Here is a 1153433-nt window from a genome sequence, read left to right as displayed (position 1 = left end):
GACAGCCAGAGAAGAAGAAGGTGGAAGCATGGCATGAGAAAGGAGGCCGAGGTGGAAAGGTACAGGCACGTGTGAGAGAACATGAGGGAAAAAATAAGAAGGCCAGTGGATCCCGCAAAGAGAGCACACAGTGAGGATGGCTAGTAAATAAGTTTGGAAAGGAAGGGAGGTTCATGTTAAGTGAACAGCATTGAAGGACAGCTTAAACAAAGAAAAAAAATCCCAAGAAAAGAGACAGAAATATTTGTTCTCCGGGGAGTGTTTCTTATTTCCCGGATCATACCCACACTGCCCATACACATACACACACAAGTGTGATGGAAAAGCATTACAACAAATGAGTGTATATCAGATGGGCTGTAAATTTTTATTTGCTGAGTATAATGGCAATTTCCCAAGGAACTGGACATTCACAAAGTCTGAAGTTTAAGCTTAACCATTTATTATTTGCTCAAATTAAGAAAAGCTCTCTTAAAATAAAACTGAAATAAAAATAGTTCTTATAATCAACACATGTCAAGATAATTTTTAATCAGGGGCGCCTGGGTGGCTCAGTCAGTTAAGCATCAGTCTCTTCATTTCTTCTCAGGTCATGATCTCACTGTTCGTGAGACCCAGCCCCATGTAGGGTTTCATGCTGTCAGCAAGGAGCCTGCTTGGGATTCTTTGTCTCCCTCTCTCTCTGCCCTTCCCCTGCTCTCAAAAATACATAAATAAACTTTTTTTTTAAAAGGTAATTTGAAATCATACTACTGGGAGATGAGAAATAAAAACAAACAAACAAAAAGCAACAAACACCACTTAATCGCTGACATCAGCCCCTGATAATTTATCTCGGGAGTTTTGTGTTAGTGAAAATGGGGGAGGGTTATATTGGAAGTGTTTTTACCAATTGACTAAAGCAGCACTTACTTCCGTAAATACCAGATCACATAATCTGCACAGTCTCCAAAGACTTTAACGCACTCAGAAATGGCTTGCACATCCCATGCTTTTGTCACATGAGACAGGTGATGTGCTATGAATGCGGCACCATTTTGGTATGAAAACTGCCACTTACTGGGAGTATATTTGTAATAAAAAGGGCTTTTCCCACATGAAAGCACATCTTTAAAGTTCCATTTCTCCCCAAATGTAGATGCACTGGGGGTCTCATATGTGCTCTTCACAGTTGAATTACTCTATATTGTATTTACTCAGGAAAATCCCAGGTGTTCTCCTTCCCCTACCCTTTCCAATTCCTGATATAATATTGCCCTCTGGCAATTGGTTCTGAAATTCTGAACTGCTACCTGACTTATATCTCACAACAGCAAAATAGTTGTATCTTCAGAGGAAAAACTCAGGGATTGATCCTCAGACTAAGATTAATGAAGACCAATGAGGTGGCTAATTCCTTCTTAGTAAGTACTTTTTTTTTTTATTATTATTATTAAAAGTTACTCTCTGGGTCTGAATTATCTGGATAATTGCACACTTCAAATGATTCCAAAATAGTCATGTCTGACTTCATACTCCTTCTTAAAGGCAATGTCTCCAACTGCTTGCTGAATATCTCCACAAATTTTATTTGAACACCCACTGTTTGCACAATGCTTCACTAGAATTCACAGATGATACCACATAATAAATTATGATTCATGACTGCCAGCATTTTGCAATCTATTTTGTAGCATTAAGACAAACGCACAGCAGGATATAAGCGTAATATAGGAGCAACAACCAATTATTGTTGGAATCTGGACAATCGACCAATAAATAAATACGTAGCATTTCAAGTGCTGAACACGCAATGGAGAAAAATGCAGCAGAACAAGAGGGGAGAAAGTGGCAAGAATGGTGGTCAGGGAAGTTGCCTCTGATGAGATGATATCTGAGCAAGATTTGTGAGGTGTGGGTGAGTACACAATGTGGCTATCTGTGGGAAGAGCACTCCAGGCCCCGGGAGCTGCTGGCACAGTTGGATGAGGATATGCACGGCATATGCATATATAAGGTATGTATTTTTACTTTTATTTTTTGTAAATTTTTTTAACTTTAATTTTATTTTTGAGAGCGAGAGAGACAGCACGCACAGGGGATGGCAGAGAGAGAGGGAGACAGAGAATCCAAAATAGGCTCCAGGCTCTGAGCTTATCTGCACAGAGCCCAACGCAGGGCTCGAATTCACGAACCATGAGATCATGACCTGAGCTGAAGTCAGACGCTCAACCGACTGAGCCACCCAAGCGCCCATAAGGTATACATTTTTAAAGATCTAACAAATACTTATAAAGTACTTAATGTATATTATCTATTGTTTTAAATTAATTACAAATATTGAATCATTTAGTCATTACAATATAACCCAAGTTTTCTCAACCATATTATTAATATTTTCAGCCAGATAATTTTTTATTTTGAGAGCTAGCCTATGTGTTGTAGAATGTTCAGTAGCATCCTTGGACTCTACTCCCCCAAATTGCCAAATGTCTTCCAGGGAATAAAATCATCCCCCATCGAGACCACCGATACAACCTTATGGCCTGGTACTGTTATCATTTCTAATTATAGGAAGAAACACATGGAAAAAGCAACCTAGCCAAGATCATGCATCTAGTAGGTTGCATTGAATTTAAACCCAAATAATAGTACTGGCAATCATACTGTTAACTGCCACAGGTGCCCATTTTCTAGGAACAAAAACAAAGCTTGAAGTGGTTACAAGAGGATTAGCAATGGGGGAAGAAGTGGTAGTTAGAAGATGAAGCCAGACACATTAAAAGATGCTCAATGTCGCTCCTCATCAGGGAAATACAAATCAAAACCACACTCAGATATCACCTCACGCCAGTCAGAGTGGCCAAAATGAACAAATCAGGAGACTATAGATGCTGGAGAGGATGTGGAGAAATGGGAACCCTCTTGCACTGTTGGTGGGAATGCAAATTGGTGCAGCCACTCTGGAAAACAGTGTGGAGATTCTTCAAAAAATTAGAAATAGACCTACCCTATGACCCAGCAATAGCACTGCTAGGAATTTACCCAAGGGATACAGGAGTACTGATGCATAGGGGCACTTGTACCCCGATGTTTATAGCAGCACCCTCAACAATAGCCAAATTATGGAAAGAGCCTAAATGTCCATCAACTGATGAATGGATAAAGAAATTGTGGTTTATATACACAACGGAGTACTATGTGGCAATGAGAAAGAATGAAATATGGCCCTTTGTAGCAATGTGGATGGAACTGGAGAGTGTGATGCTAAGTGAAATAAGCCATAGAGAGAAAGGCAGATACCATATGTTTTGACTCTTATGTGGATCCTGAGAAACTTAACAGAAACCCATGGGGGAGGGGAAGGAAAAAAAAAAAAAAGAGGTTAGAGTGGGAGAGAGCCAAAGCATAAGAGACTTAAAAACTGAGAACAATCTGAGGGTTGATGGGGGGTGGGAGGGAGGGGAAGTGTGGGTGATGGGTATTGAGGAGGGCACCTTTTGGGATGAGCACTGGGTGTTGTATGGAAACCAATTTGACAATAAACTTCATATATTGAAAAAAAAAAAAAAGAAGATGAAGCCAGAGAGGACCATGGGATGGGGTGGCATTTTAAGGACTTTGCTTTTTACTCTAAGTTAAATGAAAAGCTATTGGAAGGTTTGAGCGGAGGACTGATAAGATCTGACATATATCTTAAAATGATCACTCTGCCGCCTTAATGGAGAGTAGGTTAGGGGCAGGCAAGGACACAAGAACAGTGGGGGATTCCTGCATCAGTCCTGAAGACAGATGATGGTGGCATGGAGCAGTGTGGTAGAGACGGAGATGGTTCATAATAAAATGATTTAGAAATATTTTGAAAGTGGATTTGACAGGATTTGCTAACAGGGTTAGTGTGACATGAGTTGAACAAGAGGAGTGAAGAGAGCTGAGGATTTTAGCCTGAGTGACCAAAAGAAGAAACGTGGCACTTACTGAGCAGGGAGGACTATTAGATGCACAGGTTTGAGGTTGGGAAGGACTTGGGAACCATGAGTTCTATTCAGCACATAGTAACTTGGAGATGGCTATCAGAAATTCAGATGGAAATGTTGAGTAGACAGCTGGCTATATGAGGCTGGTGTTGGGAGATAAAACTCATGGAGTCATCAGCACATAGATGACCTTTATATGCATCATACTCAATGAGATCACCAAGGGAATTACCAAAGATAAATAAGAGAAGAAGTTCAAGGACTGAGCCCTGAGATATTCCAATGTTCACAGGTCAGAAAAATGAGGAAAGGAGGAGGAAAAGAGGACCAAAATCTATTTCCACTAAAATAGAAAAAGGAGTGGAACTTAACAAGCCAAGTAAAGAAAGCATTTCAGGGAGGAGAGAGGAATCAACTGTTTTAAATACTACAGCTAAGTGCTATAAGATGAAGTAAAAAAAAAATCATCTATTAGATTTGACAATGCACAGATCAATGGTGAACTTGACAAAAGCTATTTGTCCAGAGGTAGTGGTAAAAGACTGGTTGGCAGTGGTTCAAGAGAATGGGGAGAAAGGAAGTAGAAAAGCTATATAGCTATAGATATAACTCAAGAAGTCTAGTTATAAAGAGAAGCAGAGAAATGGACAGGTAGTTGAGGGGAGGTTGGATCAAGGTGCATTTTTTTTTAACATTAGAGGAATTACAGCATATTTAATGCTGATGAGAATGAGTCTCCATAGAAAGAAAAATGGATGATATAGAAGAGGGAGGAGTGAACTGATGGAGGGGTGATTTGAGCATGCGAGTGGGAATGGGATGAGTGCAGAATGGGGGAGACTGCAGATGGGTAAGAGAAAAGATAGTTTATTTATAGCAAAGGGGGGCAGTAGATGGCAGAGAAAATGCGTGCAGAGGCAGGAGGATTGGCGAATATAGTGGTGGGAATATGTACAAGTTCTAGTCTAACTGCCTTTTTTTTTTTTTTAAGAGACATAGGAAGCAAGACTATTAACTGATTGAGGAGAGAAAAGGAAGTGATGGGAGTTAAAGGAAAGAAGGAAAGCCATAACATAATATTCTAAAACTTGGGTAGAGAGGATAAAGTAAAGAAACTAGTTTCACTGCTGGGCAGCAATTAGGGTCTTTTGAAGATGTGAATCATGAATTTAAAGAGAAACCCTTCAGCATGGTTGTGGGCTTCTCTTTAGCTACATTTATCCATTTGGACACAGGTCCAGAGTAGACAAAGGGAGAGAACCAAGTGGAATTTCGGTTCAGATTGAAGTGTGTTGAGTATGGAAGATATAATAACAGATTTAGAACCAAGGTGGGAGTCAGGGGACATAAAGGAACATGCAGTAAGAGCAGTGGCACAGTTGAATTGTAGGGCTCTTCGTGGCCAAGGAATTGTTGGAATTGAGACACTGTCTGTATAAGATGGAGAGAGCTGGGAAGTTAGGTGGTAGAAGCCAGTGGTCGTGGAGGGGTGCCAGCTAGGGAGTGATTACTAGACAGAACCCGTGGCTGGAATATGACAACACGCATATTCAAGTGATGAGAAGCTACAATAAGAATATTAGAGATGATGGCAGGCAGTCATATCTTAGAATTTTCCGAGGCATGAAACTGTGTTTGAAATCTGTCTTTCTTAGATTTTAATTCCATACTGCTATTTATACATACCTGTACATATGCATAAATTAATTATAAAAGGGCCAGACAAAAATCAAGCAGAAAATATCAATACTACTTTTCTCAACAAACAAATCTGGAAAATGTAGACATCTTGCTTCAGATCTTTTTTTTATTTTGCAAAGAAACACATTATAGATATAGTTGAATCCCTCTGACCTTTCTAACTCCCTCTCCCTTCCCAAACATTTTTCTCCCCTCCCTCCCCCTGAAGGTGGCATGCATCCAAATCTTCATAAGTTGTCAACGTGTACATAACACTAGATAGTACTGAGTAAAATAAATAAATAAATGAATAAATGAATAAATGAATGAATAAATAAATAAATAAATAAAAGAAGTCATACTGCAAGCATACTCAGCATCTATCCATTTTAATACAGTTAGATTGCTTTCATTAATTTCTACTGCTGTGCAATTACTTTTTAATTTAACATGATATTAATATAGTAATTTGTGTATCCATCTCAGTGGACATTTAGGTAGTTCCGTCTTTTTGTAATTACCAATAATGAGGCTATGGATGCCCATGCTTCCTTGTGAATGTATGTGAGCATCTATGTGTGCATGCTTACAAGGAGAAGTGCTGCATTATAAGGGATGAATATTTTCAACTTTGTGAGATAATTCCAAATTTTTCTCCAAAGCAATTTGCCCGTTTATACTCTCCTCTGAGTATATTTCCCACATTTCATGCCAGCCTTGGTATTTTCAAACCTTAAAATTTTTGTCAATCAATGCATATGATGAGGGAGAGGCAATATCCAATGAGCTTTTGATAATGGAGTAAGATATAAATCCTTAGCTTTACTATTCATAAGGAAGCCTAAGTGGGATTAAAAAAATCTATACATGTTAAAATTTCAGGGATAATCACTAAAAGAACAGAAAAACATTGTATAAATTACCACCAATATAGAGAAAAACACTGTAAAAGTGTAATTATTTACCTTGCAAGGCATTCAATAACAGAGGTGAAAGAAACACATTTTTAGCAAAGCAAAAACGGAGAGGGCTTGCCACCAACTAACCCATATTAACAGAAATCGTAAAAGATTACTTAAAAAAGAAGGAAAGTGCTCCTGGCAAAAGGTTTGAGATCCAAAAAAGAATGGAGTGAAGGGATTGGTAAAAGCATAGGTAAATATTTAACTGAATAAAACAATAACTATATTATCAAATTTGAGGATGATAAATTCAAGATGTAATTAAATATTGGACAACAGTAATAGGGAAGAGTGAATGTGAGAGATTGGTATTCAGGTATTCTAAAGGTCTTGTATTATTCAGGAAGAGAGGTCCTGATGATTAATTTTAGACTCTAAGAGAATGAAAATAGTTTGCATGATATCTAAAATAATAGAGGGAAGAGAGTGGAATAGAAATAATGTTCATCTCAATGAAAGGAGAAAAAAAGCATAGAAAAAAGCAGGGCAAATAGAAAGCACAAATAAGATGGTAGAATGAATTTAAAATATTTTATTAATCACATTAAATATAAATGCAATAAATTATTATTTGTAAGAGAAAATTTCTTAGATTGGGTTAAAACAAACAAAATTCAACTGTGTATTATTTATATGAGGTACCTAAATACAAGGACCAGGAAGATTAAAAATAAAAGGATGGAAGAAGATGTACCAGAAAAATACTATAAAAAAGGAAGCTATATAAGTGTCTGAAAAAATAAAGCTTAGGCAAAATAAAGCATTATTTTGACTAAAGAGAGGTAAATCAATTGAAACAGGGATTGAGAATTAAGGGTAGTTATAACATTCCATTGTTATACAATCCATTGTTAAATATTCCATTGTTTTCTTCTGCTTTGACAACTGTAATTCTGTGTTGGTTTAAATATGACTCAAGCTTGGGTTTTGTTTTTATGTGTGTGAGTTTCTTCTCATCCACTGCCCTTAATGGATGTAAGTTTAATTGCCATTTCCCTGGGACAATGAGCAAAAATTTTCTTCATCCCTTTTTAATAGAAAGCTCAGTCCATCAAGATTCCAGGTTTTAAGCATAGTTATTAAAACCAGTCCCTTGCCTTGCAGGGCTAGGAGCCATGATATCTGTCTTCCCATGGGCATTTATAATCCCGGCCCTCAGCCTTGTAGGCTTCTGAGTCTACCTCCCAAACAGGTCAGAGTGACATTAGTTTCTGCTTATTTTTTTGGCTTTCTGTTCTCCGTTGTTGGTACCTGGAGATATACTTCATTCCTTTTGAATTTGTCTATAGATTTACAAAAATAGTATTTTTGGTGTGCTCCATTTTGTCTCTTTTCCTCCCTCCTATCCAATCATGGCAAGAAGTAGGTACTTTACTTTCCATGTTCGTTGATACTTTGTATGTTCTTCTTTGTTGGATATAATTATGCTTATCCCTTGTGAACTATGAGTTATTTAATGCTGTATCTTACTCATCCCTATTCTCTAGCACATTGATTAACACATAGTAAGCACTCAATAAATATTTGTTGTTCAAATAAATGAAACTCTTTCCACTTTTTATTTAAATATTAAGATATATTGGTGTCAACTCAGACAGAAGGGAAAAATTTGATCTGTCATGTCTCTCTATTGTCAAAGAGCAACAATGGGTTTGTTCATGGTGTAGAACTAGAAACGCCTTTCCTCATATCAGTTCAGTCTGTTCTTATTTTATTCTCTGTTGTATAAGCAAGCCGTGCCATTTCCATCAATCTACAGACTGTAGGTTCTCTCAAACATCTTCACTGTTTTAATTCCATGGAGCAAAGCACTGAAGAGTTAAAAAAAATTCCAGTTGCCAAATGTAGATAGAATTTCATAAATTAATGGATCTCGCTGGACAAGTTGGCTTCTCTCCGAGAGTCAGCAAGGGATTTAGGTTCTCATCAAGGTAATACAAACTGCACATTGAAATCAAAGCATTTTTGTCTGTACTAAGTTCTCCCATTTAAAGAGAGAGTAAAAGAGTTCTTTGGCTCCTGGTGTGTATTACAAGTGAACGATCAAATCGGTTCTGATTTGAACATGGCCACTTGGATTACGTTTATCTATTTCTTCGTAGTGCCAAGTCAGCAGGCCTCAGAGACAAATCCCAACTCTGGTTGTCAGTGTGACAACCTGGAAGATGAGGAGTGTTACTTTATTCCTTTCTTCCCTGCAGCATGTGTCAGGATTTTTGAGTTGCTACATACTTCAAAATTTCCTACACCTTGAACAAGTGGTAGGGTCCAGCATTTGGTCCCTAGGAGATTCTCCTGGCCCCCAAAGGGCCTTTGTGATTTTCCAGTAGCTTTATTATGAGCTTATAATTGGCTAAAATATGGATTAAAAACATCACAATCACTGCTTCAAGCTATAAGGCAAAGAAACAAATATGTTGCATAGTACTATAAAGTAACATGTGGAATTTTTCTGTAATATGTTTTATAGCATGGAGTAAAGGAAATAGTACTTGGTCTAAGAAGCAGGAAACCCAGTTCATAACCCCTAGCTAGATGTGATTGACCTTGGACAAGCCATCTACACCCTTTGGGCCTGAATGTCCTCAACTCTAAAATTTTAAATTTGGACTAAATGATTTTTATGATCCATTGATATCAAACATTTTGTTTTAAAGCAATGCAATGACTTCATAACCTATTACTATAAATTATATTGTATAAAATAATGCCTGAGAGAGAGACTTTCGCTGTTTGTGGAGAGCTAAAGCATTTCTATTTTCACATCACCCGAGACATGCTCTTACCATAACTCTTGGGGCTGTGGGTAAATCTGTGTTCTCCCATACTTTCAATCAGCTTGTCCATAGTGACATGTAGCTCAAAGACTTTCAATATGTATTAATTCTCTATTTGTAGCAGTGCTAGCTACCCAGAATAACATTTGTAGCGATTAAGTTGCCCTCCTGAGAAACTGTTACTGAGTAAAAAGGTGGCGTGGGAATTTAATAATGTCACACAGGAGGCATCTGGGCCCCCGACCATTTATGTCATACAGGAAAAAGTGTTCCTGAACTGAACAACTGGGGAATTCATGTTCCACTGAGTCTCTGAGGGAAGCTAAGTTTATACACTATGGGGTTTTAAAATCACTTCAAAATAACAATCCCCAGTGAAGGTAAATTTAAGTTAGATACTCTGAGATGTACTACTTATTACAAGATTTAACAAGTAGAGAACAAAAATGTTGTGATCTCTAATCAGAATCATGAAGCAAGATGAAAATATCTCGTTGTAGACCACACTATATGGGATAAAAGCTAAATGGGTCAGATAGGACCAGTCCACAGACTGGTCAGACCAGTCTCAGGGCTTCATTATAAATCCATTGTCAAGCTCAGAAAAAAGTGAAGCTCCAGGTATCAGAGACAGAGTGCCAAAGCCACAGGTATAAGCAGAAACTGATATCAATATTGAGATCTGGCTTCACTATGCGTCCAACAGGTTGGAGTTTGGGACTTAAATATTTGTAACAAATAATTTTTAATTAAATGGATTGAATACTGCAGAAAAACAATGTCAGAAATATAGAGCAAAAACCAGATGTTCTCCAAAGACCTCAGAGGGAAAAAAAAGAGGTTTAAAAGATGAGGAAAAAGTATCAATTAGAGAAAGGATATTGGCAATAGACTTCCGTGCAACTCAGAATGTCAGAAAAAATATAGAAATAGCTTGGGAGTTTCAGCATAAAAATACTGTTGTATGAAAATTTTGTACCCAGTATATTTATCATTCATGTGTGAGGGAAACAATGACAAAAGATTTCTCAGATTCTGCAAAGGGTGAAAAAATAATGAAACACAACTAACATTCCTGAACAAATGTTGAAAAAGTTATAAGCAACTGAAAAATGGAATCAATTTGTAAAAACTTAAGTAATGTTGGGATGTCTGGGTGGCTCAGTTGGTTAAGCGTCTGCTCTGGCTCAGGTCATGATCTCATGATTCATGGGAAAGAGCTCCACATTGTGCTGTGCTGACAGTTCAGAGCCTGGAGTCTGCTTTGGATTCTGCGTCTCCACCCCCGCCCCGCCCTCTCTCTCTCTCTGCCCCTCCCCCGCTTGCACTCTGTCTCTCTCTCTCTCTCAAAAATAAAAATAAACATTACAAAAATTATTATTATATTATTATATTATATATTATAATATATTATATTATCATATAATTATTAAACATTACAAAAATTGTTAAAAACTTAACGTGGAAAACATGATCTCATGTATTAAATAATAATATCATAAAACATAGAGAAGTCACATTAACTAACACAATTAAGAAACATGTACCATTAATGGGTGCCTGGGTGGCTCAGTTGGTTGAGCTCCTGACTCTTGATTTTGGCTCAGGTGATGATCCCAGGGTCATGGGATTAAGCCCCACAAGGCTCTGCACTGAGCATGGAAACTGTGTAAGATTCTCTCCCTCTCTCTCTCTCTCTCTCTCTCTCTCTCTCTCTCTCTCTCCCTCTCCCTCTCCCTCTCCCTCTCCGTCTCCCTCTGCCCCTCTGTATACTCACATCCCCACACATATATCTATATATGCAAGAAAAATGTAATTCCAATAATTTTGATCTAAAATGCCAGGTCATTTCAAACACAAAGCAACGGTAGGCAGGAAGGTAGGGAGACCATAAATCTGATTAGTGCTTCTGGTCCCCTCAAGACAGGGGATCTGAAATGAACAGATAGCAGTCCTTCTGAATTGAGCATGAGGAGAACTTGATTATCTTTCCACCTCAAGGCTTGTATCATCTTATTCTGAACAAGAGGGACTAATAATAATCAGCCTTAATAAGCAAGTACCCAAATATCACACCCACTGGGAAAGTTAGTGAGTTGCAGGTCCTTGTGGTACCTTAATCATGACTAATCTAAACTCTGATTACACTGAATATTAACTGGACAAACTGGACAATAAAATGTCATTGGGGTTTTTGTTTTGCTAGTGGTTTGGGTTATCTGTGACCCTATGGCTTGCATTATCCTCATTAATCTTGAGTTCATTAGTTATATACCATTCATAAGAGTTATACACAAAAGTACAAATAAACAAGAAGGTTTAAAATGAAGTGCATTAGTTTCTCAGGGCCACTATAACATAGCCCACTAGGCTGGATGGCTTAACCCACAGGAATTTATTGTCTCACAGTTCTGAAGGCTAGAAGTCCAACATCAAGGTGTTGGCAGTGTTGGGGCCTTCTGAAAAAGGCTGCAAGGAAGAATGTGTTCCATTCCTCCCACCTGGATTCTGGGATTTGCTGGAAATCTGTCATTCCTTAGCTCGTGGAAGCATCACCTTGATTTCTGCCTTTATCTTCACCTGGCTTTCTTCCTGTGTGCATGTGTGTGTTTAAATTTCCCCTTTTTATAAGGCTATCAGACATTATGGATAAGGGGACCATCCTACATTTTGAGATGCTGGAAGTTATTAACACATGAATTTCAGGGTGCATAATTCAACCAGTAACATAAAGGAATAGACAAAATTGTATCAGGAAAATGGAAAAACAAAACCAAGGTTGGCAATAGTAATATTAGGCAAAGTGGAGTATAAGGAAAAGAAGAATTAAGCTTGAAGATAGATCCATACAATACAATCCAAAATGAAACTCTTGCAGTCATGAGTATGCTTGTACTAAGTAGTAAGGTAAAAATATGTAAAACAAAAATGTTATAAATATATAAAAAATTGTAATCAGAATAAACAACTTTATTTTTTTTTAACGTTTATTTATTTTTGAGACAGAGAGAGACAGAGCATGAACAGGGGAGGGTCAGAAAGAGGGAGACACAGAATCTGAAACAGGCTCCAGGCTCTGAGCTGTCAGCACAGAGCCCGACACGGGGCTCGAACTCACAGACCACGAGATCACGACCTGAGCCGAAGTCGGCGGCTTAACCGACTGAGCCACCCAGGCGCCCCAGAATAAACAACTTTAATGCACCCTTTCTTGTCTTTGCTAAATCATGTGGACAAAAAATTAATAAGCTCAACTTAACAGATTTATATTGAGATTTCTACCTTTCAGGAAATATGTATTTTTAAATTGTTTATAAAATATTTACAAAAACTTATAACAATGTAGGCCAGAAAAGGTATAAATTCTCCAAATTACAAATTTGTATAGACCTTGATGTCTGACACAGAAGGGTAACACTAGAAATTAATAGCAAAATGACTGTCACTTTTTAATTTTGAGACTTAATCAATAACTCCTAGATAGAAATAGAAATAAATATGTAATTACTAATTACTCAGAATATAATTATACTGAGAGTTTTGATTAGCCATAATTATGAAATAGGGCAAGAACTAAACATAGAGGAAAAAATTAAAATAAAGTTTATTAGAGAAAAATAATTACTTAAACCTAAGAAAATGGGAATCAGTAATTTAAATATTGGATAAATAACAGATAAGAAAGCCCCAAATGTAAAACTGATTTTTAAAAATAAGTAAGATCCAATTCTTTAAAACGATTAGATAAAAAGCAAGATTCTGGAAATTGAATGAAAAAAGAGAGAAAACTTCAATGCAGAATACTAGGAATAAAAAAAGAAGATATAATTTCAGATATGTAGGCAATTGAATATTAGAATACCATGTAATAAAAAAAGAATACCATGTAATATTTATATTAATTAATTAGAAAATATTTTGTAAATGGATTACTTTCCCAGGAAACAGATTATAGATAATTAAAAATTAGAATGTATGACATATTTATATTAGTTAATAAGAAGCATCTTATACATGAATTCATTTGTAGGAAACAGAAATGATCAAAATTGACTCATAATGAGGTAAGAATCCAAAATGTGCCTATTACTATATAAGAATCAAAAGCATTGTCAAAAGATCTCATTGTCAAAAGGACAATGTTACTGGACCCAGATAAAAATTAAACAATATATCCAATAAAAGGTTAATATCTAAAATATATAAAGAACTTATACAACTCAATACTGAACAAATAATCTGATTAAAAAATGGGCAGAGGATCTGACCAGACATTTTTCCAAAGAAGACATACAGAAGGCCAACAGACACATGAAAAGAAGCTCAAGATTACTCATCGGGGAAATGCAGATCGAAACCACAATGAGATATCACCTCATACCCATCAGAATGGCTAGAATCAAAAGAAGAAGAAGAAATAACAAGTGTTGGCCAGGATGTGGAGAACAAGGAACCCTCATGCACTTGTAATGGGAATGTAAATTGGTGGACCCACTGTGGAAAACAGTATGATGATTCCTTGAATATTTAAAAATAGAAATGCCATACGATCCAGCAATTCCACTATTGGGTATTTACTCAAAGAAAATGAAAACACTAATATAAAAAGATATAAGCACTCCTATGTTTACTGAAACATTATTTACCATAACCAAGGTATGGAAGCAACCGTCCATCAATAAATAGATGAATGGGTAAAGAAGATGTGGCATATATACACAATGGAATATTATTCAGACTATTAAATCTTTTTTAAAAATGTGGATTTAGACTATTCTGAAGTGCACACACACATACACTCACACAAACATACACACATGAAATCATCTTAATTTATTTCATACCAATAACATAAGGTCAATACCAAATTCTGAAAGCTGTATTATATTAAAAGGGAAAAAACAAACACAAGCTTCACTTATATTTAAAAATGCAAAAATCACAAATTATTTAAAATCCTTAGAGTAAGTTTAAGAACGACATGGCATGAGCAAGTACGGTTAATTCTCAAAGTGAAACAATAGTTCAAAGCAAGGAGATGCACTAGTATAATTCATCACATGATTGAGGATCACATGTTACCCATAAATGCTGCAAATAGCACTTGATAAAAACAAAAAGCTCTCAGAAAATTAAAAATAACAGAAAACTTCCTTAACTCGGTAAAGAATATCTCTCACACCAACAGTTGGCATTATACTCAACAATGAAACTTTCAAATTTTCCACTAAAAAACCCCAAAATATAGGAGTCACTATTGTTCTGGAAGATTTACTCCCTTTCATAAGATGAGGGGAAAATATACAAATATGCATAAGGAAAGATCCTAAATTATCACTGGTTGAAGATGATTTGATTGTTATAAATATAAATAATCGGTTAAAAACATTAGGACTAATAGAGTTCAGGGAAGTGGTAGATTATAAAGTAAATACACAAGGATCAATTACTTTCCAATGTTTCAGAAAGAGTTTGAAATGTAATGAAAAAAATGGTTCCATTTATATCAGCATATATGTCAATGCATTCTCCAGTATATGGCAGTTACACGGCACAGGCTCTAAGAGTAACTTTATGGAAGATAATTTGAATACATGGGGAATCACATCATGCTATTTGGTGGGGAACACTTCAAGTAAAGATATTGATTCTCTTCAAGGAGGTCTCCAGAGTAATATTTTTGCAAGTTAACAAAATAATTGTAACGTTCATTTGGAAGACTAATCTCTTGGGAATAGCTATAGAATTTTTGAGAAAAAAATGAGCACTGAGAGAAAACTTACTCTCTTGATAAAACAACAACAACAACAACAACAACAACAACAACAACAACAACTTAAGATTGAATTGACCCCAAGTAGGAGAAAAGAAAAATGGGAGAGATTTAAAATTCCATGAACCAATCCAAGTACATATAAAGTTTTGAGGCATGTTTATTATGCTATTTGAAATGGGTGGGGAAAAGGATGATTCACCAGATGTTATTGGGACAATTGGTTGATTTTTGGAGAAAAAAAGGAAGTTAAAGCCTTGCTTTCCAAAAGGAGCCAAAGTAATTTAGATATTTACATAAGTAATGAAACCACTGAAGTAGATGAAAAAGATAGGTAAATATTTATACAACCTTGGGGAGTAGAAGTCCATTCTAATTAGGATACCAATTACCAGATAGCATAAAAGAAAAATATTTCTAGGTTTTGCAAATATATGTATATATATGACAGAGTAAAATAAAGTTTGTATATGTCAAAACTGCTATAAACATAATTCATAGGTGAAAGATAAACCGGAAAAATGTTTGCAAGCCAGACATAAATTTCTCTCAATAATTAAGAAGCAAAAGATTTATGAAATATGACAGATGACCTATAAAAATATGAATAAACATGAAAAAATCCAATTTCACTCTAAATAAAAAAATCATAAATGGAAACAAGCTACCATGTTCTGACTATCAAACTGAACAAGAATTAAAAAATATATATATATAATACCTTCAGTTGGAGAACACTGAAATGTGTTCTGCTGGAAGACTAAATTGGGAAAATTTTCCAAAGGGTTATCTGGCTAATTTTAATTATGCTGTGAACAAAACAATCATTTCAAGTAACATATCCAACAAAAATGTTTATGGGAAGGTACAAATATAGAATCAAGAGACTGTTGCAATATAGTTTATAATACAAAAGAATCAGAGACAGACTAACTGTCCCCAACTTGGCAATTGGCAAAATATATCATAAGAGAACCACAGGAGAAAGGATTCACAGAAGCCATTAAAAATTACATGGGTACAAGACTGTGGGAAATCATCACAACCTATCATTAATTTAAAAATCAGTTTCCAAAAGAACGTGTACATTATTATCCATGTGTTCCTGGAAAAATATAATGTTAAATATTAAAGTAGTATACCTGTGTACATAATCTTTCATTTTGTATATGATAAAAAATATTACCTTTAGAATGAAAATAAAAAAGAAGTTACGGTTACATGTAAAAAAGAACAAGAGATAATTAGGTGGATGAGAGAGACGTACTGGCCCAAGGTGTTTGGGCACAAATGAAGGAGAGTAGAATTTCACATCAGAACGATCCATGTTCAAATTCTAGTTCTATCCCCTTAGTGGTGGATGACCTTAGTAATGGGCAAGTCACTTAACATTCCTTCCCTTCAGTTTTTTATTGTGAATTGCAGACTGAAAGGGTATTTAACTCTCAGGGTGACTGAGGATCAAATGAGATGTACAAAACTCACCAGTCAAATAGTGTTCTTAATATGAAATGAGTTCAGGGGTGCCTGGTGGCTCAGTTGGTTAAGCATCCAACTCTTGATTTTGACTCAGGTCGTGGGTTTTGAGCCCTACATCAGTCTCTGTGCTGACAGTGTGAAGCCTGACTGGGATTCTCTCTCTCCCTCTCACTGCCCCTCCCCACTTCATGCTGTCTCTAAATAAACAAACAAACAAACAAACAAACAAATAAATACATAAATAGAAAAAATATGAATGATTTCAGAAGGTACCAGGTGAGGAGAAAGACAAGGTTTTAAGAAATCAGGCCTATAGAAAATATTGGAAATGTACGGCATTTTTCTTACTTATCTTTAATTCCAGATAAAAATGAAGAAAGCACAAAGAATGCCTAAAAGGATAGAACTGTAAGTATAAATTAAAGATTTTAGGGGGTAAAAATCTGACTACGAATAAGAAAATCTAGCACAGTTCTGGAAGAAGGAGATTCTTTTAGCATGGAGACTCACTGCTCAGTTGGATGGAGTGTTTACTCTCCGTGTAAGTTCATCTTTGGCAGAGTATATGCAATGAGACACGGGAAGAAGTGAAAACACACAGTCCGTGGATCAGAGATTATTGTCTGTTGTTTAAAAAAGATAAGTGGAAGGCACTGGCGATTGAAAGTAACTGATGCTTTCAATTACTTTCCAATGTTATCAATTACTTTCCAATGTTTCAGAAAGAGTTTGAAATGTAATGAAAAAAATGGTTCCATTTATATCAGCATATATGTCAATGCATTCTCGAGATAATATATGAATAGACGTTTTATTTTTAAGACTTGGAGTGGTAATGACCAGAAAGACACAAATGCATGGGACAGAGGACTCAGTCACTCTGTCCGAGAAGTGGGAAGAGCACAGCAAGGAAGGCACTGGGCAGCTGCTTAATAAAGTAGTCTGTCAGTGAGGATTCACTTGTATCTGCTCTACCAGCTACAATTTTAGCAGAAATTGAAATCTTGTTGGCACTTAGCATTGGCATAGGCAAAAAATTATCTCAGAAAAAGAATGAACTTTAAGAAAAGTTCAGAGGCAAGAGGGAAAAATGGGTATCAAAGTTGAAAACGTGAATGCGTACCCATGTTTTTAGTGACATTTCTGTTACCTGTGCAGAGGCTGATTTGGAACTGTGGTTGACTATTTTGAAAATTAGTTGGCAATATGAGATCCAAAGTCTGAAAATCTTTCAAGACACAGAAGAAACCACTATTCATTGTGAAATACAGTTTTGAGTAACAGTCATTTAAATGATCTGATACAGATATTTTCTTAAAAGCTTGACCAAACGTTACAGCCTTTTTATGTTATCCTTTCACTCAGCCCATAACAGAGATCAGGCTAATTATGCCAAAAGACAATATTAATCGACCTTCAGAAGGGTCATTTTTCTGGTTAATCTGGCAATGCTTAGAATAAATCTGAGAAATTTTCTATTGGTTGGATTGATGGCCTGTTACAGCAGCTAGAAATTCTTATTTGATTCTACACTGGTCAATCCGATCTAGTAGTTTCATCTTTTTAGCAGATTTTACACCAATTTCTCATTTGTTCAGTAAATCTTTATGGCATGTTTTCTCAAATATTTAGTGACTAGGACAAATATTACCGAGCATAGTAGACCCTATGCTAAGCCCTAACATTTGGCAAGGAACAGGACACCCAACACAGTAACACTCGCTTTTTTTTTTTCCTCTTCCTTGAGCACAGTCCTTAACAGGCACTTTGACCTTTTCTAGATTTTTTCCATGGCTTTCTCCCTTACTTCATTCAGTCTCTGCTCAAAAGCCGCCTCTTCAAATATGCCTTCCCTGTCTACACATTCCCTCCATACTTTCCATCTTTGTGTAGCTTCTTTCTTTTCTTCCTTCTGATGCTTAATTTTGGGTGAAGACAAATGTGATGTATGGAAATGAAAATAGAAAATACGTTTTGTTAATTCTTCTTTTCTTTGGCACGGCATAGTGCTTGGTAGAAAATGTTGAAGCTATTGACTAAACTGATATTTAGAGTGATAGATTGGCTTTAATTTCTCACCTTCTCCCAGCCAAACATAACTAGTAATGATCTAGTTTTAGACCACATTGTCTTCTGAAAATTGGTCAACCATAGAGAGAACTCTATTATTATAATCAATAACACAACTACACAATTTTAATTAAAATAATTATTTAAACAGGGCCCTGAAACCCTAAGGATACTGACTTTGTAATTGTTAAAATGAAGAAATTGTTTTTCACAAACAGTTGAGTTTTAAGGATATCTTTTGTTCCAGAATGCATAGGATTGTTTGGAACTATTTGTGGCTTTTTATCAGTTTGCTTGTTTCATAGCTGCTATAGCAGAAAATGTGCTTTTTGTTGCCCTCTTCATCTAAAAATAATATTAAAATAAACCTCTCTTGAGACAGTGCCTTGAGATTTACAAAGTATAATTCTATGTCTCCATGTGATTGGCAATATTTATTTTCTTCATAAAAGTGTCGCTCAATAACAAGAGGCTGTTCTAATGACAATTTAATGATAGACCCTCCAATGACAGTTTACATTGTCAAATTATTCATTTTAGCATTACCCACATCCCTTAGCTCGTTTACCGTGAGTACTTAGTTATTCTTCGGGGTAGTATATGTGCATTTTTCATCCCTTCTCTCATCCCTCGGTAAGGAAATCTTGGAGGCTAATTAGTTCATCGATCATAATTTCATTTTTGGAAACAGTAATTCAATTCTACTCTTTCTCTTGGAGGAAATATTTAATCATTTCTTTCTTCTGAAGTGAATTCACATACAATGCCTCCATGGCTAGATCAAATGTCATGGTATTTCCTACCTAAAAGGGCATTGTTACTGAGGCTATTGGGTTGAAGCTAAAGATAAATTGATTGTTTTAGAAACCAACTTTGATAAGTTACCTTTCTGGTAAGAAGATGTCACCTAAATGATTCTGTCGTTTTTGAAAACATGCATGACATTTACTACAATATGACAAGTGTAAATAGGTGATCTTAGACTATGTCTCCAAGCCTGGTTATAGGACTCTCCTGGAATGAAAATGATCGCAGCTGAAACTTCCTGTTAAACCAGCCAGCAGTGGGTCAACATGAGGAGAGCAACTGATTTCTCTGTTGCTATAGATTGGAGCTGATTTTTTTAAGTTAATTTATTTTGATATAGAGACAGCATGAGTGAAGGAGGGGTGGAGAGAGAGGGAGGAGATAAAGAATCCCAAGCAGGCTCCGCACTGCCAGCACAGAGCCCGATGCAGGGCTCAAACTCACAAACCATGAGATCATGATGACCTGAGCCGAAATCAAGACCCAGACACTTAACTGACTGAGCCTCCCAGGCACCCCCATTGCAGCTGATTTTTAAAAGACAAAAGTTAAGAGTCAGAATATGTCTTCTTCCATTTAGAATGTAAGCTCTCTCTTTGCATATTTTGATTAGACTGATAAATTTCATAATTTATAGTTTTCAGGTATAAAATAGGAAATAAATTTATATAGTATAATCATATTATTATTTACATTAATAACAGCGGTCTAAGGATTACTGTAAACTCAATCTGTGTCCTTGCGTTTGTGGAAACCATCTGCCAGTATTGCCAGTAGCTCGGATGGCCATTGTAACCAAATAATTTCATGTGTTAGGATGAAGACAGACAAAATGCCATGACAAGATATGGGGAAAGTAGAAATAAAGCAGTGATGAAGATATTTTATGGAGGTAAGAATCGGGATAAAATTGTACTGTTCCACCATTCCCCCCCCCCCCCCCCCCAATTCAAGCAGCCTTCTAGACTGTGGGTCCATGACTGAAACAGAAGAGCAAAGTGCAGCTGAATCTTAAGCATGAATCTGATGCTGGCCCCGTCTTCTCATATTTCCTTCATGGATCTGCACACTCATCATTCCTACTCAGCCTCACTTCCTTCTACTTCCTCCACCCCAACTTCGGTACTAAAAGGTTTATGCAAATTAGAATTCACTTTTCATCAAGGAAAGCTGAGCAGCTCTGACTCAGATGAATCCACTGGCAGAGCAGGGATGAAAAGCAGGCAGAAGGGAAGGCGTGTTGCTCTTGAAAGGTTAAGGCCACTCCCCAAAGTTACGGCTCAAGTGGGTGATAAGGTTGAAAACTGAAACCGGTATCCCCGCCTTTAAACTCTCAATCATCCTACCCCAGTAAATGTATTCGTACAGAGTTCTCTCAAGGAATTCCGGAGAAAAGTTTTTAAACCGATTAATGGATGCAAGAAGTGATGTAGCAAATTGCAGTCAAATAGAATTGTACAGGAGAAATGGACATACTTTTGTCTCTACAGGGAATGCATTCCTGAGGTTTAGTTTTGTAATTCTGCACTGCTGGGCACTAAGATTTTTGCGAGACAGAAAAAAAAAGTTTTATTCCAAATGCCAGTGCTTGCCATAGTTGGAGATGGCTGAGGGGTATAGTGAGAATTAATTTTACTGTCTCCATTCAGAGTTAATTTAGTGTGCTGCCATCACACTGAAACAGCTGAACTAAAACCACCAGTAGCAGCAGCAGCATCATTTAAAGCTGTCTCTTCAATGGTGTGGGACATATCTGAATGGAAGGGAAGAAATTAAGATGAGGGTTCAGGGCTGTTTAATCCAGGTTGAATACCTGATAGACTAATATCCTCAAAGGATAATATGACGTGCTCTTCATAAGATGTCCTTCAGACACAATATCAGAAAGCTAGAGAAAGGAAGATTTTTCTCTCGGGGAAGGAGACTGGATATGGATACAATTGGTACCACATCTTTGTTGGGAATTAAATTCATTTTTTCCGAAGTTAAGGAAGTTACATTTGCTGTAGGCAACGTTTGTGATTAGCATTTACCAAAACAAAGCTAATCATTCTGTTCTCTCTTTTTTTTTTTTTTTTTTAACGTTTATTTATTTTTGGGACAGAGAGAGACAGAGCATGAACGGGGGAGGGGCAGAGAGAGAGGGAGACACAGAATCGGAAGCAGGCTCCAGGCTCCGAGCCATCAGCCCAGAGCCCGACGCGGGGCTCAAACTCATGGACCATGAGATCGTGACCTGAGCCAAAGTCGGACGCTCAACCGACTGAGCCACCCAGGCGCCCCTCTCTCTCTCTTTTTTTTAAAGTTTATTTATTTATTTTGAGAGAGAGAGAGAGAGAGAGAGAGAGAGAGAGAGAGAGAGAGAGTATAATCAGGGAGGGGGCAGAGAAGGAGAGAGAGAATCCCAAGCAAGCTCCACACTGTCAGTGCAGAGCTGGACTCGGGCTCAATCTCATGAACCGTGAGATCATGACCTGAGCCTAAATCAAGAGTTGGATGCTTAACTGACTGAACCACCCAGGTGCCCCAGCTAATCAACCATTCTTATTATTGTTTTAGGGCAAAAGTAATTCTTAAGATTTTTAAGGTTTAGAGGGCCAATGAAGTACTTTTTATTAAATTTGCTGTTTAATTTTTGTTCTGTTTTATACCTACCAGACAAGGAGGGATAAGAGACAATGCTCATTGAAAATTACTCATAAAAGTAAAACTCCCAGATGCATAAGGAAGAAGTATCCCTAACAAAATACATTAACAAATGTAACAACTGGAAGAATATACGCCATAACAAATCTAAATAATATTAGAGCAATCTGATAGTGACTTTAAAATCAGTAAATTTTAGATTCTTAAAAAGATAAAATGACAATAGCCCATAAAACAGAACAAAAACGATGCCATTATTTTGAGTCAGTAATGTAATAGTTAGAGTCAGCAGTGTGTAAATTGAATCTATGAAGATGCTTTCAGATTTTAGATACTCTGTGTTCAGACCAAAACATAGTCCTTTGAGTATGTTATACAAATAATAATTCTCAATTTATATGACATTAAATAGAAGAAGTTTATAAACAAGAAAAATTTATTCTGAAATAGGTACTTGGCTCAGTCCTTTTAATCAGCTTATAATTTCTTTGTAAAGTCAGGTTAGTCATGACACATACATCAATTGCTTTTTCTGGCAGAATTCTGGCAACTTTCCTATATTAGTTGTGTTTATTAACATTAATCACTTTTTTTTTCATTTAGTTAGATCAGAGCTGTTTTCTCTGATCCAAATGCAACTTTTTAGTACCTGTCATAAGTCGAACTGCCATAAATATTTCCCTTACATCCTGTCCATCCTGTACCCTCTCAGAGGGTAGAGTAATATATTTTTATTCTCAGTGGGCAAATTCTTTTCACAGATCTGGTAAAAAATGTCACTGTGAGTTCCTGCTTTAAGTGCTCACTCCCCTTCAGTTAAAAAAAAAAAACGATTAAGTAGGGATTAAAATACATGTTGGAAATCTCATGGAAGAGAAACGTGGCAGCTTAAGCTGTGGGTTATTGGGTTGTGGGATCCCACCACAGACAGAAATGGCCACAGATTAAACCACTGTGGGGCAGGTAGATTAAAAAGTGTCCTTCACATTTGGCTGGAGTAAAAAATTGGGTCCTCAAGCACAAAACTGATAAAGAAGAATGACAAAAGCAGTGACTGCTACCCAGGGACGTAGCTTTCGCTCAGTTACAAAACAAATGTGGTCAGAGGGAGTGAAGTGATGACATAATGAGGAAGTGTGCTAAGCTGCCTGCTGGCTCCATGACTGGGTTTTCTGTATTTCAAATATAGGACAGATGCCTAGAATGCCAATGCAACACACAAGTTATACACTGGGGGTTTCAGGGAGAGGTAGGGGCATCTTTAAAACTACGAGACAAGGAGGGATAAGAGACGGCGCTTGAAAATTACTTATAAAAATAGAATTCCAAATGCATGAGGAAAAGTAACCCTAACAAAAGACAATAATAATGCAACAATTGGAAGAATATATGCCATAAAAATGTAAATAATAAAGCACTCAGTGACTTTAAAATCTGTAAATTTAAGGTTCTTAAAAAGACAAAATGGCAATAACCCATAAAATAGAGCAAAGTGAAATATTATTAATCCAGAATTGAAAAATATATATTGGAAATTGCAGATATAAGAAATATAGCCATTTATATATATATATATATATATATATATATATATATATATATATATATTTAAGTTTAGAGGGAGTGAGCAGGGTGGAGGGTCAGAGGGAAAGAGAGAGAGAGAGAGAGAGAGAGAGAGAGAGAGAGAGAGTCAGTCTCAGGCAGGCTCCAAGCTCAGCATAGCCTGATGCAGTGCTCAAACCCTTGACGCATGACATCATGAACTGAGCCAAAATCAAGGGTTGAGCGCTCAACCGACTGAGCCACCCAGGCACCCCAGAACTATAGTCATTTAAATTAAAAAAAAATCAGGGGCACTTGGGTGGTTCTGTTGGTTAAGTGTTCAACTCTTGATTTTGGCTCAGGTCATGATCTCATAGATCATTAGTTCCCATGTTGGGCTCCACGCTGGCAGTGCAGAGCCTGCTTGGGATTCTGTCTCTCTCACTTTTTCTTTGGCCCCCACTCTCTCTCTTTCTTTTCTCTCTTTTTTTGAGAGCTCTCTCTCAAAATAAATAAATAAACTTTAAAAATATTAAAAAATAAATTTACAAAATCAATAGGTGAGAATAATAATAGACATGAAGTCAAAGAAAGAGTTAATGGATTGCTATACAACAATGAAAAAAACATTCAGAACAAATTTCAGAGACATAAAAGAATAAAAAACATAAAAGAGAATTTAAACAAAATGGATGGGACAAGAGGCTCAAACATATTTGTAAAGGGAGTTATAGAAATACAGAATAGGCAGTGGAAGTAAAATAATATTCCAAAAGAAATGATTGAGAATTTTCAATTATTGACGAAAGGTGAGTCTTCAGATTGAAAGTTTATACAAAGTGCTGAACTAGATAAATAACAATAAATCTATATGTAGATACCTAGAAATGTAGACATGTAGAATTAATATCGTTTTGATAAAAGACCTACAAAGGACAAACAACTATGTAGAGGGCTTCACATTAATGAGATATCAGAAGTCAATGAATTTATATTTCTAAAAGTACTGAAAGGAGTTGTGCTTGGGTGGCTCAGTTGGTTAAGCATCTAACTCTTGATTTTTGTTCAGGTCATAATCTTACAGTTTGTGAGTTCGAGCCCTGCATCAGGCTCTGTGCTAACAGCATGCAGCCTGCTTGGGATTCTATCTCTACCTCTCTCTCCTCCCCTCTCCCTCCAGCTAATTAATTAAATAAATAAATAAATAAATAAAGTCAATAAATAAATAAATAAAGCTATTGAAAGAAAAGAACACCCAACTTAGAATTCTATACCCAGATAAATTATCATAAAGAGTTTAAAAAGTTGCATAGTATTGTAATAATTGTTCTGTTAGATGTTTTTTTCACGTAACTGTATGCCTTGGAGAATATTCCATACCAGTACAGAGTGATAAAAGTATTCTTTCCAATTTTTGAATAGAAGTCTATACAATATATAGAGCATAATATAACACTTGATTGATAGTCACATTACATCCTCTTTTTTGCTATTAATTAACAGTGCAGTAAGAATTAGCTTCATACATGTTTTTTTCTCCATTCTTGTTAAAATTTCTTAGGGAATATCAAGGAATTATTGGTCAGAGAACATGCAAGATTTGAACAGATACTTGCCAAAGTGGCTTTGAAGGAACTAAACCAATAGAAACTCTCATCAATGGTAGAGAGAATTTTTCTGTCCCTATACCCTAATCAGTGTTTGATATTACTAATAATTTTATTTTTTGCCAATTAACCTATTATTTTTATTGCTGCATTGTTATTACAATTATTATAGTATGATGCCATTTAACTCTTAAATGGTACTTGCATATGATGATTAAAAAATATGTAACTGTTTTATTTTGCACTTTGTTGACTCCTAATGAGATTAAACATATTTTCATGTATTTAAAAGCTATTTGTGTTTTCTCTCTATGAATTGAATGCTCTTGTACTTGTTCAACTTCATACTGATTTTTCTATTGATTATTGATTTGTATATTTAAACAATATTTTTTCATGATATATTCTTTATTACAAGTGTAATGCAAATATATTTTAACTGGAACTTTAAGTTCATGATAATATTTATAATATTTGAAGAGTATATGATATAAATCAATCTTTTGAAGTGGTAGATAGCTATTTGTGTCACCAATGCTAGAAGAACATAGGCTATTTAAAGAGCACACATTAGAAGCAATATTACAAAAATAACTGGTTTGTATGACTGGCACCAAATGTCTCTAAGGAAAGCTCACTGTAAGTAATTTCATCTTACCATACATGATTGTGAAAATAACCTAAAATAAATACTATACTTTTAAAATATAAATGTGACTGTATTTATTAATTTTGATTTCATCTCATTGCAAGAACTGCCTCTGCTCATTCACATTATATATTTTTAAACGAAATCACCCATATGATAAATTTGGGTAAATTTATTTTAAATTCAAATTAGCTATTGTTAGGAATTTTCGGATTTCAAGAAAGAAACGTAATCAAGACTAGCTTAGACCAAAATGGGAATATATTGGCTTACATAATAAAACTGCAGAAGGGCAAAGATGTACCAAGGCCTCAGCATAGGGAGTTATATTCTCTCAAAACATCTATCTTCTTTTCTCATCTCTGCTTCTTCACGTGTTCAAACTTTATTCTCTCTGTCTAGATTTTTCCGCATCATCGGAAACATAGCCACTAATAGCTATGAGGCTTATGTCTTCCAGCCTTCTATAGAAGGAATGAGACTCATTATCTCTGATATAAGGTTCCTAGTCCCTGACCAATCTCTGTGGTTAGTGAAATTGAGGTTAATATAATGTCAGCCCAGAATGCCTGAGCAGGGAAATTAATGTGTCCCAGAAGAGGAGATGCATTTCTCAAAGGGATTTTGGGACAGATAAAGCAACTGGTGTTCACTACCATGATCATTACAAACCTGGAGATATAAAATCATGGGGAAAAAATCCTCAAAAACTTCTGTTATAAAAATTGTAGGGGAATGAATTAAGAAAGTGTTTATTTCTGTCCAAGATGTGGATTATGAGTTGAACAGAAATAATTTATGTGATAGTTATTGCCCTTCTGGCATTCACACTTCCTTTTGGGGGGCATTGTTTGTACTTTCCTCCTATTCAGCAGTTCCTATTCTTTTCAAAATCTTAATTCTAGGGATGCCTGGGTGGCTCAGTCGGTTAAGCATCCAACTTCAGCTCAGGTCATGATCTCACAGTTCCTAGGCTTGAGCCCCGCGTCGGGCTCTGTGCTGACAGCTCAGAGCCTGGAACCTGCTTCGGATTCTGTGTCTCCCTCTCTTTCTGCCCCTCCCCGGCTCACACTCTGTCTTTCTCTCTCTCAAAAATAAACAAAATTTAAAAAAATTAAAAAAAAATCTTAATTCTATTACTGATTTAAATCACATTTTTAACTTTACCAATTTACATCACCACTACTAAGTTTCTACTGCTCCACCTTCTCACCAAAGTTTGATATTGTCATTCTTTTAAATCTTTGCCAGACTGAATGTGCACAAATTGATATCTCATCGATTTGCATTTCCATGACTACTTCCGAGGGTGCATATCTTTTCATATGTTAGTGGTCATTCCCTGTCTGTGAATTGCCTATTCCTATCCTTTTAACCATTTTTTCTATTATGGATTGTTTTGTGGTTCTTCTTGTTACATTTTAGGAGTTCTTTATAGATTCTAGAAATTAACTTTTGCCAACTATATGTGTTGCAAACATCTTTCCCAGGTTGTGAATTTTCTTTGAAAAATGGTGTTGGGCACCTGGGTGGCTCAGTCAGTTAAGCACCTAACTGGATTTCAGCTCAGGTCGTGATCTCATGGTTTGTGAGTTCGAGCCCCATGATGGGCTCCATGCAACAGCGTGAGCCTTCTTGGGATTCTCTCTCACTCTCTCTCTACCCCTCCCCTGCATGCACACTTTCTCTCAAAATAAATAAATAAACCTGAAAAAAAAGTGGTGTCTTCTGATGAACAGTAGTTTTTCAATTTAATTAGCTGAATATGTCATTTTTTTTCCTACTATGGCTTGTGCTTCTATATATCTTATTCAATGAATCTTTTCCTGGATTGATAACATAAAGATTCTCCCACAGGTTTTTTCCTAAAAGGTTTAAAGTTTTGCTATTCACATTTTACTCTTATCCATTTGGCATTAATTCTTATGTATGGAATGAGGTATATATTCAATTCCACATTATGTTATTAGATACTCAACTACCCTAGGACTGCTTATCAAGAGTCTTTCTTTTCCCACTGATATTCATGCCTGGTCTTTTTCTACTTCAAGATGTCCTTATTATTCTTGTCCATATAAACTTTGAGTTGGTCTGTTAATTTCCCATTGGGATTTTAATTCAAAATTTACTGAATTCATACGTCAGTTTGGGGAATGCTGACATCCCTATAATAGTGAATCTTACTGTATATAAACTAGGCATATCATTACGTTTAGATCTTCTTTAATGCATTTTATAATTTAATTTTCTCCTCAAAGCTCTTACACATATTTTATAAGACTTATCCCTTTGTATATTATTTTTTATTGTTATTGCAAATGGTATCTTTTTTGAAATTACCTTTTCTACATATTTATTATTTGAAAGTGAAAATGCTTTTGGTATTTGTACATTGATTTCATATTCAAGAATCTTGCTAAACTCTCTTAATTAATAAAAATAATCTTTTAGGTTATTTTGTATTTTCAATGTAACTCTGAACAGTAGTAACACTTTTCCTTGACTTAGTTTGGTGACTAAAATCTCCATTTACTTGTCTTTTTATTCTAAAACTATCTGATGACCCCTTCTGAAATTTACCTTTTTAAAACAGCATTTTCAAAAGGTGCGTTGTATCTCAGCCTGAGAATATACCAGAATTTATTGAGCTATTTTCCTGTTGGTGATATCTATGTTATTGTCATATTTCTTTATTGTTTTTACTAATATAGGAAAGTTGGGATTTTTTGGTACATAAGTCACAGCCCAAATTTCTCAACAAATTCTTAGCATACATCTCAATAGTAAAATTGTAGTACCCAGGGGCAGTTCCAGTTTAAGATTCTCAATACGTATTGCAAAATTACTTTTTAGAAAGGTCATTACAATTTACTGACAACCGGCAGTGCATGAAAACATCTGTCTCACCACATCCTCATCAGTATATGAAATTATCCTTTATTTTCTTTTGCTAATTTGATAGACAAAAATATTACTGCATTTTAATTTGCATTTATTTGATTACTAGTGAGGTTGACCTTTTCCATACAGTATTTTTCAAGCTTTTGGTGTTTTCTGTCTTTTGACTCTTGGCAGAGCTCATCAATATGGAAAGTGTGTATCATCAATACAAAAAATTGATAAAAGATATTAACCCCTTTAAAATCTGTTTGAATTTATATTGTATCATATTTTTATTTATCATCTCTTTTTTATAACTCAGGGAAGTTTGTTATTCTTGTATTATTAAATATATCAGTTATTTCCTGGATCAATATCTTTTGTTGTTTGTATGCATTGTTAGAAAGTTAGCTTATTCTTTTTTCTGGGGTATTTATAAAATGTCATGGAACTTGGTTGTACCATACATTGATATATTATCAACTTGCACTAATTCAAATCTATAAACTTTTCCCTCTAAAATGAACATTCTAGATCTCGGATTATGTTGTTTTTATTTTGTATTCTCAGGGGTTGGCATAGTTCCTGGTGCATAATAGCTATCCAAGAAATATTTGTTGAATAACTGAGTGGTGTGTGTTTCAACTGGAAATTTTCCTATGATTTTAGTTTTAAAGAAAAGTAGAATAAAGTGTCTCCTGAGTTATTAATTTGGTAGCTTCCAAGTATTGTAGAAAGATAATACTTGTGATCTTTAGCGATTTTTGATAATCCTAAACTCTCCATGGGCTTGACCTGCCCTATTAACCCTCAAACAGCCCACTGATCATCAGTGTCCATTAAGGAGGGCTTGAGGGTATGACCTGAGGTGATAGAATAGTAATTTTCCCTTGTGTGATGTGACATTTCTACATTAGGCACAGAGGCTCTAATTTTTACTCTGATTTTGACCTCTGATCTCCATGCTCCAACCAAGGGAAAAGAACTACTTGAATGAGCCAGTTGAGTTGAACTGATGTATTCACACTCTTAAGATCATCACTTCTAGCAGGCAAATTTTATTCATATTTTAAAACATAGCTCAGATATTAAACCTCCTTATTTCAGCTTTCCCTCTCCTACAGAATTGAATGCTTCCTCATCTGTTCCCATAACTCTTCACACATTTTATTACAGCCCATAAAAGTGGGTATTTGTTGAATGCTTACTATCTGCCTCTTCATACTTACTCTATGGGACTGACACTATTAATCAGCCCCAGTTTTTCCAAAGGGGATTCAGGCTTCATAAGGATAACTTGCCCAAATTTACACTGCTGATAAGTGTCTATACCATGAATCAACAGGTTATTTGACCCCAAGGTGAAGCTCTTGGTTGTCTCTTATTTCACTGTTCTTTAATAAATTACCCCTAAGGACAAAAACAACAACATAACGGAATTTTGCATTTCTAGTAACTGATTCAAATCCTGGAACTTAGTAGGCCTTCGACAATAATTTTATAAATTGGGAAATGGAATTTGGTTCTGGGAATGCCTGCCTGGTAGGTCCTGTTTGGCTGTGTACTTATTCAGTTTCTGTGAAACGTGACCCTGAAATGGCTTGTTTGTTTCAATCTTATCCAAACTAACCACAAGTATACATAAAACCTGTACCTAATCAGAGACTGTTTCGCCCAGTGTGACCAGGGGTTAATTTTAATTTTTAAAAAGCTATTCTCCTGACATACACTGCTGGCAGGCACAGACTAACAGATTCACTACAAGTCATTAAAGACACACCGACAAATTGTGAGTCACATTATCCAGATAATGTGTGTGCCAGGGTATTTTCAGGTTTGGTCTCCCTTACATTTTTTGTTCTTCATTTTTTCTGTTGTGCCCTGCATAAGAATCTGACAGGCAAACAGAATTAGTGTATCATTTTCCCACTGAGGAATAGGTATAAGCAAAAGGTAGCATTTTCTATCCTTGTTCCTCTTTCAGGGGCAAGATTAACACACATATACAATAAAACTATTGAGCTATTTTAATACTTTTCCTGTCATGCATTCAGGACCCTCTAAAGTTATCATCAACTACTGTTTCATTTAATCCTCTGGCCTTCAGGGTAATGTAAGAAAATTGAAGAGATTAGGAGCTATCTCTTTCCTGTTCAATGCATTTGTGTTGCTGTAAATTGGCACCAACCTTCAATCTCACGGTCAGGGCTCTCTAGGGTCCTCCCACTGATATGACAGCCCAGTCAGCATGATAAATGGTGCACACCCTCCGGCAGGATAGATGATTCTTCCCTTTCTGAGTCCACAGTTTTCTTTTCTGTACTAGCAAAGAGACAACATCTCACCATCTTACTGCACTGAGTGGCTGCCCCATTATGTTGATGTTCCTCAAGTTAATTAGAGGATACGTTTTCTCTGATTAATTATTTTAGATCCGCTGACAAAGATGACTTCAATCCTGGTTAATTGGGATAAAAGAAATCTCCCATCCAGAAAACTGCGCTTCAACATTATGTTTTTCCTTTTGCACCTGTTCGCCTAGGGGAAAATTTTCTCATTTGAGGGTAGAGGCAATTCCACTGAGTGAAAACACAAAGTCCCCAAGAAGCCCAATGACTCTAGTTGAAGGATTTGTGGTGTGCCATCTTTTTGCATGTGTAGATATGTGATAGAAAAAGAAACAGTGACACACAAGCAGAGGGAAGAAAAATATTTACACATGCAGAAATGCTTTCTTTAAAATAAAAGCATGTCATTTTTGCAAGATCAGTCCATGAGTTCCTATTTATATACATATGTGCTTAAGTAAAAACATTCTAAATGACTAGTCATGAATACAAGGAATAAATGAGTTGATAATGCTCAGTCATTTATTATTTTTCTACAAGAACTGAAGTGCTGGGGACTTGAAAATACATGGGAGGCACGTCCTTAAAAAGTCTTCCGTTTTTGTTTCTAATTTTATTTTTTAAAATTTACATCCAAATTAGTTAGCATATAGTGCAACAATGATTTCAGAAGTAGATTCCTTAGCGCCCCTAACCCATTTAGCCCATCCCCCCTCCCACAACCCCTCCAGTAACCCTCAGTTTGTTCTCCATATTTATGAGTCTCTTCTGTTTTGTCTCCCTCCCTGTTTTTATATTATTTTTGTTCCCCTTCCCTTATGCTCATCTGTTTTGTCTCTAACACAATGGAGTATTACTCAGAAATCAAAAAGAACGAAATCTTGCCATTTGCAACTACGTGGATGGAACTGGAGGGTATTATGCTAACTGAAATTAGTCAGAGAAAGACAAAAATCATATGTTTTTGTTTTGTTTGTTTTTGAGTAATATAAAGACAGGAGTACTAGTACAAAGTTTAGTGTTGCGATTTTTCTGACACAATATACTTTAACCCTTTCAATGAAAAATGCCAGAGTCCTTCACCAAATCGCCCAGTTCTCTGTCCTTCCACCCCTTTCCTCCCCAAGGACTAAGTCTGGAGCTGCACTGTGATGCTCTGACCATTCTTCACCTGCCCTTCTGCCCCAGAGCCCCCCATGTGAGGTGGAATACATGGACAACACATGCCATCATTCCCCACTCCCTGTCCATCCATCATAGCCTATCACCAAGTTCTGACTGCCAAAGTGAACAAAGGCTGGAGAAACCATTTGTCAGGACATCCTGGATGGCACATCCAGAGGTGACAGCCAGTACATGTTTATCCTACTTGAACAGGGCCCGAGCATATTATTTGTTAGCAAAAATTTTCTATGATTCTCCAATAACTATGGCATCCAGCTCTCTCTCAATCTCCTTTCCCAGTCTTAGAAACCTGTATATACTCTTCCTTCTTCCCCAGAACCTTATGCTTTAGCCATACAGGCGCATAAGCTTGGCTTGATCTTTATGCCTTTACCCCTGAGTTGTTTCCTCCATTCTTACCTACGGGGCCCTCCTTCCCTTCCCATGTGCTACTTCTTGAGCTATTGCTTTTCAGCTCCAAGCTCACTGCTCTATGTACTTTGCTGTGCTCAGTGATGCTGTAGCCGGGTCTACAAATTATCTTCCCCAGATGCACTTGTCAGCTGGCTTCTAGTTAAGTTCTGACAATGGAGGTACAAGAGGGAGATTGGGAGGCAGGAAAAGAAAAGAAGTGGCTTCCTTTTTGCTTCTGGTTCTTGCTAGCATCACTCTAGCAACAGAGGACAGGGACAAGTCCAGTGTCCAGCATCCAGATGCCCAGCTCTGTACCCTCAATGAAAGCCAGCTACATAGGGACCCATCTTCCAAACTCTTATGCTCTGGTAAGCAAACCTTCCCCTTTACCTCTTTTTAATAAAAACACATAAGAGTTGAAGATTTACTGTGTGTGTAACCTGCTCAGACACAGATAATAGAGTCAGTCCAGAGGTATACATGTCCAGGATAGAAGACAAGAGATGATTGCTTTGGTTTTATATCAGATGAGTTCTGGACCAGGTAGAAGCAAATGGTAGAGATGAGGGAATTATGGACAAGACGGTGGAGACCAGAAAATCTTAGATACTCATCCACTGTCCATGAACTTACACCAGCACCCCCCAGCCTCTGACCCTGCTTCTTTAGATATCTACTTCAAAGAGTTTTCTCTTTCACTTGAGCCTGTACTTTCAATTCTTCTCCCACTTGTCCCAGAAAAGGGATGGGTTGGCATTTGGGCCTAGAGCACCCCCATCTCTATTCATTTTATTATTTCCTAATAAAATAAAATGCATCCCTTAGCCAGTGTCATGCTGAGCCACATGGGAGCCTGAGGCAAAAGAAAATGTCAGTTCTACTAATGCTGAAAGTTTTCAGATTTGAATTTAATTTCTTACTCATATGTTTCTAGTTAATTTAAATATTTACTTCCAGGCACTTATAACAGGATGAGCTTCTTTCTCATTAGGCTTCTAATTTTCAGAAATTTTACGAAGTATCCAATAGAACCATCAGACCTTCTGGACTAGGCATCTCCCACGTGTTTCCAGAGAGGGTCTATTCGAGAGAATCACTCTCCATCATCACAACCTTCTCTCCCCATCTGTCCTTGATGTAAGAGGAGGCCTGACAAGGGAGATTGGCTCTTGGTGTGGGGTGCAGTTTGGAAAGAGGGTCTCTCCTCACCTCTCCATCAACATTTCCAGTGCCTGAACTAACTTTCTCTTCCCCTGAGTTGGGGACTGGTGACTGTTTCTTGCTTGAAAATTGCCAAGTTAGTGAACCTGCAGAGCCCCTAATGATTCTAGAACAAGGAGAATTAGGAGAGAGATGGTGAAGCATTGAGAGGGGTTACTGGTAGAGCAGCCTGCCTAGAAATATGCATTTCCTGTGGGTCCAGCCTGCAATGCTAAAGCTGCCTGGGGTCAGTCTTGCTGGTTAGTATGAATTCCATCCCCTTACCCTACTGCCACCATGATCCAGTGGGCTTCCTACTGTGCAAGGGAACCCTAGCAGCCAAGGGGTACAGGATATGCCATTTGCAGAGTTGTGAGGAACACGAGGAAGAGGTCACTCTGAAGTTGCAAACCCATTTGAGGGGCTGTGCAGTGGGAGTTCTGCATGGGACCTTCAAAGAATGAGTAAGTGAGTTTTTGGGAGATCCAGAAATTGAACCCCTTTCAAATGGAGAAAACTTGGCTCGTCAGGGAGAGAGAAGCAATGGCAACCAAGACAAGGCGAACAGCCTTACTGAAGACAGTCAAGGAAAGGAACTGGTACAGGGCAGCAAGCTCAATAGGAGGGAGGGGATGTGAGAGAGCAGCCTCCTCTGCCCTTGCCTGGAATTCTCCTGTCCTGTCTGTTCTTGGTGGAGCAGGAAGGCATGGTGCTAATAAAGTGTGAGATGTAGGTTTTAAGAAGAGGAATAAATCCTGAAGACTATATAGACTAAATCCTATAAGACTATTCTAATACCCAAGACTGATTAGAAGTACAGTTGACCCTTGAACAACACAGGAGTTAAGGGCACTGATTCCCCTACCTGATTGCCAATCTGCGTATAACTTTTGACTCCCCAAAACTTAACTACTAACAGCCTACTGTTGACCAATAACATAAACAGTTAACAAATATTTTGTATGTCATATATATTATATACTATATTCTTACAGTGATATTTTTTCTTTTTCTTTTATTTGGTTTGGTATTTCTAGGCCATGCAGTTCATCTTTGAGTTTTTTTCAAATTGCCACATTTTTAAAAATATATTTATTGAAAAATATCTGCATATATGTGGACCTGTATAGTTCAAACCTGTGTTGTTCAAGGGTCAACTGTGCAGGGAACTAAACTGAGTTTTCCTTAAGGGAGCTTATGACATAGCAGAGGAGGGGGCTTCAGGGAGCAGAACTGGATGTTAATTTTTGGGAAAAATAAGACCATTTCATGTCTATACCCCAAAGAATAAAGGCTCTCAACAATCTGGTCACATGCATTCTCATTAAAAGGTTAGAGCAGAGTGTTGCTCATTTCTCTATTCCCAAACACACTAGAGCACTGTACTGCGTGTGAAAGGCAAGTACAGCAGTCTAGGACAATCCCTGGGTACAAAGCAGGAAAAGCTTCACTGGAGTTCTTCCCCATGGTGGATAAGCGAACCATAATATATCTTTTTCTTTCCTCGCTGCTGGTTTTGATCTTCTATTTTGATTTTAATTTTCAGGAGTCCTAATATCTAATTATTTACCGATTTTGTTTCTATTGTAAGATAAAAAAGGAAGGCTATTGTAAAGGTATTGTAAGATGTTGAAGGATAATTTTCTCTAAGTTGTTACAAGTCCTTCAAAAATGGAACAGGTTACGAACACATAAGCCAACAACAACAACAGCAATAACAAAGACAAAGTTCTATTCTGTGCCTTGTACAAGTCACCTAAATTCTTTGCACTCCAGTGTTCTCAGCTGTCAAAGATGGGTGGTAATTATATATAGAGTTTGCAGGTTGTTAAGAGGGTTAAGTAAGATGAAGGGAAAAGTTTTAAAAAACTGTCAAATGCTATTCAAATATAACATATCATTATTCTTATAATAAGTATTTGTTGAGTCATACTGCACAGGGATCAAGAGATAGAGTTAATAAGAACAGAAGTCATGGGATATTGCCATGGGATAGGCACAGTGGTAAATACTGAAGTTGGAGAAATCATTTGCACTTAATGTACTTTGAGAGGGCAGAGATCCTTGAGGTGATGTAAGCAAATTTTCAGACAATATCCTGGTGAAGTGGAAATAGTGAGGCTGAGTGCCCAGGATTCAGATCCTAGCCCTATTGCCAAAGCAGCCTTAATTAGTTTTAATTATTGGGCAGAAGTCTTGGTAATATTTCATTTGAAATAATATCCAGCCACTGCTCTTGACACCGAGGTTCAGAGGGTGCTAAGATTTGCTGACAGTCATGAACTTCATCAGAGGAAGGTCAGATATTGAAGAAAGTCTCCTGCCCATTGACCACTCTTTACATCATATAATACTGCTTTCCTTGGGCTTGGATTCAGAGCTCTTTGCTGCAGACCACCAACCTTTGGCCAGGCAAGATAGGCATAAACTTTGGCAACAATAGAACATTTTTAGAGGAAGAAGACTATCTTTTAAACAGAACATGGGTACAAAAGACAAGAATTCAGAGTAGTACCTAGTGGGAGGACTGCCTTAGGAACCTGGGTTCACAAATAGAATTATATTAGTTTCATACATACAAGGGATTTTCCTGGGACTCAGTTCTAGATGGCTGCCACTCACAACCAAGACAAATTAGATTTGCCAAAATTAATAGAAAGTAACATGAATTATTTGATTCAGTCACATTAGCTGCTACATATTTCTTTAGTGTCTTGGATTAATATAGAAGTAGAGAGGCTTGTAGAGACAGACATGAATAAGAAAAAAATGACCAAAAAGTGGCCCCTGTGCACGAGAGAAGTACGAGGCATTTAAGAGTTATGTCTAAGACATACTTCTAGTTATTGTTAGAATGAACTTGCCTCTTTGTAAGTGAATCAAATAGTTTTTTGGTAGATGGCAGGCAGTAAGTATCTTGAGGAAGGGAGCTTCTGTCTGATTCTCAAAAAGACCCTTAGGGGCTACAGTGGTACTATTATCCACAAGATGCAGGAAGAAGAGCTTCTCTGAAAGATCACCCAGAAATTCCCTAATAGAGTGGGGGGTGGGGTGGATCATGGCCTTCATTCTCTACCAACACTTCCCTCTCTTGCCCAACTACCTCATGGCATCCTGGTGGGTTTATCTGCCTTCTGATCCCTTCCCTGATCTGCATTCGTAATGATCTTCCAGTAAAGAAAGTCCAATACCATTATTATCAGACTTAACAGATCCAATGGCTTCATCTCCTTGCCTCGAAGATCAAAATATTGCATTCAGATTACAAAGTTCCAAGACTTGGGTCCAAAGTCTTGATCCCAGATCTCCACTGTCATCTTACCCCAACCTTTGCTCTGACCTCATTGTACACACTGAGTCCCATTTTCAGAGCTTTGGGGCATACCACTCTCCCACTCTTTGGAGTTTCCACACACACTGCTTCTTTGGTCTGGAAATGTCCTCTCTTTTCTTTCTCTCATTTATTTTTCTTTTTTTCTGCAAGAAATGTCTTTCCTGCAATTCCTACTCATTCTCCAGGTCTCAGATAGCCATTGCTTCCTTGGAGAAGAATTCCCTGATCTCTAATCCAGGTTATTTTTATGTTCTCATCATCCCATGTACATCTAGTTTCATGACATTAATATTTTATTGTGCTAACTTGTGTGACTGAGAAATTAAATGCATTATAACTAGGGACACCTTCTAAGGGGCTGGGTCTTATTCAAATGAAGAACGCTTTGGGTTCTGTGGAGTGTCTTCGGTTTGGATAATCAAAGTTGGGACTGGAGCTGAGTTATATTCAGGGATGGAACTATTTGAATTGTTCTGCATAAAATATAAGAGAAGTTTTTGATTGGCTTATTACTTACTGAGCACTTACTATGTATGGGCCAGGCCTGGTCTAAGGGCCTTCCATGTATTCACTCATTTAATTTCACAACATCACTCTCATAGAGGTACCATTCTTATCCATATTTTACAAGGAAGCAAAATCTTTCCTAAGGTTTCATCACTAATGAGTGATGTAGCTGGAATACAGTCCTAAGAGAGAAGGGGCACAGGAGAGACAGAAATAGCCAAGGAGACAGGCAGAAGGGAAGAGATCCTTGAAAGCCATACTACATAGGGGACGCCAAGATGTGAGGTGCCAAGGAGCTATATTTTAAGAAGTGGGATTTCTAACTACTGACTTTGATCTCATTTATTCATTCTTTAGCAGTGTTTAGTAAGCTTCTACTACATGCTAGGCACTGCTCTCAGATCTGGTGCTCAGAGGTAGGGGGAGGGAGCCTTGCTCATAAACTGATAATCAAATAGCAACCTGGAGAAATAAAGAGGAAAAATCATGCACATTTATGGGGAAGGTGATTTAGAAGAAACAGAAGATGCAAAGACCCTGAGTGGGAGTGTGTTTGCTGTTTCTCAGGAAACTTCTTGTAGCTATTGTGTCTGTAGCAGGATAGGGAGGGTGAGAATGCTAGAGATGAGGTCAGTAAGGAAGTGAGGGTTATAAACAGGTGGCCCACTTGGGTTTTTATGCTGAGTGAGACAGGAAAGTGGAGGGTTTCAAGCAGACTAGGCCTTGATCTGATTCATATTTTAAAAGGATCACTCTGGACGCTGCATGAAGAATAGGCTCTAGAGGCAAGTGGGAAACCAATTAAGAGGTTGTTGAAATAACCCAAGTGAGAGATGATGTCAATTTGGAGGTGGTGAGAAGTGGTCAAATTCTAGCCATATTTGGAAGATGGAGTTGTCATTATTATCTCTCATCTCTCAAAACCTCCATCAAGTCTCACTCACTCACTAAAGCAGTGCTATGAATGGTACATGTGTGTGTATGTGTGTGTGTAAATTAAGGAAGAGGACTGAGTCTCATGTCTAGTGAAAATGTGATACAGAATACACTAACATGCCAAACAGTGAAAAGTTTCCTAAACCAAACTCATTCGGCAGAAGAGGATGCTCAGACCCAGACATAGAATGAAAACGTAAGGCCTTGGGGATTCTTAGATTCCCAGGGAGGACACTGGACTTTTCAAAATACAGGAAATGGGATTCAGTGATTTCTTATGTTTTTTTCAAATTTTATTTAAATTCTAGTTAGTTAACAGCAGTGCAATATCGGTGCAGGAGAATTCAGTGGTTCTTCACTTATATACAATGCCCTGTGCTCATCATCATAAGTGCCCTCCTTAGTACCTACCCATCACCCATCTAGATCTCCTACCCATGTCCCTCCATAAACCCTCAGTTTGTTCTCTATCTTTAAGAGTCTCTCATGGTTTGTTTCTATCTCTTTTCCCCATTCCATATGTTCAACTTTTTTGTTTCTTAAATTCCACAAATGAGTGAAATCATCTGGTATTTGTCTTTCTCTGACTTATTTTGCTTAGCATGATACACTCTAGTTTTCCATCCATGTCATTGCAAATAGCAAGATTTCATTCTTTCATTCTAAAACATTTTTAATGTTTTTATTTCTTTATTGAGAGAGGAAGAGAGAGAAAGAGAGAGAGAGCTGGAGAGGGGCAGAGAAGGAAGGAGAGAGAATCCCAAGCAGGCTCTGTGCTGGTAGTAGGGCTCGATGTGGGGCTCGATCTCAAAAACCGTGAGATCAAGACCTGAGTTAAAATCAAGAGCCAGATGCCAAACTGAGCCACACAGGTGACCCAAGCTTTCATTCTTTTTGATGGCTAAGTTATATTCTATATATATGTGTGTGTATGTCACATCTTTATCCATTCACCAGTCAACATACTCAATGAATTCTTAAATGGCAGAAAGATGCCAACCAAAATCTAGACTACTTCTGTTTCTACTTTTTTTCACTAGGCTGTGAGTTTCATGAAAACTGGGATTGGGTTGTGCTTCTGTTATTTTTCATTGTGTACCTAGTGGCTGGCACATAGTTGATACTCAACAAATATTCCTTGGAGACAGAAAGTGAATAGCTTCCATGTCCAAGAAAGGCTAATAATGTTCTATGGTCCCTGTTCATGCTAGAGATCCAGAATTGGAAAGAAGGAAAGAAAAACTAAAACTCAAAACTTTTCCTCTTCCTTAAGAAATGCAGACCAGATCTCAGTTGGCCAAATGTAGAAGCCAGTATTCAAGTGAGGATTTTTCAACTGCCCTTCTTATCAGCAGCAGTTTCAAACACTTTGTCTACGTATGTGAGAGGCATCTGTGGGGAAGAGGGAGGCACACAGAGGGACAGAAAGTTGAAACAGGTGATGGGGAGAACCCTTTACCATGTTGCAGCAAGACATTGGGGGCATTTCCTAGTTCTTCCACTTATTATCTGGGTGCACTTGAGCAAGTATTTTACTCTCCAAGTTGAAACATGAAAGGGCAAGTGATTTCTAAAAACTGGGGCTTATTGGGAGAATACCCACGAAGACCTTATGAATTCAGTGAGACCATGTTTGTGAATATGCTTTGAAAACTTCAAAGTATAGCACATGTACATTTATAATTGAGCTTATAACATCTTTGGTGAAGACAGAGGGAATCATAGAATGCATTTGATTGTGCTGGATGCTAGCATAAAGAATAAATGTTTTAGCAGAGGCCTAAAAGTGCTCATTTTTCTGTCCCAGGCAGTCTGTTGTATTGGTCCTTGTCACCATGCCCTGTGTTCTTTGGTATGTGCTAGCCACAGGTAGGTTCCAGGCAGTGCCAGAGAATCCACTGCTCATTCTTAGCTTTTGCTCCCTTCTGGACTTAAGGCATATTATGGAATTACTGTAAGCCAACGAGTCTCCATCTGTAAATGAGGGATAAAATTTGCCAGCTGTCTCCTAACCTCCCTGGGAGGAACTAGGGTTTAATAAGATAATGAACATTATTCTCTCCATATGCACTCTACGCTCTGGGCTCCCATGGTCTTCAAAAGGCTCTCCATAGGCATACATGCAGATTCTAAAATCAAATTCAGACGGTCATATGGCAAGCCGCTGAGACTCATGTCAACGACTATTCATCACAAATTAATATTAATATCCATTAGTTAATGTTTTCTATTAGTGATTGTACAATTAATCAAGAACAATATGTCACAAGGCAGAGCCAGCTGTAGGTGGATAATTGGGATGTAGGTGGCTGGCTTTCAGTGGCCATCACATCATTTTTGCTTGTCTTTTCAAAACTTTCCATGCATCCTGTTGCTTCTTTCTTGGGCCATTAACCCTGATCATTGAATCTACATAAAGGTACTGGGAAATAACAGAAATATTTTCAGGGCACAAAGAAAAGTTGCATTTTGAAAGAGAATTGCAGGAAGAAGACAAGACATAAAATAAATAAAACCAATCAGTAGTTAATGATAATTAAAAAAAATAGTAACAATAGCAGCTCTCACTTATTACACTGTGAAGAATGAGGACGCTCAGAAATGGCCCATGATTTCAGAAGCCAACATTTTCCTTGGGTTGACCAAGAATAAGACTACGGAAGTGAAAGGACTATGCTATAAATAACAACACAAAATTCAAACAGCAGCAGAAGATTTCACAAGGGTAAGTGCAGACTTCTGGCTTAGATTGGCTGGGTTTGAATTACAGTTCTGCCACTTGTCAGCCTTGTTATCTTAGCCAAGTTATTTAGCCTCTGTGTGCTGTAGTTTCCTCATCTGTAAAATGGAGGGAGTACTTATTCCTATCACCGGGGCTAGCTTTGAGGACTTTATGAAATAATATAGGCCAAGTACATAAACTTCCCCTGTGCACATAACAACAACACAACAAATTGTGATGCATTATGAATTGTAAATCCTACTGTGGAGACACTAAGGACAGTGGTAGTTCAGAAGAGGGAGTCAACATCATCTGATGGAAAAGGTAGAATCTGAGCTGGATATGACCCATGAATGACCCTTAGAAAGGAGTGGAGCATTCTGGAATGGGGGTCATTGGGTATGATGTGAGTAGCCAGGAGGGATGCGGAGTATCATACCCAGAAACCAGACCAGAAGGGCTTTGAGCTCTTGGTGCTAGTGTTAGTGCCTTAGGAAGATGAAGCCGGCAATGATATGTGGAGGAGGGGAATGAGGAGAAATTGGTAGCAGCAAGTGAAGTGAAGTGAAGAAGAGAAATTTTAGGAATCAATGAGAAAGAAATTTGGGGTCCCAAGGAACCCCTTAAGTCTGCTTATGCATAAAGCAGGTCCTTTCAGTAGGCTTCCTTCCCATCCTAAGAGCTAAATGTGAAGGGAAATGCTAATGACCTCTCCAGAATGCAGAGCTAATGGTGTGCAGAGTTATAGGTAGAATTACTCAGTGGACGTGCCGGCAGAATTTCTCAGGGAAAAGTTGCATTGCTGGTGCACGTGCTTGATGATAGTAAAAATGGGACGGGCTTTACTTACAATCAGATATGTCCTTCGTGAGCCATGGAGCTTTTTCCTTCTTGTTAAGTTGTACATTTGCAGCTTGTCAGGACTTGGCTGCTATCTTTTGAATATTCAGCTATCAACCTTTAGCGTGGAATTAGTAGCACTTTAATTTCCTGACAACACCTAAATTAAGGTAAGAGTTCTAAATACTTTATTAATAATGTACACTCTAATTAATAGAAATTACTTTTCCGGCATGTATTATTAAAGGATGTGTTCTAACACGCCTTTTTATGTTTTCCAATTTACTTGCTTAGAAAACTGGCTTGCCGTTTCCACATCTTACCCGAAACTATTCTTGATCAATTCTGTGCAATATGGAAGGAGAACACTGCACTCTGGATTTGAGAAGCAAGCCTTCCCCAGTTCTCTCTGGCTCTCCGTTGAAATTATTTTTGTTGTCGTTGGGATAAGTTCTTTCATAAATATGCTTAAAGTTGGACACTTTGGACCTAAAATTTTATTCTCCAAATGAGGAGTTCTTTATGCTTTTCACTGTGGTTCTATAATTCCTACTATGAGGAGGAAAATTGGAACTTGGAGTCTTAAACTTGAATTTTTTTTTTTTCTTTAATTGACAGAATGCCTATTACCTTTTCTTTCCCCGAGTGGAAAGTCTTAGACCTCAACATTCCTGATGCAGCTTTGTTGTTGTTTAATGTGGAATTAGGACCAGCTCTAACTCAGTGGGAAGGTAAATTGAGAAGGTAGGTGACATTTCCTTTCAGAGAGACACCAGAATGCCTTAAACTCTGCTGAGTTCAAATTCAGATCTTGACACACTTCCTCAGTGTGAGGCAGGGGCCAATGTACTTAGCCTCTGTCTCTTCATCTCCTCATCTGTCGAAGAGGGATGCCTCTGCCTGTTCACAGGATTGTTGCAAAGATTGAAAGTGTCGATATGTATGGAGGACTTAGATCAGAGCTTAGCACAGAGTAAATACTCCACAGACCCCATCAACAGTAACTTCTTAGGCGCCCCTTTCCCCACCTCTACCCCCAGCTCAGAGGATTGTGTCCTGATGCTCACATTGAGGCCAGGTAGGCACTCCTGATAATTTTTTCCAATTAAGTTTCCATGTAATACATGCCAAATGCTTGCACAGTGCCTGCTTGGGCTGTTGTGAGTTGGTGGCACAGGGCTTAGATTTCCGAGGGAGCTGGGCAAGAAGTGAGCAAAGAGGAGTCCTCCAGGGCCTCCTGTACTACAAGGTTTAGAGATGAGAGTCGACCCTGAACCTATGCCTGTTTCATTAATAGGCAGAGCTTTCAAAAGTGATGATGAACCCCAAGCTACGGAGAGTCTGTACTTCCAGAAGACTCCACAGACCTCGTGTTGGTCCACTAAGATGGGGCTCCTTGATGCCTTCCTCTTCCCTGCCCTATGTCCAGACATTCAGCAGATTCCACCTCCAGTAACTATCCAGTCATTCTTGCCCAGGGATGTGTGGGGGAGCTGTAAGAGGGATTAGATTTGGTGCATATTGTTATTTTTTCCCTAATGATTAACAGAGACTTCTTCTTCCACTTTTCTTTTTCTTTCTTTTTTTTTTTTTTTTTCCCGGAAGAATGTTTTGAATTCCAAGGCTAAGTTTTGCCAAGAGCTCCTGGTATCGTGGGACCGAAGATGGATTTCTCTCACGGGACCCGAGGAGGCCATCAGTGCAATTTATTTCTGTCTCAATGCTCAGTAATAGATGTGACCTTGTGTCTCACAAGGCTCTCCTAACACTTGGGGCCCTGGATGTGAAGAGTTAAACATTCCGCTCCTCTGTAGAGAGATGTAGATACCTTGACATTCAGTTCCCAACCTAATCCTTTCTAAATCAGATTAGTCCATCCCATCACTGACAGTTCACTGACGAGTGCATTCCTCAAAGAGAATCTCATCTGAGATGCAGAGCACTCACTGCAGTTTTATAGTATCAGGGTAGTAATTCATGCCCGGAGTAATAAAGAAACTCATTAAATGTAGAATCTCGGCTCTTGCTTTGTACTTAGACCTCCCAGCAGTTTAACTTATGCATGAGTCCAAATACTTTAAGGGATAATATAAAAATTATCTACTATTCTTTCATATCTAAAATTGTGCATTTGTTTCCCTTCACTACAGTGCTAACATAACTAGGAAACAATATATTACCCTAATTACATGTTATTTATTAGAAAGGAAGCAAATAAGTCATTTGGAGACAAATCCCCATAGTTATTCATGGAATTGCTTTAGATGACAAAGATAGAGTAAAGCCGGCAGTCTTTCATTATATTTATTACACACTCTTTGTGCTAATGAACAATCACGGGCTTCACTGAAATAATGGTCTCAGCTCCAAGTTGTACGGAATGCTATATGGGCCATATTTATCAAGAACAAGTCAAGGCTTTGCTTGTCCTTTGTGTCTTTGCTTTTCGTTGAAGGAAGAGGGTAGGAAGACAAACAAAAGTAGCTTGGGCGATTTTTAAAAATACAATGGAAACCAGTAAGCAGATTTAAAGAAAGGGTCTCCATGCAACCTTCCACAGCAGTTCACTCTTGAAAAAAATATCGTCCCATATGAATCCTGAGTAGGTCACTCTTTCCCTTGAGGTAACAGGGATATATATATACACACACAAATATGTCTACCTATGAATTTTAAATTTGGATGAAAAATTTTCTAAGATTTTACTAAGATACTTTAAGTATTCATTTGCTTCTTCCATAAAGGGGGATGAGGTAAAAAAAACTAATACAGCTCTTTATTTTAAAGTGGAGAACAAAAAAAAAAAAATCTGAAAATCTAACCTGAAAAATGATGGGACTTTCTTTTTTCTTAATTTTACTTAAATCCAAGTTAGTTAACATATAGTGTAGCAATGGTTTCAGGAGTAGGATTTAGTGATTCATCACTAACATATAACACCCAGTGCTCATCCCAACAAGTGCCCTCCTTAATTTCCATGATGGGGACTTTCTTTTAGCTCTTGGTTTTCTAGACACTATTAACTCTTCCTTGCTAGAAGAGTTGGAATAAAAGGAGAAAATTCTCTCAGGAGAAAAACTTTCATAAAAGATATGAACAAATTAAACAGATTTTCTCTGCATGTCCTATATATATATATATATTATGGCTCCTGCTGCCTCTTTAGGAAAAGAAAATCTTCAGTATGAAGGCAAAGGGTGAACCATTTTGTCTGTGTATGTTTTCAAGCAAGTCGTCCAAAGTTGTGGTAGCTTCAAGAGGAAAAACATTTTTAGTTCCCTTCTTTTGGAATAATTGAGTCAACATGTTAGCACTTAGAAATGCTGCCTCATGGATAGTACCAGAACTGTATTTGAGGATTAAACCACAGATAACAAAAGAGCACAGGAAAATCTTGGAGGGAACGAAGCCAAAAAAGTCAGCTGGGACCATTTCTTCTTTTGAATTAGCAGTTACCCTTCAGTTGCTTTTTATTCAAACATTTGTCTAGTTCCTCTTCAGAGCTGTTTAGCGCACTCTCTCCTGCACAGGAACATACAGGAGGATTTCCCATCCCAGATCAGACCACTGGTGCATGTAGCTGGTATGCTAACATTGGCAACCTTCCAGTAACGAGGCATCAGCAAGGCAAACCAGAAACAAAGCTTGTTGCCAGTTATGCGAGGCTGTGAACAGAGTTAAGCTTGAGGGTGGTGCTGGTGGGGGTAGGGGCAGTAAGAAGGAGATGAGAGGACTGGGGGGGGGGGGGAGGCGGGGGGGGGAGTGAACTGTTCAGGGCTAGACATAAAATTCTGCTGCTGAAGAACTGACTTACCCATTCCTCCTCTAAATCCCTCTAAGCTTTTCACAGAGATCAAAGCAAGTTAGTTTATTAAATATATATTTGGGAGAACTTGTCCCTGAGTTGTGAGAAAAAAGAGGGAGCGAACCTAGGTTAGTTCTGTAAATGCTGCTAGAAGGGTAAATCCTGCTAAGTCTTTTCCATGTCTTTAATCTATGGTCCCTAGGCAACATGTTTTGTAGTCTTGTGGTAAGTTACATGTCACTAAGGTGACCATGCCACCTGGTTTGCTTGCTAGTCCTGTTCACACCCGTTGTCCTGGAGCAGCTTTTAATGGTGACACTTCTTTGTTCTCAGAGGTGTCCTAGTTTGGACAATAAATCATATGGTCACTCTGATGATAATCTAGAAATCAGCTTCAGGCCACTGGGTATCCTTCCTAATTATGTTGTAGGTAACTTCCTAATTACGTTTTAGGCTCCTAGAAATTCCCATTTCTACTCTGTGTTATGGGGTATTTTAAAGAAGTCTCCAAAAATGACCTATTCTGATGAAGGATTTATTGGGAAAAATTCTAGAATTTAACTTGCAAAGAGATTAGGAACCTACTGTGTTTCAGAGTAACGAGGCCAGAACCAGAAGACTGGTCCATGTGTGATGTATTGGCAGGCATAACTTGATGTTGGTTGTTTTCCCTTCGCTTTATTATCTTTTTTAACTTTTGAGCAATGTCAAGGATACACTGGAGATCACAGGTCCATGACAGAGCAAATAAATGCAACTCCTGCTGTGTCCTTTGTTTCTCTGGGAGGTACATTCAAAGTGTGTTTGTCTTGACAGCTAGCATAGTGTGAGGGATCCATAAGGGCAGAGGATCCCAGGACTGTGGGCTTGCCCAGTCCTAGATAGATAGCCCTAGAGTTATATTTAAGGCTGGTGTGAGAGTAGGAGGTTGGAAGGAAATGTACATAGGACTATATCTACTCTTCCTAATATCCATATGCTAGGCAAATACTCTTCTTTTGAGCCACAACTAGGTTACCTTATTATTTCTGAGTTTCATTTCTTATTGTGCTGTCAAGCCTAATTGGGATTTCAAAGCCATAGGATTATCACATAAGAGGAGCTCTAATTTTTGGTCTATGGAAAATAACTTCTGGCAGGTTTTAATTGGAGTAAATTCATCAGACAGATTTAGGGCAGGAGTCTCATGATTGGATGCCTACAAGGGTCAGGCAGATAATATAAAAAAGAGAAAGCTTAGTTAAGCATATAGTCGTCTTGGTCTAACTTTTTTTTTTTTTCTGTTCTTGATCCTTTCTTTAGTAGAAATAATATAGTAAAACATTTAAGGACAGTTTAGGTCTACTTTTAGAAAACACAACTCATAGTAAGTAGAAGATAACCCGGGATCCCTGTTTGGGGGAGAAGAGAGAATGTACCAGAACTATGGAGAATGGAGGTTGCATGACCCATCAGAAAGCGGACAGCCAGGCTCAGTTTTAGCCATCCGTTATCCTGTGGAAATGGGGTCACTTGTGACAGAATTTCTAATTTGTTTTTCAAGATAAACAAAAATCTGTATTTTCAGAAAAATCACCTGCACACCACTGGGACTGGAGTTGTCTTTTACACTCTTCAGGGTCTCTTTAGGAGCAACATTTACCCATATTCCCTTACCATCATTCCCTTCCAAATGTATTCTTTTTAAAAAATGTTTACTTATTTAATTTTGAGAGAGAGAGTGATCAGGGGAGGGGTAGAGAGAGAGGGAGAGATAGAATCCCAAGCAGTCTCTATGCTCATGTTGCAAAGCCCTACACAGGGCTCAATCTCATGAACCCGTGAGATCATGACCTGAGCTGAAATCAAGAGTCAGACACTCAAGTGACTGAACCACCCAGGCAGCCCTCAAATGTATTCTTTTGAAGCACAAGTCAGAGGATTATCTTATCCATTTCTCTGCTATCCTCCCCTGGTCACTCCCTTCATTTACTAAAGGAAGACACTGGCCCATGCCTAAGGTCCATGTCACCATCACACTCATGCAGCCTTCTGGGAAGTTAAACACTGATGTAGATGGCCCGGTCCAACACCCTGGCTTCTCAGTTCCTTGGTCTACTCAAGTTCCATGATATTTCTTCCACTCCACCTTAGTCACCCGCTTCCATGGTCATTCCCTCTACCTTGTCAGTGCTACTTCTTCAGTTCCATACACCCCACTCTTTGGCTGGCACTTCCTGTTTTCCAGTTTATTCCCTCTAATAATAAGACTCCAGTTCCTCAAAGTGATCAGAACTACCAATCCATGGGTATGTGTTCCTGCAAAGCTTATATAGAATTGTCCATTATAATAGTCACCCTCCTTGACTCATTCACCCCATCCTACTGCACCAGTTAAAAAATCAACGCTGAAAAATCCAATTTGACACCTGCTCTGCACCTGAACCAAGCAGCTGAATGTGGCTGAAGACAAAACACATAATCATGTAGAATGCTCTCACTTGACATTCGTCACTTTAAAAGCCTGAAGTGTATTCTTCGTGTTGTCATTTCTCTGTCAATTCACTTCCACCATCCCCAAAACACAGTTGTCATCTTCTCTTTTCTCTTCAAACCTCCAACACTTCCATCTGCTTCTTCAATCTCAGAGGCTGACCTTGACTTTGTTTTCCAAGATAAATATAATGAATAAGAAAGAGTTCCACATTCTCCACCAAAAATCCATCAACTTCCTTGCGTCTGTATCTCTGTTTTACCCCTTTCCCTGTTGCAACAGACAAGCTATGGTTACTCCAACCTAATACCCTGGATTCCATCCCCACCCATCTCTTTAAGGACAGCCCTCTACAATCTGACCCCTTCATTTTGCTATCTCATTCTCTACTGGATCACTCCTCTGAATATAGAAATGTGCTGTAAATCCCTCACCTCACATACCTCCATCTTCTTTGTCCCAATTTACCCCTACAGCAACTGGCCTATTTTTCTGCTCCTTTCACAAAACAAACTCCTAAAGTGTTGTCGATACTGCCTGTCGCCATTTTCCTTGCCTACTGATCTGTTTGGACCCAATCCAATCAGGCTTTCTTCAGGATGTATTTATGAGACAAATCCAGCCCTATGAACTGCAGTTGTATTTTCTGACTTGTTGAGCATGAGATATTATGCCTGCATTCCCAATCTCATTTAAGTCTAACATTACCCCAGGAGATAAACAGGGGAGGAGTTCATCTTTCATCATGCAAATGAGAAATAGGAGATTTGGGAACATTGAGTAACTTCTTCGGATAAACATAGATGTTTAAGTGGTAGCCACAGTACCAGGAGTCAGAGCTCTCCAATGCCTTCAAAAAGATGGAATAAAGAAAACATAAATTGGTCATTGTAACTGAGGCTCGTTATATCTAAATCTTTTAGGCTGAAAAGGCCCTTGAAAATTATGTATTTCAATGGAACACTAGAGAGGCTATTTGATTGGCCTAAGGTCATACAGTCCTTTAGTGATAGCACCTGGGCTCACGTTTCCTGACTCCTGGCAAATGCTCTGTCCCAGATACCCTGTCTGTGATTTGAAATTCACCACTTCTGCCACCACCAGTAAATAGTGAGTAAGCAGCTGATGGGTATATATGAAGAGAGCACTGTTGAAAATACAAATACAGCAGCGGCAGCAGCAACAACAACAGTAATCGCCAAATGCTAATGTTCTCACAGCACAACCCAGGAACCACTTGCATCAGAATCTTACTTGCTATGATGCTCATCATGGGTTCACCTCATTTGTGTGTTATCAAGTTCTCAGGACTAGAGGCCTAGGAATTCACATTCTAAGCAACTTCATCAGGTGGTTCCTAAACACCCTTAGTCTTGAGGACCCTTGTAGGAACAAGAGCGGATGGACATAGCACAAATTTCCATTTCGAATTTCATCTTTCAAAGAAATCTGTCAAGTGCGTTGACGTTTCATTAATGCAACAAAAAAGGGCAGAAGACATTAAGCTCTCCCCATAAACTGTCAAGAGTCCGATTTATTTTCATTTCCTTTCATAGTTGAGGATTGCCTGAGTGTTAGGTGCTGTAGTGGTAACAAACTTCAAAACAAGCCGCCCTGTGCAGCTGGGAGAAGGAGCGTGACTCATCGGTCAGGAAAAGGACTCAGATTCTGGAAACACTAGGGATGAAGGAGGTTCATTGGCCTCTGCCTCACAGCAAAGGTGGTGCCTCTAGGTCAGGGTGAGAACATCAGGGGAGCCAACAGCAGGCTTGCCTGGTGATGAATGGGATGGAGCAGAGGCCACGCAGGGATCTATCTCTGCAAATGATTTATATTTGTGAACACACATAGAGGCTGCTGGCCCTACAAATATTATGGGGGCTGGATCCCTCAATGCCTCAGCAAATTTACCGATGCACACAGTGGCACTGTTACGCTATTCCCAGAAGTCCAACTCTCTCGTTCCTTCCTCCCTCTCCCTTTGGCTAAACTTTATATTTAGAAAGCACTCTTGCCCAGGCCCACATCACAGACTGGTTTCACAGTTTTAGCTTGGATGAAACTTGGATGTTGAAAAAATATTTAGGGCCATGAAATTTTCTTAGATACCATAAAAAGTGGTGAAATGAGAACTATATATTTTGCAAGGTTAGAGGTTAACTATTTACAAATAACTTGCAGAATATTCTAACAAATATCATTGTCATGTTCCTTGCCAGTTGGGGAGAGTAATGCTTAAGGGCTGAATCATCCTATTTCCCGTGCATCAGTAACATTTCCCCAGTGAGGTGGTTAAAATCTCCAGGGTTTTATTTCTTATGAGACTTTTATATTCCCTAGTTCAGAATCAAATATATCATAGAAACTAAATAACTACCTGATGAAAATTAACTGGCAAAACTAATTGGTTGTTTTATTACTTTGTTTTCATTATTTAGATGATGTGGTCAGAATAAAAGAAAGAAAGAGAGAGGGAAAGAAAAAGAGAAAGGAAGGAAGGAAAAGAAAGGGAAGGAGGGAGAAAGGAATGAAGGGAGAAAGAGAGAGAGAGTCATCTAGACAAGGTCAAATTAAAGAGCTTTAATTCTACCCAAACCCATTCTAGCAAACATTACCCAGATGGCTAGGTCACCATCTAGAATTCTTCTCTCCCTCTGTGTACCTAAGCTCCCACCCTCATAAGTCATGGAGAAAGAGCCTCTGAACTCAGGAGAGAAATGTACATGTTCGCACTTTCCTGTTGCATTTTCAAATAGGCCAGTGTGCCTGCATTCGTGTGTGATTTTTGCCAGGGCCAAGGTGAACAAATGGTTGTATAGACTGGGTCCTGCACAAGTGTGCTAAATGAGTGGGTGGTGGGCAGACTGGGTTCCTTTCAGCAGGCCGTGTTTCCTGCTGTGGGCCTGCATCCACCTGGAGCATGGATGTCCATTTCTAATTACCACAAAGGCACTATATGGGCTTGTTGTAGTTCTGACCTTAGTGGCTTTAATATTTAGCTTTGACTAAGTATCTGTGCTCTTTTGGGTAGGTTATTTAGCATCTGTATGCATTGTTTATATAACAAGCTTACTGGGCTTTCTGCTTCTCTCTTACCAAAGTAAAAGCTTGCTGATTTGCATTAATGCACATAGCTTCCACTGCAGGCAGGCCCAGAGGTTTGAATGGATTGCTCTAGAATCTCATCTCTATGGGCCTGATGAAGTGGGGATAATTTTCTGGTTGTACAATTTTTTTTTTACTTTCCTTTTTTATGAGTTTCAGGTGTACAATACAGTGATTCAACAATTCCATACAGAACAAGGTGTTCATCACAAGTGCACTCCTTAATCCCCATCACATATTTAACCCATCCCCCATCCACCTCCCTTCCAGTAACCATCAATGTGTTCTCTATAGTTAAGAATCTATTCCTTGGGGTGCCTGGGTGGCTCAGTCAGTTAAGCATCTGACTCCTGATTTCAGCTCAGGTCGTGATCTGTGGGTTTGAGACCTGCATCGGGATTCTCCTACGTGGGATTCTCTCTCTCTCTCTCTCTCTCCCTCTCTTTCTGCCCTTCCCGTACTCTCTCCCTCTCAAAACAAATAAATAAACTTTTAAAAAGTATCTGTTTCTTAGTTTGTCTCTCTCCTTTTCCTCATTTGTTTTGTTTCTTAGATTCCACCGGAGTGAAATCAGTGGTATTTGTCTTTCTCTGACTGATTTATTTAGCTTAGCATAATACTCTTTAGCTCCACCCATGTCGCTGCAAATGGCAAGATTTCATTCTTTTTTTTTTATAGCTGAGTAATATTCCATTGTGTATGTGTGTATATACACATATATACATACATATATGTACATATGTATATGTATATACAATGTCTTCTTTATCCATTCAATATCAATTGATGGACACTTGAGCTGTTTCCATAATTTGGCTATTGTAAATAATGCTGCTATATGATTGACAGATTGAAACATTTTATTTTTTCAGGAGCTGGGATAAAATGAATTAGTTTGTAACATCAGACTTGTACATCACCCTTGTTAAGACTGTGGAAAAATTATGTGGAATGGATATAGTTCCTAATTTTGTACCACCTATATCTGAAAAAGAGGTACAATATCTAGTAAACTTCTTTGGAATCCAGAAGAAACACATTAAATACTTGGGCATGTTGTTCTGACTCAGTCTTTCAGGAGGGCACCAATTTTGCATGAGGTCCAGAACAAGAGAAGGCCCTATAGTGGTTTGATGCTTCCATTCAAGCTGCTTGGCCAATGTGCTATATGATCCAGTATGAACCATGTTTATGGCATTTCATTATGGGTTGAATTGTGTCCCCTGAATTTATATGTTGAAGCCCTAAACCCAAGTACCTCAAAATGGAACTGTATTAGAGCCATGGCCTTTAAAGAGGTAGACCCTAATCCAATCCAAATGGTGTCTTTTTAAGAAGAGGAAATTTGAACATAAAAAGAGACACCAGAGATGCCTGTGCATAGAGAGAGGGCTGTTTAAAGACACAGTGGGAAGGCAACCATCTGAATGTAAGCAAAGGAGAGAGGCCTCAGAGGAAACCGAACTGCAGATACTTTGATCTTGAACTTTAAGCCTCCCAAAATGTAAGAATATAAATTTGTGTTGTTTAAGCCACACAGTCTGTGGTGTTTTGTTATGGCAGAACTAGCACACTGATATCTACCTCCTTTTGCTTTATTTCATTCTCTCCTTAAACCTACATATCTGGTCTCTGGGAGCTCCCTATGATCAATTGAGGAATAAAGACACACACACACACACACACACACACACACACACACACACACAAACATACACACACAAATCGTGACATTCTGATTACCATCTGGGGCAGGATGGCTGCAGAATTACATCCTCATTCAGGAATTATGTTAGTTTTCTACTATTGGCCTAATGATCACAAATTTAGTGGCTTAAGATAATACCTTTCTATTATTGTACAGTTCTGTATAGCAGGTGTCTAGTTGGGCTTGAGTGGGTTCTCTGTTTAAGATCTCACAAGGTGAAAATTAATTTGCTAACTGGGCTGAGTTCTTATCCGGAGGCTCTGGGGAAGAATCCACTTGTAAGCTCCTTCAGTTGGTTGGAAGAATCTAGTTCTTTGCAGTCGATCTCAAGTACACATTTCTTTGCTTGTTGTTAGCAAGGAGGTCTCTCTGTTCCTAGATGCCACCCTCATTCCTCCTCACATAGCCCTCTCCCTCTTCTAAGCCAGCCACGGCTCAACAAATCTCTCTCACTCTTGGAGTCTCTTTGACTTCTGTCCACCCACTAGAGGGAACACTCTGCTTTTAAAGGGCTCGCCTGGAAATCTCCCTTTTGCTATATAAGGTAACATGACCGTGAGAGTGATATCTCATCATATTCTCACATTCAACCTACACTCAAAGAGGAGGGGACTTTAGAGGGTGTGAGTCATTGGAGCTCATACTCAGAATGTCTTCCACAGAAGTGGCCCTGAAGCACATTGGGAAGGCAAGTCCAGTGAACAGTATCTCATGGTTGTTTGCTTCATCTGGAAGAAGATATGGTAAAACTATGAATCTCTCCCCATTCATGGATGGAGTCTAATGGTTTTGCTAGATGGCCAAAGATTTGGAAGAAAAAAAGAAGTTTGGGGAAGAAGTTTGTGGATGGGGCTCTTGTAATAAGCACAATGTTTGAGGATTTTTGTGTCCCACATCAATGTTTAACAAAGGAAAACTACCACAGAAGAGACTCTCAATAATCAAGTGGACAAGATGGCCTATTGTGTGGATATCAGTCTGTCTTGTTCTCTAGCCAACACAATCCTTGCTCAATATGATCATGGATGAATTGGCCACAGCAGTAGAGATTTCCATCATGGAAAGTACTTTGACTTTTCTGGACTATGCTTTGGATTTGCTTACCTGCCTGTAGTTTTCTGCTAGCATCACTACAGGGACTTTATTTACTATCTTGGTATCCCACACTACATTGTTTCTGACCAGGGGCTCATTTTAGAGTGAAATACTGCAGCAATCACCTGAGTTCATGGCATTCACTGTTTTACCATATACTCTGTCATCCAAAGCAGTTGACCTTGTAAAATACTGGCATGGTCTATTGAAGACTCAGGTATAGCACTAGTTGAGTAAAACCTTTTCATGGAACTGAAATTAAAATTAAAGCATATGTTGTGATCTAGTGACGACGAATATATGGTGCATTTCTCTTATAGCCCAATACACAGACCAGAGTACCAAGAAGTTGGGATGGGAGTGACTCATCTTTATATGCTGGAAAAATTTTTACTTCTCTTTACTATAACTTTGAGCCTTGATGGTTGAGAAGTCTTATGCTCAAAGGATGGATGCCTCTACCAGGAGATATAAGGGTCCCGTGGAGCTGGAAGTTGGGACTCCTGTCTGGCCATTCTGTCACAAAGCTTCTCATGCCTTGAACCAACAAAGAAGGGCTACTCTACTGGCTGTGGTGGGTACTGATTGATTGCCTGATTGATAATTAATGGGAAATTAAGATTGCTTCTATACAGAAGAATGAATGTGTCTGAATCCAGGATATTTTCCAGGGAGTCTCATTAATCCCACGTTCAGAGGAATATGTTAATGGAAAACTGTAGAACTGATTACCATGAGGACAACTTATGGCTTGTGTTTTGGAATGAAGGTTTGAATCACCAGCCAGGTAAAGAGTGAAAGCAAATGAATGGAAAATGGGTCAATGTGTTGCAGAAATTGGACTCTTCCCTGCATGTAATATTTAGACATAAAACCCATGGTCGGTGCCAGCACAAATCTATATGTGAGGTATTAGGAAAGCTTAATTTCTTTCTTACTTTTTAAGGTAAATATAAATAAAGGGCCCGATATTTTCTCCCTATCCCTTAGTGGGATGTTTGGTACAACCCCATGGGCAAAGCACACCTGAAGATCATTTTGAAGGTCACTGACATAGACTGTAGGTGATTTTGCTCACTAGTTAGATACAGGAATAATTCCAGGGATGTCAGAAAGGTCTCTCTGTCCAAAATAACGTCTGGTTTTCTGAGTATCTGATTCTGAAATTATCCAATTTCAGCCCCAGACCTTTGTGAAAATTAAAATCATTAAGTGTCACTGACAACTCAGAATGAATTTAGTTCATCAGACTCTTATAGATTTTGTTGAGTAGGAGGAAAATAAGATAGCATATCAAGTGCCATGGTGGAGAAGGCCCTAGGGATGAGAATGGAATGAACAGATCTATTTGGCACCTTTTTGTCATGTGAGGAAATTTCACATATTTATCTCATTAACTCTTCTGAATAACTCCGTGAATTGATATTATTTGTCATGTGAGGAAATTTCACATATTTATCTCATTAACTTTTCTGAATAACTCCGTGACACTTTTACAGATTAGAAATCTGAGTTTCAAGAAGTTGCTCAAACTCACAGTTTGTAAGTGGCAAATCTGCTTTAAGCCGAGATCTGTCACATCCTAAAACAGATGTTCTACATACTACAGTATTTGCAAAGATGAACTTTACTAATTTTTTTTTACTTTGTTTCTGATGATTATTATTTTTCATTAGTAGAGAGTCTGGATTCACAAAGATAACTATACAAATAGAAACAGATTTTTTTCGTTGTTTTATTTTTGTAAATAGCTTGCTTTTCAATCTCAGAAGAAGCTTTAATTAAATTGTTAAAGAAGCTTGGAAGAGGAGTAGTTGGACTTTTTGTCTCAAAACTGAATCACTCGCTAACTCAAGATTTGGGAGAGCCAGAACTGGCCTTCTGTCTCACTTAGCCAGGGCTCTTCTGCTCTGACAAGGAAGATGGCTTCCCCTTTTTATCTAACACAGTCATGACTGCTTCTTACTTTCTCCTTTCTTCCTACTGGAAAGGGGGGTAGGGTGGCAATGGTCCAGTGAGGATTCCTCCAGGGAAGAGGTGGTCCAGGCCCACTTTTCAGGCCAGAAGGTAGTTCCCCCTTCCCAGTTTAGTGGCCCAACACCTGGCTGGTAGCCAGGAGCCTGAGGATGAGCTCTCACCTCAATCATGGTGCATTCTGTCATCCCCTCAGTAACTGTAAGTCCAAGTTTGGCTGGACACTGTCACCATATGACCCTCTTCACTTTGACTCTCCTTTCCCCACAAATGCCTGTTCTTCTGATCATAAATATAAATGGCAGGATGGGAACACTCCAAACTATCAAGAAAAAAGTTTGAAATCATCCACAATACAGATTTATTGTGATGTGTTCCCAAATAATTGTTACATCTGGGCATAGGCCACGCCTGGTATTCAATTAAGAATGGTGTATATATACATAGTCACATGCTCACTTAAGCTGATATGTATGGGCCTATGTAAAAAAAAAAAAAAAAAAAAAAAAAAGAAAGAAGTAAAAGACCAATACGGATTTCTCATACTCCAAGCAATAGCATATATACAGATATTTAAACATGTACCAAATATATCAGGGCAGCCTTACTTTGGGGGCTGTACAATAAAATCCATGTGGAGACCCTAAAATGACAAAATAATGGTGTTCTCTAATGTGTTAAATGTTGGAATGTAGCATATTTGGGGTGTACGGATTTTTATTATAGTCTTTTAAATAGGGAAATATAAGAAAACTCTTCCAATCAAATATTTGTAGAATTTTGGTATCCATATGCTTTTCATTTGGACAAAACAGTTTAAAAAGCTGTTAGATGTGATAACACAGGGCAAAACGTAGCTTCACAACTTGATGGCTATGTGACTTTGGGCAATGTATTCAACCTTCCGGGGCTTCGGGATCCTCACCTATAAGTCAATGCTAATCAAACCTCCTCACAGGGATGTTGTGAGATTTCATGAAAAATAGCGGAGACATAGAATATGCCAGGCAAATAACAGGCACCAAAAAAATGTTAGTCCCTGCCCCGCCAGTCTGCAAGGGGCGTACAAAAACGTACATACATGCACGCCCGCACAGCCAAGCATGGCAACCTGCTGCTTCTCAGGATAGGCCACTGCCTCTGGAGCATCTCGGTTTTTCAACCCCAGAGATAAGAAGCAGTGCTTTTCTATGTTAATACAGTTATTTATATTCAGAGCGCACCACTTTCCCCTTTACAGGAGAATTACTATACAAGAAACAGGTGGGGTTTTATTGACTGTCCATCCAATAGGCGTTTGCTTCCCCAGGAACGGAAATGGGTCAGCTGGTCTGGAGATCCTAGTGAAGAGAACCTCTTCTGTGCGACAGAAGCCCCGGGAATTCCCAGCTGCGCATGCTTGGAGGCTACTGGAGCTGTTAATGTGGCAGGTGAGATTCAGAATAGGTATATCTCGGGTAATTGAGGCTGGAGGAAAGAATATTCCGAAATTCTCTGCATATCCCCCGCCCCCCTCCAAGCCTTTTTAGAAATTTCTTTTTTCTCTTCTCTTCCTTTTAAGGTGATTTTGCCAGTTTGAAAATTACGGGCTGCATCCTCATGCTTTTGCTATGTAACAGCCTCGAAATTTAGTGGCTTAAAATAATAAACACTTCCCTGGCTTATGACTCCGGGGTTGGTCATTTGGGCTGGGCTTCCTTCTTATCTCAGTGGGGCTCACTTACGGGTCTGGAATTAGCTGGGGGGTTAGCTGGGGGCTGGGCGGTCTTGGACAGACTCAGCTGGGATGGTTTGTCTTTGTTCCACGTGGTCTTTTGTCATCCAACAGGCCAGCTTGGGCTTGTTAACATGGCAGATGGGCAGGACTGAGAGAGAGAGAAAACGAAAGTATTTCTTGAGGCCAAGAGTTTGGCAATGTCACACTGTTGTGTCTACAACCTTCTTCTGACTGGCCAAGGCAAGTCCAAGACAAGTCCAGATTCAAGGGCAGGGGAGAGAGATGCTTTCTCTTCCTGACACGAACTATAGTCACAGTGCACAGAGATCTGACACAGGGAGAGACGAAGGATTATGGCCATTTTCACAATCTACTGCACCCTGAGAGTTGCAAATTGCAGCCTGCATGGGGGCCGCGAGGATGACTGATAGGAGAGGCGAGATTCAGCCTAACAAGCAAATGTATCAGGCAATTGAGGCTGATGAAAGACCAAGCATTCAGAAGACATTTTAAAACATTCCTTCCTCTCTTTCCTTTAAGGTGATTTTGTCATTTTGGAAAACCTCAGAATGGTATCTGCATGAGGTGCTTTGAGCGGGGAAAACTTCCTGGACTGGCGTGACCGTACAGATGGTGGCCTGACCACCTCATGCCTTTCCAGCCACCTCTGCCATCTCTGCTGACCGCGATAGGATCCCTGCAGCCGCAGCAATCAGAATCGATCAGGGTGAAGGGTGGCTTGCGTGGCTTGCACAGGGGTGCGGCACAGCTGGCCTCAATCATTGCATCTTGAGTGTCTCCTCTCAAGCTTTTAAGGGCTGCCGAGAACCGAGTGTGCAGGAATCCAAACAAGCCTGAAGACTGCCTGTTCAACACTGGCTCAGGATTGTGAAGAGAGGGAACAAAAGACAGGGTGAGGATGATGACCTGCTGGAAACAGGACCCCAGCGGCTCAGACTCCCAAGGGCCCCTCTTGGTGGGGAGCCCAGGACTCAGCCGTCTCTGTGGCTGTGCAAGCTGGAAGGCACAGACTGTGACCAGGGACAGCTGCTATCCTTAGAGAGAGTTTATCCATCGTTATTTATCTGTGGTCAGTCAAGGAAAGACTTTGAATTGAAGAAGAGACTTTGAATTGTATTCACAGGACCCAAGGAAAGCAAACGAACCTCAGTCTATAGCTGAGTGCCTGCTCTTCTTTAAAAGCTTTTTTCCCCCCATTTTTGGCCCAGACCAAGACTGTGGTGTGGCTAAAACAAATGTGGCATTTCCCATCACTTAGCACCTTACTTTCTCCTTGCCTCCCCCTCTACTTCCCCCCTGCAACACACAATTAGATGTAGCCAATCCAGGGATGGGCTAGAGGCAGTCAGTGCCAACAGCTGGATCCTGGGCACCGGGGTTAAATGAGAATACCCTGATTCCTTTGAACATTTATTTTGTTCTACCTGATGGCAGTCAGAGAGGCCCAGGGACAGAGTACAAGATGGTATTGCCCTCTGCCTTCTGAGTCCAAGGTGGAGGGCTATTACAGCGAGTCCTGGATGATGCTACAGAGCCTAAAGAAATGCCATTGAACTACTGTCAGGCAATCGATTGGGATATTAGGGTTTTCAGTTTTCCAATACTTGGCTCTTTAACAATCCAGTTCTGTAAAGCTTTATGTAGCATTGGGGGATGGGCAAAGTTGCAGCATACACGGTTTTGAGGCTGTCCGTCAAGAAATGAGGCCAAATGATGCCTTTCAAGTGCTGGTCCCTCTCTGCTAGAGCTCTCCCAGGCAGACATGGCTAATGTCATTGCTCTAAGGCTGGTAGACAAGACCTGACTTCAGTGCACAAGTGCTCATGGGACACTCATTATGTGTCAGACGCTAAGCACTTGACAAATATGGACGTACCTAATCATCATACCTTAGGTCTTCGTATTCTATGGATGAGAAGACTGAACCCAGAGACAGTAGCTTGCCCAAGATAGCATGTGGCTCATAATGGTCAGAGTCAGGATTTGAGCCCTAGAAATCTCGCTCCAGGGTCCATGTTCTTGGTCACTATCCTCTGCTGCCAGTCATGTTTATGAAAGGTGTTTGTTTGTTTGTTTGTTTGGTGGGGGGGGGGGCTAATCAGACTCTAGTTCCCTCCTGGGTTATTGATTTTTGAGGGGAGGAGCAAGAAGAGAAGAAAAATGAGGGTTAACGCTGCCATGCCAGATGCTGTGCCTGGCACTTTACCTCATGTAGTTATTACAACAATGCTATGAGGTATTTTTACCCACAATATAGATACAACACTCAGAGGCTCCGAGAGGTTAAGTGACTTGATGGACAACACACAGCTATCAAACCTTCGATTCTTGGACTGCCAGTATGAGCTATTTGTGGATTTGTCTGTTAGATGGAAATAAAGTCACCTCCAAGAACTTTCCTTGGATGGGAAGATTGGAAAATGGAGATTTCAGCATGATACCTGCATGTGTCAGAGTGGCTCAGACCTATCCACATCTCTCCGTTCTGTGGAATTTCACCTTGAACCTAACCATGAATGGGCACTTTGCAGATTTCATGCAGATGGCTTGCTGTGCTCTATCATTGCTGCTAGAAAGCATGTCCAGAGAGGTCAGTAGTTGCACTGTCACATGCAGAGGAGAGCATAGAAAGTTCCAGTGGTCCTCCAGCAACCAGCAGGTCCTTCAGTGTGTGTGCCTTAACAGAGCAGGTCTCTAAGGATTGAAATTAATGTCTTAAATTGATTTTTTAAAAGATTTTAAGTAATCTCCATATCCAATGTGGGGCTCGAACTCACAACCCCGAGATCAACAGTTGCACACCCTACCGACTGAGCCGGCCAGGCAACCCCCTAAATTGATGTTTTAAACCCTTCACAAAGTAAAGCACAACAGCAGAGGAGAAACAACAAAAGTTTTTAGCCACACCACACTTTGCGACTTATGGGTGCTTTCAGGGATCGATCTTATTCTAATTTTGCCCCCCATCTGTAAGGTGGAGAGGCCAGGCTTTGTCTTCCCATTCTATGGACAATGGAGCTCCAAGCTCAGAGAGGTTAAGTGAGTTGCTCAAGATCAAACAGCCAGCAAGAGATGCAGCTGTGGCCTGGGTCCAGATCTTCTCCCTCCAAACTTAGCAATCTCTACAAGATAGCTTAATTTGCTTTTATATGACCTATCAACTAACAATAACAGTAGGAATTACAGTGAAATTGGTTTGATTGTTGAGTAGCTTGGGGTTATTATAAAACACAAAAGCAATAATAATTGCTGACATTTTTTGCTGTCTTACTATATGCTAAACACTTTATGCATATGCTTCTCCCTTCATTCTCTCGACTAACACGGGTGGGTACTGTGATCCAGATGTTGTGCAGGGAGGCAAAGATTTTTTGCGCCATTTTATAATTGTGTAATTTGAGACTGAACAGGAAGTAAGATGACATCCCCAAAGTCATCCTGCCAGGAAGCAACAAAATCAGGACCAAAACTCTGGTCTCGTGATGCTAAAATCCATAATCTCAACCATTTCACACATGCACTAATCAACTAGAATTACCAACTACTTTAAAATGAGGAAACCATAGTCTGGCTTTGAGTCTTCATGTCTTGTGCTTACAGCTTAGTTCTGGCGAAAACCAAGAGAGAAATATACATTTTGCCCCCACATGATCTGCTTTTCCCTGGCTGTTGCACATTCTTCCTGTTACAGGTGATAATTTCTAGTACCTCTGGATCTGTTTCAAGAAATAAATTCTAGTAATTGCATTTTTACAACGTTAATTATTTTACAAAACATTTTCTATGTGAACCCTGTCAGTGCTCCATAAATAATTGTAATAGTGATTATCATGACATATTTGACACCTATGGAAATGAGGAGCTGTTAATCCAGCTCAGATCCAGGCAGGATGTCTGCATGGAGACACAGTGAGCTAGGTTGACACCCGAGGGACTCTGCCAATTTCCTTGGGTCTAACTCACAGTCTGCATAAACCTCAGGCATGTGTAAATTTCCATAGAAATGCAGAGATGTTGGGAGATCTGGTTGCAGAAGGTTGGTGCATAGAAAGGACTCACTCCTGTCACTGCATATGCTTGACCCACCCTGGAGGTCCCCTAAAGCTTTTGTGGACAGTCCCCTAGCGGCTTCTTTCCCCAAGCTCCTGTATCTCACTGCTGGAGATTTCCCTCTGGCCCGGGGTAGAGCCAGGGAGTGAACCTATTAGAGGCACATGTTGGTGGATAAAAAGCCCAGTTTCCCGGATGCCCTGGTTCACACTCAATTGCCCATAGCAGAGGCTTGCTTATGAACATGCCATTCCCTGGTTCCGTTCCCTTCCTGTTGTCTCTTCCCCAGCCTCATCATATTGCAGGGCCCACCTTCCAAATAAACTGCTTGCAAGCAAATCCTTGTCTCAAGTTGTGAGTGGAGGCAGGGGAAACAGATCTCAAAATAAAGCCTCCTCATTAATCATGGGTGATTCTACTTATTCCATTGTTCCTGTTGCTGGCTCAGGCCTCTTGAGCTTTTCTCCACCCAGCCTGACAGCGATCCTTCTCAAATGCAAACCTGCTCTTGGCATTGCCAGACTTAGAGCCATTCACTGCCTCTTATCTTTTCCCAGAAAAGAGTCTCAATGCCTTGGACTTAGTTGGGTGTCAAAGGCCCTCCGTGCTCTATCTACTGTGTACCTGGGGCTCTTCACTAAACACTCGCCCTTCTAGTCTTTGGTTCCAGCTGTACTGAACCACCGGTCCTGCTCTCTTCCTTCAGGGCCTACATACAGGGCATGCCCTCTGTTCAGAGTGTCTTCCTGGCTCTCTGCCTATCTCTCCCACCCCCACCCCATCCTTGCTATGTTAACCCTCACTTGTCTCAGGTCTCCAATCAGATGTCTCTTCATCAGCAAATGAAGTTCTTCTGGACCTCCCAAGTTCAAGTGAGGGATCCTACGACACCTGGTAGGTCATGTCAACCTGTCTCTTGTGCCTTATGGCTTTGTGCTAGCTCGGTCTGTGAATGTGCCTTTCTCACCAACCAGAGTGTGAGCTGTTTGAGGGCTAGGCCTGCCTTCTCATGTTAGGACTTAATACCTGGCATGCAGTAGGTAGGTGCCTATGAAACGTTTGTTGGAAAAAAACAAATTGCTATTGGAATTTGTTTTGATTACAGGGGTGGTTGGATCCTTTCAACCCTGTTTGATTTCCAGGTGTATACATTTTTTTTTCCTGTGAGTGATCTGCCAGGCCATTTTATTATTTGTTTTCTCTTTTCCCGTGGTGACAAGATGCCATGTAGTAGGAGTGCTCTCCAAAGGACGTGTTTCAGTGCTCGCAGGTGGAATCTGTCTGAATCTCTCAGGTACAAAGCTGCTCCTTGAAATCCTTCTCTGTAAACCATGAAGGGTAGGATACCATTCCTGGGCAGTCCCACCTCAGCCACCAGCTGAGGCAAACCAGAAGAGTCTTTTGCCTAGAGGGTACTTCTGGTGGGAACATCCTAGAGGTGTTTCGCAGATTTATTAAATCTCTGACCCATTCTGCAAGTTGCTTGTACTTGTGTTCCATCTCTCTGGCTTTGGGTTCTTGCTCAAAAATTCATTACTGACTCTCAAATGAAGCACCAATTTAAGGTACAATTAATGGGCAAAATGGCAGACTTTGGAAGAAGAGTGAATAGCCATTCTCCCCATCAGGCAAGATTCCCCAATTCTCAGAGTTTTCAAGTGGGCCTGACTCATAGGCTCAGGACAAATGCTCCTGAAGAAGGTGTCACTGAATGTCCTTCATGCATTGTCCCTCCCTTCCTGTCATCACAAGTGCTCTCTGAAGAGCTCTTACTGCTCTTTGCTGCAGAAAGTCAAAAGCCTTCCCAGGCAACCTCGACACAGCAGTAACCTCCCAGCTGTCAGGATTTCAGCTTTGAAGTTTCAGGAACATTCTTTGTGGTTTCTTTCACTTTTCAGAAAATTGGCTGAGGGGGTGTCTCAGGGAATGTTCTAGCTGGCCTTAGTTCTTGTGAGTATTAAATGGTGAAAATACATGCAAAGTCCTCAGCATTTTGTACGACAGTAGGTTCTCCGTGAATATTAACTGCTCCCACTGCTCTTCCTGTTGACTGATTCAGTGATGAATCCCTCTACCTATCTATTAGAATGTTGCCAGGGCTATGCCCACAAAATTCAAAGAGGGGGCCTTCTAGAAACTTCTATTTTCCCAGAGTTTCAGTGCCACTCAAGAAGAGATGAGTGGGTAAAGAAAACTAAAGTGAGGCTCTGTATTGTTAGCACAGAATTTCAATAATAATGCTATTCATAACAACACAGCAATTATAATAGCTACCTCACTAGATGCATGGAACATGCTAGAAATGTTATTTGTATTGTCCCTATTCTTCACAACATCTTTTCAGAATTGGTGTATATCGCTCTCATTCTGTTGGAGGTGAGGAAACGGAAAAGTTAATATCAACTGAATAGTGTGAACTGAAGGGGTACGGTCAATAAATATGGTGACTTCCATCCTGCCTACCGTTGCCATTCAAACTTCCTCTGTCAAACTTTCATTTCTCACTCCCTGAGAATATCTTGGCTGATTCCATAGTTTCCCAAGCTCATTTCAGATATTCAAAAGCCTCCTTTTCAGATTTTTAAGAAGTCCAATGAAATTTAAATCACACTTCAATCATATGGATAAAAGCTCCTCCTTCACCCAAGCCCAGGCTGAGTGCAGGCTCTGGAAGGTATAGTGGGAACAAATGCTGGTTTGTACTCTTGCTCTAGGGGTAAGGCAAGGAAAGGAGGCAGAGTAGATGATGCATTTTACAGGGCCGTGTTTGTGATTCTCTCTTGGCTATTAAATGCCCTCTTTTAAGGCATATGTCCAAATTCTCACTATATGTGGAAGGCTTCAGACAGTTCTTTATGGTTTCCTCTATGACACCTCTTAATCCCTTTATTTCCTCCCACTTCACCTCCCCGCACCTTCCTTAAACTTCTTCTATCCCTCCCCTTGGCACCAGGGACTTCTGACCTGTGTTCATTGACTTTGGAGAGGAATCCTCCCTCTGTCCACTTATGACTCTCCTTCTCAGCCTGTTTCTATGGGGGTTGACTCATCTGGCAGGCAGCCTTTAAGGATAGAGCCACTCCTGAAATTTATGGGGCCCAAGGCAAGAGTACAAACAGAAGCCCATGACTTTTAAATATTTAGTTGTATCTTAAAATTGTAAGTCAAGCTAAAAATGATTTAATAAAATATGTTCTATCCTTATTCCCTAATAATCATACCTTCATAATAACCTGGAGGGTCAGACAGGCTTGTATCTAGAATTCTTACATTCCTTGGAATTTCATGTTAGAAGCTGGCTCCAAGCTTGAGCTGCCAGGCCACTGTTGACCTCTTGTCTCTCATTCTTGGCTATCCCAATGGGTCTTGTGTCCCAGAGGTGTGTAGACACCCCCATTTTCACATCCATCAGCAAAAAGCTAGCGCTTGAATAGCCCTTGGGCCTAGGCACATGCACATAATGAAGAGCTCTACCCCTGGAAGTAGGCTTGACTTGTGGCCATTTGGGAGAGAATTCTGTAGTCCCGGTGACCCAAGTCATGGTTTAGAAGAAGGCAAAATCTCTGGGTGAGCATATCCCTAATGGGTGGGCATGCCTCCTTGGCCACATGAATCAATTTCTCTGAAAAAGAGGATCATGCCTGGGGAAGGCCAGAAGATTCCACTAAAGTGCAGGGGCCAGGGCACAATCCCTCTTTCCCTGGTCTAAAGGTGCTATTGGTCTTGAACATGGACCTTTCAAGACAATTCACACCCATCTGTCCTCCACAGAATTCGCTCAGCCTACAGAAAAACTCAAACACTGCATTCCTGCAGGTTGCCCCAAGAAGATTTTTGCTCCTGCATTCTCACATTATATAGGTGAGCCTATAGATGGACCCTCATTCTCCCCTCTCCCTAACAACCAGATCTTCCTTCTCTAAGGGAGCCCTCCTCGCCTTCTCTTCACTGCTATATCCTCAGAGCCTTGAACTGTGCTTGAAACCTATTAGGGACTCAGTTCAAATTTGTTAAATGGTTGAAGGAGTGGGAAGCCCCCCCTTTGCTCCCCTTCCTGGGGAACTTCCTACCAGGACGCAGTGTTCTTCAAAGACCCCTGCTCTGATCAGCCTCCTCACTGCATCCCTATTTTGGGGTGATGAGCTACGAGTAACCTCTCGATCCTGCCTGGATGGGCACTGGGGGAGATCAGTCCCCTCTTTAGGTTTTAGCTGGAATTCTGAGGCAACAGAATAAATTCCATTTAGCAAGTTCCATGAAACTTGCCTAGTTCATACAGCTATAGTGGCAGAAAATATTTTGAACCCAGCACTGACTGGTTCCACGAGCCATCAATTTTCATTATGCCGCGCTGCATCCGGCACCCCATTGAAACAAGATGGGGTATGGCTTGGGAGTCTGTCTTAGCACACTGCCAATCACACATGGCCAAGGGCAGCCTGACTTCTGACTGCCCAGAATTGAATCTCTGACGCTTATGACACACAACTGTTCCCACATCTCATTTGGCGGCTGCTTTATGTCCATCATCAGACACTGGCCTCCCGGGAGCAGGGGAAGCGCCCCTAGCTAGTTTGAAAGTTCAGTCAAATGGTTGCACAGATTACTTGGGACTGTTCCTGTGATTCAGCTGCACTGTGATTTGTACAATTAGAACAGCTTTCTCGCCCGAGGCCTTCGAAGAACAATTACAAAAACAAATAGCAGCGGCAGGAGCAGCAGGCATAGCTGCAGATAAAAAAAAAGAAAAAAAAGGAAGAAAGAAAAGGCACCAAACAAGACAAAGGCCTCCCCTTGCTCACATCATTCAGTGGAAGGCAGATTGAGTTTTTCATCTGAGGCCTCAGAGTCAGCTTCCTCAAGAAAAACAGCAGTGCGCTTCTTACGTAATGATTACAACAGATACTAACCCATGATTTCATCATTCTTCAGAAATGAATATGCCAGTAAGATTCTCTCCCCTGGAAATTTCCCCTATTAGCGGTTGGATGACCGACCCAAGCCAGCAATTCTGGGGCTGTTGAAAATCAGGCTGGTGGTTGGGTTGATTGGAATGTGATGTCTGAGCTGTCCTTCCCACGCCTGCTTCAGCTGATTGCTCTCTTTGGGCACGAACACCTTCCCTTGCTCTAAGCGTCCCTGATGGTGTCTTTTCTAGCATCGACGCCTTCTGCGCCTTTTAATTTTCAGAACGTGTTACCTTGTTGTCCCACTATGCCTGAATGAAGGCCTTTGCCAGAGAGTTTGATAATACCCCAGACCGGTGTAGGGCATTATAATTTACCCAGTGGGACATCTTGTCATCCTTATTTTGTAAATAAAAGAGAGAAAGGGTCAAGAGGCCAAGATATAAAACTAACAAATGGCAGGACCAAGACAGGGACTCGGGTTCTCTTAATACCAAACTCTTCTGTACTACCGCTGTATCATTTGCAGGATGGAGAGAAGATTCCCCAATTTCTCATGCTACCATATTTTACCAAAATCTCAAATCTTGTTCAAGAGAAACACACACACACACACACACACACACGCACACACACACAGAGAGAGAGAGAGAGAGAGAGAGAGAGAGAGAGAGAGAGAGAATGAATATATGTTTAGGATAGAAAAATTAGAAACACAGAAAGAGAGAATAGAACAAAAATCACCCAGAGTCTCAGCAGGCAGTGATAACCCCTGTTAACATATTGATTTACAGGGGCGCCTGGGTGGCTCAGTCGGTTAAGCGTCCGACTTCAGCTCAGGTCACGATCTTGTGGTCCGTGAGTTCGAGCCCCGCGTCGGGCTCTGGGCTGATGGCCCAGAGCCTGGAGCCTGCTTCCGATTCTGTGTCTCCCTCTCTCTCTGCCCCTCCCCCGTTCATTCTCTGTCTCAAAAATAAACGTTAAAAAAAAAACATATTGATTTACATGCCTGACACCCTTTGTGTCTCTGTATACATAGTTTTGAAATTGGTATCATATCCCAAATGCTGGTTTTTAACTTGCTTTTCACTTAGTGGTGTTTTATGCTCATCTTCTTCATGTCCATAAATACAGAAATTTCTCTACGATAAATTCTTGATTTACAAACTTCAAAGAATGAAACAAAGCTAAGCTTTGGCGCTAAAAGCATACCAGTTCCACCTGCCACAAATAAAAAGCATTACGGTCACTTTTGTAGTGTCCAACTGGGTTTGTAAAGAAGCAAACTTCCAAACAGGTTTTTGGAAACCAATGAGTTCATACATGGAGAGTGTCTCTAGAGTGTTCCTCCAGCCCCTGTCAGGCTGCATTTTATTCCACTGCATGGGCGTATTATAGTTTGAGCAGTCTCCTGTTGCTGGATATTTTGTTGTCATAAGGAGTTCTTAAAATGGACGCCCTTCTTCATACAACTTGGCTAATTTTTCTGGTTATCCAAGGTTAGCATTACTGGACTGTAGCTGAGTGCAGGCGTCAGAGGCTTTTTATTCCAAAGGCGACTGGCTGGGGGAAACGATATTCCCCTCAGAGTCATTGTCCACCCTGAGCTCTTACTGCTGAAGGTCTTCCAGTCCCTTCAAGGCTCTATCGTTGTCACTGGCACTGATGGTTCCATTATTAGGCACATATTCCTTTGGATTATGTCTTTGTCCTCCATGAAATGCAATTACCTCCAGAAGGAAAACATGTCTTGAGAGTACATTCTGATGCAAGGTTATCCCTTTATGTTGTCTCATATTGGTTTTAATTGTTCATGAGTCATAGAGAGAAGCAATGGAGGAAAGCTGTTACAAATGCAGGCTCTGGAGCCAGCCTGTCTGGATGACTAGTACTATTACTACTTACTCTCTAGGGCAAACTCAATCCAGTTATTTAATAACTCTGTGCCTCAGTTTCCTAATCCATATAATGGATATAGTAATACTACCTAACATTTGCAAAGGGCAAATGGAAAGTGCCTAATACAGTGCCTGAAACACAGACATTGGCTCAATAAATGTACTTATTATTAGCTTCCCAATGAGACTGTAATCTCTACAGTCAGACGACCATACATTATAGTGGAGGTTACGAGTATCCTGCCCAGACCCCCTCGGCACTCACTGCTGCCCTGCATGTTGGCAGCTTCTGAGGGCAAACATCAGCCACTCTCTGCCTGAGGGCTTCCTCTGGTCTCTGGGGTGCGACCAGATACACGCAGGACAGGTTGGTTGGCCCTGGGAGCAGCTCTCACCAAATGGCAGTGGGAAGCGATGTATATATGTCTTATCCATCTTGCCCTTCAGGTAGGACAAGTTCTATACCATGCCCCAGAGGTCTCCAGCAGGTTGAGCCCGAGTTGCCCTGGTAACCTGCTCACGCCCTTGCACTGGCACCATCCGTTCACTGCTGTGCTTTGCCCCTTCCTCCCCAGTGGGAGAGCCGGTGGGGTGGCATACCTCCCCCTGAGAAAGCTGGGGGCATCCAACCTAAGCCGTGTATCAGGATTCTTTGAATATGCCAGAACAAACCAGAACACGGTATTATTCACCTCATAGTTTAGCAATCAATATTTGTTTAATAAATTAAGTGCCTCCAAGAAAGTGCCACCTGGACATGTGGCTTTCTTCTTGTTTATGGGACTTCATTAGTGAGGGCTCCGTCCTATCATCTCTGTCACCTGGAAAGCACAGGGTCATCCCAGGGAGAAAAATAATTCCCTTGATAGTTATCCTCTCTCTCTCTCTCTCTCTCTCTCTCTCTCTCTCTCCCTCCCTCCCTCCCTCTCGCTCGCTCTCTCTCTCTCTCTCTCTCTCTCTTTCTCTCTATCCTACTGTGAGTCTCTGAGGAGAGATTCTAATTCAGAGATGGCAAATTCACCAGCCTCTGGGGGTCAGGCCAGGAAGCCAATTCAACACTGCAGTGAACTGACATATGGATGTGATAAAGGGAGTGGCTACCTCACTCCGACTACTCACTGCCATGCAGGACGAAGACCTTTTGCTCTCAGAACTTCTGAATGTATGCTTTTGTGTCACAACCTTATTTTAAATTATTAACAACAAATGCCATTTTTTCGTAAGCATCTCCTCCATGGGCACAAACTCTGCCCCGCAGGGGCCTTCCAACATGTAATCTCAGCTCCAAGCGATGACCCAAGTTCACCTGGGTAGCAGCAAGAACTAATTTAAATGATAAAGTAGACCACAGCACCTGTCCCTGGTTTCCATAAGGCTCAGAGAGGCTGCATTCTAGGAGGGGATCAGCCCTCGTTTTCAAACCTGGATTCTCTTCGCATTATGTGTGGCCGAGGTCATTTGCCTCCCCGAGCAGACACCGACCTGGAATTGTGCAAGCAGATCTCATGTCCAGACCTCATAGAAAATTAATTTTCATAATTCTCTCAGTTCCTGCCTGTCTATACATATCTTTCTTCTTTAACCACTTTATTTCCATCCAGACTGCCTCTGTCCCACGTCTGGGAGGCAAAGACTGCAGGCAACTTTTAGCTATGTGTTAGCAAAATGTGTTCTGGATTCCCGAACTACTACCGGTCTCGGAGTCTACCTTGCAGTGCCCTTTAAAATATTAGTGTAGTACCAAAAAAAGCATTAAGCCCCATTATGAATAATTAAATCAAATAAAATCTTAGGGAATATTGCTCTAGTGAGAGATGCCTAGGTGTCTTTGAACCCACAGTGGTTCTTTGCTCAAGTTTAATAAGTTTTTTGATTGTATAAAGGATGCTTTAAGCTTACACGAAAGGCTTCTCATGGGCCCTCTGCTCCGAAGAGACCCTTCTGTAGGAACAGTTCGGTTCCGCTTTGATTTTGAAACATTCCCTAATTAAGCTGGGTCCTATCCACCTACAGCCTACAGCTTGCCAGTTGCTCACTTCTGAAATTGGCCCTGGGTACCAGCCTACCAAACATCGGTTTTTTGTTCCTGCTTACACGGGTCAGGTGGAAGGTTCTACAAATGGAAATCCTCATTCTGTTGGGGTCTATGGGGCCATCCCCGAGGAGGGCTTTCTTTTGTTGTTCTATGTTTGGAGAGAGGTTTGTTTTGCCTCTTCGTTTTTAATTAAACTACAGATTTGGCGTTGTGGCCACAGAGTTCATACCATGCTATGTCAGAAAGCAGGCGATGAGGCACTGGATACTCCGGCTGGATCAGTGTCCTCAGCCGACCTAAAAGGAACATCAGCGTATGGCAGAATTGTTTTGGGGGAGGTATTTTCATGCTTCTGCACAATGATTTGTTTCCATACTGGTGTGCATTTTTTAATGCTGTGGCTTTCATTTTTTTTTTTTAAGCAGTGGAACGCAGTTTCAAACAAATTCTTAGGTGGTGTTTCTGTATCAGGAAAGATAGCTGCTTCTATGGAAAAAGGTGGAGAAGGAGGAGGGAGAGCTCTCCTGTGTTCCTGCTCCGAGTCTGACGGGAAACCTGGGAGAAGCTCTGGGTCCTACGACCCAGCATGGGGTCTCTGGGTCGCCTGAGGTCACCCTGGAGCTTATTAGAGATGCAGAATCCTGGGCCCCACCTCTGCCCACTAGCACAGCAGGCTGCAGTTTAACAAGATCCCCAGGTGATTCCAACGAACATTAAGGTTTGAGAAGCAACAGGTAAAAGCTTTGCGAGGTACCACCAGTACCCTGGTCATGACTTCCCCCAACAGTTTAATAAAGACAGTCCCAATCACGAGACTCCAATGTTGTTTATTTGGTTTCTCCAAAACCGGTTGCACATTGGGATACTGTTATGTGTCTACTTTGAAATTGAAGTGAATTAAACTTCATTTTTCTTTGGTATAATTTGCGGTAATAAGATTGAATCCAACCTTGGGGATTGGTGGCCATGACTGGGAATACGAGAGGTATTATTCATGGCTCTGTCAGACCACCATCTGTCTCCAATGGGTCCTGGGCACCCCCCCTGGGTGCACATGGCCACACTTCTATGAGCCACTCTCAAGTGGATGGAATGACATACCTTCTTGGGTGGTCTCAGACTCCAGAATGACTTTAGAAGATGGGCTCAGTATATCTCACTTGCATGACTTGCTCAAGTGAATACACCCTAAATGTCTGGATGGGAATCCAGAAATAATTCTAACACCAAGTGACGTGACTAAGACATCATTGAGCCTCTCCAGGTCTCAGGTCATGTGATCAACTTGTCCCAGTTTTCCCTGACCTTTCCTGGTTTTAGCACTAAAGGAAGCCCTGCAGGTCTGGGAAAACCCAGGCAGTTGGTCAGCCTCACCTACAAGCAGGGACAGGCATGTTTAATTACCCCAAACTCTAAGCGTTTGGCGGAGAAATGGCAGAGCAAGCTCTGAATTTTACTATTTTCTTTGATGCCCAAGCCCAAGTATATGAATTTTAAAAAGTATATATATCATATATCTATGATATATATCATATCATATATCAAGTACACATCATTTTAAAAACAATGATATTGTTTCAATACTGATTTCTTAAAGAGCAGTTGCAAATGATTCCAAGATATGAAACAGGTGTTTCTGCATGGTCCGCTGGATAGAATGAAGAAAAATGTCCTCCCAGATTACCCTACAGATGACGTACCCATTGGTTTCCACTTTCAAATGAAAAATATGCTCAGTCACATGGGCGACAGGATTCCATCTGGCCTGTCTGTAATATCCAGAGCCGAAATGGAAACCTCTGTGTCATTTCTAGATTTGGGCAAAAACCTCACAATGCTTCATGAAGCAATTAAAACAGGTGTGTGTCATCCACACTTGCTGCTTCCGCAAACAGTCAGCACCCATCCACATGGTCTGGAAAAGTACTTTTGGTGTGGGTCTGTGCGAGAGCAAACAAATGCTTTGGCAAGGCATGCTTTTGTGGCCACCGGCATCTTAATAGGGGACTCAGGGTTCTCTTCAGAGAACTGTCACTTTCTGTACTGTCAGAGAGGAATTGCCCACCCAAAGACCCTCTAATTTACTATCTTTCACTCTGACTCTCATCTTCTTACGGCTTTATATATTTCTAGGTTCTGGCAACGTAGTGATGTTTGAACATTCTTGACTTATACAGACCACGGTGACTGCCAGAATGTGAGAATCCAGGCCTTCAAAAAACAGCAAAAGATTTGAAAAAATGGAGTGTCATTTACAACTTTCACCATAAAAAATACGGTTAATGGAGGCTTGAAACCTTTTAGGCCAATGGATATCAAACTTGGTTAGTACCCGAGGAACACCAGGGAAGTTTGAAAAAATATTGATGTCTGGATCCTATGACACAGATTCTGATTTAATTAATCCAGAGTGAGGCCTTGGCATGAAATTTTTAAAAGCTTTCCAGTTGATTCTAATGTGCTCTAGGCTCTCATATAATAAAATTAGTCTTCTATATTCCCTAACTAATTTAGTCTTATTTATTTGTTCCCTCTTTCCTTTGTTCATTTCATGCATATCTGCTTATTGCCTTCCTATGAATTAATTGATTCCTTGATCCATTCATCTATCCTTTTTGCTTACTTCAGCAGTGAACAATATCACCTCACTGGAAGTGTTTTTTTTTTTTTTTTTTCAAAACCTTGGATTCTTTCTTTTTTTTTTAATTTTTAAATGTGTGTTTACTTTTTGAGAGATAGAGAGACAGAACATGAGTAGGAAAGGGGCAGAGAGAGAAGGAGACACAGAATCGGAAGCAGGCTCCACGCCCTGAGCTGTCAGCACAGAGCCTGACACGGGGCCCAAACTCACGAATGGTGAGATCATGACCTGAGCCGAAGTCAGACACTTAACCAACTGAGCCACCCAGGTGCCCCTCAAAACCTTGGATTCTTTTAAAGTTATCAGATCCAATGATATGATTCCTGGGTAACTTGTAATCAGAATTTTTCCCTGAGTCTAAGTATAAACTCAGATAAAATATTTCATTTCTTCATCTCCTACCTCAGATGTACCTGAGGGGCATGCAATAAAAAAAAAAAAAAAAAAAAAAAAAAAGCACAAGTTGTTTCTAAATAATTCTAAAACTAATTGGTTGAGGTCAACTTTGACTTCTGAATATAGGCTTGTGTTAATTCTGTACTCATATTCATTAAATGTGCAGTTCAATTACTAACACTTAAAGATGTCATCAAACACAGGGTAATTTCATGCTATTTGTAATCATAAAGATGATTCCAAATGCAGTGGGAGAAAATTTATTCCTCATTAACGACTGTCATCTTGAAATCTCAGAATATCCTTGGATCTAAAATACTGTACTTAGGGATCTGTGCATAATTCTGGGGGTTGTCATGACAGGAGCACTGGACCAGGGTCCGGGGACTCCCACCAGAAGGCATCCTTCTACAAAGAAAATCTGATCATGTTATTGCCCTAGTTTGACGGTACTCACACTTTAGTGCAAATTTTCAGCATCACTTGGAGGGCTTGTACCAACACAGAGTGTTAGGCTCCTGTAGAGTTTCTCATTCAGTAGGTCAGTATGGGAGGTTAACAATATGAGGCGCACACTTTGAGAACCACTGCCTTATATATACACCTCTGCAGGCTGCCTGGTTCCTTGGGCTTTCTTTCTTTCTTTTTTTTTTTTTAATGTTTGTTTGTTTGTTTTTTATTTATTTATTTATTTATTTTAGTTTACATCCAAATTAGTTAGCATATAGTGCAACAATGATCTCAGGAGTAGATTCCTTAGTGCCCCTTACCCATTTAGCCCAACCCCTCCAGTAACCTTCTGTTTGTTCTCCATATTTATGAGTCTCTTATGTTTTCTCCCCCTCCCTGTTTTTATATTATTTTTGCTTCCCTTCCCTTATGTTCATCTGTGTCTTAAAGTCCTCATATGAGTGAAGTCATATTATTTGTCTTTCTCTGACTAATTTCACTTAGCATAATACCCTCCAGTTCCATCCACGTAGTTGCAAATGGCAAGATTTCATTCTTTTTGATTGCCGAGTAATCCTCCACTGCATGTATATACCACATCTTCTTTATCCATTCATCCATTGATGGACATTTGGGCTCTTTCCATATTTTGGCTATTGTTGATAGTGCTGCTATAAACATTGGGGTGCATGAGTCTCTTCAAAACAGCACACCTATATCCCTTGGATAAATAGCTAGTAGTATGTTTCTATATTTATTTTTTGAGAGAGAAAGAGAGAGCAAGGTGGGGAGGGAGAAAGAGAAATCCCAAGAAAGAGAGGGAGAGAGAAATCTCAATTAGACTCTGCGCTGTCAGAGCAGAGCCCAATGTAGGGCTTGAGCCCAGAAACCGTGAATCACGACCTGAGTCAAAACCAAGAGTCGGACGCTCAACCGACTGAGCCACCCAGGCACCCTGCTTGTCCCTTTTTTCTTAAGATGGGGTCTGAGCCCAGCAGCACTGATGTCACCTGGGAGCTTGTTAGAAACTCAGAATTTCTAGACCTATTGTGTCAGAATCTACATTTAAAAAAAATGCTTATTTATTTTGAGAGAGAGAGAGAGAGAGAGAGAGAGAGAGAGAGAGAGAGAGAGAGAGGAGCGTGAACGGGGGAGGGGAAAAGAGAAAGAGGGAGAGAGGGAATCCTAAGCAGGCTCTGCGGTGTCAATGCAGACCCCAACACGGGGCTCAATTTCACCACCCGTGACATCATAACTGGAACCAAAATCAAGAGTTGTCCATTTAACTGAGGTGCCCCCAGAATCTGCAGCTTGACAAGACCCCTGGGTGATTTCTACACTCTGTAAGTTTGAGGATCACTGGTCTAAGCCTAAATCCTCAACACAATGGACAAGACTCTTCAATTTCTGCCTCCACACCTTCTTCTCTTGAGCCACCTTCTGCCTGTTTCCTTAAATCTTTCTCACACTAGTCCACTCTTCCTGAATTCTTCTATGTATGCTCTTATGGTTTCAAGGTTTTATACATGCTGTTCCCTCTGCCTGGGCTGACTTTCTCCCTTCTAGGATTGATGAGCCCAATTCATCCTTCAAGATAGGTTCATATTTCCTTTTCTGAGAAGCTTGTCCTGACTTTTCTATGCAGACTATTTCGTGCGTCTCTGCCCTATCACTTACATCATTGTGTTGTAATTACCTGTATAATTGCATATTCCTTCCCTTATACTATGAGCTCTCCCCCAGCAGTGATATGTCTTAATGGTCTCTATAACCACACTCCTATTCATGAAGCATAGAGTACGTGCTCAATAAACATGTCTTAAATGAATGGGTCAAGAAATTGGGACACTTTGGTTGAGTCACAACGTTTTTGAGTCTCTGTTTACTCATTTGTTACAGAATCTCTAGTTGCCTCCCCACCATCACATTTACTGCTCTCTCTATAATTCCAAATTATTTAAAATATTCTACATTTATTGAGCAAATACTGAGCGCTAGGTATGTGGCTATAGACAGGACAATGATCATAGTCCATGCTCTTGTGGCCTTTCCAACCTGGTGAGAGAGACAGACCACAACTAAGTCCTAACAAAAACAACTTATTTTCAATTGGTTAATTATTTATTGAGGGATATGAAGGGTGTTATGGTTTATATAAAAGGGAAAGTTAACCCAGTTGAAGAACCTAATTTCTCCATATGTTATTTGCACTAATATTTTATTAGCCTCAAAAAAGAACAAAATGTATCAACTATCTGTATATGTTCTTAGAAAATATCTTGATACATCTAGGGAAATTGCAAGCTAAGAAAATCAGCTAAACTCACAGGTTGTTGAAGTGAGCTAGACTAGAATCTTCTCCGATTCTTGACTGTAATATACGTTTCTAAGTGAAAAGAGCTTGGAATGCAACAAAGAATCTAGAAACTATACTGAATAAACGTGGCGATGGCAGAACTATCATACGCAGTTTTAAGGGGTAAGGATGTGGCTTAAAGGAGGGGATGCTGGATCAGGCAGTAGGAGCTGAGCGTTCTAGTCCTGAGTCTACCATGAAAAACTATGAAGACAGATCCTCAGTTTTCTCAATTGTGGAATAAGGAGGATGAATTGATGCTTTGTAAAATCAGGTACATTCCTGGGGACTCAGCTGCCAGCCCCTGTGTCACACAGTGATGATTTTCAGAGGACACAACTGGGTGTTTCCTTGCTGGCAAAACTATTCATTCCTGAACCACTTGAGTAAATTAAATTGTCTCTTCCCATTCCCCTACGACTGTCCCTTCCGGCTGATGGGGTTGGAACAGTCTGAACATATTAGATGGGAGTTCAGCCTTGCAGACAGCTACCCTGAGACAGACTGTGGCAACACAGAGCAGGAAGGATCCCTCCTTCCTCTGATATGTTCTTCATCTCAGTACAAGTTCAGCTAAGCTGCCATTCAGCAGTTGCAGGAAGAGATATATCATCTGAAGAAGCCGGGCCAAATATTTGATTTGGATGATTATGCTGCAGGTGTCTCATCAGAACTGCAGTGCCTGGATTACTAATTATTTTCCCTCAACCTAGTGCCTCTTACAGGGAACATGGAGCATGGCAGGCATCATGAGGGATGGCTCTAATAAATGAGGCCCTGGACAGCTGATGACAGGGGCTGGCTGGAGAAGCAGAAATGGTAAAGACAATGCAATCAGTGGGCAGAGAAGAGGGTGGGCCCCATCAAACAGTTAGACTGGGAGCAGTGGAAACAGGAGCTATCTATGGCCACCTTGTTTGGTTCAAGGAAAGCAGCCATCATTGATCAAGTTGGGCCACAAATGGCTACTCACGACCACAGAATCCTCAGGTAGGCACTCACATACCATTCAGAACACTTCAGTTTTAATACCTTTTAGTGTCTGGTGGCATGAAAGAGCTAACATAGCTTTTCAAACTGCCCACATCTATTTTGGCAATAACATAATTTCATACCTATAGTCATTTTGCTGCATATAAAGAACGTTCATGTTCACTATTTTGTTTCAGCCTCCCAACAAAAGAGAGGTATTTAATTATCTTGATTTTGACATAGGAAAATTACAAGGGCTTAGTGCTAGAGACTAAGTGATTCCTATGAGGTCACACAGTTGGGAAATGTTAGGACTTCGGTTGGGTCCTTCTGAGCCCAAGACCAGGACGCTTCTGTGGGCTTTCTTGCCTCACTTGAGCTGTAAGTCTTTTAGCTCATTTGGGGTGAGAGACGTCAGTGTGAGTAGGTTTGTTCCTGTGACAGATGGTGGGCTTCCAGCCTCTAGATCCACAGACTACTTTAGTTCTTCCAGATCTCTGTCTTTATGAATTGGCCATGTATATGTGGATAAGCCTAAACCTATCACTGCATCTAGAATACATTGTTAAATATACTCTATACCCTGATGATGTCCATCTTTAGCCCAGATTCATTTTTTGAGATTCAAGTGCATATATCTAGCTACCTATAGGCCTTGTCTCTTATAGAGCCAATGAATCCATGGTGGCAAGCCCCAGAGCCCCAAACCTGCTCCTCTCCTTTTCTCCATGTTAATGAGGCTGCCATCCACCAACCTTCTCTAGACAGAAGATTGGTATCATCCTTATTCTTTCCTGTCACTCAGCACACCCTTTGTATCTCGCCGGAAGGGTCAGCTTCATGGGCATGTGTGACCGCTGCAGTCACACAGACCCCTGTGCCCAGAAAGGCCTCATGCTTGGGGTCTAATGCTCTGCCACTGGTGTCCTGAAACTATTAATATTTTTTCTTTGAACCTGGGTTTTGTAAGAGAAGTTTGATAGGAGAGTGGAGTAGGATGGGTGGGGTCTTGGGTACGAGCATATGCACCCATCCGCCAAGCAATCGGGCCAGGCTCTGGGCTCCTATGAGGGTCTCCACATGTTTTGTGAATATGCACAAGCCTGAGGAAGAATGCATTCAATAGCAAATAAAATACACTATGCCAGGTTGAGAGAGACTGCAGGAAAAAAAGGAAAAAGCTTTTTCCCACTTTTTGAACAAGGGACCCATCATCTTCATTTTGCATTGGGCCTTACAGATTATGTTGTTTGCCTTGCTAACCAATCGTAAAGTTTTAATGATTCCACCCCCTCTCCTAAAACAAAATAAAACAAAACAAAACAAAACCCAACAACTAAATCTATTGCATATCATGAATCTGTTTCCTTCTATTCTTATTGACACTCTCTAGTTGAGGAAATGATGCCTTTCACTGAAATTATTACAACAGCCTCCTGTCTGGTCTTTGGGTCTCCAGGCACGGCCCCTCCTCCACTGTTCTCTTCTGCATGATGGGGCCAGAGTCATCTTCCTAAACAGCAGCTTCCATTCTCCAAACACTCTGAAATGACCTCAACCCCATCCCAAATGCCTCTGCATTGCTCTTGGGATAAATGTCAAACTCCTTAATGAAGTTTAACAAGGTCTTTTATAAGTTGTTTACTGCCTGTGATGGTTGATTTTATGTGTCACCTTGGCTCGGTACCCAGACATTTGGTCAAACATCGATGTAGATGTCACTGTGAAGGAATTTATTAGACCAAATTAACATTGCAATCAGTAGACTTCAAGTAAAGCATACAGTGGGTGGGCCTCATCAAACCAGTTGAAAGTCTTGAAAGAAAAAGACTGAGGTCTCTGGGGGAAGAAGGAATTCTGACTCCAGACTGCCTTCAGAGCTACAACACTAACTCTCCCTTTACTAGGCTAAACTCTAGCCTTTACTAAGGCTAGCCCTATGAGTTTGGACTTGCCAGCCTCCACAATCATGTAAGCCAATTCCTTAAAATCTCTCTCCCTCTCTCAAATTCCTTCAAAGCACCATGTTTCTCTCACCTCCAGAAACTCACCATTTTGTTTCTTAGGAACAGAATACCCTTCTTTGTTATTCTCCAATTTATTAACACATACCTCCAATTCTGGACAATAGACTCCTCTTAAATTCTCCCAATCACTAAATATTGACCTTCTTCTTGACTGTCCCCTTCACTGAGTTGTGAGTTTTATAAGGATAGGGACCGTGTGTATTTTGTTAAGACTTTTATCCCCAATACAATGCAGTAAGTATCTGGCTTACAGAAGGAACACTTGGATGAGTGAACAAATTGAATAAATGAGTCGATTAAAAGGGGCATAATTTTGTATTGTTAGAATGACAAATTTGCATAACGTGACATTCACATGGCCCTTGTATGCCAAGATCTCAGAGACCCTCCTTACAAGGTTTATTTTAAGTAGATATTGGCAGACTTGATGATGCTAGTTAAAATTTCAACCTGATAAAGAAAAAAAAATAAATGGATCCTTCACTAATTGCCTTATCTCTGTTAAAGCCTGAGGGTAGACGTGAAGCAACATTAAAGGATTAGGTTATATTTGATGGCCTGTGAGGGATATCATTACTGATTAAGAGTCAAATCTCCAATGTTTTCTTTGTGCCTGGAGTACTCCATTATGGATCAAAGGAAATCCACAAACACAAACAAATAACCATATTTTCTGGGAGGATAAAGAGGTCCATAAACAAAGTAGGAAAAGGAGAATCTGAAGTACTAAGTTTAGTTCCTGTGGTTCATCCTTGACAAGTGTAGGACTCAGTCAGCTATTTATATTGCTTATGATGAAAGAATCATCAATGCCCACAAGGGACCAGCGGTTCCTGTCAATCACTAACCTGCCAACGATGGCTATTTCACAACCACACTCATGTAGTGAAGATGAAGTGTAGGATGCTGCTACCAATTCTTCTGCATCCAAAGAAGGGGCGAATGCCCAGGTGCTGTTTTTTTTAGTCCTAGAGCCATTTTACTAAGAATTATTGACACATGGGACCAGGTCATGGATGAACATCCAGTCTCTTTAAACATAGGGCTTCCCTCTAAAATCTATTCTTCCAAGCCAGAAAGGTGAGTTCTAAGCCTCTCAGGGTGTGCCCCAGTCTTGGGTCCCAGTCTAGGTAGGGTGTGAAATGGTGTAGGCGGTGGCCAGTGGGACGCAAGGTTACTTTCAGTTCTACAGCGACACCTTTCCTCCCGCCATCTGCTGCTGTTCTGCGACTGCCTGACTCTCACTCTGTAATAAATAGGTTTGTTACTTCTGCCGATGCAGCCGCCAAGGCAATTGCCCCCTCTCTGAGATGTGAGCTTCCCTCCCCACCCATACTTCACCCCACAGGCTGCCTGGCAGAGGCAGGGGGCACGATGCACAGTGTAATAAATTCCATCCACTGCTGAGCTGAGGGATAACAGATGGATAGGTTTCCTCGTGCAATTTCCACTTCACTTGGTTTGGGTATAAAATAGCAGAAGGGTGGTTTCTCCTTGTGCAATTTTCAAACAGATGAAACGGGGGGCAGGGAATCTGTGAGGCTGGGAGGAAAGCGAGGCACTGGACAGTCCTTTAGAGAAAGCCAAATGAACAGGATGCCCTGAAAGCCCCGCAAAGGACCCAGACTTGTTTTTGCTGCTAGATAGGAGTCAGTTCTTTCTTCCAAAGCTGCCTGCTCATCCCTACCAGGCATGGCAAAGGAAATGATCCTGGGAGGCCAGACAGTCTGTTGTTCATGTTGTTATAGTGTTATGGTGATTGCAGTACAAATTCTCAGGGTGGAAAAAAAGGTATAATGACAGATTGTGTGATTATACCCATACTTATAATTAAGCTGTTACAATACAGACAAGCGCCTGCTCTCTAATGTCACCAACAGAAACCTCTTTGCTTGGAAAGGAAAGTGACTCACTCTGGCAATTAGAAGGAGTTCCCTACAGGACTTCATTTTCAAACCTTATGAGCACTCCAGTAGGAAGATGTGTTGCTTGCTCGAATTACAGGAAAAAGTACAGAGATCCAGGAGCGACCACCTGATCCCCAGGTACAGGAGACGGTACCGGTTAGAGAAGGAATTACTGCCATCACCAAAAACTTCACAGCAATGCACAAAGGACTTGGCTCTTGCAGAGCACTTTATCATGGTGTTTATATCCAACTCTGTGGGGCAAGTTGAATCTGTGTTTTCCATTTTAGGCCTGAGAGAGAGAAAGAGAGAGAGAGGGAGAGAGAGAACAGCCAGCAGGCAACAGAGCGAGTTGGTGTGTCCAGCTGGGCCTTCTGGCCACACGCCAACATGGTTACTTCCACTGGCTGTCACTTGCCTGGTGGTAAAGTGGGTGGTTTCTGCCTGAATAGTCTTCCGAACCCCAGATGGATTGTGTTCAGTTTTTCCTGTAACCCTGAACTTTTTCAATTCCAAGGGAGTCAAAGGAGCTCATCCTTCTTTTTTTTCTCTTTTTCTTTTTCGCCACTCCTCTTTGATTACTAAGTCTCATTTCTTTCTTCTAGCAGTCACCTTCCCTGATAGATGCAGGCACCAGGGAGGTGACCGCTGTTACCTACAGATATGTGCATGGGAGTCCACTCAGGAAATCCATGACGCAACTGATGTGAAAACTCATCAGTGATGAATACATCCCTCGGTGTAGCAGGCAACTGTTTTGAGATGTGCACACAGAGCCCTTCCTTACCTGGTATTGGGGTTTCCCTTATTTGAATGCATTGGTGGTTTTCTTGGAAGTTGTGTAACTTCTCTGTATACTGTTCTCTTATCTGCAATGCCAGGTAATACCTACCTACCTCCAGAGAGGCATCTTAAAGACTAATTAGTTAACAATGTTTGTGAAGTGTCCGGAAGATGAAAGGCAACCACAAGCAGTAAGAATTAATGGTATCATAGTCACGCAAAAAATCATTCTTAGGTGCCAATGCTTGAGTAACTCACCTTGAATTAGTTCCATAAACACAGAGAACATATGATTAATACCAAGTATTTCTGACTTTTAAAAAATGACCAGTTGGTTGAAATGTTGAGGGGGAAATGGCAGAAGAATTACACAGGGCAGAGACTTGTTGGGGAAAATATCAAAGTGAGAGGAAACAAGCAGGAATCTTCTGGGTGGTCATTCCCTAAGCTTCTGGACAGCATTTATAGCCTTTCCTGTCCAGAGTCCCTTCCCTCCTCTGATGGTACTTGCACCTCATTTGGGGGATATACCGCCTCCACCCTCAGTCTAGTTTGAATAGGGATGGCCTGTAACTCACATCTCAATCGACCAGTAAATTCTGTCTCCTTGGCCAAAGTGATTTGTTCAGGGACTGTCCTGTGACCCTAGTAGCCCCAGTCAGAGGAACCCCCAGCATTTGTGTTAAAACTGTTGGTAACAGAACATCATGTATGTTAGAAGGCACAGGGTGTAACTGTGCCACCAGAAAGGGAAAAATTACACAAGCAAGGTCAACCCCCAATAAAGGACATAATAAAGGACCAAATCCCAACATAAACTCATTTAAGCCCTTGCAGTCAGTCATGCCTGGACAATAGTTTCCTTTCTTACAAACAAAATTTAACCTAGTGTTGAGTTTGGGTTTTGGTTACTGGCAACTGAGAGTCTGAACTGATATAATTCTTATCAATCTTAACTTGGGAGTATAGTTCCAAATTAGACATGGCTGAAGCTATTTTATCCATTCAGCTGCCTTTCTCCCACTGGTATCCTTCCCAGGAAAGCTTGATCACATGAATCGTGCATTTAGGGAGAACATCCTCACTGCTTGTCTACCACATACAAGGTGCTGGGTAAGATACAAAGATAAAGAAGACGTGGTCCCCATTTTCAAAATGTATGGTCTAATTGGGCATATGACAGGTATTTAAGGCATAATAATGTATATTAAAATGAATCTCAGTCACTGATTTTAGGATTTGCAGTGGTGAGAATTACTCCAGATGTCTGGGAGGGAGGGTTATGAAAGCAATGGAATCTGAGCAGAGATGTAACCACTTCTGAGAGGACAATAGAACCCAAGATTGGGGAAGAATCATTCCAGCCAGCAAGAGCAGGGGGAGCAAGGGAGGGGCAAAGGAATCCTGGACAGGAAACAGTGGAATAGTGGATAGACCTTAAGTCTCCTGAAAGCCAAGAAGGAGAAATATGGTTGGAAAAATTAATTCAGCCCAGATTGTGGATGGTCTTTGTACCAGGCCTGGGAGTTTCATTTTATTCTCGAGCAGCAGGAATCTATGGAATCTTATGGTCAGAGAAGAAAGACAATTATAGCTGCACACAGACCGAAGGGGGAGAGATGACAGCGACTGAGTTCTCTTTGGAGATCATCACCATTACCATGATCTCCATAGTCCATGGGTAAGAGATAATGAACACGTCAACTGGTGACCAAGGATGGTACAGATTAGAAAAGAGGCTGAGATGAGTGGAAAAGACATTACAATATCTTTATTGAGTAGAGTGAACTGATTTTAGCAGCTGATTGGATGTGGAAACAAGGGAACATCATGGTTTTTAGTCTGGATCATGAGAAGATATCATGCCATGAACAAAATGAGGAAATAGGACATTCTGTGGATGAGGTAGCTCTGTCTTCTTAACTCTCTCAGAATTCCCTTCCCTGCATGATTTTGCATGAGTATTGGCCACAAGACACGTGTCCCCTAAGCCCTGAAAGTGGAAGTGAAAGAGACCATATATTTTATGCTCTAAATTTTGGTGCAGGGTGCCAGAATTGTGGCAGCTCCGGGGTGTTGCCACACATCTGCCAGCTCAGCTTGTTGGTGTACCTGGATACGCACCTCCTCCTGCTCCTGTCAGACATCCCGCAGCTTCTTCAAGGCCTAGGCCAAGCACAAATGCACTTGGAAGGCAAGCGCACTGAATTCTGTTGCAAATGACCCATGGCAGCACTTGGAGGTGGTAAGAGATTAACGTGTGAGTTCTACCTCATCCTCGTGTTTATCCTTGTCCTTGACCACACCCAGCTCTCCTTTTCCAACCGCCCATGTGGCTGACCCCTAGGACTTAGGGCTCAACACTAGGCACAGAAACAAGAGCACTGTAGACACTCCTCTACCAGCTGTCATGACTGTGGAAGGTCTACACCCCATACTATACCCTTTATTCTGCACGCACTCACTCATGGTTCTGCACCCACTCTCTGCCTGAACTCTGATTCAGTAGGATCAGGAGATCCGAATCCATTCTCTTAACACCCCTGAAACTTGAGATGTTGGTGGCACATTCAGGTAGAAATGCATACCAAAGACAGGCGGAATGATGGGTTATGGGCTTTGAGAAGGCAGTCAGGACCAGTGAGGGAAACTAGACATTCTTGCACACAGACAGGGTAATCAGAGCTGAACAGTGGATGAAGCTGTGGAGGGAGAGAGTAGAGAGGAGAAGGCCAAGGTCGGAACTTTGAACAGTGCCTCCACTGCCGGCCAGAAGGAGCAAAAAGAGACAGGGAAGTAACCTGAAGTTAACACAACAGCCAAATGAGACCAAGGAGAGCATGTTTATAAAACCGCAAAGAAAAGGTCTCTGGAGAAGGTGGTTGTGCAAAACTACAGCACAAAGGACAGGTACATTCTTTTTTCTGTTGTTGCACTTAGCATTATAGAGGAGACCTTGGACACTATTTAGTTCGACTCTCTCATTTTACAGGAGAAAGAACAGAGGCCCTTGAGAGCCTATTCGAGGTCCTAGAGCTATTCTGGAGAAGAACTAGAAAGCAAATCCAGTTTTCCTGCTTGTGTTTTAATGATCTTGACACTATATTCTCCTTCCTCCTCTTGTTTATGACGTTGCTAGAATCAATGAGACAATATTGAAAAATATTGAGTCCCCGGGAGGAAAGATTTAATGATAATGCTGACATAAATTTCAATATTACCTTGTCTCTAAGGTACACAAAGCACTTTACATAGATTATTCTTTCTCAAAAGAATTGTCTACCACAGGAAAGTGGCAAACACTTTGATTATTCTTTTACAGAGAAACTGAGTCATGCTGAGGTAACTTTCTTTGTGCAATAACTACAATGCCTGTTGAAGGGGAGTGCACCTTTAGTGCTGCTGACAATGAGATTTCGTGAATGTCACACTGATGTTTCCATGTCCGACAGGTTTTCCTTGAAAAGACAGACTCCTCACCCCACCCCCCTATAATCAGAACAATAACTGAGTGGTTTGTGAAACCTGTTTCCTTGCCTTATGCTTATGATTCATGTGTGTTCTTCAATTTTTTTATATAATGACATGCACTGGGAGCCTATGTAGGTATGCAAAAAATATTCTTGATTTAAGTATTCTCAGGGGTGTTCATTCACTTCTGTGATCTACAGAAATGGGGAATAGGAATGAAACCTCAAAATAACGTGTTTTACATCCTTTTTATTAGTAGCTTCAACAAGCCCCAGTGCAAATGCATGGGGATGTCGGCAAAGCAGCAGCTGACTGAATTTTGAGTTTCATCTCCTAGAAGGTGCTTTGGATATTTGGTTAAAATGTGCTCACTCATCAACAGTGGTGGGTCAGATGGAGTGAAATGAAACATAAACGGGCATTGGAGACGTGAAGGGAGAGCAGGCAGCCTAGTGGATATCAGCCTGGGAATGACAATGGCCCAGAAGGGTCACCATGTGTCCAAGGGCCACATCCGTTTCTCCTGATTGGCTCTTATACTTATCAGGCTGTATAGCAGTTTAGGAGAAATACCACATTCTCTTTTTTTTTTTTTTTAACATTTATTTATTTTTGAGAGAGAGAGGGAGAGAGAGAGAGAGAGAGAGAGAGAGACGGAGAGACAGAGAGAGAGAAAACAAACATGAACAGGGGAGGGGCAGAGAGAGAGGGAGACAGAATCCAATGCAGGCTCCAGACTCTGAGCTGTCAGCACAGAGTCCGAAGCGGGGCTTGAACCTACGAACCGTGAGATCATGACCTGAGCCGAAGTCAGAGGCTTAATGGACTGAGCCACCCAGGCGCCCTTAGGAGAAAAACAACCTTTAGTTCTTAGTATGTACCAGGTACTTTGTCATGCCACCAGGTACTACAGACAAGAGTCTCTTTCCCTAGTTCCTCTCTGTGGGCCTAATTTTCATCCATCTGTCCATCTACTTAGTTAACTTACAAATATAGAAGGTGGTTTGCAAAAATGCCAAAGTTTAGTAAAAACCGTCTACTAAAGTTCAGCCCGAGGGTGGAGGCATGGATACAAAGGCATCGCTGTCTCAAGAAGGGCTCCCTCTCGGCTACCACAAACTGGAAGCCCATCGACAAAGGCGGGCCACCCCTTCGCGGCTGTATCGATTTCCTTTCCCACTAGCAGGAGGTTTACTGCTGTTCTACGTACACGCGGCACTGCCATCCCCGCGGTGTGTTGCTGGGAGGGGAGGATCGTAACCACCCCTGGCTGGTCCCGTCCCTTTCTCTCTCTCCCATCCTTTGTGTCTGCAGTTCAGACTGCCTTTTGTCATTCTTGCCAGTGGAGTTTTCAAAAGCAAGAATCTCGCTTCCTCTGGCCACTCGGAGAGCGTACAGTATATTTGATGTCTGGAACATCAAACAAATGCTTGTGCTCACAGTGCAGAAATAATCCCAGACAAAAGGAGACTGTGGCCATGTGGAGCATACGAAAGAAACAGGGACGGGGAAATTACCAGTCAAGTCAAAGAAGAGGCTGTTTCCCAACCCAGTTCACCCGGGGGGGAAACAGGAGTGTGAGGCTGTCGAGAAGCTGCACAGAGCACCCCGCCCCCAGCCACCGTGGATGGTGACAGAGCCAAGGAAGGCGGCCCCTTGTCAGAATCATTAGCTCACCCCTTTATCTACCACGCAAGCAGGATCTTGAGCGGTCTCGTGAATGTTCTTAAATTTGGGCATGGCCATTTAGTGGGGAACACATATATGTTCCCTGTTTCCGCACCCCGCCCCCCGCCCCAGCCAAGGAAGGAACCGATCCCGGTCTAGCTTTCTCATATAAACCCAGGCTGCTCAGCATCTGGGGAAGCAGGGTTCAATGTCCTTAGTTCTTTCTCTCCCCTTCTAGGCTCCTCTCTGAGCTCTGCTCCCTCCTTGCACGGCTCGCAGAAAGGCCCAAGAGTTGACAGGAACCCGTGGGATTTCCTTCTCAGCACCTGGCTCCTGGCCACCGTCTCCCACCCCCACCTGCTTGTCCATTCACAGCGCGACAGCTGGTTCGGTGAAGGTGACGCAGCCATAAGAGTTAAGGGGTGAATTAATTGGAAGAGGAGGGCAGAAAAGCCAGGGCAGGGAAAAGAGTGCAAATCAAAGGGTTTCTCTCCCCCGAGGGCTGCTCCTGAGACTGAGGCAGGCCCACAATAGCAGCTCAAGTTCACCTTGTGTGAAGGAAGAGAGGTGTTTTAATGGCTCTGTAGCAAGAGGGGAGGAGAGAGAAAGAGGGATAGAAAATCAAAAGAGAGAGAGAGAAAAGAGGAGATAGAGAGAGGTGCAAATCCAAATGTCGATGTGTAGACATAGTGAGGAGAGCCTGCTGGCTGACAGGGTGATTTATTGGATTCTTCCAGTTAATCACTGCCGGCCTGTGGCCAAACGGATCTCCAGCAAAGCTGAAAGGCAGCCGAGGGAAACAGGCTTATAAGCATAAAGCCGCATAATGGTGTTCAATGAAGTGTGAGACTTTTAGTTCAGTCTCGCTGAGCCGGCCGCACCGCCGGAATGTCAAAGAGGGATTGTGGGTGGAAAAATTATGGATTTAAACTGCTAGCTGTAAATGAGGTCAATATGTCTGGTTCATAAACAGTCCGAGCCTATTCCAAGAATGCAGTGAGGGGGAAAATTAGCGTGAAGCCAACACTGTAGACAAACCTCATTGAGATATAATTGCAGCTATAAATACAAGCGAAAAGCTTACCGAGTGCAATAAAATACAGACACGCTTTTTTATTCCCCCTTCTTCTTCCTTCTTTGAATCTATGCATTTGTTAAGGGTGGTGCATCCCTAATGCCCCCCTCCATCTCTCCCTCCCTCTCCTAGTGACACCCAGTGTTGCAATTAATTGAGTGTTCTTGATCTCCCATTCCATTTTATTCAGGCAAGATTGGAAAAAATCAAAAGAGCACATCTAAAGCATTTTCTTCCCTTTCGCCTTTCTGTTTGAATCAGGTTGAAATGTGTGGAGAAAAGAAGCAGCGCTTATTTTTTATGAAGGGGGAGAAATCCAAGTAAAAAGGCTTTTTAAACTAATACATCTGTTAGATCATTTGAATCTCCATTTAATGAAGGGACATCAAAGGCGTCCACAGGATCCTATGGTGGGGATTCTTTCAAGGGCTACCTGGTTTTGGCTCATGAAACACTGACTCAAAATTAATATATATATTTTCTTCTTCTTCTTCTTTCCTTTTCTTAAACTCCAAAGACTCTCATTACTGTATTTTGTACTCGAGCTCAAAGGACAGAGGACAGACATTAGCAAACTTGCTTCGCCCAGTTTAAAAGCCGATACAGTAATAAATTGAAGTCTAATAGCTCCGGTCAGGCTGTCTTTCCCCCTCAACCAATTGATTTAAATGGCAGTAATTTGGCCAGCGAGGCTAGTCCTGTTTAAATTAAACCCATTAATATAATAGCACAAGTCCTGAATGAAATCCATCTGCAGAAAAGGCTCCACTGGTCAGTAGTTTCATAACTGCCAGGGGATGTCCTGAAACACCCACAATCGTATAAACAGGAATTACAGATTGCAGACAAGACCCCAAAAGGCTCCTGGCCAGAGAGAGAGACACAGACAGACAGACAGACAGAGAAGGAGAGAGAGACAGAGACAGGGAATACGGGATATAAACAAAATAGCGTGAGTGCGCACATTCAAAACAAGTGAGAGACTGACCTGAAGTTTTCAAGGGAAATGACCTTGGTTATTAGTAACAGTAAAAGGTTAATTGTACTAATAACAAAAAGCGGAGTTCCTGCTGGGAAAAGCCCTCAGCATCCTTCTTCTCTTCCTCCCTCCCGTCTCAGTAGGGAGGCATTTTTCCTCTTGAACTGTTACCCCAAGACCTTGTGGCCCAAAAGGCCAGAAATAATTTCTTCTTTTTTCTTTTTCTTTAATGTTTATTTATTTTTGAGAGAGAGAGAGAGAGAGAGAGAGAGAGAGAGAGAGAGAGAGATTGGAAAAAAGGCAGAGAGAGAGGAGGAAGGACAGAGGATCTGAAGCAGGCTCTGTGCTGAGAGCAGAGACCCTGATGCAGGGCTCCAACCCACAGACTGTGAGGTCATGACCTGAATTGAAGTGGGACACTTAACCAACTGAGCTACCCAGGTGCCCCCATAAATAATTTCTTCAATGCAGGGACATGGTCCAAAAGGACAAAAAAAATTTCTTCTGAGCAGAGAATGTGATCTTCCCAGTTGAAGGTGTGTGCGTGGTTTCGATGTTGGCCTTCAAGACAGTGTCCCTGCTGCGTCCACGTTTGGCTCAGAGTCAGTTTCCATTAAGGTGGCCCAATGAGTGGGATTTGGTTTGGGAATCAGGAACGCAGCTGCCATTTTCATCGCGGAGTCTGAGTCCGTGTGGAAACCCAAGCAAACTCTCCGCCATCTGTTCGAAGGGAAAGGATGCTTCCTAAACAGACCGAGGGGAGCTTGAACTAAGAAGCTACGGAATCGTGGCGCGCGACTTCAGCATGTGTGTGTATTTGAAGGTGACAATAAAATAGCGCCACACATGTTCACAGGTGGCCAATGAAAGTTTAATTACCTTATGGGCACACTCTGAAGCCAGCATTTCAGGAGCCAGGAGGAGGTCGCTCAGGTCTGACAGCAGGACTAGGGGTTGGGAACTGGGAGCTCCCGGTTCTGGTCTGCCTGTCATTTACCAGCTGTGCAGTCCCAGGCAAGCCCCTCAATCTGAGTTTGTTTCCTTATTTAAAAAAAGGGGGCGAGGTTACTTGTTCTGCATTCCCTACAGATGGTTGCACAGAAAAGTATTTGGCAATCTGTAAAACTCATTTTTTTTAATGTTTATTTATTTTTGAAAGAGACAGAGTGTGAGTGGGCGAGGGGCAGAGAGAGGGAGACACAGAATGTGAAGCAGGCTCCAGGCTCTGAGCTGTCAGCACAGAGCCCAACGCAGGGCTCGAACTCACAAACTGCGATATCGTGACCTGAGACGAAGTCGGACGCTCAACTGACTGAGCCACCCAGACGCCCATTTTTTAATTTTTTTAATGTTTGTTTATTTTTGACGGGGGGGGGGGGGGGGCGGCGCAGGGGCAGAGAGAGAGGGAGACACAGAATTTAAAGCAGACTCCAGGCTCTGAGCTGTCAGCAAAGAGCCCGATGCGGGGCTCGAACTCACGAACTGCAAGATCATGACCTGAGCTGAAGTCAGATGCTTAACTGACTAAGCCACCCAGGCGTCCCGGTAAAACTTTAAATAATGTTAAGATAGCGGTAGTAGCCTACTAGTGTCTTACTGCTAGTGACCAGTATTAGGTTTGCTAACAAGGCACTAATTTATGACTCTATTAAATTATAAGGGAACTTGCATGGATTCACGCAGTCTGCAACGGACCCTGACTGTGTTTGGGACACAGTGATAGGGTCTCTCCCATACAAGATCTCACTCATGCAGTCATGTAAGTTAAATGTCATTGTCCTTCATTTTACAGGTGAGGACACCTAAGTTTAGACAATTTGAGTCACCGCTGTCCACTAATTCGATAATAAATAATGGAAATAGAATGTGAATCTAATTTTTCTACATTCAGTTTTAATGTCCTTTGAGGGGATATGGTATTCCTCTTCTGCTGAATGCCACCCTAATTTTTTTTTTTTTTTTGGCTCAACTGTTTGTGCTTGATTTAGCCTAGTGGATCACAATCCAGAAATGCACCTTAAAATCATAGATACGTCGGGGCGCCTGGGTGGCGCAGTCGGTTAAGCGTCCGACTTCAGCCAGGTCACGATCTCGCGGTCTGTGAGTTCGAGCCCCGCATCGGGCTCTGGGCTGATGGCTCAGAGCCTGGAGCCTGTTTCCGATTCTGTGTCTCCCTCTCTCTCTGCCCCTTGCCCGTTCATGCTCTGTCTCTCTCCCAAAAATAAATAAACGTTGAAAAAAAATTTTTTAAATCACAGATACGTTTATTTGTCTGTTTGTTTTCAATAATGATATTCAGGGCCCATCCCAGAGTTTCCGATTTGAGAGTTGTGTTAGGCCCAAGGTGAGAAACACAGGCTTAGCTGACCAAGAACAGGAAGAATCAGGAGTTTGTCACTGTTCCCCCGCGGGCTTTGTGTGTTGCTCTCCATGATTCACACACACGCGTGCACGCGTGTCCGCACACACACACACACACACACACACACACAGAGTTTACAAATAAGGAAAAAAGTACAGACTGCTGCGACTGCTTCCATAATTCAGTCTTTCAACAGCAAAAGGACAGGGTAACTGTAGACCTCCCTACAAATGCCTTCCTTCCCCGAGGCACTGCTCAGCTAAAAAGACAATATTGCTTATCCTCTTAGTGTGGATAACATGAGGCTAAACCACAAAGCAACAAGGTTACCCTCTGGGTGACAGACCCTCACAGCCACCACACTCGGGTATGTGGTAGGAGCCATGGTGGGCGGGGCTCTCAACAGGGTGGGGGGCAGGAGCAAGAGCAGAGGGCACACGGAGCTCCATGTCAGGCTGCTTTTTGGGGGCAAATTTCTTTGCTGCCTCTTCTTTCACGGAGTGATAAGCACAGCTCCTATCTTACCTGGTGCGACACATCTCCCAGCGTTACAATGCCAGACCTGAGAAATAAAGGTCTGAGAAATACGATGCCTTCTCTGAGAAATAAAGTCAAGGAACACCAGAAATCTAAGGGATTGATTCCTCAGATTTATAGTACACAGCATACAGATTCCAGGATGTGGGCAGAATATACCTTTTTTTGAAAAAAAAATTATTTATTTTGAGAGAGAGAGAAAAAGTGGGGATGGGGGGCGGGGGAATCCCAAGCAGGCTCCGTGCTCTCAGCGCAGAGCCTGAGGCAGGGCTTGATCCCATGAACCATGAGATCGTGACCTGAGCCGAAATGAAGAGTCAGATACTTAACTGACTGAGCCACCCAAGTGCCCCCAGAATACATGGTTTTAACTCATATTTCACTTGTAACAAATCAGGAGATATGTGACTTGCCCACAGTTATAGAGCTGAACTACATTATTGTTGGGACATGTTCATTCTTAAACAAGTCTTAACTGAGTGCCTAGTATATCTCAAGCCAAGGTTCCCAGTCTTGGGAAATTTGCTCTCATGGAACTCACATTTTTGTTGGGGAAAGACATATAACAAAGCAATAATAAATAAATGTATACTATATAAAGGGTGAAAAGTGCTCTGAAGAAAATTAGCAGGGTCTGGAGACACAGGATGATGAAAGATGTCAGGGACATCCATTCTGATGAGGTAGCATTTGAACAGATCTGAATGAAATGAGGGAGGTAGCTAGGGGAATAGTCTTTTAGGCAAAGGATCTGCAAATACAATCTCCCTGAGTCATGGTTGTGCTTGTCCGTTTAGAGGGTTCAAATTTAGTTTCTTAATCTAAGTCCAGTATTCTTTTAGTTATTCAGTACAGTCATATAGGTGGCATATATCTTAGTACATGGCGTCTCCTCGTTGTCTCAATCTGTGTCCCTAATCTGGGTATATAAGCAGATCTTCCAAGGGGAAAGACAGGAGTGCACATCCCTGTCCTTACCTATGAAGGTTTCCTGGGAAGAAGAAAGGATGGTGGAAAAAACTCATTGGAATGGCTATGCATCAGTGGGACAAAGAGCCATTTTGCTCTCCCCTGCCTTTTTTCTCTGCCCCTGGTTATATGCAGCTCATTATAAAACTAGAAGATTTTGCTTCCTTTTATGAGATTTTCTCATGGCTACACTGGTTTGCTATACAGCCAGTACGAGAGTTCAAAAGCCACAGAAAGCCTTACTTCACAGCCAAGCCTTACCACTGCCAACTGGGCTCTGCCATTTGAGAAGACATGCAAATACCATCTAAATAGCAGTAGAAATATAGAAAGTTTCACAATGCTTTTGGGTCAGTGCCCACAGCCCATGGACCACTATCTCCATCAAAGAAGCCTCCTTCTTTTGGGAATTGCTGCCCTACTCCATTTTTCTCACCCCCGGACCGCAACCACCATTTAAGCCAAAATGCTGGGAAATGCAGAATATGTGGGATGAGTGTAAAATAGCACAGATGTAGTTGGATTATAGGTTAACTTTCCCTTTCCAATTAACAGAAATATCGAGACATGCTTTCCTTAAATGTTTGTTATTCCCACCTTGAATATCTAACATCAGGGTTAGAATCAATATTTGTAAATATTTGCTTGGAAAACTATGCTTACCAGTAGAGGTGAGTCTATATACGCCTAACCAATAAATGATACCTTACAACCCCGCGATCCATTAACTCTCGCGTGGGAATTTTGAAATATAATGCACAGGTTCAATCTTGGAATACACACAAATACACTGGTAGGTTCTTTCCTCTGCTTGCAGAAGCTTGCAAAATTGTTAGTTACAGTATCCAGTTTTTAAGAACTCATTTCTTAAAAGAAATCATCCTAAAAAGACAGACTGTAACTTGCTTCCCAGGCTTTTTGTTGTTTAAAACTCTACATCTCCTGTATAGCAGCTTTCATGAGAAATTGATCAGGAAGAAGTCAATCAGGAAAGAGTATTCCTAGATTTGCAAACCTCTGCCCTAGCCTATTACACTCCACAACTCAGCCACCATATAAGTCGACAGCCCCCAAGGCACACAGCCAGGCTTCGTCTGGACTTTTCCAGAACTGTTTTCCCTGCAGTTCCTCAAGCTACGTTTGTTTTTGCACTGTATGTGCAGAGGGATGGCTTCCTCATATTCCCCAGTTCACAGTACACACTGAGGACGTGTGCACATGGTCTCCTTGTTGCCTTTCTTTCCTCCTTTCCCCTTACTTACAGCCCACACACCCTTTCTCTTCCCCTCTTCATTAGGCAACCCTTCTCGTTAGTTTCAAAACACGCATCGTTTTACTTGCGCGTGTTTTTGTAAAAGATGTATTGTTTTCTGCACACGTTTTTAATTTATGTGAATAATATCTGGCATATCACCACCTATTTCCTCTTTGAACTCGACACCATTTTTAATTAATTAATATTTTAAATAATTATTTTATAATTACTATTTTTTAGGGCAGTCTCAGGTTACAAAAAATTGAGTGGAAAATACACTGCTTCCATATACTCCTTCTCCATTCTTCTTCTACTTGTGCTTTCAAGATTCTCCTATTAACAACTTGCATTAGTGTGGTATGTTTTTTATAACTGATAAGCAGGGGCGCAGGGGTGGCTCAGTTCGTTAAGCGTCCGACTTCAGCGCAGCTCATGATCTCACAGTCTGTGAGTTCGAGCCCCACGTCGGGCTCTGTGCTGACGGCTCAGAGCCTGGAGCCTGCTTCACATTCTGTGTCTCCCTCTCTCTTTGCCCCTCCCCTGCTCATCTCTGTCTCTCTCTGCCTCAAAAATAAATAAAAGCGTTAAAAAAAATAAAATATAACTGATAAGCAAACATTGATACATTATTATTAACTAAGGCCAATAGTTTACATTAAGGTTCACTCTTGCTATTGTACATTCTGTGGGTTTTGACAAATGTGTAATGGTATGTACCATCATTCTAATATCATCCACAGGCGTTTACTGCCCTAGAAATCTCTTGTGCTCTGCCTGTCATTCCTCCCTGCCCCCTAATCCCTGGCAACCACTGACATTTTTATCGTCTCCATAGTTTTCCAGAATGTCATATACTTGGAATTATATGTGGCCTTTCAAATTGGCTTCTTTCACTGGACACACGCATTTCGGTTTTCTCCATGTCTTCTCATGGCTTGATAGCTCATTTAGCGCCAGGTAATATCCCATTGTCTGCATCTACCACAGTTTGTTTATCCATTCTCCTATTGGAGAACACTGGTTAATTCCAAGTTTTGGCATTTATGGATAAAGCTGCTCTAAACACTCGTGTGAAGGCTTTTACGTGGGCCTTGTGTTTTTAAGATTCATCCATGTTATTACGTGGATAGTCAATGCACAAACATAAACGTGGCTTTCCCATTCTCCAGAGTACTGTTGCGCATGTCCGCCATAATTCGTTATTCTCTCTTCCCTTGATGGGCATCCACAGTGCTTCCAAGTCTATTACCACGACTAAGGTGCCATGATCACCCTCATATCTCCTATGGCCCTGTGTAAGAATGTCTTTGTCATATATATTTGGGAGCAGAATGTATACCTGGATACGCACAAACTTAATTTGACTGGGTAGTACCAGGATGCTCTCCAGAATCGAGGAAATGGCCCATTTTCCCCCAGCTGGGCACGAAAATCCCCAACTCCACACATCTTCACAAATACTTGCATTGGCCAGCTGAGTTATATCATTCTGATGGTTGTAAAAAGATAGCTCATTGCTCTCGTAATTTGCATTTCTCTGATTTCTGGTTTGAGCCCATTAACCTTTGAGCTCCCTCTTCTCTAAATTGCCCATTTATGACCCTTTAAGGTCTGTCTTCTCTCTGGACAAAATGTCCTTGTGGTCATTAAATGAGCCCATGCTCTCTGGCATGTCTCCCTGTCTGGGGTGGGGTAAAAGGCTCTCAATAATTGTTTTACCCCCCCCCCCCCCACACACACCGTGAATCTTTTCACATCTTTTCAATGCCCAGTTGGCCCGTGCCAAGAAGTTGAATACTCAGTGTGTTCAACTTGAGTCTTGTTTTTTGGTTTGTTGTTTCTTTTTTTTTTTTTTTTTTTGGGTCTGACACGCCGGACCCAAGTTCCTCAAATCCTGTTGTGGGAAGAATGCAGAGAAAGGGCACACAGAGTTTTGTTCATTATAGCATCCATTTTATAGAAAAAGGGTTTATCATGGTTACAGTAGAATATATACTAAATTCTCATTAATTAGAAATGACAAGCTCAGCAAGAGTTTCAAAAAGAAACTAATTTGCCAATGGATTATGTATAGGTGCCTTGTTGAATGAAAACTAAAGTCTATTACATTGCACACCACCCTGTGTAATATTTATGCCTTGTTCGTGGGTCTTGTTTGCAGAGTAAATACACTTTTAGTTTTACCTACCGGCTTAGTTATTAATATGGCTGAAGAAATGAAAAGGAATTATTGTCAGCTGTTTTTTACTACTCACAGTTTTGTTAAAAACTATATTAATTTAGTGAGATTATCATGTCATTTATCGATACTATCATTTTTGTTGTATGTACTTTTTACTACAAGGATTTTTTTTTTTCCCCTGAAGACCCTCTTTTTTGGAAATAGGAATTCATGTATTCTAAACTCAGTGCTTTTGTCTCTCATTTACCAGTCAATAGCTGCTCATTAATTTTTTTCTACTTAATGGTTAACTTCTGAGAAGTTTCTGGTATGAACTAATGGAGGATTGCTTCCAATTTTAAAGGTGAAGGAAGGGGATGCCTGGGCTCAGTCGGTTAAGTGTCTAACTCTTGATTTCAGCTCGGGTCATGAACTTGTAGTTTGTGAGTTCAAGCCCCACAACAGGCTCTACGCTATCAGCGTGGATTCTAAGATAGCAGTCCCAGGTAATCACCTGGGGGCAGAGATGTGGTTCTTTTATTCTTGTATAAAAGAATCTTCTAGTTGTTTTTATAATTCCAGAGAATCAAGGTCTTCTTGGTGTAGTTGGGATGTCTATTTCAATGTTTCCTTTGAGTTTTCTCTTCCTAATTTCTGGTATGTTCCTGAGGTGCTGTTTACATCCTGCAGAAGTGTGTTCCCTGTCAAAAATTTAAACAAGCCATGGGGTCCACTGGCAGGGGATCTAAAATGCATGTTGAGTAAGTAAATGAGTGAATGTGGTAAAGATTTAAGGCTTGATTTCCTTTCCAGGAAGATCTGATTTTTAATAGAGGTATCTTGAAAAAAAAAAATGAAACAACAAACCAAAAAACAAACTTTGAAAACCCAAAGCCATTAACTCTGAAAGAGGGTTCTGGAGGAGTCAGAGGCTAATGGGGATATTTTGAGGAAGGGGAATTTGGCCAGACACCATTAAATGACACCTCATAGACAGCTACCAAATTTACTCACTCACAGTTCAATTTTATCCACTCGGAAAAGTCATCAAGACCTCCTATGTCTGGGCTTGGCCTGAGATGGTTACATAAATACCCATTTTCACAGTTTAATAAGAAAAATGGAAAAAATTGACATAATATGATACAGTTTGAAAGGTTTTGTTCCTGAGCTGTGCACGGTGAAGCCAGAAGTAGGAAATAACTCATCCTAGGAAAATCCAGAAGATTTTCTGGAGGAAGTGGCATTTGAACTGTATTCTCTACCTCTTAGAGAATGAGGAGTTCAGCAAGTGACTAGTAATGAAGAGTTTGGGAGCCTAAAATTACCATAGACCAATCTCAGTATTATAGATTATCAGCAGAGACACAAGTGACCTGACAAACGTCCCAAAGCAAGTGGCTAAAATAGGTCAAGATATGATGGGGACATACCTCTCAACCACACCTACTCCTCTTACATTTGTGTCACTTTTTTCAAGGGCAGAGTCTTTTCTCTTTTCATTCTTAGGTTGCCTTGGTACATGTCTGTGTTGTGACAATCAAGGTTGATTGTCTTGGATTAGTTATACTGTTGAGTTTAATTTTCCTTTTGAGCTGTTAACCATTCCAAATGTGCTTGAGTCTGTGATTAGTTTTGCTGCAGAGATTTTCTGTTTGGGAACGTGGGTAGCTTTTCAACCCTGCTTTTCTGGCAGCGTTATGCAGATTTAATAAGAACTCTGGTTATAGGAAATTTGGGGAGACAAAGAGGTGTAAAACCAATATTATGTTTGTATTTCTTACCTCTGAGCATATTCTGAGCAATGAAGGAGAATGGCTGCTACCCGAGAGGTCAGAGTTAACAAAGAAATGACCAAGTATGTTTCGTTATAAAGCCTGGCTTTCCCCCTTATGCACTCCCACCCCGCTTAATCTTCTCTAAGGAACTGTGGCAGCTAATAGGGAAGGGCCAATCTCTGCCTTCTGTGACTTATCTGGGATGGCTATACCATTTCATCATTCTCTTGAATAAATGAATACTGCAGGCTAAGTACTTGTTGCCATTTCCATAGCAAAGGTGGGAGTTCCAATTACTGGGTTCTAAAAAAAGGGATTTGGGCAAGGGCACAATGGATTTCTGTATGTTTTTTGCAAGTAGAGTGATGTGCATCTGAAAAAGAATTGTAAGAAGATATTAAGACAGGAGGGGAGGTATTTAAGCATGGTAGCTAGGAAAGCCAGCTTCTAGGCTCAGGTAGATGAGGGGCTTTGTGAGAGTGAACCTCTCAACACCTTGGCTTTCTTGTCTATAAAATGAAGGTGGACTAGATGACTTCTCAGACCTTTTCCTTTTTTGTGAAACCTCACGTGACAGTTCACAGTAAACTGTTATGCAATCTGAGTTTTTTGAGAACGGGGGTGGAATTCTCATCTGTGATATTATTATTTGCCCCATATATCTCCACCCCCTTCTTTATTGCTAACAAAAAGCCAACGTGTCAGGGCGCCTGGGTGGCTCAGATGGTTAAATGTCCTACTCTTGATTTTGGCTCAGGTCATGATCTCACACTTCATGAGATAGAGCCCTGGGTCTGGCTCTGCACTAACAGCACAGAACCTGCTTGGGCTTCTCTCTCTCTCTTTCTGCCCTTATCCCACTCGCTCACTCTCCCTCAAAATAAATAAGTAAACATTAAAAAAATAAAAAGCTAATGTGTAGTTTTTGAAGGGGGTACGGGTAGCATTGCATCCAGTATCAAGAGAGATTACCACTTTCCCAATATCCTTTGCAGGTAGGTTTGGCCACATGACACACTTCCGGCCAAAAGATCCTAAGAAGACATTTGCTGGGAGTTCGAAGAAGACTTTTGCTTTTCCTGATAAAATCAATGACCGTTCTCCTTCTTCCTGCCTTGAATGAAGACGAGAACCACAGTAGTTGTCTTGTGACTATGAGGTAAAATCATGTGGTACTAGATATCACTGAGCAGCACACATCTCCAGAATTATTATTGACCTAAGTAAATCCCTCCCAACTTGTTTAAGCCATTAAAGTTTTCTTTTCTGTTACTTGCAACACTGTCCCTTCCTTTTGGTCCTTGGAGGCTAATATATGCAATCCTAGTAAGGTGAAATTAGCCTGTTTAGGATGGAGATGTTTGCTTAAAAGGCAAAATGTTTAGAGTTTAATCCTGCTCTATAATCTCTAAAGTAGCTGTTCTTTTAAACATGTATGGGAAAGTCAGAATATTTCAAGGTATCTACACCATACACCTATAGATTGTATGGCCATGATTTCTTAAAGCAGAGGCTGGTATAAGGATGTCTGGGGCAAAATGGGATATAGAAAAGTTTCCTTGATAGAGTTTCAGTTCTCTCATTCCTACCATCACTCTTTGGAGTTTTCCAAAGAAGGATAATACACTTAGTTATACACTAAGTTATGAGATGCTAGATAGTAATTATATTCCAGGAGATGCTTAGCCCATGAGAGTATATAGATAATAGTGAAATCACAGACGTCTGCATAGGAAGGTTTTTCGTTTTTTGTTTGTTTGTTTGTTTGTTTCTTCTCTTGTTTTTGTTTTATTGCCAAGGAAGGGTTTGCTTTAAGATCTCTTTAAACAATATCCTAAAGGTAAAAATCTACCATACACCCAGCTGGCATCTGTAAGTTCATAAAAACCTGTTTTTAGGTTTTATTCTCACCAATGGAGGAAAAGTTGGGAATGCAAAATTACAGATAACCCCAAATCATTAATATCTGGGTTTTTCTGGACACAGTTAAGAACAAGCATTTTTATACATGCCTACATCTTGCACATGTACATACATGTTCTATACTCACCTGCCCATAAATCTCTTTTCAGTTTACTTTTATCACAGAGACACTGATATATGGAAGGTGCCACCAGAGAGGCACATATAACCACTACTTTACTACAATCAAAATCTGGTAGTAAATAGTCCATGTCAATGAAGTAAGTATACAAGACTTCATCCACATAGGAGGCTATGGTTCTTTGCCTCCTATGTGGCAACTATGTTTCATCATAGTCCCCGCTAGGTTGACAGAAAGCCACACTCTAGGTCTATGGTAGTGCAGCGTGAGAAAAGCACTGTGGTCCCACTCAGAAGCATGCCTCGTCTTAAATGTGTATCCCATCTCTCCCAAGCACACAGCCGCTCATATGGAAACCCTTGATGTATGGGCCATCAATACTCAATGTGTTTACAGAGAGATCCCCAACTGGGAACTCCTGCTGCAGGAAATACGAGATATGATACAGAACACAATACATTTCAATTAAGGCAAAAAGAAGTTGCTACTTTGTAGAGGGCAATAAGAAGCTAGAAGATGTGTCTCGAATATAAAATCTGCAGATAAAAGTCTTGGTAATGTTAGATAGCAGCTTTCTAACTTAAACAATAACTGGGGACAGATCACACTGCCTTCCCCTATTGACTCTCAACAGTGTTATTCCAAATCTAGCTAAATCAGGTTTAAGTAATTGGCTGCTTTGTCAGGACAAAAGAAAGAAGGACCTAGCTTAAGGAGGCAGTGAGTACAGACTGGGCAAGCTGAAGACAGAATAGCTCCACCATTTTGCTTTAGTGATATCCCAAGTAAAGTGGTGGCTGTTATGATTGAATGTTGAGGGCATCTTTAGTGTATAGCTTCTCTCGATAAACATAGTTTAAAATCACCTTTAGATTTGAAATCAAGAAGGAGACTCTCGAAGTAGGGAATGAGGACGTGATTAGACCCTGGTCCTTCACTCCTGCCCCTAAGTTGCAATTGTCCCTTTGGGAATTTTAAAACGGTCAGCATGGTCAACTGCCAGCGGTCTCAGGGTCCCCTTTAACATTCTCCTTTAATACAAACCCCAACTCTTCTTTGTTTTTCCCTCAATGTGGTTGGCATTTCAAAGGAAACTTCACTAAGGGAAACAAAAGTAATGATATAATCAAAGACAATATCAAAAGAAAAAACTATCAAAATAATAAAAAAAAACAACTTATGAAGTACAATATTTATTTTGTCTTATAATTATTATATCATGACCTTTGAAGAGCTAGAACTACTATATTGGCTTTGATTTCTTATCTCCTGATTCCTGTTCTTCACTGGGTGCATAAATCTTTACTTTTCATTATTGGAACTATTTTCTAAAATTTTTCTTGAAGTTTATTTATTTGAGAAAGAGAGCGAGCAGGGAGGGGCAGAGAGAGAGAGAGAGAAAGAGAGAGAGAGAGAGAGAGAGAGAGAGAGAGAGAATCCCAAGTAGGCTCTGCACTGTCAGTGCAGAGCCTGATGTGGGGCTCAAACCCACAAACCAGGAGATCATAACCTGAGCCAAAACCAAGAGCCAGAGGCTCAACTGACTGAGTCACCCAGATGCCCCTGCATTATTGGAACTATTTCCTAGACTTTCTCCATCACGAAGAATTATTAAAGTCTTCATCTTCCTGGCAAGGGAGAGGAAGACATCTTTACACATGGAAATTTCCTTTATAAGTGTAAATTTCTTTTACAAAAGTAAAACTGTGTTCTGTTTTTACAGCTTTTCCTGTACTCGCCTTTAGCTCAAAATATTCCATATGCCAAAGAGGTATATTCTAGTCCCCTTTATAGTGAAAACCAAAAAAGACCTTGTCTCATTGTTTCAGCCCTCTCTGGGCATCTTCATTAAACTCCTTGTCATGGCTCTTTCACTGGTAATGGTTGCATTATCTACTTGGTTACCCTATGCTGTGATGTCCACTTCATGGAAGATAAATGACAATATTTTGACCGTATCATACACATGTCATCTTATTAGATTCGGGGCCACAGTCTTGAAACACACTTCATTCAAGAAACTCAGACCATCAAAGAAAAGTAACTGAAAATTAATTTAGGTCCTTCCCTTGTATTTCTTGAAAACAGTGAAGGACATTCATAGTTCATAGCATAACATTTCTACCTTTATTTTCTCTCCTAACAACTTAGTTTACACCACTGAGGTGCACTTTCTTTTTTTTTATGTTTTAATTTGTTTTTGAGACACAGCACAAGTACAAGCAGGGGAGGGGCCGGTGGGGGGGATCTGAGCAGGCTCTATGCTGACAGCAGAGAACTCCATGTGGGGCTTGAACTCATGACTGGAGCTGAGGTCGGATGTTCAGCTGACTGAACGACCCAGGTGCCCCTCAGATGCTCTTGACTGATTTACTTGCAAACTCCTTAAAAAGGTCCTGTCCTCCTCCCCACCCTCCACCCCCAGAAAAGCTTTTCCCTAACTCAAGCCAATGCATTCCTTCTTTTTCTACCTCACTCTTTCCTTTTATTCTACTTTTCTCTCTCTTCTTTTACTCTGGATTACAAAAGCCTGAATGACTACCCTGGTGATGCTGGCAATGAAGTAGCAGAAACTTTCTCAACAAGTTAGGGAAGAAGAAGAAAGTAAGGCCAGGATCTTTTTTCAGTGGGCAGAGGAAGGGGCAAGTTTGCAAACTCTCAAGTCAATAATTTTTATTCTTCTACACTTTGAATAAGATTGTATATAATTGTCCTGGGAAGGTCCTTGTATCTAGCCTTCATTAAAGGGTGAGTTGGACAGGTCTCCTACTTTATTCAGTCCTTTCCTACTTACTATCCCTGTTTCTACTTATGTCCTTCACCTAGAGCATTGGGCCCAGGTTCATCTCTGATTCTGGGATGACTTACGTTTAATTCTTTGAGTTGTTGCTACAGTAAAGCAGTGGCCCTGATATTTGGAGTCCTATCAATGAACAGCTTTGAAAGTATCAATGGTAATACAAATTCTTTCAAATTCATTAGATCTCTTTGTCTCCATAACAAAAGAGAAAAATTCTTAGTGCCAAAATTTGTTGAGATGGTATGTCTATTCCCCTAGGAATATTTACTCTTGACCTCAGATAAGTGTGTTTTACTTTAATTTGGCTTTTAAGAAAGAAATATAAAGTTCAGAATAGCAAGACCACATCTGAAGTAGTTGCAGGGATTGAGAACATAGGATATCGGGAATGCTGGAAGTAAATTCTTCTTTTTGAAATTTTCAATACGCTTTCTGGATCAGCAGTCCCCCTCCCCCCTTGACAAGAAATTCTATGGTTCATAGGAACACACACTGGTTTAATAAAATTGGCCTTCTTCCTTCTACTAAAAGTTTACCTGCGAGAGCCCCGAACATAATAAAATCAGATTATGAAGGCAATCATATTTACTTGTAATAAATCAAATCTTGCAGACATCAGTTAAGTCTCCCTACTGCACTGGGACAATATCATGCGTGCATACATCAATACCTGAGGTGTCAGAAATATATTTCATAAGTTCAGAAAAATTGCACATACACTTGCAGCACCATTATGAGCAGCGAATTTGTAATGTGAACATTATGATGTATAAAGTGGCTTTGTTCCTACACTTAATAAGCACCACATGTCAAGCCCACAAACATAATGGAATTTGCTGGTGATTTCTTACCATTAAATGTAGGTTATTGTTTTCAGGGGAAAAAAAAAGAGAGAGAGAGAGAGAGAGAGAACTTTTCCATGCTTTGCCAACATTATCCATTTCTAAGCATACAACCTCCTTCAGTGGAGTAGCAGCCTCTTTAAATTAGTAAATAAATAAACAAAACCAGACCTACCACTGTGACATTAAATTAGGTTGAACTAAAATAACTGTTGGCCTCAGTCTTTGTCTAGAATTAGCTGCTATGAAAATCTATGCCTTTCCTTTTCAAAGACATCTTTTAAAATTGTAGCAGTCCAAACAACGCACTGTCTCCCGTAGAAAGGTCCCAGCACAATACAACATTTTTGGGATGAATTCATTGAAATTTTATGGTTCTTTCCTCCAACCCACTACTTCAAATTGCTGGCTTCTTTATAAAGGGTTATAAAATTGAGTTTGAGTTTAAAGAGTTAGTAAATTTCACAGAGGTGATTTGGGAGAGTTGGCATTTGTGTATATTTGTTTTAAGTATCTTTTAATAATTTGGTAAGTTTATTGTAAGAATGAGTCTATGCCCCTCTTTTGAGAATCTCTGAGAAAGAGGTGATAAAAATAAATGTAGAATATCCTTTTTGTCTGTCTGTTTTCTAAAAAATATTTTCTCAGCAATCTGTGTCTGTGAGGTCTTACTGCATTAGTATATTAGCATGTGTTCTCTTAGTGGAGAGGGTAATGGTTAGAGAAGTTTGAAAGACTAGAAGGAGCCGCAGTAAAATTGATAAACATGTGTGGAACCAATGCTCAATGCAGGAGACAAGTGCGTTTCAGATGCACCTGATGACTCTGGAAATGCGGGTTCTACTGGGCAACAGTAACATCAGCCAGCCAAGGTCATTGCTTTATACTGTCTCAAGCAGTGGCATCTGGAAAGATTTCAGAGACTCCCCATGAGCTTCTTTTTCATTGTTTTGCACTCTGTTCCACATCTTCTTATCTGTTCTCTCTTTTTCCAATCCTTTCTTTTCCATTCCACATCATTTTTATTAGAGTCCATCCATCCTAAGCACCTTGACTACTTTATGCATTCAGTAAATGAAATGTTTGATGAAGCCTCTACTGTCATGGGGCTTACAGGATAAGGAGAGAAGACATGGACAGCACACCCAGGGGTCAGTGATAACAGAAGATTCTAGTACATGCTCACGTGAGTGGTTACTGACAACGGATGTGACTTATGAGAGGAGAGAGAGCGCTGGACTGAGTGGTGGGCTTGAGTGGGGCCTGTGAAGAGGGAAGGCTTTGTATTTGTGGAGAATACAAACAGAGAGAAGAAAGGCCTGAGAACATACTTTCCATTTTCTGGGAGGAAGGAAATTCATTACCATTTAATTTTGTTCTTTAAATTCTGCCCAAAGAAATTTCAAGGACCTCTCTAGAAAAAGTTCACCATGTTTACTCATCATGCAGTATTTTCAAATGGAACATTTTCTCCCTTTTGTTGTCTTAGAAATAAGCATTTCCATTCCCAACTGCTCTCAGAGATGCTACTTCAAAAACCACCCACTCCTGGTCTCTGAAATAGGTTGGTATTTAAAGACTCCCTTGTCTTATTGTCCATAAGACTTAGGTTGCACACATGTTGTAGAAAAGCAAAGTTTGTGCTATGAGGAACTCAAGACACCCATTTTGTTGTTCTCAAAGTTAAGGGAAAAGAAAAGAAGGCAGAAGAAAAGAAGGAAGAGATAAGCCAACATTGCATTAACACTTACTACATGTCCAGTTTGTGCCAAGTTCCTCATATCTATTTCCTCATTTCAATCACACAGTGACCCTCTGAGGAAACTATTAAGGTTATCCCTATACTTATGGACTGGGAATACAATAGAGAGAGGGAGAGATGAAAAGAATTTTCCTGAAGTGTCACACTGCTAAGGGACAGGACTGTGTTTGAAACTTGAGTCCATCTGTTCCAAAGCCTGTGTGATTACCCATTGTATGTACCCCTCTGCTAATAAGACTACCAAGAGAGGAAACTCTCTGATTTTTTTTTGTTTCCAAATTTACCTAATTCAACGGAATGCAACCTTAAGATCTTTTGGTTTGATGGGTTTCAAGTCCTTTCCTAATAGTTGATGGCATAAAGGCAAATTAAACTGGTGGATTTAGTGTTCAGTAATCCAGTTAAAACTTTTTGGGTGACTGATGAATTGTTTTTGATTAGTGCTAAAGATCTAAACATCATTAGCAGGTGAATGCCTTTTCCATGTCTGAGTTGGGAGGGTTTGGTATATATGCTTGGGAACAACTTAGTTTCTTAATTATCGTCATTCATATTATCAGATATTCAATAGTGAGTATGTAAAGTCTTTAGAGTGGTGGCTTTGTTAGGTGCCAATCTGGCTAGACTGAACTACAGTTCCCAGAATTCCCTTTCCTGTATGTTTCTGGCTTATGTGGCGGCCACCAGAGAGGTTCTTGAGTGCAATATGGAGGTCCAAAGAGAAGCAGCAGCCATTTCAGCACACAGCCTATATCTGCTGGCTCACTTCATTGGAGTGGGGTAGCAGACAGGCTAGCAACTGCTTTACCCTTCCCTGGAACCTCCTTCATCTCCTCTGACTCCTACACCAGGTGAGTGTTTAGCTCCCTGATGAAGCATATCTTCCCCTGCAGGATTCCTAGAACATCAAAATCAGAGGTGGTGAGAACCAACATGGTTTCGTTCCAGCTCATACTTGTGGGTCCCAGCTTGTTCTTGCTCTCCCCAGCTTAGCCCCAGTACCCCAGCATGTGACCTTGATTAGAAATGGGGTCTTTACAGAGATAATCCAGTCAGAGTGAGGTCATGACGGTGGGCCCTAATCCAATATGACTTGTATCCTTCTACAAAGGGGAGGTTTGGAAAGAGACATGCCCAAGGGAAGAGTATGTGAAGACACATAGGAAGACGGCCATGTGAAGGTACAGGACTGAAGTCATACACCTACAGGCCCAGGGAAGTAGAAGATTGCTGGCAAGTCACCAGAAGCTCCCAAGAAGGAACCAACCAAACTAACACCTTGGTTTCAGACTGCTGGCCTCTAGAACTGTGAGACAACATATTTCTGTTATTTCAAGTCATCCAGTTTGGGATACTTTGTGGAGGCAGCCCTGTGGACTTCAATCTCCAGTGTCAGAAACAAGGACAACTATCTCATGAAGATGACTGAATCAACTTCCCTGATGAGGCAAGATCCAGCTCAGCAACAAATCCCCACTGGTTCTGCTTCTCTGATTGGGCCTAAACTGATGGGCATACAAGAAATTAGTTTAACAAGGACCACAGGGACACCTGGGTTGCTCTGTTGGTTAAGTGTCCAACTTTGGCTCAGGTCATGATCTTGCAGTTCGTGAGCTGTGAGTTTGAGCCCTGCATCAGGCTGGCTACTGTCAGTGAAGATCCCACTTCGGGTCCTCTTTTCCCCTCTCTCTCTGCCCCTCCCCTGCTGTGTCTGTCTGTCTGTCTCTCTCTCTCAAAAATAAACAAACATCTAAAAAATAAAATAAAAATTGGGGCGCCTGGGTGGCTCAGTCGGTTAAGCGTCTGAGTTGGGCTCTGGTCACGATCTCACCGTTCGTGGGTTCGAGCCCCGCATCAGGCTCAGTTTGGAGCCTGCTTCAGATTCTGTCTCCCTCTCTCTGCCCCTCCCCTGCTCTCTCTCTCTGTCAAAAATAAATAAACAATAAAATAATTTTTTTTAATAAAAAATAAAATAAATAAAAAATAAAATAAAAAGGATCACAAAGCTCCAAGCACAATAGCACAGTAGTTAATTTAAAAGTAATAAGGAGGGGTGCCTGGATGACTCAGTTGGATAAGTGTCCAACTTTGGCTCAGGTCATGATCTTGAGGTTTGTGGGTTCAAGCCCCGTGTCGGGCTCTGTGCTGACAGCTCAGAGCCTGGAGCCTGCTTCGGATTCTGTGTCTCCTCTTTCTCTGACCCTCCCCCCACTCATACTTTGTCTCTCTCAAAAATAAATAAACATTAAAATAAATAAATAAAATAAGGTAGCAAGGAGAGGAATAGCCCTATGATGCTGACAAAGAGAATAAACCTCAATCTTAATCAGCAAACAAAACTGATAGCTTGTAACAAAAGTTCTTCTCTTCTTCAACACAGGCTGTGCTGTTAACTTCATTAGTTTGCTGATGCTGCATGTGTTAACTAAACACATTACTGACGACTGGCTGAGTTTTCACCGTTTAAAAGCAGTAATTTTTATTTTCACCAAGTCACCAAACAAGCCCTGAACGATTTATGTTCTTTCAATGAAGTTGAATACAAATTCAGGGAATATTGTCCTATGTATTGGTGTATACAACATAATTATCATGTATCAGTATTATAACTTTCCTTGAAAAAAAAAAAAAGAAAACTAAATACTTGGCAGTATTACTTCATTACAACCCTACCAGAGTCCTTCTGAGTTAAGAGACAGCACAATTAATTATCACTGCTCTTAATACAATCTGGGTCCAGCAGCTGGTCAGCAGGAAAGCTAAGAAGTAAGAGCACCCTGGGGGCTGTTCAACACCCCCCCCCAACAATAATGTGTTATTTCCTCCTGGAAATACCAAATTCCCATGGAAGTTGTGGAGTTCTTGGGATTTTTTTTTAAATTAAAATTACTAAAATAATTATTTTTTCCTTAAGATTGCAGATTGTTTTGCATCTCAGCAGAGGAGAACTTATTCATTATGAAACCATACAACCCCCCAAAAAAGGAAACACATTCGAGTTAATTTTCTCCATGAATGACAGCATTTACATATCTCAAAATTTGCCTTTCAATTATCAGCAGGATACTTTTATACAGCAAAAGATCATCCTGTAAATTATCATTTACTTTTGTTTAATTTTCTCTTTTGAAGACTGATGTCAGATATTCAGAAAGCTACCTGAGACTCAGCCATTTGGAATACATTTTATAAGTAGGCTTGGCAAAACTAAGATTTAGTGGTCATCCTTTAAATATGCATTTTTTTTTGTCTTTAATCAGGTCATCAGTTCGGCTATAACCTCAGAAGCACCCAGCCCATCCCCAAGTAGACTTGTGATTTAATATCTTTTCCAAGGTAGAACACAAGAAAAAAATCTAATCAGCACAAGTTCATAGTATCTAATGTTCTTAAGCTTGGTGCTGGTGTTGCTTCTTCACCTGATACCATATAACTTATTTATATTAGTATTGCTATAGAATATTCATCATTTTCTCAAATTCCACTTCCCCTCTTTACCCTGCTCAGCATGCTGCAACCAATGTAATTACCTAGTACATTCATTTAAACACATGACAAGCTTTGTCCTTAAAGAGGATCCTATGGAGGGGCACTTGGGTGGCTCAGTTGGTTAAGCGTCTGACTCTTGGTTTAGGCTCAGGTCATGATCTCACAGTTTGTGAGTTCAAGCCCCATGTCAGGATCTGCGCTAACAGCATGGGGCCTGCTTGGGATTCTCTCTCTTCCCTTTCTCTCTGCCCCTCCCCTGCTTGTGATCTCTCTCAGTATAAATATGTAAACTTGAAAATATTAAGTAAAAAAAGAGGACCGTATGTAAAAGGTGGTTTTGTAAAAAAAAAAAAAAATAGCTTGCTATGTTTTAGTTGTCTTTGTAAAATATTAAGGTGGCGGGTGGGGGAAAGTATTAGAAGCTATTTCTACCAGAGATCTTTGACAGAGTAACATTTAGTTGTTGGATTATTTTATCTCCCATATGCAAATTAATTTATTTGCTTGGATAGTCAAAATAGTGAGCTTAAAGCTGCTGCAGGGGGGGGGGGTATGTGACATAATTATGGTTGCTAAGAAAAAAATATTTCTAGTTTAGAGAATCAGACATTTTTATAGAGAAAGTAAGCTAAAAAAAAATGATCTCCTCTCCTTTGTTATTCTGTGCACAAAAGGAGGAACTGTGGATACTTCAATCAGGGAGCTGCTGGGAACAAACTCAGTCCCTTAACCTCTAGAGGGGAGAAAGAGAGGACAGGGGGAGAGAACAGGAGTAGAAGCAGACTGAGAAGGATTCATGTATCAGCAAACCAACAAGCCCTAAAGGGACAGTGCTTTACTGGTATGAATCATCAAGCTGTAGTATTTGCAACAAAGTAATTAGTTACTTTATTCAACAAAGCAACTCACAGAGTAGATGGAGGCAAAACTGTCAATATAGCTTAAAATGGAATAAGACCTACTAGTTAAATTACAAGTTTAAAACCAAAACTAAATGCTGCATACTATTTGAATAGAGTTCAACTTAGGGTGCTTGTATTTTTTTTTCATTTTGTTCTTCACTGTATGCCTTTAATGTTTATTATTTTGAGAAAGAGAGAGAGATGGGGGGAGGAGCAGAGAGACAGGGAGACAGAGAGAATCCCAAGCAAGCTCCACAGTGTCAGCGCAGGGCCCGATAGGGGGCTTGATCTCATGAACCGTGAAATCACGACCTGAGCAAAAATCAAGAGTCAGGTGCGTAACCTACTTAGCCACCCAGGCGTCCCATGCACTGTGTAGTTTTAAAGACTCATTATACAAAGTAATAATAAATATACCCTTTGGTAAAATATATTTACTTTAACAGAAGGGCAACATCACCAGGATCATTAGTGTGGGAGAAAGCAAGTTAATTAGCTTGCAGGAAGCCTGGCTCTTGGTTCTAACTCTGCCATCGGATTTTTGTTACTCTTCACCCTGGGTAAATGATTATTTAAAAGGCTTTTATTGCTAGATCTGTAAAATAGAAAACTGGGGGTAGACCAGTATTTTTCAAACTTGGTTTTCAGCCATAAAACAATTTGTTCAAGCAGAACTCTTACCTGGAAACCCAGTGTGCAAACCTGTAGCTGCTCTACGTGAAGCTGAGATGGGCATGGTAGCCTTCCGCGTACCCGCCACACCCTAATGTAGGACAACCTGGGGCAGCCTTTACTAGAACTGCAAGCTTGGAAAGTTAACCACCCTCCAGAGGCTGTTGTTTCAATGATCAAACGTCGCACCCTCCTGGAGCCCTTAGTGTGCTTCTTTCTCCTCCCAAATCAGTCTGAAATTACTGATTTAAGGTGATCCTATTTGGGGAGCTGCCATATATCATTATATCTGATTTTCTTTTCCTTTGGCTTTTCACTTCAGTTATATTTTGGATTTCCTTTTCTTATGTCATTGGCTCTCTCCAATTATTATTAAAATCGTCTCCTGCGCCACATTAACACATCAGATGCCCTTTGCTAATCTATTTTCTTAGGGAATTCTGTGATCTGGATTATAATTCCATAGCTTGGTGGAACTGGTACCTCAGCAATTTATATCAACCTGCCACTACTCATTAATACCCTAAAATGTTTAGGCTACCCTCCATTTCTGAGCATATGCTGATGTTTTATAATGTCAAATGCTTTATATATAGCTGTGTTAAAGCTTTGTTTATAAAATGAAATAATTAATGATGAATTCATTTAGTCATAGTCATTTTACTTTATGCTGTCAACCAAAACAACCTATTTGTTCCTCTTGAGGTTGCCATTATTTCATTCACTACCAGTTGGGGATTAAATAGAATTATAATAGTATTTTGCAAGTATATATGAATCACAGATTTATGTGTTTAATTTACTTTTTGAATCAGAGAATACATGAGCATGGTTTTAAATGTCTTGCAGCTTTAAAAAACTCATAACAAAAATCAGCATTTCTAATTCCACTTCTCCCTATTCCTGATTCTTGTCTTTGACAGGTGACCACTAATCCCTTAACATTTTCTTCTGGTATTTGCCACTACATTTCTAAATATATTTTTTTAAATCTCATTTTAAATATTCCCTACTGACCACTGACCAACCCCTCTAAACCCACCATCTTGAAAAGAGCATATCCATTCCTCCCAAACTCCTAAAGCAGTTACATCAAAATTTACATAAATCAGTAATCCATGCTTAACATTTTGATGGCTCTGTGAATGTTGTTTATAGTTGAACCATGTAAAGCACAAGGATTATATTTCTAGGTGCACTACTTTTGGTTTTCCTAGAGTTAGTAATTGCCTTGCTCTTTCATTTTCTCTGTCATATCAAGTACTTTTCATTTACAAATTCTATTTAGAAGTGTAATTCTTCACTTAATATATCCCCTAAACATCAGGTAATTTTCTATTTTTATTTTTTCACTTAGAATATTTCCTATTCTTGCTTAAATTTATCTTTTTGCTCTCTTGTCTTGGTACACAGCCATAGTTCTAGAATTTTATGCCATTATCTTGTGTTTGGGATTTTACTTCATTGTCTTGTGTTGTATCTTCCGTTCCCTGAATCACATGTTTGCCTCTTTCTTGATTTATTATATCATTTTGGTATATTACATTCTCTAGTGGACTTCAAATAAATGGTACACAGGAATACATTTCTTAATGATTTGCATATCTGAAAATGCCTTTTTTATACTCTTACATTTGGTTGATAGTTTGACTCTGTGAGAATTGAATTCTAGGCTGAAAACCATTTTCCTTCAGAATTTCAAAGGCATTTAATCATTGTCTTCCAGCTTTCAATTTTGCTTTTGAGACATCTAATGTCATATTGATTCCTAATCTTTTGTGACATGTTTTATTTTTCTACTCTTTGAACATATTTTGGTACCTTCTCTTCAGCCATGGTATTCTGAAAATTTACAATAATATACTGAATGAATAGCCACTTTCAATCTGAGAACACAGCGGCTTTGATTTTGGAATTTTTGAGTATGAGCATTTTTTATTTAATCATTTCTTCCCATCTGCTTTTTTGTTTGTTTTCTCCTTCTGAAAATTCTGTTATTTAGATTTTGAACCTGCTGCACATCCTTTCATTAACTTATATTTTATGTCTCCTCTCCCATCTCTTTTGTTTGTTTGTTTTATTTTATTTTGCTTTCTGGTTGAAGAAATAACCCAGAAATCACCTTATCTTCCATAAGTCTTAATGAATTTTTTATTTATCCTATCTATATTTAATTTCAATAGTTCTTTTTTTTTATTTTCTGAGTGTTCCTTTAAAAAAACTAGTATTCTTTTTTTATTACTGTAATAGCTTCTCTTATCTCTCTAAAGATAATAATAATATTTTATAACATAATTTTCTCTTCTACTATTAGTGTCATGAATCCTCAGAGTTCCTGCTTAGTCTTTGTTTGTTTTAATCCTGTGTTTCTGATAGAGGTTTCCCTCAAATCTCTGATGATCCTTAGCTTTCCCATTTATACTTGAGACACTAAAGATTTGATTAGAAGCTGTATGTCCATGATGGGGACTTGTCAGGTGATCCAACAGAAACTGTTTAATTGGAAGACTTCCAACTGTTCTTTCAGTTTCGTCTGAGAGGAATCTGGCAATCTTCTGCCTGGGGATGTAAGTCTGGTTGCCAGTATTCACTGTGCCTGGTAGAGGACAGTATTCACTGTTCTCTAATTCACTTAGCCTCCTATTTTCAGCTGTGCCTGATACTCTGAAATATCCTATCATTCAGTCTTTTGCTGGGGTGGAGGAGGGATATATGCCTGGCTGTGTGGAATTAGGGGAGGGGAGTTAGATTGGATTGGCTACATAATTTGTAGAACCCAATTCAAAATGAAAATGTTGAGTCACTTACTCAAAAATTATTAAGAATTTCATGATGGCAATAGCAGAGCATTATACCATGTGGGAGGTTCCTAAGTGTGAGACCCTGTATAAGTGTATAGGCTATACATTCATAAAGCCATCCCTGGGTTTAGGTGCTTAACTGCTTCTTACATGAATTTCAAACTAATTTTCCTACTTATCGCCCTAGTGCATGCCCATTCTTCAGAGGCACCTAGTGCCTCCAATGCCTGTGTTTCTCAGGCTCCTACGACACAAAAGAGCTTGCTTCTTGGGTTTCCTCTTCTCCCCTAAAGCTCCCATTCCATAGCATTTGACTTCTGTGTTGCTTTGGTTATCCTTCTGTCTTTGAGCTTGCAAAATTGTGTTGATGTTGTCATCCCCATCCTCTCCTTTTGTTCTGTTTGTCCTTATAGGTTTTTGTGCTCTTTTCAAAAAATCTATTTTCCGTCATCTATTTTTTTTTTTGGGGGGGGGGAAGTTGAAATAAATGCTTGTCTTGTATCTACCATGTTTAATAGAACATGTGAATTTTAGTTTTATCCACAAAACCATTTCCCCTTACTCCATTGATCTTTTTGATAGACTTATACTTTCTGTAAGGATCAAAGTCTATTAGATTAATAAATTATTTTTTAAAAATAATTTTAACAGAAAAAGTTAATCTTTAGCAGTAGTAAACAAAGAAATGAATTTAATAATAATTTCTTGCTTGTTTTTGTCATTAAGCCAAATTAGTTTTTAGATTGTACTTTCTAATTAATCATTCCACATTTAAGGAATATTTACTGAGTACTTCCCATGGGCCAGGTATTGCTCTGAATGCTTGATTATATTACAAAGCTATAAAATATAACTGTATTTGTCTTAGAACTGGGACGGGTCTTAGAGAATATCAAGTTCCATTTCCTTATTTTAAATAGGAAGACAACGAAACCCAGAGAGATGACTATATTATGAATGACTTTAAGAAGTTGTTAGTTGCCTTTCATCAGTAAATTAATGATACACAGGAGTGGTTTCTTAAGTGTTTTGAAAGACAAAGAGCAACTTAAAACATCAAAGTGTAGATGACATACATCTTACGCGGTATAAATACTCTGGTATGGTGAAGTATATGAAAACATACAGAGTTCTCAGACATTTTGAACGTTTTAAAAAAGCAAATAATTTTTTTAAGTTTATTTATTTTGAGATAGAGTGAGAGAGAGAGAGTGTGTGTGCATGTGCTGAGGAGGGGCAGAGAGAAGGGACAGACAGAATCCCAAGCAGGCTCTGCACTGTCAGCCCGGAGCTCAATGCGGGGCTCTATTCCACGAACTGTGAGAGCATGACCTTAGCCGAAATCAAGAGTCAGATGCTTAACTGATTAAGGGGCAAAAAGGCACCCCTCTTGCCATCCTTTTTTTTTTTTTTTTTTGCACTTGTTGCCTCACTCGACAATGACAGTCAAATGGCCAGAATTTATTTAAGATCTCTGATGCACCAGGAACTGTATTAAACACATTTCCTACATTGTTCTACTTGAATCTTACAGTAACAATCCTGCAACATAGATGTTTATAGATGTAGGAATTAAGGCTCAAATAGATTTCAAAAACTTGTCCAAAAACAAAGTGTAAACAAGAGAGTCAGATTTTGAACTCACTTTTCTCTTACTCCAAAGTCCATATTCTGGCTAAACGTGTAGAGACCATGCTTAAGATACAATCAGCTGGGGTGCCTGGGTGGCTCAGTTGGTTAAGCATCCAACTCTTGTTTTTGGCTCAGGTCATGATCTCATAGTTCTGAGAGTTTGAGTCCCATGTCTGGCTCTGCACTGGCAGTGTGGAGCCTGCTTGGGATTCTCTCTCTGCCCCTCCCCTGTTCATGCTGTCACTGTCCCTCTCAAAATAAATAAATAAACTTAAAAAAAAATTGTTTAAAAAAAAGACACAACCAGCTAGATTATTTTGGTGTGTATTTGTTCATGATTTCTTTTTGTAGTTATGTTAATGACTAATTGATTACCTGATTATGGAAAAGAGTGGGCTGAGGAAACTAATATTATCAATAAAGGGGTTTTAGCAAACTGTGCTGTATGAAAATTACTGCCAACTCTATGTAAGGACATTCACAGAGCCCTCTGATTCCAGTGGCTTCTATGTGACTTCTGACAGCACATCATCAAATATGATATGATGAAGCCTTAAGGTAAATATAGCATAAAATGAGAACTATAGCACTGATCACTCTTAATTTTCTCTACTTGTTAGTCTGTCCTCCCCAAAACTAAATTAAACTCAAATAAACTCTGGATTCTTATTAGAGGAAGTATCATTATCCTCAGAAAAGCATCATGTATTCAACAAAACATAACTACTAAAATGCTGAATCTGAATTTTAAGATTGCTGTGTTTATTCAAATGCATATAAAAATTTTAGAAGATTAAAAACATCTTCCTTCCCAGTAGAAATATAGGATAAGAAAACTGTGCCCTTCAAACAGGCAGAGGTTGCAAAAATGTATCAAGAAAACTACTAAAATATAAGATGGTCACTGATGGGAAGTAAGGAGAAAATGTGAGTATGAACTGGTTTTTCTTTCTTTTTTTCTTTTGTTCACCCAAAGGATTGTCCCTTGTGTAGAAAAATTTTAAAGTTAGTCACAACAGAACCTAATTTGTCAGGGCTCTGTATGTGTATAGTATATGTCTGCATTTCTGATTCAATGATTTATTTTCTTCCAGTAACAACAAGGAATAATGATATGTGGATTTAGAGCAGAGAGAAAGTACATGGACTACAGATAGTGATTTACCTAGAAAGAGAAGAAGAAGAAGCAGAAGAAGAAGAGGGAGGAAGAGAAGAGGAGGAGGGGGGAGGGGAGGAAAGGAAAGAAGGAAGGAAGGATGGAAGGAAGTAGGGAAGGAGTGAAGAAGAAAAGGACTTGGACTCCCTGGCATTGGACAGATATACGCATAACTAAGGCTATAGCTAAGGGAACTTCAGGAGAGCCAGAGCACTTAGTGCTGGCAGAGGAAAAATACTCGGTGGGCCTTAAGACTGGTTACAGCTGCCAGAGCCATTCATGGCTTAAGGTTTGGTGAATACGTCCTTTAACTCAGGTAAAATACAGTTCAAGTATTTCAAAAGATGGCTTGTAAAAAATTGTCAAAAACTCTAGCAGGCTAAACTTGTTATCTTGCAAGGAGAGTAAAATCTCTGATTCTTCATACCTCTTGGCCTGATGGCAGAAGATATGAGAGTCCTGGGTCAGAAACCAGGACTTTATTACTCAGTGCACACGAAGCATGGCCGCCCTTGTCTCCCAAGTCCCACCAAGGTGACATGGAGGGTTCTGAGTAGGTGCTGCATCCACAGCACTTTTCCTTCACAATGGACGAATCCTGAGCTGAGGGAAAACTGAATCCTTTATAATATGCACTGACCTTTGCTCCTGCAACGGCCATCGTATTTATTTTACTGGGAAGTATGCAAATTGACCCTCTGTTCCAGAATGAGGTTCTTATCTGTCTCTTATCTTCCAAGATTGCTAGCTTTACAGACATTGTTGGGAAAATAGTCCAGAACAAAAAGACATGCAGAAACACAACATACTCATGGACAGTCATCTCCTGACAAACACATAGGGATGCTATACAAAATAGTATGAGCTTGGATCAGTAATGAATTTCTAAGAAGAGCCCAGATCAGAAATTGGGCAACATGTCAACTGGGTCTGCTCAAATGTTCTGTCATATGTAAGTGATGGACAAGATGATGACCAGAAAGTGGGGGAAAGTTTCCCCCACTGTCCTGCCTCTGCTCACTGTGTCTGCCTCATATGGCTTCATAATTATTACTCCAGTTAGGAACAGGATTCTCGATTACAAATCAGATCAATTACTTTGATCGAATTTTATTTTTTAAGTCTAGCTGAAGTTCATTTCCCCTATATTTCAGACATCATACATATAATGAGGGATTTGGGATTTGACTGGAAGGTCCTGAAGGTCCTTTCTGGTTGTGTATGTTATGTATCTATATTTTATGCCAATTTGGTTATCCAGGGATTACAAAGCCAAATGTCTACAGGAGCAGACAGGCAACTAAATGTGAAGTGGGCCGAATATGGGCTGTGGAAAGGTTTCTCAAACTTGGTACTATTGACATGTGGGGCTAGATAATTCTGTGTTGTGGAAGGCTATCATATGCCTTGTAGGATGTTCATGGTATCCCTGGCCTCAACTCACTAGTGCCAATAGCACATCCCGACCCTCAGCTGTGGCTGTCAGCTGGCAACAGACATTGCCAGATGTCCCCAAGGGTCAAAGTCACCCTAGATTGGGAACCAACAGCTACAGAAGACCAAAAAGCTCAGTGTAAAATGCACAGGCTACACTCCTCTCCAGTGGATTATTGCAAGGTGGGAATACTGGCCCAGTATTGCCAAACTTGAACGTTTTTCAACAGGAGCCAGAATTCTAGATATTTTTAAACCTCAAAGCACTCAGTTTTAAAATACTGGTATATAACTGCCTTTCTCACATTATTTCTAGGGTATGACTGTGAGGATGAGACATTTGAGGGTTTGCAGTCACTTCTGAGCTGGACCATTCCCAACATAGGAACACAAGTGCATGGAAATACATGTCTGGGATAGGTCATTCTTGAGAATTGGCCAACAGGAAAGAGAGTGATTTAGAGCACCGGAAATACGGAACGCAGTTTGAAATTACGGGGAAGAGGTTACTCAGGGAAGGAATGAGGTGAAAAACTTGCCCATCTTTCCTGGACTGTCCCTAGTTTCCTTTTGCTTATCTTGGCTCATCCAGGGCTGTACCTGTAGTTACATGGTGGAATTTTTACAATGGCATTGGCAAGGAGCATTTCCAGCATGTCCTGGCTCTCCAAGAGAAAAATCAGACTCATAGGCGGAAGACGTTGTTATCACTGCTCATCCATCAACCATATGCATCATTTGCGGGTTTATCTACCTGAGAGATTAGGTGTGCAATCTAATGGAAACAAGCATCTTTATAAAACCAGCAATTTCAAAGCATTTAATTCGTTTGTACTAAGACTTGCTCTCTCTCCTATTATGCACTATGAAATAAATGTCTGAGTCTTCTCTGCAAAAATAATATTTTTTATAAAAAAACCTTTAATAGTAATACTGCATTTATGGAACACGGAGCAATATAAAAGCAATTGTTTGGCAAACACAGCAGAATGTATCAACTTGTCAAGTCACTAAGTTGTACACCTGAAACTAATGTAACGTTGTGTGCCAACCATACTGAAATAAAAAAGTAATAATAAAAGCAATTCTTAAGATGATAGTTCCTCTTTTTAGCTGAAAATCATTCTGAGTGTGTCAGATCTACTGGGACTACTGTAATTAAAAACTGCAGTTTTATTTTCACTATGTATTAATAGTAATTAATTATACTGTACAGTAATGAAGAATAACAACTTTGCTTTCATTATACTGAGAAAGAATTCAGAAGGATTCAAAGGAATCGATACCACGTTGCAGGTAAAGAACTGGTCAGAGGAAAGTGAATTCTTTGGATTTCAGGGTGACAGAAATCAAACTTCTACCAGTCTCTCATACCTGGACTTTTATTCAAGAAATCATCTCACTGGCTCGGAAACCCAGAAGTCCAGTTTTGACAAGACTACGTCTCTGAAGTGTGAGAAGATAGTGACAGCAGAGTCTAGCAGTTTAAAAGTTCTATGCTCGGGAAATATTTCAAAGGGTGTTAGACTGAATAAAGAAGTCTGCCGTCTCTACCGTGCCAAGGAATCTAAACTTCACAACATGGTATCTTTGGTTGCCAAGGTGTGTACTTTGTAGTTCAGTGACCAAAAACGGTTTCTGCACACATTACCCACCCCGCCCCCGATTCTCCTGAGAAACAGAGCTCCGTGCATAAGTGCAGGATAGAGGAAGCTTTGCTCAGTGTCCCAGGCCACTATTTCTCTTTATGTCACTGCACTCCCTGCTACACTTCTGGCTGCCCACATTTACTACCAAATCCATTTTTAGGAAATGATCTGCTATTAACAACTTAGTGTGTGTTGAGTCAACATGTTGTACCAAGAAAGCCTTATCTTCAGCTGTGGGATAAGTGACTATTTCTTATTATAGAAATTGCAAGCAGTGGCTCTGAGAAGGAGAAATAACCTGTCACGTTAGAAATCCTGCCTTTGACCCTTATCATCACAGTATGTGGATGGCATGGAATAGTTCTTAACGCTAAGGAAACAATTGTACCGATTATGATTATGTCTGTGTCAAACTCTTAAGTAGCTCAGCTCAGCCTAGGAAGCATTCTGGACTTATCAGTAATATGGTTTAACCTGAAACTTTGGATCTGAATGAAAGGAGGCACATGCATGAAAGCAAGACAATGTTGGGGCACCCTAGAAGGTGTTTAGGCATGTAGTCAATGACTAATGGAAACTGTGAGCCCTACTGGCTATGCACTATGCTTAATTCATTCCTCTTTCTCACCCTTATCCAAAGATCTCAAAAACTTCAAGGAAAATTTCACCAGTGCTGAAAGACCTCCCAAAGCTGTGCAGGAAAAGGGGTAGGGTGCAATCTCCTTGTGAGATTTGGAGAAACTGAACACATTCATCTTCCTCCAGAGCTCCCTGCCTGCAGACCTGGTCACTGTGTATAGTGAATGAATGAAAACATTGTCTGTAACCTTGACCTTGAGTATGGTGCAGCCCATGCAATGTAATCCTTTTATTTTCACTCTCACTGTCTCCCTAACGGCTGTGTTGAGGAAGTTCTTCTTGCTCCTGGAGAAAAACTCAGCCCTCATTTGGTGACTCTGGGGTAATACAGAGTGTTTTCCAGTAATTTTCTGTCTTAGAACACAGTCTCAATTGAACATTTGTCTTGGTCAGTTTAGCTGCTATAACAAAGATACCAGAGATTGGGTAGCTTCAACAACAAACATTTAATTCTTACAGTTCAGAGGCTTGGAAGTCTAGGATCAAGTTTCTGGCAGGTGCGGCATCACTGAAGAGAGGGAGAGGACAGGAAGCGAGCTGTCTTTTGTGTCTTCTTATAAGGGCACTAATCCCATCATAAAGACTGCACACATACAACCTAATTACCTCCCAAAGGCCCACCTCCAGATACTATCACATTGGGGATTAGGATTTCAACATAGGAATCTGGGGAGGACTAAAACATTCAGTCTACAGCAGTAATCATAAAGTCCATCTAGATTTATAGTTAACACTTCAGTTATGATTTGAAATTAAAACCTGTTCTCCCCTCCTCTGCTCCTGTGTGCCTCATACTGGAAGCCTCTTGTCCACAAAGAGCATGGTCAACTTCTCTCTTTCCAACCTAGCGTATCGACTTTTTCCTTTCTATGTTGCTAACCAAGGTTGGCTCATTGAATGGGAAAAGATGTAAGAAGTCAAGAAGGTCACTTAATGGGTAATGTCATTTTATTCTGGGGTCGCTCCCGTCTGGGCTCAATAGATGTTAATTACAATGTGACTTTCTTTAATGGGAGATTTTGTGAGTTCCTCAGAGACTACCTCTCTCATTCCCTTCATTGCTGAGGATGTCTTATCTAAAATTCACTTGATAAGGACTACTATACCTCTGTTCTGGCTTGCTTCTTCCTCAGCTGCTTAGAATAGATTGGTCTGTCCAGCACCATCTGCTGGGCTCCAGGGGCCCCTGTAGACAAGCTCTAAGAATGCCCCAATGCCAGCTCTTCCTCATGCTTGGCTCAGGTTTGGTACAAAGGGAACAATCCCTCACTACTTGCCCAGAGACCCCTAGGAGTGTGAATCTTCCATAGTAGTCCTGTTTCTTTGCTCAACTTCAGGTGCTGAGACCATGGTTATGGTCCCTGCAATGCCCATGATAGGTCAAATGTCAGTACTTCATCTACTTCTATCCTTCTTAATCCACCCAAGAGACAACTGTTGGAGTTATAAGGCTAGGAAAAACACTGCAGTCCTCAAATGACTAGCATGAGCTGCAAGTCATACGGCCCCTCTTCCTATCCCCTATAAATGGGGGAGTTTGCAGGAATACGTGACCATGTACCCATGAGATTTTGAGGGTGGACATGACAGATTTTAATGCCTTAGTTTTATAGTCTCTATTTCCCAAAATGAGAAGAGTTGCTGTGTGGTTCTTTTATCCAAGCATCAATCTCTGGGAGGAACTCTCCCTAACTCTTTTCTAATAAAAGCACTTCTCAGTGATCTAGTATCAGAATTTTCTGTCTAAGGCTAGGTTATATTCTAAACTGTCTATTCTATTCTATTCTATTCTATTCTATTCTATTCTATTCTATTCTATTCTATTCTATTCCAGTCTCTGTAAGATTGAAGGCACTTCCTGTTGAGTGCAAAGGCAACTTTTTATGTAACTTAGGCATTAATAAAATACTTTTCAATCTTCGTTTTTCATAGGTTATTCCCTGAAGAGCATGTGTGTCCCAGAGACCCCTGACATTAAGGCCAGAAGTTGACTAGAAAGAACAGTATTCCTTTTTTATGTATAATTTATGGTCACCAAATTGGACAACTCCGAGGCCACAATTCATATCATAGTCAATGTGCATAGCCTTATGTGGAAGCCCTGTACATGGTTCTTGTGCTTTTATTTATTTATTTTTTTGGCAAGAGAATTAAAAAAAAATTAATGTTTATTTATTTTTGAGACAGGGAAAGAGAGAGACAGAGAGCAAGAGGGGGAGGGCAGAGAAAGAGGGAGACAGAATCCGAAGCAGGCTCCAGGCTCAGAGCTGTCTGCACAGAGCTTGATGCAGGGCTCAAACCCACAAACTGTGAGATCATGACCTAACCTTCAGTCGGACACTCAACTAACTGAGTCACCCAGGAGCCTCAGGAGAATTTTTTAATAACATCCACAAAGTACATGGTGTGTGTGTGTGTGTGTGTGTGTGTGTGTGTGTGTGTGTGTGTGTGGTATTGACTACAGATAGGCTTTGAAGAAGCTCTAAAGGAAAACATCTCATTGCTCACTAGAACGTAAGGTTCATGACGGCCAGAATGTTTTGTCTTCACTGTATTTTGTATTCGTTGATGAACCCTAAACATTTAGATTAATTCCTGGTACGTAATAGACCCTCAATAAATATTTGTTGAACATAAAAAAAACATTTTGTGTTTCATTCTTCTCTAATAATAAAGAGTTGAAGTGATATTCCCCAGTTCCCATATGAGTCTTGAAAAAATGTTATCTGGTTTTATCTCAAATATTTTTGGAAATATTTGGAAATTATTTTTGGAAAAATAAATTTAATTTTGATAATAATTTATGAGGCTTCTAAAATGTGCCAGTTATAGTCCTAGGTGCTTTCACGTAAGTTATATAATTTGATTTTCCCAATAACTGCAAAGGAAATATGGATATTCCTGTTTTCCCAGATAAGGAAACAATGCTAAAGAGATTTAGTTACTTGCTTAACAATGTACAGTAAATAGCAAAATAAAGATCTAAATATTGGTCTTTTGACTTGAAGTCCAATGGTTTATTCACTCTCCTGAAATGAGTTACAATTTTTATGCAGGCATTCATTTATTTTATTCTATGACATGCTTCATTACATTATATGTCACAAATGTATTTTCCTGTGTTGTAGTAAGAAAAAATCTTTAAACCAGAGGAGAGGAAATATTTAGAACACCTTTCATATTGCCCCTAAATTTTTCTATCTAATCCTCTTCCATTCGATTGAAATGCACTTGAGGCTGGACTGATTCTGGTCCAGATCTGCAGTTCCTATGAATATATTGGAGATGTGGGGTCTGAGGTGGGTGATAGAGTAAGACAGGGTTACGTGGTATTGACAGGGGCGTTGTATTAACTAATAAAGGTGACTGGTTGCCAAAGCACCTCTCAGATCTAATAGTACTTTGAAGCAAATCTGTTTTATTATAACAGGTGGGTGTTAAAGATTCTCTTATGATCATAAAACTTTGGAGCTTCATATCTACACCACAACAAATACCTACTTGGCTTGGCTCCTGGTTGCATCCAAAAAAAGAATTATGACCAGTCATGGGGAATAGCCCAGTTCTGAGATGGAAAGTTGAAGAACAACCCTGATCTTGAAATAGGACTATCAGTGTGCTTCCATTTCAAGATTTGAAGGATTTTTGAGTCATTTGATAAAGTCCAATGGTTTCTACAAAACACAATGAGGGGTCCCTGGGTGGCTCAGTCGGGGAAGCATCAGACTTGGCTCAGGTCATGATCTTTCAGTTTGTGAGTACAGGCCCCGCATCGGGCTCTGTGCTGACGGCTCAGAGCCTGGAGCCTGCTTCAGATTCTGTGTCTCCCTCTCTCTCTGCCCCTCCCCCACTCATGTTCTGTCTCTCTCTGTCAAAAATAAATATTCAAAACATAATAAAATTAAATTAAATTTAAAAAGAAAACACGATGAAAATGGGAATTGCTAGGTTTTATTTCCCATACCCCTACGGATAAGGAATAACCATATACTTTGAATTTTCTAATTCTGGCCAAGTTACAAAGTAATTTGAGCACTAAGTCTGATTGCAAATGTTCCTTCACTATGAAGGATTTCTTGAAATACAGAGGCAAACTTAGATGGTTTATCACCCACACTCACTCCGTATTTCCTTTACTCACTTATCTTATTGCCCTGTAATTATTGGTTTATTTCTCTGTCTTCCATCATTAAATGTATATTAAATGAGTCAATGAACAAACATAAGGCAATCATGTGGCTAGAATATGTTGCTTTCTTAGAGAACTCTGATTTAACATTTGCTTAAGCTATGGTGTATCAAGTGTCTGTATTACAAATATGTCTCAAGGTTTCTCATAAATACAATTCTCTAGGTTTCTTCCCATTTCTAAGTGTGAACAGTGGTGATATTCTTTCCCCAGACCAAACCAAAGGGTGGGGATTGCATTGTGTAATGGTAACAAGCAAAGGACCAGTAACAGCTCTTCTAAGACCAGTGGTTCTCAAACTTCAGAGTGTCCCTGCCTCACCAGGAGAGGTGACAAAGAACACAGGGGAGCAGACTGGTTGAAGGAGGTGGGCTGGTCTATTACTTTTTACCAAGTTTCCAGGTGCTTCTGATAACCAATCAAAGATTGAGAACAGTATTTCTGGTGGAAAATGATTGAATTATCATGCAACTCCTCTCCCCACTCCCAACACCCTGAGCTGAGAGGGACCCACAAAGGAATAAAAGGAATCCCTGTAAAGGAATAAATAGTGCTAATAAACCACAGTGTTCCCTAACACATATATCGTAAGGATTCTCTAGGTTCTGTACCATTAATAGCCAATCAGAATCCTTTTGAGTTTGAAAGGAAATACAAATTTAGAAGGCTTTCATATTAAGTTCAGTGTGTGTGTGTGTGTGTGTGTGTGTGTGTGTGTGTGTGTGTGTGTGTTTCCATAGAATGCCTTTCTCAAATGAAACCTTACATGGAGTCTAAATATGTAAAACCTGATAGTACTGGAGTTTTTCTGTTTGAAATGAATGTGGTCAAGGGTGAGGTGGGACCTGACCCCTTGCCCCTTTAAATGGCTTTAAAGGACTTTCCCTAAAATGTCTTGGGTTTGTAGGAGCACAGTTTGAAAACCACCAGTGTAGTTTAATACCATTTTCCCCATCACATCCTCCTGGATTCTTTTGGGGGATGCAGTCAGTGCTGAAATGGTAAATGATGAAAATCCAATTTATACCTGGTTCTCACATTTAGGAAGGCACCTCTAAGCCAGGAAACTCATGCCAGATCTACTGAAAGAAAAGGCAAGATGAAATTCTTGGCTTAGGTTTTCCTCTGGACAGAAAGAAAAGCGTAAAGAACAACAACACTGAACACGCCAGGCAGACGGGTTTTCATCCTGCAACTGCCAGTTTGGCTCCCTGTTTTCTTCTTCCCCTTTTAGGAGACATGTGTCTTTTTCAAGGGGAAAAGGATAGAGAAAAAGTTCCTTCTGCTATTCCATGTAGGATCATTTGCTCCCCTACCCTCAGAAAATTACAGCATAACTTTCTCATTGCTCAGATTGGCTGATTATTGCCTTATTGAATGCAATCATTTAAGCCAAAAGTTAATTTTTTAAAAATTTATTTCTTTTAATGTTTATTTAGTTTTGAGAGAGACAGAGACAGAATGCAAGTGGGTTAGGGGCAAAGAGAGAGGGAGATACAGAATCTGAAGCAGGCTCCAGGCTCCGAGCTGTCAGCACAGAGCCCGACGCAGGGCTCGAACTCACAAGCTGTGAGCCATGACCTGAGAGCCATGACCTGTGAGCCATGACCTGTGAGATCATGACCTGAGCCAAAGTGGGTCGCTCAACCGACTGAGCCACCCAGACACCCTAAGCCAAAAGTTAATTTTTTATTTTTACATCTAGATCTTGAGGAACCTTTTTTTCTTTTAGCTTTTATTTAATAGTGTACATTCCTTAGCCAACTGACTGGGGCAAGGGAATACCTGATATTGATTATTATTCAAACTATGGAATCTCTGAAAACAGGAGAGAAATGCACATTTCATACAGCCCCATCGACTTTATTTCAGAAGGAACCTGTCTGGCATGAAGAGTGGAGAGATAATCAAATTTTTTTTGTTTTTACTTTTCATGTAAAAACTAATATTCCCCCAAAGAATGAAGGGTGGGAAAGTTTAAGTACAACCAGGATGGGAAGTTTAAGTACAACAAGACAGAATGCTTCTTCAGGAAACTCGCAAATACTCCCTTCATATCCAACATATCCCTTTTACAATGATCTCATAGGATTAAGTCACTAGGGGATAAGCTCTTTAAATCCACTTTCCAGAAAACAATTGTTAGAAGGTTCTAAAAGTGATCCTTAATTCTCTTACTAGGGAGGTAGGAACAAGGTTTATTTTTCCTTTTTCAGACAAAAATCTTAGAATCCTTCTGGGACTGAGACATTTGGATGATGTATTGGGATTCTTACTCTATGCTCTGTACTGCTTTATTGTCAGTCTTAAAGAAAAATTTGTTCAACTAGCTGAACTGGGGGATATTTATGGGAGAAAATTCACCCGAGCTCCAAGAAGAACGGAGAAAGAAAAAGAAGCAAATTTCTTATTTGTATTAAAATATGCATCTATAACGGGCGAGTAAAATCCAGTATTTGTGTATTTAGAAATTGGTGGGAACAGGAAAGAAGAGGTGCGGCTGGCTCTTCCCTGCCTCCTCTGTCTGTATTTATGCACGTGGACTGCGAGCCTGCGTGAGTGTGCTCACTGCCACGTGCACCTTATTGTCCATGTGCAGGCACAGATTTTATGCTAGCAAGTGTCTGTATCAGCCAATGTCAAGTTTTCACTTTCAGAGCAGCACCCAAAATTTTAGTCTTTAAATTCCTAAGCGTCACATACTTCCCAAAATTTCATCTTCCCTGGTTGCTATACCTAGGCTCACACATTGAAAAGGGAGCTTAGAACTGAAATGGATTTTTCCATCATGCCACCAGTTCTGCCCCAATTTGATTTGTGCCTTGAAAAAAGGCAGGCACAATATAAATACAGGAAGCGGTAAGAAAGATATGCAAAATAAATGCAATTCGGTTTGATATTAGACCAAACGGTCTTTTATGTAAAATATATGAAAATAAAAAATGAACTCAGCTAAGTCAGAAATTTTACTTCCAGCATGAGTATATATATATGAGGAAAAATTTCACTTCCAGCATGAGGAAATAAAAAAGATCAAATGGCCCCTTTCTTTGATACAACTCTGAGTTTTTAATGATCTGGACATACTTCGTGCAAAAGAAATCCTCATGGTTCATTATAGGTTGAATTTTGATCAATCTAGAATGTTAAATATAACTGAGTACCTTGGAAGTGATAAGAAAAGAAGATGATCCTATCTAAAATTCTTGGGATATGGCCTAAAAAATCAGTTGAGAAAACCACAGCCTCATCCACAGTTGTCAATGCTCGCTGCCTTCTGATGTGGAAGAAAATCAAGTTAATTCTATTAGAAACTCAGTGTTTGTACCAATTTCTCTTTAAGATGAGAATGTTAAACTATTATTTATTGCCCTGCTACAGGGCCTTAGGAATTTGAGAACATTTTCACCTCTATTGGAATAAGTTATCGGTTTTCCTGAATGCCAGCATTTCTGTTTGAAGCAGCATTAAGAAAGAATGCCATGTTCTGATGAAAATCACCGATTCCTATGGGGAACAGAGAAAGAAAGGCCTCTTTAGACAGAGCTAACATGAATCTTCTGGGTTGGAACATGAGGTACCCTGATCCTGGCTAGGTCCTTTTAGTAGTGGGGTCACTTGTGTGGTCCCAGCTCAGCTCAAATACCAAATGATGACAATTATGCGCACAGTCTCTCTCTCTCTCTCTCTCTCTCTCTCTCTCTCTCTCTCTCTCTCTCCGTTCTTCTAGCAAGAATAAGTTTGCGGGGATGTGGGGGGAGGGGGGCGGTGATGGTTAATTTTACGAGTCAGCTTGACTAGGCCACAGTTTGCCTGGATATTTCGTCAAACATTTTTCTGGGTGTTCCTGTGAGGGTGTTTTAGGATGAGATTAACATTGAAATTGGTGGACTTTGAGTAAAGCCAATGGACTTTACTCATCTCCATAATGTACACGAACCTCATTCAATCAGTTGAAGGCCTGAATAGAACATCAACAACAGCAATAAAACGAAAAACGCATAAAACCCAAAAAACAACACTCTCCCTTGAGCAAGAGAGAATTCTCCTGCAGACTGCCTCAGACTTCCTGGGCAGCACTGGCCCTTCTGGGTCTCCAGCCTGCCAGCCCACCTTGCCGATTGTGGACTTTCCAGTCCCCATAATCGTGTCAGCCACTTTCTTATAAGAAATTTCTTTATACAAAGAGTTCAGTGGTTCTATTTTTCTGTAAAACTTGGAGGGGGGGGGGTGAAAGTTGAATTTCATTTCTGGGGACTTAAAAACTAATAGTATTTGGCTTACACTGAGTAAATTATGGCCGCCAAACTCCCTGGTCATTTGATGACTCCCTCATTGGACATAACAAAGTGGAGCTGATATTTTGTCAGGAGATGTGGAAATCCTAGTTAGGAATCCCTTAATTTTTCCATCCATCCATCCATCCATCCATCCATCCATCCATCCATTTATCCTTCCATTTATTCATTCATTCATTCTTCAAACATTCAGTGAATGTTTACTGATAACTTCCAAGGTGCCAGACAATGTACTCAGCAATGAACATTTCAGATTGCAACAATAAGGAAATAGAAATCATACAGTAGGTTTTACAGGCAGAAGTTCAATATAAGAAATACTAACTAAAATATATAAGAAACTCTATATGGTACCCTAGGGCTCCAGGAGAGCAACCAAGGAAAGACATAGAGATGTCACTGGAGGAGGTGGATGTGGTTCAGCCGCTGGATAGTGGAGATACTGACTCCCTTCTCTAGGCAAGAGCTAGTCTGGAGCTGTTGAGCAACCAGCAGGCAACCCTCTAGAGTGCAGGTGGGGAGCAGCTTCAGCAACTTGGGCATGGCCATGAAGTCTTCCCTGGGGCTGGCTGGGGGACTTTGGGGTCCCTGCAGATGGGGCTGTGGACAGGTTATTCCCAGTCTCAGACTGTGGGGGTGCTGGAGGGGGGAGTGGTTCGCATTCTGTCTGGATAACAATGGATGTCCTCATTCCCCGCTCCCATAATCAGAAATCACAGGAAGCCCCTTCCTCCTGCAGTGTCCTTCCAGCACCCTCCAATGAGGTTTAACATCAAGCTCACTTTAAAGGAGACATGCTTACAGGAGTTCCACGGTTTGTCGTGGAGCATAAATTGAAGGATGCATTGGGAGCTGAGAGGCAATAAATTGATAGCTGGCGTGCAGGTGAATAAGATGCAGTCCCCGGCCTCAAGCTACTCACTGTTTAATATGGGACAAAGACTACTTAATAGGTAGTCATTCAGTAGTATGACAAATGCTATGACAGAGGTAAGTGTGGCATTCTAAGGGAAGACACAAAAGGGACACCTCATCCAGTCTTGTGGTGGAGGATGGGGGTCAGGATCAGCCACAAACCCTCTTTTCCACATTGCTATTTTGGGTCAGAGACTCGTCAGAGTCTACAGTCCCCATAGAATGTCTCCTTAACTTAGGCAAATGGGGTCAGCATTATCCTCCACTAGTGCTGTCTACAAATTACTCAGAAATCCCTCAACATAACTTTGCTTCTCCCATCCTTCACTGAACGCGGTCCAAATCTTATAAACGTTAAGTTATTTTCATCACCTGATCCAAACCACATTTCTTGCGAAGTATTTAGATTTCTTGGTTTTTAGAATAAAACAAGCAAATAAACAAGCAAAAGAATAAGAGGGCCTTTAAAATCATGAGCTGCCTCTAGTAAGAAGAGGGCTTGAAACTTCCCCACCCCCCACCCTCACTACACACAAACACAGTACGAGAAGCACATGAATAGTTCCATGAGACAATGCCCCACACTAAGCATACAGCACTCCGTCGATGGAAAAGTATTTTCTTTCTTTCCTCTGTTCAAAAGAACTGGGTTCCTGCAAAAGCTTCTTCAACCAGTGAACACTCAGCACCCTCTCAATATAGAGCTTATATTAGACATTATCGTTTCAAATGACATAATATTCTAGAAGTTATAAAGAGCCACATAAATGTCATTGTTGTCATTACATAAGATCATTGACCTTCGGGTTGGAAGATGTTGCTGAAGAGTATTCTTCGAGTGTTCAAGTATAACAAAAAAGACCAATAGGGACTACCGCCATGTTAGACCTTTTCTTTCACTGCAGTTCTACTTCCTCAGACTTGTCGCTAGCTTTTTCTTTTTACTTCCTGGGCTCCTAAAGCTTGCTTTCTTTCTCAGCCAGTCCCAGAATAGCTGCGGTGTCCCGCTCTAAGCATTGTGTTGGGGCAGCAGTTTTCTTTTCAGTCATGATGGACTTGTGGGTTGGATGAATCATTCCTCGTCATTTAAGACTCATGATAGAGAGAAAGAAAGCCCAGGAGGGAGCCTATCCAGGAAAGGAATCCCAAACCACTATGACAAAATACGCATCATCATCATCAAATGAAATTTGAAAGTGATTAGAATCACTTTTTCATTTTTAAAATAAGCATATTTCTTTATTCTTCTCTCCTGTAAAAATGATTGGGAAAAAAAAAGGCACAACTTTTCATGAAGTGATTGTTTTAGCTCATAAAGAATTGGGTGGTCCCTGGTTTAGGAGGGATCTGGCAGCTGATTATGTAATACATCCTTATCACAGAGTGGAAATGACAGCCAACTCCTGTCTTTAGCCTCCAGCTCTCAGAGAAACTGAGGAAGTTCTGAAGATACCTGCCCACATTGGAGGAGAAACATTTCCCAGAAATCAAGGCATACCTCTTTCTGAAAGCCCCGTGTATGCCTGCATTTCAAGCAAACCCATGAAGTACAGCTTGCTCTCTGTTACCCTTCTCGACCACATTAACTAACAAAGATTTCATGTTACTATTAAAAAAATTTTAAAGGAAAAAAAAAACTGACTTGTTACTGTCCACATCCCCTGGTAGGGCAATGGGCCAGAAAATACATATAAAACTGTTTAACCATAAAAGATCTTCCTCTCTGAAATCTCCTTTAGGAAAAGCTACATTCGTTGATGCCATAAAATAGCTTTATCTCATATTGCCTTGTTTTCTTTCTTTCTTTTTTATTTTTCCCTTTGCAAGGAGAAAAGGCTATTTTCTCTGAACGGGACAAAGAAGGTTGTCTTCTGTCTCCTGCTTGATGGTTGCCCATGTTTTAATGAAACCCTCAGAAATGAATGCCCAGGCAACCAATTATTTGAGTCCAGCCCTTACGTGAAAATATAGAAAAAAGATAAAACATTAGTTACACAAAGGGAATTTGTCAGATTTCTTAATAAAAAAGCCCCCTCTGTCATAAAAATATCCTTTCCCTCATCAAAATATCACCTGAATGAAGTCATCATGTTTAGCCTGATTGCATTTCCCTCATATATGTGCAGCTGCATTTGCCTCTCCATAAATGTCATTTGATTATGAGAAAATAAACAGGAAGGGACTCAAAGGGAGTCAGTACAGGGCCTGCTTGTTTACCTGCGGCAGCTTTCTTAGCGGCAGAACAAATGTCATGCAAATGGTGCACCAGAAATGAGTTGCCAATCACCCGGGCTTGGCATTCATGATGATTTGCTAAATCATTTAAAGAGACATGCTTTACTAAATGAAAAAATATCAGCGGCAAGGGCCTGTGTTTAAACACGGGGCTGAGTTATTATCCCAGTAGGCCGGAATGAAATGAAGACATCTTCCAATTAAAGCTTGCAGATGAACCCAGACAAACCCCCCTTTTTTCATAAAGACAGGCAGATTATGACTGGGAAAGAACAGGGACAGAGGCTTTCATTACACGCTGATTATGGTGATAAAATTCCCAGCGCTGTGTGTCTGCGGGCCCAACTTCACATTTGAAGGTTTTTAATATAATTTCCTTAGGGTGAAATGCTGAAGATTTATTAAACTTTATGAAGGGCTTACAGATCCAATTTAAGAGGACATATCATAGGGCAAAACTGACAGACGATAAAATACATTCCAACTATAAGAGAAAAAAAAAATAAAAAGCAAGGAGAAAGTTGAGCCGTGAAACTGTTTTTAAACATTTTGTTGTTGTTGGTGGTGTTCAAGTGAAATCAATCATTTCCCCCCGTGTTACAGCCTGGTTGCTCCGCTGAAGTTTCCTTCATGCTTTTTACAGAAAGTGGATATTCAGGCCACAGAAGGGATGCTTGGAGAGCTTACCTAATTTTATTTCAAAATAAATAAACAAATAAATAAAATCACCAAAATAATTTTGAGGTCATTGATTCATAAAAATTCTCGACATTTGCAGTTTTTCTGCAACGGAACTTGGATGCCGCTCTCGTTCCCAGTGTGTTACCTTGAAGACATTATGCTGATATGGATGCGGGCCCGTTTCCTCTAACCATTGCATACAGACTCTTGTCAGAAAGATACATTTAGCATCTTCTATTGGCTCTTTTTTCTGTCTTCAAAAGTTTGAAAACATTTGTGGAGATTACCCCTCTTTAACTCTTTTCAAATTTTTTGGTATTTTACAGAGAAAGAGAGAGAAAGAGACAGAGAGAGAGCAACAGCCGGGAAGAGGGATAGAGGGAGACAGAGAGAGAATCCCAAGCAGGCACCAAGCTCACGAAGGAGCCCAATGTGGGGCTCGATCCCATGACTCTAGAATCACGACCTGAGCCCAAATCAAGAGTTGGATGCTCAACTCACTGAGCCACCCAGGTGCTCCTTCTCTTTAATTTTTATCATGGTTTCATGAGCCTATGCTCAAGCAAGAGAGAACACAGGATTTTTTTTTTAATTTGAGGTATAAATGCAATATAATATTAGTTTCAGGTGTACAACATAACGATTCAGTATTTGTATATATTGTGAAATGATCACCATAATACATCTCATTATAACAGGTAAGATTTTTATGTGGGGAAACAAATAGTACAGGACCTGTCTTCCCCTTGCCAGTGAAGAAACGTTTTCTAGGTACCTATGCAGTTCAGATAGCTTACGAGTGTGCTCATAACTCAAAATAGGCCGCAGGTTGGAAAGCAGCCACAGGAAACTGATTTCTTCTGTCACCTTTACCTGGGAGGCCCGAGTCCTTGAAATTTGCCTAAATTGCTCTATAGATCAGCTTTCTCTCTCCAGATATTTCTATGGATTCTCCCTCTCTTCCTCTCTTCCCTCCCTCCCTCTCTTCCTTCCTCCCTCCCTTCCTTCCTTCCTTGTAATAATCGCTTTTTAGATGTATAATTTACATAGTATCACATTTATCTGTGTTAATTGTATAACTCAGTGATTTTTCAGGTATTTTTATCACCCCCAAAACCCCCCATGCCCATGTAAAAACTATCAATTTCCGCCCCACAGCCTCAGGCAACCTCGAATACATTTTTTGTGTCTACAGATTTGCCACTTACGGACACTTCATAGAAATGTAATCAGACAGCATGTTGTTCCACACAGATCTTTCAGCCATTTTAGGGCTAGGCCCAGATCTCACACTGGCACTTAGTAGGGATTCAATGTATATTCAAGTCATGCCAGAAAATAGGTCAAGTCAAAGCAGGATCAGCCCTGTCCTGTGGCTTTTTCACGGTAAAAACAAAACAAAACAAAACAAAAAAAAAACAAAAAAAAACCCAAAAACAACAAAAAAAAAACCACCCCAAAACACACAAAAACAAAAAAAAACTATTAAGTAGCATTGGTAGAAGTCACTAGAGAGGTGGGAATAAAGCCCCTCAGGTTTTTTTTGTTTGTTTTGTTTTTGGTTTTGTTTTTGTTTTGGTAGACTCAAAGAAAATCAGTATCACTTGTAAAGAATCTATTGTATTTTCTAAAAATCTCTTGCTCCTCATAACAAAAGTCTTGTCTTCACTGATTTTTGCATTGCCCTCTCTCCCAGCTCCTAGGACAAGGAGCCGAACACCTCAGTAGGAGGTAAAATGAGACAGGAAACTAAATGTGACATGTGAACCTCACTCAGATATTAAGTCAGGGAAAATAAACGCTCTAGTTATATATTTAGGGATAATTGGTGAAGTTTTAATCCCACAGAATTGAGGAAATAGGATTATATTGATCCTGGATGATTGTGCTTACAGTGTCATTGTTTTTGAGAAAAATATGCCAAAGCGTTTGGGGGTAAAGAGTGTGAGGTGTGTTGGTGGGTGGAGAGAGAGAAACAGAAAGACTGAGAGAGAGAGATGTGAAATGTTAATAACCGATGATTCTGGGTGGAGGGTATATTGGAATATTCTTTGTACTATTCCAGCAATTCTTCTGTAAATGCTAAATTATTTCCAGAAAAAGAGGTAGAAAGACTGCAATTGTCTGCAATTGGCAATGGCAGTTATAAATTAAAAAAATAAATAAAGCCTATCTATTTCTGTGTTTGCTCTTTCTTCAGTCTTGTGCATTTTAGAGCTCGGGCTATCAGAGGAGACAATGATAACATTTATTGAGAGCTCATTACATGCCAGACATCGCTAAGTGTTTTGATTTTTTTTTCCCTTCAAAACAAAAGGTAAGAAAATGGCCTGATCGCTAAATGCTTTGTATTTAAATATAACGGCAAGAACATGGGTGCCCCGTAGCTTTCTTTACAACACCTTGAGGGCAACACAAACACACCTAGAGATCAGGAGTGGCTGAGGATAGATGGTGGTCCAATTTTCTGTGGCAGGCTAGAAGGTGCTGGAGCCTAGGAGTTGGCTCCAGACATCTCAAAGGATATACTTGCAAAATTTGGTGCATGATTGAAAAGCTAAGAAAACTTGTTTCGCGATAATCAAATACTAGCTACATTTAATGGAGACTTACATGTGCCCACTATTACACACAGCATAGGTGTGCAATGAGTGTGTGTGGGTATACATTCTCACTGGTTCCTCACAACAACCTTTTCAGATAGATACTAAGTATCTATCTCATGTCCCAGTGAAGAAATATAAAATGTTTTTAATGTTTTTTTGATAGGAAGAGAGACAGACAGACAGACAGACAGACAGCGAGGGGACGTGAATACAAGCGGGAGAAAGGCAGAGAAAGAGAGGCTGAGAGAGGATCCTAAGCGGCTCCGTGCAGACAGCAAAGAGCCCGTTTTGGGGCTTGAACTCGCGAACTGCGAGATCATGACCTGAGCCAAAGTTGGACACCAAACCGACTGAGACCCCCAGGCGTCCCATGAATGAAGACATTTAAACTTGCCCAGTGCCTCATGGCTGGACAGTGTGAATACGAGACTCAAAGCCGGGTTTGTTTGATAGTACAGGTGGCCCTCTACCTCTAATCGGCAGGGCCTCCATTAGCCTATGCATCCAAGTATGGGAAATAAAAATGTGTCCCCTGTTTTCTTTGTAAGGATGGTAAGAGGATTTATGAAACAAATATACTATGGTATGCTTAATGGAAGAAAGAAAATAAAGTTCCTTTGGCAGAGCAACTGAAGCATTGAGCACATGACTGTATATCAAAGAAAACCCAGTTTTGAGTCTCCTGGCTGTGTTTCTCTCATGTACACTAATTGCATATCCCACAGATTAATAACGGGACAGAGGCACGAAGAAAGGAGATATTGCTTGTTGCCCACATATTGCTAGGAGATTTACTTACCGATGCAACTACTCATGACTCCTAACAGACTCGAGAGAGCAGATTAATTTGACTAATATAATATAATACAAATATGTATTTTATCATATAACATAGTAATCTTTGTAATTCTATGACACATCATAATGATGGATAGCAATGGAGGTATCTTCTATTATTTCTTCAACCACGTATTTTCATCATTTAGTAACTATTCCACATGTGCGTTTCACTTTTTTATTTTGTTGTTTTCATTTCCATTTTTTAACCCCCCCCCCCCCCCCCCCCCCCGCCATTGCTACCACGCATTTTCTGTGGAGGAATGTGGCTCGAAGCCCTGTTGCTCCTCTCATTTCCTTATTCACTTCTAATTACAGCTGGGATGTGCTTCAAAAGATCTTGAGAATCAGTGTTAGTTTTCTGTCCCCTACACACATTTTCTCTATTCCTCTGTCATCTTCCAGAACTGAAGTCTAGGCCAAAGTTAAATTTTGCAATACATAATTCTTTCAAAAGTATGCTTCATTTAATCGTATTCCTAGGACATTACACCGATACACATTCCTTTAAGATACCTGGGGAACTGGCAATAGTGTTATTGCGCAATTTGATAAAAATCTGAAACAGCCCCCAAAGGCATGCTAGGAAGAGAAGACAGGGCGGCATGCCTTCCTTTGAGCATCCAGACAGTGGAGTTTTCCAGTCTGCAGTCTTGCTGTGCAACTAGCAGTTCATCCTGATCTCCACTCTTGGCTGGGATCCCAGGGTGGAGACTTCACTGGCTAGTAAATTCTTGCACTATCCCTTCCCAGAGCCCCTCCCCCCGCACAGCCCCCTACACAGTGCCCACACATTATTATTACAATGGAGTTGAAAATAAGAAAGACTAATGGGGGCCCCTGGGTGGCTCAGTCGGTTAGGCTTCTGACCATGGCTCGGGTCATGATCTCATGCTCTCCCAGTTCATGAGTCCAGTGCTGTGTCGGCTCTGTGCCTGGGCTCAGAGCCTGGAGCCTGCCCCCGATTCTCTGTCTCCCTCCCTCTCTGCCCATCTCCCATTCGCACTCTGTCTCTCTCTCTCAAAAATAAACATTTTTAAAAAATTAAAAAAAAAGACTAATGGAAACACAAGCGTTACGTTTGTAATACCTTGACTTCTCAGGTTATGTAACTTGCTAAAACACTGACTAACGGAACTGCAAGAAATCTTTGAGATCATCTGAACTGATGCCTGGTGTTCTAGAGTGATCCACTGGTTTGCTCAGAGCTGTGGATAAAACTGAAGGGAAGAGTAGAAGATAACAAAAGGAAAATTTTAAATAGCAGAGCAAGGAGGTAAAGATAGAGAACAAAGGAACAACAATGAAAATGGAAGTTGTTCCTTTTCTTTGGGGAATTGTAAGGTGATGTTTGAATTTTGGGAGTAAGAAATAAAGTGGAATTAAGAGATGATACTGAGAATCAGAGAGATGCCAAACAGAGTCTTTTGCTTTTTATGGATAAGTATCAGTGAATTCTAAGGGACTCCATTCAAACAAGTATTTATTGAAATTTACTGTGGGCCAGGCATTCTGCCAGGTGCTGTAGGCAACACCAAGATGAATCCAGCATGATTCCTGGTTAGAAGACAATTCAAATGATGGGGAGACAGAGAAATGCCCAACAAAGGAGAAGTCAGGTCATCTAGGAGTGGAGACAAAAAATAAGAAAAGGGTTAGTGGAAGACTACATCTTTGAGCTAGGGCTAAAAAGACAAGTAAAATGACCATGGCTGCAAGTGGCAGTTGGAGGTGTGGTCATTCTAGGTAGACTGAATAGCATGAGCAAAAGAATGTGGATAGAAGGGATTCGGAATCTTCCAGAACCAATAAAAGTCCAGTTAGGCTAGTGTATAGGTTTTATGTCAGCCGCTCCTGGGAGATAATGCTGCCATATGTTGGAAGAGTTTGTAACATGGTGGGCAACGAACAGCACTGGCTATTGACTTTGTGTGTATTTGCTCACTGCTTTTTTTTATTTTACACAGAAGACTGTACATGAAGAAGAGCTCATGTGGTGGATCGAAGGACAGGGTAGAGGGCAAGGTGAGGAGTAAAAAGAGACCAGAGGCAGAAAGCTATTCCAGGAGAATCAAATTGAAAGCTTAAACTGGGGCAGTGGCAGAGGAAGGACCAGGGATTGAAGAAACATTAGAAAAGAAGACTGAAAGTTGCCAACTGATTGGATAAGGGAAGACTAGGAGAAGGTTCAGTTGGCAGATTTCCCTGCAGGGAAACACAGATTGGGGTATCAAAATTTCCTCTGATTCTTTGAACAAATAGACATTCGGCTTCTACTGTGGACCAGACCCTCCGCTAAGTGTTCAGTGGATAAAATAGATGAATTATACATATCTGCTCCCAGGGAACTTGCAGCCTATGGTTGAGACAAAACAAGACACAAATAAACACTGTACAAAAACAGAATACAGGTTTTGTTACAAAGGTAAAAATCGAGTTCTATGGGGGTTTTAGGAAGAGAAGGAATCCTTTTCTAAGTAAGAGGGCAGTACTGAGAAAGAATTTAGGAAGGAAAGGGCCTTTGGGCAAGGTCAGGGAAGAAGGAAACAATTTTGACAGACTGCAATATTGGAGTGAGTAGCAGAAGGAAGAGGAAGAAAAAGAGATAAAGACTTATATGGAAAAATTTCAAGACGGGTTTAGACTGGTGGGAAATTTCATTCTCTCTCTCCCTCTCCCTCTCTCTCTCTCACCCTCCCTTCCTCCCTCCCTTCCCCCTCATCCTAATCTTTATCCACATATTTCACACAGATAGTATTAGGCCTTCCATAAATTCAGAACAAAAGCTCCAGAGAAACATGTATAAAATATAAATACAAATGAATAAAGCTGCTTTCATTATCAGCTTATCGATACTTTGAATACCAGCTACACAGCTGATTGCTCAAGATAGTCCCTATCAGAAGACTTCCCTTATGCTCCCAAAAGGGAAAGGGAGAGAGATTTTACTCCAATTTTTTTAAAAAGCAAAATTTCCCTGAGCTCATTCAGAGATAGAGATTGTTTTATGACCTGGGATCTCCAGAAAAGTTTGGAAATCTGGTAGGTAAAAGCCGATGCTTAGCCTCTGAAACAAAACAAAGCAAAATGAAACCTTATAGTGGGTTTTTGTAAGTAATGTCTGCTCCTGAGGTCATGAATTGAAAAGCCACAATTCCAAGTTCAAATCAGAACCAGCTCAGGTTTAAGGCCAAGCCGGTGTTATAATGAATCTGAGTCATCTGGAAAAGTAAATTATCCAGAAGCTACTTTCAGCCCTGGGCAAAGAATTCAGAACTAAATAAAACAATATCACGTACATCTTATAACAAAGAGTATTACGAGGTTTGCGTGCTGTTTCTGACCTGGTTTCTCAATGAACCAACTCAGAGGGAGGAAAAATAACCACTGAGGAAAAAAGGCTGGACTTAAGCAATGTTTACCGACTCATCTTCAGAGGAATTTGAATGGCCCTTCATGAAGCATGGGGAAGCCTCAGGAAAGAGTTGGGCATTGATGTATCTGCAATAACAACCCAAGGTCATACTCTTAGGGGATGGCCTGTGGAAAGCAGAGGGCTCCGGGTTAAACTGCATTCTCCAGCAGTGATTTCTGTGATCCAGGTACTGTCCTCTCTGGTTTTCTGTTCAGCCATGAAAATACTAGCTGCTTATGTATTCCCCTTTCACGGACTGACTAGTATTTTCGTTTGCAGTGTGGGTGAAGAAACAGAGTATATAGCAATCTTGTTCCTAGTGCAGAAGTTTATTAAAGGGGCAGTGGCCAGGAGAAGAGAAATGTCAAAGGTTATCATCCAAGCCTGCTGTTAACCCGTGCCCTCCTCAGCTGCCGATGGCTCCCTATGCATCAGGCTAGAGAACTCAGTCACCAGCCTGGGCCTGAGTGTTCACATGGGTTGGGCCACCTGATAGAGGAAAATGTTTTTAGCTGTATGCATAGGGACAGACTGTCAGCAGATGGTCTGAACAAATGATATCCTTCCTTATGTTTATTCTATTGTAACTGGTTGGAGAGATTCCTGATTATGGAAACAGAATAAATTATTTGGATAATCATAGTAAAAAATCCTTTACACTATATTGTCCAATGCCGTCGTGACAGTATGCAATACACAATAGCATCGACAGTACAGAGTATTATTTTTGATAATCACACATACATAGTTTCTCTATTAGCAAATTCAGTAGGCCTTTCCCTAGTACATAATTCCTATTAATAGTCCCTGTAGCTGCTGCAGGGGGATGAAGAAGAAACTACACCCAAACCAACCACACAACTATGTTTACACAACATGGTTCAGAATTCTTGGCCATGACTGGGCCTCTCGATGGACCAAATCTGTTTTACTTAGATATTGAGTATCGTAACTATACTCAGGGCCTAGGGAGCAATATTCCAAGTTCTAGTTAACAGCTAACGGTAACAGACAAACCTGTAAACATTCCAAACAAGAAAAACTAAGAGTTGGCATGATTCTCAAATTAGCTCTTGCGTCCATGAGCAGCTTTTCCAAAAAAGAGCCTTATTTTGGTCCCACCCCCTAGCTCTCCCTCTGATTCCTCATTTTTCTTTTAGTCTTTGGCCTTGGCCAAGAAGTCCTCCATGCATTAGCCCTTGATTGACTGCTCTCTGCACTTTCCATCTCCTGTTCTATGTTCCTGTGTATTGATTCTCCGTATTGGATCTCTCCCTCCGTGTGCCACACCAGGACTATTAAGTCTGTAATGTATTCTTTCTGCAATGCAACACTTTCAGTTGCTTGAGTATAAGTAGTCACAGCATCTCAGAGCTAAAAGGTACCTTCAGGATTTATGCAGTTCAACTCCATCACTTTACAAATGATGAATCTGAAGCTTAGGGAGGGGTAAGAGCCTTGCACGAGCTCAAGATCAATCAAGTACTAAAGTGAAGGATCAAGCCCATGGGTTCTGTTTGCAAGTCCAGCCCTATACTTTCCTACTTTGCACAATGTTCAACACCTATAACTCCGAGGCTTACTAGTGAAGTGACCCCATCTCACCCTATGGGCTTAGCTGTCACAAAGGGACCTACTAAGAAGGGGATCCAGAATACAGTGTTACCTATTATAGGAAATTCAATTATTTAAGATTTCTAAATGCCAGCAAAATTATAAAAGATTTAAAATATTGTTACTATTACCCAAGAGACTTCCTTGAGGCACCCTAGAGAAAATTACAAAGAGATGTTTCCGGGGTGCTTTGGTGGCTCAGTTGGTTAAGTGTCTGACTCTTGATTTCAGCTGTGGTCATGATCTCACGGTTTGTGAGTTCGAACCCCACATCCAGCTCCTAACTGACAGTGCAGAGCTTGCTTGGGATTCTCTCTCCCTCTCTCTGTGCCCCTCCACTGCTCACACATGCTTGCTCTCTTGCTCTCTCTCTCTCACTGTCTCTCAAAACTAATAAATAAACTTAAAAATATATCAAAAAGAGATGGTTCCAACATTTCAAGCAAGTAAGTTTCTTATAGTTGGCCAATCATTCTCCTGCACTTGTGTGATGGCTCAGCAAATCCAATTGCTTATTAATTTGTTTTCTTACACCTGGAGAGGATAGAAGCAGAAGAGAGTTAGAAGTATATGGTTGGTGGATATAGGAGGCAGGAGGGACATGGACAATTGGTCTGTACTGTGGCTTACCTACTGGCGATTTCCCATTATCCCACCCTCTCCTCTCCACTTGCTCTCCATCTTCTCTGCATCGATATTTGCCTTGGCTGTGGAGACAGGGAAGACCTTCATGACCACTACTAACTGCATCTGTCAGATTCCCTTGACCTCTGCCTTTTGGTTGGAAATAGCCAATGGAAAGTCCTGGCAGGAGATCAAAGGGCAGGAGAAGGGAGAAGATAAGAATTTTTCCTCACCACTCTCTCCCTGATTTATGCTGTGGTTCTGGCAGCACCCCCATCCCTCAACTATCACTCTTGTGAGCTGGCTTTTCTCTATGGCTCCAGATTTCACCAGAATCCTCATTCCCTGCCTCTTCAAGTCTTGGGGTGGTAATAGCTTCTCTTGTGGCTAGTCTCTGGGTGCCTCAGCATCCCCTGGAGGTCGCTTTAATGCTGCTTTCTAAAGAGCCCCTTCCTACTCTGCAGATGGTCTCCTCACATTTCCATCTGAGCAGGCTTTCTTTGCTTGCCTGGGCACTGACTGAAACGGTTCGTCTGGGGTTAATCATAGTCTGAAGTCACCATTTATCTTCTTTGCTGCAGCAGCAAAGCCATCATCATAAAGTATAGGATCAATTCTTGTTCATTTTATATCTCATGGATCCACTAATCCATGCGAAATTCAGCTACACTGAGCAGAGGACTGCTTCTCACCTCCATCAGCACGTTTGCCTTCTGGGTTTGGTTGACACTAAATGTGCAAATGATCATTAGCAGACAGGTGGACACAGGAGCAAGGTTTATGTTGATGTATCCTAACACTTCCCCCTGAGTTATGGAGACCAATATAAGGGCTTTGTTTTTTCTTTTCTTTTTTCTGTTTTTCTTTTTTTTTTTTTTTTTATATATAGAACATGGTAACATTCAGTGGACAAAATATGCCTGGTTCTGTTGAACTATTGCTGGATGAGCAGCTATACCTGAAAAAAACAAATCACCAACTTTATTTATACAAGGGCATGATTACTGGGTAGGTTTGAAAATGGTGCAACTTTTCCTCAGAAAACAGAACAGAATTATTCCCAGCTTATTTTTAATTTTTTTTTCTCTTTTCTCAGTCATTGTAGAACTACCCAGTGTTGATTAATGAGAATTCATTTACTAATGCTTCTAAATATTGCCAACTCCTCTTTGGACCATGTGTATCATTCCTGCCACTGGAAAAAACTGTTTACCTGTTTGTTTATTTGTTTTCTATTTCAGGGGGTAAAATGCTGTGTTTACTCTCTTTCATTAATCTCTGGGAGTTCAGGGGTCTATGCAAAAGGACAAAGATGACATTTCAATAAATAGGAAATGGGACAAGAGACAGAAAGTATGGATCTTCTGTTTTTGTCTTAGATGTTGATTGGACATAGGCTGTAGGTCACTCGTTCTCTTAATCCATTAACACTTTTTAAAAAACTTTTTAAATGTTTATTTATTTTTTGAAAGAGAGACAGTGCATGACCAGGGGAGGGGCAAAGAAGGAGGGAGACACAGAATCCGAAGCAGGCTCCAGGCTCTGAGCCGTCAGCACAGAGCCTGATGTGGGGCTCGAACCCAAGGACCACGAAATCATGACCTAAGCTGAAGTTGGACGCTTAACCGACTGAGCCACCCAGGCACCCCAATCCATTAACACTTATCAAGTTAATATTTATTTATTACTATTAAGAGTCAGGAGGTGAGAGTGGAAAGAGGACTTGGACATGCTTATGTCATGAAGGACTTACGACCAAATAGGGAAGGAGGTATCTGGGGAAGCAATTCTCCTGCACTAAGTAGGGAGATGGTACCAGCTCCTACTCATTCTCACTCATCTATTTCGTTTGGTGTAAGAGGAAGGGGGAATCCAGCCTGACTCCTTGGCCTCCTCATTTTGAAACTAAACTTCTGGCTCCACCTTGGGGAGCAGTGTATGGCAGGAGGATCTTGAAGGGGGGGTTCTAGGGACGCCTGGGTGGCTCAGTTGGTTGAGTGTCGACTCTTGATTTTGACTCAGGTCATGATCCCTGGGTTGTGGGATTGAGCCCTGCGATGGGCTGTGTGCTAAATGTGGAGCCTGCTGAGATTCTCTCTCTTTCTCTTGCTCTCTCTCTGACCCCACCCCTGTTCTCTTTCTAATTTTTTTTTTAATTGAAGGGAGAATTCCAGTTCCTTAGTAAAAATTTTTTGAAGGAAAGGTTCAATTGCTAAAGGAAAAAAAAAAAAGGGAGGGAAAAGGAAGGAAGGAAGGAAATACACTGGATTGGCAAACGATTCCCGTATAGGGCCAAACAATAAATACTTCTGACGTTGTGGGCCATCTGGTGTCTGTCACAATGACGGCTATCTGCTTTGGAGCACCAGAGACAATAAGTGAATGGATGGGCAGGGTTGTGTTCCAATAAAACTTTACTTATGGCACACTGAAACTTGAATTTTATATAGCTTTTTTACATGTCATGAAATATTATCCTTCTTTTGATTTTTTCCCAACCACTTAAAAATTTAAAAAATCATTTTAAACGCATGGGCCATACAAATACAAAAAACAAAAAACAAAAGTAGCAGTCCACATTTGGCCCATGGGCACAGTTTGCCAATTCTTGGCCTAGAGTAAGAAGCAAGAGAAGCACTGAATACCACTGGTGTGCTAGAATACCTAATAATAGGGTCTTTAACCTCCCTCATGGCCAGTCATCTTCTCCACTGGTGAGGATAAGTGGTGAAATAGGGACAGCATGTTCCCCGTGACCACGGTTGTACCAGCTGGCCTTTGTGAGCTTCTCTTTCCTGCTGTAAAATAGGCAACTTTACTTGGCCTTTAAAAACTCACAAGTTTTGAGTAAGATAAATAACATAAAATCCAAGGAAAGTACTTTGTGCTCTTAGGAAGAAAAGCATTATACAAACCCGATGTATTATTAAAGAAAAAGCAAATCCGTCCAAAGGAACTGAAAAGCCCTCAAGCATAGTGCAGCATGACTGAAAAATGCCACCCAAGATGGCGGCTCTCCCCACGAAGAGAAACGATGTGGCTTTCTGTCCTTAACATGGTCTTTCCATATTTCATCATCTGCAAATGGGATGACTTTACTGCCTGTTATTTTTCTTTCTTTTCCTTTTTTCCCCCTACCTCATTAATACATTGAGAGAAACAAATTGCTCCTCAAATGGATTGCTGTGGCACTTTACTGGCTCCCACTTCCGAAGCAGCTTACAGGGCAGTACTGATCCAGCAAGGCCTATGCTTGTCTCTCAAGGTTAAAAATTATTTGACAGATTACCCCTGTGTCTAGCATGGTATCAAAAGCCTTCTCATCAAGTCCAGGTAAAATATGCCCATGGTTTTCCTAGAGTCATTTAGACATTTTAATCAAATTGGCTTTTCAAAAGTGTAGAAAATGATTATTTTTATGAAGTAGACCTTCCCTATTATTGGTAAGGTGAGGCAATTCTTAGTATTTTATACATATATTTTTTTTCAGGATGAATGTTCTGGCATCTTCCTCTATGAAAGTAATTCTAAAAGACTGTGTTTATCTGATTACCCTCATCTTATTTTCCCCAAGTAGAGTGGACCAGTTATATTAGACTATGTTTTGTCCATCACAGATTGGTCCACGTTTTTACCTAAAAGTTTTATGTTTCCTGTCTTCAAACGTTATGATTCCCAGATTTTGCTCTATGGAGGGCAGCTGTAATTTCTAAAAACAACTAAAATAGGCATCCATAATATCTTCTTCATTATGAGTGAATTTCTTTTTTCCAGTAGAAGTTGTCTTGGCCTCCAGTTCTTGGTATATTCACCTCAGAAATTATTTATTTAATGTCTTAAATTATTTTATTTAATTTTCTGTGCATCACCTGTTTTTTTTTTTTTTTTTAAACCTTGGAACCTTGCTTTTCAGAGTAGAAGCAGGCACAGAAACACTCAGGTAGATGACCTTGAAGAGAATTTTAAAAGAGAGGCTACCCTTGACTTTGATTAAGGTTAAAATTTAGTCACTTAGCTTTTAGAGATGGTAGGATTAAACCTCATCTTTTCTGTAATGCTGTTCATACAACAAGCCTTTTCTTCCTAACCTTCAAGTTTCTTTTCCTTGCTCTGGATTCATTTATTCGTGTTCTTCTTCTTATCACACCAACAATATTTCCATATTGAATAAGTGACATGAATGAGCCTCATGTTATTCTATAGCTCTGGTCTTCCATTTCCTTCTTCCAAACTTTCCTTTGTATGATGTAATTCTGATTTTCTGTAACAACTATTCTCATTGTAGTTGATGCAAACTTGTAATGTCAGTGCAGGCAGAGTAAAAGATATCTTTCCAGAGCCTTGTTTCATGAAACTTGAACCATAATTTATATCAGATGGAGAAGGATCGCTCCTAGAAGAGGGGGAGAGAAGAAAAGCACTTCTTTCCTTTAAAAGGAATTTTGAGTAGTTTTAATAACAAACCATTCTGGGCCATTGCTATTGTGTCTAAGAGGTACCAATGTCCCTCACTTCTGCCGTTTGTGCTTAAAACAGTGTCACTTGAATTCAATCAAGTACAGTTCTCTGATTACTTTTATTTCTGGGACAGATTTTCAAGAGCAACTTCTAATTTTAGGTATTGTAGCTAAGATTCTTCCCATTTTCTGCACTCCACTGATGTTCTCTGTGCATTAGTGTCCCTCTAAAGGGGACAATCATAAGCACTCCATCGACGATGCAGAAAGCTTATATGGGTGGAGGTGAAGGAGGGCAGAGAGGGAGGTAGGTATCTCTTTGTGTGTTTGTGTGTGTTTAATTTTACATGACCATTGTACAAATAAGCAACTTTTCAAAACCTTCTAATTATTGTAAACTTAGAGACTAGAATTCAGTTCAGCTAATTCTAGTGATCTGGAATAACGCACATCTCCTTCCTTTTGTGTATAAATCTCAGTTTGCATTCTTGTACTCGTGATGCCTATAACACATATTGCATCCTCCTAGATATTTGAAATGTGTGCATTTCTCTAGACAATTCTTCTTCTTCACTATTAATGCAAAAACTAGTGCAGGTGGGCCAAAGAGGAGTCTGAATGGATGTATAGATTAGGAAGGTTTGAAGTTGAATTCTGAAGTACAGGTACCTCCTAGGTTGTGGTGTCCACCCAGATAAAGACAACTGTACTGAAATGAAGTTCCTTCAACCTGATTTCCTCATTGTTCTGAACTGAGTAGAGCTCTAGGCTCTTGACCATCTGAATGCAAAGACCTGAGGTGGGCAAGGATTAGGTTCAAGGCACAAACACCAGAGACATTGGTTAGAAAGAATAAGAATGTCTTAAGGACTGAAAAATAATGCAGGTGCAGAAAGATTAAGGAATCCATCATCTTCCTGTTTTAGGAATATGGAGGCACCATTTGCGTTTCCTGCTTCAGAGCTGGACTATTCATTGGATAAACTCAGCAGTGTGGTTCTCATTATGTCCTTAATCAATCTCCTTGAAGCTGACCCCCTGTGTGGGTCAAGATCCCAGGCATTTTCCTGAGAATTTAGTGAGTGAATACTTATAAGGTGTGAGCAAGGGTTGAGGGAAACAAGTAAGGGATGATGTCCTATGCTTGGGTTAGCAAGAGTGAGAAGCCATGACCCACCCCAGGCCTGGAGGGCAAGGGCAATGGGCCAGTCGGTACTCAATCAGTACTGAGGCCCAACAGGTAGGAGCTAGGGAAGAAAGAAACCTCTCCCTACACTTGCTTCAGATTTCCTCAGTGTGGCTCCCGTGGGTGACACCAACCAGGTGCAGAGGGCACAGGAGCCCCCCGCAGCACAATCCTCAGAATCCAGCCTCCCGCCCGGCCAAAGACCAAGGCAGAGGAAGCCTGGAGGGGCGCTGGAGGGGCAAACGGAGAATGCCCGCACATTCTCCTCACATAACCCTGCCTCTTCATTTTCCTGAAGTTCTTGGCTTTCCTTCTTGATTTTCTCCTCCCGTCCTTATGCTCTCAGTTTCCCTGCTTAGCAGTATTTCCTCACTGTCTGTGCCATCTCATCGTGCGATTGGCACCAAAGGCCCCCTCCATCTGCCTGCTGGCGGCGCCTCCCCGCTGCTGTGCACAGCGTCACTTCAACATCCAGTGGGCCCGTCCCTCTCCTCTCACGTTGTCGCCCTCACCTGCGGGGGCCTTTGCATGGTGTGTCTCAACCGCCTTCCGGAACTGGAAATCTTTCCGGCACCAATATTTTGAAGTCACGCTTTGAGGTTGCAAATCTGTCACTTATATATCCTTTAACATCGCACCATTTGTATTTTGAGTGTTGCGTAGTAAATCGTAACCGCCACCAACTAAAATAGCTATAGGAAATAGGAAGTGTGGGCATTTCTTATAATTTACCATTCACGTAGAATCTTCTCCTCAATGTGACTGCAATAGCAGCTCTTGCATAAAACACCAAGTAGCACGTCGGCCTGAACTGAACAAAACTGCTTATTCTTTCCAAATTGCACGGAGCTTCGAGTTTCAGGCCTAGTGGGTTTCTTTCGACAGAGATTTTGAGGGCGTGCATTGACGGTAAGTCTCCCGGAGAAGCCCAGTTGAGTCTTTGAAGCTGTTGGTTGTGTGGTCACTGGCAGCGCAGGAACTTAAGGAGGGAGGAGATTCACAGCGCAGTTAACCTTTGTTGTGAGAACCCAGAGCCAAAGCAGACTCAGCACCAAGAACGGTTTGGCTTTTTCTGACACAGTTGGTGTGTCTGTATCCTCTGGACATTGTAACTCTTGTGTGTGTGGATTGTATTTTTCTCTTGGCTTCAGCCTTTAAATACGGCAGTGAAATTTGAGAGTCACCCTTAGCGTGCATTCCGTGAACTACATCACGCCCATTATTATTTTATTTTCACTTTCATTTCCTCACAACCAATCCATGAAAAGGCTGTTGATTGCACTTCCAAAATATATTTCAATCCGTCTGTTCTACCTCCAGCTCCTCTTAATGTCCACTGAAATAGCCAAAGGGAAAGCCAGTAGAGTTTCTCTCCTGGCCGGCTGCCATGCCCCCCACTCCCACCCAACGCCCCCCTCGGCTCTTCTACATCCCTACTTGCCACTCACAGTTTAGTCCCCACACAGAACCTTGAGTAACTTCTAAACTTCATGAATCTAACTATTTCCCCTAACTTATTTTGAAAAAACAAAATTAAACTTAAAGAAAAATCGAAAGAATAATACAAAGAAAATCCATGCACCCATCACCTAGGTTCACATGTCACATTGAACCTTCATTGTGTATTTCCTCACACATGGACATCCTGTGTAACCCTAATACCATTATCACACTCAGGAAATTTAACATCTATATGTTTACTATTATTTAATAGACAATCAGATTCAAACTTCCACAGTTGTCTCCGTAAAATCATTCCTAGCTATTGTTTTTTGCTGGTGTCTATGTGTACATTTTCTTCGTGATCAAATTTGGTTTGTGCACTGAATTCAGCGGTCATGTTTTCTTTACTCTGATTTTGAAGAGTCTTGGTCCGTGGTGCTGTGGAGCATCTCTCAGTTTAGATTTGTCTGATTGTTCTCTCCTGATTAGCTTCAGATTAAAAGTTTTCATTTTTATTCTTGCAAGAACACTAGAGTTGACGGTATGCCTCTGGTCCCTCCTGGCAGGGGCAGAGACTATGAATTTTTTCCATTACAGGTGATGGGAAGTTTGATCATCTAGCCAAGGTATTGCCTGCTAGATATTTCCATTGTAAATATTCCCTTTATCCCTGCAGTTTAATAATTTTTTAAATTATTTTATAGAGAAAAGAGCATGCAAGTGGGAGAGGGGTGAGGGTGTGTGTGTGTGTGTGTGTGTGTGTGTGTGTGTGTGTGTGTGAGAGAGAGAGAGAGAGAGAGAGAGAGAGAGAGAGAGAGAGAGAATCTTAAGCAGGATCCATGCTCAGTGCAGAGCCCGACATGGGGCATCAATCCCACAACCCTGGGATCATGACCTGAGCAGAAATCAAAAGTGACGAGCTCAACCAACTAAACCACCAAGGCGTCTCTATCCCTGTAGTTTATATATAATATGCAAGGGGATAGTTCCGATTATTTTAAAAATAGAAATCTAATCTTTAGAAAAATTACACAGTTAAAACCCTCTTAACTCTCTTCTACCAAATGGTCTTCGCATTGCTGTTCCCACCTCTGTGCTCGCCGTGTAGTTAAGTTAGTTCCTTCTTATGCCTCACGTCTAGGATCAAATGTCTGTCTTCTAAGTAGATTTCTCTGATTATTCGATCAAAGCAGGCCTCTGACCAGCCACCAGCTATTCAGTAGCATAGCACCCTGTTTGCTTCCTTAAGATGTGATTATTTGCCTGCTTATTTATTATTTTTAGCTACAACTAGACTGTGAGCTCTTGGCCGTACCAGGACTGTCTTTTAGGGCCATACCCACGGTAGACCAGTCAAGTAAATATCTGTTGAATAAGAAAATCAATGCATGTATGAATAAATGTTATATCTTGGATGATTTTACATATTCATATATTTTAAAATAATTTTTACAGCAAGAAGGCCAAGGAAATGGGGCAGTGATGTGGGGTTCTACACCAAAATTCACCCCTCACTGGGGTTGTTGTCACTGGGAAGCAGCTGTGCAAGCAGGAACACATTTCCCGGCACCACTAGCATCCAGGTGGCCATGTGATCAATTCCTGCCAACCAGCGTGGGGAGTGCTCTGTGTCTCACAGCCCTTGCTTTCAAGAACATGGGCTCTTTCTCCCTGCCCCCTGGAAATTGAGAACTTCAAGCTGTTAAGGCTCAGGACAGCCAGAGACAGAAGGATCCTAGATGTTGAATCATGACGAGGAAGAAGCTACCTGTCAGACTGTGATAAGGAAAAAAAAAATTAGTGTGTACATCCATTTAAAGTTTGTGATCTGTAAAAATAAAATAAAAATAAAGTTTGTGATTTGTTTATAATAGCATCTAGCATGACTCTAAATAATACAGAACTGAATACAGAACATTAAAAAAGAAAAATGAAAAGAAAGTTATGATAACTGAAGATTCACTACCACATTACTATTTTTGGCCGTGTTATGTTTTCCGGATTCCTCAAGTCATACAGAGTATGATTAGGCCAACACTCAAGTAGGAGAATGAAGAGACTTCTACTCTAGCCTAGAAAGAAAGGCCACCCTTGTCTTTGGAAAAGGGAAAAATGCAGTCACTTAGCTTTTAGAGATGGCATGATTAAACCTCATTGTTTCTGAGATCCTACACCTGCTGCCAAACTAATCTAGGGGAAATTCCGGTATGATTTAAGAGACGATCCATCAAATCCCCTTTTTGTTGCCTCTGGTGAATTTTGTTTGCTGTGGGTAGCATTACTAATGGAACAACAATCTATCTAGTAATTATTTATTATCGAAGCAGTAAGTAAAAGGATTCACTGAATTTTAGAGATGAAGGAGATCTTAAGCTTATTTCAGAGTGGGCCTAGAACATGTAAGCTCTTGCTTTTCACAGTGTGATCCAGAGTTTGTCCTGGCCAAGCTACCCTCAGAAACTAGAGCTCCTGACCACAGTAGTTAGGCACCTACTGGATCCAGGGCTCTAGGATGCTCAGACCTGATTCAATACAAGTGATTTTTAGAGGATGTCAGCAGGCATTATCCAGGCCTCTGATGTGTTTCAGTTGTAACAGGAAAAGTTGGTGTTGCATTTACAAGTGTGTATCCGAAATGTGTATAATTGTACCTTAAATTAATGTGACTTTTTCTAAACAAACAGAATCCAAACACATTCAAATACTTGTGAACCCTTAAAGGTTATGTGTTTATTTTAGTGAGGGTGTCATTATTCACAGCATTTTTTACATTTGCATTTAGAAATACCCTTAGGAGTTCAAATTGTTTGTTTCCCCTTGATCACAAAAATAATTGTATCTACTCTAGAAATTAGAGAAAGAAGAAGAAAATTAAAATCATCCATAATTGGATCAGTCAGAAGTAAACATTCTAAATCTTGGAAAGTAATTTATTGTATATAAATGTGTGCAGGAGTATGTTTTGTGTGTGTGTGTGTGTGTGTGTGTGTGTGTGTGTCCTATATAATAATGCATTGTTTTGTACTTAAAGTTTTATCATATATATTTGTCAATAAAATTAATTTCTTAATTTTAGCTATCATATTGAGTTAGACAGCACTCATGTATTTTTGTTCAATATGCTAGCTATTATAAGTTACTGGGTAAAAGTTTAAAGGCTTTTGGTCTTTAAGTGGGTGCATTCTTTTGACTGTCCTTTGTGTAAGTAAACATTCATCCTTGGAGTTGTCATTTTAATACAAGTAAAAGATATTGGAGCCAAGTCTGATAAATGAGATAAATGACTAATCCAAGGAATGCATTTTGAGTCAAATCGAGGGTGGTTAAAATGTAGTAAGACACTATGAAACATCACAGAAGGCAGGTTTAAAAGAATTTCAAGGGGCACCTGGGTGGCTAAGTGTCTGATTTCAGCTCAGGTCATGATCTCATGGTTCATGAGTTCGAACCCTGTGTCAGGTTCTGTGCTGACAGCTCAGAGCCTGGAGCCTGCTTCGGATTCTGTGTCTTCCTCTCTCTCTCTCTCTCTGCCCTACCCCAGCTTGCACTTTGTCTCTGTCTCTTAAAAATGTATAAACATTAAATAAAAATTTAAAAGAGTTTCAAAATATTTTAAATAATGGAGCACTTTCTAAATAAATACATATGATCCTATGACGGCTACTTGGAAGAAATACAATCACTTCAATGTTTAAGGTCTGGTGTGGCTGTCAAAAAATCAGTCGCATGACTTCGTAGATGTTTCTAGATATTTGTGCATACCATTACATAAGGGACAAGGAATCAGAATCTATAATCATATTTATGCATAAGAGAAAGGTAAATATCATTGTTTCATACATCCTTGTCCTATTACAAAGAAAGAAAGAAAGAAAGAAAGAAAGAAAGAAAGAAAGAAAGAAAGAAAGAAAGAAAGAAAGAAAACAGAAAAAAAGAAGGAAAGAAGACAGGAAGAAAGAAAAAAAAAGAAATGCAAACAGAAAAGAAAGAGAAGGAAGGGAGAAAGAAAAGGAAGAATACAACTTAAAGGAAATAAAGAAGGAAAGAAATCGAAGGAAGGGAGGAAAGGAAGAAGGCAGATTGGTATCTCGATATTGTAAAATAGTTTGTCACTACTGTATGAAGCCAGTTTTAAACTTAGTGTAGATTGATGGCTTTTGAACTTTTAGCAATAATAGTACTCTTGTGTTAACTTTTCCAATCTGCGGGAACTCCAATTGCAATAGAGTTTAGAACAAGTGGGAAATGATGGAGGAGAAAACACACTGATCCGTGCGAGGCACCACCTTCGCTGTCCCACAACTTCCGGGTTCTGAGAACAACTTTGGAAAACCAGTTTTAGGCTGAAGGAGCCCATCAGTATACTTAGCCTAGCTACCCACGCTGCAAAAGAAGGAATCTCATGAATACCAGGGAAAGTTACTTGACCACAGCTTTCAGAATCCAAGTACTGAGAGATGAAGCACACTAGCAGAAATGGAATGTGGGTGCCTCTATAAACTCATGGTCCTGAAGTGCAGAAGGTACCCATGAAAACCCATCAGGACAAAACACCCACCAGATTTACAGCCTATATCTAATCATATTTTAATTTTTTTAAGTTTCTTTACTTTTTGAGGGAAAGAGAAAGCACGAGTGGGGGAGGGTCAGAGAGAGCAGAGTGAGCGAGAATCCCAAGTAGGCTCTGTGCGGCCAGCTCAGAGCCCGATGCGGGGATCGATCCCACCAACCGTGATATTATGAGCTGAGCCGAGGTTGGACGCTCAACCGACTGAGCCACTCTGGTGCCCCTCTAATCATATTTTAGTATAAAGCTTAAAAAAAAACCTTGACTTCAAAGATAACAATTTTTTTTTCAGATCCAGACAATCCAGTCACTGCTTTCAATAAATTTAAATTTACTACCACTTGAGTGAATGTTCAAAAATTATGCACACAAATACACACAGTTCAGAAATAAAAATGGCTTTTCTGTCTCCATATGACTATACTACATGTTTCTCGAATGCACAATCCTTACAACAATGCATAAGAGAAAGGTAAATCTCATTGAGATTTATATATTATATATATTTACCTTTACTCATATTTATATAATAAACCCTACTCACATAACAATTAGAATGATAGGTGTTGGAAGGAGTGTTCATCTCTTATTCCTCCATTTTATGTACTGAACTACTTGTCAGCCATATCAAAATATAAAAATAACAGATTAAATACTGAATAAAATAACTATTTCAAATTTGCTGTTTTTCTAATTATGCCCATCAGTAAAAATTCAAGGAAAGGAAGTAAATAAGTATTAAAGAGAATTTATTTGGGAATATGCATGAGGCTGGGCAAACTCTTTTATAACATGACACAATAATCAAGGTTTCCTTTCTAGGAGCTTACATTTCGAGAGCAGGTAAGACACAAACAGATGACCACAAAATAAGTACAGAAATTAAATATTATCTACACACATGAAAGGAAAGAGGGGATATAGTGTCAAAAAAGCCATTGTTTATTGCATTCCTACCTTAAAAAATTGGAAAGATAATCTACGTTTTCACATTCCAGTAACTTGAAATACACTAATAAGGTAAGTAAAGGGTATAGAAATAGTGAACAAAAAATGGATTTCAACTCAAAGGAGCGGCAGGGAGTAGACCTTGAAAATCAAACCATTTTGTAAGTTTGTATTAGGTGTGGTGGGCACAATAATGGCCTCTCCCAAAGGTGTCCACGTCCTAATCCCCAGAACCTGTATGCATGTTCCTTTACATGGCAAAGGGGACTTTGCTGTAATTAAATTTAAGGATCCTGACATGGAGAAATTATGGGTGAGCCCAGTGTAATCACAAGGGCCCTCATAAGAAAAAAAGGGAGGCAGAAGGGGTCAGAGAAGAGATGTGACCATTGACACATAGGCAGAAGCAATGAGGCCATGATATAAGGAATGGGCAGCTGGTAGACACTGAACAAGACAAGGAAGCTTATTTGCCTGTAGAACCCCCAGAACGAATGCTGCCCTGCCAAACCATTATGGACTTTCAATCTCCAGAACTGCAAGATAATAAATCTGTGTTGTTTTAAGCCACTAAATGTGTGGGAATTTGTTACAGCAGCAATAGAAAACGAATACATCAGATTTGGGGGGAAAATTACTTTCTAAAGAAAATTCACAGAGTAAGACTCAATTGCTCTCCAAACAGATGATTTCTCATTTCAGAAAGGGTCATGCCAGAAGAATCAGTAATTTTATTATTTTTTTCTAATAATTTTTGATCCAGTGCCACCTTCATACTAGAAGAGGAAAATAACTGTCATTTCTCATATTTCTACTAGGTACCAGAGTGATGATACATATTTTTCTTATTATTTCACTTAATCCTTATAACAATTCTAAATTGGAAGTATCAGATCCTACTTACAAATGAAGTAACTGATTCTCAGAGAAAATAAACAGCTCAACACATTTTACGTTGATGATACAATGAGAACAATTTAATGAGACAGAGATTAGAATGTAGGTAATTCATATTTCCTTTAAAGTTTATTTATTTATTTTGAGAGAGAGAACGAGAGGGGGAGGAGCAGAGAGAGAGGGAGAGACAGAATCCCAAGCAGGCTCTGTATTGCCAGCACAGAGCCTGAATTCATATTTCCTTTAGAGAGCAAATATTTAAGAGATAGATGGAAGATAGATAGTTAGATAGACAGACAGGCAGGCAGACAGGTAGATAAAGTATTGGATAAAATCACACAGAATTTTACCGATAGAATTTAGTGTGGCCAAAAGTTTGCAGAGCAAAGTCTGGTCTAGATAGTTATTAGAAAAAAAAAATCGTGACACTCCACCTATCCTCCTGGTTTCCTCCTCTATAAAGGAAACATAACAATAGGTATCTCTCCCATAAAGAATCCCAACGAATAGAACTCAATACTGTGACACTGAAGGGCTCTTTAAATGTTGATTCAACACTCTGTGGTCTGCTTAGGATCCCCAAACCAATTTGTGACTCATTCAACACTAAGAGGTTACCTGTTCTGAAGGAGAAAAAGAGATATTGTAAATCAGGTGGCAATCAGTGATTCCAAAGGGAACTGAACATATTCTTTGTCCAAATGAACAGAAGATGTTGGGATGAGTAGTGTGCTCTCAGTGAGAAGTAGATACAGCTGAAGCTGGTTACCAGAGGGTGAGCACAATGCAAGACAATCTTCAAGAACAGCAGCTCCCAAGACATCTTGGATAAGTGTCTTGAGTTAGGTCATCAAGATGAATGAGGTCACCGAGATTTAGTTTAGACAACTGCAAAGCAGAACAATATGACCCAAGACTGGCTTAAGACTTCAGTGCAACTACAGAGCCAATGGCAGCTGGAAACTCTTAAGGACTAAATGCAAAGGAGAAAGTAATTTTGACATCAAAGGGATCAGTTTGACAAATGAAAATCAAATTGGATGGACTTTAATGCAAACAGCTGGGTGTGATGCAACCAAAAGAGGCAGATTTCCTGCAGTCAGCCAAACAGATTTATTAGAATCCTCCGTACCTCCCAAGGAGAATGTAAATACAGAGTTTTTAATTTTCAAGTTTTGCCATTCCAAACAATGGAGGGGAGAGTGTGGTAAGATAAATAATCTGTACTACTACCCTTGGAAGGATTTTGTGGCTATGCTCGCTCTAGCTGTGCCAGGATATTTTTCTCTGTTCCGTTCACATTTTCCTCCCTTCCTTTCTCTCATCTTTCCTTCTAATGTGTAGTAAATTTCATCTCCATATAATATATCTGAATGCGAGGTGACGGATTCAAAAAGTAAATATTTTCCTGTTAAAGGATTCTTGACATTGAGAGCTCCTTTGAATGAATGGGCCAGAACTCCATGACACCTTGCATGAGTGAGAATGATAGACAAATTCACTTCTTCACTTCCTAACATGTACCAAGTCAGGCCTCCCTATGAAATGCACCAAATGCAGTATGGATATACATCAGCTGGTTTAGACCAAAGGGCAGGTAGCTCACTTGCTGATGGGGGAAAATCAGACTCAAAGCAAGCAGAAAAAAAGAGCAGAAGTTTATCATCAGCCAGCAAGACGCTCTACTGAGGGACTTCAGGGACAACTGTTTGTTCTGTTTTGTAATGGTGAGGCAACCTCGTTCTGTCATCAGTAGTACCTCATTTGAGTCAAAATGCAAATAGTACCAAGGATTAGAACTATTGGAAAGGGCCATACTATTACAAGTCCTATTTCCCCAATTCTTCTACCATAATATAACAGAAGCTCTTACAAATAGAAACACTTATCCAAGAAACATATGTATCCCCAGAAGTTTAGCAAACTATCGGACACCTGGTAGCCACACAATATAGATTTAATATGTTAATGAGCAACATGAACCAGAAATTTATCAATGGGTCTTGACACGATTAAGTGTCAAGGGAGGGATAGCTTCTGTTTCATTAAGTCATCATTATCCATATTCGCAGGACCTGGAGAGCAAATTCAAAGGCACAAAATCTAAATTCAGGATTACTCTGGGAATTCAAACAAGATGAAGCAGAAAAAAAAAATCCTCTAGTTTTTGGTACCATTTAATAGGGTTTGTTTGCCTCATTTCAGAACCTATGCAATGATGTCTAAGCAGCATGTAGGAGATTTTGAGCTAATACGCCACTTAGCTGCTTTGCTGGTGGATCAGTGAATGATTTCATTGACCTGAAGCTTTGTTCTTGTTCCTGCGCCCTCCTAGATTATTCCATTGATATGCTGAAGAAAGACTACGTGCAGATGAGTGCTAATGGGCCCAGCAGATATTAAGTCTGTTTTCTTTCTGTTTACTACCTGTAAGTCCTGCTGGTTTTAAGTGTTTGGTTTTTCATTTGAAGGTATGTTTGTTGACATAATGAGCTATTTAGGGCTAGACCTAAACTGAAGGTTTTTCTGCAAACTTATGCTTGCAAATCAGCAAAATAGAAAAATGGAGTAGAGGAACAGCTATTTGTGCCCAGAAAGTCCTGTTAGCTGATGCAAGAAAGCCATGAGAACTCAAATGGAGGTGCATTTTGCTAATCATATTTGGGGTAACAGCCTTGAGGTCTTTCTGGATTTAGTAATCTTCTAAAGAGTTTAAGACTTTAAAAATGACAGCAAAGTGAGACACTGAATTTTCAAATACAATTTTGTAACCTAGATGATATTATTTATTTTTTAGAATAGTTCAGAAAAGACAGTGCTAATGTTTTATGTATGCCTGTAAGTGTATGTACACATTAGGTGTAAAGTCTAAACACTGAATTATGACAGCATTAGCTTACAAAAGCCAACATAGCTGGTATAGAACTTCTAAACTAGAAACAAAAATGTAAAAATGTGTTTTGGATATCAGATAACTTCAACATTAGTAAAGAGAGTGAGATCAAATTTATTTGGCTAAACACTCCTGGGCTTTTCAAATACAAGGGATATCTGTTCGTAGTAGCAACTGGTTTTATGTTAGCTAGATGAAATTTATATTCTTGAAATAATAAATGAGCTCATCATGGAATGTTGAGCAGGACTTGGTGGGTCTACATTTAATTTTAAGATAGTTTCCAGAATGCTTACATCCTTTGAAATTATTTTCAGTACACAGAGGTGTTTTTTTCTTATTTTATCAAAACCCTCTCTTTTTCTACTCATCTTTTACTGCTGACTGATAAAACAGGAGAGAAATTCAACATAATTCACTGCTATGAGTTCATCACATGTCTAGGATCCATCCCATTTAGGAAAATCCCCTGTATTTAAGGTGAGCGAGCCCTGTCCCATTTTCAGACCCCATGAATATTTCTACTTTTGTCTCTCAAACATTAGGAAATGGGCCTATCCATCTACATGATGAGGCTTTTAGGAAACTGGTTCACCCTAGAACAAAACAGTGTTGAGCCAAAATAGTTTTGAGAATAACACTAGACTTTAGACTGTGTGGACAGAGGAAAAAAAAGATTAAATAAAAAAAAAGTGACTTCACAATAGCAAGAAAAAGGTACAGAGGAGCTCAAAATCAGTGTCAGTCATTTGTGGGTCATCCTGACTTTGCAGAAAGGGTTATCTCAGCAGTTAGGAGTTTTCTACGTAGTTAGCAATGGGAGCCAGAGAGGTTAAAACAGCTCATCACTTTATCAGGATTACTGAGGGTATGAGGGAGGCCTTAATGGTCTGGCAGTCCTTTTTGTCACAATTTAATGGCATATCGATCTTGCAGAGTGAACAATCATGACCTTCAACTGTTTACAGATGCTTTGGAGGGAAAAGGCTTGAGGAGCTTATTCCAGGGAAGCTGAGAAGGTTCAGCCCTTACTAGCCAAGTTGGGGAAGTCAAACAGCAATCAAAACATCCTGGTTTGGGGCAACTTTCCACTGGGGGTGGCACTTACAACTGGGAAGATCACAAGTGCTTTGAGAAAAGCCAGTGGTGTTACAGGCAATCAATAAATCAACCACGAGTGTCATTAACAGAGAGAGGAGTGCTGTGTGTGTGTGTGTGTGTGTGTGTGTGTGTGTGTGTGTGTAAGAGGGACTCTTGCATCAAGTTGTGCATTTCTGTTGCAACTATTTTTCAAGAAAAGAGTTTCTTTTAGTGCCTGCAAGTTTTGGACCTTCACACCAGCAGACTGGTGACCCTAGGAAAAAGTCATCACATTTCACAAGACAACTCTGAGCAAAGAACAATGTGAAACAGTGTTTTTCTATATAACATAATTAATAGGTGGGTCATGGAAGGCACTTTCTTGAATGCACATAAAACTTCCTGCTAACATGTGGAGAACTGCTTTTTGAGAGAAGATGAATGCACTGAAATTAAACTCTCAGAAGGCGCAGGAGTTGGGATGTTTATCTGCATCCTCTATTTCAATGAATTCAATCTACGCTACTGTTGAATCCCAAAGCAAAGCGTTGGTTTTGTTGAACCTCCACTATGTGATCTGCAAAGTCCTCGTTGCTATAGGAGGCATAAAACATAATTCCTGCCCTCAAAGAGTTTAGAAGTACGCTAACCAGTAATGGATTCATATACTGTGTCTAGTTGCATGTACTGTTTCTAGGTTCTAACTCTCTGAACTCCGTGGTGAGTTGAATGGTGGCCCCCTTAAGAGGTATGTCCATATCCTACTCTCAAAACCTGTGAATGTGACCTTATTTGGAAAAAGAGTCTTTGCACGTGTAATGAAATTAAGGATCTTGAGATGTGATCGTCGTGGAATTCCTGGGTGGGCATTAAATCCAACGACAAGTGTTCTTCTAAAACACCCACAGAGAAGAGAAGGTGATGTGAAGACTGAGGTAGAGATTGGAGCGATGTAGCCACAAGTCAAGGAACCCCCAGCACTGCTGGCAGCCACTAGAAGCTACGAAGCATGGAAGGGAGCGTCCCCTAGAGCCTCTAGATGGAGTACTGACCTGCCAACACTTTGATTCTAGACTTCAGCTTCCAGAACAGAGGAGTAAATAAATTTCTCTTGTTTTAAGCCCTCAGATTGGTGGTGATTTGTTATATCCAACCTAGGAAACTAATACTTTTACCTAGATTAGCTTTAACCGTGGGAGCACGTACTTGACTTTATGATAATACACAATGAAAGCCAGAAATATTATATGTATAAATAGTTACTATACTGTAACAACAAAATGCACCTTTATTGTTCACTACTAATTTGTTTGTTTTCCCCTCAAATTTGCATATTCAGGATTTAAGTGGGCTGTGCAGAGAGAAAAGGGATTTGCATTCTAATCTGTTGGATGGTGAGTGGGAAAGAAGCAAGATGGCAAGTCATTACAGCATTGGCATTAATGGGTGAGAAGACGTGGTGGTAATGCTGAGTATCAGTATTGGGATGTTCAAAGTGCACAGCTGCAAACAAGCCAATGTTTAACTGCCCTCAAAACATGTGAACACTTTGTAAAACACGTGCCCAGTGCGCTAGACACATCTTTAAAACTGGCTCATATTTCAGGTGCGGGAAAAGCAGCTCAAGATCAGCTTCAGTCATTTGCAGGTTGTCCTGACTTTGCAGGAAGGGCTACCTGAGCAGTTAGGCATTCTCTAGGTAGGTAGAAATGGGGAAATAAATATTGGGGAATAAATGTTGGTATATGCCATGAACCAACTGAGTCCATTTGGTTTCCCAAGGTGCAGGGGTTGGTGACATTGTACCATCAAGTCAGGTAAAGCCTGAGAAGGCTCGCTGGGAAATGCCCAGAGGTCTGATTCTTCCCCTCCACTTATCTAGCTCTTGTCTTGCAGGAGATGGGGCAGAAGCTAATTCAACCATTGCATTTCGTACTCTGACAAAGACGTCTCTACCATGCCAGTATGACCACATTTCACTTCTACTTTGAGCCCATTACAAACAATAGTCTGGCCTTTTGAAGCCTCAGTGACCTGTCTCCTCTACCTCCACCTCCTGCCGCAGTTCTCCTCTATGGAGCTGCATCTCTGCCATCCAAGCTATTGACATGGTGTCTGCAAAGGTGCCATGCTCCCTGCATGTGTTAGCATCTCTTCTAGAATGCTTTCGCTGCTTATCCACTTGGCAGACACATCTATTCTTCAAAATCCAGCTCAACAGCCTCCTCTTGTGAGAATCCCCCTGACTACTAAAACAGAGTCAATTATTCTCTTTTCTAGTCTATCACTAGCCTAACACTGTTACAGTCATTTTACCATACTATAATTTGTTCATAGAACCATCTCTCAAAATAGATTATGAATGGAGAATGTAAAAACTTAGCCTTCTCTGTGAAGGCAAAGGCAAATATACTATATCATTGTATCTCTAGTGCCTGGCCTAGTGCTGGACAAATAATTGGTATTCAATAAATGTTTGATGAATAAATGAAAGGATGACTAGTCCTTTCCGTGATTAGTAAGCTCTTAAAAGCTCTTAAGACATGTACGTTTCCTCACAAGTCATTAATGTACAAGGAGCTTGTCTCTGCACTTCTAAGATCTCTGAGAAAGGAGATTGCTTTTTCTCTTATTTAAAAATTAATAAGCTTAATATTTTGTGATCATAAAAGCAAAGCAAGTCCCTCATAGAAAATATGGAAAATAAGAGTACATCTCAAAACAGAATTCCTTTCTAATCCTGTCACCCAGAGATAAACACAATTAATTTTTATTTGCATATAATTAAAAATACATCCAGAGGGTATGGGAGCAAATAATTGTGACAAAGTATGATATGTATGAAAACATAGACAACCACATACTAATTCTCCCCCCACCGTCCCCTCCCACAAATTATGATTTTTGTATTAAGTTCAAGTAATGCAAGCTGCTGTAAAACCCAACTGCGGTATAATGGTGTAAACACCATAGAAGTGTAGGTCTCGCTTATCTGTACAATAGGTGTTTCTGATCAGCAAGATGACAGACCCAGACTACTTCCATCTTGTGGCTCTGTAGCCTTTACAACAGAGCTTCCAATGTATTGATATTTCTACAGAAGAACAAAAAGAAGAAACAGGCAGGAGGTGGAGTTAGAGGAGACAGATCACGAAGGCCTCAAAAGGCCAGACCACTGTTTCTGATGGGCTTTAGGTAGAAGTGAACCGTGGTCGTATTGGCATGGTGAAGAGACATCTTTGTCAGAGTAAGGAATACGACAGTTGTATTAGCTTCTGCCCCATCTCCTGCAAGAAAAGAGCTAGATGAGTGAAGGGGAGGAATGGGCAATTGCATGTGGTGCGGGGCGGGGAGGGGGGTGAGGTGTTAAGGGACAGGTGGAGAAGTGGCATGGATGACTTCCATTCACATTCCATTGGCTAGAACTCAATCTACATGGCCCATCCACGTGCAAGGGAGGCTGGGAAATATCATTTATCTGTGCAGCCAGGAAGAAAGAAAATGAGTATGCTGAACCATTAATCAGTCTCTGCCATACACTGAATATATCTTTTTGTAACTTGATATTTTTATTTAAATAACATTTCATTGAAATGATGTAATAACATTCCCTAGAATTATTGAGGCAAAGAGTAATCTGTTTGTTTTGCTGAACTGTCAACTTTTAAAAATATTTAAAAACAATTGTTCCATACCTTGTGATCATATGTAGTTAGGCACATACAAACCCATGACACTTATATCTTCATTGTAGATTTTACTCTTTATCAGCATAATGGGACTATACTCACCAATGCCTCATGGTTTGGATTTTATTTTGATTTAAATAAATGCCATCACTCATGCTTTCTTTTTGTTTGCATTTGCCCAGCCATCCTCCTAACATTGCTCAATCATTTTGTTTTATGTATGTCTCTTATTGACTGTATATAGTTGGATTTTTTACCTAATCCTAGAATTGTCTTTACATGGGGACCTTCAACCTTCCTGATATCTTTTTGTCAATTAACATGTTAGTTATACATCTGTTACTATGTTTTGATTTCTGAGAGTCATTGTCTTTACATACAGACTTGGGAACATATCTTATTATTTTGTCAATTGACATGCTAATTTGTGCTCCAATTATTACACCTTATGATCTACTTCCCTGCATTATTTTTACCTAGTAAGTTGGAAAATATACATCTTGCTTTCTATCCTACAACTGGTTTTATATATATATTTAATCTTTATTTTTGAGAGAGAGACAGCATGTGAGCAGGGGAGGAGCAGAGAAAGAGGGAGACACAGAATCCGAAGCAGGCTCCAGGCTCGGAGCTCTCAGCACACAGCCCAATGTGGGGCTCGAACGCACGAACTGCGAGATCGTGACCAGAGCTGAAGTCAGACGCTCAAGGGACTGAGCCACCCAGGCGCCCCCAACTGGTTATATTTTTTTAAATGATGCTTTAGTAGATAGCTCAGTTTTCCCAAGTCCTTGTTCAAATCAATGAATGAATAAATGACATAAAGGAGGACAAATTATTTCTCTTTAAATTTGAGTAGAAAATTTTTATGTTTTTGTGTTCTCCTACTCATTCCCACCCACCGTTCAGGGTTTGTTTGTTTGTTTGTTTGCTTTAGTACTTTTAAAAATTGAGGTATAATTCATTTTTGCCCTTTTAAAGTACACAATTCAGTGGCTTATAATATTTTCTAATGCTGTGCAACTACATGTGAATAGGAGAACACAAAAACATAAAAATATTCTCACAAAGAGAAATAATTTGTCATTCTTTATTTCATTTATTCATTCATTGATTTGAACAAGGACTTTGGAAAACTGGGCTAACTCTAGAATATTTTCATCACCCCAATAAGAAACATGGTACCCATCATTACCCTCTCACCTTTTCCTCCAGCCACTGGCAAATGCTAGTCTACTTCCTACCTCTCCGGATTTGTCTATTCAAGACATTTCATACAAATGGAATCCCATAATATGTGCTTTTTTGTGTGGCTTCTTTCACTTAGCATAATGTCTACAAGGTCCATCCATGTTGTAGCATGTATCAATAAATTTATCCCATTTTGAGGCTGAATAATATTCCGCTGTATAGAAATGACACATTTTGTGTATCCATTCATCAGTTGACGGACATTCTCATTGTTCCCGCTTCTTGGCTATTATAAATAATGCTGCTATCAACATTCATGTACACGTCTTTGTGTAAACATTTCTTTTCAATTCTCTTGGTTATATACCCGGGAGTAGAATTGGTAGGTCACATGGTAACTTTATGTTTAACTCTTTGGGGAACTGCCAGACTCTTCTCCCAAGCAGTTGCACATTTTGCATTATCACCAGAAATGTGTGAGGGTTCTAATTCGTCCACATTTTTACCAACACTTGTTATTGTTGGTCTTTTTTTTAGTATAGCGTGACAGTGGATGTCAGCTGGTGTCTCATTGTGGTTTTGATTTGTGTTTCCCTAACATGTCTTGATGCTGAGCCTCTTTCCATGTGCTTATTGAACGTTTGTATTTCTTCTTTGGGGAAATGTCTACTCAAATCCTCTGGTTTTTAACTGGGTTATGTGTTTTTATTGTTGAATTACGAGTTCTTTATTTATTCTGGATCCTCAGTCCTCATCAGATTAAGATTTGCAAATATTTTTCTCCCATCTTACAGGTTGTTTTTTCACTGTTTGCATGGTTTCCTTTAGTGTACAAAAGTTTAAAATTTTGATAAAGATTAATTTATCTGATATTTTCTTTGGTTGCTTGTGTCATTTGTGTCATATCTCAGAAGCTATTGCCTAATCCAAGATCACAAAGATTTCCTTCTGTGTTTTCTTTACTTTTTTTAAAAAAAAATTGAGGTAGAATCGGTATATAGCATTATATTAGTTTCAAATATACAATTATAATAATGTAATATTTGTATACACTACAAATTGATCACCACAATAAGTCTAATTACCATCCAACACCGTATAATTGACCCCCTTCACTTTTTTCTCTCACTCACCAACCCCCTTCCTCTCTGATAACCACTAATTATCTATACCTATGAGTTGTGTTTTGTTGTATTTTGTTTATGTAGATTCCACATATAAGTGAAATCATATGGTATTTGTCTTTTTCTGTCTGACTTATTTCACTTAGCATAATAACCTTAAGTCCATCAATGTTGTCACAGTGACAAGATGTCCTTCTTTATGGCTGAGTAGTATGCCACTGTGTGTGTGTGTGTGTGTATGTGTGTGTGTCGCATATTCATTCTCCATTCATCCATCAATGGACACTTGGGTTGTTTCCATATCTTGACTATTGTATACAATATTGTGATAAACATTAGGGGTGTATATATCTTTTTGAATTAGTGTTTTTGATTTTTTTTATAATACCATTGAAAACTAAGAAACTGATGAAAGAAATTGAAGATGACACAAATGAATGGAAAGATATTCTGTGCTCATGGGTTAGAGGAATTAATATAGTTAAAATACCCATACTATCCAAGCAATTTATAAGGCAGTGTGATCCTTATCAAAATTTCAATGGCCCTTTTTACAGAACTAGAAAAAAATAATTCTAAAATTTGTATGGAACCACAAAAGATCCTGAATAAACAAAACAATCTTGAGAAAGAAAGACAAGGCTGGAGGTATTAGGTTACCTGATTTCAAACTATCCTATATACATATAGTAATCAAAACAGTATGGTATTGGCATAAAAACAGACATGGAGATCAGTCTAACATAACAGTGAGCCCAGAAATAAACCCATACATATATGTCAATTAATTTATGACGGAGCCAAGAATATACAATGGAAAAGGAGAATCTTTTCAGTTAATGGTTTGGGAAAGCCAGACAGCCACATGCAAAATAATAAAACTAGATTACTATCTTATATTATTAAAAAAAAAAACCTCAAAATGGATTAAAGCCTTGAATATAAGACTTGAAACTATAAAAACCTCAGAAGAAAATATAGACAACAAGTTCCTTGACATCAATCTTAACATTAAATTTTTAGATCTGACTCCAAAAGCAAAGATAAACAAGTGGAAATATATCAAACTGAAAAGCTCCTGTACCGCCAAGGAAGTCATCTACAAAATGAAAAGGCAATCCACTGAATGGGAGAAAATATTTTCAAATCATATATCCAACAAGGGGTTAATAATCAAAATATATAAAGAATTCAAAACAACTCAATAGCAAAAAATAAACAATCTAATTAAAAAATTGGCAGAGGTTCTAGATAGACATTTTCCCCAACACAGACATACAGATGGCCAAGAGGCACATGAAAAGATCTTCAACATCACTAATTATCAGGAGAATTCAAATCAAAATCACAACGAAATATCACCTCATATCTGTTTGAATGGCTATTATCAAAAAGACAAGACATAGCAAATGCTGGAGAGGATATGGAGAAATGGGAACCCTCACGTACTATTGGCGGGAATGTAAACTGGTGCAACCATTAATGGAAAACTGTATGGAGGTTGCTCAAAAAATTTAAAATTGACCTACCATGATCCAGCCATTCCACTGCTGGGTACTAATCTGAAAAAAAAAATGAGAATACTGCTTAGTTTTGCTGAAAAAGGACTTTTATAATATAAGCCATTATACCCACTTTAACATTGGTAATATTTTAATTACATGTCTCTTTCGCATATAAAAAGCAACTTTCCTACCTATAGAATTGTTGGGTCTTATTACTATGACATTTTTGATTCTGTAATGATCCCAGTCATATTTAACTGGAGTCAAAACCCCTTCCTCAACTCCTCAGTATAGCTCCATTCTGAAGTAAGAGATAATTTATTCCAATAATTTCACAATGAAGATAGGTAGATTGCTGTGGTAATAAAGCTCAGGCAAACATAATCCACATGGGCTTCCATGCAGTCCATCGAATCTTATTTTCATCATGCGAGGTGCAATTCCATTAGGGGACTATGCCTCTCCCTTGTAGTCCACCTTCTTCTGACTTCCTATAATTTTCCTGGTTTATGTTTCATAATTAAGCCATTAATTATAACCCAGTTCCTATTACTTCTCCCTGTTGTTTGCATGCTTGTCTTATCTTACCAACTAAATAGTCCTTGATGGCAGGAGCCATGTTCTCTTTTCTCTGTAGAGCCAGTGATCTAGAATGGCACTGAACACTATGGGTACTGGCTATATATTTCTTGCTTGTTTGAGCACACTAAAGGTAAATTTCAGTTGTGAGTTTCAAATTTCTTCTTTCATTTAAGTTTGCAAAAGTTAACCTGAAAATAGCAGCCTAGTTCAGATCCATCATTTACTTTTGATCCTCACTCTATGTATAAAATGCCAGAAAGAAAAAAAAAAGATGAAATGGTTGGAAGGTAGGCAGTTACTAACTGAAATGTAGAATGAAACTAATTCTGTGAGAGAACATTGACTTCATTTACAATTATGACAACAAGAAATAACTATGACTTTTAATGAATGCCAGATACAATGCTAAGTGCTCACATTCCTTACCTGATTTAATCCTCACCTTTAATCTATATAGGTACTTACAGTTCTCCCTTTTTTTATTTTATTTTATTTTTTTAAAAATTTTTTTAATGTTTATTCATTTTTTAGAGATAGGAAGAGACAGAGTGCAAGTGGGGGAGGGTCAGGAGAGAGGGAGACACAGAATCTGAAGCAGGCTCCAGGCTCTGATCTGTCAGCACAGAGCCCAACGCGGGGCTTGAACTCACGGACCGTGAGATCATGACCTGAGCCGAAGTCGGACGCTTAACTGACTGAGCCACCCAGGTGCCCCAAGTTCTCCCTTTTTTAAATATGAGAAATCTGGAGATCAGAGAGAGAAAGAGGGGTGCCTGTGTGGCTCAGTCAGTTGAGTGTCTGACTCTTGATTTGGGCTCAGGTCATGATCTCATGGTTTGTGATTTCTAGCCTGGTGCCAGGCCCTGTGAGGGTCTGCTTGGAATTTTCTTTCTCCCTCTCTCTCTGCCCATACCTCACTCTCTCTCCCTCAAAATAAATAAATATTTTTTATAAAACAAGAAAGAGACAGAGCTTTGTTTCTGATTTATTCTCAGAACTATGGTATCCCACTAGGTGGTGATATCCCATTGTGAAAATATCTGTTGACAAATTTTGCTTTTAGATGCAGCATTCTACACTGAAAACAGTACAAGATTTTACATTAAACAGAAATGGCCTAGAATTTTGACTCTTCTGCTTGTTGTCTATGTGATCTTGGATGTATTATTTAATATTCTTGTCCCTGATTTCATCATCTATAAAATAGAAATCATATCTGTATTGCAAGGCTATTAGGATAATGAGTGTTAATGTATAGAATGTGTTAGCACATTGTAGTTGTTCAGTTGGTAGCTATTATTACTGTTGAACTAATTATCACTCATTATCACTGTGCCCTCTCCTTATCTCAGGCTATCAAAATCTAATTTTTCTGTTCAAGATTCCTCTTAAATGGCATCTCCTTCTTTTCTGATACACATAATTAGCATGTGACCAAGATCCCTTGCCTTTGAATCTTAGTATCTCCTTATTTGGGTCATATTATGTTATGTGGGTCATTATATGGGTTATCGGGTCATATATATCTTATCTCTATAAGAAAGACTTATCTCTTACTTATCTCTATATTTTGTTACTTACCTCTCTATATTTGTTTTCCTTCTCTCTCTCTTAGTTTGTTACTTTTTTAGGTTAAGAACTGCCTGTTCTTTCCTTCATACCCTCTGCAATCTTATGTGGTGACTAGCTCAGAGTAGGTCTCTAACAGTATTTATCAACGTTGACTGGCACAGTACTGTGTATTTGTTAATTTCTGTATTTACTGAATGATTCAGAAAAAAATACAACTTCATTTCCTTTTTACCACTGACCTCAACATTTTGCTAGTTCATGCCATTGCAGAATTGTATCTGTAGATATACAGTTCAATCAAGTGGGTGAATGGTAACATGTTTTTAAATACCTTTAAAAGGAAAGACTGAGGGACGCCTGAGTGGCTCAGTTGGCTAAGTGTCCAACTTCAGCTCTGGTCATGATCTCATAGTTCATGCGTTTGAGTCCCATATCAGGCTCTGTGCTGACAGCTCAGAGCCTGGAGCCTGCTTTGGATTCTGTGTCTCCCTCTCTCTCTGCCCCTCCCCTGCTTGTGTGTGCTCTCTCTCTCAAAAATAAATAAACTTAAAATTTTTTTTAAATAAAAAGAAATTTTTTACTGCTCTCAGAGTATGATTGTGGTTCTCAGTCTTGGTTGACACTTGACATGGTTTTTAATAATCACCACCGCTTTGAGTGAAAATGAGTTCAAGTGAGCTAAGGAGAACTTTAATGACCTTTACAATATTATATTAAATAAAATACAGGGAAATTGGCAAGGTAAGCCAACACTGAAAGTATTTTATAAGGGAAAAAAAAGAAGAAAGACTGTGCTGGAATCCTGTAAATAGCCAATAAAAATTCACCTTGTCTGTATATTGTCCTAGGAGACACAATCTCATTTACATTTATTAGAAGTAATGATGTAGTGTCCTGCAGATAATTAACACAATAAAATGCTGCTAATTTCACAGTGTCATTATAAAATTTGCCAGTTCAAATTAGAAAGTGATTAACCCTCTGAGTGAGGCAATGACATTTCCATTCCCAGTTTGTGAATTAAATTTAAAAGGATGTTTCCCCTACTTTGAAAGTTCAGCTCTCTCACTATTCTTGTGTCTTCTGTTTTCTTTACCTTCTTTTCCACGTCTAAGTATGAAGCCTCAGAACTGAAGCAAGAGAATTATGACAATTTGGTATCCCAGAGTGTCCAGGTTCCTGATAAAAGCAGAGGTGTGTTTCAGAACAGGAATGAAGCCAATTTTATGTATTTAAAAGGAGGGATAGAAGGAAGGAAGAAAGAAAGGAAGGAAAGAGGGAGGGATAAAGGGAAGGGCACAGTAATCTCAGATGAGTATAATTTCTCTGAGTATTGAACTTCTTGTTGGTGCATGTTAAGTATGAAAATTCTCCATTAACAAGCTGCTTTCAGAATGTGTTTCATTTCATTTAACGACAGCTACTCTTTAACCTTTGCCTGGACGCTACTTTATTCATTTACAGCATATCTCTCGTCTACAACTGATTTTAATTAATTCCTTAAAAAGGAATAAATTCATTAAAGAGAAAAGATTTATGGTGCCTCATTTTAAATACTCAACTGAAATCCTCTTAGAGAATATTTAATGAGGGAAGGGTATTATAAATGAATGAAACCTCGAGTTAATGATAAAATCGTCCAACCTGTTAAGACAACTATTAATTGAATAAATCTAATACATACATTTATAAAGCTGCTAAAAATATGGTGCCATGCCCTTCCCTGCTCCTTTATTACTTTTCTTATTCTAATGGTTCAGGGCAAAAGCATATACACCTGATATAAGGAGACTCTCTTAAAAAGTAGGGGCTCATTTCCAAAGTTCTATAGCTTGCTATGGTGTCGTCAAGGAATAAAAACAATAAAAAATGTTCAGAGAGCGCTTAAAGATACTATTCTTTAAAAAGTTTATTTCAGGGGCGCCTGGGTGGCTCAGTCTTTTAATTGTCTGACTTCAGCTCAGGTCATGATCTCATGGTTCGTGAGCTTAGAGCCCCGCGTCAGGCTCTGTGCTGACAGCTCAGAGCCTAGAGCCTGGAGCCTGCTTCGGGTTCTGTATCTCCCTCTCTCTCTCTGGCCCTACCCCTGCTCATGCTGTCTCTTTCTCTCTCAAAAATAAATAAATGTTAAAAAAAATTTTTTTAAGTTTATTTCATATTTTCCTCTATATTTCTAAGCACATTTCTTCTTGCTGATTCCTTCTTCACAAAGCTGTACAGTTTTCATGCTGAGATGCTCCAAGGATTTTGTCTCATATTTTTTAAAGGTTGTGACCAAAATTTAACCCAAACTAGTTTAAACAAAAAAGAGGGACTCTCCTGGCTAATTATAACGAATCCACAGTCTCAGTCGATGACATTAAGGCTCTCTGTCTCCATATTGCAGGTCTTCTTTCTTTTATGTGGCTTCATTTTCAGGCAGATGACCCACAGCAAGTGACTGAGGTTGAGGGAGAGAAGGTTCTCGAAGGGTTCATGGGCTACCATTACCAAAAACAACTGCTATTCGTCAGTTAAAATTGATAATCAGAATAATTAGCTAGTGCAAACTCATTTTTTGAGAAGACAGAAGTCTAAAGAGGCTAACACCCGCAGAGGTAGGTAGCACCAGAATTCTTGAATCAAGCTGAATTGAATCCTAGAATTCTATAACTCAAGAATGCTTCTATCATTCATCTCTTTTTTAGAATATCACAGACTAAATGGATGCTAGTATCCCTCATCATTCCGACATTCTGCGATGCTGTGACTCTGAAAGCGTGGGGGCTTCTCAACACGTAGCCAAATACGAGGAGCCTTAGTGCCAATTCCAGTATTTACAACCTGTGCGACTTTGAGAAATTCACTTCAGCTCCTTGGCCTTTACTTTCTTTATCCATATGAAGAAATGGTTACTATAAATCAATAGCTTCTGGAATATTTAATGAAGTAGCAACTGTTCTCATAAACTAAATATTAGTAACTCTCAAATAAGCAGTTCTTCATTCACGTGTATTTAACTGTGTGCTTAGATGCTTTATTAACACATCCCTGTTCAAAAGACCTTGTTGGTCGGGCACCTGGGTGGCTCAGACAGCTAGGTGTCTAAATCTTGACTTCAGCTCAAATCATGATGTCACGGTTAATGAGTTTGAGCCTCCCATCTGGCTCTGTGCTGACAGCACAGAGCCTGCTTGGGATTCTGTCTCCCTCTCTCTCTGCCCCTCCCCTACTTGCCCTCTATATCTCTATAAAAATAAATAAAAATAAGCTTAAAAAAAATCTTGTCTGTCAATGAGAATGCAGGCTACCAGAAATTGTTACAGCAGTACACCATGGGACTGCGAATTGGTGTAAGTAATACAGAGTCACCAGTGAGTGGCCCCACAAGGTGCTCCATCATCGCTCCCATTTGGGACATGGCGTTTGTACACCTGCTCTGAGAAATCACTTGTGTTAGGGCATCACTTGTGCCTCAGGTCAATAATTTGTGATTATCAGAGAAGTGTCGGTTAGTGGTTCAGAGGGAAGATACAGGGGTAAGGTGAGAATATGGGGAGTCTGATGAGAAGTGGGCTGGAGCTGAGTGTCACCAGAAGATAGCATGTCAATTCCAATTATTCTTCCTGCAAATAAGCGGCCCCTCATGTGAGTTCCCTGGGTGTTGACTGCCTAGAACTGGCACAAGGGACTCTTTTATCATATTTGCCTAGAAACAAATGCTTTTTTAAAGTCACTGCTTTCTTTCTTTCTTTCTTTTTTAATGTTTATTTATTTTTGAGAGAGAGAGAGAGCACGAGCAGGCAGGGGCACAGAGAGAAGGAGACAGAATCTGAAGCAGGATCCAGGCTCTGCGCTATGAGCACGGAGCCCAACATGGGGCTGGAACTCACAAACCATGAGATCACCATCCTGAGCCCAAGTCGGATGCTTAACCAATTGAGCCACCCAGACGCCTCTAAAGTCACTGCTTTCTTAAGAACACATTTGACTTAAGAGACTCTTAAAAACTGAGAACAAACTGAGAGTTGATGGGGGGTGGGAGGGAGGGGAGGGTGGGTGATGGGTATTGAGGCGGGCACCTTTTGGGAGGAGCACTGGGTGTTGTATGGAAACCAATTTGACAATAAACTTCATATATTGAAAAAAAAAGAACACATTTGACTTAAAATGATTGCATTTTTAAAGTCACAAGCGCTTTCCAAGATGCATCCTTCTTGTTTGTTAGTGAGTCAGCCTACAAATCAAACATGTGTGTGCGTGCGCACATGCGTGGGGGTGGGGCGGTCCATTTGCTAACCCCCTCTGTGAACATCTGGGCTTACCAGAATGTGGTTGGAAAACCAGTAAACTAGGTAATACCTCTAGCTCTAAAGTGAGAAATATACTAAAAAGTCAGCTGTTCTTTTTTAATGTCCACTGGTGGTCAAACTGTTTTCTTATACCTAAATTTGTATTTATTTTAAGCGCGCGCGCGCGCGCGCACACACACACACACACACACACACACACACACACACACACAGTCTTCTAATAATAGTCCTTATCTACAATCTAGAGGTACCCTTCTATTTTTGCTATTACTACTTTCTTCCCTTGTCAACTTTGTAAGAAACAAACAAACAAACCTCCTTTTTTTTTTTTGTTTTTTGTTTTTCTTTCTTTTGCTATATCTTATGCCGAAAGGCAGATTGGGGGAAAGTAGATATTTAAATTGGTTTTGACTCCAGCTCCGGAAAAACACCACGTGGAGATTATGTGCTGTTGGTATGTCCTATTGCAACAGAAGGTGGTAAAGCACATATTTAAAGCGACTCCCTGATTTATGGGAGAGATCTTAAGGGTGGGAGTGCCTTGGAGCAAAGGGTGTAATTGTTGAAGTGTGCTGATTGGAAAGATAAGGGAAGATAGAAGACAAACCTCTGGTTACACAATAGTTTTTAGGGCATTTAAACTGAAAATATTTCATCCACTGTCAAGGAAACAAATTGCTTAACCTTAATCTATGTAATAATTTCTCCCACACATAAATGCCCTTTCGCTATTAAATCAGGTCCCTCCTTTCCTGCAACTTTCAGCCCACAGCCCATTTGGTCTTGTCTAAGAGGCTTTGCCCTGTTTATCTCCCTCCGCCTCCAGCATACCTTTTCCCTGATGAACATACTCTCTATATAAACTGGGCACTCATTTTATGTGATTGGCAGATCATATCACTCATCGTATAATCATTGCTTAGAATGTGTATATTTTATTAACTAAAAAACCTAAAAATTCTCTTTTAAGCTGTGATTACATGGATGAGTCATCCTGGTTTTTGGCTAATCCTTGGGGTAAGGTGGCTAGCTCCCTAATTTGCATTTTGTAGCAGTGAAAATCTAAAGGAGGGGAAGAAAGGTTAAATGATGTGTTTATATCTTCACTTTTTTCAGTACACCTTAAAGCCAAGAGCTGTGTCTTTAATTTCTTTCCCCTTAACGTTCAGACATAGCTGGTGAATCTGTTAATATATTATTATTTTTCTTCCTTTTTTCTGAGTAAAAAACAAAAATCCTATGCTATGCACGATGTTAACATTTTACATACATACTTTTACTTAACATTCATAACAACTCCATGAGATGGTTAATTCTATATCTATTTTACATATGGAAAAATTGAGACTAATCTAACTAAGGCGACTGAGCTAGAATCAGACAGCTACCACTTGCTTGGTCTGACTCAACTATCCTTGCTTATCCACTGCATCCTGGTGCTTTCTGTGGAAACCAATTTTATTTTTAGTATGCAAACGCATTGACTTAAGTAAGAAGGAAGTCAACACACTATTATTTGTCAATTGATATCCAGTCATCATGTGACCACAGACCTCTTGTTTCCCTACCTCATTTTACTATTACCTCATTTTACTCAGTGAGTTGAATAAAGTAATCTGTAAGATTTCTTCCAGTGCTAACAGTGTAAGAATGTGTGCTATTTGACTGAAAGTTTTAGTTTAGACTCCTGTGACTGTGTAAGGATCAAAAACTGGAAAAAAAAAAAAGTGAATTCAAAGCCCCATGAGTTTATCAACCCAATCTACTTCAAGATAACAAAAAGACTCCACTTAGAGAAAGGAAAGGCAGAAGAAAAGGGTGAGGCTCCTCGTGTCTCTTACTCTGCTACTTTGCTACAGAATTCCACGCCCTCCACCTCTACCTCCACCCCCCGGGGGCAAGTTTTGAGAGCGAAGCACAGGGAGATGTATCATGGGCGTTGGACACAAAGAGCCAAAGATTTTTCATTTATTATTTCACCTGGAGATAATTTTGTGCTACCACTGACTTAACTGTATTTATTTCTGTTTATTGTCTTCCTTTTGGATTGCATTAAAGGCTAGATAACATGCATCTCAAACAAACCAAGAACAAAGGCTCTTGAAAAAATGTTGTAACCATTTTAACTGGGGAACATGGCTGAGTCAGTGCACCAGCTGCCAAGCCCCAGGGGGCTGAAGTGGTTACTGAGCACTTGGCTGTACTGGCCCCTCTTGCCAAATCCTCCTACCTTGATGAGGTTTTGAGGAGATGGCTGATATCAAACCAGACAAGCTTTGCAAGTTGACACGGAACATGATAAGGTACAGATTTGAGGGCTTGCGAGAGAAGAAAACAGTTTAAACATGACACCCCTTATTTCCCTGGATATGAGGAGAATGAGGTTTCTCAGGTGGGAGCAGAAAACCGGAATGCCGTGAGTAGTAGGTTGAGTAGAGAAATGCTAGGAAAAACCTAGATGCCTAGAGTCCTAAGTTCTCGAGTGAGCCATAAAGGAGCAAGAGTGGGCAACGACAAGGAGAACTGAAGGAAAAATAGGCAGACACGTTCTTGGTCTTAAACATAATCTCTAGATATGGAGGTCGATTATATAAAAAGAGTGGTTAAGGAAGAAAACCTCAAAGATGTCTCTGAGGCTGTTGTTGGCTTGGACAACTGGAAAGATGAGGGTGTCACTGAGTAAGATAGGGGAAGCAAGAGGAGAAACATGTAGCAAAGGGCATACAATGAGCTCATTATGGGGATAGAGTACCGGCAGGTTATCAAGGCAACAACAGCATATAGGAGAGAAGTCTGAGCTGGGAATATCAAATTTGGGTGAGATCAATCTATAGGTGGTAGCAGAAGCTACGGGAATGAAAGCTATTCTTCAGGAATACTGAGTACAGTGAGGAAAGAGAAGGGTTTAGGGCAGAACTCTGAGGAACCGACATGTTAGGTGTGGGTGGGCAGGGGAGAGTATCTATGAAGGTGCACAGCAACACCTGGGAGGTAGGCGGAAGCAGATCATGGAAGACAAGGGTCATGAGAGCTGCAAGAAGGTGAACAGTATAGAGATAAAGAGCCCAGAGTAGGAGGCGGGGTCAAATAAGCCAATCTTCACCAGTTTTGCAGCTTTGCCTGTGGCAAGCCTGTTCAAATGCATAAAAATAACATGAAACACGTGTGGTAGAAAGATGACGATTGTCCCTCACTTCTATGGCCGTACGCTGGTCTCTAACTACTTGGAGCCTCAAATCCACATCTGTGAAAGAGGAGACCAATGAACTTTTTTATGTGGAGAGGACTGATATTATAAGTGTGTGCACCAAACCCTGGGCATTTTCTTTGTGATGTTCATCTTACAGATATAAGATAGGAGTTCTCTGAAAATAGGGATTTGTGTGTGTGTGTGTGTGTGTGTGTGTGTGTGTGTGTGTGTGTGTAACATGTATATTGTCCAATAGGCCCTGAATACTTAATAAAACCTTTCCATGATGATAACTATTATTACAATGAACATCCCAAACTCTCCTCTAACACAAAAGCTTAATTGCCAGGCTGTACAAAAGGAAAGCTAAATTTGGCTTTTCACCTCCTAAACAGGTATGTGGCAGGAAACATTTCCATTAAAAAAAAAAAAAAAAAGAATAACACACACTGTGAAGGCTTCTGGAGAAGGAGTGCTCTTCCATTCAGAAAGTGTAAAAATTTTTTGCAGCTTTTTTTAGATACCAGTCCAATTAAAGCTCTGCTCATTTAAATTGTTCTCTTCGAATCCTTGATTGGTTTGGAAGGCAATGATGCCTGGCAACTGTCCATAGTAGGCATTAAAGGTAATGAATTTCTTAGACTCCTATTTCTTACCTATAATGAAAATATCACCTACCTATCTCCTATAAGCAAGATGCTAAATTAGCCATGAAGATCTTGGAAGCATTTGCTGAAGTGGATGAAACCAGTGTTAGAAGCTGTGGCTTACTAATTACTTTGTATTCTTTGTTATAGGTGAACACTGAATACGTACATATTCCATAAATACTGATTCTTGTACCTAAAAAAGGTATACCATCTTTCTTAGATTCCATGTCTTTACTAACAAAGTCATCAGGTCTAAACTTGGAAAAGGTGGAATTTTTTTCTTTTATTCAAACCACCTGGTAAAAATGAATAACTTTGTACCACAGTTTATGCCAAAAGCTGACAGGTACCTTTAAGTATCATAGTATCAGAACGTGATGTTTGATTTGAGGTCTTAATTCTGGTCTCTTGTTATAATGACCCTTCCTTGTTGAGTTGAGTAATAATAGAGATGATTCCAAAGGGTAATAATTGCTCACAAGAAAGAGCAAAGGGAAGAAGATATGTGGTACCTGAGACTCTGTATCCAGCCTGTGCTCCTCATCTAGAGGGAGTGAGAACAAGAGAGTGAGCAAGAAAGAGAGGGGGGTGGGGAGGAAGAAAGGATGGAGGGAGGGAGGGAAAAAAAGGAGGGAGGGAGGGAGGGAGGAAGGAAGGAAGGAAGGAAGGAAGGAAGGAAGGAAGGAAGGAAGGAAAGGGGGGATTAATTTGAAAACTTGCAAAATCAATATAATATGCCAATAAAGAGAGACAACTGAAATCTGCTGTTGTAGATTTTGGAGCACAATGAATACTCAGAGACTTTTTAATGTGTTGGAAATTAGTCCTTCACATCTATGATTATTTCTTAAGGAAATACACCTGTTGTGTCTTAACTTCATAAGCGTTACTGAGGAATTTTTCAGGTAGTGTGAATACAGAAATCAACCAGGCATTTTCTCCAGTCTCTCCTCACTTGAATAAATCCAGGATATGCAGAAGAAAGGAAAGGTAAATTAGGGACACGAAGGTTCCTGTGATGGGTAACCTACAGCGTTCTAGACAGATTGGTTTATGCCATGCTAGGTGACCAAACTTTCCAAAGGAAAGAGGTCACTGAAGTGAACGTGACTGGTACTTTTCAAGGTAATAAAATAAGTTTTAGGTATGGAAAGGCAGATACTTTACAGATATCACTGTATCCTCTGAAAATTCCTAAAAGGTACATGTTTGCTTCTCCCATATGCAAATGAGCAAACTGATATAGGGATTTAAACTAACCTGTTCAAGTTCCCTCAGTTGTATGGCTGTATGAACTATGACTCTCTTGATGGAGTGATAAAAACTTGACTTGAAATATATTAGGTAGGAACAAGATTTGTTTCATTTAACCAAACCAAGGGAAAGAGGAAGTGCAGGTGGTCCTCAAAGGTGACCCGAATCAAGTTTAAAATGCTACCAGAGTCACTCTCCTAGGCCCAATATCCATTATTTCTGGCTTCATTCTTTCATGCAGCTCCCTCCTTTAATTAAGTACGTGGCTATTTAATGATCTTAAATTTGCAATTCCAAGAAATTCTTGGATTTTAAACTATATATATATATATATATTTTTTTTTTTTTGAAGAAATGCAGTGATTGGTTCCACCTGGGTTTAGTGCCCATTGTTTGGACCAATGATCCCACATATTGAGTTACAGTAAGTGGACCACTAGGGTCCAGAACCCAGGTAATGGTGGCCATGAATCTTTAGGAAAGTAAAAGCGTCTTTTCCAACAGCCATTTTGGGCTGATAAAGACCAGATGCCAATTAGAAGCTTTTTATTACCCATAGTTGCTTTTAAAGAAAAAGACCACATCTGTGTCAATCAAAAGATTTAAAAATTCTCTAGAATGATCAGAAAGAAAGCTGACTGTGTTCAAATTCTGGCTTTTTCACTTACTGGCTGTGTAACCTTGGAAAAATTCCTTACTGCCTCTTGTCTAAGCTTTTCATCTGTAAAACTGTAATAATAATGTTGTTTACATTATACAAATTTTGAAAGTCAGTAGCTCCAGAAGGGCATTGAGATTCTTTCCCCGAAGCTGACATTTGTTCACAGCTTCCCGGTCTCAGTTAATGGCACCTGCAATGCCTCAAGTTCCCAGGTCCAAAATCTTAAGAGTTATCATTGAGACTTCTGTTTCCTCCAGGCCCTATTTTCAAATGGTCTCCCAAACTTGTTATTTCTTCTTTCAAAATGTCTTTTATAGCAATTGCCATTTCTCCCTTCTAACTGCCATGCCACAAGAGGCCCAAACAGCACTCACTGATCTGGATTACAGTTATAACCTTTTAACTGGTCGCCTTCCTTAGAAAGTTTAAACTTTTCAATGCATTTTTGACAGCATTTCCAACTGAGTCTTCCAGTCTCTTTGAAATAGTCTCCAACTCGATAGTCTGAATAAGAAAAAGACAAAATAATGTTTTCTGCTATCCTAATCTATTTGATTTTTGGTTTCTGGAAATTCTTAACTCTAGAAAAAGAGTGAATTTTGGATTAATGAGAAAAAGTATAAAAATATATGCATACATATTCTATACTTAATGAACAAACTTTTTTGTAAATATGCATGTACCATATTAAGACATTATTTATAAATATGTTTATGATATATAATTAATGTATGAATTAATATAAATACTTATCGCACGAATATGCTTTATGATAAATTATTTATTTAATGGCCAGATTGTAAGTTAAAATTTTCCTTTTATTTAGTTGCAAATCATTTTACATTAGTTAAATTTTGTTTTGTTCTGGTTCAGCGAGATTTGAAATATTAGATTTGGGGACAGGAATTATGGAATTATTAAAGCAGAGCAGTTGTACCCAGTTGGGAATGTGCTTGTTAAGAAGCTGATTCTTGGGGCACCTGGGTGGCTCAGTAGGTTAAGCATCCGACTTTAGCTAGGTCATAATCTCGCGGTCCCTGAGTTGGAACCCCGCTTCGGGCTCTGTGCTGCCAGCTCAGAGCCTGGAGCCTGCTTGGGATTCTGTGTCTCCTTCTCTCTCTGCCCCTCCCCCCACTCATGCTCTGTCTCTCTTTCTCAAGATTGAATAAATGTTTTAAAAAAAATTAGAAAAAAAAGAAGCTGATTCTATTTGTATTGGATGAAATATTTGGGCGAGGAAGAATCACAAAATGGAAAAAGATCACACTAATTTTCGCTGTGTTTTACTTTATTTTTTATTGTCGGATTTTTTTTAAATTTACCTAAATAATCTCTATACCCAATGTGAGACTCAAACTCAGGACTCTGAGATCAAGAGGTGCATACTCTTCTGACTGAGCCAGACAGGCACTCCTATGTCAGATTTTTAAAACAAAGCCATATGCTAAAACTCTAGCTCTTCTCTTAATTGCTGGAAAATTAGGGAAAAAAGAAAACAGAGAACTTTGACTTTTGAATTCTGCAAGGCCGTAGAATGGGTAATTCTACTTGGGTAGAAGTTTTGAAGGGTAACAGGATGGGACATTCTTGAGTAATTAAAAAGGAAGGAAGATAATTATCTTTTGAGGCTGGGAGATATCAAAATGTGGTTAGACATAGACTGCACAGGTATTTAAAACTGCCTAGCACCAATCTAGAAAATACAGCAATGAGTGTTTATTTATTCTCAAAATTGTTTAAAGCGACTTTAGTGTGCGTTTGTAGGCTATAAACACAAGTCCTTCATCACACTTGGAAGTTACAAAAAAAAAAAAAAGACTTATTGCTCCAAGATGTTCTATTCCTTTAAATTTTGCTGTAAGCTGCATAACATCCTCTTAAATATGTTAAGTGTTCAGTAAATATTTATGTTTTCTTGTGCTTTTTAAGATTTCTCCTTTTGCAGCAATTGCATTTAAGCTTTGTTAGCATTAAACAATGTGGAGTAAACAGCATGAAGGAAGTAAATGGAAGTGCCGAGAAAGAGGTCGTGTTCTCTTCGGTATAGGGTATGTAGCAAGCTGAATGCCTTGTACTTGTGTCAAAGTGATTAGCTTTTTGAGTATCATTCAAGCCACCATTTTACAAGGTGATGGAGCTGCTTTTAATGCAAGAACCACTTTGTCAACTGTACTTCTTATGAACCAGCTTATTTTGTTTCCTGAAGATACACATGCATGTACACCTAATTCAAACACACATCTCTGTATACCAACGAAGTCAATAACAGATGAACTAAAGTTAAGAATCTCAGTGATTCTTAAACCAATGCTTTTCATGATGACCTTTCACGATTCTCATTTTTTTTAATGTTTTATTTTTTTTTTGAGAGAGGGAGACAGAGTGTGAGCAGGGGAGGAGTAGAAAGAGAAAGACACACAGAATCTGAACCAGGCTCCAGGCTCTGAGCTGTCAGCACAGAGCCCACCGCGGGGCTGGAACTCACGAACCATAAGATCATGACCTGAGCCGAAGTTGGACACTTACAGACTGAGCCACCCAGGCGCCCCCCCACCCCCGATTCTCATTTTTAAAATAAATTTACATATCATCCTGTCCCTTTCCAGTATGAGGTCAGTGTTTAATGGTTTCCAATCACAGCAGATGCATATCTCTGGATTCTAAAGGGCATTGTTTTATGAGAAGATAGCTGATAGGTGGAAAAGCTGCATGCTGACCATAGTTTCCTATTTTGCATGGTTATTTGATCCATTGTCTGATGGCATGTGAATGGGCTGAATTAAGAATTAAAAAGGGGCGCCTGGGTGGCGCAGTCGGTTAAGCGTCCGACTTCAGCCAGGTCACGATCTCGCGGTCCGGGAGTTCGAGCCCCGCGTCGGGCTCTGGGCTGATGGCTCAGAGCCTGGAGCCTGTTTCCGATTCTGTGTCTCCCTCTCTCTCTGCCCCTCCCCCGTTCATGCTCTGTCTCTCTCTGTTCCCCCCCCCCCCCAAAAAAAAATAAATAAATAAAAAAGAATTAAAAAAATGAATGGTATAGCGTATTTGTGTGTTTTGTCCCTTACATTAATATTAACCTATAAAGTAGAGCTATGTTTTTCTTTGGAAGCAATGGGATTTTAAATAAAGGAAGCATACATAGTGGGCTTTCACTATATTTTCAATGTATTATTTCTTTTAAAAAATCTATAGCAAATATTAAGACTGGCACACTGTGTGGTGAGCAACTGAACTTTGTTGTATTATACCCTATACTCTTTATTCTTATACTTTTGTATTTGTTTGAAATATTTTATTCTTAGAAATTGGTTGAGTTTTTAGTCTCGGCAAATGGCTTCTAGGTTCCCAAAAAGTAAAATCCAAGCTTCTTTGCATGGTAAACAGGCTTGCCGTTGTCTGGTTTCTACCTGCCATGCTGCCCTCATTTCCCTCCCTATGGCCTCTCTAGAATTTCCCGATTATTCACAGCTCCTGAAAGATAAATCTATCCCTCTATGTGCTCAAGAAGTGACATAACTTCTACCTGAAAGTCCCACCCCAGCCTCATTCTGGTCTGTCTGTTAAACTCCTATGGCCACATTAGCACTCTGTTCAAGCCTCACCTCCTATAGGAAAGTCCATGTATGGGACTTTTCCAGGCAGAATTAAGCACCTCTCTTCTCTAACATTATCTCCGTACTTTTAATGAACATACTACTATACCTGTTTATGTATTTTTATCTCCTTTAGCCAATGAACACCTGAAAGCTAGTGTTATAATATCCAAGCCTAGCACTGTTTGACACAAGGTAGAATTTTAAAAGTTTTTCATTAGTTGTCATTCTCAATTTTTTAAGTGAAAAATTCCCATTTAAAAAATCCCAACAATTTAGGAATGTGTAAGGTAAAAGTATGTCCTTGTCCTCCTTCCCAACTCCTTGTTACCATGTCCATGGCCAACAGCATCTTATTTATATGTCTATATAACATAAGGAAAGAAATATTCATTATTTCAGTAAACAAAGATACAAAGATAGACATATAAACTAACATGAATACATAAAGGTTCAAATATCAATTTTATACACAATGCTCTGCATCTCAATTTTTTGAATATAGCAATCTTGCATTATATTATCTTGCATTCTATTTTCCTTAGTATATACAGATTCATAGTTTTCTTTTTACAGCCTTTTTACAATCCCATATTATGCATATAATGTAGGGTGACCTGAGAAGCAAGGAGCATACAACCTGGCTGAACAGGTAAAGTGGATGGAGAGGCTCATTAGTTAGGAAGAACAAAGGTGGGGTAACCTCAGAGTTGATTTGAATTAGAGGATCAATAATGTCATCAAAGACTCTGTGTCTTTCAACTGGTCGGCTTGGCATTTCCTATATCAGCTTCATCCCTGAATAGCTTCCCTCAATGGTGGAAAGAAATTGATACATCAGGTCTAGTTTTCGCATCCAAAACCACATTGTGAAAAGCAATAATGTAGGTGAATTCAAGTTTCTCTCCATCCTCACCAATGCCAGGTTTTGTTTTGTTTTTTAAGCTTATTTATTTATTTTGAGAGAGAGAGAAAGCGCGAGTTGGGGAGAGGCAGAGAGGGAAAGAGAGAGAATTCCAAGCAGGCTCCAAGCTGTCAGCGCGGAGCCCAATGCGGGGCTCAAACCCATGAACCCTGAGATCATGACCTCAGCCAAAATCAAACCCTTAACCGATTGAGCCACCCAAGTGCCCCTTGAGGTTTTACCATTGGAATCACAAAGCATACTTTTACTGCATATTGTGGACCAGAACTCTTGAACTGTTTGCTAGCTTAGAAGTCGGAGATTAGCATGAAAGAAATTAAGCTGATGTGTGGTTGGATGAGGGTTTTGATAATGGAGGTGAGGAAGTTAGACCAAAGGTCTAAGCTTGAGATGTTGTGTCAATATGAGTTGAGAGTAGCAGGGAGATCCTACTTATGTTAATGTGGGATGGTCTCCTAAACAGGAGAGGCAAGAAGTCTCAGATGAAAAAAAAAGAATTCTCCTTTCTCTGCTGGCTGATGCTTAAAGCATGACAATAAGAGATTTGGTCCTTCATCATGTATCTGATTTTTCTTACAGTGTTGATGCATTTTAGAGAAGCAGAATGTTGTATCAATGTGAGTCAAGGATGCTATGTTTGGATAAATAAATTATCAGACCACAAAGAGAGGCAAATGATACCCTGAGGACAACCGGGGAAGTGAAGATGGGTGGAGAAGGTGGGGGGTGAGAAGAAGTGGCCCACCAGGGAAGGAAAGGTTTTTTCTCACAACTACCTTTCTCCTATTTTTGCCTAAAGCTACAGCTGTGAAGTCTGTGAAGTCTTGAAGACAGACTTATTAGTCAGTTCTATCCAAAGAGAAGTGTCATTCAAGATGGTAACTGAGAGAGGGTGACAAGGGCTGTGTGCTGGAGAGACTGAGAGGAAGGAACCTCAACACCCTCTCATTGCACTCAAAAAAAAAAAAACCAAAAACATTTCCCTCAGGGGAAATCCCATGTTAGTTACACACACACACACACACACACACACACACACACACACACACACACGTGAATTTAGGACCCTAAATCAGTGTACTTATGTAATAATGTTAGTAATAATACAGACTAAAATTGTAGCTGAGGGATTCTACTTCAGGGAGGACAGAAGGCAGTAAAGGCCCACAGGCCCACAATCAAACCAGATAGATTTCACTTTTCTAGTATGCACTGGGTGTGGTCCTGCCCCAAGGCAATGAAACGGACTCAAGTACCTACCTGTGAGCATAGGCTCAATGCTTTCCTCTATGAAGCAGGCATGTTTGGAGAATTAATAAGATGCTATCTGTAAGGAATTTGAACTGTTAAGAGAGGCCAAAAACAACCTCCTTACTCTGTTATTATCACTCTGTGAATCACTCAACAGAATTATAAACCAATCCTGCTATGGTGAGATTCTAGAAACTCAACCACAACAAGAACTGAAACCCCGGACTTGACTTTGGCTAACTGAAGTTAATCTTTCATTATAGCTCTTTCCCATTTTTCCAGAGAGTCTGCCAAAAGTTATTGTTTCACCAAAGACACACCTTCACAATCTCTGCTCATCCTACCACAACTGGCCTCCAAAGCAGAAGAGACTTGGGCACAGACAGAGAAAACCCCTCTGTCTTGCAGAAGAGGGAAACTTCTGACTGTAACTAATCACAACATGGCAGCAAGTGGCTGGATGCACCAAGAAAATTACAGGTAAGCACATGGGGCATGGAAGGTCAACTAGTGAACATGCTTGGCAGACACAATTTTGCAATCAGCTCAAAAAATGCAGCTCTCCATTTCAACTACGAATTTCTGAGACTCCCACTTCTGGTCCTCACCTGGTGGGACTGCGAGATAGTTAGCTCCACACTTCTTAATCTCACCCTCCATTCCCCTTTAAAAAATGGAAGTTCTCATGATAATTAAATATATTAAACTAATTATACACTGTATTTGGTCAAAAGGTGAGAATTCAATGTGCATTCACTCATGCATACATGTTTTTCTTCATTCAATCACACATTCTTGTGCCACTGTTTTATGCCAGACTCTGAATTAGATGTTCGGAATGCAGAAAATGTGTAAAATCCTACCCTCACGATGTTCACAGTCTAACAGGAAAAACACCTACGTAATTAGATAAATACAATGTGGAATGGTCATGGCAATGATACAGGTATGTCAGGATGTTACAGGAAGATAAAAGAAGGGCCTTCAGGTCAGCCTGCGGCTATGGGGCATATATGTATGTGTCTATGTGTGTGTGTGCATGTGGTGGGGCTGGCAGTGTGGAGAGGGGCAATTCCAAGAAGGCTTCTAGACCTAGCAATTCTTTCATTGTGCTAGGGAAAATGAAACAGAGTTTTAGCCAATTAGAGGGGAGTCTGACAAAAATACAAGGCTGAGAAGCTGTGTGTGCATAAGAAAGTAGTTTCAGGACCCTGCAAGTGGTTCCAAATGACTAGAACATTCAATGCATGTGGAATAGATCAGGAGATGAAAGCAAAGAAGAAAGTAAAGAACATAAGGTTTTTTGCACACAAATGCTAAGTAGCTTGGATTTTTATCATGACTGTGACAAGGAGCCAGGGAAAGGTTTTCAATCATTCAGATATCATTCTGTTGACACAAAGACAAGTTGGAAATTGTTGCCACCGGAGGCAGTAACCAGTTAGGAGGCTACAGTGTTATTCTAGATTGAGAAATATACTCAATTTAGAGCCATTGCAGCAGGATTGGAAGGGAGAAGGAAGATTTGAGAAGTATACAGAAAATTATAGGGGTGCCTGGGTGGCTCAGTCGGTTGAGCATCCAACTTTGGTTCAGGTCATGATCTCGCCGCTCATGAGTTCAAGCCCTGCATCAGACTCTGTGCTGATAGCTCAGAGCCTGGAGCCTGCTTCTGATTCTGTGTCTCCCTCTCTCTCTCTGCTCATCCCCCACTCTCTCTCTCTCTCTCAAAAATAAATGAAAATTTTTAAAAAAGAAAATTATATAGAAAGACAATTATTGGCCAGTTTTCCTGTTGGAAAGGGAATCTGTCATATCTATCTATCTATCTATCTATCTATCTATCTATCTATCTATCTATCTATCATATATCTACTTGGGACAACAGATTTAGTGTTGCCTTTATTTGAGATGATAAAGATGACAAAGGGATGAAAGAATAAAGTGGAAATGAGGAGTCTGTGGATGCATGAGACACATGAGATTTAAGGAGATTTCTGTACTGGAGATCCCTCTCTGGTGATCATCAATATCAAAGGCATGGGTATGGGTATGGATATGCATACGGCAACTTAAAGAAAATAGAGTGGGCAGAGAAACTAAGAAGGAAACCATAAAGGATATCAAAATTTAGTACATAAGCAGAGACAAAAAAATATATGATGAACATTAACAGGTAAAGTCAGAGAGGAAGGTGGAAAACCAGAATAGAAAAGTACTCTCAGAAGCCAAGAGAGTTGTTTTGCAGAGGGAGTGGTTCACAATGCCCATGTTGCCAAAGGGTCAAATAAGATCTCGAAAGTATGAATTGAGATGCCAACTTGAGTTCCTACTAGATATTGGTGGAGGGATAAAGGGAATAAGTTGTAGGTCCCTCCAAGAAGCTCCTTAATCTTGTCTCTACATAGTTGTTGTACATACATACTTTACTGTCCATAAACACTTAGCTATAATGCTAAAGAGAACTAGTTAGGAACTGCAAAAGGACTTTTTATGAGTATTTCAATATTGCTCTATTGGCCGATGAATATTTGGTAGGATGTAGAAGACCACTTTTAACATTGCCCACAATGATCCCCACCTTCTCATCCTCATGACTTTGTATAATCCTGTCTCCTTGAGTGGCTAAAATAGACGCCAATCTTCTACATAATAGAATGCAACAGAGATGACAGGATGTTGCTTCTGAGACTAGGTAACAAAAAGATTGTGGCTTCCATCTTGGGGCTCTCTCTCTCTTGGTCTCCCCAGCCCACACCCCTGCCCATTTCTCTGGACCTCTTACTTTCTGGGGAAAGCAAGCTTTCATGTTATGAACAGCCCTGTAGATAAACCTGCTGGCAAGGAACTGATATATCTAGGCAACCAGGCATTGAGGACCTGAGGCCTTCAACGGCCACATGACCGAACTCAGGAATGGATCTGAAGGCTGTCAGCGGTCGTGTGAATGAACTTGGTACTGGATCCTTCCCAGTGTGAGCCCTGAGATGACTGCAGCTCCATTCAACACCTTCACTGGAATTTTGTGAGAGACCCTGAAGCAGAGGCACCCCTGCTAAACTACATCCAGACTCCTGATGCACAGAAACTATGAGACACAAAGTGTGTATTGTTTTAAGCCACTAAGCTTTGCCATGACTTGTTACACAGCAATAAGTAACTAATACATAGGATAAACATCAGGTACTCATGTTCATCAAAATTAATTTCTCTGTCTTAAAATATGCCTTCAATTCTAACCTCAACCATAAGTGACATTATTGTAATACCAGGATTTTTAAAGGGAATTTGCCTCATAATTTTTAAGTGATACAAAGTAGCCACTCTCCTACTTAACCAAAAATCAACAACAATTACAGAGTTTTTAGAATTTCTTAACATTATGGTCACACATGCACTCAATTCATAATGGAAGATTAGAGATGCAAGAGAGGTCATCTCGGTGCATTCGTTCCCTGCCAGCCAGGAGCAGAACTGTGCCATTATCTCCCTGGTTTCCTAGTGATTAATTCATCACATCTGTCTTTCCTTTCCCATACGTTCCTCAGCTGGCATCTTGTGCTTTCTGTTTACTAGACTCAGAAATGCCATGTCTCCTAATCCTCCAATCCTCGTGTATAATCCTGTGCTCAACTCAAATGTTTCTTGATTGTATTGGATGTTATCACATCCTATTGACTGCCGGAGTTTGCTGTTATCTCCAGAGAGTGTTCATCCTTTCGTAATTAACAGCTTATTTGATTCAATGGTAACCGAGGTCAGGCTGTGTATATTTTACCATTCTGAGTTTGCAGGGGTATTTGCCCTCCCCTTTGATATCTTTATTTTAATTACTTCTGAGATTTGTGTCTGTATCCGCAGGATGTGAAGTGTGAGTTATTTTAAATATTCCTCTTCTTTTTAATATAGTTTGTGAATACTTCACTCACTTATGAAAGACACTGTGCCAGGTTTATCAAGCATTTGGTTCCTTTACTTTTATTTATTTATTTATTTATTTATTTATTTATTTATTTATTTATTTATTTATTTATTTATTATTGGCTCATCTCCCTTTTCCTTCAACCTTAAAACTAATTTCTAGTTTGCATATTTTGATGCAGACATCATAAAGGGCTAGTTGAATCTCTCCCAGGTGGAAGTTAAAATAAATATCTGGAGATAAAAAACAAGCAAAATTTTATGTGCAGTATACGTCTTGCTTTTACATTTTCTAAAACACAAAATGAAAGATAAATAAATCTGATTGGCTTTCAGAATGTTTACCTAAACTTTCTGAAACTACCCAAAGACTCTTGTAGGCCAGCGAACATGAAAATCTTCCTTTTAGATACAAATGATGAAGGTTGTTTGAAATTTTAAAAAGAGAGAAAGAAAAAAAAATAGCTCCACGTCACCTACTACTATTAGTATCAGTCATTTAGATTAAGAAAATATCCTTTGTTAAAGGCTTGCAATAAAGGCTCGATGCAAAATCCGTAACATGGGAATATTTGCAGCATTCAAAGCATAATATAAAGATCTTTGTTTTTTCCTGAGGATAGCAAGACTAAATATGTGTCCAGTTTCTTGCAGTAAGTAGAACAATATTTTGCCTGCAATTAACATGGCTTTTGAATTTGGTGAGGGCTAACCTGGTTATTCAAAGATGGGCACACAGATTGGCAAATGGGCATATTTAATTTTATAATCAATTCATGTAATCATTCATCAATTCCTCCATCATTAAGCAGGACTTCAAAACTACCTGGGGCATAGGTATTTAAAAGTGGTGATGGGGAAAACCAAGCAGACAGACAGCCAAAAAGAAAGAACCACATCTAAATTTCAAAGGACAGAGAAGGCCATGCTCATGATTCAGGTGGTCAAGCAAGTGATGAAAAGTTGGCTACATAGTCCCGAAGGCTGATGAGGATACAGCTTGTTGACTTAGTTTCCCCAAACTGAGATGAGGACAGTGTGATGAAATGTGCATTGATTCATTTTTGTTTAATAATGTTCTGGGCAGCCATGGAATTCTATGAGAGCCATCCAATGGACCCATCCTTCTAGAACATCAACTAGATGATAGCAGACACATTTTTAATATTCAAATGATGCCAAAGGTAATAGAAGTGAACTGTAGTTCCTATTCTCATTAGTCACTTGGATGTTGCTAACATTTTAAAGTAGCCAAATTATATGCAAAACCAACTAAAATGTCTCCATAATTACATAGTATGGTACTGCAGAATCAAAACAATGGAACAAACCAGAAAGTCCAGAAACAGACCAAGGTTTTTAAGGGAATTTAGTACATGATAAAGGAAACATCTCCAATCAAAGAAGAGATGAAATACTTTTAAAAATGATTTTAGAAAAAAGTTGTGTAGAATCACGAATCTCTGTGGAATATTGTCAGATGTTACGTTAAATGGGGGAAATCTCATGTCCACCCTCAAAGGACTTGGAATTTCAGAGGATTTAGGAGGAAAAATCTTTGAGAGCAGCTAGCTCAAGTCTTCCCTTTATAGACTAGATAACAGAGAAAAAGTGGCTTGCCCAAGGTAATACAGTGGCACTGATAGATCTAGAATCTAACTCTAGATTCTCATTGATGGATGAGTGGATTCCAAGCCCGGTGGGCTTTTCTTTGCACCACACTATTTTCAACAGCCCCATATAGATACCAGGAACTTCGAAGTCCTCTGATTTAAGTTACACAAATTGCAAACAGAAAATATCTAGATTAGCATTTCCCAAAAAGTGTTCCCTGAAGTATCGGTCTGGCAAGACATTTGACTAAAACAAAACAAAAACCAAGGAAACAAAACAAGACTTTCATAGGCAAATAAATGCTACGTTCCTTTCCTAAAGGGTCAGCACACAACAAAACTTTCAGAAGTCCTGCAATAACAAAGCCTGTTTAACTTTATTTAATGCAGCATTTCCAAAGAACCTATTTGCCATATAACATCTGTTAACATGGCAGAACAGAACACTTCAAGACACTGCTCTAGATTCAGGCTGAAGAAAAGTCATTGCCCAAAGGAAACAGTCAAAGAAAGAAAGTAGGGGGATTAAGATCCTGTTCTTCCCAAACTCCTTGGGTAAGTGCTTCAATTCTCCATTTTGCTTTGTAGTTTCAGACCTATAATTAGGTACGTTCCTGTGCCTCTTCTGGCAGCGGGCTGTTGAGTCACTGATGTCTGCCACCTGCAGTCTGGGACGTGCCCAGCTTCTGAACGGAGCCTGCAAAGGATGGGGAGTGTGTCGGCAACCGCAGTCCTCCAGATATGGGATGTGGAGTTAGTCACGTTGACATTGATCTCACTGAGTCATAGGTTGCTCCATTCCTTTGCTATTTTGCCTAAAGTCACTAGAGGCTTTTTACCTCCATTTGGAGTCTGGTATCAATTTTAGCCAGTATTCCAGATCACATGTTCAGGTACCTCTTTTCCCAGGGCTATAAACTTACACCAGTATTGTTTTCACATTCCTGAACTTCCTGCCAAGTGGTGGCTGTGGTCTGAACACGAAGGAATAATAATTATTGCCACCTCTACCTAGTTCTAAACATTTTCATCACCCCTAAATGACACCCCATACCCATTAAGAAGTGGCTCCCCTTTGGGGCACCTGGGTGGCGCAGTCAGTTAAGCGTCCGACTTCAGCCAGGTCACGATCTCGCGGTCCGTGAGTTCGAGCCCCGTGTCAGGCTCTGGGCTGATGGGTCGGAGCCTGGAGCCTGTTTCTGATTCTGTGTCTCCCTTTCTCTCTGCCCCTCCCCTGTTCATGCTCTGTCTCTCTCTGTCCCAAAAATAAATAAAAACGTTGAAAAAAAAAATTAAAAAAAAAAAAAAAAGTGGCTCCCCATTCTCCCACCCATCCGGCCCCTGGCAACCACCAACCTACCTTCTGTTTCTCTGGATTTTGGACATTTCCTATAAATGGACCTACGTAACACATGACCTTTTGCGTCTTGCTTCTTTTATTTAGCATAATGTGTTAAGGTTCACCCATGTTGTAGAACATATCATTTTTTTATGGCTAAATAACATTCCATTGAATGGCTATACCACATTTTGTTTAGCCATTCATCAACTGATGAACATTTGGGTTGTTTCCACATTTTGTCTACTGTGAATAGTGATTCTATGAATATTTGTGTGTAGGTTTTTGTTTGAATACCTGTTTTCAATTCATTTGGGTACATACCTAGAAGTGAATTTCTGGGTGATACAATAAACCCACGTTTAACTTTTTGAGGAACTGCTATGCCATTTTCTACACAGGCTACACCATTTTACATTCCCAACAGCATGAGTGTTCCAATTTCTCCATACCCTCACCAGCACATGTTGTTTTCTGTGTTTCTTTTTGTAAAAATTATTATTATAGCCATGTTACTGGGCAAGTGGTATGTTACTGTGGTTTTAATTTGCATTTCCCTAATGATTAATGAGATTGAGCATCCTTTCAAGTGAAGGTATATCTTTTTTGGAGAAATATTTATTCAAAGTCTTTGCTCATTTTTTAATTGGGTTGTTTGCCTTTTGTTGTTGAGATTTAAGAATTTTATATAATCTGGATACTAAATCCTTATCAAAGATATGATTTGTAAGAATTATACCCAATTATTTAATTTTGTCTTTCCACATTCTTGATAGTATCCTTCGATGCACAGAAGTTTTTTAATTTGATGAGGTTCAATCTATCTGTTTTCTCTTTTGTTGTTTCCACTTTTGGTGTCCTATCTAAGAATCCATTGCCAAACCCAAGGTTGTGAAGGTTTACTCCTATGTTTTATTCTGAGAGGTGCATAGTTTTAGCTCTTACATTTAGCCAAGTCTTTGATTCATTTTTAGTTAATTTTTTTTGGTGAGGAGAAGAGCAGATTCTTCTTTCTTCTTTTTTTTTTTTTCTCTTCTTCTTTCTTCTTTCTTCTTCCTTCTTTCTTCTTCATCTTCTCCATCTCCTTCTCTCTCTCTCTCTCTCTCTCTCTCTCTCTCTCTCTTTTTATTGCATGTGGATATCCAGTTGTCCCAGCACCCTTTGTTGAAGAGAAAATTCTTTCCCTATTGAATAGTCCTGGCACTCCTGTGGAAAATTACTTTTTGGATTCAGGTTTATTTCTGTACTCTTAATTTTATTACATTAATCTACATGTCTTTTCTTATACCCCTGCAACTCTGTTTGCATTACTGTAGCTTTGTAGTAAGTTTTCAAACTGGGAAGTGTGAGTATTCCATCTTTCTGTCTCCATTTTGGCTGTTTGAAATCCTCTGCAATTCCATATGAATTTTAGGATCAACATTTCCACTTATGTACAACATTTGATGGGGATTGCATTGACTTTGTAGATTGCTTTGGGTAACAGTATTTCAATAAAAACGCCTTTGTTTTTAGGTTTATTTATTTATTTTGAGAGAGAGAGAGAGAGAGAGAGAGCGTGCACATGCACAAGCAGGGGAGGGGCAGAGGGAGAGGGAGACAATCCCAAACAGGCTCTGCACTGTCAGCACAGAGCCCAATGTGGGGCTCAAACCCATGAACCATGGGATCATGATCTGAGCCAAAACTAACAGTCAGACGCTTAACCCACTGAACCACCCGACACCTCAATAATAGTGTCTTTCAGTTCATGAACATGGGAGGTCTTTTCATTTATTCATATCTTCTTTAATTTCTTTCACCAATATTTTAGTAGTTTCAGTATACAAGTCTTACACCTCCTTTATTAAATCTATCCCTAAGGATTTGATTCTTTTCGATGTTATTGGAAATGAAACTATTTCCTTAATTGTTCATTGCTTGTGTTTAGAAATATCACTAATTTTGGCCTTTAATCTTACATTCTACAACTTTGCTGAATTCATTTATTTTGTGGCTTCTTAAGGATATATGTAATATCACATCATCTGTAAATAGAAATAATTTTACTTTTTTGTTTTCCAATTTGGATGCTTTATATTTCTTTTATTACCTAATTTCTTGGCCATAACTTCCAGTACAACATTGGATAGAAATAGTAAAAATAGTCCTCCTTATCCTATTTCTCATCTCTTAAGGGGCAGCCGTAAGTATCTCACCATTGAGCATGTTAGCTGTAGGCTTCTCCCAACTACTCTTTATCATGTTGAGGAAGTTCCTTTCTATTTACAATTTGTTGATTTTTTAAATCATGAAATGGTGTTCACTTTTGTTAAATGCTGTTTTCTGCATCAATTGATGTCATCAGGGTATTGCTATCATCATACAATAAGTAGAATGTTTCTTTCTCTTCTATTTTTTGGAAGAGTTTAAAAAGGGTTGTTCTTAATTATTCTTTAAATGTTTGGTAGAATTCACCAGTGATGCCACCTGGGCTTTTCTTTGCTGGCAGATTTTTTATAACTGATTCAATCTCCTTACTTGTTACTGATCTAATCAGATATTCTATTTCTTCAAGATTTAATCTTAGTAGGTCGTATGTTTCTAGGAATTTATCCATTTCTTCTACATTATCCACCTCACCAAAGAAGACAGACAGATGACAAATATGGAGGAAACTTAAATGCCAATTACTAATTGAAAGAAACAATCTGAAAAGGCTATATCCTATATGATTCCAGCTATATGATATTCTGAAAAAGACAAAACTATAAAAAGATAATTGACCACAATGGGTTATAGTGAAGAGAAGGATGGGTAGTCAGAGCACAGAGGATTTCAGGGCAGGAAAACTATTCTGTATTTTACTATAATGGTGTATGTTTGTCAAAACTCATAGAATATACAACAAGGGTGAACCTTAATATAAACTATAAACCTTGGGTGATGATAATATGTCAATGTAAGTTCATTGATTATGAAAATGTACCACTCTGGGACAGAATATTAATAGTGGAAGAGGCTGTGTTTATGTGGAATCAGAGGACTTATGGGAACTTTCTGTATTTCCTGCCTAATTTTGCTTTACTGTAAACCTAAAATTTCTCTGAAAATAAAACTTACTTTCAAAACCACCTCTGCTCTCTCTTACTACATTGCAGCAGCATCTTTCTCCACTCATTTCCCTTGGTTGTTGTGGTTATAACTAGATTTCAGAGTTCTGCAAAAGTTGATTCTGACAGTTTTTGCTGGCTTATTAGCTGCTTCTATGGAAGCACGGAATTCTGGAGTTCTGTACTTCACCACTTTTGGTGAACTACAATGGCCTTTTAGTTTGACTGAAGTAGGGAGCCACTGATAGTTTTGATCAGAGGAGTGATTTGATCTGACAGTTTAAAAGGTCCATTCAAGCTTCTATGTCAAGGCCAGAGAATATGAGGACATGGGTAGACATAGGAAGACCAGTTAGGAGGATATTACATAATCCAGGAAAGAGCTGCTGATAGCTTGCAGGGGACTGAACTGTCTATATAAATGTGTAGAAATAGCCTAAAGGTTTGAATGTGAGGTATGAAGGAAAGGGAGATGTCAAGGAGGACTTCTAGTCTACTTTGTCTTTATCATATGCTAGATTTTTTTTTTCTTTTTTTAGGTAGAATATGGTGCATTGAAAAGTGTGTATAAGCTTTGGAATCAGGGACATCTGAATACATTCTTGTTATATCTCACCAGTAATATTATCTATCCAAGTCCCAGTGACCTCATCCAACATGGTATAAGGGCACCAAGCTATCAAATGTTTATCATCAAGATAACAATGTGACGCATCTAACTTTGCGCCTACGTTACAGTAAGAAATGAGTAAGAGCGAAATTCTTTTTACTTCTCACCCATTTTTAAACTTGTTAATGATGGGCCCATTTTGGAGGTTCTTTGTAATTAAATCAAACATCCATTCAGGTTTTGGACATCCAATTCTGTGAGCTTTCCTAAAGCTGAAATTGAAATTTTTAGTTTGCTCTCTTCAAAAGAATATAGTTAGAGAGAAACCAAGAATCTACTTCCCATAGGAGGTGAACTAGGTATCAGGGTATAACTCCTAGAATTACAGCCTATTGTAATTTTGAATGATCTCATTTCATTCTTTCTAACATGAGACAGCCTTTCAGGGAATCACATTGTAGATAACTCCCTCCCTCATTTTGTCACCAAAAGGACCTTGGGAAAATATTCGTATTTTTCTAGATCTTTTCCAATCATTGATATGAATAGAATAATTTTGCAATTTGCCACAATGATTACAAAGATCTGACTGATGGAGAGACATAAAAAGACAGAGAAAAAACACATTTGTTCCATTAATGTAAGTCAAAGACACAAGGACATACCTAAATAAATATGCTACATTGATGGGGACACTACAGCACCCTCAATGAAAGAAGATGCCGTCAATATCCCACAGAGCTATACCACTACCCTAGATTGACATAAAGATTCCAATTTGTTCTTCGAGGAGCTCCTGTTCACCATTCACTCAGGCAGTCTTAATCTCTTCTGCACCTTTCCAGTTGCTTTGGATATTTCAGGCATGTGTCTTTTTACTAACCAGGTGCAAGCAAGTACCAGGTAAGACCACAGGAAATTCCTAAATGTTTCCCGGGAGACTGACTGGATCAGGGCTCATTTTTCCAAGCATTCCAGCACTCTGGCCAGCTTCAGGCCTACCTTAACCTAAGCTCTATGCCTGTATGTCCCCAACCCAGACAGACTAACTAAATTATAATAATCCTCCTGGGAGTTGTTTACCAGGTACAACATATAGAAAGTTCACCGTGCTTTCTTTCTTAATTTTTCTCACAGCTTCCCCATGACATGTCTTCCACCCACATACACAGATAAGGACAAGAAATGCAGCCACAGGGCCATGCCTGAGGTTGGATTTGTTCCACAGGACTTCTCTCTGCAGCTGTCACAGCGTGGGGTTATCTCTGGTGTGTGTAGGAGATGCGCTCTCTGGGTGGGGAGGTCACCTGCTCTGTAGGTGGGAGACAGACAGCCCAGGAGCTGAAAAGGCATGTAAGAATTTTGCCCACAGGGGAAGCACAGAGGTACCTGGAAGTTGATGGGATTAAAGTAAGACCTGAAAAGGCAAAGGGAGGAACATCTTCTAGCCCCCAGGGAAAATAAGAACTGCTTAGCATGTGCTGCAGCATCCCTGGAAGGGATTTTTAATCAACAGTTCTCATTTAGTCCAAGAGGGAGCCAATGAATAGGCTAATACTACTGACTGACATTATGGCCCATTCGTCTGTTTAAGTTGTTTGAAATTTTCAGCTGCCAGCAAAGGATTAATATTGATTTTCATGCTGTCTTCGTTAAATACCTGCTATAGAGTACCACTCTCTTCTTCTCCTTGCCAACTCTTCCCCCAGTTATCACTAGCATTAAAATGAAACCTACCTATTATTAAATCAATCATGCCTGGCAAAACTATTCAAAAAGAAGGGAACATCCATCATCTTTACCATCAACATGAAGCCTGTATTTTTTTTTTTCTTTTTGTTGGTCAACCTGGAATTGCTGGAACAATTAATTAAAATTTCCTTACAGAACTAATGTAAGAAACTGAAAGTGAAATATGTCTGTGGAAGGACAGTGACTGCAAGAGGAGGCAAATTCTAACATTTTGATAGATGCATGAGTATGCCTTTACCTTGAGCTGCTACCAGCTCAAATTATGAGGCTAGACTGATATGTTTGACTTTTAGAAGACCCGGCATTGAAAATCTGGGCTCCACGAATGGCATGTGTGAGCTTCTACATAGCATTGGTGAGCATATGACCCCTTTTTGCCCACATTCTGTGTTTTTGCTGTTCCACTTTCAATTTGCCCAAAGATATCAGCCTTGATTTTTCTCATCTTTGTATCTCTCCACATCTCTAGGCACAGTGTTCTGCCTGAACACTCCCAATCTTGGGCTCCTGGTAAACTCCTGCTCACCCTCTGAGACAATCCCTCAATTCCTCTACAAAGCAATCCCAAACCAACCTCCGTCAACCGAAGACCCCTTGAAGGTGACCTCACCGTCCCATGTTCAAACCTATAGCATAGTCCTCATCATGTGGGATCACCCTCTAAAAGGCTATGAACACACTGAAGGCAGGAGTGGTCCCTCTTTTTAGGACTGAAACTCGGCAAGAGACTGTTGAAAAACCAGACAGAGTAGAAGCATGATGAATATTTACTGATTGAATGAATGGGCTTAGAAGTGTATGATTCCCACGTGGTTTTCTTATGTCAAATAGGCATTTTCTGAGTGTATTTAAAAGGCAGTAGAGCAAAATGGCTACTAAGACTTTAGACTGTAAAATCAGACTTCCCTGTTTTGAAATCAAGGTCACTTACTAGACGTAACTTTGGGAAAATGCTAAACAACAGCTACAGTGTTATTCAACTGTACCTCAACCTCATCATTTGTAAACTGAAGTGAGTAATAGTCCTCAGTAGGGTAGATGTGTGGATTAAATAAGAAAATCCAAGCAGAGACTTTAGCATAATGTCTGATGCATGTAGTGAACACCCAGCAGTTATTCCCAGTGGGAAGCTTTGCAGTAACTTTGCAGCATGTTTTAGGAAATTCACCCTTCATATGGCCGTAGAACTTACCTGGCCAATATCCTAAATAAGATCATGCATTACATGGGGATAATTAGCACAAACTGATTCCTTAAAGCAACAAAAGGGACTCATTTAGGAAGTTCCTTTTGACCATTATTTATTGACTACTTATTACATACCTACTATACATAACTCTGTGTATTCAGAGGTGAATGGCCCATGGCCCCAGCCCTAAGGGAACACACAGTTTCTAAAGAGATTATTGCACCACTACATTGAGTGGTTTAGAAAGTTAGGAGATTGGGATATAGGATATAGGTTACTTGATATCTTCTCTCTTTTATAGATGAGCCCAGGCAATGTTTATAATAAGAATTCACATCTTGTGGGCTATATACTTCAACACCACTAAATAAATTCAGGAGCACTAACTTAAAGCATTCTAATGACCACTGAAATGACCCATAACAAATAAAATAGAGATTAACCATTGCAATCTCTACATCATAAGGATGGTCATAAAGAATGTCATGAACACAAGTGTTCCCTGTCACTATGTCAGTACCAAAACACGTGGCATGCTTCCCTAAGAATATAGATACAGAGAACCCAAGGATGTTCTAAGGAGGCTTTACTACCTATGATAAATTAATGATTTAAGTCAATATGAATGGAGTTTAATCTGTATTTTTTAAATAGTTAATATTTCAAATAATAACTAAAATGTAACATGTTTTTCCTCTTACTTCCCCTGCCTTGGGCTCTGTTCCTGGTGGCGCTGTGACAATGGCTTGAAGGTACATGGGTCTAGGGCAGGCCTGTTTACCCGGTCCTCTGCTAGAAGTCATCATGAATGAGGGTAAAGAGAAAACAAAGGCCTCAGGAATGTAGTGGCACCCTTCTACACTACAGACAGAAAGAGAATGTACCTACAAACAAGCTAAGCAAAACTCTGTCTCATAACCCATTTACCATTAACTTTTTATGCTCAAATGAAAGACGTGTTCAGGTGTACATGTTAAAAACAATCAGAAGTTTGAAAACTTTTAATCCCCGATTGTAGGTAGAAAGACAATTCTTATGTCTTACAGGAAGAATTATGTGTTAGAATTCCTATCTAACACACATCAGTATGTTTTAGCTAATGATGAGGACAACGTTTTATATTGGTTTGAAGTACAAACTGAAAGCACGCAGATTTTAGTCTAGTGCAATGGATTGAAATCTGAAAGGAGACCAACCAGCTTAACAGGACTTGGCCTCTGTCAGGTATCAGCATCCAAGCCTCATATATATCCCCAGTTTCCTGGTATCTTCTTGGTTGGCAACCTCCATACTCTCCTTTTTTCACCCTAGTACTTACTGGAAACTGTTGGCTTTTAGGTCTACCTAAAGTTTTTTGTTGCTTAAAAAAAAAAAAAAAAAAAACTTAGGAAGCAGCTGCCTAGGGATAGGACAAATGGAAGGTACTCCAAAAGTTACCTCCAATAAGTCGTAACCAGGTATGTCCTCCCTGATGCTCCTAAAGGTAAATTTCTCATCTGCCATCGTATGACAGTCGCTACTCTTATGCCTGTTACTTTTATTCCCAAATAGGAGGATTAACTATTGCGAGAACAGATATAGAAGTTAGAATTAATTCACTCTGTGTTTCCTTCATTTATCAAAAAAAGAAAAAGAAAAAGAAATAGAAATAGAAAGTCATTGAACATTGACAATTCAAATGTAACTATGGTGGCCAGAGAGAAGAAACAACAGATGCTTAACCGCAAGGAGCTTACAAATGAAGGATGATAACTGTCGCAAACAATTACACTGTACAGCTCTGTGGGATAAACTGATACCAAAATCATAAGCATAATAATAATAACTCATTTAATTTCTGAAACAAACCATTGTTGAAACTATTATTTTCCCCATTTAGCCGACAAGGACATCGAGGCTCAGAAAGGTTAGGTGACTTGTTTAAATTGTGAAAACACAGCAGTACAGCTGGGTTTTTGATCCACGCTCCAGCTTGTAAACTGTCCCGTATTGTGTTTGTTTAGGGGTCATTTCCTGCTTAGGTAGTCAAAGGAATCATCATGGAAAGGAGAGGTATAAATTGGTCCTTAAGAAATGGGCTGCATCTTTTTCTTTCTCCAGGTTTATTGGGATATAACTGACATATTGTATAGGTTGAAGATGTACAAGATTATAATCTGGCATACAAGTATATTTAGTTAACACATCTATCACCTCACATAGTTAACTGTGCATGTGGTGGGGGGGAGTACATTTAAAATCTACTTTCTTAGCAATGTTCAGGTATACAATACAATATTACTAACTATTGTCATCAGTATGCTAAGTGAAATAAGTCAGAGAAAGACAAATACTATATGATCTCACTTATACTTGGAATCTTAAAATGTTGAACGCAGAGAAACAGAGAGTAGATCGGTGTTTCCCAGAGGCTGAGTGTTACATCTTAATGATTTCTAAGAAGATGGAATAGTATGGGCAAAATGCTCAGAAGTGAGTACATCTACCTAGTGCTCTAGGAAAAGTGAGTTTTCCTGTTTGGCTGGTATTCAAGGTCCATGTAGAAGGTAGCAGAAATATAATATCAAAAACGTAGCTTGGATTCAGATATAATAGGATTTGAAAAACTAACAAGCCAGATTATTTTCTTTAGCAGTAAGACACTATTACATTTATTTTCTTCCTCACTGTTGTCCCAAAGGCATTCTTTCTGACTTAAGAATTCATATGTAAAGAAGAGGATAAAATGGGTGAGTAAAACACTGTATGAAAGAGTGTATAATCCCACCACTGATAAAGCCCACCACTAGCTCCAATAATTGATTTACAACTCCAGTTCTTAAAATGACTTGCTTAGCAGATTACAGCTACTTTCGTATTTACTTTTTATTTTCCTTCCAATTGCTATAGTTACCAATCATCCAAATGAAGTGATGAAGTTTCATTCCAAATTTAGCAAGTAAGAGAGTAAGTAAATAAATTAATTGAGGATAAATACAGAGGCAATTATAAAGAATGTTAGGCTTAATTTGAAATATTTACATATCAGTTTTTAAACAATCACTTCAATATCTATTTAAATGTTATTAATTCCTTCTGAAACATCTTGAATATCCTGAATAAAAATTGGAAAGTATTATTATGTCTGTTGAAGACCTTAGGTATTATAGGGTTCAACATTCAGGATCTTTTTGCAGTGGTTACTAGCTTAGGGTATTAGCTTATGTCCTATCTATATTAGCTGAGATATAGAAAGTCTAATTGCATAGTCACTATGGTAGGCCATGGTTGACAATGACTATACAGCCATGGCATTTTCCCCTACCTCTCCATTTTTAACTACTTACGTTAAACTACGTAATTGCGTATATCCCAATTTCTCCCACATAATTCCAATAGAGGTCAAACAAACACTAGTTTTAAAGTTGCTTTCTTTTTTTATAGGGCAGGAAATGGCATTATTGAGGTAAATTGGAGAAGAAGGAAAACCTTCCCAGCTTTCATCATTACTTTGGAGGCAGGAGTAAAAAGGGAAAGAAGTGATAACTCTACCATTACACAGAAATAAATGCAGTAGACAGTTACCTACAGAGTACTGGCTGAGGGGCTCTGACCTCCAAATATCTCCCTGACCACATACTGAAATTTCCACAATTACAAGTTCTCCTTAGGGGTCTCTAGGAATCCTTTGCATCTTTACTGTTTGGAGCATTATATTTACAAGAAGATACAATGAATAATTAAAATGTCAAAAGAGGATATTTCATCTAAAAAATACACTACCATTCATTGTCATTCATGAGAGAGCAAGAAACCAAAAGAATGACACTCAGAAGGGAGCCATCCTGATGGTCAGGAAGAAGGTAGTTTGAGGAAAGCATAAGCACTGTACCAGTGTGTGTGTGTGTGTGTGTGTGTGTGTGTGTGTGTGTGTGTGTGTGTTGGAGTAGACAGAACACAAAATGAGTAGTGCTTTCAATGAAGCATAGTGTACTAGTGCAGGTCTACCAAGAAGCACATGTCAGGATGTGATCAGATGAGCAGGAGACTTAATAGTAAAGAAAATAAGAGAAGATGAGGAAAAGGAACAAGAGGAAGCAGAGAAAGCCTCCAGCCAGACCATGATGTAGGTTTGACACCTGTGGAAGGAGAGACTGAAGAAAGGGAGATCTCATAGGAAGAATTATGGACTGTAACGGGTGTTCCAGAGAGATTTGGCCAGGCCAAGTGGGAAGCCCTTGTGCCAAAGTCGCTATATCAGGAGTTCTACCTGTCACAGGAATAGACCACCTTATTATCCTTTCTGTGATCAGGCATTGGCTGGGAGCAGCCTGTCAGAGGTGTGGCTTTGGTGCCTGGTTGGTCCAGAGGGGTAGCAGCTAGGACCCATTAGTCACTTATGTTCTCTGATCTGAGCGGCACATCTTCATGGCCACCGCAAGTAGCAATTTTGAACATTAGCATTTTGTATATTTTTTTGACCCTCAGAATTATTACAATGTTGATTACAACCAGAAAGCAGTGTATGATATCTATTAATCATTTCCATTTCATAAGACATTTATTTAGTTTCTATGTTATATATAATTAAATCTTTTTATGACATAAAAATAAGTTACATGTGTAATGTTATTTTTTAATTCTAACCACTTGTTTTCAGGAGCATCACAAAATCCAAGGGGTAAAAACTATTCTCAACATATTCATAATTCCACACATTCCTGGGGAAGCAAATCCCCCATCACTAACAGTGACTTCCACAGCAGTGATTCTCAGTCCTTATGGCAGAGATACTCCTTGGTATTACATCATTATTTCCAAGTTGGCACGTGGTGGGAGACTTTGAACTCTAGTATCCATCACATCATCACCAAACCTAATGTAAGAGTTGCCAGTTCTACGGTGGTTGTGCCTGCAATTTTAAGAAACTTCCAATGTTTGTGCTCATCTGTGCTGAGGATCACTGCTTTAGGGAAGGGGTTCTCAAGTTTGAATCTGCATAAAAATGGGAGAGGAGGAGGCTTGTTAAAAACAGATCTGTTTCAGCAGGTCTGGGGGATGTCCTATTAATGAGCATTTTGAGTGAGCATCACTAGGTGATTCTATGATTTCAGATGGGCCACAGAAACATATTTCCAGAAACATTAAATCAGGGCCATAATTGGCTATCCCTAAACTATAATGAGTCAAAAGTCATCTGGACTCAATGGAGCCATGTAGCAGAAAGGGGGTGGGGTGGGAAGGCAGGGGGCGGAGTGAGGGCACATTAGATGGAGAAATAGAAAGACGGTAAGACAGAAGGAATAGGGAAAACCCAATGGTGGAGAAGTATATATGATCTATATAGCTATATCCATCAATCTATTTATATATCTTATCAACTTCATTAGAAAACCTATTTCAGTTCACAGAACTAAAATGATGCATCAAAAAAAGTCTTTATCATTTTGCAGTTTAGTGTTCTGTTTTCATTTTGATTATAATTATGAAATATACACATATACACACATGTATACATGTATACATAATACATACACATATGTATTATATCATTATATATACAATTTGTGTGCATGTGCACACACACACTGTTTTCTTAGGTCTTCTTAGCTTTTTTTTTTTTTAAGTTGGTTTATTTTGAGAGAGACAGAGATAGCATGAGTGGGGGAGGAGCAGAAAGAGGAGAGAGAGAATCCCCAGCAGGCTCTGTGCTGCTAGCACAGAGCCCCATGTGGGGCTTGAGCCCATGAAGCCACAAGATCACGACCTGAGCTGGAATCAAGAGTGAGACGCTTAACTGAGTGAGGTACCCAGGCACCCCAGCTTTATTTTTGATACAAAAGAATGGTGCTTACCTTGCACATATATCACATATTATAAAATATTATATATCTGATCATTTGTACTCTTTCTCTCTTTTTTTAGGAGAGGGAGGGAGAAGGAGGGGAGAGAGAGACAGGGAGGGAGAGAGGGAGAGGGAGAGGGAGAGGGAGAGGGAGAGGGAGAGGGAGAGGGAGAGGGAGAGGGAGAGGGAGAGGGAGAGGGAGAGGGAGAGGGAGAGGAGAGGGAGGGAGAGGGAGAGGGAGAGGGAGAGGGAGAGAGAGAGAGAGAGAGAGAGAGAGAGAGAGAGAGAGAGAGAGAGAATCTTGAGCAGGCTCCTCACTCAGCACAGAGCCAGATGCAAGGCTTGATCCCATGATTCTGGGATCATGACCTGAGCTGAAGCCAGGAGTCCACTGCCTAACCAACTGAGCCACAGGTGCCCCCATACTCTATAATTATAAAGTAAAAGGCAAGAGCCATGAGTACTGTGCAGTTATCTGCACAATTACAATATTAACATAAATACAGCCTTTTCCTTACTTTACAGTTTTCAAACTATATATCAAGTATGAATGCCTGATGAAAAGGTGAGGCTAGCAAGTAGATGGTGACAAACCATTTCACGAGGTGGGGCAAACACTTATTTTTATTACTTAGTGTTTCTGTTATTTCCAAGCACCTTTTTGAATATTGATACACAAAATAATGCCATCTATATGCTGCATGGTGAAAGTATTATGTTTCTGTAGCCCTTGGCTTGCATCCCTGTTGTCATCACCGAGCTGATATTATTGTGACATTTTGACACTGTACTGTGACACAGTGACCTGGTGCCTCCAGCATCCTAGAAGGACAAGCTGACGAGGGCACATAGTGCATTAGGAAGCAGTGAAGCAGTTCATTACTGCTACAGAGAGAAAGTCTGCTCTGGAGACAAGAATTCTTATCTAAGGCACAAGACACTCTCAATTCTCTTTCCTGCTCTGTTACTGGATTACTATGAGATCTGTGACAAACAATTTTAATTCGTTGGTGCCTCAGTTTTCCTGTCTGTACAATGAAAATGACCCAAACATATATGATGTTTTTCTTAATCCTAAGAGAGTGATTATGTTTGCAGCCCATTCTGGGTAAACAGAAATTTTGGAAAATTAAATGAGGACAGGTAAGTGACTTCAGTACTGTCATAGATTGAGAAGAACAATTTACTGCCCTGACTTGCTCTCGTCTGGGCCCTGTCTCCCATGACAGTGCAGCCATGAAATGCCTCTTTGGTCTTTGCTTAACATTAAAATTTGCACCTTACATCTTAACAGTAGGAAGTTGTACCTCCCTCTTTGTGGCATTATACATCCCACTGTGTTCAAAATTCCATCCAACAGACATTCTCTGATAATACGTAGCCTCCTTCACTGTCCCGATATGATGAACAGTTGGTGCTGACACAAAGGGCTTGTCTTGGAGATCGTGTAAGAAGCTGGAAGATTTGCCTTCCGGATTCGTGGCTTTTCTCAAGTGCCTATTGCTCCGGCTCATGACCTACTTTGCAGACTTGCTTCCGGGCTCGAAGCCCATGCCTTCCCATGTCATCTGTGAGCGGGCGCATGTTGGAGCCCACAGTTCCTTAAGAAGCAAATGCCTTCAGTAAGATAAAGCCCAGTCACTAATAAAATATCCATCTATTTTACAGCGAGTAGCAGAGCTGAATCTCAGACAGTCTGTTCCCCAGAATTTCAGAGACAGGGTAATGAGCCATGGGGGGTGGGGTTGGGGGGGTAACCACAGCAGAAACTCTGTAATCAAGCCACAAAGGGGCAGGGAAACATGCTCACTGCCATGGTAGCCCCGACCTGGTGTAAGCTGTATCTTCCCAGCCTTGTTTGTTTTCTTAGCTATCCTAAGAGCATACAAATAAGTAGAGTCACAGAAGAAAGGAAAGATGGGATTCAATACCAGGGAAAGTCATTAAAGTTAAAGAATGGGATAAGCCTCACAACTATTTCCAAAGCTTAGCTATTTCCTGTCCAAAGCCAAGTTCCCTTTATTTTGTAAAATATGAATAAAATAAAGGCAAAAGCATGCTTATTCCCTTGGTGCCCTGTATTAGGCAAGTCCTGCTAACAGCAGAGTTTGATGAGATGAATTGCTAGATGCCTCATAACCCTTTTCTCTTTAACGTACAAACAGTATCTGGTTATTTTTAAAGGGGTTCTGGTACATGCTTCTTAGGCTCAAAACTCACTACTTCCAACCACAACAGCAAAAACAAGAACAGCAGGAAAAACAAACAACAACAACAACAACCCCAACTGGATTCTTGCAGGAAAACATTGCAGAGCCCAGCTGTCACTGATGAAGGAGTAACACTCATTAAGGGAAAGCCTGACTCTTGACTTTTTTTTATTATTTTTTTTCAGTGTCTATTTATTTTTGAGAGAGACAGACAGACAGACAGACAGACACAGAATCCAAAGCAGGCTCCAGGCTCTGAGCTGTGAGCACAGAGTCCGATGTGGGGCTCAAACTCACGAACCATGAGATCATGATCTCAGCCGAAGTCAGATGTTTTACCAACTGAGCCACCTAGGCGCCCCACTGACTTTTTATATCCAGAATAACTAGGATATGTCATGATGTAAGATACACCGGTCATGAAAAAAAAGTTCATTATTTATGAAAAATTCAAGAGGACAGATTCCGCTCCATTGGTAACAATTTATACATTCCAGGATAAAACTGTGTCCGTTTATTTTTTAATGTATTTATTTTTTATATTTATTTTTCTTTTTAATTATACTAAGTATAATAAACACTCATTAATCATTGCCCAGAATAAACAGATAGTAACAATTTGCTAGCTCTATTGCCCTGGTGTGCTTTATCTTTTTTTTTTCTTTTTTCTTAGGAAACAATGTATTACAGCTACAGCTAAAAACCTTTACCTGCTTCCTTTTTTCCTCTCTCTCCCCTCCCAAAGGAAATCGAGTATCCTTCCTATTCAAGGCAATGCCTGTACATTCACACAGCAAAAGTATGGAAACACCCTAACTGTCCCTGGACAGCAGAATGGATAAATAGATTGGTTTGTTCATGAAATATAATACTATTTAGTAGTTAAATAATGGATAAATCTAAAAAACAGTACTACTAAATAGGAAAAAAGCAAGCCGCAAAAGGATACAAAAAGTATACCATTCATGCAAATTTTAAAAGCATATATCAATAACATAAATCATTTATGAATACCTATAAATGTAGCAATAATACAACAAATATGAATGTGTTTATTTTTCAGTGTAATGTGTAATATTCTTTTATTTGATGTATGTGCTTTGCAAAGATGTTATGTACTATCTAGAGGCCAAGGGCAGGCTGCCCCAAGATGGGCTACTTTGGTGTGAATATTATTTTGAGTTAAAAGCAATTAAACCCCAGAAGATTCAGGAAAAGCTCTTTATCTTCCCCTCAACTGCTTGCTTGTACTGGGAAGAGAGCTGTTAATGGAGATTCTTCTTTACCTAAAAAACGTATCCTCATAATAGGGCAACCTTTGCTCTCCAAACATCTCCTCTCACCTTTCTGATATTGGCCGCCTTCCTTTTGTATCCTCAGACACTGATCCCTCTCCTTAGCTTATATAAGCATCATGTTGCCTCATTGTCTTTGCAATTTCCATGTCTGTGTGGATTCCCCATAAATAAATTAAATTTGATTTTCTCCTGTTAATCTGTTTCATGTCAATTTGATTCTTAGCCCAGCTAGAAGGGCCTTGAAGGGCAGAGTAAGTTCTTCCTCCCCAACCACTGCTATAGATGAAAGCTTGTGTCTTCCCAAAATTCCTATGTTGAAGCCCGACTCGCCAGTGTGAAGACATTTGAAGGTGGAGCCTCTGCGAGGTGATTATTCAGAGCACTTAAGAATGGGATTTAGCGTCCTTATAAAAGAGGCAGAAATTCCTCACCCCTTTTAAGGATACGGCAAAAATATGACAATCTGTGAACCAGAAAGTGGGCCCTCACCACACATGGAAGGTATTAGCACCTTGCTCTTGGATCTTCAGCCTCCAAAACTGTGAGAAACAAATTTTCATTGTTTACAAGCCACTCAGTCTATGGTATTTTGTTATAACGTGGATAGCCTAAGACATGTACTCTGACAGGCACTGTGGAGGACAAAACGTGTGTGATTTAGGATGTCTACCCCCTAACTTGGGCAATGAGATTAAGTAGAAAGTGACAACATGTGGGTTTAAATCACCTCCCTGTGAGGTGATTTCAACCCATCTCAGCAAGCAATGTGGTATTCAGTAACTACTGCTGATTATTGTTACCCCATTTAACAGATAAGAAAACTGAGGCTTAACTAAGTTAAGGAATATATCCCAATCAGTGTGCAAAGATTGGATTTACCTGATTTATACGACACCAGAGCTCCTTCTTTAACTACATCTTATTGTACTCATTGTACCTATTTGTTAATTATTGTGAGGAAAGAGGGTTTCCGCTTTTAAAACATGGACTACATCTTTCAGGACTAAAGGCAGTGCTGTAGGGAGAGAAAACAGATCAGTGGCTGCCAAGGCCTGGAGTGGGGGGTGACTATAAAGGGGTTCAAGAGATTTGAGGGGTAATGTAAACGTTCTTTATCTCAACTGCTGTTTCATTTGTCAAAACTCACAGAATTGTAGTCCAAAAGGGTTGGATTTTACTCAATCCAAATCGCACTCGGATAAACTTGATGTAAAAGGAGAACAGGAAAAATGAATCTCCAACAAACAAACATTTCCAAAGGCTCACGGATAGACACCTGTTCTGGGCACAGAGGCACTTTTATTTTTATCACCGTTGGCAATTTCAGGCAGGAGTCCTAGGTCGGTGCCCACGAAGTCAAAAATCTAGCTTGTTTTCCATTGCGGCTTCTGTTTGAAAAACCAAGAAAGCTGGGCCCGCTTAAGACCTTTCCTTTTGTTGAAGGTGGAAAGAGAGGTCATCGGAGAAGCCGTGCAGTGGTTATCCAGGGAGCCCTGCCCGTTGAGCGGGCCTCAGGTGTTCACACGGTTACCGCTGCGAGGAGGGGGACACCCCGCGCCCCCAGGAGCCATGGCGCACCTGAGCTGCCCTCTCCCAGGTCCGCCTCGCGGTGTGGTCCCTGCAGATGGAACACTGCATAGCATATGCATCTTGTGGGAGGAAGGAAGGAAGCCTCTCTAATCTGCAGCCTGAATATCTCGCAGTACAGCCCTTGAATCCCGGCACTTTGTATCCTCTGATGATTGCTGGGACAGAGGCAGAAAGACAATGCGGGAAGCAATTTAATCAAGGCAGGCGGAGTGATCGGCCACAGAATAAAGCCATCCTCTGTAGAGCCCCGGATTTTTGGTCTTCCTCCCTGAAAGCTGCCTTCCTTTGTAATGCTGGTGGAGGAGTCGCTGCTGCTTTGAGTCAGTTGTAGAACCCAGCGGGAGAAGATATTAACAAGCTTAAAAGGTATTACCTGCCTCGCCGTACCAGGAGACTTGTGCGACTGTCGGGGCTCCACGTATTTCTTGTACTTTCCTGGGGGAATTAGTTAAAATTGTCAAGGTGGAAAGTATTTGATTTAGATTAATCTCACTTTGCCAGGCTGGAGAGCCTCATTACTCTGATTGGCTGACCTAGCCATGCCGCCCTCCTTTCTTGACGAACTGGGAAGAAGCTTCTGGGTCATAGCTCTTGATGGATAAGTAAAATAGGTTATTATCACCCTTTCATGGAACCCACAAAAAGCAGAGAAAGAACTGGAGAGCCAAGTCAATGGAAGGGGTGGTGAACCTTCAACATTTCACCGGTCTTTGGCAGGTCCAGAAACGCCAAGAAGAAATACACAGTTACCACGGCCGCCTTGTGCCTTCATTCATCCAGGACTCTGAGCCGTGACCGGGGGATGTGTTAGGCCCAGCTAAAATCAGCTGGGGAAAAAAGCATCCGTTAAAGATTTCAAAAGGCTCTATTTGTTTCAAAGCGGAAAACAACCAGAGCCACGAAAACTTCTCTTAATTGATTCTAAATGAGAGTTTGCTGTTCTAGGCTTTATGAACTGTCTCTACACTAAAGCAGGAGGGATGCCCTTTTCAGAGAAGGCAAATTACTGGAGATAAAACCTTAAACTGTGCTTCTCAAACTCGAGCACACAATCCCATCTTCCGCAGACTTGTTAAAATGCAGATTTGGAGTCTGTAGGTGGAAATTCTGCATTTCTAACAAGCTCCCAGGTGATGCGGCTGGCCTAAGGAACACACCATTCCTTGGTTTAGTAAGAGCCTAAGAGAGATAGAAATGAAAAACGATTCTCAAACTGCAGGGACCGGGCCATGCAAATTATTCAAGTTATTCACTGGACCACAGACATTCGCTGTCAGTTTGTTTTGAGATTTTTGTTTCTCTCCCTTTCCCTTACCTGATCATCTATCCACAGCCACTAGGCTGCACCGCACAGAGCCAAGAACACAAAAGAATCCCGGACCGTCACAGACTCCTTACCCTCTTTGAGATATCTGTGTTTTATTTCCTTGTCCTGAGGATAAATTCACAATGACATCACCTTTCTCAGTGCATATGCACATGTATGCAATCCTTGCTCCTTTCCCCTCCCAGATCAGAAAAAGCTGTTCTCCAGATCATCTAAATTCTTGAAATTTCTCCCTCAGCAGAAAGATGGTGTTTGTTGTTGTTGTTGTTGTCTGTTTTTAAGAAAGTGCTGTAAAAATAATGTGGTCATCTTGTCTGAGCCCACTAGGACTCTGCTCTATGTGGTTTGAACAGGGGTGACTCAGATTTTATAGACACTGATGTGGATGATTTGAAACATACACACACATACACACACACACACACACACACAACTAAACTAAAACCACTAATCTTTTGTTTATTTACTTAGAAAGGGATGGGCTATCTAAACAGATAACGCTAAAATATTTTTTAACTGTATAAAATCATTAATAGGCACTATTTCCAGGCATAATTACATATTAAAAACCAAGAAGAGGTGGGTGTTTCTGGAATCTTGAGCAACAGCCGGACCCATTTTTAGTGGTTTATACACACGTAATTAGCAGTTTAATTTCCTCTGTGGCTAAGTTAGCCTTAAGATTTCATTTAATAACAAGTACAATTTTATAGCCAGAAGCAAGGTACCAGCCCCAGCTTCAGCTCAGCACTGCCCTCTGCTGTTCTCCAAGCAGTTCACCGCACCCTGCTTGGTGTAAAAGCATCAGAACCATAAATGGTCATTGGGCTGCACAAAAATTAACTGTGAGAGAAACAGAGAAATATAATTTGTTTAAAACTGTCTTTAACGAGACTTTTATTTTCATCTGAAAAAAATTATATTACTGCCTTTCCTCTCATTTCCCAGATGACATTCATGATTATATTAGGCTCAAAGTAGGTTTCCTTTTCACACTACTTAGCACAATTATGTTGCATACCTCCCTGCAAAGGATGGCCAGAAACAACTGTTGCTCAAAGTAGCACTTTTTACACCCTTTAAGGAACCAAACTAAGCATGGTCCATTGGATAGTCGGCAAGCCCAATTTTGGCTTTATAACCCCTTATCTGCATTATTTTTCAATGGGAGAAAGAGTTACTTCTATGCCCACGGGGCCAGTTACCATGTGTTAACACTGTGACTGAGCACCAAGAGATGGAGATGTCTTGAAGATTCCTGCTAATGAGGTGACCGATGTCCAAGTGGTTCTGTTGAGCGTCTAACCTCCCAGGCTTCGCTTTTCATCAGAATGGGGAGACTGGACAATCATATCAGTCTTTCCAGTCATATGCCACGCACAGAAAGGCTGTCGCTGTGTTAAGTATTCCTATTTTGTCCGAAATAGGAATTGGAAGACTTCAGTATGATTTGGAGAAAACAAATGAATATTTCTACTGGTAATGTAGGTAGCCTGGAAGTCCCAGAAGCTTTAGTGCCCTGGTGAACTGAAGCTACATGGTCCCTATCCTCACACGTACCCTGTCAGTCTGCTAGCTGAGATGCTATGGATGAAGAATCCTTGTCACCAAAGCCTGTTTTTGAAAAATGTTTACTTATTTATTTTTGAGAGACAGTGCATGTGACCTGGGGAGGGACAGAGAGAGGGAGAGAGAATATTCCAAGCAGACTCCACACTGTCAGTGCAGAGCCTGATGTAGGGCTGGAACCCATGAATTGTGAGATCAAAGCAAGCCGAAACCAAGCTGATCAAACCTGAGCTGAAACCAAGAGTCGGACGCTCAACTAACTGAGCCATTCAGGTGCCCCACCAAAGCGTATTATTTATCAGATTTATAAAATCTGGACTCAGGTTAAGACTGGGGTTCACATGTCAACCCTGATGCTTTATCGGTTGTGTGGTTTAACCTCAAGTAAATTACTTTCATCCCTAAGTCTCAGTTTGCTTATCTACATAATTGAGATGATAATATGACTCACGTAACATGGTTGTTATGGGGTTGAAGTTGGATACCTTGTGGAAATACACAGAATTGTGCATCCTAAATATTCATAAATTCTGAAGTGAAGATACAAGATTGTTGGTAGAGGGGTGATCAAACAGGTACAAAGAGAAGAGACTATTATCTCTGACAATGGCTAAGAGCCTGGGCTTCTACATCTGGGCCTGGATTTAAATCCTAGCCCCACAATTTTTGTTGACCGTGGGGAAGTTACCTTACCTTAAATCTCAGTGCACCCAGCTGTAAAAATGGATGGTAGAAACTCCAACTCCTACAGTTATTGTGAATGATACAAGAAGAGTCACCTCCACAGGCCTTACTCACAGTGTTTCTACCAGTAGTAGGTGTTAGTATAGAACTAGGCTGGTTTGGGGATTTTTCTTCATATTCCAGAGTCAACATTTTGGTTGGCTTTCTGTCCTTGCATATTGCAGAGCTAAACACTGTAATCACGATTGTTCTCTTTCAGTTCATAATAAGGTTAGCCATTTTTGGCCCAACAAGTTAATAGTGGTAAAGAGAAAAGAGCTGCTTCAGGGAAAAGTTTAATCTGAAGATCTAAAAAGCCAGCCAGTGCCTGTCTATAGAGCTGTATTAGGCTAAAGACGAATCTTTACAGTCAGTTTACAGATTTCATTGGAGGCACAATGATGACCTTGACTATTATCACTTCATATTTTCCTCTTTTAAAGGGCAATGACCCAACTAATTTATAACCCTGATTCTAGGACAACCGAGCAGGAAGTACCTGGCTGCAAGCTTCTGTCTGGCATCTGGTACCAATGCTACTAAGGAACAATTAAGAAACCCCCTGGGTAGAGATGGGGCTGCCTGATTTCCTGCATTGTCTTCTTTACATCAGTATATTCCCAGAAGAATAAGAAAAGGAAAAGATAGGCGTACAGACTGGTGAAGTTTTAGAAGGCCGATAAATGATGCTTTTCTTCCCTGCCTGAGTTTGGAACCAATTAGGAAACAGATAGGAGACAGACAGCTGGAGATCAAAATATTCGCGTTGCGAGTGGTAAAAGCTGGATTGGAGCATGGAACGCTACATTAGCCCTATGTCTATGTGGGCTTTGTGTCACTGCAGCTCTGAATGAGACAAACATATCCACCAGCCAGAGGAAGAGCTGGACCCCTGTCAAGCCCTGCCTGCACGATGGAGGGCGTGTGAGTTCTCCACCCAGGCAGATACAGTGAGAGGGAAGAGGAAAGGGGTTGGAGTCAGGCTTTTTCTATGGCTTCTGCATCTCTCCCCGCTCAAATCGTAACCCCTGCTCGTGCTGGGAACACTGGGGGAGGGGTATGGTGAGAAACACCAGTGTTACTCCCAGGTCAGGGGTTTACACTTCTCAAGCCACGCTCCTCTTCACTGGTCCAGTGAAGCCTCTGGTCCTCTTGCTGGAATTAGTGTTAAAATACATAAAATATGTAGACTTGCAAAGGAAATCAGGGAATTCTATTAAGACACAGTTATCAAAGTATTTTTAAAATTTTGAGATATAATAATGTGTGTGTTTCTTTCTTAACACATTAATGATAAGATCTAGTCTCAGTCCTAGTAATTACCATAATTTCAAAGCAGCGATGAGTGTTAGTGATATTTTGAGATGTCTGCCACCACAGGAATGTGATATGACAATACCCCTGATTTCTACCAGTGACGTATACTGTTAAGCACCACTCTGGTTTGTTGTCCAGTTTCACAATGGAGAGAGAGACTATATTTTGGTTAGAGGTTAGTAAAAATAAAAACAGAATTCTTTTTTTCCCCATCCAAGTTCATGAACACCCAGTTAAGGACACTTTAAGAACCCCTTAAGATGAGTGGTTCTCCAAATTGAGTGTGACACAGAATTACCCAGAGAGCTTGCCAAAATGCAGATTGTTAGGCCCCACTCACAGAGTTTCTGAGTCAGTAAATCTGGGTTAGGGCCTGAATCTTTGCATTTCTTACATGTCCCTGATGATGACGATGATGATGCTGGTCCAGAAACCCCACTTTGAGAACAGGGATCTAGATGAAGGCCCTCCAACAGTAACATTTAGAATGGAGAATATGTTCTCCCTGTTTGAAACTGTCAAACCTTTGCACCTCAGAGGTTCCCACCTGGTTTTCAGAGATGGTAGGTAGAATCCAGACAGATACTGGTACCATTATTGTCACGATTTCTATTTTAAGAGCTGGCCCAAATATCACCTCATCCCCAAAGCTTTTCCTGATAACCCCATGCCAAAGGGACCCTATCTACCTCTAAATTCCCCTAAACTATAGCTTTTATTCTGTACCACACCCTTGGGGCTACGTTATATTGCCTGGCCCATCTTCCTTTGGTTTATCCCTGTAGTTTCTTCCTTTTTTCCTCTAATCAGATTTTGTGCTTTGTGGAGAATTAGTCCCTATACTAAAATCAACACTCTCCGTTCTGCTATGGATGACTTTGGGATGTACCTCTTGGTTATGCCATCTTGTGAGCCTGCAGTTAGGGTTGACCAGTCAACCACACTGTGGGGTAGTTTTTGCTGCTGTAACAACCACAATCAGTATAGCTCGATCTTGCTGAGGTGTTCATGCTGCAAGTGACACAAAGCTTAATCCAAATTGACTTAAATTTAAAATGGGACTTAATGGTCGAGAACATGAATGACGTCTGGTACGGTCTGATGCTGAGATTCCTGTTGCCATCAGGCCTCTGTTTCCCTGTGCTTAATTTTTACCTTTTTTGCCCTTCTTTGTGCATTCAGTTTGTCCTTAGGCTGGAATCCCATTATGGTGAGACAAATGGCCATACTGGCTCAAGAACTAACACACCATCCCAAGGAAGAATGGCATCCTCCTCTTCTCCTCTTGTAGCTCCATCTAAAGTATGTGGAAACTTCTCAGGGTGCCTGGGTGGCTCAGTCAGTTCTAAGTGTCCAACTTCAACTCAGGTCATGATCTTGCGGTTGGTGAGTTAGAGCCCCATATTGGGCTCTGTACTGACAACTTGGAGCTTGGAGCCTGCTTCGGATACTGTGTTTCCCTCTCTCTCTCTCTCTCTCTGCCCCTCCCCTGCTTGCACTCTGTCTCTCTCTGTGTGTGTCTCAAAAATAACTAAACATTAAAAAAAATTAATAAAGTATGTGGAAACTTCTCTCCCAGAAACCCCTGGTGAATACCTCTGCATATCTCATTTGTGTAAACTGGGCCATATCCTCACAGGTAAAAATATGAGCTAGGATCAAGGAAATCTTTTTGTAGTCAAACTCACCTGTTCTTCTATGAATGGGGAAGGGGTAATGCCCAAATGAAATCAGCCTTCTGTTACCAAGGAAAAGGGGAGAATGAATGGATTTTGGAAAATCAAAAATAGCAAATATCTTTTACAAAAGCTTTCTAGTTTCTAGTTCTAGCTTATATTTTAAGCTGACAATTCATAAAAGAACTAAGAGGTCCCAAATGAAAGTACTTTTTATCAAACCCATTGTTTCAGACAGGTATGTCCTAAGCTACAAAAAATGAATAGTCCCCAGGAGTGAAGACTCGCTTATGGCCGTCAGAAGACCCAGGACTGAATATACATTTAGCCATGAGTAGCTGAAGGACTCTGTGTACAGAAATCCATCACTCCACGCCAGAGTCTCTTTAGCTTTGAAGTAAACAAAGTGACAATGGAGGATGTCTAAGGTTAGCTTATGTTAAGGGTCCTATGGATCTAATCTCTTGTGTGAGTATGTGGGTCTAGGTGTAACGTCTGGGGTGTTATGTGTATGAGTATATCTGTATGTGTGTGTATGTTGGGTGGGGGGGGCTCTTGACTTTTTCCCTATTACTGGAATTTGCACCAATTTCTATTATCTTATCCTCTATGAGGAGCCATAGGTGCTCAGCCAAGACACATGTTTAAGGAGTTTGTCTTTCCTGTTGTTAAGTTTTCTGAATTGCATCTTATCCTACATTTGGAGATACACTCTTCCACTCTTCCCAGTTCTTTGGCTCTCATCTTCTTTATAATAGGCCTTTCCCCATTTAGGTACTGAGATGAGTCTGAAAATTACTCACACTAAAGTGAATTAGCCACCATTAGAAATGTCAACTTTCCCAAGGGTATAAGAAAACAATAACTCAAAAGACTGCACTTTTAATGTGGTACAACAGAAACAACACAGATTCTGAAGCTGAAAAACCTAGTTTCAAGTACTGGCTCCACCACTAATGAATTGTGTGACTCTCAGTAAGTGACTTGGCCTCTCTGAGCCCCAGTTTCTGCATTGTACAATGAAGTGACAGTGCCTCCAAGCAGGGTTCTTTAAGAAGTCATATACAATAGGCTATGCAAAGGGTTTGGGTCATAGAAGTAACTCAATCCATTTTAGTTCCCCTTTCTAATGGTGGAAATTCAGGTATCATTCAGCAGTTGGGGATGGTGCTTTTTAGGATAACTCTCGGGAGCCCCCTTAGAATCATTCCAAGCAAGTTACTTAACATATGTACACACTGAGCTAATCCTACATCCAGTATCCAACTCCTATTCTGTGTCCAGAATCCTACCCTTCTTCTTCATATATATAAGAAGAAGAAGAAGAAGGAACATTTGATTCTTAAAGAATTAATTTCCTCCCCATATGCAAGGACTATCCAGTAACTCAGAGTAATCTCAAATATTTTAAGCCTATTTTAAACTTTGACATGAAGTCTTATGAAGGTGGTAGAAAAAGAGGTTTCTGGTTTGGGTGTGGAAATTCAGCTAACTTCCACACCCATGTGCATAATAACTTCTGCTGTTTACTTACTCGGGTGGCCTCATCTGCTTCTCTCCATCTTGTATCTTTCCTCCACATTGTAGGCCCCTACCGTCTACTATTTCCAACATGTTTAAGGAGGAAGAACATTTCCCTCATTATCATCAATTTGAAATTGTCTTAGCGACTCCTTCCAAAAGCAAGAATTAGCACTCTCCTCAATGGCTACCAACAAAGATGTTAACTAGATTGACTACAGTGGAATTCCTCTAATTTTTTTTTTCCTTTTAGTTTGGTCCCCTGTAACCCTCTCTTTGAGTACCAGCCTGGAACTAGCCTATATCTCTTTGACTTGTTAATAAGAATGTCATGTAAAATGAAATCAGAATCAAAACTCTAGCTGAAATCCAGGTAGATTACAACTATTGCTTTCTCCTTATCATCCTGGGGTGTCACTGTAGTACAGAAGGAAATGAGATTGGTTTGGACAATCTGATCTTCCCTGAGTTGTTGTGGTTGCAACTCAGGATCTTGTTTTCTCATAGAAGGTTGCAAATTGATAGTTTGATTATTTCTTCAAGTACCTTTCCAGGTCTTGAAGCAAGATGCAGAGTCACCAAGGATAATTCTTTTTCTCTTCATTAAATTTTGGCAACTCATTTGTACTTGCCAGGCTTCAGAGTTTTATCTCTGTACTCTACATTTTTTTTTTACAGCAAGGTGGAAAACTCAGATATCCTCAGCTACTCCCTGTCATGAATGCGCAAATACCAAAGAGTTACAAGTTATGTCAGTGGTACCTTTCAAATGGCTTTCAAAGTGTCCTCGGCCTTGTCTTTCTAATTTTAATGTCTTAGCTTAGGCCTTTGCCACCTCTCACCATGTTTTATAGCCGATAATCGATCTTCCTCCCATAAAATTTCCATCAGTTCAGTCCATCCTGCACACTTTGGACAAAACCCAAAAAGAAACAAATAAAATCTCCAAACCAAAAAACCAAAAATCCAAACCCAACAGGAACGAGAAGCAATGAAACCTAGTCACATCATGACCATGTCGACAAGTTTCCATTGCCTCCTTAGTGGCTGTAGCACAAGGTGCAAACTTCCTGGAGTGGCAGATAATACCCTTTCATTATCTAATTCCGTGACCTCATCTTCTACCATCCCTCCCAACACCATACACTTGGGTCAGACCAATTTTCTTCCTAGTCACTAGATATGACTAATACCACAGATATTTTTTCAAGGTTCCCAAGAAAGGTGGGGGCTATTCTGTTTACCTATTCCCCTGTAACTTCTTCAACACCTGTAGACACCATGATAATTGATCAGAGGATGTGTAATGCAAGCTACATAACTTATGTTATCAAGTCCAACTCAATGAATATATTGATTCAGTTCTTTCAGGCATAGTCAAGTAGAGTGGGCTTGGTTAAAGATTGACTCTATCTCCCATAACTGTGTGTTTATTTGATTTCCTTTACTTGGCAGGACTGGGAGATGGTGGAGGAGGGAGAAGATGGTTGCCTGGGTTAAGTGGGAAGGTATAAAATAAATTTTGTTGGCTTCAAAATCGGCCTTCGTATCTCAGGACTCAGGAGTCATCATTTGGATCTATAGAAAGTGACACTTGATGAAGAAAAATCCAGGTAAGTGAGTAAGAATTGGGTCAAAGGTGGCTTCTTTCTTTATGTCCATGGGTTTAGGAGAAGCCAGACTGAGATCTGCCGTAGCTTCAAGGGCGTGAGCCAATCCACTATTGCCACCACCAGGATAACTCACTTTTGCCATAGACTGCTAGACTGCTGTGGTCAGCTCAGCATCAAGAGAGATTATACCACAAGTTGACTTCACATGTTCTAACCACTGAACAACTCTGGCTTCTACAAACACAGATAGAAATTAGTAAAGCAGGTGCGTTACTACCAATATAGCTGGCATTAAAGCAGCTTAGCCCTATTATTTAACGATTGCACAGCCTCATTTTATATTACCTCATTAATCCTTGCAGATTTAAGCATGGTTCTTTCTACTGTGGGTGCAATAAAGGCAAAAGTGGTTGTGAAGGTGATAACAATGGAATCCCTTTTAAGGGGGAAGAAGAGAGCTTTGGAGATTTCCATGGGCGAGCTCTTCCTTGACCCTCTTCGTTGACCATCTCTCAGAGGCCAAGGAAGGAGAAGTCTTTTGCCTTTTTTCTCCCTGACTTCTGTGTAAACAGACAACTTAGCAGAGACCATGTTGGGAAGGGAATGCACAGCAGGCTGTGAACCCAACAAAATGGCTTTGGGCTTCTTTGCCTGAAGTTTAGTCCCTCTTATTCTGTTCTCCTTAGAGACAGCACATAACTGCTTTTTATTCTCTGTGTGATCCCACGGGGTGTACTTGAAGACCTTTGTTCAACTACCCTCAGCTTTTCCTGACTGCCTAATTAACCCTCTTTTGAGTCTTTTCTCATGGGTTCTAGCCCAACCTTTTAGTTACTGCACTTTGCAGCACTTCCCTGGATCCTATCCAAGTAGCTCAGGCACAAGATGGCTCACAAAACAAGGGCTTCCCTCAAGGGCCACAGGCAACCTGACATCTCAGTGAGAAAGAAAAAAAAAAACCCAAGAGAAAGAAAACAAAGGCACACAGGCTGCCATTCAGGGCAGCAGCTTCCTGGTGAGGACCTGATCCCTTATGACACTCCCTTGGCATGGCTCTGCTATTAGGCCGACTGGGATTTTGTCCAAAGCTCTCTCCAGGTAAAAAAGCAAGCCCTGCTTCAGGCTGAGGAGGTACCATTAAGTCATTTTCTTATTGCCTTTCAGACCAGACTTGAACTATAAATAAACCAAGTGCCCAGGAGTAGCCACAATGCTTGCTGTAAGGTTATTTGCATCCCTGTCTCTATCTGAATTCCCCTTATGCCAACTCTTCCTTTTAGAAACCCCACAAGGTTGGCAGGTCCACCACTCCTGCTGCCAATGTCAGTGCATTAGCACTTAGCTTAAGTGAACACATATGCCAGGCAGGCTCACGGCTTCCTCCCCACTTCTTCCTAATGGAAACACTTCAGATAAAGAATGACACCATTAATATATTGCATATACTTATTGTATTGATCCTATTTTAGACAACCAGCCCTTAAAAATACTGACTATATTAGCTAAGATGTTGTAGGGTGACCAGAACAGGCATATAATGATGATGGTAACAACAAAGACAATAATGATAAAATGATGGTAATAAGAGTAGTAGTGATAGTGGCCATGGTAGCAGTAACAACTTAGTGTTTAGGTGAGTGGCTACTACTGCTGGGCGGGGCAAAGTGTTTGCATTATACGTTGTATGTGTTGTTTCTATCTTCACAATCACCACAAGAGTGTTAGATGGAGAGAGGGAGGCTTAGGGCCGTGAAACGATCCATCCAAAGGCCCATGGTGTACAAGTAGAACAGGGACACCAATGTCAAGTGGATTTCTGGTTCTGCCAAGTTACCTCTATGTTTAACTTCCTGTGATAAGGCAAACCAAAAGAGTTTAATTTTTTAATTCATTCAAAAAATGTTAAGGCAATCCTAAATTTCCCTGGAAAGCCACAGAGATGATAAATTTCAAAACATGAGATAGCATACTGGATGCTAAGGCCACCTTTCAGGAGATTAAGGTGGGTTTTGTTCTGTTTTGTTTTGTTTGTTTTTTAATTTCACATAACAGGCTACAAATAGAACATTTAACGTTCTCACAGCTCCATTGACAAAGGTATTTACTCTCCACTCATCTTGTATGCTCTAGAGGAGTTACTGGTCATATAAAGGAGGCAAGATTCCAAATGCTCACGTGAGTTTAAAACTTCACCTCTTCACAATTTTTTTTTATACTTTGGAAAAAAAATGAGTTGGTTTCTTAGTTTCTTTAACTTCATGGAACTGGAGAATCTGTGTTTGTGTGGTAAAACCAAAAGAGAAAAAAAGAGCTTGTAAACATTTACAGGATCTGTGTGAACTTGAAAAAAAATTATCACCCACTTCTTCATTAGAGGTGGAATGAACCTGAATATGATAAAAGTAGACTATTAACCCAGTTACCTATCCAAGATTTCTAATCAATATACTGTCCTTTGGACCATTTTGTATTTTGCCACCTTGGCTTACCAGCAAAATATTACACCTGCTAATCTCCAAGTCTTGATAAGATACCCAGCTTCTAGAAAGATCAGGAAACCTAAACAGTATAATATCTAAAAAAGGGAGGAAGAGGAGATTCTCTAAATGTCTTATAAAAAATAAGACATTTGTTGAGGAGGGCCTGGGTGGCTCAGTTGGTTGAGCATCTGACTTCAGCTCAGGTCATGATCTCACGGTCAGGGAGTTTGGGCCCTGCATCGGGCTCTGTGCTGACAGCTCAGAACCTGGAACCTGCTTGGGATTCTGTGTCTCCCTCTCTCTCTGCTCCTCCCCAACTCATGCTCTGTCTCTCTCTGCCTCTCAAAAATAAAGAAAACTAAAAAAAAAAAAAAGACTGTTGAGGGGTGCCTGGGTGGCTCAGTCAGTTAAGTACCCAACTTTGGCTCCAGTCATGATCTTGTGGTCTGTGAGTTCGAGGCCCATGCTGGGCTCTGTGCTAAGAGCCTGCTTCCTATTCTGTGTCTCCCACTCTCTCTGCCCCTCCCCCACTTGCACTCTGCCTCTCTCTCTTTCTCTCAAAATAATAAACATTAAAAAAATAAAAGAAATAAGAGTGTTGACCATGAGATCACTCATTTGATTTTGTGACTGGAAATATCAGTGTTTAATATCCAACACTTTGGTTTAGTAAGGAAATAACTAAGATTTATTAAACACTTTCATTCATTGCTTAGTATGCTCCAGGAATTCTAAATACTGGACACATATTTGCTTCTACTGAATCCTGACAACAACCCTATGAATAAGTATATCATCATCTCTGTTTTATATATAATGAAACTGAGTCACAGAAGAGTCAAATCACTCACCCAAAGTTATACTGGTTGAGAAAAAGTCAAGCTGAGATGTGAACACAGGTCATCAGAGTGTGAGTTTAGGCTATCGGAGAGGTCTCAGGTCTAGTGAAGGGCAGGTGTTGAGTGAACTCCGTCTTCCTCCTCGTGTGGCAGGAGGGTGTGTGGTCTCAGAACCCCCTGGATCCACAGCTTTAGACTCTCTGCTCCGTGAAAATTTCATCACCATCTTCCCCCGGAATCATGTGCCTGGCTTACTGGGCAGAGCCATTCTAACCCAACTAGGAATTTGGGATGATGGGACATCACTGAGATCTCCGAGATCCACAGTTTTCTTTTATTCTTTTTTTTTTTTTTAAACTTTTTTTAATTTTTATTTTTGAGACAGAGAGAGACAGAGCATGAACAGGGGAGAGGCAGAGAGAGAGGGAGACACAGAATCCGAAACAGGCTCCAGGCTCTGAGCGATCAGCACAGAGCCCGACGCGGGGCTCGAACTCACAGACCGTGAGATCATGACCTGAGCCGAAGTTGGACGCTTAACGGACCGAGCCACCCAGGCACCCCTCCACAGTTTCCTTAAATCTTCTTTCAATACGTTTTAATGGGATGAAAGATCACTGACTTAAGCCCGATTGAGAGGAAACTGAATCCTGAGCTTGCACATGTTGGCAACGGACCGCCCGGAAGCCCCGGGCGATTTTTCTTGGAAGAACTGGCCATCCTTAATGCCCTTTTTGCTTTATATAATCACACTAGACAGTGACAAACCCTGGTGGCAAGTAGTACCCTTTAAATCTGAGGTGACACAATCCTAACACATTAACTTCCCTCCCCCAAGTCATGTGCTCTTTGTTCCAAGTCACCAGCAACAACCATTTCTAAAAAGAGCTTCTTTCCCCCTCTAATCAAAAAGAAACCTTTTCTGATGGTCTTCTGCATATTCTAGCCTTTGACAACAATTTTCTTAACATCCTTTTTGAAGCTTTTGTACACTATTTCCTTTAAACAGCTATCTAACAGGGATGGACCTATGTCACTACTGAATAAGGAAGACTTACCCGTAACATACTCACACCAAAACACGTTATAGTGAGAAGCTGAGGAGAAATTACAAGATGGCTTAACCAGTGTGTGGTGCCTTGATAGCAATGGATGAAAAGGGCCAGGGAAGCACAGACTATCATTTATAATTTAGCAGCATTATTTTATTATGATCACCTCTGCTCTCCTAGATTTGTTTCACATCCTCCTTGGCATTTTAAACAAAAAGGTGCTTTCCTCCAATTCTCCCTCTGTTTTCACCAGGTCATGTTATGTCTTGTCACATCAAGTCACATTTGATGTGACATGACATGGGGTGCTATGTAACTCAACCCAATCAAAAGAGGAATCAAGAACAGCCCTTGTGGATCTTTGGTACAAAGCTGTGGTCTAGAGCTGCTCACTGCTTTTTGAACACCTCATGGCTCTTTTGGTAACCAGGATGGACAGAGGCAGGAATATCCTCACAAAATGTGACAATGGTCTATTTGTTGTTTTCATTTTCTCTTCTACTGACTACCTAGTCAGGGAACCTATGGATGAAATACTTTTTTTAACTGTATATTCTCTAACTAGATTAGCGATATTGTCCATCTAGGACTGGCTACATAATTCATGGGGTCCAGAGTAAAACAAACAAAAAAAAATTAACTCTGTTGAAAATTAAGAGTTTCAATATCAAGATGGCGACATCAGAGCATGTAATCAAGTGGGGAGCCCTTCTGAGCACCGAACCCTGTGTGACACGGGGTACGTGCTTCACACACATAGAAGGCTCTTGGTCTTGGGATCATATGCAGGGGTCTTCCTGTCCTTAAAAAGTGTACTCTGCATGATGGTGCACATTTCTGATGATGGCCTATCATGCCAGACACAAGAGGGAGGAGAGGAATGTCATTATGACTGCATTCAGGGATATTTCAATCGGTGCTGATTGCTACTTCTCCTTAAAGCACAGCAATTTGCTGCACAGATTCTGGAGTGGTGGGAACAGCACCCACTGCTATTTCCTATCTCCGTCTACCTCCCTCTCCTCCTTGCAATACTTCCTTTATTCCCTTTTTTCTGTTTTGGTTTGGTTCATAACACTTTGGGCAAAGATTACTTCCTTTCCATTTTTACATTGAAGCTTTTATTCCAAATGAAATCTGCTTTGCCTCATATTATCTTAATGGTCCTCTGCAAAATGGCAGCAGCGTATTGTACAATTAATTGGTGCAATTTATGGACTCAAAGAACTGAGCCCTTTTCTTTAAGCTTTAAGGTGTGTGTGTGTGTGTGTGTGTGTGTTTCCGCTTACACCTACAATCCAAAAACACCTTTTGCAAACTGCAAATGAACTAGTACAAATTCACTTGGTATATAAATACATGATTTTGAAGCTTGTTAAAATGTCTAGAAGAATGCATGTGACAGGATGGGGGGGGGGGAAGAGAAAATGGGATTAAAAGAGACCTTTTGAACCAGATATCTTTCTCTTAAAGCAGGTTGACATAATAGGCCCACGTCTCTGTTTTAAAATAAGTAAAACTGTTTCAAGATCCTAAAAGATTCAGTCCGTGAAAGGGGTCCTGGGTCCTCTTGGAATTGCCATCATCTTAACACCAGCTGGCATCAGAGGCACTGCTCTGGGGTGCCTTTGATAGAGCAACCCTGCCTTTGGAAATCTGCAAAAGAAATTACCCAATTAAGACATAATGGCCCTCCACGCCTTCCCAGGCATATTGAAAGGAATGAAGCAGGCATCCTGACAATCACAGGTGCGCCATAAAATTTTCTCCGGTTGTATCAAATCAGCGGGGCTAAATTAGCCAGCACTGTCCTGACGCAGAGTGCCACATGTGCACGTGCAGGCAAGAGTGGCAGGATGTGTGACCAGATGGGGTCAACCTGTCGGGGGCATTTAGGAAGATGTTCTCTAGGCACAGAGTGGGGTGAGGAGGCATTGGGATGTAATGGTGATGTAGAGTTTACCCAACATGGTTATTCTCTGTCACCGAACAGATTCAACTCATGGTAAGCTAGGCTTTTTAAAAAATTTTTTTAAAGCATCATGTAGGAGGCATAGGTATTTTTACATATTTTCTGGTAAAATTAACACACACTAATGTTTTTTAAGTAGGTCCCACACCCAATGTGAGGCTTGAACTCAAGACCGCAATATCAAGGGTCACATGCGGTACTGATGGAGCCAGCCAGCCAGACGCCCCGACATATGCTAATTTTTAAGGGCTCATAATGGTTGGAGTGGTTCTTGGGGGCTTGGTTTTAATTGCCTTTTAATTTTACCATGCTCCCGTAGAAAATTTCATTTTTTCGAAACATGAACATTATTTATATTTAGGAAGGCTAAAGGAGGTTTCCCTCTGTAAGCAGTCATCAGGGCCTCCAAGGTCAGGATTGATGTGGGAACATGGTCTCGCTGTTTTTCAGTCTCTTTTTCTCATTCCTTTTTCTCTCTCTTCCTCTTTTGCCTTCACAAGATCAGGGAAACGGTAAATAAGAACAGCCCTGGGCCTGTAAAAAGACGACGGCGGTCAGTCTTTTGCTTTTGCAGAGGACAGGACGTGCGGCACGTTCAGTAACCCAAGGTTGTGTCATGGCTTTGGGGGACAGCGTGGGACAGAGGAGGCCTCGCTCTGCTGGGACACACACAGCAGCAGCACAGGGAGCAGGAGGAGAAGACAAGAGCAGCCCCGTGATTATGCCCCACGAGGGGGGGGGGGCACGGTGAGTGTGTGTGTGTGAGTGTACATGCATGTGAGCACCAGAGACAGTGTGTGTGTGTGTGTGTGCGTGTGTGTGTGTGTGCGCGCGCGGTTGCGGTAGGGGAGGAGAGGAAGAAGAACCAAGTAGGAGAGAAAGAAGGGGCAGCCCAAGAGCGGGAGTGCCTGCTCAAACACATGCTGAAGGGGTTCCATCTCTTCTGTAGGACTGTTTCCGTTTTACCAAACTGCACTCTAAAATTAAGATTCTCTAACCCTCTGCTGTCCAGTACACTAACCACACTCCCACATGTGGCTACCGAGGGCTTGAAATGTGGCTGGTCCAAATGGAGAGGTGCTATTCAGTATAAAAGACTCACCAGATTTCAGACTCAGCACGATGAAGAGAATCTACACTATTTCATTAACGTTTACGTTGATCAACGTTAAAATTTAGATATATTGGGGTTCACTAGAATATATTCTTGAAATTAATTTCACCTGTATTTTAGTACTTTTCAATGTGGCTATGAGGAAAATTTAAATCACATTTGTGGTTTACATTATTTTCCATTGGACAGCGCTTCTCTGAATCTTTCAGTCCCTGCTGTGTGTGTGTTGGGGGGGGGGGTTGGAGGGAGGGCTGTGAGTTGCCTTCCACACATGTATAATTCTTTGATCTTAGCGTCCTAATCACCCCAAAACTTCTCACTCGATTACCCCCAGCCTGGGAAGATATGACACTTTTCAGAAAGGACTATCTACGGTTGTCAGTTTCTCCATGTCCCGTAATCCTGCAAAGGAAATATATTTACAAGGCACTTATACCTGGCAGCTCTCTTATCTTTCTTAAAATATGGGTGAGGGACTGGTTCTGTGATTGAGCACAAAATGAGAGCTGCTCTTTCACACCTTCTTCCAAGCAGGTGGTATTATGAGCCACGCTACTTACACGGTGAGTCCAGAGCCCAAACAGAGAAAGAAAGAAAAGAGAGAGAACTCTCTTCACCCAAAAATCCCTGATTTCTCCAGCAATTCTCCAGGAGCAAACAGAGTAGAAACAGACATTTGGTGTTAGCACTACATCATTATCTAAATCCTCTGTAATTACTCTAAAGCTATCGTTAAAGATAAAAAGTGATTATATTATTAATAGTATCTACTTGTATTTGTGTAGCTCTTTATAATTTAAAAAGCATATCGTCAGCTATCGTCTGATCTCTTCTGATGACTCCATGACTTAGATGGTTTTATTCCCATGTGCAAATGAGGAGACAAGCTGCATAAACTACACAAGAACAGAAAGGGTTAGCGGCAAGCCATGAGCAGACCTCCGGTCTCGGAACTGACTCTGATTGGTATTTTCCCCTCAGTTCCTCCTATACTAAAGGCTTGGTTGGTTTTGTGTAAAGATACTTTAAAATGTTCTTCACTCTAAACTCTGTGAGATTCTTGAGATAAGGACAAATAAACTCTGAGGGGTGGGACAGTGGGTCATACAAATCACCAAAGCCACTTATCATAGCTGTGTCACTTGAAATTAGTTGGTGTCACCCACATTTGTGGATGTGGTATAGCTTTGATCACCAGAATGGGCTAATTGTGAACAAACGGAGGCTCAGAACAGTGGTCCCCAAATAGTGAGCATCAGAATCAACCCCGAGCACCTTTAAAGCACAGGCTTCCTCTCCAGAGTTTTTTGGTTCCATAGCTCTAAGACGGGCCTGATCATTTGCATTTCTAACTAGTCCCCAAGTAACGCTGACATTGCTGGTCCAGAGGCCACACTTAGAGAACCAAGGCTGTTAGGGTGTTAACCACATGGCAGAAATTCACAGGGAGAGAGCACATGCATGCAATTGTAGTGACAGAAAGAAGTCAATGCAAATGAATGTTTACAAGCTGAGCTGGGTTTCTTTGGAGAAATTTTGGGACCAGAGCACCTCACATTAGTCAATTTCTGAGATACAGGCACTTTACTAAATTGGGTCAAGAGGCTGCAGGAGATAAAGGACAGCAGAAGAGAGAGAGAAAGAGAGAAAGAGAAAGAGAGAGAGAGAGAGAGAGAGAGAGAGAGAGAGAGAGAGAGAGAGAGAGAGAAACAGAGGGAGGGAGAGACAGAGAAACAGATTGATTTAAAACAAAGAACCTTTGATAGCCAATTTACCAGAGAGCAAATCAATACCACAGTTTCCTGTTGTACACATATTAAGAATAATTAAACAATAAAAAGGTCATTAGTTAGCTATTTAAATGTTTGCAATGTTTCCCGTATGAAGGGAAATGATCATTCATCATCATGGCTGAAGTCACTTTAAAAGCGGAAATACACAGTCACCCAAATTGGCGGCTCAAGTAGGATCTCTTGCCTCTCCAAATTGTGATTGAGCAGGAGGACTTCAAAAACAGTCTTTCGTATAAAATTGTGAAAGGTTATTATTGTTCAAGGAATGCAGTTAACTAGGGGGTCATTTTCCTATGATGTGTTAAGTAAATAAAATAGATAATCCCACTGTTTCCCCTCCTACCCCAGAGCGGGGCAGGGGGATTCCCCATTCTTTCAAAATGTCCCCTCCTATCTTCACTTTTTTCCCACATTCTCTCATTTGCTTTGTGTATGTAATTCTAAGTAGAACAAAACAAAACAAAAACACCTAGTAGAATGACCCACATGATGGAGCGGCGGCCAAAACTTAAATGACCCGAAGTGCATTACCGAAAACCCTTGCTTTAACAAAATCGCTCCCTTATTTCAAATCTGGAACAAAAGCAGTTTTCAGCCAAATGGATTTTAGGCATTAAGTTGTTCGTAGTGACAGACGGAAACAGTTGGATAATTATAAAGCAGTGTGTCACTTCTGAGAGTCATTTTCCATTGAACAGAGAGCGAGAAGTCGGTTTCCCAGGAAGTGCTTTCTGATTCGGTGGTTTTGGGTAAGGAAGTAAAGTGGTACCTGGCTCCTGGTTGTCATGAATACGTACCTGAATACACATTACCCACACTTGCACGGCCTCAGCACAATTTCGCAGTGGGCCTCCTTTTTGCCCGGCTCAGTGAAAAGTTGGAAGGAGGTGCAGCCGTAGAAAGCTATGGCTAGCACATTTTTTTTACGGGTAAAATTTATAGAGTAATGTATCTACTTTTAGCATGACTATTGTTAAACCTGGAGATCAAGCAAAGTGACACTGAGTATATTGCTTTATCAATTGGATTCGTTCGAGTGAAAAATGCTGATCAGGCCATGTCTATCCCTTGGGTGCAGAAACCCTACTTCAACTCTTGAATGGTCGATACATAAAAGTCAAATTCATTATAATTTGTAGCTTTTTTTTTCTTGAAGAAGCATACAGTTCTCCGTACATCAATATCAACTCTTAAATCCACATCGGATGGAGAGGGTACAGCACAGTAATTCAATCTCTTTACACTTAATATGGTCAGGAAGGGAGAATGAAAACAGCCTCTTGTAAAATGATGGAAAAAACAGGATGCAATCACTCTGAGGGAGCAGTGCAAAGGAGTCATTTTACACCATCCGTTACCAGGGCAACAAAATACAGTGAGCCCTATACATCTAACAGGTGACATTTTAGCTAAGAAATTGCTTCTTTGGTATTTTTTCTGTCTATGAAAAACAATGTTACCAGCGTTTTCACTTGTCATGTACTATAGGGCAACATATTCCTGCTGACAGACCCATAATGGAAAAATCGAGCAGTTAAATAGTATTACAGTCTAACTTTTTGGATACATGTTAATATGCTCTTTAAAGAGATTTCAGACATTTTCAAACACCCTGGAGATTCAAGGGACTGTAAATCTCTGCATACGTCTATGCATTCAACTTGGTTTTCAGATACGGAAAAAGTACTTAACTGTGTTTCCAGAATGTGGCATAAAGTCCCAGATATACTTTCAAGACAAGTAATTAATATAATTGTCTCGTGTCAGGAGGCCCACAACCTTGGCAGCCTTAACATTATGTTATGCCCACAGCCCTTATGGAGAAAGAAAAGTAAGAACATGATATTTTCATGGCAGAATTGTCTTTTCAGTTTACCCCAAAGGTGATCTAGTACTGAAAAAGTAGGAATTGGGGAAATTAATTTTTTCAAACGAGAGCAGAATCGATTTTACAGGATGTGATGTAATTGTTTTCTTAACTACTTAGAGGAGATGATCACTCCCCACCCCAGCCCCAAATTCATGCAGTGTGATCATTAGAAAACACGTATTAGTCCTCTCGTAGATTTTGTCTTCTTGCTCATCTAAGGATTCTGTCAACTTCTCCAAAGTTACTCGAGTGCTTCTGGGCTTAGATTCCCAAGGGAACTATTCAAATTTGTGGCTGGGTCATTATTTGCCTTCTCATGACGGTTTTTTGTTTTGTTTTGTTTTTTGTTTTTTTTCCAAAACCACTGATGGACAAAAGTAGAAATCAACAGTTGGAATAGAGCTTAGAGAACACTTAGTTCAAACCTTCTTCTTTACAGCCTAATAAACCAATGACTTAAGAGGGCAGAGTGGTAGAAATGGGACTAGAACCCCGATCTCTAATGCTGGGGCCAGTTTCAGTTGTGGTGTCGGTGTCCTCAGGTATTACTGCATCCCCAACATCCAGGCTGCCACGGAAACCACCCATCCGGCCACAAATTTCCAGTCACTCTGAATTTTCATTATGCATATGACATTCTCTATGCATATCGTAGGAAGCTTTAATAAACATGGGACCTTAATTGGAAAAATACGGATAATTTTATTTATCCCAAGTATGAATCAGAGAATTTCTTAAGGCAATTGCTTGGACGTTTTATGTCACTTACCTACCTACCCACTTACACAAACACACACATGCGTGCACACACACCCCACACGCGCTTTGACCCTTCTTTGCCTCCTTTTGTCTAAGTTTCTCCTTGATATGCCTGGCCTCTCTCCTTGTTAAAATATTTCTAACTCCTTTACATATCCATGTGTATATCAGAACTACTCACAATAGCCCAGAGGTGGAAACAATCCAAATATCCACTGACAAAATAAATGTGATACATACATGCAGAATATTATTCAGTATTTAAAAAGCAAGAAAATCCTGTCACACGTACAACATGGATGAATCTTAAGAACGTGGTGCTAAGTGAAATAAGCCAGTCACAAAGGACAAATACGTATGATTCCACTTCCACGGGGCATCTAAAGTAGTCAAATTCATAGGAACAGAAAGTGGTATGGTGGTTACCAGGGGCTGGGAGGAGGGAAGAAAGGGAGTAGTTTAATGGGTGTACAGTTTGAGATGGGCAAAATGAAGAAGTTCTGGAGATCTGTTTCACAACAATGTGAATGCCCTTAACCCTACTGAACTCTACACTTAAAAATGGTTAAGATGGTGGGATGCCTGGGTGGCTCAGTGGGTTAAGTGTCCGACTTCAGCTCAGGTCATGATCTCATAGATTGTGAGTTCCAGCCCTGCATCAAGCCCTGTGTCGGGCCCTGTGCTGACAACTCAGAGCCTGGACCCTGCTTTGGAGTCTGTGTCTCCCTCTCTCTCCCTTTCTCCCCCGCCTGTGCTCTCTCTCTAAAATAAATAAATGTTAAAAAAAATTTTTTTAATGGTTAAGATGGTGCTCTAGACTTAATGTGTCCCTTCAAAATCCATATGTTGAAATACTGCCCCCCGATATGACAGTATTAGGAGATGGGGCTTTTGGGAGGTAATCTGGTCATGAGGGTGGAGTCCCCCATGCATGAGATTAGTGTCCTTATAAAGAAGATTCTAGAGAGCACCCTCACCCCTTCTGCCACGTGAGGATGGAGCAGGAAGCTGGGGTTCTGCAACCCAAAGGGGTCTTCACCAAACTAACACTTCCAGCCTCCAAGGCTGAGAAATAGATTTCTGCCATTTATAAGCCACCCATTCTATGGTAATTTTGTTACGGCAGCCCGAACAGACTAAGACAGATGGTATATTTTATGTTATGTGGGTTTTTTTTTTATTGCAATGAAAAAAGAAAGAAAAAAAAAGATATTTCTGATTCCTTGATACAAGTATGCTGGTTTATATATGTCACTTCCCATTTGAGCTCAATAACCGGGCAGTTTAGTTATGATAGGTGACAAATTGCCACATAATTATCATAAAGACTTGACTTTGAACAGGAACTTTCCTACTTCTGTCTGTCCCCTAATGGTGTTTAGTCATACCTTCACTTGAGCACTCAAGTCTGTTGTATTTATAACTGTCACTCCACCCCCCCCCCCCCCCAGCCCCATGATTGTGGACTCCTGGCAGGCTGGGACTGTGCTGTATTCAATTTTGTATCCCAGAAGGCTGGACGTGTAGCAGTTGCTCAATAAATATTTGAGTAAGATATTGCAGTAATTGAAAAAATTAGAAATAAAGTACAAAGGTAAGAAGGAATCTGTAGTGTTCTTAAGTGATTTTCCATGCTGCGTTTCTATCACTGTGTGGCAGATCCTTTTCTGATTCATGTACATGTGTTTCAAGTGGCCAACCTAATATAGAAATCTAAGTCTGCCCTGGGCAGTGTGAATCCCCATGCTATAGGACTATAGCAATCTTCAGTGTTGATGGAATCCATAGGGTTAATGATTTCTGCTCCCTGGGTTCTAAGATCTCCCTGGAAGTGATGGCTTCTGGGTCAGTATCTGTCCTGTTTAGAATCACACATTATTATGGGAGACAGAATTGACAAGCTCCAGAAAAATATGCTGAGTTAAAAGAAAGACATAATAAGGTATGGCAAATAGATGCCAAGTGATTTTCCCCCAGGGTTATAACCAAGAATCCAGGAGACAAGAATTTGTGTTTCTCGAATTTTAAATCATGTCATCGATTTAACTTCTTGTTTTTAATACCTGATATAGAAGGTTTAAGTAGTTTCAAATTTTTAGTTAAAAATGAATGATTTCATTAAAACAAACAAAAACAGGCAAAGTAAACTAAAACAACAACAAAAAGATTTTGCTGAGAGATCTTCCCTAAATGGGATGTGGGAAAGAAAAATGTAAAAGCTAAAATGGTTGCTATCAAGTTATATATTCATATTTTTATAATATATATTTATTCATTAAACTAAAAGTTATAAGTATCAGGAATGATTTTATATAGTTGTATTCATTTGGCATATATGGTTTTTTGACCTGCTCCATTTCTGATCTGGGCCGGTTCACCCCTCCTTAGGCAACCTGGTGGTCCCCTGCTCCCAGGAGGTCACCATATTGATGCCAAACTTGGTGCGGACAGGACTCCTGGGCTCAAGCGATCCTCCTGCCTCAGCCCCCGGGAGCTGGGGCCACCGTGCCTGGCACCTTTAGTATATACACTTTTTTTTAATGCATTATTTTTCATATTAAACATATGGCCTTCATGTGTCATTATAAATTCCTTATAAACATCACTTGTCATAGCTATAATATTCCATTAGTTGGGTAGATTAAAATCTCTTTAATCCATAGTCTATTATTGCCTGTTTAGGTTTATTTTTACATTTCTCCTATTAAAAATGATGCTGTAGGGGCGCCTGGGTGGCTCAGTCGGTTAAGTGGCCGACTTCGGCCCAGGTCATGGTCTCGCGGTCCGTGAGTTCGGGCCCCGCATCGGGCTCTGTGCTGACAGCTCAGAGCCTGGAGCCTGTTTCAGATTCTGTGTCTCCCTCTCTCTGACCCTCCCCCGTTCATGCTTTGTCTCTCTCTGTCTCAAAAATAAATAAACGCTAAAAAAAAAAAATGATGCTGTAGCTAGGTATGAGACTTGTTATTTCATTCCGATTTTCTGATAGCACATAGAAGCTATATATCCATCACATATAATTAAATCTATTAACACTTTCCTTTGGGATGACTTTCATTGATTCTAAACTTGGAAAGCCCTCCACATTTCCAGAAGAATAAGAACTATACGTGCCTTTTCACTATAATTTCTTTTTAATAGTTGGAGTTACTTTTTCTTTTACTCCCTAAACTATCTGTAACATTTTATGCATCCCTTCAGGTCTGTATTCAGATAATCCCTTTTCCCCTAAATACATAACAAATTTTTCAATAATTGCTTATTGAATAATCATTTTTTCCTATTGATTTGTGACATCACCTTCTACATATATTAGATACTAGCACACCCTAGGGTCTTTTTCTGAGTAAAACAGCTGTACTCTGGATAGCCTCAACTTGTGCACTCTAGTGGAAAGCAATACCTTGGATCTCAGGTCTGCATTTTTTAATTTTTATTTTTTCGAGGTATGATTGTCTCATAATCCTCTCAGGGTTCTTGTGAGTAATTAGAGATAAACTATTCATTGCATATTCTTAATATAAAAGATGTAACATGAAAATGTGATCTATACAATAGCAACAGTAAAATCTGGGATGAATGTAGGTAAATATGACCACAGTTAATATGAATGCCAGATTGCTAATATAGTAGGGAGGGTGGGGAACCATTCAACCTATTATTTTTCAAACTTGTTTAGGTTTCTCGAATGAGAGTCATTAGAGAGGTAAAAAGTGCTGTAGTCAGAGAGGGAGATAATGCAAAAAGAAGGGAGTAACTCACAGGATACAAATCAATTTCTATAAAAGTATGGTAATTGATTTTCTGACTTTTCTATTTGGGGGGAGGGAAAGATAACAATATTAATGGAGAAAAAAATTAGAGCAAAAGATAGGCTATAATCTTTAAATTGTATGTTGGCAAAAATACTGTATTTTTTGTAAGTCAATAAAAATATTTTTCATGTTGATATTTTTAAAACTATTACTATTTTTTTAAAGTAATCTCTACACCCGTGGGACTCAAACTCACGACCCTGAGATTAACAGTCACATGCTCTACCAACTGAGCCAACCAGGTACCCCTTTGTGGTGACATTTTAATTTTAGTAAAATATATGAAAGATGCAACCTTTACTTTTAACTTTCGTAAAAATACATAATTTCAGTTAGTCATGTCAATGATCATAAAGAACAAATAATGATTATTTAAAGTTAGACTAACGTTTCTCTCCCTGTGCCACTTTCTTTTCTGTCCAATTTCAACTGCTTAAAAAAAAAAATCTGTACCATATTAGAATACAACTACAGATGGATCACCACCTAGTGACTTCTTTAATGACCTTAACACTGTTGCCACTTGCCTCGTTCTCATCCATCCCCTACTCTGCCAGTGGAGTGATTTTATAATCCACAGATGAGTCACTATTGCATTCATTCAGTGGAATAAAGTCCAAACACTTTGGCTTCATATATAACCTGACCAGTGGCGACTTCACCTTGGTCTCCGGTTCCTAACAGGCTTCTGCTCTACACGTTCTAAAAACCTCATGTTCTGAGGACAGGTCTTTTCAAAGCCTGTGTGCCTTTGCCTGCCTTTCCACCTGGACTGCTGTTCTGCAAACCTGTGTTCCTGGAGAACTGCTGATAAGTTATAATTTTTTTTTAAAGTCATCTAATAGTACATTAGAAATAGACACAAGCAAAGAAAAATCAGCCTTGCCAAATAAGCTGAACCCAAAGTACAAGGACAGTGAAAAGAAAAGAAAAAAAAAAGTCAAGTCAGCTTAACCCCAACTGGCATTTACAAGATTAACAATATGGTTTGCAGTGCGCTTGGAAGGAAATCAACCCGCTTTAAAATAATTAAGTGCTGCCATCAAGGAAGGACTATGCAGGTGCCAAATAAGGTTGTTTGGGACACCAAATCCCTCCCTATCTCACAATGCCATAAAAATAGAAAGAACTTGAAGAAGTGGAGCCTACCAGTGTTCGTGGTACTCTAATGCCGACTGAAGGAAGGCTAAGATAAAAATCTAGATGGAGGAAAGACAGCAAACAAAATGAAGAGATACAGGTTATATTTTAAAATTCTCGTACTTAAATCCAAGAATTTCTTCAGTCCTGTTTTATTCTCCCTCGGACGCTGATCAAGTCAGTATGGGCAATAAATCCTGTGCTCAACATCCACACTGCTTTACCGCGTTTCCAAAAAGCCAGTATAAACAGGAAGGAAAAAGCTTGCTCTGCTGGTAGAAGAAAGGATAGCAGCTTGTTGGCCTGGCCTTACCAATGCCCAGAGGAGTTGGGTCCACGCAGCAACATAAGTGTAATAGAATCAAATGCTACTGCCTCACTCTTTATGGCCAGCTTGAGACCCATTTGCTCTCTGAAATTTTTAAATGTTTCTCTGATTCTTACAGACAGGTTTAATTGCTTCTTACATTTGTCTGCAGCACTTTTTATATACCCACAAGGTAATATTTTGCATTATATATTAAAAAAAGACTATCTGAATTCCTTAAGGGGATGTCTAGAGCGTCATCTTTTGTAGTTCCAATGCCTTGAATATAGTCTGCATTAGAACAATGTGTTTTTAATTGAATCGTCAGATTATGCTATGAATCCACAAGTTGCTAAATCGTGCTCCATCCTCTTTGTTCTTCAAGTTGATTTCAATGGTTTCATAAAGCTCTTCTTTGCCTACAGCCTGTGACCAATGACCTTCTTTCTCTGAACTCCCACTGAATGTATTCTTAGCATCATATAGTTTAGAGCTTAATTATTTCTCACATAGTCATTCTCACTTCCTCAGTAGATAATTGGATTCATGAAGGCATTAATCACATTTTATCCTAAGAAATGTCTAGCACAATACTGACATCTGAGAGGTATTCAGTAAATATTTGTCGATTGCTGTACTCAGGTCAATGTCTTAGTCTTCACCCAATATATTAATATCTGATATATGAACTTTAATAATAATGGTAACAACAAATTGCCTGTACATCAAAGTCAGATATTATGGAATTTTGAATTGCTTCCTCTCCTGGCATCATGATTAAGAGCAATAATCTGAAACTAGACTGACATTGATATGAATCATCTTCTGCCCTTTGCTACTTATATGACCTTGAATTTAATCTCTTTAAATACTAGTTTTCTCAGGTATAAAATAAGGATAATAAAAGTAACCACAGAATAGAAATATTGCATAGATTAATAAAGACAATGCATATGAGGCACATAGGCAATGCCTAGCACATAATAATTGCTTCAGGGTAGATATTATTATTATTATTATTATTATTATTACATTATAATTTTAAGAAAAATAATTCATCAACCCAGCAAACTTGAAACAAACTTTAGATTGCTTACAATGTTTTTCATTTAAAATCTTTTTCCCCCTAGAAAAACACACGTGAGTGAACAATGTAAGGCAACTGAAAATAGAAGGATATTTATATTTGTAAAAAATTACACAAAGAAGGTAACATCAGAGAAAATGGGGATCTAAGGAATTTTAAAAGTTTACCTCTTCATAAAAGCAATAAAAAAACTGGCAAAAAATGTAACATCAACTTTTCTGGAAATCCAGAAGCTAACTAAAAACTCCCAGCAACCTGAGCATAACTTAGTTAAGAAATATGGCTGAATCTCATTAAGAAATGTAATATTTGTCCTATTTTCATTCTCCCTAGTCCCAGCACCCCCTTGCCAGCTCACTGATAGTCTTGAAGATTATAGCCCATATTAATGACACCTGCTCCTGAAGGAGTAAAAGGAACTTATTTGCAAAAACCTGCCTAGAATAGATTTGTTTGTGGACTCCCTAGAAGACCTTCTCAAATGGCTCATCTTTATCTTAGCTAATTCAGAACTTTCCCAGCCTAAGCCACTGCCCTTTGAATATTTGTGAAAACTATGGGCAAATATTTCAGTGGCTGTTTCTTGAGGCAGTGAATAGCAGTTGAGGCATATAATAGACTAGCCAAGAAACTTGGGAGAAAAAGTTGGGGGAATAACATGTTGTGGGGAGGGTCTGAACAATTCTAATATATCTCTAGGAATCTAGAAAACCATGTACATGCCCAGGACTATTCACATAATCAGAAAATACCTTAGAGGGTCCTAAGCTCTCACTTCTAGCTGACTTTGAGGCTCTGCCCAAGAAGTGAGGCTATTAAAGAGTTGCAAACCACCAGGTTGAGTGTTGCAGACATGCCCTAAAACTCAGAGGGTTTGTTTGTTTTGGTTCCAGGCATTAAAGGAAATGTCTATCTTTAAGCTAGTAAAACAGATGCTTTAGTGGCCATGCACAACAAAGAACAAAAACTTCACAGAAGTGGTTTATAGAAGTCACTAAACAAACAAACAAACAAACAAAAATAACTACAATAAGCAACAACAAATCTTGAAGAGAGGGAGAATGTGATTTCTAGACTCACCATATTAAAATATTAAAACGTCTAGTTTTAAACAACAACAACAAGAGACATCAAAAGAAGAAAATGTAAGTCATACACAGAAAAAAAAAGCAATAAATAGGAGCTTCCCTTGAGAAAGCTCACATATTGGACTTACTGGACAAAGATTTTAAACATATTCAAAGAGCTAAAGGAAATCATGTCTACAGAACTAGAGAAAAGCATCCAGAATAATGTCTCACAAATAAAGAATACAAGGAAAGAGACAGAAATGACAAAATGGAACCAAATAAATACTCTGGATTTGGAAAGTACAATAATTGAAAAGAAAAATAAACTAGAGGGGCTCAGCAGCAGATTTAAGTAGGCAGAAGTGTCAGTTAGCTTGAAGATAGGTCAACTGACATTATCCAGTACAGAAAACAGAAAATAAAAAGAATAAAGAGTAATAAACAGATTAAAAGCCCTGTGGGACTCCATGAAATATACCAAGATAAGAAAAGGAAGAGGAAGGAGAGGGGAAAAAAGACAGAAAGAATATTTGAAAAATTAATGGCTGAAAACTTGCTAAATTTGATGTAAAAATATTATTAATACTCACACACAAAACTCAAAACACTCTAAGTAGTATCAGCTCAGAGGTCCATACTCAGACATCTCATAATCAAAGAGTCGAAAGTCAAAGCCAAAAAGAAAACCTTGAAAGCAGTGAAACAGAGAGAAAAGTGACATACCATGAACAAGGACCATCAATAAAAGTAAGTTAACTTCTCATCAAAAACTATGGAGCATCAGATACCTCTATTAGAAGGCAGTAGGATGACATATTCAAAGTGCAGAAAGAAAATACCTTCAATGAAAAATTCTATATTTAGCAAGATATACTTCAAAAGTGAAAAAAATTAAGGCATTAGCATATAAAAAAATGAGAGTTTCTCACTTGCAGACCTGCCCTACAAGAAATGCTAAAGTGAGTCCTTTAGTCCTTTAGATTGAAATGACAGGACAGGAGATGGTAACCTTAATCTATATGAATAAGTAAAGAACATCAGTAAAGATAACTATGTATGTGATGTATGTAATATGTATTAATATGTGTGTAATATATGTAATATAAAAGGCAGTATTAACGTTGTTTCTGTTTGTAACTTCTCTTTTTCCTATCTTATTTAAAAAAACAATTGCATAAAATAATTATAAACCTATGTTGGTGGGCACACAATGTGTAACTTGTAACCATAAAATCTCTTAAGAGGTAGGGAGGGAAAAGAGGTATATGATTTATTAAAATTAATTTGGTATTAACCTGAACTCTGAATCTAAATGTTATAAATTAAGTTTTTAATTATAATCCCCATGGCAACAATTAAGAAAACAACTCTAAAAATGTAGCAAAAGAAACAACAAAGGAATTAAAAAGCCACACTAGAAAACATCCATTTTACACAAAAGAAGTCAGTATTGGAGGAATTGAGGAACAAAAGAGATGTAAGAAAGACATACATAAAAAAAAAAGCAAAATGACAGAGGTTAGTCCTTTCTTATCAGTAATTACTGTAAATATAAGTGGACTAAACTTTCTAATCCAAAGGTAAAGATTGGCAGGAAGGATTAAACATATGCTTAAGATTAAACAAATGCTACAGATTAAACTGTATGCTCTCTATGAGATTCACTTTAGATTCAAAGACACAAAGTGAAAATTCAGACATTAAGTAAAAAATGACAAAAAAATATTCCATACAAATAATAACCCAAAGTGAGCTGGAGTGGCTATTAATTTTAGACAAAATACACTTTAAGTCCAGAACTATTAAAGAGAAAAAGGACATGATATAATGATAAACTGGTTAATCCATCATATAATAATTATAAACATATATGCACCTAACAACAGAGACCCAATATACGTGGGGAAAGACTAACAAAAATGAGATGAATAAAGAAAAGTGTTGTAAGCAGGACTAGAGATAGAAAGAGAACTAGGAACAGCTGAGTCTTTGATTTTCTGGAGTCATTTATCAATGAGTATGAATTGAATACCTTTATGAGCCAGGTAGTTTTCTAGGTATTAAGCATACCAGGGTAAATGAGGCCCTGGTCCTAAATAACTAGGAGACAGAGAGTAAAAAAAGTAAGCTCATATGTAAATAACAGTTTTAGACTGGGGTAACTGTTAGGAAGAAAATCAAAGGGGATGATACAACAGAGAGAACGGGAATGGCATAATTTGAATTGTATATTTAAAACAGGTGCTCAGTCCAAATAAAAATACCAAATGCAAACTGAGAAAACATGACATACAAAATGCAATGATAATTTAGTGATGTCTGCCACGGCAATGAGAAGGGGATCCCAAATGTAGAACTTTTTATTGTTGACACTACACTAGAGGGGGGAAAAAGCTACTAAAACTAGGAACAGTACCCTTGGTAAGCATTATTCATAATTGTTCTCAAAATTCTTGACATTGGCATACAAAAAAATATAGCTTTTATTGTATCATTATCTGTAGATGATAAAATTATCCGCTGAGAAAAGCCAGAATAATCGATGGGGGAAAACTATTAGAACAAAATATTTTGCTATGAGTTTACCGCAAAATAAATGCACAATTTTAATAGCTTTTATATATACCAGTTAAAAAATACAATGAGTCAAAATATCCTATCTCATTAGCAGTGATAACAAGGTATGAGGATTACACGACATAACTCTACCATGTAAGAAATAAGGAAGTGATTAAAGAGTGGGCTAGGATCCTGATTAATTTAGTATTAATCCCAATTCAAATTCCCATCCTAAAAATTTTATAGGAAAGATTCTGAGGTACATTAGGAAAAACAAACAGGTAAGAGTAGTAAAACTTTTTCAGGAAAAACAAGACAAAAAAAGGAATATATCCTACAAGTGATGAAATCTTGAAGTACAACAATCAGGATGGTATATTAGTTATTTAGGAATCCACAGAGAGACCAGTCAATCTGAAATAAAAATCCCAGAATTAAAATATTTTTCTATGTAAAAATTAAATATATAATAGAGGTGGTATCACAATAAAGTTCCAAGGTCAATATTTTTCCCCCTCATTTCTTAGTTTCTTGCAAAATTTGTCAGAATTGAAAAAAACTTGGAGACGGGTTCACACCTCATAATATACACTAAATAAATTCCACATGACTTAAGTATGAAAATGTAAACAAAGAGAAATAGGAGATACAGATGAATCTTGAATAGGTCTTGCAAGGAAAAAGATAATAATGAAGAAATGGAAGAAACCACACATTTAGAAAGCTAATATATTGTGTCTATAAATAAAATTTAAACTTCTGAATGCAAAATGAAGATCATAAAGTAACTTAAAGGAAATTCATACCATGTGATAAAATATATGCCACAAATTTGACAAATTAATTTGGTTCAAGAGTCTTGTGATACACACACACACACACATGCTCTTAAAATCAAGAAGAATGTAAGATGCAATAAAAATAGGTCAAAGTATAAAAAAGCACAAATTAAAATGATGGACAAAGATATGAAATTATTTAATGTTGAGTCCTTATTAAAAAAGAAGTAAGAATGAAGAATTAAAATGGTTTCTGCCAGAAGCTACCACCAGAAGGACAAGGATCATGGGAAATACATAAATTTCACCCTGTATAGCATCAGAGCAGTGGTAACTTAAAGGGAATTGTTGACTTTCAGCATGGTTTTGCTCCCAGAGGACACTCTACTAACCAAAAAATATCAACAACCATGAGAATCATCACCACAATGAACTTCAGAGGTACCAAAGCAAGGCTAGGTCACTGAAAAACACTCTCCACATTACAATAATAGCTGTTGAAAGGAACCCATATTGGGGAACTACTATAAACTCAGGTGTGAAGATGTTTCCAAGGGAGGGACTAGGTAGAAACCTAGAGAGATTATGGAATGGAAATATAGGAAGTAGAGGATTTTGGGTGTGCACATATATGGAGATCCAAATACACATATTGGGGAACTTCTTGATTTCCCATATTTATTGCCCCTCTTGCAGATACTGAGCAGTGTTAATAATCACAAAATTGCAAAGCCACTTCTCCCCAGCACCACATGTTAGAGATGGTGGGCAGAAAAGCCCTGAACATAACTTATCCCAGTGTTCTTAAGTAAAGACCACAGGCGTATATTTCTCTTTACCTACCATTGCCCAAGTGTGGAATAAACTCCAAAGACAAGCTTACTATGATGCTGAGTTTTCCTGTTTCTAAAGCAGAAGGAATTCTGCTCTTATAATTTGTATTTTTCCCATCCACAGACTTCACTACTGATCATCAAAATAATAATTGAAACAATCGTGGGTCACTTTTCCCTATAAAACTGGCAAAAATTTTTTTCTTAATATACTCTACAGACTTGGAAAGTATGCCTAGAAGCCGGCACTCTTAGTATATTGCTTGCTATATTTGTGTAAACTTTGTGTTTGATAAAACTTATCAGGAACCATAGAGTCAAACACACAATTCTCGCAATAGGAGAAATTTATTCTAAGAATGACATCTGTAATAAAGATCAATGTTTAAAGCATTTGTGTCTTTAATAATAGTGAAAACTACTGAAAAACCCTAACATACAATGGAGTATATTTAAATATGTCCTACAGAAAAGGAGAAAAAGGCTTGCTATACTTTTCATTTTTTCATGTACATAAAATATTTAAAATTTGAAATCTCTCAGTCAGGTTGTCCTTCTCTCTCCCTCTCCAGTGGCAGTTACTATCATGATTTAAAATTTTTAAATGCATATATAATTCCTAATAAATAACTCATAAATAATTTATGTAATTTGAATTAACTTAATGACATGTAATAAGCTATTTTCTTGTGTTATTTAATATTATATTTCAAGAACTAACTATATTAACACATAGGGATCTAATTTATTTATTTTTCCTTGCAGTATTCCACTGCATTAACGTACTACAACTTATTTACCCATTCTCCTACTATGAGCCGTTGAACTGTTCCTAAATTTTCACTGAAATAGTATCATAATAAACAATGTTTGATATGTGTCAACATTTCTTTAAGATAATAGTTCACAAACTCTTTGGTCCAGGAAACCTTTACACTTGTAAACATTATGGAGAATGTCAAAGAGCATTTTTATGTGGATTATATTTATCAATAGCTACTGTATTAGAATTTAAAACAGAAGTTAAAAAAATTATAAATCTACTTAAAATAATAAGTCCATCTATATGTTTTTACATTTTTTTATAAATTTTTTTAATTCTTATTTTTGAGAGAGAGAAAGAGAGAGAAAGAGAGAGAGCATGAACGGGGGAAGGGCAGAAAAAGAGGGAGACAGAATCCAAAGCAGGCTCCAGGCTCTGAGCTGTCAGCACAGAGCCCTATGTCGGGCTTGAACCCATAAACTGTGAGATCATGACCTGAGCTGAAGTTGGATGCTTAACCGACTGAGCCCCCCAGGTGCCCCAAGTCCATTTATATCTTAACATAAGTAGCATATTTTATAAAAATAACTCTATTTCCCCCAAAATAGAAGAGTATAATGTTTTACATTTTTGCAAATCCTTTACATTTTTGCAAATGCTTCTGCATTCACCCTATAGTGATATGTAGTTCTGGTTGGAAGAGATCCTGTATCACACAGACGTGTTGTTGGAAAGAGAAATATATGTCAGTATCCTTTTAAAATTATTCTAGATACTGTTCCTGTTAATACTATACCAAACCTCAACAAGTGGTAGTTTCTAAAAGGTTTAATGCAATATGGAATCTGAAATCATAACACTGAATTTTCACACGCCGTTTTATTAAAATCTATTGATCTCTCTTGTATATGGACCTTTAACTATGGCATGATTTGATAACATCATGCATTGGTCATTTGGAAAATACTGGTTCACTGAGTTTGCAGAACTTCCAAGTGACGACATACCTCATTATACAGAATTTTAAAATCACAGCTGTTAATATCACACTGGTCTCATCAAAAAAGGTTTCAAATATTAGGAAGCTGTTAAGCTCACAGAAGCTAATACAGGTTTTCCACAATTCTAATTTTTCTACACTAGCTGGAATTTTATCACTGGTACAAATACTATCAATTGTTTTCCTTGAAAGAACAAACTCATTTTGTTCTCTGCATGAAAGTGCCTGCCATTACCTTCTGAATAACTGTAGTTAGTCATTCTTTCAAGTCAAAATGGTGTTCCATACTTAAAACCAGTTATTTCAGCTCATAAGTCAATCACGCAAGTGTTGTTCTTTGCTCTTCAGCAGGCAGCCAAAATACTTCATGTTTAATTGCAATTTTCTCATGCACAATATTAAAAAGATGTGCACTGAAGAGTCAAAATTTAAGAAATTTAATTTTTTTCTGATTTCTGAAGGACATTCTTCAGTAAAACTAGCTTTTTATTTTTATTTAAAAAAATTTTTTAAGTTTATTTATTTATTTGGAGAAAGACTGAGACAGTGCGAGTGAGGGAGGGGCAGAGAGAGAGAGGGAGACAGAGAATCCCAAGCAGGCTCTGCACTGCCAGCACAGAGCCCAATGAGGGGCTCGATCCCACAAACTGTGAGATCATGACCTGAGCCGACACCAAGAGTTGGATGCTTAATCGACTGAGCCGCCCAGGCACCCCTAGCTTTTTATTTTTTAACTGCAAGCCCCAGGTGGTAAAGAATACAGTAAAATATGATATACTTTGATGCTCTGCCTTGATATATGTTAAGGTATCAGCAGTTTTATCTTTCACGGCTTTTATACAATCAGTGCAAAGGCCAACACGAACAAAGCGACAGATAAAGTCTTATTATTATCATAAAAGTAGTTTCAAGTTTTACCTGAAAGGTAAACCATACCTAAGGATGGTTACTCAGAAAATTAGTGCTCTAAGATGCATACCTAGAAAAGGAATTGTGGAAATAGAGGGAGATTAGGTCAGTTTTATTAGATTTGCTGAACGGATGTCTATGTTTCAAGCAGCCATACTTGACATTCCCTTTTTTCTGTCCATCCTTGAGAATAACTGATGTTACCATATTAATATAAATGTGCCAAACCAATGGGGCTACACTGGTAATGTGTAGTTTTAATTTCACTTCTGTAGTTGCTAGCGTTTCATAACTTTTATGTATCTATTGTCCAATTGGGTGTCTTCTGTGATTTTGTATATATAAACCCTTTATCCATTTTCCCTTCCTGTCTTTTTCTTTCTTTTTCCTTTCCTGTCTGTTTCTTAGTTATCCTTGGTGTTCTGTACATGCTTTTATTTCTGGTCCTTTGTATGTGTTGCAAATATATTCTCCCAGTATTTTTCAGTTTTTATAATTTTATTATAATATGGTTTCCTTTATTTTCCAGAAGTTTTAAATTTTGATTTGGTCAAAATTAAATACTTTTTGGAACTCATTTAAAAATCCTTTATGAACCCAGATTCATAAACACAATTATCTTATATTTTCTTCTAATAGTTTTTAAGCTTTTAAAAGTAAACTAGTAAACGTAACATTACATTAGTTATGTTATCCAAGCTGTCTACACAATATGTATACATTTTTTGTCTGCTCCCTCTATTGGTTGGTTCCTATAACAGGTTGGTTACTGTTACCATCTTCCACCATGAATGGGAATTGGTTTCTTTAATTCAGTTAGCTATTGCTTTATATAGCTCAAGGTCTTGTTAAGTGCATGTAAGTTAATGATTCTTATATCATCTTGGAGGAATGCTTCTTTTTACCATTACGTGGTGTTCCTCTTTATCCCTGGTAATATTTTTAGAAAGTATTATTGTTCTACCCACCTTCTTTTAGTAAATACCTCTTACCATAATAACATTTTATGCCTTATATCCTATTTTTCTGATGTTAATTTATCTCTACAAGGTTTTATCGTTTTTAATTATTTGCATGGAATATATTCTTTTCTGTGTTCTTATGCTTTAGATGTTTATGTCAAAAACAGCATATAGCAAAATTTTATATATGTACGTGTACATGCTTCTCCAATTTGAAAATATATCCATTCTAACTAGTGAGTTAAAAGACACTGACTGTGAAAATGGTATTTTAGATTTATTTCTATCATTTTTACTTAATGCTCCCTTTATAACCATGAATATTTATGCTTTTCCTCATTTATAACCTGTTTTACAGTATTTTTTTTTCTTTTTTGTATTTTGCTTTCTGTTTTCATTCTAATGTCAGCTATGGCTTAGAAGTTATACCAGATGTATCTATTCCCTTAAAACTAACCTTAGATACTATTTTTTTTTTATAAATTAAGTGGGTTCCACACCCAACATGGGGCTTGAACTTATGACCCTGAGATCAAGAGTCACCAGCTTTACCGACTGAGCCAGTCAGGCACCCCTTAACCTTAAACACTTTAATATACACATTTAACTTAATGTACACATAGGGTAGTTAGTAAATAGGCTTAAATTCTAAACAATACAAGAATATGAAGGTTTTTATCCTCACCCACTCTTGTCTTAAGTGATATATGCTCTCCTACATTTTAGTTCCATCATTAATAACCCTGAAGTTATTGCATATTATTATTTTATGCAAAGTTTGTTAGACTGATTAATATTCATATTTTCAATAACCATTTTTCTTCAAACTCAGTTCTTTTGCCTGTAATCAGTTTCTCCCAGAAATGCATATTTTTATAATTGCTTCTCACAGTCTATTATTAGTAACCTCCTTTAGTGTATGTTTGTCTGAAAATGGTTTTATTTGGCCTTGTTCTTCCTTCACAGTTTAGCTGGATATAGAATTTGGATCACAGGTTATTTTCCCTGACCATCTTTCAGTATAATTACATTATCTTCTGGCCTCTAGTTTAGGTGAAGTTTAGATGTCTTTTTTTTTTTTTTTAAACTAACTGTTGTTCTTTGAAGGGCCTCTGCTTTTTCTGGCATTACCATTGAGACCTTCTCTCAGTCTATTTGACAAAGCAGAGTGAATCTAGGCGCACATTTCCTTTTATTACACGAAGCAATAACTGTGCTGTTTAAATATGCTTATTCATGACTTTTCCCAGTTCTACAAAATAAGCACTTCAGGGCACCTGGGTGGCTCAGTCGTTGAGCATCTGACTTCAGCTCAGGGCATGATCTCACAGTTCATTAGTTCAAGTCCCACATTGGATGAACTCCAGTCCTGCTTCTGGTGAGCATGAGCCCTGGGTGAGCCCCCCCTTCTCTCTCTTTCTCTCTCTCCCTCTCTCTCTCTGCCCCTCTTGGGATTTACCCCCCCTCCCCACCCATCTCTGCTGCCTGCTCACTTGTACCCTCTCTCTCAAAAAAAGAAAGAAAGAAAGAAAGAAAGAAAGAAAGAAAGAAAGAAAGAAAGAAAGAAAAGGAAGAAAATAATCACTTTACTGCTTCTCTCCCATTATCTGTTTTGTTCTCTAACAAAATTCCATTTAACATATGTTGCATTTTCCATGCAACATATATGTTAATGTTAATCTCTTCATATATGTTAATCTCTTTATTATTATTATTTTTTATCTTTTTTTCCCGCTCTGCTTTGTCTTCTGGTTAATCTCTTAAAATCTGTATTTCCTTTCTTTTTCTTTTTTTCCAAGAAAGGCAGACCGCCACAGGCAGTACCTCACTTGGATGTGTCTGGAGTCTTGGAAGCTTGACTATCCTACGTTCTCCTACAAATGGACCTTGAGAGCTTGTTTGGAGGTTCTAGCAAGAAAGCTCAGCTACTCATACCCTATACCCTTGACGGAAGGACGTGCCTCCTCTCTCGGGGAAGGTCAGCCTCTTCACCCTGAGCACGCACCTTTGGGAAGGATGCACATGGAGAGGTGAGGGAGCAAAGTGACACTCGCCTAACCAGCCAGATCAGCCAAATCAACCCGGCAATCAATGAGTGAGAGACATCACAGCTAGATGGACTTCACATCCTTAAGATCTGTATTTTGTTCACAAATTCTCTGTTCAGCTTTTTAATCATTTTTTACTCTATTTGTTTTTTTTTAATGTAATTTATTGTCAACTTAGCTAACATATACAGTATGCTCTTGGTTTCATGGGTAGATATCTGTGATTCATCACTTACATACAACACCCAGTGCTCATCCTAACAAGTGTCCTCCTCAATCAATGCCCATCACCCATTTTCTCCTCTCTCCTGCCCACCCCCATCTTACGTGGAACTTGAGAAACTCAACAGAAGACTATGGGGGAAGGGAAAGGGAAAGAATAGTTTCAAGCACAGAGGGAGGCAAACCCTAAGAGACTCTCTGTTCAGTTTTGCTTAACCTGAACAAAGTTTAAAGTTTAAATTGTTCATTGAAGTTTTATTTCACAAATTTTTTTTCATTTCTAAAAAATAATCTCTGTTTGGTCATAGAGTCTTATGTTTTTCTGTGCGCTTATCCTCTTCGGAAATACCAATCTTTTTTTACATCTATTTATTTCATAGGCTCTCTTACCTGACATTTCCGGTCTAATCCTACCATTTGTTATGATCACTTTTTTTTTTGCTTAAGGTGACTTGTTTTTGCTTATGTTTTGTAATATTAGATAGTGAGCTTATCTTCGGCAGGGTTTCATCAAGTAAGATCTGAGATGTGTTAGGGCGGAGCTCTCCAGAGCAGACCGTACAGGTGTATTTACAAGCCTGACACACCCTTCTGTTGGGTTGATTTCCTAGATTGTGGATTCCACATTAGGATTTTAATCTTAGTATTACATGGTGCTAGGCCCTTGGTTATAAAATCTTACAGATTTTTTTTCTTGCCCCTACTTAGTACTTTAGCATAACTGATCAACTTACTCCACATCTTTCTGAGCCAGCCATGAGTAGAATTACTTAGAATTTTTTTTTTTTTTTTTACTAAAAGTACATTCCCTAGATTTATGTGAGTTTTCCATTTAAATTCTCCATCTTTTCTGGCCACATCCTCATCTCCTTTCCCTCTCTGTCCATAATTAAGTCTTCAGAAACTACACCTTACTTCTCTTTGTTGCTGCTAAAGCATTGCCCTTGTCCTCAAGCTTGTATTTCAGTTTGGTTTGGGCCCCTGAAAATAATCCTTCTTATGTTTGTTACATTGATCTGGAAAACACAGGTGTTTTATAGTCAGGCTTTTTCATGTTATCTAGTAGTACCTTTTAGATATGTAACATTATTGTTACTTTTAGTCAACAATTAGATTTACAAATATTTCCCAAACGTCCACACTTATCATTTCTTTATACCTCTCATTTCTTCCATTATTCTTTTTTGTAAAGTGTGTTAGTTATTTTAGGATGTCTTCAGGGTTTGTAGGAAATTTTATTCTTTTAGGGATGAAAAAAAGGCCATTATTTTTCCTTCACTCTTAAATGACAGTTTAGTTGCATATTTAATTCTAACTTGACAGTTTCTTTTTATTAACACTTAGAAGATATTACTTCATTGTTTTCTGGCATCTATTATTGCTAATAAAAATCTGACGTCACCACAATTGTCATTTTACTATATAATTGTGAAAGAAGAATCAAGATATAAAGCTGCATTCATTCTGTAATTCGAAGTTTCTGAAAATATATGTGCAAGAATGCTTTACTATCCAATTCCTAAATTCTCACTGTGATACTGCAGGTAGCAAAAGATACCTATTATCTGAATTCATTCTGTCTCCAGGTTTCACAATGTAAGTAGTGGATATTTATATAACTTCCTGGAAGCCAATTTAACAATATGTCAAAGGCCTTTGAAAAAATGTAACCCAATAATTTCACTTTTAAGAGACAGAAGTAGACATTAATTAATGAAGCTGTTGGCTACTAGATCGCTTGTCAAAAAATGGAAAGAATATAAAGATCCAAAATATGTAATAGAATATTATACAATCATTAAAATGATCCTTTTGAAAAACTAATTGTATGTGAAATCACATTACTTTATACATAAAGTCACAATTAAAATTTCATTAAAAGTATCAAACAAAAAAAAGTATCAAACAATATATTATGATCACACAGATTTCAAGTAAATGTACATGTATATTTCCATGCATACATCTCGGCAATTTAAGAATGCCTTTTTATGACAGATAGGTTGCATGGAACATTTAGTTTCTTAATATTTAAAAAAAATTTCTAAGTTCTGGACATCCGGATAGCTCAGTTGGTTGAGTATCTAACTTCAGCTTAGGTCATGATCTCGCAGTTCATGAGTTCAAGCCTCACATCGGGTTTGCTGCTGTCCGTGCAGAGCCCACTTTGGATCCTCTCTCTCTTTGTTTCCCCTCTCTCTCTGCCCAATCCCTGCATTCTCTCTCTCTCTCTCTCAAAAAAAAAAGTTTCTAAGTTCTATATAGTGAGGAGGTATCACTGTTAGAATTAAAAATGTGGTTATTGCAACATAGGCACATAATAACTCTTGCTACAAAATAGGTTAGAACATTGTTTATTGCATCATTAAATTATGGCAATGGCAACGCAGCCTCTCCACAAATGCTTTCTCATACTCACAAAGGAATGAAGGCAAGCAACAGTGCCTCTCTGGTGTTTCCACCAATACTGGCAGTATGTGGTACACCCTGTGCCCTGGTCACACACGCAGGATCCTGAATCCCTATCTCCCTCTCACTTGTTCCTTGTTTTCTTGCTTGATGTGCTCTCTGCTCCTCTGCAAGTTAGTTACTTAACTTGTATGCTCCCTTTTACCTTCAATTCCTGATTGTCTTATGCTTGCATGCCTGTCTTTTTCAGCTAAGGCTGCCCTTCTCTATTTGCAATTTCTTTTCTCTAAATTTCTGGTTTTCCTCCTCCACAATTTACCTAAGTCAATACACCTCCTGGATAACCAGACTGTCTAGATCATCCTTGTCACTTTCTACTCCCATTTTCACTTCTTCCTGCCACCCTCCTGACTTTTCAGGTACTATCGGTAGAGAATGGCATATTGTGCATGAAACCAAGTTATCAACCAAATTTTTTTTTAATCAAATGCTTTTAACAATTAACCAAAAGGGAAATTACTTCATTGATGTTTCCATATTTTTAAGGAATTTGCAACATCTTGAATTTTGAAATGCTCTATCTTTAGTGCAATACATAATGGAGTGAAAGATTTCATTGCTGTTAACATTATGAAACTTCTCATTTTTCTTTTTGCCAAGGTGAACTGATGTAATCCAGGATTTTGTTCTTTTCAAGAGAAGATGAGCAACTTTATAGGAAGCCTTAAGAGAGATGGGAAAAAATGTATTGTATAACAAGTACAGCTTGGGTAACTGATATTTTTACATGAGGATTTTTGGCTCAATATAAGGAAGAGGATTTTATAGCCCCAAATAGGAATCCGAAATCCTTCAAACTTATATAGACAAGTTTGAATATTAAGGGTTCTGTATGATTTCGTTTCAGAATGAAACAAGACTGAATTTTGACATCTCATTAAAAAAATTAGTTGGGGTACCTGGGTGGTTCAGTTGGTTAAGTGGCCAACTTTGGCTCAGGTCATGATCTCATGGTTTATGGGTTCGAGCCCCGCGTTGGGCTCTGTGCTGACAGCTCGGAGCCTGGAGCCTGGAGCCTGCTTCAGATTCTGTGTCTCCCTCTCTCTCTGCCCCTCCCCACTCAAGCTCTTTGTCTCTCAAAAATGAAAAACGTTAAAAAAATTTAAAAAAATTAATCTATCTTAAGAGAATACCAAATGATTATACCTAAACTGTATATAAAGCTGAATGTTTCTATGTTTCCTATTTAAAAACTGTATATTATTTTTTATCTTAATTATAAGACTAGAGATGCAAATCTGGATTCAAGTATTGGCTTTGGAACCTAGTTGTTATATGCCCTTAATCTTTCAAGGTGTTTCTTTAAAAGGGGACATTCATATCTAACTTGGCTTTTTCAGTGTTAGTTGGGGGGGGCACATCAGATAATGCATGTAAAAATGTACCATTAAGCTTTCAAGCACTCTATTGATCTATGCTTGGTATCTAGATAGGATACGCTTGCTTATGAAATTTTATGTAACAAAACTATACTGCCTCCATGTACAACCTATTCTCCTTGACCAATAGAATGTTCATGCATCTGGCTTGAAATACTGCTCTTCTTAATAGAAGTAGTCTACTACCTCTACGGGGCAAGGGGGTTCTCCTTTAGCTGTCAATTTCCTGCCTCTCAAGTACTAAGACAACTGATGATAGCAATGCCTGAAGGCACCAACATCAGCCTATAATTTGCCTAGTGATGATATTAAGAGTCATGACAATAACAGTTAACCTTTTCTGTGTGCTGAATGTGCTTCAGGCACGGTCCTAAGCACTTTTCCGGGTATTATTTTATTGAATACTCAAACTCGACCTATGAGACTGATATTATAATTATCTACTTTCACAGAGTGGAAACAAAAAATCTTGCAGGTTCATTCATTTGCTTATTAAAAAAATATATGTGTGAAGTGCCAGATGCATACCAGACATTGAGCTAGATGGGGGAGAAATAGCAGTAGTAAGGGTTAAAAGGTCCTTACATCCACAGAATTTATATTATGAGAGAAAGACAAAACAAACAGGGAAATGTGCACATGTAGAAAGTGGTTAGGGAAGACTTTTCTGAGGAAGTGTCTGAGAAGGGAAAGCCTGAATGCCAGTCCTGTGAAGGTCTGCAGAGTATCTGGGCTGAGAGAACAGTAAGGAGAAAAGTCTCAAGTTGGGAATGAGCTTTTAGGTGATGATAATGATGGAGAGATGTGAACAAAATTACAGTATGTTTTGTAATAAGAATTGATGGATTTTAGGGACACCTGGGTGGCTCAGTTAGTTAAGCATCCAACTCTTGATTTCGGCTCAGGTCATGATCTCACAGTTTGTGGGTTCGAACCCTGTGTTGGGATCTGCACTGACAGTGCAGAGCCTGCTTGGGATTCTCTGCCTGCTTCTCTCTCTCTCCCTCTCTTTCTCTCTCTCTCAGATATAAATAAATAAATATTAAAAAACCAAACAAACAAAAAAAAGAATTGATGGCTTTTTCTCCTGGGTTGGAAGTGAGGATGAGGGAAACAGATGAACCAAGAGCACATACTTTGTTGGTTTTTTAAGGTTAAAGTAGGTCATTAATTTGCTACTGGGGGAAGATGGTGAGCAGTGGGCAGGTTTGGGGAAAGATAAGGAGTTTGTGTTGGTTAATTGCAGAAATTAACGTTAATTTTCATTTTTTAATTTTAAAAAATTGTGATAAAACACACATATCATAAAAATTACCATCTTAAACCATTTTTTAATTTCTTTTTTAATTGGGGAACCTGGGTGGCTCAGTCAGTTAAGCGTCCAACTTCTGCTGAGGTCACAATCTCACAGTTTGTAAGTTTGAGCCTCACATCCGTCTCTCTGCTGTCCATACAGAGCCTGCTTTGGATCCTCTGTTCCCCTCTCTCTCTGCCCCTCCCCAGCTTGCACTCTCTTTCTCTCTCTCAAAAATAAACAAATATTTTAAAAATATTTACATTGTTTAAAATTTATTTTTGAGAGAGAGAGGAGAGGGAGGGAGAGAGAGGGAGAGAAAGGGAGAGGGAGGGAGAGGGAAAGGGAGTGAAGGGTGGGCGAGGAGCAGAGAGAGGGAGAGAGAGAATCCTAAGCAGGTTCCATGCTGTCAGCACAGAGCTTGACATTGGGGTTTGAAACCATGAACTGTGAGATCATGATGCGAACCAAATTCAAGAGTGGTACATTTAATTGACTGAGCCACCCAGGCATCCCCAATCTTAAAACATTTTTAACTGTATAGTTTAGTGGAATTCAGTATGTTGACACTCAAGTGCAACCATGACCATCATTTATCCATGGAATGTTTTTCACCTTGCAGAACTGAAATTCTGTCCCCATTAAACAATAGCTCCCTATTTCCCTGCCCACAAGCCTCTGGCAAGCTCCAGTCTACTTCCCATCTCTATGAATTTGACTACTCTAGGTTAAAACGACACTCATTTGGGTTTATTGGATTAAATACAAATAAATCTTTAAAATTTCTTTTTCCTTTTCCATTTTTTAAGTGTGGCTATTTGAAAATTCTCCACATGTAACTCACAATAGGTTTCTGTTGGACAGCATTACTTGCCTCATATGGCTATTTAAATTTAAATTCACATTAAATAAAATTAAAATTTCAATTCCTCATTTGCACTAGCCAAATTTCATGCACTCACTAGCATCATGCGGCTAGTGGTTACCAAACTGAACAATGCAGATATAAAACATTTTCATCATTACAATAAGTTCTGATGGACAGTGTTGTTCTAAAAAACCCAACTAAATATAGAAACAGCCTAAGAAAAATAAGGAAACCTGAAGCAAGGTCAAGGTGGTTGAGCAATGACTCCCTGTAGCTGACAAGGGAAAAGTGACAATTAACTTATTAATGCGAAGATTAAAAAGTAATGCAAATTTGCAAGCTGCATCATTTGCTTTAAAACACATGGACAACAACAGACGGCTTCAGATGTTTTTTCCCATGAAATCTTAGATGTCGCCACCAAATGTACAACACACTACTGTGCACTGTCATAAGTCAGCTAAAACATGTGTAAACATATGTCATGTCAGTCATTAAAAAGAAGGGTATAATTACGCTTTTAAATGTGGCAAAGCATTTTGAAAGTAGTGTATAATTTTCTAGAGCAGGAACCTTTGTGAACATATCTTTCCCTGAGTGTTTATACAGCCTGACATCTTCAGGTTTGTTCAAATCGAGAGCCCCACTGTGAACAAGCCAGCTGCAGACAAAAGAGGCAATTTGTTCTTTAGGTGCCGTTTCATTGAGAGAACGAGCGAGAAGTAGCACGGTAGGCAGAGTCACAGACCAAAAATCAAAAATAGGAGAAGGTACTACCAGATTAGAGCAAGCAGCCAAAACCTGGGTAAGGTCTGCTGATAGTAAAGGAGTCAATTTTTAGTAATTATTGGTGACCAAGATGCTAGCACAACAAATACATAGTTTATCCTATAAAAGCTGGTGTCTTTGTACTTTTCTTCCATAGTTCTATTGAGGTATTACTCATATACAAAAACAAAACAAAACAAAACAAAACAGTCCTGCACATATTTAATGTTACAATTTGATGAGTTTGGGCATATTCATTGCACCTGTGATATCTGCACCACAATAGAGATAATAAACCTATCCAACAGCTTCCAGAGTTTTCTTGTATCCCTTTGCCCCGTGTGTGCACGTGTGTGTGTGTGTGTGTGTGTGTGTGTGTGTGTGCATGTGTGTGTTAAGAACATTTAGCATGAGAGTTACCCTCTTAACACATGTTTAAGTGTACAACATCATATTGCTAACTGTAAGTACTATACTGTGCAGCAAATCTCTAGAACTCATTCATCTTACATACCTATCACTTTATACCCATTGAACAAAAACTCCCAATCTCCCTGCCAGCCCCTGACAACCGCATCCTATTTTCTGCTTCTAGAAGTGTGACTGTTTTCAGATACCTCATAATAAGTGGAATCATATAGAATTTGTCCTTTTGTGTCTGACATTTTACTTAGCATGATGTCTTCCTGGTCCATTCATGTTGTTGCAAATGCTAGGATTTCCTTTTTAATTTTTTACAGTTTATTTATTTTGAGAGAGATAGAGAGCACACACGTGTGTGTGAGTGGGTCAGGGGCAGAGAGAGGGTTAGAGAGAGAACCCCAAGCAGGCTCTACACTGTCAGCACAGAGCCCGATGCAGAGCTCCATCCCACAAACCATGAGATCATGACCTGAGCTGAAATCAAGAATCTGACAGCTAACCGACTAAGCCACACAGGCGCCCCTCCTTCTTTTTAAGGCTGATTTATATTATATTATATTATATTATATTATATTATATTATATTATATTATATTATATTATATCATATCATATCATATTATATCATATCATATCATATCATATCATATCATATCATATCAGTGTGTATGTGCATATAAATATTAATATATATTGTATATATTTATATATGTGTATATTCTCATTTTAATCAGATTTTAATATATGTGTATATTATATGTTTTTCTGTATATATAATTTAATAATATAGAATCATAATTTAATGATTTAATAATTTTAACATTTAATATTAATAAAGTCAATAATTTAGTACTTTTATGTATTTGTATATATATACTTTATCTCAGATTTCTCTGTAGATACTTTCTGTAGTTTTTCTAAACTCTCCCTTGGATAAGGTTATGAATTCTATTTTCCTAAAGTTGTAGTTTTTGTTTATGTCTCCCATTCCATCTACTGTTTTTCCTAAAATGTTGTGATTCTTTTTTTTTTTTAATTTTTTTTAATGTTTATTTTTGAGAGAGAGACAGAGCGCAAGTGAGGAAGGGGCAGAGAGAGGGAGACACAGAATCTGAAGCACGCTCCAGGCTCTGAGCTGTCAGCACAGAGCCTGACGCTAAGCTTGAACCCATGAACCGTGAGATCATGACCTGAGCTGAAGTCGGACGCTCAACTGACTGAGCCACCCAGGTGCCCCTAAAATGTGATTCTTGATCAATGCTCATCTTTTTATCTAATATTTTTGGTGTGTATATATTATTAAGGCTGGCATATGCCACTTCCTATTTCATTTATCATTAGGGCACATTCATAGAATCAGTCTTGGATTTGAACCATGACTCTGCTAATTAAAAAAAAAAGTTATTTATATGTAAGTTACTATAATGTTTTTAGAAGAAAATCAATTGTCATCAGGTCTAAGAGGAACAAAATTATTATAATTTAAGAATTCGAACTTACTTTAATTTTCTGATACATGAAACTATGGAGTGGGAAATACTAATTATTATAGAAATTAAGATGAGTATATATTATGTAAATTCTTGAGGAAGTACCAAATTTGGTCAATAGAAATAAAGTAAATAGGTAAAATAATTAAGGAGTATGTATTGGAAAGTTGGATATCATAACATGGAGACAAAGCAGGAAGTAAGGACAGCCAGGATTGTGGAATATCTTGTTTCATTGATGGCAGGAGTAAAGTGAACCAAGAACTCAGTGGTACTTTTGCCAAGTGGAGTTAAGGTTTTAATAAAGGACACACATGTACATAAGCCACTCCTATTACCTATGGCAACAAGGTCATCTCTACATGCTACTAGCATGTGAATGAGAAAGAAAGATATGCAAATGAAATAGACAGTAATTGGTGGAGAAGGCATTTTAAGGCAAAGATGTGGGTAGGAATTTTGGAAGGGTTTATGTCACATAAGGCAGGTCATGAAGGAAAGAATCTAAGTCGCGTTTATAAAGGTTTAACTGAGACTGCAGAACTGGTAGGTGTTGGTTCTTCTGGCACCATGTGGCTGTATTTCATCGTGGGGTTATCCATTCTATACATTGGCCCAACTGGCTGGAGGAAATCACATCCTGAGAAATGTCTGAAGCGCTCACTCTACTGGCTTCCTGTGTAAGTTGTCCTGAGTTAGGTATACTTGTGGCTACCCACAACGTGTACTGCTCTTCCTCCCCATTCCTTTGTCATTCAGTGGGAAGACTATCCCTGTCTGGGGTAATGGAAGAAGAAAAGGACACAGAATAAAGAGAAAAATTCCACCGTAGAAACCAAAGGTTGCATAAAACTCTTCAATTTATAGATGAGAACTTAGAAATACCCTTGCTTTCACAAGCAATATGCATCCTCTGAGCCTTATCTACCAGACATTAAGACTTTACTAAGGTATATAATCATACCCCAAATTTTCAAAAATACTTATTTCAATGTTGTTAGTCCTATTTCTATTCCAGAACAAATGACTCTCTCCCCAGTTATGCTTGGAGCTTTTCCATCGATATGTCAGTTATTGCAACAAACCGCATGACAATAGGACTTTTTGGAGAGATAATTAACTGTGTTAGCTAAGACTCAGTCTATAGTTCTGGAATCCTTTTCTCATTTTTCCTTTCATTGTCCTTTTGTGGGGGTGGGGTTGCTCAACTATTGTCACGGCTACCTAATTGATATTCCCCCATCTACTCTCCATCTTCTACATTAATCTGCTTTATCATGTGAATCTGTACTCAACAACTTTCAATGGTTCCCCAATGCCTACTCTATAAACCAAACTCCTTGGCCTAATATTAAAATAGATGTACAGATCCCTGCACACTACGATATACCTCTATAATAGTCACAGCTGACATTCACCTTATTCTTCCAGGTACCTTAAAAATCCCCTCCCCTTGCATTTCCTGGTGTAATTCATTTGAGTGGAACGCTCTAATGGGACCCTTCCAATCTATGGAAATGCTACCCACATTTTCAAGCCTGTATCTTCCTCTCTAATCACCTAGGCAGTTGTTGTCTTCACTGATCCCTTCTCACAGCCTCCCACATGACACTTAATATCAAGAGCTTAAAATAGTGCTTATTAATAAAATGATCACAAACAGCCACACTTTCTCCTTTTTTCCCCTACTTTCCCCCTTGTGTGTTGACTGTGTGTTCTCAAGGCTGTGACCATCTCTGACTCACCTTTGAACCAGCATGGCACCTGACCCAGTGCCTACGCATGGTAGTTCCTTAACAAAGATTTGTTACATTAAATAGTGTCATTGGCTATTCAATGACAATTGTTTATAGATTTTCTTCACTGGCACAAATAGAAAAATATTTACAAGAGAGCTATCTGTTCATCGAATACACAGACATGGCATTGCTGTTGGCAATGAAGACTGCCCTTTGGTACTAGTTCAGTGTATGGCTGAATCATAATAACCTTTTCCTTTTGGGGCTCTGTTATTCATATCTTATTTCACTTAGCTTTTAACTTCTTTAATATCAACTATGCTCTCTTTGTATTCTTGTCTCATTCTTTATGTTTACGCCACTATTTTCCTCTCAAAGAATGGCTAGGGGTCCTCCCAACAAAGATTTTGGAGAACAGTTCCATTTTTGCCACATTTCCCATAGCCTCAACACTCTACATCCTTCCAACACCCCCCACTTCTTGCTTATCCAATATTACTTCCTCCAGGGACTCTCAACCAGCTTTCATTGCCTAGAGAGAAAACCCAATGAACTAATAAACTTGGGAGAGCCTTCACTTTCCATATGTCTTAAACAAAGACATAACTTCTTTGTTTACTTCATAGAAAAATAAGGGAAGCAAATAAAATCAAGGTGCAAGATAATGTACAAACTCTAAATTCAGAGTTTTACAAATCTAGGATTTTATTTGAAAATTACGCTATTAGGGGTACCTGGGTGGCTCAGTTGGTTAAGTGTCTGACTTCAGCTCAGGTCATGATTACACGGTTTGTGAGTTCAAGCCCTGAGTAGGGCTCTGTGCTGACAGTTCAGAGCCTGGAACCTGCTTCGAATTTTGTGTCTCCCTATGTGCCCCTCTCCGACTCTCTCTCTCTCTCTCGCTCTCACTCTCGCTCTAAACAAAATAAACATTAAAGGAAATTTTTAAAAAAATTATGCTATTAAACATATTCTTTGGTAACATAGCTTCTTTAGCACCTACCAATGCAGATTATCTTTAATGACAACAAAAATATTTAGAAAGCAATGCAATTTTTATCTTGCAATGAAATTCTCTGTTTAGCTTTGTCTCCCCTCTATGGTTGGAGCTAGACTTTAAAACTGACATTAATCAGGCAATAATGATAATTACAGAAACTGAGTGCCCCCCCCCCAGCCAAAAAAAAAAGAGTCCTTCCCCCAGCTAGACTAATGGGGAAAAGCTTAAACCTTTGACAGGAAGATTTTTAAAGTGAACATGAAAATCCCTCTTACTGGGTCACCATTACTCAAAGAAGGGCCTGCTGAAAATAAGAAATTCACAGCTATCCTGCTGACATGGAGAGAAAGAAAACTTCAAAGTAAACCTTGAAGAAATGATATTTAAAGCAGTGGAGTTGAGGCTTGACCCAGTAATAGATTTTGAAAGGGTGTTTGGTATCTCTGCGGTAAGTCAGGTATCCAACAGACAAGGCTCCAGACCAGAATACAACCAGGCTGGAGGCGCCTTAATAGTGGTATTGATTGACTATAAACAAAGACAGACAAAAAGTAACCAGGATAGCAGAGAAAAATGTATTTTGGGGAAAAATGTTATTATCCTCCTTTGGGATGACTAATACCACAGCCATAGAAATTCATTTTACAACAAATATTTTTTGAGATCCTACATTGTGCCAGGCACTGGCTAAAGGATACATTTCTAACCCTCAAGGCATTTTCAGGCTAGTTTATGTGTTTTAGGGAGGTCAGAGGAGGGAGGGAAGAATCCGTGGCCTATACACAAAAAATCAAACCTGCTACTTTAGCATTATCAGTAACCCACACTCTATTGAATTGCTCTGAAAAAAGAACTAGACCACACAGAATGACTCTCATTTTGTTTCTGTCACAAAATTGCTGGGTAACTTAAGAGCAGTCACTTCACCTTTCTGGATCTTAATTTCCTCTTGGCCAAATATGGGGCAGGTTCAAGAAGGAGGAAGACAGTAAACAAAAATAATATCGAAGTCTCTTCTAATTCTCTACTTTTTTTAAAAAAATTTTTTTAACGTTTATTTATTTTTGAGACAGAGAGAGACAGAGCATGAACAGGGGAGGGGCAGAGAGAGAGGGAGGCACAGAATCGGAAACAAGCTCCAGGCTCTGAACTGTCAGCACAGAGCCCGACACGGGGCTCGAACTCATGGACCGCGAGATCGTGACCTGGCTGAAGTCGGACGCTTAACCGACTGAGCCACCCAGGCGCCCCATCTAATTCTCTACTTTAAATGTGGTCGGGAATTGATATGCAACAGGACAGCGGGATGTGATATGTAACCATCTCTGTGAACAGAATACAAATTCACTCCTTGCAGGAATCCATCTGTACCAAACCTGTTGGTGGAGTTATTTCAGGATGATGCCCTTTTCCTTATCACCAGCACACTTAACCCTGGTCTCAGGGTTTATATCTCAGAGACAGGCAGAAGTAGCCCACCATCAGTTAGGAAAACATGAAGCTGAGTGAAGCTCCCTTTCCCTTTTGGATGAATATTTTCCAAAGACTAGGATTTAACGAGTTATTCTGGAGTCATCCAATCTGGAATAGCTCTACAGAATGCAATGCCTAATGGTGGCTGGTGTTTCTTGTGATCTGTGTTAGTTGCCTTCCAACCCTTGAAATGGTCACCTGTCCATTCCGCTGTGGCTAGAGTACCTCTTAAGCAGCACACTGGGTGAACTGTAGCAGTAAAATTAGGGAAAACCACAAAAAGGTAGTTGGGACCAAGTCTCAATGAGATGACCTTGTACACTGCAGACACTTGAGACTCGAGAGCCATCGATTTAATAACATGTGTAAGCAAGAAGCATTCTAGGGCTGAGGTGACAGGCAACAAAAAAAGACAATTCGATCTTGCAATATGAATGGTGAAAAAGGCAGCACACACATGTCATATCCAACCAAAATGCAACTTCAGACAGCAGCAAGTGCTATTACAAATGGCAACCACACACATCAATCTGGCCATGGCTGTGGCAACGGCTGCCGTGCAAGCTTCAACACGCTTCATACAAGCACAACTTATTGGTGTCTCCCCTTGGGCCTGATGCCTGTCCTAGAGCTTCTCAGGTTGTTTGCCCAAGGCTGCCTGCTAGGCACTTGCTCGTGGAATTGCCACCCAGAGCAATGGACGATGGAAGAGAAATGTGCTTCCCGTTTCATCTCCACAGAGCAAAGTTCTGAGATGCATTTCGTTAGGCACCTCAGAAAGTTCCACCAAACTGAAAATGCATTCTTGTATTTGTTTTCCTCCCCCACTCCACTCTCCTGTCCCTCTCTTGCTTCTTGAGATCATTCCCAAACCAACTGCCTTTATGCAGGCTTCTGTCTCTTGCTCTGCTTTATGGGGATACCTAGGCTACAGGTCCATTCAAAATACATGTGCTTCTACAGCTTTGTCTACTGATGTACTCCTTAGAGCAGAGCAGAATATACTTGGGGCAGAGAAGGGGGGAGAGGGGAAGAGGGAAGGTCTGCTAAGAGGGTTACAGGAACAGACTTGGGGATTGTGTGAAATTTCTTTCAAGTTGGGTGGCCTATATTAAAAATGCATGTGAATTCTGTGTTCTTCAAAGTGTTTCCATGTATGTTTTAATATTGACATGTTAACTCCGTAATATCTCTGTAATAACGGAAGTCCTACGACAGCTTAGGGGCTGGCCTCAACGCTCCCACTTGCCACATCCAAACCACACTTCGGAACATCCTGAAGGGCAAGTGTGATCAAGTCATCCCTTTGCTTACACCTGTTAAAGGGGCAGACCATCTGATGAAGCTGTGAAGGAGTGCAAACTCCTCACCAGGATTTATACGGTCTTGCATAATTTGGCCCAGGTTTATCTCCCCAGACATTTGCTATCTTCTCCCTGACATTTATCATCCAGCCATAATGAATTTCTTTTAATCCCTTAGAGCGCTCCCTGTTCTCTTGCCCCCCAGGGCATTTGCTCATTTTGTTAAATCAGTCTGGAGTCCTCACCCGACTACTCTTCAACCTGCCCGGAGATCAGTTCTTCATTCCTCGGCTTCCCCCTTAGAAGTGAATCCCCATCTTTGTCTGAGTTAGACATTCACCCATGTTCCTGTTATATCCCAATCTTCCCCATTACCACACATTTAATCCTTTTGTTCTTGCCTATGAGTCTGGGTCTCCTGGGAATGAAGCATCCAGCCACAGGCCGCTCTACTGGTCCCTGCTGCAAGTGCCTTGCTCAGTACTGGGAACAAAGCTAATGACTGCCAAGTTAGGTTCTTCTGAATCACTGAGTTCAAATATTGTTTTTCACACCTGCTGGCTGTGTGACTTTGGGAAACTCTTGTGAGCTCTTAGTTTCTTTATCTATAAATTGTGGAAAATGAGAATATCCAATTATAGGATAATTAGGAATAAATAATTGATGCAATTTCGTACAATGACTGACCCACAGAAAGCACTTAAGAAATAACAGCTACTGTTAATTATTCTAATAATAATAATTATTATAATTTTTAGGTATGCAGTATGAAATGACCAAATGAACGCAAAATAGAAGAAAAATACTTCATACTTTCTTTCACTTGTTAATGAGCAAGTTAGGTGTCAGGGCCTTACCGAATTCTTAGAAAAGAGAGCTGAATCAAAGAAGCTAAGAAACCACGTAAGATTCAGCATCCAGGAAATTTTTCTCCACTGCCCCACTGTTATAAATGCACGTGCCTGTGTGGATACAACTGACATTCGTTTTTTCAGCCATGTATGTATGTATGTATGTATGTATGTATGTATGTATGTATGTATTACTATGTAACTAGGGTAATAATGAAGGAGAATATAGCAGGCTGAATAATTCTTCCCCTGAAAGACATCCATGTCCTAATCCATGGAATCTGTGAATATATTATCTTACATGGTCAAAGGGACTTTACAGATGTGATTCAATTAGGGAACATGAAATGCGGAGATTATCCTGTATTATCTCTGTGGGCCCAATATAATCACAAGGGTCCTTAGAAGAGGCAGGCAAGAAGGTCAGAGTCACAGAAAGAAGGCAATGTGACGATAGAACCAGGGCGCAAAAGGCCATACAGTGTGAAGCTAAAAGCTAAAGGCTGACAACAACTAGAAGCTGGGAGAGGCAAGGAGCGGACTCTCTCCGGGAGTCTCCAGAAGGAGCCAGCTCTGCTGATCCCTTGACACAGTTTAGACTGTGGCCTCCAGTGCTCTAAGAATATTCATTTGTATTGTTTTAAGCTACTAACTACTGTGTGGTAATTTGTTACAGGGACAAGTAGAAGCGAATGCAAATTTGAGATACACAGAATATTGCCCACAAAGTGGTTTAGCACAGTATTTTTGGATTTCTGCAAATAGAGAGATTGACAAGCATGTATTTATACTGAAGGGATCATCTCTTAGCATGTAAAGAGGACCCAAGACATTCTGAAGATATAATTCCATCTTTTGCTGGCTATTTAAATCAGTGGGAAGTGCTAACCTCTTTTTATTCTAAACTTAAACATACATTTATATGTATACACACACACACACACACACACACACACACACACACGGATCTGTAATCATGCTGTTTTAAATAACATGGCTCTATAATATATTTTAATATACAGCAGAACAAGCCTTAACTCCTTAGTTTTCCTTTCAAAAAGTTTCCAGTTATTGCGCATTTATGCTTCCAGGTTAATTTGGAAATACTGTCATCTTAAAACAATAATATTCTAAGTCTCTTTTGGTTTTAGTTGATGTTGGAAGACTTTTACAACATGTAAGGATCTTCATTTTATTGAGTCTTCTTATTCATGAACGATATATATTTATATATTTAGCCCATTTTTCCTGTATGTGCCTCAGTAGAATGTTATCTTTTCTTCGAAATGTGTCTCTAGGGTTAGCATTTGGTTTATATCTAGGGATTTTCTTGTTGTTCTTATGGATGGAAGATTTTCTTCCATTGTCACTGCTATGGCCTGAATGTTTGGGTCCTCCTGAAATTCTTATGTTGAAGACCTAGCCCACAATGTGATGATGTCGGGAGGTGGGGCCTCTGGGAGGTCATTAGGTCATGGGGGTGGAGTCTTCATGAATGAGATGAGTGCCCTTATAAACAAAAAAGGCCCCAGACAGCTCTCTTGTCTCTTCCAGCATGTGAAAACACCATGAGAAGATAGCCATCTGGCTATGAACCATGAAGCAGGATCTCATCAGACACCATATCTGGTGCCTTGATCTTGGACTTCTCAGCCAAGAGTTCTGGAGGCCTGTGAGAAAGAAATCTCTCTAGTTTACGAGTCACCTAGTGTATGATATTTTGTTATAGAGGCCCAGACAGACTAGGACAACCACATGGTCCTTTTCTTAGCTCTGCCAGCTTTCTTTTGCTATCAGAGCTCATTCTTGATCTCTTCTGTTTCTACACTGGTCTCCCCGTAGAGACTAAGTTCTCTCTGATTTCCATGAGAAATGCATCTGTCCACAATTTCCTTGTATTTCCTGGTATAAATATTCTGCTAGATAGATTCTCTATCTTTCCCATGTGTGCTAGATTCCTTTTTTCTCTTCTTTTTTCATTCTAAAAAATTTTGTCTTCAATGTGTCCTTTCATTAAAAAAATTTTTTTAACAGTTTATCTATCTTTGAGAGAGACACAGAGTGTGAGTGGGGGAGGGGCAGAGAGAGAGGGGAAACACAGAATCCGAAGCAGGCTCTAGGCTCCGAGCTATCAGCACAGAGCCCAACGTTGGGCTCAAACTCATGAACAGTGAGATCATGACCTAAGCCGAAGTTGGACACTCAACCGACTGAGCCACCCACGCGCCCTGCTTCCTTCCACTTAAAAAAAAAAAAAGCTTATTTATTTCTGATGGGTGCAATTCTGAGCATTCTATTTACTCTTTGATAGTGTATGCTTTTCCTTTTTACTCCTCTCTTAGATTTCTTTCTCCATTGCCATTCTTTCTTTAGAATAAATCTTAGGAGGAGGTCTAGGTTTTGGGGTATTTTTTTGTTTTATTTGTTTGTTTCTGTTTTGTCCCCCAGAGCTCCAGCAGTGTGGAAAGGTCAAAGTGGGTAGAATAAGATCCTGGCAGCTGTAACTGATAAAATAAACTTTTTTTCCCCAGAATAGTAACTTAGTATTAAAGTTCATGTTCTGTGATATCAGATTTTGGAAGGCATGCATAGTTCCATCTACTGAGGATATCAATATGTATACACCATTAATGGGATCATGTTACCACCACAACCAATTACAGAAGACCCTTGGCTCCCGGCTTCTACCATAGATCTCTACGTGACAAAGTAACGATATTTTCAACTTGTATTGAAGATTTACTTTTTACCTGACTTAACATTTTTTCTCAAAAACTACATCTGTGCTACCACATATATGAAATCGAGGGAAGAACATAAAGTCATGTCGAGGTGCAGATGCTATGCGATAGTTAGCTAGTAATTTTCACTTGTAAAGCGACTTTCATACAAACTAGCATCTCAGTCTATGCCAATTTAATTTCTTGTCGCAGCAAAATTATCAGCCACGCTATAACATGGACCTTGAGTATTCTGTAAGGATAATCAAAATTGTGAATGCTAAATCTTGAATGCCGAAGGCCTACTATATTCACTGTAGCTTCCCAGACTTCAAAATTGCATAAGTAGGTAAGATGTTTCATGATAAGCCCTGTAATGATACCAGCTCAGACCATTTTTTGCAGATAGAAAAGAGTTCTGAAAGTAAGTTTTATCATTTAAGGTAAAAGTCATTATGTATGCAGAGATAGCTACCATATAAATACAACTTAACCCTTCTGAGAAGCTCCTGTTCATAAAATAGACCCTTTTCCCATATAGTTGTGAGGAAAATATCTGAAATATGATTTAGGAGTCCAAAGATTAAATAGAAATGCAGAAAGACAAGATGGAGGAAGTTAGAAAAGGTATACAGTCTATACAATTTTTTATGTTGGTACTTAAGTTTTCCTGTCCACGGGCCCAAGAAAACCACTCTTTCCTGATACTTCATGCACTCAGATTTGCACCGAGAGCTAAAACAAGCCTGGCAGAGAATGTAAAGGTCACGAAGTTCTGAAAGCCTCCAGAATGCAGCTTACAGCACAGGACCACTGCCTGTGTCACTGCTAACAAATTTTAAAATCTCACATCTAAAGAGGAATAAAAAGGATTCCTAAAGGAAACCTTCCTTTGTTCCCCCTTAAAAATACCACCACTAATTCAAGAATCCAGTGAAATAGGTGTTTGAGCAAAATCACTACAAAGAAATAGTCAATAGGATAGAATAGGCACTCAGTAATGTCCTTGGAGACATCTGCTAAGAAAGAAAATTTGAAAATGACCATTTCGACTTCAGAGAGGCAACCAACTAGTTTTTAATCCTGTAAAATATAGAGAAATGTACCCCAAATTTTGTTCTATCTTACACTTTGTGCTGCACTTACTGTAACCTCTCTCATGCCTTACACACAGCCTCATTCTCCATTGTGTACTAAAGTAAGAAGAGATCTCATCCAACACAAATAAAAAAAAATTCTTACAAATCTAGGAGAGACTGATGGTTATAAGCTCTTGGACATCTATTCCAAGCATTCCATTAGACTGCAAAAAGTCTCCTTGCTGGAGGAGAAATTATTACACATCAGCAGGTACAATTTTATTTGGGTAGTAATATCCTTGACTAAGTAGACGGTTGCACTTTTCTGACGCACCAACCTGACAGCTGCTTCTATGACCTTTGGTTATCTTGGTGCAGTCAATGGTGACGTTATTTCTTTGACTCAACATATCCCATGGTTGTGCTCATCACTGACAGATCTGTACAGATATATGTCTTACTTCACATCAGAATGAAAAGATGAATCTTGAAGGAAAACACTCTTGAGTTGACATTTAAACAAGTAATTTGATTTGGGGGAGAGGAATAATTTTAATTTATTGTCATTTCAAATCTGTATCATCCTAGTGAAACTGAGAGCAAGTCAAAAGAAAGCTTTTCAAAAATACCTATGTCTTGTATAGAGGTTATGTGTTAGAATGCCCTTGTTTTTAAGGATGCGTGTACTATATCAAGATGGTTTCAAACATATATACAGAGATATAGATACACATAAATGGGTATATATGCATATATATGCACATGTTTATATTTGTATACCTACAAAATGCATATATATGAAGAAAAATAAGAAATATTAACAATTGTTAAGCCTAGGTTCGGATATGCAGGAGTTACTTGTATACTGATTTTAATTTTTGAATGCTTAACCTTTTTATAATTAAACACATTAAATACTGACATTTATATTGAAATCTTAAGGCACAAATAGTTTGCATTAGATGCCCCCTACCCCCCTGCACCCCTGCCCTTATATAAGGCCCTGGACTATAAAATAAAAGATAAGTAGTAAAAATCAGGAAAGCAAGCACTTAAACCAGTTTGCTTTTCGAAAGAGGCTGCAGCATGGGATGGCAGGACTCAGGATCTTGAAACAGCAGTCAAGTACACATCCTTCCTTTCTTGCCTCCACGCTTCCTGATTCCGTCTGCTGCCTGCTTCTCTGCAGTCATGGCCAATAACATGCTTGGGATAGAATCGGAACTCTTTTCAACTGGAGTCTTCCATATGTTCATTATAGAAAATGTGTTTGCATTTTCACTGCAACACACCGCATATACTGACGCTGCCTGACTGTGAATTCATAGCTGGGAGAGAAGAGGGACTGGCAGATGAAGTGAAAGAAAGTTGGTGAGAAGCAGCATTCCAGCCCAAGAGAGTTTTGGAGTTTCACAGGACTTTGAAGCTCTTATGCTTGGCATAGTTCTCATTACAGAGATGCCCGGATTGTTGTTTTTTCCCTGCTGTGGCCCCTTTCTGCTCAGACGTGGCTATAATTTTAGCACTTAGAGCAACATGAACTTCCTCAGCATGGGACCCTATGTGAGACTAATTTCTGATTGGTCGAAGGCTGCCTTTAAAGTGATTTTCTTTTTTCCTGGCCACTGACAGTATTGATTCTTATTTCATGGATGCCTATAGAGTTGGTGTCACTGACATAGTCTACTTTTCCTCCATGTTATGTAGACGGATGAATGGATGGATGGTTGGACAGATGGATGGGGAAAAAGAGAGGTTGAGAGAGAGGTCATCATATTTTTGTCTAACTTCTGGATGATCTTAGAGCCTGCTATTAGAAGAACACACGGGAAAGGTCTAGTATACAAAGAAATGAGAAAACTTTATTTACTGAATCCACATTTCTGTGCTGCTTCCAGTAGACAGCTGTTTGGAGCTTTGCAACACCTGTCTTCATAAAGTCCATGACTCTCCTAAGGTTTCTAACTCCTATTAATCTCAGCTACCACTGCCGTATGGATGGCCAAATTAATTTTGTTATGGATTGCTTGAGATTTTTAGTTGCCCACTATATTGGTTTGCCAGAGCTGCCATAATAAAGAACCACAAACTGGGTCACTTAAAACAACAAAAATGTATTCTCTCATGGTTCTGGAGACTAGGAGTCTATAATCAAAGTTTCAATAGGGCTGTATTTTCTCTGATGATTCTAAAAATCTTTCCTTGCCTCTTCTTAGCTTCTGGTGGGTGCCAGCAAACCTTGGTGTTCCTTGGCTTATAGATGCATCATTTCAGTTTCTGCCACCATCTTTACTTGGCCATCTTCCCTCTGCATGTATTTCTGGTTCTCCACATGGCCTTCTTACAAGGATACCAGTCATTATATTTAGGACCCACCTCGATCCATTATGACTTCATTTTAACAACTATAGTGCAAAGAACTTATTTCCAAATAAGGTCACATTTTGAGGCTCCTGGTGGATATGAATTTAGGGGAGACATTATCCAGCCCCCCAAACCCACCAAGTAATAAGTATATCTTTCTAGCATGTGGGTTTGTTTTATAGAGTTCAGAGTAAAATGCCCTTAAGACTTTACTTAAATATATGTTTTTCTTTTTTTCAGCTACACAAATATTTCCTTGATTTCTTCTTAACTTATCCTTCTACAGATTAAATTCTAAATTTTATTCTGGTGGTGAAAGACAGATTTAGAATGTTTCCAAGAGTGGTCCCATTAATTTTGATTATTCCTTCTGGAATAAAATGTATGAACCGATTGACATGAGAGCTTAGAATTTACGGGGTCAGTTTCACCCCTTCACCCTCTTCTGTGAAGCTGGAAATCAAGTTACGCCAGATTCTGGTTATTAACTGTACTCTATATCCTATGCACTCTATCCTATCCACTCTATATCCTCATGCCGTTTTGCACCTCCATGCTGTTCCTTCCACTTGTGATGCACTTCCCTCATCATTATTATCAAAATAATCCCCATTCTTCACTCAACTAAAGGGCTTTTCTCTCCGCTGTTCTCTCTTCCCTACTCAGTCTCTCCAAAGATTGAATTAATTTCTCTCTCCTCTATCTTCTCATATCAAAGGTCAGTCTATGCCCTCGGTTTCTTTGGGTCTAACTCCCCTCACCACTACACTGTACCTGTGTGACTTCCGAGAATTTATTTAGCCTTTCTTGGGCCTTGGTAAACTGAGGATAATAATATCTACTTCTGCTAAAAATAATGCTCGGCACCAAGTAAGAAGTCAATAAACGTTAGTTCTCCTCTGTAATCATTTTCTTCTTTGTCCTGTGGTTATGTGGGAACAAATGTGCATGCTCCACTAGACAGGGAACTATTGGAAGCCAGGGGCTGTGCTTTATCTATCTTAGCATGCCATATGCCATCAAGTACATGCTTGTTATGTAGCTGTGCTCAGTACATTTTTGCAGATTTGATAGAGAAATGAACCCTTTTCAGATTCTGTCTGAATTCTTAACTAATAATGACAATCTTTCTCTTGTTTTCTAATAGGGTTCTGGTAGACATCTTTTCTGTCTGCACAAATCACACACAAGATACATGCATCAAACATTTTGCTTATTTTCTTTTTTGATGGGTTCATGGTAGAAACCTTTTAAAATAATTGCCAGTGTTTATTTATTAGACACTTAATATGTACTAGACACAGACAATAGGTTATCTCAATTTCTCATTCTCACAAGAACTGCGCAATGTTTTTTGCTATTGTTCCCAATTTACAGAAGATAAAATGAGGTTCAGAGAAGCCAAATCAGCTCAATGCACAAAGCCACAGATACAACAAGTGACTAGGCTGAGCTGTGAACCCAGTTAAGCTGGCTCTGAAGTCCTTGACCCCTGTTCTCTCCCACTATTGCGTTGCATTCTTTCTTTCTTCTTATAACACTACAAAAACTTCAGAACTAGGGAGTTTTCTACTATAATTCCAACACCTCATCACAATAGTGATATACATTTTACATATTATCTTGTCTTCTCCATTAGCCTACTTATTTTCTAGGATTGATATCATAGTACCACACAAATCCCTGACTTGCTTTTTTCACCACCTCAAGTGCCTTTTCACCCATAATTATCATATAACATGCACCAACGATCACCAGTTTCCTTTTTCTTTGAGTGACAAAACATGTGATCAATCAAATAAAAATCTTTGTGTGTTGTTCGTACTGTGTCTTGACTTAATTTGGAAGATTTTTTTTTTCTTTCAGAGAAGGAGAACTCAGAGGGAAATCCAGGAAAATCATAAATGAGAGCATAGTCACTGATGGAGACAAGATGGTCAGTTATTCTGAATTGAGAAGGGATGATTTCCCGTCATTGTCTGAATATTTTCACCTCTTAAATACCACTAGGTTTCACTGTCTACAGGAAAGGCAAAAACAAAATAAAACTATCACATGGTGTGCTCATACACAAACACACACACACTGAGAGAGAAAGGGCCATAAAACTTAAAAAAGTAGAAACTATTGAGGTTGTTGGGTTAGCTGTATTCTGTAATTAAAGAGGAGCAGAAATTACCAGATTCCCAACAGGAAGAGAAAATCTTAGTCTGTGTAGCAGGTAAATTGCTGAATTATGATTTAATGACTTACATTTACCATTCTGAAGAAAAATGAGGAGGGCTGAATGTTCTTTTTTAAAAATTTTTTAAAACATTTATTTATTATTGAGAGACAGAGAGAGACAGAGCATGAGCAGGGGAGGGGCAGAGAGAGGAGGAGACACAGAATCTGAATCAGGCTCCAGGTTCTGAGCTGTCAGCACAGAGCCTGATGCAAGGCTTAAACTCACAAACCATGAGATCATGACCTGAGTCAAAGCTGGAGGCTTAACTGACTGAGCCACACAGGTATCCAAAAGGCTGAATGTTCTTTGTATTTCTCCTTTTTTCATGCCAAGAGCTTTGTTAGGCCTTTGCTTTGGGTGCAGTTGGAAAATCAGATGTTTAAGGACAAATCCTTTTCCAGACTTAGTAAAGCTTACATTCATGGAAGACATTGTGCCAGGAGACTCAGAGAGACAGCAGAGCTCCTCCAGGGTGAGTGGAGGGGAGAGCAAAGCAATGACAGCTAGAGGATGAAGAGACAAGAGAAAACAGGGGCAAAAAAGGGACAGGAGTGGGATGGAAGAGGAAGGAAAGGAGAAGGTGCTACTTTTATGGTTCTCTACTTTCATTTTTTAATTTTTTTAAATGGTTATTTATTATTGAGAGACAGAGCGAGACAGAGCATGAGCAGGGGAGGGGCCGAGGGAGACGGGGAGACACAGAATGTGAAGCAGGCTCCAGGCTCCGACCTGTCAGCACAGAGCCTGTTGCGGGGCTCGAACTCACAAAATGTGAGATCATGACTTAAGGTGAAGTCGGACACAACCGACTGAGCCACCCAGGTGCCCCAATTCTCTACTTTCTTTTGAGTGGTAAGGGGCAATAGGGGAAATTAATTTTAATAATGCATTTTAGTTAATCCAACATATTAGAAATGTCAGCATTTCAACACGTGATCAATTATTAATCAGGTTTTGAGACTTTCGTCACACCAAGCTCTTCAATAGCAAGTGTGTACACATAACCCATGCAACATCTCAGTTCAGACGAGCCGCTTTTTAATAGCCATGTGTGACTTGTGGTTATTTTATGGGACCACACAGCTCTTGGTAACGGATATCTGCATTTTTAATGCTTGAAGTTACCCTAAAGATCATTTTTAATCTAGCTATCACATTTCAAAAATGAAATACAAAATATTTAGAGAGGTTCAGCAATTAGTCCAAGGATATAAAGCAAGACAACTCAAACCTGAGAGTCTGGGGCTACTATTACACAAGGGTTTTCAACCCTGGAGTAGAGCTATATTTGCTTCTCCTTTATGGGAAATACTGCCAAATGTCCATCCCTCTCGTCTGTCTAATAATCAACTATACCATTGGTGAGGGGAGAGACAATAATAGGTTCAGCCATTAACCTACATTTCTTAGCTTCCCTTGTACAGGGCTGTTCATGAGACTCCATTCTGGATGATGAGTTAAAAGCAAAAATATGAAGGCAATTTCGGGGTAAGCTTCCTTTTGAAATAATGACTCACCTCTTGTTCTTTATTGTTTTCTTTTCCTACTTACCAATAATGCAGACAGGAGACTAGAGGTGAGACTGCCATTGCATAACACTGAGATGATCATGGGAATGAAAGCCATAATCTATGGATGATGGATGGAGGAGAGAGACGGAAGGAGAGGGTCGATGACATGAAGCTAGTGTGTCAGTTAGAGACTGTATGTTAACGAACTTTTTACTCTGCGAGTATAAGCCCTTGTATGGTACAGCCATTGTACTTACGTGCGACAGAATGTAACTCTTGACTGATATCTTCATTTCAGACATCATTAAATTATTTTAAGATCAAAAGACTTTTAAAGTAAAAATTTCAACTAAATAGTGACAATTCTCAGTCAGATAATATTTATTAGTAAATATGCCAAGTGTAGGGAAAAAAATAAGAAAAAGAGAAAGATGTGTTATTTTTCCTTTGTAAGGTATGATCCCGAAGAGAATTTTTTAACCCTCTCCATTGCTATATAGTTTACTGGAACAAAATATGTTTATATCACAGCCATGCTATAGCACTATTTTCATGTAAATCAACACCTATTAAAATGGAAAAATGCTATCTTTTGGAATAATAATATACTAGGAGTTATGAAATCTTGGTTCCCTCCATGGTACTCTCAGGGACATGTTGTCTTTGGGCAATTTGAGTAGCTTCTCTGTAACTCAGGTTCTTCATTTATAAAGCACAAGATTAAGGTAATATAATCTTGAATTTCTTTGCAGCTTTAGCATTCTGCAAATCTATAGAAACACTTCTTTCAGGAGACAGGATTCACAGCCTGATTTCCTTCCATGTTTGGCCTTTGGGGCTGTGCTAGTTTAAATTGTTAGATTCAATTTTTGGCAATGATAACTCTTAAACATCCACCATTTGCAACTCTGACAGTATTCCTTCTGCTACGGAACCTACCCTTTTAGAAGACTCAACTTATTCAGCATTGCATAAAGCACCTTCATAAAATTTCAAGTGAAAAGGATTTCGAGGAAGTCAGATTTAGTAGCTATTTTCTCTTTCAGAGGTTCTGGGAAATTATTTTTAGTGAGCTAAGAAAACAGGGACTATTGATACAATTTAACATACTGTGTGTGTGTGTTTTAAAATATTAGTCTCATTTCTTTAGTTCAATTTACTATTAGGCATTATTGAAAATTCTACCTCTTTTCATTTGCTCTTAAAAAAAAAACCAACAAAACCAAAGAGCCTTTTTTCCAATTCTGAAAACTCTTGGCTAAATACTGGTGCTATTTTCAACTTAGAGTAACTGGCAACCTCACAGTTTGTAAAGTTCAAGAAGAGCAGAAACTCAGCTTCTGAATATGCTGCTCTGTCAGCTGGTTAGAATGAACAGGAAGCAGACAATAGAAGCCCAAACCCCCCTTTCCTATAAAGAAGAGACTCAAATGAAGACTACTTTCCAATACTCGTCTTTTCAATGGTCATGTTGAAAAGTGAATGGGACCCACCTGTAGTCATTCTTCTTGCATCCAAATCATCAATAAGACCTCCTATTGAACCTCCTATTATACTTAATATCATTTCAAATACTATTTATTTTAACACCATTGCTAGCAAAAAGCACATACCTCATATGTGCCTTCAAAACCATGGTTCCAAGGGAGACAGTACTGAGTAACAGTTACCAGTGCAGGAAGGGCAGAAAAACTGTCACACTGAAAAACTCATTCACTCTTTACTAAGTCTTAGTTTTCTGTTTTCCATTGTAAAATGGAGGTAATTAGAGTCTCTAGTTCATAGAGGATGACTGTGACGACTACATAAAATAGTACATGTAAAACATTCCACTACTCTTGGTTATGGTCAGTATTCAATAATAGGTAGCTGTATGTTAGTAGACTAGAAACAGTATTTTACATTATAGTTTGATATAGTAACAATATTAATAGCACTAATATTTCTCAATATAGTCTTCCTTAGTAAAATTGACACTATTTGCGGATGATATGATCTGAGATATAGAAAATCCCAAAGAGTCAATCAAAAAATTGTTGGAATCAATCAACGATTTCAGTAAAGTGGAGTCTGCAAAGTCACCTTACGGAAAGCAGTGGCATTTCTTTACGCCAACGTTGAAGCATCGGATAAAGAAATACAGAAAACTGTCTCAGTCATATTAGATCAAAAACAATAAAATACTTAGGACTAAATTTAACAAAGGAAGTGAAAGAGCTATACAATGAAAGCCATAAGACTTTTCTGAAAGAAATTGAAGAAGATACAAATGAAAAGATATCCCGTGTTCGTGGATCAGAAAAATAAATATTGTTAAAATAGCGATACTATCACAAAGCCATCCACAGATTCAAAGCAATCTCCATGGAAATGTCAAAGGCATGCTTCATATAAACAGAAGAAACAATCCTAAAATTTGTGTGGAGCCACAAAAGACTCTGAATAGGCAAAGCAATCCTGAGAAAAAAGAACAAATTCATAGGTATCACACTGATTTCAAACTAATACTCGACAAAGGAGACAAGAATACCCAATGGGGAAAAATAGTCTCGTCAACAAATGGTGCTGGAAAACTGGAGAAACACATGGAGAACAGAACAATGAAATTGGACCTGTCTCATACCACTCACAAGAATTAACTTGAAATGGATCAAAGACTTAAATATAAGACTTGATACCATAAAACTACAAGAAGAAAACACAGGGAAGAAGCTTATTGATATTGATTTTGGCAATGATCCTTTGGACATGATGCCAAAAGCACAAAAAACAAAAGCAAAAATCAACAAATGGGACCATGTCAAACTCAAAAGCTTCTGCACATCAGAAGAAACAATGAACAAAACAAAATGGCAGCCCACAGAACGGGAGAAAATTTTTGCAAACCATATATTGGATAAGGGGTTAATATCCAAAATATGTAAAGAACTAACACAACAACAACAAATAATTCAATACAAAATGGGCAGAACTAAACAGACATTTTTCTCAAAGAGGACATCAAAATGTTAAATCTTGAAAAGATGCTCAACATCACTAATCATCAGGAAGATGCAAATGAAAACCACTTATTCACACTTGCTACAATGGCTATCATCAAGAAGATAAGGGACAACAAGTGCTGGCAGGGAGTGGTAAAAATGGAACACTTATATACTGTTGGTGAAAACGTAAAGTAGTCCATCCACTATGGACAACAATATGGAGGTTCCTCAAAAAATTAAACATAGATCTACTATATGACCTAGCAATTCCACCTCTGTGTGCCTACCTAAAGGAAATGAAAACAGTATTTTGATGAGATATATGCACACCCATTTTTATTGCAGCATTATTCACAACAGCCAAGATATGGAAACAACCCATGCCCATTAATAGATGAATGGATAAAAAGATGTGATATGTATAGATACATGATGAAATATTATTCAGCCTTGAGAAAGGAGGCTATTCTGACATTTGTGACAACATGGATGGACCTTGGGCACATTATGCTAAGTGAGATAAGTCAGACAGAGAAAGATAAGTACTGTATGATATTTATACATGGAATCTCAAATAGTCAAATCTGTAAAAAACCAGAGTGCAATGGTTACCAGGGGAAGAAGGGTAGAAGGATAAGATTTATGATGTTTAAGGGCATGAACTTAGAAAGAATGGTAAATAAGCCATAGAGACCTAATGCACAGTTTAATGAATATAGAAAATAATATTGTACTATCATGATGTACTGGGATAAATACTGCTTCACTGGTAACCATATTACAATATATAAATGTATCAAAGTAGCACATCACACATCTTAAATTTATAAAACATCAAATTTATCAAATAACAATAATAGTTTTCCTTGGCAATATCATTAAATAATCCCTCTCTGCTATTGCCTTAACTAAGTAGATTTCTAGAATCATACCAATAAAACTTAACTTTAATGTTTTTATTGGTTTCTTGAAATAGTCCATGAAGGATCCTTGAGAGTAAGGATAGGGTTTATTCATTATTGTATGTCCAATGTCTAGAGCAGTGTCTAACGCATAAATGTTCACTGAATAAAATCACTTTTGGGTGATAAGCAACAGAAATGCTTTCTGATAGCAACCACCTGTATTTTTACCCTATTTCATGAAAAAAACTACCTGTTTTATATGCAACACAATGTTAAAAAAATGTTAAATGGAACTCTTTAATTATCTTATAACTGAGGCAAAATCTCTGTAAGAGTGAGCGAAGAGAGGAAAAAAAAATAGGAAGAGACTAGAAGATAAGTAAAGAGCAGATTCCACTCTCATCTCTGACAAGACAAACCATGGGAGCTTCCCATGGACCAACATGGCCCCTAGAAAGTGGCCTACCTGGAGCTATCTAGCTGATGCCCCACTCAGGAGAGCTTCAACAGTAAAAACTGAATGCGAGGGGTTTCTCAGTGACCTGGAGCTGAAGAAGGTATTTGAGGAGGTCAGCTGAAGAACATACTCACAACAGGGGCCTGTGAAGGGAGAGACTGTTCTGAAAAACCTACACGGATGCCCCAGGGAAAAGCAGCACTGGGTAGTGAAAAACTTTGACTCTTTGCTTAAATCCTCCCTATCCAACCCCTAATTCAGAAGGGAAGGGAAGGGAAGGGAAGGGAAGGGAAGGGAAGGGAAGGGAAGGGAAGGGAAGGGAAGGGAAGGGAAGGGAAGGGAAGGGAAGGGAAGGGAAGAAGAGAAGGGAAAGGAAGGGAAAGACAGAAAGAAAGGAAGAGAGGAGAAGGAAAGAAAGGAAAAGAGAAGGAAAGAAAGGAAAGGAAAGGAAAGGAAAGGAAAGGAAAGGAAAGGAAAGGAAAGGAAAGGAAAGGAAAAAGGAAAAAAAAGGAAAAGGAAAGGAAAAGGAAGAGGAAAGGAGAAAGAGAACACGCAAAGGGCATGGAAGAGAAAGCCTTACACTGGATATAAGATGTCATGTTAAGACTGGACTGGACCTTCTTCATGTTTCAATACTAATAATATGAAGATGAGACTGTTCTAATACTAACTGGTTCCTCAGGGAACATTCTCCAGATATAATCAAGCCATATAAAGAGAAAGTTCGAAAGAGCAAGCATGAAGGGAATGATGGAAAAAAAAACCTCAACTCTTTCCAATGCACCAAGGTTGTTCACTGCGGCAATTACACTCACAATTCTGCAAAAAAGGGTGGGAGAGAGGAAGGTGCAAAGTAACTAGGTGGGTAGGCAGGTCCCTCATGCTTAGCTATTAAATGCACCCCCTGATGTTACAAAATGAGTTAGCAGGAGGGAGGATTCTGAAGAACTTCTGACTCTGCCAAGTTCTCTTACCATTGCACTGCCCTCCCTTCCCCCTCCCCCCAATAAGGGCTTCTGCCTATATTGCACTTTCAAATTAACAAAGCACTTGGACGACCCACTGCCTAGCCAAGAATGTTTGGTCAGAACAAAATTCTGTCTAACGAGTGTCAAAACAACCATTAAAGAGCATTATCTTAGCGCTGTAGGGAGTCTGCATGATGCAGAGAAAATGCAGGATTGCAATGGAGGGGATGCTTGCATTCTGGTCAGAGCTCAATGAGGAGCACTGCAAAAGGAACGTGGCATTTGAAGTCAGATCGCATCCAAATTCTGGCTCTGCTATTTAGCAGCTGTGTGACCTCAGGCACAATTCTTAACCTTTTTAATCCTCAGTTTTTTCATGCATAAAATGGGAAAATGGCATCTACTTTATAGGATTGCTGAGAGGAATAATGAGATTATATAAAGGCCTAGGAAAGTGACTGGAACTGAACCCAACAACCATCCAATAAGGTGTGAGTTTTTTCAAATCTTCATCAGTACATTTTCTGCTCTGCTGAGCCAAAAGAACTCATGTGATGATGAAACACAACAATATATATGAAAAAAACTTTTTAAAGCAAAAGTTATTCTTAAATATTTATTTTTCTTGTTCTCTACCTGAGAGATATCTCTCTCTGAACTGGAGATATCTCTGAACAGGAGAACAGGGTGAAGATAAGACGGGGAAACTCCTTCTTAGACAACAAAGTCTAAGGGCGCCTGGGTTGCCCAGTCAGTTGAGCCACTGACTCTTGATTTCTGTTCTGGTTATGATCCCAGGGTTGTGGGATGGAGCCCCGTGTTGGGCTCTGCACGCTGCATGGAGACTGCTTGGGATTCTCTTTCTCTCCCTCTCCCTCTGCCCCTCTCCCCCACTCACATGCTCTCTGTCTCTCTTGCTCTCTCAAATAATAAGAAAACAAAGTCTAATCTCTCAGAGCCAACTTGCTCTACATTTCTTAGGTGACAGTTATTTTTATTAGTATTTTTATACATAGAATTTCTTTTCAATTATAAAAGACATGCATATTCATTGTAGAAAAGTAAGAAATATTACAAAGTATTTCAGATTTTTTTGGATAAGAATATTTTTTTAAGAATTGGGCTTCTATGTACATACGGTTTTGCATCTTGCTTTTTAAAGTTAACACTACATAATAGGACTTTTGGATCAGGATCATTTGAAACTTGGTTGAAATATCTGAGTCAGTAAACAAATAAGAAGAGAAGCCATAATTCATCAGCAAGTAACAGAGAATGTAAAGATAGTCCCTTAAATGTGTTTATTACTATGAAGTACATAGAGTCAAAGAAGAAAACACAAAATGTGGATATACGATTTATAGAAATAGAATAAACCAAATACCAATGTAATGATTAGAAGAAGCCAAATGCCAATGTAATGATCTCAGAATAAAATATCTCTAGTTCTACAGAAGCCCAGGTGGGCATTTCCTCCTCTCTGCATCCTTCCTCCTTAAATCCCCAAAGAAGTAACCACAGTCCTCAAGAGTGAGACTCAAAATGTTTAACTGTTAACACATGTCATTTGTCACTGCTAGTGGTAGAGCTCTTCCCACTCAAGGTCCCAGAGACCAAAGACACCAACGTGTTGGGAGCCCTCTTCCTGCCAGTTGTCCCGATTTTGCTTTTGCTTCTAGGGTTCTTTGCCAAGTCATTTACTTAAAATTTAAGTGAATTTACCAATCTTTTCTCTTATTGCCTCTGGCTTTTTTAGGGATAGCTAGAAATGGTTTCTCCACAACTAGTTTATGTAGGAATTCACTGATGTTTTCTTGTAGTACTCGCGTGATTTCATTCTCTACATTTAGATCTCTGACATTTAATTAGCAGTGCATTCTGGTATATAGTCTGAGGTTTGAATCTGTTTTTCTTTTTTGTCAATAATTTCAGATGACACTCTCATTACAAATTAAATAGATCGGGTCCATGTCTGTATCTTCTTTTATGTTCATTATTGTGTGTGTCTATTCGTGCGCCAACACTATTCTGTTTTGTTTTTTTTTAATTTTAATGTTTATTTATTTTTGAGACAGAGAGAGACAGAGCATGAACAGGGGAGGGGCAGAGAGAGAGGGAAACACAGAATCTGAAACAGGCTCCAGGCTCTGAGCGATCAGCACAGAGCCCGACGCGGGGCTCCAACTCACGGACCGTGAGATCATGACCTGAGCCAAAGTCGGATGCTTAACCGACTGAGCCACCCAGGTGCCCCTATTCTGTTTTAATTATAAGAACTTTATACTATGTTTTAATACCTGGTAAATATTAAAGACTGTATCTAGTAGATATAGACTATATCTAGTCTCTCTCTGTGTGTTCTTTTTGAGGGCTTTTTCAGGTGATTTTTCAAATTTACTCTCCATGTGAGCTGCATAATCGGTTGTCTAACTCCAAAACCAAACCAAACCAAATAAAGCAATTTATTTGTATTTTACTGGATTAAATTTAAAAATTAACTTGAGGATAACTACCTTTATAATGGTGAGATGCCCACCAAGAACAAGATAAGTCTTTCTATTGACTCAGGCCAGTTTTTTGTCTTTCAAAGGTATTTTGAAGTTTACATCTTATAGATTTCGTCCATTTCATGCTAACTTTATTATTAAGAATTTTGTCACTATTACGCAATAGGGTTTTTATTCTGTATCTTACAAATGGTAATATCTTAGACATAGTAAAGCTATTGACTTTTGTTAATGTTACACTATATTACCTAATGATTTATTAGGTAATGATTTATTAAATTTGTGTTAATTTTGTCATTTATTCTCATGAATTTTCCACGTATATTGTCATCTCATGCACAAAGGTAGTTTTCAAATCTCTCACCTCTAATTTTTCTATACAGTAGTAAAGGTAGTCAGTATCCTTGCCTTTTTTTTGACTTTAGGAAAATATTTCTAGCATTTTCCCATTAAATTAGATGCCGGTTTTAGAACTGATGAAGTTAGCTCTCTGTCTCTCTCTCTCTCTCTCTCTCACACACACACACACCAATAAACCAATGTTACATATATATGTATGCAAGATCTTTTAAATAAAATGCTAAATAAAAGCTGACAACACATCAAATATGTATTTTTCTAGAAATGCAGGGATGGTTCAAATACATAAAATACTATATTTATCATATTTAGAGCTCAGAAAAACCCTCATATGATTAGCTCTCTAGATGCTGATAAAAAGTTCAACAATATTCAACTATAATTTCTATAAAAATACTCAATAAAATAGGAATTTATGAATACTAGTATAATGTGATAATCATAATTATATTCATAAATAGATATAGACAGAAAAACAAAGAAATAGAATTCAGCTATACATGGGAAAATGCTCATTCTCAATGAGGAAATATCGGCGACATTTTCTTGAACTCAAGAATTATTGTTTAACATTTTGTTAGAAGCATAGCCAATGCAATCAGATGAAAGTTATGATGCTATTTAAGCCCAAACAAGTTGACTTTATACAAATATGCACAATTATAACTGTTTCACCTGTGGGTTGGCTATAGGCTGGATGATACACATGTGAGTACTACAAGAATGGGAATGGATTTATTGTGAAACAAAGGGATGTTTCTACCATGCACAGATTTGAGGAATGATTCATCCTGGGATCTGAATCACCCGGGCAGCTTATACATGTTGGCCACAGAGTGAGTTTTTCCATCCCTCCAAAATTCATATGTTGAAACTTTTGAGAGAGAGAGAGAGAAAGAGAGAGAGACAGAAAAAGAGGGAGAGAGAGAGAGATAAGCAGAGAGAGAGAGAGAGAGAGAGAGAGAGACACAGAGACAGAGACAGAGACAGAATCCAAAGCAGGCTCCAGGCTCTGTGCTGTCAGCACAGAGCCCAATGCAGGGCTCCAACTAACAAACTGAGATCATGACCTGAGGTGAAGTTGGACGCTTAACCAACTGAGCCACCCAGGTACCCAAGCTGAAGCTACTTCTTAGCAAAGTGTTGAAGGTATGGCTTGGCTCCTCCTGACTACTTACTGTAAAATGCAATGAGGGAGAAATGATGAAAAGCAGAATCAGACCTATAAATACAGAGAACAGACAGCAATGGAATGATTAAGTTATGGGAATAAAAGGTACAGTATAGGGAATATAGTCATTGGTATTGTAACAGTTGAAAGATGGTAGTTATACTTGTAGTGAGCATAGAACAACATATAGAGTTATTGAATCATTATGTTGTATACCTGAAACCAATTTAACATCGTGTATCACCTATACTCAAAAAAAGAAAACAAAGAAGAGAGAAATGACTTAAAGATGGAGTTGTGGAATTGTAGGTAAAAAGGAAGCAGAACTTAAAGATTTGGAAAATTCTTAGCCTATCCATATTGTGAAAAACAGTTGGAAAAGAACATTACAGGTGTGGCCAACTGACCATTTGATAAAGAGATCATTATGAATCAGCCATCTCAATAGAAACCAAGAGTTTTTCTCCAAGATAATGGAAGAAGAACCCCAAAGGCAATACAGAAATCATCAGGGCTATCTCCTTGGTTTCAAAGTGGGGAACCATGGTCTTGTTTCCAACAGACTAGATGGCTTCTTCCAAAGCAATGGGGGAAGGGTCACATAGTGCCTTGGAGCCCAACCCCTGCCCAGCAAATTTGTGGAGACAGAACCACCACCTCAGTGGGTCCAAAAGGTGGGATCTTTACCACCAGGACCTGTAGGACAGACCGCTGATTTTAAGAGAATAATTCTTAAGCCTTAAGATCTCATGGAGTTTTCCTTCTAAGTCTGGACTTTCTTGGGATTAATTACTCTTTTCTTCTTTCCTAGTTCCCCCTTTTGAAATGAAGAGGTCTATCTTATGCCTGTCCCACCACTGTGTTTTGGAAGTGCATGACTTAATAAGGTTTCACAGATTCACAGCTGGATAACAATTTGCCTCAGAATGAATCATACCTTGAATGTCATCCATATCTGATTTAGATGATACTTAGATGAGACTCTGGATTTTAGACTTTAGAGTTCATGCTGGAACAAGTTAAGACTTTGAGACCATTAGAATGTAATGAATATATTTTGTATGTAAGAAAGACAAGGGTTCAAAGGACATGAGGTGGAATGCTACAGACTGAATGTTTGTGTCTCCCTCAAATTTGTATGTTGAAACATAATGTGTTGGTATCAGAAGGTGGAGTCTTTGGGAAATGAGTAGGTCATGAGCGCAGAGCCCTCATAAATGGGATTAGTGTCCTTATAGAAGAGACTTTACCCTTTCACCCCCTCTACCATGTGAGGACAAAGAGGAAAGATAGCTATGAACCAGGAAGCAGGGTCTCACCAGACACCAAATCTGCTATCACTTTGATCTTGGAACTTTTAGCCTCCAAAACTGTGAGAAATACATTTCTGTTTTTATAAGCCAACCAGTCTATGCCATCGTTATAGCAGCCCAAACAGACTAAGATAATGTCTATATATCATACATATGTCTCTTATACCTGGAAATACAGATTTCCAGACCTGATCATTCAATAAGTAGGTCTAGGATACGATCTTGGAAACTCTGTTCTTACTTTGTATTTCAATGGGCAGACATGGTTTTAAATACCATGATTTTACAAAGCTTTATTTATTTGATTGGTTGGTTGTTTATTTTTCACCTTGTTTCAGAATGGATTTAAGGTGCCTTACCAGCACACATAAAACGCGGCAAGACCAATTTAGAAAGAGAGACAATTCAAACAAAGAAAGTGAAATGTTGGTATAGGTGAAGCCACTACCAAGAAGCCCACACCAGGGGATAAGAAGCACTAAGGCTCTTTGCAGAGGATGAGACACAAAACCAATCCTGGGGTATTGTGTGGAGTAAATTACATTACACTCTCCCTGTCTCTCCAACTTGTACTATTTGCATGTGCATAAAGTGGTTTAAAATAAACATCAAGAGCTGCTATAGGAAAAGGGGTGGCATAAAGGTTTAACACAGCCTTCAAAAGGATGTGCAGAAGAGTGCAGTAAATCCCCAAACTTTGGTTATTTAGGCAGAGGTCTGGGGCCTGGATGTAGGCATCAGACCCTAGATTTTTATGAATTTAATATTTTAGCATAGGTCAGCATGGTCATCTCCAGCATCTATATCTATGAAGCTTTATTTACTATCTATGCCGTGTGGCTACTCCAGAGAATCTAAGAATGGTTAAGTGATAGCAAATGCACAGACACATGTCTGTGCATACACTTGCAACACAACAATTAGCATGCAGATAGGAAAAGCAATCACAAATCATAAAGTATGGTATTTGAAACCAGGTCTACCAGATACTCATTATATGGTTTTGACTTCAATTGATTATCACACTTAGATTTTCACTGACTAGCCACTAAAGCAAAAAGGGAAACATGATAAAGATTGTTCTATCCTGATTTAAAGAAAAATCTTGAATATCTTTGGGAATAGATTTTTTCCCCCGTTATTAAATTCTAAGTGGAGTTTACCAGACGGAGCTATCCAGGAAGGGTACTGAGTCAAAATTCTATAGCCTTTACCACCCTCCAACATATCAGGAGATTGGCTTTTATCCGCTGGTTTATAGTTCGGTCCTTAATTAGCTACTCACATGTGTTTTTCCTTATTTAGATTAAGAGCTCTGGGGGAATCAGAATATGTCTGTTCAGCTTCCTAGTGATGCACTTTTCTTGATATAGTGGGCACTAATAAATGTTTATCAAATGAGGGATGAATAATGATTTAATAAATGAACAATCAACACTTTGAGTGTCCAATTGCATCTCTCAGCTGTTACCCAAATGACTGGGCTTGGGGTAGTTACTTAACAGTTCATTTAACAAATATTCATTGAGCACCTACTACATGCTAGCCAGCATTTTTACTACTGGGATATGGACTGGAAACAAAAGAAGTTTAAAAAAATCCCTTCATTTATAGTGCATATATTCTAAGGTGGGTTTGAGAATAAACAATTAAAACATATAACATATTAGATGACAAGAAGTGTTTTGCGGCAGGGGAGGGCAGAACTGATAGTGCAGAAAAGAGAAAGAAGTTCTGGGCTCTGTGTAAGTGTGTGTGTGTGTGTGTGTGTGTGTGTGTGTGTGTGTGTCAGAGATAGAGAGAGAAAGAAAGAGATGGAGTAGACTAGAGAATAATCCAGGAGAAAAGGCATGATTTATGCATCCCAGCTCTTTATGGAGACTGATCTAAATAAGAATAAAAGACATACTGAGTTAGCTGTCATGATTCCAAGGCAGGTCATAGTGTTGATGGAAAGAGGCTTAACTTACACCCAGAAACACACAGAATCACAGGTAATTGTCCCACTTTGCTGCACAGAGAGATTCTCAGGTATATCCAAATCATACCATGCTGGCTAAGTGCACACACGGTGGGGAGTGGCCTGGGCAAAGTGGTGGAGGAGAAGGCTAGAGGAGGAAATTCCTGGGCGTGTGGGGACTTCATGCAGCACTGCAACAGTAATGTTTCCCAGAAAATAACTTGAGAATTAATTTCCAATTGGAAGTCTACACGCAATTTAGGTAGGCAAAAAGTAATTTCCTGGGTTGGATTTGGGCCAAGGCATTGGAATTAACACCTCATCTCTCACAAAAAAATTGCCAGGGGGATCGCTAATAATCGCAGGCAAGCCTGGCCTCAGATTTACAGCTCCAGTGTAGGCCGGTGTCTTCAGAGGGCAGCTCTGATTAGCACTCTGAACAAACTCCAGGTGATGGATGACATCTAAAAGCCACTTACTGATTTACACGCACTCTGAGCTCCCAACAGCCCCTACGCACTTCCTAGAGAGCTCCTGTGCAGAAGGGCCACCAAGACTTTGCTCTGTCAACGAGTACAAGATCTGATCAATTGATACTAAAGGACCTCTACAACCGAGAAAACTAAAAACAAAAAAGAAATAAAAATAAAAATAAAATAGGTCAAGAGATTCTTGCTGTGGTGATTGTTATTTTTAAGGAGGTAAATACATGAATTTGAATACTGCAGAAATCATACAGGCGGTGAAGACTGAATGAAGAATCCCAGACTGAGTTTGCATCTCTACAACAATGCAACCATGTTAAATCCTGCTAGCCACTTCACCTCTTGGAGCCTCAGCCTCCCTGTCCCTATAGGCACCTAGAATGCAATCCAAATATCTTACCCATTCTAAAAAATCACCACCTGATTTATCACCCAATGGTCCCTCTTAACATCTGTTCCTACGCCCCTCTCCCTGTGATCCCAGCCACACCGGCCTTCTTTCTGTCCTGAAAGTCTGCTGCCCTTGTCTGGACTCAGGGCCTTAGCACTTGCTTTTCGTACTTACCATGTGGAACTCTACTGCCCCAGAGCTTTGCATGGCCGGCTCTTCCCATCATTCAAATATGCCCTTCTCAGAGGCTCTCCCTCATCATGCAATCTGGTGTTGTCCTTTGCTCCACTGATTTTTTTTTTCTTACAGCATCCCGTTGTATTCATTTCATTTTCTAAAATGATCTTTTTAATTCACTTGTGCACTTGTTTAATGTCCTCTTCCCCGCAGAATCAGTTGCCGGAAGGAAAACAGTCTTATATATCTTTCTCACCAGTTTATTCCTGATATTTGAGACAGGAACTAGTGGAGAGCACAGGCTCAGTGATGGGTCTCGGGCCATCCCAGTTCCAGCAGTCTGGGAGCCCACACCTCTCTCACCAGCCTAGCTCTCAGACCCACATAACACCACGAGCTAGGGAAGTTATTCCTAGGGTCTTTCTTCACCTGCCCCTCCCCCTGCCTATTCTAGATAGAGCTTCTTTCTCCCCAGGGCACTGTTCTCCGTTATAATCACACAGAAAGGAAGGTTTTGAGATAAGGGTAACATGAGATGGAATGAATTAAACTGTAAAACTGTGAAACTGTACCTAGCTTGTAGTAAGCACTCCCTAACCTGGCAATGGTGACATCTGATATAATATTAAATAAAATGCAGAATAGTCGAGTGTATTTTAATAAAACAAGAGTGACATTTTTACCTATGGTAAACTTTCAAAATACTCTCTAATAGGTGATTTTTCAGGTGCCACATGTTTCTCCTGACAGCATGGGAAGGCCAAGGGTTGAGAAAGAATGAGTGGGGTTGGGATTAAGCACCGGGTATGTGGGCAAAAGGATATTAACTGACTGGGGGGTGAGGTAGGTGCCACGAATCCATGAAATCCAAGGCAAGAATGTGGCTCATTGTGGTGGTGGGAAGGGTGGCACAGAAAGAATGAGAATATGGAAGTAGGGCAGGTGTATGCTTCTTGCCAAATGAAATAGTCAATTAAAAGTCTCAAACAGGCAGGCCAGAGGGCCAGATCTGGCAAAAGTTATGTTGTGTGGCTCATATGGAGTCATACAAAACTGAATGCCCCTCCTCAAGGCACATCATTTTATCAAGACCCCTCTTGTTCACTGACTCTCATTACATATTGTGCTCAGAAGTTATTTCAGACTGTAACTACAAGGATTAAGAGTGGTATTATAGCCAGTAAACAAGAAGCAGAAGTCTTACAGTCAAGAATCTTTGAAAGCTGGGGATGTTAAAGCAGTAAGGCAAGATCAGAATTGGTCAAATGCAACAGCCAGCATTCACACTAATGATACTTCTGGAACAGTGCTGTCTTTTTAAGTAGCCTTGTCTGAATATTTAGACTTAACCTCTTTTATGTCTAATGTAACATCTAAATCTGTCTCCTTCATCTTAAAAAGACACCAATATCAGATGGGCTCTACCAGATTGAATGTGAAGTCCCAAGAGACTTCTTGCCTGGAATAGCAAAGAGGGCAATTATATCTCTGACTGGACATGGACAACTTCTTCAGAGAAGAGAACTTCCATATGCCAGTTTTATCAGAGACCATCCAAGTAAAGAAAGCTCACTACACCAGGTAGTGACAGGGATCATTTAACCTGGATCATTGGTTACCAGAGGTGAGAACTGGAAGACCAACCAAGAGAAGGTGAGGCAACACAGAGATTAGCAACTACAGGGAGCTGCTACCACATTGAGGACTGGAGAGGGGAGGCAAGAGAACTGGAGCCTGGAAGCCTGGGCCACACCACATATGAACATAGAACCATGGTAGACCTATGGGGTGGACAGACGGGAAAGAGGTATGTGGTACCACAGCCATTGTTAGATCTAGGCCTGAAGAAGAGAGAAGAGGGAAGACATCTTTGACTCATAGCTCCTTCCTTCCTTCCAGCCTCTAACCAGTTCTCCCCACTGCCCTCAAAGAGCCAGAAAGTAGTTGATAAAAGAGACTGGGAATCATACTTTGCAGGAGGTAGAGCCCTCTGATACAATGAAAGAGCAGAAGATGGAAACACAATGGCACAGGAAAGGGCTGAAACACTCGCTCCAGTTCACCAAAGCATGGTTTGCCCACAATGGACTGCTCCATCAGGTGCTCTCTTTTTTGTTTACTTGTTTTCATTTATAAGATGCTCTTTATGGGTTTGCTGTCAGCATGATTTAAAAGTATCCTTCTCACACAAGTGAAACCATTCAAGGCCATTCTAGCTAGATGGGTGATTTCTCTCAGTGCCAATTTAAGTTTATTTTCATAAATATATATGCATTTGAAACCAGCAAAGAAAAGGAACTAATCTGAGAAGAGAGTGGAGTGCTAACACAAACCAGAAATCCATTATAGTGTGCTTCGCAAATACTGTAGGTAATTAAAGACTTTTAAGGGCAACTACAGTATTATTTACTTGACAGTGGAACTCTTACAGGCTATTATGTAAATACACATTGAGCACATTTTAAAAGTGCATGCTATTTACTATTCATAAGTGTTGTTAATATGTATTTCATTTAACCCTAAGGAGCCATTTCAGTCTCCTGTGTGAATTTACACTTATGAATGTTTTTATAAAATGCATATTATTTACCCAATAGGCAGCTGTGCCATAAGAAATGCTAGAGCTGATTGCCAATTTAACTTCACATGAGTTTCCACGCAATTGTTCCTTAGGTCTGCCTGCATGATTGGGCATCCCTAAATAGCCCTTCCTTTCAGAACCCTGCAACTCAAGACCCATGAGCTGTTCAAATGAAGGAATTTTCCAGTCTGTTTTAGCGGTTCTGGGGATTTTAGTGTCACATAAAAAGGGGCCAGGATATGTCTCATCTTAGAAAATAAAATAAAGATTTCAGCACTGCAAATGGAGGTCTATAAAGTATATGTGTGTAATCACCTTGTTTGCTCTGTGTACCGAAGTCAATATCCACCAAATAAAGATGAGCATGCTCTAGAATGAGAGACTGAAAAAGTGAATTCCCTCCCTCCCTCCAACCATCCCTCTGGTCCTCCCTCCCCTCCTTCCTTCCTACTTTCCTTCCTTCCTATCAGGATGGAATCCCTCCTGCCTCAATCATTTTCATGAAGACACCAATATGATCCCCTTCCCCCTCCACATACACACCATATGCAGAATTTACAAAAGGAATGAAGATTCCCTGCCAATACACACACCATATGCAGAATTTACAAGTGGAATCTGTTCCATGACTCCTGTACCCCTCAAGCAGATCAAAGGCATAACAGGGATCAGAAAAAAAAAATTAAAGAGAACAGACTGGTGAAAAGATTTCTTCAGAGAGTTTCTAAGCTGAAAGTCTCTGCTCCTTCTTCTGGAAAAGGAGTGGATAAGAGTGCCACTTTCTAACCCAAAGCCTGGAGGTATACACTGAAAGCTTTGAATTTGTTCCTGTGGCAGAAACAAAGACTTGGTGCTATTCTTATGACCAATAAAGTTAACATAGATTGAGCACTGAGATCTGATTCCTACCCACGAAATCTAGAGGGCAAGAGAAAGGTTGCTGAACAGTTTTGATGGCAGATCTGAGAGATGGCTGTTGTGTTGAGATTGTCCTGTAGTTCTGGAAATTGCCAGGACAAAGATGTGGTAGTGTATTCTAGCAGTCTGATGTGCGCCATGCTGCAAAGAGAGCAGGCATCAGATTGTTTGGGGTCCTATTTGAGAGGCTGGAGGTATGAAACTGGATGCCTTGGATCAAGGGCGAAATCAGAAGCAATGACCCAGGCTACAAGTGCATCTGGCACTTGAGAGATCTCTACTGAAAGGAACCACTGAGGAAAGCACAACGGTACCCCACACAAGGGTCACCTTTAACCATCTGCCAGGTCCAAGGAATCAGAAGCCACCTAGCTGAGTAAATACCCATCTCTTCATCTCTCTTCCCTCCTCCTTTTAGACCATGGCAGATAGGGAATAGTAGCTAGCAAAATGGACAGTACAAGAGAGGATAAAATGTTGAACAGAAGTCCAAATTCTTTGTGGTGGATTGTAAAATTGGCCATACATCCTCCTCCTCCCTGAAATGTGGTATGACATATCCTCTCATCAAAAGGTGGACACTGTTCCTCCACACCTTGAATCAAGGTTGATGGGTTGACTTGCTTTGCCCAAGTCTGGAAGACAGTTTAAGCATTTGTACATTTGGGACTTGCTCTCCCTTGTTGGACATGGAAATCCTGTGACCACCACTATGCGAATGAGCCTGGGCCAGCCCGTTGGAGGATAAGAAATACGTATCACAGTGCCCCAGCCAATAACAACCAGATATGTAACTGAGGTCACTGACCACCAGCTGACTGTTGAACCATGAATGAGCACAGCTGAGACCAGCAAATGAACCAGGTGTCTGAACCTCACTCAAATCGCTGATCCGTAGACTGTGGACAAATAACGATTATTGTTTTCTGTTGCTAGGTTTTGGGTCAATTTATTGTACAGCAGGAGATAACTGATAGAGCCTCTCTTCCTCAGGCAGATTTTCAGTCTGAAGCAAGCCTGAATTGGGGAGGAGGAGAAAGAAGTTCAAAATGTCTGCGGGTTTCAACAGTGGAATTTCTGAATTGAAATTGTGTTTTTGACATAACGTGACTATAGGAGCTTCTAACCGCTAACAATCACTGGCCTGCATGAATTTCCATCTATCAACAAGGGGAAATCATTCCCAGTGAACAAAATTTAAAGTGATGGTAAGACATAAAGTAAAAATTGCGTTTTGATCAAAATCCATGTGCTGTTCAGCACATTGATTACAATTTAATAAACATGCATTACGTACCCAGTATAACACATTCAGCATGACCTCATGCATGGCATTTCAGAACTTCATTCAACTCATTTACTGCTTATCATATGGATTCAAATGTGGATTTTTTCAAAGATATTAGAAAATTAAAATGGACTGTATAGCATTTGATATTAAGGTTTCATTCAGTGTTTATTTCCTGGGAACTTGGTAACAAGAGAGTTGCCTTTATCAACAGCTTTTAATGTTAAGTATTAGATTAAACCATACGACAGTGCCATTTTTATAAGCCAACACTGCAGAGATACCAGGAATTCTGCATGTTTCAGTGTAATATAATACTTGTGGTGCACAGGTTAGTCAACACGAGAAAGAGTGGAAGAGAAAAAGAATTGAGTGAATTTGAAAGATGATGTTGATTTGTTGATGGGCATTCAACACCTCCCCAATATTTCCCCAGCTCCTGTCTCTCACACTTGATACAGAGTTTGGAAAAGAAAATTTGCCTTTCTAGCCATAGTCAAGTATTGCCTTATGGCATTTTCCTGACATATACACCCTAAGCTGGGGCTTCTGGAAAGACATTTGTTCTCTTAATAACAGGGGTGGATAAGGCTGGTACCATGCTATCTTTTCTCTCTTTTTTCCTGTCCTGGGCTTGATGCTGTAGCTCAGCCAGCTAAAAGGTTAAAAATGCTGATCAGAAGGATAAAAAGAAACTGGGTCCACGATCACATCAAAGTGCTGTCACACACCTGCCCTGGGCTTTCTATCTCCAGATTTTTGCTATGTGAGAAAAACCAACCCATATTTACTTAGGCCATGCCTAGCTGGGTTTTATGTAAAACAGAGCTGGAAAAAAAATGTCTGATATAGTAATAAGCAATGAATGTGTAAGCACACACATAGGGAATTATCAGGGCCTCGGTAATAAGATTTTCTGTTAAAAATCCTATTAACAAAAGTGAGGAAAAGTGCTTTTTGTAGCAATCTTTATTAGAATTTGTATTAAATATGTCACATTTTCTGCTTTAGTGAGTACAGAAAGTACAGTTTGACTTCTTTTTGTACTTCAACCATAATTCAGTGCCATAGGCTTATCTTTCTGAGCACCAAAGATTACCGGTAGGTTCAACCTTATGAAACAGCTGCTAGCCACCTGTATTTGACCAACATAAGTGACAATTCCATAAGGCTCAACATCATATGCAGCCCTGTGCTCTAAGTGCTAAGAAGTCTCTGAGATATGGCAGGTGCTGCATGGATGCCAGAACATACTCTAGAGGTAACAATTTCACATTTTTATTTATCTGTTGATCTATTTATCTAATTAACAAAATTTTGTGATTTACTTGTTTTCTTGAAATTCTCCTCTAACACATGAAAGGAAAGTTTAGCCAAACTTCTAATTATTTATGGTTTCAGATCTCACAGCACCCAGCATGCTGCATACAAATATACATACCCTGAATCCTCAATATGTTGTTGATTAAAATCTGATCATTGGAAATGGGTTGGTGTGTCTAAAAATATCACACACATATATACACATACATATATATCATGCGTATCTTATATTCTCCTTAGACCAAATTATTTTACTTTTTGGGCCACACTAGAATTTCTTCAAAACAAGAATTTAAAAACCAAATCTCCAGGGCACCTGAGTGGCTCTGTCGGGTAAGTGTCCGATCACGATCTCAGGTCGTGATCTCATGGTTTGTGAGTTCGAGCCCCATGTCAGGCTCTGTGCTGACAGCCCAGAGCCTGGGGCCTGCTTCAGATTCTGTGTCTCCCCCTCTCTCTGCCCCTCCCCTGCTCATGCTTGCTCGCTCTCTCTCTCTCTCTCAAACATATAAACATTTAAAAAAATTATTAAAAACCAAATCTCCTAGGCTTATTAAATGCTAGTAATAGTGATACCGTCATCAATAAGACATTTAGTAGCATTTTATTGGTTACTTATTAATTTGCATTAAAAGATAATAAATATTATTAAAGTTTTTTTTTTAGAATACATTCCGTTTTGAAAACTGTCTGGAATGTCAAACATAATGCATTTTGCATTAGTTCTATATAAATTTTCATTGAATTCAAACTTTTCAATAAATCTTCCAATATCTAATGCATCATATTATCAAGGCACAAAAAACCATTATATGATTATAAGAAGAACCTCAGAACTCAGTGTCTTCAAATTTAATGGACTCCCAATGCTTTTTTTCCCCTTGCAAAGACTGTTTTTAAGACATTTCACGGTATTTTATACATTATAAATGGATTCCATTCTTGGCTTAGTAATTCACCTAATGGACAATGGATACAAAAAAGCTGTAACTCCAGGGACATTAAATTGGTTCTAAACTCTGAAAATTACAGCTTTTACAAAAAGAAGAAAATACTAAAAACATGTCTAATGCAACACTGCATCTAATTTTCCACTACCTCCAGATTGTGTCTAAAAGCTCCTAAACTTCTTAATGACACAATATGTTAAAATTGTGTTCCTGTATATTTAGATCTCAGAAAGATCTCATCCATTTTATAACCCCGAGGAGGGCTTACGAGCAAGAAGGGCACACATATGTGTTGGGGGGCAGAGACAGGAACAAGTGCGAGGTGCTACATCTATCCCAGACACTATGAATTCGCACACTGGGATAGGAAAGTAGCACCTTCCTACGGCAGCCTCTCACTCACCGAGGCAACTACGGATCCAAATTCCCATTTTAAGCACTGATCAATGGGACTTCAGGAAAGGGATAGAGGAGGAAGAGAAGAAAATGTTTTCTAGACATACCTGATGATCAACTCTAAGCCTTAAGACCAGCCTCTAATATGGTAATGCTCTCATGTAGGTCCTCATCCGTTCAGAGAACAGGGGCAGTGTTGTGTGAAGCTTAAACAACCCATTTTAGTAGTGGAGGGGAGTGCCATTCAGCTACAAAAGTGTGTCACGTTTTGTGAATTCCCACGTGACTAGAAAAAATATGACTAGCATCTGAAGGCAAAGGGTCTATGAACTGTCACCGGTTTTGGCAATGCTTGGCATGTTATTAGCTGTCTAAGCTCCTTCATGAGATATTCTAATTTTAATTACAATGTTAATTAATTTAATTTAATATTACTATCTCCCCTGACCCTTCCCTTCCGAAAAATAAACAACTGATCCAAAACAATATTACTATACCATAGGTTCCCCCCATTTAATCTGCTTGTGTTTTCTCTACCTTATGCTGAGGTTAGGAAGCAATCATTTTTGTGTGGATTTCCCCACACTTCACAATGAACATAAGCACGGCATGGGGAAATGCGTCTTACGTGTTCCTCTGCTAACTTGAGCATTTTACCTCCTTGATTATTTGTGTTGGACAAAGAGCGATTCTGTTCTAGCTTTCGCTCACTCCTTTTTAACTTCTTATGGAACTATGACAGAGTTTGCACGTCATTTAGAAAATGTGTATTTCTTTTAAATTAGCACCTTTTGGCCATCTAGGTCAAAAAAAATAAAAAGTCCTTTTGCCCAATGATTTTTTTTTTAAACTCCAAATCTGACCTACTATAACAGGAATTTACCTAATCTGGATCTTTTTTGGCTGCCTTAATTTCAGTATTTCATCCCCCTTGTAATATGTTGATAGTTTTCAATCTTTTTTTTTTTTCATGCTAAGGAAAGAACTCTTATCAAGCTTTAATTCCCAGCTTTTCTCTTAATTTGTACCTGTTCTCTCCTTAAATGCTGTGCATTGCCCTCCAGTTCTCAAGGAGAGCACTTGATTTTAATGAGAAATTCCTTATTTTTGTTAGAGGCTTAGTTAACTCCGCTCTTGCCTTGATTTGGTCTGAACGCTTCGCCACAATTGAATTCTTCTGTCTTGTTCCTTAACACTTGCTGGCTCTCTTTCCTCAGTCCACACACCACACCTTCATATTATGTGAGGTAACCGTGGTAAGCCCTTGCCACCATTTTTATAAACAATATTTGTGCGAAAATAGGTCTTTGTTTCTCTGAATTCTCTCTGTGCCCTTTGTCCCAGCCTTCATCATTAGCATCTAACACTCCCTGGAGTCTCTAGAATCTAAACAACTGAAATGATTTCACTCTCTCTTACCACCACCCACCAATGTCACGAAAACCCTGTGGATCCTCGCTCCTAAATATCTTCAGAATTTGTTTCCTTTTCCTTCTTCCCTAGTATTTTATGCGCCTACAATAACTAATATATATTGCAAAGTGTAAGTGCTGTTTTATTTTATCAAATATTATTTTCTTTTATTGCATCAAACTATTTCATCATTACAACAACCCGGTAAAGTCGATAGTGTTAACTCTTCAACTCTACAGGTGACAAAATTAAGGCACATGTAAATTAGGCAATGGTTTGAGGTCCCCAAACCAAGGGAGAACCAGAGCCTCTACAACATGGCTTTCTTCTTGCAAGGACTATTGCGAGATGTCCCAGAGTGCTCTTCTGTACTATAGTTTTACCCCCACCCCCTTAATGACCTCTGCAAAGGCACTAAGCTGAATCTCTGAAACATAATTCTGGACAAATCATCCTTCTACTTAAAAAACTTTAGCTTCCCATTGTCTACAGGACAATGCTTAATCTGAGCACATAAAGCTATCTGCAATCCAGCCTAACCTTTCCCATTCACACCATTTATCCCGCCCCTTCCACCCCGCAGCAAAAGCCCCTAACAGCACTGAAGACATGACCTTCTAGGTCTTTTTACCTGGAGTTCTCCCCCTACTTACAGTGCTCTTGTCTGAACTAACTGGGCACTCCTTGTGTGTGCCTGGTCATAACTGTCACCTCTTTTACAGAAACTCACCAAAATGGCTTGTGAGGAATCATCCTTCCTTCCACTGAGATGTGTCAGAATTTTTTTCTTAACTCTATTGGAGCATTTATTTGTGATCTCTCTCCCTTGATTATGAACATGTTAAGGGACAAGATCACATCTTTAAGGTCTGTTTCATCTCTCCAGTGCCTGTTACATATAAATATTTGTCAAATAATGCTCCAATCCTTCTCCTCTATCCCTTACCTTTTAAAAATCATTATTTTATTCCTTCAAACCTTCCATAGGAATATTAACTTTCAGTTACGCAAAATTTCACCCTGAAGGATGCTATTTGATCATTTGTTTCCCTTGGGCCACTCAGGGTTCCTGTTACTGAATCCTGATAATCCTCCAGTCAGTAATTCTGCAGCAGAGCAGTTCTCAAAGTGTGTTCCAGGGACCACTAGGGGTCCCTGAGAACCAGAGACCTGTGAGGTCAAAATTACATATTTTCATTATAATACTAAGAACTTACTTGCCTTTTCACTATTATTCTCTCCTGAGTGTCCAATGGAGTTTTCTAGAAGATACCTGACATGATGATTTGTCAATTCATGGCTAATGGGATGTGTATAAGCTTGTGTTTTAAAAATTTGTTTTCATTACTAATTCAGTAGATATTGATAAATATTCAGTAAATGTTAAATACTTCACATAAAGAAAATCTCTTTGGGCTCTTTGATAATTTTTAAGATGATAAAAGGGCCCTAAGACCAAAAAGTTTGAGAACCTCTGCTCTAGCAATATGCAGGCCTACAGTGAATTGTAGGGTGCTGATAAGAATAGTGTATGGAACAGAATCAAAGTTCTGAAAATTGCATGTGCAACTTCATTGTATATTTTTAGTTTTACGGTGTATTCTGAAATACATTTTTATCATACAAAATGGAATGGACTGATGTTGGCAAAAGTCTACTTTCCAGAAAGTGACATTGATTGTGACCCAGGATGTTGTGCTTTTATAGGGGATTACAAACTACCTGATAATTATTAGTTCCAGTATCTGCCCAGGTATCAAAGTTAAACTGATGTCTCTACAAATATAACACTTGTCCTTTGTTAAATATAAGAACACATACACATTTTCTTTATTCAGGCTCTTAGAGAATTCAGTAATAGTAGATAAAAGTTCTTTCTTCTTGGGGTGCCTGGGTGGCTCAGTCAGTTGAGCCTCTGACTTAGGCTCAGGTCATGATCTCATGGTTTGTGAGTTCGAGCCCCGCATCAGGCTCTGTGCTGACAGCTCGGAGCCTGCTTCGTATTTTGAGTCTCCCTCTCTCTCTGCCCCTCCCCCGTTCATGCTCTGTCTCTCTCTGTCTCAAAAGTAAATAAACATTAAAAAAATTTTTTTTAAGTTCTTTCTTCTTTTATTATACTAATTCTTCAACTAGTCTCTCAAATATATACTACCTATTTGCTCATGCAACAGAGAAAACTTTATAATTTCCAAGTTTTTTTTTTCATTGTCGTCCAAATGTACAACCCTTTTTCAAGGTTATACCCATTTTAACCACCTCCCTCACATTCTACAATTATGCACATTTTAAAGTAAATTATCCTGTCCTTGTGTCCTGATGTTTTCTTAAATGTAGTAACAAGAATAAATATATGGAAAAGTCTCTTCTAGGGTGAACCTTTATGCTTCCTAATAATCCAGATTTTAAATTTATAGTTTTTCTTATGTAATTTCTTCTCTCACTAAGGCAATACACAAAAAGAAGTGCTAAGAAAGATTTCTACTTATTTCTACTTTCTAAAAATATCATGCATACATTCATCTTGGCTAATCTTTCTGTATGTGGTTTCAAACAGATTACTTTATAACATTTTGACTGGAATAAAACTCCTTTACGAATTTTCACTGATATTAAACTCACAGGAGACATAAAATGCTTACAAAGGAGTGCTTGTTTCTTTTCAAAGTGACGCATTACAAAACTTAGTCTGCATTAAAAGATGATATGACAGGATTAGACAAAAATAACAAATAATTAGAAAACTTAAATGTTGATATCTTCTGGGATTTAGGAAGCCATCAAAAACTGTGTATCGATCACAGCACAAAAGTAAAAACAAATTAATTTCCTCCCCCTACTATAATTATCATGGAAATATCTAACTTTTGAAGATGCGGCTAGATAGGATAGGGAAAATATATTTTTTTTAACCTGATCACAAAATCACATTGAGATAAGCCATCTTGTGGAGTGTGAACCATGATATTCTCTTTCACACACAGCTGCCCTTTCGGGCTCTGCCCAACCCCATACAGACACCCTGTTGTTTCTCACATTTTCTTGTAATTTGAAGAGATAAATGGTGCCAGCTGTCTCCTGTTTAACTCAAGGCAAGATGATATTCAGCTCTTCAGGAAGTTGGTACACACCTCAGAAAACTTGCCAGGAGAGATGAGGGGTGGTGGGTGTGTACATTTAGTCAGGGAGGAAGTGCAGAGGAAGAAATACCTGACTCAAGTAACATTCTTTGGGGATTTAACAGCCAGATTAGCAGTAATGCTCGCAAGTCGTGAGTGAAGCCTATGGAGATAGATGGGAATTCAATACGCAAATGTGAAAAAACAAATATCTAGCATATTTTGGGAAATTTTTAACACAAATTTACTTGATTAAATCACTCATTTTCTCAACAGGACGGATCACTTGGGGAAAGAAGGTGATCGGCAGAATGCTATAATTACAGTAAATCTTTAAAATGTTCTTCGTATAGGAAAAATCTATGCTGAAATAATGTGCAGGGCTATGTGCAAGTGAATGTCAACAAATAACAGCTGACACTTCTTGGGTGCTTAATATGTGCACCCCTCTTCTGAGGGGTTCATATGGAGTAACTAGTTTAAATTTCACAAACACCAAGGCACCTGGATGACTCAGTCAGTTAAGCATCAGACTTCGGCTCAGGTCATGATCTCAAGGTTTGTGGATTTCAGCCCCGCGTTGGGGTCTGTGCTGACAGTCTCAGAGCCTGGAGCCTGCTTCGGATTCTGTGTCTCCTTCTGTCTCTGCCCCTCCCCTGCTTGCACGCTCTCTGTCTCTCTCAAAAATAAATAAACATTAAAAAATTAAATCTCACAAACACCAATGCCATGAGTAACTATCATTGTCTCCACTGCACAAATGAAATGAAGAGATTGAGGCAGAAAAGGTTTCCAGAGAACAACTGGTAATGCTGGGATTTGAACCCAGAAAGTCTTGCTCCAAAGACCATTCGCTTAAACACTTCCTACTATCTCAAGACCGTATATAGTAGCAAGATAAAATTTCTTTTACAACTCTCCCATGACATGTTTAATATTATGTAAGTTCATGTATTTGAATACGTATGGCTTTTAAGTATTTTTTATTGTGTTCATTTTCATCCCTTTGTCCTCCTCCTTCCTAGAGTGAACAAATCAAGAGAACAAGGCCTGCGACACATTCCCCAGGAAACTCAAAAATGAATGTGTACATAATTAGAGCTAAAAATCCATTTTTTTCTAATGATTATAACAGCGTAGCAATCAACACCTGAAACAAGTGTTCCATTGTGTCCTCATTCATATGTGTTTTTAAAATTAACATTTTTAAATTTTTTTTTCAACGTTTATTCATTTTTGGGACAGAGAGAGACAGAGCATGAGCGGGGGAGGGGCAGAGAGAGAGGGAGACACAGAATCGGAAACAGGCTCCAGGCTCTGAGCCATCAGCCCAGAGCCCGACGCGGGGCTCGAACTCACGGACCGCGAGATCGTGACCTGGCTGAAGTCGGACGCTCAACCGATTGCGCCACCCAGGCGCCCCTTAAAATTAACATTTTTAAAGTAAAGTTGGCTTTATCTGTAATTATAAAAATAGTGCCTGGTTATTGTAAAACTCGTAAAAAAAAATACCGAAGTGGGAGAGAGAGATCCTTTTCCTAAGAATCAGGCTCTATACCATTTGTGCGTCTCCACAACGGAACCAGTCAACAGTAGGATGAGGAATAAGCTTGACGTTACTGGAAGCCCAAGCCTGAGAAGACAGGGAGACCCCTCAGCCCCTTTCCCAGGTTATGTGGAGTCTGGGAGGTGCTGGTAAACTGGATCTCAGGGCCAGAGGTGGGGGAAGTCTTCACCTGCAGTGTGTGTCAAATTTCATGAGGTAAATATTCCCGCCGTGGCTGATTCCAAGCCATTACCATACCACTAAACGTGCGGTTCGGCTAGAGGCACACACTCACCTCTTGCAAACCAGTACGCACCAGACCCAGTACCGGACTGATAAAGAGTACCCTTAGTTTCTTCCTGGCTCTAACAGCCTAGGACTCTCTCAGCCAAGATATTATAGCGCACATCTCGTGGATGAAATTACTCTCCTCCTCTCCTTCCCAGGACCACTGCATTTGCCTCCCAGTTGGCTCACCAACATAAACGTGGTCTTCTTCCTATTTGTCCTTCACAAGGCAGCCAGGGTGATCGTGTAAAGATACAAAATGGAACGGGACATTTTGCTGCTTAAACAAATGCAATGCCTTCTGTGGTAGGGCTGAGGAGTGGCCTCCAATGAATGTGCTTGCCCTAATTGTCAGAGGCTGTGAATGTTGCCTTATATGGCACAAGAGACTTCGAAAATTTCATTAATTAACAATTTTGAGATGAGTAGGTTATGTTGGATGATCCAGGTGGGCCTGATATAATCAAAATGGTCCATGTAAGAAAAGATGCAGGAGAGTTCAGGGTCAGAGCAGAAGGTGAAATGATGACAGAAGCAGAGATTGGAATAATGTACTTCGAAGATGGAGAGAGGAACACAAGCCAAGGAATACAGGTGACTCAAAGATGAATATGCGAGGAAACAGATTCTCCTTTCAGAGCCCCCCAGGGAGAACTAGACCTGACAACATCTTGACTTTAGCCCAGTGAAAAAGATTTTGGACTTCTGAGCTCTAGAACCGTGAGAGAATAAATCTGTGTTGTTTTAAACCACTAAGTTTGTGACAATTTTTTATAGCAGCACGGGCAACCTAATACAGTGTCCCCTCCTATGAGGTAAAGAGAGAACCTCTTTAAACAGCTTATGTCCCCTGTATGGTCTTGCCTCTACCTACTCTCCCATGTCAACTCATATCACATGATCTCTTTTCTTTGTGACCCCACCCCACTAAATTTCTTTAGGGCCACTGTATTTTCCAAGCCTTGGATGTCACAGGGACTTTTTTTTTTTTAACTTTATTTATTTTGATGGAGAGACAAACTGTTCGCACGCGTGCATGAGTGGGGGAGGGGCAGAGAGAGATGAAAAGAGAGAGAATCCCAAGCAGGCTTTGCACTGTCAGGGAGAAGCCCAATGTGAGGCTTGAACCCACTAATCGTGAGATCATGACCTGCACTGAAAACAAGAGTCAGATGCTCAACCAACTGAGCCATTCAGGTGCCCAGGGCTTTTTCATATGCTGGTACTTCTGCTAAGAAAGCTCTTCCTTTAACTTTTTTCTAGGTAATTCCTAAACGACATCAATTCAAGCATCACTTCCTCAGAAAGACTTTTTCTCGGGGTGCCTGGGTGGCTCAGTCAGTTGAGCGTCTGACTTTGGCTCAGGTCATGATCTCATTGCTCATGGGTTCGAGCCCTGCCTGTGGCTCTGTGCTGACAGCTTAGAGTCTGGATTCTGCTTCAGATTCTGTGTCTCCCTCTGTTTCTGCCCTTATCCCTTATCATGCTTACTTGCTTGCTCTCTCTCAAAACTAAATAAACATTTAAAAAATTTTAAAAAAAGAAAGACTTTTTCTCAACCAAGTGGATCAAACCTCCCTGTATATGTGTGTGTATACACACACACACACACGAGTATCTCTATCCTTCACTATATTTATAGCAGTTTTACATGTGTTTGTATGATTTTTTTTATTATTAATTGCCTTCTCCTGCACTGGTTGGGGCCCATGCCAGTTCTTACTTTCATATCCTAGGGGCCTGACAAATAAGAGACACTTCACAAATATGACTGAATAAACCCAATTCATTCATCTCTAACAATTGTGACCAACATGCTCTTTGTTCTTTTATTGTGCATCCAACCAATATTTACCAAGAGCCAACTTTCCATAAGGTCCTGATCTCACATGTAATCTTTATGCAATGTCTCTAATAATAATAATAATAATAATAATAATAATAAATAGTAATAACAGCTAATCTACTGATAATTTACTGTGTGTCAAGCACCATAATAAGTGCTTTAAGTATACAAGTTCACCTTATATAAACAGTATAATTGCCATTTTCAGATCATGAAAAAATTGGCCTTGGGCATTTATGTAACTTTCAGTGGACCGTATGCTAGAACTAGATTGAGTACGTATATGTGGCTTACTAAACTTTTATTTCTTAGCACAATATAATTGTTTATCCTTTCAAGGCCCCATAATTGTTTATAAGAATTATCTATATATTTATATTTATTTATTCAAGTATTCTCTTGTAGCCCATTCTCATCTCTCTGTCACCATCTCTCTCTCTTTCTCACTTAGCATTCTGTTTGTAAGAATTATCAATGTTGCTGGAATACATATAGTTCATTGATTCTAACTACCGCTGCATTTTATTCAATAATATATACTTACTGTAATCTTATAATGCCAGAGACGGCTAATTCTTCTTCAATATTCATGCCTCCTTCCTTTAGCAGTAGTGGACAGCTGAGAACATGGCTGTCCAGCTAAAAACTGCATTTCTCAGAGTTCCTTGAAGCTAGATATAGTCATGTGACTTATGTTCTGAATAATGACATATGAATGTTAGTAATATGTCAGACTTCTAGGCTGTGTTTCTAAATAGAGGTGGTAGACCCTCCACTTTCCCTTTCCCCTATTTCTACTGGTTAGAGCCACAGCAATCATTTTAGACCTCAAGGCAGAAGTACGTGTTGGGATGGCAGAGAATCAAACTAGAAAGAATTTTCGCCAGAGACACCATGGAGTTGCCATATAAGCTTCAGGCAACTGAAACTCAGATACCTATTGCATGGAGACACATATATTCTATCTTATTTAAGCCATGAGTCTTCTGGAGTTTCTTAGTGTGGTTGTATTAGCCTTCAAACCAATACATGTATCGTTTCTCTGGTGAGAAACACTGAATTTGTTCTTAGTCACCACCACTATACTCAGAATGCTGTATGCATATGCACACATTCCCTTTGTGAATTTATACGAGACTTTTCCTAAGCTAGGTACCCAGGAGTAGAGTTATGGATCATGGATATTAAGAATACTTAATTTAACTTCACTCATATGAGGACTTTAAGAGACAAAACAGATGAACATAAGGGAAGGGAAACAAAAATAATATAAAAACAGGGGAGACAAAACAGAAGAGACTCATAAATATGGAGAACAACCTGAGGGTTACTAGAGGGGTTGGGGGAGGGGGGATGGGCTAAATGGGTAAGGGGCATTAAGGAATCTACTGAAATCATTGCTTCACTATATACTAATTTGGATGTAAATTTTAAAAAATTAAAAATAAAATTAAAAAAATGAATACTTAATTTGACTGAAAATTGTCAGATTTTTTTAAAGAATGACATTTTGTTCTTAATCATTACTCCGTGCTTCCTCCCTCTGAATCACTCCATCAACTCAACTCTTTGCTTTCAGTGTACAACTTTAGTAATCCCAACCCCTACTTGGTTTAAATTAGAAGTTCCATCAAGGGATAACAAAAGAAAATAAAGTCTGTGGAAACACATGAAAAAATAATAATTTTCCAAAGTCATTTGGTCAGTGGGGAAATGTTCCCCAGTGGCCTGGACTTCAGATTTGCATCTTATAATGAAAGAATATATATAATAAATATGCAACTTATATTATCAGAACATAGTAGTTCCATAATCCTTACAGTTTTATAACTTATCCTTATACTCAGAAATCAGTATCACTTTGACTGTCTTGGGGCGTTAGAAACTATGCCCAGTCTCCACCAAGAAGATTTTAGCATGATGAAGATTTGTGGCGTTGGGGTCAGACTTAAGAGCTACCCTTGCCTTTGCTGCTAAGTGGACAGAGGAACTTAGACCAGTCCTTTCTCATCATTAGCCCTTATTTATCTCCCTTATTTGGAAGAAAGGAAGACCAAAAGTATCTCTAGGCACATTTGCATGCATGCTTCACATTACAAAATAAAATGACTTAAGTGTTTACTGAATCCCAAACATTGTGCTGAGTGTGCTGGCTACACCAATGTGATGTAGCCTCTCCCCTAAACAGTCTCATCATCTAGGGATCAATATAGTAAGATAAATAGGTAGTTTAACACAACATTACATAAGATGCCTCCTGTACCCCCCTCACATCCCTTTCAGTCTTGCCTCTGAGTCTAGCCATGGCAGGACAGACAGTTCTGCGTGGACCCATTGGTGAGGACACAGAATCTGTGGACTATTGTGTTTCAGGGTGTTAGTGCTCACAAATAATCCAGTGCAGAGGAGCCATTAAACCATGAGGTGGACAGGTGACTTGCCTTCTGAGTCATCACACACAGTGCTGCCTTAAAGCAAGGAGCCCATTTTATGGCAAAGAAGGTGAGATACTGGGCATATGGTCACAGGGGCCACTAGTCCTGCTGTATACTATATCATCAGAAGGAGCTAACTTATAATAAAATAATAATGGAGGAGCCAGCTGGAGGGAAATCATCTACAGTGTTGGTTCTGTCTTCTTGATACAGCACAGCACAAGACCAAGAACCAATATCCAGCACTTTGGCCCCAAAGGCTAGACTAAATGAACCCAGAAATCAGGGGTGGATATTGCTTCTGTGAACAATTCTCACACTCACCCAATGAGAAATTACTGCTTTCTGTCCCCAAACCTTAAGATCTTCTCAGTTAGTCACCATAGTTCCCAGGGAAGGAAGGTTTCCATCAGAAAACACAGTAGAAATTCCACTGAACCTGGTCATATCAAGGAACTCATGCTGGTAGATCAGCCACAAAAACCAAAATGATGACAACAAAAGAAGTTAATCTTGGGTATCATTGATACAGGATGTCATAAGGAGTAGGCTACAAAACAGGGACTGACAGAAGTGTCTAGAACTCTTTACTGAGGTATCTTTGCTTCCATTCCTGGTGGTGATGATGAAAAAATGATGGTAACAAACATTTCCAAACAATGGAAATGAATCTAAAGGTTCAAACCCTTCAGGAATGAAGGTCTGGCTCACCCTCCCCGGGCAAACAACTCAGACCAGCTGAAATGAATCTAAAATGGAGAGCTAAGGGGAGAGATGCTTGAGTATCACTGATGGCCCTGGGACCATTTATTCCTGTGAAAACTTGGAACTTCTTCCACCAATCTTTGGTAAGTACTTGCAGAGATTACAGCAGGCTACTTGAAGCCTTGATTTAAGGTAAGCATGTATGGGTATGAGCAGTATAAACTGGACTGTATCAAATACCTCTATTCTGCCTCCTCCCTTTGGCCTCACCTCTGATTCCAGCCATAGCTCTATGGAACAGTTCCATGTGAATCTCAGCTCACAGTGCAATGGCAGCATCTTTCTGTTACTTGGTAGGCAGGCATGTGCAACCTGGAATGGGAGAGCAGAGAATTACCTCAAATAATGGGGAGCAGGAACTGATATACACCTATTTTTCCCTTTTAAACCTTAAGTGGAAAATCTGAAAGACATTCTATAACCTTCTCAAAAAACACAGGCAAAATGGAGCCCTTGGTGTCCACTGTGGTCATCACCTTGATTATGTATGCTTCTATTGATTTTTCCTCCTTCTGTTCCACTCTATCTCCTCGCTCCACGTTCCTGGGATTATCTCTACTACACAGGTACTTGGCTCAGGCTGTACTTTTGGAGAGAATTCAAGCTAAATGATAAAAATGTATATAGTGAAGGGCCTCAACAGCCATCATCACTATCTTGGTAATTGTTGATTGCCTATATGCCCCAACTAGAATGGAAGCTTTGTGCCCATATTTAATGACTCTCTTTCTAGTGCCTATTAGTGTGTCTGCACATAGAAAAGGCCTGAAATGTTTGCTGTATGAATTCTCACTGTGGAGATAACACTTTAGAAAGTAAATACTTCAAAAGTTCATGGAACAGATGAAGCCTTAGATAGCCTGGCATGACAAAAATGTCATGAGTCTTGATCTTTCTAGATGTAGCCAAGGAAGTAGCCAGAGCCAGAGAAGGGCTAGATGGATAAGGTCAAGGGGTTGTTGCTCAGACATAAACTGTACAGAACCACTGATGATTACAGTCGCTATTTAAAAAGTCTCTAGAACATGATAAGTGCTGTGTATGGGTTTGTTAAGTAAAATATATTTCATATATATAAACCATGAACTGGTATTTGACCCTTCTGTGAACAATACAATTATTTCAAAAAGACAATCTAAATTTTATTAGGCACCACAACGAAAGGACAATTTTAATTAACTCTTACTTTGCTTCATTCTACAGAGGGAAATAATTATTACAGTCTGAAAGTTTGCAAATAGTCAAAAGTGAGCTACTAATATAGTTACTTGATTTTTACAACATTTCAACCCTACTAACATTTAGGAATCCAAGCAGTTCTGGTAAATTTGCACTGGGAAGATAATTGGTTTACACTTGACCTCCCCAAGGGATGTTTCCTCCCCTCCAGGGGCTCAGCATTTCCAAGTTATCATCAGAGGTGCTAATACTGGAGGCCAGAGAGAAGAGGATAAACTCCTTGTTAATCTGATCGCAAGGCAGTCTTCTGTATCTTGTGCGTGTGGCATTGCACGCACAGAGCTCCAGCTGCAAAAGGGTTCTGATCACTGGGCAATGGGCTGGCTGCTTCTGACTGAGCCCTGCTGGAAGGAGCAAGTCATGCTGGGACAGAGTTTTCATGTCATTAGTGGCCTGGGTTATGACTCAGATGGAGGTGATCAAATAGATCTTTTCAGACTGTGTAATAGCCTCCAACACCTTGGCCTCATGCCTAAAGACTTTTTTTTTTTTTTTAACAATAAATAGGATTTAACTCGACCATAAAGCTTCACACCAGTACTTCCCCATGGCCATTCAGTGGTTATAAAAAGCTTCTGTAGGAAACCTCCATCAATAAACGTTGTGGAAAATTCTGATTTTACAAATGAAAAGAGGCAATTCCTGTCTCTCCCCATATGTAAGGCTCATCTTCTTTGGGCTCCACTTCAAGGCTCTGCCATTATCCTTTGTATTGAGACAAATTTCTTCCTCTTTGCTCCAAATCCTTTCCTTACTGTTGTCTTGGAATGAATGAACTTTTTTTTTTTCTCATTATGACTTTTTATACCCAGCTCCTGTACACCTTTCCAGCCTGGTGTCTTAACAATCCTGCTCGAGAAAGTTCCTCTCTCCATCCCTCCAGCAAATCTAACCTGCTTGAAGGTTGTCCAAACTTGGCCTGGCATGATCCTTCTCCCTTCTGTGCCTCTGCATATAATGTTCCATCTTCCTAGAATGTTCTTCCTTCTACTCCTTCATCTCCCATACTGAGCTCATTCCTATTTATCACTTGGACTCAGGAAGATGGGTCAGTTAGAAAAAGCTTCCCAATTCATACCTGAGTTCTAACGAGTGAATCTGTGTGTTCATGTGTCTCACCTGCTAATGTATTAAGTCTCTCAGAATAGGGTGAATTCTGCTCCAAGCAGAACATGTTCTCTTTATAACTGTTTAATGACAAATATAATTGTGCAAGTCAAAAAGTTTAGAAGTAGATGAGCATTAGCTCTTCTAACACATATTCTAAACACCTAAATAACTATTTTCTTTTCTATTGGTTCCTAAACAGACACATCACCAAGGCTGATATTCAGCAGGCATGCATGGCCATTGAACTACTCCATACCAGTTGGTAAAGGCAGTTATCCCGACCATGACTGTCATCTACCACCCATTCCCTTGGCTGCCTTAACAACTCACCTTGGAAGCTCCCAAGAACTCTCTTGCAGCTAAAGGTTTAAAGCCTGGCCCAGCAGGAGACCTCTAGAACCCAACCTGCTCCTGCAGGTGTCCATTTTAATTGCTTGGTGCCATATTCCCTGTTTAAGCATCACTCCTGCAGATCACCAAATGTGTTCAAGTTCAAAAGGGGCGATTGCAGGGATACTCTGTTGACGGGTATAATAACAATAATGCACAATGAGATAAGCCTGAATGTGACTGAAAATCAAATTTGCAATTAAGGAAATATTCAATATGGCATTGTGTCATGAATCAAAGGGATTCAAGAATCATATTCATGCTACCAAGGGAAGATAGCTAGAATTGGAAAAATGAACATCACAGATTCCACATCTAGGCTGACTTACTTGAAATTATCAAAAAGGATAAATAACTTTCTTTATCAGAAGCTTTTATTCACTGCAGCAGTTCATGTGTGTAGGTGTTAAAGCACATTTTGATTTAGTGTTTAATACTTTGTCAAATGTAGAGGCACCTGGGTGGCTCAGTCGGTTAGGCATCCGAGTTTGGCTCAGGTCATGATCTTGTGGTTTATGGGTTCGAGCCCCACGTTGGGCTCTGTGCTGATGGCTCGGAGCCTGGAGCCTGCTTTGGATTCCGTGTCTCCCTCTCTCTCTGCCCCTAACCCACTCTCATTCTGTCTCTGTCTCTCTCAAAAACAAATAAACATTAAAAAATTTAAAAAAATAACTTGTCAAGTGTATATTGAGCTTTTGCAAATTTAGTCACATCTGGCATATTCAGGAGATAATAATTACTGAGAATTTACAATTGGGGCAGTCCCATCATGGGACTTCTTGGCATAATTAAGGATAGTGATGAAAAATAGAAGAGGTGGAGGCAAGATGAGAGACACAAAGATTGTGAAGATGATATCAGGCCATACAATAATGCTTCCAAATGTTGGAGATACTTAATAGATAATATTGCTTCCACTGTTATATTTGCAAAAAATCAAAAGAAGTAGCAAATATACCCGAAGTGAATAAAATGCAACCATAACACATACATACAGAGAAATAAGTTGATAAACAAATGTTCTAGGAACCACACTTATTTATTTAATATTTTAATTGCAGTTAGTTAACAGTTTATATTAGTTTCAAGTGTACAGTATAGTAATTTAACATTTCCATAAATCACCTGGTGCTCAGCACAAGTTCACTTCTTAATCTTATTACCTATTTTATCCTTCCCCCCACCTACCTCCCCTCTGGTAACCATCAGTTTGTTCTCTGTAGTTAAGAGTCTGTTTCTTGGCTTGCCTCTCTCTTTCGTTCCTCTGCTCATTTGTTTTGTTTCTTAAATTCCACATGACTGAAATCATGTGGTATTTGTCTTTCTCTGACTTATTTCGCTTAGCAAAATACTTTCTAGTTCCATCCACATTGTTGCAAATAGCAAGATTTCATTCTTTTTTTATAGCTAATATTCTATTCTAGTGTGTGTGTGTGTGTATATATATAATACACACACACACACACACACACACACACACACACACACACATATATATATAACATCTTCTTTTATCCATTCAGCAGTCAATGGACACTTGGGGTGTTTCCATAATTTGGCTACTGTAGATAATGCTGCTATAAACATTGGGGTGCACGTATCCCTTTGAATTAGTATTTTTGTATTCTTTGGGTAAATACCTAGTAGAGCAATTGCTGGATTGTAGGGTAGTTCCATTTTTAACTTTTTTAACTTTTGAGGACCCTCCATTCTGTTTTCCAGAGTGCCCTCCCAGTTTGCATTCCCACCAACAGTGCAAGAGGGTTCCCCTTTCTCCACTTCCTTGACAACACCTATTGTTTCTTGTGTTCTTGATTTTAGCCATTCTGACAGGTGTGTAGTGATATTTCATTGTAGTTTTGATTTGTATTTCCCTCATGATCAGTGATGTTGAGCATCTTTTCATTTGTCTGTTGGCCATCTGGATGTCTCCTTTGGAAACATGTCTATTCACGTCTTCTGCCTATTTTTCAGGTGAATTATTCGTTTTTTTTTTTTTTTTGAGTATTGAGTTTTATAACTTCTTCATATATTTTGGATACAAACTCTTTATCATATATGTCATTTGCAAATGCCTTCTCCCATTCTGTAGGTTGCCTTTAAGTTTTGTTGATTGTTTCCTTCTCTGTGCAGTTTTTATTTTGATAAAGCCCCAACAGTTTATTTTTGCTTTTGTTTCCCTTGTCTCAGGAGACATATCTAGAAAGAAGTTGCTGTAGCCAATGTCAAAGAAGTTACTGACATGAAACCATAAAAACCCAGAGGATCCACAATTATTTAAATGGAATGTATACTGGTACTGGTAGGAGAGCAATTCAGGTAAAATGTGAAAGGAATTCTTAACTCAGAACACCATTGTCTTAGAGTGGGACCTCAGGAAAAGAAAGTGGATGAACCAGTGAAGAGAAGGTGTGACTTTCAGAGCCTCAAAGGATATATCGATTCCGTAAAGATTTTTTGTCCCAAGCATTCTGTCTCACAGTGATGGATACAAATATGCATGCAGCATGATCCTGTCCTTAAAGAATCCACAATTCAGTAACACAAAACTACACAAATCCTGATAATCTGATTCAAGCCATAATGAGCAAGGCCACAGAGAACTGTGAAGACACACAGAAATGGGTCATTGATTTGGACTGAGAAATGTTAGGCAAAAGGGCTATTCTGAGTTTAGATAGGGACGGATGAGAGGTACCCTGCTAAGCATAATAGTCCACATGTGATTCAGAGATGTGAAATAATTTACTTGGGGTGACGGTGAATTAACCAGTCACATATAATACCTACACAAACCAGGGAGGGCTTAAAGAAAGCTTCTCTGTCTGTCTCCGTCTCTCTCTCTTTTGCACAACATGAGAAACAAATCGAGATGAGTTTCAGAGTATTTGTACACAATTTGAGAACAAAGTGCTATCCAGAGACCAAGGAGCCTCTATGGCAGCAACATGAGGCTGGTATCCTTCTTCAGAACAGCCTCGTTTGTGCGGCACTGGGGAGACTGGGATCCATTGCAGTGTTGCTGGACAGGTAAAGAGTAGGATAAGGAGAGAAAGGGTAGAAATGAAGCCCCTTCATCCAGGAAAATCAGGATGGGGGAAGGAAACCGGAGGACTTGAGAAGCAGCTGGGCTGTGGCACCAGGGAGTGTAGACTATACACTGTCTAACACGGGAGCCACTAACCGCATGTGGCTATTTAAATGTAAATGTAAATCAATTAAAGTTCAATGAAATTAAAAAGTCTTTTCCTCAGTCCACTAACCACATTCTAAGTGCTCAACGGCCACGGCCACAGCGACTAGAGGCTACTGTCCTGATCCGTGCAGACACAGAATACTTCCATCATCACAAAACATTCTATGGATCGATACTGGATTAAAATTATGAGTAAAAGAGAAGACAGTGTTAATGAAAAGATCAGCAGTGGTAAAAGTGAACACAGGAATCGTGAAAAAAAAGTACCAAGACCGTTAGACCTTAAGGAGGGACAGGACACTGACTGAGGCCCATTTTCTCTTCTTGTATAGTTATATTGTCAAAGGAGAGATGACATAGACTAATTGTACAATCAGTAGCACATGACGTTCCTGGCTACATCAATCCAGGGCCATCACAGAGAACAGACAAATGACACAAGCAGTTAGAAATGCAGCTGTTCTCACGTCCTCCCTGCTCTGAACATACTATGATCTGTTTCGTAGCTGTGTGGTCTCAGCTAGATCACTTAAACTCTCAGAGTCCACTTTTTCACTCATAAACGTGTGTTAATAACCTCACTTCAAGCAATGGTTTAACAATCAAATGAGATAACCCCAGTGGAAGTTCATTATAACCTGCACGGTTCTTTACAAAAGTTATTATAACTACTCCTTCTTATATACTTTAGTTATCCTTTTTCATCTCTCCTACCCTTGTCTCTCATAGATTTTAAAGAAATGTGAGGGCTAAAATACATTAAAAGTGACACATCCCTACACAAAATTATAATTTTTACTTTTTCCAACATATTAGTTTTCTTGTTTTTTGGGTTTTTTCTTTTTTTACTGTTTTCTAACCATTTCCCTCTCGCTAGATTATAAAAACTCTAATAAAACAGTTTCAGATAAAACCAGGTCAATAATTTGTAGATTATTCATTAAAATGATTTAGTGGTCCACTGAGTCAAACATTTCAGGGGTTATTATGCATTGGCTTCCTCAGGAAGCAACCCTCAGATGGAGATATGAGTGCAGAATATTAGGAAGTTTTTGTGGGATGCACACCTGTAGAAGGAAGTATGATTCAACAGAGGATGAAGCTGAGCAGCACACAGTCCCACATGATTTATCAGCAAACCCTGGAGAGCTGGAATAATTCTTCAGATTTGGGGTTATGGGGGCCTTTATGCCCTGTGTTGATCAGTGTTTCACTGTAAGCTCTCCCTTGATGAGGCATAACCCCAGGTGAAGCAGGGATTTGCAACCAAGGCATTGCCCAAAGAGGGCTGTCAGCTGATGGCCAACTTTGGGCAGCACTCCCAACTAATAAGGGGACTAGTCCTTTATCCCTGATGGGGTAGATCTGGGTAGCATATTGTGGCATTCTTCCCAAAGGAGGAGCACAGTGCGAGGGGAATACATAAAGAAGAAAGAGAAACTGCAGTCCGAGACTTTGGAGGAAAATCAGAAGTAATAATTGTTGGGGATACCCAGGAATGTGAGTGAGTGGCCAAAGGCAAGAGATCAAACCGTTGTAGTGAAACAAAGATTGGAAAGTGCCATTTAGATCTGACATTACTTGTTGACCCTAGCAAAAGTGGATGCAATAGAAAGGAGAGAACTGAAACTAGGTGGTATCAGAGAGAGGAGGAGACTCAAGATGCCTCATTTTCCAAAAAGATAAGTTGTGAGAAGGAGAGAAATGGGATGGTAATTAGAGGTATGCACACCTTTACAGGAGGCTTTATTTTATTTTGTAGGACAGCATACTTCATTGGCTAAAGGAAAGAGCCATTTACAAGGGATAAGATGAAGGTAAGGTGTGGAGGCTGGGGGTGGAGTGGAGACTGGGGTGGGGGGGGGAGTTGATAGAACAAGGGGCACATTCTAGGGAGACACAGAATCTAAATCATAGATCAATCTCACTCTCTAACAAAGGATCCAGGAAGACAAGAATGAGTGTGGTGACAGAGATCTGTAGGGGCTGTAGCAGAGAAGGAAATTGGGGGTCGTCCCTGCATGATTCTGGCATTTTCAGAGAATAAGGAGGTGGGGTAATCAACTCCAACAGATCATGAAATGGTGGGGTTGACTGATTAACTGGTTGAATACTAGCAGGATACACTTTTTTTTAAAACAAAGCTTCATTCAACCAACTGGATGTTTTTATTCTTATTATGGTTTATCCTGAAAGGCCAACCAGTTCACCAAGAGAAGTAAGGTAGGTAGCTTAGAGAACTGGAGAAGAGAGGACAGCAGGCCAAATGGGTTTTCTCTAGGATAGGCAAACAGAAAACTGCCTCTGAATTTTCTTTTAGCCCTGGGAGCACCATCACTTGTCAAAATGGAGGAAATGCATGGGACAACTCTGCTCAGGTCCACTATTTCACACATATTTATTTGCATAGGGCCTCCCAATGTGATAAACAATGTCTTTCCAGAAAAGAACTAAAAGCAGACCCCAGATGTATTTTAGGAATCTCCTAAATCATTTACATGCCTGTAGTTAATCAGGTCTTTCCAATTCCCCCACTGATCCACCTCTAACTCATTCTCAAAATGTAAAGAAATTGTTTCGTGCCTTCATTTAAGGAGAGAAGAAAGGATGGAGGGAGGAAAAAAGGAAGACAAGCCACAGGTCAGGATTACAGAACACTACAGATTAGCACTAACATCCCCTCATTCCACTTTCGTACATTCCTCTAATTGCCAGCCCTCATCTACCCATGCCTGCCTCTTCAGCCACCAACACACACAGTCTTAAAATTGTACCTTGAAGGAGATGTATTTTTACAACTCTTGGCAGCAGATCATTTGTACGCCTTCCCTTTTCAGTCATTTAAAATCCTTAGATTCCCCCCATTTTCTGAAGGTATTAAAGTAATAGATTGAACAGTAAAATGAATAAAAATGTCAAAACATTTTTTAAAGTTAAAATTTCAGACCTTTCCATATTGTATTAATAGACGACTTGAAGCATCACTTTGAAATTTGCCCAGAATTTTAAATAACAATGAATGATTCTTTTAAAAAGTGTGACAAATGGAAAAGATAAAATAATTCTTAATTGTTATTCACAATTATTCTTTCTTTCTATCACCCAAAGACAAGCTACTTAAAATATAACTGTAGACTTTGAAACATTGATATTTAATTCAAGAATTTACCTCATACCTATAATGCTGAACATTTTTTTTTACAATAAATCAATGTTGGTTATTCTATTTTTAACCAAGTGCATATACTTTAGATTTCCTGATGACAGACATTTGTTCCCACATAGATAAATCTGCCTGTTCTCTTATCTACCCATAGTGTTACTGACAGCAGAAAGCGGGCACGGAAAAGTGAAAAACACTCATGCGATTCTGTTCCTGGGGCGCCTGAGTGGCTCTGTCAGTTAAAAGTCCGACTCTTGATTTCAGCTCAGGTCATGATCTCATGGAGCTCTGGGTCAGGCTCTGTGCTCACAGCATGGAGCCTGCTTGGGATTCTCTCTCCCTCTTTCTCTGCTCCACTTGTGCTGTTTCTCTCTCTTTCTCTCTCTCTGTCTTTCCCCCATGCACCCCCCCCTCAAAATAAACAGGAAAAAAAAAGATTTTATTCCTGGAAGGAAGCATTAGGATAAGCCTAATGCTTGGTATTTTCTTTCAGACTCAAGCAACCTCTTGGGAGGACATTTATTCCGGTTGGAAACAAAAATGAAATCTACCCTTGCTACTTGATTCTATTATTTACTGTATAATTCAAAACCATGTGCCACCATGAATTACTTCTATTTTCATTTTTTAACTTCTACAGCAATCCATGTAGTGAATGCTTTGGGACCGGTCTAAAATATTTGATGGTCATGCTACACAACCACCAAATGGCAGGTACATTAACTGAAGCAGCAGAGATAGAGAGGAAGAATAAGCAGGGATTGTTTCCAATATCAGGGGAAGTCAATTAAATGAACACAATGACATCTGTAGTTTTGAATCCTTGGGGTAGGATAAACATCTTAAGAACTATAGTTTTTTGTGTTTTTTTTTCCTTGAGAGAGAGAGAGAGAGAGAGAGAGAGAGAGAGAGAAAGCGAGTGAGCACATATGAGTACAGAAGCTGAGGAGGAGCAGAGAGAGAGAGGGAGAGGGAGAATCCCAAGCAGGCTCCATGTTGTCAGTGCAGGGCCCAACATGTGGCTCGATCTTATGAACTGTGAGATCATGACCTGAGTTAAAATCAAGAGTCGGATGCTTCCTTGAAGGAGCCACCTAGGAGCCCCTTAAGAACTATAGTTTTACTCTTCATGAATTTGAATTTCTTTGCAGAAATTCTGAACAAGGCCATGTTACAGACTGAATGTATGTGTCTCCTAGAAATGCATATCATATCATCCCTAAGGAGATGATATTAGAAGATTAGTGGGTCTATATGAAGTCTTAGGATGGGGTCTTCATGATGGTATTAGTGTCTTTATAAGAAGAGAGCACATATGGTCCCCCACCCCACCTGGCACCATGTGAGGATATATAAAGAAAGTAGCCATCTGCAAGCCAGAACTTGGCCATGCTGGCACCCTGATCTTGGGACTTCCAGCCTCCAGAGCTATAAGATCGAACAGTATTTTAAGCCACCTAGTCGATGGTACTTAGTTATAGCAGCCTGAGCTAAGACAGGCCACCCCTCACCAAGAATAACACTTAATTAGTTTAGTATATAATAAAAGTCTTTATGGTATACATATAGTGACACCTTTAATGATATCAGATCTCATATTTTTTCCTCTCTCTGGTTTTCTTGCCTCCAGATTCTCATTGGCGCTGTTTCTTTACCTATAAATATGTTTCCTTCACTTCCACACGACCTAACCCTATTCACCATTAAAGTCTAATTAAAGTGTTTTATCCCCTAAAGAATCCTTCCTATATCCCTTTCCTTCCCCAAATTTGTCTACCCCTCCTCTCACTTTATACTTATTCATTCATAATGTGTTTCTTAAGTGGCAACAAGAACGTAGCAGATAATTTCTAAGATGGCTCCCATGATCGCCACTTCCTAGTATTCATGCCCTTGTGTAATCCCCTCCCCTTGATTGAGGGCTGTACACTGTGGCTTGCTTCCAACAAATAAGGCAAAAGTGAGGGTGTCACTTCTGGGATTAGATTAAAAAAAGAATCTGGCTTTCATTTTGCTCACTTTCCTTGGCTCTGGCTTCTGAGGGGAGCCAGCTGCCATGTTGTGAGCTGCTCATGGAGACACCCACGAGCCAAGGAACACAGCCCAATAACCTGTGAGGAACTGAATCCTGCCAATAAAAACGTAAGCTGCATTAGATCCCTGACTCACAAAAATTGTGAGATAATAAATATTTGTCCTTTCAGGCTATTAGATTTTGGAGTAATTTGTTATGCAGCAATAGGCAACTAAAGCATAGAGCTAAGCACACTAATATGAAATTGTCACATCTTTTTTAGTATTGTCATTTTTTATGCACATGCCTTTTGCTTGCTACTGGATTATAAGCATCTTGAAAACAGGATTCTTCTCTGATGAAATAAAAAGTATATGCATGAGAGTTCACAATATTCACAAAATGCCCTCTTTCATTCAGACCACCAAAGTAAACCTAGAAGTTGCCAACACAATTTTCTCCCTTCTCATCTCTTCTTCCGCCCACCATTTTTCCACCTCTGCCACCCAAAAAGTGTCTACTTTACCAGAGTCAAAGATTCTGTAATGCTATATCATCGAAGGGCATAGAGGGAGAGGCCTGTGAGGCTACAGGAGGAACTGAAAGACTTAAACAAAACTGGTACAGCGCCGGGAGAAAGGAGAGAAAGGTGAGAATGTAGTCCATGAGCTAGGAACAGAAAGAGACAGCTTTACTGGTGTTTGAGGAGGAAGGCATGTTTAAAAAGAATGAAAAGAATAAAATAAAAGAACAACAATGACGACAGTGGCCTATTTAGACTGTCATCCTACAACCCAGCAATGGACCTTGTTCAATAACCCTGCTCAGTCATCCACCCAATCCACAGATATTTATTCAATGTGCGCTGCCTTCATGGAGTGGATATTCTGGTGGGGGAGACTGAAAATAAATGACTGTAACATTAATCAGTGATTCAGTCATACAGACACATCCATATCGAGGTGATTCTTTTTTATCTCTTGTTGCAACCAACACACCCCTTTTACATAATAAAGGATAATGTTTATTGGATGAATAAATGAGAACCTACATTTGCAGGTTTTAGTAATACCCTTTATTTTTTATTATATAAGGAGCCTCATGGTATATGCATTAGCTTGCTAAGGCTACCATAACAAAGTACTACAAACTGGGTAGGTCAATCAATGAAAATTTATTTTCATGATTCTGGAGGCTAGAAGTCTGAGATCAAGCTGTTGGCAGAATTTTTTTTTTTTCCTGAGGTGTCTCTCCTTGGCTTGTAGATAGCCATCTTCCTGTATCTTCACATGGCCTTCCCCCTCTGTATGCATCTGTGTGCTAAGTTCCTCTTCTTATAAGGACATCAGTTATATTACATTAGGGCCCACCCTAATGACCTGATTTTAAATTAATTATTTTTTCTTAATTCCAGTATAGTTAACATATAGTGTTATGTTAGTTTCAGGCATATGATATAGTGACTCATCACTTCCATACAACACCCAGTGCTCATCAGGACAAATGTACTCCTTACTCCCCATCACCTGTTTCACCCCTCCCCTCCCCCCACCTCTCCTCTGGTAACCCTCAGTTCGTTCTCTAGAGTTAAGAACCTTTTCCTTGGTTTATAAATTAATTATCTCTTTAAAGATCCTATCTCCAAATACTTTCAGATTCTGAGATAATAATTCATATATTAGGAGTTCAATACATGAATCTGGGGGGACACAACTCTGCCCATAGCACTATATCAAATGTAGTCATTTATCTCTGACAACTCAGAATAATGGTTCAACTTAGACCCTGGGCTCAGATAGCCTATTTCAGGACTGACTCCTCTAGTTCCTAGCTGTGTGATCTTAGGCAAGACAGCTAAGCTCTTTGTGCTTTAGTTTCCTCATATGTAAAATGGGATAACAATAAAGTTTTATGAAAAGTAAATGAATTCATCACTAAAAGTTGTCAGGAAAGTCATTGACACAGAATTCAAAAAGAGTCAGCTTTTCATTATTTTATTCTACCAATGGAAAATTGAGAAATCAAAAGTGAAATGACCTGCCCAAACGTCCAAGAAATTAGTGAAATAACAAAGAAAAGAAAATCAGGTGTCCTCACCCTAAGGGAACTGCTCTTTGTTCACCACAGCACATGAGTCATGGTTTTCTGCCAAGAAACGCAGAGTTACTTCTTCTGTATACCTCCTAATGAGAGGCTGGTTTATAAGAACTTTGAGGGTTCCATTTTGTTTTTTTTATCTCATCAAAATCAGCTTAAGGGATCTGGCTATCAGTATGTATTCCCTTCAGTAAACTACTAAATCTATCAGAATCTAGCCCTGCCTTTTCTTCCTTCTTTTGTACATTTATCAAGCACCAGATGTGTGAAACAACACAGGCTTGGTGCTATAAACCCATGCAAGACACTGTTTTTGCCTTTAAGGGGTTTAGAGGATAATGCAGTGGCCATAGGAGTCACTACACTTACGTAGCACTGTGTGATGAGAATGATCAGCAAGCCACAAGAGGCAGGAAGAAATGATGCAAAGATGATACCAACAGGGCCACATTATGACATCCACGTGACTTGAACACTTTTGCCTTCATTGGTCCCTTCTTCCATGTATAGATAAAATGATAACATATGACTGTGTGTGTAGAAACATGACTATTAATAATTTGACTGAGGGGGCGCCTGGGTGGCGCAGTCGGTTAAGTGTCGGACTTCAGCCAGATCACGATCTCGCGGTCCGTGAGTTCGAGCCCGGTGTCAGGCTCTGGGCTGACGGCTCAGAGCCTGGAGCCTGTTTCCGATTCTGTGTCTCCCTCTCTCTCTGCCCCTCCCCCGTTCATGCTCTGTCTCTCTCTGCCCCAAAAATAAATAAACGTTAAAAAAAAAAAGTTTAAATAATTTGACTGAGAAGTTCACAGTTTTATTATGACTTTAAAAGAAATTCTAACATTTTCATGGGTCTCTAAAAGGATTGTGGGTCCTTAGCACTGTGCCTACTGCTGATAAGTTGGTCCTGACTACCTAAAGGAAGGACTCTGGATCTCAATCTTGAATGATGAAGTTATCTAGAGCAGTGCTTCTCAAACGTTACAGAACATGAACATCATCTAGAGTCTTGTTAAACTTCAGATTCAGATTCAGTGTATCTGGGTGGAGTCCAAGATTCTGAATACCTGAAAGTTTCTAGGTAATGCTACTGCCGTAGCTTTAAATAGTAAGAATCTAGAGCTATGCTGTCCAATATAGTAGCTACTACCCATGCGCGGCTATTGATACGTTAATTTAAATTATCCAAAATAAAATACAATTTAAAATTCTACTCTAACCACATTTCAAGCGCTCAATAGGCAATGTGAAGCTATTGGCTACCTTATTATGTAGTGCAGATCTAGAACATGTCTGTAGTTGCAGCAAGTTCTATTGGACAAAACTGATCTAGAGGTAAAAGGTGAGGAAGAAATAGAATTTTGGAATTGAAGTACAGGGAGAGGCCAGGAGGGATGGGCCACATGATTGAAGGCTTTCAACCAAAGTAAAGGAATGTGTTTTGTGAAATAAAAACATCACAGGCTTAAATAGAATAGAGTCATTTCAGTTCAATCTATTTCTCTACTTCTATTTGAACTACTGTCACAGATGTTTGTTGTTACTGATAATACATATGAAATCTTAGAATGAGGCTGCTCATATACATACTCTCAGATGCTCTCAGATGGAGGTTTAATCAAACTCAACCACTGGATTTCAAGCTTCTGTTTATAGTAACATGAATTCAGAGCAGAGACAGATAAAACCAAAGTGACCTGTGTATATGCATGCATGTTTATGTGTGTTCAAGAGTGATGGCTCCTTCTTTTGATTTCAGTTTTAAGAAAATCAAATGTCCTTTCTGAGGGAAGTGAAACGAATGGTCCCTGTCAGCAGCCCTTGTGACTTTTCTTATTCGTTTCCCACATTTGTCCCACAGATGTGCTGTGCTGATGAAGGATTTTTTCACTTGGTGACTCATTAATTGCAACTCCTGTTCATTTTCAAACTTATAAAAGGAATTGGAACCTAAGAGAAAAGAGTCTTTGATGTAGCCAACATGACGGAACATATCCAGAGCATTCATCCCTCTGACTGTTCATGCTCTAGACCTAGCCATGCAGAAATTTCAGCCTACAACTCCTGGGAAGCACATCGAACAAAAACACTAACCCTTCAGGGTTGCTAGGACCTCAGATTAGGTTGGACAACTCCCTGTGCTGCTAATTGTCTTTGTGTTAAACATCCCACAATGATGTGGTGTTAATTTTATTTTTCTCATATGGCTCATTAAATTCAGCACAGATAATGAAACCCAAAGGCTTTGTGTTTTCCATAGTGTCAAGTGAATCTCATCACTTTACAGTCCACCAACTTTAAATATTTCAACTCAGGGCTGGTCCTGCTGGGGAAAAAAATTTAAAAACTCCAAAGGAATATGATAGCACACTTTGGCTGCAGGACACGTGTGAACACAAAGAACACACTCTCTTCTTCCAGCTTAAAGTGCATCTGGCTGGGAACTTCTGCCACAGCCTTTCCAATTTATCACTAAAATACCTATGAAGCAACAGAACAAGATGAAAATTCACACCTTCCAAAAATAAAGACTGATAGAAAGCCTATTACTTAAGTCTAGAATTTCCAGTTGCTACTCAGCTCTAGGTGCTGGATTAAGAAAAATACACTGGTAGCTTTCCATGCAATGTTTTATGAAACAGAAAATAAATAGGGTAGCAAGTTATTTCACCTCTCCTCACTGTCTGCTGCATGCCAAACAGCAAAACCAGGTAGATATTCCTTCACTTTTAGAGGCAGAGAGAATTCTGCCACCCACCATTAATCTTTATACATCCATTCCAGGACAGAAATTATACAAAATAATAGAGAATATGAATGAATGGTTGGTGGAACACTGTGAGCTAAGAAATTACATCAGCAGTTATTTTGTCTTCAAGTATTAGGTATTGAAAATGCAGAAATATGTATATTTCTTTGCATTTTACCAGTTTGGAGGGTTACAGAGCCAAATACAAGGATAAGACAAAAATCTTCCTGGTGGTATTTAACAAGATGAACACCTACTAGACATGAACAATTGGGATGCAAGCTCACATAGGTACCACTGTTTAAGCCAATATTAAAAAGAAGATGTGCCTGGGGCCAAACTGGAAACTATGCCTCATACGCAGGAACAGAAGTAATTAATAGAACCTGTCTCTGAGAAAGCCCAGACATTGGATATTAGAAAAATACTTTAAAGCAGCTGTAATAAGTAACATGAAGGGAACAAAGTAAACCACGAAATATGGCTCACCAAGTAAAGAATATCAATAAAAGGATAGAAACTTAAAAAATAACAAAATAGAAATACTGTAGTTGAGATCTACAACTGAAATGAAAAATTCACTAAAGTTGGTCAATGGTAGAGTAGAGAAGACAGAAGAATCAATGAACTTGAACAAAGATCTACTGACACTATCCAGTAAGACCAAAAAATGAAGAAAAATGAAGAAAGAGAGCAAGGGATGGAAAGAGAGAAGGAGAGAGGGGGGATAAAGAGAAAGAAATGTCTATTTGAAACATGATGGCCAAAACTTCTCAAATTTCATGAAAAACTTTAATATACACATCTAAGAAGATCCACAAACTCCAAGCAGGATAAACTGAAAGAGATCCACACCAAGACACATCCTTATTAAACTGCTGAAAGCTAAAGGTAAAGACAGACCCTGAAAGAGAAAAACATCTTGTTATATACAAGGGTTCATCAACAAGATTAACAGCTGATTTTTCATCAAAAATCACCAAGAATATGGGTGCCTGGGTTGCTCAGTCGGTCAAGTGTTCAACTCTTGATTTCAGCTCAGGTCATAATCTCATGGTTCATGGGATTGAGCACAGTGTCAGGCTCTTGCTGACTCTGCAGAGCCTGCTCAGGATTCTCTCTCTCCCTTTCTCTCCGCCCCTCTCCCACTCATGCCGCACTAACACACTCTCTCTCTCTCTCTCTCTCAAAAATAAACTTAAAAAAAATCATTAAAGACGAAAGCCAGTGGATCGCATCTTTAAAGTGCTAACAGAAAAAAAAATGTCAACTAAAAATTTATGACTAGTAAAAATGTCTTTAAAAAACAAACAAGAGGGGTGCCTGGGTGGCTCAGTTTGTTAAGCATCCGACTTTGGCTCTGGTCATGATCTTGCGGTTCATGAGTTTGAGCCCTGTGTCAGGCTCTGTACTGACAGTTCAGAGCCTGGAGCCTGCTTTGGATTCTGTGTCTCCCTCTCTCTCTACCCACCCCCCCCCCTTGCTCTCTCTCTCTCTCTCCCTCTGAAATAAGTAAACATTAAAAAAATTAAAAAAACAAACAAGAAGTTAGTACATTTTCATATAAGCAAAAATTGAGAATTTGTTGCTAGTAGACCTGCCCTACAAGAAAGGCTTCCTTTATACTTCCTTTAGAAGTCCTTCAGGCAGAAATAAAAGAACAATAGGTAGTAACTCAAATCTTCAAAAAGATAGAAAGAATACCAGTAAAGGTAATTACAGAGGTAAATATCAAGTCAGTATTTATGTATTTTTCTCTATGACTCCTTTTTAAAGGATGATTTTGAAAAACAGCGTAACACAATATTAAATCTTTACTAATGAGTACATTAATGGAATTTGTGACAATAATAACACAAAAGGAAGGCAAGGGCTATAATGGAGCAACATTTCTGTACATTATTTTAATAAATTTGTTATTAATCTTAATTAGTTATAAATTAATATGTTAATTGTAGTCCCCAGGGCAACCCTAAAAATAACTTAAAAATATATAACAAAAGAAATTAAAGTGAATTAACATGATGCACAGGACAATAACTATTTAACCAAAAAAGAAATAAGAGAAGTACTCAGGAACAAAAAAGATACATAGAAATACATAGAAAACAAACAGTAAAATGGCACAAGTTCTTCCCTATCAGTAATCACATTAACAATAAATGAGTTTAAATTTGCAATTGACAGGTAGAGTGCCAAAACAAATTTAAAACAATAAAGCACATGATCTAACAATAACCTGTCTATAAGAGACTCATTTTTAATCCAGAGACAAATGATTTGAAAGAAAAAGGATTGAAAAAACATTCCAAGGAAATAATATCAAAAAGACAGTTGACATGGCTGTACTACTGTCAGACACAATAAACTATAACAAACGTAGACTTGAGAGACAAAGAAGATTATTATATAAAAGGATTAATTCATCAAAAATACATAAAAATTAAAAACAAATGAATATCACAACAGGGTCACAATATAAATGAAGCAAAAAATGACAAAATTGAAGGGAGATGTAGCCAGTTCAACAATTACAGAGACATCAATAGCTCAACTTTGAATAGTTGAAGATCAGTAAAGAATTACAAAACATGAACAACGCAACACCACCCAGACCTAACATACCTAAAATTCTCCTTTCAACAACAGCAAAACAGACATTTTTCTCAAGGGTACAAGGAACATTCTCCAGAAGTTGGGCTACAAAATACATCTCATAAATTTAAAAATACTTAGAATCATATAAAGTATGTTTTCAAAACATAACAGAATGAAATTAGAAATCAATTAATAAAAGGAAATTTGGAAAAATCACAAAAACACATATATTAAACAACACTCTTAAATACTCAGTAGGACAAAGAAGAAATCACAAGGACAATTAGAAGATATTTTGAGAGGAATGAAATGACAACAAAACATACCAAATTTTATGGTATCAGCTAAAGAAGTGCCCAGAGGAAAACTAACCTCAAATGTTTACATTAAAAAAGGAGAAAAACCTCAAGTCAATAACCTAATCTCCCATATTAAAAAAAGATAGAAAAAGAATAAATTTAAGCCATAGCAAGAAGGAAGGAAATAGTAAAGAGTAAAGCAGAGACAAATAAATCAGAGAATAAATAAAAAAATAAAAAGGTCAATAAAGCCAAGAGTTGGTTCTTTGACAAAGGCAACAAAACTGACAAACCTTTAACTACACTGACCAAAAAACAAAATAGAGACTAAACTCACTAACATCAGGAATTAAAGTGGGGACAATACTATCATCTTTATGGAGATGAAACAATTATAAGGGAATAATAAGAATAACTGTATGACCAAAAAACTTGATAACCTAGGGGCGCCTGGGTGGCACAGTCAGTTAAGCGTCCAACTTCAGCCAGGTCACGATCTTACGGTCCGTGGGTTCGAGCCTCGCGTCGGGCTCTGGGCTGATGGCCGAGAGCCTGGAGCCTGTTTCCGATTCTGTGTCTCCCTCTCTCTCTGCCCCTCCCCCATTCATGCTCTGTCTCACTCTGTCCCAAAAATAAATAAAAAACGTTGAAAAAAAAAAACTTGATAACCTAAATGAAACAAACAAATATTTCAAAACTCACAAACTACAAAACTGAGGACAAAACAGAAAATCCAAATAGATTCACAAGTCAGGGCACCTAAGTGGTTCAGTGCATTAAGTGTCCGACTCTTGATTTCAGGTCATGATCTCATGAGTTCAAGGCCCACATGGGGATCTGTGCTCACAGCTTGTAGCCTGCTTCAGATCTTCTGTCTTCCTCTCTCTTTGGATCCTCTGTCTCCCTCTCTCTGGCCCTGCCCTACTCATGCTTGTGTTCTTTCTCTCAAATATAAATAAATGTTAAAAAAAATAGATCCACAAATTAAAAAATTAATCTATGATCAAAAAACCCTGACCAGACATTTAGCCTATCTTTCCCAAAGTCTTTCAAACACACACACACACACACACACACGCACACACACACACACACACACACACACACACACACGTGCACGTGCAAGGGCGGAAGGAATACTTCCTAACTGTTCTATGATGCTATTATTATCAAAGTACAGACCACTACTTCTCATAAATATACACACAGAAATCATTATAGAAAATACTAGTGAAACAAATACCTCAGTTTATTAAAAGGATTAAACACCAACACCAAGTGAGATTTATCCCAGAAATGAAGGGTAGTTCAATATGCAAAATTCATTCAATATGATATACCATATTAATAGAATGAAGGAGGAAAAACCCACATGATCACCTAATAGATACAGGAAAATTATTTGACAAAATACAACATTCTTTAGTATTAAAAACAATCAACAAACTAGGAGTAGAAGGGAACTTTCTCAACTTGATAAAGAGTATATATGAAAAACTCACAGCTAACATCACACTTAAGGGTGAAAGACTGAAAGTTTCCCCATTAAGATCAGGACCATGACAAGAATGTCCATTCTCACTTCTTCTATTTAACTTTGTATTGATAGTTCAACAGAGGACAATTAAGCAAGAAAAAAAAAGATATTAAAAAAAAAGGCATCTAAATTGGACAGAAGCAATCTATGATAAATAGATGATTATAAATAGATGATTTATTGAGAATCATGAAGATGGCATGATCTTTGTATATAGAAAGGATTAAGTAATCCACTTAATCTGTTAGAACACACAAGTTCACAAAGTTGCAGGATATAAGATAAATATACAAAAATAATTGTATTTCTATACTCATGCAATGAATCTGTGAATAAAATTAAGAAAATAATTTCCTTACAATAACATCAAAAATATTAAAATATCTAGGAATAAATTTAGTCAAGGACATGTAAGATGTGCAGAAAACTACCAAACATGGTTGACTGAAACTGGAGAAGACCTAAATATAGAAAGACCTATTTTCATTGATTGAAATTCATTTTTGTTCACAGAACAATACTATCTAAATTTAGCTACAGATTCAATGTAAATCTCTCAAAATTCTAACTTTTCTTTTTTTCCAGAAAAAAATAAAGTTGATCCCAAAATACATAGAGAATTGCAAGGGACCCTGCATAGCTAAAAAAATAATCTTGAAAAAGAAGTACAAAGTTACAGAACTCATATATCCCTATTTCAAAACTTAATACAAACCTACAGTAATCAAAACAGCATCAGAACAAACAAAATAATCAGTAGAATACAACCAAGAATCCAGAAATAAACCCATATATCTATAATCAGCTGATTTTCAACAAGATTGCCAAGATCATCCTATGAGGAAAGAATAGTCTTTTTAACAAATGGTGATGGAACAATGGGATATCCACACGGTAAAAGAATAAATTTTGATCCAAGCCTTATATCATATACAAAAATTAACTCAAAATGGATAAAAAGCCTAAATGTAAGGGCTAAAACTATAAAACCTAGAAGGAAACACAGATGCAGATCTTTGTGATTTTGGATCAGTTGTTTCTTAAATATGATACCAAAAGTACAAGGAGCAAAAGTTAGATATATTGAACTTTGCCAAAATTAAAAACTTTTGTGCTACAAGAAACACTAAAAAAAGTAAAAAGCCCACAGAATGGGAGAAAATATTTGCAAATCATATATCTGATAAGGGTCTAGTATGCAGAATATAGAAAGAACTCTTAGAATTCAACAACAAAAAGAAAATTAAAACATGAACAAAGATATTTTGAATAGATATTTTACCACAATTTTACAAAAAGCCACTAGGCATATGAAAAGATGCTGAATACCATTAGTCATTAGGGAAATGCCCATTAATACAAGGAGATATTACTTTACACCTAAGAGGATGGCTATAATTTAAACAAACAAACAGAACCCCAGAGAATTGCAACTATTAATGAGAATGTGGAAAAATTACATTCCTGGTGAGAATGTAAAGTGGTACATCCATGTGGAAAACATTATGGCCTTTCCTCAAAAAAGTCAAATATAGAACTATCATATGATCCAGAAATTCCACTGATCAAAATAAGTAGAGACAGAAAGTAGACTAGTGATTGCCAGTGGTTGGGGTGAAGGACAGATGGACAGTGACTGCATAAGAGGTATGGGGTTTCTTTTGGAGGTGATGAACATGTTCTGAAATTAGATAGGTGATAGTTGTACCACATTACGAGTACAACAAAAACTACTGAGCTGTTTACTATAAAATGGTTATAGTGGTGGCTTTTATATCAATTTTACCTCAATGGTTATAGATAGTGGCTTTTATGTTATATGAATTTTACCTCAATAAAATGAATAAAGAGAAAAAGAAAAATTAATAAAAAGTAATTTTTTTCATTTAAAAGTGAATAAGATAAATACACTTCACTCAAAATAGTAGCAAAAAATCACAGGGGCAACCCCAAGAAGAAACGAGTATCTATTTAGGCATGTTATCTTTTAAGGTGCAGAGAAGTCAAACCACTGTCAACTCTTGCTTAATGGTCACCCAAATGACTAGTCTGCCTCTTGTCACCATCAAAGAAATAAAATTTGGAATGATCTTCCCAGGCATTTATAAGGAATTTTCTGGGGTTTCTCCAATACAGAAGCAAATACTGCATCAATACTGGGGGAAGTAAAAATACTCCCAGAACACTTGTACTCTAAAGATCCCCTCTTCTCAGAATTGATAACATTTCAGATGCTCGGGGAAATCGGGAATATAACTCAGGAAGATAAATTGGGGGATATTCCTGGGTGGCTAAATGGCACTAATGGGAAATGGTGGCTCTGACCAGACATACCCTCAGTGGGGGTGAAAGACTGCTGTTTACCCAGCTGTGTTCTCAATCCAGTCCTTGACCCCAGCTGTTCTCTTTCAGTCATAACAAATTAATAGTCTCTAGGGGCAAGTTTAAACATGTCACCTACAAATTGTCTCCGAATATATCAGGTAGAATATAGTCTTTAGTTCTACTGAAATCTCCCTAAATGTCCTATTTTTCCATTATATAATTGTATACTTTTATTGACAGAAAAGATGTTGGGTTAGGAAAAACCTGCTGTTTTATTGATTTCCAACAGCATTTCTTCACAACTAAAGTCACAGGGAGCTTTGCTTTTACTCAACAAAATAAGGCTTTGGAAATTTACTTATTTGGCTGAACTGGATGCTGTGCACTAGGAATGATCTCCGTCCTAGAATTAGTGGACTTCAGACATATTTGTTTACTTGGTTATCTGGTAAAATGTAAGTAATGAACCATTCTCTCCTGATATTAGCAGGCAACAAGTGGGGCTTACGTTAGACAGAGGAAGACTTTTTTGTATGAAAAGCCACAACAACAAAAAACTGTGAAGGGATAGCAGATGTCAAATCAGATGAGGTTAAGTACTTTTCCTCCAAAGGTGATTTTTAATTTTCATATGTCAAGTGGAAACAGTATAAAGATTCCTAAAGTACAGTCTAGCATGCCATAAAGTATTTTCAAATATAGTATCTCATTGAATCACCACTCTTTTTCTGAATGAGAAACATAAAGCTCAGGAAGTTTACGTAATTCATCCAACATCACACAGCCAGTAAGTGACAGAAGTAGAACTCAAAGTTCTACTTTTGAAGCAAGCCCAGAAGTCTTTAGAAAATGGTTTGTTTTATAAAGAAAATTGTCATTTCATAGACTTAAATGGCTCAAATCTGAGCCTTCTCTGCGGAGACACTGTATAGACCAATACTGCATATTATTTCATTTCTAAAATTCTCTGGATGTAGAAATACATACAATAAACCGATAAAACTTTGCATAAAATATATGGCAGAGATGAAGGGTTGCTTTAATTATAATAGTTGATTTTACCTTCTTATTGGGCCATATCCTAACCCTCATCCTTTCTGAAGACTGAAGAGGGTGACATCCATACATTTAGGAAAGAATGTTACAAACATCATTTTTTGAGTTTTAACTCAAAAGGAAAATAAAATAAGCACATATTTTCCCATACTGATGGCTAATTAATTTATCCCACACTAGTGATTATTCTTATATGTTGTATCTATACGTGGTAGCTTATAAGAAATATAAATTTAGTCCTTCATATTAGCAAAATGTATTTCTCACATATATTTGTTTTTTGTCCACAGTTCCTGGCTCACAGCTCCCCGAACCCTTGGAATTTCCTGAGCAGTAAGACCAATAGGAGCCTCTTGTGTTATAATATTTGGTCTCTTGTCCTTACTTCCTAATATTTTGAAATTATGGCTTCAGAGCCATAAAGGTGAAATGGCTGTCTTATTATTCATAATTGAGTTTATGTTTGATGAGGTGACTTTGGGAAAGTACCTAAGGATGGAAACTGGCTGCCAGGGGAAACAATCTTGAATGGAGGATCAGAACTTCTAGTCCTACCCCTGATTTCCAGATTGGGAAGAGGGGCTGAAAGTTCAATCAATCACCAGCGTCCAAAGATTTAAGCACTCATGCTTTTGTAAAGAAGCCTCCAAAATTTTTTTTAAAAATCCCAAAAAGAGGAGGTTCAAAGAGCTTCTGGACTGGTGACCACATGGAGATGCTATAGAATAATATGGAAACTCTGTGCCCATTCCCTATACCTTGCCCTTGCCCTGTCCATCTCTTCAATCTGGCTCTTCCTGACTTTTTGTAATAAATTGGTAATATAGTAAGTAAAATGTTGTTCTGAGGTCAACTCTAGCACATGAGTTGAGCCCGAAAAGAGACCTGTTGGAAGCCAAACTACAGCCAGTTAGTCAGAAGCACAGGTGACAATATGGACTTGTGACTGGCATCTGAAGTCAGAGCAGGAAGGTGTTCTTTTAGGACTGAGCCCTTAACTTGTGGGATCTGATGCTACCTCCAGGCAGACAGCGTCAGAATTGAGTTAATTGCTTGGTGGTGTGGGAAATCACCACCCCCTGCTCAAACACACACTGATGTGGTCATCAGAATAGTACTATAGCTGTAAAGTCAACTTGGCCAAATATTTGCAAATGATGACAGTACTATTCATCTATGAAATCACATATTTATTACACATAGGCACATTCACATTCACTCATGAATTATCATATAAAAATGCTAGACAAGTAAAGGCAAGACCAGACACAGATGACTGGAATGCTTTCTAACTCATGGACCATGGTTTTACAAAATCCTAGATTAAAATGTTTATCTTTAAATAGTGCAAGAGAAAAATTCTTAACCAACGAGCGAAAGCCCACCAATAAACTCCTCTAATTTCACCTTCTCTATTTTTCAACTTCTTTTTCCATCAATTTAAAAATGCCTATCAAGATCATTTTCCTGTTTCTATTGCAAGAAAAATCTACTTAAAAATATGATATTATTTTAAATAATTTTAATAAGTTAAATTTATGCAGATGGTACTTCAAATTTGAAATGAGGCCATAAACCAGAGAGAGCCTGGGGCAATGATGCAGGAAGACAAATTGAAAATAACAGACAGAATGACATCAGACACATTCACTGAGAAGGCAGACAGAGCAGGAGAAGGGGATCTTTTGCTGTTAGTAAAAAAGAGATACTTTCAGAATGACAAAGATGAACAGATATTACCCACTATGAGAATAATGAAAGATTCAGCTGTGGTGATCTCAGTCCTGTGGGATTTATAATACCTTTGTAAATAATACTAAAAATGTATTTAACAAGTGGGACTTTGAGGGCTTGAAACTAGATAGCAAAAAGCTGAGAAAAAGCTGAATAAAAGTTATCACAATCAGGTTGAAAAGAATATATATCAAATCACTCTGTGCTTTGAATTTTTCTTTGTAAATCCTTGCTTCATATGGAACTGTGAGATGTATTTTTAATAGTAAATGCACTTGTCTACATTTTGCTAGATCATACTAAAATACTGATATTTTCTTTCCCTGTGATATTTGGTTTTCAGAACACATTCAATTCAGCAAATACACTCAACAAAGTTTTTATAATATCGATTGTGTGCAAGGCACTCTACTAGACATTGAAAGAGATACACATTTACAAAGTCCCTGTTTTTTTAAATCACTTTTTCTAATAGTGAAAATGAACTATGTACTCAAATGTTCTCAGCACAAAATAGTAGTACAAGAACCATTATATGTGTAATGGAGAATAATAAAAGAAAGAATAAGCCTTATTTGATGCTCTGAGATGACATCAGAGAGAGATATTTGGGATAACTTGAGGAGAAACTGGGTAAGTAGAAGGTAGGAGGAGACCAGGAGCAAAGATCTAGGGAAAAGAATAAGTGAGGCCACAAATAATAAAGTCATTCTAACACATGTCCCCGGAGTATCCAATTCAGGGGCCAACTTCCAACCACTAGTATCTTTATCCATTTGCTTGAGTGCTGTTTCTGAAATGGCTGAATGCCTTTTCCTACAGATATGAGTGGCCAGAGAGCTGGGGAATTAATACCTCCCACAGTTGGTGTAGAAATAAATGCTCAGCTTCCTTGCCTGTGATGAACCTACACTGCCTCTCAGAGTTTTTCCAGCGGAATTAAGCTCTAATTGCCCGCAACAGGAGAGACCCTATAATCCTTTATTGGTTGCTTTCTCTTCTCTGTCTCACTTTTACATTCTTCTACTGATATTTCCTGTACTTCCAAACACATTTGAACCCTTGCCCCAAGGCTGTTTAGAGGAGAAACTAAGTAAGAAAATATGAATGTTCAAGAATGAGGAAAATTTCAAAAAGGTGGGGGAGCATGGTCCATACTGGGAAATCACAGAAGATATGACTACAAAAACAGGTTGTGCTGATGCTGATTGGCCCATGATTCAAGCACTGCATCTACTATATCACTATACAAAAACACCATACATTAACTAAGGGCAGAGCAAAGGCATTAGGGCAAAGTCAGGATGAAAAATACTTCTTTCTCTTCAAGTCCTAAGAAGGGAAATGGCATCCTTGTCGCGATGTATCAATCAGTGCTGTGCCATTGATGTATTTGCAGCAGGTGAGTGATAGAAGGTGGAGGGTGTGAGAATGGGGGTGGGTTTGGCATGAGGGTGCTAGGTGATGCTCTCTTTGGTTTCAGTTGGATTGTTGGTATGTGTTTTCTAAAGAGAATATATGAACACTTCTTTCATTATTTAATAAGGATATACTTTACACAAAAGTTTGAACACAGTGGATCCTCAATAAACATATCCTTAAATCATCTTTTCAAAAATAGTTACTTTTTCTTTCAAGGTCTACCACAACGAACTTTTACTTCTTGAGACCATCTTTTAAGCATCATGGTATCTCCCTGTTAGGGAGAATATTAAAAGGCAGATGTGCATTTTCTGGTGCAGTTACCTACCTTAAGCATATAGATCTTACCTGTTTGTTAGACTTACAGGCTCAAATTTGATTGAATCTTTCCCCAGAATGTATCTTAGTGTTTGATAAATACTAAATTAACATCTATTAGGTCCTTCGTACATATGCATTAAAATTACTATCAAATAATCTGTAGACTTTTTACAAAATGATGGAGAAGCCCATAGATGAAACCTCAGCCCTCAGTGGAGATTGGTTTCTTCATGAGTCACTTTTCTTATATTCGATTTTAAACACTTCTGAAATTTCTACCTCAGAATTTTTAAGTTTCTAAGGTAAAAAAAAATGAAAACAGCGGAAAGTCAAATCTGAATTTTAAATTTTTACAAAATGAAAGCCTCCTCATCACTGTACTGGAAGCTGCAAGAGTTGGGCAGCTTAAGAATATTTAAAAATGGTGGACTTTAGGGGCATGTGGGTGGCTCAGTTGGTTAAGCATCTGACTTTGGGTCAGGTAATGATCTTGCAGTCCATGGCTTCGAGCCCTGGGTCAGGCTCTGTGCTGACAGCTTGGAGCCTGGAGCCTGTTTGGGAGTCTGTGTCTCCCTTTCTCTCTTTGCTCCTCCCCCGCTGGTGCACGTGCTCTCTCTCTCTCTCTCTCTCTCTCTCTCTCTCTCTCTAAAATAAATAATAAAAACATTGTAGGGGCGCCTGGGTGGCTCAGTAGGCTAAGCGTCGAACTTCAGCTCAGGTCATGATCTCACAGTCTGTGGGTTGGAGCCCCAGGTCAGACTTTGTGCTGACAGCTCAGAGCCTGGAGCCTGCTTCGGATTCTCTCTCTCTCTCTCTCTCTCTCTCTCTCTCTCTCTCTGCCCTTCCCCTGCTCATGCTCTGTCTCAAAAATAAATTAAAAAACATCAATAAAATAAAATAAAATAAAATAAAATAAAATAAAATAAAATAAAAACATTGTAAAAGTCTTAAAAAATGTTGAAAAAATGGTGGACTTTAAACTCTTCCAGAAATGCTCATACTTCAGGGGGGGGGGGTAAGAAAAACTTGTGTCATTTTTTATTTGAAATGTGCAAGTTTGATTTATAGTCAGGACACTTCCAAAAGAAAGACCGGGTCATTGGGAGGAAATCAACTCAGGGAGCAACTTCTTTGTATTTCAGAAGTCCTCACCTTTCTCTCCCGCATTTGGACTGCTCTTAACATTTGCTGAAGTCTGTTTTGTATACTTTTTTAAAATGTATATTTGAGAGACAGAGAGAGAGAGAGAGAGAGAGAGATGGAGGGGCAGAGAGAGAGGGAGACAGAGGATCTGAAGCAGGCTCTGCATGGACAGGGACAGGAGGAGCCCCCTGTGAGGGGCCTGAACTCACAAAACGGGAGATCATGACCTGAGCAGAAGTCTGAGGCTCATATATTTTAGGCCCTCCCTCTAGAGATGAATGAAATAAAAGAGGCTGTAGCTAGTTGGGCTTCTAGGTAGTTGCTTTGCACCAATGCCACAAAGGGAGTTGAGTTTGAATTATGTTTACTGTGTAGAGTTAATAAAGGAAAACACATTTTTTTGCTGTTCCTTCTGAATTTTATTTTACCTTAATGGGCTTCAGTTATAGAAGTAACAGAGGAGATAATTTTCATATATTTCCTTCATCCTTATTATTTGAGAACATCATTAGAACCAAACAGGTCAACAAAAACACTCCACTTTCTCCCTGTTCATCGCTCGGCAAATGAATTCCATGGCCACAGCCACATCTGCTGACACCAAACAGATGTGCCCTGTCAGAGCCTGACTCTGGCACTACAAGTTCAACCTACCCTGAGTTTATTCTCAGGGCATAACAGGAATGAATTGCTACACTTATGATAATTTCTATCCAGAAGGGAAATGATTCTGAATGGAACTGAGTAGAAAATTCACCTTCAGGGACTGACAGGATAGTGACAGCTTGAGACATCAAAGTCAACCCCTATATAGGGGAAGGCAGTTCTTGAACTTAAAAATGGAAGATAATGTGCCTGGGTTCAGTCAACATCCATTCCTACCTCTTTTTTAATGCAGAGAAAGATAAAAGTTACACTTCCCATTGAGTCAATGTTAAAATTTGTGAATGTGTTAATGGTATTGTGGTTATGGAGGAAAATGCCCTTGTTCTTAGGATATTCATGTTGAATTATTTAGGGGTGAAGGGTCGTGATGTGTGCACCTTACTTCCAAATGGTTCTGCAGAAACCAAGTCATGTGTAGAGGGACAAAGAGATTAAAGCGTGTATTTTATGAGGGCAGGGGTAGGGGGGTTGGGGGAAACTCAGAGGGAGGGGGGAAGGAGAGAATGCAAATATGACAATTAACAGTTGATGAAGTAAGTAAATGACAATAAGTTATTCAAATACCATTCTTCTAACTTCCCTGTAGCTTTCTTTTCTTTCATTTTTTAAACAAAATGCGTAGAAAAAGTGCTAATTTTTTGAAAAAAGTGAATAGGTAAACAAAAGTGTATTTAATTTCATCAATTTCTGTCAAATTTTAATCAGAAATGTTCTCTCTGTAAATGAGAGTTGATTAAATGTAAATCATTGCTAATTTTGTTTTTCCTCATTAGCCTTAGAAAAGAATGTCTTTCAGTTCTTAGGACTCTGAATTTTTTATCTAATGTATCATGCTTCCGAAAAAAGACGACATACAGCAAGTGTGATGTTTATCCAATTTCTAATTGAGTTTTGTTTCTGTTTATTTGTATGATTAGCGTCTAAGTCAAAAGAGCAGCATAATGAAATAGAATTATTACAAAGATTAAATGAAGCCTTTCTATTATAGAAAAAAAAAAAGAATTACCTTCCCTGATTTTCTTAGAGCTAGGTTTCTCAGTGTGCTTCTATTCCAATTAGTGCCCTGTATAAGCTTTGACTCCTAAAAATGTTATGTGAGGTAGGTAGGGAGCACAGCATTTATTCTGCTGGCACAGAATAGAGCAGATACGAGAAGGCTCTAGAGCCCCATTAGCAACTTCCCAATTTGCAGGTTATTTCTCTGGCATTTTCATGGCAGAAGGAGCACGCTTTGCAAACAGCAGTGGTGACAGCAGCTGCCTGGACTGTCAGCTTTCTATGAAGCCAGAGGTCCATTTAACAATTGCAGCAGAGGTAGATCAGCTGTGAGCCTAGAAATCATTCCTTTACTTTAGCCTAGAACCAATTCCTAGCCTTTTCAATAATTCTGTGAGTTTCTATTTCTTGGTGTAAAAAAAAAAAATGTTCTTCTGATTAATTAGATCATATTCTATTGTCTGCAACTTGACCCAGTTCAATATACCAGGCTTCCTCTTTGGCCATATAAGATCAACATTAATTAGAATTTCTGAAACATGGCTGAATCTATTTTGAACGTATGGTCTCTATTTTTTCCTCAGTCTTTGTACTCTGTCTTTTCAAAGAACCGTTTGCATTTTATTTAAATAAATATCAGTTTAGTTCCTAAGTATTTTCTCTCCTTCTCTCTCAAGAGACATATTTTCCCTCATGCATTGAGATTAGTTTGTCCATCTGATTTGCTATGGCCGATGGAATGCGAGTAGAACATAAGCTATGTGTAAGTGGAGGTTTGAAGAGTCATTGGCTTGTTCCCTGTTGCTATTTCCACTCTCCCACAATAATGATTTGCCTCAGGCAAAGGATGCTCCCTCAGCTTAGAATCCAGGACAGTGAAGGAACTTTGGGATAGAACCACAGATGACTTATCAGGGCACCTGGGTGGCTCAGTCGGTTAAACATCCGACTTCGGCTCAGGTCATGAGCTCACAGTTCGTGGGTTCGAGCCCCTTGTCAGGCTCTGTGCTGACAGCTCAGAGCCTGGAACCTGCTTCGGATCCTGTGTCTCCCTCTCTCTCTGCCCCTCCCCCACTTGTCCTCCCTCTCTCAAAAATAAACATTAAAAATATTTTAATTAAAAAAAAAGAACCACAGATGACCTACAGATGAAGGTGATGGGGGCAAATATAAATATTTGTTTTTTTAAAACTGTTTTGGGGTTGCTATCATAGGTACAATCTTTGGACTTATTCCTCAGTTCTTTCTGCCCCATCGTCTTTAAAATTCCTCTAAGTACATTTTAATTAAATAATTCAACTTGGAATTTACTATCAATCTTATTATTCATAGATGTGTTTTGAAGGGGTCCACCAGGGACATAATCAGTGTCTTTTGTTTTGAACAAATAATATGTACACAGAAAATAAACTGTCCATTTCTTTATAAATTCTTATTTTAATAAATATATTTCATAATTATTTTTATCTGCCTTTTCCTCACCATTGAATCCCCAGCTTCTGTCGTGGTGCTTGATAGAAAATAGATGCTTAATAAACATGTTCAGTGCATGCATGAATGCATACGTTAATTTTCCCTAGATGTGTGACAACTGATAGAATGACAGGATTTCTGCATTTGTTTCTTCTAACTTGATCCCCTTATAAAAGTTTTTATGCTGCCTTCAATCCCAAATGATGAAAGAAAGCAGAGTTATCAGTAAAATGGGATATAAATGCAGGATACTCAGATTTTTCTTTTAGTTGCTTTAAATCCTTCATTATGGCCAAATGCAACATTGCAATAAATATCTTATTCCCAGTATCCCCTATCAGCTCTCCTCTTTTAAGAAGAAACATTGTGGTTGGTGTTAGGACTTCTTTTGTTTTCTTTTTACCTTCTATCTCCCAATTTTTTTGGAGGAAGATGACATGCCATTAATAATAACAAGTTGACATTCGAGATGTCAACTCTCTCATTTATTTCAGTCCTAGACGTACCAAAGGGAAGTGTGGAATGGTGAAAGCCAATGAATTGTAGAACCAAGTAGGACTTAAAAAGTGTCGTATTTAGGACACGAGAGGAGGGAATGGGATAGAAAGAGAGGTGGCAATGGTTAGAGAGTGGGATATTTATGAATTGAGATTCTGGAAGAAGTGCAATCTAAGGCATTCCCCTTGCATGCTAGGCTACACCTTCAACTCTTTGCTTGAAAGTCTCCACGGCTAAATATCCAAGTTCATCATTGCCAAGCTTTGCTTTTCACATGGCCTCAGGCCACAATTCAGCTAATTTTCTGCCACTAAATGATAAGCATCCACTTTCCTCACATTTCCAATAACATGTTCCTCATTTCACTTCCATCTGAATCCTCGCTGGCACAGCCTTCAATGTCATAGTCCTTCTAACAGTGTATTCATGCTGATCTCAGTATTTTCTAAAACAATGTACGTTTTCTCTGCCATTTTCTTCACTTCCTTCTGAGCCCTCAGAAGTAGTATTTCTAATGTTTCTATTAACAGTTTTTTCAAGGCAATCTGGCCTCATTCTGCCTTCTTCGAAATTCTTTCAGCCTCCTGCTCACTGCCCAATTCTTAAACCACTTTCATGTTTTTAGGCAACAGCCCATTCCAGACACCAAAACAGCAAATTCCACTGCTGCTATGAGAAATTATCACAATGTTAGTCACTTAAAAAAATACAAATTTATGATGTTACTGTCTTGAAGGTCAGAAGTCTGAAATGTATTTTAATGAGTTAAAATCAAGGTGTCAGGAAGGCTGCATTTCTTATAGAGGTTCTAGGGTCAAATCCATTTCCTTGCCTTCTCCAGCCTCTACAGGCTACTGCTTTTCTTGACTTGCGGCCTCCTTCCATCTTCAAAGCCAACAATGCCCAGTCAAGTCTTTCTCATATTGCTTTACCCTGACACTTTTAAGGATCCTTGTGATTATATTGGGCCCATAAGATAAACCAAGGTAACATCCTTATTTTAAGATCAGATGATTAGAAAACTTAATTTCATCTACAACTTTAATCTCCTTGTCACGTAACAATGTGTTCACAAGTTCTAGAGGTTAGGACATGGACCTCTTTAGGGGGACCAATATTCTGCCTACCACAGACATGATATAAAGATTTAAAAAATTAAAGGCAGGTTTTTCTAAAAGACTAGTCAAATGAAGAGACACATGCAATGCAAAATCAAAAATGATGATTGGACAAATCTCTGGATGCAATAGAGCCTCTCCCTATAAAACTTTATGGCAGTAAAATTAAAGTTTGTAATGAATTGAACAGTTTTCTATAAGTATATAAAATATTCCATGCCAAAAATACTTAAAAAGAAATAACCCAAATAGACCCATAGAAAAAACCTACCTAAAAAACATGTGACACTAGACCTAAAAGGTTTAAATGAACATTACAACAAATTTTCTAAAAACAGATTACTCGCATGCAGAGTTCAACTAAAACAAAACAGAGGAACAGGTTTTCAACTCATTTAATGACACTCTTAAACTGTCAATACTATTATCTGACAAGGATATTATGAGAAAGGACCACTGCAGACAACTTTCAAATTTATTAAGTTTTAAACAAACTATAAACAAAATATTAATAATTTCATCCATGTATTACAAATAATAATAATAAATCATATTATTTTATGATAAATAAATCATATAATCAAATCATAATTTGAGTTCTTCCCAAAAATTCAAGTGATTTTCCAGGAATTCAAGAATGATATTAGACTAAGAATTTTTAGTATAATCTACCACATTAAACAAATTAAAGCACAAAAAACATATTATCATCTCAACAGAAATAGAAAACATAATCTAGAACGTGAATTGAATTTTCTTAACTACTATCCTTAACCTCTAAAGGTTGTCTTCCCAAAACTTATAGTAAATTTCATACTCAGATATATAAAATATGAGAAACTTTCCTTTTAAGTCCAGTTAAAAGGACATGGATGCAAGCTGTTACTGCTTCTATTCAATAAGACACTAAAAAGTTTAGCCAGAAAAATGACAAGGAAAAAAGGTAAAATATATAAAGATTTTGAAGTGTGGCAAACACTGTTCATTGCTGACCCAATAGCTATTCCTGAACCTTCTTTGTTACTAGAGTCTGCTTTCCTCCAGAGAAAAAACAAACCAACAAACAAAACAAAAACACTATACATATGTTTGCCCAGCATCTGTTGAAGTTAGAGACAGCTTACTGAGAGATTCCCTAGAAGAATCACACCCTTCATTTCTGTTGGTCCAACTACTAATTAAACAACTATTTCTCAGGCTTCATGTTCTTCCAGCTTTCTGGAGCATTTAACAGTGTTAAACACCTGTTTGGCCACTATGATACTGATCGAATTTGTTTTACATCTTACCTCATTACCTCTCTCCGACTGCTGGTTTCATTTTTCCCCTTTCTCTATCACAAAAAAAAAATTCCAAAAGGTTTCATAATCGAGCCTCTGTGTGTCTTTATTCCACCAGTTTCCTAGCCATGTGCACCATAAATTTTATGCTGTGTCATCTCTGTTGACAAGACTTTCACATCTGCATCTCCTGCCCTCACCTCACTATGAATGTCACTCTGGTGCACTAGCCTTTACATATAATGAGCACTCTGTTGGAAACCCAGATTTAACCAATTAATCTCATAATCTTATACTGAAGATCTACTTCTTGACATCATTTTTCTATGAATAAATTATCTTAAATCTTCTTTTGCATGAATTGTCATTACTAATAATACCATGATTTTTATAGCTATGCAGGTTCAAATCTTGGCTTTGTCCTTGATTTTCTCTTTACTACACTCCACTGCCAAACTGATCAACCATATCTTAATTCAACCATAAAATGGCTTTACAGGGGCACCCAGGTATCTCAGTCAGTTAAGTGTCTAACTCTTAATTTTGGGTCAGGTCTGTTCTCATGGTCGTGAGATCAAGCCCTGTGTTGGGCTCCACACTGGACATGGAGCCTGCTTAAGATTCTCTCTCTTCCTCTCCCTCTCCCCCTCCTCTCATAAATAAATAAATAAATAAATAAATAAATAAATAAATAAGAAAATGAAAATAAATTTAAAAAATAAACATGGCTCTACAAAGACAAAATGGGGGTTTTTCTATTTAAATTTTTGTTGACATTACATATTTAAACATTCAATATTGCTTCCGGGGATAGCTAGTTTCAAAATATGATCCCCAACGAAGCACTTCTTCTGACATTCACATACCTTCCACAATGAAACTGGGCTGCCTGGTCACATATTAACCAACATAATCTGGCAGAGGTATCAATTCTAAGACTAGCATTGAAGACAATGGGCAGATTTTAATTCCTTTCTCTTGGAATGCTCACTTTTGGCAGCCCTGAATCACCATGTAAGAAGTTCTGCTTTCTTGATGGACAATCTACATGGATAAACCATAGGGAGAGGAATAAAGTTCCAGCTATTGTAACATCTCTGTCAAGCTTATGGACGAATTCAGCCCTAGGTACCTTCTGACTGTCATCAAATGAGAGGCATCACATGACGGGTATCACATGAGATCAGCAGAAAATCTACGCAGTCATCCCAGAGAATCATGAGAAGGAAAGGAGTGGAAGGAGACTGGCTTTCTAAAGCCGTTAGGAGCAGTTTATTTTACAATAATAGATAATAAAAACACTAACTTAAATCTGCATGAAAGTGATAACATTTGTATTCCTCACTGGAGTAAACGGCTGAGGGTGAGTAGCCCAGCTTACCTGTAACTCATTTAAAGTATTTACTCTGTAAACATCTGTGTGGGTATGTTTACAGGGACCCCCCTGTCCCTTTATGATCATGTGAGCATCTGATAATGAGGTCTCTTTGGCTCCAAACATGGCCAGCCTCCTATGTCTATCACAAATCCATGAATCCCTCAAGACCAGGTTCTTTGACTCTCCTTTGCCAGAAACCTCCTCCAAAGTTTCCAGAGGAATGATGTTTTGTCCATCTCCTTTGAGACACCAAATCATTTGCCCCTCTCATATGTGATTTAATTTTCTTTTCATCTTTTTAATTTATTTAAGAACAGGTCTTTCTTACCTACTGTATCAAAATGTAATTTTTCATCTGTGCCTCTCAATAATGTCTTTTAAAAACAGTTGAATATTTGTTGAATGAGAGTATAAATCCTCAAGGAGCATCTAATCTTTCAGGGTAAAACACCACACTTGTGGGACTAAAGATGATGACTGACTTCTGTTTGGACAGTGTTAGTTAAGATGAGGCTGAGGGAAATGGGAAGGAGTATCTGGAAAAAAAACCTCTCTGACCTCAGTCACAGCAATTTGTTACTTGACACATCTCCAAAGGCAAGGGAATTAAAAGCAAAAATGAGCTATTGGGACCTCATGAAGATAAAAACTTCTGCACTGCAAAGGAAACAATCAACAAAAAGCAACTGACGGAATGGGAGAAAATATTTGCAAATGACATATCAGAAAAGGGTTAGTATCCAAAATCTATAAGGAACTCCACACCCGAAAAACAAATAATCCAGTGAAGAAATGGGCAGAAGACATGAATAGACACTTTTCTAAAGAAGGCATCCAGATGGACAACAGACACATGAAAAGATGCTCAACGTCACTCCTCATCAGGGAAATACAAATCAAAACCACACTGAGATACCACCTCCCACCAGTCAGAGTGGCTAAAATGAACAAATCAGGAGACTATAGATGCTGGAGAGGATGTGGAGAAACAGGAACACTCTTGCACTGTTGGTGGGAATGCAAACTGGTACAGCCGCTCTGGAAAACAGTGTGGAGGTTCCTCAAAAATTAAAACTAGATCTACCCTATGACCCAGCAATAGCACTGCTAGGAATTTACCCAAGGGATACAGGAGTGCTGATGCATAGGGGCACATGTACCCCAATGTTTATAGCAGCAATTTCAACAATAGCCAAATTATGGAATGAGCCTAAATGTCCATCAACTGACAAATGGATAAAGAAGATGTGGTTGATACATACAATGGAATACTACGTGGCAATGAGAAAGAATGAAATCTGGCCTTTTGTAGCAATGTGGATGGAAGTGGAGGGTATTATGCTAGGTGAAATAAGTCAGGCAGAGAAAGACAGATAGCATATGTTTTCACTCTTATGTGGATCCTGAGAAACTTAACAGAAGACCAGGGGGAGGGGAAGGGGAAAAAAAAAGTTACAGAAAGGGAGGGAGGCAAACCATAAGAGACTCTTAAATACTGAGAACAAACTGAGGGTTGATGGGGGTTGGGGGAGAGGAAGGAGGGTGATGGGCATTGAGGAGGGCACCTGTTGGGATGAGCACTGGGTGTAGTATGGAAACCAATTTGACAATAATATATATACACATTATATATATTATATATATTCTAATATATATATATTATTAATATATATATATATATATTAAAGGAAAGAGTATCTTAAGGGGTCATATAAATTTTGAAGCTTATTTTGGCAATATATTCTAAAGATTAGCCACCCAAAGTTATCAAATTTCTCTGCAAGCATTTTTTTGATACTATTTCCATTGTCCTACTACACCATCTAAATACCCTGATTTCTAATATTCTAACACTTTTAGTGTCCTTGCTCTCTAAACTGCCCTTCACACCTGGAAGAAGCACAGAGATCATTTGTCCTGCCCATCTCACTTTGTGTCTTAGAGAATGTAGTTACAAAGCAGAGAATAAACTATGTAATTTTTCCTATGTGTTTTATGATCACAAATATTAAACACTAAAGTAAAATATAACCTAAAAACCCACGCTTAATTCAAAAAGAAACAGATGTTTATTTTTTAATGCGTGGGGGGGGGAACCCCACAGATTTAAAGAACGGTGAGAAATGCCACAGAAAGAATAGCAGGGAAAAATAATCCCCAACTGAAAACACGAGTTTTATAATAATTATCAGTGAGGAAAATTGCATTAGCATCAATAACACAGCTGTTGACACCTTACAACATATAACGAGCCGTGTTACTGCACAACAGCCGGGATGAGTGGGAACTTAATAAGTACTACCCCTGATAACAAATTAATAACATATTTGGACAATGCACAAAAAATTGACCAACTCAAGCAAAAATTTTTACACTATTCCCCCCATGGAATTTTTCCTGGCAGTAAAATAAATGAAATCATCATTTCACTCTCCTCACCTGGACCAGGGTCAGCTGTAGGCAAAATGCTGCCACAGGATAGCTTCTGGTTTGTTGCTACTTACAGGAGCAACTGCACCAGTTCCACGCTGGAACTGGTTAGAAATGCAGAATCCCAGGCCCACCCAGAACTCCTGAGTCTGAATCTGCATTTGAACAAGATGCCCCAGGAAATTGGCTTGCACACTAAAGTTTGAGAAGCCCTGTGCTAGTTCATCTCACTTGCTGGTGCTCTCTTTTGATCCACTTCCCTACAGGGTGTTCTTGCCTGGATAAATCACTCTTTGTACAGGGCAAGTAGGCAAGTGGCTATTTTACAGGCAGAACAATATGTTCATAACCTGCCCTTGCTGTCACTTTCTTCTTCTAACATTGTACCCATCAATGCCTTCCCTGAGTCATCAAACATGCTGGCCTGATTCACAGCAAACCAAAAGATTTTCATCTCTCTGTGATGTTTCATCCTCTTTTCACTAGAGCACAGAGAAAAGAGAAGGCAATGTTGGCTGCTCTTACTCTTCCTTGCCAACTTTCCTCTCCCCTGCTGTCTTCAGAAATAGGGGCAATTAACGCCCAGAGTGAGTTCAAGAAAGCCCACTAGTATTTTCATCCATTTGCAAAATTATCACAGAAACTTCCCACTCTGAACAGAGTCATAGTTGTAGCTTTGAACAAACACACTGCTGTCCAGAGGTCTGAACTATTACATCTACAGCAATTGTTGAATTTTCAGAGCAAAAGACAGTCCTTTGGTTGTTTATACGAAAGAAGAACACAGATCGTGAATTGTGCATGAAAACTTCAAGTTCATGTAAAATAATATAAAGCTTAAAAATAATGTAAAGCTATGATTTATTTTCGGATCTTTGTAATTTTTTTTTCTAGAAAAGGAAATTAACATGCTTTTGATATAGAAGAGTAAGTTTTAAGAAACTAACCCTCCCACAAAGAACAAAGAACCTAGCCAAAAAGAAAAACAACAACAACAAAAACAATGGAAGGGATCTGAACACTACCAAGTTGACATGTCTTGGGGGAGAGTTGAAACTTGGAGCATGTGAACAGACTGAGTGCCTTGTTTTGTTGCAGCTTTACTCTGAGGCCAGCCATAGTTGAAGTGATGGTTAAAACTATGATTAAAAAAAAAAAAAAAAAGGGCGCCTGGGTGGCTCAGTCGGTTAAGCGTCTGACTTCAGCTCAGGTCATGATCTCGCGGTCCGTGAGTTCGAGCCCCATGTCGAGCCCCACGTCGGGCTCTGTGCTGACAGCTCAGAGCCTGGAGCCTGCTTCAGATTCTGCCTCTCCCTCTCTCTCTGCCCCTCCCCTGCTCATGCCCTGTCTCTCTCGGTCTCAAAAATAAATAAAAACATTAAAAAAAAAAAAAAAAGAAAAGAAAAACACCAAAATGTAATCATCCTTTTACCCAGAGGAATCAGAGAAAGGAGTCCTAATTAGGGCAAGCACAACCACCAGAGAGTGATAAAAGAACTCTAGAATGCAGAGGGGTAGAGAAGGAAATCACTGGCGAACCCCTGAATCAAGTTTGTGCAGGGATAACCGAAAGTTTCTAAGACTGGAGGTTTAAATAACTGAACTTGGTACCGATTCAAATTTCATCTGTAAAAAAAATAACAATATCAACATTTTGATGATATAACCATCAATATATTGTTGCAATATAATGACATACACGATCCAGATAATCCACAACATAACATTTATAACATCCAAAATTACCTGAGCAAGGAAAATGTAACCCATTCTCAAAGGAAAAGATGCTTGATGCAAACTAACTCTGAGATGACCCAGGTGCTAGAACTATTAGATGAGGACTTTAAAGCCACTATTTGAATTATGATCAATGAGGTAAAAGAAAATACACTTGTGTCAAATTAAAAGATAGAAATAGGACATAAGTAGGAAATCTGGAAAAAAAAAAGAACCCAAAAACTAATCACTGGATTAGTATCATAAGAACATAGAGATGATAAAGAAATGTTGATCTTGAAGATAAATCAAGAAAACATAACAATTGAAGAAGAGAGAGGTAACAACTGGAAAAAATTAAAAGAGCCTCGGGGATCTATGGGACAAGCTTCAAAAGGTATTATATAGAAGTACTTGTCCCAGAAGAAGAGGAGAGAGAAAATGGTGCAGAGCAAGATATTTAGACATATAATGACAGAACTAACTTCCCAATTTGGTGACAGATATACATTTATAGATTCAAAAAGCTTAGCAAACCCCAGTTTGAATTAATTCCAAGAATCTATACCTGGACAAATCATACTCAAACAAAAGCTAAGGGAATTTTTCATGACAAGGCAATGCAGCAAGATATAATAAAGGAAGATCTTCAGGCTGAAGAGAAATCATGCTGGAGGAAATTTCAGATCTTTAGGAATGAATGAAAAGTATCCAAATGGCAATAAGCTATTTCACAAATTATTACAAAAGCACAGGCAATTATAAAATACTATTTTATGCCATAATTTACTTGAAGTACATGTGACTTTCAAGAAAAAAATGAGAGAAGTTTATAATGTATTCAAAGATCTAGGGTGAAATAGTCGATAAAAAATTAAAGTCGAATTCTATAAAATATTCAGAAGAGTGTAAGAAAGGAATGAGAAAAAGAGAAGATAGATACAACAAACTAAAAACAACATAATGGACCTAAATCTGAATATAAAAATAATTTTATTCAATGTTTACAGACTAAATTTTCCAATAAGAAGGAAGAGATTATCAGAATGAATATAAAAGCAAGATCCAACTGTATGCACAGAAAACGTTTAAGTAAACATGTAGAAAATTAGCTGATACCAGCAGGAAATATAAGAAAGCTAGCTTGTGTGTGTGTGTGTGTGTGTGTGTGTGTGTGTGTGTGTGTGTAGAAACAGTATTTACTATTGGGGATAACAATAAAAGAGTCAGTATAGCAGGAAGATATATAATCATAAATGTATAAATGCCTAAGACGCTTCAAAATATATTAAGCAATTGACAAAGTCAAAAAGAATTTAACATTTGTACAATCATGGTAGGAAATGTTAACTTTTAACACATCTCAGCAACTACAGAAAAACATAAATAGTAGAGGGTAAAGAAAATAAGGAGGATTTGATTAATTTAATGAACAAAAAGTGATATATCCATACAATAAAATATTAGCTGGCCACAAAAGGTGAATGAAGGACTGGTACATACTGTAACATGGATGAATCTCAGAAACTTAATAAATGAAAGAAGCTACTATTAATAGATAATATTATACGATTCTATTTAGATGAAATATCCAGATTAGCAAATCTAGAGACATAAAGTACCTTAGCAATTGTTTATTGTCTGCTTATTTTCTGAAGAAAATGGAGAGATATGGAGTCGATGGCTAGACAGTACTGGGTTTCTTTTTTTTTTTTTTAATTTTTTTTAACGTTTATTTATTTTTGAGACAGAGGGAGACAGAGCATGAATGGGGGAGAGTCAGAGAGAGGGAGACACAGAATCTGAAACAGGCTCCAGGCTCTGAGCTGTCAGCACAGAGCCCGGCACGGGGCTCGAACTCACGGACTGTAAGATCATGACCCGAGCCGAAGTCGGCTGCTTAACCGACTGAGCCACCCAGGCGCCCCAGTACTGGGTTTCTTTATGAGATGATAAAAGATGTTCTAAAACTGAGGATCATGATGGTTTCACATCTCTGTGACTATACTAAAGTCAATGAGTTGTACACTTAGGGTAAATTGTATGGTCTGAATCCAATCATATCTTAATGAAGCTGTTTAAAACAAAAATGATATAGAAAATTTGAATGTTACCAGTCACCTTGACCTTACTGATATTTATGAAAAAAAAAAAGAACACTACACAATATTTACACAACTTTTTCTTCACGCCACATGCAGGTGCCTAACATCTGCTATGTGTTAGAAGCCAAGATAGATTTGGAGACCATTTGGATGAATAAGACACACTCACTAGTTACATGGAGCTGAGAATACATTAGTAGTGGTTCTCACTGAAGGATTCTGGATGTTTGTGGGGACATTTCTGGTTGCTCTAATGATTCCGAGGTGCTTTTAGCATGTAGTGTGCACAGGCTCAAGGTCTTTGACATTCCACAGTTCATAGGACACTTCACATGTCAAGAAATGTCCCAGCTCCCCCACGATTTCCCAATCTCTTACCAGACACTCATGTGCTAAAAACATTTCTGACATCATCTGAGCCTGGACATTAACCAAAACACACAAAGAATTTTCATAGTTTTAACTTACAGTGAATTCTCCAAGAATGCAAATATTATGAAAGTCTAGGAATAATTATATATACTTTTATTTTATTTTTTGTTGTTGGGACTTGCTGAGAGTTCTATGTGGTTTCGTCAACAATAAAAAGTAATGATAAACAGAAAAAAAAGAGAGAAACAGTAATTACCCTTTTAGGATTTGAGTCACCAAAGAAACACACCTGTATTGATTTGCATATGCAGCTGTCACATTCACAATTATCTTATTTATACGAGTCAGTGTCTATCATAGTTGTCTTGACATTTAATCATGCTTAATATTTATACATAGAAACAAGTATAATTTAATTATAAATCTTAATTTTCTTTTCATTTTTCCATATATTTAAGGTAAGGCATTGTGTTGATTTTTCAAATTATGAGCACAGGTGAATTTCACTTCAGGACAGTGAAAGGGGCATGATAAATAAGTTGTTGGGTCTGAGTAGAGTACAGATCAATGATTTAGAGAGAAAGCAAGTATACAAATGACTACAAAAGCATGAAATAGTCAAAAGGAGGAGTGTGCAAGGCAGAAAAGGTATGTTAGTTTCCTATTGCTACTGTAACGAGTTCCCACAAATTCAGTGGCTTGAAACATCAGAACTTTATTCTCTGGTACTTATGGAGCCCAGAAGTCCAAAACAGATTTCACCAGGTCAACACCACACAGTTGGCAAGGCCATGCTTCCTTCAGAGTCTCTAGGGGAGGATCAATTTCCTTGCTTTTTCCAGCTTCTAGTGGTTACTTCTATTCCTTGGTTTGTGACCTCTTCCTCCATGTTTAAAGCATGTAACTCCAGTCACTGCTTCTGCCACTACAGAGCCTTGTCCTCTAAGGTCTAATTTCCCTTTCCCTCCCTTTCATAAGGACGTGTGTGATTACATTGAAGGCCACTGGGATAATCCAAAATAACCTCTTTTTATAATCCTTAACTTGGGGCGCCTGGGTGGCGCAGTCGGTTAGGCGTCCGACTTCAGCCAGGTCACGATCTCGCGGTCCGTGAGTTCGAGCCCTGCGTCGGGCTCTGGGCTGATGGCTCAGAGCCCGGAGCCTGTTTCAGATTCTGTGTCTCCCCCTCTCTCTGCCCCTCCCCCATTCATGCTCTGTCTCTCTCTGTCCCAAAAATAAATAAACGTTGAAAAAAAAATTTAATAAAAAAAAATCCTTAACTTAATCATAGCAGCAAAGTCATCCCTGTCATATAAAATAAAATCCATAGGTTCCAGGGATCAGGACCTAGACATCCTTGGAAGGCATTATCCAGCCATCCACAGAGGGGTACATAAGAGGCAGTTAAGAAAAGTCTCATGGATTTTTAGTATAAGGCCTGGTGAGCAGTTGGCTGATTAAAAATTAACAACAACTGGGGTGACTGGGTGGCTCAGTCGGTTGGGCGTCCGACTTTGGCCCAGGTCATGATCTCGCAGTCTGTGAGTTCAAGCCCTGCATCGGGCTCCGTGCTGACAGCTCGGAGCCTGGAGCCTGCTTCAGATTCTCTGTCTCCCTCTCCCTCTGCCCCTCCCCTGTTCATGCTCTCTCTCTCTCTCTCTGTCAAAAATAAGTAAACATTAAAAAAAATTAACAACAACAAAATAGGAGGGACTAGACAGAGTTTGGAATGGAAGGGTTTTTCTGGAATGAAGCAAGTGAAGGGAAACATATAGGGAGGCATGAGAAAGAATGTCAGGTTTGAGGGGGAGGGCAGGGAGCTCATTACTGTAACTTAGAAAAAAATGGACAGGGGAATAGATCATATACAACTCTGTCTGAGATACGCAACAAAATTTAGTAGTTGTTTTTTGCTGTAGACAATGGTGAATTATTGAGGAATGCTAAGCAAGGCAGTAATACAATCATATGAGAAAGAACACTCGGATGGAGGTCACTTAGGCAGGAGACCAGTAAGCAAACTGGACAGTAATATAGGCTAGAGATAATGAGGACTAGAATAATATCCTCTAAGAGCATCTCCCCACCTCCCCATTTCTATTTGCAAATAATCATCTTATTTACGACCCTGTGTCTTTTAATGACAGCCCATAAATTGTGGAGTTTTCTTTTTTAAACTCATTATCTCAGAATTTTAATATGCTGAGGGTCACATACCAGGTCACACAATCTCTGAAGATAGTCAAAGAGCAGTAACAAGCAATTCTCAGGAACCTCTGGGAAAATAAAAATAAATCTCAGTCTCAGAAAGATCCACATTGCTGAACCTTTGCCCTACTTGATGGGAAATCACCTTTGAGAAACTTTCATTTCAGACCCAAAAGCCCAAAGAGGGGGCACTTTTTATATGAACGTATTTTTAAATGTTGCACTATTTTGCCACTCAGAAAATAAGAAAAAAGAAAATCCATATGCAACATTCCCATTAATAGCATCCAAGAATTAAGGATGCCTGGGTGGCTCAATTGGTTGAGCGTCAGAGTCTTGATTTTGGCTCAGGTAATGATCCTAGGATTGTGGGACCCTGAGTCGGGCTGTGTGAACTCCATGTTTGGTTGTGTGCTGTGCGTAAAGCCTGCTTGGGATTCTCTCTCTCCCTCTTTCAATCTCTCTCTCTCTCTCTCTCTCTCTCTCTGCCCCTCTCCATCACTCTCTAACAACAACAACAACAACAACAACAACAACAACAACAACAACAACAGCAACAAACAAAATAGCATCCAAGAATTAAAATATGACTCCATTTGAAAATTTTTCCAGAGGCCTTTCCTCCTATTCCCTCTGTGAGAAAATTAAGGTTAAAAGTCAGAAAATGTGTCGTTGGCAGAGAAATTTTTCATTCACTCTGCATGATGTTAAAAAGCACAGTTCTGAGTCTAAAGTACAACTGTGTACCTCGAGCCCTTTTATTCATCCATGAAGTTAGAATAGTAGCAATGTTTTATACTCTCTTCAACTGGTCTAAAACTTTATCACTGAACAGTAGATTATAATTAACATTCTCAAATATCTCCCACTTATCATTGTAATGTAATTCAATATCAACAAACAATATAGGCCTCCTCACAAATCTTCTTTCTTCTTTCCTTCCTCTTCTTCCTTCCTACGTTTCCTTTCCTTCACTTTGTGTCCTTTCCCTCGAATTCAATTTTAACCAAACTAATAAAATTAAATATCAGGTTTAACCTTCAATGACTCTACCAAAAAAGGGGAGGTTGTGCTGACAATGTTCAGCCTTAACAGTTTCTGGACTCCATTTGTCCTGTAGGAGGAGATCATAGAGCTAAAACAGGAATAGACTCCAGAGGGGTCTCCTTGCTGCCCACAGTCAAGTCCAACATGTTGCAGCTGGGAACTGTACTAGTAGAAAGAAAGTATCTTTCTGTGACTTATAATATCTTCTTTTACCTTCTTAGAGATTCTGATAAGCAAGTTTTTCCTTAATCTTATCCAGAAAAAGAAAAACAATATAGATCACATAGGTATATCAAAGGAGCAAGCAAGTAAGAGATGAATAAGAGGGGGCTTGGATATTATGTGTTCTCCTCTCCATATACTTTTATACCAGCCTGTCACTGGAAAAAGTCAGAAATGTTTGTATAGGCCTGTGCATAATAATTAAAGTCTTTTAATTGAAACCGCTGCCCCTGAGAATGGAAAATGGAGGTCAGGAGACTTTTAAGCCCCATGTAAGGGATCTTCTTGAAGATGTACCTTAATGGGAATTTTACTTCAGAAGAGTCCTCTTCAGGTTAGGGAGATAGTAAATAGCTACTTTTCACCACTTGATTCCATGGGAAATGCAAGGAAACAAAAACGTCTCCAAGATTTAAGCTCCAGATATCATAATTTCCATTAATAAAGATATGGGAGATCAGATGTTTATACAAGCCACTCACAGTTCATTACAATTACAAATTTTAGATTCAAAAAATATTACATTCAGTTCAGCTCACGTTGAGAGGATGAGAAGGTATGATAATTCTTTAGAAGCCAGAATTGACAACATATCATGAATGTAGAGGTAAAAGAAATATGGCGTCAGTGTTTGGTCTTGTAGATGTGTCCATCCCAGGTAGACCAGAACTTAGATTTTAATAATACCATCCATTATTATGATTTATCTAGAAATAAAACTGGGATAAAATAGGGTACAACATCAGTTCTGAAATCCCAAACAAATCTAGGCCTTATCAAGTGAGACAACTTTTCAAAAGGCAAAATAAGTCAGTTGGGATAGGGGAAGCCTACATAGGGAGACAGTAGGGGTGCAAACCATTTAATAAAAGATTAATCTTGCCCTAAGAAACATACTCCCTTTGTATTTTGTTCCTGGGAAATAGCCCCTAGGCACTTGGAATGCCTTGTCTGATAAAGATGTCTTTGTTTACATGATGTTCTTGGACCATACCAGATAGTCCATGTTAATGGTGTGATTAATGGGGACAGCCTGAACCCATAGAGAATCAACTTGACTCTTAGAGGAGCTAGAAAGTAAGGTCAGACACACAGATAGGTAGTCATGTCTATATGACTGACCCTCAATAAAAACTTTGGACCTCAAGGCTTCAGTATATTTCTCTAGTTGGCAAGATTCCATGCATATTGCCACATACCATGGCTGGAAGTAAGGGTTGTCTGCAAGACTCCACTAGGAGAAAGCAATTAGAACCTCATGTTTGAGTTTTCTACTAAATCTCTGAAACTGAAGGTGATGAAAGGGCCTTCCCAAATTTCACATATCTATGTTTGTCTTTGCTCTGGTAGAACCAAGTAAAAGAAATTCATTTTCTGAGAATTAGTTACCAATGCCTACATAAATTTCAATTTGAGGACAGAATTTGTAATAACTACGTAGTCTGAAAAATCCACAAGCCTTAACTCTAGTTTAAATTTGACCTAGGTTGGTGACTGCCCTGAGGTGCCTAGCATTCACCAAATAAAAAACCTCTTTGGAGGAACACACTGAAGATCGGCTCTCAAAGCCTTTCCACAGATAAAAGTAAAAGGTATACAAACTCACAATAAAATAAATCACAAAAGTTAACAGGAAATAAGCCATCATCAGTTAATACATAAAATATAACCAATATAGACTCAGACCCCAAAAGGTTGTAGATATTAAAAAAACAAATGTCTAATGCAAAACAAGTACATTTATTGAGTCAAAGGCATCTTCACTGTCACTTTGGGAGACTCCCATCAGATGACTCAGCTAATCTGTACCGACACCTGACCCACAAAAACTGAAGGATAATAAATGTACAGTTTTAAGTCACTAAATTTGTGTTAATACTGTTAACTGAACAGATCTATAATACACCAAATAACTTTGGAATTTATTATTAAAATGTGCATGTAGATTTTCTATAGTATGCATGAAAATAATTGTTACAAAGTACCTAGCTTCCAAAATATCAGAGGGGAAATATGGAAATTGAACAGGAAACCCACAAGAAAGTGCATATTAAAATGTAAAAAATAATTAAGCCTACATAAGAGAGGAAAATAAACCAAATATATCAGTAATCAAAGTAAGTACAGCAAGCAAAGATTGAAAGAAGCAAAATTCAAGTATTCTTATCTATAAAATTCACACTTAAAACAAAAATACCTAGAAAACTTGAACATTAAAGTGTATCCTTATAAAAACCAACCAAAGAAAGCTGCTATAAATATATTAATATTTAAAAAAATTCAATAAGCTGAAATTATTATTATTTACTTGTTATTTCCTGTGCTTTTAATTTTAGCCATTCTGACAGGTGTGAGGTGATTTGTGGTTTTGATTTGCATTTCCCTGATGATTAGGGATGTTGAGCATCTTTTCATGTGTCTGCTGGCCATCTGTATGTCTTCTTTGGAAAAAAAATGTCTATTCATGTCCTCTGCCCACGTTTTAAATTTGATTATTTGCTTTTTGGGTGCTGAACTGTATAAGTTCTTTATATGTTAAGCTGAAATTATTAGAAAATATGAAAATACTATATCATATTGACAAAAGTTCAATTTACAAAGAAGATGTAAAAAAAAATCTAACCTTGTATGTACTTGATAACATAGCTTCAAAAGGTATAGGACAAACTGGCAAAATCACAAGGGAAAAAAATGATAAACATACTGCTATAAACTGAATGTTCATGTCTTCCCCAAAATTTATATGTTGAAACCTAATCCCCAGCATGATGGCATTTGGAAGTGGGGCCTTTGGAAAGTGAACAGATTATGAGGACAGAACCTTCACGAATGAGACTAGAACTCTCATAAAAGAGACCCCAGGGAGCTCCCTCCCCCTTTCTACCAGGTTGACACAGCAAGGAGACTATGGTTGATGAACCAGGAAGTGGGTTCTTGCCAGACAATGAATCTGCCATTGAATCATGTTGTTGGATTTCCCACCCTCCAAAGCTGTGAGAAATAAATTTCTGTTGTTTATAACACACCCCCCCTCTATTGTAGTTTGTTACAGCAACCTGAATGGACATGGACAAATACAACCATAATTAACGTACTTCTCTTTACAATTGATATACTAAATAAACAAATATCAGTAGGGACAAGGAAATTTGAACAGCTTGACTAAGTAGTTATAGGTAGATTCCTGGCTTTCATAAGTGGAGAATATACATTCATTTCAAACACAAAATTAACTTTTGCAATAACTGACTTCCATGTGGTAAGTTTCAAGAAATTTCAAAGAAACTGATACCATGAAGTGTATATCCTCTGGCCCCAATGATATTAAGGTATAAACTAATGAGAGAGATAACTTTAAAATGTCCATACACTGAAATAATTTAACTCAAAATAATCCAGTGGAATATTGGCTAAGAAATGATAACTTTTTAATACAGACAATGGCAAGATGGGGTTCATTATAATATTCTAAAAGATAGATAGATAGATAGATAGATAGATAGACAGACAGATGCACTGTTCAAAATAAGAAGAATATTGGAGGGGCACCTGGGTGGCTTAGTCGGTTAAGCGTCCGACTTCAGCTCAGGTAATGATCTCACAGTTTGTGGGTTCGAGCCCCATGTCGGGCTCTGTGCTGACAGCTCAGAGCCTGGAGCCTGCTTCAGATTCTGTGTCTCCTTCTCTCTCTGCCCCTCCCCCACTTGTGCTCCATCTCTCTCTGTCTCTCAAAAATAAATAAATGTAAAAACAATTTTTTTAATAAGAATATTAGAAACATCCCAATTTACTATCACCGAAAAATGGATCAATATTTTTTGAAATATTTTTTTAAATTTAATTTTGAGAGAAAGAGATATAACATGAGTGGGGGAGACACAGAATCCAAAGCAGGCTCCAGGCTCTGATCTGTCAGCACAGAGTTGGAGGCAGGGCTCAAACCCACGAACTGCAAGACATGACTTGAGCTGAAGTCAGATGCTTAACTGACTGAGTCACCCAGGTGCCCCTAAAATGGATCAATATTTTGTCATGGTCATACAAAGAAATATTAAGAATAAAAATGAAGGAATATACACGTATCAACATGGAAGAATTATATAAACAAAACGTTGAGCAAAGAGTGAATCGTAGAAGAAATTATAAAATTATTTTATTTATAAAAAAGGACAAAAGACAAAACTACACACAGGGATGCATATATGTGTGGTTAATATGGGCTGCATACCTATATGGTGCATCCATAAAGGATAACATATGGCTCCATGGGTGGGTGAAAGAGGGGTACATAAAGACTATAAAAAATGTTTTTAATATTTCTCTTTAGCTTGATGGAGGGTACATGAATATTTTACCATTTTTCATAATTATTATACTTGAATTGCATACATTCTTTCATATGTCTGGTATCTTTCATAAACAGAATAGAGGCAGGATCAGTTTCTAAAAGATGCATTCATAAAATTTAGGACAAGTTTATAAAGTTTTCACTCTAAGAGGACAAACGAGATGGAAGTTTAGTGATCACAAGGCATCTGATACATCATTTAAAAAATGGATGAATGGCACAGTAGTCATTGTCATATTCAATTACAAATACCAATTTTTTTTAAGAAAATATTGGTCATCATGACAAGTTTACTGTTGTCATATTGAATGTTTTAAATCTGTGTACCTAAGAAATGTTTGCCTTTTTTGGCATAATAGATGCATGAAAGTCAAAATCCTAAGAAATGTATGCCTGTTTTTATTGTTGTACACATCTGGGCCTTCTTAGAATAAAATAGTTTAGACAATGAATAACTAAAGAATAAAGAAAGGAAACAGGAAGGAGGAATAGAGGAAAGAAAATCAGGACAAAGAAAGGTTTTGTGATGAGGTGTTCCATCTTACAAGTGAAGAATTTGAAGTCCTAATGGGATGCCTGAATAGAGACGGCTCACACACACACAAAAAAATTAGGTCTAGAGTTTGGAAGAATAGTTCAGCTAAAAATACAGATGTGTATGTATATCATTCACAGAAATGATGCAGATATAAGAAAATGCCATAAAGAGGGTATAAAGGCACAAGATTATAGTCTAAGGAGAAGTCATGGCAACATGCATTTATAGGGTAGAAGAGAAAGAGAATATAAAAAAGGAGACCTCAAAGAGAACCCATTTATTATAGACATGTGTCATAGAAATCAACGCAGGAAATAATGTTGGTGAAGGCCTGACTGTTGCATGTGGTAACTGAGCAGTTCCCAACGAACTATATGATTACTGAAGCGTACCATTATTTCTTTGCATTTTCATATACTTGGTCAAAATGGCTTTCTGAAAAGGAAATCTTATTTCCTTATGGTAAGACAAATTTCAAACAGCTGTACATCAACTGCAGTCATGTTCTGCTTTGTGACAAGAATGCAGTTACCTCCACTATTACACTATTCCACATCTAGAAACTGTATTTCCCACTGTCTCATCCCCCACATTCAGCTGTGCTTTGGAAGATCAGAGCAAGCTAACTTGACCCTAACTCTATAAACAGTAAGGGTGTGACAAACTGGGGTATTTTGCTAATGTTATTATGTTTACTGTCATTATTTCTTGATGTGACGATGACATCACCAATTACTGTGGAGTAAGTAGGCACAGAAAACTTTAGTTTAAAAATTAAAGTAAACCCTCCTCAGCGTTCCATCTTTGGATAGATATGAAGGGTGGGGGTGGATAAAGGGCAGCCAATCTCTGATGCTTTGAAAGTGGGCAGAAAAGTGGCAGGTGGATTTAATATGATCTTAGTGCAAGGCAAATATTCGAGAAAAGAGAAAAATTGAACTCTCTTCAGAGAATGCTGGGCCCCAAGCAATCAATTATGATTCAGGAATGGGAGCAAAGAGTTATAAATACTTGCTCAAGATGAAGCTTTATGTGGAAAAAAGACAAAAAGGAAACCCATAAATCTCCTAATGTTTAGTACTAACGTTTAAAAGCAAAACAAAATGTTCCGGTCTTCTGCAATATGATGGCAGTTCTAATACTGCATACTTTAGGGCATTCTGATCGCTTTAATTTCAAGAAAGACATAGAACAGCTGTAGAGAACAAGCAGAAGATATCTGTGGTAGGGCCAAAATATTTTTGTTAGTATTGGTTGCTTGGTATCTGTCCTGGGAAATCATCTCTTTTGCATTTTTTAAACATGGAGTGCTGGTACAGTAAACCAGAATTAATCCCATACCGTCCCTAGCACAAGGATCTGTTTATGACCTAGTCCTACCCAATTAGTGTCCAATGCGACAGTGACTGGTCCAAAGAGGGACATGGGACACAATGCAGGCCAATGAGCCATCTGCATAACTTGGGCTCATGCCACAGAGAGAGAAACATGGTCTTTCACTGGGATCACTTACTGGAAACACTAGGGGAGCCTAACGTTGCCGGTGGTCATCTTTGCCATCAGATGGATACTGCTTAAAGGAATGAAATTAGCACACAGACAAGCAGAGCTGAGAGAAATAGGAAAAGTGTGAGACTTCTGATGACATCATCCGATCTCCTGAGTACAGCTCTGGTCAGGATTCCAAATTACATGTGTCGGTCAGTTATCATCATCCTGACAAATACACAATTTAAAAGTAATAACTTTTAAGTCTTCCAAAGGAATAAACTATAGCCAGAAAATCAGGGAGGACCAAAATAGCATAAAACTGGACTGGACTTATTCTGCATAATTTGGAAATTGGTGTTATCCCCTGAAGCCTTCCAAAAAAATTAAGTGAATTAAACATTTACAAAGTGTGAAATAAACATTTGAATTTCATTACCCAAAGGGGCTAAAAATATCTGTGTCATGAAAGCATTAGTTCTATTTATAAACTATATTTACAATGCCTTAACAAGGAAAATGACTTATCTGGATCTTTTTTATTAAATGTTAAGTCTACTGTCAGAGGCAGAATTTTGTCACCACTGTCACACATTAAGTCACTTATTCAATAAATAATGATTATGCACAATAATTATTGTGCAAAAAAAATGTGTTTAGCTAAGGAGATGAGTAATGACAGATATATTTACTGCTTCCAAGGGGCTCTCTTTCAAGAGAGAAAACAGACATATTTGTAAAAAATATCACTGACTGCAAAGATTACTGAGCAAATACAAAAAATGGTGGTGGTCGACATATCTATATATCTATATATATATAGATATATAGATATAAATATATGTATATATCTATATATAGATATATACATATATACATATATAGATATAAATATATCTAAATATATATATTTAGATATGTATATCTAAATATATATATTTAGATATATATATCTATATATCTATATAGATATAGATATAGATATAGATATAGATATAGATATAGATATAGATATAGATATAGATAGATATATATATTTCTCTTGGGACAGGGAAAGTCAGAAAAGCCTTCAAAGAAGAAACAATAATGGCCTAAGGTCTTGAGAAATGGAAATGTTGGCAAACTATAAGGAAGGAAGGAGGGAGGTAAAATACAATGGCTGGAGAGGACCACCTGGGGCAGTGGAATCAGGGGAAGTTGAGGAGGCTGGCAACAGAAGAACGTGGAGAAGGGGCCAGAGGTCAGGTTACGAAAGGCTGGACACGCCTTGTCAAGAGTGTGAACCTTGCCCTATGTGGCATGAGGCTGTTGCATTTTAATCCAATGGGGTCCTCTGAATCATGAGCTTGATATAATATGACAGTTGTAGTCTTCAGTTGTTTGGATTCTATCGCTGCTTCTTCCCAGAAAGTAGGAGTCTTGGGATTTTCTGCAAGCTGGCAGCCCCAGCACCTTCTTCAGATCTTATTTTGGGGTACGTGGTTATCTAGAAAAGAGGCCTTGGTGGTATCTTTCTTCTTTTGACTACCTGGAGGGTCTACTTTGGTAAGACAGTTAAAGAAGATTAGTAGCATATGTACCATATGATCATGGACATTGTTTCCATATTGTTAATTAATGAAACTTTAGCATGTGTTCTGCCTTGTGGTCTAAGGTTGGTGTTTCCCTCTCCCCAGAGAGAACAGTGAGGTTCCTATTGAGTTCGGACACTAAGGAGTCAGTTCTGGAGGGGCACAAAGAAGGTTGAGGAAAAAGGTGGACCCCAACATGGGAAGAGAATGTCCCTTGTTTGAAATATTTTTCCTCTAAAGCCTTTGTTTACAAGGGGAGAAGACAGAAATGTCCTGCCCTAAACTCATTTCTTCCGCCAGTTCTCAGTGAAAGAAAGTAAAGCTGAAGGAGTTATAAAGTGAAAGAGTTTCAGTCATTCCGCATTTAAAGTGCTTACTGAGGTGTGGCTTGCCTACAAAATGTAAGGAGCCTGGCTGGGTTAAATAAATTAAGAGGCAGTGGTACAAAAGGCCTTAGTTCTAGGTAAATAGCTTCTTCACTATGCCTCTGCCACTGACTGGGTGTAAATACCTGTATTTCAGGCAGAAGAAATATTTTGCTTTTGACATATTGTCACAATTTACTAGCAGTTTCCTTTAACCGATTCCCACCCCCTCCCAATCTTTTTTTGCATCAGACTCTTGATTTTGACTCAGGTCATGATCTCCTGGTTTGTAGGATCAAGCCCCATGCTGTGAGCATGGAGCCTGTTTGGGATTCTCTCTTTCCCTTTCTCTCTCTGCTCCTCCCCCGCTTGTGCTCTAGCAAAATAAATAAATAAACTTTACAAAAAAAAAAAAAAACACACTTTCATATCATCAGTCTTTACTGACTGGACTTTTATGAGCATGGAAAACCAAGATGATATGCTTGTTAGCTCTTACTTTCCCTGTAGTTTTGTCAGGCTTCCTTGGTCTGCTAATAGCTTTTGAATCTTTCAGACATTCATCCATATTACTCAAAATCAAATCTGAAACTTTTACTAACATTTAATCCTTGTTTCAAATTAAATCATTCAGTAGGTTTTAATCCAGTAAGAAAAAATACAGGGTATAGAGAGAAGGAATAAAGAAGTATCCTTTCCTTGAGATAAGACATACAGGCTCAGGCAATTCATCCAAATAAAAACTGTTCCATTTGCTCAGTTTCTACTTTATTCTTTTTGTTCCAAGTTTGTGCAGAATACACAGAATGAAGCACATAGTCATAGAAAATCATAATGCACTTAATGAAAAGAGAGCATGTTTTGGGGACAGGAGATAATATTTTGAAGTGCAGACAGTGAAGATTTTTCTCCCTTATGGAAATTATGGAAAGACTAGAACGTGGCAGTATTTACTAATCTAATTTCCTTTCGCTTCCCCCCCCCCCTTTTGCTCTTAATGTAGAACAGGTATTTTCCTTTTCATCCTCTCGCCTCTCATAGCTCTTAGTCAGTTAGTTTAGACACAGTGTAGAAAATTAGTAACTGCACTAGATAGGATCAAGGGATTCTCGCTCTTGCCCCACCACATTCTGTGGTATGTGACCAGGGGCAAGTCACAGATCTTGTCTGAATATTAGTTTTACCTTCCATTTCAGTGGTCCCTTATGAGTTCCTAAAATGCACTACCCACTCAGGAGACTAAATAAACAATAAGATAGTGGCCAGACTCTATGTAAAAATGGAATTCTGACTCATAATCTGCAGCAATCAGCCCAGGAAGCCAACCTATCTATAGTAATGAATCCAAGAATTGTAACTAGTATCTTTATCAAGCAGTCCAGGAAGTCAAACAATAACCTTTGTAACCCTTGGTCCAAAACATTCAGGATTTGACTAACAACTGACAGCTTCTCTAATTTGTCCCACATTTCTAACTTAAAACCAACCAGAGGAAGCTCTTTATGCGCTGCTAACCCATAATGCAGTATGGCCTGCCTCTTGGTAGCTGCCAATCTATGTATGGCTTTGACATGTCAACTGTCTCCAATTGGGGCATATCAGAGATTTTCCACTTCTTCCCGCCATAAGCTTTGCCATTCCTGTGCTGAGTCTCTGCCAAATGGAAGGGATGGTGGCTAACTCCCCGGCTCTAGCAAGTTCTCATATATAGCTTTTGCTCATTCTCTTTTGGATGAATCTTCATTTTTTTTTTTTTTTTTGCCACCCAAATGTTTAGTTTCCAACCTTTCCACAATGAACTGGTATATGATCTCAGAAACTGTTTCTTTTCTTAGCATTGTTCCTCCAAATGATCTTAAAATGATCTTAAAATCACAGAAATCACAGACATAATCTACCATAAACCAAATACACATTACAAGTTAAGAATCATGGTGGGACTAATTCAGAATCAAGCAGGATATATACAGTTGATTCTCATTATTTGTGAATCCTATATTTATAAATTAACCTATTAACTAGAATTCATTTGTAACCCCCAAATCAAAACAGCTCTTCCACAGTCTTTGTGGATATGTGCAGAGAGGCAAAAAAAAATGTAAGGTGCCTGACACCCACATTCTCAACTGAGGTTGAGAAAGCTCCCAATGCTCCTCCTGCTTATTTGAGCTCTCACACCGTAAACATGTGCCTGTTTTTCTTTTAATAACAGGATTCATTTTTTAGAGTAGTTTTAGGTTCACAGCAAGTCTAGGGGAAGGTACTGAGATTTACCATGTACTCCCTGCCTTTTTCCGTGCATAAGCTCCCCTGTTACCAACACCTCCCAGGAGAGCAATATATTTGTTACAGCTGATGAACCCACACTGACACATTATTATAATCAACAGTCCATGATTTACTTTAGGGATCATTCTTGGTAGTGTATAGTCTATGGGTTTAGACAAAATTATAATGGCATATATCCATCATTACATTGTCACAGAGTAGTTTCACTGCCCTAAAATCCCCTGTGTTCTTTCATTGGAAGCCAAAGATAGCTTAAACACATTTGTATGATTTCTGCCATCTAATGCTGTGATAGTATCTGCTATTAATATGTGGCCCTAAGATGGTTTCAGTGATAACAGAAGATACAGTAAATGTAATAACTGTTTCTATAGCCACGTCACAAGATTGTGAAAGGAGAGGTGAAGAAGAACCCCTTAACCAATTGAAATGACAGCAGGGTTAGCTTCAGATAATCAGGGTATAACTGCATAAACTGCAATTGAGCCAAGAAGTAAAGACCAACAGTGAAGTAAAAGGAAGGGTCTGCACGAAATACATTACTGATTCTTTTTGTATTTTACCTAGAAACGTGTCTTTAAAATAGATGGTCTAGGGGCGCCTGGGTGGCTCAGTCGGTTAAGCGGCCGACTTCGGCTCAGGTCACGATCTCGCGGTCCGTGAGTTCGAGCCCCGCGTCGGGCTCTGTGCTGATGGCTCAGAGCCTGGAGCCTGTTTCCCATTCTGTGTCTCCCTCTCTCTGACCCTCCCCCGTTCATGCTTTGTCTCTCGCTGTCTCAAACATAAATAAACGTTAAAAAAAAATTTAATAAAATAGATGGTCTACAACCCAGCATTCGCTGGGAGGGATTTCATCTAGTGCCATAAATGCCTTAAAACAGAAAATTCTACTTCTGGAGCCATGTATTCTCTTTTACTCATACAAGGTAGAACCCCTTCATCATACTTCAGAAGACAACTGTTTTAGACAAGATTTTCTGATTTTTTTTCTTTTGTTTTTGGCTTGGGTTTCATGGTGCCTAAACAGTTTAATTCTTCAGAACTACTTTAGAGAAAATAATGACACCACATTCATTCCTTAATGTCCCTTGCGTACATGTGCTCTGTGTTAAAAGGTGTGTGACACACACCTTTCCCTTTCTCTATTAGAAGAGTTTCTGCCTTGACCTAGAAGCGTTAAGGACAGTTGTGTATCTTCCTTCTCTGGATCTAAAAGCAGTCCAATAAATAAGAGGCCCTAGAATCTGGAACCTAGAAAAAATAGGAATAGAGTTAAGACCATAAACTTCATACCCGAAAACATAGTCTTATAATTAGAGTGGACAAAAATTCTCCTGATGGTACAAATTAAAATAATTCTGTGACTCTTAAAATATTCTCTTGCCCCCTAAAGACTAGGCAAAGCTGCCCCTCTAATGTACTCCCATTATGATGCATACTTTATCTAAGTAAAGCATTTGGCAGTACAAAGTTACTGCCTCTTGTTTTATTTCTGTGTCTCTACTGCTGGATTATGAGCTCACCAACAGGAGGAGGTTCATGCTCACCTCTGTGCTCTATTCCAGTTAAGAAAATTTTGATTGCAAGGAATAGGAACTCATCTGAGATAATAAAAATAGTTGCAAAAAAAAAATCAATTCTATGGAGGAAATAAAATGGTGGCCCACAAGGATGTACTGTAAGGCTTTATTCAAGGAGAGGAAGGAAGATACCACTCGCTGGGCCACACAGATAGATAGATTAGAACCAAAAGTCAGGAATTGGGATCACACTTTTTATATATCTCTGACCCCATCAGGTCTCTTATTTTTCTACTCTCTGATGACTAGCTCCATGTTTCCTTTTTTGATCCCATTCTATTGATTATTCATATTGCATAAAACCAGCTTGCCTGATTTCAACAAAACCTACTCAATATTAAATACTGATAAATGATTTCAAAAGTCTGACTTGTCCAAGTCCTCGCTATGCAAAGCCCTATTATCAGTTTCTACATAGTTCCCAATTAGATCAATTATAATGGGGGTGAGGGGTTCAGGGAACGGTCGCAATGGTACATTGCTCACTGCCCCATCAGCAGGAATTGTGGGAGTAAGCAGCTTCTCTAACAAAGGGGCATAGTTGAAGCAGTTCCTTCAAAGGTGCCTAGTACTTATCCTTAATATATGACATCCAGAGGGGATCAAAATCATGTGTTAAATGAATGAACGAATGAATGTGGCAGACAGTGCAGACAATATGTCAATTTCCCCTTATTTCTCTCTAAAACAACCCCATTTTAGCTGGGTAGTGGGTAGCAACGGACCCAGCCTGCTAGTGTGATGGAGAGATCTAACAATGGGTTGTGGGAGCCAGTTACGCACATCTCTTCCCAGCTCTGCCTTACTGAAGTCATGTTGGTAGCCTGAAAGCAGCCATGATGAGAATATTGGCACCATGGAAATCAGTCAATGCTATAACCAGTGTTTTTTTTTTTTTTTTCTCCCCAGAGAGCAGGTTTTTAGACATTTACCAGCATTCCACCAGCTTAGCCAGAATCATGGTTGGCATAGCTAATAATGGAAATCCCAAGCCTCATTTCCAGGACTGGTTAAGGGGAGGGCCTATAACCCAGTTCTACCAATGGGACTTGGGCTTTCTTGGATTTTCTTCCAAATAAAAATAAAGATGCTCAGATTAACTGCCTTTTAAGAATGTAACACTCAAGCCAACCTGCAATCAAGACAGGGAAGCATAGAAATGAAAAGCAACAGGCTTAAATGAATGAAAAGAAATATGAAAAAAAATCTGGTTCTTTGAGGACTCTTAAGAAACTGTACCAAACATGGAACTACTCTGCCTCAGGCATCTTGTTATGAGTCATTTGTTTATTTCTTAGGGCAATTTTAATTGAATATTCTACAACTTGCAGCCCAAAGATTCTAATACAATGAATGGATAGGTGGATTAATAAATGAATCAGGGGAGCCTGGGTGGCTCAGTCGGTTAAGCGTCCGACTTCAGCTCAGGTCACGATCTCGCGGTCCATGAGTTTGAGCCCCACGTCGGGCTCTGGGCTGATGGCTCAGAGCCTGGAGCCTGCTTCTGATTCTGTGTCTCCCTCTCTCTCTGCCCCTCCCCGTTCATGCTCTGTCTCTCTCTGTCTCAAAAATAAATAAAAACGTTAAAAAAATTTAAAAAATAAAAAATAAAAAAAATAAATAAATGAATCAATGAACCATTGAATGAATAAGACTATTTGTACAGCTGTATAATGGGCAAAAAATACTGGGGATAATTACATGTACTCACAGGTATGTGACACGTGTCCTGATGGATTTCTGTTTTACCCTTTAGCATTATAATATATTGTAAACCTTCCGCATTGTTTTTTTGTTTGTTTGTTTGTTTGTTTTACCATGGATGAATAAAGAGCTTCTCACTTAAGAAAAGTATGTTACTTTTTTACATGACTGTATACATTTAGGAACTTTTTTTTTTTTTAAAGTTTATTTGTTTTTGAGACAGAGAGAGACAGAGCATGAATGGGGGAGGGACAGAGAGAGAGGGAGACACAGAATCGGAAGCAGGCTCCAGGCTCTGAGCCATCAGCCCAGAGCCCGACGCGGGGCTCAAACTCACAGACCTGAGCTGAAGTGACCTGAGCTGAAGTCGGACGCTTAACAGACTGAGCCACCCAGGCGCCCCTAGGAACTTTCTTAATGAAGGACAAATTGTTCTTCTCTGCCACTCCATGCTCTTTAGAAAATATTCTAACTTTAAATAAAAATATGTGAAATTTATGAGGACTTTACTTCTCTATCCTAGCAGTTGAAACTCTAAGAGGTAATTTGTGTGTGTGCCTGTATGTGCATATATGTTCACTGGGTGTTTTCTATTTTATTTTGCATTCATTATATAAGAGTCTATTGTTCTTATAACAAACAAGATTTAAATATAGCAAAACTTAAAGCTATTACATGCACTGAAAATGATTCATAGCATAATATTTACTTTGACTGTTTTCTTTCTCTATTTTGAGTCTAGGAGATGGGCTTTGGCAAACGTGAGACTTTGCCAGCTGGTGAGAAAGATCACCAGCCCCTTTTCCACCTGGTCAGCTGCCATCAATCACTCTTTTCATCCCATACTCTTATCCACAAATCCATGTTCTCTCGAGAAACTTTAATAAATTGTGATTCCAGAGAAGAGGAAAGGTACTCCAATGCATACTTGATGATGGATGCTGCCTAATCGGTACCTAATAAAAGAAAAATGCCAAAGCCTGGTCACTCCATTCTTCTAGGAAAACAAAGTCAGGTAGCTAAGGTGAAAGCCTCTTTTAAACAACAACCATTTTTTTCCATCCCCAATTACCCTTCTCAGAACTAGCTATATGCATAACAATAGCAAAAATGTTGTTCTGGATGTTACTTCTTTCAGTTTCTATTAAAACTGTAATAGTGCCTGCTTCCATTATACATTTCCCTGTATATTTCAATCAAAATGTCACTTAGCCACTGTTACTAGAGTGCACTTAATATTTTCATTAAAACCAATAAAACCAAGAAATGACAAGGGTGCAGGTGGGTACAGACAATTAAACTCCTCTTGTATGTATTGTTAAATAGCAGTTGAGGAAAGAAAGAAGCCCCATTGAACACCTGTCCCTTCTCCTTTGAATGGCAGCTCACAGAAATCCACTTAGCTAGCTATTGTCTGCTTATTTTCCTGACAGATAATGCGAAGAACAGGCAGTTATGGGGCCACTAATTCAAAATTAATTTTTCCTTCACAAGAGTGCTGTGGACACTGAGTGCCGTAATGGTGCCTGATCAGGATTCAGGGGGGTAAACAAGACAATTTGAGATGATGGGCAGGAGATAAAAGCCCTTTACAGGTCTACTCCACTTGCCAGTGAGAGCTGGGGGGTTTTGCTGGCACCTCTTATTATTATTATTTTTTAAATCCATCTCAAATCAAAGTCTAAAGAGTTAATCACTCAAACATGTGCCTGGGTGTGTGTGTGTTGAAAGAAAAGACAAAAGAAGATTCTACCATTTTGTTTTCCATCTTTTCCCACCACATTAAAAATGTTAGTGGCTGCAAAAGAGAGCTTTTAAGCCACACATGGAGATTGTTTATGGAGTTTCCTCCTGGGAGCTTCTACCTCCGTTAAGAAAATCACCACATTTCCTTTAAAAAGTCGGGACCTTTTGCTAACCCACCATTATTGCTTATTTCGTTCTGGGAGGAAACATCCACCCCTAACATGCAAAACAAAAATTTGTTTCCACTAGACCAAATTGAAACTCTCTCTTGCTCTTCCTCTTTCTACCTGTCTCCTGCTCCTTCTCTCCCTCTTCATTCTAAATCCCTGTTCCTATGTTGCTAGCCACCCAAATCACTTAGCAAACCGGCTGAATGAAGATTCTATGGGGATGAGTTAAAGAGGAGGATTAGATCCAACCGTTCTCTGGCCAGCCTCTGAGACCCCGTTGGCAGACAAACGGCAGACGTATCTTGTGAATTATCTCCTAGTCACTGACACAAACCACTCAGAATAAATCAGGATTGAAGATTGATTTCCACAAAATTGCTTTATTACTCAGGTAAAATTTATCGACCTGTTATATGAAGGGAAAAAAAATAAACTAAAGAAGACAGGCCCATGCTAAAATAGCAAACATAAAACCTCCTATAAATCTTCTCATTTCAAATATTTGATATTTAGTGTAGAATGTGTTCTCGGAGAAGTTCATCTCTGTGTAGTTTGTATCGTCTCGGAGAAACATGGAGGAACATACAGAACCCGAGCACTTTAAAGCCCATCAGTTAGCTATTAAAATATATGCCGATTAATTATAGTGACTCTAATTTCTAAGTCCCCAATCAGGGAACGTTATTTTCACGAGGTTTTTTGTGTCCTTAAAAAATTAATCTGCTAATATTTTTTACCCATGCAAACATTAAATCTAAATAACACAGTGACGTTTTATCTACCTAAAACATCTAAGGTATAGACTCCCAATCCATAGGGACCACCTCCACTCAACTCATGAACTTCTTGACACTATTTCTTCATACTCATGCATTTCATAAGCATCTCATTCATTCACTCAGTCAGCCCGCCTTTAATCAATGACTATGATATGCAGGGAACTGTGTTGCCGCTCTACGGCTTTGATACTTAACAAATCCCCAAATATATTTAAGTTAAATTCTATTTCCTTATAGAGCAGAAGAAGGCCAGTGGATTTTGAACCTGTACATATAAATTTCTCTTGTGTGCTGTGATCCTTACAGAGCTTCCCGTGGGCTGGACAATAGATGAACAAACACAGTTCTTATGTGAACTAGAACTTCACTATCGAGTCTTCCAGGTATGTATCAATCCCATTCTCCTGCATCAAAGTGAATTTAATCAGATTAGTGTGTGAAACATATAACCTCATGTCGGTGTTTAGGTGTATTATTTTACTTGGCTATTTAAAGGTCCTTGAAAATATATCTATGTAAGCATTATGTGTCTCACGTGCGTAAGAGCTCCTAACTGGCAGGAGAAGTTCTGCACATCAACTAACATAGTACTACGAACATACACTAATTTATGAAGTTCATACTTACTTCTAGTAATTGGTAATAAAATGATAGGGGCACAATACTGGACAGTCTAGGACCTATCAGTGGATTCTTTGCAATCTGATGAAGAAAGCTTTAATGTTGGAAAGAATGAGAAAGTAAACCCATAAGAGAGTCACCCTCAAGGCTGACATGTATTCAGGTATTATAAAAAGAGGACCAAAATGGAGCCACTTGCATTAAGCCCTGTGTCACCAAATTGAGACTTAAGATCTAACCTAACTGCAGTTTTAGCCTCTCCCAGGAATATAATCCTAAACTAGTCAATTTGAAATTTCTTGGTCAATGCTAGTGAGGTAATCTGCTTGATAGATCCTGTCTCTCAAAGGAAAGTGACCTTGCTGAAACAAGCCACTTTCCGATAGAACAACTTCCCTGTCCTGCCTCTTCTGCCTATAAAAGTCTTTCATTTTTAGAGCTCCGCACAGTTCCTATCCATGGGCTCGATGGGATGCCGGCCAATTCACAAATTGCTGAATAAAGCCAATAAGATCTTTAATATTTACTCAGTTCATTTTGTTTTTTAAGATAGGACATCACCGTAACAACAATTGTGTAAGCTGCTAATTTTAGATGTCATCAAACTATGAGGATGTATGTGTGTCACGGCAATACTGTATAGTCAGTAGTATAACATGCAACAGTCATCACCATGATAGAGATTGTATACCATGCCCAGGGAGCAAACACTACCTACCACTGCTTTATGGATCAAAACTCACACCCAACCCTATGAGCTAGCTGACATAGCAATATGATAAAAATCTGTATGAATCAAAACATTTCTAGGGCGCCTGGGTGGCGCAGTCGGTTAAGCGTCCGACTTCAGCCAGGTCACGATCTCGCGGTCTGTGAGTTCAAGCCCCGCATCAGGCTCTGGGCTGATGGCTCAGAGCCTGGAGCCTGCTTCCGATTCTGTGTCTCCTTCTCTCTCTGCCCCTCCCCCATTCATGCTCTGTCTCTCTCTGTCTCAAAAATAAATAAATGCTAAAAAAAAAAAAATTTAAAACATTTCTAAATTAGTTGTGGTTACTTGTGATGTTATTTCCACAGTCATTTCAAGCATCTTAAAAACTGTATGTGAATGAAATGTGTTGTGCTTAAATTAGAAGAAAATAGAGTATGTGGAATATTTTTAAAGATACTATCTATTCCTCCTTATGTATCTTTTTTTTTTAATGTTTGTTTATTTATTTTAAGAGAGAGAGAGAGACTGCACCCATGCAAGCAGTGGAGGGGCAGAGAGAGAGAGAGAGAGAGAGAGAGAGAGAGAGAGAGAGAATTCCAAGCAGGCTCTATGCTGTCAGCATAGAGCCCGACATGGGGCTCCATCTCACGAACCATGAGATCATGACCTGAGCCAAAATCAGGAGTCAGATGCTTAAGTGACTGAGCCACCCAAGTACACCAATTCCTCCTCATATTTCTTAGTTTAAAAATATAGGTTGAAGAAAATTCGTAATACATGCAGGGAAAGGAATTTAAAACTTTATGTAAAACTGATAGTTAACATGGGGTCATTTTTATGTAACATTGTCTGCTATTGGTCAGGTTTATCAAATCACATTTCAAATGTAAAGTATAAAATTATTTATAATTATAAGCCTTGGAAATTTCCACTTTCTAGAATTCTATATTAGAAACTGTAGGCTTGAAATACTTGGTGATTAAGCATATATTAAGGAAAACTGTTGAACCATAAGTAACATTTTATGTTGGTACTTACTAAAAAATACTTTCACACCTTCTCTTTCTAAAAATGCTGATAATTAAAAACTGTTGACTTCTTAAATACATCCTTTTAAACATCAACATATGTTTTGGTAAAGAAGAAACAATGGACTATATAGAAAAATAATTCATTTTAATATGGCGATTAATCTCATCCTTAATTTCACTTTTGTTTTTTTAACACCTGTGTGATACAAGTAATATATATTTTGGTTTTGCCCACTGGTTCCTGGCTCACAGTTTCCAAATTCCTTGTAATTTCCTAAGTGATTAGAGTAATAAGAGCATCTTTTGATATACAGTTTGGGTTCTCTTCTAAATTCCTGAAATAGCTTAGAGCACAAAGGTGAAATGGGTGTCTTTTGTTATTCTTAACAAGTCCCTTTCAACAACACCTAAGTTTACAGTGACTTTTGGAAAGCCCCCATAGGGGCTTAGATGGGGCCTGGGGAAACCAACAATGTGATCAAGGGGTTACAATTTTCAGCCTGAGGCACCACCACAACCTCTGGAGGAGGAGAGGGGCTAGAGATCATCATTCACCAATGGCCAATCATTTAATCAAACATGCCTACAAAATAAAGCCTCCATAAAAGTTCTTAAACTATGAGATTCAGAGAGCTTCCAGATTGTTGAACTTATTAAGATGTGGGGAGGATGGTGCATCTGGAGAGGGAATAGAAGCTCTGTGCCCCTTCCCACATACTTTCCCCCATGCACCGCTTCCATTTGACTGATCTTGAATATACACTTTTATTATAAACCACTAACCGACCAAGTAAACTGTTTTCCTGAGTTTGTGAACTGCTCTAGCAAATTAATCAAATCCAAGAAGGGTGTTGTACAAATCTCTGATTCATAGCCAGTCAGTCAGAAGCACAGGTAACAACCTAGACTTGCAATTAGCCACTTCAAGTGGGGGAGGGGTACAGGTTTGTGGGACTGAGCCCTGACTTATGGGATCTGAGGCTAACTCCAGGTACAGAGTGTCAGAACTGAGTTAAATTGCAGGACACCCAGCTGGCATCGGAGAATTTGCTTTGTGTGTGGAACATCCCCACGTCTGGCATCAGAAGCATCCCTGACAGTAGAGGAAAAGCACAGGAAGTAAGTTTTTCCTTAAAACTTACATGGAGGGTTAGTTTTCATGGGCAAAATGAAAACATTGTTCTATATTGAAATCTTTTCAGTTTTTCTGATCAAATGTAGTATCTATGGAAATCTGTGTACGTCATAAGAAATAATTTTGTTTTCAATCTAGAGGCCATATATCTGTTTCGAGAGATATATCTCTAAATAAAATCTTATGTGATAATTCTATCTGATGAAGATGGTCAACATAGTAAAAGATTAAGAGCAAAAGCTTGGCCAGAACTCTTTAAGTGTAGTTATATAAAAGATACTAGTTTGTTTGCTTTCCGTTTGTGTGTGTGTGTGTGTGTGTGTGTATTTACTTCATCTGAAGGTGCCCAAGACTCTCAGACAATGAGAACAAGAGACAGGGAGAGCAGTCAATTTCTTCACACTTCCATGCAGCCCATTCTTAATTCATAGAAACCTCCAGGAGAATGGTCTTCGCAATTTCTCATTTCCATGTTTCCTTCATAGGGCTAACAAATTATAAAAGCAAATCAAAGTTGATCCCCAAACTCTTGGTTTATCTATGTCGTTCAAAAATATGTCAGCGGGAGAAAGACAGAAAACATGCCCAAACATGCTTAAGGGCTTACAGACTCACTGTTTTCTCTTTTACCCCGGGTTTGAAATCTCAGTCATCATGGAATTTTGATCACTGCCTTCTCCAACACTTTGGAATTACCTTCTCATTCCCCTTCTCTCGGGGCCCAAAAAAAAAAAAAAAAAAAAAAAAAAAAAAAAAAAAAAAAAAAACTTCCTCTTCCCCTTTGTCATTTCCAGATCAAGTGTCTTTCTGACCAAAAGTTTTTCTTCTTCTTGACCAGGGCATGAGCGTCTAAATCTACTGATTTAATAAGGTCTACTTCTACCAACAAGATATAACACACACAATATTTCCACATGAATCATAAAATGTAGAAGCTTTTACTATATAGGACATTTCCTGTGTATGCCAAAGCTAATAATTTTTCCACATTGTAATGCAATAAATTGGATCTAGCTCTGTGGCAAGTCCTCTCGCGTAAAGTTGTTATCTTCCCATTTACCCTGAGGTGAAGCCTCCCATCCACAAGCCCTACCCATAAATGAAAGCTTGTTGTCAAACTTTCCAGCGTTTCAGCCTCATGAGTATTTAACAAAGTGTATCATTTAGAGTTGCAAAGGTATCTGAAAGAAAAGCTAAACTTAATAATATATAATAAGCATCATACATTTAACATGTCATCTGTAATATATTATAAGCATCTTAATTATAATTATAATTAATGTGCAGTTATTATAAAATATATAGTACATATCATTTTCTTAAAAACACACAAAAAGGACTGGAAGCCATGTGGGAAGTAGCAAAGGTGGATTTAATTGCTCATCTTTTATTATAATACAATTTAAGGAAAAACTGTAAATTTATAAGTCAAAGAATATAGTTAAATGTGAGCCTACTATTTAAAAGTCTGGTGATAAGCACCAGATTAACTAAAATCAGATATAGTTAAGACGGCTATAGTTTAGGAACAGGAGTGGGCATGAGAGTGAACAATCGGGATGGGGACATAATTTGGTTTACATTTTATACTTTGTGAACTATTTTCACTCTGTTAAAACAAAGAAAATATATACATATACGTATATACATATACGTATATGTATATACGTATATGTATATACGTATACGTATATGTATATACATATACTTAATTTTATGGTTTCCAAAAAAATTGAACTAAGAAAAGTGATCACTCTAAGCTTTACAATTTCTTGGGGAGAGTCATGCTGACATCACCACTGACTTGAAGTCTGACAATGAATTTGGCTTCATCCTCATTTGTAAAAGGCCATCAGCTCTGATATCCAACACAGATGGGAACTGAACCTCTCCACCACCTGGACTGAATGTCCACCCCCACCTAGCTTTCCGTGAGAATGGAGAAGACTCAAGACCATTTAAACAGCTGTGAGGTAGTGGAAAAAGCACAAATCATGGATTCAGAAGTTTTGAATTCAAGTTCTGCCTTCTCTGTACTGCAGCCAATTTATCATTTAATTTCTGGTAGCTTGAGTTTCCTTTGGGTCAAGCAGGTATAACACCCAAGTTTGGGGGGAGGTTAATGGAGGTAACAAATAGAAATGTATTTCTGATTGTAAGTAACAAAACAGTGTTTAATATAATAGCTCAAGTGTTTTCCATGTAACCTGCTTTTGGGCAATCACTGCAGCTTTTTGGTGCTGCTCTGACCTCTTCCATTTCCAATACCAGCCTAACGAGCAGCTTCCAGCTCCACTACAGCATTGTTATTCTTTCTGTTTCCAGCATAAGGGAAATGACTGCTTTGCTTTTCTTAGACAGCCCACTTCACCTATGTGCACAGAGAAAACCTGTTCTTTATCTTGTTATGTTTTCAATCTGAATGATTTACATTACCTGGATGAAACAGTGCTACGAGGGCACAAAAGGTTAATTCCTTCCCCCTTATACAGAGACTTGGACACTGGTTTGAATTATTGACCAGGGATGGCTTTTAAGGGTCATCGAAACAGTAAGTTGTGAATTGTAGTCTCCTTGTCTGAGCTCTAAGGCTGACTGTCTTCTTAAAAGTGGTTAAGTGGAAGTTATTGATGGGACCTCGAGTAAGATTTGACATCAGGCTTTAATTATACCTTGAGAGGCAAGGAAAATGGAAAACGAAGGCTAATTCAATTGAACAGTTGATCACTAAGCAATAATCACAACACACAAAAAAATGTATTTCTATTTCACCCAAGTGCTGCCCACATGGAAGATTAGTATCAGTGATTTGATTTATGCTACTCTTCTTAAGATATTTTATTTGGACCAAGAGAGAGACGTTTCATTTAACCTATTCGAAAATGTGTTTGCATGGATATACAGGCCTAGAGCTTCCTTAAAATGTAAAAGAGAGGGGCTAAACAAACTCCCACGTTATTGCAACCCTCCTGAGGACATTAATCTATAGTGTCTGGTCAGCACTATGTATATTAGAAATAGAATACAAAATGGACAGGTATCACCAAAGACTCACAGAAACATAGTACCCATGCTCATGTTACCAAACAAATTAAGGGTATATTAAAAAATGCTTGGGGCACCTGGGTGGCTCAGTCGGTTAAGTGGCCAACTTCAGCTCAGGTCATGATCTCACTGCTCGTGAGTTCGAGCCCCGCGTCAGACTCCATGCTGACAGCTTGGAGCCTGGAGCCGCTTTGGATTCTGTGTGTCCCCCTCTCTCTCTCTCTTTACCCCTCTCCCACTCATGCTCTGTCTCTCTCTGTCTCAAACATAAATAAACATTAAAAAATATTTTTAATATGTGCTTAACACATCAACACTTATGCAAAATTTTTAACCTTTGTAGTCTTTGCATTTTAGTCCTTGAAAACCACCATAGGCATGAGCAGCTCATTTGTTCCCCAGTCTCTGCCATCTCCTCCCAAACGGGGCTACTTATTAGATCAAATATAGAAAAACTGTCTTGACATTCACAAAATTCAAGAAAGACTTTGCAAGACTGCCACAAACTTACCACGTGGAATCATAGGATACTTGCCAATATTCAGCCACTCTTTACCTACAAATATGGTAGTGTCGTGTGGTTTTAATAGATACAGACAAACGAGACAAATCAGATTTCTCTAATGCTGCATAATAAGTTATTAGTCATGCCTTCCGTGAGCATTGTTCACGAAAGCACTTCCTGGTTGAAGAAACTCAGTGGCACTTATCTCCAGCTATTAAAGATGAATATCGTAAAGCTGTGTTAACTCAGGTGACTATTCCCCTCTGCAAAAGCAATTTGAAACAAAAAAGCATCGACGCTAAAAAAAAAAAAAAGTTAACAGTAGTGGGTACATTTTCTTTTTTCTTCTTTACACTTTGCCATGTTTTCCAAATTTCTACAATGAACAAGTATTTTAACATCAGAAACATGTTGTTTTTAAAAATTAAAGAGCGCTGAATTTTAAATATCGTATTAAAACCCAAAGAGAGCGTGTTGTATAATAAATAGCCCTATTCTTTCAGACAAAATACCTATGAATAATTCTGAAAAATGACTTGTTTATTACCTCTACCACCCCAATTTCTCCTCCTGTTGACAAGTAGTCAAGGTAGTTGACACTTCCAGTTTCACTTGAGCTGATTTGTGACACTTATTAGTCAACCAATTTAGGAGCATAACGTGCTTTGGTGGTCTAATGCCACCTCTGGTCACATATTAACCTCATTTTGGTTTAAATGCTCCATTAAAATGGGAAACCCTATCCAGCTGGCAGGGGAATAGCACTTGCTTTAAATTGGATATTATTCTGAATTACAGTCAACTCTGTAATTCAGTGTGATGTGGCTGCTAAAAAGCCCAGAATCTTAGACTGCATTAATGAAAGTGTAATTTCTGGTTTATGGGAAGTCATCGTCTTTCTATATTCTGATCAAGCCACATCTGGAGTATTATGTTCAATTACAGGTCAACATTTTAAGGACCGCGGCAAATTAGAATATGACCAAAGAGGCAATCAGGATGGGGAAAAGTGTGTAAGCCACTGTCATTTTGAGGAACAGGCAACAGAAAACAGGCTAGGTGGTGTAGATGACATAAGAGCGGTCTCCAGATTTTTGAACTGGTTGAATGTGAATGAGAGACTTCTGCACTGTTCAGAAACAACAGGAACATGGGCTTTTTTTAATGAACGAGAGAGGATATTAAAATGGAGCTTCTTAAAAATCTCCTTTTTGACTGAGATCACAAAAGGCTAGAACAAACCACTAAGAGACACCATTTACACATTCCAGAGGGAGGCACCTGATCACCTGAACTTGACTCACAAAGGAGCTGGCTCAAAACAGTTCGACAAGAATAACCCTACTTCGAAGATGTAAAATGGTTAATGTTGTAGGAGCTGAAAGCAGCATTTTTTTTTAAGTGTATTTATTTATTTTGAGAGAGAGAGAAAGAGAGAGAGGGAAAGCAGGGGAGGCGGAGAAAGAGGAGAGAGAATCCCAAGCATCCCAACATGAAAGAGAATCCCAAGAATCCAAGCTCCTCGCTGTCAGCAAGGAGCCCAACACGGGGCTCAATCCCACGAACCAACAGTGAGATCATGACCTGAGCCGAAATCAAGAGTCTGACACTTAACCGACTGAGCTACCCCGATGCCCCACGGCATTTGTTTTTTGTTTTTTGTTTTTTGTTTTTTTGAGTGAGAGAGAGAGAAAGAAAGAACTGTTGGACAGCAGTGGTCTTTACCTGGCAGGAAGGAGAAGGGGTGCCAACATTTCCAACGAAGCAAGGTGTGACAGGTAGAGGTCCTCAAAGGACATGGTTTGTCTCTGGTGTAGCCGGAGCACAGAGATTGGAGCCAGATCCACACGAGGAGAAGCCCTATGGTGGATGACCATGGCCAGCTAGCCGCTCTTAGACAGAAAACCAGGAGACAGCTGCACTGGCCACACCTGGCCTTGCATGGAGAAGGTTGCATCATGTGTGCACTGCATGAAGGTGGTTGGCTGAGGTGGCACATGGAGGGTGAAACACACCCTCTCTCTGTTCCACAAGGGCAAGCCCTCAGCTACCCACTCCAAGGGATGCACTTTTCTTTCCACAAAGAAACTAGTGACTTACGAAGCCATGTGCTCTACAAGGATGCATCTTTCCAAAGGAGTCACCTTTTTCTTATTTGCAGAAAGGTACCAGAGAAGCTTGAGGCAGCCCCAGCAACAAGGTGAGTTTTTCACGTGGACCAGATATGGGCCTTGTAGGAGAGAAAGTCAGCTTGAAATCATCTTAAAAGGAATCTGTCCAAGAGAGCCGTTTAATGAGGAGGTGGGACTCCAAGAAAAGACCTTAGTTGGCTGAATGATCAGATAGATACCTGGAGAGTTGTGAATGGTCAATGAGAGAAAATATCACCTGTATTGAGAGAGAAGTGCAGGTAAGAAAATCCCAGGAATGGCACAATGTCTAAGTAATCAGTAAGAGCTCAAATTAATATTGTTAATGTTTATTTATTTTTGGGGGGGGGGGGGAGAGGGGCAGAGAGAGAAAGGTTACAGAGAATCCCAGGTAGGCTCTGCACTGCCTACATGAAGCCCGATGTGGATCTCGAACTCACGAACCTTGAGATCCTGACCTGAGCGGAAACTAAGAGTTGGACGCTCAACCAACTGAGCCACCCAGGTGGTCCAGTATACATCTGTTCTTCTTATATCAGGGTGTGATTGTCATTTAGCACAGAGTATCAGACTCTAGTTCACAATGCATAATAAAATTTGTGGATAATTAAGATGTGACAATTTAAGGAATTCTATCACATGTATGTTTTAAAATAACTAATCTCACTAAATGCCACGGTGAACAAAATAATTTCAGAATTTGGTTGAATCCACATGGTACAGTTTCCTGAGAATGTAAAATAAGACAGACCCATGTAGGGATTGGATCCATTTACTGCTAACCTCTTTGTTTAGCTTTTAGATTTGCTTGATTGGATTCATTTTCTAGGACTGAACTTTGGTAGACAATAGTCATCTAACTTGTAGTCCCTAAACTGGAGAGAAGGGGAAAAGGATATTAAATATCTTTTATGTGGGTTGCACGAGAGGTAAGAAAGCAGAGAAATAGATACAGACATGGGTGATTAGATTCTGATAAATGTCCCAACTCCCAAACTGAGCACCTGCATCAAACATCTTTATTTCTCATCTGTAAAGTTGCCAGGAGGGACAGAGCTGTCAATTTAATTAAGATATGAAGGATTTTGGCTTGAGCCCCAAAATAAATTAGGCCATGATGAAACAGGAATTCATTAATTCGATTTCATTCATTCAATACATAGTCATTGGGCACTCACTCTTTGGCAAGTATTGTGGTAGTTATTGGGGATAAATTCATGAGCAAAAGAGATACAAAACCCTGCTATCATAGAGCTCAGAGTACAACTGGGAATACAGAAATCAAATACAGAGTTACAAATGTTATAAGGATAACAAGGGTAACAAGGGATTTTAATAAAATTAGACATCACTGAAAAACTGGTACGTTTTAAACCTGTAGCAATATTAGATGCAGATATGATAGAGAAAGAGAGACACTAGTTAGCTATTCTATGTAATAGTCTGTTTGGATATGTTTGGCAAGCTTATGAAGAAGCAATACAAGATTCGTGATGAAGTTTATAAAGTGAGGTTCACTCCTTTACCACACGTCTGTATTTTATTTTACCAAGGCAAGTGAAGGGAAGCATTACAACTTATAATACGGTCCCTGGAAGGCATTCTGTTCTTCCCCCAGAAACCTTTATTCTGCAAATGACCATCTATTCTCATGAGGCGGTAAGGGGGGACAAAGGACAAGGACCTTTGTTCTCCCCATGTTGTACTCTCTCAGTTGCTCAGGATACCAACACAAAATACCACAGACTGGATGGCTGCAAGGACATTTATGTTCTCACAGTTCTAGAGACTATAAGTCTGGGATCAGAGTGACAGCAAGGTCAATTCCTAGAGGACTTCTTCCTCCTTTGCAGATGTGACCTCATATGACACAGATAGAGTTGTGGGGGCTCTTCCTCTTTCCTTAAAGGGACCAGCCCTACCAGATAAGAGTCCCACCCTTATCATTTCCTTTGACCTTTATCACCCCTTTCCAAGCCCTGTCTCCAAATATAGTCACATAAAGAGGTAGGGCTCAAACATATGAATTTGGGGGAAGAAGAGAGAATTCATGATTAAAACAACAAAAATACTCAGCTTAGAATTTTCTGAATATGAACCCACATAAGCAAATACTCATTAAAGTAAAAGAACCAGGTTTCATTTTCTTGTTCTTAGACACAGGGTGGGGCTGGGAAGCTGCTCTGGTAATCCATTTGGGGCAACAAAAAACAGAAGACTTGGACCAAATTCGAAGTTTGTTCAAATGCACCAGCTTTTATGAATCATGATGTCTTTTTGATGAGAGCATGAGGTGGAGGAGTAAGTTGGACACAGCATCTCCATGGAAACCCTTCTCTTAATCTGTCCATGAGGAAACATACCAGACCTCAATGCAAAGACCTAGTATGCATGATCCACCCCTACCTCCTGCATTATTGCTAATAAATTGTGAATGACAACTGACTTTCTGTTTGATAATACACGAAGAGGATGGAAGTATCTTCTTTGAAACATGATCAGTGTGTGACAAAGCGCTTCATTTCCCCAGGAGGCTGGAATCATTATGAGAGTAATAAACTGGGCAGCTGGCACAATTTGGAAGAAGATGGCCATCCATCTCTCCAAAGTACTGTAAATCCACTCAGACTGTTTTTGCAACTGGTTGAAGCTGGCATGCACTAGACTGACAATTTACAAAGCAATGGAAAGACTTAGGTTTAAGGAGTATGATATTGATTAATCTGAACTAAGACGATGACAAATAAGATTTTTCTAGCATCTTTTTAAAAATATTTCTTTTAAAAAAATTAATGACATTAACAACACTACTACACCAAATGCAAAAAAATGTCATTTGTTACTTCTATTCTCACAATTATAACAAATCACGTCAGTATCTTGTTCTCTCTTTGTCCGTTTGAATAAAGAAATGTCATATGTCCTGGAGCAGGAAATGGAACAAGTTTTGGAACTGGCAAAGTAAAGGACTTCTGTGCAGTGGGAAATAAATGGCTATGCCACTGGACATGCACAGCTATACTGTAGTTCAGTGGAACCATGTGGAAGACTGACTTCATCTTCTTCTAAGTCTTGAGAAATCACTGTCAGGCAAGTAATTCTGACCTCAGTTACTACTGTGCTTGTGACAGTGCATAAGTACCTACTGGAGTGCCAGCTGTTTAGCCATATGTCCCTGGGTCACCATCATGCTTCTGCAATCCTAAAGGACTTCACTACGCTTCAATGAATCCATGTTCCACAGCGACACCAAATGGTCAAAGGAGAAACAGCAGCAGCATAAAATGTGATCCTCTTTGGATAGATTTACTGGTTTGATTTTGTGGTTTTTTTTTTTTTCTTTTTTAACCCCTGCAGCTTTATTGAGATGTTTTAACTGACATATCACATTGTATAAGTGCAAGGTGTACAACTTGATGATACGATAGTTTTCATATTGCAAAATGATAACTACAGTAGGGTTAGTTAACTCCATTACCTCATATAATTATTTCTTTTTTTGTGGTGAGAACATTTAAGATTTACTCCCTTTGCAAATTTCGAGTATACAATATGGTATTGTTAACTCTAGTAATCATGCTCTATATTAAATCCCTAGAACTTATTTATCTTACAACTATACCCTTTGAACAAAATCTGCCCATTTCCCCTATCTCATCAACCTCTGCCCCTTGCAACCACCATTCTACTCTCTGAGTCTGGCCTTTTAGATTCCACATTTAAACAGTATTTTTCTGGGGCACCTGGGTGGCTCCGTCGGTTAAGCGTCCGACTTCAGCTCAGGTCACGATCTCGCGGTCCATGAGTTTGAGCCCCGCGTCGGGCTCTGGGCTGATGGCTCAGAGCCTGGAGCCCGCTTCCGATTCTGTGTCTCCCTCTCTCTCTGCCCCTCCCCCGTTCATGCTCTGTCTCTCTGTCTCAAAAATAAATAAACGTTAAAAAAAAATTTAAAAATATTAAAAAAAAAATAAACAGTATTTTTCTTTCTCTGTTACGTAGCATAATGTCCTCAAGGTCCATCCATGATGTCACATATGATGGCAGGATTTCCTTTCTCATGGCTAAATATTATTCCATTGTGTATATGTGTGTGTGTGTGTGTGTGTGTGTGTGTGTGTGTGTGTGTGTGTGTTTGGGGGGGGGCGGTGGGGGTGTGTATGCATCCATACCATATCTTCTTTATCTATTCATCCATAGACAGACCCTTAAGTTGTTTCATTATCTTGGCTACTGTGATTAATGATGCAATGAACATGAGAGTACAGATATCTCTTCAAGTTCCTGACTTCATTCCTTTGGATATTTATCTAGATATGAGATTGCTGTTAGTTCCATTTTTAATTTTTTGAGGAACCTCCATAACATTTTCCATAGTGGTTGTGCCAATTTACATTCCCATCAACAGTGCACAAGTGTTCCCTTTTCTCCACATCCTTGCCAACATTTGTTATCTCTGGTCTTTTTATTGTAGCCATCCTAACAGGCGTGATGTGATTTCTCATCGTAGTTTTGATTTGCATTTCTATGATTAGTGATATTAAGTACATTTTCATGTACCTGCTGGCCATTTATATATCTTCTTTAGAAAAACTTCTACTCATGTCCTCTGCATATTTTTTAATTGAACTCCTTATTTTCTGCTATTAAGTTGTAGGAGTTCCTTCTATATTTTGGAAATTAACCTCTACCAGATATGGTTTGCCAAATTTTCTCCCATTTATGTTGTCTTTTCATTTTGTTGATTACTTATTTTCCTGAGCAGAAACTTCTTAGTTGGATGTCGTACCACATATTTATTTTTGCCTTTATTGCCTGTGTGTTTATGGTGTCACATCTATAAAAACCATTGCCAGGATCAGTGTCAAGAAACTTTCTCTTGCTTTATTTCTAGTTTTATGGTTTCAGGTTTTATATTTAAGTCTTTAATCCATTTTGAGTTAACTTTTTGAGTGGTATAAATTAATTTTTTGAGTCCCATATCCCTCTTCTGCATGTGATTATCTAGTTTTCCAAGCACCATTTATTGAAGTTTATCCTTTCCCACTGAGTATTTTTGGCTTCCTTGCCGAATATTAGTTGACTGTGTATGTCAGAGTTCCTTTCTGGGTTTTCAGTCGTGCTCCATTTGTTTTTGTGTGTTTCCATGCCAGAACCATAGTGGACTAATACATGATTAATATAGCTTTGTAATATAATTTGAAATTGGGAAGTGTGATGCTGACAGTTTTGTTCTTCTTCGGATTGCTTTGGTTATTTGGGGTCTTCTCTAGTTCGATACTAATTTTAGGATTTTTTTTTTCTATTTCTATGAAAAAAAATGCCATTGAAAATTTGACAGGGATTTCCCTGAATCTAAAAATGGCTTTGTGTATTATGGATATTTTAACAATAGTCTTTTTTTTTTTCTTTTTAATTTCAGACAGAGGTAGTACAAGCAGGGGAGAGGGAAAGAGAGATAGAACCTTAAGCAGGCTCCAAACTCAGCGCAGAACCCAACCGAGGGCTTGATTTCATGACCCTGGGATCATGACCTGAGCCAAAATCAAAAATCAGATGCCCAACCCATTGTGCCACCCAGGTACTCCAACAATAGTCATTTTTCTTATCCATGAATATGGGATGTCTTTCCTGGTCTCACAGCTTATTTTTCTTGCCTATCATGTTTTCAGCAGTGTGCTGGTAAATGTTTAATAGAGGGAGAAAAACCCTGACTTTTAGCATTTGCAAATTTCCATGGTATAAATATATTTGCCATGGCCAATTTTAAGAATGACCATGTTAAACAAAGGGCTTTCAAAATTCCCAGAAATTCAGCAATAGACTGTCCATTTTGTACAGAGCACCCAGAGAGCTCTGCAAAATGTAAAGCAGATCACATCATTCCCTGTTCCTTACCCTCCCTTGTCTTTCTATCATTTAGGATAAAATTAAGCCCATATCTCTACCTTACAGAGGTCTCTGGTTTCTTGCTCCTCCCATTATCTCTAATCTTGTCTCAACCTATTACCTCCCTAGGGCAGGGTGCTCAAGCCCACCCTGACCTTTCTGTTTCTGGCTTACACCCAGCTTATGTCCATCTTACTCCTTTTCCTAAGTATTTTCTCTGCTTGTGATGAATTTTCCCCATCACTTGCAGTCAGGATCCCAGTTGCCATTCTGCCTTCAGCTTAAATAACTCCTCAGAGGAGCTGCTACTGACTACCCTATCTTAACTATTCCCCTAATAAACTCTGTATTACATCATTCCAATTTTATTCTATACATAAAATTCATGCTTTCTGATACCTTCATTGTTTACTTGTCTACCATCTAATTGCCTTAGTACAATATAATTGTCATGAGTGCAGGCACCTTGCCTGTTCTGTTGATCTCTGAAACCCCAGTGCCTGGCACATGATAAGTATTCAGGGAGTATTTACAAAATCTTTTTTAAATGAGTTATATTTGGTAGCATTAAAGTCAAAACCAACCTTATTGGTTTTTTTTTAAGGTATAAATGACATATAACAGTATATTTGTTTCAGGACTATAACGTAATGATTCAGCCTTTGGGGCACCTGGTGGGCTCAATTGATAAGAGTGTGCAATTCTTGTCTCAGGGTTGTGGGTTTGAGCACCACCTTGGGGATAGAGATTACTTTAAAAAATTTTTAAATCATAAAAAAGAATTTTTATATACTGCAAAATGATTACCAGAATAAGTCTATTTGATATCTGTCATCATACATAGTTATATATGTATTTTTTTCTTATTTTGAAGACTTTTAAGATTTACTCCTCTAGCAACTTTCAAATATACACTACAGTATTAACAACTATAGTTCCTATGTTTTATATTACATATCCATAGCTTATTTCTTTTATACCTATTTGGTACCTGTTGTTTTTTATACCTTTTAGATCTAAGTTTATAATCTTTTATGCCTTTTACACCTAAGTTTGTACCTATTGTTTCTTTTTTTGCCCTTTCAATCCTGTTCTATGAGTTCATTCTTCACCACCCCTTAGTTAAATCTGAGGCCAGAAGCACGTTTTAAAAATCTTTTAGTCCTAAAACTTATCTTGTTTCAGTAATTAGCATATTGTACCTGTATAACATCAGAACTCTAGACTTTTACCCAACTTAAAGCTTCTTCCTTTTTTCCTTCTCAACTACCCTAAACTGAAACCCACAGTAGAATAGTAGATATGGTCGACCTCTTTCCTCTTCCTCTCTCCACCTCCTCTTCTACTCCCTAGCTCCCGCTTTGGCTCCTTGATGGCTAGGGTGGAAAAAGAAAGAGAGAAAAGAGCAGACAAGATAAACTGGATCAAAACAATAATGATCTGGGTTTAGTGTCCTTTGTTGGGGCACCATCTGCTGGGAGGTGTAAAAAGCTAATTCCTTCTCTCCTGGGGCACTTTAAGTGGGCTCCTTAGGGATCCTTTGCTGGGATTTTGGCTGAAGCTATTTCACAAGGACAAGACTTTGTATCTAGCTGCCACTTAAGACCCCAACAGCCCCCAGTTTTCCAACTAGCCTCCCTCATTCGGGTCTTATCTCCACCTCAAGGAGCCCTTCTTGAGTGGAATTCCTTTTACTGTGAACCCAGACCTGCTTGCTTCTTCAGTACCCATATTTGAACCTTGGGAAGTAAGCAAATTTGCCCTTCCTTTAGTCAATGAAGTTTAGTAGAAGAGAAACTTATCCCCACACATTCCTTTTTTTGTTGTTGTTATTGGTGCAACTTCCAACTAGATTCTCCTTTTTAGATTTCTCCTTAGTACAAGATTTCTCCTGTACCTTGTGATCTCGTTCCTGTCTCATTTGTAGAAAACTGCTAGAGAAAATCCTACATAACCATGCAGGCTGATACTGCTCCAGATGCCTTTGTGTTAACTAAATGGGAGACCTAGAACTATGTGAAAAGTGTTCTGTGCCAGTTCATAGGACACGAAAGTGTTAGGATCAAGCAAACCTAAATCTGAACCGTCTTTCTACCATTTCCTGACTGTGACATCTTAAGCAATATAAGACTATGCTTTAGTTTCCTATTCTTAGTTTCCTACAGAAACTGGTTTGAAATTTTGAGATAATTTAATATTTTCTTCTCCTTCTTCTCCCTCTCCCTCTCTTTACCTCTTCCTTCTCCCACCTTCCCATCCCTTCTCACCCTTCCTCTCCTCCTTCTACCCCTCTCTCTTCCCCTCCCTCTCCTTCTCCTTCTCCCTTTCCCTGTCTCTCTCCCCCTCCCTCCCCTTCCCTCTCCTCCCCCTCCCCCTCCTCTTCCTTCTTTTCCTCCTTCTCCTTTTTCTTCTCCTTCTTCTTCTCCTCATCCTTCTTCCTGAGATCAGGCAACAATATTTAAGACTGTGTCTCTGACAGTTTATGTGCCAGCTGAATTACTAACCAGATGTGTTTGCCAATGTGTTTTAGGGATGTGAATGGATGAAAACACTATATTATTAGATTTTTTTTCATTTTCTTTTTGTCATATCCACATCAGATTTTCTAGGAGCTTTTCATTTTAATGTTTTCTCAGCAAAATATTATGTATCAAATCAACTTTGTATTCTAATCAATGATTTCTACTTTTATCAGATTCTCTTTTCTTAAGTTTACTATGTTTTTTATAACTTCTTGAACTATTGTAATCACTTCTATAGTGTTTATTTTCAAATAACATAAATACTTAAAGCTATGCACTGCTCTCTCTTTACCAATTTAGTCACATTTCAAATTTTGATGTGTAGAATTTAAATTTTAATAATTTTTCTAAAAAATCCATATTGCAAAATTTGATTTCCTTTTGCCCAATAGTTATTCAACCTTATGTTTGTTTTATTCTAAAAGATTCACTTTTGGTGTTTTATTATTTTAAAATTCTTGTTATTTCTAATTTAAAAATTTTTTAAAGATCTGTATGTGTCTTGGTGGCCTGGTACATGATTACTTTTGAGATGTTTATAGAATCTTGAAAATAATATGTAGTCTTGCTATGTAACTGTATGTGTGTGTGTGTATGTGTGTGTAGATATAAAAACATTCAATTTTTTAACTCCAGTGAAATCTCCTACACTATTATGCTAGAACCAATTACTCTTTGTATTTGTAGGATATCAAATACTCTTTCTATATTTTTTGCTTTTAAACTATTATTTTTTAAGTTTATTTATTTTTAGAGAGAAAGTCAGCAGGGGAGAGGCAGAGAGAGAGAGGGAGAGAGAGAATCCAAAGCACAGTCTCCATAGCCATCATGGAGCCCAATGCAGGGCTCAAACTCATGAACCATGAGATCTTGACCTGAGCTGAAATCACGAGTCAAACATTTAATCAACTGAGCCACCCAGGAACCCCATTTTATAATTATTTTTGTAAAACATTTTTAAAAACTTTCCTTTAAAATATATTATCACATTTTCCCATTTATTTATTTATTTTATTTATTTCTTTTTTTAAAATTTTTTTGTTAACGTTTATTTATTTTTGAGACAGAGAGAGACAGAGCATGAAGGGGGGAGGGGCAGAGAGAGAGAAGGAGACACAGAATTGGAAGCAGGCTCCAGGCTCTGAGCCATCAGCCCAGAGCCTGACGCAGGGCTCGAACTCACGGACCGCAAGATGGTGACCTGAGCTGAAGTCGGATGCTTAACCGACTGTGCCACCCAGGCGCCCCAGTTTATTTCTTTTTTAAGGATGCTCTATACCCAACGTGAGACTTGAGCTCACAACCTTAAGATCAAAAGTCACATGCTCTACTGACTGGGCCAGCCAGGTACCCTACCCTACTCCACCCCCTGCCACCCCATCCTACCTCTCCCCTCCCCTCTCCTCTCTTTTAATATATTCTGCCTCCATTTGTCTTTAGTGATTTCAAAGTTATAAATCGTAATATATTTAAGGTTTTCAAAATATAATCTTATCCTACATGAAACTAATTAACAAAATAAAAAATGAGTATTCCCTATAAAAAATGAGGAATGGGCCAATTTTTACTTTTGTCTATAAACTTTTCCATTTCATGATCTGTATTAAAATAAAATACAGAGTTAGAATCAAATCATAATTTAAAATTATTTTTCCATACATATGTGTTCTCTTCAGACAAATTTTGAAATTAAAACCATATTTACAATGTTTAGGGTTTTTTTTCAATGTTTAGTTTTCATTCTACTTTCATTGGTTTTACTCATTACCAGACAAATTTTTATGCCAACACCTTTGTCTTCCTAAATTCTCAATGTTGATTTTTCTCTTAGTCAACTGTCTTTAAACAATAGTCTATAAAAAGTGAGAAGAAAAAAACGATATGAATAAAGCAGGTAAGAGGTATAGAGATAAACGTTATCTTCTCCAAAATTATGACACACTATAGACCAGTTAACTTACACCTTCAACAGAAACACCCAATGTACGGTTTTCCATCCTAACTCAAAAACCGGTCCTTGAGTCCTAGAATTTATGTAAAACAATATTAATATTCTTATAAGGGGTTTTCTCAAACTAAATCCATCTTCTCTGTAATTTTTCTTCCTTTTTTTTTGGCAGGCTACCTTGGGTGGCCTATTATCCAGTTTTGCAAAGTGGTAGATTTTCTCTCTACTTGGGGTATTCTTTACAAAATCATTATAGGTTGGAATCTTTTCATTCATTCACTTATTTACTCATTCAATGACAAATATTTATTGAATCCTTACCGTGATACAAGAACTAGGAATGTAACAGTGAATGAAGCTTGCTCCTTCTCTCAAAATGTTTGTTTGTCATACCATTCTCAGTGACAGAAAATTTCACAACCTCCTGAATAAGATTATTTTATGAATTTATTCAAAAAAGTTTCCTGAGTGAGTATGTACTAGGTCAGGACTGTGATAAATGCTATGGGAAATACAAAATCAATTCATCATGGACATGGCTCTTAGATGACTGTAGTTTATATGGAAATTGGAGAGTGGTAGCTAAGAAGCATTAGATAATCTCAGTTCAATCTCTAACAGAGAAGTTGACAAGGAAAAAAAAAACCACAACAGTAGTTTTAGCTTTTTTTTTTTTAAACCCTATCTCCTATATGCCAGGCTATTAAAAAAAAACCCTCTTTACTTGTGTTTTATATTTAATATTAAGATTCTGTGACTTAGATTATGTATGTCCCTATTCAGTAAATAAGGGAACAAAAGCTAAAAAGGTAAGTCATATGTTCCACTCTACACCATAAGTGGCTAAAATTTTCTTCAAATTGGGTTATTTGCTCACAAGTCCATGTTCTTTCTAATACACCATGCTGTACAAAAACTATTTGAAATATTTTTTTTTATCTTCCCTTTATAAGAAAAAAATAAGTCTTTCTGCTTAAGAGCTCTCTAGAACTAACTGGGCTGAAAATTCACAATGGAACCAAAAAACCATATAGAAACAGAATTTATATATGAGCTACTTATGGGACTATACTTGAACAGAAAGGCTGGAAGAAAGGAAAACAAATATCACCAAGAAAACAGTTCAGGAATGAGAGAGATCTTTAGGGCTTTCTCTAGTGTGTGTACACTCTGATGAGCATCCAGACTTGAGTACTTGAAACTCAACCAAAGTCCCGAAGTTCTCTGAAGGTCAACCACTACTAATGATTAGTCGGGCTAATAAATATAAGGTCTTGGTTATCACACCCCCACTATGTGTGGAAGAAAAAAAATCAGTAATATCAGCTTCATATTAAATGAAAGCCCTTTGCCTCTCAAACAACCTCAGGGCGAATGTGTTTATGAACTGAAAGTACGATGAATTCAGTTCTGGTCAAGGGGTCATCAGACTTTAAATATTCCAGAAACACCACAGTGTTTATCACTTCCTACTAAATACATTCTATCTAGCATATCAGTAGCAAACAATCCAACAACCCTTCATGTAGGAATAGGTCAGAACTTGTGTTAACATTGGTTAGATTGCTTAGTTGCTGAATTTCACACAGGCACATTTGAGTTCACCAAACAACATTACTGAGCACCTAATATATGCTAAACTCTGTGCTGGTACTGTGAGAGACACCATAATATAATCTTTAAGGGCTTATAATACAATTCGGAAGAATAGTACAAATATCAAAATTCCAGAATTTTCTATAATAGGTATAAATTCAAGCATTTTGCCCTATTGATGACCAACAGATCCTCATTTTGAATATATGAGAATTTGAGAATATATGACTGATAGATACACAGATGTATAAAATTATATATATGTAAACATATACATGTGTATGTATGTATTGTTATGTATATGAATATGAATACAAACTAAGTATTCAAACTGCACAATGTATGATAAACCTCAAATGGCCCTAACTGTTCAATACCTTCTGAATCCATCCAGTTCCTGCATCTTGATTACCAGAATTCAGCCCTGACCATTGCCATTTCCTCCATCTGGATTACCAAAATTCAGCCGTATTGCCGATTACCTTACCTATTGCAGTAATAGACATCTTTCTTATCTCCTCACTCTTTTTTTTTTTCTTTTTTTTTTTTTAAACTTTTTTTTTTCAACTTTTATTTATTTTTGACAGAGAGAGAGACAGAGCATGAACGGGGGAGGGGCAGAGAGAGAGGGAGACACAGAATCGGAAACAGGCTCCAGGCTCTGAGCCATCAGCCCAGAGCCCGACGCGGGGCTCGAACTCCCGGACCGCGAGATCGTGACCTGGCTGAAGTCGGACGCTTAACCGACTGCGCCACACAGGCGCCCCTCTCCTCACTCTTAAAGCACCTCAAAAGATTGTTTTTTCACTTAGAAGAAAGATCTTCTAAGAATAACCACTTTTGCTGAGAAGCTGCCCCTTTACCTTTAGGATATTTTACAAACCCATCCAAGAGCCCTGCCGCTGCTGACTCTTCAGCCTTACCTGGCAGGGATCCACCGTTCCCAGGGTACATTCCAGTCTTTCTGAGCCCTACAGGTCTTTCACTACTGTGCTTTCTGACACATCTTAGTACATGCTGCTCCTTCTTACAGGAACTGCCACCCTTACCTCCCCTAGCCCCAATGTGCATTTTTTAGATAACACATTTTCTAGATAACTTCCACTCATCCTTCAGATCTCATTATGAACGTCACTTAGTCAAGCATGTTTTCTCTGTTTTCTACATTAAACCACCTGAAGTATCCTTCCATAATACACCTCCCCCTACCAAAACCACCACCATATTCTTTTTAATTAGGCCCCATGCCCAACGTGAGGCTTGAATTCACAATCTTGAGATCAAGAGTCGCATGCTCTACTGACTGAGCCAGCCAGGCACGCCAACCATCCTATTTTATTATTATTTCTTAATACTACTAATTATTTCAAGCTCCATCATGCTTGAAAACCACCCATGAACACAGAGCCATAACAAACTTATAACTATATCATGCAATTTAGGGTGGTCAGGCAAGATTTTACAAAATATAATAATGTGTTTAAGGAAGACTGTTTCTCTTATAAGAGAACTGTGTGTGAACATGATGAGTGTAAGCCCCTCTTTCCAGGTTATTAGCAGGAAGATGTGGGGCAAGGAGCTAGGAGGGGCAGCACTGAATGAGTGAATGACTAAATGCACGATGTTCTGGGTACAAAAGTATGACCTGGAAAATGGCAGGGAGTCCACGGCCATGGTGAAATATTCTGAGGAGTAACAGGTGCATTGCCAGGAAAGAAGCCCAAACATCTTTCCCCTCTGCCCTCTTGGTTGGTACCTCACCAACTGGAATATGCCTGTATCCCCCCATCCTGTCATCTCCTCACTACTCATCTATATGCACAGAACATCTAGCCAAACCCTTGACTATTCACCTGAAGAAACTTACACGTGGTTTGTACCTAATTTGTCCTGGGATTGCAGCAGCTGGTACACTTGGCTGAAGTCTCATGGAAATGGTTTTTACTCTGGGAATTTCACTGACTGAATTTCATTGGCTGTGATATCACCATTGCTCAAAGTGGAAAAGAAATGGAATAACTGTTCAGGGAGCCGAGAATGGGTAGACACCAACATTCAAAACTAAAGTTTCCTTCTAAATACTTAGTTATGTCTTGAAGGAACAAATTATGTATGAATTATTTTTTTCCATTAATGAGACAGAAATTGACCCAAGACATTAAGTATTTAAGGGTTAAATGAAGGACTTGTTATTGAATTAAGCTCTCTTGATTATGAAAATCTATGTAACTTTAGGCCTTTAAGTGCAAACAGAAAAAACAGTGCTTCTAAAGTATTCATACAGTATGTCTGTTTGCAGATGCTAAAGTGAATTTGACATAATGGTAAGTAGTTCAAACAATCTATATTGCTGGGAGCTCTTTCTCACAGGAGATTGATTTTCCAGCACCATAAGCAGCAAGCCCAGAAACACCTTCCCCCTTTTGTTGATCATCCTATGGGCCTGGGATGTTGTATTTCACACTGTCTGATGACATTAAGCAAACTTTCAGACATTCAACTGGAAAAGTTAATGAATCATTTTGCTCTTCCTTATAACATGAAAGTCATCTTGCTAAATAAGTAATCACTAAGAAAAGTTTGTTTGGGGTAACCAAGAGAAAGAGAATTATGAAGATATAACATCAATAAAAATCCACTCAGGAAGATAGAACCTCACAACAAGAATTTGTGTAGAGAGCCTATAGCACTGGGGACCAGTTCCCAAAAAGCTGGAAGGCCTGGAAAGCCTTATGGTAGGTAAGTGTCAGAACCGCTACAGAAGAAACCCCTCATCACCCCTTAGGGATGAAGAGACAAATGGAGATGTGGTTACCTGAGCAGATGAGTTGAGGCTGCTTGGTGGGTCCTAGAACCATAACAAGAGCTACCCACTGGAGGCTGTGACCACAGAGGACGTGACAGCCACCTTGAGCAGAGTGAGGGAGGTATAATACCCTAGCTCCTCCCTTCCTCTAACCTCCCTACTCTCTGTCTCACATTAGCTGATCTCAGATGGAAGCCAGTGGACCACAGAGGCTGGGAAATCTGGTTAGCGTGGGCCAGCCCATATTATACAGACCAGAGTGGAGAAATGGTGATCCTGGAGCTGGGAGATATTTATCTGGTTTATATTAGCATGAATTTGGGAAAACCATATTCCACCCCCCCCCAAGATGTTTGTATAATAAACTTTATATCCAATTATAGCATAATGAGTTTTGTCCTCTGAAGAATTTTAGGGGAAGAAAGGAGATATATTTTTGGAGGCAAGGGCCTTTAATGTATAAACCTACCTCCTTACCCAATTCCTAGGATGAAATTCCAGACCACTTACTGACTTGGAATTTTGTATTCTCAACTCACATTATAACCATATCATATGCATCCAGTACATTTTTATTCTCTACGTTAAATGTACAAGATAAATAAAAATGCAAAAGAATATTCAAAAGAAAAAATTTTTTCTTGAAGATCAACTTTTTTGTAATCTTGAAAACTTCAAACAATTTGCTGTCAGGGTGTGAAGAGCTTTGGTGGAAGCAAGCAATTTGAAGCACGCTGTGGCAGGCTTTTCTAATAAACTATGAATTTACTTCAAATAAAATAAAAGGAAGGGAAAACCAAAAAGGAGGAGGAATTTAAATAATAAATTCAGTGATTTTGCATGATATCCCCATGTTTTGGGCAACCATAAGTTGTCTTCTATAAGTTAAAAGAGATTTTGCTTTTAAATGAACACCATTCTGGGCAAAGAATAGCACACATCAGATAGCCTTATTTTCATGACAGAAGTGTTAGCCTGAGTTATTGGCATCTATACAGCTTTGGGGTTCTCAACATGTTTCATATATACATCCTATCACCCAAGTGAATGACTCCTTCTAATACAGAATGTTCTGCAAACATTTCCAAAAGTGAGAACTGGTGAAGGAGCTCACATGTGTGGAGATATAGGTATTAGTCATTGTTAATAGTGTCCCACTCTACAAAGAATATAATGTACTCACTTGGCCATATAAGAGACATAAATATAATACCATATAAGAAATCTCACCATATGGTTACTCTATATTTGGACCAACCGAAAGGAGTTTCAAAACTTTTCCTCTTCCATCTTTCCTTTCCTTTTCTTCCTTCCTTCCTTCCTTCTTTCCTTCCTTCCTTCCTTCCTTCCATTCTAGACTCCTTCCTTCCCCTTTCTTCTTTGTTCTTCCCTTTCCTTGTCTTTTCTTTTTTCTTCCTCCCTTCCTTTCTCCCATTTTCCTTCCTCCATCTTTTTCATTTATTCTTGTCCTTCTTCTAAAACACATAAAGATGAATTCATAAATACATAATATCATAGTTAATAATATATATTTTTCAAGAACAATATATTGAAATAGGTGAATGAAGCATTAAAAGGGACATTGAGAGTAAGAGAAAAGTAATAAATATACAAATTGCATGTTGCAAAATGTCATTTGTTTGCCAGAAGATGATCATGCATTTGACTCTGGATTTTCTAGATAACTGTACAAAGAAGGAATCAAAACCAGTTCTGAACAAACAAGAAAACACAGAAATATCTCCCATTGATTCTTATAAGAAGAATCTTGAGTTGTGTCATAAACAGATAACTCTTACGACAAATAGAGTGACAAGTCTCACTAAATTGTTTGTGATGACATTCGTAATCTGAACCAGTGGGATAATGCCAAAGATTTATTCTGAAAAGAGCAATTCTATAGGGTTATTTAAATTCATTAGGAGTATCTGCCTTAACTTCAGCAGAACAAATTCTTTCCCAGAACTAGATCACTACATGGTACTAGAAGCTGTTTTGTAAATAGATATTCAGTGGTAACAAAGAAAAACATGAAAGGCTGGAGACGAGGTCAGTTCTTTCGTTTCCTGTCAAATGTATTTAAGTAAGTCCTCAAAATCTGACTGCCTCATAAGTACATACTAAGGATTTCAATGCTTTTGTAGACTGTTTATTTTCTTTAAGTTTATTTATTTATTTTGAGAGTGAGAGAGAGACAGAATCCCAAGCAGGCTCAGCCTGTCATGCAGAGCACAATGCAAAGCATGATCCCATGAACCATGAGAACGTGACCTGAGCAGAAATCAAGAGTCAGATGCTTAACTGACTGAGCCACCCAGGTGACCCTGGTTTATTTTTAAAGAGATATAACCTGACAATTTGCAACTCAAATCTAGATCCTTTCACTAGTTTTAAATGGTTTTGCATGTCTCTCCTCATTCATTCTTAAATTCTGAAGATAAATATGTACATATTCCAGTAGGAACGGTCAGGTATACTTTGGATGTATCATCTGATTCTCATCTAAAAAATGAAATCCATCAATACAAATGAGAATCAAAATAACTAGACAAACATCAACATCTAAGTTAAGATCCACTATTTTAACTCGATTGCAATGAAACTGCCCCCTTTCCAAGTACCAGTGACTTACTTAAGTTATACCAAGTTTCTATACAAAACTTGATATTTCAGGAAAGCAAATAATATTACTAATATAAAAGTAAAACTTATAAACTATAATGTAACACCACTATATACTAGGCATTATCCAAAAACATTTACATGCATTAACTGCTTTAATTCTCACCACAGCCTATCAGGCAGGTATTATTATAATGCCCATTTTATAAATAAGGAAACTGAATCATACAGTGGTTAAGTGCCCAACGTCCCATAGCAGGTAAGGGAAAAACTTGCATTCACTGAAGAATATGTGATTCTTGAGGGTGTTCCTGACCATTGTTGCTACTTACTTATAAAGCAAAAGTTGTCCAAATATTTCCATCCAGCAAAAATAGTAATATTTACCTATGACAAAAATGCAACGGGGCAATTATAAAAATCATTTTGTAAGTATTTAAAAAAACAACCAAATTTGCATTATCCTTTTGCCAATGATGTTATTATACTTGAGAGATTTTTCAGAAATAATTAATCCACATCTATTTTATTCTGTGAAACACGGTTACTTTTACCACATATGGCTTTTTTTTACCAAAAATCATTGGACACCATTTTACGACCACTGTCATTTATTAATCTTGTCTTCAAATAATTCATGAATATTTCCAAGACTATAATCTATCTTCAAAAAAGTAAAGGTTGGGGACCACCAATAATACCCAAAATAATAGCGCCATGTTTCACGCATCATATATTTACATGGCACCTGGGGTGTGAAAAGCACCATGGATGCTGTTGGGGACACCGAAGTGAATAATGACTTCCTAAAGTCATTATGTATTGTCACCTCCTTTAATCCAAAGAGGTCATATTTTATTGGTCTCAGCAGGCCTAGATGATTATTATATATGGTGTTAGTGATATAAAAGCAATAATAGCATGGAAATAGGGTATGTGTGCTGGCGGCGGGGTGGGGGGTGGGGGGCATTGGTACTTACTTACAGTGAAGAACAGAACAAGAATATCAGGAAGGCCTTCCCAACAAGACACTGACTGCCAGGGATGAATTTTGAATGATGCACAGGACTCGGCCAAGCCAAGGCAAGAAAGTCAGCTCACAGACTGGCATACCACGTGTGTAAAAGGCATGCAGGCCAAAAGCAGTCTGGTGATTTGAGGGAATCCTAAAGAATTAGGCCACGGGACAGAATGCCGAAACAATGACAGAGAAGCAGGCTGGCCAGTCCACCGAGAGCCTCGTGTGAGAAGTTTCAGCTCCTGAACCTTGGTGAGACAACCGGCAACCCCTAAGGTGGTAGGTGGAGGAATGCTACAAAAGGGCTTCCATTCTAGAGAAATAATTCTGGTAGTAGGATGAAAAAGAAAAGAAAATGATGATGGGGGGTAAGACTGGAAAATAGGGGCAGGGGGGTGTTTGGAGGCTATGGAGGTAAATCCAACCAACAATGATGAAGGTGATTCTGAAGGCACTTCAAAGAATTACCAAGAATGTGTTGAGAAACAGCAGCCCTATCAACAAATGTGGAGATTGCCCCTGAAGAGTACTTCCAAGAATCTGGAACTCATTTAGAAGTGTGTGTAGGCATTTTTGCATGTGTGGCAAAGAGTGGTTTTCCAAACAATAGTCCCTGAATAGAAAATTTACTCCTTGGAATGCGCATGATACCTATTATCACAGAGACCACTTTCTCTACACCCTTTAAGAAAGAAGCTACTTCATCCTGAGAATCCCTTTGTAAGCTCTTCTGTTTCTTAAGAAGATGCACAGAGCCCCAGAGGTTGGTAGAGTGGGATGGTCTCTTTTATCTCATCCAGATTCTACTGAGTGGCACCTGACATCTACTCCAGAGCAATGGCAAGAACTGAATTGACTTCCGCCCCACCCCAACACTATTCCAGTCAAACTGCAGTGCAAGCCCGCTCTATAAACTTGCTCAGTGCTGCTCCTGATTAACATTCACATCTTTCCCAGCCTCATTATCTCGCCCAGATGTTTCGTGACTGCCCCTTTAAAGCATCTCTGTCTATATTTTATTTACATTTGTTCAGCAATATTGATGCTTAATGAATAAATGCACTAAACTGTCAGTACTGGAGACTAATTAAATCTATGTATGAGCCTGAGACGCTGATTGAAAAATTTGCAGTAACTAAACTGGGTTTAAATAAACACTTTAGTGTAGTGCTTTAATTACACTTTAGTTTGTAATGTAATTTTTGGCTGTTTAAACTATGATTTAGGCTGAGCTAATTACAAATGATTTTCTGCTCTGTAATTAATAATAACAAAATTGTAATTAGACAGCTGCTCTGGATCAGGGAGACAGTTTGTGTGAGCTGGCTCAGGATGTTCGGTCTGGCAGAGACACAAGGAGAGCACTTGGGGATTGGGGCAGCCTGCACCTCTATGAGGTTCGTTGTGAAAGACCAAGGCCAGAGTATCTTGGTGAGTCTCTTAGTCCCAGCTGATGCCAGGGAAAAGTCTCTAATTTGTTATAGACTAAGCATCCACAGACATTCTTTGTCCGAAAACAATAGTTTTGAGGCAACACTGATGATAACCCCTGTTCCTTCCTAACTGTAGCTTTGAACTCATCCACCTTTGCTTTTCATCAGAGATTAAACCACATGATACTAGCATGTTTTCCTACACCAAGTGATCATGATAATAATGACTGTCGTCTGTTAGATTTTGTTCTGGTTTTATTTGCTGTATAACAAACCATCCCAAACTTTAGATCATAAGCAAGTATCTCGTTGTGGTCAAAGATCCTATGGGTCACGAATTTGTACAGGGTGCACTGAACATGCCTTGTCTCTGCTTCATGATGTCTGGGGACTCAGCTGAGAAGACTGGGGGCAGGGCAGGGGTTGCAATCATTTGGAAGCATCTTCACTCAGCATCTACACCTGGCCTATTGATGGGGTCAACACATCATCGAAACAGAGTAGCCTCAGGGTAGTTGGGCTTCCTACATGGTAGCTCAAGGATCTCAGGAGCGTGTTCCAGAAAACAAGGCAGAATCTGCATTGCTTCTCATGGCCTACCTTTGAACTATCATAGCATCACATCTGCCATATACTGTATTGGTTGAAGTAGTCACAAGCCCACTCAGATACAAGGGCAAAGGGTTCTCGATGGAGAGTAGCAAGGCCACAAGGCATAGGAGATGCTACATACCCACCTTCAGAAAATGCAATCTGGCACATATTTGTATAGTTTTTGAAGCACATTTGTTACATAACTTGATATTTCAGCTACACTGATATAGTCGGGACAGTAAATAATACCTCCAATTCACAAACTGAGGCCCATGAAGATATAGAATTAACATGTGGCCTTTTAGCATGTGGCCTAGTGGGATAAGAACCCAAGTCGAGACCCTCTATATTTGTGACTGCTAACCAGAGTGATGTAAAAGGAAAGCTCTAGTTCTCAGTCTCTAAACATAGACTTCATTTTGAGTAATTTTGCTCTGCCCATTTGTCTCTTCCTAGCGCATTTTTGCTTCCAGACCTTTGTTCTTTTCCTTGCTGCCCCCGCTCCATTTTTGTCCTCCCATCGCCTTCCTCACATGTGGTATTCCATGACTGCATCAAAACATGATGCTCTTGGTCAGATGTCAACTGAGCTGACCAAAGTGAAGTGATCCTTGGCAAATTTATTCTGGGAATTGGGTGCAGTGACAGTCTTAGATATAAAACAAAGCAGAACAAAACTTCTAACCTCTCTCCCTAGCCCCTTCCCCTCCCATCTCTGTCTCCATCTCTCTCTCTCTCTCTCTCTCTCTCTCTCTCTCTCACACACACACACACACACACACACACACACACACACCACCTATAAGTGAGGAATGAAATTTCTCAAGCAAGAGATACAGCTTTTTGGAAGTAATGGTGCTGAGTCAATCAGGGGTTATAGAAGCCTATGCCTTCCTTGCCTAATAGATCTCACTATTAACATGCATACAATTATGATTAATTGAAGACCATATACAATTAAGTACCAAAATGAATGGGGAAATGGCTATACAAATTCTGGTAGACAGATACCAATGAGAAAAGGAAAAAAGAGCAGGTTTGATGGAGAAGTAGGATCAGATTTCCATCTTACACTGCTTGATTTGAATATGGGAGACTACAGAGGAAAATACTCACATGGAAAGGAAACCAACATCAGTTGAGAACAAAAAGGAGAAAGCAAGCATGTACAGTAAGTATTTTAACACTATTTATAATGGCAGAAACTGAAAACAGTTCAAATGTACAACCATAACAGTACAGATGTTTAAAGGAGTAACTGTAAAAATAAATTCATGCATATCTCTTTAATATAATATTCTCTAGGTATTCCTTCCTTATTGGTGAGGAAGGAGGTCCAAACTATATTATTCATCCAAAAGAGCATAAAACAACAGGCATATGTGGTATGATTTCATTATATAAAAGAAATATAAAAATAGATATAATTATAAATACCAGGATGCACACCAATATCATTTTTAATACATACTATGAAATTTTATATTATATATAACATTTGGCATGCATCCTAATACTGATAATATTTATACCAAATATCATAGTTATATACATAATATATACCAAATACAAATACTAGGATATATACCAAGTATAACTAATATAAATATTATATAATTAGTTCATATTTGGTATATATCTTAATATTCAGAAAATATTCCATAATATATATTTATTATATGTTAATGTATCCTAGATGGTAGATTAGGGATTAGGTTTCTGTCCTTTATATTTTCTAGGGTTTTTAAATTAGAATTTATTATTTTAATAATCGGAGCCTGGAGCCTGCTTCAGGTTCTATGTCTCCCTCCCTCTTTGCTCCTCCCTTGCTCACATGCTGTCTCAACCTCAAAAATAAATAAATATTTTTAAAAAAATTTTTTAAATAAAATAAAAAGGCAGTTTCAGTGCATCTGGATGGTTCAGTTGGTAGTGTCTGACTTCACCTCAGGTCATGATCTCACGGTTGATGAGTTTGAGTCCCACCTCAGGCTCTGTGCTGAGAACTCAGAGTCTGAACCTTGCTTCAGATTCTGTGTCTCCCTTACTCTCTGCCTTCCCCTGCTTGTGCTCTCTCTCTCTCTCAAAACTAAATACACATTAAAATGAGATGAACTAAAATTAAAAAAAATAAATAAAATAAAAAGGTAGTTTCAATAACATATTTAGAATGGAAGAGTTTTTATATGGTACTATTTGAAAACAGTGTACAAAGTCTCATCATTTGAGTAGTCTGACATAAAAGGAAATGAGGATATGGAACCACAGCATACTCAAGCAAATATTTCATTTCCCAGTTTAAAGAGGACTATACATCTTTGGGGAAAAAAAACTAGTTGAGGGGCTCTTGGGTGGCTCAGCTGGTTAAGCATCTGACTCTGGATTTTGGCTCAGGTCCTGATCTCACAGTTCTTGAGTAGGAGCCCTGCATTGGGCTGATAGTGCAGAGCCTGCTTGGGATTCTCTCTCCCCCTCTCTTTCTCTGCCCCTCCCCTACTCTCTCTGTCTCTCTCTCTCTGTCTCTGTCTCTCAAAACAGATAAACTTAAAAAAAAAAAAAAGACACCAGTTGAAACCAGGAAGGAAGGGCACTGTACAACAAGGAGATAATGGCCACGTTATGCTAGTTAATCAATTAGGAATTTACAAGGAATAGGATTGTGTATATTTGTGCAATAGTGGGCTTGGGGGAGAAAACTATGTTCAGCTTTCCAGAACTGAAAGGGCTGGATGAACAGGTATAGAAAGATTAGGGACAAAGGTCAATGTGGAAGGCTACTCTAATACTTAACACCCCACTGATATAAAAGAGGGCCTCTGTTTAGTGACGAAGGTCTAGAGGTACACTAGGTTTTGACCTTCCTCAAAGTGCCTTGTATTTATTAGAATACAGGTTTGGTTGCTGTAACAAAGCCCCAAATACACAATATTGAAATGTGCTTCTTTCTTGAAAGGGTGTGAGTGTGTGGGTGATTGGCAACTCATGGATGTAGGAAACCAGGCTCACATCACCTCATGCTCATCTCTCACCGCACATTCATGTTCTTCCTAGTCTGCGCTGCTTTACCACCATGTCCATGTTTGAATAAGCAGATGTAGGAGGAAACTGCGGTAGGAGGGCACAACCCCATTCCTCTTTAAAGGGGTCTCATAAATCACTTCTACTCATATCACACTGGCCAAAATGACCGTATCTAGCCATGAGGGAAGCTGGGAAAATTAGTCTGTAACCGGACATTTCCGTAAATAAAAATGCAGTGCTATGGAAAAAAGAAAGATATAGACGCTGGCACACAATGAGAAGTTTCTCCCACAGCACTACTACCAGATGATCAGTACAAGGAACAAAAAGAATATTCTAAGAGCTCAAACCTTTGTCATCAAAACACTCATTACAGCCACTTTATAATCAAAATCTTCTTAGAGTTAAATGAGGGTAGGGCATTTTTAATTAAAAAAAAATACATCTCTCTCTCTCTCTCTCTCTCTCTCTCTCTCTTTTAATGAATCACCTAAAGTGCTGGTTCTAAGTTGCAGTAATAAACTGAGCGACATAAGTAACAAAGGCAGCAGAAGTGTTGGACTATAATTATGTAAGTAGCTTGAATGACATACTCCAGCTGATGTTTTATGAATTATACCTCAGCTGAAGCTTGTTTGCTCTCTACCCTGCAATGTTTATATGTTGCTCCAGAAGTTTCATATCTATTTTGGGATATAAGTTCTCATCTCCATTCATTTCCTTTATTCTTTCACTCAGCAATTCATAATAATACTCTTTCAAAAATTTAAAGTTTAATTTTTCCCCCAAACATGTCACCGTCTTTTGGCATGCACATATTTATTAGCCCTCAGTTAAAGGCTGGTTTTTCCTTCATTTTCTGCCAATATTATTAACGATATTAGTATATCTCTAGATAGAAGGGGAAGTATTCATTTTTCACCATCCACCAACATTCCTTGCTTAACAATTTTTGTAATGGAAGTATCTTTCTCTTCATCTTGTCTCACAACTTTGGGATTTTTATTGACTATCTTCTTTGCCTCAAACATATTTTAAATATCTCCAAATCCCATCAAGTGTTTTCAACTTCTCAGAAATCTATGCCATCCTGTCTGATCTCCGTGTTGTCTAATTTATGACTAGTTCTAAAATCATGACTTCGTGGCAGTTGATCTAAATCCATCAATACGTGCCCCATCTTCTACATTTAAAAGTCTCTCTGGGGCGACTGTGTGGCTCAGTCGATTAGGTGTCTGACTTTGGCTCAGGTGATGATCTCATGGTTCCTAAGTTCAAGCCCTGCATTGGGCTCTGTGCTGACGGCTCAGAGCCTGGAGCCTGCTTCAGATTCTATACCTCCCTCTCTCTCTGCCTCTCCCCCACTCACACACTCTCTCCCAAAAATAAATAAACATTAAAAAAAATAAAAATCTAACTCTTCAATCTGATCTTCAGAACCCTCCACAATTTGTCCTAAACTTGTCTTTTCCATCTTACTCTAATTCACCACGTTAAGCATTTAGCTCCTCACTACTAAAAGTCTGTGCCCTAACCAGCAGCACCCACCTCATCTTGGAGACTTACTGAATCAGAATTTGCATTTGAACAAGACACCCCCTTCCCTGGTAATTGGTGTTTACTGGTTTTAGCACATAAGGTCTTGACAGAAAATAAGACCAAGTGATCGTCATCCACCTCTCTCTCTCTAATTCCCGAATTTTCTTTTTTCCTAAAAGTTAATTGAAGTTTTCCCTCTAAGAATTATACTTGCCCAGCATAATATGAGAAAAAGTAGCAAGCCTAGAGCTCTGGGTTCTCATGACCTGAGATTCCTCACTCCATGCTGGCTACTGAGGACATGGAAGTTGGGCTAGCTTCTGTGAAGAACGAGGAAGGCATTCTGGAACAGCATCCATTCACTTCTAACCTTGGCTTCCTGTCTGCCCTTTGCTTTATCTGCAGATTTGGTTGTGATCCAAAGTAAAAATTTTGTCCAATTTTTTATTCTAGCCTGTATTTAAATCTGAACCAGTCTATAGTCAGAGCTAACTCAGGATCGATCTTAATTTTTTTTTTCTCTTAACACCTAAACCTTAGCACTATGCAGTGTGCATGCTCAATACTTAATACTGAAATTGTTCACACTGAAATCTAGCACTGAAAAAGAAAAAAAAAGCATACTCATTTATGATCTTGTATTAAGCAACTGCAATACAGTAAAATATTAAGTACTAACGTAACTATCATTGTTGCTATCCACTACTATTATGACTATAATTTAAGGCCAAGATGTCATCAACTTGAAAAAAAGGGTGGAAGTTGACTTTCCATTCCATATTGATGTGTGAGGGCCAAGACTGATCATCTGTTAACAGTAATGATTTGGATCTCACAGTGTATAAGCTTTTTATGAAAAGCCTGTGATTTTTTTTACCTAGATTATCTCAGCACGAGGCATGGGTGTGTCATTTCATTATAGCTTTGTAATGGTGGCCACAGCCTGCTTATAAGGGCAATATAGCCACAATAGCCACAAACTAGCTTTTTAAAGAAAAAGCACAAATTAGAATTAGACAAGATTTTATGAAGAATATTTTGAACTCACAAGTGTGCAATATACTTAAGTATAGCCCAGCTATTAAAAACATTAAGTGCTACCACACTCAATGAAATTTACATAGTGGTAACTTCCATCATCAGACCACACTGTCTGGGTCCATTTATTCTCCCTCGTCATGCTCTCTCAAACCTACTCCAGTCATGCTTTTATCCCAAAAACTGCGTGGAAATTACCCTCGTAAGAGTCTACATATTACCAAATCCAATCAAAATCATTAATCCTCGTCTTACTTGAAATTTTAACATTTGATATCCTTAATTGTTCCTTCCTTCTTGAAACTCTGTCTTCTCCTGATGTCATGACATTAAATTATCCTAGTTTCCCTTCTGGCTTCTCCTTTCCAGACTCCTGTGTCAACTCTTTCACCTCTTTCTAAACTCTAAATGTTGAAGTTCCTTGGATTTAGTCCTCAACTTTTTCCTTCACTTTTCAGATGAACCCAGTCAGTCCCATTATTTCAAATAACATCAATATAAACATCAATAACCATTAGATTTACCTCTCTAAACTCTAGCTAAGTATTTCCCCTAAACTCCAGTCTTTTGTAGCCAATAGCCTACCTGATATTTATTTGAATTTCTAATAAACCTATCAAACTTTCACCCAAAAACTCTTGATTTTCCCCTATATCAGTTCGTTTAGCATTTGCTATCTAAGTAAAAGGCAACACCAATTACCCAATTGTTCAGGGCAAAAACTTTGTAATAATCCTTGGTTTTTCTCTTTTTCTCACACTTTGCATCCCATCCATGCATAAATCTTATTGGTTCTATATTCAAAATACATTGCAATTCAACTCCTTTCTACCAAATCCACCCTGTAATGACTCCAGAACTTCAAAGACCCTTAAATGGCCATCCTGTTTCACCTTTCCCTTACTACAGTCAAACCTCCACCTGCAGACAGATTCTATTAAATCATAAGTCAGATCAGGCCACACCCACTTAATACTTTCCAATGGCTTTCCTTCACACTTACAGTACAACCTAACATCCTTTCCTTACTACTCTGGTGCTTTTCCCCAAGAAATCTGCATTCCTCGTTCCCTTGCTTCCATTGCAATGATGCCCTAAGGTGAGATGGTAGAGTGGCTCAGTGTTGTCTCTGGTTGGAGTTTAGGGTGGGAATATTCCTCCAAGGACAGCCATCAGAAGACATGTATTAGGGTGACCAACTCTTCCCAGTTTTCCCTGGGATGGTCCTAGTTTTAGCACTGAAAGCCTCGTGTTCTGGGAAACCTTTCAGTCCTGGACAAACTGGGATAGTTGATCATCCTACCATGTGCTCACAAGCCTTAACTAAGCCCACTTTCTCACAATGGCTCAACTGAGTCACTTTCTCATTTAAATAATGGATTTAAATAGTCTTTTGTGAACCTTAACTACAATGTTGCTATAGATTGCAAACAATCAACTACTCTAGACTGCAAACAACTAATTTTCAAAGTAAACTAAAGACCACAATTATGTTGCCTTAATATGAAGGGACTAAATCTAAAGGTATATTCTCACCATATCTTGCAGGAATAACACCCACTAGGACTCGTGAATAAGGTGTGCTTTGCATGTATACCTTCGAATACTGAGCTGAGAAAATACTGTTCACATTAGGGCTATACGTAATATAGGTTTGTTAATAGAAACCTAGATACATACCACATACAACAATATGCTTTTAATAAAACTCTCCAAATAAAAATATGAAAATATGTAAGCATAGAGCTATTATTTTCTTTGTTTTCTATTCATAACAAGTACTTTTTATGTTGAAGAAAACCAAGAAAGAAAGCAAGTAATCCCTTTGCGGGTTGCAATTAAAGATGAAGTTTTATTATTTTATTTTTGGCAGTTTAGCAACTGAACTACAAAACACATCGATCCCTATTTTCAGATTTATAATAAAAAATAAAAACAATGCAAATGAGATCAGATGTTTGTTCCAAGGTGATGAAAATATTTCTGTATCATTTATATAAAATGCCTATTTTCAAAGCATTTCTTTTACTACAAGTACATGTGTAAAAAACATTGTTCATAATAATGTCTTATATGCTAAATCAAGTTATTAATTTTAAAAATATGAAATGCTTGCTAAAAATTTATTGGAAGCAGCCCAATTCCCACATAGCCATGTTTAAGTAGTATTTTCATAAGTAATATTGTTTCCTCTTTAAATATACATAGTATTTCCTCAACTGTTGACTGGCTTACAGTAACTGGAATTTTATAATTTTCTCTCTTTTTTTGGTAGGGGGTAGCAATAATCAATTTTGGTTAAAACTGCCACCTCAAAATATTTATTAAACAAGCCTTATATGGTCAGTTCTTTCTCCCATATAAATAAGCAAGAGAAAGCCCTAATTCCAATGACATAATCTGTGGTCTTAGCTGATTTTTTTTTTTTTTTTTGCCTTAGTGGCTTATCATCTTTAGCCAGTGAATAATTCTTTCATTTTGAGCTCATCTTGTCCCCGATGGCCCAATTATTGCTTCTGGGTAATGACCCAGTCAGATCTTATTTAGAAAGAAACTTAACTCCTAAACAGCACACAGTGATGCCTTTTTGACCTCAGAGAAGCCACAAAGGACAGCTGCATTATCATACAGAGTAAAATGGCTCCAGTAAAATTAGGTTCCAGCTGAGAAGAAAGCTTCCTGAAGGCATTTGGTGCCTCAGAATCATTGACTAGATCAAATGTTCCATTAGAAATTGTAATTGGTTTCATTCTTCATTCTCCCAGATGTCATTCATAAAAAATTATTAGGTGGTAATGACTGACCACAAGGTGGACCCTTCAATGCAACCTCGAATCTGCTCTGTTACTCAGCTAAACAATCCAATTCTTTAAACAGTTCCCCTTCAGATTTGTTTTCACCCCTTAATCATTACTGTGGTCTTTTTTTTTTTTAATTTGGTTCCGTTTTTCAAATTTTAAAAAGCAAAGACCAAAACTGGCTACCATAAAAAAATGTTTCCTCAGTGTACTGTCGATAAATGCCTTCTGGTGTAGAATGCACAAAGAAGGAAGTACTTGACCGTTCTTTTTATTGTGAGTAAATCTTAACTGAGAAAGGCAGATTACACAGGAACCTGTCCAATTTATGGTGAGATTTATCATGTTTGTTTTTCCAGACAATTCAAGCAAAAATGCAAAATAAAGTTGAAAACAAAGAGCATCATTTGGTTATCAGGATACCCGATGTATTTAAGTTGTGAGGAACATAAGTAAGGTAAAACTAATAAGGAGGAAAACTAATGCTGGCATAAGAGAATGGTGAATATTGGTGCGTGGGGTGGGGGTGGGGGGGACATCCACAGGCCAGCCAAGATCTATATGCAGCAGTAAGACCATGAGCTTCCCAAGGGAGACTCACTGCCAACCCTTTGATTCTTAATGTCACCTTGAGTCATTTTGTCTTCTTCACTGCCTTGGCAAGAACTGCATCTACATCCTTGCTCTACTCTCAGCTTTCTGCATCACTATTTCCACTCAAATGACAACAGAATTTACTAAGGGAGTTAACAATTAGTGGCCAGATACCACTGCTAACCTATTCATCTTTCTTCTGGTAAGAGGCGATCATAACTAACTTAACCCCAATAATTTTCTTTTCACCTTTTCAATTTGGTAAGGAGGTTGCCTTTTCAGCCTTAGATCATGGATGAGGAAGTACAAAGCCTCCTAGTTCCCTTTGCTGAAGTATGGCTAATTACCCTAGAAGGACAAAACAAATCATAATTATGGGCAAGGTGGAGACATTTCCCTCTGACTCTGATCAAATTCATTTCTCTCCCTCTTATAACCTCATAACTCCAAGTCAAGGTGTATGTTTCCAAAGAAGGTCATGTTTTAAAACATGTCTTTGGGTCCATAGATTTTACACAATTGTCTCACAGTGAGCAAGAACACCACATAAATTCAGGTATTATTGCTGTTGTTACTAAATCATATTGGCAGTATAAGGTGACATTTCTCAAAAATGCTGTCAGCTGACCAGCAACATTAGCATCATCTGAAAACTAAAGTGCTCATCCTTGGCCCGACCCAAGACCTACTGAATTATAAACTCTGGGGGTAAAGGCCCAGCCATCTGTGGCTTAACAATCCTTCCAGGTGATTCTGATGTACACTAACATTTTAATAACTACTAACCTCAAGTAACACTTAAAATATTCGATTCAGGTAACAGGGGTTATGGCTCAGGGCTGTAGAATTAACAAAAAACCACCTAAAGGAGAGTAAACAGATGACATTTACTCAGAGCTTTCTATGCAAGGGAGTCAGCTACCACGAGCTGCATTTCACAGACTCAGTGAAGGCAGGAGAGTGGGAAAGCCTGATAGTTTTTTTTTTAAATGTGTGCAGGGGTGGGGTGGGGGGCTTTAGATATATTCTGATCGGAGTTGTTGGCATAGGGAAGCTGGAGGTAAACTAACTAGAAATAAGACATCTTATGTGACTGGTTTCAGGAACGTACCCAGCCTTTTCTGCTTGGTTCTAAGCTGGAGGCAGGGTTAAGAAAAGAGGGAAGCCAGCAATCACTGACCATTCTGGACCAATTGCTGCAGAGATGTGGTTTGGCTTACTGGAACGGATGCCACCACGGTTTGTGGACCAGAGTCCCATTATCACACTTGGTCTGACCAATGACTGTAGACCATTCAGTCTCACCGCCCATCTACCACCCCCACTCCCTGCCTCTTTGGTCATTTTTACAACTTGAGAGAGACTGCACAATTCATGAATGGCTAAAGACCCAGGTCTTCACTGCTCAGGCCATGTCAGTTTTCTCCACAGTCCATTGCATCATGAGATCTTCTTGACTTTTGTGTTGTTATATCATGGCAAACATCTGACAGGAAAGTGACTGCACAAGGTCACCTAAGGCTCCAGAAAGAATGCAATGACCCAGCACCATGAACACTGACTAAAACAAGAATAATTAATACTCTTTATTAAATCTTTGGAACAGGGAACCCCAATTGCTCAACTCAGGCCAAGAGAACTAATCCATAGTCCATAAGAATTAACCTGACAGCCAAGTAGCTCTATCCTAAAGCCAATACATAGCCTGTTCTATCCTGCCTGCATTACTGATCCAAGCAGAGCAAGAAATATTGGCAATGGCTTAGACACCAAAATGACTAGCCAACAACAAACTTAGAGCAATACAATTGTCCATCTGTATTCATGCCCATGAGTTAAGATGGATTTGTATTTCATGTAGTATTCCATTGATAGTATCCATTCCAAGTATTCCATTGATAGTATCATTGATGGTATCATTGGTGGTATCACTGATGGTAACTTCTGTCAGTTAGTGATAACTTTTTTATTGCCTTTTCTATTTGTATGATTGCCACCAATCATACACTTCTCTGATAGTTTGCATAAATAGCGAGTCAGTAATCCTCCCATGGGGAATGCCTCAATAATCAAACGTGATGTCCTTTTGGAGCTCATACATGAATAAGAATTCCCAGCCTTGGTGATTTATAGAATTAGGCTTTCTACACTTTGTCTTAGAATTCCAAAGGTGCAGGAGTGTTAATATGAGGCAATGAGGACCAGGCATCTCTAACGTACAAAGGAAGTAAGAGTATCCATGGAAATCCAGGATAAAAAAGATGATTTGTATGTGGCAAAAGCTCAGAGCAAGGCCTCACATTACCTGTATTACATATTTGGATCTCTATTATTTTCTTCATTTAGCAAGTATTTAGCTTGCTAACTTGCAAAGACTATTGAACTTACATTTAGATTTACTTACGGTCTGATCAATGGATTGTAATAATTTGCTCTTTTTCTAAGAGAAAGAAACACTAGCAAAGTTGCAGTTTGAGTTGCTGAAAGTCATTTCCATCTAGATTCAAGTAGAAATGCCATCAGCTGTAATTTCCTATGTATGGTCTCATATGATGAGACTAGAATTGCCCAAAGGTTTTTATCATAAGATCCAGGGATGGGTGGCATATGTGGCAGTTGGTAAGATTGAGGGCAGTGGCTACCGTTTAGTTTATCTAAGAACTAGTATGGCACTAGTAAGGCATTAGTATACTCTGATCTAAAAATTATAATAAAAAGAAAAGAGAAAAAGGCCATTAGAGTAGTCTACAATCAAGGGAAAAAAATGATTATAAGCAAACAGAGAAAAACAAGACAGACACAGGGGTCTTGGTGGTCTGTCTACATTCCAAGGTCATCAGCTTGTTCCAAAGGTCTTGAACTAGCTGCCTATTTCTTAAGATAAGCAGCTTCTAGATTTCTGAGAATCCTCAGTTTGAATTCATCTATTGTTAGACTTCTAATTGCGTGAATTCCCAATGGCTTTTTCAGTTGTGAAACATGAACCCAAGACTGACCTTCTGGAGTTTCACTGCTTCATTTGTTATTAGCAGTACCTAATAAGATTATTTCCTATGAGTTTCAAGAAAAGCTTTTCTCTGATGTCTTCTCCAATATACAAATCTCCTGATTGAAGGTCATGAAGAGACTAAAGATGATATTGATGCTGTAGAAAGGCAGACTTAATCTGTTAATAATAAGAGTGAGTATAGTACCAGAGTCTCTTGAAATATTTTGCCATGCCTGTGCCTGTGAAGCAGAGTCCAGTATCAGAAATGAAATCTCTAAATGCATGGGCCTTCCAGTTTTCAGTTCATAGAAGGATAACAGATATGTCCCCAAGGGAGTGAACCATATATCATAAGGGGTAGTGGGAGTAAGTTTGCCTAAGAGAACTCAAGGGTTTCTGAAAATTTTGCTGGGGATACCTATAGATGTTATTTAATCTTTCAGCCTTTCCAAAAGGATATTAAGGACAGTGGAGTTTTTGAGTAAGAGATAACACCTTACAGAGTTATCTTGTGTTTCCCATAAATTTGTGCCTCAGTCACCTGATATAAAAGTCGGTAAACCTAAGCAGAAAACACAAAATCAAGCAGCACTTTAGAGACTGCATCTTTTGAGCAAAAAAAGTATTTAACCCATTCTAAAATCCATATTATAATAATGGAAACACACTCAGATCCCGCGGAAAATAGGAGGTAGGTAAAATTCATCTGACGTGGTCAAATGGCTCACAAGGCTTTGATTCACGTTCATGCCATATCTTTAAAGTTTTTCATGGCCTGACATGAATATAGGTTCTCTTGGTTATTTTTAGTTTCCTGGCTAATGTTGATTTAAGATAATGAGCCATCTGTCTATAACATGATGAGTGGTTGCATGAAGAAATTTCGTTAATACAATTTTGAAATCATGTGGTGCCACCAACCAGCCATCTTGTGATCACAGACACAACCTGAGTGAAGGGTACAACCAGATTTTTTCCATTCTTCCTTTCCAAAAGAAGGAGCTAAACAGTGATATTTCCTAACTGCCTTTTTGAACCTTTCTGGAGGCATATCCTTTGAAGGTTTAGATGGGATCATAACCTTAATTAATCCTGCTTGTTTTGCATAATCATCTGGTAGAGATTTTCCTTTCCTTCCCATATTTTACATGGGTCTCAAACTTTATAAAAGCCAGCCCTCTAGGAAGTAACAGCACATTTAAAAGTTTCTCAACAACATGAAAAGATACTTTTTGAAAGAAGACATCCAGATGGCTAACAGACACATGAAAAGATGTTCAACATCACTCACCATCAGGGAAATACAAATCAAAACCACAATGAGATACCATCTCACACCTGTCAGAAAGGCTAACATTAACAACTCAGGAAACAACAGATGTTGGTGAAGATGTGGAGAAAAGGGAACACTTTTGCACTGCTGGTGGGAATGCAAACTGGTGCAGCCACTATGGAAAACAGTATGGAGGTTCCTCAAAAAGTTAAACATAGAACTACCTTATGACCCAGAAATTGTACTACTAGGTATCCGAAGGATACAAAAATGCTGATTCAAAGGGGCACATGCACCCCTATGTTTATAGCAGCACTATCAATAATAGCCAGAGTATGGAAAGAGACCAAATGCCCATTGACTGATGAATAAAGAAGACGTGGTGTACACACACACACACACACATACACACACACACACACTGGAATATTACTCAGTGATCAAAAAGAATGAATTATTGCCATTTGCAACAACATGGATGGAACTGAATGTATTATGCTAAGCAAAAGAAGTCTGTCAGAGAAAGAGAAATATATGATTTCACTTATATTTGGAATTTAAGAAACAAAACAGATGAACATAAGGGGAGGGAAGGAAAAACAAGTTAAAAAGAAAGAGGGAGGTAAACCATAAGAGACTCTTAAATATAGAGAACAAACTGAGGGTTGCTGGAGGGGTGCTGAGTGGGGAGATGGGCTAAATGTGTGATGGGCCTTAAGGAGAGCACTTGTTGGGATGAGCACAGGGTGTTATAAGTAAGTGGTAAACCACTAAATTCTACTCCTGAAATTATTACACTATATGTTAACTAATCTGGATTTAAATAAAATTTAAAAATTAAAAATAAGGTTTTTCACCTTTTTGTGCATTTTTGTGGATGCTGCAGCAGAGATGCGAAGCCTCTTTTGTTTCTAAAGCATCAGAAAGCCATGTCCTATGCCAAAACCATGTTTACTATCTATATGAATGTTTATACTATCTGCTCTGTGGCTAGTTTACAAGTTTTACTAAGTGCCAAAAGTTAGGCCTTCTGGGTTGATTTTTACCTCAGATAGAAAGCTATATTCTAAAGGAGAGCTTAATTTAGTGAAAACACATCTTGCTTTCACAGCCTCTAGTTCCAACCTTGAGGTATGACTCATTAAGAAATAATAATAGGTCATGGTTCTCAATGAAAGTCTCAATAAATATGAGCAAAGTGCATAAGGTTCCCTACCTGAAGTAAGACAACTGTTAGGTTCCCTTTTTCTGGTAGGGCAAGAGAATAGAGAGTGTAAGATTCTAGAAGTTGTAACAGGAAACAGTGTTTGAGAAGGAAAGAGTAACAGCATCTCAAGAGATTAACTTGATTGCTGGAAAATGTTGTGTTCTCTCAATCAATAGTGAGGCTATATGGTGTGAGGGACCATAAATCCAAATGGGTTGTCTAGAACTAGTCCACAGAGCATCAAGTTTTGAAGTGGCACCGGTCGCTCTACAACCAAGGAGGGTAAATCTTGCATCCAGGTCAAGGGTGAAGCTACTGTACATGATGGGTTTTTGATGGTTCCCATGACATTAGGTTAAAAGCCCAAGGACTTGCCCAAACTGCACATGCATAAGTAGACAAAAGGGTCTTTGTAGGTAGGAAGACCTGTTCATGCTTGGGCTCCAAGAGGAGAGGATCTCTTCTCATCACTTGGTCAGTTTATAAAAAGCTGCTGCAATCTCAGAAAAACTTGACATTCATTTCCTTCAATATCCTGATGAACCTAGAAATTCTTTAAGTTATCATGTGATGAGGGCTCTATACTATGTTTAGATAATCTTTAATTTATTTGGAGAATGTTTTTCCCACCTAGATAGGCCATACTTTAAACTTTTTTTAATGTTTATTTGGAGACACAGAATCTGAAACAGGCTCCAGGTTCTGAGCTGTCACCACAGAGCCAGACGTGGGACTTGAACTCACGGACTATGAGATCATGACGTGAGCCAAAGTCAGACACTGAACTGACTGAGCCACCTAGGCGACCCAGCCATATTTTAAATAATGGACCGGTTTGGCAAATTTGTTATTTACCTTTTGAAACTTTATGTCCCTTTTCTGCTAAGGCTGAGGCAAACAAATGGAATTTTTTTTTATAGGCTTCCTCGTTCCCTAAACAAAGTATTTGTTCTTTGAACAAATCATCCACGTATTGTATCTAAACTGACACAAGAAATTTAGATCTAATTTTTGAATAAAGACCTGAGAAAAATTTGAGGAAGCTTCAGTGAACCCCTAGAGCATAACTTTCCACATGTACCACTGGCCACCACAAGTATTAACTGTCCTGGGCTAAAGGTACACTTTGAAAAGAGCAGAAAAAAAATCCACTATGTTGAAACAGGTCACTTTGGGGAGATTTGATACTGAGATGACATTTGGTCTAAGCACTATTGAGAAGAGAGATATATTTTTTTAATATTCTAAAATCTGGAACAAATCAAAATCTTCATCCATCTATTATTTATGCTGGTGGGACAGAAGTGTTACACCGGCTAAAAGAGAGTATGAGAAGGCCTTTGGACATAAGGTCTTCAACTAGAGGTTTTCTTTCCTTTGCTTCTGGCTCCAAGAGATACTGGGGAAGTTTGCAATACTTTGGCAAGATCTGTCTTAACTTTAATAGGTTCTAATCCAATTGTTTTTCCTATGCCAGTGGAATTTTTAGTCCATATAGTATCAGGTATAGTGTTAAGATCTTCAATTGGGGTATGCATCAAAAACAATGGAGAAGGCAAAGCTCTATCTAGAGCAGACACAACTTGATCTGAATACTGGAGTCCTCTGGAACCTCAAGAAATAGTCCTTCTGGTGTGCACTTAATATTACAATTCCATTTTCAAAGTGAATCCCTCCCTGTTAAATTCTTAAGGGTGGTATCACAGAGCAGGAAATAAAGCTGTTTAGTCAAAGGTCCCAGGGTTACATTTAAGTGCTAAAACACGGGGAAAACCTGGGCTATTATAAATATCTAGCACCTGTGTGCTATATTTATGCCCAGGAAGAAGTGAAGCAAAAGTAAACGGATTTAATATAGGGATGATGCCCATATGTACCATAAATTTATGAGGTTGACCATATATATTTATAGTTCGTTCACCTTGAGTGTTTAGGGTAAATCAGGATAATGGACGTTTTTTTCTTTCCTTCATGTGTCGTCTTTGATCTGAGATGAGGTTTTTTTCTCTTTGTCCTGCTTTCTTTTTTGTAAGATGGGATATTCTTTTGTTCAAAATATTCTTTCTGTTTAAAATACTTACAAGTGTCCTTGTCAGTAGGGGGTCTGTTGGGAAATGTTCCCCCAGCAGTTTGAATGGCAGGGCCATAGTTTGAATCTCATCTTATTATTCTTCAAAAACAATCTCAAAATATTCTGCCAGGTGTTACAACACCTGTAGTTTAGGTAAGTAGACAGTTCCCATCCTGACATCATCTTTTCTCTATTTGCATTACTGAATTACGATCAAATTGATTTTTACTGGGAATGTTTCAATAGACTTTTAGGATATGTTTTCCTACTTTTGGGGTCTCTCTTAACCCTTGGGTTTACTGTAGAATTTTTTTTTTATAGAAAGGAGGTCCCTTTCTGGATAGGTTCCATTGTCTTTTGTCATTCAAAATTTAGCATCTGAGGTTCTGACTATATGCACACAAGGTGAAAGAGGTCCGGCAGCCCTGGGTCATATGCATCCAAAAGAATTCTGATGCTCCTAGAAATAGTTGCTGGCCTCCTCTGTGTTTAGGAAAGTCCCTGATTATAGTCTTAAATTTAACATGGATTCAAGGTTTGAATTCTGTAGTAACCTGCACACACAGCTAATTGGGATGGATTTATCCTTAGAGGAAAATGGTATTCTGGGGTCTTAGAACAGTCACTGGGGAAAAGGTAAAGGGTCTAGACAAGAAGAGAAGGTAGCAGTCAATGGAGATGTGTAAGTAGAGCAGTCACAGAGGCATGGGGGAAGATGGGAGCCAGATACAGAGAGTCAAATGGAGAATAAGGAGAGTGAAGATTTATGAGTCTAGGTTCTTATTGCCTAAGTTTGCCAAATTGCTCATTAGATTTGTCCAGAGAACCATTTAGTGAAGCAATTTTTTAATCAGGATATTGTTTGTTGGCTTCTATATACCAGTAAAAAATGTTGCCCATATTCTCTTTATTTTCTAAGATGATTATCAAATGAGTATTTTTGTTCTAGTCAACTATTCCTTAGAATAGACACAGAAGGTCCAAAGCACCCTTGGTGAAATCATACCATTTGGAGAGACAGGCACAAAGAATTAAAATTATAGTGAAAAAATATATAAGAAACAGAAGGCTATCCTGTAGAAGGAGAGGATTTAGACTTAGATGATCCCATGAGAGCTAGCAATAGTTGATCATAAGTAATGCTTGTGCATTTTGTGCTGGAGACAGAAGTGCAGTGAAGTTACGTAGGCATAAGACATACAAATATGCCTTTCTCTGATTGGCTCTGATTTGGAAGTGAGGGCAAAACATATAGAAGTTGGTAGTCATTGATTATGTACTGACTATTCTGGGCTGACCACCATAGAGGTGTGGCTTGGCTTCTTGGGCTGGCTGCCACCAAGGCTGTAGGTCAGAATTCTGTTGTCAGATGGGGTGACTGGGTGGCTCAATCGGTTAAGCGGCTGACTTTGGCTCAGGTCATGATCTCATGGTTCATGAGTATGAGTCCTGCGTTGGGCTCTGTGCTGACAGCTCAGAGCCTGGAGCCTGCTTTGGATTCTGTCTCCCTCTCTCTCTGCCCCTCCCCCACCCGCACTGTGTTTCTCTCTCTTGAAAAAAAAATAAATGTTAAAAAAATTTTTTAAACATAGAATTCTGTCACAAATGATATGGCTTATAATTTATTTTGTATCTTTGTTTTACATATCTTTTCTTGAGGATAATAGGGGAAATTACAGTAGAAAACAGGGATAATGAAAGTACTTATTAAAAGTACTTATTACTGGCAACAGAGTATTAATAGATCATTCAGCGATACGCCTTTTTCCTGCTGGAATGGCTAGCCATTGACTAAAAAGTGAAGGAAAATGATGAGATTGAGAATTCTAAAATTAGGAACTCCAAGTTAACTGATATGTCGTCTCTTGTCTATGCCTCATTCTGTCATATACCGGAGAAAACTTAGAATATACACATAGTCCAGAATTGAGAATATGCAACAAAGAGCTCTACTCTCTACTCTTTTCCCTCTTTGTTCAGAACTTAGTCCCAACTCCCATATTCCAGTCAGGTATGTACACACAATTATACATGAGGATTTGAGTCCATTCATGTTCTGAACCCAGTTTCATGTGTGTAGATTCTATTTTATCCAGATCCATGATCTCACGCTCCCTCCACTAGAGTCAGTTTATATTCTGAAGCACCCAGAATGATTTTTCCAAATAGCCTCAAAGATGTCTCTAGGGTCTAGGTGAGCACTGTTCCCAAGCTAATCCTCTCAAGAGTGGGCTGGGCTCTAAGATGTGAAGAATGGCCAAAGAACTATTTGCATATAATAATAACAAGGCTTGGAGGCATGCGTGAGGGTACCCTCACAAGAGCATACCTGGCTCTTCAGCATTTTAGTGTAAACATGTTTTGACCCTTGTGTACACTCAAATCACTGAGAATTTCAGAAAACCAAAGACCTCCCTTTTTTTTGGTTTTATATGTTCTCATTACTTATGGTGTGATACAAGGATCAGAAACACCACCTGGGAGCTTGTTTAGAAATGCAGAAGATCAGGGGTGCCTGGGTGGGTGGCTCAGTTGCTTAAGCCTCTAACTTTGGCTCAAGTCAGGTCATGATGTGGTGGTTCATGAGCTCGAGCCCCACATTTAGCTCTTTGCTGACAGCTCAGAGCCTGGAGCCTGCTTCAGATTCTGTGTCTTCCTCTCTTGTGCCCTTCCCCCACTTGCACTCTGTCTCTTTTTCAAAAAAATGGATAAACATTAAAAAAAGAAAGAAATGCAGAAGCTCAGCTTCTGCCATAGACCTATTTATTCAATAATCTTTTTTTTTTAATTTGCAAAGTTTAATATAAAGAAAATAACTGTTAAAGGGGATCAAAGTAATGAGGGCTTGGCTAATAAAAAAATAACACTAAAGACTATAGGACTGACAAATATAAGGAGAATCCAATACACTTAGGGGCTGATATAGAGCTTCCCCAAAGCCTCATGGACTGAGATGCAGACCTTGTTGGGAGCTTTGATTGTGGCTCAGTGAACAGCACAGAAGTAACTGTGGGGACCTACCAGTGAATCTTTCACTTTATTCTTCTTTCTTATATTTGGCTTAGGACTGCTGGCCCATTATATGCTCAGGAGGGCAATTTCTATGACCACTTATTTATCTTCAATGCTTAAGACTGCCTCATGGAATGCATTCTATTATGTGAAGTGAATTAACAAATTATTAATAAAGGAACCAACAATGAGTGAGTTCTAGGTTTACATAATATCAGTGCACTTACACTGACACTCAACAGTGGTCTGTTTGGAAATTTAAAAATCAATCATCTAGGGGCACCTGGGTGGCTCAGTCAGTTAAGCATCTGACTTCAGCTCTGGTCATGATCTCATAGCTTGTAGGTTCCAGCCCTGCGTCGGGCTCTGTGCTGACAGTTCAGACCCTGGAGCCTGCTTCAGGTTCTGTGCCTTCCTCTCTGTCTGTCCCTCCCCTGGCTCACACTCTATCTTTCTCTCAAATAAACATTAACAAAACAAAAAAAAAATAAATTAATCCTCTAAATGCCACAATGCCAACCCCAGCATCATAAAATAGGCTAAGAAGCTGACCTTGACTATTCTAAAACCTTCTGAATAGTTTTCAGCACAGGATATGTAGAGAAGAGGCAATCTTTAGTTTTTATACTACTTATAATAAAACATGCTTATGAACACCTGCCATTAATCATAACTGCTTTCTACCCTAAGAATTTCAGTAGGATACTAATACAACTAATACATAAAAGCAAAATTTATCTGGAAATGGAAATTGTGTCTAAGCATTTTTCCCTGTGACATTGCCAGTTTTATATAGTTCTCTTACACTAAATGGGCAATATAACTTTTTTAAATGTATAATAGTGTTTCTCTCACTGAGTGTCATACAGTACTCTAGTTGATAAGATGATTTGTTGCTCCACACTGGTGATACTCTATAATCAGCTTATGGTAAAGTTAATTATATGTTCCTTAACTCTCTAAGTTAGAACTTCAGAGATGCTGTCTTTAAGACCCAAAGTTGCTTTCAAAAATCAGGCATACTCAGTCACATGTGCTAAATCCTTGTTTTTTAAAATAGTACCCACAATAAAATACTGGTTTTGGAAAAAAAAGTAACAAACCTAAAGTATGCCTCAGCTTTAGCGTATTTCATTAATTCACCAATTAACATACAAATTCATTCAAAGACTGTGAACCAAATGCTTTTATTTATAACACATTGCACCAGTCAATGTGTCAGATACAAATCAAAATAAAATGATCCCTCCCCTCAATGAGTCCCCAGTGTGTTTATCTATATAATTCTTCTAGGACAATTATAATTTCATTCTTTCATAAAAATGATTAAATATATGATATGGCCATTTTAGTGGCCTTACCCCGCCATTTTCTCATCATTCATTCACTCAACAAATAATAATTGCTGGAGACACAAGGAATACAAAGATGCTGGGTGCACAGTGTTGAAAGAGACCAGCAATATTGCTAACCTCATGGAACTTATGGTTTAGGGGAAAGAGACAGAAATGAAACTAACAAGACTGTATATAAGATAATTGCAGAGAGTGATAAATTCTATGAAGAAAATATCAAGACAATAGGAGTGAAAATAATTGAAAGATATAGGTTCTCTGCGTAGGGCAGTCAAACTTTATCAGATGAAGTGAATTTAAGCAGAGGCATAAATAACAGGAAGCCAGCCATGTATAAATCTGGAAGAAAAGTGAGCCATGCAGAAGAAGTGAGTATAAATACATAAAAGTGAACACAAGCTTATTAAAAATATGTTCAAAACTGCACAACCAGGTAAGCTAGTTTCACAGTGAAATATCCCATAGCATTTAAATAGGAGACTTAAAAATTCATTTTTAAAGTGTTAAAATGTAAGTAGTCCCCCATTTATGTTACAAAGCTCTTACAATTTTTATCAAACAAGGTAAATAGAATACAAAAAAGACAAAATTATAATCAGGAGATGAAGACAATTTCTACACATTCTAATTATCACAATTATCAACCTATTTATTTGAAACTGTGTCTATAAACGTCACGTCAGTTTCTCTACTCTTGTTATAAATGGGCTGTCTCTTTTAGGCTCTTTCCATAATTTGGCTATTGTTGAAAGTGCTGCTATAAACATTGGGGTACAAGTGCCCCTATGCATCAGCACTCCTGTATCCCTTGGGTAAATTCCTAGCAGTGCTATTGCTGGGTCATAGGGTAGATCTATTTTTAATTTTTTGAGCCTAAATGTCTACCAACTGACAAATGGATAAAGAAATTGTGGTTTATATGCACAATGGAATACTACTTGGCAACGAGAAAGAACGAAATATGGCCATTTGCAGCAATGTGGATGGAACTGGAGAGTATTATGCTAAGTGAAATAAATCATACAGAGAAAGACAGATACCATATGTTTTCACTCTTATGTGGATCCTGAGAAACTTAACAGAAGACTATGAGGAGGGGAAGGGGAAAAAAAGTTAGGGAGGGAGGAAAACCATAAGAGACTCTTAAAAACTGAGAATAAACTGAGGGTTGATGGGGGGTAGGAGGGAGGGGAAAGTGGGTGATGGGCATTGAGGAGGGTACCTGTTGGGATGAGCACTGGATGTGGTATGGAAACCAATTTGACAATAAATTTCATATAAAAAACATTCAAAAAAATAAATTAATGGACTGTCTCTGCTTCCAATGCCATCTGCTCTGCTTATCTGCCAATTAGATCTATACCCTCTTACTTACCCAAGGATTTAGTTTTACAAACTATATCTTTTTCTCTCATACACCATCAAATTTTATACTCCTGGATTATTCCCATCTGTATGAAAGTGATGTTAGATCTTCTACTTTTCAAAAAATGTAAAAAGCTCTTGACTATAGTCTTTAGCTAATATTCTAACATTTTTGTTTCCCTTTATGGAAAAACTCCTCAAGAGAATTTGTTGTTGCTCTTGCCATGTCTAATTTCTCTCCTATTCTTTCCTGAACTCACTTTAATCAGGCTTTACATCCATACCATTACACAAATGTATCTTGTCAAGATTATGAATAATCCCCACATTACCAAATCCAGTGGCCAATTCTCTGTCCTCATCTTACTTAACTAGTGGGCAGCATTTGGCAAAGATCACCTCCTTGTTCTTAAAACACAAATTTCAATTGACCTTCAGAACAGCATTAACTCCTGGCTCACTTGTAAATGTTTTTTGTTGTTGTTTTGTTTTGTTTTTAAGTTTGTTTATGTATTTTGAGAGAGAGAGAGAGAGAGAGAGAGACAGAGAGACAGAGAGGAGGGACAGAGAGAGGAAGAAAGAATCCCAAGCAGGCTCTGCACTGACAGCTCAGGGCTTGAACTCATGAACCATGAGATCATGACCTGAGCTGAAACCAAGAGTTGGATGCTTACCTGACGGAGCCACCCAGGTGTCCCACTCCTGGTTCACTTGTAAATTTATCACCCTCCCAGCCTCCTTGGCTGGCTCATATTTAAATAATCTCTAAATTATGGAGCATTCCAAGGCTCAATCCTTGCACCATTTTTTTTCCAACTACACTCAATCTCAAGAGAATTCATCAAGCCTTATAACTGGAAATATTGTATCCACTCCACTAAACTCCAGCTCTATAATGACAGATTAAATTCAACTACATTTCAATCTCATAGGTGTCCCAAACTTGACATATTCAAGTAGGCATCTTGCTTCTTCCCAGTTCAAACCTATTCTTCTGAAGTCCTTCTCAATATAAATGAGACCCGCATCCTTATAACTGAAAATGGGACTCTCCAATGATGCTTACTAACTGATCAATAATATATAGGTTGAAAATGTCATGGAGTATGTTTGTTTTGATTTTTGTAACTTACTGGATTATGCTATTAGTTCTTACAATTTTTCATTTGGTTTTCTTGAAATTTTCAGGGTGATAACCATTGTCTTCATATTCATATGGTAATTTTTACTTCCTCTCTTCCAGTATCAATACTCATTTATTTTGCTTTCCAAGTTACTAACAACAAAACTTCCAGAACAATGTTAAATGAGAACATCCTTGCCAACTTTCTAGCTTTAAAAGGGAATACCCCTGATGTAATATGATGCTTACTGCTAAATATAATTTTGACTGTTAATTTAAGATGAACAATTTTTATAATATTGAGAAACAATATAATGAATATTCTCCTTTTATTAGGAACAGATGCTAAATTTTACTCAAGGGCATTATTTGATAAGGATCATATGGTCTTTCTATTTTGTATTAATGGCTCCAATTTTAATAATTGGACTAAGTTCTACTTGGTCATTATATGTTTTTTCTTATGTTAAATACCTAAATAGATCTCATTTAGGAATTTTTCATGTATGTGATTTGATTGGCCTATGGACCTTTTGATCTCTTCATCTGGCTTGGGTATAGTGATGTTAGCTTTACAGACTGATAACAAGATTGTGCCATCGTTTTCTACATAGAAAAATTAAGCCTTTTTAGAATGTGTGTTGAGCACAATGGGAATCTGACCTGTAAAATCACATGAGCTAAGGCATTTTCAGGGAGTATTTATTGGTAACATTTCAAAACACTTTCATGGTTTTTAGTCTGTTCCTGTTATTTCTGGTTAAGGCAGTTTAGTTTGCTTTGTATTTTCCTTAAAATTCTCTACTTTATCAAGGCTGTTAAGTTTATTAATAAATGTGCTAAAAGATATCTTCTCACAAATATTTCAATAGCTTTCCTACATGTGGCTCTATCTTCTCTCCACTTCATCATAGTCTCCTCACTTTTTCCCTTCAGTAAACCTTTCATGAAATTGACAATTTTATTAACCTTTCAACTATTTATCATCCTGTTCTTTTGTTTTCTACATCATTAACTTCTGTTTTCAGTTTTACTAATTCATTCTTTATGCTTTTCAGTGTTTAAAAAAAATTTTTGTAGCTTCTTGTATTTGAATGTTTCATTTTCTCTTGTTTTATGATAAAAGGATTCCAGACTACAGATTTCCCTCTGAGCGTAGCTTAGGTTGAAGTGTTATTATTTTATTATAGTATGCAATTACAGTTTTGATGTCATTTTGTTACAAGAATTATTCTGGAGAGTAATTTTTTCATTTCTAAATGATCGATTTTTGTTGTTGTGTTTGCTCTTTTCACTTTGATTTTCCAGAGTCAATCATATAATTACATGCTATTATAGTTATAAATCCATATAAATAGGCTTGATTATTAACCTGGGAGTAACTGAGAAAACCATCAAAGGGTTTAAACTGTGAACAGGACCAACCCCATTTTTCTATGGAAAAATCTTTCCAATCTCCATGTGAAGAAGACAGTTAAAAGGAGCAGGATTAGATACAAAAAGCCTTATTAAGGATATACGGACTAATTCAGGCAAGAGATGATGGTAGCCTGAAATAAAGGACAGTGGATATGGGGAGATGTGGATGCATTTACAAGATAGTTTAGAAGTAAGGTCAGCATAATGGTGGTTGACTAAATGTGGGTATGAAGGAGAGGGAACAATAACAGATGATGCTGGGGATTCTGGTTTGAGCAAGAGGGTGATTGATGTTGTCATGCATTGAGATCAGGGGGAAAAGAGAAGTAGAGGTGAAAGAGAGTAGTAGCCTGGACAGGTAGAGTTTCTAGTACCTATAAATCGCTAAGCTGAGATGAAGAGTAGGCAGTGGAAAATGCAAGTTTGGATGAAGAGAGAGAGAAAAGATCTAAGGTTATCACTATGTACCTGATAATAGAAGTCAATGAAAGAGTAAGATTAGAATAGCCTGTAAAAGAACATTGATTTCTGGGAAAGTTACTTTCTTTCTTCTTTTTTAAAAAATAATCACTTAATTTTGTTCCCTAGAAATTTTTTTAACTTCAAGTTAATTGACATAGTGTAGTACTGATTTCAAGAGTAGAATTCAAGGATTCATCACTTACATACAACACAGTGTTGATCCCAACAAGTGCCCTCTTTAAGGCCCATCACCCATTTAGCCCATCCCCCCAAACACCTCCCCTCCAACAACCCTGAGTTTGTTCTGCATATTTGAAAGTCTATTTGTGGTTTTTCTCCCTCTCTGTTTTTATCTTATTTTTTCCTTCCCTTCCCCTATGTTCATCTGTTTTGTTTCTTAAATTCCCCATATGAGTGAAGTCATATAATATTTATCTTTCTCTCACTGACTTATTTCGCTTTGCACAATACACTCTAGTTCCATCCACACTCTTGCAAATGACAAGATTTCATTCTTTTTTATTACCAAGTAATATTCCAGTGTGTGTGTGTGTGTGTGTGTGTGTGTGTGTGTGTGTGTGTGTGTATTTCCATTATTTGGCTATTGTTGATAGTGCTGCTATAATCATTGGGGTGCATGTGTCTCTTTGAATCAGCATTTTTTAATCCTTTGGATAAACACCTAGTAGTGTAATTGCTAGGTCATAAGGTAGATCTATTTTTAATTTTTTGAAGCACCTCCATACGGTTTTCCAGAGTGGCTGCACCAGCTTGCATTCCCGCCAACAATGCAAAAGAGATCCTCTTTCTCCGCATCCTCACCAACATCTGTTGTTTCCTGAGTTGTTGATTTTTGGTTTTCTGACAGGTGTGAGGTGGTATCTCATTATTTTGATTTGTATTTCCCTGATAATGAGTGATATTGAGCATATTTTCATCTGTCTGTTAGCCATCTGGATGTCTTCTCTGGAAAAGTGTCTATTCATGTCTTTTGCCCATTTCTTCAGTGGATTATTCATTTTTTGGGTGTCAAGTTTGATAAGTTCTTTACAGATCTTTAATACTAACTCTTTATCCAATATGTCATTTGCAAATACTTCTCCCATTCTGTAGGTTGCCTTTTAGTTTTGTGGATTGTTTCCTTCATTGTGCAGAAACATTTTATCTTGATGAGGTCCCAACAGTTCATTTTTGGTTTTGTTTCCATTGCCTCCAGATACATGTGAGTAAGAAGTTGCTGCAGCCAAAGTCAAAGAGGTTGCTGCCTGTGTTCTCCTCTGGGATTTTGATGTTTTCTTATCTCATATTTAGGTCTTTCATCCATTTTGAATTTATTTTTGTGTATGGTGTAAGAAAGTGGTCTAGTTTTATCCTTCTACATGTTGCTGGCTAGTTTTCCCAATACCATTTGCAGAAGAGACTTTCTTTTCACTGGATATTCCTTTATGCTTTGTCAAAGATTAGTTGACCATACATGTGTAGGTCCATTTCTGGGTTCTCTATTCTGTTCCATTGATCTCTATGTCTCTTTTGTGCTAGTATCATACTGTCATGATGATTACAGCTTTGTGATACAGTTTGAAGTCCAGAACTGTGATGCTTCTAGTTTTGGTTTTCTTTTTCAACATTACTTTGGCTATTCAGGGTCTTTTCTAGTTCCATACAACTTTTAGGATTGCTTGTTCTAGTTCTGTGAAGAATTCTGGTGTTATTTTCAAGAGATTGCATTGAATGTGTAGAGTGCTTTGGGTAGTACAGACATTTTATCAATATTTTCTCTTCTAATCCATGGAATGTTTTTCCATTACTCTGTGTTGTCTTCAATTTCTTTCATAAGCTTTCTATAATTTTCAATGTATAGACTTTTACATCTTCAGTTAGCTTTATTCCTAGGTATCTTATGGTTTCTGGTGCAATTGTAAATGGGAATGATTTCTTGATTTCTTTCTGCTGCTTCATTATTGGTATATAGAAATGCAACTTATTTCTGTACATTGATTTTATATCCTGTGACTTTGATGATTTCATGTATCAGTTTTAGTAATTTTTTGGTGGAATCTTTCAGGTTTTCCACATAGAGTATCATGTTGTCTGAGAAGAGGGTAAGTTTTACTTCTTCCTTGCCAATTCATACGCCTTTTATTTCTTTTCATTGACTAATTGCTGAGGCTAGGACTTCCATTACTATGTTGAACAACAGTGGTGAGAGTGGACATCCCTGTCGTGTTTCTGACCCTAAGAGGATAGCTCTCAGCTTTTCCCCATTGAGGATGATATTAGTTGTGGGTCTTTTGTGTATGGACTTTATGATATTAAGGTATATTCCTTCTACACCTACTTTCTTCAGGATTTTTATCAAGAAAGATGCTGTATTTTCTCAAATGATTTTTCTCAATCTATTCAGAGAATCATGTGGTTCTTATTCTTTTATTAATGTTGTATAGCACACTGATGGATTCAGGGCTAGTGAACCAGCCCTACAGCCCAGGAATAAATCCCACTTGATCATGGTGAATAATTCTTTTAATGTATTGTTGGACTCAATTTGTTAATATTTTGTTGAGAATTTTTGCATTCATGTTCATCAGGCAAATTGGTCTCTAATTCTCCAGAAGCCATTCAGCCCTGGATTCTTGTTTGTTGTGAGATTTTAGATTATTGATTTAATCTCTTTACTGGTAATGGGTCTGTTCAAATTTACTATTTCTTCCTGTTTAAGTTTTGGTAGTTTATATGTTTCTAGGAATTTACCTATTTCTTCCAGATTGCCCAATTTGTTCATATGTAATTTCTCATAATTATCTCATAACTTTTTGTACTTCTGTAGTATTGGTTGTGATCTCTCTTCTTTGATTTGTCATTTTACTTATTTGGGTCTGTTCCTTTTTCATTGTTAGGTCTGGCTAGGGGTTTATCAGTTTTGTTAATTCTTTCAAAGATCCAGCTCCTATTTTTGTTGATCTGTTTTATTTCTTTCAACATCATTGATTTCTGCTCTACTGTTTATTATTTCCCTTCTTCTGGTGGCTTTGGGCTTTATTTGCTTTTCTTTTCCCAGCTCCTTTAGCTGTAAAGTTAGGTTGTGTATTTGAGACATTTCTTCCTTCTTTAGGAAGGCCTACATTGCTATACACTTCTTTCTTATGAGCACCTTTGCTGTATCCCAAAAGTTTTGGACTGTCATGTTTTTATTTTCATTGGCTTCCATGTACTTTTTCACTTCCTCTTTAATTTCTTGGTTAACCTATTCATTCTTTAGTAGGATGTTCTTTAACCTTCAACTATTTGTGGCCTTTCTAAATTTTTTCCTGTGGTTGATTTCAAGTTTCGTAGTGTTGTGATCTGAAAATATGCATGGTATGATCTCAATCTTTTTGTACTTGCTGAGGGCTGATCTGTGACCTGGTATGTGATCTGTTATGGAGAATATTCCATGTGCACTCAAGAAGAATGTGTATTCTGCTATTTTAGGATGAAATGTTCTGAATATATCTAAGTCCATTCGGTCCAGTGTCATTCAAAGCCATTGTTTCCTTGTTGATTTTATGCTTACGTGATCTGTCCATTGTTGTAAGTGGGGTGTTAAGTCCCTTACTATAATTTTATTATTATCAATGAGTTTCTTTATGGTTTTTTGCGGGGGGAGTGTACCAAGTTGGGGGCATTAACATTTCCAATTGATAGATCTTCTTGAAAGACCCTTTAATTATGATATAATGCTTTTCTTCATCTCTTGTTACAGTCTTTGTTTTAAACTCTAGTTTGTCTGATATAAGTATAGCTATTCCAACTTTCCTTTAATGTCCACTAGCATGATAGATGGTTCTCCATCTCCTCACTTTCAACTTGCAGGTATGCTTAGGTCTAAAATGAATCTCTTGTAGGAAGCATATAGATGGATAGTGATTTTTTTTTATACATTCTGATACCCATGTCTTTTGATTGGAGAATTTAGTCCATTTACATTCAGAGTGACTATTGAAAATATGAACTTAGTGCCACTGTGTCCCCTATGGAGTGTTTCTGGTGATGTTGTCTGGTCTTTTCTAGTCTTTGTTGCTTTTGGTCTTTTTTTGTTTGCTTTTTCTCAAGACACTCCCCTTAAAATTTCTTGCTGGGCTGACTTAGTGATCATTACCTCCTTAACTTTTTGTTTGTCTGGGAAATTCTTTATTTCTCTTTCTATTCTGAGTACCTGCCTTGCTGGATAACAAATTCTTGGCTGCATAGTTTTCTTATTCAGTACATTGAACATATACTGCCCCTCCTTTCTGGCCTGCCAAGTTTCTGTGGACAGATTTGCTGTGAACCTGATCTATCTTCCTTTGTAGGTTAAAGACTTTTTTTTCCCCTGTTGCTTTCAGGATTCGTTCCTTGTCTGTGTATTTTGTGAATCTGACTATGATATGCCTTGGTAATGGTTGGCTTTTATTGAATTTAATCGGAGTTCTCTGTGCTTCTTGGATTTTCGTATCTGTGTCCTTCTCCAGATTAGTTTTCAGGCATAATTTGCTCACATAAGCCTTTTGTCTCTCTTCATCTTCTGGGACTCCTATGATATGAATGCTATTCCTCTTTAATAAGCCACTGAGTTATCTAAATCTTGTATCATGATCTTTTCCCTTTGTTTCCCTCTTCTTTTCAGCTTCATTATTTCCCATAATTTTATCTATATCACTGATTCGCTGCTCTGCTTTGTCTACCCTTGCCATCATGGCATCCATTCGAGATTGCATCTTGGTTACAGCATTTCTAACTTTGGTCTGACAAGATTTTAGTGTTTTCATCTCTACAGAAAGGGATTCTCTAGTTTCTTCTATACTTTTTTCAACCCCAACTAGTATTCTTATCAATGTGGTTCTAAATTCTAGTTCAAACATCTTACTTATATCTGTGTTAATTAAATGCCTGGCCATAATTTCTTCCTGTTCTTTCTTTTGGGGTGAATTCCTCCATCTTGTCATTTTGGAGGAAGAAAAAAAATAAATTAAAAATTAAAAACAATTTAAAAAATTAAATAAAGGGGGCTCCTGGGTGGGTCAACTGTTTTAAGCGTCCCACTTCAGCTCAGGTCATGGTCTCGCTGTTTGTGGGTTTGAGCCCCATGTCAGGCTCTGTGCTGACAGCTCAGAGCCTAGAGCCTGCTTCAGATTCTGTGTCTTCCTCTCTCTCTGCCCCTCTCCTGCTTGTGCTCTGTTACTCAAAACTGAATAAACATTAAAATATTTTTTTAACTAAATAAAGGAAGCTATATCCTAGGTGTGGTTCAGTCTGCTTATAAAAGAAGCTTGGTGAGAAAAAGAAAAAAGAAAACAATTTTTAAAAAGAAATTAAAAATTAAAAAAAATTAAAATAATAGAATAAAATAAAGAAAATAGAATTTTTAAAAATGTGCTCTGGGTCACCTGGGTGGCTCAGTCAGTTAAGTGTTCAACTTCGGCTCAGGTCATGATCTCATGGTTCATGAGTTCAAGCCCCACATCGGGTTCTGTGCTGACACTTCAGAGCCTGGAGCCTGCTTCAGATTCTGTGCTTCCCTCTCTCTCTGCCCCGCTCCTGCTCATGTTCTGTCTTTCTCTCTCTCTCAAAAGTAAATATACATCAAAAACAATTTTTTAATTGTACTCTTTCTGTATCCAAAAAAGAAAAAAAAACCATAAAAACAGAAGCAAAGAAAACGAATAAATGAACAAACAAAAAGAAACCCAAATGCAGCTAGATCCGGGTTACCCTAGAACTGAACCTTCACAGCACACTGATGATGGTAGAGAGTAAGCAGGTGGAAGGGATTTTTACTGGTCTGCTGGTAGAGGGGCCTGTTGCCCTGGTTCTCAGGCCTACTTGCCCTACTGGAGATGTGCCTGGAGGATGCAGGTGGGCAGAGCTTGGTGTAACAGCTCTGTTCTCCACTTCGCAGCACTGCTTAGCTCACTGGAGTCAATCAGTGCAGGTGAACTAGTAAAAAAGCCTTCACCCTCCTCTCTAGTCTCCAGAGCATCAATTCTGTGCCCTCACAGATGCACTATCAATCACCCCTGTTTTGTCTCAGGCTCCCCACCTTTACCTTGTGTCCAAGCTGTCTGCCTGCCAAACAGCACCTCCTCCAGAGTGTTGTCTCAGATGGGCTGTGTTTCAAAACCCCACAACTCAGAGACACCCATGGCTTGGACCCACACTTATCCTTTGGGGGAGGGTCTCACTGAGCAATGGCTGGGTACTGACTGGTCCCAGAAAATGTTCACGTGACTGTGCAGTGGCAAAAGCTCAGAGTTTACATAAACAGAAATACACAGCCAGCACCAGGGTTTGCTGCCCTCATCCAGCATCTTTATTCCTATACCAGTAGATGTGGCAGTTCTCTGGGGCCTGCTAGGACTTTTGCCTACAGAGAGGCTGTATTGCCTCTACCAAATGCACTCCAAAAAGCGGAACCACTTCTCATGCGACACAGGGGGCTCTCAGACTGTGCTGCCCACTCCCAGGGATTCACCCTGCTTTCTCACCAGAGCAGCACCAGGCACTAAGCTCTGAAACTCCAGACTCTTCGCTCCACTGTTTATAAAAAAAAAAAGAAAAAAACTGGCAGTATTGAAACCCTCTCCTTTTTCCCTGTCAATGGTCTTGGAACAGATTTCTTTTCTAGTTTTTTTTTTTTTCAGCTGCATTCTAGTTTTTTTTCTTTTCTAGTTCCCTATGAGTGCACTTTGTCTTTCTCTGTTCTCTCCAGCTACTTTTCAGGGGGAGAGCTTTACTTGTGTGGTCCTGATGTGCTGCACTCTCTCCCCCTTGTTCTCTTTCTCTACCCTATCTGCAAAAACATTTCCCTATCCTCCACAGCCTTTCTATCCCCCAATTCAGCTCTCCACACTGCATACCTGCAAGATCTCTTGCTCAAATTGTGCAGATTGTTGCATTAGTCCTCAGATCAATTTCCTAGGTGTTCAAAATGGTTTGATGTTGATCTACCTGTGTTTCAGGGATGAGACAAGCTCAGGGCCCCCATACTTCTCTGCCATCTTAACTCCTTTGTTCACTGTATTTTTAAATGGGATCATTTAATGCATACCTCTTTTCATCTTAAGTTGTTTTCCTAATAAATATCTGGTTAAAATATTGAGCCTTCAAAATCAACTGGTCTGGCTCTAGTTCATTCTTTATAATATGTGCAGAGAATAATAAATTATTGTACCATATTTTTTACTGAGCATTTCCTTTGTACTCTGTTTTGTGCCAAGACTAATGACACTATAATAAACATATCTGAAAATAAATCCTTACATATTAACAATTAAGTATGGTACACTAACAATATGACATAGTGGAAACAGAACTCTAGCCTTTTTCTGTCATCTTTGCATTATGTTTAAGAAAATTACAACTCCTTCTCTGGTATGAGCAGAGTGTTATGACTCAGGTTTTGTAACTGTGCCTCTAGGAAGTGAATGACAGGACATGTCATTCTTCACTCACAATAGGAAAGAGGGCAGTGGATAAGCCCATTCTCTGGCTTGGCTAAGAGGCAGTTCAAGCTGCCATAACAAAATACCATAACCTGGATGGTGTACACAACAGAAATCTATGTTCTTACAGTTGTAGAGGCTGGAATGTCCAAGATCAAGGTCCAGTTTCTAGTAAGAGCTCCATTCCCGGCTTGCAGATGGTCACCTTCTCACTGTGTGCTGACATGATCTTTTCTCAGTGTATGGACAGGGAGAGAGAAATGCTCTCATGTCTCTTCCTACAAGGGTATTATTCCATCATGACCTCATCTAACCCCAGTTATCTCCCAAAGACCCCCAAATACCACCACATTGGAAGTTAGAACTTCAACATGAGAATTTGGGGGAAACACATACAATCCATAACAGAGGCTGTATTTCAACTTTTGGGTTGACCAGGATTGACTACCTCATGCACATGGCTATGGATAATTTCAATAGACTTTTTCAGGAAACCACTTCTTTTTTCTGGGAGGCCAGACTGTAGAGGATCAGTGTTGGATAGGATAACCCTTAACCATTAATATCTTCTAACAGTCTTTTGATTGCTTCTTATTCTTTCATCCTTCTTCTTTTCCTCCTCCTTTATTCTTCCTCCCTTCCTCTCTTTTTATCTCTCTCTACCCCTTCCCTCTCTCTCCCTCTCTTTCTCTCTTCCCACCCCTCCTCTCTCCTCTCGCTTTTAAAACTCATATATTGTCAGTATTTAAAATATTACAACTGATTTGGTAAAAGGGTTAGCAGTTTCTTACAAAGTTAAACATGTAGCACACAACCTACTATCTACATAAGAAAAGTGAAAACATATTCACAAATATGTTTACATGGATGTTTACAGCAGCATTATTCATAATAGCACAAAACTGGAAGTAATCCAGATGACCACCAAATAGAAAATGGATACTAAAATTGTGGTATATGCACACAATAAAAAAACTACCTGGCAATAAAAAAATTGAACTACTGAAACACACACAACAACACAAGTAAACCTCAAAAACACTATACTCCTTTAAAATCATAAAATGTTATATATTATATAATTCCATTATGTGAAATTCTAAAAGAAAAAAGTAAAATCAGAAAGACTGAAAGCAGACCAATAGTTGTCTGACATCCAGAATATCACTCAGGCAGCCAGCAGGAGACTCTGCAAAGGGCATAGAGTACCCACTATTTCTTGGGGAACAGTATTACTTTCCCATGGCTGCTGTAACAAATTGCCACAAATTCAGTGGCTTTAAAAAAGGAAAGACAGAAATGTACTGTCTTATGGGTCTAAAGGGCCACAAGTCTAAAATGAGACTTACAGGGCTAACAAAGTGGGGCCACCCTCCCTGGGAAGCACTAAGGAAAATCTGCTATTCACTTCTTCCAGTGTCCAGAGCATTCCTTGGGCTCATGGTCCCTTCTTCCACTTTCAAAGCCAGTGGCATAAAATTGTTCTAATTCTGCTTCTGTTTCTCTCTTCTGTCTATTGAATCTATGCCTCCCTCTTACAAAGATCCATGTGCCTGGGGCCCCTGGGTGGCTCAGTCAGTTAAGCATTCGACTTCAGCTCAGGTCATGATCTCAAGGTTTGTGGGTTCGAGCCCTGCGTCAGGCTCTGTGCTGACAGGTCAGAGCCTGAAGCCTGCTTCAGATGCTGTCTCCTTCTCTCTCTGCCGCTCCCACACTCGTGCTCTTTCTTTTCCAAAAGTAAACATTAAAAAAAGTTTTTTTAATTTAAAAAAAAAAAGATCCATGTGATTGCATTTAGGGCATATCCTGAAAATCTAAAAATAATCTCTATCCTTTAAGATCCTTAATCCAATCATATATATTGAAGTCCTTTTTTGTTTTAATTCTTTGCCATATAAGGTAACATTCAAGGTTCCAAGGATTAGGTGATTGAGATCCTTTTGGGGGGGAGGGGGCACTTTTTTTGCCTACAGCAGAGATGATGAAAATTTCCATGTCTCAACTGTGACAAAATACCAAAAGTGTACATAATTGTTTAAATGCTACACTTAAAATGAACACACTTTTTAAAAAGCTGGAGAGGGGCAGCTGTGTGGCTCAGTCGGTTAATTGTCCAACTTCGACTCAGGTCATGATCTCACCATCTGTGAGTCCAAGCCCCACATCAGACTCTGTGCTGACAGCTCAGAGCCTGGAGCCTGCTTCACATTCTGTGTCTCCCTCTCTCTCTACTCCCTCCCCTTTCTCTCTCTCTCAAAAATAAATAAATATTAAAAAATTTTAAAAATAAAAAGCTGGAGGAAAAATAGGATGTGAAAAAGGAAAGAAGAAGGAAAGGAAGGAGGGAAAAGGAAGGAAGATAATTATCTTAAAAATGGCAAAGGCATGAGCAATTTGTAAAAGAAAATGGCCAGAAACCACCACAGGAGTAAAGAAATGTAAATTAAAACAAAAGATATATGTGGAATTTTTTAAATGGCAATATTCAAAACTGAAGAGTGGTGGGAAAAAAGCTCTGTCATAAATGGGATAATAACTGAGTACATCATCTTTGGAAGACATTTGGTCAGAATATAAAAAAGAAATCAAATCAGCATCATTTTTTAAAGCACTAAGTCACTTTAAGGAATTTGTTTTAAAAAAGAAATCTGTAGGGTGCCTCGGTGGCTCAGTCAGTTAAACATCTTGGTTTTGGCTCAAGTCATGATCTCACAGTTTGTGGGATCGAGCCCATGCTGTCAGTCCAGAGTCAGCTTTGGATTCTTTCCCTCTTCTGGTCTCTCTGCCCTTCCTCTCTCTCAAAATAAACAAACAAATAAACATTTAAAAATAAAAAAAAAGTGGGGTGCCTGGGTGGCACAGTCGGTTAAGCGTCCGACTTCAGCCAGGTCACGATCTAACGGTCCGTGGGTTCGAGCCCCGCGTCGGGCTCTGGGCTGATGGCTCAGAGCCTGGAGCCTGTTTCCGATTCTGTGTCTCCCTCTCTCTCTGCCCCTCCCCCGTTCATGCTCTGTCTCGCTCTGTCCCAAAAATAAATAAAAAACGTTGAAAAAAAATTAAAAAAAAAATAAACAAAAAGAAATCTGTATATCCAGAAATTTTTAGTAATATGAAGATTTATAACAGAAGTTTTAGGGGCACCTGGGTGTGTCTTGGTTGGTTGAGCATCTGACTCTTGGTTTTGGCTCAGGTCATGATTCCCAGGTCAGGTTCTATACTGGGCATGGAGCCTGCTTTGGATTCTCTCTCTCCTTCTCTCTCTGCTCCTCCTCTACTCCTTCTCTCTCTCTCTCTCTCTCTCTCTCTCTCTCTCTCTCTCTCTCTCTCTCAAAAATACAAAAGTTTTATATTGGAAAATTCTAATCAACCTAACTGTTGAACACAAGTAGGACTGCAGAATATTCAAAAACAAATAAAACTGTTTATAATCAGGATTTGAGAAAAATTTATAACCATCTATCTACAGCAAAATCTTATTTTTTCAAAAGAAGACCATACTCGTACATGGAAAAATATTACTCATTTGTTATTTCGGCTTTTGCTTATTTTTACTTTCTAAATTTTCAACATGAAATGTACGTATTTTTATAGTAGAAAAAAGGACACTTAAAACACTTTTCCCTAACCAAATAAATACTGCTTTCACATTTTTGACACTGCCTTTCTACTGAGAAAATAATGGTGAGACAGTTAAGTCTAAAACTTATTAGATTCACTTTTAGAAATCCAAAATCAGGGGTGCCTGGGTGGCGCAGTCGGTTAAGCGTCCGACTTCAGCCAGGTCACGATCTCGCGGTCCGTGAGTTGGAGCCCCGCGTCGGGCTCTGGGCTGATGGCTCGGAGCCTGGAGCCTGTTTCTGATTCTGTGTCTCCCTCTCTCTCTGCCCCTCCCCCGTTCATGCTCTGTCTCTCTCTGTCCCAAAAATAAATAAACGTTGAAAAAAAAATTAAAAAAAAAAAAAAAAGAAATCCAAAATCAGGGAGACTCTTGGGAGGAACTATATAATTTTTGCATCAACAGATCAACCCACTATTACTTCAATCCTTGTTCAGAAAACAGACTGAGAATTTGAACCAAACTAAAGCCTTCCAAACAAGGCTGTTTTCTTTAGACATGGGACATGTGCTGCAATTGTCACCGTTCATTTCCTTTTTTCCATTGAGCCTCTGTAGAATGTTGTCACTTTGTAGATATTTTATCTCTTGGGGAAAAAAAAAATATCAGTGTTTCTTTGGGCCCAGCAATTACTGTAGATATTCTTTCAATACATTTACTGTTTTGTTGGTAGAAAAAAAAGTACATTTAAATGAACCTTTAAAAACAAACGTCATGATACTAAAACCGTCAGAGAGTACATTTTCTGAGAATCAGTGTAAATAAGTATTTTCTTCCAAGGGGAATTAGTTTTAAGACTAAGAATTTATTGATACCTTTAAATGCATTTAAAAACTTAAATTTTTGTTGTAGAGGCTGCTTTTAGGCTACAGGCTTGAGCAACGGAAACCTGAGCAAGGCAAAGGGCCCCCAGAGACTACAGAGCTAATGCAAACAGGCTCTTTAGGCAGCCTGCCTCAAAACAGACGTAGGCCCTAACTGACCAATGGGCAACTTACACACAGGCACAGTTCCTAAAATTACCAAAAAAGAGAAAATTCCACATGTTTCCTTACTTCCTCACTCCACCCTGTAAATATAGCCCCTCTCCACCACCTTGTGGCTGACAGTCTCTTCTTTACTGTCTTGCCTGCTGCTCCCTTGCCATATATTTAAGAAACTTCTATTTCTTTGTTCTGCCTTTGGTAAATTCCTTCACTGCCCACACCACTGGCCCCCATCCAGTGAGAACATGCCACAATTGTATTATCTGTCTAAAATTCAAACAAGGACATATAATATAATATAATGGAGATTCATGCCTGGATATGATTTCCAAACAAGTCATGCAACAGATGTCTGCATCAAAATCAATCAGAAGAATTTTACTAGGGGCGCCTGGGTGGCGCAGTCGGTTAAGCGTCTGACTTCAGCCAGGTCACGATCTCGCGGTCCGTGAGTTGGAGCCCCGCGTCAGGGTCTGGACTGATGGCTCAGAGCCTGGAGCCTGTTTCCGATTCTGTGTCTCCCTCTCTCTCTGCCCCTCCCCCGTTCATGCTCTGTCTCTCTCTGTCCCAAAAATAAATAAACATTGAAAAAAAAATTTTACTAAAGTAAATATTAACACTATGAAAGAATTTGTTTTCAAATTTGATTGAGAGACACTGGAGGGTGGTGTCAATTCTATACATATCACTAACTATCTATAATCCTATCAATTTTCTTGTTTTCATTGCTAACCATTTCCAAATTCAGTGCTCTCACATTCTCTGACTCACTGTACCTTGGTATTCCAGCTCCTAACTCCACCACTCAGGATATTAACTCAAAAATGTCTTATGTATTTTGTTAAGGTAACACCAGCTTCTGTAACAAATAAACCCACGAATTTAGTGGCTGACACAATGAAATTTTTGAGAGATTTTTTTTTCCTCCTCTAGCAGACTACATGTTTCTACTTGATGATCTTCAGTCTAATTCAGGATTGCAGTTTCCTTCTATCTTGAAAAAAAGAAAAAATCCCTCATAATTGTTAGCATCTAATTAGCATAAAGGGAACAAGGAAATATGGTGATGATACACTTGGCCCCAAAGTAATAGAACCCACTTCTATTCTCATGCCATTGATTAAGAACTACTCCTATGTCCACACCTAAGTGCAGGGGTATTGGGAATTGTAACCCTTGCATAGAAAGTTGCTCCCCAAGACATCTCTACCTTATAGGGTAGAACAGTGCAAGAGCCACACCTAAAACAAATGAGAACCAATAAGGAAGAAGCCAAAGTCAAGGAGGCCTTTAAGAGGAAGTACATTAGTTTTGCAACAATATATCAGTCCATTAAAGCTCTTAGATCTGTAGTCACACTCCACATGACCCCATGGCATTCACTCTCCAATGAATTCTATAACTATACCGGCCCAAGACAGACATAGAAGGATTTTACAAAGAGGTGACATTCTAATCTCTTCATTTACTTCAGTTCTCACTCCTTCTCAATTCACGATGGCCCATTGTCCATTAACAAGAGATCAGTTTCTCCCAGTCTATGGAAAGGGGAGATCAGAAAATACATTCCCAGCCTATCCTTTCCTTAATTTTACTTCTTCAAATTCTAATGCTCTTTTTACCATTCATGATATTCTGATGGCAAATTGGTCGTGCAGCCATAATAGCACCTAGGTTACCTAAATTTTACTATCAGGAGTCTGATTTCCAGTTCATGGGATCAAACTCCAGGTCAGGGTCTATGCTTTTAGTGTGGATTTTAGGGAGGATTCTCTTTCTCTCCCTCTCTGCCCTGTCCCTGCTCAAATGCACAGAAGCTCTCTTTCTCAAATAATAAATAAACTTAAAAAAAAAAGGAGTCTGATTTCCCCATTCAAGAGGGATGTATAAGTCTAGCCATCTGCCCTATAGACAGAAATCAAGATCTCTAACACATAATGAAAGCGAAGCCAGATTCAAAGCCTTTGTCTATCTGACTTTATTCTAATTCTGCAGGAGAAACATCAGCCTTCTACAAACTAAACTTGTTAGTACAAAATACAGTAGCAGAACAAAAAAATTAAAGGTTTCTGTAATTATGGTTCCATATCTAAATACAAGTTACAAAAACAAAATCTAAAAAACAAAAACAAAATCAGAATCCTAATGTATAAAATTACTCTGGCTTGGATGTATGATAGGTTCTACCCAATCTTGGAGCATAGCTTTAGCCTCTAACAGGCTCATGGTTTTTCAAGAATGCAGCCATCATATACAAAATACCAGAGCCGAAAATGAATTGAGTACTTCTGTGAGAACACACAGATTTCCTCAATCTGAAAGGAAGTAAAATTTCCAGAAAACACACAGGAAGGATAGGCAGCTTCAGAATTTATACAAACATGTAGTAGGGAAATTCTGACTAAATATATTGTCACATAAAATGAGTTAAATATACTTTTTGCCTATGAATATATAGCTTAGTTTTAAGAGGCAGATCCTCTAAATATACATATAGATGTGTGTACATAAACACACTCTAACTATAAATGCACACATACCCATTCATAACACATCTTTATGAATAATGTAGATGAGCATTTTAAATATTTATGATTTGGAAGTTACCAAAAGACATCTTAATTTATATCAACATACTCTGTAGAGTTAAAATATATACCAAAAACTAGTCTAGCATTTATTAGGTCACTCTCCGTTGCTTCCTTTTTTTCTGTGGTGAGGACAGGTCAGTGTGTACCTTGGCACAGGAGCATCATCCTTTGGGTTCTGTGTCCCCAGAATTATTTGACAGATCAAAGTTGAGCACGGGAGCAACTCAGAGCACAGTGCTGAGAAGGACCAATAAAGGAAAACATCCGTCCCTTGTTGCTTCCATGATAATTAATTTATTCACGTGGCACCTGTGATGTGGCCATTGGACATTTAGTCTGGACATTAGTGTTCAAAACATGACTTGGTCTTATGATAGCTATTACAAAACTCACTTAAATGTCCTGAACTTTTCACCCAGTTTTTTAAAATTTTTTTAATGTTTATTTTTTAATAAAGAGAGAGACAGAGCACGAGCAGGATATGGGCAGAGAGAGAGAGGGAGACATAGAATCCGAAGCAGGCTCCAGGCCCTGGGCTGTCAGCACAGAGCCCAACGTGGGGCTCAAACTCACAAACCACGAGATCATGACCTGAGCCAAAGTTGGACGCCTAACCAACGAGCCACCCAGGCGCCCCTTCACCCAGTTTTTAAACAAGAATAATAATGCCTTCCACACACACTGCTATAAGGTATGGATTGGATTAAATAATCACGTTCCAATGCTCAGCACCCATAAAATCTGTAGAGGGGCACCTGGGTGGCTTGGTCAGGTAAGCGTCCAACTCTTGATTTCAGCCCAGGTCATGATCTCACAGTGGTGAGATTGAACCCCTGTAGGACTCTGTGCTGAGCATGGAGACTCCTTGGGATTCTCTCTCTCCTCTCTGTCTCTCTCTGCCCCTCCCCCCATCTCAAAATAAATATTTTTAAAGTATCTACTGTATACTTGAGGGTATGTACCCATTAGAAGGACAGGAACATAGGTCAAGCAAAAAGGGATGTTTTAGGGTCATTTTCTGTTACAGACTTGCCTGGGGGAATATAATCCCTCACGAATATATGAAGTGCATAAATAGGTAAGTGAAATGGAAAACTATGACCTCTGATTAGTGTCTCTACAACTGGAGATCTAGAATATACCAAATGTCAGTATGCCAGTACCTAAGTCGCTACTTACAACTTTTTGCATTCCGTCCACATTACCATCAAAGCATATAACAAAAATCTGTCTCGTGTTAAACGTGCACACACCTTTTGCCATCTCAGGATGAAAGCCACTTCCAATCCTGGATCACAACTCTCTCATCTTTGCATACCTCCAATTCCTGGCACACATCCCTTGTGTATAGTAAGTGCCCAATAAATTTTGGTTGAATCGAGTGACCGAAAAGCAAATTAAATAATGATGATGAAATATATATGTATGAGACATTCCACTCTTTGAAAGTTGGAAGTAAAACAAAGAATCGGGGAACTTTTGGTAATACAATTGGGGTGGTAGCTATGAGAGGGCTGTACACACAGAATCAAATCACAAAGGCAAGTGGCAGCAGCAGCCTAGCGGGAAAGAGCAGTCCGTGCTCTCCAGATGCAGAACAAATAAGCCTGAAGAAATATGGTAATTGTTAATAATATGAAATTGACAAGAGAATGGGGAACCACCTTGACATTTGATTACTACTTAGTCAATATTCAAGCTCACAAGAAGGTGAGCAGATGTTAGCCAAAGCAGATGTGAACACACATATAATAGAATAAGGACTAAACAGATTGGGCTGGTTGCTTGCAATGTATATTTGTTGGGTGGAAACAACAAACCCTTCAAACTTAATCCAACAAAAATGAGGCATTTGGTTCATTTCCTTCAGTTTTTCTTTTCTTTACCTCCAAGAGACTTTATCGAAAGTCTGAGATAAGGCAGTTTGACAAAACCTTTTACCATTTGTGCAATTCAGCTGTCCAAAATCACCCCTATTTTCTCCTTGCCAGGGCCCAAGAATGAACCTAAGTGGGAACTTCTCATTTATAACAAGGAGGAATATAAAAATAAGTGGAATCAGAGAGTTAAAAATATCCAGAACTTGAAGTCCAAAAGCTAGAAGGTCACACAAATATATGAGGCTCAAGCATCAGTATTTTTTCCCCAAGACTGCAGGTAATTCTTTTTTTAATTTTTTTCATGTTTATTTATTTTTGAGAGAGAGAGAGAGAGAGCACGAGTGGGGTAGGAGCAGAGAGAGAGGAAGGCACAGAATCCGAAACAGGCTCCAGGCTCTGAGCTGTCATCACAGATCCTGACATGGGGCTCGAACCCACAAACCATGAGATCATGACCTGAGCCGAAGCCGGATGCTCAACCAACTGAGCCACCCAGGCACCCCTCCAGATAATTCTAACATATAGCTAATGTTTGAGAAATACTGGGTTAGAGACAAAAACAGATCTTCCCATAAATTGATAATGGCCATGTGAGTGAGACCTTAAGCATTCCCTGGAACCTACGTTGAGGGGAACGAATGGCAGCAAATACTTTAAGATACAGCTCTAGTCAAGCACATTTGATTTCACAACCAGGTTCTGGCTCTCTTGAAGCTGAAAAAGGAGGAGGAGGAGAAGAAGAAGGCATAGAAGGAGGAGGAAAATACAGATAAGAATGAGGAGATGAAAGAAGAAAAAGAGGAAGAAGGGAGGAAATGTATTAACAACAGCAGCAAACATTTATGTCGCACTAACTCTACACTAGGCACTGTTGTGAGTGCTTTGATCTGAAACTTCAAAGCACCCCATGAGGCTCATGGCTCCACTGTGCAGAAGGAGCTACATTTTGCAGTTTTCTATAGTTTCGACCACATATGGGATAGACCCTGGTATCCCTGGGGACAAAGCAGATTTTATACTCTGTTTCCCGCTTGTAGGATGTTGGGGGCTGATGAATCATGGTCTCCAACAGTGAGAGACCTTATAGCCTCGCTCTTGGTTTCTTTGACAGTACAACAGTCTCAATCGCTTTAGTAGATTTCTTACCCATTGGATGGCAGGTAGTTAGCTCATGAACCAAAACCAAAACAAAAACAAAAACAAAACCCACACACACAGTTGTTGTTGTGTTGTTTTCCTTAACTTTTTCTCAATTTGCTCTATTTCTTTGTTTCTTTCAACTCCTTAGTTCCAGACTGAGTGGTGAACACCTTGGACTCATTCACTTCTGTTAGAGAGCCACACTTTCAGTCTTGCTCTGTTTTCTAAGTTATTAGCCCAATTGAAATCATTTTCTAGACATTATTTAATCCACTGAGAGGTTTCAACAGTGAGTGGAGCAGCTATACTCTTGATTTTATCATTGCTATAAGCATCAATTTTAGTTGAATTTTATCCCTCAAAACATTTCTCAGTTTTATCTTCTATTTGTTGTTGACAGTGAGTGCCTGACAACCCCACATATTGCCAAATTTGTGACTAGTCTCTAATCCCTTTCATTCATGCTTGCAAATCAAGATATTCTTTGCTAAGGTCATCTCTGTATGTGATCTTTTATGAAATGTAGCCAGCATCAGTCAACACACACTATTAATATCTACTTTCCCAAAGTCTTTCCCTAAGGATACAGGCTCATTAGCTACTTGATATGCCTTCCATATTATCAAAGATTTTACCAAATAACTTACCATTGCAAAACATCCTTCTGGATTCTGATAACAGTCTTGCAGTCTACATCTAGTCCCTAAGATGATGCACATATTTCATGTTTTATTTTGTTTGTTTTTATTATGGCAGCATCCTACTTTTAATTGCCAGTTAACCACTATAAATGCTCAGTGGCTTAAAAAAAGTATGGTTTATTTCTTACTCACATCATATGTCCATCACAGGGCAGCCAGGGGCTCTACTCCACGTTGTCTTCACTCTTGACGTTAGAGCAGTCACTGTCTAGACTCCTCAGGTGCTGTGGAAAGTAAAATTACACGGTTTTACATAACAGAAATTGGACCCTCCAATCTGAAAGTGAACAATGGTCCCATTACTCACAGTGCATTGACCAATAATAGCTGTATGGCCCCACCTACAACAGGGCCAAGAAGTGAATCCTACCATTAAAAGAACAGCACTACTGAAACCACACCCCCTACAATGTAATCTCCACACTACACCCAACTGAGCTATTTAATTATGTTACATATGTCATTGCTCTACTCAAAACACTCCAATGGCCTACCACCTCAGTTAGCAAAAGAGCCTAATTTCATACAATGGCCTCCAAGACCCTCCATCATCTGGCTATCGGCTACCTCTTTGCCTCATCTCCCACTCTTTCTCTCTCTCACTCTGCTCCAGCCACATCAAACTATTTGTTAGTTCTTGTACGTGTCAAGCTTCCTTCTGAGTCAGTCTTTGCATTTGCTATACCCCTCTCCCCCTTGGCCTGGAATATTCTTTCCACAGATATCTTCATGGACCACCCCTTCACTTTGTCACATGTCCACTCTAACATCATCTTACCAGAGAAGTCTTTCCTAACACACCTATATAATATGCAACCCACTCCTCTGATGCTATTTTCTAACCTCCTTGCTCTGCTTCATTTTTCTTTAGGTCTGAGTATTGCCTAGCATAATACATATTTGTGTTTATTGTGTGTATTCCCCCAGAAAATATTAGGTTCTTGAAGGAAAGACATTTGCCTGCTTTATTCAATGTAAGACCTTAGGAGTCTAATGTAAGCCTGGCATCTAGTAGGTGCTCAATAAATCCTTCATGAATGGATGGATGAATGAATGAATGAATGAATGGGCCAATGAACACAGTGCTACTCCAAGGGCAGCAAAGTACTAAGACATAATATACCATAAGGAGTATCTGATTTTTGGAGGAAAAAGAAAAAGATAAAAAGAAAGTTAGCAAAGATGTTTTTCTTCTTCCCAATCTCTCCTGTAACTTGTCTGGGTTACTAACAGGATCAGTATTTATTTAGTAAGAGGATAAGTTAGTAATAGGACACAATATACCAAGGAAGTATACAGGCCTAAATTTCTTTTTTTTCCTCTCTCTTTTTTTGCTGTGACTCTTTAACCTCCACTGATTTTAAAGTGTATCATGCTTATATTCTCAGCACTAAAACATGTGGTTAAGGAAAAGAGAAATGTCCTTAAACTGAAAACTAAGACAAAACTCTGCAGACACTTGGAAAAGAGAGTGAATGATGTAATCAGGAAATACTTTTGCCTTGAAGATCTATGGTGACAGTTCTAACACATAATATAACAAGATCCAGATTAAAAAGTCATCAATCTCTATGACCTATCAGGTGATATTTTCCCAATTAAACAAAATAGGAAACTAAGGCACTGAGCAGTGTAACTGATCATTTACATTCCAAGAAATTATGAGAAGAAGTAAGCCTACTACTAGTTTCTGACCCCTGGCTTATCTGTTCCACATCTATGTCCACATTTTGGCCTCATTCTATATTCATTTGAAGGAGGATTAGGTAATTTGTCTTTGACAGCAGAACTTGCATTTGAGAAAACCAACATCACACTCTAAAATAATAGATAAAACATTTCACATAAGCATGAATGTCAATGTAAAAATCTACATAAAAGAGAAATTGGAAGAGTGTTTATAAATAAATGGTTCGGTATCCTATTTTTCCTGAGAACAAAAATGACTACAATTTTGTTGATTGCTCATCTCCTTTTCTCTCTCTTCCTTAACAACAGGCTGAGTTTCTCCTGGACCTAAAACTGGCCCTAAATATATATTCATGTGAATACTCATTGACTGTCTGGTCCAGTGTTTCCTCAGTAGTTTTCCTCATAAACTCCATTCACATCTTTCAAAACACAAATTTTCAAAATCATTTCTAATATAAGTTTAGGATACAAATTGAGTTTGTACACCATGACCAAGTGGAATTGATTCCAAGTGCAAAAGGCTGGTTCAACATTCAAAAATAAATGTAATCCAGGGTGCCTGGGTACCTTAGTTGGTTGGTCATCTGACTCTCAATTTCAGCTCAGGTCATGGTTTCAGGGTGATGGGATCAAGCCCTGCATCAGGCTTTGCACTGACAGCATGGAGCCTGCTTTGGATTCTCTCTCTTCCTCTCTTTCTGACCATCCCCCTTCTTTCCCCCTCCCCCTGCTTCAAAATAAATAAATGAACTTAAAAAAAATAAATGTAATCCATTATATCAACAGGCTAAAAAGTAAACATCACATGATCCTATCAATAGATACAGAAAAAGCATCTGAAAAAACATAATACCCATTCATAGAAAGAGCTCTCAGTAAATTCAGAATGGGGGAATATTTTCAACTTGATTGTATATATTCCTAAAAAACCTATAACCAACATCATACTTAATGATGAGAAACTCAAAGCATTCTCACTAAAATAAGGTACAAAGCAAGGAAATCCCCTTTCATCACGCCTTTCAACAACGTACTGGAGGTTCTTGCTAATGCAATAAAGAAAAGACAAGAAAAGACAAAAAAAGGTATACAAATTGGGAAAGAAGATATAAAACAGCCTTTGTTCACATGTAACATGGTCATCAGCACAGATAATCTGAAAGAATCAACAAGAATAACAACAAAAATGCTTAGAACTAATAAGTGATTAGAGCAAGGTTACAAGACACAAGTTTATTATACAAAAGTCAATCATTTTCCTATACACAACAAGTAGAACTTGACATTAAAAACAATACCATTTACACTGTCACAGAAAAAAGAGAAATATTTAGGTATAAATCGAACAAATATGTAAATGATCTAAATGAGGACAACTACATAACTCTGATAATTAAATCAAAGAACTAAGTAAATGGAGATTTTTTTCCATGTTCATGAATAAGAAGACTTAATAATATCAAGTTTTTCCCAAACTTGATCTACAAATTCAATGCAATCCCAATTAAAGTCCCAGGAAATTATTTTGTGGATATCAAAAACAAATTATAAAGTTTCCGTGGAGAACATAAGACCTAGAATAGCCAATACAACATTGAAGGAGAAGAACAAAGTTGGAGGACTGATGCCACCCAACATCAATACTTCATATAAAGTTATCGAAACCAAGACAGTGTAGTATTGGCAATAAAATAGACAAATATATCATTGGAACAAAATAGCCCAGAAATAGACCCCCCCACCATGAATATACTCAATTGATCTTTGACAAAAGAGGTACAGTGGAGCAAAGATTGTCTCATCAATAAATGGTGCTGGAACAACTGGGATGTCCACGTGGAAAAATACATACATACATACATATATATATATATATATATAGAGAGAGAGAGAGAGAGAGAGACCTTAGATATATACCTCTAGACAAAAATTAACTCAAAATGGATCACAGACCTAAATACAGAATGCAAAACAATCAAATCCCAAGAATATAACATAAGAGAAAACCTAGAAGGTATGGCAATGCCTTTTTAGACACGTCAAAGCCATGACCCACAAAAGAAATAATTGATAGGATAGACTTCAATAAAAATGTCTGCTCTGTGAAAGACAATATCAAGGGAATGAAACGACAGCCACAATCTGGGAAAAATATTTGCAAAAGACACATTATCCAAAGTATACAAAAAACCCTTAAATCTCAACAATAAGAATCCATTTTTTAATGTGCAAAAGACCTTACCAGACACCTCACCAAAGAATATATACACATGGAAAATAAGCATATAAAAAGATGCTGTACAATGAGATACTACTAAACATAGACAATTAGAATAGCCAAAATCCAGAACACTTTCTATACCAAATGCTAGCAAGGGTATAGAGCAACAGCACCTCATCTAAATTGTTGATGGGAACAGAAAATGGTACAGCCACTTTGGAGGACATTTGGAAGTTTCTTACAAAACTAAATATGCTCTTACTATAGGATCCAGAAATCACATTCCTTGGCATTTACCCAAAGGAGCTGAAAACTAACGTCCACCCGAAAACCGTGACACAGATGTTTACAGCAGCTTTATTCATAATTGATAAAACTTGGAAGCAACCAAAGATGTCCTTCAGTAGGTGAATGACTAAATGAACTGTGATGCATCTAGACAATGGAATGTTATTAAGCACTAAAAAGAAATAAGCTATTAAGCCATGCAAACAGATGAAGGAAGCTTCAATACATATTACTAAGTAAAAGAAGCCAATCTATAAAGGCTACTGCTGTATTATTCTACCCATATAATATTCTGAAAAAGGCAAAACTATGGAAGCAATAAGATCCGTGGTTGTCAGTTTGGGGGAGGTGCAGATAGGCAAAGCACAGAAAATTTTTAGGGCAGTGAAAGTAGTCAGTAGGATGCCATAATGATAAATATATGTCATTATACATTGGTCTAAACCCACAGAATGTATAACACCAAGAGTGAACACTAAGGTAAACTATGGACTTGAGTGGTTACGATGTGTCAACATAGGCAGATCCCTGTTAAAAAAAAAAGAAAAAAAAAAAGAAGAAGAAGGTACTATTCTGATGAGTGATGTTGATAACGGGGGAAGCAATGCATGTGTAGGTGTAGGGTATATGGGAAATCTCTATGTCTATGTCTTTAAAAAACCGCGAACTGCTCTAAAAAACTAAAGTTTTTAAGAAAGAGATTCTTTCAAAAAATTCAATATGTCAATTAGTAAAAATTTTATTACATAATATGTAATTTAATATTGTGAATAATATGTAATAGAGGCCCAACAACAACAAGATACCTACTTTTCTCAAGTGCACATAAAACATCTTTAAAGATTGGCCATATGTTAGCTTGTAAGACAAGCTTCAACATATGTAAAAGAATTGAAATTATACAAAGTATGACCCCGATGAAATGAAATAAGCAATCAGTAGCACAATGATTTGGGAAATTCACCAACAGGTAGAAGTTAAACCTCGTGACCTAACCAAGAGGTCAAGAAGAAATAATAAGGATAATCAGAAAATACTCTGAGATGAAAGAAAATAAAGACACAACATACCAAAACTTAAGGGATATAGATAAAGCAGTACTCAGAAGTTATGCACATAGTGACCACACAGGTTTTGAGCTAACAATAAGCTAAGTCATTAGAAGACCTCATTGCAACTGTTCCCTAAACGTGGGCAATCTTCAGGTGCCCTAGTGAAAGGAACCCTTTACCAGCTGTAATGACTTGAGTCACTTCCCACCTTCATCCGCCATGCAATTGCAAAGTTTTGATCCAGTCCAATCAAGGTATATTGCAGATAAAGAATCTGAGGTATAGAGACAATGTCACTGTCACACAGATGATAATGACAGAGCCAGTGTGCAAAGCCAGGATCTGGGTGCGTTTTACATCAAATCATGCCTAAACCTGTCACATTTCACACATACACAGCTGCCAACTCATGATTTTGATGGTGTTGTTAGTAAAGTATGATAGAATTTATTAAATATGCTTATTTCCACATAATACTCCTAGACAAACAAGATTAGGAAGGAGCTCAAATATAAATATAAATAATGTTCAGCTGTGTGAGGTTAATACATCAGTAAGTTTTCTTCTTATAGGATGTCCTCATTTTCTTGATTTCAGAAATTGTTTTCCATCAGTTCCATCCCTTGGGGTGGACACTTGCTAAATTCATGATTGTATGCAGTGGTCCGGACACAATGTGTCCTGAAATTTGTCCAACTATTCTATTGTGAAGTTATCTCTGGAACTGATTGTGCAGTATCACGCCTGCATAGGGATGGCAGGATAAAAATATGTGTCTCTTTTTATTAGTAAGCAGGACAATTGTGTCTCTAGCAGGCATAGAGAATGCAATCCTAAAATCCATCTAGCTTCTTGCTCTCTTCTACAGAGTACAGACGCCAATTTTTGTCATCCTGAGATTTATCTTCCATCTTCAAGGAAGTCTCAAAGGACTTGTAATAAGTTTAGACCCTCTTCAAATCAAGGAAAAGTTATTTTGTCACATCCCGAAAGAGAGTAGCCCGAAACATTGTGGAGGTTAGTGTCAATCCCTTCAGAATAAGCCACCATGAGGTTGCTATTGCAGCTTTCTGCACAAAAGCCATGGATATCTCCTCTCTAGGATATTTGAAAGGTCAAATAAGTATGTATTTCTGCTTCTTCCCATGAAAGACAAACAGCTGCAGAAATTTCCCTCCCATATTAAACAACTAGAAAACTGAACAAAAATACAATACCTCACATAACTGTTTCTCACACATTGGACACAGGCAGCTCAGGATGGTGATCCCCGAGAAAAGGAAGACAAATAAGGTGAGCCCAAAGACTGCATCACCTTATTGCCTTGGAGAGGGTTCTTGGCCACAGCACAAAAAAAGAGCAGGCCAAAGTGGCCCAATCCATTTCACTGAGTTGAGAAAACAGAGGTGGCTAGAATTTGTGAGGCACCGTGTGGAAAAGGAGAAAACGGTACAAAAAGAGAGCAAGCTTCTCCTGAAGATTTGGCTAACTACTGATCTGTGAATGAGGGAGAGAAAACTACCCGATTCCAGGGTAAGAACAATAAGAAAGCAGAACAATTTCCAGAGTTCCTATGGAGCTCTAGGAATAGCTAACTTTTGAACCAGCTAGAGTTGAAAGACTTTATGACACATTAGGTATTGATAGAATCCTCAGAAGAGTATCACCTTAGTAGTGGGGATAGAAGCCCTAGGCTAAAAAGCATTTGGGGAGCACCCTAACAAAGCTTAAAAACCATCTTCAAAAATATCTAATGGGTTCAGTTTAGCTATGCACTGTAACAAAATCCAACACTCTTTGAAGGAATACAACAAAATCCAACAACTAATGATAGAAGATTCACAGTGCACGAAAATCAATTGTTTTTCTTCTAGCAAAACATTGGAAATTGAAATTAACAAACACTACCATAACATCAAAATTATAAATATTTTTGAATCCAGCTAGAAAAAATACATGCAGGATCTATCCACTAAACACTATAAAACATTACTGAAAGAAATTAAAGAAAAATAACTCAAGAGCTATACATGTTCCTGAATCAGAAGTCTTTTTTTTTAAGTTTTTAATGTTTATTTATTTTTTAGAGAGAGACTGACAGAGTATGAGTGGGAGAGGGGCAGAGAGAGAGAGGGGGGGGCAGACAGACTCCAAAGCAGGCTCCAGGCTCTGAGCTGTCAGTGCAGAGCCCAACGCAGGGCTCGAACTCACAAACTGGGAGATCATGACCTGAGCTGAAGTCGGATGCTTAATCAACTGAGCCACCCAGGTGCCCCCTGAATCAGAAGTCTTAACATTATTAAAATGTTAATTCTTTTCAGATTGATGTATAGAGTCAGTACAATCAATCCCAAACAAAGTCTCACATGGTCTTGTTATAGAAATTGGCACTGCAATTCTAAAATGTAGGTAGAAAGGCAAAGAATGTAGAATAACCAAAATAATTTAAAAAAAAATAAGATTGGACTACTCACACTATCTGATTTTAAGACTTACTATGAAGTCACAGTAGTCAAGAGAATGTGGTTTTAGTACAAAGGAAAACATAAATACATAGCAACAGAACAAAATAATGTCCGGGAATAGATCCAACATATATAATCAATATTCCACAAAGGTGCCAAAGCAACTCAATGGTAAAACAACACTTTTTCCAACAAACAATGCTGGAACAATTTGTCAGCCATGTGAAAACAAAGACACTTACCTTACACAGCATACAAAAATAACTTAAAATACATGACACACCTAAATAAAAAACCCAAAGTTATAAAACCTTTAGAAGATGGCAAAAATATTTGAAGTTTTGGATAACACAACAATTTCTCAGGTAGGATATAAAAAGCACAAACCATAAAAAAATTGATAAATTGGCCTTCATCAAATCATCAAAACTGTAACTTGATTTTCTTTGAATGATTCAGTTAGGAAACAAAAGTCAAGCCACTGACTGGGAGTTAATATTTACATAATATATGTACATTACACAGGACTTCTATCCAGACTATGTGTTTTTTAAAACTTCAATACAAGCTATGCAATTTTTAAAAGCTGAAAAAAATCAAAACATAAAAAAGCTTACTGCATCAAGGAAGCTATATGCACATAAAAAGCTGTAAAAGTTCTTTCATCACTAAGTAAGCACAAATTAAAACCATTGTAGGATTACACTATACAGTTACTACACTAAAATCACCATAACATATAACTACTAGAACAGCTAAAACTTTTAAGGCGGTAATACTACAAAGTGAAAATGTAGACCTGGAAATCTTGTGCATGGTTGGTGAAAATTGACCACGGCATATCTATTATAAAAATCAGTTTGAAAACGTAATGAAATTAATACACAACTATCATGTGAGGTGCATCTGTGTCCTCATTGAGGGGGGGAGGGGTGGGACTCTGTCCCCTGTTCCTCTTCCTTCTTAGAAGAGGCACAAGAACACACACAGGTCAGCGGGAGGGTAGCAAAGTATTTAGGTGTGAGACATCTTGGTCTCAGAGGAATTGCTGGTAAGTCCAGCACACAGAGAACCTAGGGTCCAAAGAGAGTTTCAGCCACCTTGCTTGAAATAAAAAGCTTTCTGTCCTAGGAGTCACTGGACTCAGGGGCAAGGTCCTCTTCCTGGGAAAAGGAGGAGCAGCTGTTTCCACCATGTAACCTAGCATGAGCTCTCAGAGTCACTATAATCTTGTATGTTGAAACATGAGATCCCTTAACCGCCCCCCCCCCCCATGGTGGTACCTGTCACCCTCATGCTAGGTTCTGGACAAAATGAGAAGAGAAACCGTGTGAAGGTAAATAGAAGGTCAAATTATGGCTATCATTTCTGCTAACAGCTTTGGGAAGATATAGCTTAGGAGGAGGCCATACAGGCTTCTAAATACTCAAGTGCAGAATTAAACAGACTCTCCCACTCTGTTGGCAACAATTCTGACCTAGGGAGACTATCAGTGAGAGGAGATGAGAAGGATTTACAACTCTTATGATCAGATGGAATCATAAGAGGAAAACAGAGGAGCTGGAACAGGCATGTTTGGCTTTTTCTCCCCAAACTTGCCAGCTGGGAAATTATTATACCTCCTATAAGGCAGAGTGAGTAAAAGGGAAGAGAAGGCAAGAGTGTTAACACAGATGGAGCTCACCTCCCATGGACGGTGGCACCAGGAATGGAGAACAAACGTCTCATACCAGGAGTATTCACCTCATTGTTAATCTTGATTAAAGTATCCTACACAACTGGAGCTCCTTCTCTAGACCAATTTCATATATATAAATCCTATACATGTGTAAATATATTTCTAAATTTCCTACGTATACATCATAAGGTTTTAATGAACGTATCCAAGCAATTTTGTGTTCCGCGCAGGTAACACATTTCTTGATACGCAGGTCACTCAACCCCATCACACACTTTCATGCAGACAGACTGTGATCACCCTCCTGCAGGAAGTCGCACTCAGAAACTTGTACCTTCAGTGGTGGCATCTTGGGTCCTGACCACCAAGACCTCCTTTTCAAAGGAGGTAGTCAAAATGGGAAGGTAGTCACACTGTGTAGTCTTCAACATGCCAGAACAAGGATAGAGGCTCATGGCAGAGCTAGAGCTAAGGTAATTAAGAAATGTCCAGATAATGCTGGGGCACCTGGGTGGCTCAGTCAGTTGAGTGTCGAACACTTGGTTTTGGCTCAGGTCACAATCTTGCAGTTCGTGGGATCAAGCCCCCGTGTCTGACTCTGCACTGGTGGTGTGGAGGCTGCTTGGGATTCTCTCTCTCCCTCTCTTCCTGCCCCTCCTCCACTGACACATGCATGTTCTCTTTCAAAATAAATAACTTTTTTAAATTAAGAAAAGAAACATATAGATGATGTAATTACCTTTGTCCGGCCAACGGGGGGGGGAATGACATAAAGCAAAGATGTGCCCTTTTTAAAGATATATACATTCAAAGATATGTGATGTGCAGACATTTAGAAACAGGTGACTCACATTTGAGTTAACAATTATAATGCCAAATTTTTCTTTCCACAGTTGAGAACTGTCATTCCTCTAAAAGTAATACTTTCAAATCTGCTTTCCCTAACTTCAACTCCTTTTCCCTCATCACTTGGGCATTGTCTCTCAGAAAATCTACAAGCTTTCAGAAGCTGCCCCAGGATGTCAGATCATCTGCCTCATTCTCCAGAAACATCAAGAGTTCTTTCCCACATCCCTATCCCTTGGAGATCAGTGATATAGCTCTACAACTCCTTTTAAAAATGACACTTGCATTATAGTTTTGGCGGTTTCCTGAAGCAGTCAGCAAAATCTCAATTCTGAATTGGTAACAGAAAAATATTTTTTTAATTAAACACTCAAGGTTAGAAGAGGATGTCATCCATATTTCTAGTGTGGGTGATCATAGGGGACAGGTTTTCTGTTGATACAGCTTTTCTTGAATTGTCTATCTGGGTAACTATTATAAAGATGATGCACCAAAAACCACCGTGGAGGGAAAAAAAGTCATACACCAAGAGATGTCAATGAACAAGAGAGTTAGGACTTTATCAATTAATTATCTCTCAATATAAAAACTTCAGTACTTCCCAGACAGCCACATAATTGTTCAGCAACTTCTAAAATGAGCACAGCTTAACTTGTATAGAGTCAGAGGCTACTAAAGACGGCAGATTTGGGGACCATTCTGTCCACCCTGTCTCAAGACCCTCAACAACATCCCGTGTTAATACAACAGGAGAGAAGAGTCCACCACCTCCAATCTACTGCGTTAGAAAAGGCAGAGAGTTAGAAAATTTTATCTTACTGTTACTGAATACCTTCTGTTATCTATTAATTGTCTTAATTGTGTCTTCTGAAACAACAAAAAGTAACTCAAGTCTTTCGTTAACACAACTGGTGTCCTGTCTTCTCCAAGCAGGAGAAGTCTCATTAAATGCTCAGGAGACTCAAATGGCAGACCCATCATCAGGCTGATTGCTTTAAAAAACCAATAAATGTTTTCACTTTTTATAGATTCCTTGGGAAAAACGGTTTTCCAAAAATGTAGTTTCTCCAAAATCACTCCATTGTATCTCATCACTTTATTTCTTCACAGTTCCAGGGTTTCAGAAGTAGACATCTGTTTTTCTGGCATCTCTTATAACCTTTTCCCTTCGTCTGGGGAATAACCATCCCACTTTTTCTGATTTTCCCTTGGGGATTCAAAACTATCACACTAAATGCAATACCGTTCAGATTTTATACACAGAGATGTATATTAGATCTATACCTAGATATAAAGACAGAGGACGTTTTATATACATATATAGGTACTCGTTCATATAACTATACATATATAGGTATCCTTTATATGTAGATACAGATGCAACTTTTGACTTCTGACATACAGAACTAGATTTATCTTATCTCTTCATTTGTAACATTAGGTCATTAACGTATTACACATTGGTTCAAATTTGTCCACCCTTTCTGCTTTATTTCATATTTTCTTCCCTCAAAGTCAGCCTTTTTGCATGTTTGTGCTTCGAATCCACCTCCCACAGATCTTATTTCTTGTGTATATGCATTATGTATGTGCATGTTTATTTGCATAAGCAGCATTGAGCTATACAGCCATTTGATTCATTGTTAATATTCTGATCTCTTCACATTAATATATGTACAACTAGTCTATCTGGGGGGATCCTGTGTAGTAAGCCCTCAGAAGAATATTTCATTCTCCATTTATTCTTCTGTTTGTTTCTAGTTTGTTTTCATCTCTTTGCTACTCCAAATATGGTTAACATTCTCATACGTGTTACTTTGTGTACCTGGGCAAGATTTTCCAGGCATTACACCTGACTGTGCAATACTCGGCCTTTTGATACACACAAATTCAAATTCGTCTGCCAAATTCTTCTTCAAAATAGCTGTACCATTTTCTCTTTCACAGAAGTGCATGAAGGTCCTCATTCACTACATCCACCCTACCCCTTGGTTTAGCTTACCTAGCTAAACCCCAATGGTCATGTACATGTTAGTCACTGAGATCAGTCTCCTAATTTGAGTTTTGTTTTCTAATTTACTGGTCATGACCATGATTATACTTTGTCTCCCCAGGAAGCAATTTTCTGCAGCCAATCTCAGGCCTTAACTGACAGCCTGCATTATTTCTTATTTAATTTCATTCAAAATTTATCACTCTCGTTTCAAGGAAGTGACGAACAACCATACAAATGGCACAGTTACCTGGGACAGCATTTCCTAAAACCCTATAAAAAAAAAAAAAGGACCTCATCCTTCTCAAACTTTTGCTAACAGCATTTTTTTTCCAAATGATCTTTTATGATTTATCATTTTTTTTATTGAATGACGCCCTCACACCTCATTTCCTTCATTGTACATAATGCCACTTGACCACGTGTAATGTAAATCCCCCTAGCAAAGGAAAAATAAGAGAGCAGCAGGAAGAATTAATTTCTTTTCTCCAGCCATCACTTTGCCACGTCTTACGTAGCAGACATGGAGGTGACTCCCAATATCCCCAGCTGTCTGGGCGTCTAGGGCGTGTTCCCCTTTTATCTCAGAAGTGAAACAAAGGAAATAGCCCATCTTGTTAAACACTCATTCCGATCCCACTCTCTATGTGATGAGCTTCCTACAACTGCCACGTAAAGTGCCAGTTGAAACCAGGCCTGTCATAGATACTTTTACAAAATATGAACAGTGCTAACTACCTTAAAGTGAATCGATTTCCACTGAAAGCGTTTTAACCTCCTTTTAGGTCAAGAAATAGCAATTTTCCGAGCTTCACTGTAACCTGAGAATTAATCCTAAGAGGCAGGCGTGCAATGCATACCTCATTTGTTCCACGAGATTCACTGAAAATGCCTTTGTATGGGACTGTCCTTGTAACCCCTCTCCCTCCTTCAGGCTGAGGTGTGGTTCTTGGGCAATAGAGTAATTACTCGGTGAGGGTATTCTTTCACAGTGCAGATCATTAACCCATTATTTTCTTTGAAAACAAAGTCAGGTTAGACTTGAGGGAAACATAAGACAGGAGCCTGTTTTCAATTTGTGAAGATGGAGCGGGCATTGGGCGAATTTTACAGATGAGCAAACTGAGGCTCTGGGGTGAAAATGGTGCTGGACCTGGGTACATGGAAAAGAATAAAATGACACAAAACCATCACGGGCAATGGTGGTTGCTTCCAGACTGCCTATGTTCTGTGTGAATGACATCTCCAAGTGGGGGGCTCCCACGTGTGGGACAGTCACAAGATGATGATGATAATTACTGTCACTAACAATACATAAGTGCTTATTACATGCCAGCAACTATTACTGGTCCAGATACTCTATTAATTTATTTAATCCTTCCAACAACCCTATACATTAATATTAATATATCTATTGTAATGACAAAGAAACTCAGAGAAATTAGGTAATCCAGGACCCCAAAGTGATAGATCTCAGTGCACAATCACAGCTGAGCGCCAGTCCAAGGAGGCTTCAAACCACACTCTCTTGTCTCCAGAACCTAAAAAAATACCACATACACATTTTCTACACATTTTCTTCAAGCAGGAGGTGCCTATCCAAATACAGGCAGTATAAATCATTGTTCCTTACAACCTAGCAACCTGGACGTTTTGCTCTTCTATTCAAAATCAACAGTCTTCCAATGTCTAGAGCCATTAAGCATTCATGGTTCAGCTTTTCTTTCTTTGCCTGTACTAAAAATGGAAGAGCAACCCAAATTTTTTTCTAATTTCATTCTTCACCAAATAATAATAAACAACCATTCCAGAATCTAGACAAGCCTCACACTATAAAACAATTATCTCAGCTTCTCCCTATGCAATGCTTTGAAATACTTGTACTCGACAGCATGTCTCTCTGGCACTGACACCAGTAGAGAATGTGAATCAGCCCATGGAATGAGGTGTTGGACAGAGTAAATCAGTCCCCTGACCCCTCCTCGATTCTCAGATGACTTCTGTTCTCCCTGCACATTATATCTTTTTTTTTTTCTTCTGAATGTGATACATTTACTGATCACTAATATAATTCTTGGTTCCTGGGTCAAGGGAGACTTTATGCTGACACATTGGCTGGAAGAAGAGTGGGAACAATTATTTATTTAGAAGGATGACTCAAACTCTCACTCATGTTTTCATTTATGTTTTCCACTTCCCCAGCCAAAGTTCTGAAATGATGTCCTAAGAAGGCTATCAGGGCAAAGAGACACAAGTTTTCTCTGCTCTTGGCTGTCGGTTGTATCTTTCTTCTTTCATTTACTCATTGAAGAATAACTCATCCCTGGTCCCTATGAAGGGATTCAGCAGAATGAGGAATATGTGTTGCACCTGGGAAAACGGAATGTGAAAAGCAATGAACTAAGGACAATGAGATGCTTATTTTCCAAAGCAACAGGAGAGAGAAAGCATTCCAAGTCCAAATAAATAATGGCTATTTTAATACAGTAGATGACAGTAGTGCATCACAATTTTTAAAGAACAAAGGACACAGCCCCGTGAGACCCAGAAGCATGGCTCACTGTACCATGACACAAGATATTGAAAGTCTCTGGAATGATGCTTCCATCACATGTGTAAATCTAGCCCTGATGTAACTTCTAAGCACTTAAAGTGAATAATAGGTACTATAGGAGCCAAATTTGGAGAAAGCCAGGAACTGACACAAAGACGTGTGCTTGGTGATGGCAGTATTTGATGCAACAGAGCTCGTTCCTCCTTCTGAGTTCTTGAAGGAAAACAACACAGTGCCTGAGGTTGCAGGCAGAGATTCCAGAATGCCTACGATCAAACCTTCATCCCTCCTTGCCTTAGTTGTCTGATCTTGGGGAAGTTATTTAGCCATATTGTTCCACACTGTCTTACCTGAAAAATGGTGTGATGGTAACAGCAAGCTGTCTTACGGGGCTGCTGCGAGGAATGAAGCTACCAATGCATGCAAAGCTCACAGAAGCACTAGAATTTATTAAATAAACATGTAACAAATAGTAGAAATTCACATGATTCTTAGGGAAGATTGAGGATTAATCATTTAGAGAGGCATTTCAAATTACACGGACTAGACATTCTTGTATAAATATAGATCTCAGACTCTTTCTACCCACACACCTAACTAAAACAACCATGACCACAACGAAAATCTCATTAGCAGCAACTACAAAAAGGGATGCACGTTCATTCCATAAATGTTAAGAAAGAGACACAAGAGTCTACAATATCATAGCATGCCTCCTTTCTACCAAGAAGCTACTCTGGCAGAAAAGGAAAGAGAAAAAAAACACGATCACAAAAGTCTCACTAATATACCCAAATTGGGTGAGAGGTCAATGTAATGGTGTCTATACCTTTTTCATCATCTAACTCTGGAGAGAGTGAAATGATATGCTGGCGGGGGGTGGGGGGGGCGGGGAAGAGACACAGAAATGGAAGAAGTAAACAAACAGATTGACTTTTGTTGCTGGGAATGAAAACTCGGTCATCTCACGAAGTCAGGGAAACGATCTTAAGTGTAAGTGTAAAACTTCCCCTCTACATGGAAATACACCCTTGGCCAGATAACTGTAAACCCCAGAATGGAAAAGTCAGCAACATTTCAGAAGAGAAAGCAGCACCCAGATATTCTACAGAAGTCTTCACTCCCTTCACTGTGCCAAAAATAAAGTAACTAGTTAACTTGCTTTCAAGAGCTAAGTGGAATAATCATCCTCTTAAACAGCCTTTATGCCCAGATCTAATTTCTACTTTGTGATACTTAATATATACATTTAAAACAATGTTTTGTTGTTGTGGATTTATTTCCCCAATAAATATAGGATGAACAGGAATTCAGAGGCCATGATGTTCAGAACCGTCCTTCTGATATTCTATATGGACAGCCTCCAGAGAAAGGAAAGGTAAGAAAGTTGTTTAACTCTACAAGTACTTATTTACTCCAGCTGGCCTGTTTTTTCCTTTTCTATTCCTTTTTATTTCGTTAACATGATCGGTTGGGATGGTTTGTATTTTCATTTTAGTTGCTGTGCCCAGTTACTGCTCCAAAGCCAGAGAATGGGGAGGAGCCAGCCTCGGTACCTCCCAGGTTTGCAGTGAGGTAGAGAAGAAAGTGTGAGGAGATCAGTGAGAGACTATCTGTAAGGTCAGTGTACTCGGGGAGGATGCGAGGTCAGAGTGTCAAGGATGAGGTACTTCGACGAGTCAAGCACAGCATGAGGTTCTGTGCCCCAGGAGGTAAGCAGGGGCACAGTACTGGGCCTGAAATTCTGCTCCTGTCAGCCATGAACCTTCTACTCCATATGCCCAATTCAGAGCTACAAGAGGCTACGGGGAGCCCTGCTGTTCACAGAGGACTGAAGGCAAGCGTGGGCCAGAAGTTTCATCGTGGGAGTTATTTTAGGTCACGGGCTACAATGATTTAGCAAGAAGTTCAGAAGATATCCCGACAAACGCAATCTGTTTCTTCATCAACTTTGATATTGGCTGTGTCCCTCAGGCACTAAAGGAAGCAGACTTTGTTCTCTGCCAGCACTTGCTTTGCCGAAAGCCAAGAGAGGAGATGAAAGTCAGACTCAGCAGAAACCGTGAGTCGAAGCAAACTTTGAGCTTTCAATCATTCTCACCCTGACTTCCAGCACCCGGCCGGTCTCTCCAAGCCCATTACCACATCCTTCTTCATCAGTGAGAAGTAGGGACTTGGGCCTCCCATTCATCCCTGAGAATAAGATTTTGCTGATTGAAGCTCATGTCTCTCTCTCGTCAGAGAAGACTGCAACCCATCTTCTCACCATTCCCAGGGCAGACGTCCCTATAAAGACTCCAAGCCTCCCTCCTGCTGTCATTCTACCCTCACACATCCTTCAAGAACCAATTCAATTCAGGCATCTTCTCCGCCTTGCAGGCAGGCAGCCATGTGTTCAGATTTTGGTTCCATCCACTTCTTAGCTGCGAAACTTGGTGCAAGTTACTCGACATTTCTGCGCCCATTGTAAGACATGGGCCCACGGTGTCACCTCATTAGGTTGCTGTAAGAATTAAATGAGAAAATGTGTGTGTGGTGCCTGCCATGTTGGAGGTACCCACTAAATTCTTGCTTTATCTTGATGGGTGTGACTCTCCAATTATTCCAGGCAAGTACTCATATCATCTGTTGTTAAAAACAAAACCTGCAGGTCAGGAAGGGTTTTAGTTCCTTAAATTAATTAAAAGAGGTCAGTTTTTTGTATTAGGCAAGGCTAGAGTGTGTTCCTTTTTATTAGTATTATCTTCATTATTATTAAAATAGCATTAAAAGCTACTATTTAATAAACACTTTTTATTATTACACTGAATCTTTTCAACAGCTTTGTAGTAGGTGTTTTGGTTATCTGTTGAAATTATTCCAAAACTTAGCAGCTTAATACAGCAAGTGATTTAATACACCTTATGAATTTGTGGCCAAGGAATCTGAACAGTGCTCAGCAGAACAATTCTCCTGCTCTGTGTGACATCAACTGAGGTCACTTGGGGTGGTGCCAGGCTTATATGGAGAATCCAAGATGGCTTCGTTCACATGCCTGGTATGTTGGGATGGCTGGAAGAATGAGCTCCTCTGGAATAGTCAATTGAAACACCAACAGATGGCCTCTCCAGCTTGGTAGTTTCAGCACAGTCAGACTTCATAAATGGCAGCTCAGGACTCTCTGCAAGCCAGGAGATAGAAGCTGCCAGTCCTCGAAAGCCAATGCCCAGAAATTGGCAGACTGTCACTTCTACCATATTCTATCAGTCAAAGCAGTCACACAGCCTACTTAGATTCAAGGGGAGGGGACAAAGACTTCATCTTCTGATGGAAGGAATGTGAAAGAACTTGTGGCCCTCTTTAATCAACTAGTAGGTGGCATTATTATCATTATTATTTTGCAAATACAGCCCAAGTTTCATAGTAGCTGATTGACTTGCCCAAGACGACACAACTAGCAATGAAAGAATCATTCAGGATGTCTAGCCCTCATGCCTACTCTCAAGTCTTAACCAGTCATTTGCTTGTTCTTTCACGCTCTTTCTTATACACACACACACACACACACACACACACACACACACACACACACACTCCAGCAGAGGTGGAAATGAATCCTCATTCAAGCAGTTCTGTTACCTTCATGGAGGAGCACCATGGGAATTGTAATGGCAATCGGTTTCCCTCCCGCAATTGAAAAGTTGGTTAATGTATTGGCACTAATACAGCACCTCTTCCCATCACAGCAGAATTGGCTGTTACTGTTATAGTTGGATGATGGCCACTTCTCCCTCCTTTGCAAAATTTAAGTCTGTGATGTTCTCGTCAAGGGAAATGATGATGGAGTTACAACAGGCCCATGATTAAATTTGCTCGGCAACAATCCGTAAATAACCTACACATTCCATTTTGCCGGCTTTGATTTGGTCCCTAACTTGCACAAAGGGCTGACTTCCAGGTAGTGTGATGGAAAATAAGCCGGGGTGTGGGCAAGGAGCCACGGTGGCAGGGGGAGGAGAGGGAGAGTCTATGTAGGAGCCAGACTGGTCTGGGAACTTCAATGTGAAGTGATAAGCAGACGGGCATCTTAAGAAACCTCAAGAAAAAAATGTAAAGCAGTCGGCCTCTCCCTTGCCCTTTTCAACTGTCTACTGCAGATCTCTTCCCTCCTCTCCCCACACTCTGCCTGTGGCAGGTGGGCTGGGACAGCTCACTTGGATTCTGCTGGAGTCTGACTATGGAATGGAGTTTCCACTCTCTCTCATTGCAGGTGATTTTGGTGGAGGGAAGAGAGGATGAGGGATGCCATTTTTCCTGGATTATAAGATGCCATTATTGTATGATAAGGATTCTCCTTGATGTTGGTTCTCTCATTGTACAGAGGCTCCCAACTCTGTTCCAACTTATATAAAGAAAATGCATTATTCCCTTGCTCTAAATGCCACCAAAAAGACACTGGTAATGAGATGGGGGGAAAGAGAACAAAAGAGCTAGATTAGCCAAAGCAATGTAGGCTCTCCAAAACACACTGACGAGAAAGGTCTGCCAAGTAGCACAGGTTCAATTCTTTCTGTAAAATAACTGTGTAAAAAGAAACAAGGACTTCATGAAATCCCTCCATGCACAATCTTACATTATCTTGGTCTTTTAGTCTTGATGTCCTTTCCTGGCCCTATGTAATTTTAAGAAAGGTAAATTGAGATGAGCATGCTTTCTTTTTTATCAGATAGCTCTATTGAGGTATATGGTTTTGTTCCATGCCATAAAATTGACCTGTTCAAGTACACAATTTAACAATCTTTAATAAAGTCACATATTTGTGCAACTGTCTAATTTTAGAACATTGCTATCACCCCAGAGAGAGCCCTTATGTCTACGTGCACTCACTCCCCATTCATACCTCTAGCTTCAGGCAATCGCCAATGTACTTTTCCTCTATGCTTGGTTTTTCTGGACATTTCATATAAATGAGATCATACAATGTGTGATGTCTTGAGTCCAGCTTCTCTCATTTAGCATGTTTTTGGGTTCAACAATCTTAAAGAATGTATTAGTACTTCATTTCCTTTTATTGCAAATAGTACTCCATCATATGGCTAGACCACATTTTGTTCACCCGTTCACCAGCCAATGGACATTTGGTTTGTTTCCACTTTTAGCTCTTAGGAACAATGCTGCTATGAACATTCATGTGCAAGTCTTGGTATTAGACATGAATTTTTTTTCTCTCTTGGGTAGATACCCAGGAGTGGAACTGCTGGGTGACATAGAATATCTATGTTTAACATTTTAAGAAACTGCCAAACTGAGGCGCCTGGGTGGCTCAGTTGGTTGGGCGTCCGACTTCGGCTCAGGTCATGATCTCATGGTCCGTGAGTTCGAGTCCTGTGGCAGGATATGCGCTGACAGCTTGGAGCCTGGAGCCTGCTTTGGGTTCTGTTTCTCCCTCTCGCTCTGCCCCCTGAACTCACGCTTTGTCTCTTTGTCTCTCAAAAATGAATGTTAAAAAAAAAATTTTTTAAAAGAAACTGCCAAACTATTTCCCAAAGTGTCTGTACCATTTTATATCCCTAGCAGCAATATATAAGGGTTCTAATTTCTCTACATCCCCACCAAGAACTGTTTGTCTGACTTTTCTATTATGGCCACTTTGTTATACGCGAAGTGGTATCTGTGACATAAACATTATTAAGATTTTCAAGCAAATATTTTTGCCAACACTGCCATACATGAAGAAGGTAGAAGGTTTTCACATTTCAATGAAAACATCTGTCTCTTCTCTAGGCATTTAGAGACTCAAAGGAGAAATTCACAAACTCTGTCTAGGAGTTAATTCCAGTTCTCTTGGCAAATAGGTCCAGTCATCTCAAAGGCTTATGCGTATGAACAGACTGGAGTTTTATTTCTTGTGTTAATGGAACATGTTAAATAACCTCTGTACATTATTGAAAAGATTATCTCATATAAATGGGAGATGTTACAATATCTCCTAGTATTTCCTACTCAACATGCCCATGACCCCTTGGTGTTATATTCTCCTATATTACCCACCTCTTACAGTAGACTAATTTCCAGTCTGGGCAACCAATATTAAGTCAGAAAATATTTGAGCAGGCTGTAGAAATGCTGTAAGTTGATACCCAAAGACAGGATCCTAATGAAGAAAGACAGTATTCTCATAACAGGAAGTCATTAATCAGAAAGTTGATTGGCAAAGACAGATAAAGCTGACTAGCAATAATGGAGATAGGAAGAACTGATTGCGAGCAGACCCCTGAACAAAGGCACAGATTTAATCATCTCACCTCACACTGATAGGGTGGAAACAAAAGCTCACTTTTGGTGAACGTGCAGCAAGAAAACTAGCAAATGACATAACAGTCTTATGATCAGTAATACTCATCCAATTAATAAATAACTTCTATGCATCTTGTCAACTGAGGGTGGCCCACTTTTCCCATTTGCCTAGGGCTAAGGGCTTTCCCACAATGTAAGACAGACAGTGCTAACACAGAGTCCCAGACAAGTTGCACTGGCTGGTCATCCTATGTGTCCTCAAACATGGAGCTCTATGAGGAAGGCAGATAAGAAATTTGGTAGAAAAGGCTACCTAGCTGGGAGTCAGGATGTCTGAAGTTTAGTTGTTGTTTTTATCTCTCTCTTAGTAACTGTCTGTGACATAAGGAGTAGCTTGACCCCTCTGACCATATGGGGTATGAAAATGGGGGTTCTCAAAGATCTTTTCTAGCTCTGATATTTTTAAATTCTTCAGATGTGTATGCTTGTAACTGCTTTCTTTTGCTGATCCATAACCCGCAGCCAGTAGAACCAGGAAGACAAGATAATTAGGTACAGGAATATGACATTCAAAACTCAGAATTTTGTCACTTCTCACACTTTAAGGGTGTTAATTAATAAATTGTCCATGGTGTCCATGGCATCAGTCCCACCTCTTCTAACTCTACAAGAGTGAATAACATTATGGTAGTAAGATATCAAAGACAAACCTTTTTCTGGTCCTGGAATCTCTCAAAGAACCTAAGTTCTAATCCTAAGAGGCTAAAGCTGGGGATCCTGGGTGGTTCCGTCTGACTTCAGCTCAAGTCATGATCTCACAGTTCATGAGTTTGGACCCTACACTGGGCTTTGTGCTGACAGCTCAGAGCCTGCAGCCTGCTTCAGATTCTGTGTCTCCTTCTTTCTCTGACCCTCTGCTGCTTGCTCTCTGTCTCTGTCTCAAAATGTTAAACATTAAAAAAATGAAAATAAAAATAAAAGAGGCTAAAGCTTTCATCATAGGATTCAACACAGACTCTGGCTTTACTTCCAGAACTTAGCACAGTACTTATCACAGTACCTGTACCATTGCTGATTTCAAATGAGCAAACAAATATCCGATTTTATTTTATAGTTAATATGCCCCAAATAGCTGGGGAAGTTTTTTCTTGTTTTCTCATTTTTTTCATTTTTACAAAGGTTATGATAATAATAATTAACTGATACCAGATTTATAAGCATTAAATGGGAAAGTGTAAATGTATATAAAAACATTTTATAAATAACAATGAAATACACAAATGTACCCCATTAATGTATCCTACTAAAAAAAGAGAAAGACACCGACCTGGTAGACATGGGACTATGCAGTCATTCAAGACTCAATGATTTAGATTGACATTCATAGAGCTCTGTCTACATTGCCATTCTGAAAACCAAAGTAGTTTTAGAGTTTATAGAAATGTGATTAGTTAAATGTATATATGTATATGTACATATATATGCATATATAATATATATATAAGATGAAAGAAGTAAAATGCTGATATAGCTTAATTCCACTTAAAACCCATAAATTTAGGGCATAAAATGCAATTAACTCAAAACAACAATAACTCCAGGTAAAAACAACAAGCAAACAAATACACACACACAGACACCCACCACCACCACCCAACAAGTAATTACTTAGGAAGGAATTAGATCCAAACTTGAAAATCAATTCAGACAATTAGTTCTCTACTTTTTAAGGCAACTGTCACTTATTTTGTTATGAAGCCAGGGTTTTCAACCTCTGCACTGCTGATATTTCAGCTGGATAATTCTTTGTGGTGGTGGTGGGGGGGGGGTGCTGCTTGTGTATTGTAAGATATCTAGCACCATCCCTGATCTCTACCAACTAAACACCAGTAACAACCACTCCCAAAACTCCTACCACATTATGATGAATGAAAAACATCTCCAGACACTTCTGAGCATCTCTTTATGCCAGGTTAGAAGGAGGGAGGAGGCTGTTGGCAAAATCACCCCAATTGAGAACCACTGATCTAACCCAAGGGTTTCTGAACCAGCTTGGAGAAATCCAATAAGACACTGAAATACTTATAGAAGAATTACATTGTGACCATTCTGTAATAGTTTACACACTTACCTACAATTATTACATACCATAAAATAATGTCACTTTTGCCCTTAAACAAAATTGAGACTTTCTGTCTACAATACTCCTACCCCTTGGAAATAATGTTGTTTCTTTGACCCTTGGTCTCTGTGGTAGTTCAAATGCAACTTTGTTTACCAAAGTCACATTTGAAAAGGCATCCATCTGTAACAAGCAGTCAGGCCTCTTGGTAACGTTTGCTATTTCAAAAGGTTTAACTTGTCAAATCTTAAAAACTTCTCTGATATGGAAACTCTCCATCATTGTGTTAGTTCTTTCATTCCAGGAAAGCTTCTACCAATAAAGTAACTCATGTTTCTTGCAATAAATGAAAAACACGTTTTTGTTTTCACTGTTTGATAAAATGTATCATAAGAAACAGAGATAAGATTGTTTCAAGAGCTTCTCCAAAGCAATGAGAATTAATGGAAGCAAACATTTTCTGAAACATAATAAAGATCTGTGGCTTCTCGAGCAAGCTCCCTCCCTCCAATGCATAATTGGTTGATAAACATTTATCAGAAGGAGCTCGATGAACTTTAATAGGGGACCTCTAAAGTATCACATCACCTTCACCTAGCCAACTATATACTACACAATTTCTCTTGAACATCTAAGTGTCTAAAACTCAACCTAGCCAAAATGATCACTTGTCCCCCTCCCAAGAACTTGCCTCTTTTCTGAATTATTTATCTCACAGATTGCCCCCTTTATTTCTTCCCACCCAGGATAGAAACATCAGAATTGTACAGACCCAACCTATTTCTCATATGCACCTTTGTCCTTCTATTCCACTGCCAGAAACTTAGCCCAGGCCTCGTATGTAGTTTCTGTAATGTTGAAAAACATTAACAGCATCTTGTTATATAAGCCGAGTTGTCTTCCTGCCAAATTACCTGAGACACGCATGCGATCATATCCTCTATCCACATGCAGAGACAACTTATAGACATACCAGAAACACCACCATCTAGACGTGTGAACCTCTGCTGCTCTTCTCAAGGTCTGAGCTCCTGTACAGCACACTTGAACCATACTCTGGGGTCTCTGGAGATGTCATGTGGCTCCATGACACCACAGCTTGGGTCCTGTTTCACTTCCTGCTAGGAGTGTTCCTCTCCACATTGTTCACCTTTTTTTTTAAATTGTTTTAAATGTTTATTTATTTTTGAGAGACAGAGACATGGCATGAGTAGGGGAGGGGCAGAGAAAGAGGGAGACACAGAATCCGAAGCAGGCTCCAGGCTCTGAGCTGTCAGCACAGATCCCAACGTGGGGCTTGAACCCATGAACTGACCTGAGTCGAAATCATGACCTGAGTTGAAACCGGATGCTCGCCGACTGAGCCACCCAGGAGCCCCCACATTGTTCACCTTTTGAACATCTAAGTCCAACTCCTGCTTTTTGTTTTGTTTTTGTTTTTATGAAAAGTTCTGAACCTTCCCCAGTATGGAAAACCACTCTCACATTTGTGCCTCACTGTACTTCATTTATCCCAGAACCAATAACACTTCTCTGTACTTTGTTTTTACAAAGTAAAAACTGTCTATACCACTGGATAGTGAGCTCCTTAACACCATGTGTCAGGTTTTACTCATCTCTATATTCTCTTGTGCTCCCTTAATCTGTTGAAAGCACATAGAATGAATAAAAAAATGCATGAGTAAATGAACACATAGCCTTGGGCTAAGTGTGGGATAAAAGTATTTCTAGTAGATATCTACAAAAAATTATTGTGACACTGAATCAGAAGGGTCTCACACTTGTAAGTACAAGAGACTACAAGAAAGGCTATGTTAATAAGTGGATTTAATCCATTGCTAGGATAAAGGAAACATCAGATGTAGGAATGTCATCCCTTGGGCCCGACACATTCAGACATACGTTCAGTCTTTGATCATACATAGCAAAATGGAAATTTCAAGAAATCCAGAAAAACTGACCAACTGAAATGGTTTTTATTAGCCCTTCTTTACAGAAGCCCTTCTGCTTGGGATTTCTTCTAACCTCTAAGCAAACCTGGAAACTCAGGCTGATTTAACTTACTTGACCCTCGGTGTGAACAAAGAAGGGGCTATTTTTGAGATGAGCCCGCTGGCATAACAGGGAGTCCGCTTCAAAGTGGAGAAGGTATTCTCAATCTTTTTATTGCCCTCTCTGGCGCATTAACTGTAACATCCTGCCATAACATTGTTACCTAATTTGGAGCTCTGACAAAAAAAAAAAAAAAAGTGAATTTTCATGGAAATTTCATAAACATGGCATATTCCTTTCTTCTTTCATTATTTCTAATTTATCTTCTTGGAAGCAGGCCCACTCGTCTTAGTGAACTTAATACTCAGCTTATTATTTTCATATTCTTAAGAAAAATGAAAAGCGATATTATTACATGGAGAAGTTAAAAGGTCCCCCGGGCAAACAGATCTCCTAGCTCCTTGTGTTTCACCTCCTGTATACACACGGAAGGCAGTTAGTTCCACCAGGCAGTGGGTCATGACTTGATATAAAACTATGTGTTCCTATTACCCTCACCCCATTTTTCTCTCCACCATTTAAACCAAAATAGTAGCTTTATGGAGTCACTGCACTCTGGGAGAGAACACACATTCACCCAGGACCGAAAGTCAAATGACTCAACAGACTTCTCAAAACCATGCGGATAAAGTCTGAAGGGTACGTGAGTTAGTCGGCCAAGAACTTGGCTGTATTAAGTGAAAAGGGGGAGCCATGGCTTCTCACAGTTTCCCGAGGTTTTAAATATCAATAACCAAACTTAGAACACTGAACAGGGTTCACGTTAAAACTAGACAGCCAAGAAGAATGCACCATGAATGAAGCAATTTGCCTTCCCCCACCTCACAAGGAACTAATGTTTAATGAGCAGGCAAGAAAAAAAAAAAAAAAGACTCTGATGGAGAGACTGGCGCCTATCTTAAGAGCTCCCACCAACTCTATCCAAACTCTTCTCAGACACATAAACAAAGGGTGGCAGAACGGGAGAAATATCTAGTGTGGGGCTGGGGGATCTCAGCAGAAGAGTTACTGTTGGGCCTCTGAGAAAATCCTTGAGATGTGTATGGGGCTGGGGGCAACCTAGAGCAGAGAGAGACGAGGTAATGACTGGGGGAAGTGCTCCAGCAGATTAGCCTGAAGAGAAGCTCCACAAAGTCTGTCACGCCCAGAGAGGCACAGGATAGCAGCTGAGTACCCCTCCCCCACTTCCAAAGGAGTCATAAGGGGACTCTGGGGATCATAAATAGAAACATCCCAGATTTGAACTCAAGATGCAGAGCTCGTGGGCCTCACGACCAGAGGCTACGGCAGGAACCTCAGCCAGAGTCCAGGCAGATCAAGCCACCCATCTTGGAAGATAATGGGGTCGAGGCAGCCCAGGAAGCAACCAGACACTATTTCTTCAATGTCCCCTGGGAAAACTGATCATGTCTTGAGAGACAGGAAACTGAGTAGAAGGGCGAATTTTCAACTTAGCTGAATATTTACACAAAAGATACAGGGTTTTAAAGCAAAACTATATGAGTTTCCTTGAAAGGAACAGATAGTTTTCTAATAAGAATATACATGTTAACACTTCAAAACAAATATAGAATAGTAAAGAAAACTGCCTTTTTGCACATGTGGGTTGCTACTGTAAAAGAAAAATCTGGACATATGTGGGTAGCAAGAGGAAGCTATTATGGTCTGATTCAATTTTCACCAGAAAGGTCCTAATGGATGGTCCCCTCATACTGACATATCCTCAACAAAAGCCACTGCAAGGAAGCCTAATGGGTAGCCATCATGATACCCCAGGATCTAACTTTCTGACTCCACAAAGACCTCAGTTTTGCTTCTATGACCCCTCTGCTCATAAATCCATCTATTATTAGTGTTGAAAGTAATCTGGGAATCCAGCCAAGTGCCATCATTGGGGTCAATGCTCTGAACACTGAGATGAAGAAGAAAACAACAGTGTCCTCAGGAACCTCGACAATCCCTAGCAGCCGCACACCCGCATCAAGTGTGGAGGGTGTGGACCAACCCGAATCCCCATCCACTGCTGGCAGAAGGGGAAACAGCACCCACACTGGATATCTGTTTGGCAATATTTACACAACAGGGACTTATCTAAACCATATGACTCAGCAAATCTACTCCCAAGTACATACCCAACAGAAATGTGTGTATGTTTCATCAAAAGATCTGTATAAGAATGTCCACAGCAGCCCTGCTTATAGGAGCCAAAACAGTGAGCCTCAAGACCCAGCGAGAATGGATAAATGGCATAATCGCACAGGAGAAGAATAAACAATGATGAGGATGAATAACTTAAAATAAGACAATTATGCACGGGCCTTACAATGTTGAGTGAGAGAGGCCAGGCTCAAGAAAGGGCACACAGTATGAGTTCATTTCTGGAAAGCACACAGGAGGCAAAATGAATCTAGAAGACAGAAAAATGATTACCCTTGGTGAACTGTAGAGATGGGAAGAGGTCATCAAAGAGGCTTCTGCACAGTTATTTCTTGATCTTACAGATTTACCTAGGTATGTGTTCAGTGTGTGAAAAATCCATGGTTGTAATTTATGATGTACATACTCTTCTATTTGTATGACGTTATACAACACTTTACATTGTGCTGTAGTTTCATTGTGTTGTAGATTAACACTCATTATATTATATTCCAGCAAGAAGTTGACAAACATTACAATTCCTAAAACCAATTATAAATTAGTGGAGGATCCCAAATCCACTTCCATCATCTATTAATGCAGAAACCAAGTTTGCTTTTTCCTGAGATTTCCACAGCTTCCCACGAAAACTGTCAAGTTTCTCTACAGCCAGCTGCACGAATATACAAAGGTTCTCAGAAGCAAAAATAGGTAGGAGTTGTCAGAATACTCTAACTGTGCTTCCTACCATCCCTTTTACTGACTCAAAAAAAAAAAACTTTGAGAACCCCAAACTGAAATTTCCCCCTTTCCACCTTAAATGCTCTAAAATCACAGTCTTAGAAAGCATCATTTTCAGAGAGACAGGCGTACAAGCAGGTGCCATTTCTAATTCCTCACAGCTACCGTCAGCACAGAGGGCTGAGAGAGAAAAGCAGTGATGAGAGCATTCTTTCTGCAATTTCATATTCATGGAATTTGTTGTTACTTAACTTTTCACAAATCATTAGGCTGAAGTACCTCTCCATTTTTCCCCCAAATAGTGTCATTTGACCTGGTATCCAGCTTAATACAGCCTCTGCTTTTGAATTGATTTCCTTACAAGTGGCAATCTCTAATAGGGTCATGTCGAGAGGCAACCCTACTGCATGCTACCTATTGCACGTTAACGTGATGAGGGTAATTTCAAATGGCATTCAATCAAAAAATCTGAAAGTTTTATTAGTGAGGTTGGGGGCTTTCTCTCGTTCAGGCGAGGCTCACTGCAGCTCGACTTCGACATTTTCAACAACGATTTCAAAGGATGGAATTTTTTAAACTGCGCACGTACTCAATGGTCTACATTGCCTTACAGATCAAATAGTTGGTTGTGTTTTTAGAATATTGAATGCAAATTCCTTGTCTTCATCCAAATAAGTAAAATAGCTCACTTGGCATTTAATCACCAATATGGAGGAGCCCTAAATGTGTGAGATAAATTACATATTAAACCCTGAAGATCAAAATGTGTGTCTTGGTGGAAAACAACACTATCCCTGGATTACTGTTAAAAATACGAGGTGATATTTAGTTACCGCATATTCTCCCCTTTACAGGATAGAACCGCTTGTGTAAGAAATGAGTCCCACAAAAGAATGTGGGGGACTGGGATGGAATTGCTTGCCTTTTCAAACCTTTCGGCTTTTAAAAGGATGACGGGTAGACTCCTGGCTTAAAAGGAATATATGCAGAGATAAATAAGCCATGATACCTTGGTTGAGGTGGTGAGGGAAGGATAGCACATATCTGCTTTCTCTAAGTACAAAAAAAAGCTCAACCAAGAACAGTTGTCACTTTTCAAAAAATTCATGACCCTGGATATTCTATACAAAAACAAATATGATATAAAAGTGGGATTAAGTCATTTTTCTGGAATGAGGCATTTTAAAGGACGCTCTGCAGAGTGGGAGTCATTCTGACCTAAGTGGAGTAAGACTGTTAGGTTATTAGATTTAGTCGCTTTGTGTCTTTATCACTCAGGTGATTGAACACCAAGCCAGGCTGAGACTTCCTACTAGAATTCAAAACAATAATCCAGATTTCTAATGGTCTTGCTTCTACCATCAATTTCTTTAGAGAGACAAGAAAGGAGGAGGGCATCATACAACCCCACTGTAAGCTCTACTGGATTCGGGCTACAGTTTTTCTGCACCCTGGATAGTCTGCCAGTCTTTCACTCTCCCTTCCTATGAGCTAATCCATTTATAGCCAGCTGATAGCTCATCTCAACTTTGGACTTTATTCTTCAGACGTCTACATTTACTTGTTGTTCTAGTTCTTTTTATTATAAAAGGTACCAAACAGAAGTGTTACAAGTTGAATAACTGGTGGAAGAAGAAGGATTTTTCCCTATTTTCAACAAACAAAACACTAATTATTATTTTGGTACCTGCCTTTCCATTCTTCTCTCACAGGCGTATGTAATCTCATAGTAATTATATAAATCATATAGAAATGTACCCAATAATCAAATATATTTGACAGCATTTCTAGACTATGCAATAATCTGGAAGCTCAACACTGAAATGTCAACACTGATCTCTAAATTTTTTAGGTTTGGTATTATAATATACCTGAAGCCCTTATTCTTTAATGAGCCTAGAGTCATTGGCTATCATATCTTGGTATAAACCATTTCCATGGATCTTTCCTATCAACGGGAATTTGGGAAATAGGCAGACACTAGAACAAAGGAGCTCTAACAGGCAAGATCAAGAAGAAAGACAGCCTTCCCTTCTGTCTGCCCTACCACTTTCATTCCTTCCACACAGAAGGATGATACCCGACAATAAATATTCAGTTTTCCTTTCCAGGAAACTTATTTATTCCTGAGTTTTGAGCACATACTGTTCTGATCCTGATTTCCTTGTTCTTCCTAACCTACCTTTGCTTTTCCCACAAAGCCGCAAATCACCCAGAAGTAAAAGATGGTGAGAGCACAAAAGGGAAGGGGTAAACAACAAGAAGGTAGTGAGAAATGATCCATATTGAGAGATTCCGGCCTGGAATCTTCTGAGTCCTGGGAAAACTTTTCTGTATACCGAAGAGTAAAATTACACTCATTTATCTAACTAGGGCTTGCGTCAATGAAAAGGGAGTGTATGTTCTCGAGCAACTGGACTCTGCCAGCAGCTCATTTTCTAGCATTTCTTTTTTAATTGAAAATTATTAGTAGTATCACTTGATTTACTTTTACTGTTCATAAACAACATCGTGGAAAAGCTCAGATTTGAACACTTAATGGAAATAATTAAAGAATGACTCCAGATTTTTTAATTGCTTGCACCCTATTAAGCAAGTAGTGGTATTATGAAATAGTGGAGTCTGTCGCCGCTGTTTGTTTAATAGACCGTGCCTCCATTTTGTTTTATTGTTTATGCAGAACATGTTGGCTTCCAGAGAGAAGAGATTTTTCACAAATGCTATTAAAAATGCTTTGTGCAGAGAGGTTATTTGCAGTTTGCCAAACCAAAAATTTGGCTCAGAGACTCAGTTAAACATGCCTTGACGAACTTAAAATGAGTACTGCCATCACACAGGCATGGCAGTAGTCTCTGAATGGAAAAGTAAGTTTCGTTGTATAGTGGAAATGAAGGAAATTTGTTCTGGGTCAAAACAGGAGTTTTTGAAAATGATATGTCATGAATTAAATAACTCTGAGCCCAAAGCTTAATTCTAACATAGTCCTTATACTCCAGGGTGTTTCCTCAGTACAGAGATTCCAAGTTGTGAGACATGGGAGACTCAGTGCTTTGTGAATGGTGGCCTTGTAACGAACAGATGTCATGTGATCTTCACATTATGTAGAAGGAAAGATTATGATGCCTCTTGCAGGGAGTCCATCAGCCATTAATCCCCAGCCATTAATCCCCAGCATAATCCCTCCCTTTTAAGCACCCACTGTAATAGGCAAACACACGGTGTAACAAATTTCACAATGCACTGTTACTCAGATTACTTCTTTTCAAAGCACAAATACAGGTTTACAAATATCTACTCATGGGGCGCCTGCGTGGCTCAGTCAGTTGAGCGTGTCACTCTTAGTTTTGGCTCAGATCATGATCCCAGGGTCATGAGATTGAGCCCCACATCAGGCTCTGGGCTAACAGTGCAGAACCTGTTCAGGATTCTCTCTCTCCCTCCCTCTGCCCCTCTCCCCTGCTCATGCTTTCTCTCTCTCTCTCTCTCTCTCTCTCTCTCTCTCTCTCTCTCTCACACACACACACACACACACACACACACACACACAAATTAAATAAAAAGGTCAAATATCTATTCATCATTTTCATATATTTTTTACATAATGCCTTCTTCAATGTACAGACTATGTGAAAGCTCCAAGTATCTAGATACGTCTTCACATATTCTTTTATAAAGCCAGAAAATAAATATCATGACCAACATGATGAAATCTTGAGGTCAATGGATTGTTTCCAGATTTCACAGCAAAACCATGACAGAACTGAATTTGCTTCACATCTCAGCTGTCTTCTGCCAAACCTTATGCCACCATAGGGGGCCTACCACAAAAAGCTTAGGTTCAGGGATAGGCTGCGTTTCTCCTACATACTGGTCAGTGACCCCCTACCCTCCGTCACCCATTCTCATGCGTACAATAAAAAAGACAATGTTATCTTCCCATTGTGCACCAAGTATTTTTTCATATTTTATTCCACTGAATCTTCAAAACAACTCTAGGAGGTAGAAACTAATGAAGGCTGGAGTGCAATACGACTTAATGTGATTTAATGTGATAAAAATTACTGGGCAAAACCTCAAATATTTATTTGCCTGCACTCAAAACCTGTGCTCCTTCACCAGGTTACAGAAAGAGAGTTAGTATCTTCCCTTTTCCAAAGAAGTGTTCATAACACTTTCAGAATTACTCATGATAGACATCATGCCAAATGGAAATTTCCCATCAAGGTACTTCCCAGTTGCTTTCAAGGCCTCAAGCTTTAGTATACATTTGTTCTCATTAGGAAGAAAAGGTCTCTAAGTTGGTGTTAGGGATTTAGATATGTTAATCACAAAACTCTTATTCCTCCTCTTCTGCATATTCTAACTGATTAATAAAATGATTAGAATATAGTATATATTTTCATATTCAGTACCATCTTCATTATTCTGTTGTATACTTTAAGGGTCATCTATCCATTCTCTATTCTTTTCTCCCTTCTCCCTAACAGGACCCTCAGTTTTGTCCAATTATCCGTGTCTTCTCTGCACTGCCTTGGAAGGAAAAGTACTCAAGGAGTGGTTGTAAATGGTCAAAGAGTTACGCTACCCTTTCTTTGCTATTGATTGGTTAAGAAATGCTCGTGAAACACAATTAAGGCCATTGAGACCTCTCTTGCAAGAGTAATATTTTCCACTGTATGAGCAAAGGCAGGAAAACAGGGAAAACACAAATGGTCCCCCTGCTGCATACTTCATCAGGATGTTGCGAGAAAACATTACACGTACTCAGTATTTTTATTTATCTATAATTACATGATGAGATTATTACATGCTTGGATTATTTATCAGTTAGAATCAATCACTCTCTTTAAGTGTTTTTCTTCCAAAGACATTTCCTTTAAATTAATGGCTATTTGAGCAGTGCTTGCACAAAGTCCTTTCCTCAAAGAGGAAAATCAGACTCTCCCAAAAAATTAAATCTCTTGCCTTCCACAAATGATGGACCTTCTATTGAAACCCACAGTCTTAACACCAGCTGGCTTTCTTATCTTTCACTGAGGCTTCAGTACTATGCGGGAAGTCAATTTTCCAAACTGACCCCCACTGTATGTGGTATTAAGGTGAAGCTAATGTCCTTTAAGCTTCAGGTAAGGCTCCAAATGCCTTATAAGGATAAGTGCTGGTTGTGAGCCATGAGAAATCAGAGGCTGTTTCTCTCTGCTCCGTTTGGAATGTGTAATTATTACATTAAATAGAGGTCACGAATCCAGGAGAAAGAGCTAAGGCACAAGATGCTCAGAATGGAAACTTCCTGAGATAGGAAAAGAAACATTTCACGGGGTCAAGAGAACAGGAGACTCCCTTAGAAAAATCACTTGGGTTCACCAATATTGAAGGCAGAAAAGGAGTATGCAAAATTAGGCTTCAAATTACCTGAGTCAGAGCCCCAGGTCTGCCATTTGCTGGCTGGAGCACTTGGGTACGTTGATTTTTCTGACCCTCGGTTTCTGCTCATATTAATTAGGTTTATCAATACTCAGCAGAATTCTTGAAAGAGTCTCCTTCAAGTTCAGCTTCATCCTATCCTTTTATTTCTCTATTTGTGTATCATTGGCCTTGTGCTTATGACCTCTTTAATCAAACTTGTCATCTGGACCCGGACCTCCACAGCTTTATGGGCTACTACCCACTGGCTGCCCCTGAGCCTTGGGAAGTCAAATATGCTAACAACAGTGCCGCAAACAACATTCGTGTTCTGCTTTAGTGTACAAAATGTATTCGTATACATTCTCATTTGGTCAGCATAACAATCCCTTGAGACTGATAGCATTAAGACTCCCACTTAACAGATGATGAAAGTGAGACTCAGAATGGTAAACAATTTTCCCAAAGCCACTCAACTAGGAAAAGGCAGATGAGAATAATAACCTCGTCTGCTTCACGGGAGCTTCGAAGTGAGAACCATTCCCAGAGGAAGGTTCTGCAGTAGCTGCTAACTGGTGGCCTGCCCCGATTTGCTGTATATAGCTGGCTGCTGGTGTGACAGCTGGTTGCAGTGGCTCATAAACAGACTTGTCCCGGAAAGTGGCCTCTGCCTAAGTGAAGTACCTCCCACCACAACACACCTGTGAGGTTAGGTCTTTTTCCCCGGGGGTAGCCAACAGCCCATGAGAGGAAGATTCCGGGGTTCAAATTCCTATCCATACAGCCTGAAGATGGAATTATTTGTGGGGCTATTTCTACTCCAGTCCTTCCTGTGCAATCAGACTGAGGCTAGACTTCAAGCGAACTCCCATCTTTGCCTAGCTGCTTCCCCTACCCTGCCCTTCTTGGCTCACTCCCTGACAGGCTTCCCCTGAGAGCATGCCCTCATAAACCAAACTGTACAACTCCATCTCAGGATCTGCATCAAGAGTACCCAATCCCAGGCAAGAACGGTCTCTGCCTTTGCAATACCTGGGGTTATATCCTGACTCCACTACTTATTAACTGTGTGATCTTGGAAAAATTATGTAACTGCTTTAAGCCTCAGCTTCCCCATTTGAAATATAAACATAAGATAGGATCTACTTCATAGGATTACTGATAGTCCACATTGCAATAACCCAACGAAAAGAGCATCTCTTCATGCCTGGTAGGTAATAAGCACTTAAAATGAAATTTGCAACAACATGGATGAAAGTGGAGGTTATTATTCTAAGCAAAATAGTCAGAAAATGACAGATATCACAGGATTTCACTCATATGTGGAATTTGAGAAACTTAACAGGTGACCATAGGGAAAGGGAAGGAAAAATAAGACAAACAGACAGGGAGGCAAACCATAAGAAACTCTTAAATACAACGAACAAACTGGGGGTTGATGGGGGTGGGGGTTGGGAAAATGGGTAATGGGCAGTGAGGAGGGCACTTACAGGGATGAGCACTGGGTGTTATATGTAAGTGACGAATCTGGGGAAAGTACTCCTGAAGCCAAGACTACACTGTATGTTAGCTAACTTGACAATAAATGAAAAAAGAATGTTTGCTGCTATTTACTAAGTTTATCATCATTATTATAATTTCCACAGCACCCTTAATCCTTGCTAGACCTCTGGAAATAAAAGCTCGCCAGCTCTACTCAACCGGATTGCTGAGTGGAGAAAAAATATGTACAGAAGAGCAGCACAGAAAATGATGGCAGGGAGTATACTGCAATAATATGGGGATAAAAAGAATTACATGCTTTAAGAAACATCTAGACTTCCTAATTCTGCTCATTCAAATCAATTTAACAGACACCTATGCAGTGCAATGTGCCAGAAACTGTGGTAGGTTCTAGACATCCAAGAAGGGAATCTATTTCTTTCTTGACAAGTTGACACTAAAAAAGGTGTCGACTGAAAGAAAGCCAACCTCAAAGTAGGTTAGTGAATGCTGTATTTGTTGTCTTACTGAGGACTACAGCTCGGGAGACGGTATTTCAGACTGCTCTGAACAATTGCTCTAAAGCTTTTTAGCTATAGGGGATTATCTATACAGAAATGGGGAAAAGGGCATTGTGCCTGCAAGCAGTTCTCCAAATACTTGCAGTTGCAAGGTATAATTTGTTCCGGTTGTAAAAATTAGGGCTTACTGATTTCCACACAGACATGAGAAAGACCCTTAGGTCATCTTAATACATTATGTTTCAATCATATCTGATTGCTCAAAAATATTGCCTGCATGCCTCTGCTTAACTGCTTTTCTGGTTTTACCTGTTTTTGATATGTCCTTGAGGTCACTTGAGACAATCACAGAAGGCTGACATCAGTCACCCACTGCAGTTTTAGTGCACAAAGGGGAGAGGGTTTTCATTTTGTGATGCAATAGTAATCCCCTCAAGTGTTGGATACACGAATGTATAAATGTTGGCTATTAAGTCATAATACGTTTGAAAGTCTCAGATAATTGTCTAAGAAGTGAAATAAACAGGCTTGGGGATAAATCTGGTTGTAATATAATTACGTTAGTTACATAAGCTTTTAATGGATTATATTTTTAAGTACTAATACTTGTAAAATTTTTGCTTTTAGCAAATTAGGTATCATTTGAACACACTGGCTGATGCCTAATAAGAATTAGAATTATATTTGGCTTGTTATATAAGTAAATATCTTGTTACATGCCCGTTTAATGCTTGTGAAAACCATTCCAAACAATCTCTTTAGAATAAGAGTCTAATTACACATTTATCATTAAAATTACAATGAGCTAATTGCCTTGGAGATATCTTTATCTCTCTTGCAGCTTGCTTAATCCTAATGCATGTTTTCAATAATCATTTGTTACTTAATTAACTAATTAACAAACAATACCTGTTGTATGGAAAATCCTAAATTAAACACTTGAGGCTCTTTAATTGAGTGCTCAATAACCCAATATAGTCCTTAATATTAGAACCTTTAAATATTGCAAAGATTCCATTGACTCACATATTAGTTTGCTGCTGTTATCTTTGGGGCTTAATTGGTAAAAAAAAAAAAAAAAAAAAAAGGGCAGCTGATAATACACAAGGGGTGGCCAGCACAGCAAGGCTCTGATGAAAGAGAAAATAGCCACTAATAGCTGCTAAGCAGCAGCTGGAGTTGGCCAGCCCCACCAACCAGCAACAAAGGCAGGTCATGCATTCAAGATTACAAATATCCTTGTCCATGACATTAAGAAGCACAGTTTGGAAGATAAGCACATACAGGTCCAAAAGTTAACAATCTCTGATGCCAAGCAGACACCCCTGATATCCTGTGCCCCCCGACTCTACTCTGTTGCTTTGAAACCACCTAGAGAGCAGTGTTTTCTTCTCTACGTATAGGATTTGTGGACCCACTCCAAAGTATTCCTTTGTATCATACCCCCTCACATTCTTCTCTGACTCCAGTCTAGCCCTCTCTGAGTTAACTACGAAAATGCTGCTGGAAAGAACTTTCTAAAATGCAAATCTAATTATTGGCTTCCCATCAATGATTTCCCACATTTTCTAGGGAGCATTTTCAAGCCTCCTTGGTATCTGTAGCTCTCTAAATTCTAAACTCTGGTCCTATTGATTTCCTGATATCTTCAGATACCTCTCCCTGTACTTTATGCTCCATTAATATTTACTGTGTTTTGTTACCTGAAGTTTTCATGCTCCTCTATTTTGTATATCATCTGCTCATTTCCCTGGCTGCCCTACTCATCATTCAAGGTGCATCTTTCAAAGAATTACCTGCTCTTGAAACCTGCAGTCAGAATTAAAACCATCTCTTTGCACATTTCCTATACTATCGTTGTATAGTACATATTAAATAATACTATAACTATTTGCATGTGTATCTCCCAACTTAAGCTACGGAGTAAGAATTAAATAGTTAAAAGCACAGACTACAGGGTCTAGGAAATAGATTCAAATTTCTGTTTCATTACTGTATAAATTTGTAGGCAATACTTAATTCCACCTATTCTCAGTTTTCATGTTTGTAACACAGAGAGAAAAACTGTTCTTCTAAGGTTATTGTGAGAATTATACAGCACAATACATATAAAGTGTCAATAACAATGATAAATCACTGTGAGTCCATTTTAATGTTACTATATACATTTAATATTGAATTCTTGTGCCTAATACAGCTTACGGTACATTCTATGTATATGCATTCAGCATGCATTGTATGTGTTGTTAAATGACTAGATGACAAGTAATTACATTAATAAATAACTATGGATGGTTAAAATAGTGAGAGAAATGCTTTGGGGGTAATACAGAAATTTATCGTTTTTTTTGTTTTTTGTTTTATGTGATAGTCTAAATCTCTCTTCATTCCTTCTTCATGGCCTTTCATTGATTATGCAACCTATACTCTTTATTGTTACTGTGAATGAGATATTTTCCCCAAAATAAAGGGAATAAATTATAAGACATTATTGTCTGGCACAAATTTATTTCTATTACATTTTCAAACCAATTACCAGACTAACTGATAACATCATGTTCCCAATGATGCTAATTTTTGCCAAATGCATCTGTAAGTTCATTGAACTTAAGTTCATTGAACTCTTCCAATCAAAATCTCAACAGGGATTGGCTGATTTTATTTTTTTTCTATTGAGGTCTAATTGGCATGCAACATTTTATTAGTTTCAGATGTATAACAAAATGATTCGATATTTGTATAAACCATCACTACAATAAGTCTGCAGATCTTCCTCAACTTACGATGGGGTTACATCCTGATAAACACATTATAAAATGAAAATGTCATTAACTCAAAAATGCATTTAATACACCTAATCTATCAAACATCAGAGTAAGTCTACCCTACTTTAAACATGCTCAGACTGCTTACATTAGTCCACAGTTGGGTAAATCATCTAACACAAAGCCTATTTTATAATAAAATGTGGACTACCACCTATAATTTACTAGATACTGTAGAAAAAAAACAGAATGGTATGGGTACAGAATGGCTGTAAGTGGATCAGTTGCTGAACCTCGTGATGGCCTGGCTGGCCAGGAGCTGCACCTGCCCCTGCCTAGGGCCAAGATACAGGAGCAAAGGAGGACTTCTGTGGGAAATTGCAGAGTAGGAGGACCCTAAACTCACCTCTTGCCACAGATACAACTAGATAACACATGAGAGCAAACAACTTAGGTAAAGGATCTGAAGATCATATGATCAAACTCCACAACCAAACATAAAAAAGAGGCCTCATCAAAGAGAGTAGGAAAAGCCAGGACTAGGAGAGAACTTAAACCCTGGGGGTCTGACCACAGCAGGGAGGGAAGGAGCTGTGAGTGAAGAGAGGGCAAGAAACTCACGAGCACATTAGGGAACTTACAATGGGAAGAAGAACACCTGCAGCACTTGCTTTGAAAGCCAGAGGCACTGAATTTTGTGAGTATGGGACTTAAAACCCAGAATGTTAAAAATCAGCAGCTAGGCTCTGAGAAAGCCTGCAAGGTGATAAGAAATCTGCACCCCCACCCTTAAAGAGACAGCACAACAAACAAACCATAGGAATACAGCTTGGAAGCAGCAGTTTGAAAGGAATCTAGAGTTTACAGAAGGGTTAGTTACTAATTTCAGGGTTCCCTTAGGGGAGTTCTTCAGGAACAAAGAGCTGGCAGGCACCATTTCCCTCCGTTGCCTCTCATCATAAACACACAGCCACTAACTACCTAACTTGCTTATACCACACCCTACCCTCCTCCAGCCAGGCCTGCCACAGTACCCTCAGTGTCATGCTGCAGAATCCCTCCCCCAGAAGACTCTCAAACCTTCCCAACACTGTGTCTCCTGATCTCCTACAGAGGACAGGGACCTCCCCTAGATGTGCTTTGCAGAGCAGCCCCTGACAATCCTGATCTCCACAGTGGCAGCATGTCCCCTGTGGAGGAGGACCAGCACCACCTAGTTAAAGTGCACAGCCTCCCATTAATTTCAAGAGCAAGAGACACGGCTGACTTGCTTAGCACACAGAAATAGACACAGAGAGTTAGGCAAAATGGGAAGACACAGGAATTTGTCACAAATGAAAGAACAGGACAAAACCACAGCAAGAGACCTAAACAAAACAGATACAAGTAACATGCCTGATAGAGAATTTAAAGTAATGACAATAAAGGTACTGGATGTGAGAAAAGACTAGAGAACATCAGTGAGACCCTTAACACAGAGATAAAAAAAGAACCTATAAAAGATAAAAACATAGTAAATGAAATTAAAAATACATTTGATGGAATAAATAGCAGGGTGGAAGAAACAAAGGAATAAATTAATGAACTAGAAGACATCAATGGAAAGTAGTCAAGCTAAACAACTGAGAGGAAAATGGAATTATGCAAAACAAGTAGAGATTTAGGGAACTCAAAGACTCCATCAATCATAACAACATTTGCATTATAGGGATCCCAGAAGGAGAAGAGAGAGAAAAGGGGGGTGGGAAATTTACTTGAAAGTGTCATTGCTGAAAACTTCCCTAATCTAGGGAAGGAAACAGATATCCAGTTCTAGGGGTGCAGAGATCCCCCAACAAAATCAACCAAAGGAGGTTCACACCAAGACACATAGTAATTAAAATGGCAGAAAGTAGTGATAAAGAAAAACAAAATTAAAGCAGCAAGAGAAAAGAAGACAGTTACATATAAAGGAAACTCCACAAGGCTACCAGCAGATTTTTCAGCAGAAACTTTGCAAACCAGAAGGGAGTGGCATGATATATTTCAAGGGCTGAATGGGAAAAACCTTTAGCCAATAATAATCTATCCAGCAAGGACATCATTCAGAATATAAGGAGATACAGAGTTTCTCAGGCAAACAAAAACTAAAGGAGTTCATGACCACTAATCCAGCCCTATAAGAAATATTAAAGGGGACTCTTTGAGTGGGAAGAAATGAGTAATAAGTCTAAACATTAAAAGTAAAAACAAGTATTTCTGTAAAAATCAGTCAGGATATGGATGAAACAAAGTATGTAAGATATGACACCATATACATAAAACATGATGGGTTTTAGGGGAGTAAAGATGGGTTCAAACTTAAGCAACCATTAACTTAATATAGACTCCTATATGCAGAAGATGTTATATACAAACCAAATGATACCCACCAATCAAAAATCACTGATATACAAAGACTAAAGAGAAAGGAATCCAAGTATATCACTAAAGAAAACCAGCAAACCATGAGAAAGAGAAAAAATGATCAACCCCCCCCCTACAAAACAGCCACAAGTAACAAAATGACAATAAATACTAATCTATCAATAATTACATTGAATGTAAATGAACTAAATGCTCTAATCAAAAGCCACAGAGTGTAAGAGTGGATTAAAAAAACAGAACCCATCTATATGTTGTTTAAAAACACTCATTTCAGACCTAAAGACAGCTGCAGATTCAAAGTGAGGCGATGGAGAAACATTTATCATGGAAATGATTGCCAAAAGAGAGCCAGAGTTGCAATACTTATATTAGACAAAACAGACTTTAAAACAGAGGGTAAAAACAAAGAAGGATAGTATACAATAAAAGGGACAACCCAAGAAGATATAACAATTGGAAATATTTATGCACCCAACATGAAGGCACCTAGATACATAAAACAATTAAAAACAAACATAAAGGAACTAATTGACAGTAATACAATAATGATAGGGGACTTTAACATTCCACTTACATTATTGGGCAGATTATCCAAACAGAAAATCAACAAGAAAACAGTGGCTTACTTGCAATGACACACTGGACCAGATGGGACTTACCAGACATATTCAGGACATTCCATCCTAAAACAGCAGAATACACATCGTTTCTAAGTGCACATGGAACATTCTCCAGAAAAGGTCACATATTAGGTCACAAAACAAGCCTTAAAAAATTCAAAAAATATAAAAGTTGTACTATGCATCTTCTCTGACCATGACACTTTGAAAATAGAAATCAACCACAAGAAAAAAATCTGGGAAGACCACAAATACATGAAGGTTAAATAACATGCTACTAAACAATAAATGGGTCAACCAATAAATCAAAGAAGAAATTAAAAAGTACATGGAAACAAATGAAAATGAAAACACAACAATCCAAAACATTTAGGATACAGCAAAAGTGGTCCTAAGAGGGAAGTTTATACAGGTCTACCTGTAATATAGGTCTACCTCAAGAAGCAAGAAAAAGATCACAAAAAAAGAACCTAACCTTACACCTGAAGGTACTAGAAAGAACAACAAACAAAACCCCAAATCACCAGAAAGAAGGAAATAAATATTAGAGTAGGAAATAAGTGATATAGTGATAGACAAACTAAATGCAATAGAACAGATCAATGAAAGCAAAAGCTGGTTCATTGAAAAGATCAACAAATTGAAAGACCTCTAGCCAGACTCATCGAGGGAGAGAGAGAGAGACAAGATTCAAATAAACAAAACCATAAATGAAAAAGGAGAAATAACAACCAATACCACAGAAATAGAAACAATTGTAAGACAATAGCATGAAAAACTATATGCCAACTAGAGAAAACTGGATAAACTCCTAGAAACATATAACCTACCAAAACTGAAGCAGAAAGAAATAGAAAATTTGGACAGACCAATTACCAGCAAGGAGATAAAATCAGTAATCAAAAAATTCCCAAGAAACAAAAAGTCCAGGATTACATGGTTTCACAAGCTAATTCTACCAAACACTGAAAGAAGAATTAATACCTATTCTTCTCAAACTATTCCAAAAAATATAAGAAGGAAAACTTCCAGATTTATTCTTTGAGGCCAATATCACACTGATACTGAAACCAGATAAAGAAACAAAAGAGAGAGAGAAAGAGCAAGCGAGCTACAGGCCAATATCTCTGATGAAAATAGGTGCAAAAATCACTGCCAAAATATTGGCAAAAGAAATCCAAGAACATGTCAAGAAAATCATTCACCATAATCAAGTGGCATTTATTCCCATGCAAGTGTGGTTCAATATCTGCAAATCAATCAAAGTGATACATCACATCAACAAGAGAAAGGATAAAACCCATATGATGATTTCAATAAATGCAGAAAAAGCATGTGACAGAGTACAACATCCATTCATGATTAAAGCCCTCAACAAAGTAGGTTTATAGGGAACATACCTCACCATAATAAAGGCCATATATGAAAAACCCACAGTGAGCATCATACTCATTGCGAAAAAATTGAAAGCTTTCCTGCTAAGAACAAGACAAGGATGTCTACTCTCTTTTACTCAACATAGTACTGGAAGTCCTAGCCACAGAAATCAACAACAAAAAGAAATAAAAGGCATCAGAATCGGCAAGGAAGAAGTCAAACTTTCACTATTTGCAGAAGACATGATACTATACATTAAAAAAAACCCTGGAAGACTCCACCAAAAAACTACTAGAATTGATAAATGAATTCAGTAAAGTCACAGGATACAAAATCAATGCACAGAAATCTGTTGCATTTCTATACACTGATAAGGAAGCAGAAGAAAGAGAAATTAAGAAAACAACCCCCATCTACAACTGCACCAAAAAGGATAGCCAATAATAAACCTAAACAAAGAGGTGAAAAACCTGCACTCTGAAAACTGTAAAACACTGATGAAAGGACAAATACTGTTAAAATGTCTATACATCCAGGACAATCTACAGATGTAATGCAATCCCTATCAAAATACCAACAGCATTTTTCACATGACTAGAACAAAAAATTCTAAAATTTATATGGAATTAGAGAGGACCCCAAATAGCCAAAGCAATCATGACAAAGAAAAGCAAAGCTGGAGGTGTCACATCAAGCTATATTACAAAGCCATAGTAATAAAAAATGTATGGTAATGGCACAAAACCAAACACACAGATCAACAGAACAGAATACAAAACCTAGAAATAGACCCATAATTAGGTGGTCAATTAATCTTCAACAAAGCAGGAAAGAATGTCCAATGGGAAAAAGACAGTCTCTTCAACAAATGGTGTTGGGAAAACTAAACAGCAACATGCAAAACAAACTGGATGACTTTCTTTCACCATACACAAAAATAAACTCAAAATGGATTAAAGACCAAATACAATATCTGAAATCATAAAAATCCTAGTCAAGAACACATGTAATAATTTGTCTGACATGAGCCATAGCAACATTTTTCTAGATATGTCTCTTGAGGCAAGGGAAATTAAAACAGAAATGAACTACTGAGACTCTTATCAACCTAAAACAGTTTCTGCACAGTGAAAGAAATAATAAACAAAGCTAAAAGGCAACCTACAGAATGGAAGAAGGTATTTGCAAATGATGTATCTGATAAATGGTTAGTATACAAAATATGTAAGGAAATTCTGCAAGTCCACACCCCAAAAATAAATAACCCAATTAAAAATGGGCAGAAGACATGAACAGACATTTCTCCAAAGAAGACACCCAGATGGCCAACAGACACATGAAAAGATGTTCAACATCACTCATCATCAGGGAAATGTAAATCAAAACTACAGTGAGAGATCACCTCACACCTATCAGAATGGCTAAAATCAACAACACAAGAAACAAGCATTAGCCAGGATGTGGAGAAAAGGGAGCACTCATGCATGCACTATTGGTGGGAATGCAAACTGATAGAGCCATGTGGAAAATAGTATGGAACTTCCTCAGAATATTAAATATAAAACTACCCTGTGACCCAGTAACAGCATTACTGGTTATTTACCCAAAAAATACAAAAACACTAATTCAAAGAGATACATGCATCCCTATGTTTATAGCAGCAGTATTTATAATATCCAAATTATGGAAGCAGCCCAAGTGTCCATGGATAGATGAACGTTTAAAGAAGTGGTATGGAATACTATTTAGCCATAAAAAAGGATGAAATCTTGCCATTTGCAACAACATGGATGGAGCTAGAGTGTATTATGCTAGGTGAAATAAGTCAGTCACAGAAAGACATAGAAAGAAAGTCATAGAAAGTCATATGATTCCACTCATGTGAAATATAAGAAACAAATAAGCAAAGAGGAAAAAAAGAGAGACAAATAATGAAACAGACTTTTAACTATAGAGAACTGATGGTTACCAGAGAGGAAGTGGGTAGGGTGCTAGATGAAATAGGTGATGGGGATAAGGAGTGCACTTGTGATGAGCACTGGGTGATATATAAAATTGTTGAATCACTACATTGTGCACCTGAAACTAATTAAAAAGAAGCCTCAATCATATCAATAAGATGTGCATACATATATCCATTATAGTGCTTACATTAGTATAAAAAAAGAGATGATCTTAATTGGCAAAAATAAATCATGACAAATAATAGACAATGGGATATTCTGTAGTCATTAAAATATTGTAAGCAAACATTTGTTGACATGGGACAAAGCTGAAGATATATTAACTGGAAAATCAGCCTGGAAAACAGTATTTTTATTAAAGATGTATATACAATATGTGCATAGGAAAAGCGTCTAGAAAGCCACATCCCAAAACAGTAACGAACAATGAATATATCAGGTGGTCTGGGTACTGAATGACCATTTCATGTCAAGTTTTTGGTTATTTACAGTGTCTGTAAACATATACTGCTCATGTAATAAGACAGAGAGAGAGACAGAGACAGAGAGAGAGAGAATCATTTAGCATATCGCTTGCCCAGAAAAAGACCAAAACTCAAAATTCGAAGTGCAGTTTCTACTGAATGTGAACTGCTTTCACACCATCGTAAAGTTGAAAAATTGTTAAGTTGAACGTTCTAAGATGGAGACCATCTGTAGTTAACATCTATCACCATACATAGTTACAATTTTTTTCTCTTGTGATAATAAATTTTAAGATCTATTATGTGAGCAACTTTCAAATATGCAATACAGTATTAGTAACTGTAGTCACCATGTTGTAGGTTGTATCACAAATACTCATTTATTTTATAACTGTTTATATGCTTTTTGACCCTCTTCACACATTTTACCCCCTCCACCCACTCCCTTGCCTCTGGCAACCACATACAAAATACACACACACACACACACACACACACACACACACACACACACACACATATATACACACACATATATATATACACGCATGTATATATATTTGAAATTGTGTCTTGCAGCAAAGGGGTCAGAATGTTTCAGTGTGGCTATTGAGGGAGATCCATAACCATAAGGGAAATCAATAGAGAGGAAGAGGTGAGTTCAATGTTAAAATTTTCTACAAAATAGAATTTATTTAAAATCAAATGGGTTTCCTAATTATCCCTTTATCTCATATGTTGAAGCAACAACTGAACAATAAAATTGTTGGAGTAGTATAAAGTATTAGGACTGGATTATGTGACACCAAATGCCCCTATGTCTTTATGATTCTGTAACTCTATTCAAAGTTCTTAGGTACCCCACATTTTACAATAGTGCGCTGTTCACTGTTCTATAGGATGTAGCATTCATTCATCTATTCCCTATACTGTTCAGTGTTCAAATTTATTAAAACATTGCTAACCCCTTTTTAAGTTTTCTCAGTGACTCTTTTAAGTTTATTTTGATAGAGAGAGAGAGAGAGAGCAGAGGAGAGGAAGAGAGAAAGGGAGAGAGAATCCTAAGCAGGCTCTGCACCATCAGCACAGAGCCCAATGTGGTGTTCGAACGTACAACCTGTGAGATCATGACCAGAGCTGAAATCCAAAGTCAGACGCTTATCCGAATGAACCACCCAGGTGCCCCTCGGTGGCTCATATCAATGAGCAGTAGCTATCGTGACAGTAAAGTTACACTCTATTTGCACTGTTGGTAAGTAAGAAACTCTTGGGAGGGGCACCTGGGTGGCTCAGTCAGTTAAGCATCTGACTTTGGCTCAGGTCATGATCTCACGGTCCATGAGTTCAAGCCCCACATCAGGCTGTGTGCTGACAGCTCAGAGCCTGGAGCCTGCTTCAGATTCTGTGTCTCCCTCTCTCTCTCTGCCTCTTCCCTGCTCATGCTCTGTCTCTCTCAAAAATAAATAAACATTAAAAAAAGTTAAAGAAAAAGAATAAGAAACTCTTGGGAAGTGTCTGAACTTCCTGACCTTGTAAAACAGGCACAAGAAATGGTGCATATTAAGACAATGGTTTAGGTTCATCTCTTTCCCTGAGAAGTATTTTCAGTGTCTGTCTTCAAGTTTTGATATTGTTGTTTACATTTCAGGGCCTTTTTTTTCCTCCAGAAAACCTCAAAAATCTCCCAGGTTTGGGACAGCAATAATTTTATATAAGTTCTCTACGGTTATACTGAAGCATAAGAAAACTAGTAGCTTAGAAAATAGTATCAGTTGGAAATATCATACTTGTAAAGTGATATACACTGTAAGTGGAAACCATCTACCCCATCTTGAAAGCTTTACAGGAGACAGACTTCTGAGAAATGGCTGTCCGTCGGGGCTGCTCCCAGGAAGCTCCTTATTCTAATCTGACACTTGCTACTTTGTATTTATTATCACTATAAGATAAATGCAAAAGTCATCACCTTTCAAAAGCAAGAAGCACCAGCTTTCCTCCATCCCAATAGCTCAACACTCATTTGTAAAAATAAAAGCTCCACAGACAGTCTGAACTTAGCTCAAATTAACACTGTGCTCCAAAGTTTTGCTGCAAATGTTCATAATTTATCTGTCAGAAATTGTGAAAGACATTATTATAATTCCAATCAAAGCATTTTCTTTTGCCTGTGTTTAGAATGATTTCCCCTAGTTTCAATAATGTTTTTGTGAAATCACATAAGGTTGGAAATAATCACAGGATATCACCTAATTGAATATGTCTTTGTGACAGGAAGTACAAAGTCCATTTAAAACACAACAGTGCTTACGGGCTACCAGGTTGGATCGATTGTCCTCATGACATACATTATCTGCACTTCCCTTTGCCTGCTCCACCCTGGTCAGTACCCCCGGCTTCACTCAGCTACCGAAATCCTGTATTTCACATTAGCCATGAAATTTCCATTCTTAAGCCTGTCCACATTCAAACTGTTGGTACTATTTCAAACACCAAGAGACTAGACAGAATTCTAAAAACTTACACTGAAAGCTATTTTTTAAATAATTTAGCATAAGGATCACAGCCTTTTTCACCAAGGTATCAATTAAGTCATCACTGCTGCTGGCCCTATAAAAATTGATTGGGCCTGTTGTTATCACCCAAACCTTCTCAACTGCTTTCTTGTACAATCTGACACCAAAGGCAGAAATCACGCAGTGAAAACTAGTACCAAGAAAGGAGAAAAAGGTCATTAAATACAAGTCGTGTTTTTTTAATATGTTCCACTGATATTAACCCTGCAGAAAATGACCAGGCGAGAAATGTTTCAGGGACCCATGTAATTATCATTGCTGAAGATATTTGTCCAATCAAACATATTTCTTTTTCAACCAGGAAAAATATACTAACTTGTAGCTCAGGGACATCTCATTTTTCAGGACAGCTCAGCTGGAGAGACCTTTCCTGGCCTATTTTTAAAAATCCTTAATTTGCTTATGAGCAATATTTATACACACCAGCTTTCTGACATGTCATGGCTCCCATCTCCCAACCCTTCCCCTTCCTCCTTGCCCATGAATGTCTCTGTCCTATTATATAACAAACTTCTCCTGCAGAACCTGGTTATTATCCTGGCAGGTATTTTGCTCTTTTTACGCCATAGCTGCAGCTCTCCATTTTTATTTTAAGTTCTATGGTTTTTCATGCAGCAGTCAGCAAAGAACATCAGCTGAGACAGGCCTTGGCTGCCCCTCATGCTTGGGTAACTTCCAGGTATAGCTCCAAGTGAGGCCTGACATTTACAGATACTTAATCCTCTTACAGCGCTAATGCGGGTAGGGGAAGACTAGGCACGGGGTACAGAGTGTTGACGATCGTGAAAGGCTTGTATTTTATCCCTGAGAAAGTCAGACCCACCTGGCTTGAGTATACCTTGAACATGAGAAGCTATTGGGGCGCCTGTGTGGCTCAGTCAGTTAAGTGTCCATGACCTTGCGGTTTGTGAAATGGAGCCCCACATCGGGCTCTACACTGACAACGTGGATCCTGCTTGGGATTCTCTCTCTTCCTCTCTCTCTCTCTCTCTCTCTCTCAAAATAAATAAATAAACTTAAAAAAAAGATGGGCAACTATCATTTGGTTGAGCACCAACATTTGTCAGGAATTGTCACTGCTTTTTTACATTTATTATATTTTTCAGTCCTTATTACAACTCTGCAAAGTACATATCATTAGCCCCATATTTCCAATTGGGACACTGAGACTCAGAGATGAAGGGTCATGTTCCCACAGGCCCCACAACAGCAGGAAGTGATATCCAATCTAGAGCTCTCTGCATCAGGGCTTCTCAAAGTTGGGTGACCACAGGAACACCTGGGGAACCTTGTCACACTGCAGCACTTCAAGGGCTGGAGTAGAGCCTGAGATTCAGTGTCTCTGACAAGCTCCCACTGATACCTGCTGATGGTCCCTGGGCCACACTTTGCTTAGCAAGGGTGTAGGTTTTATTTTTGATAATGAAGGAAAACATTTTGAGGTGAATACAAGAAGATCCGTGCAAGGATGCCATGCACTGGCCCTGTGGGCACATAAAATCTTGAAACTCTGATGCCAAACAAGGTATAGGCAGGTTGTGCTGGGAATCACGCCAGCATCCATGTCCGACAGGCAATTTGCTCTCTGCCAGCAAGTTCTTTGGCAGAAGTGTGAAACACACAATTTTTTTTTTCCTGGCCAGAATTTGAGATTTTTTTCTCCCTATTTTGTACCAGTGAATGCCTTACAAGTGCCTTTTCTGCTTGCAGATAACTCAATGTCTTTAAAGGAACTGTTCCATAAAGATGCTAGGACAGAGAGAGACCTAGGTGTCCTTGAATTGAGAAGACCTGGGGGTAACTCCCATTTATGGCATTTTCTAGCTGGGCAGTATGTACAAGCCCTAAACCCCTCCTGAGTCAGTTTCTTCACTTTCTTTTAAATTTTTATTTGTTTATTATTTTTGAGAGAGTGAGTGGTGAAGGAGCAGAGAGAGAGAGGATCAGAAGCAGACTCTGTGCTGACAGCTGAGGGCCCAATGAGGGGCTCGAACTCATGAACCATGAGATCACAACCTGAGCCGAAGCCAGACCCTTAACTGACTGAGCCACTCAGGCACCCCAGTGTCTTCATTTTTAAAGTAGGGGACATAACCCTTATTTCAGTGGTAGGTTTGAGGATACTGTTTAAGTTACTTAAAAATAATGAATAACTAACAGTGACTGTGACAATACAACCACCTTGGAGAACAGTGTAACAGGATCTACTAAAGCTAACCCTATGCCCCAGGACTGAGGGATGCTCCAAGAGCCTCACCCCTATTTTGTTCTCAAAGAAAAGGAGAACATATCACCTATAAGAACCTTCCCAGATGCTTTGCTCACAGCAGCCAAAACAACAGAAATAACCCAAAGTCCATCAGTAGCTGAATGTGTAAATAAATTGTTACAAAGTCACAAAACTGCTCCCCAGCAGTAAAACAGAGCACACTACCCTGCATGCAGCAACTTGGATGAAATTCTTACATAAAATTAAGGAAAAGAAGCCTTGCTCAGAAGAGTATGTACTCTTTGCTTCTATTTATACAAAGTTTAAGAACACACAGAGCAATCTATGTTGATGAAGTCACCTAAACTGGAAATGGGGGTGAGTACTGATGGAAAAGGACATGGAAAAATCTCCGAGTTGCTAGAAACGTTCTCCACCTTGATTTGCATGGTGGTTACAAGCACTTGTGTCAAGTTGATCGAGTGGATGCTTATGATTTGTACATGTTAGTGTTTACCACCAAGGGGAAGGCCTGGGCGCAGGCAACATGGGTATGTTGTCTAGAAAGAATCTATAACAATAGTAATTGTTACAAAGTCAGGTCTTCTTGTTATTAATGGCCATGGCCTTAAAATTCTAAACATTGCCAGGGATAAAATCCTTCTTCCTATTGGGAGCAGGCAGTCCCCACTGCCCCGTTTTGACACATCACTGGGGTCTTTACTGAAGGCAGGCAACTTTAACAACAATCAGTGGGGGGGGGGGGGGGGTGGTGGAGGTGGGGGGTGGAAAAAGCCAACCATGTATGTACTAATGATGTCATCAGGCACACTAATTTTGCACATGTGAAGTGTAATGAGAAAAAGAGTAAGTAAATAACACTGACTTATAGTGTTATAATCAATGGAAGAGATTAGATGTGTTTTTAAACAATGAAATGTTTACAGATATTCCAAAAACGAGAGAACTAAAGTTGCACTGGCATTCTACAAACATCTCAGAAACCAGCCATTTTCCATTATTATTGCCATTTTTTTACAATTCTGCACACAATAAGCATAGTTGGGAAGGAGTGTGTCCAGTGAAAGACTCCATCCAAATGCTACTTCATTTACATATGCAGGCTCATGTAAGAAACAAGCCCCGGGTGTTCTAGTCCTTAAATACTTCATCTTTACTGTATAAACAATGCAAACATATGCTACGGGGACATAAAAGGGAAAGAGATTTTGGGGAGAGTAGGTGGATTGGTTTCTGGGGTGCTACTGGCAGATTAATAAAAGCAGACACATATTGAGGACTAATTAACTCAAACCTCAAAATAACCCTCTAAGGCAGGGACCATTCTTAGCCCTGTTTACAGGTGAAGACACTGCGAGAGGTAAAGTCATGAGTAACTTTCCCAAAGTCTCATGACTGATGAGTGGCGAAGGAAGGGCTTGAACACAGACAGGCTGTCTCCAGAATCTCTTCTGCTTCTCTACTGGGCAGCTTCAAAGTCTTCAGGCAGAAGTAGCACACACTTGCATAGCCAAGATGAGTTTGCAAACCACTCCAAAAGTGGTTCACGAACTCTTCTGGGGTTGTCCCTCAGTTGCACAGACCCACTTCACCCAGACTCCATTTCCTTGCACCTGACTCCTGAATCCCCGGGGAGAAATAAGGGGTCTGGGTCTGGACACAATCAATGAAAAGTTTTGACTAAGGGTTCTCTACACTTTGCATTTGCAAAGCATTAAACGTTTTGTCAGCACAAGTGAGTAAACTGAAAGACTGAGAAGAGCACTAAACATGGCCTCAATAGTGACAACAAATGAATGGTTTAACCTTCACTCCATGCTTATAAAACTATTTCTAATTGTGACATCATTTGTATGTGATTACTTTCCAGGCCTGGCCACTCCAGTGGCCTAAATCAGTCATCATCCACCTGGGACACGATTTAACAACAGAAGCCAGCCCACACGAGTGGGTAGGTGTGGTGACTTTGGAGAGAATGTTGGGTTCACACCTGGCTTCTTCTACTTACCAGCTATGTGACCTCACAGAAGAAACATAACCTCTCTGTTCCTCAATTTCTGTATCTGCACAACACATAATTTTGACAATGTCTCCATGGGGATATGAGAATTAAGTAACTGATTTTTTTAAGTAATTTATATTTTTAAAATATTTCCAAATGCCTGGCACGTGCTAGGCGGTATCTTTTTTTCAACAAATGTTACATTATATGAACCATTTTCATTGGTATCAGCTCTGATATGTTATTCATCTTTCTATTATTTTCAATAAATTATGCCCCATTCCATGTAATCTATGTAATCCAATTACAATCTACTCAACATTTTCACATGACAGAAGAGAAAGCATAGTATTGGAACTCAGGAAAAAATAATTTTACATTCTTACCAAAATTTTCTAACATACCAGTGAAGACTGTGATGCCCAGCTGAGATGATGATTCACAGTCCCACAAGCCCACACTGGAGCACGTACGGGAGATGCTGGTGATGTCTCCCTGGTACTCTCCCCACTTCCCTTCCCAATGCCTGGCTGGACTATGTAACTGTTCATTCCTATTGAATTTTACCTCTTTCTCACAACTGCCATATAGCTATGCCATACTCAACATGTCCCCCACATCCAACTGAATACCTCAGGTTCATTGGAGAAATGTCTCCTGAATCTGAGACACCAGATGTGTGTTGTGATTTTTCATAATCCCTGAAAAGCTGCTGCTACACCATCTCGAGAACTTTTTCTGGGGCAGACTGGCACCTGGCCACAGTCTTGGGGCACCGGGAGCAGCAGGGTCCAGCAAGCATTCCTGGGTGCAGCCAACATTCAGCCATTGCTCATTTGGCCATTGCTCGCAGAGACCTGCCTGCAGAGGGGCAGAATGGGTCAAAGCCGCAGTCCTTCAGAAGTAAGGGGGTGGGGAAAACAGCCGCCTCTGAGAAAAAACTCGGGAGAGAGGTACTGCCTGGGGCCTGGTCATGGACAGTGAAAAAGCAGGGAGTAGAGGAAAGCTGAAAGAGAGAATGGGTGGGCAAGTGCTGATACAGGAGAAGAGTTCTGATACTAGAGACTGGGTAGCTGGGTGACGCCATTTTCACCACTCCCGCGCATGCACATACACACCAGGAGCGCCACAACACTCCACCCCAGTAGGTTAGCAGCGCCATCTGGAGAAGAATGTAGCTGTTGCACTGAGCCCTGCCCAACTGGGCCAACCTTGCTCTGAAGAACACAAGTGTCAACGCCTACTTAGTTTATGGACTATAAAGCACTTCATAGTCTGACTTCTATGGGAAAAAGAAGTAATTTCAGTCCTATTTCAATCTGTTAGCAGGTCCATCTCTTCAATTTCCTTTCTTTTTTTTTCTTTTCACTTCTATTCTTTTCCTTGAATACAGAAAGAAAAAAATTGTTTTTGATATTCAATTTTTATTAAAAATATTTTTAATTTTTTTACTATATTTTACTTTTGTGTAAATTTTTTCAAATTCTGTTTTACCTCCATCATTTTTAGTCTACTACAGTGTACTCAGTTTTGCCAATTTTCTAACAATTTCCATTTTTTTCCTCTTTTTTCTCTTCTTTTTCTTGACACAGAAATAGAAAAAATTCATTTTTAGTTTTAATTTTTATTAAAAATATTTTTAATTTTCTCCTATATTCTTTGCCTTTGTAAATTTTTTCAAACTCTATTTTACCCCCACCACCTCATTTTAGTCGACTTCAGTGTATTCATTTTTTCAAATTCTCAAACAATTTCTTTTTTCCTTTTCCCCCTTTTTGTTCTCTAATCTATCAAACCACTTTCAACACCCAAACCAAAACACACCTAGGATCTAGCAACATCTATTCAATTTGTGTGTGTGCATGTGTTTTTTTTAATTTTAATATTTTTTTAATTGTAATTTTTCTACCTCATTATTTCCTTTTCTCCCTTCAAAATGACAAAACAAAGGAATTCACTCCAAAAGACAGAGCATGAAGAACGACAGCCAGGGATTAGAGCAACACAGATATAAGCAAGATGTCTGAACCAGAATTTAGAATCACGATAATAACAATACTAGCTGCAGTCAAAAATAGATTAGAATCCCTTTCAGCAGAGAAAAAAAGAAGTAAAAAATATCCAGAATGAAATAAAAAATGCTATAACTGAGCTGCAATCACAGATGGATGCCATGGCAGCAAGGATGGATGAAGCAGAACATAGAACCAGCAATATAGAGGACAAACTTATAATGATGAAGCAGAAAAAAAGAGGGAGAATGAGGCAAAAGAGCACAATTTAAGAATTAGAGAAATCAGTGACTCATCAAAAAGGAAAAACATCAGAATCATAGGGGTCCCAAAAGAGGAAAAGAGAGAAATAGGAGTAGAAGGGTTATGTGAGCAAATCATAGCAGAAAACTTTCCTAACCTGGGGTAAGACACAGACATCAAATTCCAGGAAGCACAGAGGACCCCCATTAGATGCAACAAAAACCGACTATCAACAAGGCATATCATAGTAAAATTCACAAAATATTCAGGCAAGGAGACAATCAAGAAAGCAGCAAGGGAAAAAAGTCCCTAACCTACAAAAAAAGACATATCAGGTTTGCAGCAGACCTATCCACAGAAATCTGGCAGGCCAGAACAGAGTGGCAGGATATACTCAATGTGCTGAATCAGAAAAATATGCAGCCAAGAATTCTTTATCCAGGAAGGCTGTCATTCAAAATAGAAGGAGAGATAAAAAGTTTCCAGACAAACAAAAATCAAAGGAGTTTGTGACCACTAAACCAGCCCTGCAAGAAAATTTAAGGGGGACTCTCTGAGGGGAGAAAAGATGAAAAATACATACATACATACATACATACATACATACATACATACATACATACATACCAAAAGCAACAAAGATTAGAAAGGACCAGAGACTCCAACCAGAAACTCCAACACTACAAGCAACATAACGGCAATAAATTCCTATCTTTCAGTACTCACTCTAAACGTCAATGGACTCAATGCTACAATCAAAAGACAGAGGGTAACAGAATGGATAAGAAAACAAGATCCATCTATATGCTGTTTACGAGAGACCCACTTTAGACCTAAAGACACCTTCAGATCGAAAGTAAGGGGATAGAGAACCATCTATCATGCTAATGGTCAACAAAAGAAAGCCAGAGTAGCCATACTTATATCAGACAATCTAGATTTAAAATAAAGACTGTATCAAAAGATGCAGAAGGGTATTATATCATAATCAAGAAGTCTATCCACCAAGAAGACCTAACAATTGTAAATATTTATGCACCAAACGTGATAGCACCCAAATATATAAATCAATTAATCACAAACGTAAAAAAACTCATCAATAGTAGTACCATAAGAGTAGGAGATTTCAACTCCCCACTCACAGCAATGGACAGATCATCTAATCAAAAAATCAGCAAGGAACAATGGCTTTGAATGACACACTGGACCAGATGGACTTAACAGATATATTCAGAACATTTCATCCTAAAGCAGTGGAATATATATTTTTCTCCAGTGCACATGGAACATTCTCCTGAATAGACCACATACTGGGACACAAATCAGCCCTCAACAAGTACAAAAAGACTGAGATCATACTGTGCATATTTTCACACCACACTATGAAACTCGAAATCAACCACAAGAAAAAATTTGGAAAGGTAACAAATACTTGGAGACTGAAGAACATCCTACTAAAGAATGAATGGGCCAAATAAAGAGGAAATTAAAAAGTATATGGAAGCCAATGAAAATGATAACACCACAACCCAAAACCTCTGGGACACAGCAAAGGCAGTCATAAGAGGAAAGTATATAGCAATCCAGGCCTTCCTAAAGAAGGAAGAAAGATCTCAGATACACAACCTAACATTATGCCTTTAGGCATAAGGAGCTGGAAAAAGAACAGCAAATAAAACCCAAAACCAGAAGAAGACAGGAAATAATAAAGATCAGAGCAGAAATTAATGCTATTGAAAACAAAAACAAACAAAACAAAACAAAACAAAAAAAACCAACAACAACAATAACAAAAAACCCAGTAGAACAGATGAAACCAGAAGCTGGTTCTTTGAAAGAATTAACAAAATTGATAAACCACTAGCCAGTTTGATCAAAAAGAAAAAGGAAAGGACCCAAAGAAATGAAATCAGGAATCAAAGAGGAGAGATCACAACCAACACAGCAGAAATAAAAACAATAATAAGAGAATATTATGAGCAATCATGTGCCAATAAAATGGGCAATCTGGAAGAAATGGACAAAGTCCTAGAAACATATACACCACCAAAACTGAAACAGGAAGAAAGAGAAAATTTGAACAGACCCATAACCAGAGAGGAAATCGAATTGGTAATCAAAACTCTCCCCAAAAACAAGAGTCCAAGGCCAGATGGCTTTCCAGGGGAATACTACCAAACATTTCAGGAAGAGTTAACACCTGTTCTCTTGAAGCTGTTCCAAAAAATAGAAATGGAAGGAAAATTTCCAAACTCTATGAAGCCAGCTTTACCTTGATTCCAAAACCAGACAGAGACCCCAAAAAGGAGAACTATAGACCAATTTCCCTGATGAACATGGATGCAAAATTCCTCAACAAGATATTAGCCAACTGGATCCAACAGCACATTAAAAACATTATTCACCATGACCAAGTGGGATTTATACCTGGGATGCAGGGCTGGTTCAATATCCACAAAACAATTAATGTGATTCATCACATGAATAAAAGAAAGGACAAGAACCATATGATCCTCTCAATAGATGCAGAGAAAGCACTTCACAAAATATAGCATCCTTTCTTGATAAAAAACCCTCAAGAAAGTAGGGATAGAAGGAGCATACCTTGAGATCATAAAAGCCATATATGAACGGCCCAATGCTAATATCACCCTCAGTGGGGAAAAACTGAAAGCTTTCCCCTAAGGTCAGGAACAAGACAGGGATGTCCACTCTTCTGACTGTTATTCAACATAGTATTGGAAGTCTTAGCTTCTGCAATCAGACAACACAAAAAATAAAAGGCATCCAAATAGGCCAGGAGGAGGTCAAACTTTCTCTCTTCACAGATGACATGATACTCTATATGGAAAACCCAAAAGATTCCACCAAAAAACTGCTAGAATTGATTCATGAATTCAGCAAAGTTGCAGGATATAAAATCAACACACACAAATTGGTTGCATTCCTATACACCAACAATGAAGCGACAGAAAGAGAAATCAAGGAATCGATCCCATTTACAATTGCACCAAAAACCATAAAACACCTAGGAATAAATCTAAACAAAGAGGTGAAAAACCTATACACTGAAAACCATACAAAGCTTATGAAACAAATTGAAGAAGACATAAAAAAATGGAAAAATTCCAAGAAGAAAAAATGTTATTAAAATGTTGATACTACCCAAAGCAATCTACATATTCAATGCAATCCCTATCAAAATAACACCAGCATTCTTCACAGAGCTAGAGCAAATAATCCTAAAATTTGTATGGAACCAGAAAAGATCCTGAAGACCCAAAGCAATCTTGAAAAAGAAAACCAAAGCGGGAGGCATCACAATCCCGGACTTCAAGCTATACTACAAAGCTGTAATCATCAAGACAGTATGGTACTGGCACAAGAACAGACCCTCAGATCAATGGAACAGAATAGAGAACCCAGAAATGGACCCACAGACGTATGGCCAACTAATCTTTGACAAAGGAGGAAAGAATATCCAATGCAATAAAGACAGTCTCTTCAGCAAGTGGTGCTGGGAAAACTGGACAGCGACAGGCAGAAGAATGAACCTGGACCACTTTCTTACACCACACACAGAAATAAACTCAAAATGGATGAAAGGCCTAAACGTAAGACAGGAAGCCATCAAATTCCTTGAGGAGAAAGCAGGCAAAAACCTCTTACTCTACACGTCTCTGGAGGCAAGGGAAACAAAAGCAAAAAGGAACTACTGGGACCTCATCAAAATAAAAAGCTTCTGCACAGTGAAGGAAACAATCAGCAAAACAAAAAGGCAACCGACAGAATGGGAGAAGATATTTGCAAATGACATTTTGGATAAAGAGTTGGTTTTAAAAATCTGTAAAGAACTTATCAAACCTGACACCCAAAAAACAAATAATCCACTGAAGAAATGGGAAAAAGACATGAACAGACACTTTTCCAAAGAAGACATCCAGATGGCTAACAGACACATGAAAAGATGCTCAACATCACTCATCATCAGGGAAATACAAATCAAAATAATGAGATACAACCTCACACCTGTCAGAAAGCCAAAAATTAACAACTCAGGACAACAGATGTTGGTGAGGATGCAGAGAAAAAGGATCTCTTTTGCACTGTTGGTGGCCACTGGTGCAGCTGCTGGTGCAAGCTGGTGCAGCCTCTCTGGAAAACAGCATGGAGGTTCCTCAAAAAACTAAAAATAGAACTACCCTACAACCCAGGAATTGTACTACTAGTCATTTATCCAAGGGATACAGGTGGGCTCTTTCGAAGGGACACATGCACTCCCATGTTTACAGCAGCACTATCAACAATAGCCAAAGTATGGAAAGAGCCCAAAATCCATCAGTGGATGAATGGATAAAGATGTGGTATACAGGTACAATGGAGTATTACTCGGCAATCAAAAAGAATGAAATTTTGCCATTTGCAACTACGTGGATGGAAGTAGAAGGTATTATGCTAAGTGAAATTAGTCAAAAATCATACGACTTCACTCATATGAGGATGTTAAGAGACAAAACAGATGAACATAAGGGAAGGGAAACAAAAACAATATAAAAACAGGTAGGGGGACAAAACAGAAGAGACTCATAAATATGGAGAACAAACAGTGTTACTGGAGGGGTTGTGGGAGGGGGATGGGCTAAATGGGTAAGGGGCACTAAGGAATCTACTCCTGAAATCATTGTTGCACCATAGGCTAATTTGAATATAAATTTTAAAAAATAAAAAATTATTAGAAAGCACAGCAAAAAAAAAAACAGAAAAAGAAAAAGCAAAGCAAAGAAAAAGACGATTCTAACTATAGGGTTTTCTGAAGCTCTAAGCTGTCAATACAAACATCAACCATCCTAGTTTTGGACATCTTTTCAGGTCCAGATGACTAACACAATTTAAAAAGAGAAACACAGCTAAAAAGGAGGAGGGGGCACCTGGGTGGCCCAGTCGGATAAGCGTCCGACTTAGGTCACCATCTCACGGTTCATGAGTTCGAGCCCTGCATGAGCCTCTGTGCTGACAGCTCAGAGCCTAGACCCTGTTTCGGATTCTGTGTCTCCCTCTCTCTGTTTACACTCTGTCTCTCTCAAAAATAAACATTAAAACAAATTTTTAAAAAAGAGGAAGAGAGGGAGAAGAGGTGGAGGAGGGAGAATAAACACTAATTCATCAAGTTGGAAAGAACAGACCCTGTATGCCAGTCTGATGGCTGCTTCTCACCCATCTCTCTACAATCTTATTTCTTCCCATGTAGCCTCCTTTCCCCCAAAAAACAACATAGTAAAGGAAAATGATAATGTTTCTGTGGCTAATGCAGCCTTGAGGGGGGAAAAAAAAGTTCTCCTAAATGCAAGTTGAAGTCCCTGCAGGGCAATAAACAAAATCCTACTTTGACAAAATGCAATGAGTGAGCATGTGCCTTGGTGACATCTTCCAGCCAGCCACGAAAGGTGGATGGAGGGACTTGACTGGGCTGCCTCTGAATTCCCCCTCATGTCATCAAGAAGGTGGGGGGGGACACCTGATACACGGTCTAGCTTGCCTTGTAGCTTGGAAAAGCTGGCAATCAGAGCCATTCCTCAGAACAGCAAATCCTCTTCTGGTTTTGCCTGTGACCCCGACGGCACTCCCTTTCCCCCTAACTCCCAAACATGGCCTCATGCCCTTGAGCTGCACCCCCTGCTCCCCAAATGAACAGCCACATTACCCTGACATGGTATCTTTGCAGAAGCCATCCCAGGAGCACGCCTAAGTATAAGCGGGCTATGGAGGGTTGAGGGTGAGAAAGGGCGACCGGGTTCAAAAGTAAAGTCATGGGGAATAATGAGACTGTTCCGCCCAGCTCCCAGCCAGCCAGGGGAGCAGACTGCCCTTTCAAATTGGGTGTCCCAGCTCAGGCAGCTGAAATAACTGGTCACGGAGAGCTGCAAGCAAATTGCTTTGACAAGGCTGTTACTGTTGTAAGGGTTCAAGGGTGCCGGCCACTAGGTCAGCGGCTGCCAATCAAGCGGACAGAAAAAGCCGCTCATTGAGCCTGTGATTTCCACCTAGGCCGCAATTATCCCTGACTATTCCTGTACCTCAGCAGCGCCTCTGATTAAACCTGCCTCCCTTTTACATCTCTTTCAGAGTGCGCTTCACACACTAATTAGTTGCCGGCTCTCCACTGAGATGTCAGACCCTCCGTCAATTTATCTCTATTTCAGCCTGCTCAGAGTGACTTCCCCAGTTATCAAAATTTAATCATGCCTTCAAAAATGTTGAAAAGTGGTCATTAGAGGCAAAAGGCCACAGGATACAATATTCATTTTTCTCTATCTTCCAGCCATCCAGCTGGCATCTATAATGGATATCCTGGGGGCTGTGAGAACACGTTGATTTATGCAACCTCGGCCCTGCTCTCCCTGTGCTCCACCAGGCTGCTTGAGAGAACAGGCTTTAACAAGGTCTGAGGTGGGAGGACATTAATCACGGCGGCATTGTATGTGGAAAAGGGTGCTGTGTAGTCAGAGAACCCCCTACAGTAGGGCAGTTAGATTTTTTTTTTTTACCACCTTCTTGGTGATAAAAGAGAGTTTGACAATTGATTAGACCTCTCTGTAACCTTGCAGCCCTGGGAAATGATGAGAGAGAGAAGAGAGGAAGAGAATGATTCTCATACCAACGGTTTTAAATGTGCAATAACTTTATGATTCTTGACTGAAACTGGCTATCAAAATCAGTCCCAACTCAATACCATCTGAAAAAGAAGATCATTCGTGGAATAAGAGCCCTTTTGGCCGGATGTGTCAGAGCCAATCACAGGCACCGGGGTCCTGCGGTGACGGCTGGCTGCCTCATACGGGGGGTTCTGATAAAAATCACATCTGATAAATTCACCTCTGCCTGCCTGCTTGGCTGGAGAGAAGGTTTTAGTCCAAAATCAACAATGATGAACCGAAATCCATCAGCAACTGGGAATTGCTTTTCCCCTTCCCTCCATCTTGCTTCAGAGCCGTCCACTTCACTCGGTGGCCTTTCCCTTCTTCTACTCATGTCGTTTCCAAGTCTACGGGAGACAAAGGAGGACACTGGACCTCGTCCCTCTGGCTGCTGCAGCAGCAGAACACATCTTGGCCAGGTGTCCCTGCTCCCTTGATACATTCCGATCTTTAATACCCACAGCCCCTCTCTGGGCTTGTCCCTGCCCCTGCTGCTGAGAGCAGAGTCACCAGTCACACAGAACACGAAAGGTGATTTTTCTGTCTTTTCATTCATGGCAGAAATGTCTTATGTTAACACTTCTTTTGATCCTCGTTCCAGTCATTCTTTGATGCCTTTGGTGGAGGGAGAAACAGGCAAGTAAAAAGCCTTTAGGTAAGACACTTGAAAAGGCCCAGCGAAGCATGAAAGAAATGGGGTGTGGTGATAATTTGACTGTAAGCCTTTTGTACCCGTCTTCATGTTCTTACCCCCTCTCATCTGCTCATCCTTCCACGTTCTGAAGCCCACAGTGACTTTCTTTCTTCCTTCTCTGGGAATTCAGCCTACGTCTAGAACCGGGAGGGGACAGCCACATACATAGAGAATAGTCAGAGGAGACTCCTCCCGGAGAAGCAAGGGAATTTCTTCTGTTTCTGTTGGAGTGTTAGGGAAAGTGAAATAATCTGAAGTAGCACATAATTTCAGAGCTCGTGCCCCAGCCAGATTTTTCCCACGGCCTTAAGGGGAGGATCCATCTTATGGTCAAACCCAGAAACAGGCCAGACTAGGAAAGAGGGAGGCAAAAGGGAAGGAAGCCATGCGTTGTTTCACTTACTTTGCTGGCTCGCCACCCTACATCAACTGGACCCATTATGAAATATACTCCAGATATAAGGGCAAGAACACACACCTGACAACAATGGCTTAGAATACAGAAAGGTGATAAGAAAGGATTGTACACATTACCTTGAAATGGTACTTCTATCGACAATGGATCCTGGCACTGTTGTTTTCTGAACCCAGTCATGATGAGCTCTATGCACCCCAGCCAGATTTATTTTCAAGCCTGGAGCCTGTCACCACATGATTCCTGCACTAGACTTCACTATCCAAACTACAAGTGCAGCCCTCCAGACATTCTGCCTTGCATTTTTAATCCTGCATCAACATGAACCACGTTGATTCATGAACCATCCTTGTTACCTGTGCTTCTCCCATACCTTGAGAGCACACCCAGTGCTGGGTACTGGGAAGCACTTGCTCTGGATACGACCCTAACACCGAGAAAGGGAAAAATACAAATAAAGTTATAAACAGCCATGCTCCACTCAACAAACGACCAGAATGACTGCCTGAATGATGTAAACTGTTACTATGTGAAAGTACAGACTCTCTCAAGCTTGTGAATCCAGTGAGGTATGATATGAATGGAGAGAATAGCATCATGGAGAAAAATGGAAAGATGTTGTCATAATAGTCCTATATAAAAATGGAGAACATTTTACATTATCTGCAGTGTTTGCGATAATAAAGCACAAATTTGTAAATCTGAATGCACATAAAGGGAAGCTTTTGGCAACAGTATCTGAGTCTATTTACTCTACCAAGAAGCACGTCTCTACATTTTTTGAACTGTTGTACTGCCTCAGCACTTTAAAGGTATGAAAAACAATCTACCTTCCCCAAATTTATTTAATATTATTTTAGAGGGGTGCCTGGGTGGTTCAGTCGGTGGGGCGGCTGACTTCAGCTCAGGTCATGATCTCATAGTCCATGAGTTCGAGCCCCGCATAGGGCTCTGTGCTGACAGCTCAGAGCCTGGAACCTGTTTCAGATTCTGTGTCTTCCTCTCTCTGACCCTCCCCTGCTCATGCTCTGTCTCTCTCTGTCTCAAAAATAAACGTTAATATATATATATATATATATATATATATATATATATATATATATAATTTTAGAGCAGCAATACTTAGCCTAAGTTCCATAGATGCCCTCTCCCCAGCCAAGAGGTCCCTTGATAGAATTCAGAGGGTCTGAGAATTTTGGTAAAAAAGTATTCCTTCATTTTCACTACCCTCCAGCTGTAAGTGAGCATTTCATTCAATTACGAATACAGACCAGAGAGCACGCTAGTATTGGGAGAATGTGTGTGTGTGTGTTTGCATCTCCTGGAGCACAACAGTGCTAGAATGATCAGAAGCTCATTATAATCTCATTATCCAAATATTGAATGTTTTTCATGAGATCTGTGGTATGGCTGGCAAAAACAACACACACACACACACACACACACACACACACACACACACACACACAGCATAATAACAAGGTGGCCGTATAATTTATTGTCTAAACCAGGACAGTTTGAGAGTGATAGAGACACTATTAATAACTATGACAGGACAACAGTTGTAAACTGGAATTGTCCCCCAATGAGCCATGCAGTATGGCCACATTAACATTAATTTAATTTCATGTAATATTAATAACATTTTTGCCTATTTCCATCTTTAAGCCATTCAGACAAGTCTACCCATCCTAAAATATATTGTGAGAAGTGACGAAAGTCCACTGATGAGCCCTGCAGAGCTCGCATGTGAATAAGTCTTGTTGCAGAATTCCAATTCTGAGTTACAGGGAGTCAAGAAGACAAAGCGCAGTATCTATGTCTTGGGCTTCAGTAGCTAAATTTTAATGGAGGCCAGCTGAACAAATCCAATCCCTCAATTCAGAGGAAGGTACACAAGATATTTTTTGATACCTGGAAACAATGCCTCCTCAATAATGGCTTACATAAAACAATTCTAGTATGCCATTTTTGATCACCCTAATGCACATAAACAAGTAAGACTCTTTAATCCTGCGCCGCGGTTACATTAGAATCCTTCTACTATCAGCTCACTGTTGGCAAGAATTATCCCCTAGTAAGTGATATAATTAATCATATAGGGCAGAGCTGTTTTTATGTAATAAATTTGATGTGCCATTACGCTCAACGAGAGTATTTAAAATGTGAAGAAAAGTAGACAACACTGGGGAACAGAGTTAAAATATACTCAACAAATCATTTTATAACACACAAATAATTGAACGCTAAAATAGTAAATGAATTTTCACTGCAGATTCTTTATCCTTTTCCAGTCTTCACTCATTCCCAGCTCACTACTTCTGGTCTTCGTGCATCCCTATTTGCCTTTGGTTACTCCATATCACTGCCTAAGGAATCACTAGAAGTGCTTACTCGGTACATGAATCTTCATCTGCCCAGGATGTGAAATAAATAGAAAATCCAGCTAGATGGCCGCTAAGGTTCTCTGAAATTTAGAGATTCTGTAATTTTGAATCCAATACAACAAATTTGGTTATAAAAATATCTTAGAATGCATTTCAAGATCTAATTCCAGACTGTTAGATTAGCCATGACATTGGGTTAACTATGTCAATACTTCCATCCAACAGTGATTTTCATTAAAAGGTATCACTCTTATGGAATCTGTAAGTTGAAGGAAATACATCAGAAAACTCCCGACACCATCACAAGTAGTCCTTGTTCTACAATCTAAAAACACTGAGTCTTCGGGGCGCCTGGGTGGCGCAGTCGGTTGAGCGTCCGACTTCAGCCAGGTCACGATCTCGCAGTCCCTGAGTTCGAGCCCCGCGTCGGGCTCTGGGCTGATGGCTCAGAGCCTGGAGCCTGTTTCCGATTCTGTGTCTCCCTCTCTCTCTCTGCCCCTCCCCCGTTCATGCTCTGTCTCTCTCTGTCCCAAAAATAAAATAAAAACGTTGAAAAAAAAATTAAAAAAAAAAAAAACACTGAGTCTTCAAAAAAAGACAGGGAAGGTCATTGAAAAAAAGAAGCATCTGAAATTAAAGCCATGATCTATATTAATTACAGGAAGGTGACAAGAGAATGTTTTCCAGAGTTTTAGGGATGTCCACATCCAGAAAGATACAATATGGTACACTTTTCCCTGTGTCCCCAAATTAGTACAACTAAACCCACTGGGAATTATATATATAAAACAGACATAATAAGACTCTGAAAGTCAGAGAGAAGAAAAATAAACTGGCCAGGAACCTGAGTGCCCAAGTAACAACATGATGGTGAGTTCCTTGGGTTTTCTTATTGCCTCACACATCTTAGATTTGGACCAGAAGCCAGCAACTCAAAAATGCCAAAGATATCAAACAAAAAAAGTCCCCATGAGAAATACAAATCAAAACCACAATGAGGTACCACCTCACACCTGTCAGAATGGCTAACATTAACAGCTCAGGCAACAACAGATGTTGGCGAGGATGTGGAGAAAGACATTCTCTTTTGCACTGCCGGTGGGAATGCAAGCTGGTGCAGCCACTCTGGAAAACAGTATGGAGGTGCCCCAAAAAATTAAAACTAGAACTACCCTATGACCCAGCAATTGCACTACTAGGAATTTATCCAAGGGATACAGGTATGCTGTTTCAAAGAGGCACGTGCACCCCAATGTTTACAGCCATCATGGCTATCAACAATAGCCAAAGTATGGAAAGAGCCCACATGTCCATTGATGGATGAATGGATAAAGATGTGGTATATGTATACAATGGAGTATTACTTGGCAATCAAAAAGCATTAAATCTTGCCATTTTCAACTACGTGGATGGAACTAGAGGGTATTATGCTAAGTGAAATTAGAGAAAGACAAATATGACTTCACTCATATGAGGACTTTAAGATACAAAACAGATGAAAATAAGAGAAGAAAAGCAAAAATAATATAAAAACAGGGAGGGGGACAAAACATAAAAGACTCTTAAATACGCAGAACAAACAGAGGGTTACTGGAGGGGTTGTGGGAGGGGGGATGAGCTAAATGGGTAAGGGGTATTAAGCAATCTACTCCTGAAATCACTGTTGCACTATATGCTAACTAACTTGGATGTAAATTACAAATAAACAAACAAATAAATAAATAAATAGAAAGGAAAAAAATAAGTCCCCATGAGAACCAGCTGTCTCTATCCAAAAAACCAGAAGAAAGGCATCCTAGCAAGACAGAAATATTTTTAGACAATAATCATTCTACATCAGCCAAACACCAAAGAAAAAAACTGTAGTGCCATCCTTACCCACACTAGCAAAGTCCAAACAAGCAGCCAGATTTCCACCCTCATGAGGCTGTAAAAAGGTGTCCCAACACCCCCACCAGGGTGGTTTCAAAGAGGGTAAGTAAGGACCTGGGACCTTCATCCTTGCCAGCTGGTATCAAGCTCCTTCCTCCCCACCAGAGTGTCAGTGCAGACCACAGTGAAACCCTGGCCTGCCACCTCCACCTTTTAGTGATAAGACTCCTGTCCATTCCCCACTGGGGTGGTATCAGAAGAGACCTGTTACAGAGTTAGAATTTGCCCCATCTCAAGACAGTCCCTGTCTCAAGACAGTAATGAGGCCAGCTCCCACCACAGTAACACTAGACACCGCATGGGAGACAGAATCCCGTTCCTGCCTAGTAGAAACAAGGAATATCCTGCTTCTGATTTAAGGAACAATGAGAGGGGAATTTAGATTCTCCTAGAATCTAAATTCTGTCTCCGCCTAGAAGTAACAAAGTGATGCTTCTGTTTCCCCTTCCAAATCAGTGTCAAAGGAAGCTAGCTAGAACAAAAAGGCTTAAAATAAGATCCCAAGTTCTCATAACATAAAACTGTCTACATTTTAATCAAAAATTGCTGGTCATACCAAGAATATCTCAAACTGAGTGAAAAGACAATCAATGTATCCCGACACTGAGAAAAAGACAGGGATGGTAGAATTATTTTTTAAGGTTTATTTATTTATTTTGGGAGACAGAGAGAGAGAGAGCAGGAGAGGGGCAAGGCAAAGGGAGGGAGGGAGTGAGAGAGGGTGGGAGGGAGGGAGAAAGAGAGAGAGAGAGAGAGAGAGAGAGAGAGAGAGAGAGAGAGAGAGAGAGAATGAATCCCAAGCAGGCTCTGCAACATTAGCATGAAGCTTGACATGGGCTCAAACCCACCAAACCACGAGACCATGAGAGATGGTAGAATTATTGAACAAAAGTTTTATAGTAACCATGATAAAAGGTTTAACAAGCAATCACAAAGAAAAAACTGGAAAGTATCAGCAAAGAAGTAAAAGATTTAAAGAATGAAATAGAGATTTTATTTTATTTTACCAAATGGAAATTTTAGAACTAAAAAATACAATAATCAAAATAAAAATCTCAGGAGATGGGCTGAAGGACAGAATAGAGGGGATGAGAAGAAAGAATTATTGAACTGGGAGACAGAAAAAGATAAATTACCCAATCTGAATAATAGACAAGGTACTTCTATTTTTTTTATATATATAATTCATTGTCCAATTGGTTTCCATACAACACCCAGTGCTCACCCAACAGGTGCCTTCCTCAATGCTCATATACTTTTAAAAAGTGCATAGAGCCTCAGGTACCTGTGGGACTTTAGCAAAAGATCCAACATTCATGTTACCAAGTCGCAGGAGAGGATAAAGGGGACAGGCCTGAAAAAATATTCAAATAAAAGCTAAAAACTTCCCAAATTTGGCAAGAGACATAAGCCCACAGATTCAAGAAGCTGACTTAACCAAAACAGGACAAACACAAAGAAATGCATGCCAAGGTATCATAAACAAACTTCTGAAAACTAAAGACAATGAAAAAGCTCTTGAAAGTAGCCAGAGAAAACAGACATCTTACATAGAGAGAAGACAATTTTTGAATAACATCTTACCACTGAAGACACAAGGAAGTGGCACAATGTTCAGCAAGTACTAAAAGGACAAAAACTGTCAACGCAGAGCCTCATGCCTAGCAAAAATACTGATAAAATTCACCAACCTCTAGCAAGACTGACAAAAAAAGACACAAATTAACAATATCAAGAATGAAGCAGGGATATCACTACAGACCCTGCAGTCATCAAAAAGATAAGAGAATGCTATGAACAACTCTATTCACATACACTTGATAATTAAGATGAAATAAACCAATCTCTTACAAAATATATTACAACTCATTCAAAATGAAATAAATTGAAATAAATAAATACAGCTATTAAAAATTTAATAACTCAGAATTTTAAAACTCCAAAAACAGAAATCTCCAAGCCCAGATGGTTTCACCAGAGATTTATACCAAATATTGGAAGAAGAATTAACACCAATTACATAATATATTTTTCTGAAATTAGGAGAGGGGAGAAAACATCCCAATTAATTTTATGAAGGTAAAAATATCCTGATTATCAAAACCACACAAAGACAGTACAAACAAGAAAATTATAGGCCAATATCCTCATTAATACAGACACAAAAATTGGTAACAAAGTATTTGCAAATAGAATTCAACAATACATAAAAATAATTACATACCATGACCAAGTGGCATTCATTCCAGGAATGGGAAGTTGATTCAATATTCAAAAACCAATCAATGTAATACACCACATTAACAAGATAAAGAAAAAAATCACATGACCATAATCATCAATGCAGGGAAACATTTGACAATTCAGTCATGATAAAAACCCTCAGAAAAATAGGTATAGAAGAGGACTTCCTTAATTTCATAAAAGAGAATCTACAAAAACCTACAACTAACATTTTACTTCATAGTGAAAGTAAAATTATTTCTCCTTAACACTAAGAACAAAGCTTATTTAAGGCAAAAGAGGAAATAAATGACATAGAGATGATAAAGGAAGATGTAAAACTGTCCTAATTTGATTAGAACGTTATACATGATTGTCTAGGCAGAAAATCCCAAGGAATACAATGAACGATACAAATAAAGCAACAAGCAATAAAATTTCTAAAACTAACAAGTGAATTCAGCAAGGTCACAGAATATAAGATAGACATACCAAAAATCAACTGCATTTCTATATACTAAAAACGAGCATGTGGACAATGAAATTAAAATTTCAATACCATGTAGGGATACCTGGGTGGCTCAGTTGGTTAAGCGTCTGACTCTCGATTTTGGCTCAAGTCACGATCTCACAGTTTGTGAATTCAAGCCTCACGTCCAGCTCTGTGCTGACAATGAAGAGCCTGCTTGGGATTCTCTGTCTCCTTCTCTCTCTCTGCCCTGCTCACTCTCAATCTCTCTCTCAAAAATAAATAAATATAAACTTAAGAAAATCACTATCATTTACAATCACTCACAAAAATATTTAGGTATAAATTAATAAAACATGTACAGAACTTACATACTGAAAGAGTATATCTCGCAGATGAAAGAAATCAAAAGGAAAAACATTGCATGTTCATGGATTAGAAGAATCTACATAGTAAAGATGTCAATTTGCCTCAAAATGACATTTAAACAATGCCTATCAAAACCCCAGCAACACTGTTATGTATGTTTGCATACATATATGATATGTGTGGTATGTGTGATATATATGATATGACATATGATATATATAATATATATACACACACTCATATATACTAAAATTTATGTGGAAAAAGGCTAAGAAACTGAAATAGCAAAAATGATTTTCTGAAAAAGAAGAACAAGTGGGAGAAACCAGTCTACCCGATTTCAAGAAGGAGGATATAGCTACAGTGATCAAGACTGTGTGGTACTAGTAGGGGGCAGACACAAAAGTCAATGGAAAATAACAGAGAACCCAGAAATACACTCATACAGCTCTGCTCAACTGATTTTGACAAAGGTGCAAAGCCATACAAGAGAGAAAACAAATAGCCTCTTCCACAAATGGTGCCAGATCCATCGGTGCTGTATCCCCAGGCAAAAGAAATGAAACTCAACCTAAGTCTCACACCTTATTAAAAAATTAAGTCAAAATAAATCATAAACTTAAATATAAAACTATAAAACTTTTTTTAAACAAAATAGGAGGGTGGCTCAGCTGGTTGAGCATCCGGCTTTGGCTTGTGTCATGGTCTCATGGTTCATGAGTTTGAGCCCCAAGTCAGGCTCTCTGCTGTCAGCACAGCCCCTCTATGCATCCTCTCTCTCCCTCTTTCTCTACCTCTCCCCCAGATGTGCTCATGCTCGCTCGCGCGCTCTCTCTCTCTCTCTCTCTCTCTCTCTCTCTCTCTCTCTCTCAAAAATAAATAAATGTTAGGGGCACCTGGGTGCCTCAGTCAGTTAAGTATCTGACTTTGGCTCAGGTCATGATCTCGCTGTTCGTGGGTTCCAGCCCTGTGTCTGGCTCTGTGCTGACAGCTCAGATCCTGGAGCCTACATCACATTCTGTGTCTCCCTCTTTCTCTATGCCCCTCCCCAGCTCACATTCTATCTCTGTCTCTGTCTCTGTCTCTCTCAAAAATAAAATAAGCATTAAAAATTTTTAACAATAAATGAAAAACGTTAAAAAAAGTTTTAAATAGGAGAAAACTAGGCAAAGAGGTCTTAGACTTCATACCAAACGCATAGAAGAAAAATTTTATAGGGTTCATCAAAATTAAAATATTTTGTTTTCTGAAAGACCCTTGTAAGAGAATGAAAAGACAAATTACAAAATGCAGAGAAAATATTTTTGACAATCACAGTTCTAACAAAAGACTAGTATCTAGAATAAATACTTTCAAAACTCAACAGGAAAAAAAAAATCCAGTTACAAAATGAGAAAAAGACATGAGCAAAGATGATATACAGTTGGAAAATAAGAACATGAGAAGATGTTCAACAGGATTAGCCTTTAGGAGAGTGTAAATTAAAACTACAATGGGATAACATTACACATCTATTGGAATGTCTAATCTAAAAAACTGTGACACCACCAAATGCTGGCGATGGAAGAGGAGAAAGTGGGTCACACATAAATTGCTAGCAGAAATGTAAAATTGTACAGCCACTCTGTAGAGCGGTTTACAGTCTCTTATAAAACCTTGCAGCTACCATATAAACCACCAAGGTACTCTTGAGCATTTAACCCAGAGAAATAAGACTAAGATTGACACAAAGATTTTTACAAACAGGATCACAGCAACTTTATTCATAATAGCTAAAAAGTATCAGGTCTTTCAATGGGTGAATGGTTGGTAGAGCAAAACATGATATATCCATACTGTGTAATCTTACTCGGCAACTAAAAGGAAGGAACTATTGATATCATCAACATCCTTAATGAATCTCCAGAAAATTATGCTACAGAAAAAACCATCCCAAAAGCCTACATGTTTTCTTGAAATGACAAAATAGTAGAAATGGAGAACAGATCTGTAGTTGTCACAGTTTAAGGAGAGGGTGGGGGCAAGAGGGAAATGGGTGTAGCTATGAAGTAGCAACACAAGGGATCGTTGTGGTGATGGAAATGTTACGTATCTGGACCATATCAATGTCAATGGTTTTGTTGTAATGCTGTACTATAATTTTGTGAAATGTTACCACTGAGGGAAACAGGGTAAAGCATACATGGGATCACTCTGTATTATTTCTTTTTTTTTTTTTTTAATTTTTTTTTTCAACGTTTATTTATTTTTGGGACAGAGAGAGACAGAGCATGAACGGGGGAGGGGCAGAGAGAGAGGGAGACACAGAATCGGAAACAGGCTCCAGGCTCCGAGCCATCAGCCCAGAGCCCGACGCGGGGCTCGAACTCACGGACCGCGAGATCGTGACCTGGCTGAAGTCTGACGCTTAACCGATTGCGCCACCCAGGCGCCCCTGTATTATTTCTTTTGACTACGTATGAATCTGTAATTATCTCAAAATAAAAAAATAAATTTTTAAATGGTCAGCCAGAAAAATAAACAGAAAGAGTATCACTTAAACTAGAATTAAATTTTAAAAAATAGTTTCAAATCAATTAGAGGAAATGGTTACAACATTTAGATTTACTTTAAAATCTGTTTCTATGTAATTTCTCCTAAATTGAATGAGCTAGACCTCTAATCCTAGCTACAACAGAATAGCTTGTAGCAGACCAACGATCCTGTTGAGATATGGACAATTTAGATTTTTGTAAACATCTATCTGAAGCCATCATGGAGCTGGTGAAAAAGCCAGAATTTATGGAATCAGATCCTAGAGAAGGAGAAAACTCACAGAGAGAAGTCAGACTTTCTGCATGCCACTTTTCTCTTTGGAGTATCAGTTCATACTTGGGTCAGTCAAGGTCTTGAGATGCTAGCTGAGTCTTAGGCCATCTCTTACAGCAAAGAGGCAAGAAATGGAGTTCAGAACTATAAAGCCAGGAAGGACCTGAGCAGCTAAGATCTTGAAAAGAAGAAAGACGCACTCAAGTTTCTCCTTGAGACATTTGCACAAAGCAAAAGGTTAAGAACTCAAGTAGAAATTACCTTAAAAACACTGCAGAGAATGGGGCAGTCAGAGAATTCAGGATACAAAAACAGAAGTCCAAGGTCTATGAAAGAGATGGAAATGCCATCCCAGTTGAGAAGCAAGAAGAGCTCTCCCAGAGAGGTGATAGCAAACTCAAAATAGATTGAGCCTTACAAAAACTGAAAATCACCCTCAGGTCAGCTCAGTCTCTATTTGGACTGAGATTATCTGCCCTTCTGCTGCCTCCAAAAAGATCAAATAAATCATACTCAAAGGAAAGAACATATCCAGACCTTCCATATTGTTCACAACTGATGCCACGTATTCAACTAGAAACATTTACTGGCATAACAAGAAATAGAATATACAAGGAAAAACAGAAATGGGCTTACAAGTAACCGATATATATTGGAGATATCAGATAAAGATGTTATATGGTCAGATAAAAAATGGCAAAATGGAAAAATCAGAAAACCAGAATTCATAAGAAAAAGTTAAATGGAATTCCAAAATTTAAAAATATAATAATTGAAATTAAGATAATCCCAAAAGATAGCTTAAAATGTAGGACTGGACCCAGTAGAAGAAAAAAAATAGTTAACTGTAATATTTGAGTAAACAATACCCAATATTGAGAGTCAAAAGAATGAAAATTATAGAACTATTGCATTTGCGACACTGTGTTAAAAATCTAATGTATATATAATTAGAACCCCAAAAGCAGAGGAAAGAGAGAATAGGACAGAACAAAAGAGATTAAAAACGGAGCAATTTCCAAAACTGATGGAACACATCAAGCCACATGTTTAAGAAACACTAGCAGGATAAATACAAAGAACACCATATCTAGGTTCATCATAATCAAATAGCTAAAAGTTAAGGGCAAAAACAAAAGCAAGCAGAAAAAGAAGACAGCATTACCAAAAGAATAAGAAGTCTGAGAATTTATTTTTTTTAATTTTTTTATTGTTTATTTATTTTAGAGAGAGAGAGAGATAGAGCACGAGCAGAGGAGGGGCAGAGAGAGAGGGAGACACAGGATCTGAAGCAGGCTTCAGACTGAGCTGTCAGCACAGAGCCTGATGCAGGTCTTGAATCCACGAACCGTGAGATCACAACCTGAGCCGAAGTCAGGCGCTTAACTGACTGAGCCACCCAGGTGCCCCTGAGAATTTATTTTTTTAAAGATGAAAAAAAAAAAAAAAAACAATACAGTATCTTTAAAATGCCACCCTAGAATTTTAACCTCTGTAAAAAAAAAAAAAAAAAAGTCTTCAGAGGTGAAAGACAAAGACATTTCCAGACCAACAGAAACCAGGAGATTCACACTAAAGGAAATGTAAAGGGCGCTGTTTTAGAAGAGAAATGAGACAAATAAAGATGCAATAAGAAATAAGGTACAACACAGTATGTTACGTGGATGAATCTAACTTTTTAAATTCAACAATCTCTTGAAAGATTTACAATGTGAATAAAACTCTAAAGTATGACAACAACAGTAACAGTCAGGAAGGGGTTAACTGGGAATATTATTTTTAAAACATGGCCACAAACCCTCTGATGCTCTTCCATCAAGAGCTATTGACTGCATCCCTTTCTCTTGAGTCTGCACAAACTTGAGATTTCTTAAACCACTAGGAGCATCGCTGAAATGACAATATGTGACTTTCAAGGCTAGATCATAAAAGGCCATGCAACTTCCACGTTGCCCTCTTGTTCTTGAATCCCTAAGTCACCACATAAAAAGTCAACTCTTTGACCACCATCCTGGAGAAACTACATAGAGGGCCTCTGCTCAATAATTACAGTGAGTCCCTCCTTCAGCCATCTCAGCCCAGACACCAAACATGTGAGTGAAGAAGCCATCTGTTCAAGTCACCCCAGGCATTCAAGTCATCCCAGGTGAGGATCCAGACATCATGGAGCAGAGACGAGCCATCCCCACTGTGCCTTTTCAAAATTTCTGACTCAGAGAATCCAGGAACTTAACCAATTGGTTATTGTTTAATGCTATTAAATTTTAGAGTAGTCTGCTACACTACAAAGATAACAACAACAGACAGATCAAGTCACCAAATGTCCTAGAACTGTCTAAGAAATAGTAAGAGAACTTATATTAGAATCTAACAAGGGGCACCTGGGTGGCTCAGTTGGGTAAGCGTCTGACTTTGGCTCAGGTCATGATGTCGGTTTGTGGATTCGAGCCCCACACCGGGCTCTGTGCGGACAGCTCAGAGCCTGCAGCCTGCTTCAAATTCTGTCTCCCTCTCTCTGCCCCTCCCCCACTCACGCTCTGTCTGTGTCTCTCAAAATAAATAAACGTTAAAAAAAAAAGAACCTGACAAGTTAAGGATGCATCTTGTAGTCTTTAGGTAATCTTTAAAAATATGGGAAAAGTACATACAACTAAGTTGCACATCATGTGAATATTGTTCATCAACTCTTCATAAACTACATTTGCTACTTAAGTTTTTGTTTTGAAGTTTCCTGGGAGAAATCAGCGCAATAATTCAGAGAAAGTGTCAGTTTCTTTACCTGTACCACCTCTGTATCTGTCACCATCACCCACCATACATACTCTTGCACCCTGGACAATTGTAACAAGCATGGGGTACAGATGTGGTGTGGAAATCCCCAACGGCCAATGCATTTTTGTTTAAATCCTATGGATACATAAGATCCTGAAATAAATACTGGAAAATATCTTCCCAGTTTTAGCTCCAACAAAGGAGAAATCTTCACATATTAAAACTGAGTTCTGCTGTCATCCCATCCACTATTCAGCTATGTGACCTGGGGAAAAAAAATCACTTAAAATGTAAGATTCAGCTTTATAGAATCAAGAATTTTACAACTAAAAGAGACAGGCTCTTGCAACCTACTATTCAATGTAAACCATAAAATAAAGGGGCTGCACAAGATGATCTCAAACCTCTCCAGATTTTAAAATTCAGTAGGAACACATTTGCCTTTGCAACGAATATAGGTTCCAGGCCATAGACCTAAAGCACTGAGAATAGTTAAGTACTTAAACAAAAAGAGCTTTTTTTTCCCCTTCTACCATTTACTCTTTCTCCTCTGTACTCCCTCTCCTCTACCCCACAACTACAGATATGTATGAAAGCTATAATTTTCATTAAAAGACTCATGCAGATTCAAAGCTGAAGTTCTACAGATTCCAAAATTAAAGTGCAAACAGACAATTAACCCACAAAATAGAGCTCATAGAGTATTTGTTTCTAGTTTCTAGTTATATGCCAGCAAAATGAGAATGTGGCAATGCAGGGTAGTATCTGCCTGAAAGAAATTTGGTACAAGCAAGAAAAAGCACTCATGCCTACATCTCCTCATTTTCACCCAAAGCACAGAAGATACACAGATTCAGAACTATAAAATATCCAGTGTAAACTAAGGTCAGGTGGGGTCTATGAATACTGAAGAAAGAGTACAACCATCTGAATAAATCACGTTCTTTGAAAATGTGCAACTCACTATAACAGGACATTGAAGGGTTTTCCTGTCTCTGTTTCATCCAAGGTGTGAAAATAATAGCAGATGGCAACAGGAGCTGTGAGGCTAGAGGCAGGGGGAGCTTGCCCAAAAGACAGCCTGAGGACCTACTGGATGATTCTTTAACCTCTCATCCATGATAAGGGTATAAAAAGTATCAGGATATGCAGAGAACTTGATTGGTTCTGTGACAGGTGAGCTCAATGAGTGAATGCTGAATGAGGGAAGAACCTGATTTTCTTATTTGGTTGGGGACCAAAAGAAAAAGAAAGAAAAAAAAAGAACAAGACATGAGACTTTCCCAGGGACCAGATGTGGCTCCATGCGTGAAATAAAGTTGGGTTAGGTTGTTTTAGAGTCAGTACAAAGAAGGCTGCTTAAGTGGAATCTCAGAAGATGGAAGCTGAAGAACTTCTAAGAGCTATGGAAGGAGCAAACAGCCAGACAGGAGAGAGAGAAATTGGTAAAACAGTGAGAAGATATCCCAGCAACCCAGAGCGGAATGTTCCCCAGTGTACTCAGGAAAGCAAAGAATTTTGCTATTGAATTTTTTAGTTCTAGGGAATTTTATTGTAAATATTATAAATAAGTTGGTACATAAGAATAGTATGAAAAAGTAGAAGAAACTAGTCTTAGACACCATGTCTTTAAGGATTGGTGACTCAATAATTTTCATCAGCTTATGTCAATAAATCAACTGACAGTACGATGTACACCTACCATATGTCGAAAGTTATGTAGGCTTTGGAGAGGCCATAAAAGAAGTACAGGATATCTCCTGCACTCAAAGAGTTACTCATCTATATTGGAAATCATTGCCTAAGAATGTGCTGGCCTTGCCACATGAGGATAAGGCACTGACCTCTTGGTGTTCTTTCTCTAGTTGCTGTAACAGCTTTGTCTTTCGATGTCCTATATGGATCATCTGGTCCACTCTAGGATGCACTGCACAAAGATGAGCTGAAATTGGCCAAACCCTGCGGCCAGAGGTTCATATTGGACAGAAACTCTTCACCCACACAGGGGTAATATGCTACAGAAAAATCAGGATCCATGAAATCTACCCTCAAACTAATGTAATTCTTCCTGAGAGGAAGCATCACATATATTGATATATTGTGGGAAAATACAACCTGTTTTGACTACACATACTGTATTGAAAGACCATTTTACCTACAGTGTATTTTAGCTACAGTTTGAGCACTATCTATCTACAGCTCCTGAAAACTATCATGTAGTGTTTCCCAGTTTGTGGCTTCTGTCTTTTGTGTGTGTGTGGTTTCTGTCCTTATTGTCTCCAAATAATGGAACTTGTGTCAGAGTACTTTACTTTTTATTAAATGAACGGGCTAGAATTTACTGATCAAATGCAGTGATACCTGGTTATGATAACTGTGTCGTATATCTATAAAGTAAAAAATGTGTCTCAATTTTATATTAGCTCCACTGGGATCCAATGGTCTGGACTATTTTTCCTCTTCTCTCCACCACAAGAAATACATTTCGAAAAAGCAGATGTACACAAAATTCCATTGTGGAGCCCACGCAGTGGGTATTCAGTTAATACCTGCTGAACTGTGAAAAGCACTATTTAGCACACACACTCAATCCATATAGTAAAAGTGAGTCACACACCAAACATAGGAGTGAACAGATTCATTTCTGATTCTTCGTTTGCTTGTGATGAGCTGCTGATTCCACGTGTATTGTTTATCAAGCTGACGGCTTCCTGATGGAGGTATAAAGAACAGCCTACGTGGAATTAGCCCACAGTTTACTGAGGTCCTATCTATGCTGTGGATGAACAAAAAGGAATCTCCCCTGTTTAGAAATCCTGTCCACCCGTGAGGCAGGGGCAATCTATACAAGTGGAAGGCTTCTGTGAACGTATCTTAATAAAGTCACATCATCAGTTACAACAGGAGTCAAATTGTATTCTGCACATACAGAGGGACATTACCACAGGAAACCTGACCTGAGCTTTACTGGACTAAACAGGTTTTATGTGGGCTTGGGTTGTGATTTTGCTTCGAGCTACAACCCCTCAAACAGCAACAGCCAGGGGCACAGTTTAGATGCACGTCCCTTGCATGCTCTTCTGCCGGGCTAGAAATTGGTGAAGTTTCTTCCGGGTAAAACGGAAAAAAGGTGGATGCAGCTTCAGTGCCTACCCAATTCCCAAGTTACATAAAAGGACACTCGAGTCAACGTCAAGAGAGACAGGATTACAGTATCACCTGCCACAAAGGATACTCTCAGGGAAGAGAGATAAAATAAGCCGCATGTTCTAAAGTAATCCACGCACAGCAAAATTATGGCCCTGCTATATTTATACACATGGGTACAGTTTTCATACACTATTATGGTCTCATATTATATATCTTTAAATCATCCTGCAAAAGTTTCTGCCTCGGCCTAATGCGGGCTCTAATTTAGGATGAACAACTACTCTCATAAAGAAAAACTGCTGCTGCTGCTGTTTATTAGGCTGCAGAAAGGTCTCACTGACTAATGTCCCAGGATTAAATGAATGTGGAATAATAAGAGCTGATTTATTTGTGCTCTGCTAGGATAAAGCTGCCACTGATTTTACAAGAAACTATTCATCTGAGGCCCACTATAGCTAGTAAATTGTGCCTGTTGCTGAAATTAGTCTCCAGGCCTTCGTGTAATCTACAGTGTGAAGTAGCAGTGTGGTAATAAAGCCATTGTGGGCACTTGGTTTATTTAAAAGGTCCCCCTTATATCCCCATCTTCAGGGATTCTAAAAGTCAACCCTTCTGAGATCACTTTTGGAAATTCACCTGTCCCTTACCCACAAACTACACTTCTAGCTGCGGAATTTAAAGCCAGAATTAAAAGTATATAGCCTCCAATAAATAAACACCAGAGCAATCCTATCTCTCACTGAGGATTTTTCTTCCTGGCCCAGCATACAAGGACAGCATTTCTCAGGCTCTGGGCATGTACATGGTGGTGATCAGAATGCAGCAGGTGCAGGACAAAAAGGGAACAGCAAGAAAGAATGGTTGTTCCCTCTCTAAAATGTGTTTGGCTCCTCTGTACTCCGAGACCATCTCCGCCCCCCTCCCCTGGCAAATTTACTGATGGTAATTTTATGCAGGGCCTGCGTGTAGGCACTTCCCTTAAATGAAGCATTTAAACAAACCAATGGAAACGTCTAACCAACAGGAACCAGCAAAAGTAGGTGCAACTGTCGAAGCCATGGCACTATGAAGGCTACGGAGATCTTTCAAGAGAATGGTGACAACACTACATCTCCTCTAGAATCAAAGCTATTCATATTTTATAAGAAATGAATAAAAAAATCTTATTTTAGACACTGCTGTATAACTTAATCTGGCTCACTGTAATTATTCAATTGTTGAACTGAAAAATCAAGCAATATATTAACTTAAGAACCAATCAAAATAGCAATTGCTTTTCTGGAGAACAGTTTCCTCTATGTTATAATTAACAGCACTGTCAGAAATCATCTTCAAGCTGCTCTTTGTTTTATCTGGCTTTGCTTGTGAAACTGTTTGTGGCAGCATGATTCTTTGCCATGCTTTATTATCAAGATGATGAAACCAATAATAAGAACAACAACAATAATAGTGACCCGAATGGCACCTACTCAGTGCCTGGCACTGTTCTAAGTACTCTGGGCAAGCCTATCTCATTGGCCCTTCATAACTATCTTACTGGAAGAGACAACATTTCCATCTTACAAATGAAGAGATTAAAGCACAAGAAGTTAGGAAATGTGTCCACGTTTCCCAGCTTGTAAGTGGCAGAAACAGGATTTGAACCTGGAGGGCCTGGCTCTCACGTCAGTGCTTCTAACCATTAGGCTACAAAACAAAACAAAACAAAACAAAACAAAACAAAAAGTATGGAAAACATAAACATAAAGCATGTGTAGCTTATAGGGTTTCTGAGGACTTATTGATTCTGGCAAGGGCCAGGAAATCTGGTCATCTTTATTAAATGTCAATAAAATATGGAACAGAGGGTATTTTAATGCTCACCCTACCGAAGCAAGTGCCATTGTACCGAATTCTGACTCTCATTTCACTTTCTCTGGTTGCAAAACTGTCCTCTAGCTTACCCTCTATACTTCCTTTCTGCAAAATATTCTTTTCATGAGAAACACGGTTCTTGCCAGTCTTGGTTTCTCCACCATCTTTCCTAACTCCTCTTTTTTCCTCCCACAATTACTCACTTGATGCCATGATCCAGAAGCCTGTCAATGTGAGGTTTTCATAATTACTGAACAGGTGCTGGCCCAATAACGCACTGAATGGCCTGAGGAAAAACAGGAGGCTGGAAAAACCCCACATGCCAATCCTGGTTTGTGGCTACATCCTCTTACCTATTCTAACACCTTGACTCAAGTCACCATGTTCCAGCAAAGAAAGATCAGCCAGTAATGCACTCTGGTTACAGAGTTTTCCCTTCTTAGATTAGCATGCACATGGGCCCCAATGTACTTTTCTCTAAGGCACAGAATAAATTTATCCCTATCCTTCATGGATGAGATAGTCTATTAATTTTATGGTGCTTCATTCTGGTTTGTGTTCAATGCTGAAATTTCATTATAGCTTTGGAAGGATGGGATCAGGGGAACACATGGAATCCACTTAGCAGTTGCTAGGAAGTTTGGCCTGGGATTTACTTGTAACTAGCATAGGTGAAAAGCATTTGCTTCGCTTTGGGACATCTTCCCTAATACCAGTTTAGATCTCCATAGACAACACTTCCCATCCACTGTAGAACTGGTCTCCTAGCTTTGGTTACTGTGACCAAGCTAGAAGATAGGAGTTTTGTATCCATTGCTGTCCTTTTTGTCACCAATTCTCTACGTATTCATAAACAAGTGCTGTGTTTCCAAGACCCAGTTTCCCTACCCCTTCTCTGTAATTTCAGAATTTCAATATTAGCATTTTATTCTTAGGTGAGAGCTACTGTCTAGGTCCTTGCTACTCAAAACATGGCCCTCAAATCAGCAGCACTAGCATGGACCGGGAGTTTCTTAGAAATGCACAATCTACGGCCCAGTCTTACTTGTATTAACACAGAAGATGCAGTTTAACAAGATCTCCAGGTGATGCATATGCACACGGAGTTTCAGAAGCACAGGTAGAGGTAAGAGGAAGTTTTAGGTCCCTAATAAGAGACTGAGCGAGCCACAGCCTTTCATAAGCAACACCGGTCCGGTGGTAAGGCTGCCTTTGACTTGGAAATATTCAGGTTTCCAACTGTTGCAGGCAGCACAAAAAGAGCACACAGCTTTCACAAGCATTACCGCCAAAATTTCATGAAGTCTGCCCCAGAAGAAGTAAAAGGAAAGAAGGGGAGCATTATATTCTTTATAATCTCTTCTAAGGATACCAACTTCTACTTCACAAAGTTATTTTGAAAAATCAGTGGAGGGGCGCCACTGAAAAATCCGTCAGTTAAGCATTTGACTTCGGCTCAGATCATGATCTTGGGTTTCGTGAGTTTGAGCCCTGCATTGCATTCGACGCTGGCGGTGCAAAGACCGCTTGGGATTCTCTACCCTCCCCTCCCCCACTAGTCCTCTCTCTCTCTCTCTCTCTCTCTCTCTCTCTCTCTCTCTCTCTCTCTCTCTCTCTCCTTCTCTCTGAAAGTAAATAACTAAGCTTTTAAAAAATAAAAATCACTGGGGCGCCTGGGTGGCGCAGTCGGTTAAGCGTCCGACTTCAGCCAGGTCACAATCTCACGGTCCGTGAGTTCGAGCCCCGCGTCGGGCTCTGGGCTGATGGCTCAGAGCCTGGAGCCTGTTTCAGATTCTGTGTCTCCGTCTCTCTCTGCCCCTCCCCCGTTCATGCTCTGTCTCTCTCTGTCCCAAAAATAAATAAACGTTGAAAAAAAATTAAAAAAAAAAAAAAAAAAAAAAAGAAAGTCAACAGGCTTTCGTATAGTCAAAACTAAGGAAAAGATGATGAGTACTTTCTTCAAGGTTGGTATTAGGGTCAATCTACCGAGTCACAGAATGCTACAGTATAAAAGCTGGTCTTGAAGCCTACGAGCCAGAAAACATATTAGATAATCAGACTTATTCAGGATTTCCATAACCCTTCTTGAAAACTAATCCATACCTAAGATGTAATCCTAGTAAACATTCAACTTATTTTAAAAGTTTTATGGAGTGTTACACATGAGTGCCTTTATGCTTATCTTGTTCTTAATAATAAAGCATAGCTGTTACAATATTTACAATAAGATAAACCTACTCTCTCACCCCTACCCTTCCAACCTCCCACCTACCTGACTCTGAGCCAGTTACAGGAGAAGCTTGTCTACCAGTAAGACTGGGGCTGGGAGTTGATCAGTTAATAAAACTTTGATTCAAGCAGGAAATAAATTTTGAAATCGTATCTATTTTCTTCCATTTTGTCTTAAATAAATAAATGAAAATTTAGTTTCAGTCTTTATTTAGAACACAGCCATTTCTTGGAATAAGAATCCACAGGTGGGCATTACTCACTGATTTTCTTGAATAAATCATATCCATAATACATCATCTACAATTTTCAACTCCTGGAATTGGTAAAGAACATTTGGTAGTCAAGCTGAATGTAGGAAATTTCTCTATCTTAATATACTTTTTTATATTTTAATATATTTTAATATATTTTCCTACATCTAATATAATTTTAATATATTTTATATTTTAATATATTTTCCCATATCCAATATAATAATGATGTTTTGGCTACTCATATGTAGACTTCCCAAAGATTCCAACATAGTTTTCAGAGAAATAACCCTATCTTTGGATGCTAACAGTCTATCTCTATGAAAAGTATTGAATTGAATAATAATCACTATCAATACCTCTTCTAGACACATGAACAGGGACCCCTGTCCTGGGCCCGTGGTTTAGAAGTCCACATTTTGGTTCTATTCTTTCCATGTTCCCCTCAATGGAGCCAAAGTGACATGCCCATCTAGAAACAACCTTCCCCTTTCAAAACCACGTTCCAGGTCCAAGGTCCCTGAAATTCCTTGGCCAAATAGCACAAGGTTTGAAAACTTCTTAAGGTGTTAATATACTTCTTGAGACCCCTTGTGGTGTGAGACAAATTCGAGGTTAGAAGAGGAGGTGGAAGACTGCAGGAGAAGCTGGCGAAGATGGGCCCTCTTTGCACTGCCATATTTTGCATGGAACACCAAAGATTTTGAGAACTAGAAATTTAAACTTGGCCTTCCGAATCATTGTGAAGATTTATTTATCAAGGAAGGAGGATAGGACACACCTTAAGAGTTTGCTGGCTTAAATCATATCTTGAAATATTTATACCCAAGGTATATGGGACTCCATTGGTACGCCTATTCATGACACCATCAATGTTAGGGTCAGGTCTCATTACAAAAGATATATAGGTAATTTTGAAAGCACACACAGCTGACCTGGCAGGTCCACAACTTGGGTGGTGGAGCCTAGAGCCCTCCCCTTGCCACAGACATTGGGAAGCACTGGGTACCCATGTGTACTCTACAGATAAAATGGAAAGTACAGATTATCCCAGGGAGGCAGTTAGTGGGAATTATTTGTAAGTTTCTACCATACTGAACTTCACTAAGCTTCAGTATTGGATTTTTAAAATAAGAATAATGATGGGTAACACACAGGCTTACCAGGAGGAATAAGTGGGTCAATCTATAGAGTGCTTAAAATGAGGGCCACACACATATTACCTAGTAACCAGCATGCTTTTCCTCATTATTAACATTGATATCAAGTAATTATACAACACTTAGGATGTGCCCTGGAGATTCACCTACAATCCAATTTAAGCACAGAGAAAGTTAAGTAACTTGCCATAAGTACACAGAAGGGGTAAATGATGGAGCCAGAATCCAAGCCTAGGCATTCTGTCTCCAGAATCTGTGTTCTTTGGTGAATTCTTTCTTGTGCCTTTAATCTCTTTTGGAAAGGACCGTCTTTTTCTTATTTTTTAAACCTCCTTGAAGTGGTATTGTATCTTAGCTGAGCCTATTAGAAAGACATGCTGGCTACATCAAATGGATCAGTTATATGGTACGAGTGGCTCATAAACTTTCAAGTGTTACAGCATATTTGGTGAACATAAAGGCATTTTCCAACCTCTTCCTATACTCTAACCTTCCTGGGTCACACAATGTATAACAGATGACATTTAGCTTCTAAGTCGTTATGACATCAAGGATAATTTTGGCCATTTGTTTTACATACATCAGTTATTTTATGCTTACATTATGGGTGTGTGTTTCTTTTTTAATTCCTAAGTGGGCAATTCTACTTCTATCACTGGAATTTTAACTTGTTCATTTCAGGCATCTTTTCACACTTATGGCAAATTCCAAGTTGCCTACTATCCCCACCTAAGTCAAGGTTATGGAAGAATTTACATAGCACCCTCATATTCCCAAATATAAGATCTATGAGAACTACAAATAACTAGATCAAATTTAATGATGCCAAGACACTGTATCTCATGTATGTACCCCCAACCGAGGCATACACTGAAACAATCATGAAGAAATTTCCACCCCACCGAAAGGTAAGTGAAAAGTAAACAACAGCACGATTAAATGAATTTTCACTATAAATATCTAGTTGAGAGACTTCAAATTTATGGCCCCTGAGTTGAAATCAGTATAGGCTGGCTGGTCCACAGTGTTTCAAACTCTTGCCATCATTTAAAAATCAGCATATCTTGGGGTGCCTGGGTGGTTCAGTCAGTTAAGCATCTGACTTTGGCTCAGGTCATGATCTCGCAGTTCATGGGTTTGAACCTCACATCAGGCTCTGTGCTGACAGCTCAGAGCCTGCCTGGAGCCTGCTTCTAACTCTGTGTCTCCCTCTCTCTCTGCCCTTCCCCCACTTGTGCTCTGCCTCCCTTGTCTTTAAAAATAAATAAATAAATGTTAAAAATAAATAAATAGGGGCCCTGAGTGGCTCAGTCAGCTAAGCAGCTGACTCTTGATTTTGGCTTAGGCCATGATCCCAGAATCCTGGGATCAAGCCCCACATCGGGCTCTGCACTGACAGCATGGAACCTGCTTGGGATTCTCTCTCTCCCTCTCTCTCTCTCTCTGCCCCTCTCCCACTTGTGCTGTCTCTGTCTCTCTCAAAATAAACTTTAAAAGACTAAATAAATAAATACCAGCATATTTTACATAAAAACCCAGATTTCCAATTTCTCTCAAAAACTGGAAAACCTGTTCACCCAACCCAGATTCCCACACGGCAAGCCTAGGCTACAGTGGAATGGTCCCATGAATGCTCCTGTTCCCCACAGTGATGATCATTCTCTATACACAGCCTTATTATTTAATTATCTAGCTGGGCCCAGCAGGGATTTGAGTATAAAACTCCTAATCATGATGGTTTGGTATAGTATAGATATAATTACCGTTTGATGTTTCAAGAAACTCTTCATCATCTATTGATGTAGAGGCTAGCCAAGATTTGCTGATGATCAAATTAGAGGGGTTAAAGTCAGATTAAATTATACCAACCTCACTGCCCCTTATCCTTTTTAAGTCAGAGGGTGTTTTATTAGATCATGGCAAGAGGTTATATACATGTATCTGACAAGGTTTCTTAACATTGACTGTTTCAATACAACTCATTCTTGTGGATCTCCCAAACCATTACTCTATTTTTCTAGTTCAGTAAGTTAAAGAGATATGTGATGATTTTAACAGTTGCCCAGAGCCACCAGAGTGAACACATTCTTCCTTTGCATGATCCTAGTAATTCCAATGAGTTATTTCTATCACTATTCTAGTGTTTGAGACAGATTTTACACAAGTGAACAAAACTCAAGCAGATTTGTCATGGAGGTTACATCTCATGACAAAGGTTTAGTTGCATTGTAAATTATTTGAGTGGCTGCAAAATTTGAACAAATGGGAGTTGCATCTTTATAACAGCAATCCAGAGCTAAAGACTAAAATGTGGGATCTTATTTTATGATCATTAGCCAGTCATAAATCAATTAATATTATGTATTCTTAGAATCACTATGTTCAAGCTCCAGCTCTAAAATTGTAAGTTTTAAGTCATTTAACAGAACAATGTCATAGATGGGAATTCTCTGACAGGAATTTTAGCCTGTGGAATGGACCCCTTTTATAAGCACATACTATAATACCTGGTACTCTAGATTGACATATAATTACTATAACTTCTTTGGGTATAAAAATAAAGAGAATAGAAAAGAGCAAAACAAAACTGCACAAGAAGGCATTTTTTTAATGTTTATTTTTAGGGGCAGGGGAGGAACAGAGAGAAGGAGAGACAGACTCCCAAGCAGGCTCCTTACTGTCAGCACAGAACCCGACAAGGAGCTTGATGTCACGAACCGTGAGGTCATGACCTGAGCTGAAACCAAGAGTCAGATGCTTAACCGACTCAGCCACTCAGGCATTCCTACAAAAAGGCATTTTAAGATTTTTATGATCTAAATAGCCTTCTTTTTGGTCAAGAGACAATTAAAAATCCATCTTTCAGGTTTTCACTAAATCATTTAAATGGACCACTTATTGCTATCACTAATTCTTCTCAAGGCATGCCAAAACATGGGGCAAAACGTGCTACTGGTAATATGCTTTCAGTCTTGAAGATGCCGAAACAACTAATGCATTCAGTTCTCTGATTCAGTTGGTTTCATCTAAACAGCTGTTAAAAGAGCCCAGCCTGACCTTCTGTGGAAAGAGCAAGGTGACTGGCTGCATCTCCCATCATTTTACCAAGGGCACGGATACTGTGTGAGGTGGGGGTGGGGGATGGATTAGGTCTGTTTTACCTATTAAGAAGTGACTTTGGCTAGGAAAGGTGGAAAAACAGCCCACTAATTTTTACTCCATTTCAAGATGCTAAATAAACCATCAAGTGACCAAGTGGAAAGTAAAAGCCCCAGTCACACCCAGAGAATGCCGGCTCTTTATCCACCTTGTCCTAGCTACAGTTGATTTTTACCTCTTTACTGTGCACACCCACCCACCCTGCAGGGCAGCAGCTTCTTAGAAAAGGTCCATCTGCCTTGAGAATATGCCCGAGTCACAATTTCTAAAAATGCAGACCTTCACTCCAGGCTTAGATTCAACTATGAAGTGGAACCAAATGAAGAAAATAGGGCTCTGCAAAGGCCAATTGGGCTTATTTTCATACCTAAATATGCCTCCAGAATTCTTCTTATAACACACATGGCCATTAAGCCCTGGGAGTCTTTCACTGCACTTTAGAATGTTGAATCACACAGAGTTTGGTTTTGTGTAAGGTAAAATAACTTGCCTGGATGGATAAAATAGACCTGACGGTCTAAGGTAGAATATTCATTTGGAGGAAGGTACAGCCTAGAATTCAGAGACCCTGTTCACAGTTGTCTGATGAACTTACGAGGGCAAAAGTGCAAGAAGGTGTAAATAAGTACAAATTTAAATCTCACACTCAGCAAATGACCAGCTTCCCCCATGCTCCCCAATATAAGAGAAAAAGAAATGATAGCAAAGAGATTAAATCAGTTAAAACGAGATGCCATGAATAAAATTAAGCCTGGAAAGAGGAGAGTTCCTAGGTACCTGCAGGCTACACTGCCAAAGTAAAAAGACCCCAAAAATACAACGGCCAAGAGGAGCCTGGGTGGCTCCGTTGGTCGAGCGTCCGACTCTTCATTTCAGCTCAGGTCATGATCTCACGGTTTGTGGGACTGAGCCTCGCGTCTGAGTTTGTGCTGATGGCACGGAGCCTGCTTGGGATTCTCTCTCTTCCTCTCTCTCTGCCCTTCCCATGTTCTCTGTCTCTCAAAAGAAATGAACATTAAAAGAAATTTTTTTTTAATTTTTTTTTCAACGTTTATTTATTTATAGGACAGAGAGAGACAGAGCATGAACGGGGAAGGGGCAGAGAGAGAGGGAGACACAGAATTGGAAACAGGCTCCAGGCTCTGAGCCATCAGCCCAGAGCCTGACACGGGGCTCGAACTCCCGGACCGCGAGATCGTGACCTGGCTGAAGTCGGACGCTTAACCGACTGCGCCACCCAGGCGCCCCTAAAAGAAATATTTTAAATGGCTTAATCAACATAGAAGTCTCATTTCTTTCTCACATAGTAGTTCAGAGATGGATAGTCAGCCTAAGGTAGTGAGAGTCGTCCTCAATGCATGGCTTCTACCCCTGGGCCCAAAGTGACTATCTCAGAAAGTTGTCATCTTTCCAACCCACAAGAAAGAAAGGGAAGCAGACATTACAGAGCTTCCGTAGTAACAACACGACTACAAGTTGCACCCATCACTTCTGCCCACATCCCAACTGCTCACTTCTGCTAGAGCTTAATACGTGGCCAACATACGTAGCTGCAAGAGAGACAATGCAATACTTGGTACTCATTAACTGTTAACTACATCCAAAAGTAACTTTGTGCGGGAGGATCTGCTCCATCAGGCTATGCAGGGCTTCAGTCTCTAGCTAAGCCAGGATAGGATGGCAGGAATCCTACTATCAAAAGTTCAAAGGGGAAATGGATATTGGGAGATAGTTATCAGTGTCTACTACACCAATAAAGACTCAGATTCCTGCAGTCTCTTCTTCAAATTCCTGAAGGCATACAGATATGTTAGCACACAGTCAGTTTTCAGGGGCAATAAAGATTCCCAAGAACAGAATTAATAAACTTTCTGTTTTTTCTCAAGTGTACAATAGATATTTTAAAGCTAGCTCTTCCCTCTTTTTGCATAGCTTTATAACCAGCCTAAGTTCTACAGAATAATTATGTCCAACTGGATCTTACCTAGCCAGATAAAATATTCTTTCATGAAACTGTCATATGTTTGCCCCCTCCCCATCTTCTCGTGTTCCATCCCTGTCTACAACTTCCCAAGACCAAAAAGAAAGCTGAAACCAGGCAGCATTACCTTATATTGCCCAGAGTAAAGTAAAATAAAACCCTATTTCCATTCTGTGAAAATACAAAGTTTTCTTGTGTTTCATCAGAATAAAAAATAAAGAGAAAACAAGCCCGCAATTCTAAAATTTCAACAGAAGGCAATGATTATATATTATAACAAAGAAGAAAATTATAACAGCACTTTGGTATGTAGCAGAGACATACGTTAACAGAGCCTGCTCAGGGGACACTTCGGAGGTCATTAGTGTTACTTGCAAATTAGTCTGGATTTCCTTGTTTGGAGCAAAAGTAGGATTTACAGAGTGGCTCATTAGCAATTGGGAGGATCCACGTGACTCGTTTTGGTCAGTGAGCTCTAAGCTGAAAGGATGGGCATCATCTCCAGGACACAACATTTAATGGCAGCTACAAATCTTTCCACAGCTTTTCTTTCTACTGCTATGATGACCCGGTAGTCGTTCTTCAATGGGACGCAGACTAAGGACCATGTAGAGGATGCCCATGGCAGCAGGACAGCTGGCCTCAGTGGACATGAAGTGTGACTGATAGAGATAGAAACCTGTGCTGTTTCAGACACTGAGATTTGGGGCTTGTATGTTACCTCAGAGAACTGTCACCTATCCTGACTGGGGCAAGCCCTCCTTCACACAGGATACTTTTTGTATTTAATGAATATGCAGCGACTGCCCATTATATGCCAGGTGCTCTGCTCACTTCATTTTCACACTAACCCTCTACTGCATCCATGAGGAAGCCAAGGCAACACGACACAGAAAGTCGATGGTGAGTTCGAGATGCGAACTCTGACTCCACGTCTAAGGTCTCATTCCACTACACCCAGAACTCCATTTATTCAACCACCAAATCCTTTTTAATCAATCTCAGACCACCACATTTAGTCTCCAGAAAGAAAATCTTTGCTTCCTCGTATTCTTGCACATTAGAGACATTTCCTTCTCCAACTTGGCACATACTAGCAATATCTAACCTTTTAAAATCGCTCTCCTCAGAGAGCACAGAAAGAGTTCAAAAGTAGGAGTTAAAAGAATAAATTTCCTTTTAGCAATGTCTTTCCTCCCCGACAAGAGCAACAAAGGCAGCAATCTGAATGATCGGCTCTCCTGGACTCCTTATTAGCTGTCCACGGCGATCCCTGGCCCCGGTCTGCCACACGTTGCCACTGTCACTATAGAAGCGCTCATTTCCCCATTGTGTGGCTGAGCAGGTGCCGGATGCAAAGCTGGACGGTGACCCAATTTACTGTGCTTCAACAACAGAACAGCACCCCAGCTGGAGAGAAGACATTTCAGCCTTTCTCTTTTCAAAGATATTTGTATAGATAAATGGAAGTTTATGTGGGCACAAAGAGAATATATTGTCCTCCCGACGCACGCATGGAACTTCGATGCTGCCAGCAGTCATCATCATCATAAGTGAGGTTTATAGAAGGTTCTTTATCCAGAAGGATCCCAAAGAGCTTCACAAAAACTTCACAAATTAAAGGCAAAAAGCCTTCTTTCAGATCCACATGGAGAACCTCACTGCTGATATTCTGCTTTTCTGCCACAACACTTCCAGATGTCAATGAGAGATTACCCATGTCCGGAGAATGGAATAATGGAGTCAAAACCTGCCACAGGGCCAAGAAGAGGGGGGGCTTTTGCCCCAAATACACAAAATAACAATGTCCCTGCCCACCTTGGGGACTGGAAATGACAGCCACTTAACAGCCACCCACGAGCATGGCACGCGGCTCAATGTTAAGAGTCAAAAATCACATTGCTGTACCCGCCGGAAAACTTCACAGGGAGGTTAGGCATAAAAAATTGGAATCTGGCCTCCATCCTCTTGCCAGATGTGCCACAAGCTTACTCATTCCAGAGTTAATAACGTGTACAGACTGAGTTGGGATAAAAACCAATAGCTCAACTGTGAAGTAATTCCTAAAACAAAACAGCTTCAGTAATGACTTGAATTGAGTGCTTCTTGTTGTATGGTTATGATCTGGGCTTTGGTTTCCTATAACCCCAACAACTCTGGCTTAAGTTGGAGGGAATTCAAATTAAATGTTGAATTTCCATCTAAAGGAACTGTCACTTTCTTCTGATGTGCTTTGGAGAAACTCAGATTGAATTGGATCATGCCTTCACTCCACTTCATGAGGAAGCTAATATCCTTATTTTCTAGATGCAGAAACTGAGGTTCATGCTCACACAGCTGCTAAATGGCAGAATCAAGATTCAAACCGAGATCCTCTGACACAAGTCAGATCTTTTGGACTTCAAATGTCATGGGAAAAAGTATGTATCATGATACATACTAAGTATGTATTTTGGGGGCAACTGGGTGCCTCAGTTGGTTAAGCGTCTGACTTCAGCTCAGGTCATGATCTCACAGTTTGTGGGTTCAGGCCCTGCGTCAGGCTCTGTGCGTCAGGCTCTGGAACGTACTTCGGATTCTGTGTCTCCCTGTCTCTCTCTGCCCCTTCCCCACTCATGCTCTGTCTCTATCTCATAAATAAACAAACATTAAAAAAAATTGTTAATAAAATGTATTTTTTTGTAAAAGAAGATGAAGGATTTGATACATATTTTTAAAACTGAACAGTTCCTTGAGGTACAACTATATTAAGTACATGTTAGTAGTCATTGTATATGTTATTTCCTACCACGTAAGTCTCTATGTTCAACCACAAATTAGTAAATATTTCTAAAGACTGATTTGGTCTGAGTTATGATAAAATTACAAATGGAAACTTAAAATCTTATAGGAAAGCCAAATACATATTTAAGCTCTATATTATATAGTACAAAAACTAGACAGTAAAAACTGTATATCAGAGCCTATATGAAAAATAAATTGGATGGATTGTAATGAAAATACTAACATTAACAAATACTAGCCATTTAGAAGATGAAGCAGTCAGCCTAGAATGGAAAAGCTGGGGTATAAAACTTAAGCTGGACCTTGAAGAATGAATACAAGGGGCAGGGTGGCAGTTATTTAGAGCTATCGTTGTCTGGCCAGCGTACCTCTGTATCCATCGGGCTGCCACCCGCCTTCTCACCAAGCCCAGCTCCTGCCTGCAAGGGCCAACAAACACTGATGTGAGCAGGGGACAATCTGGAGCAGCAGGAAGGTAACCTAAACAACAGTTCCTAATCATGTCTAACTAAATTTAATTAACTCTTTTCATCTAAAAGAGAAAGATCCAAAGAGTTTAAGTGCTCTGTTAAAAAAACACTGAGCTGACCTTCCATGTCAAGATGGCCACCCGGAAATCCTTGAAGTGCTTGTCTACCCCCTTACAAAGTATCAATGAGATGACCAAAGAGATGCAAATAATGGAAGATAACCTGCTTCTGCTATGAAACCTTTATGCCAGATATTTGAATTGGAGGAAGGCTTCTTAAGCATAGCACCAATGACAAAAATATAGAGACAGAGCTAGAGAGAACTACACACAACCCTCTTACAAGTAAAGGGTCAGCTCTAACCTTGTTCCAATAAGAAGCCCTGAAATTTTGTGAGGGCATTACTCTCACGAAACAGCAGGCCTGAATCTCCAAAGCAGAGAGTTATGGATAGAAAATCCAAATCCTTATAGGAAACTAGTTTCTAAGAACAATCCTATTTCTACATCCAAATCTTTTAGAGTGTGAACCAGGCCCAAGCTATATGAGGGACTATTTGTTCAATATTATGTTATTTGTGTTGTTCCTTTGGACCTTTTAGCCTGATCCATTCTTCTGAGACAACCTCTATGGAGGTTTGAGGTATACAGTTATTAGACTGTGGAATTAGTCTTGTGTTTTAAGTGATTAATGTCATCTTTGCCTGAGAGCTAAAGTAACCTGGAACCCCTTGGTGACCACAGAGCTCCAACTTATTCCCACAGTTTTTCCAGTTGTCTAGGCAGGGACAAATGCTGTTGTTGCTATGGTGTCTGATAGATCTCCACGGAAATATTGGCTCTCCCAGTATAGACTGAGGATTTATGTCCTACTCACCACCCCACCAAATTCATATTTTGAATCCCTAAACCCCCCAGTGTGGTTGGCTGTATTTAGAGATGAGGCCTGAAAGGAAGTAACTGAGGTTAAATGAGGTCATACAGGGGAGGCCCTGATCTGATAGGATTAGTGCCCTTATAAGAAGAAACACCAGATGACTCACTCTCATGCTCCCTCTCCATCATGTGAGGACACGGGGAGAAGAGGCCATCTGCAAGCCAGGAAGAGAGCTCTCAGAATGAAATGAGTCAGCCACAACCTTAATCTTGGACTTTCCTGCCTCCAGAACTGCAAGAAAGTAAGTTTCTGTTGTTTAGGCACTCCATCTATGGTATTTTGTCATGGTAGACTGAACTAAGACATCTTCCTTGGACCTTTGTTTTCCTTAGTATAGCAGACACACAATACTACGTTAGTTTTAGGCATTGCCTTGCAACTCTCAAAAAAAACTCTCCATCTGCCTGCCTACCTCCTAGTAGGTTGGCCAAAGCCTGACCATTGTGCTCATGCCCCTAGCTGTGTGGTTACGGTGAACTTGCTGGACACAGGGGAACCATAAATTTCCATAAGCCTCTCTTATTGTACTGCACTAAGACATGTGCAGACATGACCTCCCACCCAAACAGTCCCATTTATACCATTCCCATCACCTTCAAAACCATCTGTTTTGGTTCCCAGTGAAGTCTGGGTATTCTAGGCCCTCTTAAACTCTGCAGCTTGAACTTCTGGCCCCTCAAACCTGAAGCCTAATCCTGCAATTATGTCAATTTTCCTAACCCTAAACTATCAAACCCATGTCCTTTGATTTGCTCTCTCCTCTAACATGGAGCACTGAGGTCCAGGCATGGATTGAATCAAAATGTTGAAGTTTAGAAAACAGTCCCCTTTTCTACCCTTGATAGAAGAACTAATTTGATTATCAAACCTTATTTCACTTCTCTATGGATGTGGCTGAGGGTTTTTTTTTCTTTGATTGGAGAAAACAAAGGAAGGGGGTAGGTAGTGGATACTTTGGTGAACACCCCTGGTGTGCCCCTTCCAGGCAATACACCACCAGGCACTACTCCCAGAACACTTGGGAATGCGGATCCTGATGGCCACCAACTGAGAACTGTCCTTACCTGAAGAAAGTCCGCACATTCAAGGTCAGTGCCTTCCCTGGGGCAGCCTACATTTAATTACAGGTGGATATGGGAGTACCAAGACTGGTCTCCTTGCCTTTAGGTGGCATAAATCTGAAAACCATCGCAGCTCCAGGACTCCTTATAGGATTGGCTGAAGCCTCTGTTGAGACTGCATCTCAGTTCAACTCCTCCCTCTGCCCTATCTTATTTTTTTTCACCCACCCACAACTGTAATCCTGACTGTATCCCCAGTAACCTCAGCAGAAAAATATCCATCTTAGAGTATTTCCTATGGAACCCAACCTATGCAAGGTAACTGAACAAGTAACACATTCCTGGTGGTACAAATTTTCATTTAGGATGTTCCAAAACAATTTTCAAAATTCTTTCCTCTTTTGCTCAATAGTTCATTGACCAAGAATGCCATTCTATGTCCCTCTCTGCATCGATCTCTAGAGAGTGTTAGACCTGCCTAGTTCAGAATTAAACTCCATTTCTTCCATGGTCAGCTGAGGTTAGTTGAACTTATGGATGGCCCTTAAGTAAGTCTATTATGCAATGCACGGCATGGTTTGCACAAGGTACTCAATAAATATCCTCTTTTGTCTCTAGCGCTCTCTCTCTCTCTCTCTCTCTCTCTCTCTCTCTCTCTCACACACACACACACACACACACACACACACACACACAAAATTAGGTTATGTGTTCCTGTCTATTTATCTTTAAAGTAATCTCTACACCCAACATGGGGCTTGAACTCACAACCAAGAAATCAAGAATTGCATGCTCTACCAACTGAGCCAGCCAGGTGCCCCCAAGCATATGCATTTCTTGTTCTATCAGCCTTGTGCTTCATTTATTCCTTAACAATAATATGACACCTACTATGTGCAAGGAACTATGCTTGTCAGAAACTATGGAAGTCCCAAAAATCTGTCACAAGCTAGAGCACTCTATCCATAAGACTCAATTCCATAGTAAACCAATGTAGAAACATTCTGTGCCAATTGAGGATGATACGAGCTCCAGGTTGGGTATACATGGGATGTGAGGGAGTGTGAGACATAATGCGACCTCAGAGTACCAGCTTGCTGGAGAGAGAAGGAATTCAGAAGACAGTGTATGCTCAGCACCAGATGAATGTTGGTCAATAAGCAGGACTGTATTAAAAGGATGGTTGCAATAACAAGAGGACAGTCCTGGAAAGTGAAGTGATACAATGTCACCTCTCAGAAGTGGCCTGGCCACAAACTGAACATTCTAGGCTAACTTTTCACCCAGCACCTCTATTTTATTTTCTGAAAAGAAATCTTTTTTTTTAATCTTTCTTGGAGAAGTAACTTTTGTATTTTTCCCATTAAGAAGACCCTGTAGACTTCAGATATTAAACATTGACCTCACGCATAGTGAAACCTCAAGATTGGATCTCCAGGAAATTTCTCACATTTGCAAGTCTCGTGAAGGAAATGTTCATTTGCATGCCTATATTGTCAACTTATGCTTTAAGAAATTTTTGTTTTTAATCATAATTTTGTTAGACTTCAAAATAAATCCGCTCAACCGGTGAAGTAATATTCTGATCATTTATTAACACACATACAAAACTATCACTATTAGAAACTCCCTACCTGAAAAGTTGGGCTTCAGATTAAAATAATCTGACCCATTTCAGAAATATATTAAATGATCTTTGATTATCTGCATTATACAAAGGACAAATTTCTCACAATGCCCACTACTAAAAGAGTAAGAAATGAAAGCAGCCCCTTGCATGGCCAAACCTACTGATAGGAGACACCTACTGGTGGTTTCCAGAAATTACAACTGCTTGGTCTGCACAAAAATCTCTGTGGATGACTGACTGGCTTGATCTAGGTCAAGACGCAATGGTTAATTTTTCATGGAGGCAGAGTCCGAATTGATTCCTAGGTTAATAAAGTGAAGGTAAAATCTTGTAAATTTCTCTAAAAATGCAAGTACAACGTAACAATTTCAATTTCTCCACCATTTGAATAAAAAGAAAAATAAACTAGACGTTTTAAAATATATTCCATTGCTCAGGACCAACAAAAAAACTGTTCAGCAATGATGTCACTCTTTCTGAAGATCAGCATTTGGGTTATGTTCACCATAAAAATGTAAATTCAAGACTTGGAACCGGCTCTAAGAATATCCTCACTAGAACTATTGTAAACTTTCATTTTCCACCTGTGATTCATGAAATATATCCATTCTCTTTGCACCTGATTTTCAAGTTAGGTTGTGCCCACCCCTGCACAGCTTTAAAGTCACTTGTGATTGGTCATTTAGGGCACTTTTCTTCAATGGTAATCTCATTTTTCCCCATTGCTGAGTGTTTTCCATTTCAGCATCCTATTATAAAACTCTTGCTTTATTGAGTTTATTGGAATATCTGAAACTACCCTGAAGATATTCATTGGAATATCTAAACTCCACTTTTTATGTACAGTTCCTCTGAAGAAAACTGAGTAAACCAAGTGAAACGTGGCACATCCAGACAGGAATGTTCTAGAACACCAGAATCTTGGCTTCAATTCTCAGGTGAGGCTGTATGAACTAAGCTCATGCTAGGGAATAAACAGCTGGCTAAAATAGTTTGCTTAAGCTCAGATACATACTGAAGCTTGCGCTTGTCTGTGTGTGTGTGTGTGTGTGTGTGTGTGTGTACACAAGTAAGCACGAATCTCATTCCCTTCTCACCAGGAAATTAGAAAACCTCCGCATGTGATCTTTTTTTTTTTTTTTTCAACGTTTATTTATTTTTGGGACAGAGAGAGACAGAGCATGAATGGGGGAGGGGCAGAGAGAGAGAGGGAGACACAGAATCGGAAACAGGCTCCAGGCTTTGAGCCATCAGCCCAGAGCCCGACGCGGGGCTCGAACTCACGGACCGCGAGATCGTGACCTTGCTGAAGTCGGACGCTTAACCGACTGCGCCACCCAGGCGCCCCCTCCGCATGTGATCTTAATGAGGTCCAGGTCATCTTCTAGAAACAACATCCGGGTCCAATATCATCTACTTATTCCCTTCTGTGCCCAGTACTCTGCACTAGAATAATGGCTTCCTTATATTAGGGATTATTCTCATGCCAGAGAAATTGCCAGGGACATTACCAGTATTTGTCTTCATTTGTCAAAGGTCAGGATTTAAGTGAGAGTCTACAGGCTTTGGTACTGTGGTTAAGCCATTAATGTTTCTAATTTGCTAACACACAGTTGTATGTAATATATAAATTAAACAGACTGCCTTTTCTTTAGTACATACTCTATGAAACGCTTGCTATCTTTGTCCCATTACCCCGGGCACCTTTTTCCACCACTGGGCGTAACGTGTACTATCTATCGTCAGAAAGCAGGCACCTTCTAAACGGACTCCATCAGCACTTGTCAAAGCCTCCCTCGCTGTGCAGATACCGTGTCTTTGTCCCATCTTCTCTTGTCACACGAGATGGGCATCCCCTTGGCATGTGAAAGTGTGCAGAAGCGTGGCAGCCACTTAAAGCCTAATTACAACTACACACGTGTCACAGAATCATAGAAGGACTTAGAGCTAATGGATTCCAATCCCCCAGTTGTAGAGAGAACAAAGATCCAGATATGTGACTTTCCTCAACAGACGTTTCCTTAAGTGCCTACCCTGTGCAGGGGGATGGAAAGGTAATGAGACAGAGTCTCTCTCTTTGAGAAAATCATGTTCTACAGAAGGAGACAGTAAGTAATGTGTTAATTGCAACGTGACTCAGGAACACTTCCTTGAGACAGAGATATTTGCAAAAGTGCGATCACTATATAAAAGATACAAATCCAGTTAATGACAAAGCAGGAATAGGGATTGGGTCTCTACATTTGCACTCCCCTGTGCCTCCCACAACACCACAAAGACAACCCCAGAAGAACCTTCATGTTCTGCGACAGACATGCATGCACAGAGCTCTGGGCCCTGAGGCATCCGTAAATGCTGAAAAGCACTGACAGGAGAACAGCTTGCCTGCCATCAATTGCAACAGACTCTCCTAAGACAAGATGAAGCCACAGCCTAAAGACATTATCTCCCTCTCACCCACCTTGCCCTGGGGTTATCGTAGCCGTGGCCTTAAGCAATGTGCTCTGACATAAGGCATGGCAACAACAGCAGATGAAAAGGGAAAGAAAAAAAAGAAAGAGAGAAAAGTGGGGCAATATGACTTTTTTGCCATCATTCCCCTCCCTGGCTACGAAGAACCCATCTATTAGTTTCTACTAACATGCAGGGAAGAGACAGCGTGGTAGCCAGATTGCATTTGTGTGACCAAATTACATAAGGACAGTCTGTGTACATATGCCTTCTGCAACACACATATTTGCATTAACCAAGAACACATCTTGTATGACACGTATATACCACTGAGATATTAGACAAAAGGTGAAGAAATAAACCTTGTGAGCCAAGATACAGGGATATATCATGTTCTCTGTTTACAAGGATCCCATCCTTTCCTCTCATCCCCATAAAAATATCTTATTATTTCTTCTTACGTTTTTCACACACTACCTTCAAGTTTCTTGCAGCTACCAACTAATAAACTGTAGAATCAGGGAGGGTGGTAAAATTGATACCAATGGTCTGGTAAATCTTAGGTAATACACAGACCCAAAGGACATTTCAGAACAAGACAACTTTTAACATCATGTCACCTCAAGGATCGCCATTAAAATAAAGCTGTAGCCGATTGAACCAATTTGTCCTAGGGACATTATTCTCTGGGAATACAGTTGAGAGTTTTGGAATTTTCAGTTCCTTCTTCCAGTTATTTGTCTAGCATTTCATAAATCTCCACACTGCCCCTCACTATCAGTCTCAAGAAAACATAAGAAACTGACAGTCTGATCTGTTTAATAAGTGGAAATTATGAATTCACTGAAAATACAGTTCTGAAAATATCAAGAATACAATAGATGAAGACCCAGAATATTATATCAGGGAAGTATTTTTTTTTCAAATGTTTATTTTTGAGAGAGTGAGTGCGAGTGGGGGAGGGGTAGAGAGAGGGGGTGGGAAAGGATCTGAAGTGGGGTCTGTGCTGACAGCAGACAGCCCAATGTGGGGTTTGAACCCACGAACCATGAAATCATTACCCGATCCAAAGTCGGATGCTTAACCGAATGAGCCACCTGCGTGCCCCTTAGGGAAATATTTCTTAAAGAAGACACAAAACGTGGGGTGCCTGGGTGGCTCAGTCAGTTAAGCGTCTGACTTTGGCTCAGGTCATGATCTTGCAGTTCGAGGGAGCCCCATATCAGGCTCTGTGCTGACAGCTCGGAGCCTGGAGCCTGCTTCGGATTCTGTGTCTCCCTCTCTGCCCTTCCCCCACTCCTGCTCTGTCTCTCTCTCTCTCTCTCTCTCTCTCCCTCATAATTAAATAAACGTTAAAAAAAAATTTAAGAAGACACAAAATCCACAATTTACAAAAGGAAAATTACATGTTTAGTGCACACACGTACACGCATGTGTAACATATACATATATGATTAAAACAAATCATGAAAATTCTTCTATTGACAAGTAAATCAAGAAAAAAGAGAAGCTGAATATCTGGACATGATTTCACAACATATAACAGGAAAATATTAATGTTCAAAATACAAAAAGAGCTCCTAAAAATAAAAAAGACCAAACATGATAGAGTAACAAAGAAAACAATCAATAGAGAGAAAAGAATGTCAAAAGAGCCGAGAAAATGTTTTCATAAGATACTCAACCTCGCAAACTATAAGAGAAGTAGGAATTAAAGTGACCTATACGAATGATGTCATTTTGGCAACAGTTAAAATATCTAAAACTATTAGGTTGTCAGTGAGAATAAAGAGTTGCAGGAGCCTCTACACAATCCTCAAGGGATTAGTAAAAAGAGGATGGAGGGGAACTAAGAAGTAAATTGGCCACATCAGTAAAATCAAAAGAACACTTATCATTAAAAAAGGATTATGCATATCCTATGACCCAATGAATACAGTTTAGAAAAAGTCTGAGCTTGCCCATGAGAAAAATATAAAAACATGTTTATTACAGCATTATTTGTAATTGCAACAAAACTATAAACAACCCAAAAGTTCATGCTTAAGGGAATTTATACATAAAATATAGTGCTGTTATATGCTAAGTAATATGCACCAATCAAAGTGAATAATTTATCTATATTTAGAAACATGAATATATCTCAAAAGTATGTTGAGTCAAAAAAAGAAATTATAGAATACAAAGTACAATAGCACTTATGTAAATATTTAAAACACAAAAAGAGTACATTATCTTTATCATATAACTTTGCCCATTAAATAATTGCTACAGAATCTACCCCAAAGCTTAGATGGTTTAAAAGAGCAACATTTATTTTGCTTATGCTATAGATTAAAATGTGTCCCTCTAAAAATCACACATTGAAGCCCTAACCTTAGGTGTGACTATATTTAGAGTAAGGGCATAATTATGATTAAATGAGGCTATAAGAGTAGGAGCTTAATCTGATAGGACTCCAGAGACTCCCTAGCTCCCTCTGCCATGTGAGCACACAGCAAGAAGGAGTTGGTCTGCAAGCCTGACAGAGAGCTCTCACCAGAACCCACCATGCTGGTACCCTGACCTTGGACTTCTAGCCTCCAGAACTATGAGAGATAAATTTGTGCTGTTTAAACCATTCGATCTATGGCATTTTGTTATGGCATCCCAAGCTGACAGATACAGCTCACAAAGTGACAGCTGGGCACAACTTGGTGGGGACATCTCATTCCTACTCCACTCAGCATCAACTGGGGTGAGTCAAAGGCTGGAGTCTCAAGACTCAATCAATTACCTGTGTGCCTCCTCAGGGCTGGAAAAGCTGGGACTCCTTGGATAGCTCACTATCCTTCTGTGGTCTCCCCATGTGGGCTCTCCAGCTCCACCTGGTGGCCTTAGCTAAACTACTTTTTCTATTTTAGCTTAAACAACACAAATTATCTTATAGTTCTATAGTTCGGAAGGCTGACAGAGGACACACTGGGATTTACTTAGGATAAAGGCAGGGCTTGCTTCCTGAGGTTTTGTAGGACAATACGTTTCCTTGCCTTTCAAGCTACTGAAGGTCGCCTACACTCCTCAGCTCACGACTTCTTCCCCCTAACATTCCAACCTCATGTTTTCGTCATTACATCTCTTCTTTCCTGCTTTGACTCCTGCGGCTTCTCACTTCATAAGGACCACTGCGATTACACTGGGTGTACCCAGACTATCCAAGATAATCTCCCCTAATCTCATGATCCTTAATTTAATCACATCTGCAAAATCTCTTTTGTCATAGATAGAAACATTCCCAGGTTCTGGGCATTAGGACATGGACATATTTGGGAAGTCCTTATCCTTCAAGTGAACTTTTTACACATCAGCCCAGAGCTCCTAAAGTGTGTTCCCGGAAGGAGAAGGCCAGGGTGGAAACTATCTTCTTTGATGACTTGGACTTTCAAGTCATGCACTGTCCCTTCCACTGTATTTTTATTGTTAACAGTGAGTTACCAAGATCAGCCTATATTCAAGGGGAGGGGTTGTCACATACTACACCTTGATGGGAAAAGGGTCAAAAACTCCACATACATTTTAAAACTTCCAGCATAGGGGGGCCTGGGTGGCGCAGTCGGTTAAGCGTCCGACTTCAGCCAGGTCACGATCTCGCGGTCTGTGAGTTCAAGCCCCGCGTCAGGCTCTGGGCTGATGGCTCAGAGCCTGGAGCCTGTTTCTGATTCTGTGTCCCCCTCTCTCTCTGCCCCTCCCCCGTTCATGCTCTGTCTCTCTCTGTCCCCCAAAAAAATAAATAAACGTTGAAAAAATAAAATAAAATAAAACTAGCATATGTGGGTGTGTATGTGGGTACACACACAAAAGTATTTTTAAAAACAGACTTTTCATGTACCAAATTTGCGATAATAATTGCCCCAGCTGGGGAAATGAATGGGATGTGCCAAGATTACCCCAATTTTTTTCACATTTATCTTTAATATTTTATTAACATTTCAACTGAGAAGTGAGAATTTGAATATGATGAAGTACCAATCCTAGTAGGTCTGAAACAACATGCATGGTGGGTTCATTGCACTGACAGCCCCAATTTAGCCCTCCTCATACCCATGCTTTTTAAAATACCACTTTATAGCTCCTTCCATCAAGAGGAAGAATCTGTTTCTCCACTCCTTGAACTGGATGGCCTTGTGACTTGCTTTGGCCAGTAGAAAGCAGCAGTTCTAACAGTGTGCCAGTTCTGAGACTAGGTTTCAGGAGATCTTGCACACTGCTGCTTTCCCTCTTTGAGATCCTGGCTTTCACTACATGAACGGCCCTGAATTAGCATACTGGAGAATGGCAGACCATGCAGAGCATAGCTGAGTCAACCCAGCTATAGTCACCACAGACTAGCAGCATCTACTCCCTACCAAGATGATCTACCTGTTGACCACTGTTAATAACACGACAATAGGCTCCAAAAGGAGTTGCTCATGCTAAGCCCCACACTACCAAACTTACACTTTCAGCTCTCCCAGAAATGGTATCCTTTTTGGAGGGGGAGGAGATTGGGTAATGGATTCTCTTTTTATTGAAGTATAATTAATATACAGTGTTATAATAGTCTCAGGTGTACAATATAATAATTCAATAATTCTATACATTACTTAGCTCATCCCCCCTTACTCTCAATCTCCTTTGTCTATTTCACACATCTGCCTAACCACCTCCCCTCTGGCAAACCACCAAGTTAAGTTCTCTAGATACAAGAGTTTTTTGTTTGTCTCTTAACATGCAGAATTCAAGAAACAAAATGAATGAACAGAAATGGAATCTTAAACCAGTCAATCAAGAATCACCTGATCAACACTAGTTAGGTCATCTGCCTGATCCACTTTTGCCATCCCCTAAAGGAAACTGACCTTGCAATAACCAATCTGCTTTTTTATCTGTTATAATTTCCTTGTTCCTGCTCCCTTCTGCCTATAAAAGTCTTTCATTTTGTACAGTTCCCTGGAGTTTCTTTCTATATGCTATATTGGATGCCACCTGCTTTGAACTGACTTTTGTTCAAATAAATTCTTAAATTTTTTCATATGCCTCAGTTTACATTTTTAATAGTTCTGGTATCAGAAGATAGAACAGAAGGAGTCACACAGAACTTGGGAGAAAGATAATTTAAGATGATGGTTAGCTGTTTAATGTCTCTTGGAATTTTCATCAGTAATCTAAGTATAATTGTTAGGAATAACTAAATTAAACAGATGTAAGCCAAAGTTTATAAATAAACTTTCAACAATAATTATGTTTTATGGTATGCCAACTTAAAAATAGTTTCAAAAACTGGGGTGCCTGAATGGCTCAGTAGGTCAGCATCCAACTTCAGTTCAGATCATGACCTCACGGTTCGTGGGTTCAAGCCCCGTATCAGGCTCTGTGCTGACAGCTCAGAGCCTGGAGCCTGCTTTGGATTCTGTGTCTCCCTCTCTCTCTGCCCCTCCCTGCTCATGCTCTCTCTGTCTCTCAAAAATAAATAAACATTAAAAAAAATTTTTTTTAATAGTTTCAAAAATCTTTTGGGCAACTTGAAACCTTCAAGTTATACTGAGATAAATTAAATAATGAATATTCATTGAATGTCCAGATGATTTCCAAATAAGATAAAATACTGAAATATCAATTACTGAACATAGGTTCAGATATTTTGGTCTGTGAGTAATGATGCTTCCTGCCACACTGAAAAATTTACTGTAAGAGTCTACTCTTATGAGATGTAGAAATTATGAGATGTATTCACAAACTTGCCAATCCACAGAATGCTAGTATAAGAGACATAACTGCCGACTTCTAAGCTTTCACAAGGAATAAAGGAGTCTACAAATTAATAGTACTAATCAGTGTATTTAGTAAAACAACTTAGAAATAATAAGAGTGAATGAGAACAACTGCATGAAAAGTAGATACGGAAAGTAAAATGACAGACTGTTCTACAAGGAGATTTTTTTAAAAAGGACAAAATCTTAATATTAAAAACCTTGTTGAAGATTTGTGGAAAAGGAATCTTGGGAAAGGCATGTGATGTGTGGTCAAGCTGGCTAAGCCTGGAACAGATTTACTTAAGTGGTTTTTTGTTTGTTTGTTTGTTTGTTTGTTTTATTTTGTTTTATCTTAATATCAAAAAAACCTAGGGCAAAATTAGAATTTGGTTTTCTCTCTGTTAAAGGACCAAGCTTTCTTGGACTATCAGTTTGCTCTTAATAAAAGATTATAAAAGAGTTTGTTTGGGGTTTTTTTTTTTTGCTTATTTACTTTGTTTTCTTTATTTTTGGGGTAACCTACCTGGAAAGCAAAGATTTGATGCCCTACCAAAAAAATCTACTGTGCTTTACTTTGTACCAGCTCTATAAGAAAACAGAGTCTTCTTGGGGCACCTGCGTGGCTCAGTCGGTTAAGCATCCAACTTCAGCTCAGGTCATGATCTCATGGTTTGTGGGTTCGGGCCCCGCATCATCAGGCTCTGTGCTGATAATCGCTCTGAGCCTGGAGCCTGCTTTGGATTCTGTGTCTCCCCTTCTCTCTGCCCCTCCCATGCTCATCCTCTGTCTCTCTGTCTCTCAATAATAAATAAATATTTTTAAAAAAATTTTTTTAAAGAAAACAGAGTCCTCTATATTGAGTGTTAAGTTTTGTTCACAGCTATGGAACCCTCAATGTTTGCCTTTAAAAGCTTACATTATCACTTTGGTTAAATAGATAATTAAGTATTATTTCATAATTATCTGTGATCCTATTTAGTCAAATGTTCAAACCTTTTGACATTTTGGTGACTTTCTCAAATCAAATTCCAAATGGAATCTTTTGGACCACAAACTAACTTTGAGATTTCTTAGAGGGTCCCTAGAAAATCTCAAAGGATTTAACTCTCACCTTGTAAGAGAGAAATATTAAACTAATTAGATTTGGTATGTCAAATTACATGGGCAGCTTTATCAAATAAGTGATAAACATTCTTAGGCTATATTTATATGCTAATTAATTTATATGCTAATTAATATAAGTATTCCATAAACTGTATGAAATTCCTAGAAATCTGGTATGTGCTGGTATAATGTTATCAGTCATAATCCCAGTTATTATCTTAAAATGTTGTGTGCCATAGAAATAACTAAATTTCCTTGTCAATTTCATAGTAATGAACTCTCATCAGATATTTAACCATGGGCACTTTTAAAGCTTTTGTCATTTAGAGACAGTTACTGTTTTACTCTGATGCTTTGGCAGAAGTGAGATTCCTGGAAAGGACTCTTCTTAGTACTCTTGACCACTGACACCAGTGCTAAATTACAAGGTGTCAAAACGTGGGTGCCTATTTCACAAGTGAAGAAGGCTCCATCTGACATCTGGTCCTGTGTAAACCCCAGAAACCTAAAAATCAAATTGACTAAAAAGAGGAGTAGTCAACATCAAGGTAGACTATTTCCTCCCAAGACATAGGAACAAGAACACTTCTTTCTTGATTGCAGAATCCACTGCTAAAGCAATAGCTGCCCAATAAAAATCCACAGACTCTCTAGCCAAAGTTATTCTTTTTACTTAATGTTTTATTATTTATTTTTGAGAGAGAGAGAGAGAGAGAGAGAGAGAGAGAGAGAGAGAGAGAGAGAGAGAGTATGAATGGGGGAGAGGCAGAGAGAGAGAGGGAAATACAGAATCCAAAGCAGGCTCCTGGCTCTAAGCCATCAGCACAGAGCCCTATCTATGCGGGGTTTGAAATTGTGAACCACGAGATCATGACCTGAGCTGAAGTCAGAGGCTAACCAACCAAGCCACGCAGATGCCCCTAGTCAAAGTTATTCTTGATTACAGGATAGATCTTGGTAATCTTTTAGCTGATCAAGGAGGTGTTTGTGCTATGGCCAACACAACTTGTTGCACTCAGATGGACACTTCTGGGGGACCTGAGACTCAGCTACATGAGACCACTGAACAAGCCAATTGGCTTAAGAAACTGACTTCTTCAACCAGAGCCTTTCTTTGACTCATTTGATTCTGAATGGCTCGGGTTTTGGGGAATATGGCTCCGAAGTACACTACAGACATTGGGAATTATTCTGCCTATAATCATAGTAGTCTCCCTTGTGTTCTGTATTCTCTCAAAAGCTTTAAATGAATGTTTTCAGGGGCGCCTGGGTGGTTCATTCATTTGAGTGTCTGACTCTTGATCTTGGCTCGGGTCATGACCTCACAGTTCATGGGTTCAAGCCTTGCATCAGGCTCCACACTGATAGGATGGAGCCTGCTTGGGATTGTCTCTCCCTCTCTCTCTCTGCCCCTCCCGAGAACACATGCTCTCTCTCAAACTAAATAAACTTAATAAAGAAACAAACATACATATATATGTAGTCACTAACCACCAAGCAAATTATTTCCCTAAGAACACAATGTTAGAAAAGGAACAAAGAAATTAAGTAACTTAAAGAATACCAACCCAGTGTTGTAACGTGTGAATAGCAGAGAGATTCATCAAAAACAACTCAAGAGCTCAGAGCAGTAGATGCAGTAGCACTAATACCTTTAATTTTTGATCAAGTGTCTCAGGTCGAAAGTCTAATCAAAAGGGGAAGTTTGTTAAAACCAACACAGCAGATCCAAAACGGAGTTGCTTACACTAACCTCCATGTCACCAAACCAAAACTTAATTATGGTATCAGCTGTCCCAGAAAAGGAATCTTAAACCAGTCCATCAGAAATTATACAACTGGGGAGCCTGAATGGCACAGTAATTTAAGTGTCCAATTCGGCTTAGGTCATGATCTCATGGCTCCAGAGTTCAAGCCCCATGTCAGGCTCTGTGCTGACAGCTCAGAGCCTGGAGCCTGCTTCGGATTCTGTCTCTCTCTCTGTCTCTCTCTCTCTCTCTCCCCCTCCCCCACTTATGCATGCACACGCACTCTCTCTCTCTCTCTTAAAAATAAACATTAAAAAATAAAAAAAAAAAGAAATTGTATGATAGGCACTAGTTAGGTAATCCACCTGATAAAGTTCCCATGAGTCTCTAATGGAAAGTAACCTCATGCTTTCTATTACAACTTCTTTGTTCCTGCTCCCTTCTACCTATAAAAATCTTTCATTTTGTACAGCTCCTCAGAGCTCCTATGTATCTGCAAGACTGGATGCTGCCTGATTCAAATCAAGTTCTGCTCAAATAAACTCTTAAGTTTTTAATATGCCTCAGTTTATCTTTTAACACCACCCATGCAAAAGTAAGCCAAGTCCAGAACAGTAGGACTTCCTATGTAGCCCCTCACACCTGAGAAATAATGATTAATGTTTTAAGCAACAAAGTTTTGAGCCAGTATGTTACACAACAATACAAATACAGAATGCTTGTTATATTCCTCTCCAAACTTTTCTGTATTGTCCAATTATTCAAGGTGATATAGAAAGGAAAGGAGCAATGGAAAGGGGAAAAGAAAGAAAAATTAAAACCTAAAATGGCAATTGGTTTCTAATTTTGACCACCATGAATAACAAAACTCCACAGTAAACTCTTTGCACTTGGAAAAAGGGCTTTTATTATGATTCAAATACTAGTATTAAACATAACAAAACATGCTGGGCTCAGTCAGCTAAGCATCCAACCTCAGCTCAGATCATGATCTCCTGGTTAGTGAGTTCAAGCGTCCCCCCACCCTCACCCCGCACCAGGGCTCTATGCTGATGGCTCAGAGCCTGGAGCCTGCTTCAGATTCCATGTCTCCCTCTCTCTCTGCCCCTCCTCTGCTTACACTCTGTCTCTCTCAAAAATAAATAAACATTAAAAAATATTAAAATAAATAAACATTAAAAAATTACAAAACAACCAAGCACATTAATTATAATATAGAAATTGCACATTGGAAAATGCACACTTGTTGATATGTTGCTTTGATCCAAGGACACAAAATACTTACAGTACTTAATCTTCATTCCCTGAGATGAAATGGTCATGACATAGACAATTACTATTTCTATTTTGCATATTAAATAATGGGAGTTAAAAACAAGTAACAATGCCAAGGTCAATGAATAGGGGCTTAGTAAATTAAGTTTTCTTTGCTCAACTTTTCTAGGTTCATCCAGTAAGATTCAATAATGGGAATCTTCTGTTATGGACTGAAAGTTTGTGTCCCACCCAAACCACACCCAGGCTGTACAAATTAATATGTTCAAGTCTTAATCCCTAATGTGACGGTCTATGGAGGTGGGCCTTTGAGAGATAATGTCATGAGGGTGGAACCTTCACAAACATTAGTCTCCTTACAAGAATGGGAAGAAGCCAGAGCCCTCTGTCTCTCTGCCATTATGAAGATATAGCAAGAAAGCAAACCAGAAAGAAGTTTTCTTATAAGAATTCCAAATCATGCTGGTAGCCTGATCTTGGACTTAAGAGTCTCCAAAACTGTGAGAAATTTCCTGTTATTAAAGGCACCCCATCTATGGTATTCTGTTATACAGCCAAAACTGGCTAAGATACTCATCTATTGACATCCTTATGTACTAATCTTGATAGATAGAATGATAGATAGATAATAAATTTGTATTGTATCTATGAAATTGTCATTTAAAAAAATATGTGGAAGCTTTTGATATTGAGAATTTTTCATTTTTTTGAGAACATGTGCATATGCACGAGCAGAGGAGGGGCAGAGGGAGACAGAGAAAAAGAGAGAGAATATTAAGCAGGTTCCATGCCCAGCAAGGAGCCCACCCAGCAGGGAGCCTGACATGGGGCTTGATTTCATGACAGCGAGATCATGACCTGAGCCAGAATCAAAAGTCAGATGCTTAACTGACCCAGCCACTCAGGCACCCTGAGCGAGAATTTTAACAGATCATCTTGCTACCAATGAGAATTTCAATTTTAGCACAACCACTGCAATTATTTCATTTACGTTTATTCTTTCCATAAAGACATCTCATGGTTAATAATAACTAAAAACAGTTTTATTGTTTTACTTGTGCCACTCTTTCCATGTCAAGAGATTCACAAACAAGAAGAAAAATCTTAAACCAGACCAGGTGACCTAATTTGGGGGTTGAAAAAATTGTGTGTGCACATCCACGTGCACATTGTGACTCGAAAGTCACCCTTTCAAGGGCTTCTGTAAGGCTCATCACATAGAACAGATCAAAATTAATTGTTGGGGGACAGAGCTATTACGGCTGTGTCCTCTTGGACCAATACATATAAAGGCAATGGTGGAAAGTCAATAATGTCACTAGGTCAAGGGCACTTGATAATACAGAGCCAATAAATGTTCTTCGTCCGTATTTACACAGAGCTGATCTTAAAAAAAAAAAAAAAAAAAAAAAAAAGCCATAAGCTCTACTCATGTGAAAATCTCAAGGCTTTTGTGGAAGTTACCATCCAGTACATATTTCTGCTGTCAGACTACTTCTGTCACTGCATTTAAACCATGAAGTGCATTTGCTGCTGATTCAACTATTATGGCAGGAAAATGACCTGTAAAGTTCTTTTGAGGAGCCTGGCATTCTGCATATATTACAGAAATACAAGAGGAGAGAAAATGTGTTAAAAATGAAGTTTATGAAAAGTCATCCAACTAAACTTTACATTTCATGGAATACAGAGACTGCCTGATTTGTGAGACTAAAGAAGGGGGGAAAGAAAGAAACCTGTCAAGGCAGAAAATCTCCATATTCTCATGTTTTCAAGGGCAGTTGTCAACTTTTTTCTAACTAGGAAGTCTCCACGGTAAGTGACAAAGTAAAAAATGTGCCAAACTGTATTATTTGACCTCTTTTTGGTGGCTCTGATGTGCGAAGAACTTAATAGATTGGAACGTATGCTTTATTTAGGGGGAGGGGTGTCGAAAAGTGACAAATGTGTGGGACTAAGATCCGAGAGCACTCTGCGACTGAAAGCAGTGACAAAGGCCTCACATTTTACGAGCTCTCCAAAGGCAGAGACCTTGGTCTCATGTGAGAAAGAGTTCCAATTATATCCCTCAGAGTTAGGAGTGAGTATCTCTGCTTCGTTTGTAGCAATCAGTTGACTAAGAGACGAAATCTCCGAGTCTACACCACAACTCGGTGCCAGAACATTTATCAACACTGAGCGTCTCTCATCCCTGAAACTGTAAAACAGCAACAACAACAAATTCACTGGAGGAGCTCTGAAGGGCACTGCTATTTTCCACATCAAGACATTCTGCCAAGAGGGGCTGGGGCTTAGAGGTCAGGGAGAGCCAAGTCTTGCCCTCAGGGACCCCCAGTTGGGGGTAGGGAACAGAAAGGAAGCATTAACCATTTCACTGCTGCTCAGAGGTAACTGGGCTGTGAAAAGGGTTGTTTGTTTGTTTGTTCGTTTGTTTTCTGTCCCAGCTGAATGGTTTGAAATCAAACCCACGGTTGTGTTTCCTGACCCAGAATGGGAATTTTATTCCTTAATCATATCTCCCTGGCTGCTTCACTGACCAGCTTCAGTGAGAGAGGCTAGCACATTATTTATAAGAATTAAAGAGCCTGGGGAGTCGGGTGGAGAAAGGACATTTTGATCATAGCAGCACTCACAAGCATCAATACAGCTTAAAAGTCGGTCCACATTTCCATCAAAACCTCCTGATTTCCAGCCATCTATAACCGGGCTATAAAAATCACTCCTAGACTGCAATTCGGCAAATAGTGCCTCAGCTGAGGGGAAAATTGCCCCCTCTTGGATGCTGTGGGTTTGTTTTGGTTTGCCTTTGTTTTAGTGATTTGAAGGAAACACACAGATATTTTTGAAAGATGCTCCTTAAAAGTAATCCCCAGAAGGAGAAAATGTGAGCACTTGAAGCTGTTCCCTTGTGTTCCCACCTTCAGTGGAAGCAGTGACTTTGACTCCACTGCTAATCCTGTCATGGTCCCCATTACTTTTGGCATTTTCGAGAAACAAAGGCAAGAGGCAAAGCCTTTCTTTCCTTCAAAGGCAGGTAGTCAGCAGAAAGGCTCCAAATGTCTGTGAGGTTTGTATTCCCGGAGCCACCTCAAAGGACGGGCTGTTGACTGTTGTCTCAGAACTAATTTCCTCCGAATAAAGACCTAATTGGTGTGATAGCACCACAGAGCTCAGCATTTTTAATTGCCTCAAGGTGCTTATTTGCAGGGAAGGGATAAACTCAGGAGGATCCAGGAAGGGAGGGAGGAAAACCCGGCTCGTGTCTCAGATGTATCCAGTCATTCTATCTCATCACTTCCTCATCTGTGAGTTTCCTCTTTCCTCATGGGCAGAGGCCTCTGCACCCCCAGGGCAAAGCCACCTGGCCGGCTGGGGCATCTGGGCTGAAAAACCTAGACTAAGAGTGCACTGGGGAGGAAACAAGCCCTTGGTATCTGAGCCATGGGAGGAAGAACATGACAGAGCAGCATCCTGGCTCTAAGCGTAAGTGGGGTTGCCTCTGGGAGACGTGTGGACCCAAAGGAAGGGAGTCCTGGAGCTCCACGTGCTGTGAGCGCAGTATTTCCTCACGGATTTCAACTCGGGGTACATTCCTTCAGATTCCTCAAACTCAACATTCATCTTTTTTAAATGTCCCCGGGAGAGGAAGCTACTCCCATTTCACTCCTGAGGAAAGCACAAATAGAAAAACCAGGTGATGTGGTATCTGAGCCAATACTGGAATCTCGTCTCATATGTCCCCCTTTGGGACTTTAGCCCTCCTGGCCTGGCGGATGGGGAGGGAGACAAAAATATTTTTTCAACCTTTTGTGAGTTCTCATAAAGTAGGGGGGGGGAAGACCTTTTAAGTCCTTTCACTTGGAATACTGCACTTAAGAGCACAGCAAAGGCCCCTGTCCTGGGACGCACACATTCAGGAGGCTTCCATGGTTGGCTGCCTACCACAGAGACAGTCTGCAAGACCAAAGGCACATGCCCACCCAGAGTCTCTACCCTGACCCCTTCAAGACCACGAACCCAGTATCTCCTGCCCAAACAAGCTCCAACTCCTCTAGACCTCTCCGCATCTGCCTCACTGGGGTTCATCAGTTACTGACCAAAAGCCCAGGGTTTTTTGCTTTCACCATTTAGTTTCTGTTAGGGCCAGGCATAAGGCAGAGTAAAGATAAGAGAAGCAAAAAATTTTAGCAGTCAAAGGCTTTATTGGGAGCTAAGGTCTCAGGCAAGGTTCCGCGACTCAGAGAGAGAGAGAGAGAGAGAGAGAGAGGAGTCAAGAAGTCGCGCCCCGGTGTGGTGGGGCAGGGTTTTTAAGCAGCAGCCCTTCCGGGTTTAGGTCTGGGTGGGCTTTTTCGCGCCAGGTTGTGCTGTTGCTTGGTGATTGGCTGACCTTCAATGCCTTCTGGCGCGCTGTTCCGGACCTTCCGTTGGGGGATTTTCCACTGGCAAGATGGCCGTCACCTCCACTGTGGTTCCAGGGACGTCCTGACCATTTCTAGTTCTCTTTCCTTTCGCGGCTTACTCAAATTCCTACTTATGCCTAGCACATTCCCTCTGGTTTATTCTGAAATTCTAACATTCCCCTCGATTTTTCTAATAGTTATTTTTCTAGTCATTACAAGTCCTAATAAAACTGATGTTGCGCTATTATACGAAAATTAAAAATTAACCATAAGCACACATGATGACATGAGGCCTTTAAAAGGCTTTGCTTGTTTATGCTCTTCCCTACCTGGCCCATCTCCAAATTCAGAGTTTTGCTAAGCTAGTTTAGTTTCAGGCTACTTTGAAGTGCTGAATGTCTCTCCCTTCCAATCCAAGAATCTTACTTGAAACTTACAGAATCCCATCTGGAAGACAAAAATCTAGTTTCCTAACCTCGACCATATACAAAATCAAATTCCACTTAAAGATAAATTGTATCATGATGCGGTTTCCCGGGTGGCTCAGTCGTTTTATCCAACTTCAGCTCAGGCCATGATCTCACGGTTCGTGAGTTCATGCTTCGGATTCTCTGTCTCCCTCTGTCTGCCCTCTCTTTCTCTCAAAAAATTAACATTAAAAAAAAATTTTTTTAAAGATAAACTGTATCCGGAAAAGACTCCACTTATAACTACCTAAAAAAGCTCTTGCAACATTTGGTCAGGTGGAACTCCGGCTAGCTGAGGAAGGGGAAAGCTGCAGGGCAATGAACTGGGATGTGGCAACACAGAATGGAGACCAAGAACACACCAGAAAGCAAAGTAGACAGAGTCAAGCCTGAGGGTAAACACAGAAGCCAAACACAGCAATAGGGAGATGTCCACCCAGGGCCAAGGGTCATGCCAAACCCAGAGGTCAGTGAAATGCAGTAGAGCAAGGGTAGACAAGCAGGCAGGACAGCGGAAGCAGCCATGTGAACCTACACACTTTGGTTTTGAGACCCAAGCAGGAAGCAAGACCTAAATTTCGAGCACACGGCAGAAGACACCAAGTCTTTACACTCCTATACACCAGGCAGGTTACAGAGCATATTCTTGTACTTATGGGATTTAATCTTCACGGATGGTGACTTACATATTATCACCCCTACTTACAGATGAAGAAACTGAAGCTCAAAGACCTTCCTCACCTGACTCAGTGTAAACGTGAAAGAGAGGGGACAGTTCTTGAACCCAGGCTTCTTCTACGGCTCAACCAAACACACACTCTCCAGTTAAACCCCCAGGCTCCAGACTCAGCACACACAGGAAATGAGGACAGCTCTCAGCTCACACAGTGATGCTCAGACTTCCTGGATTCCCTTTTGTTACCCAATGTGATCGAGGTGGGAGGGGAAAGAAGAACCTTTGTACTATTTCTGGTTGTCACTTCTCAGACAGCCATTTATGGTAGCTCCATGAGTCTGACCGCTGGGAACACCCCCAGACACATCATGCCAGCAATGGATTTATGATGACCCTAACTACTGCCATCCAATCTGCTAACCTGTGCGGGGCACAGACATCAGGAAATATGTCTTTCTGTAAATACAGTACAGGGGAACTTATTTGTTGTGGCAGCAAGGAGCAGAAAAGGACATTTCTCTCGGGGCCCCCAGTGGAAAAAAAAAAAAAAGAATGATGTATGATATAAGGTAGGGTTTAATCATGCCTGACACCTCTGGATAATCAACTGGAGTCATACTTGGGAACAAATGTTTTTCAAGGTTGGAATGGAAGAATAATCAATGGGGAGGAGCTTATGAAATGGGACAGCATAACGTGATAAGAGACTGAACTCCTATAGTGCAGCATCCTTACTGGAAAGCTGCCTAGCAATTCAAGAGTTTTTAAGGATCGTCAAAATGGCAGCTGAATGTTTTGTTTTCCATTCATCTGATCTGCACCAGAATCATCCCAGGAGAAGTTCATAGTCTAGGTTTAGGAGGCCTACCATAGGTCAAAGCCATTATCCCTCAGGATTCCCAACAGCATGAAGCATTACCTAGATCTCCCAGGGAATGCTGGCATCATCTACAAGTCTCCAGGCCAGCTCAGGCAGAGGTGGATCTTGTTCCTGCCTGAGTCAAGATAACTACACTGTGGGGTATCTGATAAAACATGAAACACAAGCCACCAGATAGAAACCTGGTACCACACAAAGCATGCGAGGCTGGGCACCTGGATGGCTCAGTCCGTTAAGCTCAGGTCATGATCTCATGGCTCGGGAGTTTAAGCCCCACGTCGGGCTCTGAGCCAACAGCTTAGAGCCTGGAGCCTGCTTTGGATTCTGTGTCTCCCTCTCTCTCTATCCCTCCCCCACTCGCACTCTCTTTCTCTCTCTCTCTCTCTCTCTCTCTCTCTCTCTCTCTCTCTCTCTCAAAAATAAGTCTACATTAAAAATTAAAAAAAAAAAAGCATGCAAAGGGACACTCACTTCAGTGTTGAGTATGATTCAAATTAACTTCAAACCAAAGGAAAATACCGATCCTCTCTCCATAAGAGTATAACAGGATGAAGAAAAACAGCTCATGGAAGTCACTGAGGAAGGATCCCCTGATGAAATCTAGTACTTTCCTACCAAAATTCTGCCACCAGGCAAGGGGCAATTTAAACTTGAGATATTCACGACTATGTGAATGTAATCCCTAAATAGTCCAATCCAACTGCTGCCATTTCAATTGCTTAGAATCAATGCCAACTTCTACCTATACTCACACAATAGAGAACACTTTAATATCTCAACCTTTTGGAAATTGAATGTATTAAAAAAGGATAAAATTGAGCAATATCTCATATCAAAATTTTCATTTCTTTTGTCACAGCTACGTTGTCAGATTGTTATTTTTAATGGTAGTGGTAGAGTCCTCTACATTTCACAAAGAACTTTCCGTTGTGACCTTAATGTTTACAGCTCTGCATTTTATTCAACAAACAACAACCGAGCATCTGTTTTGTGCCAGTCTCTTCCAGACACTAGAAATGGCAAAGATGAATAAGTTAAGAAAGCTGTCTTGAATATTCAGTCTAAGAACAGACACAGATGCATGAATGGCTCACAAAGATATATTGTAATAAGGCCTGTGATAGAGATACATGCAAAATAGTATATGAACACAAATGGGGTTAAGTAATTTTCCCAAGGTCAAACGCAGTGGAGGAAGAAACTAAATCCATGGCTGCTAATTCAAATCTGGAAAGTTCTATACCATACCAAAGCTACTTTCTTAGGTCATTCATACTCCGAGAGCTTCATCAAGTTTCAATGATTTAAAACTCCTGTTTTATAAAATTAATTTGTTCTCTTTTACACCTGTCCCTCAGATTCCTTTCTCCATAGATTGATTTATTTTTCAGTCTTCACCACTAAGTCCCTGTGGCCACTCTTGACTTTCCTTGCCCTTTAGGTTGTAACAAGATTCACCAGTCGGACCCAATTGGAAATCCTTTCCCTCTTGCTCATTCTCCATCTTCCCTACACTGTAATCTGTTCTGAATCTACCAGGCGTGACTTGTCTTGAACAAACATACCACAACACAGCCATAGTAACACAGAATCCTTCAAGGCAATCACCATAAAGGAGGCTATACATTTATTCTAATGATGCTACGATTGCCCCACGGTCATATCATATTGGGAACTTTTCTTTTAACACTACATTTGGCATTTGCAATTCCTTTAGCTGTAATGGTGGCAAAACATCCTTTTGATGTTTGTTTTGATTTTTGGAAATAGTCAAAAGATCCATGCAGTGAAGGTAATTCCATTTTCATTCAAAACAAGTTATTACTTTAATCTATTGATACTTGTTTTCTACAGTGGTTCATAAATAGACTCAATGAGCAATCCAAATATATTTTGAGAAATGTTACTATGATTGGAACAAAAATATAACTTCCTATGGTGATTTCCTTAAGTAGGTACAAAAGCCTAGTAGAAATAGAAATACTAAGTTATTTTTGTTTCTTGCTTGTATATATTGTGTTTTAACCATAAAAGTGTACTATAAGAAATGTGTAAATTCTCAAATTTTAAAAAGCAATGCCTATTTAAATGTATAGAAGCTATCATATTTGTCAAAAAACATATATAATTATCTTAGAACTGTGCCTTGTAGACAATGCTCTGTGACATCTGAGGGACCTCCCAGCGCCAGGAAGGGTAAAAATTTGGTAGTTACTTATGAAAAAGGAACCCAGATCCACATCTCACTCTGCCCACCATGAAGCTATCAATATGAGATGATGTTTTATCTATTTTTGACGTTGGCATTCTGGTTATATTTTGTTTGAAGATACAGTTTGCTGCTAAATCAAATTTGAAAGGTAATACTACTTTGAATACAAATACAGCTCTTTCCACCGCCCATGAATCTCATGTATTCACACATTTTACTTATTTATTTCATTTTATTTTACTTTGCTAAGTGACTTTCCTGGGGCTAATGCTGATTTAAAAGTGATAGGAGTGTTCTGAGTTTCAACTGATTAAATATGTAAAGATTCAAATGCAAAAAATGTCTGTTCTGACACTGAGGAATGACAGAAATCAGTTTAGCAACTGTGGAAAGATTAAGAATTTCAGTAAAAAGCATTCATGCTACATGGTAAAAAGCATCGCAAAACTATTTAGAGATTAGGAGATCTGACTCAGGCCCAAACACCAACTAGACTATCAGTGAGGTCCCTAAAAACCTTCTGGATACCACTGCACACCAACAAGAAGGACAAAATCCAGGACACTGACAACACCATATATTGGCAAGGATGAGGAACAAAAGGAACTCGCCTTCATTGCTGATGGGAATGCAAAATGGTACTTGGCCACTTTGGAAGACAGTTGTTTTTTTCAAAACTAGACAAGCTCTTACCATATGATCCCGAAAACTCACTTCTTGGTATTTACCCAAAGGAGATAAAACGTATGCCCACATAAAAACCTTTACGTAGATGTTTATAGCAGCTTTACTTATAATTGCCAAAACTTGGAGTCAACTAAAATGCCCTTCAGTAGGTGAATGGATTCATAAACTGGGGTACATCCAGGCAGTGGAATATCATTCCACACTGGAAAGGAAATGAGCTCTCAAGCCAGAAGACGACTTGGAGGAAACTTAAGTGCATATCATTAAGTGAAAGAAGCCAGTGCGAAAAGGCTACTTACTGTAAGGTTCCAACTACATGACGCACAACTATGGAAAGAGTAAAAAAAATTTTTAAAAATCAGCTGTTGCCAGGAGTTGAGGAGCAGAGGAGCAATGAATATGTGGGGCACAGAGGATTTTCAGTGTATTCATGAAAATACTCTATATGATACCATAATGATAAATATATGTCATTATACATTTGCCCAAACCCATTGAACCTACACCAAAATGAAACTATGTACTTTGAGTGATTATGCAGTGCCAGTGTAGGTTCATCTTGTAATCAATGGTACCACCCTTGTTGGGGATGTTGATAATGGGGAGGCTATGCATGTGTGGGAATAGAGAATATGTAAGAAACCTTTATTATACCCTCCCCTCAAATTTTCTATAAACCTAAAATCGCTCTAAAAAGGTAACATCAATAAAAATATCCTATTAACATCTCCATCTCTAGAAGAATACAAAACATGCAATAAAATTCAACACCTCTTCCCTGGGGTAGGGGATGGGGGGAAAGGAAACATTTAGAGCATCAGGAATAGGAAGAAACATCCTTATTCTGGTAAAATGAATCTCGTTAAACTAGACAACAAACTTAATGATAAAACATCTGAATCACTCCTTTAGAAAAAAACCCTATTTCTGGGGTTCATGGGTGGCTTAGTTGGTTAAGCATCTGACTTCAGCTCAGGTCTTGATCTCATGGTTCGTGGGGTCAAGCCCCACGTCATACTCTGTGCTGACAGCTCAGAGCCTGGAGCCTGCTTCAGATTCTGTGTTTCCCTCTCTCTCTGCCCCTCCCTTGCTTGTACTCTGTTTCTCAAAAATGAATAAAAAAAATAAAATAAAAAATAAAAAAGCGTATTTCTATTCAACATCATATGGAAGACACTAGCCAGCTCAATGATGTAACCAAAAGAAAGGAGTAACAACTGAAAGGAAACAAAACTGTCATCATTCATTGATCAAGTTCACTAATTATACTGTTCAGACTTTAGATATTCTTTCTTAAGGATTAAAAATCATCATCTCCTGTTTAATCTCAGTAGCAGGTACACAGGAGTCTGTAATATGATTTTCTGTATTTTTGGTTTCAGATAATCTGTAATTTAAATTTTAATATTAACTTAAACTAGGTTTAAAAAAAATACTTGCACCTTGTTAATGTAAAAATATCCTCCAGAGTATATCTTTAACATAGATCAACTAAGGAAGAGAATTTTCAATCTTTAATTCTTTAAATGAATATTTAGTCATAGAAATAAAGATAAATGAAAGTGATAGGTACCAGAAATTAAAACAATGCCTACGAAAACAATCCCAGGAAAAAGATTAATTTCATCCTTGGTGAACTGTCCCTTTGGCCTATGGCTTAAGACATGAAAGTCTGTAACAGATGTGTCCACATTTGAACACATGCCCTCAGCCGACTTTGAGATACGAAAAGCAAAACTTGGGAGATTGAAAACAAATTTTCATTTATTTAGGGACACTAAAAAATGCAAACAAGACTAAATCTCTTATGAAGCACTTAGTCATCAGAATTACGAGATGAAGAAAAGAATAATTTATGACTTGGTTAGTTGTTTTTACTCGCTGGCAGTCTTAGATAAATTCATATATACACACATATATAATAAAGCCTTCACTCATGTAGGAAATGTCTTACAAATATATATATCACAATCTCCTTAATTTCTAGAGCTGTGGTTCTCAGCCTGGCCTGGGGTGGCTTCTCCAGGATGTACGGCAGATCTGTGAGAGGAGGCTGGACACTGCCTAGCCAAGAGCCAATCGTGGCTACCATCGCTGAAAGGAACATTACCTAGGTAACAGAAGCCTGAGGGAAGGGGAACATTAACTTCCAGTTTGAGGAGTGGCTGAACCTTCATATTTGAAAGATTATCTAGGTTATTAAATTATTACCGGAAGAAATCTAGCCTTCTGTTGCTTTGAACCGTAGATGATTAGAACGGGGTAGACATCTGAGTAAATGATGCTATAAGCACGTTTTACACAACTTGGTTTGCTGCCAGGGCTTTGCAGTAGTCAAATTTAATTTTAGTGACACTGTGAAATGTAGTGTGCTGTACATAAAATATTAATGTAGCACATAATTGGGCAGTCCAAAATAACTGAGTTTATATACACTGATAAATGCTTGGTGAAATGCTCTGTCATTTATAGACCCCTCAAAAAAGTGCATTAGAATATCCATTCTAATTCAACTTGCTCGTACTTCCTCTGATAGTTCTCTCCTGTGGATGTACATTAGAAGAACCCAATCAGAGGGCACCTGGGTGGCTTAGTCAGTTAGATATCTGACTCGTGATTTCAGCTCAGGTCATGATCTCGCTGTTGGTGGGATCAAGCCCTGCGTTGGGATTCTCCCTCTCTTTCCATCTGCCCCTCTCCTGCTTATGCTCTCTCTCTCTCAAAATAAACAAGAACTTAAAAAAAAAAAAAAAAAAAAAAGGACCCAACAGTTCCCAAGAAGAGATCTTATTCTTTGGGAAAATGAGAGAGGGGATGTTATAGAATTAGACAAATTAATACGCCCTATAAGGCAACAGTGAAAAAGTTTTCCCCGGTTTCTTCATCCGTAGGTCAGCTAGCTATGGGAGCCTACTCTCATCAACTGATCTGTGTGGATTCACCACTGACCTGTGAGTTTATACTGGACTTTTTCTAATTTTCTAATAAATAACTACTTTGTGGAGCCAGAAGAAAGAGATGGACCATAAGTAACAGGGTGGTAGTGAGAAACTTTCAACAAGGAAGGACTTTTTTCAACCCATTTCTCACTCTCTGGTCTGAGGACTGGAGAGCATAGAACAGTCATTTTAGTGACCCTAAAATCTCCAAACAAAGCTTGCTGTTGTAGGAGGGCCTTGACAACTGCATTGGATTTTCATTCAAAATGTCGCTCCTTTTACAGGATGGAATTTTCTCATTTAACCCTGGTTTGATTCTTTATGATTTATCTTTGCTTTTTTTGATTTTGTCTTTTCCTACTATCCTCTTTACGTACACTTGGAACAAGGCCTTAGTAGGCTATTTACTTGGGGAAGGCCAAGTGCATGTTAAAGTGTTTTCCCACCCGGTCTGTTATCATCAAAGCACAAAGTGATATAGGCAAGTCTCTATGTATACAGCACTTCAAAAAAAAATTTTTTTAACATTTGTTCTTCTTTGAGAGACAGAGTGTGAGTGGTAGAAGAGCAGAGAGAGAGGGAGACATAGAATCTGAAGTAGGCTCCAGGTTCCAAGCTCCAGGCTGTCAGCACAGACCCCAATCCAGGGCTTGAACTCACAGACTAGGAGATCATGACCTGAGCTGAAGTCGAAGCTTAACTAACTGAGCCACCCAAGCATCCCTCTATGTACACAGTAATTTTTAAACAAGACTCCATCAGTGCCTCACAAATGCTATGTAAGAGGAACTAGAATAAAGGGCCGAATCCTGAGAAATAGATGTCTTTGGTCCCGTGGAACTAGTTAGTTCCATGTAACATGCAAACATAAAACTACTAAAGTTCTCACTGCCAGCATTGTATAATGGATGAAATAGTGGTTCTAGACTTAGAGATAAGAATTCCAGTACCAGATTTGCCATGTATGAGCTGAAGACCTGCCAAAAACATGTGATTTTCTTCGTGAGTTTTCCAAAGAGGGGTTTTCAATCTTCTCCACATCTTTAAAGCTTCCAAACACCAAAACAAACCAACAACAAAAAACCTTCCCTCTTAGGAAATACCTTGCCTCAAACTTCTTACACCAAATAGACCTCTCTTGGCTTCCTAGCCAACCCCTTACCTACTAACTCACTAAAATAACTATTTCTCCTGTTTCTTGCCTCCCTGTCCCAAAGGAACAAGCTGTAACCTTTCTCCTGCCCTTGAAGTGTGTAACCTTGGCCCTGGAACCAATTTCTATCCACTTCTTCTGAGAACTTCCATCAAATACACACCTATTACGCATCTTCAATGCCTTCTCTCAAGTATTTTCCCATCATAAAAGTATCATCCAGTCTCTCCCTTCTTCATTAAAACACATCACACATACCCCATCTATTTCTTTTCTCCATTTAACAATCATATTTCTCAAAAAAGAAGTCAATAGTCACCCTCAACCATACTCCTCCGTTTACTACAAACAAGTTTTATTCCCCCTTACTCCTCTAACAATGTTTCATCCAAAACCACTTGCCAAAAACTAATGGACACAGTATTAGATACCATTAATTTTGTCTTTTCCTTGGTCTATTCTTTTGTCTTCCATGGAAACACTTCTTTTTGTTCCTTCATACTTCTTTGGGACTCCTCTTCAGCTCTCTTCATGGAAACCACTTCTTCTGCCTATACATTGGGTATCATAGTCCCCTGGGGTGCCATTCCCAATCCTCTGCTATTCTTGCTCTTCCTGGAAGATTTCTCCCACTCCCCTACCTTCAATTACACTTCAGATATGTCAATGATGATCAAATCTTTTTGGCTAGCCTAGACTTCTCCCCTGGGTACCTAAACTTATTATGTCAAACTGCCCACTAAAATGTTCACCTGAACATTGGCACATATTTTATCCTCAATTTATCTAAATAGAACTTTTCTTCCCACCTCACTCTCCCAACCACTTTTTTAAAAATGTTTATTTTACAGAGAGAGAGAGACAGAGCATGAGTAGGGGAGGGGCAGAGAGCGAGAGGGAGACACAGAATCTGAAGCAGGCTCCAAGCTCTCAGCACAGAGCCCAACGTGGGGCTCAAACCCACAAGCCACGAGATCATGACCTAAACCAAAGTTGGACACCTAACCAACTGAGCCATCCAGGCACCCCTAACCAACTCTGTTTTCAGCTGAAGCACAATCATCTACACGAAGGCCTGTACCAGTCCTCTAAGAATCATTTTTATTCTGCTTTCTATGCACAGATCAAATCAATCTCTAAGTCCTGGTGAAACCATTTCCTTACATCTCATAAATCTGCCTACTTCTACTTGCATTATCTGTTTCAGACCTTGGTTGCATTACTGTAACAACCTTCTATCTCCTGATTTTCACTTGCTTCTAAACCAGGGTTCTGCAAAGAACAGCCTACTGGCCAAATCTGATCCCCTGTCTGGTTTTGTAAATAAAGTTTTACTGGAATATAGCCATGTACATTCATTTACACATGAATGTACTGTCTATTGCTGCTTTAGGGGATGCTACCAAACAAGAGGGAGATTATGACCCACAAAGGTGAAATTATCTACTATTTGGTCCTTTACAGAAAAGCTTTACCATACCCTCATCTAAAACATTCTCTGCCCTCAAAATTAATCCTTCCTCTACCCAAGGGCCCAAAGTGACTCAGGGAAGACTTCAATTTTCTTAGCATACCACTTAAGGTAATTCAAAAAAATGAATTACTGTTCCAGCCTCACCTCTCACCATCCCCATCAAGCCCCACCTCTAACCTCATTGAATATGCCATGGCTCACAATATGCCACAGAGACTTATATATGGGATCCTGCTCCGTTGAAGTCTTAGCCAATCCCCCTAGATGAAAGTTGGACCTACCTAAGTGTAAATTTACCTGAACAGCTCTTACTTTCTTGGTAGGATTCAAATTAGATGTAGCCTCCTTAAGGAAACCCTCCCTAATCACCACATTTTAGTCAGGTGTCTCTCTTTCTTGCTCCCATATTCCACTGGGCTTTCCTTTCAATCTCACTCTATCATAACTGCTTCTTCTTTGTCTTTGTCCTTTAACTATAAAGTTATTGTAGACGGGAACAATAACTTGTTCCCCACTGTATCTGTAGAAACTATTAAAGTGTCTGACAGGTTGGCTGTGCTTCAGAAATATTTGCTAACTGAATAAATGAATCAGTAGTTAATTATCATCTCTGAACTTTTTCTCAACTATGCCATAAAATGAAGATCATAAAATCTAACCTATAGGTTATTTGATGACTATGCATCATTTATACACCCCTAGAATATGCTTATTACCTATCATTACTTAACACTCAGTAAATGCAACGATACTGCCTCTACCTCCCATAAATGGACCAGATTTCTATTCACTTAGCGTAAAAGAATAAAAATATAAAGATATACAGCCTCTGCATTCAAGAAACTTAAAAATTGATAGGTGGTAGGAAAAGAAGTTACAACAAGTCAAAGTACAGAAAGAATGATACTCTGAGACATCCAAATAAAAGGACTGCATTGCCAGATGGCTTATTTTAAGTAGTAAGTTATAACTGGTTCACCATTTTTTTAGTATATGTTATATTAATACTGAAATGCAACCTTGTAGAGTTATAGTAACAAAAATAATAAAAAAACAATGGTGAGGTTAATTTACAAATAAAAGTGGCAGCCTTAAAAATAAGTATAAGAACTTGGTCAGAAGCTTTTCACAAATGTCTTATCTAAAATTATAGAAAGCAAAATATATATTGGCCTTAAACTGTGCCTTTCTGAAGGATGTAAACAGTGAGTTCACCTAAAAAGAAATACCGGTGACCTATAAGTAAAAAAAAAAAAAAAAAAAAAAAAAAAAAAATCAAGCTTATGAGTGGAGATTCTGGACTCAGAACCAAGATGGAGTCTGTCTTACTAACTTGGGCAACTGGTGAACTTCAATTTCATTATCTGTAGAAATGACATAACAACACTGTGTTGGTCAAGATGCTTGTAGCCTCAAGAAGCAGAAACACTAACTCAAAATAGATCAAAAATAAGAAACATGACATCATACTCAGCTATACCATTTCCAGAAATGCCCAGCCAACACTCCATATCTTACTGGAGACTTAATGTCTTACATGTCTGATTGGCTGAATGAATCCCTACCTGTTAGAATGGAATCACTTCTGTATCAATTAGGCCCACCCCTAAAGTTACAGGTGGGATAGGTTACGAAGGAGAAGAATGGATTAATGTGGGAGGAAAAAAACTGCAATTCTGTTAAGAAGGGAAGCAAGATAAAGACTTTCTAAACGACCAGATGTATGTACCATGAATATTAATCTCATGGGTTTGATACAAAGATTAAAGAAAAAGATACACTTAAAGGGTTTTGCATAATGCTTGGTATATGGGTATGATAAATTCTCAATAAATATAGCAACTTAAAATATTTCATTATTCAAAGACTTGGGCTCTGTATTAATCATGAATTAGATTTCCCTCATGCCTCTTATGTCTTACCAAAAAACAATAAACGTTAGCTATGTTTTATAATAGTAATAATACACATGCATAGAGAAAGTGTAAAAGTGTATACACTGAAATATTAAAAATAACTTTCTCTAAGAGGTTGGATCATAAACGGTTTAAATATATAATTTTATTTTTGCTTATCTTGACTTTAAGCATTCTACACTAAAAGTACGTTATGTGTGGAATCAAAAAGTGTTTAAAATTTTATCCTTTTCCTTCATAGATTATAAAGTTGTGTGTGTTACCAACTGGCCAATATAATTTATCAAAATGTCATTTATGTCTGTCTCCCCATGTTTTTCCTTTCTTATTTAAAAAAAAAATTTTTAATGTTTATTTATTTTAGAGAGAGAGACAGAGTACGAGTGGCAAGGGGCAGAGAGAGAGGGAGACACAGAATCCAAAGCAGGCTCCAGGCTCTGAGCTGTCAGCACAGAGCTCAACGCGGGGCTCCAACTCATGAGCTATGAGATCATGACCTGAGCCGAAGTCGGAGGCTCAACTGGCCACACAGGCACCCCTCCTTTCTTATTTTTTTAAGCAGATAACCAGGCTCTTAGTATTTCCTTGACTTGGGGATTTTGTTCCATGTAAAGGTTAAACTACTTGAAGACAAAAGCTCTTCCTATCTTTTGCAAAATATAAAATTAGTTTCAAGACTGTTTGTTCTCTGGATAAACCTCTGCAAAGAGTGGGGAGAAATGAGAATATCTTTGAGGAACACTAGAAAAATGAATTTTATTCTCTTAGTTTGTCGAAAAAGGCAAAAGTCTAGAGGCCCCATGACAATAGAACTGCACTACAGTAGCTTCTGGGAAGTGGCCAGGGAAATGGTTTCATTACCCATGAGGAAAGAAGGATTTTAGACACAAGCTCTTACCCTGAGCATAAAGACCTATACCTTCAGCATGATGCGGGAGTAGTGTGCCCTGAAACCACAGGTTATCACGCCATCAGGCCAGCGGGCACAGGGGCATCCCAATGCTGACCGGTGCGGTCCTGTAACTGATGGCCTGAGGGTTTACTGACGTTCTGGCACTGAGTAAGTCATTAAAATATTAACCAAATCTCTGTGGAGGAAGCGTTAATGCTGATAATGTCTGAGACTGATCTCTACCTTGGCCAAACGAGAGCTCGGAGTCCCATGTAAGTTGATTTAAATAAAATAACAAAATTATTTCTTACGTATCTGATTTTGTGAGCTAAAAGGAATTCCTTTTATTGAAGATAAAAGTTTTTAACATGGTTATATTACTGTAGGGGTAGTATTAAAACTGAGAGATAATTTGTTTTAACGCACTTGCTTTAAGGATGGAGATTCTGATTCGGGAGAGGGCAGTGTCTTATCCAAGCACACACAGTTTATTAGTGGCACAGCAAGGGCTAGAGTTCAGGTATTCTGATTCCTATTCCAGGGTTCTTTGCATTACACCCAAAATGCCTCATCTTTTGCAAAGATAAGTCGTAAGATTTAATGTCTTTTTTGCAAAAGGATTACTCGCTACTCAAAATGCTCAGTAGATCTATAACTGTCCTACGCTTTTGATGACAGAAGCAATTTCGCCTTGCATTACACAACTAATGTGGATTTGGAGACATCAGAAGATCTCATCACAAAGGTGTCATAGGAGGGAAAGGGTATCGTTGAAACCTTTCCATTCTGTCGCCAGGTCATTTTCCTCACCCAGCATCAAATGGCCTCTTAGGAGATGTGGTGTCACAGGCAGAGACCACAGGAGCCAGACACCTTTGCCTTCTATTCTGGGAGGTGATGCACAGAATACCTCACTGGCCTTGGTCAGTCCCTTCAGTTTGCTGCCCTGTTCACTTGGGACTGCAAGGAAGTATTGGCCGCACAAGGATGGCGATGAAAAGAGGCATTAAAGGCACTCAGGGAGGATTACACACAATCTCCCTTTTGTTCATTAGATAAATACATTCTTCGGGGTTTTAATTAGAAATGTCAGAAAGGGATATTTTCTGGTTTGGGGATAATCGACTTATATGCACAACAGGGGTCAAAGACTCTGGTATTGAAAGGCTTTGTACCCTACCACAACCACTCAGAGTATTCCACTTTGTGTCAGGCCATGTGTCTAAGTCATACGTTGATTCTATGCAATCTGTTTGTGGAAAACAGTGCCAACTTCTATCTGCTGTTCCAGAGAGCAGAGATAAAAGGAAGAGTTTCAAGTTGTTAGACAGAATTCCTTCAATGTAAAGAAGAGATGCTTAATATTTATATCAACATTTGTTTCCCAAAACACTCGTCCCTTAAGTCTTACTTGGAAAACACTGCATAACATAGCGCCTTTTTTCTTTTTAGAAAATCACAATTTTTCATGAAAATAAGAAAGGCTCTAAAAAGTTGTGTATAATAAAGAAACCTGTATTAATTTGTTGAGCCCAGAACCTTGCAAACTTCTTTGACTGCAGAACACATTTTTCCTGGGCATAAATTAACCACAGCAATGAACTGGCCCTCTGAAAATACAATTCTGGACTGAAAAGTACTTTCTCAAAAAGAGAGCAGTTTCTGTCACTAAAATTTCGAGCAGGATTATATGACCAACTGGCAGGAAGTTTCTGGGGATTTCTGAATTGGATGGGATAATGTATTAAGAGACTTCAAAGATCTCTTTCAATTCCCAAGATGTAATGATTCTATTCTACCCTAAATCAGTAACATTATTTAGTATCTTTTGTGGCTACTGTTAGATACAAAGAGGAGCATCTTTTGTGTCTATTAGACACAAATGCCACAATTTGTCACAGAAAAGCCCCTTAGATTCCTTATCTCATTACATCTGTGTAAGAACCCTAAAAGGAAGGTATTCTAACCCCCAAGTTGTAGAGGATGTCAAAGAGCTTAAATAAATTTCCCAAGTGGCAGAGCAAGGACAGGAACTGAGGGCCATGCACTTTCTACTCTGTGGTACCAGTTCCCTAAATCACACTAGTCTCGAAGGAGACCGTGCCCAACCAGACCTGGAACACTGATGACTCAAAGGTATGCAATGTCACTTTTGGTGCTAGCCTCTGCGGTCATTAGTAAGAGCGCAGAAATAACGCACCACTACTCTGGGCTCCTGGCGTCAACCACCTTTTACCCCCACTTCTTTCTTATCTCTGAATATTAGCAAAGAGCAGACAGTTACTTATTTCTGATTTGTGGCCTTTGTCCTTGCTGTTACCTGCTTCTGGAACGCTCTTCACAAGGCTGGTTCCTGCTCATCCATCAAGTCAACTCTCCTGATGTCACCCCAGGCCAGCTTTTCCTGCTCCCCTGTGCTGCTGCTTCTCTGGGCACAAGGTAGGACTGTCCTTCCTGTGCCCCTTGGGGTTGGGTGCAGCCAGGGCCCAGTGCTTGCCAAGTGGTTGTGCACAAAAGTGATACGGGTCGCTTCCTGACTGGAGCATCTAATTACAAGACATATACACACATGTGCATGTGTGCACACCCAGGAGCTTTCTCATGTTCCTCATGACAACCCATAACGGCGTTTGAGACAGTGGCAACTCCTGCAGCCTGGGCCCCTGAAAGACTGGAAGCAGAGCCCCCTCCTGACCCATTCTGGACGTGCCACAGGAATCTGCTTTTAGGTCTAGGTGCTGGCGATCACTGCATACACTAGCCCAAATTTTCATGCAGGAAAAATCACCTGGAGTGTTCTTCTCCAGAGATAATTATTCAGTAGATCATGTAGCTTTAGATCAAACTTCTAGTAGATCTTTGGAATCTGGATTTCTACAAAGTTTCCAGATAGGGCTGGGGCTCCCAGACCACAGCGTGGGTAGAGGTGACCCTGCCACTCCTGACTGATGGATCCTCTGATCTGAAGTAGCTACCCTCTGCTCTCCAATCAGGGGCTACCTGTACCCCCTTCATTCGCTCCGGATCACTTAACACAACTATTGCTATTTATTTGTGTACCTATTGTCTATCTCCTCCATTATGGTACAAATTTCATGCAGACTGAGACTGGGTCTTTTTTACTGCAGTATCCCCCAAAATGCCGCAAAAGGCCTAGAACCACGAAGTGAATAAAGGAGTGAACGAATCATTAAGAAGTGTGCTCTGAATGCCTACTATATGCCTTGATTTTGTCCAAGCCCTAATAATCTCCTACATACCTTCTTTGAATAGTGAGACACGGAGAGGAATAAACACGCAAATGCATCTAGCTAAATGAAGCCTCATTTTTAGGAGTGCAGAGTCATGTGATGTGGACAAGAGTCAAGGTGGCTGAAACCCTGAGTGTAAAATGCCTTTATCCTCTGCCCTGACTGCAGAGCTTTGAGGTCAAGTGGAGCCACGGAAGCCAGGTCTGCAGGACAAAGTTGGATCTTTCTTTTCATATTTTTCCTTCCTCACATCTCCATAGGAGAGGCAAGCCTTTTGAGGACACAATGCCTAGACTCAGCATGAAAGTGTTTCTCAGTGAACCATGTCCCTGCCAGCCCAATCTGTATTTAAATTACATGAAAAATTCATGAGTTTCATAGAAACAACTTCAATCCATTATCATCACATACTCCTTTGTCTGGGAAACAGATCCCTACTGGGTACCAGGGAAGACGGTTGAGAAGACGCCAGTGTTAGGAAGAATAGACAGCACAGGGCCAAGCCATCAGTCACTACCACTTATGGGTCCTCCTACTTCAAAATGGGACTTCTATTGACATCTGGAGGGAGAGAGACACAGCCCCAATAGCATCCTCATTGCATCTGTAGGTCCCTCAATCATTTCCTAGAATGGGGAAAGCAATAACTTGCATGTCTACTGCATATAAAAACAATTTGGAAAAATTGGAATTGACTTAGAGATACTTAAAAGGAGACTCAGATTTACACGCGATAATATGTCTGACATTGGCTTTATATTCTGCTAAACACCTCTCCCCGCAAAGAAAAATGCACCTAGGGAGCAACAGAACTAGAAGAAACAGGATGGGCCATGAGTTAATAATGGTTGATGTGAAGCGGATACACGAGGGTTAATTATAAAATTCTCTCTACACTTGTGTAGGTTCGAACATTTTCAGAACGAAAAGTTTAAAAAAAAATGAGATTTGTAGCCAGTGTATCATAAAGAAAAAAAAAAAAAATCCCAGGGCAACTCGCAAGGTAAGAAAACAAGCAGATTCTACGTGGCAAAGGCAGCCTCGTGTGGTTCCTGGGATGGAGGGCACACGGGTATACTTAACATCATTTACACTGTCTCTGATAACACAGTGTAATGGAGCAAAGTATATTCTCAACGATTGTCAGTGTGGGGAGAAATGCATTTGTAAAGATTTATTGTCACTGTTGTTTTTTAATGCTTGATGTTCTGGAGTTATTCTTAGAGCAAAATAAAAGGTGTTTCCTGTGCTGAAGGTATTTTACATGCTTTTCTTGTTGAGCAAGATTTTCTTTTTTCCCTTCTACTGTAATTTTGGTGGGGGAAAGTCTGTACTTGAACTTTGGAGAGATGCATGGAAAGTGTGTTGCCTCTGAAGTCTCACTTAAAATAATAATGTAAGCATTATTTCAAAACTTTAATATCACTGTAACTTATACCAGAACTATCTGAAACCTAGATGGTGATTTTGTATTTTTAATTTAAAAAAAAGTTTCAGGAAGCATCTGACTCTTGATTTCGGCTCAGGTCATGATCACACAGCTCATGGGATGTCAGCATGGAGCCTGCATGGGATTCTCTCTCTCCCTTTCTCTCTGCCACCTTTCCTGCTGGCTGACTCCCTCCCTCTCTCTCTCTCTCTCTCTCCCTACTTCCCTCTCAAAAATAAATAAATAAACTTAAAAAGTTTCGACTGAAAAAAAGAGAAAAAAAAACAGCTCAGGGAAAAAACATAAATAGATGTTGCAAACCTTCATGATACTGAATAGTTTGCTCAATCCATGCCCTCAAATTGTGCAGGAGAGGGTTACCAGTAAAGAGAGCCAGAATGGGAAAGAAAGGGGCTGTTCTTGGGAGCCAGACAGTTCCATGTTGAAATTCTAGCTCTTTCTCTTCCGAGCTGTGTGACCTTGAATGGCTTACTTTACCTCCCTAAATCTCATCTGTGAAACAGGGAATGGTATTACCTCTTCATATCATTGAATCACAGGAAAGTATCGATTAGAGGAGAATCTATGGTTTGGGAGGAGAGATTATTCATGAGAAACTTTGCAGGACAGCATGTCCTTGGGGGTAGGGATGGTAACGGATGGTAGGGGGAGGGTCAGGGAAGAAGACAAAATAAAGGGAGAAAACAGGAAAGCTTAGGGATAGTTTGTATTCTTTTACCTCCAGAGGGAGAGTAACCAAGAGCAAAGACAGATGAGACCCAGTCAAGTTCATGTTCTTGGTGTAATCTGTACTGAACATACTCCAATACCCAGGTGCCCTGGCAAGATGCCTCTGATGTATGATAATTGCATTATAATGAGGCACCACATGAACTAAAATAAGCCATAATTAGGGGTGGCACCAGAGTCTACTTAGCTCCACCTGGGAAAGAATCTAGAAGAAATCTGTGAATCTTATACAAGGGAAGAAAATGAGGTATCTATAAAGAGGTTAACTCGAGCATATACATCCAGGAGAGGGTTTTATATGCCATTTACCTGTAACTACTTCAACTGACAGTGTTTAGCCAGTGCCGGGTAATACATTTATGTTCAAGTGTCAGGTCTGTGCCACTGTCATTGTTTAGAAGGAAATGCCAACAATAGGCAACCCAGAGCTCAGGAAAGAGGATTCTCTTTCTCCTGGGACTATGTGAAGGATTCAGAACAATCCACAGGGCCGGGTGAAGACAGGGATAAAACAGGGAGCCAAAAGTTGCAGCGTTGTCATGCAAATTAAATTAACAGGATGATGTACGTGAGGTAGCAGAATATAGCAGACCTTCAATAAATAACGCCTACAACTAGCTCCGTCATCATCATTGTTGTTGGGGTTGTGACTGGTACTTCCACTAGCCTCCCAATCCACACAGGCTTCTTCCTGCTTACAGACTCTACTTTGGCCTTTGACCTTAATGTCAATCTCAGCACCCTCTCCCAGGTTGCAAAAGTAACCCATATGCACCCAAAGCATTCACGAACAATGGAGAATTACCAAAAACATGGCAAATGAAAGGTTTTACAGCACGTTACCGAGAATGAAGTCTACAAAATCCATTTCAGGCACGTCAGAAATTGGTCTGGTTTCTCCTGGCCATTCAGCTGTCTCTTTTTCTGCCTTTCACTGAGCCCGGGCCAGCCTCACTCTCTTTCCATTCCCCAGACCCCCTTGGTATTTCCTTGCCCTTCCATTCCCTTAGAAACCTCAAGGGCTTCCTCCCTCTGTTATGCAGAGCAAGTTCTCAGCTGCCCAGCCTTTTGACCTCTAACATATATATCTCCTCCAGCAGCAAAGAATGGGTCTTCAACTACAAGACACTCTTTCCAAAGAAAGTAATTTACAACAGAGCATTTAGTGGCATCACAACCACCATCAGCAAAGGATCTGCTTCTAATCTCACTTCACTAATCACTCAACCTCACAGTGATTCTTTGTCTCTCTTATCCTCTCCTCAAAACTACTTATTAGCAAACTTTTGCTCCCAAGTCCAATTCCAAGCATGGCTCTAGACCTGTTATGGCATTTTCACGGTGTCCGTGTCAGTCTTCAATCATCAGTTCTGTAGATCAACTTCCCCTTCCGTCAATCCCCAGGATGTCAGTTATTTAATCTGGAAATTCAATCTGTGTTTAGTTGCTATGAGAAGAGGAAAGGCAAGGCAAGAAAATTCAGTGAAGGAATTAAGATTCTGCCAAACTTAAAACCAGATACCAAGTAAACACCCGTCATTTTTTCAGTTTCTAAGTGATGCTAAGTCCCAAGGTGGTCTGCAACCAAATTTTATATGCCGGTGCATGCGTGCATTTGAATGTACAAAACAAAAAGGCCATCCTAAGGGCCAAAGTTGCCCTCAAGGTATGAAAGGTTTAGAAGGGTTGCCTCATCTGAATAAGTAAATACTAGCCTATAACATATTATTTTCCAGTTGATGCTAACTCAAACATTTATTGAGTTTCCTCAAACACAGTATTCTTTCTCATGGAGTTCCTGCATCTTCTTCCCTTTCCCACAAAAGAAGATTTAATTCTAAACACAAGAAGAAGAAAAGGAAAAATGAGAGCAGACATAACCCAGTCAAAAAACTTGGATTTATGGAGTTCAACCTTGAAAATATTTTTTTTTTTAAAACATCAAGCATGTGAATTAAAGCTCCCACCAGGCAGCTATAATTTATACAGCAAGCACTTGGCAGGTAATCCGAGCACACTGTGATATGGGTAGCAAGGGGATCGTCTTCACAGAAAACCAGACCCTCTTTGTGACAGGCTAGGGGGTAAGAAGCACACTCGCTTTACAGCCGTAATAGGGTGTTTCCTACTTAATGGACCTCTGAGAATCAAAAGACAAGAAAATACCTAAGAAGAATGAGTGGTTCCCAGTCAGAACGTAAGCATGAGCCCATGGAAACCAAAGTCAATGAAACAAAGGGAGGTAGCCCAAAAGAGTGGTTCCCACATCACGGTTGCAACATGTCAGGCAAACCAAGTACAAGAGAATGAAACCACAGCTCATTATATACCAGTTATACACCAATACAATAGAAGGCTCTTGATATTCTTCAAGCTAATGATTCCATTGGTTTAGATATTTTCCAAAAAATTCATTTTTATTTTTTTTAATTTTTTTTTAACATTTATTTATTTTTGAGACAGAGAGAGACAGAGCATGAATGGGGGGAGGGCCAGAGAGAGAGGAAGACACAGAATCTGAAGCAGGCTCCAGGCTCTGAGCTGTCAGCACAGAGCCCGATGCGGGGCTCGAACTCACGGACCGTGAGATCGTGACCTGAGCGAAGTCGGACGCTCAACCGACTGAGCCACCCAGGCGCCCCATATTTTTACGGAGTAAATATACTATCTCCAAAATAATCTTTTTAATTTCTTGTTTCCAGACAACATGGCTTCATACTGCTATCTTTGAAGACTTACACTGTATTTCACAGCTAGTCTGAGTCAAACCACACTGTCCTTAAAAAAAAAAACAAAACAAAAAAAAACAAAACAAAAAAAAAACTACTTCACACCTGGGTTTAGGAAAAAAAGGTGAAGATACGCCAGATTTGCTTATAATACAGCAAAGAATTTAAGTCCATCTACTCCTTAACACCTAAAGACAGACACCTCAGACAAGAGGTGATTCCCCTGATTCTCAGGAGATAATCCCTGTGATTAAGGGATGTGTCGGAGGGCGGGAGGAGACCCAAATGATACCAAGTGATTTCATGCAAACGAATAATAATTATAAGCAGCATTCCCTGAACCTATTTTCTGGTTCTAGGGTTAACTGACTTGATAATGAATTCTTTTTTTTTTTTTAATGTTTATTTTTTATTTTTGAAGGAGAGAAAGAGACAGAGCATGAGCAGGGGAGGAGCAGAGAGAAAGGGAGACACAGAATTTGAAGCAGGTTCCAGGCTCTATGCTGTCAGCACAGAGCCCGACGCAGGGCTTGAACTCACGAACCACGAGATCATGACCTGAGCCGAAGTCGGACCCTCAACCAACTGAGCCACCCAGGCGCCCTGATAATGAATTCTTTGTTGAGTGCCATTCATCCTATTTGTAACCATGATCCCAAAAGAATGAAATTACTCTTCTCTTCTGATAAGTTGTTCTCTCACTGAGGAGCTCTTTGGAAGAGTGTCACGTTATTCTCTACTTTGGGTTTGTGCTTTTCAATTCCCTTCTACCTTGATGCTATTCTCCAAGGAAAAGCCAGCTGAACTTTCTAAAGAATCAATGGGCAACAATCAACCAAGACGACTAGGAAGGAGCACCGAACAGGAGTCAAAGCCCTGGAGGGTGGGCTATCCTGTGGTACTGATGCGATCGCATGACTGCAATGTGCAGTGCGCATCACCGAAGGGGTGAAGGCTCTTTGCCTTTAGAAAACAACAGCAACAACCACAGTGAAGTTGTTATCGCAAATCAGATGTCATAAACCGGCAGCCCTGATACCCTTCCTGCTCTGTTGCGTTTGGCCAACAAATATGCTAATTTCTTTAATCAGGAGATTTCAAGTAACAATGCAGATTTACAGAATCTCTCGAAAATTTGCCCATCAGTAAAATGCAGATTTACAGATTCTCTTGAAAATTTGTCAGATCTTATGAAATAAACCTCCATTTATGCTTGTCGAGAATTGTTGCTTGTCAAGAGAGCATGGGCTCTCCAATTTGCTGTGTCCTCATCACTCACAGTGATTCATACACACTTATCCCAACTCCCTTCCCTCTGGTAGGTTACCTGACTGGAAGGTGAATTAAGGCTTTTTGCCTTTGTTGTACTCTAGTTAAGAGGCAAAGGTAAGCAAGATGGGACTGCAAGGTAACAAAGAGCACAGAGAAGCCACAGACACGTCACAAATAGAGGCTTGAACATGTCGGCACATTTACAAACGGATCACAGCCTCCCATTAGTTAGACAGTCTCCCCCTTCGCTGCTGGATAGACAAGAGATAAATAAATAGCAAGAATACATGTGATATATATTTAGATTGCACATTAGACTTTAAAATCTGTGCCTAACTGAATGCATTAGTCCGTGTTTTCTGTTTATGTCTCCACAATGCCATGGAAACACAGTGCAGCATCCTAATGGGTCTCTCCTGGCAATAAATAAACAAAGTCTTTGTCTATTCATGTTTCTATTTCTTTTTTTTTTTATGTAATTTACAATTTCAAAAAAGAAAACAGATCGGTGGCGTGTTTTTCCCCCCTCCCTGTCCTTTCCCAGTTTCCTCTCTTGCAAAGTATATCTGCAAGAAATGCAAAATGCACCTTCTAGTGGTTACTGAAATCCAAACCAGCACCATCAGCACTCAGAGGGCAGGATTCTCCCAGCCAGACTCCTCTTTCTCCTTTTACGAAATGCCACGATAATTAAACACGATAATGAGGTTCTTCAAGCATTTCAGTCTAACCCAAAGAGCACTTAATATAGTTGTTTAAGGTTGAAAGCTGATATAAAACAGACATAAAATCTGGTAGGTTCCGTTCCCCTCCTTCAGTCTAAAAGGCAATATCCAGTCCATTTTTACAGAGATAGCAACAACAGTCACAGCCTTTAAATGGCTCTGTGATACTAGCAACATGCTCTAGCCTCCCCGGCTCCACAGCGGGTGGGGGCAGACACACTGCTCACCACACCGTTGTCCTAATGTGCAGGGGCAAGGTGAAACCCAAAGCTCAAAGTGCTGGAGGTACAGGGTCTCACAGGGCAGCTCGCTCCTGTCTGGCACCTGCTGTCCCCCTGCTGCACAGTAACTCAAAACTTCGAAAGGCTGATGATTATCTACCGTGGAGGAGTGGGCAGATTTAACCAGGTTGCTCAAACCCGAAGAGTCTCCTGAACACAAGCACAGTGACCTCAGTCACAGGGGGAAGGAGAGGTGGGCAAGCCGCACACTTCTCTGGCAAGCTGGCCCAGAGAGTTCCAGCAGGGACCTGTAGTAAGAGACCTGATAGCCCCCCTTCACAGGCCCTGACAGTCCAGCTGCACCTCAACCACAGACCGCGTGCGGTAAACCTCAGGGCCAGGATCTTGCGCACAATGTCTATTTTCATGAGTCCGTGACCAAATTTCAAAGCATTCAGAAAAGAGATCTCTCCTAGCATCTGTCCAGGGAGAGACATTTTTTCATGGGTAATTGTCACGGGCTGGACCTTTAGTCAGAAATCAAAGTGTCCACCGAAATGCTTTCCTTGAATCAGAAATCCAATGTTATGTCCCTTATTTTCCTAAAATGGTATATAATAATCTATACATCTCAGCTACATTTCCACAGCTTTTGTAAAATAATAATATTAAAATATAACATCATTAGGTACTTACTGTGTGCTTCTGAGATAGTTGCTATTATTATCCCCCTGTTGCCAATGAAACCAAGTTCAAAGAAGTAAATAACATGTTCAAGGTCAGAACACTAACAAGTAGATGAGCTTGTTATCACCTTGGATGAAAACCAGGTTATCTGACTGCAAAGTCTGTATTTCTTCCACCCACATTTTGTGAGCACTTGCTCTGAGCCCCACACAGCGTGGAAATATTTTCTCCAAATGGGTCTCAACTTTTGAATTTCTGTGATCCATTTCATCCCAAAATGAAAACGCCATTAAGATGTGTTTTTCCTTTCTATCTTGGGTGCCAGGAAGCGTCAAAGCAGTGCCCAGTTTTATTTATCAGCACATCTTCCTTTGGGGACAATTTTTTTTTTGTCATTGTCTTATATTTGTTGTTTATAACATTTCTACACTCTGCTCCCATCAGATGACTGCTCCTCTTTTAAGCCCCGTTCCTTGCTTTACATCATGCTTATCTTAGAAGCTACTCCAAATCCTTTACAAATAGGCAAGGTATAAACACAGGTGTTTCTGCTTTATTGTCATAAATAGGTCCTGGAGAAAGCTCACATACAACATAATCATGCACTGAAAATAATTGGGTTTATGGGGCAGGTGGGAGTGGGGCAGAGGACTGAAAAGCTATGAAGCATCATAATGAGTGCCCTATCCCAAACAACAGTGATATTAATACAATTCTAGCCCAGTTAACTGTTCTTAGGAACCTCACGCATGGACACTTAGAATTTCATTCTTCCTTTATATTCTGAGCCTCTGTTTTCTCCTTTGAGACATTAGCCCTAGGTAACACTGTATTTAACAGAGACCAATTTCACCAAAATCCAAAATATGATCAAAGGGTAACCATCTTCATCAACTTTTTTTTTTTTTTTTTGTGACCTGGGACAGTGGGAGGGTGGTGACCCAGATGGGATTGTCTTCAGCTTTTTCATCTGCACCTACAGCCTCTCCAGGATGCTTAACTTGGGAAAACATAATGGGTTCTGGATGACACAAAACCAGCCACTTTCGCAATAAAGGAAGGTGTGTCTATTTTTTCACTTTTTCTTAACTTCTTCGCGAATTCCTAGAGCTTTTCCTTGTATTGTGAAAAGGCCCTTTTCCCTTTTATTGTGAAAATGTCAATATGTTAACATGCTGGGAACATCCCATGTGAGGCACCTAGACTTTCAAGCCATTCCAATTATTGGGGACATCACCACGTGTAGCAGGACTTGAAGCTTTGAAGCTTTTGAAGTCCTTCTTTAAGAACACAAAATGGCAAATGTGAAATTTGGTTGAAAAATCACTGTTCATTTAGAATAGCAGGCAAATAAAGTACAATAACTGACAAATTTTTAAACACCGATAATTGTTAAGAACTTCAGGAGATCCAGAAAACTTATTTATTCTTATTAAATTAACTGGCCTGCCTCTATAACAGTTTGCTATTTTTGTTTGTATGTACTTCGTCTCTTTATAGGACAACAAAATGGTAATATTTTTATTTTTTTTAATTTTTTTAATGTTTATTTAGTTTTGAGAGAGAGACAGAGTGAGTGGGTGAGGGGGAGGGAGAGAGAGAGAGAGAGAGAGAGACAGACAGACAGACAGACAGACAGACAGAATCTGAAGCAGGCTCCAGGCTCTGAGCTGTCAGCACAGAGCCCAGTGCAGAGCTCAAACTCATAAACCGTGAGATTGTGGCCTGAGCGGAAGTCGGGTAAGACGCTCAACCAACTGAGCCACCCAGGTGCCCCACAAAATTGTGATATTTTCTAGAGAGAAAATAAAATTCAGTCCTTTCTCCAGCAAAGGTGACCAAAATGTGGGTTTTTTGTTGCTATTTTACAAAGGTTTCTTTCAACTCCACCATTTGTTATCGTCACATCTTCTGTGCTCAGAATTGTGGCCACTTTGGGGGAAACTATCAAGTGTCTTTCACGTACGGTTTGTAGGAATGCAAAGCTTTTCAAGACTCCCTCTGCAGTGACTCATCTTAAATATTCTTGGATTTATGGACAGCCGCTAACAAATCAGCTGTCTTTGGTCTAGTGGCAGATTATGGCTTTCATGTTATCTTTGACAATGACCCTCTTTTGTGTCCAATCAGCAGGAAATGTAAATAATTTTCCAATATGTCCATATGTATCTTCTGGATATCATCCACAAGCCCCAGGTCGCTGGTTGCTCATTACAAAAGCACCAACCCCCTGACCTCAGGTATTGAATATCTTGCAGAGAAGTCTTACCGGAGGGAGGGAAGTAGAGAGACAGAACTTCATTTAGGGAGGTTAAAGTACCTGATTCTAGTAAATTCGGGCAAAGGCTCGCCATGTGAATACAATGCACTTTTAGCTTTAGGGTAAAGCTGTCTCTGCTGCTGTAATCTGCATTCAAGAAACCCAAGTGCAGGCAGAACAGACTATACCAAATAAATGAATTAGCAACAGATACATGGCACACTGCCACCGTTCTGTCCTTTGCTAATACCAAAATTAGACATTCAAAAATATTGTGCATACTGACTGCTTTACCAGCCAGCTCATTAACAAGAACAATATAAAAGAAATTTTGGTTGATTAGTCAAGCAACCTGACAGGATTAGTTTGACAATTTTGGTTCTTTTTCTCTTTTTCTTCTAATTGTATTAGCCCTTTAACTGAATTGCTAAAGCTTGTGTTAGTTTAATAATCTAACTGAGAACAGGGGAGAAATTTGACTAAAGCCTGAGTAGATAGCTGTGCTGGTGGTAGAGGCAGACACATTTTGGTAAAAGCCCTCCATCATGACCTTGCCTGGACTGAACTGCTGCTTTATTCCCTTGGTTTTTTTTTTTTTTTGGTTTTTTTTTTTTTTTTTAACATGTCTATGTAACCCATACATGTTACAAAGTTAAAGCAATTTGGAAAAGACTAAAAAGTCAAAGTACTTCTATATCTATCGATAAATAGATATTTTAAGTTTACTTATTTGAGAGAGAAAGAGAACATGAAGGGGATGGACAGAGAGAGGAAGAGAGAGAATCCCAAGCAGGCCCTGCACCATGAGCACAGAACCCAATACGGGGCTTGAACTCACAAACTGTGTGATCATGACCTGAGCCGAGATCAAGAGTCAGATGCTCGGGGCGCCTGGGTGGCGCAGTGGGTTAAGCGTCCGACTTCAGCCAGGTCACGATCTCGCGGTCCCTGAGTTCGAGCCCCACGTCAGGCTCTGGGCTGATGGCTCAGAGCCTGGAGCCTGTTTCCGATTCTGTGTCTCCCTCTCTCTCTGCCCCTCCCCCGTTTCCGATTCTGTATCTCCCTCTCTCTCTGCCCCTCCCCCGTTCATGCTCTGTCTCTGTCCCAAAAATAAATAAACGTTGAAAAAAAAAAAAAAAAAAGAGTCAGATGCTCAATTTACTGAGCCACCCAGGCACTCCAAGAAAATATTTACATTTAAGCTTTGATCATTTTATAAGAGAAAATCACCAATACAGTATTCTAAGGAAAAGAAATTTATGAGGGGCAAGCTTCAAATGGGGATGGTTACTCCAGCTCTGTAGAAAGACTATTTTGAGAGGAAGGCTCTCTCCTGAGATTAGGAGGCCCAGGGTGGCCATGAATTCAGGAGGGTATCTTGAATCTCTGGACAAGGCAGAGATAGAATCCAGTTACTCTAGTAGTTAAGAGAGCCGTTGAATGGTAACAACTGTTTCAGTTTTGTTTTCCAGAAGTCCTTTATTATTCCATGCAAATTTCTGCCTGGAATAAAAGAGGCCCAACAGAAGCAATGAAATCTTGCAACACAGGCTTTTTCTAGTTTAATGAGAATCTGCTGTTCAAACTGTGGTCCACAACCAGCAACAATGGTCATGCCTGGGAGCTTGTGGGAAATGCAGAGCTCCAGGTCCCACCTTAGATCTGCTGAATCCTATGCTCATCAAAGGTGGCAACCCCTGGTCTTTTTCCAATCACAATGCCAAAGTAACTTCCAAATAAATGACGTGATAATTTAATTGTGTTTTTATCAGATTTTGAAAATAATATATACTTACTGTGAAAACAACAAAAACATAGGGGAGCCTGAGTGGCTCAATCAGTTAAGCATCTTACTTCAGCTCAGGTCATGATCTCATGGTTCCCAAGTTCGAGCCCCGCATGGGGTTCTGTGCTGACAGCTCAGAGCCCGGAGGCTGCTTCAGATTCTGTGTCTCCCTCTCTCTCTGCCCCTCCCCTTCACACACGCGCATGCGGGCGCGCGCACACACACACACACACACACACACACACACACACTTTCTCTCTCTCTCTTTAAAACAAACATTAAAAAAATTTAAAAACAACATAAGGGCATTATAAAATGTTATAAAATTAAAAAGTGAAAAGTGAAAATCTAATGATGATTTACCAGAGGTGAATACAGCTAACATTTGGATATAGATCTTCCCAGCCTCTTTCTATATGTATATTAAAAATATATATAACTTATATAGGTTGCTTACAATCTGCATTTAAACAGTAGCAATGAGGATATCCTTACATGTCAATAAATGTATTTCATCTTTTTTTTCAATGGAATATTCTATTGTACAATGAAACATAATTCATTTAGGTAATCTTTTCTTATTTAACAAAGAATGAATATATAGTATTTCTTTAAAACAAATTCATGAAAGTAGGGATGCTTGGATAGCTCAGTCAGCAACCGACTCTTGGTTTCGGCTCAGGTCATGATCTCACGGTTCATGAGCCTGAGCCGCACGTCAGGTTCTGCGCTGACAGTGTGGAGCCTGCTTGGGTGTGTCTGTCTCCCTCTGTCTCTCTCTGACTCTCTCTCTGCCCCTCCTGCATGCTCACTCTCTCTCTCTCTTTCAAAAAATAAATTTTAAAAAATAAAATAAAATAATAAAATAAAAATAAAAATAAAAAAATAAAATAAAATCCTGAAGGTAGAATTTCAGGGTCAAAGATAAGTACATCTAAACATTCATGTACTTTAATGGTCTTATTGCTGCCAAATGTTTTTATATCATATCTTAAATATAAATGTTTATGGAAGTGTTTGTGCATGTGTGTCATCAATAATCATTAAATAAAGTGGTATTCGATAATTCATGCCCCTTTTCGATTTTCATATTGATAACCCACTCTCTTCAGGAAACTAGTAACCTAGAAGATAAAACCACAGGTTGTGGTTCAGTCCAGATTCTCTGAAAAGTTTGAGTAAGCTCTAATATCACTCTTGGTGCACTCATTCTCTGTACACACTGTTTGGGTTTTCCCTGTGAGCCTGTCTTTCCATGCCCACTTGCGACTCTGCCCCCCAGAGGTGCCCAGTCAGCTCTGCTGCCCTCACTTTGGGCTCCACACCCTCCAGTGGCTACACGCTGATGTTGAGTGCATCTCTCTCTAGCCCAGATTGGGGCAGTTCCCCTTGACTGCACAGGGTTATTCATCTTAGCTAGCAAACAATCTTCCCTATTATCTTAACATCGCGCAAACATTTTTCAAGATTTAGCTCAACTATCCCATTTTCTGTGAAGGCCTGAATGGCGGCAGGAAGGCTCTCTCTTCTTTGATTCCACGGCTGTCCCAACTTGGTGTAAGACTGTGTAGCAATGTGTCCTTGCTCGGTCACACGACCTCTTCTTAAGCACACAGCTTATTCTCCCATCCTGTTTTCTCAAGCACCAACACTGAACCTGGCATAAGGTAAATAACTGAAGAATGATTCCACACGTGAAACTAGAAACTACTTCCTAGTCCCCTTCACCCTAAGTTAGGAAAAACTGAGACCAAACAAATTAAACACAAACACACAAAAGAGAAAGAGAAAGGAAACAAGAACATTTTAGAAGGCTATATTATCTACTAACTTAATATATTTCCTTAATCAAAGTGCTTAATTTCCAATAAAATTAAATGAAGACTATGTTTCCAGAGAGAAGAAAAACAAAATTTTCTGCTTAGAGTAACTGATAGTTAATGCAAAGTGAAAATCACGCATTTTTCTTTTCTTGTGTTTTTTTTCCCTGTTCGCCAACCATTATTTAAAATTCTGTGCCCATCACTCAAATAAAGAGAGACAGTTGTTCATTCTGAGTTAGGCTTTTGCTTATCTGACCAGCAGGGTCAGGATAATAAATCACTCAACCCCCAGGGAATAACAAAATGCTTAATGGATTTGTGCAGTTACCAGGAAAATAAATAAATAAATAAAGAGAAAAACTTTCAGGATTCAATTCATTTTCAAATACTATATAGTACTTAAGACTGCATGAAGATCATATACAGCTGAAGCAGACAGAAGGGGGAAAAAAATAGACAAGTGACATTTCCATTGGAGAAAAAGATATGGTCACTAAGCTTTGCTCCAAAGGGCCCTTCTGAATACAAGCAGAAAAAAGCCAAAAGAAAAAATTCAAGGTGACGCTCCTCAATCATTTACAGTTCCTTATCTGAGGGGGTAAAAACTGTTTTACTGAATATTCATCACACAGAACGATCTACACTGTAATACTGCTTAAAAGTCAGATATAAATTGCCCATGAAACTTACAAAAACAGTACATGAAACTTACAAAAACTTACAAAAGCAGCTGACACTTCCATGAAAGCTTCTATCCTGAGAATAAAATAATTTCCTTGCCCTACTCTGGTCTTGCTGTGCTGTTTGAAGCAAAATACTTAATTCTGTGTCTCAGGTAGACTGTCTGATGAAACTTGCTTTCATATCCCCTTCACCCTAAGAAATAGTGAAAGTGTCTGACTCCAAAATACTCTAATCTTTAAAAGTGGTTACACACAAGATATAAATTCATACTATAGCTAGGAAACATATGTGAATCTCCCAGCATTGTGCCTGGCACATCAGTTATTTAACAACTGTTATTTACATCCCCTTCTTCTCCAGATAAAATCAAACGTTTTTTGTGTGTGTGTGTTCACTTAAGACAAAATAAGTCAGATTAAAATTGAATTTTTTTTAATTCTTCTAAAGACATGATATCATTCTTCCCCTTGTTTTTGCCCTTTCGTAATATGCATCTGTGTACAGAGTCCTATGTAAACGCTCAGTGCTAGAAAGTAGTGACATGTGTACACACGTCTGGAGATCAGCAGCCTAATACTCAGAGTAGATTTGAAATGATGTTAGGAATTCTGTCACCTCTGAGCAGCAACTTCTGATGGAAGCCCCAGAACTGCCATACTTGGTACGATTTTGGTCTACATACGCTGCAGTTTTGCCTCCGCTGATCTGACATCCAAGCATATGACAACATTTTTGCTTCTTTTACAAGATTTCCTGGAGTTTGCACTCGCTTCATGATCTTGGCGGAGATTTTGCTGCTGAAATAACATACAGAGTCCTCACCAAAGTGGGGTGTTGCCGAAATGCCAGGAAAGTGCTAGCGTGGGCAAAATCTGCGAGCGACAGTCACCACCTCCTACCTGGCCAACCTTGCCTTCCCATAGTTCCTTAAAGTTTTCAGGGAGAGGTGTTATTCTCCCCCCTAAAATAAAAACAGTTCTAATATTCCCTGATTCTTTCTTAAATTCTATCTTTGGGCAAGCTCTGCAACCGAACTTGCTCAAATATGGACCGAAAATCCTTATAGAATATTCCGTACAAATTAAAAACCCTGAATGTAACTTACTTTCCTATCTTCAAGGCTAAAATTAAAACGTCCCCCATATTAATGTTAACCAAGTGCTTTTGCTCTTTAAAATCCATGACCAAAAGGTTTTCCTATCTGGTCAACATCAACTTCTTTTCAGAACAGAAGTTGAGCTTTTTTACTTTTTATTATCATCAGGCGGCATTTGAGTCCCTGACTCGCACTTAAAATACTCAAGGTTTAACACGGCCATATTCTTTCCAAAAGCATTGAACTCATGCTCTCACCAATGGATATTCAATATCATCTTCCTATGTGCTCTCTGAGTGCCAAAATGCCGCTCTTAATGCTGGCAATCCAGCCACGGAAAGGACAGTGCCGGTTTTTCAGAGAGCTTCCCTTCCTAGTGAGTGGAAGTAGATAATAAATGCGTAAGTATGTAACCTGGCAGATGGTGGGCGATAAGATCAAGGGCAAGTTCAAAGCACAGGACAGGAAGCAGTGGAGAAGGAGTTATTCCAGATGGGGCCAAGTGAAGTGGCATGCAATCAGATTCCCAAAGGGAATAAGGAAGCAAAGCGTGCAGATACCTGGAAGAGACCATTCCAAGGAGAGATTCTTCAGCAGAAACATACTTAGGGTACATATGGAAAGCAGGTAGACCAGGTGGCTAATGTGCACCAACAGGGGAGCAAGCGACAGGGAAGGAGACGTGAGAGACAGTTGGTCTAGGATAAGTAGGGCCACTTAGGCCATGACAGTGCCTTCACAAGGAACTCAGAGTGAGTTGAGAAGGCAACAGAGGGCTTGAGGAAGAAGAGTCAGATGATGTGACATCTATTTTAAAGGCTAACCAGCCTGGTATGTGGACAGAACAGATCTCAGAACTAAGAATGGAATAAAAAAGGGGCGCCCGGGTGGCTCAGTCGGCTGGGTGTCTAACTTCGGCTCAGGTCATGATCTCGCTAATGGGTTAGAGCCCTTCATCAGGCTCTGTGCTGACAGTTCAGAGTCTGGAGGCTGCTTTGGATTCTGTGTCTCCCTCTCTCTCTCTGCCCCTCCCCTGATCATGCTTCTCTCTCTGTCTCTCTCTCAAAATAAAAAAACATTGAAAAATATTTTTTTAAAAAGTGGAATTAAAAAAAAAAAAGAGTAGCTAAGGAGTGTTTCTTAGGGAGCCCGTAAGGGAGGAGATGAGAAATGGTTAGATTAAGGATGTACTTGGGGGTGCCTGGATGTGTCAGTCTGTTAAGCATCCAACTTCAGCTCAGGTCATGATCTCACAGTCTGTGAGTTCGAGCCCCATATCGGGCTCTGTGTTGACAGTGTGGAGCCAGGAGCCTAGAACCTGCTTTGAGTTCTGTGTCTCCCTCTCTCTCTCTGCCCCTCCCCTGCTCACTCATGCATGCTCTCTCTCTCAAAAATAAATAAACACTAAAAAAATTTAAAAACAAAAGGATGTACTTCAATGTATTTCACATCCCACTAGATGTGGGATATGGAGAAAAAAAAAATAATAATTCAAAGATGACTCCAAAGGCCTTGGTCTGAGTAACAGACAAAAGCGAGCTGCCATTTACCAAGACGTGGAGTAGGCTGTAGTCGGAGGAAAATCAAGACTTCAGGGTTGAATACAGTTACATCTGAGTTGCCCATTAGTGATATTAAGTTCAAATGTCAAATAGGTAGTAGGATTTGTGAGAACGGCACACAGAAGAGGTTTCCAGGCTGGAAAGGAAAAGTGAATGCCATTGGGTGACTGTGGAAAGTATCATAATCCAACTGTGCTGGCCAGCTCTTCCTGCAATGACGCTATGTTAAAAAACAAACAAACAAACAAACAAAAAAAAAAAAACAACAACACCTCAAAATCACGTGGCATCCAATCAGCAGTCACTTTTCTAGCCTGTAGGTAGGGACGCCTCCACCTAAGGCTGCAGTGTGGCTGGCTTGACTCTAAGCCTTGGGTCAGGTTTACCTCTGATCTGTCTCATTCCAGGACCCACGTTCATAGCTGACGTCATGACCTTACCAAGACGGTCACACCAGAGAGCCACAAGAAATATACGATGCCTTTTAAGGCTTTGTCTCAGAACCTGGGTACCCTAGCACTTCTGCTCACATTCCATTAGCCAAGTGACTTAGTGAAACCCAGTGTCAATACAGCCGAGTAAGATTCTTACTTGACCTATAATTGCAGGAAATGCAAAATCACATGGCAAAGGACACATAAATTTCTGACACAGGAAAGGCCTGAAGAATTAACTGGAACAGTAATCCAGTCTACCTTTCCACTCACACTGTAGCCTTAGCTGCAGCTCACAACAAAAGACTTCTCTCAGGTCCTGTAATCTTTTAACCCAATGAGTTTCTTCCAATACCTATTTTTGAAAGCCACTTACAAATGTATTTGAGGTAATTATGATTGGATTTCTTTCACTACAGGAAAAACAGGTTGGTATTTTCTAATAGCATGGTATACATCATACATTAAATACTATTTCTTTAAAAAATGTCTTTATCAGTGCTTCTCAAACTATTTGTGGGGAAGGGATTTTTTTTTTTATTTCAACAAGGCATAGACCTATAATTTTACAGAACACAATAAAATTAATTGTTAAGACTGCCTTTTTTTTTAAAAAAAGCAAAGATATATAACATTCAACTCCATGTTTTTAGGAAAGTACTTGGTCACTCTGCTATAAGAGTTTCTAAATATTCTCAATTTCTATACTTGTCTTGCTGAAGATAACAGTTCATAGAATGGCATCAGCCCATGCACCACACTCTGAAAAGTACTGCCCTAAATGATTCTATCGCAACCAGACCCCTTTGCCCCAAAATCTTAGTGTCACTAAATAACAGCAGTTGGAACACAAAACTTAGTTGCCAAGGACTTAAAAATGAATTCACTTATACCCAAGTTTACTAAACTATTAATTCAATTTGCCAGGCTCTTTTGGTCCTCAGGATTCCATGCTTCAGTTATTAAGTAAAAAGGAACAAAAGGGGGGGGAACTCTGTCAAATAGCCATATCCTGCTTTATGATTTTTACTATGTTTTTCTTGATTCTTATGGCAATGCTTTTCAGATTTTCCACCCATGCTGTACACACACAAATTACTAAAATCTCCTGGCCACATCCTGAGGCTACCTTAATTGACTGTTATCAAGCTGTGCTTTTTAAATGTTCCAGCATTTGATCTTTTTAAAATGCTTCTGAGACTTAACTGATGTCAAACTGGCTGGTCTAATTTCCTGCTATGTCTTTAGATCCTTTTTTAAAAAATAATTGGGTGTTGAATTAGGTTTTTTTTTTCTTCCTTCCTCAAGGGATCACTACTAAATTTAGTTAAGCTCTGACCAACAAAAAAAATTCCATTCTGTCCCATTAATTTGCTATACTTGGACTTACTGTCTCTCAAGTCATAAGCTACCATGGAGTACCCCCCCAAAATTAAGCCAGGTTTACTCAGCCCTAGTGAAAAGGGTCTTTATGGACATGGAAGTATTTAGATGATCTAGATACCACATTTGAGAATGGGATCTGCTGAGCCTTGTCTGGACCAAAAGCAGCATCCAGGAGTCCTTTGTGTGGTGAAAGAGGAAGACCAAAGAGTGATGACATTGATTCTAATACTGAAACAATGACTTACTTCTAAAAATGTCCTCAGTAAAACATATACCACACCTGTCGAAGACTCACAACTAGCAACCAAGGCTTCTGGACTATTTCACAGTTGTGAATAGTGAGGGGGCACTCTGAAGTATTCAACACTGGAGGCATACCTTCCAATTGTGCCTAAGCTTCTTTGTTTTTTCATTGTCATAGTTTGTGATTTAAAGCAAAATGAAATTCATCAATACTGAATCGTTCTGTTTTCTTTTGGAAACTCTTTCTTTCTAAATAGTAATGAACAGCCGAAGCTCTACTCCTCCAGAACAAGATATTTATTTCGGGCTGTATGAATGCAATGCCAACAAATCAACTGAGTAACCAATCAAAAGTATTGAAAAGCAAATAAAATCAGTATGCAGTTCAGCTAGATTGTTCAGTCAACTCAGACAAAAGAGTTGATCCTAGGGACAAATGAGACACAATTTTTAAGACAACTTTAAATTCACGTTTTATCTCCCAGAGAACCTTGCATTTATAAGAACTCAAGTAATTGCTAAAAATATATTAAAAGTTGTTTTTAGGGGTGCTTGAGTGGCTCAGTCAGTTGAGTGTCCAACTTCGGCTCAGGTCATGATCTCACGATTCGTGGGTTTGAGCCCCGCATCGGGCTTGGGGCTGACAGCTCAGAGCCTGGAGGCTGCTTTGGATTCTGTGTCTCCCTCTCCCTCGGCCCCTCCCCTGCTCGCTCGCTCGCTCTCGCTCTCTCTCTCTCTCTCTCTCTCAAAAAGTAAATAAACATTAAAAAAAAATTTTTAAGTCATTTTAATGTTTCTAAAATGGTGTTTAAAATATTTATCCAGGGGCGCCTGGGTGGCTTAGTCGGTTAAGTGTCCAACTTCAGCCCAGATCATGATCTCGTGGTTTGTGGGTTCAAGCCCGACGTCGGGCTCTGGGCTGACAGCTCGGAGCCTGGAGCCTGCTTTGGATTCTGTGTCTTCTCCTCTCTCTGCCTCTCCCATGCTCAGTCTCTGTCTCTCAATAATAAATAAACATTTAAATTTTTTTTTAATATTTATCCAAATAGTGTACTCATAGGTGCAATTTACAGTAAGAAAATATTTAAATGTTTTGTAGAATCCAAATGCTAAGTAGTTGTGTTTTGTCCTCAGCTTTATTTAGAATGATAATTGGAAATGCCAACTCCTCCATATTTTAGCCAGATTTTCCCCCAGAAAGACCCTAGGAATTCTACCTTCTCTCCTCAACCACCCTTGTTCACATTTTGTAGCTCCTACTCCACAGAAGGCATGCTGAGCCATATGGGCCCCTAACACTGCAGATGAACCAAGAAGCTCAAGTTTATAAACTCTTCTCAAAGGAGGCTTTGTGCTAGGTACCACCAAGAAACTCGGAACAACTGACAGACCATATTTTATTTAAAGTATAATTTGGGGGCGCCTGGGTGGCTCAGTCAGGTGAGCATCTGACTCTTGATTTCGGTTCAGGTTGTGATCTCAGGGTCATGGGATCAAGTCCCACATCTGGCTCCAAGCTCAGCAGGGAGCCTGCTTAAGATTCTCCCTCTCTCTCTCTCTCTCTCCCTCTCTCCCTTTGTTCCTCTCCTCCACTCATGCTCTCTCTCTCATCAAAACAATAATAATAATAAAGTATAATTTTATATCCAAAAAATATTACGTAAAGGGCAGACTACAAAATATAAAACAGAAATAATAATCAAAATTTGTTTAGATGAGGGGCAGCTGGGTGGCTCAGTTGGTTAAGCCTCTGACTTTGACTCAGGTCATGATCTCACAGTTTGTGAGTTTGAGCCCCATGTAAGCTCTGTGCTGACAGCTCAGAGCCTGAAACCTGCTTCAAATTCTGTGTCTTCCTCTCTCTCTGCCCCTCTCCTGCTTGCACTCTGTTTCTCTCTCTCTCTCTCAAAAATAAGTAAACATTTAAAAAAAAATTTTTAATAAAAAAATCTGTTGGGATGGTACTATATATACATATGTGTTTATATAAATTGAGATTTCTGTTACTAGCATATATTAATAGAAGCAACAATAGCTTTCAAGAAAAGATCCCAATAAATCTAAGAATGTTGTTGTATTTGTCTGTTTGGGCTGCCATAACACAATAATACCATAGACTGGGTGGCTTCTACATCAGAAGTTTATTTTCTCACAGTCCTGGGGGCTAGAAATCCAAAATCAAGGTACAGTCAGGGTTGGTTTCTATTGAGACCCATCTTCCTAGCTTATAGATGGCCACTTTCTCTCTGTATCCTCATCTGGCCTCTTCTCTATATGAAAAACTAGAAAGATCTATGGTGTTTCCTCTTCTTCTTATAAGGATACAATCCTATCAGATGAGGGCCCCACCCTGATTTTAACTTTAATTACCTCCCTACGGAACCTATCTCCATAAACAGTCACCTTGGGGGTCAGGGCATCAATATTCGGAGGGGCAGGGTTGCACAATTCAGTCCATAAAATTTGCAAATCATAAAATAAGCATATAGAAACAATGGGAACCTGGGGCGCCTGGGTGGCGCAGTCGGTTAAGCGTCCGACTTCAACCAGGTCACGATCTCGCGGTCAGTGAGTTCGAGCCCCGCGTCGGGCTCTGGGCTGATGGCTCACAGCCTGGAGCCTGTTTCCGATTCTGTGTCTCCCTCTTTCTCTGCCCCTCCCCCGTTCATGCTGTCTCTCTCTGTCCCAAAAATAAATAAACATTGAAAAAAAAAAATTAAAAAAAAAAAAAAAACAATGGGAACCTTTATTTAATAAATAATATTCAGAAAACTATGCTTTACTCCACTCCAAATTCTAAGCAGATTAAAATTAAACCACAAGGAAGTGTTTATCATAACAAAAGATTCAAATAAAAGGATAAATTATAAATGAAAAGGTCAAAATAGATAAGATTAAGAAAAGTAAAACACCTGTGTACCAATAATGTAACAATATTTAAATAAAAAGGAAAGCGAGAGCTCATGGAAAGACACAGAAAAGAGATATGAGAGATAAATATATATTCTTATACCTTATATACTTATATATAATAAACATAAGGTACCTATAAAATGTTTGAGTACTGCTAAGAGTTCATTAGAGAGATGCAAAATAAAGGAAATACAAGTATGAGACAAACAAGATAAAAATCTATCCTATTTATCAAGCTTAGTGAAAATTAAAGTAATAATTAGTAATACTTCACACCCAATAATCTCCAGAGCTATTTTTAAAAAATACCTAAATGCTGAGAGTAATGCAGGAAACATATTCTAAAGCACTGTCTAGAGACTGAAAATTATAGAATTATTTTAAGAAAGCATTTGGAAAATACATATCAAAAATGTTAAAAATATTTCCCGTCCACTGAAGTCAATAATCCATTATTTGAAACATACTGCTATTAAAAAAAACCCAAAAGCTATACAATGATAGTCCTCACTTCTGAAGCAGACACTGTTCGCTCCCTACTTAACCATCCGTGATGCTTAATTTTATGTATCAACTTGACTGGGCCATGGGGGCCCATATCTTGGGTCAAACATTATTCTGGGAGTTTCTGTGAGTGTGTTTTTGGATAAGATTAACATTTAAGGGGCGCCTGGGTGGCTCAGTCGGTTAAGCATCTGACTTTGTCTCAGGTCATAGTGTCATAGTTCATGAGTTTGAGCCCCGTGTCAGGCTCTGTGCTGACAGCTCAGAACCTGGAGCCTGCTTTGGATTCTGTGTCTCCCTCTCTCTCTGCTCCTCCTGAACTCATGCTCTGTCCCTCTCAAAAATGAATAAACATTAAAAAAATTTAATAAGAAAATATTTAAATTGGTAGATTAAGTAGATTGCCCTCCATAATGTGGGTGGGCCTTGTCTAATTAGTGGAAGGCCTGAATAAGACAGAAAGGCTGACCCTGAACCTAGCAAGAGAGAATTCTCCTGCCTGATGGCCTTCATACTAGGACATCAGCTTTTTTCCTTGCCTTCAGACTTGAACTGAAAAATCAGCTCTTCCTAGGTTAGAAACCTGCCAGTCTCCAGAATGGCACGACACCACTGTCCTTTCTGGTTCTGAGACCTTTGGAGTCAGAACTAAACCATCAGCTCTCCTGAGTCTCCAGCTCGCTGACTCACCCTGCAGACCTTGGGACTTGTCCACATCCATAATCAAGTGAGCCAGTTCTTTATACTAAATTATATAGATGGATAATACAGAGGTATATAGATATCTATCTCCCATTGGTTCTGTTCTTCTGGAGAACCGTGACTAATACACCACCATTTCCACTCCCTGTTTGCCAGGTGAAATCTCTGGTGTGTATGTGGGGGGAGGGGGGTTGATGTGCCTAGTCCTAGAACAGAATCATGTCCGCCCCAGTCAATCACTATAATTCTGTTGTTTGCAGAGCTAAGTCTTGTGTAGACAGATCACCTGATTCTGGCTACGAAACAGTGGAGTCTGTTGGAAGCTCCTAGGGAAAGGTGAAAAAGAGAACCATAAAGAAAGAGGCCCTTTCTTCTCCCACCCTATTCCCTCTGGCTTGGAGGCTGCCCTGTGATGATGTGACATTTGAAGCCGTGGCAGTCACCTTGTACACATGAGGCACGCAGAGAATTGCAAAGAAAGCTGATGCTGATCCCAAGCACTGCTGTGTAGCCATTAACAGGCCCTGGTTTATGTAAACAGCAAATAATACTTGTGGCTTAAGCCACGGTTAATGAGGCTTTCTCTTAATTTCAGATTCAAATATCCTAAATTATATCATTTACTTCTTTCCTCACTCATTTATAACGACCAAAATATGTGGTAATTACCTACATCACATGAGAACAGTAAAGCAAACTCTCATATGTCAACTCAGTGGGAGCTTATCCAGGCATAAAGGATAAACACCACAGCCACGCAACAACACGGCAAAGCCCTGTCTCAAGTAAAGGATAATGTTTACAAAATAAGGCTAAATCTTGCTTCATAAAAATAAAATAAATTGGGGATACATATGCAAGCATAATGTTAAATGTAAAAACACTATTGCAGAGTGTTATGGATTATAAAATACCGCTTAAATACATTTTGTTCAAGCACACATATGTATTGAATAGAGAGTCCTAAACCATAAAAGCATAATAGTATGATTTGGAAAGATGCCAAATTCGTATTAGATTCGCCTCTAGGAAGAGTTCAAAGGGACTGGATCAGAGGGTCAGAAACAAAATTATCTATTGTTTATTTCTCTAAAAAGGAACACATTTTAAACAAACATCATGAGCGCTAACATTTATTCATTTTAAATAGTAGATACAGGTGTTATATTTTGTCCTTTTCTCTATTAAATGTTGCATAAACTAAATACAATGCATACAGATATAGATAAGCAAACATAAATAGCTTTTAATAGTATTGCAATGGAAAAAATTATTTCATTTCCTAATATTAAAAAATATTAACTACAAGCTATTTCTAAAGTGTGATTCAAAACCTGTACAGGTCGTGTAGTTGAAAAGGCACGGAGCTGATTGTGAAGTGACTTATTTTCTAGGTCTTACTCTGTCCTTGTGTGACTGTAGTCATTATACCACTTTTGGAGAGAACAGGAAGTAATTCAATCTTAAGAGAAAAGGAATCCACCACAAAGGAAAGGCTATAGCTGAACAAAGTGCAAAGAGGGACTTAAAGCACTTTCAGAGCTCCCTCTTGCCCCTCTCTCTCTCCCTCTCTTCCACCCCTCCCCCAAATTCCTCCCTGCTCTATCTAGTGCATGTACTGGCAGGCTCAAACTTGTGTGTTTGTGCTGCTCTTTTCAGTCTCCAGACAGGTTTCTTTTGCTTCTTTGATCCATGTGAACCGAAGACATTATTACAACTTAAACAGGAGGGAGGTTAGGGAGGCAAGTTTCCAACATGAGGGGGAAAAAATTGGTATTCTCTTAAAAAGAAAATATCAATGGGACTTGATCCCTAGTAATCTCGTTAAAATAATTCCAAGATTTTGGAATACTGTTGGAAATGCTGCTTCTATTTCTTCCTTGGGGGTGGGACAGGATGGGAGAGAGGGTCACGGGGCTTCGTAAAGGTACTGAAAAGAAGTGCAAAAGAGAAACAGAGATTTTGTTTAAAAGAACATCTCAGGGGCGTCTGGGTGGCTCAGTCGGTTGAGCGGCCAACTTCGGCTCAGGTCCTGATCTCGCGGTCCATGAGTTCGAGTCCCACATCAGGCTGTGTGCTGACAGCTCGGAGCCTGGAGCCTGTTTCGGATTCTGTGTCTCCCTCTCTCTGACCCTCCCCCATTCATGCTCTGTCTGTCTCAAAAATAAATAAACATTAAAAAAAAAATTAAAAAATAAATAAATAAAAGAACATCTCAAACTTATCTGACCCTGGCCTGATTTTTGGAGGAACACCTACTACCTGAAGACACTCGAGAAACCACTGCACTTTAATATATGTATAAGCCTACACTTCATAAGCACTACATGTCTGTGGGAAATAGAATCCTTAAGAAAATGATTCACTGCACCATAAATAATTTATGTAAATAATTGCTCTCTGTCATATACTGAAGTCTCTGAAAAACCAAATTGCCCAAATAACTGCTCTTCTGAATCTGGGGGGATTTAGGATAAACTTTTATTGGTATAAAGCTCCCCATATTTTTGCTACCTTTTCTAATAACACTGCTCTCTTATTGTTGGTAAAATTATAAAGAACCCTGAGATGGATTTCCATCCACTGTCCAATAAAGAGGTTTCAGACAGGAACTAAATGCAGGAACTAGAATCAGGCAGAAGTTTCTCAGTGGGGTTGATGCAGAATTTAGACTTTAGAGCACCTATTGATATTAACTGCAGATTCCACGGTTAAATAACAATGTCCTTTTGGATCTTTCATTTACTGTCAGGTTTATATTTAAAACTTATATAGAGCATCCACATCTTGCACGTGATGAATCAATGTAGACTTTAGCTCTGCCTTGCACGAGTGGCCAACCAATACATTTCACTCTTTATTCCTAGGGGGAGTCTCCAGTCGCTAACTTTATTACAACACTTTATTGAAAATGTGTAATTTCAGTTCCAAGTTTCAAATTGTGTTTTATTAGTAAGAATTATTTGCTGTTCCCTAGAAAGTGATTTGAAGCCTGAGATAATTATAGAATCACAGAACTATAAAGCACATCCAGAGGTCACCTAGCCCATATTCTACTCTCGGAGCAGACCTATGCCTTAGCTAAGCAAAGCATTTTTCTAGACATTGTGCCCCAGAGAAAATGATTATATATTTCCCAGATGCGGTTTAAACCCATGGTTAAAAATCCTGACCAATAGTTACGGTCCATCTTCATCATGGGAAGTGTTAAAAAAAAAAAAAAAAAAAAGAAGTCCTGCAATGGAATGTAAGACCCCTTGCCTTACCCCAATCTCTCCTTCCTACCAATCTAAGGGCTTAAGAGTCTGTATTACTGATTCAGCACTTGGATTGTCTGGGCTTTTCTTTCAGGAGTCAAATTCACTCATCTAAAATGTACTTTCATTTATTTGCCACTCAAGCTCTCTCTTCCTACAGCTATCTCTGGTTTGTCAATAATGTTACCATTTTCTTGATCACCCAAGCTTAAACTCTCAAGTCATACAGGATTCCTCCCTTTCCCCCCACCCCGGCCACACATCCAATAGGTAACTGTCTTATGATGCCTATCTATCCCCAGTGTGCATCTCCTGGCTACATTCATTTCCATTTCTATTGAGGCTGACCCTACCACAGTCCAACTCCCTACAGCTTCTCATCTGCTACTCACCTTGTAAAACTTCCTAATTGGTGCTTACATCAGTTGCAGATTGAATTCAGCTACACAGAACACAAACCTTTGCCGTATATTCAGCATCTCAGGGAAAAAAAACAGGAAGTTATTCTTCTCTCATGTAACAACAGGGCCGACAGCAGGCAGTGTGGGAAAGCCCAAGATATTGCTGGCTTTCCATACCTATATTCTCAGGGCCTTCAGCAACCCTATTGCCTAAAGCTACCTCCTACTCTTAAAAGAGCGTTCTTGGAAGACTCAACCCTATGACTTCAACTTCTATTTCATTGGCCAAAACTAAACAATGCCACCCTTTATTTGAAAATAATATGTGGCAAATATGGCTGCTTTTTTTTCCCCTTTTCTGTGGTTGCGTGACCATTCCCCCAAAACCAGAGTCCTGTAACAAAGAAGGTGGATGACTATTAAATAGATCAGAAGACTCTGCAATGGTATCCCAGGCTTCAGACTTGCCAGGAACAACCTGAACCCAATTGTGAGATCAATCTTGCCGCAGCACAATTCTATGTCAAAGCTTGTCAAAACCATCCAGTGCCTAAAGTCCAAGTTTTCTGAACTACCAATCAAAAGCTGAAATCATCAGGTCCCAGGCTATTTTCCCATGATTCCATTCCAGTAAACTTATACTGAAATTAAACTGAACCACTTACTGTTATGGGCTCCATCACTTCAGGGCACCTGGAACGCCCCCTCTGCTGCCATTTTCACGTCTTCAATGGTCAGCTAAATCTCATCTGTTCTGAGTTCCTGATCGCTCCTCTTCCACTTGCCTCTAATGAATGTCTAATCATAATACTGCAGAGTTGTATTTCACATATCTCTCTCTTAAATTCTTTATGTATGTTACCTTGTTTAATACTAACGTTCTCTGGAAAGTAAGTTTCCATTATCCCCATTTTGCAGAGGAGGCACTGGAGGATCACCTAAGAAACTTGCTCAAGTTCACACTGCTAGTAAAATAAGAGTAGTCAACTTTAGGCCCATGTGGGAGGCCAATCTTGGGTTCTTCCCATTCCATCAGGCTGACACCCTCTACCAAATTTGTGGTCTGACATTCTCTACAGTTCCTTTTATTACAAGGAGCATATTAAATTGATCTTCCTAGTCCCTATACCTAGAAAAAGCAGCATCCCCATCATAAACTGCATGTCCTCTTAAAAATAAAAGGCAGGGGCACCTGGGTGGCTCAGTCCATTAAGCATCCAACTCTTGATCTGGGATTAGATCATGATCTCATGCTTTGTGAGTTTGAGCCCCACATCAGGCTCTCTGCATCATCAGTGCAGAGGCTGCTTGGGACTCTGTCTCTTCTTCTCTCTGCCCCTCCCTCACTTGTGCTAGGGCACTCGTTCACGCTCTCTCTCTCAAAATAAATAAATATACATAAAATTTTTTTAATAAATAAAAATTTAAAAAGGCAAGTATCTCCAAATATTTATTGGAGTATCTGACACTGCTTTGAGGACACCTTCATCCCTACATCAACCTGTGTTTAATCTACTTCTATAAGTCTGTATTTATGTATTATGAATACTCTTCTCAGAAAACATTATAAATAGCACTCTTTGTTTTTTAAAGGCATAGTACCATGAAGACTTTTTTGAGAAAGTTTAAAAACTTACAGAAAAATAGAGCATATAATGAATCCTATAAGCTCAATGCCAACATTTAACCATTTTTTACATTTTGCAATATTTGCTTCATGTATTGCTTTGCTGTTTGTTATTTTATAAAATAATAGACATGATGACATTACTCCCTTATGTACTTAAGTTTGCAGTCCTTAGAACAGTAAGAATACTTCTCTATAATCCCAATACCATTAGCACATTCCCCAAAATCCACAAGAATTTAATTAAAACGAATAGCTAGTATGCATTAAATTTCCACAGTTTTTCAAAAACAGTGGTTTGATAGAACCAGGGTTCAAAGAAGTACCATTTTTTTCTGTTTGTTTTGTTTTGTTGGTTTTATTCTTTCCCTCATTCTTCTCATGACAATGACTTATTGAAGAGATCAGGCCAATTTTCCTTCCAAGTGTCCCACTTCCTACACACTTCTGATTGTTTCCTCTTTTAAATTGTGTGCCCTATAAACCAGAATTTAGGTCTAAAGTCTTCATTCAATTCAGGTTACACATCTGTGGCAAGAATGCATGAATTCAGTGTTTATTAGAAAATGGGCAGAGAAAACCACAGATCTGCCACAAGCAAAGTACTATATTGAACAAAATTTCGTTATGTTAGCTCTTCTTCAAGAATCTATGAAGATAATAGTAGGAAACAAGTGGGAATGATGGGAAATGCTTTAATTCAATTAGGGCACTGCCTTTATCTTTTTGCTCTGTGAACAGAATTTCTGAGAACGCATGTGTATTTTCCAAGCATTGCACCACACCATAGATCTCAATCTTATCTGCTCTCCTCTCTAACAAGTTGCCTCAAAGAAAAGTAAAAGGGAAAAATGGGGAAAGAAAACAAAATTCCCATCAAGTATTATCTTCCCATGTGATCATTTATGACAGCTTGAGAATGAAATTGAGCCTAAACTGCCAACAGCTATATTTTCATAAGTGAAGGCCCCACACTGATTGCCAGTGGTAAAACAGTACAATAAAAAAAAGGAAAACAATGTGAACTACTCACACAACACCAAGCAGCTTTTCCAGTTTGCTTTGTTTCGTCTCTCTTTCAGTGTTGTGGAAACAACACTTCAGTTCTAGTTGAGAGGGTTCTTTTATTACAACACAATGCAATTTTTTTCATGGTCACTTGTGCATAAATAGTAGTCTGCAATCTTTTAAAGATATATTACCCACACTCCAGATACAGCATTACTAATATCCAAGTGAGAAGTGAAGGGCTTAGCACATAAAAGTCTGACTTGTGACCAGAAGCTGGCTGACCATAAAGGGGCCACAATGGGGTTCTGAGTGCAGAAGGCCTTCTATTTCATAGAAGCAATGTTGCTTTTGATACTGTGACCTAACCTGTTATTCGATGTTCTGTAACATACCAATTACTTGGGATATCAATACTACCACCGAATTATAATAGCTAACGTTGATCTAGAGGTACTATATACTGGGCTATCGACTTAGTGCTTTGTAAGCATGGCATCACACCTCAATCCTCAAAAGAATCTCCAGGCAATTATGCAACAGATAGTATTATTGCGCTCTTTTTGCTGATAAAGAATTTGGGACTTGTGAACTCATAGAAACAGAGAGTAGAATGGTGGTTGCCAGGGTTGAGGGGTTGGAGAAATGGAAACAGGTTGGTCAAAGAGTACAAAGTTCCAGTTGCAACAAGAGGAAGTTCTAAGGACCTAATGTCCACCACTGGTGACTGTAACTAAAAATGTTGACTGCATATTGAAAGTTGCCTAGAGACTAGATCTTAAGTATTCTCACACACAAAACAATGTAAATGTGGATGAATGAGGTGTTCATTTGATTATAGTAAATATTTTGCAATGTGTATTACATCATCAGACTGTATACTTTGAATATATACAATTTTATCTGTCAACTACACCTCAATAAAGCTGCAGGTAAAAAAAGAAACTAGGACTTGAAAAGTTTAGGAGTCAAGCTCATATGACCCCAAAGACTGTGCTGGTAAAACTCCTCACAATTTCTCCCGTAAGTGGTGTCATAGAGAGAGGAGAACATGAACACTGCTTCAGGTCTAAAAAGGTGTCAGCTATGGGGTCTCCTGAGACTAAAAAGAAAATGAGCCATCCTGCCTCCTTCCCATACATACTTAGTTGACCTTCATCAATGGATCATCACCTCCACAGTTAGATACTAAAAATGGACAAACTAAATACATACAGCAAAGGTGGAGTAACTGGGGTATTTTTCATCAGGAAATGTAAATGGAATATATCGTAAACCAGGATAACCCAAAGTCAGCAAATTCTCTTGACAGAATCACCACGATGCTTACTCGCCAGTTCCCATTCAGTCATCACCTAAATTTAGGAACCACAGAAGAGGAAGGAAAAGTTGGGGCATAGAGACAGACAGTAAAGTATACCCAAGCCAAAAGGTAACTTCTATTTCCAATCATAGGATAATTGAAATAACCAAAAAGTTGAAAGCTATGGAAAAACTTTAAGTTTACAGATACAATACAATATCTTTTTAAGTATACACTTGAATTCACTCACCTACACACACACACACACACACACACACACACACACGAAATATGTAAGAAAAACCTCCAGAAGAAACACATAAAGAGCACTAATCAGCAGAGCCTAAATCTGTAGATGTTTGGGGATGGGAAAGGACATCAGATGTCAGTTTCAGTAAACAGGCTGAATTTTAGAGGCCACACGGAAATAGGATATAAGACCTTGGGACATCAAAAAGTAGTTAGTTACAGCTGAGAATTTCATCTAAAGCTAGCAGCTCAGAACTCACAGAGTATACACTTTCACTTAAAAGATGAGCTTGGGGCACCATCAGTCGGTTAAGCGTGCGACTTTGGCACAGGTCATGGTGTCACAGTTCGTGAGTTCAAGCCCCACGTCCGGCTCTGTGCTGACAGCTCAGAGCCTGAAGCCTGCTTCATATTCTGTGTCTTCCTCTCTCTCTCTGTCCCTCCCCCAACTCATACTCTGTCTCTCCCTCAAAAATAAATAAAACATTTAAAAAATTTAAAAAAGATGAGCTTAGCAAAAGACTGTACACTGAAGGAAAAAGGATCAGTAACTTGAAGACAAGCTATAATAAATTATTTAAACTGAATCATAGAGGAAAAAGATTGAACAACTTAAGACAGCATCAGTGAACTCTGAGGATAATAACAAGATATCCAGTATACATTTAATTACTAGTTCCAGAGAAAAAGGAGAAAAAGAATAGAGCAAAAAAATTATTTTAAGAAATTATGCAAATTTTCAAAAGATGATGAAAAACAATAACCTAGAGATTCAAGAAGCTAAATTAATCCCAAACAGAATACAGTACAACCTTGGATTGTAACTTGTTCTGCAAGTGTTCAAAAGATGAGCAAACATTTCTAATAAACTTTAACTACTAAATGAGCAATGTCTTGCAATACAAGTATGTGATGCCGAATGCCACATGGTCACAACTGGGCCAATGGTTGGTTTCTCTCTCTCTCTCTCCCCCCCACCCCCGGTCTATTTTTCTGTGGGATTGTGGGTGATCATCTCCCATTCTTGGATGCTCAGTCGCAGGCCATGGTGTTTGGCAGAAATCAGTGATTTTTCAGAACGTTGGAAGGTGCCCACAAAGGCACTAATATGATTTTGTCACTTCAAAGCACTGATAGGGAGGGAGCCAAGATGGCGGAACAGCATGGAAGTTTTTTGTGGGTCTCAAGTCCATGAAATACAGCCAGACCAACATTAAACCATCCTGCACACCTAGAAAACTGATCTGAGGAAAAACACAACAATCTGCACAACCTGAACCACAGAATTCAGCAGGTATGTGGCATGCAGAGATGAACTGGGGAAGGGAGAAGTCGCAAAGGGCAAGCGGCCACCTTTGCAGGCACAGAGAGGACAGAGGGTGGGGGGAATATGGGAAAAGCACCCTAACCCAAAAGCAGCCGGAGAGAAAGTGGAAAATTGGAAACACCCGCAGGCACTAAACTAAAAAGGGAGAAAGGAAAAAGGAAAGAGTTTAAATTCCATTAAGACTGTTAACAAGGGGGAGTGCAGAGTCTGCAACTCCATAGCTCAAGACCTGGCAGTGCTCTCGTGGGAAGGGCGATCCCCAGGGGCAGAGTGGGGTCCGGGAGTTTCTTAGGCCACACGGGGAAAAGCGGTTCCACTGCTGGAAAGACATTTGGTAGAGACTGTGAGGCAACCTGGGCCCAGCAGACCCCAGTAAACAGCCACATTCACAGGTGTTGGAACAAGGTCTTTGAGGGTGAAGCCTGGTGCCAGATGTGTGTTGTGATTTTCCATAATCCCTGAAACGCTGCTGCTACACTATCTTGAGAACTGTTTCTGGGCACCGGCGGCAGCAGCAGGGTCCAGCAAGCATTCGTGGGTGTAGCCGATATTCAGCCACTGCTCGGTGAGACCCTCCAACGGAGGGGCAGAACAGGTCAAAGCTGCAGTCCCTCAGAAGTAAGGGGCCGGGGAAAACAGCTGCATCTGAGACAAAACTCGGGAGGGAGGTACTGCCTGGGCTGTAGACAGAGGACAGGTGTGCAACTGCTGACTGGGGAGAACAAAGTTGTAATACTAAAGACTGGGTAGCTGGGTGATGCTATTTTCATGGCTCCCACGCATGCGCACACCCATCTATGAGCGCCACAACAACCCACCCCAGTAGGCTAGCAGCACCATCTAGTGGAGAATGGAGCCGTTACACTAAGCCCCACCCATTTGGGCCAGCCTCCCTCTTCAAGAACAGAAGTCTCACCGCCTGGTTAGTTTTTGGACTATAAAGTGCTTCATAGTCTGACTTATAGGGGAAAACGAAGTAATTTCAGTCGTATTTCAATCTGTTAACAAGTCCATCTATTCAATTTTTTTTCTTTTTAACTTCTTTTCTTCTTCATGAATAAAGACAAAAAAATCATTTTTATTTTCAATTTTTATTAAAAATATTTTTCTTTACTTTTTTACCATATTTTTTAGTTTATGTAAATTTTTTCAAATTCTATTTTACTTCCATGTTATTTTAGTCTACTACACTGTATTCAGTTTTTCAACTTTTCAAATGATTTCCTTTTTTCTTTTTCATTCCTTTTTTCTTGAATACAAAAAGAAAAAATTCATTTTTATTTTTATTTATTAAAAATTTTCCTTTAATTTTTTTGTCTACTCTATTCTTTACTTACATGTAATTTTTTTCAAATTCTATTTTACTCCCATCATCTCATTTTAGTCACCTTCAGTATATCCATTTTTTTCAAATTTTCATATGATTTCCTTTATTTTATTTCTCTTTTTTTCTCTAATCTATCAAACAATTTTCAACACCCAGACCAAAACACACCTAGGATCTAGCATCATTTATTCGATTTTGTGTGTGTGTGTTTAATTTTTTTTAATTTTAGAGTTTTTTTCTAATTTTTTCTACCTCATTAATTCTTTTTCTCCCTTCAAAATGACAAAACGAAGGCATTCACCCCAAAAGAGCGAGCAAGAAGAAACCACAGCCAGGGATTTAACCAACACAGATACAACAAGATGTCTGAACCAGAATTTAGAATCACAATAACAATACTAGATGGAGTTGAAAAACTAGTCAGGACAAAATAAAAAATGCTATACTTGAGCTGCAATCACGGATGGATGCCACAGCGGCAAGGATAGATGAGGCAGAAGAGAGAACGAGTGACATAGAGGACAAAATTATGGAGAATAATGAAGCAGAAAAAAGAGGGAGATTAAGGTAAAGGAGACAATTTAAGAATTAGAGAAATCAGTGATTCATCAAAAAGGAACAACATCAGAATCATATGGGTCCCAGAAGAGGAAAAGAGAGAGAAAGGGGTAGAAGGGTTATGTGAGCAAATCATAGCAGAAAATTTTCCTAACCTGGGGAAAGGGACAGACATCAAAATCCAGGAAGCACAGAGGACTCCCATTACAATCAACAAAAACTGACCATCTACAAGGCATATCATAGTCAAAGTCACCAAATACTCAGACAAGGAGAGAATCATGAAAGCAGCAAGGGAAAAACAGTCCTTAACCTACAAGGGAAGACAGATCAGGATAGCAGCAGCCCTATCCACAGAAACTTGGCAGGCCAGAACGGAGTGGCAGGATATATTCAATGTGCTGAATCAGAAAAATATGCAGCCAAGAATTCTTTATCCAGCAAGGCTGTCATTCAAAATAGAAGAGAGATAAAAGTTTCCCAGACAATCAAAAATTAAAGGAGTTTGTGACCACTAAACCAGCCCTGCAAGAAATTTTAAGGGGGACTCTCTGAGGGGAGAAAAGATGAAAAATAAATAAATAAATAAACAAACAAACAAATAAATAAATAAATACCAAAAGCAACAAAGATTATAAAGGACCAGAGACCACCACCAGAAACTCCAACACTACAAGCAACATAATGGCAATAAATTCCTATCTTTCAGTACTCACTCTAAACGTCAATGGACTCAATGCTCCATTCAAAAGATAGAGGGTAACAGAATGGATAAGAAAACAAGATCCATCTATATGCTGTTTACGAGAGACCCACTTTAGACCTAAAGACACCTTCAGATTGAAAGTAAGGGGATGGAGAACCATCTACCATGTTAATGGTAAACAAAAGAAAGCCAGAGTAGCCATACTTATATCAGACAATCTAGACTTTAAATAAAGACAGTATCAAGAGATGCAGAAGGGCATTATAATCAAGGGGTCTATCCACCAAGAAGACCTAACAATTGTAAACATTTATGCACCAAATGTGATAGCACCCAAATATATAAATCAATCACAAATATAAAGAAACTCATTGATAGTAATACCATAAGAGTAGGAGACCTCAACACCCCCACTCACAGCAATGGACAGATCATCTATTCAAAAAATCAACAAGGAAACAATGGCTTTGAATGACATACTGGACCAGATGGACTTAACAGATAAATTCAGAACATTTCATCCTAAAGCAGCAGAATATACATTCTTCTCCAGTGCACATGGAACATTCTCCTGAATAGACCATATACTGGGATACAAATCAGCTGTAAGTAAGTACAAAAAGATCGAGATCATACCATGCATATTTTCAGACCACAACGCTATGAAACTCAAAATCAACCACAAGAAAAAATTTGGAAAGGTAGCAAATACTTGGAGACTGAAGAACATCCTACTAAAGAATGGATGGGCCAAATAAGAAGTTAAAGAGGAAATTAAAAAGTGTATGGAAGCCAATGAAAATGATACCACCACAACCCAAAACCTCTGGGACCCAGAAAAGGTGGTCATAAGAGGGAAGTATATATAGCAATCCGGGCCTTCCTAAAGAAGGAAGAAAAATCTCAGATGCACAACCTAACCTTACACCTTAAGGAGCTGGAAAAAGAACAGCAAATAAAACCCAAAACCAGAAGAAGACAGGAAATAATAAAGATCAGAGCAGAAATTAATGCTATTCAAAACAAAACAAATCAAACAAAAACAAACCAACAACAACAACAAAAACCCAGTAGAACAGATGAAACTAGAAGCTGGTTCTTTGAAAGAATTAACAAAATTGATAAACCACTAGGCAGTTTGATCAAAAAGAAAAAGGAAAGGACCCAAAGAAATGAAATCAAGAATCAAAGAGGAGAGATCACAACCAACACAGCAAAAATAAAAACAATAATAAGATAATATTATGAGTAATCATATGCCAATAAAATGGGCAATCTGGAAGAAATGGACAAATTCCTAGAAACATATACACCACCAAAACTGAAACAGGAAGAAATAGAAAATTTGAACAGACCCATAACCAGTAAGGAAATTGAATTAGTAATCAAAAGTCTCCCCAAAAACAAGAGTCCAGGGCCAGATGGCTTTCCAGGAGAATTCTACCAAACATTTCAGGAAGAGTTAACACCTGTTCTCTTGAAGCTGTTCCAAAAAATAGAAATGGAAGGAAAATTTCCAAACTCTATGAAGCCAGCTTTACCTTGATTCCAAAACCAGACAGAGACCCCAAAAAGGAGAACCATAGACCAATTTCCCTGATGAACATGGATGCAAAATTCCTCAACAAGATATTAGCCAACTGGATCCAACAGCACATTAAAAACATTATTCACCATGACCAAGTGGGATTTATACCTGGGATGCAGGGCTGGTTCAATATTCGCAAAACAATTAATGTGATTCATCACATCAATAAAAGAAAGGACAAGAACCATATGAGCCTCTCAATAGATGCAGAGAAAGCACTTAACAAAATATAGCATCCTTTCTTGATAAAAACCCTCAAGAAAGTAGGGATAGAAGGAGCATACCTCGAGATCATAAAAGCCATATATGAACGACCCAATGCTAATATCATCCTCAGTGGGGAAAAACTGAAAGCTTTCCCCCTAAGGTCAGGAACAAGACAGGGATGTCCACTCTTGCGACCATTATTCAACATAATATTGGAAGTCTTAGCTTCTGCAATCAGACAACACAAAAAATAAAAGACATCCAAATAGGCCAGGAGGAGGTCAAACTTTCACTCTTCACAGATGACATGATACTCTATATGGAAAACCCAAAAGATTCCACCAAAAAACTGCTAGAATTGATTCATGAATTCAGCAAAGTTGCAGGATATAAAATCAACACACACAAATCGGTTGCATTCCTATACACCAACAATGAAGCGACAGAAAGAGAAATCAAGGAATCGATCCCATTTACAATTGCACCAAAAACCATAAAATCCCTAGGAATAAATCTAAACAAAGAGGTGAAAAACCTATACACTGAAAACTATAGAAAACTTATGAAACAAATTAAAGAAGACACACACACACAAAAAAAAAAAACAGAGAAATATTCCATGATCCTGGATAGGAAGAACAAATATTGTTAAAATGTCGTTACTACCCAAAGCAATCTACACATTCAATGTAATCCCTATCAAAATAACACCAGCATTCTTCACAGAGCTAAAACAAATAATACTAAAATTTGTATGGAACCAGAAAAGATCCTGAAGACCCAAAGCAATCTTGAAAAAGAAAACCAAAGTGGGAGGCATCACAATCCCGGACCTCAAGCTATACTACAAAGCTGTAATCATCAAGACAGTATGGTACTGGCACAAGAACAGACCCTCAGATCAATGGAACAGAATAGAGGACCCAGAAATGGACCCACAGACATATAGCCAACTAATCTTTGACAAAGGAGGAAAGAATATCCAATGCAATAAAGACAGTCTCTTCAGCAAGTGGTGCTGGGAAAACTGGACAGTGACATGCAGAAGAATGATCCTGACCACTTTATTACACCAAACACAGAAATAAACTCAAAATGGATGAAAGACCTAAACGTAAGACAGGAAGCCATCAAATTCCTCGAGGAGAAAGCAGGCAAAAACTTCTTTGATCTTGGCCACAGCAATTGCTTACTCAACACGTCTCCAGAGGCAAGGGAAACAAAAGCAAAAATGAATTAATAGGACCTCATCAAAATAAAAAGTTTTGCACAGTGAAGGAAACAATCAGCAACACTGACAGAATGGGAGAAGATTTTTGCAAATGACATATCAGGTAAAGGGCTAGTATCCAAAAATCAATAAAGAACTTATCAAACTTGACACCCAAAAGAGAAATAATCCAGTGAAGAAATGGGTAAAAGACATGAATAGACACTTCTCCAAAGAAGACATCTAGATGGCCAACTGACACATGAAACAAACTCAACATCACTCATCATCAGGGAAATACAAATCAAAACCACAATGAGATACCACCTTACACCTGTCAGAATGGCTAACATTAACAACTCAGGCAACAACAGATGTTGGCAAAAGATGCGGAGAAAGATGATCTCTTTTGCACTCTTGGTGGCAATGCAAGCTGGTGCAGCCACTCTGGAAAACAGTATGGAGGTTCCTCAAAAAACTAAAAATAGAACTACCCTACGACCCAGCAATTGCACTCGGCATTTATCCAAGGGATACAGGCATGCTGTTTTGAAGGGACACATACACCCCAATGTTTATAGCAGCACTCTCAACTATAGCCAAAGTATGGAAAGAGCCCAAGTGTCCATCAATGGGTGAATGGATAAAGAAGATGTGGTGTGTGGGTGTGTATAAATGGAGTATTACTTGGCAATCAAAAAGAATGAAATTTTGCCATTTGCAACTATGTGGGTGGAACTAGAGGGTAGTATGCTAAGTGAAATTAGAGAAAGACAACTATCATATGACTTCATTCATATGAGGACTTTAAGAGACAAAACAGATGAACATAAGGGAAGGGAAGCAAAAATAGGGAGGGGGACAAAACATAAGAGACTCATAAATATGGAGAACAGAGGGTTACAGGAGGGGGTGTGGGAGGTGGGATGGACTAAATGGGTAAGGGGCACTAAGGAATCTACTCCTGAAATCATTGTTGCACTATATGCTAAATAATTTGAATGTAAACTTAATAAATAAGTTAATTAATTAATTAATTAAAAATTTTAAAAAAAAGCACCTTTGCTTTTCCATACAAGAGTAAGCTTAGGAATGTTTTGCTTCATTCTAGGTCAGGCTGCCTCAGATACAGACCCTTTCCTCTGCTGCCTTATTGCCAGTTACATTAAATACAGTATATGACAAGATTTTATTAATACTGTACTGATGTCAACATCCATGCAAGCATATACAATGGCCCCCATGCAGAAAAAGATTACACTGAGCCAAGAGACAGCAGTGATTCCGTTAGTGATAGTGAAAGTCATCCTACACAACAAGCCTCCTCTGTCTTGTCCCTCTCACACCAGCCACAAAGGTTTTCAAAGGCAAGTGCAGGTTAATTTATTTTTCTTTATATTTTTTTATTTTCTTCATTATTTTATATTATATTATAGTTTTGTACTAATTTTCACATGAGTTTTTTTGGATTGTGGAACAAATCATCTGAGCTTCCATTATTTCTCAAGTGGAAATCTTCTTGATATACATGTGCTTTGGATTACAAGCATGTTTCCTGAATTAATTATGCTCACAAACCAAGGTTTTACTGTACATAAATTTAGAAAAATAACATTGAGCCTATCGTAGCCAAACTACAGTAAACCAATTTTAAAAAGAAAAGTACTCAGAAATAAAAAAGACATCTTACAGACAGGGGCATAGTTATAAGAAGGACAGCTTACTACACATCAGAAACCATTCAAAACATAAAATGATTAGAACATATTTTAAAATCTGTACAAATGAATACTAGCAATTTCCAGCAAAAATAGCGTTTGACAAAGATGAATGAAAGAAAATTTCAGGTAAACAAAAGGGGAGATGATTTGTTGCCAGCAGACCTGCAATAAAAGAAATCTTAGAGGTAATGCTTCAGGCATAGAGAAACTATGCCAGAGGTGAAAACGGATCTGCAGAAAGGAATGAAGAATGCTATAAATGGCAAATATGTAGATAACTATTTCTAAAATCTATCTTCTTATTTCTTATTATTTTTTAATTATCTTTGAAGCAAAAATGAGGGGCGCCTAGGTGGCTCAGTTGGCTAAACATCCAACATCCGCTCAGGTCATGATCTCATGGTTTGTGAGTTCAAGCCCTGCATCGGGCTCTGTGCTGACAGCTCAGAGCCTGGAGCCTGCTTCGGATTCTGTGGCTCCTTCTCTCTCTGCCCCTTCTCCACTAACGTGCTTGCGCTCTCGCTCTCTCTCAAAAACAAACTTTAAAAAATTTTTAAATAAAGAATAAATAAAAACTGGACTGTGGGATTTATAAAAATGTGGAAATGTGTATATCAACAATTGCACAAAGAGGGTGAAAGGAAATACATTGTTATAAGATTTTTACACTGTACATGAAATAATATAATATTAATTTATGATAGACAGTGGTAGGTTAAAGATGCACATTATATAAACCCTAGAGCCACCACCAAAACACTGTTTTAAACCAATAAATCCTCAAAGAAATACAGGAAATAAAATGGAAGTCTACATAAAATTTAATCCAAAAAGAAGAGAGAAACAAAAAGGAGATGAGGAAAAAATAGTAAGATAACAGATATAAACATGGTCATTGAATAATTACCTTAAAAATAAATGGAATAAAAAATTTAATTAAAGGCAAATATTACAGACTGGATGGATAAGTATTATAAATTAAAGGCAACACTTAGCAGCATAGATAAAAAGTAACAAGAAATAACTATTGGTAAATAATAGTTGTGTTGATCAATGGAACAGTATAGAGAATACAAAGGTAGACCCATGTATATACGATCAATTGATTTTTGACAAAGGTACCAAAACAAATGAATGGCAAGAGATATACCTTTTCAACAAAGATGCTGGAACATATACACACATATAAAAAATAAATAAATAATAATGAACCTTAGCCCTTAACTCACACTGGATCTTAATGAAAGCCAAAAAGTACATGTCACAACACATTTTAAAATCTGAAAAAGTAAATATTAATTATCTCCAATGACAATACCCTTTGAAAACTGAAGGTGAATTAAAGATAATTTCAGATACACAAAAATGAAGTTGAGAGGGATTGAAGGCCTAAAAAAAGCCAAAATTATAAATGTTTTAGAAGAAATGAAGGAGAATATCTTCATGACCTAAATGTACAGAAAAGTTTCTTAGAACACACAAAAGCAGGGGTGCCTGAGTGGTTCAGTCGGTTAAACATCTCACTTCAGCTCAGATCATGAGCTCACAATTTGTGGGTTCAAGCCCCATGTCAGGCTCTGTGTTGACAACTCAGAACCTGAAGCCTACTTCAGATTCTGTGTGTGTCTCTCCCTCTGCCCCTCCCCTGCTCATGCTCTGTCAGAAACAAATAAACATTAAAAAATATTAAAAAAAAACATTAAAAAAAAAGAACACACAAAAGGAAAACCTTAAAGAAAAAATACATATTGGACTTCATCAAAATTAACATTTCTATTCATCAAAATATTTAAAATAAGATATGAAAACAACCTAAGTGTCCATCGATAGATGAATGGATAAAGAAGATGTCGTATAAGGACACCTGGGTGGCTCAGTCAGTTGAATGTCCAACTCTTGATTCCTACTCAAGTCATGATCCTAGGGTAGTGGGATCAAGCCCAACATAGGGCTCCATGCTGATGGTGCGGAGCCTGACGGGATTCTCTCTCTCTCTCCTTCACCCCCTCTCTCCCACCTGCACTTTCCCTCTCTAAAATTTAAACAAAAAAAAGATGCAATGTACACACATACACACAATAGAATATTACTCAGCAATAAGAAAAGAGATCTTACCATTTGCAACAACTTGGATGCAAGAGAGTATTATGCTAAGTGAAACAAGTCAGACAAGGAGAAATACCATATGATTTCACTTACATGTGGAATCTAAAAAATAAAACAAATGAACAAAGAAACAAAAGATTCCTAAATACACTGAACAAACTGGAGTTGTTAGAGGAGAGGTAGGCAGAGGGATGGGTGAAATAGATAAAGGGGAGTAGGGAGTACAAAATTCCAGTAATAAAATAAATAATTCACAAACATAAAAAGTACAGCATAGGAGATATAGTCAATAATACTGCAGTAACCTTGGTGACAGATGGTAACTACACTTATCATGCTGAACACTGCATAATATATAGAATTGTTGAGTCATGTTATACACCTGGAACTAATATAACACACTGTTAAACATACTTCAACTAAAAAATAAATTTAATTTTTTAAATAAATCAAATTAAACAGGAAAAATGAATTGAAAAGTCACAGACTGGGCGAGGGTAAATATATATACGGATAGAGAAAGGGTGGTGGTTGGGGGGGACATACATGTAGAATATAAAAAGGATTCTTCAAAATTATAGATAAAAAGAAAAGACAGCAAAAAAATCTTAATGAGTAGAAGCATGGATACGCACACCAGTAAGCACAAAAAGGTACTCAAAATAATTAGTCATCAAAGAAACTAAAATTAAAACCACAGTATATGGTGAAAATTAACTCCTATACTTTAGTGATAGGAATTTAAAATGGTACAACCACTGAAGAAAATGGCAAGTTTAAGTTAAAACATAAGTTACCATATGGCCTAAAAATTCCACTTCTATGTGTTATCCCAAAAGAAATAAAAACATACGGCCAAATACTTGTACACAAATGTACATATAAGCGTTATTCATAATAGGCAAAAACTGGTAATGATCCTAATGTCCATGAACAGGTGACTAGGTAAACAAATTGTGGCAGAATATCATCAAAATGGCAACATAAGTTGTCCCCCACTTCAGCCCCCATCACAACTCTAACTTTAACTAGACAAATGAAGAAAAAAAGAGACCTCAAGTAAATAAAATCAGAAATGAAAGAGGAGACATTACAACAGATAAAACAGAAATACTAAGGATCATCGGGGCATCTGTCTGGCTCAGTCAGTACAGCATATGCAACTCTTAATCTCAGGGTCATGAGTTGAAGCCTCATGTTGGGCATGGAGCCTACTTAAAACAAAACAAAACACTAAGGATCATAAAAGTCTACTATGCACAATTATACAACAATCCCAAAAATACCTTCCTTGCAAACACAAAGGTACATTAGTAAATATGAATTATTTTTCCCTTCAATTGACTTCACCCATACAATTTATTCAGGCCAAGTTCTGTTTAATTATTATTTTGAGAGCTTTATTTGTTTCTAACAATTTTTAATATAGTATTTCAGAGAATAAAAAAATACCCATACATCCATGTTAATTAATAAATGCTAATATTGATACACTTCTTATTTTTACAATTTATGCAAAATTACAGACCTGGTTAAGCCAGCCCTTGTACATCTCCCCTGTTCCACCGCCTCCACCTGCTTGCCGTGAGGAACCCACTATTCTGATTTTGCATACACATGTGTCAATCTTCATACTTTCCTCCCCAGTATGAGTCCATTACCAATATATAGTATTTCTGCGTATCTTTACATTTTATGTAAATGCTGGTTTACTATAATTTTTTCTCAGCCTTCTTAGAGTTCTACCAGATTGCCATATAGATTTTATTTCATTCCTTTTACCTGCTACACATTATTCAACTGCATCATTATGCCACAAATCCATTCTCATATTGATATTTAGATTGTTTTAATATTTCCCCAGTATAGAAACACTATATAAGTAAGATCCTTGTCATGACTACCTGTAGACCCATATAAGAGTTTCACTGGGGGAAAGTAACTATAAGTTGAAATCTATTAAATGAACATCTAATTTACTAATAAAAATGAAAAACCTCTTTTTAAATGAAGGAATTTACAATTCTGCCAGTAAATTCTGAAAGTTTCTATTTTCATGCATTTATTCATACTTATTGTCAAACTCTTCATTTATTACCAATTTGATAGATTATAAATTGTTCTTTAATAATTTTTTTTTACTTTTCCCCAATATGACAAATTGTTTATGCTTATCATTTGGGTTTCCTTGTCAGTGAACTGCCTGTTAATATCTTTTATGTAATTGGGATTTTTCCCATTTGTTTTATAGTAATTCTATTTATGTTTTCAATATTAATACTTATTTTGTTATATGGACTGCAAATATCTTTTCCCAATATGTGATTTCTCTTTTAATTTTGTATAGAGAGGGTTTAAAAATCAGATTTTAAAAATATTTTGCCATTCTTATATTTATGAATATTTCTCTTTAGGGTTTATAGTTTTTGAATCTTGTTAAATAAATCCTTCATTACTGAGAGGCCATTAAAAAAGACATAAAAGAAGAAATAAATTAAAATCTTCACACACTCGAAAAGAACCAGAAACTATGAAAGAAGACAAGGCAGGTTTGAAAAGAACTGACTAGGGTCATCTGGGTGGCTCAGTTGGTTAAGCATCCAACTCTCGGTTTCAGCTTAGGTCACGATCTCACAGTTTTGTGGGTTCTAGCCCTGCATCAGGCTCTGTGCTGATAGCGTGGAGCCTGCTTGGGATTCTCTCTTTCTCCCTCACTCTCTGCCCCTCCCCCACTCGTGCTGTCTCTGTTCCTCTCAAAATAAATAAATAAACCTTAAAAAACAATGAAAATAACTGAATAAAGATTCTACATATAAAAAAAATATTTTCCCGAAATTAAAATTCAATACATTGAACAACAGTTTAGACACAACTGAATATGGAATGAGTGAACTAGAGAGAGTATTAAATTAATATTTCAATACAGAAATATAAACAGAAAGGTTAAAAGAACAGAATGAGAAGGTCCAATACACATCTAATGAGTATCCAAAACTAAAACAGAGAGCTAAGTGTTTTGCACACATTATGTCATTTCATTGACATAACATATTGAAGTTGGTATTATTTTTCCCACTTTATGCAAAGAGAGACACTGAGGCTTAGTTGAATAATATGTCTAATTTACACACATGTTGGCTCACGATGGTTAATTTTATGTATTAATTGTACTGAGCCATGGAGTGCCCAGGCATTTGATCAAACATTATTCTGTGTGTTTCCATGAATGTGTTTCTGGGTGGGGGTAACATTTAAGTGGGTAGACGGAGTAAAGATTGCCCTTCATGATATAGGTGGGCCTCGTCGAATCAGTTGAGGGCCTGACTAGAACAAAAAAAGCTGACCCTCCTGCAAGAGGGGGAAAATTCCTCCTGCTGGCCTGCCTTGAGCTGAGACATTGGATTTTTCCTACCTTCGGACTGGAACTACAGCACTGGCTCTCCTGGATTTCCAGCTTGCTGACTGCAGATGGTAGGACTTGTCAGCTTTCATAATCACATGAGCCAATTCCTTATAATACATCTCTTATGTCGAATATTTATATATTCTATTTCTCTGGAGAACACTAATACAAGCACCATTGCTTTTATGGTTAAAGCTGATGAGTGACTATAGCTAGACATCTGAAATCAAAAAAGAGGAGGAGAAGACAGAGGTCCATGTAAGTTCATATAAACATAAAGCTTATATTCAAAGAACCAATCCCCACAAAGTGGGAAAACTACCTATGGCACTAATTTCATGGAAAATCCTGCTTTAATGTAACAACGCAGAGGTCAAGCGAGATGCACATTGAGGACGCAGCAACATGTTGCAGCTCTGTAGAACTCTATCAAATACTGTTCCATCCAGGCTTCCATAAGAAAGGAACACTTGCATTTCAGAGCGGGATAAACACAGAAGGTTAGATTAGGAGAGCCTTTCCCATCCATATTTAACATAACATGATAAGAAGATAGGCTTTCCAAGAACAGAGAGCTGGTGAGCATCCAATTCACCAGCCTCCCAGCAGCACTGGCTGCTGCCCAGTTCTGAGTGGTAAGCATGCAAATTGGGGAGAGCAGCAGGATTTACCCCGGACCCTCAGGAAGAGATGGCCCAGACTGACCACTACTATAAATGCTACAAGATAAACTGATAACCAATGAACGTGTGAAAGATCTAATAGGAATTGCAATCTGGAGCAAATCCTGTAGCATTTGGGATGTTTAGCAGAACAAATGGGTGACATTTAATCTGTGTCTATATTAAAAGTCTTAACTTAAAAAAATATATTTGACTTTTAACTTAATGCTGCATTTAAGCAGTGCATGCACACAGAAAGCTTGGGGGTTGAGGTTTTTGTTTGAAGCACTGTTCTTGTTTCTGCTGTGATAAGGTGACAATAAACAGCAATCTGACAATCACCACCTATTTCTGAATATGACTTTCCTGAAAGAGACATGTTTCCCAGACTGGAAAGCCATACATTTATAGCATGGAGAACTATATAAAACAATGTACTTGAGAGAACTGGATTTGTATCCCTGCTTTGCCACCTCCTATTTGTATAACCATAGCCAACAATATACTAAAAGAAAGTAGCATTTATTGGGAACTTACTGGGGGCAGGAGTTGGCTAAGCACTATACATTTATAATCACATGTAATTCTTAATGACAACTGCATGGGTTGGATATTACGATCTCCACCTTTTAGATGAGGAAACTGGCATTAAAAAAGTTTGTTAAATGCAGTTCCCAAGGTCACTTAGCCTTTCAGGCCTTAGATTTCTTATCCATCAAGTTTGGAGATTAGACTATGAGACTTCAAAAAAAATTCAGCGTTAGGGGCACTTGGGTGGCTCAGTCAGTTAAGCGTTCAACTTCGGCTCAGGTCATGATCTCACAGTTCAGGAGTTCCAGCCCCCCATCGGGCTCTGTGCTGACAGCTCAGAAGCTGGAGCCTGCTTCAGATTCTGTGTCTCCCTCCCTCTCTGCCCCTCCCCCACTCGCCCTGTATGTCTCTGTGTCTCTCAAAAATAAACATGAAAAAAAAGTCTGTAAAAAAAGTCAGGTTTAACATCTAAGATTCTCTTTGAGAAGCTCTGAAAAAAGGATTCTATTATGATAACATCCCCCATGATGTTTAACACAATGTATATATTGCAATCACTAGTAAATATTTGTTAAAAATTAGCTAGTTTCATTTTCTAAAAAGTCAACCTGTAAGTTTCAGTCTTTATTAAATCAACAAATAAAACGAGTGATCACAGTCACAGACTGTAAACCAGCATGCCATGTAAAGTAAAAGAAATCCTTGCAGTAAACCAAGTTAAGATCCAGGGGTAATAATGACTTTACAACATTTGCACTTAGGAGTTACAGTGGTGATCTGGGTGGGAGATCCAGTTAGGAAAAGAGTAGAGGAGGGGCGCCTGGGTGGCTCAGTCAGTTAAGCGTCCGGACTTCAGCTCAGGTCATTATCTCACGGTTCATGAGTTCCTGCCCCGAATCAGGCTCTGTGCTGACAGCTCGGAGGCTGGAGCCAGCTTCAGAATCTGTGTCTCCTTCTATCTCTGCCCCTCCCCCACTTGTGCTCTGTCTCTCTCTCTCAAAAACAAATAAACGTAAAAAAAAATTTTTTTTCCAAAAAGGAAAAGAGGAGTACTGTCTACATCTAATTTTTTCTTTAAAGTTTTGCTTTGTGTATTCAGCAGCTTTGTTAATATATTTTTTTTATTGGTAGCGTTTAGGGACCTTCGTTAGGGCAGCTTTGGCCATGATTCATTTGTTGTGATTGTCATTCTCCACTCCATGTATGTCCGCTAGGACCCAACTAACTCAAGAAGCTGGATTTTATTTGGAAACAGGGGGCACTGAACAATGACCTAAATGTGATACAAAATCCTTGAGGAATGGATAATCCTTGAGCAACAGCGAGCCACTGAGAACCAAAAGCAATGTCCACATTCTCTGAAAGGAGTGATAAAAGTGCAAATCTGAAGTTGTCTGGAAAACCAAAAGGCAGAGTTACAAAACCAAGAGGGAAAACAAAATATGTTTCCCAGAACTCTACGCCCACACAATGGAAAGGTAAAAAGCCCAAAACTTCAGAAAGTGATGAGAAATGATAGATACATAAAAAAAAATAAAATAAAATAAACCAGAACAAAAAAGCGAGCAACTGAGAGAAGCTGTAATTTCAGGGGGTGCTAAAGTTCAGTGGAGCCATGATACATTTCTTATCATGTAGCAACAAAAAGAAGATTTGAAACTGGCATCTCAGATTCCAGATGCACTTTATATTTTGAGAAGAAATAAACCATTATTAAGAGAAGAAACCATTATTTAATTACCACTCTTGAATGATATTCTTTATGACATAGATTTGCTTTTTTAGCTTTTAAAAACCTCCTGTAAGAATGGAATTCTAACATTTTATTCACCAGTACAACTTCTACAGTCACTCTGACCCACCTCTACTTTGCCTGAATAATGAAGAAAATACCATCACCCATTTTACAGATAAACTGAACACCCACTGCTAGGTATCTTGCTAAAGCGTGCGAATGAAAAGGTGAAGTTTCAAGTATCTGCTCTCAGGTAATTCACAGTCTAATAGGGGAGAGCTGATTAAACAGTTAATTTCAACACCATTTAAAAGGCACTGTGAGAGATGTGAGATGGTGCTATAACCAAGTCTGGTCCTAAGAGCACAGAAACCTACATTGCTCAACGTCAAGAAAATCTGCCAGCAATTTTTTCATCAGCTTTGGTGAAGGGGGGCTGCTCTTTTGGAGGATACACATGTGGGCCTTTTTTTTTTTTGAGTGTGTGGAAATTCTATTGGGAAGGAGGCTGATGTCATGTCATTGGTCCATTCAGTAACGGACAACCATGACTTCCTTCAGGAACAAAGGTGCTGAGACAAGAAGGAGTGACACTACTCTGCTGCTAACAATATGTCATCTTTACAGTTCTCCGGTGGTTCCAGGCTTTGTTCTGTGCACATAATGGATGCATTAACTGCCCACTCTATGAAGTAGGGATGAGCATTAGTTCTATCTTTTTTTAACGAGGAAACTGAGGCAGAGAGTACTGAAATGCCTGAAGGCATGAATCAAGAAAACAGTAGGGTCAGGATCCTAACTTGTAAAATTGCCAGAGCCTAGGTGTCTGACCACTGCTCCACACTGTCTCCCTGCCTTCAGTGTGAACACAGTGGCTTTCTGCAGAAGGTTACTAGGGTCAATCGACAATGTCCACTAACTACTTCACACTGCCTCCACCAGGAGGTAGGGGTCTATGACCCTTCCCTCTGAATCTGGGCAGACTCAGTGACCCCTTGACCAATAGAATATGGCAGAAGTGACAGATGTCAGTTTCTAGGTCTTACGAGACCGGCAGCTTCCACTTCCTCCTCCTAGAACATTCACGACTTGGATTTTTAAAGTCAAAAGGCAAACATGTATCATAAAGAATATATTCAAAGACTAGCAAGCCCTAAGATATCATGAAAAGATCTGACTGCCCTATTGAAGAGACCACATGGAGAAGCCATGAGGTTTTTATGACACTACAAGGAAAAGGGGAGGACACGGCTGAATCCATCCTTCCATCTATCCCCTCTGAAGCAGTGAGGGAAGCATTCTTGGTGCCTCCATACCAGCCTTACCTTCTGCTGAATACCATCCAATGATCCCAGTCGCCACAAAGTGGAACAGAAGCTGAGCACTATCCATCATTCTACCCTCAAAATCATGTTAGGTAGAAAAGATATTCTTTTAAATGAATGAGATCTGGGGTTGTCTGTTACTCAGCAATCAATAACCAGAACGGGAGCACGTGGGTAGCCCGGTCAGTTAAGCACCCAACTCTTGATTTCGGCTTGGGTCATGATCCCATGGTTCATGGGAGTGAGCCCTGTGTCGGGCTCTGCACTGACAGCATCAGTAGAGCCTGCTTGGGGTTCTCTCTCTCCCTCTCTCTCTTCCTCTCTCTCTCTCACCTCCCTTGCTCACACACACTCTCAAAATAAATAAATAAACATTAAAATAAATAAATAAATAAGCAGAATGGATAAACTGACTTGGAAGTGGATATAAGATAGGGCATGGGGGGGGGACATAAAGAACCCCAAAGAAAGGTAGGTTACTGGGACACAGTGGAACACTCTTCCCACTGGTTGGAGGTGGGAATCCTTAGAATAAGCCAACTATTTAAAGAGAGAAAGAGTGAGAGTTCACCAAAGAAAGCACATCTTTGCATTCTAATAGTTATTTCACTCCCAACATTTCTTCCTGCATATGAGTCCTTCCTGTTGCTCTTATGGCCTCAGTGAAGTTTTGTTAAGCCTCGCAGCTTAGATTAGAGTGAAGGAAAGGGCACAGCAGGACAGGAAAGGGATAAGCGAACTGTCACTCACCATACTCTGTATAGCACAAAGGAAATGCGCTAGTTGTTAGGTCAGACTGCCTATGTCCAATTCCCAGGTCTACAAGTTTCTTGTTTTGTTCCCTTGGACAAGTTACTTAAACCCTTTGTGACTCAGATGTCCCATCCGTAAAGTCAGAGATAGCACTGACTCCCGATGCTTTCTATATCCATCATCAAGAAAAAACAGGGAGCCTCAGAAACCTTCCTCAGCCTTCCCCTCAGCACTCACACGCAGCCTTACTGCCAACATCTGCCTTGAGTCCAACTTGGCTTCTGGAGGACGGCGTGAAGGGTCTAGAAACCTGGGCAGTGATTAAAATGCCTCCAGATGACAAGCATGTTAGGTAGAGAGGGTGAGATGAGAGAACACCCAGGAGTATGAGATAGAAGTTTCTTTGGAAACCTTAAGTGGACCAAAACGACATTATGTCTGGTGTGTAGAGTAGAAGGTGTAGGCAGTGGGGCCAGACAGAAGGAGAGGAGCTGGACAGGAAAGCAAGATCAGACCATGGAAAGCCTTATTTCCCACAGCAAAGCCTTATTTCTGGGCTTCCACGTGATAGCAAGTCGGTGGGAGAGGGCAATTCCAAACCCCGAAATTGGGGACATTTCATAATTACCACATACTAATGTTTAATACTAAACATACTAATGTTTAATCTTCAGGAGAAATTTTCAAGGCTGCATTGTTTTTCCATCGCCATTGCAGAAACTGAGATCTAGGGGTATAATCACTAAGATTCACCTGGTTTGTACAGTCTTCTCAGATCCAAACAACCGAAGGCAGAAAATGAAGTTGGTGGTAGAAGCCCACTCAACACCTGCACGTGAAGACAACAGTTACTTTATAAATCTTTCTTCTCTCTACTCTGGAATTTCCCTGTACAGAAAAAGCAATAAATATATCCGAGCCAATCTAGCTCATATACCCAGGTTTACTTCCTAAGCTACAGTAATGAAACCGAACAGGAGCTGGTCAGTTATATATGTCAAGCTTTTCCAAATGATTCTTCTCTGCCAAGTTTTTCTGTCTTGTATCGTAAAGCAACGCGAGACCTTTGTTCAACTAGACAAGATTCCAATTGTCCATATAAAAAATAACAAATGACTTCAACAGTTATATGGCCCATTAGGGCTAATGGTGGGAAACCTACATTACATCCTGTCAATGAGGTAGCACAGATTTGTTTAATCATCAGCTTACCTCGCCCTTTGCCGGCAGTGTGAATGAAACTCATATGCTTTCCTGAGCAAAGTGACTTCTAAATCCAAGTCGGCTGGATTTGGTCTAAATTTTTATGTTTCAGTTCCATCTATCATGCTTTATTCAAAACCATTAAGGAGGGGTGCCTGGGTGGCTCAGTCAGTTGAGTGTCTGACTCTTGATTTCGACTCAGGTCATGATCTCATGGTTTCGCGAGTTCAAGTGCCACATAGGGCTCTGCACTGACCCCATGGAGCCTGCTTGGGATTCTCATTCTCATTCTCATTCTCTCTCTCTCTCTGCACCCCTCCCCCACTTGCATTGTCTCTCTCCCTCAAAATAAATAAACTTAAAAAATAAAAAAATAAAATAATAATTTTTTAGAAAACCATTAAGGAATAAAACAAAGACAGCCAGTCTCTCCCAATCATTGACCTTTAACATTTCTTTTTTATAAACTTTTTTTTCAACGTTTATTTATTTTTGGGACAGAGAGAGACAGAGCATAAACGGGGGAGGGGCAGAGAGAGAGGGAGACACAGAATTGGAAATAGGCTTCAGGCTCTGAGCCATCAGCCCAGAGCCTGACGCGGGGCTCGAACTCACGGACCGCGAGATCGTGACCTGGCTGAAGTCGGACGCTCAACCGACTGCGCCACCCAGGCGCCCCGACCTTTAACATTTCTAATCTAGAGAGAGTTCACTCTCAAGACTCAGAATGACTTACTAGTTAGGAATATTGGAATTTGTCAATAATATGAAACCTGTGTTTTCAACAATATCCCTTGATTTTGCAGTTATTAAACCCCACCAACAATTAGCACCTCTACTGATATGAACAACACAGGAGGGAACAGCAGTCGTCAGAGAGTCCCTCATCTAAGGAAGAAAGAACAAACAAAAGACATATGCTTCTGTATTCATTGGTGGTCAGAAATTCAGCAGATGAAAGGAAATGGAGTTTCAGACCTTTGCAAACTATCTTTATTCTATCCATAAGGAAACAAAAAGGAAAAAAAATCATGACTTTTCTGGTCTGTGTCAGGATATGAGTATTTTGCAATTACTACTTTCCTTTTAGAAAAAGGTGCCATTATGTTTATAGCCATTCCTCACAGACTCTCTGTTCTCTCTCACCAAACCCTCACTATGGCCACTATTGATTCACTTATTAAACCCTGAGAACCATTTTTTTTAAGGATAACAATTTCCCATTTTTAAAATGTTTTGTAATGTTTATTTTTGAGAGAGAGAGGGAGGGAGGGAGGGAGGGAGACACAGCACAAGTCAGGGAGGGGCAGAGAGAGAGGGAGACAGAATCTGAAGCAGCCTGCAGGCTCCAGGCTCTGAGCTGTCAGCACAGAGCCTGAAGCAGGGCTCAAACCTACAAACCACGAGATCATGACCTGGCCCGAAGTCAGATGCTTAACCCACTGAGCCCCCCAGGTGCTCTAAACCCTTAGAACCCTTCTTAAATCTTCTCTTTGATTTCAGTCTCTTCTATTCATTGTCCATTCGAGTAATTAGCATTGCCTTTCCAAACCATAAACCTCATTATAAACCTTTTTACCTCATAATTCTTCTGGGATAATTCTAAAATTCTTCAGGATAAATGTTAAATTCCTTAATCTGGCCCCTTCTCCTCACCCATTACATGGCTGTGATTCTAGCCCCAGGGTAAAGGGTAGGTGCAGTCTAGAATTGAAAGAACATACTCTTGCCACATGAAGTCAGCAGTACACGCAATTGTTCAGTCGAGACTGTCACCTTTTATGTTCCAGGCCTTAAAGAAGAGGAAAGCCAGGCCTTTCAAAAGGCCTGAGGTCTTCAGTATAGATTTTGGGGTAACACATAGGGTCACATGAAGTGGGCTTTGTGGTTGCCTCCTCAGACGAAATATTATCCTCCTGGAGAACATTTCTTCAGTTCTCCAATTTCTCCTTTCTCCTGCTGAGAAAAAGCTTTGAAGCTTGAGCTGGATTGACTCCAAGAGGCTGGGATTGGCCTAAACTAGACGAGCCCATGGCACCTCTCTTGCCACAGTGAATGGTTCAGGCATGGGTACATAAATTGGCCCTGATCCAAACAGCTCAGAGCATTCTTGTGGTTCCTAGGATTGCGTCAGAGGCAGGCACATGATCTAAGATGCTCCAGTCATAATAAAGCTCTGGACTTGGAGGAATGCGGGAAGACATTGTTACTTCCCCTGACTGTGAAGAAGGAAACTTACAGCCCGTAGCTGGTACCACCTACTTTGCAATGAGCATAAAGTCAACATGAATGTGGGCAGAGAGTGATGCACAATACTCAGAGAAACACACACACACACACACACACACACACACACACACACACAAATGAGGTTTCATTCCTGAGGACACTGTGGGCATTTGGATTGAGTAAATGAGTCAGTAAATTCCCTTTATTATTGAACACCAAACCTATCACTTAAAGCATCCTAACATATCCTATACCCTCTCTCTTTTTCCTCTTCAAACACAGCCCCCTCATCCTCATAATTTTTTTTTCTCTCCTCCATTCCACTTATTTTATCTCTGGATCTCAGGAGGGGCTGTCAGCATAAAATAAAATTCCTTCCTCTGAGCCAGCTGGGACCTAGCAGTGGGTAGGTGCTTCCAACCCTGTGGACGGAAGAGGTAGCAGGCTCTTCTTAAGAACTAAGTTCAAGGTTAAATATCTTAGAAACAATTAGATCTTTCTTCTCCATATCTCCAGCACAGTCATTGTGTTGAAAATGTTTAGTCTTTTGCCAATTTCAATTGTACTCCCAAAGATCCCCTCTGTTAATTAGACTTCAAGTTCACAGCAAGACCTAGGGAAACCAGGGAGAAAGTGAGAGGTGGGAGAAGGAGAAACACAAATTACTCCACAATGCACACAGAATTGCTTGTGGTCCCCTGAAAAGCATGGCTTTAAACAGTCCTCTGCCTTTCCACATACCTCCCCTCTGCCCAGAATCTCTCAACTCAACTTATGGCCTTACACATGTTGCCCTACCTTTTAAGACTTAACTAAAGAATGAGGTGATTCTTAACTAAAGAACGAGGCACAAATGAGTATTCTCTCCATCACGTCCTCACTATTCTATCCTAGCTCTTGCCACTTTTTTAATACTTACTTGTGTTCAATTCTGACTCCCTTACCAGCCTCAGATGATAAATGCCACTGGAAAGCAAAGTCCCTGTCATACAGTAAAGGTTCAAAAACTTTTGGTTGCTATATCTCATCTATAAGCTAAAATATGAAAAGGATTAGCTTTAGACTTCTCATGTAATGGAAGTCTTCAGTGAATATTATAGGCAGTGGAAGAAAGAAAGAGTTTTGAAGGTAAGATCTGAACCCTTGTGTGAATATAAAAAAGAACTTTGCACTAATGCCTCAAACACCTAACCCTTGTGTTAAATCCCCCAGTCAGCAAACAATCACCACACTACCTACTGCCAGACCCTAGACAATTAATTACCGGTGTTAATTGATCCGATTAGTTGCTTCACCAATCACAGTGCTGCCTCCTTTAAATTTAACCTGAAAAACCCAATACTTATCCCAAACTCTTCATAAACCCTTTCACTTTTTTTCAAAAGGGTGCATTGCAAGTTTGAGGCTCCTCTGAGCCAGCAAGAAACAAATGCAGCTTCTGTCTTTCAGACTTGAGTCTGGCGTCTTGTAAGTTGTGATTGCTTTTAATAAATTACAGTTTTACTTATTGACGAGACCTGAAAATACACCCAACCCACAATGAATGTGGCATTTTTCAGGTACGTGGAATAACGAATCTACCATCTAATCCACATTTTCCAATCCCCCCCATCCCCTTAACCTCTCTGTAGGCATTTTGTTTTCTGTTTTACCGACTCAATACATACAAATGATTCCTTTCGTTTCCATTCAAGAAAGCTCAATGTCAGCTGCTTAAAATTCTAAGAATTACTTGAAGAGATCTTTGGAAAAGCAAGAAGAACTGTGTGGTCTAAGATATAAATAATCCAAAAATTAATGGCTTACTAGCTCAGGTGCCCAACCAAACCATCTGAGCTACCTAAGGATTTAAATTTCAGTGCAGAGAGCCTCAAAGAAATCTTCAATACAGATTTCCATCAAAACAAATTAATATTGTTTTTAGTCATTTTAATTCTGGAAGAGATTTTGCTGCTGGTATTTTTAATTATATCCTTCTTTATAATTGCATTCAATCTATTTGTGTAATATAGTATCTTTTAATTTTAAAAATATCCAATGCAGAACTTCAACCTGTGCCAAGAAATGGACTGTGAAATTCATCCTCTGTGCTTGGCACTGACATTTCATTTACAGTGGGTGTGGCAGATGGGAACTGGGCCGATGTCCGTTTTCGCTAGCTGGTAATAAAGTGGTTGGATCACAAGAATCTTCCTTTTCATCCTCTTTGCTGATGGTTGAGATAGCATAAAAAAGCACTAACTAGCAAAGAGACTCTCTTAGAGAAGCCACTAGATAGACATTTCGTTCAAAGATGAAATTCAGTGTAAGAAAAGTAAATATTGTGGTATCTGTTTTGCCAAACCTACCTAATTCTCTCCCTCCCCAGCACATGGTGGGGTTATGCTTACTTGCCTTCTTATGTTTGGGTGGGGTGTGCCAGGAAGAGGGGCCACTGCAGACCATTCCAGTTACCCTGTGAGGCCTTTCAGAGCCCTCTTTTCCTTCAGACATGGAGACTGGCTCTCCTGTCATCAGACCAGACCCGTAAGGGATTATTGTGAACAGAACCTTCTGATGGTATGTGATGAACATGAAACATGAACCAGAAGTAAACCTTTGTTGTTTTAAGCCACAGAGAGTGTGGGTGATGTGTCCTTCTAATGCAACACGGTCTCTCCTGAGTGATTCAAGGGTGACGTGGCCCATCCAAGGAAATGAAGTCATACAGGTACTAAAACTACATCCCGATAGAGTGATTTCACCTGAAAGTAATATTTTTGGATACTGATAATTTTTTTTTACATTTATTTGTTTTTGAGAGAAAGAGAGAGGCAGAGCACAAGTGGGGGAGGGACAGAGAGAGAGGGAGACACAGAATCCGAAGCAGGCTCCAGGCTCTGAGCTGTCAGCACAGAGCCCGACACGGGGCTTGAACTCACAAACCGCGAGATCGTGACCGGAGTCGAAGTTGGATGCTTAACCGACTGAGCCACCCAGGTGCCCCTGGACCCTGATAATATCATGCTAAGCACAGATGTCACTTAAAATTCTATGGATTAAGAAACTTCAAGTACAAATAGCATGAAAATGCCTCTCATTTCACCTAATGTTAAAATCTCAATTGACAAACTAAACTCTAACAGTGGAGGCCAAAGTAAAGTGAAAATATCTCAAACTCTTTACCACACACTTCACGCTCTTGCCCCAGTAGGGGCTGGGGCTGCCAGCCTAATAGAGGTTTGTCTGCTGACTGCTGTTACCCCAGACGCTGTCACTAATTATTACAGCCAGGCCTCTTTGCTAGTTTCCTTCTTAGCATGAGTCAACAAACTTCGTTTTAAGCTCTGTAAGAGGCACTGGTCTTTCTTTTGTTCTTGGCAGAGGGAGGAATATTTTTAGAAAATAACCTTACTATTTTCAGAGGGGGGTCATTATCAGCCACAAAATGAGAATAATGTGTGTCTCTCCCCTCCCCCCACCCCCCCGCCCCGGAGGGAGGGCTCAGACACCTAGTTAGTGAATTCTGAGCTCTTTGACCCCAAACCACAGAAGCCTCACCATCTTGAATTAACTCGAGTTGCAGAAGCAATTCAGGATGACACATCCCCTCTCATGCTACCTGGCTGGGCTTTAGTTTCTGGGGGAACAAAGGGAGTTTGCAGAGTTTTAGAGTTAAAAATAAAATCACATCATTGTTGGGCATCGTAAATCTTCACTGCAGGAAATGGGCACGCCACCGCAAATTTCCCAAAGATCAGCTAAGTGCTGGTGACAAAAATGCAGCATACTGTCTGCTGCAGACAGTGTGTGCGTTAAGTCTTGCTGGCTCCTTCAGCTTGTAAAACTCAGTCTGTGTGGATGATACTGGGCGCCTGGACATCACTTGTGTCTCAAAAAGAACTGGCAAATATTCTCAACACATTTGTAAATGACACTCCTGAAACCCTTCTTTCTCCCCTCCCCATTTCTTCTTCCCCGCTCTTGTAATTGAAACAGTGCTTGGGAACCAAACCCTCCCTTTTCCTGAGTTCCTTAACATTTTCTCCAAGAACAGTCCTACATGATTCCTAAATTAAGCTTGCCTTCCTTTTACGTTGTGGCAAAGTGCAATTACCGTTTAAAGGGAATATTTATGTACATTAGTTAACGACATCATTGCAACTTACTGCTCACACATCAACACTTAATTAGTGTAAGCATAAGTGACATAATTGCTACAAGGCATGCATTTACTAGTAATGTGAGGTAATTTCATGCACTATGCACATTTTAAATATCTACTTTATACTTTGTCAGACTGAATTTTTTAAATCAATAAGGAATATTTACATGGATCAGAAGGCAGTCTTCTTCCCTACCATAGACAAATATACTGTAAATGGCCTTTTGACAGATTTAATATCCTGCAGGGTTTTGAAAGCCAGAAAGGTTAAAGATGGGCTACAGACCCTGCCCTGAGGGAGAAAGAGAATCCCCTAATGTATGCAGCATCATCCACATTAATTACATGTGTTGCCCTCTTTCATGTACAACTACGTAATATGCATTTAAATCTCCCCCCAGGCCTTACAAATTCTAGTTTAGAAATTATTTTTTGAAATATGGTGGTTCTGTAAAATGGGGAGTTTCCAAAATCGCCAACACTTCTAAGAAATTATGAAGAGTGGCTTTCTACAATGCACATTTATTCAAAGCAACTCCCTGTAGGGATTTCTCCAGTGGCTTTTCTTATGCTTCATCCTCAAGTTCAAACCCCAGCATGGGACACAGCCAACCCTTCCGGATCTGGCTGTGATTCACTTACAGCCTCCTGAGACGGGGCATTCCAATCACTCCCAAAGCAGGCTTCTCTCTCCACCCTTTCTCATGCTACGCCCCCTTCCTGCTGCAAGCCCTCCAGTCTCAGCTCTGTCAGGCATGGGCCTCTGCATGCTTCTGTCTCCCTGATCACACCATCAATCACATGGCACGGTGCTACACACACACCTGTCGCCCCGTTAGATCCGGGACAAGACTCACATGATGAATTGGATTTCGCTTAGCTGATCCCCATGTAGCTGGGTGAATACCATGTCCTACAGAGGTAGAAACGCGTAGGAACTGAGAACCTACACTTTAGACTAAAAACATCCTCAACTCAAGGTGACTTTAGCCAAAATCCTTCTCCTGCCTCAAGTTCCTCATAAGGAGAAGGGGAAGAAGTGGCTGAAATATCAACCTTACAGACTGGCTGAGCCTAGTTAGAGTCCTTGGGCTATATAAATGGAGTTTTCTCCCCGGCTGCCTGTCTGTCTGGTACCCGAGCCCATTTTTATCCCTGACACTCATCGACAGCCTTGCCATACCTCGCATACCCAGCTCTCCCAGCCCAGGTTAGCAATCAGGCCCCCTACTGCTCTGGAGCCAAGTTTTAAAGGTCATGTCCACAGCAATGCTAGGATTCTGAATTACTTTTTTCCCCTAAGGAAGGCAATCAACACTTCACCTCAAGATAGAAGCGTCCTAGATTTAAGTTCCAGCTCAGCCACTATGTAAGTTATTTAGCGACTCTTTAAGTGCCAACTATACACCAGGCAATGTGTTAGGTATTCAGGAGGCAATGGTGAGTGAAAGCCGCCACCACGATGGACACAAACAGTTCCACCTGGGCCTGAAGCAGGTCTTGAACTTGTTGGAGGCTGTTTCTCTAATGTGGAGACAACACCCTCCCCCCACCTCACTTAAAAGTCTGTGATGAGAATAAAAAGAGAAAGCGTATATGGGAATATATTACACACTGTAAAGTGTTATGCAAATCAGGACTGTCAGATTCAGACCCCTTCCCAATCCTCTCCAAATCCTCAGTCCGTATTAAACTAGCAGCGCACGTCACATAGCCAAATGCACTTTCCTCTACAGTTTCTATCTGCAGACCATGTTACACTCCCCGTAAGTTCAGATCTTCCTGCTTGACAGGCTAATGTGCCGTTGCCAGCCCCCTCGATATTAGTCTAATTCTGATTTGAGGCTACGGAAGTGACAAGTGAAGCTATTTTAGAGGTGCCTGGGGTCGTAAAACATTTGGAAAATTATTTTGCTGTCGCACTTGCGTCAGAATAGATCTGCATGAAGATTCTGTGGTTCTGAAGCGAACATGAGGGGCCTTCCTGCCTGTGCTCTGGAGAGAGCTTGGCATGATGAACAGTGCTGTCATCAGTCACTCTGCTGAATGCCAGGGAGGCCCACTAGGAACCCACTGAGCCAGGGCTTTGGGGATTTGCCCTACAGCTCTGAGGAAGCTTTGCCACAAAGGGTGCCTAGAAGGATCCAGGAGCGGGGAAACGGAGAGTCTCTTGCCACCAAGATACTTTTTTTGAAGTGTCAGAAATGGATGTCTTTTTCAATAGGAGAGATCCAGGAAGCATTGAGGGAAAGTATCCATCTTGTACTTTTTAAGAGATTAACAAAGAAATGTTGCAAAAGTCAGAATTGAAATTCTGTAGCCGAATTCTCTAGAAACTGAATTTCTCTCAGTTTGTGAATTGAGCCTAGCCACTCCCTTTTTTTTTTTTTTTTGAAGTCTACTTATGTTGAGAGAGAGGGAGAAAGAGAGCACACACGTGGGGGAGGGGCAGAGAGAAAATCCCAAGCAGGCTCCACCCTTCAGAACCGAGCCGGACATGGGGCTCGAATCCATGAACTGTGAGATCATGACCTGAGCCGAAATCAAGAGTCAGAGGTTTAACCCACTGAACCACTCAGGTGCCCCCTAGGTGCCCCCTTTAAATAATCATAGTAATGAATCCAATGAATATGGGAGGAAAATGGCAAAAGAGGGATTTGTAACAACAGCCTTCAAGTACGAGTTTTCCAAAAGGGCTGGAGGTGTCACAGAGGTATCTTAGTTTTTACCACAGATGGAAATGAGAGGTAAGGAGGAATCAAGGATGGAGGGACCAGAATCTGCAATATGAACACCAGGCCCACACAGTTAACTTCTTCACTTTTACCTGTGTATTTCTGCGGCATATACCAGGGGAATCTATACACACAAAAGGAGAGCTCTACTCCCAAAGCATCGAAATAACTCAAAGCACAAAGGTAACATCTAGATATTTTCTTCTCAACCTAACTAGGCTGTGAGGTCCTTTAGGATTAGAACCATTTGTTACCCATTTTTGTACCCACCATAACACACAGTGCTTTTATGTAGAGAATGTCTTCCATGGGTGCTTACTGAACTAATGAATGGCCAAATAACTATGAAAGAACTAAGAGAAAGAAAGAGGAGACAAGCAAAGAGGAGATTGAAAAGAAGGAGAAAAAAACAACTGTATAGGGAATAATGAGCATATAAAATTAATTTTAGATAAAATAATAAAATTAAAAATCCAACAGGATGGTGATTTGTCCAACCTAAGCTACTTGACCAATAAAAAAATAAATAAATAAATAAATAAAATAAAATAAAAAAAAACACCAGGTGAGTTGAGTGCTTTGTCCAGGGAAGCAGAAAGTCACTGCACCATGGTTTTCTTCCTGTCCCTTGCCTATCTCCCCCACCATAGACCCTATCTCACTACAAAGAACTATGAAAAAGAGGTACTTTTCAGATAAAAATTCCTCTTGTACATGATGAGTTTATCTCAGCTTTCTGATTCCAACAGCCTTCTATAGATCTATAATTCTGGGATGTGGTAACTGAAATTACTCTGCCTACTGCCATCCCCTAATTCTAAGCACAAAGGTCGTCCACACATAGAGCCACCATCATATGTCATACCCCGCTAATGCACTAGAAGGATTCAAAGTGGTGTATCAGATTCAGCAGCTTTCAGACAAAGAATATTATTTTTAATGCACTGTGGCAAAGTAAGCGTCAATGGTGCTTTTGACCTTCATTATTTGTTCTGAAGAGAACCACATGGTTCTCAGAGCTTGCAAGAGCATATTTCCACAAACCTCCATCAAGTAACAATTATTGATGATTCTAATCTCTTTTAATAAATATTTTAGAACATGGCAGAATCATGGTGTCAGTAGGAGACATCCTCAAAATGTCCTCCTGGATAGGGGCTATTATTTTTCTAGTTACACAAAAGAGAGAGCTTTTATCCGCCTTCTCAGTAGACTGATTTATTCACGTCACAAATCTCCACTTAAAGATTTTAATAGCGAAGAAATTGTTACTCCTATGTCATCTCTCGAACACTTGAACCATTCTTGTGCTCCATTTTGCCTCTTGTATGTCAACCTACACCTATCTGCACCTCTAAAGCTCTATCTCTAGGCCCTGAGGAAAAGTTGCAATTGAACAAGGATATATCCAGCCCTGGTATAGACGAGAGACTCTTCAAGATTCGCCTGGATAAGCAGAGATGTACTCCAAAATATGCCCAGCCCTTTTTATATAACTCATCTTGCCAATGTGGCTTACCATATAGTGTTTCCAAAACCACAATTTACAATTCACAATAGTACATGTGTCATGTCACCCACAAAGGCGGACATCCATTTCATAATAATAACGATATAAAAACAATAATAATACCAACTTAAACTGCAACTTGTGGTTACCTTCTGGCTCCTCAGTGATGAAAACAGACACAACAGAATTCAACATATAAACTACTGGTGAAAGACAAAGGCTTGCATCAATTGTATTTTACCTCTGAAGGATCTAGAGTCCTTAAAACACAGGCTGTGCTCAGTTCAGCTGTGCCACACTTCAGTAAATGGTGGGCACTCATTAATTCCCACTGACCATGACTGCCTGAAGAATGAAAATCTCCAGCTAGGCTTTTCAGAAAAATTGAGAAGTGAAGCCAAGCTTCAAAAGGAGACCCACTGAGTCCCGGAGATCCTACCTCCAAATTGCGTCTCTCCCAGATCCCCCATTTCACTCCTCTGGGCCTGATTCACACACCATTATCTGTGGCCAGGGCATGTGCTCTTGCTTTCAAACAGATTCCAAAAGCAAGGGCCACACTATAGTTCATCTAGAAAACAAGTAAGTACATCTACGATCAGGCTGGTATCAGACTTCTTTCTCATCAGCAACCCTGCATGTGAAAAGTTAAAGACATATTCAAAGTTCTACAGGATTCTGAATCTGATATTCTATAGCCATACAAAATACCAAGGAAAAATTACGATAACATAAAGGCATGTTGGGATGTGCACAGACACAGAATGCTGATAGATCAAGCACTATTTGTAAGTCTGACATTTGAACATGTACTATAGACACAAAATGAAGTTGAAACCAAAACAGAGGAGACATAGGATTCCAAAACAAGAGAAGCTACCCCAAAAGTGCAAGACATACTCAAGGCTTAACAACTGTTGATGCTGTAAGCAGATTACAAGAGTGACCAGCCCTGGGGGTACCTAGGTGGCTCAGTCGGTTGAGCGTCTGACTTTGGCTCAGGTCATGACCTCGCGGTTTGTGAGTTTGAGCCCTGCATCGGGCTCTGTGCTGACAGCTCAGAGTCTGGAGCCTGCTTTGGATTCTGTGCCCCCTCTCTCTCTGCCCCTCCCCTGCTGGCTCTCTGTCTCAAAAATAAGCAAACAATTTTTTTTTTAAAAGAGTGACCAGCCCAGGCACAGCAGGGATCTGATGTGTCTAGAAGGAGAAGGAAGTATTGTGTATCGTAAAAATGAGGCTGAGTAATTTTGAGAATATGGTTAAAAACTACTATTAATTTGACAATTATTAGACAAAAACAAAAATTCAGTAAATAAGGGATAGGTTCATTTATAAAAAGCCAATTTAAAAAAAAAAACAGGAAAAACAGAAGAGCTACTAGAAAAAGCCATTGTTTAAATAGGAGTCATGCTAAAATATGGCAAAAATGTAATAAAAGTGAATCCATTTGACTTTGACACTAGGAACATTCTTTTTCAAATGGCATTTTTGTCTTAACACTGGACATAAAAAGAAGGAAATGCAATCCAACACCTTTATTTGAATTTACGGTGAATAATATATACATGGCCATTAAAACAAATAATATTTATTGGTTTCCAGCCTTCAGTAAAAGCTAAAGACAAAGCCCATAATAATTATGGTTTCAGAAAGGAAGGTAAATGTTTCACTGTGACTATGTAAATTAAAAGGAGAGCTGCCAGGAATTGAGAAGTGGGAGGGCAAGAGAAGGGAGAGAAGGGATTGCAGGTATATATATTACAAAACTAATCACGAGGGGAACTAAAAAGAGCAGTGTATAAAAGTGGTTGCTTTGGAGGAATGAAACCAAGGTTGAGGAAGAATAAGCCGAAAAACTTAGACTTTTCATGTCAGACCCCTCTCTGCTTACAAAAGCCAAAGTAAACAACACGTATACCAGATCATGTTGTACACCTTCAACATGTCCAATTTTTAAGTCAATTATGCCTCCAGAAAGCCAGATAATAAACAATTATACCCTTCGTTACTTTTAAAACAATATAAATAAAATGTATTAACATGGACAAAGGGAGATGTGAAATGAAAAAGCACAGCATCATCTCAGATATGTTGATATGGCTGTATGTATGCTCAAGAAAAAGCCTCAAAGGATATAGGCCAGCTCATTCATGTTTTTACATTCAGAAAATGGATTGCTCGCAGTGTTTCACTGTTTAAGAAATTCACTGTTTCTTTACATCTTTACATATTATTTCTTTTTATTTCTGTCTTTTTTTTTTTTTGCAACTAGCACATCTTAAAAATACAAAAAAAAGTTTTATTCTTCAAAATCAAATTTTAAAATATGTCTGTAAGAGGCGCCTGGGTGGTTCGGTCAGTTAAGCTGAGTTAATTTTGACTCAGGTCATGACCTCATGGTTTGTGAGTTCAAGCCCCACCCTGGGCTCCACACTGACAGCATGGAGTCTGCTTGCGATTCTCTCTCTCTCTCTCTCTCTCTCTCTCTCTCTCCCTCCCTCCCTCCCTCCCTCCCTCCCTCTCAAAATAAATAAACTTTAACAAAAGAAAAAAAACATGTCCTTAAATCATACAATAAATTATAAAAAATCAATATATGACTTTTAGATTTTTTTCTAACATTTGAAAGTATTTTTAATATTTTAATTCTTTATGTTAAGTGGGATCATGAATATATACACTAATATTTTACATAAATGGGACTATAAATAACATACCATAATTTTTTCAAGCTATTCACCATCCTTTTATTTATAACAAGTTCATCACCAACTACCCAAACCAGTAAGCATGTCTATTTGTCAAACACGTCTGTTTTTTCAGAGGATAAGATCCTGAAGCTAAGAACTATGTTTTAATAATTTTGTATCCCAATTCCTTGCACATAAAAGGCATGAAATGTGAATCTTGATCAATCTGAGAAAAACTGTGATGACCACCCACCTGTAAGCATAGTTACCAAACATTCCCCATTCCCTTTGTAAATATTGTGTTCAGGGATACAACAAAAGAAGAAGGACGACTACTTAACAATGCAGAGCCCTCATGTTGTTCCATCTTCCCCTCCTGACACTAAATTCCTGACTCTCTAGAGAGTTAGGAGGGATTTTCTTTCCTGCTTGATCATTCCACCTGAAGAAAGTACCTACTGTTTTCTAAAAGGTAACTTTCCACCATGAGGGCTTTTCTGGGGTTCTAATGGGTCCCCAGCAGAGGGCGCAGCGGTGCCCAAAAAAGACCTTACCTGAGACTGAAATGGGACAAGAGATCTCCCCTTCTGCCATCAGATACCCATCTTTTGAGATTCTGTCTACAATGTTCCTCATCCTCACAGTGAGATGATAGGTTAAGACTCCAATTTTAGTGATTCATCGCTACTCAAATGACTGCCCTACTGTAGCACCAGAGAGGACAGGCAAAGCACTAGGGTCCCATGGGTGACAATTATGTCACTTTGGAGAAGAGCCCAAAGGAGCAGGAAGAGAAGGCGGCAGAAAAACAATTTCAGATTTTATAATTTCTTCTAAAGTAATCTGTCAAATGACCTCAAAAACAATGGTAGTCACCATCGTTCCTATGAAAATCACTTAAACTTATTTTTTCCTCAAAAACATTTTACGAGTCTCTTGCTGTAAGTTAAATTAAGACTACATTTCCTATCTGGTGCTCAACAATACTCAGAAAAAAGTATGGCACGTTTTAGAAATAGATGGAGATTAAGAAGTACAAACCTCCAGTTATAAGACAAATAATTTACTGGGATCAAAAGTACAGCACAGGGAATACAGCCAATAATATCACAACTTTGTACGATCATGGATGCTACCTACACTCATGAGCAGTTCATAAGTGTGTAATTGTCGAATCACTATGCTGTACACTTGAAACTAATATTGTATGTCAACTATACTTCAAATGAAAAAAAACGAAATTTTTTCAAACTGAAAACCTGAAAATTACTGTAACCACCATCCAGATAAGAAAACAAAAAATCACCAGCATTCCGGAAGCCACCTCTTCATGACCCCACCCAGCCAAAGGTAAACAACATGCTGAAGTTTTATCACCATATATTAGTTCTGCTTGGTTTTGAAATTTATATAAATAAAATCAAGGAGAAAAGTGCTCTGTAAATAGTAGCTACCATTGTGTTACAGCTATGAAAACTTTTGCTAAATAAAGAATAAGAAGTTAAACCCCCAAGCCCCAGTAAACCTTAAGCAAACCTTACAAATAACATTCTAAATCGTATTTGTCCACCTTGTGGATGGAGAAATTGGACTCAAAACAGAAGTTATGTAACTAAGTAAAGATCACACCTTAAGCTCAGTAGCTAAATTGTGGTTTGAACCTAGATGTTCTCAATTTCATGCAGCCAGATGAATAAGTAGGATACTGCACTTCTACCAGAAAATCATTACCTCCTTTAGGACTCCTAAGTCTTAGAACATTGAGCTGAGCAAACACCTGGTTCCCCTCTATGGAATGCATCATCCACTGGCAGCATACAAGGCAAGCTCTTAAAGGGCATGAGTGCCAGCCTAAAGACAGGTACATACCATGTTTACGTTACGTGTTTACTCCTATTAAAGGAGTTTCAAGCCATTAGGGGTTCAACCAAGGAATGGTTTTATTTCGTCACCATTTTCAAGTTGAATACTGTTAAGCTCCCCCTCCCCATTACTTAAGGACCTTTTAGGCAAACCCCGTAGGTTTCCAGGCACTTTCTAAAAACCTAGTCCAAAAATCCAATCAATCAATCAATCCCAGTCAACAGTTCAAGCTCATATCCAATTCAAAAGCTAACCACTTCTTGTATCACACACTAGCTCAGTGGCTCAAAAAGCCTAATGTGAAGAGGAAGGCATGATCTGCTTGTATACTCTTCCTTCCCCACTATGCCCTTGAATTACAGAATGGGAGAATATGGCATACATCTGTGTCATTTCTTTGCCTCTCCTCCCCTCCATCTTGATCCTTGCAGTTGAGTCTAAGAAGGAGAAATAAAAAAAAGGCAGAGACACTCCCATGTAACTGGCCATCTGTCAGTCATGAGGAGACATCACTGGTCTCCCTTTCATTTAGTCTGGTTCTATGTAATGGTGGTGGCCTATGCTGTTATGGAAGCAAGTGCCAATGTTATGGCCTCCATGCTGACCAGGATTCTCAAGAGCAACTCTACAGACATATTGACCTGGATAATTCTTTTGTGTGTGGGATGCCCTGTGCATTGTAGGATGTCTAGCAACACCCCTGACCTCTATTCACTATATGAAGGAGCACTCTCTTCCTAGTTGTTGCAAATAAAATTGCTAAGTATCCCCTAAAGGGCCAATCCACCTTGGATGAGAACCATTAACAAAGATAATACAGGCACAGTTCCTGAGCAGCCTCAGGAGCAATGCTTACTTCAGATTCTTCGCTAGGTAGGATATCTGCCATTGTGCAGCCATGCTAACAATTGTGGTTTTCTTTTCAGCTAAGAGCAGCAGAAAATTGGAATGTAACCATACTTAGATACAGGGTCCTTAAAAAGGCAATTTAGTTAAAATGAGGGCACTAGAGGGCCCTAATCCAACATGACTGGTGTCTTTATAAGAGTACATTTGGACATAGACAGGCACAGGGTAAAAGCAATGTGAAGACATAGGAAGAAGATAGCCATCTACAAATCAAGAAGATACCTTAGAAGAAACCAGTCCTTCCAACACCTTGGTCTGGGACTTGTAGCCTCCAGAACTGTAAGAAAATAGATTGTTGTGCAAACCACCCAATCAATGGTACTTTGTTGGGGTAGCAACAGCAAACTAACACATACCAGTCTAGTCCTATTTTTATCAACTTGGGGTGGGGAGATCATTGAATAAGAAGGGCAGATTGTGCCTCTTCTTAGTAAGCTCTGGACAGGTGTCTAACCCCAGTTTTTGGTGTTCCTATTTAAATGAAGGGTACTTGTACACTCTTCAACTCTGAGCCTTCATCACCAATTCTGGAGCAACAGAAGAAAAAAAAAATCACACTCACTGTCATAGTATATACGCATCTACTGGGATTTTAATAGGATCCAAAAAGAAAGCCATATTTTCAGCATTACAAAGAGAAAAATAGCTCCTCTATTGTCCACTGCTATCATACATCTCATAAATGCCTTGTAAGGCAATAGCACCTTACGTATATGAACCTGGGTGAAGGTTCTATGATGCAGTGACATGTCTGCTTGGTGATTTCATGGACAATATACCATAAACATGGCCGACTTATGGAATAATCTCTTCGCATTGCTAGCTGGGAAATTGTTTTCAACACTGGTCAAGGTCTGGATGGCATCCTTCTAAGCAGACATAAATCACTACCTTGAGTGCTTTGAACAATTCTAGGACAGGAAATTATCTTAGCAGTCACCTAACCTAATCCCTCATGTGCTGTTCAATGACTTCCATCTACCTATGACCATGCTAGCTTACACATAAAGAATAGCACTTGAGAGATAAAACCAGGTGAGGATTCTAGATGCATAAGCCAAACATGGAGGGTGAATGAAGCCTTATGCTTACTCACAGGTAAAACTTTTTGTGGTTGTTGGCTATGATTGTTTTATTTTTTACATCCAAATTAGTTAGCGTATGGTGAAACAATGATTTCAGGAGTAGATTCCTTAATGCCCCTTGCCCATTTAGCTCATCCCCCCTCCCACAACCCCTCCAGTAACCCTGTTTGGTCTCCATATTTATGAGTCTCTTCTGTTTTGTCCCCCTCCCTGTTTTTATATTATTTTTGTTTCCCTTCCCTCATATTCATCTGTTTTGTCTCTTAAAGTCATCATCGACAGATGAATGGATAAAGAAGATGTAGTATATATATACAAGGGAGTATTACTTGGCAATCAAAAAGAATGAAATCTCGCCATTTGCAAATACATGGATGGAACGGGAGGGTATTATGCTAACAGGTAAAACATTTTTAAAGAAGCTCGTCTTTGAGATTCCTCATTGAATAGAAAAACACCATTTACATTCCTGATCACCTCCCCCTCAGCACTTTGCCATTCTATGCCCCACCATGTGACTGGGATCCATTAGGTGTGAATACCATGTAGAGTGAAGAGAGGACATCACAAGAATTTGGTAGGCTAGTCTAGCCTAGGACAAGTAGTTGGAAATTTGACCTTGGGCAAGTCCACTGGCCACTTCTGACCTTTAGTTTCTTCATCTTAAAACAAGGAAATAGTCATAAATGTTGCTTTCAGTTTTTAAATTTCCCAAATCTCATCTCATTATATACAATCATATAGAGATATATAAGTCTTTATAAATTTTTATAAATAAATTTTACATATATATAATTTTGCCCATAACCCTGCTGATAAGCTTCCCCTATCTGTAATACATAAATCTCTTCATAGATACCTTTCCACTCTGGGTAATGTTATCCTTGTGAAACATCCTTGAAATTGCAGCTAACTTCTAACAAGTCTGGAAAGAGACGTGAAGGGGGTCAAATAATGTGTTAGTTTTCTATCACGACCATAACAAATAACCACAAACAGAGTGACTAAAAACAACATAAATTTATTATCTCACTGTTCTTTAGGTCATAAGTTTGAGCTGGCTCAATGGGTTTCTCTAATCCAGATGTCACAAGGCAGAAATCAAGATGTCAGCCAGCTGGGCTCTTACCGAGAGGTTCTGATAACAATCTGCTTTCCAACTCATTCAATTTCTTATGGTTTTAGTACTGAGGTCCTATCCTCTGGGGCTGCCCTCAGCTCTCGAAGGCATCTCTACAGTTCTTGCACACGGGCCTTGCTCTCAGAGCCAGCAATGGCATGTCTAACCCTTCTGATGCTTAGAAACTTTCCAGCTTCCAGCCAGAGAAAGTTCTCCGTTTTTAAAAGCTCATGTAATTAGGCTGTGCCCATGGGAATAATCCAGGATCGTCTTCTCTTAAAGTCTATACCCTTCATTACAACTGCAAAGTCCTTTTCCTTGTAACATATTTACAGGTTCTAGGAATTTCGGAACATTTTAGGGAGTCCTTATTCTGCGTACATGGTGAGCGGAAAAAATGAATTAGGGGCACAGAAACAACCTTCTCCATAGTATTGATCCAGGGATTTTTTTTTTCTCTCTGATTCAATCAGACACTTAAAATAGTAGCTTACATTTGATGGGCATTATTAGAAGTGCAGAAGTTTTGGGTATTTAAATGTATTACCTCATTTAGACCTCATAAAATCTTCTGCAATAAATCCTACTACCCCATTTTACATCTGAGGCAACTGAGACTCAAAAGAACAAGGATTTAAACCCAGTTTCTGTTGATTCCAGAATCCCACACCCTCGACACTTTACTGGTAAGAAGTCAGAGGCTCAGAGATCATGTGACTTGACCAAAAATACACAGATTAACTGTTAATGAAAGCGTCAGGAACAAAATCAGATCCGCACCTGTCTTCGCACACCCCGCTCTACCTGGCTGGCCTTCCATCTCACACGTGCTCGATGCCCTGCATTCAGAGTTGATCCGACCACACATTTGTCCATACAGTACCACAGCACTAGCTTTTCCTACTCTCTTCTCCACGTCTCTGCGAGTACACATGCTGCTGTGGTCACACTAGCTTTGAAACAGTGGGGCATTTTTTTTTTTATACTATAAATGCCGTACTTTATAATGCTAACATATAAATTTGATAGAACTAGGCTTTGGAGCTTAGACTCCCGTAATTAACTTCTAGCACACTAGGCAGAAAAGAGTAAGTACCTAGACCAACAGGAAATGGAAGAAGGGTAGTTCACCATCAGAAATTGTGAATGAATGATTACAGCCTATAATATTCACTCTTCTGTTTCATCTGTAAGCACTTGCTCAAGCATGTAAATATGCAGGTGGTCCTAGAACTGTTACAAACCACGGCATAATTGATGACACATAATACTAAAGATTTATTCACGCCCCTAGGGCCAGATATTCATTTGAACATAATAATACAGAAAGCAATTAAGGAGCCCTTTCCATAATTCACTGATAGGCCATTCTGAAGTTTTATTGAAGTTTCTTTCAAGTGTGGATGTTGACATCATGACCATTTCCGTGAAGAGTACTATTTTCAGACACATTCAGCCAACTCAGGAAGTTACTATCTAATCCTCACTTAATGTCTTTAAGGAATGGGGTATTTGGCATAAATTGTTTGTGATTGTTCTCATAGTGTCACTCAATTAATAATATTTACATATACTTTCTCACGTAATGACCAGAGCAGCCCATACAAGATGGGTGTTTTTATGCCCCAAATGCACATGAGAACACTAAGGCTCACAAAGGATAAGAAGCTTATCCAAGATCAGACAACTAGGAAGAAGCAGAATCCAGAATTCGTAACCACGTTGGTCTGATGTCAGTGCCCATTCGCTTGAGTGCCTTCCCTGCTACCTAATCAGTATCTTCTTCAAAGGCCAAGTGTATAACCTTTTGGGATTAGCTTTTTTCACTCAGCATAATTCCCTTGCAGAGACATCCATGTTGTGTGTATCAATACTTGGCTCTTTCTTATTGCTGAATAATATTCCATGGCATGGATGTGTATCAGTTTACTTAACCATTAACCCACTGACCAAGGGCCAATCTGAAACATTTATTAGAGTGTCTGAACTTGCTTCCCTCATGGAAGAAGACTTGTCAACTTATCTAAAGAAATTTTCTTTGGCCACGTGAAAGGAACAATAAATTCACCTTGAGTTCAAAAGAATGGAAGGAGTTAATCATTGTTAAGGACTTATTAAATGGTTATTATTTAGTTTTCAAAATAAACCTAGACTTGTAATTATATATCCATTATACAAGTAATAAAAGGCTCAAAAAGTTTAAATTCCCACAGCTACTAAAGAGCTGATTAAAACCCACATCTTTCCCACTTTAAATCCAAAACCCTCTGTCCTGCACTACACCACACTGCCTATGAGGCGAAAGAGAGAAACCAATGGGAGACCCTGGATTGAGAAGCAGCACCCATCAGGAAGAACTGTGAAATCAGCTACCATGAGCAGGGCAAACAAAAATTTGACTGCCTCCCTACCAGGCTCTCTTGACCCTAGTGACTTTTCCTACCTAGATTCTTTCACTTAACATTCCTGTAATCCAAAACAGTAACCCCCCCCCCAAGTCCTGCTATCCCTAACAACAACAACAAAAACTCCACCAGAAAAAAAGCGAATAAAAAAGTTAGAATCACTTGATGGTTACAATGGCAAATGTGGTGTGGCAAAGGAATCTCTGATAACATGTGCTCCCCACGGAATTAAGGACCAGAAGATAAAATAGCCTCCCCTCCTCTAGTCCTCCCACATGCTGACATGGTATTGCTCCATAATTTTTTTGTCACAGCTTTCAGATAAATCAGTAGAACCACTACCTCTCTTGTCAAGCTGGTTTCAAATGACACTAGAGCACTGAGCTGGGGTCGCAGGACTGTCCCCCTGCCAGCTTCCTGTGCGTTGCCACACTCCGCCCACTCTCGGAGAAGACCGCGGCTTGCTTACTAGACAGAGATAAATTCCTCGCTGGCATGCTCATCAGACACTAAGCTAAACTCATCTCTTTCCTCCCCTCCTTTCCTCCCTCACTCCGGTTATTTATAGAGATCACAGGTGAATCGGGGGGAATTATTACAGCGCAGTCACTGCTGAAAGGCTGGGAGCTAAAGAAGATGGATTATCATGGCTCTGACATGATTTGTATGGATTTCCAAAATTAAGCTGTTCGCTTAGAGTGACCACCTTCCTCCCGCCCTGGGCTTCGCAGCTGCCCTGGTGATAACCTTCATCTGCACTTGTGAGCCCAGAAAGCTGAGCACGTTTCCCATTACCTTGCAAGCAAGTGTGTAGGGTTCTTCTGGCCCCTCAGTAATAGCAGGGCTGCTGGTGAACAGAGTGATAAACACCTACTGAGAGGGATGTAGCGTGAAAAGATCTCATCACCTGCCATTAGCTCCCCGATGAATAATGCAGCATTTTCCGTGGCAGGTGTCAGGGGTGGGAGGGAGAACTGCTCCCGTGAATGCTCGGGTGAGCACTTCCGCACAGAGTTAAGAGGGGAGAGCAACAGATGCATGTGACAAAATTACACAAGCTATTGTGTTTTAAAAGAAAGGGGAACTTTTACTTCACAAATACCTGGCGGGGCTCCTTTCCTTCTGTCTCTACCCTTAATGTCAAGGCAGGCTAATGCCGCCTTCTCTGAAGCTTTGACCATTCTAATCTGGACCCCATGCAAAGGGATACTTTCTCTCTGATTGCATTGCTCAGCTAATAGCACGATTCTCCCTCTGGGTCCAGGTCTTTCTCTGGCTTGTGTATCTTGGTCTTAATATATATTTCTCCATATATATATGGATCTTGGTTGCATTTTCATTACATTTTACAGGCTTGAGTTAAATAGATATATCAAACAGGAACAGATGTAATAATTTGTGTGCATTGGTACCCACATGTGCATGAATACATGCGTGCAATACACATTAAAGTGGAAATTTTTGCCCAAAAGATAGGGTAGCTAATAGGCTTATTACCTTTAAGAATCTGCCTGAAGAGAATAATATCAGTCTGGAAGAATCTGAGACAAAAATGGAATCCATTATTGGTTATTCACAGCACACAAATTCACCTATCCTGAGAGCCACAAATCTGAGCCTCAGATCCCAACAAGAAGAAAATTTTCCATTAAGGTTAGGTCAACTTTCCTCAAGACCGGCACAACTTCTGAGCATTCAGGAGTCGTTTTTTATTTTTCTGCCAATTGTCCTATATTCTCCGATATGGCCAGACAGGAGAATTTGATTCCAGGACTAATTAGTCACCACCCTCACATCTAAATTCTACCTTGTCTTAGGCCAAAATGCCAAATTCTCTTGTTGGATAGAGGGTTACTGTTCAAAATGAGAAGGAAAATTCTCAATGACGGAAATAGTCCTCTGGCTAATATTAGGCTAGAGAATTTTGAACATAGCACATACTACCACCACTAAAACAGTCACTGAAGAGAATGTACAGCTTTTCTTGCCCCCTGACCCTAATTCGGGGTCTGCCCTGGTCACTAAAGCAAAGGAAGGTCCAACCCTTTGCCCCACATCATGAGGGAGGGAAAACAGGTGGGCCAGACTGAAGCGCCATGTTAAATTAAAACAAAGCTTGCCTTTGACACTATACTGACACCCTTCTTCGTCACTTTGGCCGTCATTTTTCAGAACACATACCCTGACAAGGGTGAGTTCCCTTAGATGGTTGACAGGACAGAAATGGAGTTATCCCAGAGAATTAGGGACATAAGTCAATGTATCATCTCTTTTACCTCATTACCCTCATGAGACCAGGATCCATATAGTGTTTTCAACTGCCTAATAGTATCTAGTTTAGTCCTGCCCTCCTCCAAAACATGCCAGCTTCCCTAATTACCACTAATACATTTCTTCCTCAAAACTCTCAACCCCTTGTTAGAAATCTATCAGAATCCATCCATTAATTCAACAGTATCTGTTAAGCATAGATGATTTGCCAGGAATACAGTTAAATGCTGGGGCTGATCATGTCCCTGCCCGAGGGAGAACTACATTCCAATAGAGGAAATAGGTAATTAGTAACCAAATAAACAAACAAGCATTTAGGCATCATAACCACTGCTATAAAGGAAATAAAACAGTGGGCTGGTGTGCTAAATAATAACCAGGAAAGCGACTACAGTAGTGAAGGCCATGTACAAATGGACATCTGACCAAACAGTAAGGAACACAGAGCCAGCGGCATTAGTCCAGGTCGCCTAAGAAGCAGATTTCAAGATGGGATCAAAGGTGTAAAGATTTTATCTGAGAAAATTCCTCTGTTGGAAGGAGGGAGAAGTGGAAGCCTGACATTGTCATTAGGCCATCACGCAAGTCTGACCCCATGTAAAGGAACAAGGGTGAGAAAGTTGTTTCAAGAGTCCTGGGCTGCTGTGCAATATAACAAAGATTTGGCAAAGCAGCCATGGACTTCTGGGGTCAAAGTCACCAGACAAAAAAGCCCCATGTCTCCTAGGAATAAGGCTCCCCAAACATCCTCACAACACGCAATCTTCACAACACTCAACCACTGCACCCAGGCGAGCAGCCCTGGGAGGTAAGTCCTTGATGCAAAGTCATTGATAGATTTCTAAACACAACAACCATCAAGGGGCCTTCAGTCAGTCACACTACAGGTAGAAGACATGGGAAACTCATTCTCATGACAGCCATAACAGCCATATGAAGAACAGAAGAAAGAGAATTCTAGGGAGAAGGAACAGCAAAGATAACTATATGAAGGTCAAAAATCACCTGGAATGAATGAATCTTATTACAATGTATGAGAGTAAAAAGAAGTTTTCAAATGGGGAAAATTGAAAACAGTATTTGGGCCCATCGATATGATAATGATCATTTAAACCATGCCTATTCATGAATGAAATACTATGTGGTCAATAATGTGGATTTTAAAGTAAGGGATTCAATCTCCCTCCACCCCAATGACAGACAGACAGACAGACAGACAGACACACACACACACACACACACACACACACACACACACACTTTATTCCCACAGTAACAGACTGATCAGTCAGGTTTAGTGGTAAGACACTAGCCATATCGTTAAAAAAAAGTATATAAAAGCGCTGAGCAGAGAAGCTAAAAGTCAAGTACACATGGATGTGAGGGACAGAAGGGCTCTCTCCTCTTTATCAGACTAGCATTTTTCTATGGGAATTCGAAACACACTGGGCTGAGATTCTGGTGTCCCAACTAAAATGAAAGGAATTATCAAAGTGATGGAGGAAGGTAATTCTGAAACATGACAGACAGACCCAGATATCTGCGAAAGAAAGAAGTGAAAACTCTGCTCCACACTGAACGTTTCCAAACTAAGCTTAGAACAGAGATGTCTCAGAACCTTAACTATATGATCAGAGTGGCCACCAAGATAATTTTTTCTTAGAGGGACATTAGAAAATGGTTCCATGAATCTGGGTCATGATATTATACATCTATTTTAAAATAATTCAAAAATAATCAGTCACTTATTGTTCAGTATCACCAACAGAGGTTGAAATCAAATGTACATCTTATCTGTTTAATTATCCCCAGATCTTAATACCGTTGTTTGCCCTCAGCAGGGATCAAAGACTTGTTTCTTGAATTAAGTTTCAATATATTAAATGGCTGAGAACATCGTCCAATGGAAGTATCAATGTTACCATTAAGCATGGTCTTAGATGGTTTTTCCCTACTCTAGCTACCTTGTGTATATTTTGGAATTAGTATTGTTAGGTCTTATTAAGCACGATGGTTCTTGTTAATTGGTGATAACACTTTTAAAAGCTCTAGTCAATGATCAATTATACTAAAGAAAGCCCTGACAAAGCAGAACTTAGATTTTAGTAATGAAATGGGGGACAAAAGAAGTCATGTGAGTTAAACAGGGTTGCACAGAAGAAACAACTATAATGGGTTAAACTGTGCCCCCCAAAAAGGTATGTTCAAGTCCTAACCCCCAGTACCTGTGAATGTTGACCTTATTTGGAAATAGAGTCTTTGCAGATATAAGTAAGGTATGTTAAGATGAGGACATACTAGATTAGGATGGGCAATAAACTCAATCACTGATGTCTTTAGAAGAGGAGAGACACACAGACAGAGAGATATATAGAAAAGTCATGGGATGATAGAGGCAGAGATTGGAGTGATGCAGCTACAAGCCAAGGGATGTCAAGAATTACCAGCCAACACCAGTAGGTAGGAGACAGACATGGAACATGTTCTTTCTCAGAGACTCCAAAAGGAGCAAACCTGCTGACACCTTGATTTTGGACTTCTAGCTCCAAAACTGTGAAAGAATACATTTCTGGTATCTTAAGCTACCAAATTAATAGAACGTGCCAAGGCAGCTCTAGGAAACTTATACATCCGCTACGTTCTCTTTGATGAGGGACCTATGTTACAAAGTGCTTAATGAAAAACACACCAAAAAAACCTAATCTTCTTAAAGGATTACACTGAAACAGAATGCATACAGACTAGAGTATGTCATGTCACCAGCAGCTCTCCTCTGAAATGAGGCCATACCCACCACCTATGCCCTATGTTGTAATGGGCTTGAAGGCTACCAGAGCAGAAGTACATACGGAAGAGCCTGGATCCAGGTATCTTGTTTTCTAACCTGCTCAGAGGAGCAATGTACCATTCATAATGCTTGGTGAATGCTGCCTTGATGAGTAGTACTCAGGGAGCCTGGAAAACAAAACCAGGCCAGCCCCTCAGCAACTCTGAGGAGCTGTTAGGAAGCCAACAAGACTGGGCCACTTGAACATGCCTCACCAAGTTCATCAGAACATGCCAGCACACATTATTATAACTGAAAATCATATACCAGAACAGACTCTTTAGGGAATAGTTTGTTATCACCTGGCTGTTCAGTAACATAGCTTCTCCTGGATGCTGTTAACTATATCACAATCCATAGACAAAGCTGAACTATGATGACCCTCTTTTCCAATTACAACAACTGTATCCCCTGCATACCAATGTTCTTGAAATGTGATGAGCTCACAAGATTGTTTAAAGCCTGGTCTCAAACATTTAGGTGGTTCTCTTAGCAAAAACTAATGATGGCTTCCTAAGGACTTTCTCAGTGTTAGGAATAAGGAACAGGAAAATCTTTTCAAAGAATCATTCAGTGCTATTGTTAATGTTACTATTGTTGGCTTCTTATCTGAGAACAAAACTGCATATTCCCTTAAATGTGAGGGAAAGGGTTTTCCTTTAGACGTCAGAATTACTAAAATGTGGTGTGTGCACATGTATACATACACACATACATTAAGGGTATACAGTAAAAGCACAAGAAGTAAAAGAAAAAAAGGTCAAACATATTTTTAAATGAGGTCTATGCTGATATTTTCAGATCCTGAAGTAAATTAAAACTTTTTACTTTAAGAACATCTAAGCAGTTGTTGGGCTTTAAGCATATACTTCATTTTCATATAAATGATGCTAAATACATTGCTCTGAGATATCAAATCTATGGAGGATTATTCCTTTCTTAATAAAGAAGATTCATTCCTGTGATATGCTTTTTTTCCAGTTACTCCAAAAGCAAAACAACTAAAGAACCAGAGGGCTGCTTTCTGCAATATCAGATAAAAGGAAGATGGTATAAAAGTTATTTAACATCACATAAAACACTGTAAAATGTGACAGTACTCATCAAACATACACACAGAGATCTTGCACCTAGGGAAGAGCAGAGCATAGTTTAAAAAACAAAAATGTTGAAAGAGAATGATATGGCCTAGGGCAAGAGCTTGAGTAGGGGGAAGTACAGCTTAAGGTTAGCTTTCCAAAAGATTGTTTTATGGATATCAGGACCCTACAGCTGGCAAAAAGTTTCTAAAATCTGATAATACTTAAGATGACTCCTAGCTGGTCTACATACAAGACGTTTTTACATTCTGGAAAGCTCATCTGCTACAAAGTAAAGCAACATAGGGACCGGCTTCCACAGACAATGGGAAGATGTAGCCAACACTTACTGACTTGTCTATCCAAATTCTCCCCCTCAACACATATGATTACAACATTGGCCTCTCAGAAGCCATGACCTTAAAAATACCCAGCCTGGCTTGGGCCAATTGGATGGATCTGCTTTGCCCTTCTTGCCACTGGGGCAATGAAATTCTTCTCAGGGAAGGAATTAGGTGTACATTATAGACATGGTCTGTTTGGTTTCTTGATTGGAGAAGGCATAAACTTAGAAACTCTAAGCACTTTTTTTCTGCTACGTATGCATAGATAGATTCAAGTCTGCAGTAAAAGGGGAACAAAAGAAGTATGAAAAGGAATATAAAAACTAACAGCTGTATGGGGGAAAAAAAGATGGTAAGAAATTCTTACCTACCATTTAAGTTCCTTGCTCTAGTTTGTTCTTGAGGACTAGCTGCAACCTACTATTACAAGATGGTCTCTACAATATTATAATATATAACTGTAAGATTTTTCTGTGGGCTTGTATTGTTTTTCAATTAGAAAGTGACAATAATACAAAAATCGGTAGCAAAATAAGTAAACTGGTACAGCTAGAGGAGTTAAAACAGAGTGATGTAGTGAGATTTCAATAATTCTCAGTAGAGACATCTATAATTCTTGTCATGCCATAGAATACAAGAAAAACTAGACCTATGTGCATGATAGTAAAACAATTTAAATATAAAGGAAACAAAAGGATCTTGAAAGTAGTCAAAAATAAAAGGTACTTTACATTCAAAGAAGCAACGGTAAGACTGTCAGCTGACTTCTCAACGGAAACGATACAAGTCAGAAGATAACGGAATAGCATGTTCAAAGTTGAGAGAAAGAACTGCCTGCCTGGAACTCAAAACCCATCAAAGATATCCTTCAAAGAGATAAAAATAAAGACATTCTTATAAAAACAAAACCAAACAAATCCGTCAACACGATACCAACTCTAAAGTGGGGAAAGGAACACAAGAGAGAGAAGGAAAGAAGAAAAAAGCAAGGAAAGAAGGAAGGAAAGAGAGCAAGGAGAGAGAAAGAGAAAAAAAGGAGAGGGGAGGAAAATTTTCAAATGGAGGTAGGGAGAGAAGAAAGCAAAACTCTTCTTTACAGAAAAAGGAAAACAAATGTGGAAGTATTTTAGGATTTTCATGATGCTAAAGTATGACCTCACAACAACATAGATTACTTATTAAGCATAAAGGATACGAAAAAAATGTACCTATATAATGAGATAGGAATCACCATCTCAAGCAAAACAGTCAAGCTCAGCATCCCTAATTTTAAGCAACCTGACCTATGTGAGCAATGGGAACAACATGTTACAATATCACCTATAATATCACATCCCTATGAAATTTTAGGGCAGTTTTTTAATTAAGATATAATTGACATATAACATTTATTAGTTTTGGGCGTATAACATAATGATTTGGTATATGTATATATCGCAAAATGATTGCAATAAGTTAACATCCATCACCACATGTACTTTATTTTTTCTTGTGATGAGAACTTTTTTTTTTAAAGATTTATTTATTTATTTTGAGACAAAGAGGGAGCATGAGCAGTGGAGGGGCAGAGAGAGGCAGAGAGAGAATCCTAAGCAGGCTCCATAATGTCAGTGCAGAGCCCAACACATGGCTCGAACCCACAAACCGTGAGCTGATGACCTGAGCCTAAGTCAAGAATTGGATGCTTAACCAAATGAGCCACCCACCTGGGTGAGAACTTACCCTGTGATGAGAACTTTTAAAATCTACTCCCTTAGAAACTTCCATACACAACACAGTATTGTTAAGTATTGTCACCATGCTGCACATAACGTCCCCAAGACTTATTTATCTTTTTTTTTTAATTTTTCTTTTTAACATCTATTTTTGAGACAGAGAGAGACAGAGCATGAATGGGGGAGGGGCAGAGAGAGAGGGCGACACAGAATCGGAAGCAGGCTCCAGGCTCTGGGCCATCAGCCCAGAGCCTGACGCGGGGCTCAAACTCACGGACCGTGAGATCGTGACCTGAGCTGAAGTCGGACGCTCAACTGACTGAGCCACCCAGGCGCCCCAAAACTTATTTATCTTTTAACTACAAGTTTTTACCTTTGACCACCTTCACCTATTTTGCCCCCTACCTCCTCTGGAAAACACCAATGTGCTCTCTGAGTTTAGCTTTTTAAGATTCCAAAGATAAGTGTTATCATATAATATTTTTCTGACTTATTTCACTTAGCACAATGCCCTCAAGGTCCTTACCTATTGTTACAAATGGCAAGAATTCTCCTCTTTTTTCTTTTTTGGCTGAATAATATTTCCCTAATATACATCACAGTTTCCTTATCCATTCCTCTGTCAATGGACACTTGAGTCGTTTCTTCATCTTTGCTACTGTAAATAGTGTTGTGATGAACACGGGGGTACAGATATATTTTTGAGATAGTGATTTCATTTCATTTGGGTAAATTCCTAGAAGTCAGATTGATGGATCATATGGTTTTCTATTTCTAATTTTTTGAGAAACTCCCATCCTGTTCTCCATAGTGGCTGCACCAATTTACATTCCCATCACCAGTACACAAGAGTTCCCTGCTTTCCAACACTTGTTATTTATCTCTAAGTGTTCTTAAAAAAATAAATAAAACACTAACTTGGACATAATCAAGCTTCTAGACATAACATCTGATTTACTAGTAGTTCACAGGGTACAGTTACACCTTCCAACTTACTAGCATTTCGTGACTTAAATGAGATCATATGGAAACAATCCAACAAATTCAAAATGAAGGGCATTTCTTCGTACTACTGGCCTGGACTCCTTATAAGGTCTATGTCATGAAACAATAACATGATGGGAAACAGTTCCAAGGAGATTTAATAATCAAAATCAATGTGTGAACCTTCATTGGAAACTCATTCTGTTAAAATCACCTATAAAAGACATACTAGGAAAAAAAAGAGTGAAGTTTAAATATGGACTGAATAGTAGAATAAAGCAAATTACAGGCAATTTTCTTAAGTGGGATAATGGTATCGTGTTTATACAGGAGAATTCTTTATTTTTAGATGTGTTGAAATATCGAGAATAATATGTCATAATGTCTAAAATATACAGCAGAGATAGAGTTAATTGTTAAAATCTGGGTGGAGAACATACGGAAATCAATTTGCTACTATTTCTTCATTCCATACGTTTAAAACTTTCCCTTCTTAGAAAGTAGGTACGGAAATAATTTTTTTAACCCCTGATCGGAGCAGCTTAACCATAATATAAATACCCTCAGTTAGATCTTTATTTGTTCTAAATGACAAAATCCAATACAAAATGGTTGGGGGGGGGCCAATTTACTCTTTTCTTATAAGTAGAATGGTTATAATTTCAGACATGTTTGGATACAGATGCTCAAATGGGGTCACCACAAATCTTTCTGGCCGACTCTTGGCTATGCTTTCTGCTGAGGTAAGCTTACAAGAAGCAAGTAAACCATCAGTACCCCTCCTTTACATCTTACCTGCTTAGCAATCCTAGTAAAAAGAAAATACCTCTTGTAAATAGTCCCAGCAAAATTCCTCAGATCACCTTAGATCACATCTCAGAACGAATCACTGTGTTAAACACATGTGACTACGCCAACTGGCCAGTTTGGAGACAGGTGCTTAACTTTAGAATCAAAGATGGAGTCAACTATGCTGACTGAAAGTGATTTAGGGTGGTTACACACAGGTTAACAGAAGGAAAATCTTGCTATTGTCACAGAGTATGTGGGAGGTGAGAGACGGGGGTGGGGGGGTGGTAAACAAAAAAAAAAAACAAAACCATGTGGGCAAAAAATAATGACCAACTGTAGATTCCTCTCTCTTTACTGGAGGTTTGGGAGTGCAGCCAACCCTACAGGACATCCAAAGTAGGGACTAACATCTTCAGCAAGGCAGGCCCAGAGAGAGGAAACTGGCAGGATATTATTTTACCAATGTATCAAACAAGACGATTTCAACCGTAAGATACAGAGCAGATGAGTAAAATGTGCTGCAAAAGAAATTCCTAAAGCTAGGACATCTTTGAGGTACCCATAAATGCAATGTCTCCTGCATCAGGCCATAACAACTGTCCCTCATCAGCTCTAAGAAGAGTTCTAGTGCCCCTCCAGATAACCCTCTTGGAAAAAGGGGACTCAGTAGGCTCCTTCCAGAACAGCTCAGCTCTTTCTCCTCAATGGCCCAATCTGGCCCAGACAAAACACTCATTTATCACTGGCACCATAAAATCTGTTAGTACCACACATTCCACGAAGCCACCTTTCCTTGCCTGGCTATGAGAGTAACTTGCTAACCAAAGTCCCTGGCCTTTCTCAGGAAAGGTCAAGTACTAGTTCCTTCTGCTCTATCAACCCCATGAGTACCAATGACAAGATCTCTGTGCTCTTTTCAAAACCCTCTCACTTATCAAGTGAGGGGTAAGTCCCACTGTGAGAAAGCAAAATGCCACAGCTCTCCAACTACTTTTTCCAAAAATTACTCTCCCTGCTCACTTTAACCTCAAACTGTTTACACTCCAAAAAGGATGCTGGGTGAGGGTTTACAAAACTGGGTTTTTTGATACCTCTTTTGCAAATCAGGCATCAGTGACCCAATACCACCACCATCGCTCTTTGGAATGACCATTCCTGAAATGCCAAGAAGCCCATATTAACATCTTATTATACTTGACTGGCTGTACCTTACCAACCAAACAATAATAAAGTCATTGCTCTAAGGGAGAAAGGCCATTTGGTAAGCAACCAATTATGTATCACACAGCAAAATTCACATTTTACCTGGAACAGGACCTATTAACCTTCAAATAGTTGGGGACAAAAGGAAGATATATAAGGAGGTTTTATCCTCATGGGACTAAAATGTTGAGATTTGACTTAAAAAAAAAAAAACAGACTTCTAGACTCTAAGTGTCTAAGCTTCCCTCTGTGTATTCTAACTGCCATATTTCCAGGGCCTGGCAGGAAGCCCAAGGTCTATAAATACTTATTGATTGGCTGACTACAGACCAGCCACTTCATTATAAAAGACTTTGTTCTCAAAGGATTCATTACTGCCAGTATCCTTGCATATGTGATTGCATAGTATAAACATGGACGATACATTCTATGTATTTTAACGTCTATTCTTGAAATGTTCCTGCCATGCCGTGTATTTGCCAAGAGTAAAATTTAAGAGTTTCTGCATAAATACAATTTAAATCCACAATCCAATTAATGCATTAAAAGCTGACAGAGTTTTGCTAAAAATCATCATTTGTCATGTATTCTGTGCCCTGGTATTATCCCCACAGATATATAAGGCTAAAAAAGGCCACCTATTACTGGAGAGATGTATCTAAAAAATCTCTCAGGCTGCCTGTAATAATCTCCATTATGTATAATGACCATTTTGATAATAGTCTTTAGAAGAGGTAATGGCCCTGCTGAACGGTTATTACCTGTCTGTTCATGCTGGAAGCAAGATGCAGAAGCCAGAGGGGACAGTCAAATGGTCCTTGTGGTGTATTCTGAGGAAATAAGAAATATTTAACAGAATGCAAGAAACAGACAAGCGAGCGCCTTTTGCGGCAGAACTGGCCGCCTCTCTGCCACAAGCCTTCCTGAATTTCATAATTTAAAGCAAATGCTCCCAATAATGGACCTGCTCTCAGCCTTCAGACCAATTTCATCTGAAGCATCACTAGCTGGTCTATTACGAGTAAGAGGAAAAGACAACTGAACGTTATCATACTCCTTCCTGTATTATTGTTGGTGGGATAAACCCATGACAACAGCGACTCCAGTGGGGGACAGATGATTGTCTCTCCAAGGCCCACAAAAAGGAGGCCTACCTGTGGCTTAGGTCAAACTGGGGACATATGGTTCCAAGGACTCAATGTGAGCCAGGCTCAGCCACAGCTATATCTAGAAAATATACCGTCCCTCCATAAAGCGTCATTTCAGAGTCTCCATGGCTTTGTGCCTATGGGGCAAATATAAACACCCCATCTCCTCAGAACAGATTGTGTAAAGGTTAGAGAAAGCTACCCGTTATGCTTCCTTAAGTCACCCTTCTGTTTCCACAAAATAGAAGAGGGAACAAGCCTGGCTAAACACATAACACAAGCTTTTGATAGGAAAAATGGTCTGAAGGAGACTTTTTCCAAGAGTTCTGCAGAATGAGGCCACAAGTTGTTTATAAGAATTACTGCTGGGGGCGCCTGGGTGGCTTGGTCGGTTAAGCGTCCAACTTGGGCTCAGGTCATGATCTCGTGGTCCGTGAGTTCGAGCCCCGCGTCGGGCTCTGTGCTGACCGCTCAGAGCCTGGAGCCTGTTTCAGATTCTGTGTCTCCCTCTCTCTCTGCCCCTCCCCTGTTCATGCTCTGTCTCTCTCTGTCTCAAAAATAAATAAACGTTAAAAAAAAAATTACTGCTGGAGGAGGGGGAGAGTGGATTCCATGGTCACCTGAGAGCAGACAATTCTGGGTTAAACTAATATAAACATATTTTGTTTTTGAAGGAAGATTTCTTAGAGCCTTTATCACATTTGTGCGCATAGTGAATCTGCAAAAGGGGAGATAATGTAATACAGGTAGTATTTATCCAAAGTACTTATCCAAAAGTACCAAAATACTGGTAGTATTTATCCAAAAGTACTTATCCAAGGGCATTTTTATGTATTCATAGAAAAATGTGAGACAATAACTGTCATTAGTCTATACCTACAATGACCAGTACAGCAGCTTCTAACCACACAGGGCTATTTACATTTTAATTAAAATCAAATAAAACTTACAACTCAGTTTCTCAGTCACACAAGCCATATTGCAAGGGCTCAATTAGCCACAAGTAGCTAGTGGCAACCGTATTGGACAAGACAGATGTAGAATACTTCCATCTCTACAGAAAGCTTTACTCTAAAAACTGGGTGGCCTTTCATACTGAATTTGAACAGCATCATTTTACCTACCAACTAATAATTGTTCTAAAAACAATTCTCAGAAGGAGTATTCCCTCCACAGAAAATAAAATGGGAAACAGAGCAGAACACCGCATGTCTGTAGCCACCTTAAATTCCCACAAATTACAACACTTAACAGGGTTAAAGCCTAAGTCATTTGGAAAGTGGGAGAAAGCTGGGAGGATTTTAAATCAGAGAAAATTCAAAGACAGCGGCAGAGAAAGACTCAAAGGCAAAAGGGGGAAAGTGATCTTGAGGGGAAGAGAGTCATGTAGATCTGTTCAAACCAATCAGTGATCCCCAACTGAAACGCTCTTTGTAAAACTCCCAGTTCTGAATATTGGTCTCTTCTAAGGACTATAATTCAGAAGACATTCTCTTAGTGATCTTTGCTGGGTCCAAGTTAGGAGAATTGATTTGAATTACATAATGTTTAACATAGTTCTTGGCACAAACTAAATATTCAAGATGTCTGAGATGAAGGACAGAGAAAATTCAATACAACAGATATTTTGAAATACCTTATGTGCTAAATGCTGTGCTAAGACATGATACAAAGATACATAAGATTCCACCCCTGCCCTCAAGGAGTTGTTCATGCACAAAAAAACAAGTGTGCCAATAACACAAGACTGTATATAAACAGACATAAACAGGGGCGCCTGGGTGGCTCAGTTGGTTAAGCGTCCGACTTCAGCTCAAGTCATGATCTGTCTGTGAGTTCAAGCCCCGTGTCAGAATCTATGCTGACAGTTCAGAGCCTGGAGCCCATTCCAGATTCTGTGTCTCCCTCTCCCTCTGCCCCTCCCCCACTCACGCTCTGTCTCTGTCTCTCTGTCAAAAATAAATGGACGTTAAGGAAAAAAAATTTTTTTTCTAAAAAGAGACATAAACAGAGCGTGTGGAAACCCAAAGGAGGTTGCAATTACTTTCAGACAGGAAAATGAGGAAGAGTTACATAGAGAAAGTGATATTTGAAATGGATCATTAACCATTAGGATTTTTGATTGGTTGGGATGAAGAAACAAAGCAGTGTATGCTGTGAGAAAACCCAGAAACATGGGCTTATAGAAAATCAACCAGTCTTCATGGTGAAATCCAAGCCTCAACTCCTCCATGAAGTCTGCACGAACTATCCCAGTCCTCACAGATCTAACAGAGATGAAAAGGCACTCTAGTCACCTACCAGGTCTGGAAACAGGAAGTATCTATGCTTCCCAAGGTGGGTCTGAGGTTGGATATCCAAAATCTACCTTTATCTATTGAGAACTAAGCATGAGATCTACTAAAAAGGGGTTGCCGTAAGTCTCTAACTATAGGAGATAGAATTCTAATCTGCAGGAAACCCTCTCATTCCTTAGATTGACACCTTCTCACATGAAAATAATCTAGAGTTTGCATGACCCCAAATTCTTCTATTCTCTAGAACAATGACTCTATCATTAAAAAACCATAGGAAGACTCACTAAAGTCTAAATACAGATGTATATGCTGTTCGCAAATCGAAATGGCTGTCCTAGCAAAGTTCAGGAATCAATAAATCTTACACAAGTAAAATGAATCATGAACTCCCTGTACATGGAGAGTTCTAAGCTAAGAGCCTACATAGGAGCATTCTATCAGGGTCTATTTAGACCAACTCAAGATTTCTAGAAACCAAACATCAAAGGGATAGATTGCTTTTCAGGCCCAAATGAAAAACAAACATGAAAAATCAGTACCTGAGACAGAATACGAGTTCAGGAAGATAAGACAAGGAATGGAGGCAACTAAGACACCAAAGTCAAAGTTCAGCCTTAAAGTGAGCAAAGTCAAATAAAATTAATAGAAATGGAAGAAAGGAGGCAGGGGTTCCTGGATGGTTCATTCAGTAGAGAATGAAACTCTTGATGTGAGGATTGTGAGTTCAAGCCCCAAGGTGGGCAAAGAGCTGACTTTAAAAAATTTTTTTAATGTTTTTTAAAAAGGAAGAAAGGAAAATTGATATTTAATGAACAACTTCTAAGTGCTAAGCATCATCTTAGTCTGGCTTCTCTAGGCAAAAGAATCTTAAGAATTTTTTGTTGATACTTTCAAGAGGTGCAGTTCTAGCATAGGGAAAATGAGGGATAAGTTTAAAAAGATAGAGAAGGATGAAAAGGGAGGGAAGCTATTGCATTATTACACTGGTCACGGCATCATGATGGGCCAGGAATCAACCATACATCTCTCCAGGTGAGTTTAGTTCAGCCCTATGGGATTTCTTCAGATAGGATATGTGGATAAACTCAGACACGGCACGGTGGTGGAGTTGGTGAGGGTTTATCTTCCATGTTCTCCCATCCCCTGATGCACACTGATGAAAATATGTGCCATAAAGAATAAACCGCCCCATGTTTCTGGGTGGCATCATTCCACGTCCCATGCATTCTTATGGGGGTCTCAGTGGAGTCCTGAAGTAGCAAAAAAAGTAAAAAATAGGGAGCATATTTGGCTGCTCAGTGACAACTCGTCAGCTCCAGTAAGCTGAGCAGCACGGATCCAAGCAGAGTCCTTGGCCATATAACTGAAGGTCTGGGAGGTGACAGTACCTTAGGGAATTAGGGCGGGCTCATAAGGTGTATCTGGTGTTGGTCTCCGTGTTAGGAGATGTAACTATATCTGGCAGGTATTATCATTGCTGCTTTACTCATAATACATTTGGCTTCCAATTCAAAGAAAAAAACCTTAATCTATGGTCACGATTCGAAAGCAATAAAAATCATCCTAATTCAAGCCTGAAAATCTGAATTCTGAAGTTCTCTCTTTCCTATTTCATTTCTGTGTCATCTTAGATACTGAACTTGATGTTCTGCTTACATTAGACCATGATTCCCAATTTATGCAGTATGTTATTTCACCTACATATACTACATATTCTGAAAAGACTAATCTTCAGAGAGGATAAACTTATTACACAAACTGTCACAGCTAATAAATGAGAGAACCACACTTGAAACTTCTGCCGATCAGAGTCCAAGTTCTCTCTCTTCTTTATCATTGATCACATCCACCAATGCTTCTTCTCTACTTAGTCCTGGCTCACTGATGAACCCCTGTAACTATAATCTGTTTCTTCCCTCTCAAAGCTATCACCTAGTTGGGATATCCTCACAAAATATACTGTTTTATATATTTATATATATAACTTCCAAAACATACACATCAAGTCTATATAGGACTTCCAAAACATACACATCACGTCAGTGAGAGCATTAGACCAAGGTTTAATTTACCCACTGATCCTCTCGTCCTGAGTCTAGAATTCCAAAGATATTTCAAATTATACAACATGTATCCAAATCCAGGATCAGGTAGAGGAAGTACAAAGGTCATTTCAATTAAACTTTAAAAATACTGAAAGTTGCTAAGTAGGTCTTAAAAGTTCTTATCACAAGAAAATGACAAATGTTAGCTGGACTTATTGGGTGTGGTTATTATTTCATAATACATACAAATATTGAATCATGTTATAGACCTGAAGCTAATACATAAGTTACATCTCAATTTAACAAAAACTCAAAAAAATGCACATTTATAGCCCAATAATTACATTTTTATATTTCTGAAGCTCACATAGATATAATTTCTGGAAGTGGAAATACTGTTGAAATGTTTGAAATTAAAATAAAAATGAATATAAATTTTACCCATCAAATGCTCATGGATTATTTCATTTGTTTGGTTTTATTTCTTAATTGGCATAATTTTAAGGTAACAAGAAAGTCATCTTGCTACTAAAAAAAAATCCTTATTAGTTAGCTCATTAACTGCTTGAAAATTGCACCTCAGGCATTCTTTTCCTTGGTTCAAGATTTTAATTTCTGATAAAATGCAAATATCCTAAGAAGGCTAACCATTGTAGCCATTGTCTGATTTTGACACTGTAAGCTGCTGTGAGGGTACAATTCCTTTGCTGAGAACAGGTTTGGGAAGCAAACTTGAGGCAGAAGGAAAAAAGATTTAATAGACAGCTGGGTCTTCAATAACAAATTATCTTCTGCGTCATACTTCTTCCTAGAACCAGTGTGACACATGTCATCATCAGAAAGAAACTCGTCTGACAAGACCTTACGATAATGAGGGGCTATTTACGAGATATGCTCCTTCTAAGCACTAAAACCGTAACTGCAAGTGGCAGGTGAGATACACCTGTCCACCTGTCTTCCCCTAAGCAATCTCCATTGTAATGTCATTTTCCTACATCAAAGATTTGAATACCAGTGGCAAAAAAAAAAAAAAAAATCTCCATGGGCATTCTGCCATTTCTCAAAGACTTTAAAGACCGAGGCTCCAACAAGTACATTTCTACCACTGGAGCCATCCATGGTTCTGCTACACAGTGCACAGACCTGTGTACATGCGGGAAACGTAGATGTTCACTCTGCAAAACATTGCTACTGAGACACCTCTCCTGATCTGGCACGTCTGCCACCCACTCTTTCTTCCACTACTGTGAGTCTCTTTCCAAACTGCTCTTGGCTTTTTAATTTGAGGAGTAGTGAAGTCTGAGAACAATGAGAAAAAAATTTTCCCCAATGCTCAGAACTCATAAAATCTGTCATACTCTCTGAGCCACATTATTGAAACCACCCTTTCTTCCCATTTCCTGGGCTACGTTCTGTATTTAAACAAATTTTCTGGCCATGCCCTCTTTGTGAAGGCCACACTACTAGAAACGAACAGTGGGAATTTTAGTTGACACAAGAAAGGTAAATGCATTAGTCAAGGACGCCACAGCTTATATCCCAAAATTCAGTTGGTCGCATTCTCAGCTTTCCCTTTACTGGGTCATGTCCCATTAGGTAATTTATTACTCATTTGGGTGAATGCTCATTTCATGGGAATTTGGGGGTTGAATATATGTTTGCAAACTCAACCAGTTTCTTTGGATTTTGTCTATTACTTCTAAGGAAGGTGATGCTGAAAATGTCACTCTCTATAAGGATGAGATCAGTATGATAGGACTATGTGGATACAGAGAGAAGCTCTCTTCAGCCTCAATTGTCCCATTTATGAAATGAACTTTGAAGGTCTTCCAACTTTAATATATAATCCTCTAAAGAGAGAATAAGGACGTATCGGATGCTCATGCTGGTAAAGTATAATGAAAAATAGGATAATACAAGAGTTAAAAGCAAGATTTAATGTTGAAGTAGTGTTTAGAGAATACATTAAAATGATATTAAAATTTTAACTTCTGAGGCTATTATTTGAAAGCCATAAATCTGTTTTAAAGATCAGTAGGAACAAAGAATTTATCTTTTTGCAAAGGTTTTTTATAACATAAATTAGGAAATCCGTAGAGATAACTCAATTGCAACACAGTGAATAAATTAAAATGCATTATACATGATGTAAAAAGTGTGTATTACATGTCGTGAAATAGATATAATTAACATATAAACAAATGAACTGAACATTTTTATCTAATGTACCTGTGACATTAATTTAAAATAAAACCTAGATTGTTATTATAAAACTTTACAGAATCAGTAACTTTCATCCTAACATTAATGATTAGGTAATTTGAAAATATGCCTTCATATCTTTCCCGGGAAATGAACAGAATGCTTTTTTAAAGAATATTTCTCAGCCCCATCCGTGAGAGCCTATATCATGCTGTCTTCAGTACAAACCTCGGCTGGAATTTGGTCTGCAGAGCCAGGAGAAAGGCTCCATAATAGAAATAAATGTTAAGACAACTAAGAGTAGTGTTTTCACCTTCCCCTGGGACCAGCTGTATCATCACGACCAGACTCTCGTCCCTTCCAAATCTTGTCAAGCTCTTCAATTACTTGGATTTCAAAAGCATTCGTGAAATGGAATAAAGATTTGAAAATAAAAGAGGAAAGAGAACCAAGAGTATATCATCAGTCTGTCTTTACAGAGAGTGCCAACAATAAGAAAAATCAGTAAAAGTTGGCACCCAGAATCTTTCTAGTAATTAATAGATGACTTGAATTGCTGTTCAAAGAAAATATTCATTTCTCATGCCTTAAACTAGTTGTGATCTTATTTTTAAGAATGAAAGCTTACATTCAGATTACTGCACAGATGTTAAGCAGTATTTTAAACTGTAGGTAGTATTTTATTGAGGCAGAAACAAAAAAGTCTAGAACAGTTGGAAGGAAAAGAACACTAATATCAGGATCCAAGTCCAAGTGATTGCAGTTCTGGGGATACTAACTCCCATTGTGATGTAGATTTAGATGTGAATACTGAGGATATTTTGTTATAAAGAGCAATTTTTTATGGCTTAAAATTTCAGTTTGAAATATCATTAAAATCATCCAATAAGACTAGAGACCCAATGCTTGAATTCTCTTTAGAAGCCAATGAGTTCTAAATACAGAAGGGAGGAGATGGAGAAGAAACACTCTTGTAAACTTCTTTCCACGTGCCCAAGAGGACATGTTCAACAAACACAAAATGGAGAAGAGTCTTCTGTATGTCCTCCCAGGTTTTAACCATAAAGACAAAGATACATTTTTGGTAGGAAGCAGCCAAAATACTTGTAAATAATGCACTTATCTTTTATTTCTATTTTTTTTTTGAGGGAGCGTGCGTGCACACACTAGTGGGGGAGGGGCAGAGGGAGAGAGAGAGAGAGAGAGAGAGAGAGAGAATCCCAAGCAGACTCCATGCTCAGCTCTGAGCCTCAAGTGGAGCTCAGTTCAACAACTGTGAGATCATGACCTGAGCCAAAATCCAAGGTTGGATGAACCATACAGGCGCCCCAATGTACTTATCTTTAATACTCTGGAACAGTCTAGTATAGTTCAGGGCAATAAGTAAACAGTTATTAAGTATCTACCAAATATTAAGTGTGCTGGTGTAGTGAGTTAGGAGAGACCACCATCACTTGACCAAGTGAACACCTTGTGAGCTGCTAATCATACCATCATGAATTTAATACCAGTAACCCTTGAATTCCTATCTCCAGCTTTGACCTCACTCACTAAGTTTCAGTCTCAGGTATCTAACCATCTCCTTAACATCTTTACTTAAAGCCTGACAAGGATATCAAAGCTGACACAGAAAAAAGAGAACTTTTGGGTTTTCCCATCCAATTATTTTCCTCCCTCAGCCTCTCCTATCTCCCCAAAACTGGAACATCGGCAAAGCACAAGATCAAGGGCTCATTCCTGATTTCTCTTGTGTCTCACTCCCCATATCTAATCCATCAGTGAGTTCTCTTGGCTTGATCCCCAGAACCCACCAACTTTTCTCCATCACCATTGCCACCACCATAGTAGAGGCCATATTTTTTTTCACCTGGACATCTACAATAACTTTCATTTGGTTTCTCTGCTATTTTCCCTGCCTCACTCCAATCCACCTCCCACTAGAAGCAGCTAGAGTGATTTCTTTACAATACAGATGAGATGGAACCCCAACCTTATACCAAGGCCTATGAATCCTACGACTGTATCTTGCTTGCCTTTTACCTCCCTTTCTGACCTTGTCTAGTACTACCCTCCCCCTCATTGACTGTCTTCATTCCATATAGCACGAAAATTTCCTTGAATATGACAAAATAATTCTGATCCTGTGGGTTATTCCTCTTTGGAGAGCCTCCCTTTGATCTAAAGATGACTGCCTCATCCTCATTCAGGTATCAATTCAAGTATCACTTCCTAAGAAAGACTGCTTGGACTAACCCACCTGACAAACCTATCCCTACCCAAGCTACTGACAATCAAGTTACTCTGTTGTAACTTCACAGCACTGAAGACCACCTGAAATTACCTTTCATGTGTTTTCTTGTTTATTGTTTGTCTCTATTCCTCCCCCTTCCCAACCCTCAAGAACTTATCTGTATATCTGCTATGTCTCCATGACCAAGAACAGGGCTGTCACCTATGAGATATTCAATACATCTTTGAGGGAGGGAAGGAGGGAGGGAGGGAGGCAGGCAGGAAGGAAGGAGATAAGATGAACCAGACACACCAAGAGAAAACTATATACTCTGCGTTCTGAGTACAGAAAGAAAAGACACCTTTTTTTGACTCTCAACCCAGCTCAGTGTAAAAGAACCACAGCTACAAAGACAATGCATTTCAGACTCTCTGAGATAAACTCAACCTAAAAATACAGTCCTAGGGTCATTTATGTCAAAAACTCCTCCTTCCCTTTGAGTCAGGAAACTTACCCTCCCCCAAATCCTTCCTCCACACTGCCACCAGTGTGATCTTTCTGAAACATAAATCTAAGTATGTCACTCCCCTGCCTAGAATTCTTTGATTCCCACCCACCCCCACCTCCCCTAGTGACTTCAAATAGAATTTAAACTCCCTGGCATAAAAGACTTCCTGGATCTGACCCAAGACTTTCTCTCCACATTCATCTTTGGCCACGCCCCTTCAACTCTCCCCTCCAACTCCTATTCTCTGTACTACAAACACGCAAAAACACATGCAGTTACCAAAGATCTTCCCATTGTGTGGCTTTGAGCACTTGCAGAATGCTCCGTCCACTTGAGGAAATGCCCTTTCTGATGATAATGATGATGATGATGATGATGCCCCATTCATCCTTCAAGTCTCAGATTAAGAATTACATATTTGGCTAAACCTTCCCTCTTCCTCTCCCAACTCATCTAGATATAACTACTCATTTCTTTTTCCCTTCCCATATGGAACACATGAGCTCTTTGATGATTATTCAGATATTTGTAGAAAGCCGGGGCATGGTCTTAAACTCTTCTCTCCTCTGGTTACTTCAGCCCTTCCTTACATGACTAACAATGTATTCCAGACTGATCTTACTACCAGCCTGTGGGAAGATTTTACTTTCTTATCAACTCCCTTAGTGTCATATCCAAGACCAACCATCGTACTTTATACATAGTCTGAACAATAACTGACCATATATAAGCTCCATGTGGGCATTGCAGTGCCTATCTTATGACTCTGTATCCATCACTTATCTGGTTTTATAGATCCTCAAATTATTGAGTCAATGAATGAGTGAATGAATGGGTGAGTATGGTGAATGAGATAAACGAATAGATGAAAAGTACAGTGAAATAATGATCTCCCTTCCTCCAGATAGTACAATATTCTCCAAGTAAAGTGTGTGCCCTTGTGTTATATTTTATTTGCAGCATCTACATAATACAGAAGGTGGGGATTTATATCAAGTTTACAATTACCTGAAATCACTCATATTTGGGCTGTTCGACTACTGACCTTTGGGTCAGTAGAGGCTTAACATTTTCACCTAGTAAGTGTGGTCTTATTAGATTCACCCCATCATTCCAGATCTAGATCTTTTGAAATTCTCATTGTTTTTTTTTTTTGTTTGTTTTAATTCCATTTCTAACTTGACTTGGGGGTAGAGGCAAAGAGAGAGAGAAAATCTTAAACAGGCTCCACACTCAGTGCAGAACCCGACGTGAGGCTTAACCCCACAATCCTAGGATTGTGCTGAAATCAAGAGTCAGACACTCAACTGACTGAGCTACCCAGGCGTCCCTAACTCTTCCACTGTTAATGAATATTTTGTGCCAGCCACATAAGTGACTTGAGTGTACTTATCTTGGCCTTAATGTATAGTGGGACAAAAAGCAAGTTGCAACTAATATATCTATTTTTATTTTTTTAATGTTTATTTATTTTTGACAGAGAGACAGAGCATGAGCAGGGGAGGGGCAGAGAGAGAGGGAGACACAGAATCCGAAGCAGGCTCCAGGCTCTGAGCTGTCAGCACAGAGCCGACATGGGGCTCGAACTCACAAACCGTAAGACCATGACCTGAGCCGAAGTCAGACGCTTAACCGACTGAGCCACCCAGGCACCCCAAGTTGCAACTAATCTAGACACCAATGCCCTCTCACAAACATTTGTTCAGCCCTTTTAGATATAAAGTTCATTCTATTTGATAGAAATGGGGGTGGGGGGGGGGAATTGGCATTGGGCTGCAGCACAGCTCCGTATTTATTTCATTTATTAACATAACAATATCCACTGCAAGCTGTGCCTCTGTTACAGACTTGGTATTTTCTTGCTGCCTTATTTTTTTTCCATGAATAAATAACCTTTTGTTAAATCAAAAATACAAAAATCACCTGCTCAAGAATCCATAACATTTATAAAATTAATCTTATCCCCTAAAATATTCAAGACTCTTTACAGAAATTCAACCACTTAGTCCTACGTTGTTCTTAGAGGTTTTGACAATTTTCACTAACTACATCATTTTTAATGGCTTTGTGATTTGAATAAAGTTATGTTCTTCCAGAACAAATACCATAGCCCCTTCAAGTTATGTTCTTCCAGAACAAATACCATAGGCCCTACCATTTGGCCCTGTCCAAAGGACCTTGCCAGCCACTGTCAACTTTGCTCCCAGTCCTCAGGAGTTCTTGCTTGGCCAGCTGGTGCAAAGGGGCATGCTAGAATTGGCATGTTCTAGGAAGTCTGAGCATCTCTTCCCAACTCTACATTCAGTAACATCATGTGGACAGCCTGGAAAAGGCTCCTTTGGGAGTATTTATCCCATGAAAATTGGTGGAGGTTGCAATGATAAACACGTACCAAAACACACACTGCTATGCTTTGCTATCCCTGACCACTAAGCTCCCCCAAGAAAATATTCCTTGCCATTGTCTTTCCCCTTATATCTTCTATTTATTCTTTCTTATCCATTAAGATGAAAATAAGAGTGGAAAATGGGCTCAAGCTGGTTGACACCATTTGTAGAAAAAAGAACCCAAGAGGACTTGTCCTCTGCTAGAAAGGGAGTCAATCCACTCAATAGTCTACATAATCCTGTTCACATTTTGTTGCCTAAAACTGAAGGAAAAAAAAAAACCAAGAATCTTTTGAAAGGAAATGTTTATGAACAGAACAGGAGGGAGGTCCTGCTAGACTTGAAGTAAGCCCTGGAGAAATAAAACCAGCAGACACCCAGACGGTCATGGAAACTTTTAGAAGACAAGAACATCATGGAAGAAGAGGGCTTTGAAGGAAGTTTAAAGAGGCACCAGAAGCAAATGTTAATTCTTTGCACTTTAACTTTAGTGGAGACCACAGACCAGATCATTCAAGAGAAACCCTACTCCCACATCAAGTTCAGTCATTTCACCAATACCACATGCATTTCCAAGGAATTAATTTTTCCAAGTATCCAAAAATCATGTAATTTTCATCTGTTTAGGCCTTTTCCAATTTCTAAACTGCAATTTCCACCTTGTACTTAGATGCACAATTATCAAGTGTGACCGTGTACCCTGCAAGACATCTTTACAAAGTAGAGCCCAGCAGAGCTGACCCTGCGCTTGAAAGAAAATCAGTCTACTCAACACTCTACATGATCCTGTTCACATTTTGTCGCTTAAAATGAAACAATATTTTGAAAGGACAACACCTCATGGGTTTGTTTTTGAAAATGAGGTCATGCAGGTAAAGGAATACCACAGTGGTGCATTCTCAGTAAGTGTTTGTAATCAACACCAGCTACAATTATCTGAGACCAGGCAGTTGCAGTGTTCGAAGACAGGATCTTTCAAATTCTAAACACATTAAAAAGAACATCACAGAATACAAACTAAATTAAATAGGAAACATAAGAACATGAAAATGACTATATGTGAAAGCCATAGATAAAATATCACCATTGGGAGAGCCAGAAAGATACCACTTTTTCATCCTCCTTACTGGGTCACTTTGAGGACACAACAGTGTCAAAATCAGGAAGCAGAGTTGTTCATTGGGGAGTCCATGAGAAACTGAGTTTACAGAATAAAATCAGAAGAGAACTTTAGAGAAGTTCTTCCTGGGATATATTTCATTTTTTAAAAAAGGAAGAAACGAGAAATGAATGTAGCTCTTACCCCTAGCAGCTTGGCAATGAGCTAAAATGTTATTAAGATATCTGTCAAAACCAGTTCAGTTAGCAGGAGTGAGGCTACAGAATGTGTCCTTGGGGTGCTTTCAAACCAGTGCCATTAATGCAATCTTGCAAAACAGCAAACAAAATGGACAACATACAAACAAAGGGCAAAGACAGAACAATCCCATTATCAGCTGTGGAGTGAGACCTGGAAATTTCAGGCTGTGTGATCCTTCAAGGCATGACTCGTGATACCTGAACCATGTAAAGTAAATGATCTAGAGGGTAGGAATGTGGCCAGGAGAAGAACAAATGAAAATAAAAAAGGCAGAGAGACAAAGGGAGTCTGTTTCTCAGGCATTTAAAAACATAAAAACCAAAAAACAACAAAATTTTCACTTCCAAGGGTAAGCAATGAGTATGTGAGAGTGGACTCTTTCATTTCAACCACGTCTCAGGTCTCAGCACGGCCTGAAGAGCTTTGGTCTAACAATTCCATTTCCAGCCTGTTGGTTCCCACCGTGGCACTGGCTGTTCATGGCAGAAGAGAGGCAGGGCTGTTCAAGGCAGGGCAGGGATCCCAAAAACATAGCAGGAGAAGTACCATGACATTTCAGAAGGCCAAAACACTCCAATCTGTGACAGCCCTTTAATTTATCCTCCATCTATCTAATGGCACACATTTGGCCTCCTCTCCCCTGGATCACCCCTTGCCGGCTCGCAGCCCAGACACCTGAGGAGAGACTTTGGCCGGGGGCTTCCTTTCATTTTCAGGTCCTCTTTTGCTCCCATTCTTTGGCCTCAAAATGAATACAAATTGACAAAATGGAATCATTTCTGCTTGGCACAGAGCTTGGCAACCAGATAACACCAGCAAAGCCAGGTCCACATTTACTCTTCCCCACATTCATCGGCATGCAAAGTTCCAAGATGGAAATTTGTTTCTCCTGCAGTTTTATGACACTTCCACTGCCTGATTATCCCACTTTATGGCAATTTGCATCATTACGGGCCTGTGGCAAATGAAACAAATTGCCATAAAATGTTGGGAAAATCCTAAATCATGGCTCTGTCTGGCTTGCTTGAATGATGACACTGAGGTTGAATTCAGACGGCTTGGTTCATTTCGCTACAAACAGTCATGCCGGCCTTAATGGGGGCCACTGGCTCAAACGTCAGGATGCGTGGTGACTACCAAATGAGGCAAACTAATAGAATTTTTTTCCAATGCACTAAGCAAGTCTTCAGTAAAGAAAACACATTGATTCCGAAGTTGTTTACTACAAACTAAATAGAACCCCTATAGCGTTTCCCATGCAGCTCACATTAGAGCTAAATTAACAGCCCTCATATGTATCCATTCTACTAGTACCAGACAAAAGTGCTTACACCATTAGGAATGTAAGTTGCCTTAGTCTAAATCTTGATACAGAAGATTGTCTTTTTCATTTAACTGCCTCGCTATCAAAAGTTGTAATATCAGGCATAGACAGGCTTTAAAGAAAAACGAAATGCACTGAATGATCATGAATAATTGCTGCATTTTAATTCAATGGTGATGTGTTAACTTGAAAGTAAAAGAATAGGAGACCAATGGTTAGACATGTGAGAGGGAAAGAAGAAAGAAAGAAAGAAAGAAAGAAAGAAAGAAAGAAAGAAAGAAAGAAAGAAAGAAAGAAAGAAAGAAAGAAAGAAAGAAAGAAAGAAAGAAAGAAAGAAAGAAAGAAAGAAAAGGAAGAAAGGGAAGGAAGGAAGGAGGGAAGGAAGGAGGGAAGGAAGGAGGGAAGGAAGGAGGGAAGGAAGGAGGGAAGGAAGGAGGGAAGGAAGGAGGGAAGGAAGGAGGGAAGGAAGGAGGGAAGGAAGGAGGGAAGGAAGGAGGGAAGGAAGGAGGGAAGGAAGGAGGGAAGGAAGGAGGGAAGGAAGGAGGGAAGGAAGGAGGGAAGGAAGCTTTCTGTGCCGATACCCTTCTCACAGCCATGGTGACCGTTCCTAAAACCCGCCAGACTTTCTGCAAGAAGTGTGGCAAACACCAACCCCACAAAGCGACACAGTACAAGAAAGGCAAAGATTCTCTTTATGTCCAGGGAAAGCGGCATTATGACAGGAAGCAGAGTGGCTCTGGTAGGCAAACTAAGCCAATTTTCTGGAAAAAGGCTAAAACCACAAAGAAGATTGTGCTGAGGCCTGAAAGTGTTGAGCCCAACTGCAGATCTAAGAGAATGCTGGCTATTAAGAGACGCAAGCATTCTGAACTGGGAGGAGATAAGAAGAGAAACAGCCAAGTGATCCAGTTCTAAGCTTCATATTTTGTTACATTATGAAGACAATAAAATCTTGAGGTTACGTTCACTTCATTTGGTTGCAGTTGGTCTTTTAAGTGTGAAATAAACTAGTGCCCTCAATAAAATTCCCTTTGTAGGGAAATTTATGCTAGGAAGGAAGGAAGGAAGGAAGGAAGGAAGGAAGGAAGGAAGGAAGGAAGGGAAAGAAAGAAAGAAAGAAAGAAAGAAAGAAAGAAAGAAAGAAAGAAAGAAAGAAAGAAAGAAAGAAAGAAAGAAAGAAAGAAAGAAAGAAAGAAAGAAAGAAAGAAAGAAAGAAAGAAAGAAAGAAAGAAAGAAAGAAAGAACTTCAGGCTAACAGCTTTTTTTTTTTTAATTTTTTTTCAACGTTTTTATTTATTTTTGGAACAGAGAGAGACAGAGCATGAACGGGGAAGGGTCAGAGAGAGAGGGAGACACAGAATCGGAAGCAGGCTCCAGGCTCTGAGCCATCAGCCCAGAGCCTGACGCAGGGCTCGAACTCACGGACCGCGAGATCGTGACCTGGCTGAAGTCGGACGCTCAACCGACTGCGCCACCCAGGCACCCCCAGGCTAACAACTTTAATAATTATTATAACTCTTGTTGATTACAATCCTGGCTCTGCTTTTGCAAACTTCCCCTGTGAGTACGTTTATGAGAGGAGAAGCTTCATAGTAAGAAATCCTCTTGGCTCACGACTCACAGGATTCACTGGGGCCATGAGACTGGAATAAAAGCAGTGAGGTTTTATTTCTCAGAATCTCCTATATCTCGCATCCTCCTAACCTCCAAGTCATCCTGAACGTTCTGACTCAAGACACTTGCAGTGGATGCTCAGCTCTTCCTATAAAGGAGGCAAGCCTTCCAGAATCACCCCTGTATCCTCTCATACCCTCCCCCCACCTACTGGGGATGTTCCCTGGATCATTTAAAACAGAGGAGAATGTCCTACGTGCAGAGAACCTGACAAAGGAGATTGAGTCTTAAGTATGGAATTAAAATCATGACAGACAAACTATATCAAGAACTCAGTATCCAGGTAATTGTAATATTCTTGAAAGCAGGACATTTTATGGAGTCTGGCTTTACATAATTTCACACACACACACACACATTTTTCAGGTAATACTTGACTAAAAGGAAGTAATTAAATTCATCATTATCATGAGCATTTAATATGTGCTAAGCACTGTATTGAGAGGTTTAAGTGATTATTTGATTTCATCAACCCAACCCTGCCATTAGCCACTTCCAGATGAGTAGCCTAATTTGTAGAGAGGCTAACCTACTTCCTCAGGGATGGACAGGCAGCAGACACAAAGCCAGAATCTGAACCAAAGTCCAGTGTCACCGAGAATTCCATGTGCCCTACCACCGCACCACACGGCTGCAACGTACAAATCAACTTCTCTGCTAAATTAACATTATTAGTCCAACAATAAACTCCACAAGATAAAAGGTCCTTGTATAATTTTAACAAGTACCACACATTGGGCTGCTCCTGGATGATTTTTATGACTCATTAGCACAGCCTTTTCTTCCTCTCACTCGTTTATCCTTTTCTATTTCACCGTCATTGCCTAGACAAAGTGTCATAGTCTCTCACTACAGAATGAAGAGTTTCTGACTCTGGATTTCACTTTCTTTCCATCTTGAATTTGTTCATTGCGAAGGGCACCAAAGCCGCACCTCATAAGCCAAGCCCACAACACTAACCAATGTAAAGATCTCCAGTATTTGCCATTTACGGCAGTTGGAATTAATGTCGTTTGAGTGACAAATTGAAGTGCATATTTCCAGACTATAAATATTTATTCTGATGTTCCCTTAGATTTCACATATGTTCTTTTCCTTTTGGTTTCTAAAGCAGGAAGCATAGAAGAATTTCTAGAAATCCACATGGTCTTGAACCAGAGGTCCTAATTTGCAGTTTCTAAAGCATCTGCTAAGTTTATGAATCTATATGCCACATATAGATTTTGAAACATCCCTTTGGCATACATTACATACTCAACCTCATATCTGAAAGGAGAACCAATGAGCTAAAATTCTTTAGTAATAACCAAGTTTGGGGCTTCATTTTAAAACCACAGCATGGCAGTTTTCAGATCCACTTGCATTTTTCAAGTCTAGTCTCATCATGGAGAAACACTGGCAATTCCTCAAGGAACACTGACATACCTATGTGGCATTTCAATGAGGGCACACATTTTCATTCTTCCTCTCAATTCACCAAAATGTGTGGTACAGATATAAATTTATTGTTTTTATGACAACCCAAATTATCCTGTGGTTCAAATGTCTCCAATGGAAGGAAGCATTTTAATAAATAAGATGCAAACTCATTGTTTCTTTTCCATGCTTGAGGCAACATTAATTGACCAACCTACACAAATAATAGCATAACGATCAACATAACAGAATGATCAACAATTGATCGTGACATCAATAATAATTTAAAATCTGCTCTTCTTTTTTGAGAACTTGCCCCATAGCTTACCATAAACTGTAGGCAATATCTATGGGAACCTCTGTTAAAATTTTCAAAGAATCCACTCCATCAACCAGCTGTGCTAGAACTTTCCTGTGAGCTGAGAGGAAGCATGTTATGGGGTTAAGAATTTTTCCCTGTGACTTCAAAGCCAACATCAGATACAGAAGCAGGAGCCATTCAGAAATCTTATGTCAATCCTCTTTGATAAATCCCACATTCTTGGCATTTCCAAAGTTCTATTTCTTTGATCAAACCCTGAGTGCTACACGCATGGTACATATTCTCTGTGGAAAATGCATACGGCTAAGGGTTTTCTAAGATGATCTCATTTAATCCTCATAGCAACTATGAAGCATGTACTATTATCCCCATTAGAGATAAAGAAACTGAGCTCACCAAAACCAAGAGACCCCACCATGTGAAAGATGAACCTGCAACTAAAACCCTAGGAACGTGATAAGAGTGTCCAAAAGGTTAATAGCTATATTGCCTCCTTTAGTCATCCTCCTAAAGGCTGGTCTGTAAAGTTTAGGAGCTTACTAAGTGCTTTTTCCATCCAGGATTTAGCTCAGAAGTCATCTTTGGGCTCATAACTGAGAAAACACAATTGACTGGAGAACAGAATGGAAGAAAATTTAAAAATCACTGAGCCCAATTATATATAAGAGAAAATAATGTCAGAGAAGAGATTGTCCAAGTTAAGCAAAATCCTTTGATCAGGAGCTTCTGCCTAAACACTGTGGCCTTCTGACATGCCACATTCCAAATGTAAGTAAGATTGGGTTCACCTTCATCAAGCAGTGATATAGGGACCTGGGACATACCGCTGAGCATCTTGTGAGCCAGGATTAGGACTTTCGATTTGTTTATGTGTGTGTAACTATCTCTCCGGTGTCCCTTGGCCCAAGGTAAAATAACTCTACTTTGTTATTCGTGAGCTGTAAGGGCCCTTTCCGGTATAATTCAACTTTCTCCCAACACTTCAACTGGAAGTACTATTAGTAAAATCCTTTCCAATAATTCTGCTAATAGTTTCCAGCAAACTTAAACCTGGAGCGACATTTGAATGAATTTATCTGTAGTGGACTTCTGCAGGAATCTATAAGTCATTCTGATTCATTCTCAGTTTCTGCAGGAAAGTATTTATTTTCTAAGATGAGACAGAATAGAAATGGGAATCGTTTGTATGGAGTGAAGCACAGCTTGCTGATTAAGTTACCTTCTTTACCTTTATTATTCCTGAAGGATTAAGCCACGGGAATTTTGGAACTCACAGCTACAGATTTCTTCTTGGGATCTCTCCAAAATCTCAGAGAAGCACTAAATATCCCCACGGGGTTCTAATAATTTGCACCACGTTGAAGTTGAGATTTTGTCTGGAAAAATACTTTGAAAAACCAGCTGGTTGAAAATCCGACCATGCTTCATCTGCTGGTATACAAATACATGAAAATGTGTCCAAAAAAATCAATTCTCTTATATGCTCCATTAAAAGTGAATAAGCAAAATACAAGTAATCATGTGAAAAGAAACAGAGGAAGTTATTGACTGGTAACTGGCATGATTTTTCAATAATGAATAATACCTTACAATAGTGAAAGGGTTTACAAAAGTAAAAATTCTTTTGAGGTATGTAGATTAAGCACAAACTCCAAAATATCAGAAGTCCCTGTGAAACCATGACCATTCATTTTTACCTTATAGAGACTGCAATGCAAATGGAATGAATTTGTGTTCAGGTTTGGAAGACATAGCCACTAAAACTTCAGAACAAAACTTTCAATCTAACTGGGAATTAACCCTTAGAGGGATTGAAATGGTATGTAATTTTGCCTGCCTTCACAGATAATTATTAAAATACGTGAGACAAGAGGCTCCTAAGAGTCAATTATAAAACCTGTCCTCAGGAGTTAATAATTCTGAACACAATTCCAACATGTCGGTTTCTCCTCATACCACCAAGCAATTTGTGAACATCAGCTGGGTGTCCTACAATTCAACTTAATTCTGACACTACCTACTCAAAGAGAACATCAGACTCCACAGGTTAAGGGCTCAGTCCCACAAGACTGCCCTCTACTTCAGATGCCAATTGCAAGTCCAGACTGTTACCTGTGCTTGTGACCAACAGGCTCTAAATCAGAGGTTCCCACGACTCCCTCCTTGGGTTCAATCAGTCTACTAGAGTGCCTCACAGAACTCGGGACAATCATTTATTAAAAGGGTTTATGAAGGATATGAATCAACAGCTAAATGAAGAGGTACATAGGGTAAGATGTGGGGAGAGTTTCCATGCTCTCTGCAGACTCTGCCACTGTCTCCAAATATCCATGTGTTCACCTACCCAAAAGTTTTCTGAACACTGTCCTTTTGGGTTTTTATGGAGATTCCATTACATAAGCAAGACTGATTAAGCCACTGGCCATTGTTGATTGAACTCAATCTCTGACCCCTCTACCCTGCCCAGAGGTGAGAAGGGTGGTACTGAAAGTTCCAGTCATATTTCTCTGGTGACCAGCCACCATTCTTCATTGCTTTCCAGAAGTCACCTCATGAACATAATGAAAGAACTTTGACTACTCTCATCACTTAGGAAATTCCAATGGTTTCAGGAGCTCTGTGCCAGAAATGGGAACAAAGACCAAATATAGATTTCTTATTATAAATCACAACATCATGGAGATAGAGCATCTTCAAGACAAAGTAGACCCCTACCACTTGGGAAAACAAGAATAAGGGTGCCTGGGTGGCTCAGTCAGTTAAGCATCTGACTTGAGCTCAGGTCATGATCATGCAGTTTGTGGGTTCAAGCCCCGCATCGAGCTCTGTGCTAAAGGCTCAGAGCCTGCAGCCTGCTTCACATTCTGTATCTCCCTCTCTCTCTGCCCCTCCCCTGCTTGCACTCTGCCTCCGTCTCTGTCTCTCTCTTGCTCTCTCAAAAATAAGCATTAAAAAAATAAATAATAAATTTTAAAAAACAATAATAATATGATCCATGAAGCCAGGCCTTATCCTGACCCTGGCCCAGGGGACTTCAAAAATAAGGAAGCATGAACACAGACAGGTTCCTGGGACACACAGTGAGAGGAGCCTCCTTCAGAGATTCTGCCAGGTGTAGACTTTTAGGGGAAGAATGGACTATATAACATCTCTTGGGTCCTGAAGTAGAAAAGAGATTTGGAAAGAAGGAGTATCTCTGAGAAGGAAAGATTCCATTCTTGTCAGGACAAAGACTGCCAAGAAAGGGTTTCTTTTAGTATGTACCACAGGACAAGCTCTGCTGACATGAACAACTGTGAACAGGCCACAAAGGTAATAGAACGTACCACCTAGCACCTACTGACATCCTGTGATCTTTCTCTAGGGTGCAGCCCCCACTCTAGACAAGTTTTAGCATTGATCTTAGCTATGGGGAGGCTAACAAAAGCTAAGATGATAGCAATTCAACATTGTTAAAAAATTGTTTCTAATTTTAAATTGTATAGAAATTATTAAAAAAAAAACCAGAAGCACACCCACCAACCAGAATTTATACATTTTAACATCTTGCTCCGTACATTACATGTTTCTTTCTTCTTTCTTTACAGACATAGCTAAATCACAACTACGTCCTCTCCACCTTCCTCTCCTTCTACCCCTTGAAAGTCTACTGCAACCTGGAAGTTGATGCTTACCACTCCCATGCGTTATTTTCAATATTAAGTAAATAGGAATTTACTAAAAATATGTAGTATGGCTTTGTATAACTTTTAAATTCTCGAAATGGCATTCTGTACCAGGAATTCCCCACATTGGCTCTGCTGACATTTTTGATGGTGTATTAGTTTCCTACTGCTGCTGTAACAATTGGCCCAAAACTCAATGGCTTGAAACAGCACAAATGCATTCTCTTACAGTTCCAGAGGTCAGAGGTTAGAAAGGAGTCTTACAAGGCTTAAATCTATCTATCAGCAGGGCCTGAGAGAGAATTCATTTCTTTGCCTCTTCCAAATTCTAAAGATGTCTTCAGGGCACCTGGGTGGCTCAGTTGATTAAGTGTCTGACTCTTGGTTTCAGCTCAGGTCATGGTTGCACGGATTTGTGGGTTCAAGCCCTGCACTGGGCTCCATGCTGGCAGCAAGGAGCCTGCTTGGGATTCTCTCTCTCCCTCTCTCTCTGCCCATCTACTCATGCTGTCTCTGTCTCTCTCAAAATTAATAAACTTAAAAGATAAATGAATGAATGAATGAATGAAGATGTCTTCATTCCTTAACTTGAGGCCTTGCATCATGTAGCCTTTTCTCCCCATTTCGATTATCACATTGCCTTCTTCATCTTTGACCTTCTCCCTGCCTTTCTAGATAGGCCTTTGTAATTACACTTCAGGTCCAACAAGACCATCCAGGATAACTCCCCCATTTTAACATCCTTCACTTAATGACATCTGCTAAATTCCTTTTGCCACAGAAGGTAACACTCACAGGTTCATGGACCTCTTTGGGAACCATTACAGAGACTACCACAGGCCAAATAATTCTTTCTTGAGAGCCATCCTACTCATGGTGGAAAGTCGCTGCATACCTGGCTTGTATCCAGTAGATGTTAGCAGTGTACCTCTTGTTTTGGCAACCAGAAATGCCTCCAGGTGTCTCCTGGTGAGCAAAATCACCTCAGCTGAGAACCACTGTTCTACATGTATGTTCCCCACATGGATATTTCACTCTCATTGCATGTGAGAATTATCCATGTCAAAACATTTAAGAACTAGTTCTTTAATTTAATTGCTCTATCATATTGTTAGGTGAACAGAATAAAATATAAATGTTTTCCCAACTTTTTTCCATATTCCAAACAATGCTTCATAAAAATCTAAATGTCTCCTCATAAGTATACATGAAGAATTTACGCCAGGGCAATGGTTCTTTCTTTAACATGATCAGAATCACCTGGAGAGCTCCTTCAACTAGCCCACCCAGATTCAGTAGGTCTGGAGCAGCGCCTGAAATATGGAATTTTTAACAAGTTCCCAGATGAAGCTGAAGCTGGTGGTCTGTGGACTACTCTTTGAGAACCACTCCTTTAGGATATATATCTGCAAGTACGATTTTCCAGGTATTGCCAAACTGCTACCATGGTGGTTATGGCTATTTCACTGCCACCTGCAAGGAATTGACTCACGTTTGCCTACAACCAGACCAATAAATGGTGCAGAGAGACTGTCATTTCTTACAAAAGCAAAGGGGTGGAACTGCATTTCGTAGCCTGTTATTTTGTATTTCCCACATTAAAGGAGTCGTACATACTTTTGTAAAAGTATTAGCTTTTTGGGGTTCCTATTCTCTGTGTTGCCTGTTCTTTTTTTTTTTGCCTATTTTTCTAACAAGTTATGTGTAGAAATTCTTTCTACACTCCAGATACTAAATTTTTGTCAGTTGTACACACTGCCAATGCCTTTTCCTTGTAGGTCTCTTATCTTCTGAATTTGCTTGTAGCTTCTTTTGATTAAAAGATATTTATTTCAACATAGTTAAATTCATGTTTTTTATAGCTTTTGATTTTTCATCTGAAGAAATCTTTGCCTTCCCTAGAAGTCATAAAGCTATTTCTCTTCTATAAATTTTGCTTTACATATTTTTGGTCTTTAGTCCATCTGGAATTCACTTTTGTGCATGATATGAGGTAGGGATCTATTTTAATGAATTCCACGCGGATAGGTGGTTGACTCAGCCCTACTTATCAAGTAGTTGGACTCAAGGATTTGCAATGTCTCCTTCACCATATGTACATATATGTGCATGATCCTGTTTGAGCTATTACATTCCACTGAATACCATTTGTGCCAATACCATACACTTTTAACCAGTGTAGGTTTATAATAGGTCTTAATTTGTTAAATACTCCTTTCTCTTATTCAAAAATGCCATGGCTCTTCTCTTGATTCTGTTAAGTAAAATTTTAAATTAGCTTTAATTCTATGAAAAGAAATAAACAGAATTTTTATAGCTCTTGAATAGAAATTATAGGTAACAGTTGCTATTACTGTAACATCAAGTCATCCATTCAGTAACAGGGCACACCTGTCCATTTATTTAGGTCTCTTTTTATGTTGTTTAATAAAGTTTAAAAAGCTTGCCCATAAATGTCTTTGGTAACTTTTTGGGCATTTGTTCCTAGGTCCTTAAAATACGTTGCTATTCTTAATGACATTTTAATTGAATTTTCTAATTGTTCTTTTTGTTGTGTGTTTTAAACTTATTTCTTCAATTTGAGAGAGAGCATGAGTGAGCAGGGGAAGGGCAGAGAGAGACGGAGGAGAGAGAATCCCAAGCAGGCTCTGCAATACCAGCATGGAGTCCGATGAGGAGCTCGAACCCACGACCCTGAGGGTCATGACCTGACCTGAGATCAAGAGCCAGACGCTCACCCAAATGAGCCACCCAGGTACCCCTAACTGTTCCTTTCGTATAGAAATGTTAATGTGGTTTGTACATGGATATTATATCCAGCAATCTTGCTGAATTCCCTGATTAGTTCAAATATGTACATTGAATTAGTTCTATTCCTGTAAGTTTCTCTAGATAGGCACTATTATCGTTTCCAAATAATGATGCACGTGTTTTCCTTTTATTCCCATGCTTTGTGGTGTTATCATGCCAGTTAGAATCTCCAATGCTATACCAAAGAGAGCTGCTGACACTGGAGATCCCTGTCTCCTACCCATCTTTGAAAATATTAATATTGATTTTGCCATGTCACCATTAAGCATAATACTTCCTATATTTTTTTAAATTACCATTTACCAGGTTAAGAAAGTTAACTAAGAGAGGTTGTCATGGGTAAATGCTGAATTAAATGTGTGTCTTGTATTTATTGTTTGATTATATGGTTTTTCTCCTTTAAGCTGTTAATGAGATAAATTACACTGATTTTCTAAGGTAGTTTTTGTATTTATCAGTTATAGCTGAATATATTTTAAAGAGTCAAATTATTCTATTTATCTGTTGTGAAACACAGCAGACCCCTGCCCTCACCATGTCCTCATCCACAAAGGCAATGCATTTTATGTCTTTTAATGGATTCTTTCAGTGCTTATTCTCTATTCCTAAAAAAAAAAAAAAATTTTTTTGATGCTTATTTATTTAGGGGAGAGAGAGAGAGAGAGGGCAAGCAGGGGAGGATGAGAGACAGACAGACACAGAATCCAAAGCAGGCTCCGGGCTCCCAGCTGTCAGCAGAGAGCCTGACGTGGGGCTCATACCCACAAAGCACGGGATCATGACCTGGGCCAAAGTCAGACCCTTAACCGACTGAGCCACCCAGGGGCCCCTATTTCTATACTTCTAAATAAAATGCTTGCACATTGTTACTTCTTAATTTTCCAGAGCTTTAATTTTTATCATCTTTCTACTGTCTTTCACTCCCAACTCCTTCCACAGAGATATACTTCCCTTCCCTCTACCATGCTAATAAATACTTATTTTACTTAGGTAAATATTCTGCGTTTACATTATTAAAACTATACAAATACTATTCACAACTCAATGTAGTAAGCTATGATTATTTTTCCTCTGCAAACTTTATATTCTTAGCACATACTGTCTTGTTTTCATCTGCTAAGTTTTCTACAAGTTTACAACCAACACCGAACTCTTCACCAACTGTCTAAAACTCATGTGAAGATGACCAGATATATCAGGTATTGTATCAACTTTATCTTCCTGAAGAAGTCTCTCCCAGGTCCTTTGACCTGCTCCAGCATGGATGGTTGTCCGGCCTGCCTGATACCGAGCTATTAGCTTAGAATCGGATCTCCAAAATCTAGTATCCCATGCTTCATTCTTTGGCTTATTCCTCTTTTTATGAAATATATCCTCTGGTAGATTCCAGAGAAAGAATAGGTGGAGATAAAATAATACGGCTAAACAGAATTACAGGAAGGAAATTCTTTTTCCTCAGAATGTTGAAACACTACTCCATTGTTTTTCCTCTTCTAGTGGTGAGGTTGAGAAATAAGAAATCCTTGTGATTTCTGATACTTTGTATGTGACCTTGGTTTTTCTGTTTATTTTTTTATTTCTGGAACCTTGATGATCAGTCTGGCCCCAGGAATCCAAATTTTCACAGTGATAGGTGTTAGTGTAGGTCTCTTTTTACCTATTATACTAACGCATCTCTCTTGTACTTTTAAACTCATGTCTTTTAGTTTGGAAATATTGCTAAATCTTTTTGTTGACAATGTTGATCTCCTTTCAGAACCCCTATTATTTGGATGTTGTACTGCTCTTCTAACTTTCTTCTCTTTCTTCCATGTGTTTTTTAATATTCACCTGCTTTACTCTTTATTGTAATAAATTTACATTACATATTTATCTATTTTTTTTAAAAATCTGTATATGTCCATTTGGTTAATTTTTTGCTCCATCCATTATTAATTTCTGTGTGCTTTATCAGTCACAGAGTAGTACATTAAATTTTTGTATGACTTAACATTTTGTCTAACTTCATAAATTCTACCAAGTTTTACTTTATATACAGAGGCTATGATTTTAAGTACTTAGAGAGGATCTGAATTGTTATAATTTCCTGACAATCGTTCCCTTTATCATTGTGTAATGATTATGTAATGATTCTCTACTTACTAAGTATGACAAATATAGCGACACCAGTTTTCTAGTCCGCATTAGTCTGACAAATTATTTCATTTTCTTTACATGCAACCTGTGTCATTACATTTTAGGTGTTTCTCTTTGAAGCAACATATAGGTAGGGTTTGTTCTTTCTCAATCTCAAAGTCTCCAAATGGGCAAAATTCATACATAAAGTGGTCTCAGATGCTAACCCTTTATCACGTGTCATTTGCAAATAACTTCTCCCATTCCATAGGCTGCCTTTTAGTTTCCTTGATTGTTAGTTTCACTATGCAGAAGCTTTTAATTTTGATATAATCCCAATAGTTTATTTTTGCTTTTATTTCCCTTGTCTCAGGAAACATACCTAGAAATGTTGTGCAGGCAGATGTTAGACATTTCTGCCTTTGCTCTCTTCTAGGATTTTTACGGTTTCAGGTCTCATATCTAGGTCTTTAAACCATTTTGAATTTATTTTGTATAGTGTAAGAAAGTGATCCAGTTTCATTTTTTGAATGTAGCTGACCAGTTTTCCCAACAGCATTCATTGAGGAGAGTCTTTTTCCCATTGGATACTCTTTTCCTGCTTTGTTGAAGATTAATTGATCATAGAAGTGTGGGTTTATTTATGGGTTTTCTATTGTTTTCCACTGATCTATATGCCTACTTTTGTGACAGTACCATGCTGTTTTAATTACTATGGCTTTGTAATATAACTTTGAGTCAGGAATTGTGATACCTCCAGATTTGCTTTTCTTTTTCACAATTGCTTTGGCTATTCAGAGTCTTGTGATTCCATACATATTTGTTCTAGTTCTGTGAAAAATGATGTTGGTATTTTGATAGAAATTGCATTAAATCTGTATATTGCTTTGGCTAGTTTAAACATTTTAACCATATTTGTTCTTCCAATCCATGAGCATGAAATGTCTCCATTTCTTTGTGTTATCTTCAATTTCTTTCATCAGTTTTCATAGTACAGGACTAACACCTCTTTCTTTGATTAGGCTTATTTCCAGGTATCTTATTATTTGGGGGCAATTGTAAATGGGATTGTTTTCTTAATTTCTCTTTTGCTGCTTCATTATTAGTGTATAGTAATGTAACAGATTTCTGGACATTGATTTTGTATCCTCAAAATCCTACTGTCATCCTACTGATGACAATATTAGGTCATCTGCAAATAGTAAAATTCTACTTCTTCCTTACTGATTCTGATGCCTTTTATTTCGTTTTGCTTTCTAATTGCTGTGGCTAGGACTTCCCGTACTACGATGAATAAAAGTGGTGAGAGAGGATATCCTTGTCTTGCTCCTGACCCTAGTGGGAAAGCTTTCAGTTTTCCTCCTTCAGTATGATGTTCACTGTAGGTTTTTCATATATGGCATTTATTATGTTGAGGTATGTTCCCTCTAAACCTACTTTGTTGAGGGCTTTTATTGTAAATGGATACTGTACTCTGTCAAATGCTTTATCTGCATCTACTGAAAACATCATATGGTTTTTATCCTTTCTCTTACTGAGGGGAGGTAAAATGTTGATTGACTTGCAAATACTGAACCATACCTGCATCCCACGAATAAATGCCAAATGACTGTGGTGAATGATTTTCTTAATGTACTGTTGGATTCGGTTTGCCAACACTCTGCTAAGGATTTTTTTTCATCTATGTTCATCAGAGATATTGGCCTGTAGTTCTCTTTTTTTGTGATGTCTTTAGCTGGTTTTGGTACCAAAGTGATACTGACCTCATAGAATGAATTCAGAAGTTTTCCTATTTTTTTTTTTGAATAGTTTGAGAAGAATAAGTATTAACTCTTCTTTTGGTGTTTGGTAGAATTAGCCTGTGAAGCCATCTGGTCCTAGACTTTTTGTTTGTTGGCAGTTTTTTGATTACTGATTTAATCTCTTTGCTGATCAACAGTCTGTTCAAAATTTTTTTATTTCTTCCCACTTCAGTTTTGGTAGGTTATATGTCTAGGAATTTTTCCATTTCTTCTAGGTTGTCTAATTTGTTGGCATATAGATTTCATAATAAGTTATTCTCTTACAACTGTTTGTATTTCTGTGCTGTTGGTTGTTATTTCTCCTCTTTCATTTATTATTTTGTTTATTGGGGCCTTTTTTTTTTTTTTTACGAGTCTGGCCAGAGGTTTATCTATTTTGTTGATCTGTCCAAAGAACCAGTTCCTGGTTTCAATGATCTGTTTTATTGGTTTTTTTAGTTTCCATACCATTTATTTCTGCTCTCATACTGTTTTGCCTAGTATCCAAAATAAATAGACAATTTATACAACTCAACACCCAAAAAACAAATGATCCACTTAAATGTGGGCAGAAGACATGGACAGACACTTCTCCAAAGAAGACATCCAGATGGCCGACAGACACATGAAAAGATGCTCCATCTCATTCATCATCAGGGAAATGCAAGTCAAAACCACAATGAGATTATCACCTCACACTTGTCATAATGGGTAAAATCAACAACACAAGAAGCAACAAGTGTTGGCGAGGATGTGGAGAAAAAGGAACCCTCTTGCATTATTGGTGTGAATGTAAACTGGTGCAGCCACTCTGGAAAACAATATGGAAATTCCTCAAAACATTAAAAATAGAATTACTGTACAATCCAGTGATTGCACAAATGTGTATTTACCTAAAAAATAAAAAAAAAATACTAATTCAAAGGGATAGATTCACCCCTATATTTTAGTAGCATTATTTACAATAGCCAAGATATAGAAGCAGCCCAAGTGTCCATCAACTGACAAATAAAGAAGATGTGGTAAATATATACAATGCAATATGATTCAACCATGGATGGAACTAGAGAGTGTAATGCTAAGCAAAATAAATAAGAGAAAGACAAATCCCATATGATTTCACTCATATGTGGAATTTAAGAAACAAAACAAATGAGCAAAAGAAAAAAGGGAGAGAGAGGGAGAGGGGGAGAGAGAAATACACACCAAGAAACAGACTCTTAACCACAGAGAGCAAACTGATGGTTAACAGAGGGGAAGTCGGTGGGGAATGGGTAAAAAAGGTGATGGGGATTAAGGAGTTCACTTGTCACAATGAGTACTGGGTGATGTATGGAATTGTTGACTCACTATATTGTACATGTGAAACTCATACTGTATGTTAAATATATTGGAATTTAAAAACTCTTTTTTAAATAAAAAAAGGTTAAAAGAATATCACATATTGCCTGGCACATAGTAAGAGCGGAATATATACAAACTTTTATCATTAAAAAAAGAAGAAAAAAAAAGAATGGTCTCAAAAAGTAGGCCTTCAAAGAATGGGGTTTCTGTACTGTTGGTGATGACTAATTCTAATAATCAAAGGAAAACCCAATTGCCTCCACACAATTGGATCTGGGATCTATGTCTATAACCCCAAGGTTCCCTGGGAAGCCTCTCAATACTCCCATGTCCAATAGTAACAGTTAATTAGTATCTACAGCAACTTAAAAAATGCTACCACTGAGCAGAAATTAAGTAAATTAAGTAAAAAAAAAGTAAAAAAATAATAATAACCACTTTTTCCTCCAGTCTAGTGTCTTCTCAAGTTCATTCATTCTTCTCAAATTTATTAAGAGAACATAGTGTCTATAATTCTATCCTCATCTCTCTCACCTCTCTCTTACACTCACTGTTCTAAACCCTGGGTATTTTTCTTATAGCTGTCTTCTAGTTTACAATTTTCTCTTCAGTTGGGTCTAATTGGATATTTAACCTGTGAAATGAATTTTAATTTCAAATTTTCCAATTTTTTTTTCATTTCTAGAAGTTCAATTTTATTTTTTTCCTCAAACCTGCCTTAGCATCATTTTGCTTGTTTTTTTCTTATGTTTCCTGGTCTTTCTTCTTTGTTAGCCATCTAAAACATACTAATTATATAGCTTCACATTATTTTATCTCAAAATTTGACCTGCGAAACATTTTTTGTCTATTCACCCTAACTCATGATGGAATGTTCTTAAATATTTTTAGGGTAAGTTCACCTTAAGTAGAAATATTTTTTCTTGTAGCCTGGTTTATGGGAAAATATAACATCCATTTCTTCCTGGCATTCTAAGGTAAGGACTACTTTTAGTTAATTTATTAGTTTGGTAGTATGGAAAAGCATAGGTTTAACCCATATGTAACACACACACACACACACACACACACACACACACACACACTTGGAGTCTAACAGGCTTCTCCATCATTAAGTGAAATGTACTTTAGTTTTGGATGTAGATCAGCTCATCCTAAAGGTCTGATTTCCACTGCATGTTTCAATGAGTGACACTCTTGCCAACTGCCAGAGCAAAGCCCACTCACAGTCTAGCAGATAAGATAAATAAGTACAGTATAATGAAGTCAATATTACTACAGAATTACCATTTTCAGATAGTTATTTCATTATGATCAAAGTGGGGGCTAAAAATAGTATATCAGGCAGGAAGAAGAGCAAATTCAAAGGCACAAAGGAATGCAAGCCTGACATTCTTTGGAAACAGAAGAATAAAGGACAAGTGGAAGACCAAAGATGTGAGGTGGATGTGTTGACTTGTACATAAGGGTGGACAGATCAGCTACAGTGATCTTATAAAAAGCCTCCTCTTAACACACTGGAAGAAATTCTCATTAGGTTACATATCTAGTTTTGATATAAAAATTTGTTTCCTCCAGTAGAAATATGAAATTATTACATATTAAAAGCTGCTTGCTGATTGACTCAATTATTTCAAACATGGGGGACATATATAATTAATAAACTTTTATAGTAAAAATTATTTCCTGGTTTAATACGTATTCTTCTTTAGGTTCTTGGGGGGAAAGGGAGAAGCTGAGCAGGGTTTTTCTCTGGGCTACTGCCCAAGAAAGGGGTTGAAGAGGAAAAACGGGTTGTTAAAGAGGGCTGGACATAAGCCCAGCCCAGTCAACATGAACACAGAGCGTAAGACAAGAGGGAATAAAAACACCTGCTAAGGCATACTGCCAACTATGCTTTTCAGAAGACAGAAGAATTGGTCAAGTCTTGTGCTTTTGAGGAACGGACACTAGACATATATGCATACTGGAGTTGTAAATTATATGAATTTGATACTTTTTCCTAAAGAAAGTCCTGGACTATATATATATATATATATATATATATATATATATATATATATATATATATATATATATAGTTGCCCTAACAGAAATAGAATCAATAAGATTCTGTGACTATGTGAACCAAGGGTTTCTAAATCTGTCTGTACTATCAAAATTATCTAGGGACAGTTTGAAAATCTGCAAGTGCCTGAAGCCTACCCTAGACACTAGAATTCCCTCACCCTGTTTTTAAGCTCCCTAACTGATCTCTGGGTAGCTAACTAATCATCAGACCAGCACTTCAAAAACGGCAGATAAAATGTTCCTTGATTATAATTTCTATTCAGTTTAAAATTGTTTATCAATTCGCTTTACCTTAAAAATGCCATACCTTGTTTTAAAAATTAACTTACATTTAATTCTTAGAGTTATTCTTCTAGGTATTAAAAAATGTTTACTTTGTATTTTCTCAAAGTTTTATCTCATTTTTTTCTTATGGTAAAATTTTACATGACAAAGAGAGAATTATAAATCAATAGGGGAAAGGTTATTACTCAACAATACTTGATAATTAATTAGCCAGCTGGAAAAAAAAAGTTAGACCTTCTCCTCATGCCTTACCCCAAAATAAATTCCAGGACAGTCAACATTACAAATAAAGAAAATTAAATAAAAACATTAAATATTTGTTTAATCCCAGAATTGGAAGAGATCTTATTTTTAAGTTTACTTATTTATTTTGAAAGAGAGAGCGAAAGAAAACAAGCGAGTGTGGGGGTAGGGCAGAGAAAGAGAGAGGGAAAGAGAGAGAATCCCAAGGAAGATCCACACTGTCAGCTCAGAGCCCATCATGGGGTTGGAACTCACAAAACTGTGAGATCATGACCTGAACTAAAATTGAGAATCAGTGACTTAACTGAGATACCCAGGCACCCCTGGAAGAGATCTTTTTAAGTCTGATACAAAACCTAAAAGACGTTAAAAAGTAATATTGATATATTAGGAAATATAAAACAGAACATTTCTAAACAGTGGGCAAAAGTCATTTTCAAAATGGTAAAAGGGGGGGTAGGGTGCCTGGGTGGCTCAGTTGGTTAAGTGTCAGACTCTTGATCTCAGGGTCGTGAGTTTAAGCCCCACACTGGGTTCTCTGCTAGGCGTGAAGCCTACTAAAAAAATAATTAAAGTAAATAAAAATAAAATGGTAAAAGGGATATATAGATGTGCCTAAAATGTTCCTAAAACCAGAAAGTTAAAGGCAACCCAATTAAAAAAAAAATGGGGAAAATGTGACAAACAACAGTTCTCACAAAAAGGGAAATAAAAACACCATGTAATAGTATGAGTAGCAGGGTGCCTGGGTGGCTCAGTCGGTTAAGCATCTAACTCTTGATTTTGACTCAGGTCATGATCTCAGAGTTTGTGAGATCAAGCTCCATGTTGGGCTCTGTGCTGACAATCCAGAGCCTACTTGGAATTCTCTCTCTCTCCCTCCCTCTCTGCCCTTCCCTCACTCATGCAGCATTTTCTTTCTCAAAATAATCAACTTAAAAAAAAAGTATGAGAAGATATTAAACTCCTTTCCTAATAACATAAATGCACACGAAAACATATACACAAAATCATATAAGTGCACATAAGAAATATGTATAACCTTTAACCTCCTGAAACTGATGGATCAGTTTGATAATACAAAGTTTCATAGGAGTATGAGGAAAATGAATCCTTCACACATTCCTTATAAGATAGCACAGCCTCCATGACACAGCCCCCATGGAGTGCAATTTTGCTTTATCTACCAGAATTTTAACAATACATACTGAGACCTAGAGATTCCATATCTAAGAAATTTTACTTCGGCTATAGTCACAAGAATGGAAAATAATATATATACTATAATATTCACTGTAGTATTAACAAAATTTAGAAACAACCCAAATACTGATCAAGAGGGAATATGATAACATAATGCTGCCAATAAAAAGAATGAGGGAGGGGCACCTAGGTGGCTCAGTTGGTTAAGCAAACGACTTCAGCTCATGTCATGATCTGTCAGTCCGTGGGTTGGAGCCCCACATCGGGCTCTGTACTGACAGTTCAGAGCCTGAAGCCTGCTTCAGATTCTGTATGTGTGTGACTCTCTCTCTGCCCCTCTCCCACTCACACTGTGTCTCTTAAAAATAAATAAACTTTAAAAAACATCAAAAGAAAAAAGAATGAGGTAGCCCTATATTAAGATATAGAATATACCAATTATGTAAAAAAATTATATTTTTTATTATAAACCTTTTCTTTTGAATTTTGTATTGTATGAATATATAACTTATTCAAAAATTTACAGATGCAATTTTATGACACTTCTTTCCAATATATATGCAGCCCAACGGTAAATGGAAGAAGTATTATAAAAATTACAGTAATGGCATTACGGTGATCAGATTATGGATTTCTACTTTTAAAAGCTGTCTTTGATGTTTTATATATTTACAAAAATATACAGAGGGAATAATAAACTTTTTAAAAAGTATTCCTGTTCATTAGAGACTGTAAAATTCTGAAGCATAGATAAAATAAAGTGTGTGTATATGTATATATATATACATATATATATGTATATATGTGTGTGTGTGTGTGTGTGTGTATATATATATATATATATATATATATATATATATATATGACAGTTCCCTTCCCTCCACCAAATAACTACTGTTAATATTTTGGTGTGTTTCTATTTCTGTATGCGCTTGTAAGCCTGTGAATGTGTTCATGATATGTAAAAATCAACATACACACAAACATATGTACATTTTAGAAGAGATAGTTGTGGTAAATTCTTTACTATACTGGCTTTTATACTTTGAAAGATTTTATACTTTGTGTAAATGATGGTAGCTTCATAAAATAAAATACAATACAGCAATTACAATGAGGGTTCTTTTTTAAGTTTATTTATTTATTTTGAGAGAGAGAGAGAGTTAGCACGAGCAGGAGAGGGGCAGAAAGAGAGGGAGAGAGAGAATCCCAAGGAGGCCCCACGTTGTCAGCACTGAGTCCTACACAGGGCTCAGTCCCACAACCTGTGAGATCATGACCTGAGTCCAAATCAACAGTCGACACTTAACCAACTGAACCGTCCGCACTCCTAAAATGAGGGTTCTGACTTTCATACATTTCATCTTTACATGTTTATTTTGGAGGTGTAATTAGCTGACACTACTAACAAATACATGCTCCAACTGTTAAGTTTTAAGGAATACTCTTGACCAACACATTTGAAGTCTCTTAAAAACAGCAGAATCTAGACATACTCTTAAAGAAATAATAAAATTAAATATACTAATATATTGCTACCACTAAAGATGTACACTTTTAATAATCTAGTCTTTGTCCTAACCACCTAGTAAAAGGAATCCTGCAAAACAAGTGCTGTTAGGAATCAAGGGGTGCTTTACTTCATGGCCATCAGCAGGATAAGGGTTAATTTAGAATCGCTGCATTACCATCTCCCCATTTTATGGTCACATTTTGGGTAGAGGAGTAAAACAGTGTTTCTTAAGGCTTTACAGTGGTATGGAAAAGAAATCAATTATACTGAAATCAATTAATTTTGAAAATTGTATCTGTGCCGACCCAAAAATACAAACCAAAATGGGGGAAATAAACATTATCAAGTAATTTATAATTCCATTATAACTTCCAGAGAAGACATTGCTTCAACATATGAATTCCACTTTCACACACTGAATTAGATTTAGTATATTTTCCTTAGTATTGAGTTTGTATTCACTTGATAAAGAATATATGTATTTTCTTTCCATCTTAAAAACCCAGTGACAAATTTTGTTCCCAAATGGGATCCTGGAAAACAATGGTTTACATAAAATTTATAGACTATAGGCCTTGACTTGTAAAGCTTTTTAAAAGTCCCCAATGGGGGCGCCTGGGTGGCGCAGTCGGTTAAGCGTCCGACTTCAGCCAGGTCACGATCTCCCGGTCCGTGAGTTCGAGCCCCGCGTCGGGCTCTGGGCTGATGGCTCAGAGCCTGGATCCTGTTTCCGATTCTGTGTCTCCCTCTCTCTCTGCCCCTCCCCCGTTCATGCTCTGTCTCTGTCCCAAAAATAAATAAACGTTGAAAAAAAAAAATTAAAAGTCCCCAATGTTGTTTATTCTTAATTCCAACCCTTCTTCAGGTGTGCCATTTTCCTCTGAGCTTTTATGCCTTTAGACACTTGAAATCAGACATTAAAACTCACATTGAATAAGCTTTCCCAGTTACATCCCCTTCACACCTCCTACAACCTAATGCCATTTGCTAGTGTCAGTTCTGCCCTTCTGCACTGAAAAATACTCAAGGTTAGGGATAATTTATACTTCATAATGTTTTTACATCTTCCCATAGTGCCCACTTCATTGATCTACACACAGTAAGCACCCACTGAATGTATTCAGTGATTGTTTCAAGGATCCTACAAATGCTTGAGTTTACAGCACACACATGAATTACTACAGGACAGAATTTAATATCTCCATCCTCTTTGCAGGGAGATCAAAACAGGTGTTCAAAAACCCTGCTAAAGTGCTCAGTCTCTTTTATCATAATTCCTTTTAACAACTGTGTTCCAGTACTAAAATTATTTGATTTTTGCCAAGATCTTATTTGGAGAAGTCGTTCGATTCAATCCCATTTCATCAAACCATATTGTCCTCTTCCAACATGATTGTTCTTTCCTCTTACACCAAATTGGGTTGTTCACGATAAGCTGAGTTGTATTAACAAGTTAACCCTTAAACCTCAGTGGTTTAATGCAACAAGTGTTTATTTCTCACTCATGGTATGTTGGGGGTGAAAGTCAGCTCTACAAGGTCGCACAGGGGTTTAGACATATGGAGGTTCCGCTATCTCAATGCCAGATAGGAAAAGACAGAGCTAGGGGGTTCTCATAAAGGAGCTGACACAAGAGGACAGGGAAATCAGGAGCATGTGGACAGTCAACAAGCAGTGATGGTCTCTGCCTGGCAGGGTCACTAGAGGATTCCAGCCATAGTGTGTGCCATTCCCTTCACAATTATTCCTAAATTGGTCCTAAATTTTTTTTTAATTCCAAACCACTAATTCATGTTATTCAACTCTTAATCCTCAGAAACAACCCGTTTTAATATTTTTCTTTTTATGCTTCACGTCTCACCTAGACATTGCGCTTGCCTAATTCATTCTTCCTTTCCCTCTCAGAAACATGTTCTTTGTTGCTCCAGTGGTATCATTTCCCAGGATCTTTTTAGAAGCATCACAATCATACTCAGAAAAGAAACACTCTTTACCCTTTGCTTTTCCTCTTCCTGTTAGGATGTTGCCTTTAATGGGTTCTGCCTCACCTTCACCTTGATCTCCTCCTTTTTCTTACTCTACGATGGGATGTGATACTGCATGGACTCCTCCTTCCCTCTGCTAATCATCTCCCTCTGTCCTTTGAACACATTGGTTCTTAGTTGTGGCTACCTGTCAGAATCACCTGGCCAGCTTTTAAAAATGACTGATGTGGGGCACCCAAGTGGCTCAGTCAGTGAAGCGTCTGACTTGGGCTCACAGTTTGTGTGGGTTCAAGCTCCACATCAGGCTCTGTGCTGACAGCTCAGAGCCTGGAGCCTTCTTCAGATTCTGTGTCTCCCTCTATCTCTGCCTCTCCCCTTCTCGCTCTCTCTCTCAAAAATAAACAAACATTAAAAAAAATTTTTTTAATGACTGATTCAGGTTCCAAGTTTTGAAGCCCAGGAGAAGCTCAGACTTCTGTTATATGATGCAGTCTTAGAAAAGGCTTCACCAAGGAAGTGCCACTAAAAATCGAACGTGATGATGAGCAGGAGTTGACCACGTAAGGAGGGAGTATCCCAGTGATAAAAATCAAGGGAGCTCCCCGCAAATAGAGCACAGACAGAGTCAGGTCTGTGTGTTAAAAAATGATCACTCTGGGGCCTGCATGGGGCACAGACTGGAAGGGTAAGACGCAGGCCTGGAGAGCAAAGGGCATTGACAGGATGGTCTTAGCAAAAGGTGGGCACATCCCTCTGTTGCCTATTTATTCAACATTACTAATTGCTAATTTGTGTGCTCACATATACACAGAATTGTATCAGCTCGAAATGTGTTCAGGTCCAAACAGCAAAATCACCTGATTTTTTGTGGCTTAAACAAATAAAAGTTAAGTTTTATCATACACAAGTTTTTTTGTTTGTTTGTTTGTTTTTTGTAATGCTTGGGATCCACCTAAACCAACTGAGTTAGCCTGTCTGGGAGGTGTGGCTGCCCACAGCAATCATCTGCTCACTAACGTAGTAGTTGTCTTCTTCACTTCCTTGTCTCGTTCCCTCATAGTACCTCCTGGGATGACTTCCCAAATAACTGGACCCAAATCTTTCAGCGTCTTCTTTGAAAAATGGGATGAATAACAGTGCCCAATACATACAATTGTTGAAAGGATTAAGTGACTGAATACAAGTGAAGCGTGTGTGATTTGCAAATGCCCTTCCCTCTTCCTAGCACACCCTGGTCCCTACTTCAGCGGGACTAGCTCCTTCTCCTACTTTTTTTTAAACCTTATTTAATCTGAGAGAGAGAGAGAGTGAGCAAGTGAGGGGCAGAGACAGAAGGAGAGGGAGAGGGAGAGAATCCCAAGCAGGCTCCACTCTGTCAGCACAAAGCCCGACATGGGGATCAAACTCTCATCCATGAGATCATGACCTGGGCTGAAACCAAGAGTCAGTCACTTAACCAACTGAGCCACCCAGGTGCCCATCTCCTATTTTTCATCTTAGCTGAAAAGTCACCTCCTCAAAGACAACTTTATATTACCTTAAAGTGCTCTCTGTGGGTCTCTCTGATACTTTTTTTTCTTTTTCTCTTTCAAAGTACTCAAGGTAATTATAATCCCGTTTACTTTTTTTTTTTTTTAATCTGTCCCCTCCTACTTTGGGAGGGGTACTCTTTTTCCCCCACAACTCACTGGTGTAGCACAATGTCTGACACATCATAGGGGTCCAGTGCATATTTGTTAAATGAACGACTGTCTCCCATCCAGCTACATGACCTTAAAGGATTTTGAAAACACACTATAGCATCTCTAAGACTCTGAGTAAAGAGTAAATTTGGGAAAAATTAAAAGTTAGAAAGCCATCATTGAAGGAAGAATAATCGCACCCAAAAAGGTCCATGCCCTAAATCCTGGAATCTGTTAATATGTTACTTTACATAGCAAACGAGACATTGCCGATGTAATCAGGTAACGGAACTTAAGGAGAGTAGCCTGGATTATCCATGTGTGTTCAATCTAATCAAGTGAGACCTTAAAAACCAACAATACTCTCCAGCTGGTCACAGAAAAGGAAATTCGATTTATAGAATGAGAGAGACCTGATCGACCATTGCTCTCCAACGGAAGCCACCTGGAAAGCAAGGAGCCTCTGATGGAGAGGCCGGTCCCTGGTTGACAGTCAGCAAGGAAACCAGCACCTCAATGCTACAGCCACGGGACACTGAACTCAGCCAGCGACTTGAGTAAGCTTGGAGACAGACTTGTTCTCAGAGCTTCCAAAAAACAAGTTTAGCCTTGTGAGACTCTAAGCAAGGGGCCCACTTAGGCCACGCTGTGAGGTAGCTCAACTGTGTGGGAATAAACGGGCATTGTCTAAAGCTTCTAAGTTTGTGAAAACCTGTTAACGCAGTAGTGGAAAATTACACCACCTAACCCCACAACTCTCCCTTGATGAGAGACAGCTAAAAAAGACAAAGACAACTAGAGGCCCACGATTAGAGAGTAACCACAGAGATCCAAGGAGACCCCTACAGTAAAGCAACAGTGTTCTCTAAAAAACAAACTCCAGACAAAAACACGTTTGGGGGTGGGGGTGGGAACACCTGGGTGGCTGATTTGGTTGAGCATCCAACTTTAGCTCAGGTCATGATCTCACACTTTGTGGGTTCAAGCCCTGCGTCGGGCTCTGTGCCGACAGTGTGGAGCCTGCTTTGGATACTCTCTCTCCCTCTGTCTCTGCCCTTCCCTGTCTCTGTCTCTCTCTCTCTCTCTCAAACACTTAAAAACCACTTTTAGGGGAGAAGTGTTGCCATATGAAGAGTATACACTATTTAAGACATTTTTAGTGCAAATATATTAAAATCTGAAAAAGACAACCTTAAAATTGTTCATATATAATGTTTCTGCATTTGTGCACCCTCACATGCATACTTCATATCTGGGGATACTTTGATGTTTGTTTATTTATTTTTATTTTTGAGAGAGAGAGAGAGAGTGCAAGCAGGAAAGGGGCAGAGAGAGGGGGAGACACAGAATCTAAAGCAGGCTCCCGGTTCTGAGCTGTCAGCACAGAGCCCGATGTGGGGCTCGAACCCATGAACCATGAGATCATGACCTGAGCTGAAATTGGATGCTTAACCAACTAAGCCACCCATGTACCCCCAATTTGGGGATACTTTGATTCAGAGAAATGGGGTGTTAAGTTTCAGAGAACTATGAGATTATGACCTGAGCTGAAACCAAGAGTCAGACTGAGCCACCCAGGTGCAACCCCAAAAGTGGCTTTTAAAGCAAGACTAGTTTGGGGGGGGGGGTTGTGTTTCACATTAAATAGTAATATGTGTCCTAGTTGGCTAGGGTTACCACAACAAAATGCCACAGACTGGGTGACTGAAATAGACATTTACTTTTTCACAGTGCTGTAGTCTAAAACTCTAAGATAAAGGCGTCAACAGGTTTAGTTTCTCCTGGGGCCTCTCTCATTGGCTTGCAGATGGTAGACTTCTTACTGTGTCCTCATGCGGTCTCTATTCTGTGTGCATAGAATGAGTTTTTTTCTCTGGCATCTCTTCCTCTTCTTATAAAGACACCAGTACTATTGGACTAGGTCTCCATCCATACAACCTTATTTAACTTTAAATTATCTTCTCAAAAGACCTATCTCCAAATACAGTCACAGTGAGAGTGAAGGCTTCAATATACGACTTTCAGGGTGGTGAGGATACAATTTAGTTCATAGCACATGGAGAACTGGTATTAGTTACTTACGGAAAAGCAGAGCTAAAATGGAAATTAGATTCTGCCTTCCCAGGCAGGAACTTCCCTTCTGTTTCCTGCAATGTTGGATGACTTTCTAGACAGCCAAGGGCCAGGGGGCACATCTCATCAAAGCTCAGCTATAGAGAATGGGTAAATGAGGCTGTTGAGACTTCACAGAAAGGAATTCATACGGATGGCAGCGTGAGAAGCTAGATCAGAGAGAATTTCTCTATCTTGCAGAAGAATTTTCAGTCATATCTCTAAGCCACATGAACCCCACTTCCTTTTTGATAGAATCTCAAAGGTGTTTAGAAGCTTGTCATGAATACTGTTTGTCTTGACGTCAGCAAAACATTTTAGAAGGACCCTGTGATTGTAACTTTGTGATGGATGAGAACACTCAAACACACTCCCTGACAGGGTCAAGCCCCAGTCACACCTCTAGTTCAGTGCTAGAGAGTTCATTCCTTGATTCTGTCGTTTTTGGAACTTGCTATCCCTTATTTGGATAAAGATGAAAAACACAGGTATAAAACTTTCAACAGCATAACATTGGGAGAGAGAAGCGACGTGCTGAATGAAAGTTTCAAGATCCCAAGAGAACCTGACAGGATGGAATGTTTGAACAAAGCCAACACAATTAAATCTGACCACAAAATGAAAGGTTCCACACTTTACAAAGGAAATTGTAGGGACAGAGTTGAGTAAACTGTATCTACCCAGCAGGGGGGAAATTGTGCTGAAATTGGGAACCATGGAAACAAAGACATGCCAGAAGTAAGGCCCTCTACAGAAGCCTTCTGATGAGAAATGACACAAGGCAAAAACCTAATGGATGGAGCTCAAGTCAAAATTCCTGATGATGTGCTTCCCCCATCTCCACCCTTCTCTCAGTTCCTTGACTTCTGGTAAAGGGAACCATCAATAATCGCATTTGCATCTATTTAAAGCAAACCAACACCAAGACTGAACCAACACCAAGATCAGCCTACGCCTCACACCATGCATTCCAGATTGAACTCGAAGTATCTGAGCCCAAGCATGCTGGACTGTCACACACTCACATTTGGTAGAGACTGTGGAAACTCAGGTCTTTCCCATGTGTTCTGAGTTACCACCTCTCACTTCTCTGTCCAAATGCCAAGCCCCATTCAAACTAAACTGCTTGCAATTGTTCACACTTTTTCCGGTCTCTCCCACCTCTAGGTCTTTGCTCATGCTGCTGCTTCTCGCTGGAACACACTCCTCCCATCTCCTCTGAAATCCTACCCTCCTTTGCAGGTAACACTGCAAATGCTGCTCTTGATGCAAATTCATGATATCTTTCCAGATGTCTCCTCTTACAATTCCAAGTAGCTTCCGTCTTTTTTCACTTGTGAACCTTTACAGCAATTAGATATGCTTCTTTATGACATTCATGATCATCTTTCCTGTGGGGGAAGTTTTTCTCAACAGTGAGGCCCAGTCTTCCTCCTGCTGCTCACACAAGAAAGGACTGCGTTTCTCTGCCTCACTTGGCAGTCACATTCTCCTCTTATTCTGCTCCCTTGTCACCACAAGACTGGCAAACCATGGCTCATCCATCAAGGCCTGAAAACACTGGTCTTCTCTTCCGTGAAGCTTTGTGAATCCCAAACAAAGATGATCATCAATCCCTTGTATCAGAATGTGACCTCACACATACTATTAGACTTACGTTTATAATACTGCAACTGCATTATTTCCTCAATTACAAAACCACGTTTTTAAAAACACCACTTATAAATAGTATATAAAATCAAAGTGATAAAACAATTGAAAACAGGCATCTTATGGGGCTCCTGGGTTGTTCAGTTGGTTGAGTGTCTGACTCTTGATTTCGTCTCAGGTCATGATCCCAGAATCATGGGACCGAGCCCCACGTTGGACTCCTAAGTGTGGAGGCGGCTCGGGATTCTCTCTTTCCCCTTCTGCCCCTCTTCCCTGCTCATGCTCTCTCTCCAAAAAGTAAAAAATGCTTAAAAAATACATGCATCTTATGGTTAAACAATGTAATAATTATTAACTTCTATGTCTCATCCAATGGATCGGCAGGTCCTCAGCTCGCACCAGAATCATGCCTCATTCACATTCCCAGGGTCTGCCCGTTGGCTAGTGTATGGTACTGGCTCAAGAAATATTTGCTGAGTGAATGAATGAACTGGACAAGTTTTACCTGGCCATCAATGTAACAAGGGTCAACACTCTGGTCTGGCTGCTATGAAATCTTCCTTAATATCAGACTGCCTCACATTAGGATGTTCAAATACTAGAAAGCAATAATCACAGAAAAATTCAATCACATCTGGAACACGGTATCCAAGATTTTAGTTGTGTTAAGTATTTTAAAGGACACGTTGATCATCCAAGATGACCAGGATGGTGTTAAGCCCAGAAACACACAAGTCAAGGCTGAAAGAACTGGGTAGAGGTAGCCTGCAAAAGAGAAGCAAGTGTAAAACATGATAGCTATCTTCACACATCTAAAGGCCTGTCTTCGTAGGTGTAAAAAGGCCTGCTGTGTGGAGCTCTAGAGAAGCAAAGACCAATATGATGACACTTCCAGGAATAGATTTGATTCTCTCTACAAAATGCCATTACAAACCACCGCTATAAAGCAAGGACCAGGTTGTCATGTGATACACTGAGCATATCATCTCAGGATATCCGAGCAGAAACCTAAAGGCTAAGAGTCATTTAGTACTAGGGAGAATGGTAGACTTGGTATCCCACTGGACTTGCTGCAATCTCTAAATGCTCTGATTTTATCAATGTGGGTTGGTTTTTTTTGGAAAGAACAACTAAAACCACAGGTGCAACTGAAAAATGACAAGTAGTCTAGAGGATGACCTGTAAGTTTCCAGCCCCAGGTCTATTACGGATTATCAGTGAAAATACAACTACCCATCCATCCATCCATTCATGTAACCAACATTGAAGGAGTACCTGCTGAGTGCCAGTCACTGTCCTAAGTCCTAGAGACATGGCAGCAACATGGCTACTGTATTCATGAACTTAGTGTCCAAGGCAGACAATTACTAAGCACACAGAAATACAAATTACAACCTGTGCTACATGCTACCAAGGAAGGCACAGGGCACTAGAGGCGCCAGCCGAGCTAGCTGGAAGATCAGAAAAGGTTCAGGAAAGGCTGCTGTGATGCAGCCGAGCTAGCTGGAAGATTCAGGAAAGGCTGCCGTGATGCCAGTCATTTAACCTCTCCATTCATCCGTAATGACTGGCATGAAACTGGGCTGAAGATGTTTGCCTCACAAAGGCTATGAGGAGTTGAGAGTTTGTAATCTGGGGCACTCATTGTCCCTGTATCCTTGCAGAAGGTCCCCTGACCTCCATAAACCAAAATGGGAGGCACAACAGCCTCTAGGTCATGAGGCTGTCAGATCATACCTACGAGCCCAATGTCTGCCACGGTGTAAATCCCCAATGACCGGCAACCAGTGTTATTCAAGTAAATAGGAAACACCATGAGTGCTTGGAAAGAAAAATTCCACAAACATTCTTGATCTTTTTTTTTTTACTCTTCTAGTTATGTCACACTTCGAAAATCCCCGGGCTATTTGGTGCCAGGGGACAGTAACATAACCGGAGGGTGTGGTGGCACTTTATCACTCAAGGCCATCAACACTCACTGCCTCCATTCTGCACTTCCTGCTTTAGAGCTTGCGGTCTGCTGTAGGATGAAAAACATCCGTCCTTCTTTCTTTCTCTCTTTTATGTTCAAACCTTTCTTTCTTCTCTCTGAAAACAAGAGAAGGTTTAGAAAGGACACTTCTGGAGGAACCATACCACCTCTGCCTCAGCCAGTGCGGCCACCAAATGAAAATGCACAGCAGCGGCTCCCTGGTGTTCCAGGAGGAGACCAGCCCTGTATGAATAAATAATCCACATTTCAAGCAGGATTATGGATATAAATGAAAGACGAAAAGCACATCAGGGTACCAATTCGTCACATATCTCCACACAAAAGCACAGTCTTGTTTTTCTCCTCATCTCCAGCTTACCCCACTTCCCACTGCACTTTGTGGCCAAACACGCACGATGTTGAAAAAAATAAAGAAGAAAGTGGGTCAGAGAGAGAGGGAGAGAGAGCTGCGAGACTAACAGGCGATTCAAGTGGGTCTGTGAGTGGCATCCATCACCTCCTTTCCTGTCGGCACTCTGGATTCCCCTGAACTTTCAGGGTCAGATCATCTCCACCGGGGGCTTGACTATCACCTCGGCAAGTGGTGTCACAGAGAGCCCAGCCACAGCCTCGCTGGAACCTGTCCCTGCACAGGTTCTCCTGTTATCTCCCACTTGCCCTGATAGCTAATACAGCTCCCCTAGCTGCTATATGCCATTAGGTCAGAGCAATGAAAGCGAATGCCATTTTCCTGATGGCTTATGCAGAATTGCTGTAATTTGAAGCAAGCCTCCGAGGTCCTGCTTCTTCCCCTGGCTCTTCCCCCCCAGCCCATCACCCCCCTTCCCCGGCTGCTCCTGTACCCCCATCCCTGCCCACCCTCTGTCTCTGTCTGCCTTTCTTCTCCCTTTTCATACTGAATATATTGGGGCACTGGCGGGCTGCCATTCTAACTGCACATTAGAAATGGTAGAGTTTTCCTCTATCTGATTCTATAAAATGAGTTCACCAGAAGGTGCAGACCCAGCACATTCGTGGTTTTTCCTATAAATTACTTTAACACTGTGTCCAATCATATATATAATTTCAGATTTTCAATTTCAACTCACTGCTGTGTCAGCACAGACTCCACTGATATGTCTAACGTATTTAGCTTAAAATGAAACGGATGGCATTTCATTACCAGGAAGATAATATTTTTGAATATGTTTCCTGCATGGCGGGATCCATCATTATTCTGCCATTTTATGTTCAGTGTGTGTAATAGCTTTTTAATGCTCTGACGTATTTTATTTATATACGTAATATTTTTCTAATATCATAGGACAGTTTAACTCATTGGACACATTAGAAAATCTTAATTGAATGCTTTTAAATATTAGCTAGGGAGGGGAGAGGCTGAACAAATGGCCAACATTTTTATTTAAAATTTTGTCAAGAGTAACGAAAAAGGCACAAAAATCGTTCTGCCTTGAACCCTATTCTCAGCCAAACTTCCCCCCATCCCCTACCCCCACAACATAGTCTCCCCATAAATATACACACTTTAGAGATGAAATAAAAAGGTAAAGAAAGATCCCCTGGTCCCCTGAGACTTAGGAGCTGTCAGGGTGCAAGCAAGGAACAGGAGAAATATTGAGCAAGCCCCAGTGTGAATGACAGGAGCACTCTCATTGGCGGAAGCTTCTGACAGCGCTGTAATCTTTAATACCAGGTTCCCGGCTCTTTGACCAAAGTCATGGAATGTTTAAAAGGAGACTTTTTCTCAAAAGCTGTCTTTGCAAAGGAAATGCAAAGGAAAGTGTTTCACTTTAAAACCTTGCAGGTAGCCGACTTTACTGGCGGCATTTCAAATTAACAGGTAAGTGCTGGAGAGAGCACTTTCTTCTGGTTTTTTCCCCACTTCTGTCAAAGCAGCACACCTCGCTCCTCCCCAAGGAAAGATCTGGGAGTCAACAGGGAAAGGTGCTTCCCGTAAAAGCAGCTCAGTCAGTGGCCTGCTGACCCCTGCACTGTACTGAGAAGCGCCCAGCCTGGGCTCACTCACAAGGGCAGGATGTGAGGATTAACGTTTTCCTTGGAGGAGATGTGCCTTTCCAGCGAGTATGTATGCGTACATTTCCTCCAGCTTTACTGAAGCATCACCGAAAATAAAATCGCGTACATTTGAACTACAGTAAAGTGTACAACATGTCTTTCCTGTATTTAAAGTGCAGTCCCTACTTTTCTAACTGCTGTGCTCCCAGGGAAGAGCAAATAGACATGAATTCTAATTCTAGGCCACCTCTGATCACCTAGGGGACCCTGAGCAAGTTACTGCAGTCCTCCGAGCCCTGAAGCAGTTATGTGTAAAACAGAGCTACCAGCTTCTGCCGTGGAGGTCGCTGCAAGAATAAAACATTAAGCTTGGAGGCACCTGACACAATCCATGGCTTACACAGTAGACACATGATGACAATCATTCTTCTTATAATTAACAACTCGCTTTGTGGTTAAAAGCGAGCCAATCTTTCCCCTTCTCTCTCCTTCAAATTCTGCAGTCTGAAACAGGAGACTCCAATCTGCATGCCGACAAAATAGCCTCCTTCCTATAAATAAGAGTTGGCATGAAAGCACAAACAATATCAGCATTTCATTCATTCCAACAAAGCTCCTTTTGGCATGAAACTCTCCAAGTTTTGCCTGAAGATATTTTAAGGAGGTTTCTCTGGCTTGCTATTTTTTTCCCCCTATGTTTGTTTACCTCCTTGTTCTTAAAAGAGTAGAAGATTACAGCACAAAATTCCGTAGAACAGAACCTGCCACTAACAATTCCTTAGATCAATGTACATACTTCAAAGTTCTTGCAATTTTTCCAGCTCTCAAAGAGTTGGTAAAGTTATCACTGCAATGGTAATCATATAATATATAAATGTATCAAATTAACACGTACCTTTTAATTTACACATTATATGTCAAATATACTTTAATAAAAGAAAAAGAGGTGGAAAAACAATAAGAAAAGGGTGAGCACTTTTCTGGAAAGGTATTTTGGGCTTTGCTGGCTCAGCTCTGCCCTTGTATAAAAACAGATATAGAAAATACAGGAAGAATAAACATGACTGTGTTCCAATAAAACTTTATTCACAAACCCAGGCAGTTGGATACAGGCCTTAGTTTGCAGACCTCTGATTTTGCATTTCTCAATGACTAAAAGTCCCAAAGTATAGAATCACAAAATCAAGCACAGAGAAAAGAAAATGTCAATAATGTAACCCTTTAGGTTGGGCTAGGGATTTTAAGCCTTGCATTATTGGATTCTGTATCATCTTTTACTCTTATGTCTATTTTGATATTCATGATATTATAGAAATTTGCTAAGAGGAAATTACAGTTTTCACTCCAAGCGTCTATTATACACAGTTCAAAGCTAACCTAATTTACTGATGACCTGTTGGATAATTTTGTTCAAGACCAAAAAAATTCACTCAACAAACTCCACTGAACAATCATTATGTGCTAGACACTGGCAAGGAGCAGAGAATAAATAAATAAAATCTACCTCCACACATTTAATGTTTTCCTGGAGGGAAACAGTACATCCTGAAACAGGTCATTAAAAAGATACACGATTCACACCAGTAAGTACTAATGACAATCAGAAAAGTTGGTATGACAGAAACGAATGGATCTAGGGGCAAGAGGGAGTCCTGAGAGGGTGGCCTCTTTGAGGAAGGGCATGATCTGAGATTTGGAAGGACAAAAGTGACCATGCTCAGCCCTCCAAAAAGCTACATATAACAATGCAAAAGTCAGAAGCCAAATTAAAAGAGCTCAGCAAGGGGTGCATGGGTGGCTCAGTCTGTTCAGTTTCTGACTTTGGCTCAGGTCATGATCTTATAGTTCATGAGTTCAAGCCCTGCATCAGGCTCTGTGCTGACAGCTCAGAGCCTGGAGCTTGCTTCGGATTATGTCTCCCTCTCTCTGCCCCTCCCCCACTTGTACTCACTCTCTTGCTCCCTCTCTCTCAAAAATAGAATAAACATTAAATAAAATTTATAAAAAAGCTTAGCAAATAGAAAGAAAAGCAAGGAAGCCAGTGTGGCTGGAGTACAGGAAATGACAAAGTCACATGGGCACTAGCATTTTGCTCCCATCAAAAGAAAAGTGTTTGCACTGATTAATTCCCAGTTATAATATTTGTTGACGACTTTGAAGAAATCATCCTGAAATAACACTATGAGCCTACTAGAGAACAAGAATTGGAAATTCCTAAATACTCTGTTACAGGCCTCATTGATGAACCCCATTTCTAAACTCCTGCTGTTCTAAAAGGAGAGAGAAAAATTTAGATAGGCACCTGCAGATCAGCATTGCCTTATTTTGCCTTGCTCTTTCAGGAACCAAAGCAGAAGCTATTTGATAATATTCCTCTTCAAAGTTATATGGTACTTTTCATCTAAGAATATCAGAGCACTCTGCCGCAATTAAATTATTAATCCTCATGACAACCCCATCAAGAAAGTATCTGCTTTATTATCAGTGAGAACACTTGGCATTTACATGCTCGTCTTGAGGATGCTATTCAATCATATGCAGTTAATTAATACATACAACACATTCAGAAGGCAGGTCAGCATTCTGGTTCCCAGTTAGAGAGTTAAAAAAAAAAAAAAAACCTGTGTTCCCAAAAGGATGAGTTATTTCTAGCCAATTTATCCAAATGAGAGCAGTATCAAATTATTTGATGCCTTGATCTTAGTTAAGAATCAATCATTTTTCCACCCTCCCCCCCCACCACACACACACACAGCTCCACCACAGCCCCATCAAGCTGGTCAGGCAAGCACCCTGCCCCCATGCACCACTCTACCAGGCCCTGCCAAAGCCGGCCCCCACACAGTGCTCACAGGGAACACGCCTTGAGCATCTGGCTCAGGTAGCCAAGGGGGATTGCATTTCTGGGCCCCATGTGCCTGAAACATTGAAAAAAAACAGTTCTTGGCAGACTACCATCCCCAGGGTACTGCACAGACACCAGACTGAAATACACTCCTAGTCTTACTGTGAATAAGGCTTATCTACTTAACCTGGAGCTTAGGCAAAGGGGCAGGCTTCAAGACTGCCACACATCTGGAGGTGATGGAAGTGCTCTTGGGGAACGGAGGCTGGGTATACCACCTTTGAGCCTCACCTGGCCTCGCTACAGCTCACCAGGATCTCCCAGAAAAGAGCTCACACACTCATCTAAAGCCCCCAGTTTTGCATCTCTCATGAAGGGAACACCCCTTGATCACTTTGTCTGGAGACCAGCAGGGTCTACAGTTGCAGTCCTAAGGGACTGTATACATTTACATACCAGTTTTTTTAAGTTTATTTATTTTTGAGAGACACAGAGACAGTGTGAGTGGGGAGGGGCAGAGAGAGCGGGAGACAGGGAATCCCAAGCAGGCTCCATGCTGTCAGCACAGAGCCCAATGCAGGGCTCGAACTCACAAAACCTTGAGATCATGACCTGAACCCAAACCAAGAGTGGGATGCTTAACCACCAACTGAACCCCCCCCCCCGCCCCATGGGCGCCCCTTCATTTGCATACCTTAAAAGCTACTGCCTGAGGGTCTAATTTCCAATTAGTCTGAAACTAGGTGCTGAGATCCCGCTTTCTGGAACACTCACAAGTCTTGGCACATCCTCAATAACTCAGACAGACAAAAAAAAAAAAAAAAAAAAAACAGCTTGCTTAGGCAACCACAAAGTTCAAGAGCCAGGGCAAGGTTAAACAATAAGGTTCATCTCTTACACATGCCTGCAAGACTGGGAGAAACAGCCTGCCTGATAAATAAAATGCATAGAAACACACATAGAGAGACAAACAAAATGAGGAGAAAGGAATATGTTCTAAATAAAAGAACAAGATAGAACCCTAGAAACAAGCCTTAATGAAACAGTGATAATTTATAATATAAATTATGATAAAGAATTCAAAGTAATGGTCTTAAAGATGCTTTCCAAACTTGGGGAAAAGATGGATGAACACATCAGAAACTTCAACAGACCAAAAAAAAAATAAGAAAGTACCCCCCAAAAATCACATAATTGAAAAATACAAAACTGAACTGAAAAATACATTAGAGGCGTTTAACAGCAGACTAGATGAAGCAGAAGACAAATCAGTAACATGGAAGACAATGCAGTGGAACAAACCCAAACAGGGCAACAAAAGGAAAAAATAATCTTAAAAAAATGAAGACAGCTTAAGAGATCTATCTATGAGACAACATCAAGAGAAATAACATTTGCACTATAGGGCCCCCAGAAGAAGAGAGAGAGAAAGAGGCAGAAAATTTGAAGAAATAATAGCTGAAAACTTCCCTAATCTGGGATAGGAAACTGACACCCATATTCAGGAAACAGGGAGACTTCCAAAGAAGACGAACACAAAGAGACCCACACTAAGATACATAATAATCAAAATGTCAAAAGTTAAGGATAAGGAGAGAACCTTAAAAGTGGCAAGAGAGGGGTGCCCAGGTGGCTCAGTCAGTTCAGCGAACTACTCTTGACTTCAGCCTAGGTCATGATCTCACAGTCATGAGATCGAGCCTCAAGTCAGGTTCCATGCTGAGCATGGAGCCTGCTTAGGATTCTTGCTTTCCCTCTCCCTTTGCCACTCCCTCATGCATGCTCTCGCTCTCTCTCACTCTCTCTCTCTCAAAAAAAAAGGGGGAGGCGGCAAGAGAAAAACAAATTGTTATGAACAACGGAAACCCTATAGGACCATCACATTTCTCAGCAGAAATTTTGCATGCCAAAAGGGTTTACTTTGATATACTCAAAGTACTGAAAGAAAAAGACTTGCACACAAGAATATTCTACCCAGCAAGGTTATCATTCAGAATTGAAAGAGGTAAATAGTTTTCCATGCAAACAAAAGCTGAAGGAGATCATCAAAATTAAACCAGCCTTACAAGAAGTGTTAAAGGAACTTGTTTAAGCTGAAAAGAAAGGGCACTAATTAGTAACAAGAAAAAAAAATTGAAGTAAAAATCTCACTAGTAAAGGTAAATATATAGTAGAGGTAGTGGATTACCTATAAAGTTAATATGAAAATGTAAAGACAAAGGTAGTATAAATAAACATAACTATAATAATTAGTTAAGGGACACAAAATAAGATGTAAAATATGGTATCAAAAACATCAAAAACATGGGGGCGCCTGGGTGGCGCAGTTGGTTAAGCGTCCGACTTCAGCCAGGTCACGATCTCACGGTCCGTGAGTTCGAGTCCCGCGTCAGGCTCTGGGCTGATGGCTCAGAGCCTGGAGCCTGTTTCCGATTCTGTGTCTCCCTCTCTCTCTGCCCCTCCCCCGTTCATGCTCTGTCTCTCTCTGTCCCAAAAATAAATAAACGTTGAAAAAAAAATTTAAAAAAACATAAAACATGGAGAGTAGGATATAAACATTCTAGAGTTTTAGAATGTTTTCAAACTCACTATCAACTTAAAATACATTCTTATATATACAGACTGTTAGAGATGAGCCTCATGGTAATCACAAAGGAAAAAACCATAGCAGATACTAAAAACATAAGGAGAAAGGAATCTAAGCATAACACTATAGAAAGTCATCAAATCACAAGAGAAGAAACCAAGAGAAAAAGAGAGGAAATAAAAAACAGACCAAAAAAACAACAAAGTAGAAATAAGTACATACCTACCAATACTTACTTTCAAAGTAAATGAACTAAATTCTCCAATCAAATAACATACAGCAGCTGAATGGATTTAAAACCAAAAAAAAAAAAAAAAAAAAAAAGACCAATCCACACGTTGCCTACAAGAGACTCACTTCAGATGTAACAACATACACAAAATGAAAGTGAAGGGGTAGAAAAAGAAGTTTCATGCAATGGAAATCAAAGAAAGCTGAGGTAACTGTACTGGTATCAGACAAAAAATACTTTAGAATGAATATTGACAAGGCACCTGTGCGGCTCAGTCAGTTTAGTACCCTGCTCTTGATTTCATCTTAGGTCATGATCTCACAGTCATGAGATTGAACCCCACATCAGTCTCTGTGCTGGGCATTGAGTCTGCTTAGGATTCTCACTCCCTCTCCTTCTGCCCTTCCCCAACTCATGCTTTCTCTCTCAAAAAAAAAATTTTTTTTAATTAAAACTGTAATAAAAGACAAAGTAGACATTACATAATGATACAGGGGTCAACCCAGCAAGAAGATGTAACATTTGTAAACATTTTTTATCCACCCAACATAAGAGCATATAAATACATACAGTAAATACTAACAGAACTAAAGGGAAAAACTTACAATGATACATTAATAGTAAGGTATTTAAATACCCCATTTACTTCAGTGGATAGATCATCCAGATAGAAAATAATAAAACATCAACCCTTACATGACACATTAGACCACATGGACTTGATAGATCTACAAAATATTCCACCCAAAAGCAGAACATACATTCTTCTCAAGTGCACATGGAACATTCTCCAGGACAGAGGCCACAGGAGGCCACAAAAAAGTCTCAATAAATTTAAGGAGACTAAAACCATACCAAGCATCTTTTCCAACCACAACAGTATAAAGCTAGGAATCCATCACTAGAAGAAAAGGGAAAAATTATAAATATGTGGAGGTTAAACAACATGCCATTGAATGAATGGGTCAATGAAAAAAGACAGAAGAAATTAAAAAAATACCGAGACAAATGAAAATGGAAATATCACATACCAAAAATCGATGGGATGCAGCAAAAGCAGTCCTAAGAGACAAGTTCCCAGAAATATGGGCCTACCTCAAGAACCAAGAAAAATCTCAAACACACAATTTAACTTTACACCTAAAGGAACTAGAGAAAGAATCAGCAAAGCCCAAAATTAATAGAAGAAAGGGAATAATAACTATCAGAGCACAAACAGAAACTAACAATAGAAAAGACCAATGAAAGAGCTCATTCATTGAAGAGGTGAACAAAATCAACAAACCTTTAGCTAGACTAAGAAAAAAAAGAGAAAGAGCTCAAATAAAATCACAAATTTAAGAGAAATTACAACTAATACCAAAGAAATACAAAAAACCTTAAGAGACTACTATGAATAATAATATATCAACAAATTGGATGACCTAGAAAAAATGTGTAAATTCCTAGAAACATACAATCTTCCAGCAGTGAATCATGAAGAAACACAAAATCTTAATAAAACTATTGTTACTAAGGGAAATTGAATCAGTAACCAAAAAACTCTCAACCAAGTCCAGGACCATATGCTTTCACTGGTGAATCCTACCAAATATTCAAATATTTAGTACCCAACCTCTTCAAACTATTCTAAAAAATGTAAAAGGAAATAACACTTTCAAGTTCATTTTATGAGGCCAACAAAACCCTGATTCCAAAACCAGATAAAACCATGTGTGTGCGCACATGCGCGCGCACACACACACACACACACACACACACACACACAGACTGCAGGCCAATATTCTTGAGCAACATAAATGCAAAAGCCCTCAACAAAATATGAGTGAACCAAATTCAACACTACATTAAAAGGATCATACAATGGGGTGCGTGGGTGGCTCAGTTGGTTGAGCAACCGACTCCAGCTCAGGTCATGATCTCATGGTTTATGAGTTCGAGCCCCGCATCGGGCTCTGTGCTGACAGCTCAGAGCCTGGAACCTGCTTCTGATTCTGTGTCTCCCTCTCTCTATACCCCTCCCCCACTCATGCTGTGTCTTTCTGTCTCAGAAATAAACATTTAAAAAAATTAAAAAAAAAATATTTAAAAGGATATGATCAGGTGGGATTTATTCTAGGAATGCAATGATGGTTTAACATCTGCAAATCAACCAAAACGATACACCACATTAACAAAATAAAGGATAAAAAAAATCGTATGATCATCTAAATAGATGTAAAGAAAGCATTTAACAAAATTAAATATCAATTATGATAAAAATTCTCAACCAAGTGGGTAGAGAGGGAACATTCCTCAACATAATTAAGAGTATATAGGACAAGCCCACAGCTGTCATACTCCACTAAAAGCTGAAAACTTTTCCTTATGATCAGAAACAAGACAAGGATGCCCACTCATGCCAGTTTTGTTCAACGTAGTATTGGAAATTCTAGCCAGAGCAAGGAGGCAAGGAAAGGGGGAAAAAAGGCATCCAAATTAGAAACAAAGAAATAAAACTGTCACTATTTATGAACTATGTGAATTTTATATATAGAAAACCCTAAAGAACCCACAAAAAAAGTGTTAAAATAAAAAAATTCAGTAAGGTTGCAGCACACAAAATCAACATACAAAAATATGTTGCATTTTTATACACTAATAATGAACTGTAAGAGAAATTAAGAAAACCATCCCATTTAGAACTGCACCAAAAAGAAAAAATATAACAATAAATTTAACAAAGTTAGTAAAGACCTGTACATTAGAAACTGTAAGTCACTGATGAAAGAAATTGAACATGACACAAATAGAAAGATATTCCATGTTCATGGATTAGAAGATTAAAATGTCCATATTATTCAAAGCAATCTACAGACTTAAAGCAATCCCTATCAAAATTCCAATGGTATTTTTCACAGAAATGGAACAATCCTAAAATTTGTATAAAACCACAACAGACCCAGAATAGCTAAAGCAATCCTGAGAACAAAGAAGGAAACTAAACACATCACATTGATTTCAAATTACACTACAAAGCTATGGTGATCAAAACAGTATGGTATTGGCATGAAAAAAGATACACAGATCAATAGGACAAAATAGAAAATGCAGATAGAAAACCACAAAGATATGATCAATTAATTTATGATCATATCTGTTTTATGATATTTGTTCAATAGAACAAAATAGAAAATCCAGATATAAAATCACACAGATATGATCAATTAATTTATGACAAGGGAAACAAGAAAAAAGAATGAGGAAAGTTCAGTCTCTTCAATAAATGGTGTTGGGAAAACTGGACAGCCACATGCCAAGGAATGAAATTGGACCACTATATTACATGGTACACAAAAATTAACTCAAAATGCATTCAAGACTTAAATATAAAACTAGAAGCCATGAAATTCCTAGAAGAAAGGCAGTAAGCTCCTTGACATTAGGCTTAGCAATATCTTTTTGAATCTGATTCCAGAACCAATGGCAACAAAAACAAAAATATACAGATGGCACTACATCAAAGTAAAAAGCTTCTGTAGAGCTAAGGAAACTATCAACAAAATAAAAAGACAACCTACCGAATGAGTGGAGATATTTGCAATCGTATCTGGCAAGGGCTTAATATCCAAAATATATAAAGAACTCATAAAACAACAAGAAAGGAAGATCTTAATAGATGTTTTTCCAAAAAAGACATCGTCAACATGAAATGCCCATGAAAAGATGCTCAACATCACTAAAAGTGAGGGAAACGCAAATCAAAACCACAATGAGCTATCACCTCACATCTGTCAGAATGGCTCTTATCAAAAGACAAGAAAATAACAAACACTGGCAAGGATGTGGAGAAAAGGGAACCCTTGTGTACTGTTGGTGGAAATATAAATTAATGCAGCCACTATGGAAAACAATAAGGAGGTTCTGCAAAAAAAATTAAAAATAGAACTACCATACAATCCAGCAATTCTGCTTCTGGGTATTAATCTGGAGAAAACAAAAACACTTAATTAAAAAGATATATGTACCACTGTGTTCACTGCAGCATGATCTACATAAGCCAAGATATGGAAATAATCTAAATTTCAATCAGTGGATAAAAATGTGGTGTATATAAATAGAATGCTGCTCAGATATAAAAAAAAAATGAATTACATCTTGCCATTTGTGACAGCATAGATCAACCTTAAGAGTATTATCCTAAGTAGAATAAATTTTAAGAGACAAATATATGATTTCAAAAAAACAACACAAATGAACAAAGAAAACAAAACTCATAGATATAGAGAACAGACAGGTGGTTGCCAGAGGCGAGGGAGTGATACGGGTGAAGGAGATTAAGAGGTACAAACTTCCAGTTATAAAATAAGTCATGGGGGGTGTAATGTACAGCATGGGGACTATACTCAATAACACTGTATTGCAAATGTGAAAGTTGCCAAGAATGTAAATCCTAAAGTTCCCATTACAAGAAAAAAAAAATTGGGGCGCCTGGGTGGCGCAGTCGGTTAAGCGTCCAACTTCAGCCAGGTCACGATCTCGCGGTCCGGGAGTTCAAGCCCCGCGTCAGGCTCTGGGCTGATGGCTCAGAGCCTGGAGCCTGTTTCCGATTCTGTGTCTCCCTCTCTCTCTCTGCCCCTCCCCCGTTCATGCTCTGTCTCTCTCTGTCCCAAAAATAAATAAACGTTGAAAAAAAAATATTAAAAAAAAAAAAAAAGAAAGAAAAAAAATTAACTTGGCATGGTGACATGGTAAAAGATTTGGTGTGGTGATCATTTCACAATGCATACAAATGTTGAATCATGATGTACACCTTAACTAATATGATGTTGTATTCAATTATACTTCAGTGAAAAAAGACTCACTTCATGCACTGAGCTCTCAAACATTTAAGTATCTATAAGTGTATGACTGTTTATAAAATCATCAACCAGATGGGCATCAACCAGAACCCAGGCTTTAAAAATATTTCCCATAGTAACGTCCCTTGGAACAATATCAAGTTTGCCTAACACTTCCACATACATTTCTCAGTTGGCCTTCACTATAACTTTATGAGTTAGAATGGATGCTGTTGTCATCATTTTTTAAGTGAGGCAATGGAGGTTCAAAGAGATTACAAGATTTGGCAATCATTATAGGGTTAGTAAATAAAGAAGGCTGACTTTGAACACAGGAATTTTTACTTTAAGTGTCGTGTTCTTTGCTCTGTATCAGTTCTTGCTCTCTACCCTCTTAGATTTTTGTTGTATGATTTATTCTTGACCCCCATCCAAGGCATTTGGTCTTCCACACCCAACATGATGTTGATTTTATGTTTTTGACACCTATAAAGTTTTCCCAAAGTAGGAACTTTGAGAGAAGGGTTTTAATAAAAGTTTCTTTCAGTTGATGATGAAACCTACCATAAACAAAGCAAAAAAGCTGCACTGTTTTTGCTTTTGGTTTGCCATGTTGTAGTTTTGTATAATCAGTCAGGTAAACAGACGCTATTTTAGGTATTTCAAACAAAGGGTATTTAATTTAGGGAAATTATTTTTATTTTTTTAATGTTTGCTTACTTTTGAGAGAGAGAGAGAGACAAAGTGTGAGCAGGGAGGGGCACAGAGAGAAGGAGACACAATCTGAAGCAGGCTTCAGGCTCTGAGCTGTCAGCACAGACCCCAATGCAGGGCTTGAACTCACAAAGTCCAACATCATAACCTGAGCCAAAGTCTGACACAAGTGACTGAGTCACCCAGGTGCCCCGTAAAATTGTTTAAAAGGTGATGAAAGGCTGCTAAAAGCAAAGGGAGACGGGCCTGGATTTGCAAAAAGGAAGATGGGTGAAGTCCTGATGTTACTAACGGTGAAGAGTTGAATGAAGCCTGTAAGTCTGGACCTTGCTACTGGTGGGAGTGCCACTGTTAGGTCCACAGAAGATGGATCTCCTCAGCTAAGGCTGCAAACACTGAAACAGAGCTGTTCCTAGAGCTGACAACCACCACACCCTAGAAACCACCACATTGAGTGAGGCTGAAGCCACATCTTCTTTCTTCTCCCCATCTGTTGACCTTCACCAGTGCCTCCCACTGGCAGAGGCCAACAAGAAGCCAGCTGGCAAGAGAACCAGGAAAATGTAGCTTGCAGACTCCCAGTCCCAAGGGTGGAAGGGGGGGTATGAGTCCAGAAGACAGAAGGGAAACAGCTGGCATGTCCTGCATTATGACAGCTTATGCAGATCAAGCAGGGAGTGCCAGAGATGGTAAGGGACTCCAGGCCAGTGCCCTATACCTCCATAACAAAGGAGGTTATGTCCCCATCCCACCCTGCCCCCAGGAAACCAAAAGATAAACTGAAAGGCTGGGGTTCTCTGTAGTTTAAAAGCCAAAGGGGAAGATAAGGAGCCTATCCAAGAACAGAAAGAGTTGTCATTAACACAAAAATATGTCATGTGATCCCTGAAGGGAATAAGGATCTCTGCCATATTGGGAGTGAGTGCTGAAAGTGGGAAGGCAAAAAGAACAAAAAAATAAGACACGATAAGAAGGTGATGAGAATATTGAGAGATCAGGTGGGAGGAAGAATAGCAGATCAAGAAGTAAGAAGATGAAGAGTTAGAGAGAGGGGCACCCGAGTGGCTCAGTCAGTTAAGCATCTGACTTCAACTCAGGTCATGATCTCACAGTTTGTGAGTCCAAGCCCTGCTCAGGCTCTGTGCTGACAGCTCAGAGCCTGGAGCCTGCTTCAGATTCTCTCTCTCTCTCTCTCTCTCTCTCTCTCTCTCTTTCTGCCACTCCCTTATCATTCTCTCTCTCTCTCTCTCAATAATAAATAAACATTTTTGAAAATGAGTTAGAAACCAAAATGTATTTTCAGAGTGGAACAAACAAAGGAAAGATTTCAGAAAGAATCTATTATGAAAGACAGAAAAGGGAAAGAGGAAGGTCCCAAAATGAGCTCTCAGAGCCTGGACGGGCTGACAGCCAGCTGGAATAGCTTACAAGAAAGCTTCAAGCATAAGGCTAGCAAATATCCATCAAGATCTGAAGAACAAAGTTCAGAGGAATGACAACCAAGTGCAACAGGCTGCCTTAATTTCCCAGAGATGATTAGCTTCCAGGGGATCAAAGACACCCAGGCTGCAGGAGAGACTCTGAAGCAAGCACAATTCCTATTCACGGCTATTGCTACCCCGTCACCCTCCACCCCACCCTCCAGGCTGAGACTATACAGCATTGCTTTTCCAGTATCCAGTTCTCATTTATTATATACATAGATGGTAACTGGAACACCCACCCTCTAAGTAACTTGATGTAGTATGGGTTTCCCAGAACTCCAAACTGGTCAATTTTCTAAAAGCAAAGGGTAGAAGTACCTTGTAGTATGTCTGGTTTCCTCCATTTGATAGAGTTAAAGATTTCTCCCCACCCCCAATGTAATAAATGCATAAAGAATGAATGAATGAATGAAACAAACACCTCAAGTTCTCTCTTCTACCAACCCTTCCTTCATTCCCTAAGATCCAAGACATCTACAAAGGCCACAAAGTTAGAGATTAACATCTCCTTCACTGAATTCCAAGGGAAATTCCTAACAGGATCTCTGTACATGGACACAGAAATCAATCTAGAAATGCTCCAGGGAGTAAATGAAGATATGGCTGAAGAAACCTACAATATTAGTTTTGGGGAAAAACCTTTCCCTTTTCTCAGGATGGGTCTGCTTGTGCCTTCCTTGGGATGCTCAATCAATGACAGCCAACAGTAGGTGAAATGGCTGATTGGCTGCCACCACCACATCAAGCCTCACCCACGCTGTGATTTCTGGCCACAACACTGACTGACCTGATGGTATAGATTTGTGACATCTTCATGGAGGGACAAGTACTGTGGTGTGCTCCTTATTCCTTACTAGAGGAGATTTAATTTTCTTAACAACATATTCATGGTCCTTAGGATCCAAATACAGGCGTGCCATTTCAACTTCATCTACCACCATCTCCATGTGCATACCCACCCACATGAACTTTGGCCACTGTCCCTGAACCAATGTGCCCCGTCTTCACTCCACATGCAGTTGCCTCCACCCTTCTCCCCAGTCCTCCTTCTCCACCTAGAAAACTCCTTTTCAGATTTCAGGGTCCAGCTCCAACAAAGTCCTCCTGCCTCTATAAATTCTTCTGTGACTTGACCAGGAACAATCCATCATTCCCTACTCTGTGATCTTCAGTGCCTCATATGTACCAAGAGAGATGAGAACTCTCCTGGCATTTGTGTTTGTCTCTCCACCAAGCATTTTCCCCTCTCTTGGTCACTTCCCAAATGTTTATTTGGACATCCATATACCCCCTATGCAGCCCACACTGGACTCAACCAATAAAAAACAAATGGGAAGGGGCCTTATAGAAAATGTCCATATAACTGGAGAGTGTTATGCTAAGTGAAATAAGCCATACAGAGAAAGACAGATACCATATGTTTTCACTCTTATGTGGATCCTGAGAAACTTAACAGGAACCCATGGGGGAGGGGAAGGAAAAAAAAAAAAAGCGAGGTTAGAGTGGGAGAGAGCCAAAGCTTAAGAGACTTAAAAACTGAGAACAAACTGAGGGTTGATGGGGTGTGGGGGGGGAGGGGAGGGTAGGTGATGGGTATTGAAGAGGGCACCTTTTGGGATGAGCACTGGGTGTTGTATGGAAACCAATTTGACAATAAATTTCATATATTGAAAAAAATAAAAAGAAAAGAAAATGTCCATCTAGCTTGATTTGGCTCCTGTTTTCTTTGACTTAGTAGATCAGAGATATTAAGGATCCTGTCTCCAGTTGCAAAGTTAGACAGCCTTACACAGAAAACACAGACTGTAAGTGCGCCCAAAGGTAAGTCCGACACAGCTTCCTTTTTTCCCTTGTCCCCGTGGGGAAAGAGAACATGATCCCTAACCAAAAAGAGGTTGAAACATTCTCAGTCTCATCACTACCAGCAGAACACACGGCACGCTGATGGGAGGAGACGCAGCATAGTTCCAGCTGTCTGCAGGTCTCCGTAGAGCCTGGGGAGAAAGAGCTCCTCACCAGCAGATCTCCTAAGGGGGCAACAGCGGCACCCCAAGCCTCGGGCTGCCCTGGAGCGATGGCCACTGACAGTTCTGTTACCAGCAAAATGAGAAGAATCCTTCTTAACAAGAACAGCCCGGTATTCAGAAACCAGGTTCCCCAGGCACAGGTAAACACATCCTACATACACCTCCATCCAACCCATGAAAATGTTTATCTAAGAGTCCATTACAATCTTACTCTAGCTCTAGGGTTACCACATAAAATACTGGACTCCCAGTTAAAAGTGAATTTCAGATGAGCAAATATCTTTAAGAATTTCAGTTGAATAGTAAGCATTTTTTGGTATAAATGTGACCCACACAATATGTGGGACATACTTATACTAAAAAAATTATTCACGGTTTATCTGGAATTCAAATGTAACGGGAGTCCTGTATTTTTAGTTCCTAAGACTGCCGACTTCGTATGGCAGCAAAACTCAAACTGTTGCATTTAATCAGCCTACTTTTCATTCAACTAATTTAGTAGACAGTCTAGTAACTAAAGAAAAAAAGCTCTGATATAAAGCAACAGCCCCCAAAGGGGATTATTCTAGGGACCTTTACCAATACAATGACTCAGGGCATAGAGTATGGATTTATTTTGTTGTTGTTGATTTGCGTGCTTTGATAAAAGAGTCTGAATTATGACGAGGTTTTTATTTTCCGTTCATTTGGGAGTTGGTACACGCTTACTACAACTGGAACTACCAGCTTGCTCCCAGGGACAGATATGAGACATCAGAGATCCTCCAGAATCTTACTCAGCTCTCGCAGAATCATCAAAAAAGCTGGCTTGATTTTTTTTTTTTAATGTTTATTCATTTTTGAAAGACAGAGACAGAGCACAAGCAGGGGTGGGGAGGAGAGAGAAGGGGACACAGAATCTGAAGCAGGCTCCGGGCTCTAAGCTGTCAGCACAGAGCCAGACACGGGGCTCGAACTCACGAACCGTGAGATCACGACCTGAGATGAAGCCGGACGCTCAACCGACTGAGCCACCCAGGCACCCCAGTGGCCCGGTTCTTCTTGAGAGCTCATTCTCTCATGTCTCCTGATCCCATCTGGATCCAGGGATGGATGAGTAGCTACACAAGCCAGAGAAGAAGAACTGGGGTGTGTGAGCAAAAAGTCACTACGGAACTTCTCCTGGGGCTCCTCAAGAGAAAACAAGTTCAACCTACTGCATTAGTTTGCTTGACTCACTTGCTGTTCACGGCAAGGAGACTGAATTGTAGCAGCCTGTAATCGTTAAATAGTAATTTTTCTTCGGCTCATTGCTCTGTGGTGAAATTTCCCCTGCAGTAAGGGATGCCAACCCAAGGACCCTAAATAGCACAAAGTGCGCACCATTCTCTCTTCTGGGGCATTCACAGGCTACTGGGTAAGGTGCCGCTGTCGGGGCTTTTCAGGTAAGTACCCTGTCGTTTGCCTTTCATTTTCTTTAAAATTTTTCACCTTCTTTTAAAAAAAAAAAAGAAGTCTGAATTCAAAACTTATTTCCAAGTCAGAAAAAAATATTCTTTCAATCTCTTTTCTAAAGCAGAGACATCCTCTTCCCTTTTCTTGATGTGTCATCAGGAGCTTTAAAAGCAATCCCCTTGTGTCTGTCACAGTGACTCAGAAAACTAGGCCAGTGATGATTCTGTCATTTAGTGGTTCTATGACATATGTGCCCTACCATCTTTCATTTCTATGCTTCAACATACTAAGTGGGCCACACTGAGACATCCTTTTGTCACAAAGTACTCCGTGTAATGCTTTGCAGAACACTGAGAGGGAAATGGAAATGCGGGGGAGGAGGTACTTTTGCATAATTGGTGTTTATTTCCGTGGCAAGTCACTAGTTGGGAAAACATGTATTTGGGGGACATTTAAGGGCTGGCATTTCAATCTTTGACTTCAGTCCTTGGAACCGCCATTTGCGTGGTGACATTTGAAACCTGACCATTCTACAATGCCTGGTTGCCAGACAGCAGCCACTCTGGCAAGAGCTAACTCCAGAGGGAAGGGAAGGAGCGATCTACCGTCTAAAAGGAATGAATAAATGTCTGCTCAGGGTTCCCTATCAGCCCAAACAAGCAGCTGCATTCAAAAGGTTTCTCCTATCTTGTAGAGCCAGAAAAGGTGAGCTGTTCCAGGCGAGGCCAGAGAAAAACGTACTAGAATGTTTGGGGGGGGGGGGGATACTTCTTTCTTAAAGGAGAATGATGAAGCTCAATTGTAAGGTAAGAGTACTTCCTACTCACCCCCCCTCTACCTCCTTCTCAGTATGCCTTAAGGCAGAGCACGTACAATTAATTAGACTCTGTAAAGTCTACCCGGATGGTGCTTATTGTGAGGGTCTGCCCATGACATGATTCTCCTTCAGTCAAGACCACTTTTTTTCTAGCGTGTCATGCCCCCTATTCTCTTTAGCTTATGACAAGCCTTGAGGTTGGGAAAGAAGTCAACTGAAACTCTTTTTCTTTACTTTCTTCCTTGTCCCTTCCTTCCCCACCCCCACCCCTCCCCAGTACCTCTGCTGTCTTCCTTAAGCACTTGTTTCCTTTCTTGACCCACCCACCCCCCAAAACAATTTAAAGGCAGGTAAGACAGTCTTAGAGCCACAGGTGGTAAGATGAGATAGGAAAGGGCTAAAGAAAGTCTATGGTGGGCCACTAGCATGGGTTTTCAGTCCCTAAGAGGTTGGGTGAAACACTCCTAGACAAGGATAGACCACTTCCCTCTCCCATAGTAACAATACAACAACAACAAGAAAATGCTAATATAAAGCTTACACTTTAAGTACTTCTTAAATGTTAACTCATTCAATCCTCGGACACGCAAGAGGTAGATGCTAATATTACTCCCTTCAGCACACGAGGAGACAGGCCCAGAGAGGGTAAATAACTTGCCCATCATCACACAGCACAGAAGTTGCAGAAGAACCAGGACCTGAACCTGGCAGCCCAGCTCTGCCGTCTCTAGGCTACCTCTTGTGGTTTGGAAGTAGTATTCATTTCTGTCTGCACTGTCTTCCCTCTCTCTGTTAAATCCCTATTTCTTTTCTCTTGGGGCAGAAAAGCAGAGAGACCAATTTACTGTTTCACAGGTTGCACTGAATGCTTCCAGAGTCCAGAAACAAGGCCCGTAACAACAGAAGAGAGGAAAGGTGCCAGTTCAACCCACAAATCAAGGTCATTTCCCAATACACTTGCATCAGTTGCTCACGGTTCAATCAGAGAAACAGTAGTTAAGTATGAGAAAAGACTGAACCCTGACTGACTGACAGAAGTAGGCTGGGCCGAGTGTACATGTACTTTGCCAGGGGGCTTTGACTCACGCATTTGTGGGGGCTGGTTAGTTAAGCAAGGCCACGGCCCTCACGAGTACTTTTGAAGTGAGACATCTGCACGAAAGACTATTCGAGAGGGAAGACATAAAGTGGGGGAGATCAAGGATAAGCCGGGACCCCAGAGGTATGATCCGAAGCCCTGGTAAGTTCTTACTGACTCTGACCTTGCTGGGATGAGCGTCCTGCAGATGCCGGAATGATAGGGGAGGCTTTGACATGAAGCTCAACACAACACGAGGCCCAGGAGCCCGATGAGGATCTCCAGGGCAGCGCGCAGATGCGAGCTTGGTCACCGTCCGCCACCAACACGTGAGCAGGAAAAGAGGCGGCACCTGTCCGGTAACATGGCTGCTGCGGCTTCGCTTCCGCCCCCAGCCTCTGACAAGGTTGTCTCCTACGGCCTATCGTACCTGGACAGACGCGGGAAGGGAGTTCTGGGAAATGTGGTTCGGCCCCGTGAGGCCAGCCCATTTCAAAGGCACCAAGCCACTGGGTTGAAACTATTTCACGCCTAAGCCTTGGTGGAATCGTCTCCCTATTGCACCAGCTTCACCTCTCAGTAAGTGTGGGAAGCGGAAAGGCTGAATGATTAAGATGGATTCTGGAACCACTCAGATCTGAGTTCGAATCCTAATGCCACTTACTGGGCAAGTGACCTCTATAGCTTTTAATTTATGTATTTGCAAAATAGGAGTAATAATAAAGCTCTCATCACTGAAAACAGTAAAGTGAGATAATAAAAGGTGCTACGTCTAGCACATATTAACACTAATATTTATGTATAAAATACAATATATAACCGTAAACATACTGTAATAAAGCTAATGATCATTTTATTAATACTTTCTAATTTTTCAATAAGTTATACAAAAACCAGATAAATTGAAAATGCATTTTCTCAGCCAAATAGAGTTCTTATACTTCATGAAGAATGAGGTCTTCAAAGAAAAATCTATGAGGTCTCCTAATTTAGTACCCTCATATATTCAGAGTTTTCATATAAGATATACTAATTAAAATTTTAAAATATCCATTAGAAAGATGTAATTAGAGAATCCCTTGAGCACCCGAGTGGTTTGTGTGTGCGTTGTTGTTGTTTTGGTGGGTTGTTTTTGTTTTGTTTTGTTTTGTTTTGTTTTTGAGGATCTTTATCTAAATATGCTTACTTTAAGCCAGGAGAAATCCTTAACAGGAAGACAGTGAGAAAAAAATACAGATACCTGGGATCCACACCACAAATTAAGTTCACGGCCTGTAAGCATTGTTTGATTTCTGTGAGTTATAGGATCCCTAAAATTCAGAATGGGTATGAATCATAGAAGCAGTTTAATTCAACCCTGCTCTGATGCATCAATCTTCTCTAAACCATTCTTGATATAGTCTGGGGCTTAGAAATATCAAGTGATGAGAAATTTACTCCACCTGGAGGCAGACCAGTCCATATGGAGACAACTCAAATTTTTAATTATTCCTGATATAGCCAGATTATGCCTCCTTGCAACTTAGAGCTATTGGTTGTTGTTCTGTCCTCTTTATCCAACAGACTAAGTATAGCACATTGATCTTTAGTCTTTGAGAATTGGGTTAATTCTATGGACCTGCTTCACTCCAAAGTATCAATGCTCCCATACACATGAACTCTACACGTAATCCCAGAAGCTTCTCAGATATCCTTTAACTCTTGCTGACTAAGCCTCCACATGACCTCTCTTCCTTTATTTAAAGACAATTGTCAAGTTTCTCCCGAATCTTCCTTTGGACAACTGTTCCATCCATAATTTTTTTTGGTGTGATTTAAAGATCTGTTACTCTCATGCGTCTGTTACCATGAATCAGTTTATCTTTCCAGTGTCTCTCTTAATGTGTTGCACTCAAAAATAAACACAATGCTACTGGAGCGACCCAAGAAATTCAGAGGTTAAATCACCAACACTTGGCCACTCGTGTTCTGATTCAGTACAGAGCAATACTGCATGACACATCATAGTGCTACTGTTACTTGTATTAAACGAGGCCTCAATTTTCTATTTTGCAGATGGTTGGAGTAGAGAACCTTGAAGATCCTTCCAATTCTAAACTCTGAGTCTACCAGAAAGGCCCCCTGAAGGATATAAGCCCATCAACAAACTGGACACAGAAGATGATAATGGCAAACATACTGTTAAGTTGTTACTGTGATCCTGTGGTACGACATACAAGAGGAAAGCCTCACATTGGCAATGCTTAGGTCACATACCCCTTGCCTTGGTGACCAGAGGACAGGGAAAGGGGGCATATGGGTCTTTCAGCTTTCTTGAAGGCAGAGTTCTACATCTCAACACCATGGTGTGCTCTCTCCCAATGCAAAGAATTGGAAGCTGGACAACCAAAATCTTTGGCTGTCATTATAACGAGAATAGGTATAAAATGGAAAGATCCGTGATACTTACTGAAATGCCAATTAAGAGGGGAAAAGCTTTTCCCATATTACCTTTGAAGTGCATTTTCAGGTTAATAAAGAGCTTTCGTAAACATTAATTCAAACTATGTTGCTTGGAAGACTACTTCTGAAGCTTTATTACACTATCCTAATTAATATGCAGCAAAGAAACACTGTAGACTTACCAGTCTCTCAGAAATAAGGGGTTCCCGATCATTACCAAGCTCATCATTTAGCATTTATGCATGTGTAGGAAGCATATGAATTTGTAGGCTCCAATTCAGCTGTTGTTCTACGGCTAAACTCCGCTAATTTAAACAACTTGAAGCCAGATGTGTTGTAAAGGGGCGATTTATCTAGATTAGTTATCGCAAGCTGATAGCCACAATCCTTCTTTGGAAGACACACAGCACATTCTGATCCTAGGAAGCCTTGGCATTATGAATTCCTTTCACTTGGTTGAGTGTTTTGTTTGCCTGCTAATATAAAATTCATTGAGGCAGCAGGCAGCAACTGGAGCTGTTGGGAGTTCAAGTCCAGTGTACCACAATCCCATTGCAGTACGACTAAGGGCAAAGAGGGCATCGCAGAATAACCCACTTACCTTTTTGGCATAACAGTAGGCTTTCTGCATATGCGAAGCACGTATATGGGTTATGCAACGGATTTGGGATGAATTTGCAAATCTGACCACCAAGAGACCATAACTGTTTCCACTGTGGTTCTGTAACCACTTGGCAAAAATGCATGAGAGTGCTCAGCAGGGAAAAGAAATATGATAATTGTGGGAAGATTGGACATTATATTAGAGTAAGCTCTTTGGCACAAAAGAATAATGTCTGTGTAATGCTAGTTTCAAGTCATCTAACACTGGATTTCCATCGTGATGCTTTTAGAATGCAAAATGAGGGGGCAACAGTCAATAACGCTTAAATCTGAATAACCAACTGGGCAACCACCTGAGGGTTCTGCAGCAAGTGCAGGGGAGTGATAGATGGGCAAAGAAAAGGCTCAAGATCATCCTACGAACTGTGGAATCGTTACCTCCTGCTGCCAGACTTGAAGCATGACATTTCAGCTCATGAAAATATGAGTAAGGCCTTTTTTAAAAAAAAAAAAAAAAAGCTTGTGTCATCCAGGTGCACAAGAGATTAGTTTGTTTGAGAACCAAAAGAGCTTAGACTTAAATAGGATTTATCTCACTCAAGTGTCCCCGGATCCATATATCCCCTTCCTTCCTTGCATATGAAAAAACGTTGTGTACTTCTGTCTAGGTTCCCTTCAACTAATGTTGAAAGTCATTCAATTAGTAAGTGGTAGGACTGGAGTCCCAAATAGTCCTGTTGGACTATAAACTGTTGTTCATTACTCTTCACTACCCTACACTTCTCTTTCAAGCACTTTTATTAGTCCTTTTTTTGTTAGTCATTAGTCCGAATAGACTTGGCTATATTGTAATAACAAGTAATTCCTGAAATCTTACTGGCCTGACAGGTCACCTGGTCAGTGTGGAGTGTGAAATTCTCTCAAAAAGCTCTTCTCCAACCAGTGTCTTAAGGACCTCTACATCTTCCAGCTTCCGTCTTACAACGACGCCATCTGGAATCCTTGGCTTCCACAACATCTATAGTACAACATCCAATAGTAAAGCATCACATTTGTGATGCTTAGGTCATATACCCTTTGCCCTGGTGACCAGAGGGCAGGGAAAGGGAGAGTATGAATCTGTCAGCATTCCTGGTGGGAGAGAGAGTTCTACATTTGAAGACAATGGTGGATTCTCCCATGATACAAAGGGGAATTCAAAGCTGGACAACCAAAAAATAATAAGAAATGTTCATTACATCTATATGTGCAGCCCATTGTGCTAGAAGCTATATAAAATACAAAATAAGTAATGCATGGCTGCAATTTTGAAAGAAAATGATATTCTAATCATCTGGGAGATTGATCTACAGAATCAGCTGTAATTTCAGATAATACAAGAAAGTAAAACAATGGAAAGTAAGCATGGCAAATATTGTTTAGGGAGGTAAGCAGTCTCAAAATTCCGTGTTACATTTCACATTTCTATCAAGCAATAAGGTCAACTAACCTTCCTCACTTATGCAGAAATGGGGAAAAAAATCTGTAGAGAGAAAATTATTCTCTTCATATGAAATTTGAAGACAACATTTTAAAAATATTTTTGAACCATTCTCTTAACATCACTGAAACTCCATTTTCTCATCTGGAAAATTATTGCATGTACTCTAAATTTCCTACGGCAGTGCCTGCTACAGTAATAGGCACTCAAATAAGTAGCACTGCTCCCCCTTTTCCTGACCTTGGTCATTTTTTTGTACTGCGCTCAGTAAAGGAAATAGTGGTTGTACCTGCCACAGGTTGGTCTCCTGGAGTCATTCTTTCTTGGACTTCAGTCTCATTGTCAGAATTCACTTCCTGTCACATTCACTTCCCTGTGGTCCTGCTAAATGGCCAACCAGGTAATCTGAGGAAATAGTTTTACTATGGTTTTAATGGGATGATAATTTATTGGTATATTATTCCTCCAAAGTAAAATACTGTATATCAACAGTCGTCCTGTCTCAAGGGCTGCTAAAAATAAATAGTAGGATTTTTAGACAGTGTGTCAGCCCCAGAGAGCAAGTATATCCATGCCAAAGATTCTCAACCTCAGCACTACTGACATTTAGGGCCAGATAATTCTTTACGGAGGGTAGGGGATGGGCTGTGCTGAGCATTCTAAGATGCACCAGAAGCAGCCTCTTCCCAATTCCCAAATTGTGACCACTATAAATTTCTCCAGATGTCCCCTGGGTAGGGAGGCAAAACTGCTCACATCTCCCCAACCATATACATATAAAGGAATATCTTCATTCTTTATATGGCAAATGCTGGTGTTACCTTCCAAAAGCCATTACACATTTTGTCTTTGACAATAGAAGCCTAATTTCATTGAGCTACACACCCTCCAAACCTGATGGTGATCCTATTTCAAAATCAGAAGTAAATCCTCAAAGTCTAATCCAATTATGGCAATCCCAATGCCTTTACCAAAAGTGGTGTAGGAATAGTCATGTAACTGAAATCCAGCTAATAAGAAACAAGGAGGAGATTGCTACAGAGCTTCCACAACAGGCTTTACTGCTGACAGAAGTACTCAAAGAAATACCTGTTATCTTCTCCCATTGGATATTATGGTGCCTGTATAGGATTCCTAGAACAACAAAAGTCATGAAGATTTTAGCTATTATGAGAACAAAAGCAACAATCTAAGAGTAAGAATCTAGGTCTTTGATGGAACTGACGCAAATTTAACTGATCAGGGAGCTACCCGCCCCCTCTAGACTTCTTGTAAAGTATATTAATAATTTGCCCTTTTGTTTAAGCCAATTCAGCCAGGGTTTCCTATTAATGAGAGCTAAGCACCTTGTCTAATACACTCCACATATCACATCAATATAGCAGCCAGCAACCCCAGCCTATAGAGCCTGTTTGACCAAAGCTGCTTCTACACAATTAAAAAACAGGTAATACTGAAAAGTAGGCAATTCACTGTTTACTCTCCCTCAACGAATCATATTAAAAAACACGTATTGGGATAAAACTAAGGTGTACCCGGTGTGACAAATGGGAACGCTGTATCTTAGCATTTCAGGAGAGAAGAAATACAATACCAGAGCAACATTAAAATTAACCCACCTAAAGGATTTGTCTACTCATTTATTTATTTATTTAATTTATTTATTTATTTATTTATTCATTCAACAGCTATATATTGAATACTTACTTCATGAAAGGTGCTCTGTGGTAGGGAGAAGAAACAGATTAAAATTCACCCTGCCTTCAAGTGGCTTACAGTGCAGGAATGACAAGGCATGAGCAGAAATTACTATAATTCTAGGTTTTTATTGTTAGGGATCCCTACAGTGGATAGTTAGAATATTACGGGTGTTCAAATGAGGATCATGTTGCTTGCAATCTGTGGTAATCAATGAAAGTTTCATTCTAAAGGAGTAATGCTCAACTGAGTCTTGAAGGACAGGGACTATTGATTCAGAATGGGAAGTGACAGAAATGAGAAGGCATGGACAGAAATTACTATAATACCTAGGTTTTATTATTATGGATCCTTATAGTGGTATAGTTAGAATATTATGGGTATTCAAATGAGGATCATGTTGCTTGAAATCTGTGGTAGTCAATGAAAGTTTCATTCTAAAGGAGTAACACTCAACTGAGTCTTAAAAGACATTCTACTATTTGTTTAGAATGGAGAATGACATGGTTGAAAGGCAAGAAGCACCAAACAGGGCAGATCAAGCACACACATGAATGAAGAGCTCCCAATGATTCATTTGCCTGGAATATTGAACACATGAAGGGTAGTAACGGTCATAGGACACAGAATCCACATTCATGAATGTCTTCATGGTAAGGAAAGCTAAAGTCAGGGGGAAGGGCAAAATAAAAATTAAAGAGGATAAAGATCCTCAATGTTACAAATTAAGGAACATGTCTATCTCCTTATTCTGAAAAGAAAGATGAAACCGGGAAAGAGGACTATCAGAACCCCTTGATTTAGGTAAAATAATGTTAATCTAATTATCTCTGGTTATCTTCTCCATCTAAGATCCTAAGATGATTGATTTGCGAAACATCCAATGGCCTCTTTCACCCTTTTCAGCATCACAGAGTTGATACATCAGCAAGCTATAAATAGGAATAGGCTATAAAAAGTCTAGGTAACACTTCAAAACTTTTCCTCCTTCCCTCTCCCCTGAAAAATCCTTATACATAGCCTATTTTCCTTCAGGCTTGTGCAAGTTTTCAACCCTCAAGTAAACATAGGTAATGTTAGCTTTTTAAATAAAGATGATTTGGTTTCTAGTCATATTCCCAAGTTGATTCAGTAATTCAACATAGATTCTGTTCTCAAATTATAGCATAAATCATTTACTATATAGTAGGTGGTTTAATGATTTCACAGAAAATGTAAAATCAATTTCAATGCAAATGTAACTTCAATAGAAATCACCACTTCCCCCACTTATCAACTGTGTGACTTTGGAGATATTATCTAACCTTTCTAAGCCTATTCTTCATGAAAAAAAAATGAAATAACCACATCTACCTGTGAATCTTGGTGAGAGCATTGAATAAGCTGATGCATCTAAATCACCAAAACAAATCCTGGTACCTGGTAAGTGCTCAAAATTGGGGGCAGGTGTCATTTAATCAAAGCCACAGAAACAGAAAGTAGAATAAAAGGAGCATTTGTGAAAGAATATGCGAATATCTGAGAGAAACTAAGAGAAGAAATTATCGCAGGGCCTCACGAGAGACTAAGAAATGGGATGTCAAAAGCTGACTGAATCATCTCTTCTAGACCAGGCTGTTTCTGTGGCACATGTTGATGGATCTACTGGGCTGCTTCTCACTCAGCAGACTAACTGCTCCTGCTTCCCTGAGCACATGGCAGCAAGGACCACCCCAGGCCCGGCTTGACACCACCCTTATGTCCTAATACTGAACAAGGCTTTGAACTATGGGAGACAGAGTCAGCTTGGTCCAGCCTGGGTCCAGTGTTGAACAATCACACAATCCACTGGGCCTGTCCTCCTGTCCCAGTGCCCACTCACTTCTGAGATAAGCGTCCTCTAGGAAGAGGATATGACAATGGGAAGGAAGCAACGGTCACATCGAGTACAGTCAACAAAGAAAACCATAATGCCCTCACTGTAAGGTTCTCCAGGTAAAACAAAGGAAATAGTGGACTGTGGTATCACTAGAGGAATCCCATTTCAGAGTTCAGAAGAGCACAAGGAGTTTTCAGCAACAGCCTCTGCCAACTTCTACCCCAGTTCTTCCCCTCCCTGCTGTAATATATTCAGGTCTCTTCCATTATGGCTGTGTGTGTATTTCAGTTTGGCATCTCCCTCGGTAGTGAAGCGGAGGTGATCATATTTCAGGAGGTGCTAGTTCCTGCGCGTGGAGTTGCCTCTGTGTTATAATTGCTTTCCGCCATGCAGCTGCCACACATGAGCTAATCTACATGCTGTATGGCTCCGTTTACAGCAAGCCGACCTCACACTGAGTTTAGAAAGAGGCAGGCTCTGCCCGCAAATCTTGCTTCCTGAGGCATGTCATTTCTTTGGACGATTTGCGGTCTGATAATGACCATGTCATGATTGTGCAGTGATAACTCCAAATGCCTCAACACACTTGATGGATCTTAGCATAAATTGGCCATTTATCAACATGTGGGACCTTTAGAATTTCCATATTCGAGCTGCTCTGCCATAACACTGATTAATTGTTCAAGGCCCAATGTAACCTCCACATCCTGTGTTACCGAGAGGTTACAGCTACCCACGTGACTTCATTAGATTTGCCTGGGAGGAAAAAGTGCTGCTTACTCTTCGGTGAGAGGCAATGATCTCCTGGTTTCCCAGTGACCTCACAGGTTTCCTTAAAAATAAAAAGCATGCGTGGACTCCTGCATATCACCTACAGTTCCAGTGGAAAGCAGGAAGTCTCTTTGAAGATATTAACAGGGTGCTGCTTGCAGTCTTTGAAATCAGGGAGGAAAAAGAAAGCAAAAGCTTTCCTTATATTCAAAGTCTGTCTTGTTCCCCATTTAATGAATCTGAACTGATTATTCAAGTTGTTTTTTTTTTCATAATTGCTAATTTACTTACTACTGGTGTCCTTCATTGTCATTCATGTATTCGTTGAGCTAGCTAATATTAAGTGCCTACTATGAGCTAGCACTGTTGGTGTTACTAGGAATAGCAGTAAAAATGCTTGCAAAATAGTTCATAGTTGTCTTTTTAGTACTTCTAAAGACACACACACACACACACACACACACGTACATCCCTGAATGCCTATGCCTACATGCACATGATTTGGGATTTTGACCCCTCTCTCTCTGGTGTGAACTTTGCCCCAAAGCCCACACACCCACATCCCCTTCACTAACAGTTGAGATCTGAACATTGAAAATTCACATAAAGAATCCAAGATCAAAAGGTGGGCATTAGGGGAAGATAGAATTGGTTTTGTATAAGAAAAGTTTCTTAAGAATTAGGGTTGTCCAACAACAGAAGGGTCTGCCCCATGAAGTGGCAATAGCTGCCCCACTAGCAATATTCTAGCATTTTTCAGGGAGGTTAAGAATGTGTTCTGACATTCATTACAAGGAGATCGATCTCAATGGTCCCATTTAATTCTAAAATTCCATTTCTTCTAAAGCCATGGCTATTAACATTCTCCACTCTGCCAATCAAAGGAAAAGAAAAAAATACTTAGAGCTGTTTAAAAGGACCCAACTTTATGCAAATGTCAAAGTATACTTCCTCCTCCACAAAGATCTTTTCCATCCTTCTCTTTTTTCATGGGCTCTAGTATCCGAATTTCCTTCCTTACTGGTTTTTGATACTATATGCTGTATTTTCAGTCAACCCTCAAATCAATGTGAGTAGCCATCTTTTTTGCATATTACTACCTGTTTCGGGATTTTCCAATGACCCTCCATATGCTACATGTTCAGAGTTTCATGAAGGTTATTGCTGAAAGGGATCTATATTAGTTTCCTATTGCTGCTGTAACAAATTACCAAATATTCAGCAGCTTTAAAGCAATGTAAATTCATTGTCTTACAGCTCTGGAGGTCAGAATCCAAAATGAGTGTCATTGGGCTAAAAGCAAGACATCTGCAGAACTCCATTCCTTCTGGAAACTCTAAAGGAGAAGTCACCTCCTTGCTTTTTCCATCTTCGCAAGGCTGCCCATATTCCTCCATCCATCTCCAAAGCCACCAATAGCAAGTTGAGTCCTCACACTGCCTACCTCCAGAACTTGCTTCCGTTCTCCTTCTCTGACTCTTTTGCCTCCTTTTTCCAGCTTCTAAAGACCCTTGTAATTATATTGGGCTCACCCAGATAATCCAGAATCATCTCCTTAGTTTGAGAACCTTAATTTAATCACAGCTGTGAAGCCCCTTACAACCAGAGAACATAACATAGGCACAGGTTCTTGGGATTAAGATGTAGACTCTTTGGGAGGCCACTCTTCTGCCAACCACAGGACCTTAGGATTAAATTCTCCATTTTACAAGTGAAGAAAAAGGGCAAGGAGATGGACGCATGTGCCTACCACAATGGCGAGAGGTAGAATCGGAACTAAAATTCACATCTCCCACCTTCCAGCCTAGTACTCTAGAATACCACACTGTCAACCTCAGTAGAATTAGAACTTAAGAACCATAGCTGAAAGAACTATTATTAAAGCAAAGATGTTCCTAAGACTAAGGTTTTCTGAATTCTGTAAATTCTTCCATAACCTAACAGTCTTCTGATTAAGTCTTTTTTTTTTTAAAGCAACTGATAATTCCCTGCTGCTTAAAAGAGTTAATATCTTCTTTTAAATGTACTGGATTTGCAAAAATAATTCTCTTTTTATGCCATAAAGGAGGTTGGGGAAGGTCATATTCAACTTACTGTATAAAAGAATCTTCCAAATCAAACAAATTGCTTCATTTTATTTCACTTATGATTATGATTAAGGTGTGGGTAGTAGTTATAATTCCCCTTTGTATTCATGAGTGGCTGGTCCATCCTTATGGGATCGCAGGCAGTTAAGCAACGCAAACTTTCCTGTCTGCCTGGGAGCCACCCAGGCTAAGCTCTCTGGCATATGACTAATGTCCCATTGATGTTTGGCGAATTAAGGATGAGCAAAGAAATGCCCGGTTATCTAGCCCTTTAGAGCCCAAGCAAGCCCTTTCCATGCAACAGAAAATGACACCAAAAAATCTCCTGAACAGCCCTCCCACAGAAGAGATCACCTCCATTAAGGACCTGCAGCATTCACACCCTCCAAATAGTCTCCTCTCGTGACGATCGGGATTTCAATTCTTGACCTACACATCTTTCAGAGGAAAACCTTTTCCCAGCTGCCAGAAGCCCAGCAAACTTCAAAAAGAGGACTTTTCAACACTCTCCACCAAGGGCTGGATTTACCACAGTGATGAAATGGTCCAAGAACCTCTGAAAGACAGCCCTCCCACAGAGTAGCAACTGGAGATTATTCCCACAACATCTTGCCTCCCCAACCATTTGACAGTTAAACAATACTGAGCAGAACACGGTTTACAGTATACCTTAAAGTCAACAGTAAAATGGGAGCCAGGGCCTAGTTAGAAGGAGAAAACAATTCAAACAAATCAATCATGAAGCCAATACTAGAAAGGGAATGGGATTCAACAACAAGACGAATGGAAAGGACATGGGTCCCCCATTGAAATTTGAGCAGCAATGCCAGGTTGATGAAGGAGAAAGAGGCCAAACACTTCAGTATAAGGCTGAGCTGTCCTGCCTTTAGGCAGGGAACCAGGGCAAAGCCTTGCACATCTCCCATAGTTGCTTTTCTCTTGCACATCTGGCTTCCCGCAGCCTGGGTAGCCACAGAGCACTTGGCCGCTCATAGTATTAATGCTGGGTGCAGCTTTGCGTGCATCAGATACAGAGCTCCTCTGCCAAATGGGCCCCAGCACCTCGCCCCTTGCAGCCTGCTGATAATCTGCAGCTTGTCTGTAATTGTTGCGTGAACATGCACTTTCTTTCGCTGATGACTTTGGCACCCTCACAGGGCTCTACCCAAAAAGGCACTGAACAATGGGATGTGATTGTTTTGAAATGTGTCCAACAGGAAGCCATCCTCCGACATGCTCTCAGGCCCCAGGCTTTGGGGATTGGACGGATTAATGGAGTTCAGCTGTAGTTTACAGTTTATCATCAACCAAGTGTTGTTCTCACTGCCTGTCCTCCCCTCTCCAGCTTCTGAAGAAAAATAAAAGAAAAAAAAAAAAAAAAGGAAAGAAAGCAGCAGCCCCAGAACATTCATCGTATAACAATCTGAACAAGGGAAAGGGGGAAAAAATGCCCTCAGTGACCATGAAACTGACGAGGCTCCCCAAAATGGCTTCCGGCCTCCAGTTTGTCATGCCTAGCTGTCTTCCCCTTCACTCTCCCAAGCCTCTCCCCCATTTATAATCATCGTTCAAAGTGGTGAAAGGCCTAATTGCCCCGAGCAGTGTGGTCAATCTTCCCGCAGATTTAGCTGCCTGCTTTCATCTGGCAGCCTGGGAGGGAGCTCGGCATTTCCCTCCAGGCAATCTATATGGTCTAGCAGTTCACTGCGGAAAGTGGTGCCTTATCGATTTCTGCCATAGCTTCCATGGCTGACTCAAGGATCAGAGCCTCTGACAATGACTAACAAGTTTAAACCATTAGTCCCATTTGTAACTACTCAGCGAAAGGCTTGTCAGTCACCGCGTACCATATACTGCAGCTTTTAGCAGATTTCTAATTCCATTCATTGTGCCCACAATGACCCCTGTAGTTAATGGGGGTTATCGGAAAACTATTTTTTCCCTTCAAAAGCGTTGCCTTCTTCTTCTTCTCCTTCTCCCTCTTCTTGGAACATAAAAGCCATTTTGGGTATGATGTTTCAAAACAGTGATGCAGTCAATGATTTGTGTCTCTCGTAGGAGAAAACCTGTATCCCGGTGTGCTGTACGTCTATCTGATCCTGAAAACCTGCAAAGAGGCAGGTGACAGCCAAGGAATCATCATAAAGAGATCCTCCTGTCCTATTCTATAGAGGCTTATCTTAACGCCTTTTGTCTCCTTCCTCTTTGATGTTGAAGAGACTCATTTCACCGTAAGAAACAGCTCTCTTTCTGGGTATCCAGTCACCCCACAGTACGTCCAGCTAAAGCCTTCTCACCCCATGTGTGGCCCCCAGACCAGCAACTTCACCCAAGAACTTGTTAGAAATACACCATTTCATGTGTGACACTAGACCTACTGAATAAGAATCTTCATTTTAACAAAATTCTTGGGTGATCCTGTGCACACGAATGTTTGGAAACCACTGGTTTCAAGAAGTTGGGTTTTGTTGTTGTTTTTACTGTAACATCTTTATAACAAATAAAGCCTTATGCCCAATTAAAACCAAACTTAACACTCCGTCTACATGGGTTAGGATATTTTTAAGGGGGAAAAATGAGTTTTTCTGCATCACAATTGTAATGAGTTTCTCCTTGTATATTCAACAACTGTGAGATTTTCATCTCCTATCTGCTGTATCTCACCAGTACCTTGTGTATGGTAAGTACAAGATGATTAGTTGTTGAATGGATGATTTTCAAGAAAGAACAAATGAAGAAGAATGAAGACAGGAATGTGATGCATCTGCCAGTGATATAATGAGCCAGGTATTCTTAATATAAAATGATATAAAATGATATAAAATGGGAAAGCTGATATAAAATGCAAACAGCTATAGGACTCAGCAGACCACAAGCTTCTGTGTTCATTTTTTATTGCCTTAACTAGATGCTCTCACCATCAGGTTGATTCACCCTTAAGGATGAACTGCAGGAAAAACAATGCAGCAGGTAGGGCTTTTCTTAGAGCACTTTCTCATTTCCACTTCTAGATCATTCTCATCCCCTTTCTGCCACCTATTTTTGCTCTTCTCCCCCTCCGTTTTTTTTTTTTTAATATATGAAATTTATTGTCAGATTGGTTTCCATACAACACCCAGTGCTCATCCCAAAAGATGCTCCCTTCAATACCCATCACCCACCCTCCCCTCCCTCCCACCCCCCATCAGCCCTCAGTTTATTCTCAGTTTTTAAGAGTCTCTTATGCTTTGGCTCTCTCCCACTCTAACCTCTCTCTTTTTTTTTCCTTCCCCTCCCTCATGGGTTCCCGTTAAGTTTCTCAGGATCCACATAAGAGTGAAAACATATGGTATCTGGCTTTCTCTGTATGGCTTATTTCACTTAGCATCACACTCTCCAGTTCCATCCATGTTGCTACAAAGGGCCATATTTCATTCTTTCTCATTGCCACATAGTACTCCATTGTGTATATAAACCACAATTGTTTGTTTTTCTTGATCATCAATCTCTACTTCCTAAAACCCTATACTCAGCCAACTGAGACCAAAGTATCTGAAAAACAACTCATACTAAAATAAAAGTGACTGCTAAGGACTCAATATTTGAAGGATTATTTCTTGACATCCCTCAAATCATGTCGCCATAAGCAGTCTCTTTCCTCTAGAGGCCAAATCATCTCTATCATTGCCACATTAATACCAGAGAAGGGCAAGATAACCTTGATGATGAGATGGTTAAGGAGGAGATTTCATTACATAGCTGCTCCTTGTGTAAATCTGACCCTTCTAGTTCCCAGAGAATGTTTCTTGATCATGTGGCCACCCTTGTCTTATGGCCATAAGTCTTTTTTAGATACTAGTCATTAATGTGTGTGTGTATACATATATATGTACACACACACGTATATGTACATAAATACACACGCACATAATCAAAAAAGCTTTACTTTCATCTTATTTCAAAATATAAAAAGCGTAACTTAAAATCAAGACAAATTTGATGTGAAAGCCAAGGACCACAGCCATCTTTATCAAACAGAATCTGCATGCCATGATTTTGTTTTCAGGCTTAAAACAAGGGCTTAGGAAATAAAATTATCTTCTTCCAGTGATTACCTTTGCAAATGATAATTTCCAGAGCATTCATCTATGGACTGCCATGTTGTGACTACTTAATTGCTGCCTGAAACACAGAAAACTGATTCTGTGTTTTCGTTTTAAGATAATCCTTTGACATTTTGAATAACTACATAAATAGGTTGTTTTGTGTGTTGCAAGCAGGGGCCAGCAGGAAATTATTTCATTCAGGGGCAGGTGGTGCTGGTGACTAAACAGAAAAGGTTGGGTGGATGGCAGGGTGGGTGTAGACATTTACACACACAAGCACAGAAACTGAGGGGTGCAGTAATTCTACAGTGTCTGAATTCTCAGCCTGAATTTGTGTATCTTAAAGAAATTATTCATTGATTTCCCACACACAGGTTACAAAGTGCCTTCAGGGTAGGGGTATCCTCCTCCCCCAACCCACCCACTATGAGTTTTAATATGTAATTGGAAAGCATGTAAAATAAAAGGAAATGTCACTCTGGCTTGTAACAAAAGACCTAAATCATAACGGATTAACGAGCGGCATCTTGTGGCCCAAGGTGAGTATGACACTTTGGAAAAAGCCAGTTTGGCTTGCCAGCACGCCACCAGAAAACGTGTTACACCGCCTCACATCTGGCTTTTGATCATGTTAATAAGGGGCTGTGCCGGGTTATCCATTCAGCCTTATCATGCCACCTTCAAATATTTTTGTGAATGAGCGCATTAACTTATAATTAATCATCATGCATTAATGTAAACGTATCTGTGTAGGAAAATTTAATCAGTACCCTTTCTTTCATATTTTAACAGTAGAGCACTAAGAGACCTACAAGATATAAAGTTCCATGAACAGTGTTTATAATCTAAGCCAATTCATCAGAATTTGAAAATCAGGGCTTCCTTAGAAGATGAATATAAAACCATTCAGCCATTCCCTAAATAAAATCCATTTTCTTTATATTATTCAAATCCGTAAAGAAAGTGGGGGAGATGGTCCTTCCCTGGCATCTTCCTCCCTGTGTGTCCCATAGAAGTGTGTGGATTTAGGCCAATATATGAAATAAATTAATGGACCTTCATAAATAGAGAACCAATTGGCTATTTCCATAAGATAGCAAAACACCTTGCTGGCTGTCAACTCAGTTTTTGGAAATCAATTCAGTATTTTAAAATCATACAGATTTTACCAAATTTCCAATTCTGGGCATCATTTAGCCACCATGGCATCATAAAAACAAAAACAAAACAAAACAAAAACAATAACTAAATAACGGCAACATGTGAGCTATCAAGTCAAAACTTGATGTTGGCTTATTTTATTTGAGTGGGGAAAAAATCATTTCTCAAAAAGTACAGAAGGAATTTAGCAATTCCAATACATTTATATCAGCTCTAGTTAAAAATACTAATGTGTGGCTCACAGATCTCAGCATATGCTGGGGAAGCATGTATTGCCTTTCACCAACTTCCCATGAGTCCTTGGACAAATTATTTATTCCTTCTGGGTTTTTAGTCCTTCACCTGAATGAAGAGAGACGCTCCCATGTCTAATGCTGTATATTATTCTAAATTATTATGCTCTGACATAAAAATGTTACTGAAAACAGAAGACACCTGTTTAAATAAATTTGCTGTATCTGACGAGATGTGATCAGGAAAAAGGAAGCCATTCAAGTATTTTAAGCCAAAGAAATTCCATGCGGAGCATAGAACTGCTGAGAAACTCAATGGCAAACAGTGGACAATGAAGCAACCCAGAGATGAGCACCAGCAGGAAACTGCCAGCATCCTCCAGAAGAGGTACAACTCCAGGAGGCCACAGAAGGAGAGATGAAAAACCCTGACTTCTCTCTCCCCTGCCTTTAAAATCCCGTGGGTGCCTCCCATTAACCAAATGCAGCTGAAAAAAACAGCAAGTTAACTGCAGACTCTCAAAAAAATACCCTGGTTTGTGCCATTTGCCGCTGTCCATGGTGTAAATACTCTCACCTGGCCAATCTTGGGTCACTTGTGCAGTCACTGAATGCAAAGTTGGGAAAAGAGGCACAACTGCTAGCATTATTGTGTCTCCCAGAGAACTTCAAGAGAAGGAACAGTCAAAAAGTAATAAAATCGTTTGAAATAATAAGTTTGGCGGATATGCATTACCTTTGCTCTTAAACTTATTTAACTGTAAGATTTGATAACTTCATGGTTAATGATCATGTTAACTAGTGTTAACCAATTTGCAGGATTCTGAACATTGAACAGTTGATGTTCACAAATTGCTAGGAGCCAGGTCGCGGAGACCCAGTCCAGTTAACAAGGGACGTTGGAAAATGCAGCCCAGAAGTGGTCCACCCTCTCTGATACAGAACAGAGCAGGGGAAGAGGAAGGATCATTCCTGAAGCAGAAACTGAGAACAAACAGATCTAGAAACAGTACCTTACAAAATCGATGCAAGGCAAACAGATTAAGGATTACTTGCCTCTCCAAGAAGGAATTTAGCATCTCTATAACTGATTCTCTGCTAAGCCCTGGTTGGATGCACCATAATTAGGTTCACAGAATACTTTCCAGGAGAAAATGCATATTGGCTGATCCCAGTGATGTCATTTCCCATTTTTGGTCCGTTCTGCTTGTTTTTTCTTTATTTACCACTGTCTGTTGAAGACAACAATCTCCAGATCATCACAGAACAACAAGTTTAAAATGTACCGATGATTTTTGTACGGAAATTTTGACTGCTTTCACTCACTGCCACGCTTTCTCGCAAACTTAGTCAACAAGATGAGTCTGTGGTTGAGGCACAATAACAAAGTCTTCAGAAATGCTTAGAGAAGTGAATGGTCATTAGCATTCAGCTTGTTTTTTCTTTTGCAGACCTTGGGAAAGTCACTCAGCCTCCCTGGGTCTCAATTTCCTCATTTATAAAACGAGAAATGAGGGGGTTTAATTAGATAATCTCTAAGGTCGTTTATGGCAATTAGGGCCCATGATTTTATTATGGTGTATGTGAATTCAGTTTGAATATTTTATTCTATTTCTCTTCCTTTTGTTTTATTCCCTTCATTAACTACCCACTGTAACTGGCACAGATCTCTCCCCCTCAGTCAAAAGCACAAGCCAAGACGATGTAAAAATAGAAAAAGCAATGAAAGATGAGTGAGAGGTTCCAATGACAATTAGGAATCTTTTCTAAATGGCCACATCTTGGAAAAGCCTGATCCAGCTTATTTTCTGGGAACTAATGATCACCTAAGATGAGTTGCTGATAGGCCACAGAGGCAAGGACCATTAACACTTGATTGTCACTAATTCTGAGTCAATGTCCCATTTCAAAGCCATTAGTGGTATTAAAAACTGAAGCAGCACATACACACAAAGAGGGGGAAAAAAGAAAAACATTAGGGTATACTCAAGATTAACATGTTACTACAACAGATACAAAAGAAATGTTCATGAAAAGACTTAATTCAATAAATGCCTATTCAGAGAATTCTTAGTGCAAATTTTGTACTAAGCATTCCATGAGCTATAAAAAGGAATGCTTCCTCTACCCTCAAGAAGTTAGATTCTACGCAATATTATGTTCATATGGATTTGTATTTACTTGGCATTGATGGTCTTTTCAAAACTTCCAATTTCATGTTTTAAAATTATCTAACACAAACCAACTAGCCACAAAGGCCACATCAGAGCATGTTTCATACATCTACTTAAATCTGTCTACTCTTTCCATCCTATATTAAATGAATGATTACAGATTACCTGCTAAGCGTCAGTCACTGTGTTAACAAAACCAATCACCCACTAGGAGAACGAACAAGTGAGAAGCCCACAGAGAACTTAAAAAAAGGGAAAAACAGGTGGCAATGTTGGGGGGGGGGGGGAAGGACACCCACTTAAAATCTGAGGGATGAGGAATCACTGCTACAGTGGTCATCTGCTGTTTTTGCCTGCCCAGCATTCTTTTCCCTCGTTTTGAGTGCTAGCACCTAATTTCCTTTTGGAGAACTCTGTTTCCCTGTGGTTAAGGGAGTCTCCCATTCATTTCTGAAGGCAGCCCTCTGCTTATGGAGTGGATCTGTGACCCAAGCTAGACCAACCATCAGATATTTTCTCCCAGAAATATTAATCCTGAGTAGAGTGTCACAGATCAAAAATAGCTGGAATTTTTCCATTGGTAGAATCTTCAAGAGACAATACACTGGCCCCTATCACTTAAATTCCTGGAGTTGCCTTCATTCCTGTCCCTCCAAGGTCCTGAGTTTTTAGCTGTTCATTTGTTTCTGTGCCCTTCCAAACAATTCCTTATTAGTATATAAGCCAATGTCCGTTTCTCTTGCTCGCAACCTACATTATAGAATATATACCAATTCCCAGTAGAAATGCTAAGCTAAGCCCAGGAGATGTTGCTGCCCTAAGAAAAGGTGTACAGGAAAAAGGAGAGGTAGTGCACAGTATGTTCCAGAAGCCAGAAGAAACTTTGGCTGGAATATGAGATATAAGATAGAATTACAAGAGAGAAGATAGTGAAAAGTAAGATCATTCAGGAATTCATAAACATGCTGAGACCAAATGAAACCGTTAAAAGGAGTATAGTCCACACCTAGAGCAGAGCCTAATGTAGGGTGGGGACTCAGGACCCTGAGATCAAGACTGGAGCTGAGATCAAGACCGGAGCTGAGATCAAGACCGGAGCTGAGATCAAGAGTTGGATGTTTAACTGACTGAGCCATGCAGGTGCTCCAACAGCCTTTTAAAAGTAAAATGTTTTAGAAAGATTACCCTGAAATCAATAAGCAGAATATATTGGAGGCTTTAGACTAGAAATAGGAAGAGTGGTAAACTGATGTTTCAGTAATCCCATTCCAGAGAATATAATGGCTTCACTTGGGATGGCAGGAATGGAAATAAAGATGGTAGATGGGCTTCTGAGAAGTTGGGAAGTTAGACTCAACAGGACAGGGAGAATGAGTAGATGTTGAGGGCACAAGGTAAGAAATCAAAGGTGGCTTCCCAGGGCACCTGGGTGGCTCAGTGAGTTAAGCCCTGGATTTCAGCTGAGTTCCTGAGATCAAGCCCCACTTTGGGCTCGACATTAACAGCACAGAGCCTGCATGGGATCCTTCCTCTCCTTCTCTCCCTGCACTCCTCTGCTCATGCACGTACACAGGCTCTTTTTCTCACAATAAATAAACTGAAAAAAAAAAAAAAGAAATCATCAATAACTTGCAGACTTGAGTTTGGATGGTTAAGTGGTCCCACTCACTAAGAAAACATAAAAACCAATTCTGGTTTGCTAAGGAAGATGACCAATCCATTGTTTTACATGTTGAGCTGCTTATGAAAAATCTAAACAGATAGGTCAAGTAGGTCAACAGGAATATAAATTGATAGAAGATATCAGAACGTAAGATATAAGTTTGGATTTGGGAATCAGCAATATTTAGTTGGAAGTAAAATTTTGAGAGTGAATCAGATCATCTGGGGAGTGTACACAGAATAAGCAAAGATTACAGTGCAGAACAGATTCTCCATGACATATCAACATTTTAGAGTTAGACACAATAAAGGACCCAGGGTAGCCATAGATATCAGAGGAAAACTATGAGACTGTAATTTTATGGAGATGAATATAAGAAAATATTTCCAGATTAAAGATATAGATAATGCTGTCAAGAGATCAAGAAAGATAAAGATTGAGAAGCATCAATGGACTTAGCAACAAGGAGGCTCTTGGTGGCCTTGGTCAGAAACTAGACAGCAGTAGGTAGGAAAGTGAATAGATGAAGCAGAGAAAGAAGCGTAGACAACAATTCCAAATAGTGTGGCAACAGATGGGATGTAAAAAGATAGGAGAAATGGAAGAGAAATTTAAAAGAATGTGTTCTAAAAGATGGAGGTGTCTTGAGTATGTTGACATGTTGGTGAAAAAGAGCAAATAGAGAGGATGTGGTTGCAGAAACAAGAGACAGGAGGGATATTCAATGGGCCAAGGTCCCAGAAAAAGTTGGAACGCATGTGGTAGAATTACCCTCAAAGAGAATTAGCAGCACTTTTTTGAAATTTAGAGGAAAGTTGCAGGTATTAATTTGCAAGCCCAGAGATGGAATATTGAGGAAACTCCTGTCTAATGGATCTAGTTTCTCTTAAAATAGGCGAAAAGATCATCATCTGAGAGTCAGGATTTGTTTCTGTAAACTTATTGATTATGCCCACATTTGTTTTATTTCTGACTTTTCTCCATTTTATTGTTGCTCTAACTAAAAGGAACCAGAAAAACAGCAAGGAGTACACACTAATTCCACATAACTGAGAATTGACCAATGTATTTAACAAAGATCTGCTGTTTGCCTATTATGTGCCAGGCATAAGGACTATGGCAATCACTAAGGCAAACCCCCACCCACATGGAATTTTGTAGTCTTTGGTTAATAAATAAATAAAACAACATGGCTACCAGTAATGCTAAGAGACTTGAGGAAAATAAGTAGTATGATAAAGAGCAACTGAGGAGGAAAGAAGAGTTATTTTGATAAAGTAGTCAGGAAGTGCTTCTCTGAGGAGGTGGTTTTTGAGCCAACACCTGAAACATGAGAAGAAAAAGGTCACTGAAAACTCTAGACTACAGGGAGTCTAGAGTCTACAGGGAGATCATTAATGGCAGCTGGTGCAAAGTCTTTGGGCAAATGGACCCATTGTGTTTGAAGGAAAGAAAGCAGTGTTGTTGTGGCAGAGGGGAGACAACAAAGTCAGAGAAGAAAGCAAGGGCAGATCCTATCAGCTCCTTCCAAGTCAATCTTCTATTTCTTGTTTATGAGAAGTCATTGGAGGATTTAAGCAGGGAAGCAACGTGATCTGATTCACTTATTACTAGTATACAACAACTTAACCTCCATCTTAAAACTTGAGAAGATCTTATGTTTTAAAACATGAGCTAGAGTTGGGGCACCTAGGTGGACGAAGTGGATGGTTGAGAGTCCAACTTCGCCTCAATTCAGGATCTCATGATTCATGAGTTCAAGCCCCCCATCAGGCTCACTGCTGTCAGCTCAGAGTTCATTTCAAATCTTCTGTTCTCCTCTCTGCCCCTCCCCTGCTCATGCTGTCTAAAAAATAAACATTAAAAAAAAAATCTAAAAAGTGAGCTAAGGTATATTAAACAGTTTGCTGTCAGTCCTCTTCTTGTGCCTCATATGCGAAAAACTTTTCTATTTTGAAGACAATAAAAGTGAAAGCCATAATAACATGCTATTTTTCTCACCATCCATCTGATCCAAACTATAAGCATAATTATCATTCAGTCTTTCACCAAGCCCTCTCCACCTAAATTATTTGATAAACTTAAGGAATTATAAATGAAAAACTTATCATGAAGGCCATCAAGATGGTTTTCAAATTTACATTTTACCAAAAAAGATTAACAGCCTGGCAAGGACACTATAAATTTCACTCAGCATGCCTTTTAAAAAGTTGGATTCCAAACAATTATGCTTCTTGACATCCTTGTTAATAAATATTAGACATACTCATTCTCATTTAGTTTTTAGAAGTTCAATATTTAACTTCTAAAGCCTAATGAGTGATTAGCACTTTGAGGTATTACATTGAATAGTTATTAACAGTCTAAGATACATACACCATTAGAATTATTAACACAATTCGTATAGAATCTCATAAAACAGAATAAAAACCACTGACACATTAAAAAAACTATTGACACTGAAAAGCTCTATGTGACCATATTGTCATACTTTCAATTAGTGTAAAAGAAAAAAATACCATTATAAAATTTCAGATTTAATGTTTTCATTAATCATTTGATCAATCAAAGATATTAATATCATGACTGAGTTGGTTAAGCATCAAACTCTCGATTTCAGTTCAGGTCATGATCTCACGGTTCATGAGACCAAGCCCTGCTGTCAGTGCAGAGCATGCTTGGGATTCTCTCTCTCCCTCGCTCCCTCCCTCTGCCCCACTCACGTGTGCGTTCCCCTCTCTCTCTCTCTCTCTCTCTCTCTCTCTCTCTCTATCAAAATAAACATGAATAATTTTTAGAAGATATTAATATCTTCTAAATTGGTATTCTATAGTGATCTATTTTATAGATGAAACAAAATAAAACAAAAAAAACCCACTAAGTTGGATGAAAGGGGCAAATTCTCAAAGCAGAGCAATGGACAAGGATGGTGCACCAAATCTTAGCAGAAAGAAATGAATACCATCCTAAGGATAGGATGGAGAAGATGTGTCTCAATGAGCAGCTATGGTACAAATGAAATACTAGAGATCTTAGCTGTGAACCCAGTGGTTCAATATAACCTTACAGAAGACTTTCAGTGTCTCAATAAAGAAGATCTTTCTATAGTGCCCCAACTGCATCTTCCCAGATATACTTAATTTTGTCCTGAGAGGCAAATCAAGACTAATGATCACAAACAAAAAATTCATGCAGACAAGCTCTATAGTTTGGCAAGAAGTCACTGGACAAAACACAAAGGACATTTGAGGTCATTGGGCTGAAAAAGAGAAGACACTAAAGAGAATTGGGGAGTGGCCTTTGCAAATCCTGCATAACTCCTGAGGAAAAGAGGAATGAAATGTCTTCTTAAGCAGCCCCAGATGCTAGCCATAAAACTACTGGGTGGAAGTTACAGGGAGATGAATGATGAATCAATATAAATGAAAACTTTCTAACAATTAGATACTTTATTAAATAGACTGTCTTCCTCGGTCCTCTGTCACATGAATTATTCAAATGGAGATCAGAGTTGAGGGTATTGTCTGGGTTAGGATCAGATCACTTGTTTATGATCTATTCTCATCTTGAGGATTCACATTACATGAGAGTAATACATGTTAAGAAAAATGCCCTCAAGATACTCCAGTACTTGCTAAATATTTATAGAAGGTAAAGATTGAAAGACATTTCCAGGTATGTCACAAAATAATCAGTGAACATAACTTCCATAATATTTCCCCACATGATCCTTGAGAAAATGTTGAAATGTCTCCACGTTGATGAAAGTCACAGGGTGATGTTATTGGAAACCAAGAAATTGCTCCTTCATAGAGATGTTCCACTCCTTATCACAAGTCTAAAATATACTGGAAGAGAACTGGTTCACAGCCAGAAGATTCAGCCAAAGCATTGGAACCCCTAGAACAAGCCAAATATATGGTGTTGTCAACAGAATACCCAAGGAGAATCTAAGTCATTCCAATGAATCCACTCACTGGACTGATTTACTTGCCACCCATAATTACATATTTACTTCTATGTAAGAAAACAAGAGTTTGAGCACTTACACAAAAAGATGCCTCTTAGAAGATCAAAGTGAAGAGTAGACTATATTTGAAGCCATGGGACCTGGTTATAAAAGGTCCAGCATTCAAATGAGCCTGGTTAATCAATCCCTAAAGCATTTTCCAAACTTTAAAATCAATATTTACAGAGAGAAAAAAGGGTCAGTGCTCAAAATGTGAGCACTGTGCTAATATGAAGCTAAACTCTCTTCTCACTGAAAGACTCCTCAGAGTTTTTGGTGTTTCCCGTGAATCTCCACAAGGGTGGAGGAAATGCAAGACCCTACTACGAAAATTCCAGAATCCATGAGTGAGGCTAAAGTACCTGCCCTGGACAACAGAAACTGAGAAGTACCACAGTAGAGGGGAAAGGGGGAGAAACTACCACTTGACTGAATGGCCTCTTTCCCTCCCCCAGACCAGCACAGTGCCACAAGGATTGGGCCTCCTGGGCCTATAGTTTCTCCAGTGGGAAAAAGCAAATTCAAGGGGGGGACATACAACTTCTCCAGTGTTGCAGGACACTTCACAAAAAGCTCACTCAGGTCTCACCTCACAGGGATCAGTGGGGGCATATGAGGAGCTCAAGCACTTGGGATCAGATAGAGACAGAGGAGGGGGCGGTGAGGCTCCCTCACTGAGTCCTCACTGGGACTCAGATCTTGACAGACCACATCCCTACTTACAGTAGCGCTGGAGCAAAAATCCCTGTCACTGGCTATGACATTCTGCAAAGCCAAGCCAGGGGTCCCATCTGGCTAGGGACCTCAGTTGGCCTGGGGTGGATCCTCAGCCAAAGGACCATACTAGTTGTCAAGTCCATTCTACAGCCCTGTCTGGACAGAGGAGAAAATTCGTAATCCTGCCCAACTATAGAGCATGGTCTTCAATCCCACACCCCCAGGTAGCATGACCATAAATGCCCAACAGCCATGAAGCACATCCTACATTCTTCCCAAGCAGCGGAGCAAATTCCCAATCCCACTCGACTGCTGACCCAAGTCTCCAGTTCCACCCTTACGGGAAACATGGCCACAACTGACCTGTAGCTATAGAACACATCCTTAGGACCACCCTGGCAGAGATCCAAGCCATCAGTCCTACCTAATTATTGAGCATAGCCTCTGTCCCCAAATAAACAAGCAGCCTAAACAGTGTAGCCTCAGTGTCGCCCATCTGAAGAATACAGCCTACAATCCCAACTGTCAGTGAAGCCTAACATACAGCCCTGCCAATCAAAGAACACAACCTGTGGCCTTGTCTGGGCAGAGAGCCCAGCCATGACATCCATAGTTCAATCACAGATTGAACTGCTGCCGCATGTGACAAGGGAGCCCAGTCTCTAGCCCCACCCAATTATGAGGTACAGCTAGAGGACCCAGCCAGAAAGCCACATCCAGTGACATCACCCAACAGCAGAGTACAGCTAGCCCCACAGTCTACCTGATTGCAAAGCCTAGACTACAGCCCCACCTGATTGCAGAGCAAAGCCTGAGGCCCTTTCCAACGATGAAACCTAGCCTATAATTCCACCTAAACACAGAATCCACCCATTGCACCAGCAAATTGAGGAGGACAGCCTAAGACCTCACCCAACCAGGAGAAATTGCAAAGCAATTTGGGCCCTGCAGCCCCATCATTTCAAGGAATTCAACCAATGTCACCACCCTGCCAAGGAACGTAGCCCTCAGCCCTGCTCAACCAGAAAGCCTACCCAGCAGCTCCATTTAAATGCAGACCCAGTTAGGAGAAGGAAGGAAATAATAAAGATTACAACAAAAATAAATGAAAGAGAAAGTAGGAGAACAGTAGAAAATAATAACAAAAGAGTTGCTCACCTTAAAAGATGAATAAAATTGACAAATGACAAATATTTAGCTAGACTAACAAAGAAAAAAAATGAAGAGGACTCAAATAAATCCAAGAGAGGAGACATTACAAAAGATACTACAGAAATACAAAGCATTCATAAGAGAATACTGTGAACAATTTATACCAACAAATGGGACAACCTAGAAGAAATGGGTAAAACCATACCAACATACAATTCACCAGAACTGAATCATGAAGAAGTAAAAATAGAAAATCTGAACATACCAATAAGGAGTAAGCAGATTTCACCAGTAATCAAAAAACTACCAACAAAGAAAAGCCCAGGACCAGATGACTTCACTGGTGAATTCTATAAAATATTTCAAGAATAATGCCAATTCTTCTCAAACTCTTCTTAAAAATTGAATAGGAGGGAATATTCTCAAACTTATTTAACAAGGTCAGCATTACCCTGATGCCAAATCCAGATGAGAACACTATGAGGAAAGAAAACTACAAGCCAATATCACTGATGAATATAGATGTAATAATTCTCAAGAAAAGACAAGCAAACTGAATTCAACAGCACATTAAAAGGAATATACAACATAAACAAGTGGGATTCATCCTAGGGATACAAGGATGGCTCAACATATGCAAATCAATACATGGATACATCACACTAATAGAATCAAAGATGAAAATCATATGATCATCTCACTAGATGCAGAAAAAACATTTTTTTAATTCAATATCCTTTCATGATAAAGGATGAAAAAGAAATACCAGATGATTTTACTTTTATGTAAAATCTAAAAAACAAAACAAATAAACAACAACAAACAGAAACAGACTCATAAATACAGAGAACAAACTGGTGATTGCCAGAGGGGAGAGGGTGGTAAGAGGGTGAAACAGGTGAAGGAAGAGGTACAAATTTTTAAAAAATCACAACAAATTGGATGTAGAAAAACATACCTCAACATAATAAAGTCCATATATGATAAGCCCACAGTTAACATCATCCTCAACAATAAAATGAAAGGTTGAAAGCTTTTCTTCTAAGATCAGAACAAGACAAGGACGCCTGCTGTCACCACTCCTATTTGACATAGTATTAGAAGTCCTCACCAGAGCAATCAGTCAAGGAAAATAAGTAAAAGGTATCAAGGTCAAAAAAGAAAGAAAAGCTGTGTTTGCAAATGACATGATCTCATGGATAGAAAACCCCAAAAACTCCACCAAAAAACTGCTATCACTAATAAACTAATTCAGTAAAGTTGAAAGATATAAAGTCAAAATACAAAAATCAATACGTGTGGTATACTTGAATGTTTATAAGAAAGTAAAACTTAAAAGTTTTTACCAAACAAAAACAGTCACTATGTGAAGTGATGGATGTCTTAATTAACCTTACTATGGCAATAATTCTGCAAAATATACATGTATCAAATCTTCACATTGTAAACCTTAAACTTATATAGTGTTATATATCTTAAAGCAGGAAAAACCTAAAATTTATGTAATAAAAATAAAATCAATCTGTGAACACGTAACTATTAGCCTGTCATCTAGTATGAGCTGGCTCTAGCATACCACTCATGTAACCAGAAAGCCCTAGGATCTAGTATCATGTCTTTAGGCAACAACCTAAACCCTGTGCAGCTTCTCAAAGACCAGCCCCACAAGTAAAACTCTACTGCCTTCTGCAAATGCTCCAGGTGTCTCCCCATACATCTACCTCCAGAACTGATGGCTCCATCAAGTCACAGAGATCTTCCTCCTCCACCTCCTCCATCACCACCACTGATACAGAGTATTTTTCCAAGAACCAAATACACACTGGACTAGAGAGGACTGTTTGGAGAGGATGAGTATAGAAAATAATTCATATGTTCACCATAATGTCTAATACTCCTCTTTTCTATTGAAATAAACATTTTAAAGAGTAATATACATAGAGAAGAATGCTCAAGTCATAAGTATAAAGTTTTATTAATTATCAAAAGCTGGACATATCCTTATAACTACCACCCTGGTCAACAAATAGAATAATATCTGCCCCCTAGAAGCCCTGCTGGTGTCCTTTCGAAGCCTATATCTTCACTGCTTATCACCGGCAACAAATATTCTGACATTTAATGCCATAGATTAGTCTTACATGTTTTTGAACACATAATACATATTTTTTAAGCCTAGCTCCTTTGCTAGACCTTAAATCTGTGTGTGATTAATCCATGTCACATACAGCAAAATATATATGTATTCATATATATATATATATATATATATGAATATATATATTCATATATATATATATATGAATACATGTACGCATTTTTGTTGAATATATTCCTAGGAGTGAAATTACTAAGTAATTGGGTAGCTCTGTGCAAGTAGATATTAATAAACAGTTTCCAAAGTAGTTGAGTAGTTGACTAGCCTCTACTCCTACTTTTATAAGAATTCTAGCTCCTCTATATTCTAATTCTTGTTAGTGTTAGTCTATAAATTTAGTCTTTCTCAGGAATGGTGATTTTTAAATGATAATATTTAAAATATTTTATCATTACCTTTTCCTAATTATTTAGATTCAGTCCCTTTCCATATCTTTATCGCCCATTTGAGTATCCTTTGCAAAGGCTGCTACATGTTTCCTGCCCATTTTGCCAGTGAGCTGTATTTTCTTATTGGTTTGAAGGAATTTATCATACAAGCCCTTTTTGGTCATATGTTCCAAAAATCTCCTCCCAGATTGTGGCTTGTGTTTTTTTCAGTCTATAAACAGAGATTTTTTTTTATTCACAGAAATTCTTCATATTGTTATGGACAAATTTAGTAACCGTTTACTTTATATAGTAAATGTTTTTTCGTATCCTCTTTAAATGTCTTTGCCTACTCCCAGATCATGAAGTCATTTTCCTAAGTTACTTTATTATTTTACCATTTATACCTACTATACGCCTGGATTGATTTCAGTGGTGGTATGAGGTAGAAGTTTTCTGTTTTTTGTGTGGATACACAATTGACACAGCACCATTTATTTAAAACAAATTGTCCTTTCCACACAGACTCTGGGTAAAAATGGTGCAATAAATTAAGTCCACATTTAGTCATGGGTTTCATTCAAGACTCTATTCTAATCCATTGGCATATTTATATATCTGTGTGCCAATACTACACCATCTTGATTATTATTCCTCTATATAATAAGTCATCATATTTAGTAAAGTCCATATCTACCTGATTGTCCCTGCTCTTCTTGATCCTTTGCATTTCCATAAATATTTTAGAATCAAGTTCTTGACTTCCACAAAGGCACACATTAAATAAGAAAAATATGCTGGATTTTAACAAATATAATCTTGAATCTACAGATCAACTTTAGAGAGACTGATATGTTCCTCTAATTCCTGAAAACAATATATTCCTTTATTTACTTAGGTCTTCCATGTTTTATAAAGAAAGGACTGGGCTGAGCTTTCTATTTCCTCTAGTGTAAGTTTTAGTAGTTTTTTTTTTAAATAAACTTCTCTACTACATCACAATTTTCAAGTTCACAGCATTAAATTGTATAGAGATGCACCATTTTCTTTCCTACTACTGACCTTCTGTCTTTTTGCAGTTACTTATAAATTTTATTAGTCTCAAAAAAAAAAAAAAAGGTTTGGCCTTGTGGTTCTTTTCCATGGTATACTCCTTTTATATGTCACTTATTTATGAATTTACCTTTGTTATTTTCTCCACTCAGTAACTTTTAATTTAATTTGCTATTCTTTTGCTGACTTCTTGAAAAAATATTCCAAATTTTAGCCATTGCTCTTTTCTAATATAGGCATTTAAGACAATACATTCTCTACATTTAGCTATATTCCACTAGTTCTAATATGTCATTTTTGTTATCATTCAGTTTAAGATATTTTCTAGTTTTCATTGTGATTTCCTCTTTGATACACAGATAATTTAGAAGTGCTTAACACATGGAGATTTTTCTAGTTATCTTTCAGTGATTTCTAGTATAAACCAACTATAGAAAGTAAATGTTAGAAATATTTTGAAATTTGTTGAGATCTGATTTATAACCCTGTGAGTGATCCATATGCACTTGAATAAAATGCATATCCTGTCATTTGAAGGTATAGGAGCATGTGTGTGTACATATGTGTGTATGTGTGTGGTCATATTTGTTATATATATTATTCAAATATTCTATATCTCTATTAATTAATGACTTTCTGCTCTCAGTTACTGAGAGAAATGTGTTAAAATTTCCTGTGTTTAAGGATTTGTCTTTGGCAGGTAGATAAGTAAAAAGATGATACAGAGATATATAGAAATCAAAGACATATAATACTGTGCATATAAAATTTGCATAAAATTTCTAATTGTTCCACTTTTGTGCCATTCTTCCTTTATCCTTATATCTTAAGTCTATCTCTTATAAAGTAATATATTTCTTTTTTTTTTATACAGTCAACATAAGAGTATTTCATCTATTTACATTTAATATAATCATTGACAAATTGAAGTTTAACTCTACTTACTATTTACTTTCTATTTATTCCTCCTTATAATCCTCCTGCTCTCCTAGTCTTCAAGTTGATTATGTATATATTTTTCCATATTTTCCCCTCAGCTTAAGTTTATGTTCTTATTCTAATATCTCAGGGTTTCCCCTAGAAGTTACAACATGTTCAATTATTAAGACCTAATATAAATTAGTGTTTTAATATTTTACTAAAATTTTATTTTTAATGATACAAAATTATGTTTAATCCCACCAACATATAACATAAATGTTTTTAGTGAGATTAAGTCCTTCATTATCTATGAAAATCCAAGTTTAACACTTTAAGATACAACAATTGGAATATCTGATTTTCAAAGTTTTCTTTCAATATTTAGCTGCTTTACTTATTAAAAAACAAACCTCAGCAAGGTATGTAGATCCAAATGGAAAAACTCCTTACACTTACTAAAATCTGAAATGTTTTCCAATCTCATCCTCTAATTAGGCAAATATTAGTATGAACATTTAGCTAGCAAATTATTATCCTCACTGAATTCAATCATTTATTTCTACAAAGTAATTGGAAAGTGTTGCATTCTCTTTTTCAAAAAATTGCTTTGAGGGGCGCCTGGATGGCTCAGTCGGTTAAGCATCTGATTTCAGCTCAGGTCATGATCTCCCCATTTGTGAGTTCGAGCCCACCATCAAGCTCTCAGCTGTCAACACAGAGCTGCTTTGGATCCTCTGTCTTCTCTCTCTGCCCCTCCCCCATTCATATTCTCTCTCTCTCTCTCTCTCTCTCTCTCTCTCTCTCTCTCATAAATAAGGATTTTTAAAAAACTGTTTGAACATGTGTGATACTATACACTGAGTCAGAAAATTTTTGTTCCAATTTTAAATATTCGAATAGACTATTTAGACCATTTTCAGGAACAAAATCAATTAACAATTATAACCTTTCTAAATGCCATTTTTCAAGATACTCTCCCATAACATGAGTATCTTTTGAAAAGCATTTACTTTCTCATTCACTATTAAAATATCACCTTTCTGCTGAAATGGCTGATTAAGAGGATGTATTTTAAAAATACCTTCTAAATAACGTACTAAAGAGAGCTACTTGTTATCCTATGAAAGGTCAGCAAATTTGGAACACTTGCACATTTGTAAAAGAATAAAGTATAATTCATCTTTTACTTTACCTCCTCTCTCTCAGGCAATTTTCCACAGGATCAAAAATAAACTTCCATGTGATTATTTTCATGGTCACCCTCCCTCTCGTTATAAACACCATGAAGATGCAATGTTTAAAACCCTTATTTAAGAAAAAAAAAACACATCAATGACATCATGTAGCATTTTGGTCATATCGATCTTCAACTTCTTCTATAATGTTTCTGCCCATCAATGTTACAGAGAATGAATTTCATTTGTGGTTCTTCCTCTGGATTTTACCCCCTAAATCCTACTTTTTCAATTCCAGTCAAAACAGCTACACTTACGAGTTTTCCAGAAAATAATTGTTCTAAAGAAGTCAATCTATACAAAATATCTTATTGACTGTATTCTTTTTTATGGATCACAAAGTAGTTTTGTTTTTTTCACACTGAAAGTGAACCTAATAAATACTGTAAACTGAGACATGATAAAGCTATCTTTACTCTGAGGCAGCCATATAGCAAACGTTCCACATTTATCCTAACACTTGTTTCCTCAGATGCTGACCAGTGTTTTCTCTGGGCTTTCTAATAGTATTGGCTGGCATATTATTAATTTTTTTTTAACGTTTATTTATTTTTGAGACAGAGAGAGACAGAACATGAACGGGGGAGGGGCAGAGAGAGAAGGAGACACAGAATCAGAAGCAGGATCCAGGCTCTGGGCCATCAGCCCAGAGCCCGACGGGGGCTCAAACTCACGGACCGTGAGATCGTGACCTGAGCTGAAGTTGGACGCTTAACCGACTGAGCCACCCCAGGCGCCCCTTGGCTGGCATATTAGTTTATTGTTTACCATATACAACATTAGCCATTTTTACTGTAACTACAAGAATAAGGTGTTTCCCAATTTGTGGCATCTTTGTTTTAAACTATTAATATTTATTCATTAATTTAACACATATATTGAGTGTCTACTACATGCTACATGCTCTTCTCGGATCTGAGGGTACAGCATTGAACCAAGAAGAAAAATACCTGCATTCAGAAAGCTATTCTTTAAAACTCATATGATGTTTCTAAATATTTAAAATGAAGTTTAGTAAATTTTAGTAAAAGACCGAATAGCTCAAATAAATTATTATTGAAAACGCTACAGGGTTTTCTTCATGTTTTGATTGCTTTATTTTTATTTATTTTTATTTTTTTAATGTTTATTCATTTTTCAAGAGACAGAGACAGAGTGTGAGAGGGGAAGGGGCAAAGAGAGGGAGACACAGAATCCGAAGCAGGCTTCAGGCTCTGAGCTGTCAGCAGAGAGACTGATTCCGGGCTTATACTCACAAACCATGAGATTATGACAGGAGCCGAAGTTGGACGCTTAACCAACTGAGCCACCCAGGTGTCCCTCAATTGCTTTATTTTTGTGTGTTAATTGCTTTGTCTTATTATCGTTAGTTCATATCTCAAAGCCCAATATAAACTTGTGGTTAGATTCATCATTAACAGTAGTGAATGAAAATCCAATTTTTATTTTTTTTTTAACTTAAATCCAAGTTATTAAATATATAGTGTAATAATGATTTCAGGAATAGAATTTAGTGATTCATCACTTACATATAACACCCAGTGCTCATCCAAATAAGCGTCCTCCTTAATACCCCTTACCCCTTTAGCCCATCCCCCCCACCCAACACCTCACTAGCAACCCTCAGTTTGTTCTCTGTATTTAAGAGTCTCTTATGGTTTGCCTCCCTCTCTGTTTTTATCTTATTTTTGCTTCCCTTCCCCTATGTTCATCTGTTTCGTTTCTTAAATTTCACATATTAGCAAATTCATCTATCTGTCTTTCTCTGACTTATTTCGCTTAGCATAATATACTCTGGTTCCATCCACATTGTTACAAATGGCAAGATTTCATTCTTTTTTTTTTTTAATCACCGAGCAATATTCCATTGTATGTATAAATATATATTATATATACATATATACCACATCTTCTTTATTCGTCGATGGACATTTGGGACTCAAATCCATTTTTTAATAATCCTTGTTTTTGCTTATTACTCACCTATGTCATCATTTTACTGCATGTTGTCAACACCCCCATTTTCTCGACAGTATACGTTTGCACTATGATGAAGTTTAATCCATGGTATCTCTGTAAGTTAGGGTCCAAGCAATAAATAAACCACCATGGTTATTTTAGCAGAGAATTTAAAAAAGGGAATTGACTCAAGAGGTATTAAAAGACTGAAAAGGAAAGAAGAAACACTGTGGTCACAGAGATAATAACTTCAGGAAGCAGCTTCCACAGCTGGGTCCAGGGATCAAAGGGAAGAAGGTGGGGTTAACAGACCTAGAAGTGCAGGGATGCTGTCAGGCCTAGGACCCAGACCTCTGAGGGGGCGCAGGGCTGATTCCTCAGGTACTTGGAGGACAAGCCCCTGGGGTAGGACACAGACCTCTGAAGAGGGGGCCCTGCCACGCTGGCGTGGCCACACCTGGGAGGCATGGTGACAGTGGTTGGAGAGTTTGAAAAGAAGCTGGGAATTGGAGCCAATTACTACTGGAACCCACTGGGGTGACAGTAGCAAAATCGGCTGACACATAGGAAGGAGCAAGTTCTTGCTCCCTCCTCCTGCCCCTTTTCGGGCCGGCAGAATCTAACGGGGAGCAAACTGCCAAAGCAGAAATGCGGTTTGCAGCCACCCAACCCTGTCACATGGGATGTAGTGTAAGACAAGAAACAATAGCCTATTCCCCAGTGATTCCTCTGCAGAAATATTTATAAACCACTTGCTCATTTTGTGACACTTAGTTTATTTAAAATCAGGTAATATCATTCATAAAATTACAAAACTAGACGATGAAGGCTGCACTATTTCACAATGTATTAAGAAAAATGTCTGTGAGCAGCACAGTATATGCCCCCAGGTATAAAACTCCTGTCTAGAGGCACCTAGGTGACTCAGTTGGTTAAGCATCCAACTCTTGATTTCAGCTCAGGTCATGATCTCACAGTTCTTGAGATCGAGCCCTGTGTAGGGTTCCCTGCTGAGCATGGAGCCTGCTTGGGATTCCTGTCTCCCTCTCTCTCTCTGCCCCTCCCCCACTCGCTCTCGTGTGCACGTGCACGCACTCTCTCTCTCTCAAAATAAGTAAAATTTAAAAAAAAGAAAAAACACAAAACTCCTGTCGAATGTACAGGACATGTTAGCATCCAACAAATAGGCCAACAAAGAAGGAGCCAATGCCAATTTGGATAAATGATACAAGATTAATGGATTTCATTTTTAATGTAAATATAAATGGAAGTTCTAATGTTTGGGTTATGGGGGGTTTTTTTGTTTTTGTTTTTGTTTTTAACACACCCAGTGGATGGTCATGTAAAAGTAGCTGCCCCTCCCTTTAGAGGCAATCGGTTGAGGCAAGGTTAGAAAATAAATGGCCCATGGACCAAATCTTGCCTGCTGCCTGTTTTTGTACATAAAGTTTTACTAGAATGCAATTATGTTTATTTGCTTATATACTGTCTATGGCTGCTTTCACACTATAAGAGCAAATTTGAGTAGTTGCAATAGAGACTGGATGTCCTGCAAAAGCCAAAATATTTGCTATTTGCCCTCTTAGAGAAAATTTTGGTTGATCCTTAGTCTAGACAGCAATATCCAATAGAATTTTCCGTAATAATGGAAATGTTCTATATATCTGCACTTTCCATTAGGAGAACTCCTAGCTATTGAAAACTTGAAATGTAGCTAGTAGAACTTAAGTATTTAAACAGCTTCATGTGGCTAATGGCCACTGTATTAGAGAATGCAAGACCCGTAAATAGGAAAAGGTAAAGGGATTATTCTTGGGCCATCGAGAATTGATGTTTTATCATCCCTCAGTCTTGAAGGTGGTACAAATGTGTTGGCATGTCTACACCCCTGTGGTAAACACGACTCATACACTCCAGTATCTTGTTCTTGTATCCACATGGAGGATTATCATTCTTCTGCCCTTGAGAGTAAAGTGCAGCCATCTGACTAGACATAAACAGCAAGGTTAAGCAGAAATGGGGCGCCTGGGTGGCTCAGTCGGTTTAGCCTCTGACTTCGGCTCAGGTCATGACCTCGCAGTTCGTGGGTTCGAGCCCCGCATCGGGCTCCGTGCGGACAGCTCAGAGCCTGGAGCCTGCTTCGGATGCTGTGTCTCCCTCTCTCTCTGCCCCTCCCCCGCTTGTGTTCTCTTTCTCAAAAACAAATAAATGAATAATTTAAAAAAAAAATTTTTTTAATGCGTAAGCAGAAATAACATATGTCATTTCCAGACCAGAGCAGGTACTTGCCAGCATTCAACCCTCCAGCACCCTCTTGCCCAGCTGAGGCAAACCTTAACACACGGTGTTGAGAACTCAGTATCAGAAGATAATAGTGGTACCTCTTTCCACCTGAGCCCTTGAATAACAACTGTATGAAATCACTCCTCCAACCCCATTGGACACATGGCACTAGTGATTTGTGTATACTTTTTTTTTGTCTTACAGAACAGCTGTTTGGAGGTCATTTTTCATCCCAACATAACTTAGTCATCTCTGACACAATCCCCTAATACAGCATCCAAATAGCCTCAGAAAACCCTCCCTCGCCTCCTTGCTTCAAGTCTGCCAAATAAAGTTAGAGGTAGAGCACGCAAGCCAGAGAGATGAGGCTGCAAAGGGAATATTCCACTAGCTCTGAGTTTCTTTATAAATGGGGAGTTCATGCGGCTCTGTGCCACTGTGACTTGGGACAGGCCCCTCACCTGATGCAATAAACGATCTGTCAAGGCCGGCCCTTCCTTTTCCAGGTCCCCACCTCCACTGTACTGGTATATGAAGGGAAGACTATCTTTGGCATCAGGCAGGTCTAAATTTGTGTCCTGACTCTGCCATTTAGTAGCTACATGACTTTGGGTGAATCACTTGGCTTCCGTTAAGTCTCTGTTTCCTCTTATTTGAAACCTGCATAATGATAGCAACTTCTCCTGATTTCATTAGCAATAGTTTATAATGACTGTTAGTGTCCCCCTCACCCCTGATGACAGTCCATGTACTCTCCAGGCTCTGCACATTTGCCCCTGTTCTTCCTTCCTCTCAGGATTCCCTCAGCACATGACATCGCCTCTTCTGAAATGTAAGTCCTTCTAACTCGGGAGCACTTTCTCTTGCTGTATCAGTTGAACGTAACATCTCCCTCTTCTAAACTCTGTCTCTTAACCCTTGGTAGCTTCTACTCATGGAGCAAAATCCAGCTGCAAAATCACCTTCTCGTTGAAAACTGTCCCCTTCCAAGGCAAAGTTTACCCTCCTTTTCCCATCCATTCCTGGATCTAGCCCCCATCAGTACCTGGCATGGCTCCTCTGGTCACATCTGCCACATCCTTGTTGTTCTCATTCATTCTCCTAATAGCCCATTAATCATGGATCTGTGGCTTCCTCACCCTCCTCTCCATACCCCTGATCCTGGTCTGCTCTGTAGTTAGCACTCCTGGCGTAGAGCAGGCCATTAGGAATCGCGAGAAGCAAGAAGGAAAGAAAGACAAAGGGGAAAAAAGAGAGGGGGGGAAAGCAAAAGAAAAGGACAAAGAAAAATTAGGCAGCTCTGACTTCGATCAAAGAGAAGATAACCTAGAACTAGTTTCCCCTTCCAAGAAAAGTGTAGCTTCCTTTAAAAGAATTAGTTCATAATCTTTCTCACTGAGTCATGCAGAATTTTTAAATGATTTTTTGAGTTGACAGATAATCTATAAAAGGAAGGAGTTCATTGCAGGTTGATGAAATGGAGGCAGATCCTCTTCTTCCTCTTCGTTCCCATGCCCACATTTTCATAATTATTTATATTTCACTAATCAGTTAACTATAAAAGGCAATTCAAGAGGGGAGAGGGAATATACTTGGTTACCTGTGTCATTAATGCCACAAAAGAAGAAATTGGCAGAGATGTAAGAGCTGAGGCCGAGCCCTAGCAGAGAAGTGCTTTCATAAAAAGCGTGTCAGACGCTCTTTATTACAACCATGCTTTCTCTTTGGGGGTAAAAGTGGCCCCAACAACACACTATAATAAAACATTAAAATTTGGAAAAATAGGAAAAGAAATCACACTCTGTGATACGGAGTTTAAAAATAGGAGAAATCTTATAAGCATCTTGGGGGGCACAAAAGGTTGTATAGGTGAAGTTATCATCAATTTCTCCTTGCCACTGCCCCAATATACTACTGGACCAAATTCACGGCAGGTACAAGGGGAAGGTTATTCCTCCCAGTAAAGGACATGGGAGTAATGACAGGAAAGTGAAGGAAGCTAATATTGGTTATGAAACTCAAGGAAAATCAGTGCTGAATTATTTATGTCTAAGTTTGAATGTTTCCTTACTGTTTTCAGCTGTCAGGAAGTCTAAAGAGAAAGTCATAGAATTTCCTCCCCCTAGCCAAGAGGACAGCTTCTTTGAAAAAGTGGCCCTCGGAGATGAAGCCGGGGAAGTCTCCAAGGTACAGCACAGAGCTCAGGGTTAGCTGAGGTGGGAGTTTAGAAGAGAAGTATTTCCAGGTGTTCAAAAAAGTCAGCACTATCAAATTGCTCTGGGACAAGAGTAGCCAACAGATAATTATCTGTCATCCTGAGCAGTCCTACTGATTTTTCGGAGGCCAGATGTCTCTCAATTTGTAAGATGGTCAGCAATTGTGTGCAGTCAACCACACTCTCTTCATTCAAAATAATGAAAGAGACTAAAGTTCAAGATAGAGAGGTCAAACTGAGCCCATTCAGCATCGAGGGAAGATTTCTACTTCTTCATTAAATGAATTGCCCAGATTGGGTCTCAGCCTAACCAAGTGATATTTTCCTGAACTGCTGAAGGTCGTCGTGTGCTGATGGTTTGGATTTGGCATTCAGAGCGAGGTGAAAGAGAAGCCAAATCCTTGTGACCATAATGCACTTCTCTGAGGAGCCCAAGAGAGAGATTTCCTGACCCCATTCATCAGTGAACAACTGCACGGATGGTCAGACAGAACAGAGCCCTATAGGTTTCACCTCTACAGAAATCAGCAGCTATAATTCTTGGAAGACTAAGAATATTATTCCAGAAGGTCTAAGTTCAAGCCCTGGGCCCGTTGCAGCGAAACTCTCAGACTTCATCCAAAATCGTGTTGGAAATCATTCTGATATCCCAGTCATCTCCATTAGGAGGACAAATTGTTGAATGAAATTAAAATCAAGTGTGCAGACACCAGAGGGTTAAAAAAATGATTAAGAATGAAGGAAACTTTCATAATGGAGAGAAATATACCATTAGCTACTCATTATTAAGGAACTAAATATAGCAAAATACAGTCAAAATGGCTCTCCTTATAAATCATCTCTCCCAAAATACAGCAAGATATAAAAGAGAAATCTGATAACCTTTTAGTTATCTTAAGACTGATACAAATCTAGCCTCTGTGCTCTAGGCTTATAATTTGGACAATCATATGTCCCGATTTGCCTGGGACAGTTTTGGTTCCTGTCTATTGAACCAGCATAATTATTAATAACATCCTCTTTCATTCTCCAAAGTGACCCAGTTTGGACAATTGATGTCGTCATACTAGTTATAAAGGGTTTCTGCTGAATTATAGATGCTTTGTTATTTCTTATTTGTAAGGCAAATAAAAAAAAGTCTCAATATAACCTATTTATGCTTTTGTGTTATACAAAAGCATAAATAGGTTTAGTCTCACAAGTGGACAGCAGAACAATGCATCACATGATGCTGAGAAGAAGCTAATAAAATTATCCCCAGTGCCTGTACCAGTGGAATTTCTTCCTCTAGCTCTCGGGTCACGTGGCATTTTTTAATTTGACATAATTGATGTGATCTTGTAACACCAACCTCAGCTTTACGGTAAGAAGAGGGAATTCTGCTGGCAAAGCTCACATCTGCAGGGTACATGTTAATGGCACATGTTTTCTCCTCCACTTAAGTCTTCCTTTGAACATCTTCCACATTTCCAGTTATGCCTTCAAAATTGCTCAAGACAGCTGGGCCTGTTGCCTGTTTCTTGTTAATTAATTTTTGTATTTAGGTCTCTGCTGTTATTACCATTTGTTCATTGGCTGCTGTCATTATCATAATATTTGTTTCTGTCTCTAAAGAAGCTAAATACTAAAACTCTGAAGTGAATACAGCACAGCCACATAAAGCTTCTGAAGGAAATGAAGGGAGAATATTGGAAAATCGTCCTGGGAAATTTTGTTCCTGACAAATTACTTACAGGAATGGACTCTCATGACACAGTGGAAGGAAAATAGGACATCTTCAAAGGATGCCCTTAATTGCCTGGAAATTGGCAAGTCTGTGCTGGGGAAGACACTGAGGGCAGAGTGACAGGACACAGAGCATAGCTACCTCCCTGTCGGTGTTCAGTAGGGTGCTCCCCACCCTGAACAGATAAAGTCCTCAGGGGACTCTGGTCTTTGAGGATGACATGAGAAAGGAGTAAGTGGGGATGGATGCCTTGATCTCTCTTGGGACAAATCAGTGCTCAGAATCAATAAGTTTCCGCAGAGCCTCTCTTGGGGGACAGGACAATGCTGTGAAGGCGGCCCAACCCACGGCAGAGTGTTGGCCCTAAGAATCTGGAGAGACACACATGCCAGAGTCAACCCACCAACTCTTTCTCCCCAGTGACCACTCCACCAACTATTACCACAGCATCTTGCTCACCCTTAGGCACATGTGGTCCTCACCCAAAGGATTTGTCATTCAAGTTTCCACCGTGGGACATGAAGTAGTAATGGGCCCAAACAATTATCTAACTCAATAAAAAGGGGAACATGTTAGCAACAAAAAGCCTGTTTTCCATGCTTTGGATGCCAAACAAGTATCAAGATCTTCCTGATTCAATATCTAGTCTTTTCCTGGGGCAAGATACTTTTTTTTTTAACGTTTACTTATTTTTGAGAAAGAGAGCGAGAGCATGAGAAGGGGAAAGGTAGAGAAAGAGGGAGACACAGAACTTGAAGCAGGCTCCAGGCTCTGAGCTGCCAGCGCAGAGCCCCGACACGGGGCTCGAACTCACAAATGGCGAAATCATGACCTGAGCCAAAGTCAGTCGCTTAATTGACGTGCAAGATACTTTTTAATAAGGAGAGGGAAAAAATGAAAGAATCCACTGGAATAACATGAGCCAAACCAGAAGTCACCCCATGAATCAGATAAAAATGAAATGTCAGTAGTGACTCTAAAAAGGAACTGATCATAAATACCTCCCCATGATTTATCTTTACCACCATTCACTCATCTACAAGCAGAAGGTCACCTGCCTTATACATGCCTTGCTAAGAAAGCAGTCACCATGCATAGGTGATGTGTTAGACCCTACAGAAATCCTTTTTTGGACATAATCTTTGAATATGAAATGCTACTTAGCTTTTAGTGTGGTTTTAGTGTATTTTTTGAGATTGACTTTATTCTAGAAAAGATGACATAAAGGGTTGAGAAGAGGGTTGTCACTCCTGCCAAATCCTTCATTTTTCTCTTTTTTATAGAGACTTACAACTTTTACCTTTTAAGGAATTTACAGATTTTGATTCTTTTGCCGCACTGAACAGCTTTATCCACACATGCCATTTCTCCCAGAAAAATCATTTTTTTTCTTCTAAGCACTTTTAAAAATAGAAACTCAGTTAATCTTCATAATGACCCCATGAGGTAGGCACTATTATAAATGGAGGAAACACAGCCAAGAGAGTCAAGTAACGTATTAGAGAACACTTTGAGTTTGATTCCAGAATGGAGCTCTTAACCACTACACCACGCTTTGCAGGCAGGGAAGGGCTGTGTCCGCCATCAATGTACCATATACCAGAGTCAACCCAGTTTGATAAGAATGGCTTCAAATACAGAAGTGCAAATGTTTTTTGAGCACCTACTACACGCCAGTTATCATAGTATGTAGAGAAAGGCACTATGGAGAGACGAAACTAAACACATTGGAGAAAGGAGGAGGAGGAAGTGATAAGATCCATCCAGCATCCTGGGAGTCAGAGAGAAAGAGGGTCCAGGTGAGAAGGAGGAGGCTGGCAAGGCAATAGTGCTAGAGACGACTTACTCTTTTATTAAAACCTCTATCTCCGTGACCAGTCCCTTAGCTTTGAGCTACAATACGCTTACTGCCACAAATTTATCAGCACTGATACATAGAAGAGACAGTTCAGAATTTCCCTCTGACTTACCCAGCAATTAAACATAGTGTTAGAATAAAAGGTGCTCCTGGCATCTGAATCAGAGTCACCCTCCATTCACACCCTCCCAGCCAAGCACCACTTTGTTTCCCATAGCTCCGAAGAGAGAGAATTTTCCCTCTTAGCCTTTCAGTCAAGTTCTGTAGACATTTATCAACTCCGGAGTTTCAAAGTCGGGCTGTCTGTCATTTAACCTTCACCCTCCTTGAATTTTTATCCTGCTAGGTTTGGATTAAACCACAGACTGATAAATGAGCATTGCTTTGGCAACACAAAAGAGCAGTCATTAAGGAAACCTCTCTGAAGGTATGAATCAAAACCGGGGGTCTTTGGGGGTTTTCCCCTTCTAGTTCACAGATGGCCTGCAGGAATACATTCTTATTACTTTTATTTCTTCCTTTCTTTTCCCCCTTTGGTTTCCAAACAGTTTTCATCATCTTTCCTGCTTGTTTTTCTAAAAGACTAAGAGTGTATCCTGACTGCAGACAGTTCCTTGTTTACTACAGTAATGTGGCCAGCAAAGACATTTTATCAATTCGAATTTAATCCAGGACCAGGAAGCAAGGGAATAAAGGAGAATGAGGGTGAAGTAACAGGCCCCCTGATGTGAATAGTGGTTCACTCATAAAGGCTTAGAATAATTAGGGAAGTGTTTTCCCCCTTAGGGCCACTGTTTTCCTAAACTCAAACTTGCACCAGTGGGTATTCCCTCTATGTATTTAGCTTCCATTTTCCAATTCTTTAAGCCACCATGTGGCTGTTTGGTTTCTTTTGGGTTCAGCAAGTTGTACACTATCTTAGTACTTGTATGACTTTCTTTTCCTCTCCACCAAACCAAAAGAAAACAAAACAATAACAACAACAACAACAACACAAACCTAGGGCTTGCAGAAGGGAAATGCCTTTGGAGTCAAAACAATGCTTCATTCTCTGAGATTAGTTGCAAACCAAATGTCAGCTGTCTGAATTTGCTTGAGCTTTCAGGATCACCTTATTAAGGTTTCAGCAGGATTGGTTAAATCCCCATTTTTTTTTTAATGTTTATGTTTGAAGGAGAGAGAGAGAGAGTATGAGCAGGGGAGGGGCAGAGAGAGAGAGAGACACATAATCGGAAGCAGGCTCCAGGCTCCGAGCTGTCAGCACAGAGCCCGATGTGGGGCTCGAACCCACGAACCGCGAGATCATGACCTGAGCCGAAGGTAGATGCACCACCAACTGAACCACCCGGGTGCCCCCCCATTTTCTAGACTATGGGAAATCCACGATCCTCCTGAAAGCCTTGGGAGTTTGGGTGTGAAGATGAAAGAAGATGGGCATGTAGCCTTCATGGCTCTTGGTTTCCCCTGCTGCTCAGTTCTCATGTACAGTCCCAGTCTGCACACAGCCGATTCCACTTGCTGGCCCTTTGCAGTGCCCGACCGCCCAGCAAACATCTGTCCCCAGAGTCTTGCTGACACAACCTGTGGGCAGCAACCGTTTTCAACAAGTGAGGAAACAAAAGAAGGGAAGGAGAATGGCTTGTCCGGTGGGGCCATTTATTCAGCAAACACGTACCCACTTCTTGGTACACCCTAGTTACCCCTACGCCAGATCCAGGGTTGTAGATAAATAACAGGAAAGAAAATGAGCCCATAACCAAATAATGTACCAAGTACCAAGGCATGGGTCGCCTGATGAAATTAATACCGCAAAGACTACTCCCAGCCTTCTAAAGAAATTCCCCAGGCCTTAGGTTTAGAGTTGCTGACAACCTGAATTCCACCTTATAACTCAGATCTCAGACTGAAGACACTATGGCAGAGGGCCCTTGAGGACAAAAGAGCACATTGCCAAAGGGCAGGCAAAGGAGCGTGGTATGTAAGGCATTACCTCCACCAAGAGATGCAAAACTGCCCATGACCAAAACACCGGGAGAAAGAGCTACTCATGTCAAACAGAGAAATTGTTGCCTCCCTGGGGCGCCTGGGTGGCTCAGTCGGTTGAGCATCCAACTTTGGCTCAGGACATGATCTCGCAGTTAGTGGGTTTGAGCCCTGCATTGGGCTCTGTGTTAACAGCTCGGAGCCTGGAGTCTGCTTCAGATTCTGTGTCTCCCTCTCTCTCTGCCTCTCCCCTGCTCATGCTCTCTCTCTCAAAAACAAATAAACATTTTTTAAAATTTTTAAAAAATTAAAAAAGAAAGAATTTGTTTCCTCCCTAGCCAGGGATGCTGTTCTCCCCAGGAGCTTTTGGTCACACACGGGAGGGCTTAGCACTGCCAGCCATGGCGGCCGCCTCCCTGAGATGGTGCACACCAGATTAACATCAGCAAAAAAATTCCCCATTTCAGCACCCAAAAGAAATAAGAAACTCCTGTCTGACTGCTAATGAGCACATGTCGGCTTCTCAAGGCTCCAAGTTCACTCCTGATAAAGAGCAAGGAGCAGATGCACTTACCACGACCTACTGGGGCTTCTGCTAACACTCAGAGTACAACGCGTCCGAGATGAGTCACCTGCTTTCAGTGAAGAGCAAAATAAGGTGAATACAAGCATAAGCCAGTGACAATGGCCACACACTATTTCTAAAACATATACTTCCTAGGACAAATACACAGTAAATCATCTAACCTACACAGAAAGCCTGAGAGAAAGAAAATCCATGTGTTACTTCAAAGGTTAACCCAAGAGCCATAATGATCTCCATCTTCTTCTGCAAGAAAGGATTAAGACCCTGTATGCAATTTCACAACCAAAACCTTCATTGGGAGTGAGAATTAACCCCTCACAGAATCAAACATCTGGAACAATACTGAAAAACAGAATATGGGTCAAGGGAGAAAATACAGAAAAGCTGATACAAGTATCGCAAGAACAGCATCTTGGTTGAAGTTCACAGTCACTGACATCAGACAAACTGAGGTCAAATCCTAGGTTCCGTCACATTCTGTGAGACAGTGGGCAGGTTACTCAAGCTTCCTAAGCCTCAGTTTCCTCATCTGTAAGATAAGGAACGTCTACTTCTGAGCTTTGTAAGATTTTAAATGAGGTGATATATATGGCAATCACCTGGCTTAGAATAGATGCTTGAAACTATTGAAAGATTTTCTTTTGAGGTCTTAAGACCCTATCCCGGCCAACACAACTTTACAGGTCTTAAAGACATGATTTAAAGATAGGCTTACCTGTTCTCTGACACTTTTTCTGGTATATTCTCAAGTTAGTTACATTTTTATTGACATTTTGAGTTTCTTTCTCATCTGTGGCTACATTTTTCATAATTCTCAAGAACTATCTTCAAGTCACCCTCCAAGATTTATTTTATTTCCTCCCCTACCCACTTTTGCCAAGGGATGCATCTTATCCAGTTTTACTTTTCAACGTCATCAAGGTAATGGGTCAGAGGAGGGCCCTGCATCCCCCGCCAGATCACTGAAGGGGGCAGCTCTTATTGTAGATTGCAGGTGATCTCTGGGCATGGCTCTGAATCAGGTGCAGCCTTGTGGTTTCGGAAAGGACTTCTCCCAGGCAGCAATCCTGAACCCGTGCAAGAATAACTTAGCCATTGTGCAAACAATCAAGACACACATTGTTGTTACCTGGTCCATTTCTCCCCCTTCCACTGCACGAAACAAAGGAGAATTTGGCTTCTCTTCCTTTTGGCTTCAGACTTTTTGGTGTCATGTGCGGTAAAGGTCTATGTACCGGCTTGTTCAGTGCCCCGGCACTGCCTCTCTGTTCTCATCCACATCATTCAGAAAAGCAGACTTTGCCCATGCCTCCTTCCTTCCATAGTGCTTACCTTTTCCCTCCCTCCCTCCCTCCTTTTTTTCCCTTCTGCCTTTCCATCAGAAAGAGAGTAGCTGTTGGATATGAGAATCAAGCCATACTAGACTCATCACAGGTAACCACTTTGCATGTAAAGTAGGTCTGTACCAGTAGATGAAAATCCCACTTCCCACATTCAATTCAACAGACAATTATTGGATGCTTATTGTGTGTCAGGCCCCATGCTATGCACTGGGAATACAAAGATAATTTGAGACATGGTCCCTGTCCCCATGGAGTTGTAGAGATAAGTGGAAAAGTCAATAATGTAGTGAACTATAGTACTCTATTATAATAATATAATATTAGAATACCATAATACTCTGTGATGCAGAATATAACAGGGCTATGTAGTAACTGTTCTGAGGGGAGGGTTTAATTTGAGGGGAAGGTCATGAGGGACGGCTCTCCTTCATTCAGGATTTTACTATGTCATGAAGAAAATTTGTGGAAACTTCCTAAGCCTCTCCCAGATGTTTTCTCAACCCACTCTAATAATCCTCCATGGTGCCACCAAAATGTTTTTGGTAAAACACCGTTTAAGCCGTATTCTCCTTCATATTATTTAAGAGCACCCCATCTCCCCCAGGATAAAACTCCCAACACCTTGGCCGGCTGGCTTCCGTGACACACGCTCCTCCATTCCACATTTCAGAGTCCTCTCTGTGCTGTCCAGAACTATTGCTCAACTATCCCCATGCTCCCTCACATTTCCATAGTTTCTTTGTACATGTCAATTACTCTTGCTAGAAGGTTCTACATCCTCTATTCCCTCCATCTCCCACCCCTCCTCTACCTGATGAAATCCTACCTGTTCACTGAAATTTACCTCAGCTCCTCTGTGAACTCTCTCTGGCACCCTTTTCACCCTTCCCTACCTGCCCATCCAGAGCATTATGTCCCTCTGACAGATAATGCCGGTTGGCTAAAGAAGCATTCTCAACCCCTACTATTAGATCAGGGGGCACACAGGTAAGAGATGGCACATTCAAATTAGGTAATTTGAAAAGGGACTACTTACAAAGGAGAGGCAATAAAAAGAGCCAACTGAATATTTTTTTAAAAAAAAAATTTAATGTTTATTTACTTTTGAAGGAGAGAGAGACAGACTGTGAGTGGGGGAGGGGCAGAGAGATAGGGAGACACAGAATCGGAAGCAGGCTCCAGGCTCTGAGCTGTCAGCACAGAGCTCGATGCGGGGCTCAAACTCACAAACCGTGAGATCGTGACCTGAGCCAAAGTCGGACGCTCAAACGACTGAGCCACCCAGGCTCCCCGAGAGCCAACTGAATATTGTAGTACATGCTTGGGGAGGGAATCGGGGGAGGTACTGGCAATAGCAGGGCACCTCTAAACCTGAAAGGATAAGGGAGCTGGCCATTACCAGTCAAGGAAAGGTCGGCCTGACAGTAGCTTCAAAATGTAGCCTGCCTACTGCAGCCCCACAAGGTCAAAGTCAAGGGCATAGATATCCCAAGTAAGACCTCATCCTTCCCTTCTTCTGTCTTGTGCTGCCCATTCACTAAACCCAGAAGTAAGGAAGCTGTTGATGTCTTATCTGTCAGCTCTTAGTGTAGAGAGCAAGGCTTAGAAGACAGATGTAGAAAAGCTATGTTCTCATTTTCTCTGTTCCCCTTGCAGCTAGTAAGAGGTGGGCGGGGCGGCGGGGGGGCATATGACACAGTCTGGGCCTATGAGAAGTCAATAGAAGTCTCCCTCGGGGCTTATAGAGTTTCCAATGATGAACAAGCTAACCACAACTGGCATCTCTTTACCCCTGCCCCCCAAAAGAGCTATGGTTGCCATCTTGAAACCCTGAGGGAGAGCCCAGGATAATCACAGAGATACCAGCCCTTGTGTCACTGAGGTGGTAAACCCACACAGCAGCTGCCTACTTCTAGACTTCTGGTTATGTGAGAAATATCAAACTCTAAGCCACTGTTAACAGTATTTCCTGTCATTTGTACAGGAAAACGTTCCTAACTGATAGCGCTTCCTTGTGTGCACTCCCATTATAGCAAGTCCTGTTGGAACTCTGAGTAGGTGTCTGTCTTCTCCCCTAGAATATGAGTTGGTGGGGTCAGGGCTGACACGTGGCTGGCACCTAATGGCTGCCTGCGAAATGAGTAAATGAATCGATGCACCAAGCACTGCGGAAATATAAGCAGGACTGCATGCCATCTTGGTGCCTCTTCCAAGCTCTGTTTCTTTCCTTTGCCTTATTTTACCCTGAGGAACTCCCTCAAGGCCTTCCTCCTCGTGATTTCACATCTTCCCCTTGCCCTCATACATCCATCGTATATCAAGCAGGCTGGAATCGCACAAATTGTTTGCATTCTGTTCAAAACCCATTTTTTAAAATGATTCTCACTCTAGCAGAGATGAGCTGATTAATGCACCCAAAATATCTTGCACTACACAACCAATTCCTTTATCCTTGTTCAATTCATAATGTATAGCCCTTCGCTCCTCAGATGTACAGAGAGGGTCCGTTCCCCATCAGCATTATTTGTAACTGCAGAGCTTGAGGTGGTGCTAGGTGTCAAAAATGAAAAATGGCTAAATTCAAAATTGCTTCTCCCTTTGTTTTAAAGGTGACCTGCAAGTCGTTTTTATTTTTTTTAATGAACTAATTGTAGGATTATATGCTGAATGCCCCAAATGCAGACAGTGAGAGAAGAACACTCAGCACATACCTGCTACAAAATACCTGATATTGTTCAGAGTCTCTGCAAGACCAGGCTGCTGACACCCACATTCCCCACAGCCCTACTGAGGAGACTGACTCAGACTAAGCTCTGCTTTTGAACTGGGACAAGGGGGGCGTGCAGGACAATGGTGAGCGGAGCTGGGAACCGGGAGGCGGTCTGGCTACTGGCTGAGTGCACTTTGCCAAGTTGTCTCATCAGCCAGTGGCTCAAGAAGGAATGCCAAGAAGGAGCCAGCCCCTTCGTTCCCTCCCACCAAAGAAGATCTGATGGTTATGACTTTGCGTTCAATACACGCCTTCCATAAAAAGAGGCTGACGGAGCTGCAAGTTATTTTCCAGACACATTGAGCCCATGCACATTTTGTTTGATTGGAAAAAAAAAAAATCTGAATATGCGGTGAACCTGTCTTTATTTCCCAATACTGTGTCCTTCTCCCTCAGGCTCCCAACACAGCCCGAGACCGGGCTAGAATTTGGAAGATCTCAATTCTTGTCCTGCACTGAGATGTAAAGACACTCCTTTGGAGGGACGCAGACACTTCGGGGATCAATAACCTTGGTCAGATCATCTATGATTCTATCTGGGAACAAAATCATAGCAAAGAAGATGTGGGACCTCCCTAGGTGATGTGGCGTGAGGGAATTCACAGAAATGTCCCCCTCCAGACTCAAGACAGTGCCCTGCAATCAACTTAAAATTCCACCATTATTATGAATCTATTCTTATTATTTACTCTGTCTCCAGTTACCTGTCACCTGTTAAAATGTGCATAACCCTTCGAGGGTAGCACATTAAATTATTCATTAGCTACGATTATACCTCAGAGAGAAGGAGTTGTTCAGATTACATTCCAATGAGACGACCACTTCAGCAGTGGAACAGCAGGCAGGGAAATTTTGCTACGGAGGCAAAAAAAAAAAAAACAAAACAAAACACGGAGACCAGAGTGAGTTGCGTTGCAAAAGGAGGGCACCAAAAATGATGGATTCCCAGTCGTTTACTCATTCGTTTGTTCGCTGAATATTTACTCAGTGCCTGCTCTGCCATGTACTGTGCTAAGACCAGGCGAAATACCCTGAAGTGAGTTTCTAATCACAGAGAAGACAAAGAACACTCAAAACCAACTTGGCTCACTTCATGGTGTCCCCATCAAGCCAGCATCCCTTCATTATACCTCTCTGGGAGGAGGAAAGGGCCCCAGCTTCCATGCCTTGGGGTTGCAAGACACTCCAGCTGGTCTCCTGAGAAACAGGCCACACTCTGACCAAACGAATGCAACTCCTCTCTTCTCCCACCTCCCAATCTACTCGTTTCTATGAGACTGTGAAGGGCTCCAAGCATCCCTCTCATTAAGTGGTGTCTGTGTTCTTTGCCTGCTGATCTGGAAGCAATATGGGCCTGGCAAAGACACAGAAGAGGGAACGTTGCTGAACAGAGAAAATACGACAGTTAAATCACAGCTCTGTGCCGTGAAGTGAATTTATCAGCCCTCCCCACACACAAAACCACAAACAAATAACCAGGGGGACCATGCTGAAGGGTCCTGCAGAGACCCCATCTTTGTCCTCTGAAGTCTCTGAACACTTGAGACTTGAGACAGACCCCTGGGGACTAAATCCCAACCTCTGCCCTCCACAGTCTCTCCCCTGTGGCTTGCTAAACACCCAGGGTTCTTTCAGACTCCATTTTTGTTCAAGTGTTAAATCTCCCAACGGGAAATGTTAGTGTTTGGTGGGGCTTGTTCACTTTGTTTTTGTTTTCCTATAAAGTAACAGAAATAAAAGCCCAGGTCTGGCCCTCTCGTGAAACTATTTGGGTCTTATCACGGGCACACAGGGAAACCAGCCACTCGCAGAGGTGAAACCATCAGGAAGTTGTGCCTCTGGATTTGAAAATGCCAAGCTGCTATCTTCGTGTCAAATGGAAATGCCATGCTGAACTCTATGCCTTGGGAGCTTAAGACAAATGCAGTTACTGCTGAGGTCCTACCCGGTCATAATCCACCCACAAAATGAACTACAAGTGCCAGCCATCCACAGTCAGGTAATTCCCACCCTAAACCTAATGAGAAAATAACTCAGAAGCCACCAATGGCTTTTGCCCAAAGAGATGAATAATGTGGAGAGCCCTTGGCTGCAAGAAGAACCGAAGAAATTAATTGCTGAAGCCTTCACAGCATGATGAAAGCCAAGAATTATCCCCTGGATCCGCACTTAGAATTTACAACAGCTGCCTCCTTCAGACAGGCCAAAGTGACTCTCAGCAGTGCACAGAGCACAGCTGATCTCAGCGATGAATCTGGAGCTGGGTCAACACTCAGCCACAGCTAAGATGCTCTTCCTGAGGCAACCCGCAACACCCAGCCTGCAGCCCTGACCGGGGCCCTCACTCTCCGGGGCTGGCACTTCCCTGCAACAATACACTGCCCTGCTTACGGTACTATTGTCATAATAACGCTTTTAAAATTCCACTGGGAGATGGCTGAAGCACGGTCTATTTATTGATATTTCCCAGCTCCTAGAAACTGAATTGTCACCAATGCATCATGGGAAGAGCATTTTATGCCCTTTTGTGAACTCCCTGCTGGATGGCAATAGGAGGGAACAGAGAACAACATATCAGGAGATTCCCTCAGGGTCAATGCCTACAAGTCAAGGCATTTAAAAGAGAATTCAGGCACAAAAGCATACCTAAAATAAGTGGGATGTGGGCCGTTAGGAGAAGATAAAACCAAAAAAAGACCGAGGACTGATAGGCCAAAGATTTATTGATTTAAAATAACTATTGTAAGGGGGGGAGGGGGACTTCCATAAGCAAAGACATAGAAAGGCATGATATCTTTTAAAAATAAGAAGTTTTGCATAAAGGAGGTCATAACCTTTTGTGACACAGATTTGATGACTTTTTTTTTGCTTGCTCATACCTGGAATGAATACTTCTATCTGGAGGACTGAGTTTAAAAACGATATATATAAAGTCAACTTGTCCACTCAACCATTTCTACTCACCTAACTTGTAGTTTCAAATGCTGAGAATCCTATTTGGAAAAGAATGAAAACTTAGTGAGAGCGAGATCTAAATAATATAAACACAAGTGCCAAGTGGTAAAATATATTTAATTGTTTCAGAGACTTGCAGCCAATCTTCATGCTATCAGTTGGGAGGCTGCAGATTAGGTTGTAGGATCTCAGCATAGAGAAATTGAGGACATCGTTACAAGGCCCAAGTCTTGAGCGGGGCTCCCTTCAGGAGGTTAATATATCATAATGATTTAATGTCTACCTGAAATTCCAAAGTTAATCACATTATTTGCCGTAAAAGGACGGCCACTCTTCAAGTTGAGGTGCCTAAAATAGGAAAGGCACTAAGTTTTATCAGTCATTTACACATTTCCTTTAATGTCTTTATTAGGTCCTTTTCTAGGAACAAGAAGCACAAGTAGGAAAAAGTATGTGTGATCAGTGGATTCATGGGATAGAGGACAAGCAGATATGTGTCACGGTGAAATAGCTTGCCCCCTCTAAGGGCACTGTGTCCTTCCTCAGGTTATCACATGAACAAAAGCTGAGACATTTTAGGACTTAGGTCACATTTTAGTGGTCATTTAACTCATCAAAACCAAGGTAATAGGGTAACTAGCTTTTCGGGCTCCATTGGCCTTATATCCCAGATAACTTCCCTGATTTGCTCCTGCACTGATCAAATCTTAGCCCCACAAATAGGGAGAGGATTCTAACTGCAAACAGCAACAGGAGCTTTTGTGTGTGTGTGTGTGTGTGTGTGTGTGTGTGTGTGTGTGTGTGTGTGTATGTATCTAAACTGCCTGTATGATCCCAGTGAATAATTCAAAGATACATCCAACCTGACCCCATGGATAATTTATGGGCAGTTTCTGCTGTTGTCAATATTTATTCCTCCTAGGGTTGTCTCCTTATCAAATTTACTAGCGATGAAACCACATTCCTACCTAACCCCTTCAGCCCTATCTCTGTTTCTTTTCACCCAATAAAACGTGCAACCCATAACCCATATGCCAACAACCCCCGTCACAGTAGTTGTTAAGATATAGGAATGAGACAGAGCCTTAAAGACCATCTCCAGGGCATGATGGATGGACCAGCAAATTGGGCACTGTGCAGAACTCAACCCCAACAATGACACCATGTGGCAGCCTGAGCAATAGCAAGAGTAGACTGGCAGTTTCATATTGGGGAAAGATAGCATCAAATGACTCAACAGGACCACATTCCTCACTCCCATGCCTTCCACTGAGCCAACGCCCGCCCATAGCCCCTGCACAAATTCACAGCAGAGGGCGAGGCTGAACTTCCTGTTGTTGATAAAATAGGCAGGGGAGCCAGCATTCATTGGGAAGGCTATATTATCACCCTCAAATTTATAGAAAATCCTACTTTTCCACTTCCTAAAAGAAAAGATCAAGTTAGCAACCCATAAAATGACAAAAACTTGAAGTAGCAAAACAAAAGAGAAACCAAAACAGTGCCTTCTGCATTCTCTATCAAGACCCCTCCTCCTCCCCAGGCTATCTATACTCCCCTCTTCCTTCAAGGCATTTTTCCCAGCCTCACCACAACCCTCACTACCCCTTTGTCCTTCCTTCACCTCTCACACTTCATCAGTTACTCCTGCTAGAATATTAACTGCTAATTAAGGGGTCAACTGATGGTAATGACTTGACACGAACATAACTAGGAGCATCAGCGTGTGTAAAAATGACTTAAAAAGAGAACTGCCTGCCCCCTGTTGCCACCTCTCCCAGCACTGTCCTGTGAGCAGCTGCACCCCTTCTTTCATTCACCCCTCATAAGAGTAGATGAGGGGTTCCTGGGTGGCTCAGTGAGTTAAGCATCTGATTTCAGCTCAGGTCATGATTGCACAGTTCATGGGTTCGAGCCCTGCCTTGGGCTCTGTGCTGACACCATGGAGCCTGGAGCCCAGAGTTGGCTTTGAGTTCTGTGTCTCCCTCTCTCTCTACCCCTCCCCTGCTCACACTGTCTCTCTCTCAAAAATAAATATTAAAAAATATATTTTTTAAAAAAAGAGTAAAATGAGTAAAGACCTGGCATTCTACCTCTGAACAATGCCATCCTTTGCACTAAATGAATCTGGCCTCGTGAGGCACTGTGTCTAAGTCTGGTAAATGTAAATTATTTAAAATCATGATGTTTCACTTAGATGTCATGGTATCTTTGATGTAGGAATTTTTTGGATGTATAAAATCAAGGTCTCCAGTCAAGGTTGCCCAGGATAGGGGCACCTGGCTGGCTCAGTCGGTTAAGTGTCCGACGTCAGCTCAGGTCATGATCTCACGGTTCATGGGTTTGAGCCCCACATCGGGCTCCATGCTGACAGCTCAGAGCCCAGAGTCTACTTCAGATTCTGTGTTTCCTTCTCTCTCTGCCCCTCCCCTACTCACACTCTATATCTCTCTCTCTCTCTCAAAAACAAACATTAACAATAATTAAAAGAAAACAAAAGAATTGCCCAGGATGGCTCAAAGGCTCCTGTGGAAGGCTCCATGTCATTGTCTAGAACCAAGAGCCCCAATTCTCACTCTGTGGTTTGCTGGAATTCTCAGAAGGGAGGAGATCGTTGATAGCAACAGAACCTACACCTTTCTTTAAAAACTTGTGAGTTCCCCCAGATCAGGATAAAGTAAGATTTCAGAGCAATTAGGAGCAGTTCTTCCTCTTGAAGACTTTGCCTATTTTTTCCTTAATGTCCAGCACGTCACTAAACGTTTACATGTGTCTCACTCCGCCCAGCCGATGCTCTAAGGAACGAAATCTTTGCTTGTCTTTGCTTATTGATAAGGATTCATTAAAAGTTTGTTGAATGACTATATAAATGAAGAATAAATAAGGGGAGAAGTGAATGACTGTAAAAAAAAAAAAAAAAAAAAAGTCGTTCACCAATTTAATCTTCAAAACATACCTACAGGGGCGCCTGGGTGGCGCAGTCAGTTAAGCGTCCGACTTCAGCCGGGTCACGATCTCGCGGTCCGTGAGTTCGAGCCCCGCGTCGGGCTCTGGGCTGATGGCTCAGAGCCTGGAGCCTGTTTCCGATTCTGTGTCTCCCTCTCTCTCTGCCCCTCCCCCGTTCATGCTCTGTCTCTCTCTGTCCCAAAAATAAATAAAAACTGTTGAAAAAAAAAAAAAAACATACCTACAAAGTGGAAAGTTTGCAGGATTCCCTAACTTAGGACACGTGAGCTTGGTCAAGAGGTTACAGCCATGCAGCACTGTGATAAGAAAGATAACAGCATAATTTGAGAATGAATTGTTTTTATGTAAATGCTTACAGAGGCATAAATAACAAATTTCTATACACAGTACTTTAGGAGGCTATGGATTATATAATTGAGCATTGCATAAATCAGTGTACTGAGTGTTCTGTGCCTGAAAGCTGAAGGTGAACCGAGAATCCTTTCACACATATATAAAATACCCACAATGGGTCTGTGCCAAAATTGTGTATAATGGCTTGAAGTGTGTTCCAGAGAAATTCTGGTATAGAGTGAGCCCCTAATCTAATAGGACTGGTGTCCTTATAAAAAAGGAGAATTTGGACATAGACATATACATAGGGAGAATGCCATGGGAAGCAGCAGAGATCCAGGAAAAAGCCAAGGAAAGCCAAGGAACACCAAAGATCACCAACAATCCCCAGAAGCCACATGAGGAGCCTGGGATAGATTATCCCTCAAAGCCCTGAACAGGAACCAACCCAACAGACACCTCGACCACAGACTTCCAGTCTTCAGAGCTGTGAGAAGATAAATTTCTGTTATTTGAAGCCAACTAATTTGTCGCAATTTGTAATGGCAGCTCCAGCAAACTAATACATTGCACTGCCTCTTGTCCTTTGCCTTTTCCTCAAATTCCTCACCCCTCAAATAAATGGCCCTAGTGATAGAAGAGTTGCTCCTCAAAGTGTCAACTTGAGTACCTTAGTCCATAATGGCCACCATGAAATCTACCTCCATTCTTCCAAGTAGGGCAGAGTGCCCACCATGTTCTATTTCCTATGGCCTCCTTTGAAGATGCCCGAATATTCACCATGTTCACTCCTGCTTCAAAGGTCTACCCTGTGATTACCAAGTTTAATCAGCTGGGCATCCTCAGCACAAGCACCACGAGCACAGCACCTCTTTGTCTACAAATATGTCATCATTTTACTGGTTTCCAACTCAGATAACCAAGAATCCTTCAGCAAAGTGTAACTTATAACACATCCAAACCTGGACATCTCCTGAAGAAACAGAGAAGAAGCTGGAAGCTTCCCTGTGGCAGAAGGGTGACAGAGGAGATCCACAGAGGGGAGACAGGGGCACATGGAGCAGTTGAGGTGGATCAATGCCCATATCTGAGCCTCCATCAACATTCCAGCCACAGGCTAAATGGATTATGCAAATCTTCTTATCTAGGACCAAACATCCCAGAGAAATGAACCTAGGCTTCCACCAAACCTGTCCCTTCATATGCCCCAAGACACAAGAACCTACCAGAAAAGGGACCCTTCCACCACTTGCCAACTTCCTTGCCCCAAGAATATCAGTCAGTTACAAAACTTCATTCAACATTTTGAAGGATGTATATGTGTTAAGCATGGTTCTAAGAACTGAGGATACAGCTACGAATAAAAAGACTCTGCTCCTCATGGAACTTCTTATTCTAATGGGGACACACAGAATAAGCAAGGTGTATAAATACAAATATGGAGTATGCTAGTGGTGTGTGCTTAAAATGGGGGCAAGTAATGTGAATGTTTAGCAGAGTTATTTTGAAGGTTTCTGTTTGTTCACTGTACAATTTTAGATGGAGTGCTGGAGGAGGGCCTTACTGCACAGGTGACATCTGAATAAAGGACTAGAAAATGTGAGGGAAGCAGCCACAAATATATCTAGGGGAAGAACCCTTCAGGGAGAGGGGACAGCGGAGGCAAGAGCCCTGGTAGATGTGAAAAGTCTAACACATTATGTAAACACAAATTCATAGTGTTACTAAAGAGGGAGGTAAAAATCTATATCCAGCAAACTCTGTCAATCCAGGGAAAAGAGAAAAAGAAAATAGTTTAATGTCCACTGAACATGTGACATTGTTCTTTTGTTCCATAACATAGAATTATTCTTCTGCCTACCCTAGGTACATAGATTTGCCCTCAAAAGGCAACTCAAGTAGCCAAATTACATAGAAGAAACAAAATTTCTGAGTGAAATTGGTATGGGGTTTCTTCTTACCAAGCAAAGCCCAGTCTGACAGATACTAATACAAGGCAGCAAAGAGTGACAAGAAGCGTGCATGTTACAGTAGAAATACATGAAGAAAATAGTTTTGTTTCCAAGTTAAAAAAGTTGCTTTCAACTAAATATATGAAGAGGACTCATTCTAGAATATTCTTGAATATATAGAAGTGAAATGTGGACTTCAAATTGATAAAAAAAAAAAAAAAAAAAAAAAAAAAAAAGCTAGGTAACAGTCAGACCAGCCCAATTCCTCTTGAGGAAACAGACTTCCTCTCAGAGACGCTACAGAAGGGTTGCCAACACCACACGCAGGAGCTGAACTCAGTCAATCTAGAGGAAACCTCTTCCGACGGTCAGATTCAAAATCCCACATTAGCCCATCTTTGTTATCAATTCCTCATGGTTTAATTTCTCGTGACTTTGAGCGTGGTGTGGCTAAAATCGACCAACCTTCAGCTCATGGTGCCAGGGTTGGTGGGTTTGTTTTCATTTCTGTATCCTATTTAAGTCACGGCTGTCATCATCAGGGGATGATACTGAAGACAAGTGTTGTCGTTGTCTGGTCGTAGGCAGTTATGAGAGTTTGCCCTTGTTGTTCAAAGACAGCTATTAGTGAATTTTAACAGGGGTCATATGGTGGCAAAGAATCACTAGATAGGTTCATTTTTAATGAGTATGTTTACACCTTGAGTGGGACTCTTCCTGACAAATTTCTGATGAACACAAGATGTGGATATCCTCACTGTATATTAATGCTACCAAGAAGTCTTTCTTCCTATCTTGAAAACTGCAAATCCCTTTCCTGAGAACTCTGCCTTCTGTTTGCTTTCGATGAGGTCATGATTGTGATAGGGTTTGCCGGTTGCTTGGCTGATTTACAAATGATTTTTATTAAGACCTCACCAATCAAATAATCATCCCTTTATCTGTTTCCCGCACAGGTCACAGCAAAATTCACCTTCCCCTCCACATGTTAGGTTTATCCTTTCCCACAACCACATTTTCATACATTAGGTTTTCAAGCAAATGCCAGCAGCCTGTCCGTGGTGGGCTCTCAATCAACGTAAAACAACAATATCTGTGCCCCTCCTAGGGGGCTCCAGGATATTAAAAGTTCTTCATTACTTTTTTAACATTCTCTCTCCAATTCAGCAAAGCCTACCCTACGGGTGTATTTTTTTCCCCCTCAAAACATCTTTATGCCATATCCTTCTATTCTTTCACCGAAATTCATTTGTATTTATTCCGCAAGCTCTTGCACTTATATATTTTATTACAACTTCCTCATATCCTTCCCCATTCCCAAACCTAAGCCTTGTCTTCTTTACCCCGAGGGCCCCTGCCAATATAACTTCAGGTGAAGCAAATGAAAATACTAGCTTTTGCCCCAGGCTTCAAGGCTTCCTCCACCAAAATTAAAACATAAAAACATTACATGGATATTAATATTATATTCCCTGCCCGGCAAACCTTCCATAACATCCCACCGTCTGTCAGTCAACAACATTTTATTGAGTGTCCACTCTGAAGAGTAAGTTGGTGCCCTTCTGAGAAGAGACAAAGGAAAGCAAGGGCTCCCCCCGCCCCCCCCCCCCCCCCGCTCCTTTCCTTTATTACTAGTAAAAATTCCATCTTGTTCTCTGTTCCCCAATACTTAGAATTCCTCCACCCCAGGACCTGCCTCCGACCACAGAAGCAACACTTGTCCTAAGTGTTTTGTCCCTCTGGGAAACCACTCTCATGATTTCCCAGAGAATCACTCATGATCCTGAATCAACTAGACCCTATCAGCTCCCAAAAAGGGTCATAAAAGATGTAGTGAACTAAAATTTGTGAACCCATCGAGGCGCCAGAGACTGTGGTAGATACTTCACATTCCTTATTTACTCATCAGAGCCGTGGCACAAGGTAGTAGGCATTCCCATCTCGCAGGCTCCATCTTTCTTCTCTTTCTAAGTCAGGGTCAGAAAGGTTACACAACCTTCCTGAGGTCTATAAAAGTGACAGAGGAGAGCGCAAACTCAGATCCGGCTGACTGTGAAAAACTTTCACACACACACACACACAAAATTTATGTTTTTGGAAGTGAGCCAAGGAAAACTCTGTGAGCCTTTGTGAGAAAAATCTGAGCAGGGATTAAAAAATTCAGATTCTGCTACAGACCAGTGCATTTACAGCATGGGTTTACTGACACCACTCCAAGCGTTGGTAGCAGAGGTTATCAGAGTACAAAGAGAAGGGTTCCAGATTAGGCATGGGGATGAGCGCGGGAAAGTCTAAAAGGCATACAAATTTGCAAGGGCCTTGAGGAATAACGACAGATGGATTTCAGCAAAAGAATCATAGCATTTCCTGGGAATTATCTGGTAAGGACCCAGCCCATCACCAAGGTGGATGTTCTTGGGAAGGGCATTTCGAGCAGCGACAGTAACCACGCCAACACTGCTCTTGAGGGCAGATCCCCTCCTTCCCACTGGAGGTAGCCTTGCCTTGCTGTCCAGTCTTGTGGTTCAAGGTTCAAGTCATTTGTTACCACAGTAACAAAAAGACTTCATGAAAAATAAGAGAGGTGAAATCTTTGATGTCTGGCACTCTTTTTTATTTTTTTTTTTTAATTTTTTTTTTCAACGTTTTTTATTTATTTTTGGAACAGAGAGAGACAGAGCATGAGCGGGGGAGGGGCAGAGAGAGAGGGAGACACAGAATCAGGAACAGGCTCCGAGCCATCAGCCCAGAGCCTGACACGGGGCTCGAACTCACGGACCGCTAGATCGTGACCTGGCTGAAGTCGGACGCTTAACCGACTGCGCCACCCAGGCGCCCCGTCTCTTTTTTTTTTTTTTTTAATGTTTATCTTTAAGAGAGACAGAATGTGAGCAGGGGAGGGGGAGAGAGAGAGAGAGAGAGAGAGAGAGAGAGAGAGAGAGAGAGAGAGAGAGAGAGGAGGGAGGGAGGGAGGGGAGACACAGAATCTGAAGCAGGCTCCAGGCTGTCAGCACAGAGCCTGACACGGGGCTTGAACCCATGAACTCTGAGATCATGACCTGAGCCCAAGTCGTACATTTAACCGAATGAGCCACCCAGGTGCCCCTGGCACTCTTGTTATTAAACCAATCTCAGGGGTTCAGTGTTAATCAACCAGCCATACCATCCAAAGCCCTGATAGCCCAAGTTGTAAAGACATGTAGCTATTTTATGACATAGGGAATTGGGCATCAAAACAGTCTGGATGATTGGGAAGATGTTCACACAGCAACTCAGAAATGAGAGTCACATTAGCTCTGGTTAACCACTACTTAAGCCCTCCACTTCTGCATTTGTGAAGTGAGGCAGGAGGTTCCTGCTCAAATGATGACAGGGACAGGCAGGTCAGTTGACTGACACTAGGAAATGGTAGGGCCTGTGGAAAATGGATCTTCAACGCCTTCTCTAGAGTGGGAAACAAGCCACCACCCAGTGAAGGCAATTGTGGACAGGTGAAAATGGGTACCCAACATTGCCAGAGCTTTCCATCTTACAAAATAATCTGGAAACACATAGTTTATGTGTATTCTTGAGTTTTTAAATTTTGGCAACTAATACGACATGAAGAGTCAAATTGAGCCTAGAGCTACTCTATGTTTACCACAGGCCACAAGTTTGGATCTCCTCCAGAATCCTCCTTCATCATGAATTTTCCGTGTTCAGTCATTGGCCAGATCTCTTTGTTCTCACTACGAGGTGTTCCATCCCCTAAACTGAGGGTAGGTGCACATAAGCAGCTACTGAGTCCTGAAATGTGCTCTCTCCCCTCCTCCTTGCATTCTGTTAATCAAGGTTCAATTGTCCTCATCTGAGTACCTCAAGTACAGCCATCTGCTCTCTCTCCTCCTGTGAAATGACACTAGTACAACACAGCTGGTGGGTAGAAATTCCCATTCCCTAAAAAATTTGCTATACCTCTTCTGGACTGTCGCTTAAACTCCTGTGGCCACCAAATACAAATACAAAATCCCCACTATCACGAGCATTTATCAGGTACCCTGTGCCGATATCCTCAGTCCGGTTTATTGCCCATGCAGGTGGCGTATACTGATCATCAGCGTGTGATCTGCATCAGACTGTCTGAACTGGAATCCCAGTTCCTCCACTTCTGAGCTGTAGGACTTCGAATAAATCACTCAACCTCTCTGTGCCTCAATGTCCCCAATTGTCAAAAGGTGATTTGAAGCACGTATCAAGGGTGGGTTGCAGGATTAAATGAGGTACTATATGTAGAGTCTTCAAAATTGTGCCTGACACAGAATGTGTGTTGCATGGATTTGCTAATGTTATACTTCACAAGGACTAAGCTGCACGATTAGCACAGGTTTTGCCAAAATGGGATGCTGAGGAACAGAGACAGGATCAGAAGACAGAACAAAGGCTTGGAGCTGCCCCTTGCAATCCTACTGTCACCTTCCCTTGATCAGTCACTCCTCTCCACAAGGTCACAGGAAGAAAGACATGCACCAAGGACAAAGCAAGGCAGTATTTTATTGCTGGCTGGGCTGCAGTTAGCAGAAAACTGCAGCTGAGGCCAGTCTGTCCTGGCACTGAGGCTCAGGCCTCAACAGTGAAAGTCTGCAAAACCAGGGGGGAGTCCACAGAGAGCCATTGTGGCCTAGCCTCCGGAGCCCTAGGTGGTCTGGAACCAAACTATTTACCAAAGACCTGCTGTGCCTCCTTGCCCCAAAACCAAAACTTGAACTTCAGATGCAGCCGTGGCTGAGGAGAGGAGGGTCTCAACGCCCATTCCCCTCTACACATCCCCATACACGCACCCTTCTAGAATCAACAAACAAGAGTTCTCTGGTTTCCACCACACAGAAGGGAACCGATATAAACAATTATGTCGGGTCTCTTCTGGGTTGGATAGCAACTTCTGGAAGGTTTGGGGAAGAAGAGAAGGGTGAAGACAGATGTGAGGCCCTCTCAATTCCCTAGGCTTCCAGAGGAAGAGAAACACTTTTAGGAGAGGGGAATGCAAAAGAAACCCCTTCCCTAGAGATGTGGACATTTCATGGCCTGGAACTCGTCATTGCTGTCTCTTCCTCCTTGGGCTATGACCCACCTCAGAGAGCAGTAAAGCAAAGAGGAGGGAGGAGAAAAGAGAAACCTTGAGCCCCTGCCAGAGGTCAACTGTGAACAACACATATGAACAGTAAACACAGCAGGAGTGACCTTGACATTTCTGTGGACTTCAGGTGTCCTTAAGTGTAGAATGAAGATTGTTCTAGTGGTCTGTGCAGTCCTTCTTGCTCTAATGCTCTATAAACCACAGGCCATAAGCTCGGGCACCATGTCATACCATTGCTCAAGTATAAAAACCGTATCGCCATAACCTTCCTTGGCCGCAAATGGAGTCACGGAACTTCATCAGCCTGATTTTATACCTTGCTCCCATTCAAGAAGTGCCTTCACTATCCTCCACTACATGTTCCTTAAATCACCTCTACCCATAGTTGGGAGTATTCAGATGCAGAACTGAGTCAAGGGGGAAATCGCTGTGAAAAACTGGTTCTCTGGGCTCTGGAGGAATAGGGCATTACATCAGTCAAGGGTCCATGGATTTCAGGCACTTCTGACTTGCTGAAAACAATTACCACTTGTTCTGTGATTCTTCAAGCTTGTTCTGAGCTCAAATTCCATCCGGACGTTTCAGAGTTAGCAGAGCATGTAAAGGGGGGTGTTTTTCACCAGCTCAGACGTTTTTCAGATGCTTTTTGTGATTGGATAAACTCAAACATAGCTTTGTCTTAAACCTTCAAACACACTTGCTCTCGATCTTGATGGAAAAAAGCAGTTGACAGGAAAGGGGGATGTTACCCTCACTTTGAGTCTTACATAAAATGATGTGGAGGACTTGAAGTTGGCCGTTATTTTACCAACACAAGTGTGGCGCCTAATGAAAGAGGCTGCTCAGAGCATCCCAAAGAAAATACAACTCCATGAGGGACATAAGGAGGATGGAATCGACAATTAAAATTCTATGTGATGGGGCACCTGTGTGGCTCAGTCAGTTGGGCATCTGACTCTTGATTTCAGCTCAGGTCATGAGCCCAGGGTCATGAGATCAAGCCCCACAACTGGCTCCACACCGAGCGTGAAACCTGCTTAAGATTCTCTTTCTCTCTTCTCCCCCTATCCCTCCCTCCCTCATCTCTCTCTCTCTCTCTCTCCCCCCCTCCCTCCCTCTCTCCCTCTCTCCCATGCTCTCACTCTCAAAAAAAAAAAAATCTGACAATCGTTTCCAACACAAATGCAGTTTTAGGTTATGCAAAATTTTTCTTTTCATTGAAAGAAAAAAAAACCAAGAGCCGGCTGTAATTTCTGACACACCATATTGCAATGCTGTTATTTAGAAAACCAAACATATGTATATATATTTTTTCAAACAAAGATGTTGTTGTTGTTGTGTTAAAGTGTAAAGCCCACAGCAGTTCTATTTGTTATAAACATTGAGTCTAATCCAGGGCAGAGGAAAAGATTACTTTTCCTGCCACGAGAAAGTTTACTTCCATTAGCTGTGGAACATGGTTTTTCAAAATTACAGTCTCTCTCCCTTTGGACCCCAAGAAAATATGAGTATGGACGATGGGCTTTGGATCTTTGTTCATGTAAGTTACAACCTTTTAAACAGCAGAGAAGGATTTTGGAATCGTCTATAGAATCAACTAACTTTTCCCTTACACATATTGTAAGGTCTGAAAAGGAGAACAAATTAATCAAATAAAATGGGATGGGTGACAGACGAAGAGTAGAAGCTCTTATTATTTATTGTTGATAATAATAATGTACAATGCATACTTGCTATATAGGTAAGTCGTTGATCAAGGCTCCCGAATGCATGTTGACTCATTTAATCCATACAACAAACTTCTGAAGTAACTGCTATTATTATACTCACTTTACACATGAGGAAACTGAGGCATAGAAAGAGTATTAACTTTCCTGGTAAGTGAGGTAGTTAGAATGCAATCTAGGCAATGTGGCTCCACGTTTTTAAACTCTACGTTTTAAAAACTGTCTACTCACTGTGACGATGCTATGACTTTGCTAAGTGCTTTAAATTACCCATCTCATTGAACCTTTGGAGCAGTGTGGATTACCGTACCCCAATTTACAGAGGAGCCAAATACATATCCAAGAGACTGGTAACGGGGTGCCTGGATAGGTCAGTTGGTTAAACGTTCAAGTTCAGCTCAGGTCATGATCTCACAGTTTGTGAGTTCCAGCACTGAGTCGGGCTCTCTGTCAGCACAAAGCCCACATCGGATCCTCTGTCTCCTTCTCTCTCTGCCCCTCCCCCACTCATGCTCACTCCCTGAAAGTAAAAAAAAAAAAAAAAATTTGTTTAATTAAAAAAAATAAAAAAATTTTGAAAGCAGAAGGCTAGTAACTAGACAAAGGGCACACAGGAGGCAGGAAGTAGAACCAGAATTTGAACCCAGGCCTGCCAAATTCCAAAGTTTATATGAAGTTGTATGTTGAGTACCCTGTGCTGGGAACTAGGAATTCATGCAAAACATAAGACATGGTCCCTGTATGGACAAAGACTAGGTCTCCTCCTGTGCAGACAGGAAGCTAGATAAGGAAAGAGATGTTACAGTACAATCTGATCATTGCAAAGAGGCCCTATTTTTTAGCCACTGGACTCTAAGATCTTAGATTTCAACTTAGTGACTTATCCACCTTTATAATTGTGCCAGGTAATGTATGTCCTACATGAGAATAGGTCCCCTATATTTATTTAGATGATGTTCTGAAGTGAAGAAGCAATTGCAGAGAAACTATGAGCTTCTCTCATGCTTTTGGCACAAAAATTACACCAGTACACAAATTCTAACTATTCCAGCCCCTTCCCAACAAAACAAACTTAGCTTGAGTTTTTCAAAACAAACTCAGTAGCTTTAAGAGTTTACGAGAGTTTCTTAGATACAAAGATCTCTAAGATAGACAATTTTAAGTGGAAAGAAAAAAATAGGAGGAGAAGAAATGGGGGTCCTGCCGATTTGGCAACGGAGACCAAATATTTCATTAAGTTTCTAAATTTGGTCCTGGAAGTATAACCAGAATGAGGGTCCTCTGTGTGGATGAATTCAGGTCCTCTGACTTCCAGGTATGAGTCAGAGGGTGAAAAAGGAGTGAAAAACTTACACATCTGCCCAAATGATTGATGGTGGGGGGAAAAAATCCCATTTTTCACAAATTATGGCCCTTTTTTTACTGCTGGTAATGCACAGAAGATTAAAGTGAAGTCTATATTTCACAAATGGGAAGACCAAATGATTTAAAACCTTTGTTATAATGACCTACTTTGGAGTGAAGAATCAATTTCTTTTACAGCAAGAATCTGTTAATTTAGGGAAAGGGAGATGGCGGGGGGGGGGGGGGGGGGGCGGGGCGCGGTGGGTGGAAAGCACATGAACTGAGCATAAGAGAAAAGGAAGAAAAGGCAGAGAGAGAAAATAGCTTAGGAAGTTGGGTAGCATTTTTCTGGCTCTATTTTTTTTTCTTTTTTTTTTAATTTAATTCTTTTGCTGGCTCTATTTTTAATATCAAACCATTTAGAAGTCATCATGCATGGTGAAAAGAGGATAAACTTTAGATTTCATTTTTAGTCCTGGCTCTGCCCCTTAGGTAGTATATTATTAGATTCCTATTGTTGCCATAACAAGTTCACACAAATTTAGTGGCTTTGAACAACACAAACGTGTCATCCTACAGTTCTGGGAGTCTCGAGTCTGACACTGGTCTCACTGGGCTAAAATCAAGGCAAAAGTGGGGTTGCATTGCCTCTGGAGACATGAGGAAAGAATGTTTCCTGGTCTTTTGCAACTTCCTAGGGCCACTCATCAACAAAGCCAGCGATGGGCAGGTGACTCTTCCTCACATCACATCACTTTGACACTGACTCTTCTTCTGCCGCCTTGGTCTACTTTTAAAGACCCTTGTGATTATACTGGGCCCAGCCAGGTAATCCGGGATAATCTCCCTTTCCTTAGGTCAGCTGATTAGTAACCTTAATTCCATCTGCAACCTTAATTCCCTTTGCCACACCAACTTATTCACAGGTTTTGAGGACCAGGACATAGACATCTTGGGGGTGGGCAGTATTCTGCCTAGGACAGGTGCTCTGAGACATTGGCAATATACCTGGCTGATAGCCCTCAGTTTCCCCATCAAATGGTAAACTTACCAGGTAGGATATCCGTGCAAGTTAAAATAGCACACCTGTAACTCATCAGTAAAATGATGGTAAAGAGCACCTGTCTTTATTAGCTCTTAATAAAGTTCTGGCTACTAAGAAGGTAACAATGTCCATAAACCCTTCCCTAATGACCCAAGTGGTCATTTAACAGTACTTGTTGACAATTCTATTTTAAGCTTTTTTTACTTCCTTTTTCATTATATCAAACCCTCTAGAATGCTTTTGGCAAGCTGCCTTCAGCATAAGTACATCCACATGCTCCCACAGCCCGGCACGGGCCTGGCAGGAATCCGCAAACTTGGCTTTCTACTTAAGCCAAGGGGCTTTTTCCACTTTTGCTTTCTACACAGAACCTGGAATCAAGGGGAGCTGAAAAAACGGAAAAGAACTTAAAGTCGGGTCTTCAGTGATGTGGCTTCTCCTGTCACAAGAAGAAACAAGAACTCCAGGACAGGAACCCCTTAAACTATCGGTAGGTCCAAAGCCTCTCAGTGACCTTCCTGGGTAAATGGCAGGGTCTCCTATTATAAAAGTGGAAAGTTCTAATCTAAGAGGATAAAAATAAGAGCTGCCAAGGAAAGACACCTTCCTCTTTTCAGTATTACAGTAAAATGGCTCTCAGATACTGCCTAACTTCTATCACCGTATCCTGAGGAAGCTCCCCTTTGGTGAAGCCAAGCCTCAACGCTGGAAGTTCTGCCAGGAGTCCACCAATAAACTAGGCCCTTGGTTTCATTCCCACGAGGCCTGCTGGAAATTCAAGGGAACCGGTCCAAGGAGCCAGCCAGGTGCAAGATCCGGCTGAGGATGAGATGAGAAGATTTGCAGGCAAAGCCAAGCCACAGCTCCACAGGGATCAGGAAACACCATGAGGTGTTTCTCTACGGTTACCACAGAGCTGGTGACCTGTGACAAGCACTTCCGGGTCAAATCATTGTGTTCCCTACAAGCACAAATACTAGGACCAGACGCTTACATACACGAGACATAACTCCAGGGATCTTAACTCTCCCACAGCTTCTCCTGGTCAGGGAAGGTCTGGTCTCAGCTCCAACCTCAGAGCCTTTGACAGCAGGGCAGCAGCTCCCCAGTAAAATGGCTTCACATTCTGTTGGGAGAGAGTAAATGTTTCTACCCTGTCTTATAATGAAATGGAGCAAAAGTGGAACTCAAAGTACATCTTCTGATTCTATAGCTTGTCCCCACCACCCCGGGATGCCTCTTCAAACTGAGGAAGAGGAAGAAAAGGAAAGAGAAGGGGGGGGTGGGGGAAGCAGCAGAGGTGGCAGGAACCGCTGTCACCAGAATATGCTCAGGTAGAATATATTTAGAACAATACGAGCACTGCTTGTAAGTATTTGATGTCATTCAACTTTGACAGAAAAAAAATAATAATTTTTGTGTGTTTCCATAATCTACTAATAGTCTGTTCTCTTAGAGAAAACAAAGTTTCCAAAATTATCTATGCCTCACCCCACCCCTCCTTGCCCACTCTGCAAGGTTCAGAGACTAGCACTACTCAGTGACAGCTGCATCCAGTATCTTGGGAATTGAGAACTTTCCAGAGTGGCAAGGGCAGTAATGGGTGAAGGCAGAGCCCTCAGGCCAAACACGCTCACAAACATACACTTCCTCAGACAGCTGAGGCTTCACCCAGAAGAGGGAGAGGCAAAGATTCAAGGGCAACGAGAGGAGTTGTTGGCCAACCATCTGTGCCTCAAAGGACAAGCAGCTATCTCCCTCCAACATGTGCGTGCAAGAATGGGGCAGACGGAAAACAATAAATTGTCAAAATGGCACAACTCTACACAATCCCCAAGAGAGCTAATGGGGCTACAACACACACACACACACACACACACACACACACACACACACACACACGGTCCTGTGAAATACAACCTAACACTGTCTTATGAATTTTCATACTCCTCTGTGATCCATCATAGCAAATACTATCATCCCCGAAGTATCATGCATCATTAGGAGCACTACGGGCAGGCAGGGGACACAGTACTGAGGGGATTCTGAGCTCTCCTCCGTGAGGTGCCTCCCCCACCCCACCCAAGCTATAACCTGGGAGCTCACTAAGGAACAAAGTGCTAAGCAGCAGGCATTCAGCGGCACGCGTTCCTGGGAGTGGGGGCAGAGAGGGGCTTTCCCTCTTGGTCTGGGAGTTCACTTGCCCCACACATGCAAAGCTGGGAATGCGTAGCACGCCCTCAGCAGACTTCTAAACAAAATCTTACTCTCTTCTGTATGCTGCTCTCACACCTGAGAGGTCTTGGAAACATCCTAGTCAGGGAGTTTCCTACTGAGGTTCCACTTCTCCCATCAATAAAGTGGGCATCTTTTTTAAAGAAATTCTGAATTGAACCCCCTCCCCCCCCAATGCTTCCATGAGATCCTTCCCAACCAAGCTTGTCAAGAGAAGCATAAAAAAGAAAGGGTAAGAAGACAAAAGAGACTGAAGAAAAATGGCACGTCCATTTATCTTCTCTCATTGCATCCTTACAACAACCCTAATGAGAGAATTATGTGCTCTCATTTTACAGAGGAAAAAAAAAAAAAAAAAACGAGACACAGTTTACTCGATGTGTCCAAATATTTTACGCTTTGTTTTCTCAGAAGGCCAACAGGCTATAGTTACCCCTACTGTCTCAAGACGAGTGGCTAGACCCATTCCTACAGGTCTGGCTCAGAGGTGAATCCCACCACACCTCTCATCCTGCGAAAGCAGAGTCTGAATGTTGTTGAGAAGGAGAACAGATAGGTAGGAGAGTCGTTAGCCCAGCTGGGAGGTCTACACCATCGGGGCACTGAGGTTCCAATCCTTGGCTGGAAGCTTGCCAAGTCAGGGAAACTCATCAGTCCAACCTGGTGCAGCCACACAAGTGGAGTGCAGTTCCAGATTGCTGGGCATTTGTTCCTTGATGTGTGGAGCTTAATAAACTTCACTGTGGTTGCTGCCTCAAGGCCAGAGACTCAGAGAATTCTGAAGGCAGCAGGGTCCCAGCTTGTCTTCCCACTAAGCACATGGCAAGGATGTGTGAGTGTCCCATAGGCCCAGCACAGGGTGAGAATGGAGTCTGGTTTTCCTTGTCTGGAAGGGACTCAAGAAGACTTTCTTCCATGCCAATACAATCTCAACACTAAGAGGCTGGGAGGCTGGCCACCACAGACAAGGTTTGAGAGGGAATTTAACAGAATAACACCAATACACTCTACCCTGTGAGGGTCTCCATGGAGTGCGTCTGAAGGAGAACAAGTTTTACAATGGACTAGACTGAATTTTCTAAGCCCTGAAAATGAGCTTGAATTGTCAATGTAAATTCAGACAACCAAAAATCACCGAAAAGATTTGGGTTCCCAGGATGAGGAAGTGGGGGGTCAACACAGACCCCCTGACACAGCTTGATGGAAGGTGGCAGGAGAAAAATAGAAAACCAGTGTTTTCCAAATTGGACCCCATCAAAGTCAGCACAGCCAGTAGGATGGTTACGTCAAATGCTTCCAAAGTCAGAATGTGAACTTTTTTGCCTAACTCCAAAAGCAAAGATCTTTCTAGTAAGTACTATGGGGATAGAAATCAAAAGCAGTTAAGGTCCTTAAACAGGTGTTTTAGAATCATTTTTTCTTGAGGTTATCAACAACAAAAATCTGCTACAGGAACTAAGACCTGTTTAGGAATTTACATAGAGCATCTGTACTGTGAATCAGCCCAGTACCATATGATTTCGTCCACTATGAGTCAAAACTGTTGGATATACAAGGGATACAGGTGTGCTGTTTCAAAGGGACACATGCACCCCATTGTTCACAGCAGCACTATCAACAACAGCCCAAGTACGGAAAGAGCCCAAATGTCCATCGATGGATAAAAGGATAAAGAAGATGTGGTATATAAATATGAGTATTGCTTGGCAATGAAAAGGAATGAAATCTTGCCATTTGCAACTACGTGGATGGAACTAGAGGGTATTATGCTAAGCGAAATTAGTCAGAGAAAGACAAATACCATATGGCTTCACTCATAAGAACAGATGAACACAAGGGAAGGGAAACAAAAATAATACAAAAACAGAGAGGGGGACAAAACATAAGAGACTCTTAAATATGGAGGACAGAGGTTACTGGAGGGCCTGTGGGGGAGGGGGGGACTAAATGGGTAAGGGGCATTAAGGAATCTACTCCTGAAATCATTGTTGCACTGTATGCTAACTAACTTGGATGTAAATTAAAAAAAGAAAAAAAAAAACCTGTTGGATAGAGAACACAGGCCAACCCAGTGGAAGACGCTGACAAGTATTGGCAAACACTCCCTCCTTAACCAAACCAAATGGTAGTTAGGCTCCACTGAGATCTCTAGACCAGGCCTCAACCTTGGTCTGCTTTTAGCAAAAATCCCCTTACCTTTGGTGTCTCCTCTTCATTAGTTTCCATCTACTGACCCCGTCACTCTGGCTGTAAATCCTCAATTGTCTTTGCTGTATTGTTAGGCTCGGTCTCTGTCCCTTATTCTAAGAGTCTCCCCTCTACTGCCATAGTCTTGCATAAAATCTCTCTTGCCGTCTTAATGAGCATCTAGTGAATCATTTCGCTTTCACCGCACTGACCCCAGTAACCTTCCTGACCTTGTGTGGAAAGGCAAAGAGAATAGTGACCTCTACGGCATGCATCTGTGGTTTTGCCAAACCTGTTTTTTCCTCCCACTGTTACCAAGTACATTTTGAATTTTCTCATCCATTTTGATTAGTATCAAAGAGAAGACAAAGATATGGGGCACCTGGGTGGCTTAGTTGGTTAAGCATCTGACTCTTGGTTTCAGCTCAGGTCATGATCTCATGGCTCTCGGATTCAAGCCCCACATCAAGCTCTGTACTGACAGTGCAGAACTTGCTTGGGATTCTCTCTCGCTTTCTCTCTCTCTCACAATAAACAAGCATCTAAAAATAAATAAAGAGAAGACAAAGATTTGAAAAACAACAAAAAACCTGAAGAGGGGTGCCTGGCTGGCTCAGTCAGTAGAGCACGCGACTCTTGATCTTGGGGTTGTAAGTTCGAGCCCCACATTGGGTATAGAGATTATTTAAAAATAAATTTAAAAAAAGACTGAAGAAAATATTACCAAGAAACTAAGGGGAAAGGACCAGTTAGTATCAGGACAAAGAAAGGCCCCACAGTGCATGCAGGCTAAGGAAAGGGAGAGAAAAAGGGAGTGGGGAGGAGAGGCACCGGGGGAAAAGGAAAGAGGTTTCGCCAAGTCAGGCTTATGGATGAAATGTTAGAGCTTTAAAAATTCCCAGAAGTGCAAAAAAGATCTCATTGTATATAATGCTTTTAAAAGTCACAGAAGGAAAAAGGAAATGAATTCAACTCACTTGCTTTTGGGGCTGCCTTTAAAAAAAAAAAAAGAGGCAGATAAATGCTGCTAACAGAGCTCTTTGCAATGTTTCAAAATGAATAAATAAAACCTTCCCTGCCAACTTTTTTTTATTATTATGTCTGTCTCTGACTTTTTAAATGTTTTCCTTAAAAATGTTTTCATGCTTCCTTTTCCCTGAACGTTTTACAGTTCGCCTTCTTCAATTTCACTGGAGACCTGCAAATCAAGTTGTATCTTGCTGATTTGATAGCTGCTTTTACGCAGCCCAGCGGAAGGCAATGCCTTGGCATCACTCTTGCTGGGAAGAGAGTTTATTAGCAAGCCCTCCCCTGCCTGGCTGGCAGGAGGATGTGCCAGGAAGGCCAGCCTAGGCGAGGCCTGGCCCAGGGGCCAGCGGGCAGGTGTCTGGATCTGGCGGATCGGGCCACGCAGCAGTGACCTTCAGTCTCCTAGCGACAACAAAGGAAATCACCTCTCTCTGCAAACATCATTCGAGACCCTTGCTTCCGTCCCTGGTTGGGAGAGGGGAAGAGATAGTGGGCAGAGGCAAGGGAAGAAAAATCCTTGTTTTGCAATCCCAGTAATTAGTCCGGGAGGATTTCTCCAACTGCTACTGCTGGCAGGAAGGCCTGGGAAAGCGGAGTCGCCAGGCCCTGCTACGCCGGCCACCGCGGAGCCAGCTCCCTACTTGAAATTCAAATGAGAGCAGCTCTGACCTTTCCTGTCACATATTTTATTTCAGAGACAGTTTACAAGGCCTCTCCTCCATGCAGGTCATGTTTTAGTTTAAACAGAAATACTCTCGTCAGTGTTAGATGCGAGTTAATGATTACACTGAAATCATTCTAATTAGGCTTTGTTGTTACACGTTGCCCTTTTGGGGGCTGCTGCTGTTGTCACATAAAGTATTTTGTAGAAAAATAATTGGTCTGAGATCCCTTCCTACCTCTCTTCCATAGCCATCTCCGCTCTCACCCCCTCCCCGTTTGTCGTTGCTATTGTTTTTAATAATTATTGATCCTTCAACATTTGATGAGGAATAGGATTCACCTTCAGTCCCCATGAAGCTTCTGGAAGGTATCAGGGCAGACAGGCATCTGCAGCCAGGAGGGAGGAAACTGTGGACCATCCTTTGCCAGTTCAGGTTTCCATCACCCATCAGAGGGAAAGCGAGGATGAGGTTTCTATTGGAGCTCTTCCCACAAAGCCTTATGTTTTGTTTTGTTTGGCTGGGGAGCCAAGGGGGTGGGGTGCCGAGGTGCTGACTTACTGAGGAGCCTTATCATCTCTCAGGTGTGGGGAACAATCAGGTGGGAGTGGGCAGTGCTGGTTTCTCTGCAAGGTTGATTCATCATTTACGTACATCCGCATACCTACACCCCACTTAGTGCAATCTCGAGCAATTTCCAATCTTGTTACTGCTAGCATGATTTTTTTTTCCTTCTCTCAACTTTCGTTTCTTCTCATTTACCTGGAATAATTGACCCAGGTGACTTATGAAAAAGCACTGAGCAACTTCAGGGGATATGCTGTATGAACGCTGCAGTGAGAGTTTACAAAACCGGTAGTCACAGGAAGGCCATGGGGGCCACAGCTAATAGGTCTGTTCTGAAGAATGGACAACATTGATGAAGATGAGCCATTGCTTCGAGAAAGAAAAAATCACACCCTTCCTGAACCTCTGACCATTAACAGGTTGGCTAACGAGTTCAGAGGAACAAAAGGCTTCCAATGAAGGAGCAGAGATTCAAACTCGGTAGCATATACTAACTTAATATCCTTGCCTATAACTTGGTTACACCTTTGAAGGTAGTTTCCAATTTTAAAAATATTGAAAAAAACTCTTCTGAGGCCGACCTGTGCCAGCCACTATAAATCTATAGACAATACTATCAGAAAACTCAGAAAAATTTAAATGAAGTTTCTGCAGCAAAAAGCTGTGTGAGGCAGATGGGCAAAAAACTTATTCTAATTTTTAAAAAAATTATAAAGAATCAAAAATTATAAAAACGTTACTACTACTGATCTTTAACATTCATTATCTCAAGGATTTGCTGTCTAGTCCAATAATCCTTGCTACTCAAAGTGTGGCTCACGGAGGGGTGCCTGGGTGGCTCAGTCGGTTGAGCGTCTGATTTCAGCTCAGGTCATTATCTCACAGTCTCTGAGTTCGAGCCCCGCATTGGGCTCTGTGCTGACAGCTTAGAGCCTGGAGCTTGCTTCAGATTCATTCTCTCTCTCTCTCTCTCTCTCTCTCTGCCCCTCCCTTGCTCACTCTCTCTCAAAAGTAAAAAAAATTAAAAAAAAAAAACACACACACACACTAGAAAAAGAGTGTGGCTCATGGACCAACAGCTCTGGCTTCATCCGGGAGAGCATCAAAAGGCAAAATACCTCTGGGCCCAACCTCAGACCCCCTGAAAAGAATTTACACGTTACTAAAATCCCAAGTGATTCAAGGGCATAGTCGAGGTGGCTGCTTACTGCATTCCTACCTTCAGCAGAATCACAGAAACTTCTTCTCCACATCAGAGTTCCCTAAAATAAAGGTTTGCTTCCTCTGAAACCCACCTCATCTCACACTACCAGAGGAAGAGACACCAATAAAAAAAAATTTTTTTTAAAAAGAGGTTAGAGTGGGAGAGAGCCAAAGCATAAGAGACTCTTAAAAACTGAGAACTGAGGGTTGATGGGTGGTGGGAGGGAGGGGAGGGTGGGTGATGGGTATTGAGGAGGGCACCTGTTGGGATGAGCACTGGGTGTTGTATGGAAACCAATTTGACAATAAATTTCATATATTGAAAAAAATTTTTAAAAAATAATAAAAAATAAAAAATAATTTTTTTTAAGTAAAGGAATAATGAAAACTTCTCTTCATTGAGAAATATACTTGGCTTTTATTTTCTTTCTGGCTTCGGGGGTGGTATTCAGAGAGCCTTGAATCCCTTCAAAGAAAGCCATCAAATTAAAATACTAAGTTAGAAACCTCATGGTCTGTTTATCTTGGGAGCGAATGTGAGTTGTCAGTCCACAAAATCCTTGCTTGTATGAATAAATATTCCATCTGTGATGCTAAGAATTCAGTTCATGTTCAATGCGGGTCTGAAAGGACGAGTTTCCACTGATCTGATTTGCTTATACTTTGTTAGGATCGGGTTTTAGAGATTTGTTGTCTCTGATGTTTTAGACAAAAATTTCTTCCAACGGCATATATAGAATATATTTATTTACATGTATACGTATGTGTGTATGTGCGTATATAGACAGAGAGATACACACTCCCTCTCTTCTAAGCAATTAGACAAATTTAATTCAAGACCCCCACGAACCCCAGATCCTCATGCCTGCCAAGGCCTCCAACTGCAGTGTGTTGGTAACACCTTTGTCACTGCCTAAACACGGCATCAATAATTAAATTCCCATTTGTAAAAAGAGGAAATTATTCATGCCATCAGCACTCCCCATCAATAACAGGAGGAAACCTAACTATCTCATTACCCCATCACACTGTGTGCAAACAGAACTGCCCGTTGTTGACAATAAATATTTGATAAGCGAGGAAACAGGAAGGATAAACCAAGGATGCAGAGAGTTGCTGCTTGAGCAATGCCGGGGAGCTGGCCCTGGGGTCAGGGTTTACCTCATGGTTCATCCCTGACCTGGCTTAGAGACTTGTCGTAAACTGACCATAGCTGAATGGGATATGGGCCGTCTGCCTGCTTCTGAATCACACAGCCTTTCTTTATTCACATCTAAAAATAGAATATAACCAACCTTGGTTCCTTTTTTTTTTTTCCCCCTCCTTTGCTGCCTCAACAAATTCCTAGGGAAGTTCCTCAACTTTTTTAGAGCCATTATACCTGAAACATTCTCCTAAAGCTGAACATCCTGACTGATGAGGTCAGTGCAGTGATCAGTGATCAATGGTCCTGGGTCGATTGTCCACAGAACTGCTGGGAAGGGCTTTCTTTTTTTCTGTGCCTCTCTTTTCTCAACTCCGAACCGAGACCTTTGGAAGAGCTGACTTTTCTTTCTACTCTTCAATTTTTTTTAAGTTTATTTGAGAGAGAGGGAATATGAACAGGGGAGGGGCAAAGAGAGAGGGAGAGACAAAGAATCTGAAGCAGGCTCTGCACCACCACCCAACGTGCGGCTCGAACTCAGGAACCATGAGATCATGACCTGAGCCGAAACCAAGAGTCAGAGGCTCAACCAACTGAGCCACCAGGCGCCCCTCTTTCTACTTTTGAAGTGTTTCTTTTAATGGAAAGTCTCCCCTCCCTGCCCTCATAAAACAAAATACAGGAAAATCACCAGTGACCAAAAAGGAGAGAGATAATATCATTTTCAGTTTGATACTGATTTTGCTGCTGACCTTGGAAAAAATAGTAAGTCTTGGGGATGCCTGGATGGCTCAGTCAGTTAAGCTCAGGTCATGATCCCACAGTTTGTGAGTTCAAGCCCCGCGTCAGGGCTGTGCTGACAGTCCAGAGCCTGGAGACTGCTTCGGATTCTGTGTCTCCCTCTCTTTCTGCCCGTCCTTCACTCACACTCTGTCTCTTTCTGTCTCTCAAAACTAAATTAAAAATGTTAATTTAGGGGCGCCTGGGTGGCTCAGTCGGTTGGGTGGCCGACTTCTGCTCAGGTCATGATCTCGCGGTCTGTGAGTCCGAGCCCCGCGTCGGGCTCTGTGCTGACAGCTCAGAGCCTGGAGCCTGTTTCAGATTCTGTGTCTCCCTCTCTCTGACCCTCTCCCGTTCATGCTCTCTCTCTGTCTCAAAAATAAATAAACGTTAAAAAAAATTTTTTTTAAATGCTAATTTAAAAAAAAAAAAAAGAAAAATAGTCTAGCCCCTTTGTTTCTCCATTTTGCTGAATGGCAATAATGCTGATTATTTTCTTTTGTGAAGTTATTCTCTGTTCCTCCCTACCATTTATTCACCACCCTTGTTGGCCCTTCTAGACTCTCCAGGAGTGACCTCTGCAGACAGCACCCTCCACATTGCCTTGTTTTCTGGCTTTCTGTTGGACTGGCCCAATGAAAGGCTCCAACCAGAATTAGAAGGCAGTCGAGAGATGCTTACACATCTCTGCACCTCTCCCTGTGTCTGCAACCCTTCTGTGACAGTAACCATATCTCCTCATGACAGCGCTCCTGCTTAACTGGCCCCTCACCTACTGCTCCACTTCTCACTCTTCTGGGGGCCTCTTTCCCCCACTGCTTCCTTAGCCCCAAGCATAGTAACACCTCCCCACTCCCGATAGCCTCCAGCTTCCTTTACACTTCGCACATCTCTGTAAGTAGCCCTTTCAATAAAGCCTACGATTTCACCATCTGAGTTCAGTACCATTTCACACCAAAAAATCTAAGTGATACACCAGGTAAATATTAAGATAAACCAATTAAAAAATTTTTGAAACTAACTGTGTTAGTTTGCAAGGGCTGCCATAACAAAGTACCACACACCAGGTGACTTACGCTCTCACAGTGCTGAAGGCTAGAAGTCTGAGGTCACAGTACAGGCAGGTTGGATTTTTTGCTGAGGCCTTTCTATGGTGGTCTTGGCTTGCCCATGGAGGTGTTCTCCCTGTATCTTTGCATCACATTCAATGAAACCTGGCTGTGTTTCTAGAATATTCTTCAAGAGAGGTTTCCCAATCATAAACCCAAATCATAACTAGAGGGTATGTAGCTCCAGACATGTATTCCAACCACATATCGGTCACAACGTGTACTGGCTTTACCCACTTTGGCAAGAGGATACCGTGGTGGGACAGCCTAGCCGGGAGGCGGAAAATGGGGTCCCCTACTGGTGTGCCAGTGACCAGCACTTAGTGTCTCAGATGCTCCATTTCTGCATTTATAAAATAGTAATGTCAACTATCTCATGAGATTAGTCCTTTGTCCACTTAAAATATCATCCTATACAAATAATAAAATTGTCCTGCATTCAACTGTATTATTTTCTGTTTTTCAGAGCATTAGGGTTCAAAGACAATAAATCCTTTGAAGGTAGGAGATCTTGTTATACACTAAGGTGATTTCTTCCGCCTAGCTAGACACACTGAGGGTTTTCAATAAGTATCAGTTTAAGGAAAGTTTCTGGGATGCAGTGTTTATCAAGCTGCTTTTAATTAAAAAGCAAAACATTGAACAAAGGCACCCAGCGCTGGAAGATGAAACTAGAAATATCTATTAGCTTGTGCATTAAGTTGAGCTTATGAGAATTTCCCAGCATTTTTGCCAATAACTCTTTGTAATTATAGTACATCAATACGTAAAGTGCATTCAGAAAAAGATTTATCAGTATTCCTTCCAGGGGCCATCAGATATGGTATTTAATTCTTGGCCGATGATGGGAGAGCATCTTCTGTTTCCTGGTAACTAGATGGGACCTTGAATGTAATTGAAATTGGTACCCAGTAACAGCTACATCCTCAGATCAACACATCATGAGGTCACGCTTCCCCTGAAATTTTATTTTATGGCGGACTGAGTTTCTCATAGTTTTTACATTATATCAAGTGACACTGATTGCTGGAATCCTAATTCTTCTTCAAATTTACGAATGCTAAAAAGTTTTGTGAGAAATACTGAGGCAATCTAGCTGGAGATGGAAAGGATATCAGATGATAAACAGGGATTGTATACGGGATTTTTTTTTTTTACTCCAAAAAAGCTACTTCCTTGACTCTTGTGAGCTTGTCCTGATGGCTTTCTGAAAATCCCTTCATTTCAACTCACTATTGCTTCACCCAGAGCACTGTTACAGATGGTTTTCCTTGAGATAGGGCTGGTAGGTATTCCCCATCTTAGTTTAGACCATGAAGGGAGGATGATTTTAGTCGAAGTAGAGCTGTGAAGTATGTTTCACAATTGACATAGCTGCTTCCTATTGGAACCACTTTTTATTTCATAACATTCCTGTAACATTATTACAGATCCACAAAGAGAGAGTGACAGGATTATGGAGAGTTAAATAGCCTCCAGAATCCCCCGACTTCAGATGCTTATATGTATTATCAGGAATGAGGAATTAGGAAAAGCTAAGAGAGGGAAAGGGTCGTGGATGGAAAAAGAAGATGTTTTGGCAAGAAGAAACAAGGAAGTTATTTCTCCTGTCCCTGGACAAGAGAGTATAGGGAGGGAGAGGAGGTTGGAACCAACTGGATGTGAGCTCTGATGTCAGACCACCTGGTTTCAATGCTGACTCTGCCACTCACTAGCTGGGTAAACTTGGGCGCATTTCTTGACCTGTGCCTCAATTATCTCATTTCTAAAAGCAGGATACGAACACCTGCTTCATAGAACTCTTCTGTAGATTAAAAGAGTTAATTAATGGATAGGACATAGGACTGAGCCTGGCAAATAAGGAGGTCCGAATAAGAGTGTTGTTGGGGTACCTGTGGGGGGGCTCAGTCGGTTGAACATCCAACTTCAGCTCAGGTCATGATCTCGCAGTCCATAAGTTCAAGCCCCACAACTGGCTCTGTGCTGACAGCTCAGAGCGTGGAGCCTGCTTCGGATTCAGCATCTCCCTCTCTCTCAGCCCCACTTCTGCACTCTCTCTCTCTCTCAAAATTAAACATTAGGAAAACAATTTTAAGTGTTGTCGTTATAAAAGTGTTCAGTCTTAAGTCAGAATTTTGCCACTGGTTAAGATTTTTCTAAGTGTGTCAACATGAGACTTAAGTGTCACAGGCATATATGCTAGTCCACCTGTCCCCTCCCGGCTGTCACATTCAGTGCTCCCATGAAGCCAGCAGACGCACCAAGCCCTTAGATGACGGACGCTACAACAGAAAGGAACTTTAAGGATAATATTGTCTATTTCAATTTTTTTTTTGTGATGAAGAGGCCAAGGGAGATTACACTGGTTGTATTTCTTGTACAGGTCTGTGTGGGACATGAGCCAAGAGTGAGGAATACCACCATGGAGCCCTCATAAAGGAATGAACCCTCCTCACCACATAACTAGCTCTTGCCACAACCCACCCGCCCACTTTTTTTTTACTTTGTGAGTCCTGAGCCCAGGATTCTAAAAACCAACCTACTCCTAGATAGAAAAGTCATCTGGCAGCCCAACACACAAGCTCCTTGAAGGTCAGAACCACATCTCAACTTCTTCCTGGTTCTCCGAAAAAAACCTAGCACTTCACTTTACACACAGTACCGCTTGGGAAAAAAAAAAAAAAAAAGATTAAAAATGTCAACTTAGTGTGATTCGTGATGATGGACCTACCATTACTCCTTCCTCACCTTTAGCATGATTTGACAGGTGGGGACATGGAAAAGATCATGAAAAAAAACATAGGAGCTCATCATAAGAATTTCAGATTCCTTTTTATTTCAGAACTCCTATCATATTCCTTATGAACATAAAGATAAATAAGGAAAAAATACATGTACTGGTTTCCTGTGGGGTCACCATCAACACACTGTGATACTCCTCAGAAGTCTTTCCACCAACATGCATCACCGGCCGCCCACCTAGGAGTACAGGACTTCTGGCATGCACATAACTGCTCTGTCAAATCAAAAGGCATTTTTGGCTTCAAATTAAATGCAAACTTTGGATGGCTGCCACAGCCTATTTATCAATGTAACAAACAATATTTACCAATTGCTTCATTTCCCTAAATTGTTTTCCATCCTCAGGACATGTTGTTTGCATCTTAATTTAGCACTAATTTCTCCATGCTGGAACCTTCTCCCATGTGTTTTACCTTATTCCTGCTTCTGACAAAAGTAAACATTGACTTGGACAGCGCTGGCAACTTGCTAATACAATGGATTAGTGCATTCTGCCTTAAGCAAAGTCTTCCTTTCCGCTCTTTAGGGACTGCACGGCTATCAGATGTAATTTTGATTCTTGGTATTTTAGCAATAGTGCATGGGATCTCTTTAGGCGTTAGAGACTGAAATCTCTGACAACACACTGGAACATGTCCCAGTCAAGGACATAAACACAGTTGCCTCTGAGATGAATGATGCTGAGAAGAAAGGCATCTGCGGAAGAATGAGGAAGAGAACCAACTGGGAATTCAGTCCAAAATCTGGGATGTGGTTAATTTTTTTTTTTTTTTTAATTTATTGTCAGGTTAGCTAACATATAGTGTATACAGTGTGTTGTTGGCTTTGGGAGTAGATTCCCATGATTCATCACTTACATACAACACCCAGTGCTCATCCCAACAAGTGCCCTCCTCAATGCCCATCTCCCATTCTCCCCACCCCCTGACCCCCCCAAGTCCCATCAACCCTCAGTTTGTTCTCTGTATATAAGAGTCTCTTATGGTTTGCCTCCCTCTCTGTAACTTATTTTTCTTTCCCTTCCCCTATGGTCTTCTGTTAAGTTTCCCAAATTCCACATATGAGTGAAAACGTATGATATCTGTCTTTTTCTGACGGACTTATTTCACTTAGCATAATACCCTCCAGGTGCATCCATGTTGTTGCAAATGGCAAGATTTCATTCTTTTTCATCACCAAGTAGTATTCCATTATATGTATATATCACATGGGATATGGTTAATCTTCTAAACAGTGCTTGATTTCTGTGTCCATATTTACTGCAATATGAACACCTAGGACCAGAAACCAAGAGTGCATTTGAAATAAGTAGAGATGACAAAGAGACCTTAAAATCAAATTGACTTCCCTGTCATACAGACAATACTTTAATGTCTTACGATTAAACAAAAACCTGCCTCAAGGTGGTTCCAAATTAAGATCTTCAAGAGCCTGGGGTGCCTGGTTGGCTGAGTCAGTTAAGTGTCTGATTTTGGCTGAGGTCATGATCTCACGGTTTGTGAGTTCAAGCCCTGCATTGGGCTCTGTGCTGACAGCTCAGAGCCTGGAGTCTGCTTCGGATTTTGAGTCTCCTTCTCTCTCTGCCCCTTCCCCCCTCATGCCTTGTGTCTCTCTTTCTCAAACAATAAATAAGCATTAAAAAACAAAACAAAACAAAAATCTTCAAGAGAGATCAGGCAAGCCACATTAAGGAGACAGTAAGGAGGTTAATCTGGCTTGCATAGGAGAGGGGGCATAGACTCTGGCTATTCCTTCCCTAACCCAACCTGCATAGTAATGTCAGTCCTCCTCCCACCTCTGATTTCACCCTTCTCATCAGCTCATTCACTGAGGGGGATGTCTCAGTGTAGTGCTTCTCAAAGGTTAGCATGTATCAGAACCCCATCCAGCGCTCACTCAAAATCCAAATCCTCAGAAGGTTGGGGTGTTGGATGCCCAAACATCTCTATTTTCAATACACTTCACATGTGAGTCTAACACTGATGTTGTTCTTCTCACGTATATAAAAACTAGGACAACAGACAGTAAATGACTTGTCCCAGGCCCCACAAGCAATGCTAATTAGTGACAGCTGGCCTGGACTCTGGTGTCCAGTCTCCTCTTGATGTCCTGGTTGCTGCCAGGAGCCACCGCCTCTTACTGCAGTAACGGTCAATGCCTCCACCTGACTTCTGAGGTCCTTAACACAGTACCTTGCAACCAAACTCTCTCCCAGTCATGTTTTCTTGCTTCCCCTAGGCACTTTCTATTCTAGTTAAGCAGCCACCCTGCGTTTTGTCCCTCAGTGTCCTCTTCACATGGATCATCTGACATTCCCTGACCCCACCTGGTATTCCATCCATTCTTCAGCCTTCTGCTCAATCCCACTTCCTCCTTCTAGGTCTGTTCCACCCTCTCTCATCACACTTCAGCTCTTGTTGCAAAGCATGGCTATTAGCTACACCTTCTTACATAGTGTCTGTGATGGTGGATTTTATGCATTAATTTCACTGGGCCATAGGACACCCACATAGCTGGTCAAATGTTTAGGAGGATGTTTCCAGAACACATTAACATCTGAACTGGTGAACTAAGCAAGCAGATGGTTCTCCTCAATATGGGAGAACGAACTGATTGGAAGACTGAATAGAAAGAAAAGGCAGGGAAGGTTGAATTCACTCTCTATTTGAGTTGGAACACTGGTCTCCTGACTTTGGTGTTCCTGATTCTCAAGCCTTCAGATTCAGACTGAAATCTACACCACTGGCTCCCTGGGCTTACTTAGGTCTTCAGACTGCAGCACTGACTTTCCTGGACCTCCAGCTTGCAAATGGAAGATCAGCCTCCATAATTTTACACATCAATTCCTATGATAAATCTTTCTCTAAATAGGTGTGTATGCGCGTGTAGGCTATATATACAGAATATAAATATTATATATATAAATACATATGTATACATGTATACCATTGACCCTTGAGCAACATGGGGTAAGGGATGCCAACACCTGTATAGTTAAAAATCCATATATAAATTTAGACTCCCCCAAAACTTAACTACTAATAGACTACTGTTGACTGGAAGCCTTACTGATGACCATAACCAGTCAATTAACACATATTTTAAATATGTATTATATACTGTATTCTTACAATAAAGCTAAAGGAAATGTTATTAAGGAAATAGAGAAAATGCATTTGCAGGGCTGTGCTATATGTACCGAAAAAAATTCACATATACTGCACATACTATGCAGTTCAAGCCCATCTGTTCAAGGGTCAACTATACATATAATACAATATGTATATCCTATTGGCTCTGTTTCTCTGGATAACCCTAATACAATTTCTCTTAATTGTTTCTTTTTATACTGTTTATATTGTTTATTTTTTAATATTTATTCATTTTTTGAGAGAGAGACAGAGTGTGAGTGGGGAGGGGCAGAGAGAAGGAGAGACCCAGAATCTGAAGGAGGCTCCAGTCTCCTGAGCTGACACCACAGAGCCCAACGTGGGGCTCCAACTCACAAAATGCGAGATCATGACCTGAGCAGAAGTCGGATGTGTGACCAACTGAACCACCCAGGTGCCCCCGTTGTTTCTTATATTATTTCTTTCCATTTGTTCCCCAATGAAATCGTGAGTTCCCCAAAAGTCAAGGCCCATCCTTTTTCTCTAGTATCACCCACAGCACATAGCACAATGTTAACAAAGAGTAAGAAATCAAATATTTGCTGATTGCTTGTTATTATTTTGTCATGTCATTACGTTGTCAATTGATATATGCTTGTTCTGTTTTTAAGATGTAACCTCTTCAAATGAAGATTTTTTATTAGTTTGAGAATGACAAGCTGTGGGGGATATAGGCCAAAGTCTATAAGGTATTAGCTGTATGACATTTTTTTTTATTTTGGCAATTTTTAAAATTGATTATTTCAAAATTAAAACACTTCACATAAAATCTTCTCTTCAAAAAAAAAAACAAAAACAAAAACAAAAAAAACCTTCCCTTAGAAAATCTTGAGAACTAGGAATTCTGTGCACATTCCCAGAGGTCAGAAATTGCTTTGGGCTAAATGAAACCAGCTGCCTCCTTTAGACAGGGTTTATAGAGTCCAATTTTCACAGAAACCACCTTTGCTATGGTGCCCCCCCTCCCCTTACTGATGCCCAGCAAGCATTATAGTCATTTATCATCACACTTGACCGCTGTTTTTACAACTAATAGAGAAACAGTTGCTGAGACTATCATCTATAAAGGGGAAGTATCAAAAGAGACTATCATCTATCAAGGGGAAGTATCAAAAGAGATACCACAAAGTTTACTTATTCCCAAAAAAAAAAAAAAAAAAAAGGAGAATGCATGCCTTTGTAAAAAGCAAGGAATGTGCCTACATGTTTAACATGCAAACAAAGCACGTCCGTGCCTTTCTTACAGCCTGCCCACCTCATTCACCCGTATGGGGTTTCATGGGCACTCACATTTGTGACCCCTGATATAGGCCCTAAGCGAACTACTGGCCTAGCTACGGTATATCAGTCAGGTAAGCTAAGTTGTGTTGAACCAAGAAATGCCAGTAACGACACAAGTTATTTCTTGTTCTGTTCTACATGCCCATCAAGGGTCAGCTGAGAGCTCTGCTCCAGGTTTCTTTGCTCTGATAGAACACCCACCATCTTGAATACTGCCAATCACCATGCTAAGTAGAGCAAGAGCTTTTGAGAGGTTTCACATTGGCAATAAGTGCTCCAGCCTGAACACGACACATAAAACTTCTAGTCGTAACTCATTGGCCGATATTAGTCACCTGAGTTCCACCTAACCACAAGGAAGTATAAGCCCACCTTGCATCGAAGGGGAACAAGCTGTAAGTAATGAACACCATCGATGGCCACCCCCGTGAAGCCAGCAGTACCCTCCCCTTGAGAATGCTAACCCCTCCCTTGGAACATGGAGAGCAGCCAGTGGTGGTCACTTTTCTGATATGTTACCTTGATCTTCAGCTGGACAGCCACAGTCCAGCAAAGCTTTGCACAAAGAGCCCCACCTTGTTGCTTATATTTAAGGACTCCTGAAGGAGTATAAGATGACTGATGATTTTTCAAACTTGTGGCTAACCATGAGCCCCTGCACATCTTAGTCATCAATATCACATCAGTAAGAACAATGCTTTTCCCCACCAGTTTAAGTCACCCTGATATAACAGGAGCAATAGAGACACTGATTAGTAAAAAAAGGCAAGACTTACCAGCCACAGGGGTAAGAACTTTAACAGGAAGGTTATAATTTGTTATGGAGGGAAGTAAAATGAGAGGGTATGCATAAGCTCATTGTGCAAAAACCATGTCTAATTCAACATTTTGTGTGGCACCTTGCACATTATTGCTTTAAACTTTTAACAACTTTAATAATATCCTTGAACCTAATTATTCTCCGACAGGCACATCATAAAAGCCACCTTCAAAAGTGATGCTAGAAAAACTACACTCACTGCTTAGTGTTATTTCTGACAAGTATCTGTACACTACTTGTAATGTATAAAAAGTCCTCATTTACCTTTTCAATATCACAATGAAAAAAATCATAAAGAACAAGAATGTATCTTTGAAGCCTGTAGTAAGGCCTGACCATTCTGAGAATCTATGTGAACATCTCTGCCTCCATCTACAGAAATCAGCAGACTGTCCACAACGCACTCGGCAAGACTACCCAACTCCTCTGTTTTCATCACGTTGAAAACATCCACATCCTCTTTGCTACACACACTGACGCTTCTCCCAGACAGTCTCCTTGCGTGGGGCAGAAAATGCTTTCATCAAAACTCAATTTATCATAGAGAATAACGAATGCTTTTAAAAAGCAAAGATAGAGATAATTTTACAAATAAGCTAGGACTTTCATAAACTGCTACCTACTGGAGGCACACAATGGGGGGCCCATCATGAAATCACAGCGACAAAATAGTTTGATTTGATAAAATTTGGTGACCAACTGAACACACATATTAAGAATTATGCAATAAGAATGCCTTTTTGTGTATTTCCTGCCAGCCACTATGCCAGAAATGGAGACTGTATTCCCAGCCAGCCAAGCCAGAAGACTCATAGCCAACAGCAGGACACCTTGAGGTCTGCATTAAAAAGTCCAACTTGGGGGCATCTGGGTGGCTCAGGTGGTTAAGCATCTGACTTCAGCTCCGGTCATGATCTCATGGTTAGTGAGTTTGAGCCCCACATCATGCTCTGCATTGACAGTGCAGAGCCTGCTTCAGATCCTCTGTCTCCCTCTCTCTCTCTCTCTCTCTCTCTCAAAAATAAACAAACATTAAAAACTTATTAAAAAAAAGAAAGCCCAACTTGGCTTTTCAGTTATTCTCAAGTGTGTGACCCACAAAGGCAAGACATTTGAAGATTCCAAGGTTTGGTTTATGATTAACATTACTGTTGCAAAAGCAATGCAGAAAATTGCTTTCTATGAATTCTTTTTAACTTGGAACTCTAATGTCTGTTCCAATAGGAGCTAAGAAATAAAAATAGAAGAGGGGCACCTGGGTGGCTCAGTTAAGCGTCCAGCTTCAGCTCAAGTCATGATCTCGCAGTTCATGAGTTCAAGCCCTGTGTCCTGCTCTGTGCTGACAGCTCAGAGCCTAGAGCCTGCTTCAGATTCTGTATCCCTCTATCTCTCTGGCCCTCCCCTGCTCATGCGCTCACTTGTGCTCGCTCTCGCTCTCGCTCTCTCTAAAGAGTGAATAGACATTTAAAAAAATCTTAAAGAAATAAAAATGGGAGAAAATGTGGATGACTACTTCAGAGCCATAGATACCTCCTTTTCTAATGTCATAAAAAGATATTTTCCAAAATCACACACACAAATAATAACACACAGATAAAAATCAAAGAACATGCAGAATATTCTGGAATCCCTCTGAGATTTTAAAGGATTTGATGTTCCATTGAGATGGCCCAACTCTGTCATCAGCTAGCCACACTCGGCTTCCCAGAAAGCTTCAGCCTGTGATATCCCAAACAAGTGAAACAGTCCCCAAAGATCCCAGAGGATGGTACATAGAGGGTTTTAAGCTCAATGATTTGGAACCATCGTGACATGTGGGGCCCCATGAGTAAGCCTAGCCAGAGAAGGTGGGGAAGAAAGGGAGACTGGGAGGCACTGGAGTGTCCCCTGGCACAAAAAGTTGATGCCCAATTAGATTTAGAAAAAGTGACAAAGAGTTGATGCCCAATTAGGTTTAGAAAAAGCTCTTCTCTGTAAACCTCAATTACCTGTGATGCCTTATGACATTCAGCATTTACAAAGTATAATTACACAATAGTGTCTGACATTTAACGTCTATGGATAATTTAAAAGACTTCTACTTCAAAAAGGCTGCTCATGAGCAACAGTAATCACTTCAATTAGCTTGGCACTATTACAATGTAACAAGACCATTTGACTGCCTATTAGAACCAGCCAAGCTCTTCAAGTGTGTTAATTTAGCAGTCATTGCTAATTTCTGGGCTTTGCTACATTTGCATAGGAAAACACATCCCTTTAAGCAAGAGAGGAAGTTTCATTCCTGAACTGGCTTCCTATTCTTAGAGAGGCTTTTTATATTTTCACATAAAAAATCAGAAACACATTTGAAACGTGGGCATCTCTAAATAGTACTGGGTAAGATTAGACTCTTACCGAATTTAAGATGCTACTTCTCCCAATTTCATATCATTTGTGTGTATGCACATTTACAAACATATATGTATACACAAGTATATAATATATACACATATATAGGATATATAGAATAAGTGATATGTAACACTTATAGGACATAATACCTAATACATTCATAATATCCAATATATTATAAAATTATATATACAAATATCCAATACATCCGTTGTAATGTATTTAAACTCAACTAGACAAAACCATGGCTGGGAAAAAAGCAAAGGCTTTGGTCTCTTAAAAAAAAAAAAAAAAAAAAAAAAAAAGTTCAACATCACAAGCCAATCTGCCAGGACTGGAGTTATGGATGAACAGTCTCCTTTTTGTTATTTCTGTTATTGTCATGTTTATTTTTAATTCATAAATGAATTGGGCTTTTTAGCATATCCTTGTACTTGGATATAATTTGCCTCTCACCACAAAGAATCTCTTTTACAGAAGAGGAAATTTATCCTGTGTTGCAATATACAGCATCTCTCTCCCTCCCTCCCTCTCCCTCTCTCTCTCTCTCTCCCTCTCTTTCCCTCTCTCTCCCTCTCTCTCTCTCTCTCTCTCTCACACACACACAAACACACACACACACACACACACACACACACACACACACACACACACCCCTAGAGATTACAATACAGGCCTTTTGACTTAAGCTTCAATAGAAATGTATTTAACATATCCCATGGCTGAGCATTGTCAGGTACTAGAAGCTTGTGAGCAGAAAATCCCATAAAGGAACTATTGACATTGCCTGGACTCCTGGTCTAACACTCTTTTGCCAGGATGCAATAAGTTTTTCCTAGCTGGGGTTCTCTTGACTCTAATCTCTTTGGGCTCTGACCTTATCTATTAATCTTTAGCTATTTATTTAGGAATGTACATTATACTGTTAATATATAATTTTTTATGTTGAAAAGCCTTCAAAGATTCCTCTTTTTAACAAGATAGGACTCACATACACTAAAACTCCAATTTACAAAGTATAAAATTCAGTGGTTCTTATTCTGTTCACCATTTTACTCAATGATGTGGCTATCTAATTTCAGAATATTTTTTTTACCCAGTAAAGAAACCAATAGCAATCACCAGTCAGTACCATTAACCCCGCCCTCAGGTCCTGATAACCACTAATCTCTTTAGCTCCCTGGATTTGCTTATTCTGGAGATTTCATATAAAGAAAATCATATCACCTGTGGCCTTTTCTGTGTTGCTTCTTTCACTTACCATATTTTCAGGGTGCATCCATGTTGCACCATGTAAAGGGACTTAATTCATTTTTATGACTGAATAATATTCCATGGTATAGATATACCACGTTTTATTTATCCATTCATCAGTTGAATGGACATTTGGGTTGTACCCACTCTGGGGCTACTATAAACAATACTATTAGTATTCGTGTACAAGTTTTTGCATGGGTGTATGTTTTCATTTCTGGTGGGTATTGCCACAGAGCAGAATTGCTGGATCATATGGTAAACCTACTTTTAACCATTTAAGGAACTGCCAAACTGTTTATCAAGGTGGCTACACCATTTTATATTCCTACCAGCAATACATGGGAGTCCCAAACTCTCCACATCTTTTCCCACACTTGTTATCGTCCACCTTTTGACGATGGCATCTTAGTGGGTATGAAGCAGTGTCTTATTGCAACACACACAGTCTTTCCATTTATTGACGTTTTCGTTAATTTCTTTCACTTGCATTGTGTAGTTTTTAGTATACAGTGGGCATGCCTTCTTCACTCAGCCAGGCACCTGCCTTAGCCTTCACTTCCTGCTTACACAGAGCCTCAAGATGAGCCAGAGGCAAGGGTTTGGAGCCTTCTTAGGTTACTACTCAATATGCATGGAGCCCTCAGCATTCACACCACTATATCCACACATGACCTTATAGATTACCAAGAATATGTCAGCATTTTCAAAGCCCCAATAGATACCTCATTCCCCATCCTTTCCTTTTAAGCATGTATTCTTTTTTCTACCCCAACTGTTGTCCCTCATGTCAGACAGCCTCCAAGCTAAACTATTGGCCCTAAATACTTTTGAAAAATGACCTTGAAAAAAGACTTCTTGGGGCGCCTGGGTGGCTCAGTTGGTTAAGCATCCGACTTCAGCCAGGTCACGATCTCGCGGTCCGTGAGTTCGAGCCCCGCGTCAGGCTCTGGGCTGATGGCTCAGAGCCTGGAGCCTGTTTCCGATTCTGTGTCTCCCTCTCTCTCTGCCCCTCCCCCGTTCATGCTCTGTCTCTCTCTGTCCCAAAAATAAATAAACGTTGAAAAAAAAAAGAAAAAGAAAAAAGACTTCTTACTGGATGAGCTCTGAGTCAGAACAAAAGGGCAGCCTTGTAAGTGAAGTGCTCCAGGAAACCATGAGACAAGTCAAATAAAAAGTTTTTAGTAATAGGACTTTGAAGGAACTCCAACTCCTAACTGTCCTCACTGGTAGCTTACTGTGATTACCAGGGAATAAGTTAAAATGCCACAAGGTCACTGTTCTTACAGAGACTGTGCCTCAGATTGCTGCCAGAATTTGGTTAATCCCTGGAGTTCTGAAAAGTTGATTCTGGCCATTTTTTTTCCAGTTTTCTTATTGCTTTTATGGAGGAGAGAATTTTTAGAAGTCCCTACTCTATCATCATTTTCACTGAAGTCACTCCAAATATCCCCCTTTTCTAACAAAAATCCAAATTCCTCAATTTGATTCAAATCTCTCCCCAAACTGTATCCTAGTCAAACCTGCTTTTTCTTCCTCATTCTCCTTCAGTTAAAGGAACTCCCCACTCCAACCACATTGGTCTCCTTCCTGTTTCCGGAATATATGAACTTCATCTCTGCCTTAGCCTTTTTTTTATATTTTTCTCCTCACTCACACTGTTCCTTTGCCTCCCCTCTGACCATCAAAAGCCCATCCATCCATCCTGCTCACATCCTCCCCTCCCTTGGTGTCCCCCAGCACTGCAGCCCACACAGACCGCTTCCTTCTCCTTTCTGCTGGAAGCTAAGAATGCCCTATGGTCACTGTATCAGCTCACTTTATATTGTTGCATACCGCTCTTTTATTGTGAATCCTATCTGATAAACACTTTAAATGACTTGAGAACGAGTCCATCTTACATTCCACACTTAAATTATGATTACAACACATGGTCAATAAATTTTAATTCAATTGAATCAGACAGAAGTACACCAGATTCTCTTAATATTGGTTCCCAGCTACCTCCCCACTTTCACTCTTCTATACCTGCACCTTCTTCAAGGCAATTTTATACTTCTGGGCACACATTAAACACATTGGCATTCCTTCTCTGCAACAGAAGGGGAGACTTTAAAGGAACAAAATTACCCCCAACTGGCTCTTTCCTATAATAAGCTTTAGAAAACATTCACATTTGACAGAACCTTGAAAAATATACAAGAGTGAATCTCCCACAATTTTCCAAACAAATACATATGGGAAATGGACATTTTCTTTAGCTTGATGTAACCAAACTGGCATAAGTTTTATTTAATCTTGTTTATATTTTTCTTCTTAATTTCACTATGTGTGTCCAGGGATTTACTAATGATACAGGAAATTCAAACCAATTCTCTTACTCATCCATTCTAATAAGGAATGTGTGTGGGTGTATGCATGTGTGCACATGTGTGTTTGTATATATTTAATGCCCTGTGGAGCACCTAGCATGTGCCAGTTAAATAAGAGATAATGAATAATCATTATGAGTCATCAATGAGAACAAATTCTCATCGCCGATATTCCCTGAGTCTGTCACATTCAAATCTCAAGTTTAACGTGGAAAAGAGAACAATTACTATAATCCAATAATAGAATGAGCTATGGCATAGTAACTCACAGTAACGGAATATTATAATCAGATTATTATCTTGCTACAGACTGAATGTTTGTATCCCCTAAAATTCACATGTTGAGATCCTAAGCCCCAAAATGATAGTATTTGGAAGTGGGACCTTTGGGAGGTGATAGGATTAGTACCCTTAGAAAAGAGACCATAGAGATTCTTCACCCCTTGGCCACGAAAGGACACAGCAAAAAAGATGACCACCTATAAGCCTAGAAATACACTTTCACTAGACAACAAATTTGCTGATGCCTTGATCTTGAACTTGCAGCTTCCAGAGCTGTGAGAAAAGACTTTCTGTTGTTTATAAGCCTCCTACCCCATGGATTTTTATAGCTGCCCAAATGGACTAAGACTTATATGTACATTGTACAAACAAAAATTAAATCTTGGTTGCTCGTGTACCCCTCCCCCCAAAATAGGCTCTCATGGCGAGTAAAAGAAAAAAATAATGGACACTTAAGGCCACATATTAACAGTCTCATGGAATAAAACAGTGCTCTATGATAAACTTATTCAAGTTGCTCTTCCTAAGAGGTAGCAAGACCACTTCTCTCAAGTTCCTTGTTATTAGCTTTTAAAAACATCCACATGCTTTTGAAAGCTACAGCTCAAGTGGCTTAGATGAAATGAGACATCCGTGATCTTCAAGCATTCTTCTGTATTTTCCTAGTTTGAGTGATGGTTCAGATAAAACTTAGTTTTACCCTGATATATCAGATATATCGTGAGAGTACGTTTTCCTATAGTGAGGCACCAAAACTACTTCCATTTTGCCTTCTAGTAGCTTCTGCCATTGTGATCTGGCTCCCCCTCTCTGGTCTCAGGTGCAACCGTTCACCCTGACTCAGTATACCAGATACACTGGCCTTCATATTCCTACCTCAGGGGCTGTGTACTCAGTGTTCACTCTGCTTTACAGGTGTCTCCTTCAGGTCCCTGAAAGGCATGCTGGTCCCCATGTCAGGTGTCCGCTCCACTGTCACTCTGTCAGTAAGAGCTCCCCTTACTACCTATTGTTTTTAATGTTTATTTATTTTTTGAGAGAGACAGAGAGACAGAGTGTGAGTGGAGGAGGGGCAGAGAGAGACAGAGACACAGAATTGGAAGCAGGTTCCAGGCTCTGAGCCATCAGCACAGAGCCTGACACAGAGCTCAAACTCACAACCAGGGAGATCGTGACCTAAGCCAAAGTTGGACACCTAACCCACTGAGCCACCCAGGTGCACCCTGACTACCTATTTAAAATAACAACCACTCCACCCTCTACACTGCCCAGCCCACTTCTCCGATCTACTTTTTTTCCTTAGCAGTCACCACAGACTAAAACACAATACATCTTAATTATTTACCTGTTGATTCTATGCATCCCACAACTAAAATGCAAGCTGTACAAGATTAGGGACTTGAGGTCTCTCTCATTCACTGCTTTTTCCCCCTTGCACACGGTGGGTGCCTAGAATATACTGGAATGAATGAATTCACATACACACAAAATGACTGTAGATCTACTATAGGAAGGGATACCCCAGTGGTACTCAAGATTAACTCGAATGCCTTCAAGGGCAAGGCAGGAAAATCAAATATGAGAACAAGACAATAGGGAATGGTTGATGAGGACATGACAGAGGGCACTGACATGAAAGAACACAGCACCTCCACTCTCCTACACCATTTATAAACCCATATTCAGGCCAGAATAGTAAGTTGGGGTGATGGTGATCTACAGAGCTGTCAGAGAAGATGTGGCATTAGGACTTAGTTTCTTTTTAAGGCCACCCCAGGGACAAGAGCATGTGGCTTTACATGCATTTCAACCAATGCTGGGAATAATCTCTTTGAAAATGCTGTGAGTCGCAAAAGTCTGTTCCATCTGTAATATTTGAATTAAAAAAAAAGACACAGAAAACCTCCCACAAGTTAGACACTGAGGCAAAGTATCAGTTTAGAAGTCTCAAATCTCCTTCAAGAATGCAAGTAGAACAGAAACGTTTTCATTCAAAAATATGAGTTTCTTACTCACAGATGTTTCCTGTCTGAGAAAAATATGAAAGGATGTACATGAGGAAGAAGAAAACAGGTCTTCAACATATGGAGCAGGATATGGAAGAAACAGCAAAGAAGTTAAAAACTAAGCAGGAAATGATAGTAAAAATTAATATTGCTTCATTAAATAAGTTTTTCTTAAAGTGAAATCAAACTAGATTTAAATAATATGAAGAATGCAGGGAAGATATTGGAATTAAAGCATTCCAAGATCTTGTGGTTTTCAAGGGAGAATAGAGATATTAATTAATTTTAGGCTTAAGACAAGTACGTGAGAATTCTTTCATCAATAGAAATAGCATATACAAAGCCATACAGAGAAAGACACATACCCTATGTTTTCACTCTTATGTGGATCCTGAGAAACTTGAAAGAAGTCCATGGGGGAAGGGAAGAAAAAAAAAAAAAAAGGTTAGAGAGGGAGAGAGCCAAAGCATAAGAGACTCTTAAAAACTGAGAACAGGGTTGCCTGGGTGGCTCAGTTGGTTGAGCGTCCGGCTTCAGCTCAGGTCATGATCTCACGGTTTGAGTTCAAGCCCCACGTCGGCTCTGTGCTGACAGCTCGGAGCCTGGAGCCTGTTTCAGATTCTGTGTCTCCTTCTATCTCTGCTTCTCCCCTGTTTGTTCTCTGTCTCTCAAAAATAAATAAATAAAAATTAAAAAAAAAAAACTGAGAACAAACTGAGGGTTGATGGGGGGTGGGAGGGAGGGGAGAGTGGGTGATGGGCACTGAGGAGGGCACGTGTTGGGATGAGCACTGGGTGTTGTATGGAAACCAATTTGACAATAAATTTCATATTAAAAAAAGAAATAGCATATACATATCAAACTAAATTTTATTAAAATATAAGGGAAAATTACTTTAAAATAGACAAAACTATTGCAAATAGAAAACACAAAATTACTAGATCCTAGCATAAATCCAAACATATCCGTAATCACTGTTAAACCGAATCAGAATAAACTCATCAGCCTAAAGAAAGAGATGTTGAGATTAGATTTTTTTAATCTTGCTACCTTCAATTTAAGTGGTTACCTTGGGATGGGAGGGAGGAGGCTACTGATTTCAGCAAGAACTTTCTGACATGATGGAGATTTTCTATATTCATAGAAGTGGTGGCTACACAGGTATATACATAAAATCAGGGAGCTTTATATTTAAGATTTGCACACTTACCTGCATGTAGATTTTTAAGTAAACAATGTGACTATTAAATACAGAGAGACACATAAAGTTAAATATTAACACTCCAGATTAATATTAATTTCAACTCATCTGATTTAAGTATTTTCAAGATAATACATTTTTCTGAATCTCCCTTTTACAAATCTTCCAGCTCTCACGAGCCAGAGGTTGAAGGCACGTGCATAAAAGTGTGTATCCCCCAAAACAGTACAAAGAAGTACATAGAATTTAGAAAAAGTGTCCAGGGAAAGCTCATTTTTGGTGGGGAGGCTCCCAGGAGGAGGTAGTTTTGGAAACAAGCCATGAAGGATAACTGAGATAGAGACCAGCCACACGGGGCAGAGAAAGTGAGGACAATGCCAAGTAGAGGATCCCCTGTGAGCAAGAGTGAAGGTGGGAAGATTGGGACCACGGTGGTTGGAAGTGGGCCGCACAATGGCGTTCCAGGAGAGGGCAATGCAAGAATAAAAGAGCAAAGGGAGACCTGTTGGATAGAACAGCCAGGGAGCAAGCAAGGGAACAGGGAGCCCCAGAAGTTTCTGAGCATGGCAGAAACATGGTCCACAGCAGTGTGCAGTGGTTGGGGAAGGGGTGAGGACACTACCACGGCAAATGGCTCACTGCTGACCCTGAACTTGGGCGTGGGAGTGGTGGCAACAAGAGATAGGACCATCAGGTAAAGTCAACTTTCCCCGCTCAATTCATTGCAGAAATGCAGAAAACAGGTACCCGGCTCCTGGAAACACACTCTCATGTGCACATCTAAACATGCAGGCAAGCAGACTAAATTCTCTGATGCCTGAGAAAAAGAGAGCGTGGGTAGCCAATGCCCTGTAGCCCTGCAAGCCCTGCAGCTACTGGAGGCCAAAATGCCAGACATCGATCTCAGGTCAGAGCTTCATTTTTAAGAACCTCACATCTAAGGGGCAAATGGAGACACCTGGGGCCCACCCCAGACAGAGAATTGAACTGAGCCCCCTTATGAAGCTAGCCTCCCAAAGGACCACAACAACTAAAAAGGATCTAACTAATGAAAAAAGTCTGCCCTTCGGAGGCATGCAGCTGGGAATTTGTGACCAGCTTGGCCCTCACACTTTTTGTGTGGTCAAAAGAATCTGAAATTGAGAAGTTACACTAGATCCAAAATAACAGTGCCCTTAAATCTCTAGGCAAAGTGTCTACCAAACCAGCCTTAACAAATTCCCTCCAGGTTATAATTAACCTGAACTCACAATCAAGTTCACACAACTCACCAAAGTCAACAGACACAACAATCAATAGAAGCAAGCCCAGGATGACTTCAGATACAGGAATGCTCAAATACAAAATATATTGAATGTTTAACATACAAAATGCTTAATATGTCCAAAGAAATAAAAGAATTGAAAGACACGATACACTGTTCCGGGTTAAGATGGCAGACTGAGCATGCACGTCTAATTTTGTTCCCTTTCAAAATACAAATCAGACTGCAGAATCCTTAAAAATCTAAGGAACAAGCCTCACCACCTACTTCTGGAACTAGAGGGCAAGTGTCAGGGAGGGGAAGGAAGTCATAAGGAAAAAGATTATGTGAAACTTGTTTGAAAACCAGTCAGGTCCTAGATTTCCACCTCTTTCCTACACCACTAGGTAAGTGCTCTTCACCAGCACTGACAAAAGCCTCCAGGTTTATTCTCTGTGTAAAACAAAGACTCTCTGGGGCACCTGCGTGGCTCAGGTGGTTAAGCATCCGACTTTGGCTCAGGTCATGATCTCACAGTTCATGAGTTCAAGCCCTGTGTCAGGCTCTGTGCTGACAGCTCAGAGCCTGGAGCCTGCTTCAGATTCTGGGTCTCCCTCTCTCTCTGCCCCCACATCTAAAAATAAATAAACATTAAAAAAATTTTTTTAAAACAAAGACTCTCTGGACTGGGGGATGCCAAGCCAGGTGAGGGCCTGAGTACTGTATCCAGTGTATATAGATTATACACCCTATGCATGTATTACAGGGACCATCAGCCTCCTTCCACTGGCTCCTAGCACTGTACCCCAGAACCATCAGCTGCCAGCCCCTTATCAACAGATCTAACAGTCTTCTTGGCAACCTGACTCACCCGGAAGACGGACATGAAGAAATTGACATTAGGGGTTCCACAGCAAACAATTTGCCCACATCGCCCCTCAGGTGAAGCTCAAAATCAGTGAGTTCTCCATTCCCCACACATTCAGAGGTTCTAATTCATTTTTCAATCCCACACCATAAATCATGAACAAGCAACCAAGGATTACCAGATATCAAGGGAAAACTTTCAAATGGAAGAAGAGATCAAAATAAAAGAAATGGGAAGTTTGCAGAAAAAATAAATGTAAAACTTAGAAGCTATCACTGGTAGCTTAAAAGAGATAAGAGAATCTATTGAATTCATGAGAGGAAAAGATGCTCTAATGAGAAATTGAAAGAGTTCTCAGAAAAGTTTTGCAAAACTTCATATATTATGGCAGCAAGTGTTAATCACTAATTAGCCTTACATTACCATATTTTCCCCTGGATTTCTAAATTTTATTAATCTTAAAATTCAAGATAAAGAGACTCCTATCCATTCCATAGATGTCACATGTGGGGACGATTAGAAGGATAGAGTAAGCATAGGTCCTGATTTCCCTGGATGGTCCCCAGTCTGTTACATGGACCCCCTACTGACGGGGCAGCCATCAGCGCTAACAAAGATGATCGCCACAGAACCCACACCAAAACTCAGCCAACTCATTGTCCTTTCAAGAAAGACAATTCTCCTCCCCTTGAGGGATTGTGATTCTGTAACCACAGGATTTGCACACTTTCATAATGGTGCCCTTTATAAATTATTCACAACGAAAATTATAGCCTCAAATTATAAAAACCCCAGGATTCACAAACCGAAAACATGTGGTCTCAAAACACACTCATACTAACCTCCAAAGAACAACGATCACAGACCACCTTTACACTATATACAGATAGAAGCCATGTGCTCTGAAAGCTGTGGCAATCTCTCTGCTCTGTCACTGTACCCTGCAAGTCGTGTGCCCGTAATCAAGACCAAGATGTCCCAGATACCTTCTGTCCAAGAAGAAATGAGAGGACATATGTGAAGAGCCATCCCCTGTGACCAGCACCTAGAAAAACCACTCAAGCTCCACTGTTTCCTCCTTACACAGAGGTACAGATTCCACCAATTCTGGTACCTACCCCTCCGGACAGAAGGTGTTCCTGTACTCTACTTGCCTCACACACACCTAAAAATCCCCCCGTGGGAAATTCCAAGCCTCCAAATGTTCACAGAGTTCATGAGAGGAGGCCAGGCACATCTCAGAACAATAGCCTTTTTCTCTCTCCTGCTGCAGAATGCTGGGGCTCCACACAGAGCCTTTCACCCCAGTCTATGTAAGCCAAGTCTAAATTCAATTACTGTGAAATTAACTAAGCATTAAACAAAAAATCCCAACCTGGTAGTCGTCACTGCTAATTAACTGGTTCCCACTCGCTGCCACTGCCTGCCTTTCAACAGTGGGCTGACAAGGAGAACTGTCAAGCACTTGCCCGCAGGGTGGGCTTGAGCTGCCGTGACTTGATTTGAACTGACAAGGCACGGCAAGCTAATATCAGAGCCCTCTTTAGGCAACCCACGTGACCCTGGAGGGGAACTCAGAGAATGAGCAAGGCAGTGGATACAGACCAGCCTAGACACGGAACAGAGTCAGGTTGGGGTTGGGGCCAGGGTGGGGTGGTCAAAAGGGAGGGTGATGGCCCTGAAAAAACTTGGGGTACAGAAGTGGTTGGTCACGTTACAATACAGCATTATGCTGAATCCCCTGGATAAACTCATGATCACTCAGTAAATACTGGTAACATAGATGGATACATTTTATACAATAGGAAAGAATATCCTCTCGTTTCTTTTTTTTTTTTTTTAATGCTTCTGAAATTCTATCTCCTTTCCTCTGAGAAACCATTGTGCTTACAGCTTACTGAGAAAGGTTTTTCTTGCCAAACTCTGAACATCTCAGCAACAGGTTCCCCACTCTTCATCCCACACAAAATGGAAGAAGCAGGGGCACCTGGGTGGCTCAGTTAGTTAAGCATCCAACTCAGCTCAGGCCATGATCACACGGTTTATGGATTCAAGCCCCGTGTCAGGCTCCATGCTAACAGCACAGAGCCAGCTTGGGATTCTCTCTCTCTGCCCCTCCCATCCTCACTCTCTCTCTCAGAATAAACTTGGAGAAGGAGGAGGAGGAGGAGAAGAGGCAGCAGGCAGCGGCATATTTATTGACTTACTTGAATAGATGTGTATGGGTCTATGTCAGAAACCACAGGGCAGTGGCCACATCTGCCTAATTTACTAACTGCAGGGACCACAAGTAAAGAAGAAGAGGCCTGGTTCAGGCAATACTCCGGTTTTGATCACTCAGGCTGTAGAGATACAGCCTGATAAATCACTTCACTTATCATTTGTGCCACCTTGTCCAAGATAACTATTTGGAACTAAATACAAATGGGATTTTTTTAATGTGAGCTTTATAAAGACCGGTCAAAGGATTTGTTAAGAAGAATTAAAATTAGGGGTGTCTGGGTGGCTCAGTCTATTAAGCATCCAACTTCGGCTCAGGTCATGATCTTGTAGTCTGTGAGTTCGAGTCTCGTGTCAGGTTCTGTGCTGACAGCTCAGAGCCTGAAGCCTGCTTCAGATTCTGTGTCTCCCTCTCTCTCTGCCTCTCCCCTGCCCGTACTCTCTCTCAAAAATAAACATTAACAAATTTTTTTAAATAAATAAAAATTTAAAAAGGAATCAAAATTAAAGAAGAAACTCTACTTTGTTAAATGGTTAAGAAACTACAAATACTATATAGAGGAAACTACTAGGAAGATCCCGTATTAAAGAGTAAACCTCAACAAAATGGTTATCGCAATAGCCCTCCTGTCAATACCATGCCATGATAATGGAAGACTATGGAACTTCCTTAGGCTCTTATCCCAAGAGAGCAAAATCCATACTGTTACTTCAGAATCGTGGCCCCACCCATCATCCTTTGCTCAAAAAAACAAAATAATAACCACCCATTAACTACCCAATAGGTATGATTTGTGTTGTTCTAGGGAACATCCCCAGGGCTGTAAGGTTTTGCTTCTGGGAGAATTAACTGTTCAACCTTCTCATGTCCTTATCAATGGGGAAAACACAAGTTGGATAAAAATTTTCTGACCAGGGTGGTGATGGCACAAAGCCACCATCGTGAATTGGAAGTAAGTGGATGTGCTCATCTTACTATATCCCTTTTCTTTCTTTCCTCCCCTCCTAAGCCAAAGATCACACACCTCATGAATTGCTAACAACTGAGAGTACGGCACTAGCTGGTAGTAACAACAGTGTCATTCTGTAATTAGTTTGTAGGTCCAAGGTGATGTTCACTGATAGCCGAGGAGTCTACAGAAGTACAGTATAGGCCACATTTGAAGGCTGAAGCCAGCCTAGTTTTTGTGAAATTAACAGAAGCAGCAGTCAGGAAATATTCATGATATGGGCTCCAACAGCTTCAAAGCAAACTTCTATTGACTTTGAGGCTCAGGCCTCAGACCAGATATCAGACAGATGTCTCAGGGTCAGCACCCTCTGAGAGACAGGAAGATGTGAAAGGCCCTCCAACTTCTCAAACCTAAGCCCCTGCCTTGAGGTTGGGCAGCGGTCCCAGCCATCTGGAGTCTCAGAGATTGACTTGTATTTGTTTCTTTTGACCCACAGTTTTGAAATGAGTACCAATGTGTAAATGTCAGATTTCACCGTATCTCCGACTTTCAATGACATACCCAGGATCTCTTGAAAATTGAGATATCAATAACACTACTACCATTATTCTCCCTGGCCACAGAAGCCACCTTGTGAAAAGGGGAAATGGACTCCCCATATCACAACAGATACCACCACTCCTTATTAGCTCACACTGGACTGGCTCCTTTGTTCACATTGACTACTAGTCCCCAGCAGGCACTGGACTTTGTGGCCCCTGGCTTATGAATTTCTCTGCATCAAACTCTTTGAGAGCTAAGATCAAAGTAAAGGTTTTTAAGGGTGGAAAAAAAAAAAACCTGTAAGACCTCTCTGCTAAAAGCCTTATCACCATCTCTTTGTCATTGGTGGGTCGACCTTTCTAATCCCATAATACTCATACCTAGCTCAGTGGGTACTCAAGAAAATTAGCTGACATTTTTATATGTATATGTTTCTTCTGCTTTCAAGCATGGGACACACTGTTCCCTTCTGCAACTGTACAAACCCAGGAATGGCAGACTCAAATGCCATCAGGGCTCAAAGAGACCACACAAATGTGTGAAATCACTGAGCTTAAGACAACAGCAAGGTATCAGCCATCTAGTGAACTGGAGTGGGCCACAGCCTAAAGTCACTGCACAGCCATAAACGTGTAATTTAGAGAAAGAAGTGCTATTCTGATTGAACCAGCTAGTCTACTGTTGGATTAGACCAGCTGGCCACAAATTTGTGAAAAGTATTTCAAAAATGCAAAAGTAAAAATCTGGTTTTCAATTCAGGGTCTAAATCTGAGTTCCCAGCTTTTAGATTTGTGCATCCTGGCGGTGCCTGGGTGGCTCAGTCGATTAAGCATCTGACTTCGGCTCAGGTCGTGATCTCACAGTTTGTGAGTTCGAACCCCGCATCGGACTCTGTGCTGACAGTTCAGAGCCCGAAGCCTGCTTTGGATTCTGTCTCCCTCTCCCTCTCCCCCTCCCCTACTCGTGTTTGCTTTCTCTCTCCCAAAAATAAATAAAACATTAAAAAATTAAAAATAAATTTGTGCATCCTAATCAGTTCTGCTTAGCATGAGCCCTTTTATATATATGTACATGTATTTGTTTATAAATTATGTTCATTTATCACTGCACTAATGAATTTTGAACATTCATAACATCTAGTATAAGGAAACCAAATGGGATGATGAGGCCACACCCCTTCCCAGGGGCAGCCTTGGTCCACGACTGGTCACTTACAGCAGTATGAAGGGCCAGAGTCCTCGCAAGAAGTTGGAATAACTCTTGAGTCTAATTTCAGAGCTCCCTGTGGGTTAGTGGAGGTGTTTGCTGGGACTGAAGCATAACTCAGCTTTTCCCCCTTGTCCTCCCCAAACCCTTCTTCCTTCACCTCCTCTACAGGAGTTAATCCTGAGAGCGCTATCTAATACATTCACTGTATGTTAAACTCCATCTCAAAATATACTTCCTAGAACTAGATGGCATAAAGAGGTCTGACATTTTGTTCTCCCACCACCGTGGGGTATTCTACAAACCCCCTGGGTTATTCTCATCCCATTTTGGAGAAGAATGCTCAAAGCCAGTGCTGCCCGAGAGAACATTCTGGAATGATGGAAATGTTTAATATGGCAGCTACCAGTCGCACACACGGCCATGGAGTATTTGAATGTGACTTGTACAACTGAGGCAGTGAACTTAATTAAATAGCTACATGAGGCTAGAAGCAACCAGTGCAGGTATAAGCTATTTGCAACCCAAGTGAGCAGATAGAAAGGGTCCAGAATGGTCATTTCTGTTTTGAGAAAGTTAGTGTGCAGCAATAAAGAAAATACATATGCAAGGAGCCACTTAATCACTATAAGTTGTTGTTGCTGTTTCAAATCACTTCATCCTCTTGTCAAAGGAAATATTCAGTAGCATTGCCACACCACTTCTTTGAGCTGTCACAGTGAGTTAGCCAGGGCAGGTGCTCAAGGGGCCGACACACGGCCTGCCATCTGCTGCTGTTTGACCAGCTCAGTCCTGATTTAAGTGAACGTCTGCCAGTTTTCTTCCCAGGAACACTAAGCCTCCGTTTATAACATCTGACCAGGGGTCCCGGGGGTGGGAGCTCAGTCGGTTAAGCGTCCAGCTTCGGCTCAGGTCATGACCACACAGTTCTTAAGTTCGAGCCCCTCATCAGGTTTTGAGCAGACAGTGTGGAGCCTACTTGGGATTCTATCTACCCCTCCCCCACTGATGCACACTCATGCCCTCTCTCAAATTAACTAAAACTTCAAAAAAAAAAAACAACATTAAAATAAGTAAATAAATAAAACATCTGACCAAAAACCAGCAGCTCCCACCCCGGAAAAATGCTACTGCTCACCCCCAGCAAAATCGCCCAGTTCATCAGCAACTATGTGAGAATTGGATAGGCTCCTGAAAACCTATCTGGAAATAAGGGGAGACCTCCACACCCGTGGAATCCAAATCAAACTGCCTGATGACTTTAATGAAGGACATCTCTAAGCCAGGTGTGCCCAGAGCAAACCGTTTCATTTCGAGGAGAAACACTTCTTCCCTCTCTACACAGCCCCTCCCTGGTGTCTGAAACAGTTTCCCGGGCTGTGATTATCAGAAGCAAATGGCAGATCTGCTTAGGCCTGGGAGACAACAGATACCATCGTGCCCTGGGAGCCGGTAGAGTGGTTAGAGGTGTTAATGCATTATCTACTCCTCTGGAGAAAGGTTAAAGTTTGGGCTTGAATCACTTGTGATTCACTAGTGAAAATGAGGTCGGTGGCCTGGATAACGCCCCTTGTGGACATTTATCCACAGTAGAGAAACTTCACCCAGCTGGTGGTCTCAGCTCATCAAAGCAGAGAGACCAGAGAAAAACGGGGAGTTAGACACCCCAGAGCGCTTTAGAAATGGAACACCAACTTGCTTTCTCTCAAAATGGCAATTAGGCTATGCGTGAGAAAAAAACGTGTCTTGGAGGGAGTGAGCTAGCCATAAGCTTTGTACTTTCCCTTCTCAAAAAGGCCTTGCCACTGGTGTGTCAGTGCCTCCTTGCAGGATGACCCTCAGTCTGTGATGCTCTCAGTCCTTCACTCTTGGGCCACCTTTACCTTGGCTATCCAAAATTCAGCTCCTCTGAGACTTTACTCAACAAACAGTCCTTGTGTGCCCTCAGTGTGCCCTCATCCAACAAACATGTCTCAGACAAAGCTGTGCAGAAAAGAGACGCAGTCTCTGCCCTGGTGGTGATGATAATCTGGCAGGGGAGACAGACATTAAACCAAAAGTACTGTTAGGGAGGAGGAAGAGAGGAAGCAGCAAAGAGAGGGAGGTTTAGGAAAGGACTGAGTGAGTCCAGGGATTCAAGGAAGCTTGTTCAGGGAAGAGATTTTTTTTTAACATTTGAGAGAGACAGGGAGCAAGCGGGGGGAGACGCAGCGAGGGGGAGACGCAGCGTGGAGGAGACAGAATCCGAAGCAGGCTCCAGGCTCTGAGCTGCGAGCTGTCAGCACAGAGCCTGCCGCGGGACTCGAACTCACAAGCAGTGAGATCACAACCTGAGCCACCGTTGGACGCGTGCCTAGGAAAGAGATTTTTATGTAGCTGCTCACGCAGCCCCTTCCTCTAATCTGAAGTTCAGTCCACCTCAGTGTTGATCAGTATCCTATGCAAACTCTCACAACACTTGCTGCTGTATCAGATCTCCTGGTACCATGACTGTCTACCCTTTTCTGCACTGTAACTGTGCATTTATACATGTGGTTGTTAAATGGCTGTCCACAAACATTCCATTGCTCCTTCCTTCCAGGGCACATTTTAAGATTGGACTTTCACTCTCCTGTAGGAATAGTCTTTTGCCTTGCTTCAGCCAACAAAATGTGAGCCAAACATGGCATATGTCCCCTGGGGCAGAAGCTTTAAAAATCAGTGTGCAAGTGACAGGGGTCCTTTCCCCCATCAGAGAGACCCTGTGGAGGTCACACCAGGAGACTAAGTCCCTGAGCCTGGGAGCCCATTGGTTCACACCCTCGGGAGCTTCCTCAGAGAAAATTCGAAACTGGCCCTCTATACACAAAGGGCAAGGAGAGACCAAAGAAAGAGGCCGGTGACTCCTATTGGTAGGTGGCACTTTTAACAAGCATATGTTACACATGTAGCTGGTCACAGGTGACCACAAGACAAGTGGATCTAGGCAGCAGTATCACGGGATCTTCAGACTTCATACAGAGCTCTCAACTGAATTCAGTCATGTACACTATCCAAGTGGTTTCAACGCCACCTTACTCTCTCAAGGCTACTTTGAAATACCTGCCCGTATGGGAATAGTAGGTAGAAAGCACATCACGTGGACCGGGGAGGGAATAAGAAGCCTCTGCTTGCCTGGGATCCAGATCACAGGTCAACCAGTGATCACATCCTCTCAATTTCCTCTTCCAACAGAGCCCCCCTGCTTACTTTATCAGATGTGGAGTATGAACATGAAATAAATGTGGGTTGCACTAAAACACTGAGATTTGGAGGGTTATTACTGCTCCATAACTTAGTCTAGTTGACCATTATAGTATATTAGTTCCCCAGTGGACTGTGAGCTCCTGAAAAACAAGAGCTGCTTATATATTTTTGTATCTTCGGGGCCTAGCACATGGTAGGTGCTCAGTAAATTTTTATCAGAGTAACACATAAAGGTGCTTAAAATTTTCTTAATCAAGTTAATGGCAACTCAATTTAGAGGTTGTTTTTAAAAACAATGAAATGATCATAAAATTGATCACTGCAGACTGCCAAGATGGGAAATGATCATTGTAGAATCAATGGAAGCAACATCATTGAACGGGACATAGATCACATAGCACATAATATATGATAATGTTTATGAAAATAGCCCAGTTATTTGCTTAAAGTGAGGAATTGTGTTTAATACAAATAAGAGCAAAGTGAAAAAAGTTTGATAACATCCTGGATCCCATCCATGATTTTTGTAATTGCATCTATCAAACTGACACTAGGGGGGAATTCGCTTCATACTCACAAACCAAAGAGAAAGGATCAGTATTAGGAAAAAGTACCAGTTCCCCAAGGGTTTTAAATTTGGAATCTACTCAATTACTTCCCCTTGAAAAACTATATCCATTTTTTTTAAAGCAGTTCTCAAGCTCCTGAGTCATTCCATTTATAATACTTGATCTTCAATTACTTTTTTCATTGTATCTTTCATGGAATACATTTCCAATTTCCAGCTTAATTCCCTGTCTACACCCATGGGTATCCAAGGCCATGAATTTTAGGGTTGGAACATATGTGAAGTAATAATGCAGCACTATAATCCCCCAAATAATTAAGGAACAAATATTTGTTCCTCATTGTACCTTGTATCACCCACTAATTTGGAAATAAATCCTTTGCTGAGAAGATAAAAGCAGAACCTCCGTAAGTTTAGGAAGATACGTCCTTTTCCAGACTAGCTCTATGAAAAGTCATGATGAATGATATTACCCTTTAGTGTAGCTTCAAGTCACATATCATTGAGGAATATGAATCACTGTGAATTCTAATTAAAAGGTTATTACTCAAGCCAGGGCTAAAGGTAGGCTAATTGCTATAACAAACAGATCTAAACCTGTGATGTTCGAGACAACAGAAATTTCTTCCTTGCTCACTTAACAGTGCTAGATGGGTGTTGAGGCATTTTCAGAATGCAGTAATCACTGCACTTGGTCTTTCCAAAGTTCCTTCTATCACCTCATTGGCCTCTAGCCCGATCCACATCCAGCCAGTGGGAGGGCAAAATCACAGAGTAGCATGCTTGGAGGATTTTAATGGGACAAGCCCAGAAGGAACACACACCCCTTCCACTACTATTATTGTGGAAACAATAAGATGATCAACCCAATCATCTTATCTAATGCAAGGGAGGCTGACTAGGAGAAAGAAACAATGGACTTGGGGGAAGTCTAGCAATCTCTGCCAGAACTCAACTTCAGGTTGATTAAGCAAATACCAAGTGAGATGTGAGAAAACAGAAGAGACAGAGATAGGACTGAATCAGTTGTTCCGTTGCTCATTCAATTGGTATATTCTAGCTACATCATCAGTGATACAGAATGTTGTTGTATCATGCAAGTTGGCTCATTTACCATTTCCCTTCCCATGATGCATCACTATGAGGTGAGCAAGACAGTGCAACAGGTAGGGATTATAGAACAGTTAGTCAAGAAGTTCTCTGAGTGTGGTCTACAGACATCTAGGGGTCCCTAAGATCCTTTCAGGGGGACTAAAGGAGTCATGAACATTTTTATAATAATACTAAAATGTTATTTGCCTTGTTTTATTATGTTGACCTTTGTACTGATGGTACAAAATCAATGATAGTTAAATGGCTGACTTCTGGCATAAATCAACGTATGAGCTCACATTAAAAGGCGGGTAGGGAGAATGCAGGGCATGTAGAGTAGGTTCACTTAATCCTTGATGAAATAGTAAAAATTATTATTTTCACTAAATCTCAAATCCTGAGTACACATCTTTTTGATATTCTGTGTGACGAAATGGGAAATATAAAGTACATCTGCTGCCACGCTTGTCTCAAACAAAAGCACATGTGCAACTGTTTGAATATCACCAGCTACTTTTTTCATGAAACATCTTTACTTGAAAGAATGGTTGACAGTCATATGATGATTATTTAAACTTGGCTACTGGCAAACATTTTCTTGAAAATGAACGAAGGAGGGGCACCTGGGTGGCTCAGTCAGTTAAGCATCCAACTTTGGCTCAGGTCACGATCTTGTAGTCTGTGAGTTCAAGCCCCGGGTCGGGCTCTGTGCTGACAGCTCAGAGCCTGGAGCCTGCTTCAGATTCTGTGTCTCCCTCTCTCTCTGCCCCTTCCCCCACACTCTCTTTCTCTCTCCAAAAAGTAAATAAACATTTAAAAAAAATTTTTTTGAAAATGAATGAAGGAGGCCTGTCACTTCAGGTAGAAACAAATAACAGTATTTATTGCCAATGAAAAATTTGAGCTTTCACGTGAAAATTAGAATTTGGAAAAACTTGTATGCACCACTATGAGCTTAACAGCTTCCAACTCTTAGATATTTCTGATATCAGCGAGGATATAAATAAAGGTGATTGTTTTTATATGATACACTGTGTCAATATCTGGAAGATCTCTTAGTAAACCAGATGAACAAATATTTCAAAATCAAGCATGGGAGAAAGATTTCTTGGGGCATCTGAATGGTTGATTCTGTTGAGTGTCAGACTCTTGATTTCACCTCAGGTCATGATCCCAGGGTCGTGGGACTGAGCCCCAAGATGAGCTCTGTGCTGAGTGTGGAGCCTGTTTAAGATTCTCTCTCTCTCTCTCTCTCTCTCTCTCTCTCTCTCTCTCTCTCTCTCTCTCCCTCCCTCCCTCCCTCCCTCCCCCTCCCTCCCTCCCTCCCTCTTCCTTGGCCACTCCCTCCCACTCACATGCTCTCTACAATAAAATGAAAAAAAGATATTTAACAAAAAAAAAAGATTTCCTAAAAGCAGAAGTCAGACTAATCAATTTTAATGTAACTGAATAAGAAAAGTTCATTAATATCTCAGATTCCACATAACTTTAAAGACTTTAACCATTTTTCAAGTTTTGGTATCAAATCCAAAAATCATATCCATAATTACCTGAAATGCCATTAAAATGTTTCTCCTTCCTTTCCAACTACATATCTGTGTGAGGCCTACTTCTCTTCATATATTTCAACAAGAATAACATATTGCAACAGATTGAATGCAGAGGCAGATAGGAAAGAGATTTGCAAAAAGGTAAAATGATGTCACCCTTCTCATCTATTACAGTGTTTGCAGTTACTATTAGAAGATTCAAGAACTGCAAATTCTAAGACAAACCTGACTCCAGGGGCGCCTGGATGGCTCAATCGGTTAAGATTCCAACTCTTGGTTTTGGCTCAGGTCATGATCTCACTGTTCATGAGACCAAACCCCGCATTGGGCTCCATGCTGACAGTACAGAGCCTGCTTGGGAGTCTCTCCCTCTCTCTCTCTCTCTGCCCCTCCCCCACATTCACACACTCTTTCAAAATAAATAAACTTAAAGAAAAAAGAAAAAAATGAAAAGAAAACAGACTCCAAGGCTTTTACATCAGAAGTTATGAACTATCTATCTTAGTTCACATCTCAGGGCCAAGAGCACACACAACAGTTTTTCCCAAACTGTAGCACTGAACCAATTGGTGTGGGCCAGCTTGCCATCTACCTATTTGGTCTACGGGGATGTCATGAGTGACTGCTAAACTTCAGATACATTATGCCCATGATATTCCCATGATCTAGAAGCTTCCTATCCTCTATTAAGAGGCTCTCTTCAATTAGCCTGAAATGACCAGCTCTCCAGGACCCAAACTGGCTCAGTGAAGTAGTAAGTTTCTCCTCTAAATAATCACAAACCATCTGCTTATACTTTGTTCTTATAATGGGAGAAATAACTCCATAAAACTCATCAGCCCAGGCTTTTTAACTAATTTGAAAAATTAACAGCATTTATTGTATTCAGTTAATCAGTTTGATTTCTCAAGCATCCACTCAGAGTGCGGCACTTTGCTAAGCAACGGACTTGTTCAACAACATGGTTAGGGCACCTGGGGGGCTCAGTCAGTTAAGCGTCCAACTTCGGCTCAGGTCATGATCTCAGGGTTCATGAATTCAGAGCCGGCTCTGTGCTGACAGCTTAGAGTCTGGACCCTGCTTCCGATTCTGTGTCTCCCTCTCTCTCTGCCCCTCCCCCTGCTTGCGCTCACTCACGCGCATTCTCTCTCAAATAAACATTAAGAAAAAATTTTAAGGCACATGGTTATAACTACAGTGTTAGAGTTTGATTATGGTGCTGTCTCAGACTGGACCTGAGAGAGGAAAAAATAGGCGATAAGCATGGGAATGATATGGCGTATAAAGACACAAGCTAATAGGTACAAGTTTAATGTTCTGGAAGCACATTTTAAAAGCCCCAGCTGGTCTTGTAGAAAGATAAAATGGAAAGAGTCATCATGGAGGGCTTCCTAGAAGAAGACGACTTTCAGTCAAGATCCCAAGGATTGAATGGGAAATCAACCAAGCAAAAAGAGAAGGAAACAATATTTGAGGCAGAAGGCACTGCTGTTAATGTCTCCTCTCCCTCCAACCATGACCTAAAGTTCTCCCCCAATTCATAGCAAAAATCCAAGAGATATTTTTCATCATCATGTCCCCTGGCCCTCTTTCTTGAAACCCTGACTTGTTAGCTTCTGCGACATCACAACACACTACTAGTCTTCTGAAACTGACTTCCCATGTTTTATAATCTCATTCTCTCCTTCTCCATCGAATCTTGACTTTCCCGAAGGCTTGATCCTGAGCCCTCATACCCTGTGTTCTCTTCAAAATTAATTGCATCAATGTCTACAGTTTCAGTTACGACTTATGCAAGGGTCTTACCAGTGTAGGTCTCCAGCCTCGACCTCCCCTCTGTGTGGTAGAACAGTGCCCCTTCCTGCCCACATTACCTCTCTACCTGCACGACTCCTCAGACCCTGTCCAACACCAAAGTCATGAATGCTCTCTGATCTTCTTCCAGGATCTCCTCTCCAGAGACTGTCTCCACCACCACTCCACCCAGCCCAACACCTGGGAGTTTCCTTCCACATGCCCTTCTTTCTCATGCCTCCTGTCTAATCCACCACCAAGTCCTGTTGACTGCACCCCCAAATCTCTCTCAGAACAACTCACTAGTCTGATATCTTCCACAACCACCCTAATCCCAACAAGGGCATCAGTTGCCTGGTTAACTCTACCCACAAATGCCTGATCCTCATTCTTTTAGCCTCCCTCTCCCAATTCACTCTATAGACACAATGATCCATAAGAGAGTTGGCCCCACTGACCCTACTGAAAATGGTATAGTGACTCTCAACCATTTATTGTACTAAGACAAACATTCCTTGTACTAAGACAAACATGATCAGAGTCACTCCTGGCTCTCAGCCTCACCCCTGCCCACTCCAGCCACACAGACTTCCTTCCATTTCATCACCACTATGGGGATTCCTTGCCGAATGGAGTTTTGCAAATCTTGTTCCGCATATTGGGAATACCCTTCCTTCCCCTTCTTCCCCTAGTTAATGCCTCTTCATCATCGGCATCCCTTTACCAGGGAAGATTTCGATCTGGTAGACAAGGTCGCAAGCGCTCATTGCACCATTCTTCTCCTTATCCCTGTTACAATGTTATAGTGTATTTGATTATTTGATAATTATTTGATTAATCACCATCTCTCCTTACAAAGACAATGACTTCCTGTTTCTATCCTCCTTTATCTCTTCCAGTGCCTAACCAGAGCCAGGTTTAATGAAGACATTTTTTGAGTAAGTTAATGTAGCATGTGCCAAGGCTCAGAAGGAACAGCGCATGCCTGAGGCTGGAAAGATTTCAGTAAGGCAGGACCTTCCAGGGAAGGAAGGGGATTGCAGAGGAAGAGGATGGGTAGAGTCGAGCCTGGAGAGGCTGCAGAGGGGCAGGGCAGACAGCCATAATAAATGCAAAATGCAAAGTCCCTACAGCAGTCTTGATGAGACAGTGACATGATCAAATCTACATCACTTTGGTTCCTACACAGGACTACACTGGAAAAAGCAACTCTAGGGACAGAGAGGAATTCAGCTCTTCTGTCGTCTGGGTGGTGATGACTAACTGGAAAATAAAGACTAACAGTGATGACAGGAAGAGTGGAGACACCTGGATTAATTTGAAAAACAGAAAATGAGGAGGACTCAACAAGACCAGGATGCCCCTTCTCTTCTAAATGATCCCACCATCACCTACAATTTTCAACATGCTGGACTGTCTCTTCTGTCCCCGGAAATTTGAATTCACTGAAAGCAGCCAGCTTTGTCTTCTCGTACTTCCCTTTGACCATGTGGGTCTTTGTAGATCATGATCCCTGACAGAGATCACAGAAGCAAGGTTCTGGTAATTCCACTAGCTCCCCTCCATGTGTTAACATTTTGCCACCTGCACAAATCATTATTTTAATCATAGCTGTTTCAAGTCCTTTTAATTTTTTAATTGTCTATTGCATTCTTCAAATGTCTGAACTCATTGTTAATAGCGTTCTTAAGGGTACGTGTTATTACAAATAGGCATTTTATTACAAATATCAACTCTTTTAAATCCATCTGATTAAAATTTCACCTTTCATCTAACTTTTTTTTCTCACACCAGAGCTCAACAGAGTACCCTTCATTCAGTCTTTAACCACTGAGTAAGCATCTGGGGAGAGGAAGAGAGAGAATCCCTAGCAGGCTCCGCACAGACAGCCCAGATACGGAGCTTGATCTCAAGAACGGTGAGATCATGACATAAGCCAAAATCAAGAGTTGGAAGCCTAACCAGCTGAGCCACCCAGGTGTCCCTAGACATTTTCTAGTCACTGCAGATAAGGCGGCAAATAATAGATGGCTTCTAGCCTCAGTGAGTCATAGACTAGTAGAAACGGTAGACATCTAAGGAGACACATTTAAGTGTTGCCTAATACATACACTCATGTTCTATAAACACACGTTTCAGAAGTCCTATGAACACTCTTAGGGACGTGGGGAATGTTGCATATAAGAAGGACTCATTTAAGACTTGTGATCTGAATCTTAAAAGATGAGTAAAGTTTGGGGCGCCTGGGAGGCTCAGTTGGTTGAGGGTCCAACTTCGGCTTGGGTCATGATCTCTCTATTGGTGGCTTTGAGCCCCGCATCAGGCTCCGTGCTGAAAGCTCAGAGCCTGAAGCCTGCTTCACATTCTCTATCCCCTTCTCTCTATCGCTAGCATTCTCTCTTAAAAATAAACAAACACTTAAAGACAATTGTTTTAAGATGAGTAAAGTTTGACACACAAAGAATGTGTGAAAGACATAGAAGTGAGAACAGCACATGCAAATTCTTGGGATATTACAATAATGTGACATGATTAGATTTGCTTTTTTAGGAAAACAGCTCCATCAACCACATCGGCTTCCTTAGCTACCTTTCACTTTGCATCCTCTTTGGTTATCAGTAAGGATTACGCTGTGAATTTCTTTTAGAATATCTCTCTGTGGGGTCTTCCCTTTTAGAAAAGAACTAGAGAAACACAAGATATAGCATATCTCACACCAGTTTCACTACACCAACCAGAGAGACTTCTGTGGCCTTTCACAGATATGTCCTGAGCTGATCGACTTAGGCACTGGGTTGAGTCTGTAAATCCGGCAACACGTCTTCATTTCTGAAAAAGACTGCTCTTTGATTATCAATTCCTAAAATTACTTCAGGAAACATTATAGCCATTCAAAAGACTCAAATATACTAATGTAAATAACACATCCGCAGGTATCATATACACCATTAGGCGAAAATGATCTTTTGTTTTCATAACTATTTAATTACAAGCAAAATCCTCTGTGTTTCTCCTCGATCTTCTTGTCTGTCTAGAAGAACAAGAAAAAAAAAAAAAAGCCCCTCAGTCATCAGTCCCTCATATGAGAGGTAACCATGACTTCTGCCTTCAGTGGGAATCTGGACCTCTCCACTCTGGCTAATTGAATGTCTGTGTTTCATTCTTGAGTGACCATGAACTTCTAGAGTCCCCACTGTGGATCTCTGGATATTTGTCGGCATTTCCCCTATATATCCCCAAACTTCTGCCGCAGAGAAATACCCCACACATGGCTACATTGTTCTGTCTTCAAACACTGGGTGAACTCTCAGTTCTCTCATCTCCAAGAAACACAGACCTGACCCCCAGGATCAGAAACCAAAGATATCTTAAAGAACATAGGGAGAAAAAATGCACCTTAATGAGACCAGCAGCTCATCAGCAACCGTCTCCTGGGAAACCCACAAATACACTGCTACCCAATCATAAGTCTCATTTGCCGTGATAGAAAAAAAAAAAAATACGAAGAACTAAAATAGGGAAAGGGTCAACAGCAATTTTCTGCCTCTGCCAGAAAAAAGACAGGTTTTTCAAAGCTTCAAATGGTGCCTGTTGAAACTGTCATTCCCAGATTACAGCTGGCAGGACCGGGAGCACCACGGAACCGACAGAAAATCAGTAAGCTTGCACCCATCCGGATCCCTGGGCATAACACGCTGCCTGTCAGCAGGCATCCTTGCCCACAGAGGAGAGCCTCCGGGTGGCTGCAGCTCACACACCGCCTGACAGCACCCTCTCCAGAGGCCCAGGATTATTACAGCCTGCCCTTCTGCCGGCGCGGAATTAACTTGTTCTGACTGTGTGACAGTTCTGACGACTACACAGTTTGAGGCAAGGAGCCGGGTCACATGCTGCTACATGCATGGGCTGTCACTAACTGTGCCACTAAAACCAGACAAACCCTTGTCAAGGGAGATAAACTCCTCTGGAGACAGAGGTAAGTGACTCAACTGCTGGCCTGCTTGTGAGGGTTTTGTTCAGTTCAAGGACAGTATCAGCTGACAGAAGGACTTGATGTTTCAGGGAGACGCAATCAACACTGGCAAGAGGAAGGAGGCGGAGAGGCACAAAGAGAAAAACACACACGGACAAACGCAAGGAGGCTGAAGGAGGCAGGCTGCCAGGAGGTGGCAAAAGACGACACGTCCCCACTACGGAAAATCAATGATCTAATCAAATCACGCCTGTTTCCCAGTCACGAAACCTCCAGCAGGAAACTAAAGCAATCAACCTTGGTTTCACTAAGTACAGTCTCCACTGCGTGCGTGACACCCACCGCCCAAGGTATCACAAAGGCTGCAAAAACCTGACAGGCGACTCCCAACTTTAGCTGTTGGTTAAGACCCACCGTGTTAGAGACACAGAATGTGGTACACACAACCACGGCTCTTGCCCCAGGTCTCCATGCCCAGTGGGAATCAGAGGACCCGGAATCTACCCCCAAGAGAGAGAAAAGAAATACAGCAGGAAGAAAGTACAGAGAAGGTACTCCATCGTGATGCCCTCCTTGGGCTGCCAAAGGTCAGGATTCCAGCTATTCTTCCCTGTCTTCTCAGCGGTGCCCGAGGCAAGGTCCTCCTGGTTCCCAGCTAGGCATCAGCCACCCTGCTTGTCATTTTATCACAGCGGTGCGCTCCTTAACTCGCTTGCTCCTAGCAGTCTGCAGACTCAGGACCTTGACAATGTGGCTTATTCTACCATCTCCTCCATCCCCAACAAACCCAAGTAAGTGACAGTAACAACCAGAATAGCCATCCCGCGAGGAAGGGGCTTTGGAGCCGTAAACACTTACACCTAGGACATGTATTTGTTGTGCGAATTCAGCCTGTTTCATTGGAATTTCCATTTCCTTCATTGCAAGGACTGACATATAAAAGGAAAAGCCATTACGACATGGAAGTGTCCAGCATGGTGTCTGGTATTTGGTAGATATGAATGTTGGTTTGTTTTAATCCTCCGGAAGCAACATTGAATACCTAATTAAGGGTAAATTTCAGTGTCATGTCTCTAAAATCCTTAATTAGTACTGTACTTCTTTTCATTTGTGGATTCCATATTTACAAATTCACCTACTCACTAAAATTTGTTTGCAATCAACAAATCAAGGCTGGTGGCGCTTCTGTGGTTATCCACAGATGTACGCAGAGTGGAGAAACATTGGAGTCTCCCAGTGCACACATTCCCAGCTGAGCTGAACAAGGTGACACCCTACCTTCTTGTTTCAGCTCTAAGACTATAAACAAATGTCCTTTTCACGGTCTATTTGGTGTAATCTCTTTCACATTTTTGTGGGTTTTTTTTTTTTTTTTATAATTTCATTGCTTAAAATGGTCCCCAGGTAAAAGACAGTCTTTTCCACAAATGGTTCTGGGATAACTGGACAGCAACATGCCAAAGAATGAAACTGGACCACCTTCTTACACAAGAATTACCTCACAAGGGGGGCGCCTGGGTGGCGCAGTCAGTTAAGCTGTCCGACTTCAGCCAGGTCACGATCTCGTGGTCCGTGAGTTCGAGCCCCACGTCAGGCTCTGGGCTGATGGCTCGGAGCCTGGAGCCTGTTTCCGATTCTGTGTCTCCCTCTCTCTCTGCCCCTCCCCCGTTCATGCTCTGTCTCTCTCTGTCCCAAAAATAAATAAACGTTAAAAAAAAAAAAAAAAAGAATTACCTCACAAGAATTAACTCACAATGAATAAAGGACTTAAATATAAGACCAGAAACCATAAAATTCCTAGAAGGAAACATAAGTTACCGGACGCTGATGTGAGTAGTAATTTTTTCGATCTGTCTTCTGAGGCAAGGGCAACAAAAGCAAAAATAAACAAATGAGACTAAAACTAAAAAGCTTTTGCATAGCAAAGGAAACCATCAACAAAACGAAAAGACAACCTTCTAAATGGGAGAAGATATTTGCAAATGGTATAACTGATAAGGAGTTAATATCCAAAATACATAAAGAGCTCACACAACTCAATATCAAACAGGCAAAGCAATTAAAAATGAGCAGAGGGGTGCCTGGGTAGCTCAGTCATTTGAGCATCCAACTCTTGATTCCCTCTCAGGTCATGATCTCATGGTCGTTAGATGGGACCCCACATCAGGCTCTACACTGGGTGTAGAGCCCACTTAAGATTCTCTCACCCTCTCTCTGCCCCTCCCCTGTGCATACACACTCTGTAGAGAAGAGAAGAGAAAATAAAAGAAGAAGAGAAAGAAGAGAAGCAGAGGACCTGAATCAACAATTCTCCGAAGAAGAAGCTGGTGGACACATGAAAAAATACTCAGAATTATTAATCATGAGGGAAATACACTGAAATCACAATGAGGTATCACCTTTCTTGTCAGAAAGGCTATTATCAAAAAAGATAATAAAAAGTTGGCAAGGATGTAGAGAGAAGGGAACCGTGCTTATGCAATGTGGGTGAAAATGCAAAATGATGCAGCCATTATGGAAACCCATGTGGAAGGTCCTCAGAAAATAAAAAATTCAACTATCATACTACCCAGCAATTCCGTGTCTGGGTATTTATCCAAGGAAAAGGAAAATACGAATTCAAAAAGATATACATGCCCCTATGTTCACTGCAGCATTTACAATAACCAAGGTAAGAAAACAATCTGTCCAACCACAGATGAATGAATAATGAACATGTGGAATATATGTTCTACAGATATTGTATATACAATGGAATATTACTCAGTCATTAAAAAAGAAGAAAATCTTGCTATCTGCAACAATATCTAGGGATCTAGGGGGGATTGTGCTAAGTGAAATAAGTGAGAGGAAAGCAAATACAGTATGATTTCACTTCTGTATGGAATCTAAATACAAAAAAAACAAAACAAAACAAACTCAGATACAGACGATCTGGTGGTTGCCAGAGTGGGCAGGAGATGGGCAAAATAAAGGAAGGGGATCAACAGCCACAAACTTGCAGTTATAAAATATATAAGACACACGGACACAATATAATATGTAACAATGTGACACGTAGAAACTTCGTATGGTGACAGATGGTGGTTAGATTTATCATGGTGACACATAAGCGTTCAGTCACTATGTTGTACACCTGAAAGATAATATTTGTATAGTAAATACACTTCAATTAAAAAAAAATAAGTAAATAAAATGGCCCCAAGGAGAGTGCTGGAGTGCTTTCTAGTGTTCCTAAGTGCAAGAAGGCAGTGATGTGCCTTGCAGAGAAGACACATACATAAGATAGGCTTTGTTCAGGCATGAGTTATGGGTGCTGTTGGTCATGAGTTTCAATGTTAACAAATTAACAGAAACCCAAACCAAACCAATGAATTGATCAATTCACAAAAAAAAAAAAAGTGAAACAGAGGCTCACAAGAACCCAACTTTGTATTTCCCTTAGAAGCAAGTTCAGCATTTGCTAATTTAACATTCAAAGTAACTTTCTAGACCATAACTAGAAAGAACAAAGAGAATCGACATCTGTCCTTTTCTAATTTCTGTTCCCATCCTGGGAGGCAAGGGGGCAATCAGGTCATTCACTGCATTAGGACAAAGGCACAAACTTGATACAAATAGTGAAGGATCTTAGAGCAAATAAGGGCTTGACAGAGGGTAGAGGTGGATGGGTGGTGGGAAGAGACATGATCTGTGCAGTAGAAAGTGAGGGGCTTAACTTGACCAAAGCACTAGGTGAGTACTGACGTTAATACTTCCCTGGAGTCGTTCTATATTATTCTCAGATCACTTGAGATGACTGTAAGGGTTCTACCCATGCTTCTTTCACATTTCCTCTAGTGAACCTAGTACTTGTATGGCACTTGTCTGTTATTAGCAAGACAGCAGATGATACCCTAAATCTGGGATGCATTTCCAAAACCATCAACGCATCAATGATATAACAACGCATCAATAATAGCATGTTTTTCTTCATTTAGTCAACCTCTCAGCTAACTCAGGCAATAAGAGGGAAAAAAGTCAGTGTGTTTCTATCTGGACATGATCTCTTCCTCACTGCCATTTCTGACCCTGACCACAACCTCTCTTGGACAGCATAGGGATTTAAACAACTAAATAAAACTCTATTATTCCAGAAAAGTTTAGAATCAGTGTTTTGGGGAAAGGAAAGGAGAGTGATAGCCATCTGTTTCATTTCCTTCTATTTCAAATGAGAACTCTGAAGCTCTGGGGGTTAATGTGACAGATCGGGGACCACAGCCTATTTTTTCCAATGCCCAGTTGAGTGGCCTGTCCTTGTCTTTAGTAATCCTATGTTCATATTTTCCAGGAGAACTAGGATTTCTGAAAATGCTTGCTCCCATCATTGCTTAAGAGTGCTAGTACCTGTTAGTTTCTGGACCCTGAATTTGGGGTCAAACGATATGGTCACAATAGACGTATCATGATTTATCTGATAGCTCCTTCTCATTCTCCTGTAGCTGCTCATCAAGGCCAGTGGCTTCTATTGTCACATCTGTTTGGATGATCCCCAAATCAAGTAAGAAAGTGACAGAATTTTAGAACATAAAGTAGCCTGATGGGTCATTTATAGTCAATTCCTTCATTTTACTGGTAATGGTAAAATTAAGTCTCCAAGAGGCCAAGTTATGACCAAAATCACACAGCTAACAAGAGATAAAGTCAGAATACAACATAGGCCTCCAACAAATGCTACAAAAGTACAAAAGGTTTGTTAACATATTTGCTAGTTCAATAATATGGTGGACATAAATATTCCATGAACCTCGGTAGATGCACTACAAATAGATTCACACAAAACAATAGTAATGATGAAGACCTTTGGTTGTCTCCCATTTGAGAGGCTGTAGGCTCTGGTTTCCTTACTAGAACAATATTTATTGACCTATATCATCATGAAAAATGATTGCCCTGAACACCTACCTACAAAAACAACCATGAAAACATTTACCCAAATTTATATAATAAAAAGAACACCTTAAATAAAACACAAATACCTACTCTGCATTTTATTAGCACTTAAAACTCAATTATCACTTCACACCAGAAGTGAAAGCAGTGACATGGTCAGGCTCTTAGCAATAAACCTACACAATTCCAGCTCTCTGGTCACTCAGAAAACTTACTCAAGCTGTCAAAGGCAAGCACATCACATTGGAAAAACAATGGTTCTAAATGGTTAAGAAAGCAAACAATGATTTGTCCTCCATGAATCTCTGCTATTAAATAAAAGTGTTGTTTGAGAAGCACACAGGTTTATAAATTAGTGGGTGTGGGGCAATGGAAGAGCAAGGGAACTATCATCAATATATTGCCTTACTTCCAGAAGATGTGGTAGTAACCTGAGCTTTTTATCTCCTACACAAAATAGCCGAGTCAGTATAACAACCTTTTTGTTGACCATCCCCACTCACAGCTCTTGCCCTTCTAAATCCATGCTACATTCTTTTGCCAGACATTTCTGCACAAAAGAGGTATATCATTCCAGTGCCAGCTCAAAACCCTCAGTGATTCAGAGGAAAGCCAGAGCAAGGAAGTGCCATTTGTTCTTCCTGTGGAAAGATTCCTTAGATTGGTGGCTTGGGGGATGGCCTGTGACCTTACGTCACAGGAAGACAGAAACCACGCTGGAAGATGTTGTTCGAACGCAACCAAAAAGCCACATGGGTTGCAGATGGATCCACTGTATGCTTCAGTTTTCCTGGTACATCCCAGTTTGTGCCTGCTGTCACAACTAACAGCATCTCTGCTATTATCCTAGACTAGTTGTGAGCATTACAATGCCACACACCCTCCACCAACAGCAACATTTTTTTTTACCAGAAATTAGAGACACCAGAGGCAGCCCTCAGGACAGCTTACCAGTCTTCTTATCTCCTCCTCCAGCCAGCACCACATCACAGGCACAAGAGTGCAGAGGAACACCGCCAGGATTGGGGGAATACATCAGCTAGCAGACGCCAACCTCACCCTCGGGCCTGAGGTTACATCACTTCTTCTCATTGTGTGCCCTTGGCATCTTGTGATTATCCATCTGAAACCACAGAAGGATTCAGGCTTCACCAGTTACCATGATGCTTGTCTGGCTCCTGCATGCCCAGCATCACTAAGTCAGTTAATACCCAGAATTACACCCCATGTGTTAGCCAGGGAGAGGTACGAGCTTTCTACCACATGGGGAAATGAAGTCGTCACCAGGAGACCCTGGCTAATAGATTTTTCTTTAATTACAGGTTAAAGGGTGTAACCTTGCTTAATTCTGAAATATTTAAACTCCAAGTCCTTGATGTTTAAATGGAGAACCCCAAATATAGCGCCTATATGTTCCTATTGAAGTTCCTCTAACAAAAAAGGAATTTCAAAGTCATTTTTCCCTCTTTTGAAAATGTTTGGGAAATAAACATTCCTAATCCTATCATCACACATCTATTAACATTTTGTGTATTCCTTTTCAGTCTTTGTCATGTGCATAACATTTCCAGTCTGCATTACAGTATACATATAATTTTCTATCATGCTTTGATCAAAACCACTCTTCCAAGTTGTTACATAGAATTACCAATTATAATTGTAGACACTTCACAGTGTTTTTTGAATTGATACATTACAATTTAATGATTTCTCTGGTTTTAATATTTTAATTTTTCCTCTTTCTACCAGTACAAGGCATTTCACGAAGCACTGGGAATGGTAAAGTTAACAAAATAAATGCTACTAAGTAAAAAATTGTGGACTCGTTTTGAAGACTAAATTTGAATTCTTGTCACATTTTGAATAGCTCTGATATTCTTCTTCGTATGTTAGTCACAAACTTGAAAATAAAGAGGATGAGAAAGGGAGGGAGAGAAGACAAGGAAGAAGAAGAAAGGGGGGAGGGAAAGGGGGAAAGACAACAGGGAGAAAAGGGGGAGGGAAGGACTTATAATTACAAGGATAAATTGAGGGTCTTCTGTTCTGACATTTGCTTCATGTAAATGATGGAAATACCATACCAATTCATTTGAATACATGTCAAGTCTCTCCATGAATTATAATAAATGTCAGCATCATTCTAATATTTAAAAACAAAAGCTATCTATAATTCAGACATGACCCTTTCCCTATCGTCTACTCCATCATGTAAAATATCCATTGCCTGGCCTTTAAGGCCTTATATGCTCTAGCCCGCCATAACCAAACCAATTTTTCTCCACACAAAGCTCCTCTCTAGTCAGGACTCCTTACTGGGAAACACAGAGACATGGCAGCTTCAGTCAGGGAGGAGTAGCTTGTGTCAGAATAAATCTCCCACAGCTAAGAATTATAATCCTTGGGCAAAATTTTAAGAAATAAAATACTGGGCTTGAGCGACTCAGTCAGTTGAAGGCCCAACTCTTGATTTCAGCTCAGGTCATAATCCCAGGGTTGTGGGACCTAGCCCTGCACTGGGCTCTGTGCTGAGCATGGAGACTGCTTAGGATTTTCTCTCTTTCTTCTGCCCCTCTCCCCCACTTGCACACTCTCTCTCTTAAAAGAGAGAGAGAGAGAGAAAGAAATAAAAGAAATATAAGACTATTTGAAGGCCCTGGAGAATAACCAGAAGTACGTATAAATTGGAAACTAGTAAACACCTGAAAAATAGAGAATTGGACTGGATAAGATCACTTATCCAGAGTTCATCAAACTCCCCAGTCCAAGGGTTGCTGGGCAGCTAAAATTCAAGCAGAACTGAAGTCTTGTGGCCTTGAAGTGTCTAGGGACAAAGTTCAGGACCTCCAGAGTGGGTGAATATTAATAAAGAAAATCCAGAAATGAAAGAGCCAAAACAAGGAACCCCCAAATCTGATACATAAACTCCCTCAAATCTTTGGTTGACGCTCTGGAAAACAGTGTGAAGGTACCTCAAAAAACTAAAAATAGGGGCACCTGGGTGGCTCAGTCGGTTGAGCGTCCGACTTCGGCTCAGGTCATGATCACACAGTTTGTGTGTTCAAGCACCGTGTCAGGCTCTGTGCTGACAGCTCAGAGCCTGGAGCCTGCTTTGGATTCTTTGTCTCCCTCTCTCTACCCCTCCTCTGCTCATGCTCTCTTTCTCTCAAAAATAAACAAACATTTAAAAAAAATTTTTTTAATTAAAAATAAACCTACCTTATGACCCAGCAATAGCACTGCTAAGAATATACCCAAGGGATACAGGATGCATAGGGACACATGTACCCCACTGTTTATACCAGCACTTTCAACAATAGCCAAATTATGGAAAGAGCCTAAATGTCCATCAACTGACAAATGGATAAAGAATATGTGGTTTATATATACAATGGAATACTAGCTGGCAATGAGAAAGAATGAAATCTGGCCATTTGTAGTAACATGGATGGAACTGGAGGGTATTACCCTAAGGGAAACAAGTCAGACAGAGAAAGACAGATAGCATATGTTTTCACTCATATGTGGATCCTGAGAAACTTAACAGAAGACCAGGGGGCAGGGAAAGGGGGGGGGGGGGGGGAAGAGCTACAGAGAGGGAAGAAGGCAAACCATAAGAGACCCTTAAATACTGAGAACAAACTGAGGGTTGATGGGGGGTGGGAGGGAGGGGAAAGTGGGTGATGGGCATGGAGGAGGGCACCTGTTGGGATGAGCATTAGGTGTTGTATGAAAACCAATTTGACAATAAATTATATATATAAAAAAAAATCTTTGGCTGAGGTTTATGCTACAATTGCTCAAGGAAGACTAAAGGAACCCAGCAGAAAGCAGTAGCTTCCAGTCTAGGAGAAATGAGCAGAAATATTTGGTGCCATCTAATGTAGAGTAAGAAGACTTTGAAGTTTAAGTGTTTCCAAGTTAGGGAGTTTTGCCATACACCTTGGGCTTTCCACTGAAAATGCAGTTGGACATATTTAGGATTAAAGTGTATGTCTCTGGGGCACCTGGGTGGTTCAGTTGGTTGAGCATTTAACTCTTGATTTCTGCTCAGGTCATGATCCGAGGGTCATGGGATTGAGCCCCGTGTCAGACTCTGTGCTGACCATGGAGTCTGCTTAAGATATTCTCCCTCCCTCCCTCCCTCTCCCTCTCTCTCTCTCTCTCTCTCTTTCTCTCTCTCTCTCTCTCTCTCCCCCACCCCCCCCAGCTTGTGTGCTCTCTAAAAGAAAAAAAAATTAATTAAAAAAATAAAATGTATGTCTCTGAATTAAAGGCTTCATCCTGTTAATCCTAAGGGCAAAATTAAGCAGACATACCTTAATAAAACCAAGGCTCCATAAGTTCAAAGGGATCAGTCAGTAACTTAACTGGCTGGGAGAACAGAAATCAACAGTCTTCAGTGGAAGATAAAAGAACCCAGAAATTTTATAATGGATTATTTCTAATATCCAGTATATAGTAAACAGTAGACATGAAAACAAACAGGAAAATGTGACCATCAAAAGAAAAGACAGTTGATAGAATTTAATCCTAAAATGACCTGAAGTTTTGAATTAGCAAAGGAGGTCATTGAAGCACCTATTTTAAGTACATTCAAAGAGTTAAAGGAAAAATTTGTCAGAATGACTGTAACAGATAAAGAACATGAAGAGAGAAATAAAAAAATTTAAAAGAAGAACCAAAGGGAAACACTAGAACTAAAAAGGGAAATAGCTAGAATTTTGTAATTCACTGAAAGTGTTTAACAGACTATAAAAGAGTCAGTGAACATGAATCATAATAAATGATTCAATATGAATAACAAAGAGAATAAAGATTCAAAAGACAAAGAGATTCTCAGTAACCTGTGGGGCAATACTAAGCTCTATGATACATTGGGGCCCCAGAGGTACAAGAAAAATAAAACGTGGAAGAAAAAAATATTTGAAGAAATAATCACTAAAAGTTTCCAAAATATGGTTAAAAAAAATTTACTTTCCTAAGACTTCACTGAATTATAAGCAATAAAAAGAAAACAAAACTTCCAGAAACAGGGTATTTAAATTGTTGAAAATCCTAACAGCATTCACAGAGGGGGAAAAAGACATATTGGCTGGGGTCGGATGCAAAAAAAAAACAACAATAAAATTGAAAAATGATGGGGTGCCTGGGTAACTCAGTCGGTTGAGCATCCAACTTCAGCTCAGGTCATGATCTCACAGTCTGTGAGTTCGAGCCCCACAGTGGGCTCCAGGCTGACAGCTCAGAGCCTGAGCCTGCTTCAGATTCTATGTCTCCCCCTCTCTCTGCCCCTCCCCTGCTAGCACTCTGTCTCTAATAATAATAAATGCCAAAAAGAAAAAAAGAAAAAAGAAAATTGATAGGCACCTGGGTGGCTTAGTCAGTTAGGCAACTGACTCCTCAGGCTCTGGGCTGTCAGGGGAGCCTGCTGGGATTCTCACTCTCCCTCTACCCTTCCCTTGCTCATGTACACACACTATCAAAATAAATAAATAACCTTTTCTTAAAAATGAAAATTGAGCTCTTATCAGGAAGAGACCAGAAGACAATAGAATGATATTTTAACTGCAAAATGGGAGGTAGGGGGTGTGGTAATCTATCAGCTTAGAATTCTAGATCAAGTGAAAATATTCTTCATATTTCCTGATCTGCATGATACTGAAAACACAAAATAAGAAATTATAAGAAATGCTAAAGAAAATTCTTTGGGCTGAAGAGAAATGAAAGCAAATGGAAACCCAGATCTATAGGAATGAATAAAGAGCACCAAGAATGATAAATATGGGCCTAATTAGAAATGATTACATCTTCTCTTAATTTTCTGGTGGGAGTGTTAAAACTTTTTCTCAAGTGGTTGCACAATTCAACAGTTTATCATGAAGTTAAATACACACCTAATCTATAAACCCGCAACTCCTTACCTAGGTATTTACCTAAGAATAAGAAAATATATGTCCATAAAAAACTCAATACAGAATGTTTATTATTCATAACTCATAACAGCTGAAAAGCGGAAGTGATCCAAATGTCCATCGACCAAAACACAGGTAAACAAATCAGGTCAGATTCTCACAGTGCAATACAAGTGAATGGTAAAAAAGAATGAATTACTGACAATGTGGGCAAGTCTCAAAAACATTATGAAGAAACTAGATTCAAAGGAACACGTACTACATAATCCCATTTACATTAACTTCTAGAATCAGAACTAAACTATGCAATGGAAACCAGAAAACTGAGTGCTGCGAGAGCAGGGGAAGACTGGAATGGGCAAAAGGAAACTTTCTGAGAGCACAGAGATTGCCTTTATTTTTATAATGATGGTAGTTACACAAGTACATACATTCCTCCTAAGACTTGTGTGTTTTACTGTATGTAAATTTCATCTGCACTTAGAGACCCTAACTGACATCGTTCACGTTCATTTAGAAACACTCCTCTCTATGCAAACCAAACTCCTAAGTCCATCCAGACCCTTCAAAAGCTCTCCCTCCTCCAGAAAGCATTTCTTTTTTTTTTTTTTTAATTTTTTTTTTCAACGTTTATTTATTTTTGGGACAGAGAGAGACAGAGCATGAACGGGGGAGGGGCAGAGAGAGAGGGAGACACAGAATCGGAAGTAGGCTCCAGGCTCTGAGCCATCAGCCCAGAGCCCAACGCGGGGCTCGAACTCACGGACCGCGAGATCGTGACCTGGCTGAAGTCGGACGCTTAAGCGACTGCGCCACCCAGGCGCCCCCAGAAAGCATTTCTTGACAGCACAGGTTTTCATGGAATTTCCCCATCTCTCAAGCGTTAGATGTGTTTCAGCTTTATCTCCCCAAATGGATGGCAAGTTTCTTGAGGGCAGGAATTGCACTTTATGCACAAGTAGCAAAGCTGGCAAACAACATGGAGCGTGTGAGGTTACTGTCATCCCCATGGACAAGGCACGGTGCTGGGTGTCACGGAAGAATCTTCCAGTGAGTGACATACATTCAGCCTTCAAAGCCCGCCCTCCAACGTATGAGATGGGCAGGCACATAAGTCAGTCTGACTCAAGCAAAACTGTGAGAAAACAAGAAGTGCCCTATGAGAATTGAGGATGGAAAATTTATCTGGCAGTTCCTGAAGAAATTCTAATTCAATTAAGTTCTTAAAAGAGAAAGATGGTTTTTCATGTACTGGGTGCCCTTTGGCCTAGACCATGGCCTAGACCATATCAGGCATGATGCTAAATACGTATGTACAAATGTCATTTGATCCTGATAAAAATCCCATGAAGTCTGTCCCTTTATTTTCCATTATTAGTGATGAGCTTGGTCATGCAACAAGGTCACATATCTAAGAAGTGTCCAGCAAGTGGATTCAACCCCAGAGATAACCTGACTCTGGGACCTGAGTTCTTAGCCACTACACCACTCTACATTAAGGGGGAGAAAGAAGACTAAGTCTTTTCACACAGAAAGACACAAAGCAAGTCACAGAAGGGAATGCACACAGGGGTAGCATGAGATTATTGATCAGAAAGTTGGGGACAAAGGATCTTAAAAACCAGACTCAAATTTTTGGCATTTTCCTCCATACCCTAAGTATACTCTGACTGAAAGCACTTCTCTGATAGCTCTTTGGAAGTCAATGAATCATTTTCTAAGATATACTTAATAACTATGGTTAGTAAACTCACTATAATGCAGTTATTCTGTTATGTGTGGGAAAGCACTGTCCCTCCCTCCCCCCTCCTCTTCCTTCCACGGCCCTTGTTTTCATGACGATGTGACTTGTTACATGGATAATGGAAACAAGACCTCTTTGTGAGCAGTCTCTGTTGTGATTCAGTGTGGTTGGTCCATGTCATTGAGTTTTGTGGTCAAAACATCAGTATTCATATGATCTATATACCATCAAGACAGGTTTAGAGAAATGAGAGACACTCATCATTTGGAAAACAAACTCATCTGTACTGTAGTAAAGCACCCTCAAGCTAACTCTATTCTCCCTCATCCTCAGCTCCTCTGAATTTAACTCAATCTAGCTCCCACCCCCCTACCAAGAGATCAGAAAATCTTCCCAGGGACTACCCATTCACTGGAGATAATGTCATAATGGTCAAACATTACTCTAGTTTTATTTCCCCCTTTGAAGGTTTACAATGGAGTTCAACTAGGAGAGAGGGAGAAATTATTCCCAAGTTTAATCAAAAAGAAAATACTAGCACATTTATTGTAACTATGATAATAATTAACGAATGCCCAATATCAATCATCTGTGCATCACATACAAATGCTACAGTTGAAGGGTATGCCCTATTGCGTGCTTTAGACCAATCTTATCCCACTCTCAATCTGCAAAAATAATTATACATTTTTGAATTCAAAGCTTTGGGTACTATTGTTGACTGAAGCCCTTGAAATGTGCACTGATTACAGTGCCAATGTAATGTACATTAGCGGAGAGCTCAAGTATTCTACAATAACCTTAAATCAGAGAGAGTTATAAGAGGCTAATAATGAAGATGAAGTAATGCTGAAAGTACTAGCCTTTTATTCTGAACTCAAGAAATGCATTAGAAAATATGTTTTAAGAATAGGTCAGGGAGAACATAAATGCAAAGTAGAAGAAAGGAAAGAGGGAAAATCTCAGCTGGGCTGGGGAAGGAGAAATGCGGAGGGAAGGAGAAGCTGTGTCTTAAAAGGATATGCATAATTTAGAGAACAGAAAGTGAATCGACTCCAGAACAAAAGTACCATCCATTTAGACGGTGACAATGATTTCCACTATACCCATGAAGCTCCTGTCTGCAGCCTCAAAGAAGCAGCATCCCAATCTGAGGGCACATCTATAAGGAAGTCTACAATAGTGCATTCCTATGCCCTGCTCTCAGAGACCAACCTATCCTCTGTACCAACTGTTTCCTTTCTGACAGCCTATAATAACCTATCTGAATCTTATGATGAAACATTTTTAAATAGAGCAGTATGGAAAATAAGCAATGAAAGCATTTAGGGGTCAAGTAAGAGCAAAACATATGATAAAGCATGAAGAAATACTGGTCTATGAGTTTTATGTCTCATGATCTCAGTTCAATGTGCAAGGTGGATTGCAAATTTGCCTCCTGGCTTCCCAGCTTCTCAAACAAAGACGAGCAACACCAAACAGCAGTGGTTCTCAAACTTTTTGGTCTCAATCTCTTTACACTTATTGGTGGACTCAAAGAGCTTTTTCTTGTGGGGGTATAGGTTAACATCTATCGATATTTATCTTATTAGCAATTGAAACAAAATTTTAAAATATTTATAAGCCCATACTAAAATAAATCTATCACATATTAACATAAATAAAATGTATTTCTTGAAAGTATATTTTCTCCAAAAAAATTAGAAGATTGCCATTCACATTGTCTTGTTAAGGTCTGGCTTAATACAAGTCAGCTGGCTTCTCATCTGCTTCTGCATCTAACCTGTTGTGACATCACACCTGGGTAACCCCTAAAAACTCCAGTGTTTACTCATAAACATGCAAAAGTCAAATACAATCTCCATATTACTAGGGACGCAGGTTTGTTTGTTTAACCCTGGGAATCCCCATGGATTCCTGACAGACACTGTGGGAACCAGGAAGTTCTAGGAAATACAGGTCCTGTAAGACAAAAGCTGGGACAGCTCAAGAGGTGTGTGGTCCTTTGAAGAATGAGTTCTGAGGGAAAAAAGATGCTTCTCTGGGTCATAAAGGGAGTGGCATGGGATGTGGTGGACCCCATGCTCAACACCAGCCCCATGATTGCTGAGTAGTGCGTGGTACAGAATTGGCCATTCCAAAAGGAGATATGCATGCGTATTCCCCATTTCCCGTAATTTATAGCCCCTGGACAAGCTGTGAGTTAATGAAATCAATGCTTCCTATAATTGATGTCAAGTGCATTTTGTAATTATGTTTTGTGGTCTGTGATTTTTATGAGCTTGCCCCATAAAACAATTAACTACTCCATAAAAATACTTTTGACGTTGTTTTTTTTTTCACTTAAAGTCCTCTACTATATATATCCATGCTGTGAAAAAGAATACAGTAGCACTAAGCTTTATGATCTTCAGTATCTAAATAAGAACATTTCTTCTACCTCTACACCACTCTTTCACTACACTATTTATAAATCTAACAAAATTGCATAGCACTTAAGAGAATAATTGTGGAGTCGAGATGCACCTGTGTTTGAATCCCAGCTCTACCCCTAACTAGTTTTATAACCTTGAAAACTTATTTCATTGAGCCTCAATGTCCTTGAACAGCAGCCACCTCATTAAGTCACCGTGAGATTTAAAGGTAATGCAGATGTTTGTGTCAAATACACAACAATTGCCTCCCAGGAAAAGAATGTCAGGACTGACATCAACAGACCCAACACCTGGTGTTAGTTTAAGCGTTATTGGTAATATTCATTCCCCTTTGCAGCAATCAGTTTAGTAATTAGAAATTCTGGCTTAGGTCACATGAGACAAAACTTTGGGAGGAAGAAGCGTGATAGTACGGATCTTTGTTCAGTAAATACTCAGTACCCAACTCCTCCACTGGGAGTAGAGTTTACTTCTCCATCCCATTTGTGTTGGGCTTGGCCATTTATTTTCTCTTTGGCCAGTAGAAGGTAAGTCACAGGATTTAAATGTGCTTGCACAGTATGACTCAGCTCTTGCTCTCACTTGACCTGCCATCAGAAGAGCTGTCCTTACTAGTTTCTGTCCTTCTGCCACACCCCAAACACACACCTGTAAAGCAGAACGGACACCAACCCCACAGCCTAGAGCTTTTTACAGCAGGCCCTGCAGACTGAGGCAGATCTGCCCAGCTTACTACAGCCAAACCACAGTCAGTCAACCTGTGAGTACACAAATACTTTTGATATACCACAGTGTTTTGGGATACTTTGTTATTTAGCATCACTGTGGTAATAGCTGATTGATACAAATAGTTAGGCAGAGTGTCTGGAAAATATTTTTCCAGCTCCTAAAGAGAGACATCCCACAAGAGGATTCTGGATGTTACAGCAGGATCCGCTGCAACCATCCTGCCACCATGAGGAAGCCAGCCTCATACTAAGGAGGGCCTGTCCTCCTTATCATTGACCACAGTGAGCCCACTAATAAAGCCCTGTGTCGCTTGACCTCCCTGTTATTCAATATTAACCTTTTTGTAATGTTCAGGCCAGTTAAAACACAGCTTTCTACTTCCTATGAGAATCTCCTGCTAGTTTTGTTTCATTTAAGAAAAGAACAGTCACACGGTGCAAAGACCCTGTAAGTACAACAGTGGACAGGAAAAAGGACAGAGCCATTATGTAACACCCTAGGATTCTATGCCTTCAAGAGGGGTGTCTTGAGGTCTGCTAAGGTCAATCCTGACATGCTTTCCCTGTGAGGCAATTGTTGTATATTTGACACAAATGAGAAGGTTCTGGGATGTGTGCTCATGAGCCTCTGGGTGACCAAGCTACTTTATGTAGTAAGAATTTTCCCAGAGCAGTTGTCACTTAGAACTAAGGCATCTGGGGCACCTGGGTGGCTCAGTCAGTTAAGCATCCGATTTCAGCTCAGGTCATGATCTCACGGTTCCTGAGTTCAAGCCCCACATTGGTCTTGCTGCTGTGTCCCCCTCTCTCTGCCACTCCTCCTCCCCCACTCATGCTTTCTCAAAAATAAACATTTAGAGCTAAGCCATCTGGTTAACTTATGGATTGCGGCTTATGATTAACTTATGGATTAACTGATGATTGAATGATTGCGGCTTGGGCTCGTTGCTACGCCTCTGTACCCTTCCTCAACTGTTCAGTGAGGTCCCTTTTCACTGGGTTCTCTGGCAGCTCAGAAAATACAATAAAATCACCCTATATAATGTGTTTCCTGTAGGATTCTTGCCCCGCCTGTGCCCGTAAGCCATCAGTATAATACTGGGTGGCATCACACACACTCAGGCCTCCTCTGGGTCTCTACGCACCCAACTTCTCTACCTAGCTGGGCTTGCACCCCATCTGTTTGTTCGAACTCCCACGCATGCCCCACAGGCTTCTGGCTCCCTATTCATTGTCCCATGTCCAGCTTCTCCACGTTCCCCCTTCACACTCCGTGCTGCCTTCCGATTTCAGCCCTCAAATGCCTCCACGCAGCACAGAGTCACTGAGCCGCGTGGTCAAGACTAAATCTGTTCACCTGTTTTCCACTCCTCCCTCATTCAGGAAATCTTCTGGCCACAGTTATTTAAAGACAGCACTCGGCTGCTGCCACTCCAGTTGATGGCCTACACAAAATAACTGGTCTGCAAGGACAGCTATCCTCTGCTGCTGTTCCCTCCCCACTAAGTGCTGGCACCTGAGGGAAAATGAAGGGTGGGGGGAGAACATCCCCTCTCCCACTCCATGTTGGTCTTTATCACCTGAGCCCAGCTGAGACACTTGCACATATACATACTGACTGAAAGGAGTAAATGGCAAGAAGACTCTTCTTCAATCTGTAGAAATCAACAGTCAATTCTCTACCTCACAATAACATAAAAGATACACTCGTTCAACCAAGAAAATTTGGGAAATACGGTAAAATGATAGCATCTCCTGCCACTGTGAAGCTCCTACCCCTTGGAGGAAAAATTGGTTTTGCTAAAGTTTGGCCCGGAGGAGGAAAAAGAAAGATCCCTGGACTTCCCCTCACTGACCATTCATTCCTCCTGGCAAAACACCCTAGATGTTGTCATTCCATAACTCAGTGCTCAATGCATTCGGGATACCCTATTTCTCTTAGAGTCTCTGATCCTCACTGCTACTTCTCAGCTTCCTGGACCAGTGGAATGCAGACTGGCAAAATATCGCAAGATCCCATACTCCCAGACAAGCACTGTACTGGGAGGGCCAAGGGTCAGGAAATTAATCCCACCCAGATTTAGGGAGCAATTATTGCCGATGGGTTCCAGTGTACATATGCTTTCTGTCGAGGTCTTCTGCATGCCTGGAATTTTCTATCGTTTCTACACACACACACACACACACACACACACACACACACACACACACTCAGTGTATCAAACGGGGCCATATTTGACTAGAACCTATCCCATTTGGGGACTCCCCCAGCCCTTTTTAAAGGTCTCACATCTGGGCACCTGGGTGACTCATTAGGTTGAGTATCAGACTTTTCATTTCAGCTCAGGTCATGACCCCACATTCAAGGGATCAAGCCCCGCATCGGGCTCCATGCTGGGCATAGACCTAGCTTCAGATTCTCCCTCTCCTTCCACCCTTCTCCCCTGCTCAGGCATAGATGCTCCCTCTCTCTAAAAAAAAAAAAAAAAAAAAAAAAAAAAAAAAAAGCACAGTCTTTATCTAGCCAGCAAATGTGTACTGAATCCCTACTATGCACAAGTTGCTATGCTAATTATTAGGTTCTTCATTAGACCTTGTAATGCTCCACAGCCACACGTGCACAGAGGCCCTCTCCATCCTGCCAGAGTCAAAAGCAAATTCTTAAATCCGTGAAAAGCATTCTTGCCACACTTTCCTAGAGCCCGTTATCTCATCACTGTAAGCAACATGCATAAAATTAAATTGAGCTGTTAAATCGCATTTCTATATCCGGTCATTCACTTCCTAGAACCTCCCTCTTCTCTCAAAGACACCACTGACAATCAGAAGAAATGAAAACACCATCTGTGCTCTGAGTCCATTTTCTTCCTTGAACTTCAAAGTGCCTAGAGGTCCATGTGCATCAAAAATGGGAGTATCTTTCAGTCTCCCATTAATCAGTAATGATCTATTCCAAAGGTTTATTAAAGCTTGGCAGATTTCCCACAAAGCAACCACAGTGATCTTTATAAAGTGTAAATAAAATCTTGTCACTCGTCTTTCTTAGAAGGAAATGGTATTTCTTACGTGGAGGCCTTATAAGGCCTTCATCATCTCTAAAACTACCCTTCCCATATAGTCCCTTGATAGCTCTATCACATGATTGTCTGTTGCTTATCACCATCTGAAATTATTTCATCATTTGTGTAACTGGCTCTCCTTTGAATGGGGTAAGCCTTGTCCTCTGTGACCAGAGGGCTCATCTGCCCTTTGGTGCTGTCCTTTGTTCAGTACCTAACTATGAGTAGGCAGCTCATAGTAGGCACTCAATAAGTATTTTCTAATGAGCTACTTTAGTAACTTTAAAAATGGATGTCTGTTCCTCTTAATATTTTATAAACACTCCTGGTGAGGAGGGGCACATCCTCCATCCAAAAAATTTGTCTTTTCCAGTGGGAAGTCCCAACAACCACTTTCTCAGCCACCGTCCCAGGACTGGTCATGTTAGTAATTACCCCTTTTTAAACTTTTAGAAACCAGTAAGCTCATTGAACCTGTGAGCACTGACAAGCTTCATAAACCACCACGGAAGTGTGGTTAAGCTCAACCTAAGTTGTGGTCCCTGTAATATTTTTGGTTTGCTGAGAGGTTGTTTGTTCTCCCCCCAGTTTCAGAGATCCAAGATCCTACATCTCAATACAAGCACAGAACACACTGCCACCTTCCCATTCTCTAATAATAAAATATGGCGACTAATTGTTGTGGCTTGTTGTTGTTGTTGTTTTAGTGTTACCAGATTGGAAGTCTTTGCTAGTTCCGACATGACAGCTCCATGTGGGACCAATAGCTAGGAATTCTTTAAAACACTGTTTAAAACCTATGAATTCAGTCAACATTAACTTGTAACCATGGTTTAACTAACTTTGAGGTCACAACAACTTATCTTCTAGGGAGAGAGTAAAGTTAAAGTACCCAGGCAAGCTTGCCTTAGAGATGTGACCATAAAAGTATCCTAAACATGAACTAGACTCTGGGCAACCACAGCTGTCACGACAGTCCTGGAGTTGTTCCTCTTACTGTAGGGGCAGATCAGAATCTGTTCAAGAGTGACAGACAGACGGTGGGGCACCCGGGTGGCTCAGTCGGTCAAGTTTCCGACTCTTGACCTCGGCTCAGGTCATGATCTCACGGTTCAAGAGATCAGTCCCCACTTGGGTTTTGTGCTGAACAAGGAGTTTGCTGGTGATTCTCTGCCCCTCCTCTCTCTCTGCCCCTCTCCAACTCCTGCTCTCAAAATAAAGATGAAAAAAAATTTTTTTAAGTCATGGACAGATGGGGACACAGATGACTCATAGAACCAGCAAACACATAAGGCCTCAGATATCAGCTTGTCCACACCTCCATATAAACCAGCCTGAACATTCTTGGCCAGGGAAGAAAAATCCACTGGGAAAGTAACTGCAAATGATAGGCTCTCTTTGCCACTGCACCACCACGGCCAGGCCTGGCTGTCTGCCTCATTGTGTGGAATTGCAGAGGGCAGATGATTCTAAAAGAGCTCTTATCTCTTTCACTACAAGTCATGGTGAGGTCTCAATCCAACCAATACAGAGAAGCACAGATCCAGTTCATCACTGGGGATGAAAGGGCAGGAGTATGAAAATAAAACCTTTGGGATCTGTCGCTGAGAAGGAGAAAAAATCATGGCAGCCATTGAAACACACGTGCAGATCTATATCCAGGTCTCCTGCTTCCTGATAGCCCAGGACATGCAATTTGGTACCACTGTTAGCCAAAGGGCAAGGTGAGCTGGCTCAAAACACCAGCACATCTGTTCGAGGCAGTGAGATTTCAGCTCCTTTTCATAGGCACGGATGGAATATTTCAGAAGGCTACACTGCCTTTGTTATCAAGAAGCCGTACATCATCAAAGGAGGCAGCGAAAGGCCATATTCCCACAGGGTTTCTCCCTCCTTCCTATGCAATGCCTAAGCAGGCTCATTTATTCCCATCTTATTCATTTCCTTGTAGCTGATACCAAGCACCCCAAAATGTTCAGCTCCAAAGTTAATGCACATTTACAGTCGAGAAGTATTTTCCTTTCGCTGAATTGGGAATGAGAAGGAGGGAAGGAAAAAGGAGGTAATTTAAGTTGCTCTCCAGTTGGGAGGGAGGGGAGTAATTCTTGCTTATGTCAGCAGCTTGCTGTGCCCGACCACCGACCTCCCCCCCTTTATTTTATTTATCTCTTTACAGCCTGATAATGCTATAACCATTTCCTGTTGTATACTGGCTGAGGAAGCTTTCTCCAGGCCCAAGAGCAAATCAATAAAAGTAAGCCATAGCGATTCATAAAAATAAAATTGTCATCATTATTGTTCAATTATTGCTGTGTCTGTGGAAAGAATCTCAAGAACTGAAGGTTTCTTGGCTAATATTTATAATCTGCGTTGAATGGTGCTAATGAATGAGTGGGTGTGCATTGGACTGAAATGTGATGGTGTTTGATTTATACCAAGTCCAGGTCTGATTGCTAATGTTAAATCCATTAAAGTGTCTCTTAGATCTGCCTTAATGTACTCCCCTGCATATAATAGAGCTTAAACATACCCGTTTACTTAGCTTTTCATTATTGGTTGAATATTTGTCTTTATTACATTATCCCCATGATAAATTTGACTTATGATAGTTTAAAAAACAGCACTTTGGGAAAAAGCGAGGCTTTTACGAAAAGCTACAGAAGGAACCTCGGATTCCCAAGTCTTCCCACCAAGAGAAGAACAGAATATCCTCAAATAATTATTTATAAAAGTTCAAACTGCTCAATCTGACCATGTCCCGGATCACAAAATCCAGACACTTGGGGGAAGAAGAAATATTTCATCTTGGAAGGAGAAATAACAAAGAAAGGAATGAAAGCTATCTGCCTGAACTACCACCTTGGAGTATCCCTGGGGGCAGGGTGGGGGGGACGGGTGGAAAGCTTTCTGTATTTCTTTAAAACACTTCTCCCGGAAGGAATCCATAAAGCACAAGTGTAAATAGAAACAACAAGTTGAAAAGACTTAGGTGTAATCATCAAGAGCCCCCTGTAAGGTCAACCATTTCGCAGGGATTCTATAAAGGACAGGGAGTATGAAATACATCTGCGGCCGACATTCTTTAATCTACACGAGTTCTCCATTCACAGCCCTGGCAGTCCCAGGCGACAGGCGCCAAGTCAATTTGGGGTGTATTTCTGATGCTTCCCCCCCTCCATGCTTCAGTGGCTTGACTTGAAAGCTCCGCTTCCTGCTCAGGCCGTGTTTGGTGATGTGTGTCTGGATTAGGATGAGGAACAGCCTTCCTGTTTCTTTCTGACAATGCTGCTGCTTCCTCCAGCCTCAGGGCTCCAACCCATCCCTCTAACAGAAGACCCAGGACACAGCATGGAGAACTAGCCCGGGGGCTCTGGAGAAAATGAAGCAAGATGAGCAGACAAGTAAAATAAATAAATCCCACCAATAAGGCCGCTAAACATGAATCCCACGGTAATAGACAGTTCTCTAAATACCTCCATGGTTATTTGGCGTGGACAAGATCGCTCCCATCAACAGGTATCGAGCACACCCTGTGTGCCGGGCAGCACAGGAAACAAAGAATACATGGGAGAGCTTCTTCGTTCAGAAAGTTTACAGTTGAGGAAACTGTTTTGTTGAGGAAAATAACAAACATTTGCTGGGTTGCGTAACCAGGGATAAAGAAGAAATACAAAACCTTAATTACTGCAATACACGATGAGCTGCCTAGACAGTAAATGTTGTGTGCACGACGGGTGAGGATACGAATAGACTGGTCCTGGGAGCAGTTTTTAGGGAGCAAGAGGGACTCCAGATGGACTGTGAAGAGGCTTTGTAGGAGAGGAGGGGAATGAGCTAAAGCAACACAGAGGCATGTATGTGAAAGAAGCAAAGTGTAAGATAGATTTTGCCTTTAACAAGGCAGACTCATTTCAAAAACTGAAACATACACATGTACACACAAATGAAATTATCAAAATCTGAGTATTTATCACACATTTTCATTGAACCTGCATATTTAGTAGCACCTGACAGTAAATACAGATACACTTTGAATTTACATAAACAAATCTAATCCTAGCTTGGATCTACAGTCAACTCTATTTTTGATGGCTTTGGATTTCATGATGAAATTTTTACACTACTGTACGACAAATGCCAAAATTAAGCTTTATCAAAGTGTGCTATATATACATATACATATATATACACCCATATATATATACACACATATATGTATATATATGTGTGTATAAATATATGGGTTTTTGAGAGAGAGCGAGACAAAGATTTAAGGTCACTAGATTCATTTGTTTAGCCTTGTTCCATAAGGTTATCTTATCTTCTAGATAAGAATGGAAAAAGAGTAGCTTACAATAAGTGATGCCACAGAGTTGCCATGTTATCTGGCAGCTGAAACTCAAAAAAGAAATCCTTTTCCCATCGTAAAAGTTAGCTGTGGAACAAAAAGGTCCTTCTTAGAACAAAAAGATTTCTTTTTTTTATGATTTTATTTTTAAGTAATCTCTACACCCAATCTGGGGCTTGAACCCACAACCCCAAGATCAAGAGTCTCATGCTCCACCAACTAAGATGTCCAGGAGCCCCCAAAATAATTTTTAAACTGTTTAAAACTGCTGTCGTTCAAAATAATGCTACTGACCATCTTTCCATAGGGGATCAATATGAAAGTTTCCTCCAGTAACAGGGTAGAATTTACTTTGATCCTTCCACCATCTCTCATCTTCTTGTGTCCAATGATGGCACAGGTTTGAAAATTGACTCACTGGGTTCATGATGCAATGAGTATCCAAACAAATACAGAACAATGTATACACAAGTTTGCATCTTGCATCAGAAATGTACAGAGATGGGAAAGGTGCCCAGGGATGATGGTCTGGATTACAGGCAAAACTTTTATCAATGGGATACATCCCCAAACCCAAGAACTACTGGACATGATAACCCCAGTATTCCCTTCAATCTCCAAGGTCCTGTGATTGAAAGAACAGGAATTCCTGACAGGAATGGAAAGGAAATGGAAAGTGAGGACTAATATTCATTAAACATGACTATTTGTCAGAGAAGATAGTATACATTTACACAAAGTGTGTACCTCGACTTTCCCAAGCGTCCCATTATCCCCATTTTACAGACGACTAAAGTAAAGGAAGGCTCAGAGGGGTTACATAATGAACACATGGTCATACAGCTACTGAGCAAGGATTTAGGTGGCTGAGCAAGGATTTTAGCCCAGTTGGTATAAGCTGGTCTTCATCAGCCAGAACAGCATGAACACTGGTGAATCAGAGCAGATGCAGAAATCAATAAGCAACCCTACCAGCTATGAACCACTAGTACAGCCGTACCTGTAGGAATCAGCACAGATTTCACACAAGGCCCAGGTTCTTTCCATCATCAATGAGAAACTTGAATTCGGTCCTCAAACCCTGGCTTTGTCTCTTAAGTCAGACATTTACCTAAACATTCAGATGTTTTTGGTAACTTAAACACTTTAGCTAGACATCCATCAATCCACTTAAGTACCTCTTCGTTGGGAAGCAGATGTCCCCTTAATATCTTAAAGCAGGAAAAAAAAAATCCCTATACCATTTTACCTGCACTGTAGTACATAGGGTCTGCTTCAGTTGTCACTGACAAATAGACAATTCATCATTCATTTTCCCCTATGTTTATGCAAAGTTAATCTGAAAACAGCAAAATAAATTACTTGTTTTAAAATGTAGGGCATATGCCTCCTAAAGCAAAATCTGCATTTACCCCTAAATTGTGAGGTAATCTCAAATCAAGACAAATCTACTATGTTACTTGAAACGTATCCCAATTGAATGTGATCCTGCAATTATTATTCATAACCTAAAAATTAATCGACTTGAAAAGAACCTATAAAGACTATCATTTGCAGAGTCACCATTCACCTATAATATCAAAGATATTGACAGATACCTAAGAAATCAGATACACAGGAAGTATTTATCACATGAAGACGACATTGTTATCATCAGACCTTTCCACAAATTATACAGTGAACTTGCGTTCACTATCTAACTCCAGTTAATTCCTGACATTGAAATTTAGCACCTCACAATGAATGTTGGCATGGAACATAGCTGCGGAAAAATAAATGAATAAAAGTATTCTCAGAGGAAGCATGCCCTGGGACACAAAGGCTTTGTAGGGTGGAAATGAGAAACTGGCAGAGACAGATAAAACCTTTTTTTTTTTTTAATTACATAGCAATTGCAGTAACCCCTGTATTCTTCAGCAAAATCAGAAAAAGATGTACTTCTTAATCAAGTGTTCAGGCTTTTCTGTGTCATCAGCCACATTCTCCAAAGATAAATGGATTCCTGACTAGATAGACCAAAAACAAATTCTTTTAGAGAAGTGCTAAATATTCCAGGAATTTCTTCAAGGGAAGTTATAAGGCATGTGCTGTCCATTGTAGCAGTGAGCTCAAATGGCAAAAGCAGGAAATGGAGGAGGGCACTAGAACTCTAATCCTAGGAACACCAGGGCTCTAAAAGCTTGGTCAAGCCACCTTTTGTGTCTTCATTTTTGTCTATAGGGGCTCCTGGGTGGCGCAGTCTGTTAAGTGTCAAGTCACGATCTCGCGGTCCGTGAGTTCGAGCCCCGCGTCAGGCTCTGGGCTGATGGCTCAGAGCCTGGAGCCTGTTTCCGATTCTGTGTCTCCCTCTCTCTCTGCCCCTCCCCTGTTCATGCTCTGTCTCTCTCTGTCCCCAAAAAAATAAATAAACGTTGAAAAAAAAATTAAAAAAAAAAATAGAAAAAAAAATTTTTGTCTATAAAATAAGAATATTACCTCTTCCTACCAGCATCTTGTGGTTACTGTAAGTACAGAAAGAACACACATGTTTGCGTATCTCCAGGGGAGATACTCAAAATACTTACCCAGTGGGACTCGGGCACTATCTATCAACCCTGGTTATCCTCATTCCAAGAGAGACTCATTCCCTCTCCCTCATTCCAAGAAAGACTCAAGGCAACTGACAGTGCCAGTGCATGCATGCATGCATGCATACATATACACACACACACACACACACACACACACACACACACACACACAGAGTCATTTTTAAGGTAAAGATTTTAGGTTGAAAAACAACACAAAGGTCAACTAGAAGATGAAGACCAGCAGGTTTGGGGAAATGTTTCTCCCAAGAGCGCTAATAAGGGGGACTCTGAGACGCTAAGTTGACACTCTACACAGTAGAGTCTCTATTTCCCAGTTATACAACTTTTCAGCCTCTACCACTGTGATCTTTGGGTTTTTCTCCAGGTGTTCTTTGAGCCTCTGTGAGAAGAAAAAAAAAAAAGAAACATCGTCTACTCTTTCTAGTACAATGTCAGTCCTTTATGAACATTATCTCATATAATCCTCACACCGACACTAATGTCAATGAATTATTAGCTTTATTTTACAGATCACAGAAAACAGAGGTTCTAAGAGGATAATTCTCAAAGCAACTCGAGTCTAAAGCCTTAAAAATCTAATTGATCCAATGCCATTAGCATGAATTCAGATGAATAAAATGGCAACAAATAACCTTAGAGAAATAATGAATCAACAAAGAACCCTGGACGTGCCTTGGTGGCTTAGTCTGTTGAGCATCCAACTCTGATTTCAGCTCAGGTCATGATCTCCTGGTTTCATGGGTTTGAGCCCATGTTGGGTTCCATGCTGACAGCACAGAGTCTGCTTAGAATTCACTGTCTCCCTCTCTCTCTGCCCTTCCCCCACTCATGATCTCTTTCTCAAAAATAAACATTTTAAAAAACAAACAGAAAAAGGACCCTGAACCCCACAACAGAAATGTCAGTGTTCCTAGAAGACACAGACCTGGAAGGCATTTTCATGGTGATAACACTGTAAAACTGTCAAAGAAAGTTGGATATGGACATGTGACATTTCTTTGTACTCTCAAAGGTATTATTGACCCTAGATTTTAATTAAGAAATTGCCAGACAGTGCCTGGATGGCTCAGTTGGTGAAGCGTCCAACTTCAGCTCAGGTCATGATCTCGTAGATCGAGAGTTTGAGCCCCGTGTTGGGCTCTGTACTGACAGCTCAGAGCCTGCAACCTGCTTCAGATTCTGTGTCTGTCTCTGCCCCTCCCCTGCTCATGTACTCGCTCACTCGAGCACTCTCTCTCAGAATAAACATTTAAAACAATGACAGATATTTTAATTCATTTAAAAGTCATGTTATAACTAGCACCATACAATAATGTATTTGACAAATGTTGATGGAATGCTGACTTATGTATTGAGCATGAGGAGAGATACTGAGAATATAAAGGTGAACAAAATGCGGTCTCCACCCTAAAGAAACCTGCATATGTTCCTTCATATATATAAGCTCAGATGTAACAGATAATATGATATATTAATCATTGTGTTTTCAGTTTCCATTTTGGCCATAATTTGTCATTAAAAATAAGTTTTTGATTAGTCTATGAAGACTGCAGAAACAGTTATCTTAAAAACATGAAAAGCAGGTATTGCCTGAAAATCTATGACATTCTTTGCACTGGGTTAGGCATTATGGAACTTATAAAACCATTAAACAAGACAAGATATGAGCTTCCCATCATATTCCTTTGCAATTATGCTGAACCAGACCCTAGGATAGTTGCATTAGCAAGACTCAACTCCTTGGCATCAAAACTCAAATTATAAGACCAAAGTTGGCTATGTTTTGACATCATGGCTATCTAACCAACAAAGTCACTCCCCCACTACAAACAAAACATCTCCAAGACCTTCCCTCTTCAGCTCTCCCTTTCTCCATTCCTAAGCCTCAGCATGCTCCTGACCAACCCCCTCAACAAACTCTCCTTTTTCAAAGTTCATGACATCCACCCATCCTACCATCGCTACTTCCTTTTTACAGTTAGTTGCTTCCTGCTTCCTGGCCATGCTCTATGCTGCACCCTTCTTTCGCATCTGGATGAGTGTGTGTCTCAGCCCATCTCCTATCATCATCATGGTCAAATTCAAAATCCAGATTCAAAATATCCAAGATACTTTGACACTCTGTAGTAGCCACACCTCACCATGATCTTCCTGCCTTCTTCCTCCTTCTCCCTACAGTCCCTTTCTAGGAACTAATCCATGTCCATGGCTTCAGTTATTACCTCTAATGATGCCCAAATAGCTATCTTCATCCTTAACTGGTCCCCAGAACCACAGACACACATCTTCCTGTGTGTGATGGGCATGCCAATGGATGATTTGGTATGTCCAAATTCATCCATCATCTTTCCTGAACCTACTCCGCAGTCTCACATTGCTCTTCCACTGCCTTCTCTCTCATTGCTCTGGAATTTTCTCCTTCTCAGGGGGTCAGATGCCTGGCTTCACTTGCACTCCTTGTGCTCTGTCACATCCAGCATGCTTCCAAGTCCTATAGATTTCCCCCCAAGAAATGTCTTTCTTTACTTTCCTGCTGCCGTCCTTGAGGTCTTAACAGCATTGACTATATTGTGTCATCTTTTTGTTTGTCAAAAACCAACAACACTGTAGAGGTAATTAATCTGTTACACATCTGTTAAACTCTATTCTATAATATGCTTTTTTTTTTAAACTTATCGTCAGGAATTGACCCAAATGTCCAGTCCTGATGCTTATACAACTTAGGGAAAGTTTTTTTTTAAGTATACAATATTATGGGAACAAAAAATACAGCAGGGTCTTGGAAGGAGCCGGTGCAAAGGGCCCAGAAGTTTAAGATGCATTGGCTTCACAATAATGCATACTTTAATTCTCAAAGGCAGATACAACCTCCAATTGAGATATGTTTATTGTAAATTTCAACCCTAAGATTTTCTATTAAAGTGATGCACTGTACAATCAACGTCATTTAAGAATCCAAACCTCGGGGCGCCTGGGTGGCTCAGTCGGTTAAGCGTCCGACTTTAGCTCAGGTCACGATCTCACGGTCCGTGAGTCCATGAGTTCGAGCCGCGCGTCGGGATCTGGGCTGATGGCTCAGAGCCTGGAGCTTGCTTCCAATTCTGTGTCTCCCTCTCTCTCTGCCCCTCCCCCGTTCATGCTCTGTCTCTGTCTCAAAAATAAATAAACACTGGGGCGCCTGGGTGGCGCAGTCGGTTAAGCGTCCGACTTCAGCCAGGTCACGGTCTCGCGGTCCGTGAGTTCGAGCCCCGCGTCGGGCTCTGGGCTGATGGCTCGGAGCCTGGAGCCTGTTTCTGATTCTGTGTCTCCCTCTCTCTCTGCCCCTCCCCCGTTCATGTTCTGTCTCTCTCTGTCCCAAAAATAAATAAACGTTGAAAAAAAAAATTTAAAAATAAATAAATAAACGTTAAAAAAAATTTAAAAAAAAAAAAAAAAAAGAAAGAATCCAAACCTCTATCATCTCTCACCTGGTCTTTTGGAATAGCCTCCTAAAGCTTTAATTCCCTAAGGCTCCCAACTCACCACCATACAAATTTCTGATTCAGAGATTCTACCATATCATGCTCCATTCATAAACTTCCCATGCCACCCACTGGCCTTGGGCCACACTACAAATCCCACAGTCTGGCACTCAAAACCCATTATTATTGAAAACTGGGAGAATTATAGTTTTGTGATATTAACTATTTTTTTCCTCCCTTTCTCCCTCCCATGAGTCCAACCAACATTTATTGCTTCGGGAGATGTGACACATACAAAGCAGAAAGAGCTTACTAATGCCTTCCTGGTCCTACCTTCCAAAAGATCTGAGTTTTTAGGGAATTGGAGAAGACCTGGCATATAGTCAAAATATGAGGAAGAAATAGAAGTTGAAGAGCAAAGTCTTTCCCCAGCTTTGAGGAGAGCCAAACAGAAAGAGAAGATTTGGGTTCTAGAGGGAAGTGTTGTTGTTTTTTTAATATTTATTTATTTTGATAGAAAGGGAGTGGGGGAGGGGCAGAGGGAGAGGGAGAGAGAGAATTCTAAGCAGGCTTTGTGCTGACAGTGGGGCTTGATCTCATGAACCATGAGATCATGACCTGAGCCAAAATCAAGAGTTGGTCACTGAAAGGACTGAGTCCCTCAGGTGCCCTGAGGTAAGTGTTCAGATTCCTGTTATCTACACAGAGACCTCCAGGCCTCCAAAAAGATCTGGAGGGCCCAAGAGCAGAAAGGAACTATACCCTGCTTTTCAGAAATCTAAAGGAAGAGGAACATCCCAAAATGTCCTGGTAGACTGAGCCATGGGGCAGCCTTATCAAGATGCCAACATTACTGAGGGGGCACAACTGTAGCAAGTGAACCATGAGCCCTCAACAATGGCCTGAATGGCTGAGGCAAGTTGAAGATGCACCCTGCAATGTCTTGACCACAACCTGGGACTTGGCTACAATCTGGGCTGAGGTGGTGGGGTGACGGTGGGACACTCAGAATTGACTCAGATAAGATTTCTGCCATGCCAGAGTAATAAAAATTATAATTGAGCTCCAGAAAAATGAGGTAAGGTATGTTTCTTACACACTCAAGTGTATGATGATATTCATTCCAGTGCTTACATAGCTCGAAGATTACATACGTTAAAGCCACTCCTAATTTAAGGCATTAATTCCAACAAAGTCATTTCAGAACTAGTAAAAGGGAGCCTCCATAGGACACTCCGTGCTTAATCTGAACAGGCACACAGCCGGTTTTCTTTTAAAACATCTATGTCTGAACCATGGTCTGGGGTAGTTTCTCTTGACTGGGAAGATGGACATCAGAGCAGTTAAGAACCTTGCCAAGAGGGCTCTCCTTTTCAAAATTCAGAGATTTGTGGGCTTCCCCTCTAAACCACAAGTCTAAAGACCAGGAAAAACTTATCAGCAAATAATTCTGCTAAGGAACAGCAGCCCATTCTTGGTCAGATTTGGGTGACAGATGTGCTTACTTTCACTGGCTAACCACCAATAAATAATCTTTTTGGTAACGCACGGAAATGATTGCCTTGTATAAATGTCACCCTCCTAGATTTGTGCAGGACAAAAGGGGAGATTCATTAATAAGGGAAAATTAGACACAGAGGACAACCCAATAGAGAGAGATAAATGAGACACAGACGCCAGCCAATCTAGTGTGCACGAGTTACAAAGAAAAATGGGCACTTGGTTTGAAAATATCATTTCCCTGCTTATTTTTTTTTCTTTTACAAAATGCACAAAGCACACTTCAGCTGTATTCCCCTGTCCCTAATAGAAGAAAGAGCATAGGGAAGTGATAACAATACGGCTGGACTCTGCTTTTATCTTCATGCCTTTCATCCAAGTATCTGCCTGCCCTTAAATAATAATTGATTAAATCTCACTATATCCCTACTGAAGGTATTTTCTGATGGGACCGGATAGAAGCAGAGAGAAACAGAGATCGGATCACCCAGATTCAGGGCACAGGGCTCTAACAAAGGCAGAAATAGACCCAAGAGATTCTCCTCCCATTACTCACCTTTAATCACCAGGAAATAGCCTGGCCCCTTGGGATTGTTAGCCAGACTACCTCCATTTTGGGAGTTAGCTATGTTTTTCCTTTAATTATTTTCAGGACATACGCCTCTGACAGCTGTTCTTCCGGGAACGTGACTAGAGAATTGTCAAAAGGTTTGCCTATGGCCTCCAAAACGTGTCACCTCCTGGGATCACTGCAAAGAGCCTGCAGGTAGCACATATCAAGTATAGTTGAGTAATTGGGGGTCTGCTGCAGAAGTACGTTCATGCTGACTAATTAATCTCTAGTAATTAGCACTCAAATGTAACAAGTGTAGCATTTAAGATCCATAGCAAGGGAAATAAAATCTGCTCTTCAGAAATTTGCTGGAGAGTTTGATTGCCTTTTTTCAGATAAATAGTGGCACCCATCCATTCAGGCACCAAAAAAAAAAAAAAAAAAAAAAAAAAGGAGTAAAGAATTTATTTCACACTAAATACTAAATACCGCCCAAAAGTCCCCCAAATACTAATATTTTGCCTAATTCCTTTAAATCTTTTGCCAATGTCAGGAACTGGACATAGCTTCAGAAAAATCATGTAGCCCAACTTTTTTGTCCTGCAGAAAAGGAAAACGAGCCCCAGAGTGGAAAAGTCATCTCCCCAGGACCCCACAGCTGGTGAGGACAAAGCTGGAACTAGAAAGTGGGTGGCCAAACAGAGTGTTTCACCCCGTGCCCGGTTTTCTTACACGAACAGGGCTTGGGCCCTGCCTGACACTGGGGATTGTCAGGATCAGCCTCAGCACTTGACTCTGGGCCAGATGCCACCAGATGGAGATGAAGTGTCCCTGTGGTGCCCTCCTTTATCTCCAGCACCTTGGACCACTGTCTTTGCCTTCCCGTGCTGCCACCCTCATCATCCAGCTCTTACCCCAGGTCTCATCCCTACAGCGCCCTGCTCTAAGACTGGAGTGTCAGGTGAGCTCTACCATTAGCCAGAAAAGCACATCCAGCCAAGAGCAGAACCCACATAGCCACAGACCTGAATCTAAAAGTTTCTACCTACCCAGGAGACAAAGTTCTGTTACACACTGGTGCACACAGAGTTGGTGGGGGAAGGGAGAATACTCCCTCGAGAGATCACACTTCCTCTGAATATCCCTAAAACCATTCTAGATGAAGGCACAGCTCTCCCTCCTATTAACCTCAGGCAAATGATGGCACCAGGGCAGACTCACTTTCACTTATGCCTGCCATTTCCTCTCTCCCTTTGCTGGTTTGTCCATGTATCTGCATTCTCTTCTCCCCTGGCCCCAGAAGGGATTCTGTCCCATCGCCTTATCAGAGCCAAATAGCAAGCCAAGGGAAGGCACTGGGTCAATGGGGTTTCTCTGAAAGGGAGAACATGGACACCTGGCATCTGCCTCCCACGGGGAGCCTAGCAGTGAAGGCAAGGAAAAGGAGGGAGACAGGGTTTGGATTCCTCACAGCCTCTCCTCTGAGTAGTGCTGTCCTCACTCTCCTTAGAGAAGGAAAATTCAACCCCTCGGGCAGCAACTCCTACCTCCAGTGAGCTGCTGTCCTGCATTTTTTGTTTTGTTTTAGCTCTTCCTTTCCTTGAGTAGAAGGTGTGAAGGCAAATAATAAACCTTTCTAGAGCTTTCCCTGCCTCTTCTCATCTCATGTAGCCAGCTCTGCATAAACCAGCCCCACCAGCCCTGGAGACAAATGGCCACATTTGCTGAAGCCCTGGAAGGACCCAAAGGAAGCACACAGTTTCAACAATTCCTAATTTTTTTTGTACCTCAGACTCCATCTACCAAATCAATAACTGATGTTCTTAAATGTTTCTAACTGCTTTAAAATGATAGTCCTGTATTTTTTTTTTTCAGCATTTACTGAGCACCTATGGAAGCAAACCACTGTCCAAAGTACTGAAGATGCAGAGGCCAATTAAGCCTCAGTCCCCACCCTCAAGGATCTCATGTAAATCAAGTGGCCCCAAGATTCAAAAAAAATACAATGACCGAGCATATCCCAGTGCTATGGCCATCTGCAGTGAGGTTGGAGGTGGGGGGTGGGGAAGGATGGGGAAAGGGGGACAATTGTGCTGGGTCATGAAAGAGGAGTTGGAGCTTCCAGATGAACAAGGCCTGAGAGGCAGGGGAGGGAGAACCTTCCAGGTAGAACAGACATAAACAAAGGCCAAAGTTAAGAAATGTCAGAAAGCATAGTGCCACAAGGGAGAAAGGAACAGCCAAGAGGAGGGACAAAAGGTAAGCTCCTACATCACACGGAGGATCTCGGACTTTGTTACAGGAGTTTCCAAAATTGCTAATGTGTCAGCAACAACTGTATGAATAAATCTGACTTTTTTTCATTGCCAAAGTGATGTATGGGAGGGTTATGGAAAAGCCTCATAAAATCTTAACATCTTCTGATATTACTTTGAAGTGATCTTTCTTTCTTGTGGAAAAGAGGATGCTCATAGACTCAGCCCATTGTTTTGAATGAGTCCCCCAGAGTCCTCAAAGTGGGGAGAGATGTGCCTATGATTCCTGCCCCTGGGGACCACCTACTCCCTTTTTAACAATTTCCCTGAGAATGCCACTGAGCTTGGCTGTGGCTTGCAGGCACAGCCTCTTTGGTCACCCTCTCTGTTCTTTAAATCCTGTCAGCTTGGGGACTCATGATTGAACAACAAAGAAACCCCACCTTTGGCTGAGGACTGAAAGCAATGCAGATAATATCTAAATATCAAGTTTATAAAAGATAAAAAGATAATAAACACCCTGTGATCGGATACAATCTTTTGACGTCCTGGAAACTATTGTCCCATTGCAGAAGATTAAAGCAGGGTACAGCCCAGAGAGACTACATCCTCCCAAACTAGGAAGATTCTGAAAATATCCTATTGTTCCATAAAAATCTAAAGTATAAAATAAAAACACCCCTTTCAACCTTCATCCATAGTCTCAATCGCCATGTAGAAGTTTTTGTTATGAGTTCGTATATCCTTCAAGACCATTTCTCTATCCCCAGAAAAGAACTTTTCACTCCCAGGCCACATAAATCTTTGCTTAAGCTAAATCACATGCTAAATTAAAATGGCAGGTATGGGTCCAAGACAGGGGTCAACAAATTTTTCTCTTAGTGTCCTGATAGTTACTATTTGGGGCTTTATGGGCTGGCTATACAGTCTGTCAGAACCATTAACTCTGCTGGTGCAGTGTGAAAGGAGCCGTGGATAATTCATCAACAAAAGAACGTGGCTGTGGTTCCAATAAATCTTTATTAACAAAAACAGGCCACAGCAGGATCTGGCCCACAGGCCATAGTCTGCTGACCCCTGGTCCAGACCTTGACCTCTGTGGGCACTTGTGTTTTGTTTAGACTAAAATTTCCCGTGCCTGTGGAGATTCAGACCTGAGCAGAGTTTACTTATCTAATTATCTGAAAGTTACAGAACCACATAAGACAGCAAGTATCAGGTGTAACGTCGGGGAGAGGGGCCTCAACACCCACTGAAATGCGGACACTGGAACCTTGCTGGGTTGGGGCTAGGGAAGGAGCTTTACTCTGATCCTTCCAGGAGACACATTTCCAGTCCTCTTAATTAAGGCCATCCACAAATGGCTCGGAAAATGTTTGTGGAGCGAAACAATTTGGGAAACCCGTGAAATGGAACAGACAGCCGTTAGCCTCCACACCCTCCCCCACTCCCTCCGACACCACCGCCCACCGAACGAACACGCTGGAAGAGACCAGCACGCGCAAGCGTATTTTCAATGATTAATCTCACTGTTTCACTTTGAAAGCTAACAGGAAAAAAAAAAAAAAATGGAAGCATTCCTATTTCCCATTGAAAGTAATCAGAGCTTTATATCCCTTGGTGTTTACATAAAGAGAGCTGTTTATTTAGAATCATTGCTGATAAGAACACCACACGCTCATAACTTATTATATATTCCCTTCCCATTTTGTCTTTTTTGGGGGGGGAGGGGGAAGGGAGAATTATGTATATTTTATGATAACCCAAAATGACTTATACATAAAAAATACAGACTTTAAAGATAAAAAGGATTAGTCACAGGTAATGCATTTTCCATGAGTGGCTATAGGGCCCTCGGTTCCAAGAGGTACCGGCTGCATACAAATGAATTGATAAAAGTCTGATGCTGTGGATGGGTAGCAAGGCTCATGCTTTGCTGGAGATGATTCTTAAAGTTACAATAAATCAGACAGACAGTGTCGGCCTTTGAGGATAAACCTGTGATGGCTTGTTGTGCCTCTCCGAATCGCCTCAGAGGCCCGGGGACTAAAAAGTGCCTAGATGTCACATTAAATCTACCGGGAGGTTGGAGCACTTCAAAGACGAACGCAATCAGATCTGATGGAAAATACATTTTCTGAAAGCTACTGACAAAAAAGTAATCTTTAATGTGGATGTTGAATAACAATTGATATTGTCTTTCCTGACATTTTTCATTATTGCCGTCTTATACAGCCTACTTCATGTATTAAAGCAATATTAACTGTTTGACAGGGACAAATCCTCCAACTATCACATAAGCAATTGTTTCTGAATTGTCCTAGCCCACTGCCTGTAAAACCTATCCCAATAACCGCTTTTAAATATGACGGTAGACTCTTTCTCCTGACTAGCTAGACAGTATCTGAGCTTCAGCCTAGTTCAGTGGAGTCTGGAGAATATTAAAAATGGTTAGGTGGTTATGAGGTGTCATTTGATTATAAGGAAGGAGCAGGGGTGTTTTTTGAAGGTGAGTTTTAATGAGAGAGGTCTATAAAAGTCCTTATTATTCCCCCATCTTCGGTACACATTTATTTCAAGTAGATCTGTACGAATCTCAGAGCTGCCGCAATTCTGGTTGCTCAAAGGGGAAAATAAAGGAATGTACAGAAGATCTTTGTTATTTATGCAATGAAATAAAGCAATCTCTGGCTGTGCGAGAACCTATAAAATACACTGGAATTAAGTCCACCCAATATGCTTCTAGGAAGAAATCCAAGCAGAGCTGGGACGCACATGTCACTTTCAAAACCCAGGGTACTTTGTGAGGTTTGATGTCTTAACCTTCAAGTGTAAATACATGTGGTTCCACTGTAGGTATCTGTAAAGCTTAAAATCTCTAATTGTGTGATGACCTTGAGCTTCTTGAGAAATGGGGGGTTGGGAGAGTTCTACAAGAAGAGTAGGATTTCTTTTTCATGACATGGGACTAATTGTACCCAAGAGTAAAAGAAAACTAAAATCCTGCAATTCAAAAAATCACAAAACCATGTCAATCTGGGTTGTAGAGTCTCAAAACTTATCACTTGCGGCTAAGATACCCAGGGGATGTGATGCGTGTTCTTCCATTTCCCCCCTCAATCCCCGAAGTTCCAACTCTCCCATGCCTTGACAATACTGTAGCTCACTTGCATTTTTATGGTGCAGAAGTTTTACTCAAAGTCTGCTTCTCCACTGGGATCTGGTGAGGGAGGCGGCCTCCCTCTCCCTTATGATACTTGAAATAAGGGAGGTAACGGTGGGCAAAATGAACAAACCGCTCCCCACAAATGGCAAATTAGAAGATAACGCATTGCCACTTGGGAGATTTTCCATGACCTTAGCCAAGTCATTTACCCCTGTTTGCTCTCTATCAGGAGTCCATCTTTTTCTTAAAGGACCAGATAGGAGACAATTGTGGGTCATATGACAAATACTCTGTGACAAATACTCAGTTCTGCCATTATAACACAAAAGCAGTCCCTGACCATACATAAATGAATGGCGTGGCTGAGACTGAATAAAATCCATTTGAAAAAACAGGTGGTAAGCCAGATTTGGCCTACAGACCAGAGTTGACCAATGCCCAGCTCTGGATCCCTTTTCTATAAAATGGGTACAAATATAAAATTAAATCTACTGTTTTTAATTGCTCAACAGATTAAGTTAGTTCACAAATGGGACAGTGCTCTTCTAGGAAAAAGCAACAGAAGTCCATAACACAGTGATAGTTACCGTCCAGGAGTCATTTGATGAATATGTCTATCTTCATAAAATGCAAAGACTCTAGGGGTATCTGGGTGGCTCAGTTGGTGAAGTGTCTGACTCTTGATTTCTGCTCAGATCATGATCTCACAATTCGTGGGATCAAGCCCTGCATCAGGCTCTGCACTGACAGCTGGAGACCGCTTGAGATTCCCTCCCCCTCTCTCTCTCTCTCTCTCTCTTTCCTGCCTCTCCCACACTCATGTTCATTTATAAATAGATAGCTAAATGTTTCTAGGTAGACCCAGAGTTGCCTTCAGACAGACCTTTTCTGAAGGCTTGAGTAGCCCCTCCTAATAATACAAATATTAAAAAAATGAGATTACTTATTAGCATACAGCAAGAACTGGGGGACTAAAGCCAGCACACAACTATAGTCAGAACCAGCGAAGCTAGGTGCAGTAACAAGTAGCCAGAATTTCTCCAAGGCTTAAAAACCAACAAAGGTTGTTCCACACGACATTTACATTTACATCTTAGGTCAGCAAGATGGCCCTGTATGTTGTCGGCATCTGGGCCCAGCCTGACAGAAACCTACTCTGACACGGGCTTAAGGGCTTCTGTAATCAAGAAGGCAGAGGAAAGCAAACATGCAGAACTTCACACAAGCTCTCAAATGTGGTGCACATCACTCTTCCACTCACATTTCATTGACCTAAGCAAGTCACAAGACTGAGCCTGACATAAATAAAGAAGGAAAATCCTTCCCATTGAGCTCACTTGTGAGCAACGTTGGTGTCTACCATAAGGACCAAAGGGTTTTTCTTAGTGGAAAAAATGAAGGCCCTGACTTGTTTGCTCCTGACTTGTAACCTGACTGAAAACTCTAGGTATCCAGTTGAAAAGAAAAGGGAAGTTCTCACAGACGCCCACCATGAAGAAAGGAAAGCAGGATCAGACCCAGGCTCCATTCCAGGGCCAGAAGGTTCATGCAAAGAAGTGGTTCTAACACAATGGTTCTATAAGCCCCGCCCCTAACTATTAGCTAAAGAAAGCTGCAACTCAATGACCCTGAGGCCTGACCAGGAATCTGGACTGTACAGGCTTCATGGACAAGACAGCACTCTCCAGAAACTCTCCAGTTTTAAAAAGTAACATTTCACAGAAGCTACTGAACATGAGAGACCGAGATTCTGGGACTGCTGGTGACCCGAACAGATCCTCCCCTTAACTGTCTCTCTCTGCCTAGGGTGTGGAGTCAGCACCCATCCAACCAGACCAAGTCAACTCCTAGACCCATGCCCACAGGCAAACTCAACCCCTGCCTATTTGGGGCAAGATGAAATGATCTCAAAAAGGGACTGGAGCCCCGAGCATGATCTGACTAGATCGGAGGCTGGCGAAAGGGTCCTGCCTGTTACATAAGGAGGAAGGTCTATTCTTTGTTCACCAGTGGGAGCTTGCCAGAGGAAGTTCCTCCCTTCCACTGAATTTGTGATGCTAGCCTTCCATCCACCAAGTGAGGATTTAAAGAATTATGTTCTACAACTGGCTGGAAAAAAAGGGATTTTGCCATGTAAGCACTAAATGCATAGAGTAAAGGTGTTGGGAAACAATGAGGAGAGGTTAATCTTCAAAGTTTCCAAATGAGGCTACAGGTCTGTGTTTCAAGGGGTGACTAGAGGGGGTCCTTTTCTGGCCTCTAAAAGCTGCACCTGTAGCTGACCCCAGCTCACTTAAAAGATTCAAGTTTTACTAAAGTAAAAACTCCATCCAAAGACTGGACACACACCTTTCTTCCCAATGACCCTGCTTTCTCTTACTTTGTAACCCCTCACCTGCCATCCCAGGGGCCCAGAGCCTCTACAGTTTGAATACCACACCTGCACTACAAACTGTGTGGCTCTGGGCAAGTCACTTAACCTTTCTGCGCCCTTGTATTCACATCTGCAAAAAAGGGAAAAAAAGGAAATAGCAATACTTACTTCATAGAGCTCTGAGGATTAAATAAATTAAACCTAAGGCTTTCAGGGGAGTGTCTAACTCATAACAATTCCTCCAGCAGCAGCCAACACTATCATTTGCATCTAAACATCCATCCACCTCAGAAATTCTCACATGACCCTTCTCTCTAGCCTCCTGAAACAGTGAAGACAATAAAATTACTATTTATTAACCAACTATCATATACCAGAAAATACATTTAATCTCATATTTATGACTTTGATCTCATTTATAAGAGCTCTATACAGGGTACCTGGATGGCTCAGTCAGTTAAGCATCTGACTCTTGATTTCAGCTCAGGTAATGATCACACAGTTCCCGAGTTTAAGCCCCGCGTTGGGCTCTGTGCTGACAATGTAGAGTCTGCTTGGGATTCTCTCACGCTCGCTCGCCCTCTCTCTCTCAATAAACATTAAAAAACAAGAGTCCTATAAAGTAGACATGATTGTGTCCATCTTACAGATGAGGAAAATGACGCTTGGGTTAAGGAACTTGTCCAAACCCAGAGCTAAAAAGGAGATTTAGCACTGACTGCGAAGTGCGTGTGTCCCTTCACTGGGGTGTGCTGGTTCTCCCCCTTCCCTTTCTGAGCCAAACAAAGGAAGAGATGGGGCGGGGGGGGGGGGGGGGCGGGGAAGGAGATCCCTTCAACAGATGGATTCATCAGTCAAAATAAAACAGTAAGGAGGAGGGGGAGGTATGGAGGGGGAGGTAGCACAAAACAGACTGTGGGAGAGCAGTGCCATCCGAAGCCCTCTAAAAGGTGACTGCGCCTTATCACTTAATTCCATGAGGACCTGTTGCTTTGCCACTTCACAGCCAGGAGAAGACAAATATCCCTTGTGAACATGTGTCTAAAGTTCATCTCTGCCATCTCCACACCCAGCCCCCTGTTGCACATTCCTGGAGACCCTCACAGAAACTCCCGCCCCTTCCAAACCTTCCTCCCCACTGGAGACACATATCCACGTGGATTTGACAGACCTCTGAGATTCAAAACAAAGCAATCTGGCCAAATGAAAGCTCTCTGAAGTGTCCCCAGGGAGATGGGTGCTGGCAAGATCACTAAGTCTCCAGCAGTTGGGACCTGGGAGGCAGGAGCCCTGGATTCCACTCCTGTCACCAGCCCCCTGGGGCAAGATCCCTCCCCCAACCCCGGAAGTTTCTGGAATCTCCTCCTCGATAGACCCATTGTTTGGCCTGTAAAAAGAGAAAAGGAGGTGATCTTAAAGACTCTTCCAACTTGAAAAGCAAATTCCAAAGCTATCCTGTTCCCCAAGGAGATGCCCCACACATACCCCTTTAAGTTCTGGAAAATTCCAAGTGGACTCCAGAGTTGTCGTTATCGAAACATGCAGTCGCCTTCCACTTTGTCATTTCAGTTAAACAGAGCAGATTTAACAGAAGACAGTTAACCTTACATATCCAAATAATTAAAACCAGGTAAATGGCAACCAAGTTTCAAATGCTCCACTTTTATATAAAACACAAAGCAAAGCCCTTGTCCTGAAAGTACAACAAACAGAAAACCACAATAGAGGGAAGAGAGACTTTGTGCCCAAATAGGAAGTGAGAAGTTGGGAAGATGCTTGAAAACCACCAAGCGCATACTATCACCTGACGTGTGTTGGTAATAGGAATACCCATTTATCGCTCTTACAGTTGAATAGAAGCCATGCCCGGTGGGCCCATGCTGGCACTGCTGTCTTCACTGCCCCGGCTCAGGGGGTAGACAATTACAACCCTGCCTGGCCATCAGCATCCTGACTTCACTAGCCACAGGGCCAGCTTTAGGAACAGCTGGATCCACCCGTTGCAATGAAACAGGTCTGCTCTGCACACAGCTGTCCCCACTTGGGAGCAGAGATGGCCAACGGCCATCGCGAGCATATGCCCTATGACCAGCCTACCAACCCCAACAGACTTTTTTAAGTATTTTTTTTCTGCAAAGCCCCAGGCTGATTCTTATCTGTCCAGCTTTGGTCAAACATTCTCCTTCGAACTAACAGGGTGGGCCAGATAAAATACAGGATGCCTCCTTCAAGTTGAATTTCAGATAAACACTTTTTTTTAAGTATATTCCACACAATATTTGAGACACACGGACACTAAAAAAAAACGTAACAGTTTATCTGAAGTTCAAAAGTCCTGTTCTGCTCGTTGTTTTAATTCCGATAACCCTAAGGGCCAACCATTGTGGCCAAGAGGGGTGAAACAGTAGAAGGCTTTGGGCCACAGCTGGGTTGCATGCCGACCCCACAGCATGGGAGGAGAGTGGGGTCGATTTCATCTAAGCCCCATTAACTGAGAGAAGGGTAGCCCTCCAAAGGAAAGGGAGGTGCCCCTCCTGGGAGAGAGGGAATGGCTGTTTAGCAGCCAAGAACAACAGATGCCCACGAGAACCAAAGTGAGTGTCTCTAAGGAAGGGGAGCATATGTTTTTGGCGGGGGTGAGGGGCCTGTGGGCCAGCTAAGTGGGAGAAAGGAAGCCTGAGCGGGCTCTTCCTCAACCTTCCAAGTCTGTGTTTTTACCCACACACAGTTGCCAGATTGCTCTAAAAAAGCAACAGCTGTGGAAACTGACAGTTTACAGTGGTGATAAATCGAATTAGTAAAGTATTTCAATTAAAGCCATATCTAACTAAAAAACAAGAAGTCATCTCCGAACAAATAAATTAGTAACTTCAATTTGTGGAGCCTTCAAGTGGAAGATTTCAGCGCTTACCTACTCCATTAGTTTGCTTTTCTTGTAGCAAGTGCCTCATACAGTGGTGTGGAGACAGCTCACTGTTTCGGGTGGGGAAGAGGGCCTTCTTAAAGATAAAAGATACGTACGGGAACCAAAATCTCAAACTAGGTATTGATGTCATGTTATTCCTTTGGAGGGGGGTGGGGGGAGGGGGTTCTTAACCACTTAAATCCAAACTTAGTTTCAGATTTGCCTGTAATTTCCCATTGTGTGTCAGGGAAGAGGGCATTCCAAAACCTCTCTGTGGGGTCTGCCTGTCCAGCTCCATCAGCGGGGTGGCCAGGCCCCACAGGGCTGTGTTCTCTTTCCCAAGCCAATTCATCTACATCTGTAACATTTTAAAAAGAACTCACAGATAGGTCCTTCTCCAACAGATCCTTTTTCCGCAGCTTAGAAAGTCATTCGCCTGCACAAAATGAATGGCCTGGAGAAATCACTGAGCCTCTTTTTCTCCCAGGGTCAGGGCCAGCACAGCCCCCAGACTGCAGGGGCCCAGGGCCCCACAATGGGCTTCAAGCCTTCAGCGCCTCCTCCCCCTTCTCCCAAGGAAATCACATCTTTTTCCAGATTCCTCACTTCATCTTGATTTTCAGCTGATGGGTAATTCAGGACTAATTAGGTGATTGCTTTCATTTATGGTAGCAGTCGGGAGTGGGGGTATGAAATGGCATTGCCCCTATTCTTGTTGGAAAAATAAATTACACCCATTGTTACTGGAGATCTTATTTTTCCCCCCAATCAAGCAAATTAGCAGCTTGGTTCATTTTTCCCAGCATTCACTCCTGAGCAGACTGCAGCGCCCTGGAATGTGGCTTAGAGCTGTGTGGTCAGTACAATTGTTTGGGCCTGTTTGTGCCAACAATGAGAGGAGACGGCTGTCTCCGAAAGACGAGTGGCACTTGTCTTGCTTAGACCAAGGAGGCTGGGCGAGCAGCCGGCCGGCCCGGCTTCTGAGGAAGATGTACACCGCCATCTAGTGGAGATGAAGGCTCACTGCAATGCATTCGTTTCCCAGCTTTTGCTTCTGGCCAGTAAGGACGAGCAATAATGCTTCTTTTAAGTTACTACACGTAATAAGGACTCTCTGCATCTCCAGGAGGGAGTATAAGTTTGCTTCCATGGCCGTAATGCAACTACAACTCAGTACTTGCGCAATGTTTCTCTTATGGGCAGTTCTCTTTGGTCTGGACTTCCAGGTCCTAAATGGGACAGTCACTGCCTGCACAACGGGTATCCCTGAATCTGGGTAGTTCTCTTGTGTTCCTAAGTACAGAGGGCAGAGAACATCATCACCTTCAGACAACAGCCTCTTTCACCTCTGCCCCCTCTCCATCACCTCTCATCTCCCCCAGAGCAAGGCCAATTCCAAGGCACACAATGTAGAGGCATTCGAAGAAGCCTGCTCACCAGGGGCTGTGCAACTTCAGGACAGAAGCCAGAAACCACCAAATCCTAAGACTTTTTCTAATCTTGGTGGGGAGGAGCGTTCCCACCCTCTGACCCCTGAGGACACATGAGTTCGTGCCTTCTTCCTTCCCACTCATTCTACCCTATATGAAGATCATAGTTGCCCATTTTACTACAGGAACCATGATTTTCTTGGGGTTTGTGTACAGGAAGGAGAGAAAGGGAGAGCACACATCAATCCCAATATGGAAGGCTTTGGGGTAGTGGTTCTCAACTAGGGGCGGTTTTGCCCCCAGGAGATATTTGGCAATGTCATGGGACCGGCTGGATTGTCAGAACCTGGGGGCTACTAAAAATCCTACAACACACAGAGCAGCGCCCCACCCCCCACAGTTATTATCCACCCCCAAACGTTAACAGGGCTTAGGAAGCCTGGTTTAGGACAACAAAGATTGCCCTCAGTAATCGGGTTATGATAACACCGATGGATGGTCCTCAAATGAGCCACACTGCAGAGACCGTAGATGGAGAATTCAACTTCTCCCAAATCAGTATTTACCACCTTTAAACTCTTCCATTTTTAAACATAATCTAGCTGTCTTTTTCTCCCTCCCTGCCGCTGCTGGGAAGAGAAAGGATTGGAATGGGGGAGGGGAAGGCGATAGAAAAGGAGGATTAGAAACATGACCTGTTTCTCCTGGAGAAGCTGGGCACATTCCTCTCTCTGAGGTGCTTTGTGACCGAGCAGGGTACAATTAAAAGCACAATAATTTGCTTGTTATTCAAGTCAGGCATTAGTCCGGGTAATGGCGTGCTTGGTGGAGAGATGGATTTCCTTGTTAGGAGCTAAGCACAGGATTAGCTGAATTCTCCATGGAGAAATCTTGATTTGTTCAAGGTCTTTCATGTTTTCTACAGAGAAGGGATTATGTCTTCTTAAAGAGGGGCCTTGCTTAAAAAGCTACAAAGTATAAGAAAAGGATTTAGGGCAGAGGGGCCTGTGGTTAAGTAGCTGAGGGGTACAGGGAATTTTAGAGCAAAGGATTATTTAAAGCCATAAAGTTCAAAAAATAATTGGTTTAGCACTACTGGGTCAGTGCCGGCAAGTACGCTGTAAAGGCAATTAAGCATGAGCTAATATTCATTTTACTTGGGCTAATTATTGCATGGATCCAGGAGGGGTGGGGGGAAGGAAGCATGCCCCCTCCCTGGCAATCAAGGAGTGCGTTGTTTTTGGTTCCTCTGCCTTACCGGCACGCTTGTTTTTGTTGGGGTGCCCAGAATCCAGGCATCACAGAGAACTTTTAGGCAAAACGCAGGAAAATTGTTCTCTCGAGGCAGATCGGTGCATATTCTGCTATCCCAGTGATCAGGTACAAACCACTGTTAGTTTTAACTCCATTGATAGCATTAGCCAGAAAGGACACAAAGTCAAAAAATGGAATAAAAAAATAAAAAAAGGAAAAACTGATTTCACTAAAGCCCTTGCTAAGCCTGGGTGGGGGGGGCTCACAGCCAGGGCTACTTTGTCACCCAGGAACACTTGAGGATGCCAAGAGACCTTTCTGGTTGTCACACTGGGGAGGGGTTACTGGCAGCTACAGGACAGAGACCAGAGACGCTGCTGAATATCCTGCAATGCACAGGATGGGCCCCCGCAACAAAGAGCTGTCAGACGCAAAATGTCCCCAGTGCTGAGGGTAAGAAATCCCGGTGTAGACAGAGGCAATGGTCTCTCGTTGGGTAGATGAAGGTTTTCGCCATCTTCCCTTCCTCAAATCGGGACTGCCAAGTGCTCAGAGGACCAGGTTATGCTAAGCCAGACTTCCCTTTTCCACACTCAGCCTTCTCACACTCCAGGAGACGAGGTGACACCACGGGCGACCTGCCCTCGTTGTGCTGAGGCCACCGCAAGAAGCGGCTGTGCCTGACCTAACCCTTCCAAGCTTCCCACACCCCCAAGAGGGGAGAGAGCTGCAAATGCCCCAGCTTCCGAGTGTTGAGGACTTTCGCTCCTTTTGAGATGACACATTCCTGTGTGAAGTGGGTTCCGGGAACTCACTGTCCCAAGGCTTTAAAGGCAGGAAGAGCCAGCAGCTACAAGAGACCACTTCCTGCCTGGTGAATGACAGTTCTCATCCTGAGGGAGGTTAACGCCCAGGACAAGAGCTTCTGCAGAGCTAGTTAAAGCTGAGGGGCTATGAATCAGGACAATTCCAAGGCCTGGACCTCAACTCCGTGGGAGAATCTCAAGGATGCACTTCAGCTCCATTTACAGGAGAGAAGACAGGGCTGCGGAAGGGGAGTGAGGTAGCTACAGTCACGAGTATGGCATGTGCACCGTTCTGGAAATTAAAACAAAGGTGTAACAAAGATGAATTTTTTTTTTTTTTTAACATCGTGTCTTTCTCCACCCAACAGGAAAATAAATAGCCTACCGGCCCCCAGGTTTCTGGGGTATCATCGTTACAGAAAGGCTCAAGGAGGTGTATCTGTGATGACCCATCCCACATACAGTCAACGCTCAATGAACGCTTGCACACGTCACCAAGGTTTCAACCTCGACCCTTCAGGAAATGTCCTTTCCACTCGAACTGTCCGGAAAGACTGCTAACACACGAAACGGATTCTCATTCCGTCTGGTGTAGATTCTCCTATACCAAATTCCCGAGGGCCTCACCAAAAGGATCTTAATGGTACATCAAAGCACCACTACTGGCTAACAAAACTTTTCATTCAGCGGTGCCCGGGTGGCTCCGTCAGTTGAGTGTCAGACTCTTGATTTCAGCTCGGGCCATGATCTCACAGTTCATGGGCTCAAGCCCTGCACCAGGCTCTGTGCTGATGGTTGGGGCCTGCCTGAGATTCTCTCTCTTCCTCTTTCTCTGCCCCTCCCCCACTAACTCACTCTCAAAGTAAACAAACATTTAAATTATTTGCCAGTCACATTTCACGTGCTAAGTGATTACAGTCTGGAAGCCCCACGCTTGATCTGTTCCTTCTACGTCCAACAGCATTTGGCAGGTGACATGCTTTTACAAAAGCCAGGGTGCTCCTCCCATTCCTGTGTTAATATATAATCTCTGGGGGGGTCTCATGGGGGGCAAACTTCCTAGTTCCAGAGGGGGAATTTGCAGCAGGCTTTTCCTCCAGATGAAGGGCGGCTTTTCACACACCAAGAAACAGACTTACATACACACGAAGGTCAAGTCACCTTCTGTCCATATTCTCAAGGTAGGCCCTGAAGGCACTGTTTATAGTCTGACGCTAGACGTGTGGGGAAGATTCCCATCCATTGGAGATCCTGGGGCCCAGTGGCCTGCATCATCAGCTCTACCTGTTAAATTTCTTCAAGTACTGACTCTACCTCACAGTGGCAACAACAGAAGACTAGGTCAACAAAACAATAGGCCAGAGTGGGGTGGGGATGGGGACGCCCATACCACTGCACAAGCGGTTTCCCTCCCCATTTATTAGACAGCTCATGAGATGGGACCCTAGGCCCAACTCTGTCTGTAGAAGCATGCAGCTGCTACCTGTCGGCAATGCTGACCACTCATTCGCCCACAGGTGTGTATTCTGTCTACGATGTGGGTGTCGAGCACTGGGGATAGAGCTGAAAGCAGCAGTAAGTGTCTACCTAGACAGAGAACCAGAAACACTTCAAATCCAAACATTCAGTATAGATCCAGCTGGAACACACAAGAACCACTGGGGCAACAAAGAGTCATGGGAGGACAGGAGGAGGAAGCCGGGTTCTGGATGAGCTTAGGAACAGATGGTACATGGGGCACCTGGGTGGCTCAGTCAGTTAAGCTTTCAACCCTTGGTTTCAGCTTAGGTCGTTAGCTCACAGTTTTTTGAGTTTGAGCTCTGCATGGGGCTCTACACTAACTGTGCAGAGACTGCTTGGGATTTTCTCTCCCTCTCTCTGCCCCTCCGTTGCTTGTGCTGTCTCTCAAACTTAAAAAAACAAACAACAACAAAAAAAAACAGATGGATATGGACAATCAGCATGGAAACAGGAGGTAATTCCAACAGGGCCATGGAAGCAGAGGGCATATCTCAGGGACTGGGAAGAGACTGGAACATGGAGTTTATTTATTTTTAATATATGAAATGTATTGTCAAATTGGTTTCCATACAACACCCAGTGCTCATCCCAAAAGATGCCCTCTTCAATACCCATCACCCACCCTCCAACCCCCCATCACCCCTCAAGTTTGTTCTCAGTTTTTAAGTCTCTTAAGCTTTGGCTCTCTCCCACTCTAACCTCTTTTTTTTCCCTTCCCCTCCCCCATGGGTTTCTGTTAAGTTTCTCAGGATCCACATAAGAGTGAAAACATGGCATCTGTCTTTCTCTGTATGGCTTATTTCACTTAGCATCACACTCTCCAGTTCCATCCATGTTGCTACAAAGGGCCAGATTTCATTCTTTCTCATTGCCATGTACTACTCCATTGTGTATATAAACCACAATTTCTTTATCCATTCATCAGTTGATGGACCTTTAGGCTCTTTCCACAATTTGGCTATTGTTGAGAGTGCTGCTATAAACATTGGGGTACAAGTGCCCCTATGCATCAGTACTCCTGTATCCCTTGGGTAAATTCCTAGCAGTGCTATTGCTGGGTCATAGGGTAGGTCTATTTTTAATTTTCTGAGGAACCGCCACACTGTTTTCCAGAGTGGCTGCACCAGTTTGCATTCCCACCAACAGCGCAAGAGGTGGAACGTGGTGTTTAAACATGAAGTAGAGAGAGAAGATGCTGGAAGGGAGGTCCAGGGCTCGATTATGGTAATCTTGAACATCCAGCTTAAACCATTTGAGCTTTACTATGTGTCACTGATGCACTATGGTAGGATTTCAGCTTAAGATGTCCATGATGCCGTAAGAAATGGAACCAGAATGAACTGGGGACTGGGAGACAAGTCTACTATTATAAATCCTGTAATTGCTGGGGGGAGAAAAATCCCAATGTAAAATGGTGTATGGGTTTACTCAGACCACCGTAACAGAATACCACAGACTGGGTGGCTTAAACAACAGAAATTTTCTCTAAGTTCTGGAGGCTTGAAGTCCAAACATCAAGGTGCCAGCAAGGTTAATTTCCTCGGAGTCTCTCTTCCTAGTTGGCAAACACCTGTCATCTTGTTGTGTCCTCACATGGCCTTACCTCTAGGTGTGCACAGAGAGAACAGCTGCTGGTGTCCTTTCATCTCCTTATCAAACCATCAATCCAGGGGCACCAGAGGGCTGTCTGTTAAGTGTCCAACTCTTGGTTTCTGCTCAGGTTGTGATCCAACAGTCCGTGAGATCAAGCCCCACATTGGGTGCCACACTGACAGCACGGAGCCTGCTTGAGATTCTCTCTCTCTGCCCCTACTCTGCTCACTCTCTCAAAACAAATTTAAAAAATAAATATAGGGGCACCTGGGTAGCTCAGTTGGTTATGTGTCCAACCTCGGCTCAGGTCATGATCTCATGGTTCATGAATTCTGCCCTGCATCGGGCTCTCTTCTGACAGCTCAGAGTCTGGAGCCTGCTTTGGATTCCGTCTCCTTCTCTCTGCCCCTCCCACTCTCATGCTCTCTCTCAAAAATAAACATTTTAAAAATTTAAAAATAAATGTGTGTGTGTGTGTGTGTGTGTGTGTGTGTGTGTGTGTGTATAAAATAAATAAAACCACCAATTCTTTCAGACACACACCCCACCTTTAGGACCTCATTTACCTTCATAACTTCTTTTAAAGGACCTATCTCCAAATACAGTCACATTGGGGGTGATGGCTTCAACATAGGGATTGGGGAGGGGACACAAACAGTCCTTAATAAATGGTATGAGCTTCGACTCAAATAGTTACAATGGAAAAAGCAAGGGAAGGGACAGGCAAAAGGCTTTGGAAGGACAGATGAAAAATATTTATGAAGGGTAGAGAGGCATCCAAAACAATACTAACGTTACCAGCCCAAAAGCACGGGGTGGGGGGTAGAGATGTTTCCCACAACAGAGCAGGCCCCCTGCAGGACTTAAAATGCCATAACGCTCCCCCCCACACCCCCACAGGGAGACTCCTGACTTTTCTAATGCAAAAACAACCCCTCTTTCATTATATTTGAATTGTTAGTACCAAATATAAGGAGTTTTTAGGGTCGTGCAAGAGACTATAACTATGGAAAATGGGATGAAATTAAACGAAGGGAATGGAGACTTGAGCAAAAAAAAGACCATGATATTGAGCTCTGCAAGACAGGCTAATATTCAGTTTCCCAACGGAAGTAAGCACTGCCACATTCATTCAGCGACCCAAAGCCGGTTTCAAAATTGCACAGAAGTATGTTCAGCAGACCACTGTCAGACGCCTTGAAGCCCCTGCCTTCTTCATCTGCTGAGATACCAGAGATCCGATGTCACAGGCCAGACCATCAAACCATCTGACCCGCCCTGCAGGTGCAGTAGCCTTTCGTCATCTTAACTAAAAGCTAGTTCCATCAAAAACCTGAATATTGTTCACTAGCTGGCTTAGATGGGGCTGCAGGAGCAGAACCTGGAATGAAGATTCGTGCACATGTGGTTTAGTACACACATGCTCCCAGGGGAGACCTGGCAAGGGAGGGGGCCCGAGCAGGACAGGGTAGAGAGGAGTCCACAACAAGGTGCATGCGTGGCAAGTCCTGCAAAACGTATAGCTTCATCAAGGTCCCTCGAGGAACTAGGCCATCAGGACACGCAAAGCCTGCCTCAGAACTGGGACAGAGGAGCTGAGTTTTCCTACTCTTTCTCCCACTCAACACTGCTTAAGGGCTGCACCCGCGTGATTTCCAGACACTGCAGTCCCTCTGGCTATCCGGGCAAATTCTAGTAGTCCAACCGCACTTTGTCCTAGAAGGAGCTTCAGGAAACTTCTGTTGGCAGTGAAAGCCCATCAAAGCCAGGGGGAACACAAAAACTGTAAAAAGAAACCCAAGGGGATTTGAACTACGTATGCCCTGTTTCCTAAAATGTACACAAAGGAAAAAGTCACGGATGTGCATGACAATTTAACGCGGTATGTTGTTGCAGTGTTTTAAAAATGCTTATTTATTTTGAAAGAGTGCAAGCATGAGTGGGGGAGTGGCAGAGAGAGAGGGAGAGAGAGAATCCCAAGCAGGCTCCATGCCTAGCACAGAGCCCAATGCAGGACTCGATCCCACGACCATGAGATCATAGCCTGAACCAAAATCAAGAGTTGGACACTCAATCGACTGAGCCACCCAGGTTGCAGTGCTATTTAAAATGGATGTGTCTTGGGGCACCTGGGTGGCTTAGTTGAGTAAGTGTCCAACTTTGGCTCAGGTCATGATCGCACGGTTTGTGAGTTCGAGCCCCACGTCGGGCTTTGCGCTGACAGCTCAGAGCCTGGAGCCTGCTTCAGATTCTGTGTCTCCCTCTCTCTCTGCCCCTCCCCCGCTTGTGCTCTGTCTCACAAAAATAAATGCTACACAAAAGTAACAATAAACAAAATAAAATGGATGTGTTGGGGTGCCTGGGTGGCTGTCATTAAGCATCTGACTCCATTTAGGCTCAGGTCTTAATCTCATGGTCATGAGATTGAGTCCCACATGAGGCTCCACACTGGCATGGAGCCTGCTTGAGATTCTCTTTCCCCCTTTCCCCCTGCCCTGCTCACGCTCTCTTAAAAATAAACAAAAATTTTATTATTATTTTTTTTAACATTTATTTTTGAGACAGAGAGAGCATGAACGGGGGAGGGTCAGAGAGAGGGAGACACAGAATCCGAAGCAGGCTCCAGGCTCTGAGCTGTCAGCACAGAGCCCGACGCGGGGCTCTAACTCACAGACCGCGAGATCATGATCTGAGCCGAAGTCGGCCACTCAACCGACTGAGCCACCCAGGCGCCCCAAACAAAAATTTTAAAAGGATGTATCACACGGCATGTTTCAAACAACAGAACCTCGACTCGTACTGGGTTCAGTAATGAAGCAATCTGCTCATTAGCACACACCAAGACCCCAAAGTAATTGGAGTCTCCACCATAGTTTTAGGTGCACCCAGCTTCATTTTCTCCCACTCTCCCTGGCTCTGCCTTTCTCCATGTGCTGACTTTGTCCTTCCTTTGGCTTCAGTGGGACTTAAGGAAAAAATGGCTGCAGCTGTTCAAGAAGCAGAGAGATTTTTCTCTTTTCCCAACCAAAGAACACAAGCTGAGGTTCATTCCAACTGAAGTAACTCAGGTTCCTTGTTCCCTCCTCAACAAATCTGCAGCAAGGGGCATGGGGTTCCATGAAGTAGTTGAAGCCAAAGAGGGCTAATCTGAGGGGGGAGAGAGAGAGACGGAAAATCCCACCCAAACCGCATAACCGATAACAGTGGACAAGTTCTACAAAGCAGGGCAAAACTGAACACAACCTCAATATCCTTCACAGGGCATTGGTTTTACAAGTTAAACTATCATTCAGTGAACTGCTACACATCCACTTAAAACATGTGACAATAGAAAAAGATGTTCTAAATGTGCATTTATATGGACAGAGTAGATTATAGAATTCTTACAAAGATATACAGCGCTTTGTTAATGGCAATCATCTCTATGCCTTGGCATCGTGTTTGGTTTTCATCATTTTTGTGTTAAACTTTTACTTGTGCTTATTCATATTTTCCAAAGTTTTATAATAAAATGTATTGTGTTTTTAAGTTTGAGAGAGAGACAGAGAGACAGAGAGAGAGAGAGCACACACACCAGTGGGGGAGAGGCAGAGACAGGGGGACAGAGGGTTCGAAGTGGGTTCTGCACCAACAGGCTGACAGCAGAGAGCCCTATGTGGCACTCTAACTCACGAACCGTGAGATCATGACCTCAGTCAAAGGCAGACACTTAACCGACTGAGCCACCCAGGCACCCCTCTATTACTTTGTAAAGAGAAAAATATCCATTCCATGATCTTCATGCTTTTTACAAATCTGCAAATTCCTCACATTTGCCTTTCCGGTTAATGCTCCAAAATAGGCAGAGGTTTGTTGGGTGGGGGGATGTTTTTTAATGAAACAGGTCCAAAGAAAATAAAGTGACATGTCCAGTTTCTCACAGTAACCTTTTACAGGAAGCTATATGAAAATCAAGGTACCTTGGTTTCTGGCACAATTCTGTTCAAACGCCCATGTTCCATCCTGCCTCTCTTCAGGTAAGGGTTCTTTACACACTTACTCCAAACAAAATCAGTGCTGACAGAGGGACCTCTCCCCTGGGCACCAGAACGGCTCACCATTTCAAGGGACTGCCAATACCTGTCACTGCAGAAGCAGACAAGGGGCCCCTACTGCAGAAGATATTGGTGACAGGCAGTACTTGAAATACTCCCAGAAACCCCCAGAAGTGATTCGTGGCCACCAGCTGGTGCCAATCCTGTTGGAACATGAAGCCTGGCTCCATTTCCGCTGGTCATTTTGTACTTCTTTAATTATCTGTGCCTGTGTGACAGAATTGATTCAACTGTCAGGGAGCGGGAACTCTCTCAGCCACCAGGCCCAAAGCCGTGCTGGGCTGTCTTTCTTCTCGCTCCACCAATAGCGCCATCCATTCTTCCCTTGAAAAAACAGCATTAAGGGAAAGATCAAAATGCCAGGTCTATGCCCTTACTGAACCACGCCAGATGGGATTCCGACAGATAACTGTCACGCCCCCACCCTCATCACCAGCACCGAATCTCTCAAAGCCATTCGGGATCATTTCATTGTATCCTTCATGCATTCTCCATGAAGCAACAGCCTTCTTCTAAATTTCAGCCATTATTTCAGATTGCCCAGGCCATACGGAGCCTCAGAATTCTGAAAACTAATGAAACACTTAAGGTCCTTTTATTAATGGGACTATGGTTCCAACATCAGCAGGCTCCTTGGAGGACATTTTCCCCATCTGTGGCTGCACTCAGTGCTGTCAATTTTTCTTTATACATGGCCACATTGAGTGCTGGACTCACAGGAAGATGATGTCTCTGCTTCTTTTACCTTTGGGTCATGTGACCAACTCTGGCCAATTCGGCATGACACTGATGCCTGTCATTTCTGAGCCCAAGCACTTGACTGACAGTGAGACCCTCCATCTACCCCCACCTGCACCCTCAACCAAGAAAATACATGTTGAGATAGACATGTCACAAGGTCAGACCAGACTTTATCATTGAGCCAATCTTTGGAAGAGTGTTCCAGACCCACAGGCAATATTAAGTGAATGAAAAACAAATGTGTTTTAAAGATACTTAAACCCTGTGTTGATGGTTACAATAACACCTTGACTAACATGGTGTTTAATAGGAGTCAGTCCTGGGCCCTTCACATGCATTATCTCCCTTATTCCTCACAACAACCTGATAAGATACAGTCCATTACGATTCCACTTCACGGAAGAAACAAAGAAGTAACCTGTCCAATATCACACAGCAACTAAGTCATGGAACCAGGATTACACTCCAGAATTTGCACTCCTGACCACCATGTTGCTACTAGGGGATGGAGTTTAAAGAAAAATGAAATCAAAAAGCCAAAGGTGAGCTACATAATCAAGAGTGGAGTCAAAAGGAGGAAAGAAGAAGGGAGTAAGAAAGCCTTAAGGTAGAGAGTTAAGGCAATTGACCATTGTAAGTAGACACCTTTGGAGAGGCCTCCAACGTAATGCTCAGCAATTTACACCAGAAGAGTCACGGGTTAGAAACCACAAATGGACAAATAAATGAGCAGTTATCTTAACTAGATGACATTTGTGTAAATGGAGCATATCATCAGCAACATGAGGATAGGAAAGTTTTGCCTACTTTCACGCTAAGAATAATCACCTGTGGTCCTGTTGAGTAGGACGCTGAGAATTTTAACCTCAAAATATTTTACTTCCAATGACAATCCAGAAACCAACGTCACAGAGTCCCCAACAAAAATGTCAGAAATTTATCGACCATACATTTGTTTAGAATACCGGGTTTTGTGTTCCACTGGAGAGTCAATCAAAGAATCCCAAGAAATAACACAAACAGAATTAAGGAGCCCCTTAAGAAACAAACACCTACGTCACCCCTTTTAAGACATTTTCAGAATGTGATTTTAGACATCTCCAGAAGTTAGTAAGGAACATAGATCTAAATCCAAAATTTCAAGTAGTAAACATGAAAAGCGATTCTTTGGTAAATTAAAATTCACATTTTCTAATCAAGTTGACAAGTATCTACATATACACACACGTACATATTTTATTATGCTTTGAGAAAATCCAACTGGAATTATCAAGACAATAGTACCATGTCTTAATATTTCCAAAGCGTAACTCACCCTAAGTACCGACAATGAAAATATGTATTTTAATTTAACCCAAAACTATGGGCTTGCTTTAGAGTTTTTGGAATTGTCGCAGTTTCAGAATCTCCCTGCCTTTCCCTTCTGCATTTCATTCCTGGTTTCAATTCCCCTCCTTTTCTAGCCTATAGCATTCATGCTTTTTCGGTTAGAGTCAGGGCTGAATTTCAGCAAAGGACAGAGACCCCCACTAGGAGAGGGGGGTGCCATCTGCAAACCCTAGTAAACTGTGCCTCTAAACACATAAAAAATGTCCAAGGAATTCAAATGGATAAAGAAGATGTGGTTTATATATACAATGGAATACTGCTTGGCAATGAGAAAGAATGAAATCTGGCCATTTCCAGCAACATGGATGGAACTGGAGGGTATTATGCTAAGTGAAATATTTCAGGCAGAGCAAGACAGATACCATGTATTTTCACTCCTATGTGGATACTGAGAAACCTAACAGAAAAGTTAGGGAAAAGTTACAGAGAGGGAGGGAGGGAGGCAAACCATAAGAGACTCTTCAATACTGAGAACAAACGGAGGGTTAGTGGAAGGGTGGGGGAGAGGGCAAAGTGGGTGATGGACATTGAGGAGGGCACCTGTTGGGACGAACACTGGGTGTTCTATGGAAACCATTTTGACTATAAATTATATTTAATAAAAAAATAATTTAAAAAAATGTCCAAGGGGGGTGCCTGGGTGGCACAGTCGGTTAAGCGTCCGACTTCAGCCAGGTCACGATCTCGCGGTCCGTGAGTTCGAGCCCTGCGTCAGGCTCTGGGCTGATGGCTCAGAGCCTGGAGCCTGTTACCGATTCTGTGTCTCCCTCTCTCTCTGCCCCTCCCCCGTTCATGCTCCGTCTCTGTCCCAAAAATAAATAAACGTTGAAAAAAAAAAAAAAAGAAGATGAAAATTAAAAAAAAAAAATGTCCAAGGAATCAACCAGAAAAAACTTAAAGGTGGAGGGGAGGGTGTCATCAATGAGACAGTTACAGAAGGTCATGTCCATTGAGTATAAAAATCTAAAAGAATTCCAAACTTCATGGTTTACATGTTGTTGTTTTCTAAAGCAACTGAAAGCTGTTACCTTTTGGAATGGGAAGATACAAAATCAAGAACTTTCCATTCACCCTCCTTTCCCACACATGAGTCTCTCTCTGCTTGGACTTGTCAGAAGTCCCAACACACATCATGCCAGTACTTATTCCCAAAGCCTTTCAAAAGCTCTTCCCCCCTATTCTTTTCTTTTTCAGATTCAGCTCCTATGTATCCTTCAGAGCCCAGTTCAAGGGCCACTATCCCCACAAAGCCCCCATGAAAGCTCAATCCATGGGGATCTTTCTTCCTCTAAGTATCTATTGTTCTGATCTTTTATCACACTTAGGATAGGGTTGGCAACGGTCTCTTGTACACGTATGTTTCCCGGCATAGCTAGCATGATACAGACGACATAGCAGAGGCTCTGTTTAAATCTTTAAGAAAGTCACGTGTAATGAGATATTGAGAATACAATGACAAAAGCATAAATGTAAGGATTAAAATTCACTTTCTTCAAAATAAGCAAATATAAGACTTAATTGTGGCCAACACAATCCCAATGACCTGATTCATCATTTAAGAAATTAAAAAATAAATAACTTTTAGATATCCTTTCCTTCTATGAGAGGACAAAAGTTGACAGCCTTAGGCTTTGACAGTAACCTACTAACATTTTCTGGAGCAATGTGGGCTGAGAAAAGCAGCTCAAAAATCATGCCAAGGCTGGATTTCTTCAGGGGAGACCACTATGGGAGCAGGGGCTCCACTGCTGTGGGAATATGGATTGTCTAGAACCCATGGTTTCAGTAGTAGTAGCTTTTGTGCATTATGCAGCAATCACTGCTGAGGGGATCAGACAAAAATTCTGAAAACCTAACACTAATACACATTCATGAGAAATTCTGAAATTCAATTTAGTTATGTTACTGACAAGAAATCTATCACTGAAACAAGCTGACTAGCCCATGCAAGGGGAATAGGTGTGTTAAATTCAGCTCACCCTGTGGATGCCTTTCTTCCCCTCCCGTCTTACAGAGCAGCCACACTGCTTGGACAGAATTCCTCCCACCCCCAAACAAGCCAGTCCACCTCAGCTCATCCCCCTACTCCTTGCTAAAATGATTCTATCAACTGTGGGCAAAACTTTGCTCATCACTTAGGGGTATTCCCTGGCTACCATGACTGGTTTAGTTTACTCCAAACTGAAAACCACTTTTGTTCAATGGGGAGAAGATCTCTGCCGGCAAAATCCGGCGTTAGAGATTGAACTGCATTCCCCTTAAATTCCGGTGTTGAAGCCCTTGTCCCTTGTGTCATAGTATTTGAAGATGGGACCTTCAGGAGGTAACGAGGTTTGCATGAAGTAACGAAGGGGAGGTCCTCATGACAGGACGGCACCCTTATAAGAACAGACACCAGATAGCTTGCTTCCCCTCCCTCCCTCTCCCTCTCAATCTCTACACACACACACACACACACACACACACACACACACACACACACACACACACACACACACACACACACACCCCAAGGCCAAGATGACAGCCATTTGCCTGCAACCCAAGGAGAAAACTCTCAATACTGACCCTTCTGGCACTTTGATCTTGGTTTTCCAGTTTGTACAATTGTTAAGAGCTAAATTCCTGTTGTTGAAACCACTCACTCTGCACCATTTTACAGAACCCAAACTGACAGAGACATCGGTAAGTAGGGGTGAAGTCTGAAATGGAGCAGTCATCTTTATCCCCTGAAGAAAGTCAACCTGGGGATGGAGACCTCTGGAGAAGGGCAGACCTCCTGAGAAAGAAATGGTAACAATGCCCTGATGCTCTCACACCTAATCCCACTTGAAGTGTGGGTTTATTTCACTTGCAAACAAAAAAAAACCATTTACCGTGCAGAAGGTTAAGGTTTAAAAGACTAAGGAAACCTGAAAATATTGAATTTTGAGGGTAGTGACAGGGATAGGTTTTTCCTCTTATTTTAAATCAGTTAACCTTCATTAAAGTCTTTTAAAAAGGTCAAATATATGTATTATCTCATTTAACCTTCATTTTATAAGGAGGAAACTAACTGCAACTCTAAGGTTGTTTGTTCCATAATTTAAAACTTGCACAATAATTGAGCTGTTGAGAAGATTCATTTGCTTGCTCCTGGAAACCATCTTCTTACAGAATATAACAGTACAAAGGTTCGTTGATATCAAACAATCACTCTATACAACATATGAAAGGCAGAGGGACAGCTTCTTAAACAGATTTACAAAGCAAAGGTAGTTCCAGCTGCTCCCAAAGTAATTTTCATTTAATCTTACCCTCTATTACAGTGTCAATACGGGTCACAGAAAAGACGGCCACAATGCTAGGAATACAGTAAAGATTCACTAAATGTTTGTTGAATTTTATGAACCATACAGTTTATCCCTTGCAAAGAAATTACATTCCTTTAACAGTGTTTATTCAAATGCTTCTTTTGAATACAGTTTGAACATTCCAATACAGAAATGCTAAATATTACACTTACCTGAATCCAGAACAAACTGGCATCTCATAACTTTATCTGGAAGTCTGTTATCTGTCAGATCACTTCCATTTGTTATTCCACACCCACTCTCCACCCTTTCTATTCTGTGACCCAAATGGACAATATTAATAAGCTTCCAGTTGGGTTTGGCCAATACAGAGACCAGACAGTAGACAGGACAATGAGGTTGGAATACTTACCTCCCTGGCTCTTCCTCTGCAAGACCACCACAGCTGGTTGTCAGCCACTTCCAGCCCGCCTATCCTATCCCCAGACTCAAGAGTATTTCCACTGTGGAGATTGGATACTAGCAAAAGAGCCCCACAAGTACTTCACTGTTTCTAATCCGAGCATACCACACAATCACTTGTGATTCTGATGTACACATTTATAAAGATTCTACCAAATTCACTACAAATTATCCAACTATAGTATGACATTTGATTTTTTTCAGAACACTGACTGTCACCAACATGGTGCTCAGTTGATTTTGTAATGCAACTTGAGATCAAGGATATAGATGCTCTATTAAAAAATAAGATTCAAAAGTTACGCAGTTGTAGGAGATGTGTCTTACATTTTGACTTAATGGCAAGGTGTTAAATCTTACACAGGAGACATCTAAGAACTTTTTCTGATCTCCATAGAAACTTAAAAGGGAAAAAAATTTAAGTCCCCACACCCAGTTGAAAAGCACCCTTCTTTGCTCTCTTCACAACTCTTGAAATGGGATGTATGACCCTTACCCCCAAAGCACAAATAAGGAGGAGAAAGAACTTAGGTGATTTACACCCTACTCTGTAAGTCAAAGAAGGAGGGATCTGGGGAAAGCACACCTTCGGAAGAGAAGGAAGGTGGTAACTTCTCAGAGAAGGGGAAAGCATTAAAAGAACCCAGCTCTGAACTAAGCAGGCACAGGATACGAGAAAGCAATAGTGTTCACAATCAAACTCCACGTCCAGCTGAAAGAACCTCCATGTGGAGATGCCTTGATACAAAACCATTATGGACAGTTACTCAGCTTTTCTAACATCCAACTCCCAGAGCACCACACGCTGTGCTACTGAACAGAAAGGCCATATCAGAAATAGCCCTGCTGCATCTAACTAAGATGGCACATCCTCACACAGTACCTCAGAATGATTACCTAGACCAGGTGTTACACTCTGCTTTCCAACCTCAAGCTTCCGTAACTGGATTCCATCACAATAAACACGAAGAAGTGGTTCAACCTTTCAGAGGATTGTGGGTGTGTGCATTCCCTCAGGTTACTTCGGAGTAGCCAAAGTCTTTCATGTGAGTAACAAACAGAAATTGGGCTGTGATAAGACTAGCTTCAAAAGCTGTCAGGGGTATGTGTGCAGTTATAATTTAAATGGTCCACCACAATAGGGGCACCTGGGTGTCACTCAGCTAAGTGTTTGACTTAGGCTCAGGTCATGATCTTGCAGCTCATTGAGTTCAAGCCCCGTGTCAGGCTCTGCGTTGACAGCTCAGAGGCTGGGGCTTGCTTTGGATTCTGGGTCTCCCTCTCTCTGCCCCTGCTCATGCTCTCTTAAGTAGATGAGAAGAAAAAAAAAATGCATTGTCCGCCACCATAAAAAAAAATCTGGATCTCTAGTTGGAAAAATTCCAAAGATCTAGCAACACTGATTTCACATCCCCAAAAACCCACCATCACTGGGGCTAACAGTACTGCCCTTTAGACCAGGAATTTCACCACCTGCTTCACTAACCTATATTAACTGATAGCTTCTAGAACCATCTGAGTGGGGCAAGCCTGAAAACACACAGTAGGTTCCTGACCTTTCCCTTCTCCAAGGCAGAGCTACAAGACACTTTTCAGGGGATACAACAACCTTCAAAGCTCACTCTGAGGAGTCCTGAAATTTTCAGACCCTTGTGAATGAGAGACAATCTCCTTGATCCTAAGAAGTTGCATCAGCTTTACTCTAATGACACTAACAAACAATAACTTCCCTGGATCATAGAAAGAGTTCTATAGAAAACAATAAACTCCATTCTATCTACATTTTGAAAGTTCCAAGTTCACATAGAGCCAGTGGGTGAAAACCTCTTTACTTTTCAGGTTGCGTGTTGGTTTAGGTTTTACTGTGCACTAAAGGCAGACTGGGTCTCTGACTGCAACCCCCTCACCCAGCCCACTCTCCATCCCATCCTGGTAGGTGCTGAGAAAATGTGCTCTCCCCCTTAGTTCAGCCCCTTTGCTTTGAAAGGTCCACATTTGTACCATTTTCACCTGCCTTTAGAGCTTTGTATCTAGCTCATCTGGGCGTCTGATGGGACTAGAAGAGGAAAATGCAAGGGCTTTTCACCCAACAAAGAGGGAGCCACCTTTTTTTTTTAAGTTGTGTCAGTAGCGCTACCATGATGAAGAGGAGTAAGAGGGCCCTGATAAAGCCTTGGGGAAGTTCTCAGCTCAGAAGCTTCCATAAGTAGAGAGGAAATCTTTTATCATTTCCATCAGGCAGACAGGAAGCACCATTGCTTTGAGGCAAAGGTCTAACGCAAGGTAGAAAACTGGAATTGGAAAATGTCAACTTGGCACTAAGAACCAAAAAGAAGTTGAAAGGCACTTGAGTTCAGGGACTCGGTTTCTTAAGTATCACAGATGGTGATACAGAGTTGGGCAAGACTTGAAATCTCATCTAACCTCTATTCAGAAATGAGAAAATGGAGCCCAGAGCCATTAAATGGTTTGGCAGGGGACATCAGTCTTGTTAACCTCTGCCCCCCAGCCCCCTGCCCAGGGCCTGGCATGTAACAGCTGGTTGATTAGCTGGGCAGTTGACTGAATGAAAATATAGCAGAACCTGAACTGAAACTCGAGATAAGGGTTTTCCAGCTGGTGTTTCCCAACCCCAGGGATCACCAGCATTACCTAAAGAAGCTTTCTAGATAGATGCCTGGACCCAGCCCAGGCCTCTTGAATCGGAATCCTCAGATGTGGGAGCCTGGTGATGTTAACAGCCTTCCTGCCCCATTCACTCCAATGATCACCTGGGTTTAGGAACCACTGCCCTAAACAATGCTACCTCTTCATACCTAACACACCTCGAACTATTTGGCATTTGTTCCACTGTGTCACATTGCTACACAGAGAACCACATCCCCCTTTACAGTTAGGAAGTCAATGATGTCCCAAGTCACCACTGAAAAATTTTCTAAATAAAGGACACCATTTTCAAGGTAGTTGCCCCTTTTAACCCAAATTGGATTAAGGTGTCAATGTTGACTTTGAAACAATATAATTCTGTGGCACTAACATGGCATAGGATTAATCAGCATGGGAAAATATGTAAAGCCCAGATACATCAAACTTAATGAAACCATGGTCACCCAGCCTGCAATGAAGGAGTCTTGGCAGATATCCTGGTTTCATGGGGATGCTAAGGCCCAGGACTCAGAAAATGACATCACTGAATGAGGTCATTATTAATATGACAAAGAGGATATTTTTTTCCTTCAAACGATAACCAAGTTTTACTTCAGTAACAAGTTTGGCATTTTATACCCCCCTCCCATCAGAATCTTTGGCTCCCGTAAAGCCCAGCATCCATCAGGAGCTTATTCAGACCTATCTGGGATCTCCCGTAAACAGGAAAAGCAGGTAAACACAGGTCATAACAAGTCAGAAGGTAACATGTTAACCAGGCACGACTCTCAAACGTTCATCCCAAAGATAAACACATTTATGTTCCCACGGTTCTTTCAGCTCCCAAAATACGATGCGCCGTGCATCCAGTCCCATTTATACCTTGGGTCTTCATTTGCGCATCCTCACCTGTTTACTTTTAAAAAGTTCTTGTAACATGTATTTTTGAGAGACAGAGAGACATGCAACGAGCAGGGGAGGGACAGGAAGAGGCAGACACAGGATCCTAAGCAGGCTCAGTGCTGTGACCACAGAGCACTGTGACCACAGAGCCAGATGTGGATGCAGGGCTCCAACTCGGGAACCGTGAGATCATGACCTGAGCTCAAACCGAGAGTCAGAAGCCTAACCAACTGAGCCACCCAGGTGCCCCAAAGATACTCTCATTCTTGATGCAAATGGATCTCCAGTCACTTTGAAGTTCAAGGAAGAGAACACACTTGGAGCACAGATGGTGTTTTCATTTCTTCTGATCGTCAGTGGTGTCTTTGGGAGAACAGGCAGGTTCTAGGAAGTGAATGACCAGATACAGAAATGCGATTTAACAGCTCAATTTAATTTTCTGCATGTTGCTTACAGTGACAACGGGCTCCAGGAAAGAGTAGCAAGAATGCTCTTCATGGATTTAAGAATTTGTTTTTGACCTTGGCAGGATGGAGAGGGCATCTGTGCACGTGTGGCTGTGGAGCATTACAAGGTCTAATGAACAATCTAATAATTAGCATAGAGCCTTGTGCATAGTCAGGATTCAGTATACGTTTGCTGGCTGGATAAAGACTTTTCTTTCTTTTTTTTTTTTTTTTTTTTGAGACAGTTAACATGCTGGAGAGAGGCAGAGGGAAATGAAGAGAGAAACCTAAGCAGGCTCCATCCCCATCGCGAAGCCCGACATGGGGCTCAACATGGGGCTGCACCTCAGGACCATGACATTATGACCTGAGCCAAAATCAAGACTCAGAGGCTTAACTGACTCAGCCACCCAGAAGCTCCTCGTTCACTTTAAATTTATGTAGCAAAGTAAACAGTGGGTCCTCTCACTCTGCCCCACCACAAATCTGTATTCCTACACTTCAAAGGGGGACAGAAAAACCAAACAAAGCCTCTTTTCATTGCTTAAACCTCAATCTCTAAACTCCTTGTAATTAGTGTATTCCAACAGTCAAGTGTTTTTCTGTATAGCATGGTGATCTAATGTATAGCATGGTGACTTGTTAATAATACTGTGTTGTCTATTTGATATTTGCTGGAAGTAGATCTGAAGTATTTTCGGCACAAAGTGGACTATGTGAGGTGACAGATGTTAATTAGCTTGGCTGGTAATCTGTTCACCATGTCTATGCATATCCAGTGATCACCTTTGACACCTTAAATGTGTGGAGTTTTGTCAATTATGTTTCTTTTTTTTTATTTTTTTTTTACACTTTTTTTTTTTTTGAGAGAGAGAGATAGAGAAAGTGCACGCGAGCGCACGCACAAGTTGGGGAAGGGGAGAGAGATAGAAGGAGACACAGAATCACAGGCAGGCTCCAGGCTCTGAGCTGTCAGCACAGAGCCCGATGCGGCAGCTCAGACTCACAAACCATGAGATCATGACCTGAGCCAAAGTCATTCGCTCAACCGACTGAGCCACCCAGGAACCCCTGTCAATATTTCAAAGCTGGGGGGAAGAAGGACAAACCTTCAAGCAGTAAGAGAGGGCTCTATCCTACAGGCATCATCAATAATGACTCCCCTTCCTGGCTCCTGTGTCTCAAGGCCTCAGCCCATTACCAGAACTCTACAAAGTCCAAGCACAAGTTTTTAAATTATCCAGCCCTCTCAGCATCCGAAAGATAGGAAAGAAAAAAATGAGGGAAGGGGAGAGACTATGGCAGTAAGAATGTGCTAAAGCAGAAACACAAACCAATAAACACAAGTAAGTTCAGAGTCAGGGCCACCACGGAGTCTTAAACCAGGCCTGTTGTGTTTTGATCTTGCGGAAGCACATATGGTCTTCTATTAGCGGGTCTCAGAGCAGTGGGCAACGTTACCATACCATATGTGCTGATCACAACAACAGGGCTGATTTATGTTAGTGAGCGCAAGGTTTTTTCTTTGTATTTCATCTCCTTGTTATTTCAAGAGAAATGTAAGCGTAGATTTATTCTGCCATTACGGAGAAGCTTCCTAGGGTTTGTTTGTTTAAAGTTGATAGTTTCCAGTAGGGTGAAGCAGATCTGTTTCTTACAGAAATTTAGGGAAAGCTAGGAGTTCCCTCTGCTCCTCTCCCCCTAAAATGAGAGAGTTTCCCCACACCCCCACCTGAAGCTCATTCTAGAGCCATGGACAAAGAGCCAAGACAAGAATATCCGAATGCTCACTCTGTGAGTTTAATGCTTACATGTGGCCTCTCCTGTTTCCTCTATTTCTTTACTCACCATGGGGTTTAACTCTGGCCAGGGGTGAATGACTCAGGCTAATCAGCGAAATCCTCGCAAAGCCCAAGAAATAGGTAGTCATCTCAGAGACCTTCATCTTCCCAGCAGAGCCTAAGATCTTGCCTCTCCCCAGCCCTGAACCCTGGATCAATAATCAGTTGCCAAGTGTGTCAAAAGGAAGATGAAAGCAGGGGTTTCGATGCTGGCCCACAGAAAGAGAGGGGATCATTGCTTCTATCAAGAGCTGCTTCTGTATGCCCTGTAGGGTTCAGTCACCTGTGGTCCTTTGAGGCTGGAAAACCATTTATCTTGGTTATCTCTATGCCTCAATCCCACTAGATCTCGCTCCCCATTTTTGAACCCCAACCAGCCAGCACCCTCCTATAACACCACAACAGATTAGAACTTCACCTGCCCTCCCCATGTAGGTGTCCAACTCTCTGCTATCCCATCTCCTGTTTCCTCTAATCAACACACATGAAATAGGCAGAAAGCATTCTAATGATTAAACCAATTGACCCTGATGTCAATATCTATTCTACAGCTAGTCTAGTAGATTATTGGTAATGAGAATAAATTTCCTTTAAAATGGTGGGGGCACCTGGGTAGCTTAGTCAGTTGAGCATCTGACTCTTGATTTCAGCTCAGGTCATGATCTCACATGTGGTGAGATTGAGCCCCAGGTCAGGCTCCATACCAAGCATGGGGCATGCTTCAGATTCTCTCTCCCTGCTCTCTGACCCTTCCCCACTTTAGTACTCTCAAAATAAACATTTTACATAAATAAAAATAAATAAAAATAAAATAAATTTCTGATTGGCAGAAAGACAAAATAGACAAAGAGGAGAGAATCTTCTGAGGCATCTTGAAAAAGCACATTTTAAAACTGGACTCTAAATTTTATCACATTATCTTTACCTCCTGTGTGTACCCCCTTCACCTTTTCTCTCTGCACCACTCTTTCAACTCTCCTGAAGGATGAGGAATAGGATGGAGGTCTGAATTAGCCATAAATTCAAGGGCAATGACCCAGAGTTTGGAGGAAACTTTCATTGTTTAGCTAATATTTTTGCCTTTCAATAGAAAATAGAATTATCTTTCTCTCATCTACCTCTTTAAAATGGAGATGATCTAAAGAATCAAATCCAGATTTTTTTGATATAACAAGGATCCTGAAAAGCAAAATTAGGTGTTTGAAAACCTGTGCTGTAGAGACATTACAAGTACAGCTTTCGATTCAACTGATTTAACATTCAACTTTGGGCTTTGCCATCGACTTCCTATGTGATTTGGGGTAGTTACTACCCCTCTCTCTTTCAGCTTTTATGTAATTTGGGGTTATTCAGACCTAGGTCATCTAGTGTTAAGAGAATTCAATGAGATCTATAGACACTTAGCAAAGTACCTGGTATATCACGTTCAGTATCAATTGGTTGCTGCTGGGGTGGGGACTGTGGTTATTGACCCCTTCCACCTCATTCAACACCAGTTCAGAGAGGTATCATGTCTCACCTTTCTCCCTCACCATAGTCCTGTTCACAAAGCACATGTTCAGTACTGAAATTGAGTAGAAAGCACAGTAGGCATATAATTAAGTCATTCACCAACTGTCTATTAGGCATTTACTGTGTCCCACAGAATATATGAAACTCTAGAGGTAAAGCTGTGAAGAAAACGCATCAACCCCCAGTGGAGGTTACATTCATAGCAGGAGAAGGGCAAATGGCAAGTAAACTAGCCAATGATAACTTCAGATGACACCACAGCAGTCTGAGCTACTAAACATCCAAGAGAACTAGGGAGTGGAGGCTTACAGGGGTGATCTAATATAGAATCATTAATGAAATCATCCCTGAAGAAGTGGAGATTTGGATCAGAAAGGGTCAACCAAGAAAGGATCCATAGAGAGCGTGTTCTAGGCAATAAGGATGAAAACCCAGAGACGGGCACAAGCTTCAGTATTTGAAGCACAGAAAAGCCAGTATTGGCAAAAACACAGTGATTACTGGGAGAAGGTATGGCATGGGAATCTAGGAGAGCTTAAAATCACAAACAGAGGCTAGGGTAAATAGTTTGAATTTTATTCTGATTATGATAAGAAAACATCACAATGTGTTAAATAGCTTCCAGAAAACATACCTGATAGGGGCATGGTTATGTGAGGGAGCAAATGAGGTTATTCTAGCTCCTGCATAATCATTTCATGCTCATATAGCACATGAGATCATCAAAGCACCACATACTTCTGAGACTTATGTTGTATCCAAGTAATGTGTTTTCCTCAATGAGAAAAAATAGTGACTCGTTTCTAACTTCACAGAGTAGAAAATTCTATCAAATCTATTGATTTATTCAATGGGAAAAGGCTATCAATTTTTAAAGTAGTGAGGTGGGCAATCTTGCCTTGAATCCTAAATGTCCTATCAAAAAAGGTAGCAAATCTCATCTTTAATGGTCAAAGACCATTTCCCTTTGTATTAGAATTCAAACACCACAGTTCCTAGGGTTCATACTCATCTCCAAGAACTTAAATTTCCTAAGGATTAATCTAAACATCAATAACCCAGGAAATAAACATTCCTGGGAAAGGAAATGTGTCATACTCGTACTGTATCGTTCCATGTCTCATCAGAAAAACAGAAACCACTCTAGGTATTTCAAAGAGAGGGAATTTAACACAGGAAATGAAAACATCTGGGAAGAGATATTGGAGGGGGTGGTGGTGGCCAACAGATGAAGTTAGAGAAATTGCAAGTATTTGCAAAAAGTTGCTCCCATCCCCAAGACTGGGGCATCAAAAAGGAAAAGATCTCTCAGAGTCCATGACCTCCACACCACTGCCACTGTACCCATCTCTGGGGAGGGTTAGAACCATAGCTGTGGTTTCTTTGCAGAAATTGTGGAGCCTCAAGTTGTCCACAGCAGTCATTGTTGCTACTGGACCCAGAATCCACAAGGGCTTTGTTGCAGGAGTACCCACTGCCTGGCAGGATGCCAGGAGTCTAGACTTATCTATCACCACTACTGCCTCTACTTCAGAAGCACAGTAAATATCTCCTTTCTCCTGCCTTCATATCTCTACCAGTGCCTCCCATTTGCAGAGGAAGCCATGCAGCAAGGGAATTTTGATAATGGAGTTGGCAGATTTTGCCCCCCCACCCCCAGCAATACAGAGAGCATGGGAAAGGGAGAGTAAACCAGGAACCAACATACAAACAGCACCCCTCATCTTGGTCCTCACTGTTAGAAGTCCTAGGAAGTGACAGTAATCAAGCCTGCCTGAAGACATTCTGAAAAGCATTTGAAATTTAAGAGAAAAAAAGAGGAGCACCTGGGTGACTCAGTCAGTTGAGAGTCTGACTCTTGATCCCAGGGTCATGGGATCAAGCCCCACATTGGGATCCATACTGAGCATGAAGGCTGCTTAAGACTCTCTCTCCCCCTCTGCCCCTCCCCTCCACTTGCATTCTCTCTCTCTCTCCCTCTCCCTCTTTCTCTCTCTCTCTCTTTCCAATTAAAACAGAGGCACCTAGATGGCTCAGTCAGTTGTGTGTCTAACTTTGGTTCAGATCATGATCACATGGTTCATTGGTTTGAGCCCTGCATGGGGCTCTGTGCTGAAAGCTGGGAGCCTGGAGCCTGCTTTGGATTCTGTCCTCTCTCTCTCTGCCCCTCCCCTGCTCACACTGTCTCTCCCTCTCCCTCTCTCCCCTTCTCCTTCTCCCTCTCAAAAATACAAACATTAAAAATTTTTAAATAAAAATTAAAAAGAAAATATCAAAATCCAGAGAATGGAGGAAGAAAAGCTCATGAGACAATCAACAACTTTAGTACTTTTTAAATTTAATGTTATTTCCACCCAATGTGGGCCTGAAACTCAACCCCAAGATCAAGAGTCACATGCTCAATTGACAAGCCAGGAGTTCCTTCAATGCTCCCTTTGCATTCCATCTCCTTCTTAAGCTACCCTTCTGTGCCAATAAAGCTATTCAAGAAACAAACCAAGTCTCATTCACTCTAAAGTGCAAAAGATTGATAGCAGTTTCGAGAACAGCTAGGAGAGTAGACAGGAGAAATGTATAAATAATATCAACAAAAGTCATTTCCTAAAATAATGCTTAAGATGTTCTATATTCCAGGATAAAAAATCTTGTCCTCCAGTTCATATCATCTAAAGGGAGAAACAGTTCAAATAAGTAAAATGCCATGTGGCAAATACATATATAACAGGCAAATAAAAAGGAGTAGTAGTACAGTGCAAACTTTAGTAGTTTCTCAAACGCAGCACTGCTGGCATTTTAGGCCAGAAAATTCTTTGTTGGGAGGGGGAGGGGGCTATCCTGGGTATTATATGATGTTTACCAGCATTCCTGGCCAGTACTACCCAAATTTGTGACAACCACAAATTCCTCCGGCCATTCCCAAATGTTTCCCAAGAAGCAAGATCTAAAGCATCTTAAACTTAAGTGGAGAGTTAGAGAATAGGAAGGAATTGCCTAGTGAAAGAGGAAGGGCGGGACTCTGGGCAGAAAAACCAATCACATGCCAAGGCATGAATGCATAAACCAGCAATGGGGCTGGAGCATAGGGCATGGGGAGGAACCTGGAGAAATAAAGCTGGGAGGCAAAAAGTATGTCCTATTTCAAGGTTAAACTTTGAACTTTAATCTTTCAGATTGGGGAACCACTAAAGGATTTTGAGTAAGGCAGTGATGTACTCGAATTTGCAGTTTGGAAGCATTTCTTTGGTGGCCATGTAGTAACAGAGTGAGGGTGGAGGAGGTGCAAAGGAAGGAACATAGGTAACTGGTTGCCATCATGCTGGGAAGATAATAAGGACTGATATGAAGGCCATAAAGAAGAGACATACTCAGGGAGTCTGTAGAATTTAGTGACTAAACATGAAAAGAAAGGAGTAGAAGAATTATAGGCTTGAAACAATGTGGAAATGGAGGTTGAACATGGGTCCTACTTCAACGTTTGTTTCTTATTTATTTTTGAGACAGGGAGAGACAGAGCATGAACAGGGGAGGGTCAGAGAGAGGGAGACACAGAATCCAAAACAGGCTCCAGGCTCCGAGCTGTCAGCACAGAGCCCGACGCAGGGCTCGAACTCACAGACCGCGAGATCATGACCCGAACCGAAGTCGGCCGCTCAACCGACTGAGCCACCCAGGCGCCCCAACGTGGGTCCTACTTCAGATGTGTGGAGTTTGAGTCATCTGCAGACATCCAGGTCACAACATCTATTAAGTCAGGCACCTGGATGGCTCAGTTGGTTAAGCATCCAAGTCTTGATTTCAGCTCAGATCATGATCCCAGGGTCATGGAATGGAGCCCTGCATCAGGGCTCTCTGCCACTTGGCCCCTCCCCAGCTCTCATGCACATGCTTTCTCCAAAAAAAAAAAAAAAAAAAGTCTAGTAACTAACTATCCACATGCACACGTATAGAAATAGGAATGCTTGTTGCTCAGAAAAGGGATCTGGGCCAGATGTGCTTGGGAATCTTCATCAGAATAGGCAGCAATTGATATGCCCATGACTTGCCACCATGTAGGGAGAAAGGCAGGAGTAAAGACATAAGGACACACTTCAGGGAAACATTAACATTTGGGAAAGAGAAATCTAAAAAGAAAACCTTGAGGTGCCTGGGTGGCTCAGGTGGTAGGACGTTGGACTCTTGATCTCAACTCAGGTCATGATCTCACGGTTCCTCGGTCTGAGCCCCGCATCAGGCTCTGTGCTGACAGTGTGAAGCCTGCTTGGGATTCTGTCTCTCCTTCTCTGTCCCTCCCCCACTCTCTAAAATAAACATGCAAAAAACTTTAATACATACATACAATAAAAAATAAGTAACAAGAAAACCTTAAAGTGATTCTGCAAGCAAACAGAAGGATAGAAGAAATGAGAGCTGGTAAAATTGAAGCAGCTGAAGACAAAGTTTGAGAGGGAAGGAGGTTAATGGTGCAAAGAAAGCAAGATAAGGGCTAAAAATGGACTTTGGGGACACCTGGATGGCTCAGTTGGTTGAGCATCCGATTCTTGGTTTTGGCACAGGTCGTGATCCCAGGGTCATGGGATTGAGCCCCAAGTCGGGCACTGTGTTGAACATGGTGCCTGCTCAAGAGTCTCTCTCTCCCTCTCTTTCAAAAGACACACACACACAACACACCTTGGACTTTTGGATACTTGATTAGTCCCAGTAACCTTCTCTAATGTGATGTCCGGGAGGGGAGGTCCTAGAATCTGACTACAAGAAGCAATAGATGAAAAACAAGAGTAGAACACGCAATTGTATTCTACACAGACAACTCTTCCAAAAACTATATTGCTATTATTGCATGGTGAGATTGAGCATGTTTATAGGGGGAGAGAATGGACCCAGAAAAGCAAGGATTAATAGTCATCAGTCCCTGAGGAAAAGAGTGGAAATGAAGGATGTAGTCAATGGGAGGACTGATTTGAAAGGAAGCAAGGACATGTGTGATAGATTGGGGTTTGAAATAGATGTGTTCAGGCAACAGAAGGTTCGTGCCACCTCTGAGAAATAGAAGCCAGACCACCTAAGGATTAACTCAAATGAGATCCTTGGAGAGAAAAAGCTCGATTTGGCATTCCAGGGAGGAGTGAACATTTCAGAGAACTGCCGTGGGAAGTTGGAGAGAAATCACAAACACAAGATGTTGGCTAGGCAGCTTTGAGGACCCAACTGAGATCTGAACCCACTTTTCAGAGGGTCCACCTCATAGGGATGTGCCATTTTTTGGACTGCACCCAGCAGCTCAAGTTAGGAGTACACTGAGTTTGGGTGGACCTTGACTGCACCATCCAACAGATATGGTAGAAACGATGCTATAAAAGCTGCTAGGTCACACCTTTAGACACTGCCAGCTTCTACATCCAGTCTTTGCAATATTCATTCTGGTGGCCCTGAGCCACCATATAAAGAAGTTCAACTACCTGCTGGAGGGACCATGTGGAGAGGGTGAGTCAACACAGAAAATGGTGCCCAGCTAAGCCCTGCGTTCATCCAGCTGCAGCCATCAAGGTGCCAAAGCTAAATTGGACCCTCCAGACTACCTGAGCACTGCACCCAGTCTGTGCAACGTGGAGCCACTAGGTGTTACCCAAACTCCAGGCCCACAGAGTCATGACATAACATGAGAAGTTGGGGTCTCAGGCAAGATGGAGACATCAGAAGTACGGCTATCCCAAGTTTGGCATGGCTGGGGTCTCACCTCACTGTGGGGGTGGGCTGCTAGGCCAGGGGGTGTTCGGAATGTAGGGGGAAACAATTATTGAAAGAGTGGGGAAAAGGAAAAAATATTACCTAGCTTCAATTTATTGCTAATCATTTCTCCCTGTTACTATTTAAAAAAAAAAAAAAAAGGATTCAAGGAGGAAAATTGTTCACTACCAGTCACCTCAGCTGCCACTGTGATGCCTGGTGACACGTAATTAGACAACAAATGACAGATTAGTTTAATAATATTCATTAACAACTAATGAAACTGACAGTGTTTCCTACAGAAAGCAGGTCGAGGATTTTAAGCAAATTCTGCTCCTCCCCTCCAGCCTGCGGGCCCCCTCCCCTATCAGCCTTCGGGCTAAGTGAGCGAGGGGAGGAGGGTAGATTGTAAATGGGTCACAAAACCGGGTGCGTGAGGTGAGATGGTTGAGGAGACAAAGAGAACTAGAGACAAAATCTGAGTGGTGGAGAGAGGGTGCCCGGGGGTCCAGGGAGAAGGAGCTAGGAGGTGAGTGTAACCGCATCCCCCCACCCCCCCCAACCAGCTGTCTCAGGCCACCTAACCTTTGTCAAAAATGAAATTTCCATTTGCCTCAGGGAGGAAATGGTTAAGGGGGGGGGGGGGGAGTCCGTGCTTCCTTTAAGGCATTGTGGGTTTTTTTTTCCTGAAGAAAAAAATTATCCTAAGAATTTTAACGATATGCAGAAATCATAGCTGTCTTTGCTGAATCGCTGTAGGACTGACCCCCCTTGACAGTTCTTAAATTATTCAGCTATCAAGGGCCTGCTAAACATTAAATTAAGCATCCTCTCTCCCCTGTCCTAAACCATTAAGTTATGCAAATGCACAGATAATGGGGCATATGACAGCTGGAGGCATTAATCACGCAGCTCTGTCTCTGGGCTGTTGTTATGTAGAAACTGCATCTGCCAACAGACCGAACAGCCACAATTAGATCTCACTTAATGGAATGAGGAGACACTACCTAGCCCTCCACACTCGTGTTAGGTTGTAGACCCGGGAGTGAATAAGGCACTTGGGAGATCCTCCCGCTCTCATTCCCCCTCCCCCCTGCTCTCCTTTTAATACCTGCTCCTCCAATTGAAATGAAAAATTACCTGTAATTGTTATCATTTGCAAACAAAACCTGTCAGAAGACAAACCTGCTGTTTACAATGGATGTTTTTGTTGCTCCCCGGGAAGATTCTTCGGGGAATTTCCTTCATTTGTTGTTGGTTTTTTTTTTTTTTCCCCTATTTTTTTATTTATTTTTTACTTTTTTTTTTTTTTAAACGAATTCTGTCTTGAGAGAAGGCTAGAGCTTGGGAGTGGGAAGAAGCAAACAGACTCACTAGTCCAGCCTCTTGAAGGCTTGCCACCTTGAAGACGCTGACTCACCCCGAGAGGCTGTCTTCTGGAACACTCTGTGGCTGGAGCCAGCACCTACTCATAAGGTAAAGGCAGACAGCTTATCTCAGCTACACTCCACACCAGCCTCTTCCCCAGGAAACTGAGTGAGATGCACTGGGAGACATCTCATCACCTTCCCAAGAAGGGTTATTTCACTTCCTCATGATTTAAACACTCACTTGACAGCTTAATGTGTTTTTTTGTAATCCAAATTGACCACCACGCAAATGCTTAACAACGGTTGTTTTTTTTTTTATTTTAGTTTTAGGATGCAAAGGCATAGGAGTGTCTTTGTAGGAGTATATATGATTTGCTAACAGTTGCCATCTGTCTCCTAAGTTGGCGTATCTTTTTAATACCACAACACTGATTTCCAAATGGTTTGTCAAGAGCGCCCTGGTTCCACACAGTCCTTCTGGGTGAGTAGGAGCCACAACTTGGGAGGGGAGACTCATGCTCCCACCCTCCCCAGCCCCAAACTATTTCACATACTGAGCTTTTGTGTCAAGCGAGAATAAAAGTTCTTCTGTTTCAAATTAATAGTTTGAGAAACCACTGTTCTAAAATCAAGTCCAGGAGACATTCAGACTTGGTCCCTCGCAATAGTCATTCAATCTCCCATCTTGTTTGCTAAAAATAGAATCACCTAAATTGCTATCAATGGCACTGTTTTCCCTCCTTCCCTTCAAAGTTCTCCAACACTTTGAGAAAGTCTACGTCTACATATATTTATGAGAAAGAAACTAAAGTGGAAAGTAGGGGTGATGATCTGCCAATAATGGAAGCCAGCCTGTCCTCTCCCTCTGCCGTTAAACTCAGGAACCGCCATTTAGGGCCAGCTCCAACCTGGGTGAGTGCACAAAGAAAGGGAGCAATCCAGCTGGGGGAAAATCCATCATTACTACTGAGGGGAAGACTCCTGCAGGTTTTTCTGGAAAGATTCAGTAAAGTCAGCTTGAGCACCAAGAGGGTACATCATGCTCCTTCCAAGCCTTCTAGTCCTGCCCTGTTCTGTACTATCTCTCCCTAAACCTTCCAGCAGTGGTCCTAGGACCATTCCCAAGTCTGGAAGAATCCAACCACATGGTTTCAGGTCCTGCTTGTCTTATCTGGAACACTGGTCTTCTGAGTTCTGTTTCACCCTTCCTCAGCCCATCTTTGTACAAACCCAGAGTTCTTCAAATCTATGCAACCCGAAAACATTGCATTTGACCAGTTCTTCCACATCTTAGCTTGGGTGCCATTACCCAGGAAAGCCCTCCCCAAGCTTCTTCCACTGTTCATTGCACCTGTGCCCGTTAAGCACAGCCCACACCCACTTCTGTGCTCCTAGCCCCTTATTACCTGACTGTAGCTTTCACCTAAGTACACACATACCTGCATTTCCATCTCCATCAACAAATTCATGACCTAGTTGAGGGCAGGTTTCAGCCCTAGTCATTCTTAGCTCTGTTGCTCATGCTTCTCAAGGTGCCTCAGTCAGCCATCAGAGATCTTTTTTAAAAAGCAGACTAATTCAGGGGTGCCTGGGGGGCTCAGTTAAGTCCAACTTTGGCTCAGGTCATGATCTCGCAGCTTGTGGATTCAAGCCCTGTGTCGGGCTCTGTGCTGACAGCTCAGAGCCTGGAACCTGCTTCAGGTTCTGTGTGTGTGTGTGTGTGTGTGTGTGTGTGTGTGTGTGTGTCTCTCTCTCTGTCCCTCCCCTGCTCACACTCTATCCCTCTCTCAAAAATGAATGAAAACATTTAAAAAAAAAAAAGTTTTTTTTAAAGCAGACCAATTCACCAAGTCTGGGATGGGGCCTGACACTCTAACAGGCTGCCAGGAAAGCCACTGCTGCCAGTCAGTGGACCACACCCCGAGTAGGAAGGCCTCTGTCACAACCTCGGTGCTAAGAACACAAGGCTGGAATGATTACCCACTTCTTTCCCTCCTCCCCCTGCCATGGTTGTCACATGACCTGCTGCCAAGTCCACCTGCCAAGGCTTAGGTCTAATAGACCTACAGTAGGACCTCATGTAATTAGGCTTCTTGTTACTACAAACAATTCAGGCACATGGACAAATGATATTTGTCCCCTATTCATCTCAGAGCTTGTGGGGCCAACCTCAATAGGAAGCAGACCCCTGCCCAACCCCAGTCTCTCAACCCTGCCTCTGCCAACAGGACTATCAACAGTCTCCCTCCCGGCACTGTTACAGTGACTGTTAAAATGGGGTAGTGGTATTCCAACAAACAAAACAACAAAAACAGTTGACATAACCCTTTCCTTGCTTATTGTCCAGCTTCCCACTGGAGGGTAAGGTCCACCAGTGCATGTCTATTTCCAGGCCCCAATAAACTCATCAAGGCAGCACAAGGTCCTGCCTTTCACCATCACAAAGCAATTGGGGCAAAGAAACCACTGGGGTACATGAACCACAGGCCTCCTACAAGTTGCAGGGTGCCCACGCCTTCTTTGCATGGAGGCTTTTGAACCACCCTTGTTCCTCTTGTAAGAAGCATAGATAGACCCAGAGCCAAAAAAGGCAGAGATCCAATTGAAAATATCATGTCTTCACCCTGGAGAAGGGATAGGGATTTATGAGGAGACCATTCAGTACCTTTCAATATCAGTTGGGTTTTGTTTTGGGTTTTATTTTTTTTTTTAATGTTGGAGCCTTCTGGAAGTGATTTCCATGGAAGAAAGAAAAAAAAGAAATAACTATTCTTTCCTGATGATCTTTAGTTTTGAGGATCCTAGTACTTCCTGTGCTATTAACATGTGTTTACGAAATAAAGCTTTCCATTTTTGTCCCAGGGCTTCAGTCTTCTAGGAAAGCTGCCTAACAAAGTGCCCACCCATGAAGCTTGGCTTGGTGGGGAGGGGCATAAATTCAGAAGATGGTTTCACTAAGGCAGCTTTAAAATTTAGAAGAATACTTAACGTCACAGTAGAGGATATTTGCATTTTCTGGCAGGAAAAAACTGGGCCTAGCTTAAAATATTGAAGGTTTTACTATTTTCTGTAAGCATTAAGTTACAAATATCAGAAATTGTTTAGTTGAAAATTGAGAAAAGAGTTAAGAGGGACCAATATAGGCTCATCTACCCTCCATTCTATATTTCTAATACTCCACTTTTTCAGAAATATTTTCAGAGTAACCGTCAGGAACTCAATTCATATCAGCTTAAGCTAAAACGTAGAGTTGACTCACATAATGGTCAAATTCACAGAAATACATCATTGGGAACAGCTTGATCCAGGGTTTCTACAACAGTCAGAAGTTAGATCTGTAACTCACATATGCTTCAGCACAGACAATATGAAATCATGTATATGTTAAGCTTTAATTCTAGAGACAATGTGCAGTCCTGATAGAAACATTGCATAAAAGGGTGCCTGGGTGGCTCAGTCAGTTAAACGTCCAAATTCGGCTCAGGTCACAATCTCACAGTTTATGGGTTCAAGCCTCGTGTCAAGCTCTGTGCTGACATCTGAAAGCCTGGAGCCTGCTTCAGATTCTGTGTCTCCCTCTCTCTCTGCCCCTCCCCCGCTCATGCTCTGTCTCTCAAAAATAAATAGACATTAAAAAATTTTTTTAAAAACATTGCATAAAAAGGGAAACCCACCAGAGGCAAAAATGCATACACTTTTATGATCTGTCAACACCAAAGGCTTTGCCAATTAACACAGTGACTATAGGGGTGCTTGGGTGGCTCAGTCCTTGAAGTGTCCAACTTCAGCTCAGGTCTCCATCTCACAGTTTGTGGGATGGAGCCCCGAGTTAGTCTCTGTGCTAATTGTGCAGAGCCTACTTGGGATTCTCTCTCCTCTGCCCCTCCCCCATGCTACCCAGCACATTCTCTCTCAAAATAAATGAAGTTAAAAAAAAAAAAAAAACGATTATGAGTAAACAGTGGCTAACTATCACGATGGATGTTAGGAATGTTTTTCTTTTTAATTTTTTAATGTTTTTATTTATTTTTGAGAGAGTGCATATGAGCAGGGGAGGGTCAGAGAGAGACAGAGACATAGAGACAGACACAGAGACAGAATCTGAAACAGGCTCCAGGCTCTGAGCGGTCAGCACAGAGCTCGACTCAGGGCTCAAACTCCTGAACCGAGAGATCATGACCTGAGCTGAAGTCAGATGCTTAATGGACTGAGTTACCCAGGCACCTCAGGAAGGTGTTTTTAGTGGTGAACTTAAAGATATTTAAGTTATATGGATTGGCCAAGTATTTTTAAGATATTCCTATCCCTTTTAAGAATAGTAAATATCATTTCCGGCTTTTACCTCTAGGGAGTATAGCAGTAGCCATACTTGTGAGCATAGGGCAACATATATACAGAATTGTCAAATCACTATGTTGTGCACTTGAAGCTGATAACCCTGTGTGTCAACTATACTTCAATTTTAAAAAAGAAAACCCATCTAAGGGTTTTTAATTGGTAGGTAGATTTATAAGACCTCTGCTTTCCTTTATCTTCTATCCACTCAAACAGATCCACTGTTAAGTTGTGACAGAAAGGTCAACACACTTGTCCACAGTGACCCTAAACAGGGGACAGAGGCCTCTGTTCCTATGAATCCAGGCATGTGTGGATCACATGCCTCAAATAGAATAAACCTCGGATGGTCCAAGCTTGGTTCCCCTCCCCTGCCCTGAGCACCGGTTTCCTCCAATGAAACCAACATGGCCTCTGAGTGAGGAACCTGTGTACATAAACAGATGGCCCACCTCTGCCCTTCCCCCATCATAGATAAGATGGGTCCTCTCCCATCACTATCCTTTCCCAACTGCCAATGCAAGGCACATCCAACAATCCCTTTTATTTAGCCATAAAAAGGAATAAAGTCCTGACACATGCTACAACAAACGCAAACCTTGCAAACATGTTGCTAGTTGAAAGAGGCTAGGCCTAAAAAACCCACATACTCTGTGGTTCCATTTATAGGAGATATCGAAAATAGGCAAATCCAGACACAGGAAGCCGACCAGTGGTTGCCAAGCAGTGGGGTGAAGGGGAACAGGGGAGCGACCGCTAATGGGCATGTTGTTTCTTTTCAGGGTGATGAAATGTTCTCAAATTCGTGTCATGGTTACACTTGTGAATATTTTTTTTTTTTTTACTGTTTGTTTTTGAGAGAGACCCCGAGCATTGGGGGGGGGGGGGGGGCGGCCAGAGGTGCTGACAGCTCAGAGCCTGATGCCAGGCTTGAACTCACAAGCCAGGAGATCAAGACCTGAGCTGAAGTGGGATGCTTAACCAACTGAGCCACCCAGGCGCCCCTATGAATATTCTTATATTAACCTTATGAATAACCTAAGATCACTGAATTGTACAAAAGGCCAATTTTACAGTATGTGAATTCTACCTCAAACTAAAATAAAAATCATCTGTCAGTTTAAAAGAAAGGAAGTGACCTTATAAAATTACTTTGAGTAGAGAGGACTTTGGGCCACATGGGTTTGGTGCCTTCTCCTTTGACATCTAGGATGACTCAGAGAGACTCTGGATGCCATAAATGAATTGGTACTTTAATTCTGCAACAGCAGGTTACCCATGTTTTGGTTTCTCCTAAGACTTTCTTCCCTCAAATCACAATCCCCAACCCTGGTCTTTTGCTGATGACCACTCCTCAGGAAGTCTGGAAATACTGGATGGATTTAACATGTTAAAAACCTTCCTTCTGCAGGATTTTGGGGGGTCTCATCATGCTAATGAACTTTGTGAATCCCTGAGAAGAAAATGGTATGCTACTTCTCACATTCATTTGACTACAGAAAGACTTAGGGTTTTTTCCCCTCCCCAAAGAAACATCTTCTGGAATTTAATTCTATGCAAAGTAGTTTAAAAAACACTCATCTCCAGAGCTATCAGACTCTTCATTTCTTTGGATTCCGTGAGCTCCATACATAAACAGGTCTCATCAAAAAATGACACTTTTATTTGGTTGACTCTAGGACTGGATTCAAGCTTCATTCTTTATTGGCTATGTGACCTTAAGCAAGTCTCTTGGCTGAGATGCAGTTTTCCATCAATCTAATAGGGACAGTACCTACTCCTAAGAATTCTCTCATTTGAAGAATCCAAAGATTCCAAAAGAATCCAAAGATCAATGTAAAATGCCTAGCACATTACTTGGCACAAAGCTGGTATTTAATAAATGTGCATCCTCTCTAATAGATCATAAATCCTTTGTGAATAAATAGCCATAGATCTACCCACAACACTGGCAAGGAACGGTTTCCACCACAGACTTTCAGGATTTGCTAAGTGCATGAATGCATCCTCAACGCCTTCTTGGCTCCACATCCTGGAGTCACACAAATCCAGGGTAGGCCATCCATGACAACATGATGGTCACAAATGGGTAGAATTCTGGAGCTCACAACTCCTACTAGAATTTTCACTAAATCCCCCCACAAAACACATCTCTGTGCCTTGCCCTTTAAAGATCCAAGTGTTCCAGATCTTTGCTTAAGGACACTGATGGATGACACAATGTTGTTTTCCTACTGAGGACAGATGGACTATCTCACTGCAGAAAGCCTTAAAGCGAGAAAACAATCCATCCAAAGGCAAAAAAACACAGCACTTGGGCTTTGGAACCAGACCACCTGGGTTTGAATCACAGTCAGTCACATGTGACCATAAGCAGGTACTTAACCTCCTCATGCCTCAGTTTCTTGTCTAAGCACTGACCTGTAGGGTTGTGGAGAGGATTAGCATTAGTAAATGAGAAGTGCTCAGAGCAGTGCTTAGATCATAGTAAGTACTCAGTAAATACTGACTGTCAGGGGACCTGAGTAGCTCAGTTAAGAATCCAATTCTTGATTTTGGCTCAGGTCATGTCGTCATGGTTCATGAGATCAAGCCCCAAGTCGAGCTCCACATCAACAGTAAGGAGCCTCCTTGGGATTTTCTCTGTCTCTCTGTCCCTCCCCTACTCACACTTTCTCTCAAAACAAGCTTAAAAAATACTGACTGCTATTTATAGTAATTGATATATTATTAATTCTTAATCATAAACCTTTCAGCCCTGTTCAACCCTTGTCTCATTTAACTGTCCTCTGATATCATGGTTGAAACCTAAGACTCAGCAATAGTGAGTCTATTGAAAAAACTATATTCATAGAACAAGTGTGAAAATTTCTTTTTATTGGCATTAAAAGGGAATTTTCAGGCTGTAATACCGGCTCTTTATTCCTCAAAGGGAAGTAGTTACTGTAATGATGTACTTTGAGCCACACGGCTAGTTAGCACCTTCTCTCTTCATTGGAGAACCATGAAATCTATTATGTTCCCTTAGGAGGGCACTATTCAATGAGAAATTGCTACATTTGTAAAGAACATATTGACCATGATGGAAAGATTTTATCCAAATCTACGCAGTGATGACAAAACTGGCTATGATTAAAAGGTTTCGGGCAGTCTACTTCTCAGGGACAAAACCTAGAAACAAATGTCATGATACCCATAAAAATGCCTTGATGGGTCACAGGACACTGAGTTAAGTCTTTATCTCACATTCCAGCATAGATGGCTTCAAACTGCTTCAAGCAGTTTTTAAATGTTTTCAGCGCAACCCTTTCTCAATCAAAATCTTAGATGAAACTCAAATATATAAATGAAGACAAAACATTGCTGAGTCACTCTGCGTTCAAAACCATAGGACAGCAGTTCCTTCCACCCATCAGTGATTCCTGAGCTCTTCAAAGAATTTTCCAGACTCTGAGATCAATATGAGGTCTCATGAGCCCCCTCCTCCAATAAACTCAGATACTAACTTTAAGATCAGGAAAAGTAGGGGAGGAGATGGTCTTACAAGCCAAGAGACTGAAATGATCCCCCAAAGACCGATCCCTCTCTAAAGGGATTTGCCAAAATTATTGGGTCATACAAGTTCTAAAGTGCATTCAAGTAAATAATGTTCATTTTTTTTTTCCTTCTCACTCTAAGTGGGCTCTTGAGGAATATCAGATCAGCTGGAGACAAGTCTAAGCAGCTAGGCTTTCTCGGGGCACCTGGCTGGCTTAATCAGTTAAACTCCCGACTTTTCTTTTTTTTTTTTTTTTAAACGTTTATTTTTGGGAGACAGAGGGAGACAGAGCAGGAGCATGGCAGGGGCAGAGAGAGGGGGGACACAGATTCTGAAGCAGGCTCCAGGCTCTGAGCTGTCAGCACAGAGCCCAACTTGGGGCTGGAACTCACAAACTACAAGATCATGACCTGAGCCAAAGTCGGACATTTAACCGACTGAGCCACCCAGGCATCCCAAGCTCCTGACTCTTGATCTCGGCTCGGGTCATGATCTCAGTCATGAGATGGAGCCCTATGTCAGGCTCTGCATTGACAGCATGGACCCTGCTTGGGATTCTCTCTCTCCCTCTCTCTGTCCCTGCCCTGCCCCCACTCCACAAAAAATAAGCATTTTTTTTTTTTAAACCTGCTTTCTCCACACACCTCATTTGTAGTTTAAGTAAATTTGCAACTCTATGTATTCCCTAATGACCTTCTCATTCTAGACCAGGCTTTCTCAACTTCAGCACTAACAGCATTTTGGCCTGGGTTACTGTTTGGGTAGCAGGGTAGGGGTGCAGAGGCAGGGAAGGAAGGGTCCTGTGCATCCTGAGGTGTCGCAGCATCCCTGGTCTCACAAAGTAAGTGCCAGTAGCAATCCCCACATTGTAACAACCTAAAATACCTCCAGACATTGCCAAATGTTCCTTGGGGAGAAAAAATGCTCCCATTTGAGAACCCGGTTCTAGACTCATCCCTTCGAGACCATTTCCCATAGCGGCAGGAGAAATCTAAGACAAGCTAACCACGAGCCTCCCTGGCCGCGTGATGAGCTCTGATCAACACCCGGGGCAGGCAGGAACTTCCACAGCTCCTCGCAGGCTTCAGAAGGTGCCCTTTGACCACAGGCCCTTTGTGAGTTGAGTCAACCTCCATTGGCATTTTGACCTCCTGCAGCCTTCACAATCCCCCAACATCACATAATGGCCTCAAGATTTGTTCATACTCTTGACACTTTGTATTTGCTTTCCACTATGTCTACAATCTCCTTTCTCAACACATCCATCTCCCTGAGAGTTTAAGCGATCAGACAAAATTCTACCCATGTGCCAAGTTGTACAAGTTCAAGGCTAGGCAATTCCTGTCAAGGCTTTGTACAAATTGCAATTATTGATTTACTCATCTTCTCCTAGAGATCAAAAATTCCTTGCAGAGTTTCTACATATTCAGCACCCACCACCTCTGATAGAATTTAGTAGGCTAATACTTTCCCACACCTCTTCAAAATCAAAATTTTGAGGGCTACAATAATAAGGTTAAATGCCACTAGAGCAGGGGAGAAAAAGAGAAACATAAGCCACAAAGGAATATTCAGCAGGTAAAAAAAAAAAAAAAAAAGAGACTGAAATTTCTCATATGTAGTAAGGACATCAAGACAGCAATAGATAGACTTTGGAGAACTAAGTAATCAACTAACTTCAGTCCCACGGATTTTTAAGATTGCTGGAGAAAAATAACCCGGGTTGAAACTAATTTTGAGCCTTCTCTTCCAAAAGCTGTGTACCAACCAAAAGCTACGTATTAGGTTAAATCTCCACTGGCTTCTCTAAATTTGTGTGCAGACAAATTGCAAACATCACACCATCCAGTGGTCACCAAGTCTGCTTTTAACAGGCTGATTGATTTTTATAATGTTCCAGGCAATTTCAAGTTGTCAGTAAGAACTAATTCTGTCTCATTACTGTCTTCACTCTTGGCAGCTCTGTGACCACTTATTGGTTTTTTTGTCTTCATGTTCATTTTCTTCTGCTAATTCTAAAGCCTTTTTTCCCATCTTCAGCCCCATTCAAAGGTCTGAAGCTATAATCATAGGATGCCCCCAGAACAATTATAGGTGCAAACCTTGGCTCTTCTCATGGGTTCCAAAGCTGAACCCTGAAGGTCCACATCCCATGAAACCTTTTGCAAACCCAAAGCCATTAGAGCCTGCGATGCTGTATTGCTTCATCAATGCAGCGACTCTATAGTGGATGCCTTCTCTCGAGCTGATATTAAACCAACTTGTCAATCCGTAATTGCGCAATTCCACTCTCTCATTTCATGCAGCTTGGCCAAAGATTCTGACCGACACCCACATGACCCCTCTACATCTATTTCCATATCATCTAAAATTCTAATAATTTATGAACTGTTTTACTCAGAACCCCTATGGTGGGTAAAGCCTCATCACCCTGAGATCTTAACAAGAGCATTTTACAGTAGCAGGATTATTAAACACGTTCCTAACAGCATTTGGATATTCAGAATAAAATTCTTGCCATAAACAGAAACGCAGGCAATTATTCCCTTTATATCATACATGCTTCTTAGTGGAAGCCACTGTAAGACCTGTACTCCAAAAGCACTAGAGACATAGCATGGAAAGTATTATAAATAAAATACTCTAGGCCTTTTTCCCTAGTTGGGGAGGTCTAAATTTTAGGAGGAAAAAAAATGACAGATCTTCCCACAAGATACATCATACCTTATACCACATGGATTATTGAGAACCAAACATTCTTCAGGTGGAACCAGTAAGATGAATAAAATATGCTTGTGCCCTGAGGAACTCAAAATCAACTGAGGCCCTTAAAACTGAGACAGTGCCATAAAAGCAGCGTAGACTCTAGGGGTCCAGGGAGGAAGGAAGCACCGATCACTTGGAACTGAGCACCAGAGAGAGTCAGGAGCAGTGTCTGGACGGGAGGTCCCAGAGAATTATGAAAGGCATCCAGAGAGCAGAGAACAGCCAGGACAAGGTAAGACTTCAGGTCGCTTTCTAGAACGGTGTAGGCACAGCCAATAACGCCAGGGAGCATTAGTAGGCTTTAGGAAAAGGCAGTATGACAACAGATGAAGCTATAGAGGCAGACATTGGAAACAGCCTGGATTATCCTACACACAAGATAAATTTTAAATTAATGATGTATCTGTTTTAGAAATCAACCAAGATTGCCTCAATACTCCCCTCGGCTTGACTAAATTTCTTCCTAAGCACCTGACCTCCCTTTTCTTAGAGCATTTTGTTTAGAAAACATAAATTCTTTCTCTGCCCGTTTGAAGTATACATACATCTTGGTAAAAAAGCCTCTTGCCAGTTTCACAGTCCAGGACTGTCTTAAAGACTTGGGAACCATCTCCTGAAATGCAATCAAAAGAGATATACCCTCATCACCCAGTTTCTAGGATGAGAGCAGTTGAGGACAGTTGAATGCAGACCAAATTGTGTCCTCTCTCCTCTATTGCAATAGCCTTTAACAAAATCTTCCTTGCCAGTTTTGCTCTGTACAGGTTAGTTTTTGCCTTGACAAAATATTCTTCCTTCTTGGACCCTGAATCCCCCTTCCGCTAACCCCTCCCCCCATTTCTGTTCCCTTTTACAGCAAAACTCCTTCTTAGACTTGAGTATATCCTGTCCCCCAGTCCACCCCACTCCACTCTGACTTCTGTACCCACCACTCCACCAAAACTGCCCAGTCGACCTCACCAATGAACTCCGATCAGGACTTTGTTAAATCAACACTTGTTAAGTGGAGCACAGAGTGCCCATAGGTGAATTGCACTTCAACAGACCTTAGGAGAAATTTAGATCATCAAGATGATTACTCACAGATTCTGGTGGAGGGGTGTGGTACACCTTGTGTGGCCACCCTGGGAAGTCAAGGCAGAATGCAGACAGAGAGGCAAGACTTGGGGCACATGCATTAGGGTCTGCGGGTAGAGTGCTTTGGGGTTCATGGGCTATGACTGGATTGGTCAATTCAAACCAAAAGAGTAGAGGTTTGATAAGCTCTACAGGGGTCTTATCTAAGGGGAACATAACGGGAAGACCCCAGGAGGCAGGGGAAGACTCTTGATCACAAGTGCTATTGGGGAATTTCTAGCAAGAACTTACATCTTCTTATAACTCTGTGGGCTGTTATCCAGGGCATGTGTTTGCATGAGGGGCTAGCATCAGTTCTGTGGGCCACTGAGCCAAACAAATGGATGCCAAGACAGCTATGTTATGGAGTCACTTAGCTAAGTTCTCAGCACTTCCCTTGCTAAATCCAAGGGAAACTTTCGGTCCTCATCCTACTTGACCAACCAGCAGCATGTGACTCAGCTGATCACTCCACCCTTCTGGAAATATCTTCAGCTTCCAACTCTTCACACTCTTCCTCTTTCTTCTAGCTGCTCCTTCTCAAGTTTCTAGTCACCCTCTGACCTGTAACTTTGAAGTTACACCTCTTCTCCCCAGATGCTCACTCCTAAGGGTTTTCATCCAGGCTACCACATTAAGTACAATGTATTTGCTGAACGCATCTCCAAGTGCATGTCTTCAGCCTCTACCTTGTCCCTAAACTCCAGATGTGCATTCCAATGGGTTATAGACAAGTGATTAGTAAACACCTCTACTTGCATGTTTTACAAGCAAGTCAAACCTAGCTTGTCCAAGGCTGAGCTGTTTCCCCCTCAGACTTGATCCCTCCTCCACATTCTTCCCCCTAAAGTTGCTTAAAAAAAAAAAAGAGAGAGAGAGACACATGCATGCACACGTTCACACTCACTCACACCTAGAATCGTCCTTGAGTCCACTTTGTTGTGTAACTACTTCCAATTTGTCATGACATCATGCACATACTTTCAAAATATACCAGAATCCAGTCAGTTCTCACTTCTCCTCCTGCAACCACCTTGGTCAGAGGTGGATAATCGAAATGACCTGCCAGCCATCTCCCCTTCCTGTGCCACCCCCCACTCTGTCATCGCGGCGAACACATGATCCGATACATGACTCTCCAGCTCACAACTTCCCTGGGGTGTCCTACGTGGCGCAGAGCACAGCCACGTCCCCGCAAGCATCTAGGAGGAATCCCATGACTGGCCCCCACTCTATCTACTATGTTATCAGTAAGACTTGTGGTCAACAGTAGGCTATTAGCAGTTAAGTTTTTGGCGAGTCCAAAATTATATACCGATTTCCAACTGTGCAGGGGGTGGGGGTTGGTGCCCCAACTCCCCTGTCCCTGGTAGCTCAATGGCCAACGGTACTTTCTATCAAAAGCTGTGATGCACATTGCACAGGGGAGTAACGAGCAGAAGTGCCTGGATCACAAATCTTTTCTTCCTAGCTAGCTAGTCCCCAGCCTGTGACAGGTGAGCCTCAGCGTGTCCTACTCTGATGGCAATTCCTATTTTCTTCCCCAACAAGGCTAGTCTCAACCCTGCTATGCCAACTTCTGCTCCCTCTGTGTCTGAATGTCAGAAACTCACATTGAGGAAGAAAGGATAAAGCCCAGGAGAGGCACAGGCAGGTGGAACCCCACATTCGTTCTGACATCTGATTGAAGCACAAGTGAAATGAGCCTTATGCTGTCCTCACCAAGTTCTAAATATGATGGACTGTGCTATACACACAACCCTTGAATAAGAACTTGAGATAAATTGATTGGGAAACTTTCTCTCTGAAAAATGGTCTCAACCTGAGAGCGCCAGTTTTTCTGCACCATTTTTAGTATCTATTTTTGCAAACCATTTTTCAAAAGTCACCGCTAGCAATAAGTCTAGAGCGTTCATTTCCAAACTTGAGCATTTTTATGCAAACTTTTCATCTTCCTGGGCTAGATAAGCCCAAGAAGAAACATTTCATTTATTATATGGGCTGCAGGGCGAAGGCTTGCCACACGAGACCACAAGCTCCATGAGAGCAGGAATTTCTGCCTGGTTTGTTCATTCAGTGACCCCAGCACCTAACCCAGTGTGTCCAAATCAAAAGAATACGATAGACGTTAGTTGATTAATGTCACAGGATGACAGTCCTTGTGCTGTAGGATAGGTCTGGCACCACTCTCCCCTTGAGAATTCAGATACTGATGGAGCTTCCTTCAAGATCAATGGCATGCCCTGATGAGAAATAAGGATGTGTAGGAGGAAAGCATGTGAGCCAAAACCATCTATTTAGCCTTAAGTGGAAACTCTCAAGAGACACGCACCAAAGGAGCTGGTGGGAGGCTCAAAAACAGCTCTTCTCAGGAAGAGCTATGTCGTGCTAGGAAGTCACTTAACATTAATAACAACAAACACTTATATAAATGCCAGGCTTTAATCAAGTGCTTTGTGTAAATTACCTCACTTAATCCCCGGAACAGGCTGTCAAGCAGATACTGTTATCATGTCCCTTTAACAGACTGAAAAACCGAGGCACTGAGTTCAATTAACTGCCCATTTTCACATACCCAGCTTGGGTCAGAACCAGAATTTAAGCCAGGGAATCCTGTTTAAGTATCTGGGTTCCAGATATCACCACTGTGGCCACTTTGGCCTCCCAGGACCTCCAGAATCCCTGTTTCCTCTCTAAAGAGGGTAGGAAAAATGGCAGGGGCCGGGGGGGGCGGTGGGGATGATGGATCAGTAGCCTTCCAAACCTCAACTACAAGACTTTTTTTTTAAGTTGATTTATTTTCAGAGAGAGAAAGTGCAAGCACAAGTGGGGGAGGGGCAGAGAGAAGGAGAGACAGAGCCCCAAACAGGCTCAGCTCTATCACCATCAGCACAGAGCTGGATGTGGAGCCCCAAGACACAAAACGTGAGATCATCACCTGAGCTGAGATCAAGAATCAGATCCTTAACCAACTAAGCCACCAGGGCGCCCCAGGACTGTTTTCTTAAAAGAAATTCTACTTGGCTAGCCAAATTCATAGACACAGGAAGTAGAATGGTGTTTACTAAGGGCTGGGGCAGTGTGGTGGGGAAAGGGGAGTTGTTGTTTAAAGGGGTTGGAGTTTCAGTTTCCGCAAGATGAACAAGTTCTAGAGACGTGTTTCACAACAACGTGAATATACTTAACACTACTGAGCCTTCAAGTGATTAAGATGGTAAATTTTATGTTATGGGTTCTTACCACAATAAAAATGAAAGAAATCTTACCTAGAGGCTCCATAAGTAAAACAGAAGTGTTGCTGCCTGATGCCACAGAGCAAGAGCCTAAGACACCAGCCTCCTGGCTTCTTTTCCCAGACTCCCACCAGAATGGAGCCCCAGGACTCTCTGTGATGCCTCGTCGATCACTGTGACACAAAGGCAGTGGTGCTCAACCGCTACCCCAGCTGGGAAGGCTACTTCTATTCCCACCTTAGTCATGGGTGAGGCTCTACCTCTAGTCCACGGTCACCCCTGAAGGCCCAGCCTCTGCCTGTTCTGGGGACATAACGAGTGTCCAAGACCCCCAGATAGAAGGGTGAAGGGACTAGCTCAGAAAAGACCCCTCCCTCTCCACCCTGCCCCCCACCGCCAGAGAAGCATTAATGACAGCCCATCCTTTCCTATCCTCTGTGCACAATATGGTTCTGAGTCTAAGGAGATGTGGGCTGCCATAACCAGTTCATAGCAAGATATCCAAAGAACTCCAAAACCAAAGTAAGTGAGAGCATCAGCACCTATTGTTTCATTAAAGATATATAGATAGATATATATATAGATATATATATATAGATATATATCCTAACTAAAAGACAGAATTACCATCTTTGACAGTCAAGTTCATCTTCCTCAGGTCCTCAACTGACCTACTTCAATCACATGTACATTGCCCAGTACCTGAAACTTACCTCAGCACGTGTGTTCTCTTCTGACCCAGTTTATATGGAGCTGACTGAAAAGAGGCACAGATCAGGAAAAGCAGGATTTTCAAAGGGAAACCCTAGTTTAGATCTGCACCAACACTTTTGCCCACCCCAGGAAATTATTTGGTTACTCCTACAGTGTAACCCCTTTCTCTTTGTTTGGGAACATGGTGATTATACTCACAAGAGGGAATAAGTAAGATAAAGGGCCTAGCACACGCTAGATTTCTCATTTGGCCAGCAGAATGAGAAATCATCTGAACACATCCCTGTGGAAAAAATAATCAATTTTTCATAGACTTGTTATAGGTTTCATAAAATATATCGTGCACATATTTTTAAAAGAAAATGGCTTTTTAATGATATTTAAAATATATGGCACAGCAAGAATTATTTAAAACGTGTTTCTGAGGCCTCAAGTTTGGTTCTCCCTGTTAAAATATAGATGATTTGGATAAGTCTGTCTTCTTGGGATAAATGTGTGACCTAGCTCATCTTGTTATAAAGCTCATGTGAAGGAACTTGGTATTCAGGCAGTTAAGGAATTAGTATAAATCCTCCCAAGGTATTCGATCCCCTGAACTTCTACCAGTTAGCAGTTGTCTGTTGACCTGTGTGCATTCAATCACTACTCTTAACCCAGGGGACAGCAAAACATAGAGAAAGCAAAACATAGAGAAAGTCCACACAGAGAAGAAGAGGAAGCAGAGCTGAAGCCAACCAAATGTGAACACCGCCCATCCAACACGTGTTTCCTGGGCTGTTGGAGCAGGTGCAGGAATGTAGGGATACATGATGCAGGTGGTCTGGGTTCTGAATCCCTGATCCAGGCAGATTACCTTCATTTTTGTGAGTAAATGGCTTGATTTTCCATATCGGTGAGCATGCTTTTCGTGGGAATACGTGTCCATCCTAAGAGGAAGACTATGCCCCTAGACACGTGCCCAGCCTCATATGAGCATTTAATGTAGGTCTACAGAGCACAGGTAAGAATTAGAGAACAACTTTATCACCACAACTGGGGAAACAGGCATCTTCAAAGCCATGGTTAACAAGTCATGAGGGTCTTGTCCATAGAGCATGGACTGGCTCATCTACCCCTGTTCTAGAAAACCAAGGTGTTTTCTCCACTCTCTGCCAAAGAGAGACATGGCTGAAATATATCTGGCACCACACACGCACACACACACACACACACACAAACTGAATGGATGGATGAATGGATTTTTTTTCATCTACCTGAAGCAGATCCAATATACAAAAACAAGTTTGGAAAGAAAAAAAAAAAACACCTTGGCTTTTATCATGTAACAAGTTAAACATTACACTATTTTTGTGTCTAACATCTTCCTTCAAGAAGCTATGAAGACGTTCGACATCACTTATGTCAGAATAGACAATCCAGCTAAGATAAAGGGATATGCCCAAAACAAAGATCATATCAAATATATGACACCAACTTTAAAGCTTCAGGAGTTTACAAAAAAGAAAGTCACTCCAGGACCAACTTGACTGATAGGATATGGAGCAGTGGGTGTTGAAGGCCTTGAAAGATGGTAGGCTTTAGATCACTAAAGGGGTGGAGGAGGCATTTGGAAGAGATAGAACACAAGCCAAGATCTAGCAGCAGAAACAAGCCTCCTGTTTGCCAATAGCTAGGACAGCCCCGGCCCTGACCAGGGCTGCAGGAAATAGGGCTTATTATAGGGTGGAGGCTGGCCGTAGAGGAAAAGCTAATAAGCTGCCTGAGAAGTTGATTTGCTACCTCGGGGAATCATTTTAGGGTCTTGAGTAGGAGTAACAGGGTGTTCCAACGGAAGGAGAGAACTCACCCCAGGACTGCTTTAAACAACACACTCCCCTTGACACTGAGTCAGTGATTTCATTTGCACTCAGCTTTTCAATATCCTGTCTCAGTGGTTCCCATCTTACAGGCCACAGAGTTACGGCAGCGGTCCCCGAAGTCAAGTAAGCGCTGCCTGGAGAATGACTTGCTCCCGGAACATGGCCGCTATCGTGTTCTCATAAATGTAGACACAGTGAGAGACCTAAAATGCAAATTCACTGAAAAGCAACAGTAACCAGAGTCACCCCAGGCACCAGCCCCGGTGTCACTGGCACCAATCTTGCCCTATTCAGCCGTACTTCAGCCTCCACCAAAATGCATTCTTCAAATAAATAAAATGACCCTCAAGCATTTCTAGGAGTTGCCGGGAATTTTGTACCGGTGCCTGCAAATGAGTTCATGCTCTCCAGACAGCCGCTGGGGGGCGCTGCGTCTGCAAGGCTCTGTCTCCAGCTCCTTCTCGCACCCCTTGCCCCAGACCCCTGCAGGGCCAGAAGCTGCAGGATGGTTGGTTCATCGAGAGCAGGAGAAAACCCTGCTTGCTTGCTTTTGAGCTACCCCTCCCAAAGCAGGCATCTTTGTGCCACACATACTATTTTACCAAGGAATTTTTTTAAGATTTTTGAGAAAGAGAGGGAGCATGAGCAGGGGGAGGGGGATAGAGAGGAGACAGAGAATCCAAAGCAGGCCCTGAGCTGTCAGTGCAGCAGAGCTCAATCTCACCAACCATGAGATCATGGCCTGAGCAGAAGAGGGACGCTTAACACACTGAGTGCCCCACCAGGGAATTTTTTTTTTTTAAACAAAAAGACTACTTCCAAGGTTTTCATTACAGCCCCTAAACTATAAATGACAACCATCCGATACAGGTGGGTCAGGAAGACAAATACCAGGGACAGATCCCATTCTATGCTCATCATGGTCTCCCATACACTGCTGTCAGAAAGCAGATCCTCTTTGACCCAAATTAAATATCAGAGCGTGTGAGTGAAAAGTGTGGGAGGATGTTCACTACAGATCCTTAGTTAGCATGCCGAAGAATACCAGGTATAGAAAGGGTTGTGACATTTCTATGGTAGGATGACAGGGGGCTATTAAAAACGAGGAGGTTAGCTCAACAGTACTGCTATGGAAGATCCAAGGTGCATTCAGTAAAAGCAGTCTGTCAAAACCGGTAACCAAAGAGTTAACACGGCAGGTAGGCACAGCCCCACGCTTTTACCCCAATCTGCTCATTCTAGGAATGAAGCATACTACACGTTTCTCCCAGATTCTTGCCTGACACCATGATAGGCAAGTGTTAAGCGTTTTTGCAGATACTCCAGGTTTCAAGAAGCTGGCCAGAACCAGTCAGGACCACTGACCTCCTCTTTGAGTACAACAAAATGAAAAACCCTCCCCTACTTAGTAACTTCCCTTTATCAGATTTTGAGTCACACAGCTCCTATCCCCTTCACCCAGACCCTTTTCCACATGCCTTTAAAGATCATGGGGGGCACCTGGGTGGCTCAGCTGGTTCAGCACCCAACTTCAGCTCAGGTCATGATCTCGAGGTTCGTGGGTTCAAACCCCACATTGAGCTCTGTGCTGACAGCTCAGAACCTGGAGACTGCTTTGGATTCTCCCCCTCTCACTACCCCTCCCCTGCTCACACTCTGCCTCGTTCTCACTCTCTCTCAAAAAAAAAAAAAAAAAAAAAAAAAAAAAAAAAAAAAAAAAGAAAGAAAAAAAAGATCCCGGACTCTTCCCCTTCCCAGAGGTAGATTTGAGGCTTACCATCCTGTCCCCTCCTCCTGTGGCTACCTCTTGAATAAACCCCTTCCTCACTGTGTACTTCATGTCTCAGTGATTGGCTTTTGCTGCATGCGTGGACAAACGTGGGTTCAGTTATACAATCAGGAGACATTAGGCATAATGTGATCCCATTTCAAAATGGAGGATGGTGGAGGAGGAAAGAAAGGGGTATATATGGTATATGTCAGGAACAAAGCCTGTTGTAGTACTGACATTTCCCCCACCCCCATTCCTAAAGCGGAGTGGTTTCTTACTACATGGATCCATTTTAGAACTTACCTGGGAGACAAAGACAAGTGCTAAGAGCCCTCAGTTGGCTGAATTGTCTCCAACTGCTTAAAATCTGGACCATGGGAGGAGAAAAATCTGGCTGAAGTAGGATGTAAGCATCCACCACTTGGTCAAGTCCCATGTAACCCCTCCACGGAGTCTGCCAATAAACCCATGACCAAGATCTAGAACACCAGTGAGGTTTGGGAATCAGGCTTGTGTTTCTTTTGCCTGTTTCTGTGCTGCCTATGAGGTGAGAATAAGGAGCCTAGTCGAAGGCTGCAGGTTTAAGAAAGGACCAAGGAAAGACATTCCAGAAATTGTCCCAGTGGTTACCTCTGCAAAGTTAGATTAGGTACTAATGGACTTTGTTACAATGAACATGTATTATATCCATGCTCTTAACAGCTCTGTCTCTTACTAACACTCAGACAGGAATTTGGGTGAGGCAAGTAGGGTGCAGAGTTTAAGGAAGCATTGGCTCTCAGGGTCTTGCCAGCTCTGTCAGCAAACGCCCCCATGAGGAGCTGCTTGCTTAAATTTAGCACCCTAGCCACCCTGCTGGCCTCACCCCAGTCCTGGCTTTTCCAGTTAACTCTCAGAGCTCTGAAACCTATGTGTTTTTTTTTTTTTTTTTAATTTTTAATGCTTATTTGAGAGCATGCGAAAGCATGAGCACAGGAGTGTGCAAGCAAGGGAGGAGCAGAGAGAGGGAGACACAGAACCACAAGACTGTGACCTGAGCTGAAGTCGGACACTCAACCAAATGAGCCACCCAGATGCCCCCCGAGTCCCATTTAAATGCAAGCTGGATGCTATCTGCCACACACACAATACAGAGCACGCGGTCATTGCAAAAGTATTTTCACATACCTATTTCACCAATTCTTTACAATAATCTTGGAGGAAAACAAGACAGGTATTGTAATTCCCATTCTACAGATGCAAGACTAGAAAGGTTAAGACACCCATCCAAGGGCGCACTGCTAAGTGGCATAGAACTCAACCCAGTTCAGCTGACTCCAATGATTCCCACCCCATAGTGTTTCCATGGCACTGGGCACACACGAAAAAAAATGATACTGTTCTCGTATCAAAGAGAAGTGAATCTCTGAAGCGAAACGTAACCCAGATATTCACATCTTCATCAAATAAGGCTGTGCATCCGCCTTGCTCCCTTAGCAACCACAGCAGGCAGAAGCCCATAGAAGATGAAGGCACCCTCCAGTCAAGATGGCCGCACCACCAGGAGCAACCTTTCATGAGGGCTTACAAGCAGGTCCGTGGCTGTGGGTTGGGACCAGGTGCGAGCCATAGAAAGTTTTTGCAAGCCTGGGGGAAGGGGTGCACTGCCCAGGAGACCTTAATCTAAGAGAATCTGAGTTAGAAAAAGCTAACAGGAATGCAAGCCACTACTGGTGGTCAGCACGTCCAGTGTTTCTCTTAGACATTATTAGCAAAAGGGATAATATAGCACCATCAGCCGCAAACCTAAAAGCTCAGCCAGGTGGCCTGGTGACCTGGAAGTTTGCTTAGGGAGTTAGTTCAGGCAGCCCCTAAACGGCCCTTTCTGTCCAGCGCCGTTTTAGGGTATTGCAAGATCCCAACACTGCACTTGATAAAAATGAAGTCTATCTCTACCCCCCTGCCTTCTGAGGATTTGATTTTTCTCTGTTCCCAATGGTACTCTTTTAAAACTGAAGTAAATAAATAAGAAACCGGAAAAATACTCTGGCTTGCTAAATGTGTGTGTTTCCATTCACGGAGGCTGTATCACAGCTGGCAGAATTCTTCCTGTTCTTGTTTACCTGTTCCTTTAAGAAGAAAAACAACTCATTCCTCTCTAACCTGGGGTTCAAGTATACTGTTTAGCCAAGTCTTTGCCTCCCTCTTCTGTTGAAAAGAGAAATGACATGCAGCAGATCCAAGTTCCAAATTTGAGAAAACTCTTAAGAGGAACTCTACCCTAGGATGTTTACATAAGCTGTGTAAAGTGGCTTTAAAGAGAGTCTGGTATTACAGTGTTATCCATATAACACTCAGATTAATACTTCCCAGAAAAAAATAAACTTTAAATCAGAAAAAATCCGGGTAAATTGCACACCACCTGGGTAACTGAACAAAATCAATGGAGAGATTCCTTGGTCACTGGACTAAAAGATTCAAGATTGATTTTTCTCCCCTTTTTAGTAAAATACGAAACTCCCCAGCAACCTGAAGTATGACTGGAGGCTTGTATCTTGCAAGAATTTATGCGGCAAAGACATAGCAATTTAAAAACTTTCCTTCAACAGCTATACAGAAGGCTGGATTTGCATGATCTCATCAGGCAATGATTTTTGAAAGCATTATCTTCAAAACTGGGGGGGGGGGGACTCAAGTTTCCTGCCAAGTATCAGAAATCTTTTTTGTAAACTCAGTTATATCCTAAAATAATCAACTGTGACCTCTTGCAATATTCAGGGATACGCAGGGCACTGTGAATTTTCTAAAGGGCCTCATGCTTCCATAAAGCCATGGAAGATTCCTTTTAAGGGAGTTTGTCTTTTTGAGGCAGATGTCCGTGCACCATGGCCTACTGCTGGGCCCACTTTAATTACGAACTGTTTCCACGGTGGGGTCATCTGGTATCCGCACAATGCTGCTCCTGACCACTACTGAGCATTGTATTAGGCACCATGCACATATACAATGAGTCATGATTATTTTCTTTCCCAGCCTAAGAAACAGAATTTAAAGTAACTTACCTGAAACAGCAGGTTAGGTGAGAGGCAGAGCCACGGTTCTAGACAACGGAAACTGGATGTCTGTGCTCCTGAGGGCAATGCTGCCTCTTTGGGCTTTTTTAAGTTTATTTACTTCTTCTGACAGAGTGTGAGCATGTGGGAGAGAAGGAGAGAATCCCAAGCAGGCTCCATACCGCCAGCACAAAGCCCGCTGTGGGCTTCAACCCACGAACCTCGAGACCACAACGCGAGCCAAAGTCAGAGGCTCAACCAACTGGACCACTCATATGCCCCTACACCACCTCTTTTAAAAGCTCCTCCCTTACCAGGCAAGAAAGCGCACCTGAGACCAGTATTTCTCTGGTGATAAGATTCACCTGGAAAGCTTATCCACTACAGTTTCCTGAACTCCCTGCCCTGGAGATTCTGACTCCTCAAATACCAAGAAACCGTGGTTTTAACAAATGATCCAGGTGATTCTTATCCTCAGAAAATTACGGGAATGGTCTCAGACCAGGGGTCAGCAAGGTAAAGGGCCAGAGAGTATTTTTGGCTTTGTGGAACATATGGTCTCTCTCACAACCATTCAGTTGTCATGGCAATGCAAAAGTAGCCAGAGAAATTTCATAAATGAATGGTGTGGCTGTGGTCCAATATTTAATTTACAAACAACAGGTGGCTGGCTCTAGTTTGCTAGTCCTTATCTCAGACGTTCATGGTGTCATTAAGAAGAGCCATTAATGCTTGCTGTTTGTCACCGTACTAAGGTTGCTTCTCAATTGGGCGACTGATCCAGTGAAAATCTCCCCAACACCATGAGGCATCACCTACATCAAGAGGTATAGTCAAAGTTGTGTCTTCCCTCCCTCTTCAGGGAGCAGCACTTCTAATGTCGGATGCAGGTTTGTGACCAACTCTGTCATCGCAACTCATGACATAGGGGAAGACATACGTAGGTCAGGCACAGGCCAATAGGCAAAGCTTTCACTTCCGCCTGTTGGTAAGTGCGGTAGGCAGAATTCTACGATGGCCCCCATGTTTTCCAGCTCCCTGAATACACACCTTCTTCCAATTATCCGATTACACAGGAATTTAAGTGCCTCTCTGCAGCAATTATGCAGATGTAATTAAGGCCCCAAATCGGTTAATCCATTCCTTAAGATATGGAAATCATCTGGGGCGCCTGGGCGGCTCAGTCTGTGAAGGTCCTGGCTCTAGGTTTCAGCTCAGATCATGATCTCACAATTTCATGGATTTGAGCCAACATCGGGCTCTGAGCTGATGGTGCAGATCCTGCTTGGTATTCGCTCTCTCTCGAGTGCGCTCGCTCGCTCGCTCTCTCTCTCTCTCTCTCTCTCTCTCTCTCCCCCTCCCCCAATCGCACTGCCTCTGTCTCTCTCAAAATAAATAAATAAAACAAAAACAAAAACAAAGAAGGAAATCACCCTAGTGAGCCTGATCAAATCAATTAAGTCCTTTAACCCTGAATCCAGAAGTCATGGAGTCAGAACCAACATGAGAGGAAGATATGACTTGAGGGAAGAGTCTCTATTTTTGGCGTTAGAGATAGAGAGGGCCACGAGGCAGGAAAAGTGGGTGACCTATAGGAGCTGAGAGTTCCCCAGCTGATAGGCAGCCAGGTTAGGTGTACTCAGTCCTACAACCATAAGGAAACGAGTTCTTCCAATGACTAGTGAGTTTGGAAGAGGATGCCGGGACCCCAGGTGAGCACCGAACCCCAGCCAACACCTTGACATCAACGGGGTGAGACTCCAGCAGAGCAGAGATCCAGCCACGACATGCCTGGGCTTCTGACCTCCAGAAACTGTGAGACAATAAAGTGATGTATGGAAAACTGCCAACTTTGTGCTCATTTGTTACACAGCAATAGAAACCTATTACAGAGAGGCCCAGGGCTTTGGTGCCTCCATGACTGTTAGAGATTTTTAAGTCCAACAATTTCTGGGTTTAAATATAGGTGGATGTGTCCTTTATAGCCATATTCATCCATCGTGCCTGCCTCCTGTGATGCAGGCCTACGTGCACTGCCCACCTTTCGAGAGTCTAGTTAAAGATGCCTACTGCAAGGGGTGCCTGGGTGGCTCAGTCAGTTAAGCGTCTGACTCTTGATCTGAGCTCAGGTCATCCATCTCACAGTTTGTGAGTTCGAGCCCTGCAGGGGGCTCTGCTCTGATGGTGTGGAGCCTGCTTTGGATTCTGTCTTTCCTTCTCTGTGCCCCTCCCAACTTGGGCACAGCTCTCTCTCTCGTTCTCTCTCTCTCTCTCTCTCTCAAAATGAATAAACAAACATAAAAAAAAAAAAGATGCCTACTGCAATGATGTTTATCCAAGATCAACTTGCAGGCTTCTTTCAACACACCTGTCATATGCAAAGCATCAAACCAGGTATTGGGAGGTGGATGGGAGATCAGGGATGAAGTTTACATCTTGGATGAGTGAGGGACAGATGTTTGAAAAAATAACTGCCAGGGAGGCATTATAACTGAAATGTAAGAAAATCGTACAGGGGCTTGGAAAGCAGGACAGTTAATTCCCATCAGAAAAAGATGGGATTTACCTGAGAGGCCACCATCTAAGCCAGAGAAAAGAAGTGCACAGTATTTTAAAGAACTAGAATGAGGTTGTAAGGGTAAAATGTTAGAGATGGTGGGGGGCTTTGGACTATGTTCTTTGGGTAATGGACCCCAAGGGCCCCCAGATCTCTTCCTACGTCCTGGTTACTAGTAGCTCTGGCCACCAAGTAATCTTTCAGGGCACCTACTTTTCACTCCTGCATCAGGATGACTGATACTTGGCTGAAGCCCGAAAAGCATGTCATGTGCCTGTTGTCCTCTGGGGATGCCCCTGCCCAAAGGCATGAAAAGTCACTCAACATCACAGACCATTCAGCCACGAGTGTGAGGGCCTCTGTCACCTTATACAGCTTACAACAGCCAACAACCTCTTAAGATGTCCCCCCAGTGCAAGACACAGAGGTGGGAGGGCGGGTGGCAAGGAGGGTGTGTGGCTTCATACAATTGAGTTTCTACTGGCACCGACTCCCAAGCAACCTTTTAACAGAGATGTTTAATTGATCTTTATTGAGCAGAACCTTCCCTTCTGCTTATACAAGAAATGATGGCTCTTCCCCCTGGTTCTGTCTGGAAGACTTAATAGCCCCAGTTTCCTCTTGTAGCAGAGGTACTTAACGACAGGGAGACCATCATAAATAGAGCTCATTGTCTGAGATACAAGCCATGTTCTAATCAGCCTTCACACTGAGATGACTTTGGTTGTGTCTGTTGATTTTTGAAGGGGCTTTTTCCCGGCTGACAAGTACACTGCACTTGTCCATTCAGGGTCTGCTGACAAATTAACAAATGGCTTCAGCAAAATAATCCATAGGGCCTTGCCAAAGACCCTTGAGGATGCCGTAATGGGTATCGATTGGATCCCCTCGTGCAGTAGCTCCTAGATGAGGTCCAAGAGCCCAGCCATAATCATTTGCACGCAGTGTGCATGGATACACAATGCGTGTGTGGGTATGAAGAGGCTCATTGCAATACTGTCAGGATTCAGAGAGAATTCCAGGAGTCGGGACAGATAGAAGCATGCTTGGTGAGTGATAAAGAGTGAGAGGAAAGGTAATACTTTCTACATTACTTTGGTTCCTTTTCAAAGGGCTTTATTCATGTTAGCATCACTCCTTGAAATAACCTTCAAACAAGCAAGTATTAATACTTCCATTTGGGGTGCCTGGGTGGCTCAGTCAGTTAAGCATCTGGCTCTTGACTTTGGCTTAGGTCATGATCTCATGGTTCAGGAGTTCAAGTCCCACATTGGGATCCACACTGACAGTACAGAGCCTGCTTGGGATTCTCTTTCCCTTCCCGCTTGTGCTTTCTTTCTCAAGATAAATAAACTTTAAAAAATGTTGGGGGGGCAGCACCTGGGTGGCTCAGTCAATTAAGCATCCAACTTTGGCTCAGATCATTATCTCTCGGTTTGTGGGTTCGAGCCCTGCGTTGGGCTCTGTGCTGACAGCTCGGAGCCTGGATCCTGCCTCAGATTCTGTGTCTCCCCCTCTCTCTGCCCCTCCCCTGCTCATGCTCTGTCTCTGTCAATAATAAATAAATGTTAAAAAAATTTTAATACTTCCATTTTAGCTAGGAAATTTTGTATTAAATGTTCCCACTAGTATGATATTTAAGGAATAACCTAGAGGCTAGTACTCAATGCCATAGAAAACCGTTATTAGTATTTGGGGATTGTTCTAGAGTTACAGATTTTCTCGCTCTTTTTTTTTCTCTCCTCCCTCTGGCTGACCTCGCCCACCTGTCACCTGCCCATCCCTCCCCATCCTCCAAGTGGCCATCTTGATATGTTAGACACCTTGTGTTATATGATCACTCTAATAGTGAGGCTCTGACATATCTCTCGAACAACTAGCAGGAGGTTTGGTAAGGGAAGCACCTGTCATTTATTGACACACGAATATCATTAAGGCAGACATAAAACCTGGGCCTGAGGTCGCACCTGAAACATAAGGCTTTCCACTTGAGATGCTGGCTTTTCCCCCCCAGTGTTATTGAGGTATAACTAAGGAATAACATTAGTTTAAGTTATACAACATAATAATTTGATATACGTGTATTTGTGTAATGACCACCACACCAAGTCTCGTCAACATCCATCGCCTTGGGGCGCCTGGCCGGCTCTTGATCTCAGGGTCACGAGTTCAAGCCCCACATTGGGTGTAGACAGTGCTTAAGTAAATAAATAAACTTTTAAAAGAATCCATCACCTCACGTGGTTGCAATTTTCTTGTGAGGAGCACTTTTCTACTTAGCGATTTCCAAAGAAACAACACAGTATGAGCTACAGTCACCATGCTGTACATTACATCCCCAGGACTAATTTTAATTTTTTTTTTAATGTGTGAGTGGGGGAGGGGCAGAGAAAGAGGAAGACACAGAATCTGAAGCAGGTCCAGGCTCTGAGCTGTGAGCACAGAGCTGGACAGGGGACTCAAGCTCATGAACCATGAGATCATGACCTGAGCTGAAGTCAGACATTTAACCGACTGAGCCACCAGGGTGCCCCTCCAGGACTTATTTTATAACTGGATATTTATACCTTTGACGCCCTTCCCCCACATCGCCCCTCCCCTACCTCTGAAAACCACCAGGCAGTTCTCTGTCTGTAGAAGCCCAGTTTCCTTAGATTCCACATGTAAGTGAAAACATACAGTATTTTTCTTTCTCCGGCTTTTTTCACTTAGCATGATGCTCTCAAGGTCCATCCTGGCTTTTTCAGTCGGTATCACAGTTAAACATTAAGGACCATGTTGGTGTTATTACCAGGTGCTTGTCAGGTGTTGTGGGCTGAATTGTGTCTCCCCAACTCATATGAAGCCCTAACCCCATACTTCAGAATGGAACTGTATTCGGAAACAGGGCCTTCAAGGTGGTAACTAAATTAAAATTAGGCCACTAGTCCATTCTGACTGGTGTCCTTATAAGGAGATTAGGATCCAGGGATGCCCACAGAGAAAAGACCATGTGAGGATGTAGGGAGAAGGTGGTTGTCTAATAGCCAAGGTGGGAAGTCTGCAAAGATCCTTCTCACAGCCATCAGAAGGAAACAACCTCGCTGACACCGTGATCTTGGACTTCCAGCCTCCAGAACAGAGCAAAAATAAATCTCTACTGTTTATACTACCCCAGACTGTGGTGTTTTGTTATGGTAACTCCAGCAAACTAATACGGTGCCCCAAAAATGAACATGGAAGGAAGTATGGGACAGCCGGTACATGACAAGCACTGAACTAAACACAAGGCACTATTATTCTCAGCCCCATTTTACAGATGAAGAAACTGAGGCACAGAGGGGTTCAGTGAGGTGCCTAAGGCCTTATGTCTAGCATGTGGAAAAACTGGAACGTGAAGCCACTTACTGGTCTGGGAGTTCTATTTGTCCTCAGATTTCTGCCGGTGGGGTGCCTGAGTGGCCCAGTTGGTTAACCATCTGACTCTTGATTTTGGTTCAGGTCACGATCTCACGGTTTGTGGCTTCGAGCCCCACACTGGGCTCTGTGCTGACAGTGTGGAGCCTGCTTGGGATTCTGTCTCTCATTCTCTCTCTGCCCCTCCCCTGCTCTCACACTCTGTCTCTCGGAAAGTAAATAAATAAACTTGAAAAAAGTTTCTGCCTGTATCTCCCTAACGGCCATCTATAAAACCTTTCAAAACTGGTCTAGGAGGCAGCATGGAAAGCAAACGCGAGGATACCGTGCCGCCTCTTGAGAGGCTGGGGATCGCCAGCTGGGTAGCATTGGAGAGACCAGGAAAGCCGGCTCCTCTTGAAGGCCCGTGGGACGGAAGGAAGCTCCACGTGGGCCTGATGCACTGAGGGCCCAGAGGCAGGAAGGTCTTCCCCACCATGGCGGTCATCCCGAGCCACAGCCCTGCCGGCAAGGGGCCTGGGGCTCTTCCAGGCATGTTGGCTCCAGTGGGCACATATACCTGATGTGGACTCAGAAGTGGCTCCCTCCCTCTCCAGCAGCTATTCCTCCAGAACGAGCAGGGGAAAAGATGCCAGACTGAGAGGCAGGGAAGACTGCCTTCATCCTCCAGGCCGGAGTTTCTTGACCCTGGCTCTAGTGACAGTTTGAGCTAGATCTTTGTTTGTTGGGAGTGGGAACGGTTGCCATGTATGCTGTAGGATGTCTATCGGCACCCTTGGCCCCTACCGACTAGATGCCAGTAGCACACCACCCACTTGTGACAACCAAAAATGTCTCTGGACACTGTCAAATACCCCCTCGGGGATAAAATCGCACCCATTGAGAGCTTCTCTATCCTCTAAGAAAAAGAGCAAACAGTACTTCCTCAAGACACGACTTCCATCTGTCAGAAAGCTGTCATAATAACACAAGCAAATGTTCTACATCAGTGTTGTGGTAGAGTGCACAACCTGCCCAAATGCACAGAGCAGTCCTCTTCCTCCTCGTTCCCTCTCAAGACTCAAAAGAGAATGAGAATCTGCCCCACACTGCATCATTCCTTTCTATTTCCCATACTTCTAAGACGCTATGAGGAACCTGAGAGCTGACTACACTGTCAAAATTCTAGCTTCCTGACCTAAGCTTGGGGTCGGGTTTGGGATTGACCTTTCTCCACCCTGAGGTAAAGATTAAGAAAATAAAACCCATACTAATCCTTCTGATTTTCTAGTGCAGCCATTAATGTGACAGGCATGAGGTGCTAATAACACTTTTTCTCCCTCATTGCTGAAGCAATAGATAAAACAATTTTATAGCTGTGTTCCCCTACCCCTAAAGCAGGAAGTATTAATTAGGAAATAAAGCAGTGACAGGGTGTACATTAATAGGCTATTAATGCCTGCCGTGGGTGCCCGGCATGGTCTGAAGCCAAAGGCCAGGCAATTTCCACCGCCCAGTAAGCGCGCTAATAGCCAATTAAAGTCTGTCCTAAATCGGCTCCTTTCTCTTGGTCGGGAGTTTTTTCAATTTAAAAAGTCGTGAAGTTTCCAAGTAAGCATAGGTTTGTTTTAATGCATGCTCCTTCTCTCTTGCAATAAAAGGTGAATCCACCCACAGGGGAGAAGGGGAAGGAGTGAAATAAAGAACAGGAATGACAGGGGCTGACCTTCTGACCCTGAAAGCCAACCTTTGACCCTGCCTGCTGGAGGCGAGAGGCCCCTGGTGTGGACTTATTTACGCCACCAATTTCTCCGCTGTGCGTCCCAGCTGCAGGAGGCCAGAAGGCTCACATTCTGTAGGAACGTTTGTCTTACAGATTCCCTAGTTCTGCTGACACCTCGTCTTCTAACAGTACTTGTCTCCTGGTAAAAATCAGAGCTAAGGTAACACAACCTGGGTGTTCACTATGTGCCTGTGCTGTTATCTCATTCAATCCCCATAATAGCCCCTGGGAGATTATGATTATCTCCATGCTGCTGATGGAGATACAGACACAGAAGGTTAAATAATTTACCCAGGAACACACAGCCAGGGGATATGAGAGCCAGTTTTTATTTGTATTTTTATAATGTTTATTTTTATTTTTGAGAGAGAGAGAGAGAGAGAACGCGAGCAGGGGAGGGGAAGAGAGAGTGGGAGACACAGAACTCGAAGCAGGCTGCAGGCTCTGAGCTGTCAGCACAGAGCCTGATGCGGGGGGCTCGAACTCACAAACCCTGAGATCATGACCTGAGCTGAAGGTCAGAGGCTCAACCAACTAAACCACCCAGGTGCTCCTAGTTTTTAAACCCAGACTCTCTGCCTCCAATTCCAGGTGCCGGAAACCAGACCCACAGCCTACAGGTCTCTTTTGCTCTCCTTGACCTGGTGGCACAGGCCTCTTGCCTGTGAGGGAAATAGGTTTCAGAAATCCCATTACAGGGGCACCTGGGTGGCCCAGTCGGTTAAGGGTCTGACCTTGGCTCAGGGCATGATCTCACGGTTCACGGGTTCAAGCCCCGCGTCGGGCTCTGTGCTGACAGCTCAGAGCCTGGAGCCTGCTTCAGATTCTGTGTCTCCCTCTCTCTGCCCCTCCCCCACTCATGCTCGCTCTCTCTCTCTCTCTCTCTCTCTCTCTCTCTCAAAAATAAATAAACATTAAAAAAAATAATACTTCCCATCACAGAAGTTTTTTCAGCAGCAGACATCTGGTGCCAGGACAAAGACAAGGGCCCCTCACCTTTGCCATTACAAGTATGGTCCACGATCCAGCAGCAGGACCATCACCTGGGAGCTTGCTGGGAACAGATCCAGGCTCCACACGAGAACTACTGAATCAGATCCTGCATTTTCACAAGATCTACAGGAGATGCAGACAATATTAAAGTTTGAGAAGCGCCAAGCTAGAGTCCAAGTGGCCCATCCCTAGGGCCAAGTTCTTCTCTGCCACTCATTAAAAGGAGAAAAAGATTCATTCCATGCCTACTCTGCCTCAGTCACCTGGTACCACACAAGCTCACTGAATCCCCCCCCCCCGCCCAGGACTGCAAATGATACCGAGGGTCAGAGTGGTCAGGCACCCAACGTTCCTCCAGAGAACGTGACCAAGGCACACTGGAGCCCAGAGCCCCTGTCAGAAAGGCCCCTCAGCACAGGGCCACACCACAGCGGCCCAAGCCGTGCATCAGGACCGCAGGTTCACACCACTCTGCCAATGTCCTCAGCAGAGCACGAAACAACGGGGAGAAGGAAATTCTTATCATGGAATCTCTGAATTTCGAGATTTAAAGGAGAAAAAAAAATCTTTTTCTGGGCTGGCTAAAACAGTGCTACCAGGGAGTAAAGAGAAGGTGTCTCAAGGCCCTTTCTGGACGGAGAATTTAATACCTATTTATTGAGAACCTCTCTGTGCATTTGCTCAGTGCTACATCAAAATGGACTCGTTCTCTGTGCCCTAAAAGCTTATGATCTAAAAAGGCCACAGAAATGGGGGAGACGTAAAAAATGCCAGAACAATGCAACAGCCTTAATCAGACCATCTTTGCTTTTCTTTGCTTATAAGTCACTGGCTTTAAATTTAATATAGTGTCATGTCTTCATTTTTCTTGAAGTTTTCTTAAAAGACCATATAAAGATTTTCTTCCATGGTAAGACTTTTATATTGTATTTTTCTTAAAATGGAGTATGGTACATTTACCCTTCATCAGATGATTGCTTATAACTCACCTTGCTTTATTAAGAACACTGCTAGAGGCTTCTAGGCCCCTAGTAATAAAAATGTATTTTCAGGCCCATTCAAACCAATGAAAATCTGAGTTTGCAGAGCACAAGATAATGAAAATTCTCTAGATCAGTGTCTTTTACTACTTTTAATCTGTTAACAGACCCTGAGCGTCTCAGATGAAAGGTACTCTAGCGTGAATTGCTATCGTTAATAGCATTCCATACAGGTAACTCTTGATTATTCCAATTTCTCACAAATTTGGACACTTTTACTACCTCTATAACATCTCTAGGGGGTGTGAAAGAAAAGAGGCCTGTACAATTTATTTCTCAAAATATACACAGAAATATAATTGCTCATACACAGAGGGAACCTTCTCAATAATGTATGAGGAGTGATAGGATGTCAATCCCAGAACTCCTCATTTGGAATGACAACACCGGTCTCAAAACGCCCCCTCACCCAAAGTGATGGGGAGTCTTAAGGGACCACCAAGCCAGAGATGGAGAATTCTAGGAATCTGAGAGGTCTGGAAAATGAGGGTTCCTGACCACCACTTTGAGGAAGGCAACAGTTGTCTTCCAAAACTGCAAAAATGGCCCACATGATCTCCTTGTATCCTCATCCTTGGCAAGGTGACTTTATAGCTTCTCCCATGGAGAGGTAGATGCAGTTTCCCCACCCTAGAATCTGGGTTCACCATTTTGCAGGCGATGGCCAGTGGAATGTAGCAGGGACGACGGTGTGCTAGTTGAGAGCCAGGCCTCAAGACGCAGTGTCTACTCTGCCTCCTGGAAGCCCGTCACCACCATGAGCACAAATCTGCTGAGGGATGAGACATGAGGCCCCAGCCCCACTGACAGTCAGTCCTGAGCTGATCCCACAGGTGTGCGAGCAATCTCAGCCATGATAAACTGGGTTTTAAGGGATAATTAACAGCATAACATACGCTGTATAAACTGTTCTGCAAACAGGAGTGCTGGGTGACTCAGTCGGTTGGGCGTGACTTCAGCTCGGGTCATGATCTCACAGTTCTTGAGTTCGAGCCCCGCATCGGGCTCTGTGCTGACAGCTCAGAGCCTGGAGCCTGCTTCAGATTCTGTGTCTCCCTCTCTCTTTGCCCCTCCCTGCTCACATGCTTTCTCTCTCAAAAATAAAATTAAAAATTAAAAAAAATATATTTAAGCTGCTCTGCAAACATAAGATACTACTTTTTAAAAGCATTTTACTGTTGTTGTGAATCCTGCATGGGCATCTTAAAAGCAGCACTCTGGTCAAAGACTACTGAGAGTAAAATACACCGAGCACAGCCAGATTCACGTACGATTTTTATGAATTAGTAGACAATCGTCTGAAGAGAAACAGATTTCGATGAAAAAAGAATCCAAAGAACAAACGAGGGTGAAGAAACAGGTCGGTATAACACCAACCATGCCTGAAGGATAAAATGGAAAGTATATGTTTGGTTCTTTGTATAGTTTTGATCACAAAAGCGTGATTTGATTTGTATATACTTGGAAGAAAACAAAGCATTAAGATTATCTGTTGCTGGTGGCTCAGTCGATCAAGCATCAGACTCTTTTTTTTCACATTTTATTTTACTTTTTAATTTTTTTTCAATATATGAAATTTATTGTCAAATTGGTTTCCATCACCCACCCTCCCCTCCCTCCCACCGCCCATCAACCCTCAGTTTGTTCTCAGTTTTTAAGAGTCTCTTAAGCATCAGACTCTTGATCAGCTCAGGTCATGATCTCATGGTTTGTGAGCTCAAGCCCCGAGCTGGGCTCTGTGTGGGTGCAGAGCCTGCCTGGGGTTCTCTCTCTCCCCTTCTTTCTGCCCTTCCCCTGTTTGTGCTTGAGCACTCACGCGTGCATTCTCTCTCTCTCTCTCTCTCTCTCTCTCAAATAAAAAAATAAACTTAAAAAGAGTACCTGTTGGTTTGCATACTGGCCGCGGCCATGGAGGTAGGGGAAGACAGAGGACAGGGGCAGGCCGCTGCAGACGGACAGGTGTTGGTCTTAACGAGCAAGGGAACTTACGAGGCTGGTCTCGGGCGGCCGCGAGGCAAGAGCGTCTCTGCCAGAATCTTCAGAGTTTATGTTGAAGCCTTAACAGCGTTCAGAAGTTCTCAGCGACATATTGCTCTCCCAAGACTGTGTGCCGCCGTAGGAATGGCTGGCAGGAGGGTGTGGGGCGAAGAGCCTCCGCTGGCCCAGACCCAGCTTGCGGGTCACCTGGGGGTCATGACCTCTCGATGACCTCCTCCAGCAGTATCAACAAGAACAAGGAAAGATACCAGGAAAGATAGCCTAGGGCAGGAATCACTCGCCCCATTATAAAGAATGCCAGGGCAACCCAAGCAGGAGGTAGGTACACAAGTCTCATTAGGGCTCGGAAGTAGGAAGCGTTTGGGGACTAGACTTGGGCTGGTGCTGACTTCCGTCCCCTGAAGGACAAGGGCAGCAGAAAGCCGGATGGGGTCAAAAGAGAAAATGAAGAGGGGCGCCTGGGAGTCTCAGTTAAACGTCAGACTTCGGCTCAGGTCATGATCTCCCGGTTCATGGCATGGGTTCGAGCTCTGCATCAGGCTCCACACTGACTTTGGATTCAACATGGAGCCTGCTTGGGATTCTCTCTGCCCCTCCTCTGCTCTCTCTCTCTCTCTCTCTCTCTCTCTCGCTCTCAAAATAAATAAATAAATAAACTTAAAAAAATTTTTAAACAAAGAGACAATAAAGAAAGGCAAAGCTATGGGGCACCTGGGTGGCTTAGTCAGTTAAGCATCTGACTTTGGCTCAGGTCATGATCTCACAGTTTGTGAGTTCTAGCCCTGCGTCAGGCTCTGTGCTGACAGCTCAGGGCCTGGAGCCTACTTCTGGTTCTGTGTCTCCCTCTCCCTCTCTTTCCCTTCCCCACTCATGCTCTGTTTATGTCTCTCTCTCAAAAATGAATAAATGTTAAAAAAAAATTTTTTTTTTTTTAAAGGCAAAGCTGGGTGTGGATCCAAGCACACCTGTCTCAGAACTGAAGCACAGCCCACCTGCTCTCTCTCCCGTTGCCCTTGACCCCCATCCGCCGGTGCATCAACTCAGGGCTGGCTCACGTGGCTGCCCCATCACCTCCCCCTACCTACGCTGTTGACAGTTCCTTGCCTGCAGTGAACCAATCTCAAGGGACCTAACAGCTGCCAGGGAGGGGTGAGACCACCAGGAGGCAGGGGAGAAAGCAAGATGTCAACGAGGACCATGCGGGCAAGAAAGAAGCCACGCACAGTGAACTGACAGTGGACTGAAGAAGTAGGGTCCAGCTCTGAAGAGCCAAAAAGGGCAGGTGTCAAAACCGAGAAGGGAAGGGGGATCGTGAGGATACAGTCAAGTCCCACTATATGGACATTTAATTCGCATACTTTATACAAATTCTGTTAGATCTGCTCTGAATAAAAACGAGACGAAAATGATCATTTCAGCCACGTCAGTGATTGTACCTCTCATTGTGCAGGAGGAGCTCACGGCCAGAGTGAGAGGGACGTGGGGTGTGAGTCTGCCGTCCTCTCGGGAAACCTCAGGGCTTGCAGGCTCATACTGAAGTGTCTCCCCTTTTGTGTTTTTTTAAGCAGATACCCGCCATTGCTGCCCCACCACTTGCCTGAATGCGCTCTCCTGGACGCGCGGTGATTTCTCGGTTGACGGGTTCAAAGCTGTGCTTCTCAAGCCTCATCTACGTGACCTGTAAGCAAAGTTACCATCTCACACAATGTCTCTATCGGGACAGTATCTTCCTCCCTTGGTTTCCGTGCTGGCCAACCCTCCCCAAGGTTTTCTCTCTCGCCCTGCCCTGTCGTCCCCTGAGACCTGGTCTCAGGCGGCTCTCTGCCCTTCTTCCCCTACGCTGCCTCTCAGAGGATCTCACCCATTCCCCCGGCTTCAACTACCGTGGAAACCCATCTCCATCAGTCACCACTTGCTGCAGCTTTCCACCTGTGGATGTGACCACCTGTTGAACAGCTCCATTTAAATGTCTCGTGCAGGCCCCTCGAACTTACCATGTCCATATTACTCCGTGGCCACTCAGAAAAATAGCCCCCCGGGGCACCTGGGTGGCTCAGTCGATCAAGCAATCCAACTCCTGATCTCAGCTCAGGTCCTGATCCCTGGGCTGGTGAGTTCAAGCCCTATGTTGGGCTCTGCACTGGGCGTGAAGCCTACTGAAGAAAGGGAAGGGAAGGGGAGTAGAGGGGAGGGGAGGGGAGGAGAGGGGAGGGGAGGGAAGGGAAGGGAAGGGGAGTGGAGGGGAGGGAAGGGAAGGGAAGGGGAGGGAAAAGAATGGAAGGCAGGGGAGGGCAGGGGAGGGAAGGGAAGGGAAGGGAAGGCAAGGCAGGGGAGGGAAGGGGAGGGAAGGGAAGGGAAGGGGAGGGAAAGGAATGGAAGGCAGGGGAGGGCAGAGGAGGGCAGGGGAGGGCAGGGGAGGGAAGGGAAGGGAAGGCAAGGCAGGGAAGGGAAGGGGAGGGAAGGGAAGGGGAGCGGAGGGGAGGGGAGGCAAGGGAAGGGAAAGGAAGGAGCCCCAAGACAAGCAGTTTGATAGAGCAACTTTCATCAGTGATGGAAATCTAAAAAGCCAGACGGAACGGCAAGACAGCCCAGAGTCACAGCAGCAGAAGCCACAGTCACCTCATGGCTGGAGGGACAAAGAAGCGGGTGGTGTTGCCAAGGCCAGAGCCAGGCTGCCAGGAAGGACCTGAAGGCGCAGTGGGAATGGCTGCCTGGTGGGGCAGGGACTCAGAGGCCCAGCTGCAGTTGCCCCAAGAGAGAAGAGGGCCCGAGGGAGAGATGCCCTGTCTTCGACCTTCCTCCCACCCTCCAAGCCCCTGCCAATGCTTTCCACGGCTGACCCTGTCTGGAAGAGTTGCGAGACAATCTGAGAGACGGGTTGCAGGGGCAGCCCCAGCCCCGAGCACAGCAGTGGAAAGGCAGGGAGCAAACAGGCAAATGACAGCACGGTACCTCCTTCTCCCTGCGTCCCCCATCCCGGTGAGTGGGACCATCTTCCACTCTTCACATCACACTTGACCGTCCCTTCCCCTCACCTCCCACATGCAGTGGGAGCTCGTCCATCCCCCTCTGCTCCCCACAGCCACCACCATCACCCACCATCTCCCATCTCCAGACTCCCCCCTCTGATCAGGACCTTTCTCGAATGCACATCTTGCATCACTATGCTGCTTAACGGCCTACAATGGCTAATGTCTGTGCTTAGGATCAAGTCCAGATTCCATGGCAGGACTTCGTTGCCTCACTGTCTTCCTTCTATGACAAAACTTCTCCACCCACCATGTCCTGAACTTCATGTCCCTGAGTTCCCTGGGGTGGCTTGAGTCCCGGTCTTCACACATGCAGTATATCATGCTCTTCATGGAAGACTGCCCTACCCCCTCCCTCTCCCTACTAACCCCTGATGCGTGGGCCTCCATGGCAGTTCTAGGAAGCTTTCACTAGCCCCCTTGTATGTGTTCCCTTGCACCTGACACTTTCCCAGGTGGGGGGGTTACCAGATTTAGCAAATAAACCATGCAAGTTTCACTGGACTTCTTGTATTTTATGTGGCAGCCCAACCTGGTTTTGCACTTGACCCGGAGTATGACAATTGCACATAAACATTTTCATTTTCCTACCAGGCTCCAAATCCTTTCAGGATAATGATCTTGCCAACGCTGTTCCCCATTTCGTTAAATGAATAGGTAAGTGTGAGTGCCTTGGGTGGATGGATGAATGACTTGGGTGTGGGATTTTTACTCAAACTTCTAAAGGACTGGGGGCGCCTGGGTGGCTCAGTTGGTTAAGCATCTGACTTCGGCTCAGGTCATGATCTCACAGGTTCACGGGTTCAAGCCCCACGTCGGGTCCGTCTGCTGTCGGCATGGAACCCACTCACTTCAGATCCTCTATTCGCTTTCACTCTGTCCTTTCACACCTTTCACTCTGTCCCTTCCCTTCTCATTCTCGGTCTTCTCTCTCCAAATACATAAATAAGTTTAAAAAATTCTAAAGGCCTGGACTTCAGACCTAAACAGGAAAGACACTTCAGGTACTAAAAGGAGACCAAGCTGGAGAGGGTCAGTTCTGGGCCAGGCTTTCAGGCCATGAGAGGAAACTGTAGAACGAAGGGGAATGACAAGAGGGCATAACTGGCAATGATGATTTCATGCTTTCAGGCTGCACAGAGCCAACAGACCGACGCCAATTGGTTTGGGGATTGTTCTAGCTCAGTTCTGAGAGTCCTTCACACAGCTATAAAGCTCGTTTTTATACTTCTGCAAAGGTAAAAATGGCGGAAGAGGCCAGAATGGTGGTACCAAGGATAAGATGTCTTATGCTTTTTGCCTTGGGATGGTTTTCTATTAGAAAGCTTAAACCTTGCTATTTGCAGACCCAGTACCCAAGGCCAGGTGGGTAACAAATATGACCCCAAAACTGGGCAAGGTAGAAGAAAGGCAAATTAAAGCCTTTCTCACCATAACAAGCAGCATCTACTGGTTCCAGACGTTTGTCACCACACCAGGCCAGAATGTTTTACCCCTTCAAGAAAAGACAAGAATCAAGAATGCTCCTTCTCATGATTTTTTAATGTGGCCATTAATTTAATAATAAGTAGTAAATGGTTCAAACAAAACACAACTGAATTTATCACTCTGTATGGGCTTCCAAAACTGAAAAATGCCATCAACATGTATCTCCATGCTTAGAGCCCCTCACCCTGCAAACCTCGGGCAGATGTTGATTCAACTTCCAGAAGCTTCTAGTAGAGAATCAATGCCTAAGACACTTCAGAATCTAGGGAAGCGTTTGCTAATTTGTTCTGGGGTGAAATCTTATCAGTATCAATCAGGCATGAACGTAAGTTATTTTCCAATGGCTGTCAATATAGTCATCCCTGTGTTTAGTCAACATTTACTGGATATCACATATGGAAGGTTTGGTGGTCCCTTGACAGTGGGAAGAGGCTAAGAAGAACAAGATACGCTCAGGGTTGAAATCCAGCAAGTACACACTCTCCTGCTATATAGTTGTTTACCTACTTATCTACTTCCGTCCTACATAGTTCACTGTCACCATCCAAGCCCCAGCCCTGCTGGCCCTCAGACCCCTGCAGGAAAGGGAGTGCCCCAGGCACCACAGTGGCCAATGCAGGGTGCTCATCCCGCCCCCTGTGGTTGTGGTCACCTGTGGTCAGCTGGTGCTTTCCTGCAGTCATCCTCATGTGGTCACTTATAGGAACTGTGGCATCACGAACCAACTCTTCCAAAAGAAAATAAAATGATAAATGTTCCCCCCAAAGGCCCAAATGGCTCTTGAATCTCCCTGATCTCTTTTCTTGATGAACTCCTGCTCTCCTATTCAGATATCAATTCAAACATCACTCCCCACTTCCCAAACTAGACTGCATCCCCTTGGCAGAGTCTCACAGGTCCATTCCTTTACTTCATATCTTGTACCCAATTATTTATTTATTGTCTGCCTCCCCTACTAGGCTGTGGGCTCTATGAAGGCAACAGAAAGCAGAATTGATTTGCCAAACCGCACAGGCTTCCATATGGTTTCGGTGTGGTTGGCCACCCACCCTACTATTTGGTTCAGGAATGAGAACCTGACTAGGACAACCCCAGCAGAGCGAGCCTGGACACTCTCACTGGGGAGGCGGAAACACAGGTCTGTTGTCATCCCCTGGTCAACCTAAGTACTAAGAGCCGATGTCTGGAACTCACATTGCCACAATATTATCATGAAGCAAAGCAGGAAGGTCTAAAGGTCCTAGAAAGGTGAACCCAAAGGCTACACATCATGGGCCTCTGGAGCAAACCAGACCTGGTGGGCCTTGCCCTTGAATGTTTCAGTTATGTTAACCAATGGATTCCTTCCCTGCTTTTTTTTTTTTTTTTTTTTTTTGCCAGTTTAGATCAATTTTTCTATCTATTGTGACCAACAAAATCCTAAATGATACAATACCTTGATTATTTGGCTTGCCCCTGTATCCCGAAGAATGCTCATGGAAGACACTGAATTACATATCCACTGACCAATGTGCTACCAGGAGATGGGAAATGTCTTAAGGGGAAAATGACTGGGTGATAGTCAGCTGGAGCCTTCATTTGAGCAGATTTCTTTAGAAAGTGTGTAAGATTATCCTAGATTTATGTATTTTTTAAGTTTATTTATTTTAAGAGAGAGAGAGAAAGCACAAGCAGGGGAGGTGCGGAGAAGGGGAGAGAGAGAATTGCAAACAGACTCCAAGCTATCAGCGTAGAACCCGTTGGAGGGCTCAAACTCATGAACCATGAGATCATAACATGAGCTGAAACCAAGAGTTGGATGCTCAACCAACTGAGCCACCCAGGTGCCCCACCCTAGATTTAAATGCATCAAAAATTCAGAAATATTTCCCCCAGTGTATTTTATAGAATGGTTGCTACCTGAGGTTATTAACTTGCTTACCTGTCATTTCCTAAGAACTCCTAAGGATTTCTGCTTCAACCCCTGGACTTTCACCCTAAAGAAAGTGTATTTTTCAAGCGGGGGAAGGGAACAGGAAAAAATATTTAGCCGGCAGCAGCCTTCTACTCTGCTGGATAAGATCATTATTTTTCCTCCCAGAATGACCTATAACCTCTTATGTTTCTTACATTTCAGCTTCAAGTTTTATTTCTCAGTCATTTAAGATGCTTCCGGCTTTTTACCTGCCTAGATGGAAGCCGAGATTTTATTTTTCTCTTGGGGGCTCTTCTGCTAGGCCAGAATCTTCAGAAGCAACCTTAACTTTAGGTTGTTATATGGTATCTTTCAAAGTATAATGAGGCTGTGTGGTTCATGATCCGGCTATTAGATTAAAGGCCTGTGTTGCCAAAGCCCTGTACTTCTAAAAATATTGAGATATAAACAAACTTGACTGGACAGAGAAGAAAAGTTCCACAAGTTGGCCCCTATATCCTGATAAGATTTTTTCCCCTTCTCTCCTGGTTCCCCAAAAAGCACACTTTACCCATACTATTCACATTTCCAAAATACATTTGTTACTCTTCAGGGCTCCTGGGATATATATCCCCAGCTGTTGGCTTCTGACTTCCCAGTGTACTTTTTTTTGCACACCTTTGCTTATATTTTAGTGTTTTGTTTTGTTTTTCCCTTTGCGAGAGAGAGGAGTAGGTTGTAGAATTACTGGTGGAACATCAGCAATAAATCACTTTACCTTTTCCATCATGAAGAGCAGAATAGTCGAAATAACTCTCCATAAACTACTTACTAACCACAAAGGGACAAATGATAACTTGGCAGTGGAGAAACCTCATGGCACCACCTTAAGCAAGACACCGGTGAGGCAGATAGACAGCAGGTGCCTCTGGCGAGGACGCACGGAGGACATTGTATCACTTCTGCCAAAACAATCACGAGGAAACAGGACAAACTCAAACTGACACTATCATTTTACACCACACGCAGCTTACACTCTTCACGCTCAATAGCAAGAAGAACAACGAGGCCAGACCAAAGAACTGTTCCATATTTAACTGAAACAGACATGACAACTAAGTACAGTGCATGATTGTGGGCTGTTTCTCGGGCTAAAAGAAATAGCTATGAAGAATGTGACTAGAATAACTGGCAAAACTTGAAATATGGACTATGGATGAGTCAACTGTCTCAATGTTACATTTCTGATTCAGATCATCGCACTGTGGGGATAGAGAATGTTGCCGTTCTTAAGAAATCATCACCAGTTGGAGGTAAAGGGGCACAATGTCTCCAATTTATCCTTAAATGGTTTGGGGGGGGGGGAATGTATCTATGGAGAGAGGGGGAATGACAAAGCAAATGAAGCTAAATGTTAATAATTGGTGAATCTAAGTAACACAAGAGTTCTTTGTACTAATCTTTCAACTTGACTGTTTGAAATGATATCTATCTACATCTATACCTCTACAACTATATAGATATATAAAACAAACCACAAAATTCAAAATAAACTCATCACCCAGTGCAGCAACCTAAACTCCAGTCTATTTCTCAGGCACCATTAGGCAATCTGTATAGAAACAAGGATAGGATACCAACAGTGACCCGGTCAGCAGCTTCATTAATTATGGCCCTGTCTACATTTCTAGTACCACAAAGTATGTTTCATTTGAATAAAATGCATGGGACTTCCCTAAACTTAGTGCTAATTGCTAATATGCTTAAACACTCCAAGTACAAATTCCATACTTTCCCCCAGTGGGGCCCAAGGTTGTCAATATTCTCATGCACTAAATACTATAGCCTAATTGCAGAACTTCTGTGCACGCAGAGTTTTTCTAATATGCCCAGGTCCCTATTTTCCTAGAAAATCCAATTTACATCTCTGGGATGTCAAATACCACAAATACCATGCTGTTGTTTTTATCACATCAAATAAACTATTTTATCCTTTACCTTCTTAAGAAGAAATTCAATAAACCTTTGCTCACTGCTGGCTTTTCTACCTCTTCCCCAATATCTCTTTCTTTTATCAAGCTTTTCCATCCACTCTGGAATAATCCAGAGGTAATTAGAACTTCTTACCTTCTTTAGGCCCAAAAGGAGCCAATTTATCACAAACTGTCATGGATTCCAATTCTAAATTACCAAGAGTCCAATTACCGACAGAGGCAAGGAATCTTCTTTCCAATTAAAGTGATTGATTTCTTCCCAAACCCAGTAGCATTTCACTTTTTAATTATGTTCATTCTGATCAAATGTGAGAAAATTCTTCCTCATTTTATTTTCCTTCCAAAGAACACATTACAACAAACATTAATCATGAAGTGATACGAGGCCAGACCAGCTAATGCCTTCGGCAGAAATGAACATCTCATCTATCAGTGGGTCTCGTCCATTTCATGGGTCTTAGTGGTGCTTTCACCTCCAAAGGAGGTGGGGGCGAGAGAATTATTTGTTACATCGCATAGTTCACCAAAGGGCTTGTCAAACCTTCCAGGATCAGCTACATTGTGATGAAGCAGCATTGAACATTCAGATAAACATACAGTAGCGGGGGAATGAAGACCGGGACAGAACACGAATTTTGTTTCTCGTGCGAAGAACAGAACCACAGTGTTGGAGACCAAATAGTGTGCGGAGATAAACACGAAGAACATGGGAACGATTTTGTTTTTTCTCACTCAAGTGGCATTAGAATGATTTATGTATGGGCAAGAATTTTGAAGGAGAAAAGTAAAACTCCAAGTTCAGTTTGGAGTGAGTAGAATTTGGAGCATCCGGAGGAATGTGAGGCCACTATGCCTTACAGACTGACCAACGTCTGAAAGAAACTTGTTTTATCTGCTTTGCTTTTAATCTTAGAGGGAAGACCAGCCAGTTCTGGCTCCTGCAGCCTGCTGACCCGGGAGCCTGCATCCCCTTCCACCGCTCTCCACGTGCTAAGCAGGTTGGCATCAGTTCATTCACTTGAGACAATACAAAGGGCAAGGTTTTCACCGGACACACACCTCCCAGCAATCGGAGTCCCAACAAGTCGCTACCCTTGGCACTCATACAATGCTGTTGTGACCATTTCCCAAAAGCGTTCACAGATTTAGAAGAATGGGTCTGGGAGCCCTCCAAGATTTTAAATCTCCCCATTCAACCGCACACCTATTGGATCAGTTTAGCGGAAAATGGATGTTGTACCCTAAGCTTTAAAAATAATCCACGTATGTAAGATTGTACCTTTGCCTTTACTCCAGGTTCAGTTTGTGAAACTCAGGAAGACCGATATGACCTTCATTAAGACTTTTCATTCCTTAAACAGACCGTTGTTGGGTCCCTCCTAAGGGGAAGGATGCCGGTGCTGGAAGTAGAGACAAGGCTCCTTCCACAGTGCTCTATGGGGAAAGGGACATAAGCAGATGTCTCAGGAGAGAATGCAGGTGTGTGATGGGATAAAGGGTCACCCTTGTGAGAACAAAGGAAAGGAGCATTGTTCCAATGGAGGCACAAATAAGGCAGGAACTCTAGGCCATTGTGTATGTGTCACAGCGTGGGAGAACGAATGCACGGACCATTCCAAGAACCATAACGAGGTCAGGCCAGATGCTGCAAAGTTACAACGCCAGACTGAGAACCCTGGTTGTTGTTTTTTTCTTTACCTACCAGGGAGGAGCATGAGGGGAGGTAATACTCCAGCTGGCTGTGCAGGGGTGGGGGCTGGGAGAGAGGAGGCTGCAGAAGTAATCCGCCAAGGGCAGACAGCAGAGCAGGCCACAGCAACAGGAGTGGATAGAAGTGGCCATGAGGGGCACATGGGTGACTCTGTCAGTTGAGCATCTGACTTTGGCTCAGGTTGTGGTGTCACGGTTCGTGAGTTCAAACCCCACACTGGGCTCTCTGCTGTCAACCAGTTGGTGCAGAACCCACTTCGGATCCTGTGTCGCCCTCTCTCTGCCCCTCCCCCGCTCACACTCTCTCAAAAAATAAAACATTAAAAAAAGAGAAGGAGTGGCATTTGGGAGACTCGGGATTGGTACAAACCACAGGAACTTACCATCATGAAAGTATGAAGAAGGTGAGGCAGACGCTGAGCACTATTCCATGTGAATACCTGAGTGGCCTCCATGGGCTGGCTGGCTCTCACTATTTAAACATTTCTTGGGGCGCCTGGGTGGCGCAGTCGGTTAAGCGTCCGACTTCAGCCAGGTCACGATCTCGCGGTCTGTGAGTTTGAGCCCCGCGTCAGGCTCTGGGCTGATGGCTCAGAGCCTGGAGCCTGTTTCCTATTCTGTGTCTCCCTCTCTCTCTGCCCCTCCCCCGTTCATGCTCTGTCTCTCTCTGTCCCAAAAATAAATAAACGTTGGGAAAAAAAATAAACATTTCTTATAGTTATTATTCATATCTTGCATTGAGCTCTTGTTTTAAGCTCTTAAACATCTCTGGGACAAGTGGGGGAATTATTTCAATCCTTCTTTTTACAGCTGAAAGAACTAAGACCAGGGAAGCTTAGCCCTGACCAGGGAACCTCAATAACCCAACCTATTGGTGCAGAGCTGGGATAAGAGATCAGAAGTCCCTATTACACAAACCAATGAAACATAGATCACTCAGAACAGTCCTGCTGACATGTTTCCGGCCTCCATGTGACAGAGTTCATAGACCTTTATACCAAGAGCTGTGCTGTAAGGTGGTTTCCTGATAACGTCCATTCCAAAAGCCAATGGAAAGCCACCAGTGCATGGAATCATTAAAAAAAAAAAAAAAAAAAAAAAATGGACGCACCCAGGTCTCAGGTCTTACACCTACATACCATTGGTGGAACTAAATTACCCTCATCCGATGCTACTTTCACACACAAGTTTTTCCATCATAAATTTTTTAACAGAACAATGCGCCTAAAAAGCAGGTAAAGTGGGGGCGCCTGGCTGGCTCTCCGGGTTGTAAGTTTGAGCCCCAAGTTGGGGGGCTTGAAAAAAAATCAATAAATAAAAAGCAGGTAAAGAAATTCACTGACAAAGGTTTAGATGTTTTAAGACTTTAATGTCCTCCACATAGTCATGAGAAAATACTGACAACGGATAAACAATAGGGGAAAAGACTCTTCAGCAAAGATCTTCCGGAACTCACAGCATCACTGGTCCAACACTCTAAAGAGAACCGTCAAGTGAACAAAGGAGAAGGGAGTTTAACAGAGAATTTTAATTTAACAGCCTCCCTGAAAAATGAAGAGCAAAGCCACCAAGCAACCTTCTCTTCTCCCCACTAAAAGGAACATAAAAGGGAATTTGGGAACTTTGAAATCTTGCAAAGCAGTTTTTTTAAGAGGGAAGAGAGGGGAGGGACATACCGTTGCAAGCGTAACGCATACTATGTGAGATCGATGATTCTAAGGTCTCTACATGCATCACTAGGAACCATATTATTAGAAACATGTTGCATAGAATATAAACTATTGGGTATTAAAAAACACACCTTGCTATATAAACATACAGTATATCACTTTTATCTCTTTATGAGAATAACAGTATAAAGAAAGATCCCCAGTTTGCCTTTTAGCCTAGAACCCCTAAACACTCACTACCTGGTCAGTGTGGACTTGGAAGTAACAGGTGCAGAACCCAGGACACCCCTCTGTGTCATTCTGTAAAGGATCAAGATTCAGCACCTAGAGGTCCCCACCCAGCCTCCATGCCTTGTTTTTGTGTTTCCAGAGAAAGTAACTTCAATTTGCATAATTGAGTCCACAGGCGAGTTTGAATACTGAGATCTAGCCAGGAAAAGCAGCAGCAAGGACAAAATCAGCTGGAACTCACTAGGAAAGCAAAAGGTTTTTAAAATGCTTCCAGTTCAAGTCAGAATTAAGGTGGTGGCCGTTAAGTCTCCCCAGCTCTGCACAGCTGTGGACATGTTGCTGTTCTTTGAAAAACGAGATCTATGATAAGCATGTTCACCCGAGAAAAATACCGTGTCTGCTAAGTTTCTGTCGTCATCGCCGAGTTACTTTCAATTTTGTACACTGTTCAAGGGCAGAGTACACACTGGTAAAGATGTGTTCACAGCTGATGCATCTCCAGAAAGTTCTTCATGAAGGCAGCCAGCTTCTGCACATCCTCAATCGTGACGGCGTTATACAGAGACGCCCGGATGCCTCCCACAGACCTAGAGGGACCAAAGATGCCACCATGAAAAACAAAAGCATCCAATTTAGCATCAAGACAACCGTCTTTCCAGTTCCCAGTCACCGGCTCCTGAGACCGACGCAGCACCCGAGGCCAGCATGCCCAACTTGTCACCTAAAAGCCTCACAGATGGCCAGGAGCTTCAAACCTCTCATCATTAGGAAATTCTCCCAAATGCAGTGAAGGACCATCATGCTCACACATGACCTAGATTAACTCAGCTACCCATGGGCCTGCCGGGTAGGGAGGAGGGGGCTAGCAACCACTGCAGGACAGATGTCTCACCTCCCGCATGGCGAGGACACATTTTTTCATAGAGCATGCAGGACTTTCTGATGCCCAGCAGGAGCAAGAGTGATCCTTTCTCACCAGACATGAGACGGCAACCTCTGTGCCAGAAAGGTCATCTAACACATCTTCAAAAGTAATGTTGACAAAAGCCTGTAGATCTGGCTCCACCATGCACCCAGCCAGGGAATCATGCTAAGGGCTCTATAAGCAAGAGGAGAGGGGCGCCTGGCTGGCTCAGCCAGTAGAGCATGAGACTCTTGATCTCAGCATAGTGAATTCGAGCCCTGTGTTGGGTGTGGAGATCACTTAAAAATAAAATCTACGGGGTACCTGTGTGGCTCAGTTGGTGAAGTGTCCAACTTCGGCTCAGGTCATGATCTTCCCGTTTGTGAGTTTGAGCCCCGCATCTGGCTCTGTGCTGACAGCTCAGAGCCTGGAGCCTGCTTCAGATTCTGTGTGTGTTTCTCTCTCTCTGCCCCTCCCCCACATGTGCTCACTCGCTCTCTCTCTCTCTCAGAAATAATAAATGAATAAACTTAAAAAAATAAATAAATAAAAATTTTCAAAAAAAAAAAAAAAAAGGAACATTACACCAGTGACCTGAGCTTCTGATCTGGAAGCATACTCACCTATGCCCTTTCAAGGAGATCATATTGAGTTCGAGAGCTTTATCGAGAAATCTTTTTTCTAAAGCATCATCTCCTTTGGCATTGCCAATGCGGAATGGAATATTCATCTTGCTTCTATTCTGGGGCTCCACCGGACATCTGAAAAGCATGTTTATTATTCCAGCTACTTTTCCAAAATGTGCGACAGCCATTAACAATCAACAGAAAAATTGTTTTAAACATTTTGTCATTACAATAGAAGATTTAAAAAGTCTGCCCCAGGACATTTTATAACTTTTACTTAAGGAGATCATTCTTGCATATGGAACAGTGAGTTAGCACTGCCTTGTATGACTTGTACTTACTTTCCATGAGCCTCAGTTTTCTCACCTAAATAATGGAAATAACACCTCCATTTCAGATTAGTTGTGATAGTTCAGTGGCACAACATACATGGAGCTTCTAACATATGGCAGCCACATGACAATGTGACACTGTTTCTCTACAAGGCTAGAAAGAAAAAATATCTCAGTCCTAAGAGTGGCTGAAAAACTTAATAATGAACAGCTTTCGAATCACTTGTCAACACTGATTGTCCCAAGCCGTGTGACCTGGAGTAAGTTACTAAACCTCTCTGTTGTGCCTCACTTTCCTCATTTATTGAATAGTGGGAAGAGTAATGGAACATACCTTCTAAGGTTGACATGAGGATTAATAGAGCCACGACTTATAGGGAGTTTTTGAGGTATATTGAGGTATATTTTTAAATGACCACAAATTCTCTAGAGCTCTCCCAGCAAGAACGGGGTCTAGCTCTCCACACCTTTTGAATCTGGGCTGGCCTTGTGACTTGCTTTGACCAAGAGACTGCAACGGAAGTGTTGCTGTGCAACTTGCAAGGGGAATGTGGCCTCCATAGCTGTCCTCTTAAAACATAGCCACCATATTAGCAAGCCTGAGCTAGCCTGCTGGAAAGAGGCCCAGGTAACAGCCAGCACCAACTCCTATACATGTGAGTGAGGTCATTGTAGACCACTGGCTCCAGGTGAATGACCAGATGACCTTGAATGAATAAACGTCCCAAGTGAGAGTGGCCGAAGAACCACCCAGCTAAGCCCAGCCCAACCTACTGACCCAAAGTCATGAGCAAAGAAAATGGCCGTTGCTTTAACAACTGTCTTGCCTGATCTGGGATGCCAAAACAGGTAACTGATACAATCCAAAATAGTGCCTGGAACATATTAAACTATGTAAGTATCAGTTAAATTCAACAAATTCATCTTTTTATTCCCAGCACCTTGCTCAAGACTTATACAAACTCTCAAAAATGAAATGATGTGTGAATTTTTATCTAGGAAAGGTTAGAAATTTGACTTCGGTTTCTGATTTGAAAAACAAGCAGCCAAGATTAAGTCCCATTGACAATCAAAGGAGACAAATGGAAGAGCTGACATCTAAACCCAAAATAAAGAAGAGTCAAATATGTAATAACCCCTTCTCCATTTTCAAGCTCATCCTGTTTTGTTCTTACACTTCCACAGGGTGTGATTCATTAAAATTAAACAGCAAATAAAAGCAGTGTGAGGAGGCCCCTGTTAAAAGTTATGCTCTCCCCTAAGGGCACATACATAATTCCTGTTAAAGTTAATAAGAGTCAAGTGCACACCCACAGGCAGAAGAGACGCCAAGGAGGGAAACCAAATATCCGGTAATAGGCTTTGAGCCCGAATTCCACGCACCCCCCTTTCACTAGGTGGTAGGTTTCATGGCTGACATTTAAATTAAAAATTCATTGGCTACCCTCTTGATATTCTGCTGCCTCAGGCTCCCAACAGGAGGGTCCAATTATAGCACAAAGCACGTCTAATTTAAGAAGAGAAAAATATTAAAAGGAGGAAGAATGAAATATCTTATTTACAGTTCACCCCCACCCCAAATCTACCCCACTATCGTGAAAGCAGATGGCAGCAGGAGAGCCATGCGTTGGCACACAAGTCGTTCCCTCGAGCCCAAGAGGGTCTCTGGCCTAAGGCTCAAGAAGGGAAGCAAAGATTAAAGGGGATTCACTGCCCCCATCTGGTGTGATGGCCGTATAGGGAATTAAAAAGAACAATGGCTCGCAGAGGAGAACAGAGTGGGAACACCAGAAGGTGGAGAGACCTGCTAGAAAGCTCTTACAAAGAGGTTTCCTGCTTGGAAGAATGAGGGCCTGTGACTAAGGCAGGGGCACTGGGGAGCCTCAAGCATGGGGGGTAAACTCAAATGCCAACAGGGGCCCCGCTGTCATATAAATGAGAACAGGTCCATAGGCCACACCAGCACAAACTCCCTTTGTTACCTAACAAATGTGACTGCCCCGTTCTTTGCCTCCCCAGGGAAATATGCTCCTTCTTCTTCTTGAAACACATGGTCCTCCTGACCGAAGTTCCCCCCACCAGGCCCACTCCACTGTCAGGGACACATGGGTTATGAAATAAGAAATCTGGAGTCGGTTGAGCGTCCAGCTTTGGCTCAGGTCATGATCTCATGGTTCATGGGTTCAAGCTCTGGTCAGGTTCTGTGCTGACAGCTCAGAGTCGGGAGCCTGCTTCGGACTCTGTGTCTCTCTCTCTCCTGCCTCTCCCCCAATCATGTTCTGTCTGTCTCTCTCAAAAATAAATAAACACAAAAAAATTAAAAAATGAAGAAATCTGGATTTTTAAAGATCTTCCCGTATTCCGATATCGGCTTAAGTTGTGTTTTAAACACTCTGCGAGGTGCCCCTGGGTGGCTCAGTCGGTTGGGCCTCCGACTCTTAATTTCAGCTCAGGTCATGATCTCGCAGTTTTAGGAGTTGGAGCCCCGCGTGGGTTCTGCACTGGCGACACAGAGCCTGCCTGAGATTCTCCTTCTTTCCCTGTCCCTCCCCCGCTCATGCTCTCTCCTTCTATCAAAAATGGTAAAATTAAAATTAAATTAAAATAAAATAAAATGAAATAAAGTAAAATAAACGCTCTGTGAGCTTTACAAAGCACTGTTGTGGGCTGCACTTGGCCAATGCTCCCCCGTGTGCAATCTGGGGAGTTACTACTGAATTTCGGAAGCTAGCAGAAGGTGTCAAGGCTGAGAGAGCTAGGGTGGGTCCTGGTAGGCAGGGTGTAATCAGCCGGGTAATCCCAGGACTACAAAGATTTAAGGAGAAACTCTAAGCAGTGCTTCCCACTATGTCTATGGTAAAAGTGGATGTGGGAGGGATTACTGAAAAAGCAGTTCCATGGCCTGATAAATTTAGCAAATCCTGCAGTCACAGGGTTAAACCAGTTTCTTGACTCCTACTAAACTTCCCAGAGCCTATCATGAATTTCATATGAATTTTAAGCTCCCCGCATGATCAGTTCCTATAGGGATACAGTTTTCCTCAAATGCATGCGGCTGAGAAACCCTTTGGGTCTCTGGGATTAGAGCTCCAGAATGACCCCTGAGGAACACAAGGACTTCTCAAGGTTCCGGAGCGGACCGGGTGGGGCAAAGGCACTGCTTCAGCAATCACCCACCTCACAGAGGGGGTGAGGGTTGGCAGGACACAGGAAGTGAGCTTCAGCAATGTCCTTCTATGAGGAAGCTGAGAAGCACAGGGAGCCAAGGAAAAGAACGCACCCGGTGAGACAGAAGCCTGCAAAACACCATCACGAGGCCTCTCTTTACTGCCAGATTTTTTAAATGAAGCTAACTTTAGGGGCGCCTGGGTAGCTCAATCAGTTAAGCTTCCCGACTCTTGATTTTGGCTCAGGTTGTGATCTCATGGTTAGTGGGATCGAGACCCAAGCTGGGCTCTGCACTGGAGCCTGTTTAGGATTCTCTCTCCCTCTCTGTACCTCCCCCACTCAGCCTCGCTCTCTCTCTCCCTCCCTGTCTCTCAAAATCCCTCTCAAAATAAACATTATTTTAAAGTTAATTTTAAATTTCTATACAACTTATGAAAATCTAGAGTCAAAATGCAGACATCTACCATCCCCTTCCCCGAGACGGCTACCATCAGTAACCTGGTGTGCATTCCTCAGCATCTTTTTAAACATACAAATGTGTGTACAGACATGTATATATATGTTCATATGTGTATATACACACCTATGCCGGGCTTACAAATATACATGTTGTGGTTTTCTAAGTGAAATAATACATGCATCATCCTTTCCTACACTTACTTTTTTCTTCTATCCCAATGACAGAACGTGGCCAGCCTCCCACATCTGTTCACACAGACCTCCCTCACCCTTCTCACCGCACGCGTTACCCGATTAGGATGGACCCTAACTTCTTTCGTCACACCCCTCCTGATGGGCATGCTGGTTGTCTACAGATCTTCACCTAACAGCACTGGACTTGCAGGGACCAAATTAGGCATGTATCTGTATCCACAATTAGGCACACCTCTGTATCCACAAAGAGAAAGGACAGGCATCTACTTAGACGTAAAACTCCTTGGGCAGAGAGCGAGAGTTTTTAATTCTGATGGGTGATGCAAACGTCACTCCAGAAATATCCAAATTTATACTTGACACACCAAGTGCGTTCCCTTGCCTGACGTTATCAATCTTTTTAATTTCTGCTGATCAGAGGGGAAAAACAAAATCTCCTGATTATAATCTGCATTTCTTAAGGAGGTTGGCATTCATTGCCTATTAGCCAGCTGGGTTTCTTCTGGGTCACTGGCTCAAACCATTAGCAACCACCCCATTTGTATTTGGTTATCGTTTTCCACTTGTGGGCTCTTGCCAAGGATAGTCACTTATATCTTTTGCTACTACACATCTTTTCTCATGTCTGTCATTTGTTTTTGTTTTCACTCTATTTGTGATGTCACAAGCTGTGTAAATTTTAAAGATTTTCACGTAATTGTCTTTTACTTCATGGCTTCTGAGTTTTATGGCTTGTTTAGAAAGACCTTCTATACTCCCTATACTTAAACTCTCTCCTATATTTTCTTCTGGTATTTTTATTTCAGTTTCTTGCATTTAGATCTTTTGACTAATTAGAACTTGTTTTTGAGCATGGCATGATGCAAATATCTAACTCTACAATTTGTCTAAATGGATTACAATGCTTCAAATATCAAAACTTTAGAAAGTTTCAAACATTCTTCTCTAATTTAAAATGCAATTCTCAAGTAGGAGCACCTGGGTGGCTCAGTTGGTTAAGCTTCCGACTTTGGCTCAGGTCATGATCTCACGGTTCTTGAGTTGAAGCCCTACATCTGGCTCTGTGCTAACAGTGTGGAGCCTACTTAGGATTCTCTCTCTCTCTCTCTCTCTCTCTCTCTCTCTCTCTCTCTCTCTCTCTCTGCCATTCCCCTGCCCAAGCTCTCTCTCTCTCTCTCAAAATTCATTAATTAATTAATTTTTAAAAATAAAATGCAATTCTCAAGCAAACATGGACAGCTTCTGGCCTTGACTCTTCCACGGACGGTAATACTGTCTGTCCCTACCACTGCCACACTAGGTTAACGTGGATGAGTTTTAGGAGACTGTACATTAACATTACATTTGATTAATGTAAATATGTTATTTTTTAAAATTTGCAGCGATCCTTTTGCATTAACTTGCCCAGATGAGCATCTGGATTTACTTGTAGATACGTTATCATTTTTGTGGCTACTACAAATGGGATCTTTTTACTTCATCAGCTTTTCATTGTTATTTCTGGAGTACAGCAAAGGAATCAACATTTACATACTTAGCTGTAACTAATCACAATTCTGACCTTGATCATTTCTAAGGTTTTCCACTGATCCCTGCATTACGAATAGAGAGTCACAGTCTATGAGTTTTGTAGTTTGCCTAGTGTAGTAGTTAAGGACCCCGGCCCCAGCGCCCCTGGGGTCCTTAATGTGCATATCCTCAAGTGCATATCCTGGCTTGCTCCCGCTTCCCAGCCGCCACCTTCACCTTCACCTGTCTGTGCCTCTGGAAAACAGGCTTACTGTCTGCTTCACAGGGCTGTGCGGTCATAAAATGTGTACCTTAAAGCACCAGGGCTCTGCCTGCTTTGTTTTATGCTAGTGTTATCACTAGACCCATCCATGCTCCCCTCTTTCCTAAGGTCTGATCCCCAAAAGAAGGTAACAAGAAAGGGGACCTCAGGTCTGGATACGGATGCCTTCACTTGGACATCTTTATAATATCAAAATTAGTATCTAGTATATAGTGAGCACTGTGTCAGGACCATTCTAAGGGCTTCCCATTCTAAGGACCATTCTAACACAAAATAATAATATTAGGAACTAACATTTTTTTTATTTTTTATTTTTTTAAATATGTTTACATATTTACTTTTGAGAGAGAGAGAAAGAGAGCAGAAGCAGAGGAGGGACAGAGGTAGACAGGGAGACACAGAATCCGAAGAAGGCTCCAGGCTCTGAGCTGTCAGCACAGAGCCCAACGCAGGGCTCAAATTCATGAACAGTGAGATCACGACCTGGGCCGAAATAGGACGCTTAACTGACTGAGCCACCCAGGCGCCCCAGGAACTAACTCTTAAGGAATTTTCCCTAGGTGCCAAGTACTTCTTCCAGGGCTTTCTATAAGGTAACCCACGCTAGAACCCTTCTTCTGAACCCTTGTGATATATTCTTTATTCACATGGATTTTCATTTACTTCTCACAACAGTCATAAGAAGTATGTACCATTAGGGCACCTGGGAGACTCAGTTGGTTAAGTGTCCAACTCTTGGTTTGGGCTCAGGTCACGATCTCACGGTTTCAAGAGTTTGAATCCCGTGTCAGGTTCTGCACTGACAGTGCGGAGCCTGCTTGGGATTCTCTCTCTCCCTCTCTCTGCCCCACCCCCACTGCACTGTCTCTGTCTCTCTCAAAATAAACAAACTAAAAAAAAAAGTATACCATCATTACACCCAATGTACAGATAAGGAGACAGAGTCTGGAGCAGTTAGGTCATTTGCTAATAAGTGGCAAAGAGGGGTTCACTGTGCACATGGGCTCAAGTCAGGGTCAACCAGCACCATGTGGATGGTTAGACTATGTAATGAACTCAGGGACTTCGAAGGCTGACTTTTCTAGTGTCGAAGTCCACACCAGGGTCACTGGCAGAGCTGGTACAACACCCTAGAAACTGCCCAGAACCATGTTCAGTAATGGGCTGCCTTATGAGTTGGGGGAAGCCAAAGCGGAGGGGAGAACAAAAATAAGGAGCTAGAGGTGGTGGTAAGTGACAAAGTCTAATTCTAGGCTATTTGGTACTCTTCTTTAAAATTGCTCACCTCCCTCGGGGGCCATATGTCTATAGCTGAAAAGACAAGCGAAGAAGTTCCTGAAAATCCAAGTGAATACAGGAAGAGCTAGTAAGCACCCACTGCAAACACTGAGCGGGGAGCAAGCAAAAGGCCGCTTGACTCCAGTAACAGGGTCCCACAAGAACATCAGGCGCCAGGATGACATTTTCTGGGCAGGCAGCCCAGGGCAGATGGAAGTTCCCAGAAAGAGGTTTACTCTGAAGATGAAAACTCCGGGTCAAGGTTGTGCATAAGTAAATGAAAAGTGTTAGGTGGGAAAGTGACCTGATTCCTCAGGAGACAACCCGCCTGCCATGTTGGCTTCAGCAGGCTGTCTTCTGGGAAATGCCAGGCTGCGTGCTTGGAGTATAAGAACCTTGGCGGAAAAAGGAATTCCGGGGTTTCTCAGTGTTTCTCTCCTATGCCTTGTTTTGCTTTTGCTTCTAATTCTCTGGATTCTTCCAGAGGCATTATCATTCTTTCTGTCTTCTCATTTCATGCCTACACATCTCCTTAGAAATAAATGGAGCCAAAAGCTAATAGAAAATTTGGTCTCCCCTCCACAACAGCCAAGTGCTTTCACTCACATTTAGGTTCTGAGCACTGTGGGGGTCAGGAAAGATACCTTATTCTTCTGTGTATCCCAGGGCCTAGAACAAGGTTAGCCCAGAGAAGTGCTCAGGAAAATTTACTGGATGGATGGATGGATGGATGGATGGATGAGCGGGCATGTGGGTCATGATGGGATGGATGGATGGACGGATGTGTGTGGATGGATGATGGATAGGTGGATGGATGGATGGATGGATGGATGGACAGGTGTGTGGATGGATGATGGATGGATGGACGGATGGGCATGTGGGTCATGATGGGACGGATGGATGGATGGATGGATGGGTTGGTGGGTGGACAGATGGGTGGATAGAAGGGTAGGTGGGGGGGGGTAGATGTGTGGATAGGTGGATGTGTGGAAGGCTAAACAGGTGGACTAAGTGTGTCTTCAGACCTTTCCAGACCTTCCTTCTCATTCCAGCACAACCGTCCCCTCTAGGCAACCCACTCTTAGCTCCCCAAACACAATGTACTTTCTCCCCTCAGTACCTTTGCAGGGCTGGGCCCTGCCTTCCTAAAAATTCCTAAAAGTACTTTTGCCCTCCTCTGACTAACTCTACTCATGCCCAAGGTGCAATCAAATTCATTCAAAACCCCCCCTACACCTGCAGGCAAAGCATTATCATCTTACTGCTCCAAGCTTATAGTAACTATCACTGAGCACTTGGCTGTGAACTCCTCGGATCATCTACCAAGCCCCCAGTCTGTACTTGGCTGTTGTGCAGAACCAGAGTAGACAGAAAGCACAACATGCACACCTCTCCCCAGACCACATGTGGGGGAGAAGCCTAAAGGCTAAGGCGTCCATCCAAACCCAACTCCCCCAGGGCCTGTGGCTAGAGGGTCACTGCATGCCAAGAACTCACAGGAACAAGCCAAAAGCATTTTAAGGACAGAGGGAGCAGTAGCACGCTGCTTTATCCTACCTACTCCACAAGTACACCCCCACCCACCACCCATGGGTGGTCAGGGAGAAGTATTAAAAGTTAGGCCTAAAGCATCGTCTTGTCCATCTGTCGTGGCACACTGAATTCTCAAAGAAGAATATACATTCTCTAGTTCCTATCAGTCAGTTACTATCATGGAACCCGAAGAGTAACAGTCACTGAGGAGGTCTCAGGCTTGGTAAATGAGTATGTGTTTATGTGTTTATGTATATGCATACAAATGTGTACACACAAACATACACGTATGTGTGTACATGTACACACACGCAGCATAGTCTCCTACACCTGTATGCCACCTGGAAGGGGGGGGTGGACGCAAATGAAAACACCATCTATTAAGCTCCCTGTGTGCCAGGCACTGTGCTAGGTGCTTCACATTCAGCATTCTGGTGAGAGGTCTATGGTAGGGGACTGGATAGTGGCCCCCCAAAAGGTAGATCCATGTCCTAACCCCTGGAAAAAGGGTCTTTGAGGATGTAATTAAGTTAACGGTCTCTAGGTGACAGAAACCATCTGGGATTATCTGGGTAGGCCCCAAATCCAGCAACCAGAAGCGAGGACACACAACAAAGGTGAGGTCAGAGACTAGGGTGATGCACCATAGGCCACGGAATGCCTGGAGCCACAAAGAATGGTTCTTCCCTGGAGTCTCTGGGGGGAGCAAAGCCTTCCTGACACCTTGCACCTCAGGCCTCCAGAACATGGAGAATGGATTTCTGTTGCATTAAGCCATCGAGTTGGTGAATCTTTGTTCCAGCACTTCTAGGAGACGAATACAAGGCCCATACATTTTCTCTGTCCCTCACAGGAGCGGGTCCAGTAGTCAACACACATTCATGAATCTTCTGGTCACCAAAATGTTTTTTTGGTTTTTTAAATTTGTTGTTTGTTTTGTTTTTGTTTTTGTTTTTTTTTGAGAGAGAGAGAGACAGAGTGCAAGTGAGGGAGGGGCAGAGAAAGAGGGAGACAGAATCTGAAGCAGGCTCCAGGCTCTGAGCTGTCAGCACAGAGCCCGATGCGGGGCTCAAACCCACAAACCGTGAGATCATGACCTGAGCTGAAGTCGGTGCTCAACCGACTAAGCCACCCAGGCTCCCCAGTCACAAAAATGTTTAACTAGAAGTCTCCTCATTCACAGACTGCAGGCCTGGGATGGGAATATGTGTCCTATAATAACGGAAGCAGTGAACTTCTAAAAAGGTAGGTGACCCAGCTGAGGGGATCAGGAGTAGATGTTTATACCAAGGGCCTCCAGTGGAGTCCCTACATAAAGGGGAGTGCTTCCAGCAAATCTGCGTGATTTTTCCCAAGGGATGTACCAAGGATGCAGACAGTGGGAGAAGGGGTCTGCCCCAGGAAGAACTGAGACTCTTCCCCAGGAGAGATCTTTGGTGTGAGAAACATCACCACCCCCCGGGAAACAGGTCCCTAGGCCTGGGATTCTGCAGGTGGGGCTGTACAAGGGGAGAACCCACCTGCTGGGGCCCATGACCACCCAGCTCACTGGCACTTCAACATCAAGAAAGGGAAACGTGTCCATTTCTCAAAGGCACACGTCATATACACATGTGAAAATTCACAAGAGGCAAGGAGCGCTCGGGTGGCTCAGTCGGTTTGGCGTCCGACTCCAGCTCAGGTCACAGTCTCACGACTCCATGAGTTTGAGCTCCACATCGGGCTCGCTGCCATCAGCACAGAGCCCAGTCTGGATCCTCTGTTCCCCTCTCTCTCTGCCCCTCCCCCGCTTGCGTGCTCTCAAAAATAAATGAAACCTTTTAATTAATTAATTAAAGAAAATAAATTCACAAGAGGCAAGATGTGAGAGAAAGTCCATCAACTTACACGTAGAATCCTTGCGAATTATCAATGATGTCATAAATCATCTGCGATTTGACGGAGCTGAGGTTCTCCATGGCTGCTGCACCGCCGTTGTTCTTGATCCACTCCAGGACCAAGCCCATGACATAGATGCTGAAATAAAGATTAAAAAAAAAGAAAATCCATCTAGTTCAGCTTTGCAAAGGTGGAAAGACATTCAAGCCAACTGTTGTTTTGCAGCAAGCATCCTCCCCACCCCCACCCAGTTAACCCTTCACTTCCTACACTCACAGAGCCCATACTTCCCATAGTTTGTACCATTCACTCCTTTATTTTATATTTCTCTGGGCCCACGATCTGGACTCTATGGTTGTGGAAGACCTGAAGCACAGTGTTCACCTTCTCTACAGCAGAGCCCTCATAGGGGGCCCGGGGCCCCCACCTGGAGGGAGAAGTGTGGTATGGCACTAGGAGCAGGGGCTCCGAGTCAGTCTTGACTCTGGTCCCACTGCTGCCACTAAGACTACCCAGGATTAGTCACCTTGGAAATCCAAACCCCAGCTTTCCCATCTGGAAAGAGGGATACCTACCACCCTATGCTGGACACCTGGCATCTCAGCTGTCCCAATCTTCCTAACCCCACTCCCACCCAACGGGCAGACCCAGCACGGTCCCTTGTCCTCTGGTCTCAGAGCTGGGCAGGGGACCTAATGGGGCCGATCAGAGCCCTCCCTGGGATTCTCTGACCTGGGAGTGAGGCCAAAGAGGCAGACCTAGCGCTGGTCAAAGTGTGAGACTTGAGTAAGAACATGTGACAGAGACTCATCTGCTTTCCAGCAGAAAGAAGCAATGATCAGAAATGGAGAGCAAGTGGGGTGGGATTTGTGTCCCTGGTTCCAGGAGGAGCCACTGCACCCCAGCCCCTCCTGGAGCTTGGCAGTGTTCCTCTCTGAGCCAAAATGTCAGCTCAGCCACCTGTGAGACATCGGGGCTCGAGGGGACCTTAGGAGACAGATCGGGTGAAGTGCTTAGTGCAGGGTCTGGCACGTGCCAGGTAGGTGACACAAGTGTAGTCAACAGCATCTTCATTACTAAGTGCTCATAACTGCACTGAACATACATGTTGAGGAGCAGTGGATGGTTTCCTAGTGGCCTTCTGAAAGCCCATCTCTCTCTTTTTTTTTTAAGTTTATTTATTTTGAGAGAGAGAGCGTGTGTGTGCACCAGAGAAGGTACAGAGAGAGAGAGAGAGAGAGAGAGAGAGATAATATCTCAAGCAGGCTCCGTGCCTGAGCCACCCAGGAGCCCCTGAAAGCCCATCTCTTAAAGGAGCAAACAGCTCCGTGTGCACCTCACTGGAAGTTTGTGGGGGCAGGAGCACAGGTCTCCAAGGGAAGAGATACCATCTACTTGAGCTGGGAATATGCAGATCAGCTCTCGGCTGTGCAGTCTCCAGGAGTGGAAAAGAGGTCCCCACCAGGGATCTGTGCAAACCAAGTGGCCAGGAGTCAATGCCCAGCAAAGATCTGGGGTGCTAACCCCTGGACAAGAGCTGCCTCGTTCATTAACACCACGGGTCTGTTACCACCGTGACAGGTTGAAGAGGGAGATCACTGGATCTGGAAAGCACTCTAATGGCCAGAAGCTTGTCCCAGAGGAAGCCCGAGGCACTAACTGGCTCATTCACTGTGTCAACCTGGTAGGTAGAGGACCCCGGTGTTTCCATCCCCAGAAGTTAGCAGAAGCCAATGCTGGGCTGCTCAGTAGGCAGTGGGCAGACAGCAGCCTGCACCCACAGACATTTAATAGCCTCTCCAGAAACTTCCCCAGCTTGAGGAATGAGAAACAGTAGCTAGTGGCAAAAAGGGAAGAGAGAATAGAGTGGAGAACAGCCCCTGAGTAATTTAGAGCCTCAGCTGCAGCTCTGTGGATAATGACTGAGAAAGCAGAGGGACAAAGTGGGAAGAAGAAAGGCAGAGGAGTGTATTCCAACATCTATTATGGGGCCAGGCAGCCTGCTAGTTGTTCCTTCTTTTCTGGATCACAATAATCCTGAGGTCAGAGCTACCATCATCCCATCTTACAGATGAGGAAACTGACGTTTGGGGAATTTAATTTGGCTAATGTCACCCATGCAGTGGCTGATAAAGCCAGGATTGCAACCCTGCCTAGTCAGACTCCAAAGCCTGGGCTTTTTTCGCAGTAACCAAGGCATCTGGTTTTGTAGGGGCTCCAGGACCCTCAGCCACTACCTCACCGGCTAGTGGGGCAGCCAGGCTGGCACCAAAGCTCAGACACAGCTGCCCGTGCGGCTGCTAGAGCAGCTTCACAGCACACCTGTGTGGACGTGTGTGTGTTCTAGATAGGACGCTGCCCGCCTCTCTCTCTCTCCGGAAAAAAAAAAGGGGGGCACCTGGGTGGCTCAGCCAGTTGAGCGGCCGACTTCAGCTCAGGTCATGGTCTCATGGTTTGTGAGTTCGAGCCCCACATCGGGCTCGCTGCTGACAGCACGAAGCCCACTTCGGATCCTCTGCCCCTTTCTCTCTCTGCCTACCCCCCCCCCACCTGCTCCACCTCACTCTCTCTCAAAAATAATAATATAAACATTAAAAAAAAAACACAGATATGACACTGCCCACCCACTCCTCTGTTCGGTGACCCGCTCTAGAACTCCCTTCTAACCCCAAACTCACTCTCCCACGAACCACAGAAGCACACCCCGCCCCATGACCCAGGCAAAGCCACTGGTGCCTATTCACTGACCGTACCCTTCCAAGGCCACATTTCGCTTTCACCTATAGCTTTGTTATCCTAGCGTTCCCTAGCTGCTTTCTCGCTACTCAAATCCAAGGCTGCAGCAAAGTCCACAGTCCCAGCCAGTCCTCGGCACCAACACACTGCCCTCTCCGTAGCTGTCATGCTCAGACTCAGTGCTAATCTTAATGGGATCTGAGCAGGCGCTCGGCAGAAAGCCCTCCCATCTTCCATGCTGTCCCAGAGCCGGCACCTGGAGCCTCGCCTATGAAGCCTCAGCATGAGGCAGACCGCTCGGAAGGAAGCGGGTTCTCCCTGTGGCTTCCGATTCATTATCAACTCAAGCTTCTAGCCCCACACAATCCAAACTCTTCAAACTATAGGGACCCTAAATGTTCGGTCTCAATTCTCCCCATTAACCAATTTAACATGCCTGATTCATGCCTTCACTTCTAAAATGCCACCTGCATCACACAGCATAGGTTTACAATCGAAGCTTGTCTATTAAGTTACTAAATAAATCACAGTAGATCCATTCTGTGGAATACCACTAGAACACCATACAGCAATTCAAAGGGGGGGAAAGGCAGGTATTTGAGCTTATATCACATAGCATAGTGTTCGTGGCAGATTGTGGGGTAGAAAAAAGAAATTCACAGAATAGTCTACAGGGTAAAGTCCCACTCACATAACTAAATACAGCTCTGTATATCAGCATACGCCCAGTTAAGGGTCTGTCGGGACCCACAACGAGCAGTGAATAGTGGTTACCCCGGCCGGTTCTGCTCACTTCAGAAATCTTTGCTAGGAACACGTTAGGTGGTTCAGTTGGTCAAGTGGCCAACTCTTGATTTCGGCTCAGGTCATGATCTCGGGTTCAAGCTTCGCACTGGGCTCTGCACTTACAGCGTGGAGCCTGCTTGGGATTCTCTCCGTCTCTCCCTTCCTCTCTCTTTGCCTGCCCCCCCGCCCAACGCCCTTTACCCGATCTGAAAATAAATTAACTTAAAAAAATACAATTATTTAAAAAAAAGAATACATGTTAACTTTTTAAAGCAATACAAATGCTCTCTGTGCACTAAGGCTTAGAAAAGCACACCAGAAATCCTCAGAAAAACTCTCCCTGGCTGTTTGTTCTGAAGATTCTAACTGCAGAAACTCATCTGCTTCTGGGGCTCATGAGGAGCAAGGCTAAGGCCCTGGGCAGGCCCTCACTCCTACTCTGGTAAGAGAGGCGGCCTTGATTAACGGGGTTATTTTCTTATTAGTTACTTTACCTCGTACTACAGAGAAAAAACAAATATATACTTACAGGGTCAGAGAACTATTTGTGGGTACAGAGGGAAGTGTGTGTACCTTCTTGCCTGTGCATTCATTGGGCTTAGTGTGATGTACTAAAGGGTTAAAACAGAAGGCCTACGCGATCCTTTATTCCACCCTAATTCACAGCTCAGGGCTACAGGCAACTATGTGAAGTGTTACTCAGCCCAGTTCACACAAAATGCCCAGAGCCAATGGTCATTCAGCTCTGATTTTAAAAGGAAAAAAAAAAAAAAAAAAGGCTTCTTTTCAAACAACTTGGGGCCTTTTCAAGGACTTCTGTGTGATTCAAAGCTCAGGAGTCTTCTGCCTGTCTTATCCGCTCACATTCAAGGATCGGGGAGGGCATCTGGCATAAATCTTATCTCTAACTTGGGGTTTGTTCTCACTGCGTGAGCTAAAATTTTCTAACCTTGAAGGTTGTAAGTCCCAACAAATGAACTAAGTTGGTTTTCCAAGCCATAGATTTACGGTAATTGGTCAATTGAATGGACTTTTACTTCTCTCCTGTTCTCTTCTTTCGGGGTAAGAGAAAGGACGGCAACTTCCAGGGGGTCTTGGTCAGAACACATTTGAAACCGGTCTTTCTCTGCTACATTTACACTATTCTAATCGAATATTAATGATTCTGCCCCTCGATGGTCTCAGCACTGTTCTGATCTGCCCGGGGGGAAAAGTTTTGCCCCTTTTCTGCCCTTGTTTCTGGTTCAGCCCCCTCTCCTGAGGCAGTGAAGGCCCTCCTCCACCCAATGTAACCCTTTTCCTGAGGAAAAGTTTTGCCCCTTTTCTGCCCTTGTTTCTGGTTCAGCCCCCTCTCCTGAGGCAGTGACGGCCCTCCTCCACCCAATGTAACCCTCCTCCAGGTGACAAGGTGACCAGCGGAGGTGACCAGCCGAGCTGACTGTTCAAGGCCCAGGCTGAGGCCTGCACAGGAGCTGGTAGGGGAGGGACCCTACATGAGAGTCACTGAAGAGTCCTTCTCTGTGTCTCTGGGTCTGACTCCACACACTGTTGTCTCCTATCATTTTGTCGTATTTATTAGACAGACTGACCTGCTTTCTCACTGTTCCCACTGACTTTTCACCCTAATATTAACAAACAAACAGCATTTTAACATATTCATTGTATGTTTTAGAATTTGCTTCCGGTAACTCTTAGTTACCAGAGAAGGTGCCAGAGTGTGCCCTCCCCCCCGCCCCTCTGGGCTGTGCTGTGATCTGAACTTGCCAGCTTTCAGACCACATTTCAGGACAGTGTTCCCCCCACCTCCTCCTGGAGCCCACGGTGGTCTCTGTCTCACCCTGAAAGACCCACCTGATGGCGAGCCAGGCCTTGGCCCCACCTTCTAACAGAGAGGACAAACACCACCTGTCACTGTGCAGCCTGGCACCTAAGCCCCTTCCCCAGGCTCCCCTGCACCTGCATCCTCACCACTCGGCACTTCCAACTTGCTTCCAACTTGACCAGTGATCACTGGCGCCTGGAACTGCCTGGAACCCCAGAAATAGGACCGATGGACAAGAGATTCAGCTCCACTGTCCCCACCCTTAACAGGCATTTCAGAAACATTTTCAATCAGGGTGAAACAGAGTGGGGTTTAGAAGTGACCAGGACAGTAACCACTAGAACACCCCATTCCCCAAGGAAAACGGGAGACACAAATTAGCTGCTGTGCTCCCGTCAGCGGTGCAGAAATCCAGTGGAAACTTCCATCAGAATTTTAACTTTGAGGGGCACCTGGGTGGCTCAGTCGGTTAAGCGTCTGACTTTGGCTCAGGTCACAATCTCACAGTTCGTGAGTTCGAGCCCCGCATACGGATGTTTGCTGTCAACACAGAGCCTGCTTTGGATCCTCTGCCCCCGCCCCCCACTCTCTGCCTCTCCCCTGCTCATTCTATCTCTCTCTCTCTCTCTCAAAATAAATAAATTAACCTAAAAAAAAAAAAAGAATTCTGGGGCACCTGGATGGCTCAGTTGGTTGAGCATCTGACTTCAGCTCAAGTCATGATCTCATGGTTCATGGGTTCCAGACCCGCCATCGGCCTCTGCGCTGACAGCTCAGAGCCTGAAGCCTGCTTTGGATTCTGTGCCTCCTTCTCTCTCTGCCCTTCCCCCCGCTCATGCTATGTCTCCCTGTCTCTCAAAAAGGAATAAGTGTTAAAAAATTTAAAATTAAAAAAAAAAAAGAATTCTAACTTTGAGAAAAAAACACTTTTCCTTCCTAGAGCCAATTATGTAGAAGATTTTCTAGAAGCAGCCTCTATCAGGAAGAACTCAGACAAAGTCCCAACTCAGAGGGAAATGCTCCCTGCGCCAGCCTGAGCCTGCCTTTCCACATGCTCTTCTGAAAGCACTTTCCCCCCAGAAAATTCCATGAGCGGAAGAGCTGGACTCCAACAGTGATCTCCTAAGACGAATCCTTCAGACACAAAGAAACACACACTGGTAATTTCACCTGTGGAGAACACTTAAGGTACAGGGTGAACCCACCCAAGCTCTGGAACCAGGCTGTCCAGGTTCCAATCCCAGCTGTGCCACGACCTACAAGTATGGCCTTTGCTTCTTTACTTGGAAAATGGGAATAAAAAGAGTATTTACCTCCTCGGGTGCTTGGGAGCACTAAAAGGGTCATACAAATAAAGTATCACCATTCTATATCATACATGGCCTGAAAGTAATCCATAAATTCTGGCTTTTCCCTCCCCTGCTAAAGCTCTGGGAACTAGCAACAAGAGAAACAGTAATAATACAGCAGCTAACATTTATAAATTACCACGTGCCAACCACCAAATGCGTTTTATATGTAAGTCAGCCAATCAATCAATCAATCCTCACAGCACTATCAACAGGGTACTATTATTACTCCTGGAGGAACCTGCTACACAGACAGGTTAAGTGACTTGCCCAAGATCACACAGCTAGTAAGTAGTAAAAATCTCCCAGGCAACTGTTAAATCCTAGGTGTCACAAGATTTTCACAAAATATCTGAGGCTTGGCGTTAAAAGACCATGGGGCAGGGGAGCCTCGCTGTCCCTGAATGTGCTTTAATACACTTTTCTCACTCGGCTAATAGGAAGCCAGGCGTACCGGACAAGCACAGACTGGGTGAAAAGCCCAAGCCAGTGTGTTCGCTGCCTGGTGGCCAGCTTTGTGCAGGCCCAGCAGGGAAAGAAAAGAAAGCCGGGGAGGCCTGGCCTTTGAAAGTCCTTTTCCAAAGTTTCCTGGAAGCTTCCAAAGCTTCATGTTTGAGATCCACACCTGCCACTCATTTGCAGAGAGCTTTTGGGTTAATGGTAAACTCCTAAGGCTATCAAGACCTAAAAAGGGCAAGGAAAACTGACCTAACAGTGCACAGGGGATAACAGAGAGAGGTGAGCTGGGCAAAGAATCCTGATAGGATGTCTGAGCCATTAGGTCACTGGCTAATGAAAACGTGCTCTACTTCAGAAAGCTACCTCCCTCCGCTTTGATGGGAAAGAGTGAGACCTCCTCCGTCAGTCCCCGAGGCCCCCGAGCCATGCCCCGGAGCTAACCTGAAGCACGGAGGCGTGTTGTACAGGGAGCCGTTTCCAGCCTGCACTTTGTAGTCCAGGACTGACGGGCACTCCCTGAGGGCGAACCCCAGCAGGTCATCACGGACGATCACCACCGTGACCCCGGCAGAGCCTACGTTCTTCTGGGCACCCGCAAAAATGACACCAAACTGAAAAAGAGAAGGCATGCTGTTTTAGATACGCTTGGTCATTTTTCATAACTGTATTCAAATTTCCCAATGTCTTTCTAAAGTATGAGGAAGTGATTCTATCCTAATCTTGCTCAAAGTGCATTCTATTCTCTAAAGGCATCTCTGCCTGGGAGAGTTCAGAGGCCTGCAGGTTACACATGTCCCTGGTCCCACTCACCAGCAAGGGGCCAGCCCGAACCAATCACTACAAAGACCTTATACATATTCCTATCACTGTATATACGCCCTTTCTACACCCAAACCAATATTTAAAATGGGCCTGGGTGGCTCAGTCGGTTGAGTGTCCCAACCCTTGGTTTCAGCTCAGGGCATGATCTCACAGTCCCATGAGTTCAACCTCCCCATCAGGCTCTCGCTTGGGAGTCTCTCCCTTTCCTTCCCCACTCACACTGCCTCTGTCTCTCTCAAATAAATAAAGAAAGAAACCTTTTTTAAAAAAGTATAAAAAAACGGGGCTAACTGTTCTGGGTAACCAAAAGAAACAGTTTTGAATGCATTCGTGTTTGTATAAAAGGACAATCGGAAGATGTTGAGAAATAATAGACAAGCTGCCTGAAAGAGAAGAAAGTTTAGGCAACAGATGTTTAAAGGAACTTCAGAAAATTTTGTCACGTAAGATCCAGAACCCTCTCCCACATCCTCCCATGAATGCTTGGAACACTTTATAAATATCAAACGGCATCCCAAGGATAAGGAGGGAAGACAGCCGGGCCTGATAGGGAGTACTTTATAGGTGACACTGTTTAGAATTGCCAATGCGCGGCAACTGGTCATAAAAAGTGGATTATTCACAGAATGTGGTATAACCGCACAACGGAAGATTATTCAGCCTTAAAAAGGAATGAAGGTGCGACCCCTGCTACCGCGTGCATGACCCCCGAGGACATTTTAAGTGAAATGAACTTGGCACAAAATGACAAATATTGCCTGAATCCCCTTCTGTGAGAGACCCAGAAGAGTCCAATTCACAGAGGGTGGTGGCTACCAGGGCCTGGGGGACGACTGAGCAGAGTTCCAGCTTGGGAAGATAAAAAGTTCTAAAGACAGATGGTGATGCTGTTTGCACAACAGTGTGAATGTACTTAATGCCAGTGAACTATATACTCAGAAATGGTTAAGGTGGTAAATTTTATGTTATGTATATTTTACCGTAATTTTTTTTTTAAAGGCAGACTACCATTTAGTGAGTTTGTTTTTAAATGCTTTAAAGGGAGTGCCCAGGTGGCTGAGTCGGCTGAACTTCCAACTTTGGCTCAGGTCATGATTTCATGGTTCGTGGGTTCGAGCCCCCATTGGGCTCTGTGCTAACAGCTCAAAGCCTGGAGCCTGCTTCAGATTCTGTGTCTCCGTCTCTCTCTCTGCCCTCTCCCATTCACGTTCTGTCTCTCTCCCTCTCAAAAATAAAATAAGCATTAAAAAAAAAAAAAAAAAAAAGGAAATGCAGAGCACCTAGGTGGCTCGGTCAATTGAGCATCTGACTTTGGCTCAGGTCGTGATCTCGCGGTTTTTGAGTTCAAGATCCGTGCTGAGCTCTGTACTGACAGTTCAGAGCCTAGTAAGCCTGCTTCGGATTCTGTGTGTATCTCTCTCTCTGCGCCTCCCTGGTTAGCACTCTGTCTCCCTCTTTCTCTCAAAAATAAATAAACATTGAAAAAAAAAAGTAAATGCTTTACTTTTTGCACCCCCTGGTTGCATTCAGCTGAGTGCTGTGCTCCCCCGTCCACCCTGGTGTGCCACTAGGAAAGGCTATATGCCCTGTTGATGCTCTGGGAGTTGAGGTGGGCTCACGGCCAGGTGCAGCTCCTTCACACATCCCCTGAGCTTGGATAATCTGCATTTTCCCTGGAAGACAGCAAGCTACTCCCACTGCGTTGGCCCAAACACTTCCTAAGAGGGACCCTCGAAGGCAGATAAACTCCCCGAGGACTCCAGTGTGACCCTGTGAAGCAATCATTAACACGGGGTAACATCAAGACGTAAACATTCTGACAACCCACAGGAAATAAGCAACTGTTGGCCCATCGCTGTGAGCTGCCCTGGCTTCGGGGTCTCTGCTGGCCCAAGACGCTCTGGGCCTTTCCGTGTCCTGGTACGTATGTTAAAATGCTCTCACGGAATCCGAGACACTGGGGTGCCCCCGCCAGGCCCTTTTACACTCTACCTTGGAAACATCCACTGGCTTGGATAGGAAGTTTGAGGACATGTCACAAACCAGCACTGCTCCCTCGACGTCTGGGATAAAGTCAAACTCCACTCCGTGCACAGTCTCGTTGGCGCAGTAATATACATAGGAGGCATCGGGGCTCAGCTTCCAGGTGCTTGGATCTGGAATTTCTACCACAGAAGAAAAGGTGGAGACTCTGGACTTTCATTCTGCCTTCCTTGTGTAGATGGGACTGACACACTTCCCCTAGCAGTGAAAGGCTCATCCCAAAGACCTCCCAAGTGAAACCACCCTATCCATCTTGCATTATAATCCCCATCAACGACCTAAAAAGATTATCAATCCCACCCCTTTGACAGTTATTGGGGGCAACTCCTCTTCAAGAATGGTGTGGTGGGTATTTGTCGAGTTTTTTCTCATTACCCAGCATCCATCTATCCTATGTCCACTGAGTTTCTTTTTGGGGCTCCAGCCTCCCCAGCTCAGCCCACGTAGCTCCAGTGTGGCCAATTCCACTTGCAGTCACATGACTGATTGGGAATGGAACACAGGAGACGTCAGACTCTAACTGGAAATGCTTGAGCAAAGGCACTGAAACTTGGGAGAACAGAAGATCAGGAGCATCAGGAGCTTTTCCGACTGTGGAGCCACCACAGAGGAGACGAGGGGAGACACCAGGACCTGCAGGCACTGTTGGGGCCCTTGATCAAGCCATTCCTGAAGCCAATCAGCCTCTAGGTTTTCAGGTGAGAGAACCTATGAATACTTTCTGTAGCAGCCAGTGAACAGTCTTAACAAGTACAACCATCCAGTCTGAATGGTAGCAAACCAACTATTGACTAGAAGGAATTAAAAACTGCTGGTTGCCCTTGGTGGGGGTAACCTGATATCTAAGGAGGGACTACCCACCCATCAGCATTTGTCAGCATTTCATTATCACTGTTGAACTCAGATCCCAGCACTTACTCGTGTAACTCCCAAGTTTGGGGTGGACGATATTCACGGTCCCAAACTTCTTAGCTTCTTCGGCGGCCTTAGCTGACCAAGATCCTGTCACCACATAGTCGGCACACCTTCCTGCTTTCAGGCCAATCAGGTTTAAGGGGACAGCACTGAACTGGCCAGACCCACCTCCTTGCACAAAAATCACCTTGTAGTTGTCTGGAACGGCTCTGGGCAGAAGTACATGTGACGGTAAACAGAGACACACAGGGTGCAAGAATGAGTGATGCTCTCTACCAGCACTTTACCCTGGGTGGATATACTACAAGAAATATGGTAAAGTTCTCCCCCCACCCCCCCAGCGGCTTTGCCTTCCCCAATCCAGTCACTTATCTATTCCCTCCTTGGACAACCATTATCGGGCTCTGTGTGGAAGCCTATGGGGAATGTTTGGAGGGAAGTCAGTAACACCCTGCTGGTCATCTTGCTACCACTCTCAGACTACATGGTTCAAGGGAGGCCAACCCTCGCTCCAGCAGAAGAGCACATGACCCGAGCTGGCCAGTGGGGTTTGGTTCTGAGACCTTTGCTCAAACTTCAGGAAAAGGGGAACGCTTTCTACTGAGGGAAAGGATAAACCGGCTAATCCTACAACCCCTGGTGGCCACCTGGTGAAGCCAACACCTAAAAAAGCAGAGCCAAAAGATGAAGATAAAGACCTTCCTGAACATCACCTAAATCACTCCTTCACTTTACGGTTACACACGGTAACACACCCCCTCTTTCACTTAAGCTAAGAGCTGGGCATCTGTCACTTACAACCAGAAGTCCTAAAAATAGATATGTGCTGGTCCTCGCTACAAACCAAGCGGATGGTGATAAGGATCGTAGATAACGTTTTAGGCCTAAGCATGTAATCACATACGGACATACATCAAGACTAACAGCGGGGCACCTGGGTGGCTCATTTGGTTAAGCATGCGACTTCAGCTCAGGTCATGATCTCAAAGTTTGTGAGTTCGAGCCCTGCGTTGGGCTCTGTGCTGACCGTGCAGAGCCTGGAGCCCACTTCGAGCTCTGTGTTTTCCCCTCTCTCTCTGCCCCTTCCTCAGCCCAGCTCACACTCTGTCTCTCACTCAAAAATAAATAAACATTAAAAAAAAAAAAAAGACTAACAGGGAAATTTCTGGACTCCAGCATAGAAAATGATGATGGTTGGAATGGCTCTAGGCAGTAAGAGAAGCCCAGCTCCAGAGGGACTAGACCACGGAAACTGGACCCAAACCTTTGAGTAAGGTCAGAGCTTAGAAACAGGTATATGGAAGGCAGATGGCTACAGACAGGTCCAGCACCAAGGTAAGAACCAAAGGGCAGGGCAACCCGAGAGGGTCCTGGGGAATGGGTGCTGTGCAAATATCTGGTCCTGAACTATGTCTGCCTGGGATCATCCAGTGCCTACTGCCAGGTCTCATCAAGAGGTTCTAAACATGAGGTTCTCAGCAGCTGAGAAGGTTCCAGGTCTATGTTATTCAGATGCCAGACAGATAAGAAGGACAACACCTGGATGGAAGGACAGCAGATAGAGACAGAGCAGACAGGGGTACAAGGTAGGCACTTGGTTAGAATAAAGGACAGGCCCATAAACTGAACTGAGAGTCCAGTCCCAGGAGGCTCACAGCCCACGTCTTCTGGGGCCAAGGTTCCATGAAGCAAAGGATTATGCTGTGGACAGGACACAGGACCCAGCAGGCAGACCCGGTGAGTGAAGTCACGCGAACGATTACTGGTTCTGACCACTCAAATTGCACTGGGCTTCTAGGGGCTCCTCACAAAAGTGTCCCCAAGCCTGCCCCATCTTGAAGCGTTTCATCAAGGCAATTTAAAAGGAAGTAGTCCATATAATTCCAATCTTGTTAACGGAATAATGCAAACATGAACCCTAAATTATTAATAATTACCTCTGACTGATAGGGTTATGGATAGTTTAATTCTATCCATAGTTTAACTATCCAGTAGTTTAAATTCTAGTTTAATTTGTGATATTCAGGTTTTCCCCTAAACTTTCTTCCATGAACATGCACCAGTTCTATCAGCAGAACGAAAATGTGGATTCCCCCTCCACCCAAGATTACCATATTCATAACGTTTATGTGGATATGTATAGATAATATATAAATCTCTCATTTAAACAGCAATCTATTTACAAGTAAGGTTTCCTCTGGGTAAGGAGAATGGTACAGATAAGCTAAGAGGGACCACCCGAGAAGTTCCTGGAGTGAAGAACTCTTAAAATTACCCAAAAAGTTTGCAAAAGATGAAGTTTCTACAGAGATTCTGATTCAGCTGGGCTAGAGAGGGGCCCTGCACTTAAATTTTTTAATACCTCCCCGCAGCCAGGTGATTCTGACAGGTGGTCTGAGACCCACATTTTTAAGAGCCAGTAAACTAACCAAGATGACCATTTCTTTGTTATCTAAATCCCTATTAAGCCTGAAAAATCTTTCTTAGATATAATGATTCCAAATCTTTGGAAACACCACATAAAATAAAAACACACAAACACAGGAGAGCAAACAAACAAAAAAAGCATGATGTACTAATTTAGTGACTTTGGGAGAATCTTTAAAAGATTATTTTTAATTATGAAATATTCTTAACACACAGCAGAGTAAATACTATAACAGACACTCAGGTATGTGGATTATCAAACAAAAGTAACGAATTTGGTCTTTAAAATTTTGAACTTACAACAATTCCCGCACAAGATTCTCTGTGTTGTTAATAATCTTGGCAAAATCTGATGACCTGTGGCTCATTTCTGTGGAAGGAAAGGAAAACAAGAAAACACAGTTCCAGTTCAAAACCAAATGAACAGAAGGAACTTTAGAAGCAAGTGCACAATTTGCAAATAAAATAATAACGGGAAATTGCAGTGATTTTGCAAATTGTGGGCCAAGGCTCACTTAGTTTAGGGGAAAAATCCAAACTGATTTTCCAATTGCAAACATTTGAGCCTTACAGCCACAGCGGAATGATTTTTCAAGTCGCATACTCATTGAATGAGCCATTTACTAATTCATCCTTCCGTCCCTGTGATTTCTCACAAACACGAACCCGTGCACAAAGGCTACAAACAGCAGCACAGGCAGCAGCAAAGGCCCGAGAACAGCAGCACAAATTTCCGCACCGCGGCTCTCATTTCACAGAAACCCAAGTATTCGTCCCAAACCCACAGGAACAAAATTTAATAGCAACAAGCATGCAGTTAACCCTATGATCTCTTAATACTATGTGGCCTTTGGAATTACCTAACAAGAAAAAGGACATTAAATTTTCAAGAGGAAATTTTTAAATTCCAAGGTTCTCTTCCTCAATAATGTAAGAGAAACTTAATGAAATTATTAACGCGCAAGATCTTGAGCAAAGGCTTGTAGACCTTTAAACATTTACTGAGTTCATTTGTAAGTATAGCCCAGGCTGTACAATGAATGTGAGGCAATACTATAAAGGTTCAGAGCATGGTGAGGCATGTGATCTCCGATGCTATGAACAGCAAAAACCAACCATGAAAGGGTAAGCGGAGAGGCAGGAACCCCTTCCCCAGCATGGGTACTGATTTCAAAACTGCTTCCATCAATCATGCGACCAAAATTACTAAAACTTAAAAATAGATCTACAAAGGCCTAAAGGAAGACCAAGGGGAAAAAATTCGAGGCTTGATGCATTTTAATCAGTTTCCTTTGGAACCTGGATATTCAGAGTCAAAAAGTAAATCTTACCAAGAACACTAATCCCAATTCCTTTGTAGTCTAATAATTCCTTTTGTATCTCTAACAATACCTAGGAAAAAACAAGAGAAAATAAAATGATTTGGATATTCTGTGCAGAGCACTCCCTCTGGACATCAAAAAGAGGGAGTCCACCCACAGGGTCTGTGAGGTCCGGAAGCTTCTGTCGTGCCCACGGCCAATCCCCTTCCTCCCATCCAGCCCACAGAGCCCTGCTAATGCAATTTACACACAAGTTAAGTGTGAAATTATGTGATGCGATTGATGTTAAAATACAGCTTTTCTGGGGCACCTGGGTGGCTCAATCAGTTGTGTGTCAGACTCTTGTTTTCAGCTCAGGTCACGATCTCATGGTTCATGAGATCGAGCCCTGCATCGGGTTCCACACTAATGGCACGGAGCCTGCTTGGGATTCTCTCTTCCTCTCTGCCCCTCTCCCACTCGCTCTCTATACTCTCTATCTCTCAAAATAAATAAAAATAAACTCTAAAAAAAAAATACAGCTTTTCCAAAAGCATGAATTTATTTAGGTATAAAAATTCACCTGGATTCAAAAAATAAAGTTCAAATAAAGAATTTTTCTGATGACAACCCTCAGCTATCAAGATAAGACCTTTGGGAAAAAACGGACGTGCTAGAAAATATCCCCTCCACTATCACATTTCTCACTCTGAAAGCAGAAATACAACAAAATGCATAAAGTTCTGGGTTCAAGGAAAAACAAAAAAAGTCGGTGAGGCTGAAATTAAACTGATAACTCAATTTTCCATCTTTTTAGTCTAAGGTGCTCAAATGGAACAGGGTGGGTGTGCGGGAATTAGGAAGAGCCTGCTGTGAATGAAGGGGCTCCTGGGTGGCTGTTGGTTAAGCGCTGGACTCTTGACTTGGGCTCAGGTCCTAATCTCACCGGTTCCTGAGATCCAGACCCCTGTTGGGCTCTGAGAAGCCTGCTTAGGAGCACATGCTCTCTCTCAAAATAAATGAACATTTAAAAAAAAAAAAAAAGAAAGAAAGAAACACCTGTTGTGAAAGATTAATGGGCAGGGGAGGTAATGACATACCAACAGAGCCATGAGGGGGATATTCCTATCCCCAATGTGCAGATGAGTAATATCAGCCAAGGCTCTGAGGGCTATGCACCTGGCCAGCCCTTTGACCCCTCTACTAAGATTACTGCAGTCCCTTAACCACATTCTACCTTACAGGGACAATTGGGCGGGGGAGACCTAATTTACCACCAATCCCAAAGAGTCAGGAAATGGGGCACGGCTCACCAAACCTTACAAAGCTAGCTCGGGGGGGTGGGGGGAGCCCCATTGATGTTTTGCTCCTCCAAAGTAAGTAAAATGCAAGTAACTACACACTGAGAAAAAAAAAAAAAAACAAAAAAACACCAATCCTTTATTTATTTTTCTTAAAGAAGGAAGATAAAATCCTATCAGAGATGAATGTTAAAGTGTGAAATGACATGATATCTGGAATTGGCTTTATTGTTTATCAATTTTTTTTAATGTTTAATTATTTTTGAGAGAGAGAGAGAGCTACAGAGAGCAAGCGAATGGTGGGGGCAGAGAGACAAGAAGACACAGAATCCGAAGCAGGCTCCAGGCTCTGAGCTGTCAGCACAGAGCCCAATATGGGGCTCGGAGCCTAGAACCATGAAATCATGACCTGAGCCAAAGTCAGACATTCTACTGCCTGAGCCACCCAGGCGTTCCTGGAATTGGCTTTATTATTTTTTTTTATTTTATTTTTTAATGTTTATTTATTTTTGAGAGAGAGAGAGATACAGAGCACAAGCAAAGGGTAGGGGCAGAGAGACAGGGAGACACAGAATCCAAAGCAGGCTGCAGGCTCTGAGCTGTCAGCACGGAGCCTGACATGGGGCTCGGATCCAACCAAGAACCATGAGATCACGACCTGAGCTGAAGTCAGACGCTCTACTGACTGAACCACGCAGGGGCCCCTGGAATTGGCTTTAAAATCATCCCAGAGCCGGTGGGGAGTAAGAGCGTGCTGGAGGAGGGAGTACTGAAACAAGCAAGACTGGCAAAACGTCCACAGAATTCAAAATCCTCAGAGATGGGTCCATGGATTTCACTGTATTATTCCCTCTCTACCTTTGTGTATGTGCAAGCTGCCATGAAGTACAAAGAAAGGGAAAAAATGCCCTGAAAACATACATTAAACAGGTGAGATAAGCCCTCTGTAGAGGCAGCCTGCCATCAGAGGTTTCCTTGAAAGACAGAGGCTAAAACAGGACGGTCATAAAACAATCTAAACTGGAGTGTAATTTGTCTAAAAAAAAAAAAAAAAAACTTTTTGAGAGAGAGAGAGTGCGCACGCGCACAAGCAGGAGCGAGGGGCAGCAGGAGACAGAATCTTAAGCAGTCTCCACATTCAGCGCGGAGTCTGATGCCAGGCTCCATCCCACCAACGTGAAATGATGACCTGAGCTGAAATCATGAGTCCGATGCTCAACAGACTGAGCCACCCTGATGCCCCTGAAAAAAAACATTTTAACAATAAAGAATTAAACGAAAGTTTCCTTTGGCAAGGGCGGGGGGGGGGGGGGGGGGAGCGGGTGTCAAGAATTTGTCATTGTTGGGACACCTGGCAACTTGGGTCAGCAAGCATGAGACTCTTGATTTTCAGGTCGTGAGTTCAAGCCCCACTTTGGGTATAGAGATTACTTTCAAAAAAGAAAAGAAAGAAACCATAAAAGCTAGCATTAGAAAAAAGGATTTGTCATTATTCCGTAAACTACCGGACGCTTATTAGCACTGAACAAATAAACTTTAGTGAATCCATCTTTGAACTCCTGTTTAAGACTGGATTTCTCACAAAATAGATGAACACCGGAGAAGAAAAATAAAAATAAAACAAGATAAAAACAGAGGGAGGCAAACCATAAGAGACTCTTAAATATGGAGAACAAACTGAGGGTTGCTGGAGGGGAGCTGGGTGGGGGGATGGGCTAAATGGGTGAGGGGCCTTAAGGAGGGCACTTGTGATGAGCACTGGGTGTTATATGTAAATGATGAATCACTAAATTCTACTCCTGAAACTAATACTACACTAAATGTTAACTAACCTGAATTTAAATAAAATCTTGGACAAACTACAAAAAAAGACTGGATTTCTCTTACAGACAGTATCCCCTTAAATGAGGTTATAACCCAAATCATTACAAAGAGTTTTAAAAGACTTCTACCCCAAAATCATGCCCCTCTACCCCAGTGGAGTTTCTTTAGCTGCAGAGTACAATCGCTTTTGTGGGTCACAACTAACTTTTTTAAAGTTTATTTATTTAGAGAGAGAGACAGCGAGCGGGGGAAGGCCAAAGAGAAAGGGAGAGAGAGAATCCCAAGCAGACTCTGTGCTGTCAGCACAGAGTCCAACACAGGCTTGAACCCACAAACCGTGAGATCATGACCTAAGCGGCTATCAAGAGTCAGACACTTAACGGACTGAGCCACCCAGGTGCTCCTCACAACTAATTTTTTAAATGAAATAGAACAGACTAGAGTGGAATAGAATACAAAACTATGTATGTTGTAGTTATTTAGGCCAAATATTTCATAAGACCTTAATATAAGGCTTTCATTATAATTATATGCATGTATTTTGTCATTTTGTAAAATATATTTTTCATTGTGGTCACAGTCAACAGTAAAGTTTGAAAACCTTCTCTAATCCTAACAATTCAATCAAATCAAAACTCATAAAAAGCAACATCTGCCACTTCCTTCCACCCACCCCCTCCCCCACCCAGAGAGGGCATCTGAGGGCAAAAATCTTCCCAGGAAAACAATAATTACGTTACTGATGATCACAACTGCCATTTTAAAAAATGCATAAAGAAACTGCACAAGGAGGGGTGCCTGGCTGGCTCAATGGGTAGAGCATGGGACTCTTGATCTCAGGGGGCCTGAGTTCAAGCCCCATGGGGGTGGGGAGAGATTACTTAAAAAAAAAAAAAAAGAAAGAAAGAAATTGCACAAGGAACAAATAGAAGATCCCAAAACAGAGAAGGGACAAAGGTGAGGCAGGTACAAGAAACGTTTGCACAGCTCTGACAGGGAAGGAATCTCGCCTAAAACCGACTATAATAGGTGAGAAAAAACAAGCCCTGTTCTCTCAGCTACCGCGAGCCCTGCCCCTAGAAATGCAAGAAATCCTCTCCCTTCTAAAATTGTAAGATTCTCTGTTCGTACAACACAGAGGAGGCTCTATCCCGGGAAGATTTCTACTCTGTTCAACAATAGATAATTGTAAAGCACTTGGCTATGCCTCATGTTGCAACAACATATTATCAGTCATTCTGGTTAGAAAAATAAAAATATAACAGCAGCGATAGCAGTTTGTCAATCAAGGCAAATCACAAACGGCCTTCTTCACAACTGGGGGGGGGGGTGGTGGGGAAAGGAGGAATGGGTGTTGGGGGAGGAGCTGGAAGCTGGCGTGGTGCCTAGGAAGGCAGGGAGTCAGTTCCACTTGGACTTGAAAAGTCTGGTTGTGGCCCCAGGGAGAATTCAATCATCCCATTTCCTCCAAAACAAAGTGAAGCTAACTGGGCAAGCAGCCCAAAGCCTAACAGAATTTGAATACTCGAATGCTTTTAGGAAACAAGCCAGTTTAAAAAAAAAAAAAATCTACGCGTGGAACAGAGCTGAAATAAAGGTGGCGGGGGGGGGGCAGCTTCTCTAGGGGAACAAGGAAAGGGTGGACTGAAGGCTTTCAGATTTACATTTCTGAAAAGCAACGTTCCCAAGTGCCGGCTAAACCAAACACTCCTTACGAGGAGGGGTCATGCGCGGGACTCCAGTTTGCCATCCCCTCCAGTTAACGCGATCCCCATTCACCATTCATTCAAAGTATCCCATTCACAGATCCACTCGGCACTGCCTGGCTCTCAATGCCGGCCGGGCAACGCGAACGCAGAGATGAGAGCTCTTGCCTTCCCGCCGCGCCCCGGGCCCAGCCCAGGAGAAGGCACAGCACCGGAGTCTGCAGGTGCGCCGCACGGGCGAGCCGAGTCGTGCACGCCGCGCCCAGGGCAGTCGGCGCCAGGGGCAGCTGTAGAAGCAAGTCGCCGAGTTTCCTTTCCCCCAGATGCATTCTTCCAGAAGCCCACTTGCGAGGGATCCTGAACTGGGCATGCACTCTGTTGCAGAACGCTCGGAAGACTCCGAGCCGGGAGAGGGGATCCGAGCGCCCCGCCTCAGAGATACACTACGAACCGCGCGCGCTCCCGCCCGCATCGCACTCTCGGTTCGCGCTCGTGGGGACTTACCGAGCGCGGCAGCTTGGCAGGCCCGGGCCCGAAGTTGACCACCTGCCTCCGGGCGCTCATGATGCGGCAGCGCAGGAGGCGAGGGAAAACAAGAGAACTGACCGCGTGGGCAGCGCAAGTCTACTGCTGGCTCAGACCTTCTGCCTCCTCCCAGCGCCCAGTCGGCGCCCCCATTGGCCCGCGCTGTCGCAGGCCCTGCGCTAATTGGTTCGCGCTACGGGGCTCGCATCCCCATTGGTCATGCGCCTCAGCCAGTGCCCAGAAGCAGTTGCTCCTCCTCTCGTCTACGCCTCAGCTCCTCTCTTTCTGATCAGTGCAAGGCGCGCGGGAGATTACACCAGCCGCCCAGCTCGGCAGAGTGCCCGCCCTAGGATCGTGGGCGGCGGGAAAGGGCTGCCCCTGCCAACGTGGGTTCGTGCTTCTGCGGCCTGGATCCGGACCGTTTCCGCCCTCCAACCGCAGCCCCCTCTCTCTGGGTCGCACTGGGAGACGTGGAGCAAATCCTTCCCCAATCCAACCACTTCTTCACCCGCCCCTGGTCTGGGCTCTGATGCATGCTTCAGAACCAGCGGTTACTAATTCACGAAACTTTTCTAAGCGCCCCCCACCAGCCCCGGCTGCCGCATTGGAGAGGCAGGGCTCTCAAGAGTGGAACTACAGGGTGAAGGATGGACGGACGGGAGGGGGAGTGCGGGGGGAGGGGGAATGAGATTCCTTGCAGGGGTAGATGGGCCAGGAGTTCCTGCAGAATGAAAGGATGGAGCGGCCAAGCACTCGAGGAGGAGCACTGGCCTGGGAAACCTGAATGCCCCCCAGGCAAGTCCTTTCAAGTTGCTGATTCTCCATTTCCTTTTGTGAAAAGAGCGAGTACGAACCTGGCATTCGCTCTCAGGTTGCACCGGTGCTGCCAAGCTGTGGGTTTAGAAACGTGAGGAGATATTAACGGCAATGCGAAACCACTAGGGAGTCAGTGCAAGCCTAGGGAGAGGCCCAGAGTCAGTCTGCAGCCCAAGCCAAGCCGGGCGCCAGGCCAGCGCTGCTCAAACTTTTCCACAGACGCATCCTTCTCAAAAGAACTCCCGTGGAGACCCGCATGGTGTTCTGAAACAGGGAGGCCCCCCTTCCCCACAAGAAAGACATTTCTTTGAATTCTGGAATTTCATTATTTTTTGAACTGTGAAGTCTGCTTTCTACTCCATAATTTAACCTCGTTTCTTTGAATATAAAGAATATGTTACCAAATCTTTGAGCAAAATTAGTGCTCCAGGAATAACACTGGGGCTTCCTGTAACACCACCCACAGGGGACCTAACACCCCATTTGAAAAGGCTTGTAAGATGACTGGTTTTTTTTTTTTTTTTTGGCTTTTGTTTGTTTTTTGTGGTATGTGGGTGGGATGGGGCTGGGGGTGGAGGTCCTGCTTTGGATTTGTGAGTTGGAGGGCAAAATTTCTAGAAAAAGCTCAAATGAACAAGGCCACTGCCTTCCACAGCACCCTCATTTAAGAAATTGAAAAACTGAGTAAAAAGGTGTGAATCTCAGTCCATAAACTAAGATGTGCAAGAATAGTCACTTATCCATTATTTTATATAAAAACTTATCTGTAGACCCTGAGCAGCCAATCCACTGAAGGAGTGGGGGAGCTGACCTTCCTCCTTCCTGGAGTCCCTAACCACAGGGATTTACATCACCCTGTGGTGTGGGATGGAGAGGGGAGCACCCAGCCATTTGGTCCCCATCCCCCCAAATTTGGCTGAGTTGTCTCCACTATTCAGGTTTAAATGGCTGCTTCAGTCAATTAAACCACATCTGTGTCCCACAAGGAACACAGGAAATTCGGGTGGGCTGGAGGTGGCGATCATCCTATCAGCCGAGACAGGCCACGAGGTCATTCCTTCTAGGGCTTTCCAGTTTCTGAGATGATATTACAGGGAACTGAGGCACCCAGACCCTCTGCCCAGGCAGGTACTGCTGACCTCTGGCTCTCTTTCTCTGTCTCTCTTCCTCCCAGCCCAAGGGAATCTCTTTTTCATTCTAGAGACTTCTTTCTGTTTCTTCCTCACACGCTGGGCACAAATACCTTAATTCTGCACCACAAATTCCAGTGTATCCTGGGCCACTTGGGAATAGAAAGGTGGTGGTGAAATTGTGCCCACCCGTTTGTGCAGGAGTTGCACAGGCCCACCACACGTTCCTGCTTTCCTTCCATGGAACAGAGTCGTCGCCAGGAAGTGGCGGCCCAGCCAGTCTCCTCATTTCCCAGCTCTCCTTGCGTCCAGGCAGATCGCGTGCCTGGGTCCCATCAGTGGAATGGAACCGAGGATGTCCCTTTCCGGGGTGGGGAAATGGTGTGTTTCTGCACTTCTTTTCCCCACTCCACAGGCTGAAATCAGAGACTCTACGTTCCCCGGAGATGGTGGAGACACGGAAAGGAAGGATCTCCATCCAGTCTCTGTATCACCGACTCCGGGCTTGTTATTCACAATCGAGAAAGTATCTCTTCTTTTGTGTCGTGCCACTGAAATCCGAGGGGCTTTTTGTTCCGGTGGCCCATGTTATCCTAATTAATACCCCACTCTCCACACAACAGCTGCAGCTCAGGTCCAAGCTGTTGTTGCCAAATGGGCAAAGTTGATAGAGCTGTCTTCCCATTTATAAGGAAAAACCAGAAACCCAGATGTTGATGTGATGTTTTCCAATTTTTAAATGTCTCCGAATTTAAATTTTAAATTTCAGAATGCACTGTACAGGTCAATATTGTTAAGGGGTCTCACCTAGATTCCCTCCAGGCCTGATTCAGCTTGCTGGTCACCAGCTCTCCTTCTTTTTTTTTTTTTAAATTTTTTTTTAACGTTTATTTATTTTTGAAACAGAGAGAGACACAGCATGAACAGGGGAGGGGCAGAGAGAGAAGGAAACACAGAATCGAAAGCAGGCTCCAGGATCTGAGCCATCAGCCCAGAGCCCAACGCGGGGCTCGAACTCACAGACTGCAAGATCGTGACCTGAGCTGAAGTCCGACGCTTAACCGACTGAGCCACCTAGGCGCCCCTACCAGCTCGCCTTCTAACGACTGCTTTACAGTATTCTGCCGCATAATTCCCTCCTCCAGGAGGAATACACTCTGCTCCCTGCTTGAATGAGAGAACGAGAAAAGAAAAAAAACCACTGGGGAAATGTAATTTAATCTCAAAATATCCCTCTGTCACCCTTACCTATCTTGCAGTGCAGATGTATAAAGACAGCCCAGGGGATTCCTGCATTTCAGGAGGGCCCCTCCCCTCTTAGTAGGCTCTCACTGAGGTTAAAAGCAGCTTCTTTATGAAAGACGTATTTTGCAAATGTCAGTTTCACAGGTGTTATTTCTTGAGCCCTTACTGTACATATGTGAATGTGCCGCCATTTCCAGTCAGGTTGGCCATCCCATTTAGAGGGTAAGGAGAAAAGGGGCGCCTGGGTGACTCAGGCAGTTGAGCATCTGACTCTTGATTTCGGCTCAGGTCATGATTTCACAGCTCATGAGTTCAAACCCCGAGTCAAGCTACACGCTGACAGAGCCTGCTTGGGATTCTCTCTCTCTCTTCCGCTCTCTCTCCCCCACTCAGGCGTTCTCTCTCTCTCTCAGAATAAATAAACACACTTTAAAAAAAAAGAGGGGAAGGAGAAGAGAACTGAACAGAAAAGAAACCTGTTGGGAATGAGGGAAGAGTATTTCTGTTGCCCTTTTCTGTAGTTGGAGCTGAAGATCCTTTTCTGTTATTACTCCTGGAGGAAATGAGGGACAGGACAAGGGACTCAAACAAAAAGTCAAAATCCTATAACACTCTTCATTCTGACCCCAAAAGGTGGGAAAAGTTACTCACCCTGCTTACTTTACGACCTCAGTTTATTCCCTCTCCCTACTTCACTGCATTTTAAAAATTTGTGATATACATAACAGAAAAGTTACCATTTTAACCATTTTTAAGGGTACAGCTCAGTGGCATTAGTACATTAAGTGTTGCACAACCGTCACCACTGTCCATTTCCAGACTTTTTCGTCTTCCCCAACTGAAACTCTGACTGTATCCATTAATCAGTAAGTCCCCACTCCCCGTTCCCCTAGCCCCCATAAATCACGGTTCTTTCTGTTTCTGTGCATGTGGTTGCTCTGAGTACCTCTCATAAGGGGAACACGATGTGGGAAACAAGGGCAAAAGAAAAAAAAATAAATTTCCTTACAACTTTACAAGTCCTTGAGACAGGCAGAATGACCTTGCTCTAGGAACTCAGCAGTCTGGATGTTGACACTTTGTTAAGGGCAAAAGGCAATCTTAGCTTAACATTATCCTGACCTCCAGATTCTTGTAAGTTTCTTTTAACATATACAAATTCCTTTGGAAACTTCCTTTATCTCAAATCCCTCCAAGATATATGTTAGCAACCATTCTCCAAGCATATGGACCACTGACATACATATGAATGGTCTCATGACTGAGGTTTCATTAGACAGTAACAAATGACCTTTTCCCAACAACAGCTAGCCCCCTCAAGGTCCTGGAAACATTTCTTCCAAGATTCCTTAGAGACTTACGCTATCCCTAACCCTCTCCCAACTTGTAAGTATATAATCAGTCCTTCCTCACAACCCCAGTGCAGCTCTTTCTGCCCATGAGTCCTATCCCTATGCTTTTAATAAACCGAAGACATCTCAAGAATTCTTTCTTGACCGTTTCTGCCAAACCCCAATATTTCCACATCTGAATATACAGAATTTGTCTTTTGTGACCAGCTTACATCACTTAACACAATGTCTTCAAGGTTCATCCATTTTGCTTTATTTATTTTTTTTATATATCTTTTTTAAAGTAGACTTTATCTTTAGAGCAGTTTTAGGTTCACAGGAAAATTGAGAGGAAGTTATTTTTCCTCTACCCCATCCCCTACATATGCATAGATGGCTTCCTCTATTATCAATATTCCCCACCTGAGTGGTAAGTTTGTTACAAATCAATGAACCTATGTTGACATATCATTGTCACCCAAAGACCAGAGTTTACATTAGGGCTCACTGTTGATGGTGTAAAATACTATGCATTTAGACAAATGTATAATGTTGTATATCCACCCTGATTAGTATCATACAGAGTAGTGCTGTATTCATCCCTCTGTCTCTCTCTTTTTTTTTTTTCATTTTTTTAAAGTAATCTCTACAGTGGGAGCTCACTTACAACCCCCAGATCAAGAGTCACATGCTCTACTCACTAAGCCAGCCAGACGCCCCCTTTGTCTCCCTTTTTGAATGATCAGTATAGAGAGCATTCTACAGCAAAGTGCACCAGTAAAATCTCTAAGGGAGTCATTTTTAGAGAAACGCTCTGTATGGACCACTGGGCATCCCCCACAGGGGACTGCACACTGCTTATATCTCCCGACATCCTAAAAGGATCCTGGTATGGAAAAGGCATCAGGATTTTTTTTAAACCTGAAAATGTACTTATTTCACTACTTTTTTGTGTGTGTTTTGTTTTGTTTTGTTTTGTTTTGTTTTGTTTTTAAGGAAGAGAGCAACCCCTTGACACCATCTGTCTGATGTATAGACACAGTATTCACCACACCCGGCCGGGCTGCCCCTGGTCATGTACCTGTGCAGTTTTGGATTAACACTCTTCACCTGGGCTGCCTCACCTGGGTTCCACGTGGAAGCATGAAAATGGGCCACGGAGCACTTGTTCAATCAGCTGTCCAAAGTCTTCATGTGCCTATTATAGAAACCATCAAGTGTCTTTTAGAATGGCTTTTGCAGGGGCCCCTGGGTGGCTTAGTTGTTAAGCACCTGACTTTGGCTCAGGTCACGATCTCACGGTTTGTAAGTTCAAGCCCCATATTGGGCTCTGTGTCTGCTTTGGATCCTCTGTCTCTCTCTCTGCCCTTCCTCCTTCATGCTGTCTCTCAAAAATGAATAACCATTAAACAATAAATTTTTTAAAAATGTAGAATGACTTTTGTAGTGTTAATAATCTGGTGGTGGTTTTATTTTTCCCTTTTATTTATTTTTTAATATTTTATTTTTAAGCAATCTCTACACCCAACATGGGGCACAGACTCACAACTCCCTGATCATAAGCCACACACTCTACCCACTGAGCCGGCCAGGCGCCCCTCATTTTAAATTTTTTTTCCTCTTCAGGGGCCAGAGCAAATACAAAGACAAAGGAAGGAGCTAGAGCAAAGCCAGGGATAATGGGGGCAGAGTCAGTGCAGGACTTGGGACTTCCTGCTTCTGACCCTGCTTTTTCTTATACCTCAACTAAATCCCAACTCCAACATACACTGCCTCAGAAATAAATGATGACCATCATCTAATTTATTTACTGGCCTATGTTTGGTATAGAAAGACAGCAAAGATTAATAAAAAATAACAAGAATTGAAAGCTGCATAGGTGAACCATTTCTGTAATCCTAGAGATGAAACAGAGGAAAGGACAGATGGGCAATGTGGCTGGAGGGAAACAACTGGAAAACATGGGAAGGCCAGTTTAATAGATCGTGGTTTATGCATGCGGTGAACTGCTATACCACTATTACATGGAATGCACACGAAGACTTTTTATTTTATTTATTAAAAAAAAATTTAATGTTTACTTATTTTTGAGAGAGAGAGAGACAGACAGAGCATGAGCGGGGGAGGGGCAGAGAGATAGAGAGAGAGGCAGAGCTAGAACAGGAAAGGGGCAGAGAGAGAGAGGGAGAGACAGAATCTGAAGCCGGCTCCAGGCTCTGAGCTGTCATCACAGAGCCCAACGCGGGGGCTTGAACCCATGAACCGTGAGATCATGACCTGAGAGAAATTAGATGCTTAACCAACTGAGCCAGCCAGATGTCCTGAAGACTTTTTATTTTTGAGAGAGAGAGAAAGAGAGAGCGCGCGAGCTGGGGAGAGGCAGAGAGAGAGGAAGACACGGAATCTGAAGCAGAATCTGAAGCAGCCCCACGCAGGGCTCACAAGATCATGACTTGAGCCAAGGTCAGCGGCTCAACTGACTGAGCCACCCAGGCGCCCCGCAAAGACTTTTTAATAACACAGGAATACGCTCAGTAGGGAAAATCAAATGGAAACAAAAGCCACTTGATATCACTTCAACCATTAACCATCTCCATTCTTCAAACATAACAATGATTCCCCCATTTAAAAAAAAAAAAACCTGCCTCCTTGAGGGGGGTCACAATTCCTACTCAAATTTAGACAACAATTTATAGTCCCAAACCAGAACGTTAATAAATGCATTCAGGTTCATTTATTCATTCCACAAATACTGTGTTCCTACCATGTACCACGAACAATGAGGCATATTCCCTGCCTCCTGCAGCTTCTGGTGTTTGATAAATTTATAGAGAATCTGTTTATATTTGGCAAAAGTCATCAGCTCAACAAGGCCTTCCATGATCACCCTGATAACATCGAAACCGCCCCATCCACACCTGGGGCTCCTGCTTACTCTTACCTTGTTAACATTTCTCTTGTTTCCAAAACAAGAATCACCTCTAACATGCAATAGAATTCATTCATTTATTATTTATTGACGTGTACGAAGGGAAGGAAAAAGTCTCTGTCCTTCAGGATCTTCCAGCTGGACTAAGAATTAAATGGATGTGAGACCAATTAACAGAAAAGAACCCAGAGCTTTTATTTTTTATTTGTTTTACTACATGCTCACGGAGGACCAATAATGAAATTGAGATCTAAGGAAATGACTGAGGCATGCAGTTTTTACACTTTCTAGACACAAAGACAATACATCTGTGAGGAATTGACAGGACAAAGAAAGCTCTTTGGGAGCTTCGGTTAGTAGGGAATTCTAAACAGAATTTGGGCTGGGGTAGTAATTAGTAAAGAGTAACAAGGTTGTTTATTCAGCCTCCTCTGCTCTGAATTGCCCATCTCTGGTGAAAAGGATGTCTCTTTACTTCATGGTACAGGGAGGGTACCTTTCATAGGGAGAGTTATTTCCTGCTTTCAAGGGGACGTAGGGGGGTCTGAGTGTCTTCCGGCACTTAAGAAACTTTTATTTATGGGGGCGCCTGGGTGGTTCAGTCGGTTGAGCATCCAACTCTCGGTTTCGACTCAGGTCATGATCTTATGGTTCATGAGTTCGAGCCCCGTGTGGGGCTCCAAGATGAGCCTGGAGCCTGCTTGAGATTCTCTGTCTCCCTCTCTCTGCCCCTCCCCCCTGCTTGTGCGCTCTCTCTCTCTCTCTCTCGCTCTCGCTCTCTCTCTCTCTCTCTCTCCAAGTAAATAAGCATTTTTTTTTCAAAGAAACTTTCACTTATAATAATCAATATTCCACAGTGGCACATTTTGCGGCAGGCCTACCCGTGGCCCCTACATGTCTAGTCTGTGTGGTAGAATCCAAAGTCTGTGAATTTGCTAATACACCTAGATCAGTGCCTAGTCTAGCGTAAGCTACAAGGATTTGTGCACTGAGAAACTCAATTTGTAAGTACTCCTGCATATATTGGGACTCCTGGGTGGCTCAGTCAGCTGAGCATCCGACTTTGGGTCAGGTCATGATCTCACAGTTCGTGAGTTCAAGCCCCGCGTCGGGCTCTGTGCTGACAGTTCAGAGCCTGGAGCCTGCTTTGAGTTCTGTGTCTCTGTCTTTCTCTGTCCCTTCCCCTGCTCACACACTCTCTCCCCACCCCCCTCAAAAATAAATAAACATTAAAAAAATAAATACTGTATATACTATGATAATTTTCCTAAAACAAAAAGGTCTGTTGAGGTCTCTACCTCTAGAGACAGAAAGCAGCTTGCCTTTAGTAATGAATTATTCCTCACCCCATTCTGCAAGGTTTCAGAGAAGGTTATATCTTCCCTCATTGTTATCTTCAGTTTCTTAGCAAGTCTATTGGACCTCCAAACTTTTATCTATTCCATCCACTTCTCTCTGTCTTCACTTGCCTACCCAAGCTCCCATGCTCTTTTCCAGACCTCTAGACCTGGGCCCCTTGCATTCACTCTGCCCCCTTACAGTTCATCCCTCAGACAGAGCAACAGTCATCTTTGAAAAACATATATGAAGTAGATCATGTAACTTCCCTGCTTAAAGCCCTTTAACAGCTGGCCATTACCTTTAGAACAAAGACCAAACTCCTAACAGGCCCACAAGGTTCTACCTGGCCTGGTCCTTGGTCACCTCTTGGCTCAGCATTTGACTTGCTTCAGCCTCCCTTTCTCCGTCAGTCCCAGGACCCCCTGGAGCTCCTTCCCTCCCCGGCATTCTCTGGCCTCCCCCAGGCTGGCTCTGCCTGTCCCTCAGTCTACAGTTCAGACCCCACCTCCTCAAGTCTTGCCTGGCCACCTTATCAGCATACCCTCCAGTTCCTCATCACTTTATTTCCCGGGCTGTCTCTCTCATAACTTGCCAGGCTCTGAAATACTCGCATACTTACTCATTGTCCCCCCCCCCCCCACTGCCGCCCCCACTGGAACACATATCCTCTGAGAGCTGAGATCACACCCACTGTGTTCAAACTGTAGCCCCAGCATTAGCATTAGTACATGCATGGTAGGTATTTTCTGAGTGAATGTCTGGGGCAGGAAGAATAATTAACAATGATGCTGATAGTCTTTGTCACTGGGAGAAAGAAAGGATATCTATTATTGCTCTAGAATTTTCTATAGTGAATATTAAACAATCATTTTTAAGTGAGTTATCTTTATTTTTTTAATTATTTATTTATTATATTTTAGAGAGAGAGTGTGTGCAAGCCAGGAAGAAGGGTAGAGGGAGAGAGAGAATCTTAAGCATGGAGCCCAACGTGGGGCTTAAGAATCTGAATGTGGAGCCCAGTGTGGGGCTAGATACCACAACCCTGGGATCATGACCTGTGCGGAAATCAAGGGTCTGACATTCAACTGACTGACCCACCCAGGCGTGCCAAAGTTGGTTATTTTTAAAGAGTGGGGTGAGGAGAGGCATTGGACCATGAGAAGGTCTGGTGAGCCTGGCACACCACTTTGCAACGTGGTGACTGCTGAGGCCCATCCTGCCCAAGGCTCCTTCTCTGCATCGAGTATTAACATGTCGCTGTGCAATTAGAATTCTAGGTTAGGGTTTTCACTGGTGAGCAAAGCTGCAAGTGGGAGATTAGCAAATCCCTCGCTCCTGTCCAACAGGCACTGGATCTGATTGTACTTCTCTACCTGGGCACAAGCAGCCAAAGTTCACAGCAGCCCTTGGTGAGTTGCAGGTTGTGGAAGGGATGCGTGTTGTGGGGGAAAAAGAGGGGATAGGGGAGCAGGGTGGAGACAGAGTACCCACAGAGCTGGAAGGAATCTTGGAACGTCATCTAGAATTATCCACCCACACATTCTGAGAGCCAGCCTCTCCCAAGCATTGTCCTGGGGCAGCAGAGAGGAAAATTACTTCACCTAGAAATCGCACAAAGTCAGTCCCAGATGGCCTGCACAAGGATTGGGGTGGAGGCTGGCAGAACCCGGGAATGGGATGAAAGAATAAAAATTTTTTAATTAATAATAATCTCCATATTGAGGATGTCTGTCCCAACGTCCCTGTAACTTACAGCACCAAAAATCTTCTCAGATAACATAGAATGACGTGGTGCCAGGCTGGCCCCATGAGTCTCAAATCTCTAAACGTGACCAAACTTCCTTGGGCAACTAACCACTAGGCTGACGATATGGAACTCAGGGGTCAAAAGAAATTTCATTCTAAACTCTAACGTTACAGATGGAAGAAAATGACCAAGGGGTGCCTGGGTGGCTCAGTCGGTTAAGCATCTGATTTCACCTCAGGTCATGATCCTGCAGTTCATGAGTTCAAGCCCTGTATCAGGCCCTGTGCTGACAGCTCAGAGCCTGGAGCCTGTTTCAGATTCTGTGTCTTCCTCTCTCTCTGCCCCTCCCCCACTCACACTCTGTCTCTCTCAAAAATAAATAAATAAACATCAAAAAAATAAATAAAAATAAAAATGACCAAGTGTGTTTCTGAAGAATAAAATGAAAAGCATCTGCCCTCTTCCAAACAACATGGGAGTATTCTCAGGTATTACATATGAAGCGTTTCCAGTGTGTCTTACGTCTATTCCGGGGACGTCGACAGAATTTAAATCATAGATCTCAGGAATTTAGTGTCGCTTTTCCAGTTTCTGATGAGAAAAGTGATACTGTAGGGCTAGTCCCGCCCTCTGTGTCTCCAACAGCTCTTACCTCCTGCTGGTAACCAATATTTGTTCCCATTTGGTGGAAGGAAGGCTGAAATCCAGATCAAGGATTTGGCTAAGGTCACCAAGAATCTGGTCAATCAAACCAAGGAGAGGGCACCAAACTATTGCATTTCCAGCCCAGAAAATATAACCCTTTGGTCTCATGCACACTTCCCTGCTTTTAAAAATGATTTCAAGGGGCGCCTGGGTGGCGTAGTCGGTTGAGCGTCCGACTTCAGCCAGGTCACGGTCTCGCGGTCCGTGAGTTCCAGCCCCGCGTCAGGCTCTGGGCTGATGGCTCGGAGCCTGGAGCCTGTTTCCGATTCTGTGACTCCCTCTCTCTCTGCCCCTCCCCCGTTCATGCTCTGTCTCTCTCTGTCCCAAAAATAAATTAAAAAAAAATAATAATAATAAAATAAAATAAAATAAAGAAAAAAAACAGAAAAAGAAAAAAAAAAGAAAAAAAAAGATAAAAAAAAAATAAATTAAAAAAAAAAAAATGATTTCAAGGGGCGCCTGGGTGGCGTAGTCGGTTGAGCGTCCGACTTCAGCCAGGTCACGGTCTCGCGGTCCGTGAGTTCCAGCCCCGCGTCAGGCTCTGGGCTGATGGCTCGGAGCCTGGAGCCTGTTTCCGATTCTGTGTCTCCCTCTCTTTCTGCCCATCCCCCGTTCATGCTCTGTCTCTCTCTGTCCCAAAAAATAAATAAACGTTGAAAAAAAAATTAAAAAAAAAATGATTTCAAGGTGTCTGCAAGGTTACTGGAACTCTCCCAGAAGAGAGCAAGCTTCAAGAAATACAACCTGAACCTGAGCAATCTGAGATCTAGAAAGCGAAGGGCGTGTGCGGTGTAGACAGATGCAGAAGCCTGGCCCCACCTGGCCCCACGGCCCCATCTCGCCGCCACTCCCTCAGTAAAAGCCTGTGTCCTCTCCAAACTGCAGGCAAGGGCTTCACGTAACGTTCCTGTGCCCCTTTACAGGCACTGCTCCCTGTTCTGCCGGCCCCAGGGTTGATGCATGGTATCCCAAGTAGCCTTGGTTACACTTTTCCGTTTTTCTCTGTAGGTCAGAAGTCCCTTTCCATCCTAAGCTAACTATCACCTGCTTTCATCCATTTATCACTAACTTAGCCGTTGCCATCATGCTGGTTTTCAATCTTTCTGCAGTTGCTGAGTGCCAGAGGGACATTATTAACTATCCTTAGAGGTCTGGCACAGAGGAGAAGCTTTCTGACCGATTTGCGATGCACATTTAGAAATGTTCATATTAGAAGACCCAGTGGTTGGGGAGTCCCTCTTCTTCCCTACTTTTTGAACTTGGCGCACTTACATACAGTTTTGGGACCTGGAGAAATCTCTGGTTCTTTGCCTTTGTTTTCCTAGAGCTCCTTACATAGGAAAAATGTTACCACCATGTGTTGATCCCTAACAGTTTTCTCCCTTTTTCAGTTTTCCGGAGGCCAATGTAACATGATCGTTGTTGAAATGTTCAAACGTTAGGGACATTCAGAGGTAGACAGGGAATATCCAACCATGGAGACAAGTTTAGCTTAGGGACCAGGTCTTTTTTTTCTGAATTGGCAATACATTCACCTGGTTCAAAAACCACACATGTAAAAGATGTACAATGAAAATTTCCTTATCCTCCCCCCAGCTAGCTTCCATCTCACCTCCACTAGCAGACACTTTTGTCAGTTTCTTTTGCATCTTTCCAAGTTTCTTTAGCAAATCCAGGCAAAAACATATCTATAGTTATTCCTTCCCTCCCCCTTACACGTAAGGTAACATACTGTGAGCACTGCTTTGCATCTTGCTTTTTTATTCTACATAAGAGATATTCAGCAATTTTTGATTCAGAACGTAAAGAACCCAGAAATACAAAGCCATGGCATATGTGTGCACGCACACACACACTTTTCTTCCTTTCTTTTTTTGGCATCAGTAAGCAGGATAAATTAATTGAGCCAATAATTGTTCAGCCTGCTCCTCTCCAAGGGCCTTAGGAAGAAATAAACCAGGGATAAGGTCTGATAAGAAGGTTCTGTTTGATAGGTAGTAGCAGAAGGTGGGAGTAGGTAAGGTGTAGGAGCCAGAACTGCTCAGGTTCCTGTCTTGCTTGTTCAGAAGACACTGTGAGATCCAGCTATTTTAGGGACAACCAAAACTGGGGATACCTCTCCTCTTGGAGGCTTTCTACACTTTGTTTTTATCACCAGAAACAAAAATTAGAGCATCCCAAGAGACAGTAACTAAAGAATGGGCTTCATCTTCTTTATTCTTTATTAAGTACGATGTCATCGTAAATACAAAACTCACCATCGGTCTGAGAATAAGACTTTCCAACAGTGCAGACTGCTCCAGGGTCCAGAACTGGTGAAGTTCATTCCTTAGCGGGTGGCCAACCAAGGACTTTTGCTGAGAAGTTCAGCCAAGCCTCTGAAAGTAGAATTATTCCAAGAAATCCTTTGACCTATTTTTTTTTTAAATTTCTCTCAGCACAAAGAAAAACTAAAAGTTCCTGGTATCAACCAATCACAATCTTCTTCTTTAACTGCTTTTGTGCTTGCAGGAGCACGCACGCGTGCGCGCACACACACACTTCAAAGGAACAAACAAACAAGCATGTTTTTCGGAGGGACTTAGCCTATTCAAGGGACGCTGCATTACTCCCCTTCCTCACAAGGCAGACAAGATATTTCCTGAAAGGAACACAGAAACCTTAATGTATTTTGCTTAGGAACTATAGTCCCAGGCTGTTAAAAGGATCTTACATGAGGATGTCAGGGGAACTCACACCTACACAGGGAATTTTTCCAAGTCTTCCAAAATAGCAATTGTAATCGCTGCTCAGACAGCAGAACTCAACCCTGGGTACATACCTTCTGCCTCTTTGGCCACTTCTGTCCCACAGCAAATCATCAGCTTGTGACAACATTCAGCCTCGGGAACAGAAAATGCTGAGGACTCCTCTTTCTTCTGCCCTGTGCTGCCAAGTCCAGAGGTCTTGTCTTTATTAAATATCTGAGTACTCAACTGGGGAGATACAGGGTGTGCTATTTTTCCCTCTCTTAGTCCTTCTAGGCAGCACAGGAAGGATTCATTTTTTTTAAATGATTTTTTTTAATGTTTATTTATTTTTGAGAGAGAGAGAGAGAGAGAGAGAGAGAGAGACAGACAGACAGAATGTGAGAAGGGGAAGGTCAGAGAGACAGGGAGACACAGAATTCTAAGCAGTCTCCAAGCTCTGAGCTGTCAGCACAGAGCCCGACATGGGGCTCGAACTCAAGAACCACGAGATCATGACCTGAGTGGAAGTCTGACGCTTAACCGACTGAGCCACTCAGGCGCCCCAAGGATTCATTTTTAAATCCTGTTAAAAAGTGAGCAAGTCAGCAAAGAACTGAAGGCAGGGTTGGAGTTAAAATGAAGAGAAGACTGGTAGCATAAATTGACATTTAAATATTTGAAAGAAGAGGCGCCTGGGTGGCTTAGTGGGTTGAGCATCCAAATGTTGATCTCAGCTCAGGCCACGATCCCAGGGACATGGGATCAAGCCCCAAATCAGGCTCCACACTGGGCTTAAGATTCTCTCTCTCTCTCTCTCTCTCTCCCTCTGCCCCTCTCTCCTGCTTTAGGCATGCTTTCTCTCTCTCTCTGAAGTTAAATAAATAAATGAATGAATGAATGAAAGAATATAAGCTCAAATGCTGTTTGGATGGCACTATCTAGCCCCCTCGTTTTACAAGTTCTAGAAGGTAACTCATCCAAGATGGCAGTTAATAGTGGGAGCAGAAGGCAGATTGCTCTTCTGAGTCCAGTGTTCAAGTCCACTTCCTGTCACTGCTGGTTTTCTCAGAAAGGGAAGGCAGTAGTCTAATCCTGCCTTAGTTTATCTCTGAAGGACACCTCCACACCCTGTGAGGGCTGAGTGGCCTATGCTGACGTGCTGGGCTGTATCCTGGGACTCACTCAATTGCGAATGACAGAAACTCAACCTTGACCAGCTTAGGTAGAGGGGAAACAAATCCATTTCTGGAGCCTGGAACCAAACCTCAAGGTGGTGGACATGGGTGAATCTTTGCTTCAGGGACAACCTGGACAGAACCCTCACGTGCTGTAAGGTGTGTATTTGCATATGTCTTTGTCCCCCATCTTTGCTTCTCTCTTCACATCATTTCGTTCTGTCAAACTGGATTTCTCCTCAGGCCTGAAACCACACAGCCAGGGACTGTCCCATCTTTGCCACAAGAGAAGACAAGAGAAGGGACTCTCTTCCTTTGTTTCTAGTTTGAAAACTAGGTCCCTGAAGGGCTCCGGGACCTTTGGGTCACATACTTACTCCTGCACTCAGGGGTGCAAAGGGGTAGGATTGGTAGCACCCCAATACTGAAGAGAGGTGGGATTAGTTCATCCCACAATGGGATGGTCTCCACAGAAGAAAGGCGGAGGGCTGGGAAGACAAACACTGGATGGCCCCTTTCCTTCCCCTCCTTTGCACAGCTCAGCCTGACGACCTCATCTCAGATTCTCTCAATACCCAGAATTCTGAGCTGTTTTGCTGATGCGCGCTGTCTCTCAGACATTCCACTTCATCACCCATGTGGGTAGACCCCTCAGTCTGAGGGACTAGCCCAGCAGAAAACCAAGTTTCAAAAAAAAAAAAAAATCAATGATTAACATTTTACCCTGAACCAAAGTGCTAGGTGACATTACAAAAGAAAGACTTTTTTTTTTTAATTTTAAAATCACTAAATCCTTACTGCTGCAAATTGCACACGACCTTAAATGCCTGAACTCCGAAGATCATACATCGTTGGGGAAATACTTCTCAAGCAAGAACATTTTATCCTAGGGCTTCAGCAAAAAAAAATCAGTCTTTCCTACCCTCCCTGTCCTGGCATCTCAGATTGAACTTCTGAGATTTATTAGCTTTATTCTTCTGAGCTTGGACAACTTCAGAAAGAAGAAGTATCTCACCCTTTCCTCTTGCCTGGTAAAAAAGCACAAAACTACAGCATTGTTTCTTCTGCAAAAATTTCAATGACTCTTCCGTTCTATTTATGATTTTCTTTGCCACGGATATCTTTCAGCCACGGGATTCCAAAGCCTTCCAGTGTCTCACTAGTTTCAACTTATATGAATGCCAGCAGCAGCAGGCACTTAGTGCTCCTCTCTCTAAAGGAGCGGACGCTCAGATGTTCTGAGCTGACCTTGCCCATTGGCCACAACTGATGGCTTCAAGAATGAAGCCCTGATCCAAGAGGCATTCATCACAAATCTTCCCCAGGATTTAAAAAAAATTGTGGTCAAATCCACATAACTAAAAAAATCTATCATCTTAATCATTTTTCTATGTACAGTCCAGTAGCGTTAAGTACATTCACATTGTTGTGCCAGCAACCACCAGAACTCTTCCAGCTTGGAAAACTCAAACTCTTAACCTGTTAACTCTCCATTCCCTTCTCCCTCTCCTCTGAGCCCTGGAAACCTTCATTCAACTTTCTGTCACTGTGAATATGACTGTTGTATGTTGTATTAGGAAAAAAAAAAAAAAAACAGTCGTCCCCCTGTGTGTCTCCTTTACTCTCACACGACTTCCACACTTACAACATTTCTGACATTGGAGTTGTAGGCATTTCCCCCACCAAGCAATTCTGCAACACCAGCTGACTGTCCCACAAGTTAACTCACTTTTGATGCTCTCTGCCTGGAATTAGCATCAGATCCAACAGGGTAAGGGCACAGTCCCTTAAAACTTCGTTGGACTTCAATGCCAAGAGCAAGTAGTAGGTCCCTAGGTTACCCACATCTTCTGCCTGACTTGGCCACAAACCAGAGGTTCCCATGACCTCACCCTTGGATTTGATTATTTGCTAGAATAGCTCACAGAACTCAGGGACAATTACTTATATTTACCAGTTTATTAAAGGATATAATAAAGGATATGGATGAACAACTAGATTTGAAAAATACATAGGGCGAGGTCTGGGAGGGTCCTGAGTTCAGGAGATTCTGCCCCTGGTGTGGCATATATCACTCACCTGGTACATGGAGGTGTTTGCTGACCTGGAAGCTTTCAGAACCCCATACTACTGGAACTCTAATGAGGCCTCCTCACATAGGCACGATCAATTATTAACTCCATTTCCAGCCTCTCTCCTCTCCCTAGAGAAGCGGGGGGGAGGGGGGTGCTGAAAACTCCAAGCTCTTCTTTATGTCTTGATCCTTGTGGTGACCAGCCCTCATCCGGGAGCCATCCAGAAGTCCACCCAGAGTCACCTCATTGGAACAAGAGATGCTCCTATAGTGCCCTGACAACTTAGGAAATTACAAGAGTTTTAGAAGCTCTGTGCAAAGAATCAGGAGCCTATATATATATATATATATATATATATATATATAGTTACATATGCATAAAATACATGTACTTTCTATTGACAGAGACCAACATATCTAGTTTCTATTATCTCGCATATGCACATACCACATTCTGTTTATCCATTCATTTATCAATGGATACTTGGGTTGCATCCACCTTTTGGCTACTGTGAATAATGCTTCTGTGAGCACAGGAGCACAAATACATATTTGAGACCCAGCTTTCCGTTCTTTGGGGTATATGCTCAGAAGTGGAATTGCTGGATCATAGGGTGGTTCTATTTTTAATTTTTTGAGGAACCTCCATACTGTTCTCCATAGTGCCTGCATCATTTCATATTCCCGCCAAGAGTGCACAAGGGTTCCAATTTATACACAGCCTCACCAACACTTGTTATCTTCTGGGGTTTGTTTGTTTTTTAGACTAGCCATCCTAATGGGTGTGAGGTGGTTTTGCCAGGATTTCTAACTGATCATTCTCTCCTATGACAGACGCCATGGAGGTGGGACTCCTGAGTTAATTGTCATATTTTCTTGACATGTGGAGGAACACAGTCTGTGTTGTTTCTAGGGTGCTAGTTAATCCTACCATTCTCCCCTTCAAAGTTCTGAACCCAACTGAACCCTCTTCACAGAAGCCCAAGAGGCTCCAATGGGGACTGAAGTAGCCACGTCAGTACTTTTCAAGGTGGACCGTGGACTCTGCCTGGAAGTCATGTCCAGGCTAGTCTTTCTATTCCTCTTCCCTCACCAAGTGGAATTTATTTACCAGGCAATGCAATGGCAGGCCTGCTGTGCCACCCCTCCTTACCCTTCCCTCCCCTGCCCCACAACAGTGGCAGAGAAGGCTCTGGTGGATTTACTGCAGAGAGTGGACAGGATGACAGAGAAGACCACATCCTTCCTGTCCCCAGAAGGAGAAGGCCATGGCTGTGTAAGGAATAACCCCAATGCCAACCTCAACAGCGAGAAGAAGCCACTCCCTCATCCTGGGAGAAAGAAAGGGACCTGACAGGGAGAAGGAAAGCTGAGTGTCCAGAAGCTCTGAGAAAGCCGACTCACCTTTACGGTTGGTGACTTAGGCTGACGCTTGAAGGGAGGGGAAAATGTCTCTCTCCCTGTGTCCCCAATATTTCTAACATTTAGGTTTCTTAACATGCAGGGCTCAGCACCGCCTGAGTGCATCTGTACCTCCTGAGAAAGGATGCTAAGTGTCCTCAGCCGTGATGAGGCTGCTCCCCGGGAATTATCACTATCCCCTTGCGATCCCTCCTGAGGTCAGCCAGGGCACCCTGAAGGCTGTGAAATGGGTCTCAACGGAGCATTGATTAAATTCTCTCAAGGTTCGGGGCATCTGGGTGGCTCAGTCAGTTGAGTCTCCTACTTCGGCTCAGGTCATGATCTCACAGTTTGTGGGTTCGAGCCCCGCATCAGGCTCTGTGCTGACCGCTTGCTCAGAGCCTGGAGCCTGCTTCAGATCCTGTGTCTCCTTCTCTCTCTGCCCCTCCCCTACTCACGCTTTGCCTCATTCTGTTTCTCAAAAATAAATAAATGTAAAAAAAAAATTTTTTTTTAATTTCCCTCTAGGCTATCCCAACGCTCTAGCCGAAAAATTCCCTCTGCAATCTATTTTCCATCTTAGATTTTCCCAGGTAGGACATTCAGTAGAGCTCACTGGAGATTATGCAATGAATTCAAATGAAGGCATAAATCTATTCCAAATAATAAATGCCAGCAATATTAAAATGCCCTGATTTGAACTATATGAAATGCCTCACATTATTAAATTCTCAGGGAGGAATTAAAGTCTAAAAAAAATTAATATCCTTTCTCTTCAAGGTTGAGCTCTAAAGAAATTAAAAATCCACAATTATTTCCCACCCAGTTTCTTCTCGGTTCAGGGTCGGTCAGAGGGGCCTCGTTCAGCGATGGGGGTAGAGTCTGGCTCTTTCCACAGCTGCCTCCGCTACACAACAATCTTGGCTTCAGGTTCTCCAGGGTGTCACTCCCTTAGCCGGTTGTCTGGGGTCCATGACTCGTGAACTACAACTCCACCAGGAGAGAACCACCCTCGTGGCATCAGTCCTGCTGCCACAGAACCCTCCCCACGGCTGGCGGACGTCCAGGGCTGGCTGAGGCCCAAGTGCTGTGAGAGTGGCTCTCCAAAGTGGCTTCTCCTCGAAACCTTTATGTATTTTAAAAATATTTATTTATTTATTTTTAAAAAATATTTATTTTTGAGAGAGAGACAGACAGACAGTGTGAGTGGGGGTGGGGGGAGCAGAAAGAGAGAGGGAGACACAGAATCCGAAGCAGGCCCCAGGCTCCGAGCTGTCAGCACAGGGCCCGACGAGGGGCTCGAACTCATGAACCGCAAGATCATGACCTGAGTTGAAGTGGGACTTTTAACCGACTGAGCCACCCAGGCGCCCCTCCTCAAAACCTTTAAAAGGAAACCCACCTCAAAGAAGTATCTCTGCCTGCTTGCAGGTAAGAGGTTTCTCGTTCTAGCAAGCACCTTGTCTCTTCCACATGGGACTTTGAAGTCCCTGATGAAATGAAGCTGTTTCTAATTTCTCTCAGAGTCTGTCCTGAAGAAAGGCGTGTGGTGCTGAAGTCACTGGCAAGGACTGAAGCAGCAATGTAAGCTATTACAGACACACAAGACCAACAACCTTCAAGGTCGATCTTTTTTTTAAAGTTTACTTATTTATTTTTGAGGTGGGGGAGGGGCCGATGGAGAAGGAGAGAGAGAATCCCAAGCAGGCTTTGTACTGTCAGTGAGGAGCCCGACTTGGGGCTTGAACCCATGAACCGAGAGATCGAGAGTCTGGTGCTCAACAGACTGAGCCACTCAGGCGCCCCTGCAAGGCTGATTTCTAACCCAAGGCCTGAGGCATTTGACCCTCCTTCAAGGAAGAATGGGGGAGATGGAGAAGTCAGGTGGAGAGATATCTTTTTGTTACAGAGAAGAATTATGGGTTTCAAATTGACCAGGCAGGAAGGAACCCTAAATGATTAGAAGTTTCTCTGTACATTGTAGAACAGAGTTAACTCAGGTTAATGGAAAGTTCAATCCTGGTCTTCTTTTTTTGTTTTTTTTTTTTTTATTTTATTTTTTTAATGTTCATTTATTTTTGAGACAGAGAGAGACAGAGCATGAACAGGGGAGGAGCAGAGACAGAGGGAGACACAGAATCTGAAACAGGCTCCAGGCTCTGAGCTGTCCAGCACAGAGCCCGACGCAGGGCTAGAACTCATGGACCGTGAGATCATGACCTGAGCCGAAGCTGGACGCTTAACCGACCAAGCCACCCAGGCGCCCCAATCCTGGTCTTCTTTATAAAAGGAAATATTCAAGTGCTTGCTTTGGCAGCACGTATATTAAAATTGGGACAAAAAGGAAATACTTTTTTTTTTTTTGAGTTTATTTTTGAGACAGAGAGAGCGAGAGCGCCTGCACATAAGAGCAGGGGTGGGGACAGACAGAGAGGGAGAGAGAGAACCCCAAGCAGGTTCTACATTGCCAGCGGATAGCCTGATGCAGGGCCCCAACCCAACAAACTGCAAGATCGTGACCTGAGCTGAAATCAGGAGTTGGATAGTTAACCGACTGAGGCACCCGGGCACCCCAAGAAGGAAACACTTTAAAGGTAAAGCAAAATCGGGTTGTAGGCCTGAAGCTTTATGTTAACCTAAAAGTCTAAAATGTTAACCCCCTGTAAAAGGTTCAGGGTAAATCTGGTCCTATTAGTGCAGACAAACACCAAACTTTATCTTATCAGTTGTATTCAAAATCGAGGCCTTGAAGACTACGGACTTCACTCTGTTTAAGATGACTGATTTCTGAGGTGCCTGGATGGCTCAGTGGGTTGAGTGTCTGACTTCAGCTCAGGTTATGGTCTCACGGTTTGTGAGTCTGAGCCCCACGTCAGCTCACTGCTATCAGCATAGAGCCTGCTTCAGATTCCCTGCCCCCCTTTCTCTCTGCTCCTCTCTTACTTGTGTGCATTCTCTCTCTCAAAAATAAATAAAAATTTTTAAAAAATATGATTGATTTCTGCAAAAAATTATTTTATTAAAAAAGTTCTAGTATTTAATATTTAAAGAAACAAAAATGAATGGAAAACTATACCAAAACTTTTTGAGGCATTAGCCAATTTAAACTTATTATATAGCTATGAGGTTATTATATTAACTACATTGGAGAAGAAAGCAACTATAGGAAATGATAGAAACTTAAGTGTCCATAAAGGAAAGGAAACAGGGGTGCCTGGGTGGCTCAGTTGGTTGGGTGTCTGACTTCGGCTCGGGTCATGATATCGTGGCTCCTGGGTTCGGGCCCCGCGTCGGGCTTTGTGCTGACAGCTCAGAGCCTGGAGCCTGCTTTGAATTCTGTGTCTCCGTCTGTCTCTGCCCCTTCCTTGCTCATGCTCTGTCTCTGTCTCTCTCAGAAGTAAATAAATGTTAAAATAAATAAATAAATAAAATGAAACAAACAAACAAACAAAAAAACACCATGTTCCACAGCTTCAAATTTCCTGTTCTCACCTCTCATCACAAAAACAGGCTGCGGTTCACTTGACTGAAAGCAGTAGCGTGTACCAGGGTATGACTGATAGAAAGGGTATAAAGATAATACCTCTGACCCCTTACAGGTTTTCAAGTCTTGGAATGATATGTGAAAGCATCTCCTATCTGGTATACAGCAAGGTACCTCGATTCTTAGGAAAGATTTAGGTGAAGTTTGACTTTGGGGTAAAGATAGGAGAGCGACTATTTAGTAAATTGATTTTAGTGTGTGTGTGTGTGTGTTTTACTGAAATATATTTGACATACAACATGTTGTAAATTTAAGGCATACGACACGTTGATTTGACACATTTGTGTATTATGATTGCCATTGTGGCGATAATTTAGCACCCGCTACCACATCGCACAAGTATCATTTCTTTTTAGTGGTTAGAATAACTCAGATCTAGTCTCTTAGCAAGTTTGACGATTTTAATACACTATTGTTGTCTATATTTGCTACACTGTACATTATGTGTGTAGGCCTTCGTACTTGTTGCAAATTCGTAGCTTTATACAACACCTCTCCTATCCTCTTTCCCAAAATTTTAGTGTTTTCACACCACAGTCAAATTTTACCATTTAAGATACTGACCTGGGATTATCTATAGTTTTAAGATTTTGTAAAGTTTTGTTTGGTTTTTCTGGCTTAGAGATAAAAGCCTCCTCCACAGGTCAAGGACTCTGAGGACTATCTTTCTAAGACGGTAAGTAAACCGACTAACCCTCACCGGTCACTAAGGAACAAAGTTAATGCTTATATAATAATCTATAGGAGGCGTACTTAGCTAATTCTAAACTGCCTGGTTGTTGTTTTGGTTTTTGTATTTGAAATTCACACTGGTTTACAATTTCTGAACTCAACTAAGAGGACTCGGGTATGGAGCCCTTTCAACCCTTACAGTACGTTTTGTGCTTTGTGAGCAACCACGCATATCAAGGGATTGCCTTAAGTCAGGGGGCATTTGCCTTGCTTTTTTAACTGACAAAATTACATTTCAGGATTCTGCTGTAGATGCGTCAATTTGAAAACTCGGGCTTTCAGGGTAACAAAAGGACTTTTAAAAGGGGAATCGAACCTAAGATACCTTAAGCCTACTGAGAGGGAAAGAGATGAAGAAAACTGGGCTCTGGAAGCAATGTACAAACCGAGAAGGACTTTGACCCATCTCGTAACAAAGTGAACGTAGGAAAGCTTTGCATTCTACATGCACAGCAATTCGGTCAGGAGCAGCAAGCAAATGTTTGAGACATTCTACCCAGCGTTTTCAAACCATAGGTCATCACCCAGTAGCGGATTGTGAAACTTACTCAGTGCGTTGCAAACAGAATCTTCAAAGGAATGAAACAGAACAGGACACACCAGAGTGTCACTAGAAGTACTGTGAGAGCAGTTTGATGAAATTTTCCATTCATTACGTATGCACGCAAGGCAGGTGTGGGCCAGGACAATTACCTTGTACTTTGCACAAAATACAATTTTTTACCGTGGGTTGCGATTAAAAGGAAAAAACAATAGTTTGAATATGTAGGGAGCCATCCAGTGGTACAAAGATCTGCGAGGTTACATGGTAAAGCTCATTTTCCACATAGATACTAGGACAGATTTTGAAAAATCAATGGACACAGGATATATAGGATGACAGATCGTACATATATTTGTATTTTCTAAGTTTTCTGTGACGAAGAGAATTTAGAAAATTATTTGTCGAGCACAAAAATATACTTATTAAAAAAAAAATCAAATAACCTAAAGTAAATGGAGTCAAATACAAAGAGCCCCCTTCCATCCCTCCTAACTGCCCTCTGCAGAGTCACCGTCAACAGCTTGATATGTATTAGGACTGAATATTTTCTAGGCAAACACAGACACACACAAACGCTATATACCTGTAAGCAGGTTTTTAACCATATACATGTTAACAGTGTGCAATAACTATTAGGTTGGAACTCGTTTTTCACATCAGTATATCTTTTTTTTTAAGATTTTATTTAAAAAAATTTTTTTTAACATTTTATTTATTTTTGAGACAGTGAGAGACAGAGCATGAACAGGGGAGGGTCAGAGAGAGGGAGACACAGAATCGGAAGCAGGCTCCAGGCTCTGAGCTGTCAGCACAGAGCCTGACACGGGGCTCGAACTCACGGACCACGAGATCATGACCTGAGCTGAAGTCGGCCGCTTAACCGACTGAGCCACCGAGGCGCCCCAAGATTTTATTTTTTTAAGTAACCTCTACACCCAACGTGGGGCTCAAATTCAACCCTGTGATCAAGAATTGCACTCTCTACTGGAGCACCTGGGTGGCTCAGTCGATTAAGATTAAGCGTTCAGCTTCAGCTCAGGTCATGATCTCAGGGTCTGTGAGTTCGAGCCCCATGTCAGGATCTGTGCTGATGGCTCAGAGCCCAGAGCCTGCTTCAGATTCTGTGTCTCCCTCTCTCTCTGTCCCCATGCCCCCACGCTCTGCCTCTGTCTCTGAAAATGAATAAACCTTAAAAAATTTTTTTTTTCTCGATGGAACTGGAGAGTGATATGCAAAGTGAAATAAGTCATACAGAGAAAGACAGATACCATATGTTTTCACTCTTATGTGGATCCTGAGAAACTTAACAGAAGACCATGGGGGAAGGGAAGGAAAAAAAAAAAGAGAGGGAGAGAGCCAAACCACAAGAGACTCTTAAAAACAGAATAAACTGAGGGTTGATGGGGGGGGTGGGAGGGAGGGGAAAGTGGGTTAAAAAAAAATTAGGAATTGCATGCTCTACTGACTAAGCCATCCAGATGCCCCACATCAGTAGGTCTTAAAAATACATACATGCCCATACTACAAAGCTGCTACTTTTATCTGCTGCAGAGTATTGCATGGTTAGAATTGGTAGGTACTAATTCAATAATTTCCACATTTGTGTACGATTATGTTGTTTCTAATTTCTCATTATTTTAGAAAGTACTTGAGTACACATTCTTACACCTGACGCTTAGGACACTTGTATGAATATATCTTTAGGCTGGCTGCTTAGAACCATGGCTGTTAAATCATGACTGGACACATTTTAATTACTGATATACAACCCTGAATTGTCCACTCAAAAAGCTGTATCAACTTACATTTCCTTCAACAATAAGAGTGCTCTTTACCCACATTATCTCCAGCAATAGCTATTACTGGTCTTTTCATATCTGCCACTTCAAGGATTGAAAAATAGCCTCTCATTTCAATTTTTGATTTCTTATGAAGTTGAATGTTTAGGTTTCTTTTTCTTTACAAAAATATTTTTATATCCTTTGTCCATTTTTTTGTCTGGTTTGTGGGTGCTTTATATTAGGGATATTTAACCTTCTGTTATGTTTCACGTATTTTCCCAACGCTTTGTCTCCTATTTATGTTTACTTTGTATATAGAAGTTTGATATTTTTAATGTAGTCAAATCAGTTTTTTTTTTCTTTTATGGATACTGGATTTTGAGTCTTGCTTAGGAGGTCCTTCCTCACGCCACATTTATTCAAAATTGTTTTCCAATATTTTCTTCTACTTATTCTTATATTTTAATGTTTAGTTCATCTGGATATTATTTCTTTCCCATGATATGAAAGAAGGAAGTGTTTTCCAAGTAATCAGCAATCCCAGCATCATTTACTGAATAGTTCAACTCTTCCTTACCTGTTTGTAATGCCATTTTTCACGTATTAAATTCCCATATATACACATTGTCTTGCATTCTCTGTTCCGTGCCTTTAACCTGTTTTATTGTTGCCAGTACTAAACTATTTCATTTACTCTGGCTTCCTGGATTGTTTTGATTTCAGAATTGTTTTATGTATATTCTTCCAGATGAGCTTTGTAATCACGTTGTTCTATCCATTTTTAAAGCCTTCCTTTGATTACATGAAAATGGTTCGAATTTGTAAGTTTATTTGGTAGAACGAACTTATTTACTGTGTTTGGATCTTCTTCGAAATGTGGCATGCCTCTTCATTTTGGCAGTCTTTCTTTTTTATCTCTTTCAGCGTAGTTTTTTTTTTTTTTTTTTTTTTTTTAATTCATATGGGCCTTAACACTTCTCTCTGAAACTTATTTCTACGTGAATGGGATCTTTTCCTCCATACATTTCCTAATTGGTTATTGCTGGTGTATAAGAAAGTTTTTGTTTTTTTAATTTTTTAATGGTTATTTATTTTAGAGAGACAGAGTGTGAGCAGGGCCCGAGGGGCAGAGAGAAAGGGAGACAGAACTTGAAGTAGGCTCCAGGCTCCGAGCTGTCAGCACAGAGCCTGATGCACTTGAACTCAGGGACCACGAGATCATGACCTGAACCAAAGTCAGCCACTCAACCGACTGAGCCACCCAGGAGCCCCTGTTTTTTTTTTTAATCTTATTTACTTTTGAGAGAAAGAGAAAGACAGAGACAAAGTGTGACTGGGGGAGGGGCAAAGAGAGAAGGAGACACAGAATCGGAAGCAGGCTCCAGGCTCTGAGCTGTCAGCACAGAGCCTGACACGGGGCTCAAACTCACAAACTGGATCATAACCTGAGCCGAAGTCAGACGCTTAACCGACTGAACCACCCAGGTGCCCCTGAAACGGTATTTAAAAAAAAAATCTTTCTGCAAAACTATACCTTCTATTAGTCAAAAAGAATTTCTTTCTGTGTCCCGTTTAATGGTTTTCATCTTGGATTCTATTTAGCCAGAAATCAACAGAGCCATATATACTTTTGTTAGCACCTGGCATACTTTTATCTATTTCTTTATAATCCGTGATGGTTTTTTTAGGTTTGCTTTTTGTAAATAGTGCGTAGTTGGATTTTATGTTTTTACTCAAGCCTAAGGAATTTGAGAATTTAACCTACTCGACATTTACTGTGAGAAAAGCATCTAGTCTTACTTACTACCTTTTGTTTTCTATGTAACTTCCCTGACTTTTGTGGATTTTTAAATTCCATCTCCCACTCCTGGTAGCTTGGGAGCTATTAGTGACATGTATTTGCCTCTCTCTCCTTGTCTTGGCACACAGGAAGTCCACCCTGTCCTACCCTGTTGAACCTGGGCATGGTCATGTGACACTCTCTGGCTAACGAAATGGTCCATGTGCAGAAGCTTTAAGTCAGTGCGCATGACTGCATCAGTCTGGTTCCTTAGGCTGCAATCAGCAATATTCTAAATAGTGATGCTTCATCAGCTGGCTTCCAGGTCAAGGGTGAGGTGGAGTTCACTTTGTTTTCCCATATGCATTAATATTCATTTAGACTTCTGATTATCGGCATCTCATGATTATAAAGGGGAATTGGCAGGTGACATGGCAGCATCAGTTTCTTTATTTTTTTTCTTTTTTTTTCAATATATGAAATTTATTGTCAAATTAGTATCCATACAACACCCAGTGCTCATACCAAAAGGTGCCCTCCTCAATACCCATTACCCGCCCTCCCCTCCCTCCCACCCCCCATCAACCCTCAGTTTGTTCTCAGTTTTTAAGAGTCTCTTATGCTTTGGCTCTCTCCCACTCTAACCTCTTTTTTTTTTTTCCTTCCCCTCCCCCATGGGTTTCTGTTAAGTTTCTCAGAATCCGCATAAGAGTGAAAACATATGGTATCTGTCTTTCTCTGTATGGCTTATTTCACTTAGCATCACACTCTCCAGTTCCAGCATCAGTTTCTTTAATTTAAAACCTTTCATGGACTCACTGTTCCGTTTGCTTGGTAATTCTTAGAGTAAAATGTCTTTTTGTTGCTGAGAACCCTAATACCAAAATCTGTGTCTCATTCATCCCACAAGTATCTGTGTGCTTCTGCAATTACTCTATGCCTGTTTGTGGCGGGCTCTCACTTTTCTTTCATAATTTTTATCTTTTATCCCTTTGCAGGGCATGAGTGGAATCTCTCAAAGCTTCTAGTTCACGAATTTAAGCTTCAGCTGAACCCATTCTGTGATCTAGTCCATCTTCTGAGTGCATTTTCATAATCGTATTTTTAATTTCCGGAAATGAAAGCCTTCTTTTTCCTAGCATCTTACTCTGTATGGATACCACATCCTTGGGACTCTCTGAAGATCATAATCACATTTTAAAGTTTCTTCTGTTTTTCCCAGTAACTACTTTAACAGGTCAATTTGTTTTAATTTGGAGTCTCCTCTTATGTTACTGGTGTTCTTCAAGTCTGATGATTCTTGGCGTTATTTATAGGTGTGGACCGAAGGTTTACAGCTTGAAGTGCTTTTCCTAAACCAAATAATTGTGCCACTTTCAGTGAGCACAGATTCTGATCACAGGCGCCTCTGGTGACGTAAAGGGAGTGGCTGGTCACCACAGCCAGAGAGAGTGCGTGGGCGGCTTATCTTCAGTTCCTCCTCGTAGTCACTTGGGCGACACCCTCTCCAATCTCAGTGTGTCCTGGGCCAGAACTGCCACTTCAGAGAGCTGCTTTCTTAGCCTCAGCCTGGTGGTCACCTCCCTAATGAGGTGCTTCAAAGATGCACGGAATGGAAGCTTAGCTGTTCTGCTCTTAATAACTAACTGATCCTTCGATAATATGTTTTTTATCTTCCAGAAATCCCACATTGTTCATTTTCTGGTTTTCCAACTCTGCTATTAATCTATTTTTGTTTTAATACTTCTCCAATCATCTTGGTGAGATTCTGAAGAGTCAAAGAATGTGTCCAGTCAGCTCTGTTAAATAAGCTCCAGCATGTAGTTTATAACCAGAATCTTAAAAAAAAAAAAATTAATCATCAATCCTCTCTTGCTGACCCTCTGAAAATCAAGTGTTCTAATCTTGAGATTAGGGATTATTCTGTAAATATCCATTTGAAATTAGATGGATTCCTGGATACAGTACCAGATAGGCATGCAATAGTAATTTTTGACCAAGAGTAATTATGTGGACTTAGGGCAGGATGACAAACTCTTTGCTACAGTATCACATCTGACACTGTTTTAAAAAACCTCAGAAAGTCCTCTTTGCATAGACTTCATATGCTCTGGTAATCACTCAGCAAAGGTACACAGTAGCTTCTCAGTAAAGGAACATGCTTGTAACTTTCTCTAACCCAAATGAAAATACTGTTTTTCAAGGAAGTGACATTGCTTCAGGTGCAGTGTTGGAAGTCTAACATCAAAGTGCTAAAAAGTATTAAACAACAAAACATCCATATTGATGATTTTTAAATTTTTTTTTAATTTTTAATTTTTAAAAAAATGTTTATTAATTCTTGAGAGATAGAGCAGGGTAGGGGCAGAAAGAGAGGGAGACACAGAATCGGAAGCATCTGAAGAATCTGAGCGGTCAGTACAGAACCTTACATGGGGCTCGAACCCATAAACCATGAGGCCATGACCTGAGCCGAAGTCAGATGCCCAACCAACGGAACCACCCAGGCGCCCCCATATTGATGATTCATAATGAAATCATTTCAAATTATTAAGAAAACACATAAAATACGCAAGAATTTAAAAACTGTAATGTGTATGCATGCATGTGGTTTTTTTGTTTTGTTTTTTTGAGAGAGACAGCACGAGCAGGGGAGGGGGAGGGGGGGAGAGAGAGAGAGAGAGAGACAGAGACAGAGAGACAGAGAGAGAGACAGAGAGAATCCCAAGCAGGCTCTGCACTGTCAACAAGGAGCTGGATGAGGGGCTTGATCTCACAAAACGTGAGATCATGGCCTGAGCCAAAGTCAAGAGTTGGACACTCAACCGACTGAGCCACCCAGGTGCCCTGGCACGTATGTCTTTTAAAAACGTGTGGTAAAAGAAAACTGAGGCTATCAGTATAAACTCATTTAACTTCTACCTCCTCCCAATGCTCTATTCCCCAAAACTGCCAGAATTGATCTCACTTGAAGCGTACAAGTTATTCTTCTGTATTTTGCAGTATGAACTGTACCCGTTTTCTCACTCTATGTTCATGTGTTCCCAATTCTCTACATTATCATTTTCACTGTATGCATATAAGCGACACACCGCAAATTCACCGAGCATTCAAGCGATCTACAGCCCCACCTGCTCACATCTCTTTCTTCCAGTCCTACGAGCATGAACGCATCTCACGCTCCCGCCTCCTGGGGTCCCGAGGTGAGCCGCTCACTGGGCATCTTCGGTAGCTCCTTTCTTCGGTTCCTTCCTTTCAACCTATAAACAATTAAGTCACTCTCATTCTAAAAAAGTTCTTTTTCAGCTCATTGCCTCCTCTTCTCACCCAAACTCCTTCGAGGAGGAGCCCATACCCACTCTTCACTGTCCCCTCAGGGCAGCCCTGTCCCCTCAACGTGTCTAATCTGGCTTCACCTACCACTTCCCTGAATTGCTCTCGCTAAAGTCACCAGGGCCCTAGCCACCAAATCCAGTGGACACTTAACACTGCCTGCAGCGTGACACTGTTACCTACTTCCTCCTTCTCGAAACAGGATGATCGCTGTCCTCCAAATCCTGTCTTTGCTTAGGACTTACACTTCTGACAGTCCTCACAGTTCTGTGTGACCTCAACCGTTCTCGTGATTTTAACTATTGCTCATACGTGCTGACAACACCCAAATGTGTCTCTTTCCGGGTCTTCACACACACGTCCAGTTATCTACCGGTCATCCCCTGAATTCTGCAGGCGCTTCAAAACCGAACACATCCAAATCTAAAGTCTTCTCCCCAGTACAGTTCTTCACCCCCTATTTCCAACCTCAATGACACCACCACCCAACCTCAGTCACACAAATGGGAGTCTGGCCTCTGCTGGAGGTAACTTCTTCGTTACCTCCCACAACCAAGTCTTGCTTGTTTTATTTCCTAAGTAAAATTCCAATTTATTTCCTCCCTTCATAGATTCTTATTTCAGACCATTTTTCCATTTGCTTTCGCCTAATTCAGAAGTTCCCAAACTGGTGTTTGGTAGAATTGGTTGTTAGACGCTCCTTTTTTTCTTTTTTTTTTTAAAGCTTACTTATTTGGGGGGGGGGGGCAGCAACAGGGAGAGAAAGAGAGAATCCCAAGTAGGCTCCATGCTGTCAGTGCAGACCTCAATCTCGCGAACCATGAGATCATGACCTGAGCCAAAATCAAGAGTCAGACGCTTAACCGACTGGGCCACCCAGGCGCCCCATTAGACACTCCTTTTAAAAATGGATTCTATAACCAAATATATTTGAAAAGGGATGTGTACCCTATGCCTGTCTTGGAAATCCAGAATGACCATTAGCCTGCACAAGTCCCAAGAAATCATACAGTAAAGAAACCTGCTTAACTCTATTTAAGGCCAGAATTGATCTTACTTTTGTCCATGGAACCCTTTTAGTAAAGACAAGGAAGTTTTTAATTTTTATTAAAAAAAATTTTTTTTACATTTATTTATTTTTGAGACAGTGAGACAGTACACGAATGGGGGAGGGGCAGAGAGAGAGGGAGACACAGAATCCAAAGTAGGCTTCTGTGCTGACAGCTCAGAGCCTGACGCAGGACTCGAAACCACCAACCGCGAAATCGTGACCTGAGCTGAAGTTGGACACTCAACTGACTGAGCCACCCAGGGGCCCCTTTAATTTTTATTTAAAAATAAAAACATAATGCTCCTCAGAAGAGTGTGGCATCATCTCTGATCTCCATGCTTCTTCAAACTGATGGTTCCATAATGAACATCCATGATCTAACATGCAACCCTCAATGTGTCATTTCCATTTTTCAACGCTTTTAAATTTTTAAAAAATATTTTATTCATTTTTGAGACAGAGAGAGTAAATGGGAGAGGGGCATAGACAGAGGAGGACAGAGGATCTGAAGTGGGCTCTGTGCTGAAAGCAGTGAGCCTGATGTAGCGCTCGAATTCATGAACTGTGAGATCATGACTTGAGCCAAAGTCAGATGCTTAACTGACTGAGCCACCCAGGCATCCCCATTCTTCAACACTTTTACTAGCTCACTATTTCCTGAGAAAAAAGAACCAGCTCCATGCAACATGGCTTGCAAGGCTGCAGGCGATCTCCTTGCTGCCACTGCCTGATGACATTCCACTAACTCTGACTAACTCTGAAATCTTTATCTGGCGTCCCAACATACCACTCTCACGCTCCTGGTTCCGCACTTCTGCTTATGCTGTTCCCTCCACCTTGAGTATCCTTTCCCTTCCTCACCTTATTCACCAGTTTCCAAGTAATCCTTCAAGACTTAGCTTAGTAATCACCTCTTTAGATGACCCTTCCAGTTCTTCTTCCCCAAACATGGGCTACATTCCCGTCACAGGTCCTCTTCTTGTGTGTCTACTACTACTTTCATTCTCCTGTTAGTTAAGGGCCAAGACTACAACTCTTTATTGTTTTCTTCCAATAGCACTCACTCCATGATTCACGAACTCAGTAAGACTATAGTAGTCCTCTGGGTATCAATCAGGCAGGACCTTCTAGAAGAGACCCGATACCCCAGCTTTTCTCTGATCTTACCTCTCAAGTCACAGTCTGGTTGAACTCAAGACTTATCTATGCATGTTTTAGCAGGGAGGCAGAATATAGTCCAGAGGCATGTGCTCATTTACCCTTACATACTCTGCCTTTATTTATTTATTAAAAAAAATTATTTTTTTCTCTTATTTATTTTTGAAAGCAAGAGAGACAGAGCATGAGTGGGGGAAGGGCAGAGAGAGAGGGAGACACAGAATCCGAAGCAGGCTCCAGGCTCTCAGCTGTCAGCACAGAGCCCAACGTGGGGCTCGAACTCACAGACTGCAAGATCATGACCTGAGCCCAAGTGGTACACTTAACCTACTGAGCTACCCGGGAGCCCCACATATTCTGCCTTTAAAATCCCAACCCAGATGGTGGAGGGGCGGCTATACTTTCTGACGGTCCCACTCTGCACTTCCAGTGCTTGCTGGCTTTTCTCTCCATGGCCTCCTCAAGCCCTTCCTCTCTTAACAAGGTAACAGGACAACAAAGAGATTAAGAGCACAGGTTCTGGTTCAAATCCCAGCTCAACCACTTACTTAAAGCTCTGTAATTTTGGGCAACTCACCTTATCCGACTCCTCACCCATAAAATGGTGCCCTACCTTCTATTTATATGGTTGCTGTAATCTATAAATACGGCTAAGAACCTTGGTCAATATTTGCCATTTTGGTTATTATGATTTAGGACACAGCACCGACTTCTGGCCAAGGGATTGCTAGTATTTCCACATTTGACCAAATGTTAAAACTATCCCACTTATTACCTCATTCCTTTCTAGCGCTTTGCCCTGCTTCATTTATTTTTTCCTCCCTCCACAGAATATTAGTTCCATGAAGGTACAGGTTTTGTTTTGTTCACTGCTGAAAGCAACAGCACCCAGGATGGTATAGCACATGTTAGGCCCTCAGGACATACCTAGTGAATGAATGGTGTAGAATGTCAAAAACATACACCAAAAGTTTCATTACAATAAAAAGACTAGATGAATCTTTGTCTAATGTCTTCCAGTACTATATTTTAAGACACCATATGCCACAATGAAAATATAAGAAATTTATTAAAATTAGGACGCAAAACATAATTTCAAAAGATTTAGACCTATGTCAGGTGTGATACAGTATGGATGCTTTCTTGAATTTCAAAATCAGATCCAAGAGTATCACTTTCAGAGTGTTCTAACAGATTGAGTTTACTTTTAGCTCTCCTCGATGAAAGAGTCACGATTTTACTTTCTTTCTTGACAGAAATGGGGTTTTTCAAAGACTCACTTTTAATTGGTTCGTTAACCAAAGAACCATTCTGCCCAATTCTGTGACTTTTCTGATTTACAGGTGAGTCAGAGCAGGAATGCAGGTCGTTTCTGGACTGTTTTTTAGCAGAGTGTTTGTTGGCATATTCACCTGTTTTGGTCAATTTCTCTGAAGAAGATCTGCTATTTCTAGATAATTCGTCGTCTTTTCTTTGGCTTCCAGTGCCAGATATCACATCTGCTGATGGAGAACATGTTCTAGCAATGAATTCTTTGAAAGACTCCTGCCACTGCTCACTGACTGGGGCTCCCAGGTTGTCTCTCGAAGTTTCTAAGGGCTCCTGCGTGGAGACAGGGACATGGAAGGAGTCGAGAGGCAAAGGAATTCTGGCATCACTTGTAATTTTCTGAAACTGGAGGGAAAACAAAAGAAGACAAAACAAAAATTCAGTGATGAAAAAGCCAACCATTAAAAAGTAGAGTCCATGACTTTAATGTTACTCTGTGATCTTATTAAGACAGTCAATTGATTAATTAGAAGATTTTAGATCCGTTTTTTTTCTAATTGTATCTCGCCAGGTGATTCCTAACTTAACTTAGCTATATCCAAGGCAACATCTACTACATTTTCAGACTTCGTGGTTTGGGGTAATTATTACCCACTTCCCTTTCCCTCATTAAAAATAACAGGGGAGCCTGGGTGGCTCAGCTGGTTAAGTGTCCGACTTCAGCTCAGGTCATGATCTCACGGTTCATGGGTTCAAGCCTGGCGTCGAGCTCTGTGCTGACAGCTGAGCCTGGAGTCTGCTTCGGATTCTGTATCTCCCTCTCTCTCTGCTCCTCCCCAGCTCGTACTGTCTGTCTGTCTCTGTCTCAAAAATAAACAAACATTAAAAAAAAATAAAGCCTTAATCCCTAAGAAAATTAATTTCTTCTCTATCCTCCAGGAACATGTAAGCAGTATCCAATCTGTGATAAGACTATGTTCTCAAGTTACCAGGTCCCAAGACTGTCTGAGGTTGGCCGATATGGGAGATAAAGGGAAGGGAAGGCCAGAGGGAAAGCAGACGGGTTCCCCTCTCTGGTTCCCATAACTGGGAGGTTAACTCTAATACCTAGTCTATTAGTTATGTCTGGATTACTTATTTAAGAAAATTATCTATATCAGTACTTGTACCTTCATTAGAGTTCCTTCATTGTAAGCTGACTGCATACAAATAGAAACCTAGATGAAATATGAATAGAATAGACATTTACACAATTTAAAATTTGGAATATTTTCTCTAATGTTTCATTTCTTTCTTCACTGAGAATAGTTTGCTTTACATCATAAATTTTCAAAAGGCCTCCCAATTTTCTCATTTACAACTATATGATATTATGAAATGGGCACAAACTTACTAATTTCAGATTGGGAAAGGACCCCAAAGAGGCTCCCAAGCGTGTGAATTATTAGAGACAGATCGTCATCATTTTCTCTCTGACTCTGTAATTCCCTTTTGCTCATCACTCTTAGGATCATTAAATTCTGTTCCGTCCACTCACTTGGATGTTCTGCATCTGTCCTATGGAGTTCTGCTTTGATTCTGGTTTTTCATCTTCAAGTGCCTTCTTTTCTTCTCTAGGCAGGCTACTAATAGTAGAATTCATCTGGGGACGACCCAGCAAATGAAAATCTGACTGATCTATACCAGCCATTGTGGCAAGCTGACCAAGCCTGGACAAAAGGAGGAAAGGAGAAAAAAACAAAGACTGTTATAACTGTGTATGAGCAGCTTAGATTTCCCCATACCTAGAATCATGAAATACTTCTTAAAAATTGTTTTTCAGGGTGCCTGGGTGGCTCAGTCAGTAGAGCATCCAACTTCAGCTCAGGTCATGATCTCGCAGTTTGTGACTTCGAGCCCCATGTCAAGGTCTGTGCTGACAGCTCAGAGCCTGGAGCCTGCTTTGGATTCTGTGTCTTCCACTCTCTCTCTGCCCCTCCCCTGCTCATGCTGTGTATCTCTCTTCTTCAATTTATTTTTGAAAGACAGAGAGGTGCAAGCTGGGGAGGAGCAGTGAGAGAGAAGAGAGGTAGAGGATCTCAAGCAGGCTCTGATGGGAGGCTCGAACTCATGACTTGTGAGATCATGACCTGAGCCAAAGGCGGATGCTTAACCAACTGAGCCACCCAGGCGCCCCACTCATGAAATACTTCTAAAATCTTAAAAGCCAATATCCTACTCCACATACAAGCCCCTATTCTCTCCCAAATTCTCAGCCCTTCCAGACTCATGCTCTGGGACCACAATAGATCATGCAATCCTTGAACACTCCTTCTTCCCTCAACGTCTGGCCCACCACCTGATTTACTGCTCCACTGCAACGCTTCAGCTTCTAGCATGCACCTAGTGCATCGCCCCTCACCTCTCCCCCACTTCTTTACCATCTCTCCTCCAAACACGTGTTTTTTCCTTCCTTCCTGACACCAACCCCTTCACCTACAAAACATCACTCCATCAATTTCAATCTCCAATTCTCTCTTTCAACAACTTCTTTTAGCAAAATCGTTCCTGGTTGAAAACGACTGATCTATATCCACCCTGCGGATTAATGATAATTATTATATGTAGGACAAAAATTGCTTTAATTCAAACGTATTTTACAAGGAAAATGAATAACATGGAGGGAAATTTCAATGCATTCTGGAATATTTTCAAGTTAAATTACCTTCAATTTAGTCTTTACTCAAGACAATACTTACAAATTATTTATAGGTTACTCCTTCATACTGGGCTTTCTCCTCTACCGAAGTTTACTATTTTGCATTTCTTTTAACATGTAATTCCTCATTAAAACAACAACAACAACAACAACAACAACCCTCTATATTATAGTTACACCCTAAGTAAAACTATAGAAGCAATGAAAATGGCTCACGTTCTTCAGCAAACCACTGTTACAGCTGCAAAGAGAATGATGCGAAAGAAATGAACTAACCCAGCATCTTTAAGGAGATCCAAGAAAGCATGGAACTTCTGAAAAGAATTCTCAATGCTGCCCAAAACACCTTCGTCATCCAGGATCATGTTTGTCAATGACTGTGCATGAAGGGCTTCAGACAAAGAGCAATTTATATTTCTTAACTGGGCATTTTCATGTTCCAGCTATAAAAGAAGAACAAAATGTCTGACATGATTTTCTCTCACTGCCATCAAAAGAAAAGAGTTAAACACTTCAAACATAATTAATTTGTCATTAACCTAACTTTCCACCAGTAAAGACAGAGACCACATCAGATAATAAAGTCCAGAGACATCCAACGAAGTTTCCTATATAACACTTAGATGGTATATAAATAAACCAAAGTTCTGTTTTATTAATGATCTTTGAAAAGATCACTTTTCTAACTGGTTACATTCATAACAGACCCTCATTTTACATTAGAAAATTAGCTGCTTAATGGCTCCCTTTAAATTAGAAAGTGAAATATAGTCTGACTTGAGCAAAGCATATTCCAACTATGCTGGACGTTAAGGATTAACTTTACTGGGAAAGATATTAAATGCCTAGGTTTAAAAGTCCTAAATCATACCCAACTTATTAACTGTACAATGACCAATATTCTTCTTGGCTTCTTGACGATGTTTCCTCCTTTGGACATCCCCGCCCCCTCAATATCTATTCATCTAAAATCATGTATGAGCCTAACTCTAGTATTTCTCAGAAAGGCCCTTTTGTTCATGATTTGCCTTTTACCTTAACAGGTGCTCAACATTTACTGAATGAGTAAATGTCTTTCAATCCAACGTATGCACTTGCAAAAATTCCTCCCTAAACTCACCTTATGATAATAAAATATATTTACATACAACTTTTTAGCTTATGCCCTGCTTCCATGAACATTAGGCCAATGAAATTCTCAGAATATATATTTTTATCTTTCATTGCATTCTTAGCAGTTTTCCAATATGTTATACTTATTTAAATTATTCACTTTTCTAATTCACGGATAGTAAAGTCTCATCATGTCTTCTATGTTACTGTAAACACAGTATAAGCGTAAGTGCTTTAATTGAAGCATCAGGAACAGAAAATAAGCTAAGGTCACATAAAAGTACACACACACCAAAAAAAAAAAAAAAAGAAAAACAAACAAACCCTAAGATTTTTCCATTTTAAAAACATGTTTTCTGGAATAGAGATCATATAACCACTAAATATAACACAAAGATTCATACAGTACAACAGTTTGCAACATATTACAGTTTTAAAGTTTAAAAACTGCATGTGCATGGCTTAAAATCAAATCAAAATAAAACAAAAACACTCTCAAAAGTATGAGAAAAAACTTGTTTACCTCACTGACTCGTTTATCGGCCTTCAGTCTTATTACTCTTTCCTCCTTTAACTGCTTTAGGCACCCCTCCAGTTTTTCCTAGTGAGAGGAAATAGAGTAAATATTATAAACGATTCAGAGTATGAGATCCAAAAGCCTTTCCAGTTATAGGTCTCAACAAGGATTTAGGCACAGAGCCAGAAGTGACCTCAAGACTTTAGGATTATAGTCTATTACTTATGATATCATCCCATGCTAGTGAAATTAATTACCAAAATATATCAAATTAGCTATTAAAAATTTACTTGAGGGGCACCTGGGTGGCTCAGTCGGTTAAGTGTCCAACTCTTGATTTCGGCTCAGGTCATGATCTCACGGTTCACGAGATGGAGCCCCGTGCTGGGCTGTGCTGTGCTGTGCTGACAAGTGTGGTACCTGCTTGGGATTCTCTCTCCCTCTCTCTCTCTGCCTCTACTCGACTCGCTCTCTCTCTCAAAATAATAATCATTAAAAAAGACTTTGAGGGGCGCCTGGGTGGCGCAGTCGGTTAAGCGTCCGACTTCAGCCAGGTCACGATCTCGTGGTCCGTGAGTTCGAGCCCCGCGTCAGGCTCTGGGCTGATGGCTCAGAGCCTGGAGCCTGTTTCCGATTCTGTGTCTCCCTCTCTCTCTGTCCCTCCCCCGTTCATGCTCTGTCTCTCTCTGTCCCAAAAATAAATAAATGTTGAAAAAAAAAAATTAAAAAAAAAAAAAAGACTTTGAGTCCCATGCTTTCCAAAATAAATTTGTGGCAGTTCACCATAAAAGGCATATGTGTATACTGTAGTAAGTCATATATAAAAAGCTTAGGTGAAGAAAGGAAAATTCTACTTTTATTTATGGGTTCCTTTATAAGAGAGAACCTCAGTAACATGGCTAACCCAACTGAATTACGTAATGGCAGATTCAAATGCATTTTTAAAAAAGTAAACACTTTGGGGACACCTGGGTGGCTCAGTCAGTTAAGCGTCTGACTTCAGCACAGGTCATGATCTCATGGTTTGTGAGTTCGAGCCCCACGTTGGGCTCTCTGCTGACAGCATGGAGCCTGAAGCCTGCTTCAGATTCCTGTCTCCCTCTCACTCTGCTCCTCCCGCACTCGTCCTCTGTCTCTCTCTCAAAAATAAATAAACATTTAAAAAATTAAAAAAAAAAAGTAAACACTTTGAAAACACTGAGACAGAGACAAGTAGCGTAGGACACCTCAGATCACGTCACTAATTATGCTATAGAGCCACGTTATGAATTGAGGAGGCTGGGTGCCATGCCTGTTCAGAGAGGTGGTGATCTTCCCATTCGCTAGTGTCAATAAGATAGAACGCACTTGGTAAACTCCCTTTTGGTTTCCAGGAACAAAACAGTCAGGTCCTTGCGTTGAGGGACACTACTTGTGGTTGGCAGAATTCTATGCCCCTCAGCTTCCTACCTGCTGAACTACACAATCCTCCCAGTTAGTCAATCAAATGCTAACCTAGGTGCTGCAGCAAAGTGATTTTGCAAATGGAATTAAGGTTCCTCAAATCGGTTGATCTTTAATTGATATTAAGAGATTACTTTTGGTGGATGTGACCTAATCAGGTGGCTAATTAAAAGTGACTGGGGTCTATCTGATGTATGACTGACATCTTGATTTCAGCTTTATTTATTTATTTACTTATTTATTTTAAATGTTTATTTATTTTTGGGGGGAGAGGGGCAGAGAGCGAGGGAGACAGAGGATCTGAAGTGGGCTCTGTGCTAAGAGCAGACAGCCCAATGCGGGGCTCCAACCGACGGACCGTGAGATCATAACCTGAGCCAAAATCAAGAGCTGGATGCTCAACTGACTGAGCCACCCAGGCACCCCTATTTTTGATACCTTTTTAAGACAAAAGGGTAGATTAGATGGATGTACTTGCAGAGATGGCTTTTATTTTCTTCAATAAATTTTTCATCATTTAAAAAAATTTGCTCAATGAACATATATTTTTATATTCAGAACACAGGTTTAAAAAATAAAAAATAGCCGAACTTCAAATTCTTTAATAGGGATGAAGGAAAAACATTGCAGAATTCCTCCACTTACTTATATAATGGTTTTAATATTTAAAACTTATTTCACAGAAATTCTAAACAAATAAGCAAACAAGAAACTAGCGCCACAGTTAGAGAAAGTAGACTGAAATACTCCCTTCTCAGCTAGCTCTAAATATAGAGTCTATCATGTAATTACATGAAATAGTTTCTCCCCCTAGTGGAGGGAATTAGGACATAATGTTAAATTTTCATGAAAAAGTGTACCTTCCTCTTACAAAGGAATTCATGCTCCTTAAAAAAAATATGGAACCAAAAAATTAGAAAGTAAAATTGCTTGACATTCTGTTACTTCAATAAGACTAATAATCAGGTTTTGGAGAAATTTTCCTTCATCTGCTCTCCTTCCCCTTCTATTCATTGGCTCGTCTGATTTTTTCTGGAACAAAGCTCCCATCATACTGTAGTAATAATTTTATGTTCAACTTTTTTTTTTCCATTTAACATTGAATCAATCATTTTTATATAATCAGGGGATTCATAACCTTGATTTTTTTAATGGTCTACAAAATATTCCACTGAGCAGGTTTCTCGGTTCATGTAATCATTCCTTTACATTTAAATTCTTTCCAACTTTTCAATATTATATAACAAAATACCTATTTTTAGGCATGAAGCCTTTTCCTTACATGTAAGAGTAATTTTCTTGCAATAAATCAATAAGAATGAGTTTGAGATCAAAGCAAATGAACACTTTTAAGGTTCTGCTATACTGATTTCCAAACTGCTTTCCAAAAGATTCCTAACATTTTAGACTGCTTTCAGCAATGTGTCACCTGGTATACTAACTTCTACTGTAACTGGTGGCTTGCTTCTTCACTTTAAAGTGCAAGAAATTTAGGGGCAGGGGTGTTTTATCCCAGCACACGTGTCTAGCACAAAGCACACAATAAGTAATTGCTGAATAAGGAAAACCCGTGCCACTCCAAGATATATGTGTGCGAAAGGCAGAAGGTTTTTCTCTAACTGGATAGGTGAAAACTTGCCATCTCCCTCAGTATGTACTGCTTTGCTTATAATTAGTAATCAAATTTCTCTTTTAGATTACTAGGTGGCTCAGCTGGTTAGGCGTCTGACTCTCGATTTTGGCTCAGGTCATGATCACACGGTCATGAGATTGAGCCCCAAATTGGGCTCCAATCTGGCATGGAGCCTGCTTGGGATTCTCTTTCTCTCTCTCTGTCCCTCCCCTGCTCAAGTCCACATGTGCTCTCTCTAAAAACAAAAACAAACAAAAAACAACAACAAATGAACAAACAAACAAACAAAAAAAACCATTCAGAATCTCTGTGGCTAAAACCTGACCCTACCCCTTGGCTCTATAACCTTTGACAAGCTAGTAACTCTAAGTCTCAATTTCCTTATCTATAAAATGAAGACAGGTTCCCACGTCACAGAGTTCTTAATGAGGATTACATGAGTTAACACATACATAATGCTAATGAATATATGTGAATACAAACAGCAATGGACTTAAAATCAAACAGTCTCCTCTCACTCACACATCCTGCCCCCAAGAGGCAAGCTTGCTTGCTCGCTTTTTTTTTTTTTTTTTTAAGTTTATTTATTTATTTTGAGAGAGATAAAGCAAGGACAGGAATGGGAGAGGGGCAGAGAGAGGGAGAAAGAGAATGCCAAGCAGGCTCTGCACTGTCAGCACAGAACCCGGTGTGGAGCTTGGATTCATAAACCTTGAGATCATGACCTGAGCCAAAATCAAGTGTTGGATGCGTGACTGACTGAGCCACCTCGGCGCCCCGAGGCAACCCTTATTTAAGCAGGTTTTATTTATTTTTTTTAAGTAATCTCTACACCCAATGTGGGGCTCGGACTCACAACCCTGAGGTGAAGGGTCACATGCTCCACCGGCTGAGCCAGTCAGGCACCCCTTTAAGCAGGTTTTAATTGTAAAATGTGATATCATACTAAAAGGTGCAAAGAATAAAACTGTCAGTGTCACAAATAAAGAGAACACTTACTTACGTAACTAGCACTCAAGCCTGTATATACAGCTTGTCAGCATCTCAAAAATCCCCATATCCTTTTGCCATAACAAGCTCCTTCCCTCCTCCCAGAGTTAAAGACCACCCGCATCCCTTACATGCACGCATCACTAAAAATACGCTCTGGTTGTGCCACCTTCTGAATTCACAATATATACAGTCCTCCAGTCAACACTGTTTTTAAAAATGCATCCACACCGTTGCCAGGGGCTCTGGCTCGTTAAATTTTATTGCTTTACGAATACACATAATTTATTTTTTTAATGTTTATTTATTTATTTTGAGAGAGTGTGAACTGGTGTGTGAGCACGCAAATACAGGAGGGGCTGAGACAGAGGGAGAGAGAATCCCAAGCAGGCTCTGCACTGCCAGCACAGAGCCTGCTGTGGGGCTCAATTTCCTGAACTGTGGGATCACGACCTGAGTCGAAATCAATAGTTGGACAATTAACCGACCGAGCCACCCAGGCGCCCCACACATAATTTAACTTTTAACTCTTAAGGGAGAGGAAGGCTCCCTGGAAGCTCGTGATGGACTGGTTTCTCTTAGGTGTGAAGAGGCAAAACTACATACTTGGAGCCCCAGTTCTCCCAGTTCTTTTTAAAGTAAAATTGTCTCATTTTAGGAGAATGAAGGTGGGATCGAGAGTTCACTCTCCCAACTATGAACTTTCCACATGCTCTCCTCGTTTCAGTCACATTTCTAACTAATGTCACCCTCTCTCCCACATGCACACCTGGGGGACACCCTCTCTCCCACATGCACACCCTCTGCCTGGGGGACAGGTTCCCCCTCAGCTGCTGCACATCTCTGTGCATATTCCAGGTTGTGGTTTTCCTCTAGTTTCTGGCTTCACACTCTTCTACTTGTCTTCTGTCTTTGCAAAAAATGTTGAAATCTCTTAATTGTTGCGGCTACGGTCTTAAAAATGTTAATACCATCATTTTTTCTAACTTTTTAGTGTTTATTTATTTTTGAGACAGAGAGACAGCATGAACGGGGGACGGTCAGAGAGAGAGGGAGACATGGAATCCAAAGCAGGCTCCAGGCTCTGAGCTGTCAGCACACAGCCTGATGCAGGGCTCAAACCCACAAACTGTGAGATTATGACCTGAGCCGAAGTCGGATGCTTAACGGACTGAGCCACCCAGGTGCCCCCCCATCATTTTTGTGTCTTGTCAAAATGGAGAAGAGCCAAAAGGATCCTCAACACATCTTGAATCAGCTGTTCCCTAGTTACAGTTCCTAACTCTCTTGGTCTTCCCCAATGCCTAGAGTCCCTTTTGCAAGTACAATCTCCCTAGTCTCTCCATGCAGGAAAGGAACCCCTATCTAAAATGACCATGAATGCAAATTAGATAGTCCAGGGTCTTGTTGCCACTCTGCAACTTAGTAACAAAGTACTTAATCGCTACAAATTGCTCATTTATAAGATGAAAGGGGTAATTGTTTTAAGTTTATTTAGAGAGAGAATGTGTGCACCCATGTACGAGTGTGCAAGTGAGTGGAGCAGGGATGGGAAGGGAGAATCTCAAGCAGGCTCTGCCCTGTCAGCACAGATCCTGATGGGGAACCTGATCTCACAAACCACAAGATCATGACCTGAGCCAAAATCAAGACCTGAGCCCAAATCAAGAGTTGGGCAGACGCTTAACCGACTGAGCCACCCAGGCACCCTGAAGTAGATAATTCTACATCAACTACACATTCCTCCCACTCTAACACTTCATCATTTTCCAAGTACTTATCTTAATTTCTCTCCATTATTGTCATTAATTTTAATTAAGAAAATAAAAATCTGGATTTCTTTTTTAAAAAAAATCAAATAGTAATTTCCACAGTCCTACAATAATGAGATAACTAGTTTTAAATCTGTCAAGTTTGGGGCGCCTGGGTGGTGCAGTCGGTTAAGCGTCCGACTTCAGCCAGGTCACGATCTCGCGGTCCATGAGTTCGAGCCCCGCGTCGGGCTCTGGGCTGATGGCTCAGAGCCTGGAGCCTGTTTCCGATTCTGTGTCTCCCTCTCTCTCTGCCCCTCCCCCGTTCATGCTCTATCTCTCTCTGTCCCAAAAATAAATAAACGTTGAAAAAAAAAATTAAAAAAAAAAAATCTGTCAAGTTTGACAGTAAAAGAAAACCATACTAAATCATTTTTAAAAATTAAATGTGGACTTTATAGCACAAAAAAAGACAAGGTCCTTCCCAAACGGTGTTTCCCTTATTTACTACAAATGTCAGCTCTGCATTAAAGTTGAAATAAAATAACTATGGTATTTTGAGGAGCTAATTTGCTATAAAAATCAATTTTTCTTTTCTGTCCAAACAGAAATATCAAATGACGTTAGAGGTCAGGTTTATTAGGCAATACAATATAGCTTCTTGAGTTTTTTTAATTTGGGAAGGGAGACTGTCAACATCCAAATCGTTTTTTCAATTTTTTTTTTTTTTAATTAAAAATGAGGTCATATTTTCCTCTTAGAAAAAGAAGAGTTCGGCGAGGACCTCCAATTTCCTGATCTGTAAAATAAGAGTACCAAATCAGCTGACTACATTCATTCAGAAGTCTGTTTCCTTGAGTTTATCTGACGATCATTAAGGTTCTCTCTACATCTAATAGTCTACGGTTCTAAGGAAAGTAAAATATATATTACTGATGACATGTTTTGATTTTCATTTCTTAGAATTCAAACGTCTACCTTTCGCCCCGGTCTAAGCTAAGGAACCACTGAGGGGAAGACAGAATCCATGTGTGAGCTTAGCCAGTGCTGTAATCAGGCTTCCGCCAGATAACCACCACAGTTTAAAAAATAATCTATGTATCTCTAAAGTGGTAACATTGTACCTGTAATGCTTCTTGCTTTAAACTGGTTTTCTCAGGCTCTTCTTGAACACTTTCAGAAGAATCTTCGACCTCTTCAATTTCTGAGGAAGAAGGACTCTCTACTGTCACAGTCACAGGAAAATTCGATTGCTTAGAGAAAGGAGACAGGGTTGTAGAAGAGATAACAAAAGCCAGAGAGTGATATTACAGAACATTTAACAAAAGTGATCTGAGGTATCATTATTTATAAATGTCTTCCACTGCTCCTTAGTCAAAAACAAGCAATGACAAAATAACAGTAACTTATTTTTGCTGTTACTGTACAGAATTCTGTTGTTAAGATTAATATTTGAAATCACCCATATTATTTTATAAAATTTCTTTCACATAAGCCAAGTGAGGAGCCAGGGTAAACATTTTTCTCAGATCAACTTTATACTGCAGACAAGAAATTTATTTTCCACCATTAGGCACAAAAGTCTAAAACAAAATGTAGTTTTGGAGGAAAATCCATCAGTAGGGGGACTGATAAAGAATTAGAAGAATAATTTGAAAGTCAACATATCTAGTGAATGCTAAACATGAGAATTTTAAAAAATAAATCACTTACACATACACAACTAAAACTGACCCATCAAAAACTTCATTTTATCATCCTTAAGCCACCTCAAGCCAAAACTAGGGTAAGAGTAATGTAGTTCTCCTGTAAAATTTCACTGCCACTGGAATGCAATTGAATATGATGTTTCCAAACATTAGAAAAATGACCTGGTCACACCCCATAAAAAGTCTACAGATTAAAAAGAGGTGCACTGGGATTCCGTAACTGCACAGAAGACACAACACTAGGGTCCCATTACGACCACAGGTAGCAAACCCCACAGGGCAGGAAAATCCCAACAGTAGGAAGAGGTGTGTGCCCCTTCCTCTGGGCATGAGGGGGGCAGGGCTCACACCCAGGGCGCTCTTCTCTCAGTCACAACAGTGTTACCTTATTCAGAGCAACTACGCAGTCTCCCAGGACAAGGGGAAGGAGAACCTGACACTCTGAGGGGATCGGCTGGTTTTAAGACCAGGAGACAGTAGGATAGGGGATGTGTGTGGCGTGGGTGGGAGAGGGAGAAGTGCTCTGAGAGAGTGGAAGCTTTGGGACTGGCCACTTTAATTTGCCTTCAGGATCTGGAACTTCTACATACAGCCCCCAAACAACATTTCTTGAAAACAGAAGGACATTCCTGAAAATGATAACTCCACATGTGGGGTCAGGAATGTCAAATTTGTTTCACTGGGTAACAGGTGACTCGTGAACTGGAGAATGGCTTCCCTGTTTACAGATGAAACCACAAGGGCCCCAGCATGTGCCACGTCCACACAACTACACAGTGTCACTGGAAGAGTGCCCTGACACATTTCAAATGGATTTATTTCAAGGAGGGAGATGTTCCCTGTAAGGTTCTGTTCAGTTTATTTTTTTATTTTTTGAGAGAGAGAGAGAGAGAGACAGGGGAGAGAGGCTGAGGGAGGGAGGGACGGAGGGAGGGAGGGGGGGAGGGGAAGGGAGAGGGAGAGAGAGAGACAGAATCTCAAGTAGGCTCCACGCTCAGCTCGGATCCCACGACCCCTGGGATCGTGACCTGACCCGAAATCAAGAGTTGGACGCTCAACCGACTGAGTCACCCAGGAGTTCCTGTTTAGTTTGAAAAGCAAAGAGAACGTCCTCCCACCTTTCCCACTTCAACCTTCTACATACTGTAAATATGAGAACTACATACCTGCAAATGATTATACACGTCACGAGTTTTGATTAACGGAAAACCCCTGAAGAGATACCAACAAGTTCAGTTATACTTTGATGTGAATACATCACTAGTTAACCTCAGTTAACAAAACTTGTATTATGTACAATAATACTATTAAGAATACATACGAATTGTGTATAAACATGAGTAAGTTCAAAATAAGGACCTGCGAGGCTCCGCTATGGAGAAAATTGAACAGAATTTAGCAGACTGCCTTGTGGTAACTCTCTGAACCGCTGAGAGGTGTCTCCACTTCCTATGTTCAGGATGGTTGAGATTTCCAATCTAACTTCTTTAACTGATAATCATTCTCCAGTTGACAACTCCTTGTGATCAGAATGACTTGAGATGACTAAGTATCATGAGAAGAAGATATGAATCCACAAAGCTATAAAACTAAAGTGCAAGACTGGGGACTCAGAACTATAGTTTACACAACAATACTTCACATCACCATTTGTGAAAAGGTACAGCAGTCACTTGCCCAGCGGAGATTATATTCATCAACTTAACATGAGCTACTGCACAGTTAATTTACACAGCACCTACTTCAAGCCTTATTGAAAATCAACTCTTCGTTTTCTTAAGCAATTGCTCATCCTCAATTTCTTGACTACTACCAGGTTAAGTTACTTGAAAATAATCTATAGCAAGGCCTATAGATTTACTATTTACTCTATTTACTCAGCAAGCCTAAAATTATAGTTTAATCGTGTAAAGAGACTTTATAAAAAAAATTTTTTTTAATGTTTATTTATTTTTGACAGAGAGAGAGACAGAGCATGAGCACGAGAGGGGCAGAGAGAGAGGGAGACACAGAATCTGAAATAGGCTCCGAGCTGTCAGCACAGAGCCCGACGTGGGGCTCGAACTCACAGACCGCGAGATCATGACTTGAGCCGAAGTTGGACACTCAACTGACTGAGCCACCCAGGTGCCCCCGTGTAAAGAGACTTTTATACTTCTAGGACAAAAAATTATTCTGCACAGTTATCCCCAGGTAAGTACTCAGCTAAAACTAGTTATATCTAGTTTGTTTTGCTAAATCTGATTCACTGAAATGAGTTAAGCCGGGTGACTGAGTTAGATTAAGTCTAATTCATACTCCCCATCCATTCTGCACTAAACTATTCTCCATGCCTAAAATGTCTTTTTTCCCTATTCCTATAAACCCAAGCTCCTACTCTTGCACTGTAGGGACTGGCTCAGTCACAACTGCCTTTAATGAAACCTTTATCACCTGCCCAAGTGAAGATAATTTTATCTCCTCTGGATTCCCACAGGGTTACCTTTGTTGTGACACTTAAGAAATAACTTGAAACTCCCAATTTTTTTGTTTTTGCTTTTCTTCCTTAAAGGACTCATTAGGCAGAAGTGTGGGTTATCGTTCTTCCTCTACAGAAACCACCAGAGACCTCCCACATAATAGAAGCTCCAAAATGAAGAATGGTGAACGACTACAGACAGGGACTAAAGATGCCCTACCTGCTCCTTTTTGCACGTTCTGCTGTGCGCCACGGCAGGAAACCAGACACACCAGGAGGCAGAGGTTCAGGAGCATAATTGTCTTTACCAAGGGAGTGTTTTCTTCCGTTACTTACAGGTTTCTTTGTACCCAATCCTATGTTTGCAAAAGCATTAAAAGAAAAAATCAAGATGCACTAAAGGGCAACAGAGCGATCATCACATGTTCACACTTTTAAAAGAATAAAACAGGCAACTGACAATGATGCAAAAGCCATTAAGAACAAGATTTTGTAAAAACACTGGTAACGTTTAAAAATACAAGTCCTCTCCAGTAACAAGTTACCATTTTAACTAAAATATTAAGTATGTGAAATGTACAAAACATGCAAAAGTAAATAAAAAATATATCCCAAAGAATGAAATATGCATGATACATTTCTTGTATCATGCAGAAACATTCAGTTTGCTGAATCTCAGAATAGCTTTGGTATATCTGAGTCTCCAAGGTAGAGCAACACTGATAGATCCGTGACTCTGCCAAACGGGATCTGAATTAGAACAAAATTTCAATTTGAGATTCATTTTTCTATGTGAAAATGATAAAAGTAACAGGACTGAAGCTTGTAACAGGCAGATGAGTCAATGTTACCCTCTTCAAGTCTGCTGACCCTCATTACTCATTTATTTTCATATAGAAAACAAAAGAAATCACTGGATAGAAGAGCAAGATATGGAGACTTAGCCTATATTTCAATACTGAAGAGTCAAGTATCCTTATGAACTATCTGGTAACAAAACTAGAACCACATGCTAATATACTTTATTTAGAATAAACCATATATTAAAATTGACCTACATTTAAAGATTTATTTTTTTCTATGTTACTGAAAACAAGTAATATGGGTTGGTTCTATTCGTTCTTCAAGTCTGTTTCACTATACTACTTTAGCAGCATCAGGAAAGTATGTGAAATAAAGTGTAAGGGGTAATACAGAGCAAATATTTCATAGAGTATAGCTTACTGGTAATCACCACATGACCCCTGTATGTTTTCTCTGGATACATTTACACGCCTCTTAAAATACACAGAAGCTCCATTCACCATGTGCTATGTTTTGTTGTCTAACTTAATTACTCTCAAGCAAATAGTGTTCATCATGTATGTGGTTTATATGTATACAACTTTCCCCTTACTTTCAGAAACTAATGCAAATGTCATTTTTAAGTAAACAAAAGAATTTACACTTATCTTGTTAGGAGATTAAAAAAAAAATCCCATAAAAGTTCCTATCTTCTTTCTGCACACACAATTACAATATGAATATGAAACAACTCACACAATTATTTAACCCCTATACTCACCTGGATCTAACTATATAGCCAGACGCTGATTTGGCTTACCTCTATGTCTCCATATAACTGAGGCAAATACAGAAAAAAGCCCAAGAAATAAAATTACTCTTAAAACAGCTCAGTGAGCTTGTAAACTTCAGTCACATTTCCACTTTGTTTAATCATGCTAAGAAAAAATTTTTAAATTTTTATTCTCATTCCACAAAGTCCTGTTATATACTTCCAGGTACTAAAATTACAGGAATCTGAATATAACATATAGATATATTTCTTTTTCCTATAGATAGCTCTACTTCTAATATTATATCAAAATACCGACTTAGACACTTTTTTCTTTTGAGAGAGAGAGAGAGAGAGTGAGAGACAGCGTGCACCAGCAGAGAAGGGGCAGATGGAGAGAGAGAAAAAGAATCTTAAGCAGGCTCCATGCTCAGCAGAGTGAGACGCAGGGCTGGATCCCACAACCATGAGATCATGACCTGAGCCAAAACCAAGAGTCGGACACTTAACCAAGTGAGCCATCCAGGCGTCCCCCAACTTAGACACTTTTATAAATGTTTTACACACGACATAAACTTTTAATAATAATACATAGTGTGATATCACAAATATCAACTTTTTTGTATATATTAACTACTAAAATATCACTGTTTTAAAATAAAAATTGGTAGATAACTGTAAGCTTTCTTTTGATTTAATAAACACTCTTTAACTCCTATTTAATATTTTGTTGATCAAACAAGCTGATTAATGGAGAATCACAAACATGTATCTTTTAGTGGTAAAAAAAAGCAGTTATACTTATGAAAATGTTTACAATATTTTTCACTAATTTATTTATTTTTTAAGTAGGTTCCATACCCAATGTGAAGCTTGAATTCATGACCCTGATATCAAGAGTCGTATGCTCTACTGACTGAGCCAGGTACGCACCCCAAATTTTTCAGTAATTAAAAAAATGGACAAATCAACTCAGTGAAACCTTGTGAATACATTAAAAAGTATAACTATGAACCATACAGAATTTAAATTTAGTTTAAAATGAAGTGAAAGGGGGTGCATAGGTGGCTCAGTGGATTACGTGCTCGACTTCGGCTCAGGTCATGGTCTCAGGGTTCATGAATTTGAGCCCAGCGGCTCTGTGCTGACAGTGCAGAACCTACTTCAGATCCTCTGTCCCCCTCTCTCTGCCCCTCCCCAGATCACATGCGTGCGCTCTCTCTCAAAAATAAATAAACACTTAAAATAAAATTAAAATGAAGTGAAAATAGAAAAGTGGCAAATTATACTTAAGTCACATGGAATTATGTTAACAGACAACAGAAGGAGAAAACGAAAATCTTAACAAAGAAATATATTCAAAATAATGAATTTTCTATGAAACATAACGTTGCTTAACTAAAAAAATAGAAACATTATTATCTCTTTTTAAAAATTATTTCTACATTCTATAAATTCGCATAATCTGTATAGAACATTTACAGTCTTTCTAATCTGCACATCGTCAATATTGGTCGTTACCCCTGATGTCATATAATGAGAAGAGATTTCAGTTTTAGCACCCTGGAACACATAAGGGGTGTAAGCTCTAGTAGGTGCTAAAAAGCCAGGCTAGAAAGAGTTACCGATTCTAATAGTAGCTTTCCCTTTTCGACCACTTCCCAGAACTATAGTTCTCTTTTTCTGTCTAGCAGTTTTGAATGGTTCCTTCACTGATGGAGAAGTGATCCACTGGTACTGGAAGAGAAATAATACATACGCATTTCAGTTACAGGTAATTTATGAGGTTTGATCTCAACTGGAAATTCAGATATTTTAAGTTAATAAAAGGTTTACTATCTGCATTTCTGAGACCGTATATTAAAGAATCACACAATTTTTTCAAAAACAGAAGGCCATTTGATTTGACTTATTTGGTTTAAGATGGCAGAAAAATGCCTTGATAGTTTTATTAGGAAAAAAAAAAAAAAGAAAAACATGCAATTAACGAAAAATTCTTCCTAGAGAACTACGTGTTACCTCTGACTTGGCACTCCTTCCATTCTGGAGAACTTTTTTAATAACTGCTTTCATCACAGAATGATCTAAAGTGAAATAAAATTGAAATTATAGTAACTGCTTCCCAATGAGTGGTTATGCCCATTTAAAAACAAAAGCCAACTAATTACTGCTCTTCACATAAAATTAAGTATAAGACCCACATTATGCAGTTACTTACCTATTTCCCCCTTTGAGTATTCTAATTTCTTCCTCAAAAACCTAAGATGAGAGTATGCCTCCTCCCATATGGTCCCCGATGACTTCTATTTTGGCAGCAGCCGAGATAAAATCTAGACACTTTGTCTAAAGTGTCTTTGATAGCTTTGGCTATAAAGCAAAGAGTCTGGGGCCACTGTCCAGATGCTTAGATACCTAACAGGTGCCTAATCCATCAAACCAAAGTCCTGAGTCTCTCAAAGCTGCCCCTCTCCTCAGCCCCCCTTTTCTCAGTGAGTGGTACCAACCAGTTGCACACATAATCATCTAGGACTTGCTTATTACTATCTCCTTCATACCTCATATCTGATCTATCCATAAGTCTTGTTAGCTACACCCTCAAAACACAACCTGAATTCAACCGCTCACCAGTTCCAACCTTCCACCCTAAGCTAAGCCAGAAACAGCCCTGATTTGGACTCCTGACTGGAGTGACAGTCTCCTGACTGGTCTCCCCATTTCCCTTCTTTATCCCCCACGCCCATTCCCAAGTCTATTCTCTACACCAGGGTCATCTTACTGAAACGCTATTCAGATCAAGCCTTTCCCACCTCAAAACCCTCTGCTCACACAGAGTAATTCATGGCCTTACTGGGGCTTTCCAAGACCTTACAAGATCATGGCCCTGGCCACCAACATGACCTCACTGCATACCATGCTCCTTCACTCAGTGTTCTGGCTATGGCGGCCTCTGCACTTTTCCTTAATACTTTACCCACCCTGCCACCTATGTACCTGCACACATAGCCTCCTGGTTCTGGAACGTGCTTTCTCCAGGTCTCCCATGGCTTACCACTTTTCACTTGGGTGTCCCCTCAAATGTCATTTCTCCAGCGAAGCTGTCCCCTGACAAATCTAATACAGCCCTACTGCCCCATTCAATGTCTTCACCTTAAGGTGTTTTTGTACTTCCTGCTATCTAAAAGTACACTACTTATCTGTCTACTCATTTCTACCTGAACCCTTCCACTGGAAGGAGGACAAGACTTTTGAATATCCGATTCACTGCCACATTCCTAGTGCCTAAAACCTGTGTCTGGAACACAGAAAGGATTCAAAAATTACTCAGTAACTTAGAAATGAGTGAAATGCTCTTTCCAAGAATGCAAAGGTTCCACAAGGAGGAAATAGCTCTCTTGGTGGAAGCAGGTTCATTATCTAGATTCAAGTCTATACAGAGTGGCGGCCAAGAGCAATTTACAAGTATCAATTCACTTTAGTAAATTATCTGCTAAAAACACAAGGGAAGTACAAGATTCAACACAGTATAAGATTAGGAAAGTAAACACATTAAATTTTAAACACTGTCAACACATGAACAAATTCTTTGTTTTGCCATTCGTTAATCGATTAAAGAAGATGTGACATACCAACAAGCGGATTTTTTCTTATATCCAGAATGACCAGAGTTCTATTGGTTTCCAGGGCCTTTAGTAAAGCCTTTGCTCCTTCATTGGTGAGGCCACATTGCTGCAGGTCAAGTGCTTTTGATGAAAGACAAAAGGTCACTTGCCAACTCTACACAGATTTAACACACAGTCAACTGTCATGTATTCCTGCGTGTAAGATTTTGGTACAAGCCTAATCATGGCAGGGTTTTAATCTTGGACGTGGAAAAAAGAAAAACAGAAAAGTATACACACACATAATACAAAATCCAGTAAAAAATTCTTGGATGTGCCTCAATTATCCTGCCCGTAGTACCAACATATCACCCAACATACTTTACGATTACATAGTTGAAGAATGACTGGATATAGTCTATGAGTGAAAAACATCACAAAAGGAATCCCAGTTCATAATCAGCAAGAATGCTGGTGGCAGTGGGACCTCATATACAAAAACTCGGTGGAACTCAGAAACTGCACTGCATCCTTTTGATATGATCTTGAGCTCCAAATCACTCTTGAAATGAGTTGAAAGAAAAAAGCCAAATAGCAGATTTGTAATAAGTGTTAGTTTTAGAACAAAAAAGACAAAGAAAGATGTCTCAAGAGGATGTAAACAATAACAAATCCAAACAATGTGTGAACAGGGAACATATGCTAAGAACTTATCAACAAAGAATGATAGTCAAGAACACCCTCTTTAAAAGGTCAAAGAACAGAACAAGTGATCAGAAACACTAGTAGTTCATTTAAACCAAAGGGATCATCACAAAAGCACAGGCATACAAAACATTACATAGGAGGAAACTATCATATGAGCCCTTTTCTAAAAGTGTCGTGTAAACCATTACATTAAAGTAACTGGAGGCTTTTAAAACCCCAGGGTACAAAGAAGTGAGCCAGATATATGGAAATGATATGAAGCAACCCTTACAAACTCTTACTATAGAATGGACAGAGGATACAATTAATCAACTAGCTAAATTACTAACAATAGTTAATTGTCACTACTATATACACTGAATACAAATTAAAACAATATAATATGATTGTTCTACCAGATTAGGTCAAGGTCATACAAACAAAACCTTTAGGATGTGCATGCCCTTTTGACCCAACAACTCCCTAGGCAAGGGTATGTATCAGAGTACTGTTTTTACATGAAAAACTGCAAAGAGCTCCTATATCTAGCAAGAATGAGTAAGCTGAGTGTACTATGGCATATTCATGCAATGGAACTCTGAACAGTCACTAAAAATGATGTGGTAGAATAGAAATTTAGTGACTCATTAAGTAGCTCATACTATATGAAATGAGAAAAGTTATAAAATCTGGAGTAACCCTACTTGCATAAAAGAGGGAGGGCTACTAACTTTTGTTTGTCTTATAGTTTTTAAAAGTGACACAAGCCAGTGCTCGTGAGGGTAGAGGCCTCACGGACACTGTTAAGGTGGGTTATAAATCGGCACAGAATTTCTGAATGGTGATTTGGCAACATGCAATAAATGTCTTAAAAATGTCATCTTATGAGGTCATTCCACTTTTAGTAACTTAATCTACATAAGTAATACCAGTGGATGCAGAGATGTATGAACAAAGTTTTCACCACACATTGTTTCCTACAGGGAAAAGCACAACTGTCTACGTCTATTTGCAAAGAATGATTACACTATTGCATGTCAATATAAATGGAGTACCACAGGATACATCATTAATTACAAGAGCATGAATTAGTAAGTGCGCTATGAGTCCACTTTTTTAGTCTCTGAAGTATACGAGGATATTTGTAGAAAAATAAAACACTGAAAGTATACCAAAAATGAACAGTGATTGCGTCTAGGTATTAAGATTATGGGTAATTGTGTTTTCTTGTTACTCTGTATTTTCTGTGAAGAATAAATATATGTAATTCTTAGGAAAGCTGTAAAGCACAGTAAAAGGTACTGGAAAAATAAGGCTTTGAAAAAAATCCTATGACAATATCATGCCAAAAGCTAAGCATATTTAGCATTTAAAAATTCACTATTTTCCATTTTAGAATTTACCTCTAAGCCATAAATCATCACTGAGAGATTCTGCAAAAGCACCTGCGCCAAGGTCACCAATGAGCGTGTTGCAATTCAAAGTGATACGCCTCAAACCAGCCATACAGTCCAGGTCAGGTCTCCTATAACGAAGACTCTCAGCCCAGGTTTCTTCGTGCCTTCTCATGGTCTGATACTTCAAAGATTTAAGAGGATGAAATGAAGACGTTTGAATAAGGAAACAGGGGAGGCCTACTGAAGATGGCTTAGCATGTCACGGTCAACCCAAGAGATTTAACAGTCGATTCGAGTTTAGGAGTCCAGTGACCCAGATTCTAGTTTGCCAGCGATTGGTTAGATTCTAGCCACTGGATGACCGCTGATCAGTTATATAAACTTTGGCAATCAATTACATTCTACAAATTTTATTTTCCTTATCTCCAACTCAGGGAATTAGTTCTAAATTCTGTTATTGCTGAGGCTGTCCTCAGTATCATTCTGTCCTCCGGTGGTCTCCAAACACCTGATTGGGCATCCTGCAAGTGCACTTTCTGCAACACGTATCTTATTGATTGAAAAATTATACACAGGAAGTTCTGTACATATATTCCGTGTACATTATAAACTCTCAAGGTATTTTTTAAATGATACAAAAACAAATACAGGGGGTCTAATATTTTCTTTCCCTAACCCAGGGGATCTTGCTTACTACTTTAAGGTATGTACACTAACTTCAGTGGCCTGCAACATGCAAAGGCAGTTTGACATGCTGTAGGAAATTGATGGTTTGATTTTTAACCAGAGATATAGTCAGAAAGATATATTTATTTCTCTACATTCATAAGATAAATTTTGGTTACAGGGAACACTGACTTTCAAAGAAAGCAATCTTACTACATGCTCGAACAACAAAAGACTCAAAGTTCCTGTGACACTCTAAAATGGAAAATCGTTGGTGTTTTTCTATTAACAATAACCTATAAAAGCAACAAGTGGGAATCACAGCAAAACACTTACATGGTGCTTATTATGTGCCAGGCACTATTTTATACAAATTAGTTAGTTTAATACAAAGCACAGAGGCTAAGTAATATGTCCATGGTCATAAGCTATGAAATTGGAGAGTTGGAATTTGAACCTAGGCTATTTGGTTTCAGAATCCATGCTCTTCACTGTTTTCTGTATCCTGGGTCAATGGACTTGCTCTGTATAGGCCCAAAGGTAAAACTTTCAGCTTTGGGGGCCATACAGTTTCTGTTGCAACTACTCAGCTCCACTGGGATAGGATGAAAACAGTCACAGTCGCTATATAAGCAAATGGGTGTGGCTATATTCTAAAAAAACTATTTATCACAGGTGATGGGCTATTTTCAGTAACTCAAAATACATGACAGTATTGTTTATGATGTATTTATACATGAAATTTCTTATTTCTAGGAATAAGTGAACTACCTTCACTAAATGGCAAATCCCAAACTGAAAACTGGTCATATTCTTTCAAGAAAACTAAAACTGCAAGCACATGTATCAAAGGACAAAAACAAAACAAAACAAAACCCCTGCCATCTTGAATCAAAATAATAATGTTTCAATCACATAATACGTTTTCATGAAAGTTTAAACGTAAAGTCACCTTTAAGATCTTGGCCATGTGATCTGCTCCCTGCCACGTCAGATTACAGCCCGTGAAGTTTACTGTCTTAAGAGTGATACAGTTCTTTATGCCTTGACAAATAACTAAAAGGGAAAACAAAACAAAAAAACAAAAAAACAAAAAAACACACATACAATAAGATGAAGAGCCTATACAGTCTGGTCAATCCTGACATCTTTGCTTTTCCTGAGCCTATTGGAGGTTTACAGCTGTATTCTTAAATTCACTATCTACAGTCTTCCCAGACAACTGATGGGTTGGTGCATTCTAAAATATGTCAGCAACAGAGGCTCCTGGGTGGCTCAGTCAGTTAAGCATCTGACTTCAGCTCAGGTCGTGATCTCACGGTTTGTGGATTTGAGTCCCATGTGGGCTCTGGGCTAACAGCTCAGAGCCTAGAGCCCGGAGCCTGCTTTGGATTCTGTGTCTCCCTCTCTCTCTGCCCCTCCTCTGTTCATGATCTGTCTGTATCTCTCAAAAATAAACAAATGTTAAAAAAAAAATTTAAATATGTCAGCAACAAAGTGTTATTCCAGTTTACAGCAACAGTTTAATTCTATTTAGATGCTAAAAATGAATACTGCAAACACTGAAAACTTTATTCCCAACTAGTCAGTAAAGTACTATATACCTTTTGGGACATAAGAAAGAGAAACCTAAAAAGCCTAAGATTCTTCCTAGTTTCATTTCCAGTGATACAACCCAAACTCGGTTATCAATCAATTTAAATGTCAACTATAAACCCAGAGTTTTATTAGGTGCTATGAAATATACTAGAGCAATATAAGATGGAAGATGTCAAACTCTTAGTTCCTTCAAATTAAGATGCAGTCTTCCTTACCACCCCAGACTCTACTGGACACAGTGAACACACACCAATTCTTCAGGACCCCAATCAACAATCACCTTCTCCGTGATTATTTCCACGATACGCTCCTACCAACACCACTGAGTTTGCTGATCTTTGCACATGTTCCCTATTTTAGTACATAACATAGTGCATTACATAATTATGACTGCATATGAATAGTTTTAGCTATTTAAAGATAAGGATTTTTTTTGTCTTTACATCTTGCTATTTCCTTTCCCATAACATTTCTTGAAAAGAAAAAGGTGAACAAACACAAAAAAACAGAATAGTATATATGTGTGTGGCTTGTGGCTTAACACAATCTTAAGTCGAACTGGTTCAGAGTATACAGCATGACAGACTTTTGGCATACAAGTGAGATGAGGCCAAGGTTTTAACAGGCACAAGAGACAATCCAGGTAGAGCAGCACCAAGAAAAGGTACAGACAGCAGTTAACATGCGTGCAGGGAAACATGAGACCAGTCTGACGGGAGGAGACTTAAACAAGATTGAAACTTACTCTCTAAACCTCCATCTCCAATTGGACAATTTGCAAGAGACAGGTGCACCAAAGTAGCCGATTTATTCAATCCCTTTAAGGGGGAGAAAAAGTTAAAAATTTTACAGGCTCAGTTTACCCTCTAAAGCAAATATCCAGTGTTTGCAGGACACACTGGAGAAGGCTTACCTTTGTCAAAACAGTTAAATCTCTCTCTCTCAGAACTAGTCCATTTAACTCTAGGTTCTTCAGAGCGTTTGATATACTTAAACAGCATTTGAGGGCTTTACATAACTGGAAGGTCACATCTTTGCTTCTTATTGCAGGAACACGACTTCTGCAAACTTTATTTCTGTCACAACCTAAAACAAAAATTATTGTAAAATATGTATTGTCATCATTAGAAAATATCTACTCAGCGCTAAGGTACAAAAATGAATCCTGCTCTTAAAGTCCTCCTTGAGGGACACATGTAAACTCAAAAAGTCAATCACATGACTTACAGAAACATAAATTACATGCAAAGAGGTTCCTGTGAAAACAAAAAGTTTTATCTAAGTGATGGCTTCAAGGCAACGCTGAAGTTGAATCTAGAAAGAGGAGAATGACCACATAAAGTCTGCGTGGGAAGTGCAAAGACGTCCGAGCCTGGCACCTGCCGGCCACAGAAAATATTGCAGGTGGGAACATCTAAAGGCCAGGGTGCAAGGGGGAGGAGAAAGAAATTAAAATGGAGAGGTTGGCCCAAATCAGCCTGGGATAAAAAGCCGATGGCTTTTATCTCATAGGTAAAGAGGACCAGGGCTACCAGGGGCACAGTAAGGGTGCCTCTACAGGTTAGAAAAACGTACCTAAATCAGATAGATTAGAAAAAGCATCCCTTCCCCAAGGTCAACCAGCCCCTTGGGGCTTTAGTAGAGCACGGCTCAGATTCCATGCTTCTGTGTAGGACACAAGCTGTGCAGCCAATGCATGCTGATCCTGTGCCGGTGAGCCATTATGAGCATTATTTTAAGGACACGTTTTCATTTTAGAAGATCACAGAAGCCCAGTAGGCAGATGAATGGAGAGAGAAACTGAGCTCAGTGGCAGCAACAACTGGTTACAAGCTGGTGAGAATAAAGACACAGACCTAGGAGGACAAAATGTATAGTCTGGACCCACGGGATGCAAGAGAAAACAAAGGTTCAGTGAAGGGATTCTGAAGAGAATGGTCTGTGTGATACATTTTTCATACACTCACTGTGAAGTATGAGGCAAGATTAAGTACAATGGCCTTGACTTTGAGATCCCTTCCAACTGTAATTTCTTCTGATTTCTAAGTTATTACTTTGGTTAAGTCAAGTCGCTCCAGAGGAACAGAACAGTTCCTAAACCTGAATGAGATGTAGACAATAATCTCACTTCTCTTCACCAGAGGACAAATTGAGATGTCCCTGCAGAAGAGATAACAGATGACATGAAACCCAGAAGCTAGAAAAGGGCCAGGCACATGACAAGTGTTCAGATTTAAAAAAAAAAAAAAAAAAAAAATTAATGTTTATTTATTTTGAGAGAGAGAGAGAGAGAGAGAGCGAGCGAGCGAGCTTGAGAGGGGAAGGGCCAGAGAGAGAGGGAGACACAGAATCTGAAGCAGGATCTAGGCCCCGAGCTGTCAGCACAGAGCCCGATGCGGGGCCCGAACTCACGAACCATGAGATCATGTCCCGAGTCGAAGTCGGAAGCTTAACCGACTGAGCCACCCAGGCTCCCCCGAGTGTCCAGATTTTTAAAAAAAATAAACCAGTAGTTTATTTCCTCTCCTGTATCTTCACACCTTCCCAGTGTGCTGGCTACTTTGCGTCAGCTTATAAACATACTCAAATGTGCCCATTTAAAAAACATCTTTTAGGGGTAGGATTTTCTAGATCTTCTTTGTGGGTTACCTTAGTTTCTCCCATGCCTTCAAACACTCCCCCATAGAGCCCAGATCTGCACCTGGAGCCCAGAGTTATCTAGACACACGTTTGGATGCCCCACAGGACCGTCTTAAAGCATTAAGGATGAAGCGAGATCTTCTCCCTGACCCCAGACCCCAATCCGCTCCTGCTGTGTTGTGTCTCACAGAAGGGTGCTCCTATACATTGTCACCTAAGCTTGCTGTCCCCCGTCCTTCTAACTGGTCCCCAGGTCCCATCCATTTGTCTCTTTGATATCTCAGATTACAATTCGCCCTCCTCCCAATCAACTTGCCCTCCAGATGGAAGTCAGAGCAAGCTTCTAAATCAAAAGTCCACCTCAGCATCCTTGAGTGCCTCTCACAGCCGTTAGGATAAACATCCATCCACTGGATAGGACAAACAAGGCCCCTCCCTGTGTGGCCCCCACCAGGTTTCCTGTCTCAGCCCTCCCTTCTTTAAACCCTAAATTGCAGTCCTCCACCTTAGTTTTGCCATATTTTCTTACATTTCTCAAACGTGGGCACAAGCAGCTCCCTCCTGCCATTTGAGCAGCTCCCACACAACCTTACAAAGGAGGCAGCTCCTCCAAGAAACCCTCCCTAACTTTCCCTTCTAACATTCTCAGCTTTACAGCACTAGAGCTCACTTCTTCCAGAGCCCTAACTTCGGTGCTAGTGTTTACTTGCTGCCTCTCCCAGCAGAAGAGGAGATCCTCCAGGGCAGGAACCTTGTCTCCTGCAGTGCTGGGTGCTGGCTGAACTCATTCCAGTGCCAGGACACTTGTATGCCAACAACCTGCTTAATTTTTAGGGGTAAAAAGTATTTATTGATTTATTAAAGTTCCAGTATAGTAAACATACAGTGTTATATTAGTTTCAGGTGTACATTATAGTGATTTGAGAATTCTATACATTACTCGGTGCTCACCACAGTTAAGTGTACTCTTAACTCTAACAACCCATGGAAATGTTAATTTACAAGTGTGGGGATTGTAGTTTAAAAGTAACTTGCTCCCACCACACAGAGTGTAAACCCTGGAATTCAAACCCTAGGCTGCCTTCCCATCTGTGCTCTTTCCACTATGTATGATTAAACAAACAAACAAAACAAAAAGGTTTTTTTGATTAACAGCCATGTCTTATTCAAAAGGAAATGGTGCAAAAGGCTGGGATGTATCAGTTTTCCTAATGCTTTGTTCTGTATCAGACTAAATCATAGGGTTTAGTCTGGATTAAGGGTGAAGTGGGGTATCCAATCGTGCGTGCTAGACAGCTCTGGGCCCCAGGTGCAGATCTGGGCTCTGTGGGCGAGTGTATGAAGGCTTGGGAGAAACCAAGGTAACCCAATAGGTAACATACGTCGAATGCTTAATTATGTCCCAAACTGCGCTAAGTGCTCTACAAGCATTAACTTGGTGCATCTTTGTAATCGCCAGGCACAGCACGTCCTGTTAGTTTATATTACGAAAGAGACCGCTGAGACCCGCAGGCCTTAAGTGACTCAACCCGGGCCCCCCGAGCTGGTAAGAGTCCTAGGCCGGACGCCCCGTGTGCTGCACACATACCCGGGCACGGCACACCCGTGCCTGCGCCCAGCCTCCACCTGGCACCGTCTAAAATCTCGCGCCGCGGCACCGACACGAGGACCACTGTTGGCGGGAACTACAAACCTATTTCGCCAAGCCACGGCTGGAAGAAGCTCTTGATGGAGATTAGGGGCAGATCTTTGTTAATCTTGAGGGTGCTGAGGAGCGGCGCCCAGTCCACGACGCGCAGGCGGTCGGCATTGAAGTCCAGCACGCCCTCCCGCAGGCAGGCGCGCACCGAGGGCAGCGGCACTGAGTCCTGCAGCGCGCATAGGTACTCGTAGTGCGAGAAGAAGTCGGCCGCACTGTCGCGGCGCAGCTTCACCGAGTCGATCATGGCCCGGGGACGGCCTCGGGGGACGCCGGCGGCGGAGACAATGCCCGCTGGCGCCCCAGAACGCCGGGTCGTCGAAGGCCTGGCTGCTGCGATCCCACGGCTGCGCAGGAGCGGCGGCTCGGCCAGAAGACTCACAGCCCCCGGCCCCAGCTAGGCCCACCGACGCCGCGCTCGCGCGCCGCCCCCCGCCTCGCGGCGCCGGCCGTTGGCTCCCGCCTCACCGTCCTCCGCGGCGCGGGGCTGCAGTTCAAGCCGACGGGCGGGGCCTGTGGGGGGCGGGGCGCGGAGACGTCAGCGCGCTGGCTGTGCGTCCGCACGCAGGCCCCGCCTCTCCTGGGGACGGGGCCTGAGGACGAGAGGCGGGACGTTCGAGGCGGGACGTTCGAGGCGAGGAAGGTGCGAAAGGTAGGCTGTTTTCGGAATTTGGGGTTTGCAGAAAAGGATTTAACTGGTTGATCGAATTAAAGGGAGAGACGGACGTAGCATCACATTTACAAAGTAGTCTAAACTTCTGACAAGTGTCTATGCTTGCACCGCCCAGGAGAGAGAACCCCTGGTGAGGGATGTGCAAACGACCGAGTGAATATCCGCTGCCGTGCATGTGCATTAAATCTTTGCTGTCTGTGTCAATTTCTACAAGTAACTCTTCACTTGTGTTGTTTCTACTTACCTCACGCGGTTGTAGGCATGTTGTAAGGACTTCCATGAATTCAGGACATTGTTGTGATTACTAATAGTCACTTTGTTTTGTATTGACAGCGACGGTTAACTCTCTCATAATTAGTGCTTTCTGTCTCCTAGGCATCCTTTTAAGCATTGTTTAAGTATGAAATAATTTAATTTTCTTAACAACTCGACAAGGAACGTAACGGTTGTATATCTACTTTACAAAAGGGGAAACCAAGGCAGAGGAAGTTAGGTACCTTACAGCTAAGTAAGTAGAACTCAGATAATTGGCCTCAGAACCTGTGTTTGTATGCATTTTCTCGAACAGTGATAGTCCTTTGGTCAGGCCTTAGGCATTATGTTTACAGCATTCCTCTTCCACTGTAGAACCAAGCTAAAGTGGAAATCATTTTTGTTAGGGACGGAATGGAGATTTCAATTGCCACACATACGGGAAACTTAATCTAAGTTACAGGAACGTGTAGCTCTTCTCAGAGATCAGCAGAGGACGCCAGCCAATCCCCAAATGCCAAGTCTGATCATCCCTTCTCTGGGCTTCCTTGTTCCCTTGACTCAGCTACCCTGATCCAAATAAAATAGAAGACCAGTAGGCAACCAATCCGCTGAACAAACCAAATAACTTATGCATCACCCTATAAAAATCCCTTAACCTGTGAGCGACTCAGAATTGATTGCTCTCCTCGCTTTGAGTTTCCCAGGTTGGAGGTTGAAAGCCTTGCAACAAACTCATCTTTCTGTTTTGTTTTATTCAGTGGGCACAGTTTGGTTTTTGACAGCATCTGCTGGTCGAGTGGGATTGTTTTACCTCTTATTCACTGTACTTCACTCCTGGTTCATCCTGACAACATTATACCCAGATGTTGAACCCAGCTTACCTTCCCATGGAGCCTCAGTGCAGATGCTCTCTGCTCATCAACACTGATCTTCTCTGGACCTGCTTTCAGAGCAATGAGTTTGTTGGATCCAGTCCTGTCTTATTTTAACTGTCATGTGCTTCCCATTTCTTTTTTTTCCACTCCCATAAGTCGTTCGCAATGGTTCTTCCAAATCTCCTCCACTCTTCTCGTGTCACCACTGGACTCTGTGTCCCTGCTCTCTGACCTGAAGAGGTATGAGGAGGTATGATACCTCTTATTTCAGTGGGAAAATAGGTTTTCAGACACAGACTTCCTCATCTTTTTAAGTTTGTTTGTTTGTTTAGAGAGAACGAGCGGGAGAGGGAGAGAAAGAATCAAAGCAGGCTCCCCGCTGTCGGAACAGGGCCTGACTCAGAGGTCAAACTCACCACCGAGGAGATCATGACCTGAGCTGACATCAAAAGTCAGCAGCTTAAACGCCTGAGCCACCCAGGCGCCCCTCTTCATCTTCTCTCCACGAACTCTGGCTGCCTTCCAGTCCAAGCTCTGTAGTGCAGCCACTTCCTGTTCAAATCCTTCCATGACTTCCCGTTGCCCTTAGCGTAAAGGCAGCCCTCCTCACAATGGTCTAAAATACTGCTCCTCAGTGTGGAGTCACAGACTAGCTGCTGGGTGAGAACTGCTACTGTTTTATAAGAGAAAGAGCTTGCTTCAGAATGTCAATCAAGCCTGCACCAAACATACTCATTCGTTCAGCAGGCAAGACTTTCTTGATGAAAGTGGCAGTGTGCTGAGTTACATTCGAGAACAGGCTCCTTATCTCATTGCACACTGGCACTTTGAGTGCCCTGGTCTACAGGGCACTGCATCCCCTGAGCATGATGAGGGCATGATCTCTGCAGTCTCATCCTGCCCCCTTTTGTATTCAAGAATCTGGCCCGCAGTGGACTCCTTTCAGGCCTACATGCTTCATGGCTCATTGTCCATGCTCTTCCCTCTACATGAAATATCCTTCCCTCTGGTCTGTATGTGCTTAATGTCTCTTCATCCTTCTCAGCTCATGTATCACATTATCAAGGAAGCATTCCCTTACCTACTCAACTCATCAGGCCCCCTGGCCTGAGCTCTCCAAGCACCATGTACCTCTTCTTCATTCAGGCCTTCATCACATTTCACAGCCGTTTTAAGATAGATATTGACTATAGGGTCCATGAGGAAGAGATCACATTGTTTTACTTCCTCTTGCATCTCCGGGCACTAGCACAGTTACTACATGCTACATGTAACTGAAGCACTAGTTATAACACTTGTTGAATGAACAAGTGAATGGACCTAATCAATGAGCAAGCCCTGGCAGTTTTTCCCTTACAGCATGCCTGATACTCCTTCCTTCTATCTGCCTTGCCATTACTCCAATTCCACTATTCATTATTTTATGTGTGGATTATCATGCTTGCTTCAGAGAATACCACATTCAGGCTCAACTCAACATCATTTATTACACCTCCCAAGGTTCATAGATCATGCTGTTGCCCTGTTCCAAACCTTCCATTGACACATCTTGCCAACACAGTAAAGCCCAAATGTTTAAGAATGACATTTAAAACTTTCCATAACCTGGCTTTAGTTTCACTTTCTGGACTTTTAAAAAAGTTTTTATTTATTGAGAGAAAGAGAGAAGGAGGGAGAGGCAAAGAGAGAGGGACAGAGAATCCCAAGCAGTTTTTGCGCTGTCTGCACAGAGCCTGATGCGGGGCTCCGTTCACAAACTGTGAAATCATGACCTGAGCTGAAATCAAGAGTCAGATCCTTAACCAACTGAGCCACTCAGGCGCCCCTCCAGACTTGTTTTTAATCGATGAGTCTAATTATCTCTACATCTTTGCTCCCTTCCAGCTCGTGTATTAGAATATTAAAAACTCTTGTAGTCACCACTCTTATGTCTCCTTCTCTGGGAAAACCTCACTAAGAATCCAAGCAAGATATGGATCCCTTCTCTTCTCCGAACTTGTGAACAGTTTAGTAGGATACGTCTGGAGCTGCCATAAGGCATCTACATTTTGTCTTCGCCGCTGGTATCTAAGCTCTCATAGAGTGCGGATACAACTCTGTGTTCTGTGCACTTCTTACCATGGTGCTATACACACGGTCAACCTGGTCAGTAAATATTTGGTGAATGAATGGACAAATGAATGAATGGATGAATGAAATGAGTTCCCCAGCCCTTTCTCTCCTTCTCTACTTTTCAAGGTTCTGTAGTTACACTTGGACAATAGGCTGCTTCATAGCAACATAATAACTAAGCTCACAGAGCATTGCAAATAGTTGCTAAGAGCATCCCTCCACCACTTAAGAACAACTTGTTCTCCCTCTCTAATGGAGAGAGCAGATTTCCATACTTATTAAGTGCCTTTGTTTACTTGGCATTGAGAGACACTGGGGGCATCAGTGCTCTACATTCAGCGAAATGCCCATTTTGATTGTAATTTTCCCCTGTGAATAACAGCTAGCCACAAAGATGTTCCTGTACAACTTTTCATCCTTTTATATTCATAAAAAGCATCTTAACTACATACAAGCAGAAAATAAATAGAACTCTACTTTATATTTAATAAAAGTTTAGGGAGATGTCTTTGTGGCACATTACCAGACTTGTTTGGGGGAAACTTTAACCATGTGAAATATTCTGGAGAGGCACCAAGAGTTCAAGAATTCTCAAAATTTCTGAGTACGCAGTTGCCTCATATATAGGCACAGTGGTAGCCATCTAGGTAACAGTAATTTGGAAGATATTCTGTTAGTCCACTCATACTGTAATAATGTGGAAGAAAATCATCCTAAAGCTCAGTGATATCAACAAGAATTTGGGATTTTTTGATTTGAGGATTAGCTGTAGTGACTCTGTTTTAGACCTCCAGATGTCTGGTTTTGCTCCATGATTGGGTCCATTTGAGGTCTGTCCCACATATCTGACTCGAGGGCCCAACCGTGGGGCAGCAGCTCCTAGGGCACACTCTTCTCACCTTGGCCACTGAAACACAAGAGGAGAGCCCACTTAAGCCCATTTAAGACCTCTGCTGGCATCATATCCCCTCACTCTCCACTTGCTAAAATGGCAGGAGACAATCAATATAAGTACTGCTATTGAGCATTAAGCATAACTGCTGCTTCTAGAATGAGAAGTAAATGAGGGTTACACAGGAAAGAGTATCACTTCTAATGGCTGTGTGCTCTGACAATGCAGGTATCAGTCCTATAAATGACAGAGAAGGATTGAACAAACACCAAATGAAGTTAAAAGTGTTTTCAAGCATTGTTTATTAAACATAACATTGAAATTGCAATTCTGAGTCTGTTCTATGAGTCATATGGAATAGGATGAATGAGAAATTATGGATTATTATAGTTATAACATCTACTATGAGCTAGGGCAATAGGGTTCTCAGGATGTAAGAAAAAGAATACAGAGATAATATAGAGGAGGTTTACTTAAAACTGGAGTGCTGAATTAGAATTAGAATTATCTGTAATTCATAAAGTATTTTAACCGTATTTATATTTATATAGACATTTAGGTCAATTTTTGTATAACTATAAATTTATATATAACTATATACTATCTATGTATATGATTAAATATAACAAATATATGTCATATATATTTGTCACACACACACACACACGCACACACACACACACACACACACACACACACACATCCTATCTCTGTCTGTGAATAGGCCTAGAATCAGTGGCCAACCCAATAGCAAAAGACATCCAAAGGGCCCAGATTATGGTCTTGATATGGCTGATTTCAGGTCTATGGTGCATCTGTGTGAGATGAACTTGGAAAATTTTGTGATGCCAAATGACAAGTTATCAAAGAGTACTAAGGTCTTTTCAAAAGGATTCAGGAGCCAAATGTGAAGAGGCCCTCTGTGGACAATAGAACATTTTGAACTTCAGTAGGATAAAATTACAATGAATTGAAACCCATCAACTATGTTTAAATCCACAGGTTTCTATGGATACCAAAAAAAAAAAAAGTCAACGTATGAGGGTAATTGGGAAACATTCATTATAATGAAAATGGATTTTTTAAATAGTAGGGGTGGAATTGGGTGGGGTGGGAGAATAACCAAGTTTTTATCCTGCCTTTCCATTGTGAACTATATCATTGTGTAACCAAATTGTAGATGAGGGGATAGATCTCTTCATAAAAGTATTTCTGCCAATAAATGGAAAAGAAGCGATCAAATTGGAATATCACAATTTTACAGTCTCTGATAAGTTCATGTTGGGATGTGGCAGAATTCAGAAATGCAAGATTAACTAGAAGAAATGGGGGTTCTGGTGATTGAATGAAAAAGTTGTGTATTCACTGAGTATCAGCGGCTGCCAATATCACATAAAGAGAGATAACCAGATATTATCTGATGAAATAATACACCACAGTCTATAGTCTTCCCAAAAGGACTGATCAGTTTCTTATTTTGTAGGAAATATAGAGGACAGAGGAACATGTGTAGCTGCACCATGAACATGTACTCAGCAAGATCCATATTGTGGGGAACTCTACAGGTCAAGTGGCCTGCATTCTTCAACAGATAGATTGAAGGGCAGTAAAAGGATGGAAAGATGACTTACAGATTACAAGAGAAAAAGTCATTATTTAAAACAAGAAAACTAAACCATGCTGTCTAGGGAGGCAAACTTGGATGATACATTTATAAAGAAATTTAAGGATGAGTCAATTATAAAAGTCAGGAAAATGATTACTTTTTGGAAGAAAGAAATTATAATTATATCAGGACACAAGGAGGGGCTTCAGGCAAAGTGCTATTTCTTGCATTGGGTGTGATTACAAGGGTACTTGTCTTATAAGATCATTAAGCTATCTATTTACCTTTTGTGGTTTCCTGAGTCTGTAACTTATAACAAAAATGTTTTAAAAAATCAAGCACCTAGGAATAAATATAACAAAAAGTTTATGAAAACTCTACACAGAAAACTGAAAAACTTTACTGAGATAAGTCAGACATAAATAAATGGACTGGTATATCATGGGTCATTGATTGCATGATTCAATATTGTAAATCAGTAATCTTCAAACTTTCTACAGATTCAGTGCAATAGGAATCAGAATTCCTTCTGTAAATTGACAAGCTGAATCTAAAATTTACATGGAGACTCTTTTTTTTAATTATTTTTTAAATTTTTAAATACTTAAAAAATTTTTTAATTTTATTTAAATCCAAGTTAATTAACATATAGTGTAATAATGGTTTCAGGAGTAGAATTTAGTGATTTATCACTCACATATAATACCTAGTGCTCATTCCAGTAAGTGCCCTCCTTAATGCTAATCACCCATTTAGCTCACCCACCCCCCAACCTCCCCTCCAGCAACCTTCAGTTTATTTTCTGTATTTAAGAGTTTCCATCCATGTTGTCACAAATGGCAAGATTGCATTCTTTTTTTTTTTTTTAAGTTTATTTATTTTTGAGAGAGAGACAGAGTGTGAGCGTGGGAGGAGCAGAAAGAGAGGGAGACACAGAATCCAAAGCAGGCTCCAGGCCCTGAGCTGTCAGCACAGAGCCCGATGTGGGGCTCGAACTCATGAACCCTGAGATCATAACCTGAGCTGAAGTTGGACGCTCAACTGACTGAGCCACCCAGGTGCTCCAAAATCTCATTCTTTTTGATTGCTGAGTAATATTGCATTTTATACATATCCCATCTTTATCCATTCATCAGTCGATGGACATTTGAGCTTTTACCATAATTTGGCTATTGTTGATAATGCTGCTATAAACATTGGGGTGCATGTGCCCCTTCGAATCAGCATTTCTATAGCCTTTGGTTAAATACCTAGTAGTGCAATTGCTGGCTCATAGGGTAGCTCTATTTGTAATTTTTTGAGCAAACTCCATACTGTTTTCTAGAGCAGCTGTATCGGTTTGCATTCCTACCAGCAGTGCAAAAAGGGTTCCGCTTTCTCTGCATCCTCGCCAATATCTTTTGTTTCCTGAATTGTTAATTTTAGCTGTTCCTCTCAGAACAGAGGATTTTAAAATTATTTTGAGAAAGAGAGAGAATGAATAAATGGATGAATGGGGGAAGGAGAAGAGGGGGAGAGAGAGAGAGAGGCAGGGGGAGAGAGAGAGAATCTTAAATAGGCTTGGTGCTGAACATGGACGCGGGGCTCGATTCCATGATTCTGTGATCATGACCTGAGCCAAAATCAAGGTTCAGATGTTCAACTGACTGAGCCACCCAGGCACCCCTATTTGGAGATTCTTAAGGTCAGTCATAGTAAGGCATGAAAAAGAAGAACAAAGTTGGAGTACTTAAACTATCAGACAACATGACTCATTAAAGGTATGATAATTAAAACAATGTGGTATGATACAAGAATAGAAATAGAGCAACGGAAGAAAACAGAAGGTTTGGTCCCTACCCAGAGAGATAAGGTCACTTCATTTATGACAAAGATGACAATGTAATGGATAAAGGATTTTTTTTCAATAAATGCTTATGTGTCATTTGTGGAAAAAAATATTGATCCTTCTCTCACTCCATATACAAAAGTCCATTCCAGGGGCACCTGGGTGGCTCAGTTGGTTAAGCATCCAACTCTTGGTTTCAGCTCAGGTCATGATCTCATGGTTCATGAGATGCAACCCCATGTTGGGCTCTGCACTGACAGCCTGGAGCCTGCTTGGGATTCTCTCTCTCTCTCTCTCTCTCTCTCTCTCTCTCTCTCTCTCTCTCTCTGCCTCTCCTGCTGCTAATACACTCTCTCTCTCAAAATAAATATTAAAAACAAAAAACAAACCCCAAAGTCAATTCTAGATGGATTGTTGAACTAAGTGGTCAACAAAATGATCACTAAAGAGTGGAAAGGCAAATCAAAGAATGAAAGAAGATTCTTTCGATATCTACTTCTGGCAAGAACTTGGTTCCAGAAAAAGTAATTGATTCCAGAAAAAGACAACCCAACACAAAAATAGGCAAAGCTTGAATAAGCACTTCACAGAATAGAATGTGCAAAATCACCAAAATAAAACAAAACAAAATAAAACACCATGACAAAGTGCCCATCCTAATTAGGGGAATGAAAATTAAGTAATTTAATTAAAAATTTAAAACACAAATTAATCAGGGATATTAAAACCACAACAGGATGCCACTATATGTGCACCATAATGGTCACGTTGAAAATGGAGCTGATGAAGATGGGGAGCCTCTGGAAGTCCCGTGCGCTGCTGGTGACCTGGCCATTGCAGGTCATTGACCTGGCCATTGCACTCCTAGTATACACTCAGGACGTGTGTGTGTGTGTGTGTGTGTGTGTGTGTGTGTGTGTGTGTGTGTGTGTGTGTGTCTGTCCCAAGAGACATGCGGAGGAGTGTTCAAAGAAGCACTATTTAAATAGCCTCAAACTAGAAATAGCTCAGGTATCTATCAAGAGCAGAATAAATAAATTGTAACTTTATGCACTAGAAGACAACGAAAGTGAATTAACTCTTGCTGCATGCAAAAACACGGCTGAATCACAAATTTAATGCTGAGTGAAAGGAGCCTGATGCAAATGCGTGCATACCACATATTATCTGTTGCTCCATCACAGATTACCACAACATTTAGCAGCTTAAAACATGCATTTATTTATCTCAGATTCTGTGGCTCAGGAGCCCAGGTGTGGCTTAGGCGGTGCCTCTGCCTCAGTGCTGCCATTCAGAGTGTCAGCTGGGGCTGTCATCTTGTTTGAAAACTGAACGAGGGAGGATCTGCTTCCAGGTGTGCTTGTTTTGTCCTGGACAGGATTCCTTCTTCGCAGGCGACTAGGCTGAGAGCCTCAGTCGTTCCCTGGCTGGGTCTGTGACCTCCTTGCCGCAGAGTCTCTGATAGTACAGCTCATGACATGGCAGCTGTCTTCTATCAGAGGGAGTAAGAGGGAGGACAAGGTAGGATCTTTGTAACCTAGCCTTGAAAGTGCCGTCCCATCACTTTTAGCGCATTCTATTGTTATAAGTCACTAGTTCCAGGCCATACTCAAGGGGAGGGAATTACACAAGGACATCAATACCAGGAAGTAGAGGTCAATGGAACTCATTTAGAAGCTACCTACCACCCGATGTGATTCCATTTTTAAAGTTCTGAATCAGGTGAAATAAATCCATGATGATAGGCTCAGGATTGTGGTGGATCTTGATGGAGCTTTGGGTTGTTAGTAATAGTGCAAAGATCTGGTTACACAGGTGTTCTTTATAAAAACTCATTGATACTTCTTTTTTATGTTTATTTATTTTTGGGAGAGAGAGAGAGTAGGGGAGGGGCAGAGAAAGAGGGAGAGGGAGAGAGAGGGAGAGAGAGAAAGAGAGAGAGAGAGAGAGAGAGAGAGAGAGAGAGAGAATCCCAAGCAGGTTCAGTGCTGTTCGTGCAGGGCCTGATACAGGGCTTGAACTCACTAACCGTGAGATCGTGACCTGAGCTGAAATGAAGAGTCGGACGCTTAACCGAGTGAGCTACTCAGGCGCCCCAAAACTCACTGATATTTCTAATTTGTGCACCTGTTCCCAAATGCATGTTACATTTCTATTTTAAAATGTACTGAAGGGGCACCTGGGTGGCGCAGTCGGTTAAGCGTCCGACTTCAGCCAGGTCACGATCTTGCGGTCCGTGAGTTCGAGCCCCGCGTCGGGCTCTGGGCTGATGGCTCAGAGCCTGGAGCCTGTTTCCGATTCTGTGTCTCCCTCTCTCTCTGCCCCTCGCCCGTTCATGCTCTCTCTCTGTCCCAAAAATAAATGAACGTTGAAAAAAAAATAATAAAATGTACTGAAAAATAAAGAATTAACTTTCTCCCCTACAGACTCATCCTGTTGATAAACAGTTTTCATTTTCCATAATCATGGTCTCTCCCCCTCTCCTGGGCCAGGCAGTAAAATGCAAACCAATTTATACTCTGCCACTTAAAAGCTGACAATTTAGCAAAAGTGCAGGCAGCACTGTGTTTGGAAAAGCTAAAGAATGAGGAGTCAGACTAAAGTTCAAATCCAGGTTTCTGGGTATGCAACCTTGGTCTTTATTTTCCTCATCTGTATTATTATGCATCAGAGGATTGCATGGCAAACTAATAACTGGAAATCACACAATATACACCTTAAAGTTCCTCCAAAGGTATATGGCTTCGTCCAAAGATTCATAATAGTTTCTAATTGCAACACCTGTTCAATTTAATCACATTACTCTGGCCTTTGTGCTCAGTTTGGCCTGACTCCAGATCTCTGCTCATCCTCACCCAGACAGAATAATCTTAGGTGTAACTTTAGGTAGATTGCTCTACCTTTCCCTACATGTCTTCATCCTAAAACAGTGATCCTCTCTTGGTCAGCCTCAGAGAATATACTCACACACAGATCTGAAGAAGATACTTGCTTTATTTTCTTAGATATTTTCTTTTAGGAATCACTGGTTAATCAAAAGGCATTGAATTAAATGAATTACCCCATATCCACTTTATGGAATGTTATGTGGCCAATAAAATATGTAGTAAATCTGCATATGTTGATGTAGCAAGCTATCTAAAATATATTTGAAAGTGAAACAGGTGAGATGCAAGATGGTCAGAAAACACTATGCCCACAGAAATGTAAGATGTGTGAGAGCAGGGGCTTCGGGTGGCTCAGTCGGTTAAGCAACAGACTGTTGATTTCAGCTCAGGTCATGCTTTTACTGGTTCATGAGTTAGAGCCCCGACCTGGCCTGCCGTGCTGACAATGCAGAGCCTGCTTGGGATTCTCTCTTCACCTCTCTCTCTGCCCCTTCCCACTTGCGCACGTGTGCTCTCTCTAAATAAACATTAAAAAAAAAAGATGTGTGAGAGCAGAGACCAAGTCCATCTTACATATCTGCAGCCTCTAGTGGACACACAGTGGGCACTCGTAAATATTTGTGGACTGTGAGAGCACAGAAAATGACCTGGAAGAACACACATCAAATCGAATTGGTATCAGGGTTACCCTTCTCTGGAGGAGCACTTTTTGTTTGCTACATTTCTGATGCTTCAGGTAGTTTTATTAGAATGTATTTATGTTTTATGCTTTCTGGCACCTAGGGTGCTTGGCCCTGCAGCAGTCAGCACCTGTGTCTCCTTGTTACTAGGGTGACTTCAGGCTACCAGAGACAGCTTTGCTTGTGGCCTGGGGAGCCAGACGTGACTGGTGGTTCCTGTTCCTGTCCCCACCCAGCTTTTAAGTAACTGACAGATGCAGTGTACAGACTCCCACAGTCTAGCCTTGCTTGAGCAACTCAAAGGCATGCATTTTGATTCTATACAGCTCCCCTGTGATTCACCCTTAAGTGACTTCATTGACTTCAGGGGACTTTCCTTGAAATTGCACTTTCCTTCTGGCCTCCTTCCAGTTCCAGCTCCCCCAGATTGTCTGAGAACAGCTTCCCTCTCAGAGTCTGCTTCTGGGGACCCAGTCTAAGTCACTTGTTAATTAAAAACAATAAAAACATTGGTGCCTATTAGAGGATGAGGCAGATGACCTTCTTACCTCAACCTTTTCACACAGCATAGCTTTAAGTTAATCAGGAAAAATGTCCAGGTACAGCTCCATAACTTACAGAGCCCAGGGCAAAATGAGAATGGGGAGTCCTTTGTTTGAAAAGCAAGAGAAAAGTGGTGTTAACAGTACTCAAATATAAAACCTTTTCCTTTTTTTTCCTCAAAGTCTCTTTCAACTTGTCAGGGTATTTTTTATTTGCTTTTGACCATTGTTCTAAGTGAAGAAAAATTAAAATTTTGCACGATTAGCATGAATTTTATCATTCACTTTTATACTGTACAAGGTGAGTTTTAAGTGCAAATGTAAGAGCTTTTCATTTAAATGCAAAATTACCAAATTATGCAATTTAGCCTTCATAGACGATATATGCATATGTAGTTCTTTCTTACCTATGCTGTGGAAGCGCTGCACAAACCTAACTGAGCAGTTGCTTTAAGTTTATTTATTTATTTTGAAAGAGAGAGAGAGAGAGCATGTGAAAGAGAGAGAGACTCCCAAGCAGGCTCCATGCTATCAGTGCAGAGCCCAACTCGCGGTTCGATCTCAATCCAATGAACCGTGATGTCATGACCTGAGCCAAAATCAAGAGTTGGACGCTTAACCAACTGAGCCACCCAGGGGCCCCACTAAGTAAACAGTTCTAATTTCACTTTTTGACGTGTACATTTTCTCCCCTGATTCCTACCTTCAGCCCATCGTTGTATGAAAAGAGCCGAAAGGAGAAAGAACTATGGGCTGCCCTATCTTTCCTTCTGTGTTATCATTGCCACTAAGCAATTGACTAATACAGAGAAGTAATTGAATAAGGAAGGCTAGGATAGATAGGTTCCTTGGTCGTTCATGTTTCTTAGAACCCCATTGCCTTCCCTGTGTCTGAAGGACTTTGGTGAGCGTGTAAAGCACAGCCTCTAGGGGCCGTCAGCACCTCTGCGTACTCGGATGTTCAGGTACCGGGTACCGGCTCTTGCTCAGCTGCCACCACTGCAGGCCCACCTGAGTGCTGTGCACATGGGGCATTGTGACTGCTGTGCATGAATGGGGCAGCAAGAACAATGGGCATGCGATTGCACGGGCTACTCTCACATGCCTGTTCCACTGTCCCATAAACTTTACTTAGAAAACACAAGCTGAGAAATTAAGAATTTCAAGAAAGATGACAATAGAATATTAAACCAAGGTAGGGGGTTCTGAGTGTGGGACTCTGGCTGACTGCTCATGAAGGTAGCCCTGGCTCTCCAAGGCCCAGGCCCTGCTCAGTCCTGTGGACAGTTAACCCACGCATCTCTTGGTTTCTGGTTTTGGCGTACTTTAGGGCAGCTAGGGCTTCTGTGTTGGCACACCACTCTTGTTTCAGCACTTAAGAAATTTATTTCAGACCATCTTTATTTTCTTTTGAGCTGAGTAGGACGTATAAAAGTAGATTTGCTCCGGTTTACCCAGGATTTGGTATTTTGGTATTTTGTGATGGGAGAAACCTTCTTGTTAAATTCATGGAAATGGAAATTAGAGTACATTTTTTTTTTTGTCTACTTATTTCACAACAATCCAAGTCTTTCTCAGGTTTCACAAACCTCTGAAGAATGCTTGTTTTTATCTTGGATGTTTCTTAAATAAATTTTAATTATCAGAGTAATTCATGCACTTTGAAATGTCAGATTTTGCTAGAAATCTTATAACCAAAAATATAAGTCCCTTCTCCCCCACCTCCATCTATCTCAAGTCCTGCTTTGCAAAGGTAGTGGCTTTAAATTCCTGCAGTCATTTCTTGCAGTGTTAATCTCCATATTTTTAAATAGTATACTTTTAATCATTATTTTATTGAATCATCAGTTTTAGATCTTACAACATCGTCCTCTTACAAGGGAAACTGAGAATACTGCTTTCACCACCAGCCCTGTTTTCCCATATCCTCATAATACAGTTACTTTATAATATATGGTTAAATCAGTATTCAGTTTTTACATTATTATTATACATTATGATGCGTGGCACATCATTGTACATTGCAAACATAATATTCAATAAATTGTATTCTTTACATGATTACATGTGACCAGATAAATATTGTTAACTGTTGTATCCAGTAGGATACTATAATTGTGTTAAATTTCCAGGAAAATATTTTGTTCTTTATGCAGGAAATATATTTTAAATTTACACATATTATTTTTAATTGATCAGATTTCCTTTGTATCCTAAATTTCATGCCCATTTGCTATGTGCTCAAGACCATCAAGCAATCATTGCCTTTATTCCCCTGAAGACAGCCCTCCATCCTCTTATTCAATATGGACTACTTGTTTTCTGAATCTGCTGCAAAGTTGCCCCCCAGGGGCTCCCATTCCATGCACTCATATTCCAGGACCCCATTTCCTGTATGCTAAGTTACCCTTTTTCTTGTTTTTCTCTCTCACTTTAGTGGTGACACATCCTCCAGGAGTTTCCTAACACTAAGGGAAAGGGAGGTCAATTTTTGGAGACCTCAAATGTCTGAAAATGTTTTTTTTTAATATTTATTTATTTTTCAGAGAGAACACAAGTGGGGGGAGGGCAGAGAGGGAGATACAGAATCCGAAGCAGGCTCCAGGCTCTGAGCTGTCAGCACAGAGCCTGACGTGGGGCTCAGACAACCATGAGAGCATGACCTGAGCCAAAGTCGGACACTTAACAGACTGAGCACCCCCCCCCCCGAAAATGTTTTCATTCTCTTTTTCTCATGATCGTTTGTCAAAGTAGAGAATACGGGTTTGGAAAGAATTTTCTGTTAGGATTTTGACAGCATTCTTCATGACCTGGCTTTCATAGCTGCTACTGAGAAATCCCATGCAATTCTGATTTCCCTATGTGGCTTTTCTTCCGGTACTGTAAGTAATTCTCTTTTTATTCCAGCTGGGTTCTTTGAAATTTCCTGTGGAACTGCCTGATTGTGGATCTTTCATTTTTGTTCATAGTACTCAGTGGCCTTTTTATGTTGATAAGCTCATATGGTTTCTGACCACACCATATGATATGTTTATAAAATAATTTTTCTTGGGGTTCCTGGGAGGCTCAGTCAGTTAAGCATCCTGCTTTTGATATTGGCTGGGGTCATGATCTCCCAGTTGTGGGATTGAGCCCTGTATCAGGCTCTGTGCCGAGCATGGAGCCTGCTTGGGATTCTCTCTCTTCTTTCTCGGTGCCCCTCCCTGCTCTCACGATCTCTCTCTCTCTCTCTCTCTCTCTCTCTCTCTCTCTCTCTCTCTCAAAATAAATAAATAGACTTTAAAAAAATAATTTTTCTCCCTTCTGTCTTCTGGAGGACTTATTCAGTTGGATTCTTGTCTTTTGGGGCTAAGCCTCTAGCTTCTAATCTTTTCTCTTTCTGTCTTTTAGTTCACTTCTTTGGGACATTTCTTTAAAGATTGTCTTCTGTCCTACCTATGAACAATTTTCCAATTTTCAAGTCTTTGTCTTCCATGTTTTAGGCTTTTCTCAAGTGTACAGTGAACTTTGGATTTCTTCCCATCTTTAGAATAAGACCTTAGGTATATGGAGACTCTGTGCACCAATGTGTAATTTACTCCAGAGGAGTTGGGTAGAAAGCTTCTTTTTGGGACTGGACGCTCAGATACCTGTATCTGGAGGGCTTTTCTCTGGAATTTAAAATTTTCATGGGTAAGGCCCACTGATGTCCTGTCTTGGTTTCTGTAACTGTCTTGGTTGCTGGAGTTTTTAAAGCAATATTGGGTGCTTGAGGTATGTGCTAAGAGGGGAACTCCCATTCTGAAGGCACTTTCAGGTAATCCCTGCACCTCACCGCATACTCTGCTTTACTTGGATCCCTGAGCTCAAAGCCTGTTGAGTTCCACTTTTCCAGTGATAAATTACCAACCGTCCACTCTGCTTGAGGCAGGGTGCAAGGATGGGGAGGAGGTAGAAGGAAACCAATTTTGCTGTTCAGTGATGGGTAGAAGCCCTTCAGTTAAGGAAGGCGGGGAGGGTGCATCTAATTACCCAGATCTGGAACTAGTCCCTTTTTTTATAGCCTCCTTCATTCCCACTTATTTCTTATTTGGCATCTCTAAGGCCTGAGTCATCTGGAGCTTTGTGGGAAGTATTTTAAAACATTTAATTTGGAGGGGCACTTGGGTCGCTCAGTAGGTTAAGCATCCAGCTTCAGCTCAGGTCATGATCTCGTGGTTCGTGAGTTCGAGCCCTGCATGGGGCTCTGTGCTGACAGCTCAGAGCCTGGAGCCTGCTTCAGATTGTGTGTCTCCCTCTCTCTCTGCCCCTCCCTCTCCCTCTCTCTCTCTCTCTCTCTCTCTCTCTCTCTCTCAAAAACAAATAAACGTTAAAAGAAATAAAATAAACAAAAAAGTTGCATGAATTTCTGTATTTTAAAAAATGTTATCCCATTACTGTGTCCCTATATTAATCTCTTTCCTGAATATTTGACAATAAGTTGCATATGTCATGGTCCCTTTCCCTGAGTCTTTCAGAATGTGTTTCCAAGATAGACTTCTCCCTCCCTCTTCTCCCTCCCTTCCTTCCCTCCTTCTTTCTTTCCTTCCTTCCTTTCTGTTTAATTTTTTTTTTCCTCCCCAAGACGGGGAGGGGACAGAGAGAGAGAGAGAGAGAGAAAGAGAATCTGATTTGGGCTTCACGCTCAGTGCTGAGCCCAATTTGGGGCTCAATCCCATGACCCCAAGATCGTGACCTGAGCAGAAGCCAAGAATTGGACGCTTGGGGCTCCTCGGTGGCTCAGTCGGTCAAGTGGCTGACTTATCAGCTTATCAACTTTAGGAAATCTAACATTAATACAAATTTTATTTAATCTACTATGTATATTTCAATTCTTTCTACTAATGTCATTTCTTTCAATTCATTCTAGTAATGTCCTTTATAGCATTGTTTTTCCTCAGGTTCTGGATCCAGCAAAGATTACACAGGTATTTAAATATAATGTCTCTGTGGTTTCTCCAGGTTTAAAAATCCCCAGCCTTTCTCTGTGTTTCAGGATATTGACATATTTGGGAAATACAGGTGATGGACCATTCCTATAGTCCTTTATCCTCATGTGAAAATTTTCTTTCTAAAGCTTAGCTGTGTTTAACCTGTGAAGAACATGTGATATATGGGGTCCTGGAGCCTTTGGATTTTTTAGGGCCACAATGAGGCCATAAACGCTAAAGCCAGAGATATTGGCATGTGTGGGGGAATTTGCTAAGAATCATTTTACACTGAAGAGAGAGGAGAGAAGGTGTGTTTGGAAGGGTGAGTTCTTTGGAGGATGGCTGATTTTGTGGGAGAAGACAGGCACACAAAAGAGGTTTCAACTTACGTGGAAAGGAAAGGTTTGGGTGTCCTAATTGTGGATGATCTGTTAAAACTAGCAAGAGGATTGAGGACATCAAAGCAAAGGAACAATATGGTGCTAGATTTCCGCAGTGCAATATCTGAAGGAAGCTGTAGGCCTCACAGCCCCTGTAGGTGCAGGGCTGTCAAGGAGTCATCTCGGAGCCTCGTTTACCTCCTGCCCAACCCCTGGCCCCCTGAAAAGGGGTTCGTCAGTGACCTGCTTGTGAGTCCCCAGCATCTAGTGATGACACAGGTAGGTGAAATATGTGTAGTTACCTCAGTCGTCTGTAGTTGGGAACTGTAGCCCAGGTGAGATGAAGGGGTAGCCTCCTGTCTCCTCTCTTGCCTTCCTCAACAGGAGGATGCTGGAGGATGAGGGCAGAGGAAAGTCTTGGCAGAGCAGGGAGAGGAAGAGGACATTCCAGGGTTGGGCAAGAAATATTTGTGTCTACAAGTAACACTCAGGTCACTTTCCTGTTCCAGACAAAAACTGGATTCAAAGCCATGAACATGATGAATACTGCCTCCCGGCCGGGTCCAGCTCACCTGACTGCCCATCCTTGATAACCATGCAAGAACAGCACTGAAGGGGCTCAGGTACAAGGACATTTTGTTGAAAACTTGTCCCTGTTTCTGTGTTCTAGCAAATGTAGCCACTGTCCAGTGAACAGAGTGGGCCTTGGGTGAGGGTGTGTGTTGTAGTGTGAATGTTGCTCTGACTGTGGCTGGGAAAGCTGGGGCAAGGCCTAGAAGGAGGTTCTGTTGTGTCTAGAGTGTTGAGCTGTCTGGAAACCCATCTGAACTCAACCTAGGTCCCCTGCTGTCTGGGTATCTTCTCAAAGACGAGGACTTCCTCACACAATCTCTCCGTCATGCCTGGCTTGGTGACTTCATGCAGGACAAAGGCATCACCTGTTCATTTGTGATGGGAGTGTTCATGGTACAGCCACCCATGAAGGAACTTGGGGGAAAACGAGACAGAGGGTGAGGGTAAGCTTGATGGATGTTTGAGTCATAAAGAATGAAAGGGTGAAAGTATGAAGAAGCGTGTGGGATGGAATTGGAATTCCTCCTTCCTACTTATCCCTGGCTCTCATCTGCCTTCTCCTGCCCTCTTCTCCACCCACCCCCAGCCTGATCCAGGCCACAGGACTTTGTGCCTGATCAGGTGAGTGTGCAGCACTTGGGTGCCATCCCAGCAGGGATGTGAATGGCTTTATATGTGAGCACAAGAAAATGTCTTCAAGCATGGATGTTGTTATGGCAGGCATTGCCCTTTCTTGGGAACGTGATTTTTTTTTTTTCCAGCCATGTAGGATGACACTTCACCAGATCTTGTCCTTGATGTGAACTGTTAGCTTATCAGGGTTGGTTTCCACCTTGTGAGTCTTTATGAACTTGAAGTTGCCAAAATAGGTGTTCTCCAGGGCCCCTTTGTTGATGTGGGCCTTGTCTCTTGTGCTCAGGGTTCAGTGGTGCTGGGATCACCCTGGATCCCTATTTGGCCTTAAGTCAGAGTGTCTGAAGGCACTGTTTCCTCATCTATGTCATATGGGACACAGCCTTCTTCAAGGACTGAGTGGAACAACTGCTCTCAAAGACTCCAAAGAGGGTAAGACCACAAAGAAAAAGGCAAAGGAGGTATGGGGGTTCTTCATGAATATGTGATGAAAGAAGCTGCCAGAGCCACCCTTTGTACCAGTATTGTCTTTTACTCCCAGAAGGGTTGAAAATTCAGGGGCGGTAGGGCTCACCTGGCTCCTCCAGGCTCTCCACCTGCCCTAGCAACCTTTAACTCCTATCAAGTGGGGCAGTCTTAGAGAGCATGTACAGCCTAGAATCTGAGAAATTAATTCATTATTTTAATAATTTTTTGAACAATACTGCATACCTTTCATTGTGTTTGAGTTTTCCAACTTGAAGTTCTAAGATTTTCAGCGACCCATTAGGTGGAAAAGGCAGAACTAAAAGACTCAGGACATGAGTCTCCCATGCCAGTGATCTCTTTCATGTATTTGGGACTCAAGAACTTCTCATCAAAGGAGAGTTCATAGTTTTAAAGTTCTCAGAGACTGGCCTTTTGTTACATAGAAAGTAATTCCTGGATCCTGTTTCTTTGAGTATCTCTGTATATGCTTTTTATCTCTGATAAAAACAATCAGACAGGATTTCTATACCAGAAGGCTAGTATCAGAGAGTCCCAAATGGACAGCGGGAAATGTTTGTGGAGAAATGTCTCAGTCTTGCTCTGCTTCGGCAATTCTGTTTCCCTCCCTCCTCTTCCCCAACTCTTGCCCGTGTGGAAAAACATAAAAGTATTAAAGCTCATCGATAGGGAGATGAGGACACTTGCACTAGGAAACATTTTCAACTTCTTTGTGCCCTCTTCCAGGGCTCATAGCTGGTATAACCTAAAGGCCATCATTCAGTTTGTTCAGAGTTGGACTGAGAGCACAAAGAGTTCCTTAGCAGTTTTCAGCTCAGACTTGGACTGAGAGCACAAAGAGTTGTTCCTTAGCAGTTGTCACTGACATTAGACACAAAGGGAATGGGCTCCCTGGGGTTATATATCACCATATCTCACACCCCACATCTTATGTCAGGGCAGCCAAAATGCATGAATTGCCTGCCCCTTCGGAGTGAAGAGCACACAACATTTCTAAGAGCCCAGCTTCTTGGACCACAAAGTTCTTTAAATTAGCATGGGCATGTGGATGAATGCCCTAGATTGTCACTCGTTTTATTTCAAACCATATAGTGAAGTCCAGTCACAGCTCTCTTTATCAACAATAGCCAAATTATGGAAAGAGCCCAAATGTCCATCAACTGAGGAATGGATAAAAAAGATGTGGTTTATATATACAATGGAATACCACTTAGCACTGAGAAAGAATGAAATCATGTCATTTGCAGGAACGTGGATAGAACTGGAGGGTAATATGCTAAATGAAATAAGTCAGTCAGAGAAAGACAGATATCATAGGTTTTTGCTCATATGTGGAATTTGAGAAACTTAGCAGAAGACCATGGGGGAAAGGAGGGGGAAAAATAATTTCAAACAGAGAGGGAAGGCAAGTAATAAGAGACTCTTAAATACAGAGAACAAACTGAGGGTTGATGGGGGTAAGGCAGGGGAGAGGGGAAAGCAGGTGATGGGCATTGAGGAGGGCACTTGTTGGGATGAGCACTGGGGGTTGTAACTAAGTGATGAATCATGGGAATCTACTCCCAAAGCCAAGAGCACACTGTATACACTGTATTTAGCTAATTTGACAATAAATTATATTAAAAAAACAATAATAATAAATGTTGTGGGAATAAATGAAAATGGAAAATGTTTTCTGCTCTTGTTGCCTTTAAGAATATACATATATTTATATTCAGGTGTGTGTGAGTGTGTGTGTGTGTGTACACATACACACATGCATATATACATACATGTATGTATATACACAAATATATGTACATATGTATATAATATAACATACATATATATACATAACATATACACATACGCTAGCCTCTACCGAAAGTTGGAGTCTCTTCACCTTTCCCTTAAAGCTGGGTGGGCCTTCCTAGCTGTCTCAGTGAGTAGAATGCAGCAGACACCAGTGAATCCCTTTCTTAGGGCTCCCACAGCAAAGTATCTGGGTGAATTAAACAACAGAAATGTATCCTCTTACAGTTCTCAAGCATAGAATTCTGAAATCAAGACATCATCAAGATTCATTCCTTTTGGAGAGCTCTGAGGGAAAGTCTGTTCCAAGTCCCTTTCCTAGCTTCTGGTAATTGCCAGAAAACCTTGGCATTCTTGGTTTGCAGATGCATCATTCCAATCTCTGCTTCCATTGTCACATGGCATTCTTCCTTGTGTGTGTCCATGTCCAAATTTTCTTCTTTTTCTAAGGACACCAGTCATTGGATGAGGGCTTACCCTAATCCAATATGGCCCCATCTTAATTTGAGTAAGACCCAATTTTTAAAGAAAATGGTACACATTCATAGGTACTGGGGGGTTAGAACTTAAACATGTCTTTTGAGGGGACACAGTTCAACCCACAAGAGTGAGGTTAAGTCATTTCCAAGTTTAAGTTATGAGAGGCAATCCAACCTCTGTCTGGATTTTTCTCTCTAAGGGTACTCACCTTTGTAACCCAACTACCATTTGTGAGGGAAGCCCCAGACACAAGAAGAGGCCACATTTGGGTGTTCTGGCCAACAGCCCTGGCTAAGATTCCAATTATAGAATCACCAGTCATGTAAACTGAAAAGGCCTTCAGATGACTCTAATTCCAGGCTTTGAGCTGTGCTAGCTCTTACTGAGATGAACTGTCTGTGCTGATCCCTGTCCAAACTGCAGATTCATGAGCAAAATAGATGTCGTTGGTCTTTTAATACGTTAAGTTTTTGTTGTTGTTGTTGTTAATCCATTAAGTTTTAGGTGGATTACTGGAACATCATCCAATGTCCACGGCCCTACCCGAAGCATCTGAGTCTTCTGTGCTAAGATGAAACTCTGTAATGAGAATGTGGCCTTGGGATCTGGCTGTGGGTTTATTTTGGGTTCAACAACCTTCTCTCAGGACACAGGTGAAGCAGGTGGACTAGGTAGATAGACATTATCTGTTTCAGCCTGGCTTAAATAAAATGCAGCCACGTGTTTAAAGTTTTCATTACTGACTTTGCTAGTGAGGCATCTGTCCCACTCTCTGGAGTTATAATCAGTGGCATGGAAGCGTAGCTCTGACACCTAACTGGTTGTGTGATTTGAGCCAAATTACTTTAAACTCTTCAAGCTTTAGTGTCCTCGTCTGTAAAATGAGCATAATGATATCCACCTCTTTTATATAAGCTTGTAGCTCAATATCTGGCCCATTGTAAGTATTCAATAAGAAAAAAGTGATTATTTTGATTGAAAGATGAAATGTTTAAAGTTTTTTTCTATGCAAGATAATCTTGTTGTTGGATGTTGTACAAATTTGTAGAACATATCCATAGTTAGTAACCAACTGTAAGACTATACTACTTTGAAATCACAATTCTTTAGGATCAAATAAGGGACAGTAAATATTTATTACAGCAATATAGTTTTTGTTGCTACAACTCACAAGGATATATTTATTAAGATTGGCGGCACTAAGCCAAGAGTAACTATTAAATGGACAAGTTGAAAAGAGTTTTCTTTTTTTCACTAGCTTCAGTCCCCTTATAAAAAAGAGGCGGGGGTGAGGTGGGGGGAAGGCCTACATCAAATGCTTGGGAAATTCTAACACTCTGTGCTCCTTTTTAGTCAATCTCTGTTTTCTGATGGAAAGATTTATCCTCTCTATTTGAAACACACGTGACATGAGACTTTGTGAATTTTGCTGTGAATTTTGAGTTTGAAAGCTATAGGATTAGCTAGGTTTTGGGGGAGCACTTAATTGGTCCTGGAATCTCCAGTGGGAGCCAAAGCTTAATGCTTCCAAGCCATGCTGTTTTTATATGTGAGATTCTAGTCTGGTAATTTTTATTCATCCTTTTGTATATGCCAGGGACTTGGACATTTTATGAATTGCAAAATAAATATGAATTTCATCCACATAGCTCCTGGCAGAAAAGTTTCTTTCAACAAAGTCTATTTAGTTTTGTTTGTTTTATTCTCATACTTACCAGTGCATACTAAAGGGAATAATCCATTCTTATTTATATTACTCTCCTTTTTCAGAGATCCTTTCTACTTTTCACAAACTTGGGCTTTACTGGTAAATGACTTTTTGTCCCTGCATTCCATGGAAGGCTTACAGACCCTGAATGATAAGTGGAAAGTAATCAAAACCTGAACTTGCAAATCTGTGCACTTGAAAATGTGTAGCCAGAGTCAGTTCTTTGTCTGGAGTCTTGATTCTGTTGCTAGGTGGCAATGTTCCCTTAGCAAAACGGCGGTTAATGAGTCTGCAGTCAGATCCCTTTCTGAAACAGAAAGGAAAACACGGTCTTATTCCTTCTTCATTAGCAATTTTTCAACCAGGTTTCCTGGTTTTAGCCCACAAAGAGGCACCGGGGCTGTCAGAAATTGCCAGGCTGGAATGATCAAAACAAAATTTCTTCCTGCTACCCACTGTACCTTGCAAAACTGGGCAGCCTATGGTATAAAGCACATGGTTGTTTCCAGTAACTGTAAAAATCCACTGTAGGCAGGGATCAGAGCTGTCCCAGGCCCTAGTAAACAAGTGATATAATCTCACTTGTCCAATGACTGGTAGTAGGTATAGTATTAAGTTTACAAAAGAGCTCTAGCATTGGTTATGAAACATCTGTAGATGGTGTGCCTAAGAATCCCTGAAGGTTCATTTTAAAAAAAGGAGTCAATTTCACAACACAAGATAGGGTTGCCAGATCTAGAAAATAAAAATACAGGAAGACCAGTTATATGTGAAATTCAGATGAACAATGAATTTTTTTAAAAGTCAGGTTTATTGAAGTGTAATTTACATATAATAAAATTCACCCATTTTAGGTATACAGTTCTATAAATTTTTACACATATACATCATGTAACTACTACCACAGTCAAGGTACAGAATAGTTTCATCACCCCCCAAAGTTCCACTGTGCTCCCTTTTAGTCAATCCCTCACTTACCCTCCACCCCTGACAACCACTGATCAGATTTCAGTCTTTGTAAGCTTACCTCTAGAAACAACACAGTGTAAGTGGAATCATACAATATGTAGCTCTTTGTGTCTGGCTTCTTTCATGTAGCCCAATGCTTTTCAGATTCATCCATCTGGTTGTAGGTAACACTGATGGAATTATTTTATTTTATTTTATTTTATTTTATTTTATTTTATTTTATTTTAGTATGACCCATGGAATAATTGGGTCTCACTTATAATAAAAGAGTACCTGTTTTTTATTTGAAAATTTCTCAATCATTGGGCCAGGAGTGGAACTTGGAACCTGCATCTTAACAAAAATCCCTACTGTTTCCCATGCAGGTGATACTCACACTTTCAAATAGTGAGGATCTGAGGCAGTCGGGTCATGAATCTCCTTGAGATTATGCTTAATTCAGTCAAGTCTTTTACCAGAAAAATATTCATGGAAACTCAGTACTTCTCACACAATTCAGGAGGTTGCAGGATTGACCAAAGTTCATCAACTTCATGAACTCCAGAGTGAGAACTGGAGAGTTATCATGTCATGTACTTTACTGGAAAGCTCAAGTCTTCCCCAGAAGTGAGAGGAACACAAGCTTGTTTTCGTTTCTCCTGCTGTTTCTACTCGTCATCTTTCCCAGTGCTTCTCAGAGCAAGGGGATTTTTCTTTTTTGTCTTTCCATAAGCTATAAGGCCTTTCCATTACTATTTAAATGTTGGTTTTATTAAAGCAAAAGTGGATTACCTATCCACATTTACCTATCACAAAAGCCATACATAGTGAAACAAAAACCTAAAATTGCAAAGAAAATTAGAAAATGCAAAATAGTAATGCATGGTCTTCCCGCCCAAAGAGGTAGCAAGGTAATAATTTTATTGAATTGTCTACATTTTTTTTTCATAGCTGTGATAATAATGTAATGATGCCTGGGTCCTACTCCAAATATTCTGATTTACTTGGTATGGGGTGTGTTCTGTACTCCACGTTTTTCAAAGGCTTCTTCAGTGATTGGAACATGCAGCCGAGTTTGAGAGCCACGGCTCCAGGCATTTGTCATGGATTTGCTCTCCAGATTCTTTCTGTATTCTCGGTTGGTTGGCCTTGCAGAATGGGTCGTAGAACCCACTGGGAATCAGTTATTATCACAACTGTGCATCCACACAAAAGGGAGAAATCTAATTACTAGCTCATGCTGGAGGGATGTCTACAACTGGCCATTCATGATGAAGAATAAGGGAGCCCAGCTTGAAGAAATAAGATTAGATCTGAATGGGAGAAAATTATATGCTGGAATTATTAGATTTCACCAGAAACCCCTGGAGTGGCCTGAATTCCTGTGATTAGTGAGAGGTAATCAGGGCTGAAGAAGAAAAGCAGACAATGACTGCAACGCTCCAAGAGGAAGATGTAATAATACAGTTAAGACTCCAGGCACAAGACAGACCCAAGTCCCTGGAAGTGGTATAGGCACGCCCCAGTGACTTGCAATCCTATCTCCAACAAGCAAATATGTCAGATAGGGGTATCCTTACAAGGAGAGCCTCACTGCTCCCCTAGTCCCACGCTTTCCCAAGGCTGGCATTGGAGACTCCAGTTTGCTTTCTGGGTGTTAAGAGTTATTGCAAGTGAAACCGCTGTGTAAGTCCAAACACCAGTCCCCTAGTGTTCTCTAATCCAAGTTGCAAGGGTGTTTAAATTCAGTGGCAACCTTTAGGTTGGCCCTGAACAATGGGAAAGGGATTGAAAGAATCTTGAGGTTTATTTTATGAGAGGTCTCAAGATTGTAACCCTCGAGAGCTCCATAATCACAAGGACTTGTCCCCATCCTTAGACACCCTGGAGGGAAACACTGGAAAGATCAGGGGCCTTCTCAATGCTTCTCACGCATCAAAACAAACATGCTAGTTCTTATACTGATGGTGGAAGAAATGGGTCAGGGGGCTCAGGATGAAGATTTTTTAAATTACTGAAGTGTAGTTGACATACAATATTGTATTAGATTCAAGTGTACAACACATAAATTCAAGATTTATGTAGACTGTGATGCAATCACCGTGGTAAACTGACTATCCTCTCTATTCAAAGTTGTTACGATATTATTAACTATATTTTCTGTGCTGTACATTGTACCCCTGTGTCTTATTTATTTTATTTTAAATATTTTTTAATTTTTTTAATTTTTAAAATGTTTATTTATTTTTACTAGTCTCTACACCCAACGTGGAGTTCATACCCACAACCCCAAGTTCAAGAGTCACATGCTCTTCCAACTGAGCCAGCCAGGAGCCCTTTATTTATTTTATAACTGGAAGTTTAAAAAAAATATTTATTTATTTTAAGAGAGAGAGAGAGCAAGTGGAGGAGGGGCAGAAAGTGAGAGAATCCCAAGCAGGCTGTGTGCTGTGCTATCAGCAAGGAGCCTGACACAGGGCTTGAACTCACAAACTGTGAGATCGTGACCTGACCTGAAATCAAGAGTTGTATGCTTAACTGACTAAGTGACCCAGGCGCCCTTATAATTGGAAGTTTGTACTTTTTAATCCCGTTCCCCTATTTCACCCATCTTCCTCCCCTCCTCCCCTCTGGCAACCACCAGACTTTTCTCTATATATGAGTGTCTTTCTGTTTTGTTTTACTTATTTGTTTGTCTTGTTTTTTTTTTTAGATTCCACATATAAGTGAAATCATATGGTATATGTCTTTCTCTGCCTGAATTATTTCACTTAGCATAATACCCTCTAGGCCCATCCATGTTGTTGCAAATGGCAAGATCTTATTCTGTTTATGGCTGACATAAAGTATTCCATTATATATATATACATACCATATCTTCTTTTTCCATTCATCTATCAGTGGACACTTAGAATGTTTCCCTATCTTGGCTATTGTAAATAATGCTGCAATTAATATGGGGCTGCATATATCTTTTTCAAATTAGTGTTTTCTTCCTTTGGATAGATATCCAGAAGTGTCATTGCTAGATTTTATGGTAGTTCTATTTTTAATTTTTTGAGGAACCTCTGTACTGTTTTCCATAGCATCTGCACCATTTTGCATTCCTACCAACAGTAAACGAGGGTTCCCTTTTCTCCACATTCTTGCCAACACTTTTTATTTGTTGTCTTTTTTGATAATAGCCATTCTAAAAGGTGATATCTCATTGTGGTTTTGATGGGATGGTGAACCATCCATGCACATCCCATTGCAGTTGTTGCAGACATCATGTAATGCAATTTACTATAAAATTATGGTAGTTAGCAGACCAGTTGCCGGATATTGTTATTTATTAATAAAGCAGCACATTAATTACCAAAACATATTATTTTGTATTTTGACCACTGTATTTCAATGTTATTGGAATTCTTTGTAATACGATGTATTTTATGTATTTGCAAACATGAACAGGGCTTCATTTTGTATTATTTTGACTTGTGATTCTTGTCACTTCTGTCTTTAGTTCAGAGGTAATTTAGGAATCAGGAGGTGAAAACTAGGGAAATAGAGAAATGTACCTTGCTATAGCTTACATTCTTTTATTCTACACTTTATTTCCTTTGTTCCCAGAGTATTTTTTTTTTATTGGCTAGTATGATTTACATATGCTAATTTGCTTTCTATAAGAGCTACATTTGAATTACCTTTCCCAGTGAATAATTATTTGCTTCCCAATGGGAGGCTAGGATGACTCCTGCTGGTTCTATTGCCGAATCAATGATAAGGTACATTAATGAGTCTCAGAATCACTCCCACGAGACTGTTTTCCTCTCTGTGCTCTATCCCGTTGATGTGGCCTCTCCTTTTCACAGTATTGGAAATTCACGCATGATACTTATTAGCTTATTCTGTATGTCTTCAGATCACAGGTGGAGATGGGACTTTCCAAACCATCTCATATTCAAAGTTCCAAAATCAGTAGCATAAGCCCAGAGATGGTTTATGTACCAGCACTGCCCCCCCCCACCTCCTCGCCACTGATATTTTAGGAATAAATGTCAAGAGTAGAAATGGAAATTATCTATTCCAGGAGGCCTAATCGTAAACATTCTCAGGGCTATTTTTATGGGAGAATGTGCTGTAACACTGTTCCTGAACTCTTTTCTCAGAAGGACACAAGCCAGATTGGCACCTCAGAGCCTTTGTTTTATCAGACATAACAGTAAAGGAAACTTACGTTAAATACTAGTGAAAGTTAACGTTCAAAACAAATAACGAAATGTATTTGTTTATGTGCATGTTAACATCTCCCAATATAATGAAGAAAATTGTATTTTTATCGTATGCTTTTGTGTGTCTTATGTATTTCTCTACTATTTGTCCTGGTATGATACAAGGTTAGCCCTTTTCATATTTAACACCTTGATGAAATATCTTAGAGACAAAAGAAGGGGTGCAGGAGTGGATTAGTATGAAATGCTGTGTAGGTTATTTACCTCTCTATTCCCTTCATCTTTTCTTGGGTTAGGGACCTTAGAGGAAGCTCCAGCTGTATCCTTTCAGCTGTTGGCATTAGCTGTAAGAGAGGAGGATGATAGCAAGGCCAGGGTAGGAGATTTCTTGTAGAGAACACTTTCCTGCTTATTTTTTAAAAAAATGTTAAGTCTTCTGTATATATTTTGCACCTACTTTTATAGATGTGATGCTATTTATTTTTGTTGTAATGATGCATTAGGTTTATGTATGCATACATATTAAAATCCTTCTAATGGAGAAGGATCATGGTGAGGAAGTATTTTCCATAATCTGTCTTTTTCTCTCTCTTTTTTAACAAAAAGGGCACAAAACAGTTTTGTTCTCAAACATTTATTAAAACAACTTTTTGCACAGGGTTCTGTTTGAGCAAATCAACTCATCTTACACTCTAACAGATAATATTGTGGAGAAGCATAAACACAATTGAATATGTCAGTGCATATCTCTATGAAAGGCAGTGTGCTGTGTACTGCAGGGTTTTCAAGGACAGTCTCTGCCTTCATAACCTTCGAATCTTATAATGGGGAGGAGATAAGTGCATACACAAAGCACAAAGCAGAGAGGCAAAATGCTAGAGGAGATATAGCTAAAGAACTTTTGGAGTTCTAAGGGAGATGAATATCAGGTTCCAGGCCTCACCCACAGAAACTTACTTAGAACATTTGCCATATGGCCCCCGAATCTGTGATAGGCATTTCAGAGCATCTGAAATGCAGTCCCCAGACTGCATTTTGAGAAAGACCAATCTAGTGGTCTTTCAAACAATACATCTTTCCTTTTTCTTTTGCATAGCTTCTTCTTGTTCAGTTTAAGTACTCTACTGCGTTAGCACATTGCAATATTATCCAGAATATAGCGCTTACTCACTGTGAGAGCAAAAGCTCTGTGCCACACCTTCTGCTAAATGGCTACGAGGTCCACAGTCTCTTATCTGCAAGTGTATTGGATAAATGCGTTCCAGACTTCAGAATTTTTCATATAAAGGTTCTAAACAATCCATTTCTAATAAAACTGTTAGCTTACATTCAGCATCAAAACTCTACAGGACCCATGACCTCTCCTTCCTCCTCCCATTGGGACTCTACCCTCAGCACTCAAAATCTCCCCACACTGCTTCTGAGAAGTTCCATGTTTTTCTGAAATAATCTACCAATTTATTTTAGATCAAGTTTTATCAAATTATCAAATTCTATCAAATGTTATTATCATACTTCTATTGTTACATTATGTTTCTATTCTCATTGATGTCAAAACATTGGTATTAGGCCACTCAAACTTAGTACCAACAATTTTTTGGTATCATTTTTATTCACTGTTGCTTTTTTTATTTGATATATTCCTCTTCCTTGGGTTATACCTTATTCTTTCTGGAATACATTCTTGCTCAATTCTGAATAAAGGACTTTATGGGTGATAAGTTTTTTTAAAAATTTTTTTTAACATTTTTTTTATTTTTGAGACAGGGAGAGACAGCATGAACTGGGGAGGGTCAGAGAGAGGGAGACACAGAATCTGAAGCAGGCTCCAGGCTCTGAGTTTTCAGCACAGAGCACGACAAGGGGCTAGAACTCACAGACCGCGAGATCATGACCTGAGCCAAAGTCGGCTGCTTAACTGACTGAGCCACCCAGGCGCCCCATGGGTGATAAGTTTTATAGAAAATATTTCTTCTGCCCTGAGCCTTAAATACTGGTTTTGAGTGATACAGAACTCTAGGGCAAAATTTCCTGCAGAAATGGAAAGACATTATTGCTTCACCCTCTGGTGTTCTGCATTTCAAATGAGAATTTTGAAGTCAATCTGATTCTTGACCTATTGTAATTTTTTAGTGTGTGGATAATTTAGTATTTTCATCTAACACTTGAAATTTTACTAGGACTATGGTAGGTATTTTAATAATTGTTTTTCTTGATCACCATTTGGTAAGGCAGATTCTAATCAAATGGATGCTCAATGTTTTGTTTTGTTTTTTTAACACAGGGAGATATTTCTGTTTTTCGATTTTCTTCATTCCATTGTCCTGAATCTGAGACCTTAGAGCCCCCATGTCTCTTATCTTTTCTTCTTTTTTCTCTTTTATATATTCTCTGCAAGAATAAGGTGATTAATATTCCAGCTCACTAATTCTGTCTTTTTAAAAAAATTTTTTTAAATGTTCTATTTATTCTTGAGAGAGAGAGACAGAGACAGAGCATGAGCGAGGGAGGAGCAGAGAGAGAGAGGGACACACAATCTAAAGCAGACTCCAGGCTCTGAGCTGTCCACACAGAGCCCGACGTGGGGCTCGAACTCATGAACAGGGAGATCATGACCTGAGCTGAAGTCGGATGCTCAACCGACTGAGCCTCCCAGGCACCCCACTAATTCTGTCTTCAGTAGGGTCCATCCTACTATTTAGCCTTCCATTGAGCTTAGTTTTGTGTTTCTGGAATTATGTTATTAATTTCCCAAATTCCTGAATGCTTGTTTTTCAGAGCAGCCTTTTCCCCCCTTAATAAAATATCCTATCAAATTTCTCTCAGGTTACCAAGTATATTCTTCTTCTGTTCTTTGTATTAACTCTATTTCTATGAGGACTAGTTCTGTTTGCTGAGTTTAATTAATTTTTCCATGAGCAAGTATTTCTTTTCATTCAAACAGTTTCTGAGTTGGGCATATTTCAGGGTTCTCCTGTAATATTCCCTTTTTTCTTTTATGAAGTTGAGAGTTCAGCTCTGTTGGGTTTTGCCATTAGTTTATTTCCTCTGTTATGTATTTTCTAGAAATACCAAAGGATATTGAACTATGATGGCATACCTTCAGGCTTGCCATACACAGGTGTGTTTATGGTTGTGTATGGTTTTTGCCATTAATATAGAGATATTTTGTTTCCCATTTGGTTATTTCTTCTTGTACATATTTGGTCTGAAATCTCACAAGGAGGAGCGGTGAGTGGTAAATAATTAGGGCAGGATTGTTATTATCATAATAGCATATGACCTTTTTCACCAAACAGGTACATATTGGCATCCAGTGTGGGCTCATGTGGATATCTACATAAGAACTGGTAATTGGACCAAGTACTATTTAGGGAGACTGAGTCTCGTGGTGTACCTATGAGAACTGACACTGTCACTTGAGTTAATGTCAGATTATTAGGAATGGAGGTGCTTTGTGGGGTCAGAAGATGGTCATCTCAAGATAGGGAGTGCTTCAGTATACTGTTTTAGGTATTTTAGGTGTTTTAGGTACTGGTAGGTACAGTAATTTTTTTTTTTCACAAGAGCTGTTTTTCCCTTTGTTGTGTTATTCAGCCATTACTGTAGCCAGTATTTTAAACTGTAAAAGCTATTTAATTCCTGAAGATTTGGGAACACTAATGTGTGAAACATTTGGGATTTGAATTCTTAGTGCTTGGCATGGGTAGGTGGCACTAGGATGGTAATTCCAAATCTCATTTCTCTTCATTTCAAAGAGGATGCAAGGAAAAGAAAATCACTGTGGAATTCAGCTTTGGATTCATGTGGGTCATTCTCAGGTCCTGGAATTCACTACCTTGGCCCCTCACCATCGGGGTCTCTACCAGCCCATTCCCTCATGCTGGTTCCAACTTGTTCATTTCATAAGCTCAAATCATAGATATGAGTCAAGCTTGTGAGTTCAGCTGTGGTGGGGTCAGGGTAAGGGTTGGCATGGAGGGTTTTTTTGTTTTAAGCAGATGTTTAAATGGAAACTGTTACTAGTCAGGTTGATGTAGAGAAAAAAATTCAATGATATTGTTAAAATTCTAAGGACTAGAAAGGAAATTTAAAAGCTTGTGCCCAAACACTATGCCTTTAGGACTCAGGTTTTGCTTCAAAACTTAAAAAGGAATGTGATAATCTCATAAAATAGGTGTTGGTCTTAGAAGAGGAAAAATATAAAACACATCTTTGATTTTCTTTCTGCCATTTTCTTTGCCTACCCACCTTTTCCAAGAAAACATTAAGTCTCTGCTATGTTCTTTGACTGCCAACACAACTGTGGTCTGGATTATACCATATGCTGGGATCTAGAGAAATAACTTTGCTTGGATAGAAACTGCTGTCATGACTTGGTATTCATTTGTATTCTTGGGTGTAGCACCCATTGATGTTTTTATGTGTTCTGCTGATCAGTATGGACTTGAGAAAACCAGAGCAGTGAGATAAGTCAGTTTGCATTAACCTAATTTTAGAGGGTTTGAGAGAGCTTCACCCGTCTAAGTGGAAGATGTTCTAGGCCATAGCTGCAAACAAAGGAATTAGGACTCCATGTGAGTGAAGCAACTCTAACTGGGAGTGAACAAAATAAGAAATTAGGATGGTGAGAAAAATGAACTGTAAGTTCTTTCAGATTTTAATTTCACTAGAGGGAGAGGGATTTTGTTTTAGGACTTCCATTTCACTCTAGTGAATTAAATGGGAGAATGAAAAATATGAATTTGTTTACATTTAGGGCCAATTTTTTATAGTCATTCAGTCATTTATTCATTCTGTAATCATTTATTGAGCACATATTTGTTTCCATAGTCCAAGATTCCTGTAACTCACGGGGCTTACAGCCTACAGCAGTTCAGGTAGTAGTATTGCCCTGTTGTTGCTTTGGCCATGTCCCCTGACTTTATCACCTTAGTTCACATCATCTAACTACCTACTGCCAGACCTGCTTTTTTTTTTTTTTTTTTTTTTTTTTTTTTGCTTCAGGAATTTCTCTGACCATAAGTTGTACAGACTTGTATTCCTCAAAGTTTCCTAACACAACCATTACCTTGAATCTGGGAGGGCTCTGTGACTGCTTTGACCAATAGAATATAGCAGGGGTAAGTCTGTAATATCTGGGCCCAGGCCAGAAGAGATTGCCAGCTTGCACTTCTTATCCCTTGGAACATTTGCTCTTAGAATCTAGACTCCATGCTGTGCGAAAGTCCAAGGAGCCTCAGAGAGAGACCAATGTGGAAAGGACCCAGTGCCAAATTGCAGTATCCAGCCATGAGAGTGAACTAGGAAGAGGATCCTTCAGCCTTAGTCTGATGCCGTGGAGAGCAGGAATGAACTCTCCGCCGAGCCTAGCCTGTATTGCAGATTGACAAGCAAAATGCACTATGTAGTTGTTTTAAATCTCTAAATTTGGGGAATTTTTTAATTGAAATATAATTAACATAAAATCTTATATTAGTTTCAGTCGTACAGCATGTTTATTCAACAATTCTAATAATTACTTAGTGCTAACCATGATGACTGTAGTCACCATCCATCACCATAGTGTTAATACAATATTATTAACTGTATTCTGTATGCTGTAATTTTTATCTCCGTGACTTATTTAATTTACAACTGGATGTTTCTACTTCTTAATCCCCTTTCTCTATTTCACCCATCCTCCCACTCATCTATTCTCTGGCAACCACCAGTTCTCTTCATTTGAGAGTCTGTTTTTTGCTTGTTTGTTTATTTACGTGTTTTGTTTTTTAGATTCCACTATAACTGAAATTATATGGTATTTGTTTTATTTCACTTAGCAAAATACCCTCTAGGTCTATCCATATCGTTGCAAATGGCAAGATCTCATACTTTTTTTTTATGGCTGAGTAATATCGCATTATCTACCTATGTATCTATCTATTTACCTCTCTATGTCTTTTTTATCCATTCATCTGTGGTGTGCACTTGGACTGCTTCCATATCCAGGCTACTGTCAATAATGCTGCTATAAACATACGGGTACCTAGTCTTTTTGAATTAGCATTTTTGTTTTTTTGGGTAAATACCCAGTAGTGGAATTACTGGATTGTATGGTATTTCTATTTCTAATTTTTTAGAGGAACCTCCATACTGTTTTCCACAGTGACTGCACCAATGTTCATTTCTGTCAGCGGTGCCCAAGAGTTAGTTTTTCTCTACATCCTTGTCAACACTTGTTATTTTCTGTCTTTTTGATTCTAGCCATTCTGACAGGTGTTAGGTGATGTCTCATTGTGGTTTTGGTTTGTATTTCCCTAATGATTAGTGACGTTGAACCTCTTTTCATGTGTCTGTTGGCTATCTATACTTGTCTTCTTTGGAAAAAAGTCTGTTTAGTTCCTCTGCCCATTTTTTAAATTGAATTATTTGTTTCTGATTATTGATTTGTATAAGTTCTTTATATATTTTAGATATTAATCCCTTATTAGATATAACATTTGCAAATATTTTTTACCATTCAATAGGTTGCCTTTTTATTTTGTTCATGGTTTTCTTTGCTGTGTAAAAGACTTTGGTGTAGTCCCAATAATTTAATTTCGTTTTTGTTTCCCTTCCCTGCAGGGATATATCTAGAAAAATATTGCTAAGGCTGACGTCAAAGAGATTGCTCTCTATGTTTTCTTCTAGGAATTTTATGGTTTCAGGTCTCATATATAGGTATTTTTTTAATGTTTATTTATTTATTTTTGAGAGAGAGAGAGAGAGAGAGAGAGCAAGCGAGAGTGCAAGCAGGGGGTGGTGGGAGCAGAGAGAGAGAGAGAGAGGGAGACATAGAATTCTAAGCAGTCTCCAGGCTCCAAGCTATCATCACAGAGTCCTACATGGGGCTCGAAGCCAGGAACCACGAGATCGTGACCTAAGCTGAAGCTGGATGCCACCCAGACACCCCTCACATTTAGGTCTTTAATCTATTTTGAGTTTGTTTTGTGTATGGTGTGAGAAAGTGGCCCAGTTCCATTCTTTTGCATGTATCTTTCTAGTTTTCCCAGCACCATTTATTGAAGAGACTGTGTTCTCCCCCAATGTATATTCTTGCCTCCTTTGTTGTAGATCAATTGACCGTATAAGTGTGGGCTTATTTCTGGGCTCTCTATTCTGTTCTGTTGATCTATGTGTCAGTTTTTGTGCTGGTACTATACTGCTTTTATTGTTACAGCTTTGTAGTATATATTGAAATCTGGGACTGTAATACCTCCAGCTTTGTTCTTTCTTAAGAATACTCTGGCTATTCAGGGTCTTTTGTGGTACCATGCAAATTTTAATATTATTTGTTCTAATTCTGTGAACAAATACTATTGGTATTTTTATATGAATGAGTAATATTGAATCTGCAGATTGCTTTGAGTAGTATGGACATTTTAACAATATGAATTCTTCCAATTCATGAGCGTGGAATATGTTTCCATTTGTTTGTGTTGCCTTCAATTTCTTTCTTCAGTGTTTTATAGTTTTTAGAGTACAGACTTTCACCTCTTCAGTTAAGTTTATTTTTAGGGCATTTTATTCTTTTTGGTGCAATTATAAATGGAATTTTTTCTTAATTTCTCTTTCTGCTACTTCATTATTAATGTATAGAAATGCAACTGATTTCTGTATATTCATTTTGTATCCTGCAACTTTACTGAATTCATTTATTCTAATTGATTTTGATGGAATATTTAGCATTTTCTATGTATAGAAATACATTGTGCAAATACTGACAGTTTTATGTCTTCCATTCCAATTTGGGTGTCTTTTATTTCTATTTCGTTGTCTGATTGCTGTGGCTAGGAATTTCAGTACTATGTTGAATAAATGTGGTGAGAATGAGCATCCTTGTCTTGTTCCTGATCTTACAGGAAAAGCTCTGTTTTTCACTATTGTGTATGGGTTTGGCTGTGGGGTTTTCATATGGTCTTCATTACGTTGAGGTATGTTCCCTCTAAACTTACTTTGTTGATAGCATTTATCATGAACAGATGTTGAATCTTGTCAAATGCTTTTTCTGCATCTATTGAGATGATCATATTTTTATGCTTCATTTTGTCATTGTTGTTAATATTTTGTTAACGCATCTTTCATGATGTCAGCGTATCATATTGATTTGCAAGTATTGAACCATCCTTGCGTCCTTGGAATGTATCCAATTTAATCATGCTGAATGATCCTTTTACTGTATTTTTGAATTTGGTTTGCCAGTATTTTGTTAAGGACTTTTGCATTTATGTTTATCAGGGATATTAACCTGTAGGGTTTTGTTTTGTTTTGTTTTTAATGTCTTTGTTTGGTTTTGGTATCAGAGTAATGCTGAGCTCAAAGAATATGTTTGGAAGCTTTCCTTTCTTTTCCATTTTTTGGAATGTGAGGAGAATAGGTATTAACTCTTCTTTATTTGTTTTTAATTTTTTTCTCTTCAAATTTTTATTTAAGTTCTAGTTAGTTAATAAATCTTCTTTAAGTGCTTGCTAGAATTCATCTGTGAATCCATCTGGTCCTGGACTTTTGTTTTGGGGAATTTTTTGATTATTGATTCAATTTTGTTGCTAGTAATTGGTCTGTTCAGATTTTCTGTTTCTTTATTTGGGTCCTTTCTTTTCCTTGATGAGTCTGACTAAAGATTTATCAATCTTGTTTATCTTTTCAAAGAACCAGCTCTTGGTTTCGCTGATCTTTTCTATTGTGTGGGAGGTTTTGTTTTGTTTTGGTTTGTTTTTTTTTGGTCTGTATTTTATTTATTTTTTCTCTGATCTTTATTATTTCCTTCCTTCTACTAACCTTAGCCTTTGTTCATCTTTCTCTAGTTCCTGTAGGTGTAAGTTTAGGTGGTTTATTTGAGATTTTTCTTGCTTTTGTGGTGGGCCTATAGCATTATAAATTGCTCTCTGACAATTACTTTTACTGTGTTCCAAAGATTTTTGAATTTTCTGTTTTTCTTTCCATTTGTTTCCATGTATCTTTTTGTTTGTTTCCATGTATTTTTTAAATTTCCTCTCTGATTTCTTTGTTTACCCATTGGATGTTTAGTAGCATGTTGTTTAGCCTCCATATGTTTGTGGCATTTTTTTCAGTGTTTTTCTTGTCATTGATTTCTAGTTTCATAGTATTGCAGCTGGAAAAGATGCATGATATTATTTTAATCTTCTTAAATTTATTGAGACTTGTTTCATGGCCTCAGATGTGATCTATCCTGGAGAATATTCCATGTGCACTTGAAAAAAATGTGTATTCTGTTGTTTTGGGGTGGAATGTTCTATATTTATATGTTAAGTCCATCTGGTCTAATGTATCATTCAAAGACACTGTTTCCTTATTGATTTTCTGCCTGGATGATCCTATGCATTGATGTAAGTTGGTGTGAAGTCCCCTACTATTATTGTATTATTTTCAATTTCTCCCTCTTTGTCTGTTGATCTTTGCTTTATGAATTTTGGTGCTTTAATGTTGAATGCTTAGATATTTACAATTGTTATGTCCTCTTGTTCGATTTTTGGAAGGTTTTTAATGCAGTGATAGATTCCCAGGACACTTACTCTGCATTGAAAGAATTTTTTTAAATTTTTTTGTCAGCCTTTAACAGGTAAAACCTAAGACCTGAGGTTTAGAGAAAGTATGCATGCCTTGCCCAAGGTTTTACAATTGGTATATTACAGAGTAGGATTTTGAGCCCAAACCTGCCAGATTCCAAAGCCCAGGCTTTTTTAAATATACCTTAGTTGCCTCCCTGAGCCAAAAGTTGAACTGAAATGAAATGAAAGAAAATGAAATGAAAGAAAAGGAGGCAGTAATAGTAAAGTCAAGATCATAGGAGCATAGGAGATTGCTAAACTGAGGCTGTCTAGTGCTGCTTTTTTGGGAAATGTTTCAAGATTACCATTCTTCCCACCACCACCCTCAGTCCTGGCCCTGCCCATGTTAACTGTCCTTATGACTACCACTACTCCTCCTCCTACTGCTGCTACTGCTGCTGCTGCTGCTGCAGTCCTCACACTTATCACATGCTCTACTTGTCTGCCTCTTGAACTCGGGTGAGTCCCCCCTAGATATCTTTCACATATGTACTCTTAAGCCTGGCTTAGTGCTTGCCTCATAACAGAAACTCAGTAAGTGTTCTTTGGATGGATGGATGAATTCTGGCATGTATTGTGGATGCACAAAGAACCTTATCAGTTAGGCTAGAGATACAACTATTAGACACATGCTGTCTCTGAACTGGAAAACAGTGCAAACATTATAAATGAAGAGGTAATGAGCTCTCCCACTCCACTTATCTCCACCCACACCTGACTCCCCAAGGTAATCCATCTTAATAATCCCATTGCATATCCTCACTCTTTTCTTCGTGTCCATACAAATTGAAACAAACACATAAATGCATTATGTACTTTTTTTGGCTTGTTAGCTTTTACTCAAATGTTGTCTTACATTCCATCTCTGGGCAATTTGTAAACTAGTGTATGGATAAAGAAAACACAGGTTCTAGAGTCAAACTGATTAGGCTTGCGTCACGACTCCTTGTTAATTAGCTCTAGTGTCTTTGGTAACCATCTTTGTGCTCGGTTTCCTTGTCCATAAAATAATGTGGGGGAAATAATTGTTCTCATTTTTTAAAATTATAAAATATATAGCACAGAACTGTTGCATAGTAAGCTTTCCATAAATGTCATCTACTATATCCACCATCAATAAATAGGGGTCTAACTCATTTTTAAATAGCTATATTCCATAGAATGGAAATACCAAAATTCATCTGACCATTCCTAATGATGGCCATTGGTTGTACCCAGTCTTGTTACTACTAAAACATTGCTACAGTAAGCATTTTGGGGAATGAATCTTAGTACTTTTATTTTCATGGAAGAGATTACTCAAAAATGGATTGCTGTGTGAGGGCATCTGGATGGCTTAGTTGAAGCATCCGACTTGGCTCAGGTCATGATGTCACAGTTTGTGAGTTCAAGCCCCGTGTCAGCTCTGTGCTGACAGTTCAGAGCCTGGAGCCTGCTTCGTATTCTGTGTCTCCCTCTCTCTAATTAAATAGATCTATACCTGGTGTAGGAGGACATATATCCTTCTCCATGCATCTAGGTCTCAGAGATTAACTACTGCAATCCCAGGCTGTTTAGAAATTAACTACTACAGTCCCACTGTCCCAGAGACTGTGTAGCTATTGTTTATAGCTGGAAATCACATGAACTGCTGAGAGTCATATGTCTGTACCTTTGGTTTGAGGTCCAGATGTCTTGTTTTGATCTGAGATTCTAGCTCCTAGTGCTGAGAACTCTGTCTTTTCTAGGCAAGTTTGTTTTAATAGACATGGAGGTAAGAATGTTGAAGAAATGCTTAGTTAATGAAGTCATACTAGAGCTATTGATTTCTTTTCCTTAGAAGAGCAGCTATATAAAATTAAAAATGCAATAAGAAATAATAGGCCAATCAATCCTCTACAAACTGGGCATACCATTTTTTTTTCATATCTAATGTGACTCAACTCAACTGATCTTCCACTTGGGAATCTATTGGTAATTCAAATAGCCCTGCATGAAAATGTCTGTGGCTTAGTACAGGAACTGTGTCCAGTGTTTCTTCCGGTGGAATAGGCTATTTCTTTTCTAAATTGAGTTCTTCTTGTTTCCTATTTTTCATTTCCTCTTTCCTTTGTACTTAGACCTCAGACCCTTGGATAGGCTTACAATACTACCCCTGAGATTTAGAAATAGATTACCTTCAAATTGCCATTTCCTTACAACAAAAGCAGCTTTTCTGATTTCTCAGGCACTGCGCACTTCAAAAGTTCCTAAAACAGAATATGCAATATTCCTTGACATGTTCCTGCTTATCACTGATCTTCCTTCCTAACAATTTTTTACAAAATATTTATTACTCCCCTTTTGTGGGAATAAAATGATCTAGCTTCCTTCTGCTATGTTCTAGTGGAAATGAATACCAATAAGCTTCCCAAAATAAACAGGCCTTAGGCACCCATGAACATAAGAAAGCACTCACCCATACAGAGGTATTTGAATCTGTACTCAGCAGCCTTTTTTTTTTTTTTTTTTTTTTTTTTTTTTTTTTTTTTTTTGTCAGTGTAAAAGCAAAACAAAACAAAACAGGCCAAGCCCATAGGCTTTGTGAGTTACTCCCAGCAGCCTTTTGTCAATCTGAAACTGGAGAACTTGACAGTGTAAAGGAAAGTAAGCATTTCTAACAAACTGGTTAACTTCAGTGTTTTCTATGAGAGCCTCCAACAGCAGGCTTCTGACCACATTCTACATCCACATATTTTTTTAACCCACTGATTTTCACTTCTAGTTTCTGGCCTTGGAAACAGAAGGGAGAGAATTTTTATAGCTGTTCAGACTGCTTACCTCAGCCACAAGAGCACACCTCCTAAGGACTGCTCTCTGAAAACTCTTAGATTAGGTCTCATTTCAGGATGTCTTTGTCTCCAGCTAGTTGTCCAAACTGCACATTTTCTTAGCACCTTTTGAAACACAAACAAATGAGCCACTGAAAATGTTTCTAATGTCTTGTGAAAAGACAAACTCCTACTTATGCAAATTATTCCTATCTTATCTTTTCCTAATTTTCTAGCTTTTCCTGGCCTAGTTGTACAGATCTAAACAGGATGTAGCATTTCACCCACAGGAGGAGTAAAATATCCATATTAAAAGACACCGTCTTGGGGCACCTAGGTGGCTCAGTTGGTGGAGCATCTGACTTCAGCTTGGGTCATGATCTCACACTTTGTAGGTTCGAGCCCCACATTGGACTCTATGCTGGCAGCTCAGAGCCTGGAGCCTGTTGTCTCCTTCTCTCTCTGCCCCTGCCCTGCTCGCATTCTGTCTCTCTCTCTCTCTCAAAAATAAATAAAAATTAAAAAAAAATTTTTTTAAAGACACTGCCTTTCAAGAAAGATTAAAAATACCCCTTGAAAATGAAACAAAACAGAAGGCTTAAAATAAAAGGAAGGACAAAGTTATGTTAGGTGAGGGCTCACAAAAATAAAGCATATGACAATATTTAGAGTTAAAGATACCAGAAGTAAAAAGTAAAGAATTAAACTGAGAAAGGTTTTTGAGAAAAGGTAGAATCCTCCAAGGAGATAAGAGAGTTATAAATCTTTATGCCCCAAGTAACATAGGACCAAAATTCATAAAGGAAATACTAATACAATTGCTGAGAAAATGAAAAATGCATGATGATAGTGTCAAACTGTAACAGCATCCTATCGAATTAATATATCAAGTGGTCAAAATTTAAATAATATACGACTTTGCAAATCTGAATATCCAGTTAGTAAGAATGATTTAATGGATATATTGTTAACAGTATTCCCAATGAACAGAGAATCATGTTTTTCTAATAGTTGTGAAAAATATACAGCACTGGACTAACCACTAGGCCACAAATAAAATATCAGTAAATTCTAGAGAAATATATTAGATTATGATTTTTGACCATAATCAAAAACATCTGAAAATTAATATTAAAAGGTAGCTATAAGTGTGTGTGTTTAAGTCACACATACACTCAGAATTAAGAAAGTTTTCTAAGTGAAATTTGGATTCGAGATTTTAAAAAGCTAAAATTACAAATTAATTGAAAATAAGTGATTATGATAAATGCATATACTATCAATAGGATGTAGCCAAAAGTATAGACAAAAATACAGAGTTCAGTGTACAAGATTGGGATCAATCCACATGCAAGGAAGGAGACTGCAGGATTGGGCAAAGAGATAAACCAATGGATGGAGTCTTACGGTAGATCTATAGGGTTGGGCTTTTATCCTCTGCCTTGATCAGTCACTGGCTGAGGTAGCTGTCTGTAGCTGAGGACCTAAGAACTGTGACAACAATTCCCCCCTTGAAAGGGGATCTGGGTGGTTCATCCCCATACCCACCACAACCTGATTTTAAAAAATAGTTACTTAGAATTCTTTCTAGTAAAGTTAGGCATGGTGATTGCTAATACTGCTACTATTCATCATAGCAAATCGTGGACAATGCAATACACAAGGGAAAAAAAACTGGCAAGAGGTGTACATATTGGAAAGTAAGAGACAACGCTATTATTTGCTGGCACTACAGCCGCATACAGAGAAAATGTAAGAAAATTAACAACAGCAAAATAAAACCCTAATATTTGTTTTATAAGATTTGCAGAATCCAAAATCAACAGACAGAACTTAGTAGCTTTTCTAAACATCCACTCTCCCAATTATCATCTGAAAAAAAGAAAAACATTAAGTGGATAATAAACGTTTATAAATAAAATGTTTTGGCAGCTTGGTAATCTGAACTAATGTGGACCCCTCACTTGTAACCATAAATACATTGAACTTCTGGAGAAAATACAAATAAAAAATATTAAATACTTTACAGGGCTCAAAACAAAAAAGGACATTCCCCAGAGGGGAGAGCTCAGATGCAACATAGTCTCTCAGGGCTACAGCTTGAAATTGAGCCCCTACCAGCTAGAGGAAACAAAGCACAATGTGAATGACAGTTATAATGACAGTTCTTAATGTGAATGGTGTTCCGCTGGAGGTGTGCAACAAAACATTCTCTTTGAGAAGGGTAAAGTCTGGATAAAACCAGGTCTCTGGAAGAGCTGCCACTTCTGGAAAAGGAAAACTGAAAAAACTATGGTCATTGGTCCTGGGAAGCCAAAAAAGAGCTTGACTCTGTGAGCCTCAAAATAGAAATCAAACATGCCTTTGGTTAGATATCAAAGGTCCACATCTGGACTCTGCATAGGATGGAATAAAAATTTATATTATACATTTAGTGTGGCATTCCCCACATGGAAATACTACTATTAAAAACAGGTCTTAGATTAGTCAAAACTCTTGGGAATCCCAGATGCAGCAAACGTTTAAACAAACCAATAATAAAACCATAGACCACTTTCACAACACTGTATTTACAGAATTCTCCACAGGGAAAAAAATTCCTAATGAAGGTTTGCTCATTATAAGATAATTATAAGTCACAATGAGGAAGTGGTCAACTCTGAGAGGCAGCCAGCAGACAATCAGGAGTCTTATGACCCTAAACATGTAAGTAATAAAATAATCTGAACAATTCCTTACAATAAATACTTATTTAACATTTACCTAGTTAGATTTTTCTAAAGGAATAGATACAATGGAACATATTCTTAATTGTGTACAAAATAGTTATTTTTTCCAATATCTTGCTTGTAGTGGGATGCTACTTCTGTTTAGATTGTAAGCCGCCATGTACTTCAGAGGAGAATGGGTTCCTTCCCAGATGTAGAAGACAAATCATAATTGGTATAAGTCAATTATGGTAATCTCAACACCTTCTAATTTAGGAAAGATGTGGCAAAATTCTGGTCAATAACGCATGAGGAAAAAATTGCTGTAGGATTTTGGTGAAGTCTTCTTTGATCATATAAAGGGACGTTTGAAGAGGTATCCTTTCTGCCACTGGGCAACCTGCATAAGGATGAGGTGCTTGGAGCCACTGCAGCTATTCTGTGACCATAAGAGGAAAAGGTTAAGGACAAAAGCCAAAGAAGATCAAGAGCAGAAAGTTGGAAAGACCCTAGGTCCTTGATATTCCTGATCCGCTGAATTTGACTGCTCTGGAGCTACCTTATCTCTGAATTTTCTATGTTGTCAAATAACTTCTCATAGTTTGAATGATTTTCTTAGTCTTTTGTTATTTATAGTGCAGATCAAAGCAACTGATAAATTATAGTGGAAAAAAAGAGGATCCTATTATTAAAAAAAGAACAAGAACAAGCATGTTTGAACAGAGCCAAATAATTTTCTAGAAATGAAAATGAGCCAACTATTAGACTGTAGTTGTAATTGCAGATTGTAACTATTACCGTTACAAACTTATTGAACAGATTAAACAGCAGATTAGACAGAGCTGAAATGACAGGTAAATAGAGGATAGATTGGAGAAACCTTGCAAAATGCAGCATAAAACAAAAGAATATGAAAGAGAAGAAAAGCCTCAAAGAATGAAAGATCTAATTCACCTCTAAGTTCTCCAAAGGAAGAGAATAAAGAGCATGATGGATGAATGGCAATATTTACTTAATAATGATGGATAATTTTCAATAATTGATGAAACATATCAATTCTCAGATGAGAGAAAAAACAATGAATCTTGTGCAGGATAAATAAAAATAATTCCTCAATGGACACATTGAAAGGGAAAAGAAAAGGGGAAAACCTTGATCAAAGAATAAAATGAGATTATCTATATTGAAAACACAGGGGCACCTGGATGGCTCAGTCCATTAAGTGTCTGACTGTTGAGCTTGGTTCAGGTCATGATCTCATGGTTTGTGAGAGGAAGCCCTGCATCGGGCTCTGTGTTGACAGTGCAGAGACTGCTTGGAATCTCTCTCTCCTCTCTCTCTGTCTCTCCCCCTGCTCGCTCTCTCTCTCTCTCTCTCTCTCTCTCTCTCTCTCTCTCAAAATAAACATATAAAAAATATATAATGAAAGATACAGTGGCCTCCTTCTCAAAGTGGTCTCTCTGAGTCCATAAACCACTGGCCTTTTTTCAAAACTTTTATTAGAACTCTGATTTTGTTCAAGTATTGGATGGAGATTTCTTGATTAATCAATAAAATCAAAGTCATTTCTAGCCATAATGAGGTAATTACTCTGTGATATATTATCTATCTATCTATATATATCTATATATATATCTGTTACTATATATGTAATATAACTGTATATATGTACATGTGTATATTTTAAGAGAATGTTCAGTAGACATCTCAAGACTGATCCCTGAGAGAATGGAAACAAATGAAATCCATAGACACCCTGGATTTCTGCAGACACGTCTTCTGCACAATGGTGCAAGGATAGGTAGCTTAAATAGAGCACAGCAGTCTCAATGAGGTGAACAGACAGAGATCAGAATCCAGGGACCCTAAGGTAGCTGGAATTTGTCCAGAAGGCTAATGTGGACAAGAATGCCTATATGTGCCTATAAAGAAGGCAACTTTATATGGAAGAAGATCCAGAAATCTGCACAGCAGACCCCATACATATTGACCAAATACTAACCTGTTCAGGAACAGCATTAGTTAACATACAGTGTAGTATTAGTTTCAGGTGTACAATGTAGTGATTCACACTTCCCTACAACACCCAGTGCTCATCATAGCAAGTGCCCTCCTTTATCCTCATCACCTATTTCACCCATCCCCCCACCTCCCTTCTGGTAACCATCAATCTGTTCTGTATAGTTAAAGGTCTGTTTCTTGGTTTGCCTCCCTCTCTTTTTTCCTTTGATCATTTGGCTTTTTTCTTGAATTCCACATATGAGTGAAATCATATGGTGTTTGTCTTTCCCTTACTTACTTTGCTTAGCATAGTACCCTCTAACTCCATCCATGTTGTTGCAAAAGGCAAAATTTCATTCTTTTTATGGCTGAATAATATTCCATTATATATTTATATACTACATCTTCTTTATCCATTCATCCAATGATAGACACTTGGGCTGATTATCGTAAATAACGCCACTGTAAACATAGGGGTGCATGTATCTCTTTGTATTCTTTGGGTAAATACCCAGTAGTGTGATTGCTGGATCATAGGGTAGTCCTAGTTTTAACTTTTTGAGGAACTTCCATACTGTCTTCCACAGTGGCTACAGCAGTTCATTCCAGTGCATGAATGTTTCTTTTTCTCCACATCGTTGCCAACACCTGTTGTTTCTTGTGTTGTTGATTTTAGCCATTTTGACAGGTGTGAGGTGATATCTCATTGTAGTTTTGATTTGCATTTCCCTGATGACATGATGTTGAGCATCTTCTCATGTGTCTGTTGGCCATCTGGATGTCTTCTTTGGAGAATAAAGCTAGGGTTTTAAAGGAAAACATGAGAGGATAAATACAGAATACAGGAGAAATGAAAACAAACTGCTTTAAAAAACCTGGAAGTTCTAAAACAAAAAAGTTTAAAAAAAATAGGGTGCCTGGGTGGCTCAGTTGGTTAAGTGTCCAACTTCAGCTCAGGTCATAATCTCATAGTCTGTGAGTTTGAGCCCTGCATCAGGCTCTGTACTTCGGATTCTGTGTCTCCCTCTCTCTGCCCCTCCCCTGCTCATGCTCTCTCTTTCTCCTTCAAAAATAAATATTAAAAATTTTTTTAAATAAAGAAATTAAAAAAATTGGAAGTTCTAGAACTGAAAACTAGGATAAGAAATAAAAAAATTTACTGATTGACTGATATATTGCATACTGCAAATGAAAAGATCAGCGAAATGGAAAACTTGGCAATATACACCATCCAAAATAAAGCATTGAGAGAAAAAAAAGCTAAAAGGTAAATGAAGAGAGCCTCAGCGACCTATGAGCAAATATCAGACATCTAAGATATGTGTAATTAGAGTCCTAAAGGAAAGAGGATACAGAAAAAGCCTTGAAGAAATAATGGTTGAATAATTTTTCAAGTTTGGTGAAAGGATAAACCCATATATCCAAAAAGTTTAATAAACCCCAAGCAAGATCAGCATGAAGTAAACTGTATCAATGCACAGGACAGTCAATTGCTGAAGACCAGTGATAAATGGAAAATCCTAAAAGTAAGTAGGAACAATATCTTGCCTTTTTTTTTCCTCTTAATGGTATCTTTGGCTGAGCAGAAGTTCTTAATTTTAGTTTGGTCCAATAATCAGTGTTTTTATTTATAAACTATAATTTTTACCCAACCTCAAGCTTATGAAAATTTTCTTTTAGAAATATTATAGTTTTACTTTTGAGATCCAGATCATCAGCCCATTTAGAATTGATTTTTTATGTGATATGATATTAGTGGCTAATATTTTTTTCCACATATATTTTGACTCCTCACTATGGAAAAGTCCACCCTTTGTTGTAAATCATGCGAGTGTATTTGTGTGAGTCTGTTTCATGACTTTCTGTTCTGCTCTACTTGTTTCTATTTGTGTACCACACTTTTTTTTTTGATTGCTATAATTTTGTAATCAGTCTTGATATCTGATGGAACAGGGATAGCAGGAGATCATTACAAAACTATTGCAGTAGGACTAGAAGAATTGATGGGAAGGACTGGAAATGGATGATGTAATATTGCCGTCAAGATGCACCCTTTAAGACTGAGAAATTTATTCCCCCAGATGCTGAAGATGTTGGTACCTGACAACTCTCAATTGAATCCTCTAGAAATTGCCCTTTGTCAAAGCCTGCTGTGCTCAATGTAATACCAGTCCCCAAGGGCAGCTCGCTTCCAATGACAATCAATGCTGAGATCTAGTCTAGTCCCCTTGCCTCCAGGCTTGAGGAAAGGACTGTCCCAGTTCCAGAACACCCAAGGCCTTTGTTGCAACTCCATCTCAGTTCAGTTCTCCCTCTGCAAATTCTACTCCCTTTATCCTTTGCTATTTTTATTCCAAAAGAATTCCCTAGTAAATTTTCTGCATGCAAATTTCCATCTCAGAATCAGTTCCCAAGGAACTTAACTTAAGCCACAAGGCCAGTATAGAAGAAATAGAGGTGTTCAAGAATGAAAATATAAAAATATATTTGAAGCAGTGCTAGTGTGATTCCCAGATGGATGTGATGTAGGATGTGAGAGAAGGGGAATAGATAAGGTAGATTCCAAATATGAGACTGTGAAATTAAGTAAATGAAGATGCCATTTATCAAGTGGGAGAGTAATTGGGGAGAAAAGAATGTATGGATTCTATTTAAGAATTAGGTATTGAACATTTTAATATTGAGATACCTATTAGATATGCAAGAGGAATCTCAAAGATGTAGTTGGATAAATAAGTCTGGATATCAGGGAAGATGTTGGGACAGGCACTACAACATTTAGCATGTTTTGTAGAAGTTTTCAGAAAATTTTAGAAAAGTCTTTCTAAGGCAAACAGCATATTAACAGATTAAAGAAAGAAGAATCTTATGACCATCTTGTTAAGATACAGAGAAAAAACTTATTCATTGAAATCCAACACGAGTTCATGGTTAAAAATTCTTTGTAAATTGGGGTACCTGGGTGGCTCAGTTGGTTAAGCTTCTGACTTTGGCTCAGGTCATGGTCTCATGATCCATGTGTTCAAGTCCCATGTTGGGCTCTGTGCTGACAGCTCGGAGCCTGGGAGCTTTGGATTCTGTGTTGTCCTCTCTCTCTTCACCCCTCCCTTCTCGCACTCTGTCTCTCGCTCTCTCAAAAATAAATAAAAATTAAAAAAAAATAAAAAATTATTTGTAATTTAAGCATAGAAGGGGATTTCCTTACACTTAATGGACCAAAGATAAGTACCAAAATATCACAGCAAACATCAGTCTCTTTATTAAAGGAGTACCTGTATGGCTCATTTGGTTGAGCGTCCAACTTTGGCTCAAGTCATAATCTCACAATTTGTGGGCTTGAGCCCCACAGCCACATTGGGCTCTGTGCTGACAGCCAAGATCCTGAAGGCTGCTTTGAATTCTGTGTCTCCCTCTCTCTCTTTGCCATTCCCCTGCTTGTGCTCTGTCTGTCTCTCTGTCTCTCAAAAATAAACATTAAAAAAATAAATAAAAATAAAAAATTTTTAAAAGATTTTATTTTTAAGTAATCTCGACACCCAATGTGGGGCTTGAACTTACAACGCTGAGACCAAGAGTCACATGCTCTACCAACTGAGCTAGCCAGGTGCCCCCAAATGTCGGTTTTAATAGGGAAAGTTTAGATGAGTCCTGTTTAAAATCAGGCATGAGACAGGATATCAAATTTTATCACTGTGTTATAATTACACAAAAAGTGCCTGTGCAATAAATAGGGTAAGAGGAATAAGAACTGAAAATAGGGGAGCCTGAGTGGCTCAGTCAATTAAATATACAACTCTTGATCTTGGCTCAGGTCATGATCTTGTGGCTTGTGAGTTCGAGCGCCGAGTTTGACTCTGTGCTGATGGCACAGGCCTGCTTGGGATTCTCTCTGTCTCCCTCTCTCTGCCCCTGCCTTGCTCATGCTGTCTCTCTCTCTCTTTCTCAAAATAAATAAATAAACTTAAAAAAATAGAAGAACTGAAAGTAAATTAATACGAGGTTTGGCTGCATGTGACAGAAATTTTAAAATAATTTAAATAAGTCAGGAGGTTATTTTTCTCTTGTATATAAGAAATTTAGAGATGGGTCATCCAGGACTGGTGTGGCAGTTCTGCAAAGTCATCAGCCACCAAGATATCCTCTGATTTGTGTTTTGCCATCCTGAGTGCTTGATTTTCAGTCTCAGCATTCTTCATCTTCCAAGATGCTTCCTTGAAATTCAACAGTAATGTCTACATTCCAGGTAACAGGAAGAAAGGAGGTGAGAGGGATAAAAAGGTATACCAGGGTAGCTGTCCTTCTGTGGAGGATCTATCTTAGAAATCTTACACATCAATTTCTACATATAGTCACATGACCATAGCAAGCAGCAAGAGATTTTTTTAATTGAAACTGTTGCTCTCCTAAAAAATATTTGCTTGTATTAAGGAAGATGGGAGAAATGTATATTGGTGGAAATTTCTGGCTATTAACTCAAATCCAGTCTCACTCTCTTCCTTTAGCACATGGCTACCTAGCTAAAGGGTGGTTTCCTAGCCTCCCTTGTTGCTACATACGGGCTCATGTCTAAATTCTGGCTTTTGGAACGGGAGTAAAAGAAAATCTCTTGCCCTGGTTATTCCTTTTCCCCTTCCTGTGAGCTGTAATATGGACCTGCAACAACCCAGTTTTGAACATGCATTGGAAGACAATCCTTTAGATAGAAGGAAAATTGGTTTTCCACAGGGAAAGAAATGATACTAGATCCCTATCTCACACCATCCATAAATATAAATGCCAGATGGATCAAAGACATACATGTGATAAAAACAAAACTTCAAAAACTTTTAGGGAAAAAATTGTATAGCCTCCAGATCAGCATTTTGTACAGCTTTTTGTACAGCTCCTCGGAGCTCCTTTCTAATTGCTAGATGGGATGCTGATTTATGAATCACTGAGTAAAGCCAGTTAGAACTTCAAATAAAAAACATAAGACATGGAAATGAAAATCATAGAGGAGAAGATTGAAAAAATTGAGAACACTAAACTCTAAAAGTACTTAAGGATAGAGGAAAATATAAATGTGTCAAAGACAAGGTAGGCTTATGGCTTATGGCTAAACGCTAATATACAAACTATTCCTATTCTTTTGATAAGAAAACTACACAATGTAGTAGAAACATGGATGAACACTTGCAAACCAATGTAGAGAAGAGAAAATTCTAATTGGCCAAGGAACACACAAAATCAGTTCAGCCTTGCTGTTGATCAGGGAAATGCCAATTAAAACAAGGTATTTTTCCTCATAATGACAAAGATTGTAAAGATTGTAAACATCTGATGCTATCACAAGAAAAGGAAAGACTACAAAAGGGAAATTGCTGAATAAACTAGGGTAGATTTGTGCTTTAAAATATTATGCAGTTATGAAGAGAGTGAGGTAACTTTCTACATATTTGGAAAAAAGTCTTGAATATTTTTAAATGAAAAAAGCCTGTCTTAGAACAATAAGCATAGTGTCATATAATTTTTATAAAAGAACGGATCATCCTTCCCTTTGTTAGCAAGGAAACCCTTATCAGTGCATGTAAAATGGAAACATTGACATTAAATGGGTCCATTTATTAAGATAATTCCTGCATTACAACACAGGAGCTTTCAGGAGGCTGTGAACAATGTTCTTTCTGCCATTGGCACAGCTGTCCCATTTACTCGTTTTCTATTATTTATAAAATCTAATATGCAAGTTTTGGCTTTTATAATAATACCATTCCCCAAGGGCACAGTGCTAAGTAGATGAGGCCTTAGCAAAGCAATGTGCACAAGCTTGAATGTTCTTAGTGCTTCTTTAATACCTATATGAATATTCCTGAAAGTTTTCAAGCACATTCATATCCAGATCTTCAAAATCTTAAATCTGCTAAGAATTTTGTTCACAAAATCATTTTGATCTTGTTCTGAGATTGGGATAAGCCATTATTCAGGAAGTTTGTAGAAAGGCTATTAATCTTAGAGACATAATCTGGCATGTGGCCAAGTCACTTTCTATAAAATGTTTGACACTTGAGTAGTAACATTAACTGGTTCATTCCATTAGGATGCTATTATTTAGTGCACCAGTAATGGGCCAAATGATTCTCAGTGTAATGCCTATTCCCAGGGAGATTCTTAAGAAGAATAGAGTTCATTATGTTCACTGATGCTGCGATATTAGGAATCACCAGAGGAACAGAGTAATCACAAGGAGATATACAAGTGGTAGAGGGACAAAGATACAAGGCAGCTTTAATGCTATAGAAAATATGCTCTGCCTAGTGGTGCGAGAGACCTTTACTATAGATCGAGTTGTGCCCCTAACTGTGTTAAGTATGCTGCTGTCTCCTCATCCGAGAATGAAGGACTCGTCTTGGATTATGGATTTTTTAGCCAATGTTTCTCCAGTTCCTGGGGTTCCATGAGGCTTTCTCAGCAGCTGAGATGAGAGAGGTGGCATAAAGGGCTAACAAAGCAGAGCTCTAGTCTTCTCAGGCCTGATCAAACCACAACAGCTCTGCCTCTCTCAATTCTGTATACCAAGGTTCAATGTAAGATTTGGTTGGAAATAACACAGTTTGAACACCTCTCTGCCAGCCTATTTCTTTGTTCCCGACTAGTTCTTGAAATTCTGTGGTTACAAGGATAGATGGAAGATGTTACAGTGGACTTTACTGAATTCACAGTTCTCACTGTGTCAACAGGAGTGTTTCTGAAATGCATTCTCTGGAACTCTGGTGTTAATAGAAAATGAGGGGAGGGCTACTATCTGGACAAATACGTTTCATAGAATCTTAACTGCAGGACTTCTCAGGATCTTTTATGTGTTTATGCACAATGTGAGTTTTAGACAGGCTGCTGTGACACTTCTCCATACTTCTTTGTGCTTTATCTCGTGTGACCTGACTCCCACTGAGCTCTACTTCCCAACCTTTTACACTGTGTTCCCAGCGAGTTGTATTTCATATAGCAAATACCTCCACATCCCCTGCCTTTTTGTTGAGTGCTATTTTACCTTTTGATTTATCTACAATCTCTTTTAGTCCAAGAACCTTGGGATAAATAATGGGGCCACTGTTAACCCAACTTCCCAGTACCACATCTGGGGCATTATTATTCTGTATATTTCATATCCCCAAGTCTACACCACATTGATTTTAGTGAATAGCAACACTGTTGTGGTAGACTATTATATTATTCACAAGCATTTGTTACTCTCCTCTGGGGGTATTATAGTACCGCACCCCACTGGTGTTAGATTTGGCCATATGGCTTGTTCTGGTCAATGAGACGGGAGCAGAAGTGATGTTTATCTTGTTCAAACAGAAGCTTTAGCAGCCAGATCATGTTTTACCATGTCTTTTCTTTCTCTTTTTCATAAAATAGGTCATATACCAGATAGATGCTACTCTGTCAGTTTGAGTCCCAGAGTAAAAATATCATGGAATAGAGCCATAGCCAACCCACAATGGACACATAACATTAACAAGATAGAAACTTTTGTTGTTGCAAGCCTCAGCATCACAATCCACTGGGATTTGCGGGGGGTGAGGGGGTTGTCTTAGTCTGTTCAGGCTGCCATAACAAAAGACCACAGGCCAGGTGGCTTAAACAACAAAAATTTGTTTCTCACAGTTCTGGAGGCTGGGAAGTCCAAGATCCCCGTGCTAATTGATTTGGTTCCTGGTGAGGTGTCTCTTCCTGGCCTGCAGATGACTGCCCTCTCACTGTATCCTCACATGGTGGAGAGAGGGAGTACAAATGAGCTCTGTGGTGTCTCCTCTTTTAAGGACATTAGTCCTTATTGGATCAAGGCCCCACCCTTATGACCTCATTTAACCTTAATTATTTATTTACTTCAAATACAGTTACATTGGGTGTTAGGGCTTCAGCATATGAGTTTTGGAGGAACACGGTTCAATTCATACAGGGGTTATTTGTTAAAGTGGCATAATCTAGCCTCTTCTAATTCATCATCTACCTACTTTTTGAAGACAATAACAAGATATTATCTTTGACTTCCCCTTCTTCATTACCCTTCACACAAACAATTACCGAGTTCTGTTATATTTACCTTTTCAAGATCTCTCTAGAGCAGTCGTCATCTTCATTCTCCCCGTGAACTAAAGCCATACAAAAGGAGCAGTCCCATGTATTTAATAATGCTTTCTATGCTGTCATTTAGATTCTCTTTCCCAGGAAATACAGTTGGGAAATAAGGTGAGTGTGATGTGATGAAAAGGAAGCTTTGAGCCAATGGAACAGAGAAATAGTAGAGAAAAAGAAGGGGGAAAAGCAGGTGCAACGTGAAGCAAAAATGAATGACCTCCTGTCCAGTGTGGAGAAGGGGAAGGTAGCTGTCTCTGTGCCTGGTGACTGTCCTGTTTTGGATTTCAGTGCCTGACTGTATTTCTTTCCTTGCCTCCATGTTTCTGCCCCAGTTCTGTGTGTGATGATCTTCTTCCTCCTTGCTGTCATTCTCTAATTCTACTTCTCTTGTGCTGACATTGTGCTGGTATTGATAACAGAAAATCTTCCAGAATGAGAATTCAAATCCCAACACAGCAGTATTTCTAGGACCCATCACAAGTGTATGTATTGTCCAAGGAATCCTAAGAAAAATTTTCAGAATTGTATTCCATAAAAAACAAGGATCTCCAAAACTTGTAACCAGCATCTCTTTCTTGCTACTTGTATACGTTGCATGATGCTCCCCTAAAAAAAGGATATACTTAGGTTTTCACCTCCAGTACCTTAGAATGTGATCTTAACTTGGAAACAGGATTTTGCAGATGTAATTAGTTAAGATGAAGTCATACTGGAGTGGGATGGGCCCCTAATCCAATATGACTGGTGTCCTTCTGAGAAGATGGCAGTAAAGACTCTGTGAAGACATGCAGGGAGAAGACAGCCATATGACAACAGAGGCAAAGGTCAGAGAGATGCATCCAGAAGCAAAAGAATGCGAAAGATACTGGCAACCACCAGGAGCTAAAAGAGCAATGAAGGATTCTGTCCTAGAGCCTTGAAATAGATAGCATGGCCCTGCTGACTTCTTGATTTTCAGACGTTTAGCCTTCAGAACTGTGAAACAATAAATTGCTGTTGTTTTAAGCCACGAGTATGTTTAATTAAGTTTAAATTTTAAAATAGGTGATCTATTTTACCTACCCTCCCAACTCCTCCCCTCTGGTAACCATCAGTTTGTTCTCTATAGTTGAGAATCTGTTTCTTGGTTTCTCTCTCTCTCTTTTTTCCTTTGCTTGTTTGTTTTGTTTCTTAAATTCCGCATATGAGTGGAATCATATGGTTTTTCTCTTTGACTGACTTATGCTTAGCATTATGCACTCTAGCTCCATCTGTGTTGTTGCAAATGGCAAAGTTTCGTTTTTATGGCTGAATAATATTCCATTGTATCTATATACCGCATCTTCCTTATCTATTCACCAACTGGTAGACACTTGGGCTGCTTCCATATCTTGGCTGTGGTAAATAATGCTCCTGTAAACATAGGGGTGTGTGTATCCCTTTGAATTAGTTTTTGTATTCCTTGGGTAAGTACCCAAGTAGTGCAATTGCTGGATTGTATTGTAGCTCTGTTTTTACCTTTTTGAGAAACCTCCATACTGTCTTTCACGGTGCCTGCACCAGTATGCATTCCCACCCACAGTGAACAAGAGTTCCTTTTTCTCCATTTGTTATTTCTTGTGTTGTTGATGTTAGCCATTCTGATATGTGTGAGGTGATATCTCATTGTAATTTCTTTAAAGTTTACTTATTTTGGGAAAGACAAAGACAGTGTGAGGAGAGGGGAAAGGAGAGAGAGAGAGAGAGACAGAGAATCCCAAGCAAGCTCTGTGCTGCCAGCACAGAGCCTGATGTGGGGCTTGAACCCATGAAACTGAGGTCATGACCTGAGCCAAAACCAAGAATCAAACTTAGCTTATGTCAAACTTGACTGAGCCACCCAGGTGCCCCCTCATTGTAGTTTTGATTTGTATTTTTCTGATGCTGACTAATGTTGATCTTTTCATGTGTCTTTTGGCTATCTGTATGTTTTCTTTGGAGAAATGTCTATTCGTGTCTTCTGCCTATTTTTAATGGGATTATTTGGCTTTTTTTAATTTGTATAAATTCTTTATATACTTTGAATACTAACCCTGTATGAGATATGTTATTTGCAAGTATCTTCTCCCATTCAGTAGATTTCTTTTAGTTTTAGGGATTGTTTCCTTTGCTTGTACGGAAGCTTTTTCTCTTGATGTAGTCTCAATAGTTTATTTTTGTCTTTGTTTCTCTTGCCTCAGGAGATATATCTGGAAAGATGTTGCTATGGCCAATGTCAGAGAAATTTCTGCCTGTTCTCTCTTCTAGGATTTTTATAGTTTCAGGTATCACATTTGGGTCCTTAATCCATTTTGAGTTCATTTTTGTGTATGGTGTAAGAAAGTGGTCCAGTTTCATTCTTTTGCATGTAGCTGTCCAGTTTTTCCAACACTGTTTATTGAAGAAACTGTCTTTTTCCCATTGTATATTCTTTCCTCCTTTGTCAAAGAAGAATTGATCATATAATTGTGGGTTTTTTCTAGGTGTTCTTTCCTGTTCTGTTGATCTATGTGTCTGTTTTTGTGAAAATACCATACTATTTTGATTACTACAGCTTTGTAGTATATCTTGAAATCTGAGATTGTGATACCTCCAGCTTTGTTTTTCTTTTTCAAGATTGCTGTGGCTGTTCGGGGTCTTTTGTGGTTCCATATTTGTTCCAGTTTTGTGAAAAATGCTGTTGGGATTTTGACAGGGTTGGCCTTAAATCTGTAGATTACTTTGTATAGTATGGATATTGTAATACTATTTGTTCTTCTAATCCATGAGTATGGAACATCTTTCCACTTGTTTGTGTCATGTTCAATTTCTTTCATCAGTGTTTTATAGTTTTCAGAGTACGGGTCTTCCACTGCCTTGGTTAAGTTTATTCCTAGCCATTTTATTGTTTTTGGTGCAATTGTAAATGGGATTGTTTTCTTTTAAAAAAAAATTTATGTTTATTCATTTCCTGAGAGAGAGAGACAGAGTGTGAGCAGAGAACAGGCAGAGAGAGAGGGAGACACAGAATCTGAAGCAGGCTCCAGGTCTGAGCTGTCAGCACAGAGCCTGATGTGGGGCTCGAACTCATGAACAGGGAGATCATGACCTGAGCGGAAGTTGGATGCTTAACTGACTGAGCCACCCAGATGCCCCAGGGATTGTTTCCTTAATTTCTCTTTCTGCTGCTTCATTAATTAGTGCATAGAAATGCACAAGATTTCTATGCACTGTGTATCCTGTGACTTTATTAAATTTATATATCAGTTCTAGAGGGCTTTTTTTTGTGTGGTGTTTCAAGTTTTCTGTATATAGCATCATGTCATCTGCAAATAGTGAGAGTTTTACTTTTTCCTTAACCAATTTGGATGGCTTTTATATCTTTTTGTTGTCTACCTGCTGTAGCTATGATTTCCAGTACTACATTGAATAAAAGTGGTAAGAGTGGACATCCTTGTCTTCTTCCTGATCTTAGGGTAAAGCTTTCAATTTTTCCTCATTGAGTATGATGTTATGTGTGGGTTGTTCATAAATGGCCATTATTATGTTGAGGTATGTTCCCTTTAAACCTACTTTGTTGACGTTTGTTTTTTTTTATCATGAATGGGTGTTGTTACTTTGTCAGATGCTTTTTTGTGTTTATTGAAATGATCATGTGGTTTTTATGCTTTTTTCTCTTGTTGATGTGATGTATCATGTTGATTGATGCTAATATTGAACCATCCTTGTATACTGAGAATAAATCTCACTTGAGCACAGTGACTGATTTTTTTAATGTATTGTTGGATTCAGTTTGCTAGTATTTTTGTTGAGGATTTTTGCATCCATGTTCATGAGAGATATTGGCCTGTCATTTTCTTTTTTTGTGATGTCTTCATTTGCTGTTGGTATCAGGGTCCTGCTGGCCTCATAGAATGAAATTGGAAGGTTTCCTTCCTCTTTCATTTTTTGGAATAGTTTTAGAAGAATAGGGATTAACTCTTCTTTAAATGTTTGGTAGAATTTGCTTGTGAAGCCATCTGGTTCTGAATATTTGTTGGAAGTTTTTTTATTACTAATTCAGTATCATTGCTGGTAAACTCTCTGTGCTAATTTTGTTTCTTCCTGCTTCAGTTGTTTTTAATTTTTTTAATGTTTTTATTTATTTTTGAGACAGAGAGAGACAGAGCGTGAGCAGGGGAGGGGTAGCAAGAGAAGGAGACACAAAATCTGAAGCAGGCTACAGGCTCTGAGCTGTCAGCACAGAGCCTGACATGGGGCTCGAACTCACGGAGTGTGAATTATGACCTGAGCTGAAGTTGGACACTCAACCAACTGAGCCACTCAGGCACTCCTTCCTGCTTCAGTTTTTATAGGTTATATGTTGGTAGGAGTTTATACATTTATTCTAGGTTGTCCAATTTGTCAGCATATAGATTTTATAATATTTTCTTACAATTGTTTTTTTGTATGTGGTGTTGGTTGTTATTTCTCCTCTTTCATTTGTGATTTTAAGTCCTTTCTCTCTCTCTCTCTCTCTCTCTCTCTCTCTCTCTCTCTCTCTTGATGCGTCTGGCTAGAAGTTTAACAATTTTGTTGATTTTTTTCAGAGAACCAGCTCCTGGTTTCATTGATCCGTTCTATTGTTTAGTTTCTATATCATTTATTTCTGCTGTAATATTTATTATTTCTTTCCTTCTGCTGGTTTTGAGTTTTGTTTTTATATTTCTAGCTACTTTAGGTCTAAGGTTACATTGTTTATTTGAGATTTTTTTGCTTTTGATGTAGGCCTGTATTGCTGTAAACTTCCCTCTAGACCTGCTTTTGCTGCATCCTGAAGATTTTGGACCATGGTGTTTTCACTTTTGTCTCCATGTCATTTTTTTTTCTTCTTTGATTTCTTGGTTGACTCACTCATTGTTTAGTAGTATGTTATTTAACTTCCATATATTTGTGCTCTTTCCATATTTTTTCTTGTGGTTGATTTCTAGTTCCATAGTAATATAGTTAGAGAAGATATGTAGTATAACTTTGATCTTTTTTAATTTTTTGAGACTTGTTTTGTGGCCTAATATGTGATCTACTCTGGAGAATGTTCCATGTGCACTTGAAAAGAATGTGTATTATGCTGTTTTAGGATAGAATATTCTGAATATATCTGTTAAATCCATCTGGTCCAGTGCGCCACTGTTCACTTGTTGATTTTCTGTTTGGCTGATCTGTCTGTTGATTAAAGGGGGTGTTAAAATTTCCTACTGTTATGGTATTACTATTGGTTAGTTACTTTATGTTTGTTATTAACTGTTTTATGTATTTGGGTGCTCTCATGTTGGGTGCATAGGTATTTACAATTGTTATGTCTTCTTGTTGGATTATCCCCTTTATTACACATTGTTCTTCTTTGTCTCTTATTACACTCTTTGTTTTTTAACTCTATTTTATCTGATATAAGTATTGCTATCCTGGCTTTCTTTTCACATCCATTTGCATGGATGTTTTTCCATATTTTTCATATTTTTCATATTTCCATATTTCCATATTTTCATATTTTCATATTTCCATATTTTTCCAACATTTTCCATAAATGTTTTTCTAATATGTCACTTTGAATTTGCACCTATATTTAGGTCTGAAATGAATCTCTTGGAGGCAGCCTATAGATAGATTTTTTTGACCCATTCTGTCACTGTGTTACTCTTGGTTGGATTCTTTAGTCCATGTACATTAAAAGTAATTATTGATAGGTATGTATTTATTGACATTTTATTACTTGTTTTGTGATTGTTTCTATAGGGTTTCTCTGAGCCTTTCTCCTCTTGCTCTTTTCTATGCTTCGCTTCCTTTCTTTAGTGAGATATTTGGATTTCTTTCTCTTTATTGTTTACATATCTAACATTGGTTTTTTATTTGTGGTTACCATTAGGTTTGTATATAGCATCTTCTGCATATAGCAGTCAATGGTAAGTCAATGATTGCTTAAGTTTGAACCATTTAGGTATATGGTGTGATATTTTACACCCTTTTATTTTGTGAATCCCTTGACTGATTGTTACAGATATACTTCTTTTTACTGCTTTTATATTTCCTACTTTGCATATTCTTAGTTATGGTCTTTCCTTTCCACTCAGATTCCCCTTTAACATTTCTTGTAGGGCTGGTTTAATGGTCATAAACTAACTCCTTTGGCTTTTGTTTGTCTAAGAAACTCTTTACCTCTCCTTCTGTTCTGAATGACAGTCTTGCTGGATAGAGTATTCTTGCCTGCAGATTCTCTCCTCTAAGGACTTTGAATATATCATGCCACTCCTTAAGCCACCAGTTTTTGGTACTTCATTACAGTAACCCTAGGCAATGAATATGCCATATTCTGGAGGTCCAGGTCCAAGAGATGATAGTTATTCCCAGGAAGCCAAGGCTTGAGTTACTGAGGGAGTACTTAGGCTCCAAGTACTTATAGGCCAAGATGAGAGAGATGGGCATGCAGGTGGATGGGGAATAGGACAGCCCCACCAGCCTCCTCATTCCCCTTGGTCCACAGCAGACCCTTCTTGGACGACAAGACAGGTGAGGGGGCTTCATCTAACTTTACCTTACTCTCTCCTCTTCCCTCCCTGTCCCCACTGTCACTACCCCCTGCCACAGCCACTGATGTCTATGTTTTCAAACAAAATTTACGTGAAAGAGTTTTAAAGATACCGCAATCATGAGTATACCATTTGAAATACACCATTTGAGATGATGGAGAAGCAATTTATAGATTTGGGCCAAGTGCTTAAAGGTCATTTGTCCCAGGCCATGGCTATCTCTTGATGTTGCCTCCCAAGCATCCTTACTCTCCGTGCTCTTAGCCTACAGTTTGAGGCTATTTCCCCCTAACTCTGCAGTTCTGACTTGCCACCCTTCCTGGTTTACCAGTTTGGCTCCGTGTGTATTAGACAGTAGCTTTCCTTTCTCAGCTGATTCCAAACTGTTACCACATTGAACCAGTGTCCTTTTCTGTAGAAACTTCCACCCCTGGTGGACATTTGCTCCTTTGGGTGTTGAGATACATTTAGTTGGAGGAGTGAAGAAAAAAAAATGCAAACAGTCCATCTAGTAAAAACCAGATTATCTTTCCAAAGTAGGGTGGACACATTCCATGCCAGATCACAGATTAGGGTTTCCAGGTATGGGAACAAGCTGCTGCTTCTCTGGCTGTGTCATTAGAAGGACTTCAGGATTCTGACATCTACCTAGCACAACCAGTTTGCTCTCTGGAGTAATCTGATTCTGTCATAAAATGAGTAAATAGCAACAACAACTGGAATTGATGCATATAAAATGAATCTAGAAGGAAACAGCAAAATGGCAACTGTAGTTTTCTCTAAAAAGTAGAACTAAAAGTGATTTTTTACTTCTTTTTTGGTACCTTTCTGAATTGCATGACTTTTTTTTAACAGTAATAAATTTTAGTTTAGAACCAGACAAAGCTGTCTCATGTGGTTTGAAGGCAATCACCACCACCCAACTCAATGCAGAGAGGTAATATGCTGATTTAGCTTATCTAAAAAGAAAATTTCTTTTTTTTTGTTTGTTTTAGTCTTTTAGTTAGCCTATAGTGCAGCAATGATTTTAGGAATAGATTCCAGTGATTCATCTCCCATTTATAACACCCAGTGCTCATTCCAACAAGTGTCTTTCTTAATGCCCCTTACCCATTTAGCCCATCCCTCCTCCCACAGCCCCTGCAGAAACCCTCAGTTTGTTCTCTATATTTAAGAGTCTCATGTTTTGTCCCCCCTCCCTGTTTTTATATCATTTTTGCTCCCTTCCCTTATGTTCATCTGTTTAGTATCTTAACTTACTCTTTTGAGTGAAATCATATATTTGTCTTTCTCTAACTAATTTCACTTAGCATAACACTCTCTAGTTCTATCCATGTAGTTGCAATGGCAAGATGTCATTCTTTTTTATTGCTGAGTAATACTCCATTGTATATGTATATCATATCTTCTTTATCCATTCATCCATCGATGGACATTTGGGCTCTCTCCATACTTTGACTATTGTCAATAGTACTGATATAAACATTGGGGTGCATGCCTGTATCCCTTGGATAGATACCTAGTAGTGCAATTGCTGTATTGTAGGATAGTTTCATTTTTAATTTTTTGAGGAACCTCCATTCTGTCTTCCAGAGTGGCTGCACCAGTTTTCATTCCCACCAGCAGTGCAAAAGAGATCTTTCTCTGCATCCTTGCCAACATCTGTTGTTGCCTGAGTTGTTAATTTTAGCCATTCTGACTGGTGTGAGGTGGTATCTCATTGTGGTTTTGATTTGAATTTCCCTGATGATGAGTGATGTAGGGCATTTTTTTCATGTGTTTGTTAACCATCTGGATGTCTTCTTTGGAGAAGTGTCTATCCATGTCTTGTGCCCATTTCTTCACTGGATTATTATTATTATTTTTTTTTTTGGTGTTGACTTTGATAAGTTCTTTATAGATTTTGGATGCTAACCCTTTATCTGATATGTCATTTGCAAATATCTTCTCCCATTCTGTCAGTTGCCTTTTCGCTTTGCTGATTGTTTCCTTCACCATGCAGAAACTTTTTATTTTGATGAGGTCCCAATAAGTTCATTTTTGCTTTTGTTTCCCTTGCCTCCAGAGACGTGTTGAGTAAGAAGTTGGTGTGGCTGAGATCAAAGAGGTTTTTGCCTGCTTTCTCCTCTCAGATTTTGATGGCTTCCTGTCTTACATTTAGGTCTTTCATCCATTTTGAATTTATTTTTGTGTATGGTGTAAGAAAATGGTACAGGTTCATTTTTCTGCATGTCACTGTCCAGTTTTCCCAGCACCGTTTGCTGAAGAAACTGTCTTTATTCCATTGGATATTCTTTCCTGTTTTGTCAAAGATTAGTTGGCCATATGTTTGTGAGTCCGCTTCTGGGTTCTCTATTCTGTTCCATGGATTGGAGTGTCTGTTTTTGTGCCAGTACCATGTGTCTTGATGATTATAGCTTTGTAATACATCTTGAAGTCCGGGATTGTGATGCTTCCAGCTTTGGTTTCCTTTTTCGGGATTGGTTTGGCTATTCTTTTCTGCTTCCATACAAATTTTAGGATTGTTTGTTCTAGCTCTGTGAAGACTGCTGGTGTTATTTTGATAAGGATTGCACTGAATATGTAGATTGCTTTGGGTAGTATCGACATTTTAACAATATTTGTTCTTCCAATCCAGGAGCATGGAATATTTTCCCATTTTTTTGTGTCTTCTTCAAGTTCTCTCATAAACTTTCTATAGTTTTCAACGTATAGATTTTTCACCTCTTTGGTTAGGTTTATTCCTAATATTTTATGGGTTTTGGTGCAATTGTACATGGGATTGATTCCTTGATTTCTCTTTCTATTGCTTCATTATTGGTGTATAGGAATGCAATCAATTTCTGTACATTGATTATATATCCTGTGACTTTGCTGAATTCCTGAATCAATTCTAGCAATTTTTTGGTAGAATCTTTTGGGTTTTCCAAATAGAGTATCATGTCATCTGCGAACAGTGAAAGTTTCACTTCCTCTTGCCAATTTAGATGCTTTTATTCCTTTGTGTTGTCTGATTGCTAAGGCTAAGTCTTCTAATACCATGTTGAATAACAGTGGTGAAAGTGGACATCTCTGTCTTGTTCCTGACCTTAAGGGGAAAGCTCTCAGTTTTCCCCATTGAGGATGATATTAATGGTGGGTCTTTCATATATGGCGTTTATGATCTTGAGGTATGATCCTTCTATACCTGTTTATTGAGGGTTTTTATCAAGAAATGGTGCTGTATTTTGTCAAATGCTTTCTCTGCATCTATTGAGAGGATCATGTGGTTCTTGTCCTTTCTTTTATTGATGTGATGTATCACACTGATTGTTTTGTAGATATTGAACCAGGCCTGCATCCCAGGTATAAATCCCACTTGGTCATGGTGAATAATTCTTTTAATGTATTATTAGATCTAGTCGGCTAGTATCTTGTTGAGGATTTTTGCATCCATGTTCATCAGGGGAATTGGTCTGTAATTCTCCTATGTAGTGGGGTCTTTGTCTGTTTTGGAATCAAGGTAATGCTGGTTTCACAGAATGATTTTGGAAGTTTTCCTTCCATTTCTATTTTTTGGAACAGCTTCAAAAGAATAGATGTTAACTCTTCTTTAAATGTTTGGTAGAATTCCCCTGGAATGCGATGGCATTCTGGCTCTGGACTCTTGTTTTTCGGGAGATTTTTTATTACTGATTCAATTTCTTGACTGGTTATGGGTCTGTTCAAATTTTTTATTTCTTCTTGTTTCCATTTTGGTAGTTTATATGTTTCTAGGAATTTATCCATTTCTTCCAGATTGCCCATTTTATTGGTGTATAATTGCTCATAATATTCTCTAATTATTGTTTGTATTTCTACTGTGTTGATTGTGATCTCTCCTCTTTCATTCTTGATTTCATTTATTTGGGTCCTTTCCTTTATCTTTTTGATCAGCCAGGGGTTGATCAATTTTGTTAATTCTTTCAAAGAACCAGCTCCTGGTTTCACTGATCTGTTCTACTGAACTTTTTGTTTTTTTGTTTTTTGTTTTTGTTTTTTTCGTTTGTTTTGATAAAATTTATTTCTGCTCTAATCTTTATTATTTCTTGTCCTCTGCTAGTTTTGGGTTTTATTGCTGTTCTTTTTCCACCTCCTTAAGGTTAGGTTGTGTATCTGAGACCTTTCTTCCTTCTTTAGGAAGGCCTGGATTGCTATATACTTCAGTCTTATGACCACCTTTGCTGTGTCCCAGAGGTTTTGGGCTGTGATGTTATCATTTTCATTGGCTTCCGTGTACTTTTTAATTTCCTCTTTAACTTCTTGGTTAGCCCATTCATTCCTTAGTAGGATGTTCTTTAGTCTTCAAGTATTTGTTATCTTTCCAAAAGTTTGTGGGGTTGATTTCGAGTTTCATGACATTGTGGTTGAAAATATGCACGGTATGATCTTGATCTTTTTGTACGTATTGAGGGCTGATTTGTGTCCCAGTATATGATCTGTTCTGGAGAATGTTCCATGTACACTGGAGAAGAATGTGTATTCTGCTGCTTTAGGATGAAATGTTCTGAATATATCTGTTAAGTCTATTCAGTCCAGTGTGTCATTCAAAGCTATTGTTTCCTTGTTGATATTCTGTTTGTGATTAATTGATTTATATATTTGTGTGCCTCTCGTTTGGAGGCAAATGTTTACACAAACACAAACAAATGTTTACAATTGTTAGATCTTCTTGGTGGACAGACCCCCTAATTATGAGATAATGCCTTTCCTTATCACTTGTTACAGTCTTTATTTTAAAATCTCGATTGTCTGATATAAGTATGGCTACTCCAGCTTTCTTTTGTTGACCATTAGCATGATAGATGGTTCTCCATCTCTTTACTTTCAATCTGAAAGTGTCTTTAGGTCTAAAATGAATCTCTTGTAAACAGCATATAGATGGATCTTGTTTTCTTATCCATTCTGTTACCTGTGTCTTTTTATTGGATCATTTAGTCCATTGACAGAGTCAGTACTGAAAGGTATGAATTTATTGCCATTATGTTGCCTGAGGAGTTTGAGTTTCTGGTGGTGTTCTCTGGTCCTTTCTAGTCTTTGTTGCTGTTGGTCTTTTTGTTTGTTTGTCTGTTTGTTTGTTTGTTTCATCTTTTCTCCCCTCAGAGAATCGCCCTCAAAATTTCTGCAGGGCTGGTTTAGTGGTCACAAACTCCTTTAGTTTTTGTTTGGGAAAATTTTTATCTCTCCTTCTATTTTGAATGACAGCCTTGCTGGATAAAGAATGCTTGGCTGCATGTTTTTCCAATCCAGCACATTGAATATATCCTGGCACACCTTTCTGACTTGCCAAGTTTCTGTGGATAGGTCTGCTCCAAACCTGATCTGTCTTCCTTTATATGTTAAGGATTTTTTTCCCCTTGCTGCTTTCATGATTCTTTCCTTGCCTGAGTATTATGATATGCCTTACTGATGGGCGGTTTTTGTTGAATGTAATGGGAGTCCTCCGTGCTTCCTGGATTTTGATATCTGTATCTTTCCCCAGGTTAGGAAAGTTTTCTACTATAATTTACTCACATAAACCTTCTACCCATTTTTTTTTTCTCTCTTCATCTTCTGGGACTCCTGTGATTCTGATGTTATTCCTTTTAAATGAGTCACTGAGTTCTCTAATTCTTATTTCATGCTCTTTTGCCTTAGTGTCCCTCTTTTTGTGTGCTTCATTATTCTCCATAAGAGGACCTCTACCGCTGATTTGCTTCTCTGCTTCATCCATCCTTGCCGCTGTGGTAACCATTCAAGATTGCATCTCACTTATAGCATTTTTAATTTCATCCTGACTGGATTTTACTTCTTTTATCTCCACAGAAAGGGGTTCTAATCTATTTTCAACCCCAGCTAGTATTATTATCAGGATTCTAAATTCTGGTTCAGATGTCTTGCTTGTATTTGTATTGTTTAAGTCCCTGGCTGTCGTTTCTTCCTGTTCTTTCTTTTGGGGTGAATTCCTTTATTTTGTCATTTTGAAGGAAGAAAAAGAATTAATAAAACAAAAAAATTAGAATTAAAAAATTAAAAACAACACAAAAAAAAATCAAAGGATGCCAGATCCTAGGTATGTTTTTGTCTGGTTGTTGAAAGAAGTTTATACAATAGAGGGGTGTATGGGTGGCTCAGTCTGTTGAGTGTCCTACTTTGGCTCAGGTCATGATCTCACTGTGAGTTTGAGCCCTGCATCGGGTTCAGTGCTGACAGCTCAGAGCCTGGAGGCTGCTTCAGATTCTGTGTCTCCCTCTCTCTCTCTCTCTCTACCTGCCACCCTGCTCGCTCTCTCTCTCTCTCTGTCAGAAACAAACATTAAGAAACCTTTTTTTAAGGAATAAGAAAAGAAAAAGAAAAAAAATTGAATGGATGGACCAGCAAGCATATGATTGAAATTACAATCAGTTTCCCCTAGATGTCAAACTATGAAGCACTTTATAGTTCCTAAACTAAGCAGGAGGAGAAACTTGTGTTCCTCAAGAGCACATTTGGCCCAGTTTGGTGGGGCTTGGTGTAATGGCTCTGTTATCCACTAGATGGCACTGCTTAGCTTACTGAGGTGGGTTGTGGCGCAGGTAGACATGTATGCACATGTGCAGGAGGGGGGAAATGGCATCACCCAGCTACCCAGTCTTTAGTGTCAGACTGGCAATCAAGCACCCCTCCTTTGTCTCAGGCTTCTGTTCACTCCCCAACTTCTACACAGTCTGTGACCAAGCCATCAGGCTGTCAGGCAGCACCTCCCTCCTGAATCTTATTTCAGATGTGGCTGTGTTTCCCAACACCTCAATTCTGAGGGACTGTGGCTTTGACCCACTCATACCCTCTAGGAGAGGGTCTTGCTGAGCAATGGCTGGGTACCAGCCTGTCCCCAGGAATGTTCACCAAGACCATGCTGCTGCTGATGCCCAGAGACTGCAGCCAGGTGCCAGCCCACCCCAGAAAAAGTTCACACGATCATGTAGCAGCAGCGTTTCAGGGATTATGGTAAATCAAAACACACATCTGGTGCCAGGATTCACCCTTAAGGTCCTTGTTCCAACACCAGCGAATGTGGTGGTTCTCCAGGGTCTGCTGGGACCTTTGCCTGAGGAGAGGCCACACAACCTCTACCAAATTTCCTCCCTGCAGAGGAACCACTTCTCCCCATGTGACCTGAGGACCCCTTGGACCTTGTTCTCTGCTCCTGGGGATTTGCCCTTCCCACCATAGCACCTCCAGGTATCCAGCTGTGCGGTTTTAGACTCTGTGCTCCCCTGTTTATAGAGAATGGAATTTAAACCCTCTCCTTTCTCTTTTCTCCCTTTTTTGTTCAGCACCTGCAGGTATTTCCAGTCTTTCTCTCTCCAGCTGCTTGGGGCAGGGCATTGTTTTTCCTGTACTCTATCCCCTTCTCTGTCTTCTGTCTGCAAACACAAACAGCTCCCTGCCCTCCGCGGCTTATCTCCCCCAGTTCATCTCTCCACACTGCATATCTGCCAAATTCTTTGGTTCAAGTTGTGCAGATTGTGGTGTTAATCCTCAAATCACTTTTCTCATGTACAGGATGGTTTGGTGTTGATCTGGCTTCATTTCAGGGACGAGGGATGCAATAAAAACTTCCATGCTGTTCCACCATCTTGGCCTCCTCCTCCTAAAAAGAAAATTTCTTGATTAGCCTGTAAATAAAAACAAAACAGAAAAGCAGCTGTTTATGTGACTGTTTACCAGCATTGGTTATTAAAATTCTGGGTTCATTACATAATTTAAACTTACGGATGTTTTTAAAGATACTTATGGCTTTAGAAAATAGAACATCGGACTAAAAGTTGTTTAAGTAATAGAGGTTTATTTTCTAATTATAACTAGAATTTTATACTAGGTTTTGTACTAGGTTCAGCTTCTTTGTGATTCTTTTCGCCTCTCCTCGTGATCACAGTATGGCTGCTGTAGCCCCAAAGATCATGCTCTCCAGTAACAGAAGCAGGAAGGAAAGAGTTTCTATTTTACTAAAGAAGAAAATCTTTTCTAGAAGTTTTCTCAGCACATTCCTCTCAGGTCCCATTGGCACAGTTGGCTCACTTGCCCATTTTCTGGCAGCAAGGAATGCTGGGAAACTGAATATCTGGTTTCCTCACTGTGTATTGGAAAGGAAGGAGTCTCCTTCCACTAAGAGGCATTATGGGAACCTGGCTGTGGGCTAGGCAACCAGGATTATCTGCCACAGTGCAGAACTTGGAGAAAGTCCAGAAAAGAATATATTCAAAATTATTAAGTCCTTTATAAAAACCTTCATATCAATTTAAGATTTCTTAGCCTGAAGAAAAGAGAGCTAATGATCAGGTTAATAACTTACTTTGAAAGTGTGACATTTTTATACCTCAGATAGATTCTCACTATCTGTCATATACAAAGCACTGTTCTAAGTGCTTTTAAAAATATGAAGGTGTCATGAAGGAGGGAAAAATGCCTACTACATGCTTACTGTATGTCAGGCACAATGGCAGGTGATTTAAATATATCATTTCTTTCCCTCCTATAAGGGGGGAATTACTGGATTTATTTTGCAGATGAAGAAATAGAAATCTCAAGGAATTAGACCATTTTTGCCCACTTTCCTTCCCGAGCCCTTTCACCTTGCACCACTCCCAGACTGAGCAATGCTCCTTCTGGGGAACAACCATGGCCAGATTACACAGGTGTACACAGAATAGGATTCAGTAACACCATGAGTTTATGCATTGATGAAAGATAATGGAGGTGAGAGTGGATGATCTGAAAGTTGATTCGGTGCTATTTATTTTCTCTTTACGTTTACTTCATTTTAGTTGTGTTTTGAAAGATGAGAATGCAAAAGCATTTTTTGAAAGTTTTTGAAGTTTTTGTAGTGATTCAGGTGAGGTGCAAGAGGAGCGTGCTTGGCCAATTGTAAATAGTTTATTTCCATATTTATGTTGTTTTGGTGGTTCAAAAAAAGAGTGGTATATATGTTACATACTTCATATGTGTTATATTCATATTATATATTATATACTTTATATGTACCATGTTTTTATTCAACATAGAACTGGACGTCCTAGCCACACAATCAGACAACAAAAAGAAATACAAGGCATCCAAATTGGGGACGACTTTAGGAATTTTAAAGACATGTTTATACTGTCTTCTAATTGCCATTTCTATGTACAGACCTGTTTTTCTCTCTCTGAAAGCTTTTTGAATTGTAGTTCTGTCCCTTGTGATGTTCTTTGTTCATGTGGAACATATTTTTTTTTACCCGTTATTCCTCACACTCAATGGCCCTTTCCACCCTAAATTTTCATTCTTTATTTCTGGAAATATTTCTTGTATAATTCTTCAATAATTTTCTCCTCTTTAATTATTCCGTTCTCACTTCCTAGAATGTCTGTTAGTACAATGTAGAATCTCCTGTCTGATCCTCTTATTTTCTTCTCTTTTGTATCCAATTTTCCATCTCATTGTCTTTCTGTTCTAATTTCTAGAAGAACATTTCTAGATATCTCCACTTTATTCTCCAACCATTCTATTAATTTTTTTATATCAGCTATGATATTTATAATTTAAGTACAACAATCTGACCCTCTTTTGGATGTAATAATTCTCCCATATCTCTGAGGATGTTAAGGATTTGAAGTCTTCTGATTTTGGTATTTACTGTTTTTCCTTGGAGATTCCTTTTATTCCCATTTGTTCTGGTTTCTATGCTTACTCTTAGGGGTTATCTCCAAATGCCTCATGATCTTTGGCTTTCTAAACATATTGAGGGAGGGCCTCAAAGGCTGATTGGAAGCTCTTTGTACAAGTGGTATGGTAGACTTTCCTAGAAGACAGTCTGGCTATTTTATGAAAACATACCCAATTGTCAATATCTGTAGGTCTTTTTTTAAAGCCAGAATAGAGAGAAATCCAGCCTTCAGCATAAAAAAGTGTATAATCTGAATTTGTCTTCTTGGAGGTGAGCGGGAGGAAATGGGATCACTTAGTTAATATCCTTTTTCTACTATTCCCCCATCCAGTAATTTGTCTGAACTTCTTGACTTCCTCTGGTTTAACTGTCAGGTCAATAAATGTTTAGTATTTTGCCAGGGATTATCCCCTGGTTGTGTGGGCAGCAAGGAGACCTGTATGGTCTAAATGTTTTACAAATAGACATTTGAGCAATTCTGTACCTCCACTATCAAAGGTAATCAACTTCACCAATTCCTGAGGCTTTAGGGGGTATGGTGGCATGAATTGGCTTCCTTTTTTGTTTAGGTCTTATTTCTTCAGTTTTCTCTGGTTTTCCAAGTCAGTTAACACTTGTGTATCACCTATTAGGGATCTAAATTTAAATGATGTCTCTCATCCACGGGCATCTCTAATGGCATTTTCTTTGACATCTTGGGTGTATTCTCTTTGTTAGTTTTTTTTTTTTTTAGCAATTATTTTGTCATCATTTAACTGTGGTTTCAGGAAGCAACAGAGAAATACTTTCAGTCTATAACGTTTAACCAGAAGTCATATCTAATATTCTACATGCTTTTACTTTACGTAGTTAGCCATATTGATGAATACAATTTAGTATCCTACTCTTTTATGTATTATTTTTATAAGCATCTCTCAAGATAGCATGTCAGTACTTTTTAAACACTGGGATTATAGTCACATAATTCACTCTTTTTAAAAAAATGTTTAATGTTTATTTATTTTTGAGAGAGAGACATAGCGTGCAAGCAGGAGAATGGCAGAGAGAGAGGGAAACAGAATCCAAAGCAGGTTCCAGGCTCTGAGCTGTCAGCACAGAGACCAATGCAGGACTTGAACTTACCAAGGGTGAGATCATGACCTGAGCCAAAGTCCAATGCCCAACCAACTGAGCCACCCAGGCTCCCCTAATTCACTGTTATTTCAAGTATACAACTGTCTTCTCTCCCCCCACCCCCGCCCCGGCTCCCGTGTGTGTGTGTGTGTGTGTGTGTGTGTGTGTGTAACATATGCACGATGGTTCTGGGAAATGCTAGTGAACCATTTGAATGCAAGCAGAACCAATCATCTCACATTTATCTTGTTTGTTTATTTATTTATTTATTTATTTATTTATTTATTTATTTATTTTTGAGAGAAAGACCGAGGGTGATAGAGAGGCAGAGAGAGAGAGAGAGAGAGAGAATCCCATGAGAGGCAGAGAGAGGGATAGAGAGTGTGGAGCCTGGCTTGAGCTCACCCGACATGGGACTCAAGCTCATGAACCATGAGATCATAACTTGAGCCAAAGTCAGATGCTTAACTGACTGAGCCACCCATGTGTCCCTGTCTTACGGTTTTATGGAAATAATGTTCAAATAATGTTCAAATAATAATGTTCAAATAATGTTCAAATAATGTCCTTGAAGAGGGACAAAATTAACTTCATTTAACATTAGGAAAAAATTGATCTCTTATCAATTATGTTTGGTGAGCGGTATAAATACTGTTGGGCTTGGGTACTTTAAAAAACAACAACTCTGTATTACTTTTTTTTCTGCTCAGACTGCCTTTTGTATACAGCAGTACTTTAATCAGCTTTCCGTAGCTGGTCTTTTCACATTTGATATTCAAGATACACACAGCCAGCTTTTTTTTTTTTTTTTTCATTCAGTTGTGTATATTCCTTTTCTGTAAATCCCAGAAGGAGCCAATATGCATATGATAGTAAACCATGGTCATGGAAAATATATTGCAGTTTTCAAAAATCATTAAACCTACTAAGACTCTAATCAATAATCAAGGCACAGGCCCTATTTGTATTTACCAAAGCACCCAAAATAATAGATACAGCTTTTTCCACTCTTCCACTTCTCTCTTTACATTACCAGACCAACTTTCCTCAAGCCTGAAACTCTTTGACTCCAACCTGGGGTTTTGATGGCTGTTGACGATATTGCCTATGTCTTGCTGCCTTATCCTTGCTATGTGAAATGATAGAGGAGGGCAAGACCTGGGAAAAATAACAGATAGTTCCCATTTAACTATGAACATTGTTATCTAGAAAGAGTCATAGTCTGTACTAAAACCAAGTATATACATCCTCCCCATCAGTAAAATGGATTCAGAGGCCATTTGGATGAAATTAAACAAAGAGAAGACTAGATGGGGTGAATGTTACAAGACAATATGTTTTACAGACTGCCTCAGAAATGCTTTCCTCATACAGAGTACAAGATTGGTCTAGAGACAAGATATGATAAGGATGGGGAACTTCTCCTGAACAGACAGATGTCTGCACAAAGTCTCAATCTTCTAAAAACAGAGCACGGGTAAATTCTGCCCTTATAATCACTTTCCCTAAAAGCAGGTGGTGGAAGGAATAAAGAGAACTACTAACTTGGACCTAATTCTAGAGAACAGTGAAGAAGTTATAATGATGTGGAAATGATAGAATTCTGAATTTCATCAACATGGAAAGTGTCAGGGAAAGGAAGGGAAATCTGAGAAATAATCATACATATATTCTAGACTATAAGAAAGCAGTTTTAAGAAAACACAGAAAGGAAGACAATTAAATGGCCAGGGAGAATGGTGATTCTATAAATAAAATTCTTTTTTTTCAATTGGGAATATTTCTGATGCAGAAGAAAGTTCTTAAGTGTAGTTGATGATGTACACAGCCAATTGTGAATTTATATCCTTAAAGAACGGGTACAGAAGTTATTGCCCTTATAATCTTTGAATTCCAGGAAGCTTGGACATAGATTAGCATACAACTGAAGTAGCTAAGCTCCTTAGCTTGAGTGCTTTGATTAGTTATTAAAATATCCTGGCTTTTTTTTTTTTCAGCCAGGAGAGAGTAACAATCTGGAATTACCCTCCCACCATAAACAACTAGAAAAGTGGAAAATATATAGGAGACACCTATTTTCGGATATTAGATATAAGGCAATAGTGAACTTTATTCCTGAGAAAAGAAAAATAAGAGAGGTGAGCCCCCTCCCATTGCCTAGGTTTTCTCTCTCCTGGGATCATTCTTAGACTGTGACACAAAAAGAGTTCGACAATCTTCTGGAATTAAGAAGGCAGAGCTTAGATTTCAGGCAATTAGAATTTATAGGACAGAGTACCAGAGAGGATACAGCTACACAGAGAAAGAACTTTAGAAATTTGCACAGGTTGCCTCATGTTTTTACAAAATACCAGTCTGCAAATACATATGATTAGACCCCATGTAGCTGGAAAAGAGCAACTTCAAAGGAAGCAACAATTACTGGGGAGCTATAAGATGAATAGGCCCCAGGCCAGCATATTAATTATTAGAGTTTTTCCATCCAAACGAGAGATTTCACCAAGTACGAAGGACATTTGGTAGAGACTCCATGAGGGATATGCCTTAGAAACAGGACTAAATTAGCTCCAGAAAAAAAGCTCTTCTAGACTCACTCTAAAAAAGACTTTTAAATAACCTTAAAAGGATCAAACTAACCTGCTAGTGACCCACTGGCCAGAAAATATTTAACATTTTTTAAAGAATACAATACTCATGCCCAAAGAATGTGAAATTCACAAGAGCGAGTATCCAATAAAAAATTACTAAGGAACAAGACAATGATGTCCACTCTTGCCACTTTTATTCAACATAGTATTGGAAGTTCTAGCCAGAGCAATTAGGCAGAAAAAGTAATAAAGGGCATCCAACTTGGAAAGGAAAAAATAAAACTCACTGTTTGCATATGTGATATTATATGTAAAAAACCCCAAAGACTTTACCAAAAACTGTTAGAACTAATAAATTCAGCAAAGTTGCAGAATACAAAATCGGAATACAAAAGCCTGTCGCATTTCTATACACTGATAGTGAATTATCAGAAAGAGAATTTAAGAAAGAAATTCCATTTATAATTGCAGTGATAAGAATGAAATACCTGGGAATAAATTTAATCAGGGAGGTAAAAGACCTGTATACTGAAAACTATAAGACATTGATGAAAGTAATTGAAGACACAAATAAATGGGAAGATAATCTGTGCTAATGAATTGGAAGAATTAATATTGTTAAAATGTTCATACTATCCAGAGCAATCTACAAATTCAATGCAATCCCTATAAAAATTCCAATGGCATTTTTCACAGAAATACAAGAAATAATCCTAAAATTTGTTTGGAACTGCAGAAGACTCCAGATAGACAAAACAATTTCAAGAATCAAGAATAAAGCTGGAGGCATAATACTTCCTGATTTCAAATTATATTACAAAGCTATAGTAATGAAAACGGTACAGTATTGGCATAAAAACAGGCACATGGATCAGTGGAACAGAATAGAGAGCCCAGAAATAAATCCACACACAAATGGTTAATTAGTTCATGACAAAGGAGCCAAGAACATGGAAAAGGCAGTCTCTTCAATAAGTAGTGTTGGGGAAACTGGACAACCACATGTAAAAGAATAAAACTGGACCACTACATTACAGCATATAAAAAATTAACTCAAATGGATTAAAAACTTGAAAATAAGCCCCAAAACCATAAAACTCTTAGAAGAAAACAGGCAGTAAGCTACTTGACATTGGTTCTGCTTATGATTTTTTTGGACTTGTTACTACAAGCAAAGGCAACGAAAGCAAAAATGAACAAGTAGGACTACATCAAACTAAAAAGCTTATGCGCAGCAAAGGAAACCAACAAAATAAAAAGGCAGCTTAACAAATGGGAGAAAATGTTTGCAAATCACATATCTGATAAAGAGTTGATATCCGAAATATGTAAGGAACTTCTATAACTCAATAGCAAAAAAAAAAAGTCAATCTGATTAAAAAATGGGCAAAGGATCTGAATAGATATTTTTCCAAAGAAGACATACAGATAGATGGCAAACCTGTACATGAAAAGGTGCTCATCATCCCTCATCATTCATCATCAGGAGATGAAAATCAAAACCATGAGGTATCATCTTACACCTCTCAGAATGGTTAAGATCAAAACACAAGAAATAACATGTTGATGAGGATGTGGAGAAAAGGGAATACTTGTGCACTCTTGGTGTGAATATAAATTGGTACAGCCATTATGGAGGAGCCACAAAAAATTCAAAATAAAACTACCACATGATCCAGAACTTCCATTTTGGGGTATTTATCTGAAGAAAGCAACAACACTAATCTGAAAAGATATCTCCATTATATATATAATGCAGTATTACTCAGCCATAAGAAAAGGAATTCTTGCCATTCACAACAACATGGATGGACCTTAAGGACATTACACTAAGTAAAGTAAGTCAGACAGAGAAAAACAAATACCGTATAATCTCACCTATATGTGAAATTAAAAAAAAGAAAAAAAAAACTCATAGATGCAAAGAACAGATTGTGTTTGCCAGAGTTGGAGGTGAGTGAAATGAGTGAAAGTGGTCAAGAGATACAGACTTCTCATTATAAAATAAATAAGCCCTGGGGATGGGCTGTACAGTATGGTGACTATAGCTACTTGTACTGTATTGTGTATTTGAAAGTTGCTAAGAGAATGATCTTAGAAGTTCTCATTACATGAAAAATACTGTAACTATGTATGGTAACAGATGCTAACTAGACTTATCATGATGATCATTTCACAATATCTATAAAATACTGAAGCATTCTTTTACATGCCCGAAACTAATATAATGTTATATGTCGATTATATCTCAATAAAAACAGTTTGACACCTCTTTAATTCCTTTAAACTGAACAAAATATGCTTAGAAAAATGATACTAAAAGTGTGAATTTCTCACAAGGGCTTAAAAGACTTAAGTGCCCACAAGCAAATTGTGCGATAGGATGAGACTGAAAAAACCTTGAAATATTGCAGACTTAAGATGCATGACTAGAAAAGAACTTGAGTGTGGCTGTTGACACATTAGTGGTGACAGGAATTAAACAGTTAAAAAGCTTACAGGGGCACCTGGCTGGCTCAATCGGTAGAACATGCGACTCTTGATCTCAAGGTTGTGAGTTTGAGCCCCATGTTGGATATAGAGATTACCAAAAAAAAAATAAACTTTAAGAAATATGTTTTTAAAAAGCTTACCTTAAAAGGTACATCAAGAACCAACAATCTGGGGAGGGAATTAAATAAATAAAGACTAGTCTAAATAAAGTCTAGATCCCAAGTCTTCTCACAGAGGGTACATGGGACAGTGATGTAGTAGCTAGTTTGGACATGTATGTTGTAGCAATTTTGTAATATAGCCACAAATTCTTTGGCACTTGTTTTATCTGTGCTTGTGACTTCTTCAGTCAATAGAATATAACAGAAGTGATCCTGTGTTCTTTTTTATTTCTATTTTTTTCATGTTTATTTTTGAGAGAGAGAGAGACAGAGTGTGAGTGGGGGAGGAGCAGAGAGAGACGGAGACACAATATGAAGCAAGATCCAGGCTCTGAGCTGTCAGCACAGAGCCTGATGTGGGGCTTGAACTTACAAGTGGTGAGATCATGACCTGAGCCGAAGTCGGGCACTTAACTGACTGAGCCACCCAGGCACCCCAACACTGTGTTCTTTGATCGCTGGAGCAGTCATTCTTGGAGCTTTGAGTGGACGTTTAAGAAGTCCATATGTCCCAAGGCTGCCATTTGGCAAGGAAGCCTAAGTCACATGGAGAGGCGACATGTGTTTGTTGTGGTTGACAATACCTTCTAAGCATATATTTCAGCCATTTCAACCCAAGCACTAAAGTTGTGAGTGAAGAAGCCATCTCAGATGTGAATCCCCTAGCTCAGCTGTTTATCAGCACCCAACCATTTGAGTCACCCCCAACTGAGGGCCCAGACATCATGGAACAGAGAAGAGCCATCCCCACTCTGCCCTTTCTGAATTTCTGACCTGCATAATCTATGAGTTTAGGAAAAAAATTTGTTTTACAGGGGTGCCTGGCTGGCTCAGTCAATAGAGCATGTGACTCTTGATCTTGGGGTCATGAGTTCAAGCCCCACATTGGGCATAGAGCTTACTTAAAATTTTTTTGTTTGTTTTACATCACCAAATTTTGGGGTAAGTTATTAGGCAACAGACATTATAGGTTAAACTGTGTTCCCCCCAAATTTATATGTTGAAACTTCTTTGCCTCAAAATGTGACTATTTCAATATGGGGCTTTTGGAGGTAATTGAATTAAAACAAGGGCCCTAATCTAATCCAATTGGTGTCCTTATAAATAAGAGGAGATTAAGACAGAGAGAGACATCAAGGATTTTCAGGTGCAGAGGAAAGACCATGTGAGGACGCAGCGAGAAAGAGGTCATCAATAAGCCAAGAAGAGATACCTCAAAAGAAATCAGACCTGCTGATACCCTGTTCTTGGACTTCTGGCCTGCAGAATTATGAGAGAATAAATTTCTTTTTTTTTTTTTAATTTTTTTTCCAACGTTTATTTATTTTTGGGACAGAGAGAGACAGAGCATGAACGGGGGAGGGGCAGAGAGAGAGGGAGACACAGAATCGGAAACAGGCTCCAGGCTCTGAGCCATCAGCCCAGAGCCTGATGGGGGGCTCGAACTCACGGACCGCGAGATCGTGACCTGGCTGAAGTCGGACGCTTAACCGACTGCGCCACCCAGGCGCCCCTGAGAGAATAAATTTCTATTGATTAGGTCACCCAGTCTGTGGTACTTTATTTTACAATGTCTGGCAAACTCAAGAAAAATCTTTTTCCCCCCAATTCCCACCTGACTCTGCCAAATCTCCAGACCTCTCCCCTACTTTTTTTGTGCTCAGTAAACCTTATTTTTAACTTAAAGTCCACACCTGGACTCCTGATTAAACCTGATGGAAGGGCATCCTCTCAGCAGAAATTGAATCTGGGATTCGGGGAGAATTGGGGATCTCTCCAATGTGGGCCCAGAGAGCAGAAAGGGCCTGTCTGTAAAGGCAAGCTGAGAACAGACACCCAGAAATAAGCAGATGAAAGAGGGGAAATTCTTAAATGTTTTCTTTTTCGTGTCTAATAGAACTTTCTTGAGACCCAGGTATATTCCATATATTCTGAGAGATGGCCTAGTATTCTTATCGTAGACTCCCCATTTTGATTAAGTTAGCTCAGTTGGTTTCTATAACTTGCAGCCAGAGTCCTAAATAACCCAAGTGTCAAGCTGGGTTCACCAACAGTAGATATTTGTGGGATGGAGGCCTAGACAGAAGAATGTGATGGAACTCCTGACCCCAGCTTGCACTCCTGGCATGCCCAGAAATAACTGGAGAGACATTTGGTGAGATCAAAAGGTCTTACATGAGCAAGGGGACAAGATGAATCAAGGAAATTTGAGTTATTACTGTAAATGTGATCTCATTTGTACTCATAGCCTTGAGTAGAAATTTGAGTCACAGAGAAATAAATCAAAAAGAATGATAGAAACCTGTGACAATAGTGCCAGGCAGGCCAAAACCTAGAGTGAACTGGGGTTTTAAAAAGTGCTAAAGAAAAAAAATCATTTCATAAAGAAACATAAGAAAAATTGAATCTGCTGTCAGTGTGTTGTGAAATGGTTGGCCAGGATGAAAAAAATACAATAATAACAAAATGAAACAAAAACAGTCTTTCAGGAAGAAGCTGTATGGGCCAAAAAGAAAGCTTGGGGGAGGCCTGTGACCCAGCTGCTAGTAAGAGAGGAAAAGGAGGCATCCCATGCTTGTTCTTTGCGTATCAATCCCGACCTAAGCCTGATCCCTAAGCAAGCCCAGAACCCACAGTGCATGTGAGGAAGAGGAGAAGAAATTCTGGAAACCTGTATTCCTAGGGAGGGCTATGTAGTCAATACACCAGTGAGAAACTCAGTCATAGCCAATGACCCCAAATCTTCTTGTCCTTTTGCAGTGGCACATCCATCCTGATAGAGAAGCAAGTGGATCCTGATAGGCACATGAACCCTGATAGCAACCTATATCCTAGTAGCAACAACACATATGGTAAATTGAAATATTGTTCCTGAATATTATACTTCCCTATAGCACTGATGTCAGGTCAGTTCATGAGATTTCCTCTGGCCAATGAAATGTAAGCAGAAGTGGCATGTGTCATTTCCAGGCGGTCACTTGTAGACCCAGTGTGTGGTTTGCCGTTTCTCCTTTTTCGCAGCGACGAGACTGGCAATGTTCCAGATAGAGGCTGTTCTATCAGCCAGTGTCCCGGGTTAAAGCAATATGAGCAAAGCTGTACTGACTTGTAATGAGCATGAAGCACAATGAGAAATAAATCTTTGCAGTTAGCCATTGTGATTTGGGAGACCGTTTGTTACGACAGCATAACCTGGCTTCTCTTTACTCTTAAAACCTGCAAGATCCAGGGCATTGGGGATAAGACTAGAGCATTTCTGGTGACCAGGGACAATCTGCAGGCTCCAGAGGATGGCAGTGAAAGAGTATTAGAGGAAGAACCAGAGCAATCTGCCAGGAACTCAGGGCTAAGATAAATGTGAGCATTGTCTGGAGGAAGCAGGACATAAGAAATCCCCTGGAATACAAAGTGTATTATTTTTACTTCAACTGAAAATACAATAGGCTGATGATACCTGATAAAACAGAGGTTATATTAATGAAAAGGGTTTGAGGGGATTTTGAGTTTTTGTTTTGTTTTTCAGCGAGGTTCTGAGCCAAAAGGTAAAGCAAGGATGAAACTGACTTGAGGAATATCAAATGCGCACATACTCCCTGGAACTGCCACTGATTTGGGGTATAGTGTTTTGAATACAGAATCAAGATACGGTTGCCCCAGACCACAACCCCCTTTTCACATACTGTTTCTGTCTCTATTCTAAAAGCCAGTTCTAACCCCCTATGTACATAAATTCTCCGAATACTTGCTCTGTTTTATGCTGCAATCTTTCTGGGGACAGAAAATATGTCCTGAACTTCTGTCTGAGGGCAAGGACCCTGTTTGTCCAGGCACAAAATTCCCTTCCCGCAATCTGCCTATCTCCTGGATTGAGAGCGCCCCACAGCAGACTCCATTCCAGGTTCACTGTTCACCTTTGACGACATCAGTACCATCTTGGAATCTTCACCCTCCCATCCCTGGCGGCCCATTGCCTGCAGTAAAACAGGGACTGTTAGGAACCCTGGGTCATCTTTCTTTGCTGGCCATCCTGAGTCTCTGCATTTGTATCAACACTTTGTCAGTCTGCCCCATTCTGGTCCTGCCTGAGTGACTAACTCCTGTGCTCAGCTGTGCTCAGCTCTTCTCTCCTACAAAGCTATGTTCATCACATGTGGGCATGTCACAAATCAGGGTGACAACTATATGAATGAAACAGAGACTCAACTTTCAAAATGATCTCAACTGATTTTCATGAGTGATCCAGACCAACAGAAAAGAACCCACCAAGAAGGTTTTATTAGTATGGTCAAAAACGGAACTGTAAGGCGCCCCTGGGTGGCTCAGTCGGTTGAGCGTACGACTTCAGCTCAGTTCATGATCTCACGGTTCATGAGTTCGAGCCCCGCGTCAGGCTCTAGGCTGACAGCTCAGAGCCTAGAGCCAGCTTTGGATTCTGTGTCTCCCTCTCACTCTGCCCCTCCCCCAGTCTCACTCTGTCTGTCTCTCTCTCTCAAAAATAAATAAACACTAAAAATGTTTAAAAAAAAAAAAAACAGAATTATAAGAGTCCAAGGTAGGGACGACCCGGCATGACAGGTATTCATGAAAAACAGGCCTAAGGTATGCTGTTTTTGACCACAGGAACCAACTGTTTTTTGCAGCTACTAAAAAAAGCTATGAAAGAAAAGGAGATATTAATCTTCTTCTAAATTATTTTTGCCTGTCTACATCTGAAGAAGGTTTTGGGCTCTGATTTGTCAGATTGAGGTTGGTCAGGATGGCTGGATTAAAATTTTAACTTTCAATGTCATGAAATTCGTACAAATTTGAAGGGACGATTCTAGATTAAAAGAGACTGGAGAATCATGTAAACCAAATGCAATGTGAGCTCCTTTATTTGATCCTAGATTTAAAAAAAAAAAAACTAACTAAAAAGACATTATTTGAATAATGGGGGACTTTTATATGGTCCGTATATACCATATTATTAAATGTATTAAATTGCTGTTAATCTTTAAACAATTTTTTTTAATTTATTTATTTTGAATTTTTTTTTTCAATGTTTATTTATTTTTGGGACAGAGAGAGACAGAGCATGAACGGGCGAGGGGCAGAGAGAGAGGGAGACACAGAATCGGAAACAGGCTCCAGGCTCCGAGCCATCAGCCCAGAGCCCGACGCGGGGCTCGAACTCACGGACCGCGAGATCGTGACCTGGCTGAAGTCGGACGCTTAACCGACTGCGCCACCCAGGCGCCCCTAATTTATTTATTTTGAGAGAGAGCAGACAAGGGGCAGAGACAGAGAGGGAGAGAGAATTCCAGGCAGGCTCCATGCTGTCAGTGCAGAGCCTGATGCAGGGCTTGTACTCATGAACTGTGAGATTATGACCTGAGCTGAAACCAAGAGTTGGACACTTAACTGACTGAGCCACCCAGGTGCTCCAGATTGCTGTTAATCTTAAGTGAGATAATGATGATGTGGTTTTGAAGACAAAGTTCTTGTTATTAGGAGATACACGTTGTCTTGCTAAAATAGTTAAGCATGAAACAGCATGTTGTTGCCAACTTTCTTTCAAATGGCTCAGAAAAATAAGAGTTATACATATATGTAAAATCTAGGTGAAGGATATATAGGTACAACTGTATTAATCTTTCCAGTTTTCTATAGGTGTGAGAATTTTAAAGGGGAAATTTTATCTTGAGAAACCACTGAGAGGAGAGTAATTTGGGCTTAAGTGAAGAATGGAAGAAAAGCCAAGATGGCTATGTTCAATTATAGAGGCGTTACCTCTGAGGGAAGGGGTGGGGCTTATTTAGAATGTCTCCATAGAGGAGAGGTAGGATTTAGGCATGGGAGAGACCAGAAAGTAGATTTTGGCTTAACATAAAGAAAATCTTGTAGGAAGACTCTTATGCCTTGGCTACAGCCAACTCCAGTAGCAGAGAGAAGACAAATTTAAAAGTGACAATGTGTTTGTCACTTAATATGATCTTTGGATTTTTACTACCGCAGAATGACCAGCAAAATCTTTTAATCCAGGGCAAGGGAATGTCCCCACAGAGTAAAAGTTAAGAAAACAGTTAAGATTTTTTTAAATTATTGAAGAAAGCTTGTTCAAAATACTGAAAGCAACCTATCTAACTATACATGTGCTATAGATGTACTAGATCATACAAACAGTGGTGTAAGAGATGATTCCACTTGTATGTCTAGATTATCCCCTTTTAATTTTCTTTTAACTCTTCTCAGTAGTCAAGATGAAAGGCTTAGTCTTATGGTCTTATATTTCCTACACCTCCCCAGAACTTCTAGCAAGCTACAATACTTAATCAGGGACCAAATAAAAAAATAATGTATATTTATTTTAATGGTTGCCTTCTTTTGAAAGTAACCTTCCTGGAGTTCCATTTGTTTTAGTTACCTATTATTTCCACTTTAAGTAAATATATTAGAGTCTGAAAATTTTAATCAATTAAAAAATCATACCAAGGGATATACCAACTTGGCAAAAAATGTACAGGAGGTATTTAAGTATTTGCAGTTTAGGTAAGTCCTGAAAGAGGTTCTTTTTCTCCCCTGTGTAATTGGAATACTAGAGGCCATTCCCTGGCAAACAAGACTCCTCTCTAAAGAGAACTGTCTCCTTTGATGATGAATCTCTGAAGTTCTCCAGGGTTGATGTGGACAGATGCCATCTCTTCATGTGGAATAAAGCTACAAAAGTGGTTTGTCTTCATGGTTCTTTATTCACTCTCTTGAATCTCCTGCAACTTCCCTTGAATTCCTGTTCTTTGCATGCTGGTCTCCAGCCCTTCAGTTGCTTTCTCTTTGATGACTTTTAAACTCTGAAGATTTAGAGGCACCTGAGTGGTTCAGTCAGTTAAACATCTAACTCTTGATTTCAGCTCAGGTCAGGACCCTGTGGTTCAGGAATTTGAGCCCTGCTTGGAATTCTCTCTCTCCCTCTCTCTCTGTCCTTCCCCTGCTTGCACTCTCTATCAATATAAATAAGTAAACATTAAAAATTTTTTTTAATTTAGAAAAAGTCTTTGAAGGTTTAGCAAATATTCTAAGAAATGAGAAGTTTCAAAAATTTCCTTGATTGTGACTCTATGCAGTATTTCCAATGCCTTGAGCAATGGTTGAGAGACATCCCATAGGATGATAGCACTTATATCAGATTCAGCAGACTTTACAACCTTTTCCTTAGCATTGAACATCATTTGCCCTGTTGAAACATATGGATGGAAGACAGACATCTTACTTTCTGTGGCCTCCTTCATTTTATACTGTAGGCAAGAGCTTTTTCTCCTTCTAGTGTTAATAACTCGATGTAACATATTTTCTTCCTTTTTCTCTGAGAGGTTAAAGACCACAATATTATAAATCATTGTACCAATGGGAATCAAAACAAGCCTAAGTAAACCACTGAACCATCCTGCTTGAGAATACAGTTCTCTCTCTCTCTTTTTTTAAATGTTTTTATTTATTTATTTTGAGAGAGAGAAAGAACACCTGTTCAGGGAAGGGACAGGTAGAGAGGGAGAGAGAGAATCCCAAGCAGGCTCTATATTGTCAGTGCAGAGCCCAGTTCAGGGTTTGATCTCAGAAACCGTGGGACATGACCTGAGCTGAAATCAAGAGTCGGATGCTTAACCAACTGAGCTACCCAGGTGCCCCAGGAATACAGTTCTCTTGATCACAGTAGAATCAAATAGTCTACTCTATGCCAAAAAATCCCTCCCCATTTCTTGCTTGCTGCCACTGATTGACCATTCAAGTAATAGGGGTGATTGATTATTAATTTCTCTTGAGCATCACAATGTAGCATATCTGTGGATTTTTTTTAAATCAGAGACTGTTTATAAGTAGAAAAATAATAGTCAAGTTTATTAATTTAAAAATTATATATTGAGCATTTGTATATCTGAAAATGAAAGTATTATCAAACAAGGAAAATGCTTGCCTTGTGAAGCAGTTTTCCTCTTCTAAGATCCTTACAGATGGTCACTAGATGATCACATGTTAGAGTTACATTTGTGAAGTGGGATGGTGTAACCATTATTGTCTCATGAATTTAATATTATATAAAATTTCTGTGGCATGAAATGACAATTTAAATGGTATGTGTGCTCTCCAGTGTCAGACAGCCCAGTCAGAGGAAAAATCAGAAGATAATAGTTCTGGCAAAATTTAAATCAGACAATATGTATTCTGAATTTTATCAGGTTGTATTAGTAAAAGCAAATTATTAAAATATTTTTTTGGTGAAACCTATTTCTCATACTGATTTCCTCTGAATCCTTCCTGTAAAGCTAGTGATGCCTCATAAGAATATGCACGATGGTTAGGTGAGTAAAATTTACTAAGTACCAAGAACACTCCAAAAAATTAACATCCTCAGGCATGTCAAATTCAAACTTTAATGTGTACTAATGATTCAGTTTTTACCTACAGGTGTTAAATGAAATTTTATTTTCGTTTTAAACACAATATAAAAAGTTCAGAGGAAAAACCAAGACACTAGAAGGAGGAGGGACATAAAAATTTCCCCTTGATAATTGGTTTCACTGTTTTGTATCAAAGATTTGTAGTGAATTTGCCTGGAGAATTAAATCACTAGGAAATTCTAACCCAAGTGAGTCAAGAAAATAGTTTACTGTAAGAGTGAAAAAAAATTTTTTCTACGTTTTATTTTGTTCTATACTGTTTTCAAACCCAGTTTTCCAGAGCTGTGGTTTCAAGGACAACCCAAATCTGATGTTGCTCTCTCCTGATCTACTCCTGGAAGCTCATCTGCCTGCAGCCTATCCCTTGCCTGGCTGTTGTCTCATTATCACACACACGCTCAGCATAACCACTTATGTGTTCCATGTATACTTCTCCCTGCCCTGAGGTTGCATTTCCTCTCCCTTCCACTTATTCCCATTAAAATTTTTTTTTACTGTTTATTTTTTATTTTCGAGAGAGAGACAGAATGCGAGTGGGGGAGGACAAGAGAGAGAGGGAGACACAGAATCTAAAGCAGGCTCCACTCTCTGAGCTGTCAGCATAGAGCCAGATGTGGGGCTTGAACCCATGAACCCTGAGATCATGACCTGAGCTGAAGTTGGACGTTCAGCTGACTGAGCCACCTAGGTCCACCCGTAACTTATTCCCATTTCGAAGAAAGGAGTTGTATGGCTCCTCTAATACAATTCTCTCACTTTTAAGTTGTAGCTGCCTGACAGAACCATTTGAGATTTGCCCAATCAAAAAAGTTTAAGCTGGGGCTACTGGGCGGCTCAGTCCATTGAGTATCCAACTTCGGCTCAGGTCATGATCTCAGGGTTCATGAGTTCAAGTCCCACATCAGGCTCTGTGCTGACAGCTCAGAGCCTGGAGCCTGCTTTGAATTCTGTGTCTCCCTTTCTCTCTGCCCCTCCCCTGCTCACACTGTCTCTCAAAATAAATAAACATTAAAAAATAATAAAAAAATTAAAAAGTCTAAGCCACATCACCTCCATGAAGTTTGTTCCCCAAAGCACTCATTTATCTTTCTCTCACATGAATTCCTTCAAAAGCAACATCTTTCTGCATCTGTGTCAGCCTTTTGATATTGTCAGCCTTTTGATTTTAGCCTTTCTAGTGGGTGTGCAGTGGTATCTTATGGTTTTATTTGTATTTCTGAAGTGACTAGTAATATTGAACATCTTTTCATGTGCTTATTTTCAAGTCATTTATCTTATTTGGTGAAATGTCTATTAAAATATTTTACCCGTTTTTAATTAGGCTGTTGGTCTTACTATTGAGTTATGAAGTTTTTTTCTTATATGTATTTTGGGTACAAGTCCTTTATCAGGTGTGTGTTTTGCAAATGTTTTCTCCCAGTTTATGACTTTGTCAGTTCATAATGTTCTCAGTGTTGTATTTTGAAGAACAAACATTTTCAGTTTTGTAACTCCAGTTGGCCAACTTTTATTCTTTTGGTGTCATACCTAAGACGTTTTTGCCTAACCCAAGACTGCAAAGACTGTAATCTTTCTTTGCCTCTAGAAGATTTGTAGTTAATTCTTATATTTAGGTGTACAATCTGTCTTGAGTAAGTTTTTGTACATTGTATAAGGAAGAAGGCTAGGTTTATTTTTTTGCATTTAGATTTACAGTTTTTCCAGCACCATTTCATTTGTTCGAAAGATAATTCTTATCCCCTTGGATTACCCTGGAAACTTTATCAAAAATATATTGACCTTATATGTATAACTTATTTCCAGACTCTATTCTGTTCCATTGATCTATACTTATTCTTATGCTAATATCACATTGTCTTAATCACTGAAGTTTTATAGTAAGTCTTAAATCAGGTAAGATAAGTCCTCTGACTTTGTCCTTTTTCAAAGAGATTTTGGCTGTTCTATTTTTATTTTTATGTAAATTTCAGGATCTTCTTGTCAATTTCTACAAAAGCCTGTGGGGATTTTGATAAGGATTGCATTAAATCAATAGGTTAATTTAGAAGGAATTGCCAACTAACAACATTAAGTCTTTCCCATCTATGAATATGAAATAATTTTCTATTTAAGCATTTAATTGCTTTCAACACTTCTGTATAGTTTTCACTGTACAAGTCCTGCATTTCTTTCGTTAAATATATTCCTGAGTATTTTGATCTTTTGATAGTATTGTGAATGAAATCGTTTCCTCAATTTCACTTTTGGATTGTTCATTGTTAGCTTAGAGAAATAAAATTGATTTTTCTATATTGATCTTGTATACTCTGACCTTGCTAACCCAAACTGTTAGTTCTATTTCTTTGTTTTTTTTTCTTTTTTCTTTTTTTGTATCTTAGGATTTTCTACATCCATGACTCTGTCATCACAAATATAGTTTTACTTCTTCCTTTTCAATGTTTATGCCTCTAGTATCTTTGTCTTATTGCATTGACAGAATCTCCAGTACAATCTTGAATAGAAGTGATGACAGTGGACATCCTAATCTTATTCCTGATTTGGAGGGAGGGGACAGAATACAGTCTTTCACTACTACATGGGATGTTAATTGTAGGTTTTCAGAGATGCCCTTTATCAGGTTGAGGAAGTTTGTTGAGAATATTTTTTTAAATCATAAATAGCTATTGAATTTGGCCAAGTGATTTTTTTTTTGCATCTATTGAGATAGTAATCTGTTTTGTTTTGTTTTTTTGTCCATCACTGTATTAATATAGTGCATTACATTAAATTGATTTTCAGTTGTTAAACTAACCTAGTATTTCTGGGTTAAACTCCGCTTGGTCATGATGTGTAATTGCTTTTATATGTGCTGAGACCTGTTTAATAATATTTTGTTAAGGATTTTCCTTCTATACTCCTGAGGGGTATTGGTCTGTAGTTTTCTTATACTGTGTTTGGATAACATAGGGGGAAGATGGCAGCAGAGGAGGACGCTGGGCTCACCTCATCCTGCTGATCACTTAGATTCCACCCACACTTGCTTAAATAACCCAGAAAACCGCCAGAAGACTAGCAGAATGGACTCTCCGGAGCCAAGAGAAGACAAGAGCCCACGGAAGAAGGTAGTAAGGGCAGAGAGGCGGTGCGCGCTTATACTGTTTGTATATGTATCACTTTTTCACCTGGAAACAATGCAATGTATATGCACCTTAAGGCCACAAATAGAGCAGTGAGTAATGTTCACTACATTCTGTACTCTCATGGAGTTTGCAGTCCTGTTGGAAAAGTCAGAAATACTAAAAGAAAATAAATGCTATTTTAGATATACAAGTATAAATATGATTGTTTTAAAATAAATAAATAATTTTATATGATTATTTAAAGTAATGGAACCAAATGGAGGGAGGTAGGTGGACATTTAAAACATTTTAATTCCAGTATAATTAGCATACAGTATTATATTAATTTTAAGTGTACAATATAGTGATTCAGCAATTTTATACATAACTCAATGCTTATCATGATAAGTATACTCTTGATCCCCTTCACCCATTTCACCTGTCCCCCCCTCTTCCTCCCCTCTGGTAATCACCAGTTTGTTCTCTATAGTTAAGAGCCTGTCTTTCTGTTTATCCTGTTTTTTACTTTTTCATTTTCGTTTCTTAAATTCCACATTTGAGTGAAATCATATGGTATTTATCTTTCTCTGACTTATTTCACTTAGAGTTATACCTTCTAGATCCATCCATGTTGTCACAAATGGCAAGATTTCATTCTTTTTTTTATGGCTGAATCATATCCCATTGTATACATATACCACATCTTCTAATTTATCTATTCATCTATTGATGGACACTTGGGTTATTTCCATAATTTGGCTATTGTAAAAATGCTTCAATAAACGTAGGGGTGTGTATATATTTCTGAATTAGTGTTTTTGTTTTCTTTGCGTAAATACCCATTAGTGGAAGTGCTGGATCATATAGTAATTCTATTTTTAATTTTTTTGAGGAACCTTCATACTGTTTTCCACAGTGGCTGAAGCAGTTTGCATCCCCACCAACAGTGTACAAGGGTTCCTTTTTCTCCACATCCTTGCCAATACTTGTTATTTCTTATGTTGTTGATTCTAGCCATTCTGACAGGTATGAGGTGATATCTCATTGTGATTTTGATTTGCATTTCCCTAATTATGAGTGATATTGAGCATCTTTTCCTGTGTCTGTTGGTCGTCTGTTTGTCTTCTTTTAAAAAAATATTTTTAATCTTTATTTATTTTTGAGAGACAGAGCATGAGCGGGAGAGGGGCAGAGAGAGAGACACAAACACAGAATCCGAAGCAGGCTCCAGGCTCCGAGCCATCAGCACAGAGCCTGACTTGGGGCTGGAACTCAGGAAATGTGACATCATGACCTGAGCTGAAGTCGGATGCTTAACCGGCAGAGCCACCCAGGCGCCCCTCATCTGTTTGTCTTCTTTGGAGAAATGTCTATTCATGTTTTCTTCCCATTTTTAAAATAAGTCCAGTATAGTTAACATAGTATGTTATATTAGTTTCAGGTGTACAATATAGTGATTCAACAATTCTATACATTACTTGGTGTTCATCATAATAAGCACACTCTAAATCCCCTTCACCTATTTCACCCATCCTCCCACCCACCTCCCTTCTGGCAACAACCAGTTTGTTCTCTATAGTTAAGAGTCTGTTCTTTGGTTTGTCTTGTTTATCTTTGTTTACTTGTTGTTTCTTAAGTTCCACACATGATTGAGATCATATGGTATTTATCTTCTTCTATTTTTTAGTTGGGTTATTTGTTTTTTTGATATTGAGTTGTATAAATTCTTTATATATTTTGGGTACTAATCCCTTATTAGAGATGTCATTTGCAAATATTTTCTCCCATTCAGTAGATTGTCTTTTAGTTTTGTTGATTATTTCCTTTGCTGTGCAGAAGATTTTATTTTGATGTAGTCCCAATAGTTTGTTTTTGCTTTTGTTTCCCTTGCCTCAGGAGATATATCTAGAAAGATGTTGCTATGGCCTATGTCAGAGAAATTCCTGCCGGTGCTCTCTTCTAAGATTTTTATAGTTTCAGGTCTCACATTTAGGTCCTTAATCCATTTTGAGTTTATTTTTGTGTATGGTGTAGGAAAGTGGTCTAGTTTCATTCTTTTGCATGTAGGTGTCAAGTTTTTCCAACACCATTTGTTGAAAAGATGGTCTTTTTCCCATTGTGTATTTTTGCTTCCTTTGTCAAAGAGGAATTGACCATATAACTGTGGATTTTTTCTATGTGTTCTTTCCTGTTCTGTTGATCTATGTGTCTGTTTTTATGCCAGTACCATACTATTTTAGTTATTATAGCTTTGTAGTATATCTTGAAATCTGGGATTGTAATACCTCCAGTTTTGTTTTTCTTTTTCAAGATTGCTTTGGCTATTTGGGGTCTTTTGTGGTTCCATACAAATTTTAGGATTGTTTGTTCTAGTTCTGTGAAAACAGCTGTTGAGTATTTTGATAGGGATGCATTAAATCTGTAGATTGCTTTGAGCATTATGGATATTATAATAATATTTATTTTTCTAATCCATGAGCATGGAACATCCTTCCATTTGTTTGTGTCATCTTCACTTTCTTTCATCAGTGTTTTTTGGTTTTCTGAGTAGAGGTCTTTCACTGCCTTGGTTAAGTTTATTCCTGGCAATTTTATTGATTTTGGCACAATTGTAAATGAGATTATTTTCTTAATTTCTCTTTCTGCCGCTTCATTATTAGTGTATAGAAATGCACCAGATATCTGTGCATTGATTTTGTATCCTGTGACTTTACTGAATTCATTTATCAATTCTAGCAGTTTTTGGGTGGAATCTTTTGGATTTGTTATCTGCAAATAGTGAAAGTTTTATTTCTTCCTTACCAATTTACATACCTTTTATTTCTTTTTGTTGTCTGATTGCTGTAGCTAGGACTTCCAGTAGTATGTTGAATAAAAGTGGTGAGAGTGGACATCCTTGTTTTGTTCCAGATATTGGGGTAAAGCTCTCATTTTTTCCCCATTGAGTATGATGGTAGGTGTGGGTTTTTCATAAATGGCCTTTATTATTTCGAGGTGTGTTTTCTCTAAATCTACTTTGTTGAGGGTTTTTATCATGAGTGGACGTTGTTACCTTGTCAGGTGATTTTCTGCACTTGTTGAAATGATCATGTGGTTTTTCTTGTTGATGTGAAGTATCACATTGATTGATTTGTGAATTTTGAGCCACTCTTGCATCAATAGGGAGTCATGGTTTAGCAGTTAGTATGGAAAACCTCTCCCAAAGGGTGATATTTAAGCTAAAACCTAAACGTGAGCCAGCTGGAAAAGGGAGAGGAGATATAGGAGTATTTCAGACATAGGTAACAACAGGTACAAAGGAGCTGGGCAGGAAAAATTTGGACGAAATATAGAAACTGGACCATGTGAAGAAAATCAAAATACGTGAGTGACTAATGGAAGGGTGATGTCTGAAACGTAAAATGCTTTACTCCATCTTCTAAAGGTACTGAATTTGGCACTGAGAAAAATGCAAGTATTAACTGAAGAAGCCAAAGAGTTGCTTGGATGGAAAAATAATTATTTCTTTTCTTTTAACTTTTTTTAATGTTTATTCATTTTTGAGAGAGAGAGAGCCTGAGTGAGGGAGGGGCAGAGAAAGAGGGGGACGTAGAATCTGAAGCAGGCTCCAGGCTCTGAGCTGTCAGCCAGCGGCCCAATGTGGGGCTCAAACTCACGAACCGTGAGATCATGACCTGAGCTGAAGTCGGACACTTAACTGACAGCTACCCAGGTACCCTAAAAAATAATTATTTCTATTCCTGTCTTCTTGTCACTTTAGAGTTTCCTAGAGGCTGAGTATGATGGTACTGTCACAAACCTTAAGATCTACCAGCTGAAGGTGACTTCAGGGATTTTCAAACATCTTTTATACCAAAATCCAAGTAAGAGAAGCCTGCTCACTGCATTTTGCCAGAAGTACTTGTAAAAATAGTTCAGTGTGGCTTTTAGTCTTAGATGGTCATAAGGATTTTTCTGGAGCTCAAAGAGTTACATACCCGTTCATCTGTCAACTGAAATAGAAATATTACTCAAGAGAGTGTTCACAGGCACATGTCTATATAAATGTGAATGTGACAAGTGAAAAATGGCTCAGTCCTACATACCCTAAGCATTCTGGGAAGCATGTATACATTTTTAAATTGATTGCTTTTTTAATTCTTTGTGTATCATATTCATGGCTTTAAAAATTTACTGATTTCCTTCATGAAGAGTTTAGCAAATGCAGAATTGAATCTTAATTTCTGAATGCCTTGATTGCTTCTAATTGCCTTTTGTTTCTGTATGCGTCTCAGTTTAATACCACAGAAAGCTTTTGAATCATTAGCTCTGGAAACATAAGCCCACCACTTTATCGCACAATAAGTGAATCATAAGCATCCAGGCTAGCCAGCGAAGCTGACCTGGAAGTGTCTTTTTAGCTGAGAGATTTGTCTGTCTTCAGCCGCTTAAATCATTTGTCATCTTAGTGGAAATTTTCAGGATGCCCTCACAACTATAAATTTCCAGCCTGGTGTGGAAATGTATTGCCCCCCACATCTGAACATTCTAGATATGGAAGAAGCTTTAAGTTATACTCACTGTCTGAAACAGCAAGGGAATCTTAAAGTCCTCTTATTTCAAACCTCTCCTCCTTCTCCCTCAACCCATCAGGAGTAAAAGTATAATGCAAAGGTAGCCTTAAAACAACATATAGTGAAGGTTATGATTAGCTCTTAGCTTAAGAATACAAACTTCAGAATTAGATCTGGATTCAAATCCAGACTCCCCACTTTTAGTTGTATTCCCTAGGGAAATAAAGTTATTTACTCTATCTGAGCCTCAGCATCTTCATCTAAAAAATTGAGGGAATAATCTCTATCTCAAATGGCTGTGATAGGAATCAAACAAGATAATATATATAAAGCACATAGCCTAGTTCTGAACACACAGTAAGAGCTCAAGCAACTTATCAATGGATTGTTATCCAATCCAGTTCATTTACAGATAAGGAAACTCCTCTATCTGTGAAATATCGAAGAGGCCACACATTTGTCCAACATCTCATGGAATGACTGGTGCAGAACAGTGGAGTTGAGATTTCCTAATTTTCACACCAAAGTTCATTCTGCTCAAAATGCTCAAGTGTTTTGGTTATTCTTCAAGTGATAAGCACAGAATTTTTCCCACCTGCTTTCTTATTTGTGCGATCACTTACAGTTTTGGTTCTAGCTTGCTATCCTGTGAACCTTAGGCTCAACAATATACTCTTCTGAAAAATATGTGAAAACAGTGCAAAATGATTAGAAGGTGAAAAATCTACATGGAAAAAGAAAGATTTTTAAATAGTGCAACATAGTGCAAAATAATTAGAATACATATGCAAAAAATTGTCGGAGAATAATGGCCTTGTTTTGAATGATGATACTTTTTCACTTTCTAAATGAATTTTTCCAGAGAAAATGATTCTTGGTGCAAAGTCTAATACGTAACCTTTATAGATGCACCTATGTTTTTGTTACAAAAAATCTGTTTTTAAGTAGTTTTTTGTTTTGTTTTGTTTTCCCTAAATGTTTCAGCTAAACAAGAATGAAGGTTTTGCAGAGGGAAAGGAGGAGAGAGAGACTTGGTGCTGTGTTTCCCCCATGACAGGAGGGATTTTATCAAGAAATAGAAGATGGATACGGCATTGTCGTGTCCTGGGTACTGCAGTTCCCTTTGACAAAAGGACTTCCAATGAAGTCCAAAACAGAAGAGGGAAATAAGTGATTCTTGCCGATAGCTGGACCAGTAAACGGTGTTGAGGAAGAACTTTCTCCTCTTGTGCTAGCTAGTTCAGCATTATTTCAGCTTTGTTCTTTTGAGCCTCCAACCTCTTGACCTTGGTATCACCAATCAACCCCTTACCTGGAAGGGTGTAGCCCAGGACCTCTTGCAGCCTGTGGGCCCCGGTGAGGTTTATGGATACGTGACAGCATGGTACTGACAGTTATGGTACTGCTGTGGTTTTTGGATCATATTAAGTAAGATTCCTTTTATTCTTACTTACGTAAGCAAAATGTGCTAACTGCATACAAATATGCAGTTGTAAGAGTAAATAAAAAAGAAGTCCTCCTCACCCAAAGCAGTTGGCATCTTGCTTTTTTTACTTGATCACATGTCTTGGAACTCTCACGTAGTAAATATAAATTTACCTCATTTTTTTTTCACTCATCGTATAGTATTCCACAATACAAATGCACAAAATTCATTCAACCATTCGCTACTTGAGGGAAATTTCTGCCCTTTTCAGTTGTTCCTTATTATAAATAAAGCTGTGATGACTGTATTTATTTATTTATTTATTTATTTATTTATTTATTTATTTATTTATGTATTAAATGTTTATTTTTGAGAGAGAGAGAGAGAGAGAGCACACGCAAGTGGGGAAGGAGTAGAGAGAGGGAGAAACAGAATCCGAAGCAGGCTCCAGGCTCAGAGCTGTCAGCACAAAGCCCGATGTGGGGCTTGAACTCACGACCCATGAGATCATGACCTGAGCCGAAGCTAGTCGCTCAACTGACTGAGCCACCCAGGCTCCCCCTATGTTTATTTATTTTTGAACGTGAATGAATATTTCAGAAAAACAGATTTTTAGAAATAGAATTCCAAGGATGTACTTACTTTAAATTTTAATAGATATTTCTAATTTGCCATCCAAAAATTTTATATCAATGTACACTATTACAGCCTCTACAGAAACTGCCCATTTCCACCTGATAATACTGGTGTCAGACCCTGATTGGTTATAAAGTGTGCCTCGTGGTTTATTTTGCATTTCCTTTATTACTCTGGGCAGTAAACAACTTTAGATTTTATCATTCTTTTGGTGTATGTGAATTGTCTCTCTATTTCTTTTAACCAGTTTTGTGTTTTATATATTTGCAATAACTTTAGGAGATTTTAATGGCTTTTGTATACTATATTTTGTTTTATATATTTTGCAGAGACTTTCAGTGGGACCTTTTATTTTGTTTGTGTTTTTGTTTTTGTGGGTTTTTTTGTTATACAGATCTTTCAGTTTGTTCACAGTAAGACTTTTTTATTAATGGCTCCTGGAATTTTTGTCTTTCTTAGGAAAGGCTTTATCACTGCCTCTTCCAACATAAAACTTGATATATTATGTAGTTCCTTTCTGATTTGTTTTTTTTTAATTAGTGTTTAGAATTTAATCCATTTTGGTTTTGTGTTTATGATATGATACTGGCATCTAAATTAAATATTTTTCAGGATTTCCAACACTCTCAATATAATTTTTGAATAGTGTATCCTTCTTGCTCTGATTTGAAATGCATGTTCCTTTGTTTTTGAATTGTCTTTTTCTGTTCAATTTTTCATGTCTTTATTCTGAACTGATACATTGTTTAACATAAACTTAGTATATTTTGATAACTGAAAAGTCCTCTGTGTTCTTTTTTTTCCTCAAATTTTATTGCTTGTTCTTGTGCATTTTCTCTTTTACATGAACTCTAAAATCAGCTTATCAAATTCAATAAATCTCCTGTTGGGATTTTTATTAGGATTGCATTGAATTTATGGATTAATTTGGGAAGTTGACATCTTTATAATATCAAGTCTTTCATCCAGAAACTGTAGCTTTCCATTTATTTGGGTCTTCTTTTATATCTTCTATAAAATTTTATAGTTGTCTTCACATGGACCTTGCATTGTTCTTGTTGGTTTATTCCTAGGGGATTGTTTTTAAAGCTTATGTTGCCACTGGGAATGAGTTCTTTAGATTTTGATTTTCTACAAAGAAAAGGATACGAAAATGAAAAGAAAGCAGGAGCTGAAAGAATAGGAGAGAGAAGAGAAGGAGAAATCAGAAAGGTAAGATGAGATGATGCACAAGGAAGACAGGAGAAAATTTGATTATTTTTAAGTACCTATTATGTGACATGCGGCTATGATGGAGACATTCGTTCAGAAGCACCATCTCACATACTCTTCCCACCAGGTGACTCATCTGAAAAAACTAAAGCTTAGAAAGGTCAGCAAGGAAGCCTGGAACAGGAAATGGAAAGAGAACAGGTTTAGAGTGAGATCTGGGAACCGATCCCAGATTCCAGTCTCACCAGCTGTGTGATTTTGCTCCAGTTACCTAATTACATTTCTCATTTGGAAAACGGGGATAGTATCTGCTCAGGTGATTGTGAGGATTAATCGGAATAATGTATCTGAAGTGTCTGCTCATTAGATGCTGCTCTCAGTAAGTGCCAGTTCCCACCCATGAACCCATGTCTTCTGCCCCCAGCCTCCCTTTCTGCCCCGGAGTCTGCTCAAGATAGCAAGGAGACTTCAGGTTAATATGCAACATGAATTTTACTCCCTGGGTGCATAGCACCCAGGAACACATACCTAACATTCTTAAGAAACATTGTAGGAGAAATAGTCATTAGAGACAGTGATCTGAGTCTGAAAAAAAAATCACATAAGCCAAAAAAATAAATAAATAAAAACCCACCCATTTTTACAAAAGGAGGCATTGTTGAAATGTGAATCCGTATTCAAGTCCATTCTCACTGAAGTGAGAAACACCCTCTCTTTCTACCCAAACAATAGTTCCTTGTCTTGAGAGAATGCTGTCTACATAGCCCTGGAAAGCATCAAATCCCCATGGTGATGGCAAGATGGCAATGGTTTCTCCTGGGGACACTGGAAACAGTGTCTGGAGGAACCATGGCACCTGACCCAGGGCTTTGGCTATTGAAAGGAGACTCATTCCCAGCCTGAACAGCAGGAAAAACAGAATTGACCCCCATCGTCCTGGCTGTTTTATATTTGCTATAGGGCTCTGATCCTCTGGAGAAGTTGTCCTTATGAAATGTGAATATGAAGTCAAGAGAGATAGGACGTACCGAAATGTTCTCTTCTAGGCAGCAGGTGCATTTGTTCCCAGCACATTGCTTTTACTCATCAAGAAAATGTGTGACCTGGCCTGGATTGAAATCCTCTGCCCTGAGACTTATTTCCTTCATCTGAAAAATGGGGTTAATAACAAGGATCTCAAAGGATTGCTGTGAGGATTAAATCACACAAATATAAGATTGTATCCTGTGAAAATCCAATGTATTCTTTCGTCGTATAGGAAACTGCATTCATAGCCTGTGAATGTCTTCAGTGGTTCTCCATTTCTCTTTTCAAGGGGAAATTTGATTTCTGCAATAAAGCCAAATGTCATATGATTCTGGGACTAGTAAATAATGTGTGTAATTAAGCTGAGCTACTGTATTTTTCACTTTTTTTAAAGGGGTGATCTCTCTTAAATTCTGAGACTAGTTTCCATATGTGACCTATAAATTGACCTCAGTCCATCAGTGCTATATTCAACTTGTATCCAGAAGCCAGTCACTTGTGACCACCTCCTATGCACCACCTGTTCAAACTGAAGCCATTGTCATCTTTCTTCAGGATTATTGCAAGTAGTGTCCTCCTAAATGGTTTCCCTTCTTCCCGACTATTGCCCTAAAAATATTTTCAGCAATGGCAGTATCAGGACAAGAAACGTATCGTTTATCCAGAGGAATGCTTCGGCCATCATTTAGTTATTCACTTAGTCAACAAATACTTATGGAGCCCCTACCATATGCCAGCATTGTTCCAGGCTCTGATGATACAACAGTGAGTACAATACACACAGATCCCGGTCTCATAGAGCATATATTCTTGGGTGCAATGACTATTAAACAAATAAATGAGTGCAGCATACTCTATGCTGGAAGGTGACAGGCCCTGTGCAGAAGAAATAATGTGGAGTAAGGGGGGAAAGGAGCACAAGAAGTGGGGATGGGAAGTGGGGTTTTTAATTTTAAATGTGGTGGCTGGAAAAACTCTTCTGATGAGCTGACATTTGAGCAGAGACTGGAAGGAAAAGAGGGAGAGGGACACATGGTTATGTGAGAGAATGGAGTAGGGAGGGTGTCCCAGGCAGAGGAAACAGTGGTCCAAAGGCCCTGACTGGAGGCAAAGCAGAGAGACACAGTGAATAAAGGGAGAAGAGAGAGGTGGTTACACATATGGTGTGAGTGGGAATGGATCACAAGGGTGGCTGCAGGCCATCAGGAGGAGGCAGGCTCCTACTCAAAGGAGCTAGAAAAGCCACTGGAGGATTGTGAGTGGAGAGGGGAACATGATCTGATTTCCATTTTTTAAAGTTTATTTATTTATTTTCGAGAGAGAGTGAGCATACAAGTGGGGGAGAGGCAGAGAGTGAGGGAGCTGAAGCAGGCTCCAGGCTCTGAGCTTCAGCCCAGGGCCCAACACAGAACTCGAACCCGTGAACCTCGAGATCATGACCTGAGCCAAATTCGGATGTTTAACTGACCAAGCCACCCAAGCACCCCCTGATTTGCATTTTCAAAGGATCATTCTGGCTAACCACTTCTGTAGAGCATCAGTTCTCAAACCTGAGTGTGCATCAGCCACCTCTGATGGCTTCTTAGCACACAGTTGCTGTGTCCATCCCCAGAGTTTCTGATTGAGTAGGTCTGTGTGTGATGCAGGGGAATTTGCATTTCTAGCAAGTTCCTAGGTGATGCCAGTGCTGCTGGTCTGGCACCACACTGTGAGAACCACTGGCTGGTAAACAGAATAGTTTGTAAAAGGGGGGAATAGTTGAGGCAGGGGAACCAGCTATGGGACTCTTCGCAATAATCCAGAAAAAAACCAGATACTGATGGCTTCAGTTCAACCAGGTGGTGGCAGAAGAGTGGTGAGAAGAGATTAGATTCTGGATAGAATTTGAATATAAATCCAATGGGATTTGCTGAAACATTGAATGTGGAGCATGATGAAAGAAAGAAAGAAGGCCAAAGTTTAGATTAAGCAACTAGAGGAATGGAATTACCATTTCCTGAGACAGCAAAGATTTGGGTGGGGTGGGATCTGATATCAGGAGTTTGGTTCAGGGAATGTTAGATTTGATATGCCTGTTAGGTATCTAAGTGGAGATGCCAGTCAAGTCTTTCTCTTAGAAAAGTCTGGAATCCAGGAGAGAATTCTGGGCTGGAGGTAGAAAGGCAGGAGCCAGCAGCATGTAGATGGCATCATGAAGGCTGGCTGAGATCATCAGCAGAGAGAACGAAGGTAAAGAAGAGGTTCAACACTTGACGCTGTGGCAGTCAGTCCAATGGTTAGAAGTCAGGGCGATGAGAGGGAGCAGAGATGAGACTGAAAAGTGAGCAGGGAGGTGAGAGGAAAACCTGGAGGGTGTGGTGGCCTGGATGTCAAGGGAAGTAAGTATGTCAACAAGTTCAGGTGAATTTGCTAGGAAGCCATCTTGTCATAACAGTGACCACCAGGCATCCTCTGTGAAGGAGGAGATACTGGCTACCATGGAATATGCCAAATTTGGAAATAGTTCCTTATGGATAAATTATTCCCACAGGAAAAGGTAGTTACCGTGATTGAAATTACACACACACACACACACACACACACACACACACACCCTTTTGAGATGATTTTGCTGCTGCAATCGAAAAGCACACCATTGACACAATTTAATTGTTGACATAGACTAGAATCTTTTCTTTCATCTTTAAGCAGTCTGTCTAGCTGCCTTTTGTCTTTGAAGCGAATTGTCCAGTTGTGAGAGCGGGAATTGTAAGTGTGATTCAGATTGCTGGGAATTTGTGTGAGTAAATTGGATAAATGTTTCAGGAAGTATGGAGGTTTTTCTTGCCCCCATCCCTTTATTTTCTGGTACTGAGTCTTAGAAGTCTCTGGTTTTTTTGATACAGCTGCCTAAGGTACTTACTACAGGAAGCCGTTGCTTGCTTCTCTGTGAGAATTACAGAGAAGTTCTGGCAATTCAGGATGCCCTGAAAAGAGCCATTTGCTGCATCCCTTATCAAGGTACAGCTGATGGCAAGCCAGCCTCACTCAGTAACATGTTTAGTGAAAATTCATTCCACAGACTTTTTACGTTGCTTCTTTTTGTGAGTTGCAATTCATCTTTAAACCCGTTTGGTAGGGTTGCCTGGGTGGCTTGGTCAGTTAAGTGTCCAACTCTTGATTTTGGCTCAGGTCACAATCTCATGGTTCATGAGTTTGAGCCCTGCATCAAGCTCTGCACTGACAGGGTGGAGCCTGCTTGGGATTCTCTCTCTCCCTCTCTCCACCCTTTCCCCACTCATGCTCACTCTCTCAAAATAAATATAAATAAACTTAAAAAATAAACCTGTATAGTATATTGAAAAATGTACCCCACAGACTGTATATTACTTCTCATGGTAGGGAAGAATACAACTTGTAGCTCAGCATTACAGTCTCTGAATAAATTGGGTAAAGAAGACAGTCCCCAGCTCTGTGTGTGGTACAAGTGGTGGAGAGGTGAGTGATAGACACAGCCCACTGCTGTGTGTCACCTCTTTAAAGAGGGCTGTGGCTGCTGGTATTCAGCACTCCTCTCCATAGAAGATGCCCAAACAGACTGTATGGAGCTGCTGTATGTTTCTCTATAAGGAGAAAAGAATTGTTTCTTATTCAGGTGTACTTGTCAAATGGAGTATTGAATACTTAGGACTAGGTATGTAACCTCTTCGTGTCTCATTCACTCAAGAGATATTTCTGTTAAATCTCAGGCACTGACCTATGTGTTTGCAACCTGTATGTAAACAAAACAGTCCCAAATCCCTGCCTTCTTGGAGCTTACGTTCTAGTGTGTGGGGCGGGGGGGGGGGGGGGGGGGAGTAACTATAAGCATAATAAAGAGTTAAATTATGTAATACGTTGCCAAGCCATAACGCTATGGAATAAATGGAGCATGATAAAAGGTTTGGGCATGCAGGGAGAAAAAGAGCTTGTAATTTCCGACAGCAGAATCCGGGTTGGTCGCATTGAGAGGGTGACATTTGAGTAAAGATTTGTAGGAAGTGACGTAGTTACCCAAGTAGACTTCTGAGGGAAGAATGTTTGAGGCAGATGAAAGAGCCAGGGTGAAGGCCTTCAGGCCAAATCAAGCCAAGAATACGTAAGGAATAGCATTGGAGACCAGTGCGTCTGGAGCAGGATAAGGGAGGGAGTAACAGGAGGTGAGGTCAGAGAGGAATTGGGGCCCTACTTGTAGAAGGCCTTGTTGGACATTCTAAGGATTTTGCCATTTTGTTTGAGTGAAATGGGAAGCCCTGGGAAGATTTTAGGCAGATAAATGATACATTTTGAATTACATGTTAGGAAGATCATTCTGGTTATGTCTGCTTATGTCTGGATGTCTGGAAGACATACAGATGGCCAGGACAGGAAAAGATGCTCAACATCACTCATCATCAGGGAAATGCAAGTCAAAACCACAATGAGATATCACCTCACACCTGTCAGAATGGCTAAAATCAACAACACAAGAAATAACAAGAATTGGCAAGGATGTGGAAAAAAAGAAACACTCATGCACTGTTCGTGGGAATGCAGATTGGTGCAGCCACTGTGGAAAACAGTATGGAGGTTTCTCAAAAAATTAAAAATAGAATTACCATATGATCCAGTACTCTCATAACCGGGCATTTACACAAACAAAAACACTAATTCAAAAAGATATATACACCCCAATGTTTATTGAAGCAATTTTATAATAGCCAAATTATGGAAGCAACTCAAGTGTACCTTGATAGATGAATGGATAAAGAAGATTTGGAATATGTTTATTTTTTATTTTTTAATGTTTATTTTTTTTGAGAGAGAAAGAGAGAGAGAGACAACACAAGTGGGTGGGAGGAGGGGGCAGAAAGAGAGGGAGACACAGAATCCAAAGCAGGCACAGAGCCCAACGTGGGGCTCAAACTCATGAATTGTGAGATCATGACCTAAGCTTAAGTGGGATGCTTAACCAACTGAGCTACCTAGGTGCCCCAGAAGATGTGGTATATGTACATAATGGAATATTACTCAGCTATAAAAACAAGTGAAATCTTGCCATGTACAACATAGATGGGTCTAGAGGGTATGATGCTAAGTGAAATAAGTCAGAGAAGGATAAATATCATATGATTTCACTAATATGTAGAGGTTAAGAAACAAACAAATGAACAGAGAAAAAAAGAGACAAACAAGAAACCAGACTCTTAAATCCAGAGAACAAACTGGTGGTTGCCAGAGGGCAGGTGGGTGGAGAAATAGGTGAAATAGATAAAGGGGATTAAGAGTATACTTATCATGTGATGAGCCCTGAGCAATGTATAGAATTGTTGAATCATTGTACACATGAAACTAACTTGACACTGTATGTTAATTATACAGGGAAAGAAGAAAACCAAGGACTGATCCTTGGGATGCTCCAAAATTAATAGGTCTTGGAGAAGAGAGAGTGCTAGCATGAAGACTGAGAAGGAATAACCAGTGAGCCAGGAAGCAAATGAAAAAGAGTATGGTGTCCTGGAAGCCATGTGAAGAAAATATATTGAGGAAGAGGGAGTCATCAGCCATGCCACTGGATTTACAGGTAGATTTCCTCTTTTGCAAAATGCAAGTAATAATCGTACCTGCCTCATAGGCTGAAATCAGATAATGTATGTGAGTGGCCAGTCACAATGCTTAATGCCTATAAGGGCTCAAAAATACTACTTAATTTCTATTCCTAGCACCTCTGAAAAATCACTGATCATGATAAAGCTGTTCACTGTACAAGATAACCCCTAGGGGGCGCTCAAAGCTTTCCTTTCTTTCCCATTACTGTTTTTCCCACCCGAGACCTCAAATTTAGATATAGGACCAAATGGACCCAATGGTAACTGAATCCTCTGTAGTAAAGGTGGAAAAATTCAATAGTGGCAGACTTCAGTGGGGGTAAGAATTACCCAAGGAGCTTGTTAAAATGGAAATCTACAGCAGACCCAGCCACCAGAGATTCTAATTAAGTAAATTGAGAGGGGACCTGAGACTCTGCATTTTCCCACCCCAGGAGATTCCAGGACAAAAAGAATAATAACTGGCCTGTAGCAAATGTTTGCTTCTTTTTTTGGGACCTCAGAGTAATTTTGGCTTCTCTTTTTTCCCTTCTCTTCCAGGCAGCTAATGAAGTAAACCAACCCAGGGACTTCCTCTAGACTGGGAGGTGCTAACCAAGGGAGTTCTACAGAAAGCATGCCTGGGGTGAGTGGCTTGGCCTAGCTTTTAGTCTGTCCACATCAGAGGACACAGTATGGTGCCTCCCAGTCCTCATCTGGCCCCCAGACCTTTTTGTTGTTGTTCTAATAAAATTTAAAATCATTTCCAATGTTTACGACTCAGGGATTTCACGTACAAACCCACGTGTCCTGCTTCCCTAGGACAATAAGAAGATTTGAAACCTGCTCTTGCATTTCCACATAGCAAAATTGCTTCCCTCAGATGGGCGCGGACTCTGTAAATTGCCACTATCCCCATTCTTCTCTCCCCGACACCCTCCAAATCAAAGCCAAGCGTCCACTGTCATTTATCATCATACTTATACTTCTATTTTCCTCCAAGTTGAAGATTTTCCCCTCTTCCTACCCCTCTCTTCTTCTTCACTAGACTCATTCAGGAATCTCAACCTACGAAAGTATTTTTCATATCTGGTGGGCGACGTTCCGTGTGGTAGGAGTAGAATCTGGGGTTGGCAACCCTAGCCATTCTCCTCTAGGGACAGAGCAGGCTCACCTCAGAATCCATAGGGCATTGGTGTGCAGGCATTGGTTTGATTATACCCGGTACTGGTGACAAACATCCCTTTTTTCTCTTTCTTATGTTGCTTAAGATTGCAGATAAAGCATTTAGGATAAAGCGTTAAGGATGAATCTTTACGGTTGGATTGTCCTTATAATAACCTCACAGAACCCTCCATAAACTGGGAACTGAAGTAGTTACATGGGGGTGGAAACAGACGCAGGGGGTACCCTACCCATTTTCTCTCGCCCTCACCACTTCCTTGTAGGCTGCCTGATTTCACCTGGAGCACCCACATTCCTTTGCCTGAAGTTTTCCAAAGTGGCTGTGCCACTGTGCATTTCCAGCAGCAGTATCTGAAATTCCAGTTGCCTCTCGTCCCTCTCAGCCCTTGGAGTTGTCTGGTTCTTTTTTTTTTTTTTAAGCTATTCTGTTAGGTGTAGCACAGCCTCCTCACGGTTTTAATTTGCATTTCCCTAATGACTAACGATGTTGAGCAGCTTTCATGTGGCTTCTTGGCCCTCCGTGTATCTCCTTTAGTGAAGTGCCTGTTTAAATCTTTGCTCATTAAAAAAAAAAATCAGGGGCACCTGCGTGGCTCAGTTGGTTAAGCGTCCGACTAAGGCTCAGGTCATGATCTCACGGTTTATGGGTTCAAGCCCCACATCAGGCTCTGTGCTGACAGCTCAGAGCCTGGAGCCTACTTCAGATTCTGTGTCTCCCTCTCTCTCTCTGCCCCTCCTCCACTCACACTCTGTCTCTGTCTCTCTCTCTCTCTCAAAAATAAACATTAAAAAAATTAAAAAAATATCTGCTGTTCATTTTCTTATTGTTGAATTTTGATAATTCTTCATATATTCTGGATTCAATTTCTTTTGCCAGATAAGTATATTTGCAAATATTTTCTCCCGTTTTATAGCTTGTCTTTTCATGCTTTTAGCAGGGTCTTTCACAGAACAAAATTTTGCATTTTTATGAAGTCCAATTTATCAATTTTCTTTCTTTTATGGCTTGTGCTTTAGACATCATATCTAAGACCTATTTGCCTAACCCAAGGTCACAGTCTAGAATCAGTGCCTACTAGGATTAATTTTGAGTTAATTTTTGTGTAAGATACCAGAAATAAATCAAGATTCATTCATTTGCATTTTGATGATTCTTCCTATTATTTTAATAACAAATTTCAGATAAAGCCCTTCGAATCATTACATCACTTGTTTTTCCTTTCTTTGTTTCTGAGGCATAGCCAAGATTAAGGTTTTTATGAGTCAGTTTTTATACATTTATACAGTTTTAATACAAATATGGTATTATATTTACTTTAACATGTTTTTGAGACCTAGCTACCTTGATACATGGAGATAATAGTTTATTCTTTTTAACTGCCATGTAATATTGCCCCATACGACTATACCACCTTTATGAACGGATGTTGTAGTGGAATCCATCTTTCCACTAGTGCAAACAGTGCTACAATAACCTTCCTTGTACGTGCTCTTTGGGCCCATGTAAGAGTTTCTCTAGAGTCTATAACAGAAATTCAATTTCTAGGTGTTAGATCTAGTGCTCTGTTTATACTAAAATGACTGAATTCGCCAAACTGATCGACAGTCACAAAGCACGGTATGATTTACAATCTCACGGCTTCACCAAATCACAAGTCTCTGAAGCTGCCAATCTGGCAGATAAGAAATTGTTTCTTTAAAAAATAATTGCATTCACAGGATCACTCGCGAGGTCAAGCACCCTTTCATTTATTTTGTTTTATTTTTTTGAAGCGTAGATGACACACTATGTTAGCATTAGTTTTGGGTGTACAACATAGCGATTCAGCAGCTCTATAGGTATGCTCATTGCAAGTGTAGCTACCACCTGTCAGCATCCTTTCTGATGTTTATTGGTCATTTTGAATTGATCTTTTCTGTACATCTCCTCTTTACATGAATTTTAAGTTTTAATAAAGATACTCATCAGTACTTTCTATGTAGAGCATTGTGTATCTTGTTTAAGAAATTGTTCTCTGGGGCACCTGGGTGGCTCAGTCAGTTAAGTGTCTGACTTCAGCTTAGGTCCCGATCTCACAGTCTGTGAGTTCAAGCCCTCTGTTGGGCTCTGCTGATAGCTCAGAGCCTCGAGACTACTTCAGATTCTGTCTTTCTCTGACCTTCCCCCACTCACGATCTGTCTCTCTCTCTCTCAAAAATAAATAAACATTAAAAAAAAACTTTTAGAGAAAGAATGAAATATGGCCTTTTGTAGCAACGTGGATAGAACTGGAGAGTGTTATGCTAAGTGAAATAAGTCATACAGAGAAAGACAGATACCATACGTTTTCACTCTTATGTGGATCTTGAGAAACTTAACAGAAGACCATGGGGGAGGGGAAGGAAAAAAAAGTTAGGGAGAGAGCCAAACCATAAGACACCCTTAAAAACTGAGAATAAACTGAGGGTTGATGGGGGTGGGAGGGATGGGAGGGTGGATGATGGGCATTGAGGAGGGCACCTGTTGGGGATGAGCACTGAGTGTCATATGGAAACCAATTTGACAATAAATTTCATATTAAAAAAATAATAAAAAAACTTTAAAGAAATTGTTTTCTACTCCGAGCTCATAAAGATATTTTTCTATATTGTCTCAGTTTTTTGCCACATTTAGTTTTTCAGTTGAGTATTTTCCCCACAAGTTAAATCTATTCAGATAAAATTTTCACACAATGAAATGCACAATTCTTTTTGTTAAAATTTTTTTTAACGTTTATTTATTTTTGAGAGACAGTGCATGAATGCGGAGGGTCAGAGAGAGAGAGGGAGACACAGAATCTGAGGCTCCAGGCTCTGAGCTGTCAGCACAGAGCCCGACACGGGGCTCGAACTCACAGGCCTCGAGATCATGACCTGAGCCGAAGTCGGACGCTTAACCGACTGAGCCACCCAGGCGCCCCTGAAATGCACAATTCTTAAGTGTATGGTTTGATCTGTTTTGACAAATACACTCTTGTAACCCATACCTCAGTCAAAATATAGAACATGTTCATTACTATAAACTTCCCTTGTGTCTCCTCCCAGTCACTTTATATCCCTTCCCTGAAGCCACCAGCATTCTGGGTTTTTTTCTGCCATAGATTAGATTTGCCTATTCCGGAAGTTCATGTGAATAAAATCATACGATATTTTCTCTTTTGTGTTTTGCGTCTCTTTTGCTTCTTTCATGCAGCACGATCATTCTGAGATTTATTCATGTTGTTGGATGTGTCAGGAGTCGCTCCAGTGTTATTGCTGAGAAATTCTATTGTGTGGACGAATCACAGTTTGTTGTGCTAGTGGACACTTGGGCTAATTCCATTTTGGGGCTATGATGAATAAATTTGATGTGAACATTCCCCTACAAGGCCTTTTGTGGACTTAGTCTTTCTCTTCCCTTGAATAGATAGGTAGGAGTGAAATATCTGGGTAGCCATTTCAATTTTAAGTTTA

General features: G+C 40.3%; 3 protein-coding genes and 5 long non-coding RNA genes across 18 annotated transcripts; 3 read left to right on the top strand and 5 right to left on the bottom strand.

Annotated features, from left to right (window-relative positions):
* Nucleotides 1-272809: 272809 nt before the first annotated feature.
* LOC123381495 lies at nt 272810-928828 on the bottom strand. 2 transcript variants are annotated; one of them, XR_006588558.1, is made up of 6 exons: nt 928609-928828; nt 839131-839302; nt 441980-442071; nt 350749-350807; nt 306317-306418; nt 272810-273681 (listed from the first exon to the last, which is right to left on the bottom strand). It is a non-coding gene; the product is annotated as an uncharacterized LOC123381495 (long non-coding RNA). The 2 variants fall into 2 exon arrangements; XR_006588557.1 differs by lacking the exon at nt 350749-350807.
* LOC123381496 lies at nt 596092-601797 on the bottom strand. The gene is made up of 3 exons (XR_006588559.1): nt 600278-601797; nt 598283-598404; nt 596092-597695 (listed from the first exon to the last, which is right to left on the bottom strand). It is a non-coding gene; the product is annotated as an uncharacterized LOC123381496 (long non-coding RNA).
* Nucleotides 670140-670487, top strand: LOC101095924 (60S ribosomal protein L36a-like). The gene has a single exon (XM_011288275.3). The coding sequence runs from the start codon at nt 670167-670169 to the stop codon at nt 670485-670487; it is 321 nt and encodes a 106-aa protein (XP_011286577.1). The 5' UTR covers nt 670140-670166.
* Nucleotides 699226-719833, bottom strand: LOC123381497. The gene is made up of 2 exons (XR_006588560.1): nt 719675-719833; nt 699226-699531 (listed from the first exon to the last, which is right to left on the bottom strand). It is a non-coding gene; the product is annotated as an uncharacterized LOC123381497 (long non-coding RNA).
* A 22980-nt stretch (nt 928829-951808) lies between the features above and the next one.
* On the bottom strand, nt 951809-990224 carry PSAT1 (phosphoserine aminotransferase 1). 2 transcript variants are annotated; one of them, XM_045042931.1, is made up of 9 exons: nt 990189-990224; nt 979217-979277; nt 978186-978255; nt 975462-975667; nt 974493-974665; nt 972120-972289; nt 964536-964664; nt 953889-954026; nt 951809-952948 (listed from the first exon to the last, which is right to left on the bottom strand). In XM_045042931.1, exons 1-9 carry the CDS (start codon nt 990207-990209, stop codon nt 952843-952845), a joined length of 1074 nt encoding a protein of 357 aa, XP_044898866.1. In that variant the 5' UTR covers nt 990210-990224; the 3' UTR covers nt 951809-952842. The 2 variants fall into 2 exon arrangements, with proteins under 2 accessions (XP_044898866.1, XP_003995475.1); XM_003995426.5 differs by lacking the exon at nt 990189-990224 and adding an exon at nt 984522-984674.
* A 22028-nt stretch (nt 990225-1012252) lies between these two features.
* CEP78 (centrosomal protein 78) lies at nt 1012253-1046903 on the bottom strand. Of its 8 annotated transcripts, XR_006588614.1 has the most exons (19): nt 1046506-1046903; nt 1043086-1043258; nt 1042918-1042990; nt 1041526-1041629; nt 1039914-1040088; nt 1037851-1037964; nt 1036244-1036308; nt 1035850-1035961; nt 1034273-1034290; nt 1032890-1033025; nt 1031378-1031423; nt 1029627-1029755; nt 1022692-1022769; nt 1021332-1021498; nt 1019895-1020066; nt 1019527-1019574; nt 1018501-1018762; nt 1014678-1014806; nt 1012253-1013384 (listed from the first exon to the last, which is right to left on the bottom strand). XR_006588614.1 is itself a non-coding variant. In XM_045042796.1 (18 exons), the coding sequence occupies exons 1-18, from the start codon at nt 1046756-1046758 to the stop codon at nt 1014802-1014804; spliced, it is 2130 nt and encodes a 709-aa protein (XP_044898731.1). In that variant the 5' UTR covers nt 1046759-1046903; the 3' UTR covers nt 1014523-1014801. The 8 variants fall into 8 exon arrangements, 7 of the variants coding, with proteins under 7 accessions (XP_044898731.1, XP_044898725.1, XP_044898728.1 ...); XM_045042796.1 differs by lacking the exon at nt 1012253-1013384 and having other exon boundaries at nt 1014523-1014806; XM_045042790.1 differs by lacking the exons at nt 1012253-1013384; nt 1014678-1014806 and having other exon boundaries at nt 1018139-1018762.
* Nucleotides 1046904-1046968: 65 nt separating this feature from the next.
* On the top strand, nt 1046969-1067099 carry LOC123381530. Its single transcript, XR_006588615.1, has 3 exons — nt 1046969-1047163; nt 1064701-1064814; nt 1065030-1067099. It is a non-coding gene; the product is annotated as an uncharacterized LOC123381530 (long non-coding RNA).
* A 65107-nt stretch (nt 1067100-1132206) lies between these two features.
* On the top strand, nt 1132207-1149542 carry LOC109493742. 2 transcript variants are annotated; one of them, XR_006588809.1, is made up of 5 exons: nt 1132207-1134342; nt 1138100-1138202; nt 1142028-1142166; nt 1148572-1148773; nt 1149339-1149542. It is a non-coding gene; the product is annotated as an uncharacterized LOC109493742 (long non-coding RNA). The 2 variants fall into 2 exon arrangements; XR_002148082.2 differs by lacking the exons at nt 1138100-1138202; nt 1142028-1142166 and having other exon boundaries at nt 1134080-1134342.
* Nucleotides 1149543-1153433: the final 3891 nt, after the last annotated feature.

The sequence above is a fragment of the Felis catus genome, chromosome D4, assembly GCF_018350175.1.
Source record: "Felis catus isolate Fca126 chromosome D4, F.catus_Fca126_mat1.0, whole genome shotgun sequence".
NCBI lineage: Eukaryota > Metazoa > Chordata > Mammalia > Carnivora > Felidae > Felis > Felis catus.
The sequence above is the reverse complement of the archived record's forward strand: the minus strand, read 5'-3'. Positions and strand labels throughout refer to the sequence as shown.

What these genes read in the sequence shown, in the direction of transcription:
- LOC101095924 (XM_011288275.3), top strand. Translation starts at nt 670,167, where the DNA reads ATGGTGACCGTTCCTAAAACCCGCCAGACTTTCTGCAAGAAGTGTGGC.
- PSAT1 (XM_003995426.5), bottom strand. Translation starts at nt 984,581, where the DNA reads ATGAGCGCCCGGAGGCAGGTGGTCAACTTCGGGCCCGGGCCTGCCAAG. An exon ending in AATTGGGATTAGTGTTCTTG is followed by an intron (nt 978,256 to 979,216) that starts GTAAGATTTACT and finishes TTCCTTCCACAG; the next exon opens with AAATGAGCCACAGGTCATCA. An exon ending in AATCTTGTGCGGGAATTGTT is followed by an intron (nt 975,668 to 978,185) that starts GTAAGTTCAAAA and finishes ACTTCTGCCCAG; the next exon opens with AGCCGTTCCAGACAACTACA.
- CEP78 (XM_045042790.1), bottom strand. Translation starts at nt 1,046,758, where the DNA reads ATGATCGACTCGGTGAAGCTGCGCCGCGACAGTGCGGCCGACTTCTTC. An exon ending in TGATGATTTATGGCTTAGAG is followed by an intron (nt 1,037,965 to 1,039,913) that starts GTAAATTCTAAA and finishes TTTCATCAAAAG; the next exon opens with CACTTGACCTGCAGCAATGT. An exon ending in TAAAGCAAGAAGCATTACAG is followed by an intron (nt 1,022,770 to 1,029,626) that starts GTACAATGTTAC and finishes TCCTCTCACTAG; the next exon opens with GAAAAACTGGAGGGGTGCCT.